Raw genomic sequence first — 1,059,101 nt, 5'->3', positions numbered from 1 at the left:
TCGAACTCCTGACCTCAGATGATCCTCCCACCTTGGCCTCCCAAAGTGCTGGGATTACAGGTGTGAGCCACCGCACCCAGCCTCAGAATATTTTTGAAAGAGTACATCAAAACCGGTTCTCTCTGAGGAAGAGGTGTCACAGTCTGGGATGGAAAGGGGGACTTTATCTTCCTCTGTATTTTTTTGCATGGTTGGACTCTTACCATGTATAGGTGTTACTGTTTCAAGGAATAAGTGTTTAAAGAATCAACTAATAGACAAAACACAGATATTTATAGTAAAAAAATTAACATAAAAGTAAAGTTATAACTAATTGAAGTTAGAAAGTAGAATGGAAGAGGCAAGATGGAAAGAGGATGGGGTGTTAGTATTCTCATTTTAAAAAATAAAAAAAAAATTCAGCAGGGTAGTCATTGTGGACTATACCTTGATTCACCAGCTGTACTAGGCACGTAGGAAAGGCCTCAATTGAACTCCTGTTTTATTCATATTATTCAGGTTAATTATGATTTTCTTTATGCTACTAGTTATGCTGAAGAGTTCATTGATGTGTTCTTTGGTTTTCCTTCATTATTACTTTTTTTTTTTTTTTTTTGAGACTGATCTTGGATCTTGCTCTGTCACCCAGGCTGGCGTGCAGTGGCATGATCATAGTTGACTACCACCCCAAATTCCTAAGCTCAAGCAATCCTCCTGCTTCAGCCTCCTTCCTGAGTAGCTACGACTACAGGTGTGCACCACCACACCAAGCTAATTTGTAAAATTTTTTTTTTGCAGCAACAGGGTCTTGCATGTTGCTCAGGCTTGTCTTGAAACCAACTTTGCAAACATTATAACTGAGGAAATTATGACAGTGAAAGAGATCAGACCTAATCAATTCCACCTTCCTTCTAACATTTAAGCTGTCCTTGTTCATTCGTGGGCGTAGGTGGAACTAACTTTGGGAAGGAATTCAGTTCATGGTTTGACTCCGAAACGAAATTGATAATAGTCCTTTTTTGCCTGGGGACCAGTCTGCCTTTGCAGGACTAACAAATTAGCTACAAGGTTAGAAATTAGGGTTTAGGGGCCATGCAGCTTCTGGCTCCAAGAGTCTGAACCTCCCCAAATTGCTCCTGGGGATAACATCACTATTGTAAAACCTAACATCAGTGCTTGAGATATTTTGCAGACCCTGCACTGGATGGATCAGCTGACACCACCCATACTGGTAATCTGGCTCAACCAGTTCTGCCATCCTACCTAGGAACAGAAGACAGCAAGAAAAACTCACTTGGCCCTCCCCTACGATTACATCTCCAACCTGACCAATCAGCACTCCCCACTTCCCAAGCCCCTACCCCACAAATTGTCTTTAAAGACTGATTTGAGTAATAATAAGATTCCAGTCTCCCACACTGCTGGCTCTGCGATCATTACGTTTTCTCCATTGCAATTTCCCTGTCTTGATAAATACCTGGCCTCAAGTGATCCTCTCTCCTCGGCCTCCCAAAGTGCTGGGGTTACAGGTGTGACCCACATCATGCAGCCTAATTATTACTTTAGAAGTGTTGGTCTTAGAATAAGTTTAACTCCAAAATAGAATCAAGTGATCCTGAGCAGCATGGCCAGGGGACTGCCTAACATTAAGCCAGCTCAAGTTGGACACAAACATAATAGGGAGAAGGAACTGTAATTTTTTAAATTTTAAATTTTTAATTTTAATTAATTTTTTTAGAGCTACTGATCCCCACAGCCAGAGAAATCATGTAATCTTAAGAGCTGACAGGAACTTTAGAGGTCTGGTAACCTTCTTTATCTTCACCTCCTGGAATAGTCACCATTTCTGAAACTAGAAGTTTAAACAGATCTTCATTTGAATATCTCCATTTAAACAGATACAGAGATAGATAACTGCATCACAGAGTAGATCATTTCTTTCTTTCTTTCTTTCTTTCTTTTTTTTTTTTGAGACAGAGTCTCACTCTTGTCCCCCAGGCTGGAGTGCAGTGGCGCGATCTCGGTTCACTGCAACCTCTGCCTCCCAGGTTCAAGCGATTCTCCTGCCTCAGCCTCCCGAGTAGCTGGGATTACAGGCGTGTGCCACCACGCCCAGCTAATTTTTGTGTTTTTAGAAGAGATGGGGTTTTGCCATGTTAGCCAGGATGGTCTCTATCTCCTGACCTCAGGTGATCCGCCTGCCTCGGCCTCCCGAAGTTCCACTGTGTGAGCCACTGTGTGAGCTGCTGTGCCCGGCTGATCATTTCATTTTTGAAAATGTTTAAGTCCTTTTTTTTTTTTTAGACAGAGTCTTGCTCTGTCACCCAGGCTGGAGTGCAGTGGTGTGATCTTGGCTCACTGCAACCTCCGCCTCCTGGGTTCAAGCGATTCTCCTGCCTCAGCCTCCCGAGTAGCTGGGACTACAGGCATGCGCCACCACAGCCGGCTAATTTTTGTATTTTTAGTAGAGACAGGGTTTCACCATGTTGGTCAGGCTGGTCTTGAACTCCTGACCTTGTGATCTGCCCACCTCGGCCTCCCAAAATGCTGGGATTACAGTCGTGAGCCACCGCGCCTGGCCAAAAATAAAAATGTTTAAGTCTTAGAAAACATATGTGTTTTTTTTTGTACCCAAAGTTCAACTACATACAAAAGAAACCCCAAACAGCAGTGTCTTAAACAAAATGAAATTTTATTTCTTTTCATGTAAAAGACGTACAGAGGTAGGCAATATTGGGCTGACATGACAACTGCAATGAACTGGTGAGGAATCCAGACTTCTTCCATTTTGCCCTCCACTGTTCCTGGAGCATAACTTTTGCCCTTGCAATCCAGAATAGCTGCTAGAGTGCCAGTCAGGACCCTGCTACATGCAGCAGAACAAAGGAGTAAAAGCCAAAGAGCACACCCCTCTCATTAAGGAGACTTCCCGGCAGTCTTGCAAACCACTTATGCTGATATATCAACATCCACAGCCTAGTCACATGATCCATCTAATCTCAAAGGAGGTTGGGAAATTTCAAAGTGCCCCACTAAAAAGCAGGGTTCCATTGCTAAGGACTACAAAGGAAATGAGTACTGAAAAGCAGCTAGCAATCTCTGTCACACTAGCTCTTTAAAGACTTAAAAACAGCAATCAAGTCCCACTTAAGCTTCTTTTACAGACTAAACATCATTATTCCCTTTGACAAATCTTCACTGATATTGTTTTCAGATCCTTCACCTTTTTGATTGTCTCATGAAAATGTTCTAATTTGTACTTCAAATAAGATAACCCCCTGCCTTCTGTGAGATCTGATTGATGCAAAATCAATTGGAAATATTTTGGGGACTTTGCATATTTTTATTAATCCATCATAAAATTAGCTTTCTTGGCAACAAGTGCACATGGTTACTAAATTTGGTGTCATCTGCATCCCCTGGGTCTTTTTTACATCTGTAGTTATTTAGCCTGAGCTCTCCCCATTTATACTCCAGCAGGCTTTTTACTTTCCTTTTTTTCCCTCCTGAGTGTGTATAAATGTATTGCTATTTAATGTCACCTGGCTTGTTTTAGCTTATCTGAACATTTTGGGAACTTCCTGAATTCTAACTTTCTTACTGAATGTATTAAATGTCTCATATGTGGGCATTTGCACCTGTAGTAAACTGAATTTCTATTTAAGGGCAGGAACAGAATCTTAATTTATATCCTCAGCATCAGGTAAAATGTCTAGTTCAGAGTAAATTCTCAATGTCTGTTTAATGAAAGAATACTGCAGTTGAAAATAAAAAACATTTTCTGGCCAGGCGCGGTGGCTCACGTCTGTAATCCCAGCACTTTGGGAGGCCGAGGCAGGCGGATCACGAGGTCAGGAGATCGAGACCATCCTGGCTAACATGGTGAAACCCCGTCTCTACTAAAAATACAAAAAAAATTAGCCGGGCATGGTGGGGGGCGCGTGTAGTCCCAGCTACTCGGGAGGCTGAGGCAGGAGAATGGTTTGAACCTGGGAGGCAGAGTTTGCAGTGAGCCGAGATTGCACCACTGCACTCCAGCCTGGGAGACAGAGTGAGACTCCGTCTCAAAAAAAAAAAAAAAAAAAGAAAAAAAGAACATTTTCTATATATTTTTTAAAATCTTAGAGTTATTTGTGAACAGGAAACTATGAAACCTCTCTATCTCCTAAAATAATGTGAAAGGAAAGTAAATCTTGGGGCCCCAAAATCACTAAGCTAAAGGGAAAAGTCAAGCTGGGAACCGGTTAGGGAAAACCTGCTTCCCATTCTATTCAAAGTCTCCCTTCTGTTCACTGAGATGCATGTCTGATTGCCTCCTTTGGAAAGGGTAATCAGAAACTCAAAAGAATGCAACCATTTGTCTCTTATCTGCCTATGACCTGGAAGCCCCCTCCCCACTTCAAGTTGTCCTGCCTTTGCTTTGAGTTGTCCCGCCTTTTCCGGACCAAACCAATGTTCATGTTGATGTCTCACGTCTCCCTAAGATGTGTAAAATCAAACATGCTCTGATCATCTTGGGCATCTGTTGTCAGAACCTCCGTGCGCATGGGTGCGCGTCTTCAACCTTGGCAAGATAAACTTTATAAATTAACTGAGACCTGTCTCATATTTTCAGGGTTCACAATAATATAGACATTTACTCGTCTGGAAGAATTCTATTTAATATTTATACGGTCTTTTAAACAGGCAAGTTAGAAGGTATGTAAATTTCTTCCTGTTATATGATTTTATAAGGATTTATTTGGCTAAATAAAAAGAGTAGACAGTGAAAACTTTAAAGTTTACGTTTTATTTATTTATTTTTATTTTGTTTATTTATTTACTTATTTATTTTTGAGACCGAGTTTCGCTCTGTCGCTCAGGCTGAAGTGCAGTGGCGCGATCTCGGCTCACTGAAACCGCTGCCTCCCAGGTTCAAGTAGATACTCCTGCGTCAGCGTCCTATCTGGGATTACAGGCGTGCTAAAGTTTGCATTTTAAGTCTGCCTCAATATGCTGTATTCTTTACTAACACATTCTCGTCTTTTCTTTTTTTCTTTTTTTGAGACATGGTCTCACTCTGTTGCCCAGTTGGGAGTGCAGTGGCGCCATCTTGGCTCACTGCAACCTCCACCTCCCAGGTTCAAGAGACTCTCCAGCTTCAGCCTCCTGAATAGCTGGGATTACAGGCACGCGCCACTGCACCCCACTAATTTTTGTATTTTTAGTAGAAACGGGATTTCGCCATGTTAGCCGCGCTGGTCTCGAACTCCTGACCTCAGGTGATCCACCTGCCTCGGCCTCCCAAATTGTTGGGATTACAGGCGTGAGCCACCATGCCCTGCCACATTCTCTTCTTTGTTTCACAAATTATAAAATAGAATTCACAACCTTTTTCTGTTTAAAAAGACTTTTAAGGAATATATTCATTAAAATCAGTCTGTAGAGATCTCTGGGATCCAAATTATGAGGTAATCTGAAGATCTGGGGATAAAATTAGATATATCAACCACTAAAATGGAAACAAAGTAACATTAAATTGATTTGTGGAAATAATCCTAGAAAATAAAATGTTTCAGAAATTTGCTGCTCATGAGATTAGAAGGCTCCTAAAATACTTTCTTTTTCTTTTTTTTGATACGGATTCTCGCTCTGTCACCAGGCTGGAGTGCAGTGGTACGGTCTTGGCTCATTGTAACCTCCGGCTCCTGGGTTCAAGCGATTCTCCTGCCTCAGCCTCCTGAGGAGCTGGGACTACCGGTGCGTGCCACCACGCCCAGCTAATTTTTGTATTTTTAGTAGAGACGAGGTTTCACCGTGTTAGCCAGGATGGTCTCAATCTCCTGACCTTGTGATTCGCCAGCCTTGTCTTCCCAAAGTGTTGGGATTACAGGCGTGAGCCACCGTGCCCGGCCCTAAAATACTTTCTTGGAGATTGGAGGTAGTAATCTAAATATAATGTGTAGAATAATCTATAAATTTGGCATAATGACAGAAACAGTCATTAATGTTAATTATTGATAGTATGTTAATTATTATTAGTAGTATTAAATATAGACATTAGAAATAACGTCAAAGCTTCTCCAGAATTGGCGAAGGAGATGGCACCCTGAATCTATACAGTGGTCTCTTATTTAGACAGGAATATTCCTGTAGATAACAATAAAAAGAAACGGGTCCCCTGGAGAATCTTATTAGGACAAAAAGAAGATAAATTGATTGACAGAGTCCTGCTGTATTGCCCAGGCTAGAGTACTGGGGCATGATCATGGGTCAATGCAGCCTCAAACTCCTGGGCTCAAGTGATTCTCCCGCCTCAGCTTATCCAGTAGCTGGGACTACAGGCATGTGTCACCATGCTCTGCTAATTTTTAATTTTTTTTGTAGAGATAGAGTCTTGCTATGTTGCCTAGGCTGGTTTCAAACTCCTGGACTCAAATGGTCCTCCCGCCTCCACCTCCCAAAATGTTGGGATTACAGGCATGAGAAAAAGTAACTGTTGCAATCTTTGGCACACCACACACACATGCACATACACGCACCACCACCTTCCCCACCACCCCTGCATATAGGGCTCTCTTAGATATACTTTGATCTTATTCCATTATTTTGGTTGTCAGAACAATGTCATTCCATTCAGCATAAACCAAATTTGTGGCTCTCAGGACCTGGCCTTCATGCCGTGCCCTTCACTCTCTTCCCTCAGTACTTACAGCTCTGATCTGGTCTGAGGAGGAGGAAGCAGGGAGATTGTCTCCTTATTAATACTTCACCATCTATAACCAGGTTGTAGTCTTTATGCTGTTGATTACTGCTGTTTCTCTGAGTAACACTCACTGGGTATAGCAGACCCAAATGCATGGGATATTTTTGTTGGTTATTGGAAGTCCCTCTAGAATCCTCCACCTGTATGAGAGATGCTCCTTGATATGAGAGATACAGCTCAAACTTTACCTCTTCCACTGTCCCTTAGCCCATACAGGGGGTGATGCACCTCATAGCTCTACTACTGTGACCTCTCACCCAATGGACAGCCCTCTTGGATGGAGTATCAAAAACATAGTAAGTATCAAGTTCATAATAATGGGAATTATACATTTCCGACAGTTATTAGAAATTACTTCCCATTACTTCTGAGCTATGAATTGCATTTTGAAAACACAGCTTTTCAGTTGTGACATATTTGAAGCCTCTGTGAAGGATCTAATATTTTATAGACTGAAGTGTAATCATAATGAGTGCGATAGGAAAGTATTAAGTTGATTTATTTATTTATTTATTTATTTATTTATTTATTTATTTATTTATTTTTAGACGGAGTCTAGCTCTGTCACCCAGGCTGGAGTGCAGCGGTATGATCTCGGCTCACTGCAGCCTCTGCCTCTGGGGTTCAAGCAATTCTTCTGCCTCAACCTCCTGAGTAGCTGGGACTGCAGGCATGCACCACCACACCTGGCTAATTTTTTGTATTTTTAGTAGAGACGGGGTTTTGCCATGTTGGCCAGGCTGGTCTCAAACTCCTGACCTCAGGCGATTTGCCCTCCTTGGCCTCCCAGAGTGCTAGCATCACAGACATGAGCCACCGCACTCTGCCAGAAAGTATTAAGTTGAATTAAATTGTGGGGGAAAATTCTTACCTTTGCTTCTAATATATAACTTTATATAGCATTTAAGCTAGGAACACTGTGAGGAGATGGAATTTTTTGTTTTTTTTTTGAGACAGAGTCTTGCTCGGTTTTTTTTGAGACAGAGTCAGTCTGGAGTGCAGCGTTGCGATCTCAGCTCACTGCAACCTCCACCTCCCGGGTTCAAGCGATTCTCCTGCCTCAGCCTCCCGAGTAGCTGGGAATACAGGCAAGCGCCATTATGCTCAGCTAATTTGTACTTTTAGTAGAGATGGGGTTTCACCATGTTGGCTAGGATGGTCTTGATGTCTTGACCTCGTGATCCGCCTGCCTTGATCTCCCAAAATGCTGGGATTACAGGCATGAGCCACCACACCCAGCCTGAGGAGATGGATTATAAATAGAATGAATAAAATATGTCAGTGTGAACACCAGGGCTTAATACTATTTATAAATACTGTTTTTTGTTTTTTTGAGACTAAGTATTGCTCTTGTCCCCCGGGCTGGAGTGCAATGGTGCAATCTCAGCTCACTGCAACCTCCCCCTCCCAGGTTCCAGCGATTCTCCTGCCTCAGTCTCCTGACTAGATGGGATTATAGGTGCCTGCCACCATGCCCGGCTAATTTTTGTATTTTTAAGTAGAGATGGGGTTTCACCATGTCGGCCAGGCTGGTCTCAAACTCCTGACCTCAGGTGATCTGCGTGCCTCGCTTCCCGAAGTGCTGGGATTACAGGTGTGAGCCACCGCGCCCGCCCTATAAACACTATTGTATTTTTTTATTCTTATTTTTTAAAATTATCCTTTAAGTTCTAGGGTACATGTGCACAACGTGCAGGTTTGTTACATATGTATTCATGTGCCATATTGGTGTGCTGCACACATTAACTCGCATTTACATTAGGTATTTCTCTTAATGCTATCCCTCCCCCACCCCGACCCCACGACAGGCCCCGGTGTGTGATGTTCCCTGCCCTGTGTCCAAGTGTTCTCATTGTTCAATTCCCACCTATGAATAAGAACATGCGGTGTTTGGTTTTCTGTCCTTGCGATAGTTTGCTCAGAATGATGGTTTCCAGCTTCATCCATGTCCCTAATACTATTGTATTAATAAGAACTTGCTGCTTAATTTGCGAGAGACAGAAACATATCTTGAAATAGGTTAAGAAAAGCAGAGGTTATAACAATAAGCATTAATTTCCACTCAATTGTTATGGGTTAGTTAGGGCCAGCCAATCTATGCTGGCCTCAGTTAGGTGGCACTGCTGATCTTGGCTGCTCATGTATCTGAGGGTAGTTGGTGGTTGGCTAACATAAGCTGAGGCTGGCTAGGTAGTTCAGCTCAGGTGGCTCTGCCCCACATACCTCTTATCCTATTATTGATACCTGCAGACTAGCCTGGGCATATTTTTCTCATGGAAATGGTAGAAGTGCAAAAGAGTAAGCCCAGTTGCACAACTACTCTTCAAACCTTTGATCATGTCACATCTGCTATCATTCCATTGGCTAAAGCAAGTCATATAGGAAGCCCAATGTTCAGGGGCAGAAAAGTATACTCCACCCATGGAGGTGAGAAATGAATCCCTCTGAACAATAATCTAATCTATCAAAAATATAAATATAACTGAATCAAAAGTTTCACAAAACAATTTTTAACAAGTGGTTTGTGATGCCTTAAAATATTTTCTATTTTACTTTATATTATTTTGCTGGTTAACCCTCACTGCACTGATTTCACAACCCTTCAAGATCTGTAGTTTGAAAAACAATGCCCTAGACAAAAACTGATTCAGACAGACACACATGATCTGCATCTTAGAAGCATCAACTGAGCACCAAACAAAAATAATTCTGATAGTTCTCTCTCTAGCCTCATTTAACTAGGGTAGGATATTGGTGTGGGGATATAGGGAGTTGCTTTAGTGTTACTCTAGTCAGTGTTACTCAAAATGTAGTCCACAAACAAGCTAGTTCACAGACAGGTACCAGTCCACAAACTATTCATTACCAGTCCACAGTGAGATAAGAGACCAATGCCAGAATGTAAATCCACACACTGCTTCTTTCATTGAGGAAGTCTTACTTAAAAAAAAAAAAAAAGCCAGGTAAATGAAACTGCATACTTACTGACATAGTTGCTTTACACTCTAATGAAAGCTCTTTATCTCAGTCTGACTAGTAACAAACAGTTCACAGACCAGCACTCTGAGTGGTATTACCTAAGGAATGCCCAGAATCTTCTAGACAGGAATCTCCATAAAATAGTTATCGTGTGGATCTGAGACAAAGGAAGAGTATTTTGGAGAAGAGGATTGTTAGGCATTTCATAAATATTGTAGGGAAAGAAACTGGTAATGAGAAAGGGGCCCAAGAAACAAGAACAGAGGACTAAGTGATAGAACAAGATTTTGGAGAATGAGGAGGGAATAGGGACAAAGTGACTAGATTGGTTGGAATAGGAGGCAGTATACCTCCTCCCCTGAGACTAGAGAAAACTAAAAAGGGGACACCTACCAATAAGTTTCTAGGTAACCATGTTGGACAGTGGAGCATTTCTCTTTTTTTAATTTTTAATTTTAATTTTTTTATTTTTTTTGAAGTGGAGTCTTGCTCTGTTGCCCAGGCTGGAGTGCAGTGGTGTGATCTCGGCTCACTTCAACCTCCACCTCCTGGGCTCAAGCAATTCTTCTGAGTCAGCCTCCCAGGTAGCTGGGATTAGAGTCGCCCGCAACCACGCCCAGCTAATTTTGTTTTGTTTTGTTTTGAGACGGAGTCTCACTCTGTCACCAGGCTGGAGTGTAGTGGCATGATCTCGGCTCACCTCCAACTCCCTGGTTCAAGCAATTCTCCTGCCTCAGCCTTCCGAGTAACTGGGATTGCAGACACGTGCCACCATGCCCAGCTAAGTTTTGTATTTTTAGTAGAGACAGGGTTTCACCATGTTGGCCAGGATGGTCTCCATCTCCTGACCTAGTGATCCACCTACCTCGGCCTCCCAAAGTGCTGGGATTACAGGCATGAGCCATTGCGCCTGGCTTGACAGTGGAGCATTTCATGCCTGATGGTATCACTCTTCTCAGAGCAGAAGAAAGGCCATTTGCAGAAAGAGAGAAGGGGTAGGTTTTGAGTAGGGTATTTGAAAGGAGCAGTGAAGTTATAGAAAACTTCACACTGCTCTATTTTTGTCTTGTTACTGCCATTTTGGAATTGGGGGGATTTGAATTAAACTACATTTATTTAAAATCCTAGTGAGGTTGTATCAGTTTATTCTATTTTATAAATATCTTTTCTCTTTAATATTAGAGATTTTTTGTCATAACCTATGTACTTCAAAGCAATTTCTTTTCTTTTCTTTCTTTCTTTTTTTTTTTTTTTTTTTTGAGACGGAGTTTCGCTCTTGTTGCCCAGGCTGGAGTGCAGTGGTGTCAATCTTAGCTCACTGCAACCTCCGCCTCCTGGGTTCAAGCAATTCTTTTGCCTCAGCCTCTGGAGTAGGAGGGATTACAGGCATGCGCCACCACGCCCAGTTAATTTTGTATTTTTAGTAGAGACGGGGTTTATCCATGTTGGTCAGGCTGGTCTCGAATTCCCGACCTCAGGTGTTCCGCCCGCCTCGGCCTCCCAAAGTGCTGGGATTACAGGCGTGAGCCACTGTGCCTGGCCAGCAATTTCTTTTTCCAAATATTTTGTTATAAAAATTATCAAACACACAGAAAAATAGAAAGAATTATACAGGGAGAATTAATTTACCCACCACCTGCATTCTATAATTTATTTTTATGTCAATTTCAATTTGAAGCTTTTAGGAAATGAAGTGATTATAATTTTGTTTACCAAGGTTAGCAGATACTTGTGAAGACATTGGGAAGGAAGTTATTTCTAAATCAACAGGCCAAATACTAAAGTTCTTAGCCTGGGTTTTAGTCAGCATTCTGCAGAGAAACAGAACCAACAGGAGACATTATATATATAGACATTATATATATATATATATATATATATATATATATATATATATATATAATGTCTATACGTCTGTAATGAAATATATATATATGTATGTGTATATGAAATAAGAAACTGGCCCACATAATTATGGAGGCTGGTAAGTTCCAAGATCTGCAGGGTGAGTCTGCAAGGTGCAGACCCAGCAGAGCTGATGGTTTACTTCTGGTCTGAGTCGGAATAGCTGAGAACCAGGGGAGGCAATGCCATAGTTCCCGTTTGAAGGCTAGCTGGTGCTTGACCCAGGAAGAGCTGATGTCTTAGCTCAAACAAATGCTATCAGGCAAAAAGAATTCTCTCTTATTCAAAGGAGGGTCAGCTTTTTTGTTGTATTGATATCCTCGTCTATGGCCATACCACCCTGAATGTGCCCTATCTCATCTGATATCCTCAACTTATTCAATAAGGCCCACCCACATGATGGAGGATAATGTACTTCACTCAGTCTAGTGATTTAAATGTTAATCTCACCCAGAAACACCCTCCCACACACACCCAAAATAATGTTTAACCAAATAAATACCTGGGCTCCCTTTGGCCCAGTAAAGTTAACACATGAACATCAGCTGGGCGTGGTGGCTCACGCCTGTAATCCCAGCACTGTGGGAGGCTGAGGTGGGCAGATCACGAGGTCAGGAGTTCGAGACCAGCCTTGCCAATATGGTGAAACCCTATCTCTACTAAAAATACAAAAATTAGCTGAGTGTGGTGGCGTGCACCTGTAGTCCTAGCTACTCAGGAGGCTGAGGCAGAAGAATCACTTGAACCCGGGAGGTGGAGGTTGCAGTGAGCTGAGATTGTGCCACTGCACTCCAGCCTGGGTGACAGAGTAAGACTCCATCTCAAAAAATAATAATAATAAAAAAAAAGCCTGGCTGTGGTGGCTCATGCTGTAATCCCAGCACTTTGGGAGGCTGAGGCGGGCGGATCATGAGATAGGGAGATGACACCATCCTGGCCAACATGGTGAAACCCTGTCTCTACTAAAATACAAAAAAAAATAGCAGGGCGCGGTGATGCACACCTGTAGTCCCAGCTACTCAGGAGGCTGAGGCAGGGGAATCGCTTGAACCTGAGAGGCAGAGGTTGCAGTGAGTTGAGATCATGCCACTGTACTCCAGCTGGTGACAGAGCAAGACTCCATCTCAAAATATATAAATAAATAAATAAAAATTTAAAAATAAACATCATAGCCTCTTTATGCTGTAGCTTTTTAGGAGAATGGTAACCATCTCCAATGTACATCTCAGGCAGCTCCTTCCACACCTTCACCTATGAAAATCATTGTAACGCTGTTGTTTCTTGAAGATGTGCCATATTCATCCTGTTGTTTTGTGAATCCCCAGCCCGCCACTGAATATCCATAGGGTGTTTGTTTGTTTGTTTGTTTGTGACAGAGTTTTGCTCTCGTTGCCCAGGCTGGAGTGCAGTGGCACAATCTCGGCTCACCGCAACCTCCACCTCCCGGGTTCAAGAGATTCTCCTGCCTCAGCCTCCTGAGTAGCTGGGATTATAGGCATGCACCACCACGCCCGGCTAATTTTGTATTTTTAGTAGAGACAGAGTTTCTCCATGTTGGTAAGTCTGGTCTGGAACTCCCAATCTCAGGTGATCCACCAACCTCGGCCTCCCAAAGTGCGGGATTGTAGACATGAACCACCGCGCCCGGCATCCTTAGGGATTTAATAACTCACTGTAAATACAGTGTTGGGTCGCTTAACGACAGGGACATGTTCTGAGAAATGTGTTGCTGGGTGATTTCATCATTGTTTCAACATCATAGTACATACTTACACAAACCTGGATGATATAGACTACTATACACCTCAGCTACAAACCTGTACAGCATGTTACTATCCTGAACCCTTGGTAAGTCCTTGTGTATCTAAGCATAGAAAGAGTACAATAAAAATATGGTGGCCAGGCCCTGTGGCTCACACGTGTAATCCCAGCACTGTGGGAGGCCTAGGGGGTGGATCACCTGAGGTCGGGAGTTTGAGACCAGCCTGACCAAAATGGAGAAACCCCGTCTCTACTAAAAATACAAAATTAGCTGGGCATGATGGCACTTGCCTGTAATCCCACCTACTCGGGAGAATTGCTTGAACCCGGGAGGTGGAGGTTGTGGTCAGCTGAGCTCACGCCATTGCACTCCAGCCTGGGTAACGAGCGAAACTCCATCTCAAAAAAAAAATACAGTATAGTAAATACATAAACCAGTAACATAGTTGTTTATCATTATCAAGTATTATGTACTGTACATAATTGTATGTGCTACACTTTTATACAACTGGCAGCTCAGTTTGGTAGGTTTGTTTTTCTCCAGCATCACCAAAAATATGTGAGTAATGCAGTGCACTACAACTTACCGTGGTTACGACATCATTGGGTGATAGGAATTTTTCAGGTTCTTTATAATCTTAAGGACTACTGACTGGGAGTGGTGGCTCATTCCTGTAATCCCGGCATTTAGGGAGGCTGAGGCAGGCAGATCACTTGAGCCCAGGAGTTTGAGACCAGCATGGGCAACATGGTGAAACCCCACCCATCTCTACAAAAAATACAAAATATTAGCTGGGCATGGTGGCACAGCCCTGCAGTCCCAGCTACTCGGGAGGTTGAGAGGTGGGAGGATCACTTGAGCCCTGGAGGCCTAAGCTGCAGTGAGCCGTGATCACGCCACTGTACTCCAGCCTGGGCTACAGAGAGAGATCCTATTTCAAAAAACAAACAAAAAAAACAACTTAGGTACTATCATTGTATGCTACCATGTTTATGCTGTCCATCCTGGACCAAAACATTATTATGAAGCACATGACTCCTTTTTAAACAAGGCTCTTATGTAATTGTATTATTTTTTCTACAAACACATAAAGCAATTTCAAATCCCCATGGAACAGAATGGAATACAAATACACATACAATTATTTATACCAACCAAATGTTCAAAATTGTAAACTATTTTTCTTATAAATTGAAAGCTGTGTTTTGAGTTTTTTTCTTTCGTTTTTTTTTTGTTTGTTTGTTTGAGATGGAGTTTTGCTTTTGTTGCCCAGGCTGGAGTGCAGTGGCATGATCTCAGCTCACCGCAACCTCCGCCTCCCGGGTTCAAGCAATTCTCCTACCTCATCCTCCCAAGTAGTTGGGATTATAGGCATGCGCCACACCTGGCTAATTTTTAAAAAAATTTTTAGTAGAGATGGGGTTTCTCCATATTGGCCAAGCTGGTCTTGAACTCCTGACCTCAGGTGATCCGCCTGCCTTGGCCTCCCAAAGTGCTGGGATTACAGGCGTGAGCCACCACGCTTGGCTTAAGTTGGGTTTTAAGGTTACCTCATTCTTCATTTTATTCCTCTCCACTTACTGATAAAACACAAATGGCTTTTCTAGTTCTTAAATTTTTTTTCCTACTTTTTAATAATGTCTTAGTTTGAAGGAGCAAAAAAGTCACAAACTAAGTCTGAGGAATGTACAGACTTTAAAATTCATTCCATCATTTATCCCACGACCATTTATCCAACATAACTGTGAGATATTTGGGACCCAAAAGTGAATAAAGCATAGTCCATTGCTTTAAAGGCCCATAGCCTTGTAAAACAGACTTGCCAAAAACATAATCCTGGCATGTCAGAGGTCTCTGTTCAGTCACATACTCCTGTTCCTTCTCCTTTTACAGATGGAGAAATAGACACAAAAATCTATATCGGTTGAGCGATTTTAATGACTGAGATCACCAGTAAGAAGCAATCTACCAAGGGGGGAGGGACCCACTCTTGTGAACCTGCACCTGGGTCTGAGCACAGCTTGAGAATCATGCCACCGGGCAAACTGCTATGCCAGTGACTGGCACCAACCTCATTGTGATCCTCCAAGCCTCCCAGAAATCCTACTGTTTTTAAAAGTCAGCTCATTTTCTCATTCTCAACAAGGGTGGTTTCAGATTTTCTCCATCTTTCTCACTTCTACAACCCCATTACTCACCTATCCTTATTCTTTATAGATGATCTTTCTTCTTAGCTTATACCACTCCCTGTAAAACCAGAAGCCATCACACGCTTTGCCACCAAATTATAACCCAAGCTTCTACCTCCCTTTTCCTCATAGAGGTCAATGTCATCTACTGTTGAAGGATAGTGGGGCAGGTTCCGTTTATTTTTTGTTGTTTTTTTTTAGACGGAGTCTCGCTGTGTCTTCAGGCTGGAGTGCAGTGGCTCGATCTCAGCTGACTGCAACCTCTGCCTCCTGGGTTCAAGCAATTCTCCTGCCTTAGCCTTCTAAGTAGCTGGGAGTACAGGCATGCGCCATCACGCCCAGATAATTTTTGTATTTTTAGTAGAGATGGGGTTTCACCATATTGGCCAGGCTGGTCTCGAACTCCTGACCTGGTGATCTGCCTGCCTTGGCCTCGCAAAGTGCTGGGATTACAGCCGTGAGTCACCATGCCAGGCTGATTCAATCTAACTTCTCCCTTAAACTTCCCGCCTAGGATCTCTTTAGGTGCCTGCATTTTCCCTAGTTCAGCTGTGTGTCACTGCTCTCTGTACTACTGGGCCCTGAGAGGAAATCTGGGGCATGGTATCCTTCCAGGAAGACATGGGACTAGGGAAGACATAGGACTAGGAAAGAGTATCTCTTTAGTTTACCCAGGACCACCAGTCAGACTGCGCAGATATATGTGAATCTCATTCCTGATGGGTGGGCCTAATTTTTTTTCTTTTTGAGATGGAGTCTCGCTCTGTCGCCCAGGCTGGAGTGCAGTGGCACGATCTCAGCTCACTGTAACCTCTGCCTCCCTGTTTCAAGTGATTCTCGTGCCTCAGCCTCCCGAGTAGCTGGGATCACAGGTGCACACCAACATGCCTGGCTAATTTTTGTATTTTTAGTAGAGACGGGGTTTCACCATGTTGGCCAGGCTGGTCTCGAACTCCTAACCTCAAATGATCCACCCGCCTTGGCCTCCCAAAGTGCTTGGATTATAGGTGTGAGCCACCGTGCCCAGCCACACTTCAGAGTGTCTTGGCTTCACCTGGTCCATCTTTTATTCCCCCGCTTCTGTGACAACCAGTTCTCTGTGCATTCTTTCAGCTTCCCCTCAGTGTATCCTGGCAATATCTCAGCTCCAGCTCATGGTGGTTGCCTCTCCCTCTCCATCTGGGGTTTGTCTGTTGTACTCTTTTCCAGCTATTATAGAACCACGAATAGCTTTTCCAGCAGCAGGAAAAATTTGCACAAAAATAAATTCACTAATAGTAACCAATCAACACACTTAGAGAAATAACTTTTGAAAAAAAATTATTTTTTGTAATACATGTATTACATTTTCTTTATTTTAGATAGCATTTAGCTTAGCTTGTTTGTAATACTTTATTCATTTTACCCAACAACTGATAACAGACTGATGATTTGCATTTAATATTTAAATTGTTATAATTTTCAGTTGTACTTACTGTTTAATCTTCACATTTAAAATGTATTAAAGTCCAGGCATGGTGGCTCACGCCTATAATCCCAGCACTTTGGAGGCCAAGGCAGGCAGATCACCTGAGGTCAGAAGTTCGAGACCAGCCTGGCCAACATGGCAAAACCCCGTCTCTACTGAAAATACAAAAATTAGCTGGGTATGGTGGCACCTGCCTGTAGTCCCAGTTACTTGGGAGGCTGAAGCAGGTGAATCACTTGAACCCAGGGGGGGAAAGTTGCAGTGAATTGAGATCGCGCCACTGCACTCCAGCCTGGGTGACAAAGTGAGACTCTCTCTCTCAAAAAAAAGAGATTATGTATTTCTTTGTCTCCTTTTGTTGGAGCACAAAGTCCTTGAATATGTATAAAATGGGAAGTAATTGTATTAATTACAATGGGGAAATACTTCTTTCAGCTTTGTTGAGTTTTTGTTTAGTAAGAGGAAGCCTGAAAGCTGGACCAACTCTGGATACACGACAAAATTGAGTGTGGACAGTCTCAGGGACAGACTGCCCTTCACCCAGGCATAGCCAGCCAGGGCTGTCTCATCTTCCTTTAACTTCAACCCTGTCTAAACTTGGGGACCATCTGTCCTATGTAATAAAAAGCAATAGTCCTTATACCGTAACAATAATTTTGAAATGTAATATATCTGAAGTCATGTCTGTAAAAATAATGAAACAAAAAGATATTTACATCTCATTTAAAATTAAAAAAACTCATTTTTATTATTTTTTAAATTATCTAACCTATTTGGTAGACAGCTTAGTCATGATCAAAATGACAAAATGAGGTAATATATAGGTAAACAATACGTGACTTGTAAAATATGACATGAATGAATCTTCTGACAGGGTGCAGTGGCTTATGCCTATAATCCTAGCACTTTGGGAGGCTGAGGTAGGATGATCACTTGAGGTCAAGAGTTTGAGAGTAGCCTGGGTAACGTAGCGAGACACTGTCTCTACAAAAAAAAAACTAAATAAAATAAAATAAAAATTAGTAGGGCACAGTGATGTGCATCTATAGTCTCAGCTACTTGGGGGGCTGAGGTGGGAGGATTGCTTGAGTCCAGGAGTTGGAGGTTACAGTATGCTATGTGTCGTGCCACTGCACTTCAGCCTGGATGACAGAGCAAGACTCTGACGTTTCTTAATAGGTCTTAATTTCCAACCACGTTAATTCTTTTTTTTTTTTTTGAGATGGAGTCTCGCTTTGTGGCCCAGGCTGGAGTGCAATGGTGTGATTTCAGCTCACTGCAATCTCTGCCTGCCGGGTTCAAGAAATTCTCCTGGCTCAGCCTCCTGAGTAGATGGGACTACAGGCGCTTGCCACCATGCCTGGCTAATTTTTTGTATTTTTATTAGAGACGGAGTTTCACCAGGCTGGCCAGGCTGGTCTCGAACTCCTGACCTTGTGATCCGCCCGCCTCGGCCTCCCAAAGTGCTGAGATTACAGGCGTGAGCCACCGCGCCTGGCCCACACTAATTCTTGATACTGTTTTTTGAAAACCCTTTAAATTGCAGTCAGAAACATAGCCCCATACTGATTCTTTAGATCTAATATGCCCTTCTGCCAGGCCAGGATAGACTTCCTAGGCCTGACTTAGATTTCTAGCTTTCAGAGAGGTGGAGTATTCTTCACTCATTTGCATTCTCCTCACTGTAGCATTAGACTCATTCACGCTACTGTTCTCAATAACTTTTCTTTGAAAGCCCTGAAATAGTTAATTTTGAAATTATTTTAAATAAAAGAGAATATTTAACATCCCCTGATCCAAAGAAAAATATGGCAAGTTTTAAGTCTGGAAGAAGCAATATTGCTTTTGTTTATATCCAAATGAGATTGACTGCCTTACTGCTCACCAGCAAGTACTGTTTCCCAGATTCAGAAACCTATGATCTACAGACTTCTAAGTAGCTTATTTGTAGTTGAAACCTAAAGGGGAAATGTTATACTTCGTTATTGCAAAATTCCTGTATTTCCCTTTTCTGTACAAGATGCTACTAAATCAGCATCATTATAGCATATCATCTTTGAGCATCCTACTTAACAGTGATTTGTTCTTGATCTGCTCACTCACTGTGCCCTCTTTGACAGCAATACCATTTATCTGAATAATGAACAGTTGAGAATAGCATTTATATGAATAATAAACAATTAAAGAACAGTTAAAGAAAAGTTTTTATCTTTGCATTATGCTAAATATTGAGGAAGGAGTTTAAGTGGATCACCTTGGCCTCTACATAGATAATGGAACAATTCAAATGCTTATTAACTCCCATGCGTAAAGTTTTTCCATAATAAATATGGATTGTATGCTACATTATTCATTTAATAGCAAATATTTATTGAGTGCTTACTATGTGTCAGGTACTGTTCTTAGTAAATATCCCCGTTCTTATGAGCCTTACAAGTTAGTCGGAGAAAATGAACGATAAACTCTGTGTGTGTGTGTGTGTGTGTGTGTGTGTGTGTGTGTGTGTGTATCATGGGTGAGCCTGGAGAACATTATGCCAAATGAAATAAGCCTGGCACAGAAAGATAAATACTGCATGATTTTGCTTATATGTGGAATCTAAAAAAGTTGAACTCGTTAATAGAAGCAGAGAGCAGAATAACGGTAACCAGGAACTGAGTGTTTCAGTAACACTGGTCAAAGGATACAAAATTTCAGTTAGGAGAAATAAGTTCAAGAGATCTATTGTGCAGCATGGTGACTATAGTAAATAACAATGTATCATATTCTTGAAAATTGTTAAGAGAGTAGAGTTTAAGTGTTCTCACCACAGAAAATAAGTATGGGAGGTAATTAATATGTTAACTGGCTTGATTTAGCCATTGTACGATACATACGTATTTCAAAACAACATGTACATGATAAATATATATTTTTTTATTTTTATTTTTATTTATTTATTTTTTTTTGAGACAGAGTCTTGCTCTGTCACCCAGGCTGGAGTGCAGCGGTGCAATCTCGGCTCACTGCAACCTCCGCCTCCTGGGTTCATGCCAGTGAGTCTCCTGCCTCAGCCTCCTGAGCAGCTGGAACTACAGGTGCCTGCCACCGAGCCCGGCTAATTTTTGTATTTTTAGTGGAGACGGGGTTTCACCATGTTAGCTAGGATGGTCTTGATCTCCTGACCTCATGATCTGCCTGCCTCGGCCTCCCAACGTGCTGGGATTACAGGCGTAAGCCACCACACCTGGCCCAATATATAGTTTTTTAAATAAAATTTTTATGGCTGGGCGCTGTGGTTCATGCAGGTAGTCCCAGCAATTTGGGAGGTGAAAGTGGGCAGATCTCTTGAGGTCAGGAGTTTGAGACCAGCCTGGCCAACACTGTGAAACCCGATCTCTACCAAAAATACAAAAAATTAGTCAGGTGTGGTGGTGCATGCCTGTAGTCCCAGGTACTTGAGAGGCTGAGGCAGGAGAATTGCTGGAACCTGGGACGCAGAGGTTGCAGTGAGAACCTGGGAGGTGGAGGTTACAGTGAGCTGAGATCATGCCACTGCACTCCAGCCTGGGCGACAGAGCCAGACTCCATCTCAAAAGAAACAAAATAAAAATAAAAAGAAACAAATAAACATATAAAATATATATGAAATATACAATTGGCTGGGCATGGTGGCTCATGCCTACAATTGTAGCACTTTGAGAGGCTGCGGTGGGTGGATTGCTTGAGCCCAGGAGTTTGAGATCAGCCTGGACAACGTAGGGAGACCTCATCTCTACAAAAAAATATAAAAATTAGCAGGGTATGGTGGTATGCACCTGTAGTTCCAGCTACTTGGGAGGCTGAGGTGGGAGGATCACTTGAGCCCAGGAGGCTGAGACTACAGTGAGCCATGTTCATACCACTGCACTCCAGCCTGGGCAACAGAGTGAGACCCTGTCTTAAAAAAAAAAAAAAGAAAGAAAAAGAAAAAAAGAAATATATAGTATATAATGTATTATATTACAGTATTTCATATTAGAAGGTGATATGTGCTATAGAAAAAAATGAGAAGTAGGTCATAATAAGGGGCATTGAGAGTGCAGAGTGGGTGGGTTGAAATTTTAAATAGGTGTTCAAAGTTGGTCCTGATAAGTAGTTGAAACTCAAGATGATTTGAAGGAGGTAATGGAGTTAGCCATGAAGATAGCAGGGCAACAGCATTGCTGGTAGAGGAAACAGACTGTGCAAAGGCTCTAAGATGAAAGCTAGCTTGCCATTTTCAAGGGAAAGCAAGGAATCCGGGATGGCTGAAGTGCGGTGAGTGAGTGGAAGAGAAATTGGTTGGGGTGTAGTGGTGGTGGCGGAACAAGATCCAGTAGAAACTTGAGCCATTTTTGGTAAGGACTTTTGGTCTTTAACTGTGAGTCACATAGGAGGCCTCCTCTGTTTTGATCAGAAGAGGACATGATTTGGCTTATGTTTTAAAGGGGCCACCGTGGCTCCAATGTTGAGAATGGACTGGAAGGAGTAAGGATAAAATACATGAGACCTATGGCATGAAGTACACGAAATAGTGTGAAACTGTGTCCGGAATTGGTTCCTTCCTGTGGGTTCTTGGTCTCGCTGACTTCAAGAATGAAGCCATGGACCCTCGTGGTGAGTGTTACAGTTCTTAAAGATCGTGTGTCTGGAGTTTGTTCCTTCAGATGTTCAGATGTGTCCAGAGTTTCTTCCTTCTGGTGGGTTCGTGGTCTTGCTGACTTCAGGAGTGAAGCCACAGACCTTCACAGTGAGTGTTACAGCTCTTAAAGGTGGCACGTCCATAGTCGTTTGTTCCTTCCTGTGGGTTTGTGGTCTCGCTGACTTCAGGAGTGAAGCTGTAGACCTTTGAAGTGCGTGTTACAGCTCATAAAGGTAGTGCAGACCCAAACAGTGAGCAGCAGCAAGATTTATTGTGAAGAGTGAAAGAACAAAGCTTCCACGGTGTGGAAAGGCACCCGAGCAGGTTGCTGCTGCTGGCTCAGGTGGCCAGCTTTTATTCCCTTATTTGGCCCCACCCACATCCTGCTGATTGGTCCATTTTACAGAGAGCCAATTGGTCCGTTTTTACAGAGTGCTGATTGGTGCGCTTACAACCCTTTAGCTAGACACAGAGCACTGATTGGTGTGTTTACAATACTTTAGCTAGACAGAAAAGTTCCCCAAGTCCCCACCCGACCCAGAAGCCCAGCCAGCTTCACCTCTCAATCCCCTCTAAACAGGACACCCCAACTGCTGTTGGGAATTGGCCAATGACCGCCCTAGCTACTTCCTGCTGAACAGGGGTGAAGAAGGAGCCCTGCAGTTGTAGTGTCCTCCAGAGGGGAACTCTTTAGGCCAGTGAAAGGGCCAGTGGGTCGGTCCAGGGGTCCTTGGTAGAAGTTGTTAGTTGAGCTCGTTTGGGGTTCCATTTGTAAGACCATCTGTGGCTTGATGGCCTCAATTCTAGAGGAAACAAATTTGATAAGGAGGTTAAAATATATGGCCCGAAGGTGAGTAATAGCAGGATGGCTGTCATGGGACCTAGAAAGGGGAGAAGCCATGTTGCACAACTCCAGAGGTTGGTATAAGAGTTTGAAAGGCGTTGTTTGATTTCAGAAGCCTTTTCCTGTAAACGCCGGGCGGCATCTCATACTATCCCTGACTGGTTAGCGTAAAAACAACACTCTTCCCCTAAGGAGCAGAGTCCTTCTTTCTCAGCATTGAGGAGGTCTAGGCCTTAGTGGTTTTGGAGAGTCGCTGCTGCCAAAGAGTCTATTTGGGATTGTAGTTACTATCCTTACTGGATAGATTTTGTTATTTCTTGCAAACTGTGTGAGAAATCCTCTGAGAGTGTGTGATATTAGGATAATATATGTTACACTGTTAACTTTTAGCAAACTTTACTTTTGTTGAAAACCTCGTAAGTCTGGGATTTTAATTTTTCTTTGCTATTAATAAAACCTCCTTCAGTCCGTATTAACTTAGAATTGGTATAGATGGCTCCTTCCTGATTCTGTAAGTACTTTAAGATTTGGCTGAGTGCAAACAACTCACACGTTTGTATGGCAATTAATTAAGATTTAGATCCCCTGTTAGGAAACCTGCTTGGTTAAGGATTTTTGATAGAAAGGCTATGGGTTGTCAGTGGCCTCAGTGCTTTCAGGCTATGCCCTTGTTTGCACTGACAACAAGGTGGTATTGGAGTGTTATAGGGTCATGGAGAAGACCTTCAATTATCAATTACAGGTTTTAAATTTACCCTGGCTTTTAAAGCAATAGGGTATACTGTTTTTTCTTTACTACTTCTGTCTCTCTTTCTTTCTCTTTGACTTCTTTGTCTCTCTCTTTCTGACTCCCTCTTTGTCTTTGTCTCTTCCTCTCTCTCTTTCTGACTTTCTGTCTCCTTCTCTCTTTCCTTTCTGCTGGTCTTTCCCTGCCTCTGCTAGCCACTTATGCTGCTGTTCTCCCCTCTCCTTCCCCTTTGTGATGGCTTCAGCAGTGTAAGACTACCAGCTCCTTGGGTTTTTGCACTGCGTGCAATAACTCCATAATTTCCTTGTGGTATTTAATGGGGGTTCCCCCAGAGGTTAGGAACTCCCTTTCTTTCCATATTGCAGCATGGGAATGTAGCATTAGATAAGCATACTTGCTACCTGTATACACATTTATTCCTTTTCCTTTTCCCAGTTCTAAGGCTCGGGTAAGTGCCACTAGTTCTGCTAACTGGGCACTAGTCCCTGGGGGAAGAGGCTTACTTTCAAGTATGGTTACATCACTAACTATGGCATAACCTGTCCTTCGTATCTCATTCTCCACAAATGAACTTCCACGGTATATAGGTTAAGGTCAGGATTAGCCAAGGGGACTTCCAAGAGATCATCTCAGGAGGCACAAGTCTGGACTATAATTTGTTGGCAGTCATGCTCGATTGGCTCCCCATCCTCTGGGAGAAAAGTGGCAGGGTCAAGGGCCACACACGTATGCACTTGAAGCACTGGTCCCTCAAGGAGTAGCACCTGGTATCTAACCAGGCGGTTGTCTGATAGCCATCAACTTCCTTTGGCACCTAGTATGCCATTTATATCATGAGTGGTCCAGACAGTGAGATCCTTTCCTTGTATTATTTTGATAGCTTCTGACACTAAGACGGCCACCGCTGCAACTACCCATAAACAGTGAGGCCAGCCTTTTGCTACTACATCAATTTCCTTACTTACATATGCCACTGGTTGGGGGGTTGTCCCATGAGTCTGAGTAAGGACTCCAAGAGCTATCCCTGCCGTCTCTGTGACGTATAAAGAGAAGTATTTTCCTGTGGAAATGCTTAAAGCTGGAGCTTGTACTAGGGCCTGCTTTAAGGTTTTGAAGGCTGTTTCTGCCCCTCATTCTCATTCTACTAGATAAGTATTTGCCCTCCGGGCCTCCTTGATTAGAGTATACAGGGGCGTGGCTATCTCACTGTATCCAGGGATCCATATTTGGCAAAAGCCGGTGATTCCAAGGAACCCCCACATCTGTTTTAATGTCTTAGGGTGAGGATAAGCCAGTATAGGCTGCATTCGTTCCTTGCTGAGGGCCCTGGTTCCTCTGGCTAAAATTAGGCCTAGATGTTTGACCTGCTGTAGGCAAAGCTGGGCCTTCGACCTAGATGCCTTGTACCCTTGATTAGCTAGAAAGTTCAAGAGATCTAGAGTAGCCTGCTGGCATGAGGCTTCCGAACTAGTAGCCAAAAGTAAATCATCCACATACTGAAGGACCAGAGTGCCTGGACTTGAGAAGTGGCCTAGATCTTGGGCCAGTACCTGAACAAACAGATGAGGGCTATCCCTAAACCCTTGGGGCAAGACGGTGCATGTAAGTTGGGATGTGTGGTCTGTGCAATCCTCAAAGGCAAAGAGAAACTGGGAGTCAGAGTGCAGGGGTATATAGGAGAAGGCATCCTTGAGGTCCAGAACAGTGACCCGTTTGCTTCCTCTCGTATTTGAAAGAGCAGGGTATAGGGGTTGGGTACAACTGGATATAGAGGAATTACTGCCTCATTGATGAGTCTAAGATCTTGCACTAGTCTCCACTGACCATTCGGTTTTTGTACTTCTAGAATTGGGGTATTGCAGGGACTGCTGCATTTCCTTACTAAGCCTTGAGTTTTTAAATGTTTAACAATATCCTGTAATCCTTTATGAGCTTCAGGCCTTAAGGGATATTGCCTTTGATAAGGAAAACTGGTGGGATCTTTTAGCCTGATTTGGACTGGATGGGCATTTTTTGCCCTTCCAAATTGTCCTTCCAATGCCCAGAGTTCAGGGTTGATTCCCTCCTCAAGTAGGGGACAGCAAATGGGTAACTTGTTCCCCATATTCATGTAGATAATAGCTCCAGCTTTGGCTCATATATCCCTCCCTAATAAGGGTGTGGGACTTTCAGGCATGACAAGAAATGCATGTGAAAAGAGCAAAGTCTCCCAATTACAACTGAGGAGGTGGGAGAAATACCTGGTTACAGGCTGTCCCAGGATTCTTCGGATGGAAACGGACCTTGAGGACAGCTGTCCAGGACAGGAGATTAACACTGAGAAAGTCAAGCCAGTGTCCAGGAGGAAGTCAATTTCCTGGCACTCAATGGTTATACATACCCGGGGCTCAGTGAGGGTGATGACGTGAGCTGGCATTTGCCCTGGGCACCCTCAGTCCTATTGTTAGATCATCTGGTTGGGGGCTTCTGGCCCAGAGAACCTTTGCCCTCTGGGACAGTGTGCCTTCCAGCGATTGCCTTGGCGTAGTGGACATGGACGAGGGGGCGGCTTGTTTCTCATTGGACATTCTTTTTTAAAGTGTCCTTGTAAACCACCCTGATAACAAGCCCTACTGGATGAGTGGCCTGCTCCATTTTCTGTCTTCTCTGAACCACCAAGGTTCATTTGTCTGAGGGCCATGACTAAGGCTGTGGCCTTTCTCTGATCTCGCTTTTCCTTTTGGGCCTGTTCCTCTTGGTCCCTATTATAGAACACTGAGGTTTCCAGGTTTAATAATGTCTCCAGATTTTATTCAGGGCCCAGGGCTCACTTTTGGAGCTTTCTCCTGATATCTGTGGCTGATTGGGTAATAAACTTATCTTTTAGGATCAATTGACCCTCTAGTGAGTCAGGTGACAGGGGATTATATTTTCTTACAGCCTCCCATAGCCACTCGAGGAAGGCAGAAGGATTTTCTTCCTTTCCCTGAGTTATGGTAGACATCATTGAATAATTCATGGGCTTTGTCCTAATTTTTCTTAGTTCTTCTAGAACACAGGTCAACAGATGTTTGAGACTCCAGTCCCCATGATCTGAGTCAAGGTCCCAGTGGGGATCCATACTGGGGATGGCTTGCTGACTGGTAGGGAATTTGTCCCTTTCTTTGGCTGTCATGCTATCATTTACTTGACTAAGATACCAGGTATCTCCAAACTCTCAGGCTGCAGCTAAAGCCACATTCTTTTCATTAAAGGCCAGGGTTTGATCTAACAATAGCATGACATCTCTCCAAGTGAGATAGAAAGTTTGCCCTAGACTCTGTAGGACATCTATGTATCTATCAGGATCATCTGAAAACTTCCCCAGGTCTGCCTTGATCTGCTTTAAATCACAGAGGGAGAAGGGGACATGTACCTGGATTGGGCCAAATTCCCCTCCCCCTACAGCTTGAAGGGGACATAACTGACAGCCCAGGGGTTTTTGTGGTCCTTTGGAGATTTCTTTGCTTATTTCCTTCTGGGTGGGGGAGATTAGAGGAGGCTTATCATTAATAGGAAGGGGAGCTATAGGGAGGCTAGGATATGGGGGTAAGCTGAGAGATCCTCCTGTGGGATGTAAATTGCAAGTTTTGCATAGTTGTGTATTCTCCTTCAATGAAAAGAAAGCTTGGACATAAGGTATTTCACTCCTTTTGCCTTCCCTCTTACAGAAAAGGTCAAGTTGCAGGATAGTATTGTTATTTACACTTCCCTCAGGTGCAGGTGGCCATTTTTCCCCATCAGAGAGAGAATATTGGGGCCAGGCCATAGTGCAGAAAAAAATGAGCCACCTCTTTTTCAGGGTTTGTGGGTCAAATTGGTCCCAATGGCTTAGGGTGCATTTCAATGGTGAGCCTGTTGATGCCTGAGTGTTTCCCAACTGAAAGACAAAACTGCCCACGGTTTTGGTTTGTTTATTTTTCCCCCTGCCCAAGAACCTGCAACGGTCCCTGGACCATGCTGATTGGAATAGTTGCACTCACCGATGCAGCAGCAGAAACACTAGTTTTCCTCCTAGACCCAAGGAGGACGAGGAATGTCGGATTTAGTGGCCCTTACTGACACATTCTCGAAAACCTGCACCCTTGCCTGTCCTCCTAGACCACAAAGAGGATCGAGAAAAATTGGATTTAGTGGCCCTTACCGATGCATTCTCGAAAACCCATTAGAGTCCTAAGTGTTCTCCTGTTAGTATTGGGACTTTACCCATGTCCTATAAAGATGTTATGCCCCAAAAATGAAGTGGAGGGACATACCCTGAGGGAGGTAAGGGATTTCCAGAGTTGGAAGAGTGATGCCTTTTGTCCTCACTTATATGAATAGGAAGGATACAATTTCTGAGGCTCCCCATATCCTAGCTTCAGGAATAGCTTTTGTTAGGCCTGCTTGTCTGAGGAGGGATCCCAAAATTCCAGATAGTCCCCCTACGATGGGGCTTTGGGCAAAAATTATGTCTTTCTGATTGGTGAGCCTGGGTGCCTAAATAAGGTAACAGAGTTCTGAAGTTTATACTAGAAATCATTCTTACAGGAGAAACTAGAAAAGCACAAGAGACAAGGAGTGGTTTTTAGAAGCGGGACTAGCCTCAGAGAAGAGAGGGGGGAGGAAGTTTGTCTGACAGGCATTAGGACCCAAGAGGCAAGGGTCAGTATAGATAGGTTAGATGGGCAAGTCTCACTTGGGCAACATGACTTAGAGAGTGTGGGGAAAAGAAAGAGAGATGAGACTGTTACTGTGTCTGCATAGAAAGAAGTAGACATAAGAGACTCCATTTTGTTCTGTACTAAGAGAAATTCTTCTGCCTTGAGATGCTGTTAATCTGTAAGGCTAGCCCCAACCCTGTGCTCGCAGAGACATGTGCTGTGTTGACTCAAGGTTTAATGGATTTAGGGCTATGCAGGATGTGCTTTGTTAAAAAAGTGCTTGAACGCAGTATGCTTGTTAAAAGTCATCACCATTCTCTAATCTCAGGTACCTAGGGACACAATACACTGTGGAAGGCTGCAGGGACCTCTGCTTAGGAAAGCCAGGTATTGTCCAATGTTTCTCCCCATGTGATAGCCTGAGATATGGCCTCATGGGAAGGGAAAGACCTGACCGTCCCCCATCCCGACACCCATAAAAGGTCTGTGCTGAGGAGGATTAGTGAAAGAGGAAGGCTTCTTTGCAGTTGAGATAAGAGGAAGGCATCTGTCTCCTGATCGTCCCTGGGCAATGGAATGTCTCGGTGTAAAACCCGATTGTATGTTCTGTTTACTGAGATAGGAGAAAATCGCCTTAGGGCTGGAGGTGAGACATGCTAGTGGCAATACTGCTCTTTAATGCACCAAGATGTTCGTATACGTGCACATCAAGGCACAGTACCTTTCCTTAAACTTATTTATGACACAGAGACCTTTGTTCACATGTTTTCCTGCTGACCCTCTCCCCACTATTACCCTATTGTCCTGCTACATACCCCCCTCTGAGATGGTAGAGATAATGATCAATAAATACTGAGGGAACTCAGAGACCAGTGCCAGTGTGGGTCCTCCATATGCTGAGCGCCAGTCCCCTAGGCCCACTTTTCTTTCTCTATACTTTGTCTCTGTGTCTTCTTTCTTTTCTCAGTCTCTCATCCCACTTGACGAGAAATGCCCACAGGTGTGGAGGGGCAGGAAACCCCTTCAGAGAGTTCTGCTCATGGCTGCAGGATCAACCAACTTGTTTTCAGGACTCCGGAGCTGAATGGCTTTCCTCTGTCAACCCTTGGCTCAGCCCAGAAGTACAGGAAAAGTGGAAGCTGGTTCCAGGGAAATCAACACTCCCAACTCTGAAGAGTTGGGGGTTGTTAGAGATACATTTCCCAGAAAGCCTGACACCCATGTCTTTAGTCCAGTGGCCGTGCTAGTTGCTTTTAACTGGCTGACAGCTGCCTGGTATTTAGCACCTGAGTTTGAAGGAAAAATAGGACTGAATAGCAAGTGAAAGGGGTCCGATGGTACTCATCGCTTGGCGATAGGTGATAGTCCCATCTGGGTTGCCAAAATGTGTCCGGAATTGGTTCCTTTCTGTGAGTTCTTGGTCTCGCTGACTTCAAGAATGAAGCCACGTACCCTCGTGGTGAGTGTTACAGTTCTTAAAGATGGTGTGTCTGGAGTTTGTTCCTTCAGATGTTCAGATGTGTCTGGAGTTTCTTCCTTCTGGTGGGTTCATGGTCTTGCTGACTTCAGGATTGAAGCCACAGACCTTCGCAGTGAGTGTTACAGCTCTTAAAGGTGGTGCATCCAGAGTTGTTTGTTCCTCCCAGTGGATTCGTGGTCTTGCTGACTTCAGGAGTGAAGCTGTAGACCTTTGAAGTGAGTGTTACAGCTCATAAAGGTAGTGCAGACCCAAAGAGTGAGCAGCAGCAAGATTTATTGTGAAGAGTGAAAGAACAAAACTTCCACAGCATGGAAGGGGACCCAAGTGGGTTGCTGCTGCTGGCTCAGGTGGCCAGCTTTTATTCCCTTATTTGGCCCCACCCACATCCTGCTGATTGGTCCATTTTACAGAGAGCTGATTGGTCCATTTTACAGAGAGCCAATTGGTCCATTTTTACAGAGTGCTGATTGGTGCACTTACAAACCTTTAGCTAGACACAGAGCACTGACTGGTGCATTCACAATCCTTTAGCTAGACAGAAAAGTTCCCCAAGTCCCCACCCGACCCAGAAGCCCAGCCAGCTTCACCTCTCAAAACTACTGCAGTGATCCAGGAAAAAAGGTGATGGTGACTCAGACCAGGATGGCTGTAGTGGCAATGGGGAGAAACAGTTGACTACTTCATAGGTTTTAAAGGTAGAGCCAATGTGGTTGGCTGACAGATTGGTGGTGGAGTGTAAGAGAAGCCACAGAATTGGCAAGGTGTGGTGGCTCACGCCTGTAATCCCAGCACTTTGGGAGGCCGAGGCGGGTGGATCACGAGGTCGGGAGATCGAGACCATCCTGGCTAACACAGTGAAACCCTGTCTCTAGTAAAAATACAAAAAATTAGTCGGGCGCGGTGGTGGGTGCCTGTAGTCCCAGCTACTCAGGAGGCTGAGGCAGGAGAATGGTGTGAACCCAGGAGGTGGAGTTTGCAGTGGGTGCAGATCGCGCCACTGCACACTAGCCTGGGCGACAGAGTGAAACTCTGTCTCAAAAAAAAAAGAGAAGCCACAGAATCAAAAGAGACTGCAAAGTGTGTAGTCTGAGCAAGTGGAAACATGAAGGTATTTCTAACTGAGATGGGAAGGCTAGTGGTAGAACAGGTCTAGGGAAGGAAATGTGAGTTTGATTTTGATCTTGTTGAGTTTGAGATATCTATTAGACATTCAAGTTGAGATGTGGAGTAGGCAGTTCATTATAAAAGTCTGGAGAGAGGGTTAGTTTGGATACATACATCTGGGAGAAGGATAAGTCATACTCAGGACCTAATGCAAAATGAAAATGAAGACTCCTTGTTAAAAAATTATTGAGAATTTCAGTGGCTGGGCGTGGTGGCTCATACCTATAATCCCAGCACTTTGGGGGGCTGAGGTGGGAAGATCACTTGAGCCTAGGAGTTTGAAACCAGCCTGAGAAACATGGTGATATCCCATCTCTACTAAAAAATAAAAAAATTAGCCAGGCATTGTGGTGCACGACTGTGGTCCCAGCTACTCAGGAGGCTGAAGTGGGAGAACCATCTGAGCCCAGGAAGTTGAGGCTGCAGTGAGCCGTGATTGCACCGCTGCACTCCAGCCTGGGCAACAGAGCAAGACCCTGTCTCAGCAACAGCAGAGCATTAAAGCACAGGGCTTTTCTGAGGGTGGGGCTTGCGAGTGCACAGCTCACAAGGAAGCTGGCTCTGTTTTGGAGTCATTGGCATACACTTGGTACTTAAAGATTGGACAAGATCTTCAAGGGAGTGAGTGTAAATGGAGGAGAGAAGAGGACCACACGCTGGCTCCGGGGGCACTCTGGCATTAAGGGATTGAGAAAATGAGGAGGGGCCAACAGAGGAGAAAGGGTGAAGAAAACTGGGAGATTGTGGTGTCCAGGAAGCCACGAGACAAGTCACTCCTGTGACCATCTGCATTAAATGCTGTGGTTGTGTAAACAAGGTGAGGGCAGGGAATTGACATGAGATTTAGCAACTTATAAGCTTTTAGCAATAATAAATTTTAATTTATTTTATAAGAAGCTATGCAAAACTAATTAGGGAGTATTACAAATTACATCATTGTTAATTATTAAAAACAATTTCTGGATATTATATGGCAACAAAGACATTGGGCTATATTCCATATTGGTACAAATTCCTCTGAAGTATATCACATTTCTATAATCACTGTTAGATATGTAATTTTATTTCAAATTTTTGGTAGATTTTGGGTAGATAGAATAACACATCCTAAGTGAGGTCAGAAGAGGATTTTCTAAAGTTTTCCACCAATTTTTTGGAAAGCAACTTTCTTGCTCAATATCAAGTGTTTGTGAGGCCCTGATAACATGTTTCAAAATTACATATATATATATATATATATATATATATATATATATTTATTTTTTTGAGATGGAGTCTTGCTCTCTTGCCCAGGTTGGAATGCAGTGGCACGATCTCGGCTCACTGCAACCTGTCTGTGAGGCCCTGATAACATGTTTAATATATATATATATATATATATATATATATAGAGAGAGAGAGAGAGAGAGAGAGAGAGAGAGAGAGAGAGAGAGAGATGGAGTCTTGCTCTGTTGCCCAGGCTGGAGCGCAGTGGCACGATCTTGGCTCACTGCAACCTCTGCCTCCTGGGTTCAAGCGATTCTCCTGCCTCAGCCTCCTGAGTAGCTGGGATTACAGGCGTGCATCACCACGCCTGGCTAATTTTTTTGTGTTTTTAATAGAGACAGGGTTTCACCGTGTTGGTCAGGCTGATCTCGAACTCCTGACCTCATGATGCAGCCGCCTTGGCTTCCCAAAGTGCTGGGATTACAGGCGTGAACCTCCATGCCCAGCCTTTTAAAATAATATTCTATTAAACATTTTAGGATCCTTGAAAAGAGAAATTACTTTTGAAATACTGATTATTCTCCCTTTCCTAGTTTGCATTTCTCATCACATTATCTCCAAGTGCTTTGGTAAGAGGCTGATATGGAAGGGCTTTGAAACAAGAAGAAAAGTCTTTCCTACCTCGAACTTAAGGTAATTTTAAGTATCAAATCTGCAGGTATCAAGGGGGTTGAAGAACAAAGCTTCATCTGTTACCTGTTCTTATGCATTTTAATGCACTGTATCCTAATACTAAAGAAAGAAAAAGGTTTAATAAGCTTCTGACTTTTGATTAAAACTCTTTTGGAAGGTTTTTCACATAAACATTTTATAGCCCAGAGAGTTAAGTAAGGATGTTGTTTTTAGAAGAAGGAGGTAAGCTTCAAAAAGCATTCTTCTGGAAAGCTACAGCTTAGCTGACTCCATCCCGGTTTTAATATATTACTGTGGTTAACAGGATACCACAGTAGGGGGCATTAAAGAGATGGTAAATTTGTACCGATAAAATAATTATATTTTTGTGTTGAATATTGAGTTTGCTTTTACAGCGAGAATAAATTTACATTTCAAATAGCAAAGAAAATTCTGCCAAGGACCTCTACCACCGCTAGACCCAAGTTATCTGTTGTCTTCAACAATCACTTTCATTGACTCCTTTGCCAATTATCCTGGATCTGCAGAGAAATTCTTTCTATTAGGGCATTTTAAGCACTATGAAGAATGCATGACTAAATTTTAGAGATAAGTAGACAAGAATATTAGAACTATAGGTTATGTTCCTAAGATATCTTTTTCTGAAAAGCAAAGACTGTGGCCTTTGGGATGAAATGAATAGAAACCTAGTAAACAGAGAAAGACAGGAAAGGGGGAGATGCCAAGCAAATGTTTGTATGAAGCTGCATGATCAGGCTCCCGCCTGCCTCTCCATCCTTATTTTGTGCCACCCTTCCTTTCATTCACTGGGTTCCAGCCATCCAGGTCTTGTTTCTGTTCCTCCAGCATCCCAAATACCTTCCTTAAAGGCTTTCCCTGTTACCTTATCTAAAATAGCACTCCCACTTCCTTCCATCATATCATTTTGTAGAGTTCAATCATAGCATGCAACACACTCAGTAGGTGCCTTGTGAATTTAAAAAAATGGTTTCCAGTGGACACAATGACTCATACCTGTAATCTCAGCACTTTGGGAGGCTGAAGCGGGAGGATTGCTTAAGGCCAGGAGTTCAAGACTAGTCTGGGCAACATAGTGAGACCCCTATCTCTACAAAAATAAAAATAATTAGCCAAGTGTGGTGGCACTTACCTGTAGTCCCAGCTACTCTGGAGGCTGAGGTGGGAAGATGGTTTGAGCCTAGGAGTTTGAGGTTTTGAGGTAGCAGTGAGCTATGATTGCATCACTGCACCCCAGCCTGAGTGACAGAGCGAGACCCTGTCTTAAAAAAAATACATATATATATAAAATAAAAGGTTTATTTCTTAGCTTTATCCACTAGAATGTGAGCTCTTTTAAGGCAGTGGCCTTGCATGGCCAAATTTCCAGTCCCTAAAACTGTCCTTGACCCTTTGAAGTGGTCAGTAAATATTTGTTGAATAAATGAATAAAGTTTATTTTATATGAGGTAAGCCCAAATATTCAGAACCTTAGCATACCTCATCTATACTTTTTGGATGCCAAAATCTGCTAAGTTTTGAAACAAAGAACTGTCTCAATTTACTTGCTACTCTGTGTGATGGCCTAACTACATAATTAACCAAAAAATACATTTCCAAAGTGTGTTAAATATGATAACCAAGGGAGATTATAAGAGAATCATCCTCTTCGCCTTTGCATATTCTTCACAGCATAGCACATATTTACTTATTTGAGATTACTGGCTATGTTTCCTTGAGCAAGAGAGCTTTCCTGTATTATTGGTAAGAACATTATGTACAAGTTGACCCAGAGTCTAATTAGGGATAAGAGATTCATCCAATCGTGGACGTCTTAAAAAGCAATAGTACTTAGAGTACCCTTTTTAAGGTTATGCTGTTAGCTGGTATTACAGGTCATAGAGAAAACCTAAAATGTTAAATTGCCAACTATTACTCCTCCTGAGTTATTTTCATTATTAATTCATTTTTTTGAGGGAAATAAAAACCTGCTTAAAAATAGTCCAGGTTGGCCGGGCACAGTGGCTCACGCTTGTAATCCCAGCACTTTGGGAGGCCAAGGTGGGCGGATCACGAGGTCAGAAGATCGAGACCATCCTAGCTAACACGGTGAAACCCCGTTTCTACTAAAAATACAAAAAATTAGCTGGGTGTGGTGGCGGGCGCCTGTAGTCCCAGCTACTCGGGAGGCTGAGGCGGGAGAATGGCGTGAACCCAGGAGGCAGAGCTTGCAGTGAGCCGAGATCGTGCCACTGCACTCCAGCCTGGGCGACAGAGAGAGACTCTGTCTCAAAAAAAAAAAAAAAAAAAAAAGTCCAGATCCTGGTCCATAGTCTGTATTATGAGTAAGATTTTGGTGACAGGTGTAAGTAAGAACTGATGTGTTTTTTTCAATCCACTGTGAAGTTGGAAGGGAGGATGTCGGAATTCTCTTCTAGCCCACCCTATGCTCAGTGTGCAATCTTAACAAGTTTATTAACTTCTTGAATCTTAATTGTATTATCTATGATCATGGATCTATAGAACATATGTTTGGACCTTATAGTTAATCATTCTACAGAAGTAGAATCTTATTAACAAAAATGAAAACCAATACCCCCAGCATTTATAGCTTATCCCGATTACAAAAATAATGCACACACCAGAGTAGAAAATGTTGAAAAGACAAAAAGCATAGAGAAAAATATAACTTGAATGCTATAACTTTAGATACAACACTGTCCCCATTTTCATGTTGCCTCTAGCTTGTTTTTAAACTTTCTCAAATTAGTGATTTATTATTATTGCTACTCTCTCCCTTTCTCCCTCCCTCTCTTCTTCTTTCCCTCCTTCTTTCCTTTGTTTTCTTTTGTTTTCCTTTCTTTTCTCTCTCTCTCCCTCCATTCCTCCCTTCCTTCTTTCCTTTTTTCCCTTATAGTCCATATCTGTTTAGCGTTACCAAAACATTTACCAATATATTTACTCCCACCACTTCTTTCTGGGTTCCTTTAAATTTTGCCAAAGAAAATCCTTTAGTTGTTTTTTCACCAACAGCTTATTAGTACTAAACTTTCATAGTTTTTTATGGCCAGGCGTGGTGGCTCATGCCTGTTATCCCAGCACTTTGGGAGGCTGACGCAAAAGGATTGCCTGAGCCCAGGAGTTCCACACCAGCCTGGGCAACCCAGTGAGACCTTGTCTCTCCAAAAAATAAAAAACTTAGCTGGATGTGGGGACATGTGCATGTAGTTCCAGCTACTTGGGAAGCTGAGGTGAGAGAGGACCTCTTGAGCCTAGCAGATCAAGACTGCTGTGGGCTATGATGATGCCACTGTACTCCAGCCTAGGCAAAAGAGTGACAACCCCATCTCTTTCCCTCTAAAAAGGAAAAAAAAGTTATTTTATGACTGAAAGTACTTTATTTTACCCTTATTCTTGAAAAATAGTGTAGTAAACTCCTTTTCCCTTCGCACCTATTTTTGGCATCCTTATCATGTATTTATTTATTTTTTTACCATGAAGTATAGCAGGAGATATAATGTATTTAAATTTTCTGTATTTTTACATATATTTTAACCTCCCCAAGATATTATCATTGTTTTAACTGTCAATATTCATTTAGTTTTAACTATATCACTACCATTTCTTTATATACCTGTGTTATTGAGCTTCAATTAGGGGTTTTTTTCCTTTTTGCTTGGAAAACTCTTTGTATTTCCTTGGGTGGAGATGTGCTGCCATTAAATTCTTCCAAGTTTTTGTGCATATGCAAATGTCTTTATTTCACCTTCACTTTTGAAGTATATATATATATATATATACATATATAAAACTGAATATAAATTGTTTTCTTTTTCTTTTTCTTTTTTTTTTTTTTGAGACATGGTTTTGCTCTGTGGCCCAGTCTGGAGTGCAGTGGTGCGATCTCAGTGCACTGCAACCTCCACCTCCCAGGTTCAAGCAACTCTCCTGCCTCAGCCCCCTGAGTAGCTGGGATTACAGGTACCCACCATCATGCCCAGATAATTTTTGTATTTTTAGTAGAGACAGGGTTTCACCATGTTGGCCAGACTGGTCTCAAACTCCTGACCTCAAGTGATCCACCCACCTCAGCCTCCCAAAGTTCTGGGATTACAGGCGTGAGTCACCGTGCCCGGCCTGGATATAGATTTCCAGGTTGGTTGTCACTCTCTTTCAGCCCTTTGAAGATTTTATTCCATTGTTTAGTTGCTTTTATATTTCTATGAAAGGGTAAGCTATCAGTTTTATTTTTTATTTATTTTTATTTTTTCTTGAGACAGAGTCTCACTTTATCGCTCAGGGTGGAGTGCAGTGGTGCGATCTTGGCTCACCGCAACCTCCACCTTGTGGGTTCTAGTGATTCTCCTGCCTCAGCCTCCCAAGTAGCTGGGACTACAGGTGTGCGCCACCATGCTTGGCTAATTTTTGTATTTTTAGTAGAGATGGGGTTTCACCATGTTGGCCAGGCTGGTCTCGAACTCTTGACTTCAGGTGATCCACTCCACCTCGGCCTCCCAAAGTGCTGGGACTATAGGCACGAGCCACCGTGCCCAGCTAGCTATCAGTTTTATTGTTACTCCTTTAAAATTATGCATCTCTCCTATTTCAGTCACTTCTAAGATTTTTTTCTTTCTCCTTAATTCTAAACCATTTTACTATGAAATGTCCAGATTTGATTTTGTTTGTATTTATTCTGGTTGAAGTTTTTAGAGATCCTTGAATCTGTAGTTCAAGGTCTTTCATCAATTCTGGAAAATTCTCAGAAACTATCTCTTCAAATATTATTTGGACCATTCTATTTCTTCTCATTTAGACATATGTTGGCCTCCCTTTTTTTTTTTAAACCATGTCTTATAAGTTTGTTTTACAATATATATATTTTTTTGATCCTTGTATTTTTTGGAGACAGGGTCTCACTCTGTTGCCCAGGCTGGAGTGCAGTAGTGTGAACATGGTTTACTACAGCCTTGACCTCCTGGGCTCAAGCAATCTTCCTCCCTCAGCCTCTTGTGCAGCTTGGACCACAGATGTGCACCACCACACCTGGCTAATTTTACAATTTGTTGTAGAGAAGGAGTCTCACTTTGTTGCTCAGGCTGGTCTCAAACTTCTGGGCTCAAGCAATCCTCCTCCCTTGGCCTCACAAACTGTTGGGTGGCATGAGCCACTGCACCGGCCTTGCCAGCAGTTAACTAGAGACAGATGTCATTCATTTTGATCAGGCTTTGAGATGGTTAGAGGCTGAGTTTAAGGCTCTATGAGGCATGCTATATTACGGTTATACCCTTGAACCTAGAAAATAGTCCTTCAGGGATCTCTACTTAAAACCTGGCATGTTGTCCAGGATTCTTTCTCCATTTCAGGCTCTGAACTCCAGTTTTTGTCTGTTTAGTTCTCTGAGATTTCCCAAATCACTGCTTATCCCTTAAACACCTTAACAATTGTGTTTTGTTTGTTTGTTTGTTTGTTTTTGAGATGGAGTCTTGCTCTGTTGCCAGGCTGGAGTGCAGTGGCCCAATCTCGCTCACTGCAACCACCGCCTCCCGGGTTCAAGTGATTCCCCTGCCTCAGCCTCCTGAGTAGCTGGGATTACAGGCGTGCACCACCACACTCAGCTAATTTTTTGTATTTTAGTAGAGACGGGGTTTCACCATGTTGGCCATGATGGTCTTGATCTCCTGACCTTGTGATCCACCTGCCTTGGCCTCCCAAAGTGCTGGGATTACAGGCATGAGCCGCTGTGCCCAGCCTGTTTGTTTATTTTTATGTAACTGCTCCTACTCCTTTCCCTGTTCTTCAGTGACTTAGGATTCAGAAGATTCCTTGAGGTAAAATCCTTGCAAAATTTCACACTCATTTTTCTGTGATTTTCTTCTCTCTGGGACCCTGGCTGTTCATGTCTTGGCTGCTCCACTTGTCTTGAACCCCAATTTTTGTCTTCCTATCCCCATAAACTTACTGAAAACTCTTGCCCACTACTTTCTGCTATACCTCTATCTCCTAGCCAGGAAATGGTAAATGCCCCAAGGGAAAACATTGGTGGAGAATGTCTGATTTATTCCGATTTGTTTCCTTTTCCTCTAGGATCTTGACTTCCCTGCCCTGGCTACCTTGGTAGCTTCTCAGTATCTTCAAATAACTACCTTTTTCATATTTTTATCTAGCTTTATACCTGTTCTTGAAGAGAGTGTTCATTTGATAAGAGTTTCTCTTCAAAAGCTTAATTTTTTTCTTTTTTTTTTGAGACGGAGTCTCGCTCTGTCGCCCAGGCTGGAGTGCAGTGGCACGATCTCGGCTTACTGCAAGCTCTGCTCCCTGGGTTCACACCATTCTCCTGCCTCAGCCTCCCGAGTAGCTGGGACTACAGGCGCCTGCCACCACGTCTGGCTAATTTTTTGTATTTTTAGTAGAAATGGGGTTTCACCGTGTTAGCCAGGATGACCTCGATCTCCTGACCTCATGATCTGCCCGCCTCAGCCTCCCAAAGTGCTGGGATTACAGGCGTGAGCCACTGCGCCAGGCCAAAAAGCTTAACTTTAGACTTAAAAAGTGAAAGTCTAAAGCCTATATAGCCTTTTAATATTAAAAGACCCATTCCATTTCCAATTGCTACTTACTAGGCTCTCTTAAATTGTTCACATGTTCTAGTTACACCAAATAGTTGATGGCTTTTGTAGTTTTTTTTTTTTGAGATGGAATTTTGCTTTTGTTGTCCAGGCTGGAGTGCAATGGCGTGATCTCCGCTCACTGCAGCCTCTGCCTCCCGGGTTCAAGCAATTCTCCTGGCAGCCTCCCGAGTAGCTGGGATTACAAGCGCATGCCACCATGCCCAGCTAATTTGTTATATTTTTAGTAGAGATGGGGTTTCATCATATTGGTCAGGCTGATCTCGAACTCCTGACCTCAGGTGATCCACCCGCCTTGGCCTCCCAAAGTGCTGGGATGACAGGAGTGAGCCACTGGGCCCAGCTGGCTTTTGTAATTCTTAAAGCATTTCTTTTGCCCTGTTCACTTGCAGGATAATCATACAACTGATCATTGTGTATCTATCTCTTCCACTACATCCATCCCAACAGAAGGGTGTCTGATTAGCAACAAAACAAAAACTGCCAAATGGATTAGTTGAAAGGGAGAAATATAGTTCTTTTTCTTTTTCTTTTCTTTTTTTTTTTTTTGAGATCGAGCCTTGCTCTGTCACCCAGGTTGGAGTGCAGTGGCTGCAGTGGCGCGATCTCCCCTCACTGCAACCTCGGCCTCCCAAGTTAGCTGGGACTACAGGCACACGCCACTACGCCCGGGTAATTTCTTTTGTATTTTAGTAGAGACGGGGCTTCACTATGTTGCCCAGGCTGGCCTCTAACTCCTGAGCTCAGGCAATCTGCCCACCTCGGCCTCCCAAAGTCCTAAGATTACAGGCATGAGCCACTGCGCCTGGCCCAGTTCTTAAGTAAACAATGTTGAACCAAACCTTTGCCTTTTACCCATTGTGAATCAGGGTAGTGGCCTCTATCAGGCCATTTTCCTTCTTAAGGAAGTATTAGGTTGGTGCAAAAGTAATTGTGGTTTTTGTCATTACTTTTAAATTACTTTTAATGGCAAAAACCACAGTTACTTTTCACCAACCCAATAAGTCTCTCTGGTCCTGTCTTCTGTAGCATATCTCTCAGATTGTGCTTATCATAACAGTACTTTTCAAAATGCAATTGATACACGCCTGCATTTGCCACTAGAATATATTGGTCATAATTTTTAACACTTTTTGAGGCATCACTGTGTTTACACATGACTCATTGATTGAATGTTATTTTTTTCCAGGCACTGAGAATATGGAGGTAAACAGATACATGTTCTTCTAGTCTGTGATAAAAATGGCATACCTCAGGGAGATGAGGCAGGTAGAACTTAACCCCTGTTCTTCCTGAGTACTGCCAGGCTGCTGTGCTATCTTTTTTTTTTTTTTTTTTTTTTAAGACAGAGTCTCTGTCACCCAGGCAGGAGTGCAGTGGCATGATCTCAGCCCACTGCAACCTCCACCTCTTAGGTTCAAGTAATTCTCCTGTTTCAGCCTCCCAAGTAGTTGGGATTACAGGTGCATGCCACCACGCCTGGCTAATTTTTGTATTTTTTTAGTAGAGACAGGGTTTTGCCATGTTGGCCGGGCTGGTCTCGAACTCCCGACCTCAGATGATCCGCCCGCCTCGGCCTCCCAAAGTGCTAGGATTACAGGCTTGAGCCATCACTGCTGTGTTATCTTGATTCACAGTTGTGCTGTCTTCTCCCTCACTGATGCCTCTGAAATTGTGTGGTGTGTAAGGCTGGGAGCTTGCACATTACATACTGTTATTCTGGTTTTGGTCATAACAATGTCTTCTTTCTTGTTGGCATCTCTCTTCTCCATGGTAACTTCTTGAAGCTGCCAGAATGATACAATTTTTTTTTCTCTTCCTCTCTGTTGAGCCACTCCTGCATGGTTGCCAAGGGAAACCAGATAAGTATTAAGTATAATATTAATTTGAATATTTTATGTCTACATAAAGTGCATGACTTGTATGACCTCTATTTTAAACTAGCTTCAGGTTTTTCCTGTATTTACCTTACTTGGGCTTTTTTGTTTTTGTTTTTGTTTTTTTGAGTTTTCTTTTTGGTTCTCTAAGATAACTGAGTGGACCCAGGTGATGAGGCTTAGGAATTCAGCTGACTGGCCCTGTACCTGGCTCTCATGGTAACTTGTATTTAACACTTGTCATATGGTTATGAAATAATTATTTGAGTAATTTTTAAATGTTTGTTTATCAGACTGGGCTGCTTTTTAAGGTCAGGGACTATGTCTGTATTGTTCTTTCCTGTCTTTCCACTGTGCTATAGCACAGTACCTGGTGCACAGGTATTAATTATTATTTTTTTTTGGTCAAATGAGAAACAAGAGGAAAAAAGATAAGACGCAAAGACCACAAAGAACATGATCCAACATACCCCTGTTTAGAAGTTACCTACTGATCTAGATGCCCAGGACCTCATTTGCCTCTAACCTCCTATTCTACTGTTTAAGGCCACCCTCCAACCATGAGTACAAGTTAGGGTATGAATTGGTACACAGTTGTTGTCATTTTATTTCCTCTTCCAAGTAATCTCACAATAAAAGAAGACTTCAAGATTTCTGATACCAGAAAAATAGTAGATATAAAAATCTTTCAGCTAAAAATACCTGGAAATACTAGATAAAAGTTAACAAGCATTATTTTAAATACATTTCTGAGATGAATCTTCCTTTTTAAAATTTATTCTGAGCTGGGCAGGGTGGCTCAAGCTGGGCATGGTGGCTCACGCCTCTAATCTCAGCACTTTGGGAGGCTGAGGCAGGCAGATCACCTGAGGTCAGGAGTTCGAGACCAGCCTGGTCAACATGGCGAAACCCTGTCTCCACTAAAAATACAAAAATTAGCTGGACGTGGTGGCATGCACCTGCAGTCTCAGCTACTCGGGAGGCTGGGGAAGGAGAATTGCTTGAACCTGGGAGGGCAGAGGTTGCAGTGAGCCGAGATTGCACCACTGCACTTCAGCCTGGGCAACAGAACGAGACTCTGTCTCAAAAAAAAAAAAAAAAAAACTATTCTTATAATTCCTCCCCCGACCCTTTTTTCAGTGCATAATCCAGTAACATTTAATATAATAATTAACATGATTTGATTTAGGTCTGCTTTTTTTTTGTTTATTTTCTGTTAGTATAGGACCTACTTCATTTGTATAGGTCCATTTAACACTCTACTTGCCATTTTGTGCTATAGTTATCATATGTAACACATCTACATACATTATAAACTTCAAAAAATAATGCTATAAATGCTATAACTTAAACATCTATATGTATTCCAAATAAATTAAGAGGAAAAATTGTAATGTGTTCAGATATTTACCATTCCTGATGATTTAAAATCATTCCTAGGCCGGGCACAGTGGTTTATGCCTATAATTTCAGCACTTTGGGAGGTCAAGGTGGGCGGGTCACTTGAGCCCAGGAGTTTGAGACCACCCTGGGCAACATGGCGAAATCTTGTCTCTACTAAAAATATGAATAAATTTGCCCAGGTGTGGTGGCATGCTCCTGTGGTCCCAGCTACTTGGAGGCTGAGGTGGGAGGATCGCTTGAGCCTGGGAGGCAGAGGTTGCAGTGAGCCACGATCATGCCACTATACTCCAGCCTGAGTGACACAGCGAGACCCTGTCGCTAAATAAATTAATAAATAAATTCATTCCTAAAGATGCGAGTTTTCCTTTGGTGTCATTTCTGTCAATCTGCTGAACTCCCTCTAGCATTTCTTTTTTTTGGGGGGGGTGCTGACTGAATTCAACAATTATTTATTGAGTGTCTATTATGTGCTAGATACTGAGACACATCAGAGAACAAAACCAAAAGCCCTGCCCTCGTCGGGCTTACAGTCTAGCACTTACTGCCAGTTAACCTGGAGGCTACCTGGAACCCCGGGCAAGTCACCGCACCTCTGTGCCTCGGTCCTCAGCTGCCTAATGGGAGAATAAGCAGACCTGGCTCAGACATGAATCATGTGCTTGGTGTACTGCAGATGCCAAACTGCATCCCCATAACCCACCACCCAGACAGTAGATAGGGCTGGAAGTTGATTTTTAATGATCAAGTACAATGGAGGGAGGGCAGAGGGGCTAAGCCTAGCTGTCTGGGGTGCTGTGGTGGTGGTGGGCTGGCTACACAAACTGTTGCTGCTGCTGCTGCTTCTTGGTGGCTGCCTTGCTGGCGAGGTCCTTGGCCTTCTCTGTAGCTGCCAGTGCTGTCTCCTTTGCCTTCTCCTTGGCTTCCTTGGCTGTCTCAACAAGTGTTTTGGAAGGGGCCTCGCCTTGCAGCTTTGCCAAGATATATTCAAAACCCTTCATAGTCTTGGTCACATTGCTTTTGAACCAGGCAAGACCAAATTCCTGGACAGCTCTGGAGACACCAAATAAGCTAGAGGAGACCCAGGCTTCCCGGCGGATTTCGGTCCGGCCACTGTTGTCAGAGTTCACACAGTAAACACATCGTTCCTCCACCACCATCAGCCGGGCATGGTTGATGTTCCAGGTGAAGGTGGTCATGGTCTGATTCTGTGGGTCCACAATAGAGTCCTCCAGGATGTACACCGAGTGATCAACATTGGCAGGAAACAGTCGCTCGGCCCAGCAGGGCGTCCTGTTGGTCTTGGTCAGGAGTCGCCCGGACAGCAGTTTCTGGTCAGGGGTTACCTCCCGGTGTACTACGTCTTCCGTCAAGACATGTTTGCTATAGGGATTCGGGTACCGCTGCCAGAAGGCGGCGAACACTTGGTCCCAGGAGCTCCGTTGCACGCTCTGGCCCAGGAAATACTTCACCATCGTCCCGGCCGGAGCGGGCTCAGCACCCGCGCAGCATCGGGGGTGCGGAGCCTGGGAGGCACGCGGGGGCCGCGCTGGGCCGGGGCTCGGCGCACACCCGCCGCCAGGCTTGTAGCTCAGTCACCACCGCACCGCGCCCAAGCAGCTGCCGCCACCGCCGCCATGAGTTGTCCGGTCCAGCATTTCTTGTAATGCACATCTGGTGGTAATGAAGTCTCTTAGTTTTCCTTTATTTAAACACTTATTTAGTTTTTTTGTTGTTTGTTTTCATTTTCATAGGATATTTTGGCTGGATATAGAATGCTGAAATGACAGTTTAATTCTTCAAGCACTTGAAAAATATAATTCACTGCCTCCTGGCCCCCACAGCTTCTGATAAAAAGTCCAATGCCACTGAATAATGTTCCCCCTGGAATGTAATATATTGGTTTTTTTCCTGGCTACTTTCACAGTTTCCTGTTAATTTTTGGTTTTCAGCAGTGTATTGGTTATTTATTGCTGTGTAACAAATTGTTCCAAAACTTAGCTGGTAAAACAATAGACACTTATTATCTCATAATTTCTGTGGATTGGGAATCTGGGTGTAGCTAAGGGTTCTTGGTCCTCTGCTTTGGCTTCGAGTCTCCTCACAAGGCTATGGTCTTCTCAGGCTTGACTGTGAAGAATTTTCACAGAGTTCATTCACGTGGTGGTTGCCAGCATTCCGTTCCTTGTGGCTGTTGGCCAGAGACATGTCAGTTTTTCATGAGCTATTGGCCAGAGACTTCCCTTAGTTCCTTGACACATGGTCCCCTCCATACAGCATCTCACAACATGGCAGGTTGCTTCATGTACACACACACACACACACACACACACACACACACACACACACACACACAGACACAGAGAGAGAGCGCCCTACCAAAATGGAAGTCACAGTTTTTGTAACCTAATCATGGAAGTGACATCCCATTAGTTTTGTTGTATTCTATTCATTAAAAGCAAGTCACTAGGTTCAGCTCACACTTGAGGGAAGGGGATTATACAAAGGCATGAGCACCAGGAGGTTGAGGTCAGTGGGGGCCATGTCAAAACTGTCTATCACAAGCAGTCTGTCTAGGATATGTCTAGATGTGGTTTTCCTTGTATTTATCCTGATTAGGGTTTCTTGAATCTATCAATTTGTCTTTCACCAAATTTGGGGAGTTTTGTTGCTATCATTTCCTCATGCATTTCTTTTCTACTGCATTTTCTCTTTTCTTTCTTTATGGGGCTCCAGTTGCCCCTATATCAACCCCCTTGATATTGTCCTTCAGCTTCCTCAGGCTCTGTTAGTTTTTTAAAAAAATGTTTCATTTGTTTTTCAGATTGGATAATTTTTATTGTTCTATTAACTGACTTTCCCTCTTATGTTTGTTCTGCTATAAAGTTCATCCAGTGACTTTTTAATTTTGGATGTTACATTTTTTCAGTTCTACACTTTCCGTTTAAAATATACAGCAATGTTGTAACCATTATTACTCATTTCTTCAGATTTTATAGTATAACGGTAGTCTTAAAAAATGGAAGTGATTAGGCCTCTCAATACCTCCGAAAAGACTTATACTTAGCAGGTATTCACAAATGTTTGTTGACTTCAATTTAATTGTAATAAAGTGAAAGAAACATCAAGCCATAGAAAGCCAAGGAAGGAAGCAAGGAACATCAGGTATCTTTACTGACTTGTTTTGAGAAATCAGGCACATTGATATATTTGATTAGTGGAATACCAAAAAAAAATTACGTATTTTCATTCACAGACAAGGAAGATTTCTTTTTTTCTTTTCTTTTCTTTCTTTCTTTTTTTTTTTTTTAGACAGAGTATCTCTCTGTTGCCCAGGCTATAGTGCAGTGGCATGATCTCGGCTCACTGCAACCTCTGCCTCCCAGGTTCAAGTGATTCTCCTGCCTCAGCCTCCTGAGTAGCTGGGATTACAGATGCCCACCACCACGCCCAGCTAATTTTTATATTTTTAGTAGAGATGGGGTTTTGCCATGTTGGCCAGGCTGGTCTTGAACTCCTGGCCTCAAGTGATCCATATGACTTGGTCTCCCAAAGTGCTGGGATTACAGGCATGAGCCACCACGCTGGCCCAGAAGATTTTATTTTATTTTATTTATTTATTTAGAGACAGAGTCTCACTTTGTTGCCCAGGCAGGAGTGCAGTGGCACAATCTGGGCTCACTGCAACCTCCACCTCCCCGGTTCAAGTGATTCTCCTGCCTCAGCCTCCCAAGTAGCTGGGATTACAGATGTGCACTGCCACGCCTGGCTATTTTTTGTGTTTTTAGTAGAGACAGGGTTTCACTATGTTCACCAGGCTGGTCTCAAACTCCTGACCTTGGGTGATCCACCTGCCTTGGCCTCTAAAAGTGCTGGGATTATAGGCGTGAGCCACCTCACCTAGCCACAGACAAGGAAGGTTTCAAATCTGTGTGGCAGACAGACTGTAAGGTGGCCCTTATGATTTCTGCCTTCTAGTGTTCATGCCTTTGTGTAATCCCCTTCCCATGAACATAGACAGGACTTGTGACTTACTTTTAACCAATAGAATATGACAAAGTTGACGCGGTGTCGCTTCTGTGATTATGTTATGTAAGTCTCTGTCTTGCTAACAGACTCACTTTACAGACTCTCCTTGTTGGCTTGATGAAGTCATTGGCAATATTGGGGAAACCTATATGATAAGGTCATGCAGATGACCTCCAGCCTCCAGCCAGCAAGAAGCTGGTCCCTCAGCCTTCCAACTGCAAAGAAATGAATTCTGCCAACCATTTGAATGAGTTTGGAAGTAGATTTTCCCCTAGTTGAGCATCCAGATGAGCACACAGCTCAACTAACACCTCGACTGCAGCCTTGAGGAGAACCTAGCTAAGCCCTTCCTGGACTCCAGACTTGCAGAAACTGTGAAATAATAAATGTGTGTTGTTTAAGCCCTAAGTTTGTGTAATTTTTATGCAGCGATAGAAAACTAATATAATCTGCATAGTTACAGACTTTTGCTACCTCTTATTTTGTTGAGAGCAATTTTTCGAACTGATTTTTATGCTTGATATACAACTTGAACTTTAGGAAATGAAATATTCTGAGATCAGCAGTTTTATAGTATAATTGTAGGGACAACAGGACTCTGGGGAAACCCACAAGAAAAGCATTTTTTAACAAGATCTCATGCCAGCAGTTTCACTCTTGGGAATCTGTTCATAGAAATAAAAGCCCATTCAGTAAGTGAGGATAAATATGTAAGTGTTTTTTAAATTGCATTGTAGTGGCAAAATAACTGGAAACAAATTTTTCATAGCTATTGCCAAATTGCTATCCAAAAAGGCTGTTAAAATGTCCATTTCCACCAGCAATGTGTAAGTACCCTTTTCCTTATCTCCCTGTAATGGAAAACTCCTATTCATCTATATTAGTTTCCTAGGGCTGCCGTAATAAAGTGCCACAGACTAGATGGCTTGAACAACAAAAATCTATTGTCTCACAATTCTGGAGGCTTGAAGTCTGAGATCAAGGTGTCAGCAGGGTTGGTTTCTTTCTTTCTTTCCTTTTTTTCTGAGACGAAGTTCTGCTCTTTTTGCCCAGGCTGGAGTGCAATGGTGTGATCTCGGGTCACCACAACCTTTGCCTCCCAGGTTCAAGCGATTCTCCTGCCTCAGCCTCCTGAGTAGCTGGGATTATAGGCATATGCCACCATGCCTGGCTAATTTTGTATTTTTAGTAGAGATGGGGTTTCTCCATGTTGGTCAGGCTGGTCTCGAACTCCAGACCTCAGGTGATCCACCCACCTTGGCCTCCCAAATTGCTGAGATTACAGGTGTGAGCCACTGCGCCTGGCCAGGGTTGTTTTTTCTGAGGCCTCTCTCCTTGGCTTATAGGTCACTGTCTTCTCCCTGGGTCTTCACATGGTTTTCTCTCTGTGTGTTTGTGTCCAAATTTCCTCTTCCTACAAGGACACCAGTTTTATTAGATTAGGGCCCACCCAAATGAACTCATTTTAATTTCATTACCTTTTTAAAGACCCTATCCTGAAAAAGTCACATTCAGAGCTAATGAAGGTTAGAACCTCAACTTATGTGCTTTTGAGGAACACAATTTAGCCTATAACACCATCCTTATGGCTCAGCTTAAGTATCAGTCTCTCAGGGAAGCCTTTTCTCATCCTGACAGAGGTCTACATCCCTCTGTCATATGTATGTATGTATATATGTATGTGTGTATACATATGCATGTGTATCATATATAGATACATATATGCATGTATATATGTATAGGTATCTGACCATACTTCTCTCCCATGACATCATAATTATAATATTATTCCGTTTTCATAAAACAAACTAGGACGACCTTCCTTCATGTAGATATTTCTATGTTTGTGTATAGCTATATGGATAAAGGTATGGAAAGATATAATCTAGATTGGTAACATTGGCTACATGGGTATTGGAGGGGAGGTTATGGTAAGGAGGATGGGAAAGATGTAGCAAGGAAACAAAAATCAACCACAAAAACTTACAAAAATACGGTATCATGCAACATGACCATGTATGCATGGATAATATAATGTAATTTATTATTTTAAAAAAGTTTTTCAGCTGGGCATGGTGGCTCACGCCTGTAATCCCAGCACTTTGGGAGGCTGAGGCAGATGGATCACCTGAGGTTAGGAGTTTGAGACCAGCCTGGCCAATATGGCAAAACCCCCTCTCTACTAAAAATACAAAAAGTTAGCCAGACGTAGTGGTGCGTGTCTGTAATCCCAGCTACTTGGGAGGCTGAGGCAGGAGAATTGCTTGAACTGGGGAGGCGGAGACTGCAGTGAGCTGAGATCATGCCCCTGTACTCCAGCCTGGGTGACAGAGTGAGACCCGTCTCAAAAAAAAAAAAAAAAAAGGTTTTTCATTGCCTAGCTATTATGTCACAAAGATTTGCAAACTCTCAGTGCCATAGAGCAACATATATTTATTTAGCTTCCACATCAGTGGAAGTGGGGCTGGGCCTACAGGGAAGGCTTCGCTGGATGTGGCTCTCATCCTCTTCCTGGTATTAGCAGGCTGTCTTGTGGGCTCTTCTCATGGAATGGCAGAAACTCAAGATGTCAAGTGAGGGACATCTATGAAACTAGCACATTGTCAACTTCCTCCTTCATTGGCCAAAGCAAGTGACAAAGTCAAGGGATAGGGAAGTACATTCTACTCATGGATGTGGGGGTAGGGGAGGGGGTTAATATTTCTGATTAATAATCTATTCTACAACAGTTACATAAATATATATATTTAGGCCAGGCACGGTGGCTCACGCCTGTAATCTCAGCACTTTGAGAGGCCGAGGAGGGCAGATCACTTGAGTCCAGGAGCTCGAGACCAGCCTGGCCAACATGGTGAAACCCCATCTCTACTAAAAATATAAAAATTAGCCAGTTGTGGTGGTGGGCGCCTGTAATCCCAGCTACTCGGGAGGCTGAAACAGGAGAACTGCTTGAACCCAGAAGGCGGAGGTTGCAGTGAGCTGAAATCGTGCCACTGCACTACAGCCTCGGTGACAGAGAGAGACTCTGTTAAAAAAATATATATATATGTAAAAAATATATATATATATTTAGAGCTATACATTTATACATATGCATAAAGATTTTTATGAAATAATGGGTCCCAAATGAATGAGAGTTATCTAAACATGACAGAGTTTGAAATCATTTATATCTTTTGTTTCATTTATGTGTTGTTTATTTTATTTTTTGCCGTGCATACACTGTATAATCTAACAAATAACAATACAGATTTTATTGGGGAACAAGAGTAATTTTTTCAGATGAAGGGGATGGTGGCGAGGGGAAGGGCAACTAAGCAGAGAAAGCCCTCCAGAGTCAGGCTGGCTTTGTGCACAGCCATGAATCCATGAATAACTCCAGGAAAACTTTTCTAACTTTGCCAACATTATTTTGGTCATTATGCAAAACCACTGAGTTATGCAGATATTCATCTATAATGTGATATATTATCATTGTAATTTAATAATTCTTTTATTCTACATAAGAATAAATGAGAAAATAGTAGATCCCCAAAACCTAGCTGCCCTCTGATCACCCAGGGAGTTTTTTTTTGTTGTTGTTGTTTTGTTCTGAGACAGTTTCACTCTTTCACCCAGGCTGGAGTGCAGTGGGGCGATTGCTGCTCACTGCAGCCTCTGACTCCTGGGCTCAAGCCATCCTCCCGCCTCTGCCTCCCGAGTAGCTGGGACTACAGGTGTGTGCCACAACGCCAGGCTAATTTTTATAGTTTTTGTAGAGACAGGGTTTCACCATGTTATTCAGGCTGGCCTTGAACTCCTGGGCTCAAACAATCTACCTGCCTCAGCCTCCCAAAGTGCTGGGATTACAGACATGAGCCACCCTGCCTGGCCCCAGGGAGCTTTTAAAATGATATAAATATCAGAGTTCTATTTGCTGACTCAAGTAGATGAGGTGACACTTAGAAATCAGCATTTTCACAAACTCCCAGATAATTTTTATAATTACTCAGGTTTGGAAATCACTGGATCAAGCCAGTTTTGAGAGTTTTTCCAGCCTTCACTCTCCCATACCAACAGATTTCTCACAAAATGAAAATAATTGAATTGTGTGATTGTCTATGGGCCTCTCAGCTGTCCTAAAGGATTCATACCAGCTGTTTACTTTGCCCACGATCACCATTGTAAACAACAAAGGACTGCCATGCACTCCGTGTTGCTTGACCGTGTGGGCTCAGATCCTATAAGTAGCTATGAATCATGTGGGCCTGATCCTCGGGGTAACCTATTTCTATACTTCTTGGGGAGACAGATTTACTTTGTGAGGGAAATTTAACAGTTCATAGAAATTCTGACCTCCACGCAGAAGCTTTTCTAATAGAGTTGAAAAACCTTCATATAACAAAAACCACTCTTCTCTAACTTAAAAATGCAACTTTTCTCTCATTTACCCAGGTATTGGCTCAATGAACCTGGAGGCACATGCTCTAGATACAAGTATTGAATAACTTCCTGAGTTTAATTTAAAAATGCGGCTGGGCGCGGTGGCTCAGGCCTGTAATCCCAGCACTTTGGGAGGCCGAGGTGGGTGGATCACAAGGTCAGGAATTTGAGACCAGCCTGACCAACATGGTAAAACCCTGTCTCTTAAAAATACAAAAAAATTAGCCAGGCGTGGTGGCGCGCGCCTGTAATCCCAGCTACTCGGGAGGCTGAGGCAGGAGAATCGCTTGAACCTGGGAGGTGGAGGTTGCAGTCAGCTGAGATCATGCCACTGCACTCCAGCTTGGGCGACAGAGCAAGAGTCCGTCTCAAAAAAAAAAAAGAAGAAGCTATTTGGTTCCTTTTATACATCATAGTTAATAGGCAGGCTTTGAGCCTGCTTTATCCTTTAAGTGAGCATGTGGTCAGACCCCTTAAAACAAGATGTAGGAGATAAGCCTTTTATCCACACTCTGGCTAGGGAGACAGAAAAAAACTGATGTCTAGAATTTGGAGTGTTAGGGTAGATGGAAAAGGTTTCAAACAGTTGGACAGGTGAGAAGGGAACTCTGTAGAGAGAAAGTGGAGGCAAACTGAGGAGGCTGTTGGTTCCCTGACAAGCTTGTTGAGTTTGTTTCAACATGGAGAGCAAAATCAGATTAATAGACAGTTAACCATCTGGGCCAGTTGTCAAATTTTCTCTGTATTACAGCTCAAGAAGTTTGAAATTTACAGAGATCCAAAGTAAAGTAATTTTCCCCTCATATTTCACATGGGTAAAATGTACTGTGAAAAATAAATGAGCCTAAACTAAAAGTGCAAGAATACATGTATTTTGTTCTCTTGTGCATTTCAAGGGTTGGAAATTTCCATCTCCACCCTTTGCATCTTAAACATCTCACTTGCCCAATTTCTGGTAGAATCTTATACTCTAGGCAGTAAAAGATAAACACAAAGTCCTGTCAGGTACGAGGCATCCCAATTCTAGCCAGAAGTTTGACCAATTTGTCCTTTGTGTCAATAATTAGGAGGTGCCAAGAAGAAAGTGTGGAACAAATAAAAATGTGATTAGAATTACAAATGAAAACGAAAGCCACCAAACTCAGACCAGAGTGTGGTTCTGTTGAAATGTGCTGACTGTGGCCTGGGGGAACGCCATCCTACTGTGGCTAGCCTGAAGGAGTTCTGACATGGCTCTTTCCCTTGATTTTTCCACCCCTTATTCTTCCCTCATAGCATGCCATTTGTCACTGTATTAAAGGTGGTAATTTCTTTAAAAAGCGAAAACAAAACTTCCATTCCTCCTAGAGATATTCCATATATCCAAGGTAAAAACACTGGCTTCACTTTTCAAGGAACAGAAACTCCGCCATATGAGTATTACTTCACTTTAGGATGTTTTGGAGAATATTTTAATGTCCAAATTTACTCAGTAGTTTTATAAAAATAGCTACACATTCAAGTCCAATTTGAAGTGGTAAAGTACTTTGAAAATCCTTTAAGTTTATCTGAAGTGCAGCTAAAATGTAGTACTCAAGTTCAGCAAATGGGTGCAATTTGTTTCCAGGTTTGAATTGTTTCAATTTTGTTTGTGTGTCAGCCTAGGCTACCCCAGTTAAATCAGTCTTGGAAATAAAAGGACAAGTCCAATTAAATAAGTTTATTTTGCGCTAGCATTTGGCCCTTGCTAAGAGAAGAGTCTTTTCTGTGAAGTAAAGGAAAAACAGATTGAGAAGTGCCATGTCAATGATGCTTATGGGTTAAAAAGATGCTAACACAGTTTAACACCTTAGGGTCCAAAAAGGGCGGAAGGGCACAGAATGTTCTGTCTCTCTCCTCCTATGATTATTTGAACAATATGTTAAATTGTATTCTTATTCCAACCCCAAGGGAGTGACTCAGAAGGAGATAACAGAAGGAAAGGAAAGGTTCAGATGAAGAATCATTCTGGAATGTTTGACAACGTTTAAAAGCACTGGGTTAGACAGCATCATTTCTTCCATCACTCTTCCTAAACTGAAATCTTTGAATGTATCCTGTTGCTCGAACAACGTTTGTTTTACCTTAGAAATCCAAGGGTTCATTTATTCTTTTAATGCTAGGGGCAAAACTCTATCAAAAGTTACTGATAAATTCAGATTGTTTTCATTACTTTAAGAGGACCAGTGAGATTGTTATGGACTAAATGTTTGTGTTCCCCGCTGCCCAAATTCTTTTTTTTTTTACTGATCATTCTTGGGTGTTTCTCACAGAGGGGGATTTGGCAGGGTCATAGGACAATAGTGGAGGGAAGGTCAGCAGATAAACAAGTGAACAAAGGTCTCTGGTTTTCCTAGGCAGAGGACCCTGCGGCCTTCCGCAGTGTTTGTGTCCCTGGGTACTTGAGATTAGGGAGTGGTGATGACTCTTAACGAGCATGCTGCCTTCAAGCATCTGTTTAACAAAGCACATCTTGCACCACCCTTAATCCATTTAACCCTGAGTGGACACAGCACATGTTTCAGAGAGCACCGGGTTGGGGGTAAGGTCATAGATCAACAGTATCCCAAGGCAGAAGAATTTTTCTTAGTACAGAACAAAATGGAGTCTCCTATGTCTACTTCTTTCCACACAGGCACAGCAACAATCTGATTTCTCTATCTTTTCCCCACATTTCCCCCTTTTCTATTCGACAAAACCGCCATCGTCATCATGGCCCGTTCTCAATGAGCTGTTGGGTACACCTCCCAGACGGGGTGGCGGCCGGGCAGAGGGGCTCCTCACTTCCCAGAAGGGGCGGCCGGGCAGAGGCGCCCCCCACCTCCTGGACGGGGCGGCGGCCGGGCGGAGGCACCCCCTGCCTCCCTCCCGGACGGGGCGGCTGGCCGGGCGGGGGCTGCCCCCCGGCCTCCCTCCCGGCCCCCCTGACCAAATTCTTATGTTGTATCCTTAACCCCCCATATGATGGTATTTGGAGGTGGAGCTTTTGGCAGATAGTTAGATCAGGAGGGTAGTGCCCTCATTATGAGATTAGTGTCCTTATAAGAAGAGGAAGAGAGAGCAGAGCTCTTTCTCTCTCCATCACGTGAGGACACAGCAAGAAGGCAGGCAGCTACAAGTCAGAAAGAGGAATCTCACCAGGAAGTGAATTTCCCAGCATGTTGATCTTGGACTTCCCAGCCTCCAGAACTGTGAGAAATAAACAGCTGTTGTTTAAGCCATCCAATTTATGGCATTTTGTTATGACATATAGATGACTAATATAGACAGGTTTAAAGGAGTAGTTGTCACAGGATGCACAGAGCATCCTAAAAGTAAGTGATGGTGCACATAAAGTATAACAGAAATAGAGATAGAATGAGTTCAAGTTAATCAGTAGGTCTTTTGAGAGCCAGATTTAAAAGGAATGTATGGGACTTTTATTTCCAATCATTACCAAAGTAATTGGTCTTGGATTTTCTTTCCTACCACACACAATAAGAAAACCAGACAAAATATATGCTTTTTGGATTTTTCTTCTTGATTTTTAGCAGTTTGACTCCAATGTGCTAACTAGCTGTGGTTTTCTTTGTATTTATCCTGCTTGGGGTTTGTTGAACTTATTAGATCTGTAAGTTAATATTTTCCACCAAATTTGGGAAATTTTAATTCATTACTCATCAGATATTTTGTGTGACCCTTCCTCTCTCCTCTTGTATTCTGAGACTCCATTTACCTTGTCTCACAGGTTTCTGAAATGGGTCAATCTTTATACTCTTTGTTCTTCATGTTGGATAGTTTCTTTTGATCTCTTTTTAGTTCACTGCCCCTTTCACTGTCATCTCAAATGAGATATTGAGTCCATGTAGTGAACTTTTTATTTCTATCACTTTACGTTTCACTCTAGAATTTCAACTTTTTCTTTTTAGAAAGTAATTTCCACTTGTGTGTTAAGATTCTCTATCTGTTCATGTATTGAGAGAAAATTTTCCTTTAATTATTTGGACACATTTTAATTCTTTATAATAGCTGCTTTGAAATCTTTGACTTCTGTATATAGCAGCAGCACCAGGGATGGGTTTTGTCAAAAACAATTTTTACATGGGGGCGGGGGATGGTTTTGGGATGAAACTGTTCCACCTGAGATTTTTTTTTTTTTTTTTTTTGAGACAGTCTTGCTCTGTTGCCTAGGCTGGAGTGCAATGGCATGATCTCGGCTCACTGCAACCTCCACCTCCCAGATTCAAGTGATTTTCGTGCCTCAGCTTCCCGAGTAGTTGGGATTACAGGAGCCTGCCACCACACTTGGCTAATTTTTGTATTTTTAGTAGAGATAGGTTTCACCATGCTGGCCAGGCTGGTCTCGAATTCCCGACCTCAGGCGATCTGCCTGTCTCGGCCTCCCAAAGTAATGGGATTACAGACGTGAGCCACTGCGCCTGGCCAAGTCAGATTCTTATAAGGAGCACAATCTAGATCCCTTGCATGCACAGTTCACAATAGGGTTCGTGCTCCTATGAGAATATAATGCTGCTGCTGATCTGACAGGAGGCAGAGCTCAGGTGGTAATGCTTGCTGACCCACAGCTCACCTCCTGCTGTGCAGGGGGGTTCCCAACAGGCCACGGACTGGTACTGGTCCATGGCCCAGGAGTTGGGGACCCCTGACATACAGCATTTGGGCCCACTTGGAATCACTGTCTACTGATTTCCTTTCATCCTGAGTATGGGTCATGCTTTCCTGTTTCTTTGCGTGCTTAGTAATTTTTGGTTGAAAAATGAATATTGTAGGTGATACATTGTAGTAACACTGGACACTTTTATGTTCTTCTGATGATTGTTTGCTTTTACTTTAATAGGCAATTAACTTGCTTGGACTAAAACTATTATTGTCCCATCAGTTTCTCCCATGCACTCATAATGGTTGATCAGGGATATGGAAAGATGTGTAGAGCCTACAGAGATTTTGACACTCTTGCACTTGCAGAGTTATAAATTTCCAGCTGCTCTTTCATCCCTGAAAGAACTCTGTCCTCTGTCACACTGAGTGGGTAAGGCTTCAGTTTTCTGCTTCTGGAGATAGGGAGTTTGGGGAAACATCCTAGGGCAAAACCATCACAAATTCACAATTCTGACCCATTTCCAAAGTGGATTTTCAAGTGTAAACTCACTTCTGGTTTCTGACTGCTTCTGGTCGCTTTTAAATGCCTTTAAGTAGTTGTTTTTTAAGCAATATTTTGTTCAGATTTCATAATTGTTCTCTGTGGAAGAATTTGCTTGAACTCTTCACTCCATAAATATGGAAAACAAGAGTTTCACTCTTAATTTTGAAAGGTATTTTTGCTGCATTTAGAATGCTGTGTTGATAGCCTTTTCTTGTTTATTTTTAGCATTTAAAGAGGTGTTCATTTCTTCTGGTCTCCATTTTTTCTAATGAAAATTTAATTATCTTTCTTATCATTATTCTCCTGTATGTAATGTATCTCTTTTTTTCAGGCTGCCTTAAGAATTTTGTTTATTTTGCTTTTTAGCAGTTTGACTTTGATGTACTTCGGGTGTTTGTGTGTGTTTAGTGAACCCAGGCTTGGATTAAAAAGTGCTTCGGGCTTTGTGGGTTTTTTTTTTTGGAATATTTGCATTATACTTATCAGGTGAGCATCCAAAATCCAAAAATCTGAAATCCAAAATGCTCCAGTGAACATTTCCTTTGAAGATCATGCCAACACTTAAAAAGATGTGAATTTTTGGAGTAATATGGATTTCAGATTTGGATGCTCAGTCTGTATATGTTTTTCACAAAATTTAGGAAGTTTTTGGCAATTATTTCTTCAAATGTATTTTCTTTTCCCTTCATTTTCTTCTCTGTTTCTGGAATTCCAATCATACATATTAGATTGCTTAGTTTCTTAGAAATTATTTAGAGCAAACATAGTAACATTACACAGTCGAATTTATTACATATGTAGCAATGAAGTGTATCACAAAAATGGCACAAAATATGAAGGGATTGGCCGAGTGCGGTGGCTCATGCCTGTAATCTCAGCACTTTGGGAGGCCAAGGCAGACAGATGACCTGAGGTTAGGAGTTCACGACTAGCCTGGATAACATGGTGAAACCTCATTTCTACTAAAAATACAAAAAATTAGCTGGGCATGGTGTTGCAAGCCTGTAATCTCAGCTACTCCAGAGTCTGAGGCAGGAGAATCGCTTGAACTCGGGAGGCAGAGGTTGCAGTGAATCGAGATCATGCCATTGCACTCCAGCTTGGGCAACAAGAGCAAAACTCCATCTCAAAAAAAAAAAAAAAAAAAAAGGAAGGAATAGGAATACAATTTTACTGTCTTGCATTTTATGTGTACACTATTAACCCTAATTAGACTATAGTAGGTTTCAGGTACATATAATCCTCTGAGCAACCACTTAAAACAATTCAAAGGCGTATAGCTAGAAAACCAATAGAAGAATTGAAATGTAGTCTTAAAAATATTTGATTATACCAAAAGAAACATAAAAAGTATGATGAGAAGAAATAACAGATGGGATATATAGAAAACCAAAAGCAAGATGGCAAACTCAATCCCAATAATATCAATAATTACATTCACTATAAATAGATTAAACACCCAATTAAAAGGCAAAGATTAGGCTGGGTACAGTGGCTCATGACTGTAATTTCAACATTTTGGGAAGTTGAGGCAGGAGGATTGCTTGAGGTGAGGGGTTCAGGATTGCTTGAAGCCAGGTGTTCAAGACCAGCCTGGGCAACACAGTGAGACCCCATCTCAAAAGAAAAAAAAGAAAGAAAATGGGAAATGTCTTAAATCAATGATCTCACTTTCTACTTTAAAAACCTAAAAAAAGAGAAAATTATAGCCAAAAAAGTACAAGAAAGAAAATAATAAACAGCAAAAATAAAGAAAATAGAAAATGAACAAGCAATGAAGAATCACAGTTAAGAGCTGTTTTTTGAAAGGAGTAATAAAATTAACCGACCAAGAAAAAAAGAGAGAAAACACAAACGACTAAAATCAGGAATGAAAGAGGGATGTCACTATATAGATCCTACAGATGTTAATGAACTTTTTTTTTGTTTGTTTTTGTTTTTTTTTTTAAGATGGAGTTTCACTCTTGTTCTCCAGGCTGGAGTGCAATGGTGCGATCTTGGCTCACTGCAACCTCCACCTCTGGGGTTCAAGCGATTCTCACGCCTCAGCCTCCGGAGTAGCTGTGACTATAGGCACCACCACCACGCCCAGCTAATTTTTGTATTTTTAGTAGAGATGGGGTTTCACCATTTGGCCAGGCTGGTCTCAAACTCCTGACCTCATGATCCACCTGCCTCGGCCTCCCAAAGTGTTGGGATTACAGGTGTGAGCCACCGCACCCGGCCAAGATGTTAATGAACTTTTCAGGGTGATGGAAATAGTCTATATCATAAATGATATATTATAAAAGGTGAAAGGTTTGTTCGTTCTGAAGAGAAACCAGAGCATCATGAATGATATATTGTTATGTGTATATGCATTTGTTAAAATTCATTGACTTACATACCTAAGATCTATGCATTTGACTGTAAGTAAATTTTACTTCAATAAAAAATTAAATTGAATGTGTCATGCTTTCAGTTGGCTTCTTTATTTCCTTTTTTGTACGCTTTCATGCAAACCAGTGTTTAGGTAGGACTCGAATTTATTCAATCCATTCTCTAATTTACAAATGCAGTCTTTGATCTATTCATTTTGCAGTTACTGTAATTGCGTGTTTCTGTTTCCTTTCTTCTTAGATTATGAACTCCTTAAGAAGACTAGCTCTTCTGTACACTGTGTTCTGAGAACCTCATGTGATACCATGAACTTTGTGGGTGCTTGACAAATATCTGGTTTATTTCTTGACTCTCAGCATTTGATCATAATTAAAGCTGCCAGAACTAAACCAAGATAGGATAAAATATCAGGCATTTAAGAGGATGAATTAGAGCATGCCTGGGAATGTTTGTGCATATACAGTACATCTCTCCATTCCAAAACAGATGAATAACAATTTGGGTTCATTTCATATTAGCTATTTATTTTCTCTTAATTACTGAGCATGATTAAGACTTCCGGTTTTTTTTTTGTTTTTTTTTTTTTTAAGACAGAGTCTCACTGTTGTTGCCCAGGCTGGAGTGCAATGGCACAATCTCGGCTCACTGCAACCTCCGCCTCCAGGGCTCAAGCGATTCTCCTGCCTCAGCCTCCAGAGTAGCTGGGATTACAGGTGCCCACGACCGTGCCCAGCTAATTTTCTGTATTTTTAGTAGAGACAGGGTTTCACTATGTTAGCCAGGCTGGTCTCGAACTCCTGACCTCAGGCGATCCACCCGCCTCGGCCTCCCAAATTGCTGGAATTATAGGCGTGAGCCACCGCACCTGGCCTGACTTCCTGTTTTTAATGGGCCCAGGAAGTCACCTCAAAAATGTCACTTTGTTGTAAAAGCATCTTTAACAAAGTTAACAATTCTGTGACCCAATTCCTTGTTAGAAACTCCACTAATGGAAATGATATTACATAGGATGCATAGGAAAAAAACCCTAATATCAGTTAAATGCGTATATAAGTATGTACAACATCCCCATGGAAAACACTAATTAAAAGAAATTTAAATGGGAGGAAAATATCAAATACCCACTGGTATCTTGAACCTAAGAGAGGGGATAAGGTTAACTACTAAGGGTGTGTCCATGGGAGACAAGAAAGGATAAAAGGGAGAAACTCTGGGCAGACAGGGGAGAAAGAGAAAGAAATGGAAGACAAATGGGGAGAACATTTATTTTAAGGCATCAGAAGTTTGAGTTCATCAATTCAGGGGCCATGTGCTCCTTTCTTTCATCCTCAGCATTTATTGTGCATTGATTTTGCACCAGGTGCTTTGCAAGGCTCTGAGGCTCTGGAAACTGTCCCTGCCCTTGGGGCAGTCTAGGATTTCATGGGTATGTACAAAGAATCTCATATCTCCAGCATTTGGGCAACCGTCTCTCTTACTCCATTTGTTCCCTTTATGGATCCTAGTACTCTACCTGCTCCCTATTTAGGTTTTCAACTCTCATGAAGATTCTGCTGTATTTTATAACCTCACTTTTTACTTCCCAGAGCACTTTATGCAGTGGAAACAGCATAGCATCATGGCCCTTCAGCCCCAGAGAAGGGGTTTTTGCCTTGGGCCCCATGTCTTAGAGGGCTCCATATATCACAAAAACAAAAATATAAGTTTATTAAGAAATCCATAGGCAGGAGTTACCTGTGGTATGGTCTCAGCTGTGGCACAGCATGACCTGTAATCCCAACAGCCCCTCTCAAGACTAATAGCAGCATTCATCTCGTCATCCCTTGCCCTGTGTCCTTAAAATAAAAGGAGACTGTGTCAGAGTTCTGTGAAGGTTGTAGATTGGGCCACTGCCAACTTCAGAAACATACTATTTCTGAGGGAAGTATTTGAGCAGTAGAAGTGGTTAGGTAAGAGAAAAAAAATTGTCAATTCTTTCCTCTCAGGTGATATAAATGTATTTTTGCATAATGAATTATATCCCAATACTGCCCAGCATCCATTTTCTTGCTTGCTCTTAACATGGCACCTGGGAAACATTTTGCAATATTAAATGATTTGTATTACTCTTTTTTTTATTTGAGACAGAGTCTCCCTCTGTCACCCAGGCTGGAGTGCAGTGGCGCGATCTCGGCTCACGCAAGCTCTGCCTCCCGGGTTCACGCCGTTCTCCTGCCTCAGCCTCCCAAGTAGCTGGGACTACAGGTGCCCACCACCACGCCCTGCTAATTTTTTTGTATTTTTAGTAGAGATGGGGTTTCACCGTGTTGGCCAGGATGGTCTCGATCTCCTGACCTCATGATCCACCCTCCTCAGCCTCCCAAAGTGCTGGAATTACAGGCGTGAGCCACCGCGCCCGGCCTGTTTTGTATTACTCTTAAATCTACCTATATGTAGGTCTAGATATAACATGCATGAAGCATGATACTGATTCTTCACATAAAAGCTTGGATATTAATATTGATTTAAAAGATGGCAAAAGTTAGTATATGATAATGACTTACATGATGGAATTAAGTGTTCTGTAATACTTTAGCAATTACAATAATTTATCATATGTGGCTTCATTACAATGTTTAGACATACAACATAAAGTTCATGATTTGTTTCTGAATCTAACTATTGCTTTAGAAATTTTATTTCACTTGCTGTTGTCTCAGTGCTGTTGCTCTCCAAATTGAAATTGCTAAAAATAGAAAAAACAAACTTACATAGGGACTTCTGTGGCTCAAGAAAGGCTAATTTAGAGTTACTTATAGTAGAAGCAAATTGTGTAAAAATTTGATTATGACCACATAATTAGTGATTTTGGTAAAATGAAAGTAAGAGTAGGCCGGGCGCGGTGGCTCACGCCTCTAATCCTGGCACTTTGGGAGGCCGAGGCGGGCAGATCACGAGGTCAGGAGATCGAGACCATCCTGGCTAACACAGTGAAACCCTATCTCTACTAAAAATACAATAATTAGCCGGGCATGATGGCGTGTGCCTGTAGTCCCAGCTACTTGGGAGGCTGAGGCAGGAGAATAGCATGAACCTGGGAGGCAGAGGTTACAGTGAGCTGAGATCACGCCACTGCACTCCAGCCTGGGCGATACAGTGAGACTCTGTCTCAAAAACAAAACAAAAAAACAAAACAAAACAAAACAAAAAAACCCAGGAAGTAAGAGTAGTTTTATAGAATCAGTGTAATTAATGAATTATGTATGCCTTTGTTACCCAGTTTTCACTGGCTCATCAACAGAACACTCTGACATGTGCAATTGTAATTCAGTTCAATTGTCTTTGATATTTACCTGACTTGTGATCATATAAAAACATAGTTTTATACATTTAAAAATTTTGTTGTTTATAAAGGTAATTTGTCAAGGTAAGAGGTTAGAATATATTTTATCTGAAAGTTTATTAACGTTGCCAATAACTTTTAAGTATTTTCTCTATTGGTATGTGGGTCTCTATTTGTATTTTTGTCCTGGGCCATGCAAATGTTAGGGGAAGTTCCAGAAAGTAGCATGTGATTAATACATTTTTGTTTACTGGTTGATGTAGGATCTTCACGGCAAATAAACATTTTCTTCATGCTTAGAATTGTTTTCCTTTTTAAAAACCATGCTTTGATTTGCTGAAAATCTTTCTCTAGCAGTTTGAAAACAAAAGTTTCTGGTGATTTCTTTTTTTTTTTTGAACAATGCTGATGTTTTGAAATGTATGTGTTGGCTTCCTTTGCCTTTCTGTTTCCCTTCCCCTTTCTGAAAAGTTCAATTATAGGCCAGGCGTGGTGGCTCACACCTGTAATCCGAGCACTTTGGGAGGCCTAGGAAGGTGGATCACCTGAGGTCAGGGGTTCAAGATCAGCCTGGCCAACATAGTGAAACTCCATCTCTACTAAAAATACAAAAATTAGCCAGACACGGTGGCACGTGCCTGTAGGCCCAGCTACTCAGGAGGCTGAGGCATGAGAATCACTTGAACCTGGGAGGCGGAGGTTGCAGTGAGCCGAGATTGTACCACTGTACTCACTCCAGCCTGGGTGACAGAGTGAGACTCTGTCTCCAAAAAAAAGTTCAGTTATAAAGGCAGGATTGTGACAGAGCAAGGTGGTTATCACATTGTGAGGTGGGCAGTCTCAAGGGGGAACCAGGTCACAAGCAGGGTGTGAGGAGCATCCTTCCAGGGGTCAACCTGACCAGGTGAGTCAGAGACCACATGGGAGGAAGAGGCTGCCATACAGGGGTGAAGCCTTGAGTGGGGTAGCGAGGACATTCATGAGGAGGGGCTCTCTGGTGGGGAGTGCCAGAGCCCAAGCAGGGTGGTAAGGTCACCAGGCATGGGGGCAGCTTGGCTTGAGGTTTCCTGGCAGGATAAAGAGGGCCTCTAGGCAGGAGAGACCCAGAAGCAGTCATGGGAGACTCATTACAAACAAGGGGCTTGATAAAAAAATAAAGATCTCAAGAAAAAGGGAAGTCAAGATTTTTACTGTCTAATAGAAAGGGAGAAAACTACAATGAATGCTACGATGTTAGATTAGAATGGGTTGTATCTATGTGAACTCATGGTTTTCAGTAAATATAATATTAAATCAATAAGATAAATATAGCACTAAAAATAGGGGTGTGTGTGTGCATGTGTGTGTGTGTACGTGTGGCCTTGCAATAGCAAACGACCCCCCGAGAGAAATAAGCACAACTTTCACCCAGATTTTTAAATGTCATTTTCTACTAAAAAGGACCAAGGGGTTTCCAGAGATATGACTAATTCCATTTTTAGATGAAACTTTTGGAACGTCTTGTTGAGCTAGAGATCAAAAGATTATCTTAGAAATTATAGGACCATGTCAAAAGTACCCAGAAGCAAGCTTGAAGGAGATTTCACTTGACAATTTTAGCATCAAAAAATGGTATCTATCATCTAAGGGATTATAACCCATTGACTATAATAGGAAGTCATGAGTCCATGCTAATATAAATTAATAAATGGAACATCTGATAAAGAATGGGTTATTTACATTGTTTCAAAGTGACTCCACACAAAATATTCATTAATTATAAAGAGAAGAGTAAGTTTATAGTGGAGATGCCTGGCAGACACCACCTTAATCAAATGATTAAAGCTGATATTATCAGTAAAGGAACAAATAAAAATTCAATGAGAGGAACACATCATAATTTCTGTAATATTCCTGCTGAAGGCACGTAACCTGAATTTAATCATGAGAAAATGTCAGACAACTCCAAATTAAGAGACGTTCTATAAAATAAGTGCTCTGTAATCTTCAAAAATATCAAGGCCATGAAAGTCAAGGAAAGACTGAGGAAAATGTTCTAGGCTGAAGGTGACTAGAGACAGGACAACCAAATGCAATATTTGGTCCTTTTTTTTTTTTTTTTTTTGAGACAGAGTCTCACTCTGTTGCCCAAGCTGGAGTGCAGTGGCCTGATCTCTGCTCATCTGCAAACTGTGCCTCCCAGGTTCAAGTGATTCTCCTGTCTCAGCCTCCCAAATAGCTGGGATTACAGGTGTGTACTACCACACCTGGCTAATTTTTGTATTTTTAGTAGAGATGGGATTTTACTGTGATGGCCAGGCTGGTCTCAAACTCCTGACCTGAAGTGATCCATCTGTCTTGGCCTCCCAAGTGCTGGGATTACAGGCGTGAGCCACCGCACCTGACTGCAATATGTGATCCTTAACTGGATCTATAAAGGACATTAATGGGACAATTGGGGTCTGAGGATGAAATTTTATTGTAGTATCAGTGTTAGCTTTCTAATTCTGATGGTTCTGTTGTGAATTTGCAGGAAAATGTTCTTGTTTGTAGGAAATACATGCTAAAGTACTTGTGAGTATTTGGGCATCAGGTTAGAAACTTATTCTCAAATGATTTCTTCCAGAAGAAAAGTTGTTTGAACTCTACTTGCAACTTGTCTGTAAGTTTGAGGTTGTTCCAAAATGAAGAGTTTATACTAAATATAAACATTTAAAAATTATCCTTTAAATTGGCTAAATATAATTCTGAAAATGAATTAAAAAATAACAAATCAGCCTGGGCACAGTGGCTCACACCTGCAATCCCAGCACTCTGGGAGGATGAGGCAGGAGGATAACTTGAGTCCAGGAGTTTAAGATCAGTTTGGGCAACACAGCAAGGCCCCATCTCTACAATTTTTTTTTTTTTTTTTTTTTTAAGTTGGAGTCTCGCTCTGTCGCCCAGGCTGGAGTGCAATGGCATTATCTCGGCTCACTGCAACCTCCACTTCCTGAGTTCAAGCGATTCTCCTGCCTCAGCCTCCTGAGTAGCTGGGATTACAGTCATGTGCCACCACACCCGGCTAATTTTTTTATTTTTAGTAGAGACAGGCCTTCACCATGTTGTCCAGGCTGGTCTCAAACTCCTGACCTCGTGATCCACCCACCTCGGCCTCCCAAAGTGCTGGAATTACAGGAGTGAGCCACCATGCCCAGCCAATTTTTTATTTTTTTTTAAATTAGCTGGGTGTGGTGGTGTGTGCTTGTAGGACGAGCTACTTGGGAGGCTGAGGTGAGAGAGTTGCTTGAGCCCAGGAGGTGGAGGCTGCAGTGAGCTATGATTACACCACTGTATCCCAGCCTGGGTGACAAAGTGAGACCCTGTTTTATAAATAAATAAGTAAATAAATAAATAAATCAGTTTTAGCCAACTACCTAAATACACTCCCAAGAGCACAGTTTAAGTAGGACAACCCAGGTGTGTGTGTGTGTGTGCCTGTGCGCACGCATGTGCGTTTGTGTGTGTGTGATGTTCTAATGAAATGGCAGGTGTTCAAAGGGTATAAAGTTTTAGTTACACAGGAGGAATAAGTTCTAGAGATGTGTGTTGTACAGCATGGTGACTACAGTTAATACTAATGTACTGTACACTTGAAAATGGCTAAGAGTATTTTTAAATGATCTCACTACAAATAATGATAGTTTGTCAGGTAATGCATATGTTAATTAGCTTAAATTAATGATTCCACTATATATATATATATATATATATATATATTAAAACATCACATTGTACCCCATAAATATATACAATAAGAAAGAAATGGGAGATAAAATGTGACAAATTGTGTGTGTTGTAAGTGATAAATAAGCACAAAATGCGATACAGCAAGGGTGAGAAGGCTCTATTCTGTATGAATACTGACGAGCACTCAGTACTGAGGTCTGAAGTGGACTGCTGAGTGTAAAGTCTATTTCTACATTATAAGGGCAAAAAATAGCATGTGTTTCTATCTGCTAAGGCAGAGCATCACAAGTGGCTGCATTAATTGATTGATTCATCTTGGCTCTGCCATTCCTGTGAGACCCAGGCAAGTCACTTAATCTCCCTATGCCTCAATTATCTCATATATAGAATAACGATAACAGTGCCTACCTCATAGGTACTCATAGGGTGAACTTAGATAAGTTAATATATGTAAAGTGCTTAGAACATTGCCTGCTACAGAACAAGCACTACATGAAAATGTTAGCTATTATTTTTGTTTTGTTATTTATTTATTTTTGGTTTTTTACTTTTTTGTTGTTGTTTTTTGAGACAGGGTCTTACTCTGTCACCCGGGCTGGAGTGCAGTGGTGTGGTTATGGCTCACTGCAGCCTTGACCTTCCAGGTTCAAGTGATCCTCCCACCTCAACCTCCTGAGTAGCTGGGACTACAGGCATGCGCCACCATGCCCAGAAAATTTTTGTGTTTTTTTTGTAGAGATGGGGTTTCGCCATGTTGCTCGGGCTGGTCTTGAGTTCCTGGGCAGTCTGCCCTCCTTGACTTCCCAAAGTGCTGGGCTTACAGGCATGAGCCACCTGTTATTGTTATTAACTCATTCATCAACGGTACAATTTGCATTCTCAAATATTTTTAATGGTAAGGTGATGGTTCCTCTCCCTACCAGGAGTTGAGAGAAACTTTCCCTGCTGTGGAAATTGCTTGTACCCTCTAGTCTGTGTCCATCTGGACTCTCTTTAATGGTGGAGTGTCAATACTCACCACACCCTGACCCCAGCTTTTCATCCTGACCCTGGAACCCCTCTTGCTGAGCTGAGAGCCCTTGGTCAGTACAGAATGTGTCTTATATTTTCTGGCAAATGGTTTGTTGTTTTCCTTCATTTGACTCTGCTTTTGCATTTACCTCTTCTCTACCTCCTTTCAGAATGAATCAAACTGGGACTATTGATCAAACTTCACCTTTCTCTGTGTCTCGCAGTCTTTCTGTTTTGCTTTATTTCGAAGTCAACAAAGTATCTTCAATGCATTTGAAACAGAAATACTTTTGCATTTTTATTTGATGTTTTGTATTTTCAATAACCATTCAATGCTCAGGCCTCAGAAGTCTATGATTATAGAGCACATTGAACACTGACTCAAGAGGGCTTAGGAGATTTTTCTTAGGATCATGTGGAAAATTCTAAGCTCCGCTTATGGTTAACAATCAATACTTAGATTTCAGTTCTTTTTTGTTTGTATCTGTTTGAAGACTCATTTGGGCAACTCTTTTAAAGCCTGTGACTCATTTATTTATGCACTTTATTGCTGTGTCACTGTGAAGAACAGATGGCAGTGAATAAATTTTGACTTGACTTAAGGACTTGAATTTCCCTTGCATTTATAGACTGCCATTTTTAATCTGCCATCTCTTTTAAAGTTGTTTACTTGTGAACTTCTAAGAATATACAGTAAAAGCTTGTGTTTCCTTTATCTAATCTAACACTTATGCTTAAACGTATACATCTGTGGATAGAATAGGACCTTCAGAATTAGTTACAGCTGGGTTTAACTGTTGGCTCTTCAAGAAAGTAGTTCATAATAACTGTATGTTTGGGCAGATTTCTTCATTTGTAAAATATTGGCTGTTGTCTTTCCAAAACACCACCAGAAAAGAAAAATAAAACAAGTTATTGATCAAACAAATCTAAATGCATTAGACTTACTGTAATAAGGGCAAACATCACCTTGACAGAGACTTAGTAATATCCCAGAAGGGAGAAGTCAGGAGGATACTTATGGAAGTTAGGGTGAGGGCTGGGTAGTTTTAAGGTGGAGAACTGGTTGAGGATTGGGCAGAAATTATGACATAGTAGCTTTGGTCTGGTGAGCTCAAGTGTGGCAAGCATATAGTTAATCTTGAAATTAAACTATTTTAGTTGGCTCGTGGTCTTGTCTTCCAGGAGAAAGTAGCTAGGTTATTTTTGCTTTTTCTCAGTACTGGTTCACACAGAGGTATGTCCAATCCCAGGACTGTTTAACATAGTGTATGGTTGACACACCTGACAGCAATAACTACGCATACCCTGATAATGACCCTGTGTGGCAGATGCACCTGAACGTGTGTTTGGAGTTCTGAGCTAAGGAATCCAGGAGTGGCCAATCCGAAGAGTCATTCCTTATCTATAGAGGAACGTCTGAGCTCCCATCCTGTCCCATGGAACGTGGGCTGTACAGGGGATTGAGGCCCTTTGTTTGGGATTAAATGAAGGTTGCCAGATGGAGGTTAAGGGGAGGGTGTTAAGTGAAAATGCTATATAAATTGCATGATTTTTCTGTTTTTGTTTTTTACAAGCAGTGATGGTTCTTCTGCCAGCCTGCCGCCATGGGATTGCTCTGTATGTAAGTTTCCTGCTAATAAAGCCCTGTCTCCTTTGCTGGCTCTGCTTCTCTTCTTCGGCCTCTTGAAACTGGTGCCATCCCTACTGAGGTTAATAAGGGTCCCACATGACACATAGGTGTGGGAAGTTTTACTAGTTTCAGTTCTCAATGATCATTTATGTCATGAGATTATTGTGAGTATGAAATAGAATGCTGTATATAAACAAGACTGGCAGTGAGTAAGTGCCTATTAAAACATTAGTTTCTTTTCTCTAACACAGCTGCTCCCCAACCCCTTCACCTGTATTTTTTAATACTGGGATTTTATCTAGCTATTTTTTATTTTCTGGGACAGAGTCTCACTCTGTCACCCATGCTGGAGTGCAGTGGCATTATCTTGGCTCACTGCAACCTCAGACCCCTGGGCTCAAGTGATCCTCCCACCTCAGCCTCCCAAGTATCTGGGACCACAGGTGTGAGCCACCACAACTGGCTAAGTTTTGTATTTTTGGTAGAAATGGGGTTTCATCATGTTGTTCAGGCTGGTCTCCAACTCCTGAGCTCAAGCAATCCACCCACCTTGGCCTCCCAAATTGCTGGGATTACGGACATAAGCCACTGCGCTTGGCCTCATCTGCCCATTAATAGCATCTAAATCAATGTTATACCACAGTAATAGTACTAAAAAAAGTTTAATGGGTGAATGAAAATCAAAAGGTAAAATTTTTAAAAGCCAAACCAAGTACTTTGCAGGATTTTAATACCAGTTTAAGCCTGTAAAACCTGTTTCTTCCAAACGTAATTAATTAATGTATTGTCTTACTTAACACAACTTTCTCATTAACTACTGCTAGAAGAAGACAGGTGCATTCTGGAAACTTGAATCACTAAGGGGAGGAGCTTCAATTTTGATCCCAGATATGTAAGTAAATTATTTAACTTAGTCAACTCTCATGGGGAAAAGTTATTTAAACTAGTTAAGGGTCATTATTTAAAGAAGGTAAGATATTCTACAGATGCTACAGCATCAGACAAAAGTGGGAGGTTTGAAGATCAGGTTTCTTTAGGAATTTTTTCTTCCTCTTTGAACTCGTATTCTTTGCTTTTGATCACTTTCATTGGAAAATAATTTCAGAAACTGTTTATCCGGTTTTCTTCTACTTTTACTGATAATCTTAAATCTATAATCTATTTTTTTCATAACTCTCTCTCTAGAATATGCTTTTTTTTTTGAGATGGAGTCCTGCTCTGTTGCCCAGGCTGCAGTGCAAAGGTGTGATCTCAGCTTACTGCAACCTCTGCCTCAGGGTTCAAGCAATTCTCCTGCCTCAGCCTCCCAAATAGTTGGGACTACAGGTGCGTGCTGCCACGCCCAGCTAATTTTTTTGGTGTATTTTTAGTAGAGATGGGGTTTCACCATGTTGGACAGACCTCTGGTGGTCCTCCCGCCTCGGCCTCCCAAAGTGTTTGGATTACTGGCGTGAGCCACTGTGCCCAGCCTAAAATATGGTCTTAAGGACACTCTCAACCCAGATCTGCTGTGGTTTCAGAGGAGCCCTGGTTCTTCTGAGAGTTATTCATTCGCATCAGATACAATTGCTTGGATGCTTTTCTTTTCTGCCACCATTCCAGTTTTCAGTGGAGGCACGCAGAGCACATCTGGTTCCAGACATGCTTCATTAGTTGAAAGGTTAATAGAATTGTAATTTTTTTTTTTTTTTTGCAGGGATAGCAGGAGGGTAAGATGAACAGTAAAGGGAAATTGAGTACAGTAAAAAAAATTCTTTCAAGAACTAGAACTCCCTTTACTCATTCATATGCACTAGGTATAAGGAGTTAAGGTGTCAGCCGACAGCTGATTATGAAAACCTCACCAAGAATGTCTGAGTTTCCACAGAATTTAAAGCTCTAGACTGATCTATTTTAGTTTCCAGGCAGGAGCTAATTCTTATGGCTACTATAGGGCTTTCTCACTCTTTCATGAGGCATTGGACTAATGGTAGCTACCATTTACTGGCAGCTGCTATATGCTGAGAACAAATTCAGTGCTTTCTCTGTCTTAACACTCATGACAATGGTGAGAACTGGTATGCTCATATTATAGTAGAAGAAACTGAGGCTCAGAGAGATTAAATAATCAAAGGTTAGACACCAAGTAAACTGGAAAGCCAGCATTGAGACTCAGGCTTTTTAGCTCTAAAATGTGTATCCCAAAGGCAATATAGAATAGTGATTAGGGATGTGGGCTCATGCCTGGGCTCAACTCCAGCTGTGTAACTGTGGGCAAGTTGTTGAACTCCTATGCCTCAGTTATCTCATCTAAAAATGGAGTTGTTAACCCAATTAAAAATGGGCAAAAGATCAAAGTGGCACATAAGTATATAAAAAGATGCTCAACATTCTATATCATTAGGGAATTGCAAACTAAAACAATAGTGAGGTGCCACTACATACCTATTAATATTAAAATAACAAAAATCCAAAAACTGACATCAAATACTGGAGAGGATGTAGAGCAAGAGGAACTCTCATTTATTGCTGGTAGGAATGCAAAATGGTACAGCCATTTTGGAAGACAGTTTGGCGGTTTCTTACAAAGGTAAACATACTCTTACCATAGGATCTAGCAATCATGCACCTTGGTATTTACCCAAATGAGTTGAAAACTTATGTCTACAGAAAAGCTTGCACAGGTATGTTTATAACAGCTTTATTCATAATTGCCAAAACTTGGAAGTAACCAATATGTCCTTTAGTAGGTGAATGGGTAAACAAACTGGTACATTTATACGATGGAGTATCATTCAGCAATAAAAACAAATAAGCTATCAAGCCACAAAAAGACATGGAAGAATCGTAAATGTATATTGTTAATAGAAAGAAGCCATTATGAAAAGGCTACATACTGTATGATTTCAAACGCATGATATTCTGGAACAGGCAAACTGAAAAGTGAAAAGATCAGTGGGTACTAAGGGTTTGGAGGTGAGGAGACAGGGAGGAATAGGTGGAACCCAGGGGACTTTTGTCAGCAGTGAAACTATGCTGTGTGATATAATGATGGATACATGTTACACTTGTCAAAACCTGTAGAACCCTACAACACAGAGTCAACCCTCATATAAACTGTGGACTTTTAACAATGTATCAACATTGGCTCATCAATTGTAACGAAAGTACAACATGAATGTAAGATATTAATAAGGAAAACTATGTATGCTGAGGGTGGGGCTGGGGAAAGGATGGTATATGGGAACTGTCTGTATTTTCCACAGGATTCTTTTTGTAAACTTCAAACTTCTCTAAAAATTCAATTATTTTAGAAAGTCTGCCTCAAAACAAAAAAGAAAGAGGGTTGTTGTGAGGATTTGATGAGTTAATATATATAAAACACTTAGAGAGGCTGGGCACGGTGGCTCACGCCTGTAATCCCAGCACTTTGGGAGGCCGAGGCAGGCAGATCACAAGGTCAGGAGTTCGAGACCAGCCTGGCCAATATGGTGAAACCCTGCCTCTACTAAAAATACAAAAATTAGCTGGGTGTGGTAGCAGGTGCCTGTAGTCCTAGCTACTCGGGAGGCTGAGGCAGGAGAATCGCTTGAACCTGGGAGGCGGAGGTTGCAGTGAACCAAGATGGTGCCACTGCACTCCAGCCTGGGCTACAGAGCGAGACTCCATCTCAAAAACAACAACAACAACAACAACAACAAAAAACACTTAGAGAAAAGCCTGGCATGTGCAACGCATTGAGTGGTGGTGATGATGATGATCCCTGTTGCTTTCTTGGAGGTGATCAGACATTTACTTTACTGTGCGTGGGGCCACCTGAATGTTTGGCAGTAAATGTAGTGTGACCTTGGACAAATAACATAACATTTATACCTTAATTTCTACCTCTATTAAATGGGGTAAGAATTATGCCAATCTCTTATGTTATAGTGCAGATTTAATGCATTAATCCATACAAAGGGTTCATAACAGTGCCAGCATGTATGTGTATTATTGTTTCTATACTATCTTCCAGTCCTTAGCACTCCACAGATCCCTGCTCAAATACACCATCTATTTTTTTTTTCCTTTCCTTGTTCCCATTTCAGCTCCAAAGCCCTTGAGTATCTTTCATCTCTATAACTCTGGCCTTTGGATGGTGCGCAGCATTTGAAGATTCTCATTATCTGCTGATCAAATGAATAGACAGAACTATAGAACTGAAACCTAGACACAGCACTTCTCCTGCAAGGAGTTGTTTAGCACTCAGTGTCATAAGAGCATTCAAGTTGTAGGTCTTACATGTGGTATGACTGATAAGTAATAGTCTTGCTTTCCTGTAGGTACTTCTTTACTATCTAATGTGTCTGAGGCTCTTCTTTTAGCTTTTGGGGTTATTCCAACATTTGGGCACTTTCCCTATGACATCTTTTCCCACCTTTTCCCAGGTTTTACTACCTGAATTATACTGCAATGAATTTCAGCCATTTGATCACCCCAGTGGCCATAAGTTCATAGCCCCATGTTTGACCTTGAGATTTGAAAGTTGTTCTTTCTGGTATGTTAAATTCCCTTCATCAAAAAAGTTTACCCAGAGTCTAACTTCACAGTCTAATATGAATTCCAGATTTCAAATAACCTTTAATTTTTTGGGGGATGAATTACAAATAGTTCACCAAAGTTAATTTCTTTTTCTGGAATGGTCTATTTATCTGTATCTGTGTGTATATAAATGAAAGATACATATTGTTTTGTGTTTCCTTATGAATTCTACAGATATTAATCTATGTAGAGACAGAATGTTCTCAAAAGAGACAATCACGTTTTTGTGAGTGCATGAAGTTGTTTAGGTACAGCTCTGCTAGAGAAGGTAGAACCAACACAGTTTTAACAAAAACAAAAGAGAATCTATTGCTTTGTGTTTTCAGATGTGGTACAGTCATGAACTGTGTAATGACATTTCAGTCAACTACGGACCACATATATGACTGTAGTCCCATAAGATTATGGTACTGTATTTTTACCGTACCTTTTCTGCATTTAGATATATTTAGATAAACAAATACTTATCATTGTGTTACAGTTGCCTATAGTATTCAGTACAGTAACATGCTGTGCATGTTTGTAGCCTAGGAGTAATAGGCTATGCCATACAGCCTAGGAGTGTAGTAGGCTATACCGTATAGGTTTGTGTAAGTACACTCTATGGTGTTTGTACAAGAATGATATCTCCTAAGGCTGCATTTCTCAGAACATATCCCTGTTGTGAAGTGACACATAACTATAATTATGAACTAATATTAATGCATGAAAATTGGGCTCAAGTTATTCCAAACTAAAATATTTAGGGAAAATGTATATCCAAGGTGTGCTGATAGCATTAGTGATTATTCTCAGGTTGAGAACACATATATACTGTTTACAAATAAACTAAAGCATAGTTTGTTCACCAGTCTTCTTGATTAATGGGCCTTAGAGTTCTCAAACATAAATCTTAATCTTTCAAGGTAGCATGGGGGATATGTTTGGTTTGTCAGTGAGGATGGCATAGAACATCCCCAAAGGAGAGAATGCTCCCTCTCTGGATAGTTTATCAATAGTTTATAGTCTGTGAATACTCAATACTGTTAATGAGTCAAAAGACTGTGGTTGTTGATTATTCTGGCTTTACAGGGAATCAGTAGGCTATAAAACAATATTATAAAGTGTTTTTTGTTCCTCAGAAGAGAGACACTTTGCAACAATAAAATAAATATATCTTTAATAGTTTAAATTCCTTTGGAACACTAGAAGTTTACTCTATCCAGAGTACCTTGCATATAATAGATCCTGTATAATTATAAGGAAGGGAGGACTCTGCACACCCAGGTATAAAGTGTGAACCCCAAATATCTGAGACAGATCTCAGTCAATTTTGGAAGTTAATGTTGCCAAAGCTAAGGACGTACACCTGTGACATAGCCTCAGCAGGTCCTGATGACATATGCCCAAGGTGGTCAGAGCACAGCTTGGTTTTATACATTTTAGGGAGACATGAGTCATCAATCAATACTTGGACAACTTGGAAGTGGGGAGGGGGCGTCCAGGTCATAGGTAGATAAGAGACAAATGTTGCGTTCTTCTGAGTTTCTGATCACCCTTTCCAAAGGAGGCCATCAACTATGTACTTTTCTCAGTGAGCAGAGGGATGATTTTGAATAAAATGGGAGGCAGGTGTGCCCTAAGCAGTTCCCAACCTAACTTTTCCTCTTAGCTTAGTGACTTTGGGGCCCCAAGATTCATTTTCTTTCACAAAGGCAAATATCTAAGGTTAAAAGATTAAAATCTCAGGTATTCAAATGACTTTTCAATAGCCTATATTAAACTTGTCTTATTTGCCTATGCCCACTGCAAAGGTATAAATACCCTATAACTTCTGTAATTGTTCATTACCATCAGGTCACTGCCAACTGGTCTCCCTGTCTCCAGGCTTAGCCCATTCCAACATATTCTCTACTTTGCAGCTGAAATGTTATTTCTAAAATGTAAATGTAATCCTATATCTTCTCTCTTTCAAATCCTTCAGTGGCCTTCTGTTGCTCTTAGATAGAGGGAATCTCTACCAGGCTAACAAGGTCTAACGTAATCACCCACTTAACCTCTTCAAACACATCTCTACCCATGCCTCCTCCAACTCTTAGATTAAGCTACACCTCTTCTTGGCCTTCTATTTACTTAGCCTGTAACTCTCCCCATCCCCCACACTGACCCTCAGAAAGGGTAATCCTTCAGGTCTTAATTTAGATCTCATTTCCTCCTCTCCCATACCCTGTTCTTACTATTCTTACTTATTCTCCCAATTCTGCATCATAAAAGACCTAGAAACTGTGATGGCAAAGCACAGACACTCTTTGATCTTTCTGGGCGTGCTGGGAAGTGGAGAGGCAGTGAGGGCACGTGGAAGGAACAGTCCTGCATCAGTAAGTTTTATCTCCAGCACATAAATGACTGAGATGTCTGTTCCAGTTAAGAACAAAGCTGGTTGCTTCTCTTCCTCAAGACCTTGTGTAGCCTCATGGTTCCTGCTGTGGGTAAGAAGCTGGATTATAATGGTATGCCAGATTCTCTGGGTCTAAGGATCTGGCCTTTTTTCCTGGGTAAGTGATCTGTCTCTCGGCTTGATTATCATGTTTCTCCCATGTTTCAAAATGTCTGATCCCAGTTAACTCTAAGAATTGGTGAGAAATATTATTGTTTAAGACACTACTTAATCTAGTATGTTTTGAATTTACTTGGTTCCCAAGGCACTACCATCAGAGGTGTGCTGGTATATGTGTAACAATTAGCCCTCTGGGGAAGAAGGGGAAGCCCTTATTTGCAGTATTTGCTTGTTTCTGTGGTGTAAATGGTCAATTTCAAGCTACTGATGCAGGACTTTTTGCTCCTTAGCTCAGCCAACTCTGGGTTCTTGTCTCATGACAGGAAAAAGTAGGCATGCAGACACTCAAAGAGTGAGCAAGGCAGGGAGTGATATTGAGTGATGAAAAAGCTTTTAGTGGGGAGGGGATGCAGGGATGGTCTCCCTACTTGAAGGCAGGAAAGTTCTCAATATTGTTGTGCCAGGGCCTTTTATGGGCTCAGAATAGGGAGTATGTGCTGATTGGTTTGTGAGTATGCAAAAAAGGTCAAAGCAAAGACAGCACTCAAAGGTGGGCACAATAGTGTAGAAAACCAACTAGGGAAGGGCAAGTATATGTAAAATAGTTGAAGAATGGGGATCAATCAGGGGAAAGTATGCCAAATGGGAAGGTGGGTTCTTGATCTGGTCCAAGGATTTAACTTGTAGCTTTGCTTTCAGGCTTTAAACTGTCTTCAGCTTGTAGGTGGGGTTCTGCTGGGGACCTGCCCCTATCTGCCTAGGCATTTGGCTGCCTCCTGTCACTATCACTACCAACATGTAATAGCTCACCAAAATGTTGTATTTCAACTGGGCAGATAAAACAGATGCTAATAACCTCAAGAGGTAAATAATAGTAAAGTAGTAAAATAATATAGTAAAAAAAGTAGCAAAATAATTAGGCAGTGATGAATTTGAGTAATTTATATCTTTATTTTAAAGTAATTTAATTATATTTTACTTTGCGTAATGGCTTGCAAAATTTCTAAAAATTTAACAATTCTCATAAAATGGTATGAGCCACCTCTAGTATATCACTGAATACTATTTTCTCTTCTTAGCATAAAGTCTGTTCACATTAAAATTAAGGAAACATGGAACTCACCCTCCTAAATATGTATTTAGGAAATTAACTTGTGTGTAAAGGTAGAGTTGTCAGTTAGGTATTGAAACAATTGCATAAAAGCAAAAAAAAAAATTATGAGATGTTACACTGATCTTTTCTCATTATTGGTCTATTTTTATTTGTTTCAGTATGTTTTTCTTCCACATAAAAAGAAAACAGACCAACTTAATAATATATGCACGCTTATATCTCATGGGTTACAGTGTTGCTCAACTGTGGTCTGCTGACTCATAGCATTCTCATCACCTAGTATCTTGTTGGAAATAGAGAATGTCAGGTATGATCCAGACGTCCTGAAGCAGAATCTGCATTTTGACAAGATCCCTAGCTGGTCTAAATGCACAGTAAATTTTGAGAAGCACTGATGCACTGAGTAAAGGCTTGATGTCAGATAAGACTGGCTCTAGAATAATAGTTTCCAATAGAACTTTCTGCAATAATATTAATAGTAATGTTTCATATATATGTCACTGAAAACATTGGCCATTAATCACATTTGGCTATTGAGCACACGCAATGTGGTTAGTGCCTGAGGAAGGTCCCCTTGAGTATTAAGCAGAGTACTGATTGGCGCATGTGTATGAGAAAATTATCCGGACTGGACAAAGAACCATCCAAGAAGATTAAAGAGAATAGTATTCAGCTCTACTACAGAGCAAGGGGTAGTGCCTGCTCTATAATCCAACCTGGAAAATGTTATAATTCATGGGATATTTAGTAGAGGACTCAAAAAGTTCTTGCCTCAGTAGTCAGAAATAATATAGACTGAGTGTACCTCTGGTCTCACCTAACATTTTAAAAGCAAGACTAAAAATTATTTTCAAGTAAGATAGAAACATCCTAGAACAAAGTTCAAGAATACCTATGGGAATATAAAAATATCCAACACCTAAGCAGATACTTTTTTTTTATTTAATAAAGTTTTATTTTTCCAAATGTACAGTTGGTTGGACATATTCATGCATCTTCACCAGTAGCTGGAGCATCTCCACCCTTGGTATTTCTGGTGTAAATTACTTGAGCTCTGTGCTTTGAAACCAGTTTGATAAGTCCTTTACTAAGGAGCTCCTGAAGGGCTGCCCTGGCCAGGGAGCCTCGAATCTTCAGTCTTTCAGAGACCACAGCTGGGGTTATAAGTTTGTATTTGGGAACTTCCTTACAGAGTTTGTTATAGGTAGCTTTGTCAAACAAGACTAAGCTATTGAGTTTGTCCCAAACTTTGCCTCTGGACCACTTCTTCTTTCTGGACTTGCCCCTGGATTTGTTTACTGGGTCTTTGTCTTTCTTGGCCAATTTTCCAGAGTCTTTCTTCTTCTTGTCCTTGAGCAGTATTGCAAAGGTCAGAGAGCAGCAGCGAACACTGCAGCCTCGCTAAGATGTCGGACAAAAAGCAGCAGATAAAATTTGAAATGTCTGATATCCAATCAAAAATTTCTTGCAAAGAAGTAAGAAAGTGCCACCCATGATGAGGACCAAACAAACAAACAAACAAAACACAAAAGTTGATTAATCAAAATAAAATAGATGTTGGACACAAAATGACACAGATTTTAGAACTAACAGATAAAGACACTAAAAGTATTTTAAACATTTTGTATACATTCAAAAAGATAAGTAGATATGTGAAGATACAAAAAAGATCCAACCCAAACTTCTAGAGATGAAAACTGCAATGTCTGAAATGAAAAAGACCCTGGATAGGATTAGCAGTAGACTATAATTACATAAGAAAAGATGAATGAACTTGAACATATAGCAATGGAAAGTATTCAAAATTAATCAGAAATAATTTATTTTAAATGTAAAGAGCAGTGAGCTGTGAGACAATTTCAGTGGCCTAGTATATATGTAATTGAATTCCCTGAAATAGAGATGTAGGACAGAGGCAAATATTTAGAAAAAAATGGCCAAATATTTTCCAAATTTGATGAAAGCTATAAATCTACAGGTCCCAGAAGCTCAATGAACCCAAAGCTCAAGAAACATGAAGACAATGGCATTAAGGCACATAATAATCAAATTTCTCAAAACTAGTCATAGAAAATCTTAAAAGTAGCCAGATAAAAAAGATAAAGATGACATCAGATTTTTCATTGGAAACAATGAAAATAAGAAGACAGTGGGATAATTTTTCCAGTACAGAATGGAGAAAAAAACCTGCCACCTAGAATTTTATATCCAGCAAAAATATCTTTAAAAAATGAAGGCAAAATAAAAACCTTTTCAGATAGACAAAAACTTAAATAATTTATTACCAGCATTTCTTCACTACAAGAAATGTTAACGTTTTTATACTGGAAGGAAGTGACGCCAGGTAGAAATACAGATTTACACAAAGGAATAAAAAGCACTGTAAGTGGTAACTTTGTTAATAAATATATGAGAGTTTTAATTATTTTTAAAATCTCTTATAAAGATAATTGACTTTTTAAACAAAAATAACAACAGCGTATTGAGGGGTTTATAACATGCGTATAGGTAAAATGTGTGACAATCAGAAGAAGAAATACCAATTCCACATAATCTCTTTCAGAAGAATGTTCCTTACAGAAGAAGGAATATTTCCCAACTCATTTAATGAGGCCAACATTATTCTGATACCAAAACTATACAAAAGCATTACAAGGAAAGAGAACTACAGACCATTATTCCTGATGTACAGGTAAGCAAAACTTCTAAAATCTCTCATCAAGACTCCTATTCCTGTTTTATTGTCAGATTTCTTGCCAGCAGTAATATTAATTTCCTAGTTGGTTTCTATGCCTTCCCTCTCCTCATACCTACCCTTGACAAATTAATCTTCTTTAACATGATTTGATCATGCCATTGCTCTACAGAAAAGTCTGTAATTGCTCCTATTGCATGCTAAATAGATACAAAGCAGTAAAATTATTATAGAAGAGGCTGAGAAAATTTTTCCACTAGGAAGCTACTAGGTAGAGTGTCCAAGGTGATAGATTATTACTATGCACTTGTCCAATGTAGAAAATGTCATGAGGTGATCTTTGGCCCTTCTTATCTAAATTGTACTTTCTGACATCAAGCTCATCTGTAATAACATGGAATATTTATTGATCATGTGCTATGTGGTATTCATCATGTAAGCACTTTACATGCATTATCTCCTCTGTAAAATCAGGATGACAATAGTATCTGCATTACAGAATTCTTATGGGGATTAAAAAGTACATATAAAATGCTATACAGTGTTTAAAATATTAAGTGCTATAATAAGCTATCATTGCCTAAGTACTTAGCCATGATCGTTACTATTGTTTAATCCTTATTACTCATTTAAGAAAATTATTGCATTAACTCTTTTTTTTTTTTTTTTTTGAGGTGGAGTTTTGCTCTTGTTGCCCAGGCTGGAGTGCAATGGCATGATCTTGGCTCACTGGAACCTCTGCCTCCTGGGTTCAAGTGATTCTCCTGCCTCAGCCTCTCAAGTAGCTGGGATTACAGGCATGCGCCACCACACCCAACTAATTTTGTATTTTTAGTAGAGACTGGTATCTCCATGTTGGTCAGGCTGGTCTCGAACTCCTGACCTCAGGTGATCCACCTGCCTTGGCCTCCCAAAGCGCTGGGATTACAGGCATGAGCCACCTTGCCTAGCCTTTTTTTTTTGTTTTCTTTTGGTTTTTTTATTTTTATTTTTTTTGAGACGGAGTCTTGCTCTGTTGCCCAGGCTGGAGTGCAGTGGCATGATCTCAGCTCACTGCAACCTCTGCCTCCCAGGTTTAAGTGATTCTCCTGCCTCAGCCTTCTGAGTAGCTGGGATTACAGGTGTGCACCACCATGCCCAGCTAATTTTTGTATTTTAGTAAAGACCAGGTTTCACTATGTTGGCCAGGCTGGTTTCAAACTCCTGACCTCAAGTGATCCACCTGCCTCGGGTGTATTGGGATTACAGGCGTGAGCCACCATGCCTGGCCTTAACTCTTATTTATAGATGAGAACAGGCACAGAGAGGTTAAGTAACTTGCCCAAATCACATCACCAGTAAGTTGTAGAGCTCAGTCTTAAGTTGGATTCTGTTTGACCCCCAAGCTTATATTCTCAACCACATTTTGACCTGAGTCCAATAAAACATTATTGATATGATTTGGATTTGTGTCCCCACCCAAATCTCATGTTGAATTATATCCCTAATGTTGGAGGTATGGCCTGGTGGGAGGTGATTGGATCATGGGGGTGGTCCTTCATGAATGGTTTAGCACCATTCTCTTGGTGCTGTTCTCATGAGAGTGATTGAGTGAATTATCATGAGATCTGGTTGTTTAAAAGTCTGTAGTACCACCCCCACATGTTTCTTGCTCCTGTTCCTGCCATGTGAGATGTCTCACTCCCCCTTTCCCCTCCACCATGATTGTAAGTTTCTGGAGGTCTCCCCATAAGCTGAGCAGATGCCAGCATTATGCTTTCTGTACAGCCTGTGGAAATGTGAGCCAATTAAACCTCTTTTCTTTTCTTTTTTTTTTTTTTTTGAGATGGAGTCTTGCTCTGTCACCCAGGCTGGAGTGCAGTGGTGCAATCTCGGCTCACTGCAAGCTCCGGCTCCTGGGTTCACGCCATTCTCCTGCCTCAGCCTCCTGAGTAGCCGGGACTACAGGAGCCTGCCACCATGCCCATCTAATTTTTTGTATTTTTAGTAGAGACGGGGTTTCACCATGTTAGCCAGGATGGTCTCGATCTCCTGGCCTTGTGATCCACCCGCCTTGGCCTCCCAAAGTGCTATGATTACAGGCATGAGCAACCGCACCCAGCTAAACCTCTTTTCTTTATAAATTACCTGTCTCAGGTTTTTTTTATACCAATGCGAGAACTGACTAATGAAGAAAATAGGTACTGAGGAGTGGGGCTTTGCTATAAAGATACCTGAAAATGTGGAAGTGACTTTGGAACTGGGTAATGAGCAGAAGTTGGAAAAGTGTGGAGGGCTTAGAAGAAGACAGGAAGTTGAAGGAATGTTTGGAACTTCCTAGAGACTGGTTGAATGGTTATGACCAAAATGCTGGTAGCGATAAGGACAGTGAAGTTCAGGCTGATAAGGTCTCAGGTGGAAATGAGGAACTTATTGAGAATTGAAGTAAAGGTCACTTTTGTTATGCCTTAGCAAATAATTTGGCTGCTTTTTGCCCCTGCCCTAGGGATCTGTGGAACTTTGAACTTGAGAGTGATGATTTATGGTATCTGGTGGAAGAAATTTCTAAGCAGCAAAGTGTTCAAGAAGTGACATGGCTGCTTCTAACAGCCTACGCTTATATGTGTGAGCAAAAAATCAACCTAAGTTGGAACTTATGTTTAAAGGGGAAGTAAAGCAAAAGTTTGGAGAATTTGCAGCCTGGTAATGTGGTAAGAAAAGAAAAGCCCATTTTCAGGGGAAGAATTCAAGCAGGGCTTAGAAATTTGTGTAAGTAAAAAAGAGCCAATTGCTAATTGCCAAGACAATGGGGAAAAGGTCTGGAAGGCATTTCAGAGACCTTTGCAGCAGCCCCTCCTATCACAGACCCAGAGGCCTAGGAGGGGAGGATGGTTTTGTGGTCCAGGCCCATGACCCTGGTTACCCTGCATGGCCTCAGGACACTGGTCCCTGCATCGTAGCCACTCCAGCTTCAGCCATAGCTCAAAGGGCCCAGGTATGGTTTGGGCTGCTGCTTCAGGAGGTACAAACTGTAAGACTTGGGAACTTCCACATGATGTTAAACTTGTGAGGGCAAAACGTGCAAGAGTTGAGGCTTGGACACCTCTGCCTAGATTTCAGAGGATGTATGGAAAAGCCTGAATGTCCAGGCAGAAGCCTGTTGCAAGAGTGGAGCCCTCACAGAGAACCTCTACTAGGATAGTGTGGAGGGTAAACGTGGGGTTGGAGCACCCCCCAACAGAGTCCCCACTGGGACACTGCCTACTGGAGCTGTGAGAAGAGTGCCATCGTCCTCCAGACCCCAGAATGGAGGATCCACTGACAGCTTGCACCATGCACCTGGAAAAGCTGCAGGCATTCAGTGCCATCCCATGAAAGCAGCTGCAGGGGCTACACCCTAAAGATCCACAGGTGCAGAGCTGCCCAAGGCCTTGGGAGATCATCCCTTGCATAAGTATGCCCTAGATATGGGACATGGAGTGAAAGGAAATTATTTTGGAGCTTTAAGATTTAATGACTGCCCTGCTGGGTTTTGGACTTGCATGGGACTTGTAGCCCCTTTCTTTTGGTTGATTTCTCCCTTTTGGAATGGGAGTACCTACCCAATGCCTATACCCCCATTGTATGTTTAAAGTAACTAACTTGTTTTTGATTTTGTAGGCTCATATGTGGAAGAGAGTAGCCTTGTGTCAGATGAGACTTTGGACTTTTGAGTTAATGCAGAAAAGAGTTAAGACTTAGAGGGACTGTTGAGGAGGGATGATTGTATTTTGCAATGTGAGAAGAACATGAGATTTAGGGGGCCAGGAGTGGAATAATATGGTTTGGATCTGTGTCCCCATCAAATCTCATGTCAAATTCTAGTCCCCACTGTTGGAGGTGGGACCTTGGAGGTGGATTTCTCATGAGTGGTTTAGCACCATCCACTTGGTGTTGTTCTTGTGATAGTGAAGGAGTTCCCATGAGATCTGGTTGTTTAAAAGTGTGCAGCACCTTCCCCCTTGCTCTGTATTCTTTCTGCTCTGGCCATGTTATGTGTTTGTTTCCCCTTTGCCTTCTGACATGATTGGAAGCTTCCTGAGGTCTCCCAAGAAGCAGAAGCCACTATGCTTCCTGTACAGCCTGCAGAACCATGAGCCAATTAAACCTTCTTTCTTTATAAGTTACCCCGTCTCAGGTTTCTTTATAGCAGTGTAAGAATGAACTAATAGAATTATTTTTTTCTCCTTTGCTCTGCAATACTGAGTGAGCTCTTAAACAACTGTATCTGTCAAAGTGTTTCAATATAAATTGATCCTCAAAAAGAGTTTGTGGTTGATAAGAAAGATGGTCCTTCCCTGAACCATTCTTTAAAAATGTCAACACTCCCTAGGAAGCTGTTCACACGTCATTTCCCATTTTCCCCTGCACTAGTGCTGATATTATTTCTTAAATGCTGACAATATTTGAGAAGCTAATTTTAGACTTTCCCTCTGCTAGAAACTAGAAGTGTGAAACAATGAGTTGGTGATCCAAACCACTGTCTGGCCCTCTCCCCATTACTTTGCCAGTCATAGCTTTGCTCTGTGTCCTAAGTTTTATAAGTTTATTTTTAAGGTCCCCATGTAAAGTGATTTTTTTTTTTTTTTGCCCATTACAAAATAAGATGTTCTGTAATGTGCAACTCTTCTCTTGTTGCTCTCCCAACTCCAAGTCAGCACTTCATTGCCCTTGTTCTCATGTCATTTCTTAACCTCCAGGCACAGCTATCTCAACACTCCAGCCACCTCAGTCGCTCTCTATCATTTTCAAGACTAAGCTGAAGTTCATTATGCTTGGTTTATGTAACTCACATGTCATCTATTACCCATTGAGAGCTAAATAAGTTCATTCCACACACAGGGGAATCTTGGTTTCTATCTGAGATTTCTGGGTCTCTGTAGGGAGCACCTTTTGCATTAGCACCCCCACTTCTGGGCTCAGGTTTTAGTGGGTTGTGACTCTGCAGCAACTGAGATATGTAATTCTGTTCCTTTTTAAGTTCTACAAACATCACAGAATCCCCTAGAACATGCCCGTAAAATCCACCAACACAGAGCTAATTTTGAAAGGGTTTATGTTGTGACAATGCAAAAGATGTCAGGTTGAGCTTTAGGCATCCCTTTTTTGAAATGCTTTTTGGCTGCTTCAACAACAAACATTTTTACTGGCTCTTCATCTTACATGGTCTAAATTGCACATCAGATTTTTGATTCTGTTCTTCCCCTCCCTTTTCAGGAGCTAAAACAAATGTCTTTCTTTGTTTTAGGAAGATCACTTTAGCCACCTCCTAAAATGTTTACCTTGATCCCTGCTGACTTTGATACCTCATGTTCTATCACCACGCAGCATTCCAAGTGTTGCCTCAAAAATTATAGTAACCTACCTAAGAGGAATTCTGATATTAGCTGTTAAGATAATACATTTTTAAATTTCCATTACATCACAAGGCCCTTGTGACCTAAATTTTGCTTATCCTTCTAGCCTCACCTCTCTACTACTCCTGTGCCTCTTCTGCTACCAGCATACCGTGTTCTTTCTCATTATCATATCTTAAAAACATACCATTATTTCCTATGCCTGGAAGCCTCTCCCATCCTCCAATAGAAAAATATATATTTTTAAAGGAAAAATATTGTATCTTATACAAATATAAACACAGGTCAAATACTTTATTTAACTCATTTATTAATGAGGGAACTAGTAAGATGCTACAAAAACCAAAACGGATTCACAGGAGAATCAAGTACAGACACGTATTTGGCCACATGAGCTGTCAGGAATACATAAATGAATTTGCTTCAAAAATGTAAAACTGGCTTCTTCAACACCGGGGAGGAAAATCAACTGAAACACTGTGAAAAATAATTCATTTGCAGTCTATGGATAAGAATAATTTGCATCGCTATCAGTCATCTATAAGTTACAGAGTTGTAAATAGTTCAAAGGCCATGAAAGGCACAAAGACCCCATAGAATCAGATATCTTGGAAATATGTGCTAGCCACTGCCTATTTTCCTTTCTTTTTTTTTTAAAAAAGTATTGTGGGCACATAATAAATATATATGTTTATAGGGTACATGAGATATTTTACACACAGGCATACAGTGTGTAATAATCATATCAGGGTAAATGGGGTATCCATCACCTCAAGCATTTATCCTTTCTTTGTGTTACAATCCAATTGTACTTTTAGGTATTTAAAAATGTACAATAAATTATTATTGACTGTAGTCACTCTCTTGTGCTATCAAATACTAGATCTTATTCATTCTAATAATATATTTATATATCTATGTAATTATATTGACCACCCCCACCCCAGCTACCCTTTTTCATGCTCTGATAACCATCATTCTACTATCTATCTTCATGAATTCAATTGTTTCAATGTTCAGCTCCCACAAATAACTGAGAACATGTGAAGTTTGTTTTTCTGTGCCTAACATAGTTCACTTAACATAATAACCTTCAATTCTGTCCCTGTTGTTGCAAATTATAGGATCTCATTATTTTTTATGGCTGAATAGTACATTGTGTATATATACCACGTTTTGTTTATCCATTTGTCTGTTATGGCCACTTAGGTAATACTGCTGCAATAAACATGAAAGTGCAGATATCTCTTTGATATACTGATTTCCTTTTTTTTTTGATATATATACCAGTAGTGGCATTGCTGGATCATATGGTAGCTCTATTTCTAGTTTTTTGAGGAATCTCCAAACTGTTCTTCATAGTGGATGTACTAATTTACATTCCCACCAATAATGTACAAGGGTTCCCTTTTCTCCACATCTTTGCCAGCATTTGTTATTGCCTGTCTTTTAGATAAAAGCCATTTTAACTGGGGTAAGGTGATAGCTAATTGTAATTTTGATTTGTACTTCTCTGATGATCAGTGATGTTGAGCACCTTTTTCAAATATCTGTTTGCCATTTGTGTGTCTTCTTTTTAGAAATGTCTATTCAGATTTTTTGTCCATTTTAAAATCAGATTATTAGATTTTTCCCTGTAGAGTTTTTTGAGTTCCTTATATATTATGGTTATTAATCTCTTGTCATGTTGATAGTTTGCAAATATTTTCTCCCACTCTGTGGGTTGTCTCTTCAATTTATTGATTATTTCCTTTACTGTGCAGAAGGTTTTTTTTGACCATTTTTTGCTTTGAAAGGTTGCCTGTGCATCAGTTCTCTAATGGTGAGTGATGTTGAGCTTTTTTTCATGATTGTTGGCCACTTGTATGCCTTCTTTTGAAAAGTGTCTGTTCATGTCCTTTGTCTACTTTTTAATGGGGTTGTTTCTCTTTCTTGTAAATTTGTTTGTGTTCCTTATAGATGCTGGATATTAGACTTTTGTCAGATGCATAGTTTGCAAAAATTTTCTCCCATTCTGTAGGTTTTTTGTTTACTCTGTTGATAGTTTCCTTTGCTGTGCAGCTCTTTAGTTTAATTAGATCCCATTTGTCAATTTTTTTGTTGTGATTATTTTTGGCATATCAGATGACATGATTCTCTATATAGAAAACCCCATAGTCTCAGTCCAAAAGCTCCTTAAGCTGATGAACAACTTTAGCAAAGTATTATGATACAAAATCAATGTGCAAAAATCACTAACATTCCTATGCATCAACAACAATAGTCAAGCTGAGAGCCAAATCGGGAATGCAATCCCATTCACAATTCCCACACAAAGAATAAAATACCTAGGCATACAGCTAACCAGGGAGTTGAAAGATCTCTACAAGGAGAACTACAAAACACTGCTCAAAGAAATCAGAGATGACACAAGCAAATGGAAAAACATTCTATGCTCATGGATAGGAAGAATCAATATTGTTAAAATGGCCATGCTGCCCAAAGCGATTTGTAGATTCAATGCTATTCCCACTAAACTACCATTGACATTCTTCAAATAACTAGAAAAAACTATTTTAAAACTCCTGGAGCCAAAAAAAAGAAAGAGCCTGAATAGCCAAGGCAATCTACACAAAAGAACAAAGCAGGAGGCATCATACTACCTGACTTCAAACTATACTATGGGGCTACAGTAACCGAAACAGCATAGTACTGGCACAAAAACAGACATATGGACCAGTGGAACAGAATAGAGAACCTAGAAATAAGGCTGCACATCTACAACTATCTGATCTTTGAAAAACCTTATAAAAACTAGCAATTGGGAAAAGATTCCCTATTCAATATACAGTGCTGGGATAACTGGCTAGCCAAAAGCAGAAGATTGAAACCCCCTTCCTGACACCATGTACAAAATTAACTTAATTTGGATTAAAGATTTAAAGTAAAACCAAAAACTATAAAACTATAAAAACCCTGGAAGACAACCAAGGCAATACCATTCTGGATATAGGTATTAGTTCTTCTTTAACGGTTTGGTAAAATTCAGCAGTGAAGCCGATAGGTTGCAGACTTTTCTTTGGTGGGAGACTTTATTATAGCTTCAGTCTTCTTATTAGTTTGCTCAGGTTTTGGATTTCTTCCTGGTTCAATCTTGGTAGGTTGTATATGTCTAGGAATTTATCTATTTCTTTTAGATTTTCCATTTTATTGGCATATAGTTGCTGATATGCCAATAAAGTAGCCTCTAATGATTTTTTGAATTTCTGAAGAATCAGTTTTAATGTCTCCTTTTCATATCTGATTTTATTTATTTGGGTCTTCTCTCTTTTGTTCTTAGTCTGGCTAAAGGTTTGTAATTTTTATTTATCTTTTCAATAAACCAACTTTTTGTTTCATTAATCTCTTGTATTGTTTTTTTCATGTCAATTTCATTTATTTCTGCTCTGATTGTTATTATTTCTTTTTTTCTCCTTTGGTTTGGTGTGCTCTTGCTTTCCTAGTTCTTCAAGATGGATCATTAGGAGGAGGGTGGACAAAATGGCTGACTAGAGGCAGCTAGTGTGCATGGCTCTCATGGAGAGGAATGGAAGAGGCCAGTAAATTCAGCACCTTCAACTGAAACATCCAGGTACTCTCAGTGGGACTAACCAAGGAAACAACTTGACCCATGGAGAATGAAGAAAAGCAAGGCAGGATGATGGCACACCCAGGAGCGACATGGAGCCAGGGGAGCCTCCCCAACCCAGGGAATGTGCAATCATGGGAACCCATGATTCTCCCATGGATCTTTGCAACCCTCAGGTCAGGAGATCCCCTCATGAACCCACTCCATTAGGGCCTTCAGTCTGACAGATAGAGCTATGTGGAGTCTCAGCTCACATAGCTGCTCAGGGATGTGTGGAGACCCAGGAGCTTTAGATACTTGGGCTTTCCTGGCCTCCCAGCAAAAGTAGCTGCAACTCTGGCAAAGCAGGAGATGAGACAAATGTACATACCCGTAGGAAAGAAGCTGAATCCAGGGGGCTGAGCAGTGACAGTCTACAGGCCCCACTTTCATGGCACCTCACAGGATAAGACCCACTGGCTTGGAATTCCAGCCAGCCGCCAGCAGCACTGCACCTCCCTGAGACAGAGCTCACAGCGGGAGGGGAAGGCTGCCATCTTTGCTGTTTGGGTGACTTAGCCATTTCAGCCTTTGGGCTTTGGAGAGTCCCAGCCAACTGGAGGTGGAGGCAATACCCCAACACAGCACAGCTGCTTTATGAAAGCATGGCCAGACTGCTTTTTTAAAGCGGGTCTCTGATCCTGTTCCTCCTGTTTGGCTGTGATCCCCAAGTGGGGCCTCCAGCTACCCCCACCAGTGTTCTGTGGCAGACAGAGTTTTGAAACCTCCCTGGGACAGAGCTCCCAGAAGGAGGGGTGAGCCATCATCTCTGCTGTTTGAGCGACTTAGCCATTCCGGCCTTCGGGCTTTGGAGAGTCTGCGCTGACCAGGGTGGAAGGGATCCTCCAGCATAACACAGCTGCTCTATGAAAATGTGACCAGGCTGCTTTTTAAGGCATGGCCTTTTCCATTCCTCCTCATTGGGCAGGACCTCCCAACTGGTGTCTCCAGCCACCCTAGACAGTATTCTCTGGCCAACAGATACTTGAAACTTCCCTGGGATGGACATCCCAGAGGAAGGGGTGGGCTGCCACCTTTGCTGTTTGGGCAACTTAGTGGTTCCAGCCTTCCAGCTTTGGAAAGCCCAAGCCGATCAGGGGTGGAAGTGGTACCCCAGCACAGCACAGCTGCTCTGCAAAAGCATTGCCAGACTGCTTTTTAAAGTGGGTCCTTGATCCCATTCCTCATCACCAGGTGGGGCCTCCCAACTGGGGTCTCCAGCTACCCTCACCAGTGTTTTCTGCCTGACAGAGGTTTCAAACCTCCCTGTGTTGGAGCTCCCAAGGGGAGGAGCAGGCCACCATCTTTGCTGTTTGGGTGACTTAGCCATTCCAGCCTTCAGGTTTTGGGGTGTCCATGGCAATGGAGAGCTTAGGTGGATCCCCAGCACAGCACCGCTGCGTTATGAAAACATGGCCAGACTGTATTTTTAAGCAGCTCCCTGATCCCATGCCTTCTCAATGGGCAGGACCTTCCAACCAGGGTCTCCAGCCACCTCCTTCAGATGCTTTCCGGTTGGCAACAGGTCTGTACCTCCCTCGGACAGAGCTCCCAGAGGAGAGGGCAGGCTGCCATCTTTGCTGCTTTGCATCCTTTGCTGGTGATACCTCCTGGTACTAGAAAATCTGAGGTGACTAGGGACTGGAGCAGGCCTCCAGCATACTGAAGAAGCCCTAAGGAAAAGTGGCCAGACTGTTACATGGGTGCCCACTTCCGTCTCTCCTCACCAGGCAGGTCCTCCACACCTGGCCTCCAGCCAGCCCTGCGTCAGAGCTATTGAGCCAGTAGCAACTCGGCAACTCCCTGAACAGAGTCTCCAGGGGCAACTGAAAGCCTCTCTGCCACTGCCTCTGTAGTAAAACTGCCCTTGTTACCTTCAGACAAACAAGGAGCAAAGGCCTAAGTACCTTATCCACACTTCCTACAAGCTGCAGTTGACCCAAGGAGAGGATGCCAGTCTGTCTCCCACTGGTCTCACACACCTTCCACTGCTTATCACCAGACAGGGAACCCCTGGCTTGGGCCCACAGCACAGACCCTCCATTCTGGGCTGATTGCACTGAGTAATTGCCGACCTGCACCTCTCTGGGTGGAGCCCCCAGGGAACAAGCAAAAGACCCTTGGCCACAACCACTGCTAAGGCCTATTCCTCTGCTGCCTCCAAGCTGGGGAAGAAACAAACACTGATATCGCCCCAGAGATGCAGTGGGCAGCCCAGGAGTGCCAAGCAGTGATCAACAACCAACACTCAAGGGGGAGAGGAAACCACACTTTCAAAGCATTGAGAGGGAACATGGCTGCAATTGTTAGGAAATGGGAGCCACAGAACCGAGCAAGAGTCTACCAATTGATCAATAAGCCTAAATGCTACCTACTGGATCACACCCCAAAGCTTCAACTCCAAAAATACCTTGTAGGCCAGGTGTGATGGCTCATGCCTGGCTGAAATGAGAGAAATATAATTCAGAATATGGTTAGGAAAATAATCATTGAGATTCAGGAGGACAGCAAAACCTAATCCAAAGAAACTAAGAATCCCAATTGAAGCAAAACAGGAACTAAAGGACAAAATAGCCAGTATAAAAAATAACCTAACAGGTCTGACAAAACTGAATAACACAATACAAAAATTTCACAATACAATTACAAATACTAACAGCAGAATAAACCAAGCTGAGGAAAGAATTGCAGAACTTAAAGACAGGTTCTCTGAAATAATGCAGACAAAAGTAGAAAAAAAAAAGGGTAAAAAGGAACAAACAGGCCATGTGTGGTGGCTCATGCCTGTAATCCCAGCATTTTGGGATGCTGAGGCAGGTGGATCACCTGAGGTCAGGAGTTTGAGACCAGCCTAGGTAACATAGTGAAACCCATCTCTACTAAAAATACAAATATTAGCTGGGCATGGTGGTGGGCACCTGTACTCCCAGCTACTCAGGAGGCTGAGGCAGGAGAATTGCTTGAACCCGGAAGGCAGAGGTTGCAGTGACCAAGATTGTGCCATTGCACTCCAGCTTGGGTGACAAGAGCGAAACTCCGTTTCAAAAAAAAAAAAAAAGAACAAACAAAACCTCTAAGAAGTATGGAATTATGTAAAGAGGTCAAATCTACCAATCACTGGCATTTTTGAAAGAGAAGAGGAGAAAGCAAACAACTACAAAAACATATTTCAGGATATCATCCATGAAAACTTCCCTGACTTTGCTAGAGAGGTGAATGCAAAATTCAGGAAATACAGAGAACTCCTACAAAGTTCAACACAAGAAGATCACCCACAGGCTGGGCCTGGTAGCTCACATCTGTAATCCCAGCTCTTTGGGAGGCTGAGGTGGGTGGATCACCTGAAGTCAGGAGTTCGAGACCAGCCTGACCAACATGGTGAAACCCCATCTCTACTAAAAATACAGAAAAACAAAAAACAAAACAAAAAAAACCTAGCCAGGCATGATGGCACACACCTGTAGTCCTAGCTACTTGGGAGGCTGAGGCAGGAGAATTGCTTGAACCCAGGAGGTGAAGTTGCAGTGAGCCGAGATCACATAATTGCACTCTAGCCTGGGCAACTAGAGCAAAACTCTATCTAAAAAAAAAAAAAAGAAAAAAAAAAAAAGAAGATCACCCACAAGACACATAATCATCAGATTTTCCAAGGTCACAATGAAAGAAAGAATGTTAAAGGCAGCTAGAGATAAGGGGCAGATTACCTACAAAGGGACCCCATCAGGCTAACAGAAGACCTCTCAGCTGAAACCCTACAAGTCAGAAGAGATTGGGGGCCTATATTCAATATTCTTAAATAAAAAATCTTCAGCCAAGAATTTCATACCCAGCCAAACCTAAACTTCCTAAGTGAAGAAGAAATAAGATCCTTTTCATATAAGCAAATGTTGAGGGAGTTTGTTACCACTATACCTACCCTACAAGAGATCTTGAAAGGAGCACTAGATATAGAAAGGAAAAACCACTACCAGATAACACAAAAACACACTTAAACACACAGGTCAGTGTCACTATAAAGCAAACACACAAACAAGCCAACATAATAACCAGCAAACAACACAATGACAGGATCAAATCCACACATACCAATATTAATCTCGAATGCAATAAAGATAAATGCCCCATTTAAAAGGCATAGAGTGGCAACCTGGATAAAAAAGCAAGCTCCATCCAGGTGTGGTGATGCCAAAGTAGCTGAAAAAAGAATAAAAGACAAACAAACAAAGCAATACCCAATGGTATGCTGTCTTCAAGACACCCATCTCACATGTAATGACACACACATGGGCTCAAAATAAAAAGATGGAGAAAAATCTAGCAAGAAAATGGAAAACAGAGAAAGCAGGAGTTGCAATCTTAGTTTCTGACAAAACAGACTTCAAACCAATAAAGATAAAAAAGACAAAGAAGGATATTACATAATGGTAAAGGGTTCAATTCAACAAGAAGACCTAACTATTCTAAATATACATGCACCCAACACAGGAGAACCCAGATTCATAAAGCAAGTTCTTAAGAGACCTACAAAGAGACATAGACTCCCAAAGAATAATGATAGTGGCTTCAACACTCTGGTGACGTTATTAGACAGATCATCCAGGCAGAAGATTAACAAAGGTATTCAGGACCTGAACTCAACATTGGATGAAATGGATGTGATAGATCCTTACAAAACTCTCCACCCCAAAACAACAGAATATACATTCTTCTCATTGCCTGACACATGACACATACTCTAAAATCAATCACATAATTGGACATAAAATAATTCTTAGCAAATGCAAAAGGACCAAAATCATACCAAACACACTTTTGGACCACAATGCAATAATAATAAAAGTCAAGGCCAAGAAAATTGCTCAAAACCATGCAATTACATGGAAATTAAACAACATGCTCCCGAATGACTTTTGGGTAAATGATGAAATTAAGGCAGAAATCAAGAAGTTCTTTGAAAATAATGACAACAAAGATACAACATACCAAAATCTCTGGGACACAGCTAAGGCAGTGTTAAGAGGGAAATTCATAGCACTAAAATGCCTACATCAAACAGTTAGAAAAATCTCAATTTAACAACCTAACATCACAACTGAGATAATTAGAGAAGCAAGAACAAATCAACCCCAAAGCTAGAAGACAACAAGAAATTATAAAAATCAGAGCTAAACTGAAGGAAATTATGACAAAAAACCATTCAAAAGATCAACGAATCCAGAAGTTGGTTTTTTGAAAAAATTATTAAGATAGATAGGCTGCCAGCTAGACTCATCAAGAAGAAAAGAGAGAAGATCCAAATAAACACAATTAAAAATGACAAAGGGAGTGTTACAACTGATGCCACAGAAATAAAAATAACCGTTGGAAACTACTACAAACACCTCTATGCACACAAACTAGAAAACCTAGAAGAGACGCAAAAATTCCTGGACAAATACATTCATCCAAGACTGAACCAGGAAGAAATTTAGTCCCTGAACAGACCAATAATGAGCTCTGAAATTGATTCAGTAATAAATAGCCTACCAACCATAAAAAGCCCAGGACCTAATGGATTCACAGCTGAATTCTACCATATGTACAAAGAAGAGCTGGTACATTTCTACAGAAACTATTCCAAAATTTGAGAAGGAGGGAATCCTCCCTAGTTCTTTTGTTTTTTCAGACAGAGTCTTGCTCTGTCACCCAGGCTGGAGTTCAGTGGTGTGATCTCAGCTCACTGCAACCTCTGCCTCCCAAGTTCAAGCAATTCTCATGCCTCAGCTTCCCGAGTAGCTGGGATTACAGGTGCACACCACCACACCCAGCTAATTTTTGTATTTTTAGTAGAGATGGGGTTTTGCCGTGTTGGCCAGGCTGTTCTTGAACTCCTAACCTCAAGCAATTCACCTGCCTCAGCCCCTTAAAATGATGGGATTGCAGATGTGAGCCACTGTGCCCATCCCCTAACTCATTTTATGAGGTCAGCATCACTTTGAAACAAAAACCTGGCAGAGACACAACAATAAAAGAAAACTTCAGGCCAATATCCTTGATGAACATCAATGCAAAAATCTTCAACAAAATACTGGAAAACCAAATTCAGCAGCACATCAAAAACTAATACACCATGATCAGGTAGGCTTCATCCTAAGGATGCAAGGTTGGTTCATTATATGAAAATTAATAAATGTGATTCATCACATAAACAGAACTGAAGACAAAAACCACATGATTATCTCAATAGATGCAGAAAAGACTTCTGATAAAATTAAACACTCTTCATATTATAAACTCTTAATAAACTAGGTATTGAAGGAACATACTTCAAAATAATAAGAGCCGTCTATGACAAACGCACAGCCAACATCATACCAAATGAGCAAAAGCTGGAAGCATTCCCCTTGAAAATCAACACAAGACAAAGATGCTCTCTCTCACCACTCCTATTCAACATTTCCCAGTATTGGAAATCCTAGACAGAGCAATCATTCCAGAGAAAGAAATAAAGAGCATCCAAATAGGAAGAGAGAAAGTAAAACTATCTTTGTTTGCAGATGACATAATTCTATATCTAGAAAACCCCATAGTCTCAGCCCAAAAGCTTCTTCAGCTGATAAACAACTTCATCAAAGTTTCAGGATACAAAATCAATGTACAAAAATCACTAGCATTCCTATACACCAAAAACAGCCAAACTGAGAGCCAAATCAGAATGGCAATCTAATTCACAACTGCCACAAAAAGAATAAAATAGCTAGGAATACAGTTAACTAGGGAAGTGAAAGGTCTGTACAATGAGAATTACAAAACACTGCTCAAAGAAATCAGAGAAAACACAAACAAATGGAAAAATGTTCCATACTCCTGGATAGGAAGAATCAATATCATTAAAATGGTCACACTGCCCAAAGCAATGTACAGATTCAATGTGACGCCTATCAAACTACCAAGGACATTATTCACAGAACTAGAAAAAACTATTTTAAATTTCATATGGAACCAAAAAAGAGCCTGAATAGCCAAGGCAATCCTAAGTAAAAAGAACAAAATTGGAGGCATCACATTAGCAAACTTCAAACTATGTTACAGAGCTGCAGTAACCAAAACGGCGTAGTACTGGTACAAAAACAGACAGCTAGGCCAATGGAACAGAATAGAGAACTCAGAAACAAGGCTGCACACCTGCGACTATCTGATCTTTGACAAAAACAAGTAATGGGGAAAAGACTCCCTATTCAATAAACAGTGCTGGGATAACTGGCTAGCCATATGCAGAAGATTGAACCTGGACCCCTTCTTTTTTTTTTTTTTTTTTTTTTTTTGAGACAGAGTCTTGCTCTGTTGCCCAGGCTGGAGTGCAGTGGCATCATCTTGGCTCACTGCAACCTCTGCTTCCTGGGTTCAAGCAGTTCTCTGCCTCAGCCGCCCAAGTAGCTGGGATTACAGATGCCTACCACGATGCCCAGCTGATTTTTGTATTTTTAGTAGAGACGGAGTTTCACCATCTTGGTCAGGCTGGTCTTGAACTCCTGACCTTGTGATCCACCCGCCTCAGCCTCCCAAAGTGCTGGGATTACAGGCATGAGTCACCGCACCTGGCCTGGACCCCTTCTTTATACCATATAACAAATCAACTCAAGATGGCTTAAAGACTTTAAAGTCCAAAACTATAAAAACCCTGGAACACAACCTAAGCAATACCATTCTAGACATAGGAACAGGCAAAGATTTCATGACAAAGACACCAAAAACAATAGCAACAAAAGCAAAAATTGACAAGTGGGATCTAAAAGCATAAGAAATTCTGCACAGCAAAATAAACCATCAACAGGTTGAACAGACAACCTACAGAATGGGAGAAAATATTTGCAAACTATACATCTGGAAGCCATTATCTGTAGCAAATGAATGCAGGAACAGGAAACCAAATACCACATGTTTTCACTTATAAGTGGGAGCTAAATGATGAGAACTTATGAATGTAAAGAAGGCAACAACAGACACTGGGGTATAACTGAGGGTAGAGAGCGGGAGGAGGGAGAGGACCAGAAAAGATAACTGTTGGGTACTGGGCTTAATACCTGCGTGATGAAATAATCTGTACAACAAACCTCCATGACACAAATTTACCTATGTAACAAAACTTCACATGTACCCCTGAACCTAAAATAAAAGTTAAAAATATTAGAAAAATTAAAATAGGCTGGGTGAGATGGCTCATGCCTGTAATCCTAGCACTTTGGGAGGCCAAGGTGAGTAGATCACCTGAGGTCAGGAGTTCAACACCAGTCTGGCCAACATGGTGAAACCCCATTTCTACTAAAAATACAGAAATTAGCTGGGTGTGGTGATGCATGCCTGTAATCCCAGTTACTTGGGAGGGTGAGGCACAAGAATCACTTAAACCTGGGAGGCAGAGGTTGCAGTGAGTCGAGATCGCACCACTGCAATCCAGTCTGGGTGATAGAGTGAGCCTCTGTCTCAAAAAAAAAAAAAAAAAAAAGAAAAAAGTAAATTTAAAAAGATGCATCATTTGGTTGTTTATTTGAAGTGTTTCTACTTTTTTGATGTAGACACATATAGCTATAAATATTTTCTTTTAGTACTGCTTTCACTGTATCCCATAGGTTTTGGTATATTGTGTTTCCATTATTTGTTTCAATAAATTTATCAATTTTCTTCTTAGTCTCTTCATTGTTATATTGGTCATTAAGGAGTGTATTGTTTGATTTCCATGTGTTTGTATAGTTTCCAAAATTTCTCTTGTTACTGACTTCTAGTTTTATTCCACTGTGGTCAGAGAAGATATTTGATATTATTTCAAGTTTTTGAATGTTTTAAGACTTGTTTTGTGGCCTATCATATGGTCTATCTTTGAGAATGATCCATGTGCTGAGGAGAACGTGTATTCTAGAGCCATTGGATGAAATGTTCTGTAAACATCTGTTAGGTGCATTTAGTCTATAGTGCAGATTAAGTCCAATGTCTTTGCTGATTTTCTGTCTGGAAGATCTGTCCAGTGCTGAAAGTGGGGTGTCAAAGTCTCCAGCTATTACTGTACTGGGGTCTAACTCTCTCTGTAAGCTATAATAATATTTGCTTTATATATCAGAGTGCTCCAGTGTTGGGTGTATGCAGATTTACCACTTACATCTTCTTGTTGAAATGACTCCTTTATTATTATATAATGACATTCTTTGTTTTTATAGTACTTGTCTTAAAACTTATTTTGTTTGATACAAATGTAGCTACTCCTGTTCTTTTTTGGTTTCCATTTGCTTGGAATATCTTTTTCAATTCTTTTATTTTCAGTTTATATGTGTCTTTATAGGTGAAGTGTGTTTCTTGTAAGTAACAGATCATTAGGTCTTATTTTCTAATCCATGCAGCCACTCTATGTTTTCTAACTGGAGAGTTCAATCCATTTACATTCAATATTATTATTGATAAGTAAGTACTTACTTCTGCCATTTTAGTTATTTATTTTCTTGTTGTTTTGTAGTCTTCTCCTCCTTTCCTTTTTTCCTGTCTTCCATTTGCTGATGGTGATTTTCTCAGGTGGTACATTTTAATTTCTTGCTTTTTATTTTTTGTGTATCTGTTGTATGTTTTTTGATTTGAGGTTACCCCAAGTATTACAAATGATATTTAAAAACCCATTTTTAAGCTGATGACAACTTAACGATGATTGCATAAACAAACTAATGAGCAAAGAGACAGCTAATAAATACTCTACAGTTTAAATTCATCCCCCTGCTTTGGCTGGGCGTGGTGGCTCATGTCTGTAATCCCAGCACTTTGGGAGGCTGAGGTGGGTGGATCACTTAAGGTCAGTAGTTTGAGACCAGCCCAGTCAACGTGGTGAAACCCTGCCTCTACTAAAAAAATACAAATATTAGCTGGGTGTTATGCAAATGCTTGTAATCCCAGCTACTTGGAAGATGGAGGTGGGAGGAGCCTTTGAACCCAGGAGGCGGAGGTTGCAGTGAGCCGAGATCGTGCCACTGAACTCCAGCCTCAGCGACAAAGCAAGACTCCATCTCAACATAAATAAATAAATAAATATATAAATTCATCCCCCTGCTTTTTAACTTTTTGTTTCCATTTATATCTTATTGTACTGTCTTGAAAATTTGATATAATTATTATTTTTGATCAGTTCATCTTTTAGTCTTTCTACTTGAGATCTGAGTACTTTACACACCACAATTACAGTGTTATAATATTCTGTGTATTTAGTATTACCAGTGAGTTTTGTACCTTCAGTGATGTCTTCTTGCTTATTAACATTCCTTTCTTTCAGATTAAAGAACTCTGTTAGTATTTCTTGTAGGACAGGTCTGGTGTTTATGAGATCCCTCAGCTTCTGTTTGGGAAAGTCTTTATTTCTTTTTCATGTGGGAAGGGTATTTTCTCTAGATATACTATTCTAGGATAAAAGTTTTTCCTTCATCACTTTATTTATTTATTTTATTAAAAAATTTTTTTTGAGACAGAATCTCACTCTGTTTCCTAGGCTGAAGTGCATGGCACAATCTCAGCTCACTGCAACCTCTGCCTCCCTGGTTCAAGAGATTCTCCTGCCTCAGCCTCCCAAGTAGCTGGGACTACAGGCATATGCTACCACTCCTGGCTGATTTTTTTATATTTTTAGTAGAGATGGGGTTTCACCAAGTTGGCCAGGCTGGTCTTGAACTCCTGACATCAGGCGATACACCTGCCTCAGCCTCCCAAAATGCTGAGATTATAGTCCTTCATCACTTTAAATATGTCATGCCGCCTTCTTCTGGCCTGTAACGTTTCCACTGAAAAGTCTTCTGCCAGACATATTGGTACTCCATTGTGTGGTTATTTGTTTCTTTTCTCTTGCGGCTTTTAGGATCCTTTCTTTATCCTTGATCTTTGGTAGTTTATTAAATGCTTTGAGGTAGTCTTCTTTGGGTTAAATCTGCTTAGTGTTCAGTAACCTTCTTGTACTTGAATGTTGATGTCTTTCTCTGATATTATGCCTTTGAATAAACTTTCTACTCCTATCTGTCTCAATCTCCTTTTAAAGGCCAATAACTCTTAGATTTGCCCTTTTGAGGCTATGTTTTTGATCTTTTAGGTATGCTTCATTCTTTTTCTTTTTTATTTATTTATTTTGTATCCTCTGTATATTTTCTAATAGTCTATCTTCGAGCTCATTATGTCTTTCTTTTGTTTGATCAATTCTGCTGTTATGAGACTCTGATACTTTCTTCAGTATATCAATCGCTTTTTTTTTTTTTGAGACAGGATCTCTGTTACCCAGGCTAGAGTGCAGTCATGTGATCTTGGCTCACTGGAACCTCCACGTCCCGGGTTCAAGCAATTCTCCTGCCTCAGCCTCCTGAGTAGCTGGGAATACAGGCATGTGCCATCACACTCTACTAATTTTTGTATTTTTGGTAGAGATGTGGTTTCATCATGTTGGCCAGGCTGGTCTTGAACTCCTAACTTCAGGTGATTCACCTGCCTAAGCCTCCCAAAGTGTTGGGATTACAGGTGTGAGCCGCTGCATCTGGCCTCAATTGCATTTTCAACTCCAGAATTTCTTCTGGATTCTTTTAAATTATTTTAATCTCTTTGTTAAATCCTATCTGTTAGGATTCTGAATTCCTTCTTTGTGTTACCTTGAATTTCATTGGGTTTCCTCAAAACGGCTATTTTGAATTCTCTCTCTGTAAGGTCACATATCTCTGTGTCTCTGTGATTGGTCACTAGTACCTTATTTTTATTTATTTATTTATTTGAGATGGAGTCTCACTCTGTCACCTGGGCTGGAATGCAGTGGCGTGATCTCGGATCACTGCAACCTCCGCCTTCTGAGTTCAAGCCATTCTCCTTCTTCAGCCTCCCGAGTAGCTGGGATTACGGGTGCTTGCCACCTGTCGCAGGTAAGTTTTTGTATTTCTAGTAGAGACACGGTTTCACCATCTTGGCCAGGCTGGTCTTGAACTCCTGACCTCATGATCCACCCACCTCGGCCTCCCAAAGTGCTGGGATTACAGGTGTGAGCCACCACGCCAGGCCAAGTCACTAGTACGTTATTTAGTTTGTTTGGTGAGGTCATGTTTTCCTGAATGTTCTTGATGCTTCTCAATGTTTGTCAGTGTATGGGCATTGAATAGTTAAGTATTTATTGAAATCTTCATAGTTTGGGCTTCTTTGTACCCATCCTTCTTAGGAGGGCTCTCCAGGTATTTGAAGGGACTTGGATGTTGTGATCTAAGTTTTTTGGCCACTGTAGCTGTATCTGCATTAGGGGGCACCCCAAGCTCAGTATTTCTGTGTCTCTTGCAGACATTTTGTGGTACCTCCCTGGTGGTCTTGGATAAGATCCAGAAGAATTCTCTGGACTACCAGGAAGACTCTTGTTCTCGCCCTTATTTTCTTCCAAATAAATGGAGTCTCTCTCTCTCTGTTCTCTCTCCAGTTTCCTGGAGCTGAGGTGGGGTGACACAAGCACCCCTGTGACCACCACCACTGGGACAGCACTGAGTCTCACTCAAGCCTCGTGGTAACCACTGCCTGTACTGCCTGCTTTTCGTTGAAGACTTCCTTGAGTTATCTTTTTGGTCCATATTACAAAGAACTTTTTGTACTCTCCCTCCTTCTACCACCTTATGCTCCTCTCTCTTTCCCCATTTGATTTACCTATTCTGCTTCTCAGCAATTAACCTTCTTTTCTTGTAGGTACTCTGATATAGTTTGGATGTTCCCTCTAAATCTTATATAATTTCCAGTGTTGGAAGTGGGCATGGTGGGAGGTATTTAAATCATGGGGGTGGATTTCTTATGAATAGTTTAGCCCCATCCACTTGGTGCTGTCTATGTGATAGTGAGTGAGTTCTCATGAAATCTGGTCTTAAAAGTGTGTGGTACCTTCCCCCTACTCTCTCTCACTTGCTCCCATTCTCGCTATGTGAGACTGTGTCCCCCCTTCACCTTCTGCCATGTTTGAAAGCTCCCTGAGGCTTCACTAGAAGCCCAGCTGATGCCAACACCATGCTTCCTGTAAAGCCCACAGAACCATTAGCCAATTAAACCCCCTTTCTTTATAAATTACCCAGTCTCAGGTATTTCTTTATAGCAATGCAAGAAAGGATTAATACATACTCCCAACTCATCTGTTTAATAACCTATCAGCAATTTGTCCAGAATAAGTATTTAGTTAAAGTGTGGTTTTTCAAAATAATTCACTTCTTATCCCTCTTGAACAAAATCAAGAAAACATTTTCTTGAGTTTAGGATTTTAGTTCCTCTAGTTTTTAATTCAGTGGGGCTTGGAAACTTGAACTAACTTTAGCTACAGTTTCCTAAGATATTTTTTCCATATTTTAGACTTCAATTTCTTCTTTATGATGGTAAAAAGTTGACTACAGTTCAAATATTATTCTCTTTAATAAAGTAGGTAAGAGCAAAAAGGATATTGAGGAATTCCATATTCTTAGAATTCCATATTTTCTGTAGTCTGTTACATTTATATGTATGCATATACTCCAAATGGTGGTCCTCTGCTTTACATAGCATTTTCCACAGGTTCTCAGAATATTAAAGGAATTAGTCTCTGGCATTTGTTCCCCAGGTTGATACAGCTATTTGTCATTTATCTTTTTTTTTTTTTTTTTTTTTTTGAGACGGGGTCTGACTGTGTTGCCAGGCTGGAGTGCAGTGGTGCGATCTTGGCTCACTGCAACCTCCGCCTCCTAGGTTTGAGCCATTCTCCTGCCTCAGCCTCCCAAGTAGCTGGGACTACAGGCACGTGCCACCACGCCTGGCTAATTTTTTTATTTTTAGTAGAGATGGGGTTTCACCATGTTGGCCAGGCTATTCTAGAACTCCTGACCTCAAATGATCCGCCCACCTCGGCCTCCCAAAGTGCTGGGATTACAGGCATGAGCCACCGCGCCCAGCTGGTATTTATCTTTTGTTATTTCTGTACTTACACGTTCTTCAAAAGAGGAACTATTTGAAGAGCTATAGATGCTCTGGTTTCTTTATGTTCCTCTTCACTTTCTTTCGTATCAAGATGATTTATCAGAGTACTTTTTTTTTTTTTTTTTTTTGAGTCGGAGTCTCTCTCTGCCGCCCAGGCTGGAATGCAGTGGCACGATCTCAGCTCACTGCAAGCTCCGCCTCCCGGGTTCACGCCATTCTCCTGCCTCAGCCTCCCGAGTAGCTGAGACTACAGGTGCCCGCCACCACGCCCGGCTAGTTTTTTTTTGTATTTTTAGTAGAGACGGGGTTTCACTGTGTTAGGCAGGATGGTCTCGATCTCCTGGCCTCGTGATCCGCTCGCCTTGGCCTCCCAAAGTGCTGGGATTACAGGCGTGAGCCACCGCGTACTTTTAGAACTGTGTTGTAATAGTGAATAGTTTCTTTATGCAGGTAAATTGAATTAAGGCTCCTGAGTATTCATTCTATGTAGTTGTTACTAAAAGATAGTTTACTAAGTGACCTGCTAGGTAGCCATAGAGGAGGCTGTTAATGCTGACACAGTATTTACAGAAAAGGATGACCACAGCGAGTAAACAAAGTGGCATTTGAAGCGCAGAGGCAAGCAGACCCCATGCTGGTGAAGAGAAAATCTGTGATAACAAGAACATGTGTAGTGTAAATAAACCAAAGCTATCCAAACACACCAACGATTCCCCAGTGACTTAAAAGCACAAAGAGGAGTAGTTATTCAGCGGGATTCAAAATTTTAAATTCTGAATCTTGCCCAGTGTTATGCAGAGAGCGCAATCCCTTTATGTTGCTCTCCTGGACTCTCTGGCTATAGCTGGACAATCATTTGTGTGGTTGAGGTTATAAAAACTGCTGCCCTCAAGGCTCTGGGGGAGTCGGCATTGCTGGCCTGGGGAAGGAGAGAAAGGCACTACCTGAGGTAGGCACTGTAGTGGGTGGAAAGCCAGTCTGGGGCAGGCAGGTATAACCTTAAGCATTGTCATGCAATAGAAACCCTTAAGGCCTCTGCCCACCTCTTCTCTTAGGAGACCTCTGCTACAACATCCTGGAAAGATTAAGGTGGGTTGGGAGGACTTTAGCTTCCAAGATAAACTCTTACAATTCATGGGTTTTCTTCCTTCTCCTCTCATGCAGTGAGTGACCTTCCCCTCAAAGAGCCCCTGAATTGCAGGCAGTTTAGCTGCATATACTGTTTTTAGAACAGTAAAAGGGAATGGCACAGCATGAAGTGTATGAACAAAATCAAGCAAACAATGGTATGCCAGACATTGCTCTTGTTCCTTTATATTTATTAATTTATTTAATCACTCCTTGTTACAACCAAGTGAAGTAGATAATATATTATTCTCATTATTCAGATGTGTTGATTATATGAAATTACACATATTATCCCATATTATTCAGGTATGCAGTCTTGCAAAGCAGTAATCCATTAAAAAAAACTTTTCTCATTTTATACAATTTACAGTCATAGCTAATCCCAAACATTGATGAGAATTAGGGAAAGGCAGTCCCTGTTTCAGGTTAATTGAGTCAACTTTTGCCCTCTAGACCAAGACATTTTTTCCCCTGATCCTCTTTTAATTTCTGAAAAAATAAATTCCATGTATGAAGGTTGACCATGTCCTTCTGCAGCTGCCCACACCTGGAGATGTAGATTAAGCATTTGACACCACTATTGAAATCACACTGAATCTTCCAACCTCCTATAGATTATGTTTAACACACCTTGATCTGTTTCCTTATTTGTTGATCTATCCATCATCTTACCTGGCATACAGCCATGGTAGCAGGTCCTTAGATGTCTTTGAGTGTCTTATGTTTGATGACAATCGTTGGCTTACATAGGGTGGTAATAGGGCTCCTTTAAATTTTTTTTTTTTGATTATTTGAAACTTATATGTCAGGGTAATGAAACTTAACCTTGGTTTTTGTGATTACTGAGGATGTTTCTTGCTATCCCCAAAAGCCGTCAGCACTATCACTGTTCCTGTATGAATAATAACAGGTAATGCAGATACAGTGCTTGTGTTGTCCCAGGCACTGTTCTAATTACTCTATGCATATTATAAAATTTAACCCTCATAATACCCTATGCAAGCTAAATGAATTTGACTTGTTTCCTTCTTTGCATCATTTTTTTCTAAGTCCAAGTCTCATGTGGATGCAACTGAGTAGAGGACCCTAGATCACGTGGTTAAACTTGATTGTGAGAGGGGCTGGCAATATAGGTCCTGGTCTTTGACTTGGGCAGGTAAGGGGTGGGATTCATAATCAAGGAAATGAACACAATATAGAAATGCACCTAAAAGATGTTGGAAAACCATAAATATCAATAATGCCACTACAAAGACACAGAAGAAAAAAATAAAAAATACGGAATCACAGAAGCCAATGGAAAAGTATGCTATAAATGCCACCAAGAGGTCTGGTAATATGAAGGCTGAAAAATGTCTCCTGGCTTTAGTGATATGGAGGCCATTAATAACCTTAGTGAGAACCATTTCATTAGAGTGATGGGAGGGAAAGCAGATGTATTGAGTTGAAGAAAGAATAGGATGTAAGGGAATGGAAATAGTCCAGGCAATTCTTTAAAGATTGACAGTGAAGAAGAGGAGGAGAAATATAGGAGAGCAGCTGGTAGTCAGAAATGCTGTCAGGGGATTTTACTTTTTAATACTAATATGAAGGATTCAGTAGAGAGAAAGTGACAGGGGATGGCATTCAGAGCACACTACTATTTCGAAAGGTGGAAAAGATGAGGGGATGTTAGTTAGCAATTATAAGCAGGTGTTTGTGGTAGAAGCACAAGGGAACTCATACCATTGGCTTTTAGTTTTGGGAAGTGGGGTGCAAAACTGAAATTGGGAGTGAGAAGGAAGGAAAAAGGTTTAAAAGGGCGAAGAGTAGAAAGCAAGCTTATTTAGAGCAGTATAACATGACTGCCAGACAGTGTTGAAGGCTCCGGTGGAACAGGAAATCATTAAGGGATAGTGATGCCAACCTGGCCTGTTTTGCAACTTCATCCAGCATGGCTTAGCTGCCTGGATGCCTGCCAAGAGAAAGTAGATAGTGTGTTTATCTCGAATAAGGCATTATGAAAAGATAGAGAGGCCAGGTAAGATACTAGTGAGAAAGTTACTAAAATGACAGATCATGCCATCTAAGCTGAATAACTTGGGAAGTAAAGGTTGTGGTGGTGCGGTAGTGGTTAATGAATTAAGTAACCTGAGTATCCCAAAGATACGGAAGAATGTGGTAGACAATGGTTGATAGATGTTTAGGGTCAAAAGTAGATGTGGTAAGCAGCCTCTAAGAAAGTGGTCCCGGCCTCCTGGTATTCATGCCCTTGTGTCATCCCTTCCCCTTGAGTGTGAGCTTGATTTTTAATAAACAGAATATAGTAGAAGTGATGGGGATGGAAGGTTACTTCTGAGATTAGGTCACAAAAAGAGTGTGTTGGGCCGGGCGTGGTGGCTCATGCCTGTAATCGCAACACTTTGGGAAGCTGAGGTGGGTAGATCACTTGAGGTCAGGAGTTTGAGACCAGCCTGGCCAACATGGTGAAACCCTGTCTCTACTAAAAATACAAAAATTAGCCAGGTGTGGTGGGGCATGCCTGTAATCCCAGCTACTTGGGAGGCCAGGAGGCAGAGGCGGCAGTGAGTTGAAATTTTGCTATTGCGTTCTAGCCTGGGCAACAGAGAGAGACTCCTTCTCAGAAAAAAAAAAAAAAAGAAAAAAAGAAAAAGACTGTATGGCTGTGGCTTTTATATTAGACAGTCACTCTTCTGCTCTGTCACTTGCTCACTCTGTGGGAAGCTAAATGCTATGTTGTGAGCTGCCCAATGGAGAGGTCCAGATGGCAAGGAACTGAAGGAGGCTTTCGTCTAACAGCCTGTGAGGAATTAAAGTTTGCCAAAATCCATGTGAGGGAGGTTAGATGATCCTTTGCCCAGCTGAGCCTTCAGATGAGACTGCAATCCCAGCTAGCAGCCTGATTGCAGCCTTATGATACACCTTGTACCAAAGGCACCCACCTAAGCTACACTTGGATTCCTGACCCAAGTAAACTGTGAGATAATAAATATTTGTTGTTTTAAGCTGTTAAATTATGCAGTAATTTTTTTCAGCAATAGGTAACTAATATTGTGGGGTTATCAAAGTACTAGTTAGATACTCCAATGTTTCGTTAAAAGATAAAATAAGATTTTTTTTTAACAACAGTCATGTTAGAATTGGATTGCAGTAACATTTTAAAGATTCCAATCTTATGAATGAGCTGAGGAAGTCAACTAGAAAAGAAAATGTCAAAGGATCTTTTGAAAGTCTGAGCAACAACTGAGGTACCCCTTACCTTAACATAATGGCACTTATCTCCAAAGTCCCATGCTGTAAAATAATTCTGATAGTTTATATTTTCTATAATAATTATACCTGCTCTAAAGCATTCTCCTTTAGCTCCAAAATGAAATGATTAAAGGTGGTGAAAGATATCTATGTTTTAAGACATGAAAAACATATTTATTTTTGCCAGTCTCACTCAACCAGAATTTAGGTATTTAAGGTCAGAGATGTTTTGTTGTTTTTCAGCCTCCTCAAAAGGAGGAGGAAGATTCTCTTTTTGAAATTTTTTGTGCTCCCCGTTGAAGGAGTGGCTCCATTGTATACGTACATGTCCAGGCAGAATACTGGCTACGACTTTTGACGTTCTAACTCAAATTCTTATATCCACAGATTCACCAAGTTTTGAGGATTCTACTTCACACACAGCTCTTATATCCATGCAGTCTTCTCTATTTCCCTTACCATTGTCATAGCATAGCCCTTGTCTTCCTTACTCAACTTTCCTTCTCTGTTTCTCTACATGCGCGTTTATCCCATTGCCATCAGAGATATTTTTATAAAATACAAATCATGTCATGCACTTGCCTAAACTTTTATTACACTAGATTGTTCATAGAATAAAGCCTGAATTCAGCATGACAATAAAACTTTTCTTGACCTGGCCTTAATCGGGGTTTCCACCCTCTCCTCCCCAAATTGCTTGGGCAGTCACAGTGTCAGATCACTGTGCTTGTGCTCATTGCTTTGGTTTTCAGTTGTCTCTGTTTTTTGTTCCTGAGGAATTTACTTGATTTCACTGGAGTTCAGCAATTTATTTAAAAGGTTGTATACACACACACACACACACACACACACACACACACATCTCCAGAATTTTTTGATATTTATAGTAGGAGGGTTTTAAAGTTTTCTAATTTGAAATATTGCCTGAATCTAAAGTCCTGCTATATCCTTTTCTTTCTTTCTTTCTTTTTTTTCTTTTTCTTTTTTTTGGGAGGTGGAGTCTTGCTCTTGTCGCCCAGGCTGGAGTGCAATGGTGCGATCTTGGCTTACTGCAACCTCTGCCTTCTGGGTTCAAGTGATTTTCCAGCCTCAGCCTCCCGAGTAGCTAGGATTACAGGTGCCCACCACTATACGCAGCTAATTTTTGTATTTTTATAGAGGTGGGGTTTCACCATGTTGGCCAGGCTGGTCTTGAACTCCTGACCTCAGGTGATCTGCCTGCCTCGGCCTCCCAAAGAGCTGGGATTACAGGTGTGAGCCACCATGCATGGCCTCTTTTCTTTTTTTCTATTTCATTTTTGAATTTTTATTTAATTTTTAGAGACAGGGTCTCACTCTGTCACCCAGGTTGGAATGCAGTAGCTCAATCATAGCTCACTGAAGCCTCAACCTCCTGGGCTCAAGTGATCCTCCTGCTTAGCCTCCTGAGTAGCTGGGACTATAGGTGCATGCCACCATGCCAGCTAATTTTTTTATTAAAAATTTTTTTTGTGTGTGAGAAGACAAGGTATCGCTTTGTGGCCTACGCTGGTTTCAAACTCCTGGACTCAAGCATTTCTTCTACCTCAGCCTCCCAAAATGCTGGGTTTACAGGCATTTGGTACCATGTTCAGCCTGTTTTTATTATATTTTTTTAGAGATAGGGTCTCCTTCTGTTGCCAAGGGCAGAGTGCAGTGGCATGATCATAGCACTGGAGCCTCAAATTCCTGGGCGTAAGTGATCCTCCTGCTTCAGCCTCCCAAGTAGCTAGGCTGAACAGCATGAGCCAACACACCTGGCTAATTAAAAAAATTTTTTTTTGTAGAGATGGGTCTCACTATGTTGCCCAGGCTATTCTCGAACTCCTGGGTTCAAGTGTTCCTCCTGCTTTGGCCTCCCAACACCCTGGATTACGGGCATGGGACTACATCTGGCCCATTTCTTTACATTTTAAACATTTTTATATCACAGTGCTCCACATGAGGTTCTTTTAAACCACCAAAAGGTGGTGTTTTTTTTTTCTGATCTAAAAGTTTCTTTGAAAAAGCAAATTTAATCCCTTTACATTAACTGTGATTACTGATATATTTGAATTTATTTCTGTCACTTTCAATGTATTTACCATTTACCATATTCATGTTTTACATCTTTTTTTTTTTCTTTTCATGGCATATTTTGGTTTGATTGTATTTTCTTTATGACCATTCTCACGGAAATAATCCAATAAATTTCCTTAGTCTTGCTAGAAAAATAGACATCTAGATAGAAGACATCCAGAGAACACCTATGAGACACCGTATAAAATGAATGTTACCAATGCATATAGTTACCAATGCATATAGTCACCAACTGTCCAAGGTCAACGTTAAGGAAAAAAATCTTACAGGCAGCTAGAGAAAATGGTCATGTTATGTGCAAATGGAACCTTGTTAGGTTAACAGCAGACTTCTCAACAGGAACCTTAAAAGCCAGGAGAGACTGGGGGCTATTTTCAGCATTCTTAAAGAAAGGAAACTTCAACCAAGAATTTCTATATCCAGGCAGACAAAACTTCGTAAGTGAAGGAGAAATAAAATCTTTTCCAGACAAACAAGCACAAAGGGAATTCATTACCATTAAACCAGCCTTGCAAGAGATCCTTAAGGCAGTTCTAAACATGGAAATGAAAGAATGATACCTCCTACCATAAAACCACACTTAAGTACATAGCTCACAGACCATATAAAGCAATCACACAATAAAGACTACAAAGCAAACAGCTAACAACTTCACACTAGGACCAAAACCTCACATATCAATATTAACCTTGAATGTAAATGGTCGAAATGCCCCACTTAAAAGGCACAGAGTGGCAAGTTGGATAAAAAAACAAGACCCATTCATTTACTGTCTGCAAGAGACCCATCTCACATTTAATGACACTCATCAGCTCAAAGTAAGGGGCTGGAGAAAGATCTACCACACGAATGGAAAACAAAAAAGAGTAGGAATTACTATTCTTATATCAGATAAAACAGACCTTAAACTAACCAAAAGGTTTAAAATGGACAAAGAAAGGGATTGTACAACGATAAAGTATTCAATTAAACCAGACTTAACTATTCTAAATATGCACTCAATGTTGGCGCACTCAAATTAATAAAACAAGTACTTATAGACCTACAAAAAGACTTAGACAGCCATAGAATATTAGGGAAACTCAACACCCCACTGACGGTATTAGACAGATCATTGAGGCAGAAAGTCAACAAAGAAATTCTGGATTTACATTCAACACTGGATCAATTGGACCTAATAGACATCTACAGAATACTCCATCCATCAGCCACAGAATATACATTCTTATCTGCACATGGAACATACTCCAGGATCAACAACATTCTCAGCCATAAAGCAAGTCTGAATTTAAAAAAATCAAAATCATACCAACCATACTCTTGAACCATAGTGGAATAAAAATAGAAATCAATACGAAAAAGATCTCTCAAAACCACACTATTGGCTGGGTACAGTGGCTCATGCCTGTAATCCCAGCACTTTGGGAGGCTGAGGTGGGTGGATCACTTGAGGTCAGGAGTTTTAGACCAGCCTGGTCAACATGGTGAAACCCCATCTCTACTAAAAGTGCAAAAATTAGCCAGGTGTGGTGGTGCATGCCTGTAATCCCAGCTAGTTGGGAGGCTGAAGCAGGAGAATTGCTTGAACCTAGGAGGCAGAGGTTGCAGTGAACTGAGATTGTGCCATTGCACTCCAGGATGGGTGACAGAACAAGACTCCATCTCAAACAAAACAAAACAAAAACCACACTATTACATGGAAATTAAACAACTTACTCCTGAATGACTTTTGGGTAAACAATGAAATTAAGGCAGAAATTTAAAAAATTCCTTGAAATTAATGAAAATAGAGACACAACATAGCCAAATCTTTGGGATGTGGCAAAATTAGTGTGAAGTTTAGTGCTAAACACCCACTTCAAAAAGAAAGCTCTCAGATTAATAATCTATTAATAACGTCATGCCTAGAGGAACTAGAAAAACAAGAACAAACTAACCTCAAAGTTAATAGAATAAAAGAAACAACTAAGATCAGAGCAGAACTGAATGAAATTGAGACCCAAAAATCCGTACAAAAAAATCAGTGAAACCAAAAATTGGTTCTTTGAAAGGATAAATGAGATCAATAGACTGCTAGCGAGAATAACAAAAAAGAGATATCCAAATAAGCACAATCATAAACGACAAAGGTGACATTACAACCAATCCCACAGAAACAGAAAATATCCTTTGAAATGATTATGAACACCCATATGTGCACAAACCAGAAAATCTAGAGAACATAAATAAATTCCTGGAAACACACAATCTCCCATGATTGAAACAGGATGAAATTGAAACACTGAACAGACCAATATTGAGTTCTGAAATTGAATCCGTAAATAAAAAAACAAAAACAAAAAAACACCTACCAACCAATAAAAGCCCTGAACCAGATCTATTCACAGTCAAACTCTACTACATGTACAAAGAAGAACTGGTACTAATTCCACTGAAACTATTCCAAAAAATCAAGGAGAAGGGACTCCTCTATAACTCATTCTGTGAAGCCAGCATCACCCTGATACCAACACCTGGCAAAAGACACAACAAAAAAAGAAAACTACAGGCTAACATCCTGATGAACACAGATGCAAAAATCCTCAATTAAATACTAGCAAACCGAATTCAATAGCATATCAAAGTGTTAATTCACCATGATCAAGTAAGCTTCATTCCTGGGATGCAAGGTTGGTTCAACATACACAAATCAATAAATGTGATTTACCACATAAATTGAATTAAAAACAAAAACCATGTGATCATCTCAATAGACATGGATAAAGTTTTCAATAAAATTTTCAGCCTCCCCAGTAGCCGGTATTACAGGCGTGTGCCACCATGCCAGGCTAATTTTTTTATTTTTAGTAGAGACAGGGTTTCACCATGTTGGCTAGGCTGGTCTCGAACTCCTGACTTCAAGTGATCCACCCGGCTAGGCCTCCCAAAGTGTTGGGATCACAGGCGTGAGCCACCATGCCCAGCCTTACCTGGCATTTCTGTATGCTTAGGAGAGGAAAGTGGTACCCACTGCACCTTAGCCCCATCTGACATCTTAATTGTATGTTTCTTTTTTTTTGGTTTTTGTTTTGTTTTTGTTTTTGTTTTTGAGATGGAGTTTCCCTCTTGTTGCCCAGGCTGGAGTGCAATGGCGTGATCTCCGCTCACTGCAATCTCCGCCTCCTGGGTTCAAGCTATTATCTAGCCTCAGCCTCCCAAGTAGCTGGGATTACAGGTGCCTGCTACCACGCCCAGCTAATATTGTATTTTTAGTAGAGATGGGGTTTCACCATGTTGGACAGGCTGGTCTCAAACTCCTGATCTCAGCTGATCCACCTGCCTCGGCCTCCCAAAATGTTGGGATTATAGGTGTGAACCACTGCCCCCGGCTTAATTGTATGTTTCTATTTAATCTTTAAATCCCTTGCACTTTGGCTCCCTCTCTACTATTCCATTGAAAATGTTTCCACTAAAGTATCAAATGGCCAACTAATCATTAGAGCTAATGGACATTTTCCAGTGTTTATCTCTACAGTGTACAATAAATGATGCTTTTCTTCTTTCTTTTCATTTAAAGACCTTTCCCCTCTGGGCTTCTATAAAACCACTTCTCTCGGTTCCCTCCACTTCTAAACTGCTCCTTCTCAGTCTCCTTTGAAAGCTATAAACTGATGATTTCCAATTTTGAGCACCACCCAGATGTTTCTCTTGGGTTCTAGATGTGAATATCCAACTACCTACTTGATATTTCTCTGAAATGTCCTGCAGGCAACTCAGCCTTTTCATAACTGAATACAATTTTCCCCAAGTTTGTTTTAAGAATTGAAGTATAGTGATATTGACATTGTTCATGAACTTCAAAGTAGGAGAAATTTTACATGAATGGAGAAGAGCAGTGGTTTAAATATGGCAATGAGGAACTAGACAATTTCTCACTTCAACTTCTGGCTTCTAGGTACATGGACTGTGACAGAATAAATATATTCCAAAAAAGTGGGACCGACGGGACTCTGAGACTTTAGGGGAAAGCCAGATCTCAGTTAAGAGGAGGAAAGAAAGTCTTAGCTGGGTGTGGTGGCTCATGCATTTAATCCCAGAATTTAGGGAGGCTGAGGTGGGAGGATTACTTGGGCTCAGGCCCAGGAGTTCGAGACCAGCCTGGGAAACATAGGGAGACCCTGTCTCTACAAGAAAAAAAAAAAATTAGCTAGGTATGGTGGCCTGCCCCTATAGCTACTTAGGAGGCTGAGGTGGGAGGATCACTTGAGATCAGGAAGTTGAGCCTGCAGTGAGCCATGATTTTGCTACTGCAGTCCAGCCTAGGCAACAGATCAAGACCCTGTCTCAAAAAAAAAAAAAAAAAATCTTAAGCGAAGAGGTCAAGTTGAACTATAGATTATTTAAAAAGAAAGGAAGATTTAGAGGGCACATTGGAGACAGGAAAGCAGTTGAAAGAAATGACGAAGAACATACACATTCATTAAATATTTGTTGAATTTCTTGAGGGCAGGTGCCAATCATAACCATCTTTTAATCCTTAGAACCTATCCCTGTCTGCTATATACTAGACACGATGCAAATGTTTGTCATAATAAAATGAGACTGTTGTAAATGACTTTTAATTATTTCCCACTGAGGGAAGGGTGTGATGAAAGATCCTTTTCTCTTTTGTTTAGAGGAAATGAGAAAGAAGAATAGCTTAGGGCACTTGGAAGGATATAATTCAATTCTACAAACATTTCACACTATCTATTGGGTTAACCATGGGTGAGTGTAGACCCACATCAGTGCATTCTTTTCCCCAGTCAATTAGATTCAGGGACTAGTATTTCCTTTGAAGCAGATTCTGTCCATTCTCCCAACACTAGGGAAATACATCTATAGCAGGGAATCTTTTTTTTTTTCAATGGATATAGTCTGCCCAACATTCTTCCTATAAGATTATTCAAATAGAAGTTTTGTTAACAGAAATCACATATAATAAGTCAGTCAGTCATTGGGCTATAGAAGCTGAAATTTCTCATGCTGCAAATTCCTCCACTTTTAGATATTTAGATATTTCACTCCTGGTGGCTGAGTAGTGAAGTCGCCTCTATGTTCAATTTCTCCTCCGCTTAAGTTGCTAATGACGATGCATCCATGGCCTGCCCCTTCCAGCTCGCAGACCTAGGACTCACAGGCAACTTTCCTATGTTAGAGAGGTTCCTGGCTTTCTAAAATCTGTCACCCACACCATGTGGTCTTAATGGAAGGAAAAATGAAGTTCCTGTCTTTATATGATAACATTTGCCCCTTCTGATGTGTGGCATTGTCATCCTCTTCATTTGATAGACTTGTTGTTGTTGTTGGGAGAGATTTTTCTGTCATCTCCTGGACTCTTTTCCCAGCCAATCTGCAGATCACCATCTCCATATTCTCCCTATAGCATTATGCCTTCATCACTATCTATTACTTTTGTGAACTCACTAATTACAGTGTAGCTTAATAGCATTTATAAGAACAAAAATTGTTATAGTGTGTCTTTGTTTCAAGGAGCTCACAATCTACGGTGTGATACAGACATAAACACATCTTATAGCTAAGGGGTAAACAAAATGCTGAGGGATACAGGAGGAAAGAAGCCTAGAAATAGTAGACTCACATTTTAGAATTTATTTCAGACTCTGTATCTGAACTCTGTATCCCTGCAGAAAATGGGCTACATTTTCTGCATGGAAGGATAGAGGCAGTTGAATTGGAACTCTGGTCACAGTTATTTAAAGTTGTCCCTTTAAATGAAGGAGTGGCTTTGTCTGTTATGCAAAAATATAAGCGTTCTCAATTGGTTTGCCATGGTACATTGGTATATTGTGAATCCTTTAGAAATCTGTTACCAAGTTTTGACAAATCTGTAAGATTAAAGTTTACTCTAACTGAGATTCCCATATTACAGAGGTAGATCTCAGACAGAACTTTAAGTTGAGCAGGTGCTGGAACTGAATGTCAAGGAGGGAACAAAAGGTGGCAAGTAAAAGGTAAGAAGCACAGTATCCCGTCAACTAGCACCAAGAAAGAGGGAGTGTTTACTGGAATATTGAGAATGTGGCTGTGGACAGGGCAGAACATGATTTTATTCCTGCAGTCAGATGTGTTGTGAGTGAACCAAGGGAATGGGGGAAAAACTGGATGTACCTCCACAGACACCATGAGACACTCACATTGTGATGAAAGACTGCTGACTTTTTAGCAATTTAATTCTTAAATATTTATTTTATTTAAAAATCCATGAACACCTCCAGCTTTTTTTTTTTTTTTTATGGCAAAACAGTTCATTGTAGCTGTTCACGTAGTAATTATCTTCCTCTTGCATCCCCAGGTAATGACTGTGATCTTGACCTAAAAGCCACCTTAGTTAGTTTGAATAAGGAAGACCTTGAAAGGAAAGGTAACTGACCAGAAACACTCTTAAGAAGCACACAATGAAGAAATGATCATTTCTAAGCAAGTACTTAAAGTGCCATAACACAGTATAACAGTGCTTTTATAAGCATCCAGTCTTATTTAAGCAAAAAGACGTAAAATAATGTGATCGTGTTATGGCACACAATCTGGAGGTTTAAAACTTTAAAAAAAAGAACCACTTTGTAGTAGCACTATTTTGTTTTAGGTCTTTTAATTTCTTCAAGTGTGCCACCAAAAATTGTAGTATTCAAAAAGGTGCCAATACACACACACATACACACACACACAGAGTCCATGTTGAGATCCATTTCAGTAGTACATTTAAAATGGAAGACATCTTATTTCTTTTTCTCATCAGGTTGCCCACCAAGGCTTTAACATCTCTGATCTCAAACTAATATCATCTGTTTCCTTTTTTATCTAAGCCACAGAACATGAGAGCTCATTAAAACCTTAGAAATTTTATTAACTCTCTATGATAGTTTTCCCCTCCACATTATTTTCTTTATCTTCCTTTCACAAGCAGGATTATGAGGTTTCTTGATGGGTTTTTAATATTGTCATGAAAAATCTTCCCTTGGCATGTTTGTGCGATAACACAACTTTAAAAACCTTATTTAAATGAACTTATTCAAATGAAGTGGATAGGCACCAAACTGGCTCAGCTCAGCACCAAATACATTTCAGAATCAAGTTCTCTTCAACCAGTGTTATCTCATTTGTAATAGAACAAAGAACCACTAGACGGAGCTAGGGTTTAAGAAATCACTGTTCTAGACTAGGTAACAGGCGATGGGTAGAAGGCTATCTTAAGGAAAAAGTGTATCATTACTTGCATTTCAAATCCTATGACAGTCTTATCCAACTCTCTGCTAACAGCAATCTGTTTACTTTGTCTCTACACAAGACGAGATAAAGGGTGATATTCGTAATGGCCCAATTTATTTAGTCACTCCAATAATGACGTCTGACCTTGGCACAGCACTTTACAATTTAAGGTGCTGTCCCCATACATAATTCTTGCTTGATCTTCACAGCAACTCTGAGAGATTTCTGGGCAAGAATTAGTTCTTCTGTTTTTGAAATTAATTAACTGAGACAGGATGTCTTTGCAATACATTAGGATATGTCAGGATGGCTAACCCAGACAATTAATTTTCAGGGTTAGTTTTTTTTTCTCTTACATTTTTGTGTTGACTGTTGACTCAGTCTGAAACTAGTAAACTCTCCATTCATTTCTCCTGTGGGACATAGGCTTAGTCTCCCACCGCACCGACTGGGGATACATAGTAAAAAGGCAGGTACAGACTATGTGTGGGTCGAAATCCCCCAAAATAAGTGAACAAACGACCGTTGTCTTAGCCCCTGTCCAGAAACCTTGGGTGTATGTGGTTCTTCCGTATACCAGGGGTCAGCTGTAAAAACTAACTGTATCCTCTGCACTACAGACTACCCTTCAAGCCAAAGCCACGGTTGCTTAATTAATGCTGCCCCTCTCCTGAGCATTCGCCCTTAGAGACAAGTCCACCCCTTTGATGTTTGTCAGGCAGTTTGATACTGATCATACCAAACATCAGGAGCCTGCATTTGTGTCTACGGTAAAAACAACCCAAGACAACTCTTCTGAAGCTGAATCTGCCAGTCACTCTAAATCTGCACTATTGCAATACGACTTCATTAATTACTGCTCAAACACTGGCCTAGAATCAAGGTGGGGCAACTTTCACTAGTCAGGCTAACCTTACAGGAAGGCAAGAAGGTGTTCCCAGAGCCTCACAGGTCCCGGGGGCCCCGGCCTGAAACAGAGCAAAGGAAGAGAGTTACATCAGCACGCTCCCCTAAGACTTGTTGGGGGTGAATCCGCCCTGAAAGCTGCTCACAATGCCCTCCTCTCCACCCAGCCCATGGCACATCCTGAACACATTTCCCGGCTGAACCCAGAGGGTGGCGCTGCCGTCCCAGCCTTGGTCCACGGCCGCCCGCCACTTCCCTGCCTCTGCGGGAGCCCCCCAGCTTGGTCTCCCGCAGGCCGGCGGTGGGGCACGAGCCCGGTAGGGGGCGCCGCCGGCCCAGGCGCCGCTGCTCCCTCCGCCCACCCGGAGGCGGCTGCCGCTAGCCGAGGCCGGCGCGAGTGCACTGCGAGGCGGGCCGCAGGGAGGGAGGCGCGAAGAGGGCGCGAGGGTAGCAGCCAGAGGGAGCCGCCAGCCCTGCCTGCGGATCCCCGCCGGGCGCATGGGGCGCTTCGAGCCGGGACTGCGTGCGGGCCCCGAGGCCAGTTTCCTGCTGTCGTAAGAAGCCGCGCCAGGACGCCCGCCGGACCCCGAGCTGCTGGGAGGATGACCATGGCTGGGGGCAGGAGGGGACTAGTGGCCCCTCAAAACACGTTTCTGGAGAATATTGTTCGGCGGTCCAATGGTAAGAGGTGCATTCGGATTTCGATTACCCGGGCGTTTTATCCGTGCCTTTATTGCAGAACCTCTCGCCGCTCGGAGCCAGCAGATGCAGCAGAACCCGCGAGCTCTGCTAAGGAGCCGCGGCGCGGGCACCCAGGGCAGCCTCCCCGAGGCAGAGAAAGGTGGGCAGGGCGGGGCGGGGTCTGATGGGTCCCCATCCTAACAGGAGAGCTCTTCTGGGGACGCCTTTTGGGCCTTTCTAGCGCCCTCTCGGTCTTATCTCCAAGGATGCGTGACAGCTGCTGAGCAAAGTACTGGGAAAAGTGATGGAAAGCTGGCTGCAGCCGGAGCGGCAGCGCGCGCCCCATCGGCACTGCCCACCCTTCCGCGAAGGCTCTGGGGCTCCCGGGCTGCTCCCAGAGGCGCCGCCTCTCCCCAGGGAGAGCCAGCAGTAGAGACGGGCAACTCCAGGTCCCCGCTGCCTCAGAATGGGAGGATCCGGCTGCCTCCACCTTCCATCCCTGCAACTGAAAAGTCCGAGGTGTCGGGACGTGCTCTCGGCGGCCTGATTCCACCCCTTCACCCACCCACCACTTTCTAGGTGAAGTTAAGGCTCACCTTCGAAGTGAGGGGCAGATGGTTTTCCTGGCGTCAGGTGGGAAGTGGAGGGCACAGGTGCAGAGCGAACTAAATGGTCACAGGTACAAACCTGTTATATTTCCCCTCTTCCAAACCCACAACGGTTTTATGCCACCCTTAAGTGTTGCTCACCTATAAATTCCCAATCTCACCAAACCTATAAATAGATCCATTACCCAATAAACTGACAATCAGCACTCATCTGTTTCCTTGTGGCATTAAGATCGACGGTAGCATGAAGCCTTGAGAGGCGAGAGTCCTAGGAGCGGGGATGGAAAGGAAGAATTCCAAACGCCTTTCGGACTTAACAGAGGAGAGACCCCAACTAAGCACTTGCAGAGCGACTAGGAGTCCTGGCAGTTGGAAGGCGCAGCGCACGAGTTCATCAAATGGCTATATTGAAAGATAGCCAAGCATAAGATGCTCTTTGCAGACTCCTAGAGCCCCCACCCCACCCCTTCCAGAAACAGATGACATTCTTCTACCAGGGAGACATGAGGAGCTAACTTAGGAAATGGGTTTTAATAATGTGTAAATATCACGATTTCAGAGTCTAAGGAGCTTCTGTGTAAAATGATGAGCTTCTGTTTGGATTTAGTTAGGGATTCAGGGGAAGGGCATGAAAAGTGACTTATGCTACTAATAAACACTCTTTAATTAAACAGTGATTTAAGTTTATCTTATAATGAAACACATCAACTAGCATAGCAAATAATCACGTATTATTTAAGTACTTTCTTAGAAATGATCATTTCTTTATTGTGTGCCTCTTAAGAGTGTTTCTGGTCAGTCACCTTTCCTTTCAAGGTCTTCCTTATTCAAACTAAGGTGGCTTTTAGGTCAAGGTCACAGTCATTACCTGGGGATGCAAGGGGATGATAATTGCTATGTGAACAGCCACAATGAACTGTTTTGCCATAAAAAAGCTGGAGTTGTTCATTTATTTTTAAATAAAATAAGAGTTACTGTGCTATTATTGCTATTTTTATTGGACTATTAAGGGGTATGGAGACAATCTTGCAAATTTGGTTATCCCATTGTCAGTGACACCAACTTTCTCATAAATATCAATGACAATTCTATTTTTCAGTAAAGAGGCAGTGCCCTGTAAGTTAGAGGGGAAACCCAGTACCTAATGTATACTGTGTATGTTTTTGAGTGGAGGGAGCAGGAAGAGAAACTTACATGTAAAAGTCACAAGATGCCTTGGGTTTTAAGGGAACCTTAAGAATCTTGGAGCTGTGAAGGCAGAATACTGTCTATTTTAGTTGATCTTATTAGAGCCACTTTCCCTCTGTAATCATAGAATGTGAATAGAATAAGTCACTGGGAATATTTTTAGGATGGGCATTGTCATTTCAACACCAGTTTCAGCAGGTTGATTTCAATTAACCAATCAAATGAATAGCATCAAAAAAAATGAAGCATCTTGGGAGAGTTGGATGAATTTTTAAAATTATTATTTCAGAATAAATGGTTCTCATCTTGAAATATGGGACTCAATGTTTAAAAGGTGATCCCTTTTATAATATTTCCTGAACACAAATGGAAGAAAAAATGTGAACTCCTAGAAATATCACAATATCTGCATGCATTATATTATTTTACTGTGGTGGAAAAAGTCTATTTAAAGATATTGATTGTCTCATTCTAAAATCCATGAGCCCTTTTTTGGACATTACGGTATTAAAATAGCATTTTACCTTTGAATAGCAATATTTTATGATCATTTTATTAGATATTTTCTCCCAGTGGTCCTGTGCAGTATTAATGTTCCTCTTTTACAGATCAGAAAACTGAGTCCTAGGAATATTAAGTGGCTTATTCAAAGTGGCAGAGCAAACAATGCCTGAGGCTGGTATTCCTTAGAGGACATCTATCATATATCCTTCTCTCAGCATTATAATTTCTCCAGCTTTTATGACTTAGTCTGTGGAACTATTTTTATCATCCTTTAAAAACTTCTCATATGATAATGAATAATAGTACTGACTTCATTTTGGGTTATTTGAATATCTGATGCCCGGAATATCATAGAGCTGTGGGAAGAGACAGACCTTAAATATTATCTAGTCTGCCTCTCCTTCCCCATCATTGTATAAATAAGGAAATTGATGCAAGAGGCTTTCCTCAAATATTTAAGGGCAGAACTAATGAGGCCCCAAACCATTTGAGTCCAATGTCAGATTCTTTATGGTACACCATGCAAAAACCCTTTCCTCATGTTACCATTATATTCTCTCAAGAAGCATAATTTCCCAGTGGAGATTAAATAAAATGTTATAACAACAAGAACAACATCCATCTTGGCTAACAGCCACACTACCACATCTCAACAGAATAATAGGGCAAAGGAAAGGCTAATTATATTTCAAGGAAATGCAGTCTGTTCACCTTTGTCAGTGGTTTAGCTGAAGGCAAAGGCGGGGATAATGGGCACTTAACATCTGTGTGCCCCATTATAAAGTACCAAGTCACTTTTCACAGAGTATCACCTTTGATCCTCATAAGCTAGTAGAGGAGGTGCAGTCTCTCCATTTTAGAGTTTAAGGAACTAAAATCCTTAAACTAAAACTCACCTAAGAATCCTCAGGTTAAGTGATTTACCTACAATTCGTAAGAGGCAGAATTAGGAAAAGGCAATTAGAGACAGATCAGGGACTAGCCAGCAGTTGTTTTTGGTTTATTCATTCAACAAAGATTTATTGAATGTATTTATGGAACACTGAGGATACAGTGGTAAACAAGAAACCCTCCTTGTGATTAGTAAATTACATTCTAGTGAATCTTGGTCCAAGGTTCTTGCCCCTATTTTACAGTGTTGACCGGCTGCGACTGTTTAGGCCTGTCACTGTATTTAAAAAACATTTCTAAGGTGTTTACTGGTCTTGCTGGTACTAAAACCGACTTTTAACTTTCTTTGGTACATTTTGAATCCCATTTAAGGAAAGATTTGATAATTATCTGTTCTTTAAATTGCCGTAAGTAGGCAGCAGAAATAATTAATACTCCATATTTTATTTGATTTTGCTTATGGTCATGTCAGTGATCATTTTAAATCCTACTGGCTTTGTTGCCACATAGGCAAAACCAGCCTGTTTCTCTTTATATTCATGGTTGGAAACTGTTGTTACAGAATATTTTTTGATAGTTGCTTAAATCTGCAGGCACTTGTTGTCAGAATGTTTGCTGAAGCAAATAGGAGATCTGTCTTAGAAAGGCTGGCAGACCTTGGTGCCAGGAAACTACAAAAATATTACTCTAAATGGTCCCATTCTGGGCAGAACATATGTTTTAGTGTTCGGGAACCTATATCAAACAATTGTAGGTGCCAGTAAAAATCCATGCACATTAGCAGGAGTGAAACACAGCACATTTTGGTACAGATTTATGTACATGTATAATTTACAGATTGCTAAATCAGCTGTGTTTTTGTATAGTGTTAAGTTGGTTCAGGTTGTTGATATAATTAGTTAGCAAACAGGATGAGAACCACGAGTAATGTTGTGTCTCCTCATGGGTGTTTTGAGCCATGGTAATATTTATAAAACAGAAAACTGGTTAAAATCCATTGTGCCTCTACAAGGGGGAATGGATGATAATCTGGATTATTACCAGCTCAGCAGAGCTTGTTTTTTCTTGTAAAATATTCTAAGACAATCTTCAGCCAAGGCTCAGCTATCTTTCTCTGAAAGTGTCAAAAAGTTAAATCTGTTGGCTGATGTTAGATGGGGGATTGAGAAGCTGAAGCCTTGTCATTTAATGTTAAGGAAATAAAGCTTCCAAATTCCATGACTTTTATGCAACCCATTTATTTTAGTAATCTATCTTAAAAGAATAGATGTGTTTGAGGAACACTGTGGGTCAACTGAATCCTTGGCTTCATTGTTTCCGATGCCAGCTCTGCATATATGGTTGGACCTCATTTGGGAGTGGTTCCTTGAGCATTACCTTGAAGCTCTTCAATTCTTCCCTTCCCTTTATTTTTGATTAGTTAATGGCTTGTAAACAAACATTTTAAAATCTACTAGAGTATCTGCTTTATACACTTAGGATATTTGGACCATACTTTTCTTGTTTTTTATTTTTTCTGTTTCTCTAAGTGGCCACACCTGTAACTGTTGAGAAAGAGAAATAGAATCACAGAATCTTAGTTCTGGGGGGACATGCTATACAATTCATTTTCCACTGTTCCACTGAATCCTCTCCAGAACCTCCCTCCTGATGGTTCTCCAGCCTGTGTTTGACTAGCTTCAGTGATGGGACCCTCACTTTCTCGTGAGGAATATTCTATTTGTAAGCAAGTATAATTGTGTTTCTTTTGCCGCCTTTCCTTGTTTTTCTCTTCTTCTCTTCTCTCTGCCTCTTCCTCCTCCCTTTGTTGCTGTCATTTGGTCTTACCAAAATCTGTCTTCTTATAGCTACCACTTATTTGCAGTCTGCTCCGTGGAACAAAACTGACTTAGCCCATTGTTTTTTCCAGCTGCAAACCTTTAAAAAACTTTTGATAAGTTTTGCATTGTATTCTTCTCCCCTTTTAACCTTTTTAATTGTTCAGTACGACAAATAGAAAAGCACACAAAACAATTTTGTACAGCTTAACATATTTCTATAAAGTGATACTGTATGCCATCGCCACCTGTGTCAAGAAATAGAGTCTTGCCAGACCTCTAGAAGCCCCCAAAGCCTTCCTGATCCTAAGTCCCTCACTCTCCTCCTAAAGGGTGACATCTCCTGATTTTATGGTGATCACTTTCTTGCTTTTCCTCATAATTTTACCAGTTTGTTTTGCATTCCTAAAAAAACCCACTATAGTTAATAAATACTACTGTTTATTTTTATCTGTTTTGGAGCTTTATATGCATGAGATCATATAGCATATATTCTTTTGTCGGGTGGCAATTCCTCTATGTTGTTGCATGTACTGCTTCATTTTCTTTACCTCTTTCTTTTTTTTTTTTTTTTTTGAGACAGAATCTCACTTTGTCGCTGGAGTGCAGTGGCGCGATCTCGGCTCACTGCAACCTCCGCCTCCCGGGTTCAAGCAATTCTCCTGCCTCAGCCTCCTGAGTAGCTGGGATTACAGGTGTGCACCACCATGCCTGGCTAATTTTTGTATTTTTAGTAGATACAGGGTTTCACCATGTTGGTCAGGCTGGTCTTGAACTCCTGACCTTGTGATCCGCCCGCCTTGGCCTTCCAAAGTGTTGAGATTACAGGCACGAGCCACCACGCCTGGCCTGTTGATGCATTTTCACTGCTGCATCGTGCTTTATAGTATGACTGTACCACACATTGTGTCCGATCTGCCACTGATGGATTGTTTCCAGTTTTGTGCTATTAATGCTGCTACAAACATTTTTAGTATGTCTTTTGGAGCATGTGGGCACACATTTCTCTTGGGTGTATACCTAGGATGCACATGTTTAACTGTGGTAGATGCTGTCAAACAGTTTTCCAAAGGTTTTATATTAATATACACTCCCACCAGCCGTGTGTGAGCGTTTCTATCACTGCAGCACATCCTTGCCAGCATTTGGTATTTTCTTCTTTTGTCTTTAGTAGTGATGTTGCCCAAACAATCTAGTACCTAATAAAACAGGGTCATTGAGAGTTATGTTAATAGGAGCACATGACCAAAATTAAATGAAAACAAAACTTGCTCTTGCCCTTTGGGAGGCATCAGTATCCACTGTGGGTTGAAGTATTCTCTCTGAGGAGCTCCCTCACACACGATTGTAAATGATGCGAAAGACTTGTACAGTTTGAATTATGTGCAAAGGGTACATGCAAGTGTGGTGGGATTTTTTTTTTTTTTTTTTTTGGTGTGTGTGTGTTTAGGATATTCATTTTCTTAATTTGAGAAGCAGTAAACCCTGGGGACAGAGATTATGCAAGAATTAGAGCTGGAAGGGAGAAGGAACTAGGAAGTGAATGATTTATATTTGTTTCACTGAAATGAAAACAAAATGACTGAAGGAAAGGCACAGATTTAGTGGAGGAATCAAAACTCAATGGAAAATTAAAACAAAAAGCAAAGGCTAGCTTACGGTTCAGTTTTATAAGCACGATGGACTTCCTATGTGCCCAATACTGTGCTAACAAGTAGGAATACCAAAATGAGTACAGCTTTTGTGATGCTGGGTCTAACAGAGGAATCTATGACGGAGGCCAACATGCTTTGTAAACCTCTCCAAAGATTTAAGGGATGTTATACTGATTCAACACTTACTACATATTTTTCCTTTATAAACACCTCACCCAAAATTATTCTTAGATTTTATAGCTATTTTTTTTTGTGAGGTTGGGTGTGGGATAACCAGATCCCGTAAGTGAATTAAAAGAAGATTGCAGAATGTGTGACATTTTGTTCTGATGCAGTTGAGGTTTCTTTAAACAAACCACATTCCTCTGGGATATCCCATTGCTCTGTCTTCTTTGGCATGCTGTCTTGGGTTGCTCATCCATTGGTGTGAGTTTTTAGCACATCCTAGATACTGGAATTTGCCTGATGCTCTGGCTGTTCTCTAGGCAAGTGCAGTCTTTTTTTTTTTTTTTTTTTGAGATATTATAGGATCTCACTCTGTCACCCAGGCTGGATTGGAGTGGTGCGATGTCAGCTCACTGCAGCTTCTGCCTCCCAGGCTCAAGTAATCCTTCCATCCTCCCACCTCAGCCTCCCGAGTAGCTGGGACTACAGGCATGTGCCACCACACCCAGCTAATTTTTTTTTTTTTTTGGAGACAGAGTCTCGCTCTGTCACCCAGGCTGGAATGCAGTGGCGCAATCTCGGCTCACTGCAAGCTTCGCCTCCCGGGTTCAGGCCATTCTCCTGCCTCAGCCTCCCGAGTAGCTGGGACTACAGGAGCCCGCCACCATGCCCGGCTAATTTTTTGTATTTTTAGTAGAGATAGGGCTTCACTGTGTTAGCCAGGATGGTCTTGATCTCCTGATCTTGTGATCCGCCCGCCTCAGGCCTCCCAAAGTGCTGGGATTACAGGCGTGAGCTACCACCGGCCCCATACACAGCTAATTTTTGTATTTTTTTGTAGTGATGGGGTTTTGCCATGTTGTCCAGAGGGGTCTTGAACTCCTGGGCTCAAGTGATCCACCTGCCTCAGCTACCCAAAGTGCTGGGATTACAGGCGTGAGCCACTGCGCCCTGCTGCAAGTGTGGTCTTGCTGAACAGATCACAGTCTGGCCAACTTCAGCATCTCCCTTGATTCTCACAGTTTCTGCTCTAACAGTGAAACACTCCTGTTAATGACAAAACTACTTAAAATTCTCCTGATTAGGTATTACAGAGTTATGCCAATAGTCAATTTGCTTACTCATACTGATTGTTCATTATGTAAAGTAAAATGACAACTCTTTTGATCAGTCCTATGTTGCATGAAACTGATGTTCTGAAATTAACTGAGTCAATCCTATAATTATTAATGTAATTATTAATTGAGAGTGACTAAAAACCATCATTTCCCATAGCCTTTTAAATGTTCTGCAATCACATCAGGTGCTTCTATAAAGAAGAGAAACGGCCTTCCATCTCCTTTTTCTTCCCTTAAAGCAACGATGTAGACATCCTCCACTGGCATTCTCAGAGTGCTGGAGTCAGCATTTGAAAGTTGATACCGTATTGGCAAATTTTACTGATAATTATCTATGGCTTAACTTTGATTTGTATTAAGAGTGAAGTTGGAAAATGTGTTTTAGGCTAGAACTTCAGGGCCATGTAAAGAAAATGGAGTTAATTTGAGTGATAAGACTATATTTATTTCCATTAAATTGATATTTAAGTTTTTATTTTATTTGCTTTCTTTTCCTCTCAGCATTATGGGGACTGCATATATTAGACTTCTATGCCATCATCATTAAGGCTGTGCTTTAAGCCTCTGTGTGGGCCAAGGTACTGAATAGTTTCTGTTTGCCTCCCTAGAACCACACTCTTCCTTACCAGCCTGTCTCTTGTTGGAGGCTGGGAGGCTGACCTGTATAGAGTACACCTGTAGGCTCCCTTGCTTTCTGGCTTTTGGCTGCCTTCAGCTTGTGGGGTACACCACACGAAATGGGAAGCAAGAGAGAGGTTGTAGTCCTTATTCTTGTTGTTCTTTCCTGCGAGGTCATCTTAGCCTAGCTGTTTTCCCCTGATTAAAGGTTATGTCTCTAGCTTGCTCTCTTTGGGTTTGGGTAGGGTTAGAGACTTAAAGCTTCCAGCTGTTACTAACCCTGGGGTACTGCACAATGTCTTGGGGTTTTCCTAAGTGGTGTGCTGGAGCAGGCTGCAATTGGCTGGTTCTACCTCTTAAGATCTGATTATGTGCATCTGTTCCTTATTCTTGGTTCAGGAACTTCACTTTGGAAGCTTGAAAACTGCTTATACCAAGGTGCAAGGTATTTACACCTTAGAAATTGGCCAGTGTTATAAATCGGGACTCTTTTCTTCCCAGAGTTAGCTTGCTAACACACTACTGCCTATACCTCTCCCACACCTTTGTAAATAGTTCCTTTATTAAACATTCCTCAAATTACCCATTGAGTATGTCATATTTTGCTGCCAAGACCCTGGCTGAGAGAGCCAATTACTTGTTCTTTGGATAAAGTGGTCTCTCTCTCTCTCTCTTTCTTTCTTTCTTTTGACCGAGTCTTGCTCTGTCGCCAGGCTGGAGTGCAGTGGCGCGATCTCGGCTTGCGATTTCCCTGGCTTAGCCTTCTGAGCAGCTGGGACTACAGGCACCCGCCACCACGCCCAGCTAATTTTTCATATTTTAGTAGAGACGGGGTTTCACTGTGTTGGCCAGGATGGTCTTAATCTCCTGATCTTGTGATCTGCCCGCCTCGGCCTCCCAAAGTGCTGGGATTATAGGCATGAGCCAAAAGTGGTTTCTTAACATTTTGTGCAGACCATTCAGTCATGGGGGTGAATTTGGTGAGGGGATGTGCACTTAGGTACTCCTTTCAACACACAAAAACACCTGTGTTCTGTCTGAAGCAGGCAGTATGTGCCTGCCCTTGCTTTTCAGTTCAGTGAGTTGGTTACCTACAAGCTCGATAAAATACTTTCATGTTCCATTTCCATCTTTTTTCATCATTCAAGAATGAGGAAATAAGTGTGTATACTGCATTTGCTATTTTGAAATGATAGCTGATACTTTTTAAATGAAAAAGAGCTCCTAAATTCTAGTCACTCTCCTGTCAGATGAAATTCTCCTTTATGCTTTCCCACCTGGCTGGAACACTCCGGGACAGTGCTCCAGCCTGACTTCATTGAGTGGCCACTTTCCTCATCTTCTCTTCATTTAAAATGTCTCCTCCCCTCCAGCTTCCCAATCCCTACCTCTCACGTGTCCCTAGTAACACCATATTTCCGGGTTTCCTGGTTTTCTTCTTCTCTTTTTGTATCTCCCTCTGGCCTTTGGTCTCATTCTCTCCCCTCAGTCTCTCATGTCCTCTCCTCTCCTGGTCTTTCACTCCCGCGGCTCACTCTCTCAGTCTTGCTATTATTGGTCTCTTGCTCTCGGCTCATGCTTTTGTACTCTGTGGGCCTGGCCTTTGCCCCATGCCCTATGTCCCTTCATTCCCTCGCTCTCTCCTCTCCTTTCTCCATCTGTCTGTCTTCCTGCCTGTCTCTGTCACTGTCTACCTTTAGTCTGTGTCACCGTCTGTCACCGTCTTCCATCTGTCTTCATCACTGTCTCTGTTTTTGCTGTCTCTGCCACTGTCCATGTCTCTTTGCTGTCTGTCTCTGCTGTCTCTGCCTCCACCTATCCATATCTGCCCATCTGCCTGTCTTTCTGTCCAGTTCTCCCTTCAAATGGCCTCATAGATGCTCCCCTGTGTATCTGAGCTCCCTGTTTCTCTCTCAAGACCAGTTTTCTCCATTTACTCACCTTAGAAACAAGGTGGTCAAAGATACCTGCTCAACTCTACAGATCTCTCAGCTTTAGTGTCTGAGTTTTGTTCTGGGGAGAGAATCTTATTGGCCCAGCCCTGACTATTGGTTGTTTGGCCAGCGGTCCACTCCAGGCCTAGTTTTCTGTGACTGGGGCCTGGGTGGAGGGGGTAGGACATGGAGTTTTGTGATATGTAGAGTGGGGCAGATAAAGCCATATAGGGAAACTGGGCATAGCTTAAAAATGGACAAGTGTGTCCCCTACACTCCTGCCATGCCTGGGACAGAGTAGATACTCAAATATTTGTTGTATTAAACAAAGCTGTTCTGAGATTCCTCCCATTCACTCTGGTGCTATACCCTGTCCAAGTCTTTTTTGTTTTTAATGTTTCTGTTTTTTTCTTTATTTCTTCTAAAAAAAAAAGGATACATATGCAGAACGTGCAGGTTTGTTACATACATATACATGTGTCATGGTGGTTTGCTGCACCTATCGACCCATTCTGTAAGCTCTCTCCCTTCTACCCCCACCCCCAACAGGACCTGGTGTGTGTTGTTCCCCTCTCTGTGTCCATGTGTTCTCATTGTTCAACTCCCACTTATGAGTGAGAACATGCAGTGTTTGGTCTTCTGTCCCCAGGTTAGTTTTCTGAGGATGATAGCTTCCAGCTTCATCCATGTCCCTGCAAAGGACATGATCTCATTCCTTTTTATGGCTGGATAGTATTCCATGGTGTATATGTACCACATTTTCTTTATCCAGTCTATCATTGATGGGCATTTGGGTTGGTTCCACATCTTTGCTATTGTAAATAGTGCTGCAATAAACATGCATGTGCATGTGTCTTTATAGTAGAATGGCTTATATTCCTTTGGGCATATACCCAGTAATGGAATTGCTGGGTCAAATAGTATTTCTGGTTCTAGATCCTTGAGGAATCGCCACACTGTCTTCCACAATGGTTGAACTAGTTTACATTCCCAACAACAGTGTAAAAGCGTTCCTATTTCTCCACAGCCTGGCCAGCATCTATTTTTTCTTGACTATTTAGTAACCACCATTCTGACTGGTATGAGATAGTGTCTCATTGTGGTTTTGATTTGCATTTCTCTGATGATCGGTGATGTTGAGTTTTTTTCATATGTTTGTTGGCTACATAAATGTCTTATTTTGAGAAGTGTCTGTTCATATCCTTTGTCCACTTTTCGATGGTTTTTTTTTTTGAGACGGAGTCTCACTGTCGCCCAGGCTGGAGTGCAGTGGCATGATCTTGGCTCACTGCAAGCCCCGCCTCCCAGGTTCACGCCATTCTCCTGCCTCTGCCTCCCGAGTAGCTGGGACTGCAAGTGCCCGCCACCGTGTCCAGCTAATTTTTTTGTATTTTTTTAGTAGAGACGGGGTTTCACCGTGTTAGCCAGGATGGTCTCGATCTCCTGACCTCGTGATCCGCCCACCTGGGTCTCCCAAAGTGCTGGGATTACAGGCGTGAGCTACCACGCCTGGCCGGGGTTGTTTGTTTTTCTCTTGTAAATATGTTTAATTTCCTTGTAAATTCTGGATATTAGACCTTTGTCAAATGACTAGATTGCAAAAATTTTCTCCCATTCTGTAGGCTATCTATTCACTCTGATGATAGTTTCTTTTGCTGTGCAGAAGCTCTTTAGTTTAATCAGATCCCATTTGTCAATTTTGGCTTTTGTTGCAATTGCTTTTGGCGTTTTTGTCATGAAGTCTTTGCCCATGCCCATGTCCTGAATGGTATTGCCTAGGTTTTCTTCTAGGGTTTTTATGGTTTTGGGTTTTACATTTAAGTCTTGAGTTACATCTTGAGTTAATTTTTGTATAAGGTGTAAGGAAGGGGTCTGGTTTCAGTTTTCTGCATATGGCTAGCCAGTTTTCCCAGCACCATTTACTGAATAGGAGATCCTTTCCTCATTGCTTGTTTTTTTCAGGTTTGTTGAAGAGCAGATGGTTGTAGATGTGTGGTTTTATTTCTGAGGTCTCTGTTCTGCTCCATTGGTCTATATGTCTGTTTTGGTACCAGTACCATGCTGTTTTGGTTATTATAGCCTCGTAGTGTAGTTTGAAGTCAGGTAGTGTGATGCCTCCAGTTTTGTTCTTTTTGCTTAGGATTGTCTTGGCTATATAGGGTCTTCTTTGATTCTACATGAAATTTAAAATAGTGTTTTCTAATTCTGTGAATAATGTCAATGGTAGTTTGATGAGAATAGCATTGAATCTATAAATTACTTTGGGCAGTATGGCCATTTTCATGATATTGATTCTTGTTATCCATGAGGATGGAATTTTTTTCCATTTGTTTGTGTCCTCTCTTATTTCCCTGAGCAGTAGTTTGTTCTCCTTGAAGAGGTCCTTCACATCCCTTGTTAGCTGTATTCCTAGGTATTTTATTCAGTTTGCAGTGATTGTGAATGGGAGTTCGTTCATGATTTGGCTTTCTGCTTGCCTATTGTTGGTGTAAAGGAATGCTTGTGATTTTTGCACATAGATTTTGTATCCTGAGACTTTGCTTAAGTTGCTAATCAATTCAAGAAGTTTTTGGGCTGAGATGATGGTGTTTTCTAAACATAAAATCATGTCGTCTGCAAACAGAGACAACTTGACTTCCTTGAAATAACACAGTAGACAAATGTAAAGCCAACTTACCAAAAAACCCCTCTTTTTCTAGTACTCATTAATATTTTTGTATTGCTTATTTTGAGTCACTTTTTTTGAGTTCTGAGAATGATATTTTTTGTGTTATTCAATTATGGTCTAAGACTTTTTGTTCAAATTGTCTATAATATATATAGATGTGCATTAAGAAATTATTAAGACTGTAAAAATGAGAATAAAATCTATTGAATCAGGCCAGGCATGGTGGCTAACACCTGTAATCCCAGCATTTTGGGAGGCTGAGGCAGGTGGATCAGCTGAGGTCAGGAGTTTGAGACCAGCCTGGCCAACATGGTGAAATCCCGTCTCTACTAAAAATATAAAAATTAGTTGGGCATGGTGGCATACACCTGTAACTCCAGCTAGTAAGGAGGCTGAAGCAGGAGAATTGCTTGAACCCAGGAGACAGAGGTTGCAGTGAGCCGAGATTGCACCATTGCACTCCATGCTGGGGGACAAGAGCAAAACCCTGTCTCAAAAAAAAAAAAAAAATGTATATATATAATCAATCAATTCAATGGATTGATTAATCTATTGAAACATTTTTAAACAATTGATTACACAAATATTTCTTAGCAGTAATTCAAGATATCACTGATCTCTTATTTCTTAAGTAAAATATCATTCAGTAATAAAAGTCTCTATATTTCAACACATTTTCATTCTCTTCCATACTTCTTGTGAAACTGGTTCATCTGTTTTTATTGTTTTAAAATTAATTTGATGCTGAATGAAGATGGAGGTCATGCTTTTGAAATCATGTACTTAGGGGTAACTACCCAGTAAATGAGGTATTTGAGTTTGCTTTTGAAATTGAAATCTCTCTCTCCATTGTAATTTACTGACTTAATAAAAAATGTATTTCTGTAGGATATTAAGATCAGACAGAGCAAATAACTATTGAATCTCTTGAGAGTTCCGTTTGTTTTCTGCAAAGATTAGGCCTTTGGCAATTTAGAAGAGTCATTTTCATGAGACTTTATTGTTGAAAATCACAATAGAGCCACAAGATGACTTTTGCTGATGTTAAGATTTTAGATGTTTTATTTGGGTATATCATACTGATTTAATTTCTTGTTTCTCATTCCATCCTCTCCATTCTCCTAAATAACCTTGATCTGTCTTTTTTTTTTGAAGTAATTTCTGGTATGGATTTTATTTAGGTTCAGGTAAATCAAACTATTGTTTTCTGGTCTTTGTCTAGTGAAAATACACAGCACTTATTCTCATCATTTATCTCAATCATTATCTTTCAATTCTTTAATTATTCTAAAAGAAGGAAAGTATACTTTTACTCAAACTTGCTTTTTTTAAAACTTTTTTGAGATGGAGTGTCCCTCTGTCACCCAGGCTGGAGTGTGGTGGCACGATCTTGGCTCACTGCAAGCTCTGCCTCCTGGGTTCACACCATTCTCCTGCCTCAGCCTCCTGAGTAGCTGGGACTACAGATGCCCGCCACCATGCCCGGCTAATTTTTTGTATTTTTAGTAGAGATGGAGTTTCACCATGTTAGCCAGAATGGTCTCCATCACCTGACCTCGTGATCTGCCTGCCTCGGCCTCCCAAAGTGCTGGGATTACAGGCATGAGCCACCGCGCCCGGCCTCAAACTTGCTTTTTGTAAGAGTACTGATATCCTTAGAAATCTATAATTCTATTTCCAAAATGTCAGGAAGACATGTGCTCTTCTAAGTAAAATATCTCAAGTTATTAGACGTGTATTGTGAAATACTTACTGTAGCCCTCCAAATAACCAGTGTTGGCAGGGAACAGTACACTTGTGTGAACTGCGAGCTGAATGTAGCTTTTATCTGCGTAATTGCCAAACTGAGTCACTTTTCTAAGTCATTGCTTCAGTTAGTTTTTCCTTTGTTATTTGTCGTAATTTTGATGAAAAGCAATTTTTAATAATTTCTCTTGAGAATATCTCTGTGTTATGCTTTATGGGCAAATGGCAGACTTGGAATGATTTTGACACTTCTGACTACTGCAGTGTAGTTTGGCTCATGCCTCATCAGTTGGAGAAACTTTACACAGTAGGGGGAGGAAGGGAGTCTTTTAAATTTTTAGAGAATGTTTGTTTTATGCTATGAACCAGAGGAAAACTATGTGGGCTGAGGAAGGCTGAATTTAGGAAACCTTACACTTAATTGCACACACTCTTGCAGCTATAGACCCTTAGGGGGTAAAAAAGCATCAGAAGGCGGCAGTAGAATCTGGCTAATTTGCATCAAAGACTTGGGACGCAGGGGAACTTTCAGATGAGAGCCAATGAATAAATCATGGCAAGGGCAGCCAGGTTGAACCTACACATTTTACTGAACAATGTAGGAAGGACTTGATAAGTTCAGAAAATACAAATTTGGAGGCAGGTTTGATGCTTCAGAATGGGTTATTGGCTGATTGGAAGTTACATATTCTACTTGTAAAAGATACATATATACACATACGTGTGTGGTATGTGTGTGCATCAATAGCATATTTGTTTTCAAAGACACATTTAGGCATTTTCCCCATATATAAATGGACCCACCAATATGTGATTTATTTCTATTGTTGACTCATTTGACAACATGGCACATTTTAATATTAATACTGCACATCACATCATATCCCAAATCCAAACAATTCCATTGAGCAAAAGCCTGATACAACATGGTTCACCTGGAATTAGGGTATTACATTTAGAGGGTGTTTCTGCTGTTTTTGAAATGACCCAGGCTGCACAGAGTCCAGCATTTAGAGAAGTGATATTTCATGGTCATGACCGGTTTGATTACTCCATATGGATGCATGGCTTGCAGGTTGTGGGGCATCATCTGATTTGTTCTTTGTTATACATCTGATTACTTAGACAGTCATATTTTATTGCTGCCAGAAGCATGGAGATTTAGTTGACCCTGTCCCCCACCAGATCCACAGAGCTGAAGTGACTTACCTACAGCTCATTAGGGACAACACTGTGACTAGAATTCAACTTGTTATCATCCCCTTTCTTCTCACAAATGGTGCTCTGGGAAGCCTAGGGATTGCTGGGGAAGGGGAAGAGTAGATTAATAGAGTATCTTTTACCCCTCATTCTTCTATTGGTTTTCATTGTTGACTAGATTCCTCAGTTCTTCTCCATGTAATCTCAGGACCTCTTTCTCTCTAGGCTGGCTCTGGTTGCACAGTCTCCTTATGGCCTCTCCTGTAGCATGGCCGGACTTTTCACATGGAAGCTCAGGGCTCCCAAGAACACAGGAGCAGAAGTCACCAGATCTTAAGGCTTACACCTGCAATGGGCACAGCACCAAGTCTACTGCATTCTGTTGGTTGAAGCAAATCATAGGCCACCCAGATGCAAGGGGGAGAGAGCTACACAAGGCGTGAATGCAAGGAGGCAGGGCTTATTGGGGGCTACCAATATAATCTTAACTGGTTATAATGAGGCTTTGACTGTATTACCTAACATAGAGTAGGAGACCTGAGATGTGTAAGTGTCTGGTCTTCTCCACATACACACAAAAGAAAGACAGTGAAAAGAGCTTACACAGCATCAGCAGTGTTCTAAAAGTGGCCATATTGCCTCTTCCTCTGAAGGTATTCATAAAGGGTCTCACCAGTGTGATTCAGCAGTGCTAGGAATCAAGAAAGTGGGTGACCTCTCAATACCCTTGGAATCTTGGAGGTTTGATTCTTATTAATGTGCTGGAGCCCATTTTACTCTCATTCCCTTCAGATTTTTACTCAATGGAAGACTGAAGGAGCCAAATGAGGGTCAAAATACGGAATCAGCTCCATTACTATTATATTGGATTAGAGAAGATAGTGGTGCCATTTGTTTCCCTTCTCAAGCTTATACCCTGGCTTCTAGACCATGAGTTACTGACCTACTCCTAGGCTAAGAAGCTGAAGTTGAGCACAGGTCTGGCAGGGCCTGTCACAAGTATTATAGGTTCTGAGTACCACAAGGAGACAAGTTGCTCAAACCCTCTCTTTCCCCACCAGGCTGGGGCATAGGCAAGTATGACAGACCAAGACAAACAGAGTGATTCCTCTTGCTCTTGATGTAGCTACCAACAGTTTGGTCCGTCTGATTATGAAGGTAAAAGTGATGGGGATGAAAAGGGGGACAAAAGAATTCACCCCAATACTTCTTCTATCTAGGGGTGGGTGGACACTCCTTTCTCTCAGTGGAAACCCCAGGTGTGGAAAGGTAAGTATTGCCTGCATAAAAACTCTTTATCAAAATAGAGCTTTGAAATGGTGCTCACTCCTACCAAACTCAGAGTACTACTAGGACTGTGAGGGCATTGAAAATTTGCAAGTTGTGGCTCTGCTGATTCCATTAAAGACTACTGCAGAAGTTATATTGTTAAGAGCCTTGGCTTTGGTGTTTGTGGTAGTTAATTTTATCAGTGGGCCATGGCGTGCCCAGATATTTAGTCTAACATTATTCTCAGTGTTTCTGAGAGGGTGTTTTTGAATGAGTTTAGCATTCCATATAAATTTTAGGATATTTTTTCTATTTATGTGAAAAATGTCATTGATTCGTTTGTTTTTATAGAGACAGGGTCTTGCTCTGTTGCCCAGGCTGGATTGCAGTGGCATGCTCATAGCTCACTGCAGCCTTGACCTCTTTTGCTCAAGTGATCCTCCCACCTCAGCCTCCCGAGTATCTGGGACTATGGGCACATGCCATTGTGCCCGGCTAATTTTTAAAAAGTTTTTATTGGAGACAAGCTAACTTTGGTGCCCAGGCTGGTCTCAAACTCCTGAGCTCAAGCAATTCTCCCACCTTGGCCTCTTAAAGTGTTGGGATTACACATGTGAGCCACCATGCCTGGCTGAAATGTCCTTGGAATTCTGATAAGGATTGCATTTAATCTGTAGATCACTTTGGGTAGTGTATTAGTCAGGGTTCTCTAGAAGGACAGGACTAATAGGATGTGTATGTGTGTGTGTGTGTGTATATATATATATACATATATATATATATAGGGGAGTTTATTAAGTATTAACTTACACAATCACAAGGACCCACAATAGCCTGTCTGCAAGCTGAGGAGCAAGGAGAGCCAGTCCGAGTCCCAAAACTGAAGAACTTGGAGACCGATGTTTGAGGGCAGGAAGCATCCAGCACAGGAGAAAGATGTAGTCTGGAAGGCTAGAGCAGTCTTGCCTTTTTACGTTTTTCTGCCTGCTTTATATTTGCTGGAAGCTGATTAGATGGTGCCCACCAGATTAAGGGTGGGTCTGCCTTCCCCAGCCCACTGACTCAAATGTTAATCTCCTTTGGCAACACCCTCACAGACATACCAAGGATTAATACTTTGCATCCTTAAATCCAATCAATTTGACACTCAGTATTAACCATCACAGGTAGTCTGAACATGTTAACGATATTAATTCTTGCTAGGTGCGGTGACTCATGCCTGTAATCCCAGCACTTTGGGAGGCCAAGGCCGGTGGATCACTTGATGTTAGGAGTTCGAGAACTGCCTCACCAACATGGTGAATCCTCGTCTCTACTAAAAGTACAAAAATTAGCTGGTCATGGTGGTGTGTGTCTATAGTCCTAGCTACTCAGGAGGCTGAGGCAGGAGAATTGCTTGAATCCGGGAGGCGGAGGTTGAAACCGGGATGCAGAGGTTGCAGTGAGCCGAGATTGCACCACTGCACTCTAGCCTGGGCAACAGAGCAAGACCCTGTCTCAAAAAAAACAAAAAACAAAAAACAAACAAACAAAAAACCAACTCCCACACCCCCCAAAAAAAGAATTATTAATTCTTCCAGTACATGAACATGGGATATATTTCCATTTATTTATGTAGGAGATTATATATTATTTGATATTTTGTCCAAGCAGTGGGTTACTTTGCTAATTATGTTTTGCTTAGCTTAAAATTAGGTTTCTGTTTACTGAGTGCAAAAAATAGTAAATAATCCCAGAGTCATTTATGTTTGGATGTAGAACGCCCATCTGTGTGCATTTGGCTAGAAACTCTGTGTCGCGTCACTTTAGCTCTCTTATTTGGCATTCTCAACCATGGGGAATATGGCCAACCACCTGGGGGAATTAAGAAACCTTGGCTAAGCAAAGTTGCTGTCATAGTGTCCTCGTACTGGAATTTATGTACTTTATTCAGGAGATTCCCATTTTCTCAGCCTGTTTATTCTTATGGCAGACGTACTTCTAGAGGCACGCTGGCAAATTTACTCAGACATACATAGGCTTATTTCTTTATTTTATTTAACAGATCTAATCTTCCCCTTTGCCATTCCCTCCCATCTTACTGAATAGCAAAGGGAATGTGGTTGAGGGGACTATAAAGTGGTATCTCGAGCTCTTCCAGTTTAAATAGTCTTTTGGGTAACTCAGTCTCTTCTGGGTGGGTTCAGATTGCACTTCTACCCACCTCATTGCTTCTAAGATGGTGTGTGGGGTGGAAACAAGTGGCCCTTGCATAGTATCTGGAGCCTCAGAGCCCTGGATGGAGAGCCCTATTTTTCCCCTCTTGTTCCTTGGGTCTCTGGCAATGGTCCCTGCTCTGCTGGTCACTGGGTGCTCAGCTGATATGTGGGGCTCCAGTCCACAGCTGGCGAACTTATGTTCCATTCTCTTGGATTGAATGAAACTTGGTACCTCTGCCCCAATCCAACACACATATTCTCTCTTTCTCTGTGTGTGTGTGTATGTGTGTGTGTGTGTGTGTGTGTGTGTGTGAGAGAGAGAGAGAGAGAGAGACAGAGAGAGAGAGAGAGACTTGATCTAATGTAGGCTATTACTGGCCTCCAGCTCATGTCTGATATTTGCCTGACTCACCGTCCTCCCCTGAACACCCCCACCCACCCCAGTTGATCCTAGGATTGGGTAGGTTGACATATAGCCCTTGGCTATAAGGTCAGCTCACTCCACTGTGATAACCATCTGCTTATTCAACTTCAGCAGCCACGGGCAGTTGGGGACTTCTGGATTCTTTCCAGACTCCATGGGAACTGAGGGAGGCTCAGGAGTGCTAACATGGCCAAGTTTCCTGTGCAGCTGATTTGGGTCACCCAGTGTGGTATTCTTCCTCACCCCTGAGTGTCAAATGGGGAGCCAGGCACAAAGTTTACCCTCTTCTCCCCTGTTCCTTCTCCTCTTCCATTGTATGGGAGCAGGACTGTTATAGAAATTGGCCAGCACACTAAGTTTTAAGAAGTAAAAGATGGTAGTCTTCAAGGAAGAGACCAAACATTGAAAAGATAGACAGGAGAACCCAAGCATTTAGAAGTGGGACAATGACTTCTACTCACATCAAAATTTCCAGAGGGCATCATTGTATATCAGAAGGCAGAATAACAATGTATGACTACAATAACGGTATTCATAGAAATGGTCTGATTTTAGCACCCAATGGCATAAGCAGACCATGTAATATAATGATTAAAAGCATAAATTTTGAAGTCACATAGACCTAGGTTCAAATCCCAACTTTACCCTGGTATAAATGGTTATTGTGCATCCTCAGAGACTCAGGTTCCTCATGAGTAAAATGATGAAATCCCTGAGACTTCCTTCAGTAAAGTAATAATTCTTCACAAAGATTCATGTAAAGGTTGAAAAAAACCATGATATATGGTAAAGTACTTAAAACAGTACCTGGTAAAGAGTAATTATCAATAAATGGTACCCATTATTATTAATATCTAAAATCTCACTTATGTGGAATCCCTTAATTCCTAATGATATATGTGGTGTTATGGTATTTATATGGGTAGCCCCTAACTTATAAACAGATTGTGTTCTGGAAGGTAATTTACAGGTCGATTATTTGTGGTTTAAAATAGAAGAGAACGTGCGTGCTAGGAATGGGGAAGGGATGGGGGAAGAATTTCTATACTGTTGGAGGCAGACGGCTTTGTGGCTGGGACTAGAAATCTTTCTTCCATTCTCTCTAACTCCTTGGGTAAAGAGGGAATTCCTAGACCTTCTATCATGGAGTGACAAGGGAATCTTGCTCCCTAGAGCTATAATTGCTTGCTTGGGTTAGTAGTGAGAGGAAACTATTTTGGAACTTTAAATTCTATGGTGAGAATCTTCTGAGTGGGTGATAGGCTGATGATTCTATTCCTACTGCACTTCCTATTTTTCTGTTTCCCTTACTAAAGTCAGAGAAGATGCTAGTGGGCTTGTTTTTTTTTTTTTTTTTTTTTTATTTATTTAATAAAAAGTAAACTTTAATGTCGAAAATGCAAACTTGGGGAGGGCAGAAAGATCACACACAAGGCTGTCACTTCATACTTGGAGAGTTGCACAGCGGCGGGGCAGAGGAGCTCCTTGCTTCCCAGACGGTGGGGCGGCCAAGCAGAGGCACTCCTCGCTTCCCAGACCCGGGCCCCGGGGGAGGGGTGGAGGGGTGGAGGGGGGTGGGCGGTGGGGGATGGGGCAGAGGAGCTCCTCACTTCCCAGACAGTGCAGCGGCCAGGTTAGGGGCTCCTCACTTCCCAGACGGGGCGGAGGCAGGCCAGAGATGCTCCTCACTTCCCAGACGGTGCAGTGGCGGGGCAGAGGCGCTCCAACTTCCCAGACGGTGAGGTGGCTGGGCAGAGGCGCTCCTCACTTCCCAGACAGTACAGCGGCCAGGCAGAGGGGCACCTCACTTCCTAGATGGTGCAGTAGCCAGGCAGAGGCGCTCCTCACTTCCCAGATGGTGGGCAGCCAAGCAGAGGTGCTCCTCACTTCCCAGACAGTGCAGTGGCCAGGCAGAGGGGCACCTCACTTCCTAGACGGTGCAGTAGCCAGGCAGAGGCACTCCTCACTTCCCAGATGGTGGGCAGCCAAGCAGAGGTGCTCCTCACTTCCCAGACAGTACAGCGGCCAGGCAGAGGGGCACCTCACTTCCTAGACGGTGCAGTAGCCAGGCAGAGGCACTCCTCACTTCCCAGATGGTGGGCAGCCAAGCAGAGGCGCTCCTCACTTCCCAGACTGGGGTTGGGTGGGGTGGGGGAGGGCGGGCAGAGGCGTTCTTCACTTCCCAGACAGTGCAGCGGCCAGGTTAGGGGCTCCTCACTTCCCAGACGGGGCGGGGGCCGGGCAGAGGCGCTCCAACTTCCCAGACAGTGAGGTGGCTGGGCAGAGGCGCTCCTCACTTCCCAGACGGGGCGGGGGGCCGGGCAGAGGTGCTCCTCACTTACCAGCAGTTTGGCGGCCAAGGAGAGGCCGTTCTCACTTCCCAGACGATGGGCGGCCGGGCAGAGGGGCTCCTCACTTCCCAGACGGTGGCAAAGGGTGGGGGCCGGGCAGAAGCGCTCCTGACTTCCCAGACCATGCGGTGGCCGGGCAGAGGTGCTCCTCACTTCCCAGACGGTGGGGGGGCCGGGCAGAGGCGCTCCTGACTTCCCAGACGGTGGGACCGCTGGGCAGAGGCGGTGGGTTTGGTTTTTCTTAGATGGGGCTGTAATATGCACACCAGGGACTGAGGGTATGCTTACGAAAGGATAAACCACTTTAAAAGGTTATCAGAACATTTTTGTGAGCACTTGCAGTGATATCTGGAGCTTGAAATCTATCTTGCTCTCATTTTTCAGTAAGTAAAAAATTTAATCAATAAATTAATCTTTTATGATTAAATTAATTAAAATTAAGTACATAGTTATTTTTATCAAAGTCAGTAAGTTCATGTTTACAAAAATCAAGCAGAAGAGCTTGTAATGTAATGTAAATAACCATTCTATGCCTTGTCCCTCCTCCCATCCTACTCACCAGAGGCCATGGCTTCTAATTTTAGCTTTCTTCTTATAGTTTCTGCCATGTCTCTAAATAACATGCATTAGAGCTATTTATAGATTTATCCATTCTGGATATTATCTGTTGACTTCTGTTAATTAGTTGAGGTTTTAGCTCACTTAATCTTACTCCCTACCCCTCCTCCTAATATAATTATATTACTCTCTTATTTATCTTTGCAACTTTAAGTAAAATATTTATACCATTTTTTAAATCAGCTGTACACACTATCTCTTATTTGCTTCATCATTGTTCTCTTTGCTCTCCCTAAACTTTTATCACCTGTATTTTTAGCATCAGAATCAATGAGATTACATTCAGATACTTATGATAATTAAATATTCCATCCTTTATTATGTATTGGTTTTAAAATTCAAAATTAATAAGGTGCTTACCTTATTCCTACAATGATGTGACCATGAGATTTTGGTTTTTGTTTTCCTTTGATGTTTCTAATTCCCTTTCCTGCCATACCTTTATTGATAATGTTGTTCTAAATGATCAAGAATATAATCAAATCCTAACCTCCTTTACCCCCAGATAATTCTCTTTTGGAACTTCTAGTCTCTGAATTGTTCAGTATTGAATACTGTCTACTAGCTCTCTTCCTTGCTTTCTACATTTGGAGCTATTTTTTCCTGGTTTCCATGTTGTCCTCCTTTTTGCTTTATTCCCTCATTTTGCTGGTACACATCCTCAAGTAACTGCCAAAGAAAGAATATGTGGTAAATAATTTCCCCTAATCTTTGCATATATGAAAATATCTTCATTATACACTCACATTTTATTGTTTTAATTTTAAAGAGAATGTCCTCTGGCCTTTTCTCATGTTGTTCTTTTTGCTGTTCCTCTTAGGGTATATGTTTTTCCTGTTGGACTGATCCTCATGTCTTTTTTTTTTTCTTCTCTGTTTCTTGTCTCTTTCTCTTTCTGTACTACTTTCTGTAAGACTTTATCTTCTAAAATTCATGTTGAATATTTAATTGCTATTCATTTTAATTTATAAGAGTTCTTGTTCCCTTATTTTTTTTTCCTCATAGCATTCTGTTTTTGTTTTGTGGATGTAATACTTCTTGAATCTCTCTAAGGATACCAATTAGATTTTTTTTTTAAAGTTCTTCTCTGTTTCCTATAATATTGCTGCTTCTTCCCCAGTTTTTTTTTGGTTCATTCTTTTTAACCTAATTTTCATTTTTGTGGATTTTTACATTTTTAATTTGTTTACTTTTATTTTACTGGGGTCTGGTATACAAGAGAAAATAAACATATGTGGTCAACTCATTATCTATAACTGGCTATTCTTCCCTCTTTCCGCATAGATAATCTCAGTGGAGCATTAGCCATGATAAAGCACACTCAGTTTTTCCTCCTGCTCTAGGTGTTTTGAGGGAAATTAACTACTATTTCAGGATTTAACAAGAGATGGTCAAACCAACTAGGCTTCATATACACTTGGGAGTAATTTAGTAAATACTGTACTACTTTTAAGTCTAAGCTATTCAGTTCAGGAAATGTGAGTTTATTCAGGGAGAGAAGACCAATATGAAGGATTATTCTGCCCCTACGATAAAATCAAAGCTCTCTGACTTTATTCATTCCAGATCCTTCCCAGTCTAGTCTTCAGTTACTCATCCTGCCACTCTTCCTGGCTGCCCTTTGTCTACCCTAGCCTGCACTGTGTTCCATGCTGCCATGCCTTTGCCCATGCTGGATCCTCTGCCTGGAATGTTCCCTTCCTCTCACACCCTCTTGAGTTCATGAAGACAGTGACCATATTTTAATTTCTATATCTATTGTTTTTGTATTATCTGTGCCAGTTACCTTTTAGGCATTCAAAAAGTTTAAATAAATCTTACTCATCCTTTTAGACTAGAGCAAGTTCAAATATTATCCCCTCTGAGACGCAGCCCTTTACCTCTCTCAGAGTTCATTGTTTTCTTACCTGTTTCTTTAGTTAGTTGTGGACATATCTATTTGTCTTGCTAAGTTCCTTGAGTGCAGGGACCATTTCTTATCAATCTGGAGACCCCCAGGGTCTTGCATTGTGCTTGGCACCTGTTGGCACTCAAGAACAATTTATGTATATATGGGAGAGATGGAGGGAAGGACTGGTTGTAGATTTTCATTAAAAGCATATTTATAAAAATAGTAGCTTTATAGATTCACATCATAAATGTTGTATTTTCTGTTCCTTTTAAATAGATCAAAGCATTCTCAAGAATAGATTGCTGTATTTAGTAATTCCTCCTCCCTTGCCCTCCTTTGTAAGGTCTTGGCTCACCACAACCCTTATCTCCTCTCAGGCCCTGTCTTCTTCCAAGTCTTTTGTCTTCAGTGGTGTCTGCATGAAGTGGAATCATTTTCCCAAGCCTGCCAAATCAAGAATAAACTCATCTAAGAAGGGTGGAGAAGCCTATCTGAAGGGATGGTTACCCATATTGTGAAAAAACTGTAAATGCTTTCAATTAAATGATGATATAATATATCACTATTATTTCACTCTATGTAGTATGTGTATACACACACACACACACACAGACACACATAATACCCTCTCCAGTTTACAACTAAAGAAGGCTGTTTGTATTGTTTCTGTTTTTGGAGGGTGGGGGAAGTGGGTGGGTCTTCTGTGGAAAGGAAGGGCCAAACTAAAATAATGATTACATTTAAGTTCTGGATGTTATTTGCTTAATTGAAATGCTTGAAAAGAAAGGAAGGACAGTTGATATCCTGAGCATAAAAAGTATTGACGACTGATTTTCAAAAATGTGGGAAGTAGTGAGAATACCCTAAGCTGGCCAAACACAACTAGCCTACCTAAACCCTGCATTATGAGTGTGTGGTAGGCTGCTGCTCTGTGACAGAGCCCCAAAATGCAGCTCTGTGGCTGCGTTTCAAAATCAGCAAGAATTTCAAAATTAGCAAGAAGGTCCTGTTGTGTGAGCATCTTGATCAGCCTCTACAAAGCTCTAGTATTAAGAGAGTCTAGTTACTATTCCTCACCAAGGGGAGGGTTCCATGGTGCTGTGTGTGTCCATGAGGAAGTGTTTAGCCTCCTTTCTGTGCCTTCCTGAGATGCCCTCCTAGGTTGGGCAAATCCTAGTTAGGGTCAAGAAGGCAAATTTTTAGCTTCTGGCCAAAAGACTGAAAAGGCTAAGATGCTGGACAGAGCTCAGAATAAATTACTTTTGGGCTCTCTCTTGCTCTGTAATATTGGTATACCTTCACTGGGATGAAAAATTAGGACTTAAATATGTCTCATGGGAATCCACTGAGTTTCTGCAGGATTTGTTGGTTGGTTGGTTAAGTATGCTTTCTTTCCTAACTTCTTTTTGGAGTACAGTGACCTAAGTTAGCACTTGCATTCAAGATATTCACTTCTAAAACAATGTTGTTTTATATTCCTTACAGGGCGACATTTCTGTTCAAGAGTCTATGTTTTGGAGGGAATCAGAAATATCTGGATTGCTTGACATTATTTATGTCCTCATTGAATCTCAACTAATGTGTTGCCTCATGTGCCCTTTTTTCCCTTTTTTTTTTTTTTAACAGATACTAATTTTGTGTTGGGGAATGCTCAGATAGTGGACTGGCCTATTGTGTACAGCAATGATGGATTTTGCAAGCTGTCTGGCTATCACAGGGCAGAAGTGATGCAAAAAAGCAGCACCTGCAGGTATTTATGTTTGGAGTTGTTCTGGTGAACAATCTATTATGGTATCTTTTGGAAAAAGAAAATGGTTTACTGCATTCGGGAATTGCCTTTACCTCATTTAGTGTGTATTCACAGGAAAATTTATTGCCATATCATCTCTAGTTCATGTACTGTACAGGGAAAATCAAAGCAGATGTAAAACATAGTTCCCACAACTGACAAACTTGCAGTCACTAAGATGGGAGAAAACCCAGAAGAACTCAGGAAAACCATTCTGTCTATAAAATGTGAACTCAAAAGTTACGGCATTTTAGATTAAATTAAATGTGAAAGTTAGAGGCTCAAATACAGTGAAATGAAATTTTAGATGATTAAAACCATTTTTGAAAATTTATGAGCATTTTAGAAGGGTAACTACAATGTTGGAGACAAGGGCCTTGTTCATAGAGCTTTTCCTCAGTCAAAATTCTTTTTTGTTTTGAGATGGCGTCTTGCTTTGTCACCCAGACTGGAGTACAGTGACATGATCTTGGCTCACTGCAGCCTCTGTCTCCTGGGTTCAAGCAGTTCTCCTGATTCAGCCTCCTGAGTAGCTGGGATTACAGGCACGTGCCACCACACCTGGCTAATTTTTTTTTTTTTTTGTATTTTTAGTAGAGATGGGGGTTTCACCATGTTGGCCAGGCTGGTCTCGAACTCCTGACCTTAGGTGGTCTGCCCGCCTTGGCCTCCCAAAGTGCTGGATTATAGGCGTGAGCCACCATGCCTGGCCTCAGCCAAAGTTTTTTACTTCAGAAAAAGATGAGAGAACCAATATTTTGTTGCCTTCTAATTCATGCTGTTACCTCTCTCTCTCTCTGAACTCTTAGCAAATTGTACTGACAGTGAAGCTGGTATATTTTTACAGGGTTTCTAACCAAGCAGTGTCCTTGGGCCGTGGTGTTAGAAAAGCTCTTTTAAAGCATCTTCCAGGTGTTGAGCCAGACATATAGCCTGGATCCTGCCAGACATTCCCCTGCTGTGCCCTGGCAAGGTCTTGGCCCACCATAGCCTTTTGGCTCCTCTCAGTCTCTGCCTTCTTCAGTCTTCTGTCTTCAGTGGTGTTTGCATGAAGTGGAATCATTCATGCCAAATCAGGAAACAAACTCATCTATGAAGAGTGGAGAAGCCTGTCTGACCAAGCATAGTCTTCTGTTTTCAGAAGTTGCATTTTTACTTACTAAGTCAGCCATGTCACTTTACATTATTTTAAAATAAAATACTCTTCTAAAATAAAATAAATGTTTGAGCTCATAAGAAGGAAGTATCAAATGTTTTGAAAATATTTCCACTTTCTTAAATCTTAGATTTTGGGGACTGAGAAATAGAAAATTGAAGATTCTTCCCTCAAATGTTCAAAGGTTTAGACATTATAATTCTTAATGTAATAGAATTATCTTACATTCTTTGTGTGCTGTTATCCTCTTAGGTATTTATAGATCTATTTGTCTGCATCTACATCTCTATCTGTCCTGCACATATATAATCAGAACAATTTGAGAGACATAGCTTCACTTTTTAGTGTGACTTGAACAGCCTTTCCTTACCTTTCTTATTGGCTATAATCAAACACTTTAAGGAAATCAGATAAAATAACTTGCTAATTTAACCAACTTTTCTTTTATGCACAGTTTTTAGCAACTTATTGAATTACCCGAAGGTATCCCTTCTCTATAAATGAACATACCTTTGTGCTAGCTATGTTCCTGATAGCTCAGGAGTCTCTTTTATTTATTTTGTGCGTTGTAAGCATTTGCAATCTGAGATCCAGGTAAAGGAAATTTAGAACTACTGGTAATCTACAGCCTGAAAAAGTACATAAGATGAATGAAAACTAGGTATAATTATAGTACTTCATTTATTTGAAGATTCAACTTTACAGGGATTTCTTTTACCTTGTTAAGGAAATTGCTTGCATATATACCATCACTTCATTTAAATGGAGGTCAGTTATCTAGAAAATTAACTCACAAGGAGAAAGAGGAAAAATCCTCTTATTCTCAGGCAGGGCTAAATTAGTCTTGATCTATTCTTCTTTCTAGAGATAATTTAACAAGCTCAGTTTTCCGTTTCCTGGCTTATAGACAAAGAGTACAGCCCCAAAGCAGAGAACTACATGAGTGCGTAAGGACAACCACAGATAATCACATTCCTCAGAGGGCTGGGAAGGGACATAAGATAACAACTGTGATACGGAATTCACAAAGTCAACAGCTAGGACTCTCTTCTTATTGGGTACCAGAATTTGGAAGCCTGTAGTAAGCCCAAGGCTGTTCTGGTATCAAGCTAAGCATGGTGCTTGACTTGGTGGTTCAGTTTTAGATCAGAAATTGCACTTGATAACCCCTGAGGTTCTTTGTAGCTCTGAAATTCTGTGTTTTTGTGATTCAAGTCATAAAAAAAGGTTAGATTATATTTACTTTACAGTGACATTTAGGAACCCATGGCAGTTTGTGCAATACCTAAGACTTGAGGAGTGATCATTGCTGCTCTTTCTTGTTATTGCAGTCTGAAGGCCTGGAGTGGGCAGGGGAAATGCTGGCTGGGCCCGTGGGCAGCCTTTGTCAGAGAACTGGACATTCCAGCCCCATTGAAAGATGTTTTTTTCCCCCTCCTCTGGCATTTTGTTAGTCTCCTGTGCCATTATTCATTCTACTTAATTGGAAGTATATCCTGTTCCCAGAGGGACAAACCATGATTTTTAGACCAGATTCAGTGTGGGGCCCAGGAAAATAAACAGTCCTGGCATTTTTCTTGCTTCTGGTGAGAACTAGTGTTAGCAGGTAGACCTTCTAGTATCCTGAGGTTTTCTCTAATAAATTACATGTACATTTAAATAAATGAATTTTTTTTTTGCTGAGAACTAGAAAAGGAAAAAAATCTATGGTCTAAACTTACTCAGCCATCTTTACCAGGAAGTCTCCCAGAGTTGTATTTCTAAAATGAAATCTGATTATGTTTCTCCTTTGCTTAAAACCCTCCCATTGTGCTCCCATTGCTTTCAAGATGAAGATTAAATTACTTCCCATGGCTTATAATGCCGTGGTCTCCTCCATGATCTTGCCTCTGTTTACTTCTCTATATTATCTGTTGCAAATTTCCCTCTCATTGTCTATATTTCAATCATACTGAAATGAACTATAATCAGGGTCTGGAATTAATCTGACTGTCACCTCTGTGCCTTTGCAGTTGCTTGTCTTTTGTTTGGAATGTTTTTCTCCTTCTTTCTCTCAGCCATTTCCCCTCCTTCCTGCCCCTTAGACCTAATCTGTCCTTACTTCTGGAAAGCATTCTCTGATCAACCAGGGAGTGCACTGTGCCTATTCTGTGTGTTCTGTAATTCATTATGTGCGCTGCCATTGTGGCAGTGATCACACTGTTCTCTAATCCACTGTTTTCTGATCTGTTTTATGGTGTGTATCTCTCATTAGACTGTTAGTTTTTTGGAGACAATGAAAAAGTCTTATTCACAGTTGAATCAGTAAATTTTTTTGAGTCAGTGATTGTTTTCATTGTGTGTGTGTGTGTTCCACAGTACATAGCACAGTGCTGAATATAGAACAGATATTTAACATATGCTTGTAGAATAATGAATACTTCTTAATCTAACTTGAGTTCTTTGGTTGTTTGCAGTTTTATGTATGGGGAGCTGACTGATAAAGACACGATTGAAAAAGTGCGGCAAACATTTGAGAACTATGAGATGAATTCCTTTGAAATTCTGATGTACAAGAAGAACAGTGAGTATTGAGACCATTCTGAACCATACCTTTATGTGTTTGAAATAGTAAAATATCTCCTCTTCCTCTGTTGCTGTCTTGGTTTTTCTTCTCTCCCACCAGCTAAATGCTGTTACTTGAAGCCCTTGTGTATGTTGGGATGGATGATATAGATTGATCACTTACACTGTTTCTCACAGGAACATTTGATGAGGTTCTTGTCACTAACTAATTAAGCCTTCTTCATCTATATTGTTGTTGCTGAGACTTAGTGTTTTTTCCTATTGGTTTACATATGGTGAGTTGCTAGCTTAAGGCCCTTGTAGACTTTTTAACAAGGGAGGGAGAAGATGAGACAGAAATTCTGTCCAGTTCATCTTTGTATCTATCTTCCACAGCACTTAGCACAAGTAACACAGTGGGTGCCTAATTAAGCGTTTCTAAATAAAAGTTTGTCCCCAGTATTAACAACAATGCATTGTTAATTTGTATTTGTTTTTGGCTACAATTACTTCCACAAAGTATGTTAATGAGGTTTTAGGTCAGTAGCCATACAGAAGTATAAAACTTGCTCTTCCCTTAGGAGGTTTCCTGTTGGAGATTAGCTGTATTAGAAGTATGGAAAGTAGGGCATATGGGCCTAGCAAGGCTGCATGGGTGTTAATAGTGGTTTGTTTCTGTTTTTTAAAAACACTAGTTTTGTAAGAAGTCCTGTTCTTTATACGTAGGATTGACTGGTAGGAAATTGATTCAATTGAACAACTCCGGGGTGGTCCTTATGGCACATGAGGATAACCGTTTAATTTGGTGGCATTCAGGTTTGAGTGATATGTTTTGCCCTGGAAAGTAAAGGGCATGCGTTGTTTTTATCTGGGAGGGGCTGGGATTTTTTTTCAGGTCTGCGGTATTGGAGTAGGTGACTGAGATTACTGTTCGCTTGGTGGTCTGTGCCGATACTGGTCTGAGAGATTTGCACTGGCCATCCACAAGCCCAAGAGGGTTGTTACCAAAGCTTTCACACTGGATTTGTTGCCTTGCTCCAGTTCACTCCCTCTGCCAGCAGATCTAGTTCCCACCCCACTATTAGCTAGGAGAGGAACGAAGGGAAAGACTGTGAAGGGCTGTATGCCAGTCTTTCCACTATAGGGGAACACAACTCAACTCAAAGCAACAGCTCGTACCAGAAGCATACCAACCGTGGCTTTCTCATGGGAAAGACATGGTCTGCACATGTGTCATAAACTAATGGAATAAGTTAAAAGTTTTCCACGTTGGCAGCACTAATAATTCACTTGCCATTGGTTTCAGTGAACATATGCCCCAGAGTGAGTTTGAGATGCGAGAGGGCAATCTGCCTTTTCCTAGCTGTCTCTGGGGCTGAAGATCCTGTATTATGAGGATCTTACTATGCTGAAAGTGATTGATTCTGATATTTGAAGATCTGTACTTTAGGTAGACATGAACTACCCAGGTAAACCAACTAGATCAAATGATGGGCTACCAAAGAATCAGCATTTCTTCCCTCCCTGAAGGTTGTGGTAGGCTTATTGAGAGTCTCCAAAGTGGCATGTCAGCCTGGGCATCAGGTTCTACTTTATGGGTGATACTAAAGCATTTTCAAGAGTAATTATGGTCATATACAATTTTTACTCTAGCTTTTACCTTTAGAAAATAAGCTTTGTGTAAGGCATGACTGTATTTTAAAATGTGAATCTCTAATCTCTGTGAAATAGGCACAGCTGAAAGTTAATTCCTCATCTGAGGTCATGTAGCACCAGGATTAGTTTCCAGTGTTTGCTCCACGGCCATTCTCAGTTTTATTGTGAGTACAAGGCAGGGCTACCACATGAAGTCGTGCAGGCTATACCCTGCTTAGGGGGAAGTGGAAACCAGCTTGTGATTTGCTTGCTGAGTCCTCCATGGACCATGGTCTGGAATTGCATCTGTGCTGAGGAAGGAGTTTCTCTTTCTAATTCACACAAAGATGACTAGTGGGCCAGTGGGGGCTCTGGACAAGGCTAAATTTGTACATACAACATGAGCCATGAAACTAAGGAAATGATGCAGATAATGTTGTTTTCTTCCTAGGACCTGCTTACTACCTCCAAATCCCACCCTCTCTTGAGGAATTAAGAAACTTGAACTTATTTGTTAAGCCTGGAAATTATACAGTTGCACTGGATTCTGTGTGTGTGTGTGTATGGTTTTTTTGTCTTTCCAATAGCTTTTTATTGACCCACTACCCTATGGCAAACAGTAGGCTTGCTGCTAGGGATGCAAGTATGAAGAGATAGACACAGTGTCTGCTCTTACAGCATCTGTAGGGGAACGGGCAGCATCCACGGAACAGAGCCATAAGGGCTTTGATGGTGACACCACATAGGTGGCTCATGACTCCAACCTAGGGGGTCAGGGAAGGAAATCTTCCTAACAGGCATAAGTGCCATGCAGAAACTGGAAGGATAGAGGGGAGTTAGACAAAGATCAGGGCCAAGAGTATCCCAGGCTGAATGCATATGAAAAGGGCTGCAGCGGAGAGAGAGCATTGAGAGTTCAAGAGACACAAACCAATGCTTCTTAAACTTTGACATGCATAAGAACTCACCAGTGAATGGAAATGTGTATTTCTATGTAGAGGGTCTAGCAAAGGATCTGAGGTTCTGCTTCCAGGTGATGCTGATGCTGCTAGTCCACAGATCACACTCTGAGTAGCAAGGACAGAAAGCAGCTGTAGTGAAGACTGACTTCCGTGCCAACAGGGTGCGTCTCTTTCAGAGCTCTACCCCTTGCACCCAGCCCAGTGCCTGACACATAGAAAGTGCTCCACCCAAACTCATGGAGTAAATAAATATATAAATACATGAGGGGCCGGGTGCAGTGGCTCATGCCTGTAATCCCGGCACTTTGGGAGGCCGAGGTGGGTGGATCATTTGATGTCAGGAGTTTGAGACCAGCCTGGCCAACATGGTGAAACCCCCATCTACTAAAAATACAAAAATTAGCTGGGTGTGGTGGCGGGTGCCTGTAATCCCAGCTACTCGGGAGGGTGAGGCAGGAGAATTGTCGAACTCCAGAGGCAGAGGTTGCAACGAGCTGAGATTGTGCCACTGCTCTTCAGCCTGGGTGACAGAGAGAGACTCACTCTGTCTCCCAAAATGTGTGTGTGTGTATAAATACATGAGAAGTAATATGAGGTTGGAGAGACTAGGAAGGGCCAGTCACACGGCCAAGTTAAATAGTTTAGAATCTGTCTTAAAAGCGGTAGTGGTGGAGAAGGCGGTGGAGGTGAGGGGTGTTGAGGGATTTTAAGCAGGGTAAGTATGTCATCAGATTTCATTTTAGAAAGAGGGCTCTAAGCCCAGAGGTAGTGGCTCACGCCCGTAATCCCAGCTACTTGGAGGCTGAGGGAGGAGGATCGTTTGAGCCCAGGAGTTTGAATCTGACCTGAGAAACATAGCAAAATCCTTCTAAAAAAGAAATGAAAAGAAATATGGCTCCAGCTAGAGCGTGGAGATGGAATAGAGCTTAGTGAGCAGGAGGTAGAGGGGCTGTTAGGAATCCCTCTGACAACAAAATGATAGTGGCCTGGTCAGGGGAAGAGGCATTCAAACTGACAGGTGTCCAGGGGGCTATGGAGGAGATGGAGCGCAGGGCCTTTGTCAGTGGTGTCCAGTGATGGGCTCCTCCCTTAGTTTGGGAGCCCCAGGCAGAGCCCAGGAAGTAGGAAGCCCTGCGTTCCAGTCAGGAACTCATCATTTAACCTGAAGTAAAACTTGCTAGTGTCTGGCTGGGAGCTGACATTGAGGAGTGAGGAGGTGAATGTTTGCTGAGTGATTTTGAAAGGAACCTGATATTTACCAAGAAACAGGAGAGAAACAACATGTGATGCAAAGTGAGGGCGTCAGAGCCAGGGAGTGAGCAGGAGGAGAGGAGTCCACTGGGAACGGAAATGGGGCGGAGGGGAGGAAGGAGGGTTCATGTTTCTTTTCACATCTGTGGAGGTAGAGTTTGCTTCTACTTTCAAACTTCGCTGTTCAATAGAGTAAAACATTCAGCATTTTAAAGCAATATAGAGTTCTATGAGGGAAAAGTTCTTGTTGAGATTTTAAAAAGTGAAATATCACTATCTTGAAGTATATTTTTTATCTGATTTTTAAATTAATGCATTTTTACCATGATGAATGCATGCAAAAAATATAAAGAAAAAAAAACACCCAACAGACTCAGAGAAGTACTATTATACTATTAACTCTTTGATGTGTTTCCTTTTTGTTTTTGTCTGTGTACATTTTACATAATGGAGATTTCGACTTGTATACAATTTAAAAATCATATGTTTATTTAGTCTTTGTCACAAAAATATCCCCATTATTAAAATTCCTCATAAATATAATTTAGAAAGAATTTTATTAATGTTTCCTCTATTATTAGATATTTATGAGGCTCAATTTTCATTATTAAAAAGAATGCTGAGGTAAAAATTGTTATACAAATATATTTTGTTGACATTATGAAATATTTCCTAGAAGTTGAGAATTGCTGTGTCAAGGAATGTGAACTAAGGTTTCTGAGACATTTTGCCAAATAGCTTTCCAGAAGAACTGAACTCATTTCCAAGTCCTCATACAGAATGTGAGTGTCTAACTCATTATGCCTCACCAGCATTGAATAGTATAACTTTTAAATTGTCAAATTGCCCACAATTGTTTTTGTTTAATGAGCTTTTTAATGCTAGTGAGATTGAAGTGTTTTTTTCCTATTTATTATCCATTTAAAATTACCCTTTTAAATGTTAATTGTTCAGATTCTTTGCCTATATATCCTATTTAATTATAGGCATTTTCCCACTCATTTTTACAAGCTTTTAATACATTGTTTTAGTTCTTTTTTTCCCAGTCTCATTCTGTAGGGTTTGTAAGGACAACTTTGTAGAAAGGATCTTCTATTGATAAGCATTAATATTTGTCCTATCTTTTGGGGAGTTGAGAGTAATTAGCAGAAGGCTTCATGGTATGGTTTGGAATGAGTGTTTGGGATACCATTACATATGTTGAAGGACGGATTATTTGAAAGATTTCTATCTATTGGCCATTCGGAAAACCTGACATTTCTGGAGTGCTGTATATTTCGTATTGTTACTTGCCTAATGTTTAGTATGCTGTATGATTTTCTTTTCTTTCTTTTTTTTTTTTTTTCAAGACAGGGTCTGGCTATGTCGCCCAAGCTGGAGTGCAGTGGCGCGATCTCAGCTCACTGCAACCTCTGCATCCCAGGCTCCAGCCATCCTCCCATCTCAGCCACCCAAGTACCTGGGACTATAGGCACACACCGTCATGCTCAGCTAATTTTTTTTTGTATTTTTGTAGAGTCGGGGTTTCACCATGTTGGCCAGGCTGGTCTTCACCTCCTTAGCTCAAGCCATCCACCCATCTCTACCTCCCAGGTGGAGATTACAGGCATGAGCCACCATGCCTGGCCTGATTTTCTTATATCAACGACAGTTGTCATTAATGAAGTCATTCAGTAAATATTCCTGTGTTCACTCCTGTGCTACTCAATTAATTTTTCAATTTTTCAAACAAGAAAATCAAGAAGTATTAACCCTGAATAAAAGCAGTCAGTACATCCTCTAGACAACACTCCCCAGCATGTGACTCCACAATTTGTGGTGTGGCTGGCGGCCTGGAATCTGGGAGCTCTGGGTTAGTTTCCCAGTCAGAGAAGCCCAGGGAAAGGCATCTGACAGCATTTCTGCTGTGCTAGCAAGGAGAAGCTGCTGGCCAGGTACATATTGATTACCTACTGTAGGCTCAGCACTATGCCAGACCCGGTGGGTCACAGAGATATAGATGTAAGAAACTGACTCTGCCTTTGAGGAGGTTACAGTCTAGTTGTAGAGCCAAATCTAACAGGCAAAGCAATCATATTTTGCTTATTTGCTGAATGGGTTATCTTTTATTTATTCAGTGATAGGAGCTGCTTATATGTAATGAATATTGATTGTAAATCATAGACATATTGAAAAACATTTTTCTCTATTTAAACATTTTTTCTTTTAACTTTTTAAACTTTTTTTTTAAAAACCATTTAGAAGTGAACAAGTTTTATGTCAGCGTTTTCCTTTATGGTTCTGAGTTTTATATAATGCTTAGGAAGTTCTTCTCCTTACCTAAATAATAAAAATACGTTTCCTTTTTTTCCTTTTGGTAACTTTATAGTTGTGCTAAAATATTTAGAATATTAAACCATTTGGAATTTATTTTTATATATTATGTGAAGCAATAATCTAACTTATTTTCCACATTGCTTATTCAGCTGTCCCATTACTATTTATTAAATAATCCAGTTTTTCCTTTCTGATTTGAAATGCCCTTTTCTTTATATGCTAAGGTCTCACACATATGTGGGTTTGTTTCTGTCTTCTTCTCTAGGAACCCTCTTGTAATTTATTAGCTATGTGAGTTCGATTAGGATACTTGCCTACTTGGGTTCCCCACATTTGAAATGGGAATAATAGTAGCTATTCTACATTATAGAGTCATTGTGAGAAGTAAACCACAATGTTTCAGGGTCTGACCCCTTTGTAAGTACTCAATGAATGATATTATTTTTATTGTTTTTCTTTTGAGGCCTGTGCCAGTGACTCTTAATTACTATAGTAGGTAGTCCCTGTTATTATATTCCTTTCTAATAATTTCAAAGATTTATTGGCCATGCTTACACCTTAATTTTTCTGTTTGAATTAAATTTTAATTCATCAGAGTTAGAGGAAAAACAAATACAAAAACAGCTGAGACTGATTGAAATTACATTAGATATATATATTAGAGGGAGCGGTTTGACGTCTTATAAAATGGAATCTTACCTACAAACAATTCAACTCTCCATTTATTTAGGTCTTGTTTTATACTCATCAATGCAATTTTAATTATGTTGAGGGTTAAGTGTTGATTTTTCTAGTTTTGCCCTTGTTATATTTGAGACTGGCCCTCTTCCCTAAAAACAGGCAGAGGCAGTTTCAGGGTTTTGTTAAACAGTTTGAATACTTCCTGTTTTTAAGTCATTCAAACAGCCATGTGAAATGAGGTTGGGCATTTCCATCTTACAGGTGAGAAATTTAAAAGGAAGGAAGAAAGGAAAGTGATAGTTTTGGGGCCAGGCACGGTGGCTCACACCTGTAATCACAGCACTTTGGGAGGCCAAGGCGGGCAGATCACCTGAGGTCAGGAGTTCAAGACTAGTTTGGCCAACATGGCAAAACCCCATCTCTACTAAAAATACAAAAATTAGCCGGGTGCGGTGGTGGGCACCTATAATCCCAGCTACTCAGGAGGCTGAGGCAGGAGAATCGCTTGAGCCTGGGAGGTGGAAGTTGCAGTGAGCTGAGATTGCGCCACTGCACCCCAGCCTAGGCAATAGAGTGAGACTCCATCTCAAAAAATAAATAAATAAATAAATAAATAAATAAAGTGATACTTTTAAACACCTATGTCTCAGACATGTGGGTATTTTTACTTTATTTTAAGTAACTCTGTTATCCCCATTTTACAAATGAAGAGGCTGATGGTGAGAGAAGTTAAACTGATGCGGCCAAGGCTCCGAATAACTGAAGATAAAGGGCTCAAACTCAGGGCTTGGGACTAAGTGTCAGATGTTCTAATGGCCAGTGGCCATTACATCCCTCTGGTGCTGTCTCATCCTCTCTGTACTTGTCATTCATCTCCATAAAGTTGACCCCAGACCAATTGTTCTGTTTCCTGGGGTAGGCTACCATCCTCAAGTCTAGTTTCTGGACCTGTTAGAGGTCAACCCTTCCCAAAAGCCAATCACAGTGGCTTGGTCTGTTCCATTGCTGTCGAATATGGTCTGGATGCCCAGATGCCTGATTACAGAGAGTACTTGGGAGGAAGCCCAGGGTAGAAAAAAGATTGATGGAGGCCAAAAATTCTCTCGTACATCTGAGCCTTGCTGTTTTGTTATCTGGCTGCCAAGGCTGAGGAACCTCAAAGCCAGGTTAGGTTGTCAGGTTCATTACTACATGACCTAAGGGAGCTACATAAGGGATGAAAATCAGAGTGATCTAAAAAGGCTGACCTGGAACTGCCCTCCCATTGGACATCCTCATCCTGGAAAAAGCCTCCCTCCCAGCAGCAGCAGCCTCTGCCATCAGTAGGGTTATCAAGTGCTATGTTGTTCCTGGGTGTGTACATAGATCTTTCTTCAATAAAGGATTTAACATTGACCCGTTGTCCTTTTTGCAGTAGGACATCAAATGCTTACTTTTCTCAGTTTTTCCATAGTAGGCACTTGGGTAAGGAGGCAGAAATTTAACTTCTTCCTGATTTTCTGTGTATGTATATGAATATTTGCATTTATTGCCTCTCTAGCATCTTGATGGAATGGATCCTGCTGCAGAATTTGGGTTCTAGGAGAGACCCTTGTAGGCTACTTGCCCCAAGCTCTGTCTGCAGGAAAGTCAGTGTCTGAATGGAGCCAAAGGATACCTGAATATCCTCGGAGGGTAGAAGGGAAACTGGCTTGGGTGGAGCTTCAGGTTCCAGATGGTTCACGTTCACCTGAAGCAACTGTTTCATATATTGAATCTTTAAGTTATATTTCATTAAATAAAAATCCTTTGCTCTTAAGTGGAAAAGGTTGAAATACTGGTCTGTACCACCTAGGAGGGACTTATGTTCTCTTCTGAAAGAATTCCAGAAACGAAAATTTAAGCCCATTCTACTCACTTTCTTAGACTGTTTGGGTAGTGATAGTTTGGGACTGAAAACACTGGATGTAGGATTTATTTTTTTAAATTTAGCATTCCTAGAGCACCTAACCCACCAAGGCTGCTGTGCAGCACTCCCTGGAGTGGAGCGATGCAATGGCTTCACATGACCCTGTGCATAATACTACATTGAATGCCAGGAAGTAGGGGTGCCCGGTGGTAAGACAGAGAAAGTAGATCAGGTCTCTTGCCCTTGGAGTGTATTATGATCTATTTAAAGAAACAGTCGTTAGCTGTTAAGCTTTGAGGCAGCCAGTACATAACACTTAACTTCCCTGTCCATGATCAGAACCAATCGAGAGAGATAAAGGAATCAGGCCAATATAGCAGGGGTCCCTAGCTCCCAGGCCACAGACTGCTACCAGTCCATGGCCTGTTAGGAACTGGGCCACATAGCAGGAGGTGAGCGACAGCTGAGCGAGCATTACTACCTGAGCTCCACCTCCTGTCAGATCAGCGGTGGCATTAGATTCTCACAGAAGCGTGAACCCTATTGTGAACTGTATACGTGAGGTTGCCTGCTCCTTATGAGAATCTAATGCCTGATGATCTGAGGTGGAGCAGTTTAATCCTGAAATCATCCCCACCCCCAGTCCATGGAAAAATTGTCTTCCATGAAACCTGTCCCTGGTGCCAAAAAGGTTGGGGACTACTGCAATAGAGGATAAGATACTACTTTTATGACTAATAAAGCTGATGCTGGGGGATGTAGTTTATACCTGTAGGCAAGTGACTTTCTAAAAGTGAACCCTAGAATCAGACAGAGTTACCTGCAAGTCACAGGTAGTACTGGAGAACTGCAGGCTTCTCCTCCTACCAGCCATCCTTCCTGCCTTTTGCCTTCCCCCCTTTATAGGGTAGGGGAGCAAAGCAGAGAAGGGGCCAAGCTACACATATCCAGCTCTCGTCTCCCAGATTACCAACCAACCTAGGAAAAAGGTCCAGAGTGTTACACTGAAAGATGTTCTTCCACAGAGAAGCACCAGATCACGAAAAAGGAGGTCATTTCCCTCAAAAAGCCCCCATATTTAGCTCAAGATGAACTCTAAGGCAGTATGTCCTGATTGTATGAATTTTTGTTACAAGATATATATTTAGATACTGCAAAGGAATGGTCAGAGTAGTATGTGTTTAATCAGGGAACATGGCCAGGTGCAGTGGCTCATGCCTGTAATCCCAGCACTTTGGGAGGCTGAGGCAGGAGAATCACCTGAGGTCAGGGGTTTGAGACCAGCCTGGCCAACATAGTGAAACACCATCTCTACCAAAAATACAAAAATTAGCCAGGTGTGGTGGCATGCACCTCTAGTCCCAGCTACCCAGGAGGCTGAGGCAGGGGAATCCCTTGAATCCAGGATGTGGAGGTTGCAGTGAGCCGAGATCGTGCAGCCTGGGTGACAGAGAGACACACTTTAAACAAATGGACCTGTTAAGAGGGGAGAGTTCATTCGTGATAAGTTTGAACTGTGGACAAATGAAAAAGGCCTCCCAGTATGACTAATAAAATGGTTTTCATGATCTTGGAGAGGTGGCTTAGTGTCATCCACCCCTGTAGTCAAATGAAACATGAAGAATGAGCAAGTTCCCAGGCATCGGGCCCAGCCGGTGCAGTGCAGTGATGGGCTGCAGGGCTGCAGCTGGGAGGGGAGGGTTCTGGAGATTCTAGGAGTAGACATCATGAGTGGGTTCCTGTCATCTGATTTATTACTAATTGATCAAATTAGTAATACATCTGTCAAATTAGTAATAAATCAGATGACAAGAACTGACTCACGATGTACTCCAGCCTGGGCAACAGAGACACAGTTTAAATAAATTCACCTGTTAAGTGGGGAGTAATTAGCAGTATTTTCTGGTTTATCATCTGAAAAAATGCTGAAATTTTTTTAGAGCAAAAAAAAAAAGGTTTTTTTTGATTTGTGTGTTTTTGCCTTAACAGATAGGGTACAATTGAGAGCTGTGAGGATATAAGCTTAATTGCTGTGACACTTTACTTTGAGTTTTCTGTTGCTTAATTGAAAATGGTTTAAAATCCTGCAGATTCTGAGGAAAAGACTAGGAGGAATAGTAATACATACTTCCAAAAACAGTGAACAATTCAAAGGTCATATTCTTGACTTTGAAATGCTATTTGTGATTTTTATATGGTAGAATTTTCTTTCAAAACACTTCTTAAGGTGACATTATAATCTGTTGGTATTTGCAGAACACATAGAAACTGGCAGCTAAAAATTATGCAAAGAGAATGGAAAGAAGGTTAAAATTAACTATAGAGGAATACATAGATAATCAAGATTTAAGGAGAACACATTTCCGTTGGGTCTACTTGCTGCCTGTTTGTACATTTCAGGGTTATTACTACTGACATGTGAATAGGTGGTGTAGCCAAATCTGTAAAGTAGCTGTTGTCAAGCTAGATTGGCTAACTAAGCCTAATGTTAATCAGAGTTGTCTGTCTGTCCCTGGTGTTTAGTACAGAGTTTGATGTGATTGTGGACAGAGAAAGCCAGGTGACCTCTTGAGGATCTATTTTCGTCTCCAAGATTCAGTGAGTTTTCTGCTCTCTATCTCACAAAATAATATATGTAAAATGCTGAGCACAGTGCTGGCTACATAGGAAACTATTACTTAGCGTGGGGAAATAGCTACTTTATTTTGATTTGCAAATGGTTATAAAATAGTATGCTAAGTATTATTCCAGTTATGCAAAATTCAACAAATAGTTATTCAGTTCTGCTAGATGCTGTTGTAGGAACTGGAATATAAGAACTAGGAAGAAAAGAACATTGGATTGCTTTGTGTCTCATTTAATTTTGTATCATAGAATAAATTGGTGCTTCTTGCTGTGATGTCTTCTATGGCTAGAAGATGTTTATTTATTTTCCTTAATTATTTTTGGGAAGCCAGTGAGTGACTGTACAGATATTTGACTGTTGATACCTGAGTGGGTATCCTCTCTGAGAAGCCAGTCAGAATAGCCCTGCCTACCTCCTTCTGTGGATGAAGACAGTGCTTAGGAAGAACTCGTTTTTCCTCCACTCTAGCTCAGGAACAAGGATTGATATTGAAACACATTCACTGAGCTTCCTATGGCACTAATGTGATCGAAGCCCAAACCTGCTTGGAATCCTCCTTTTCTGGAGAGCTTTGTATGGGGGAATTATTGTGGTGTTCCTTTCCTTCTTCAATGCCTTGTCATTTACCATTGTATTGGATCTTTTAGATTTTTATTTTAAGGAGAGGGATGTAGAAATATAGTTTCTGGGCCGGATGCAGTGGCTTATGCCTGTAATCCCAGCACTTGTGGGAGGCCAAGGTGGGTGGATCACTGGAGGTTGAGAGTTCGAGAGCACCCTGGCCGCCTCTACTAAAAATACAAAAATTACCCGGGCATGGTGGTGGGTACCTATAATTCCAGCTACCTCGGGAGGCTGAGGCGGGAGAATCACTTGCACTCAGGAGGCAGAGGATGCAGTGAGCCAAGATTGCACCATTGTACTCCAGCCTGGGAGTCTAAAAAAGAAAAAGAAATATAGTTTCTGGCCCATGTGTGATTGGTCATGTGAGTCAAATTGGTGGATTCCTAAACTGGATTTTGACCCTGGGATCCTTTAGCAATGGATGAGGTTTGAAATTTGAGTTGGCATGGACTGCTGGCCATGGTTGGCAGGACCTATCTTGTCCCCTACTCTTTACTGTCCATTATGTGGTCTAAGGTAAGTCTTTAGGTCTTTGTACCTAAGTTTCTTCCATAACATCTGGTGGGGTTCTCAACCTATTTCCTAACCACTTTACAAGTTAAGAGATCAGCACTTGGAAAATTAGTTGAACAGGAGAAACCCCTCACTGAATAGTCACTGTGAAAGTTTTTATTCCAGCAAGAAAAAAAATTTATGGTGTGATAACCCAGCACTTGAAGTATTAATAAGACCATTTAAAAAATGAATTAATATTTGTACCTATTCATTCCCAAGTCTTTGCTTCCATAGCCCCTCAAATGAGAATGCAAATTACTGACCAACCTTTTGATATTCCTTTCAGGGACACCTGTGTGGTTCTTTGTGAAAATTGCTCCAATTCGAAACGAACAGGATAAAGTGGTTTTATTTCTTTGCACTTTCAGTGACATAACAGCTTTCAAACAGCCAATTGAGGATGATTCATGTAAAGGTTTGTAATTCTGACTTGTACAAATACATTTATGCCTTTTTTGTCTTTATTGTGGCTCTTGTTACAGAGCATTTAAGGTTGTCAAGGCAATCACTTTACAAACCTCAAGATTCTAACTTTAATTTGTATAGAGCAAAGCACTGTGTTATTCTGGAGTGTATCGGGGTAGGAGAAGGAGAGAAAAAACACTTTGTTTAGGAAAGCATTTGAATCAATTTCATACCTTTAATAATTAACCCTTTCTGATATTAGTTAGGCAGAAGAAGACAGTTTGGCAACTAGTATCATCAGAATCTTTTCAAGTTTTCACATAACAAATGTCAGTCATACCAATGAGGTGGTCTATGGCTACATTCATCTGCTTTATATATAAACTTTCTTAGATTTGACTGAATTCTGGCACTTCAAGATTGTTAAAGCGGACTTTAGCACATCTTTGCATCTGTGGTTGATTAAGTCTGTGACCGGTTAATTCATTTGGAACATAACATTAATGAAGCCAGGGTCCTAAGTAACATTTCTATATGGGTCATTTAAACAGTTGTGTGATCACAGATTTTAGCACTCGCCTCAGCCATATCATATGCATGTATTGTTTGCATAACATGGGGGACCCAGGAAAGGAGATGGCTCAGGATTTCTGGAACAACCGTACCCCTGAAGAGGTCCAGCTCATCAGGATATAAAAAAGATGGCATGTTAGTCCCAGAGGTTTGGGATAAGGGGGTGACATAGCACCTCTTTCACATCCCTCGTTCATAGCTCACACTCAAGATAACCAAGAGGCCACAAGCTTTTTCATGATGCAGTGCTACCTGGCTCTGTGGTTGATTTTTCAGCTCTGCTGGAGACCTCTGCTCCTTGTGGTTTTCTGAGATGTAGCAAAGAGATGAGAGTGGAGTCCAGGGGAGAGTTAAACTGAGACATATTATTTTTGGTGTGACAAAATTTTTGTTGTTAAATGAGCATTATAGGAGGAAATAAAAAGCATTATGTGGCTGCTCTCTCAAGGGCTGTGTCCTCTGAGGGTATTTAAAATCCTGGCACATTTAGACACTCACATTTATGGAGTTCAGAGCACAGTACTGTTAATACCAGCGCATCCTATTTTTTAAAACTGTCTGATAGCTCAATAAATCAATTTCAGCCTGCCTTTTGGTTTTAAGACTGCAGCAGATGCAAAGTCTCTCAACCAGTGTTTCAGCCACCTGAAGTCTCCCTTTTCTTACAGATTCATGATTGCCAGATTTCTAGTTTCTAATTTGAAGATTTCTCAGTGCAGTAGCTATTTCATGGCAGTAGGTTCACTCATGATTAAGTACCATCTTGTTACCATATAGAAAGGCCAGTTGCTTTTTTAACCTAATAAACTCATAAGTAATATTTTGAAGGCAATTGAATATTTTGACACCTATTTTTGCAATTTTTCTCTTAAAAACTTAAGTTATGTGATTTGGTTGAATCAAAATGTTTTGTTTTTATTACTACTGGAACATTTGTAGGTGATGTGCTGGTATTATTTAGTAGGAAAATCATACCTAACAGAATGCTCCGTACCTGGCATGTAGGTGCCTGCATTCGATGCTCATGAAACCTGAAGAGGGATAAATCAGAGTGATGTAGTGAGACTTAGGTTTATTTTCCAGGAATAAAATGCTCCACTTCATTTAACCTGCCTCAATGATGCATTTCTTTGCTGATAAGAGTTTTGGTACACACACATACATACTTACAGACACTCATGAGGAGATACACACACATTTACTCTGTTTCTTCTTAGCTGAGGGGACCAGATATTAATTGTTTTTGTCGGTGAAATAAATAGGAGTAACTTGTGGCTTGATTCATAAAAATTTGACACATACACACACACACGTTAGTCCTCGATGTAGGAATCCTGCTAGTAGACCACGCTTAATGTCTCCTGAAAGACATGGCTTTATAAGTCTATCATCTCAAATGCCATGGCAGATATGTTCAAACCTTCCCACTTGCCATGTCATCATGCCCCTGGCCCACTGTGGTTTGGTGGTCTGCTTAGGACAAGTCAAACTTTATATTAGTGTGTTTATGATGGAAGCACATGATAATTCTCTAGGCCTTGTTATTTTAAGTCTATAAACTGCAGTTTTGGCTACAGGGATCAAATCTAGATCCTAGAAAGTATGCTGCCATGTGGCTGGATTGTTCTCCTGGCTTGACATTTCTTCTTGGATGTACTCTCAGCAGCTTGTTTCCAGGAGACCAGCTGGGTTTTCAGTACAGCACCTCAGTTACCATTAAGAGTCGTAAGAGTCTTGCTGACTTAGGCTTGTTTAGAATTCACTTTGGAGATGGAATGGAAATGTGGATAATCTAAAATCTCAGAAAATTCCCAGATAATTGCTCTTTGGCATTGTCCCATGGGATGTTTTCCCACCACCATATTAGCCTTTTAAATCAGTTGTGTTCAAATTGTCCTTAAAATTACTTTGTTTTCTCAGATCATGTAGTACCTAATTTGGGGACTTGGGGCTGGGGTGGGTGCATCCTGATAGTGTGCAAGAAGCCAGTTTGTGCCCCCAGTTTTCCCACAAATCGCCCACAAAGGGTCCAACACATGGGATAATTGACAGTAGCCTATTTCAGGATCTGACACAAAGTAACTTCTCTTCTACCCGGAGCCTCAGGCACAGGGGATGGGTCGTGCAAATGCTTCCAGAGCCCCCTCTGTCATTTGGTGTACCAGTTCTCACCATCCTTTTTATGAGCTAGGTAGGCCTCTGACTTCCTCATCTTCACTTTGCTCTCTGTCTTTTGACAGTAATTCTCTTACTCTCTGACAAATAGTGCCCACAGATGGCATGGAGAAGGGAATGAAAGTCAAGTTAGGTTTGCTGTTTGCTAACAGCTCTGGGGTGTGTGTGTGTGTGTGTGTGTGTGCGTGTGTGTGTGTGTGTGTGTGTGTGTGTGTGTATGCTTAAAGGCTGAATGAGAGAGTAGGTAGAAATTCCTGCCTAAAATGAGAATCTGTGATGCTCCAGTGATTTCATTTGTTCCTTCTCTTGCTTTTTCTTTTGTTATAGATAATTGGGAGTAGGCTGTGGGATATGTTTCTGTTGCGTTCTGTCTTCTGAGCCAGCAGGTTTGGGCAAATGAGTATAGAATTAGAGTGTAAAGCTCAGAATTTTCTCTCTTTATATTGCTCACCAAAGGATGAGTCAATCCTCTTGTTTTCTCTATTATCCCACCAACTAATCTCATATTAAAGGAGCAAATTCATTTTCAAAGATTCACATATTTACTTCTAAATTCAGAGTTAAACTTGAGCCAAATACAGACGACAAAAGGAATGCAAAACTTCAGAGTAGGTTTCTAAGAGCCAGAGATGTAGAATATTGAAGGATGAAGGCTCTGGCAAACTGTTGTAACTGTTGACCCTTCTCCATGTATCTTCATGTTGGACATGGGAGAAATAGTAATAGACACAAGTTGCAGGCCCCACACCCCCTTCAATGTTAATATTTTATGTCTCTGCCCTCAGGTTGGTGGGAAAGTGATGATTTAGTGACTGCTACTTGAGGAAGCCATTCTAGATTTTTGGTTCTTTATACATTGGTAAGGAAAAGATTGTGGGAGGAGACTTGAGGACGCTTAGGCAGTGGTCTGCACTGACTCTCCATGCTGTACCTTGTGTCCACTGTTCTTTGCTGGATGTTTGGATTATGCTATCAGCTCCTCTGAATTTCTGACCCTGTATCTCAGGACAAGGCTGGCCTCTGTCTTTTTTGGTACCCCTGGACTTATTCTCAGAGGAGTTGGAATTCTAACTCATCCCAACACCATCTCTTCTGGCCTAAAAAAGAAAGATTCAGGCTCATTGGTGGCTCAGCTAAGTTGACACCCACCAGCCATTGTGGAGTCAAGACAGGGGAAAAGCCATTTCTCCATTCCTGAGAATGGAGAAAAGACCCAGTAAATAGCTTTTAACTGATTGCTAGATTGTGTACTATGTTCCCCTCCTTTATCTTTTTTCTCTCTATACTCTTCCTCTTCTGCTCCTGCCCACTTCCCCTCTCATTTTCCTGATCATGGTATGGTTTCAATTTTCTCATGGCATCCGCAGCCCTGTTATGCCTAACTTGCTGGTGACATTTGTGATAGAACTGGAAGAATCCTGGGCTAGGGGTTTCTTCATTTGAGCTCAATTCAGTGTTGAACTTCCAAGTGGGATATAATTGGAGGAGTGGGTGCAGAAAAATGCCTGGCAAAAGACAGGCACAGAAATATCCCCTGAAACTGAAGAGAGTTTGTGAAATGGACCGCCTATCCTTTGGGACTTTATATCTATTGGAAACCCAGACAGAAGTAGGGTGATGAGAGAAAAAAAAATATTTGTTCTTTATTTGTCCAATATACCTATTGTATTCACCTGTTGGGTGCCTAGCCTCGTGCTAGGTGCTAGACACAAGGAAACACCTGCGATAGAGCCTCTGAGTCTATTTGGGAGAAGGGATAGACAGGTAAGCAAATAAAACAGTGAAGCACAGTCAATGATCTAATATATGCCTGCCTAAAGCAAGTGGGGGTTCAATACAAGGAGCAGGTAAGTCTGCTGGGGTAGGTCAGTATCCTTCCTTGAAGGACGATGATGAATCATGCGGAAAATGACTGTCTGATTTCCCCTGAACAAGACCATTTTGAGCTAAGTTCAGTTTGGGTTGTCCGCTCCCATTTGGCCTTTTGGACAATAGGAGTTTCACTTTCTCCAGAAGTGATTCTTCTGATGGGTCTGCTATAAGGGACACTGTTGGTCCAAATTGTACATATTATCTTTCACCAAACTGGTTTGCTCTTCCTATGTTTTTAATCTCATTGATTAGCTGTCACCCCAGTCGTCATCCAAACCAGAAACTCAGGAGCCTCCTAGGTTGCTTCTTCTTTTCCTGTGTAGCTATTTTTTTCAGAGTCCTGACTCTGTAGCTGCCCTCAAGTCTCCCCTTGACCCCTGGCCCAGGCCACAGCATTGGTCCAGGCCCACATGGTCTCTTGCCTGTTGTGCTGACATATCTTCTATCTGTCAGTCTTTTTTTTTTTTTTCTAGCCCACTATCCACTTTGTTGTTCTGTTCATTTAAAATGCAAATTGGCATGTGTATCTCCCTCCTCACCAAATTTAAAGTCCTTCAGTGGCTCTCAGTGGGTTTCAGGATGAAGTTCAAATTTCTTAACTTACCTTCTAGGTTTTTACTGTCCAGGTTCTTCTTGGTTTGGCCCCTACCAACCTCTTTAGCATCATCTCAGGACACACCTGGCATCCCCCTCCCACTTATAAACCATGGCCCTTTATCCAGCCATTCAGAATGTCTTGTTCTTCACGGGCATATTACCCTGTTTTATAATTTTCTGCCTTTGTAGGTGCTGTTCCTTCTGTGTGGGATATCTTTCTTTCCTTAAGTCTACCTAAATCTTACTCATTGTTCAAAACTTTGCTCTAGTGCCATCTCCTCCAGGAAACCTGCTTTGACTCCCCAGCCTGGATTAGATATGCATCCTTTTGACAGTCTTGGCCACAGCATTCTGTACTCATCCCTGTCATAGAACTTAGCTCACTATGTCATGATTTCTTAATTTTTCAGTCTTCCCTGCTAGAGTGTGTGCTCTCTGAGGCCAGAATCTGTGTCTTATTCATGTTAGTATCTCTAGTATCTAGTACCATGCCTGGTACATAGTAGTTATGTTTATAGAATTAACACATGAATGAATGAATCTATTTTTTCATCTGGCGAGGCATGATTGCCATTATAAAGTATCTATAGAGCAGGAAGGAAAATATGGGTTTGGGAACTTGGGCGAAAACTTATTTCCTTCTTTCCTGCCCATGCTGGGTAGAAGTGTAATGCAGATTTCACACTGTTCATCCATTTCCTTTTCAACACCCACTCACCTTCCCATGCCCTTGCTCAGCCAGCTGAGAACCCACTCTTTTAAGAGCCCACTCTTGCAAAGAGAATCAGGGCTAGGCCAGAGAGTGAGGGGCTATCCTGAGTCTAGGGAAATGACCAGAGGTCCAGGGATATTTCTTTTTATTCTTTTATGTTATATCAGGTGATGAACCAAGGGGTTTGGGGCACCTGCCCTGCCAGCTCCCTCTCGTCACTGTTCTCACAGTATATAGATCACGCTGGTGGTGGTGGTAGTAGGGTGGGTGCAGAGCCCTTGCTGATGTTTACATACACAACTGACTGAAAAATAAACTCTCTGCTCTTCTCGAAAAGCTTTTTAGAATCCAGTTTCAGCTTTATTTTAAGCTGAAGTAGAGCCTGCCTCTGAAAGTGACTTTTAAAAAAATCTTAGTTCATAGTTCCCATAGCACATTCATTGACACTGGGGGAGATGTCAAAGACCCCTACAGAGTCCATGCTGTGCCCTCCTGTTAACATTAATGGGACCCCCCCACAGTGAAACCACTATGTGTATCTTTTCAAGCCAACCCCAGCAGTTCCACATTTCTGCTTTGTGGCATCAGGGTGGATGAAAGCACTACTGGCTTTTTATTAAAGCCTGGCACTTCTTGAATGAGATAAAAAAGAGCTGATTTGCTATTCTTATTATATTGACAAAAATTTATCCAGTTTATGATTCTCATAGGTTGTGTAGAAAAATAAAATATGGACATTTTTCTGTTTAACTCCACTGTCCTCTGGATTCTATAAGTCTATCTTGGAAAGTTGCTCCAGGGTAAAATTTGGCAGATGAGATTTCTACTGGAAGTTGCTGAATGCTTCTAAACTCTGAAGGATATAAAAAAATAAAATCATCTAGTCCTGCTTTTAGCTGTAATGTAAAAATAGTTGCATGCTCTGTTTATTTGCTGTATACCCCACATCTGGGTTTTTGGAGCTCCTAAAACCCAAGCCTGGTCTTGAGAATACTGACAGGACTTCAAGGGTCTGATGGGGCAACTGCCATGGTCATAACCTTGATACAGATGGGTTGTTGAGTGTTGAAATGGACAGTTGTCTTTGGGGGCCTTTAAAAGGTGTCAAGATCACTCAGACATCTTCGATTCTCAGTAAGGACCTGTCACCAACCATCTTTCTCCCATCCTAAAGCAGACTAAAATCTACCACTGCTTTTCCCCCACCTACCCAGGGGTTGAAATCATTTCTTATTCCTCTGGCCTTGGAGAAGGTAATGCATAGAATGGCCATTTGACTAGCTTGTCCATTTAAAATGCAGAACCAACTGTTTCTGCAAGATCAGATAGCCTGGGGACTGGGAACAGCCTGAGCCAAGTTACCAAGTCACAGAAACATCTCAATTACCCGATATTATCTTCTGAAGAAGGCTTGGGCCAGAGTGAAGAGATGTTCTAGACTCTTTCTCATTGTCCAGGCACTCTGTGTCTTAGTCTCCCTATTTGTAAAATGGTACTAAAACCTGCTGTACCAACTTCACAAACTACGATTAGGATGAAGTGAAAGTGCAGGGGAAAAGCAAGTTGCGACACACAAGGTGCTTTACGGAGCAGTGGGTCTTGCTTGCAGGGATGCAGAGTGACTCATGGGAGCTTAGGAGGGCATTGGAGGTGTCTGTTTCTGACAGTATAACTTGTAATGTGAATGTCTGTGCACCTTTGGGATGTGGTTGACCCTGTCTTTTCACTCTTCCACTTGCTTCAGGCTGGGGGAAGTTTGCTCGGCTGACAAGAGCACTGACAAGCAGCAGGGGTGTCCTGCAGCAGCTGGCTCCAAGCGTGCAAAAAGGCGAGAATGTCCACAAGCACTCCCGCCTGGCAGAGGTAAGGGCAAAGGGTTAGCTCATCTTGAGCCTCACTTTTAGGGGGTGCATGGGCTGAGGCAATGGCACAAAACTAGTGTGCTAATCATGGAGAGGACCTTCAGGACCCCCAGACGCCTGTCTTGGCTGGGCTTACACACCACAGTGTATGATACTGGGTAAGTGACCTAACTCCTTTGAGCTTTACACTTTCCCATGTGCAAAAGCAGGCTGGAAAAGCTCTGTTTCAGCTTGCTTGAGATTAAAAGTGTCAAATCACTTTTATGAGGAGCTAGAAGTGCTTCATGTACATGAAGGAGTTTTTAAACAATTTTGTTATTAGAGCAATTCATACTGTTATAGGCAAAGAAGATACAGGTAGTGAAAAGAAGAAAATAAAAAGTACCTGTAATCACAACAACCACATGGCATTTTACATTTTTTTGGTGTGTGCATTTAACTTGTTTCTTTGTAGATATCCTATTTCCTAAATGCTAAGAAATTCATTTTTCAAATGTTAATGTTTATGAAATTCAGACACATCTAGGAATAGTGTATACATTAAATGTGATTATGTTGCCTTTTCTTCACTTTATATAATCATGAACATTTTTACATCTTAATAAATATACTTAAAATTGTTATTATTTTGATAATCTTTGTAGTTAGGAAAATTTGGCATTCTTCTTTTTGCTGGGGCAAGTAAGAGGCTAGGAAGCCCTGACAAGGTATCTTATTAGGCTTTATGCACCCAACTTGTCATTATCTGCCTTTGATGGTGCCTGGTCTTTATTTTTATTTTATTTTTTATTTTTTAATTTTTTAACTTCTCTTTGTTATACTTTAAGTTCTAGGGTACATGTGCACAAAGTGCAGGCTTATTACATAGGTATACATGTGCCATGTTGGTTTGCTGCATCCATTAACTCATCATTTATGTTAGGTATTTCTCCTAACGCTATCCCTCCCCCGTCCCCCATCCCATGACAGGCCCCGGGGTGTGATGTTACCTGCCCTGTGTCCAAGTGTTCTCATTGTTCAATTCCCAACTATGAGTGAGAACATGTGGTGTTTGGTTTTCTGCCTTGTGATAGTTTGCTCAGAATGATGGTTTCCAGCTGCATCCATGTCCCTGCAAAGGACATGAACTCATCCTTTTTAATGGCTGCATAGTATTCCATGGTGTATATGTGCCACATTTTCTTAATCCAGCCTATCATTGATGGACATTTGGGTCAGTTCCAAGTTCTTTGCTATTGTGAATAGTGCCGTAATAAATGTACGTGTGCATGTGTCTTTATAGTAGCATGATTTATAATCCTTTGGGTATATACCCAGTAATGGGATTGCTGGGTCAAATGGTATTTCTAGTTCTAGATCCTTGAGGAATCACCACACTGTCTTCCACAATGGTTGAGCTAGTTTACAGTCCCACCAACAGTGTAGAAGTGTTCCTATTTCTCCACATCCTCTCTAGCACCTGTTGTTTCCTGACTTTTTAATGATCGCCATTCTAACTGGTGTGAGATGGTATCTCATCGTGGTTTTGATTTGCATTTCTCTAATGACCAGTGATGATGAGCATTTTTTCATGTGTCTGTTGGCTGCATAAATGTCTTCGTTTGAGAAGTGTCTGTTCATATCTTTTGCCCACTTTTTGATGGGGTTGTTTGTTTTTTTCTTGTAAATTTGTTTGAGTTCTTTGTAGATTCTGGATATTAGCCGTTTGTCAGATGGGTAGATTGCAAAAATTTTCTCCCATTTTGTAGGTTGCCTGTTCACTCTGATGGTAGTTTCTTTTGCTGTGCAGAAGCTCTTTAGTTTAATTAAATCTCATTTGTCTATTTTGGCTTTTGTTGCCATTGCTTTTGGTGTTTTAGTCATGAAGTCCTTGCCCATGCCTATGTCCTGAATGGTATTGCCTAGGTTTTCTTCTAGGGTTTTTATGGTTTTAGTTCTCACATTTAAGTCCTTAATCCATCTTGAATTAATGTTTGTATAAGGTGTAAGGAAGGGGTTCAGTTTCAGCTTTCCAATATGGCTAGCCAGTTTTCCCAGCACCATTTATTAAATAGAGAATCCTTTCCCCATTTCTTGTTTTTGTCAGGTTTGTCAAAGATCAGATGGTTGTAGATGTGTGGTGTTACTTCTAAGGCCTCTGTTCTGTTCCATTAGTCTATATATCTGTTTTGGTACCAGTACCACACTGTTTTGGTTACTGTAGCCTTGTAGTATCGTTGGAAGTCAGGTAGCATGATGCCTCCAGCTTTGTTCTTTTTGCTTAGGATTGTCTTGGCAATATGGGCTCTTTTTGGTTCCACATGAACTTTAAAGTAGTTTTTTCCAATTCTGTGAAGAAAGTCATTGGTAGCTTGATGGGGATGGCATTGAATCTATAAATTACTTTGGGCAGTATGGCCATTTTCATGATATTGCTTCTTCCTATCCATGAGGATGGAATGTTCTTCCATTTGTTTGTGTCCTCTTTTATTTCATCGAGCAGTGGTTTGTAGTTCTCCTTGAAGGGGTCCTTCACATCCCTTGTAAGTTGTATTCCTAGGTATTTTATTCTCTTTGAAGCAATTGTGAATGGGAGTTCACTCATGATTTGGCTCTCTGTTTGTCTATTATTGGTGTGTACAAATGCTTGTGATTTTTGCACATTGATTTTGAATCCTGAGACTTTGCTGAAGTTGCTTATCAGCTTAAGGAGATTTTGGGCTGAGACGATGGGGTTTTCTAAATATACAGTCATGTCATCTGCAAACAGGGACAATTTGACTTCCTCTTTTCCTAATTAAATACCTTTTATTTCTTTCTCTTGCCTGATTGCTCTGGCCAGAACTTCCAACACTATGTTGAATAGGAGTGGTGAGAGAGGGCATCTCTGTCTTGTGCCAGTTTTCAAAGGGAATACTTCCAGTTTTTGCCCATTCAGTATGATATTGGCTGTGGGTTTGTCATAAATAGCTCTTATTATTTTGAGATACATTCCATCAGTACCTAGTTTACTGAGAGTTTTTAGCATGAAGGGCTGTTGAATTTTGTTGAAGGCCTTTTCTGCATCTATGGAGATAATCATGTAGTTTTTGTCGTTGGTTCTGTTTATATGATGGATTATGTTTATTGATTTGCATATGTTGAACCAGCCTTGCATCCCAGGGATTAAGCCAACTTGATCATGCTGGATAAACTTTTTGATGTGCTGCTGGATTTGGCTTGCCCGTATTTTACTGAGGATTTTCACATCAATGTTTATTAGGGATATTGGTCTAAAATTCTCTTTTTTTGTTGTGTTTCTGCCAGGCTTTGGTATCAGGATGATGCTGGCCTCGTAAAATGAGTTAGGGAGGATTCCCTCTTTTTCTATTGATTGGAATAGTTTCAGAAGGAATGGTACCAGCTCCTCTTTGTAGCTCTGGTAGAATTTCGCTGTGAATCCATCTGGTCGTGGAGTTTTTTTGGTTGGTAGGCTATTAATTATTGCCTCAATTTCAGATCCTGTTATTGGTCTATTCAGAGATTCCCCTTCTTCCTGGTTTAGTCTTGGGAGGGCATATGTGTCCAGGAATTTATCCATTTCTTCTAGATTTTCTAGTTTATTTGCATAGAGGTGTTTATAGTTTTCTCTGATGGTAGTTTGTATTTCTGTGGGATTGGTGGTGATAACCCCTTTATCATTTTTTTATTGTGTCTATTTGATTCTTCTCTCTTTCCTTCTTTATTAGTCTTGCTAGTGGTCTATCAATTTTGTTGATCTTTTCAAAAAACCAGCTCCTGGATTCATTGATTTTTTGAAGGTTTTTTTTGTGTCTCTATCTCCTTCAGTTCTGCTCTCATCTTAGTTATTTCTTTCTTTCTTTCTTTTTTTTTTTTTTTTTTTTGAGACGGAGTCTCGCTCTGTCACCCAGGCTGGAGTGCAGTGGTGTGATCTCGGCTCACTGTGAGCTCTGCCTCCCGGGTTCACGCCATTCTACTGCCTCAGCCTCCCGAGCAGCTGGGACTATAGGCGCCCACCACCATGCCTGTCTATGATCTTAGTTATTTCTTGCCTTCTGCTAGCTTTTGAATTTGTTTCATCTTGCTTCTTTAGTTCTTTTAATTGTGATGTTAGGATGTCAATTTTAGATCTTTCCTGCTTCCTCTTGTGGGCATTTAGTGCTATAAATTTCCCTCTACATACTGCTTTAAATGTGTCCCAGAGATTCTGGTACGTTGTGTCTTTGTTCTCATTGGTTTCAAAGAACATCTTTATTTCTACCTTCATTTCGTTATGCACCCAGTAGTCATTCAGGAGCAGGTTGTTCAGTTTCCATGTAGTTGAGCGGTTTTGAGTGAGTTTCTTAATCCTGAGTTCTAGTTTGATTGCACTGTGATCTAAGGGACAGATTGTTGTGATTTCTGTTCTTTACATTTGCTGAGGAGTGCTTTACTTCCAACTGTGTGGTCAATTTTGGAATAAGTATGATGTGGTGCTGAGAAGAATGTATATTCTGTTGATTTGGGGTGGAGAGTTCTGTAGATGTCTATTAGGTCTGCTTGGTGCAGAGCTGAGTTCAAGTCCTGAATATCCTTGTTAACCTTCTGTCTCATTGATCTGTCTAATATTGACAGTGGGTTATTAACCTCTCCCATGATTACTGGGTTGGAGTCTAAGTCTCTTTTAAGGTCTCTAAGGACTTGCTTTATGAATCTGGGTGCTCCTGTATTGGGTGAATATATATTTAGAATAGTTAGCTCTTCTTATTGAATTGATCCCTTTACCATTATGTAATGGCCTTCTTTGTCTCTTTTGATGTTTGTTGGTTTAAAGTCTGTTTTTATCAGAGACTAGGATTGCAACCCTGCTTTTTTTTTTTTCTTTTTGCTTTCCATTTGCTTAGTAGATCTTCCTCCATCCCTTTATTTTGAGCCTATATGTGTCTCTGCATGTGAGATGGGTCTCCTGAATATAGCACACTGATGGGGCTTGACTCTTTATCCAGTTTGCCATTTTGTGTCTTTTAATTGGGGCATTTTGCCCATTTACTTTTAAGGTTAATATTGTTATGTGTGAATTTGATCCTGTCATTATGATGTTAGCTGGTTATTTTGTCCGTTAGTTGATGCAGTTTCTTCCTAGCATTTATAGTCTTTACAATTTGGTATGTTTTTGCAGTGGCTGGTAGTGGTTGTTCCTTTTCATGTTTAGTGCTTCCTTCAGGAGCTCTTTTAGGGCAGGCCTGGTGGTGACAAAATCTCTCAGGGTTTGCTTGTCTGTAAAGTATTTTATTTATCCTTTGCTTATGAAGCTTAGTTTGGCTGGATATGAACTTCTGGGTTGAAAATTATTTTCTTTAAGAATGTTGAATATTGGCCCCCACTCTCTTCTGGCTTGTAAGAGTTTCTGCTGAGAGATCCGCTGTTAGTCTGATGGGCTTCCCTTTGTGGGTAACTCGACCTTTCTACCTGGCTGCCCTTAACATTTTTTCCTTCATTTCAACCTTGGTGAATCTGACAATCATGTATCTTGGGGTCGCTGTTCCGAGGAGTGTCTGTGGAGTTCTCCGTATTTCCTGAATTTGAATGTTGGCCTGTCTCGCTAGGTTGGGGAAGTTCTCCTGGATAATATCCTGCAGAGTGTTTTCCAACTTGGTTCCATTCTCCCCATCAGTTTCAGGTACACCAATCAAATGTAGATTTGGTCTTTTCACATAGTGCCATATTTCTTGGAGGCTTTGTTCATTTGTTTTTACTCTTTTTTCTCTAAACTTCTCCTCTCACTTTATTTTATTAATTTGATTTTCAATCACTGATACCCTTTCTTCCACTTGATCGAATTGGCTATTGAAGCTTGTGCATGTGTCGCATAGTTCTTGTGCCATGGTTTTCAGCTCCATCAGGTCATTTAAGGTCTACTCTACACTGTTTATTCTAGGTAGCCATTCATCTAATCTTTTTTCAAGGTTTTAGCTTCCTTGCGATGGGTTCGAACATCCTTCTTTAGCTCAGAGAAGTTTGTTATTACCGACCTTCTGAAGCCTACTTCTGTCAGCTCATCAAAGTCATTCTCCATCCAGCTTTGTTCCATTGCTGGCGAGGAGCTGCGATCCTTTGGAGGAGAAGAGGCTCTCAGGTTTTTGGAATTTTCAGCTTTCCTGATCTGGTTTCTCCTCATCTTTGTGGTTTTATCTACCTTTGGTCTTTGATGTTGGTGGTCTACAGATGGGGTTTTGGTGTGGTTATCCTTTTTGTTGATGTTGATGCTATTCCTTTCTGTTTGTTAGTTTTCCTTCTAACAGTCAGGTCCCTCAGCTGCAGGTCTGTTGGAGTTTGCTGGAGGTCCATTCCAGATCTTGTTTGCCTGGATATCACCAATGGAGGCTGCAGAACAGCAAATATTGCAGAACAGCAAATATTGCTGCCTGATCCTTCCTTTGGAGGCCTCATCCCCAAGGGGCACCCGCCTGTGTGAGGTGTCAGTCGGACCCTACTGGGAGGTGTCTCCAAGTTAGGCTACATGGAGATCAAGGACCCACTTGAGGAGGCAGTCTGTCCATTCTCAGAGGTCAAACACTGTGCTGGGAGAACCACTGCTCTCTTCAGAGCTGTTAGACAGGGATGTTTAAGTCTGCAGAAGTTGTCTGCTGTCTTTTGTTCAGCTATGCCCTGCCCGCAGAGGTGGAGACTACAGAGGCAGTAGGCCTTGCTGAACTGTGGTGGGCTCTGCCCAGTTCAAGCTTCCCCAGCTGCTTTGCTTATCTACTCAAGCCTCAGTAATGGTGGATGCCCCTCCCCCTGCCAGGCTGCTGCCTCGCAGGTCAATCTCAGACTGCTGTGCTCGCAGTAAGCAAGGCTCCATGGGCTTGGGATCGGCTGAGCCAGGTGCGGGATATAATCTCCTGGTGTGCTATTTGCTAATACCATTGGAAAAGCACAGTATTTGGGTGGGAGTATCCCGTTTTTCCAGGTGCTGTCTGTCACAGCTTCCCTTGGCTAGGAAAGGGAAATCCCCCGATCCCTTGCACTTCCTGGGTGAGGCAATGCTCCGCCCTGCTTCGGCTTGCCCTCTGTGGGCTGCACCCACTGTCCAACTAGTCCCAATGAAATGAACCAGGTACCTGAGTTGGAAATGCAGAAATCACCCATCTTCTGCATTGATCACGCTGGGAGCTGCAGACCAGAGCTGTTCCTATTCGGCCATCTTGGATCCGGAATCCTGTTCTTTATTTTTTCAACTACACCTGGGTGGGGCCAGTTAGAAGCATTATACCTTCTTGACTCCAAATCTCCTTCTTACCCAAGGATAACAGGTAAACTGTCCCATTGCCTGTAGATGGCTGGTCAGTCCTTGATCCACGTTTGGATGGTGGGACCCTTTCTAACCTGGCTCCAGAGTTCCATACCTCTAGTGGAGACACTACCAACATGATGCAGCTCACAAAGAATGTTCTGAATATATGCAGTAATGTCAAATGAGTTAGCTACAGAAGATCTCCTTGTAGTAACCAGAAGCTTTTGTCAACAGTGGAGATGGGGAGCATTCATTTGTACCATTTTGGACAAGGACAGATATTTGGATGATGGTAGCATCATTTTTTGTCATGATGTGGGCTTGGCTGATGATAGAAAGGATACTAAAGGAGACCTTTCAACTCACAGCCTGTACTTTCTCTGCTGCTTCTTATGGTTAATAGAAAAACCTCCTCTCCTACATCTCTCCCCTTGCTCACTCTTATTCGGCTACACTGGCCTTTTTGGTTTTCCTTGTACACACCATGCTTAACTGCAAGTCTTTGCCCAAATGTCATTTTCTCTACGTAGCTAACTGTATCAGTCAGAGTTCTACCAGAGAAACAGAGCTGGTAGGATACTTAATATTAAGAGATTTATTGCAAAGAATTGGCTTATGTGATTGTGGTGATTGGCTGCTTGTGTCCGAAATTCACAGGGCAGGTTGACAGATGGAAACCCTTGGGAAGAGCTGATGCTGAAGTTCACAAGCAAATTCTTTCTTCCTTAGGAAAACTCAGTTCTGCTTTTAACACCTTTCGACTGACTGGATGAGGCCCATTCAGATTACAGAGGATTATATCTTTTCCTGAAAATTGACTGATTATAGATATTAATCACATCTACATAATACTTTTACAGCAACATTTATTTTAGTGTTGGCTTAAATACCTGAGTGCCACAGCATAGCCAAGTTGATACATAGAATTATTACAGTTCACCTCTTGTCAACTTGATACCCATATACATTTTTATAATCCATATTTAATCTCCAAATAAGTCAATAAGAAAATCATACTTCCATCTAACGTGATACAATTACTGTACGTACAATGGAAAATATGCCAGCCTTTTCCCCAAAAGAGGATGCAAAGTCATTGGTGATGTTCATTTTTCTTCTTCCTATCCTGTAATTCAAATAACTATGATATAAAATTAACTATTATTAATATATTTATGTTATGTAAGAGGATAAGAAAGGGATGAAACTAATAGTATTATATATATATAAATTTATACCAAATTAAGGAAAAATTATAACTCCTAGTCCTCTTTTTAATCTGATCTATGTTTTCTTCCACTTGATACCTTCTAATGTAACATACAGTTTACTTACTTATTGTGTTTATTCAGTGATAAATCTCAAGCACTTAGAATGGTGTTTGGCACATAGTAGTTACTCAGTATTAAGGTTTTTTTTTTTTTTTTTTTTAATTGGTGGAATGAATGAAAGAAAGGAAACAATGAGTTTTAGTCTACTGGTCTGGCATAAGTGGTTGCTCATTGATTGCCAATATAAGGCAAACATCTGGGTCTCATCTCAGGGGCTAGTATGTTTTAGTTAGCCTGGCTAGAGGCTTATTGATTTTTATTGATTTTTTTCAAAGAATGAGCTTTTGGTTTTGTTGATTTTTTTCTATTGACTTTTTGTTTTCAATTTCATTGCTTTCTGCTCCAATTTTTGTTCTTTTCTTCTGCTTACTTTGGATTTAATTTGCTTTAATTTTTTAGTTTCCTAAAGCAGAAGCTTATTGATTTTTGATTTTTTTCTTTTCTAGTATATGCATTTAATGCTAAAAATTTCCCTCTAAACACTGCTTTTGCTGCATGCCACGAATTTTAATTTGTATTCTCTTTTTCATTTAGTTAAAATATATTTTATTTTCTCTTGAGATATATTCTTTGGCCTATGTATTATTTAGAAGTGTGTTGTTTAGTCTCCAAGTATTTTTGGATTTTCTAGCTGTTTTCTCTAACTGATTTCTAGTTTAATTCCACTGTGGCCTGAGAGCAGACATTGTATGATTTCTATTTGTTTGTTAAGGTGTGTTACATGGCCCAGAATGTGGCCTATCTTAGTGAATGTTCCATGTGACCTTGAGAGAATGTGATTTCTGCTATTGTTGGACAAAGTAGTCTCTACATGTTCATTATATCCAGTTGATTGATGGTATTATTGAGTTCAACTATATCCTTACTGATTTTCTGCCTGCTAAATCTGTCCATATCTGATAGAGAGGCATTGAAGTCTTCAACTATAATAATGAATTCATCTATTTTTCCTTGCAGTTGTATCAATTTTTTCCTGACATTTTTTGATGCTCTATTGTTAGATGTGCAGATGTTAAAGATTATGTCTTTTTTGAGAATTGACTCTTTTATCATTATAATGCCCCTCTCTGTTTCTGATAACTTTTCTTGCTTTGAAGTCTGCTCTGTCTGAAATTAATACAGCTACTCCTGCTTTCCTTTGATTACTTTTAGCATGATATATCTTTCTCCATCTCTTTACTTTTTAATCAATATGTGTCTTCATATTTAAAGTGACTTTCTGTAGACGACATATAGTTGGGTCTTGTTTTTTCATCCGGTCTGACAGTCTGTGTCTTTTGTATATTTAGACCACTGAAGTTTAAAGTGATTATTGATATAGTTGAATTAATATCTCTGGTATTTGTTGCTTTTTTCTATTCATTGCCCTTTTTCTTCTTATTTTGTCTTCCATTCTTTTTCTGCCTTTTTTGGTTTTAACTGAGCATTTTATGTGATTCAACTTTTTCTCCTTCCTTAGCAGCAATCAAAATGCAAAAAAAATTTTTTTTTCAGTGGTTGCCCTAAAGTTTGCAAAATACATTTACAACTAATCCAAACCTCTTTCAAATAATACTATACTAAGTACCTTATAATAGGAAGATATTCCTAATTCCTCTCATTCCTTGTATCATTGCTTTAACTAATTTCACATATACATAAACACAAACACACATATACAAGCATAATTGAATACATGTTATTTTTCATTGAACTGTCATCTGTTAGATTAGTTAAAAATAAGTAAAATAAAAATTTCATTTTACCTTCACTTATTCCTTCTCTGATGCTGTTTGTTTCTTGATGTACCTCTGAGTGTCTGACCTATATCATTCTCAATCCCTCTGAAGGACTTCTTTTGACATTTCTTGCAAGGCAGGTCTACTGGCAACAAATTCACTCCATTTTTGTCTGAGAAAGTCTATTTTTCCTTTTTTTATTTGGAGATGGATTCTCCCTCTGCCGCCCAGGCTGGAGTGCAGTAGCATGATCTTGGCTCACTGCAATCTCCACCTCCCAGGTTCAAGTGATTCTCTTGCCTTGGCCTCCTGAGTAGCTGGGATTACAGGTGTGTGCCACCATGCACGGCTAATTTTTGTAATTTTAGTAGAGATGGGGTTTCACCATGCTGGCCAGGCTGGTCTTGAACTCCTGACCTCAGGTGATCCTCCCACCTCCGCCTCCCAAAGTGCTGGGATTACAGGTGTGAGCCACTCTGCCTGGCCTTTTCCTTCACTTTTGAAGGATAATTTCACAGGGCCCAAAATTCTAGGTTGGTGGGTTTTTTTTTCCTCCCAACTCTTTAAATACCTCACTCCACTTATCTTCTTGCTTGCATGGTTTCTGAGAAGTTGGATGTACAGTTGACCCTTGAATAACATGGGTTTGAACTATGTGAGTCCACTAATATGTGGATTGTTTTTCAATAAGTATACTGAAAATTTTTTGGAGATTTACAATGACTTGAAAAACATGCAGACCAACTGCATAGCCTAGAAATATTGAAAAAATTAGGTATGTCATGAATGCATAAAATATATGTAGACACTAGTCTATTTTATTATTATCGTAAAATATAAACAAATCTATTATAAAAAGTTAAAATTTATAAAAACGTTTCCACACAAACAACATTTACAGACGTAAAGATGCAGTATTAAATCATAACTGCATAACATGAACTAAAGTATACACTTTACTACTGTAATAGTTTTGTAGCAACTTCCTGTTGTTCTTGCTGTGAACTCAAGTATCGTGAGTGTCCACTTAAATGTTGTGACGCTAATCCTCTCATCCTGAACAGTTCTTCTCTCTAGTAAATTTTATATAGCAGTAAAAAGTGATCTCTCAAGGTTCTCATCAAGAATCTCTAGCATGTTTTTTTTTATCGTGTTTAGTAGAATATCATAAACCTTGATAACACTGGGGGACCCATACGAGGTGGCACTAGTTACAAGAAAAAGTTAGATTGCTTCATATGTATCATAGATTGGGGTCTGCAGCTGCGGTTGCCTGCCATTTCAGACAGACTATTCATATTGGAAACAGATGATATAAATTTATGGTATTGATAAATACAGTACATTACTGTGAATGTATTTTCCTTCCTTATGATTTTGTTAGTAACATTTTATTTTCTGTAGCTTTGTTGTAAGAATACAGTATGTAATACAAAATAACATACAAAAGATGTGTTAATTGACTTTATATTATTGGTAAGGCTTCTGGTCAGTAGTAGGCTATTAGTAAATTTTTAGAGTCAAAAGTTATATGTAGATTTGACTGTGTGGGGGCATCGGTGTCCCTAACTCCTGCATTGTTCAAGGGCCAACTGTAATTCTTATCTTTCCTTCTTTTTAGGCTAGGTGATTTTTTTTTTCCTAATTTTTTTTTTTTTGAGATGGAGTCTCGCTCTGTCCCCCAGACTGGAGAACAATTGCATGATCTTGGCTCACTGCAACCTCCACCTCCTGGGTTCAAGCGATTCTCCTGTCTCAGCCTCCTGTAGCTGGGATTACAGGCACCCGTCACCATGCCTGGCTACTTTTTGTATTTTTAGTAGAGACGGGGTTTCGCCATGTTGGCCGGGCTGGTCTCCAACTCCTGACCTGAAGTGATCTGCCTGCCTTGGCCTCCCAAAGTGCTGGGATTACAGATGTGAGCCACCACACCTGGCCTCCCCTCTGAGTTTTTAAAGGAATTTTTTGGTTATCTTAGATATTCTGCAGTTTGAATATGATATGACTGGATTTGTTTGTTTGTGTGTGTGTGTGTGTGTGTGTGTGTGTTTTTTTTTTTTTAAAGGTGGAGTCTCGCTCTGTCGCCCAGGCTGGAGTGCGGTGGTGCGATCTTGGCTCACTGCAAGCTCCACCTCCCGGGCTCACGCCATTCTCCTGCCTCAGCCTCCCGAGTAGCTGGGACTACAGGCGCTCACCACTACGCCCGGCTTATTTTTTGTATTTTTAGTAGAGACGGGGTTTCACTGTGTTAGCCAGGATGGTCTCCATCTCCTGACCTCGTGATCTGCCAGCCTCGGCCTCCCAAAGTGCTGGGATTACAGATGTGAGCCCCCCAGCCGTTTTTGTGGTATTTATCTGAGTTGGTGTTTTCTGCACTTCTGTGATCTGAGGTTTGGTGGGTGACATTAATTTGGGAAAATTCTCAGTGATTATTGCTTTGAATATTTCTTTTGTTCTTGTCTTACTTTTCCTTCTGATATTCTCATTATGTGTATGTTATACCTTTTGTAGTTGTCCCACAATTCTTGAATATTCTGTTTTCTGAAATGTTTTAGGGAACATTTTATCATATTCTCTAAAATAGCCTATTTTATCACTTACTACCGTAAAATATAAACAAATCCATTATAAAAAGTTAAAATTCATCAAAACTTATACACATAAGCACAGAACACTTACAGATGTAAAGATGCAATATTAAATCATAACTGCATAACTAACTGTTGTGTATACTGTAGTACTGTAATAATTTTGTAGCCACAAATTTTTTTTCCGGTCTTTTTTTGTTCTCTTTGCTTTTCAGTTTTGGAGGTCTCTATTGACATGTCCTCAAGCACAGAGATTCTTTCCTCAGCTGTGTTCAGTTTACTAATGAATCCACCAAAGACATTCTTTATATCAATTACAGTGTTTCTTATCTCCAGCATTTTGTTTTGGTTCTTAGAGTTCTATCTGTTCTTGCATATTGTCCACTTTTATCTATTAGAGCCCTTAAAAAATTAATCATAGTTGTTTTAAATTCCCAGTCTGATAATTCCAACATCCCTGCCATACCTGGGTCTGGTTCTGATGCTTACTCTGTCTCTTCAAACTGTGTTTTTGCCTTTCAATATGCCTTGTGACTTTTTGTTGAAAGTCAGCTGTCATGTGCTAGGTAAATAGGGCATTTAGTAATGTGATGGTAGGGTGGGGGGTGGGGGAGGAATGTTCTATAGTTCTGTGATTAGGTCTCAGTTTTTAGTGAGTCTGTGCCCCGGGCTATGAATTTCACGAGTTCTTTTCATTCCTCCCCTCACCCCTTGGCAGGGACAGGGTGGCTAGAGCTGGCTGGAGATGGGTATTTCCTTTCCTCCAATCAGTTAGTTAGGCTCTGGTTAAATAGTTTCTCCTGAGGTCAGGCCTTGTTAAGAACAGAATGCTCTGGTGTATATAAACATGGTTCCCTTTCTCCTCCTGCTGCCAGAAGCACAAGGGGATTTTTCTTCCGTCTTCACTGTGAGAACCTGGATAGTTCCTGGAGGTAAAATTCACAAAGTGTAAGCGACTTCCTATGAATGGTTCCTCCCTGGAGTTTTTAATGCTCAGACTTGTCCACACAGCCTACAGCAATTTTTCAGTTACAGTTTAGATTTTCCTACCCAGCACTGGTTCCTGTGGAGGTTTCTGTTCATGCCTGTCTGCTCGGGCCAGTTGTGATTCTCTGTATTCACCAGTCTGTCTTTCTAGCTTTGGAGGTATCATTTTGCCCTGTGCACTCACTTCTCTGATGTATCTAAGAAGAGTTGTTGCCAGGCGCAGTGGCTCACGCCTGTAATCCCAGCACTTTGGGATGCTGAGGCAGGTGGATCACAAGGTCAGGGGTTCAAGATGAGCCTGGCCAATATGGTGAAACCTCGTCTCTACTAAAAATACAAAAATTAGCCGGGCATGGTGGCATGTGCCTATAGTCCTAGCTGCTCAGCAGGCTGAGGCAGAAGAATCACTAGAACCTGGGAGGCGGAGGTTGCAGTGAGCCAAGATTGTGCCACTGCACTCCAGCCTGGGCGACAGAGCAAGACTCCGTCTCAAAAAAAAAACAAAAAAGTTGATTTTTCAGATTGTTCAGCTTTTTACTTTGTTATTAGAAGAGAGTGATGGCTTCTAAGGCATTTACATGACGTATTGGAAATTGGAAGTTGGTAGGAAGTTCTAAACAGAAAAATGTGTTCTCCATCCATAGCTCATAGCTGATATTTTGTCCTGTTTTCTCATTGATCAAATGGAGACTGAATAAGAGTATGGAGACTTCAGTGAAACCTCTCCCACTGCTAGGAAAAAATTGACACAAAGCACAGGTGGACTGAGAATAGCAATTTTGTATTTAAATAGATTGCACATGTTGTTTTCAAAGCCGGTTTATCTCCTTGTTAGGCTGTTCCTCTTTCCTGAGCTAAGGCAATCTGGCCTTAGTTCTTACTGTAGAACTCGTATCTCCTTTCTAGACTGATTCAAGAAAAGAAGGAAGCAAGTACTGTGTACCACATTCTGTGCTTCTTGTCTCCTCTAATCCTCTAAACCTGGAGCGGTTTTACAGAGGAGGAAACAGAGGCATAGGGTAGTTCACTGACTTGTTCGAGGTCACCTGGTGGTAAGTGGTGGACTCTGGAATGAGAACCAGGTTTACCTGACTCTCAACCTATCCTGTTTCTCATTTGGGGCAATTCCTTCTGGACGTTGTTTCTTCTTCCTAGCCCCCTGCTACTGCTTATATGAGGGCGACCAGGCTTTCTGGCTTTAGACCGGGTAGGGGATGCTGAAATCTCCCCCTTCTCAGCAAAGGAAACCCAGTTAATCTCTGATCTTAAAAATACCTTATGTCACTGCATAAGTTAGGCTGGAGGACCTTTGACACAGGTTGGATTCTCTGAGATGCAGACACAGAGCTAACACCTGTGAAAACAGGTAGGAAGCAGCACTGGGCAGGGGTAGTATCAGGCCACAGGGCAGATCCACAGAGGCTCTACCAGCCTGACAGGAAGGCCACCAGCAAAGATTGCCAGCTAGATAAGTCCCATATAGGGCAAAAATGACCAGGCCCTTAGCCACCTTCTTGCTTTGTCGTGGGTGGGTGCTCACTGGAAGCTCAGCTTTCTGTCCCTTAGGAACCAGCAGCTGGAGGCTGTCAGCTAATTGCAGTCCCTGAAGCTGGGCAGAGAATCCTTCTTAAAAGGGGATCTGAGGGATGCACTTCTGAGATTTTTGCTGCTGTAACTCCTGGTGCCCTTATAAGGAGGAAAGTCTCAGTTTGTAGGAGAGAGCAGCAGTCCCGCTCAGCAGGATTTGCTGTGTGGCTTCCATGCGGGAGTGACTCTGCTGGGTTTGGTCTGCCTGGGATCACTCCATGCTGCCAGCCTGGCCTCTCTCTCCATGGGATTACTGCGGGGAAGATGTGGAAGGGACACCATCTTTCCCCATCACATCATCTCTGAAACCTTCCCCGTGAGGAAGCCAGGTCAAGATGTAATCTGAGATATGCAATTGTGATAGCTGGAGCGTAGGCACGACCATGTAGGCATGTCCTGGGGGGTGGGTATTCCAGCTCAAAGCTCATGATACCATCTCATTATAAGTAGAATTAGATGGTACATCTGGTAAATGCCATATGTATGTTCTGCAGTTTTCCCCTCAGTTACAGGGATAGTGTGCTGAAACAGCATTAAAGGTTACAGTCTATTTGGCAACTTATTTTACCTGTGTGATGTCAGGCAAGTCATTTCCTAAAAGCTTCTATTTCCTCCTCTTTCTTCTCTTGAAATAGCAATAGTAATTTGAAATGAGGATAATATGTACTCATAGATTTGTGAAGAGTGACAGAGATTCTTAATATGAACCCTATGGCATATACAGGTTGAGCATCCCTAATGTGAAAATCCAAAACTTTTTGAACACTGGAATGAGTTAGTGACACTTTTGCTTTCTGATGGTTCAGTGTACACAAACTGTTTCATGCACAATATTATTAAAAATATTGATGATATTACCTTTAGGCTATGTATATAAAGTATACATGAAACAAAAATGAATTTTTTGTTTAGACTTGGGTTCCATTCCCAAGATATTACATGCAAATATTCCAAAATCCAAAAACATCCAGAATTTTTGGTCCCGAGCATTTTGGAAAAAGGATACTCAATTTGCAATAAATCTTCAACAAGTATTAGTTTAATATTAGATTTTGACGTTTGGCTCTTTATATCACTTTCTAGAAGCTTTCTCAATTTTCAGAAATCAGGTTTTAAAAATCAGACTTTAAAACTAAAGACGTATATAAAGTAAAACATGAAATACCCATCGTTTCTTGCAAGTAACCATTTTTTAAAGTTTATGTGTTTCGTTATAAGCATTTGTGTACTTTTTCCACATTAAAAAAAAATTTTTTTTTAAGACAAGAGCTCACTCTGCTGCCCAGGCTAGAGCTCAGTGGTGTGGTCATGACTCACTGGAGCCTCGACCTCCCAGGCTCAAGAGATCCTCTCACCTCAGCCTCCCAAGTAGGTGGGGACTACAGGTACATGCCACCATGCCTAATTTTTCCATTTTTTTGTAGAGATGGGGGTCTCACTGTGTTGTCCAGGCTGGTCTCAAACTCCTGGGCTCAAGCGGTCTTCCTACCTCAGCCTCCTAAAGTTCTGGGAATACAGGTGTGAGCCACTGTACCTGGCCTTAAAAACTTTTTTAATTGATCAAAATTATATATATTTATTATGTATAACATGTTGTCTTGAAATATATATACATTGTAGAATGGCTAAATCAAACTAACATATGTGTCACCTCACATACTTATATTTTTGTGTGTGGGGAGAACATTTAAAATCTACTCTCAGCAATTTTTAAGGATACAATACTTTGTTATTAACTATAGTCATCATGTTATACAATAGATCTCTTGCACTTATTCTTCCTATCTAAATGAAATTTTGTATCCTTTGACCAACATCATCCCCAACCTTCCCTCTTTCTCCCAGGCCCTGGTAACCACCAGTCTACTCTCTACTTCTATTCAACTTTTTTTAGGTTCCACATACAAGCGAGATCATGCAATATTTGTCTTTCTGGGCTTGACTTATTTCACTTAACACAATGTCCTCCAGTTCCATTTATGTTGTTGCAAATGACAGGATTTCATTCTTTTTTATGGCTGAATATTCCGTTGTAGTATATGTGCCACATTTTGTTTATCTGTTCATCTGTTGTTGGACACCTAGGTTGATTCCATATCTTGGTTATTGTGAATAATGTTGCAATAGACACAGGAGTATAGATATTTCTTTGACATATTGATTTCATTTCCTTTGACGATATACCCTGTAGAGAGATTGGTGAATCATATGGTCATTCTATTTTAAATATTTTGAGGAACCTCTGTACTGTTTTTTCATAAGGGCTGTAGTAATTTACACTCCCACCAACAGTGTGCAAAGGCTTCATTTTCTCCACGTCTTCTCCAATGCTTATCTTTAATCTTTTTGATAATAGTCATTTTAACAGATGTGAGGTGGTATCTCATCGTGATTTAAATTTGCATTTCTCTGATGATTGGTGATTTTGAGCATTTTTTCATGTACCTGTTGTCCATTTGTATGTCTTCTTTTGAGAAATGTTTATTCAGATCCTTTGCCTTTTTAAAAATTAGGTTTTTTGTTGTCTTACTATTCAGTTTTGAGTGCCTTATTTATTTTGGATATTAACTCCTTATCAGATTTATGATTTGCAAATATGATCTTCCATTCTGTAGGTTGTCGCTTCACTTTGCTGATTGTTTCCTTGACTATGCAGAAGGCTTTTAGCTTGATATAATTGTATATACTTATACATTTAAAAAAAAAAGTGGTCATACTGTATTATTTTAAAATTCGCTTGATTTTTATGTTTTTTTTGAGATGGAGTCTTGCTTTGTTGCCCAGGCTGGAGTGCAGTGGCGCAATCTTGGCTCACTGCAAGCTCCGCCTCCCAGGTTCACACCATTCTCCTGCCTCAGCCTCCCAAGTAGCTGGGATTACAGCTGCCCACCACCACGCCGGGCAATTTTTTTGTATTTTTTAGTAGAGATGGGGTTTCACCGTATTAGCCAGGCTGGTCTCGATCTCCTGACCTCGTGATCCACCCGCCTTGGCCTCCCAAAGTGTTGGGATTGCAGGCGTGAGCCACCGTGCCCGGCCAATTCACTTGATTTTTTTAACCCACTCATCAATATAATAGGTATATTTTCCTAAGAGCATTTGTCTCCTTCATTCTTTTTAATGGTTGCATTATATTCCATTGCATTACTATATCCAAACCTATTCAGCTATCCCCTGTTGATAGATATTTGGATTGTTACCAGTCTTTGGTAATTACAGATAATGCTTCAGTGAACTTCCTTGTATGCATATTTTTAGTTTTAATTCAGAAACTTTTCCTTCAGAGTAGTATAGAGTAATTTAACAAATATCCACTTAAAACTGTTTTATTTTTAATTATTATGGGTACATAATAGATTTACATATTTATGGGATACATGTGATATTTTGATACAAGTATACAATGTGTAATGATCAGATAAGGGTAATTGGGGTATCCATCACCTCAAGCGTTTATCATTTCTTTGTGTTAAAAAATTCTATTTTTCAGTTATTTTGAAATATATAGTGGATCTATTCTTCCTATCTAACTGTAATTTTTTTACCCATTAACCATCTCTCTTTTTTTTTTTCTCCCGAGATGGAGTCTTGGTCTGTCACCCAGGCTGGAGCACAGTGGCGTGATCTTGGCTCAGTGCAACCTCTGCCTCCCAGGTTCAAGGGATTCTCCTGCCTCAGCCTCCTGAGTAGCCAGAACTACAGGCATGCGCTGCTACACCGGGCTAATTTTTGTATTTTTAGTAGAGAAGGGTTTTCATTATGTTAGCCAGGGTGGTCTCGAACTCCCGACTTCAAGTGATCTGCTCACCTTGGCCTCTCAAAGTGCTAGGATTACAGGTGTGAGCCACTGCACCGGGCCGAACCATCTCTTCTTTATCGCCCCCTTTCCTCTCTATCTCTCCCTCCACTACCATCTCCTCTTTAGCCATTATATACCCCCACCTCTACTACCAAATCCTCTTTATCCGTTAACCATCTCCTCTTTATTCCACCCAGCCTGCCACCACTACTATCATTCCTAGACTCTGGTAACGGTAATTCTACCCTATCTTCATGAGTTTAATTATTTTTTTGGGCCCCCACATGATTAATAACATGAGATCTTTATCTTTCTGCGCTTGACTTATTTCACTGAATAGACTCCACTTCCATCCATGTTGTTGCAAAGGACAGGATTTCATTCTTTTTTATGGTTGAATAATATTCCATTGTGTATGTGTACCACATTTTGTTTACCCATTCATCCATCGATGCACACTTAGGTTGATTCCATATGCTGGCTATTGCGAATAGTGCTGTAATAAATATGGGAAGTGCAGATATCTCTTTGATGTACTGATTTATTTCTTTTGGGAATATACCTAGCAGGTGGGATTGCTGGATCATATGGTAGCTCGATTTTTAGTTTTTTGAGGAATCTCCAAATCGTTCTCCACAGAGGTTGTACTAATTTCCATTTCTAACAAGAGTTTATGAGGATTCCCTTTCCTCCACATCCTCACCAGAATTTGTTATTGCTTGTCCTTTGGATCAAAGCCATTTTAACTGGGGTTACATGATATCTCATTGTAATTTTGATTTGCATTTCTCTGATCAGTGATGTTTAGCATCTTTCACATACCTCTTTGCCATTTGTATGTCGTCTTTTGAGAAATATCTATTTAGATCTTTTGTCCATTTTAAATGAGATTATTAGCTTTTAACTTATAGAGTTGTTTGAGTTCCATATATTACTATGGTTATTAATCCCTTGTCAGAGGGATAGTTTGCAAATATTTTCTCCTATTCTGTAGATTGTTTCTTTGTTGATTGTTTCCTTTGCCATGCAGAAGATTTTTAACTTGATATGATGCTATTTGTCCATTTTTGCTTTGGTTGCCTGTACTTGTGTGGTATTACTCAAGAAATCTTTGCCCAGTCCAATGTATTGGAGAGTTTCCCCAATGTTTCTTTTAGTGGTTTCATAGTTAGGTATTAGATTTAAGTTTTTAATCCATTTTGATTTGATTTTTGTGTTGGGTGCAAGATAGGGGTCTAATTTCATCCTTCTTCATATGGATAATCCAGTTTTCCTGGCACCATTTGTTGAAGAGACTGTTCTTTCCCCAATGTATGTTTTTCATACCTTTGTCAAAAATGAGTTCACTCTAGAAGTATGGATTTATTTCCGGGCTCTCCATTCTATTCTATTGGTCTATGTGTCTGTTTTTATGTGAGTACCGTGCTATTTTGGTTATTACAGCTTTGTAGTATAATTTGAAGTCAGATAATGTGATTCTTCCAGTTCTGTTCTTTTTGCTCAGAATAGCTTTGGCTATTCTGGGTCTTCTGTTGCTCCATATAAATTTTAGGATTAATTTTTGTATTTCTGTGAAGCATGCCATTAGTATTTTAATAGGGATTGCATTGAATTTGTAGATTGCTTTGGGTAGTTGGATATTGTAATAATATTGATTCTTCTAACTCATGGGCATGGAATACTTTTCCTTTTTTGTGTGTGTCCTCTTCTATTTCTTGCCTCAATGTTTTGTAGCTTTCATTGTAGAGAAATTTCACTTGTTTGGATAAATTAATTCACAGGTATTTTATCTGTAGCTATTGCAAATGGAATCGCTTTCTTGATTTCTTTTTCAGATTGTTTGCTCTTGGTATATAAAATGCTACTGGTTTTTTGTATGTTGATTTTCTATCCTGCAACTTTACTGAATTTGTTTATCTGTTCTAATAGTTTTTTTAATGGAGTCTTTAGTTTTTTCCAAATTTAAGATTATGTCATCTGCAAACAATGACTTCTTCCTTTTCAATTTGGATGTCCTTTATTTCTTTTGCTCTGGCAAGGATTGAATCTGATTGCTGTAGTTAGGACTTCCAGTACTATGTTGAATAACAGTGGTGAAAATGAGCATCCCTGTCTCATTCCAGATTTTAGAAAAAAGGCTTTCAGTTTTTCCCCATTCGGTATTATACTAGCTGTGGGTCTGTTTTATATGGCTTTTATTGTGTTGATATATGTTCCTTCTCTATCTAGTTTCTTGAGGTGTTTATTTTTAATCATGAGGCATATTGAATTTTATCAAATGTTTTTAAGGTGTCAGTTGAAATGATTGTATGTTTTTTGTCCTTCATTCTGTTGATATGCAGCACACTGATTAATTTGCATAATTTGTTGAACCCCTTGCATCCCTGGCATAAATCTCTCTTGGTCATGATGAATGACCTTTTTAATGCGTTATTGAATTCAGTTTGCTAGTATTTTGTTGAGGATTTTTGCATCAATGTTCATCAGGGATATTGGCCTGTAGTTGTCTTTTTTTGATGTATCTTTGTCTGATTTTGGTATCAGGGTAATACTGTCCTTGTAGAATGAGTTTGGAAGTATTTCCTTCTCCTCTATTTTTTGGGATAGTTTGAGTAGCATTGGTATTAGTTCTTGTTTATGTTTGGTAAAATTAAGCGTGAAGCCATGGAATCCCAAGCTTTTCTTTGATGGGAGACTTTTTTATTATGGCTTTGATCTCATTACTTGTAACTGGTCTGTTCAGGTTTTGGATTACTTCATGGCTCAATCTTGGTAGGTTGTATATGTCTAGGAATTTACCCATTTCTTCTAGGTTTTCCAATTTATTGGCATATAATTGCTCATAGTAGCTTCTAATGATCCTTTCTATTTCAGCAATATCCATTGTAATGTCTCCTTTTACATCTGATTTTGAGTCTTCTTTCTTTTTTTTTAGTCTAAAGTTCTGTTGATTTTTTTCTTTTCAAAAAACCAGCTTTTATTTCATTTCTCTTTTATATTGTTTTTCCTGTTTCAATTTCATTTATTTCTATTCTGATCTTTATTATTTCTTCTACTGATTTTAGGCTTGGTTTGCTCTTGCTTTTTTATTTCTTTTTTTTTTTTTTTTTTTTTTTTTGAGACGGAGTCTCGCTCTGTCGCCCAGGCTGGAGTGCAGTGGCGCGATCTCGGCTCACTGCAAGCTCCGCCTCCCGGGTTCATAAGATGCATCATAAGGTTATTTATTTGAAGTTTTTCTGTTCTTTTGATGTGGCATTTATTGGTATAAACTTTTCTCTTAGTAGTGCTTTTGCTGTATCCCATAGGTTTTGGTATGTTATGTTTCCATTTTCATTTGTTTCAAGAAATTTTTCAATTTTCTTCTTCATTTCTTCATTGACCCGCTGATCATTTAGGAGCATATTTTTAAATTTCCATGTGTTTGTATAGTTTCCAAAATTCCTCTTGTTATTGATTTCCAGTTTTATTCTCTTGTGATCAGAGAAGATACTTGATATAATTTAAATTTTTTGAACATTTTAAGACTTGATTTGTGGTCTAATTTATGGTCTTTCCTTAAGAATTATTCATGTTCTGAGGAGAAGAATGTGTATTTTGCAGGTGTTGGATGAAATGTTTTGTAAACATTTGTTAGGTCTGTAGTGTAGATTAAATCCCATGTTTCTTTATTTTCTGTCCAGATGATCTGTCCAGTGCTGAAAGTGAGGTGTAGAAGTCTCTAGCTATTATTGTATTGGGAATCTCTCTCTCTCTCTCTCTCTCACTCTTTTTTTCTTGAGATGGAGTCTCGCTCTGTCGCCCAGGCTGGAGTGCAGTGGCGCAATCTCGGCTCACTGCAAGCTCCACCTCCCGGGTTCACGCCATTCTCCTGCCTCAGCCTCCCGAGTAGCTGGGACTACAGGTGCCCACCACCACGTCCGGCTAATTTTTTATATTTTTTAGTAGAGACGTAGTTTCACCGTGTTAACCAGGATGGTCTCGATCTCCTGACCTCATGATCCACCCGCCTCAGCCTCCCAAAGTGCTGGGATTACAGGCATAAGCCACCGTGCCCAGCCCCAGGAATCTCCCTCTCTCTTTAGCACTAATAATATTTGCTTTACATATATGGGTGCACTACCATTGGGTGCATATGTATTTACAATTGTTATATCCTCTGGCTAAATCGACTCTTATCATTTGACTCATTTATCATCATTAATGACTTTCTGTCTCTCTCTCTCTATTTTTTTTTTTTTTGAGATGGAGTCTCGCTCTGTTGCCCAGGCTGGAGTATAGTGGTGTGATCTCAGCTCACTGCAACCTCCACCTCCCAGGTTCAAATGATTCTCCTGCCTCAGCCTCCTGAGTAGCTGGGAGTACAGGCACATGCCACCATACCTAGCTAGTTTTTTGTATTTTCAGTAGAGACAGGGTTTCACCATGTTAGCCAGGATGGTCTTGAACTCCTGACCTCATGACCCACCCACCTCAGCCTCCCAAAGTGCTGGGATTACAGGCGTGAGCCACCGCACCTGGCTGACTTTTTCTCTTTTTATAGTTTTTGTCTTGAAATCTATTTAGTCCGATATAAGTATAGCTGCTATTCCTGTTGTTTTTTAGTTTCCATTTGCATGGAATATCTTTTTCTATCCCTTTATTTTCAGTCTGTGTGTGTCCTTCTAGGTGAAGCATGTTTCTTGTAGGCAACAGATTTTTGAGTCTTGTTTATTTTTAATCCACTTAGTTACTCTGTGACTTTTGATTGGAGAGGTTAGTCCATTTACATTCAATGTTATTATTGGTAAGTAAGGACTTCTGCCATTTTGTTGTTTTTCTGGTTGTTTTGTGGTCTTCCTTCTTTCATTTCTTTCTATCTTTTCATGAAGGTGATTTTCTCAGGTGGTGGGTTTTATTTTCTTGCTTTTTTTTGTGGATGTATTGTATGTTTTTTGATTAGAAGTTACCATGAGGCTTGGGAATAATATCAGCCATTATTTTAAGTTGATGACAACTTAATGTTGATTGCATAAACAATCAAGAAAACAGAAAACTGATAAAAAAGTCTGCACTTTAACTTCATCCCCTGCTTTTAAACTTTTTGTTGTTTCTATTTATTTTATTGTACTGTCTTAAAAAATATAGCTACCATTTTTTATTGGTTCAACTTTTAGTCTTTCTACTCAAGATATTAGTTTATACACCACAATTACAGTTATAATATGCTGTGCTTTTCTGTGTACTTACTATTACCAGTGAGTTTTGTACCTTCAGATAATTTCTTTTTGCTCATTAATATCCTTTTCTTTCAGACTGAAGGACTCTCTTTAGTGTTTCTTGTAGGACAGTCCTGGTGTTGATGACATTCTTCAGCTTTTGTTTGTCTGGGAAAATATTTATTTTTTCTTCATGTTTGAAGAATATTTTTGTTGGATATACTATCATAGGATAAGAAATTTTTTCCTTCTCTATTTTAAGTATGTTGTGACAGTCTCTCCTGGCCTATAAGGATTCCACTGAGAAGTCTGCTGCCAGATATATTGGAGCTCTTTTGTGTGTTGTTTCTTTTCTGTTGCTGCTGCTTTTAGGATCCTTTCTTTATCCTTGACTTTTGGGAGTTTGATTATTAAATGTCTTGAGGTAGTTTTATTTGGGTTGCTTGGTGTTCTGTAACTTTCCTGTACTTGAATATTAATATCTTTCTCTTGATTTGGAAAGTTCTGTGTTATAATCCCTTTAATAAACTTTTTTTTTCGGATCTGTCGTCCCATCTCCTCTTTAAGGCCAATAACTTTTGAGACTATTTTGTAGTTCGTGTCTGTCTCTCTCTCTCTCTCTTTCTTTCTCTCTCTCTCTGTCTTCTTTGTTTTCTGTTTTCTTCTTTCTTTTTCTCATTTTTTTGGGACAGGGTCTTTCTCTGCCACCCAGGCTAGAGTGCAGTGGCACAATCATGGCTCACTGCAACCTTAACCTCCTGGGCTCGAGCGATCCTCTCACCTCAGCCTCCCAAGTAACTGGGACTACAAGCAAACGCCATAATACCCAGCTAATTAAAAAAATTTTTTTTTGTAGAGATGGGGTTTTGCATGTTGCCCAGGCTGGTCTCGAACTCCTGGGCTCAAGCGATCTGCCTGCCTTGGCCTCCCAAAGTACTAGGACCACAGGCATGAGCCACTGTGCCTGGCTTTTAATTCCTTTTTCTTTTTGTCTCCTTTGTGTATTTTCAAATAGCCTGTCTTCAAGCTCACTGTTTCTTTCTTTTGCTTGATCAGTTCTACTATTAAGAGACTCTGATGCATTCTTCAGTATGTCAGTTGCATTTTTCAGCTCCAGAAATTCTACTTGATTCTTTTAAATTATTTAATCTATTAAGTTTATCTGATAGAATTCTAAATTCTTTCTCTATGTTATCTTGAATTTTGTTGAGTTTCCTCAGTAGGTATTTTGAATTCTTTCTTTGAAAGGTCACATATCTCTGTCTCTCTGGGATTGGTCACTGGGTGCCTTACTTAGTTTGTTTGGGTGAGGTCGCATTTTACTGGATGGTCTCGATACTGGTGGATGTTCATCAGTGTCTGGGGATTGAAGAGTTTGGTATTGCAGTTTGAACCCATCTTTCTTGGGAGGGCTTTCCATGTATTCAAAGGGATTTGGGTGTTTTGACTAAGTTTTTGGTTACTGCAGCTGTGCCTGCATAAGGGCACACCCCAAGCTGTGGCTCTTGCAGACTCGTAGAGGTACCACCTTGGTGGTCTTGAGTGAACTTCAGAAGAATTCTCTGAATTACTAGGAAGAGATACTTATTCTCTTCCCTTATTTTCTCCCAAACCAATGGAGTGTCTCTTTCTGTGCCGAGCTACCTGCCCCTTTCAGATGGGTGACACAAGCATCCCTGTGGCCACCAACACTGATACTGTACTAGGTTAGACCCCAAGCCAGCACAACACTGGGTCCCACCCAAGGCCTACAGTGACCCCCTGCCTGGCTATTGCTTATGTTCACTCAAGGCCCAAGGGCTCTACAATCAGCAAGTGGCAAATCCAGGCAGGCTTGTTTCCTTCTCTTCAGGGCAGTGAGTTTCCCCCATCCTTGGATGGGTCCAGAGATACTGTCCAGGAGCCAGGGCCCGGAGTCATGAACCTTAGGTATCTACCTGGTGCTTTATTCTATTGTAGCTGACCTGGCACCCAAGCCATGAGACAAAGTCCTTCCCACTCTCCCCTTTTCTCAAGGCTTGTAGCCACCACCACCCTAGGCCCCTTGGCAAGTACTGCCTGGCTACTGCCGATGTTCACTCAAGTCCCAAGGGCTCTTTAGTCAACTTATGGTAAATACTGTCCATCCTGAGTTTCTCCTTTAGGGCAGTGGGTTCCCCTCTGTCTTAGGGCAGGTCCAGGGGCCAAAGCCATGAATCGGGGATCCCAGGAGCCTTCTTGGCACTCTACCCTACTGTGACTGAGCTGGTACCCAAACTGTAAGATGAAGTCTCCTTTCCTCTTCCCTCTCCCTTCCTCAAGCAAAAGGAGACTCTCCCCATAGCCACCACAGCTGGATATGTTCTGGGTCACACCTGAAGCCAGCATGGCTCTGACTCTTACCCAAGGCCTGGGGTGAGCACTGCCTGGTTACCATTCCTGATTTTTCAGGGCCCAAGTCTTCTGTAGTCAGCACATAGTGAAGCCTACCAGGACTGGGTCTTTTTGTTCAAGGCATCAGGTTCCCTTCTGGCCCATGGTGTGTCTAGAAGTGTTGTCCATGAGCTAGAGCCCAGAATGGGGGGGCCCCAGAACTTTGCCTGGTGCCCTATCCTACTGTGGCTGAGCTGGTATCCTAGTTGCAAGACAAAGTCCTTTTTACTCTCCCCTCTCCTCAAGCTGAGGGAAGGAGTCTTTCCTGGAGCTGTGAGCTGCGCTGTCTGGGGTTGAGGGAGGAGTGACTCAAGCACTTCCTTGGCCATCCCAGCTGGTATCTTACTGGGTCACATTCACCCCACACTCATTATCTTCGAGTCCAGCACAGCACCAGGACTTGCCCAGGAATTATAGTCCTTGTGGTCTAGACTGCCTTTTAAGCTTACTTAGCATCACAGAGGACTTTGGCTTGCAGTGGCATGGCTTGTTGGAACTTAGGTTCTGACTACTGGGATGAATGATTAGCCTCTGGTTGGGGCTGGTCTGAATTCTCCCTCCATGGGTACCAGCTGAGCTCTGCCCCATGTTACTTTCCACTGACAGGGCAGCACTGTGTTCCAATGCAAAGTCCCACAATCACTGTGTTTTTCCTCCCCTAAGTCCCTGGATTCTCTCTCCATGCCAAGTGGCCATTGCTGGGGATAGGGGAGGGGTGGTATAGGCAATTTACAGCTGTCTTTTCTACCCTTTTCAGTGCCTTTTTATATGACGTTGAAACCAGGTACTATGATTGCTCACTTGATTTTTTTGGCTCTTACGTAGGTGCTTTTTTTGTGTGGATAATTGTTCAATTTGGTGTTCTTGTGGAGGGGGTTATCGCTGGAGGCTTCTATTCTACTGTCTTGATGTGGCTTCCAATCTAATCTTTTTATGGTTCTTATTCTTACTGATATATTTGGAATATGCCTGCTATTATTCTGGTATCTAATTTGTGTTTTGTTTATCTGCTTTCTCCCCCTCCATTTCCACCATCCCTTCCTTTCTCTCTCCTCCCTCTTTCCCTTTTTATCTCCCTTCCTCTTTCCTTAATTTCCACTCAATGTTATTTTTATTTTTTTCTATTGGTTTCAAAGGTATACATTCTATTTTTGTTCTTTTATAGATTACATTTGTATATTTTTAACAGCATATACTCATTTTGAAGCTAATAACTTTAACTGCTTCTAGCGCAAAACAAGGACCTCAGTATTTAGAGTATTTTAACTCTAAAGTACTGTCATACATACTGTTATCTAGCATTTTAGTTTTTTCTTATTTTTAACTTCCTTATTGGCCGTTATTTTTCTATTCCATAGCTAATATCTAATTTGATTTATCAATATATATTTTACCATTTTGTTTGGTCATCATAGATTTTGTATTTCACAAATTTTAGTTTCCTTCTTGCTGAAGTATATCCTTGAGTAGCTCTTTCATAGAGTCTGAGAATAATAAATTCTTTTAGTCTTTTCATTTCTACATATGTCATTATTTATTCCGTCTCTCTGAAATCATAGCTTAACTGAATATTTTAGAATCATATGTTCATTGAGATTTTTGTTTAATTTTAATTTTTTTTTTCTTTTTTGAGATGGAGTCTCATTTTGCCACTCAGGCTAGAGTGCAGGGACGCCATCTTGGCTCATTGTAACCTCTGGTTCCCAGGTTCAAGAGATTCTCTTGCCTCAGACTCCTGAGTAGCTGGGATTACAGGTATGCACCACCACGCCCAGCTAATTTTTTTTTTTTTTGTATTATTTTTAGTAGAGGTGGGGTTTCACCATGTTGGCCAGGCTGGTCTTGAACTCCTGACCTCAGGTGATCTGCCTGCCTTGGCCTCCCAAAGTGCTGGGATTACAGGTGTGAGCCACCATGCCCAGCCAAATGTCTATCTTTTTATTTCTGGAAATTCTGTGTAGTTATTTTTCAAATCTTCCTGTTCTTCAAAAATAATGTCTTATTCATGTCTGCTAACATTGCTCGTTTTTTATTGCTTCAGAATTTAGGCACACCTTAAATCCTCTCTCTTGGTGTTTAATTTCCTCTTGTGGTAAGCTTATCTGCAACTGGAGTTTTTTGGTGGGAGTCCATTGGGTCCCCAGTTGATGAGGCATCTGATTGTGGTGGTTAAGTTGAGTTTATCAATGTCACAAACTATGGTTTCGCCTGGTTCAGGCCAACTTTTCTGTAAGAGTTTTAGCCTTGGAGCTGCTAACTATGAAAGCAGTGTAAATTCTGACTCTACCCAGGCATGGCACAGACTTGGGGTTCTGATTTTTTACAGATAACCCTTTTTTCTACCAAAAGTTCTAGATAGATGATGAGTTTCCTTTTTATATCTTTGAGATATGGAATAGAGATTTTCTGTTTTGTGTTTCTCCATCAGGGCAGCTCCTTGTCGCTCCAGCAGGAGCTTGTGGCCTCCCCTCATGTCTCCTATAGTGCATAACTGGTTCCGATAACCCCTGCTTCTGAAAAACTCTTGGTCTGTTTGGTTTCAGCTCTCATTGGCTGCACTGGTTTGTATTTCTGTTATGTTTCAATGTGTTTGGTAGAAATGGACAGTTTACTTGCATTTACTTAGTCTACTCTACTGCCTGATAACTCTTTAAACACTCATGCTCTTATGAATAGGATAGATTACTAGAAGTGAAAGTAAGGAGGCAGGATGTGAACATTTAAAACTGGGTAGAAAGTGCTGAAGTTGAAAAAACAAGGTTGGGCCAGTTTACACTGCCTATCTAATCACAAGAGCCATTTTCTTTCTTCCCTCACCATTAGCAATGCTATTAATTGTTTTACTCAATCTTAAATTTTAACATATAAATAAAAATTTAAAGGGAAATTATCTATTTTTTTATGAACTACACAAAGATTTGGTCTGGTAAATCTAGAGGATGCTTTCCTTACGTGCCTGAGAGTACAGCTTTCAGCCATCCATCTGTAGGATGTGCATGAGGAGCGAGATGGCCATGAGCCAGTCACCTCTACAGGCAGCTGGACAGATACACAGAGAATTAAAGTTGTGATGAACTTTACTTATTGAACACATGCACAGTCAGGCTTGCTATACACATTTTCTGGTGATGAGTGACCTGCGTGCTGCTGTAGTAGAGCTGAGGCCATACCCAAATCCTTAGTTTCCTGGTCCTAAATCCAGTAGCACTGGTGGAAGCTGCTAGGATTTCCATGAGCAAAAAATGTTACCCCTTTTTCTAGAAAGAAGCTCCCTTGTTTGCCAATCTCTAAAATTGAGATTTCCTATTCTTCTCTTTAACTTTTTTGGGTGTTGGCTTCATTTGGCTCCTCAGACTAGGGGAAAAGTGATAACGCTGAAATGACTCCTCACTATGTGGATCTGTGGCTTTGGAGAAGAAAGTCACTTTGGCAACAGGAGCTTCTACTGTAAGTACCTGGGTTTTGAGCAATGTTGCCTCTCATAAAGAGTCTTTTAAAATACTCACAATGATCTCAAGGTGGGCAATATGGCTGTGACTGTAGGTTGTAAGTGTGCTATTACTGGGGTGTTTTGGACGACCGCTTCATGGTACATTGAAAATGAGCTTGGGTAGTGGCCGAACCAGTGCATGGCCTTCCTGTTGCCTTCCAGCCCTAAAGGCTGGCCTGTGCACATGGGGGCCACGGAATTCCGTCTGATCAGCTCTCTCTTTTCTGAGGCTGGGATTTTGTGGAAGGGTATTCTCTGCTTTTTCCCTAGGAGGGCTGTTTTGTGTATGTATTTATTATGTTTTAATAAACTTTGTTTACTTAAGTCAGGCAGGGGAGAACTCAACTGTTCAATGATGCCAGGGATCAACTCTGCACTTGATTTTGGTGAAAAAGTAATAAATGATTAGCTGAAATCAGGTTTAGGGATTTTCTGCATTTTTTTTTTCTTTTTCTTTCTTTAGAGACAGGATGACGTAGTGCAAAGAGAGAGATTTGGAGTCAGACTGACCCGAATCCTCCTCCAAAGCTCCACTACATTCCAGCTGTGTGACTTTGTAAAAGTTACTTAGCCTCCCTAATCTTTCCTCATTCTTATGAAATAAGTATAATACTACTTATCCTAAGAGATTGTTGTGAGGATTTGTGATTCTTTTAAAGACAACTCTGATTTTATTACTCCTTAAAAATCCTTTAATGTCTTTTTGTTGCCTCTTTGGATAAATTTAAATTTTACATGGTGACTTACAAGACCAAACTCACCTCTCTAGCCTCAACTAGCTGCACTCCCCTTTGACCTCAGCATCAGCCAGGAGGCACTTATGTCTGTCAAACACTCTCTCTTGACGCTGGGCCTTGGAACATGCCCTCCATTTGCCTGGAAGCTCTTGCTCCATCTGTTGGCTGGGCTACTTCCTACTCTTCAAGTCTCAGTGTAGATCTCACATGTGCTCTTTGAGGCCTTTCCAGCTGCTCCTACCCCACTCCAGGTAGGCTTCCTCTTAGAAGCTGTCCTTGCCATGTGCACTTTCTACTTTGAGTGTTCATGACACTGGGAAAGCTTTGGTTTCAGGTTTGCCGCCTCCATTAGATGAAGGGCCCACACAGGCAGAATTAGTGTCTCTCAGCCAGGCATGGTGGCTCACGCCTGTAATCACAGAACTTTGGGAGGCCGAGGTGGGCAGATCACCTGAGATCGAGAGCTTGAGATCAGCATGGCCAACATGGTGAAATCCCATCGCTACTAAAAATATAAACATTAGCCAGGTGTGGTGGTGCACACCTGTAGTCCTAGCTACTTGGGAGACTGAGGCACGAGAATCACTTGAACCCGGGAGGCGGGGGTTGCAGTGAGCCGAGATTGTGCCACTGCACTCCAGCTGGGGTGATGGAGCAAGACTCTTCTCTCAAAACAACAACAACAACAACAACAAAACAAAAATATTAATATCTCGGTTGTTTACTGTTCTCTCTCCCATCGAACACAATTCTGACACATAGTAGGTACTTGATAAATGTTCATTGAATGAATGAATGAGAAAAGGAAGCAATCACTTGGTTCAGTGCAGACCCTTGGTAGGGACCTCAGTAAATGTCATTTTCTTTTCACATTAACTCCTTCCTCTGCTCATGTCACCTTTCTACCTTGATCATGGATAATGGAAAACTATTCATGACTGACTTGATTATGATAGCAACATTTCTGTGACCCAGCCTCACCACTAATTCTTCATCATATTGAAATAAAAAAATACAACTGAAGATTTCAAGATTAAAAGTTAAAAGAATACAACTGAAGTATTTCTCAACAAAATAGGAAGAAACCGAGATTGTTACCCAGTTGCATTTCAGCGTGGGATTGTATTTGTGACGGTGTCATGTGGGTTGGTCCTGGACTGTAGTGTAAAGCGTATGGTTAATACTTTTAATTGCTTCCCACTGCCCTTACCTCTTCCATTAAAGAACAAGTGCATCATGGAAAAAGTCCTAAAAATAGCACCTGCCTGGTTTATGGAGAAGGGTGTTTATGACGGGAATTAAGACGTTGTTTAGCTAGGGATGTCTGAAATCCCAAATCAGGCTTTGTTTTGTGACTAGAGCGCCACCCCAGCCTTGTTAGCATCAAGCTGTCCTTTTTTTTTTTTTTTTTTTTTTTTTTTTTTAAGAATGTGTGGGCTGAGTTTGTCCTCACTTTGTAGTCATAAAAACCCAAGTCGTTTCTAAACAGGGAAGCTTTTTGGAACTCTATGGAATGGAAAGAAACACACATATAGGTGCTGGCATGGGTGTACCTAGAGTAATGGTTTAGAGGACCAAGGTTTCTTATCACCCTCAGAGGGAGATGTTCAGGCAGTTGTAGATGATGGTGATGGTGGTATTTATGGAGGGTGCTCTACTTGTGTCCTTAAATGACCAGTGAAGCCAATTTGGTGGCAAGTGGTGAGCACTCTGGGACCAGTGTCAAAGAGAAAGTTCTCTGTGTTTGACTCTGGTTTCTTCTGCTGCCACTGTCCAGGGAGATGACAGCTGATACTCCTGAGAGATGGGGATCTTGAGGCTGCAGGTACTGGCGACCCTTGTTAGGGCCCATTCTGGCCATAGTGGATTGGCCAGGTCTTCAAGCTCTCAGGAAAACTTGGAGTTTGTTGACAATTTTGTCTAATGTTACTCCCCAGTTCAAGCCTGTGTCTTTTCTTTCTGGAATCCTGCAGTGGTCTTGTAGCAGGCCTCCTTGCCTCCATACTGGCCCCTTCCAGGCCCTCCTCCACACTGCTGCCCAGTTACCTTCATCAAGAGCACTTTGACTATGAAACTATCTTACTTAAAAGTTCTTACCTGTGCATCAAGGGCACATCAAGTCCTGCTCTCCCTTAATTCAGCTTTATCACCCAGTATTGCCCTCTCTAGTCCCCCAAAACACAATGACAACAACAACAAACCAAAAAACCCCCTATGTTTCAGCCACACCACATTCCTGTCAAGTAAGCTCTTGTACTGCCTTCCTTTACACATCTGAGCTTTTGCACACACAGTTGGTTTGCCTAAAATGCCAGACATATGTGAGTGTTATCTGCCTTGTGGCTCATCCTTTAATGGAGATCTTGACAATCGCTTTAAAATCTAAGCCTTTTCTGACCACCTAAGTCAATTTGTTTTCTCTTTTCCCTTGTTGTTAAAGTACTTTTACATATGCATTTCCTACCACTTGTTGCATTATATTTTAATAATTTGTTTACACATCTCTCTTCTGTTCTAAACTGTGGGTTCCTTGTGGGTCCATTTTCATGTCCAGCTCTCCATCAGATATTCAGTTAATGGCTGTTTTTATTAGACTCCAGGTTTTATAGAACTGATGGAGTTTGTGAGGCTACTTTATTTTTTTTTTCTTCAAATAAATGAACTTTATCAGTCTCCCTTTCTTCTTAGTCTATTTCAGTTCTGCTTTTCTTGGTCTCTGATCCTTGAGGAAGCTAAGTACTTTCTGGACTACCCCAATTTTAGGCTTGAAACTTCCTGATTCTCATCCGGAATCTCCTGAAGTAATATTTTTCTTTATTTGCACAAAACTATTAGTTTTTTAAATTTCAATAGTTTTTGGGGAACAGGTGGTGTTTGGTTACATGGACAAGTTCTTTAGTGGTGATTTCTGAGGTTTGGTACACCCATCACCTGAGCAGTGTACACTGTGCCCAATGTGCAGTCTTTTATTCCTCACTCCCCCATTATTCCCCACTTGTCCCCAAAGTCCAATGTATCATTCTCATGCCTTTGGATCCTCATAGCTTAGCTCGCACTTATAAGTGAGAACATACGATGTTTGGTTTTCCATTCCTGAGTCACTTCACTTAGAATAATGGTCTCCAACTCCATCCAGGTTGCTGCAAATGCTGTTATTTGGTTCCTTTTTATGGCTGAGTAGTATTCCGTGGTATATGTATATATGTATATACACCACATTTTCTTTATCCATTTGTTGACTGATGGGCATTTGGGCTGGTTCCATATTTTTGCAGTTGCGAATTATGCTGCTGTAAACATGCATGTGCAAGTGTCTTTTTCATATAATGACTTACTTTCCTCTGGGTAGATACTCAGGAGTGGGACTGCTGGATCAAATGGTAGATCTACTTTTAGTTCTTTAAGGAATCTCCACACTGTTTTCCATAGTGATTGTACTAGTTAACATTCACACCGGCAGTGTAAAAGTGTTCCCTTTTCACCACATCCATGCCAACATCTATTATTTTTTAATTTTTAAATTACGGGCATTCTTGCAGGAGTAAGGTAGTATCGCATTGTGGTTTTGATTTGCATTTCCCTGATAATTTGTGATGTTGAGCATTTTTTAATATGTCTGTTGGCCATTTGCATATTCTTTTGAGAGCTGTCTATTCATGTGCTTAGCCCACTTTTTGATAGGATTATTTTTTCATATGTTTTCATTTTTTTCACATTTTTTGGCCATTGTATATTTTTTCATATGTTTGTTGGCCATTTGTATATTCTCTTCTGAGTATTGTCTATTCATGTCCTTAGCCCACTTTTTGATAGGATTTTTTTTTTCCTTGCGGATTTGAGTTCCTTGTAGATTCTGGATATTAGTCATTTGACAGATGCATATTTTGAGAATATTTTCTCCCACTCTGTGGGTTGTCTGTTTTTACCCTGCTAATTATTTCTTTTGTTGACATAAGTATTAGTTTTTGAATACTGCTTAACCATTCACAAGAATGTACACACACACACACTCACTTGTATCTATATTCTGATTTGATCTTCATAGTATCTCTCTGGTCTATGTGGTATTAGCTTCATTTTTCAGGTGAGGAAACTGAGGCATGGAGATCTTGACTTGCTCAAGGTTGATCAGCTCTGAAGCCAAGATTGGAGTTTCCAGGCTGAGACTTTGCCAGGTTCGGCTTTCAAAAGCCGCACCTTGATGAACTTACTGTGTTTTTAGCCCTCTCTGTAAGCGTGTCCCCACCATCCCTTCATTTTCTGATATGGCCTGCCCATTCCCCACCTCCCTGTCTCACGGTTTTGCATGTACACACATGCCTGCGTTCACATTTTTTACTTCATTATTTTGTTGTTTAATATGTATATAGTTGATCCATTACAAATCTATGTCTGAGACCAATGCCTATATTTGTTTAAGTTAGTTCAGGATATTCGTGTGGTGTAGTATAACTTCATGGTTTAGACCTGTGCTGTTCAGTGTGGTAACCACTGGCAATATGTAGCTATTAAGCAATTGAGATGTGGCTTGTCTGAATTGAGAGGTATACTAGGTGTGAAATGCATATCAGATTTCAAACTCAGTATGAAATAAAGAATGTAAAACATCTCACAAGTGATTTTACATATTGATTACCTGTTGAAATGATATTTTAGATATATTACATTAAATTATTGGATTAAAATATTAAATTTTACTTGTTTTCTTTTACTTTTTTTTGTGGCTGCTAAATCATATAAGACTCACATTTGTGGCTTGCATTTTATTTCCATTGGTTAGTATTAATTTAGACTATGGGTTTTTGAATTAGATGTGGGTTTGAATTTCATCTTCACCACTTAATTAGCTTTGTGCAACTTAAGTTTTGGGCAACTTAACCTCTCTTGAATAACTTTTCCTTGTCTATAAAATAGAGACCAATATTTACCTTGCATGGTTGTTATAAGGATGAAATTGTATTTTGTATGTGAGGTACTCAGCCTGGAACCTGGCATGAGAGCAGAGGGGTTTAAAGCATGGACCCTGGAGTTAAACTTGGCAAAGGTTTTAACACTTGGCTGCACCCTTAAAACCTTTGTGGCCTTGGACAAGTTACTTTTCTAAGCCTTAGTTTCTTCTTATAAAATAGGAATGATAATAGTAGGTACCTCATAGAGTTGTGAAAATGAAATGAACTAAATATAAAGGGCTTATGAGGTCAGGGTAGGGCATGTAGTAAGTACTCAGTAAATGATAACCAATGCCATAACACCCTCGCTCCTGGGGAAGGGCATCTGCTGGAAACTTTCATGCTATTACATGGTCTACATGGACTCTTGCTTTTATTTTTATTCTTCAAGGAAGGTACACATAATTAGAATATGAACCTAGAACATAACATATCCGTTCTTGTCTATATCATGATTATAATAGTATTTTAAGAATGTTCTTGATATTATATTTTTGTCAAGAATTGTACAGAGGAATTAAAATCAGGCTCTTGAAGAGATAGCTGCACTCCCATGCTCATTGCAGTATTATTCACAATAGCCAAGACATGGAAGAAACCTAAATATCTATTGATAGCTGAATAAAGAAAATGCATTATTTTGTATATTTGTTATATTACGTGAATAAAGAAATAGGGTGTATAACACTATGGAATATTATTCAGTCTTACAAAAGAGTCAAATCCTGCCATTTGTGATCATATGGATGAAACTGGAGGACGTTATGCTAAGTGAAATAAGCCAGACGCAGAAGGACAAATGCTGCATGATAGCTCTTGTATTATTAACCCAAAATAGTCAAACTTAGAGAAGCAGAGACTAGAATAGTGATTTCCAGGGACTGCGGGGAGGGCAAAACAGGGAGATATTAGTCAAAGGGCACAAAGTTTCACTTATACAAGATACATAAGTCCTAGAGATATATAGTATAGCATAGTGACTATAGTTAATAATATTGTATACTTAAAAATTTGCTAAGAGGGTAGAACTTATGTTAAGTGTGTTTATCAGACAATAATAAAGAGGACAGGAGGAAACTTCTTCTGGAGTAATGGAAAGGTTTATGGCATAGATTGTGGTGATGGTTTCCCAGGAGTATACTTATCTCCAAATTCCTCAAGTTGTATACATTAAATAGGCACAGCTTTTTCCATTACAATCATACCTCAGTAAAGTGGTTTAAAAATAATTATATAATTATTTGGATCTTTTTATTTAGCTGCTTCTTTGGCTTAATTTGTTCTTCAGCTAATTCTTTTTTTCTTTTTAATTTTTTTATTTCCATAGGTTATTGGGGAACAGGTGGTGTTTGGTTTCATGAGTCAGTTCTTTAGTGGTGATTTGTGAGATTTTGGTGCACCCATCACCTGAGCAGTATACACTGGACCCAATTTGTAGTATTTTATTCCTCACTCCCTTTTCACCCTTTCCCCGGAGTCTCCGAAGTTCATTGTGTCATTCTTGTGCCTTTGTATCCTCATAGCTTAGCTCCTACTTATAAGTGAGAGCATACAATGTTTGGCTTTCCATTCCTGAGTTACTCTACTTAGAATAATAGTCTCCGATCTCATCCAGGTTGCTGTGAATGCCATTAATTCATTCCCTTTTTATTGCTGAGACCACTATTCTATTATTCATATATATATATATATATCCCCCACAATTTATCCACACATTGATTGTTGGGCATTGGGTTGGTCCCACATTTTTGCAATTGCGAACTGTGCTGCTATAAATATGTGTGTGTGCAAGCATCCTTTTTATATAATGACTTCTTTTCCTCTGGGTAGATAACCAGTAGTGGGATTGTTGGATCAAATGGTAGTTCTACTTTTAGTTCTTTAAGGAATCTCCACACTGTTTTCCATGGTGGTTGTGCTAGTTTACATTCCCACCAGTAGTGTAGAAGTGTTTCCTTTTCACCACATCCATGCTGACATCTACTATTTTTTGATTATGGCCATTCTTGCAGGAGTAAGGTGGTATCACATTGTGGTTTTGATTTGCATTTCCCTGATTGTTAGTGATGTTGAGCATTTTTTCATATGTTTGTTGGCCATTTGAATATCTTCTTTTGAGAATTGTCTATTCATGTCCATAGCCCACTTTTTGATGGGATTAATTTTTTTTTCTTGCTAATTTGTTTGAGATGTTGTAGATTTTGGATATTAGTCCGTTGTCAGATGTATAGATTGTGAAGATTTTCTCCCACTCTGTGGGTTGTCTGTTTACTCTGCTGACTGCTCCTTTTGCTGTGCAAAGGCTCTTTAGTTTAATTAAGTCCCAGCTATTTATCTTTGTTTTTATTGCGTTTGCTTTTTGGTTCTTGGTCATGAAATCCTTGCCTAAGCCAGGGGTTAAAGGGGTTGAGTTCTTGATTTGGTTCTCCACTTGGTCGCTGTTGGTGTACAGAAGAGCTACTGATTTGTGTACATTAATTTTGTATCTGGACACTTTACTGAATTCTTTTATCAGTTCTAGGACCTCTTTGGAGGTGTCTTTAGGGTTTTCTAGGTATACAATCATATCATCAGCAAACAGTGACAGTTTGAGTTCCTCTTTACCAATTTGGATGCCCTTTGTTTCTTTCTCTTGTCTAATCGCTCTGGCTAGGATTCCAGTACTATGTTCAAGAGAAGTGGTAAGAGTGGGCATCCTTGTCTTGTTCCAGTTTTCAGAGGGAATGCTTTCAACTTTTCCCCATTCAGTATTATGTTGGCTGTGGGTTTGTCATAGATGGGCTTTTATTACATTAAGGTATGTCCCTTGTATGCTGATTTGGCTGAGAGTTTTAATCATAAAGGGATGCTGGATTTTGTCGAATGCTTTTTCTGTGTCTGTTGAGATGGTCATATGATTTTTGTTTTTAATTCTGTTTATGTGGTGTATTGCATTTATTGACTTGTGTATGTTAAACCTTCCCTGCATCCCTGGTATGGAACCCACTTGATAATGGTGGATTATCTTCTTGATATGTTGTTGGATTTAGTTAGCCAGTATTTTGTTAAGGAGTTTTGCATATATGTTCATCAGGGATATTGGCCTGTAGTAGTCTTTTTTGGTTATGTCCTTTCCTGGTTTTGGTATTAGGGTGATACTGGCTTCATAGAATGATTTAGGGAGGATTCCCTCTTTCTCTATCTTGTGGAATAGTGTCAAGAGGACTTTGAATGTCTGGTAGAATTCAGCTGTGAATTTGTCTGGTCCTGAATTTTTTTTTGTTGGTAATTTTTTTGTTACCATTTCAATCTCACTGCTTGTTATTCATCTGTTTAGGGTATCTAATTCTTCCTGATTTGGGCTAGGATGGTTGTATCTTTCCAGGAATTCATCCATCTCCTCTATGTTTTCTAGTTTATGTGTGTAAAGGTGTTCATAGTAGTCTTGAATGATCTTTTTGTATTTCAGTGGTGTCAGTTGTAACATCTCCTGTTTCGTTTCTTAGTGAGGTTATTTGGATTTTCTCTCTTCTTTTCTTGGTTAATCTTGCTAATGGTCTATCCATTTTATTTATCTTTTCAAAGAAACAGCTTTTTGTTTCATTTATCTTTTTGTTTGTTTGTTTCAATTTCGTTTAGTTCTGCTCTGATCATGGTTATTTCCCTTCTTCTGCTGGGTTTGGGTTTGGCTTGTTCTTGTTTCTCTAGTTCCTTGAGGTGTGACCTTAGCTTGTCTTATGCTCTTTCATACTTTTTGATGTAGGCATTTTGGGCTATGAACTTCTGTCTAGCACCACCTTTGCTGCATCCCACAGGTTTTGATAGATTGTGTCACTATTGTTGTTCTCTTGAAGTTTTAAATTTCTATCTTAATTTTTGACGCAATGATTATTCAGGAGCAGGTTGTTTAATTTCCATGTATTTGCATGGCTTTGAAGGTTCCTTTTGGAGTTGATTTCCAGTTTTATTCCACTGTGGTCTGAGAGAGTGCTTGATATAATTTCAATTTTCTTAAATTTATTGAGGCTTGTTTTTGTGGCCTATCATATGGTCTATCTTGGAGAAAGTTCCATGTGCTGATGAATAGAATGTAAATTCTGTGGTTGTTGGGTAGAATGTTCTGTAAATATCTGTTAAGTCCATTTGTTCCGGGGTATAGTTTAAATACATTGTTTCTTTATTGACTTTCTGTCTTGATGACCTGTCTAGTGCTGTCAGTGGAGTGTTGAAGTCCCCCACTATTATTGTGTTGCTGTATATCTCATTTCTTAGGTCTAGTACTAATTGTTTTATAAATTGTTGAGCTAATTCTTCATTCAAGTGACTTTTGTTCAACACTATATGCCAGGCCTTGTGTTAAGGACCAATTTTGTGATGGTAAGTAGAGAGACAAGCACTTTGTTTTCATGGGGCTTATGATCTAGTAAGAGAGACATCTATAAACAAGTAAAAAAATAGATAGATGTATTACAATTCCTGATGAGTATAATAAAAATCCTGTTGATAAATAGAAAGTAACAGAAGAAAGAAGTGGGTGAAGAATCTATTTGAGAGAGGGTGTCAGGGAAGGCTTCTATAAGGAGATGACACTTAATTTGAGACCTAAAAGTTGAGAAGAATTCACCCACATGGAAAGTAGGAGAGGAGCATTCTGAGCTCCCACAGAGCAAGAGTTGGTGTCTTTGCAGAAAGCCAGTGGGTGGGCCAAGTGCACTGACTCATGCCTATAATCCCAGCACTTTGGGAGGCTGAGGTGGGTGGATCACTTGAGGTCAGGAGTTCCAGACCAGCCTGGCCAACATGATGAAACCCCATCCCTACCAAAAATACAAAAATTAGCTGGTCGTGTTGGCATGCATCTGTAATCTCAGCTACTCAGGAGGCTCAGGCACGAGAATCACTTGAACCCGGGAGGCAGAGGTTGCAGTGAGCCAGGATCATGCCACTGCACTCCAGCCTCGGCCACAGAGTGAAACTCCATCTCAAAAAAACAACAACAAAAAAGCCAGCGGGTGGAGTATGCTTGGTGAAGTCAGAAGGGTTCAGATTAGGTAGGAAAGATAGGCAGGGGATTGTAGGTCACAGCAAGAATGTAGATCTTATTTGAAGTCTGATGGAGTCTGATATAAAGAGCTGGAAGGTTTTGATCAGGGAAGTGACCTGATGGAATACAAGTTGATGTATGATATGTGAATTTGAGGAGGGCAAGAATGAAAGTAGAGAGAGCTGAAGCTGCTGCCATGCTGTTGTGAGACAGGATGGTACATTGAATATAGTTGTAGAAGTGAGTGAGAGGTAGTGAATGGCTCCTGAGTTATATTTATTTGGTGGTAGAAGCAACAGAACTCCCTGTGATAGATTAGTTCTGGAGGTTTGCTTGAAGGGGGAGCTAAGCTGCACATCTTTGTGGTACCAGAGCAAGAGAGAGTGGCATTAGGAAAGCCAAGCAAGGAGAGTGAGAAGGAAGAACTGTGCATGCTGCTGAGAGGATGAAGTAGATCAGGATGGAAGAGTACACTGGATTTAGTAACACTAACCTTAACAACAGCTATTTCCTTAGCAAGTGGAGGCAGTAGTCAGATTGGGATGCGTTGGAAGGTGATTTGAGGTGAGAAAGTGGAGACATTGTGTTTAGACTTCCCTTTCAAAAAATCTGGCTATAAAGGGAAATAGCAAAAGAGCTGTAGCAAGAAAGTTGAGTTGATTTATGTCTAAAGATGTTGATGAATTGATTTTGTATTCAAAGAGAGGTTGATGGGAAGAAAAAGGAGAGGATCACAGGTTGAGGGCTTGGGTAAAGCATTTGAGGAGGTGGGAAGATGAGGCTCAGAGCACTTGGGAGGAACTGGCCTTTCACAGAAGAAGGCACTTCCTCTGTTGAAACAAGATGAAGTAGGTAGGTGAGGATGGAGGCTGATTTGTAGATATGTGACCATTGGAGGATGCAGGAGTCTCTCTCTGGTTCCGTTTTTTCAGTGATTCCTAAGGCAAAAACATGAGTTAAGAGTGAGGTGTAGCAGGGAATAAGACTTAAGAGCTTAGAATAAAATATTATGATCTCTGACCATTCTCTGCAAAAATCACTTTGCATGATGATATTTACTGGACACGAAAAATTTTCAAGGTGTGTTAGTCTGTTTTCATGCTGCTGATAAAGACATACCCAAGACTGGGAAGAAAAAGAGATTTAATCAGACTTACAGTTCCACATGGCTAGGGAGGCCTCAGAATCATGGCAGGAAGTGAGAGGCACTTCTTACTATGGTGGCAGCAAGAGAAAATGAGGAAGAAGCAAAAGTGGAAACCCCTAATAAACCCATCATCAGATCTCATGAAACTTATTCACTATCACGAGAATAGCTCAGGAAAGAATGGCTCCCACAATTCAATTAGCACCCCCTCCCACACATGGGAATTCTGGGAGATACAATTCAAGTTGAGATTTGGATGAGACACAGCCAAACCATATCATTCTGCTCCTGGCCGCTCCAAGTCTCATGTCCTCACATTTCAAAACCAATCATGCCTTCCCAACAGTCCCCCGAAGTCTTTTTTTTTTTTTTTTTGAGACGGAGTCTTGCTCTGTTGCCCAGACTAGAGTGCAGTGGCACGATCTTGGCTCACTGCAAGCTCTGCCTCCCAGGTTCACGCCATTCTCCTGCCTCAGCCTCCCAAGTAGCTGGGACTACAGGCGCCCGCCACCACGCCCAGCTAATTTTTTGTATTTTTTTAGTAGAGACGGGGTTTCACTGTGTTAGCCAGGATGGTCTCGATCTCCTGACCTCGTGATCCACCTGCCTCAGCCTCCCAAAGTGCTGGGATTACAGGCGTGAGCCACCGCACCCAGCCCTGAAGTCTTAACTCATTTCAGCATTAACCCAAAAGTCTACAGTCCAAAGTCTCATCTGAGACAAGGCAAGTCCCTTCCACCTATGAGCCTGTAAAATCAAAAGCAAGCTAGTTACTTCCTAGACACAGTGGGGGTACAGGTACTGGGTAAATGCAGCTGTTCCAAATGGGAGAAATTGGCCAAATCAAAGGGGTTACAGGGCCCACACATGTTTGAAATCCAGCGGGGCAGTCAAATTTTAAAGCTTCAAAATGATCTCCTTTGATTCCAGGTCTCACATCCAGGTCACGCTGATGCAAGAGTTACGTTCCCATGGTCTTAGGCAGCTCCGCCCCTGTGACTTTGCAGGGTACAGCCTCCCTCCCATTTGCTTTAATGGGCTGGCGTTGAGTGTCTGTGGCTTTTCTGGGTGCACAGTGGAAGCTGTTGGATCTACCATTCTGGGGTCTAGAGGATGGTGGCCCTCTTCTCACAGCTCCACTAGGCAGTGCCCCAGTAGGGACTCTGTGTGGGGTCTGACCCCACATTTCCCTTCCACATTGCCCTAGAAGGAGTTCTCCATGAGGGCCCTGCCCCTGTAGCAAACCTTTGCCTAGGCATCCAGGCATTTCCATGTATCTTCTGAAATCTAGGCGGAAGTTCCCAAACTTCAATTCTTGATTTCTGTGTACCTGCAGGCTCAACACCATGTGGAAGCTGCTAAGGCTTGGGGTGTCCATCCTCTGAAGCCACAGTCTGAGGTGTATGTTGGCCCCTTTCAGCCACAGCTGGAGCAGCTGGGACACAGGACACCAAGTTCCTAGGCTGCACACAGCACAGGGACCCTGGGCCCAGCCCATGAAACCACTTTTTCCTCCTGGGCCTCTGGGCCTATGATGGGAGGGGCTGCCATGAAGACCTCTGACATTCCCTGGAGACATTTTCCCCATGGTCTTGGGGATTCATATTAGGTTCCTTGCTACTTATGCAAATTTCTGCAGCCAGCTTGAATTTATCCCCAGAAAATGGGGTTTTCTTTTCTATCACATAGGCTGCAAATTTTCTGAACTTTTATGCTGTTTCCCTTTTAAAACTGAATGCCTTTAACAGTATCCAAGTCACATCTTGAATGCTTTACTGCTTAGAAATTTCTTCCCCCAGATACCCTAAATCATCTCTCTCAAGTTCAAAGTTCCACAAATCACTAGGGCAGGGGCAATATACCAGCAGTCCCTTTGCTAAAACATAACAAGAGTCACCTTTGCTCCAGTCCCCAACAAGTTCCTCATCTCCACCTGAGACCACCTCAGTCTGGATCTTATTGTCCATATCACTATCAGCATTTTGGGCAAAGCCATTCATCAAGTCTCTAGGAAGTTCCAAACTTTCCCACATTTTCCTGTCTTCTTCTGAGCCCTCCAAACTGTTCCAACCTCTGCCTGTTACCCAGTTCTAAAGTTGCTTCCACATTTTCGGGTATCTTTTCAGCAACACCCCACTCTACTGGTACCAATTTACTGTATTAGTCCGTTTTCATGCTGCTGATAAAGACATACCTGAGACTGGGATGAAAAAGAGGATTAATTAGACTTACAGTGCCACATAGCTGGGGAGGCCTCAGAATCATGGTGGCAGGCAAATGCAGCAAGAGAAAATGAGGGAGAAGTGGCTGGGTGTGGTGGCTCATGCCTGTAATCCCAGCACTTTGGGAGGCTGAGGCGGGCAGATCACGAGGTCAGGAGATCGAGACCATCCTGGCTAACACGGTGAAACCCCGTCTCTACTAAAAAATACAAAAAATTTAGCCAGGCGTGGTGGTGGGTGCCGGTAGCCCCAGCTACTCGGGAGGCTGAGGCAGGAGAATGGCGTGAACCTGGGAGGTGGAGCTTGCAGTGAGCCGAGATCACGCCACTGCACTCCAGCCTGGGCAACAGTGTGAGACTCCATCTCAAAAAAAAAAAAAAAAAAAGAGGGAGAAGCAAAAGTGGAAACCCCTGATAAATCAATCAAATCTCGTGAGACTTATTCACTATAATGAGAATAGCAGGGGAAAGACTGGCCCCATAATTCACTTACCTTCCTTTGGGTCTCCCCACAACATGTAGGAATTCTGGGAGATACAATTCAAGTTGAGATTTGGTTGGGGACACAGCCAAACCATATCACAAGGTATGGTCTTGCTCTCCTACTCTAGTTAGGTGTAGTTTGGGGATTAGGGTAGGTACTCTTAAGAGAGACAGGCTCTGGCCGATGTGCCTGGTTTTGGATTTAATTGGGAAGTCCTGGAGAAGGTCCACAGTGGGAGATGGTGCCTTTGACCAGGAGCTGGTTGCATAAGATGACAGGAAGGCATGTTGCTATCATTCAGGGGTTCTGTAGAAAAACAGTAAGTTATCAAGAGTCTGTGTACAGTAAAAAAAAAAAAAAAAAAAAAAGCACTGAATTAGGAAACTGGACTTGAGCGTACAGTCCTGTTTTGTCATCTGCAATGTGATTGTGAACAAATAGTTTACCTTCTGGGTCTATTTTCCTAATTTGTAAAATAAGCAAAATACCAGCCTTCCCATTGCATGAGATGTGATGATGTATGTCAGTGTGCTATGAAAAATATTTCACGCTGTGCAGATGGATTAGTGAAAAGGCTCAGAGGCTTGGAGCTGGTGGCCTTGCTTCTACTCCCAGCTTCTCTGCTTACTCACCCCTTGCATGACTCAGGGTGAGTCATGTCACCTCCATTATTACAAAGCCTCCATTTTCCCATCTGTAGAACTCCCTCACAGGGTGGTTATAAGGATTTAAAAATACAATAGAGGACTTTTGGAAGTAAAAATGCTAGAGAAATGTGATAGGTTAGTCAGTCTGATTTCCCTATTTTTCATCAAGAGAAAAACCCTTTTTTCCTTCCAGAATCAGTCTTCAAGATGAGCATTGTTTGACCCCATAAATAATGGCCTTTAATGAGCACTTCCTCTGGACAAAGCCTGGCATTGGATGTTGTAGCAGGAGAGGATTAGGGAGAGTGTGGACTAGTGACATTATCCTAGGAGAAGTAGCATCTGCCTTTGGGGAACTCCCAGTCTGACTGGGGGAATAGGACAGACACAAGCCTCTCCTAGGAAGCTTCCATTGTACAAGACTAATCAAAGGAAGACAATAGAAGCACATGCTCATACTGACAAGGGCAGAAAAGAGGTGAGGGAGATTATTGACTGTACTGTAGTCACCAGGATCACCAAGACCAGGTTATTAAGCCTAATTTCTCCGCAAAGCTTCTGAAATCTCATTGAGCGTCTAACATAGGGCATGCTTCTATGACTGGACAAGGTCTGTATCCTATGCATTGTGACTCAGTGCCCAGAGATTCCTTCCCTTTGGAGGACACTAACCTCTTTCCAGATAGTTATATCCTGAATGATCCTGAGAAAGCTTTTTGTGCTGAGGGTGGAGATCACAGGCTCATGGTGAAACTTGCCCAATTGTCCTGTAGAACTTATGTTTTTGGTTTCTTTTCAAGAAACATAGAAATTGACCGTCCCAGTCTTAAAACTTAAGAAAGTTACATTTGTCCTATCTGAGTCCTTTTCTCAGGAAACCAACCATCAGGCCTCCCAGATAGTATCAAGGAGCTGAAACTCACCAGAACACTGCATCTGGACAATGAGTTGCCAGACCTCTCACCCATCATGATTGCCTAACCAACCACCTGCTTTTTGATGGCCAACTCTTCTTCCCTACCCCTCCCTAATTCCTGTTTACCCACATGTAGCTACATTCCTTCCCCACTACATAAACCCCCAATTTTAGTTGGTCAGGGAGATGGATTTGAGACTGCTCTCCTATCTCTTCAGCTGCAATACCCGATTAAAGCCTTCTTTCCTGGCAGTACTTGTCATCTCAGTGATTGGCTTTATGTGCGGCAAGCAGTGGAACCTAGACCAAGCGCCTGGTGCATTGGTAACAATCAGAGCAATGCTGTCACCTGTCTTTCTAGTCTGAATCCATTTCTACACACACTTCTGAGGAGGAAGGTGGTCAGTCTCAGGGAAATCTTTCTGAGGAATATGAATAGTCATTTGTACTGTATTTTGAAAGGACTATTGGAGCCAGATAGTTAACTAGCTGTGAAATACTCTTTTGGTCAGGGAATTTCTCTCAAGCATGTTGGTTTTCTGTAATAAAGAACTCACTCCATGGAATTTCCATCTTCTGTTTTCAGTAATGTCCTGATAATTGCTAAAGAGTTTATATCAGGGTGAAATATGTAAGATCCCAGGTCAGATGGTAAAAACTTGATCTTACTGGAATCACTCATAGCCTTTTATATAAAGACTTGGAAAGAGAATGTCTCACATTTATCCTGATAAAATGTCCTAGCAATAAAAATATTTTAGAATGCCAGTACCCGTAATCCCAGCACTTTGGGAGGCCGAGGCGGGCGGATCACGAGGTCAGGAGATCGAGACCATCCCGGCTAAAACGGTGAAACCCCGTCTCTACTAAAAATACAAAAAATTAGCCGGGCGTAGTGGCGGGCGCCTGTAGTCCCAGCTACTTGGGAGGCTGAGGCAGGAGAATGGCGTGAACCCGGGAGGCGGAGCTTGCAGTGAGCCGAGATCCCGCCACTGCACTCCAGCCTGGGCGACAGAGCGAGACTCCGTCTCAAAAAAAAAAAAAAAAAAAAAAAAAAAAAAGAATGCCAGTACCCTATGGTTTAAATGTAAAAGGCTGCATCCTAGAGATGGGAAGAGAGGCACTGAATACAAGTCCCCATCAACCCTCCCTCTCTAGCCTAGTGCTGCCATCAATTCCTCTTTGAATACATGTTGTAGGAATATCATCAGGGGAGAGTCTGTGGTCAACCTGGCATTCTGGGGAGGTATGAAGACACTATTGAACTAAGGCCTCACTCAGGCAGGGCCTAATAGCATCCTAGAAAGAATCAGAATGGGAAATCCACCTAGAAATAATTATAGATTATATCAAACTGTCACAGAAGAGCCATTTTTCTTTGAAAGGGCATTTCCTCCTGAGGATTTGTTACCAAGAACTATGGAGCTCTAGATTACTGGTTTGCAAACAGCAGGTGTCTGTTTACTGTGGATTCTTTTGAGTTCTTGCTGAATAGTCTTATCACCCAGACTGTATCTTGAAAACACGCAATAAGCCCCTGTATAACTTGCCTCCCTTTTCACCTTGCCTTTCCCTTAGCTGAATACTCAGGATCCCTTAAAAATATTTGTAATTCATCTACATTCAGTTGATTTTAAAAACTAAATTTTTTATTTTGAGATAACTAGATTCATATAGAGTTGTAAGAAACGATGTAAGTGACCCCATGGGCCTTTTACCCAGCTTCTCCTGATGGTAATTGCCTGCAAAACTATAGTACAATATCACAACCTGGATATTGGCATTGATATAGTCAAGGTACAGAATATTTTCATCACCATAAGAATACCTCATGTTGCCTTCTTATGGGCACCCCCCACCCCCTTCCTTCCTGCCCTTACTCCTTCCTTAAGCCCTGGTAAGTTACTAAGTCTCTTTCTATAATTTTGTCATTTCAAGAATATTATATATATGGAGTCATAAGTATGTAATCTTTGAGGTTTTTTTTTCAGTCTCTGGAGATTCATCCAGATTGCTGCATGTATCAATAGTTTTTATATTTTTATTGCTGAGTAGAGCTCTATGATATATATAGAAGCAACACAGTTTAACCATTTATCTGTTGAAGGATATTTGGATTGTTTCCGGTTTTGGCCAATTATGAGTAAAGCTGCTATAAACATTCATGTACAAGTTTTTATGTGAACATAAGTTTTCATTCTTCTGGGATAAATGCCCAGGAGTGTAATTGCTAGGTCATATGGTAGTTGCATATTTAGTTGTTAATAAACTGCCAAACTCTTCTGGAGTGCCCGCACCATTTTACATTCCTACTAAGAATATATGAATGATCTAGTTTATCTGCATTCTCACCAGCAGTTGGTGTTGTCACTTTTTTTTTTTGATTATACTTTAAGTTTTAGGGTACACATGCACAACGTGCAGGTTTGTTACATATGTATACATGTGCCATGTTGGTGTGCTGCACCCATTAACTAATCATTTAACATTAGGTATATCTCCTAATGCTATCCCTCCCCACTCCCCCCACCCCACAACAGGCCCCGGTGTGTGATGTTCCCCTTCCTGTGTCCATGTGTTCTCATTGATCAATTCCCACCTATGAGTGAGAATATGCGGTGTTCTGTTTTTTGTCCTTGCCATAGTTTGTTGAGAATGATGGTTTCCAGTTTCATCCATTTCCCTACAAAGGACATGAACTCATCATTTTTTATGGCTGCATAGTATTCCGTGGTGTATATGTGCCACATTTTCTTAATCCAGTCTATCATTGATGGACATTTGGGTTGGTTCCAAGTCTTTGCTATTGTGAATAGTGCCACAATAAACATATGTGTGCATGTGTCTTTATAGCAGCATGATTTATAATCCTTTGGGTATACACCCAGTAATGGGATGGCTGGGTCAAATGGTATTTCTAGTTCTAGATCCCTGAGGAATCGCCACACTGACTTCCACAATGGTTGAACCAGTTTACAGTCCCACCAACAGTGTAAAAAAGTGTTCCTATTTCTCCACATCCTCTCCAGCACCTGCTGTTTCCTGACTTTTTAATGATCGCCATTCTAACTGGTGTGAGATGGTATCTCATTGTGGTTTTGATTTGCATTTCTCCAATGGCCAGTGATGATGAGCATTTTTTCATGTGTCTTTTGGCTGCATAAATGTCTTCTTTTGAGAAGTGTCTGTTCATATCCTTCATCCACTTTTTGATGGGGTTGTTTGTTTTTTTCTTGTAAATTTATTTGAGTTCATTGTAGATTCTGGATATTAGCCCTTTGTCAGATGAGTAGATTGCAAAAATGTTCTCCCACTCTGTAGGTTGCCTGTTCACTCTGATGATAGTTTCTTTTGCTGTGCAGAAGCTCTTTAGTTTAATTAGATCCCATTTGTCAATTTTGGCTTTTGTTGACATTGCTTTTGGTGTTTAGATGTGAAGTCCTTGCCCATGCCTATGTCCTGAATGGTATTGCCTAGGTTTTCTTCTAGGGTTTTTATGGTTTTAGGTCTAATATTTAAGTCTTTAATCCATCTTGAATTAATGTTCGTATAAGGTGTAAGGAAGGGATCCAGTTTCAGCTTTCTACATATGGCTAGCCAGTTTTCCCAGCACCATTTATTAAATAGGGACTCCTTTCCCCATTTCTTGTTTTTGTCAGGTTTGTCAAAGATCAGATAGTTGTAGATATGTGGCATTATTTCTGAGGGCTCTGTTCTGTTGCATCAGTCTATATCTCTGTTTTGGTACCAGTACCATGCTGTTTTGGTTACTGTAGCCTTGTAGTATAGTTTGAAGTCAGGTAGCGTGATGCCTCCAGCTTTGTTCTTTTGGCTTAGGATTGACTTGGCAATGCCGGCTCTTTTTTGGTTCCATATGAACTTTAAAGTAGTTTTTTCCAATTCTGTGAAGAAAGTCATTGATAGCTTGATGGGGATGGCATTGAATCTATAAATTACCTTGGGCAGTGTGTCCATTTTCATGATATTGATTCTTCCTTCCCATGAGCATGGAATGTTCTTCCAATTGTTTGTATCCTCTTTTATTTCACTGAGCAGTGGTTTGTAGTTCTCCTTGAAGAGGTCCTTCACATCCCTTGTAAGTTGTATTCCTAGGTATTTTATTCTCTTTGAAGCTACTGTGAATGGGAGTTCACTCATGATTTGGCTCTCTGTTTGTCTGTTATTGGTGTATAAGAATGCTTGTGATTTTTGCACATTGATTTTGTATCCTGAGACTTTGCTGAAGTTGCTTATCAGCTTAAGGAGATTTTGGGCTGAGATGATGAGGTTTTCTAGATATACAATCATGTCATCTGCAAACAGGGACAATTTGACTTCCTCTTTTCCTAATTGAATACCCTTTATTTCCTTCTCCTGCCTGATTGCCCTGGCCAGAACTTCCAACACTATGTTGAATAGGAGTGGTGAGAGAGGGCATCCCTGTCTTGCGCCAGTTTTCAAAGGGAATGCTTTCAGTTTTTGTCCATTCAGTATGATATTGGCTATGGGTTTGTCATAGATAGCTCTTATTATTTTGAGATACATCCCATCAATAGCTAATTGATTGAGAGTTTTTAGCAGGAAGGGTTGTTGAATTTTGTTAAAGGCCTTTTCTGCATCTGTTGAGAGAATCATGTGTTTTTTGTCGTTGGTTCTGTTTATTTGCTGGATTATTTTTATTGATTTGCATATGTTGAACCCGCCTTGCATTCCAGGGATGAAGCCCACTTGATCATGGTTTCATGATCATGATCATGGATAAGCTTTTTGATGTGCTGCTGGATTCAGTTTGCCAGTATTTTATTGAGGATTTTTGCATCAATGTTCATCAGGGATATTGGTCTAAAATTCTCTTTTTTTGTTGTGTCTCTGTCCGGCTTTGGTATCAGGATGATCCTGGCCTCATAAAATGAGTTAGGGAGGATTCCCTCTTTTTCTATTGATTGGAATAGTTTCTGAAGGAATGGTACCAGCTCCTCCTTGTACCTCTGGTAGAATTTGGCTGTGAATCCATCTGGTTCTGGACTTTTTTTGGTTGATAAGCTATTAATTATTGCCTCAATTTCAGAGTCTGTTACTGGTCTGTTCAGAGATTCAACTTCTTCCTGGTTTAGTCTTGGGAAGGTGTATGTGTCGAGGAATTTATCCATTTCTTCTAGATTTTCTAGTTTATTTGTGTAGAGGTGTTTATAATATTCTCTGAAAGGTGTTGTCCCTTTTAAAAAAAATTTTAGCCATTTTAATAGGTGTGTAGTAATATCGCAGTGTAGCTTTAATTTGCATTTCCTGAATGGCTAATGAGTTGAACATTTTTTTCATGTGCTTATTGGTTATCTGTATCTCCTTTTGGGTAAATGTCTGTTTATACCTTTTACTCAGCTTTTACATTTTTTATAGTTGAGTTTTGAGGTTATATATTATAGATTATATATTCTAGATACTATTTCTTTATTTGACGTTTGCTTTGCAGATATTCCTTTCAGTCATAGATTTTCATTTCATCCTCAACACAGTCTTTTGTTTTAAATTTTGATGAAGTCCATCTTGTCAGTTTTCCCATTTATGGATTATGCTTTTGGTGTCAAATCTAAGAACAGTTTGCCTAGCCCTAGATTCTGAAGATTTTCTTTTTTTTTCTAAAAAAAACTTTTTTAGTTTTATGTTTTATATTTAAGTCCACAATCCATTTTGAGTTAATTTTTAAATAAGATGCGAGACTTAGGTCCTGGTTCCTTTTCTGGCTTATTGATGTCCACTTGTTCCCATGCCGTTTGTTAAAAAGGCTGTCTTTCCTGCACAAATTGCGTTTGCACCATTGTGAAAAATTAGTTGAGTATATTTGTATGGGTCTATTTCTGGAATCTCTATTCTGTTCTATGAATCTATATTCTTTTTCCAATACCACATAGTCTTCATTACTGTGCTATATATCAAGTCTTGTGATTGGTTAGACTGATTCCTCCTACTTTCTTTTTAAAAACAGCTTTATTGAAGTATAATTGATATATTAACCCAAAACCAAAACTAAAAACCCAGTTATGTTTAATGTATATAATTTGATGAGTTTGAACCACTTTATTTTTGTTATTCAAGATTGTTTTAGCTATTTTTGTTTCTTTGACTTTCATATAAATTTTAAAGTAATCTTGTGCACATCTACAAAAACTCTTGCCAGCATTTTGATAGAAATTGTGCTAAACTTGTATAACGATTTGGAGCGAATGGATATCTTCAGTATGTTTTGTCTTCTAATTTAGGAACATGGTATGTCTCTCCATTTCTTTAATCTCTTTCATCAGCATTTTGTTGTTTTCAGCATTCAAATCCTGCACGTTTTGTTATATTTACATCTAAGTATTTTTGGAATGATTATAAATGGTATTATGTAATTTTGGTGTTCATTTCTATTGTGTAGAAATACAGTAATTTTTATATGTGTATCTTGTATCACATGACCTTGCTGAACTCACTTATTAGTTCTGGAAGTTTTTATGTGAATTCTTTGGGATGTTCTGTGTAGCATTATGTCATTTGCAAATAGGGATATTTTTATTTCATCCTCTCTGATCTGGATGCCATTTATTTCCTTTTTTTGCATTATTGCAACAGCAGTACTGTGTTGATTAAGAATTGTGAGAGCTGATATTTTGCCTTGTTCCTTGTTGTAGGGGGAAAATTTTCATTCTTTCACCATTAAGAGTAATGTTAGCTGTAGGTTTTTTGGTAGATGCTCTTTATTAAGTTTAGGAAGTTCTCCTCTATTTCTATTTTTTTTCTCTGAGAGTTTTATGAATGGGTGTTGGGTGTTGAATTTTATTGAGTGTTTTTGTATATCAATTGATAAGAGTGTTTTTTTCATTAGCCTGTTAATATCATACATTACATGGCTTTTTTTTTCAATATTGAGCCAGCCTTGCACTCTTGAAATGTACCCCAACCTTTTTTTTTTTTTTTTTTTTTTTTAAGTGACAGGATTTTGCTTGGTTACCCAGGCTGGAGTGTGGTGCTGTGATGCTAGCTCACTGCAGCCTCGAACTCCTGGGCTCAAGTGATCCTCCTGCCTCAGCCTCCCAAGCAGCTAGGACTATAGGCATGTACCACCACCCCTGACCTTTTTTTTTTTTTTTTTTTGTAGAGATGGGGTCTCTCTATGTTGCCATGGCTGGTCTTGAATTTCTGGCCTCAAACATCATCTTACCTCAGCCTCTCAAAGCACTGGGAACACAGGCCTGAGCCACCATGCCTGGCCTCATTTTTATATATTGCTAAATTCTGTTTGCTACTATTTGTTAAGGATATTTGCATCTATATTTATGAGAGCTATTAGTCTGTAGTTTTCTTTTTTGTACTGTCTTTGGTTTTGGGAATCAGGGTAACATTAGTTTCACAAAATGAATTGAGAAGTGTTCCCTCTGCTTCTATTTTCTTTTAGAGATTGTGTAGAATTGCTGTTAATTCTTCTTTAAATTTTGACACCATTATTTATTAAAACCATCTGGGCCTGGGGATTTTTTCTGGGAGTTTTAAAATTATGCATTTGATTCCCTCAATAATTTTGTGGCTATTGGTGTGGTAGTTTGTTGTTTTTGAGGTCCATTTCCCCTAACTAGTCATATTTATGTGTGTAGAGTTGTTTGTAACATTACCTTATTTTTATTTTTTTTTATGTCTCCAGGGTTTATAGTGATATTCTCTTTTCCATTCTTAATACTGGTAATTTCTGTCTTCTCTTTTTATTTTCAGTCTTGCTACAGGTTTGTTGATGTTATTTTATGTTACTGATCTTTTCAAAGACCACTGATTTCCTCTTGTTTTCCTGTTTTTAATTTCATCGATTTCTGTTCATTATTATTTCCTTCCTTCTGCTTGCTTTAGTTTTATTTTTGTTCTTTTTTGATAGATTCTTGAGGTGGGAGCTTAGAATATTGATTTAAGACTTTTTGTCTTAGGTAAACATTTAGTGATAAACATTTCCCTTTTTGTAGTACTTTAACAGTATCCCACTTCTATTTTCATTTTCATTGAGTTCAATAAAAGTTTCCCTTGCCACTTTATCTTTGGCCCATGGATTATTTAGAAGTGTGATATTTATAGTTTTCAAGTGTTTGGATATTTTCCCATTATCTTTATTGGTTTCTAGTGTGATTCCATTGTAGCTGAGAATACACTCTGGTGATTTTAATTGTTGTATTTATTAAGGTTTATTTTATGGACTAGCATATGATCTATCCTGAGTATTATTTTGTGTACACTTGTAAAAACTGTGTTTTGCTCCTGTTGGGGAGAGTATTCTATAAATATTGATTAAATCCTATTGTTTGATGCTATTGTTGAGTTCTTCTATATCTTATTGTTTGATGGTATTGTTGAGTTCTTCTATATCTTTGCTAGTTTTCTACCTAGTTGCTCTATCAGTTGTTGAGAGAGGTGTACTGTGGGTCTGTTTCTCCTTTTGATTTTATCAGATTTTTACTTTACATATTTTGCAGTTCTTGTTTGGTACATATACATCAGGATTGTTCTGTCTTCTTGGTGGAGTGATGCTTTTATCATTATGTAATTTGCCTTTCTGTCTCTATTGTTCAGATACTTTCTATTACAGAACAACAATTATAGGACAGTTTCTATTGTTTTATCTTCAAGTTCAAGTTCACTAATTTTTTTCTTCATCTTCTTCATTTTGCTTTTTTTTTTCTTTCCCTGAGACAGGGTTGCCCACTTTGTTGCCTACACTAGAGTGATCATGGCTCACTCCTGCCTCAACCGCCTGGGCTCAACCATTCCTCCCACCTTAGCCTGCTGAGTAGCTGAAACTACAGGCATGTACCACCAGGCACGGCAACTTTTAAATGTTTTCTAGAGATGGGGTCTCACTATGTTGCTCAGGCTGGCCTTGAACTCCTGAGTTCAAGAGATCCTCCTACATTGGCCTCCAAAATGTTAGGATTAGAGACATGAGCCACTGAGCCTGGCCTCATTTTGCTTTTGAGCCTATCCATTGGATTTTTTTTATATTCGTTATTACATTTTCTGGTTCTAAAACTTCCATTTGGTTCCTTATATCTCCTTTGCTGAGACTTTCTATTTGTTTCAAACTTGTCCCTAATTACTTGTTAAAGCACTTTTATGATGGCTGTTCAAAAATCTTTGTCTGATATTTCTGATATATAATTTTGGTGTTGGCATCTATTGATTACCTGTTTTTCATTCCATTTGATGTCTTCCTGGTTCTTGGTATAATGAATGAATTTTTTATTGAAAGTTTGGCATTTGGGTAGTCTCTGGATCTTATTTAAATTTTGAATTTTAGGTTTAATATTTATATGGCAGAAGAAGAGGGAGGCATCCTCTCACTTTTGCCAGGTTGGGGTAAACATACAGATTTCACACTCAGCCTCCATTGACACCTGAGTGGGGTGCTTCTCCTTGTTACTGCCAGGTAGAGATAGGAATTCCAGCTCCTCGCTAAGCTTACATGGATACCTCTCTGGGTTGTGGGGGATGGAGGTGACCTCATGACTGCTGGGCAGTGGTGGAAATCCCAACTCTCCACTAGGCTTCCTCTGACCATCCCATTGAGGAGGGAAAGGGGCACCTCATTACTGTTGGTGGAGGTGGCATTGTGTGGAAGTCCATGCTCCTTACTGGGCCTTTTCTGGCTGGAATATCTCAGTAGGAGAGGAGATGGGAGATTGGGTGCTTCATTACAGCTTCGAGAAAGGGGAAGTCTAGGCTTCCTAGTAGGCCCTGCTGGCGTAGCTGAGGCGGGGTGGGGGCACAAAATTTTTCTGTGCTATATGGTTATAGTAGAGTGGTTATTATCTAACAGCTTTCTGTCTTTTGAGGCTGCCCATTTTCCACTCCTTTTGGCTGGAAAGAATAGGCTTTTGTTGTTGTGGTTGTTTTTTTTTTTTTTTTTTTGTCTATACTCCTTGGAGTTTCCAGGTTGCTGGCTTCTTCAGCTCCAAGTCAGGAACACATGAGGCAAAAAGAAAACCCAGAGAGCTCACCACTGTGTCATTCCTAGCCGTTTTACTTTCTTTTCTCCACCTTTCAGAGTCATCTTATATTTGTTTTAGATATAATGACCAAGGCTTTTAGTTGCACTTAGAGGGAGGAATAGGGAAAAATATGTCTTCTCTGTCTTTCCAGAAATGGAAATCTGATTAGGTTCATTTATTTGCTGTATTCTTGTTGGGGTGATCAGACCCAATACCAGGTCGTGGGAGTAACGAAGTCCAGCAGAGTCAAAGGAATGAGAAAAGACAGTTTGAGAGACAAAGTGAGTCCAGGGGGCCAATGCTAGTTATGGAGGCTGCAAAGGCCCTGAACTCTAGAAGCCCAGACTATTGGTGATCAAACAAAGATACAGGTGGCAAGAATGTGGGGTTGAAAGGGGGCATTGCATTAAGCACATGATTTACAGCTGTGATGGTTTAGCATTTATATGGCCAATTCTAAGACACAATTGATCTAGGAGGCTGGGAGGGCTAGAAGCAAGGAGCTAGCAAGTCTAGACACATGCCAGAGGTCAGGAGAGGTTTTATGCCCTGAGCCATGGATTCTGTCGAAGCCAGGAGGGGTTTTATGCCCCGGGCTTAGATTATGGTGCGTCAGGGTAGCCTTCCACCCTTTAACACAGAGCTTGGTGTTCCAAAGGCCATGAGGGGTTTTAGACCCTGGACCCTGGACATGTTCCAAGACTCTTTCACATTATGCAAGCTCTGCCTCAGCTTCTCTCAACACTCAGCTTTTCCCAACAATTCTTAAAGGCCAAACTTCTTTGTTGCTGAGGTCTCAGAATCCAAGCTTCCTTAATCACACTCATGTAATTTCCTTTTCATGGAGAGAGAAATTAAAATCTCAAGCATAGTAGGTAGGAGTGCATTGGTAAGAGGGGTGGAAAGTGTTCCTCTACCCAAAGATGCACACTGACACTCTGGATTTCTAGCTTTCCTTTGCCCCCTTTTAAGGGCTGGTGTCAACCATAGGGGAAACAGGGGTATTCAGCTAATCTTACCTCTACTAAAGGGTCTTCAACCTCTAGGGGTAACAAGAAGTTCCTATGACACAAGAGGGAGTTTTACCTAGAGATTTATAAGAACCTGCAAGTGGCATAGAGGAGCAGCTGGGAGTCCCTTCCAGCTTGGCTTGGTATGAGAAGGCACAGCTTGTTGCCTTTGACTAATGTGGATGAAACCCATTGGTGATTCTCTCTTGGAGCCAGCCTTCTCTGTACTTCTTCCTGCACTAAGTCTGCTTCCTTAAAAGCCTGAGTTACTCAGGGAAATGTAACCGTGATGTGGAACAGCATGCGTTTTGAATCTAGTTAGATCTGTTTTGTGATCCTGTCACCATCTCTTGCTAGGTAGGACCTTAGAGTTGACTCATTCACTTAAAAACAGTCCTGTAGTGCCTACTTTGGACCAGCCAGCATGCTGGGCTCATGGAATGTAGTCGTTGGTACTCTTCCTTGCTGTTTTTTTTTTCTTTTCTTTCTCACCATCAGCAAGTCCAGCTGGCTATACTGCAGAAATATTAATATGTACAAAATTGGACTGCTTTTCTCTATCATCTCATCTTTTTCTCTGTTTATAACAAGTACCCTGATTCTGTTCTTCCCTCAATCCTTTGTCCCAACTCATTATCTACAAAGCAGCCAGGGTGATCTTTTAGAAACATGCATCAGATTATTATTCTTTTACCTAAAATCCTCTGGTTACACCCAGCCGTACATAGAATAAAATCTAACACCTCCCAATATTCCACTGGGTCCTGTGTGGTCTAGTTTCCGCTTTCCTTTCAGAGCTCATCTAGCATCTTCTCCCTCGCCTCCTCCCACTCACTGTGCTTCAGCCACATTGGACTTCTTTCTTTTCCTGATAATATCAAACTTATTTCACCCTAGGCTTATTATGCCAGTTACGCCCTCTGCCTAGGATAATTTTTCCATACAAACTTAAATGGCTGATTCTTTGTTGTCACTCAGGTTTCAATTCAAACACTTTCCCTCTCTTACTCAAGTCATATTTTATCAAATCACAGTGTTCTGCCTGCCCCAGTGTTATTTAGTGGTTATCACAATTTGAAATGATTTTGATTTGTCTGCTAGACTGAGCTCCATGAGAGCAGGCATTATGCTGTTTCCTTCAATGCTGCATGTCCAGTGCCTAGAACAGTTCCGGGCATAGAGCAATAAATATATTTAAACGTTTTTAATTGATACATAATTATATATGTTTATGGAGTACACATGATATTTTGATACGTGTATGCAGTATGTAATGATGAAATTGGGGTAATTGAGGTCTCCATCACCTCAAACATTTTTCATTTCTTTGTGCTAGAAACATTTAAGATCCTCTCTTCTAGTTATTTTGAAATATATAGTAAATTATTATTCACTCTACTGTGCTATAGAACACTTATTCCTCCTATCAAATACTAATTTTAAAAAACGATTTTTATTGATGCACATTAGATGTGCATGTTTTGGGTGTACATGTGATAGGATGATAAATTTATATAATCAAATCAGGGTAGTTGGGATATCCATCACCTTAAATACTTACCTGTTTTTTTACTCTAGCTGAAATTTTGTATCAATTAACCAACGCTTCCCTATCACATTCTCTTCCTGTACCATTCTCAGCCTCTGGTAACCACTATTCTACTCTCTACTTCTAGGAGGTCAGCTTTTTTAGCTCTCATATATGAGCGGAACATGTGGTATTTGTCCTTCTGTGCCTGGCTTATTTCATTTAACATAATATCCTCCAGAGTTATCCATGGAGCTGCAAATGACAGGATTTCATTCTTTTTTTATGGCCAAATAATATTCTATTGGGTACATATATCCATTAATATTTTGTTTTTCCATTCATCTGTCAATGGACACTTAGGTTGATTCTATATCTTGGCTACTGTGAATAATGCTGCAATAAACATGGGAGTGCCAATAGCTCTTTCCTTTCCTTTGGATATATACCCACCAATGGGATTGCTGAATCATATCGTAGTTCTATTTTTATTCAAGGAAACTCAATATGTTTTGCATAACTGCTATATTAATTTACATCCCCAACAAAAGTATGTAATAATTCCCCTTCATCTGGATCCTCACCAGCATTTTTAATTTATTTATTTATTTATTTATTTATTTATTTATTTATTTATTTATTTTTTCTGAGACAGAGTCTAGCTCTGTCGCCCAGGCTGGAGTGCAGTGGCATGATCTTGGCTCACTACAACCTCTGCCTCCCGGGTTCAAGTGTTTCTCCTGCCTCAGCCTCCTGAGTAGCTAGGATTACAGGTATCCACCACCATGCCTGGCTAATTTTGTATTTTTAGTAGAGATGGGGTTTTACCATGTTGGCCAGGCTGGTCTCAAACTCCTGACCTCAGGTGATCCACCCTCCTCGGCCTCCCAAAGTACTGGTATTACAGGTGTGAGCCACCATGCCTGGCCATCAGCACTTTTTTTTGTCTTTTTGATAATAGCCATTTAACTGGGATGAGATTACATTTCATTGCATTTTGATTTGCATTTTCCTGATGATTAGTAATGATGAGCATTTTTTCATATCCCTGTTAGCCATTTATTTGTATGTATTCCTTTGATAAATAGCTATTCAGATTACTTCCTCATTTTTAAATCACATTATTCAATTTTTGCTGTTGAGTTGAATTCCTTGTATATTCTAGATATTAATCCCTTGTCAGATGAATAGTTTGCAGGTATTTTCTCCCATTCTGTAGGTTGTCTCTTCATTCTGTTGATTGTTTACTTTGCTGTGCAGAAGCTTTTCAGCTTGATATAATCCTATTTGGCTATTTTTGCCTTGGTTGCCTGTACTTTTGAGGTTTACCTTAAAAATCTTTGCCCAGTCCAACATCCTGGAGAGTTTCCCCGAAGTTTTATTTTATCGATTCTATAGTTTGAAGTCTTGGATTTAAATTTTTAATCCATTTGATTTGATTTTTGAATATGAGAAGAGATAGGGGTCTAATTTCATTCTTCTGCATATGGATATCCAGTTTTCCCAGCACCATTTGTTGAAGAGACTGTCCTATTCTCAATGTATATTCTTGGCGCCTTTGTTGAAAATGAGTTCATTGTAGATACATGGATTTATTTCTGGGTTCTCTGTTCTGTTCCATTGGTCTATGTGTCTGTTTTTATGCAACTACCCTGTTGTTTTGGTTACTATAACTCTGTAGTATAATTTGAAGTCAGGTAATGTGATTCCTCTAGTTTTGTTCTTTTTGCTCAGGATAGTTTTTGCTATTCTGGGTCTTCTGTGATTCCATATAAATTTTAGGATTAATTTTTTCTATTTCTGTGAAGATTGTCATTGGTATTTTAATAGGGATTGCATTGAATCTGTAGATTGCTTTGGGTAATTGCACATTGTAATAATATTAATTCTCCTAATCCATGAATACTTTTCCATTTTTTGTGTCCTCTTCAATTTCTTATCTCAGTGTTTTATAGCTTTATTTGTAGAGATTTTTCTTCTCTTTGGTTAGATTTATTCCTAGACATTTAATTTTTTTTGTAGCTATTGATAATGGAATTGTTCCTTTGATTTCATTTTCAGATTGTTTGCTATTGGTGTATGGAAATGCTACTGACTTTTGTATGTTGAGTTTTGTATCCTGCAACGTTAGTGAATTTGTTTATCAGTTCTAACAGGTTGTGTGTGTGTGTGTGTGTGTGTGTAGTCTATGTTTCTCTAAATATATGATTATATCTGCAAACAGGGACAGTTTGACTTCCTCCTTTTCCATTTGGATGTCCTTTATTTCTTTCTCTTGCCTAATTGTTCTGTCTGGGACTTTCAGTGCTATGTTGAATAACAGTGGTGAAAATGGGCATTCTTGTCTAGTTCCAGATCTTAAAGGGAAGGCTGTCAACATTTTCCTATTCAGTATGATGTGAGCTGTGGGTTTATCAAGTAAGGTCTTTTTTATTTTTAATTTTTTTTTATTTCCATAGGTTATTGAGGAACAGGTGGGTGTTTGGTTATATGAATAAGTTCTTTAGTGGTGATTTGTGAGATTTTGGTACACTCATCACCCAAGCAGTATACACTGAACCCAATTTTGTAGTCTTTTATCCCCTACCCCCTTCCCACCCTTTCCTCCTGAGTCCTCAAAGTCTGTTGTGTCATTCTTATGCCTTTGCATCCCCATAGCTTAGCCCCCACTCATGAGTGAGGACATACAATGTTTGGTTTTCCATTTCTGAGTTACTTCACTTAGAATCATAGTCTCCAATCTCATGCAGGTTGCTGCAAATGTAAGGCATTTGAGTACCTTTCTTCTATACCTCATTTGTTGAGTTTTTTTTATCATGAAAGGATATCGAATTTTATCAAATGCTTTTTCTGCATCTATTGAGATAATCATTTTTTTTTCCCTACTGCTGATGTGATGCATCATGTTTGTTAATTTGCAAGTGTTGAGTCATTCTTGCATCTCTGGATAAATTCCAGTTGATTATAGAGTATACCTTTTTTTTGATGTTCTGTTGGATTCAGTTTGCTAGTGTTTTGTTGAGGATTTTGTATGTAGGTTCATCAGGAATATTGGCTTGTAGTTTTCTTTTTTGTTTTGCCTTTGTCTGGTTTTGGTATCAGGGTAATGCTGGACTCATAGATTGAGTTTGGAAGAATGCCCTCCCCTTCAATTTTTAAAAATAGTTTGAGAATAACTGGTACTAGTTCTTCTTTAAAACTTTGGTAAAATTCAGCTTTGAAGCCATCTGGTCCTGGGCTTTTCTTTGTTGGGAGATTTTTTTTTTTATTACTGATTCAATTAATCTTATTTCTTGTTATTGGTCTGTTAGAGTTTTCTATTTCTTCCTGTTTCAATCTTGGTAGGTTGTATGTGTCCAGGAATTTATCCATTTCCTCTAGGTTTTCCAATTTGTTGGCATATGATTATTCATAATAGCTTCTAATGATCCTTTGTATTTGTGTGGTATTTCTTGTAATATTTCCTTTTTCATCTTGAATTTTATTGGGAATTTCTTTTTCTTAGTTATAGGTTTGGGTTTTTTTAAAATTATGTTTTTAAAAACCCAGCTTGTCATTTCATTGCTCTTTTGTATTTTTTGTCTTAATTTTATTTATTTTGACTCTTATTTTATTATTTCTTTCCTTCTTCTAATTTTGGATTTGGTTTGTTCTTGCTTTTCTCGTTCCTTGAAGTGCATTGTTAGGTTGTTTATTTAAAATCTTTTTACTTCTTTGATGTAGGCATTTATTGCTGTAATTTTCCCTCTTAGTATTTCTTGTGCTGTATCCCATAGGTTTTTGTTATGTTATGTTTTCATTTTCATTTGTTTCAAGACATTTTAAAATTTCCTTCTTAATTTCTCTATTGACCCACTGGTCATTCACAAGCACATTTAATTTCCAAGTATTCATAAAGTTTCCCAAGTTCCACATGTTTTGATTTCTAGTGTACTTCCACTGTGGTCAGGAAAGATTCTTGATATGAATTTGATTTTTAAAAATTTGTTAACACTTGTTTTGTCATCTCACATATAGTCTATCCTGGAGAATGTTCCATGTGCTGATGAGAAGAATGTGTATTCTGCAGCTGTTGGATGAAATCAGAGCAATTAATATTTATTGAATAAAAAGTTGCTTAATCTTTTTGAGCCCCAGTTTCTAACTTATGGAATAATAATTGGCTAATAGAACAAAGGTGTATTTAGAATTGAGCCAATAATAATTGGCTAATAGAACAAAGGTGTATTTAGAATTACACAAAGGTGTAATAGAATAAATGTGTGTAAAGTGCTTAGTACAACACTTGGCTCACAGCCAAATAGTAATTTGTAATTGTTTCTTTATGATTATTTCTATTATAATGTTCACTTTCATTCTCCCATACTTCTTTCATACCTGTTATTGTACCTGACGATTTATCCAGAGTATTGTGACCATTTGTCAATCACTGATGCTGACTGGTTAGATACTTGCAATTAAATCCTAACTTAGTTCTCTCTTGGTCATGTTTTTCTGTACAGGTCCTACAGCTGGGCTCAGACATCCTTCCCCAGTACAAGCAAGAGGCACCAAAGACTCCCCCTCACATCATCTTACATTATTGTGTTTTTAAGACCACGTGGGATTGGATCATCTTGATCTTGACCTTCTATACAGCCATCTTGGTCCCTTATAATGTCTCCTTCAAAACCAGGCAGAATAATGTGGCCTGGCTGGTTGTTGATAGCATCGTGGATGTTATCTTTTTGGTGGACATTGTGCTCAATTTTCATACCACCTTTGTTGGACCAGCAGGGGAGGTGATTTCTGACCCCAAACTTATCCGCATGAACTACCTGAAGACGTGGTTTGTGATTGACCTTCTGTCCTGTTTGCCATATGATGTCATCAACGCTTTTGAGAACGTGGATGAGGTTAGTGCCTTTATGGGTGATCCAGGGAAGATTGGTTTTGCTGATCAGATTCCACCACCACTGGAGGGGAGAGAGAGTCAGGTACATCCCTCAAATCTCAGACCTTGTTGTCATGTCTTTAAAACTGAGTTAAATGTGGGTGGTCAACAGAAGAATAATTAAATGGGTGGGAAATAGCATGACTGATGTCCAGAACAGAGGGAGCATGCTTGATAGATACCCTTGCCTGCTGTTCCCATCCTTTGGCGGTTTGGAGGCCCTGCATGACAGTGAATGGGTGTGGAAGAGACCAAAGGCTTACTCCTACTCCACGTGGAATGTAAGCCACTGGTTCAGGAATGGTGGGCCTGCAGCAGCAGGCATGCATGGCCACTGCACTGGCAAGTCTTCTATTGAGTATATAGTTGCTGAATGTCTACCTATTGATTATTCTAGTTATGCAGACTTTTCTTTTATCTGCTGCTGACTTTTGGCTGTTTCATAGCCAATTAACTCCTGGTAACAGGAATACCATTTTCCTGAAAGTTTGCTTTTACTTTTTTCTGTTAAATTTTGAGATGAGTTATTTCTTTGCTAAAATGAGTTTGGAGGCAACCATTTACTGAGGTAGTCAGGCATCAGCTTGTGGTTTTTGGATTATACTGCTGTTTTAGTCCATTTTGTGTTGCTATAGAGAAATACCTGAGGCAGGGTAACTTACAAAGAAAAGTCAAAATTCTGATGGCTGGAAGATTTAGGACCAGGTCACTCATGGTGGAAGGTGAAGGGGGGAGCCAGCTTGTCCAGAGATCAGATGGTGAGAGAGGAAGTGAGAGACAGGAAGAGGAGGTGCCAGGCTTTTTGTAACAACTTGCTTTCGTGGGAACTAATGGAGTGAGAATCCACTCACCACCCCACTTCCCCCAGAGAGGACATTAATATACTTAAGAGGGATCCACCCCCCATGACCCAAACACCTCCCATTAGGCCCTATTTCCAACACTGGGACTCAAATTTCAACATGAGGTTTGGAGGAGACAAACATTCAAACTATAGCAACTCTTTTCAATTGTTAGTCCTGCAGGCAATGGATGAAATTAAAGGAAGCTAAATTCTGTGTAGATGTGTTGGAATTAGGAAATACTCTAAGTCATTTTCTGAATGAGCGCCTGGGACATGTGGTAGCAGGAAGGGCCACTGGACTGATTAAGGTGATTTTCTTTGAAACAGTGAGGATGTCAAGTCATTGCAAAGAAAAATGTCAGATTCTTATCTAGTTTGTGTTCTATGGGAATTGTCCTTCCGTTTTCTTACTCCTAGTGGACATTCCAGATGGATTAAGATAAGGCAGTTCATTTGGCAAGTCTCCAGCCTTGTTCAGCTGGGCCCTCATTGCTTCAGATTACAGAGGCTCCCAAGGTCTCAGTCTAGCTGGGTTGTGTGGGTAATCTAGGAAGCCAAGTTGAGGCTCAAGACACATTTCAGAACTAAACGGCTCATAGGACTCAGGCTTGAGAACGTTGAAAGGAACAGCTTGCTCCCTGCCGGGATATCAAGACCTGGCCAGTGACTCCATGTTTTACTAGTGGCATAATGATGCCTTTCTGCCTTCAGATCAGTACCAGCGGTTGGTGGGACAGCAGCCTTTTCTCTGGGAAAACAGAACTATTACCACTTCTCTTTCCAGTGAAGGGTAGCTCTTCCTACAAAATGCTGCCAATGTAGAGCTGGAAGGAGAGAATTTGGATGCTCAGATGCTCTAGATTCAGAACAACCCATGCTTGTATCTGTGTGGTGGGTTTTAAAATACTTTAAAATCCCAAAGACTAATTCTCTGGGGTAGCTTGTGTGAATTTTGTAGGGGGATGAAATGAGTCAAGACTGATCATTTACAAGAGCAGAATCATACCTAATATGAACGTTGGGGTTCTTAAATGAGAATTTTTTTTTTTAATTTTAAAATTTTTTTTTTTTTTGAGACAGAGTCTTGCTCTGTCACCCAGGCTGGAATGTCGTGGTGTGATCTCAGCTCACCACAACCTCTGCCTCCCAGGTTCAGGCAATTCTCCTGCCTCAGCCTCCCAAGTAGCTGGGATTATAGGCACGTGTCACTGTGCCTGGCTAATTTTTGTATTTTTAGTAGAGACGGGGTTTCACCATGTTGGCCAGTCTGGTCTTGAACTCCTGACCTCAAGTGATCTGCCTGCCTCGGCCTCCTAAAGAGCTGGGATTACAGGTGTGAGCCACCACTCCTGGCCCACAAATGAGAATTTTAGTACATGTTGGGAATCATACTTTTCTCTGTGAGCACATTTTTAGAAATTTTTTTCTTAGGAAAATATCATTTTGGCTTAGGTAATTCAAATAAATTATCTGAATCTAAAAGAGCTTCTTAAACACATATGGAAAGTGAAATTTAGCTTAAGAAGCACACTGGTTTTTAAAATAAACGATTTTCTATTTAGAGTAATGGACTGAAATTTTGCAGATAAATAGAACAGTTCTCCAGCTTCCACAGATTCTTATTAAAAATTGGCAGAACTATAAACACATATGTAAAATGTGTCAGTTACCTGGTAGGTTAACAGAGCAGAGTTCTTCTCCCCTAGGAAAGAGTTCCAAACCAACTGTATATGTTGGGTTGGAACTCTTTCCAAACCAACTGTACATGTTGGGTTGGAACTCCTTCCAAACAAACTGTATATGTTGGGTTGGAACTCCTTCCAAACCAACTGTATATGTCGGGTTGGAACTCCTTTGCCATTATTTATAAATACTCCTGATGGTGGTTTCTGATTTATAGATTCATGAAATAGATTGGTTAATAAGAAAAATGTTAGTTATCTGTAGCTTTCTCATTGGTAAAGGGCTTAGAATCAAAGCTCTTACTATCACCTGTTGGTCATAAATAATAGTACAAATATTAAGGGCTACAGCTATTGTTTCCTTCTGTAAGACATAATTTTATATTTGGTAATTTCTTTTAAAGCTTTGGCTAACACCTCAAATAATGCCCTTTCATAACAACTCTGGTGGTTGGAGGGAGATCAGTGTGAGGAATGGGAAGATTTGGCTTTTAGTTCTCTTGGTATCACCTGTTAAAACAGCTGGGATCCTTGTGCATATCATTTAGCCTTTCTGGATCATGGTTTTCCTATCTACATCTTGGGGATAATACTACTATACCTGCCTGAAGGCATAGCATTTGGGTGGTGGATTATTTGAGTTTCCTGCCAGCTCCAAGAGCTAAAGTCTGGTGAATGCTAAATCTCATCTGCATTAGTCTTACCTCCAGAAGCTTATTGTAAGAACAAGAGTCCTAGCACCGTGACCTCTTTCTTGTAATTGGGGTGGGAGGAAAACAAGGTGGGGGGTGGGAACACTTAGCAGGTAATACATAGACCCACTTGAGGTCACAGCCTGACAGGACCATGGAGGTCTTATAGTTCAACCTTCTTAATACACAAGTAAGAAAAAAGACAGGGGAAATGACTCACTCAAGATGGAATAACATATCATATAATCACAGTAATAATGGGTTCCCTTCTGACTCTTCTCTATTCCTAATAGCAACAGATTTTTATAAAATAGGAGCAAAACACTTAATGAAGGACAGTTGAGTCAAAACTGACCAGGAAGTTTCTGATGTGTGTGGCTCACTCCTTGGCTTGGCTGAATGTGGTAGAGAAGTTGGACACGGGGTCTGGTGGAGGTAGATGGAGGTGGGCAGCTACATTTTCCCCAAGGCATCTGTGTTGGGGATGACATGGGCAGTTAAAGATGCTTGCCAAGGGACAGACCCAGCAGTTTCCCAGGCATAGTCCTTTAGTGAAATGACACCATTAAATTAATGGGAATGAATGGTTGATGTTTGTTACAGGATGTTGGAGAGCCCATGAAGGGCACCCCATCTTTTGAACCCAGATCAGGCTGAGGGAAAACCCCCTGGGTTGGAGAATTCTGATTGATGGCTTAGTGGCTTCCTATTCACCATATGCTGTCTTCTCACCTGTGATCTGTTGTGGAGTTACGAATCTAAGATTACAGCTCCCTGTGCTCTAGGTTCTTTCTCTGGGGGAGTGTGCAGAGAAACAAATTATTGACTCATTTCTCATAAAAAAATACATGTGGAGCTAGCTGAATCATCTTTGGTGTTCTCAAAATTATGCCAGTGGACTTGTGTGCCAGTGGAGACCACCAAAGAAGGACGTGAGCTGTGTTGGCTTTGCCATCTGTGTGTATGTGTGCAGTGGGGGTGGGGAGTTCTTGAAGTGAAAAGATTGGAGCCACCCAAAGTCTGGGTCAAAAAAGAACTGGGGTAAATTGTTAAAGCCTGCAATTATGAATTCAGCCCTGTGGATATAGCCCATCTCCATGATTTAAGCTGCACAAGTGATCCCTTTGGCTAAACTTGTTTCACTTATGTAGATGGGCTACATTTGCGTCATTCTCCGGTCTGTTGGTAATAATCTGTTTCGGAGGCCGTTTGAGAATATGTTTGCACATTAGTTAAAATGTTCGGAGGATAAAAGGTCTGGAAACAGAGCGAACTAAAGCTTAGAACGGGTATGTCAAAGCAGAAGCTAAATAAGTCTCTTTCAAGTGCTGAGTGGATTGTTGGGCTAGTGTGCTTCGTGTGTTAAAGATTGAATTATTACTGACAAAACAGATTCACTCTCCCGAGGAAACTTATTGCTTACTGCTATTGAAGTGTGGAAATGCAAAGGGGAAAAGGGAGCTGTTATCTCCCAGGTGACAATGCTGGTGCCCTGGAGCCTGAAGGTGGCCAAGAGCTTTTTTCTATCCCTGGCTCTGTAACCTCAGACAGCAGCACAACCAGCTAGTGCCAGTGATGCAGCTGACACTTGCCAAGAGCTCACACTCATGGGAGATACTTACCTTCTAGCAGAACAGGAGCAAAATGTGCCAATGAAAAGATGACAGCATGACAAGTTTTCCTTTATCTTGTGATTTTAACTTTCCAAAACACTCACACAGATCACCTTTATCCTAACTCTGTATGGCAGTGAAGAAGCTGCACTGAACTGGGAGGACGGCAATTTGTTACCCAAGAGGGACTTTGTCACCCAGCTGTGCAACCTTGTGAAAATAACTTCATCGCCCTCAACTTGGTTTGCCTGACCTGTGTGATGAGCCCATCCCAGCTCTAACCTTCTGTGGCTTGAGAGCAGGTATTATCCCGGTTTTGCAGATGAAAGGGACAGTTTGTCCTTTTGCCTGATGGCAGCTGTTTTGAGGTAGTGAAACCGGACTCTAGTCTCCTGACTCCTGGGCTTGTGCTTTCTCCTGCGGGTCATGCTGTCTCTTCAGAGAATCTGGAAGCTGAGGGAACCAAACTATGCATTTCAGTCCCTGGGGCCCTTTCTCTGAATCATTCCCTGGCATGGCTCCTGCTGTTCCCTTCATTTTCGTGGACCTTTCTTACAGCTGAGGGGTGAGAGGTTTGAGTGGTTAGCCTGTGTGGCCCTAACCTGAGGTCACTGGTGCAGGTGTGTGGGGATGGATGGTGAGGGTGGAGGTCAGCACTGACTCCAAGGTGTCATTGCCTACCCTGCTTATCTCTCCTGGGTGAATGGCCTCACCTCTAGGTTCTTCTAGGCTCACTATTCCCTGCTCTTCCAGGCTTTCCTTATCACTGACGCTGAAAGCAAGTTGGACCAACGTTCATTACTTATCCTGTTAACTTATGGCTGTCAGTCCTTACCTGTGGTTCTTTTTAGGTAGATGGCTAGCATTTCAGTTTTCACACAGGTGACTCCTCTTGCTGTCCAGCTGGAAGCAGGTGGGAAGCTGTCAGGTGAAAGTCATGAGATGACCAGGGCTTTTCTTCCCCTTTGAGTTCTAACAATACTGTATAGGCAGTCCTTGTAGCTCATAATAGCAATTTGGTTTTTTAAAATTAGTAGACTTTATTCTTTAGAGCTGTTTTAGTTTATAGAAAAATGCAGTGGGATGTACAGAGACCACCCTCCCCTCCCCTCCTCGCACACAGTTTCCTCTCTATTAACATTTTGCCTTACTGTGGTATACTTGTCATCATTGATGAGCCAATATTAATACATTATTGTTAGCCAAAGTTCATATAGCATATAGCCTATAGTTTACACGAGGGTTCATTCTTTGGATTATATATTCTATGGGTTTGGACAAGTGTGTAATGATGCATATCAACCATTACAGTATCATATAGAGAAGTTTCAGTGCCTTAAACATCCCCTGTGCTCCACGTATTCATCCCCCTACCCCAATTCCTAGCAACCACTGATGTCTTTATAGTTTTGCATTTTCAGAATGTCATAACATAGGAATCACACAGCCTGTAGTCTCTCAGATTGGTTTCTTTCACTTAGCAACATGCATATAGGGTTCTTCCATTTTTTTCATGATAACTTTTTTAAAATTGCAGAATAATATCCTATTGTATGGATGTACCATGATTTATTTAGCAATAGCAATTAAAAATCATCACTCTATAGCACTGGTGATTTCAATTCTGATCAGCACAGGTCTTGTTCTGGGATTTCCTTCTGCTGTGGGTTTGATTGGAGGGTGGACAGGAGGTGAGACCCCAGGATGCAGGCTGACCAGTCTTACCAGCCTGTGGTAGCACCTGGGTAAAAGCAACATTTCTCACAAGTCATTATGTCTGATAGTAAAATGGACAGAAAAACTAAGTTGTACCATAGTGTCCTCATATTTCCTTCTTTTTTCCTTGGCATTTCTATCTTTCATGTTTGTGCTGAGTATTTCTTCTATCCAATTATTTTGGAAAAAAGAGGACAAAATCAGACACACAGTAGTTTTCACTCCTGTGTCTTGTTAGCAGCAGGAAGTGCTGCGGATGAGTGCATTTCTCTTTTGATGAGTGTGACTTGCCAGTAGTGGCCAGGGGCTGAGTCTGTTTTCAGTGATGTTTGTGATGTTGCCGCTGCCTCCATGCTAGAAACATTGTCTAGAACTTTTCCTTTGATTTATTTTATCAGTCTTTCTCCTGACTTGTGCTCACAGTGAGTGAAGGATTGTGGAGGAGACATGCCTCTTGTTAAAGCAGAGGCTTCACATGGAAGACGGGACTGTAGATGCTGTGCCTTGCACACGCACCGGAGTCATGATCCTACCTGGGGTGTGTACGTGTGGGAGCTGGGGAGTGGCTAGGGGACCATTTCTAACAGCAGGAAGTCGATCCTGCCTGGCTTCCAGGAAGCAGTGATTAACCGTGAAACTGTGATTCTAGAGTTAAAAAAAATGTAAAACCTAAAAACAAATCACTCTGAGGCAATGCAAGAGTTCAACCATTGTAGAAGATTCCTCATGGCAATTCCTCAAGGATCTAGAACCAGAAATACCATTTGACCCAGCAATCCCATTACTGGGTATATACCCAAAGGATTATACATCATTCTACTATAAAGACACAGGCACACATATGTTTATTGCAGCACTGTTCACAATAGTAAAGACTTGGAACCAACCCAAATTCCCATCAATGATAGACTGGATAAAGAAAATGTGGCACATATACACCATGGAATACTATGCAGCCATAAAAAAGGATGAGTTCATGTCTTTTGCAGGGACATGGATGAAGCTGGAAACCATCATTCTCAGCAAACTAACACAGGAACGGAAAACCAAACACTGCATGTTCTCACTCATAAGTGGGAGTTGAACAATGAAAACACATAGACACAGAGGGGAACATCACACACCAGGGCCTGTTGGGGGTTGTGGGGGTAGGGGAGGGATAGCATTAGGAGAAATACCTAATGTAGATGATGGGTTGATGGGTACAGCAAACCACTATGGCACGTGTATACCTATGTAACAAACCTGCATGTTCTGCATGTGTATCCCAGAGCTTAAAGTATGATTAAAAAAAAAGAGTTTAGCACTGGGGAGCAGAATACACTCACTCAGCTGCTGTGTCTGACTCCCCTCTGTTGACTCACCATCCTTCTCTCCCAGGATGCTCTCTGGCCAATCCAAGTTCTACTTCTCTTTTAGTTCCCTACCAACTTTTCTTGGCTCCTCTTTCAGATTGGTCCTTCTTCAAAGAAATGTAATTGACTTAGATGGCAGGGGATAGGCATACAACTCCCCAAGGAGCCCCTGGTCTAGTAGGGGCCACAGATAATAGACCTTGGCAGAGAATGTGAGGGGCATTCTAGGGGTCAGTTCAAGGTGTTACAGCCTACAACAGGGAGCACTTAGCCTTGTGGGAGAATCCAGGGAGGCTTCCTGGCAGAGATGACTAGGTTTAGTCTGGTGAGGAGGAAGTAGAGCATTTCTGGGAGAGGAAAGAACATGTGCAAAGGGCTGTGCTATAAGGGATGAGCAAGACATTCATTGTGTTCAAATCAGAGTTAGCACTGGGGGAGGGAAGAAGGCCAAGTCCAGTGATAAAGAATCCTAGAGTCTTGCCAAGGAGTTTACAGTTTATCATGTGGGCACAAAGAAGCCATCATGGACTTCCATTAGGGTGGGATCTCATCTGATTTTTGTTTTTGAAGGTGTACCTAGGAAGCAGTGGTGAGAATGAGTTAGGGAAATAACGTGTCCCTGCTTTCCCTCCTCCCATTCCTTGAACCTACTGTGATTGGGCTGTCACCTCCACTAGTGCACTGAACCCCATTCCCCCAACTCCTGTTCCTCTGCCCCTCAGTCCTAATACCTGGCCAAACTCCTCTCCACTTGGACTCTATTTTCTGCGTCCGCTAGGCTGTGCCCTAGTCCCTGAATGTGACTGGAGAATGTGAGTGGAGAACTCCATCATTGTGCAGATTGACTTCAGCTCACGTGGAATTCCCCCTGAATTTTCCCAGGCTGTGTTCTCCAACAAGGCAAACCTTCATAGCTTCTCCTCTCTCCTCAGACTGACAACACCCAGCTCGTACTCTCCCCTGATCCTCTTGCTTCTTATTCATTGACAAAAGAGGAGTGATAAAAAGAGAACTTGGCTAGGCGCAGTGGCTCATGCCTGTAATCCCAGCACTTTGGGAGGCTGAGGCGAGCAGGACACCTGAGGTCAGGAGTTCCAGACCAGCCTGGCTAACATAGTGAAACTCGGTCTCTACTAAAAATACAAAAATTAACCGGGCATGGTGGCAAGCACCTCTAGTCCCAGCCACTCAGTAGGCTGAGGCAGGAGAATTGCTTGAACCCGGGAGGTGGAGGTTGCAGAGAGCTGAGATCGCACCACTGCACTCCAGCCTGGGTGACAGAGCGCGACTCCATCTCAAAAAAAAAGAAAAAAAAAAAGAAAAGAAAATAACTTACATATACTCCCATAACTAAATCCACTTTGTGGCCTGCACCCACCCCACGTACTCTGCTTCCCTCCTTCTCGTGGGTCAGGTTCTGTGCTGAATTCATTTCCTCTTGCCCACTCCTCACTTGTTTCCTTTCTCATATGATCAAGGAATATTTCCCTTCTTTATAAAGCTCTCTCCACATACCCCAGCTGCTGCCCCATTTTCCTGCTTCTTTAACTGAAAGACTCCTAGAAAGAGTTCTCTGTACTTGTTGTTTCTGCTTTTTCTCTTCTCTTTCTTGCACTTATTCTGATCAGGTTTTCAACCTTGTCACTCTATTGAAACTGTAACTGTTGTTGTCAAAGGTGCCAGTGATGTCCATGTAGCCAAATCTAATGGTCAGATCTCAGTTCTCATCTCATTCTCCATGTTGGCAACGTTAGACCTAGCAGCCTCTCATCTCACACAATAAAATCCACAATGGTGGCCTATCAGGCACTCCATAGTCTGTTCCTTGGCTGCCTTATTCTGTTTCAGGTGCCATGGCCTCTTGCTGGCCTTGGGGTACTTGCTGTTCCCTCTGCCTGGAATATTCTTCCCCTAAATGGCCTTTCTTCTCACTTCATTGAGGTGTTTGCTCAACGTTACATGATTAGAGTGGCTTTCCCTGAGAACCCTACTACAAATTTCTATCCTTTTACTGTTTTCATAGCACTAATCATAATCTGATATAGGCTTTGTTATAGCTAATCTCCTTTCAGTAGAATTTTTTGAAACTTTAAAAAACTGAGGTACAAAATATATACAGTCAAGTGTGATAAAAATACATTAAAGTATACAGCTTAGTGAATTTTTACAAATGTATACTTGCACATAACCACTACTTAGATCAAAACATCGGATTTCTCCAGCACCCTAGAAGGTTCTCCTCCATTTTATCCTAGACTACCCTCCACTGAAATAACCATTATTCTGACTTCTATCGCCATAGATTAGTTTTACCTATTCTTGAAGTACAGATAAGTGGAATGATTCAGTGTGTAATCTTTTTGTACCTGGCTTCTCTCAGCACAATGGCTGTAAGCCTCAACCATATTGAGTGTGTCAGTAGCTTGCTCACTTTTACTGGCGTGTAGTATTAATTGTTTCAGTTGTATAATGCTGCATAAGAAACCACCCTAAAACTTAGTGGTTTAATAAAATAAACATTTTGTTGCATAATTATTCTGTTGAAATTTGGGCTTGGCTCAGCTGGGCAGTTCTTCTTTTGACAAACATAGGTACCTCATAATTGGAATTCTACCATATTTGTCCTTTTGTAACTGGCTTATTTCACTTAGCATAATGTCATCAAGGTTTATTCATGTTGTGTCAGAATTTGCTTCCTTTTTAAGGATGAATGATATTTCATTGTGAGTATATACCACATTTTGTTTATCCATTCACCCATCAGTGGATATGAGTTGCTTCTACTTTTGGCGATTATGAATAATGTTGCTGTGAACACTGGAGTACAAATATCTCTGTTCAAGTCCCTGCTTTTAATTCTTTTGGGTATATATATATAGAAGTAGAATTGCTGAGTCATATGATAATTCTATTTTTAGTTTCTTAGGGAACTACTATACTGTTTTGCATAGCAGCTTTACCATTTTACATTCCCACCAACAGTGCTCAAGGTTCCCTTTTTTCCACATCCTTGCTAACCCTTGTTATTTTCTGTATATAGCCATCTTAATGGATGAGAGTAGCCATCTAATATGTGTAATTTGGATTCTTTATAAACAATAGATTCTGAGAACTTTGAGATCATTTTATTAGTTTTTCTTCTTCCTCATGTATCTAAATGTAGGCAATGGCACATTCTCAGAGGTAGGAAAATGACACTGGAAGTTATAGAAGCCACTGGAAGAGAAAGTTGCAGCAAAGGAGGAATGATCTGCTGAAGGGCCTTGCAGGACTCATACGTGCTGAGGAAACTTCTGAGCACAATTTGATTAGGAGAATTGTAGGAGGCTTCCAGAAAAAAGCAAAAAACACCTGTTGAGGAAGGTGTTGAAAGAGGGGTGGAACTTTGCTGAGTGGGAAACGGGAGGACCACATGAGGGCAGGAAAGGCTAGGCACAGGCATTGTATGTGGGGCTAGGGGAGAAGGAGATTTTCTTTGGTTTAATCTTTATTTGTGAAGGAAGACAAATGTTAGTGAAAAATAGCTTGGCCATTTGCTTGTTGTTCGTGAAGCTCTTAACCCAGTTAAACTATTGAAAGGGCAATAGGAGCTCTGTGATCTGGCTCTGATAGAAGAGAACAATGATTGGGAGTCTGTGTCAGAGCCATGCAGACATCTTATGATTTCTTACGTTATCATTCAATATTTAGCTCTGGAGTCTATAAATGTTAACTTACAAGGAAGAGTGCTTTAGACTTATTGGTGAAATATCGTGCCTCAGGGATGTGCTTCCAAGTGAAGACAGACTTAGTGTTAGCCTCTGGATAATCTTTACAAGAAGAATTGTTTAATTCCAATTTTTCATTTCAGTTTTTCATGTTACCTTTAAAAAATTTAGAAATTATAGATGTAGAAATAAAGAAATAAGGATTGCCCATGATTTTATCTTAACATTTTGGCATATATTGTCTGTCTTTTTTTTCTTCATATATAAAGCATATATATATGTTTATATATTTTATTAAAATGGTATTACACTGTATGTAGTGAGTTGTCCATTTTATTATCTCAACAATAGATTTTCCCTTTTTATGACATTAAAAATTCTTTTATAGCAGAAACTTAAATGATTATACAGTAGTTCATTGTATGGACATATCAAAATTTGGCATTTAGGTTTTTCCTTTTTTTAACTTTTTTATCACAATAATGAAACAGTATGTCTTTGTAAATAAATTTGTGTCACAGTTCTGATTATTTCTTTTAAAGTGTTTAAAACAGAAATATGCTTTTTAATGAATTCTAACAAAGCAAGCATCTATGTAGCCATCATCCAGGTCAAGAAATAGAATGTAACCAACTCCCAGACATCCCTCATCGTTCCTAGTCACTTCTCCCTTGCTCCTCCCCCAGAGCAACTTGATTTCTAACGCTAGAGTTTTTATTTTGCCTATTTCTGATCTTCATATAAATTAAATAGGACAATGATGCATTCTTTTATGTTATCTCATTTTGTTCAGTACTGCTTTTGAGAGATTCAGGAATGCTTTTGAGTCCATCAGTAGTTAGTTCATTGTTATTGTTTGTAATCTCTTGTGTGAACATACTTCAATTTGTTAATCCAATCTACTGTTGATGTTCATTTAGGTTGTTTTTTAAATGAATATTATTCATACTCTTAATACCCTGATTTCTGTTAGAAAGAGTAGAATTGCTGGGCTATACGTGTATGTATATTGTTTGGTAAATACTGCCAAACAGCTGTCCAAAGTGGTTGCATTGAGTGCTTTGCACAAAGTGGTTGCAATACATGAGAGTTTCCACTGCTTTACTTCCTTGCCAACACTGATGTTTCCAGTTTGCTTAATTCTACCTAATCCAATGAGTTTTTAGTTGTTCCTCATTCTAGTTTTGATATATATTTTTTGAATGACTAAAGAGATTTAGCATCGTTTCATAAATTTTTGCTGGGAGTGAGCATCTTTGGTTACTCTCTTTTATGAAGTGCTTGTGCGGTCTCCTTTTCTACACATAATACATTTTTTATTAAAAAATTGATTTGTAGAAGTTCTTTATATAGTCTGGATATGAACCCTTTATGGGTTATATGTGCTGTAAATATTTTTTTCCCTACTGTGTGTTTTTCCTATTTTCTCTTTTTAGGATGCATTTTGATGAGCAAAAGTTCTTAATTTAGAGAAATATATCAATTTTTCATTTATGTGCTTTTGTGTCTTGTTTAAATTTTGTACTTTCAAGTTCAAGATATTTTCCCATATAATCTTCCGCTAGTTTTATTGTTTTCCATTCACATTTAGATCTGAAATCCACTTAGACTGATTATCGTGTATGCTATGAAATAGAGATCAAGTTTTATTTTTTCCTCAGATGGGTATCCAGTTGACCTAGTATCATTTATTTGAAAATGCCATCCTTTCTTCACTTGTCTTCAGTCCAGTCTTTCACTTAATTAGTGTCTTTATAGGCCTGGATCTTTCTCAGGACTCAATTCTTTTTCACTGATTTGTTTGTATATTACCGCACCAATATCACATTGTGTTAATCAATGTAGTTTTGTAATGAATTTTAACGTTTTTATTTCTCCCTTAAATATTTAGAAGAATTCACCAACTGAGGCAATCTGGGCTTGGAATTTTCCATTTTGGATTTAATTATTTAAATAATCAAAGATCCATTCAAATTTTCTGTTACTTCTGGAGTCAATTTCTGTAAGCTGAATTTTTCTAGAAATATTTCTATTGTACTTAAAGTTTCAGAGTTACTGATATACAATTGTTCATAAGTAATGTCTCTTTATCTTTTAATGTCTGTAAGATATGTAGTGATGCTGTTTTCTTTTTTTCATTCCTCATATTGATTATATTTGCTCATCTTCATTATCTCTCTTATTCGCTCTTTCTTCCCCCTCTACAATCAGTATTGCCAATTTACTAACTTTATTATTAAATGTTTCCAAAGAAACAACTTTTATTTTAGAATTTTGGAATTTTTAATCTTTCTGCTAATTTGAACCTTAACATTGTGAAGTGTGTCTATCTAGTAATAATTTTTCTTTAAAGTCTACTTTGTGTGATATTAATAGAGCAACACCAGCTTTGATTTGTTTTTAGTGTTTACATGGTATATTTTTCTATCCCTTAACATAAACCTTGCTATATTCTTGTATTTTAGATATATCTCTTCTAAGAAGCCTATTTTTTAAATCCACTCTGACACACTTGTCTTTAATTTGAAGGATTTAATTCATCACCTTTATTACATTTGATGTGATATCTTAGTTTCTATCTTCTGTCTTGCTATTTGCTCTTAGTTGTTTCACTTTTTCTCTTTTTCTCCTCTCCTCTTTTATCTTCTTTTGGGATTGATTATTTTGTATTATTCACCTTTCTGTTAACTTTCTATATTATTTTACTACACTTTGGGTGGGCACTCTGAAAAATACAATTCTATTGTAAATTAGTACTTGTACCCCTTCCTAGATATTGCAAGGATTTTAGAATGCTTTAAACTCTTTTACTTTCTTATATGTTATTATTTTCAAGCATATATATACTATATGTATATTCATTGTTGTCTTATGCATCGATACGTATATCTGTTTCCTCTTTCATTGTTCCTCATCCCTTCAATCATCTTCTACCTTCCATCTGGTAAATTTTTCTTTCTGCCTGAGGAACACCCTTTAGCATTTATTTAGTCTGCTGGTGACCAATTCTCATATTTTGTTTGTCTGAAAAATACCTTTATTTTGTTTTAATTCTTGAAAGATATTTGCACTGGTGTGATTGGATTCATGATTGCTTATTATTTTCTTTTTCTTTTTTCTTTTTTGAGACAGAGTCTCGCTGTCGCCCAGGCAGGAGTGCAGTGGCCCGATCTAGGCTCACTGCAGGCTCCGTCCCCCGGGGTTCACGCCATTCTCCTGCCTCAGCCTTCCAAGTAGCTGGGACTACAGGCGCCCACCACCTCGCCTGGCTAATTTTTTGTATTTTTAGTAGAGACGGGGTTTCACTGTGTTAGCCAGGATGGTCTCCATCTCCTGACCTCGTGATCCGCCTGCCTCGGCCTCCCAAAGTGCTGGGATTATCCGCACCCGGCCAATTGCTAATTATTTTCTTTAGGTAATTTGAATATATTTTTCCATAGTTCATCAGACTTCTATTATTTCTTTTGATAATTTAGCTCTTAGTTTAATTGTTGTCCATCGTAGGAATTCTTTTTCTCTGGTGCTTTTAAGATTTATTCTCTTTCTTCCTTTCTCCTCCTCTTCCTCCTTCTCTTTCATCTCTTCTAGTAGTTTTATTATCCTATACCTAGATATGGCCACCATCTGTCAGACCTCGTAGATAATAGATAATTAATGCATTGGGTAAGATATAACGAAACAGCAGGGGATAGTGCAGACTTGGGAGCTAGTAACAGCAGAAGCCTGGATCAGGATTAGAGTTAGGGGCTTTATCACCCCTAACATGAAAGGGAAGGGGAGCTTTTACTAATAGCTAGAAGCAGAGAGATAGTGTGAAGAAAGTTACTTTATACGAATTTATATTTTGGTCAAGGGATGCAGGCATCCTATGGTGACTTGTTGGAGGCACCTGGGGAAATAAATACCGTAATCTCATTGACCTTTCTTCTCCTTCCAAACTTCTTTTAGTTCTCCTCATTGGTGATCTGAGATACCAAGCAAAGTGTAGATTTAGAGGAGCACATGGGGTTTATAGGAATCCTTACATCTGTGGTTCAGGTGTCAGCAAACCTTTTCTGTAAAGGGGCAAATAATTTGTTTAGGCTGTGTGTGCCACATGTGGTCTCTCCTCCTTTCCTCCCCTCTTCTTCTTTCATGACCCTTTAATGATGTAAACAAACAAACAAACAAACAAACAAACAAAAAACATTCTTAGCTCACAAGTCATACCGAAACAGGCCACTGGCAAAATTTGGCTGACCCCTGGTGTAGTGGGAGGGCTCATTTTTTGCCGGGATCAGTTTTGGAGAATTCTCTGCTACTATCTCTTTATAACTTTATCTCCTTATAACTTGACATTCTCTTTGCTCCGGAATTCCAAGGACACCCCGGTTGACTCTTTGCACTCTATCCCCTGTGTCTATCTTACAGTCTGTTGTATTTTTTAACCTTTTCTCTTCCCATGCTTCCCTCTGGATATTTTTTTCTGACTCATCTCCCAGTTTCCTGATACTCTTCAGTTTGGCTAATTACTTCTAAACTCATCCAGTGCATTCTTAATTTTGGTTATTGTGTTATTCAGAGTTAGAATTGTCAAATGGCTTATTTTATAGTTTTAAGTTTTCAGCAGAAATTCTTGATTTTTCCTTTTATCTCATAAAGTATGTTAAGGATAATTATTTAATGTCTACATTCAATAACTCCATAATCTGAACTCTCTGTGGGTTTCATCCTATAGTATTCTATTGTTTCTCTTAGTTTTCCCACAGATTGCTTTATCTCTTCATGTGCTAGTTATTTTGGATTGTGTACTGGACATTCTACATGAAATTTCAAAAAAATGTTTTGGGCCCTAGGATGGTGTATATATATATGTGTGTGTGTATATATATATATATACACACACACACATATATATATACACGTATACATGTATACATATATACATGTATACATACGTATATATATGTGTGTGTGTGTATATATATACGTATACATATATATTTTGAACATTGATGCTAAAATTCTTTTTTTATTATTATTATACTTTAAGTTCTAGGGTACATGTGCGCAACGTGCAGGTTTGTTACATATGTGTACATGTGCACAACGTGCAGGTTTGTTACATACGTGTACATGTGCCATGTTGGTGTGCTGCACCCATTAACTCATCATTTACATTAGGTATATCTCCTAATGCTATCCCCCCCCACTCCCCCCACCCCACAACAGGCCCCAGTGTGTGCTGTTCCCCTTCCTGTGTCCTAGTGTTCTCATTGTTCAATTCCCACCTATGAGTGAGAACATGTGGTGTTTGGTTTTTTGTCCTTGTGATAGTTTGCTGAGAATGATGGTTCTAGCTTCATCCATGTCCCTACAAAGGACATGAACTCATCCTTTTTATGGCTGCATAGTATTCCGTGGTGTATATATGCCACATTTTGTTAATCCAGTCTATCATTGATGGACATTTGGGTTGGTTCCAAGTCTTTGCTATTGTGAATAGCGCCGCAATAAACATACGTGTACATGAGTCTTTATAGCAGCATGATTTATAATCCTTTGGATATATACCTAGTAATGGGATGGCTGGGTCTAATGGTATTTCTAGTTCTAGATCCCTGAGGAATCGCCACACTGACTTCCACAATGGTTGAACTAGTTTACAGTCCCACCAACAGTGTAAAAGTGTTCCTATATCTCCACATCCTCTCCAGCACCTGTTGTTTCCTGACTTTTTAATGATCGCCATTCTAACTGGTGTGGGATGGTATCTCATTGTGGTTTTGATTTGCATTTCTCTGATGGCCAGTGATGATGAGCATTTTTTCATGTGTCTTTTGGCTGCATAAATGTCTTCTTTTGAGAAGTGTCTGTTCATATCCTTTGTTCACTTTTTGATGGGGTTGTTTGTTTTTTTCTTGTAAATTTGTTTGAGTTCATTGTAGATTCTGGATATTAGCCCTTTGTCAGATGAGTAGATTGCAAAAATGTTCTCCCACTCTGTAGGTTGCCTGTTCACTCTGATGGTAGTTTCTTTTGCTGTGCAGAAGCTCTTTAGTTTGATTACATCCCATTTGTCAATTTTGTCTTTTGTTGCCATTGCTTTTGGTGTTTTATACATGAAGTCCTTGCCCATGCCTACGTCCTGAATGGTATTGCCTGGGTTTTCTTCTAGGGTTTTTATGGTTTTAGGTCTAACATATAAGTCTTTAATCCATCTTGAATTAATGTTCATATAAGGTATAAGGAAGGGATCCAGTTTCAGCTTTCTACATATGGCTAGCCAGTTTTCCCAGCACCATTGATTAAATAGGGAATCCTTTCCCCATTTCTTGTTTTTGTCAGGTTTGTCAAAGATCAGATGGTTGTAGATTTGTGGTATTATTTCTGAGGGCTCTGTTCTGTTCCATTGATCTATATCTCTGTTTTGGTACCAGTACCATGCTGTTTTGGTTACTGTAGCCTTGTAGTATAGTTTGAAGTCAGGTAGCGTGATGCCTCCAGCTTTGTTCTTTTGCCTTAGGATTGACTTGGCAATGTAGGCTCTTTTTTTGTTCCATATCAACTTTAAAGTAGTTTTTTCCAATTTTGTGAAGAAAGTCATTGTTAGCTTGATGGGGATGGCATTGAATCTATAAATTACCTTGGGCAGTATGACCATTTTCATGATACTGATTCTTCCTATCCATGAGCATGGAATGTTCTTCCATTTGTTTGTGTCCTCTTTTATTTCATTGAGCAGTGGTTTGTAGTTCTCCTTGAAGAGGTCCTTCACATCCCTGGTAAGTTGGATTCCAGGTATTTTATTCTCTTTGAAGCAATTGTGAATGGGATTTCACTCATGATTCGGCTCTCTGTTTGTCTGTTAGTGGTGTATAAGAATGCTTGTGATTTTTGCACATTGATTTTGTATCCTGAGACTTTGCTGAAGTTGCTTATCAGCTTAAGGAGATTTTGGGCTGAGATGATGGGGTTTTTCTAGATATACAATCATGACATCTGCAAACAGGGACAATTTGACTTCCTCTTTTTCTAATGAATACTCTTTATTTCTTTCCCCTGCCTGATTGCCCTGGCCACAACTTCCAACACTATGTTGAATAGGAGTGGTGAGAGAGGACATCCCTGTCTTGTGCCAGTTTTCAAAGGGAATGCTTCCAGTTTTTGCCCATTCAGTATGATATTGGCTGTGGGTTTGTCATAGATAGCTCTTATTATTTTGAGATACATCCCATCAATACCTAATTTATTGGGTTTTTAACATGAAGGGTTGTTGAATTTTGTCAAAGGTCTTTTCTGCATCTATTGAGATAATCATGTGGTTTTTGTCTTTGGTTCTGTTTATATGCTGGATTATGTTTATTGGTTTGGGTATGTTGAACCAGCCTTGCATCCCAGGGATGAAGCCAACTTGATCATAGTGGATAAGCTTTTTGATGTGCTGCTGGATTTGGTTTGCCAGTATTTTATTGAGGATTTCTGCATCAGTGTTCATCAAGGATATTGGTCTAAAATTCTCTTTTGTTGCTGTGTCTCTGCCAGGCTTTGGTATGAGGATGATGCTGGCCTCATAAAATGAGTTAGGGAGGATTCCCTCTTTTTCTTTACATTGGAATAGTTTCAGAAGGAATGGTACCAGCTCCTCCTTGTACCTCTGGTAGAATTTGGCTGTGAACCCATCTGGTCCTGGACTTTTTTTGATTGGTAAGCTATTAATTATTGCCTCAATTTCAGAGCCTGTTATTGGTCTATTCAGAGATTCCATTTCTTCCTGGTTTAGTCTTGGGAGGGTGTATGTGTCCAGGAATTTATCCATTTCTTCTAAATTTTCTAGTTTATTTGTGTAGAGGTGTTTATAGTATTCTCTGATGGTAGTTTGTATTTCTGTGGGATCGGTGGTGATATCCCCTTTATCATTTTTTATTGTGTCTATTTGATTCTTCTCCCTTTTCTTCTTTATTAGTCTTGCTAGCAGACTATCAATTTTGTTGATCTTTTCAAAAAACCAGCCCCTGGATTCATTGATTTTTTGAAGGGTTTTTTGTGTCTCTATTTCCTTCAGTTCTGCTCTGATCTTAGTTATTTCTTGTCTTCTGCTAGCTTTTGAATGAGTTTGCTCTTGCTTCTCTAGTTCTTTTAATTGTGATGTCAGGGTGTCAATTTTAGATCTTTCCTGCTTTCTCTTGTGGGCATGTAGTGCTATAAATTTCCCTCTACACACTGCTTTGAATGTGTCCCAGAGATTCTGGTATGTTGTGTCTTTGTTCTCATCGGTTTCAAAGAACATCTTTATTTCTGCCTTCATTTCATTATGTACCCAGTAGTCATTCAGGAGCAGGTTGTTCAGTTTCCATGTAGTTTGAGCGGTTTTGAGTGAGTTTCTTAATCCTGAATTCTAGTTTGATTGCTCTGTGGTGTGAGAGACAGTTTGTTGTGATTTCTGTTCTTTTACATTTGCTGAGGAGTGCTTTACTTCCCACTATGTGGTCAATTTTGGATTAGGTGTGTTGTGGTGCTGAAAAGAATGTATATTCTGTTGATTTGGGGTGGAGAGTTCTGTAGATGTCTATTAGGTCTGCTTGGGGCAGAGCTGAGTTCAATTCCTGGATATCCTTGTTAACTTTCTGTCTTGTTGATCTGTCTAATGTTGACAGTGGGGTGTTAAAGTCTCCCACTATTATCGTGTGGGAGTCTAAGTCTCTTTGTAGATCTCTCAGGACTTGCTTTATGAATCTGGGTGCTCCTGTGTTGGATGCATATATATTTAGGATAGTTAGCTCTTCTTGTTGAATTGATCCCTTTACCATTATGTAATGACCTTCTTTGTCTCTTTTGATCTTTGTTGCTTTAAAGTTTGTTTTATCAGAGACTAGGATTGCAACCCCTGCCTTTTTTTGTTCTCCGTTTTCTTGGTAGATCTTCCTCCATCCCTTTATTTTGAGCCTATGTGTGTCTCTGCATGTGAGATGTGTTTCCTGAATACAACACACTGATAGGTCTTGACTCTTTGTCCAATTTGCCAGTCTGTGTCTTTTAATTGGAGCATTTAGCCCATTTACATTTAAAGTTAATATTGTTATGCAGTATTTGGTCCTGTCATTGTGATGTTAGCTGGTTATTTTGCTCATTAGTTGATGCAGTTTCTTCCTAGCCTTGACAGTCTTTACAACTTGGCATGTTTTTGCAGTGGCTGGTACCGGTTGTTCCTTTCCATGTTTAGTGCTTCCTTCAGGAGCTCTTTTAGGGCAGGCCTGGTGGTGACAAAATCTCTCAGCATTTGCTTGTCTGTAAAGGATTTTATTTCTCCTTCACTTATGAAGCTTAGTTTGGCTGGATATGAAATTCTGCGCTGAAAATTCTTTTCTTTAAGAATGTTGAATATCGGCCCCCACTCTCTTCTGGCTTGTAGAATTTCTGCCGAGAGATCAGCTGTTAGTCTGATGGGCTTCCCTTTGTGGATAACCCGATCATTCTCTCTGGCTGCCCTTAACATTTTTTCCTTCATTTCAACGTTGGTGAATCTGACAATTATGTGTCTTGGAGTTGCTCTTCTCGAGGAGTATCTTTGTGGCATTCCCTGTATTTCCTGAATCTGCATGTTGGCCTGTCGTGCTAAATTGGGGAAGTTCTCCTGGATAATATCCTGCAGAGTGTTTTCCAACTTGGTTCCATTCTCCCTGTCACTTTCAGGTACACCAATCAGACGTAGATTTGGTCTTTTCACATAGTCCCATATTTCTTGGAAGCTTTGTTCATTTCTTTTTATTCTTTTTTCTCTAAACTTACCTTCTCGCTTCGTTTCATTCATTTCATCTTCCATCACTGATACCCTTTCTTCCAGTTGATTGCATTGGCTCCTGAGGCTTCTGCATTCTTCACGTAGTTCTGGAGCCTTGGCTTTCAGCTGCATCAGCTCCTTTAAGGACTTCTCTGCGTTGGTTATTCTAGTTTTCCATTCGTCTAATTTTTTTTCAAAGTTTTTAACTTGTTTGCCATTGGTTTGAATTTCCTCCTGTAGCTCGGAGTAGTTTGATCGTCTGAAGCCTTCTTCTGTCAGCTAATCAAAGTCATTCTCCGTCCAGCTTTGTTCCGTTGCTGGTGAGGAGCTGTGTTTCTTTCGAGGAGGAGAGGCACTCTGCTTTTTAGAGTTTCCAGTTTTTCTGCTCTATTTTTTCCCCATATTTGTGGTTTTATCTACTTTTGGTCTTTGATGATGGTGATGTACGGAAGGGTTTTTGGTGTGGATGTCTTTTCTGTTTGTTAGTTTTCCTTCTAACAGACAGAACCCTCAGGTCTGTTGGAGTTTGCTAGAGGTCCACTCCAGATGCTGTTTGCCTGGGTATCAGCAGCGGTGGCTGCAGAACAGCGGTGGCTGTAGAACAGCGGTGGCTATAGAACAGCAGATATTGGTGAACCGCAAATGCTGCTGCCTGATCGTTCCTCTGGGAGTTTTGTCTCAGAGGAGTACCCGACCTTGTAAGGTGTCAGTCTGCCCCTACTGGGGGGTGCCTCCCAGTTAGGCTGCTCAGGGGTCAAGGACCCACTTGAGGAGGCAGTCTTCCAGTTCTCAGATCTCCAGCTGCGTGCTGGGAGAACCACTACTGTCTTCAAAGCTGTCAGACAGGGATATTTAAGTCTGCAGAGGTTACTGCTGTCTTTTTGTTTGTCTGTGCCCTGCCCCTAGAGGTGGAGCCTACAGAGGCAGGCAGGCCTCCTTGAGCTGTGGTGGGCTCCACCCAGTTCGAGGTTCCTGGCTGCTTTGTTTACCTAATCAAGCCTGGGCAATGGCAGGCGCCCCTCCCCCAGCCTCGCTGCCACCTTGCAGTTTGATCTCAGACTGCTGTGCTAGCAATGAGCGAGACTCCATGGGCGTAGGACCCTCCGAACCAGGTGCCGGATATAATCTCCTGGTGTGCCGTTTTTTAAGCCCGTTGGAAAAGCGCACTATTAGGGTGGGAGTGACCCGATTTTCCAGGTGCTGTCTGTCACCCCTTTCTTTGACTAGGAAAGGGAACTCCCTGACCCTTTGTGCTTCCCGAGTGAGGCGATGCCTCACCCTGCTTCGGCTCGTGCACAATGCAGTGCACCCACTGTTCTGCACCCACTGTCTGGCACTCCCTAGTGAGATGAACACAGTACCTCAGATGGAAATGCAGAAATCACCTGTCTTCTCCGTCGCTCACGCTGGGAGCTGTAGACCAGAGCTGTTCCTATTCGGCCATCTTGGCTGCCACCCTCAAAAATCTTAATCATCAATTATGGTTTAAGCTCAGGGGTTCCTTTACTCGAGATACTTTTTCTGATTCCTCTGAGCCAGGTATAATATATTTTTCTATTCAGCCCCCACAGCATATTACTTACACTTGGATTATAGATACATTCTGTCTTTTACTACAGATCCATGGTCCATTATACACAATCCCCAAATCCCAAAAGCTGAGAAACATGAATGTAACCTATTTAGTGGCAAAATCTCTGTTGGCCTGACTGTACTTGAAGATACCTGACCTGAGTTGATGTTTACTACTTAGGGTCTTGACATATCTCACTTAGTCTGAATATTCATACATTTCTCTGCAAAAATATTCCTATGCTTGAGGACAGGGTGCTGCCCAATTCTGTTTAGGGGTATTTGGTAGTATATGATAAATGGACCCTATTAGCTATCTGAATTCTGCAGCCTTTCTGGGCCTAAGGCATTTGGGTAAGGTGTTTTGGGTCTGCTTAAATATTAAGAGTTGTGTGTGTACTGTAAGTTTAGGAAGCACATCTTAATCCTCATGCTTTCCAGGCCTGGAGATAGGGGTTTATTTTTTCCCACAGCATTAGAATCCATTGGCAGACAATTGCTGTGTTAATTTAGTGGCTTAAGTTTATCTGGGCCAAGATTTCTGTGATTCTCTCATTCTTTCATGCAGTCACAGAATGGCTGCTCCAGTTCTAGTCATCAAGTTTATGTTCCAAGGGGAAAAAAGGAAGAATGGCAAAAGGCAGAAAAATATAAGCCTCTTGAATCTGTTCCTCTTTTAAAGATTTTTTGGAAGCCTGTCCAGTGACTTCTACTTAATATCTCAGTGGTCAGAATTGTGTGATATTGTCACCTCTCTGTGTAAGAGAATGGAAGGAATATAGTTCTTAGCTTGGTAGATGGTGCCCCACCAAAATAGAGATTCTTTAGCAAGAAGGAATGGGAAATGGATATTGGGTAGACAATTAGAAGACTTGGCTAATGTTTTTTGAGAACTTAAGTGTTTAATAAGTGCTAAATACTTTATACATCTCAACTCTTGAACTCCTCATAAGAATCTAATGAATCTGGCATATCATCATTCCATTTTTATACGTGAGGAAACAGAGGCTCAGAAAGGTTTTCATCTGCCCAAGTCTACTCTAACAGTCATCTTGGGGTGGGATTTGAATACAGGCTTGTTTGATTCTAGCATATACTTTCAACTGGTGTGCTGCACATCTACTGGGGTATAACATTGAAAAGTTAGGTAGAAGCCAGATTTTGAAGGGCGTTGACTACAAAAATTGAGTTTAGACTGACCCCTGGCCTACATAATTATTTTCTAAACGATTACAATTATGTTTTTGTGCTAACCAGATCCTTTGTCTTCACACTATGAAGTTCTTCCCCTTTTTGTTGAACCTGGTGCTTTTCTCTAGCAAGAACTTAGAAGGGGGCCTATCCTTTAAGACCCTGCACAGACTACCATCTCCTTGAAGACTCTCTTAGGCTGGATTGGTGACTTTCTTTTTTGCATTCCTACAATATTCTTTACACAAACCAAAATATTTTTATGTTGTATAATCTTCTTACATGATTAATTATGACTCAACTCAATTTGACTAGTGAGAAGGGATTGTGTCTTATTCCTTTGCAAGTTGTGGCACTTAGCACAGTTGCTGGCACACAATAGGCATTCAGATATTGATGGAATGAGGAAAACAATGAATGGGTGAATCAAGATCACATGAGATAGTAAGAAAAAACAAGTCTACAGAAAATATCTTTTTATTTTAATTATAATGCTGAACAATTAGTGGTATCATCATTTGAGTATGATTAATACCAACTATTCATGAATGGAAGTCTAGTATGTTTATAGGAGAATGTCAGAATGTCAGCAATTTTGTGTTTTGAGTTAGTTAACATTATGCTTTAATTTTTTTATTACATTTTAAACTTTAGATATTTTCTTTATGAACACTAAGATAATGAATATTTATATAGTGCATCATTACTGTTTATTTTTACATTTTTTCTTTTCTTTGAACGTCATAAAACCCCTATAAGCACACATTTTTTTTTATATTACCTTCTGACTACTGATGAAGTCAGAGACACATAGAGGTTGGTGACTTTGTCAGGAAGCACACAGCTAGTGAGAGAACAAATCTTGTTCTCACTTGAGATCCCAGAGTTACTTAATATTTGGATGATGTCTTGTTTAGCCTTAGGTTTGCTACAATTAGGGGTCAAATTTAGCTTAGATAATTCTGGTTTCTTTGGAACTATTCAGCTCATAGCCAACAACACGTCATGGCCACAGTATATAGAAAAGGGAGCACAAAGAATGTGAAACTATAATAAACGGTTTTGAGTATTAAAACTTTTCATGGGAATGAGTGTTAAATGTATTTCTCCAAGCACAGGAAATTTCTGTTAAGACATAAGGTTTGCACATTAGCTGAAGTGTATCTCAGGGTGTTGGTTAGGAGGGAAGAGAGTATTGACAATCAACGATGGAGGCTTTTGTAAGAACTAGAGTAGGAAGCAGTAGTTTAACTTTGTGTACTGTTACCTTTTTAATATTTTGAAAGTTTTTGAAGGTGAAGATGGAGATCAGTGCTTAGTAATTGACTACATGAATGTTATTATACACATATTGGAAATTAAAGTGCATAAGAATCATTCCTTTTCGGTAGAATGAGAAACTCCTTAGTGGGTGATATGAGATGGTCAGGAAAAGTCCCTTGGAAACATCATCTCTCCCACCAGGCTGCTTAAAATTTAATGACATGTTATTTGTTATATGTTTACATATTAATCAAAGTAACTTAAAATAGTGTACATATTTCTAATCGTTATAATTGTGAGAGTAGCAGTGGGGGGCTGACGTAAGCAGGGAGGGTTGGGCAAGCTTAAGTGAGTGAGAAAGGAGTGTGTGCTCCACTGTCAGATCACAGCGATGTGGGTGGGGGCCTAGAGGGAGACTTCTGAGAGCATGACCTGCCTCAGAGACATGGGTGGAGGTGCTGGAGACAGCTTGTCCTCTCCCTACTCGTGCAAAGACAGACCCATGAAAGTAGTGCAAATGGTGAGTGTAGGTTTAAGCATGTTGTAAACAAGTTGGCAGATCCATTTGGGGCTATTTAGAAAAGGTAGGAGAAGTCTCATTAAGGGAAAGCATAAAGAAAAAATAGAAACTAAAACATGCTAAGCAATATAGGAGACTTCTTTTTTAAGTTACATTTTATATAACCAGATTTTTTTGAAATGGATGTATAAAAACGAAAAGATTCCATTTGAACAGAAAAAGCAACAAATAGCATGGTAACACTTACAGGAAAGAAGGAGACCTTGCAAATAATGCCACTTAAAATGTTTTATAGAACCCCTTATTTATGTCTCAATCCAAAAAAATATGTTAAAAAAGCAGCCACTAGAACTGATGAAATAAAAAATATGAATGTGTTTTGTGTCTTTGGGAAAGATATGACAAAAACATGCTGCCTTACCCCTGTATTTATTCAGCAGTGATTGATTAAATAGCACCAGAAATGAGTGCTCTGTTTAGCGCCTTGGGAATTTTAGAGGGAATATAATTTCTTCAGGTTGAGGATTTTGAGCTAGGTCTGCAAGAAAGATATAACCAGAGATTGGCAGATAGAATCATCAGGTGGTCAAACAACAGTATCTTTCACTGTTATGTAGAAGGGCATGACAAAATAACAATCGCCTGTTTGACTCTGTCTCTTATTAGATACGTGCTTGTACTTATAGATTACAGATATTGGTTATCCTCTGAATTGCGGTGTTCTCATCTTTAATAAGGGCAGTGTCTACTTGCAAGGTGTTGTAGGGATTAAATTAGATATGTATGTAGATTACTGCAGTGCCCACATTGTTAGCATTTAGTGACTAGTGTTGTTGTCAGCCTAGGAAATGATCCAAAAGAACAATTACTAACCTCACAAAGGTACTTGATCCTGGGAAGTATTGCTTTTGGGAAACTCCTCTTTATGTATTACTATTTATTCCTGAGGATTTGAGCTTGAGCCTCTTGATGATCATCCACTCTCTGCATGCTGGAGCCTTGACTAAAAGGGGAGGCCCCAATCTCAGGAGAGATTTTACATTAAAGCCAGCTCTAAAGGTCAGACCAGACTGGCAGTGCTAAGGGCTAATTCTGCTTTCTGCTTTCTGGTTTTCATCCTTTAAAAACAATTTAAATCTTACTTTATTTTTATTGACAAATAATTATCTGTATTTATGGGGTACAATGGGATATTTTGATCATTGTGGGATGATTAAATCAAGCTAATTAACATATGTAACACCTTTTTTTTCTGGTGTGTATGTGTGTATGTGTTATGTGTGTGTGTGTGTGTGTGTGTGTGTGTGGCAAGAACAGAAAACCTTCTGGCAATTTTGAGATGTATAATACATTAACTATGGTCACCATGTTGAGCAATAGATCACTAAAACTTATTCCTCCTGTCTAACTGAAACTTTGTACCCTTTGACCAACATCTCCTCCACTCCCCCTGCCTCCTCAGCCTCTGTTAACCACCATTCTACTCAATACTTCTACGGGTTTGACTTTTTTTGATTCCAAATGTAAGTGAGATCATGCAGTATTTGTCTTTCTGTGTCTGGCTTATTTCATTTAGCATAATGTCTTCCAGGTTTACCCATGGTGTTGCAAATGACAAGATTTTCTTCTTAAAAAACGCTGTATAATTTTCCAGTGTGTGTATATACTACGTTTTCTTTGTCCATTCATCCAACCATGGACACTTAGCTTGATTCCATATCTTGCCTATTGTGAATAGTAATGCCTGCAGTGAAGATGAGCATGCAGATATCTTTTTGACATACTGATTTCATTTCCTTTAGATATATACCCAGAAGTGGGATTCTGGGACATATGGTAATTTTATTTTTAGTTTTTTTGAGGACTCTTTCTGCAATTCATTTTATATCATTTTATACAGTAAGGAGCAAAGTAAGGGCCTTTAGAGAGAATTCCTTCCTGCCTGTTTTCCCATAGTCTATGTTGGTAAAGCAAAACATGGATTGTCCATTTTATTGTGGGGTTCTAGGTAAACTCTGTATTATAATGCCTTAGCACTTAATATTTTTTCATAGCTCTTTTCCATATGCAATTTCATTTTGATTCTTATAATCAAAATGGATGAAATACTAATCTTGGAACCAAATATTGGTTATTTATTGAGGTCCTAATATGTGCTAGACATTCTGTTGATGTTTTATAAACATTATCACATTAAATCCTCACAATTGTGCAAGGTAGTTATTCTTATTTCTGTTTTGCTGTTGAGTAAACTAAAGTTTAGAAAGGTTGAGTAACTTACTCTCAACTTAGAGAGCCCCTCAGGGATGCAGCTAGGTTTAGAAACCAGGCTCTGCTGCCTTTCCATCTTACTGATGGGGAGCCTGAGATCAAGAGAGGGTACCTTGCCCAGGGTCACACTTGGAATGTCAAAACAGTAGCTTGTCGAGATTATCATGAATCTTTTCTTGACCTTTGGGCACCCTGCTAGCCACCAAATCTGCCTAGCATAACACTGGGTAACATGAGTAAGTAACATGAGTAACGGCCAGCAGGCCCCTCCGGGATGCTGCAATATACATTTTTCTTCATTTGCTCCAAGGATCCATGGATCTATCTCCTTCAATAATTAGGACTCACAGCCCTTGGTGTTGGCAGCTTAGCCATTATACCCTCTTCTCATATTTACAATTGAATTCACCATCCTTGCTGTATAAATCTCTGGAAACAAGCTGTTGATAAAGGGCACTTTGGCAAGGCTGTAACTCCAGCCTCATTTGAGATGCTGCTGTAATTAGTTACAGGTCTGCATTAGCTAAATTGAATGTAATCCATCATGCTTATTGGATGTGGTGGGGGAGATATGTACCCTGAAGGGTCAGCAAGAAAGACACATTAAATATCAGATGAGCTGAGTATTTGCCCAGGAAGGTGAATATACAGAGCAGTGCAGCATGTTCATAACACAGTAGCTTTTCTGCAATCACACAGAAGAAATAGTAGGGACTAGGGAAGAGAAAACACTTAGAAGCTTTTAAAATAAATTGGGCTAGTTACAAAGTGCCACTTATAAAAATAAAAATCAAACAGTAATTTAGGAGAGTGGAAAATGAAATAAGTGACTCATCAGGTAATAATGAAATATTTTTCAGGAAGAATGGAACTCTCTCTAGGCACAGGTATCTCGATACCTATAGATTATCCTGAGAGCCCCGATGGTTTTCACTGCATTTGAATCTCTTGAAGTTTTAAATCTCTTGAAGTGCTACACACAAGATACTCCAAATTATAACTGCTTGGCAGCTTTTTCTCATTTCTGTTCCTTGACAACAACAACAAAAACCCTTTATTAAGAGCCTGATGTTAAGAAGCACTAGGGCATATCAGGTTTATGGCTCTTTAGACTCCCTATTTTAGAGGGTATGCCCTTGAAGACAGCACTGTTGTGGCTGGCTACATAGATGTCAGAAGCAACTCAATATTTGAGTATAGAAATGGATAGATTCTAACACTGGTTTGCGTATATCCCAGCTGAGGAGCAAATCTCAGCTCGTGGCTATAACAAGAAAACTCACAGACTGGCTTTGATATCTATTTCTATTCACAAAAGTAGTATTTTGTGTCTTTTGCCTTTGTTTTTGCTTCATAAACATATTGGAAGTTTGTTAAAAAAATGTATCCACAGCACAAGTTAACATCTCTGAGTCTTGAATTTAGGAGAGGGTGATCCTTGTGTGGAGCAGATGCATTGAAAAAGCACAAAACTTGGCCCACTTTCTTTTGCCACTTGTGGGCCAGCCCATGAACATGGAGGTACTTACAGAGGGTATGAAGATGTCACTGTTTGATTCAACTCATATGTGGAAAAGCAACCTAAAATGTGTGACAGTAGCACCACTTTTGCAAAAAGAAAAAAAATGTTATCTAAGGAGCTACATTGAACATCTATTATTTTCATCCTATTATAAGCATGTCAGTTTCCAAGCCATGATAGAGACACACAAAGCTAGTTGGTCAGCACCAGCATTTCAGTGAATGAAATTTATTTGCTTTATTGAACATTGTCAGGTCTAATCTCAAGCAGGCAGCAAATCATAAAACATAACTTCCATTTCATTTTGTTTTTCTTCTAGAGAGAATCTGGTTTTCTTTGTCTTCACTCCACTCCAACATGAACACTGCTTCACTGCTGGGCCTCACATATTAAACAGAAACATTTGTTTAGAGTGTTTATAGGCCTTCTGTTCTCACATAATCCAATTCCAATTCTGGTTCCCCAAGTTAGTCGTCATGGTCATTTATTAGGTCTTGGGGCAATACTTTCAAATATGTTGCTTCTAAGTATTTATCCTGCTATCAGGAGATAGATTAATCCTGGTGATGGCTTATTGCAATAGACATGGCATGTATTATTGTGGTTCATTTATTTTAGGTTTATCTGAATTTGTAAACGGTTCTCAGCATATCTTGCAATAATAAAGCTTTAAGTATTCTCGCATAGGGGGAGGAGCCAAGATGGCTGAATAGGAACAGCTCCAGTCTACAGCTCCCAGTGTGAGTGACGCAGAAGACCCGTGATTTCTGCATTTCCAACTGAGGTACCGGGTTCATCTCACTGGGGAGTGCCGGACAGTGGGTGCAGAACAGTGGGTGCAGCACACCATGTGTGATCTGAAGCAGGGCGAGGCATTGCCTCACCCAGGAAGCACAAGGGGTCAGGGAATTCCCTTTCCTAGTCAGAGAAAGGGGTGACAGACGGCACCTGGAAAATTGGATCACTCCCACCCTAATACTGCGCTTTTCCAACGGGCTTAACAAATGGCACATCAGGAGATTATATCCTGCACCTGGCTCAGAGGGTCCTACACCCACAGAATCTCACTCATTACTAGCACAGCAGTCTGAGATCAAACTGCAAGGTGTCAGCGAGGCTGGGGGAGGGGCGCCTGCCATTGCCCAGGCTTGATTAGGTAAACAAAGCAGCCAGGAACCTCGAACTTGGTGGAGCCCACTACAGCTCAAGGAGGTCTGCCTGCCTCTGTAGGCTCCACCTCTAGGGGCAGGGCACAGACAATCAAAAGGCAGCAGTAACCTCTGCAGACTTAAATATCCCTGTCTGACAGCTTTGAAGAGAGTAGTGGTTCTCCCAGCATGCAGCTTGAGATCTGAGAACAGGCAGACTGCCTCCTCAAGCGGGTCACTGACCCCCGAGTAGCCTAACTGGGAGGCACCCCCCAGTAGGGGCAGACTGACACCTCACACGGCCGGGTACTCCTCTGAGACAAAACTTCCAGAGGAACGATCAGGCAGCAGCATTTGCGGTTCACCAATATCCGCTGTTCTGAAGCCACCGCTGCTGATACCCAGGCAAACGGGGTCTGGAGTGGACTTCCAGCAAACTCCAACAGACCTGCAGCTGAGGGTCCTGACTGTTAGAAGGAAAACTAACAAACAGAAAGGACATCCACACCAAAAACCCATCTGTACGTCACCATCATCAAAGACCAAAGGTAGATAAAACTACAAAGATGGGAAGAAAACAGAGCAGAAAAACTGGAAACTCTAAAAAGCAGAGTGCCTCTCCTCCTCGAAAGAAACGCAGCTCCTCACCAGCAATGGAACAAAGCTGGGTGGAGAATGGCTTTGACGAGTTGAGAGAAGAAGGCTTCAGATGATCAAACTACTCCGAGCTAAAGGAGGAAGTTCAAACCCACGGCAAAGAAGTTAAAAACCTTGAAAAAAATTAGACGAATGGCTAACTAGAATAACCAATGCAGAGAAGTCCTTAAAGGACCTGATGGAGCTGAAAACCAAGGCACAAGAACTATGTGACGAATGCACAAGCCTCGGTAGCTGATTCACTCACCTGGAAGAAAGGGTATCAGTGATGGAAGATGAAATGAATGAAATGAAGTGAGAAGGGAAGTTTAGAGAAAAAACAATAAAAAGAAATGAACAAAGCCTCCAAGAAACATGGGACTATGTGAAAAGACCAAATCTACATCTGACTGGTATACCTGAAAGTGATGGGGAGAATGGAACCAAGTTGGAAAACACTCTGCAGGATATTATCCAGGAGAACTTCCCCAATCTAGCAAGACAGGCCAACATTCAAATTCAGGAAATACAGAGAACACCGCAAAGATACTCCTCGAGAAGAGCAACTCCAAGACACATAATTGTCAGATTCACCAACGTTGAAATGAAGGAAAAGATGTTAAGGGCAGCCAGAGAGAATGGTCGGGTTACCCACAAAGGGAAACCCATCAGACTAACAGCTGATCTCTCAGCAGAAATTCTACAAGCCAGAAGAGAGTGGGGGCTGATATTCAACATTCTTAAAGAAAAGAATTTTCAACCAAGAATTTCATATCCAGCCAAACTAAGCTTCATAAGTGAAGGAGAAATAAAATCCTTTACAGACAAGCAAATGCTGAGAGATTTTGTCACCACCAGGCCTGCCCTAAAAGAGCTCCTGAAGGAAGCACTAAACATGGAAAGGAACAACCAGTACCAGCCACTGCAAAAACATGCCAAGTTGTAAAGACCATCAAGGCTAGGAAGAAGTTGCATCAACTAATGAGCAAAATAATCAGCTAACATCATAATGACAGGATCAAATTCACACATAACAATATTAACCTTAAATGTAAATGAGCTAAATGCTCCAATTAAAAGACAAACACTGGCAAATTGGATAAAGAGGCAAGACCCATCAGTGTGCTGTATTCAGGAGACCCATCTCACGTGCAGAGACACACATAGGCTCAAAATAAAGGGATGGAGGAAGATCTACTAAGCAAATGGAGAACAAAAAAAGGCAGGGGTTGCAATCCTAGTCTCTGATAAAACAGACTTTAAACCAACAAACATCAAAAGAGACAAAGAAGGCCATTACATAATGGTAAAGGGATCAATTCAACAAGAAGAGCTAACTATCATAAATATATATGCACCCAATACAGGAGCACCCAGATTCATAAAGCAAGTCCTTAGCGACCTAGAAAGAGACTTAGACTCCCACACAATAATAATGGGAGACTTTAACACCCTACTGTCAACATTAGACAGATCAATGAGACAGAAAGTTAACATGGATATCCAGGAATTGAACTCAGCTCTGGACCAAGCATACCTAATAGACATCTATAGAACTCTCCACCCCGACTCAACAGAATATACATTCTTTTCAGCACCACACCACACCTGTTCCAAAATTGACCACATAGTTGGAAGTAAAGCACTCCTCAGCAAATGTAAAAGAACAGAAATTATAACAAACTCTCTCCCAGACCACAGTGCAATCAAACTAGAACTCAGGATTAAGAAACTCACTCAAAACCACTCAACTACATAGAAACTGAACAACCTACTCCTGAATGACTACTGGGTACATAACGAAATGAAGGCAGAAATAAAGATGTTCTTTGAAACCAGCGAGAACAAAGACACAACATACCAGAATCTCTGGAACACGTTCAAAGCAGTGTGTAGAGGGAAATTTATAGCACTACATGCCCACAAGAGAAAGCAGGAAAGATCCAAAATTGACACCCTGACATCACAATTAAAAGAACTAGAAAAGCAAGAGCAAACTCATTCAAAAGCTAGCAGAAGGCAAGAAATAACTAAGATCAGAGCAGAACTGAAGGAGATAGAGACACAAAAAACCCTTCAAAAAATCAGTGAATCCAGGGGCTGGTTTTTTGAAAAGATCAACAAAATTGATAGACTACTAGCAAGACTAATAAAGAACAAAAGAGAGAAGAATCAAATAGATGCAATAAAAAATGATAAAGGGATATCACCACCGATCCCACAGAAATACGAACTACCATCAGAGAATACTAGAAACATCTCTACACAAAAAACTTGAAAATCAAGAAGAAATGGATAAATTCCTCGACATATACACCCTCCCAAGACTAAACCAGGAAGAAATGGAATCTCTGAATAGACCAATAACAGGCTCTGAAATTGAGGCAATAATTAATAGCTTACCAACCAAAAAAAGTCCACGACCAGATGGGTTCACAGCTGAATTCTACCAGAGGTACAAAGAGGAGCTGGTACCATTCCTTCTGAAACTATTCCAATCAATAGAAAAAGAGGGAATCCTCCCTAACTCATTTTATGAGACCAGAATCATCCTCATACCAAAGCCTGGCAGAGACACAACAAAAAAAGAGAATTTTAGACCAATATCCCTGAGGAACATTGATGCAAAAATCCTCAATAAAATACTGGCAAACCAAATCCAGCAGCACATCAAAAAGCTTATCCATGCTTAGCCACCATGATCAAGTGGGCTTCATCCCTGGGATGCAAGGCTGGTTCAACATACGAAAATCAAAAAACGTAATCCAGCATATAAACAGAACCAGTGACAAAAACCACATGATTATCTCAATAGATGCAGAAAAGACCTTTGACAAAATTCAACAACGCTTCATGCTAAAATCTCTCAATAAATTAGGTATTGATGGGACGTATCTCAAAATAATAAGAGCTATCTATAACAAACCCACAGCCAATATCATACTGAATGGACAAAAACTGGAAGCATTCCCTTTGAAAACTGGCACAAGACAGGGATGCCCTCTCTCACCACTCCTATTCAACATAGTGTTGGAAGTTCTGGCCAGGGCAATCAGGCAGGAGAAGGAAATAAAGGGTATTCAATTAGGAAAAGAGGAAGTCAAATTGTCGCTGTTTGCAGATGACATGATTGTATATCTAGAAAACCCCATTGTCTTCCCAGCTGAAAATCTCCTTAAGCTGATAGACAACTTCAGCAGTCTCAGGATACAAAATCAATGTGCAAAAATCACAAGCATTCTTATACACCAATAACAGACAAACAGAGAGCCAAATCATGAGTGAACTCCGATTCACAATTGCTGCAAAGAGAATAAAATACCTAGGAATCCAACTAACAAGGGATGTGAAGGACCCCTTCAAGGACAATTACAAACCACTGCTCAATGCAATAAAAGAGGATACAAACAAATGGAAGAACATTCCATGCTCATAGGTAGGAAGAATCAATATCACGAAAATGGCCATACTGCCCAAAGTAATTTATAGATTGAATGCCATTCCCATCAAGCTACCAATGACTTTCTTCACAGAATTGGAAAAAACTACTTTAAAGTTCATATGGAACCAAAAAAGAGCCCGCATCGCCAAGTCGATGCTAAGCCAAAAGAACAAAGCTGGAGACATCACGCTACCTGACTTCAAACTACACTACAAGGCTACAGTAACCAAAACAGCATGGTACTGGTACCAAAACAGAGATATAGACTGATGCAACAGAACAGAGCCCTCAGAAATAATGCTGCATGTCTGCAACTATCTGATCTTTGACAAACCTGACAAAAAAGAAGAAATGGGGAAAGGATTCCCTATTTAATAAATGGTGCTGGGAAAACTGGCTAGCCATATGTAGAAAGCTGAAACTGGATCCCTTCCTTACACCTTACACAAAAATTAATTCAAGATGGATTAAAGACTTATATGTTAGACCTAAAACCATAAGAACCCTAGAAGAAAACCTAGGCAATACCATTCAGAACATAGGCGTGGGCAAGGACTTCATGACTAAAACACCAAAAGCAATGGCAACAAAAGACAAAATTGACAAATGGGATTTAATTAAATTTAAGAGCTTCTGCACAGCAAAAGAAACTACCATCAGAGTGAACAGGCAACCTACAGAATGGGAGAACATTTCTGCAATCTACTCATCTGACAAATGGCTAATATGCAGAATCTACAGTGAACTCAAACAAATTTACAAGAAAAAAACAAACAACCCCATCAAAAAGTGGGTGAAGGATATGAACAGACACTTCTCAAAAGAAGACATTTATGCAGCCAAAAAACACGGGAAAAAATGCTCATCATCACTGGCCATCAGAGAAACACAAATCAAAACCACAATGAGTTACTATCGCACACCAGTTAGAATGGCGATCATTAAAAAGTCAGGAAACAGCAGGTGCTGGAGAGGATGTGGAGAAATAGGAACACTTTTACACTTTTGGTGGGACTGTAAGCTAGTTCAACCATTGTGGAAGTCAGTGTGGTGATTCCTGAGGGATCTAGAACTAGAAATACCATTTGACCCAGCCATCCCATTACTGGGTGTATACCCAAAGGATTATAAATCATGCTGCTATAAAGACACATGCACACGTATGTTTATTGCGGCACTATTCACAATAGCAAAGACTTGGAACCAACCCAAATGTCCAACAACGATAGACTGGATTAAGAAAATGTGGCACATATACACCATGGAATACTATGCAGCCATAAAAAGTGATGAGTTCATGTCCTTTGTAGGGACATGGATGAAACTGGAAACCATCATTCTCAGCAAACTATCACAAGGACAAAAAACCAAACACCACATGTTCTCACTCATAGGTAGGAATTGAATAATGAGAAGACATGGACACAGGAAGGGGAACATCACATACCGGGGACTGGTGTGGAGTGGGGGGAAGGGGGAGGGATAGCATTGGAGATATACCTAATGCTAAATGATGAGTTAATGGGTGCAGCACACCAACATGGCACATGTATACGTATGTAACAAACCTGCACGTTGTGCACATGTACCCTAAAACTTTACCCTAAAGTTTATTACCCTAACTTATGTACCCTAAAACTTTATAATAATAATAATAATAATAATAATAAAAGTATTCTCGCATCCTTTTCGTAGCTGTTATTTAATTTTATTCCCAATATTCCTGTGTGGATGTTGAAAATTTTATGAAAAGAGAAGACAAGAGTCAGGAGCAATTGACTTTTTGAAAGTCTTATTGCTGGTGGACTAAAGATTAGATTTCATGACCCCCAGACCAATTTTCTAGTTCTTGCCTGATTGATTCCTGAGCCATGTTTTTGGGAGGGGGAGGATTAAGATTAAGTTTGCTTTTGGTATCCTCTTTCAAACCGTACCCGCTTCCCCCAACCTATGCATCAAACTTAACACACATGTGCCCACATACATGTGACCACACATACACATTCCCCTGGCCCCTCTTTACCCTGCCTTGAAAGCTTGAAAATTTTAGCTCTTTATTCTGTTTCTAAATAGCCTTCACCTCTAGAACTAAGAGGAAAATGAAGGCAGTTGCAGCAAAGGGAACAATTCTGGTGTAGAAAAAAAGTCTCCACAAGTTTGCCAGGAAGTTTTGCCTGAGTCACTGGAATTCTGGCCCCATTTCTGTTTCATTTGACAGTACAGATGGACTTTGGGCAATTTGAATATAATTATAGAGAAGGAGAACCTGGTTTCAGATTATGTCATTCCTTATTGAGATAGTATTTATAGAGATAGTATTTATAGCTAGCAAATGAAGACATTTTTACATGAAAAAATTTTCTCTATATTAATGACCGAATTCATTTAGGACAGCTACATAGTTACTCCTACTCAGTCATAAGAAAGCCAAACACTGGCCCTTCTTTTTTCATGTTGGTAATTTTCTTCATATAGCCATGGTGTGATAAGGGATGATTCTTTTTTTTTTTTTTTTTTTTGTCGTTGTTACTTCTAATGACTCATTCATGGACTGAGGAGCCCCTGGGACTAGATGTAGTTGCTGAAGCAATCATGTCTCTAATGCTGAGTTTTCCTTTTGGCCATCAGTTCCCTGACTGTTCAGTCCAACATGGCCAATGCATAGAATAAGACATGAGTTAAACTCCGTGTCTTTTTCCCTCTGACCTAAATATACTGAAAGCACTGTCTGCCTGGGCCAGGTGAGATCGTGAGTGGCTTTCTCTGAGTGACTTTAGTGCATGTTATCCCCTTTCATGAAATGGTTTTGTTCTGGAAAGCCAAAGGATTGCTTAGAGAGAGGGATATAAGAGTTCCTATTATGGGATGTTTATGAAACCTCTCCACATTCAGGATACCTAATGAAAGTTTTTAAAGCTGTCAAAGTGGAAAATGCATAGGCTTTGGAGCTACGGGACCAAGGTAATGTCTGTAACTAAGCCTCAGTATCATTATATGTAAAATGTAGGTAGAGATATCTGCTTTATCATATGTATGTATATAAATGCACACACACACACACACACACACACATTGTCTAATACATTGTGATGTCCCATCTCATAGCTTCTTATTTGTTGCTTCTCAATATATATCCAGTGCCACCCCTTTCTGGAGAACCAGAGAACTGGATGGACTCTCTCTCCCTAATACTGCTCATACTATTCTCATGACAATTCAAGTGCAACAAACAGAATCTCTTTCAGCCTTGGATCATATAATGCAGTGCAAATGATTCTTTTCTTTCCTCTGGGCTTTCTGCTGACCCACCAGTTCATTTGCATATGCTATTTCTATAGTATCTTTCATCAACATACTTTTGTTAATATTGCAGTTTCTTAGTTTAAAGGCTTTTACCCTCATAACCTCCTAGATTGATTGTTTCCTGTTAGTGCATTGGAGGGTAGACACATCAGGCTCTCAATATCATGCTGCCTGTAAATCTCCTGTTAGGGCAAGTTAGTTCTGGGAAGGTAACTTAAGGCAGCAAATCCTGTTATCAGCATGTAGATTCTTGTGAACACCCATTACACAGGTGATCTTTTCTGATTATGGGCCTTACATGCTCCTCTTCATTATGGCTGCATCATCATGTCTTAACCTGCATCTGGGGATCAGGTTTGTAGTTGAGCTCATATACCTTGTCTAGTTTCCAATTTCATATTGTACTCACTTAGCAATGGTTTCAGACAAAGCTTGGACTACAGTTTGCCAACCATGAAGGAAGCCATTTCAAGGGTAAATGAAATGGAAGAAGTGAACATAGAAGGAAAAAGCATATTTAATCTAAATGCCTGAAATAATTAAGCATTTTGTGACATGTTAATAATGTTGCCAAGTTACAAATGTCATAATTAGTAAATATTTGTCCACAACATCTTGGTGTTACCTTGTCAGAAGCTAAAGATATTACAATTAATACAATAAAACTGCATATATTTCAAAATTTAGATTTCCCTAATTAATATTGCCTCCTGTTAGCATGAATTTCCTGTCAGAAATAATTGAATTCATTAGCACTTAATGGTTATCTTGCCTGTATAAGAAAAGCATTACATAGGGTGTGCTGAAGATGAGAAACTGGGGAATTGATTGATAAGCCACTATAACTGGTTTGGGTAAAGAGTAACTGGGAACTTTCTCAGGCTTCAAAGACCAGAAAACACTCTAATGCTTGAAATAAAAAGCTCCTGAGGAAAAATTATAAAAATGACATGAGAAAAATAATTGAGTTTATTATATCAAACATACATCTATAATAAATTCACAGAGATGAGAAACATATCCAGATATGAAGAAGTGAAACAGGAGAATGGAAAATTCACTCAATGGGAAATATAAACCAGAAAATGTTCAACGTTACTAATAATTAAAAATGCTAAATGAAACAATAATGAGAATTTGAAAATATGGATTAGCTATGGCTCAGTGAGGTTGGCAAATCCTCTTCCTAAAAAAGCAACTATAAAGCTGGACAGAATTGACACAAATAACAATTTCAGTGTTCTAGAAACTGTCCAAAGTTATACAACAATCTGAGAACCATTTATACTTAAATAACTGTATGACTTGCTGTAAGGACAGTGGGAGTTTCCGATGTTTTTTCTTGAGATTCCTCTCATTTTCCCTCCTCCTACTACAGCTTTGTTAGCATCGAGGTTTGGCCAGGGCAAGGCAGGCTATGAGGACTAGCAGCTGTGTTGCTGAATTGACTTGATTGAAGTGGCTGGTGATGTCCACACCCACCAGCATTGTCAGTGGAATTGACAATCTCAGAAATAGGGTGAATGGGAAAGGCCAACATCTCTAGAAGCCCGAGGTTGCAGGAGTGATTAAAGTGAGCATATTCCTGCCTGAGGTGCAGTAAAGACTGTAGAGAGCTCAAACTGTCCATATACTGTTGACCAACTTTGAGGCTGTTTGAATATGCAGAGGAGACACTAAAGGGCCCAACAGCATGTGAAAGTCTAGGCAGACGTAAAACAGCTTGGACTTTGAGTGCATGTGCCTACCCACACACAGGTTCACTGGTAGAGGATGAAAGCCTTATGGGCTTGAGATGTTAGATCACATCCTCTGTCTAATCATTGACTGACTGCCAACCTATGTAGACACAAAGGTGACTCTTAAGAGTTTAGGCTTAAAAATGAAAAACAAGCGTAATAATAGTTAACAGGAACTCAACAGGGATATCATAACCACACACACTGAGGGAGACAGATTTCACAGATTTAGCTGAGGCAAGTTATTAAACAACAATAACCTTCAAGTGGGGAAAAATCAGTATCTAGAGTTACTACAATATGTTACCTATAATGTTCAGGTTTCAACAAAACATGATGAGGCTTACAAAGAAACAGTAATGTGTGACTCACACTCAGAGGAAAAAAAAGCAGTCAATCGAAACTGCCTCTCAGTGTCCTCAGATGTTGGGTTTAGCAGACCAATTCTTCAAAGAAATTATTATAAACATGTTCAAGAAACTACATGCAACTATATTTAAAGAATTAAAGGAGGCCGGGCGCGGTGGCTCATGCCTGTAATCCCAGCACTTTGGGAGGCCGAGGCAGGCAGATCACGAGGTCAGGAAATAGAGACCATCCTGGCTAACATGGTGAAACCCTGTCTCTACTAAAAATACAAAAAATTAGCCAGGTGTGGTGGTGGGTGCCTGTAGTCCCAGCTACTCGGGAGGCTGAGACAGGGGAATGGCGTGAACCAGGGAGGCGGAGCTTGCAGTGAGCCGAGATCGCACCACTGTACTCCAGCCTAGGCACAGAGCGAGACTCCATCTAAAAAAAAAAAAAAAAATTAAAGGAGAGTATAACACCAATGACTCAATAAGTAAGGAGCTAGAAATTATAAAACAAATTCTGAAGTTGAAAAGTACAATAACTGAAATAAATTCATCAAATAGGTAGAAGAGCAGATTTTGAATGTTCTGAACACAAATGATAAATATTTGAGGTGATAGGTATGCTACTTACCCTGATTTGATCATTACACATTGTATACATGTACTGAAATATCACACTGTACCCTGTAAATATGTATGATTGTTATGTTTCCATTAAAAATATTAATAAAAGCAAAAAATACATTTTTTCAGGTTGGTAGGATTCAGCCCAGTTACCTTAACTATGTAAAACATTGGGTCAAAGAATATTTTTTTCCCTTTGAATCTACTGACCCAGCAAACAACAATCTATATAAAGCTATACAAATAAAAATGTAATTTCATGCCAAAAAATGTCAGGCACAGGAAGACAAATACTGCATGATCTCATTTATTAAGAAATTCAAAATAGTAGAAATTACAGAAGCAGAGAGTAGAATGGTGGTTACCGGGAGCTGAGGGTGGAGTGATGGGGGTACTGTTGGACAAAAGGTGTACGGTTTTTTTTTTTAAATTATACTTTAAGTTCTAGGGTACAAGTGCACAACGTGCAGGTTTGTTACATATGTATACATGTGCCATGTTGGTGTGCTGCACCCATCAACTCATCATTTACATTAGGTATATCTCCTAATGCTATCCCTCCCCACTCCCCCCACCTCACGACAGGCCCCAGTGTGTGATGTTCCCCTTCCTGTGTCCTAGTGTTCTCATTGTTCAGTTCCCACCTATGAGTGAGAACATGTGGTGTTTGGTTTTTTGTCCTTGCAATAGTTTGCTGAGAATGATGGTTTCTGGCTTCATCCATATCCCTACAAAGGACATGAACTCATCCTTTTTCATGGCTGCTTAGTATTCCATGGTGTATATGTGCCACCAGTCTATCATTTTTGGACATTTGGGTTGGTTCCAAGTCTTTGCTATTGTGAATAGTGCCACAATAAACATACATGTGCATGTGTCTTTATAGGAGCATGTTTTATAATCCTTTGGGTATATACCCAGTAATGGGATGGCTGGGTCAAATGGTATTTCTAGTTCTAGATCCCTGAGGACTCGCCACACTGACTTCCACAATGGTTGAACTAGTTTACAGTCCCACCAACAGTGTAAAAGTGTTCCTATTTCTCCACATCCTCTCCAGCACCTGTTGTTTCTTGACTTTTTAATAATCCCCATTCTAACTGGTGTGAGATGGTATCTCATTGTATGTGCCACGTATTCTTAATCCAGTCTGTCATTGACGGACATTTGGGTTGGTTCCAAGTCTTTGCTATTGTGAATAGTGCCGCAGTAAACATACATGTGCATGTGTCTTTATAGCAGCATGATTTATAATCCTTTGGGTATATACCCAGTAATGGGATGGCTGGGTCAAATGGTATTTCTAGTTCTAGATCCCTGAGGAATCGCCACACTGACTTCCGCAATGGTTGAACTAGTTTACAGTCCCACCAACAGTGTAAAAGTGTTCCTATTTCTCCACATCCTCTCCAGCACCTGTTGTTTCTTGACTTTTTAATAATCGCCATTCCAACTGGTGTGAGATGGTATCTCATTGTATGTGCCACATTTTCTTAATCTAGTCTATCATTGATGGACATTTGGGTTGGTTCCAAGTCTTTGCTATTGTGAATAGTGCCGCAGTAAACATACATGTGCATGTGTCTTTATAGCAGCATGATTTATAATCCTTTGGGTATGTACCCAGTAATGGGATGGCTGGGTCAAATGGTATTTCTAGTTCTAGATCCTTGAGGAATCACCACACTGTCTTCCACAATGGTTGAACTCGTTTACAGTCCCACCAAAAGTGTAAAATGTTCCTATTTCTCCATATCCTCTCCAGCACCTGTTGTTTCCTGACTTTTTAATGATTGCCATTCTAACTGGTGTGAGATGGTATCTCATTGTGGTTTTGATTTGCGTTTCTCTGATAGCCAGTGATGATGAGCATTTTTTCATGTGTGTATTGGCTGCATAAATGTCTTCTTTTGAGAAGTGTCTGTTCATATCCTTCGCCTACTTTTTGATGGGGTTGTTTGTTTTTTTCTTGTAAGTTTGTTTGAGTTCTTTGTAGATTCTGGATATTAGCCCTTTGTCAGATGAGTAGACTGCAAAAATTTTCTCCCATTCTGTAGGTTGCCTGTTCACTCTGATGGTAGTTTCTTTTGCTGTGCAGAAGCTCTTTAGTTTAATTAGATCCCATTTGTCAATTTTGGCTTTTGTTGCCATTGCTTTTGGTGTTTTAGATGTGAAGTCCTTGCCTATGCCCATGTCCTGAATGGTGTTGCCTAGGTTTTCTTCTAGAGTTTTTATGGCTTTAGGTCTAACATATAAGTCTTTAATCCATCTTCAATTAATTGTTGTATAAGGTGTAAGGAAGGGATCCAGTTTCAGCTTTCTACATATGGCTAGCCAGTTTCCCCATCACCATTTATTAAATAGGGAATCCTTTCCCCATTTCTTCTTTTTTGTCAGGTTTGTCAAAGATCAGATGGTTGTAGATGTGTGGTATTATTCCTGAAGGCTCTGTTCTGTTCCATTGGTCTACATCTCTGTTTTGGTACCAGTACCATGCTGTTTTGGTTACTGTAGCCTTGTAGCATAGTTTGAAGTCAGGTAGTGTGATGCCTCCAGCTTTGTTCTTTTGGCTTAGGATTATCTGAATCCAGGAGCTGGTTTTTTGAAAAGATCAACAAAATTGATAGACAGCTAGCAAGAATTCTAATATATCAAAACTATTCTTCATAAATGACAGCAAAATAAAGACATTTCTAATAAAGACTGGTAAAACTGGTTGCTAGCAGACATGTCTTATAAAATATACCAAGTGAAGTCTTTCAGAATGAAAGGAAATGACATTAGTTTTAACTCAAATTCCAAGGAAGAATTAAAGGGCATCAGAAATGGTAAGTACACAGGTTAATAAAAAATACTTTTAAATATATCTTTTTATCATTTTTTCTCCTAACTTCTTTAAAGGATGTAAGTGTGTATAAAGCAATAATAATAATAGTAATGTATTGGGTACAAAACATCTATAGATGTGATATGTATGATAATAGCACAAACTCTTAAAGTAGAGGAGGAAGGGCCAGGTGTGGTGGCTCACACCTGTAATCCTAGCACTTTGGGAGGCCAAGGTGGGTGGATCACGAGGTCAGGAGATCAAGACCATCGTGGATAACACAGTGAAACCCCGTCTTTACTAAAATACAAAAAATTAGCCGGGCGTAGTGTCACGCACCTGTAGTCCCAGCTACTTGGGAGGCTGAGGCAGGAGAATGACTTGAACCTGGGAGGTGGAGTTTGCAGTGAGCCAAGATCGTGCCACTGCACTGCAGCCTGAGTGACAGAGTGAGACTCCATCTCAAAAAAAAAAAAAAAAAAAAGGATGAAGAAACACATAAAAATTCTATCTTTGAGACTAGTAGTACTCTGATAATAAAGCCAGACAAAGGTATAATAAGAAAACAACAAGCCAATATTCTTATTAGCAAAGACACAAAGCTCCTAAACGAAATATTAGCAAACCAAATCTGGCAACATGTAAAAAGAATTATTCACCATTACCAAAAGAGATTTATCTGAGGAATACATGGCTGTTTTAATATCAAATAATTAATTACTGTAATATACTGTATTAATATGATAAAAGAAAAAATCCACAAGTTCATATTAATAGATACAGAAAAATCATTAAATAAAATCCAACACCCATTTGTGATAAAAATGCTCAACTCACTAGAAATAGAAAGGAACTTCCTCAACCTGATAAAGAGCATTTAACAAAACACCTACAGCTAACATCGTGACAGTGAAAAAGTGGATGCTTTATCATTAAGAAGGGTGAGAGAGAGGAGGGAAGGGAAGAGAGAGAGAGAAAGTAATCATTGAACTGCATATATTTCTGGGGAGGCTGTGGTGAAACTGACAAACTCATACTCTGAAAATTGTTGCAAACCTTTGGGAAAATAACTCAGTAATAGATGGCAAGAAAAATACATTAATAAATTAATGTAAAATGTTGAACCTATCTTAAAAATATTCATTTGAAATAATTCAAAGGAAAAAAATCCCATGTGCCTGGAATATTTGTTGCAGCATTATCTTTAAATATGTAACACTGTAAACAATCTATTCTCATAATAGTGAAATGGTTAAGACATCATTTTGTTGATGTTTCCACTTAAAAATAGCTGCAATGACTAATGACATTGGTGGTAAATATGTATATTATTTTCATCAAAGAAAATCAGCTTTAAAATTGTAAGTTTGCTATAGTTAAACTGTATAAAATTATATATACTATACCTACACTGGAAGGAAACATTACCTGGTAAGGTCAATGAAATTACAGTTGACTTTCCCTTCCTTTAAACAATTTCATTACTCTTGCCACAAAATAAATGTGACTCTGAGAAGAAAAAAAGTGACAAATGGAATTGGAGTCATTTAAGTTTGACTAGAAACGAAAGGATAGCTATATGGATGGGAATCATGTTTGAAATGTTCAGTTGACATGATTTCATGGTTGATTAGGTATAGAATTGAGAGAAAGAGTCTTTGTTGACCTTGAATTTCTGTCTTAGAAGATGTTGACTCCATTAACCGAAAGATAGTATAGATATAAAGAGAATGGGTCTAGGGGCTGTATATGCTTAGAAGGTGATCGATCTCATATTTTGTTACATTATTGAGCATCAAATATAAGTATTTGAGAAATGTTATTTCACTTTGGGATATGTTGAATTTGAAGTGCCAGTGTGACTTTCAGGTTGAAATGTCCAAAGGTCAGAATGATATTAACATGTAGAACTTTGGAGAGAAGTTGGGCTAAAAGGGTAGCTATGGGAATCATATGCATGTGGGTGCTACAGAATGAGGAAGAGTCATTGAAGTTCATGATTAGGAGTCATGAATTTTGAGATAGCAGATGAAATAGAATGATGGATGCCTCATGACAAAGGGTAGAAGAGTGAGTAGATGGGAGGCAAACAGCCAGTTTTACTTTTTTTTTTTTTTTTGAGACGTTTGGTAGTGAATGGAAGGAGAAAGATGAGACAATACTCAAGTCAGTGCTCAAACTCAAGCAAGATTGTAGAAAGGATTTGTTATAGAGGTTTTTCTTAAGACTTCAGGCTGAGATTTTCTTGTTGCTTGAAGAACCATCTAGATTTATTACTGCTGTGAATGCATTCTAGCCCTCCTCTGACTTGAATACACATTTAACCAGTAGATATAGACTTTTTCCAGTGAAGCAGGCATGATTTCATTGTGTTCTATCACTGAAATGACTGTTGCCCTAATGACATTTTCTGTTGCAATGAGAAATGAATTTTTAAAATCTATCATTTTACTGCCTTTTACAATGATTGTCTTCATCAGAAAACGAACTGGCTTGCCAATTTTGATTGCCTCTTTGTTAAAAGCAGGGTTTTATCTTTTTTCTTTCCCAATGTATAAGTAAGCTTTTTTTAAAAAAGGAACTTTAGGGCAACTGAAATCATTAAAGAGAGTGAGAGGTTTCTGCATGAAGACCAACAAAAGGATTAAAACTCCTTGGTCTGGAATTATGAAAGTGGAGTGGGACAGAATTAAAGTCTAAATTGACAAAAGTTATGAGGAAGCACAATCTAGTCTGCAAGTCTTAGAAACCAGAATGGGAGGCAGCCTTTTAGGTGCTAATACCTGCCTCATGGGGTCCTTGTAAGGATCAAGAGATACTATATTAAAAAATGCTTTGTAACTCATAAAGCATGATTCAAATATATGATATTATAATTAGAACTTGGTGGGTGGTGTTTTGGGAAAAATAATAGGGAAAAAAACCCCTCTGTTTTAAAGTTGTGTAGGAAGCATTCACCAATGTAGCATAAATAGAACTTAGAGTGCTCACATAAGGTCACAGGCATTTGCATCTGAGTGGATTTTTAAGGACTGTTGGGTCTTTTCTGCACCTTCCCTTGACCCCTGAAGAGGGGTAACTACTGCATGTTACTCATCACATGTATTTGTTAAAGACATAATAATGGATTATATGCACACTAAATCCACCATTTCTCTTAGCATGTAACATTTTAAAAGCTTCTTTAAGTATGAAGTATATATATCTTTAAGTATGAAGTATATATACATAAAGTACATATATAATATATACAATGTATACCAGAAAATAAGTTCAGATAATATAAAAATGTACAAATATTGAACAACTCATTCTCCAGAAGGAAAAAATGTCCTTTTAGATTTTGCTAATTTCTATGACATAAATACCTTTTCCATCGCTGATTTCAGGTTACCCACAAGACTGCACTGAATATCTGTTAGGAAGAGATGCACGGTAGCACAACATTGTGTAATATTTTCACCATCCAGATACATAGATAGAATAATCTTGAAAGCATCGATAATAGTAAAATGCAGTAAAATAGGAGGTAATGTGCCTTGAGTATTTATTACCTTGGATTTTGATGTAACTAATTTGATTTTAAGTTCATATAATTTTATTTTCAATAATGACTGTGTTTAGCAACCAGCTTTCAAAATTTCTGAAAATTTAACAATTGCTTTCTTGAGCTAGTGTGAATGGACTCAACTACACAATGCTCTAAATAACTTATGGGTCACAGAAGAATAATAGGGATTAGAAAATATTTAGACATATAAGATGATGAAAATGCTACATATAAAACATCGTGGGTCGGCTGTGGTGGCTCATGCGTATAATCTCAGCACTTTGGGGGACTGAAGTGGGAGGATCACTTGAGCTCAGGAGTTTGAGACCAGCCTGGAAAATATAATGAGACCTCGTCTCTGCTAAACAAAAAAAATCATCATTCTGACTGGCATGAGATGGTATCTCACTGTGGTTTTGATTTGCATTTCTCTAATGATCAGTGATGTTGAGCTTTCTTTCATGTTTATTGGCCGCATAAATGTCTTCTTTTGAGAAGTGTCTGTTCATGTCCTCTGCCCACTTTTTGATGTGGTGGTTTTTGTTTTTGTTTTTTATTTTTGTAAATTTAAGTTCCTTGTAAATTCTGGATATTAGACCTTTGTCAGATGGATAGATTGCAAAAATTTTCTCCCATTCTGTAGGTTGCCTGCTTTCTCTGATGAGTTTCTTTTGCTGTGCAGGAGCTCTTTAGTTTAATTAGATCCCATTTGTCAATTTTAGCGTTTGTTGCAGTTGCTTTTGGTGATTTCATCATAAAATCTTTGCCCACCCTTACGTCCTGAATGGTATTGCCTAAGTTTTCTTCCAGTATTTTTATGGTTTTGGGTTTTACATTTAAGTCTTTAATCCATTTTGAGTTAATTTTTGTATAAGGTGTGAGGAAGAGATCCAGTTTTTGTTTTCTGCATATGGCTAGCCAGTTTTCCCAGCACAATTTATTAAATAGGAAATCCTTTCCCCATTGCTTATTTTTGTCAGGTATGTTGAAGATCAGATGGTTGTAGATATGTGGTCTTATCATGTCCTTTGCGGGGACATGGATGAAGCTGGAAGCCATCATCCTCAGCAAACTAACACAGGAACAGGAAACCACACAGGAATGGGAAACTAAACACGAACAGGAAACAAACACCACATGTTCTCACTCATAAGTGGGAGTTGAACAATGAGAACACATAGACACAGGGAGGGGACCATCATACACCGGGGCCTGTTGGGGGTGGGGGACAAGGGGAGGGAGAATATCAGGACAAATAGCTAATGTGTGCAAGGCTTAAAACCTAGGTGACAGGTTAATAGGTGCAGCAAACCACCATGGCACAGGTATACCTATGTGACAAACCTGCACATTCTGCACATGTATCCTGGAACTTAGGAAAATAAAAAAAAAATAAAAGCAGGAGAAAAAAACAAAACAAAACAAAACAAAATTAGTTTGGTGTGGTGGCATGTGCCTATAGTCCCAGCTACTCAGTAGGCTGAGGTGGGAGGATCACTTGAGCCTGGGATATTGAGGCTGCAATGGGCAGATATCATGTCACTGTACTCCAGCATGGATTACAGAGTGCAACCCTGTCTCAAAAACAAAAACAAAATGAAAAAAAGTTGTGGGATGAGGCTAAGACATTACTTAGATGGAAATTTAAGATATCAAAGAAGAAAGATTTAAAAATAACAAGCATTCAATGATAGTTTAAAAAAACAAATTATTTAAAAGTAGGAGGAAGCTAAAGATGAAAGTAGAAATTAAAGATTTAAAAAAATACACAGGCAAGATTAGCAATATCAAAAGTTGATTGTTTGAAAAGACTCACAAAAATGATAAAACTTTGGTGAGAAGGCTCAGACCAAACAACGTTAGGCCTAAATCAAGGCAGTTCTACAAATATAATAGAGTTTTAGAAGACAGTAAGAGAAAATTAAGCATTTAGAGCAGTATGTTTGAAAACTTAGACCAAATAATAAAATTCCTAGGGGAGATAAACGACTCAATTAAAATAATAGAAAAACTTATTGCCCTATAATTGTTAATAATTGAAGTGGCATATAACTTCTAATGAAGAAAATGTAAGTACCAGGTGATTTTATAGATGAGTGCTACCAAATTTTCAAGATATATATTATTCTAGTCTTATATAAAGTTTTATATAAAAAGTTTTTATATGTAAAGTTTTTCAGGTAATAGAGAAAGAAGGAATATTCTCAATTCATTCTGTAAGATCAGTAAAATCACAAAACCAAAACACATAAGCATGGTGTAGAAAAGTAAAATTATAGGTTAACCTCACTCATGAGGATGGATGAAAAATTTATAACCAAAAAAGAGTAAATAAGAATTCATAATGTACAGAAAAGGTAATGTGTCATAATAAAGTTGAATTTATTCCAAGAATATACAGGTGGTTTAATATTAGAAAATTTATAAATCTGATTTATTACATTAACAGATGAAAGGAAATAATCCGTATAATTAAAGATGCAGAGAAGGCAAAAAGTCAAAAACATTTCCTGATAAAAGCTCTTAGCAAATTAGGAATAAAAAGGGATGTCCTTAATTTGATAAGGAATATCTACTAAAAATCTTCTGAAAACATCATTGTAATGGGGGGATATTTTAAGAACATTTTATTTAAAATTGAGAACAAGACAAGAAACTACCATCAGAGTGAACAGGCAACCTACAAAATGGGAGAAAATTTTTGCAACCTACTCGTCTGACAAAGGGCTAATATCCAGAATCTACAATGAACACAAACAAATTTACAAGAAAAAAACAAACAACCCCATCAAAAAGTGGGCGAAGGACATGAACAGACACTTCTCTAAACAAGACATTTATGCAGCCAAAAAACACATGAAAAAATGCTCATCATCACTGGCCATCAGAGAAATGCAAATCAAAACCACAATGAGATACCATCTCACATCAGTTAGAATGGCAATCATTAAAAAGTCAGGAAACAACAGGTGCTGGAGAGGATGTGGAGAAATAGGAACACTTTTACACTGTTGGTGGGACTGTAAACTAGTTCAACCATTGTGGAAGTCAGTGTGGCGATTCCTCAGGGATCTAGAACTAGAAATACCATTTGACCCAGCCATCCCATTACTGGGTATATACCCAAAGGATTATAAATCATGCTGCTATAAAGACACATGCACACGTATGTTTATTGCGGCATTATTCACAATAGCAAAGACTTGGAACCAACCCAGATGTCCAACAATGATAGACTGGATTAAGAAAATGTGGCACATATACACCATGGAATACTATGCAGCCATAAAAAATGATGAGTTCATGTCCTTTGTAGGGACATGGATGAAATTGGAAATCATCATTCTCAGTAAACTATCGCAAGAACAAAAAACCAAACACCGCATATTCTCACTCATAGGTGGGAACTGAACAGTGAGATCACATGGTCACAGGAAGGGGAATATCACACTCTGGGGACTGTTGTGGGGTGGTGGGAGGGGGCGGGGATAGCATCGGGAGATATATCTAATGCTAGATGACGAGTTAGTGGGTGCAGTGCACCAGCATGGCACATGTATACATATGTAACTAACCTGCACAATGTGCACATGTACCCTAAAACTTAAAGTATAATAAAAAAAAAAGAAAAAAAAATTGAGAACAAGACAATGTTCACTGTCATAGCTTCAAGTCAATATTTTGTTCAAATTCCTAACCAATACAGTAAGAGAGAAAAAAGAAATAGTTGTAAGGATTGCGAAGGAAGAAACGAATGAAGAAAAATTAAGTGAAAGGATATTCTCTGACAGAAATTAAGACTTCTTATAACCTAATAATTGGGACAATATGGTATTGATTCAGGATAGACAAATTGACAGATGGAACTGAAGAGAAACAGATCCGTATATCAGGAAATATGAAGAATAAAGGTAGCATCACAGGTCACTAGGGTAAGGAAGGACCACTCAATAACTGGTTCTGGGATATTTGATTATTTGTAGAGATAAAGTGATTTTTTTTCTCCCTCATATCACATGTAAACAAGAAGCTTCAGATAAAATAAAAGCTTAAGTCATTTGTCTTAAGTGTGAAAGGCAAAACTTTCAAACTTTTAGGAAAACCCCTTATATCCTTTGCATAGCAGAGGGTATCTTTTTACTATTTTTTTACAATTTGATTGTATTTTACTTTATTTTACTTTAAGTTCTGGGGTACATGTGCAGAACATGCAGCTTTGTTGCATAGGTATACACATGCCATGGTGGCTTGCTGCACCCATCAGCCCATGATCTACATTATGTATTCCTCCTAATGCTATCCCTCCCCTAGCCCCCCAACCCCTGACAGTCCCTAGTGTGTGATGTTCCCCTCCCTGTGTCCATGTGTTCTCATTGTTCAACTCCCACTTATGAGTGAGAACATGTGGTGTGTGGTTTCCTGTTCTTGTGTTAGTTTGACATGAACTCAATCGTTTTTTATGGCTGCATAATATTCCATGGTGTATATAAGCCATATTTTCTTTATCCAGTCTATCATTGATGGGCATTTCGTTGGTTCCAAGTCTTTGCTATTGTGAACAGTGCCACAATAAACATACATGTGCATGTGTCTTTATAGTAGAATGATTTATAATCCTTTGGGTATGTACCCATTAATGGAATTGCTGGGTCAAATGGTATTTCTAGTTTGAGATCCCTGAGAAATTGCCACACTGTCTTCCACAATGGTTGAACTAATTTACACTCCCACCAACAGTGTAAAAGCGTTCCTATTTCTCTGCCTCCTCTCCAGCATCTGTTGTTTCCTGTCTTTTTAATGATTGCCATTCTAAGTGGCGTGAGATGGTATCTCGTGGTTTTGATTTGCATTTGTCTGATGACCAGTGATGATGAGCATTTTTTCATGTGTCTGTTGGCTGCATAAATGTCTTCTTTTGAGAAGTGTCTGTTCATATCCTTTGCCCACTTTTTGATGGCTTTTTCTTGTAAATAAGTTCTTTGTAGATTCTGCATATTAGCCCTTTGTCAGATGAGTAGCTTGCAAAAATTTTCTCCCATTCTGTAGGTTGCCTCTTCACTCTGATGGTAGTTTCTTTTGCTGTGCAGAAGCTCTTTAGTCTAATTAAATCCCATTTGTCAATTTTGGCTTTTGTTGCCATTGCTTTTGGTGTTTTAGTCATGAAGTCTTTGCCCATGCCTATGTCCTGAATGGTATTGCCTATGTTTTCTTCTAGGGTTTTTGTGGTTTTAGGTCTTATGTTTAAGTCTTTAATCCATCTCGAGTTAATTTTTGTATAAGGTGTAAGGAAGGGGTTCAGTTTCAGTTTTCTGCATATGGCTAGCCAGTTTTCCCAATACCATTTGTTAAATAGGGAACCTTTTCCCCATTTCTTGTTTTTGTCAGGTTTGTCAAAGATCAGATGGTTGTAGATGTGTGGTGTTATTTCTGAGGCCTCTATTCTGTTCCATTGGTCTGTATATCTGTTTTGGTACCAGTACCATGCTGTTTTGGTTACTGTAGCCTTGTAATATAGTTTGAAGTCAGGTAGCGTGATACCTCCAGCTTTGTTCTTTTGGCTTAGGATTATCTTGGTTATGTGGACTCTTTTTTGGTTCCATATGAAATTTAAAGTAGTTTTTTTCTAATTCTGTGAAGAAAGTCAATGGTAGCTTGATGGGGATAGCATTGAATCTATCAATTACTTTGGGCAGTATGGTCATTATCATGATACTGATTCTTCCTATCCATGAGCATGGAATGTTTTTCAATTTGTTTATGTCCTCTCTTATTTCCTTGAGCAGTGGTTTGTAGTTCTCCTTGAAGAGGTCCTTCACATCCCTTGTAAGTTGTATTGCTAGGTATTTCACTCTCTTTGTAGCAATTGTGAATGGGAGTTCTCTCAAGATTTGACTCTGTGTAATTATTGGTGTATAGTTGGTAGTATAGTTTGAAGTCAGGTAGTATGATGCCTCCAGCTTTGTTCTTTTTGCTGAGGATCATCTTGGCTATGTGGGCTCTTTTTTGGTGCCATATGAAACTTAGAGTAGTTTTTTCTAATTCTGTGAAGAAAGAATGCTTGTGATTTTTGCACACTGATTTTTTTTACCATGAGACTGCTGAAGTTGCTTATCAGCTTAAGGAGATTTTGGGCTGAGATGATGGGGTTTTTTAAATATACAATCATGTCATCTGCAAACAGGGACAATTTGACTTCCTCTTTTCCTAATTAAATACCCTTTATTTCTTTCTCTTGCCTGATTGCTCTGGCTGGAACTTCCAACACTATGTTGAATAGGAGTGGTGGAGAGAGGGCATCCTTGTCTCGTGCTGGTTTTCAAAGGGAATGCTTCCAGTTTTTGCCCATTCAGTATGATATTAAATGTGGGTTTGTCATAAATAGTTCTTGTTATTTTGAGATATGTTCCATCAATACCTAGTTGACTGACAGTTTTTTAGCATGAAGTAGTGTTGAATTTTATCGAAAGCCTTTTCTGCATCTATTGAGATAATCATGTGGTTTTTGTCATTGGTTCTGTTTGTGATGGATTATGTTTATTGATTGTGTATATTGAACCAGCCTTGCATCTCAGGGATGAAGCTGACTTGATCATGGTGGAGAAGCTTTTTGATGTGCTGCTGGATTCGGTTTGCCAGTATTTTATTGAGGATTTTTGCATTGATGTTCGTCAGGGATATTGGCCTGAAATTTTCTTTTTTTGTTGTGTCTCTGCCAGGTTTTGATATCAGGATGATGCTGGCCTCATAAAATGAGTTAGGGATGAGTCCCTGTTTTTCTATTAATTGGAATAGTTTCAGAAGGAATGGTACCAGCTCCTCTTGTATCTCTGGTAGAATTTGGCTGTGAATCTGTCAGATCCTGGACTTTTTTTGATTTGTAGGCTATTAATTACTGTCCCAATTTCAGATCTGGTTATTGGTCTATTCAGGCATTCGACTTCTTCCTGGTTTAGATTTGGGAGAGGGTATATGTCCAGGAATTTATCAATTTCTTCTAGATTTTCTAGTTTATTTGCATAGAGGTGTTTATAGTATTCTCTGATGGTAGTTTTTTAATATTGTTATGTGTGGATTTGATCCTGTCATTATGTTGTTAGCTAGTTTTTCTGCCTGTTAATTGATGCAGTTTCTTCATAGTGTCAATGGTCTTTACAATTTGGCATGATTTTGCAGTGGCTGATACTAGTTGTTCCTTTCCATGTTTAGTGCTTCCTTCAGGAGCTCTTGTAAGGCAGGCCTGGTGGTGACAAAATCTCTCAGCATTTGCTCGTCTGTAAAGGATTTTATTCCTCCTTCCTTATGAAGATTAGTTTGTCTGGATATAAAATTCTGGGTTGAAAATTATTTTCTTTTTAAGTGTTGATTATTGGTCCCCACTTCTGGCTTGTGGGGTTTCTGCCGAGAGATCTGCTGTTAGTCTGATGGGCTTCCCTTTGTGGGTAACCCAACCTTTCTCTCTGGATGCTCTTAACATTTTTTCCTTCATTTCAACGTTGGTGAATCTGACAATTATGTGTCTTGGAGTTGCTCTTCTCAAGGATTATCTTTGTGGTGTTCTCTACATTTCCTGAATTTGAATGTTGGCCTGTCTTGCTCTATTGGGGGAGTTCTCCTGGATAATATCCTGAAGAGTGTTTTCCAACTTGGTTTCATTCTCCCAGTCACTTTCTGGTACACCAATCAAATGTAGGTTTGGTCTTTTCACATATTCCCATACTTCTTTTAGCATTTGTTCATTCCTTTTCATTCTTTTTTCTCTAATCTTGTCTTCATGCTTTATTTCATTAAGTTGATCTTCAATCTCTGATGTCCTTTCTTCCGCTTGATCAATTCGGCTATTGATACTTGTGTATGCTTCATGAAGTTCTTGCGCTGTGTTTTTCAGTTCCATCAGGTCATTTATGTTCTTCTATAAACTGGTTGTTCTAGTTAGCAATTCCTCTACTAACCATTTTTGAAGGTTCTTAGCTTCCTTGCATTTGGTTAGAATATGCTCCTTTAGCTCAGAGGAGTTTGTTATTACCGACCTTCTGAAGCCTATTTCTGTCAATTTGTCAAACTCATTCTCCATCCAGTTTTGTTCCCTCGCTGGTGAGGAGTTGTGATCCTTTGGAGGAGAAGAGGCATTCTGCTTTTTGGAATTTTCAGTGTTTTTGCACTGATTTCTCCCCATCTTCGTGGATTTATCTACCTTTGGACTTTAATGTTGGTGACCTTCGGACAGGGTTTCTGCGTGGACGTCCCTTTTGTTGATGTTGATGCTCTTCTTTTCTGTTTTTTTTAGTTTTCCTTCTAAGAGTCAGGCCCCAGTAGAGGGTTTCTTAAGGCAGTTACCAAAAAAAGCTAATGTAAATTTGATGCATTTGACCACATTACAATTAAGAATTTCTATTCAGCAGAGACAGCATGAAGAAAATGAAAAGATAAGTTACGATTTGGGAATACTTTTTTAAAGAAAAGTTCCACAAAGCAATAAGAAAATGGCAAAGAACCCAGTAAATTAATAGGCAAAACACGTGAGCAGCCATCACACTGAAGAGGAAGCACAAATGACTACCAACATACGAAACGATACTTTACCTCATATGTAACCAGAGAAACACAAATAAGACTGCAACTAGATACTGTTAGATGCTCAATAGATCACAAAATGTAAAAAGTCTGAGAACCTGAAATAACAAGCATGTGACAAGACAGTATAAAATCTAGCAATCTTATTCCTAGGTATGAGACTCATGCCTAGAGTCTCATGCAAAGTTGCATCAGGGGCATGTTCAAGGATGCTCATAGCAGCATTGTTTTTATGATTAAAAACCTGGAAACAACCCAGATCTCCATCAATATGAAATAAAATTCCATTGGGTGGTATATTCACCCAATGGAATGTTATCCAGTGCTAAAAATGAATAAACTATAGTTATCTGCAGCAGCATGATTGATGGTTAACAACATGACATTGAATAAAATTAAATAAAACCCAGGGGATTGCATAACATATAGTGTGTTTATAAAGCTTAAGAACAATAAAAACTAAATAACATTATTTAAGGATCTGTACATTTGTTAAAAATGGAGAGATAGCAGGGGACAGGAGGAGAACACACTCCATTTCTGCCAAGATGAAGTAATAGGGACCCATCCTCCTGAAGCAATGAAAAAAATGGAAAAGATATATGAAATGACAGTTTTCAAACCATCAGGTATCAGACAATCAAGGAGAATGATCTTGAGGGCTGAAAAACAATCTGAGCCTTATAATTCCCTGGCTTACTGCCTGAAGAGGCCATGCCATAGGGAGGGGGAGTCCAGGCAGAGCTCAGCAGTCTTCCTGAGTAAGGAGATGGAACTAGGAGTATAGGTAGGCCAAAGTGTAGCACCAGAGAGAAGAAAATTGCACAGAGAGAAAGTTGCAGAGAGCTGCAAAGGGTCCCCCTTTAGTCTTCAGCTGAGTAGTGATCATAGCAGGCCTGTGTAAAAACTACTTGAAGTCAAGGAAAGGGCCACCCAAAAGGATTAGAGAGAGCAATACTTGGAGTACACACAGAGCTGTAAATAGTTCCCATCAACTAGCATGGAAAAACTACAGATGATAAAATTATCAGACAAGGCATTAAAACAATTATTATAACTGTATTCTTTTTTTTTTTCTTTTTTTTTGAGACAGTTTTGCTCTTGTTTCCCAGGTTGGAGTGCAATGGTGCAATCTCAGCTCCCTGTAACCTCTGCCTCCCAGGTTCAAGCGATTCACCTGCCTAAGCCTCCCAAGTAGCTGGGATTATAGGCATGCACCACCATGCCTGGCTAATTTTTTATTTTTAGTAGAGAAGGGGTTTCTCCATGTTGGTCAGGCTGGTCTTGAACTCCCGACCTCAGGTGATCCACCCGCCTTGGCCTCCCAAAGTGCTGGGATTACAGGCTCGAGCCACTGTGCCCGGGCTCTATAACTGTATTCTGTATATTCAGGAAACAAGAGAAAAGACTGAGCATAATAAGTGGAATCATGAAAGATATAAAAAGGACTCATCAGACTTCTAGAGATGAAACTATTACAAAGGAAAAAACATGTCGAATGGGTTTTATACTGGATTAGAAAATAGAGAAGAAAAAATTAGTAATCTTGAGGGCATTTAAGCATAAACTGTCCCAATGAAATAAAGGAAAAAAATGCCTGAAAAAAAATCTGCTCTTTGAAGGATGCTGTTACAAGAATAAAAAGACAAGCCTCATGCTGGGAAAAAAAAAAATTTGCAAGTCGTGTATCTAATGAAAACTTTTAGCCAAAATATGGAAAGAACTCTTAAAACTCAATAAGACAAACACCCAATAAAAAATAGACAAAAGATTTTAACAGACATTTCATCAAAGCAGATATGAAGATGGCAAATAAGCACATGAAAACTGACCCAGACATGATACAGATGATAAAATTAGCAAACAAGGCATTAAAACAACTATTATAACTGCATTGTATATGTTCAAGAGATAAGAAAAAAGCTCAGCATCAATTAGTTATCAAGAAATGACACTAAAACTACAAGAAACCACTATGTACCTATTAGAATGGTTAAAATTAAAAACTGACCATACCAAGTGTTGATATGGAGGAACCAGAACTCTCCTACATTTCTGGTAGGAACATAAAATAGAATAATCATTTTAGAAAACAGTTTGGATGTTTCTTTAAAAATCAAATATATACCTATTATGTGACCCTGCTACTTGACTTTTATTTACTGAAGAGAAATATAGCATGTGACTATATAAAGACTTGTACACAGATCTTCATAGCAGCTTTATATATTTTTTAAGGGAAAAATCCAAACATCCTCAATAGGTAATGGGTAAGTATATTGTGATGCATTTATACAATAGGCTACTACTCAGCAATACAAAGGAATGAACTGTTGACATATGCAACAATGTAGATGAATTCTAAAATACTTTTTCTGAGTTAAAGAAGTCAGAGTGTACACTGTATGATTCAATTTAAATAAAAATTCTAGAAAATGCAAACTGATCTATAGTGGCAGAAAGCACATTGTGGTTGCCTGGGGAAAGAGGTGGAGAGAGCATGCTGAAGGATGGGAGATTACAAAGTGGTGAGGGGAACATTTTGTGGTCATGAAATGCCATTATCTTGATTGTGGTGATGGTTTGATGGATGTGCAAAAATTACTGTACCTCAGTAAATTTTTATGTAAAGCAAGAGAAATGGAAACCTAAAATTTATGATATAGGTAATAGTTACTTCTTGGAGGAGGCTGGGAAAGAGCACATGGGTAGATGCAATTAAAATTGGTGATGTTCTAGTCCTCAGGCTGCATAGTGGATTCATTGTTTTTATGTGACATATACATTTCATAATTATTTTATGCATGTGAACATTAAGTAATAAATTTAATAAAATGTTGCTGGTGATAAAGAACATTTCTGGCAAAGAGAGCCTCTTGTCCATTCCAAGATGGCCAAATAGGAACAGCTCCAGTCTGCAGTTCCCAGCATGATTGATGTAGAAGACGGGTGATTTCTGCATTTCCAACTGAGGTACCTGGTTCATCTCATTGGGACTGGTTGGACAGTGGGTATAGCCCATGGAGGGCGAGCTGAAGCAGGGCGGGGCATTGCCTCACCTGGGAAGTGCAAAGGGTCGGGGGATTTCCCTTTCCTAGCCAAGGGAAGCCATGACAGACTGTCCCTGGAAGATTGGTACATTCCCGCCTAAATACTGTGCTTTTCTCATGGTCTTAGCAACTGGCAGACCAGGAGATTCTCTCCTATGCCTGGATCAGTGGGTCCCATGCCCATGGAGCCTTGCTCACTGCTAGTGCAGCAGTCTGAGATTGACCTGTGAGGCTGCAGCCTGTGGGGGCATGTAGGGGCGTCTGCCATTGCTAAGGCTTGAGTAGGTAAATAAAGTGGCTGGGAAGCTCGAACTGCAGCTCAACAAGGCCTACTGCCTCTAGACTCCACCTCTGTGGACAGGGCATAGCTGAACAAAAGGCAGTAGACAACTTCTGCAGACTTAAACATCTATGTCTGTCAGCTCTGAAGAGAGCAGTGGTTCTCCCAGCATGGCGTTTGAGCTCTGAGAACGGACGGCCTGCCTCCTCAAGTGGGTCCCTGGCCCCCATGTGGCCTAACTGGGACACACCTCCCAGTAGGGACTGACAGACACCTCATATAGGCGGGTGCCCCTCTGGGACAAAGCTTCCAGAGGAGGGATCAGGCAGCAATATTTGCTGTTCTGCAGCCTCTGCTGGTGATACTCAGGCATACAGGGTCTGGAGTGGACCTCCAGCAAGCTCCAACAGACCTGCAGCTGAGAGACCTGACTGTTAGAAGGAAAACTAACAAACAGAAAGGAATAACATCAATATCAACAAAAAGGACATCCACACCAAAACCTCATTTATTGGTCACCAACATCAGAGACCAAAGGTAGATAAAAACTACAAAGATGGGGAGAAACCAGAGCAGAAAAGCTGAAAATTCTAAAAACCAGAGCACATTTTCTCCTCCAAAGGATCGCAGCTCCTCGCCAGAAATGGAACAAAGCTGGATGGAGAATAACTTTGACAAGTTGACAGAAGTAGGCTTCAGAAGGCCGGTAATAACAAAGTTATCTGAGCTAAAGGAGCATGTTCTAACCCATCGCAAGGAAGCTAAAAACCTTGAAAAAAGGTTAGACGAATGGCTACCTAGAATAAACAGTGTAGAGAAGACCCTAAATGACCTGATGGAGTTGAAAACCGTGGTAGGAGAACTTTGTGATGCATGCGCAAGCTTCAGTAGCCAATTTGATCAAGTGGAAGAAAGGATATCAGTGATTGAAGATCAAATTAATGAAGTAAAGCAAGAAGACAAGATTAGAGAAAAAAGAGTAAAAAGAAATGAACAAAGCCTCCAAGAAATTTGGGACTATGTGAAAAGACCAAATCTACGTTTGATTGGTGTACCTGAAAGTGATGGGGAGAATGGAACCAGGTTGGAAAACACTCTGCAGGATATTATCCAGAAGAACTTCCCCAACCAGGCAAGGCAGGCCAACATTCAAATTCAGGAAATACAGAGAACCCCACAAAGATACTTTTTGAGAAGAGCAACCCCAAGTCACATAATTGTCAGATTCACCAACGTTGAAATGAAGGAAAAAATGTTAAGGGCAATCAGAGTGAAAGGTCAAGTTACCCACAAAGGGACGCCTGTCAGACTAACAGCAGATCTCTCAGCAGAAACCCTACAAGCCAGAAGAGAGTGGGGCCCAATATTCAACATTCTTAAAAGAATTTTCAACCCAGAATTTCATATCCAGCCAAACTAAGTTTCATAAGTGAAGGAGAAATAAAATCCTTTACAGACAAGCAAATGCTGAGAGATTTTGTCACCACCAGGCCTGCCTTACAAGAGCTCCTGAAGGAAGCACTAAACATGGAAAGGAACAACAGTACCAGCCACTACAAAAACATGCCAAATTGTAAAGATCATTGATGCTATGAAGAAACTGCATCAATTAATGAGCAAGATAACCAGCTACCATCATAATGACAGGATCAAATTCACACATAACCATATTAACCTTAAATGTAAATGGGCTAAATGCCCCAATTAAAAGACACAGACTGGCAAATTGGATAAAGAGGCAAGACCCATCAGTGTGCTGTATTCAGGAGACCCATCTCATGTGCAGAGACACACATAGGCCCAAAATAAACGGATGGAGGAAGATCTACCAAGCAAATGGAAAGCAAAAAAAGCATGGGTTGCAATCCTAGTCTCTGATAAAACAGACTTTAAACCAAAAAAGATCAAAAGAGATAAAGAAGGCCATTTCATAATGGTAAAGAGAATAATTCAACAAGAAGCGCTAACTAACCTAAATATATATGCATTGAATACAGGAGCACCCAGATTCATAAAGGAAGTCCTTAGAGACCTACAAAGAGACTTAGGCTCCCACACAATAATAATGGGAGATTTTAACACCCCATTGTCAATATTAGACAAATCAAGGAGATAGAAGGTTAAGAAGGATATCCAGGACTTGAACTCAGCTCTGTACCAAGTGGACCTAATAGACATCTACAGAACTCTCCACCCCAAATCAACAGAATATACATTCTTCTCAGAACCACATCGCACTTTTTCTACAATTGACAACATAATTGGACATAAAGGACTCCTCAGCAAATGTAGAAGAACAGAAATCACAACAAACTGTGTCTCAGACCACAGTGCAATCAAATTAGAACTTAGGATTAAGAAACTCACTCAAGACTTCACAACTACATGGAAACTGAACAGTCTGCTCCTGAATGACTACTAGGTAAATAACGAAATTAAGGCAGAAAGAAACAAGTTCTTTGAAACCAATGAGAACAAAGACACAATGTACCAGATTCTCCGGGACACAGCTAAAGCAGTGTGTAGAGGGAAATTTATAGCACTAAGTGCCCACAAGAGCAAGCAGAAAATATCTAAAATCGACACCCTAACATCACAATTAAAAGAACTACAGAAGCAAGACCAAACAAATTCAAAAGTTAGCAGAAGGCAAGAAATAACTAAGATCTGAGTGGAATTGAAGGAGATAGAGAAACGAAAAATCCTTCAAAAAAATCAATGAATCCAGGAGCTGATTTTTTGAAAAGATCAACAAAATTGATAGACAGCTGGCAAGACTAATAAAGAAGAAAAGAGAGAAGAATCAAATAGACACAATAAAAAATGAAAAGGGGATATCACCACCAATCCCACAGAAATACAAACTACCATCAGAGAATACTATAAACACCTCTATGCAAATAAACTAAAAAATCTAGAGTAAATGGATAAATTCCTGGACACATATACCCTCCCAAGACTAAACCAGGAAGAAGTGGAATCTCTGAATAGACGAATAACAGGTTCTGAAGTTGAGGCAGTAATTAATAGCCTACCCTCCAAAAAAAAAAAAAAAAAACTCCAGGACCAGACAGATTCACAGCTGAATTCTACCAGAGGTACAAAGAGGAGCTTGTACCATTCCTTCTGAAACTATTCCAATCAATAGAAAAAGAGGGAATCTTCACTAACTCATTTTATGAAGCCAGCATCATCCTGATACCAAAGCCTGGCAGAGACACAACAAAAAAAGAGAATTTTAGACCAATATCCCTGATGAACATCGATGTGAAAATCCTCAATAAAATACTGGCAAACCGAATCCAACAGCACATCAAAATCTTTTCCACCATGATCAAGTTGGCTTCATCCCTGGGATGCAAGTCTTATTCAACATACTCAAATCAGTAAACGTAATCCATCACATAAACAGAACCAACGACATAAACCACACGATTATCTCCATAGATGCTGTAAAGGCCTTTGACAATATTCAACAGCCCTTCATGCCAAAAACTCTCAATAAACTAGGTACTGATGGGACGTATCTCAAAATAATAAGAGCTATCTATGACAAACCCACAGCCAATATCATACTGAATGGGCAAAAACTGGAAACATTCCCTTTGAAAACTGGCACAAGACAGGGATGCCCTCTCTCACCACTCCTATTCAACATAGTATTGGAAGTTCTGGCCAGAGCAATCAGGCAGGAGAAGGAAATAAAGGGTATTCAATTAGGAAAAGAGGAAGTCAAATTGTCCCTGTTTACAGATGACATGATCATATATTTAGAAAACCCCATCATCTCAGCCCAAAATCTCCTTAAGCCGATAAGCAACTTCAGTGAAGTCTCATGGTACAAAATCAATGTGCAAAAATCACAAGGATTCCTATACACCAACAACAGACAAACAGAGAGCCAAATCATGAGTGAACTCCAATTCACAATTGCTACAAAGAGAATAAAATACCTAGGAATCCATCTTACAAGGGATGTGAATGACCCCTTCAAGGAGAACTACAAACCACTGCTTACTGAAATAAAAGAGGACACAAACAAATGGAAGAACATTCCATGCTCATGGACAGGAAGAATCAATATCGTGAAAATGGCCATACTGCCCAAGATAATTTACAGATTCAATGCCATCCCCATCAAGCTACCAATGACTTTCTTCACAGAATTGGAAAAAACTACTTTAAAGTTCATATGGAACCAAAAAAGAGTCCACATAGCCAAGACAATCCTAAGCCAAAAGAACAAAGCTGGAGGCATCACGCTACCTGACTTCAAACTACACTACAAGGCTACAGTAGTGAAAACAGCATGCTTCTGGTACCAAAGCAGATATACAGACTAATAGAACAGAACAGAGGCCTCAGAAATAACACCACACATCTATAACCATCTGATCTTTGACATACCTGACAAAAACAAGAAATGGGGAAAGGATTCCCTGTTTAATAAATGGTGCTGGGAAAACTGGCTAGCCATATGTAGAAAGCTGAAACTGGATCCCTTCCTTACACCTTATACAAAAATTAAGTCAAGATGGATTAAAGTCTTAAATGTGAGACCTAAAACCGTAAAAACCCTAGAAGAAAACCTAGGCAATACCATTCAGGACATAGGCATGGGCAAAGACTTCATGAGTAAAACACCAAAAGCAATGGCAACAAAAGCCAAAATTCACAAATGGGATCTAATTAAGCTAAAGAGCTTCTGCACAGCAAAAGAAACTACCATCAGAGTGGACAGGCAACCTACAGAATGGGAGAAAATTTTTGCAATCTACTCATCTGACAAAGGGCTAATATCCAGAATCTACAAAGAACTTAAACAAAGTTACAAGAAAAAAACAACCCCATCAAAAAGTGGGCAAAGGATATGAACAGACACTTCTGAAAAGAAGACATTTGTGCAGCCAACGGACACATGAAAAAATGGTCATCATCACTGGTCATCAGAGAAATGCAAATCAAAGCCACAATGAGATATCATCTCATGCCAGTTAGAATGGCGATCATTAAAAAGTCAGGAAACAACAGATGCTGGAGAGGATGTGGAGAAATAGGAATGCTTTTACACTGTTGGTGGGAGTGTAAATTAGTTCAACCATTGTGGAAGACAGTGTGGCAATTCCTCATGGATCTGGAACTAGAAATACCATTTGACCCAGCAATCCCATTACTGGGTATATACCCAAAGCATTATAAATCATTCTACTATAAAGACACATGCACATATATGTTTATTGCAGCACTATTCACAATAGCAAAGACTTGGAACCAACCCAAATGTCCATCAATGATAGACTGGATTAAGAAAATGTGGCACATATACACCATGGAATACAATGCAGCCATAAAAATGATGAGTTCATGCCCTTTTCTGGGACATGGACGATGCTGGAAACCATCATTCTGAGCAAACTGTCACAAGGACAGAAAACCAAACACCGCATGTTCTCACCCATAGGTGGGAACTGAACAATGAGAACACTTGGACACAAGGCGGGGAACATCACACACTGGGGCCTGTCTTGGGATGGGGGGCTGGGAGGCTGGGGGAGAGATAGCATTTGGAGAAATACCTAATGTAAATGACGAGTTGATGGGTGCAGAAAACCAACATGGCACATGTATACCTATATAACAAACCTGCACATTGTACACATGTACCCTAGAACCGAAAGTATAATTAAAAAGAGAACCTCTTATGCTAAGTTATGAAGGCAAAGGAAAGAATAAGGAGAACTGCAAGTAGTTCAATGTATCTGGAGCTGGCAGTGAAAGAGGTCAGTAGGGAGAGAGGCAGAGTAGAAGTAAGAGATCGAAGGTTCTGGATAAGAGAGGGTTTTGAATGCCATCCCAGGGGGTGTGAATTTTACTCGTAGGCACTGGAAAGCCACTGGAGGATTTCCTGCCAGGAAACGACGGGATTCGATTAAAATTTTAGAAAGAATCCTGAATTTCTATTTATGGAGACAGATTGGAGGAGGTTACACCTGAGCCAGGGAGACCAACTGAAATGCTTTGGAGTATTCCGTGCAAGAGAAGACGAGGGCTATGGAAATGCAGCGAAAGGGAGAGATCCAGATTGCCAGAAAAGTTGGAGCAAAACCAAGAGAGAGTTTTCACAGAAGCCAGGGTAAGACAAAATTTTGAGAAAGATAATTGTCAGCAAATACACAAGGATTGAAAAGCTTCTTTTGGTATATCTAATAGAAATCTTATGGTGAGAACAGCCCACGTGGGTGCTGAGGGTGGATGCCAGCTTGCCCTGGGTTCAACCTGAGTGGTGAGGAGGTTGAGGCCAAGTGTGAATTTGTATTTCCAGAAAATGGTCTGTGCCTGGAGGGAGCAAAATACTTTATATTCACGTGATAGAGTTCCTTAAGATAGGGAATCCAGAGCAGAGCTGGAGGGCTTAGCCTTAAAATGGAAAAGTCTCACCCTTTGCTCTAAGAAAATAGAAAGGTAGCTATAGGTATAGGAATAATAATAGGTGTGGGAGAAAGATTGTGAGGGAGTTGATATTTGATAGCTTTGATTATCTGGGTCAAATAAAAGCTGGGGTACCTTTTGAAATTGAGTATGAAAAGTTGGAACAGCTATAATAGCACATTATAAAAGGAGCTAATCAAAAACCAACCAGTCAACCAATTAACCAACCAAATAAAAACCTCCATAAAAATATTACTGTGGTTGAAGCTACTGCATATGGTTGCCTAGCTTATGTAATGCACAAGAGTAGAGACACCAATAATATTCTCATGATAGTTTACCTGAATGATATTCCAAGGGTTGTGAAGTTTACAACCTCAACTGTACATGGAAGCCTTAGCTACAGGCTAGCCTGAAATTAGAAACCATTAATTTGCAGTAAGAACACTTGGCAGGTTTATGTGATTTTTTTTTTTTTCTCTAAGAGTGAGTCTTTGGGTTGATCCACAATATCCAAAGTTAGAGTGGACTTTTGGGAGCCATGGAGTAGTAAGACAAGAGGGCTGAATGTTGAAAATGATTGTTAGAGGGCAACAGAAATGACACACTTTAATCTTTATTCTAGCTCAGAGCTCTGTATGTTCTCCTGTTGCTGTACTGCAAGTATTATTGGTTTGTCTGATGCTTCCACAAGGTGTAAGCTCCATAAAGTGACCAGGCTTGATGTTTGTGCTTAGATCAGCACCTGCACATAGTAAGGACTCCATAAATCTCTGCTGGATAGACTGATAGAAAGATGAGGCTTTATGGGGAAGGAAGTTACATCATCAAGGAGTTATGCACCAGGGAGAAAGGAAAGATATGGTGTATATTTGAGTTTCAAGGGCTGGTGAAGTAGGAATAAGGGTGTGAATGAGCTGGAGGGAAGGGGTTTATGGCCAGAGATGAGTATATCAGTGTTTGATATTTTAGAATTAGTACAACCCTGTGAAGTGACAATTCCTTAGATATTGCCTGGGCAGTAGGTGCTGAGGGAGAGAGGAGGTAAAGAGACAGAGAGGAAGACCAAGTGCTCAGGTGCTAGGCAGCTTGTCTGGGTGACTGAAGAAATGTCACACAGGAAGATGTGGGCACTTGGAGGACTGTGTACCCCGCGCAAGTGTCCTCAGGGAGTGACAAAGAGTGGCTACAAGGTAGAGAGATAACAAGGAGGGCCAGAGGGGGCTGAAACGCATGGCTTAAAGCTCAAAGAAGAAAGGCTTTTGCATGAGGGAGTAAGGAGAACGTTCTAGAAAAGACAACAGTGTGCATCATATAGCTGTTTTCATTTAACAGGATGAAGGAGAGATGGCCTGAGTTCAGTCAGGGGGTTATTCTATTTGTACTGATATGGTTGTGTTGCTTTAGTCCTTACCCTGAACACCATATCTCTTTTTATATATAATAAATAATAATCGTAATAAGGGTTTGATATTTTAATAAAATTACACCATTACAGAAAAAGCATAATCTACTGGATTTTATCCTATTACCAATACGTTTTTCTATGCCTGAGGAAAGCTGATCCCGTTAACCCCTGGAACCATGACAAGAAGAGTATCTAGAAAGAAATGCTTCTGCTAGGCAGCGTTGTAAACTCAAACCGACAAACTGCCAGCAGATTGCATAGCTTCCAATAGCTAAACGCCAGAGGAGTGCGATCACAGCAGCTCTGGCTTGTTACATAAATTACATGCACAGCAGGTTCAAATGCTCCTAAAGCATCAAGAACGTTCTCCTTGACATATATTAGCATAAGTATTTCCATCTCATTTTCCCTCTGGATCTTATGCTTTACAAACCCTATCTGTAGTTTCCTCTTTATGTTTTCTCAGTTTTCCTGGATGCACGCAGGCTATGCCCCCTCACCCCCAAGCTACTCTTCGCACAGCACACCTGTATAGAGGGGGTCTGCCCCTAGTGGAGTTTCTGTCGTAGCCCTGTGGACAGAGCATGTCCACCCTGGTTCTTGGATGTCCTGAGTTGTGCTGTTTGAGTCTGCAGAGATTCTCACTGCACATTTAGGCTGAGTCTGTGTGGAAATACTCCCCTTCTCTCCGACTTTTAATTAAGAATGACTCTTTACCCATTTAACCTTTTAATGTCCTTTATAGCACTTTACACATTCAGATATAATCTTGTTAAACTTTTATTTTCTTTTGCTTATTTTTGTTTCTCCCACTAGAAGGTAAGTTCCATGAAGGCAGAGATCCTGTGCTTTGCTTAGTGTTGAATCTCCAGGGCTGGGCCTGGCACTTGAGGCCACTCAATAAGTAGCACTTTTTAGCCAGTATTTGTCAGTTGTTTCTATATTAAATCGAAGATTAAAGTACATACTTCATAGAGTTCTTGTGATGATAAAATGAGATGATATATCTGTCACATGAGTTAATAGTCCCAATAAGTGGCCGGTGGTAATTGGACACATTCTGGAGCCCTTGTTGAGGGCCTGTCTTTAAGAAATCTAAACTGATAGCAAAGACTTGGAACCAACCCAAAAGTCCAACAATGATAGACTGGATTAAGAAAATGTGGCACATATACACCATGGAATACTATGCAGCCATAAAAAATGATGAGTTCATGTCCTTTGTAGGGACATGGATGAAATTGGAAAACATCATTCTCAGTAAACTATCGCAAGAACAAAAAACCAAACACTGCATATTCTCACTCATAGGTGGGAATTGAACAATGAGATCACTTGGACACAGGAAGGGGAATATCACACTCTGGGGACTGTTGTGGGGTGGGGGAGGGGGGAGGGATAGCATTGGGAGATATACCTAATGCTAGATGACGAGTTAGTGGGTGCAGTGCACCAGCATGGCACATGTATACATATGTAACTAACCTGCACAATGTGCACATGTACCCTAAAACTTAAAGTATAATTAAAAAAAAAAAAAAGAAATCTAAACTGAGAAGTGAAGTGACAGCAGCTGTCAGCTTCCCACTTGCCCTCCCCTGCCTGGGCACTAGGTGGCACTCTGGAGGGAGACCAAGAAGAGGCTGTTACCTGGTGTTCAGAGAAGAATGAAGGTGGGAGAGAAACTGACTTATTTATACATCTGTTTTTGTTCTTGTTCTCTTTGTGTCTGTGTGGCTTGGCAATCTTTTCCTCACTGGCTTCTAGTTTTAGAAGTATACTCTGTTTGATTAAAGCAGGTTTCACATGGTTGATTTGCCGTTTTTCCATTCTTTCTTTTAAATATCCTCCTTATACCTAGCTGATTGATTCATAGCATCTTCGTATAATGTTATCTCATAATGTTGTTGCCAAGGCCTGGAATTGGAGTGAGCGGCTCCGTGTTTAGAATATAATTACTTTGCACCAGCTTGGAATGTGCCAAAATAATGACCAGATGAACAATTATAATGGGCGATATAGCTAATTGTGGCAGATCAGCAGAGAACACTGATCATATCACTAAAATCAACAGCAGAAACCTGGGCATTGGCTGGTGCAACCGATTCATTGCATTTATGAAGTGCTGTTTTGCGTGTTCCCCTCTAAGAGGAGCCAGGACCTGTGGGAGGTGGAAAAGTAGCAGAGGTCATGGGTGCTGCCCTTGATGTTACTGTCATGTTGGGAGAGAAAACAGACTGGGACGTAACAATTGAGGACTGTGTTAAAACAACAACAACTATGTTCACTTTGCTTAATAAAGCAAAGGGGTAATCTCTTTGGATGCAGGAAGACTTCTTGGAGTAGGTGAGCTTAGGGTTTGTTCTTGAGGCAAGTGGTAAGATTTGGGCTGACAGGGTTAAAGACATCGGAAAGGAACTTGAAATGCCAAAGCTGAGGAATAAGCAAGATGTGTACTGGGCTCCTCAAGGAGAGAAGGGTTGTGACACCTTGGTATATGGGACATGTGTTTGCAGAGGACAGAAGGGCTAGCTGACTCATGTTTGAATCTGAGGTTGGTCGGTTTTGAATTACTCTGGCAGTCCTTGGGGAGTTCATGGTATCTTTTTTCCCTTTAAGTATAAAAGGCTATAACAGCATTAAAGAAAATTATAATAAAAAAATTGTTCATTACATATCACTCTATCCCAGGAGTCAGCAAACTACAGGGCAAATCTAACCCACCATTTGTTTTTGGACACCCCATGAGCTAAGAATGGTTTTTACTTTTTTGAATAGTTGATGAAAGTCAAAAGAGAGGGATAATATTTTGTGACATGAGAAAATGATATGAAATTCAAATTTTAGCATCCATAAATAAAGTTTTGTTATAACCCGGGCATGTTTCTTCATCTGGATATTTTTTTCTTTTTTTTTTTTTCCTTTTTTTTGAGATGGAGTCTTGCTCTGTGGCCCAGGCTGGAGGGCAGTGGCGTGATCTCGGCTCACTGCATGCCTCCTGGGTTCACGCCATTCTCCTGCCTTAGCCTCCCGAGTAGCTGGGACTACAGGTGCCCACCACCATGCCTGGCTAAATTTTTTTTTGTATTTTTAGTAGAGACAGGGTTTCAGTGTGTTAGCCAGGATGGTCTCGATCTCCTGACCTTGTGATCCGCCCGCCTCAGCCTCCCAAAGTGCTGGGATTACAGGTGTGAGCCACTGTGCCCCACCTCCATCTAGATATTTTCTATGGCTGCTTTTGGACTATAATGGCAGCATTGAGTAGTTGTGACAGAGACTGTATGGCCAGCAAAGCCTGATGTCTGGCCCTCTACAGAAAATGTTTGTTGACCCCTGCCTTAACTCAATGATTTTTCATTTCTGCTTATTTCCTTCCTGTCTTTATCTAAAATGTGCACATAATTTACATAGCCATATTCATTTTTGTCTACAGCTTTTCTTTGTCAAACATTCTTCTATAGTAGTCATCATAACTAATTTTAATGAGCATGTATTTCTGTACTGCTTTATAATGTAAAAAATGCTTTGTATCCATTATCTTTTTTTTTTTTTTTAAAGAGACAGGGTCTTACTCTGTTGCTAGAGTATCACAGCTCACTGCAGCCTTGAACTCCTGGGCTTCAGTGATCCTCCCGTCTCAGCCTCCTGAGTAGCTGGGACCACAGGCATGTACCACCACACTCGGGCTAATTTTTTCCTTTTTTTTTTTTTTAATAGGGATGGGGTCTCACTATGTGGCCCAGGCTGGTCTCAAACTCCTGAGCTCAAGCAATCTGCCCCCAACCCCTACCCCAAAGTGCTGGGGTTACAGGCATCAGCCACCATGGAGGGCAATTATCTCGATTTATTATGACAAAAACTCATGTGATAAGATGGAGTGTTCTCATTCCATGGAACTTTCATAGTGATTAAGTGATATGCTCAAGATCACACAGATAACAAACAAGTAAAGCCAGGATTTCTGATCCCAAATCTCTTATTCATTTTACTTTTCTGATAACTTATAATTTTTGCCCAAGCTAATTTATTTTTAATTAACAATTCTTCTATTGTTGGTTATGTAGGCTGTTCCCAGTTCTTCTTGCTTACCAGTGGTGTATCTCAGTGAACATCATATATATGACTGATTGATGTAAGTTATTTATTTATTTTAGGGTGAAGAATTGAGCTTTTTTTTTTTTTTGAGACAGAGTCTTGCTGTGTTGCCCAGGTTGGAGTGCAGTGGCGTGATCTCTGCTCACTGCAAGCTCCGCCCCCCAGGTTCATGCCATTCTCCTGCCTCAGCCTCCCGAGTAGCTGGGACTACAGGTGCCCGCCACCATGCCTGGCTAATTTTTTTTTTTCGTATTTTTAGTAGAGAAAGGGTTTCACCGTGTTCACCAGGATGGTCTCGATCTCCTGACCTCGTGATCCGCCCGCCTCGGCCTCCCAAAGTGCTGGGATTACAGGCATGAGCCACCGCGCCTGGCCAAGAATTGAGCTTTAACATTTGCTTTTCAGCCGAGAGACCCAGTGGTATGAATGGGGTAGGGATTGATCTGTAAGGAAGAAGATAACTCTAGGGCAGGTGGTCTCACCCTTGTTCAAAAGCTGTCTCTTTAGAGGTCGATCTAATTTCCAAAGTCATTCAGCAATTATTTGTATGGTGCCTGTTAGCACCAGGCACAAGAACAGTAGGTTCTAGGGCTTTGGTCTTGAAATTAACAGGGTGCCTGCCCTCAGCAGTCTAATAGTTACATATAAGATGGTGAGGGGACAGGTAAGTTGGCGGTGATATTGCACTGTGGGGAGTTTACAACAGGAATGTGTGCTGGATGCTTGGGAGTGGGGCCGCTCTGGCTGAGATGTCAAGGAAGAGTTCTAAAATGAAGGATAAGTAGGGACTTGGCTAGGTGAAAAGCAGAAAGGGGAAGACAGTGAGAAGAGACATCATTTGGGCATGGAAACCCGCCTACGTGAAGGACAGGTGGTAAGACAGACCACAGCAGATCTGAGGAATTCAAGTTGTTCAGCGTGACTGGAGTGCGGGTGTGTGAGAACACGGCGGGAGAGAAGGCAGGAGGAGCAGGCAGGGGCCAGGCCACAAGGGCCTTATGGGTGGCAGTGAGGTGCTGAGAATAGTGCAGGTGTAGAATAAAACACAAATTTGGGCCATGTTTTTCCCTTGTTTATTGTGAGATGTGTCTCTAGGGCTGTTGTTGATGCCTCAGAGAAGGCTGTGCAGTACATTTCTGCATCAAAAGTGGGATGGGTAATACAGGAGTTTCTAGAACGAGGAGTATCTCAGTGACTGCCTTACAAATAAGCGCCCTAGTTTTTGTTGCAGAGTAAAGCAAATGGGAAAGGATTTCTGATTCTGAAATGTGGTTTTTGCCTCCAGGCTTTCACCAAGGAGGGGCAGGGCATCTTGCCTCCCTAAGGCAGCATGGATACACATGCTCCCAGGCTTCCAGGACATTGACTGGGTATCCTGGGGCTGTTTTCTGGCCCAGTGCTCCCTAAGTTCCCACAGAAAGTACAAGCCATGCCTCAGACCCCTAGGAATATTCTCCAGATGAGCAGGAGCTATAAAGTCTCACCTTCATGATGCGATTCCTCTGAGATGTTTGCAGTTATTTTATGAAGACCAAGTGGGATAATATTCATGTAAAAGTTTTGTAAGCTGTGAAGTGCTACATGGATGCTATGTATTAATTCATCCAGCTAATTTTTATTGACAGCCTGCTATACTGGCAGTGTTCTGGGTGCTGAGGACACAGTAGTTCCTGCCAAGACAGTGTGTACATTCTAGTGTGTGAGGCATCAACAATAAATGTAAAGCCTCTAGTATACTAAATGGTGATAGATGCTCTGGAGAAAAATGAAACAGGGAAGGGGGTCTGGGAGTTGCGATTTTAAGCGTGTGAGGGAAGTCCTTTTTGGAGAAGTTAACATTTGAGCAACAACTCCAATGAGATGAGTGAGGACAATTGGGTGCCAATGTTCTGGCAGAGGATAAACAAGCGCAAAGGCCCTGCGGTGGAAGGGTACCCAATGTGTCTGAGGAACAACAGAAGTTCTCTGTGACTACGTGGGAGTGACTGAGTTGAGGGGACAGTGGTAAGAAACAAAGTTGGAGACATCCTGAATCAGGAGAGAGAGCATTACAGAATTTATGGACCTTGGGGACCACTGTGAAGACTTTGGCCTTCATCCTGAGGGGAAGCCCTTGGAAGGCCCATTTATTGTAACTGTTCCTCCTCTGCTCTGGCCTCCTACACATCCTGAACCAGGTGGCTTGGGTTTGAATTTGGCTTTGCCACTTAGTCACTTTATAATCTTGGGAAAGTTACTTAATCTTTCAGTGCCTCAGTTTCCTTCTTTGTAAAATGGAGATACGTGTAGTTCCTAACTTACAGGAATCATGAGAATTAAATGAGGTCATGTTTATAACATACAGTGCCTGGCACATAGTATACATTGTGTAAGAGTTAGTTTAAAACAGCAAAAAAAAGTTAAGTACTGCATCCTGAGACCTCAAATAGATATTTGTGCACCAATGCTTATAGCAGCATTATTCATCGTAGCCAAAAGGTAGACACAACCCAAGTGCCCATTAATAGATGAACGGGCAAGCAAAATGTGTTAAACACACAATAGGATATTATTTATTCATAAAAAGTAATGAAATTCTGACACATGCTATAACCTGGATGAGCCTGAAAACACTGTGCTAAATGAAAGAAGCCAGACACAAAAGGACAAACATTGCATGATTCCACTTATATAGGTTTCTAGAATAGGTAAAATCATAGAGACAGAAAGTAGATTGGAGGTTATCAGGAGCTGGCAAAAGGGAGGATGTGAAATTAGTGTTTAATGGGTGCAGAGTTTCAGTTTGGAAACGTGAAAAATTTCTGGAGATGAATAGTGGTGATGGTTGTACAACCTTGTGAATGTACTTAATGCCACTGAACTGTACACTTAACGAGGGTTGAAATGATACATTTTATATTATATATTTTTTACTGCAATAAAAAAATACAGTAGCCTGTTTCTTTTCTAGATTTGGCCACAAGGAATAATGTATATTATGTGAGGAGTCAGGAAACCAGGGTTTGTGTCTCAGCTTTGTCATTTGCTGCTCTGTGCCTGAAATGAGGCACCCTTCCCTGCACTTCTGGTTCCTTATCTGTAAGAGAAGGGGTGTGGCTCAGTGACCCCTGGGGTCCCCTCCTGATCCAAAGTTCTGTGGTCCCAGAACCCCTGAGGCGAGGCTTATGTCTTGAGCTCTCCATTTAGATATGGCAGTTAAGTGGTCCCACCCCTTGGCAGCTTCCTTTGGCCGTCTGCTTTCTGGCCTGGGGAGCTGTGGCTCTGTTTGCTTGCCTGGAGGGCCTTTGCAGTGGAGGGCTGTGTTGTGTACAAACATGGGATTGTGTCCTAGTATCACCAGGAAAGGGATTTAAATTACTGTTCATAAATGCATTATGACTTTAAAAGCCATTTCTAACTAATGCCACTACTGCCACCAGTACTCATTTTTAGATGGTTTGATTTTAAGTTTCTAAAAAACACCCTTATGAATTGATATGCTGTAGACTCATAATAGTTCTATGATCCAGGTAAGAGTTGGGGGAACTGCAGAGTGACCCGAGCTAGGCCAGTGACTTTGGAGTTAGTTTCTTTACCTCTTTGGGCATTAGTGGCCTCCTCTGGGGCTGGACTTAGAGTCTTGGGAGTCTTTTAGTGCCTACTTTGTTTTATTTCTGAGCCAAAGTGATTTGGATAATACACAGTACTTAAAGAACTGAAGCCAAGCCAGCTTCCAGTCCCTGGGCCCAGTATATGTGGGAAACCGGTATCTACTGAGTCCCCATGGAATGTACACAGGTACTGCCCTGGGTAGTCCCAGGACACCATTCTGCCTGTCTTCAGGTTACCTTGTAAGAGCCCAGAGTCCTCAGTCTTTGTGAATATAGCAGGGACTAAATCTAATCTATTCTGACACTAGTCTTTTGGGGATGCAAGGAGCATCTTTTTATTCTACCACTGCTTTTGTTTATTTTTCATTCTGCCACTTGGTGCTTATATGCAACCTGCTCACTGCTTAAAAAGAAGGAGAGAGGCCAGGCATGGTGGCTCACACCTGTAATCCCAGCACTTTGGGAGGCCGAGGTGGTCAGATCAGAAGGTCAGGAGATCCAGACCATCCTGGCTAACATGGTGAAACTCCGTCTCTGCTAAAAAAAAAATACAAAAATTAGCCGGGCGTGGCGGTGTGCGCCGGTATTCCCAGCTGCTTGGGAGACTGAGGCAGGAGATTGGCCTGAACCCGGGAGGCAGAGCTTGCAGTGAGCCAAGATCGTGCCACTGCACTCCAGCCTGGGCAACAGAGAGAGACTCCATCTCAAAAAAATAAATAAATAAAAAATAAAAAATAAAAAATAAAAAAAAGAAGGGGAGACTCATCAGTTCCATTATAGTTGGGTTGAGTTTGGGGGAGAATTTTTTGAGTGAGTGGGGGAAAATAGTAGGCTGGTTTGGCTGGTGTCTTTGGAATAGCCATGGAGACTTTGATTTCATTGTTTGTTTTCAAAAGTCTGATTGTAATCAACAGAACTCATCCTCATGGCGGCTTGTCCAACAGTTCATTACTACATTCACATAAAATGGGGAAAATTGCAGCATTTTTTTCCATAGGATAGTTGTGAGAATTGAATGAATGACTGTAAGACTAAGAGTTAGGACTGCTTGGCACATTGCAAGTTCTTTAAAATTATTTTTATTTGCTATTACTTAGCAGGATTGGGATGACAGGTCAAAGTCTATATACAACTTTTCCACAAAAATAAACTTCTGAATGGCATGTTTGTTTTCTTGGTAATTTCTGATAATTATAGTCAAAGAAGTGCTAGATCTTTTAAAGCAAGTTTAGAAAGACCAATACCTAGGTATAAATTGTATCCTATGAGTTTTCATTATTTCAGATATCCTTTTTTTTTTTTAATAACCTTATCAGGTGAAACCGACCTTTGCTCCCCTATGGGTCTCTGAGTGTCCTGAAGCAAAAGTCTAGGATCCCTGCCCATTTTCCTGAAGTTACACAGCTGTTTAGGTCCAGTATATATGACTGCTTGTTTGCAAATTTTCAGAGAAGGGGCATTATTCTCCTTATTTATTAACTCTCATCTAGTGGTAACTTCTTTTGATAATTCAGATTCTTCTCTTTACTGTGGAGAAATAGTTTCTCCGCTTTGTGACTTTCTTTTCTTTTTTAGCTTGATTTTTTACAGCTGGAAGACAGCAAGGTGGCACCCTTGTAAAACAACCACTAATACTTTTATGGGCATTAGCCCTGTATTACATGCATTTTTCCTACTTTATAGGTGAAGATGTGAAGCTCGGAGAGGTTGGGTGACCTACTGGGGTCACAGGGGGCCTGGTCTTAGCCTGTGCCCTGAACTTGGATTGAATCCTACATGTGATATGGTCCATCCATGAGACTCCTCTTGGTGGCCTTTTGTTGTTGTTTTCCTAACAAGAAAGCAGTTTATTTTGTCTATGGCTTCTCTTATTCTCAAAAGTTTTGGTTATTGATTATTTTAATCCACACAGAATGATTAAGTATGTTTACTTACTTCTGCCTGCTTCCAGAAACTTTGGAACTATATATTTACTGGAAGCCTTTTAAAGAAGCCATAATTTTCTTTACAAATCTCTATAGAGATTTATCCTCAGAAGGCCTAATGGCAGTAGAGTGGAGCTCTGTGTCTCTCAGTTGCTTCATGGAATGGAAGAGTCTAGAATGATTAGTAGTCTCATCACCATTCTCTGTTGAGCTGCAAAGACAAATGGCTCTCAAGGGCTTTAAATCTATTTGTGAAGATAGGACAGAGTCAAAACCATAAACAGTATAAAGGCAAAATACTGATCCTCCTTCTAGCTGGAAGGGGGCCCTTATTACCTTAAACCTAGAACATCCCTGAGTTAGGATTGCACTGTTTCCCTATGAGTCCTCTGTTTCTCCCTGTCCCTTTTTCAGTCACACTGAGAGACATCATGGGGCCAAGTCCACCCTCATGGCACCTCTTTTGGGAACCAGCTTTGACTTCCTTTGCCTCCTCAGAAGTATGCCCAGTGACTTGCCAAGCTCTTTTTCTGAGGGTGCTCTGCCTCGCAGAGCTTTGGTTTGCCCAACATGTGAGGTAGTCCCTGAGTATTGGGAATCCTTAGCACCCTGCCCAGTTCTCACAGATACAACCCAGGTGTTTGGGCTACTGGCCTGTACTTTAGCATACCAGGCTCCCCAAACTCCAGGGAACCTTTTGCACATCTAAACCAGCTTTTTAAAACCTTGCCTCCTTGCCCCCAACCTGCTAGTGGAGGCCTAGGGCAATCAGACCACAAATTCTTGGTGCTTGTCAGGAGGCTACATGTTTGGAGGCTTCTACCTTCTTACTTGAAGCTTGGTGTTGGGCAAGGATGCCACTGAAGTGGATTATGTTTGTGGGGGGAATGTGTGCTTTTTAAAGGCCAAATTCGATTGCATAGGGAATTACCTGTGTTTTCCCTTTGCATTAAGTAGATAGTGTTAGCACATGTGGTTAGGAGACCCAGCCGCTTCCTTACTTCCTCAAATCTTCCTAGTCAAGGCGATGCTTTCCTAATGTTGGTGCTGTTCTGTATCCAGAGCTCTGCCCAGGGGACTGATAAGTGGACCAGTACTATACTCAGGCCCAGTGCCAAACATGCCTATAGATGCAACCCCCATGAAAGTCACTGGGGTTTTCACCCCCACCAGACCCTGACATACTGTCATCTTGGAGAATTTAAATCAAATTAGCCTAAAGCAAATTAAGGGCGTGGCTAACTGCATCAATGTCAGGATACAACAGGATTGTATTGCTTCCTTCAATATGAGAGAAATAGATTCTAGGCTACTTGGATTAATTTCATTTCCTTGGGAGAAGAAAACCTGAAATTTGTATTCTGAGAAGATGGAGATATGGTTTGATAAAACCAGATTCTCTTTTCTGTGTCCTTTGGATTTTATTTGGCCAATGAAAAAGATTTCAGTTTTCAGGCCTCTAGAAGGAAAAAGCCATAAATTATCACAACTGAATACGCAGTTTATTTCATGGTTTGAATTATAAACAGAAAGGAAGTGGATGGTTTTAAGCAACATTTGTAAATTTCCTTCAATGATTGTTTTCTATGGAGACTGCAGATGTGCCTTTTGGGTACATTATTGGATTAAACAAATGGAAGGTTGCAAGCTATCCCATTTTTAGTTCAAAGCTCTCTTTACACTCAGTAACCACATCCTTCCCCTGAATGTAGTCAACAGACCTGTTAAATAAACTAGAAGAAAATCTTCTTGATGCACACCCACAGGTCTTGTGCTAATTCAGTCTTTATGATGGCAGCTAACTTGTGCTTGCTGCTGCATTGCAGCTTACAGGCTGTGTTTTCTCTGTGGCTGATTGTAGGCAACATAAGGGCATGTGTCTTCCTGGCTTTTGTATCACTGGTAGCTCTTGGCTGTGTCTTCCTGTCCTAGGTTTTCAGGAAATGATTGCCGAATTGAATTAAACCAGCCTAAAGTAAAATGTTGAAGCAATGGAAGGGAAGAAAATTGTATTTCAGCTTCATTGAATAACTTCCAATAAAATCTGATAAGCCAATTTATTCCATTATACAGTTGCAATGGCTCTGTAGTTCTCAGAGTAGTGGGATCATCATGGAATATTTATTCTTGAAGTCATCTCTGTTTTATAAAGACAACAAACAAGACTATCTCTGTTAATAACATAGTAAATCCTTGTAACAGACCACTAGATTTTCCATTGTCAAAACTTCTTGTAAGTCACAGTTTGAGTTTCCATTCAACAAACATTTATTGGGCATCCACAGTGAGGTAGAATTCTGAAGATGAGAATTTAAAGGTAGACTCTATAGGGCAAATGGTTAAGAACATATACTTGGGAGTCAGTTGATCTGGGTTCAAATTCTAGCTGTGCTACTTTCTACCTATGCTGTATTGGACAAATGATACTGTGTATCTGTTTCTTCAACCGTAAGTTGGGTATATTAATATCCTTACCTCAAAAGGTCATGATGATTAAGTGAGTTAATGCATGTAAAATGCCTTCTGTGCCGGGCAGTCAGAAACCACTCAATAAATATTGATTATTCTCACCAAAGATGTGCTTCCTGACCTCAAAAGCCTGTCAGCCTAATATAAAGACAGTGTGACAAATGCCAATCCTGCCTCAGGACATCTTGCACTTGCTGATCCTTCTGTCTGGAACATGCTTCACTTGGATTCTTTTGTGGCTTCCACTCTCCCCTCTGTTGGGCCTGAAATGCTAACATCTCAGTGAAGAGTTTTCCTTCACAACCCTATTTAACAATGACCATCATCCCTCTTTTTGGCACCCTATATTTTCATTTCTTGCCAAATTTTTCATCTTATTGCCATATAACAAAGCATTACTTTTCTTATTTATGCTGTTTATTCTCTGTCTCCCCCCGCAGTCAAATGAAAGTTCCAAAAGGTCAAGGATTTTGGTCTTGTTTGTCACCGGTTTATTAGTGCTTAAAATTATGTGTGGCTTGTATTAGGTGTGCAGGAAGTATTTGTTGAAAGAATGAGTGAAGGACCATTCATGGGAGCCTAGAGGAGGGCATGTCCAGCTCCGCCTATGGGGATCAGGGGGCTTCACAGAGAGGCAATTGTTAGTGTTGAGTCTTAGAACAGCAGTTCTCAATTTTTCATCCATAAAGACACACATGGAGAGTTATATTCCTATGATTGATATCTGATTCACAGTTTCTAAGATACTGCCATATTCGTACTCGTTTCTCTACAGTCAAGAAAGCCAATTAGAATTCAAGTCAGAGAGTGACACTATTCTGGAGATAAGGTCAAATCCACACTAATATTTATTTTAAAAGATAAACTACTTGCATACTTTATACAGTGATAATTTTTTAATAATAAAGATGTTGTGACTCATCTTCCCACTGGGATATTGAGAAATGTATTTGAGGATGGGTAGGAGTTTTCCAGGCAGACAACCAGTGTGACAGTGTTTGAGATAGAAGAAATAGCATGAGTGAAGGCACAGTGTGATTGTGGAACCACAAATAATCTGGTATGACTAAAGAGAGATTCCTGGGAGAGAAGAAGTGAGAGATGAGGCTGCCAAGGATCAAATTACGAAGAGTCTCATTTGCTAAACTAAAGGAATTTTATCTAGAAGACAGAGGGAGATATTGCCTAGTTTAAGTGGGGTTGTGTTGTATTTCTAAACTTTTATTTAATTATTTTTATAACTTAATTTAAAAAACTGAATAAATTCACATGGCACAATATTCAAAAGAGCATATACAGCAAAAAAGTCTTCCTTCTTGGGGACAATCGATATTTCTAGTATTTAACGTGTGTTTCTAGAGATATTATATGTATAGATAAGAAAATAATTTATTTCCTATTTTTATCCAAATGACAGCAAAATTACCTATTGGAATACCAATATGCTTAACATTGCCCTTCTTAGAAGGACATTCAGTGAAGAAATGCTTGCATGACCAACTAAGATGATGATACCTGGTTTTGTACTTGAGAGATTATAGACCCAGAGCACATTCTCCAAGTTAGGGGTTAGGAGATAGACTGAAGGTTAGACATGCCAAACCCATGGACATTCCAATGACATGACCAAGGGTCATTCCAGGGACATTCCCATAGAGGTCTTGAGGTCAGGAGGAATGCCTGGATTGAAAAGGTAGATTTGCAGGTCATTAGTGAATAGATGGTGGTTAAAGCCACATAAATGGATGCAGCTTCCCAGGGAAAGGGTCTATATTGAGAAGAGAAGAAGTTCTAGAAAAGGACTTAGGTTTAATTAGACATAAAGAGAGGTGCTTTGGGAACCAGGGGAGTATAGTCTTTTCTAAATTGTTGTAGTAGTCAGCGTTCAAATCTGGTTAATATAAGGAGGAAAAAAGGTTATTAAAAGAATGTTAGGAACTCACAGAGCTTTTGGAAAGACCAGGAAAACATTTGGAGGCTACGTGGCCAGGAACAATGCCCCAAATCATGTTGTAGAATGAGTAACAGGAGTATACCACTGCTGCTGCTACTGGACATGGACCTGTAACATACACAGCTGATAAAACCATCAGGTGACATTGAATACCACTTCCAGAACCATGACCCACTGCCTCTGGGAACTAGCAGTACTGCCATGCTCTAGCCAAAAGGGTCTTGCATAGTTCCTCCATTAGGTACTATTCAGTTACTGGAGTGGGTGCCTCTGATGGGCCAATTCTAGATCATGTGCTCATACTGTAGTTGCATGGAAAAGCAGGTATTCTGGCATGCTCAGCTTGTGTGGTAGGAGACAGGCTGCACCTTGTAAGGTGGTGATTCCTCAAACACAGGAAGACAGTTGAGACACTATGTGGCCATGCAGAATGTCAAATGTTCATTACAAGTGTCAAGTGCTGAAGGTACAACAATTAGAAAGTCATTGGTAACCCTTGGGAAGGTAGATTCTGAGAAGCAGTGGGAGTGAACATCTGATTGCGATGGATGGAAAAATGAGTGGGAAATGAGAAATTGAGCCGTTGTGTGTTGATTATAGTTTTAGGAAGGAATATTAGGAAGTTTGGCAGGGCAAATGTGGCAGGAGGGCAGGGAGCAAGGTTGTTAGAGTGGTGGGAGGAGAGTATTCTAAGTGATGTAATTAACAGAGTCTAGTATGATACAAAAGGAAGTGGAATCTGCAGAGTTGATAGCTGGAAATATAAAAAGAGATGAGGAATAGAGATATCAAAGAGAAGCCAAAAATTAGGTAGGATGGGGATAAGGGAAAAAGAGTGGGAGGAATGGAAAGTTGCACTCATCATGTAGAATGCTAGTGTGTAAGATTTCAGAGTTGGAGTGGTTTCCAGTGATGATGTGGAGTAAAGGTAAAGATCATTGGCAATGAGGAGGTCAAAGAATAGAGTGTTGAATGATTTTTCCTCATGGACATTAAAGTTTCCCATGCTGACAGCAGGAGATTGGCTGGGAAGCCAGGATAAAAGATTCAGGGGCTGTAAGGGAGGGGCCAAGAAATTGGTATGCAAGATAATTAATGAAAATACTAAGTCTAATTTCTGGCATATTTGTAAGCATTAAACAGATGTTACCCATTCATAATTAGATAGCAGTAAAGAGGGTGTGGTATTGCTCAATGGCATGAATGTTAAGGGAGAGGAGAATTTTGGGTTTTGAGTGCCAAATAGCACTTCTTTGGAAGATGCAAGTGTGGAGCTTGAAAAGTCTCTACTATTAACTCCAGGATGTAAGGGAGAAGAGGGAAAAAGCAGGGTGCTGGCGGAAAGCCAGGTTTCAACTAAATCAAGAAGGTGGTGAGAACAACCTATGAAGATGTTGAGGCTGGGAATTTCTCTACACATGAAGATGGGTTCCAGAGGTCTCAGAGGGAAGCATCGAAAAGGAGGTCTTTAGCTGGAGAAGGATGCAGGGAAAGAGTAGTGATGAGTAATACGGGGTTGAAAGCAATCAGGAAACTGTAAAAAGAGGTTACCTGCAGAATTTGCTATGGATGCGATTGTGTCTCCATACAGACCTGGAAGCCTGTCAGAACTATCTATCAACCTGAAAGACTGAGTGGTTCTTTTCAGCAACACATTGTCATCAGTCTGTGACTGTTATTTCCCTGTCTATGGCAGAAAAAATAAAATCGAGCAGAGAATTGGTTAACCTGGCTAGATGAGAAGACAATGTAAAGCCCAATTTAAAGGAATGCTTTATTTAGGCCAAGTGAATGGCTAAAATTTGATAGCTTGCACACAGATGAATCTATTAATTGCTAAATGTCCATTTCAATTGAATTGCATCAGTATAACTACAACAGAGTTTACTGAGATTTACCAACGCATTCTCTCCGGTCGTAGATGTTGGCCTTCAGGGATAAAGCTCACTAAAATAGGTTCTCACTGTCTCTTCATCCATATTGATCCAACTTGAAATTCTTGATTGTTCATAATTGCAAGTTTGTGTTAAAGAACTCTATGGAATTATTTGAAATGTGAGGTAGGTTTTCTTTTAACATTATTTTTAATTGGCACATAACCGTTCATTTTTATGGGGTACAGTGTGATTTTCAATACATGTAATATAATGTGTACTGGTCAAATCAGTGTATTTAGCATATCTGTCACCTCAAACATTTATCACTTCTTTGTGCTAGGAACTCTTTTAGCTATTTAAAAACATATAACAACTTATTAATTGTAGTCACCCTGCAGTGCTATAGGGTACTAGAATTTATTGCTCCTCTCAAGTTGTAATTTTGTATCCAATAACCGAACTCTCCCTATTCCCTCTCCCCTTCTCAGTCTCTAGTAACCGTTATTTTTGCTCTCTACTTCTATGAGAAACCTTTTTATCTTCCATATATGAGTGTGAACATGTAATATTTATCTTTTCATGCCTGGTTCATTTCATTTAACATGATGTGTTCCAGGCTCATCCATTTGTCATCCTGCAAATGGCAGGATTTTATTTTTTTTTTTATGGCTGAATACTATTCGTGTGTGTGTGTGTGTGTGTGTGTGTGTGTGTGTGTGTGTGTGTGACATTTTCTTTGCCCATTTATCTGTTGATGACACTAAGGTAAATTCCATATCTTAGCTATTGTGAACAGTGCTATAGTAAACATGAGTGCAGCTATCTCTTTGACATACTGATTCCCTTTCTTTTGGGCATAACCCAGCATTGGGATTGCTGGATCATATGATGGTTCTATTTTTAGTTTTCTGAAGAACTTCCTTACTGTTGTCTACAGTGACTGAACCAATTTATATTGCTTGTATATATACAAGCAATATATATTATTTATAACCAATTTATATTATCTTGTACACCAATAGTGTACAAGAGTTCCTTTTTCGTCTCATCCTCACTAGCAATTGTTATTTTTTATCTTTTTGATAGTAGCCATTCTAACTGCAACGAGATGGTATGTCATTGTGGTTTTGACTTGCATTTCCTTAATGATTAATGATGTTGGGCATTTTTTCATATACCTTTCAGATCATCTGCCAATTTTTTTTTTTTGAGACGGAGTCTTGCTCTGTCACCCAGGCTGGAGTGCAGTGGCACGCTTTCGGCTCACTGCAACCTCCGCCTCCTGGTTTCAAGCGATTCTTCTGCCTCAGCCTCCCAAGTAGCTGGGACTACAGGCGCAAGCCACCATGCCCAGCTAATTTTTGTATTTTTGGTATCATATTGGCCAGGCTGGTCTGGAACTCCTGACCTCATGATCTGCCCACCTTGGCCCCACAAAGTGCTGGAATTACAGACGTGAGCCACCGCGCCCAGCCCATCTGCCAATTCTTAATCAGATTATTTTAAATGTTTTGCTGTTGAGTTCCTTGTATATTCTAGATATTACTTAAGGATATTCATCCTTGTTGGATGGAGAGTTTACAAATCCATTCTTTAGGTTGTCTCTTCACTCTATGGATTGTTTCCTTTGCTTTACAGAAGCTTTGCAGTTTTATATAATCCCATTTGTCTATTCTGGCTTTTGCTACCTGTACTTTTGAGGAGTTACCCATAAAATCTTTTCCCAGACTAATGTCCTGAAGCATTTTCCCTATGTTTTCTTACAGTAATTTCATAATTTCTAGTCTTAGATGTAAGTCTTTAATCCATTTCGTGTTGATTTTTGCATATAGTGAGAGATAGGAGTCTAGTTTCATCCTTCTGTATATGGATATCCAGTTTCCCCAACATCATTTATTGAAGATACTGTCCTTTCCCCAATGTATGTCCTTGGGACCTTTTTTGAAAATAAATTGGGTGTAAATACATGGGTTTATTTGTGGGTTCTTTATTCTATCCATTGGTCTATGTGTCTGTCTTAATGCCAGTACTATGCTGTTTTGGTTACTATAGCTTTGTAGTAAATTTTGAAGTCAGATAGTGTGATGGTTCCTGTTTATAATAGTCTCTAATGATCCTTTCTATTTCTGTGTTATCCATTGTAATGTCTCCTTTTTCATTTCTGATTTTATTTACTTGGGTCTTATCTCTTTTTCCTAGTTGGTTTAGCTAATGGTTTTGTTGATTTTGTTTATCTTTTGAAAAAACCAACTTTTCATTTCATTCATTTTTTGTATGTTTTTAGTCTCTATTTCATTTATTTTTGTTCTGATTTTTTTTTTAAATTTTATTATTATTATACTTTAAGTTTTAGGGTACATGTTCACAATGTGCAGGTTAGTTACATATGTATACATGTGCCATGCTGGTGTGCTGCACCCATTAACTCATCATTTAGCATTAGATATATCTCCGAAAGCTATCCCTCCCCGCTCCCCCCACCCCACAACAGTCCCCAGAGTTTGATGTTCCCCTTGCTGTGTCCATGTGTTCTCATTGTTCAATTCCCACCTATGAGTGAGAATATGTGGTGTTTGGTTTTTTGTTCTTGCGATAGTTTACTGAGAATGATGATTTCCAATTTCATCCATGTCCCTACAAAGGACATGAACTCATCCTTTTTTATGGCTGCATAGTATTCCATGGTGTATATGTGCCACATTTTCTTAATCCAGTCTATCATTGTTGGACATTTGGATTGGTTCCAAGTCTTTGCTATCCTGGACAATGATCCTTTTGCTGATAACAGAAATATGTATTCTGCAGCTGTTGGATGAAATGTGGGTAAATGTCTATGACGTCTGTAGTACAGTTTAAATCTGATGTTTCTTTGTTGATTTTCTGTCTAAGTGATCTAAAATTAAATATAATGCTGAGAGTGGGATGTTGGAGTCACCAACTAGTATTTTATTGGGGTCTATCTTTTCCTTTAGATCTAATAATATTTGCTTTATATATCTGAGAGCTCCAGTGTTGGGTTCATATATATTTACAGTTATTATATTGTCTTGCTAAATTGATTCTTTGCTCATTATATAATGAACTTCTTGGTCTCTTTTTACAGTTTTTGGCTTAAAGTTTATTTTATCTGACATAAGTGTGCTACTCCTGCTTGGTTTTGGTTTCTGTTTGCATGGAATATTTTTTTTCCATTCCTTCTTTTTCAGTCTGTGTGTTTTTACAGGTGAAGTGAGTTTCTTTTAGGTAGCATGTAGTTGGGTCTTGGTTTTTTATTCATTCATCCAATGTGTATCTTTTAATTGGGGAATATAATACATTTACATTAAAGGTTATTATTGATAGGTCAGTACTTACTCCTGTCATTTTGTTTGTTGTTTTCTGGTGATTTGGATATTCTTTGTTTCCTCTTTTAGTGTTTATCTTTTTGGTTTGGTGGTTTTCTGTAGTGACAAGGTTTAATTTCTTTTTCATTCTCATTTGTATATCTGCCCAGCCAGTGAGGTTTATACTTTCATATGTTTTTGTGGTAGTAGTTATCATCCTTTCATTTCTAGATATTGGACTCTGTTAAGCATTTCTCATAAGAAAGAGCAGTTCCCTCATATGTGACTTGAAGCTTTTTCTCTTGCTGTTTTTAGAATTCTATCTTTGACTTCTAACAGTTTGACTATAATGTGCCTCATAGATAACCCTTATTAGGTTGAATCTATTTGGGGACCTTCAAACTTCCTGGATCTGGGTGGATGTCCATATCTCTCCCAAGATATGGGAAGTTTCCAGCTATTATTTCATTACGTGGGTTTTCTGTTCCTTTTACTGTCTTTTCACCTTCTTGAATTTACATAATGTAAAAATTTATTAACTTAATGGTGTCCCATAGACTTTCTTCATTATTTTTTATTACTTTGTCTTCTGGGTTACTTCAAGAGGCTTGTCTCAAGTTCAGAAATTGTTTCTTCTCCTTGAACTAGTCTGTTGTTGACACCCTGGATTGTTTTTTTTTTTATTTCGTTCACTGACTTCACCTCCAAGATTTCTGTTTTTTTCTCTTTTATGATATCTATCTCTTTGTTGAATTTCTCATTTAGGTCATGAGTTGTTTTTCTGATTTTTGCTGAATTGTATATCTGTATTCTTTTATATCTCGCTGAGTTTATTTTTATTTTTAAATTAAATTAAATTTAATTTTATTAGGTTTCTGGGGAACAGTTGTTGTTTGGTTACATGAAGTTATTTAGTGGTGATTTCTGAGATTTTGATGCACCCATCACCAGAGCAGTGGACACTGTACCCAATGTATAGTCTTTTATCCCTTACCACCCTCACCCTTTCCCCCAAGTCCCCAAAGTCCAATGTATCATTCTTAGGCCTTTGCGTCCTCATAGTTTAGCTCCCACATGTGAGTGAGAACATACAATGTTTGTTTGTCCATTCTTGAGTAACTTCATTTAGAATAATAGTCTCCAATTCCATCCAGGTTGCTGTGAATGCCAGTATTTTATTCTTTTTTATAGCTGAGTAGTATTCCACGGTATATATATTCACCACATTTTCTTTATCCACTTGTTGATTGACGCACATTTGGGCTGGTTCCATATTTTTGCAATTGCAAATTGTGCTGCAATAAATATGTGTGTGCAAGTATCTTTTTCGTATAATGACTTCTTTTCCTCTGGGTAGATACCTAGTAGTGGGATTGCTGGATCAAATGGTAGATCTACTTTTAGTTCTTTAAGAAGTCTCCACACTGTTTTCCATACTGGTTGTACTAGTTTACAGTCTCACCAACAGTGTAAAAGTGTTCCCTTTTCACTGTACCCCTGCCAATATCTATTATTTTTGACTTTTTGATTATGGCCATTCTTGTAGGAGTGAAGTACACATTGTGGTTTCCCTGATAATTAGTAATGTTTAGCATTTTTCCATATGCTTGTTGGCCATTTGTATATTTTCTTTTGAGAATTGTCTATTCATGTCCTTAGCCCACTTTTTGATGGGATTGTTTGTTTTTTCTTGCTGATTTGAGTTCTTTGTTGATTCTGGATATTAGTCCTCTGTCAGATGTATAGATTGTGAAGATTTTCTCCCACTCTGTGGGTTGTCTATTAACTCTGCTGCTTATTTCTTTTGCTGTGCAGAAGCTTTTTAGTTTAATTAAGTCCCACCTATTTATCTTTGTTTTTATTGCATTTGCTTTTGGGTTCTTGGTCATGAAGTCTTTGCCTAAGTCAATGTCTAGAAGGGTTTTTTCCAATGTTATCTTCTAGACTCTTTATGGTTTTGGGTCTTAGATTTAAGTCTTTAATCCATCTTGAGTTGATTTTTGTATAAGGTGAGAGATGAGGATTCTGTTTTATTCTTCTACATGTGGCTTGCCAGTTATCCCAGCACCATTTGTTGAATCAGTGTCTTTTCCCCACTTTATTTTTTGTTTGCTATGTCAAAAATCAGTTGGCTGTAAGTATTTGGGTTTATTTCTGGGTTCCTTATTCTATTCCATTGGTCTATGTGCTTATTTTTATACCAGTACTATGCTGTTTTGGTGACGATGGCCTTATAATATAGTTTGCAGTTAGGTAATTAATCTGATGCCTCCAGATTTGTTCTTTTTGCTTAGTCTTGCTTTGGCTATGTGGGCTCTCTCTTGATTCCATAAGAATTTTAGGATTGTTTTTTCTAGTTCTGTGAAGAATGATGGTGGTATTTTGATGGGAATTGCATTGACTTTGTAGATTGTTTTTGACAGCGTGGTCATTTTCATGATATTGGTTCTACCCATCCATGAGCATGGGCTGTGTTTCCATTTGTTTGTGTGGTCTATGATTTCTTTCAGCAGTGTTTTGTAGTTTTCATTGTAGAGGACTTTCACCTCCTTGGTTAGGTATATTCCTATGTATTTTACTTTATTTTTTTGCAGCTATTGTGAAAGGGATTCAGTTCTTGATTTAATTCTCAGCTTGGTTGCTGTTGGTGAATAAAAGAGCTACTGATTTGTGTACATTAATTTTGTATCTGGAAACTTTGCTGAATTCTTTTATCAGTTCTAGGAGCTTTTTGGATGAGTCTTTAGGGTTTTCTAGGTAAACAATTATATCATCAGCAAACAGTGACAGTTTGAGTCCCTCTGTATTGATTCGGATGCCCTTGATTTCTCTCTTGTCTGATTGCTGTGGCTAGGACTTCCAGTACTGTGTTGAATAGAAGTGGCGAAAGTGGGCAACCTTGTCTTGTTCCAGTTCTCATGAGGGAATGCGTTCAACTTTTCCCTGTTCTGTGTGATGTTGGCTGTGGGTTTGTCATAGATGGCTTTTATTACCTTAAGGTGTGTTCCTTCTCTGCAGATTTTGCTGAGAGTTTTAATCATAAAGCGATGCTGAATTTTGTCAGATGCTTTTTCTGTGTCTATTGAGATAATCATGTGATTTTTGTTTTTAATTCTGTTTATGTGGTGTATCACATTTATTGACTTGTGTATGTTAAACCATCCCTGCATCCCTGGTATGAAACCCACTTGATCATGGTGGTTTATCTTTTTAATATGCTGTTGGATTCAGTTTGCTAGTATTTTGTTAAGGATTTTTTAATCTATGTTCATCAGGGATATTGGCCTGTAGTTTTCTTTTTTGGTCATGTCCTTCCCTGATTTTGGTAGTAGGGTTATACTGGCTTCACAGAATGATTTACGGAGGATTCCCTCTTTCTCTGTCTTTTGGAATGGTGTCAGTAGATTGATACCAATTCTTCTCTGAATATCTGATAGAATTCAACTGTGGATCCATCTGGCCCTTGACTTTTTCTTGTCAGAAATTTTTAAATTATTTCAATCTCGCTACTTGTTATTGATCTCTTCAGAGATTCTGTATCTTCCTGGTTAAATCTAGGAGGGTTGCATATTTCCAGGAATTTATTCATCTCCTCTAGGTGTTCTAGTTTATGCACATAAAGGTTTTCATTGTAGCCTTGAATAATCTTTTGTATTTCTGTGGCATTAGTTGTAGTATCTCTCGTTTCGTTTGTAATTGAGTTTATTTGGATCTTTTCTTTTTTGGTTAATCTTGTTAATGGTCTATCAATTTTATCTATCTTTTCAAAGAACCATCTTTTCTTTTCATCTTTTTTCTTTTGTTTCATTTAGTTCTGCTCTATCTTTGTTATTTCTTTTCTTCTGCTGGGTTTGGGTTTGAATTGTTCTTGTTTATGCAGTTCTGTAAGGTGTCTATTTGTGCTCTTTCAGACTTTTTGACGTAGACACTTAAGGCTATGAACTTTCCTCTTAACACTGCTTTTGCTGTATTCCAGAGGTTTTGATAGGTTGTTTCACTATTGTTGTTTGGTTCAAAGAATTTTTAAATTTCCTTCTGGATTTCATTGTTGACCCAATGATCATTCTGGAGTAGGTTATTTAATTTCCATGTATTTGGATTGTTTTGAGGGTTCCTTTTGGAGTCCATTTCCAGTTTTATTCCACTGTGGTTTAAGAGAGTACTTTATGTAATTTAGATTTTCTTAATTTTACTGAGGCCTGTTTTGTGGCCTATCATATGGTCTATCTTGGAGAATGTTCCATGTGCTGATGTTCCGTGTGCTGAATGTGTATTCTGCAGTTGTTGAGTAGAATATTCTGTAAATATCTGTTAAGTTTATTTGTGGTAGCATATAGTTTAAGTTTGTTTCTTTGTTGACTTTCTGTCTTGATGACCTATCTAGTGTTGTCTGTGGAGTATTAAAGTCCCCCACTATTATTGTGTTGCCATCTATCTCATTTCTTAGGTCTAGTAGTAATTGTTTTATAAATTTGGGAGATCCAGTTTTAGGTGCATATATATTTAGAATTGTCATATTTTCCTGTTGGACAAGGCCTTTTATCATTATGTGGTGCCCCCTTTGTCTTTTTTTAGCTGCTGTTTCTTTAAAGTTTGTTTTGTCTGATATAAGAATAGCCACTCCTGCTCATTTTTGTTGTCCATTTTCATAGAATATCTTTTTCCACCCCTTTACCTTAAGTTTATGTGAGGCCCTGTGTGTTAGGTGAGTCTCCTGAAGACATCAGAAACTTGGTTGGTGAATTCTTATCCATTCTGCCATTCTATATATTTTAAGTGGAGCCTTTAGGCCATTTACATTCAATGTTAGTATTGATATTTGAGGTATTATTCTATTCATCATGTATTTGTTGCCTGAATATCTTTTTTTTCATTGTGTTACTGTTATATATGTCCTGTGAGATTTATGCTTTAAGGAGGTTCCATTTTGGTGTACTTCAAGGATTTGTTTCAAGATTTAGAGGTCCTTTTAGCAGTTCTTGTAGTGATGGCTTGGTTGTGGTGAATTCTCTCAGCATTTGTTTGTCTGGAAAAGATTGCATCTTTCCTTCATTTATGAAGTTTGGTTTTGCTGGATACAAAATTTTGGGCTGCTAATTGTTTTGTTTAAGGAGGCTAAAAATAGGACCCTAGTTCATTCTAGCTTGTAGGGTTTCTGCTGAGAAATCTGCTGTTAATCTGATAGATTTTCCTTTATAGGTTACCTGATGCTTTTGCCTCACAGGTCTTAAGATTCTTTCCTTTGTCTTGGCTTTAGATGACTGTGTGCCTAGACGATGACCTTTTCCCAATGACTCCTCTTGGTGTTTTTTGAGCTTCTTTTATTTGGATGTCTAGATCTCTAGCAAGGCTGGGGAAGTTTTTCTTGATTATTCCCTCAAATATGTTTTCCAAACTTCCAGATTTATCTTCTTCCCCAGGAATACCAATTATTCTTAGGTTTGGATGTTTAACATAAACCCAAATTTCTTGGAGGCTTTGTTCATTTTTTAAAATTCTTTTTTCTTTGTTTTTGTTGGATTGGGTTAATTTGAAAGCCTTGTCTTCAAGCTCTGAAGTTCTTTCTCCTGCTTGTTCAATTCTGTCCTGAGACTTTCCAGTGCATTTTGCATTTCTCTAAGTGTGTCTTTCATTTCCAGAAGTTGTGATTGTTTTTTAATTTATGCTATCTATTTCACTGAAGAATTCTCCCTTCATATCTTGTATCATGTTTTTGATTTCTTTAAGTTGGACTTCACCTTTCTCTGGTGCCTTCTTGATTAGCTTAATAATCAACCTCCCGAATTCTTTTTCTGGCGTTTCATAGGTTTTGTCTCGGTTTGGATCCGTTGCTGGTGAGCTGGTATGATCTTTTGCGGGGGTTAAAGAAGCTTGTTTTGTCATATTACCAGAATTGTTTTTCTGGTTCCTTCTCATTTGGGTTTACTATATCAGAGGGAAGTTCTGGGATTCAAGGGCTATTGTTCAGATTCTTTTGTCCCACAGGGTGCTCCCTTGATAGAGTGTTCTCCCCCTTCCCCTAGGAATGGAGCTTCCTGAGAGCCAAACTGCAGGGATTGTTTTTGCTCTTCTGGGTCTGGCCACCCAGTGGAGCTACGAGGCTCCGGATCATACTGGGGAGTGTCGGCAAAGAGTCCTGTGATGTGATCCATCTTCAGGTCTTGCAGCCATGGATACCAGTGCCTGCTCCAGTGGAGGTAGCAGGGGAGTGGAGTGGACTCGGAAGGTCCTTGGTTTTGTGTGTGTGTGTGTGTGTGTGTTTAGATGGAGTTTTGCTCTTGTTGTCCAGGCTGGAGGGCAATGGTGCTGCCATCTTGGCTCACTGCAACCTCCACCTCCTGGATTCAAGTGATTCTCCTGCCTCAGCCTCCTGAGTAGCCAGCATTACAGGCACCTGCCACCATGACTGGCTAATATTTTGTATTTTTAGTAGAGATGGGGTTTCACCATGTTGGCCAGGCTGGTCTCGAACTCCTGACCTCAGGTGATCCGCCCACCTCGGCCTCCCAAAGTGTTGGGATTACAGGTGTGAGGTTGTGTTTTCATTGAGTGTGCTGTTTTTGTGTTGGTTGGCCTCCAGCCAGGAGATGGCACTTTCAAGAGTGCATCAGCTGTGGTCCTTTAGGGAGGATAGAAACTTGCACTAGGGACACCTGGTTAAGTATTCAGGTTTCTCAGGTGGTGGGCAGTGCAATAGGCTCCCAAGAGATTATGACCTTTGGTTACCAGGGCTGGTAGAGAAAGACCACCAGCTTGGGACAGGGATAGGCATGTCTGAGTTCAGTCTTTCTTTGTGTGGGGCTTGCTGCAGTTGCTGTGGGAGTTGGGAGTGTGGTTCCCAGTCCAGTGGAGTTATATTCCCAGTGGGGATGATGGCTGCCTGTGCTGAGTCATACAGGTCACCAGGGAAGTAGGGGAAAGCTGGCAGTCACAGGCTTCACCCTGCTCCCACGCAGCCCTCTGTCCTAAAGTCTGGTCTCACTCTCACCATGTCCCCCGCAACAGCACCGAGTCTATTTCCAGGCAGCAGGTGACCAGGGCTAAGAACCTGCCTGAGGCCGTGAGCCTCCCTACTGAGAAAGCAAGCCGACTCACAGGTTTTTGGCATATCAAGGAGCCTGTAGCAGTGATCAAGTTCCTTCAAAGGGTCTGTGGATTCTCTTGGCTTTCCTGATATATTCCTGCAGTAGTTCTTGGAGCAAAAGTTCACAGCATGAGTCTCCACATGCTGCTCTGTCCATCCAAGTGGGAGCTGCAAGCTAGTCCTGCCTCCTATCTGCCATCTTAATTCCAGTCAATCCTCACTGAGTTTCTTTAAGAGCGTTGTTTTGAATTCCTTTTTAGACATTTTATAGATTTCCTTTACTTTTGGGTCTGTTACTGGAGAATTATTGTGTTCCTTTAGAGGTGTCATGCATTCTTGCTTTTTCATGTTTCCTTTGTTCCTACATTGATATCTGTGCATCTGGTAGAATTGTTACCTCTTTCAGTTTTATGGAGTGGCTTTTGTAGGGAAAGACTCTTTTCTGTAAGTATGTCCTATAGCATCAGTTGGGTAGGGTACTTTGGCTTTAATCTGGGTGAGTGCAGGAGTGTAGTCTCCAAATTTTTTTTTTTTTTTTGCTATAGTCAATGTCATTGGTATCTGTGAGTGCCTCAGTGGCCTAGACTACAGTTGTTAGTGGAAGCAGTGATGTGGATTTTCTGGGGGTTGGGGCTGCCTGACAGGCTGGTTCTCAACCCTGGAATTGCACATCACATACAGTGGTTCCACTGGTCATGGTGACAGCATTGCTGGTGGTGATATGTGCCTGGTAGGCCAGTCCCTGGTTCCACAGTGTGCAGAAGCTCTGACAGCCAAGGAATGAGGTATGTTTTCTGATGCAAGAAGTCTCATGTTTTTAGTGTACTAAAATAAAATAAAAATGTTTGGAGTATTCTTTTTTATTTATCTCATCTACTGAACTCAGGCAAGTAAGGAAAAAAAATCTCAAATTAATAGCTTAAAATGCATTAGACAACTAGAATTCCAGCTGCTAATGCATTCAAAGAGAACTTACACAACAACCATGTAATAGAGTATCAATGTACACATAGATAAATAACACAATGAAAAAATGCTTGTTTTTTATTGTTTCAGAGGCTCTTTATAACAAGAAAGAATTTTATAATAATTCAAACTTCAATTTAGTTTAGAAAATATTCAAGACCCTTTCTGCAAAGGCACTGTGCTCTAGACCTTGTGTGGGTGTATTCATTCCCTAGGGCTGATGTAGCATGTTACTACAAACTAGGTGGCTTAATATGACAGAAATTTATTCTCTCACAGTTCTGGAGGTTAGAAGTCTAAAATCAAGGTGTTGGCAGGGCCATGGAGAGAATCTATTGCATGCCTTTCTCTTAGCCTCTAGTGATGCTGGCAATTTTTGGCATTCCTTAACTTGAAGATACATCCCTCTAATCTGTATTTGTATCACTCCAGTCCCTGTATCTGCATCTGTTACATAATATTTTCCATCTGTATCCATCTCTTCTCTTCTTATAAGGACACCAGTAATACTGGATTAAAGATCTACCCTATTCCAGTATGACCTCATCTTAACTAACTATACCTGCAATTATTCTATTTCCAAATGAGGTCACATTCTGAGGTTCTAGGAAGGACATGGATTTTTGTGGGGACATTGTTCAACACAATACATGTTGAATATATGGGGCTTCTAAAATGAATAACAAGTGGCCTCTGCCTTCAGAAAGGTATAGTTCCTGATGTAGTTGGGGAAATAGGTGCAGGAAATTAATGCAAGGCAATGTGTTCAAGTGATAATGGATATAGAATACTTATGGACACATGGAGGAGTTGGTGCTTGGTTGGAGTTGGTGACAAGCCTGAAGAATCACTAGTATGCAAAACAGGAATGCTGAGCATTCTGGACTGAAGGACCAGTCTGAGCAGGCACAGTCGTGCAGTTGTGCCTCCACCATGTGGGATGCTTGCAACAATTTGAGTGTATGGCTAGAGGATAGCATAGCTTTTGGGTAGTAATTGCATGGATTGTGGTGGCCACTGAGGAAGGATGGAGAAAGGACAAAGTAAGAGGGAGGTAAGAAAGATGATGGGACCCCCAATGGCAGTTTATCTCTATGAATGACTGCCACAGAAGTCTGCTCTTCAGAGGCAGTAGGAGTGGGAGTGGTCGAGGAGAGGCTGGATGACCATTTCTTAAAGGTGGTCTAGAAGACATTGCTGAACTCAGAGGAATTGGCCTAGGTGAATTCTATGCTCCCTCTTAGCTCTCCAATTCTGCAATTATTAGGTAGAAATATATTTTCAGTTATCATGTCTTGTATCTCTCACTATTATTATGCTTTTGATTCTTCCTCCTTTTTCTCCCTATTCCATATTCCAGGTGGTGGAGATACAATAGTGAACAAGAAGAAAAAGACACTGTCGTTTTAATCTCTTCTCTATAGCATTAGCACAAAGAGTACATACTAGGTTCTACATAAATGTTGCTTTGAACTGAATACAAGTAAGGAAAAAATGGCAAGGCAGTTTTGCCCTGGGCAATAAGTTCTGCTTCAGAGTAGAACTGTTTGAAAGATGATTTCAGGGACCTCCTTATGAGGAGGTGGAGAGTAGGTGGCTGCTTATGTGGTGTTTGATTTCTGAGTCATCAAAAACACTCCTTTGCCTCCCAAAATATCTCCTCCATGCAGGCTATGGGTACTTTTAATTCCACTGTTGGAAGTTGGTTTCCCAAGGTTTTCTCCTCTGTTAGAATGTAAATGCCTATGAAGAGAGGATATCCATTTACCCTCATTAGTCTTTTGTACCTTAGTATAAGGGATTTTCTCAGCCCTTTTTACATAGTGGGTTTTTGAGAAAAACACAGGTAGGGAAAAAGAGACTCAGGGGAGGAATACTGGGCATGCCAAGAGTAAGGTTTGTTAAAAATGGTTTGGATGAGACTGACCCTGGAGATGTAGGCCCTTGGCCTACAAAAATCTATTCTTATTTTTGCATCTTGCCATTTGCTGGTATATATTGGACAAGAAATTATCATTTCTGTTGAACGTTTTATGGCTGCAAACTTGTCAGGTTTTTTTTTTTTTTTTTTTTTTTTTTTTTTTTTTTTTTGAGACGGAGTCTCGCTCTGTTGCCCAGGCTGGAGTGCAGTGGCACGATCTCAGCTCACCATGCAAGCTCTGCCTCCCAGGTTCACGCCATTCTCCTGCTTCAGCCTCCCAAGTAGCTGGGACCACAGGCGCCTGCCACCACGCCTGGCTAAGTTTTTTGTATTTTTAGTGGAGACAGGGTTTCACCATGTTAGCCAGGATGGTCTCGATCTCCTTACCTCGTGATCTGCCCGCCTCGGCCTCCCAAAGTGCTGGGATTACAGGCATGAGCCACCGCGCCTGGCCCGTCAGTTTTTTTTTTAAAGGGCAATAAATCTCACCTCTTCCATCCTCACCTCAACAAAAGTAATTTGTGTGGCAACCTGATGTATGGTCTATATTGACAAGGCTATGCTACGTATGGTTTATACGTGTTCACATGACAGAGGGGCTCCGTATTTGTCAGGGAAGGCAAATACTAGCTACTGTAACAAATGTTCCCCAAAGTTGCAGTGGCTTATTTCAGAGGTTTCTTTCTCATTCACATCACAATACAATTCAAATTGATTTTGGGGAAAGGGGTGTTCCACATAGTCCTTCCGGGACCCAGGCTCTTTTCATGCTATGGGTCCACCTTCAATGCGAGGCCTCACTGTCATGCTAGACTCACCTGGAAGATGTGCTGGGGAGGAGAAGCATGTAGAGAAAACACACTTATTATTAACTGCCGTGGCCTGGAAGTGACATATTTCACCTCACATTCCGTTGGCAAGAACTAGACCTCAGGAACCACCCAGATGGAAGAAGCTGCAAAATATAGTTTAACTGTGTATCCAGAAAGAGGAAAAGCCTTGGTGGATCTCTGGCATAGGTTCATCAAAAAGCTTGTGTACATTTTCCTTCTGTCTGTGACATAACTTGACCCTTGGAGTGTTGTTATTAAAGGGATAGTGGACAAGAGAGAATAGCAGTGACATTGAAACTGTTAGTGTTTAAAATAATGAAAAGTAATTCAATCTACTTGGTGAAGGACATCATCTTTTCTTGGATTTTTGCTATATAAGGGAGGACAAAGTCTTGATTCGAAGAAATGTCTGTTTTATTTGCTTGTTTATTTGCTTTGTAATGGAAGTAGAAAAAAGCTAACGGAAACTTCCCTTGCATACATCTTGGAATCACCTTAGAACACCTTAGGTTTGGGGTTTTAAATGATGTGGCTTCTGCAATATGTTTCAGCTATCTTTGGTGATAAGAGTATGTTAGTGTATGGAGAAGACTTAGAGATCCTCAATCCACCTCTCATTGTCTAGAGAAGGGAACCAAGGGGTAACTGAATTATCCAAATTCACAGCAAGTTAGTGGTTTATGTTTGTCTCAGACCCCATTTTCCAGGTTTGTACTCGAGTGTTTTTTTCACTACCACAATGCTGTTCCCTAGATAACTACTATTTGGAGAATAGACCTGGCCTGGTGTGATCAGTGGATGCCAGCCAGAAGGGAAGAGGCTTGACCAGGTGAAATCAGAAGCTTCCCTCTAGCTTTTAGGTTCCTTGACTGATTGTATTTAAGTAGGTGGTGTCTGATGATATAATCCCTGGCCTGACAGAAGTGATATGGCCTTCTAAGAATTTGTAATGTTTCTGAGGAACCAGAGTCTCATTTCTTTATTCTTCTCAGCTATTTCTTAATTTATTTTTAGCTTTTTAAAAACTGTATTTGCTTTTAAATTTATAAACTTATTTTTTTAATTATAAAAGTAATATAGAAATTAAGTAAATATAACAAAAATATTTACAAAATATAAAATTGCCTGTAATTTCATAACTTGCTAATGCAGCAATAACCTCTATTAATATTTTGGTGTATTTCCCAACCATTTTCAGCACATATATGTTTGCATACTTATGCACAATATAATTTGGATGAAATGTTATGCAATATGAAATAAATGTTATGCAACCCTTAAAATTTTTCATATTATGCAATATCTCATTTCCATGAGATGAAATATTATGCAACCCTTAAAATTTTTTAAAGTAAGTAATGATATGGAAAGATGCCCACAGGTATTTGTTTACTTATGTACAATATAATTCTAATTATATTTGTTTTGTGTGCTTGCTTATTTGCTTTTTAATGGAAGTAGAAAATGCTAATGGGAATTTCCATTCCATACATCTTGGAATAAAATTCTAATTTTACTTTTTTTAAGGGTTGCATAAAATTGCATCTCATGGAAATACACTATGCTTAAAATAATGGCCCAAGTGGGGCGGAGGGGACGAGAGTAGTATCTTTGGTTCTTTGGCCCTGACGCTGTGTTCCTCTTCTCCCAGGGCATCAGCAGCCTGTTCAGCTCTCTAAAAGTTGTCCGGCTGCTCCGTCTTGGGCGAGTGGCCCGTAAGCTGGACCACTACATTGAATATGGAGCTGCTGTGCTGGTCCTGCTGGTGTGTGTGTTTGGGCTGGCTGCACACTGGATGGCCTGCATCTGGTACAGCATTGGGGACTATGAGATCTTTGACGAGGACACCAAGACAATCCGCAACAACAGCTGGCTGTACCAACTAGCGATGGACATTGGCACCCCTTACCAGTTTAATGGGTCTGGCTCAGGGAAGTGGGAAGGTGGTCCCAGCAAGAATTCTGTCTACATCTCCTCGTTGTATTTCACAATGACCAGCCTCACCAGTGTGGGCTTTGGGAACATCGCCCCATCCACAGACATTGAGAAGATCTTTGCAGTGGCCATCATGATGATTGGCTGTAAGTATGACAGTGCTGGGGTGGGGTTGGCCATCTCTTCTGTTAGCTGGAAACAGGGAAATGGCTACAGTGCCAGCAGGATCAGGAGAATAATAACTTAAAACAAGGAAGAGTTTTTTTAAGACTAGGCTTACAGTTACCCTGATAATTAAAGCAGTATATGCTTACTGCAAAAAAATTTAGAAAATACAAAAGAGTGCAAAGTAGAAAGTAAAGACTATCCATAATTCTGCTTTTCAGAGATAACTACTAATACTGTTGGTGTCTTCTCTTACAGACTATTTTCTTTGCATATCTGAATACATATAGATTTTTATAAACTTAAAATGAGATCTTGCTGCATACGCACTTTAGTAAACTACTCATAGAACAGTGAATTATGGAAGTCTTTTCATGTCAATTTTTTTCTTTTTAATAAAAATTGTATATATTTAAAGTATGAAATGAGATTTTGATATAGTGAAATGATTATGACAGCAAAGCAAATTAACATATCCATTCCTTTACATCATTACCTTTTTTTTGGTGAAAGCACTTGAAATCTGCTCTCTCAGCAAATTTCCTGTAGGCATTACAGTATTATTAACTATAGCCGTCATGCTACATGTCCTACATGTCAATTTGAACATAGCTGTAGCTTGGCATATAGTCTAATGTAGTATGAGAAAAAGAATGTATGAAAAATGAATGCAAAACATCTCATTAATTGTATTTTATATTGATTATATATTGAAATGGTAATATTTCTGATGTATCGGTTAAGTAAAATATTCTCTTAGAATTAATTTAATCTGTTTCATTTTCCTTTTAAAAGTAGCTCCTAGGAAAAATTTAAATTTAATCATTTGGACGGTGCTGGTCTAGATAAACATTTTTGATGTCTTGCTTGATGGGAAATTTTCCAACTCAAAAACAAATCCACAGACACAGAGGGAAGAAAGGCCCTTGTTCAGCTGAGAAGTAATAGGTTATTGGAGTAACTTTATTGGACTGAAAAACAACCTTAGTTCTTGAGGAAGATACTTAGATTTGATTGATTTACCCACTGACTGTTGTATAGCTGTTCTATTGCTGAGTGTAGAAGCAACTTTTTTTGGCTGTAGACAACAATGAATTCCCTTCATTAAAGGGAGTCTTATGTAGGAAGGGACCTAACTGGGATGGAAAAAGCAAACAAGTTTGAGTGGATTGGACTCATTGTGAAACTGCCAAGTGCATGCTGTGGGCACTTCAATGACAAATTCAGATGTGAGAAGACGGTCCTCTGGTGAAATTTCAGTTTAGACAGGTCTGAGCACACATGAAGACTCTTGCGTTCTTGTTTCAGTAGGTAGAAACTGTTTTGCTTGATGTAGGGTGGAGTTGACAAATTGTTATACTGACCAGGGAAACCTGAGGCTTCAGCTTGCCTTGCTTTGTCCAACTGACCAGAGATTCAGCATCCCGCTTTGTGAGTGGATTTTGTTACCTCAAATTGTCACATTTGCTGCTTGGTACCTCCTTTTTTGCAACAGTCTCATCATGTCTGATGGAGTCCTTTCATAAAAGCCCTCTCTGCAGGCAGAGTTTTCCTGAGAGTATTTAAGGAATGTGTCTAAGGGGGTAATTGATTTGTGGGAAGTGTGTGCCTATGGAGCTTTGGGTTTGTTCCTTACTTTAAAATGTGTTTTAATAGAGATAATTGCCTGGCCATGGGAAGCAGTGTTAAGGATCTGTGGGTGGCTAATTGCTTCATCTTAATTAGAATTTGAGGTGCTTTCTCATGTCACAGAAAAGGATTTAAGATCTTTTCTCTTCTAGAACTGTTTCAGCCTTAACTGCACGTATTTCCTAGGCAGTGCTTACTTACAGCATTTTTGTGAGCCTTGGGGCACCCGATAAACAACCAGATGCACTGTGCTCAGGACATGATTTGATTTCCTTCTCTTAGAGGGAGGGGGAGATGAGCCACTTTGTCAGTCGAAATACCTCATTGTATCCATTACAGAAAATTTGCTAAGAGTGATCATTTAGAAAATGGGTCCCATTTTATGGACTCGCAAAAGGCTTTCAAATATGAGATTTCCCTGCAACTTCTTACCTAGAAGAAAAGAAAATAGTTATGGTGGCATATAATAAGGGTAAGTAGTTGGGGGTTTTTTTGTTTGTTTGTTTTTTTGTTTTCCCCAAAATGAGTCGTCTATGGAAAGCACAATTTCTTGGATATAATCTCCAGGGAAAACCTCAATTATTTACCGCCTCTTTTCTCTTCCCACCTTCTGAGAGTCAGGTGATCTCTCTCTCTCTCTCTTTCTCTCTCTCTGTGTCTCTGTCTCCCTTTCTTTCTCTCTCTCTCTCTGTGTTTCTCTTTCTTTTCTTTTCTTTCTTTCTTTCTTTCTTTCTTTCTTTCTTTCTTTCTTTCTTTCTTTCTCTCTCTCTCTCTCTCTCTCTCTGTCCCTTTCTTTCTCTGTCTCTTTATTTCTCTCTTCTCTCTTCTCTTTCTCTCTCTCTTTTTGAGACACAGTCTCACTCTGTTGCCCAGGCTGCAGTGCAGTGGTATGATAGGCTCACTGCAACCTCTGCTTCTTGGGTTCAAGTGATTCTCCTGCCTTAGCCTCCCAAGTAGCTGGGCTTATAGGCACGCACCATGACACCTGGCTAATTTTTGTATTTTTAGTGGAGATGGGGTTTCACCATGTTGGCCAGGCTGGTCTTGAACTCCTGACCTCAGGTGATCCACCTGCCTCAGCCTCCCAAAGTGCAAGGATTACATGCGTGAGCCACTGCGCCCAGCCCATTTCTTTTTTTAAAAATGTAAAATACACGGGTAGTCACTTCTGCATTATGTAGCCAAGGACAATGTTTAGTTAAGCAAGTCCACTTAACACCATTTCCTTGAGCACTTATTATTTGCCAGACACTGTGCCAAATACTCTACACACAATTTTTTCTGCTCATGACAATGGTATATGTTAGAGATTATTATCTCCATTTCATAAGGAAATGGAGGCTCACAGAAGTTAACTCACTTTCCCAAGAACCTGGGACTGGTAGACAGGAGAGATAGGATTCAGATCCAGATCTCTCTCCTGTGGTAGCGTGGTCTAACAACACAGACCCCAACAGTCTCTCCACACTTAGGCACTGAAAATTCACTTCATAAACTTCAGCAAGCCAGCAGTTTCTGCAGTGGAAACTTTTTCTTTGCTTGTTTGTTGTTGTAGTCATTTTAAGAACAAGATTATGGTGCAGACTCAGGGGACTGGGTGCTTAGGAAACAAGTCATTTTTCAGCAACCTGTCACCGTTTCAGCTGTTCCACTTTCCATGTGATACACATCTGCCAAATTGTGCTAACAAGAAAGTTACTGCACTTGGCGTAATGCGTTGGTAATTATCCTTGTAAACTTATACTCCAAACAATGTTTGTTCAGGACAACTGCTGATGTCTTACTAGATTTACCGAGTTCTCTTTTACCCTTTTTTGCCCGTGTATACACATGTATACACTGACCTCCTTCCTGTACAGCTCATGGGATTAGACTGACATCAGATTTGGGATCAACAGTAATGGGGAGCATTGACCACAGCCTGCACTTACACCAAAGGCTCGGTGTTGTCTCCCTCCCTGACTACCAGGTCACTCTGGTAGTCAGGCCTAGCACTCCTTAAGGGGTAAAAAGAGACAAAAAGCCAGTGGGTTTTTGGAGTGCTGGGTATGTTATGATTTTTTCCTCTTTGCATTGAATTTTATATGCCTTAGTAATAGTGTTTCTTGGCTATCCTGTTGCAGTATATTAGCCATAATATAGATTATCCGAGCTTTCTGTGACCTCCCCTGTCTGCTCTGAACATCTCATTACAACTTGGCTAAATCCCCAGAGGATGATGTGCAGCAGGAAAACTAAATATTTTCAAGCTAGCATACCTGTTTTCAGTTCTGATAAGAAATTGCTTTAAGAAGGGGTGAAAACAGTTGACTAAAATGAGTTTTTGTGATTAGCTGCGGATTTAGGTGACCTACAATGTCTCCAAGTGCCTGGTTTTATGTCTAATTTCCATTCTGGGGTCTTGGCCTGGATCAGGGGCAAGCCAGCTTCTGCCCTGGTTTCCCTGCCTTCCCTGTGTAGATCTGTGGTAGTCTCCGGCAGGGGCTGACTATAAGGTATGGTGTGTGGACTCATTTTCTCCCATGTAATCTCTCCTATGCATTGGTAATGCCAAGAGAAACACAAGGCCATGCCAGCCCTCTGTGTGACATCTAGGAGAGGATGTCCCCCATTCAACAGGCACATACTGAGTGTCCCCTCATGCCCCAACAGATGCCAGGCTAAGTGCTGAGGATTTGGTGACTAACACCGTAGTTGGTGCTCTTAAGGAGTTGACAGTCTGGGTGATGGAGGTGGATAGGAAGGACAGAGACAGACCCTGTCAGCCTAGCAACCAGCAACAAAGGCCTAGAAATGGACTCTTCACTGTGGCTGAGCCTTTCCCTGGCTTTTGAGGAATCCCTCAAAGGAAGAAGAATTGTCAGGGGAAGAGTCCTTTTATCTGGGAGGTCTCCGGTTAGGGACCTGACCCTGTTTGGGGGAGCTCTCTGGGGGTAATTTGATGGCAAAGAGACAGTTTCCATTTTCTAAATATGGGCTTTGCACTTTTCTGATTCTCTTCTCATAATGTCATTGCTGTCATCCTGTCATTGTAAGTCAGCCACATCTATTTCCTTTCTCTCTGCTAATGGTAGGGGGTCTAGACAATGTACTCCTACTCCAGACACTCTCCACCCCCAAGCCTAATATTTGGTCTCCTACCTCAGCACTTCACAGCACCTGTCTCTTTGAATTCATTTCTTTCTTCCCAGTCCTCCTCCCACTTTAGGTCCTTAAAACTCTAGCTGAGCGTCAGCTAAAGGGACTCTTGTGAGCATTTCCTTGGTCCAGTTCTCCTCTCTCCTTCTAGTTCTTCTGCTGGGCCAGATACCATCCTGATTAATGCTTTAGGTAACCTCTTCCTCAGGCCTGGAAACTCCCACATAGCAACTGGGCACACACTAGTGTTTCCTTCTATTGCCTTCTTGCCTGGGAGGAAGAGACAGTACTTACGTTCACTGCTGAACACTTGACTCCATTACCTTACCCACTTGCAGCCCAGCAGTATCTTTTGTGGCCTCACTTCAGCTTGTATTGTCACTTGCATTCAAATATGGGCTTTTCCCCGCCTCCTTCATGACCTTATTTAAAGATTTCTTGTTTCTTTGCATTTCACCTTTGCTGAGTATCCCTTTTTGCATTCTGTACCAACATACTGATTTTTCTAAAACAATGTGGGTCACAATTGCCAGGAGGCTGTAAAGATATTCTTAGGAGACTTCCAACACATAGTGGGCTCTTAGTAAATGTTTACTGACTTCTTAGTCTGAATCAGAGCAATTGAGAAGACCCTGACATTTTGGAAGGCGTCTTTGGTGCTTCAGTGCTATTGGCCACACTTTTTAAAAAGTAGGATATGGGTTCTGCTGTTGGACAGAGACCAAAAGTGGCATCAACAAAATTTTCTAAAAGTTTGGGGTTGGCCTGGCTACTCTGCAGTTGTCAGAGACCCAGGTTTCTCTGCTGTATTCAACACATGACTTTCATATTGGGATCCCATATGGCTTTTTTTTCCAGCCATGTGTTCTTATTCCAGAAAGTAGAAAGAAAAGGAAGGGGAAAGCTGGTCATACTCCTTACTTTTGAGAATAAGACTAGGAAGTTGTCTATCACTTTTGTTCACATCACATTGGCTGGAACTTGGTAACCTAGCCACACTGGGAAGGGAAGCTTGGAAATATAGAAATATAGTATTTATTCTGAGTGGTCATGTGCCTGAGTAGAAATACGGTAATATATGCAAGGAAAACTGATATGGGGGGATGACCAGTAGTGTCAGCCTCAACTTTCCTTCTTCTCCCCATAGTCTTATTCCGTCAGTTGATACTAGGAAACATTAGTCCTCCACAGCAGGAAGAGCTTGTTGGAGCTGTGTCCTTATATTTCTAGTTGAGAGACTTTGATTCAAATCTTAGATATGCTCTGTGGTTTGGGCTGTATCCTCTATTTTTGTGGATTAGAGGTAAGAGGCTCTCCTGACAATCTCACTTGGCCGAAGTGAAAACTAAATGAGATAATGATGTATAACAACTTTTTGGAAAAATTTGAAAATTTAACTTTCAGATGTCATGATTTTATTGTTGTTAATAACAGTGTTTGTTTCTTGCTCTTCCCAGTTAACTTTTTCTTTTCTGTAATTAGAAAAAAAAAAGAAAATAATAATTGCTACTCCCTTCTCGGGAGCATGAGAATGCTGTTTAATTTCATTTTTGGTTTATTTTTATTTTGGGAATGGGGCAGTGTTCAGAATTTTTTAGGAGAAAAAGCCTTTCATTTCCAATTTATCGTTAGAGTTCTTTTCTAGCCAGCAATCAGCTTGATTTTTTCTCTATAACCTGGTTTTTTAAAAAAGTTCTGCCTACTACTATGCGTTTCAGTTGGGTGCCCCCATTTTGGACACAACCTTAGACTACTTTCTGTCTTCCACATCACTTTCTCCCCTCCTCCAGAAAACTCTGGTTACTCCCATCCTGTTCATAACCCTCTGTCACTTCATGCCCTTAGGCTGATGGACCCTATTTTGGGTTTATTCACTTGGATTCACTTTATACTGCTCTGTGAACATTCTTGTGACGTCATGGCTATCTTTTTTGCCTGCTATTTGGTCCAGCTCTGGTAAAGCTCTAAGCTTCCTGAGGGTGGGACCTGTGGGTCATCTTGCTCTTTCTCTTCTCTTTTGTTCCTAGGCTGCTGTAATGTGGGAAAGAGCCTACATTTTGGAACCAGTCAGTTCTGGCTTTCAGGCCCACCTCTGCCCATGATTAATGCTTTGACCTTTGGCAGGTTCCTTAACTGAAAATGGAGGTACCATTTGGGGATGCAAAAACAAAGTGATGTGAAGTACAAAAGTACCTAGCCTAGTGCTTCCATGCAGAGTGTTTAAACAATGATAACTCTCTCCCTGCCCCTGTGTTTCCTCTCTTACAGCACATTAATAGGACTCAACAAACAATGATGTTTCTCAGCTATTTGTTAGTCCTTTGAGTATGCTCTACTTTAAGAGAATTGAACTTGCATAAAATATCAGGTACATTACAGTGTTTAAAGTATAGGTCATTAAATATAAGTATATCTGGATATGACGTTCCTTAGATACAAAGCTTTTTAGAAAAAAAAAGTTGGCCTGACTGCAGAGCAAGTTAAGGGAAGCCCTAAAGTAGGAAGTCATTTTGTGTGGTTGGGAAGTCCTCCCAGGCTTCACTGTTCAGGCTTGACTGGCAGGATCTTCACGGGACAGGACATGGTACCAGGAGCAGCAGGAGTGATCCCCTTGGTGAAAGGGAGAAAAGACTACAAATAGTCATGCCCTGAGTGCCCAAGACATGCCAGGTCATACTGGGAAGTTTTCACAACCCAATAACTCTTGTAAATAGGCTTTCTTATCCCTGTTTTGCAGATAAGAAAACTGAGTTCAGAGACATGAAATAACCTATTTAAGGTCACAGTTTGAGAGGTGGCTGGACTGGGTTTTGACTTCAGTTTCATCTGACAAAGTCATTCCCTTTGTCTTGTTGCTTTCCTTGTTGATTATTTTGGGATTTGGCAGGAGAAAATGTTCTTTGTGATGTGTGTTTGGTCGGGGGATGCAGAGTAAAGAATCAGGAAGGGAAAGAGGGCAGTGGAGAGATTGCAGGAGAGGGGTGGAAGATATCCCTATTATTTTGAACTATAATTATGGTGACAAAATATCTTGTGTGTATTGTGGGAGGACATCATCCTTGTTCATAGCTGGATTACTGCACTGGGCAGAGGAATTTACAACAAGTTTTAGATGTTCAGAAGCTTTAATGATGGAATGCCAACCGATAAGGGTCATTGTCTCTGATCTTATAGGTACCCACAATATTTGAAAAATCCCTTTCCTTCTTTTTTTTTTTTTTTGCTTTGAAAATAACTTTATTTTTAGTATAAAAGAAATATATATCTGATGTGGCAAGTTCAGATTTTTTTTTTTTATTATACTTTAAGTTTTAGGGTACATGTGCACATTGTGCAGGTTAGTTACATGTTTCAAAGGAGACAACAGACATAGAAGCAAAATATTACTAGAAACAAAGGATTGGATGTTAGCAACATCTCCACATTATAATTGACATTTGAATTAAAATTATATTTTTAAAAAAGAAGGAAAGGACCTTCTATATTTATTGGAGTCTGGTAGGGGAGCCAGATGAGTCAATGAGATGAGTCTCCACTAAGGAAAGGACAGCTTGTTATGGGCACATGTGCAGGGTGTCTCCCCAGTGAGGAGGTCAAGGAGGGGTCAGGCAGTATATACCCCATTTATTTGGGAAGAGCCGTGGGCCAGGCACCTAAGGTTTTTCTGAGATTTATCATAGTGCATCTGTGTACTGATGTCTTCACAACCAGACTTCAAGCAGCTTAGGTCAGGGGCTGTGTGAGCCAATCCATGGTCCACAGTGGGCTCAATAAATATAGAATGAATGGAGGAAGAGAGAGAAAATATGGTATTTTCTCCACAGTTAACTTACAATCTACACAAATGCAAGTAGGAAAACCACGTGCAGCTGGAAAGCACTAAGTGTTCATGGAATAAGCTTTCAGATTTCTAGGAAGATGGTGATCTTTTGTGTAATATGGCCATGAATGTGGCATAAAAGAGGAGAGAGTTTACTTGACCAGTGAATAATGGTTAGGATTTGCATCACTTACAATGATAGGTAAGTAATAACAGTATTAATAATGATGAATGATTGAACATATACTGTGTGCAGAGCACATTATACACATTCTTTATTCACCTCTCCCAACACTTTTATGTCACAGGTGTTATTATCTTAGTTTATAGGTGAGGAAACTAAGGCTCAGGGAGGTCAATTCTCTTGCCTTCGGTCAACCTTCTTGTGAATGGTGAAGGCAGAATGCAAACCCAGATCTCTGACCCCCAATCTCATTGTCTTTCCACCAGTCTGTGTTGCCACCCTAGTCACTGACAGCAATGAACAGGGCACTGGTGCAGGGACCTGGGAGCTGAATGCTGCAGAAAGAGCAGCCACAACCCCTTGTTGCCAAATAGTGGGCAGAAAGAAAGATGTGCTGATTAGAAAGGGGCTGAGCACCTGTTCTGTGTCTTCTGGCTTGTCAGCCCCTCAGACTCCTTTTTGCCGTAGGCTAGTGCTTGATGACCACCTCTGACTGTTTACCATGTGTCAAAAGACAGGGATTGCAACATTTTGCAGTAAGGCCAATTTGATGATTTTTTTTTTTTTTTTTTGGTGCTTGATGACCACCTCTGACTGTTTACTATGCATCAAAAGACAGGGATTGCAACATTTTTCAGTAAGGCCAATTTGATGAAATTTTTTTTTTTGGTGCTTGACGACCACCTCTGACTGTTTACCATGTGTCAAAAGACAGGGATTGCAACATTTTGCAGTAAGGCCAATTTGATGAAATTTTTTTTTGGTGCTTGATGACCACCTCTGACTGTTTACCATGTGTCAAAAGACAGGGATTGCAACATTTTGCAGCAAGGCCAATTTGATGAAAATTTTTTAACATCCAGATCTCAATCCTGTAGTCTTCAATTTAGAAAAGTTACTGAGATGCAGACTTGATTTTTTACTTGGAGGACTCCACCAGGGATTTCTGGATTATATGACTCAGTTTGTTTAGACAGAAGATGCTATAGCCCATGATAGTGGTCAGCTTGTTGGCATCAAAAACTGCCCCCTTCTCCTGGACAGCCCCTCTTTGAATTGATACTACTCAGAAAGGAGACTACCTAGACAGCAAGGACGATTTATGAAAGTCATCTCCACTGCCAGTGAAACCAGTCAAGCTGCATGTGCAGCTGCCATTAGGTCAGGAGAAAAACTTCCATTTTTGAAATTGTATAGCATAGACAGTCCCTGGGATCAAAAGGAGACAAGCATGGGTATGGATCTTGTCTGCACTACTTAATAGTCAGGAAGGTACTTAAGTCCTGGGCCCGTTTCTTCTTCTGAAAATGGAAACGATGCAAATTAAATGGCATAAATGAAGGTAAAGATGCTTCCCTTTCAGAACCTTTGTTTCTGCCTAGTGTTCACTCCAGGGCCACAGATGGCCTGCTAGTTGATGTTAATGCCATTCTTTAACTACCCCTTGTGTGTGTTGTTTGTTCATTAATGTGGATGAATGGTTCCACAATTCCACCAGGGACTTTGGTAGGTGTTGGATGAGTGTGTAAAGGAGGGAGAAGGTGTTATATGCAAAGCTGGTAACAGAGAATAGGGACAGCCCAATGCTTTGTATAAGAAGAGCTTGATAAGGGTTTGTTTGTAGAACTAAATATCAAGAAGAAAATCTTCCAATGAGGATACTGCAGAATGAGAAGCTGTTAGGGCCAACTCTGTAAATTCTCACCTGACAGTGATTTTGCAGACTAACAAATGTTTCCATTTTCGCTTTTCCCCATTGTGACCCTCTTTGCATGCATGGGAGAGAATAATTTCAGCTCTCATCAGCTAGAGGTCTGGCTCTGAATCATAGCTACGTGGTGATAAAAACCCACCATCACTGCAAGAAAGCTTGGCAAGGAGAGAAGTCTTGGTAGGAAGAACAAAAGGAGCAGAAGGCTTTAAAACAAAATCTAATATGTGAAAAATCACCAGTGAGTTCTGCAGAGCTGCACGTGCCCTGCTTGCAGAGCCAACCCTGGTCAGAGGATGATCCTTTGTTCCTCCTTTGCAGAAGAGATGGGAAACAGAACTGGTCTGGGCAGGAATGGGGGTGGCTGAGCCAGAGCAGGGGTGGGCATAGAGTGTCCCTCTTCCTGATCACATAAATGAGGGCTGGGCCCCCTTCTTAAAGATCACTCGGTTTGGTGTGAGGAAGTTAGAATGCACCCATTGGGGAAACGACAGTAAACTCTAAGAAGTCCCTATGAAGCCTGGCCCAAATGTTCAAATTAACAGAGAACATACTGACAGCAGCCCTGCAGTGAAAACACAAAGTGATCGAGGCTGTTGGGGACTACCCATCCAGCCCCGTCTTGCAAGCAGAGAGGCGGGGCACAGGCAGAAGCTACAGGTTCTCCCCTGGCTGTCATTTTGATTCCATCCCTCCTGGGAAGCTCAGGTGTTTAATTATATTGAGCTGTGCTCACATGCAGGCGCTGGCAGCCTTGGATGGAATCCAGCACCTTAACAAGTGGAAGGGAAGCAGGATTTCTGAGCAAAAGCCTTTCTGAACACTTTGTTGAATGTATGATTTAAGCCTTCCATCTTTGCTTCTCTTTCTCTCTCCCCTCCACAAATATTTATCAAAACCCTACTATGTGTCAGCCAATTAGAAATGATGTGAGAACAGATGGATAATTAGCCATTCATTTTCTGAGGTAATTAACCAGCACTCCAGTGATGACACTCACAGAGATTGAGATTAAGAAGAACCTTGCACTCATTTCCTCCGTTGTGCTAAGAACCATGTCTCTACCATCATCTGCCTTTGCGGTGGGCTTTTTATTGCACCAAATTCTATGACTCGACATTTATCCAAATGCGTCTCCTCATTTTCCTTTGCTACACCAATGTGGAAACAGACATGGAAAAGAGTCACAGTAGCAGGTACAAAACAGTTTCTTTTTCTGTTGCTGACCAGAAAGATCATTAGAACCCAACTTATGGCTTAAGGGGTAAAAGTAATGTCTCTTGGCAACTCTGGGTGACCATAGGTGCTTGTTCTTCCACCTGGTAGCATCTGCTCTCCTTCCCTGGCCACTACTGACACATACCACATCATTTCTCAATTGCTATGTGAACCCCCACCCCCACTGGGATGGATCTTTTTTTCCATCAAAGTGCTAATGTTACTTCTTCTGTGTCACCCATAGACACATGCAGAAGCTCTGTAGTTTGCTCCAATGTGGGGGAAATGCCCTCCTCCACCTGTGCTCAGCCCTGGCACTAGGACAGAACAGGATCACATCATACTGCCAATAATAGAATGCTTTTTCCATTCAGCTTGCTTTTTTTTTTTTCTTCCCAGTCCTTTTTCCTAGATCCTGATTTGAGCTTGGGCCAGAAGACACTGGGTGGGGCTGCATTCTCCCTTTCCTTCTCCTCATGCAGAATCTCACCCGATACCAATGTTCCTAGACAAAGCTTATTCTTGGCAAGCATCTACATATGGAGAAATCACATTTCTACCATCTTTTGCTTTGGCAATTGGCTTTTTGGACCAAACTTCATGCTTCCCAGTAGAGTGAGTCCTTCCCCACTGGGTACAATTTCTTGGCACTTAAGAAGAGCCATTGTACCCTGACTACTTGGAGATATAACCCTGGAAGTGGTCCTGAGTTCCCATTTACCACCGTTATCTGAGTGGTTCCTGGGACCTCTCATATAAGTAAGTTTCAGCCTTTTTGCATCCATGTGATTGGATATAGCTTTAACCAAGTTACAATTTTAAATTTATGGTTGATTATCTGTCAGATACATAATTTGCAAGAAAGTGAAAGTGCCTTTTCACTTTCTTGATGGTGTCCTTTGATGCCAGAAGTTTAACATTTTGATGGATTCTGATTTTTCTATTTTTTCTCTTTTGTTGCTTGTGCTTTTGGTGTCATTTTAAAGGATCTTGGTATTTAATCTATCCACTTGGTTATTACCTCCCTAGCCTCCAGCTATCCATGAATTTGATCAGCATGGCATCAGTGTGAGAGTGTTCTGGCCCATATGATTACTTCTTCACATTGTATCATGTGAAAGCAGTACCTGCTCTAGAGCCACTCTTCTCCCACTCACTTCAGAAACTTGCAGGGGGAGCTTCTGAAATCTATCAGTGAGAGAATCCGAGTGAATGTGAGAGAAAGCACTGAATTATCAGTGACACATGTAGCTCATAAACCCCCGACTTTATTATGGACAGGCCATTTGGACATTCTGTTTTTAAAATTTCACCCACTGGATGTCTCATTCCTGTGTGGTCGAGAAGGCATAAGAAATAGTTATGGAAATCAGTTTTTCTGGGATACTGCTGAAAGCTGGAACCAAGACGGTCACTGTGTGGAATGACAATAAGCACTTCTCTCCAGTACTTGATCCTGAGAGTTAGAGGATATTAGCTGAGTCTGGGAGGAGTCATGTGGTGTTGAACCGTGATATCTGCCCCAGCAGCAGTCATGTGGTGTTGAACTGTGATATCTGCCCCAGCAGCATCTTGCCATCCCCTCCCCGGCACTGTGTCTGCCACCATTCCCTGGCAGCCAGACATGGCTGCTGCTTGCTCCATATGAAATTACTGACCCGCTTTTCACAGTCATCTGGGCCCTAGAGACCTGGCTGTTTCTTATCCCCAGGCTTATAAGCCGAGCACGAGGCTTGAGGCAGGGAGAAGACTCACATGAGGTCACATGCTGACCTTTCTACAGCCAGCCCTGCTGAAAATAGAGCCCATGACTTTTACTTCTGGGAGTTCAGACCTGATGGCATGTGCCACGCCCCTTGTCCCCTCCATCAGCTGCTCCCTTGAGATCCTGAAACCAAGCCAGAAGAGGAAGTGGGAGTATGTAGGTGAGGTTTGGTTTGAGAGGAGTAAGGGCTTTACGCTGGACTAAGTGGATTTGATTTAGGAAGAATGAAAATAATAATTCTAGTTCTCTATATTGTTATACTGCTTTGAGCAAACAGTGTTTTACATACATTATGCCACTTCATCATCATAGTAACACAGTTGAAGAAGTGAGGCACAGAAAAGTGGATCAATTTTCCAGACATGACACAGTTACTGACAGGAAGAAACAGAGCTTACATTTCAATCTTCTGAAGTGCTCCCTCAGCACCCTACGGCTGCCCTTTTGTGAACCCCACTGGGAACACCGAGAGGGTAGGCCAGTTTTACGATTTTTTTTTTCCCCTGAGATGAAAGACACGATGCTCACAAAGAACTCTTTTGCTCTAAGCTGTCAATGTGAGCAATTTATTGTTGGCAATAGTCTCAGTTCACTGGACTCAGGGCTACATGTCAGGAGCTGAAGGGTGACAGACTCACTCTCTGGAACCAATGCTTGACTTGGGAAGGTGTCTATATTGACCATTTGGATCCTGATCAGACTAAGGGAGGAGATTTAACCCCAAGTTCCTGGTACTTGACAGTACCAGGATGCCTTGATCTTATATTTGGAGCAGTCAGGATAATGACAATGTTGATGATAGTAAGAGCTAAAATTTATTAGACACTTACTATGGGCTACTCTTAACTCATATTGACTAATTTAATCCTGATAACCCTGTGAGATGGGACTATTATTCGCATTTTACAGGTAAGAAAACAGGCACAGAAAGGTGATAAGTCATTTGCCTAAAATCAGCTAGGAAGTGGAGGAACTGGGAGATTCATAAATCGTAACTGCAGATACCAACTTTGTGTGTATCGAAGACCTGTCCTATGTCCAGATCCCTACAGTCACCTTTCAGGGATGGCTCTTCTTCCTCTCGTGCTGCTACTTTGCCTCTGCTTCTGCCTCCTTAAGGAGCTGATGGTGTGGGGAGTCATGAGGGAGGTCAAGATGGTAAACCTTCTGATGAACATAGGTGGTGGAGGTGGTCTCTTGTTCTCCCCCTCACATCCCCTTAGTTACTCACTCTCTATGTGGCTTTGAAAAGTTCCCAAAGCTAGGTGTTCTTTTCTGAGCTTCAGTTTCCTCATCTGTAAAATGGAGGAGGTAATGGCTCTATTTCATTGGCAGAGTGATTGACAGGCTTAGATATAATGTCTGTGGAATTCCTGGCATGGTGCCTGGCAGATAGCAAGTGCTGAATAAATAACTGCTGGAGTTATTGCTTTTATTATTACTCCATTCCTCTTCCTCTTCCTTTCTATTCCTACCCTAGACAGAGATGTGGGTGTTGCCTAGTGAACATTGTCTAGAAGTTGTCTAACCCCAGTCCCGCTTCCAAAATTGGTTCAGAGAGCCATGAAGTGCAAGAAGGTGGCCAGTCTCCGTGCAGCCTGGGCTCCAGAGCCTGCCCCTTTCATTATGAAATGACAGGCTTTATTCATTTATTTGTACCACTGGCCTTTGGAATAAATTAAATAATACTACCTCAAAAAGAATTTCTTCGCACCTTCCACTGAGTATATTAACTCTCCTCTCCAACTGCTAGTCCACCAGAGATGAGGCCCTGGAGTGGTGGGGGTGGGGAAGCATGGGGGAAGGCTCTTGGGGTCAGTGGGGACAGAGCCCAAGAAGGATGTTCTTCTACATGGTGTGGAGGCTTCTGATATGCTCACCACTTTGCAGATTCACTCAGCTGCTGCTTTCTTCTTTTAATCAGGCTTTTTGCAAAGCAGTTATGTCATCATTTAAATATCCTCCAGTTGAATGTTCTCACACTCATAACTTAATGACCTTAATTGTGCTTATTAGTGAGAAAAGTACTTGGCATTATATTGCACTGCCTGCTGACATTCCACCGTTCCTTAGAGGCTTATAAGTATGTTTTCTGGTCAGGTACATGAAGAGATTGCAGAACAGGAGAACTACTAAGATACAATAGCCCTTTCTATGCCCACTGCAGCTCACTGTTCTCCAAGATTAGGTGTCCTTGGCTTGGCTATTCTCTCTCTTAGGGGCGAGAATGGGAAAGCAGAGAATGAGCATCTGGAGTGGGGCCAATTCTGTTTGTGTCCCCAAGGAGCAATTTTGCTTTTCTATGCCTCTGTTTTACCACCTGATGATAGGTAAAGTAACCTTCATCTCTCCCTTCCTGAGAGGCAGAGAGTTGGTAGTAAATTTGAGATCTGCTCTGCAGTATTGGTCCAGGACTTTCCAGAGAGGTCTTTAGTGGAGAAAACATTGAGAGGTGACTTGAGGTGTCAACCCTTATTCCAATGGGAAAGTGAACAGGATCTTAATCTTTTGATGATGATATTTCATTTTTTCTGTTTATTATGAATGCCTGCTTTATACCAGGTACATCATAGGTATTTCTTGGCAGCAAATAGACGATTTTTTACCCTGAGCCTGTATATCCATGAAAAAAATTTTGCTATTTGTTGATATAATGAAATACATACTATATTCACCATCCATGCTTAGAGTGAGTGGTAGGAATACTTTTAATGACATTAAGAGGCCATGAGCCCTTCCCAAGTCCTGCCAGAGAGGTTGCTAATTTAATGCCTGTCTTTGACAAGTATATTTTATCCATTCATTTAAAAAAATTTAGGGCTGATAGATGCTGAGATAAATAAAACAAAACTTCCAGAGGCAGCAGTCTAAGAGGGGACAGACAAGTACATATATAATTTGATACGGCATGAGAAATTCTGTGGTTGTAGTTAAGTATGGACTTCCAAAGGAAGAAGTGGGTAGAAGTGGCCTAAACTAGTCTTTGGAGTCAAGGAACAATGGACATTTACTGTGACCTAAGTTAGCCAGATGAAAAAAAAAGAGAGATGGCAGGGCATGGAGGCAGACCAGAGAACCCAGTGCATTTGAGGAGAATGAAATGCATTCACATAGCTGAAATGTAGGGGAAGAGAGCAACTAGCTACAATCAAAGCAAAAGCAGAAAATAGGGGCTACTTTTGAAGGGATCTATGTGCCAAAAAGCTTATACTTTCTCCTGAAGGCAGGAGGAGGTATCCAGGACTTTAAGCAAGGAATATTATTTTAGAGATTGGATAGAAGAGGAGCAAGATGAAACGCAGACATGACAGGAAGTTTTTGTATTATTTTAGTGGAGAAACAGTGATTGTCTGAGCAAAGGCAGTGGTAGTGGGAATGGAGAGAACTGGAGGGATTCCAGAAATCTTAAGAAAGTAGATGGATAGCTCTTGGCAGTGTCACTGACTGGGGACAGAGTGTGCCGCTTTACTATGGAGGGCCCACTTCACCACGGGCTTCCTTCTCAGCAGGGCAGGTAGATAATGGCATTTTAGCAGTGCCTGAAACCACCACTTTCAGCCATATGGCGGGTCTGTGGGTGGCTGGGCAGCAACAGTGGGAAACAGACGGGCTGCCCGGCAGCAATGATGAATGGGCACATCTCCTGAAGCCAAGACTTCCCTTTTAGCCTCAAAACAGAGCCAGCTTCCTCCCACCACCATGTGCACAGAGGTGTGAGGGCCCAGGGGTCACCAGATGGTGTTTTTGGCCACATCTGCTCATGCAAATAGAGACCATGGTCAGCAGCAGAGCAGCATCTTAATTTGTTCTCTTTTTCCTGCAGTGTCCATTGCTTGAGACCCTCTGGGCTAAAACTGAAAAAATGCTGTGTCTTGATGGAATTATTTTACTAAAGGAACAATTGGTCAGATCCTGAGAATCACTCCTCAGCTATTGGCACATGTTGGTTTTGTCTGCTCTGCAGAGTTGGGAACCACCTGCTCCTGGCGGGAAGGTTGCGGGTAGGGGCGGGTGCCCTCTCCTCTTCCCTCCCCTCATTGGTTGACTTACTGGCATTTGATGTTTCCTTGGAGTCTGTTCATCCTGGTCTTCCTGGGGCCCCTCCACTCTTCTGAGCTGCCCACATGTAGCCCAGCATCCTTAGTGAGGCCAGCTTTTAGCACTGCCTGTGAGATGTGGTATTTAAGGAATGAAGCTGTGCAGAAGAGCCAGGAAAAGGTATTTTGAAAGTGAGGTGTGGTTTTCAGAGGTCAAGGATTCCAAGCTATAGGAGATACTGTCCCTACCCCAAGAAGCTCAGTATCCAAGTGATTATTAGATCCTGTTACATAAAACAGATAAATGGAATATAAGACACTGTGTGAAACTATTCTTCTCTTTCTCAAGATCAACAGGCTTGCCTTGAACTGCTAAAGCAGCTCTTCCTCCTAACTTTCTTAACTTTCTTAGTAGTGGCACTGACTTCCCAGCTCCCAGGCCCCATGCCCCATCTCCAGCCCCTGGACCTTTTCCCTTTTTTTCTGCATCATTTTCTGCCTGAAAAGTCAGCATCCACAAGACCCTTGGTGTCTTTCACTTCTTCAGGTTCCCATTATTACACCCCCAATCTTGGTCTGCATCACTCCTCATGGGAACAGTGCAGAGCCTCCTGATTTTGACTCTCCACTTCATGTGTTCCGCTCTGCCCACACCATCCCACACATCCCCATCCAACCTGACCACCCACTGCCATGTGGAGAGTCACTTGGAGGCAGAGTCCTGTGAGGAGGATGTTGTAGTTGCCCAGGTGAGAACTGAGGTGAGCTCTGATGATGGTGGTGGCAGTGCAGACGGAAAGAGGAAAATCCAGGATGGATTTTGGAGGTGGGACCAACAAGACCAGGTGATGAATTGGCTGTGGTAGGGTTGGGGGCAGAGCATTTGTGAGACTAGTATCTTACATAGACCTGGGTTCATGGAGGTGTACTAGGTGTGGAAGTGGGGGTAGAGGTGCCATTTAGGGGTAGATCATGAGTTTGAGTTTAAATATGTTGAGTTTGAGCTATCCAAGAGATGTAAGTAGAGAGTTGGCTTATGGGGCTGGGGCTAAAGAGAGAGGATTGGTCAGAGATATAGATCTAGAAGCCGTTGGCATGTAGCATCTGTTAGGTCCAGATGTTAATTGAATATGTACTATTAGATGCAGCTTTTCTACCAAAGGTCTTGGAGGGAGGGGTGTCTGTGTTTTATTTTTGCTAGGGTAATGTGAGCTGTGTGTGACTATAACACGGTACTAAAGTTGGGCTTCTTTTTGTCTGGCTAGGTTGAGGAGAAGGAGGATGGGAAGAATGGAGAACAAAGCACTATCTGGATTTAAAGAAAAAAGCCTGTCAGTGAGGAGAACCCTATTATTCCTGTAACCATTGTGTACAAAGATTATTGTGGCTCTTCTGCCACTCTGCAGAAGAGATGGGCTGTGTGAGCAGTGCAGAGGCTCTTCTTGTTCCATCGTGACCTTGGCCCACTGTTTATGCACCAGAATTAGTAAGGTGGCTAATTGCACTGAATCTGCATCTGCACTACCACTGGTCTAGTTATTTTCCCTGCCTATGCCCAGAGTTCTGTTCCAGAAAGTCTCTAAACAAGCTCAACATACCCAAGTGCTTCACACCTCCCACAGCCTTCCCTAGCCCACCATGCCTCACAAAACATATTTGTCCTTTCAAATGAAACAGTAATCTTGGCTTATCTAGATTCAAAAGTTCAAAGATGTATGTAGCTGAAAAATAAAGAAACCAACAAAAAGAACTTGTAAATGCCTTTCTGCTCAGATGAACTGTCTGAACAGCCCCAGCTCAAGTTCTGATAGGAGCACCGGGGATGATTTGTGCCAGATACTCTGTTGCCCTTCCCAGCTCCCTTGGTACGTGAATGGGGATGGCTCTGAGCAAGACTACTTTCCTTCCAGGCATTGCTGTGTTTTTGAACTGCTTTGTATTTGTGTATTTGTTTAAATCTCTCTCTGCCTTTTCACTATCTCTCTCTTCTTAAGCTCCTTAAGTGGAAGAATTGAGTTTACCTTGTTTACCACTTGTTCTTAGGGCACAGTATAGTGCCTAGGAGGCAAGAAGCATTTAGGACTAACGAATTATACTCATTTACTACCCCTTTATCCTAAAATTTCTTCCCTCACGATGGGTCTTTTCTATTATCTATTATCATGGATTTAGTTTTTTAGAAATCTGACTTTAATATGTACCTTTGTGGTATTGACTTTTGGAGAACTAGATAATGATTAACAGCCTGGGCCTTAGCATTTGACAGACATAGGCTTGAATTCTGTTCTGCTTAGCTAATGGCTGTGAGACCTTGGGCAAGATGTTCAACTCTCTGAGGCTCATTCTCCTCATCTGCAAAATGGAATATGTTTTTGCCTTAAAGTGTTAAGAAGATCACATGAAGTCACAAATATAAACCACCTAGTAGAATGCCTGGCCCACCAGTTAGTGGAAGTTAAACACAAATACATTTTGAGAGCTTGTCTTTGCCATTGTTCTTTTATATCAGTGGTTCTCATTTTTTTGGTCTCAAGACTCCCTTATAATCTTAAAACATTATCAGAAATCCCCAAATCCCAAAGAGCTTTTGTTTGTATGAGATAATGATAAAAATATATATATATATATCTCATAAGTGAGATATATATCTCAATACATATTGTTTTAGAAGTTAAAACTGAAATTTAAAAATCTATTCATTTAAGAATAAGAGTAATAAAGTTATTGCATGTTGACTATCGGCATATTTTTAGAAATAATTTTGTGTCAAGAGTGCTGTTCTTTTAGACTTTGAAAATCTTTTTGACCCTACCTTAATGAATGAAGCTGGAATCTCATATCTACATCTGTATTCAGCCCATTGCAATATTACATACTATGTGGTTTCTGGAAACTCAACTCACTGTACATTTGTGAGAGAATGAGAGTCAAAAAGGACAGTAATGTCTTAGTTTTATTAGGGAAATAATTTTGAATGTAAGGACCCCTGAAAGGGTCTCAGGGAATCTCTAGAGTTCCTGGTCACACTTTGGGAATTGCTTTCTAGACACTGGGTTCTATAAAATAGGGTCATAGTCGGATATTTAGGGTTAACCTGAACAAGTGACTAATGAGACTGATTAAAAACCATTGTGAGCCCAACCCTGGAAGGCACTGTTAGAATCTGAGTCTGAGCTTCCTTAATTCACTCTTTGCTTCTTCCCCAACACCCAATCAGGTAGACAGCTCTCTTCAGCTTAGCTTCTCTATTTGTTCTGTCTTTACCTGAGTCCAGGCCCTCATTACCCCACACCTGAATGTCAAGCCAGGCTTCTCTTGGGTGTGGCAATTTGATACAGGAGAAAGAGCATTTTGGAGTCGCTTAGACCTGGCTACAAATTCTGGAATCATTTACTGTGAGGTGTATCTGTAAAAGGTGGTTGACAGGACCCCCCCCCGCCGCCACGCCTGCCCCCTCCAAGGGGTCTTGCGGTTCTAAGTGAGATTATGATGCCACATGCCTGACACAGGCCTGGCTCACAGTGGGTGCTCAGCAGTGAGTTCTGCTCCTTTCCTAGGCAGTCCCAGCCAGTTCACTCTCTGGACTGTCAGTAAGCCCCATACTTCTGAATCCCTGAGGTGTCTAAAGCCAATATTATACACATTTACCACTCACTTGCAGGTTGTATGTTTCTTATCTTCTGTGCCTTGTTTCTCAAGACTGTAAGCCACCAGAGGGCAAAACCATGCCTGTTAATGTTTCTGTACCTTCTGTGGGGCTGAGGTTTATAAATATTTATTGTTTCGAGTAGAATAATTAAATGGCATATTTTTTTGCCCTTGACAGATCCCCAGTGTGGTGGGATGATGTATTCCATTTGTATAAGGCAATATAGTCATACTTAAAAAGTATTATTATAAACAAGTGACAATCAGCAGGCAGGTCAGCTCCACAAACGACAGAGATACCTGCCACAAACACTACTGTTTAACAAAGAAGGTTTCCAAGTCTTTGTTAATGGTAGACATATTTTGAGTATTTTTCAATATAATGCAATCCACAGGGAAAGAGAAAAGAATGTAGTGCCTTAGAATTGTTTAGAAAGGCATTAGACTAAGCCAGATGTTCCTGGAGGAGGCAGCTGAAAGGTGGTCCTGGCCAGCCACTACACAACCACTGCCACTTACCCCTCCAGGGGTCTTGCCATCTCAACAGTCTTCCTAGCCCACTCTTAGAGCCCATAGACTTGTGTCTCCTTCCCATCTTGGAGCATCAGCTCGCTCTCTTCCTGCTTCTGCCTCTCAGCTTCCTCTGTACCATACCCTTTAAAAGTGCCCCAGATGGCAGGAGACAATGCAAAAGAAGCTGTCCGAAGGTTGGTTTTGCTTTTCACTCTTCTAGTGCTACTATCCCTCTCCCTACATTCCCCAAAGGCAGGTGAGCATGCAAGGCCTGGTACCTTCTTGGAGCAGGGGAGAGAAAACCATAGCAAGAGCAATACAAATCCAAATTAAGATCTCAGTAAATTATCCTGTCTTATTTAAAAATCACAGTAGGGCTCTTGTCTGATTTCATATCCAGGGGAGCCTGTTGGAGCTGCTGTGGAACAGAGGGCAGGGGTGTCCTCATCACTGTGTCTAGGAGAACACACTTAATTTCTTTCCCTACCCATGCAGATGTTTGAGGTGAAGGCAGTCTCTAAAGTAGATCCTATGTAAGCTCCCGTTGGTTTGTAACCAACCCAGTCAGAGTAGGTACTTATTTTTCTTGGTTTTAAAGATTTTTAAGCCAGACACTCCATTATCTCCCTCGCCTACTTAGTTTTATGTTCAGTCCATTGAGCTCCATCTTCTGCTCTTAGATAAGAGGATTTCTACTTCTCTTTTCTGGTGAAGGAAGCACAAGTGGCCAACCTTCTTTTCATAATGGTCCCTCACTAACTTGAAGACCAGCTTCTTACCATCCATTACATCCAGATCACTGTGGTTATGTTGCCCTTTGAGTTATCGAGGAGTTAGTGCACATAGTATGGGCTTAGTGAGAGCTCACTACTGATCCCATTGTGAGTGGAGCAAAGCCCCCTGGGCCATGGAGTGCTCCTTCCAGAAGACCATCCCATTTAGAGGTATGAAGCCAGTCACAGGCAAGGATATGTCTGCCAAGACCAAAATACACTTGTTTAGAAATGCTGTAGGGATGTGCTATCAGGAGGTTCCTATTCTAAAGCTGTTTGCTGGAAGACAGAAAAAGATGGCATTTTGTAACTGTACAGCCATACACAACCTCCTCCATGGGGTAATAGGAAGGAAAAGTCTGTTTTTTTTTCTTACTTTTATTTTCTTCACTTGTTCCTTGTTCTTTGCTCCTCCCTCTCTTTTCTTTCTTCAACCTTTTCTTCTTTCTTTGTGTATCAGATTGACATGAATTCTAAAGAAAAGCTAAACTTTCCGCTGAGTTGCTAGACACCAGAAACCCAGAATGTTCTGGAAAGAGCCTCCACTTTTAGTCGATATTATTGGTGTATATGTAAAATATACTCACTTCTTCAGGGATTTAGCTGAGGGTCTAGGGTCCAGCCAGGACTCTGTACTTATTCTGTCTGCTTACTGTTCATATTATTCTCCTCAGCCAGTCTATCTAATGTAGATACAGAAAAAACAAAGGAAGAAAACCCTTCAGTCTCCTTTTTAAAGGCATTCTTTGATGTTACGTCTATCACAACTTTGCCCTGAACTGCTTAGATGGTTTTAGGGCTACTGTCTACAGCCTGGTCACTTCTCAGGTTTTTTCTAGGGTTTATATTTTTGATGGTAGGGGTTTGTCAGTAACATTTTTTTTTTTAAAGATCCCGTACATTGATGACACCAGCTTCATCACTTACCTATGGTTTAGAATGGTTCAGGTCAAGGTCTTAGAATTAAGGACTAGGAAAACCAACTCATACTTGACATCTAATCATTGTGGATTTTAGTTCCCTTACATAAAATGGGGGAGCATGGTCCTATACCAGCTAACATCCAAGAATGGGGAGGATTGAAATTGTTTGCATAAAAACTGAGATTGTTGGTATAAAACCTCCTACATGTTTAGCTGTTATTAAGTTTCTTCTCACATACCCTACTCTGATAAGCAATACCTGTAACAATTGTTGACATCCTAAATTACTCAGAATCTCTCGTGGTTGTCTGCAATATTACCGTAGGATTGCTTATCTGATGATCTGTCTGTGTTAATCTCAGCTGCAGTATGGTTTAGGATGTGTCTATGTAAATGCATGTGCCTGAATGTGATATGGCGTTGTTGGAAAAGCAAAAGCAGAGAGACAGTCCTGCCAATCTAGGTCCATCTTTTTGGTAGCCACGTCCAAGAGTATTTTTTTTTTTAGTCTGAGAAATATCTCCTGCTTGAAACTATATTCTGTCTTCTGCTCTCAACTTTTATCCCTTTCCTATGTTTCCTGATGTCTGTCTGTAGACCCCTGTTGGTAATGGGTATGTGTGGGAAGATAATTATGGGTCAGAGAGGCCTTCTATTGCCAAGGGGAGACATGGTACTTCATCTCTCATCCTCTTCCTCCACCTAAACACCATTTTAACTTTTGCTGCCTTGTTAGGAATGTATTAGAGGATTCCATGTTTTATAAAGGGATAAACCAGAGGAGAGGGCCAAGATCCTGAGATTCTGTAAATATCCAATGGACCACTCTTGCCATCCCCATTGTAATTGAGGCAATGGAAAAAGGTAGCCTACATCTATGATATAGAATTAATCTTTGTTAATTATTATTCCATCTACATTGTGTGCCATACATGTGTGAAGATGTGAAAATGAATAAAGCACAGACCTTACTGTTAAGGAGCTCAGAGTCTAGTAGAAAGAGAGATGCATAAATCCAGTGTTAAAAGACACTGTGATTAATTTGTCCAAGGTTATATAACAAAGACCAGATTTACCCTCTTGCCTGAAAAAAAAAAAAGGAAACAAAAGTAAACAGAAAGCTTAACAAAATATATAAAACAATACTTTCAAGATACTGGACATCAAGTAACAAAGGACAATGATCCCTAAGATGCAGGAAATAAATGAAGTTAGCCCTATGATTACCCCAGTTTACTGCCTTGAGAGAATTTCTGCAACCTGGTTGGAGAACTCAGTCAGAATCTGAGGAAATGGAACTGAGAGTGTGGATCTGATGAAGGCAGCTAGATATGACAGAGGAGAGTATTGTCTTGGCCTGTTTTCTGCTACTAAAACAGAATACCACACAGACTGGATAATTTAAAAAGAAAAGAGTTTATTTAGCTCATGGTTCCTCCAGAAAGCTGGGAAGCCCAAGAGCATGGTGCTGGCATCTTGTTAGGGCCTTCATGATGCATCATAATATGGCAGAGGGCATTACATGGTGAATGGGCAAGAGAGCCAGAGAGAGCTCATTTTTATAATAAAGATACTCCAATAATAACGAACTCATTTTCAAGATACTGGCATCAATCCATTCGTGAGGGCAGAGGGATTACGTTTTCAACACATGCACTTTTGAGGGACATATTCAGACCATAGCAAGTATCAAATAGGAGAGGGCTGCACAAAGAGAAAACTAGGAAGATACTGCAGAGAATCTTCCTCAAGCCTTCAATAGATAACTAATCAACCCTTGTGAATGAAGAAACTGCCCAAAGCTAGGAGAAGAATGACCCAAAAGGATTATTAAAAAACAGTGACTGGTGCTTGCACAAGGTTGGGAAGAAGTTCAGTTCCCACCAGGCCAGCTGTATTGACGGGACATTGGATTGAGTAGTCAGAAGGGTCTTTCCTTGGCAGTGGGAAATAATTGTCCCTAGACTAAATAATGCTCTGGGTCCACTTAACAAATCTTAAAGGTAAGACTCAAAGGATCAAGTTGTTTCCAAATAATTTAACTGTGTTCCAGAATAAAGCTCAAAAATACGTGTAGGAATACAAAAATATCCAGTACCCCAAAAGTCCTATTCACAATGTCTGACATTCAATAAAAATGACCAATTAAGCAAAGAAAGAAGAAAATACAGTACATGATGAGGAGAAAAATCAGTCAGCCAAAACTGACTCAACCGTTACAGGTTTTTAGAAGTAGTAGGCAAAGACATTAGTTATTATAACTATATTCCATATGTTTCAATATTTAAGTAGAGACATGGTAAATTTTTTGTTCAAATCAAGCTTCTAGAGATGAAAAAGCATTGTCCAAGATAAAAAATGCATTAGGTAGGATTAATGGCAGAATTGACACTAGACATCACAGAAGGGAAGATTAATACACTTGAAGACACAGCAATATGCACTATCCAAATAAAATACATAGAGAGAAAAGAATTTAAGAAAAATGAAAGAGGCTTCGAAGAGCTATGACACAACTTTACAGGGCAAATATACATATAATTGGAGTCTGCAAAGGATGAGAGAGGGAAATCTTTCTGAGCCTACTCTGGCTTGTGAGGCTGCTTTTATAATTTAAAAAATAAAAAGCAAAGGATGAGAGAGACAGAGAGAAAGTAGAAGCAATATTTGAAGAAATAATGGCTGAAAAATCTTCAAACTTGATGAAAAACATGAATTCACAAATCCAAGAGCCCAGCAAACCCCAAGCAGAAGAAACATGAAAACACACAAAAAACCTATGGCAAGGTACATCATAAAAATTTCAAAATCAGTGATAAAAAGAAAATCTTAAAAGCAAACATAGGAAAAAATATATGCTATGTAACAAGGAACAAAGGCATCAGATTTCTTGTTAGAAAGAATGCTAGAAAGAATGCAAGTAGAAAACAATAGAGCACCATCTTTAAAGTACTAAAAGAAAACTATCAACCTAGAATTCTATACCCAGCAAAAATCTTTCAAAACCAAAATTTAAGTGAAGATATCTTAGACATGTAAAATCTGAAAAAAGTTTGTCATTAATACACCAGCACTATAAAAAATGTAAACAGATGTCTTTCAGACAAACCAAAAATGATACTGAATGAAAATATGAATCTCTGTAAAGGAATGAAGAACACTAGCCTTTCTGCCTGAACTTTCTTCTCTTCTTTTGCTAACTCCTGCCAGTCCTTAATGACTCAGTTCAGATGACTACCACTTTTCCTCCGACCCCTTAGAATGGAATCAGTATCCCTCCCAAGGCTCTCTGTGATTACCTCCTACGTTGCATTTATCATGATAATATAATTGTCTACTTGTATAACTCTTCTAGGAATTTATGAGCTTTAGGGCAGGGACTATATATACTGATAACTGGCACATAGTCAATGATCAACAAATGCTTATTGAGTGGATCAGTATTCTGAATTAAGACATGGCAGTGGCAATAAGACAGAAAGGGCTTTGCCTGGGAACACTTCTTGAGGCAAGACCAATTAAGACTTGTCAAAGGTGTTTGGGGATAGTAGATTCCACTGTATTATTGTCCAAACTTTAGTTTTTTGGGGTCCATTTTTGCCATTTTTGGGTCCATATTTTTTTGGGTCCATTTTTACCAAAGTTCAACCTGTATTACTTTTTGACTCAGTATTACTTCTTAAATGAACTCATACATTTTTACATAGATAAATGTGTTTTTTTAAAAAATATGGTGTGACCCATGCTGGGATGGAGGCATGTGTGGGGGAGCTGTCAGTGAGGGTGGTGACTGTCTGCCTCTGAGAGACAAGGAAGGCTTTGCTGTTGCTTGCATAAATGAGTGACTGAAAGAAGGAATGAGGTGCAATTTTAATAGCTCTAAAAGGAGAAACTGGCATTTCTTCAGGCAGAAAAGGGGGAAAGACTAAACCTGGAAGAAGGTACTGATAGGCAAAAGCAATGAGGCTGTTTTAGAAATGAGTTTCAGGCATCCAGGGAATGGTGTGACTGTGGGACAGGATATAAGGGTTGTTTTTTTTTTTCATATATATATACTTTAAGTTCTGGGATACATGTGCAGAATGTGCAGGTTTGTTACCTAGGTATACACGTGCCATTGTGGTTTGATGTACCCATCAACCTGTGATCTACATTAGGTATTTCTTCTAATGCTATCCCTCCCTTAGCCCCCTGACCGCCTGACAGGCCCCAGTGTGTGATGTTCCTCTCCCTGTGTCCATGTGTTCCCATTGTTTAACTCCCACTTATGAGTGAGAACATGTGGTGTTTGGTTTTCTGTTCTTGTGTTAGTTTGCTGAGAATGATGGTTTCCAGCTTCATCCCTGTCCCTGCAAAGGACATTAACTGATCCTTTTTTATGTCTGCATAGTATCCACGGTGAATATGTGCCACATTTTCTTTATCCAGTCTATCACTGATAGGCATTTGGGTTGGTTCCAAGTCTTGCTATTGTGAATAGTGCTGCAATAAACATACATGTGCATGAGTCTTTATAGTAGAATGATTTATAATCCTTTGGGTATATACCCAGTAATAGGATTGCTGGGTCAAATGGTATTTTTGGTTCTAGATCCTTGAAGAATCGCCACATTGTTTTCCACAATAGTTGAACTAATTTACACTCCCACCAACAGTATAAAAGCATTCCTATTCTCCACATCCTCTTCAGCATCTGTTGTTTCCTGACTTTTTTTTTTTTTAATTATACTTTAAGTTCTAGGGTATGTGTGCACAATGTGCAGTTTTGTTACATATGTATACATGTGCCATGTTCGTGTGCTGCACCCATTAACTCATCATTTACATAAGGTATTTCTCCTAATGCTATCCCTCCCCCTTCTCCTCACCCCATGACAGGCCCTGGTGTGTGATGTTCCTCACCCTGTGTCCAAGTGTTCTCATTGTTCAGTTCCCACCTATGAGTGAGAACATGTGGTATTTGGTTTTCTGTCCTTGCAATAGTTTGCTCAGAATAATGGTTTCCAGCTTCATACATGTCCCTACAAAGGACATGAACTCATCCTTTTTTATGGCTGCATAGTATTCCATGGTGTATATGTGCCACATTTTCTTAATCCAGTCTATCATTGATGGACACTTGGGTTGGTTCCAAGTCTTTGCTTTTGTGAATAGTGCCGCAATAAACATACGTGTGCGTGTGACTTTATAGCAGCATGATTTATAATCCTTTGGGTATATACCCAGTAATGGGATGGCTGGGTCAAATGGTATTTCTAGTTCTAGATTCTTGAGGAATTGCCACAGTGTCTTCCACAATGGTTGAACTAATTTACACTCCCACCAACAGTGTAAAAGCAGTCCTATTCTCCACATCCTCTCCAGCACCTGTTGTTTCCTGACTTTTTAATGATCGTCATTCTAACTGCTGTGGGATGGTATCTCATTGTGGTTTTGATTTGCATTTCTCTAGTGACCACTGATGATGAACTTTTCTTTCATATGTTTGTTGCCTGCATAAATGTCTTCCTTTTATAAGTGTCTGTCATATGCTATACCCACTTTTTGATGGGGTTTTTTTTTTCTTGTCAATTTGTTTAAGTTCCTTGTAGATCCTGGGTATTATCCGTTTGTCAGATGGATAGATTGCAGACATTTTCTCCCATTCTGTAGGGTGCCAGTTCACTCTGATGATAGTTCCTTTTGCTGTGCAAAAGCTCTTTAGTTTAATTAGATCCCATTTGTCAATTTTGGCTTTTGTTGCCATTGCTTTTGGTGTTTTAGTCATGAAGTGTTTGCCCATGCCTATGTCCTGAATAGTATTGCCTAGGTTTTCTTCTAGGGTTTTTATGGTTTTAGGTCTTACATTTAAGTCTTTAATCCTTCTGGAATTAATTTTTGTATAAAGTGTAAGGAAGGGGTCCAGTTTCAGTTTTCTGCATATGGCTAGCCAGTTTTCCCAGCACCATTTATTAAATAGGGAATCCTTTCCCCATTTCTTGTTTTTGTCAGATGTGTCAATGATCAGATGGTTGTAGATGTGTGGTGTTATTTCTGAGGCCTCTGTTCTGTTCCACTGGTCTGTATATCTGTTTTGGTACCAGTACCGAGCTGATTTGGTTACTGTAGCCTTGTAGTATAGTTTGACATCAGGTAGCCTGATGCCTCCAGCTTTGTTCTTTTTGCTGAGGATTGTCTTGGGCATATGGGCTCTTTTTTCATTCCATATGAAATTTAAAGTAGTTTTTTCTAATTCTGTGAAGAAAGTCAATGGTGGCTTGATGGGGATAGCATTGAATTTATGAATTACTTTGGGCAGTATGGCCATTTTCATGATACTGATTCTTCCTATCCATGAGCATGGAATATTCTTCCATTTATTTGTGTCCTCTCTTATTTCCTTGAGCAGTGATTTGTAGTTCTCCTTGAAGAGGTCCTTCACATCCCTTGTAAGTTGTATTCCTAGGTATTTTATTCTCTTTGTAGTAATTGTGAATGGGAGTTCACTCATGATTTGGCTATTATTGGTGTACAATAATGCTTGTGATTTTTGCACATTGATTTTGTATCCTGAGACTTTACTGAAGTTGCTTATCAGCTTAAGGAGATTTTGGGCTGAGATGATGGGGTTTTCTAAATATACAATCATGTCATCTGCAAACAGAGACAATTTGACTTCCTCTCTTCCTATTTGAATACGCTTTATTTCTTTCTCTTGCCTGATTGCCCTGGCAAAAACTTCCAACACTATGTTGAATAGGAGTGGTGAGAGAGGGCATCCCTGTTCTGTGCTGGTTTTCAAAGAGAATGCTTCTGGCTTCTGCCCATTCAGTAGGACATTGGCTGTGGGGTGGTCATAAATAGCTCTCATTATTTTGAGATACGTTCCGTCAATACCTAGTTTATTGAGAGTTTTTAGCATGAAGGTCTGTTGAATCTTATCGAAGGCCTTTTTTGCATCTATGGAAATAATCATGTGGTTTTTGTCATTGGTTCTGTTTATGAGAGGGATTATGCTTATTTATTTGTGTATGTTGAATCAGCCTTGCATCCCAGGGATGAAGCTGACTTGATCGTGGTGGAGAAGCTTTTTGATGTGCTGCTGGATTCAGTTTGCCAGTATTTTACTGAGGATTTTTGCATCGATGTTCATCAGGGATATTGGCCTGAAATTTTCTTTTTTTGTTGTGTCTCTGCCAGGTTTTGGTATCAGGATGATGCTGGCCTCATAAAATGAGTTAGGGAGGAGTCCCTGTTTTTCTATTAATTGGAATAGTATCAGAAGGAATGGTAACGGCTCCTCTTTGTACTTCTGGTAGAATTCAGCTTTGAATCTGTCTGGTCCTGGGTTTTGTTTTGGTTGTTAGGCTGTTAATTACTGCTTCAATTTCAGAACTTGTTATTGGTCTGTTCAGGTATTTGACTTCTTCCTGGTTTAGTCTTGGGGGGGTATATGTGTCCAGGAATTTATCCACTTCCAGATTTTCTAGTTCATTCGCATAGAGGCGTTTATAGTATTCTCTGATGGTAGTTTGTATTTCTGTGGGATCAGTGGTGATATCCCCTTTATCATTTTTTATTGTGTCTATTTGATTCTTCTCTCTTTTCTTCTTTATTAGTCTGGCTAGTGGTCTATTTTGTTAATCTTTTCAAAAAACCAGCTCCTGGATTCATTGATTTTTTTGAAGGGTTTTTTATGTCTCCGTCTCCTTCAGTTCTGCTCGCATCTTAGTTATTTCTTGTCTTCTGCTAGCTTTTGAATTTGTTTGCTCTTGCTTCTCTAGTTCTTTTAATTGTGATGTTAGGGTGTCAATTTTGGATCTTTCCTGCTTTCTCCTGTGGGCGTTTAGTGCTATAAATATCCCTGTAAACACTGCTTTAGCTGTGTCTCAGAGATTCTGGTACCTTGTGTCTTTGTTCTCATTGGTTTCAAGGAACTTATTTATTTCTGCCTTAATTTTGTTGTTTACCCGGTAGTCATTCAGGAGCAGGTTGTTCAGTTTCCATATTGTTTTGTGGTTTTGAGTGAGTTTCTTAATCCTGAGTTCTAATTTGATTGCACTGTGGTCTGACAGACTGTTTGTTATGATATCTGTTCTTTTGCATTTGCTGAGGTGTGTTTTACTTCCAATTTTGTGGTCAATTTTAGAATAAGTGTGATGTGGTGCTGAGAAGAATGTATATTCTGTTGATTTGGGTTGGAGAGTTCTGTAGATGTCTATTAGGTCTGCTTGGTCCAGAGCTGAGTTCGCGTCCTGAATATCCTTGTTAATCTTCTGTCTCATTGATCTAATATTGACAATGGGGTGTTAAAGTCTCCCACTATTATTGTGTGGAAGTCTGAGTCTCTTTGTAGGTCTCTTAGAACTTGCTTTATGAATCTTGGTGCTCCTGTGTTGAGTGCATATATATATTTAGGATAGTTAGCTCTCCTTGTTGTGTTGATCCCTTTACCATTACGTAATGGCCTTCTTTCTCTTTTTTGATCTTTGTTGGTTTAAAGTGTGTTTTATCAGAGACTAGCATTGCCACCCCTGCTTTTTTTTTTTTTTTTTTTTTTGGCTTTCCATTTTCTTGCTAAATATTCCTCCATCCCTTTATTTTGAGCCTATGTGCATCTTTGCACATGAGATGAGTATCCTGAATACAGCACACCGATGGGTCTTGACTCTTTATCCAATTTGCCAGTCTGTGTCTTTTAATTGGGGCATTTAGCCTGTTTACATTTAAGGTTAATATGGTTATGTGTGAATTTGATCCTATCATTATAATGCTAGCTGGTTATTTTGCCTGTTAGTTGATGCAGTTTTTTCATAGTATCTATGGTCCTTACAATTTAGTATGTTTTGCAGTGGCTGGTCCCGGTTGTTCCTTTCCATATTTAGTGCTTCCTTCAGGAGCTCTTGTAAGGCAGGCCTGGTGGTAACAAAATCTCTCAGCATTTGCTTGTCTGTAAAGGATTTTATTTCTCCTTTGCTTATGAAGCTTAGTTTGGCTAGATATGAAATTCTGGGTTGAAAATCATTTCCTTTAAGAGTGTTGAATATTGTACCCCACTCTCTTCTAGCTTGTATGTTTCTGCTGAGAGATCTGCTGTTAGTCTGATGGGCTTCCCTTTGTGGGTAACCCGACCTTTCTTTCTGGCTTCCCTTAACGTTATTTTTTCATTTCAACCTTAGTGAATCTGAAGATTATGTGTCTTGGGGTTGCTCTTCTTGAGGAGTATGTTTTTGGTGTTCTCTGTATTTCCTGATTTTGAATGTTGGCCTGTCTTGCTATGTTGGGGAAGTTCTCTTGTATAATATCCTGAAGAGTGTTTTCCAACTTGGTTCCATTCTCTCCGTCAATTTCAGGTACATCAATCAAACATAGGTTTTGTCTTTTCACATAGTCCCACTTTTCTTATAGGCTTTGTTCATTCATTTTCATTCTTTTTTCTCGAATTTTGGCTTCACACTTTATTTCATTAAGTTGATCTTCAATCTCTGATATCCTTTCTTCCGCTTGATCGATTCAGTTACTGATACTTGTGTATATTCACGAAGTTCTCGTGGTGTGTTTTTCAGTTCCATCAGGTCATTTATATTTTTCTCTAAACTTGTTATTCTAGTTAGCAATTCATCCAACTTTTTTTCAAGGTTCTTAGCTTCCTTGCATTGGGTTAGAACATGCTCCTTTAGCTCGGAGAAGTTTGTTATTACACACCTTCTGAAGCCTACTTCTGTCAATTTGTCAAATTCATTCTCCATCCAGTTTTGTTCCCTTGCTGGTGAGGAGCTGTGATCCTTTGGAGGAGAAGAAGCATTCTGGTTTTTGGAATTTTCAGACTTTTTGCACTAGTTTTTCCTCATCTTCGTGGGTTTTTCTATCTTTGGTCTTTGATGTTGGTGACCTTCGAATGGGATTTTGGTGTGTAACTCCTTTTTGTTGGTGTTGTTGCCATTCCTTTCTGTTTGTTAGTTTTCCTTCTATCAATCAGGCTGCTCTGCTGCGGGTCTGCTGGAGTTTGCTGGAGGTCCACTCCAGACCCTGTTTGCCTGGGTATCACCAGCAGAGGCTGCAGAACAGCAAAGATTGCTGCCTGTTCCTTCCTCTGAAAGCTTTGTCCAGAGGGTCACCTACCAGATGCCAGCTGGAATTCTCCTATATGAGGTGTCTGTGGACCCCTGCTGGGAGGTGTCTCCCCATCAGGAGGCATGGGGGTCAGGGACCCACATGAGTAGGCAGTCTGTCCCTTAGCAGAGCTCAAGTGCTGTGCTGGGGGATCTGCTGCTCTCTTCTGAGCCAGCAGGCAGGAGTGTTTAAGTCTACTGAACCTGTGCCCACAGCCACCATTTCCCTCAGGTGCTCTGTCCCAGGGATATGGGAGTTTTATCTATAAGACCCTGACTGGGGCTGCTGCCTCTCTTTCAGACATGGTCTGCCCAGAGAGGAGGAATCTAGAGAGGCAGTCTGGCTACATTGGCTTTGTGGCACTTTGGTGTGCTTCGCCCAGTTTGAACTTCCCTGCAGCTTTTTTTATACTGTGAGGGGAAAGTAGCCTACTCAAGGCTCAGTAATGGTGGACGCCTCTCCCCCTACCAAGCTCAAGTGTCCCAGGTGGACTTCAGACTGCTGTGCTGGCAGCAAGAATTTCAAGCCAGTGGATCTTAGCTTGCTGGGGTCCATTGAGGTGGGATCCACTGAACTAGACCACTTGGCTCCCTGGCTTCAGCCCCCTTCCCAGGGGAGTGAATGGTTCTGTCTCGCTGGTGTTCCAGGTGCCACTGGGGTATGAAAAAAAAAACTCCTGCCCAAATGGCAGCCCGGTTTTGTGCTTGAAACCCAGGGCCCTGGTGGTATAGGCACCTGAGGGAATCTCTTGGTCTGCAGGTTGTGAAGACTGTGGGAAAAGCATAGTATTTTGGCCAGAGTGCACTATTCCTCACAGCACAGTCCCTCAGGGCTTCCCTTGGCTACAGGAGGGAGTTCCCTATCCCTTGTGCTTCCTGGGTGAGGTGATGCCCCACCCTGCTTCTGCTCACCCTCCGTGGGCTGCACTCACTGTCTAACCAGTCACAGTGAGATGAGCCGGGTACCTCAGTTGGAAAGCAGAAATCACCCGCCTTCTGCGTTGATCTTGCTGCAGACCGGAGTTGTTCCTATTCAGCCATCTTAAGAAGATCCTGATATAACGGGTTTATGGTCAGATTCTATTCTTGGCCTCAGTCCTTATCTGTGTGCACTGGTAGTGCCTACTGAAGGCAAATAGGAAAAGTGTGGCTTCAGATACTTAGTTAAATTGAGAAATCACCCTTCAGAAGTTTGAGTAACTGCCTAAGGCTCTGTAAGTGAACTTCAGCCCTGAGTTGGTCCTGGAAGGGTAAAGTTGACTCACAGTAGGCCATTGACTGACTTCTTTCTCTCTGCCTGGTGTCTCCTCCAGAAGGGATGGAAGACAGTCTTCTGAATATGCCGTTAAGCCATCAGTTCAGGAATCGCGGTACAAACTGGCATGAATGTCTGGCAGAGAGCAGGGCAATTTGTGGAGAGATATCTAGCAGCTCTTCCAGCACGGCTTTGGTAGGGGAGTGACTGCCTCTCTGAAGCAAGTATGGTTCCAGGCCAGGCCTGGGGAGAGTGAACAGGCAAGGAGGATGGCAGACAAATTTCTTGGGTGCTGCTGCTCTTCTCTCACCAAAAGTACATGGGGAGTAATCCTGAGGTTGAGGAAAGATCATTCTAGGATCTGAAGTCAGGTCTGAGTTTGAGGGCCTAGCTCCATGACTTATAAATTATGTGCCTTTGGGTAAAGACATTTAAGCTCTCTGAACTTTGGGATCTTCCTCTATAAAATAGAGCTGAAAAGAACTTATCTGCCTACCTCATGGGATTCTCACAGGCTCACTAAGATAATAGATACAGGAATGCTCTGTAAACCTCCAGACAGGCTGCAGGTGCTAGTTGTGTAGGAAAGAGAGGATCCTCTCAAGTAACAAAGCTCTTTTGAGAAGGAGGTTGCTTTGATGTAGATACCACATTGTTGGACTTGATGCTATTGAAGCCAAAGATGCCTGTGGTGGGGCTTAGTTTGTTCTTGGCATTAGAGTGAGGAATGTTGACAACTCTGTCCCTTTCAAAGGGTAATGACCATGGCTCTATGCATGCACGTGCCTATGGGTGCAACAATTTCTCTGCCATGTTTTCTTTGCTCCCTAGTTCTTTTTCTGTGCATGCGTCTCACTAGATCTGACATAGGCATCCAAGTACAGGGACATGGATTAGAGCTGTTAGTGTCTGTAGAACTGAGAGGCTGATGAATCATTGTCCAGAGCATGGGCTGGGAGGAAGAGGTTTGCCTCAGACCAGATGTAATCTAGGCCCTTGGTTTCACCATCCAAGTTTAATCATTTGATGAATCTTGTTCAGTCATTTATCAGTGTAATAAATTTCTGTTGAACATCTTGTATTTCTGAGTCTATGGATATTCTGTCTCTTTTCCTGGACAGTTCAACCTCCACCAAGCTTGCTTGGCGTTAATGAAAATGGGCTGTCCAAGACAATACCACAATCCTGTGAATTTGTATAGCTCTTTCTTTACACATTACAAAGCCTTTTGCATGACTCTTCTTAATCCTCTCAATAACACTATGAAGTATAAAATATAATTTATATGCACTTTAAGCCAGGCTGGCTGGGATGCAAAGAGATTAAGCAACCTGCTCAAGGTCACATAGCTAGTAAATGGTGGAGTCAATATTTAAACATAGTCTCTGGTTCTAGAATCCCCATGCCATCCCATAACAGGACATGAAGCAAATTGTGCCTTGTCTATGAAGAAGGCCAACAATTGTTAGGATACATGCTTTGTGTTATTGTTCTAGTGCCAAGAATGTGTTCATAGAGAAACTCCCCCACCCCCAGATCCATTCTGGTCCCTCTGGTGATCAAGGGCCAACATGCCTAAGACAGGGAGACTAGGTTAGCCTCACATATGTTAGCCAGGAAAGAAGAGCTTTTCTCTATCAGAAGCAAAACTCTGTTGGCATCCTTTGCCTTCATTAGCACACATTTGCTGCTCTAAGGTGCTGAGCTTTCCACCTATGACTTCATTTACATTCATTTCTCTGCAAAAGCCTAGACCTCTGGATTGGAAGTTTTTCTAAATGCTCCCTCCCCCACCATCATACCTAGCACTTGTCTCTGGTCTATTGGATTTGTAATTTAGGAAGAGAACCAGGTGACTTCATTTGTTAGGGTAGGATTTATTCATTATAACCACCACCACAGCTACTGGAACTTATTACTCATTCTTCCGTAATGCATTCCTGTGGCTGCATACTTCACAGTCTTTTTCACAGTTTTTATGTTTTTACTATGTATTAATGATTCAATTTTGCAGAGTGATAATGTGATGACGCTTTTGCTTCTCAGGGCTGAAAAGGTTTAGAGATTTTGCCTGATGTGGCTTCTAATTAGGATGTAGTTTAGATGCAAGCATCGATTTCTTCTTTCCAAACAAAGAGAAACACCTCAGCAATCCTCCAGCGAGCACATTCAGCCTGAAAAGAAAATGATTTTCCCCTCCTACTCCTCATCCTCCTTATGTTTGTGCTTTCTTCCTCCTCCTGGCTGCTCACAAGTACACCAAAAGCATCTCTGACTCATAGCAAAGGAACCAGAAAGTTCCTCTTCTAGTCTTAAAAGTTCCATACTTTAAAGTAAAGGGGGCGGAGGTGGGTTTGTCATGTGAGCCTGTTCTGGCATCTGCAAGCCTCCGTCTATCTGAGCACTGTTGATTTCCGAGGGCTATTTTTGATCCTGAAATCTGGGGAATGAGTTTAGATGTTATACAATGGCGGTGGGATAAGGTGATTCTATCTAGAGCTGACTTTCTCTGAAGCTATCCTGATATTCTCTCCTCCCTTGATGGGAATTTAACTTTTTTCTCCCACACCCAGATGAGGATGACCCTTGCTCAATCTCCATTTGAGGAATATTGCTTACCTGCTTGGTGTCTGTACCCATGACTACACGTGTCTGTGAAAACCACTTACTTTGGGCACCTCTTTAAATTTTTTAAAAATTTTATAATAGAATTTTATTGTTTAGAGTGATTTTAGGTTCATGGCAAAATTGAGTGGAAGGTACAGAGATTTCTCATGTATCTCTTACCCCCACCCATGCACAGCCTCCACCATTATCAATATCCCCCACCTGAGTGATATATTTGTTAAAATTGATGAAACTACATTGACACATCATTGTCACTCAAAGTCCATAGTTTACATTAGGGTTCACTCTTGGTGTTGTACCTTCTATGGGTTTGGTCAAAAGTATAATGACACATATTCACTATTACAGGATCATACAGAATAGTTTACTGTCCTAAAAATCTGTGCTCTGCCTATTCATCCCTCTCATCCTTCTAACTCCAGGAAACATTTGATCTTTTTTCTGTCTCCGTAGTTTAGCCTTTTCTAGAATGTCATATGGTTAGAATCATACAGTAAGTAACCTTTTCATATTGGCTTCTTTCACATAGCAATGTACATTTAAGTTTCCTCTATGTCTTTTCATGGCTTCATAACTCATTTCTTTTTAGTACTGAATAATATTCCATTGTCTGGATGTACGATAGTTTATCCATTCATCTACTGAAGGACATCCTGGTTGCTTCCAAGTTTTGGCAATTATGAATAAAGCTACTGTAAATATCTATGTGCAGGTTTTTGTGTGGGCATAAGTTTCCAATACATTTGAGTAAGTAGTATGATACCAATCATAACAAGTAGTAGGATTGCTGGATTGTATAGTAAGAGTATGTTTAATATTGTAACAAATCACCAGACTGTCTTCCAAAGTGGCTATACCATTTTGCATTCCCACCAGCAATGAATGAGAGTTCCCATAGTTCCAGAATCTTACCACATTTGATGTAGTTAGTATTCTGGATTTGGGCCATTCTAATATGTGTGTAAAGATGTCTTCTTATTGTTTTGGCTGGGCATGGTGGCTCACACCTGTAATCCCAGCACTTTGGGAAGCCAAGGTGGGCAGATTACTTGAGCTCAGGGGCTCAAGACCAGCCTGGGCAATGTAGTGAAAGCCCATCTCAACAAAATATACAAAAATTAGCCAGGAATGATGGAGCATGCCTTGGGAAGCTGAGGCACGAGAATCGCTTGAACCTGGGAGGCAGAGGTTGCAGTGAGCTGAGATTGCGCCACTGCACTCCAGCCTGGGTGACAGAGTGAGACTCTGTTTCCAGAAAAAAAAAAAAAAATATTACTGTTTTAATTTGAATTTCCCTGATGGTATATGATGTGGAATATCTTTTTATATGCTTACTTACCATCTGTTTATTGTCCTTCATAAGGTCTCTATTAAGTATGGCCCATTTTAAAATCAGATTTTATTTTTATTTTTGAGTTTTAGAGTTCTTTATTTATTGCGGGAAACAGTCTTTTATCTAACATGTCTTTTGGAATTTTTTCCCCCATTTTGTGGCTTGCCTTCTCATTCTCTTGACAGTGTCTTTGACAGAGGAGAAAATTTTAATTTTACTGAGGTCCACCTTATCCGTTATTTCTTTTCTTGTGCCTTTGGTGCGGCAACTAAACAGTCATCACCAAACCCGAGATGATCTAGATTTTCTCCTGTTTTCTTCTGAAAGTTGTATGGTTGTATTTTATGTGTAAGTCTTTAATCTATTTTGAGTTAATTTTTGTCAGAGGTGTATGGTCTGTGTCTAGATTCATGTTTTTGCATGTGGATATCCAGTCTTCAGAGCAACATTTGTTGAAAAGACTATCTTTTCTCCATTGTTGCTTTTACTCCTTTATTAAAGATCAATTAACTATATTTGTATGTCTATTTCTGGGCTTTCTATTCTGTTGCATGGATTTATTTGTTTATTCTTTTACCAACACTGTATTGTTGATTACTGTAGCTTTTAATAATAAGTCTTGAAGCTGGATGGTGTCACTCCTCTAGTTTTGTTCTTCTCCTTCAATGTTATATTGGCTATTCTGGGTCCTTTGCCTCTCCATATAAACTTTAGAATCAGCTTGTTGATGTCCACAGAATAACTCACTTGGAATTTTCATTGGAATTGTATTAAATCTACAGATCAATTTGGGAGGAACTGACATCTTGACAATATTGAGCCTTCCTAACCATGAACATGGACTGCCTCTCTATTTATTTTCTTCTTTAATTTCCTTCATAAGAGTTTTGTAGTTTTCCTCACATAGATCTTAAACACATTCGTTTGAGTTATAACTAAGTATTTCATTTTTAGGGGTGCTAATGTAAGTGATACTGCGCTTCTGATTTCAAATTCCACCTGTTCATTGCTGACATATTGAAAAGTAATTTTTATGTATTAACCTTATATCTTACAACTCTGCAATAATAATCTATTAATTCCAAAAGATTTTTTTGTCAGTTCTTTCAGATTTTCTGCATATACAATTATGTAATCTGCAAAAAAAATTTATTTCTTTCTTCCCAATCTTTATACCTTGTATTTCCTTATCTTATTGCATTAGCTAGGACCTTCAGTATATTGGAAAACAGTAGCGAGAAGAGACATACTTACCTTGTTCCTAATGTTAGTGGGAAATTTTTGAGTTTCTCACCATTAACTATGTTGTTAGCTTTAGGTTTTTTGTAGATATTCTTTATCAGGTTGAGGAGGTTCCCCTGTATTCCTAGTTTACTGAGAGTTTTTATCAGAAATAAGTATTGGATTTTGTCATATGCTTTTTTCTGCATCTATTGATATAATCATGTGATTTTTCATTTTTAGCTTGTTGATGCAACAGATTGCATTAATTAATTAATTTTTGAATGTTGAACTGGCCTTGCATATCTGGAATTCCACTTGTTTTTGCCGTATAATTATTTTTATTCATTGTTGGATTTAATTTGCTAATATGTTGAGAATTTTTGTGTCTCTATTCATGAGAGATATAGAAGTGTACTTTTCTGTAATGTCTTTGTTAGGTTTTGGCATTAGTGTAATCCTGGCCTCCTAGAATGAGTTAGGAAGTATTCTGTTTCTATATTTTGAAAGCGATCATAGATAATTGTTATATTTTATTTCTTAAATGTTTGATAGAGTTCACTGGTGGACCTATCTGTGTCTGGTGCTTTCTGTTTTAGGAAGTTATTAATTATTGATCCAATTTTTGAATACATACAGACCACTTCAGATTGTTTATTTCTTCTTTGCATATTGTTTCTTTCAAGGAACTGGTCATTTTCATCTAGATTATCAAATTTATGAGCACAGAGTTGTTCAAAGTATTCCTTTATTATCCTTTTAATGTTCATGAGGTCTGTAGTGATGTACTCACCTTCATTTCTGATATTAGTAATTTATGTCCTCTCTCTCCTTTTTAGAATTAGCCTGGATAGAAGCTTATGTATTTTATTGATATTTTCAAAAAAACAGCTTTTGGCTTTGTTGATTTTCTCTATTGATTTTTAAATTTTATTGATTTCTGCTCTACTTTTTATAATTTCTTTTCTTTTCTGCTTACTTTGCATTTAATTTGCTCTTCTTTTTATACTTTCCTAAGGTGGAAGCTTAGGTGATTGATTTTAGATCTTTCTTCTTTTCTAATATAGGTACTGAATGCTATAAATTTTCCTCTATGCACTGTATTTGCTGCATCCCACAAATTTTGATGTGTTTTTTTTAAATTTAGTTTGAAGTATTTTTGAAATTCTCTGGAGATTCCTTCTTTGAGTCATGTGTTAGAGTTATGTTTATTCTCCAAGTATTTCAAGATTTTCCAGCTATGTTTCTGTTGATTTCTAGTTTAATTCTATTGTGTGATCTGAGAGCAGACATTACATCATTTGTATTCTTTTAAACTTGTTAAGATGTTTTTTGTGGCCCAGAATGTGTTCTATCTTGGTGAATGTTCCATGTGAGCTTGAGAAGAATGTGTATTCTGCTGTTCTTGGGCAAATTAGTCTCTACATGTCCATTTTATCTAGTTGACTAATGATGCTTTTGAGTTCAATGGTATCGTTACTGATTCTCTGCCTCCTGGGTCTGTCTATTTATTGTAGAAGGGTATTGAAATCTCTAACAGTAATAGTAGATTCATCTTTTTCTCCTTGCAGTCCTATCAGTTTTTGGGTGCATACTTATTAAGGATTATTATGTCTTCTTGGAGAATTGATCCCTTTATTATGCAACTTGGCACCTTTTAAAAAACAATATCTAAATGATTTCTTTTAGCTGGAGACTTATAAGTTCAAATATGGCCAACCCACATAAATGAGTATAATATTGAATTCATATACCAGATTTATAATTCAGGAAGAGAGTTAGGTGACTTTGTTATTTATGCATTTAATCAATTTCTTGCATCTATGTTTGACTTACACTGTTAATGACAGAAGGAAAGAGATCATTAATTTATTCATTATCACCTATGTATCAGGTGGTATCATGCTGGAAATGCAATGATGAGCAAGATAGGCAAGGTCCCTTCCATTTGGAGCTAATGACCTAGTGTAGAAAACAAAAAATTAAATAATTTTTATTTCCAGTGTTAGGGGAGCTCTGAGTACACAGGCTATAGATATCTTTATATTTTCTTCAGAAGGTTGTACCATGATATGTATATAGGACATGTTCAGTTATTTGCAAAATAAATGGATTGAATAAATTGTATGGAATAGTGCAGTGAAAATGGGAGCAGATTTTGAGAGGAACTTTTGGATAGTGATGAGGGTCCCATCATTGTCAGTAATGTTGCTCATGAAGCAGATGGGTCCTGATGCAAATGTAGAAAATGGAGCATCGTGTGACTTCAATGTGAAGGAAATGGATTCTTTGCCCTACCTGCTTTGATGACCTGCCCAGTTCCTGAGATTTCAGCATCATCCATCCTCCCTCAGGGCAGCTGAGACTCAGAGCCACTTTCCTTGCTGTTTTATACACCTATGAGACTTTCTGTGAGACGGCAGTCAGTGTCCTGCTTCAGACTCCTGCAGCCCAGTCTTCCACCTTCCACTTACGTCCCTGCTCTATTCCTCTCTCTCTCTTCTTGCTCATATGAATGACCACATCAACTACAGCTATAATTAGTAAATTTCTAGAAAGTAGTTTTCCACCTGCAAAAGCAAGTAGCATTTTTTGCAAACAAATTGTTTGTCCTGATTGGTGAACTATGAGATTCAGGCTTTGTGGTGACTTTTTTTTTTTTTTTAATTCAGAGGATTAAAGTCATCCTAAATTGACTTAGATCTCCCTCAAGAGAGAAGTACCTGTGAGCTCGTTATCTCTGAGGCTGAGCGGTAAGGTTAAATGCTTGGGTAGGCAGGGTGGAGAAGGCAATCTGGTATACTTAATCCATTTTGAGTTAATTTTTACTGTAATCCTCTGGAGGCAGAACAAATTATGCCTGCATTTGACCATGCACTTAGAGGGGTATATTGGCACTTAGTGACGCTAAGGGTGCTAAGCGTTTCCATGAGAAAACTAGATGTCCTTCACTGCCCCATACAGAGCTGAGCGCTTTGTGCTACTCATCGCTTTATGGCTCCTTGAAGGAACAGGGATTGCACTGGTTTCCTCTTCAGCTTGTTTATGTTAAATGCTGTCCCATTTTCAATGCCTCTCAAGAGAAGCTTATAAAAGCAGAGACCCCACAGAGATAGAAGAACCTCAGGGGACCTCTGTAGATGTAGGGAGAAGAGCATTTAAAATATTTCAATTTTTCCCATAGACCTAGTTAGCCCTGGCTCTAGTATAATTTCAGGGAATATGTCATAACCTGTCCCATTATGGCAGAGTGAGGAATTGAATCCTAGGGAAATGGGAAGAAGAAATTTTCCTACTGTTAAACAAGCAAATTCCAATGAGTGGCTGTCAACTGAAATGGAGAAAGCAGAGAGACAAGTAGATGTAGGATGGGAGGAAGGTAGATGGAAGGATTCAGGTTTGGTATTGTAAAATTTGAGATGCCAAACAGAGATGTTTCCAGGGTTCTTTGATCTACCAATCTTTGTATATCACTGAATCCACATCTACTGTTTTAATTAATATAGACATTTAATATATTTTAACTGGTGGGTCAGTTCTCTTTGCTGTTCTTTTAAAAATTGTCTTAATTATTCATATATTACTGTCCTTATGCTGGAATTTTCAAATAAGTTTAAGTGCTCTGAAAACTCTTGGACGTTTGCTTGCAACCTTCCCAAATTTTTAACACAATTTCGGAAGAATTAATATTTTAATAATATTGGGTTTTATAGTTAATGATTTATTTCTCCATTTATTCAGGAATTTTTAAACATTTCCTGTGATGTAGTCCTGATAACTTTCTCCATAAATGCTCTGCACATTTTTGTTTATTCCTAGATGTTTTACATTGTTTGTTGCTATCATGAATGGTCTGTTTTTTTCTTATTAGATGTTCTAATTGATTATTGCTTCTCAGAGTAATGCTATTGATTTATTTTTTTTTTTTTTTGAGAAAGTGTCTTGCTCTGTAGCCCAGGCTGGAGTGCAGTAGTGTGATCTCAGCTCACTGCAACCTCCACCTCCTGGATTCAAGCGATCCTCCCACCTCAGCTTCCCGAGTAGCTGGGATTACAGGCACCCGCCACCACACCCAGCTAATTTTTTGTGTTTTTAGTAGAGATGGGGTTCACCATGTTGGTCAGGCTGTTCTCAAACTCCTGATCTCAAGTGATCCGCCCGCCTTGGCCTCCCAAAGTGCTGGGATTACAGGCATGAGCCACTGCGCCCAGCCAAAATATTGCTATTGATTTTTGTGCATAGATTTATAACCAGCAAGTTTCCTAAACCCTCCTAATAGTTCTAATAAGTTTTACTCATGATTCAGTTGCATTTCCTATATAGACAAATATATAACCTACACTTAGAATTTTAACTCATTTTCTAATCATTATGACTCTTCATTCCTACTGTATTTTTTGGACCTTCAGTGGAATATTCAACAGCAGTGGTCATATAGGCTTTCTTGCTTGTTCCTGACTTTAATGGGAAAGCTTTTGAAATTTTACTATTAAAGGTAATTTTGACTCTAGGTTTCTGATAGATATTCTTTCCGGATTAAAGCATTGCTTTTTAAATCTTGGTTTATTAAGAATAATTCATGAAAGTTTTATCAAATGCTTCTGTATTTCTTGAGAAGAATCATATGTTTCATTTCAATTCTTAATGTGGTGAATTACATTGATAGGTATCCATTTCTCTTCTTTTGCCTTCCTTTTTCATTTCCTCCTTCCTTCCTTCCCTTCAAGTGTAGGAAATTGAATTAATCATACTCCTGAGTGTGTGGAACACTATCAACCTTGGTTTGTTTCTTTGCTGTTGTTCTTACCCCTTTAATCCACCATTCTGCCTTCAGTCTGTGTATTTGGAGATATACGTAACCCTGAGAAATATGCACTGGGTTATGTGTATATGTTAGGGGTATATGAGTTTAATTTACTTAAAAGGTATTGTGCTATTAATATATTTCCTTTTTTTCATTAAACACTATGATCTTTGGCATTATAGCTATGCTGATATATATATGTATGTATGCTGCTATATGTATATGAATATGTGTGTATATATTGATGAAAAAATATAAAAATCTATTGTATTGTGCCTGACATGGTTCTGCACAGTATTCAGTGCTGTGCAAAACTACTACATTTTACTTATCGAATTCTTTGTGGTGGACTTAGGTTTCCTCTCTTGCCTTGGTATTCACTATTTGTGAATAGTGCTGTGATGAATATCCCTGTTCATGTTTCCATGAGACCTTTGAGAGAGTTATTCTGGAGTATATACAGAAGAAAGTATGGCATGTTTGCCAGATTTTCTAATATTGGCCACTTCTTATATTTCTAGGGTAAGTCCTGCTTAGTCATAGTATCAGGATGCTTTCAGCTCTAAGTAATAGAAATATCTAACTTGAATTGTCTTAAACAGCAGGAAAATTTATTCTCTTACATTGTGAGATGTCTTAATGTACAGCTTCTTCAGCACTGTTTAATTTAGTGACTCAAAGACAGCATCAGGTTTCTTCTGTCTTTCCTGTCCTTCACCTCCACATGGGCATTGCCCTTTGCCAGACTTCCAGGGCTACATGCAGCTGCTACAGTGCCCAGCAGATGTAGAAGACTTTTTTTTTCTTTGACTCCTTTTAAAAGTGAAGAAACTTTTCCAAGAAGCTTATATTCTCCAACCTCAGTAGACTTTTCTTTGTGCTTCATTGGCCAGAATTATGTCACGTGCGCAGGGCTAAATTAATCCCCAGCCTTGGACTAAAACTATCAAAACTAAGTTAGACCAGTGACTCAAACTTGACTGCATATTAGAATCATGTAGAAGCTTTAAGAACTGAATTAGAGCCTCTCAATTCCACTTAACTGAATTATATTTATCTATTTTTTCACTACTATCTCATTGTCTATTGTAATTATTGGTCTGTTTGACTTTTTGAAATTCTTTAAGTCTTTTATTTTCATAAATCTCCCTATGATTATTTACTATTGACTGTATCTGGAGTAATTTCTCTTGATTCACATATTATTTTTGTATTTTCTTTTCTTTTTATGTCTTTGAATCAGGGGCATAAGATGGGAACCCTAGGGCTGGGCCTGGTGGCTCATGCCTGTAATCCCAGAACTTTGGGGGGCTGAGTTAGGAGGATGGCTGAATTAGGAGGATGGCTGAGGTCAGGAGTTCAAGCCTGGCAAACACAGTGAGACCCTCTCCATCTCTACAAAAAGTAAAAAAAAATAAGCTGGGCACAGTGGCATGCACCTGTAGTCCCAGCTACATGGTAGGCTGAGGAGAGAGAATCACTTGAGCCCAGGAGTTGAATGCTGCAGTAAGCTATAATCGCCCTACTGAACGCCAGCCTGGACAACAGAGTGAGATGTCTCTAAAAAATAAATAAATAAAGATTTAGAAATATAAAAATTTTTTAAAAGAGGGAAACTCCAACTATTCAAGCACATTTCAAATCTTTGTTCATGATACACCTTCCAATATCTCATTTTTCAAAGTCATATGGTCACGTTGAAAGACAAGAAGCAGGGGATTCTGTTACATACAAGACCATTGCATGGGAATGAATAATGTTGCTTAGGGGAAGCAAGAAGTAATACCTGTAATTTAATCTACCACCAGTAGAAAATGAAAAATGATAGTTCAGTGGTCATGGTAGCGAAAAATGAGAAAATGGACAATTCTGTCAAAAGCTACAGAAAGCCCAGTAGGACTTGAAAGGAATAGTAGGACTTTGAAAATAATATTTCATGTGGCTCACAGGTGATTGGTAACTTGTACAGAAAATTAAAGTATTGAGGATAAAAGCTTGATTGAAAGGAATTAAGAATAAATTGGGTAGAAGAGTCAGAAATGAAAAACCACGTGATATGGTTTGGATCTGTGTCCCCACCCAAATCCAATGTTTAATGATAATCCCCACTATTGGTGGTGGGACCTGGTGGGAGGTGATTGGATCATGGGGGCAGAGTTCTTATGAATGGCGTAGCATCATCTGCTCAGTGCTGTTCTCATGATAGTGAGTGAGTGAGTTATCATGAGATCTGGTCGTTTATAAGTGTGTAGCACCTCCCCACTCTCTCTCTTGCTCCTACTCTACCATGTAAGACACCTTGCTCCCCCTTTACCTTTTGCCATGATTGTAAGTTTCCTGAGGACTCCCCAGAAGCTGAGCAGATGTCAGCATCGTGCTTTCTGTACAGCCTGCAGAACCATGAGACAATTAAACCTCTTTTCTTTATAAATTACCCAGTCTCAGGTATTTATTTATAGCAATGAAGGAATGGACTAATACACTGTGTTTATGAAGAGCTGGAAAAGGGAAGAAAAGGACACACTCTTTTTTGTAAAATAGGAGAAAACTGTTTAAAAGCAGAAGTGAAGGGAGATTGAAGCTTCTTTGCTAGTAGTTAGGGAATAATTATAATCATCAGGTCAGTCAGAGGGATGGTATGCAGAGTGTATGGAAAGACCATTTTAATCATCATTATTGTCATCATAGCTAACAATTATTAAGCATTTACCATGGTACAGGCACTATATAAAGTACTTAACATCGATTATCTTGCTTGATCTTTTTTTTTTTTTTTTTTTGGTGCTCTTCCCTTTAAGCTTTTTTCCACTGAATGTTTTTCTTTTCCATAGCCGAGATCATATTATGTATATATTTTGTTTTTTTTAATTTATTATTATTATACTTTAAGTTTTGGGGTACATCTGCACAATGTGCAGGTTAGTTACATATGTATACATGTGACATGCTGGTGCGCTGCACCCACTAACTCGTCCTCTAGCATTAGGTATATCTCCCAATGCTATCCCTCCCCCCTCCCCCCACCCCACAACAGTCCCCAGAGTGTGATGTTCCCCTTCCTGTGTCCATGTGTTCTCATTGTTCAATTCCCACCTATGAGTGAGAATATGCGGTGTTTGGTTTTTTGTTCTTGCGATAGTTTACTGAGAATGATGATTTCCAGTTTCATCCATGTCCCTACAAAGGACATGAACTCATCCTTTTTTATGGCTGCATAGTATTCCATGGTGTATATGTGCCACATTTTCTTAATCCAGTCTATCTTTGTTGGACATTTGGATTGGTTCCAAGTCTTTGCTATTGTGAATAATGCCGCAATAAACATACGTGTGCATGTGTCTTTATAGCAGCATGATTTATAGTCCTTTGTGTATATACCCAGTAATGGGGTGGCTGGGTCAAATGGTATTTCTAGTTCTAGATCCCTGAGGAATTGCCACACTGACTTCCACAATGGTTGAACTGGTTTACAGTCCCACCAACAGTGTAAAAGTGTTCCTATTTCTCCACATCCTCTCCAGCAGTTGTTGTTTCCTGACTTTTTAATGATTGCCATTCTAACTGGTGTGAGATGGTATCTCATTGTGGTTTTGATTTGCATTTCTCTGTTGGCCAGTGATGGTGAGCATTTTTTCATGTGTTTTTTGTCTGCATAAATGTCTTCTTTAGAGAAGTGTCTGTTCATGTCCTTTGCCCACTTTTTGATGGGGTTGTTTGTTTTTGTCTTGTAAATTTGTTTGCATTCATTGTAGATTCTGGATATTAGCCCTTTGTCAGATGAATAGGTTGTGAAGATTTTCTCCCATTCTGTAGGTTGCCTGTTCACTCTGATGGTAGTTTCTTTTGCTGTGCAGAAGCTCTTTAGTTTAATTAGATCCCATTTGTCAATTTTGGCTTTTGTTGCCACTCCATGAGATATGCAGAATATATTTTCCCTATTCCATAAGTATGGAAACAAACTCAGAGTCAGTAAATTGTCTGGGGCTATCCAGCTAATAAGTGGCAGAGCCAGTATCAGAATCTAAAGGCAGCATTGTTCATCTTAAAGAAGGATGGGTTGAAGTGAAGATAATGTACCCTTAAGCCGAATGATCTCATTTCTATGAATTGTATTGGAGCTAAATAGAGAAAAAGGCAACTGCAGTGGGAAGAATGTATTAGTATCATAAAGAACCAAGGAGATATTAGAAAGAGTCACTCTGTAATGAACCAGTTCTCATCTCCCTCTGTCTGGGATCTTCAACTTGACAACAGATACTAAGAAGCTAAGAGGAACTAAGATTTATGACTTATCATGTCTACTAATAAAGCATGACAAATAAGATGCTGGGACAAGGATAAGAACATTAATGAAAAGCTACCTGATTAACAGAGGCTGAAGCTGTTAGCAGAGATGGTGAGTGTATTTAAAATAGATGAGTGAGGGCACCTGGGTGACACTGCTCACAGTAGGGGAAAAAAGAGGCTAAGAATCTCAGCTGGGAGAGTACCATGTGCTTTTTTCAATTCTTGTGCTGGGAAACCCAAAGTGTTCTGTGTTGAGAGATATTCATTAGACCTAAATCAAGCCTTGGATATTGCACATCACTGAGACAGTATTAGTGGTGGAGGTGTGGGGGTGAGGATGGAAAGAGGGACAACACTGGATGTTTTTTCACTGTATTAACATAGATAATATCAGTGATTTCTACTTCCAGACACAAGAGAGTGAATGGAGTTGGACTTATTCTCTTACTGTAAACAACTAGAAAACCAGACAAAAATCTATGAAAAAAACTCCTTTTGGTAATTAGTACAGTTCTGTGACTCCTCAGAGAAAGGAAACAAATGAGATAAGACCTATGATAATACCAACTTTCTGCCTGGAGATACTTTCTGGACCACAATACACACTCAAGAAGAGCATGATATCACAGAGTTGAGAAGACAAAAATTTGAATTTGAAGAGGCTGAGTGGCTGGAATGTGCTCAGTAGAGAAAATGCTGAGGATCTTTATAGCATTCCTCTTGTAACTACAGCTGACTGCTATATGTAGGCTGAAATTGCACAAGCCAGGCAAAGAACTACCAGGTATCTGTAAGTTGAATATTTCCAGAGGCAATACAGGGCTGGTAGAAGTTTGAGTTATGACCAGCCAGGGTAAATTTAGGGTCCTTGCTTAATATTGAGGGCATTCCAAAATAAGTCACAGCTTAGTTATAGGACTAAATAAGCCCTAGAGTAAAGTCTACTTAATAAAGTTTTAATAAAGCCTAAAAAAGGATCAAGCTGATATGTAATTAAGTTAACTGCCAGTAAGAGCACAGTTCAACATCCATTAAAGAGGACAATATCCAGCATTCAACAATATGAAGGCGCAATGTCCAGCATCCAATCCAAAATTACCAGGCATGCCTAAAAGCACACACACACACACACACACACACACACACACACACACACACGACTTATAACTAGGAGAAAAATCAGTTAACAGAAATAGACCTAAAATGACAGAGAAAATAGAATTAACAAACAAGGTCTTTTAAGCAGCTATTGTAAATATGCATATCACTGGAGTCCCAGAAAGGATGAAGGGCAGAAAAAATATCACAAGTAGTGGCTAAAAACTTTTCATATTTTATGAAAATTATAAACTCATAGATCCAAGCAGGTCAACAACTCCAAGAAGGATAAACACAAAATAAAATCACACCAAAGGAGTTCATGATCAAATTACTGAACAAAATTGATAAAGAGAAAATTTTAAGAGCTGACAAAAAAATTACATACAGAGGAACAAAGATAACAATACTCACATATGTCTTGTCAGAAACTTTTAAATCAGAAGAAAATGACATGACGTCTTTAAAGAGCTGTAACAAAAACAGCAAACTGTCAACCTAGAATTCTATATCCAATAAAAATACCATTCAAAAATAAATATGAAATAAAAACTTTTTCAGGCAAACAAAAGCTGACAGAATTATTCACCAGCTGACTTAAAATGCAAGTTCTTCAGATGCAAGGCAAATACTATCAATGAAATTTAGATCTATACAAATGAAGGAAAAACATCATACATGGATAAATGCAAAGAATAAACAGCAAATCCCAAAAGGTTATATACTTTATGATTCCATATAGTCAATATTCTTGAAATGACCAAATTATAGAAAGGGAAAACAGATTAGTGGTTGGTAGGAGTTAATGAGAAGAGGATTAAAGGAAAGTTGGAAGGAAGTGGGTGTGACTATAAAAGGGAAATGAAGAATCTTGTGATTAAATGTTGTTAAGAAGATATTTTAGTGGGGAAATAGGCTTTCAACAAATGGTTCTACAAAATTGGATATTCATATACAAAAAATGAACTTCAACCCTTTACTGTAGACTCAAAAATTAACTTGAAATAGGTAGTATACTGAAACATAAAAATTAAAACTGTAAAACTAGAAGTTTTTCAACATTGGCATATGCGAAGATTTCTTACGACACAAAACATTTGAAACATAAAAGAAAAAATTATACATTAGACTTTATCAAAGGCACTATTAAGAAAGACACCATTAAGAAAATGAAATTTTTAGCCACAGACTAAGCTGATAAAGGTTTGAATCCAGAATGTATTAAAAAAAACTTATACAACTCAATTAAAAATAAATTTTTTAAATAGGCAAAAGATTTGGACAGACACTTTACACGCACACATGAATGGCCAAAGGCACATGAAAAGATGTTCCATTTAATTAGTCATCAAGGAAAGGCAATTGAAAACTACATGAGATACCCACTATATGAATACAATTAAAAAGACTTACATATATTGCTTGTGGGTATGTAGAATAGTATTAACATTTTGGAAATCAGGTTGGCAGTTTCTTATAAAGTTAGGCATACACTTATAAGACCTAGTGTTTCCACTTCTGTTCATTTACCAAAGAGCAGTGAAAACATATGTTCACACAAAAACTTGTATATCAGTGTTCATAATAACTAAAATGAGGGAAAAATATCAAATGTCCTTAAGCAGATGAGTGCAAAACAAACTTTAGTCTATTTATATAAGGGAATACTCTCAGCAATAAAAAAGCAATGTATTAGAGATATGCATGACACATGGTTGAATCTCAAATATATTATCCTGAGTTATAAAAAAGTCCAGGTCCCAAATAGTACATGCTGTAGGATTTAATTTATCTGGAATTATAGAAAAGGGCAAAACTTACTTAAAATGACATAAAGTAGATCAATTGTTGCCTAGGGTTGGGCATTTTGAGACAGAGGGGCACAAGGGACTTTTTGGGGTAATAAAAATATTCTGTATCTTGAATGTGTTGGTTATATGGTGGTCACATTTGTGAAAACACATCAAACTATGAACTGAAATGGGAGTACTTTGTCACATGTAAATTATACCTCAATAAAATTTTTTTTCAGAAAACACCATCTAATTGCTTTTCACAGTACCTTTGGTCACACAGCCACATGTTAGGCTAAAGCAGAGGAGTATCTGTGGGTGGTTTTCTATACTTGACATTGCCCCCACTTTAATATGAATTTGCTTTGGACACATATATATATATATATGTGTGTGTGTGTGTGTGTGTGTGTGTGTGTGTAAACATATACATATAATTCTATGTGTAGGTGTGTGTGGATATAAATATTGAAATAAAACTCACCTACCATACAATTTGCATAATTAAAATGTACAATTCAATAGTTTTAAGTATATTATTGAGTTGTGCAACCATCACCACTATCAATTTCAGAACATTTTCATAACTCCCAAAAGAAACCCCATACCCATTTTCAGTCACTTTCCATTTCTCCTCACATTTCCTAGCCCTAGGCAGCCACTAATCTACTTTCTCTAAATGTAGATTTACCTGTTCTGGACACTTCATATAAATTGAATTGTACAATATGTGGTCTTTTGTGACTGGCTTATTTCACTTGGAATAACATTTTCAAGGTTCTAATATTTTGTAGCATTTATCAGTATTTCATTCCTTTTTATTACTGAATAATAATTTATTGTATGGCTATACCACATCTAATTCATCTGTTCATCAGTTGATGGGTATATGGGCTGTTTTCACATTTTTGGCCATTATGAACAATGTTCCTATGAACATTATGAGCATTCATGTACAAGTTTTCATATGGACATTTGTTTCTGCCTTTTTTGGGTATAGACTTAGGAGTGGAATTGCTGAGTCATCTGGTAACTCCACATTTAACATCTTGAGGAACTGCTAAACTGTTTTCCAAAGCATCTGCACCACTTTACATTCTTCCAACAATTTCAGTGTTCTAATGTCTCTACATCATCACCAACACTTGTCGTTTTGATTATGGCCATTTTAATGGGTGTAAAGTGATGTCTCATTGTGATTTTGATTTGCATTTCCCGTATGACTAGGGATGTTGAACATCTTTTCATGTGCTTATTGGCCATTTCTATATCTTCTTTGGAGAAATGTCTATTTAGATTCTTTGCCTATTTTTAATTGGGTTATTTTTTCACTATTGAGTTATGAGTTTTTTGTAATATATTCTGGATACAAATCTCTTATAAGGTATTTTATTTGCAAATATTTTCTGCGAGTCTGTGGGTTGCATTTTTTACTAGCTTGATGGTATCTTTTGCAGTACAAAAGTTTAGGTTTTCATATAGTCCATTTTTTCTAGTTTTCTTCTGTAGACTGTACTTTTGGTGTCACAATTAAAAAGGCTTTGCCTAACTCAGGGTCATAAAGATTTGCCCCTATATTTTCATCTAAGAGTTTTAGAGCATTAGTTCTTACAATTAAGACTATCATCCATTTTGAGTTAAATTTTGTGTATGGTGTGAGGTAGGGGTCCAACTTCATTCACTTGCATGCAGATATCCAGTTGTCTTAACACTATTTGTTGAAAAAGTTTTTATTCCCCCATTGAGTTGTATTGGTGTATACACATTTTTTTTCAACTAAAGCTGATCTATAACATACTTTTTGACCCACATTTAGCCTGGATCCATCAGCTACCTGAGATGGAGAATGACAATAAGGATCAAAATGGGAATTCACCCATTTCATTTGGTTGTGCTTTGCCCCACAATCTAGGCCAAGTTTCAAAATAAAAACTGTCTGTCTTAAAGAGTTGGGGGAAAAGTAAGAGAGAGGCCTTATTCCAGTTTGAAAAACAGAGGTTCTGAACTGTACCTTTCTCCCTACTTTGGAAAATGCGATTGGGGTGTAGGAGAGCCTAGCAAGGTGGCCCAGCTTCCATTCTATCTGGAGATACTGTTTTTCAAAGTCTTTCCTTACATAAAATGCATTTATTAGCAAAAGAAATAACACTTAAGAGTTACAAAGCGTAGCTTCAGCATTGTGTGTACACTGTGAACATTTAGGCATCAAATGAACAGCTGCCTTTTTTTTTTCTTTGCTACCTTATTCCTACTGCCCTAGAACCAAGATCATTTAGTTTGACCCAAAATGTTCTCTAAAGACTATGAGCTTTGAGTTTTAACAAGTAGTTAACAGATTTAGATCTGGATTTGATACTGCTTTGGTGCTTAAAAACTATATGACCTTGGTCAAGTTATCTAAACTTTTTGAGCTCAGTTTCAGGTAAAACGTGGAGTAATAATAAATTACCTTGCAGTATTATTGTAAGGACTGAATTAATGAGCTGTCATATGAAAATATTTGTTCCAGACATTGTACATAATATCTCTGCATTGGGAGACTATGGGGGCATATGTTTAGCTTGACAAATGAAGCAGATTGTATATTCCAGAGATAGCTTTAACATTACCTTCCATTCCACATGTTCTTCTAAAAATTTGCCTTTGATACTTGTTCTCTACCCTTGAACCTGGAAAGCCTTGTGGCTATGGCAGAAGTCACATTATAGTGATAGGCTAAGTCATCAAAGGTCATACAGATTCTGTGTGATTTGTTTGGGACACCTGCTCTTAGAACCCAGCTACCATTCTGTAAAGAAATTCAAAGAGCCACATGGAAGGGCCATGTATAGGTGTTCCAGCTTACAGCTTCAGGTTCTAGCTGACAGCATGGGTCAACCACCAGTTATGTGAATGAACTGGCTCATAGATGATTCCAACTAAGTCATCCCAGTCTTTGAATCTTTCCGGCTGAGGCTCCAGGTATAAGAAAGAGAGACAAGCCATCCTGCTGGGCCTTTTCTAAATTTCTCGTGCTCAGAATCTGTGAACATAGTAAAATGCTAGTTGTCTTACACTGCTATGGGTGAGGTGATTTGTTTTGGGACAAGCAAAACCAGAATTTTCTCCACCTGCCTTGATTGTTGTTGTCCAAGTGTCTCACTCCCTCCATAGAGGTAGGATTTGGGCACTAAAGCTGCAGCCCAAACCCTTAGGGTTACCATCCGTTGAGTGTTTACTGTGAGCAGTGGCAGCTGACACATATTTTGCTTGCAATTAGTCCTCACAGCACAGGAAGCTATCTTCCTCCTCCTTTGTTTTCTCGCTTCCCCACTTGTTTTGCTGAGTTGAGAGGAACTTGGTGATAATCTCTTACTACCAACACTGTTCTTGAAGGAGCATAGTAGGGGGACCTGGAGCTGCATAGTGGACCTCAGTCCTGCAATGCCTTAGTCTCTCCTAAGCTGCTCCTCATTCCCCACATCCTCACTGCCGTGGCATTGCTACCATGCTGAGGGGGTAGAGATGGCATTCTGGGGTCACACCTGGCTCAATAGTGGAGACAGCTACTCTGCTGTCAGGCTGAGAGAAGCCTGCCCCAGCACCATCCACTCCATGCCATAGGCATGTGAGAGCTGGGCTCAGCTGGTATCAGAGGGGATCCAGTCAAACCCTCTGCATGTTTCCTGTAAATTAGCTCTACCCTTAGCAATGAACTCATGAGGCTGTCTGGAATGTGCTGTTCCATCCTGCACTGATCCAGTTGGCACCTGCCATGGCACCTCTAGTTAGCAGCAGGTTTCCTAATTGCCCTCTCCTGAGAAGGGTGCATGTGCTTGTATGATCGGGAGCTCCAAAAACTACCACTTGAGGCCTTTCTACATGACAGGGGAGAGGTCAGGGTTGACAGAGTTCAAGAGTACTTCGTGTGGAGCACCTAAAGCTCTGGAACAGAGGGTGAACAAGTTTAGCATAGAGACCTGCATTGAGAAGGAAGGACACAGTTCTGGCTGCAGCCTTTCATGAGGGAACACCAGCAAGGCACAGCTCCTTTGGGCCTCAGCACCTGACTTTCCCCGATTTCCTAATAAGAGCTGTGAAGAGGAGGGTTGAGAAACAAAATGTAATGTCAGTGATGGAGGTACCATTCAGATCTCGCACATTAAGGTGGAAACATTCCATAAAATCTGTCATCTGTAACTTAACTGGAAATGGCATTTACTATTATCAAGGGGGAAAGTGGTTTTAACTAAGCTGGTCACCAGCTCAGAGACCTCTGGTGACTACATGTTGCCCAAAGTACTGATGCTGGAGTTTAATATGATGTCAAGTCCACTTCAGCCATCTTCCCAGATTGCAGCCTGCTAGTAATCTTGTACTCAAGAGCTAGTAATGTGATTTTGGATAAGGCCTTTTCTGGGTCTGCACTTTGTCTTTTGTAAAATGAAGAGCCTAACTTAGATGGTCTTGAGATTTTCAGAGCTAAAAGTAATCTTAGATTCTATCCTCCTCCACCCCCTAGTGCCCAACACTCTGCTGGGTAACAAGCATGTGCTTGGTGGGTGCATTGATAGGCTCACCAGGTAAAGCAGACCAAGCCTTTCTGCTCCTTATCATCCCTAAACTTAAAATTTCTCTTTTTGGAAGCTCTTCATGGATTCAAGGAAGTTCTCTTGGCCATTCCTTTTTTTCCATAGGGGATAAGTGATGCGGCTTTCTTCCTGAACCTTCTAACACAAGTCATCAAAGCCTAACTTTACACGCATGCCCTGAATCCCTTCTCTTACCTTCTAGAATGGGCAAATCACAGTTAGTATTTGGTTTTCCTGCCAGACAGCCCACTGGCTTCAGGGAATCTGTAGGGAAGAAGGGGACACTCCTATTGGTTTGTACATTTTTGAGATTCAGCCAAACAATAGTGAGTTAAGGCTTCCTTAAGCTGAGATAAGGGCCTTTCCTCCATTTCCTGAACATTTCTCTAATGTTGCCCTTTCCACAACAGCAGTAACTGGGTCTTATTTCTATTTGTATGTCCAGCATCTAGCACAGTAACTCGTAAGTGGATGCTCATAAATACTTATTTTGAGCAAAGCAAAAAGGAATTGTTTTTCAATCCTGCCTCTAACTATTGAAAATATTGGCCAGGCATGGTGACTCAGGCTTGTAAATCCAGCACTTTGGGAGGCTGATGCAGGATGATTGCTTAAGACCAGGAGTTCAAGACCAGCCTGGGCAACATAGTGAGACCCTATCTCTACAACAACACAAAATCAGCTTGGCATGGTAGCGTGAGCCTGCAGTCCCAGCTACTTGGGAGGCTGAGGTGGGAGGATCACTTGAGCCCAGGAGTTCAAGGTTACAGTGAGTTAAGATTGCACCATTGCCCTTTTGCGCCAGTTGCCGCTGCGGCAGGTCCATGTGTGCAGTGAGTAGTGCTATTCCTGGCCCAGTAGCACTCAAGCCCTGGGTTTGACCTAGTTCATGCTGCAATGGACCCCAACACCATTATCGAGGCCCTGCGGGGCACCATGGACCCAGCCCTGCAAGAGGCCATGGAGCGCCAGCTCAATGAAGCACACAAATCTCTGAATTTTGTCTCAACGCTGCTCCAGATTACTATGTCGGAACAGCTGGATTTACCTGTGAGACAGGCAGGTGTTATCTATTTGAAAAATATAACACAGTATTGGCCTGGTCAAGAAACAGCACAAAAGTATATATCCCCTTATACTATTCCAGAAGAAGATTGCCATTGTATTTGAGAAAATATTGTAGAAGCCATTATCCATCCTCCTGAGCTCATCAGGGTACAGCTTACTACATGCATTCATCACATCACCAAACGTGATTATCCAAGCTGCTGGACTGCCATTGTGGACAAAACTGGCTTTTATCTTCAGTGTGATAACAGTGCTTGTTGGATAGGAATTATTTGCCTTTATCAGCTTGTGAAAACTTATGAGTATAAAAAACTAGAGGAGTGGAGTCCATTGGTAGCAGCAATGCAGCATTTTCTGTCAGTTCTAAAGGATCATTTTATCCAGCTTCTTTCTGACCAGTCTGATCAGTCTGTCGTCATCCAGAAACAAATATTCAAGATCTTCTATGATCTTGTTCAGTATATACTCTATGCTCTTGTTCAGTATATACTCTATACTCTATACCACTGGAACTGATAAACCAACAGAACCTGACAGAATGGGTAGAAATTTTAAAGACTGAAACACTTCGAATTGAAGAAGATGACCGACCTGAGTTATCATAATGGAAATGCAAGAAGTGGGCCTTACATATTTTAGCAAGACTTTTTGAAAGATATGGAAGCTCTGGCAGTGTTTCCTAGGAGTATAATGAATTTGCTCAAGTATTTCTGAAGGAATTTGTTGTTGGTGTCCAGCAAGTTTTATTGAAAGTGTTATAACAGTACAACGAGAAGCAATATATGGCTCCTCAAGTTTTACAACAGACATTAAATTCTATTAATCAAGGAGTTTCTCATGCTCTCACCTGGAAGAATCTGAAGCCCCATATACAAGGCATTATCCAAGATGTTATTTTTCCATTGATGTGTTATACAGATGCTGATGAGGAACTTTGGGAAGAAGACCCTTACGAGTATATACGCATGAAGTTTGATGTGTCTGAAGATTTCATTTCCTTTGCCACTGCTGCCCAGAAGCTTTTGTTTACAGCCCATAGTAAGAGGAAGGAGGTACTTCAAAAGACTATGGGATTTTGTTACCAGATTCTTACAGAACCCAATGCTGACCTTTGAAAAAAAGATGGAGCCCTGCATGATTGGCTCTTTAGCTGAAACACTTCTGAAGAAAAAGATCTGTAATGATCAGATGGAATACATGTTGCAGAATCATGTGTTCTCTCTCTTCAGCAGTGAACTAGGCTACATGAGAGCAAGGGCTTGCTGAGTACTTCACTATTTTTGTGAAGTAAAGTTCAAAAGTGATCAGAACATTCAAACAGCTTTAGAGCTAACAAGAAGATGTCTGATTGATGACAGAGACATGCCTGTGAAAGTGGAAGCTGCCATTGTCCTTCAAGTATTTATCAGCAATCAAGAAAAATCTAAAGAATGTATCACAGCATTTATCAGACCTGTAATGCAGGCTCTTCTTCATATTATAACAGAAACAGAAAATGATGACCTTACCAATGTAATTCAGAAAATGATCTGTGAAAATAGTGAAGAAGTTACTCCTATTGCAGTAGAAATGACACAACAGTTGGCAATGACATTTAGCCAAGTAATCCAGACAGGGCCAGATGAAGAAGGTAGTGATGACAAAGCAGTTACTGCTATGGGAATTCTGAATACAATTGACACACTTCTTAGTGTAGTTGAAGATCATAAAGAGATAACCCAACAGCTTGAGGGAATCTGCTTACAGGTCATTGGTACTGTTTTACAACAGCATGTCTCAGAATTCTATGAGGACATCTCTTTAGCGCATAGCCTGACATGTCAACAAGTGTCTCCACAGATGTGGCAGCTACTACCCCTTGTATTTGAAGTCTTTCAGCAAGATGGCTTTGATTACTTTACAGATATGATGCCCCTCCTTTATAATTATGTAACAGTTGATACCAAGACACTTCTGTCTGATACCAAGTATCTTGAAATGATATACAGTATGTGCACAAAAGATTCTTCCAGTAGTTGCAGGAGAAGATGCAGCGTGTCATACGGCAAAATTGTTAGAGGTCATCGTTCTGCAGTGCAAAGGGCGTCACGTTGACCAGTGCATTCCCTTATTCGTGGAAGCAGCCTTAGAAAGACTGCCAAGAGAGGTTAAGACAAGTGAACTTTGAACTATGGGTATGCAAGTTGCAATTGCAGCTTTACATTATAATGCATACCTATTACTAAATACCTTAGAAAATCTTCACTTCCCTAATAATGTTGAACCAGTTACAAATCATTTTATTAGTGGCTTAATGATGTTGACTGTTTCTTGGGGCTTCATGACAGAAGGATGTGTGTTCTCAGTCTCTGTGCTCTTATTGATATGGAACAGATACCCCAAGGTTTAAATCAGGTTTCTGGACAGATTTTGCCAGCTTTTATCCTTTTATTTAATGGATTAAAAAGAGCATATGCCTGCCATGCAGAACACAAGAATGACAGTGATGATGATGAAGCTGAATATGATGATGAAACCGAGGAACTGGGGAGTGATGAAGATGATATTGATGAAGATGGGAAAGAATATTTGGAGATTCTGGCTAAGCAGGCAGGTGAAGATGGAGATGATGAAGATTGGGAAGAAGGTGATGCTGAAGAGACTGCTCTGGAAGGCTATTCCACAATCATTGATGATGAAGATAACCCTGTTGATGAGTATCAGGTATTTAAAGCTATCTTTCAAACCATTCGAAATCATAATCCTGTGTGGGATCAGGGTCTGACTCATGGTCTTAATGAAGAACAAAGAAAACAGTTACAGACACAGTAACTCTGGCCAATCAAAGAAGAGCAGCTCATGAATCCAAAATGATTGAGAAGCATGGAGGATACAAATTCAGTGCTCCAGTTGTGCCAAGTTCTTTCAATTTTGGAGGCCCAGTACCAGGGATGAATTGAGTTATCTCTTTCTTTCCTACTGTGTGATTGTAGTGAAGAGCTTGTGTTCCTCCTAGTAGTGGTTCTAGAACTGGTTCATGTTATCTATTCTAAACTAATGATCAGTAGATGGACAGAAAAAAAATCACAACAACAACAACCCCAGGAGATGGGACCTGATCATGCAACCTGGCACTGGAAAAGAAACCAGTGGGATTTTGGGGGTGGGGGGGATTGGAGGTACCTTAGGGGGTGTATTTTCTTTATTTTTTGAAGAAAGTAAGATCCTGACTCTGAAGCTTCAAAGTGACACTGTGGAAATCTGAAAACAAAAGGGGATGTCATGAAGGCAGCTTTTCTTTTTCTGAGGAAAAAATAGGCATGGGCTACAGGACTATTTAAAATGTCTCATTTACAGTATAAAGCTCAAAGGTAGATGTAATTTTTAAACCTGTGAGAATTTGTCCAATTTCTGTCTCTTCCTCACCATTGGGTATCTATTCTTTATATGCGAATAAGATAAGGTAATCTGATAGCCTTATTCAATCTTCATCATTTTTATTCTTCATTGTTCCTATGTAGATTATTGGACATTTATTGTAGCACTACATAACTGATTATAAAACTCTGTAAATGAGTTAGCACTTTCATATTGAAACAAGCCTGCTAGCCTATGCATAAAATAGCAAAATGTTTGCTGTTTATAAAAAGATGTAATGGAGTGGGGGGCAAGGATAATTTCAAGTTATTAATTTAAAAATGAACTAGCAATTTTGTACCTGGTGACTTCGTGGTCCACTCACTTCTGACAGGGACTTGAATTCAGTATGTAAAAATGGGTTAGTGGTATTTCATTGCTGCTAAAAATGACAACTCCCTCTGTGTCCTGTTTTTCTTAAAGCTGTCAGTGTAGAAGTGAGTATTTAAATACCAGACCTTACTATAAAAAATAAGAAAGGTGGTATCTAGAGCATGTTAACTGGATATGAAGTTCTACTGTGAAAGAGTTGATCTAAGAGTATGGCTAAACACCCATATATGCAATCTATTAAAAGAACTTAATTCAGCTATTATGTCTTGATTTGATTTCAGTTTTGTAACAATATAAACAATTTATAACAATTGTGACAATTTTTCCTCATTGGCCTGTTTTTAATCCTATACCTAGAAAGAGTACAAAATGCATACTTAAAAAATTGAAATTTAACACTCACCCACTCCCCCTTCCTCATCCCTTCTACCCCTCTTGTTGATTGTGGTATCTGATCTTAACTAGATAGGCTAAAGGCATGTGGTTCCCTCCAGAAACCACTATTGATACCACTGCAAAAACAAGCCAGCAAAAAGACAGCGTAGAGAGATTGGCTTGCTTCCCTTTCTTTCTAACTGCAAGTTGAAAAATAAGCCTTTATTGATCTTAAACATCTGTCAGATGAGTCATCATTGGGTTATTTTTTATATACATGTGTACACAAAATATTTCAAATTGAAAGCAACATCTTAATGGATTCAAAACTATTACAAGCTGTTGTCTAAAACAGATGAGAAAATCTATAACTATAAAAACAAATGCATATATTGATATTTAAAATGCATAATTAAGAAAGAAAAAGATTGCAACACTGCACTTTGTCTCAGCCATGTGGACAAATCACCCATTTGGGTATATTTTTCACCCTGACTTCTTTCTGTTCAAGCCTTTACAGTGACCACCAGACAGTTCCCCCTCACCCCCACCCCCATGCGAAAACTTCTGTTGTTGCCTGGGAAACAGAATAAGACCTGTCTCAAAAAGAAAAGAAAATTCAAAGGTCCGGCCTTACGCATAAACAAAATAGGAATCTGTCCCCATGACTCATGATGTGATTTTTAAAGTGCCTGTAAGGCCTCAGGCTCCCATATTTATTTTCTGCTTCTGTAGGATCAAGCTCCCAGATATGTGAAATTCCCTTAACAAGGGTAAAGTCTTCATTATATAAAGCACTAAACGTGTAGTCGCTGGTGTGAACAGTAACCTGTTGACCTGTATGTGCTCTAAGCCAGTGCTTCTCAGATTTTAATGTGCATACAGATCACCTGAGGGTCTTGTTAACATGCAGATTCTAACACAGTAGGCATAGGGTAGGCTCATGGCTTTGTATTTCTTACAAGCCCCCAGAAAGGCTCTAAGCTAGAGCGTCACAACTGAGAGTGCATCCAACTTATCCATGATGCTATTAAAAAGTTTAGATTCAAGACCTCCATTATAGGCTACTAAATGAGCACCTCCAGAGTAAACACCAGGCATGAGTATTTTATATATATATATATATATATAGTGGGTTATATATATATAGTGGGTTACATATATATTTTATATATATTATATATAAAATATATATAATATATATATAAATATAAATATATATATATATAACATATATATATAACAAACACCTCCTCTACCGGTGATTCCAATGTGCTCCTCTGGGTAAGAACCATTACCAAGATTAGTTTATCTTGATGGGAAGTTCTAGCATGAGGGCAGGGATGAGGGGGTACTCTCTGGTGGTCATTGTAAAGGCTTGAACAGAGAGGAGTTAGAATTCTGGGGTAAAAATGTGCCCAAATGGGTAATTTTGTGCACATGGCAGAGACAGAGCTGGAGAATGAGGAAGAAGAGGCTGGACAAATGTCCTTGCCTTCATTTGTGTTCTTTAGCTTTAATGTTTCATCTTGCTCAACTTTCTCATCACCTCACCCTTCAGGTAAGCTGTCCTAGAAGTCAGTGGGAGAAACAGTTTTGGGGTGGGGGTTAGGGAGGAACAGCAGAAATCTACACTTAATGCTCATTTGAAGAGCAAGGAGCAACTGACGTTTAAGTTTTTTCCAGGGGCTGTTTCTGGTTCTTTTGGCATTATGTGAGTGGGATTATTCCAGGCGGGCTCTGGTTTGGGAGTGCTACATGAAACATCCCTCCCAGCAAATTTCTCTGAAGAGTGGTTGATACTTACGTTACGAATGAGTTCAGTGAAAACTGTGGACTCTAGCTAAATATGGAAAACAGAGTTTTTAGATGGCAGCTGCCAAAAGGGTTTGGAACTCTTTTTCTATAACAGGCTCAGTTGAGAACTTGAGATTTTCTAAGGAGGAACATTTGAAAGCATCTTGGTGATAGAGACAAAGTAACATATACAGCAAGAGGCAGAGATGACTCCAGAATGCCTGCATCATTGCTTGGGGCAGGAGACCACCTGCTAGCCAGGTGGCATATTAAGATTAAGAGTAAGCTAATTGCCTACTTTTTTTAAATGCTTGTGAAATTATTTTTTGCAAATGAATGAGCCACCCAGGTACAGCTCAAGTACTTGCAGGTGGAATGAATCACTGCAGGGAGAAAGTACTAAGGGGAAAAGTGGGCTATATTAATAGCAGTGTCCAGCCCCCTTGACTATGTGTGAAGCCATCACCAGCACTCCCAGCTGAGTCGTGACACTCTGCTATAGAAAGGCAGCAGGTGAGTGGGGAGGGCAGGTGACCCCAAATAGCACATGAGCCTACTGAGACTGGGCTTCGCTGTCCACGGTGCTAGCAGAGCAGCTTTACGCTCTCTGGCTCAGTCTATATTCTCAATACACTTAGCTGTTCTGTGTTTTATGTTTAGTTGCCAGCCTAAAGAAGGAGAATATGGTCAAGGCCACATCCTAAAAATCAACAGACATCTGCAGCCTGGACTTCTCTCTTCTCCTCAGGTGGTCCCTGTAGCCATGGCCACAATGCCTACACCTTTGATGGAGCTATTGGCCACTGGAGTGGGTGGAGTATTATTTGGGAACAGGGGAAATCAATTTTGCTTAGAAGCTTACAGTCAATAATAAGGGATTTAAGAAAGGCTGGGTTCATGTCTCTTGTCTTTTAAATTCTTTGCTTAGAAAATTGTGTGAGAGAGTGAGTGTCTTAATCCTCCTTCTGCAGTATCCCTCTCTCTGATTGTGGTTTCTTCTTCTGGCTGTCAATGAGTGTTTTTGCCTGTAACTGGTGATGTCTCGGGCCTGGGTATGGACTTGTTCTGAAGTGGATAAAACTTTAGCTGATGCTCTTGGGAGGAGACTTCCAGAACTCTCTCACACTCATACCATTACCCTCCTTCATCACTAAACATTTGTATGCAGGTGATATTAGGTTAAAATGAATAAAAAGAAATTGCAAAGGGTAGGCTAAGAAGTGAGCCCCAGACACTTTTCACCAGCTAAACCTCTATTGTCTGAATTATTACTTCCCAGCCCAGGGGTTGTCATGATGCTCAAACCAGGGCTAAGGTCAATTGTCTGGTTTTCAGTATCTATACATATATGAGATCTCCATGGTGCTAGCAGAACATTTGTGTTCTCTGGCTAAATCTGTGTTCTTGATACACTTACCTGCTCTCTTTTATTTTTAGTTCTCAGCCTATAGGAGGAGAATATGGTCAAGACCATATCCTAAAAATCAACAGACACCTGGAGTCTGGACTTCTCCCTTCTCCTCAGGTGGTCCCTGTAACCATGGCCACAATGCCCACACCTTTGATGGGCCAGCCCTAGGTGGATGATGCCCCTGCTTATTACTGGTTGTAACTTGTGGACAGCTACCACTTGCCATCCTGGTCTCCAGACCTTTCAGACATAAGCTCTGCCACATTTCTTAATCTGCTCTTCAGAGATGCTCCCAAAGCTGCCATGGGTAAAAGTTGGCTCTGTAGATCCAGGTTTTGGGAGGCCGTGCCTTTGGTTGTAGGTTTTCCAGGTACCTTTCTCTATTTTCTTATTTTTGACCACATTGGAATTAGGCTTTGATTATTCATCCCTTTTCTTGGACTAGCTGAATTAATCTGAAGCAATTTGTTCTCTGAGTCCCAGTTTCCTCATTTATACATTGAGGGGATACCCCTTCTATTTTTGTTATTCTGTGAAATGAGATATAAACTTATTCATTATGACTTGATAATATATTGAGATTGGGAGGAGGAATACATTATTGTATAAAACAAGATTTGTGGTTTTTAAGTTAATGGGTAGATTCCAAATAAAAAGGCTCCTTTTCTCTAAATTGATCATTTGCTGAATTTTTCCTACTTAACATAGCATTATAAATATTAGGGGAAGAATGTTTCTGGAATAACATGATTTTTGGCCCTCTTTTATTTCATTTATGTGACAAAACTCATCGAGATAAACACATTATGCCAGTAGATAAGACTTTGGTTTCTTTTTTTTTTTTTTTTTTTTTTGGCTTAGATAAATGCTTTTACTGCTAGGCATATTAAAATGTCACCTGATTGGGAGTCATCAGTCTCCTAGAAGAAGAATTGAAAATGCTCAACAAACAATTCACAAGAGGCAGAAGAGAACTGGGCTGACTTGAACCGGATGGTTTGGGTCTGTCGGCAGAATTTAGACAAAGGTATTGATCAGAAAGACAGGACTAACAATGGATCCATTTGGCAAGAAAGATGCAAACCAGGGTCCTGGCAAGACCTGATAAATCTTCCAAGGATTGTGTTTCTCTGACCCTGGGCTAGGTCCAACTGTGGCTTTTGAAGCTCTTAAAGGTAAATGCTTCTCTGGTTAGTTGTACCCAATCAGGCTGGGCCTGGGCTCTGTAGAGTGCCCTTGAGGAATGCACTTGCCCACCAGGAGCCCTGGGTCCTCCTGTAGGACAGAGTTCTCTGGGGGATTTGAGATCCATTGGAAAGTTTCTGGCACTGTTGAGTCAGCAGGGTTGGCCTCTCATGACAAGCTCCAGCTCTCTCTGTTTATCATCTGCCTCAGTGGCCAAGCCTCTGGGGAGCAGTCCTGGCTACAAGGACTTTGCTGCATCTCAAACTTGGGCCACCTTCCAAACCTGGCTTTCTGTTATTTTGTGCCTGCTATGCTCTATACCATGGGCAAGGGGCTTTAGATGTGATCTCTTTTAAGCCACAGAGGCCCTACCAGGTAGGTGTTATCTCTGCTTGACAGAAAAAGAAACTGAGACTCAAAAAGGAACAAAAGTTTACGTGGCCAGTAAGTGGCAGAGCTAGGGGTTGAATCCAGCTCTGTCTCACTCCAGATCTCTTGCACTTTTTTACCATAGCCGCCAAACATTATCTTGGAAAAATGAACATTTTAGTGGTTTTTCTGTAGAGCTTTTGAGTGGCCTTATATTCATGCTTGATTTCCACTGGAAAAGCTAGCACATGATGGAAATGTTGGAACTAGGGAAAGAATAGAAGACAGGGGCCCCAAAAGAGGACATACCACTCAGATAAGATGTGATGTGAAACTCATCTTTTGAGCATAAACAGATGGCACAGTTGTGCCTAGAATTTCCACGTTGCCTTTGGCTGTATGGGTCTTCTTAATGGGATATCTAAGAAATTCTAACATCTTTTCTTGATTAGTAAAGCTAGTGTTTGTTCATGAAAGTAAGGGAACCATGGAATGATTTTAACCTGTAACCTACATAATGTTTGTGGCTTTAGAAGCATATATTGTTTCCCTTGGGCCAAGCGCGTTTGCCTAAATATTATTTAAATAGTGCATCCTTGACTTTGGTGGTTGAGGTAGGGGCTCTAAGGGTGAAATTCTCATTCCACAGGCGTTTTGTTTATTTTGTGGTTCACAAAGGACAAGGGGCTCTTTAAAAATTTTTTCCTCAGCAATCTGGGGACTAGAATCATTAAAATAGAAGGCTTCCTAGAAGTCACTTAGGTTAATTAAAATTTAAAATTTACTCTCCTGGTCAAAGAAAACCTTTGCATGCAGCCCATGTTGACTGAGGGCCTACTATGTGCTAGGCACAGCACTGCAGCTTTGCAGGACTTGGTTACTTTTCTTGGCTGCTCCCTCTCCAGCCTTCTCTCGCACCACCTCCTCTTGCTTCCCAAGCTCCCAGCTCCAAACACTTGAGCTTCTTTGAGCTTTTGAACATGCCAAGCCCCTCCTTCCCTCTGGGCCTTTGCCTATGATGTTCCGTCAGCCTGGAATCCCCCTTCTCCACTGTTTTCTCTGATGGCTTTTCCTCCTCCCTCACACATACTCCCCTTAGAGATGCTTTCTGTACCTCCAGAGGGAAAAAGCCTCATTCTCCATCATGCTTTCTTTCTAAGCACATTGTTTTTTTATTCTTCCAAACACTTCTAATTTGTAAATATATATTTGTTTCCTTATTTACTCTCTTTCTCTTCTGTTAGTCTTTAAACTGTGTGGGGGCAAAGGCCAAGTCTGATTTGCTCACCAGAATATCCTTAGCATTTAGCATGATTCCTGGCATGTAGTAGGCAGGGACTCAGTAAATACAGTCATGTGCCACATAACATTTCACTCAACAACAAACCGCGTAAAGGATGGTGGTTCCCATATGTTATAATACCATATTTTTACTGTGTCTTTTCTATGTTTAGGTATTTGTAGATACCCAGATACTTACCATCGTGTTATTATAGCTTACAGCATTTAGTACAGTAACAAGGCGTACAGGTTTGTAGCCTAGGAGCAACAGGCTATACCACATAGCCTGAGATTATAGTAGGTATCCCATCTAGGTTCATATGAGTATACTCTATGATGCTCACACAAGGATGGGATCACCTAAAAATGTATTTCCCAAACTGTGTCTTATTGTTAAGTGACACAAGATGGTATTTATTGATTTTTGAATAGGTATATCTCCAATTGATGAAACTAAAGGTCAGAGAGGTAATGTGACTCTCAAAGTTACCCACCTAGTGAATGGCAGAGGTATGACACTAATCTAGTTCCTGACTCTCAAATCCAGTGTTGCTTCACTTTACGGTGTCGTGTGACATTTATTTTAAGAACATAGCTTTCCTACCACACTGTTGGGATGATAGAAGTAGGTTATTTTGGCTGTAATAGTTATGTCTTAGCTCAAGAAATGAGAAAGTGAAAGAACAAGGTACCCAAACACACTAGACCAAGAACACTTTGAGGGAGACAACAACATGTTCTCTATTAGTTGGGAGCTTCTTGGGCTCAGGAGTCATCACTTTCCAAAGGCTGGCAGTGCTGTGACCAGAGAGAATCATTTAGCATTATTTAGTCAACTCAGAGAGAAAGCTGGATTAACTCCTTTTTCTGTGTCCCAGAGCAGACAGCACATGGCTTTGTCTTCTGAGGATACGTGGGCCATGAAGACAAATATTGAACAGCTCTTTAGGTGAGTGAGAAGGTTGATTTGGCAGCATGAGAATGCAGAGAGCTGCCTGCTCTCTTGCTGTGCCTGAAATGACCTTTTTGTGCATGAAATGAGAGATACTGAGCATGGCTGTTGGAGGCCAGTAGGCTCTAAAGAGGTAGAAGAGACATCTGGAACAAGCTCTAGAAAGTAGGCTTTTGATCTCCCCCAGGATGCTGATAAACAAAGCCTATTTTCCCTTTCCTCTGATGAAAAGCTTTATTGTGGCTTTCACTCACTGTGAATCATGATGTTAGAGTGGCATTGTTCTGCCTCTTGGCTTGCTGTTGAGACTGCTGTGTCAGGCCTGAGCTGGTGCCCCAAAGTCCCTCCAGAGTTCTTGCTTTGCCAAGGCCAAGCTAGCAGAACTGTGGGAGGAGTGATAGGCCTGCACATCTCCAAAGCCCCCTTTGGATTCAGCAGTTAATTTCTGGGTTCTGCATTTAACACAGATCCAAATGCTTTTTTAAAAAACATTTTTTCTTTTTGAGACAGAGTCTCACTCTGTCATCCAGGCTGGAGTGCGGTGACAGGATCTCGACTCACTGCAACCTCCGCCTCCCGGATTCAAGCGATTCTCATGCCTCAGCCTCCCGAGTAGCTGGAGCTACAGGTGCGCGCCACCACGCCCAGCTACTTTTTTTTGGTATTTTTTTTTTCTTCAGTAGAGACTGGGTTTCACCATGTTGGCTAGGCTGGTCTTAAATCCTGACCTCAAGTGATCCATCTGCCTCAGCCTCCCAAAAGGATGGGATTACAGGCCTGAGCCACCGCACCTGGCCCCAGATGTTTTTAGATAAAAGTTAATTATTTGCTTCATCTCTTCCTGCTAATCAGTGTCTTTCACAGCTCATGTATGAGCCTTGCACTTAGAGCTGCAAGTGTGCAAGTGACCTGCACACTTAGAGCTAGGGGAATGGTTACATTCTATCTAGTTTTGCTCATGATAATTTTGGTCACGAAGGAGATGCTAAAATTTTCTTTTTTTTCCCCACATTTTATTCTTTTTTATTCTGTAGATTTAACATGTCAATTATATCTTTATTTTTATTTATTTATTTTTTAAAATTTTATTATTATTTATTGTTCCTTCTAAGACACACAGTGCTGTGGTTTACCATGTGCTCCATGGACTTACACTTAAATCACAGACAGTAACAGCAGGAAGGGATTTATTGGTCATCTTTTCAAGGAGTTTCCACCCTGGGCTGTGGGCAAGTTTGGGAAAGGGGTGGGGTAGATGGAGCTCCTTCTTCTCCCATCTAAGTAGCTATTCTTTGTTTTACATATTGAACTTCTATTTGAATTGTTGCTTGATTAAAAGGCTCATGGCAGCTGGGCACAGTGGCTCATGCCTGTAATCCCAGCACTTTGGGAGGCTGAGGTGGGCGGATCACCTGAGGTCGGGAATTTGAGACCAGCCTAACCAACATGGAGAAACCCCGTCTCTGGTAAAAATACAAAACTAGCTGGGTGTGGTGGTGCATGCTTGTAATCCCAGCTACCCAGGAGGCTGAGGCATGAGAATCGCTTGAACCCGGGAGGTGGAGGTTGCAGTGAGCTGAGATCATGCCATTGAACTCCAGTCTGGGCAAAAAAGAGCAAAACTCCGTCTCAAAAAAAAAAAAAAAAAGAAAGAAAGAAAAGCACACACACGCAAAAAAAGGCTCATGGCTTAAAACCATGGTTTGACAAACTCTATTCTAATTCAAATCCTCCAAGGAGGCAATGGTAATCCAAATGAATCCTTACAGAAATTCTTAGAGGGAATTCTGTTGTTTTTAATTTTGTCTGAATTGTATCCATATAGTAGAATGTTTATAGGATTCTGTACAAGTATATGTATATTTTAATATGCACACATAATACACATACACATGTATGTATATGTGTAAGGCCAGGTTCCAATGCTCACATCTTTAAAGAAGGAGTTGATATCCTTCTATCTAGAAGTAATCTTGCATTGCCTTTTAGTGTACTACTTAATCTTTTTTTCTCTTAAAGTTATTTTACTTTGCCTTGAATTGTAATTAGTTGTGTACATTTCTTTCTCTGCTATACTCTAAGCTTTTTAAGGTCTAAGACACTTAACTCTTTACCTTTGTAACCTCTATAACACCTAATAATGTGCTCTGCCACACATGCAATTAAGGAATCTGTAGTTTATTTGAGAAGAATCATAAAGTAGAAAAAAAATTGAAATGGGGGCCCAGTTGGTAAGATGTTATTATGAAGTCAAATATATAGTATATTATTATGAAGCCAAAATTTCATGCTTGGGCCTCATAAGAACCTAATTTATTTTTCATACAGAAAAATGTCACGTGACCAAGATTCTATCTTGACCAACTATCTCGCAGATTTATGCTGTTATTCAAAAGATGGGACAGAGAAGATGGTACTTATGGCTCAGTGCAAATTAACTTCCATCACTGAAAAAAACAACTTTAGTTATAGGGCTTATCATAGAAGGCCAGTAATGTCAGTGATATAAAGGACTGCATGTGGGTGAGACGCTAGAGTCCACTCTTGCACTAATGATCTAGAACGTAGATTGTTAACATGGACTATTGAGTCTTGACAGAACTCAACTCACATGCAAATTAAATTGAATAGAATTTATAAAGACAAGGGTCAAGGAAAGTAGCCATGTGACCAACCAGTCAGTAAGAGAAATGTGAGCATTGGCAGATTTCAATGGTTCACGTACCCAATTCTTGGTGTCAAATCATTTTCTAAATTGTAAAATGACAGGAAAGAGATATGGTATGTTGAATAACATAATTCAGACAACATTTATTGAATGTCTACTACCTATAAGGTATTACTATCTATAAGACACTATCTTTAACTATCTAGAAGGTATTAAGATTCATAAGATGTTGCCTCTTACTTCCAAGAACCTATAACTCTCTTTGACAGTCTTGTTTCACAAATTGTTCACCACATAGATGGACATTATCAACTTTCAACACACTTAAGGCTGAGATTTCTCAGCAGTTATCACTGTTTTTCATCTTAAACGACAGTTGCCTTCCAGGATCTGGCCCACCCTTTCAGTCTTCCACTCTTCATCTCTGACCTGCACACTTAGAGCTAGGGGAATGGTTACATTCTATCTAATTTTGCTCATGGTAATTTTGGTCACGAAGGAGATGCTAAAAAATTTCTTTTTTTTTTCCCACATTTTATTCTTTTTTATTCTGTAGATTTAACATGTCAATTATATCTTTATTTTTATTTATTTATTTTTTAAAATTTTATTATTATTATACTTTAAGTTTTAGGGTACATGTGCACAACGTGCAGCTTTGTTACATATGTATACATGTGCCATCTTGGCGTGCTGCACCCATTAACTCGTCATTTAGCATTAGGTATATCTCCTAATGCTATCTCTCCCCCCTCCCCCCACCCCACAACAGGCCCCGTTGTGTGATGTTCTCCTTACTGTCTTCATGTGTTCTCATTGTTCAGTTCCCACCTATGAGTGAGAACATGCGGTGTTTGGTTTTTTGTCCTTGTGATAGTTTGCTGAGAATGATGGTTTCCAGTTTCATCCATGTCCCTACAAAGGACATGAACTCATCATTTTTTATGGCTGCATAGTATTCCATTGTGAATATGTGCCACATTTTCTTAATCCAGTCTATCGTTGTTGGACATTTGGATTGGTTCCAAGTCTTTGCTATTGTGAATAGTGCCGCAATAAACATACGTGTGCATGTGTCTTTATAGCAGCACGATTTGTAGTCCTTTGGGTATATGCCCAGTAATGGGATGGCTGGGTCAAATGGTATTTCTAGTTCCAGATCCCTGAGGAATCGCCACACTGACTTCCACAATGGTTGAACTAGTTTACAGTCCCACCAAAAGTGTAAAAGTGTTCCTATTTCTCCACATCCTGTCCAGCAGCTGTTGTTTCCTGACTTTTTAATGATTGCCATTCTAACTGGTGTGAGATGCTATCTCATTGTGGTTTTGATTTGCATTTCTCTGATGGCCAGTGATGGTGAGCATTTTTTCACGTGTTTTTTGTCTGCATAAATGTCTTCTTTTGAGAAGTGTCTGTTCATGTCCTTCGCCCACTTTTTGATGGGGTTGTTTGATTTTTCTTGTAAATTTATTTGAGTTCATTGTAGATTCTGGATATTAGCCCTTTGTCAGATGAGTAGGTTGCAAAAATTTTCTTCCATTCTGTAGGTTGCCTGTTCACTCTGATGGTAGTTTCTTTTGCTGTGCAGAAGCTCTTTAGTTTAATTAGATCCCATTTGTCAATTTTGGCTTTTGTTGCCATTGCTTTTGGTGTTTTAGACATGAAGTCCTTGCCCGTGCCTATGTCCTGAATGGTAATGCCTATGTTTTCTTCTAGGGTTTTTATGGTTGTAGGTCTAACATGCAAGTCTTTAATCCATCTTGAATTAATTTTTGTGTAAGGTGTAAGGAAGGGATCCAGTTTCAGCTTTCTACATATGGCTAGCCAGTTTTCCCAGCACCATTTATTAAATAGGGAATCCTTTCCCCATTGCTTGTTTTTCTCAGGTTTGTCAAAGATCAGATGGTTGTAGATATGTGGCATTATTTCTGAGGGCTCTGTTCTGTTCCATTGATCTATATCTCTGTTTTGGTACCAGTACCATGCTGTTTTGATTACTGTAGCCTTGTAGTATAGTTTGAAGTCAGGCAGCGTGATGCCTCCAGGTTTGTTCTTTTGGCTTAGGATTGACTTGGCGATGCGGGCTCTTTTTTGGTTCCATATCAACTTTAAAGTAGTTTTTTCCAATTCTGTGAAGAAAGTCATTGGTAGCTTGATGGCGATGGCATTGAATCTATAAATTACCTTGGGAAGTACGGCCATTTTCATGATATTGATTCTTCCTACACATGAGCATGGAATGTTCTTCCATTTGTTTGTGTCCTCTTTTATTTCATTGAGCAGTGGTTTGTAGTTCTCCTTGAAGAGGTCCTTCACATCCCTTGTAAGTTGGATTCCCAGGTATTTTATTCTCTTTGAAGCAATTGTGAATGGGAGTTCACTCATGATTTGGCTCTCTGTTTGTCTGTTATTGGTGTATAAGAATGCTTGTGATTTTTGCACATTGATTTTGTATCCTGAGACTTTGCTGAAGTTGCTTATCAGCTTGAGGAGATTTTGGGCTGAGACGATGGGGTTTTCTAGATATACAATCATGTCATCTGCAAACAGGGACAATTTGACTTCCTCTTTTCCTAATTGAATACCCTTTATTTCCTTCTCCTGCCTGATTGCCCTGGCCAGAACTTCCAACACTATGTTGAATAGGAGTGGTGAGAGAAGGCATCCCTGTGTTGTGCCAGTTTTGAAAGGGAATGCTTCCAGTTTTTGCCCATTCAGTGTGATATTGGCTGTGGGTTTGTCATAGATAGCTCTCATTATTTTGAGATACGTCCCATCAATACCTAGTTTATTGAGAGTGTTTAGCATGAAGCGTTGTTGAATTTTGTCAAAGGCCTTTTCTGCATCTATTGAGATAATCATGTGGTTTTTGTCTTTGGTTCTGTTTATATGCTGGATTACATTTATTGATTTGCGTATGTTTAACCAGCCTTGCATCCCAGGGATGAAGCCCACTTGATCATGGTGGATAAGCTTTTTGATGTGCTGCTGGATTTGGTTTGCCAGTATTTTATTGAGGATTTTTGCATCGATGTTCATCAAGGATATTGGTCTAAAATTCTCTTTTTTGGTTGTGTTTCTGCCAGGCTTTGGTATCAGGATGATGCTGGCCTCATAAAATGAGTTGGGGAGGATTCCCTCTTTTTCTATTGATTGGAATAGTTTCAGAAGGAATGGTACCAGCTCCTCTTTGTACCTCAGGTAGAATTCGGCTGTGAATCCATCTGGTCCTGGACTTTTTTTGGTTGGTTAGCTATTGATTATTGCCTCAATTTCAGAGCCGGTTATTGGTCTATTCAGAGATTCAACTTCTTCCTGGTTTAGTCTTGGGAGGATGTATGTGTCGAGGAATTTATCCATTTCTTCTAGATTTTCTAGTTTATTTGCGTAGAGGTGTTTATAGTATTCTCTGATGGTAGTTTGTATTTCTGTGGGATCAGTGGTGATATCCCCTTTATCATTTTTTATTGCATCTGTTTGATTCTTCTCTTTTTTCTTCTTTATTAGTCTTGCTAGCGATCTATCAATTTTGTTGATCTTTTCAAAAAACCAGCTTCTGGATTCGTTGATTTTTTGAAGGGTTTTTTGTGTCTCTATTTCCTTCAGTTCTGCTCTGATCTTAGTTATTTCTTGCCTTCTGCTAGCGTTTGAATGTGTTTGCTCTTGCTTTTCTAGTTCTTTTAATGGTGATGTTAGGGTGTCTATTTTAGATCTTTCCTGCTTTCTCCTGTGGGCATTTAGTGCTATAAATTTCCCTCTACACACTGCTTTGAATGTGTCCCAGAGATTCTGGTATGTTGTGTCTTTGTTCTCATTGGTTTCAAAGAACATCCTTATTTCTGTCTTCATTTCATTATATACCCAGTAGTCATTCAGGAGCAGGTTGTTCAGTTTCCATGTAGTTGAGCGGTTTTGAGTGAGTTTCTTAATCCTGAGTTCTAGTTTGAGTGCACTGTGGTGCCCAGCTAATTTTTTTGTATTTTTAGTAGAGACAGCATTTCCCCATGTTGTCCAGGATGGTCTCGATCTCTTGACCTCGTGACCCACCTGCCTTGGTCTCCCAAAATGCTGGGATTACAGGCATGAGCCAATGCACCTAGCTGGAAGAAACCTATTTGAATGCCAGTTTTATGCCAGACAGAGTGTTAGGAACTTTTATATACATTATCTTATTTATCACCAAGGTGTTTTTTCCCTTGCCCCAGCAGATTGTTTTTACCAAAAATTCAGCTAAACCAAAAAAGGAATTGTAACTTGGCTTGCTGGAAATCCCTAAGGGCACCAGTTGCTGCTGGAGGGTATTGATAAACATGGGCCATGACAGAAGTCCTTCTTTGTGGTCTCATCAGTAAATCAGCATCTTTGGGAAAAAATTATTAGTTGATATATTGACAGTAAGCCATACCAACTCCTAAGCCCTTCTTACTCAGAGTCAATTGCTATTCACCTGGACAAGGCAGCTGACTGTTTCTGAAGCAGAGTTGTATGTGAGGTACAGATAAAGACAAGTCATCTTCTTAGTCTATCTGTGCTCTAAGAGTAGATGAACTAGATGACGCTGATAGCTGTGTTTCTACAACAAAATGTTATTACAAATAACAAACAGTTGCCCTCAACCTCTGACAGTAAATGAACATTAATGCTGTGCTCCTTTCTACACAAACATGCATTAAATGGACATGATCCTGTGACCTCTGGTAAATACTGTGTGCCATTTGGTTGTTTTTAATTAGCCTTGACCTCCCTGCCTCAATGTCCACTTAGGGCAGTTTAGCCCTAGTATGTCAGGTGTTGAGAGATTTGATTTCAAAGAGAGAAGAATTCCAACCCAAAACCCTAGTGATAACTGATACCAGAGTAGTGTTACAGCATAGAAAGATCAGCATTCAGCCAGAATGGGAGAGTGCAAACATTTGTCAAATAGCCTGCTTCTTCCACCTTCTGAAGAGCTAAGCATATTAGTGGTTAGTTTCTTAATAAATTATACAATAGGATATTCCAGGGGGGCTATTTTCTGGGTGATTGCTCAGCATATAGAGCACCAATCACTGTTAGTATCATTAATGGTTTATCAGAATGGTCCAGTGGTCTAGAAGCGCCACTCCCATATTTCTTGGAAGCACATTAACTCAACCTAAGCAGCAGAGCTATGCACTAGTTGATCCAATGCAATATCATTCCTTTTTCTTGCTTCCGCTAAGAGAGCTTTCTCTACCTTCTGCAGGTCTTGTAATGGATCCGTATTAGATGACTTTGAATGATTTGCGGGCACATTCCTTATTTCTTTCACCAAGGACATTTTAGAGGAAAGACTACTTTCTCTGTAACTTTGGCTTATTGGCTTGTTAATATATGTAGTGAATGAGGAAATGTGGGTGGTGGGGCATCCATCTCCCAGATGGGAAACAAAGCCTTCTTAGAGTTCTTGTGGCAAACTGTCTCACAGATGTATGCTGTTATTCACAAGATGGGACAGAGAAGATGGTACTGGTTGCTCAGTGCAAATTAACTTCCATCACTGAAAAAAAACAACTTTAGCTATAGGGTTTGTTATAGAAGGCCAGTAATGCCAGTGGTAAAAAGGACTGCATGTGGGTAAGATGCTAGAGACCACTCTTGCACTAATGATCTAGAATGTGGGTCTATTAGGGTTGTCAACCTCATCATCACTGAGGGGATTTTCAGCCTGCTTTCCTTAAAACTCAGCTGTTTTATCACCTGAAATCTGAAAATAGTAACACCACACACGGGTATGAGTAATAAATGTTATGCCATGATTAAAGGATCTAACCCTGTGCCCCACACTTAGTAACCAGTCAGTAGATGTCAGTTGAATTTAAATTCCGCTAACATGCCCGGCTTACTAAATCATTGTACCTTTGACTAGCATATAATGGTTATTTTTTTATCTAGTCCATTTGTTAGCACAGTCTCTCACCATCTGTGTTCCCTGTCTATCTGCCAACCTAGAAAAACCCTCTTCGTGTCTCTAAATAAAGAGTTTGATTTTTTAAGATAACACTTGTTATATTTGGGGTTTTATTACTCTATGCTGCAGAGTATTCTTATTTCAAAGGAATAATTTCATGTCTTATTAAAATAACTAAGACCTTATGTGATTGTGGGTGAGCTTCCATGACCATGGTAGGGGAGGTAAGCAACATGTTCTTGTGCCCTGGTGCTATTTTTGGCTAGCAGAGCAAATGGAAAATCCAGAGCTGGTGGGGACAAAGCCAAATTTGCAAGTACATCAGATTCACTGAGTAGGTGTGTGTTGGGTCAGTGTTTATCACCTACAGTAAGTGGAATGAGAGCACTCAATGGGTATTCATTTGGGGAAATTTTGTTGAAGAAGGAGCTCATGTTATAGCCGCTTAAAAACCTGCTTGTCAGAAGTTTTCAGGATTCTCTCACACTGTGTCATCCCACATATATTTCTTTATCCCCTCCAGAGTGTGCATGGGATTGAAAGACAACACCAAGTCTCTGTCCCTGGTCCCCTACTGCTTTAGTCCAGTAGTATTAACAATTCATTAGGATCATACTTTATTAGGGTTCATTGGTCCTTAGAAAAGAAGACAGATCCTATGTATATACACAGGGGAAAAACCTACTAGTGAGCAGTTTTCCCCATGTTAAAATAAGAGATTATAGAAGACTTGGGGTATAATAATAGCAGTGATTATTCCCATATAGATTCAAGATTTTGGATCTGCATGGGCCTGTTACTTTTTCCCATGTCCCAAGTCCTATAAAGTTATCACCATGGGTGGCTGAGAGAAACATGTCAATTTCTTAAGTAGTTTTAAGAATATCTACATTTAATCTAGCTATATAGGAGTAGAAGTTATCATTTCGCAATTAATTATTTTTCCCAGCCTGAATCATATTCTAAAATTCAGCATTTGCTGTGCAGGGAGTAAAATAAACTTCCCATTCTCTGATGGTTTTCTTGAAAATGTAGAGGATCCCAGAAACTCATGGCTAGAAGGAACTAGTTGATAGCTTACAGTTCACTGGATCTTACAGGGGGCCTTGAAGGCTGGCCTTTTATGGTATTAATAGGATATTGAACTACCTTGGCTTCCTTTTAGAAGAAGACAAGTATAAACGACAAAACATGGAACTGAGATGAGAGTATCCACTTTGGAAGAGGAAGAGGCATAAACTAGTGATTCCCTTAAATAGTTAAAGGGTATTTAACAGGAAGCAGCTTCATTTGTTGTCCATTACTGACTGACCATTTTTGGGGTCCAGGTTTTGAGTTGTTTTTTTAAGTATGAGGAACAGGTTTTTGCAGAGGCTACCGCTCTGTTTTGCCCCATCTCTGTCCTGTCTACTGGCCCACATTTGTGGGACAGCTGGCCTGGTGTCTGTCTGTGAGGAGAAAAGCAACAGGTCCATACAAGATTCAAATCCACAAGTTTGACCTTGTTAGTGAAGTCTGATCACCAACAGTGTAAACTATACCATCATTCCTCCTGATAGTTTTGGTGAGCTTGTGATTTGTTTGAGTTTTGTTATTTTAACGGTAGCAGGGAAGCAATGGTAGCTTGGGTGACTTGAGGGGCTTTTTTGAGTCTGAAATGATAACTTCCACAGAAAGCTGAAAACTGCTAATGCAGGCTATCCCTTGAAAACAAATTTAGCTTCCCTTAAACATCTCTAGAGAAGACTCCAAGCTTGCTTTTGCAACCCCGCTTTGCAGAATGCTCGAAGTGTGTTCTTCCAAGTATTTAATTCCAGGTCCACCTGGTGGGATGTTATTATTTCCATTTTGCCCTCTCCTGATGGGATCCAGAGGAGAGGCTTGACACTGTTCACACAGGTTCCCTTCACCAAATGCCCCCCTCCTGCCTGCCGCAGGCATGTATGCAAATAACTGTTGCGAAGCAGCCCCAGTCAGTTGTTCCTCATGGTTTCTTTCCTTGGCTTTTTTCTTTCTTTTGCCTCATGATATATTTTCTTTTCTTGGCCCTTCATTTAGCCACCTCAAAGACTGAAAGCAATCAGGAGAACAACTGCTGGTTTTGTTTTTTTTCGTTTTATTTTTTTGTTTTGTTTTGTTTTAGATCTAGCATGTTAAAAAAACAAAAACACCCAAAAGGCAACAACAACAGCAACAAACAAAACAGCTCCAGAGTTATTATCTGAGGTGTGTACGTTGCCTTTACCAAAAGAAAAATGCCCTAATGCAGTTAATGCTGTGGTTGAGAGACATTTTGTCTTTGACCTCTGTTGTCATAGACTGAGAAAATTAAATACATGATCAGGTATTTCCTGGAGAAACATTTCAGAAAACATCAGGACTGTCTCTCTCTGTCTGTCTCTGTCTGTCTCTGTCTCTCACTCTCTCACTCTCACTCAGCATTGGGTAACTTGCTTATTGGTCCTGGGCCATTCCTTTGTTCCAGATAGATCTCGCTTTAGACAGACCGTCAGGTGATTCTTCATTTGTCCTAGAGAAGATAGAATCCAACTTAAGAATGCTAAGGCAACTTTTCCCAATATGAATACAAATTGTTTTTTCTTTAAAAGTCTATCTTTTGAGTTTTAAAAGATACACAGAATACTTGTAAATGAAATCGAGTAGAGTATCACTTTAAAAACTAGAGTCACATTTGATATAAAGTTCTTCTGTCCTGTAGCCCTCAGGGAACTTTCCCTAGTATAATCTCAAAAAGGCTATTCTATTTTTAAGAAAATAGACATTTATATGGCAATTTACAAAGCATTTTTTGAAATAATTTCCAACTTTTAAGTTCAGGGGTACACGTGTAGGATGTGTGGGTTTGTTACACAGGCACATGTGTGCCATGGTGGTATACTGCACAGATCATCCCATCACCCAGGTATTAAGCCCAGCATCCATTAGCTAGTCTTCCTGATTCTCTCCCTCTTCCCACCCCTCACCTTCCAACAGGCCCCAGTATTTGTTGTTCCCCAGCGTTTGTTGTTCCCCAGCGTGTGTCCATGTGTTCTCATCATTTCACTCCCACTTATAAGTGAGAACATGTAGTATTTGGTTTTCTGTTCCTGTGTTAGTTTGCTAAAGATAATGACTTCCAGCTCCATCCATGTCCCTGCAAAGGACACTATCTCATTCCTTTTAACGGCTGCATAGTATTCCATGGTGTATATGTACCACATTTTCTTTATCCAGTCTGTCACTGATGGACATTCAGGTTGATTCCATGTCTTTGCTGTTGTGAATGCTGCTGCAATGAACATATGCGTGCATGTGACTTTATAATAAAATGACTTATATTCCTTTGGGTATATACTTGGTAATGGAATTACTGGATCAAATGGTATTTCTGCCTCTAGGTCTTTGAGGAATCTCCACACTGTCTTCCACAATGGTTGAACTAATTTACACTCCCACCAGCAATGTAAAAGCGTTCCTTTTTCTCTGCAACCCTGCCAGCATCTGTTGTTGTTTGACTTTTTAGTGGCCATTCTGACTGGTGTGAGATGGTATCTCATTGTGGTTTTGATTTGCATTTCTCTAATGATTAGTGATGTTGAGCTTTTTTCATATGTTTTTTGGCCACATGAATGTCTTCTTTTGAGAAGTGTCTGTTCATGTCTTTTGCCCACTTTTTAATGGGGTTGTTTTTCTCTTGTAAATCTGTTTAAGTTTCTTATAGATGCTGGATATTAGACCTTTGTCAGATGGATATATTGCAAAAATGTTCTCCCATTCTATAGGTTGTGTTTACTCTGTTGATAGTTTCTTTTGCTGTGCAGAAGCTCTTTAGTTTAATTAGACCCCATTTGTCAACTTTTGCTTTTGTTGCAGTTGCTTTTGGTATCTTCATCATGAAATCTTTGCCCATGCCTATGTCCTGAATGGTATTGCCTAGGTTTTCTTCTAGGCTTTTTATAGTTTTGGGTTTTATATTTAAGTTTTTAATCCATCTTTAGTTGATTTTTATATAAGGCGTAAGGAAGGGGTTTTATATTTGGGTTTTATATTTAAGTTTTTAATCCATCTTTAGTTGATTTTTATGTAAGGTGTAAGGAAGGGGTCCAGTTTTAATTTTCTGCATATGCCTAGCCAGTTCTCCCAGCACCATTTATTAAATAGGGAATACTTTCCCCATTGCTTGTTTTTTGTCAGGTTTGTCCAAGATCAGATGGTTGTAGCTGTGTGGTCCTGTTTCTGGGTTCTCTATTCTATTCTACTGGTCTATGTGTCTGTTCTTGTACCTCTACCAAGCTGTTTTGGTTACTGTAGCCCTGTAGTATAGTTTGAAGTTAGGTACGGTGATATTTCCAGCTTTGTCCTTTTTGCTTAGCATTTTCTTGGCTATTTGGGCTCTTTTTTGATTCCATGTGAATTTTAAAATAGTTGTTTCTAATTTTGTGAAGAATTTCAGTGGTAGTTGAACAGGAATAGCATTGAATCTATAAATTGTACAAAGCATTTTCATAAAATAACAACAATGATACCTAGCATTTATTAGTTGCAGTGTGGCAGACACTTTTCTGAATGCTTTCAAGGTGATAGTTCATTTAACCCTCTAAATAACTCTATCAGATAGGTACTGTTATTATCCCCATTTTCATGTGGACACTGAGGCATCTAGGTGCTAAGTGACTTGCCCTAAATCGTATAGCCTATAATTGCCTAGATGAAGGATTGAGTTCTAGGGATGGCCGATTCCAAGGTTCTTGTACTTCCTACTACTTTGTGTGGTCTGTTAATCATTGTTGTCATGTAAGAATCCTGAGTTTCAGAGTAATGAAGTGACTTGATTCTAGTTTCCAAGCCAGAAATGACAGAAAAAGTTTTAACATTTTTCCCCTTTACGTTTATGGATTTTCTCTCTTTGTCATGGATCTTCAGGTCGCTATTTTATTGAACTCATTTGCTGAGTCCCTATTATGTGCCAGGTACTGCACTAATCGTTGGTGATAACAAAGATAATGAACGTTCTGCCCTTAAGGAATTCACAATCTGAGTTTGGGGAGTTAATACAGATAAAAATATCATGACAGATGCAAGCAAAGTGCCAAATACTACAATAGAGCTAAGCACAGGGAGCTCTGGGAACACAGGGGAAGGGTGGCTAGCCCAGCCCAGATGCTGTCGAGAAAAGCTTTTTAGAGGAGCTGTGTCTCCAGGAATGAAGGGAGTTAGCCAGACTGCAGACTGAGAATAGGAAGATGTTCTGGACAGAAGAAACACCTTGTGCAAAGGCCCAGATATACTTGAGAGCATGGAGCCTTTGAGGAAGGCCCCATATTCTTTAGAAATGAAGCCAGAGTTGTGGGCAAGATTCAGATCATGAAGAACATCGTAAGTCATGGTAAGCACTGCTGACTTCTGCGTTTGGTTGGGAGCCACTGAAGGATTTTAAGCAGATGTTGTACAGAATGGGCTAGAATAGATGAAGTAAGCAGGGAGACACATTTAGAGGGTGTTAGAATTGTCTAGAAAAGAAATGAGGGTCCTAATCTGAAGCAGTGGTTCCAGCTTTTCCTGCTTCTCCAGGATATGCATAATTGATTTATTTATTGGTTCAGCGGCCAGTACCTCTGCCTACCATCCATGCCACTGCTGAACATTTGCTCCCTCATCTTTATAGTGTTTGCTTTTCTTTGTCTTTCTATACAATTCATGTACCTCTCTCTCCTATGAGACCCCAGCTCCATGAGGAGAGACGCCATATATTTTTTATCTTGGTATTCACTGCGGAAGTGCTGTGACTTATACATGGTTTTCATGTTCCTGATGGGGATAGTCTCTGTTTAGCATGGCTGTAGTCTAGACCTCTTTTTTTGGAAAGTGCTAGAAAGTGGACAGGGAAGATGAGGGAGCAGAATCATTTTGCTCTATAGTAAATTGAGGGGCATTAACAGATGAGAAGTTTGTATGACTCCACTTGGACTCTGCCAAAGTGCATCAGCATTCTTCTGAGACTTAAGGTAATTTCCTGGCAGGCTTAATGATTACTTTCAATAATGTTATACAACTTCTGTGCAATCTCTTAAATTAGATTTCAGCACAAATAATTAGAGGTAGGAATAGCACTTTCCAGTTCTATTACCTATATGCCTAAGTACAAAGCTACCCTCTTCACTGTCATTGAAACCCTGCTCTCTTCCTCATAAATTCTGTAGGGGATGGCCATTTAGCTCAGAGGCTTTCAAAATGTATTTATCTTATTAAACAAAAGGTTACATGAAGCCCAATATAGAAATTTTTTTTTTTTTTTTTTTTTTGAGACGGAGACTCGCTCTGCTGCTTAGGCTGGAGTGCAGTGGTGCAATCTTGGCTCACTGCAACCTCCGCCTCCCAGGTTCAGCCTCCCTAGTAGCTGGGACTACAGGGGTGCACCACCACACCCACCTAATTTTTGTATTTTTAGTAGAGATGGGGTTTCACTATGTTGGCCATGCTGGTCTCAAACACCTGATCTCAGGTGATCTGCCTACCTTGGTCTCCCAAAGTCCTGGGATTACAAGCTTGAGCCACCATGCCAGGCCTAGAAATCAAGTTTTATAAGGAGTTGTTCTCATTGAGGCCAGAAACCAGTTGGGAACTGAAGCCCTGTTCAATTGTCCTCTTCTCCATCCTATCCCTACCTCTAAATAAATTAGGAATAATGAACCAATTAAGATCATCAGTATTTCCCCCTAACTCTTCACTTTGATCCAATTTCTCTGAAGTGTCTAACTATATTACATGTAGGTTTTCACAGGCACTTAGTGGTTCTGTTGGTATGGTCTAAATTACTCCACCACTCTGGGCTTCCTCTGCTGCCTCCCTCCCTCTCTCCCACATTCTGGGATAACATTCTCTAGGACTGCCTGGAAGACATTCTTGCACCTAGTGGTAGAGGCTCGCAAAGATTCTAAATCAGAAATAATCATAATTTAGATAAAATATTTTCTTGAAACGATAAGTGTTAAGAAGGTAATGTTTCCCTTGAATCCATATAGGTTAGTGTTCTGGTTAAAATTTAATTAGAGCTCATGGAATTCTGGCACACATGAACATATTTAATGGCCTTTATACTTTTTGTGTTAAAATTAATACTTGGTCTCACAAAATAAGAGACTGAACTCTGTGGCTAAAGATTTTCCAAGATGACTAAGAGGCTTAGTGAGATCAAAGAGACCTTACCTTGTTTGTGCCTACCTGTGAGCATGTAGCCATTTATTTTTATTGAACATACACAGAAAGGATTTGCATACATTAAGTTTGGTAAAGAATTACTTATTAGAAGAAACAAAAGGCATTCTATGAGTTTTTAGGCACTCAACTGAAGATCATCAGTCCAGTTCTCTCCTATCTTCAGAAGGCTTTATGACTCGCATACAGAAGCTCAACAAAGTGGGGGCAGGGAGGGTGTCTCTGTCAGCCATACAAGGTAGCTGTCTTAGCTATAGTTTACTATAGCAAACAATAGAAATTTATTTCTCACAGCTCTGGAAGCTGGGGAGTACAAGATCTAGGCACCATCAGAATCTGCATTTGGTGAAGGCCTACTTCCTGGCTCATAGACACCATCTTTTTTCTGTGTCCTCCCATGCTACTTCCATTGGTAAGGGCTCTGCACTCATGGCCTAATCACCTACCAAAGGCCCTACCTCTTAATACCATCACACATCACAGTGGGGATTAGGAGTTCTTTTTTTTTTTTTTAATTATACTTTAAGTTTTAGGGTACATGTGCACAATGTGCAGGTTAGTTACATATGTATACATGTGACATGCTGGTGCACTTCACCCACTAACTCGTCATCTAGCATTAGGTATATCTCCCAATGCTATCCCTCCCCCCTCCCCCCACCCCACAACAGTCCCCAGAGTTTGATGTTCCCCTTCCTGTGTCCATGTGTTCTCATTGTTCAATTCCCACCTATGAGTGAGAATATGCGGTGTTTGGTTTTTTGTTCTTGCGATAGTTTACTGAGAATGATGATTTCCAATTTCATCCATGTCCCTACAAAGGACATGAACTCATCCTTTTTATGGCTGCATAGTATTCCATGGTGTATATGTGCCACATTTTCTTAATCCAGTCTATCATTGTTGGACATTTGGATTGGTTCCAAGTCTTTGCTATTGTGAATAGTGCCACAATAAACATACGTGTGCATGTGTCTTTATAGCAGCATGATTTATAGTCCTTTGGGTATATACCCAGTAATGGGATGACTGGGTCAAATGGTATTTCTAGTTCCAGATCCCTGAGGAATCGCCACACTGACTTCCACAATGGTTGAACTAGTTTACAGTCCCACCAACAGTGTAAAAGTGTTCCTATTTCTCCACATCCTGTCCAGCAGCTGTTGTTTCCTGACTTTTTAATGATTGCCATTCTAACTGGTGTGAGATGCTATCTCATTGTGGTTTTGACTTGCATTTCTCTGATGGCCAGTGATGGTGAGCATTTTTTCATGTGTTTTTTGTCTGCATAAATGTCTTCTTTTGAGAAGTGTCTGTTCATGTCCTTCACCCACTTTTTGATGGGGTTGTTTGTTTTTTTCTTGTAAATTTGTGTGAGTTCATTGTAGATTCTGGATATTAGCCCTTTGTCAGATGAGTAGGTTGTGAAAATTTTCTCCCATTTTGTGGGTTGCCTGTTCACTCTAATGGTAGTTTCTTTTGCTGTGCAGAAGCTCTTTAGTTTAATTAGATCCCATTTGTCAATTTTGGCTTTTGTTGCCATTGCTTTTGGTGTTTTAGACATGAAGTCCTTGCCCGTGCCTATGTCCTGAATGGTAATGCCTAGGTTTTCTTCTAGGGTTTTTATGGTTTTAGGTCTAACGTTTAAGTCTTTAATCCATCTTGAATTGATTTTTGTGTAAGGTGTAAGGAAGGAATCCGGTTTCAGCTTTCTACATATGGCTAGCCAGTTTTCCCAGCACCATTTATTAAATAGGGAATCCTTTCCCCATTGCTTGTTTTTCTCAGGTTTGTCAAAGATCAGATAGTGGTAGATATGTGGCATTATTTCTGAGGCCTCTGTTCTGTTCCATTGATCCATATCTCTGTTTTGATACCAGTACCATGCTGTATGAATTTTCAAGGGACACAAACTTTTAGTCTATAGCAGTGGCTTTGTAATGAATTCTTAGCATTTGAATAATTCTCAGGTTGTGTGCCCTACTTTAAGAAACCTGATTTATAAATATATCATATTTAGTAATTCTGAGATCTGTTAGTGGTGATTATTCACTTTGCAAAACTCTTTACAGGTAAGTGCATTTACTCAAATTCTTGAAAATAGCCTTCTCTTAATTCTTCCCAGGGACTGTTTACAGATTATTAATGATCTGGTGTGAGGAGAAGAAAAACTTAAAGCTAAATGTTTAGGGATCTGCTGGCTCTTTGAAGAACAATCAGCAATAGTGATAAAGCATCTCTAACGTTATTTAACTTCCTCAAATTCAATTTATATGTATATATATATATATGTATTTGAGAAATGCAACACCTGTTTAATGACTTGTCTAGATGAGTACAGCCATTGTAATTTGCTGATATATGATTAATTGTATAATATATAAGACATTTCAGTGCATAGACTATCTGCGGTCTTCTCTGAGGTGGCTTCTAGTACACTTCTAGTGGGTGAAAAAAACGGGTCCTGCTCTGTCAAGTATAAAGAATTTAACTTTCTCTGACTTTGATTGATGTCATTTGTGATCTCTGAAAGAAGGTGTTTACCTAGAAGTTTTATTCTCCTGCAGAGAACATTGACTTTTTTTTGAGGTTACCTTTTGTTATCTGTTCCCTGATGGAGACCAAATAATCCTGGTTATCTTTTAAAATATTTGTGTTTAGTTTTAAAAATGAATTTATATACAGCGTTAATGTAGGAATAACTGATATTCTGGAGAGGCATAAATCCTCAAAGCCAACAAAACAAATCAGAACAGAGCAGTTTTAAAAAGTAGATCTGAAAAGACTCTGGAGAATTGGGAAAATAGGCTTATCAAGTTATACCAGAATATCTGCAATATTAACATAAGCTGCAAATATTCCTTGAGTGCCCAGTATATGCCACTTACTGGCTAGGTTAGGTCTAAGAAGAGGACTCTCAAACATCTAAGCAGGCTCAGATAAGAGAGTATAGCCTTTTTGGTCAGACCTTACCAGGAGTTCTCTGTTTTAGTACATTATAGGAATTTGGCAAATTGGGACATATTCAGAGAGGAACTGATTGCATGGAGAAGATTCTAGAAGACTTTCTTTTTTTTGAGAAACTATTTAAAAGCAAGGGCTGTTTATCTGAAAAAGGGAAGATTTTTGGCAAACAGGTCATGAGAAATGTCCCTAAATCTGAACCATTCAATATAATAGCCACTAACCACACGTAACTATTTAAATTGAAATTAAAGTTAAATAAAAAAAATTGTTCCTCAGTTGTACCAGCACATTTCAAGGACTCAAGAGCCATGTGTTGCTAGTGGTTACCATACTGGACAGCACATAGATACAGTACATCTCAATCATCACAGAAAGTTCTATTAAGCAGCATTACTCTAAGTACTTGAAGAATTTCATGAAGAGAAAAAACAGACTCATCCTGTGTATCTCCAGAAGGTGCAGTTATGTTCAGTGGAGAAGACCTAGAGGGGAAATGTTTCCAACACCTGAGCTGGTCAGTAACAGAGGAAGCAGAGTTAGAAGGCTGTCTAAGAGGGGAAATATTTACTCTTGGTTACCCTATTAGGAATGCTGTAGGAGGAAGTATGAGGAGATGATTTCTGCAGCTATTAGACCTCATGAGTGTGCCCCATGTCAAGTGCTATGCCATGGCCCAGATGGCCTACTGAGGCATCTATTCATAGCTATTTGCAACTTCCTCCATTGTTTGGTGATAGGAAGTAGCTGGTGACCTGGCAGAGGCTAATCTCAGCTCCCTTTCTCAGTCTATCTTAATCTGATTTGAACCCTCCTTGGGAAGGATGGTAATTTACAAAACTCATTAAAAGCTTTCAATGAAATTATGCCTAGTAAAAGAATTTATTTCTGGAAGCCTAAAAATGGGAATATATTTTCTGAATATAAACTTGGATGGATGATTGATGAGGATAATTAAAAGGCTTTGTATTTTAACCCCTATTTAGGCTTTGAGTTAGCCAAGATAACTTGAACTTAAACAGAATAAAGCATCAGTTAGAAGTTGGCAACAGTATTTTCCTTGGATAAGCCACAAAGCAAGTAATTGGCCTATATGTTTGGAGAAGTCTGTGTTTGCAGGTGTCTTTATGACAAAATCACGCTTTCTCAAATGCTTGGTCAGACTTAGAATTGAGGGACCATAATCAGTAGGTATTTTTAAAGCTCTGTAGCAGTTTTTAATGACAGTGTGCCTGAAAACTCAAATAATTATCTCTGGAAATCTAAAACCAGTGCTGGTTACCTAAATACATTCCTTAATTGAAGCTTAATGGTGTTGCCCTGTATAAGAACCTCAACTCTGGCCAAGCTGGGGCAGTTTTATTGGTCTTTTAGAGTTTTTAAATGGCACTCTCAAACCTCCTGGGAGTACCAGAGGAGAAAAATGACATAAATTAAATGCGTTAGGATTGTGTCCCTCCAAGAGGTGAAGACAGAGAAAAATTTGTAGTTCTTTGGAGTCACTGGAGATAGATTATGGTCCGAATGACTCAGTTTTGTTGGATTGACCTCATCATTTTTCATACCCTCCATAGGAAGTCATTGTCTACTTAAAATTTTTCTTTTGCCTTTGCTGTTTATTTTCAAATATTTTTTAATTGCTCCTTTGGATGGAGCAGCTGGTTTCTTTTCTTCTTCCTCTCCTTTCTCCTTATTTGACACAGAATCTGGTTTATTCTGTGTGATTGATGGAGCAAATTATGCTCCAGGGAAGTGTCTTATTGAGGTCTTCCAACCCCCACCCTGTGCTTGCTGGTCAGGTGTCAGCTCTACCCTGACCCTCAGGGGAAATGGCCTGCAAGGCAAACACAGACGCTTTTATTTGCCAGAGCTGGGCTTCTTTAGGAAGGCATCCTTGGTTTGATATGGCTTCACTGAGGAAGGAGCTCTTGACTATGCCTGCATATGGTGAAGGGAAGCTTCTCATGGGAGGTGATGCTTGAACGAAGTTAACGGATGAGTAGGAGTTTGTAGGCAGATGACGGGGAAGGCATTTCAGGGAGAGGGAGTGGCCCATGCAAAGACAGAGAGACAACAAAGCTTGAGATGGTTAAGGGAAACTTAAGGATAGTTCTGTGAGAGGAACTAGTAGGGGAATCATTTCTTTATTAATAAATATTTATTAAGCACTCTTGAGGTGGTAGGCAGTAGTCTAAGCACCAGATTTACATTAGTGAATATAACAAAGGTACTTTCCCTTGTGGAACATATACTCAAGTGGAGGGAATCAGAAGATAAGACACATAATAAAAGTTGTATTAGTTATTTCTAAAGTGCTTAGAACAATTCTTCCCACATTCTAAGGGCTATGTGACTGATTAATAAACTGAATAATTTTATGATTCGTTAGAAGGTAATAAATGCTATGGGGAGTTGGGGATCATAGAGCTTGGTAAAGGAAATTGCAAGTGCCAGAGGGGGCGTTGAAAGTGAAATATAATGTTACACCTCTTTGAGAAGCCTTTTAAAAAAATTCAGTTGAGCCAAGACTTAAAAGAGATGTAGTTAGCAGTACAGTTATTTGGGGGAAGAGTCTTCCTGTACAGGTAGCCGCCAGTGCAAAGGCCCTAAAAGCAGGATGATGTCTTTAGGTAACAGCAAGGATGCTAGGGTGGAAGGATGGTCTTAGAGAGATAGCAGGGGACAGGTCAGAGGGAATTCTGGATCATGACTTTGGCTTTCATTCTGAGTGACATGGGGAGTCGAGGGGACATGATTTGACTTAGGTTTTAAGGAGTCACTGGCTGCTCTGTTGATAATAGACTCTGTAGGGGGGCACATGAAAAGGCAGCCAGCCTGGCCGCAATACAGAGTACCAATCTGTAAAGGACCCTAAAAATAGCGCTGGGAATGTAATAAACAAGACATTGTTGGTACTAGAACTTACCATAGGGAAAGCACTGTACACAGGGAGGGAAAGAGCCCAGGGATGTTTAGTTGGTTAACAAATATATCTATTGAATGCCTTCTTAGAAGGATAAGCTAGTCAGCAAAAGGGATAGACATTTTGTTTTGCTGAGTCAGAACTCCAGTTTCCTTCTTAGACCAGAGTTCTTGTTGAATCAGATCACTTGGAGTGCCCCGTGTGTCAGTCCCACTGCCCTCAGGAGAGATGCAGGGGCCAGATCCTGAATAACATTGAATACTCTACACAACATACTTGAAAACATAAGCTATGCACACCTCCATGATGGCCTTCCTTTCCTGCCTTCTCAACTTGTGGGAGAATCTTCTAATCTGTTAGCCTGGAAGCGGTCTTATGCTATACTTCAGTAATAATGATTTTTGTTCATTGTTATTCAGGAAGTCATTGCAAATTATTTCTGAAAGGACCTGCTTTTGAACAGTGATGTTTAGCTGGGGATGGCTCAGAGCATTAGCTGCTGCTGTCCTAAAAGATGTGGACTCTACCTAAGAGTGGAGCCCCAGGGATCTTTTCCATACAGGAGTAGCACCCCAAAACACATTTTTAGAAAGGACAACCTAGTCATCAACAACTTACTTTAACTCAACTTTGTTGAGTGCCTACTACATGGCAGGTACCAAGAGCAAGAATTATGGCTTTTTGTCCTTGGCTCACTCATTCCTGGGCTGTGTGGTCTGTCAGGGCTTGTACAGTAAATAAGGATTTAGCAAAAGAGGAAAAATTACCTGGAGCTTGTAATCTGCTGCGGTGGGGATGGGGTGGAATGGGTGGATGGTTAGAGACCCTGACAATGATAGCGTGTCTAATAAGTGTTCTGAGGTCTAGATGTTACTATGGGAACGTTCAGGAGTCAGTCCTTATCAATGCCCAATTTGTCATTTTTGTTTTATTATGTTACATTCTTTGCTTATTTATCCTTTTATTACACTGTGAGTTCCTATGTCTGTTATTTTTTAAATATTGTGGTACATGTTAGTGGGAGCTTAGTAAAGGACCCTTGATAAAGTAGTGTAGCTACTATCATTTATTGAGTTCCTCCCATCGTCATGAACATTTCCTCAATTAATCTTCCAATAACCCATTGAGACAGGTGTTACTTATCTCCATTTTATATATAAGAAAACTGAGGCCGGGTGCGGTGGCTCATGCCTGTAATCCTAGCACTTTGGGAGGCTGAGAAGAGTGGATCACCTGAGGTCAGGAGTTCAAGACCAGCCTGGCCAACATGGTGAAACCGCATCTCTAATAAAAATACAAAAATTAGCCAGGTGGTGCACACCTGTAATCACAGCTACTCAGGAGGCTGAGACATGAGAATGACTCCACCAACCTTACTGGGAGGTGAAGGTTGCCATCGGCCGAGATCACGCCAGTGCACTCTAGCCTGGGTGAGAGTGACTTTGTCTCCAAAAAACAAACAAACAAACAGAAAACAAGAGAGAACTGAGGCACAGAAGGGCAATTTTGCCTAAAATAAGAAGCCAAGGCAATGACTATTGGAGCTGGTTTGTGAATCAGAACCCTCTGACCCCAAAGCTATGCTCCTAACTACCATTATGTTCTGGATTGGCCCCCTTGTGGTATTAACATAAGGAGATGATGTAATATGTCCTAGTCTTCAGTTCCTCCTCAAGCAAATGGGAATGATCCTTCCTCTGCCTATTTCAGTGGCATGAAGGCAGTTGTGTTGTTTGAATGTAAAGTGTAATCAATAAATATAAAGTATTAAAATAATTATTCAGCATATAGTAAAAGCTCATTTAGCATAGAAATTGTCTTAGTCATCTTTGATCTTACCAATTCTCAGCCTAGGTTCTTGAAAAGTAGTAGTACATGGTAACGTTTGCTGTGTGATAAAATTAGAAGGAGAGAATACATAGTCATAAAGGGATTTTAAAAGCTGATATTTCTTTTTTTTCTTTTTCTTTTTCTGTTTTTTGAGATGGAGTCTCGCCCTGTTGCCCAGAGTGCAATGGCGCAATCTCGGCTCACTGCAACCTCCATCTCCCAGGTTCAAGCAATTCTCCTGCCTCAGCCTCCTGAGTAGCTGGGATTACAGGCACCCGCCACCACGCCTGGCTAATTTTTGTGTTTTTAATAGAGATGGGGTTTCACTGTGTTGGTCAGGATGGTCTGAAACTCCTGACCTGGTGATTCACCTGCCTCGGCCTCCCAAAATACTGGGATTACAGGCATGAGCCACTGCGCTTGGCCACAAGCCGATATTTCTAAGAGGTTGGAATTATAGTTATGAAATTGTAAAAGGTAAATTTATATTCAGTCCAGGTTTAAGAAACTAGGGCTTTGACGGTGAACGTGTTTCCCATCAGACTCCAGGTGTCTATGTGCCAACTCCGCAGGCACTGGCAGCCTTGGTACAGGTGCTGCCCAGGCTCTGTGCTTGCACAGCCTGGATAGGAGGGGATAGGTAATTGCTCACTGGGTTCTGCACACAAAGGCACATTTTCCAAAGCTGCTTTTCACACATAGTCAGTTGGAAATGTAACTTTCAGAGTGTAAGTCATTTTAGTTTCTATGTATTCAGAATAATTGCAGAACTGCTTTAGCAGATAATTTCATGGAGAGAAGAAAAATACTTCTTAGATGTTCTCAAATGAAATCCTGAAGGCTGAACTGGGGGTTGCTAGCTTTTTTCTGATGGCTGTGCTGTCTTTCAAAAGAAGGAAAGGAAAAGTAAAAATAATTGTAAAGTTCTCCTTTACATGAAGGGTAAGGTGTCATGCTTCCTACATTGTTTGGTCTTTTTTATTGAGTCTTCACACAGTTGGTTTTATCATCTGAAATGCATTGAGTTGATTTGAGGTTCCATATTTCTTATTTTCACCTTATTCTTTTTGGGCAGCATTACTAATTCCATAGGGAATCACCTTGTAAAGTCATGGGGATGGGGATGGGAGAGAACCAGGAGAACGGGTGTAGATAGCTCCTCATAAACCCATTGTTGCAAGTAGAAAGAAGCTCAGAGCTCGCCTACTGATGATGGGTCTGGAGAATCATCCTTAAATAAAAAAATGAGAATAGTAGCATGTGGCCTTTTCTTAGTCCTCTAGTTCAGTACTTCTCAGGCTATCTTTGGGGAAGAACTAGTTTTTAATTTTGAAAAAAAATTCAATCCATCTCACACTAATACTTTTGTGAAAATGTAACAAATTAAAATTAGAAAAATTAAATTTAAAAAGAATAAAATAGAACTCCCTTTTTTATTAGATTCAGCAGACATAAATTTATATTTCAGTAAACAGATTTAGAACAAACAGAAAAAAGTAAAGAATACAAACACCGTGGACATTTATTTGAATTGTACACCCAAGTGATTAACACAGAATACTCCTACTATACTTGTACTTTTGTCTTCCAAAATCATAATTAAACAATGATACAAGTGAAATACCAGTTCCTCATAATAAATGCCTATACGCACACTTTGCATGAACACCATGTGAGTTTCTGCCCTGAAGTTACTGGTATCTGTAAGAAAGAGAATATAATCAATTGTCTGTAATAAAATATTGTATTTACTAATACCAGAAATTTACACAAGGTACATTGGTGGCACAGAAGAAGAGAAAGTGACATTTGAATTGTCTTTAAAGAGGAATGCAGGGCAACCGTTCTCAAAGTGTGATTTGTGGATCTATGGTGGTCTCAGGCCTTTTCAGACACTTCATGAGGTCAAAACTATTTTTATAATACTAGGATATTTGCCTGTTTCACTGCATTGATATTTACACTGATAGTACAAAAGCAAAGGTGTGTGAAATGGTGGACACCTGAGCATGAATTAAGGCAGTTTCAAACTGTATTAGTAGTCACTGTATTCTTCACTGCCATGTACTCATATATTTTTTAAAGCCAGTTTCACTTAATAACATAATATAAATTATTAATTTGTGAAATCCCAATCCCTGAATATAGCTTAATATTCTGTGGGACAAAATGAGAACTATAGACCAGCACTTCTGCATATTGAAATACAAGGTTGTTTTAAGGAAAAGCATTTGTGCAATTGTATTCCAAGCTGACGTAGCTGTTGTCTTCATAGAACACCATTTTTACTTGAAAGAATGGCTCTCAAACTATGGTTATTCAGATTTGGGTATTTGGCAGAACATTTTCTTGAAAATGAATGAGGTGAACCCATCACTTCAAGGAAAACAATGGAAAGTATTTGTTGCCAATGATAAAATTAAGGCTTTCAAGCAAAAATTAGAGTGATGAAAAACTGTTATCTGCCACTGTGAGTTCAATAGTTTCCAATAAAAAGACTTTTTATAAGATTGGTGATTTTAATAAATGTGATTTTTAAAATGCTTAATAAAATGTATTGACTCTTCAAAAGATCTGTAAAAGTCAACAAATCTATATTTTCCAAATGACCAATGCATGATATTACAAGATAATGCTGGGTAAAAGAGCCATTCAAAATCTAAGACCAATGAGCATGAAATAAGAGTATGAAAAGTTCATTGATACGGTTTCAGATTTCACACTACAACTAAACTGTAAGGTATTATCACTTGTTAAATTCTAGGATAGTACCAAAGAAGACTATCCCTAGTTACCTGAAAAGGCTATTAAAATGCTCCTCCCTTTTCCAACTACATGTCTGTGTAAGGCTGGATTTTCTTCATATACTTCAACCCAAACAACATGTCACATTAGATTGAGTGTAGAAGCAGGTATAAGAATCTAGTTGTCATCTATTAAGTCAGACATTAAAAAGATTTGGCAATGTAAAGCAACAACATTTCTTTTACACATTATTTTCTATTTTGGACAGTATCATTATTTCCATAAACTATGTTATCTATGTTAACATGCAGTGAGGGGATTTTTAAGTGAATAAACACATATTCTAAAAATTTCTCAGGTTTAATTTCTAATATTACAAATATCAATAGATATATATCTGTAGACATAATCTTATGTAGATTATATCTACATAGATGTCTACATCTATATATAATCTACATAAGATTATATCTATTGATATTTATAATATTAGAAATTAAACCTGAGGGTCTCAATCTCTTAAAAGTGGAAAGGAGTCCTAAGACCAATAAATTTGGAACCCAGATTTAAGGGGGGGTCACATTTACTAGGATAATGGACATCCTGGGAACAAAGGTTTAGAAACCTGAGCAAGAGGTCGGGGTATAGTGGCTCATGTGTATAGTCTCAACACTTTGGGAGGCCAAGGTGGGAGGATTGCTTGAGGCCAGGAGTTCAAGACCAGACTGAGCAATATAGTGAGACCTTGTCTCTACAACAACAACAACAACAAGTAAAAAAGCCTGAGCAAGAAAAATGGGCACATTTGGAGCATGGTGCACAGTTCAGATGGGCTTCAGTGAATGGCAGGAGACAGGGGAGAGGTGTGAAAAATGAGGCAGTCTAGGTAGGCAAGGGCCAGTACAGTAATAAAGCGCTCAGGCCTCAGACTGCCTGGGTTCAAATCTTGGCTCTACCACTTGGTTGCTGTGTGATTTGGGGGAATTTACTTGACCTCTCTCTATTTCAGTTTCCAAATATTTAAAATAGAGATGATAATAATAGCACCTTCTATATAGGATTGTTGTGAGGATTTAATGACATAATCTCTCTTAAAATACTTGGCATAGTGCTTGGCATAAAGAAGGCACTCAATATATGTTTGCTATTTTGTATTAAGACATTTGGACTCTGTTCTCTAGTAAGAGAGAATTTGGAGGGTTTTAAGCAAGAAAGAGGTCCAAATGGATTAACATGTGCTGTAAGAAAAACACAGGGAGAGAGCACATTGTACTTGGGACTTTCCTAAATGCAATATGGGCCTCAGGGAAAGACAGTTACAGCTGAGTTCCACTGGCTACTTCTGTGAGTCTTCAACCTCAGGAAGGCTCTTGGGTCTTCTTACAGTGTACCACTTACTTTGAGAGCAATTTTCTGCACAACTGGGAATCAGTTCTCTTTTGTGGAACATTTCACTGACTTATTGACTTTCAAATTTGGGTTGTTTTTTTTTCACTCAGATAACTCTTCACATGTATGACCACTTACAAAGCCATTTCACTCTCCTGAAGTAATTGGCTGCCTGGTACCCATTTTTACATTAGCATAGTTTCTGAGGTGGCCCAGAGTTACCATGGACATAGTCAGCAGGACTGGAGCTGATCCAGGAGCAGCTCACACAGAGAGGAATCACTGGTGGCCAAGAAATCATTGTGTAATACAGGGAGTAAAATTCAGTTCATCAATAATGTATTGAGAGTTTACTCTGTGTCAGGCATTGAGGAACAGCAGAAGTGAAAAGCTACCCTCCCACCCCGATCCTAGAGTGGCTTGTTTTCCCTTCTGGTAGGGGGAATAAGGCATGTTTGCACATAACTACATTTCAGGTAGTGTGTGACGTGTTGAGACAGAAGTGAAAGCAAAGTACTTTGGGAGCCCAGAGGAGAACCTTGGAGAGACTGACAAGGGCTTGATGGCATTTGAGCTGGGTCTTGAAAGGGGGATCAGGTTCTAGCACAGAGAAATGGGCAGATGAGAGTTTTTATGTGGAGGGAACAACATATGAACATTGGGTACAGATGGGGTGTGAAAAGCATGCAGAATCAGCAGCATAATTTTGTGAAACCCAGTGCAAAATAAAAATGTGGGTCCTCTTGCTTGAAAATTGTTAGGAATTTTAAGACAGCAACAGTGGAGCATTCAACCAAGCATAGGACCTTCTAAGTGATTTCATTACTCTGCCAGGATTTAACCCAGGCAATAAGAGTTAAATGGTGGAAATAATTGAGTCGGTATAAATTCTTTAGCAAAAGCCAGTCCCTGTACTCTCATTATATTTAATGAAGCTCTGAAAATGGTTTCATGGGCAAATCTAAGTGTCTTAGCCTGGTATAAGGCTTCCCGCCTGGCCCCTGCCTGCCTCTCCATCCTCATCTCTCACTACTCTCCATCCATATCCCACATCCCAGGGCTCTGAATCAGTTGCTTTTGCTTGAGAGTCTGCCTTCTCCACTTCCCTGCCATACCTCTAATTCCCATTTACCTTTCAAAATTTTTCTCTGGGCCCAATGCATGCCCTGCCCAGCCCCATCACCCCAGTCTAGACTGGGCACCCCTTCACAGCACCCTGACCATACCACATCTCTTTGTCTATTCATCTGGGATGAGGTCCTATTGGACATTGCATCTGAGAGCTAGTGCCATTCCCCACCCAAGGGAGAGGCTTGCATATGTTTGTGAAATAAATGAAGAGATAGAGCTGGGCACAGTGGCTCATACCTGTAGCCCCAGGAACTCAGGAGGCTGAGGTGGGAGGATTACTTGAGCCACGGAGTTCGAGGCTGCAATGAGCTATGATCATGCCACTACACTCCAGCCTGGGTGACAGAGTAAGACCCCATCTCTTTAAATAAATAAATAAATAAATAAATAAATAAATAAATAAATAAATAAATAGCTGGAGTTAATCTATTGGACCAAGTGGTTGTCCAAAAGCCTACTCCATTTCAAATTAAATAGTCGTACAGCTTCAATTTCCAAAGAGGGCATATGATCTGCAATTTTTTAGCTGGAGTGTACTGCTGCTGATTAAATAGCCAGTTGTGAAATCCACCCCACTTCTCCACATTCCTTCTAGTTTCCCCCTAAGTTTCACTCCTCCTGGCTCTCCTGTGTAGCAAATATGTGCTCACCCACTACAGATGTTGCTGCATGGACCACCAAGATGATCGTGGCCAAACTGCAGTTTATAGGTGATACATGGTGAGGTCTAGAAATGAAAAAACTTTATTATTCTGACACCATACGCTGACCTGTTGTTCTAACCAGGGAGGATCAGGGGCATCCCAAGTGAGGGATGGGGTGGGAATGGTCTACATGAGTGGATTCTCTACAGAGAATTTTAAAATATTAATATACCAACTGAAAGTTGGTCTAATTTTTATTATTACTCTTTGCTATGGACTAAATGGTGATATCAGTTCCATTATGTATCTCCCTTCCCCAATTCATATGTCAAAGCCCTAATCCCCAGTGTGATGGTATCGTAAGGTGGGGCCTTTGGTAGGCCACCAAGATGATTGTAATCAAACATCAGTTTATAGGTAAAACAAGGTGAGGTTCAAAGCACTCTAGTGATTCACCTGAAATCTCACAGCTCCCAGATCATTTTTCATTACCCATTAGTATGATTTGAAAAACTTAAGATGGTATGATTTAAGTGCTCTGCATTGGTTTCCTATTGCGCTATAATAGATTAACACGAACTTGGTGGCTTAAAACAACACAAATTTATTCCCTTATAGTTCCGGAGGTCAAAAGTCTAAAATCAAAGTGTCAGCAGGGCTGTGCTCCTACTGGAGGCTTCAGGGGAAGAATCTGTCCCCTGGTCTTTCTCAGCATCTAGAGGCCACCTATATTCCTTGTCTTGTGTCACCATCCTCACATCATTCCAGCCTCTTGCTTCAGTCATCATATCTCCTACTTCTGCCTTTGACCTTTTTCCCCTCCCCATTGTAAAGATCTTTGTGATTACTTTTGATCCATCTGGATAATCCACAGTAATCTTCTCATCCCAAGATCCTTAATCAATCCGCAAAGTTCCTTTCTGTTTTGTTTTGTTTTTTGAGACAGAGTCTCTCTCTGTCGCCCAGGCTGGAGTGTAGTGACATGATCTCGGCTCACTGCAACCTCTGCCTCCTGGGTTCAAGCAATTCTCCTGCTTCATGCTCCTGAGAAGCTGAGACTACAGGTGTGTGCCACCATGCCTGGCTAATTTTTGTATTTTTAGTAGAGACAGGGTTTCACCATGTTGGCCAGGCTGGTCTTGAACTCCTGACCTCATGATCCACCCGCCTCAGCCTCCCAAAGTGCTGGGATTACAGACATGACCCACCGCACCCGGCCACAAAGTTCCTTCTACCCTGTAAAGTAACATAGTCATAGGTTCTAGGAATTAGGATTATTAAAAGGATGTGGACATCTTTGGGTAGCTATTGTTTTCTGTCTACTACATGCTCCTTAAGGTAATTATAAAATGTTTTCTCAAATTAGTTCTCAAGTTAATAAAATGCTGATGTTTAAGTTGAAACAGACATAACATTTCTGTATGAGTTATCTATTCCTCTGTGAAAACTACCCCAAAATGTAGAGGCTTAAAACAACAACAATAATTTATCTTTCTGGCTTCCATGGATGAAGAATTTGGGAGCAGCCCGGTTGCAGTCAGATATTGGCTATTGCTTCTGTTATCTGAAGGCACGATTTGGCTGGAGGAGCCACTTCCAAGATGGCTCCCTCACATGATGTGCATCTCCTTGGGGCTGGTTGAGTGTCTTCATGGCATGACCACTGGCTTCGCCCAGAGCAAGCAATCCAGAAGAACGATTCAGAAGCCAAAATCCCTTTTTGTGAACTAGACTAGGATGATTATTTTTTCCTAAGCACTGTTACAGTCTTGGTAGCTACACCAAGTCAACTGTTCTGTGGTGGTGCTGTGGTGAATGGAAAACCCAGAGAATTTCATCAACAACAACACTATTAACAGAAGAGTGGAAGCCAATGATTTCTAATGGTTATTTTTTTTGACAAGTTTATCATAGTGTATAAATACCCCATCAAACAGCTAAATACAAATTGAATGCTGTTTTTTTTTTCCTAAACTTTTTTTCTAACTACTAGTCACTGCTTAGCTTAATTTTCAGGTTTCTCTCTACTCTCAGGATAGCCGTGATTGCCTTGGAGCCGCAGTAATTCAGGGCAGGAAGCTGGTCTGAGGTGTCACGGCAGACACTCAAATCTTGGCTGTTCAGAGTCCATGTGAAGGCTCGCTTCCCTCCTCCTGACAGTTGGCCAGTCTTCCTAAGCCATCTCTCTTCCTGAAGAATAATGACCTTTCTGAGTTCAAGGCTTAAAATCACCTTTTTCTCTACACATTTTTCCTTTATCCTTCCTCTTTCAAGTAAGAAAAAGGGAAAAATAAAGAATGTCATATTTTCCTAGACTCTGCAAAATCTGACTCTAGCCTATGATTATTTCCTCTCAACTAGGAAAAAGTTGCTGTATCAACTTAGTTACTAATTTCTTCAATTAACTCTTCCTCCTATTTTTTTTTAAATCATTAGTACCCAGTTAGCATTAAGCACATCTTTGGCTAAGCCTATTGTTTTATAATCTGTTTCATAAAGACATTACACTCTTTTCCTTAAACATATTAAAATACTTTAACTTAACAAGACTTTTAAAAAATAAGGCATCCAATGGTTACTTGCAAACTAAATTAGAGGCTCACAGACGTGGATGAGGTAATGGTGCCTGTAAGAGTTATGAGAAGTTTAAAAAAATCTACTTGCTCACCCACTTCTCATCACACTGCTGGCTATAGGTAAACCTGAGAAAACATAATTTTTAGAAAGCTTTTCTGGTGATTCTAATATTCCCCTAGTTGAGAACAATAGTCATTGTCGTTCCAGGTAGATAGGGCCCATGTGGGTGTTGTTGGTTACCACATATGAGCTACATTTAGGGATAGAGTGGGGAAGTCTTATGTGTTGGTTCTGGGAAGCTTTTGGAAGAATTATGTTTTGAGCTATATCTAGAATAGTAATAACATAGCAAAAAAACTGACATGTGTTGAACACATACTACATGGGGCACTTTATATATATCATCAAATTTAATCCTCACCAAAATCTTACTATAAGGCAGATGGTATTATCTCCTTTTTACAGATGAGGAAAACTGAACTCACACTAAGTGTTTTGCTCCAAGTCACACAGCAAGTAAGTAGCAGGGTCGGGATAGTCAGCGTGACTGCAAAGCTCTGATTACTATGATGCAGTAGATTTGGTAGAAGGGAAACAGCAGAGATTCATGATGTGGGTAATGGCAAGAGAATTATTTCCTACCTGATTAAAATCTTTGTGAATGAGAAATATGTAGGCTTATAAGACGTCTTTAAAGTCAGTTATGGACATCACTATTAGGCTGGAAATTGTCTTTCTAGCACCAAGAAGATGAGAAAAGCCAAGTTTTTATCATCATGAATAAACCCTGTATAATATCATCCATTTCAAGTTTTCTAAATACATAATCATATATTAGAGCTCAAAGGGAGTTTAGGCCCCCTTTGAGCCCCAAGGAGTCCTGCTTCTTGTCTGACTTCCTCATTTGACAAGTTTGTTTACTCAAGGAAAAGCAGCAGAGCATAGATCAGTAGTTCTCAAATCAGGACGAATTTGCCTTCTAAGAAATGCATGGCCATCAATGTCTGGAGACACCTTCATTTCACAACTGGGATGTGCTGCTAGCATCTAGTAGATAGAGGCCAGGGATGTCCCTAAACATGCTGCAATGCACAACACAGTGTCCCACACCAAGTAATTGGCCACAAATGTCAATGCTGCTGAGGCTGAGAAGCACTGGTACAAAGGTTCAGGGCATAGATTTTGTATCCAAACTTCCTAGGTTTGAATCTAGCTCTATGTATGCTTACTAACTATGTGACTTTGGCCAAGTTACTTAAACTCTCTGTGTCCCATGTGCAAATGAGACTAATGATAGTCCCTATCTCATAGGCCTGCTAAGAGATTTAAATGAGTCAGTATACGTAAGCATTAGGACAGTATCTAGCACACAGTTGACATGTGTGTTTATTGTTTAGAGAGGCATTTGATGCAATGGTTGACTAGTTTCAAAGCCAACCTGCCTGGGTGTTTTCTTCCATCTGTTACTGGCTGGGTGACTTTGGGGAAGTCACTTAAACATTTTTGACTAGATTCTTTACCAGTGAAATGGATATCATGAATCTACCATTAAGATAAATTATGTATGCAAAGTAGTCAGAACAATGACTCATACATGATAAGAGCTATATAAGCATCAGTTGTTGTTATTATTCATTTATTCATTGATTAAACAAATATTTGGGCCTTCTATGCCCAAAGAGTGAAAGTCACTTGTCACTTGTCCTCAGCAACAAAGTCAGGATTAGGACCACTGACTTATACAAAATGAATAGTTTTGTCAGATATGATAGGCTCACAACTCTCTACTTCTTGGCATCCCATGTGGTAGAAGATTGGGGGATCTATTATTTTGGGTAATTATTATTTTGGAGGCAATGTGGAGAAGAGGCACTATAACTTACAGTGTCACTTAGCAACTAAAGGATTCCAATTCTGCCTTTGATAAACCAAGAGACTCATGGTTATTCAGTATGGAAAATCAACAAATGCTAGAGGTACTGAGATTAGAGTTGGCAAAAATTAGCAAGGTGATTTTAATTTATTTTTATTATTGAAAGAAGTATTTCTTTAAAAGCCACTGTCTGTCCAATTATTATGATGTTTCAATGTGATAGTAGTGGCTTCTGAAAAGTTTTTCACTTCTATTTTTGTTTTGAGATTTAGAAGAAAAATAAACGTCGAGTTTTGTGAGAGTTTCTAACTTAAAAGTAGCTGTAACTACTATTGGAAAATGGGCCTAGTTAAGATTAACATGCTTGTTTAAATGACTTTTAAAATTATGTGTTATTTTAAATGGCTTTGTTAATTAGATTCCTCTTGATGACTCATATTGGAGAAAAATAAACTTAGAGCTCTCATTAGGAAGTAAAGCAAGACCTGGGTTTGCAAACCTGCAAGCCAGTCTACCTTTAGCCATGTGCGTTGTAACTAAATGGTTGTCTCTTTGCAATCAAGAACTCAGCGAGCTCAAAATAAGTAAAAGTAGCAAATTATCTGAAGACCTTTTCAACCTGTTTCTGACCTTCTTGATTCATTTGCAGAAGTAATTGCCTATGGAAATTGCTGTGCTTTTATCTGTGGTGCTATTAAAACACTGGTTGAAATGAGGTGGCACAGACTGCATTGTTAATGGGTTACCGTGGAGCAGGAGCTGTTGTTTTATTCGACAGATGAGAAGTAGCTGAAAATAACCTTCTGTCTCCCCTGTAAGAACTGTGCTTGTTAAGTGACATTCACCAACACGGCCGAGTTTGAATGTGGTGTAGGAATTCATGCTATTCTTAGCAGGTTATTAAATGAGAGTTTTTAGGCTTCTCTTGTTATAAAATAGGGAATGTATCTGTTTTATATTCTCTGTTTCGGGGAGCTTCTTTCTATGCCTATGGCAATGGCTGATGAGTTGAAGAGAAATGAGGGGATAGTGCTGGTGTAACCGAAATGCAGGTTAATCGCTCGCCGCTTGCAGAGTCTGATTAACAAGAGTGAGATCTGGTAAAAAGAAAGTGACTTATTTCCAAAGCTGGCTTAGAGGAAGAAGCACAGATGTCCCGCCTTTAAATATACCACTTTGCTTTTGGAACAGAAATCAGACACTTTAAAAAGGCAGGGGAGGAAGTGAGCAAGGGTGTGGGATCTGTGTGTTACCTCCGGTGCCTTATCTACTGGGTGGTTTAGCTGGTGACTGCTGGCACCTTCGTGGGCAGGACTAGGCCAAAAGCGCCCCAGGTGGGATGGAGTTTCATATCTTGAGTCAGTCTCCTGGTAGGGGGAGTTCATAGAAATCAGCTGCTATCTCAAGGCAACCTCCTGGTGGCCTGGTGGGTGAAAGTTCTGTAGTGGACATGGTTCAGTCTCTAAATTGACTGTTAACTCTTCAGGAGTTAGGTGAACTAGCCCTGTAGAGAGTATCTGGTGGAGTGGGGCGGTGGTGATAAAAGGGTATTTTTACATTTGTAAAGGGCTAAGTAAGAAGTGGGGAAAGAGAAAAAAATAATTAAACCATCTCTTAGAAAAATGGGGCTACTCGGTTCCGCTGGCAGGAAATTCAGAGCTGAGTGTAGTTATTTCCATCAAGGTGTTGCTAATCTGTGGGATGGTTCTCTCATTCTCACCTGGCTTCATGGCCATTGTCCTGTCCAGTAGAGTAAGGTTAACTACCTTCAGAGTCTCCTTATGCATTCTCAATATGGCCCAGTATCTTTTTTTGTTCATCTGGCCATCCTTCCTCCTTGAGGGAGGGCATTATACTAAAACCTTATTAGGGAAGTACTGAGTATTTATTGGTATAGCATAAACCAGTGTTTCTCAAACTTTAACATGCCTCAGAACCACCTGCAGAATTTGAAAAGAACAAATTTCTCGGTCTCACCCCCAGAGATTCTGATCCAGTAGGTCTGGGGTAGGCCTGAGAATTTGCATTTCTACCAAATGCCCAGATGTTGTGATGCTGCTGTTCCAGCATCACACTCTGAGAAGCCCTTGGATCATTGAACCAGAGCAAACTCACCTCTTTGAGACAGTCTCTTCAGTAGCTTGTCAACAGCATTAACAAATTGAATGCATCCACTGAATGCAGAGGAAGATGCCTCTGAAGTGACTCCACCAAAATTTCCACACTCCAGAAACTCTTCTATTTAAGGAAAAGCACAGGCCAACTTATCACAGTAGGAGTATAATCATTCAAAGCCAAGAGCTGAAGAAACCAGAATCCAGAGATGATTGATGGAAAAATATGAACACTGGGTGGTTCAGGAAAGAAAACTAAGATTTACTGTGAATCTGTTCCATCCAGCATTGTGTTTGACATTTGTCATGTTAATTAATTGACTATTCCCAGCCACCCTAAGAAGTGAGGATTATCTTTCCCCTTTCATAAATGAGAAAACTGAGGCTCTCATGACTTGACTTAGTGACAGGGCCATGAATTCCATTCCAGTGCTGCTTTCTCATCAGAACCTGAGTTATTTTTACTATACCATGCTGCTTCCCAGAACAGCAGATGACATGACATATCTGAGTATTTAATGTTTGTTGAATTAAGACATCTGATGATAAACTTAGTGAGGTAACATTTCCAGGAAATAATTAACTTTAGAGAAAATTCTTTAGTCTTTAATTATCCTGCTGTTAATTATTATTATTACTTATTGAGCATGTATTATGTGCAAGGTACTGTGATAAGCATTTTATATATTATCCCACTTATTAAAAAATATAAGGTAATTATTTATTATATACAAAGAAATTTAAAGAGAGTAAATGATTATCCTGAAGTGGGTAGTGGAGCCAGTATTCCAAATTGCATCTCTTGTCTCCAAAGCATAGACTCAGCATTCTCCTGTGCGTCCTCCTCCTATGCTGGATTGATCTGCTAGCATGGCAATGAGTAGATTCTTCTTTTTCTTCCCATTGTTACTACTTGTATTGGTCCATTTTCATGCTGCCAATAAAGACATACCTGAGACTGGGTAATTTATGAAAAAAAGTGGTTTAATGCACTCACAGTTCCGTGTGGCTGGGGAGGCCTCACAATCATGGTGGAAGGCAAAAGGCACATCTTACATGGTGGCAGACAAGAGAGAAAACTTGTGTGGGGAAACTCCCATTTATAAAACCATCGGATCTCATGAGACTTATTCACTATCACAAGAACAACGTGGGAAAGACCCACCCCCATGATTCAGTTACCCTTCACCAGGTCCGTCCCACAACACATGGGAATTATGGTAGCTGCAATTCAAGATGAGATTTGGGTGAGGACACAGCCAAACCATATCACTACCCATTTCTGCCCAGGCAGTGAGTTTCTTGGCTATGGCTTTTAAGTTACAGGAAATAATTTAAAAGTTAGTTGCCAGTTGCCATGCCAATATAAACACTATCCTCACACTTACTCCATCAATATCACATTAGAAGAAACAAAAGCAACAACAACAGTAAAGACCAAAAACTACATTAACAAAATTAGATGTGTTGCTCTTACATGGGCTGGATGAAATTGAATAAGGACTAAGTCTGGTTCTCAGGTCTTATTCCCTACCCCCTCACACTCTCCCCTTGTCTACACTTACTCTTCAGCCCCTCCTCATCCATGAATAGCTTCGTTCAAAATCACTAAATATGTAGTCAGTATTTCAGCTAATACATCAAAGTTCTTAGTGTTTATGGATTTTAGAGATTCCTTTGAAGGCCTCTGTGCATGATGAGCTTAGTTTAAAACATCTCTCTTCTGGACCCCAATATTGTTTGGCAATGATAAATTTTGAGTCTGTGCAATTAAAAGGCAGCAGTCTTTTAATTCAATTCAGGTTACTGTTCTAGGTTACTGTCTTCATGACATGCTGTCCAATGTGTGTCAACTGTCATGATAGTTGACTCTAGGATGATTAACTGAAAGAGTAAATAACATCAGGAGTCTCTATGTACCAGCGCAGTATTCTGGATATTTCACACAGTATCTCATTTAATTCTGCCAACAACCCAGGGGGAAGCAAGCAGACATTTCTCTTTTTATTAGATTGACAGGAACAGAGGGAAAAGAAGTAAAGTTATTTGCCTCTGACCACACAGTTCTAAGCAGCTGAGCTGGAATTTGAACCCAGAAGAGTATAACTCTGAAGACTCCATCTTTCCTTCCTTATCAAGAGAAATGTTGTGAGTGCAGAAGTCACCTATAGGGATTTGCTTGGCTTCCCTTAACATAGAAAGCAGAAAATTTAACTTGTGAGCTCCTTCTCTGCCTTTTTAGACTCTATTTGCTCTATCTCATTATTGACTTGGAAGTGAGAGAGTGTCTCTGGACCACTTTGAGTGCTCAGTGCCAATAATGTATGTGTTAATGACACTCCCTCCTGCACCCTGCATAGGCAACAGCACAGCTACCTGACTTAATGAGCAGTTCATCCTAATCAAATGACTAATGGGGAATTAAGAATGATAAGACTGGAAATTTTGTTTTAAGGGAAATTCATACAGGAGTTTTTTTCTTTTTTGGCAAAAAAGACATATTAAGTCTCCTTAAAATAAGCAGCAGTAAGGTGTAATCTTAATGGATATTGAATTTCAGGCACTATCTGGCTTAAAAGCAGAGATTGGAAAGGGCTTCTGCTTTCTCAGTTTTGCCTGTTGGCATCTATGAAACCTCAGGGTGGCAGGATAGTAAGAGTAGTAGAGTTGAAGTGAGGGGAGATAGAAAAAGAAACAGAGAGCAAAGGAGGGTGTTAAAGTCTATATTTAGAAAATATATAGTGGCTCTTAATAGGTAAGTCACTTTTTCTTTTCAATTTGCCTATCCTTATTCCAGAAAAGGTGATCAATGAATAATCCAATCAGCCTTGGCTGTGAAGAGCAAGTCAAAACCAACATTTATGTTCATACAGCTTGACAACATATTCTGGAATACAAGAAGGAATTGCAATAGAAGCTAGAAAATCATCGTACCACTCTTCTCAAAGTTCTTAGCAGTAAAAGTATCACCTGGGATCTTGTTAGAAATATATGTTCTCTAGGGCCCACTCATGACCTACCAAATCTACTTTGGAGGTGAGGTCCCAGAATGGGTTTAAAGGCTCTCCACATGATTCTGATACACACTGAAGTTTGAGAATGGATGATTTGGTGGATACAGTGTGTGGCTGGAGTCAGATCCTGGGTTCTGGCCTTGCTACATATTGCATTATTTCTTTGATCTTGGACCTCAGTTTCCTTACCTGCTAAATAGTGACAATATCTACCTTGAGGTGGCGGTGTTATTTATCATTACTATTTTGCTCTGAGCACTTGACTTTGCGGGTTTGGAAACCATTTTTCACTTTCATATGGGGCACATCGGGCCAAAGCCAGTAATTCCTGAAGCCTTTGCAAGCCATTGATAATGCTTTTGCTGTAATGGCTGGCTGAATGCACATGTTTATATCTGATTACCCCTGTAACCCCACAAAAGCAACAGCAAAGAGGAGTCTTTTTTATGAACATAAATCCATAAAGACAAAAAGAATGAGAGGAGAGATAACAGTAACACAAATTTGAAAGCTGGAAAGCAATGAATGACTTGGTAGACCCCATAAAGCTAAACCCTAATGTGACAGAAGGGAAATCTGAAAAATAATTTGATTTGCAACAGAGCTCCCAAAAAATTTTCACCAGAACCCCCACTCAACTATTAGTGACAATAAGTACCTCTACAAGTGGAGGTGAAGGTGGAGCTAAGGAAAAGGAGGCCAGTTAAAAATTTGCTTAGCAAGTATTTAGGCCCACATATGTCTTTCTCATTCTGTGCAGTTGGGTCATTGCGCCTCCTGATATTCATGAAACCTGGTTTATTCTTTAGAGGTAGTCTCTGGACTGGGGGACAACAGGCACAGTGAAACAGAGGTAGTATATGAAAATAAGAATTAAGGGGAACTTTGTACACTGAATATTGAAACCTTCAACCTTTCTCTCCCTCACTTAATTGCTGAATATTGCCAGCATTCTTGACAGCAAATTGAGTCTTCTCTGAGCAGTGCAAAAGGACAGTCCTAAAGTTGGTAGCATCATGGATTCTTCAACACAAACTCTAGCCAGGTCAGTCTACAGTGAATTCTCACAGTTGACAATGTCTACTCATTCACTTAAAGCTTTTAATCAGTTTTCTAGGGCCCCACTCTTAAATACGAGTGGATATCTAAGGATTACCATATATTTCTAAGAAGAAAGGCAGACAAACATGCACATAAGTAAATGAGGAAACAAAGACTAAGCAAAGAGAAGTCAACTTAAAAATAGGCTTATCATTGATATCCTTTGAGAAAATAGGAGAAGATATTACATCTAAGAAAAAACAGAATGCAATTAAAAAGGAACATTCAGACAATGAAAAAAATCTCATGGAAATTAAAGTATAATATCAAATGAAAATTCAATAAAAGAGCAAAAGCTGAAGAAATTTCTCATAAAATGATAGAAATAGGAAGAGAGAAAAATAAGAAAATGAGATCAATCTAGGAGTCCAACATCTGCATCACAGGAGGCCAGGGAAAAGAAAATATAGAAATGGAGGGGAAGAAATTATCAAAGAAATAATCCAGGAAAATTTTCTTGAAATGAAGTGCATACATTTCCAGATTGAAAGGGTTTAGCACAATGGATGAAAATGGAACCATAGCAAAAAGGTGCATTATTACGAATTTTCAGAACCTTGTAGAAAGCGTTTCTAGAGAGAAAAAATACAGGTTATAATATGCAGGACAAGGGATCCTACTGGTTCTGACTTCTCAATAGCAAGATAAGGCTGGAGAAATGCTTCCAAAATCCAGAGAGAAATGATTTCCACTTTAGAATTCTACACCAAGCTAAGCTATTAATTGAATATAAGAGTAGACATGTTAGGTCTCAAAAAACTTTGTTCCCATATATCCTTTTTTTCAGAAAGCTATTAGAAGATGTCTCATAAAAAAGAGAGAAAGGGGTAAACCAAGGAAGAGGAAGACAGGAGATGCAGGAATAAGGGGCTCTAACCTAAATAAGTGAAGAAACTTCCTAGGTTGCTGATGAAGAGTGAGAACTAGAAATAAAATTCTAAGTCCCTTCACTGACTAAACAGACCTTCTCTTGGCCAAGGGGACTTCAGAGAAGCCTTGGAAACTGAGTTCCTGGCCATAATAGGATGAGAGGTTAAACATGCTTTGTTATAACCCCTATCTCACTAAACGCCCTTAGTCTTTCTTCCCTAAGACTAAACAGAAACCAGCCCGTTTGAAAGACTCCACCACTGATAATCACTGATGCTGCTCCTCCCTTTTGTGATTTTCACAAAACAGCTGAACTGGATTCCTTCCTGATAAGAGACCACTCACTACAGAGTGGTTCTGGCTAGTCTATGGAGGATGCACAGTGAGGGTTTTCATGTACTCTGCTTTAAAAACTCCATCCTTGGTTCATGCTAATGCTGCCATTTTTTGAACATGGGTCCCATGGGGAAGCATGAAACTCAGTTGTTCACATGCATGTTTCTCTTTTTATGAATATTCATGGTCCCTCCTATAGCTTATTTAATATATATATTTGGCCACCCCATTCACCATACATCTTTGTCTTATTCTTCTCCCTCTTGAAGTGTCTGCTTCTGGTTTCTGGCTGGAGGCTATGCTTCCCAGCCTGTCAGAACAGCCCCCTGCAAGCTGCAATCCTTTATGAGAAATAAAGCTCTCCTTTCCAAATTTATGAACCTTGTCATTTTCAGTTCACAGGAAAGATTCACACAAATGGCAATGGCACAGTTCAGAAGCTTCCAGGAAAAATTTAAGAAAATGAAATTGATAAAGATATGTGTTTTTGCTACACCCTCCCTCCCTCCCCCACCTCCCCAGCCAAATTCCATATAGCTATTTCTAATTAAGGGCTGGAGAATACTATCTTTTTTCTTTCTTTCTTTCTGGGTAGGAATCGCTGTGATATAGTATAAACTCTAAACCACTGAAATATGAAAGAAACCCCTTCTTCTCCAAATCAGCATTTTGCCTTGAGGTTGGGGGAGGTCTCCTTCCTTTCTGAAAATAGAAGGACCCAAAGAATCCACATTTGGAGGCATCCATAACACCTTCTGCACTGGGAGGTTCGTTCTTGCTTTTTTAGTTTCCTGACAGTGGTGTTACAATCTCCCTCCCTTCCTCTCTACATCACACTCATATATCTATTCAGGTGACAACTGGACTTACATGTCTTCTCTCCCAGTTAGGTTTTTAGTATTTAAGGTGTAATGCTTTATATATAAGATACCAATATAAATTAAACGTTACGTGCATGAAAAACATGTAATCCCCCTTCATATAAAATTAGGGGCTGGCCATGGTAGCTCACATCTGTAATTCCAGCACTTTGGGAGGCTGAGGTGGGAGGACTGCTTGAGGCCAGGAGTTCGAGACCAGCCTGGGCAACATTGTGAGAACATGTCGCTATTTTATTAAAAAAAGAAAAAGGAAAAAAAATTAAGGAAGGGGCATTGAGACAATAATTATCCACCTTTAATGTAATAATATTTCATAATAGTAATTGTAATTGAGCAAGGGCCTCCTGAGGACCCTTAACCTTCCAGAATGCCTCAGAAGCACCCTAGAACAAGAGCAGCCCTGAGCTGTAAATGATGGTTGTCCATCCCTGCTTGATGTCTGACCTGCTGCCTGGTTCTCTCAGATCATGGACAAAAGAGCTATTCTTACTATATTGATTTGGTGTAACTATTGTTTTAGGCTCAAGATTAAATTAATTTTCTGGGATCCATCCTAAAAAGAGGCACATCTACTCTTTTCCTGTGACTCCTGGTTCATTGTGAATCAGAAAACAGAGCTGAAGCAGGACTGCCCACATAGGCTTGTTGAGTTAGAGTCAGACTCACTGGAAAAAGACAACTAGCCCATCTCCTGGGAGGATGGTTAGTTCTGACCACACTTCATGTCACTATTGGCATGGAGGAGACAGGACCTTCAACTGCATTGTTATGAGGCTATCTATGAGCTTAGAAGAGCAGGTGTCTGCTTTTTGTCCGGCTCCTTTTGTTCAGATTGACACCACTCCCTGGTACTTTTCCAGAGAACTCTTTGATCCTTGTTTATAACTCTCTTTTGGTGGATTTGTGTCCTCAGTCCTTCCCTTATCTCTAGATCCATGCATTTCTCTCTTATTTTTTTGCCTCCCATAGTATGTCAGCTAACACTGAATAAGATTACTTGGAAGAAATGGTTGTGGTACATCCATACAATGGGATAGTATTCATCAACTAAAAGGAAGGAACTATTGAAACATGCAACAACTTGGAAGATTTTGATGAGTTAAAAAAGACAATCTCAAAAGGTCACATACTGTGTGATTCCATTTCTGTAACATTATTATTATTATTATTATTTATTTATTTATTTATCTTTTTGAGACAGTCTCGCTTTGTCACCCACCCAGGCTGGAGTGCAGTGGCACAATCTTGGCTCACGCAACATGCACCTCCCAGGTTCAAGTGATTCTTGTGCCTTAGCCTTCCAAGTTGCTGGGACTACAGGCATGTGCCACCATGCCTGGCTAAATTTTTTTGTTTGTTTTTTTAGTAGAGACAGGGCTTTGCCATGTTGACCAGGCTGGTCTTAAACTCCTGGCCTCAAGTGATCTGCCCGCCTTGGCCTCCCAAAGTGCTGGGATTACAGGCATGAGCCACTGTGCCTGGCTTTTATAACATTCTTAAAATGACATAATTATAATAAAGGAGAAAAAGGTTGTGATTGCTGAGGGAAGCGTGACCATAAAGGGGAAGCACAAGGAGATCTCTGTGGTGATAGAAGAATTCTGTATTTTGAATGTAGTGTTGGTTAAATGAATCTACACGTGATAAAATGACACAGAACTATACATATACTTTATAGCAATATCAGTCTGTTCTTGATATTGTGCTGTAAGATGTAATTAATGGGGGAAACTGGGTGAAGGGTACACAGAATTTTTCTGTACCATCTTGGCAACTTCTTGTGAATTTTTTTTTTTTTTTGAGATGGAGTCTTGCTCTGCTACCCAGGCTGGAGTGCAGTGGTGTGATCTTGGCTCACTGCAAACTCTGCCTCCTGGGTTCAAGCGATTCTCCTGCCTCAGCCTCCCAAATAGCTGGGACTACTCGTGTGCACCACCATGCCCGGCAAATTTATATATATATATATATATTTTTTTTTTTTTTTTTTTTTTTTTTTTTTGGTAGAGATGGGGTTTCACCATATTGGCCAGGCTGGTCTCGAACTCCTGACCTCAGGTGATCCGCCTGCCTCGGTCTCCCAAAGCTTCTTGTAAATTTCTAATTATTTCAAGTAAAGTGTTTGCTTTTCTTATTTAAAAAGAGACATGAACTATTATTAAACAATACATGCAGTAACATGGATGAATCCCAAAATACGCTGAATCAAATAAACCAAAGAAGAGTACAAAAGAAAAAAAATAAGTACAATGAGCTACATCAAAGCTAAAACCTTTTGTGCTGTAAATGATACCACCAAAAATGATACCACAACCCATGGGATATGAGAAAGTATTTTCAAATCATTTATCTGAGAAGGGACTTGTATCCAGATTATATAAAAGGGTTCTTAGAACTCAACAATAAAAAAAAAATTGAAAAATGGGCAAAGATTTGATTTCTCCAAAGAAGATATATAAATGACCAATAAGCACATGAAAAGAAGCTTAACATCATTAGCTGTATGGAAATGCAAATCAAAACCACAATGAGATGGCAAGTCATACTCACTAGAAAGGTGATAATTGAAAAAGACACAATAACAATTGTTAATGAGGATATTGAGACACTGGAACTCTTATAGACTGCTGGCAGGAATGTAAAGTGGTGCAGTTACTTTGGAAATCAATTCTGCAATTTCTCCAACATGTTAAACCTAGTAACCGTATGACCCAGCAATTTCACTCCTAGGTATATACACAAAAGAATTGAAAATATGTTCACATAAAAACTTGCACATGAATGTTTGTAATAGCCAAAAAGCAGAAACAACCCAAATGCCCATGAACTGATGAATGGATAAATGAAATGTGGAATATCCACACAATAGAGTAGTGTTCAAATTAAAAAGGAATGAAGTACTGATACATGCTACAACATGGGGTGAAGCTGGAAAACATTATGTTAAGTGAAAAGCTAGTCATGGAAGACCGCATATTATGTGATTTTAACTTATATGGAAATCAATAGAGATAGAAAGTAGGTTAGCAGTTGCCTAGGGCAAGGGGCTTGGGAGGAAATGGAGGATGATTGTTAATGGGTATGGGGTTTATTTTCGGAGGAATATATTCTAAACTTAGATTGCGGTGATGGTTACACAACTCTGTAAATATACTGAAGACCATTGAATTTTGTACTTTAAATGGATACATTTTATGGTGTATGAATTATATCTTAATAAAAGATGTTAAAAAGAGTACATATTGTATGATTCCATGTATATAAAATTCTAGAAAATGAAGGTTAATCTGTGTTGCCAGAAGAGAGATCAGTGGTTTTTTGGAGATGGCAGGTGGAAAGCAGGTGGGGATGGGAGGGAGGGATTACAAAGAGGCATGACACAACTTTTGGTGGTGATGGATATGTTCACTATTTTGATAGTGGTGATGATTTTATTGGTGTATATATGTCAAAACATAGCAAATTATATACTTTAAGCATGTGCAGTTTATTATATATCAATAATAACTCATCTTTTGAAAAGCCAGAGCAAAAATGTGTGAAATTTGACAAATATTTATTAAGTACTGGTATAGTGTTAGATCCTAGGGATACAACGGCAAGGAAAAGATGGCTTCAGCCTTCAAGCAACTCACACTGTCAGGGAACAGGCAAAGAAAGAAGCACGTGATTGCAAAATGGTGTAATATGAGTTCTATAGAAATATGTCTGGTAAATCATGGTCACACTCGTGGTGACAGATGGAGGGCAAAAGGTGTATAGGAAGACTTCCTGGAAGCAGTGGCTCTTGAGCTCAGCATTGAGCAATGGAAGTTAGAGGTAGAAGGTTGGGTTTTGTAATAACATAATGGTCCTTCTTCCTAATGCAAATGTAGGGGGAGCTGTAGTAGCATGTAGTACACACTTGCTATGTCTCAAAGGGGACTTGATTTTATTCTTACCATATTAAAGCTATGTTTTTCCCCAGGAGCCACATCACAGTGAAGCAGATTGTTGCACTAACAGTAAGTGCAAAACAAGGATATAACATCCTTCACTGCCCTCTGCAGACTTGCTATTATTTATTTATTTGTGATTATTTATTCAAGGTCTGTCATTCCTGCTCCGTTTTTTGCTCTGTGAGGACCAGGTCTGACTGTTTATTCACCATCCTGTCCTTGGCAGGTAGCACAGTGCTTGGCACGTAGCAGAGCTTGATAAAGCTCATTCACTGATGGGTTTGGATTTTGACTGGTGTGGAACACATAGGCACACATTTGACTAGTGACCTCAGGCATGGCTCAAACTTTTTATGACAGAAAGTATAAAATTAAGCAGTACAACTTACCCCGCCCCCGCAACCCACTGCCTAGCCCCCACTGCTGTGTCTTAGTTCTGGCCCCGGCCATGCCAGCTCACATGCACCCTAGCCCTGTCTCCCACACGTTTCTCCTAGTAGCTTGGTGGTAAGAGGCTCTTTCTTTGCATCCATGCCCCCAGAAGCTCCAGGTGTGAGGGTCTCCTGAGAATAGTCAGGGCAGTCTGCACTGGGGAGGGACAGCTCTGGCCATTGGCCTACTCTGAGCAAGCTGAGCATTCTGGAACCCTGGCTCAGGGACCACTAACTTGTTATTTCTTCTTTTGCTCCTCCTCCTCACCTCTAGCACTTCTCTATGCCACCATCTTCGGGAATGTGACGACTATTTTCCAACAGATGTATGCCAACACCAACAGATACCATGAGATGCTCAACAGTGTTCGGGACTTCCTGAAGCTCTACCAGGTGCCAAAAGGATTGAGTGAGCGAGTAATGGATTATATTGTGTCCACTTGGTCCATGTCCAGAGGCATTGACACAGAGAAGGTAAGGAGGATGAGGAGCTCAGGGAAACCATTTGTCTTTTGGTTTCCCTAGGAGGGTTGAGGCTTGCCTAAGACAGTGGATGTCAAACCTGGCTGTGCTCAGAATTCACTTGAGTACTTTGGGATTCCAGGTCCTACCTCCAGAGGTCTTGTTTGCTTCTAGATCAGCCTTACTCAAAGACCAACAATAAAACATCATTAAGAAATTAGAAAGGCAGGGTGTATTTCCTGGAGAAGAGAGGAGCTGGAAGTCTAACTGTCCAGGGTAGAATTTCCCAAACTTGGATGATGATAAGAATCAGAGCCATGACTAGAGACGGGAGATCAGTATTGTCAATTTTCTTTTTACCCAGACTTGAAGATAGCACAGCACTGTTACTGATCTTGTCTTTATTCAAACTTTTGATATTTTGTTCATCATGGATTTTTTTGCATTAACCTTAGAATTAAACCATGATTTATCTTGATTACTGACTTTTTTAGCATTCCCTTAATTTGTGTGCCCAAGGCTGTTGCCTCACTCATCTCAACCTCATCTTGACCCTGATAAGAATCCCATGATGTCAGGCCAGATGCAGCGGCTCATGCCTGTAATCCCAGCATTTTGGGAGGCCGAGGCGGGTGGATCACTTGAGGTCAGGAGTTTGAGACCAGCCTGGCAACATGGGGAAACCCCATCTCTACTAAAGATACAAAAAATTAGCTGGGTTTGGTGGCAGCACCTGTAGTTCCAACTACTCAGGAGGCTGAGGCAGGAGAATTGCTTGAATCCAGGAGGCAGAGGCTGCAGCGAGCCAAGATAATGCCACTGCACTCTAGCCTTGGTGACAGAGTGAGACTGTCTCAAAGAAAGAATCCCATGATGTCATTACTAAAAACAATCCTAGCCTCCATCCCAGATCTGTGAAATGAGAACTTGGGGGAGGTGAGGGAGCATTTTTAATAAGTGCCCTTAAAAACTATCCCAGCCTTCACCAGATCTATGGAATGAGAATTTAGGGGAAGTGAGGGAGCATTTTTTTTTAAGGAGTTACTCTTTTTTTTTGTTTTAATTTAAGTTCTGGGGTACATGTGCAGAACATGCAGGTTTGTTACACAGGTATACACGTGCCATGCATTTTTGACAAGTGCCCAGGCAACCCTATTCATCAGACAAGTCCAGGAAACAGTGATCAAGAGTTTGTGCCTTAATCATCAGTTGACTTGACCAGAACATCAATTAGGCATCTCTCTAGTTATTTGTTTTCCCACCTGTAAAATGGAGAGGGTGATAAATTCCTATTGTTCTCTAAGAATTGTATTATTCTAGGTGCATTTCAATAGAGTAATGAAAATTTGGTGGTACTGGAAATAATAGAGAAAACATACAGTGGGCTTCCTATTATTTACTTATGAATTTTCTTTGCATATTTTCTATAAAAAAGATTTAATCTCAGATCCATTGAGATTAAATCTATTCTCAATGAGATTCATTCTCTGCTTCTCAGTCTTTATCAAGTCTTTTTTCTCTCCAGTCCATAAGTACTCAAGGCATACTGATTCTTTCGACCGTTAGAATGAGGAAAACAGAAAGATAACATGATCGTAAAAATACATAATGACACATTGCAAACCAAATTCAACTGGCTTTGGGATCAGCTACTTATGTTCCTAGTCTTCCTTCATTAGAATTGTCAGTTGAGAGTTGACAGTTTAAAAGGAAACATTGAACTGAATTTAATCCTCAACTTGAACATTACTTTGGTTTTGCTGACTATTTGCCGTGATAACCATAACACCACTACTACAACCTCAGCTACCATTTCTTGAACATGCATTAAGAACAGATATTTGTTGTGCTTCTTCTACATGCCTGGTCTTGCACTAGTGTCTCATTTAGCCTCCACAGCAACCCTGTTATCCTTCTTGAAGGGGGTAAGCACAAGAGGCCCGATTCATTTTACTAACTGCCCCTGGTCACAGTGTAAAGAATGGCAAAGCCAGGATTTGAACACCATTTTGTCTGACTTCAAAGCCTGTGCTTTTCCTACTATTACTTAAAAAAATTTAAAACATGTACTAGAGAGAAGGAGGATGAGTCCAAACAGAGTCATTCTAATTTCTTGGATGGGCAGGGTATCGGCTGGAGCTGAACTTAGTCGCTGCTTTTGCCAACCACCTGCCCCAACTACGCCTATTGTTTCTGCTGTGTTCTCTCAACAATGCCTGTAGGTTCTGTGGGTTCCTGGCAGCTGATGGAGCAGAAAGGAACTTTGATCTCTCTGCCCTAGGGCTCCTTTTCCCAGGCACCAGGATGCCTTTGTAAGTCTGGTTGTCTGGAAAGAAGCCCTTCCCCACCCTCACTGTAGGGCTGGCTGGGTGGCTGCCCATGGGAGACAGCACCGTCAGCATTTGCCCTCTCTTCCTCTCCCTGTAGATCTGTCCTGCAGATCTGCCCTCACTTTCCTGGAGGGCTTTGGGATTTGCCCCAGGTGCTGGTCCAGATGGAAGAGGGAATAGCCATGGACCCAACTGTGGCTACTCACTCTGGAGCCCAGAGCGGGCTGGCTGCTCCTCTGGGCAGGAGCTTGTGGCAGGCTACTGCTGGGGAGAGAACCAGTCCTGTCATCCTATACCTCTCCCCATCTGCCCCTCCCCTCCAATCTAGGTCAGAATGGTCAGTGATAACCAGGGAGCCAGGGCATGTGGGTGGTAGTGCTGGGATACCCCAGTTTTACCAGCTATTAGCTGGTGACTTTGAGCATATCACTTGTCTCTCTCCAAGCCTGTTTTTATGTCTGTAGCTCATGGAAACATGAATTTTAAGACTAGGTGACCTCTAAAGCCCTTTTGGCTATGACCTTCTGGACTTCAAAGCCTCCCTGAAATTGCTGCTGCTGCTATGATGACAATATCAAAAATGAGAGCTCACAGGCATTGAACACTTGTATGTGTCAGGCATTATGCCAGGACATTCCACACAACAGCTCATGGAATCCTCAGAAGAATTCTATATGCAATTTCAAAAAAATGAAGACATGGGGAGAGGAGCTAAGTATTGCTGCACATTCACGCATCTAGTGAGTGCTGACACTGGGACTTGAATCCAGTTCTACCTGATCCTAACGCCTCTTCTCTTACTCAGGACTCTTGTCCTGCCTAGCTTGGAGGAGATTCCACGTTGATATCTCCCTTTGGCCTTTGAGACCTTCAAGGAAGAGCAAGGATGGTCTCTTCTCAAAACCTAGCAGTAGGAAAGGTGGCCGGGGTGGGGTTGGGAGCCGGCTGTGGGATCTCAGAGTTGAGACCTCCCCACTGCACTCAGAGAGAGGAGTTCCAGACACCCCACCCACCTCAGTGTGGAGCCAATAGATGGAAAGAACGATGGAAATGACTGATGGCTGTGACAGTCTGCAATTTCTCCTCTCCAGGTTCCCTCACCTGCTCACACTGTACTCTCCATTGGCTCTGGGAACAGTGCGCATGAATAAAATATTGTCTCCATGCCAAGGCCTCATTCACTAGCAGCCTCTTCCAGGGGAAGAGTAAAGTCTAGCTCAGGGCAAATGACATATTTAAAGGTGAACTCACCTGGAGAATAAATCTTGGTTCCAGACGACTGGGCACAGTTTTGACATGGCGTGTGAGTGCTCCTCATTACCTAGTGATCTGCTTGGAGAGCAGAGGACCTAAATTAAATCTGCATTTCTGCAGGAGTCTTGTTTTTAATGAGCCTTATGGAAGTAAGTCCTTAGCAAGCACTCTGCCCAAGCATTGGCGTTCTGAATTTTCCTCTCTGCCTTGGTCTGTCCTGTGTCTGTACTCCCAGAGGGCATGCTCGCTTGATGGGCATCCTGCAACCCCAGATCAAGAATGCAGAAGCACACAGAGCAAGGGCATCTGTACTTACTGAATCCCCTACTGGGGCCAGGCTTTGTCCCAGGCTGTGTACTGGTAGATATAATTTCATTTAATTCTCACAAGTCAATGTTAACAGTCTGCATTTTATAGGAGAAATGAAAAGTGTCACCTGGAGGGGAAGGAGCTGGGATTTCAACTCTTTGACCCCTTTCCACTGCTGTACCTCCAAGGAGAGCACAGGGGCACCTGAGGGGGTGGGGATATAAGTGAAGCCATCAGTGGTGAGGTGAGATTTGAGCTGGACTTTGAAGGAGGCTGAAAGTCTTCCAAATTTGGGGATGAGCAGCAGATATAGTGGCAAATGGCTTGTGCTAAGGCAGAGAAGCAGAGGTGGGAAAGTACCCAGAACTTCAAGGAAAACGTCATCACTGAACATGTTTGATTTTATGCCCCTAGCTTTGCTCATAAGCTAGGATGGGAGAATGGATTATTTTAGAAACACTTCTGATTTCTCTGGAAAAGTTTGCTTGAAGGTGTCCATACTTAATGCTTGCTATGTAGGGGGCCATGCAATGTTTTATTGCAAACATTTAGTCCAGAGAAATATTTCTCCCTCTAGGAAAACCTGTAAATTTTTAATCTTTTCAGAAGATGAGATCTGCATAGCCTCCTACAGTTTTCCTTTTGCTTGAATTCCAAGATGCTGCTGAGATGTTGATAATAAAATTACAAGCCTTTTTTGTGGGGCAGCTGCCTAGTATAGGAATTGGTTGGGATCTAAACCAGGCTCTAATGTCAAGCTACCTAGTTTGAAACCCCAGCTGTGCCATATCCTGGCAATTTTTGGCGAGTTATTTATCTTCCTTGTGTCTCAGTTTTCTCATCTGTAAAATGATATAATAATAGCACTTATATCATACAGTTTGTGGGAGGATTAAATTAGCAAATGCATGTAACAGTTTAAAATGTAAAATCACAACCCTGTTCAACTTTGCCTATCCTTCTTTCCTTTTTTTTTTATTGTTTTCTTTAAGCACTTACCACTAAATTTTATTTATTTTGCTTACTATTTGTCTCTTCCCATTAGATGGTAACTCATATGAGGACAGGGATTTTTGTCTTTTTTTATTTTTATTTTTTGCTGCTTCATCCTCAGAGCCTAGGATGATGCCTGACATACCATAATGTGTTTGATAAGTATTAAATGAATGAATGATTCTAAAGTGTTTAGCAATGCCTGCCACTCAGCAAGTGCTTAGTAAATGTTACTTTATATCTGTCTTTAAATAACACCCTATATTCAGTCCATCAGTAGATCATGTCATTTCTACATTAAAAATATTTTCTAAATTTAACTGCTTCCCCCTGGCTCTCCTGCCAGCATCCCAGTCAAAGTTTCCCTCACCTCTCACCTGGACAGCTGCAGGAGGGACCTAACTAGATTCCTTGACTAGACTCTTGACACCCTATAGTCAGCACTCTCTAACATCGCTCTGTAGCTTCAATGATCTTCTTCAGATGTAAGTCAGGTCATGACATTCTCCTGCTCAAAAATCCTCCAGTATTTCTCTATCATACTTGGAATAAAACCCAAGGCTTATTACACCTAAAAGTCTCTCATACTTGGTGTTGTCTCTGATCCTCATCTCCTGCCCCTTTGCCCTCACTCCTTTTGGCTATTGCTCAAGTTCTCTTAGGGCCTTTGTGTTTACTATCTTGCTGGAATGTTCTTCTTTCACATGGCTCACTCTTGCACTTATGCAGGAGTCAGCTTAAACGTCACCTTCCTGGCCGGTTGTGGTGGCTCACGCCTGTAATCCCAGCACTTTGGGAGGCCGAGGCGGGCGGATCACGAGGTCAGGAGATCGAGACCATCCTGGCTAACATGATGAAACCCCTTCTCTACTAAAAATACAAAAAATTAGCTGGGTGTGGTGGTGGGCGCCTGTAGTCCCAGCTACTCGGGAGGCTGAGGCAGGAGGATGGCGTGAACCTGGGAGGCGGAGCTTGCAGTGAGCCGAGATCATGCCACTGCACTCCAGCCTGGGAGACAGAGCAAGACTCTGTCTTAAAAAAAAAAAAAAAAAGTCACCTTCCCAGAGAAGCCTTCTCTGACCACTGATCTACAGGGGTCCCACTTACTCCCAGTGCTGATTCTCAGACCCCTGTCCTGAACATTCAGCACAGATTTTTTTTAGAAGCTATCTGTCTCATCTATAAGAATATAAGCTCCATAAGCGCAGGGACTTTGGTTAGAAGAGTGCAGTCTGGCGTAGTGGATGTTGCTCCTCCCCCTAGAGTGCTGAAGGATGTGGGCTGAAGGCCACAGTGAGGACCCTCACACTGTTTTTTTCTGTACCTGGCTAGGTCCTGCAGATCTGCCCCAAGGACATGAGAGCCGACATCTGCGTGCACCTGAACCGCAAGGTGTTCAAGGAGCACCCGGCCTTCCGGCTGGCCAGTGATGGCTGCCTCCGGGCACTGGCCATGGAGTTCCAGACGGTGCACTGTGCCCCAGGGGACCTCATCTACCATGCAGGAGAGAGCGTTGACAGCCTCTGCTTTGTGGTTTCTGGCTCCCTGGAGGTGATCCAAGATGATGAGGTGGTGGCCATTCTAGGTAGGTGTTGGCTTTGCTGGATGGGCAAAGGTATCTGGGGTTGGCTTAGCTTCTGGGCAGCTCAATGCCACTGCCACCTTCAGTTAGAGATTGCTTCATAGGGCAGGGCCAATTGCTAATATTCACTTATCTATCCAACAATCAAACGGCGAGAGCCTGTTTGGCACAAAGCCAGTCACTGTTTGATATCTGGAGTATTTCAATAAGAAAAATGGGTTTTATCCTCAAGGGGCTCCCAGTCTAGTGTAGGAGATGAACAAATAAGCAGACATTTGCAGTACAGTGGGAGGCACATCTAACCCAGTATTCAAGTGGGAAGGCTTCCTGTACCTATGCTAAAACTTAAAAATTGAGAATGAGTTAGCATGGAGAAGAGAAGGGATGAAGTATCCTAAAAAGAGGGGATAGCATGTGTCAAATCCTTTCAGAGGGAGAAACTCATGACTCATTTGGGGAACTACAAATTATTTAGTGTGGCTGGAACACAAGAGGGGACATGGTAAGATATCAGACTAGGGAGGGAGTGAAGCACTAGGCAGATCGTGGCAGGCTCTGGAAGCCACATTAGGTGACTGGGATTTTATTTGGGGGATCCAATGAAGAGCTGAAAGCAGGGGAGAGGCATGATGAGATTTGTACTTTAGAAAGATGACAGTAGTTGCAGCTTGGGGAGTGGATTGAGTAGGGAAGGCTGGGGTAAGGAGACCAGGTGGAAGGCATGTTATCTAGAGGTAAGTTGATGGTGGCCTGAACTAATACTGTGGCAAGCAGATGGAGAGAAGCAGATGGAGTTGAGATAGTCAAGAAGTAGAATCACTGCAACCCAATGACAGATTTGCTGTGGCGGGGAAGGAGGAGTCAGCGAGGACTATAGGTTTTCTCACATGGATAACAGGGAAGCTGGTACACCATCCACAGTAATAGAGAATGTGGGAGGAGGAGCAGGGATGCGGGGGAACGTGTTGGTAACTGGGACATTGAGCATCAGTAGCTTTTAGGAAATGTGTCTAGTTTTCTCAGCTAGCTAGACAACAGCTCTTTATTGGTGGTATATCTTTAAAGGGGCAAGCCATCGTCATAATAATAGCTATCATTTATGGTCATCTACTCTGTGCCATTTGACACAGCATTTGACACACAGATACTCATTTTAAACTTACAGTAACCCTATGAAATGGTTTTATTATCCCCATTTTGTAGATGAGAGAATTAAAGTTCAAAGAGATTAAGGAAATTTCCTCATGGCTGATGAGGTCCATGGAATCAGCATTCCAGAGTCCCTCTGACTCCAAAACCTCTGCTTCAATCCATTTTGTAATACTGCAATTCTGATGATAATTTTTTTTTTTTTTTGAGACGGAATCTTGCTCTGTTGCCCAGGCTGGAGTGCAGTGGCATGCTCTCGGCTCACTGCAAGCTCTGCCTTCCAGGTTCACGCCATTCTCCTGCCTCAGCCTCCCGAGTAGCTGGGACTACATGCACCCACCACCATGCCCAGCTAATTTGTGTGTGTGTGTGTGTGTGTGTGTGTGTGTGTGTGTGTGTTTTTAGTAGAGATGGGGTTTCACCATGTTAGCCAGGATGGTCTCAATCTCCTGACCTCGTGATCTGCCCGCCTTGGCCTCTCAAAGTGCTGGGATTACAGGCATGAGCCACCACACCCAGCCTCTGATGATAATTAACGTAGTATGCTAGCCCATTAAGTTGCCAGGTACTGGTAGAGATTGCAGACATGTGTTTTATCTTTTACAAATGATTTATTAGAAAACTGAGGCTGGAGGAGATTAAGTTACTCTGAAGTTAGAATTGAGATTCAAACTACATAGAGACATAGATAGTATTATTTTAAAAAAGAAAGAAAGAAAGAAAAAGAAAAGCCCCAACTTTATTCCTGCTTGACTTTGGAGCACACAATATGTAGCTTCCTTCTTGTTTTTTGGTCCTAAGCCAACTGACTCTCTTGATTACATTTGGCTTAGGTTAACCCAAGGATGATTTATATTCCTTCAGCATACACTGGCAGATGGTCAAAGGGAGAGTGGGATAGAAACTGGGCGGGGTGGTCGGGTGCAGTGGCTCATACCTGTAATCCCAGCACTTCAGGTGGCTGAGACGGGTGGATCTCTTGGGTCCACGAATTTGAGACCAACCTGGGCAACATGGCAAAACCCTGTGTCCACAAAAAATACAAAAATTAGATGGGCATGGTGGTATATGCTTGTGGTCCCAGCTACTCAGGAGACTTAGGTGGGAGGATCAGAAGCGGAGGTTGCAGTGAGACGTGATCACATCACTGCACTCTAGCCTGAGGCCTGAGTGACAGAAGGAGACCCTGTCTCACAAAACAAACAAACAAACAACAACAACAACAACAACAACAAAAACAAGCAAAAAGAAATTGGGTGGGGAATGGAGGCTGAAACTGTTTGCCAAAATAAGTGTTCTAGATTCCATGGTATCCACTGAACCCTGCAGACCAGAGTTACTCTGTTCCTTGCCCCCTTATCACAGAGAAGTGAGATTCAACTGTGTATAAATAGGACTCATGAAGGCAAAAACCATTGCTTTAGTATATCTGATATGAAAGAGCATTTTTCACTACCTTTAATACTCATCAGTTTCCTTGATAAGGAGGAAATTCTACTGGTGGTCATAGCCACGTTTTTATGTTTGCCTGGCTGAGATGAGCACCTATTAACTAGTGAACAATCCTTTAAATTTGGATTTGACTTAACCCTTTGATAAGGGCATTTTTCACTCATCTTCTCACTCATAACTTACCATATGCCTTTCCATGCTCAGGGCATCCCTTCATGACTCACCACACACAGCTGCATTACTAGGAGTTGGTTTGAACACCTAGACTTAGGCATAGAGGCATGATGGAGCTGAAGAGGGGTGGGGAAGACAAACAGCTTCCTAGCCCCTTCTCATTTCCTTTCATCCTGGGCTTCTTGTGAGGAAGAAACCAGGGCTTGATTTATTGTTGAATTACTTGACCTTGTTGACTGCGTCTCTAAATCTAGAGGGCCTCTACTTGGGGCCCTCCCAGGCATTCTGCCTGCTCTAGTTAGCAATGTGGACAGGATCTCTCAAATAGCTCAGCAGCTTTGGATTCAAAGTGGTTGTTGCCTTCAAGCTGTCTACACTAGAAAAAGCTTCTCCACTTTGTCTCTAGGAGCCAGATTGAGTCTGTAAAGTAGGTCCAAGCTCAATATTCTAAATAACTTATCAGATTTCATGGGGCTCTTATTCTCTAAAAGGTCGAGACACGTCCTTTGAATCAACCTGAGCTCTGGACAAAGAGGCATAAGTGATTCTAAGCTGTTTGCTCCCTGGAAACTTAAATTCAGAGTTTTGTTCTTGTTGTTTTTCTATAATTAGCATATCTTTTGGTCAATGGACTGAAATCAGTTTGTTCTTGCAAGGGGGTTCAAGCATCAAATGGGTATTATAACTATATTGTCTGTTGATGCCCTTCAGTACAATCCAACCAAAATGCATTGAACACCTGCTATCTGCCAGGCACTGTCATAGGGGTGGGGATATAGCAGTGGACCAAACATTAGTCCAGCCTCCTGTAAGTGGAGGGGGCTGACAGTGGAAAGACAGCCATCACTCTGCATGATTCGCATTGCCATAGAAAGAATGCAGGTATTCTAGAGGATCATTGGATGAGCAATTATTGAGCAGCTACTGTATATCCATTGCTTTAAAGAGGACAGAAAATATGCAAGTAATCCTTAGTTATCACAAGCAAGAGCCTTTAGAAAAAAACGCCAGAGCTCATTCATCTCATTGTCTTGCTCTTTGTTCTCTTATTATCAGTTCACTCATTTACATTCTGCTAATTGGCCTCTTTCTTCCAGTTCTAATATTCCACTCACATTCTCTGTTTAATTTTAGCACAGATGCCAAGAACGAAGAAAAGGGTCAGTACTCATAACTGAGTGTGTTTAGTTTGTGTTAAAAATAAAGCCCTTCTAAGGAAAGTATTTTAAAGAAGAGTGTTTTTCAAACTTTTGTGACTGGAACCTGCCATATGAAATGTATATTACATTGCAAATGAATACATATACAAGTGCACACACAGTTATACACAGAATTTGATACTTCTCTTGCTATGTGAGTTGCAACCTGGTATTTTCTATTAGATAATGTTCTCTTTCATTAAAAAAATGACCATCATGACCCACTAAATTGTTTTCCTGACCTGATCACAGTCTGCAGTTTGAAACGTGGTCCCAGAAACCTAGATGATGTTCTCTGAGGACAGAGAACATATCAGAAATCTCTTATGATCTTTCCCTTTGCTGTTCTCTCTGCCTTAATTTTGCATGAAATCCTTCTTATATCCTTTTGGAATTCTCTTAGAAATCACTTAATGGCTTCTCAAATCTAGTTTCTTGGCTTCTTGAAATAAATTCGAGATTTTCACATGTGCATTTTATTCATTAGATTTTAAAAAGTAATTTTCTTTTAATTTTTTATAGAAATCAGTATTAAAAGGTAGAGATACCATTTTTCCCCTATCCAAGTAGTACTAGTAGCATCTGCATATAAGTAGTTATCTTGGTATTCTGTGTTACTGTGTGACTCACCAACATAGATGAGTCATGGACTAGCATCAGGGCTGTGCATAAGTGTGTTAAGTATCTCCCTGCATTTCTATCTTATAAGTACGATATTTATATGATCTCCTTTCACTGTGATTTAGTGTCCCCTTAGTAATGTTTATGGGTTTTGCATTTTAATACTCAATTTATGTTTTCTTTATGGATCATCTTGTGTTTTCCTGTTTTGTGGATTTTTTTTTTTTTAATTTTCTTGGGGCAAACAAGTATTTTGGCCAGGCTGCATCAAGCAGTGAAGAGTCCTGAAGCTAGAGATTTAACTCTAGTCCTGGTTCTACTCTTAACTCCTTACTGGAGTTGCCACTAGCTGGTTAAGAGTCTTCAAAGGCCTCCTCTGTTTCTATTAAGCCTATCACACTGCATCAATTGCATGTTTACTTCCCACTCTCCTGTGAGCCCCAGACTCTTTGATTTCTTATCTCCAGCACCTAGCACATGGAAAGAAAGCACCAGAGGCTATTTTCTGAATGGAATGCAATTGAAAGGAAGGCAGAGGTTAGGCTTTGAAGAGCCTCACAGTCCGGAGTAAGACTATCTTGTGGGGATAAGGACCCAGAGAGAGTTTTAGAAAGGGGGTTGACAGGAAGATTTGGGTTCCACAAATACAGAGGCATGGAGACTAGCAGAGAGGCTCAGGAAAAATGGTGAGCCCCTGAATAAAGAAGTAGAAGGAGAGCCAGAGTCCAGAGATATCAGGGGAGGGAGAACCTCTGGGAAGTAGGAGGTAAGGAGAGGGAATAGTTTCTGAAAGTGACTGGAGAAGTCAACAGGGCCAGAGGAGGAGGAAGTGGAGGAGGAAAGAAGATGGGAAGAGCCATGGGGAAGATTGATGAGCAGGCCCCAGTTCCCATGGCATGGATCTTACTTGCAGTCCTGTCACTACTGAGTTAGGACTTATACGTACATAAAGGCATAAATGCTTGTTCATGGATGAAATATTCTTTATTTTATTTATTTATTTTTTTTAGAAGGACACCTCCTTGTCACAGTTCCTAATTTGGAAGGTACTCTCATTTTTGCTTAGTTAGCTTCCTTGTGTTCATTGACCTTATTTGGATATTACTGCGGCATCTATTTATTTAGCAATCACCAGAGCATAACATGGTCTTAATCTCTTTGGGGGTATAAAGAAAATCCTTGTCTTGGAGGAATGTTCTGTTACATGTGGTGAGACAAATGCATGGCTAGTGACAATAAGTAACGTGGGTACCTTTTTCTATAGACTTCTTGGAGTGAGCAGGGAAATGTTCATGGAGGAGGTAGAAGTTGAACTGGGCTTGGAAGGACAAGTAGGAGTTTCGTAGTCTGAGTCTGAAAGTGGAAAGTATAGCACGGGCCTCCAGAGGTATTAGAGAATACATGGAAATGCATGTGGCATGTTCAGGGACCAGCATGAGTAAAGTAGACTGAGCAACCTTTCCATGAGGCCAGTGGTTCTCAACTATAGTGGACACAAAACTCAGCTGGGAAACTTGTGCATCATGCCAAGCCCCAGTTGTTCCCCACAGGTTCTGAATCTATAGCCCTAGCCCCAGAGGTGATTCCACGCATGTGGTTGGAGGACTGCACTTTGAGAAACATTGCTTTAGGCAGTCACCGCTTGATGTTTTTTGTGGAATGGGGTGAGATGATGAACGTGAGGAAGCAACTAAGGCAGGGATGCACTGAGTGGGAGACCTTTTATTACATTAACCTAAACCACAAGAAATGACCAATTCTTCACTTTTTTGACATACCACATGGTAGGGTCAACTTCCCAGTGATCTGTATAAGAGGCCTAGAGTAGTAGCTCTGTGAGAATGGAGTCAAGGTTTGGACAGTTGAGGTAGGGCATTCTAAATGGAAAAGATGATGTGAGCTGAGGCCTAGGGAAGGAAAGTGTCAGGGGTGTTTCATAACCACAAGACAGCTACTTGAGCTGTAGCTGAGAGCCCTGCGGGGCAGCAGTGGGATATGGGGCTTGGGAAGCGTATCAGGGCTAGTCTATGGATGAGTTTAAAGGTCAGCATGAGGAACTCAGCAGTGGAAACCACTGAAGGTGGTGAGTAAAGCATGGCACTATTACAGATGTGATTTGTAAAGATTAATGGATTGAACGGAGAGACCAGGAGGCTGGTAGGTAACTATGGCTTACAGTAGAAGTAAGGAGTGTTAAGATGCAGGCAGTAAAAATGGAGACAGGAGTAGGGCTGCCAAATACAACACCACATGCCCAGTTTAATTTGAATGTCACGTAAACAATACATAGTTTCTAGTATAAATTTTACCCAAATGTTTCATGGGATATGCTCATGAGTGAAATTATTCATTTATCTGAAATTCTATTTTAACTGGGTATCTTGTATTTTTATTTGCTAAATCTGCCAACTGTAGTTGGGAGGGAAAGGTGGATAAAGCATCATGAAGCAGAGTCTGTAAGGTTGTAAGCAGGATGTGGGGAGCAAAGACAGGAAAGCAAGAGAGGCGATTCTGATGAGTGGGGAAATGGAGGCATCAGTGGTAGAAGATCAAGTCAGGAGGAAGTGGTGGTGAGAGAGATAACGGTGAGCTTCATTTTGACTTGTTACATTGTTGCATTTAATGGCCAATAGGGTATCCAAGTGGAGAGTCCAGCAGGGACTTGGACCCTGTGGGTCTGGAATCAGGAAAAGAAACCAGGGCTCAAGACAGGAATTTAGGATTTAGAGGAAGAAATATGAAATGTATATTTTAAAAAGACACAGATAGAACATAGGAATAGTTTTCTAAATGACCAAGTATTTCAGAGCATTTGAAAAGAATTGGGAAAGCCAGGTGTGGTGGCTTCTGCCCATGGCCCCAGCTACTCAGGAGGCTGAGGCCTCAGAAGGCTGAGGATCACTTGAGCCTAGGACTTTGAGGCTGTAGTGCACCGTGATCACACCTGTGAATAGCTACTGCACTCCAGCCTAGGCATCATAGCAAGACCCTGTCTCTAAAAAGAGAAAGAAATGGGAGTATAGCCATTCACAATACTCACAAGAAATTTTAAACGATACTAGAAATTCTTATGATAAGCAAAGTAAGTAAAATACAATTTTTAAAATGCAATATGATCTCAGTTATGTGAGGGAAAAACATTGATTCATAGATAAAAGCCCATAAGTGTTTTCACTAACATGTTATAGTGCATGTCTTGTTTGTGAGGCTTTAGGATATTTTAATTTTTTTAAATATTTGTCTTTCAAGTTGTCTTTAAGAGTATATGCTACTTTCCAAATGTGGAAAAAAATGTTGTTTTAATTTTCAAAGGGGTATTGAGAGAGTCAACATTATTTCAAATTTCACATTTGTTGGTTATTAGGATATAATTTAGAAGAATGATATTATTTTTCATATAGATGTCTTGACAGCATTATTTTTGTTATTTACCAATTCGATCAGAAAAAAAGTGGCATTTACTTTTGCATCTAGTACCCAACCCCTCCCTCTAAGCATTCTTGGAAAGGAGGATGGCCAGGCAATGAAGACAGAATGGCTTATCTGACAAAGATCTAAAGCAACAACAAAAACAACAATAACTTTCTATAAACCCTCATTATTTTAGAGGTTTGGAGAAGCTAAATCCTTCACAGAGATGCTTCCCAAGATTCTTGTAAGCTGAGTATGGAGAGGAGGGGGTACCCCACTGCACTGCCATCACTGTGGTGCATTGCTCCTCATTGCTCCAGGGACTTGAAGTTGCTAGGTAAATATTGCTGCCACTTGCCATATAATAATGTTGTTTGCTCATGCTTAGCACAGAGGGAGAAGGCTATGTGTCAGTGTCACCCTAAACACTCCAACCAAGCATTAATACTCATACAGCTGTTCCATCTGAAGCAATTAAACTAAGTCCGCACTTTTAGAAAGAAGCTATAGGCCGGGCGCGGTGGCTCACGCCTGTAATCCCAGCACTTTGGGAGGCCGAGGCGGGCGGATCACGAGGTCAGGAGATCGAGACCATCCCGGCTAAAACGGTGAAACCCCGTCTCTACTAAAAATACAAAAAATTAGCCGGGCGTAGTGGCGGGCGCCTGTAGTCCCAGCTACTTGGGAGGCTGAGGCAGGAGAATGGCGTGAACCCGGGAGGCGGAGCTTGCAGTGAGCCGAGATCCCGCCACTGCACTCCAGCCTGGGCGACAGAGCGAGACTCCGTCTCAAAAAAAAAAAAAAAAAAAAAAAAAAAAAGAAAGAAGCTATAATATGAATAATCTAGAATTTCAGAAATGCAAAACCACTTGTATCAGGTAGTGCACACATTACCTGATTGAGAGAGGGTGGAGGCGGAGACCAGTTCTCTTTCCTAATTCTGTGTTTGCTTAAGTAATTTTAAAAATTGGTTTACAGTCCCCGAAGACACTGGCAGCTAGGAAAGTTTATTGATCTTTCTAAAGGAAATTTTCATAACTTTATAGTGTCTAGACAGAGGGATTGGTTGAATCATAAATTGTGGTAAATTAAGGCAGTTGTTATGATAATGATATGAAGAAGTTTTACTGGCATGCAAAATGTTTCAAATATAACTTTAAGTGGGATAAAAGCAGAATATATAGCTATATATAGAGTAACCTTAACTAGATCAAAATGCATATATGAGTAAAAGAAAGATGGAAAGTATACCAAAATGTTAACTGAAGTTTTCTGGACAGTAGACTTATTTGTAATTTTTATTGTCCATTTTTCAACATATTTCAGTTATTTTCTCTAACGCACTTATATTCTTTTATAAATAATCAGAAGGGGGAAAAAACAATGTTCTCATCCATAGCAATCTTGGAAAATTATCACCTGCTTTCAGTGGAAGATTTGTGTTCTGTTTGCTTGGTGGAGAGATTTGGCTAATTTAATTTTATCTAATTGCAGTAATGAAGAACAGAAGGAGAATTGTCATGAAGTTTCCAAACCATTGCTTTAACTTAACCATTTATGGCTGAGTCCCCATTCAGACAGAGATGCCAGCCTTGATTTCTCATGATCAGCATAGTCCCCACAAGGAAGGCTGTTGACCCATATTTGGGTGAAGTTTTAATACTTTTAGGGACAGATTTATGTCACAGAGTAATTTCTAACATGCATTATCTTTAATTCTTTTTAAATTAGTCTGTAAATTTTCAGCTTATCATTAAACTGAATTATAGTGAATTACAGGAGTGTTTCTGAGCAGGTCAGCAAATTCCTTCTTCTTGAGTGAGGCCGACATTGTAGCTGCCTAAGGATACCCAGGTTCTTGCACTTGGACTGGGGACCTATCTTCTCCTCAAAGTCATCCAGCCTAAGACATTCTAAGTCTTTCATATCCTGGACTAACTTAACATTGTTCTGTTCAAACGCATGCTTTCATTGATGTGAAACGCATCAGGTACAGTGCTAGAGGTTGGAAATACAAACAGTGGGCCAAACAGATACACCTCTCATAAAGCCAACCTTCTCAGCCAGGAAACAGCCAAGTAAATATGCATTTTATAACATAGAGCCAAGAGCTGTAATAGGACTAAGAACAGGATGCTGTGGGAGCTTATATGACAGGCATCTAATCCAGCGGCTATGAGAAGTCAAGGATGGCTTCCTGAGAGAGCTGATGTCTGAGCTGAATTCCACCAGGGACAGCAGTGGCTGTGGGGGGTTGCAAAGGGAGATTAGAGAGTAAGTGTTCCAGGAATAGGGAGAAGCATCTGCAAAGGTTTTGGAGACACATCTGGGAAAAAAAAAAAAAGTAGTTCCAAATACCTGGAGCATAGCATTCTCAAGAGGGTAGAACAGGTGAGCAAGGCCTTGAGACTTGTTAGGGAATTTGGACTGAGGGTAATGGAGAGCCAGTGAGGATTTTAAAGCAGAAGAATGACAGAAACTCATCTGTGTTTAGAAAAATCATCCTGGCAGCTGTGTGGAGAATGGAGTAGAAAAAGCCAAGATAAAAGGCAGGGAGCATGCTGAGAGATGACAGTAGCCTAACCTGACTTAAATGGCTGTGGAAATGAAGAAAAATAGATCCAAGAGGTATTTTATGTATGAAATTTTCAGAGCTTGGCCATCTATTTTGGATATGAAGATGAGCAGGAGAAAAAAGCCTGGAATGACTTGGATGACTTCACTGGGATGGGCAACACTGGATGATGGGCAGGTTTCCCAGGAAGGAGGACCAGTTCCATTTTTAGATCTGTGGGTTTGAGCTGAGTGAAAGTAGCCAGTGGGAGATTCTGGACTCAGAAGAAAGATCAAGGCTTGAGGTGAAAATCTAGGGAACATCATGGTCTAGGTGGCAATTGAAGCCAGGGGAGAGGCTGAGAACACCCAGGGAGACGAGGGAGAGAAAGAAGCAACAAAGTCTAGAACACAGCCCCAAGGAATACCAATTTATAGGAGCCCGAGATGGATTTCCAGAAAAGGAGGAGAGACCAGGAGAGAGGGATATAACAGAAGTCAAGGTGTGTGGTGGGGGAGGGGTCGTAAGGGAGTATGACAAATGGTCATTTTCAAGTGTTACAGAACTATAGTTCACGAAATAGACAATGTCATGGATTGTAAAACACATTAATATTTTATGGCCCATTAAGAATCAGTGCTGCCAGGTAAACTGGCACATTTTGATTTCAGAGATAAAAATGCTAAACACCGTACGTGTGTGCTAGAATCAAAGAGGTATGATTCATTGAGAACTACAAAGTGTCCTTTAGATTTATCAGCAAAGGAGTTATTGACTATGGTGAGAGTAGCATTAGTGGAGTATGGGGGTGAGGAGCAAGATTAAAGTAGCCTGAGAAATGAAGAGGGATGGGTATTGGGTTCAGGGGTGCTTAATAAATTGCATAGATTCCCCCAAGAGTTCTGAACCAAGAGAGAAAATAAGTATGACGGGTACAGGTCAAGGCATCACCTTTTATTTTCCAGATAAACCTAATATTAGAGAATGTGCTTTATATTTGCATCCAAGAAGTCTTCTTAATATTGAGACCCAGAATTAGACCCACCTTGTGATGATGACCAGCACAACCCTCTTCCTATGCGGGTCTGCTCCATAAATCTTATGGCAGAGGAGGACAGAAAGAACATCCTTCCTACAGGCAGTTCATTCCCGAGGAGAGAGCAAAGGGCTGGTCTACACATGAGTTTGTTCTCCCTGCAAACCTATCAGTCAGGTGAAGATTCAGAACATGATGCAGCTGAAACCACCTTACCATGGAGAGACATATCAGGAATGGGGACAAAGTAGTTTTCCTTAAGAGTAGGAATGCAAGCTGAGGCAGGCAGATCACAAGATCAGGAGTTTGAGACCAGCTTGGTCAACACAGTGAAACACCCCGTCTCTACTAAATATACAAAAATTACCCAGATGTGGTGGTAGGTGCCTGTAATCCCAGCTACTGGGTAGGAGAACCGCTTGAACCCAGGAGGCGGAGGTTGCGGTGAGCCAAGATTGCACCACTGCACTCCAGCCTGGGTGACAGAGCTAGACTCTATCTCAAAAAAAAAAAAAAACAGAGTAAGAGAGCAGAGATAATGTAAATAAGACTACCAAGAAGTTTAGTTGATAAAGGAAAGTGAACCCAGCTCAACCAGGTGTCTTCCTTCCCAACCATCCAACTTTTTTTCCTGCTTTTTGGAAAAATTGTCTATTTATTTCATGTATATCTTAATTATCTCACCTCACCATATAAAGGCCAGCTCCATTCTCATCTTCTCTATGAAATCTCAATAGTCCTGCCTAGCCTTGCCTCTCCCATATCTTGGTATTTGTTACTGTTGTTTTATACTTCACTGTTACACACATATGGACATTTTGTCTCCTTATATTGTAAGCATCATCTCTGTATCATCTCTTTGAAGATAGAGATGATCTCTTAGCCTTCTGTTTTATCCCCCTGAATCACTGGAATTCTGCCTGATCCATGATAGGTAAGGCCAGGTTGTTGAACTGGGCTGAACTGCGTGGAGAGAGATGGTAACACAAAACCCCACCTTTGGAAACTTTCAGTCTACTCACTGCTTGGGAGAGAAAGTCAAGTGCACTTCCCATGGAACCTGGCATATAATCTTACAGGTTCTTGGGTGTGTTTCATTGACCAGATTTGTGGCTGACATACTCCAGTGTCCCATCTCTAATATAGAGATGGTATGCAGAAGAGCATAACCATTGCACTCCTTTGTACCAACATCAAAAAACAAAAACAGAAACAAATGTTTCTTGAATATCTCTGAGATCTCCCACAAAACCTAGAATGAGACAAAACTTTTCTAGGCATAGATGCCCTTTAGAGAAGTAGAGTGAAATACAGGCCTGTCCCTGCAGCCAAGGCCCCCTCAGCACCTCCATTGCTTCCTTTCTTTGTTGGCATAAGAAATCCAAAAAAACATGTCGGTTAAGCACTTGACACCCCAACACAATCAGATAAGACCTTAGAGCTAAGGCTTTATTCCTGCTAGTGTATTTTCACTACTTACATGCGAAAACAAGTTGATGAGATTTCCACTGTGTCTGTCTGTCTTTGATGTATGTTCTAACATCTGTAAACTGTAGCAGATAAAATAAGGTCACATACTGCCAGCAGCATTTATTTTTTGCAGTAAGGATAAAAAGCAGAGCTTTGTACCTTTACTACAGATAAGAGATGGCAACATTTATAAGATGTCAAAACTTTGTTTACCTACTCTTCTCCCATGTGAGAGAGTTATTAAGTGTTCAAAATCAACTTGAAAGGCTGGACTTCAGCACCATTGGGGTGAGGCACAGAATGGGTGCTGGGCACCTGAACCTGGCACGCTCTGAGTCCTCACTAATTCTTGCTTTCTGGTCCACAGTCAGGGCTGGGCTGGAAAGTGAGTGATATTACAAAGGTTTCAGTTCAAGTTGCTGGAGGTTTTGCTCTGAATGTGCTGCCAGAGTCTTCATCATCATTTTACTCTTCAGTCCATTAGACACATGGAAGCTCATGCTTTTTCTTAGAGCAGGTGAAAAAAGCACCTTTGTATATACCTCTATCACAGAGGTCAACATATTGTACTGACCCGCTGGACCATGGACTCCTGAATTGGCTAGGTTGCAGGTTCAGCTGCTCCAACAAAAACCCAAAAGAAAGGAAGCTTAGACAAGATGGAAGCTTATTCTCCTCTTACCTAGCAGTCCAGGTGTAAGAGGGCTGGTGTGGCAACCTTGTGGTCTTAGGCACCCAGCCTCCTCCTAGTGTGATACGTCACCCTAAATAGGTTGTTGCCCTTGGCCTCCTGGTCCAAGTTAGCTTACATCCTTATTCCTGCCAGGAGGAAGGGGAGAAGGTATAGGGAAAGGCAAACATGGTCTTTCTCTTTAAGGAAATGATCTGAAATTGCACACATCCCTTCTACACACCTCCCCTTAGTCAGAACTTGAACAGATGGCCACACTTACCTGCAATTTAGTCTTTATTCTGGTTGTCATTATGCCTAGCTAAAAGTCATGGGTTCATTACCATAAGAGGAAAGAATTGATTTGGGGGAAACAGCTGGAAACCTACCTAAGCCATCACTCGGTAAGGTCAAAATCTTGTCTCCAGTTTATCCTTCTTTCCATCACCTAGCATTATGCCCACCCAAGGCAGGTGTCATTGAATGTTGATTGAAGAGGAGGGCTGCTTGAGGGAGGGAATGCAGAGGATGACATCCTGGGAACCTTGCGTTTCCTTTGCCAGCATGGAGACCACGAGGCAGTCACAGGCAATCATTTAACCTCTTCAGAACTCACTTTTCTCTCTTTCAAATGAGGCTGAGAATCCCTGTGGAATTTGCTTCACAGTGCTGTTGGGAAGATTCTTCTTTTATGGTGGCTACTATTTATTGAACCCCTACTATGTTCTAAGCATGGTGCTAAGTTATCTGTTGACATTCATTCATGTAAACTTCACAGCAGCCCAATGAGATGGTGTCTTAGTCTATTCCAGCTGCCATAATAAAGTACCATAGACTGCGTAGCTTATAAACAACAGAAATTTATTCCTCACAGTTCTGGATGCTGGGAAGTCCAAGATCAAGGTGCCAGCAGATTTGGTGTCCTGTGAGGGTTCACTTTCTGATTCAAAGATGGTGCCTTCTTACTGTGTCCTCACATGGGGAGGAAACTCTCTTGGCTTTCTTTTATAAGGGCACTAATCTTTTTTTCTTTCTTTCTTTTTTTTTTGAGACGGAGTTTCACTGTTGTTGCCCAGGACAGAATGCAATGGCACAATCTCAGCTTACTGCAACCTCTGCCCCCTAGGTCCAAGCAATTCTCCTGCCTCAGCCTCCTGAGTAGCTGCGATTACAAGTGCTCGCCACCACACCCCGCTAATTTTTGCATTTTTAGTAGAGATGGGATTTCACCACATTGGCCAGGCTGGTCTCAAACTCCTGACCTCAAGTGCTCTGCCCACCTCGGCCTCCCAAAGTGCTGGGCTTACAGGTGTGAGCTACTGTGCCCGGCCAGGGCACTAATCTTAATCATAAAGGTTCCATCTTCATGACCCAGTTATCATCTAGAGATCTCACCTCCAAATACCACTGTATTGGGAGTTAGGGTTTTAGCATATAAATTTGAGGGGGTGGGGACACAAATATTCAGACCATAGCAGGTTGGTATGATTAGCCACATTTTATAGTTGAGTAAACTGAGGCTGGGAGAGATTTAGTAAGATGCGCAGTGCTGTTCATTTATATATACATTCAACAGCCATTGAGTGCCTGCCACGTACCGGAGACAGTGCTGGGTATGCAGCAGTTCCAATTACGATGGGTGTTTCCAGGAGGAAACAGAATGAAGAGGACATAAATAATAGGGAGCTACTCTGCTCAAGGGATCAGAGAGGAGGTTTGGGCATATTTTGAAGGATGAGCAGGAGTCATCCAGGCCAAGGAGTAGGGTGAAGTGTCTGGGGCAGTGCCTGGAAAGCCCTGATGTGAGACAGGAGCCGAATTTAAAGGGACTCCAAGACTCCCAGTGTGACTGGAGGGCAGGGAGTAGGAGGAGAAGTCCAGCAGTGGTCACCACAAGCCCTCGATGGGTTGAACCTAGGCTTGCAGCCAGCTTGTCTAGCCCCGAAACTCATACTGAAAGAATAGATGATCAAGTTCTTGGAAAACGTGTTGAGGGCAGTACTGGGGAGGAGGAGATTTGGGCATATTCTCTTTTTGTCTTAGTCATGGCTGTACGAACTGAAGAGAGGGCCTGGATTTCACATAGGTGGTATAATCCAGGTGGTCTGAGAACTGAGCCCTTGTCATTGTCCCCCTGAATGATCTAGTTCAGTGAATATGCACACATTCTGCTTAGGGCTTGCCTGGAAAGATTAATCCAGTTCCCCTTATCTGTCTTATAAGGAGTTTTTTTCTAGGGCCAGGAGAGAGGATGCCCCTTCCTCGGAGCCTCCCTCAGCTATGGCAGGACTCTGCAGCTGCATTTCATCATCCTGATGAAGTGAATGAAGAAACCCCTCTTGTCCTGAAATGGCATGAGGACAAAGGACTTCCTGATACCCTAGGGAAGAGGAATAAAGGCAGTGGGATAGGGGGAGGAGGGCAACCCTTACTGTACTTGGTGTTTCTGGCACCTCTCTCAGCCTCCCAGAGAAGCCGCCAACAGAGTAGTGGATCTAAACCTTTAAACAGCTACTCACTCAACAAGCTGATGTTTCTCACTCTCAGTGTACAGAGTGTGGAAGGTGCTGAGGTGAGTTTGCTGCCAAATGAGGAAACCAGGCACTTTCCTCCAAGGATTACAAAATATAACTCTCATTTCTACAGGTGAATGAAGGAACAGATAATTCAAAATAAGGGGTGGTTCAGAGGCTTACGTGGCTTTTCAGTTTTGTTTGTTTGTTTGTTTGAAACGGAGTCTCGCTCTGTCATCCAGGCTGGAGTGCAGTGGTGCGATCTCGGCTCACTGCAAGCTCCATCTCCCGGGTTCACGCCATTCTCCTGCCTCAGCCTCCCAAGTAGCTGGGACTACAGGCACCTGCCACCACGCCCGGCTAATTTTTTGTATTTTTAGTAGAGACGGGGTTTCACCGTGTTAGCCAGGATGGTCTCTATCTCCTGACCTCGTGATCTGCCCGCCTCGGCCTCCCAAAGTGCTGGGATTACAGGCGTGAGCCACCGCGCCCGGCCATGGCTTTTCAGTTTTGCTAAAGAGGCAGATCTTTGTGTCTCAAGGCCTTTGCTCATGCTGATCCCTCTGCCTGGAATCATCTCCATGCTTCAGCTTTATGCTGCTTAACTTGAACTCATCCTTCAGGTTGCAGCTCAGACATTAATCTTGGAAGACTTCCCTTATCCCTTGAACTTGAGCTGGATACCCCTCCTGGACTCTCCCTTGTTATAGCCCCTAACACATTATAGTCACCTGCATCTCCTTCCCCCACTGCATCTGCTGTTCCACTGTTACACCTCAGCCCCTAGAACAGTGCCTGGCAAAAGTTGCATGAATGACTGAATGAATTTTTTTTAATTGGTTTGGGTCTAGAAATAATGATCTCAACAGCAGGTAGTAAGTTTAACATTAGAATTATATTTTGTGGAGTACATTATAACACTGTGAGATAGTCCTTAAAAGAGCATATAATAGGAAATAGTGAAGAGAAGCAGCCAGAAATTTCATTTTTTTCTGATCTCCCAGACCTGCCAAGCTCACTCAGAGCCTGTCTTTGAATAAACAGCACCTTCTCTGGAGCGTTCCAGACTTAGTTGTAGGGTTCAGATCAGAATTGCTTCCCTGCCACTCTTCAACCTCAAGAAGGCTATTGATCCTTCCAGGGTCCCAGAGTTCCAGCATCTCTTGAATTCACCCTGGTAATCCCATTTCACCCTACCCACCCACCTTCAGCTTTCTCAAGTGGCTGGCTGTTCTAGCCTTTGCCCTTCATTTAACCAAATTGCCTGCAGGGGCTTAGTTTTCTTCTGTGCTGTGCCCCTCCCTGGCCCTGTGCCACCTCAGCCCTGTGTCCCACTTCCTACCTATGTTTTGTGGATGTTCTTCAGTCCTACATTGGTACCCCACAGGGATGTTTATGTCCACTGCAGAAGTGGAGGTTCAGTAAAGACAGCTCCATATAATTGGGGGGAAGAGGAGGAGGATTAATTATTACTGAGATGTTTGCCTGGAGTTTTAATTAGGCTGCCTTTCCTTACTTCCTTCTTTTTTTTTTCCCAGCTCAGAATGTCCATTTAGAATGTTAGTATTTTAGAGACTTGGAACATTAAGTTTTAACATTCTGCACCCAGAGCCTCAGTGTAATAAATAAATCAATAGGCTGATTGCCTCCAGTAGTTTGATTGCTGAGTGCATTGGGGTACCTTTTGTTCTTGAGTGAATGATTATTTTACACACTGGCAAACAAGAAACAAATGTGGGTGTAGTGCTTGTCCGGGCTTCTGATTTGCAACCCTGACCTGGGAAGTCATTATTTCCAGCATTGTGTGTAACTTACAAGCAGCTTGCCAAATGTTCTATCTCCTTCCCCTTGACAGTTCTCCCAAGTTATGTGTGTCATAAAAACATTTCGCATTTGCCAGAATAGTCCTGAGTTTGTTTTGGATCTGACAGGTCCTCTGATATTACGTTCTTAAATCTCACTAACAGATAATTTATACCAAAACTACTGCCTTGACAGGAAGTAAAGTTATATGATTTTCAATTTGGGTTGAAAATCAACTCAAGTTATGACAATACTGAGACTCTTAGACCCTACAGATTAATCATGATTATCTTACTGTGAAATACTTTTTGTAGTAGGATCTACCCTCCATTTATTTTTTCTGTCAAAACCTGTGATTGGAAAATGTTTCATAATGGGAATGTTGTCATTTCTACAGATGCACTTATTTATTTCATGGTGTATTCCGACCACAATATGGTTGCCCCTTGTTTTATGCAATAGATATGCCCCTGAAGAGTTGCTTATAAACTGAATTTTTATAGATATATGGGTAATTACATGCCCATGCAGTGCTACTATTTTACCTAATAGTTTCTTTTATAATTAGAAAAACGACTCCCAAATTCATTTGAAAAGTATAACACTCATATATTGGGTCTTGTTTAGATGAAGTAATCTTAATACAAATCAGGCAAGATTATCAACTAGCTTCTACTCTCAATAGTTCTGGCTTATACCACATTTCATCCCAATAGGAGACTGCAGGTTTTATACATTCTACATTTTCTCACAGATACTCAAGACACTTCCAGAGGAAAATCTGCCCCTCTTAGAGCCACCCCTTGCTCTCTCTTGTATCATTCTTTCAGGGAAGGAAGTGGGGGATGCCAGCTCAGAGTTGGGATGATTTGTGATGTTCTGCTGGAATATTACGTAACCTGGCAGGTAATTTTTTTTTTTTTTTTTTGAGACAGAGTCTTGCTCTGTAGCCCAGGCTGGAGTGCGGTGGCCAAATTATAGCTCACTGCAGTCTCAAACTCCTGGATTCCTGGGTTCAAGCAATCCTCCCATCTCAGCCTTCTGAGTAGTTGGAACTACAGGTGCATGCCACCATGCCCAGCTATTTTTTATTTTTTGCAGAGGCAAGGTCTCACTTTGTTGCCCAGGCTGGTCTCAAGCTCCATGATTCTGTGTATTCTGGCTATCTATTGCTGTGTAGCAAACCGCCCCTAAATTTAGTGGCTTAAGAAACTTCTTATTGTTTCTTCCATTCTGTGGGCTGTTTAGCTCAGCTGGTTGGTTCTCACTTGCACTTCCCACATGTGGTTGCAGTCAGGCATTGACTGGGGCTATAGTCATCTGAAGGCTGGACTGAGCAGGACAACTAAGATGGCTTCTTGACATGACTGGCAGTCGAGACTGTCAGCTGAGAGCTCAGCTGGGCTGTGGGCCACAGCATATACATGTGACCCCTTGTGTGGCTTGTGCTTCTCACTTGTTGATTGGGTTCCAAGAGGGAGAGTCCCAAGAATGAGTGTTCTAAGTGATCCAGGCAGAGCCTGCAAGGCTTCTTATGACCTTGACTCAAAATCCCAGAACATCGCTTCTTCCACTTTCTATTGGTTGAGGCCAGTCAGTGACTAAGGCCAGCCCAGATTCAAGGGGAGGGAATTAGACTTCACCTCTTGATGTGAGTTGCAGCATGTGTGTACCGTATGGAAAAGAATGGATGGGGCCTATTTTTTAACTACCTACCATAATGTGCTGGAGGAAGGATATTCTCTAGAGGAACAAGATGACACAAATATGAAGGGTGCATGAGCCATTGTGGGCAGTATAGGGAGGTTATAGAATGCTTAATACATATAATATTTACAAATGAATTGGCCAGCCTTGTTGGTTAGAACTGAGTACTAGGGAGTACACAATAAATGAGCCTATTTCCATGGAAGCCAGTTAGCATCCTACAGAGAGAAACATTTCCCTCTACTGACCCCAGCCCTAAATTAGCCACCCATGTTACAGATGATTGAAAAAAGAACTTGGTAAGGGAATCTAAGTAGCACAGTTTTAAAGACATATTTGCCTGGAAGCTACCCCAAGCATGTATCCTATTCACATTGACTCAGTAAAACCATCTTTGTAAATTAGAACCACAAACACATAGAGAATTGTGAAGTAATGTCTAGTATAAATGTTTTTCAGCTCACATTCTGGAGGTTCTTAGGGAAGGCTGTGCCCACAGATATCTTACATACTTAGAATGGATACTTTTTGATGTTTGAGGTAAAGTCAAGTTCTATCCATGTACTTGGAAGTATAATTACCTCCTTAGCTTTAATCAGGAAAACAGCTGGCCTATTAAACACACTGAGCTACAGGTCCTTTGATTTCAGCTGTGGAGCTTGGCCTATCTGGATGTACAGGCTGACAACTCCCTTGAATACATTACTTTTCACCCTTTGTAGCATTTTTTCCTTCCTCTTGCATACTCCTCGTTGGCTCCCTGGGGATTCAAATTTGTGTTTATCGTGCTGAAAATTTAGAGGCAAGATAAACAACATTTTAAGCTATTTATAACCAGAGGCTATGCCAGAAATGAATTAGGCTTTGCATTTGACATATGTTAAAATGTTGCTTGCTGGCAAAGGTAGGAAGAATATCCCTAGGTGTGAAAAGCAGATGGTTAGAGACGATTTGATAAAGCTTTGACCCAGAATATGGCTATATGGGATTAGTACTTTTCTTAATTTGGGCTTCTATAACAAAATACCATAGTCTGGGTAACTTATAAACAACAGAAATTTATTTCTCTCAGTTCTGGAAGCTGGAAGTCTGAGACCAGGGGACAGCATTGTCAGGTTCTGGTGAGGGCCCCCTTCTGGTTTGCAGACTGCCTACTTCTCATTGTATCCTCACGTGATAGAAAGAGCACAGGAGAGCTCTTAGGAGTCCCTTTTATAAGGACATTAATCCCATTTATGAGAGGCTCCACCCCCATGACTTAATTACCTCCCAAAGGCTTCACTTCCTGACATCATTGCACTAAGGGTTAGGATTTTAATATATGAATTATGGGGGAGGGGCACAAACATTCAGTCCATAGCATTATTCTATTGACTTATTAAATGTATTCTTGTGGAATGCTAGGGATAGAGAGGATCCTGGAGATGCCATTTATATAGAGCCTATATTTTTATACCACCAGGAGGACATTTAGCAAGGGTAAGGAACATACTCTGGAAGGAGGTATGGGAGAGAGGATGAGAAAGAGGCACCATACAAACATAAACCTTAGGGTGGTGGACATGCTATGGTAAGGAGAGAACTCTGCACTTGTCTGACTTCTTCCATGTGGATCATCCCAGAGAAAGGAAACCTCTCTTGCTCATTAGATTTCTGATGAAGAGTCCACGTGCTCCCTTAAATATTCACCTCTCAGTCACGCTAATATAGACCCACCACAGTCTACCTCCATTCTTTCCTTCTGCCTATAAATATTGGTTGAGCTCCCACCATGTGCAGGCACTGTGTTATGTGGATGAATAAGACACATGAGCTATCAAGTTGAGATACATGCAATAAACCAGTAAATAAGTAATATAATGAAGGATTATTATCAGTGTTATAGGGGAAAAAGGGGGTGTGATAAAGAATAATGGGTGTGTGTGTCCTATTTTGGATAGCATGATCAAGATAACCCTTTGAGGAGGTGACATAAATGATCTCAAAGTGATTAAACTTTGGCATGTGTTAACTGCTACTTTAACATTTCTTAAACTGCATGTTGTTAAGGATGTTATTAAGGTTCACGTTAAAATAGTGTTTGCCTTCTCTGAGCCCAATCTGCAGAATGCTGAAAGGACAGCAATTCTGGGGAATAGAGGGAAGCCAGCTGGATGGGCAGACCTCTCCTGGCCAACACTTTCCTCATGACAACCTTCTCTCCTTAGGAAAAGGAGACGTGTTTGGAGATGTGTTCTGGAAGGAAGCCACCCTTGCCCAGTCCTGTGCCAATGTTAGGGCCTTGACCTACTGTGATCTGCATGTGATCAAGCGGGATGCCCTGCAGAAAGTGCTGGAATTCTACACGGCCTTCTCCCATTCCTTCTCCCGGAACCTGATTCTGACGTACAACTTGAGGAAGAGGGTGAGCTAAAAGTTTCAGTTATTTTCCACAAAGAACAGTCTCTGTACACTTTGGATAATCACTGTGACCAGAAAAGTCCCTTTGCTGTTTATTTAAGTAGAGTAATTGGTTCTAAAGAGGATCTGTTTGTTGTTTGCTCTGCGGGGCTTTTGCTATAAAATGGAGGAGAGAGGGGATGTTGCTAGATTAGAAGATGGATCCGTTTTGGTGCAGAAGGGATTTATTTATGTGCTTGGAGGGGGCAGGGAGGTGGCTTTTTTTTCCCCCATCAATATCTAGACCTGCTAGCATTTTGAAAAGATGAGTGAAATGTGAGGTTGCTAGTCAGCAACATGGCTCTGTGGGGCCATTTAATTAATGTAAACTGAATTCTCTGTGGTGACTGGGATTTGCTGAGTAGTATGAAGCCATTAGCCTGCCAGCTAGTAATGGTAATTTTTTAACAGATATGAAAATGATTTAGTTGGGTCCAGAGAATAAGAGAGACATGGAATTTGTTTGTCTAGAGAATATTTTGCATTCAACTCCCAACTAAACTGGTTGAGAAATGATTGGTGGTTTAAGAACCAGAAGATCTTTGACCTGAAATTGTTTCTTTCACTCTCAAATCATCAGAACTCCTCCATCTATCTCTGTGAGGATTAAAGTATTGGTCTTGTACTCTTGAGGTTTTCATGACGGATTTTCTTGCACTTCATCTCTCTGACTCTTTTGGTTAAAACAATAACAAGATAGCTCTGCACCTGGAGAAATCATATGGAAAGGTTGTCATAGGAATCTTTCCTAAAATGACCTCATAATCTTTCTCCCAACCTGCTCACTGTCTCACGGTTCCTATTTACATTGTCTGATTTGTCCTGGGGTTCCAAGTTAGAAACCCTGGCATCAACGTTGATGCTGCTTCCCCCTCTCTGAGGCCTTGTGTTACTCAACAGATCCTGTTGGTTCTGCCTAAGCGCTCAACTCTAAGTCAGTACTTTGCCTTCATCCTCAAGGCCCCCACAGAATTCTCAGGACACAAAGCTCTTCATTAAAAACCTTCCTCATGCCCTAGCTGGATCATGCAATGGGCTCCAAACTCACCTTCCTGCCTCGTGTCTGCCCTCAGTGGAGTGCTTCCTTCTTATGGCTGCTTGACTAACCTTAAAAATCTGATCTGTCAGTCTCCCACCTGACTAAGGGATAATATCTGCACATTTCAGCATGGTGTATGTGATTGTCCACATCTGGCCCAAACTTAACCCCTGAGCCCCGAACTCAACCACTTATCCCCATGCCCACCTTTCCCACCCTGAACTGCCACCATGAGAATTCCACACAGTACTCCAAGCACACCACATCCCTTCAGAGTGCCGTGTCTCTGCCTGCTGCTTTCTCAACCTGGAATTCTTTTCTGTGTGTGACAAACCCCTGTTAGCCCTAAAAACTGCTGAAATGTTTACTTTTTCATTCATCAAACCCAGTATTGTGCCAACTGAACTAGACTAGACATATAAAACCCAATGATACTCAGTTCCCTATCTCTGGGAACCTAAAGTCTAATGGAAAAGATTAACACAAGAAAGATAAATGCGTAGAAGTGCTAAGTACAGTGATTGTGATTTGAACAAGGTATTATGGGAGCATAAAGGAGGGGGACAGCTAAAGGGAGTCAAGGATTAATTGTCAGGGGTGATACCTAGCTGAATCCAAAGAATGAGTTTGCCTAACAGAAGGGGCCAATGATCTACTGGGAGGGGCAGTTTGAGCAAAGCCTGGAGAAAGGAAACAACCCTTTGTCTTCTAAGTCCTTTGTACAAGGTTCCAATGCCTGTCACGGGGCTACCCCAGCAATATTCCTCCACCTGTTTTAAATCCCTTGGACTATCTTGTGGGTCCCTGCACAGAGACCTGAGAAGGCAAGGGCTTGGTGCCTTAGTATCCTCAGTGCATAAACAAGTGTGGGGTGCCTAGAATTAATAAATATTTGAGGATGGCAAGGAGAAAGAGATGGGCCTCAACTCTGGGCCTCAACTTCCACATAATAAAATGCAAGATTGTGGCAAGATGGTTTTTATAGTTCTGTGGTTTGAAACCTGGCCATTTAAATTCTAGTGGAGGGTGGGCAGTGGTGGAGAAATGTGCATCCAATGTTCTTCCTGGTTGATCTGTTGGTTGGGAACATGGGATGCTTGCTGGTGATACATTTAGCCAAGTGGATTCTCTTATAAGCTATTTTTTGATGTATTCCTTCTTTCTATGAAAGCAAGTTGATTATAATCAGCTTTCAGTGTTGCTGATAATATAGGTTGAAAAAATATGCAGTTTGGGTTATTTGGAGGAGTAATCTTCTTGGAATAATTGTGGCTCAAGTAAATCTGTCTTTAAAAAAAAACAAGAATGACAACAAAAACAATGACACCTCAGTGGTCAGATTTTTTCTGTAAGTAGAGTGATAGCTCTGCAGAAGAGAAGACGCAGGGGCTACATTTTTGAAGGGCTGTTGTGGAGGATTTTTTATAGCCACAGGGTACAGAGGAAGAACCAAAATTATAGACAGATTTTGGCACAGTATAAAAAGTCTTTTGAAAAAAATCAGAGCTCCCCAAAGAATGAAATAGGCTGCTTTGAGTGTATCAAATTTGTTATTATGAGGGTACTTAGGCATCTCCTAGGTACCCATATTCAGAAACATTGTGGAAGGGACTTAGGCGACTGTTGGAGAGTCAAACTAGCTGACCTTCAAATTTTCTTCTAACTCTAAGTGACTATATATGAGTCTGGTATGGATCCAGAGGAAGTTTAGTGAAAGCCTTTGTGTAAAGAGGTAGCCATTCTTTTTTGGAAAAAAAAAAAAAGAGGCTTGTCATTTTATTATTGCCATTGTAGTCTCTCATTGTGTCCTTCTGAGAATTAATTCGTAGTTACGTAGGGCATGGAAGACAAGAACATTACATGCATGAATTATTCTCCTAGCTATTTTTTTTTCCTGGTAAAGTAAAGTGTATTGTTGTAGCTGTTTCTATCTTGGCAAAATTAAGTGTTTTATTTGCTAAGATTCTTGACAACACAGTGCCTTTGACATCTATCTGGGGAGTTTCTTGATCTTGTTGATCTTCTCCAATGTGCAGCAAAGACTCTGAGCTAGAAGATGACTTGGTAACCGTTCAATCTCTTCTCTACTTCCCTAACACCCTCATTTCACATTTTATAGAAAGGTCACAGAGCTGGGTTGGGATGAAAGAATTGGAGCCAGAAGTGACACCTTGGCCAAAGTCTTCCTGATCACAGTTTCCTGTTCTACTCTAGCCTCTGTATTCTAAGCCACATCCCTTTTTCCCTAAATCCAAGGGTATGAACATCACCTAGCTCTCAGCTCTGCTCTTGGAACCCAACTCAGGAAGAAACTGTTGCCTTCCTCCATTTCCTCCAAAGCCACATGAGGGCACAGACAAGGATGAAAGAGGCAGAACCTGGAGGCAAATCCAGCATTTTGGCCTTTAGTTTTTCTTGCTTGTGAGGTCTGAGCCAGGTGAGACTTTGGTCTGGGTCCTGCTTCTGCCACTTATTGCTTCTATAATTCTGGAGGAGCTATAAAAGCTTCCTTTTCTGTAAAATGCGGATGATGAAAATTTCTAACTTGTAGGATAGTTGCAAGCATTAAATAAGATAATATTTGCAAAGCTCACATGAAGCCTACTACTACATAGCGAGTGCTCAATTCATTTGTATGTTATTGTTATTTTGTTCTGTCCACGTGATTGATACCCTATTCTTTATTATCCTGTGCCTTTTGTAAAGTAAAAAGAAGGCAGTTCCTCTGCCTTTGTTCATGCAGGGTTATTGCCCTGCGCAATGTTCTGTGGGGTAGGTGTTATCCGCAGGTTCTCTGCACCTCTTGCAGCAAAGGAGGGATCAGTCGCTCTGGGAAGTGGAATCCATTGCTGGCCTTGCTGCCTCTTCAGCTCCTGACAGTGAAGAGGTCAGCATTTGCCCACTGTTTTGGCCAGTTCCATTCTTGGAGGGAAAAATCAGGCTATTTTGAGATCTTAGGTCAGTTAACAGGAAGTCTAGAGGGAGGCACAAAAGAAAAGCACAGCGCTATTGTTTCTTCTGAGGGAGGTGGCTTGTGGCTATTCATGAAAAGAAGGGGAAGTAGAGCCTTCCTCATCAAACCCTTGGCTCTCTAGGGTGCAAGGTCTATGCGCTTTTTCCTCAAAGCCTAGAATCATCTTGTGTCTGTAATCAGAGCTTTGCAGACTATAAATAGTAAATTATTACCAACTCCAGATATTGTACAAGCTACGTCACAGTATCAGTACGTGTATGTCAGCTTATTACATCTTCGGAACAGCCTCATGACATTACTGTATCATTCCCATTTCTCAATGGAATAAACTAGGACCCTGTGAGGAAGAAAACCCCTTTTCCAAGGTTGCCCGGTTAATAAGTGGCAGATTCCAAACCTGGCACGTGCTCTTCTGGCTAAGGAGTGTCACATTCTGTGGTAGCCTCAGTGAAGTGTGGCTCTCAGCTGTTCCCATATTGGCATTCTTTGGCTTCTGCATTCTTCTAGTCTGTTAACTTTTCAGGAGTAGCTTGGGTTGTCTCCTAAGTATCTTTCTCCAGTGGCCTTTGCCACCGCCAATACACTCAGAAACATGTACGGTAAAACCACAGTAATACCCCAGGTTGGGAGATGTGACAAATTTCCCCCTCGTAGTGACAGGCACACAGCAAGTAGCTGGATGTGATGGGTGTGGGAGGCATGACACATTTCGCTTTCGTTAGGCAGCGGGTTAACCCGGCCATGCTATTAGTAACTCACTAGAAAGGCCAATGCTTTGAGTCTAAGGACTATGTTTGAATACTGATTTGACTGCTGACCAGCTATGTGCCTTTGGGCAAATTACTTAACCATTCAGAGCCTCAGTTTCCTTGTTTGTGAAAAGGGGCTGATACAAGTCCTTCCTAATTAGGTTTTTGGCATTTTGTTTATTTATTTTAAGTTCTGGGATACATGTGCAGAACGTACAGGTTTGTTACATAGGTATACATGTGCCATTGTGGTTTGCTGCACCTATCAACCCATCATCTAGGTTTTAAGTCCCATGTGCATTAGGTTTTTGTCCAAATGCTCTCTCTCCCCTTGACCCCCCCACACCCCAAACAGGCCCCAGTGTGTGATGTTCCCCCTCCCTGTGTCCATGTGTTCTCATTGTTCAATTCCCACTTATGAATGAGAACATGTGGTGTTTGGTTTTCTGTTCCTGTGTTAGTTTGCTGAGGATGATGGTTTCCAGCTTCATCCATGTCTCTGCAAAGGACATGAACTCATTCTTTTTTATGGCTGCCCTAATTGGGTTTATTGAGAAGTTTACATACGGTAAAACAAACAAAAAGAAAAAGTGACACATTACCTGCAGGAACCACTCAATACATATTTTTCCCTTTCTCCTCCCCACTGCCCATCCCCTACTTCCACCTCCAGTCTTAGAGGTTCTGAATTCACACTTTGTTGCCCTTGGTTAATAACCAGACATTTCTTTAGTCGATGTTTCACTTGGGCTCTACTTTCCTTTCAACCTGAGATAAGGTTTCACTCCCCAGGTCCTAGGGAATTACGTTCTCCTGCTGATCATTAGGACAGTAGAAGCAATGTACCACAATTAAATGATGTACTGCAGACAAGCAATTAGGTAATTAACAGCAGTCAGTGCATGGGATAATTGGCACGTAGGTAATTGGGAGGGCGGTTCTCATTCTGTGTGTAGGGCTTTATTTTTAAAGCCAATATTGTTGTGTATAGAGTTTGTTTTGTGCAGTGTTTGTTTATATTAATTTGTTCCAGGATGAATTTTTTTTGTTTGATTAAAGCCCCAACTTAGTGAGTTTGGGAGGGAGCTGGGACTATAGTTACTGATGTTCTCAAAGCTGAGCCCTCCTAATGCCTGTTTTCTAAAACTGAGGTTGCCATAGTGAACTGTCTTGAATACCATATGTACATTTCTAGCCCACTTTAACCAAAGAGCATTTTATTCTGGAGAAGAGAAGATGAAAGCATTGAATGCTTGGAGAAAGCTCTGCTCATAAGTGGCATTGGAAAGCTTTTAAATTTTCTCCCTGAATAAATTATTGTGGAAGGTTGATAAGATGGAAAGATAAACCATAAAGCTAGGTACTTAAAAATGTCATCCACTTCCCCCCTGAGTCATCATAGCCTAAGTTTTAAAAATGATATCTGCATAGCCCATATTTTCCTTGTCATCCCTCCTATGTGGGCTTCTGTGAAATTAAAATCATCTATTAGTCTGTCAAGCCAAAAAGATAATAAAATCATGGTGTTGGAATTAGGAGTCGGGGGAGGGGGAGAGATGATGTGAGTGACATGACCATAATTCTTTTAGAACAACAAACTATAAATCAAAATCAAGTTCTGTTTTCCTCAAGAGGATCAGTGAGTGATGTTAGGGACCTGTGCAGTCTTTCATGGGTCCTCAGGTGTTCCCCAGTACCCCGAGAACATTTAGCAGAACCCCATGATGATGCTGGAGGTGGAAGATAATAAAAGTGCTCCATGCTTCATTATGTATGAATTAGCTTAAATTGTAGTCAGGCTATGTCTGGCTATTTTTAAGGAAGTAATAAAGTTCTGGAATGAACACGGGCTTTAAAGCTAGATCTTCACATCCAGGCTCTGCCATTTGCTAGCTGGGGCAGGGGGTCAGGATGGGTGGGCATTGAACAAGTATACCTTGTGGTCTTCCGTGGATCTACATCGCCTACCCCAAATGGTAGTGATGGGAAAGAGTGAGAAAGTGCCAGGCATGTTGCCTCACGTGTGGTAAGTATGTAGCTGTGTTATTTCTCTTCCATTATTCATAGCAATGGGGGCAGCAGAGCAAAGAAGAATAGGAGCCATAATAGTTTGGCTGGTAGAATAATCATATGGAGGTACTAGACTGGTGGTTTAAAATGTGGATCCTGCAGTCAGAGTATTTGAGTTCAAATCCTGGCCCTACTTAGTGACTTCAGGCCAGTTACCTAACCTCTCTAGGCCCTATTTTATTCAGGTATGAAATAGAGGCCTTAGAAGCATGCTTTGACATGGCAAATTTTCAATGTTTATATGGCTATAATTATGATAAAGAAGACGATGATAATGATAAGGATGATGACAATAAAATCAATCAAATGTATTAGTTAGCTTTTCTGGGACTTAGATCCCATCAGGTGCTAAAAGTTTTTAAAAAGAAGTGATGGACTGAATTTTAACATCTAGAAATCTCCTAAACAGAAAATTCTAAAATTTGAGCCTGGGCCCCTCAAGTAGCCCTAGAGATCCAGGTGGTTCATCAGTGAGGTTTGGTGAAGAATGGCTCTGTTGGATTCAAAATGGATCTGATTCCTCCTATAACAGAATGAATGGAGGGAATGGTAGAGTCAGATGTGGAAGAGAGGAAGGAGGAGGAAAGTTGTAACTTATCTTTTAATAGTCATCAAGTTACTTGATGTACTGTTACATACAGTGTTTACCACAAATTAGAAAAGATCTGGCCTAGCTTAGAAGAGTATAAGGCTAGTGCAGTCTTTTGGAGGAGAGTAGCATCCTTAATAATATTTTCTTAGGTGTATGTAGTTGAGGCATAATAAGGGTAGTGCTAATGGATCCTAGATCAGAAGTTCATCCTCAAGCAAGCAAGTTGGCTTCTTGATGTCTTAGATGTTTAACCCAAGATTTCTCATTCATGTGCTCCCTAAAATTTTGAATGATATCTGTAAGTATTATCTATTATGAAATACCTGTAAAAATCCACTAGAGCTAGTGTTTTACAGAGCACATTTAGGAAGCAGGGTCTAGATGCTCTTTAGTATCTCTTCCAGCTCAAATGATCACTGACTTGTGGAGCGAACAGGTCTTGCCTCTGAAACATCAAGAAGCCAAAATATACTCTAGCACAGGGAATCACTATCACCTGGTCCTCAGTAAAATCCCAAACAGAGATTACTGGCAGGGTCTCGCTAATTTCTAAACATCTTCCTCAACTCAGCTCCCCTCCCACCTCTTACAAATGCCCAGTGGCCCACTCATTTTCCAGTGAGCAGCCAGTCATGTTTTCAAAGTGCATTTCACATGTGCTAATACTAGAAGGCTGTCAAAGGATGTTTTCTAACTAGCTTCAAAGTCCCTCCTTGCAAGTTACTTTCTCATTCTTTCTTTGGCCTAGCCAAATTTTACATTTCGAACCCATCTGCCAAGTTTTTTGGACTTCCTTTTTCCTATTTATTGTTCCTTCTACTCTTAAAAATGTGCTCTGTGGTTTTGAGCATGTCCTTACAAATTTTGACAGTAAGTCATGGAGGTTTTCATTCTAGCCTTTGCTTTTGGTAAGCAGAGTCAGGATTTGAACCCAGGCTGCCTCTCCTCTGATAACAATAACTACTTTATAAGATGTTAGATTAATAAAAAGAAATGTTAGTTCTCCCCTATTTCCAAGGGGACTTTGAATGCCTGCATATGAGCTCACATAAAGAATCTATTCCAGACCAAATGTCCGTGCAGACCATATCTGGTATAATGTATGTCAGAGGTCCACGCGGTTTTGGTTTATCTCTCTGCAAACTTTGTTGTTGGCAATTTACTTTTTACTAATGTCACTTAATGGTCTTTACCCTGCCTGTGCTTAACTTAGATTTCTAGATTGAAATTTTGAATTCATAATGGGACCCTGACTCCATATATCTTCTCTTTAATTTCTCTAGTCTAGATGAAGCCCCTTGTCTTTTAATCCAATTAGCAACAATCACCTCTTTGTAGCTCTCATTATACTTCCAGTTAACTCCCCACCCCCCCTCAATCTTGTTGCCCAGGCTGGAGTGCAATGGTATGATCTTGGCTTACCGCAACCTCTGCCTCCTGGTTTCAAGTTATTCTCCCACCTCAGCCTTCTGAGTAGCTGGAATTACAGGCATGTGCCACTATGCCCAGCTAATTTTGTATTTTTAGTAGAGACGGGGTTTCTCCATGTTGGCCAGGCCGGTCTCAAACTCCTGACCTCAGGTGATCCGCCTGCCTCAGCCTCCCAAAGTGCTGGGATTACAGGCGGGAACTACCCTACCTGGCCACACTTCTCTGACTTGATCAGCTTTTTTAGAGCTTGGTACAAAGTAAATGTTCAATAATTGAATGAGTCAATCAGTGAAACAACCAACCAACCAACAAAAATATACAAATCTACCAACCAATATTGGGCATGTCCCTCCATCTTATTACTGCTATACATTCTTTTTTTCTTCTTCTTTTTTGAGACAGAGTCTCCCTCTGTTGCCCAGGCTGGGGTGCAGTGGCGCGATCTCGGCTCCCTGCAACCTCCACCTCCCGGGTTCAAGCAATTCTCCTGCCTCAGCCTCCCGACTAGCTGGGATTACAGGTGCCTGCCACCACGCCCGGCTAATTTTTTGTATTTTTATTGGAGACAGGGTTTCACCATCTCGGCCAGGCTGGTCTCAAACTCCTGACCTCAAGTGATCTGCCTGCTTCGGCCTCCCAAAGTCCTGGGATTACAGGCATGAGCCACCACACCTGGCCTATTGGTGTATATTCTTAAAGCCTTGGCTAAAAGATGGTATCGGCAGAGACATCTTTCCTTCTTTGTCCCTCTGAAGCTTTTCCTATATATTTCATAGCCCCTTTTCCCTTCTTTTTCTCTCCCCCAGGCCCTGATTGTAGAGGTCTCTCAGCCTCTGCAGATACCCCTGGTGCCAGCATAAAATATAATAACCATCCCAATTTATTGTCTCATCTGCCAAGTATGAGTTAACGCATTTACATGTATCTCACTTAGGTGCTGAGGCCAAGATAGGTTAAATAATTTGCTTCTGATCCATTAAGCTAATTGGAGTTAGAATTGTAGCTCAAGCCTGGCAATCACCAAGCCCATACTCTTTTTGTGGTTGTTTGTTTTATTAAATTTTAGATTCTGGGGGTATGTGTGCAGGTTTGTTACATGGGTATATTACATGATGCTGAGGTTTGGGTTTCTAGTGATCCCACTACCCAAGTAGTGAACATACTACCCAGTAGTAGATAGTTTTTCAACCCTTCCACCCGCCACCATTACCCCCTGCCCAGTTTTGGACCCTTCTGTACCCCCACCCCCAGTTTTGGAATCCCAAGTGTTTATTGTTCCCATCTTTGTGTCCATGTGTACTCAATGTTGAGCTACTACTTGTAAGTGAGAACATGTGGTACATAGTTTTCTGTTTGTGCATTAGTTCACTTAGGATAATGGCCTTCAGCTGCATTTATGTTGCTGCAAAGGACATGATTTTGTTCTTTTTAATGGCTCTGTAGTATTCCATAGTGTATATGTACCATAGTTTATCCAGTCTACTGTTGATGGGCACCTGGGTTGATTCCATGTCTTTGCTATTGTGAATAGTGCTGTGATAAACATATGAGTGCAGGTGTCTTTTTTGGTAGAACAATTTATTTTCCTTTGGGTTTATAACCAGTAATGGGATTTCTAGGTCGAATGGTAATTCTATTTTTAGCTATTTGAGAATCTCCAAGCTGTTTTCCACAGGGGCTAAACTAATTGGCATTCCCACCAACAGTATGTAAGCATTCCCTTTTCTTCCCAACCTTACCATCTGTTATTTTGTGACTTTTTAACAATAACCATACTGACTGGTGTGAGATGGTATTTCTTTGTGGTTTTGGTTTGCATTTCTTTGATGATAGTGATGTTGAACATTTTTTCATGTTTCTTGGCCATTAGGATGTCTTCCTTTGAGAAGCATCTGTTCATGTCGTTTGCCCACTTTTTAATGAAGTTATTTGGTTTTTGCTTGTTGATTTAAGTTCCTCATAGATTCTGGATATTAGTTCTTTATCAGATGCATGGTTTGTAAATATTTTCTCCCATCCAGTAGATTGTCTGTTTACTCTGTTCATAGTTTCTTTTGCTGTGCAGAAGCTCTTTCATTTAATTAGACCCCAATTGTCAATTTTAATTTTTGTTGCATTTGCTTTTGAGGACTTAGCATAAATTATTTGCCTAGGTCAATATCTAGGAGGGTGTTTTCTAGGTTTTCTTCTAGGATTTTTATAGTTTGAGGTATTACATTTAAGTCTTTAATTCATCTTGTGTTAATTTCTGTATATGGTGAGAGGTAGGGGTCCAGTTTCATTCTTCTGCATATAGTTAGCCAATTTTCTCGTATCATTTATTGAATAGGGTATTCTTTCCCTATTGTTTATTTTTGTTGGCTTTGTCAAAGACCAGTTAGTTTTAGGTGTGTGGCTTCATTTCAAACTTTCTATTCTGTTCCATTGGTGTATTCATCTGTTTTTGTACCAGTACCATGCTGTTTTTGTTACTGTAACCTCGTAATGTACTTTGAAGTTGGATAATGTGATTGCCTCCAGCTTTACTCTTTTTGTGTAGGATTGCCTTGGTTATTTGCGCTGTTTTTTGGTTCCATATGAATTTTAGAATAGTTTTTTTCTAATTCTGTGAAAAAAATGACATTGGTAACTTGATAGGAATAGTGTTGAATCTGTACATTGCTTTGGGAAGTATGCACATTTTAATGATGCTGATTCTTCCAATTCATAAGTATGGAATGCTTTTCTGTTTGTTTGTGTTGTCTATGATTTATTTAAATAGTGCTTAATAGTTCTTCCAGGAGAGGTCTTTTACTTGCTTGGTTAGATGTATTCCTAGGTATTTTATTTTTGTGTGTGTGGCTACTGCAAATGAAATTGCATTCTTGATTTGGCTCTCAGTTTGCATATTATTGGTGTATAGAAATGCTACTGATTTTTGTATGTTGATTTTGTATCCTGAGACTTTCCTGAAGTCATCAAATTTAGGAGACTTTTGGTCTTTAGGGTTTTTTAGATATAGAATAATATCATCAGCAAAGAGATGGTTTGACTTCTTCCTTTCCTGTTTGGATGCCCTTTATTTCTTTCTCTTGTCTGATTACTCTGATTAGAACTTCCATTACTATGTTGAATAGGAGTGATGAGAGTGAACATCTTTGTTTTGTTCTAGTTCTTAGGGCGAATGTTTCTGCCTTTTGTCCATTCAGTATGATGTTGGCTGTGGATCTGTCATAGATGGCTTTTATTATTTTGAGATGTGTTCCTTCAATTCCCAGTTTTTTGAGGGTTTTCATTATAAAGAGATGTTGGATTGTATTGACTACTTTTTCTGCATCTATTGAGATGATTACATGGTTTTTATTTTTCATTCTGTTTATATGGTGAATTACATTTTTTGATTTGCACATGTTGAACCATCCTTGCATCCCAGGAATAAAGCCCACTTGCTCACAGTGAATTAACTTTTTGATGTGCTGCTGGATTTAGTTTCCTAGTATTTTGCTGAAGATTTTTGCATCTATGTTCATCAGAGATATTGATCTGTAGTTTTCTTTTTTTGTTGTGTCTTTGCCAGATTTTGGTATCATGATGATGCTGATTTAGTAGAATGAGTTAAGGAGGAGTCCCTCCTCCTTGATTTTTAAAAATAGTTTCAGTAGGATTGGAACCAGCTTTTCTTTGTATATCTGGTCGAATTTGGCTGTGAATCCATCTGGTCCAGGGCTTTTGTTGGTTGGCAGGTTTTTTATTACTGGTTCAATTCCATTACTCACTATTGTTTTTTTCAGGATTTCTTTTTCTTCCTGATTCAATCCTGAGAGGTTATGTGTTTCCAGAGATTTATCAATTTCTTCTAGATTTTCTAGTTTGTCTACATAGAGATGTTCATAATAGTCTCTGAGGATCTTTTATATTTCTGTGGGATTGGTTGTGATATTGTCTTTGTCATTTCTGGTTGTGCTTATTTGGAGCTTCTCTCTCCTTTGTTCATCTAGCTAGTGGTCTATCGAACTTGTTTATCCTTTTCGAAGAACCAACCTTCTGTTTTGTTGATCCTCCCTATGGTTTTTGGTCTCAGTTTCATTTAGTTCTGCCCTGATTTTTGCTATTTCTTTTCTTCTGCTAGCTTTGGGTTTAGCTTGTTCTTGTTTTCTAGTTCCTTTAGCTCTGATCTTAGGTTGTTAATTTCAGATCTATCTATCTTCTTGATATAGGCATTTAGAACTATAAACTTTCCTCTTAACACTGTTTTTGATGCATCCCAGAGATTTTAGTATGTCATGTCTCTATTTTCATTTGTTTCGAAGAATTTTTTTTTAATTTCTGCCTTAATTTTGTTTTTTACCTAAAAGTCATTCAGGAGCAAGTTGTTTAGTTTCCATGTATTTGGGTAGTTTTAAGAGTTCATTTGGAATTGATTTCTATTTTTATTCCACTGTATGATTTTGATTTTTTTGAATTTATTGAGACTTGCTGTATGACCAAGCACGTGGTCAGTCTTAGAGTACGTTCCATGTGCAGATGAGAAGAATGTATACTGTGTGGTTGTTGGGTAGAGTATTCTGTAGATGTCTATTAAGTCCGATTGGTCGAGTACCAAATTTAAGTCCAGAATTTCTTTGTTATTTTTCTGCATTGACTACCTGTCTATTGCTGTCAGTGGGATATTGAAGTCCCCCACTATTATTTCGTGACTATCAAAGTCATTTCTCAGGTCTAGAAATAATAGTCTTATAAATCTGAATGTTCCAATTTTAATTGTATATATATTTGGGATAGTTAAGTGTTCTTGTTGATTTGAACACCTTTATCATTATGTAATGTTATTCTTTGTCCTTTTTTACTTTTGTTGGTTTGAAGCCTATTTTATGTGATATAAGACTAGCGACCCCCTGCTGTCTTATGTTTTCCATTTGTGCAGTAGATCTTTTGCCATCTCTTTACATTGAGTCTGTGGGTGTCATTACATGTGAGATGGGTCTCTTGAAGATAGCAAAAGGATGAGTCTTGTTTTTTTAATCCAATTTGCCACTCTCTGTATTTTAATTGGAGCATTTAGACCATTTACACTCAAGGTTAATGTTGCTTTGTGAGATTTTGTTCCTGTTGTAGTGTTGTTGGCTAGTTGCCAACAACTAGTTGACTAGTCTCAATTCTGTCATTGCTTTATAGGGTCCATGGGCTATGTGCTTACATGTACTTTTTTTTTTTTTTTTTTTTTTTTTTGACGGAGTCTCGCTCTGTCGCCCAGGCTGGAGTGCAGTGGCGGGATCTCGGCTCACTGCAAGCTCCGCCTCCCGGGTTCACGCCATTCTCCTGCCTCAGCCTCCCAAGTAGCTGGGACTACAGGCGCCCGCCACTACGCCCGGCTAATTTTTTGTATTTTTAGTAGAGACGGGGTTTCACCATTTTAGCCGGGATGGTCTCGATCTCCTGACCTTGTGATCCGCCCGCCTCGGCCTCCCAAAGTGCTGGGATTACAGGCGTGAGCCACCGCGCCCGGCCTTTACATGTACTTTTGTGGTAGCAAGTATCATTCTGATATGATTTGACTGTGTTCTCACCCAAATCTCATCGTGAATTCCCATGTGTTTTGGGAGGGACCTGGAGGGAGGTAATTGAATCATATTCAATAATTGAATCATAGGGGCAGGTCTTTCCCTTGCTGTTCTCATGATAGTGAATAAGTCTCATGAGATCTGATGGTTTTATAAAGAGGAATCTCCCTGCACAAGCCCTCTCTCTTTGCCTGCTACCATCCATGTAAGATGCGACTTGTGTCTCCTTGGCTTTTGCCATGATCGTGAGGCCTCCCCATATGGAACTGTAAGTCCATTAAAACTTTTTCTTTTGTAAATTGCCCAGTCTCAGTTATGTCTTTATCAGAAGCATGAAAACAGACAAATACACATTCGTTTGTTTCCATGTTTAGGACTCCTTTAAGCATTTTTTGTAGGACTGGTCTGGTAGTGATGAATTCCCTTAGCAATTGCTTGTCTGGGAAACACTTTATTTCTCCTTTGTTTATGAAGCTTTCTTTGGAAGGAAATGAAATTCTTGGCTGGCTTATCTTTTCAAGAATGCCAAAAATGGTCCCCAATCTCTTCTGGCTGGCAAGGTTTCTGCTGAGAAGTCTGTTCTTAGTCTGATGGTTTTCACACTAATACTATGAAAGGGTCATATTATAGTATTACCCTTTATAGGTAATATGATCCTTTTTATCTAGCTGCCTTTAAGATTTTTTTTCTTTCACATTGACCTTGGATAGTCTGATGACTATGTGCCTTGGAGATGGTTGTCTTGTATAGCAGCAGTCCTCAACCTTTTTGGTACCAGGGACCAGTTTTATGGAAGACAATTTTTCCATGAACTGGGGTGGCAGGGATGGTTTCAGGATGAAACTGTTTCATCTCGTAAGGAGTGTGCAACCTAGATTCCTCGCGTGCACAGCTCACAATAGGGTTCAGACTCCTATGAGAATCCAATGCCACTGCTGATCTGATAGGAGGCGGAGCTCAGGTGGCAGTGCTTGCTCACCTGCCGCTCATCTCCTGCTGTATGGACCCGTTTTTAACAGGCCTTGGACTGGTACCAGTCATGGCTCCAGGGGTTGGGAGCCCCTGTTGTATAGTATCTCACAGGAATTCTCTAGATTTCTTATATCTGCCTGTTGACCTCTCTAGCAAGATTGGGGAAATTTTCCTGAATTATATCCTCAAATATATTTTCCAAGTTGCTTACTATCTCTTCTCTCTTGAGAATGCTAATAAGTCATGTATTTGGTTACATTATGTCATCCCGTATTTCTTGAAGGCTTAGTTCATTTTTTAAAATTCTTTTTTCTTTATTTTTGTTGATTCAAACAAACAAATTTGGGTTAATTCAAAGGACCTATCTTAGAGTTCTGAAATACTTTCTTCTGCTTGGTCTAGTCTGTTGTTAAGGCTTCCTACTATATTTTGAAATTCCTGCCGTGAATTTTTCAATTCCAGAGTCTTGCTTTCATTTTTTCTTAATATAGCCATATTGTTTTTCAAATCTTGGATTGTTTTCCTGGCTTCTTTGTATTGGAATTCAACTTGCTTGTGATGTTTTTGGGTATTGGTGTTTGCCATCCATATTCTGAATTCTATGTTTGTCATTCCAGACATTTCATTCTGGCTCAGATCCATTGCTTGGGAGCTAGTGGGGTCTCTTGGAGGTAACATAACACTCTGGATTTTTTATTGCAGTGCTTCTTGCACTGGTTCCCTCTCACCTGAGAGAGCCAGCACTTCTTTATATATATATATAAAATATGTGTGTGTGTGTGTGTGTGTCTATCATTTGGATAGGTTTGGATAGGGCTTCTTGATTTTTTAATTCTTTTTTCCCCTTGGGGTATGACTGTGGTATATATTGTGCATAAGCAACTGCTTCATTTCTGGGAGCTTTCAGGGCACCAAGGCTCTGTATGAGTTCCATGTTTGCACATAGTTTTGTGCTATGGCTTCTCACACATTGCTTATTGTAGCAACGTAATTTTTGTTTGGTGATGTAATTCAGGCTGCAGTCCAGTAAGTGGCTTAAGAGTAAGAGCCGGCAGTTAGCGGCAGGGACAGAGGCAAGGGAGAAGCATGAAAAGCAACACCTCCCAGTGTGCGTTTGCCTTCACTGGGGATGGATTCACTGGAGAAGTCTGAGAAGTGGTTTCTTTCAGCCCATGCTCCCTGAGCCCCAACAGAAAGAGCCACTGATGAGTCCACAATAGTGCACTGAGGAGGTTGGTGGAAGGTGATATATTATCCCCTCTCCAGGTCCATTTCCAGGCTTTGGTGGTGCTCCCTTTAGCAGCTGGCACCACACTCACATTTTCTTTGACTCAGTGGGGACTTTGATGGGCTGTGATTCTCCCTTCTTTAAGGGTAGACTGTGCTTGAGGTTAGATCTCCAGGGGAGGGGGTTCCACCTCTCTCTTGCTCCTCAGCTGGTAGGCCACTGTCCCCCAGCTGACCAAGGGAGCAGGCTGGGGCATCCAGTAGTGGCATACACAGACTGGTTCCAGGTCAAAAAGCTGTCTCTGGCTGCAAGTCTTGCTGCCTGGGAGAAACCTTGGCTTCAGCTACTCTCCTTTCCTGTCCTGCGATGAGAGAGAGTCTAATTCCAGCACCTACTGCTGGTGCACTCTCCACACTTGCCACTCAGTTCTGCCTTTGGGGGCCTTTGTCCTGTCCAGAGCAAGCACTCCAATCTCTGGGCTGAAACTAAAATGCCTGCTTTGACCTCCACTTCCAGGTCACCAAACAATGTCTCTAAACTCTCAAAAAGGTACCATCTGTGGACTTGTGACTAGAGCAGGTAGGGCCCCTCTCAGGTGAGGAGCATGGGCAAGAAGCTGTGGGGAGTGTGGTCTTCTTGAGTCTCAAGACCATGCTCTTGCTTTTGTGCTGCACCTCTTCCAAATAGTGACCTCATTTCTCTGTCCTAGTAGAGCTTCCCTAGCTGATGGGTCCTCAGTATCCGCTGGAGGAGGCTGTCAGCCCAGGATTGGTTTTGGAGACTGCAGCATGCCCTGTGTAGCTCTTCAGTAATTCCATTAGAGCAGCAGGCCTCTGGCCACTGCCTAAGGGTATCCAGGCTTTATGGAGCCCCCACAGGGCTTGATAGCTGATGGTATTTGCATGATTGCTGTTTGTTCAGAGACAGAGGAAGGAGATGCAAATGAGTTTGCATAATTAAACAATGGAGCAGAATGATCCTCCTGACAAGTGGCTATTTGGCATGTGGCTCTGCTATGGTACCACTGAGGTAGCATAAAAGTCTGGTGATGGTCTGTGACAGGAATATTCAGAGCTGTAGTTTGCTTCTGTTCATCATGAGAGGCCAGAAGAATGACCTTCAGCTCTCAGTTGAGTGGCCAGCTTGACTGGAGATTTGCACCTGGGCACAACCTGAAGAGTCAGGGAGTGGCTTAGAATATGGCCAAAGCTGGGCTGGGAAGAAGCCTTAAAGGAAGAGTGGGAATATGATAACCATGAATCTAAGGCCTTTTCTGGCCATAGGAATAGTTAGGAAACTCTTTGAGGAAGTAACTCTTGAGCTGGATCTTGATAGAGGGGTAGGAATTTACCTGACTAGAAGAGAAACCCAGTCCCTTCTGTGTACTCCTATGTCCCTTATTATGGACAGGGCACAGAGATGGTTGATTCAAATGCCATCATTCGTCAAGTCCTATGGTGGCTCCATAGGGCCCAGATGCCCATAGGTGGTAGCCAATGGCCTGCTGCTTTAATGGAATTACACATGAGATAGACAGGGCATGCTGAAGCCCCCAGATTCATCACTGGGATGACAGCCTCCCCCAGGGCTACAAAGGGCCCATTGGCCAGGACTGCACTCCTAGGATCAGAGAAATAGAGTCACCAATTGGAAGAGGTGCAGCACAAAAGCAAGATGATTGATTAAATGGCTGATACTCAATCAGGAAGGTGCCTTTGCCAGGATGGGCTGATATGAGAACAGTGAATCTGAATTGCTAATCAGTAAGAACCTAGGAAGAGAGCCTTCTGAGAGAAATCACTATCCAGCTTCCCTCTCCCCCAAATTTGTTTCTAGCTCCTTCCTGACCTTGTTTTACCTAAGAGAAGGCTGCTTGAAGACACCAGAAGGGAATCGTCTCAGACTTTCAGGGTAGGCCAACCTTCAGGATTAGCCTTTTCTAGAAGTGTCTAGGGACCCCAAGAACAAGTGGATCAGCATGGACTGGGAAGCAATATTCCCAGGGGGCCACCAGTGAGTTCACTATCCCTTCCATCCTAATTCCCAGTACCAGGCAATGTTATAGAGTCCCAGTGGCTCCTCAAACTTTTCACTTCCCAGGCTTTTACATCCATCTGACTGTCCCTGAGCTGCCTATAGTAGCAAAGGCCAGTGTATTTTCCATGAGAGATTTAATTTTTAAAAAACCTCTTGCAACAGGCAGCATACTGAAGATTGTGCCTTATCACTTGGAGATCTATTTGCAGACAGCTTCTGTATTCTGCTGTATTTCCTGGCACACTTCTTGCAAATGCTTAAACCAGATATGAAAATAACTTCTGGTTGACAAAGTATGAATTTTTAAAGGAGGACATTTGTTTGTGTTATAGCATCTAAAACCCTGCATTCCTCAGGATGGAGCACATTATACACTGGACACCCCCTATTGGTAAAGTGATACTGCATCCTAACTCTGTCAGAAGATCTCTGTAACCATCTGGATGAACCAAGATATGAGGCTGGGTTCCAAAGACTGTAAGCAGGGGGAGGGTTTCTCCAGGCTATGGGACAAATCCTATGGCAGATGGCAGTAGGCGGAAGGATCATATATGAAAAAGAGGAGAGCACCTGTAGAGTTAGGAAATGGAGTTTAAAATATTGGAAATCTTAACAAACAAAAGTACACCATGAGGGGTTCCATAGCTAGCAGCGTGCCATGCAGTACGCTGGCAACCTCTCCTTTCGTAAAGTCACGATTTCAAGCATTTTTGCAGCAGAAATGTGATTAAACTTGATTTCATAAAAAGCAATTATGAAATTATTATGTAAAGTTAAGGATGTATGAATAGTGCTGCTTTTCTCTGATAATGTTCTCTCTTTGGTTTTCACTTCACTGTGGGGAGGACTCAGAAAATTTGCTGTGAGTGGAAGCCGCTTTCTTTTGCCCTAGGAAAGTGGGGATCTGGGGGAAAGAATCGGGCTAAGGGAAAGAAAGGTGCACTGAGAAATAAAGTCAAAGTGTACTCATAATTGGAGATTTCAGGAAGATGAATGGATTTTGCAGAAATATTTATGGAAAAGAGGAACCCGGTATCTGCTCTGTATAGACAAACTTCTTGCCCAGGGAGGCAGATGCCTTTGCAAACCTCAAACTGTGAGCTGGGCTAGAAGAAAACCCAGGGAAGGGCTTGCATGCCAAATCCAGTTTTCCCAGTCCTTCTGCCTCATGGCTGGATGAATGTAGCCGCGGAGTGGCTTTGTTTCGCTATTATGCTGCATGTTGAGACAGTTGGAGAGCTGCCAGATTTTTCATCCTGGGCTTTGTGTTAAAGCACTTCCTAATTCTTCTCTGACATTTCTCTCAGGTTAGAACCTGAACAGGGGTCCTTTCATCTTAAGCTTGTTGGACTGGTGCTGGAGGCAGCCCCTGATTATCTGTGGTCACAAGCAACAAAACTCCTTGGATTCTCTCTATAAGTAATCATTTTAAGCAGCTTTTCCATTTCCACCAGCCCCACCTAATCTGTTAGCAAAGCTGCATTCTGTGCCCATGAGCAGGGGCAGCCCACCCCCACCCCGACCACTCTGTGCTTCCTACTTCCCTCTCTGCCACTGTCGGTGACTGCTTTGCATGCACAGGGGTCACAGAGGGGACTAAAGCGTAAGCAGCTGCCCCTTTGTCACTGCATGAGCTTCGACTACTAATGTCTCCTTCTGCAGAAGCAGGCCCTGTTTGCACTTGTACATGTGCATGCATGCTCCCACACCCATGGCTGGAAGTTTGCTTGCTTTCCCCATGGACTGTTGTGTCTGCCAGCAATGTTGCTGCTGCTCTGTGTGTGTGTCTTTGTATGTGTCTGTGTGTGTGTGTGTGTGTGTGTGTGTGTGTGTGTGCCCGTGTGTACTTGTGTATCAGGCCCTCCTTATGTTGCTATAAAGAAATACCTGAGACTGGATAATTTATAAAGAAAAGAGTTTTAATTAGCTCATGGTTCTGCAGGCCATACAAGCATGGTGCCAGCATCTGCTTGGCTTCTGGGGAGGCCTCAGGAAGCTTTTGCTTGGGCAGAAGGTGAAGTGTGGAGCAGGCACGTCACACGGTAAAAGCAGGAGCAATAGAGAGAGTTGGGGGAGGTACCACACACTTTTAATCAAGCAGATCTCATGAGAACTCACTATCATAAGAACAGCACCAATCCATGAGGGATCCACCCCCGTGACCCACACACCTCCTATCGGCCCCCACCTCCAACATTGGGAATTACATTTCAACATGAAATTTGGGCAGGGAAAAAAATATCCAAACTATATCAATGTGTTAGCAGCATTTCCTCCTATCAGTGATTAGTCCTAAGAGTGGCAGCCAGGGAGAAGAAGGCTGGATAATCCACACAACAATTTCTTGGATCCAATCATCCCAAAAGTTCTGTTTCTTGGCCAGATGGTGGTGTTTTCAGGTCAGGTCTACTTGGCTTGGGAAGTATTTTTTTCCCTTTGGGTCAGAGATAAACATTAGTCTGGGCCGGATGCGGTGGCTCATGCCTGTAATCCCAGCACTTTGGGAGGCCGAGGTGGGTGGATCACAAGGTCAGCAGATCGAGACCATCCTGGCTAACATGGTGAAACCCCGTCTCTACTAAAAATACAAAAAAAAAAATTAGCCAGGCGCAGTGGCGGGCGCCTGTAGTCCCAGCTACTTGGGAGGCTGAGGCAGGAGAACGGCCTGAACCCAGGAGGCGGGGCTTGCAGTGAGCCAAGATAGCGCCGCTGCAGTCCAGCCTGGGCAAAGGAGCGAGACTCCATCTCAAAAAGAAAAAAAAAAAAAAAAATTAGTCTGATATTTGTAAGCTTGAAAACCCTACAAAGTGTTATGTTATATGGTGGTCAATTGTTCTTTGTGTATGTTTGCACTATATGGAGGGTAAATGCCCCCACTCGGGCCCCTGGCTTGAGCACAAAATCTTTAAGAATTATAATGGGCTGATGTAGGGGTGGGGTAGGGCCTGGGGAGAATAGAAAGTACATGTAATGCACTGAGTGCAGAGCCTTTTGGATCAAGGACCTTTTATGGTGTTTACAAAAAATCCATGCCTACAACCCCCCAGTGAGTTTACTATGAGTTATTCATGATCCTGAGTCTTTGGCTGAGGAGACAATAGGTGCACCTCCATTGAAAGAGTGGGAAGCTGTGCATCAAACACTTGGGCCCTGAGCCCAGGAACAAGTGTCCAGGACAGACCCTGCTTCTTCCCCTCACCAAAGCCGAGGACAACCCCATGGGGAAGCTGGGCTACTTGGCTTTCTTAGGCTGTCAGTGGCATCTGACTCCACGTTTCAATTGTTTACTTAGTTTCCACCTTATTTGAGTGTCTTTTCCATTATTTGTGTGTGTCCTGTATTGTCCAGAAGTCTCAGATTTTACTCATCATTCTCGAGCTTCCTGAGGAAAAGAAAACCATCATATTGGTGGCTACTTGAGAGTGGTACATACTGTGATATCTCCCTCCCATGTCCCCCACACACTTGGGGGATCCCCTAATTATTCGTTTCCTATGACTGGTGTAGCAGATTATCATAAATTTGGTGGCTTAAAACAACATAAATTTATTCTCTCACACTTTCAGGGGTCAGAGGTCAGAAATCAAGGTGTTGGTAGGGCCACATTTCCTTTGAAGGCTATAGGGGAGAACACTTCCTTGCCTCTTTCAGCTTCTGGTGGCTCCTGGTGATCCTTGGCTTGTGACCACATCATTCCAATCTCTGCCTCTGTGTTCATATGGCCTTCACCCCTGTGTCTCTAGGGTTCAAATCTCCCACACCTTTCTCTTATACGAACATAGTCACAGGACTCAGGGCCCACTCTAAATGCAAGATGATTTCATCTTGAGCTCCTTAAATTAATTACATTTTCAAAGATCTTATTTCCAAATGAGGTCACATTCATAGGTACCAGGGTTTAGGACCCTGGCACATATCTTTGGAGGGGCTTGGTGAGGAGGCATAATTTAACCAACTACACATCCCTTTCCTCTTCCTCTTTCTAATTTCCTCCGTTCTCCTCCTTCTCTTTTCCCTCCTCATCCTCTGTTCCCTATTTCTCATTTTCCACCTCCTCTTCCTTGAGTACCTTGAAGCCAGCACAGGAATCTTCTTTTTATGCAGAAAATATTCTTATGTAAACTGTGTTTCTTCTCCCCAGAAGTTCTTGGAAGAAGGTCCAAGTATTTGGTTAATTGACAGTTCCTTTGACTCTCAGAGTAAAATATCAGCTTCCTTTGCCTTCTCATGAAGCGCAGCTACATAGAAACCAGTGGAACTCTCTGCTTGACGGAGAGATTCACAAAGCACAGCGGACATCAGGATCTCAGGAAAGAGATTTGTGTTAGACATTAGAGCTTCCGGCTGCCAGGAGTTATGAGCTGGTGGTAAGTGATACCCAAGGAGTTATGGACTCTCCTTCATTATAGCTGGTTAAGAACAACCTTTTGTTGACTTTCAAGCTCTGATCTCTGTCCTTTTCTTGTTCTAAAATCTTCGATGATTCCTTACAGCCTTGGAGTAAAATCCAGACCCAGGGATCTTCTATAAACTTGTATTTCCAGTTGCAGTTCAGATTGTATCTTCATTCTTTTGCCTGATACCTTTGCCCCACTGGGCTACAATAGTTACAGAACATGCAGTGTACTCACTTCGGCATGTCCTTCACACTACCTTACCTCCTCCCATCAAAACCCAATCTGGCCTTCAAAATCCAGCTCAGATTCTGTTTTCTGCTTGCAGCCTTCCTCAGTCTACATCCAGCTGGAATCTCTCTCTTCTCTAATTTGTGTTTCCATGGTGTTCTGCTTGTCCTTTAGAGCAGGTATCGCCTATGGTTTCTTATATGGTTCAGCACATGTCTAATATTTCTCCTGGATTTGGGGGCTTTATTCATATTTTTATTTCTTGCATTTCTTCATACAGTGCCTCAATGTTGTAAACAATAATTTAAGCTACTGGAACCACAGCTAAATTTCCACTCAGCCTTTGCACTTCAAGTCAAAAGTTAGTGAGGATTCCACCCTCACATTTTCAGCCCCCCTCTTCTCCTACCTCTCAGCAGCAGGCACCCTCAGGTCCAGCCAGGCCGCTACCCCAGTGGCCCCTACCCACTACACCAGGGTGACTAGCTGTCTCACTTTGCCTGGAACTGTCCTAACGTTAGCACTTAAAGCCTTGCATCCTGGGAAACCCCTTAGTCCCAGGCAAACTGGGATCATTGGTTGCCCTACTCCACACTTAGCCTCTTCTGACTCTTGCTAAAATTCTTAAAATTGAATTTTATGTCCAGGCTCTATCTTCTTCTAGTCATTTGTCATACAGCCACTAAAACTGCTTTCTTCGTGTGAGGATGGGCATCTAGTCCTGGCTCTGTCCCTGCACAGCCCTCCCAGCTCTTCTGTCAAATGCAGCCTCATCAATGTGATTTCTGAGCTTGCGTCCAGCTCATCAGCCTCCTGACCTTCTCTCTCTTCTGCTCCACCTCAGCCCAAACTGTAACTCAGTCTATGTAGATGACCCTCTCAGTTTCCTACACCACATCAAAGAGGGCCTGGGAGTACTGGAACCCCAGACATAACTCTCCTCTCTATAGAACCACAACTCAAAGATGCCTCCTCCAGAAAGCTCTGCCTAGGAAACTCCTACCAGCTTAGCACCAGTCCATTATTCTTCCTCTGGAGGCTCTTAAGTGACTGAATTGATCAGTGTCTCTTAAGAGAAGTACCTGTTGCCCTGGACTAGGTGCCAGAACTTGGATTCTACTCCAAATTTGCCACCAGGGCAAGTTCTTAACCTCAATTGTGTTCATTGTAAAATGAGAACATTAGATGAGCTCTCATATTTTTAAGAGTCATCCCAAACTTGGATTCTAATAGTATCTGCCCATCCAGTTTGCTCTGGAGAGTGTAAGATACAAATGTCTTAAACAAGATGGCATTGGAAAGAGGCTTCCGAAATCCCATCTTACATTGGCTCATTCCCTGCCACCTGTCCCTGCTTGACTTGTAATTCCTATCTTTATCTTTTGATTCCCCTGTAATCCCATCCTGGCCCAGCCAAAAAAGCTACCACCTACAGCTTAAGAGATTTGACAGTATAATTAGAAGACCAAGATTCCTTCCTGTGACTTGGCTTATGAAACTGAAGATTTGGGATGAGCAGTTAGATTCTTAAACCTTGTCCTGGGCTCAGTTTCTACCAGACCCAAAATTATGTCTGATTTTTCCCTTTGTGCCCCAGATAAACTCATCAGGACCTACTTGTTGCTGCCTTTAAATGTTTTCGATGCAGCTGAGTCTATTGAAGTAACAGGCTGGGTGACCTTCCTGGCTTAGAACTCTAAAATGTGTGCAAGTCCTCGTGTGTGTACAGGACACAAATAGCACAGTTAGCGTCTGTACTCTGCTTTACTTTGGACAAGGCACTTTCACATATTTTATCTTATCGGATCCTTGCTACAACTTTATGAGGTTGGTATTATTGTTATTATCCCTATTTTTCCATTTGGGGAATCTGAGGCTCAAAGGAGCAAACTGTGGTATGTGGGAGTGTGTGATCAAATCAGAGCTTGAAGTCACATCCTCAATTCCAGATCCCATGCTCTTTCTGCTGCCCACATTTCAGCCCACGTGCCTGCAGTAAGATAGCAAGCAGCCAGCTGGACGCGGCGGCTCACGCCTGTAATCCCAGCACTTTGGGAGACGGAGGTGGGCAGATCACCTGAGATCAGGAGTTTGAGACCAGCCTGGCCAGCATGATGAAACCCCATCTCTACTAAAAATACAAAAATTAGCCAGGCATGGTGGTGTGTGCCTGTAGTCCCAGCTACTCGGGAGGCTGAGGCATGAGAATCACTTGAACCTGGGAGGAGGAGGCCGCAATGAGATGAGATCACGCCATTGTACTCTAGGCTGGATGACAGAGCGAGGCTCCATCTCAAAAAAAAAAAAAAAAAAGTGAGCAGCCTTGGCTCCTGTCATGCAGGGGTCCTCACAACATTCCACTGACAGAGGTGGCCAAGGGAAGTTGCCTATGTCCCAAGTTATTTCTATAAACTGGTGTCTCTTAACCTGTAATCTGCACACAAATCATCTGGGATCTTGTTAAAAATCAGGTTCCAAGTAGGTTCCAATTCAGTAGGTCAGGAGAGGGGTCAAAATTCTGCATTTCTAATAAGCGCCCAGGTGATGCTGTGTTGCTGATTGAACACCCTGACACTGAGGACTTGGGCATGATATAGAACTGTTCATTACCACTAGGGCCCTGTGGGTATTGCTCATGCTGTCTGTTCTTTGCTGTTAGGTTTCCCCCATACAAGGTTTTCTCTCTCTAGTGAAAATCTGGCCATCCATTATCTCCTTTTACTTAAAAGCTCAGGTAAAATCTCTCCCAGAAGCCTCTCTTGGGAGTTCTATATGTTTCTGCCTCTCTGTTTGCAGGCAGTGAGCCTGCCTGGGCTCTGAGGTGGCCTGAGGTAGCTTTCCCATCCAGCCAAGGGAACTGAAGAACTTTCTTATTAGGATTCTTTTTGAGGGGCTGGGTGGACATAGTGGGACCCTGGTGGCATTTGAGCAAGACGAGGGACTGCAGGGTATCAAGAGCCAAGCCTCTAAAATGAGGCCAAACCTGGCTACCGAAAGCAGGAGAGCCTGGGGAGAATTCAAACTGGGGCAGTACAGGAAGGCAAGAGGAGGAAGCCGGAGCAGAGCCAAGTGGACAGGGCAAGGAGAGTCTGTGAACAGGAAACAGCCAGAAGGCCAAAGCCTGGGGCAGTGGGAGCAGGTAGGACAGGTGGGGTGTGAAGGGCCAAGTGGAGGTTTCAGGCCTGAGGTTCTGAATAAATCTGGGGAGTGGGAAGCCTGGTTCAAGAGGGCTAATACAGGGAGGACTCAAGGGTGACAGGAGGCTGTGGGGTGAGACAGTCCAGCCAGGGAGGATGGGCAAGTCACCACAAAGCCAAGTCCAGCCTTCCAGTTAGAAAAGCACCTCAGAACTGATGCCTGCCTGGCATGGGCCAGGAGAGTCTTTGGTGTAAGGGGTCAGATCTCTTTGGAAAGGGGCTGTGCTTATTTATCTCGGCCTGCCACCTCCTAGGGGAGCAATGTATTTTGATAGAGTTATTATTATGATTATGTAGCTTCCATAGTACCATAACGTTGAATATTGGTTCTTTTTATTATCATTTCCCAGCCGTAAGTTTCACTCTGACATGCAACCCTGTGTTAGGCACTGTATTATCTCTAAAATAAATCTTAAGGATTTCGAGGAGAGGGATTATGGTTTGGGAGTTCTGTCATAATAGTTGCTCAGTAAATGCTTCGTTAACTAAGGGTTTCTTTCTCCTTCTGTTTCTAAAAGTGACTGTCTATGAGGCAGATTGAGTGTGAGATGTGTGTGTTTTGTTTCTGATGGTCAGGGTTGGGCATCAAGGGGTGAACATGGGATAAGAGAGCCCAGATACCCACTATCCCACTCCTGCGTCACGCCCTGGGGAGGTCTGAAGGCCACCTGGACACAGGAGCACGTGGACCTGCTGGCTCCTGCTGACCTCCTGCACCTGACACATGATGCATCACCCTGGGACCTGGCCTTCACACCCATGCAGCTGTGCCGCCTACAGAGTGAAACCAGAGCTCTGCCCCTGAGCAGAGCCAAGGCACGTGGCTGGCAGTGCCATTGTGCCTGAACACACACACGTGCATTGGCATGTACTGACTGTCTTTTTCTCACTCATTCCTGAACCTGCTCTACTCATTTGTTCCCTGTCAAAGGATCTCATCTCAGGACTTAAATTATATTTGTGTGATTTTTTTATGTATTTATTACATGGTGCAGCTAGGGGGAAAATGTTGTTTTTTATAATGATGAATATGTCCAGTTTCATCAATATAAACTAGTTGGTGGACTAGCCAAATTAGAACTAATGAAATCCTAAACTGTGAAATCATAGTAAAGAACTCGGTAGAATACTATTACATTCAAGCCATTCAAGCATGCCTACTTTAAGAAAAAGGTGAAATACTTTGTTCCTTAGTAAAGCATTTTTTTTTTTTTTTGCATGTGAAAGATAAAGGAATACACAGTTTGCCCCTAGGAGCTTAATATCTTCCCAAGTCTTTGTTGTTTATTAATCTGCTCATTAAATCTTCCAGTAAATATAGTGGTATATATCAGCCCCATCCTCTCCAACATAAACATGAATTCATGGGACCTGAATTTAAAACACTTTAATATTATGCACCCTTCCCTTTCCCTTCCTCACTTTACACTCAGAAACTGGGGAATGAAGTGAAAGCTCCCAGAGGAGGACTGAAGTGTGTGACCCTCACTGAATTCCTACCTCCTTAGACCCTGATTTCTATCTCGGTTGCCGAGCAGCTGCACAACCCAGGTTGGCAGAGGGACATAAGCCAGTGCTGTGGTCATACCTCCCTGTGGCTCTCTAAGACTGCCCTGAGCTCAGTAACATCAGGGGAGATAGGCACACAGGAATCGGGCAACTATAGATGTGGACTCATTTTATAGAAATCAGTTTGGTAATTCCTCTCTGCTTAATAAATCCATTATTTTCTACTTAAAACCTAGTCCCTTCCTCCAACCCACAAGGTGGTGGTTTCTCTGGCCTTCTCTTCCCCTGTTGCAGTGTGAAATCTTATAAGTTTCTGGAGTTTCCCTAATGAATGGTAATGAACGGTCTACTCTGACTATATTACTGGACAGAAGATTCCCAAAGCCAGAGAGGGCTGTGCTGAAGTCAACAATTTCCCCCTTCCTCTGTCCCATTCTGCAGAAAACCTTGGTGTGCCCTCTACCCAGGGCATAAGGGACTGTTAGTTAAGAAAAGGTTGTAATAGCCGGGCATGGTGGCTCTCGCCTGTAATCCCAGGACTTTGGAAGGCTGAGGCGGGTGGATCACTTGAGGTCAGGAGTTCAAGACCAGCCTGGCCAACATGGTGAAACCCTGTCTCTACTAAAAATACAAAAATTAGCCAGGCATGGTGGCAGGCACCTGTAATCCAGCTACGCAGGAGGCTGAAGCAGGATAATCGCTTGAACCCATGAGGTGGAGGTTGCAGTGAGCTGAGATCATGCCACTGTGACAGAGCAAGACTCTATTTAAAAAAAAAAAGAAAGAAAGAAAGAAAAGATTGTGTGACATCATAGTCTGTGTATTGCAGCCCCCGTGCTGTCCTGGTGCTATGGGGAGTAGAAGAGAGGCTTTGAGAGGCACTGGGATGGATTAAAAGAGGGCTGGACTTGAAGCCAAGGCTCACATTCTACAGGTACCATTTAGTAATTGTATGACCTTGAGCAAATTTCATCACCTCCAGAGCCTCTATTTCCTCATCTGTAAAATGAAAGGGGAGGCATCTCTGCTTTACTCATACAATTGTTATGAGTTTCACCTAAGAGCATGAGAGGTAGTTTTTACACAATAAAACTCTGCACAAGTATAAAGTGCATCTGGGGCCTTGCCTCAGAGTCTGGCAGGCTGCATGACTCACAGAGTAAGAAGGGAAAAAAGAAGGGTGCCCCTGGAGCTGGCCACCATGACAGTTCCTGAAGATCAACCTCTTTTTAGAGGGTCACTGCCCCATATTTATCAATAACAGGATCAACTAGATCCCAGGATGCTGGCCAAAAAGAAATTGGCATACCACAGCCTCTCTCTGTGTGTGTGGCTGCCCCAGCTCTCGAAGAATGGGCCTCTTCTGGCATTCCCCTTAAAATGCTGGCCTGCCTGGTATTCTGTGAGTAAAAGCACCACCCCCCCTCTAGTGCCAGGGTGACCTTTCTCCCTGTTACTCTGCTACCACCCACCACAGGCCTGGGTCCTTCTCCCAGAAGAGGGCTGCTTGGCTATACAGCCACTGTGGATGCCCTCCTGACTCCCCACCTCTTTCCCCTAAGGCCTCCCCTGAAAAGCCTTCTAGAACTGACAGCTGGAGAAGAGAAAGCAACTGGGCACTGAGGCTGGGCCAGCCCAGCACTGCTTGGGGGCGGGTGGGAGCGGGTTTATCTGACCAACTTTGGGATAGTAGAAAAAGCTAGTTCCCCAGTGTGATTTGAAACATGTAAAGTGGTGGTACTTTCCAGAACAGTATGGAGATGCCAGGAGACCCCTATCATGTGACTCCTGCTTCATATCATTTTATACCAGATAAATGGCTTTTAAGTCTAGTGACCATCGTTTCTTAATTGGCATATGCAGTCAAACAGAGGTCTTTTTGGCTACTTTCAGAAGCAGGCAGCCATCTGAAAAATACAGTTTTGGATGCGAAAATACCAGAATTTCTAGGTTAAAAAATGGAGCAGAATAGTTGAATCCTGGCTACCCTAGAAAAATCCAGGGGATGGAAGGCACCCATAAACCATTTCCTCAGAGACCTTCCCTTGCTCTCATGCTCCCAATCCAGGTTAGTCCCTACATTGGCTTTTACTCATGGCATTTTTTTTTCTTCATAGCACTTAAACAATTTATTATTATTATTATTGAGACAGAGTCTCAGTCTGTTACCCAGGCTGGAGTGCAGTGGCATGACCTCCACTCGCTGCAACTTCTGCCTCCCACGTTCAAGCGATTCTTGTGTCTCCAGCCTCCAGAACAGCTGGGACTACAGGCACGCACCACCACGCCCGGCTAATTTTTGTATTTTTAGTAGAGATGGGGTTTCGCCATGTTGGCCAGGCTGGTCTCGAATTCCTGACCTCGGGTGATCCACCCGCCTTGGCCTCCCAAAGTGCTGGGATTACAGGAGTGAGCCACCATGCCTGGCCAACAATTTATAATTTTACATATGTAATCTTTGTTTAACATTTACATCTCAGGGTAGCTTTGCCACCTGCTTTATCCCCGGTAACTAACGGCGCTTGGGTCTTGTAGGGTGGGTCCCATGGATCTTTGGCTCCCAGACACTAGGCATATTTTTCAATGTGTGGTTCCTCATTAAAAAGGTAAATTCATGACCCCACCCTAGATCAACTGAATTAGAATCTATGGGGTAAGGCCCAACAACCTGTGGGGTTTTTTTTGTTTTGTTTTGTTTTTGTTTTTGAGACAAAGTCTCACTCTATTGCCCAAGCTGGAGTGCAGTGGCACAATTTTGGCTCACTGCAACCTCCGCCTCCCGGGTTCAAGTGATTCTCCTGCCTCAGCCTCCTGAGTAGCTGGGACTACAGGCACACACCACCATGCCTGGCTAATTTTTGTATTTTTAGTAGAGATGGGGTTTCACTATGTTGGTCAGGCTAGTCTTGAACTCCTGACCTCGTGATCCGCCTGCCTAGGTCTCCCAAAGTGCTGGGATTACAGGCGTGAGCCACCGTGTCCGGCTCAACCTGTATTTTATCAAGCCCTGCATGTGATTCTGGTGCACTTTGAATCTTGAGGACCACTGTATTAGGATTTGGGACAAATTCTACAATGCTGCAGAGGTTAAGGAATAGACTTACATGGGCCGATGGTCAGTAAGATAAGATAGACATGGGTTCCTCATTATCTCATCAGGGGTGCTGGGGCTTGGGCATACTCTGAGCCTGCATTCCGGTGGAGGGACCACATCCCCCTTGCTTATCCTCCCTCTACAGGAAAAATGAGAGAGCAAACAGTAATGAAGGGCCATAGAAAGGCACAGGCAGGCTGGATCTGGGATGCCAGCTGCTTACAGGAGTGGTCTAGGAAAGCCTTCTGCCTGGCACCGGAGAGCCCTAAGGCCCATGAGAAGCTGTAAACCACCCACCTCAATGGACAGTAGAAGCCCCCAGCCCCTGGGAAGTGGAGCTTGAGTGTAGTCCCTCCCACAGGGAGAAGGGGAAGCTCCCAGTCCCAGCTAGCTCAGTGCCCAGATGTTGCAGAGCGGGCTCCCAGAGTTATTATGGGACAGCTCTGCTAACAAACCTGACACAGAGTAGGCACTTGATATTTTGGGGGTCAATGAGTAGAGTCACTTCCAACTCTGATGCTGATTCTGCTTCACAGTTTAGATGGATCACCTGCAGACTTGTGGCTGTTGAAATATTTAAACAGTAAAGATTTCTCTTGATAGGCAGGCCAGAGGCTGTGTCAGTCCCAGTCCTGTCCCCAAGTCTAAAAATAGGCGTTCTTGTCCTAGACTTCCAGATTCCTCACTTCCATGCGGTCACCCTGGCTTCTTGCGAGGGATGGAGGGTTCCTCAGCCCACTGCTCAGGCTGTAACCAGGACCCCTAGATTGTCAGATCTTCCTAGGCCAATGGAGAATCCCAGTCTTTCTGGCTGCCAAGGCTAAGGTGGTGATCAGGAATACCTCTTTCTACCTGAATGGAAGAGCCTACTAGAGATCTGATTCCAAAGGCTTTCTGTGAGGCTGCCTCGCCTTGCTGGGAAAGCTGCTCTCCCCTTCATTGTACCACCCCCACCCTAGGGCCTCTTTCAGGACACTCGGACTGGCTATGATTGTGCACTTAGTAGCCTCTGAGCAACTGAAGGGAAACCAGTTACACAGTGCCTCTCCTGACACCTACTAGGAAAGGACAGCTCCGTCTAGCTCCAGGATCTCATCTCTTTCTTCCCTCTTTCTTCTACTCCCCATGACTCTTGCTTTGGCCAGGAACTCACCTTATCTCCTCCATCTTTTGTGAAGTAGCCTGTTTAATTTACTACATGAAACATTTACAAATGGCCCCCTTCCTTGATTCTTAATTTATTCCTGGTGCTTTAATCTTTATCCTCTTTCTTTTCTCTCTTCCTGCTGGAATACATTTTTTGGACCAATAAATAATGCAATTGATAATGCTTTGAAGTCTTTTTGTAGTATCTCCTGTACTTGAAAACACACACACATGCACGTGCACGCGCGCGCGCACACACACACACAGACACACACCATGAACTGAGCCTCCTCGTTCGTAACTTGCATGTCTCAGGCACATTATTCTTCCTTTTGCTCTGCATTAGACAGTTATTTCCAGGTTAATTCCCAGATATGATTGCCTTCCAGACAGCTTCTCCTTGAGCCCCTGAGCCCTTGTCTAGAGATAAGAGCTGGGAAGGTGCGGCACTAGGGACATAGCAGGGCCTTTTGAATTTATCATTCTTTTCTGGGAAAGTGCATGAGGCAGTAGTCTAAGACCCAAACTGTCTGCTGTCATTCAAATTCAGCACCATCCAATAAGAACCACTGAGTGCCCAGCATTGTACCAGGAGAAATCCCAGAGACGCAGTGGTCTGCGGCCTGCCTCCTTGAGCCCATAGGAAAGCAGGGGATATGAAACTATCAAGCCAGGAATTCTATTTCCCATCTGGATGGTTACCCCAGCATTGTTCCCCTGGGGACTTAAAGATAAAAACCATGGGCTCCAGTGCACCAGGACTTCCAGCTGAATGAAGGAATGAAGGGAATCCTTTGAGGACAAATCACCTTGAATGAATGGTCCCCTTTTGCTAAGATTTATTCTAGCCAAATTCCCAGAAATAAAGTGAGATTTGTTCAGGCCAAATTCCCAGAAATAAAATAATTCCTTCAGAATTCATGGTGACTAGATTTGACCTGTTGTCCTTTTATTTATTGTTTTTTGTGTTCTCTGCCTTTCTGTGACTCAACTTGCTAGTTCTGAGAAGGCCTTTGGTTAGGCAGCACTGTCTCCTCTTGGCCTCAGCTCCAGCAGGTGACTTCCTGACTCAGCCTGGCAGCTCACCCAGTTGTTTTCCTTCCAATAGTTATGAGAGCACTATCTCTAATCAATTAACTTCAGGCAAATTAAGCAAGATTTTGCCTGCCAGGAATCCCATCCATGCTCTTTAATCTAGCGGGGCTCTTCTGCCCATCCCCCAGCACACTTCCTTTCTGTAGTCCTTTAGAATATCCCCACACTGATGTCAAGTTAAGTAACACAGATCATCACTGCAAGAATCAGCAGGTGCCCCAGGCTGCCCCTGTCGGTTGATGGGCTATTGACTATTTCCGCTTGGTACCTGAGACAGGGCTGGTCTCTTGTACACAGAACGCTCGCAGGCCTCACACAGTTTGGGAGGCACATTCTGTGGGCCAGGGCTTTCAGTGAGGGCCTTCCATTAACCTCCTGTGCCTCTATCCTCCTCATGTCTGCTTTCTTGCAGTGTTGCTTGGGTAGAACAATTGTTAGGTGCAGCTTGGTGTTAAGATTCCCCAGAAGGAAAATGGCCTGAGTACAGCTTCAGTTTTCACGTCTGCTTGGCCCCATCTTTCACAGCTGTTGCTTTTTTCCTGTCCTCATTCCTTTCTCCTTTCGCCTCCCCACCCATATAAGCAGAAGGACTGAGGAACAAGACTGCCACGGAGGAATGGTTTGGCCTGGGTCCTCCTGCACTCCTCTTGCCTTTGGGGATTCTCTTGCACCATTTATATGGAGCATGTTATATTTACCAGTGTGTTTCAGTTTCATAATATGAATTCATTTATCCTGTTGTAGGTAAATCTGTGATTACACAGGCCAAAATAAAGAAGTTTGCAATATTCTGTTATTTTTTATGTCTTCACTATCATGGATCATGTGACGGCATCATTCAGAAAGCACTTCTTCTTATACTCGATGATACGTACTCCAGTCATTCGAAGGATCCTAGTGACCACTTTATCATAGCCTGCAGTGGACCAATTTAAATGAGCATGTGTCTCCCTAGGTGGAAGATATTTAGTCCTTTTAGAGACTTGAATTTTCTTTAAATGAGGGGAAAGCAGGTACCTTGATCAGTATGATGGGGAATGATTGAAAGGATAGGTTTCAATTTTTGGTTTTGAGACAAGTCACCTTTGCCATATTTTAGCCTCTGGAGCTGGCTTTACCTGATGATGTGTGATTCCTCCATCACGGTGATTGTGAAGAAATGTTCTCCGTCCTTTCCTCCCTCCTCTTCCTTCTCACTCTCTGTTTTTACATTTAAAAGACGTGGTAAGTGTGTTTTAGCTGTCACAAGCCTGAGTTTGATTCTTCCAAAGTTTCTTTTAGTAAAAAAAAAAAAAAAAAAAAAAAAAAAATTTAATCATAAAATTTAATCAGAGACTTTTTCTCAAAGTTGGGGGAAAGAGAAGAGAGTTAACATAGGAGATGACTATTTTAAATCCCAACAGGTAAATAACAGAGAGTGAGGGAAATAAGATCATGGCAGCCTGTAAGTAAAATTCTAAAAAGCATGCCAGAAGAGACCAGCTTCTGGCAGAGTATAAGACTGAGAATCTAGGAATAAAAGAAGGAAAAACAAACCCAGAAACAATAGAGTTAGGTAATCATGAGAGGAAGAAGCAGAACCGAATATAGAAGCCTCATATCATGGATAACTTTTCTTTGGGTCTAAATATAGTCACCATTGTTAGAAGGTAAAAGTCTGTTTCTGAAAAAAAGATAGGAGGGAATGAAAAGAGCTTTATCGGAGAGTTGATTTTGTAACTGTATTTGAAGAAAAATGAGGTGGACATTCTTTTCAGAGATGGTATTTCCTGATGTTCTGGGGAACATTTTGAATGTATTGATGGAAATAAATGTGTAGGGTTGGATTGTCTTGTTCATCTTTATCTGTCTGTGCCCTCCTGCCTTGTGTATCCTTCTATCTAGCATATCCATTTTCTTCCTTTCTTCAAATCCCTGAGTAGGTTTCCAGGAAGGTTTACTATCTTTACTTAGCTCCTGTCCCTCTAGCCACTCTACATTTAACTCTATAGAGTCCCTGCAAGATTAAGCTTTTGTTGTTTGTGCTTCTGTGTTTTTTTCCCCCCCTGGTATCTTGGATTGACCTTTAGGACTGAGACTATAATGCAACAGCTGAGCTTTTCTATCTGCAGAATATAGGCCCTAGAGTCCTGAATTCAACTGGGTTTGTGTTGTGCTGCGAGGTCCATCCTCCCCAAGCTCACAAGAGATGCTGTCCTGGGTGCTGATCAACTGTGTGTCATGCAGTTAAGGTGACTTCTAAACTTGCAGATATCATAGCCTGAAAATTCAGTTTAGCTAAGACCCTATGGCCAATTTCCAAATACAACTACAAGCACTTTTAAGTTGGAGCTGAAAAAGGTATCAGTGAGCATTCATGCCAGACTACTAAGACTTATCAGCTCTTATTTATCCCTGACCTCTGCTAGTCTCTTTTCAATGATAACAAGCCTGGTAAAATACTGCAGCACCAGCCCAGCAGTGCATGTTCAGGGTGGCCTTGGGTCCTGCCAAGTTAGCTTCATCTCTGAGGACTTTCCATAGCCAGATATGGCCTCTCAAAGGCAGGAAAGCAAACCATGCAGTCTAGTGGGGGCCTCTAGCTGTTGCTTGGGGGGGCTCCCTAACTCCAGAAGCTATGATGCAGAATGAAGGTTCAGTCCTAAGACAATGAGCAAGATAACTGACCCTACTGTTGTAGTTCTAGTCAGGATGGGGAGTGAGCACTATTGAGAACAGGATTGGCAAATCAAGCTCTAACGTCTGGACTCTTTTCATACAGTCTCCTACTTCACTTCTTGGGCTTCCATTTCCTTTTCAGTAAAATGAGGGGTTAACTCACATTTTAGAGATACAAAGTAATATGGGCACCTGTCAATATTATTTTTAATAAGATTGTAGAACTTTAGACTGAGGATCATTCCTAGAATATCAGTAGAAAGACAATCTGTCTGACTAGAACTCTCATGGAGCATGTAATACTTTTATTGAGCACAGGATAGTATAGGAATTGGGAGTGAAACAGCCTATCAATTGCAGTTATTACATTTTAAGCACCAGAAAGTGACACTAGCTACTTAAGAAAAAGGAGAATTTATTGGAAGGAGGTAAAGCTGCTCACAGAATTTAAGGTATAGCTGATGAATCAGGCTGAGAAACAATAGAATCGAGGTCAGGCGCAATGGCTCATGCCTGTAATCCCAGCACTTTGGGAAGCTGATGCAGGAGGATCACTTGAGCCCAGGAGTTCAAGATCAGCCTGGGAAACATAGCAAGATCATTTTACAAAAAAATACAAAAATTAGCTGGGTGTGGGGGCATGCACCTATGGTCCTAACTACTGAGGAGGCTGAGACAGGAGGAGGAGTCCTTGAGCCCAGGAGTTTGAGGCTGCAGTGAGCTCTGATTGTGCCACGGCACCGGAGCCTAGTGACAGAGCAAGACCCTGTCTCAGAAAAAAAAAAAAAAAAAAAAAAAAAAAAAGCAAAAAAGCCAAGCCAGGAATACAGGTTCAATGTTATCAGGGCATTACTGCTGGGATGGATCCATTCCAACTGATTTTCCCAACCCTCTGGAGTCATAGACCCAGAAGAGAACATCGATTTTCCTAGCTTGAGTCATGTGCCCAGCTTTAGCTACATTTTCTCATTTGTTCACAAAACATGCAATGAGAGTTTCTGATGTGTCAGGCTGTGCTGTGTATCAGAGATACATCAGTGAATACGGTCACTGCCTTCATGGATCACTTGACGTAGAGTGGCCAGAGAAGCCTTCACAAGTAAGGAGACATTTGAGCAAAAGCTTAGATTCATTGAAGGAGAAGACTGTGTAGATATCTGAGGAAGAGGGTCCAGGCAGAGGAAATAGCAGGTGCAAAGGCCCTGAGGTGTCTGAGGGGAAGCAAAGAGACCAATATGGTTGCGGGGGGAGTGAATGAGAGGAGAGTGGTAGCAAATGAATTCAGAAGTGGAGGTGGAAACTCATTCTTGTGGGCCTAGAACTGATACATATTACAGGCCAATGCATGGACTTTGGCTCTTATTCTAAGGGAGATAGAATCTTTGGAGGGTTTTGAGCAGGGGAGTGATATGTTCTGTTTTAAATTTTGAAAGATAAATTTGGTAACTATGTTGAGAACAGAGTGGGACAAGGGTAGAAACAGGGAGATGAGTCAGGAGCAGACTGTAATAATCCGGTTAAGAAACAATGGTGACTTAGTCTAAGTTGGTAGCAATGGAGTTGTGGGGAGAAATGGCCAGATGCTACAACAGTACTTTCTGTGGGTGTTTGAGAGTGGACAGTTGCAAGGCCTTTGGCCTGATGAACTGGAAGGATGAAGTTGCTACTGAGTTGATGAGGACTTTTGGAGGATGGAGTTTGAGGGGTATGTGCAGGGGGAGAGGGCATGTAGGAATTGAGAGTTCAGATTGAGAGATCAAAGGGGAGTTCTGGGCTAACTATATAAATTCAGGAGCCATTAGCCTATTGATAGTATTTAAATCCATGAGACTGGGTGAGATGATCTGAGAAATGAATACAGATAGACAAGGGAAGAGGTCAGAGTCTGAATCCTGAGTAGAAAGAGTATAAATATTAATTGACTCAAAATCTTAATTGATTGAAGGACAAAAGTTTATAGTTCTAAATGCCAACAGGTAAGATAGCAAACATTTTTTGTACTGGAAGAGAAAGGGTCAAATATACACCCAGACCACAGAAATCTACCTTTTCATTATGCACCTGATGACTTTCTTTTATTCCCCCTCAGTCTCTTCCCTTTGGGTGTCTTTCCTCGTAGTTACTCTGTGACTGAACCACTTAGCTCTGAGACCATTTCCCTGTCCTCTGGCTGCCCAGTGACTACCCTTTCTCTCTCCTTACTTTCCACTGGAAATACTCTAGTGAAAATCCACAAGTTAGGGCATGATGAGATTGAAAATAAAAGATCTGATCACCACGTGGCTTTGGCTACTTCTTGACTGCCTTTCCTTCTTTGCTTTGTTCCTTTACCAGAAAGCAGCTACAACCTCCTTTAGCAAGAGCTGAATCATGTAATTCTGCATAAATGGTGATGTTGCTTGGGAGGAGGGGGAAGAGAGGGTAGTCAACACTCTTTGGTAAGCAAGCAGCCCAGGCACCCAGCCTAAGTAATTATGCCTAGCAGTTGCTCATGCTGTGCAGAAAACCCAAAAAAGAGGTGTAAGTACTGTGAGAATTAGAGCCTTGATGATCTGGGAGGGTAATCAGAACGGCTCCAGAACCATTCCTCCGGCTCCCCACAGCTGCTCTAACCTCTTCCTTCACTTGTCTTCCTGGAACCTGGTTATTTAGATGCTCAGGATTATTTGGGGTGCATTTATGTATACATTTTAAGAGTTTGTGTTTTTTTTCTCTGTATCTGTTTCCCATCCTTATCATTAATCTAGATGTTTTCAAGGGCAGATGATATGGAACCTCTGTATTCTAGTCATGGGTAATTTTTTTTTGGAGGGGGGATGGAGTTTCACTCTTGTTGCCCAGGAGTGCAATGGCGCGATCTCTGCTCACTGCAGTCTCTGCCTCCAGGGTTCAAGCGATTCTCCTGCCTCAGCCTCTGACTAGCTGGGATTACAGGCATGCACCACCACACCTGTCTACTTTTGTATTTTTAGTAGAGATGGGGTTTCTCCTTGTTGGTCAGGCTGGTCTCGAACTCCCGACCTCAGGTGACCCACCTGTCTCGGCCTCCCAAGTCATGGGCAATCTTAATAAATGCCTACTCTTTACCCAGGAACATCCCATTTAAAAAAATCTAAAGTTTTTAAAAAGGAGATAAAATAGTGCAAAGCTGGGCATGGTGGCACACTCCTGTAGTCTCAGCTACTCAGGAGGCTGAGGCAGAAGGATGGCTTGAGCCCAGGAGTTTGACGCTGTACTGCACTGTGATTGTGCCTGTGGATGACTGCTGCATTCCAACGTGGGCAACTTAATGAGACCCTATCTCTAAAAAAAAAAGTTAAAACTAAAAATAAAACAATGCAAAAGAACAGTAAGCTAAAATGCAGCCAGCAGAAAGCAAAATGGATAAGATAATTAAAATCACTATAATGAAAAAATATAAAATCTTGAACAAAACACCCACTTATGGGCAAATAAACAGTTCTGGCAAAACTGAAATGGCAGGAGATAGCTGAAGTGTACTCTCTCTTGTGCGCTCTCTCTCTCTCTCTCTCTCTGTGTGTGTGTGTGTGTGTGTGTCTGTGTATGCATGCATGCATGCATGTGCATGTGTGTATAGGGACAGGGTATAGTATCCTGGACCTGTGCACTCAACTGTGGGGAAAGAATGGTATAGATTGATTCACAGGCAAGTAAAAACCCTGCATCCATTGTGATCAACATATAGAAACTTTTTTGGCAGCCTCCTTGAGTCTTGCAGCACTAGGTTAGGGACTGATCAGCAGACTTTTGTAGATGGAATCTCTGCCCTCTGATGCATGACAGTCCATTTTTACAGGCTATATGCTAGGCAAATATATCTTTCATCTCCCCTGGCACCTATCAACACTTCCCCCGCCCCATCCCAGCATCACACACACACACACACACACACACACACACACACACACACACACTCACTCACTCATTCACTCACACATCAAACATTTGTTGAATGTCTTTTAAATGTAAAAAGACATACAGAGATGAATTCCCATTCCCAAGGAGCTGGACATCTGAAAAGTGACTCAGGCAGACAACAAATACTGGAAGTAGAAGAAGAAAGGTGATGCCTGGGGTGTACGCTAGGTCTATGGAGGCAGGGGGGCTCACAAGTCTTCACAGAAAAGGTTCTGTCTCCTTCTGCATCTAATCAGATGAGGGGGCTTCACCACTAGAGGGGAGGCTGTGTGGGGGCATGCATTCCAGCCAGAGCAGTCAGCACACACAAAGCCCTGAGGTGCAAAAGAGCATGGGAAGTGTGGAGCATTCTAAACCATCCAAGACTAAACAGTGGGGCCCAAGGCATGACGGACTGCAGGGAGAAGAAGAGAATGAGGCTAGAGAGTCAGGTAGTGGCCAGTTGCAGAGGTCCTTGTAGGAGCTACCAAAGGGCTTTAACTAGGGAGAAAATTTGGTCACTTTCTTAACTAGATAAAAGGAGAATAAATCCTAATATTAATAGCTTACACTTCTTCAGTGTCTGCAACTAGATTATTTCCTTTAGTCCTTCAAACAACCTTATGGGGTAGGTGCTATTAAGGCTTTTTGTTCAAACGGGTACCCTCTCCAGGCCCTAGGAAGCCCCATGAGCAGGTCAGCCATCAGAATCAGGGGCCTACAGCTCACTCTTCTCCTGCTGCCAAGGGGGGTGGCATCTTCCATACATGGTGCAGAGGGGCAGAAGAGAAGGCTGAGCCACCCCAGGAAGGCCGTGCCTCTGGTTTCCAAATGCTGCTTCCTGGAGCATCTGTTTTCCCCAAAGGTTTTGGTGGGGGGTGGCGGGGGATTATATTGAATAAAAACATGCTTTATTTAGTGGAATGCAAACTTTACCTAATTGTAAGATAAAATGTAGGACTTGAAGAAAGAAATGTTGCTGTTTTTTTATGGGCCCTGAGCTGGGCCTCTATTTTCTCTCTTGCTCCCTGTACCTTCTGGGACATTTTGGTGAGAAGACTTAAGAAGTACAGTCAACCAATGTTGTGACTCCCAAAGAAGAGACAGCTTCTGATGAGGTCCCTGCATCTGGGGGCTGGATGGGAATAGGTGGGACTTGTTGAGGGAAATGGGGAGTCCTGTTCAACAGGGTTCAGTAGGAAATCCTTTCATGAAATCAATTGCCGTCACTCCCCTAGTTTATCTCTTTTATGAGTTAATCATCTTTAATCATTTGGAATTCAATGTAGCGTAAATAATGATAGATATGTCAATTTTAAGTTTTGAAGTCTATGATTCTGTATTGCAAGATTTCAGAACCTTGCCTGCTAGAACCATGGACAGAGCCATCAGAATTAGGACTGGCTTTTAAAATCAATTCTAGGGGAGCTGAGTGTGACTTCTGAGGGCTGTGTGTGTGTGTGTGTGTGTGTGTGTGTGTGTGTGTGTGAGACAGACAGACATACTAATTGAAGATGCTCCAGGCATTAACTTATTGGAGATTAAAGGTGAAAGAGAACTTGTGACCAGACCTTGAACAAGAAAGAACAATGAAGTGGCTAAGACCTGCCCTTCTCCTTGTCCTTCTGTGTCCTTCCCCATTTTGTTGTGCACCCCAGATGAGCTTATATTCTCTACCCACACCTCTCTTTTCACAGCCCTGCCCAGACTAGCTCTCCTCAGAAGCACCTGTTCTCCCTTCCCCACCAAAGTCAGCCTCCCTGTCAGTCACATGAGGTCTTCCTCTTAGCCAACAAAGTAAAAATCTCATGAGTGTCCTGGTAAATGCCCACAGCTGGTGCAGCTTATCCTTCTCAGACGGCAATGCCTTTAATGACCATGGTGATATCTGGAATTTGCTCAGATGAAAACATAAATGTTAATGCAGAGCCTTAACCCAGATCAATTAATTGTTTATGGTGTAATTTTAGGCATTGTAACAGGCTGGTTTGGACGGTAATTGAAGATGAAGGGGGTTCCTGGGGGCTTAGAATTCCTACTTCATCTGCACATGCCCAGACAAGCATTGTGCTACTTTGTAGCTACCATAGTCTGGATTAATCCTCAGGTAAACTCCAACCATTACCCAAATTTCTATGCGCTTTGATTCTCCTTTCTCAAGTCAGAGCATTTTCCAAACCTAAGCTCATTTGATTGAGTTCCATTCAGAAAATATCTACCCAACATGCACAGCTTTCTGAGAAGTATATTCTAAGAACTTGAAGTAAGAAAGAAAAAAAAATAGGCCATATGAAAGGATACTTTGTTTCCCATTTAGCTTGCTTTGCTTAATTGATAATTTGATCATCTGGTTCTTCTGTCACCAAAAGCAAGGAGAAAGGGGTCTGTTTCTTTTAACTCTCAGAGACTTGCCAGAGGGTATCTGAGAGACTCACCTCGGAGAGCTGCTGTGCCCTGGGCTCTCAACGACCCATCACCTAATCCAGAAAGTGTTAAGGGCCTTGCTGTGGTCTGAATGTTCGTGTTTCCCCCAAATTCATATGTTGAAAACTAACCACCAAGGTGATGGTATTAGTAGGTAGGCCCTTTGAGAGGCGATTAGGTCATGAGGGCTCTGCCCTCATAAATGGGATTAATGCCCTTATAAAAGAGGCCCCAGAGAACTTCCTTCCTCTGCTACATTGTGAGGAACGTGCTGTCTGTGAAGCAGACAGAGCCCTTGCCAGACACTGAATCTGCCAGCACCTTGGTTTTTGGACTTCCCAGCCTCCAGAAGTGTGAGCAATATATTGCTGTTATTTATAAATTACCCAGTCTAAGCTATCTTGTTGTAGCACCCCAATGGACTAAGATAGGCCTCCTCTGTGATGAAGATCAAATGAGGTTCTGTCCTAGAAGGCAGATAGACGACACAGCCTCTGCCTTGAGTCATGAACACACAATAGATGAGATGGCTGGCTTGTGAAATTGGGCAAAGCAAGGATGTCTGCTAGAGGAGCCTGCAAGGGGAGAAGTCAGTGTGGACTCCAGTGGTTAGAAGAACCTGGAACTTGTACATGAATTGTATTCCTTTCTTGTCTGACCCACTATCTCCCAGGTACCTCTACCAGCCTTTTGCTCATGATCTCACCGTGGGCCACTTACTTTCTGAATGTGATGATGCTGAGTTGATGCCCGAGCTGGTGGTGTACCCCCAGAGGAGCCACACTGGGCTGCCTGGTTCTGCTTGTGGGGGTGAGATTTGGGGAGCAGTTCCTGTAAAACAAATTTATCCTTAGCCACCTCACTTCTGTCAGTGCTGTGACCTGATGGTGGGGGTTGCAGCTAGTGTTATCTGGGATGTTCTCATGGCCACAGCTGGCCTGGGCTCCCTCCCATCGGATGAATTCCTAAATGACTTTCTGAGATGCTCAGGGGCCTGCATGCCTCTGTGGCACACTGGGCCTCAGGCTTCCCAAGAATACTCATTTGTTTCATTTGCTCCGACCTAACATGTCAGCTTTGCACAGAAAATCAGAAATGGTTGAGGTAAGAGGCATGAGCTCTCCTTCTCAGTGTGGGTGGTAGAGCACCCTGCCAAGCTGGGAGAAGGAATTAGGCAGGGCAAACTTCATATGTTGATTCTCTCACTTGCTCAGTGTTTATTCAGGTAATGGTTTGTGGGCTTAATAAATGTACCTAGAGCTCTGCTGCTTTACCTGGGAACTCTATCGGAGACTCCCCAAGACATTTGTGTATTTGAACAGCAATATATGTGTTTTTAAAGAGGTAATTTAATCTGGATTTATATAATTGATTATTTTTCAAAGGGCTTGTGGCATTTCTTGAGATCTCATCTTTTTCATAAAATTTCCCCAGTAACTGGAAATAAGCCCTTGAGTTCCTCTCCTTCCTGGCTTCCATTACACTCCCCTGTCTACTTTCTTAAACTCACTTATTTAAGCCTCTGTAAATAATTTTTCTGTGGAGAGATAAGGCCTGTGAAAGAGTAAAAAGAGAAGTGGATGAACCAGTGTGAGGGACTGTATAGTAGTGGTTAAGGGTGCAAGCTCTGAGGCCATGCAGCCTGGGTGAAGCCATGCAGTTCTGCCACTTCCTGTTTGGTAATGTGGGGCCAATTTTTTAACTTCTCTGTGAAGTTAAGACCTAGCATTTTTTAACTCCAAGTATATGGGCTTTTATAAGATGTAAAGCGACATGGATACACGCTCACTGTAACAACAAATAACATTTCCTAGGAAGTTAGGGAAGGTGATGGGAGAGCCAGAAATATTTCAGCATCATTTCTGCTTTAAAGGCTTCCACCTAATTGGACAGATAAAATCTAAGGAAATAACAGAGTGGGGAGATAACTCTCAAACCTTTTCTTCCTATTCTCTGATCACTTGGCCCCTTTCATGTCATAGATTCAGCTGTCTTGTGAACCACAGACACCTCATCTTTAATGAGGAAAAGGAGAGTTAAAAAGACAGGACAAGTAAAGTTAATGCCCAGATACCTGCCTGGTTGGTGTCCAGAGGAGAGGGTTATAATGGCCATTGAGTGTATTACAGATCCCAGTTGAAAGCAGAAAATCCACTTGGTTTGATTATGGTTGGGCATGAGTAGGCAACATGGGCATTCCAAATTGTATAAGTGTAATTTGAAAAGAACAAAGCAAAAACACTGAGGGGAGGTGCTTGGCTCTAGCCTGGGCAGAGCTTTTCCGTAGGGCCAGGTAGGGAATCCAGACTGCTTACATTCACTTTTGCTTGCTGCCACATCTGACCTCCCGTGCGCTCAGACTCCCACCCCCACCCACCCCATCTTTCCCACAAAATAGTAAGACTCCAGAAGGGTTACATGGGGAAAAGCTGGAAAAGCAATGGTAATTGGCACGTTTCATCAGTAATTACTAGGCACACTCAAAATTGTAGGGGGTCAGAGGTAGGGAAGGAGACTGGATTATTATCCAACTGTCTCTCAGTTCAAAACCAATTTGCTACCCTTAAAAAGGTCATCTGGTGAATGGTGTGGGCCATTTCACTCCTTTTTTGTTTAACCTCCCCTGTCAAGAGCTCTTTCTGACATAGATAAGCCATGTTTTGACACCCAGGAACTAAGGCCTGACCTTGTCCCTTTGGAAACTGGTAGCACCTGCCTTTTAGAAAGAAGGGAATTTGGATATGAAGTGTAATTTTCCTGCCTAGCCTTAGGCAGCAATAGTTCCTGCCGGCAGCTTTGAGATGTTATCATCATAATAATAGCAAACACTTATATAGCATTTACTGTGGGCCAGGCACTGTCCTTAGCACTTTGCTGAGGAAACTATTTTAATCTTCCTCCTGTGTCATCACAGTTGCTCTGGAAAACAAGACCACTGACCTTTATTTTAGAGTAAGACATTGGCTTTACTGAGAGCTGCCTGCAGGAATGAATAGAGAGGGCCCAGCCAGAAGTTGGGGGACTCTCTTGACCGACCTCATCAGCCCTGGGTGGTTTCTATCCATGAAAGAGTGTGGGTTGGGCAGAAAAAGACAATGGATATTGATACAGTAAGTCTCAAAGCAAGCTGATATGGCAAAAGCTACAGCATTACATGGCTCTTGTGTTGACTTAAACCCTGCACTTAAAATTTTGAGAGCTATTTTTAAAGTACTGATAACATATTTTTGAGAGGGGTCATCATCTTCATCCAGGATGAAAGGTTTTATCAGTTTCCTAGGATTTTTCTCTGACAGCCTGAGGAACAAGGAATCTGTTATTGAACAAGGTAGATTGATTTACTTTTCATAATAAGTTGTGAGGTGTGTTGCAAGTAATTTATTACTAATGACAGTCAATTGCAAATGTTTTTATATGATTTACTTTAAAAATTATACCATATTCAAAATTCTACCTATAATAATGCCATTCTTACTCACTTGAGTTTCAATATGCTTTCTTGAGTGAAGAGAAATGTGGTGTCACAGCTCACAAGCTGGGAGGGCCACCTGGCAATGCATGGTATATTTGAACTTCCTCTGCCGCATGTCAGGGTGGACATTATTGCCGTAAGTATTGAAAGTTAGACTTGGGGTATTTCTACCAGAAGCTTCCCTTTGGTTTTGAAGCACAAGGAAAGGACAGCTGCATTTTTTTTCTTGATAATTTCTTAACCAAAGTTTGGGTCAGCAGGAGGAGGGATAAGGACATAAAAGAAAACCTAAAGAAGAAGCCACTTTTTATGTCTGATTTGGTCTCTTGGCTTATAAATGTACCCTGTGCTCTAAATTTTCTTTCCTTTTTCCCCTTGCATGCTGAGGAATTTAAAAATGCAGAATGGCTTGAAGGGAAATGATTACTTCTTCTAACCCTTTTCTGCCCAAATAGAAGCCCAGCTTCACAGTTTCATGTATAATCTAACCTCAGCCACATTATAGTCCACTGTGAGCTTGCTTTTTCATTTGGTAGCCTTTGGTTCTTACCTGACAGTATTTGCTTTGGCTTATGAGTATTTTGGCAGCAAAGACATCTGAATGTTCCAGGCAATTCGGGCCCTACTAATGAGGGCCCTTTAGCAGGTTGGGATGCAGATTTGGGGTCAGAGAAGAGCAGCATGCCCAGCACAGCTGGTTCCCAGCAAGACATTTGCTGGCCCTATCTATGCCAGGTGAAGTGGCAAAGCCATCAAAATATAGAGCTGTACTTTCTACCTAAGGGGCTGTCTATTCAAGCCTGCTTTTCCTTTGTAAATGCACCTAAAACTGGCTCCTCCTGTTGCTAATCAATATTTAGTGTGGCAGCTGCGTCCCTGGATGGCTGTGTGTGTAAGCACGTGTGTGTGTGCTGGGTGCACATGGGACCTCTGCACACATACCTCAAACCAGCAGTCCCCCATGTCTTTTCCCATTTTAAGTAAATGACATAGAATGACCAGAGAGAAATTTATTTAAGATTTCCATGTCATCAAGGCAAAACGTTAATTCTAAGTCATGTTTGGTAATTGTTATACTGAAATCTATTATTTCACCATTGGTCTTCATTTGTTCATTACTCCATCCTTTTTATCACCTGTCCTACTGTGTGGTCTCTCATTATCATCTATTTATTCATTTCACTATTCACCATTCATTAAGAATTCCTTATGTGCCAGGCACTGGAAATGAAAGTAACTCACAGTCTCTTTCATGTGGTCTCAGGCTCCAAGATTGTCACTAAAGAGGGCACAATGACATTCTGAAAACACACAACTCATCAGAACTCAGACAAGGGGGCCAAGAGTCTTCAGACTCCTAAGCCTACATTCATTATGGCTTAGAGCAGTTGTTTACCAACCTTCCTTCAGGAAGAGCCTATTTTAGAATGTAGGTTCTGATAACAACCCGAGAGATTAAGATTCAGTAGATATTTGATGTTCCCTAGGAGTCTGCATTTTAACAAGTATCAATTGATTCTGGTGCAGGTTGTCTGCTGACCATAGAGAACACAGGGTTAGAACCTCCTGGTCTCATTTGTCCTGATTCAGTGGTTCATTCACAGTTGCTTTGTAGTTTAGATCAGTCTCTTTTGTTTGGAGGATTACTGAGATCCCTTGAGATTAGCTGTGCAGACAATGCAGAGACAGGAGATGTGCTTCAGCGTTTTTTCTTTTAAAGCTTTACTCCTTCCTATTCCATGAGTGCCTTGTGGACTGTTTTGAATATTGGAAAGGGGATGAAAATGTGCCTGGTTCTTGCATGTTAGCTGAAACTGGATTCCAGAGAAAGCTTATTAAATTATTTCCAAAGGACCAAACTCCCTGATTCCTTTATTAAAAGGAGCTTGTTTTGTTTGAGAGAAGGGTAATCTTTTGTGTATCTAATGGCAGAACATCTAGATACATTTTTTTTAGATTGTGAATACCTCATCCTGCTCCTATGCCTATAGTTAAACACACCCTACCCACTATTTCCTCGTGGACAATGAAAAGTTAACCAGAGGACCAGGCTTTGGTGGCTCACACCTGTAATCTCAGCTCTTTAGGAGGCCAAGGTGGAGGATTTCTTGAGGCCAGGAGTTCAAGACCAGACTAGGCAACATAGGGAGACTGTATCGCTATCAAAATATGTATATATTTTAAGCAGAGGCCTTTCTCCTGTGGGCTTATTGAGTAAGATAAGCCTCTATGAGCACATTAGAACTGTCAAATACTTACCATGAAGGAGACTTAGTGGGAATATGCCTTTGCCTTGCTGATCAAATATGGGGCTTTAATACCAAAGTATATACTTCTACATACTTCTCTTTTTCTCCCATTGAAATACACATCTCTGTCTGTGGCCAGAATAGTTTCTCCTACAGTATGAGGAACTCGTGATAGAGTAAGAAAAGACATTTGTGCTCTTCCTAATCCCACACACCATCAAGACATAAGTAATCATTCATCATCATTAGCAATTGTTGACTTTTTAACCCATGCCCAAGTAGGGTCAGCCAGACTGAGAGTGGTGACAAAGGGATGGCCTCCACCTCCCTGAGCTCATTCTGGTTTCTCACTACATTCATAATAAAAGACATGGGAAGGGTTTCCATACCCACCCCTCTCTATTGAGGGTTGAGTAAGCAGGCACTTCTAAGCTGGAACCTGCACTTTTAAATGAATAGAGGAGAGTAGTCCACCCCACCCCCGCCGGGGAACTGTCCATGGTTCTGAACCACTTAGGCATGTTTTTGACTCACCCTGTTTGGGGTTCACTACAGTATGTGAGCAGGAGAACTCACACACTGCTCATTTAATAAAAAGGTTTTATTAAATCCCTCTGCTTAATTACCTGATCCTGCATCTGAGGTTGCTGACTTTAAAATAAGATAAATGTTGTGGGTGACTGGCTTAGGTAAGGGAGCACAGGCTCTGTCCACAGAAAATTTGTCTCTGGGCTGTGAACTAGCCCAAGGGGACCTGAGCATGACCCTGGTCCTGTCAGCATTGAGTCTAAGAAGTTGAGCTTGCCTCCCTGAGATGATTTGCTACATACCTGTCCAAGCTCCCTGACACTTCAGGACCCAGATGCCAACCTGGCAGGGTTCCTTCTGTCCTCTGCATGAATTATTATAGGCATCTGAGAGGGGTCTTTCTTGAGCTATTAGTTGTAATTGGATTCATGAATAATCAATTTGCTCCCAAGTCTCCCCATTTGTTTCTGCTTGCTTATGGTGTTATTGCACATCAGCGAGTCACCAAATAACTTCCTTTTCAGAAGTTGGGCAAGTGCTGCTCCTTGGCTTGTCAGGAGCTGATACCAGGATCCTGTTCATTTACCCCAATTTGTAGCCTCTTCCGGGGAGACTCTACCTCCTTTTGCATTGAAATGGATGAAAATGTTCTTATAAATTTTTGATGTGTTACTTTGTTCTTCCATTCCTTTGTCAAAAAGAAGGCATATAATACACTTTCTATCTGCCAAACTCTGGGAATGTGAATATGACTAAGATGCAGTCTTGTCCTCCAGAAGCTTGTGGCTCAGATAGGCACACAGATAACTATAATATAATGTCACAAGTCCTGTGATTGTCAGAGGTAGGGAAGTCTTTGCAGAGAAAGTGACATTTGTACTGGGTCTTGAAGGGTGAGGAGAAGCCCAACAGACAGAGGATAATGGACATTCCTGACAAAGAACACAGCCCTAACAAGAAGGGAAATATATGGATATGTAAGGGCTGGTTGGGAAACAGAGTAGTGGCTCAGCACGGGGGACTGGGAAGGAGAAGGGGCTAGAAAGCCATTTTCTGAAGAGCCTTGAGAGCCATTTGAAACCTTTGAATGAGACAGGTATAGTCTTAGCTGCCCTGCAGAAATGAGCTTCTACAGCATTAAAAGCCTGTTCATCGTTCATACCTCTGTGCAGATTTCCTCCATTCAAGCTTCTTCTTGTCCAAGAGGGCTTCCCTGATCACCCCCTACCCCCAGACTGAGTTGAGAGAGCCATAGGCAGGTCCATCATTTAGCCACCCATTGGGTTATAATTGCCTTCCATGTTTCAAGCTTTCACACAAGACTGGAAGCTTTCTTAGATCTGAGTCTGGACATTACTTGGTGTTTTTTGTCTGGTGTATAGGGCAGTATCTAGAATAGGGAGGGTGCTCAGTAAATGTATCTTGAATTAATGTATAAAAAACTGAATGAATACCTTAAAGCTCCTTGTAAGATGGAGCCTAATGTGTCACATCTAGGGGTTCAGAAATACTTTCATAGGTAATTCTGACAGTGAAATGTGTCTGTGTAGTGCAGCTACGGGCTATGGGCATTGGGATGCCATTATCAACAGCAGTTTCACAAGAGGGAATGCTAGCCAGGAAGGTCTTAATGCAGTTAGAAGCCACAGTCTGACATAGAAGAAAGGGTTAATTGAATGGCAGTGACAAGCTGATGGTTCTGATTAGCCAAGCTTTTATGTCTCAACTAAGATGTCTCAGCTAAAGTGTCCATGGTGGCTCCTACCCTCAGGAAAACAGGCATTTTAATAGGGAAAATTATTTTCAATAATTTCCTCATGACAGGAGAAGTCAGGGAGATGGGATGTTCTGTTCCACATAGCAGCCAGCAGAAGATGTTTCAATCCTGATGATGTTGCCCTAGAAAATGAGGACTATTAACTGAAGCATTCATTGGAATTGGCAGCAGGACGCATCTGTCTGAACAGATGAGGTATGAGGGTGACATTGGCCACGAGTGCCCTTTGTGAGTCGGTATTCTCACTGTGGGTCCCAGAAGCTATTATGAGACCCTGAAGTCAAACTACAACTGAACCCTCAAGCACATAGCTAGAACTTGATAAAGTACAAAGATTCTGAATGTCTGAAAATCCTGTTTGCAAAGCCCATGCCTTCTGCTGTAGGGAAAAGACATTTAACCCTCAGCCTGTTTCTATTTATAAGAAAAGTAAACATTATGCCAAATGGATTTCTTTTTCTGAATCTGTCTCCTATCTTCAGTAGGAGCACTATTTGATGAATATTTACTTAAATCTCTGGATTGTTCCTTTTTGACTGATAATATTGCAGAGAAAAATGAGCAGAGGCCTGGAATCTAACGCTACTGCTTACTGGATCAGTAAGCAGATCCTAACTCTACTGCTTACTGGATCAGTGGTTATCCAGCCTTGGCTGCACATTGAAATCATCCAGGAGCTTTAAAAAAAAATACTCCACATCAGACATTCTGATTTAATTGGCTTAATATACAGCTTGGGCACTGTAGTTTGGGATTCTAAGTACAGCAAAGGCTAAGAACTACTCTACTAAGAGAATCACTTTGGAAAAGTTACTGGACTTCTCTGGGTCTTATTTTTTCTTGCCTGAAAATTGGGAATTAATATAATCCTCACATATTGTGAGGATAAAATCAGGTAAAGTCTGTTCAGTAAATGATGACTACTATTATTGTCACATTTCTAAATACAGGACCACAGATAGCCCATGTAAGCTGGTAACCTTGAATGACACAGGCCATACTCTTTCCCCGGCCACAGTGGGAAATGTGAGAAGCTATAGATACCTCAGTGAAGGCCATGTCAGACCCATGATAAGGAGTGCTCATCTCACTCGTAGAACAGATCTTTGACCTTCTGTCCACGTGAGGACAGCATGTTTGCCATCAAAGCATCAATGCTGCCCAACCATGCTTCAACTCACACGTGTCCCTTTGTTAACCTTTCAAGTGCTGGACCTTTCTACTCCATGGTTAACTTGCTTGTTTTTTGTTTGAGAATTGTTGGGGTTTTTTGGTATGTTTTCCCCTTTCAGCTTAATGAAATCAGGACCCTGAAGCCAGCAGAAACAAGAGAATGGAAAAAATCTTGATTTCATTTTTCACTTTGTTCAGCACTTTGCATGATCATCCTCAGACTCTGTCATCAGAAGGTCTTTCTTTGTTTTGATGAAGGCATCAGGGTTGCTAACTAACTTTATTTTAAAGGAAAGAAACATTTGGAAAGTGTTTCTTCTTGGTTTTTCTTTGGGGAGAGTTTCCTAGGGGCCAGGATGGACCTTTTCTCACTTCCCCTTCTCCACCTCTGAGGAGTGGCTGGATCTAAGTAGTAGGGATCTGCTGCTGGGGGGACATGGCTGCCACAATTGACTCCATGGATGCCTATGACTGACCTTCATGGTGACCATGGTCCTCCTAACAAAAGAACATTTTTTTTCTCATGGCTAAAGGATGAGAGAAGCCCAATTTTACTCTATATAACATATTTTTAAATCTTAAGTTAAAAAATGTAAGGTATCATTTTTTTTCTTTTCAGGAAGGAAAGGAATTTGAGAGACCACGAGAGACACTGGCTATGGGTGAGGCCAGGCAGGCAGGTTTCCCATTGGGGTTTTCTGTCTGATTGCCTTGTTGATTTAAGTACTTTGCTCATACCTCTTTACTGATTAATTTTCCCCTTATGGTTGTGTGCCCTTCAGAAGTCTGTTTATATTTCCATAAATTGGTGTTGATTTTTTATCAGGTTAAGTTGTCTTCCCTGAGGTCTGTCAGGAACGGGAAGCACATTAACCCCAGCAAGACAAGTGTGAGATTTTCCCCAGATGCCTCAGGTTCCTACACAAATGGAGTTAAAACAAACAAGGAAATTTCTGGGAGGCTGTTCTCTACCCATTATATAAATTGAATTTCTCTTCTTCCATCTGTTAGACTTTAGATTGCTGTATTTTACTAGACTTGATTCCAAGATATTTCAGAAACTCATAGAGGACAGTCATCCCTTCCATCCACTTTTATGGAGACCATACACTGTGCCAAGCTAGGGGATAGAGGTTAAATCAAATCCCCAGGAGCCTAGGTGGCTAGGAGAGAAAACACATGTGTAAATTATCTCTAATTATGATGAGGGATAACAGCAATGAACATGGGGCAGAGCCATACAGAGGCAGGAGCAGTAGAGGGCAGGACTCATCTGTGCCATCAACACTACCAGGCCCTTCTCCATCCCCTGCTCCCAGGGGCACAGAACTTCTGATCCCTTCTCATGAGTTCTGGCTTTCCTTCATTCCCTGGCTATGCAGTGGGCTCCTGCTATATACCTATGTAATTTAAAAGCCATAGTCTCTCTGTGGTGGCCAAATAATGGAGGGAGGTTTTCACTGCCCAGAAAATAAGAGTAAAATATAAGCACTATATAAGCACACATAACAAGAAACACTGAAGCCAAAACAGCCCTTTTACGAAATACCTTTCCCTTCTCACCTTTGAGCTTCACTCCAGCCCTACAAAGTAACACAGAACAGATCCTTCTTATCCCTATTCATAGAATGGGGGGACTTTCTAGGCTTAATGTGTAATCTTTTAACGTTAGAGCAGATTTTCTTTTTTATGTCTTTGTGAAGCTCATGATCCCTTGTGAGGATCCAGCTCTAGTCGTTGGCCTGCTTTCAGTATGGGGCTGGAACCCACTGGGGAAACTGCTACATGCCCACTGGTGGATTGATTGGCAGTGGAGGGAAGTGGCAGGGTGAGTGGGGGAGAGGGTCATCTTCAGCAGACCCTGAGTCCATTTAGAAACAGAAGGTCAAATAACTGGGCCTGGTCTGTAGTCTCTTCCTGGAACCACAGGAAAGAGGACAGCTGGGACCTAGCCATTGGCTTCTGACAGCCTCTTTCTTTTTCATTTATTTATTTATTTATTTATTTATTTATTTTTATTATACTTTAAGTTTTAGGGTACATGTGCACAACGTGCAGGTTACATATGTATACATGTGCCATGTTGGTGTGCTGCACCCATTAACTCGTCATTTAACATTAGGTATATCTCCTAATGCTATCCCTCCCCGCTCCTTCTACGGCTTCTGATATGTCTCAAAAAAGCAGCAAGGGGCTGGGACAGAGTCTCCTTCATGCCTTGTGCCTGGGAAAAATTATGTTTCTCCATTGAGGGAGAATCTACATTTTATTTCGGCCATCAACTTCTATGCAGTCTTCTGTTGAGTCTCAGGTTTATATCTCAGATCTCATTATTCTAAAAACAATGCAAAAATACCTCAAAAGAAAATACATTTTATAAGATCTAAAAATTTTATTAACCCAAACCACCAACTGCTTTGACAGCTAGTGGAAGCCTTTGTGAGCAGAACTCTTGCGCTGAAGAATTTTCACTGGCATTAAAAACCACTCTGATTATCAGGCTAGCTCCTCGTAGGTGGCCAAGAGCTACAGCAGTAGGGCCTGGGTTATGCAGGTTAACTGTAGGAACCTTTATTCTCCAGGGGCATCAAGTACCTATTGTGTGTGCAAACCCAGCACCAGGTGGAAGGGCTCCTAGATACAGTGGAGAGAACCCTGAGCTGAAGCAGGAGGTCTGGGCCTGGGTTCCTAGCCTCAATTCCCAGGTGTTCAGGGCTGTTATACATGGGACTTTCCTCTACTCTCTGGATCACTGAGTCCTAGCTATCAAATGAGGAGTTGTACTTGGGTATTGTAGGGTTCTTCTAGCTCCAAAGCCCCAGAGGAAGTAATACTGGTTGCTAAAGTTATAAAAGAAAGAGATACAGGGGGAGAGACAACATCAATGTCAGAGTGACTGTCATATCATGCATGACATAATTTTTGTTGACTCTTCTACTCCCACTACCCTGTGAGGAGGCCCAACTTTCCTGGACAACATAAAGGAGCAGGGAAAACAATCTCAGCTTCTGTAATTGCTCCTATCCCTGGTTATGAAAGACATCTACCCCCTTTTCCTAGGCCAGAGTCCCTTGAGAAAGGGATTTGGCCAAGGAGAACAGGTGACGCAATGTGATGATGCCACTATATGATTAATGGCACACATCATTTTTGGCCAGAGTTTGTAGAAACAAACAATAGATCTATATTAGTCCCAGTTCTTTGGGGGCAAGCAAGGTCAAGTTAACCCATTATATATAATTAAAATTCTATCCCTTACGATTTTACCCTTTGTCTTCAGCACAGATTCCTTCCACATTCTTCCTGAGACTGTCCCCAAGCGAACTTGGTCTTGAGTGACTTTACCTTTTTTACTGCTTAATCGCATATGGTTATTCTTACTCTTATATCATTGCCATAAGAAGGAGATAAAATAAGAAAGTTTTGTTGACAAGCCAATGCAATGTAAATCTTTACTGAAATTCTATTTGCGTTATACCTCCTGCCTTGGCTTAGCTCATATTTCTGGTCAAAATAATGCAATGAAGTCCTCAATTCCCGTTCCCATACCTCACTTTCTACACACCTGTTTTCTCTTTGTCTCTGTAAGTTCTGGATGATCATATTAATTTGATTTCTCCTGAAAAATCTTGATGCTGTTTGTACCTTCCACAAAGCCATTTTCTCCTATTCTCTCCATTCAGCAGTTTGCATTCTGCTGTCTCACTAGTCCTGTTTGGCCATAGAATGTCCCATCTGCTTTAGAGATGTTCCCAGTGTACTGCAATGATGTGGCCCTTGTTCTCAGAGGGTGAAAATCTGCATGCCGCTGCATTTAAGAGGAATATAGGAAAGACGGGAGGGACACACAGACATTTACACACATAGCGCTAGAAAAGGGAGGGAAGGAAGCCCAGTGGGCCAGGCCTTGAGTCAGATGTTTGAACCTCTTTGTCTCACTTGATCCTCACACCACCTTGTACAGTGATACGGATTGTTTTCCAAATTTACAAATGAAGCAATCAATGTTCACCAAGAGTTAAAAGGAATGTCTATTAAAAGTTAAATTATTCATCTTATTCCACATATTGAGTTATGCAAGAAAAATGATCTTATTTTTTTTTTATTTTACTTTAAGTTCTGAGATACATGTGCAGAATGTGTAGTTTGTTACACAGGTATACATGTGCCATGGTGGTTTACTGCACCTATCAACCTGTCTTCTAGGTTTTAAGCCCTGCATGCATTAGGTATTTGTCCTAATGCTCTCCCTCCCCTTGCTATCCACTCCCCAACAGGCCCTGGTGTGTGATGCTACCCTCCCTGTGTCCATACGTTCTCATTGTTCAACTCCCACTTATGAGTGAGAACATGTGGTGTTTGGTTTTCTGTTCCTGTGTTAGTTTGCTGAGAATGATGGTTTCCAGTTTCATCCATGTCTGGGTGTATACTAAAATGACCTTATTTTTCTATGATTCAGTTTAGGTTTCCTTATAAGTCCCCATGCCTACAAATAGCAGAATCTTTATCTCAGGAAATTTGGGGCCACTCCCCACGTTTCTCAGGGGTTGATTCCGAGTGCTAGCTGGTGCTGTCTGATACAACTTTCTGTGGTGATGGAAATATATTTGCACTGCTCCATGCAGTAGCCCCCAGCCATATATGGCTAATGAACACTTGAAATGTGGCTAATGCAACTGAGCTAATGCCTTGTTAATTTTATTTAATTTTAAATTAATTTTAATTTAAACGGCCACACGTAGCAATGGCTACCATACTGGACAATGCAGTTGTGGGCAATTTTACATGGTGCGAAGGCATTTGGTGCCTTGGTTGGGGGCTAATCTTGGGAGTTGTCATCTACCACGCTGGAAATCTGAAAATGGTTTTTGATTCCATTGAGATATCATTGATCCCCACAGACTCTTGAGTCTTCTCCAGTTCCTGACCCCATGGCTCTTGAGGGGTGGCTCCCTCTTAGCCACCTCTTCACACTTCATTGGCTCTGGGGCTACATTGTCTAATGTGGTAGCCACTGGCCACATGTGCCGACTGAGTACTTGAAATGTAGCTAGTCAGAACTGAGATGTGCTGCCAGCATAAAATAGACAAGGGATTTTGAAGACTTAGTGTGTATATATATATGTGTGTGTGTGTGTGTGTGTGTGTGTGTGTGTGTGTGTGTATATATATATGTATATATATATTTATACACACATACATATAATTTTATTTATATAAGACTTGGTATTTTATATATATAAATATATGTATATATTTTATATATATACATATATGTATATATTTTATATATATACATATATGTATATATTTTATATATATACATATATGTATATATTTTATATATATACATATATGTATATATTTTATATATATACATATATGTATATATTTTATATATATACATATATGCATATATTTTATATATAAATATATGCATATATTTATATATAAATATATGTATATATACATATATACATATATTTATATATATTTATATACACATATATACATATATTTATATACACATATTTTTATATGCACATATATTTATAATATTTATAGAAGACTTAGTACTTTTTATATATATAATTTTTTATGCTGATTACATATTTGAGTATTATATTTTGGACATATTATGTTAAATAAAACATTAAAATTAATTTTACCTATTTTTTTCCTTGTTTTTTGTTTTTGTTTTTGTTTTCTGAGATGGAGTCTTGCTCTGTCACCCAGGCTGGAGTGCAGTAGTGCAATCTCAGCTCACTGCAACCGCCACCTCCTGGGTTCAAGCAATTCCCGGGCCTCCGCCTCCCCAGTAGCTGGCATTAAAGGTGCACACCACCACGCCTGGCTAACTTTTATATTTTTAGTAGACATGGGGTTTCACTATGTTGGCCAGGCCTGGTCTCAAGCTCTTGATCTCAAGTGATCTTCCCACCTCGACCTCCCAAAGTGCTGGGATTACAGGCATGAGCCACTGCACTCAGCCAATTTTACCTATTTCTTTTGACTTTTTAAATGTAGGTACTAGAAAATTCACATATGTGGCTCACATTTGTGCTTGTGTTATATTTCTCTTGGACAGCACTCCTCAAGGGAATCTGCTGTTCCTGAGTACATCCACTGCCTCAGATCCGGTCTGTAGAATCAAGAAAGTGTCAAGGGGTAACAAGAAATACCAGAAGGGGATAATTCAAAATGTTACTTCACCACACCAGCAACTGGGTTTTCTGATGAACTGTGCAAGGAGTGTTCCTAGCCGTTTGGATCTATGAACCTGGAGCCAGGGCTTCTTACAGACAGACAGTCTGCTCAGGAGTGACATGAGGCCCAGGGAAAAAGGGAGGGAGAGCACTGGTCAGCCTCTGCCTTAGAGCAGGACTTGTCTCATTGGTCAAAAGCTGAATCCCTGAGAGTTGGGGAGCAGCAGGGGCCATGCTGAGGTGCAGTCTGCGGACTAAAGTGCATTCATATCCTGATCCATCCAGGTTTGGCTGATGCCGCTTATAGCCCCTACATGTTGAGCACAGGGATAACTGCCAGTCAGTTATATGCTTTCAGCCCTAGGCCAGAAATGGGATCTCCTCTCTGTTGCCCCAGGCTCTAGCTGAGGGCCTAGCTCTTCAAAATCCCTCAGGGAAACACAAGTTTGGCAAATAAGGGCAGCTTTTTCTTCTCATGGTATCTCACCTGACCCCAGAGGCTTCCTGGGAGGCAAAGAAGGGCTACTTGTAAAGCTAAGTGATTTTAGAAATTAATCAGTATGTGGTGAAATAGAAGATATAACTCAAATGGAAGATATAAACTCATCATATCATTCATGATATAAACTGATCAGTCAACTTAGTGCTGTATGCCCTCTTCCAGGGCCCACAGAGGGTCACACATGGGTTTGTTTTGATGATTATTGTTGCTAACATTGGGCTAGAACCTCTAGCCCCACTTTCTTAGCCCCAAAAAATCATAGCAACTCGTGATTATCTATAAGTGTATGCCCAGCACCTACTCTTTGCAGAGCCCTAGTGATCTGCATAGTTGGAACAGAGAGAGCAAGCCTCCTCGAGAAGCCTGGTTGGAGAGACAGGGCATGTAATCAGAGACAATTTGGTCATCACAACCAATAGAGCCTGAAAACAACTGAAGATGAGCACAGGAGGCCTCAGTGAATGTAGTAGACATGTCTGGAGGAAGTTAAAGTTCTATGCAAGTTAAAGGACATAACCCAATTCCATTTTAAATGCCTGTAAGGAAGACTTCACTATTTGAAGAACCCTGTAGTAAATCATTCCTCAAAGTAAACCCTTTAGTAATAGCATACAGTTGTTGATGTGTTTCAGAAAAGTCTAGATGGTTGTGTAACATGCTTTTTTTTTTTTTTTTTGAGACGGAGTCTTGCTCTGTCGCCCAGGCTATAGTGCAGTGGCACAATCTCTGCTCACTGCAACCTCCGCCTTCTGGGTTCAAGTGATTCTCCTGCCTCAGCCTCCCAAGTAGCTGGGATTACAGATGCCCACCACCATGCTCAGCTAATTTTTGTATTTTTAGTAGAGATGGGGTTTCACCGTGTTGGCCAGGATGGTCTCGATCTTCTGACCTCGTGATCCACCCGCCTCAGCCTCCCAAAGTGCTGGGATTACAGGAATGAGCCGCCACGCCCAGCCTGTGCAACATGCTTTCTTAAAGCAAGATCTACCCAAGTATTGGAAATGGAATATAACTGAGTAGAAATGGCGGGGGGAGGGGGCAAGAGCAGGGCAGTGTTTGTTTAGAAGGGAATGTGATACATAAATTTCCTAGCTGCCTTCTCTGAGGGACTGTTTCCATTGTCCCAGGATCTACTTTCCTTTGTATCCCTAAGGCCAGGGTGGCATGTCCCCTGGAGCTTCTCCTGAAGTCTTCGTTCTTTTGTCTGAGAATGGCCCTGTTGCCCTGATCTCAGAGCCCTTACTGAGGCAGGAAACCTTCCACCGAGGTTGCCTCCTATCCCAGTCACTCCCAGAGGTTGTTGGTTGAGCTACATAACTCAGAGAGCGTTTCCCTTCCAGGCCCCACAGAAGGTCACACGTGGGTTTGTTTTGATGATTATTGTTGCTAAAATTGGGCTAGAACCTCTAGCCCCACTTTCTTAGCCCTGAAAAATCATAGCAACTCATGATTATTTATAACAATTAGCTCTTGATGGGAAAATTATGACCTAATGATTATGATGCAAACTTCTGGGGATGTTTTTATGAAAGATTAGTAATGCAAAGTTGAACCAAGCCAAACTAATCCCATTACGTTTTTTTTTTTTTTGTTTAATTTTTAAAATAGAAACAGGGTCTTGCTATATTGTGCAGGCTGGTCTTGAACTCCTGGCCTCAAGCAACCCTCCTGCCTTGGCCTCCCAAAGTGCTGGGATTACATGTGTGAGTCACTGTGCTTGGCCCTGTTAAGATTTATATTGTGTGTTATTTAAGTCTGACTATTGAGCCTAAGGCTCAAGGCAAAGAGAACTGGGCTCCTTGTCCCTCCCTACCCTCTTGCAGGGAGTGACAGGAGGCTCACTCAAGTGCCTGAGTGTGAGTCATCTGGTGTAGGCAGCACATTGGTTCTTCCAGAACTAGCCCTGCAGCCTGTCAGAGTGGGTGGAAGCCTATCTCTGCCCCTGATGGAAGATAGCTGGGGGTTTCTATTCCCAGAACTTTGAGCTGTCATGAGTCTTTGCTGCTGTCAGGCCCCCTATTGAGGCAGAGTCTTCCTGTGGACTTGATCTGAAGCTTTCTCTGCAGGCCTGGCTGCATGCCCTCTGCACCCACTAGGACCAACACAGGTCTCTGATGGGTAGTCTGTGCCGGTCAGACATCACCATGGATTGGTCCCTTTGGGAGGAGATAGTGTACATCTCTAAACATCCAGAGCACCATCAGAGCAATGGCTGGGGGAAAATGAGGTTATACATCAGCCACACAGAGGCACTGCATAAATCAAGTCAACAAGATTCATTTCTTTCTTTCTTGGTTGTGTCCTCCAGAGAAGATGCCCCTAGAGAGACAAAGTACATGCAGAGTGTGGAGTGCACAAAAGATAAAGGCAAAAATGATATAGACTGCCTTCCTTTGAAGGCAGGGATGGTATCATGATCCTCTTTACGTCTCCAGCAATAGCACAATGCCTGGCACACAAGCGCCATGGGTTACCTGTTTGTTTGGAAGAATGAGTGAATGGATGAATTCAGACCGTAATTTATGATTATGCTGCACATGTATATTCTGACCCCTTGTGTGGATGTCACAAGCTCATTGCACGTACCGTTGTGTTCAGTCCTCCACAACCCATCCATTGACAGGGACACTGAATTTTAGGTTAACAACTTGCCTAAAGTTGCGTGATGAATAAGCAGCAGAGGCCCCAACCCCAGGTAAAGGCAAAAAACAAAACAGGAAGAAAGAAAATGTTTCATGAGCACCTATCCCAAACCAAGTATCATTATAAACCCTTTTGTCTACCTCGAAACATTGATGTTTTGGAAAATTCTGTGAACTATACTTTACTTTACTCCCCTTACTGACAGCTGTTTTAGAAACCAAAGTTTGGAGGGGTTTGGTAATCTGCTCTAGGCACACACAGCCATTAGCTATTAAACAGAGAAGTTGATTGGAGTCCACATGCAAGTCTACAGCCCAGAGCTCTTTCTGTGACCCCAGTTGCCTCTCTCCATACTCTCTAGATAGGAGAAGACCTCTTCTCTTCTTCACATGTGTCTCACAGTGGGAGCAGGGCAGGCAGCATATTAGCCCCGTAGGTTAGAAAAAAATGTCGATATTCATACCCTTTGGTTTAGGACAATCGTGAGAAGCCTCCCACCGGAGTGACAGGATAATATGTGAACCCTAGGCTCCCAGGACACAGGTCTGATTTATTGGTGCTGAATTCCTGTTAGCTCCACTCAGAGATGCCTCAGTCTGCAATGAAATTAACTTTTGTGTAGTTGACCTCTGAATTTCCCACTCCATGAAAATATATTGTCTTTAATACAACATGAGCAGACATAATTCAGCCTGGAAATATATGGAACGGCTTCCAGGAGGAGGTGGCATTTGAATTGGGCTGTGAAGTGTAAGGACTTATTGGGGCTGAAAATGAAGGATCATGAATTGCAGGTTGAGGGAAGAAAAAATCGCAGACGGATGGGATGTTCTTCCCCCCATCCCTTCCCTAACCCCTGACACCTCTATACAAAAACTCACCACCCAAAGCCAAGAACAATTAGGAAGACGATCTATTTCTTTATGGAGAGCAAGGAAAGAGATCACATCTTGATGTCTGTTTTATCCCCAGAGCCTACCACAGTCCTGGCAATTAGAAGATGCTCATTTAATATTGATGGAAGAAAGGAGAGAACAGACCACATTCCCCAAAGTCAGAGCAGAACTGCATCTTCAGTGCTGAAAGCATGATTTGGACACTTGGTCTCTTTGGGAATTAAGGGCTAGGTACTCCCAATCTGTGTCTGCTGATATTGCCATCTTTCCTTTGGCCTTTACCAGACTCAGAGCTAAATTGGTGGCATCTGTCAATCTCATGGTCGGTACTTGGCTATATCTCATTTCTTACCTTTATTTTCCTTCTGTCCTTATTATGTTATGATTTATCTTGTGTTTATGCATCTAAGCGAGCATCTTTCTTTGAATATGTTGTTGTTTTTGAAACCAAGGTAGAGAAGAAAAACTTTTTAAAGGTGAATAAAATAAATTGACAAACACAGGAGCAAACCCCAGTTAAAGGAATATTGCCTGCACAATAGCACCCCTCCTGATGGAGAAGGTAGAGTGAGGAGGATGTGCACGAGTCATCTGCATTGTGTCAGGGGAGCCAGGCCAAGGGAAGGCAAGTGGCTCTGCTGCTGGGGTTGGGGGACTAGGGGTGGGGAAAGGCAACTGTTCGTAACTTCTTCAAGGCCTTGGCACTGGACCTGGAGCTGATAGACTAAAATTCCAAGACTTGTAGGCAGGTACAGATTCCTGTTAATGTGGGTATGCAGCTCTCAGAACCCTTTCAATGAACTTATAACAGGAATGCAAGGGCCACAGGCATTAGGAGTGAATGTTTCAGGCAAGCAAAGGTGAAACTCTTGAATAGGTATGAGCCAAACCACCTGTGACACCAGCAGCAAGTTCTGCCATCACTTTCTGCTTTCTACAGCATTGTTTTTGGAGGAATGGACAGTCATACCAGCAGAAGGAAAAATTAAAGGAAAGTCACTCTAGCATCAGAAGTTTTGCTTTTCATGCTGGAAAGAACAGATTCTGGGCCAGGAAGACTTTTAGGAAACAGCCTGAAGGCATTTTTCTTTCTCCCAGCCTCTTCGTTCTGCTGTGAGCCTCTAAGCAGTGTCCTGGGCTCTATTCCCACTCTCCCTGCCAGCCCTGAAGCAGGCGGAGTTTTTATTTCAAGTACCAGGAAGTGTCAGAAAACAGCCCCCAAGGAGGTGTTGATTTGATGTGAAAACTTCACACATGGGCTCAATGACCCTTGCCTTGTTTTATGTTTAGTTCATAGAAGTATTATTTTTATTTGAGTTGTTTTAAGGAAAGGCAAATATCACCACTCATGGTTGGTGCAGCATTACCATGTTCCTTTTATGGATTCTGGAGATGTACGATTACTATTTTGAATATAGGGCTTTTTTTCTGGCCACTTCATCTCATCTATGTTCTTTGCTAGACTTCATGGTGTTAATGGCTGAGCGTTGTACTCAGAGAGTACACTCCTGGCTCGCTGTCAGGAATGGGCCCTGTGGGTTGTGATTCCACCTGGTGGCCGATGTGGCCCTGAGCAGCTGTCCTTCTGCCGTTGTGGACAATAACATATGTGGGACTGTGGCCACCTAGGTGAGGGAAACTGTCTAAGCCTGGGGTCCAGGGGCTTCCTCCAGAGAAACTAACCAGCCTCTGAGAGCCACAAGTTCCCCACTGTGGCCTTCATCATATACTCCTTCAGCAGTTGTTTATCCTGCCCCTACTGTGTGCAGGCCCCAGGGATAGAGTGTGAGCAAGGCAGGCAAAGTCCCTGCCCACAGTGGACTGTTAAGCTGCCAAGGGCTTCAGAAAGTTGATGACCATAGCGCTTGAGGGGTGTTATCAGGGATACTCTTGTATCATTGCATGATAAAGGGGTAGAAGAGAGGGACACCCAAACCAAGGTGAAGGGTAAGTCCCAGAGAGGTGACATTTGAGTGAGGACCTGAAGGAAGTAAGAGCTGGCTAGGCAAAGAGGAGGAGGAAAGGCAACTCAGGTCAAAGGAACAGCATGTAAGACACCTCAGAGGCTCTAGAGAGGCTGGCATCTCTGAGGAGCATGAGAAGGTCCTAGTGAGAAATGAGCCAGATTCCATAGGCCCCGGGCTAAGGCTAACCTTCCCCTGATGGCCCAATGCCTGGGAATGGGAGTACAATTTAGAGAGATGAAGGAGAACCTGGCTTGGGCCCCTGAAGAGAGTAACAGCCCCTGAACTCCCCAGGACTTTAAGATTTACACACATCTTAGCAGAGGCCCAGGTGGTGGTCCCCGGTGTGATTTCCCACAAGATTTCTGGCAGGCCAGGTATGATGGCATTTATATTAGCAATAGTATCTGGCTTCCTCTCCTTCCCCCATGGTCTGGGGCTGTCTAGGGAGAGGCTGGCTTGGCTAGCAATAGACTAAGGGTGAATTTCATGGGCCAAGATCTGTAGCAGCCAAAATAAAGGGAGATTTGGGAGCCAGAGAGCCAGTTCACAGTGGACTGAACCAGACCTCTGTGGAAGAGCAGAATCCAGAAGCGGCCAGGTGAACAGCATGAGGCTGGCTCTGAGAGTCAGCATTTTGAAGGGAAGCTGGTGGGGATTATGGGGCAAAGGGCATGGGCCTTGTGATGACCCTTAATTGTCCTCTGTTTGCTGTAGAGTGCAGTGGGCTGGCCTGGATTAGATGGAGTGAAGACATAACATGTCACCTTCAAAATTGGTGTGGGTCACAAGGTTGCGACTGTTGAATTCACTATTTGAGCACAGAGTCTGTGCAGAGCAGCGGGTGTGGTAAAAGGAGCCAGCGTTTGAGGGCAAGCAGACCCAAGTATGACTCCCATGCCTGCCACACCACTTACCAGCCACGTGGCATTAGGCTTCTCTGAGCTTCACCTCTTCATTCTGTAAAATAGGGATAAGAAGATAGTCAGGCACTGCCTAATGCCATCAATGGTAGTGGTTCCATAAGATTATAATGGAGCTGAAAAATTTCTGTCACTTAGTGATATCATAGCCATTGTTACATTGTAGCACACTTAATTTTATTTATATTTTTATATATGTATATATAAAACTTTAGTGTAGCCTAAATGCACATCTCTTCGTATATCTCTCTCTTTCTGTCTCTCTTTCCGTCTATCAATCCACCCACCCATTTCTACTTCCCTGTATGTATCTACATATACTGTTTATAGTCTATAGTAGTGTACAGGAATGTCCTAGGCCTTCACATTCACTTACCACTGACTTACCCAGAGCAACTTCCAGTCCTGCAAGTTCCATTCTTGCTAAGTGCCCTATACAGGTGTGGTATTTTTTTTATCTTTTATATTGTGTTTTTACTCTACCTTTTCTATGTTTAAATATGTTTAGATAGACAAACACAATTATCTATAGTATTCAATACAGTAACATGCTGTACAGGTTTGTAGCCTAGGAGCAACAGGATATACCATATAACCTAGAAGTATAGTGGGCCATCCCATCTTGGTTTAAGTATACTCTAAGATGTTCACACAATGACAAAATTGCCTTGTGACACATTTATCAGAATGTATTCCTGTTGTTAAGCAACACATGACTGTATCTATATCACAGGTTGCTCACAAGGACTAATTAGCATAGTGATTGTGCAATGTACATCACATTGTCTGCTTGTGGGATGTTTTTCCCAAGACTCAACGGTACAGACGAATAGTATCTCCCCAGCACTGTATGGGAGAGCTCCTGGGCTTGGGAAGACCCAGGCACAGTGCCTACACAGCAGTCAGAGCTATCATTTCTCTCTCTCTCTCTCTCTCTCTTTCTCTCTCTCTCTCTCTCTTCTTTCTTTCTTTCTCTTTCTTTTTCTCTCTTTGTATATCTCTCTTTCTTTCCGTCTATCTGTCAATCCACCCACCCATTTCTACTTCCCTGTATCTACATATGGTTTTTAAACTAATAGAATTATGGGTCTGACTCTTAACTTAGCTTCATGATGTCACCATTGTCTGTCTTAAGTCTGTGTTAGTTTGCTAGGGTGGCTGTAAAAAAGTACCACCAATTGAGCAGCTTAAATAACAGAAATGTATTGTCTCACAGTTCTGGAGGCTAGAAGTCCAAGACCAAGGTGTCTGTAGGGTTGGTTCCCTCTGAAGCTTGTGAGGAAGAATCTGTTCCATGCCTCTCTCCCACCTCCTGCTGGTTTGCTGGCAATCCAGTGCTCCTTGGCTTCTGCCGCATCACCCCAATCTCTGCCTTCATCAACACATCCGTGTATGCATATCTGTGTCTCCATGTCAAAATCTCCCCCACCTTTGAGACAGGGTCTGGCACTGTTGCCCAGGCTGGAGTGCAGTGGTACAATCTCAGCTCACTACAACCTCTGCCTCCTGGGTTTAAATAATTATTTTGCTTCAGCCTCCTGAGTAGCTGGGACCACAGGCGTGCCACCTTGCCTGGCTGATTTTTGTATTTTTAGTAGAGGTGGGGTTTCACCATGTTGGTCAGGCTGGTCTCGAGCTACTGGCCTCAAATGATCCACCCACCTCAGCCTCCCAGAGTGCTGGGATGAGCCACCACACCCAGCCCAAAGTTTTCCCTTTTTATAAGGACAGCTGTCATTTCGGATTAAGGATTCCCTGGTCTTGAGCCTCAAATCCAAATGCCTCCTCCACCCTTGTCCTCCCTGCCCTATGCCCTTCCCAGGGAAATGGAATTGTGCTGGTTGGAGGAGTTAGGGTCTGTTAAAGTAACCCAACAGAGACTTTCCATTTTGGAATTGGGAATCTGAATGTTACAACAAGACCCGTTGGACACTTACTGTCCTAGCAGGAAATCCTCCCAGAAACTAACCCAATCCAGTTAAAATTACTAGTTATTTCCGACTGCAGGCTCAGTACTTGTGCCTGAATGGCTGAGTGGATATAAGAATGATTAAGGTAATCCTTACCCTTTGGTGGGTCAGTCCAGTAACCCTGCAAGAGTAAAGGAACTGAATATAATTCGAGTGATCAGCAAGTTTATATAGGGTCAATTTATGGAGACTATGACTATAAAATCTGTTTACGGACTCTATGTAAATATAAGATCTAATGTTTACTGTTTCATTAAAAAGTATATTTACATCAAAGATGAATTTCAAGCAGAAGCCTGTTCTTAATTATTAGAGGGGAATAGAGATCATGCTATGTTCAGAAAACGGTTGTACACTTCTGGCTGGGAGGATCAAGGAAGGCTTGATGGAATCAAGGAAGTGGAATCATTGAAGATTGATTCCACTTCAATGGAAGAAGTGGAATTCCTCAGTCCTTTGCAATAGAGAAAGTCTGAACCAACAATGGGAGTGGGGGAAGGGAAGAGCCATCCAGAGTAAAAGCAGCATAAATGGGCTCCAGAAAGGGTGAATGGGGGACACCCCTTCTTTGCCTGGAGAATAAGACAGTGGATTCCTTCTTTGCTTGGAGAATGAGACAGTGAAGGGCTGTTGCAAACACACAAGATGCTCCATGTGATGAGCTGTGTTTAGTATCTGCATGACATGCTATTATACCTGTGTTTGCATTATTGTGTCCAGCCTTGCCATGTGCCTGAATACACCAGTATCATAGCTAAAGCACACTTAAGAGTGAGTGGTAGACAAAAAAGAAGACCTCATTTGCCGTTCTGTGAAAATTATGTCTGCCTGAATAGATTCAATCTCAGATGAATTGGGAGGGAGGAAGGGCAGGGAGGCCTCCTTTTATGTGTTCTGTCCCCAGAACAAGACACATTGATGGCCCTTTTATAGGTTCCTAAGAGGAGGGAATGGCCTGGCTGTAGGAGTTTCATCTTTGTTAGTGCTGAGGGACTTTTTAGAAAATGCTCCTGCAGACAGGCCACATCTGGAGCCCACAGCCTGCCACTGGGCTGGAGCATTAAACCAGCAACGTGGTGAAGATGTTTCGTTTTCCCTCTGTGTGGCCAGCCGGCTTCCTGGCTGAACACTTACTTACACCTAAGCTCTGCCTGCCAAGAGCACGAATCAGGCAGCCACTTTATTGACCATATAAAAAACAGCGTGGGGGGAGCACAGCAGAGCATGGCTTGGGTTTTTACTACCAGTAATTGCTTGTGCTGTCCCTGTCCTTGAACAGTTCTTGATGTAAATAGCTCTATCTGGGAGGAGACTCTGGGTCAAGCCAGGGTAAATGCCCGCCTGCCTTATTACAGGCAGACTGTCTGTGTGCTTGACAGGGAAAGGCCTGGTGCTTCTCAGTGCTGGGGGAGATGGGGACAGGGACCTCATTGCAGAGCTGGGGTTGGGTAGGGTGCATTCCCAGGGTAGGGGGTCCCGTGCATCCACCAATTACCTGGCACCTGCTCCCACCCATCCTGGACATGGATGCACTTGCTCACGCCTACCAGACTCCTCTCAGATATTGGTCAAGGAACAATATATATGAAAACCTGACCTCAGTGCATTCTTATGCCAATCCCTACACACATACACGTGCGCGCGCACACACACACACATACCCCTCACATACAAATATCTGCTTACTTCCTGGACTGTGAATTCCCACACAGTAGGGACTATGCTTTCTCTTCTCTTCTGCACCCAGCCTTCGGTGTGATGCCTGATAGAACTTGGGTTCAGTACATGTCTGGCAAATGTGAGATGATAGAGAGAAAGCAGGAAATGCCCATCAGGGCCCTTCCCAACACTGGAGTTCTTTCACTTACTTGCTGATATATCCTTGAGCCTTAGTTTTCTCATCTGCAAAATGAAAATAACAGCATCCACCTGGGGTGATGTGATGAGAATTAGCCACTATTCTTAGCACGAATTGCTAGTAAGTGTTTTTATTGCCTTCTATTTACTTAGTAATGCATGGTCTGAGACTCAGAAGAATTGGCTCCCAGTATTTCCTGGCCAAGAGGCCTCAAAGATATCATTACCCTTCTCTGGGCCTCAGTTTCCTCATCGGTAACACAGAGGAGTTAAACAAAGTGATTTGTGCAGTCCTTTCCAGCCCTGACAGTTTGTGGTTCTAATTAAATCATTAGGTATCCATCAAACAGGTTCTGAGTCACCAGCCATGGCTCACATAATCCCAAATAGTGGCTAAAGCAAAGGTCAGTTTTATTTGACTTTCAAATGCTTTGCTTATTTTGTGTTAGATTTTACTTTCCACGCTGCATTTTGCTCCTGCAAATATTAAAGGTTATTTGCATCCCCTGCACATATCAATGACTGGGGACTCAGAAGGGGCACAGCAAGCCCTCTGTAGAATGCTCCCCACCCAGGCACGGTCCACCCCTGCAAGAGCTGGTGTCTAAATTTCATGGAGCTGATGGCGGCAAAGCCTGAGTGAATCTGGAAGGGGAACTTCCTCTTCCTGTTTACTACAGAAGGCTTTGTGGAAGAGGGGAAATTTCAGAATGAATTAAACTAGTGACGAGGTTTAGAACTAATTGGCAAAAGGACAGGATCTGGAACCTAACTCTCTGGGTTCGAGTCTTGTTGCTTCCACTTAACCACTCCAAGTCTCAATCCCTTCATCTGTCAAATGGGGCCAGTGATAACACCTACGTTAGGCTCATTGCAAGGGTAAAGTAAAATACAATATGCAAATATCACCTGGCTCTTAGCATTCAGTGCTGCTGCTGATTATGATTATAGTCAGAGGAACACTGTTTAGGGCTGGCCTGGTGTAGAAGCAGAGTGGGATTAGGATCGAGGTGCCCAGATACTGGGGAGACACACAGCATAACTAGGCAGTGGGGGAGGTAAGGAAGGAGAGATGGCTGATCACAAGAGGAGACCCTGACTTAGAGCTACAGAGCATGGGGGAAATGCTGATCCCATAGGAGGAGGGAAGACCAAGGAGAGATCAGGAGACCTCAGAGTTGAAAGCCCTGAGATCCATCATCTGGGCACTTTCCTTTTATCATATCTTCAAAGCAATGGTGTCAGATTTAGAGTGGTTTTAGCCTCTTTTCTTTTTTGGCTATGGAAACTAAAGCCAAATGGGTTCTACCTCTGGGCCAGGGTCGACCCTCTGGCTTCAATGGGACCAGAATTCTGCTCCCCAGCTCCTGGGACAGCCAGCCCCAAGACTCTATCACTGTTGCTTGGATGGATGCTGTTTGGTTAGCCTAAAATTACACCTCTCTGGAAGTTAGTTTTCTCTGTCTGACCTCCATGTGTTACACTAGGTGAATGTTAAACCCCCAGGGAGGAGAGACTTGTGAGGCCTGCAGTTCTTCTCTGCCAGCTTTGTCAGCAACTCAGGGGCTTGAGCAAGTGGACGAATGAGAATCTGCAGGCCTGCAAACTGGCCTCCTCTGGAGAAGCTGGCAGGTCTTGCCTATTTCAGATACTTCTCAGCGGGTGCCCTCGGCTCTTTTCCCCACCCTCAGCCTGGCAGGGAGTGGTAGAGGGGAGGGAGGATGAAATGTGTCTTTCTTTCTTCAAAGTTGGTAATGCAAGTGAGATCAATTCTTGTCTCCTGCGCAGGGGCCGCCCCACCTCCCTACCTTCCTCTCCCCATTTCCTGCCCTGGAAAATTCAGACCAAGGACCCCCTACCTCCACCCAACCCTCCCAACCTTCAACCCCACAAACCCCAGAGAAGGGAAGGAGAGCTTGGGCTTGCAGTCCAGCAATGAGGTTTCTAGATGAATCATTTGCCGTCCCTGGCTCTGCAAAGTGTGTGTAGGGAGGAATGGTATTGACCAGTTGCTCTCCATGTGTGTGAAAGAGTGAGCCAGTGGAACTGGGTTTAAATAAAAGACCAAATTATGTGTAGGTTTATAAATTTACTGTTAGATGATTAGATACAGGTTTGGCTACTGAGGTATATATGGACTTTTAACTCTAAACCTTCAAAAGGAGAATAGCATTTGGGTTTGGAAGAGCCATGGATCTTGTCTCTCTCAGCCTCTGTCATCTCATTTATACAAAATAAGGACACTTGCCCCATATATGTGATCCCAAATGAGATAATGTGTGTGCTGGCTTTCTGTCAACCACAAAGTAGGAACAAATGTCAATTTTCGTATTGCTAATAATGGCAGAAGTAATGGCTGTCTTCATGGGATAGTTTAGAAAGTCACTGGCCTGAAGACAGAGCACTAGACCAGGTCCCTTCCGGTTTTAGCATCACCCTTGGACTCCTCTGCCTTTGTTATCAGAGGAAACAAAGGAGTTGACATAGGAGTGAATTGAAGGAAAGGCTGTGATAGGCCTACTAATCTTCTAGGCGTGGCGATTGTTATTAGAAATGAGGTTGATAACCTAAACGCTGAAATGGCCAGGAAGTCAAGGACCCTCCTGCTATTGAGACAGCAGAGCATTGTACTGCTCCTCAGCCCCCTCCCTTCCTTCAGACTTCACAGTAGGGGCAGGAAGAGCTGCTGCCTTCGACACATGTTCTCAGGTGGCACCAGAAGCTTTCCCCACCCTTGACCCAGGGAGATTGAATTGTGATGTCTGCTCTGGCCCAGGGCACCTCTCCTTGCCCTGGCATTGTTTTCTTACACTAACAGCTGGGCACTGGTGACAGTCCTGGAGAGGTGTGTCTTGTCTCTCGTAGAGCACTTGGCCTATGGGGGTGCACGCTGCACTTTATCATGGAGCACCATCTTTGAATACTGACATTCCCCTTGCTGGTGCCTGAATTCTAGCTGTTCCTTCTATGCCCTCCTGCTCTGGGGCTGGGCCAATTCACAGTATAATTAATTAGAAACTAAGCACAAGCCCGAGATTACAGATTTTACATACAAATGGATACTGTCCCTCAAAGATCAGGTGTTTCATGACCACACACTTCTTTGTGTCCTGCTCTATGCAGGGCCCTGGAAGGGACACAGAAATATAGTCTCTGTCCTCAGAGATCTTATGGGAGAGTTAGTTAGGAAGGCAGCATTTAATCTTGTCTTTTGTAGCATTATCATTGAAGAAAAACATAATGACACAAGCAAATATATGTTAATAAGTAGCATTTATTAAATGTGTACTAGTTGTGTGTTTGTTAGGCACTTTAAATGCATTATTTCTTTTAGTCCTTGCAATTACTGTATAAAGCAGGTAGGCACTGTTACTAGCTCTATTTTATAGATGAGAAATCTGATATCCAAAAGGGTTAAACTTGCCAGTGATGTATGAGAAGGCTTGTTTCCCCACATCCTATTATCAAAGTGTGGGGTGAGACTTCTGGATTTTGAGCAATCTGATACATTTCAAGAGTGGTATTTTTTCATATGCTTACCAGTCATTTAAATTTCCTTTTCTGTGATCTCTCTTATCTATTCTAAAAATAGGAATATTGGTGTCTTTTATTATTTTTAGGAGCAGTTTTTGTCATAAATTACAAGTATTTTCCCATTTTGCCATTTGTCTTTTAACTTGCACATGTTGTGCCATGCAGAAGGGATTTTTATGGACCCAAATTTATTTTTATTTTATGACTTCTGGATCCTTAGTTAGTTAGAAAGGGCTTCTGGTATATATTTTAAAAATTAATTAAAATAATAAAATTGTGTTAAATGTGGGAGATTAGCCACAAACATCTATTTCTTCACTTTCCAGAAAACCCAATGAAATGATATAAAAACAATTTTTTAAAATATAGAAACCTAGAAGGACTAATTTGTTAAAACTTGGGAGAAGAGAAAGTAGCAGATAAGTAATTTTGAAAGACGGAAGGCAGACGGAGGAAAGGTAACTGATGTAGTAAAGTGGAAGAAGCTGCAGCACAGATGCAGAAGGGGCTAAAATGGAAAAGGAGCCTTTTTTCTTTTCTCTTGCAAAGCCCAAGAAAGCTCTGTCCTTAGAAGCACAAATCACCATGGGGTGAGAAGGAGGTAAACTGCAGCCTAAAATTCAGGGGGTTGGCTTAAAGTCCTTATATGGGATAGTAAGATTTCCAGCTCCACAGCTCTACCTCATGCAACCCAGTGACTGTAGAGATAATGCAAGGATCAAAAGAAAAATGCTTACATTAAAGACATAAAGTCCATATATCCATGAAACAAAACAGGATGCTATTTAAAAATTCAAAAGAAGCAAAGAGCTTTTGAGTTTTAAAAAATAAGATAGCAGAAAATTTAAAACATAATAAAAGTCTGGAAAATGCAGTCAAAGAAATCTTATAGAAGATAAAAAGACAAAGAATAAGGAAAAAGGGGAGGAGGAAGGTAATAAAATTAAAACATCAACTCTACATTTCAACTGATAGGAGTTCAAAGAAAAACAGAAAATGGAGGGGAGAAAAACTATCAAAGAAAATAATATAAGAACACTTTTCAGAGCTGAAGAACAAGAATCCTCAGATTGCAGGGCCACCAAGGGTCCAGCTCTTTGACCCACATTGAAGCACAGTGTTGTAAAATTCTGAAACTTTAAGAGGTTAAGAAAAAATCTTTAAATCTTCCAAAGTGATACAGTAAGTTACACTCAAAGGATTAGTAATCAGAATGACTATCTTAATGACAGTGCTGACTTATAGAAGCTAATAAACAAATACATTGAAAATTCTGATAGAAAAATGAATTTCAGCCAAGAGTTCCATGCCCCAAATTATTATTCAAGTGTGAAGATAAAAAATATTTTTTAAGAATGCAGGAATTCCAGTGGCTTTTGGGGCATGTTTTTTCCTGAAGAACGACTAGAGGATGTGCTCCAGCAAAATGAGGAGAAAACTAAGAAAAAGAAAATAAATAGCCATAGGTCAGCAGTGGAGGGAGATCCCAGGCCTGGAAAACAGCCAGATGATATTTGGGCAAGGGGACAGATGGCCCCAGAAACGATGTCTCTGGGGGAAAAAAATGGAACTACTGTTTTTAGAAACATGGAAAATATTTTTGGGGGCACATGATAGAGGTATTCAAATATGTGAAATAAATTCATGATGGGTTTATTGGGCAGCCAGGCAAATAAAAAAAAAGATGGAAGGAAGGAAGATTAACTTCAGGGAAAAGAAGGGGTTATATTAAAGAAAAAACAAAAAGAAGGCTTGTCCAAGCATTGCTAATAAATAACAGCCAAAATTCAAGGCCAAGGCTGTCTGATCCCAAGTTGGTATCTTAGAATCTTAGAAGAAAGCTCTGCTTCAGAGAAACTTCTTTGCGACCTTAGTAAGCCACTCTCCCTCTCTGGGCCTCAGTATTCTCACCTATATAGTGATTAGTCTACACAAAAAGTACAAACCAAGCCAGGCATGGTGGCTCAGACCTGCAATCCCAGTGCTTTGGGAGGCTGAAGTGAGAGGATTGCTCAAGGTTAGGAGTTCAAGACCAACCTGGGCAAAATAAAGAGACCCCTGTCTCCTACCAAAAAAATAAAAAGGGCCGGGTGTGGTGGCTCACGCCTGTAATCCCAGCACTTTGGGAGGCTGAGGCGGGCAGATCACAAGGTCAGGAGATCGAGACCATCCTGGCCAACACAGTGAAACCCCGTCTCTACTAAAAACACAAAAAATTAGCCAGGCGTGGTGGCGGGCGCCTGTAGTCCCAGCTACTTGGGAGGCTGAGGCAGGAGAGTGGCGTGAACCCGGGAGGTGGAGCTTGCAGTGAGCCGAGATCGCGCCACTGCACTCCAGCCTGGGCGACAGAGCGAAACTCCATCTCAAAAAATAAATAAATAAATAAATAAAAAGAAACTAAAAAGTACAAACAATAAATGAAAAGAGAAAAATTTGATCATTAAAGTGAAAAACTTTGAGACAACAAAAGACCATAAAAAATGATTAAAAGACAAGCCACGGACCAAGAAAGTGGTTAGCAAACTATAACCTGAGCCAACCCTGGCCTACCACCTACTTTTAAGTTCCATTGGAACACATCCATGACCATTTGTTTACATTTTGTCTGTTTTTGTGCTATCGTGGCAGAATTGAGCAGCCTGCAAAGCCAAAAATATTTACTATCTGGCCCTTTACAGAAGCAGCTTGCCAACTGCTGGATTAGGAAAAGATTTTTTTCCACAGATGTAAATAGCAACAAATTAAGACCTAAAATACATACAGAGAGATGACAAATCAATAAGAAAAAGACAAAGAGAATACAGGGTTAAGGTGGAAAGAAAGGCAGCAGATTGTGGTGCTGTTGAAACCCAGGCAGAGCAACTTTAAAGGAGTCAGAAGGTACTTGGACCCAGGTGTGCTCTATACCCCAGCCTTGGCCTCACACTCCTGGCTAGAGGGGCCCAGATGAGAGCATGAAGCTGGCTCGGACACTCCATACCTGCAGCAGGGAATGTGGTGGAAGCTTGTGAGTTGTGTCAGTAGGCAGTAATTATCTGCTCCCTATACCAAAGATAGCAGTGTTTCATTCCCTGCTCAGTGCTTCCATAAGCCTCTTAGTGTGTTTGTCATTCCTGGTGGCCTTGGAGCAGTATAATAATTGTTGCAACCATTACATATAAAGAGATGTCTTTTGAACACCATCTTGGGTGGCTCATCACTTCCTGACTTGCATGGTGGTTTGTCCCTTCCTCACTTGCCTGATTTTCAAGGGGCAGTAGCAGGACAGAGGATTCTTCCTGAGATAGGAGGGGGATCTGAGACCATCAGCTCCAGCTCTTGCTGTACCAGCCAATTTAATTTAATACCTGGGAGTTGCCACTGATGAGTGGCTGAGTCCTTGGCAGCTGGTCAGGAGGAAGGCAAAATAACCTTGGGTTTGTGGGCTCATACCTAGGTTCAAATTCCAGCCGGCCCTACCACTTAGTAGCCTCAAACACCTTGGTGCCTCAGCGTCCACATTCATAAAATAAATAATAGTAACCCAAGTGCCAGCTATACTCATCTGGTTAGGTTAACTTTTTATTATTCTTTACTCCAGGAAAAAGTCATGTGTAGAATGGGCTCCACTGGTGAAACATTTTTGAAATGTCATTGAAAATTGGAGATGGGGCAGGGTTGGGGGTGTGGAGCACAGGAAGGCACACAGGAACAGGTAGGTCCTGCCAGTGGTGGGCAGTGAAGCTCTTCAGCCACCTTCTGTCCAGCTTCTCTGGTTCCCTCTGTTCTTAGCTCATGCCAAGTGGCTGCGCTTGCTGCCTGGGGATCCACCTACCTAGGCCTGAGAGATTCCACTCCTGCTCCAAAGACGGCTTCTCAAAGCTCCTCCTCGGCAGAGTGGGGCTCTCTTGGCCATTCTTGTACTCATGCTACAAAGGTATTCCCCTGCCAGTCTTTCTCTGAACAGGTCTGTGTCCATGCTGTGCCCAGGTTTGACCAAATACAGCTCTTTTGGCCAGGCATAGGACTGTCCCTCCTGTTGAATCAGTGACACATGAGGGCCACATTCTCAGTAAAAGGAAGGCAAAACCTTCAATTCAGGGTGGGGAGAGGCAGGCACAGTATTTATTGAGCACTGGGGATGCCATGTGCTTTATGTACATTATGTCTCATTTAACCCACATGCCTACTCCACAGAGCCTATTGTTCTCTTTACAGTGGGTACCAGAATGGAGCAAAGAGAGACTCACTTGGGGAGCAGAAGGTCCAAAATACGGGGACAGAGAGTGTGAGGTAGAGACCCAGCTGGAGAAATACACTTTACTTGGGTCTGTTGCACAGTAGGCTGGGAGATGACAATGGTGAAAAGGAAAGAGAGTCTCATTTTCAAATAAAGGTAGGAAGTCCGTTCTCTACTCCTAGTATCAAAGAGGACGGGGCAGCTGCCCGTGGCCTCTGCAGGAGGATGCAGGCTGGATGGCAGGCAGGCGCTGCAGCCCTCAGGCTCTGGTGGCAGACCAGCCTGGGTTCAGCCTCTTACTCACTGTGTACAGTCTCGTTCCCAGCTTCCTCCTCTCCATAATGGGATTTGTAATAGTGGCTACCCATAGGGTTGTTGTGCAAGGTCATGGAAATAATGTATGTGAAGTGTTTAGAACAGAACCCAGTACACAGGAGAGCCCAGCATCTGGCAGCCACTATCATTATCAGGTGACGTGGGGCTCCCTCCCCTCCGTGATTCTGGTACATAAAGGCTCATTTCTTTGCCATTTTGATGGCTCTATGCCCTCTTCTCTGCCCTTTCTCTTGCTGTTTCTTATTTCATGTTACCTTCCTAGTGAAATCCTTTAGCTAGAGATCCTTCTTTCTCTTTTACCTTCTCTTCTTCTGGTTATGGTGTATCTATTCTTCTCTTAGGGCCTCTGTCCATCTCAAATGCCCTGTTCTCCTGGACTAGGAACCCACTTTGGCTTTCTCCAGACCCCTTGGCTCTTGGGGATTTCCCACGGGGTAAGCTGTGGGAGGTACCAGCCCATGGTGGTCAGAACAGATCTTGGTGGGGCCAGTCTGCAGTGTTTATGCTCCTTCTGCCTCCTCCCCAACCAAGAAAGCCAAGATTGGGCATATCTGCTTCAAGTCTGTGGGCTGGGTAGCTTATAGGTGTGGAATGGGAAAGCTAAACTGTCCAGATCCTTAACTGCTTTCAACCTTTAGGTCAACTGAAATACTTAAGGTTACTCCTGGAGTGAACATACCAGCCTTCCTGTTCTATATTGGATTCAGGACTAACTTTTGCCATTTGTGTATATTGACAGAAGGAGAGAAAAGCAATCCACAAACTGGCTATCCATATACCTACAATGATAGCATGTGAAAAAATATGTAGAAATGATACAATTGCTTGATATGCACCACAAGTCCCCTAATTTTGCATTATCTGCTTCCTGAAAATTAAAATGCCACTTTCCCAGATGCATTGATGTGGATTACCATACCAGGAACAAGGATTGCCGGGCATGTGTGGCTGATGGAAGCAGAGGAGGGGCCTTGGAAATATTGCCCTTGGCAAACTGCATGGCCATGCTCCACATAGGGACTGGGCTCCAGGAGTGAGGAGCCACTAGTCCCTGAGCCCTGGCCATGGGCCAGAAGGATACAACCTCCCCCACCCGCCATGGCAATGAGTGGCAATAACATGAGTGTACAGTCTGCCAGGGTCAGACTAAGGATTTTGTGTGAATGTGCAGTTTGAGAAACAAATTACTTGCCTTGCTGCCTTGAAAAGAGGAGGACCTCAGTGCATGATCTGGGATTGAAATCAATGCATCTCACATCTCCATTTGGCAAGAGCATCTTGCAGGCCTGCGAGAAAGATAGACGAAGACTCCTGAGGGAAAAGTTGAACTCTCAACCCCCAGGCCTGGAGCCCAGTCCCCCTGCAGGAGGCAGCACGGGGTCTGGGTTATCAGCAGTCACAGTTTAGCATAATCCTCAGGGGAGTTCAGTTCATGTCCTAGCACAAGCTCAGAGCCTGGTATAAGCAGGTATCCTGCCCATGTTTCTTGGGCCCAGCAGGAAGACCCTCTTAGCCCTCAGGTGCTCAGCTCTCTCCAGGGCTCTGATGACCTTCCCAAGCAAAGAAGCATGAATTTTTTCCCTTCCCAGGGCCCTTTAAGCTCTGGAACCTGTGGGTTCCCAGCCCTGGTGGCAAAGTTTGGATATCAGCAGACTTGGGTTCTGGTCACCCACTGACTGACTGAGTAAACCATCAGCAAAGGACCTCTCTAAATCTGAAATTCTTCAACTTTGAAAGAGGACTAATAATAGTTTCGACTTCACAGGCTTGTGGTTGAGAGTTGGAAGATAAGGTATGTAAAATGGTTAGCATCAGCCTGCTCAGGAGATGGCTGTGCATTACAGTTTCACCCAAGACCACAGTTGGGCAGGTGATGATTCATCAAAAGACAGTACTTCTAAGATAGACTTGGATAAAACTCTGCCCCCTTCCTTGCACAGGCCTCTATGCAGGCTGTTCTCTGAAAGCTTTAGGAACAGCAGATCCTCTGAATGAGAAAAATAGACTGAGTAGCAAGGAAGAAACATGCCCTCTCCCCAAGTCCTGGTAACCAAGGAAACCGAGAGAAATTCAAAGCCTTGATTACTGACAGTGGCAAGGGTGACATTAGCCAGTGCCCCCCATAAAATGAGGACTGAGTTACCAGGTGGGAGTTCAAGTGTCTTTCCTTCTCATGCTACTAGTTTCTTTGAGAGAAAGGTATCAGCTCCCACTATAGGTTTCAGTGGGAGCATCTACCCCCTTGCTAGGCTTGAACCGGAGCGCCCTCCTGCACACAATCACTCAGGACCCAGTCAGGAAAACAGAAACTGAAACTATACTAATTTTTTAAGAGAGGATTTAAATCATGGAGTTGGAGTTGAAAGGCTAAAAGAGCAAAAAGGGATGCTGAGGACACCCAGGGATTAATAATGGAAATAATGGAAATAAACAGCATTCTCTACCAGTGCTGGGAGCGCAAAAGGGCAGTATTACCAAAACCTAGGAGGCTGGAGGAGGGGCCCTAGCTTTGGTGAGTGGGTGCTCCATGCAGCCCTCTGAGAAGGGGGTGTTGCATATCTTGTGCCAGGACCTCTGAGGAAGAGGCACGTGTAGCTACTCCCCAGACTTCTGGGAAGAGAGCTTGGCTTGACCTGTGTCCCGGAGAATGGGGAGAGCTGTGGAGCTGCACCCTGACTGCCCAGGTACACAGCTGAGAACTGAAGAAGCTTGTGCAGGGAGTGACCAGAGAAACTGCTGGAGAGTGGGACTAAAGCTGACCACTGCTGCTGGAGCCATACTACAGGAGCTGAAAGCAGGGAGGAAGCCCCTTCTCTCCTCCTCCCGCCTGTCAGTCTGCCAGAGCTGCCACTGGCAGACCCTAACAGGAAACTAGCCGGCAAGGGAGTCTGGGTAACTGACTGGCCAGTGCCCAGCCAGCGGAGTGTGGAGGGTGGACTTGGTGCTAATTGGCAATACATAAAGAGCTGATGCACACATCCTGGGGCTCACTGTCTCACTTCATCCTCATATTTCTCTTGTAAAGCATATTATTTCCAAATTATAATAGACAAAGACAAAGAAGTTAATTGACTTGCCCAAGTCATGCAATCTGTCAGTCCCCAGATAGTCACTGAATGTTTGCTGTGTGACAAGCACCCTTCTAGTTTTGGGGTCACAAAAATGAACAAGGCAGGGTTTATTCTAGCAAGGAGACTTATCATTGAGGGAAGGAGGGACAATGGGAGTAGGGAGATAATTCAAACACATAAAAAGATAGATAGGTGAATATATTGATAGTCTCAGGTGCTAAAATTGAACACAGTGTAAATATACTAGGTGTTAATGAGAGGTAGGTTAGAAATGGTCCAGGTCCTAAGGGACTGAAGTCAGCACTATATACCAAGAACTCAAGTGAATGACCAGTTACCATTCTGAGTCACCATCACATCTGTAAACTGGGAATAATGCTCTCACAAGTGGAAAAATTCCTCATGAAAGCACATTCAACAGAGCATCTCCCAGAGCTGCTGTCATGACTAAGCTGGATAAAGTAAAGGACTTGAGTTGTTGGTGGCAGCTGCTTAGGAACTCTCCATTGCCCCCTCTCATTAGGAGAGTGGCGTCATGGCCTGGTGGCCCCATCCATGGCTAAGAATAGAGCAGTGCCAACTCCATAAATCAGTGTCAGCATTCTAAAGAGAGGTTGGATTGCTCTAGAACAGCCTCTGAACCACCATCCAGACTCCAAGGAGAAGCAAACACTATATGGGCGCTGCCCCCATCCCCCTTCCCTTTCTCATTCTCAGTTGGTCCTTCTGTAAAATACAGCTGTTTCCCAGATCAGCTCAGGCTGGGAAAGCTGTTGGATCATCAGCTTCTAAGAGGAAGCGTCTTAGCTTTCTTTAAATGTGGACCAACTATCTCATACATTGCTCTGTATTCAGTAGGCACTGCATAAAGAGTGTCTGAATGGCTGATCAGAGCTGTTTCCTTGTGTAATGAAGTTTTGGAGAGAACGTCACCTCTCCATAAAGAAAGGACCTGAGGCTTAAAACCCCAGTGAAAAATTTAGGTTTGGTCAAAGAATGGACGTACAAAGCTGTGAAGTCCTGTGAAATCCATCACAAAACAGAGGCTCTCCCCAGGGGGCCTGGGACTAGGGCCTGCCCAGCTCCAGGGGGATTCCCTGGGAATTTTGGACTGCAGACCCCTCACTGGCTGAGAGTTTCTTCCCCACCTAGGGGACAGGCTGTGGCTCTGCTCCCCACTGGGCATATGCCCTGCAGACAGAGGGCTCAGGCAGCATGGATGGGAATACTGCCTACTCCCACCACCCTTCAGCTGTTTTTGGCTTCAGATCCAGTGCCTCGGGCCTCTACCCAGGATAAGATACCTGTCAGTCAGTCACTAAGGGGAAAAAAAAGCAGGGGGAGTGAGGGCCGGGAGTAGCTGGTAAGAGGAGATAAGTGTGCAGCTGGTACACTGGCACCGAGAAGGGACATCTTGTTTGCTGAGCGTGTGTGTGTGTCCTCAAAACATGAGAATGAAATATGTCCTATGTGGCAGTCTTACCCTATTTCCCCTGTCTTTACCGGCATGGTCTTCATTCTAGGGGTTCTAGGCTTTCCCATTATGCACTGTCAGAGTGAAGGGGCAAAGACAGGAGTCCTGAGGGCTGCCCAGTGAGGCCACATGCTTCAAGGAGCTTTTAATGGAAGTAGGGAGAGGTTCAAAGATCCAGTCTGTAAGACTTTTCCTCCTTTGAGGGATCAGAGTAGAATCTCCTGGGAGTGGAGACATAAGCGGGCAAGCAGGCTCCTAAAACTGCCTCTGGAAGGGCTAAGGGAAGGCTTGTGGTTTGCACATGCTTCCATCTGGTTCCTAGGATGGGGGACAACATTAGGGGCCAAAGCCCTGTAGGAGTGAGTTAGTTAGCATGCGTCTCCCAGGGATACCCACAAGGCTGCAAATGCCCCTCAGGGACCTAGTGCAGGTGAGGCCACAGGTCGAAGTTGGTCTGTCAAAAGAAGATGGCCACCAGTATAGGTGGGGACCCTCATAAGAGTGAATAAGATGATGTAAGATGATGCCAGTCTTCATGGGATGGCACTGATGAGTCAGACAAGTCATTCTTGATTCAGGTTCAGATGAATGAGGTGCAGTTTGCAGCTCATATTTGTTTCTCCTTACATCATGAACTGGTGTGTATGTCTAGAAGTGGGCCATGTTGTGTTTTATCTGTCCACTCCTCTGCTTCCCTGGGCCATCCCCTCCATATCTGTGATTAGCTTTAGTCATAGTCTTCTACCTGGCCTCTCTTTGGTTGCTCCTCCCACCCACCCAAGTGGGGTTCTGATTCCTACCGGCCTGATTATCTACTTCACCTGCACTGAAGAAGAACTAGGTGGGAAGGGAGACTGCTCTGGCTAGGACAGTAGAGTTTGAGGGGTCTCTGAAACACTGATGTACCCATGCTTAGTGTGGGAATATTCAGGCTGGGACTAGAAAGAAAAGCAGCATTGGTTTATAAATGTGAAGGGAGGGGGGCTTCTCTCATGTTATTTCATTGCAACTCCACAGGAAGAGGAAGTAGGAACTTTGTACAGAAGACAACTAAGGCTTCGAAAGATCAAGTAATTTCCTCAGGGTCTGAAACCAGCACACGGCGGGTGTGGGCACTTGCATCCATTGTCTTGTTGGCTTCTATGCCGGCTTCAGCTGCATGAGGGTGAATACTGAAGCAGAAGGGAGAACAGCTGGTGGAGGCCTGAGCGCAAAGGGCAGGGCTGTGGACAGGGCCTCCGTTAGGGGAGGGAGACAGGAGGAAGTGGTGAAGCAGACCTTGTGCTCTAGTTTGAGGGCTGCCATACAAACGACCACAGACTTGGTGGCTTAAAACAAATTGCTTCTCTTTCACAGTTCTGGAGGCCAGAGGTCTGAAATAAAGTTGTCTACTGCCTTGGTTCCTTCTGGAGGTTTGGAGGAGGATCCATTCCAGGCCTGTCTTAGCTTCTGGTTGCTGTCGGCAATCCTTGGCATTCCTTGGCTTGTAGCTACGTAACTCCAGTATCTCCTCCGTCTTCCCCATGGCCTTTCTCTGTGTTCTGCATTTTTCCCTGTCTCTTGTAATGACATTCATCACTGGTCTAGAGCCCACTCTAATGCAGGATGATCTCATCTTGAGATCCTTACCTTGCTTACATCTGCAAAGAACCTTATTCCAAATAAGGCCACCTTCTGAAGTTCTGAGTGGATGTGTCTTTTGAGGGTCATAATTCAGTCCACTACACTGAGGGAGCACAAAACAAGGAGAAGGTGACAAATGTGGCCCCTAGTGAAATGCCGGAGGATAGCAACTCTTGCACAGCAGCGCCATCTCTTCCCTGAGTAGCAACCCAGGGGCACATCTCATTCTCTGGATGGCATTGAGAAGGAAGGATACTCATCTGTTTTGGGTTTGGACCTTCCTGAAGACAGAGGAACAGGAGCATCTCTGGGAGTCTTTCAGGCCCCAGGTTGGTCTGTCAAAAGTAGATATGTCCAATCCACCTACTGCCCATGCCCACCAGTCTAGGAGGGGCCTTATAAGAGTGAATAAGATGCCAGTTAATAAGATGATGGGATGTCACTGATGGGTCAGACAAGTCATTCTTGATTAACGCCAGAAGAAAGTGCAGATGCTGCATGGTGGTGGGAGGGGCCTGCCTGTTAGCAGTGTGCTGAGAGCCAGTGGACCAGGTCCCCTGAGAACAGAACAGCTCTAGCCTCTAGGGTTTTCCTGGATGAAGGCCACTGGGACATCTGTGCATTCCTACTCCTCCTAACTAGTGCTGGACCCAGAGGTCACAAGTGGCCAACAGGGTAACTGGTAACCTCAGCATCCTCCAGGGAGGCAGGATTTTCCAATAAGCCAAACAGTTGGGCTCATGTGTTGCTAGCCCTCTTTTTTACCTTAATCAATCAAAGTCTGGGTTTCACCCTAAGTCATTGGTCCATCCTGACAAGTTAAAAGACCACACAGCCGAATGCATCTAGAGAGGCATTCCCTCTTTAAATCCTCTGGGAATCTCGGTTTCTTGGCCTCTTGCCTTCCCTTAGCCAGATATTCTACTTCCTAGTGCTGCCCCTGAATTCTTTAGAGAAGTTGCCAATGGACACAAAGACACTAGTGGAGGTCATCAACATATACTGAGAGAAACTGTCCTTTGTCCTAAAACCCAAGGCATTTTCCCTAGAAGAATGGCTTCATACATGGTGTGGGCAGGGACTCAGGTTGCCCGGGTTTGGCTCACGGCTCCACAGCTTTGTCCTCTTGGGTAGTCACTTACTCTTTCTACACTCGGTTTCATTATTTGAAAAATGAGGATAATAATGTACCCACCTGCTGGGGTTTCATTAAGGATGGCACAGGTCCAACATTTAACACAGCGCCTGGCACATTAGAGCTCTCCATCAGTGTCAGCTCCTCTCACCAGGACTGCCCCACAAAGACATTGTTCTTCCCTGGCTGGCATTTCTGCCTTTGTGTCTTGGCGTGGGCTGTTCCCTGTTTGGAACACCCTCGCCCAAATCCTTCACCTTGTGTACCTAATTCTAGCTCATCCTTCTAGAATCATCTCAAGCCCCCACAAAGAGTAATACATAATACATTTACTGAGCAACTATTAAAGTCAAGCACTCTCCTTAAGGGCTTACTTACATTATCCAACTTAATCCTCATAACAGTTCTGTGAAAGCAGTTGTATTCTGTGCTGAAACTGAGGTTTGGGGAACACGATCCAAGTCCGCCTGACTTCCAAAGCGTGTGCACATGCCATCACCCCATGCTGACTCCACAGGCTCCTGCCCTCACCCTCCCACCCCAGGCCCACTTTAGCACTTTGTGCTTACACTGTGAGTTTACTGCTGTATCTCCCGAGCCTGGCATCTCCTGGAGGACAGTGCTGTGCTTTGCTCCCTCCAGCTTCAGGCCAGGGTGCCACACAGCCTTAGCCGAACAGGCCTAGGTCCCTCTGGGGCCCCCTCCCCTCCTCGAGGCTCAGGGCCTCCCATGTTCTGGGCTGTCATGTATTCATCATGATACCGAGGAGAAAATGTAGCATTTGATTCCATAGTAACAGAAGTGATCTTTCTGAGGGGGTTGAGAACTGGCCTTTTCCAAAAGTAAAACCCAACCAACTGCCTCATCCTATCTGCCCATCTGCAGTTTGTTTTTCAGTGTTTTAAGTTTCTTAAATGGCCCAGTTTGTTAATCTTCATGTTTTATGCTCTGCCATAAAACCAGGCAGGGTGACTGGTGGAGGAGGCTGGTGGGTGAGGAAACCACGAGGAAAGCTACGTCAAGTGAGCCTGTGGGGATATTATGGCCCTTCTGACGCTCGGCCACTCAAGGTGCCTGAGTCAGCACCAGCATGGACCCCAGCTCTGGGAGAAGAGGCCTGGCTCCTACTAGCAAGGAGCTATACAGTGTGTGCACCCTGCTGAGTGCTCTCAGACAGTGGTTGCTCAATAAATGTTTGCTTGGCTTTGTGTACCCCAACTCTAGACGGCTTTGTGTACCCCAACTCTAGACAGCTTTTTGTCAGATCTAAGAAAGAAAGAGTTAAAGGTGGTTGCAGGGCCTGCGCGTTTCCTCTTAGTCATCCTTCAGGGACCAGAGGCTGAGGGAGAGACTCACCAGGGTCATCCCCCACTCCAATCCCAGGCAGCACCTAGGAGGGCTGAGTCTGGCTGGAAGTGTGAGTACAGGCAGAGAGGTGCACAGGAAGCTGGTGTGTGTGGCCATGCTCATGTGTGAGCACAAGTCCATGCACAGGGGACAGCAGAGTAGCAGTGACCTCACCATCCATCCATCCAGGGGTTCTGAGAGCCTGGTCAGCAGACCTGGGTCAGGCTGCCCATGTCAGAATCACCTGGGAGTTTGCTGCAAATGCCAGTTTCTAGCCCTGCCACGGGAAATTCTCACTCACTAGAGAACCTCTTCAGTGGGTTCTGACGTGTAGCCAGATTTCAGAACCATTGATCTGATACAACCAAGGAAGGATATAACTTTCCCAAGGTCACACAGTGACTGGTCAGTGGCAGAGCTAGGACCACTCCAAGCCAGTGCTCTTTCTACTGCTGAGCATTTCAGACTGGGGACGTGTGTCTGAACCCAAGAGAAAATCATCTAAATCCTTTTTGATACATCCATAGATTTCAATGACTCACACCTCAGCCCCTGCTCATTTATGCAAACCACTGAGGACTGACATTACATATGTATTTTTATTCCACAATCTGAGTTCTTTTAAGTAAATGTGCTCCCACTTGGGTGCCCTCCCCACATCGTCTTGCTGTCAGGACACCAGCAAGTCCATTCCCCTCCTAGGCCTGCCTTTCCCCCATGCGTGCTGCTGAGACCCCAAGGGGACAACTCCTCAAACTCTAGCTAGGACCAGGCCAAGGGGAGAACAGGTTAGGCACGAGAAGAGCTGGGCCTTCTTTTAATGTAACCCAGAAGAGGTGGTCGACTATCCTGACTCACGTCAGATTCCAGGGGTATTGGTTTTTCAAACCAAGTTGAAAATAATTACTCAGAAATCCCTGTAGCTTAAGGATCTGAGTGTCAATTCCATTCAGCTCAACAACCATTTAAGTCTTCCCAGGCTCAGGGCTGTTGGCTTGGTGCGACCTCAGAGGGATGCCAAGTTGGATGAGCAAGGCACAGCAGCATCCCTGCCCTCCAGGTGTCCTCTGTCTCTAGGTTGCAATAAGTCATGAGCTTCTCAGCATTCTGAGCAACATGTCAGGCTAGAAAAATATATGCCCCTGTGGGCTGGCAGGACTCTAGCTGGATCCAGGAAGGATCTGGACTTATCCCATTACCAGTGCCTTGAACCCATGCCAGGAACAGAGTAGTTTTCTATCACCAGGGCTGGGCCTTTTGCAGTGGAACAACCTCTCCAGACAGACCCCAGCACCTCTCTGTTGGTGTGGTCCCTGACTAAGGATCTGTGATGTGAAAAAAGAAGGCAAGAGCCAATGAGCAGTTGTCCTCATTGCAAAAATGTTTATCTCAGGGGTACTTTTAAATGTCAGCTCTCTGAGCTCATGTAAGAGTTCAAAAAATAAAATCAGCCAGGAAGAGATGATGAAATCAGTATGAGGTCAGCCTGCAATGAGGATGAGTGAAAAATGGAAGTCCTTTAGGGTTTTATTTTCACACCATCCTTCAGGAGCCTATGTGTGGTGCATAGAGAAGTTACCTGTGATCTCTTTTTCTCTCTCCCCATTAAACCACAAACATTAGAAGCAGATTTTTGGAGGGAGGGCAATATGCATCACTTCTTTTGGCTTCACAAACAGGGGGATGGCTATAGCCACAAAGTTTGGATTGATCCTGGCCTGTCCACCAGGGGGTAATGCATCTGCAATGGAGTCCTCAAATCTCAAATTCCAGGGGTTCAGTGAATGAGTTAGAGACAAGAGGTCCCCTTCAGTTGGAACAGGAAACAACTGACCATCTGTTAGGGCTATACACAAATACAGAGAGCATCCTATACCCTACACATTGATATAATTTTAGTGTTTTCCAGACGGGGTTCTTTCATTCAAAAGAGTGGATCTGGGGGAACTGGCTTAAGAAATGCTGCATATAATGTCTTCCCCTTAGACATTCGTAAGGCACATTAGCATGTTAAGGCTCTGAGAAGTCCTGCAGTAAAGCAACCCATTTAACATTGCAGTGTGACTCAAACTTACCTAACCTTGGAACTTTTCCCCCTCATAGTACCTATTAGAGCATCATGGAATACTTTGGACACACTTGTTCCCTAGACCTCCATCCATCACCTGTCCAGTACAGGGAGCATCCTGAGTTAGGGAGTTGGGAGTCATGCCCATCGTTCCCAGGATACACTCTTGCCATGGGGAGCTGTGGAGCATCTCCAAGCAGACGGAGAGCTGCTGTGGCTGGTGCTGGTGGCACAGACCTCATTGTCATGAGTCATACAACCACTCCTGCCCACTTAGATCTAAAATACTTGGCAAAATGCGTGGTCATGGCTGCCTCTGAGACAGACTCCGTGACTAACTTCTCCAGAAAAGCAGTCGAAGTTAGTAAGCAGAGCCCTTGACTCCAGGTCAGCAAAGCTGTCAGACCACATCAGCTCTGTAAAAACTCCTTTTGCCTTGTCCCCTGGGGGTTGCTGGTTTTACCCCTCTGATTCTCAAAGGAAGAACCAGGCATTTCTGCAGGGTAGGAAGCTCGTCCCTGGCTCACCTGTCCATTGGTTGAGACAGTGATGTTCAGGGGGCTGCCTAGCACACAGGATGATGGAGGGCAGCCTAAGATGACACTTTGGAAAAAAAGCCTGCACAGATCCAGAGACCCATGGTTCCACCAACAGGCCCTGTCATTGAGTGTCTGAACTGCCCACGTCGACCACTCAGTCAGAACACCTGAATACGCTGGCTGGTTCAGTCCAGGATTCTGACCCATGGGGCCTCTGGGTGACAAGCACAATATAGCCACACCCTCAAAGAGGAACTCCCACTTCCCCTCCCAAATGTCCACCATGAATTATGTTAAGCCTTTGCTGTACAGCCTCTTGGGATCCGTTTTGCGTTGACTCCTCAATATCTGAAGAACTTCCTTTTCATAAGTCTTAGAACATCTCAAGTCTCAGAGGCTGCCCCTGACCTTTGATGTTGAGGGAGATGTGTGTCCAGGCCAAACCCTGCTTTTTATAACATTGACTATGACCTCTGTGATTTCTTCTTTCCAGGAAGAAGATATTCTCCCACGGATTCATTAGCCAATATTTATGTGTTCTACATTCCACAAATATTTACTGAGGGCCTGCTAGGTACCAGGCACTTCAAACAGCTGGAAATTGGGAACAAAATGGAAAATCATTGCTCTTTTAGGGCAAATAATAAGCAAAAATTTAAAAAGTAAAAAATACAGTGTGACCTCCAAAGTACTGTTCTAAACCCTCAGGGACCTTTTAGGGGGATAAGATATGTTTGTGTTCAGGAATTGTTGCTTACAAGGAATAGACTCACCCAAACTTGCTCAAGTGAAAAAGGGGGATAGTGTTAGGAATCAGATATCCTGCAGATATAAAGGGCAGGAAAAGAGCAATGAGCTCTAAAAGCCATCATCTCTCTTGGGTACATTCACATTCTCACCCATTTCTCTCCTTCCCCTTTTCTGCATTCCTTCCCTCCATTCCACCTTCCTTCCTATTCCCTTATTCTCTCCTCTCCTCTCTAAGAAGGCATGTGAGTAGGCAGAAGAAAGTTGGCCTCCCTACTACAAATAGATAAAAGATAGAGAGTAACTAGGACAGAAGAACAGTCTGACCATAGAAAGGGCCATTGGAGTTGGGAGGTAGGAGGATAACTTAGAGCACATTGGAATCAGGGAAGACTTTCTGGAAGAGGTGCATTTGCGCTGGGTCTTGGTGTGAACAGGATTTGGATGCTCAATGGAGAGCAGAGGCCATTCCCAGAACAGAGCACAGTGTGTACAGAGGCATCCAACTCAGAGCACAGAGTGAAAAGGGTCCCAATCACTCTACTTATCACTTTCCCATCCCCCATGAGGCCTTTAGTTGGGTTTCTCTGGCCCTCTTCAGGGTGGACAGGATTCTCCTGAGTCCCATTTCTTGGATCTGCAAGGCAGACTATAGGGGCAGTTGGGGTACAGCTAAGGAGGGGACCAGAGGAGGCAGGGATGGGAGAAATGCTGCCCAGTGGAGGTCAGAAAGCCACATACTGGAACCCAGGTAATAGCTGGAAGATTTAACCATCCATCCACCTGTGTAGTGACCTCAGTGTAAAGTCAGCCAGTGACAGAAACTTTAACCAAGAAGTTAGAGCATAGACGTGGGCCTCTAGTCTGCCAGCGATTTGCTGATGGATTCCTAGCATCAAGCAATTAACCGTTTATTTGGCTTCTCTGTGTTGGGCACTATAAAACAATCATCTTGTTGGTCATACCTGAGAACCTGCTGGTGATAGCATGGGGCAGGGCCTCTTGGAGGAGGTAGGGTGAGTTGCTTGTCATCTTCATCTGGGGGCTGTGAAAGGTCAAGGACAACAGGAGCCATTTAAGCATCTCCAGTGGGCCAGTGATTTCATATAAGTCATCTTGTATCAGCTTTATACCAAGTCTGAAAAGTAGAGATTTTCCTCACTTTTTAAGGAGGAAGCTGAGACTCAGAAGTTAAGATACCTCTGTGAGGTTCCACAGTCAAGTAATGGGGCTGGGACTTAAACTTAGTTCTTTCTGACCCCAAACCCCTGCTCCTGGCATGCCACCACGTGTGCCTCCCCAAGACTGGCGGTCCTGTGGCAAGTCCCTGGGACAGGTTTTGGGTGGGTCTAAGTGGCCTGCCCAGGGCACAGAGTTTTCCAGATTGGATGATGAGAAAGCTGCTGTTCTCCCTTACCGCAGGCCTCTCCTCTAATTCTACACAATCTCAATACCTCTAGTCCTCAAATCAGAAATTTACACTAAAAAGACAACCTATTGCAGGTTGCCTCTCACGAATTCAAACATGATATGGGTCAAAACACGTCCCAGAGTCTAACTGCCACATGCAATGTAAGCTAGAAATTTTGGGGCTTTCCCATAGTCAGATGCTGACCCAGGGGAAGGCCCTGTAAGCTGTGGCTTATGCTGCACTCAGGGCCAAATTCATGAGTCTGTTTTGCTGATGGTCCATCCTCTGCGTGAAGTATTGTCACCATTAGTCATTACCTGCTGGCCACCTAACGGATCTGGGGTTTGATACCTTGGGTACAAGTCCCTTCTAGGCAACTTACCTGTTATGTGATATTTAGCCACCCTGAGCTGTGGTTTACCTTATCTCTGAAATGGGGATAATAACAGTTGTTCCAGTGACCTTACAGTGCTGTCAAAAGGAATACATGAAGTAGCATTAAAGTGCCTTGTGACCTGCAAAGCACTGTCCAAGTGATGGGTATTATTGTTAGGACAAGTTTATGTTCAACTTTACAGATGTTAGTCTACTGTAAGCTCCCCAAGACAAGGACTTCCGTGTGAGAATGACTTTTACTTTTCACAGCCAACCACATTCACTTAGGGTCCAGATCTGTGGGTGGCATTGGAAACCTTAGCTGTAGCCTTGCCTGGGGACTTTCTTGCCCTGAAGTGTGGTTTTAGGCCAGAGATGCTCAAACTTTTGTGCAGAGATACTAATGGAGTAGGTCTGAAGTGGGGCCAGAAAAGTGATATTTGAAAGGCTCATCAGATGCTGCTGAATTGCAGACAAGGATGGATTTAAGGGAGGCCAGGCACAGAGGCTAGGACAGTCCCCTGGGAAGATGCTCTTTGGATTCTTCAGCCTCCTGGCATGTGGAGAGGGGAAAAAATGGGATGTGTTCCTCTTGAAGGGAATGACAAAGGGAGTCAATTCCCTGCTGTTGGAAAGCTGGGAGCCAGTGTCAAGAAAAGGAGGGTGATGTCAGTCATAGAGAAAAGCCTCATGAGGCCTTGTAGGCTGTGAGCCCCAGCCTCTTGGTGGCAGGTGGACTGGAAGCAGAGGGCCAAGATAGGCAGAAGGGCTGAGCTGGGCTGCTGCAGCCAGCATGTGGCTAACACGCCATGTCATTCTCTCTCTCTCTCTCTCCAGATTGTGTTCCGGAAGATCAGCGATGTGAAACGTGAAGAGGAAGAACGCATGAAACGAAAGAATGAGGCCCCCCTGATCTTGCCCCCGGACCACCCTGTCCGGCGCCTCTTCCAGAGATTCCGACAGCAGAAAGAGGCCAGGCTGGCAGCTGAGAGAGGGGGCCGGGACCTGGATGACCTAGATGTGGAGAAGGGCAATGTCCTTACAGAGCATGCCTCCGCCAACCACAGCCTCGTGAAGGCCAGCGTGGTCACCGTGCGTGAGAGTCCTGCCACGCCCGTATCCTTCCAGGCAGCCTCCACCTCCGGGGTGCCAGACCACGCAAAGCTACAGGCGCCAGGGTCCGAGTGCCTGGGCCCCAAGGGGGGCGGGGGCGATTGTGCCAAGCGCAAAAGCTGGGCCCGCTTCAAAGATGCTTGCGGGAAGAGTGAGGACTGGAACAAGGTGTCCAAGGCTGAGTCGATGGAGACACTTCCCGAGAGGACAAAAGCGTCAGGCGAGGCCACACTGAAGAAGACAGACTCGTGTGACAGTGGCATCACCAAGAGCGACTTGCGCCTGGACAACGTGGGTGAGGCCAGGAGTCCCCAGGATCGGAGTCCCATCCTGGCAGAGGTCAAGCATTCGTTCTACCCCATCCCTGAGCAGACGCTGCAGGCCACAGTCCTGGAGGTGAGGCACGAGCTGAAGGAGGACATCAAGGCCTTAAACGCCAAAATGACCAATATTGAGAAACAGCTCTCTGAGATACTCAGGATATTAACTTCCAGAAGATCCTCTCAGTCTCCTCAGGAGTTGTTTGAAATATCGAGGCCACAGTCCCCAGAATCAGAGAGAGACATTTTTGGAGCCAGCTGAGAGGTCTATTTAAAAAAAAAGTCAGAGACAGATACCTCCAACCCTGCCGTCACCACCACCCCTACCACATATGTCCACATGACCAACAATTTTCAAGTAGGCTTTTCCTAACAGAAAAAGTGGGGCCAGTGGCTTAGACGTGCTCTTTCTCTATCTGGAAAAAGATATGGGAAGGGTAGCGTGCCCCTACCCTGCAAGGTGGCAGCTGCATCTGAACCGTCTTTGCACAATTTTGGAAGAAGGGACATGCTGTCTAAAGGGTATTTTCCTTCATTTTTAATTTTTTACTACCATGATATTTGTAAAAGATTAAAACTACCAGAACAGAGCAGCAGCCATCTGGGGACTGGTGGGAAAGTGCCGAGAACCTCTCATGTATATACTATGCTGGGCTCCTTTGCCAAGACCCCCCATGGACTGCAGTGGGCCAAGGACTTCCCGGCATCCCCGTCCTTGTACAGCCCGTGTCTGACGTCACCATGTTTTCCTGTAGTTGTCATTTATAACTAGCTCGGGACAAGCAGAGCTTGAGGGACAGGAGGGTAGAGCTCAGAAACTTTCTGTCTCATGGTTAAGGCCAGAAAAGCAGCTGCAGGTGTGGTGCATGCCTCCCATAGACACTTGAAGCTGGGAATCCTCAGGTCTCCTTCCCCAAAGGAGGTGAGGCAAGGGTAAGAGCTGGAGAGGGGCCCTTAAGATCCAGGGGTTCTCTGCGGTGCAACCCATAGCCTGCTCCTCTGGGACAGTTGACAGGGAGGGCTCTGGAGTGCCTGGCTGAGCCTCTGGCCCTGCTCCATGCTGCTGGCCTCACACACAGGCTCCCTTGCTTCTGTTCCTTCTTGGCCTCTTCCCAAGTGTCCCCATGGCATTCCTCAGGGTATGGAGCATCGGCAGGAAGGGTCATGAGCCCAGAGTTGCTTTATTAACAAAGCAGACACACAGACACACACAACCTCAGAACTGTAGCAAGTGCTATGTTTATACTTTGATTCTCATTGGGATTGCCCTGCAGACCTTTGTATTTTGTTCACCGCACGGGGTCATTATAGGCACTTGGGAGCCATGCTGGGCCTTATTTTAAAGCCAGTCTCTCTATTTCCTATTAAAGTCAGTAGGATTTCAAGAGAAAATGGAAAAAGACTGCAGGATCATGATTGTACTCTCTTCAGGAGCTGGAAAGAGAATGAAGCAGTGAGTTTCCAGCTCTCTGTAAGGTGATGGAGAGAAGTGGCCTTGGAGCTGTGGCTCCCAGTGATGGTCACAGAACTGCGTATGGGCCATCCAAGCCCCTATGCCACGATGCTCGGGGACACTTCACTGCCTCATGGTCACCTAAGTCAGGTTATTCATGTGCTTGGGCTTCTCTCAATGGCATCTGAGAAAGGAAAGGAGTGAAGTCTCTTCCAGGCACAGTGGAGCTGGCCGGGGCATATGCCCTAGAGAGAGGTGTCAGGACCCCAAATACTGACACGCAAGGTTAGAAGTTCAGCTCTGAAAAGTCAACTTGGAGGGAATGGAATTAGGAGTACAGGTGACAGCATGGACTTATCCAGGGAGCTTACCTTTGCCTGTGTTAGACGGTGACCCCATTCCTGGTACCTCTGCCCTACCAAAGATATTCAGTGTTTCTGAGAGCCTCCGGTCTGAGACTGCCCACCACCCCACCCCACCCCACCTCCTTAGTCCTGCCCAGTGCTCACGGCGAGTCCCAGGGCTGGGCCCTCGGTTGTCTGTGCAAGGCAGGGCTGACCTCTCCTGGTTCGCAGGGTTGGCACAGATGGCCCTGGGAAGACAAGGCCTGCGAGCTCAAGGGAGAGTCCTGCTCCATGAGCCCTAACCTCATATGTAGCTTCTCACATCAGGCTTACAGGGGCTGCCCCTGGCTTCTCCAGGTTGCGACATAATTAGATTTAGCCTCAGATGGCGGCATACAAGTAAGAGGAAGTCTAATTTCCTAAGGCCGAGTCACAACTATCTGTGACTTTGAATAAAGCTGTGAGGCCTTCAGCCTCTTTCACTTGAGAAGCTGCCAACCAGTCCTTGGGTAAGAGGCCGTAAAATATCTGGAATCCCATCTGTTGGCTGCCCCCTAACATTCTAGTCTGCCATTTCTTAAACATGCTCCTCAACCTGCTTCTGAAGTTTAGGACCCACCACTTTTAAGGCAGGGCAGGCCTCTAATCACCCCCAAAACCCAGCCTCAGAAGAACCTGCCACTGGAGACACTTTTTTGCCTCTCAGCTCTCCAGGGACTTGATGACAGGCTTCTTGTCTGGCACCCAACGGTCAATGTCAAGAGGCCCTGCCATTTCCCTCCAGCTCTGCCTGAGGGAGACGGATGTCCGTGAAATTTCTCAGACCTCTGGGTATGAGGGGCAAAGATGGTATAAGGCTTTGAAGTCCAGACATGTTCTTGGGGGGAATGTAGCTTTAGGAATGCACTCGTGAATCAGCGCAAACTGGGCTCATGACTGGAAGCCAGCTCCTGCGGCAGGAATCTGTTCATCTTGGGTCACAGGTGCACGTGTGGGTGCATGGGCTTTATTCTCCTGTAATCCTCCCTAGGATTTGAGGGATTTTTTGCTGTAATTGTTTTCTTTGAAAAAACATTGTGTAAATGAGCCAAACCTTTCTCCCTTCCTTTTCGCACCATGAACTTGACCGCAGGCTGCTTTGTGCTGACTGCCTTCCCATGCCAGGATGCCACTCTGGGTTCCCGAGCCAGGACCATGTGCCTCAGATACCAGTGACCTGAGCCTTCCAGTATAAACCATTATCTGGTGGCTGGAGAGAGATTAGGGAAACAAAAAGTTACTAGGTATGGGACAGAACATTTAGACTTCAGAAAAAGTATGCCAAGAGAGAACAGATTTGCCCAGGATGTATGTTTTTCCTCTTTGAGGAGTCGGGGCATGATATGTGGCACCATTATCTAGTAAGTGCTGGTTATTTGATTTCTACTAAATTCTTTACTTTGAATGTCATTCATATTGAAGCTCCATTTCCCAGAGAATATCCTGACAGGCTGCTTTGAAGAGGGTAGGTCCTGTCCCTGTCACTTGGCTGCTGGTTGAACGTGCTCCTCCCGGCTGATGGAGGGGTGGGTTTAAGGTTAACTCTAAGAACTAAGATGGTCAATGAGGTGGTGTTTGTTCTTGGTGGGGGGGCATTGACTCCAGCAATGGGCGCTGCCATCCCATATACTTACAAAGGGCTCCTCCACTGGACATGACAAGATAGCCAAAGGACGGAAACAGAGACGACCATTTGGTTGAGAAACCAAATTGTCTAGTGTACAATTAATGCAACTCATTGCATTCATGAATGCAACTCATTGCATTAATGCAATGCTACATTATGCTAATAAGGTTACAACATTAATGCTACAGGATAGCCCAAGTATTTAAAAAGCTGAGCCCATTTAGCAGCCTTCCAGCAAACTTTTGGAAATGCATTTCTTACTTGATTTCTTCTTGTTATCCAATCCCTGGGGACTGTTTTACCCACAACCTCTTCGATCCAGTGTGCTGCTGTTGGCCAAACATCAGCCCCTTTCCTGGAATCCTCCTCTTTCAAAAGTGGGGAGGGCTGGGCAGGGGTAAAAATGTACTATACCACCCCATCCCATTCAGCAAGCTTCCTCTCCAAATCCTTAAATGGAAGGTAGAAGTATTATGCCAACTGTCAAGCTCTTTGTCCAGGCCCTTGTGGGGACTAAATGAACTCTTTAGGAATACTAGGTATAGGAAGACTAGGTATAGGAAGATTCTCATTTCCCCTTGTTGCACTGACCACTATGTCTCCCATGCATACTCTGGGAAATTTTAGGAGCCCTGGTGGAGATACACGTTGCTGATGTGCATTTGATTAATAGGTTTTACTATGTCTTGCAATAAAGACGTTTAGCCTTAAGACCCTTGAATGGAACTCCAGCTGTGATAGAGCTGCCAATGCCCCTTCCTCTCTCCTCCCTTATCACCTAGTGTTGCTTAAAGAGGAGGCCATTGAGGGCACACTTGATGCCCCAGACAGCCTCCCTCTGTTGCTAAATCATTGTTATTGCTCTATATACTGCCTTCTCACTCGCTTCAATTAAAAATTACCTTCACCAGCTCCTGTGCCCTCCACCTGGGGGAGACTTCATGATCCTCTCAGCACTGACTGCAAACATCAGAGAAAAAAACATTTTCTCACCAAAGGTGTTCATGTTGAGAAGTTTTAATTTCTACCCCCTACAGCTCAAAAGAATCAATGTGAATTTATCTGCAGCTTAAATTCAAGTGAAACTTCATTCTCATGCAAGCATATCAGACTTATTCTGGAACCTCTAGAACTGGACTTGAATTCCCTGCAGGTGCCAGACTGGTGGGTGCCCTCCCTGCCTGCCATTAAACTTTTCTTACAGCCACTGTCCCTTTATCTGTGACTTCTGAGTCATCCGACGGATCCATTAGTTGTTCAATGAGAAGTTCACAGATCTTGTATCAGGATATAAACTGATCTTATGTTGAAGGATGCACCCTCCCCTAATGAATGTATTCTCTTAATATTCCGATGCTGTATTTGTGCATCAGTTGGAGACTGTCCACATCCGACATTTCACCGACACCTCAAGGACACTTCTACTTATGAGCAGTTCATCATTCTGGGGCTTCTCCTTATATTAATACTCTTTCCATTGAGTCCTGCCAAATCCTTTATTGGGTTTTCTTTTTCCTTTGCATCTGTCACTTTGTCCAAATGAGCATGAATAAACAAAAGTGTAAATGAGCTGATACTATTTTTGTGGTCAGCTGAGGATGCTGCCAAGAACACCACTGTATATCTGTGGCTTGGGAATGTTAAGAGGAACGTGCAGGCCCTTCCATTGATGATATTCCCTTCTCAACATTTTTAAACAAGCACAAATGATATTTGTAAAAAAAAAAAGTTTTATTTATTATGGTAATAAACTATTTTATACATGATACTTGCTTTTGCCTTTCCTTACATTACTTTTAGGTCACTGAATTGGCTGTTCTGACCTAAGATGACAGAACAAGGATGGTATTTTCTCTTCAAGAGTTTGGGAAGCTCTTATTTGGACAGCACTTATAGTTTTTTGAGAACTTAAAGTCCAAGATTCACCAAGATTGTGTGTCAAAGTACCAAATAGTGAGAGAATGGACATGAAGGTATGCAGCTGTACAATCTTAAAGTACAGCTGCAGCTGCTGTACAAGGGCACAGATGTTGACTTCAGTGCCTGGGATCACGGAAAACTGTATGACACACGGATCTGAGATACCCAAAGCTGACACCTCCCACCCCACTTAGATGTACACTTTTTTATTTTGAAAACTTTGGATTGAAATTTGTATAAAATATATTAATGCTTCCCTCCTGCCTTTTAAAACGTAGTATGAAGAATATAACAATCTTTTTTGAATGACTCAGTGTCTACAATATGAGCTCTGATCTGTGCTTTACACTTCATTGATAGTCTCAGAAGCTATTAAGTTAGCTTGCCTCTAATCGAAATAGTCCCATACACCAGCATGGTTTCAGTTTTGCTATTTTAATCGGTGTTGCTTCCTGCTCATGGCAAGGCTCCACAATACTGCCAACCTGAGTCCTTATTTACCATCCAGTGGACCACATTACAAACATGGCACTTCTCTTATTATAGACAGTATAACTTAATTAGGAGATGAGGAATCTGACCTACAAGCGTCTACTTGATCTTATAGGATCACAGTAGGGGTACAGTATTTTTAATGTTTCCTTACCCATGATTTAATCAAATTGCACAAAAGCATTATAAAAATAATAAGGGTGATATTGTTTAAAATTCCAAATTATTGATGTTTCAAAATTATCACTAATAACTTATTATTCTTTTTTTTTTTTTTCTTGAGACAGGGTCTCACTCTGTTGCCCAGGCTGGTCTCAAACTCCTGACCTCAAGTGATCCATCTGCCTCAGCCTCCCAAAAGTGCTGGGATTACAGGTGTGAGCCACCACACACAACCTAAAGCATTCTGTCTGATCTCTTCAATGTTGCAAAACATCTCTGTGAATATGATTCTTGTAATTAGTCAAAAGGACGAGTAATATAGAGCTAAGTAATGAATGCCATGTTTTGGGTGCCAAATGGAGTTCAATGATTTTAAAAAGAGGGTTTTTTGTTTTAAAATAAAACCATTTCCCTGAGAAAGCCTCAGAGAGGCTTTCTCAAAATGTGCTGAGGCCAGTAGTATCATACTTTGGCTTCTCATGTTGTCCACACTGAAGGGAACCCTATTGTATGGATATATTCTGATACATCTGCTAAAAACCAAACTCATTATATTACGGTTAATTTACTATGTTTAGTCAATGGTTATATTATTATTCTAAATAAGCAAGTGAGCAGTCTCACTTTCTGTCAGGAGAAGCCACCCCCTCCCCTACCTAAACTGCTATTCTCCCAGTATATAGATTATAATACAATTATTTGTTCATTGATTTATTTTTTCTTGAGGCCTGCTGTCTTTAATGAAACAAAATGTTTTCTGCTGACACTTCAAATTAATTTGAAAAAATAATACCTTTCAGTCTTCTTGTGTGGTCCCAAGAATTAGAATGACTGAGGTTTGGGTGTCCTTCAGGTATCTTGCTTCCCTCCTTGGGTAGCATCTTGGCGATTGTGCTTGGAGCTCTTGGGCTTGCCTGCAGAGCGAGGCTGGGATCAGAGGATCCAGGCGCTGGAATTGACCTTGGGACCTTGTCTATTCTTTTCCCAACACTGCGCCTGAAGTTGCCCAGGGCTGATGACATGTCCAGTGTCATTGCCTGAACTCCTCTGTGCGCCCAGGCACCACCATTCAGAGTAACTACAAGATTTTAGTGAATATGCATGAGGAGAGAAGCATTATCATTTTCATATTACAAGTGGGGAGTAGGAAGAGGTTAAGCAAAACAATGGTCCTGGATAATCCACATATTAATTAATCAGCCTCAAATACAGAGCTAAACACAGTAATCATTTATTAATTCCTGAGAACCATTATGAATCATATAATAGTTTAAAAGAGATTCAGGATTACCACTTTCAAATATATCCACTGACGCTTCCAAAGTAGTTTAATGAATGAATAAACCTATTTGTTTGTATATAAATGGTATACTTGGAAGAGCTCAAAACTTTTGTATTACTTATATGTGCACATACATTAGACACTTCCCTATCATCATTTTTACTCCCTTTTTTCTTAGCAAGCCCTTTCTTTCCAAGTAAACTTCAGTCAGACTCCCTCTGGCTGCCCACAAATCCTCAATCACTGTTGGTCCATGAAGGTTTACTGCGTTCATTTAGGTGCTCACTCCTCCCTGAGGCTCATCCCCTCCTAAAACTTCTGAGCACCCCGGAATTACTGGCCCCATGTCTCTCTCTCTCCTTTACCAAGACAGCTGCTGAGGCTGCTGCTATGCAGGTCTACCTGCCCCTCTCTGGCCTCTGTCTTGCTTTAACACATAATGTGCCTACCCCAGGTAGTCAGTATCTGGCCCCCTCCCATCTCTTTGCCAAGCAGAGAAGCTATGAAGAAAGACAATCAACAAAATGGTCCTGTACTCTAGGAGCTAAAGCCTCATTGAGATGATAACCTCAACTCAAGACATAAGGGCCATGCTATGTAATAAACAGGAGGCAGCACTAGGTCCAAGTGAACCTTTCACTCAATGACAACTTAATTTACGTACTTGAGATGTTGTAAATTCTCCTGTAATTAGATATATTATGGATTCAAATTTTAAGCCTCCTTTATACCCTTCCCCACTCCAAAAAAAAAAAAAATCCAAATTCAAACAAGTCTTCTGAATTATCTACCACTTGGGAACTTTGGTAGCCTATCCAGCATCTTTTCAGAGGAGTGAATAATCAAGTTATGTGAGTATATTTAGATTTTAAACATTTTCCTCAAACATATTCAAAATAATTCTACAAACATGTAGATTATCTACAGGACAGAAAAGGCTCTGTTTGAATCAAACCTTAATAATATAAACCACTAAACGTGAATCACTGAGTAGGAGGATGACTTTTGAGACTTGTATGGAGAGGGTGGACAAGACTCCAGGACACCATCCTCATGACTGGCCTTGATAACACCCATCTGTGGGTACACTATCCTGTGGTTTCTAAATTCTGCTTCTTTATTAAGAAACGATTAACTGTAAGGTAGAGGAACTACCATGTTATACTTCTCTGCAAATCTCAGAAACAAGCACCCAAATGTAGATCACCCTGCTGAAGCTCAGATCACAGGACTCCTTGGGTATAGATGCCTTAGAATGCTACAGGGCTGCTACCGTCTTCTTCGACTACGTAATTCAAAAGACAGCTGTGGCTTGGTCTCATTCCTACAGAGGGGCTGAAGCATGAAACTCAAACCCTAGTGCTGCTTCTGGAGATACTGCAGGATGTGATGAAGGAGGTCACTTAAACATCAATGTCACTCAAATATTTTAGAAATATTGCCCAGAAGACAGGCCTATCACTAATCAGGATTTCTGTGTCTCAATCAATAAATTTCCACTACATTCTATTCTTGCTTAAGGGGAAAGAATGCAAAGGGCTCATGAGACTAGGTTCTAGACCAAAATGTCACCCTGTGTAGCTGGGTAAGACACACGACTGCCCTGGACCCGTTTCCTCAATAGGAAAATGATGAGTTGGGGTAGAAGATCTCAAAGACTCCAGATTAGAAGATTGTCTGGCTGTGAATTTTCTATGAGATCCAGCATCCAGTCTTGGAGTGAGGGCATTCAACTGAAGATGAGCAGATCAAATCCCTTAGAGGCTGTCCTGGAGTGAGAGGTCAGGGTGAAGCACTATTTGCCTTGGAGGCCAGCAACAAGGACTGGCCTGGGCCCAACAGCATTAGTCCGTGGCGTAGGTCTGGGCCCAGGCAATGCCCACGTGGGAGTAGCAGTACAGGAATCCCAGGACAGAGAGGGTCACCCAAGGCCAGCCTGCAGAGGGAGGACAGAGATGGAAGAGCAGTTAGAAATGCTTGGGGCAGGACATCCCACATGGGCAAACTGTCCCCTTTTGGAGAAGGCAACCTGACAAACAACAAAGGCCTCCAGGAAAGTCTGCTGTAATGACAACTTCAGCAATTGAGTCCTACATTCCCATCAGAGTCAGCATAAAATGAGGAGTGCACTATTGCAAACACAAACCATGTTTATGACGAGTTAGTGGGTGCAGCGCACCAGCATGGCACATGTATACATATGTAACTAACCTGCACAATGTGCACATGTACCCTAAAACTTAAAGTATAATAAAAAAAAAAAAAAGAAATAGGGCAAGCTTTTAACGAATCCATGTTTAGAGCCAGGCACCTGTAATCCCGGCACTTTGGAAGGCTGAGGTGGGAGGATCACTTGAGTCCAAGAGTTGGAGACCAGCCTGGGAAACATAGTGAAACCTCATCTCTACCATAAATAAATAAATAAATAAATAAATAAATAAATAAATAAATAAATAAATAATAAATAAGCCAGGCATGGTGGCATGTTTCTGTAGTCCTAGCTACTTGAGAGGCCAAGGAGGAAGGATCACTTGAGATCAGGAGTTAGAGGTTACAGTGAGCTATGAGTGTGCCACTGCACTCCAGCTTGGGCCACAGAGTTAGACCCAGTATTGGTTTAAAAAAAAAAAAAAAAGAAGAATCCACGTTTAGAGGACTAAAGCAGTTAGTAATTGAAAAAGGAAAAAAGTCCATGAGTCTGAGTGTAGTCTCATGTGGCACTGTAAACATGTAGGTCATGTTCCAAAATCTGTACTTTTAGATGAGTTGTTTGAAATCAGGGTACGTTTCCCCCTAGAATAATATTGTGTGATTCATGGACAAGACACAAAAATCACCGTCATCATCACCGTTGTGTGTTTTTTTTTTTAAACTTGTAGTAAATGTGAAATAACACTAATAGGAGCTCTGAGCCCTGGGGCACTTAGGTTCCAGAAGCCCAAATATAGGGTCCTCTGTCCTTCTTGGTCAGCCTCCCCAGAGGTTTCAAGAATTCTAAGTGGTGAGGGGTGGGATAGAGACATGCAGACGTGGCTTGTCCTTGGCAATGAGACAGGAAGGCGCCAGCAGCCAAGAGGGAAAGGGTGCCGGGCAAGATCAGGAGGGTCATTTGATTGGGGCATCACAACATTTCACAGAGAGCTTTATAAATTTAAATTTTTGACATTTCTTTTGAATATGGCTAGCTAGGAAGTCATTACCTTTGTCAATCCAATTGTGTGTGTTAAAAGAAACGAACGACTGTGAAATGTAGGCATTTACAATGAACTACATTTTTTTCTTAAAGTCCATGAGTCCCATAGTAAATCTCAAAATGTAGATTAAGCATTATACTGAATTTAGTGCCATTTGTAAGCACACAGAAGGGGGAGCCTAAATTAAATATTTGCTTTCAAAACTGAAAGCTTTTAGTGATTCCCTCTACAAATACTTGTCTTAGAATATCTGATGTTCTTTTCTTTTTCTTCTTTTTTTAAAATTAACAGCCCTTTCTGCTGAGTATTTGTTACTTAACAATCTTCATGTCTTCTGCATGTTTCACTTACTCAAACATTTACTGGGGGCTTTGGAGAGCCAGAGATGCTGGGGAAGATACAAGATGCCGAAAGGGAAAGACACAGTCCCATGTCAAAGGCACTCCCACTCCAACTTGGGAAAGACACACACATACACCAGTGGGATTTATGATCATGTGGTAAGCACTAGATGATGGAATGCACAGAGCACATTTAAACTGGGCCACGTGGGCTGAGCAAGAGTTTGTCAGATGGGAAGGGACAGGGCCCAGCTACTAGAGGAAGACCACCTTATAGGCCATCCAAGGAACGGGGATCATGTGACGTGGCTGCTGCATAGGGAGGAGGCAGGCAGACAGACAGTGGTAGGAATAGGAAGGAGGCTGCGGGAAGCCCCTGGGGGTGATTACAGGTTCTCTTCTTGTTATGTCAACCATTAGCTGTCATGATTATTAATATGGCATGGGGAAGTCACTGTAGCATAGTGGTATATGTGCAGGCTCTTAAATGGGATGAGTTCAAATTCTGGCTCTGCCACTTGCCAGCTGTGGAACCTCGAGCAAGTTAATGAATCTCAAATGAAAAACTAGGGATACAGCAACTTACTGAATAGTGTCCTTATAAGGATGGAGTGAAATGATGTAAAGACTTGCACAGTGCCTGGCATAGCATGGGAACTAAAAAAAGGTAGTAATAGTAACGGTGGGAGGGCACAGAAGTCTTTCTCTACCAAGATTAGAGTGACAACAGGGAAGTCAAGCCCTGGTCTTCCTTGCGCCTTAGCCTGGCTTTCCACAGTGTTCTCCCAGGCCCTGCAGGCAAGAGAGGTGAGGGCAGCAGACGACCCCTGGCAGCCTGGCTCCAGGACCAGCCCCACAGCTCCACCTCCTGCTAGGCAGCCAGTATGTGTCCTGTGGCTACCATAACAACTTACCAAACTTAGTAGATTAAAACAATAGACATGTATTCTTAGTTCTGGAGGCCAGAAGTCTGAAATCAAGGTGTTGGCAGGAACTCTTCCTTACCTCTTCCAGCTTCTGGTGGCTCCTAGGATCCCTTGGCTTATGGCAGCATCACTGCCTCCATTTTCACAGAGCCTTCTTCCCTCTGTCCTCTCAAGGGCACCAATCATTGGATTTAAAGGCTACTCCAAATCCAGGAGGATTTCCTCTCAAGATGCCTGACAAGTTATATCCATAAAGAACCTATTCCCAAATGAAGTCACATTCTGAGGTGCCAGGTACACATGAATTTGCAGGGGAACACTAGCTCAATACAGCCAGGTACTTTCCCAGAACTTCCACATGGACCCATCCTGCTGGAAGCCCTCAGAGTTCTCATTACTGTGGCTCAGGCACAGATGCCAGGGGACCGGCCAACACCTGCTCCTCAGTGGGTTCAGGGAGCAGGATGAGGGGAGCGGGCTTTGGACACAGAAAGCACTCCTGGACTCCAGCTGTGTTTGGAGTGAGGCATCAGCAGTGTTTGGTAAACATGGAGCCCAGAGGCCAGCTGTGAAGATGGGCCAATGGGGATGTTTCATTTACACAATGCTAGGCCTGGGGCATTGCACAGCTCTGCTTGGCACCCGTGGCTATCAAGTGACACCCTGTGAAAGCTTCCGCGTAACACACAGGGCTGTAAGGAAGACTGTCCCCAAGACTGCCCAGAGGTGAGGCATAGACATGTTTAGCACGGGCCATAGCTAGGTTGTGAAAATTCTCCCCATTCTTACTGTATATGCCATCCAGAGAGGTGGCTAGATAGCACTTAGGAGACTTATAATCCTGACTGTGCTATGAGACCCTACTAGGGCCTCAGTTTCCCCATCTACACAATGACAGCTCAGAGTAATTTTTTAAAAGCATGCAAATAAAATAAGATCACAGATTTGGTAGTGCTTTCACAAAGTGTTTTAGAAATACAAAAGATTAATATAGGACCACTTGATAATTGTTACATGCCCACAGCTCACTGGACTTTTTAAAGCACACACCTTCCTACAGACAGTAGACGTGGCATGTACCAGACAGCTGTCAAGGGCTCCTTATCCTTTCCTAACCTCAGGAGTAAGATTTGTGATGACAGAATCATCATGAATGGTGATTCCAAATGAAGTCACATGCTGAGGTACCAGGTCCACGTGAATTCCGGGAGGAATACTATTTATCCCAATGCAGTTAGGTACTGTCCCTGAGCTTCCAGATGGACCCATCCTCCCTGGAGGCCTTCAGAGCTCCCATCACTGTGGCTCAGACACACAGGCAAGGGGACCGGTCAACACCACACCTCTTCCAGAAGAGACAGATTCTACATGTCACCCTTCAGCACTACTCAGCCAACTACTTCACAAGCCCTTGCTATATGCCTGGCCCTGTCCTAGGCATTGACTCTCTCTTGTTGGTGGCCTGTAGACACAAGGTCTCTGACTGTGGGCCTGCTAAGCAAGCACTGATGTGGCCCAGGGGGGCAGGGGTAGGCTTGGGGCAGAGCCTCATCTTCATCAGCAGCTCAAATAACAGTGGAATGGTAAGGCTGGAAAGCAAAGGGGAGAAGCTGTCATTCTGGCAACATTCCAAGGGCTGCTATGGTACACAGTCATGCAGGCTTGTTGGTCACTAACAAAAAAAGTTGGTGTCAAAAAGGGTTCTGCCCTGACAAACTCTGACTTCCTCCCCCTGCAGTCCACTGTCCCCCACCCATGCACCCCTCCCCACTGGGTATTCTCCTTCCAGGCTTTCCCTTCTCCACCAGGAGTGAGACTCCCAACCCCCATTCCTTTTATGCCAACCCCATTCTTCCCACAAGGCATCCTCCCAACATACATACTCTCACATTCTCTGTCTCTGTCTCTCTCCCCATTAATGTGGCTCATACTGCCTGGTGGGCAGTATGCTATTGGTCAAAGGAAAATATCCTTCTTAAGAGTGTACTTTAGGGCTGAAGCCCCCTACACACTCTGCACATTCAAGGCTGGGTCCCCAGAATCAATATGTGTAATTTCCTGCAGGGCTTTTGATATCTGGATCTAACAAGATCTAAACAGGTGATCAGTTTTTAACAGATCACAGCCAGGTAGCGTCAAAGATATATGAACAGGTTCCCAGAAAGTCAGACAACAGTTGCAAGAGATTGGATAATATAATTAATAGGACAGATTATTTGACAGATATAGCTAATTGCAGATAACTAGGATGTATGGCACAATAGATTCAATTAAGAGGACCAATGTAGGTGGCATAATAGGTAGAGTTAATAGGATGTAGGTGGTTGTATCATGACATTGTTAATAGGATATCAGTGAGCTGTATAATAACTACAGCTAATGAGAAACAGGTAGGACACAGAGGGAAATGGCTGAAGCGAAGAGAAGGTCAGCATTAAATTGTAATAACCAAGTAATAACTTGGTTAATTAACTAAGTAATAACTTTACTTGGCGTTATTATGGCTGACCAATTCTCTGAGCAATTATATCAGTCTGAAAGGAATGGAAAGCCTGCGGTTTGATACTGACGGAAAAGAGCATCAGCACACAGGGCCATGTGAAGTCAAAGGGTATGTTTTCTGAAAAGAGAAAGGATAATCAGAACAAGAAGCAGGTCCAGTGAAAAACCTTCTTTAAAAGGTAATGTGTGGCCAGGCGCGGTGGCTCACACCTGTAATCCCAGCACTTTGGGAAGCCGAGGCGGGTGGATCACGAGGTCAGGCATTTGAAACCAGCCTGGTCAACATAGTGAAACCCCTTCTCTACTAAAAATACAAAAAATTAGCGGGGTGTGGTGGCAGGTGCCTGTAATCCCAGCTACTGGGGACGCTGAGACAGGAGAATCACTTGAACCTGGGAGGAGGAGGTTGCAGTGAGCTGAGATTGCACCACTGCACTCCAGCCTGGGTGACAGTGCGAGACTCCGTCTCAGAAAAATAAAAAAAATAAATAAATAAAAGGTAATATGAAATGGTACAGCCACTGTGGAAAACAGTATGGAGGCACCTCCAAAAATTAAACCTGGAATTACCACATACATATCTGTATTAGTCCATTCTCACACTGCTAATAAAGACATATGCAAGACTGGGTAATTTATAAAGAAAAAGAGGTTTAATGGATTCACAGTTCCACATGGCTGGGGAGGCCTCACAATCATGGTAGAAGGCGAAGGAGGAGCAAAGGCATATCTTACATGGTGGCAGGCAAGAGAGCATGTGCGGGGGAACTGCCCTTTATAAAACCATCAGTTCTCATGAGACTTACTCACTATTCCTGAGAACAGCACAGGAAAACCCACCCCCATGATTCAACTACCTCCCACCGGGTCCTTCCCATGACCATGGGGATTGAGGAGCTATAATTCAAAATGAGATTTGGGTGGGGACACAGCCAAACCACACCAATATCCAAAGGAAATGAAGCAGGAACTAGAAGAGGTATTTGTATGCCATGTTCATAGAATAATTCACAACGGCCAAAAGGTGGAAGCAACCCAAGTATCCATCAACAAATGAATGGATAAGCAGAACATGGTGTAAAAATACAAGAGATTATTTAGCCTTTAAAAGGAAGGAATTCTGACACATGCTACAACATGGATGAACCCTAAAGACATCATATTAAGTAAAATAAGCCGGACACAAAAGAATACTATATGGTTCAATTTCTATGAAATATGTAGAGTAATCAAATTCACAGACACACAAAGTAGAATGATGGCTGCCAGGGGCTCAAGGGAGAGGGGAAATGAGAAGGCAGTGTTTAATGGGTATAAAGTTTCAGTTTTGCAAGACGAAAAAAACTCGAGACGGATGGTGATGACTGCATAACAATATGAATGTACTTAATGCCACCTAAAAATGGTTAAAATGGTAAATTTTATGTTTTGTGTAATTTACCATGACAACAAAACTATGCTGAGTGAAGAAGCCCTTGGCAAAATAATACAGTATATATTATTTATATAAAATGTATACTTACAGTTACAAAAAGCATATCGGGGGTTGCCTGGGGCTGGGCGGCGACAGGTTGTGCAGGGGCCCTAGGAATCTTTTGGGATGATGATGTTTTATATCTTGATTGTGAGACTGATTTCAAGGGTGTATAAAACTGGCAAAATTCAGCCAATTGTATACCTTGAATGATGCATTTAGTATGTCTCAATGAAGCTGACATTTGAAAATTTTAAAGATAACATTGGGATGTTAGCAAATCATAGATTTGCAGCATTAATCATAGATTAAGCATTGCAATGTCTTGGGCTTTTTATGCCTCAGGGTGTTCAGACAAAAGATGTGAGAAAAAATAATTATTTATTTATTTATTTATTTATTTATTGACGGAGTTTCACTCTTGTTGCCCAGGCTGGAGTGCAATGGCACGATCTTGGCTCACCGCAACCTCTGCCTCCCAGGTTCAAGTGATTCTCCTGCCTCAGCCTCCCGAGTAGCTGCATTTACAGGCATGCACCACCATGCCCAGCTAATTGTGTATTTTTAGTAGAGACAGAGTTTCTCCTTGTTGGTCAGGCTGGTCTTGAACTCCTGACCCAAGGTGATCCACCTGCCTTGGCCTCTCAAAGTGGTGGGATTACAGGCATGAGCCACAGTGCCCAGACCAGAATTCATTTTTTTTTTTTTTTGAGATGTTTTGCTCTGTCGCCCAGGCTGGAGTGCAGTGGTGCAATCTCGGCTCACTGCAAGCTCTGCCTTCCGGGTTCACGCCGTTCTCCTGCTTCAGCCTCCTGAGTAGCTGGGACTACAGGCACCCGCCACTGCGCCCAGCTAATTTTTTGTATTTTTAGTAGAGATGGGGTTTCACCATGGTCTCGGTCTCCTGACCTAGTGATCTGCCTGCCTCGGCCTCCCAAAGTGCTGGGATTACAGGCGTGAGCCACGGTACCTGGCCCCAGAATTCATTTTTAAAATGATGGTAGGCCAGGCATGGTGGCTCATGCCTATAATCCCAGCACTTTGGGAGGCTGAGGCGGTCAAATCACTTGAGGCCAGGAGTTCAAAACCAGCTTGGCCAATATGGCAAAACTTGGTCTCTACTAAAAATACAAAAATTAGCAGGGCGTGGTGGCGTGCACCTGTGATCATAGCTACTCAGGAGGCTGAGGCACCAGAATCACTTGAACCCGGGAGGCAAAGGTTACAGCAAGCCGAAATTGTGCCACTGCACCTCTAGCCTGGGCAACAGAGTGAGCCTCTAAAAAAAATATGTAATAAAAATAAAAATAAAATAATGATGGACCTTCGGTCCTTCATCTTCCTAGGGGCAGGGGGACTTATCATGTGTAGGACTGAACACTGGGCTCCCCTAATCACGCCTTCTTCCCCTGAGGCCTCTGTGGGGCAGGAGGACTGGAAAAGCTTTCTTAACCACACAGATGCATTCAGCAGTGGGAAGGCTGCTGTTGCTGAACCAGCACAAATTCCTATCCCAAGGAAGAAATCAATCCATCCTAATGGGAGATGAGTTAATTGAGTTGCTGAATTGTGTCTGAGCTATCAATTACCCCATCAGAGGCTCACTTGGCTGTCAGGCTGGGCAGCACTCCCGAGTCTGTGACCACCATCTTGTCTCTAACAGGGCTGTTTCAAAGACCACATCCTACTGGTACCCATTTTTAGAAGACAATGGCTGATGGCCAGCACATGAACAAACTTCAGGGAAGCTTTCTTCCTAGCCACCCAGCACCATAGTCTCTGTCTACATGCAAATGGTCTACAAAGAATATGCAATCTACTACACCATTTACAACAAAGAATACACAATCTTAGTTAATTCTTACAACACTCTGAGGTAGAAATTACTATTCTCATTTTAAGAGGCAGAAACTGAGGCTCAGAAAGGTAAATAACTTGTCATAGAGCACCCAGCTAGCAGATTCTCAAACTTTGGTTTTGATTTCAATCCAATAGTGATATTCTTGCTTGAAGCCACATCACCTCACAAAGGCCCAGAGTCCACATCCCAAGCCCAGGGTGGCAGGTTGAGTCCTATGTGGAAAACAGTCTGAATGATGTCTGTCCCTTAGTTTTTTAAATCTACCATTATCCACGATTTATCTAGCATTAATACTGCCTTAACTTCCTCCCTCCTTCCACCAAGGCAAGTTTTCTAGCTAGAGGCTCCAGCACCCCACTGCCTGCTGTCCCTCTGGCTCATCCACTGTGCAGTCATCAACTTTCTGGTTCCCAGTTCTGAGGGCTGAACAGCGCTATGACCTTCCCAGCTTGGCTCTTGGGTCCTTTCAGCTAAAATGATAGATTCTTACTTTCTGGTCCCATAGAGTAATGTCCCCCCAGTGACTCAAAACCATTCTAAGGAAGGAAAGAGAGGAGATTCCCATCACTCCTAAGAACCACCAGGTTGTAAAGAAAACAAGATTCACCTCCTAAGACAAACTCTTCTTGGTCAAAGCCTACGTCTGCAAATGTGAAGGATATATTAGGTTGGAACAAAAGTAATTGTAGTTTTGTCATTACTTTCAATGGCAAAACCTCAATTACTTTTGCACCAACCTAATATGATTCTTAAATGTCACCAACATATCCATCCACGTCCATGGGGTGCACTATGCACATGTAACAGCCCACACAGCCAACCTGGTTAAGACCAATATGAAACTGATAAATTTCAACCTCCAGAGGGTTTACTAATGGGCTGGCTCAGAGAGGGATATATCCAATGGGGAAGTAGAATGAAGGGAAAGAGGCGACTCCAGGAGATGCTGCCAAAGAGGGATTTATAAGACTTGGTGACTGATGAATTTGGGGGCCTCTCTCACTGACCCTGAGCATAGCCTCAGCATGTGCCCTCAAGGCTGACACTCAGCTGGTGTGCATCAGAGAGACTATACCTGACATTAAAAGAATGATATGCTACCCTAGAGTGAGTAAAAGCCATGGTCCTGGCCTCTCCCTCATGACTTGTCTTCTGCTACAAAAAGAGGGGTCACATGTGGTTCTGCAGAGGCCCCAAGGGCCTGCTCCTGCACTTGCCACCATCTCTTTGGATCCACTGGTCCATGCCTGTGCCCTGCCATTTGTTAGATATCCTGAATATCAGCCCCTAACTGTATGTACATATCTCTGCTTTGGTGGCATTTTCTATTTTGAGGCCACTGGAGGATGAGTGCTTCTTTCCTTAAAGAACTGCCTCATGCACCAGACCCTAGACCTAGGGTGCTGACACCGGATCTGGAAACACACTGGCCCTGCCCTGGCACTCTCTGCACCATCCCACCAGCTTCACAACCATTATCTCATTAATTATTCAGAATGACTTTATGCACTGCTGCCTTCATTCACTGAGCTGGCACTGACAGCACTTAGTTTAACCATGTTCAGATCTGATAGGGGGAAACGATAAGGTGGCTTGGCAGCTGTATTTAAATCTTATTTACTCTAGTAGTTGCAGTCTGGAGATATCATGGAGTCATTCATCAAATGGCCCTAAGCCTGCAGACCTTCCTCCAGAGCTAAATTTAGAGTTTTAATCTTAATAAGCCTATGAGGCAGGAGCCTTCTCCCATCAGAGGGCTGGTTATCTTATCAAAAGATACACAGCAACAGCAAAGCTGCCTCAGGCTTCTGAGCCTATAAACCACTGGATCTAACTCCAAACGTGGGGGAGATGGACAGAAGCTTTGAAGAACAGGCTTTTGCTACCTTAAGGCTCTAATGATAATTCCTTACCCTCACAGAGTTTACATACCTGGAACTCAAACCCCGGTGTTCAGGCCTCACAGTTTTTTCAAAAAATGGTCAGCTGTCACTTTCACTTTCACGTCCTCTCAGGAGAAAGGACTAGATGGTTGTCATCTATTCGAAATTGAAGCAGAAAATCCCAGAACAGCAAGTCTGCATCAGAATCACCTGGAGGACAGGCTGAAACGCAGACTGCAGGGCCCCACCCCACAGTTTCTGATCCAGTAGATCTGGGGTAGGCCTGAGAATCTGCATCTCTAGCAAGTTCCAGGTGATGTGGATGCTGCTGGTCTGAGAACCACACTTTGGGAACTACTGTTGTAGGGGAATCTGCAGGGGGAAGGGCATTCTACTAAATTGGGTGCTCACGCATGGAGCAGAGGAGACAGACATTTACTGAGCATTACATGTGGCTTGGCTGGGTACATCCCTCATTCTCACAACCACCTTATCACACAGGTGTCACCAGCCCCATTTAGTAGATACGGAAACTAAGGCTCGGAGAAGTAGCTTTCCCAAGGTCTAAACGCTCATTGGACATTAGAACTCAAGGCTGTGTGGCTCCACAGTACACTTGACCATTGAAGCTCAGACAGCAGCAGCTTGCTTCAGGTCACATGGTGAACGTTGCTGGCCAGGATTCTTTTCCTTTAAATCCTTGGCCTTCAAATCTCATTTCATCCCCCTACTCCAGGTGCTCAAGGTAACAGAGAGGGAGAAGCTTCAGGATGGTGTTTTCAGACCTCAGCTAGCACTCACTCACTCGGTCCCCCCATCTCCTGGGGCCGCCCTTTCTTGTCGCTGTGGTGGGAGACAGAGAAAGCATAGATGAGCACGCTTATATCCTTTGTCTTGGTTAGTGCCTAATTTAGACTGTGAGCATTGAAGAGCATGTTCCCAGTGCCTGCATGACCCTTTATTAAAACTGTTAAAGCCACAATTATATGGCCCCTGCTAAGGGCTGAGCCTGCAAGAGGATTTGGCAAGGAGAGACAGAGGAAGGGGCAGCTGGGACCACCCTCAGGGAGCTTCCTCCATTCTGAGCAAGAGATCCTTGCTAGGAGCTGAGTGCACATTTTAACCAGCACAAACAGTTGTCTTTAATAAATCACACTGTTCACAGTCAATTTCACATCCTGATGAGGCCAACTTCTACTGCATTTTTCATCCTTCCCTAACTCCCGATGCAAGCTCTGCAGGCAAGCACTTACTAAAGCACTCACTTCCATGAAGTAAAATCATTCCACCTGAAATGCAGGGAGTGGGGAGGAGAACTAGCCAGAGCCACTTTTTCTTATTCTGACAGCACAAGCAGAAGGGGTGCTGAAAAAAAACAAATATTTTCTCTCTCCAGGGACAACTAGGTAGGGGACCTGCTTTCCAGAAAACTGTCCACTGCAGTGGTTGCTATACCCCAAATCAGGCCCCTGGAGCCAGAGGCTGCACAGTCATAACACACTTCCCCAGCTGTTTCTCTTCTTTAACCTGTGTTTTTATTCCAGCCTAATTAGGAGTGTTGTGCATTATTAATTCATGACCACACTATAAAACACAGTGGACGCTGCCTAGCAAATGAGCTCACAGAAGTCACTTTCCTGAAACAGGGATGGCACACCACGAATCAGGCTTCTTGTCAGACACCCCTGACAACCGCTCACCCACATCCATATTTATGAAGCACCTACTGTGTGCTTAGCATTCAGACAGGCAGCCTGGATTCTTGCCATAGGCAGTCTGCGTCTTCATTTGAGGCCTTATGTGAAGGTGCCACCGAAGGCTGAGGGCAAACTCTGGGGCCACCACGCTCCTCCCCTACAACTTATGTTCAGCTCCACAGCTCTGGGATCCAATTGTGCAGATGACAAAAGGCTCAGTGACAACAAAGATAACAGAGACAGGATTTCCAAAAACTAGGTAGGCTGTGAGGATGAACTAACACTAATAAGTTAAAATTGAATAAGATAAAAACAGCTAAACTTAGCAGATTTTATTTTATTAATTTTTTAAATTTTTTTAAATTATACTTTAAGTTCTACAGTACCTGTGCACAACATGCAGGTTTGTTACATATGTATACATGTGCCATGTTGGTTTGCTGCACCCATTAACTCGTCATTTACATTAGGTATTTCTCCTAATGCTACCCTCCCCCTGCCACCCACCTGCCAACAGGCCCTTGTGTGTGAGAACATGTGGTGTTTACGGTGATAGTTTGCTCAGAATGATGGTTTCCAGCTGCATCCATGTCCCTACAAAGGACATGAACTCATCCTTTTTTATGGCTGCATAGTATTCCATGGTATACATATGCCACCTTTTCTTAATCCAGTCTATCATTGATGGACATTTGGGTTGGTTCCAAGTTTTTGCTATTGTGAATAGTTCCGCAATAAACATACGTGTGCATGTGTCTTTATAGCAGCATGATTTGTAATCCTTTGGGTATATACCCAGTAATGGGATGGCTGGGTCAAATGGTATTTCTAGTTCTAGATCCTTGAGGAATCACCACACTGTCTTCCACAATGGTTGAACTAGTTTACACTCCCACCAAAAGTGTAAAAGTGTTCCTGTTTCTCCACATCCTCTCCAGCATCTGTTGTTTCCTGACTTTTTAGTGATTGTCATTCTAACTGGTGTGAGATGGTATCTCATTGTGGTTTTGATTTGCATTGTGATGATGAGCATTTTTTCATGTGTCTGTTGGCTGCATAAATGTCTTCGTTTGAGAAGTGTCTGTTCCTATCCTTTGTCCACTTTTTGATGGGGTTTTTTCTTTCTTGTAAATTTGTTTGAGTTCATTGTAGATTCTGGATATTAGCCCTTTGTCAGATGGGTAGATTGCAAAAATTTTCTCCCATTCTGTAGGTTGCCTGTTCACTCTGATGGTAGTTTCTTTTGCTGTGCAGAAGCTCTTTACTTTGATTAGATCCCATTTGTCAATTTTGGCTTTTGTTGCCATTGCTTTTGGTGTTTTAGTCATGAAGTCCTTGCCCATGCCTATGTCCTGAATGGTATTGCCTAGGTTTTCTTCTAGGGTTTTTTAATGGTTTTGGGTCTAACAGTTAAGTCATTAATCCATCTTGAATTAATGTTTGTATAAGGTGTAAGGAAGGGATCCAGTTTCAGCTTTCTACATATGGCTGGCCAGTTTTCCCAGCACCATTTATTAAATAGGGAATCCTTTCCCTATATCTTGTTTTTGTCGGGTTTGTCAAACATCAGATGGTTATAGATGTGTGGTGTTATTTCTGAGGTGTCTGTTCTGTTCCATTGGTCTATATCTCTGTTTTGGTACCAGTACCATGCTGTTTTGGCTACTGTAGTCTTGTCTTATAGTTTGAAGTCAGGTAGCGTGATGCCTCCAGCTTTGTTCTTTTGGCTTAGGATTGTCTTGGCAATGAGGGTTCTTTTTTGGTTCCATATGAACTTTAAAGTAGTTTTTTCCAATTCTGTGAAGAAAGTCATTGGTACCTTGATGGGGATGGCACTGAATCTATAAATTACCTTGGGCAGTATGGCAATTTTCACAATATTGATTCTTCCTATCCATGAGCATGGAATGTTATTCCATTTGTTTATGTCCCCTTTTAATTCGTTGAGCAGTGGTTTGTAGTTCTCCTTGAAGGGGTCCTTCACATCCCTTGTAAGTTGGATTCCTGGGTATTTTATTCTCTTTGAAGCAATTGTGAATGGGAGTTCACTCATGATTTCGCTCTCTGTTTGTCTGTTATTGGTGTATAGGAATGCTGTGATTTTTGCACATTGATTTTGTATCCTGAGACTTTGCTGAAGTTGCTTATCAGCTTAAGGAGATTTTCGGCTGAGACAATGGGGTTTTCTAAATATACAATCATGTCTTCTGCAAACAGGGACAATTTGACTTCCTCTTTTCCTAATTGAATACCCTTTATTTCTTTCTCCTGATTGCCCTGGCCAGAACTTCCAACACTATGTTGAATAGGAGTGGTGACAGACAGCACCCCTGTCTTGTGCCAGTTTTCAAAGGAAATGCTTCCAGTTTTTGCCCATTCAGTATGATATTGGTGGTGGGTTTGTCATAAATAGCTCTTATTATTTTGAAATACATTCCATCAATACCTATTTTATTGAGAGTTTTTGGCATGAAGGGCTGTTGAATTTTGTCAAAGGCCTTTTCTGCATCTATTGAGATAATCATGTGGTTTTTGTCATTGGTTCTGTTTATATGCTGGATTACATTTATTGATTTGCATACGTTGAACCAGCCTTGCATCCCAGAGATGAAGCTGACTTGATCGTGGTGGAGAAGCTTTTTGATGTGCTGCTGGATTTGGTTTGCCAGTATTTTATTGGGGATTTTCAAATCAATGTTCATCAGGGATATTGGTCTAAAATTCTCTTTTTTTGTTGTGTCTCTGGCAGGCTTTGATATCAGGATGATGCTAGCCTCATAAAATGAGTTAGGGGGGATTCCCTCTTTTTCTATTGATTGGAATAGTTTCAGAAGGAATGGTACCAGCTCCTTTTTGTACCTCTGGTGAATCTGTCTGGTCCTGGACTTTTTTTGGTTGGGAGGCTATTAATTATTGCCTCAATTTCAGAGCCGGTTATTGGTCTATTCAGAGATTCAACTTCTTCCTGGTTTAGTCTTGGGAGAGTGTATGTATCAGGAATTTATTTCTTCTAGATTTTCTAGTTTATTTGCATAGAGGTGTTTATAGTATTCTCTGATGGTAGTTTGTATTTCTGTGGAATCAGTGGTGATATCCCCTTTATCATTTGTTATTGCATCTATTTGATTCTTCTGTTTTCTTCTTTGTTAGTCTTGCTAGTGGCCTATCAATTTTGTTGATCTTTTCAAAAAACCATCTCCTGGATTCATTGATTTTTTGAAGGGTTTTTTGTGTCTCTATCTCCTTCAGTTCTGCTCTGATCTTAGTTATTTCTTGCCTTCTGCTAGCTTTTGAATGTGTTTGCTCTTGCTTCTCTAGTTCTTTTAATTGTGATGTTAGGATGTCGATTTTAGATCTTTCCTGCTTTCTCTTGTGGGCATTTAGTGCTATAAATTTCCCTCTATACACTGCTTTACATGTGTCCCAGAGATTCTGGTACGTTGTGTCTTTGTTCTCACTGGTTTCAAAGAACATCTTTGCTTCTGCCTTCATTTCGTTATTTACCCAGTAGTCATTCGGGAGCAAGTTGTTCAGTTTCCATGTAGTTGTGCGGTTTTGAGTGAGTTTCTTAATCCTGAGTTCTAATTTGATTGCACTGTGGTCTGAGAGACAGTTCGTTGTGATTTCTCTTCTTTTACATTTGCTGAGGAGTGCTTCACTTCCAACTATGTGGTCAGTTTTGGAATAATTGCAGTGTGGTGCTGAGAAGAATGTATATTCTGTTGATTTGGGGTAGAGAGTTCTGTAGATGTCTATTAGGTCTGCTTGGTACAGAACACCCCAATGTCAATATTAGACAGATCAATGAGACAGAAGGTTAACAAGGATATCCAGGACTTGAACTCAGATTTTGTTTTTTAATCCAACTATACAAATATGGAGTGGCAGAAGTGAGGGAACATGATATGGAAGTAGCAGTTGATGGATGAACTTATATCTACCTGGGAATGATAAGACTCTGCAGAAGACAAGATAGTTGCTGCAAATATATAAAAGTCTACTTTAGAAGAGTGATGTCAAGAGGTCTGAGCACCCTCAGGGGCAGGGCTGGGAGGAAAGAGTAGATGCTGGGAGGAAAAGGGACACTTGGGCCACTGGACACCCAATGAAAGCTCGAGAGACTGAGCTTCCTTGGGCAGGGGCAGGACAGCATGTGGGCCGGAACATAAGGGAGGAGATTCCTCCTTTGATGGGAGGTAGAACCCGGTCTGAGAGCCTATGAACTTGCCTTCTTTCTTCCTACGTCCCTAGAACCAGGGCATGCATGGTAAAATGGTCAATGAATAAACAAAGACGAGACTGAAGGAACACAGGGTTGACTTCAGAGTACCCATTCATAAGACTGCCAGATCCATGCTTCAGGCCATTAAAAATAATAGTTGTGGCAAAACCTCTGATCAAGACCACAACCTCTGTGTACATTTGGCCCTCATTTTCCAAGCCTGTGCAACATAGTCAATTGACGGAAGTGCCCACAGTCTAGGCATCCTCTACACTTGTGGAAGTGCCTGGGAGAAGAGGCATCTGGCGCACACTGGCCCTAAACACCTGGACTTACCAAGGGAGGGAAGGGCAGGAATGCACTCCACACACCCACTCTTCTACCACCACCAAATGAAAATGCCATAAAGAGCTGAAAGGGAAAGGAAAGAGAGTGATGCCTAAACTACGTGAACATCTCAAAGGTGATGTCAGCAAATGCTTCTGACATGTTCTTTTCCTAGAGCAGTTGTTGGATAAAGAATTCTAAATTACTTGACTTGAATTTCTGAGCAAAGAACAGAATGATAAAGCCAAGTTCCCGGGGGCAGCAGCCATGGCCACAGCAGCTCTTCCCAGAGCTCTCAGAAGCGATGATGAGCTAGGATTGCCAGCCACTGCTCTGGAAGGGGAAGGAAATGTTCCTGCCTGTCAAAGATGCCTTTGTTCTCACCTCCATGTGCCCACTGTGACTGCAGTCTATTTTGCTCATCAACACACTGAAGATTGGGACTGGTTGAAAGCTGGAGGTATTGTGGAGCAAGAGTTTTCTGTGCATAATCTTCCAGCAGCAGCTGCTGCTCTTCATCCAGGAGTGGACTAGGTTGTCCAGAGGCATCCCCACTGTCTCCCCTGGTCCTCCTGCCTAAGAGCAGGCCAGGCTGTGCCTGTGGTGCAGTAGGTGGCTGTGGAGCCATTTCTCATGAAGGCTCCTGAGGCCATAGATTTGGTCTCACTAGTGCTCATTTTAACCACCTGAGCTACCTTCTTCAAAAAGAACTTGACTGGAGCACAGAACAGTTCTGATATTAGTTTGGAAAAAAATGTGGCTCCAACATTTACAAATGATATTTGGAAAAGGCATCTCATCTCCTAGGTCCTGTACAAGAAGGGGTGTGGGGAACACAGGTAGAGGCATCCAAGCTCAGAGATGCTACAGTGGTGGCGCTGTCCACATCTACCCCAGCAGCCAGCCCCTGGAGGGGAAGCAGTTTGCCATGCCTTGGAAGCACAGGGCATTTAGGGGGTCCTGGGCACCAGGAAGAGGCATCACAGGGAGAGGCCCACTGGGATGTCAGGGAGTCTGGGGGCCCTCTCTGCTAAAGAAGCATGAGAGCTGCCTGGGGATGGGGCAAGGGCTCTTATATCACTGTTCAGGGCAGAGAAAAGGAATACAGAAGACCCCACATCTCTACCCTTCCTCCATCAAACCCACGTGGAAACCCTGGCGACCAAGGGTTCTCTGCTGACGGTGAGCGGAGAGGCACTGGGCTGTCTCACGCTATAGCTGCTCTTCCTGGCGTGACCCACTTCCCCTGCAGGAGCATAAGGCTATGGAGCCACTGGGGAGCAGGGGATGAGCACGGCTGCCTGGCCCTGGAGAGGAGCCATGATCACTGCTGCTGTCATCTCAGGCCACATGGGAAACAAGAGGCTCAAAGGGCAGGGGGACGGGGGGGGTATGTGTGCTCAGCCTGAGGGTAAGAGAAAGCACATGCGTGACTGTGGACTCCAGCTAGGCTGAGTGGCTCCAGGTGCCATGCCGTACAAGTGACACTGTCACACAGCCGCCACTTCCTCTATGTAGGTCTAGAAGGGCTCTTCTATGGGAGGTCTAGAAGGGCTCCACATGGGGACATGAAGATAAATAAAAGTGTAGCCTAGAAAAAGACCATGAGGTCACCTGGAAAGGGAAATGGACTTAGTCTATGTCACTCTAGAAGGCAGAACCAAGACCAATGGATGGAAGTGACAGGAGATGAATTTTGGCTACTGTCAAAAGGAACATATAACATTTAGAGCCTCCGAACAGAAAGTGGGCATCTTTGTTTGGAATCACTCAGCATCTGGGCAGTTTGGGAAGCTGTTAGGAAGGCATCCATTGCAGATATCTGCCTCCGAGAGAAGGCGGGACCAGATGATCCCTACAAAGGTCCCTTGTAATTCTAAGAGGTTACAGTCCTATAAAATATAGGTCTTCAAATCATCCTTACCTCCCCCCAGAAAGTCAGTCCAAGGAATAAGCTAAAAGACCACTGCAGAAGCAGGGAGAGGAGGGGCATTTGTCTGTAACTGGAGCAGAAGGCAGTGTTCTAGCAAACTGTGGAAACGTCAGAGGAAATGGCAAATTTTTAAATGACGTACTCATGAGGATATTTACCTGACGTATAAAGTGACTCAGATACATTTTTTCCACTTCGGTTACAGAGAAAGACGTTTTTGTGCCTTACAGACCCTGCTCTGAGGGAACCTCTGTTGCCACAATCAACGGCAGGTCTGCCCAGGACAACAGGCAAGTCCTGGTGGGTGCTCCGAGCCCAGGCTGGGATGGGTATCCTCTGCACCTCCAGCAAGAGTTCCTCTCACAGCAGCCCTGCTCACTGGGCTGCCTAAATTTCCTACACTTTGCAGGAGCTCACAGGGAAGAATTTCCTCTTCACTGGCTGATCTGCTCAGAATCAAACACCAGTAACCAATTGTCTACAGGGTCAGAGGAGACAGAACAGGGCGCCATTGACATGGATCAGAGGAGAAGCCAGTCAAGACAGCCAGGATCTCAGTGATTGCGACAATCACTAATGAGGCATTAGCACCCTCCCTGCCTCCTCCATGCTTTCTGTTCAGGCAGCTGGAGTGGCAGGGAGGCTGGGATCCTTTGGGAAACTTTTCCCAGCTATTTATTCTCTTCCTGGTAATCTTTACATGGGGTTAATTGTTGGCCTCCGGGGAAGGGGCCTCAGCTGCCGCAGCTTCTGGCTGGTTATGTTTGTGACCTCAGAGCACAATATTTACATGATGGAGTCCTTGCAGAGTTTCCAGATGCTTCTTTGGTTTTGGGTCAGTTCGGGACGTGGAACCAGCCTCCTTCAATGGGCTTTCTCTGATTCCTCTAAAGTGATGGGGTAGTGCCTACAAGGGTCAGCCCTATGGCTTAGATCTGAATTTCTTCCCGTGTCCCAAAAACTGGAGCTTGAGGTGATGTCCAAAGAAGGAACTGTGATAGTACCCTCCCTGTGCCCCTGGTACATCTCTGACATCACCCTTGGGAGGAGTACTGACCTAGGCTGTTGGAACCCTTCCCATTGCAGAGCCTCCCACCTCCTTCCTAGGGGCTGCACTGTACTCATTCCATGGGGAAGATATGGCTCTGTTCTTGCCATTTGGCTGGGAACAATCTGATCTGAAGATAAACTAACCATCATGCGACTCTCATCATTCAACACTTATTGAGCTCCTACTATATACAGAGCAGTAGGCTAAGTGCTGGGATACCAGCGATTAAAAGGCTGCCTTTCAGTTGGGGTAGGGAGAAAAGAATCTGATGTAAAACAATAAATCAGAACCCCAGGGTGTTTCCTGATGTTAATGAATGATTCATTCAACATTTATTATGCCTTTTCTGTGTGCTGGGCACTATGCCAAGAGCCAGGGCACATGGGATGACAGAACTGGCTTCTGCCCTTGGAGAGCTACAGTTTAGTGGAGGGAGGGACCCAGGCATTCATGGTGTGGGTTCTAGAACACTGAGAGCCGGTGGAGAGGACACAGGAACAGACAGGGCTAAGGACGTGTAGAAATGGGGACTGCCTTGATTCTATTGGTCGCCAGTGCATGAAGGGAAAGGCCAACCATGGCTCACTATTATTCCACTGTCACACTACTCCCATCACACTATTCCGCCATCACACTATTCTGCTGTCACACTATTCCACTGTCACACTATTCCCATCACACTATTCTGCTGTCACACTATTCTGCTGTCACACTATTCCTGTCACACTACTCCCGTCACACTATTCCACCGTCACACTATTCCATCACACTATTCCCGTCACACTATTCTGCTGTCACACTATTCCCATCACACTATTCCCGTCACACTATTCCCATCACACTATTCCCGTCACACTATTCCACTGTCACACTATTCCCATCACAGTATTCCACTGTCACACTATTCCCGTCACACTATTCCACTGTCACAGGCACACCTTCTGGTGGTTTCCATCCTCCATGAAGACCCTCCCTCAACAAGCAGAAGGTCTGCCCTCCAGCTCCTGCCCCAGCACCTCAGCTGCTCTGGCCTCCAGCATGACTAAGATTTTTTTCAAAAAATTTAATCTCTTTTTGACCAGATAATGCATAATATAAAATACAAAAGGTACCAAAGGGTAGGCAGGGAAAAGGAAATCTCCCCTCACTCCTCTGTCTAATCCCTCAGTTCCTCCCCCTATAGGCATCTCCTGTTCCCATTTCCTTGTTTATCCTCCCACAAATATTGTATGTACACAGAAACATACACATTAAATGGTATTTAACTTTTTTTTTTTTTTTTTGAGACAGGGTCTCGCTCTGTCACCCAGGCTGGAATGCAGTGGTGCGATCTCAGCTCACTACAGCCTCAACTTCTTAGGCTCAAGCAATTCTCCCACCTCAGCACCCCTCTCCCCCAAGTAGCTGGGAGCACAGGGATGCACCATCACATCCAGATAACTTTTGTATGATTTTTTGCCAAGGCTGGTCTCAAACTCCTGGGCTCAAGCTATCTGCCGGCCTCAGCCTCCCAAAGTGCTGGGATTACAGGTGTGAGCCACTGCACCCAGCTGGTAGTTGACTTTTCATTCTAAAATATGTATTGTTTTTGAACCTAAGTACTACACACACTGTTCCTTCCTATTTTTTAAGGTTCTATATCTTGGGAATTGTCCCATGTATGTATGTATGTATGTATGTATAAAGCTGTTTTGATCTTTCTAATGGCTTAGTAGAATTCTGCAGAATGGATATGCCGTAAGTGATTCACCTGGTGGCCTCCAGTGGACATTTATGTCTATTCCAATCTTTTGCTATTACAATGGATATCCTTGTATATTTCATTTCACATGTGTGAAATTATGTCTGGATGTCAAAGTCCTAGAAGTGGAACTGCCGGGTCACTTTTGAGAGATACTGCCAAACTGCTCTCTCTAGAGGAGCTGGCACTTTATACTTCTACAGGAATCTATGAGGTAAAATTTTTGATCTATGCCAACCTGGTGTAGTACCTTGTCCTACTTTCAATTTGCATTTCTCTTTTGCAGAGTGAGGTTGAGTGTCTTCTCATTTGCTTCAGAGACATTTGCATTTCCTTTTTCTGAGAACTCTCTGTACCCTTTCCCCATTCTTCTTACAGGCTGCTGCCTTTTTCTTATAGATCTACACGAGTGAGGCAGTTAATACTGCACCAGCCTGAAGGGTGTTCTGCAGCCCCCTTGGAGGGCACAGGCAAGGGCACTGAGTTGCGGGAGCCTCCATAGGCAGGGCCAGGCCTGGGACTGCCTGCTTGGCTGGGAGCAGTTTACAATGGCCGGGCACCTTGATGTCTCCAGGTGCTCACACGCTGGGCTCTGTGCTCAAAGAACACAGTGGGCCCCGGGTTCTGCCCTCTGTAGCAGCTCAAATTTCACTGTTTCTGAATCTTTATTAAGCGAGGAAATCAAAACCAACTTCCTTACTACTGGCATCATAATCTCTGCAAGGGGTTCATAGTGAGCCACCACCTACAGGAAAGGCTGTATGCTACTTCTATTTTCACTCTTAAGACCCTTCGGCTAGAGAGCTAGAGATAAGAATTTGTTTTGATTCCTCCATTCTTTCTTTCCTTCCTTCCTTTATTCCTATCTCTACTCCCTGTTCTCTCTCTTCCAATCCCCTCTATTCCATCTATCATCCCATCCACCCACCCATTTAATACTACTTGGGGTGGGCAAGGCTTTTCTCATTGAGACTTCTCTCTTGGAAATGTCATGATAGAGTGGCTGATGTGTATCCAGCATCTATTCCAATTACTTCCTCCAGCTCTTGACAGCTAGGCTTTCCTTCAGTTCAGAGTCAGTCAGGATGGATGATGAATTAGCCTCAGCCACACCATTTCTGGGCCTCTCAAGGTCAGGACTCAGGGCTCCTGTGGGCCCCCACCTCCAGCTCCATTAGCCCCTTTCCTGGGTTGCCCTTACTGACAACCAAGCCCTGGCCTAGAGGCCACCAGGGCTGCTTTACTTACTTGGATGCCCAGGTTTTCCATGATCCTCTCTGGGATGGTCTAGGCCCTATGACTATGCTTGTTTTGCATCTCAATTCTGAGCAATTCCTATTGCAGTGTAGCAGGAGAAGAGGACAACTGAACTTCCTTCCTATTTCCAGTTCTTGTCAATGTCCCTCCAGCCCTAGAAGGCAGCAGTGGGTCCAGCCTCCAGCTTCTACCGACACTCTCAACCTCAACAGCACTCACCTCCCTTGGGGTCTGAGAGCTGGCTGCGCAGTCCCCCTGCTCTGAGGTTCCATCGTAAGCCGCAGGGTACCCTTCAGAGGCCTAAGCACAGCTGCCAGGGGCCTCTTCTCTGAGATCTTAGATTCTAGTGATGCACTTCTTCCCTTGTGTTTCCCAACCCTAGGGGCAGTAACTGCTTTCTACAGTTACTCATATCTGGGATGCCTCAGTGTCCCTTTTTGCTCTTTCAGCTTTCTAATACTTGTGTAATTCCCCATATCAAATCCCTGCTGCTTAAATACCTAGTATAGTCTCTGTTTTCCAGACTGGATCTTGACAGATATGCCATCTAACTCCCAACTGTAGACCAGAGGCTGATCACTGCCCCTGTGGAGAGGCAATAATTCTGCTGAGTCTGGAGAGATGAGTAGGGGCATTTGCCATGCACAGAAGACAGACCCAGAACTTTGGGGGTTTCAGCCTTTATGGAGATTCAACTAGAGGAATTCTTACCAAGTGTTCTCTTTCTCCTGTGATCAGAGTCACAATTACTCCAGGCTCCATTCTGAGCTGGTTCCTCTCTCCCCCTAGGGATGAGATTGTGTGGCTCCTGGCAATTATCTACAGCTTTCCAATATATTTAAAAAGTGAAATTTCATATAGCTGATGAGTCTTCTCTTTCCCTTACTAAATTTATAATATGAGAATATGTTAAAAATTATATTTGCCCCTCATGGACAAACTAAGGAAGGAGTATGCCATGAAGCAAATAAATTCATAAATTATAGGCCTGCCTCAGGTCCATGTGCCTCTAGCTCACTCCCAAACATCACCCACAACACATTATAAGCAAAGAAGGGCTCCAAAGCTTGTCTTGTCTAAACTAATAGCTATGCAGGGATATCCAGCTGACCTAGAAAGAGATTAAATATACCTTCTATCCAAGAGCTTCCAAATGCTCTGATTAAGAGCTTGAGTTGGATCCGAATCCCCTTAAATGTATTTATAATTGGCTAAATTCCAAAGCTGCAAACAAAAGGCCCTTGTATTATGTTTGCTCTTTTAATGAAAAGAAAAAATAATCAGACTATGCTCCCGAGAATGCACCTATAGTTCAACCCTTTTTAAGGGTGACCTTTACAAATGAATTTTTGAAAATTCTATTTCAGCACACTCTCTAGGATTCAGAAACACAAAGAAGAAAGGAGTAAGATGTCCTATCCTCCACAGTTGGGGCCAGTTTTAGGAGCCAGAACTCCCAGCCACAGAAAAGAGCCCTGCTCTTGGACTCAGGAGTCCTGAGCTCCATCACTTGTTAGCTCTGTAAACCAACTTCTCTGAGCCTCTTGTTTTCTCATCTTTAAAACCAGGATTATCAATCCCTACTCACAAAACCATTATGAGAATAGGAGCCATCTGATTCTCTATTTATTCAACAGGATTCAAGAATGGGAAATAATGAAAAACCCAAATCTCAAGCAGCAAACTTGAGCTGTTTCCGAGTCATGTTCAATATCCCAGTCCTCAGCATCATGCCATATAGGCAAGATGAACAGGTTTCTTTCCCTTTCTACTGGGGAGGCAGGGGAAAAACTCTGACAAGAATGTTCTTTGACATCTCACAACTATAAATCCAAAAAGCTTTCCTGAAGCCTAACACTTGTCACTGAACAAGCACATTTCTGATGCTAAATGATATGAGTAGCCTATGCAGGTATGGAGACACAAACCCTGAAGATACTCTCCTTGCATAAGTGCCTTGTGGTTTTATTGCTTTTAACTTCCAAAGAAGCTGCTGCCCTATAAACCTATGACCCCTTCAGCATTGTTGGCTCTGTCGGTAGCATGATTTCTGTCATGCTGACCTGGATCCCCAAACCCAACACTCCAACATTCTGCTTTCCCATTACCCGTAAGTGGGACATGAGAGTTGACAACACATAGGACAGGTCAAGGTCATTCTCGACTCTGATCTCCATGTGGCTCCTGCCAGAGATGACATAAAACCTTTAGGGAGACACAGTGTGAACAGTGTCATGGCTGCACGCAGCCCATCCTCACACTGGGAGCAATACTGCATTACTCTGCTATCTGAGGGTCATATAGGTCTGTGTTAGTCATGGTGATGTTAGGTCCCAACACTACCAATCACTGCTGTATTCTGTGTGACCAGCACTGTGCCAGGGTTACCTTGGTCTGACCCACTCAGGCCTCTCCAGCCTACTCTTTAGGAGCCAATGTGAAGCCACGGCTTATTTTGTGAAGCCATGCCAATTTCCCGTGGCAATTATGCCATGCTTAGAAAAATCATGAAAATGAGTCTCTATTCCTAGCTCACTTAGACAAAGAAAGTAAAAGGGGATCCTGGGTGTGCTGAGTGGTCAGAGGGGAGCCAGAATGAGATTCCAAACACCATCTGAAGACAGCCATGTATCTGAGAATAATTCCCCTCTATTACTTACCAGAGTTGAATATATAGCCAAATGTATGCTAAACATCCCCTCTACCCTCTTTAAGTATTTGCCGAGGCCAAGATTATACAGTTGGGCTGATTCCAAGGAAGCTATTTTCATATATACCAATTGGGTTATTTAACACAAAATTCAGCAGTACTAGATGTCTGACTCTGAATAAATTATAGAATCATTATTCTGGGAATGGTCTGTTTTTAAAAGGCTCAATCCTGGTGTCACTTGAACTGAACCACAAATTCCCTGAACATTTCTGTATGCAGGCATGTTAACTCAAATGCTCATAATACAACCAGCTTTTGCATTTTGCATAATGCACATTCAGACCTCCATGCAATTTTCAAATTAATCCTGCATTATGTAGTAACACACATGCATACATACAGCCACTCATTTCTCTATAGGACAAATAAATCTTCACCTGGGGGAAAACAGTAACTGCTGGAAAATGCATGTTCTGGAGAATGCGTGTTGTGCATAATCAATCAGCTTGTGGGGCTTTAACAGTAAGTGTATATAAATTTAGGGTCTTGGGATAATAACCAAATAGCACTGAATAAGCAGATTGGATACGGAGGAAAAAATTTAAGACCTCCACCAATGAGTAAAGAACTCAGACCTGTGCAACAGCAGAAGAGAAGAAACAAATACTGCAAAGACGGAAAGAACCTTGTCTCCATCACTGTCCTCACCAAGTACACTGCTGGGGAGAAAGGACCTCAACAATAAATGCATGGCTTCAAGTCTCCGTCAGCTGAACGTATGCTGACTATATGTTCATACTAGGCCTCTGAGGATCAGTGAGGCAGCACTCAATTTCCTTACTTTTATCTGTGGATGTTACACAGATTCTCCATGCAAAATTGGCTCAGACATTGAGACTGATTACATCATACTGCACCAGGAGGGTCTGAAAAGGTTATTACTCATATAATGTGGCTTTCTGGAGATAGCAGAGATCCAAGCCATTCCAAACCAGCTTAAACAAAGGGAAAGGCAAGTGGCTTTGGTTTTAACTGTGGTGAGGGTCAGACCAGTGGTTGGGTTTGTTTGGTTTGAACTTCCTGCCAGCACCCAGGAAAGGGCCAGGTCTGTTTTCTTACAGGCTTACCCAGAGGTGGGACACAAGAAAACAGAGGGGTGGGGCTTGAAAGCTGTCAGTAGTTAAGCACCAAAAACGGAGCCAGACTCTTTACTACAATTTTTCTACCTTCAGGCTGCCATTGCAGATTTAAAGCCCCACTCTGAAATGTACCTACTATGTGACTTGACCTAGCTAAAACTGTCTCCTCAGCAATAAAAGTTGTATAGCATTTTAAGTAAATGATTTTACACAGATTAAAGGAAACTGGCCCAGTGCCCAGGCATAACAGATGTTCAATAATTGTTTCTGAATCTGGAAATTTAAGAAGAGAAATCTGTTTCCTCCACATAGTTTCACATTTACCCTCGGCTTTTTGTTCTTGTGAAAACCAGAAAGATGCCCTCAGCTCTGGTAAGGTTCTAACTCCTTGCCAGAGATATCAGGATAAGGGGTGGGGGTAGAAAAGGAGTGGACAGGTTTACAGGGCTGGGGGCGGTGGGAAGCAGGGAGGATGGCGGCCAGGGTACCGCATAAGGCAACTCCCCCTAACGTGCCATATGACATTTCTGTCTGAGGCAGCTCTGCTGGTTACAGTGGAGAGATAGGCATCCTGGCTGGAGGAAAAATGTCCCCAGTGGAATGGGGAAAAGGACCAAATAATAGGTCTTATGGGTTGAATTGTGTCCCCCGAAAGGTATGTAGAAGTCATCACTCTTAGTACCTCAGAATGTAATGATTTGGAAGTGGGATCTTTGCAGATGTAATGAAGTTAAATGAGGTCACATTCAATGAAGATAGGCCCTAAAACTAATTAAGACTGGTGTCCTCATCAGAAGAAAAGACAGACAGGAGACAGATAGGAGTGATGTAGCTACAATCCAAGGAACATGAAAAGCGCAAGGGAGAGTCAAGGCAGGATTCTACCAAGTCTCGAAGAGAGAATGCGCTTCTGACGCTTGGATTATGGACTTCAAGCCTCCAGAACTGGGAGAGAATAAATTTCTGTTACCTAAACTCTCTAGTTTGTGGTCTTTGCCACAGCAGTTCAAGGAGGCTAATACAGTGGGAAGAAATCATCCATTACTTGCATCTCTTTTTTCTTTAAAGATTTGAGTGAATAATTTTACTCAAAATTGGAATAGCTGGGGATGCTAATGTTTTTTATTTTAAAATAATGAACAAATTACGGATCTTCATTTATTGCCAACTAGCCATTAATTTCTCAGAATTATTTTAAATATACAATGAGAAGATTTTTATATAAAATATCTAGAGTTTCAGTTCATAATCATTTTTATACTCCATAGTTAATACTGTAGTAAAATTGTAAACAGAAGATAAAGATGTATTTCTGCAAGATCTGTAAGCTAAGAGAAAATGTTAGCAGTGATTATTTCTGGGTTATGGGATTATAGGTTATTTTCTTCCATTTCTGTTATTTTCAAATTTTCCTTAGTGTGATAAAAAATATTGGCAAAAGAAACACAGTTTTTCTTTCCAAGAGATATTGTAATTTTCATAAAAGCAAGAAATAGGATTCAGTGTCTTCTTGTCTTACGGGCTTTTGTCTTGACTTTTAATCCTAGGGCTCAGGGATATGTTCACAGCCTCTTCATTAGGCCTAAAAGGATTAGAATAGAGCACACAGTGGTGAGAACATTCATTCATTCCTTTGGAGATTAGAAAACAGGAACTTATCCTGCCAGCGCAAGAGGTTCAGGCTAGGAGTTTGTAAATATTTTTTTCTGCTTTAGTATAATAATATGCATAGTCCCTTTTATTCTCAGGAGTTTTTAAAAATAGGCCTTAAAGTCCAGCTGCTTAGAAGTCTCTTGTAACAAAAACCAAACATATTTAAAAGTAAACAGAGACTTCTGGTTCCACTATGATCTCCCACTACTTACATGAAAAACTCCGTGCAAAGTATACAAAGCAACTACCAGAGTACTCAAAAAAGCAAACACAGTCAGCAGATTTTGGAGGACTCAAAACTTGCTGAAGCACGGGGGTGAGTTTCCCATTATCTTTTTCCTCTTTTATCTCTCAGCTGAGCTGGGAGGGCAGGTCCCAGTTGCAGAACTGCAGGGTGAAGCAGCAACAGGGAGGCTAAACTCCTGATGGAAATCTGATCTTTCTGGCCAAAGTGATCAAAAAAAGGGGGCCCTGTGGGCTAGAGAGCGTATAGGGAACCCTGAAAGAGAGTGAGCTGGGTAAGGGGTTTCCAGTGCATGAACCACTACAAGTCTCAGATGCAGGCCTCAGCTGCACAGGAGGGACCCAAACTGGTATCAGGAAGGCCTGGGCAACTGAACTAACATTTCAAGCATGATCGAGTCCCAGACTAAACCTTGAGTGGCACAAAGCAGACCCACAGCAACACAGCAAAAGCTTTGAGGACAGAACTGAGAAAGAAAGCATACACCTCGCAGTGCGAACCCAACCACGTTAATTGCTTCATAGCTTGATGGTGGCAGCAACTGCACAGGTATATCAACTTGTCAAAATGTGTTGAATACTATCCAGTACTTGCGATAAAGGGACTGCATTTTACTGTATAAAAATTATACCTTCCTGGCTAACATGGTGAAACCCCATCTCTACTAAAAAATACAAAAAATTAGCAAGGTGTGGTGGTAGGCGCCTGTAGTCCCAGCTACTCAGGAGGCTGAGGCAGGAGAATGGCGTGAACCCGGGGGGCAGAGCTTGCAGTGAGCTGAGATCGTGCCACCGAACTTCAGCCTGGGCGACAGAGAGAGACTCCGTCTCAAAAAAATATATATACCTAAATAAAGTGGATTTCATAAAAAGTACAGCAACAAATGGTGGTGTCTCCATAATAAGGAAGGTAGTATCTGGTAGGGAGGCAGCTAGGTGTGACGGCAAGCCTGTCCCGTCCGCTAGGCTGGGTGGCCTTGAACAAGTTGTGTAACCTCTTGGATTCTTTGTTTCCTCATCTATAAAGCAGAGATTATACTAACCACCTTTCTAGAAAATTTTGTGAGGACTAAATATATTAACTAAATATATTAACTTTAAATATATTAAAGGCCCAGGCAAGTGCAATTAGTAAATGTGAGAGAAACCCTACCTCCAAATGACCACTCCAGAGGACACGGCCATGCGCAGTAAGTGGAAGTTACAAGGAGAGCCCTTACCAGCGGCAAAGGCTGTCAGGCAGACCCACATCACCTACTGCAGGTTTCCCGGAGTGCCCCAGGTCTTATAACAAGTTGTTCTGTGCAAAAAGTGGTCCATGGTTAAATGTTTAGAAAAGACCGAATTAAAATTAAATAACTCTCCTTACTATATGGCAAAAGTGCCAATGTATACCATAAATTTCCAAAAGAAGACATGCTATGCAAAAGTTCCCAAACTAATTTTGCCAAGGATCCCCTTTTAGATTGATCACTCCACTCTCCCAAGACTACTATTACTTTTTTTTTTTTTTTTTTTTTTTTTGAGATGGAGTCTTGCTTTGTCACTCAGACTGGAGTGCAGTGGCATGATCTCAGCTTCCCACAACCTCTGCCTCCCACGTTCAAGCAATTATCCTGCCTCAGACTCCTAAGTAGCTGAGATTATGGGCGCCCACCACCACGCCTAGCTAATTTTTATATTTTTAGTAGAGACGGGATTTCACCATGTTGGCCAGGCTGGTCTCGAACTCCTGACCTCAGGTGATCCGCCTGCGTTGGCCTCCCAAAGTGCTGGGATTACAGGCATGAGTCAAAGCATCCAGCCCAAGGCTACTTCTTCTTAGATGACGCACTTCACTCTCCCAAAATGATTACTATTTCTTTGGATTATACTTTGAGAATACTTTGAGAAATGCTGAACTCTTGAAATGAGCATTGGTCTGAGAGTCAGGAGACTTGGCCTCTAGTCCTGGTTGTATACAAGTAATGTTACCTCTCTAGACCTCAGTGTCTTTTCCAAAATGGGAGGGTTAGGCCAGAGTCTCTCCTCCAACATCTTTTTGGATCTAACTATCTACAATTCTATGGCTTCTGCAAAGTATACTGGAATCAGTGTGCTGCTTTGGGAGAGAGGTGGGCCAGAGGACCTCCAAATTTCTAAATAATTCTTCAGAATATCCATCTTTTAAGCTACAGATCTTAAAACAGAAAAAAAAAGAAATTTCTCCATAAAATAAAAATTTCAAAAATATCACATCTTAATTCTTGGCATATGAATATATCATTTTCCACCACCTCTAAACACCACTGGCTCATCTGTGTAATGTTTCCAGATGCTTCTGCAATTAGCTCTTTTGTATTTAAATTCTGTCTATTAAATTGAATAAGATGTTCCTTTTTCTCTTCCAACAAAGTTGTCTGGTGGTTAAAAAAAAAAAAATGAATCTACTGAAAGACAACGCAAATGCCACTCTCTGCAGCCAGGTCGTTCACACAAAATCTGCAAAAGATTCATTGACCAGTGCTAAATCATGATCTCCTCCATCTCTGCATCTCCAACTTCAACTGACATGATTACCATGATGCCTTACAAAAGAGGAAGGAATGATTCACCCTCTGGACGCATGGTATGTTCCAGAACATTTTGGAATACATAAGATACTTCCCCACCTATATAAATAATCATTTCATTTGTGATTAATCAAAGACTAACACTGACTATGAGTTTTATATTTGTTGCCTAAATAAATCAAGGGATGTACCAATATTGTAGAGATGTCAATTCTTAACAAATTTATATACACATTCAATGTAATTCCAATCTAAAGCCAACCAAGTTAAATTTTTTTGTAGAAACTGACAAGATGTTTCCGAAGTAAAAAATTTAAGTGTATCCAAGACAATTTTGAAGAATGAAGATTAAGGAATTACATTCACAGCAACAAGATTTAAGATAGTGCAGTATTGGCCCAGCAAGAGGCAAACAGACCATGGACATTTGATTTATGACAAAGGCTGTAGTACACATCTGTGGGGGATACAATGGTTTTTTCAATGAATGTTGCTGGGTCAATTAAATATCCAAACAGACCAAAAAAAATTGATCCTTATCGCACATTATACACAAAATTAATACTAAACATATTGTAGATGTAAATAGGGAAATTAAAAAAGTAAAGCTTCTACTAATAGAAGATAACATAGAGCAATATCTTCATGAGCTTGGGGTAAGCAAGTATTTCCTAATCAGAACATAGAAAGTACTAACAATGAAGGAACTCACTGATAAATAGGACTTGAAAAGTAAAAACCTTGTCCCTCAGAAAACATCATTAAAAGAGTAAAAAATGGAAGCCACAGAGTGGGAGAACATATTTACAACATATAAAACCAACAAAAAATTCTTACCCAGAATATATGCCTATAAATCGAGAAGAAAAAGCCAATCAACTCAATTATTTTTAAATGGCCAAAAGACTTCTAAAGACATTTCACAGAAAAGAGTATACAGATGGCTAATAAACATTGCAAAGATACTTAAACTTTAGTCATCAAGGAAATGCAAATTAAAATCATGATGAGATGCCAAACACACCTATCAGAATAGCTAAAATTAAAAAGACAGTTACAAGTTTTGGAAAGGATTTGAGGCCACTAGGTTCCTCATGCACTCTTGTGAGACAATAAATTGGTGCAACCCCACTGGAAAACTGGCCACTTCTACTGAAGCTGAACATACACATATTATAAGACCCAGCAATTTCCTGAGTATATACTCAACAGAAATATGTACAAGGTTTTTAACAGTCTCAATCTAAAAACAATCTACAAGTCCATCATCAGTTGAATAGATACATGAATTGTGGTATGTTCACACAACGAAATACTGTACAGCAATGAAAATGAATGAACTATTGCTATACATAACAATGATAAATCTTTCAAACATAATCTCAAAAGGAGCCAGACACAAAAGAGAAATACAGTCCCTTCTGCTTTAATGTGATGGATGTGTTCCTCAAAAGTAACGCAATATGCAAACGCATGCAACTAAAATCATAGGGCTTATGGGAAAGACAGGGTTAGGAACAAAACATTCAAAACTTTGGCAGTGACAAATTTAAAAAAATACAGAAATCTAATAAAAATGGAAGCACAGTTTTACACATGTAAAATTGTTAAGAACTGCATACATACTAGAATAAATAAGATTTTATGTTGAAAAAGACCTGAAGTTTGCTTGTGGAAGAGGGTGTAAGAAGGGTTGCAGCTTGCAAGTTATTGTGACATGGCAGAAGCAGCATTGCCTACGATTGGATGGAATGTGTAACACTAGATGTGGATGGGTGTGTCTCATAACACAATCAACCCAGGTGGCTGGTAGATATATGAGGTACGCGTATGTGCATGCTGTGTGTCCCTACTGGGCTCAGTTTCGCTGAGTGAAGTTTTCTGCATTCACTTAGAATTTCCTGAGGACAAAATTGCATATAAGCAAACACTAAATTGCGTTATGCTTGAATTGTTCTCTAATGCATCAATCATAATGGAAATTTGCATTTTCAAAACAAGCATTATAGCAGAACTGCTAGTACCTTATTATTCTATTTAAATAAAGTTCAAACATAGGCAAAATTTAATCTATATTGTTATTAGGTTGGTGCACAGTAATTGCTGTTTTTGCTATTAAAATTAATGGCAAAAACTGCAATTACTTGCGTACCAACCTAATAGATAACAGGGTATTGGTTACTCTAAAGGGGATTACAACTAAAAGGGATCACAAGGAGTAACTTCCAGGATGCTGGGTACTGACTAAACAGGTGTCTTCAATTTTAAAAACTGATCATTCGGCACATTTAACACTTGTGCATTTTACTATATGTGTGTTATATGTTCCTGGGAGTCTTCCTAAAAGAGATACTAATAGGAAGACAAGTGCTGAGATTTTCCTGCCCCACTATATGGACATTCAATTCTTCCCGAAAACACATACACTAATCACTGACACCATGTCACAAACATTTACACAGTTCTTTTCATACAGTATTCAGTAGCTCATAATTCGTACCCTAAAGAACAAGGTAAGGTTCCTTTCAGTTATTAAATCCAGCCAGATAACTCGTAAAACCCCAGCATTTTCTTAGTAGTGTGATGTAGTGAAAATAGCACTGAAGCAGCAGCTAGATGACATGGGCTCAAAAATCAGCTCTGCCATTTACTACCTAGGTGGGTTTGGCAGGTCATTTAACTTGAATTCTAGTTCAATCTATATCATAGGACTATAATGCAAATAAATGTGCTTTGCAAACCATAATCGTGTCCACCTAAGGCAAGATGCTATTGCAGTATTTTCTCCCTCAGGTCCAGCTGAAATTTAGTTTAAGCCTCCCATTTCCTTGTTTGTACTTCAAAATCCCAAATAACAAAGCTGGCTAACATTAGCCTAAAGGGGTGCGTGTGTGGGGGGCAGTGGGGGGCGGAGTGCGGGGGTTACACGCACGCATGTTTTGAATACAGTTCCATGTTAGGGCTTTGGCAAAGACATTTTGATGGTGAGGAATTTAGTGTTCTGATGGGTTTATACCTTCATCAGAAAAAAAAAACTGTGTCCACATAGCATCTTGAGTTGTGTGCAGATCTAGAGGCATTTTAAAGCCCAATACTCAGCTTATTGGAGTCAGAACTCAGTATTCTGTGGTCAGAGAAGAGTTTTCATTACAACTAACATCTAATTTCACCCCTTAGCCCCAAACAATTCTCTTCATAAGGCCACTCCCTCTTGTCTCCAAAAAGTTTTCTTATTAAGCCAAGAAAAATGAAGAAGGGCAAAAATCTAATATCAAACAGTATGTTTCTAACCCCAGACACTGATTATTTGGATAAGTTAGTTTGTAGTATCTACATCACTGGATATATGAGAGTTGCCTAGGGCTGCTGAGTTCTTGCCACCTTCGAAACTCTCAAAGCACTATAATCTACCCACTAACTCAGTCGGAGATACACAGAATAGTAATGGCTTCTTCTTAGCCATGGATTAACACTTCCAGGCTTGAAGAAATGAGCACTAGCCAGGCAGGGAAATTAGAAGTCTCCCATACTGTTAACTAATGCTGGCATTAACAGATCAATTATGGTAGAGTATCTCAGGGTAGTACAAGGAACATTCCAATCAAGAGTCACTAGGGGTGCTCCTTAAAACACTGGTTCCTGGATGCTACCCTAGACCCACTGAATCAGAATCTCTTAAAGGCAGGAGCTCAGGACTCTGCATTTTAAATAATCTTTCCAGGTGACTCTGATGGGCAATAAAGTTAGGAAACAACTGTACTGGAGGTTGGGCAAGGGAAGAACTGACATCATACTAACGATGACACAAAGGGGAACGGTCTCATTAAGAAAGTTGTTTTGAACCAGGTCAACCTTGAAATCACTCAACATTGTGTTAATAATGGGGAATGCAGCTACCAGGCATCAAACCTGCACTGCGCCACTGAAAGGAGGAAAGAGTGAGTGTCATGCACATTTAACACTGAGATGTCATAGCAAACAACAAACCCCAAATTTTCTGCACACCATTTTGAGGACTTCTCTCAGGTGAGATGCAACCTGGATGTTCCTGCCATTTCAGCAAGACGCTGGCTATGTATCAAACTCCCCACATCTATGCATCCATCTGTTTACTGGATGGATTGATAAAGAGCATTTCCTCTGGAGAGCTTGGAAAACTCATCTTATGCTAAGTGGCAAGTCACAAGGACACTGGAAATGCCAAACTAGCATGATGAAAAGCAGAGACTTACATGATGACTAGTACAGACTAAACTTTAGCAGATGAGCAGCAAATCAAGTTTTTTTTTGTATTTTGTTTTTTGTTTTGGATTGACAGAGTGAGGGAGGAAGGCAAAATGGCATGGGATGAGTTGGGAGGACAGAAGGAAAGGTAAATGGCCAAATGAATGGGTTGAAGGAAGGAAGAGTGGACAGGCTGTTGGGTGCATGGATGAATGGATAAAATGGATGGGAAGACAAATAGACAGATGGACGGAGCAGATAGGGCCATATCGGATCAATTATCTTTTAACCTTAAACTGTTTTTAACAGCTTATTGAGATAAGATTTGCATATCACATAAATCACCAATTTAAAGAACACAATTCAGTGGCTCATAGTATATTCACAGAGTTGTTGAACCATCACCACAATCATTTTTGTTTTTAATTTTTAAGTATTTTATTTTTGAGGGAGGGTCTCACTCTGTCACCCAGGCTGGGGTGCAGTGGTGTGATCATAGCTCACTGCAACCTTGGCCTCCCGGGCTCAAGCAATCCTCCCACCTCAGCCTCCAGAGAAGCTGGGACTACAGGCACATGCCACCACACCTGGCTATTTAAAAGAATTTTTTTTTTTTTTTTTTTTTTTTGTAAATACAGGGTCTCTCTATGTTGCTTAAGCTGGTCTCGAAATCCTGGACTCAAGGGAAGTGATCTTCCTGTCTCAACCTGCCAAAGTGCTAAGATTATGGGCATAGGCAACCATACCAAGCCCCATATTCAATTTTAGAATATTTCATTATCCCCTAAAAAGAAACCCATGCCCATTAGCTATTACCCTACAAATCCCTATCCCTCCCAGTTCCAGACAACTACTATTCTATTTGTGTCTCTATAGATTTGCCTATTCTGGACATTTTATAAATAGAATCAACAACATGTGGTCCTTTGTGACTGGCTTCTTTCATTTACCGTGTTTCCAAGGTTCATCCATGTTGTAGCATAAATCAGTACTTCATTTCTCTTTATTGCTGAATAATACTCCATTGTATGGATATGCCACATATCATTTGACAGATGTTTGGATTGTTTCTACTTTTTGGCTATTACACAGAATGCTGGTATGAAAATTCACATACAAGTGTTGTGTGAACATAAGTTTTCATCTTTCTTGGGCACATATACAGGAGTAGAATTGCTATGTCATATAGTAACTCTATGTTTAACTTTTTAAGAAACTACCAGACTGCAGCCCAAACTGTTTTCCATTTTACACTCCCATCAGCAGTAAAGGTTCCAATTTCTCCACATCCTCACCAACAGTTGTTATTTTCCATTTTTTGTTATTATAGCCATCTGAGTAGCTGTGAAGTAGTATCTTATTGCGGTTTTAATGTGCATTTTCCTGAAGTCTAACGATGCTGAATGTCTTTTCATGTGCTTATTAATCATTTGTAGATCTTCTCTGCATACATATCTATTCAGGTCCTTTGCCCCCCCCTTTTTTTTTTTTTGAGACGGAGTCTCACTCTGTTGCCAGACTGGAGTGCAGAGGCACAATCTTGGCTCACTGCAACCTCTGCCTCCTGGGTTCAAGCGATTCTCCTGCCTCAGCCTCCCGAGTAGCTGGGACTACAGGCGTGTGCCCCCATGCTCAGCTAATTTTTGTATTTTTAGGGGAGACGGGGTTTCAACATGTTGGCCAGGATGGTCTCGATCTCTTGACCTCATTATCCTCCTGCCTCGGCCTCCCAAAGTTCTGGGATTAGAGGTGTGAGCCACCATGCCCGGTTGCCCATTTTTAATTGGGTGATTTGTCTTTTTTATCATTGAGTTATATATTCTAGATACAAGTTTCTCATCATTATATGATTTGCAAAAATTTCTCATATTCTGGATGTATTTTCGTTTTCTTGATGTTGTCCTTTGAAGCACCAAAGTTTTTAGTTTTGATGACACCCAATTGATCTATTTTTTCTTCTGTTACTTGTATCTTTGGTGTCATATCTGAGAAATTATTATTTAATCCAAAGTCATGAAGATTTATCTTCTTTTAAGAGTTTTATAGTTTTGGCTCTTACATTTTGGTCTTTGATCCATTTTGAGTTAACTTTTGTATATGATGTGAGATATGGATCCAACTTCATTCTTTTGCATGTACATATCCACCAAATTATTTTGATAGAAGAAAAATGGGGCCATGTGGCAGAATAATGTTAATATAATACCAGTACCAATAACCAGCTACCATTAGTAGGGGGTCATCACATGCCAGGAACTGTGTAAGGTTATATTTATTATCGTATTTAATCTCTACAACCCCCTACGAGGTAGGTGTTTTTCTCAATTTACAGGTGGGAATTTGAGTAGTAGAGAGGTTAGGTCCCTTGTCCAAGTTCCCATACTAGTAAAGTGGCTCAATTGTGTCTGATTCCAGAGTCCTCCACTACCATCCTACACTGTCTCTGTAACAGCCCTCAGAAATCAGGGGATATCTCAGACACACCTAACTTCTCTTAGCAATTCAATATGAATTCACTAATAAGGCATTTACCTAACACTTCCTATTTATATTTGAAGCATATTGTCATACCTTAGATGTTTCAATTGGGATGTTTGACTCAGAGGAAAAGCAGGATTTCTGTAGAATCTAAGACTTCTGTTTCCGGCAATGGTAGGTATATTATTTGTACCAATACTACCACTGGGAGAAAATAGAATTCTAAAATTGTCAGATAAATATTTTAATTTTTTCCCCAAACAGCTAGCAACATTCCGGAAAGACAGTAAGGAATAACCAGGCCAAAATCTAAGAGAAAATGAGAACCAAAGGAGGCAAAGAAAGTTCTTAAAGTTGTTTTTTTCCTGAAGACATCTGTCTGTCTAGACTGTGCTGCAGCCTTTGGGATAAGATAGCAGAAGAAAAATCCCAGAGCCTGACAAAAGCAATAAGTCTAACAGGTGGACCTCAAAAACACATTAAGCTGGGGCCCAGAAAATAATCATAATCATCCTCAGGTTAAGGGTGAACCAGAAGTAAACCTAGTTCCCACCTCCAAAGGAGAAGGGGAGGGAAGTGAATCCCTCCCTAAGGAAATGTAACTATTGGGTCAGCCCTATTGGTCTGGCAGATACAAGCACAAATTTTGTCTGGAGGAAGATACCTTCACACTAGGCCTCAGGAATACCTCACATGTAATTAAGCAAGATAATGGGCAGCACATAGACAAAGATAACCAAGTATCCAAGGAAAGAGAAGTTAGGGGTAAAACCCAGCAGTACAAGAACACAGCAGACACAGATTCATACAGATTTAAAATATTTAAAGTATCAAACATAGATTACAAAGCAGCTATGCTTATTGATGTTTAAGGAAACAAAAGACGAACCTGAAATATCTGTAAAATATCTGCAGAGAACAAACACTTTCTATAAAAGGCACCCCCCTTCCAGAACGAACTTAGCCTTGGAAAAAGTATTCATTCAGGTAGTACGTGGAATAAGTGGCTCATCTCCGCAAAGCGTCCCCTCTTTGTTTTGACATTCTCCTTGGCACTTGCATATCCTTTCAAATTCTAGGGGCAAAGCCAAAGAAACAGAGGGGAAATCTGGAGTGACCATTCTTTCTCCAAACTTCAGAAATTAATCTATAATGAGCTACCAAATAAAAAGGATAAACCTCAAGTATTTTTGCCCATCTCAGAGGTACCAAAACCATTATTGTACAAATTATGAAGACTTAACAGATTCCCTAAAATTCTCCCTGGGAGAACTCTGAAGATTTCTTCTTCCATCTTTTCTGTCCTTTGATGCGCGACAGCCATAGCTGACAGCCTCATCATCTTTCCCACCGCCTCCCCCTGATCACCCTGCGCCTAGTACTGCTCCCCTTCACATGACCTCTAGATAGATCTTTCAAAGATGAAAATCATGTCACTCTCTTGCAAAAATCCTTGTAGTTCCTGCCTCTCTCAGCCTACTAAGGATGAAGTGCACACACCTCAGCATGGCATGTATGGGCTTCTCTGATCCTCAGGTTACCTTCCTGGTGTTTGTTGGTGCAAACAGCTTACTCATCAATATCACACCTTGCATTCTCTCTGGCTATGATCCCAGGATGCTTGCAGTTCTTGAATATATGATTTATACCTCCATATCTTTGTACAGGCTGTGCCCCATCCCCCGAGTCTGGACTTACTCATCCATTAAGCCCACCTCTGATGTCACCTCCTCTATGGTGACTTTCTCACCCAGAAGACAAAATTAAGACAGATATTAAGGCAAGTGATAGCTAGAAGTTTGGCTTTGTTTTAAAATCAGCTTATTGGTGCATCCCTGAGCCATTCACCTTTTTGTCCTCAATGCATATATCAAAGCACTATGTCCCCAAAACCCTCTCCTTCTAGCAGTATTCTCTGTAAAAATAACTTAGCCTTGCACCCAGACCCAGCTGACCACTGTCCCTCTTTCTCCTGCCTCAGATAAGCTGAGATGCTTCCCACATTGCTTATTTCCTTGCCATGTACTTTTGCTTTTCTTAGTAAAGCCCTGGCTGATAGAAATTTTGTATTGCAATCCAAAAGTCATGAGCCAACCCTCCAGCAATCTTAAAGCGCGGTCATAAAGTGAGAAAAGTAATCAAGAGGTTAGCTTCAAATATGACTAAAGTAAGTTATGGATAACTGTGAACACAAACAGAAAAACAACAAGATCAGGAACAATTTTGTTAAGTTAAAACTTAGCTGGTTTCTTCTAGCTTATTAAAAAGAAACCCAATGACTGTCTGAGAAAAAGCGCAGCTCCACAGACAGACCTGTGTGACCAGAAAATGTCCAGGCATGGTTTGGCTGCTGTGCCATTATGTTGTCTGGTATTTTTCAGATTTTCTATGATTGACAACCCTCAGAACACAAATGGCTCCCTGCTGTGCATGATTCAACAGATGTGTTTCAAAGGCCTTCTCACTGAGGCGACCCAGCTTGGAACCAAGACAAATGAGAGTGGTCCCATCTACCCAACATGTAAACAATGGGGAAAAACGGAAATCAGGTTTACCCAGCAAAAATCCACATTCCCTTGTCATCAACAGGGTGGCTTGGCCTCCCCCAAGCAGGCCAGAAACATCTTCCTAGTGCTCTCTGGGCGGAATGTTCTATCCCGTGGCTTAGCGCTCAGTTGTCTGTCTTCTTACCCCACTAAAAGCCACAGGTTACAAGTAAACTCTCTTAGACATTGCCCCTGGCCCCAGGAGATTTCTAACAGCAAAGAAATACAATAACTTTTTTAAAACAAAGGTTAAATTTCCCTTTTCATTTTACTGATATCAGGTGAAGTCTTCCCAATTTTTTGTTTCCCAAGGTCATGTAAAAATGTAACCAAAAAATATTTTTTTTTAAGTCCTGAGATGTGCTGTCTGGAGACCTAAGTAGGGCTAAAATTAGCAGCTGCCTCCTTCTCTGGGCAAGAGTGGTCAGCAGCTGGCACGCTACAATAGCCAGAGGAGAACAAAAGGGCGCAGAGAGGCTCTGTGGGCACATGCGCCAGCAAGCGCCCAGGGGACAAAGGCTTCGGCCCTGGGTTGGTGGGATGCAGGGTGGCTCTCAAGTGGAGTATCAGCTCTGCCTGCCCTGCCCGGAAGCCTCAATCTGCCAGCCTGACACAGGGTGACATACACTGCCAGGCTAGTTATTCCTATCTGCTGCTTCCTGTGTAATCAATGTCAGGGGTTAGAGAAGGGCAGAAGAGGAGAAGATAAATATGAAGTCAGGCGGGGGCTGGAAGTTTGGCTTTGTTTTAAAAGTGGCTTATTGGTGCATCCGGGACACTCACTGTGGGGCCCTGTTTCTGCTCACCTGCCTTCACCTACCACATCCCTGCTCTTGCCTGACCTGGATCACCTGTGAAAGACAATGGCTCTCCAGGAACCAGAAGGCTGGCTTTCCTTGCTTCTCACCTCCCAGGGCCCTCACTGTGCCTCTGGATAACCATGTGACATTGCTGCGACCGGGCATTTGACTACTCCCATCCTCACTTCACACTGTTGGAATGTCTGTCCTAGGGCCCATGCCCAGACAGCAAAGTCTAACCATCATGTGGACCTGAACATTTGAAGTGGGCGTTTCTGGCCCTCCAGCTGCTGGACTCATGAACTGTTTCTTACAGTGAGGAAGAGTCACTGGCAGCCCATCTCAGTACCTCTCCCTACCCCAACTTCATACTCCACACAACAGAATCCTCCCTATATTCATTCCCTAGGGCAGCCAGAACCAAATACTACCAACCAGGTGGCTTAGAACCACAGAAATTTAGTGTCTGTTTGTTACGGAGGCTAGAAATCTGAAATCAAGGAGCCAGCAGGGACAGGCTCCCCTCAACATCTGGTGGGGAGGAGCCTTCCTTGTTCTTCCCAGCTTTTGGTGGCTCCAGGTGTTCCTTTGTGGCAGCATCACTCCAATCCCTGCCTCCATCTCCCCATGGCCGCCTGGGTCCCTGTGGTTTTACATTATCTTCCTCTGTGCATGTCTATCTCAGTATTCAAAGTTCCCCTTTTTATAAGGACACCAGAGTCTACCCTAATAATCTCATTTTTAACTTATTGATATAGGAAGTAAGAAGAAGTTATTTAGGCAGATAGTGAGGAAGTCCTCGGTAAGGTTTTCCTTTTAATGAAAAGCAGCCCCCAAACCATTTTCTAACAAAGAGCAGCTTGTAAAATCGAACGCAGACATAGACAAGCAAGCTGGAAGCTGGCATGGCAGTTTGAATGCCGGCAGTTGTGCCAATAGGAAAGAGGCTATGGGGGGAGTAGGCATGTCCAAAATGGCGGCTCCATCTTCCCTTTTCTTTGCCAACCATGTGTACAGTAATGAGCAGGTGACATGGCACCAGCCAGGCTAGCTTCCTCATGCCATGTAAACATCACACCTGGTCCAACCAATCTTTGGGCCCTATGTAAATCAGACATCACCTCCTCAAGACAAAGAGCTGTTCCCTTTTCTCTTTCTTTTGCCTATTAAACCTCCACTCCTAAACCCACTTCTTGTGTGTCCGCATACTCGATTTCCTTGCTGTGAGATGACAAACCTCGGGTATTTACCCTAGACAATGATGCTGCTTCATTATCACTTCTATAAAGACCCTATTTCCAAATAAGGTCACATTTTGAAGTACTGGTGGTTAGGACTTCATCAGCTGGGCACAATTCAACCGTAACACACTCTTTTCCATGCTTTGCCCTTTCAGTAGCTTCCCCTTAGAGAGAATACTCCACAGCAGCAGCTAATGTGATCAGGGCAGCCACCGGCAGCTGGGAGAGTTAGGTTAGTACAGAGAAAAATGGCCCAACTAGGCCCAATTGACAGGTGTCAGCTGGAAGCTCTGACCCTTCAACAATCTTACATGATACCAAACAGGTGCTGACAAAACAGGATTTGCTTTTTTCCGTCTTTGTTTCAAGATAATGAAAAGTTTTTTTGTATAGTCTTCACTCCCATTTGTTGAATATTAACTGAAAGATTTGAGTGCCTTAATTACACTCAAGATAAATGACCATCATGCCAGATAGAATTCCTGAGGCAAGGAAAAGGTCCCCTGGATTCCACTTTCTGATCTTCACTGCAAAGACAAGAACCACAGCCAGCCATGCTGTTGTCCTTTGTTGCATTTCCAGCGCCGCCCTTACATGTGACAGTCACAGGCCCTCAGCTCTTATGACAGCCACCCTGAGATAATTCTGTTTCCCTGGTCTTTGAAATTGTGTGCCAAAACAAAATGATTTCCTCTTTCCACTGCTTTCTTGGTCTGGAAAAGAGTAATTACACTGGAAACAGGGCGTGGGAGCAATCTAATGCAATGTCAGAGTAAATCTAAAGAGGGAAGCCAGAGTCCTTGACCAACTGAGCAGGCTTGGGATAAAGAGTTGTAGGTGTGTAGACTGGTCAGTGCCAATCCAGCTAGCAAGCCTCAAGCTGGTCTATCAGTCCCAGAGGCTGGAAGGTCTGACTCTTGTCACCCTCCCAACTTGCTCAGTGGAGAAGTACTAAGAATCAGAACAATTAACCAGGCACTTTAGACTGTCTCTGATAGTGACACCCAGGGATGGTTCATGGTGTAAACAGTGGTTGCCTGTCATGATTTAGGCCTCACAGAGCAGAGAGAGAAGAGTAGAATTTGGAGTCAAAGGGCTTATAATCTCACCTGATATTGCTGCTTAGTAGCTGGACAATTCGGAGGTGTTTTCTATACAAATATTCCAGGAAAAATAGTTGGGAACAAAGGTAGCCAGTACCTCTGTTTGTAAGAAATGCAGAAACACAGGAAAGCCCTGGAATGCTGTCTCCCAACATGGATTGAGTAAAAAAAATAAAAATAAACCTCCTGTAACAGAAAAATACAAAGATATGTTGGCTTCAGGCATTCCTCGATCTAGGGGCTCAAAATTATATGGCTTCAGTTTCCATCCTGCAGCTCTGCCTTCCTCTGAGCTGGCCCCCCGCCTCCACGGCTGTCCACTAGGAAGACGAGAGGGCTCAGCAGCTCCAGCTCTGCATCCTGACAACTCCACACTCCAAAGGAGAGATTGCTTCTGCTTCCCAATAGTTCCAGCAAAAGCTCTGGAATTGTATCACACAGGGAGATGGACCCTACTGCCTGGCGAGTCCTGGGTCGCATGTTGCTTGCAGATCTTAGATACGGGGTGTGCCCCACCTGAATCACACAGACTGAGAGCGGGTGGGAGAGATCTGTTCCCAAAGGAAAAGCAGGGGGCTGTTACCAAAGAATTGGAAACAAACACTGAGCAGGCAAAACTGCAGCAGTCCTCAACACCACCCTTGAAATTCCCTGAAGATAACAAATCTCACTTGTGTCCTTCTGTGAAATTTAATTATTATTTCTTTTGACAGGGAGATTCACATTTTAAGGAGGCTAGTGGCACATCCAAATTGCTATTATAACCAAATCTCTTTAGAAAGAAGCTATGGTAGTGGTGTCACCAAGGGGTGTTCTGCACCATAGCAATTGCCCATGTCAGCATGCTGCGGTAGGCTGAGTAACGGCTCCTCTAGAGATGCCCACCCTCTAAGCCCCCAGACCTGTCAAAGTCACCTCACACAGCAATAGGGACCTTGCTAAGGTGATCAAAATGAGAGATTTTGAGATGGGAGATTACTCTGGACTATCCGGGCAGGCCCAGTGGAATCACAAAGGTCATTATAAGAGAGACAGAGGAGGAGGCCAGGTGCGGTGGCTCACGCCTGTAATCCTAGCACTTTGGGAGGCTGAGTTGGGCAGATCATGAGGTCAGGAGTTCAAGACCAGCCTGACGAACATGGTGAAACCCCGTCTCTACTAAATATACAAAAATTAGCCGGGTGTGGTGGTGCACACCTGTAATCCCAGCTACTCGGGAGGCTGAAGCAGGAGAATACCTTGAACCCCGGAGGCGGAGGTTGCAGTGAGCTGAGATCATGCCACTGCACTCCAACCTGGGTGACAGAGACTCCGTCTCAAAAAAAAAAAACAAAAAACAAAAAACAAAAAAAAAACAGAAACAGGAGGAGACAGCAAGACAAGAGGCAGATATGTGTGACAGAAGCAGAGAGATGAAGAAACATGGTTTGAAGATGCTACACTGCTGGCTTTGAAAACAGAGGAAGGAAGGAAGGCATGAGCCAAAAGAAACCCGTCTCTGTAAACTGGAAAAGGTAAGGAAACAGCTTCTCCCCTATAGCCTCCAGAAGGAACCAGCCTTGCCAACACCTTGACTTTAGCCCAGTGAGACTGATTTCAAACTTCTGGTCCTCGGAACTGTAAGAAAAATAAACTTGTGTTGTTTTAAGCCAACAAGTTTGTAATAACTTGTTACAGTAGCCATAGGGAACCAATGTGGCAACACAGCAAGTGGTCAGCGTTCAGTGCCCTGGAAACTCTGATTAGCAGGAAAAAGTTTCCATAACCTAGCACAAAAGCTTTAAGTGTTCTCTGGTTGAAAGCCCTTCCTGGGTGTTTTAGAATTTGTTTCAGCTTTAACACAACCCCAGGTGCACTTCTGAATAAGGACTTTCACTCACTATTCCTCACATTCTATGCCTGGTTGACTTGGCTGGAATTACTTGTAGGAAAACTAATGCCCAAGGCCTCTGGCTGGCCATGTGGCATACAGTAAAGAAACCAAGGCTTCTGCAAGTCTTGACATTCAGATTCCAAGAATGGTCATAAATGGACCAATGATGTAAACACGGATAGACTGTCTAACCTACATCTACATGTCAACCTCATCACCCTTAGGTATGATGCACAGGAAGCACCTGCTTCTCAAACTCTTCTAGAACTCTCAGAGGATCCAGTGAGGTAGAGACACAATCAATGATAGCAGTGAAAACTCCACTTAGAGGGAAGGGCTAGGAAAGACCGCGAAACAAAGTCATCAGAAAGGATGGCCTCTGAGACACCGACACCTGCCCTCCGTCCTCTTTCATCAGAAATGAAATTTTTAATCCCAAGAATTTAAGAAGATATGATGGGAATGAGTTTCTATTTAATAACAACCCTCCAGAATCTCTAGTGCAATACTCCAGTTCAGCTTTAAATAAAATGCCTGTCCAGAACCATTTGAGTTAGGAGACAAATAAACTGCTCAGACAAGCTAGTAATCAGGGAGAAAATATACTTTCTCTTCTCTCAGCTAGAAATAGCAAGAAAATATGGGGACCTGCATAAGAAAATTACCAGCTCCTCTCTCATTGCAATCTAGAGGGAAAAAGAACCAAATTCTCCTTGCCTTGGCATGGGGTCACTCCAGGAGCTAAGTGTTAAGGCAGAGCTTGCCAAAATAGATAGGATAATAGAAGGAAAAACAAACATCCATGTGTGTACGTGTGCATGTGTGTACAGGTGTGTGTGTGTAATGAGGCATCAGACAAGGCAATGTTTGGTGGATGCCACATCTCTACCAAGCTCTTGTCACTGCAACATTATCACTGGATCACCCCAGTGATCCAGGCCCCACCACTTGGGAAATGTTTTGGTTTTCCTTTTTTTTCTTTTTTTTAAACAAAGTCCATGGCTTCCCTGGACAAAAGCAGGCAGACTTTTCAGAAGAAGCACCATTCTGCACCCATACACACATTATAAGGCTCTCCACCCTCTCAAGGCCAGATATATTCCCAGTGTATAAACACCCCCCCTTGAATACTTTTTCTCCTCATTACCCCAGGACGGTGGAGAGATCACTGCCAAGATGCTTAGGTCACAGCTGGTTTATGGGGACTGGCCTTGCTGGTCTGGAGTTACAACTCCTTGATACCTTTGAATTACAGAGCTCTATTCAGCTGCTTGTTGAAGATATTATGCTTCAATGTCAAAGATTTATGGTAGGCATGAGAAAGCTCCTTCTATTAACAAGTGCTTCTGAGAGCCAAAGGGCTTGTAAAAAGCAACCTGCATTGGTCTCTGCAAAGCATGACACAGCAGAATTCCTCCTAGAACAGCATTTGGACCAAATCTCCAGCCATATCCTTCTCAGATCCATGGACCAGCTAAGTCTTTTAAATAAAGTTTGTGAGCCCTAGATATGCATATTCCTCAAGCAGCTTGAAGTAAACTTCAATATTAAAAATTTGGAGTTTTTTTTAAAGCAAAAACATAGATTCCTTATTTTCTGCTGAATAAACTGAACACTACTTCTTCAACCTCAGCAGCAGAGGTAACACTTCCTGACCAAAACTGTTTTGTGGATGACATATTACCAGAGCCCTAGGTTTGCCACTGAGCATTTCTATCCCTTGCCTTCAGACTCTGTCTTCCACTCTTTAGACAGCAGGGCAGGGGCACAACAGAAAGGGAAGGGTCTGGTTTTACAGCCTCATATCACCCATATGACCCACAGAGACCAGGACAGACATTTTCATGGAAATCACTAAAATAAACTTTGTAGTTTAGAGCAAGCAAATCTATGGCTAAATTCAAGTGAACTGGTGACAGGAAGATACCAATTTTAAGACAACTTTTCCAGGCGAATCATGAGATACTTCTAGGCACATCAGTGATGCCAGGAGAGGGCTCCCTGGGAAACAATGAGGTGTATCTTTTAAGACACATGTGTATCCACACCCCATTAGCTGTGAGGTGTGTGCAAATCTCCTCAATAATCCCTATCTCCTAGATACCCGTCTGCCCCTTCCTGCTCTTCCAGGACTCTGAGGTGAGACCTGTTAGAGGGATGTGGTGTCAGTGGTTCCTCCCTCTTGCTGCAGCAGGTCCCAACCCATCAAGGTGCAGAGGGAAGGGCCACCTTTCCCTTAAACCTGGAAATCTAGACACTGAGCTTAAATGCTCTCCATGCCTAAAGTCAGCGTTCTCACTCGCTTCACTCTATTTCCTCAGTGTGTAAAGATGGGCTCTGGAGCAACAGGAACTGATCATGTGTCCCAGGGAAGATGCCAAGACTACAAGGCTGTCAAAGGTGCACATTTGTCAACAACTCCATATACAGTTTGACAATCCCTTAACTAAACTTTTTGGGGTCAGATGAGTTTCGGAATTCAGATTTTTTTAACTTTAGAAAGCTCATATATGAACACCCCCAGCAGAGACTGAGGGAGCATCGTATAGACTCATTATTTTTTTTCACCAAAACATGAATATTCATATTAATCTTCTATCAAGTCAAATTAGTTATGAAATGAAATCCAGAGTTCTCCAGGATGGGAGATTGGGCACCATCTGGTTCACTTTCCTCCAAGAGATATCTAAACCCAATCCTTCAGGGACAAAAACCCACAGCAAGGAATAGACGAAGCGGCAACTGCCAAAACCCCAGCAGACATTCCCTGACTCAGGAGGCCCATGGGACAGACCAGCAGAGATGCAAACAGGCTCATTTGGATAATCACTGACATAGAAAAAGCCTTCTAAGCTGAGTTTCTCTGGCCTCAGAACCCAGAAGAGAGATGATTCCACAGAGCCCTCCACTTTTATAGAATCAGAGTTCCCAGGGCTGTGGCACCTGAGTCCAAGGAGGACACAAATAGTGCGTTCAGTCACAGACCATAGCTGGTCCCATGAGGCAGCAGCAGACCGGGTTTTCAGAGCCCAATCCCATGTGACTGAGGTTAACTCCATAGGATGTCAGGCAAGTCACACTTTGATCTTCCTGCCTTTCTCTCTGCCCCCTTCAATACCAGCATTCCCTGGGGTTTCTCCCACCTGTTCTCTTCTCATTCTACACAGCTCCGTGGTTAATTGTGTCTACTCCCCTGGCCTCACATACAATCTTTACGCCCTTGACCCCCACACATCTCAATCACTGGTCCCACCATCTTCTCCAACTCATATTTCCAACTGCCTCTTGGGCATTTCTGACCAGGCCCATGTGCCTCTCCTGCTGTGCCATAGACAGCTGGTGCACACTGATATCTGCATGCTTCCCTACACACCCCTGCCCTGTACTTGGGTTGGTCATATGACTGGCTCTGGCCAATGACATGTAAGCAGAAATGTCACATGTTTGAGCACCTGGTGCACCAGTCTCATGTTCTCTTCCCCTCCATGATGCCAGCACAAGACAGTGGAGAATCAAAACAAAGATTCTAGGTCCTGGAGTCACTGCTTAGAAAAAGCCACTGGATTTGTATTGAACTGTCAGAGAAACAAACTTCTATGGTGAGAAATTACTAAGATTTTGGAGTTTCACACAAAGCAGCCAGTGTTAATTTCCCTGATATGCCTGCCTTTTCTACCTAGCAAACTCCTAAATTATTACTTCAATTCAAATGCCACCTCTTCTGAAAAGCCCATCTTCTGTGGAAAGTCAGCTACTCTATCCTGTGACCTCCAGTAACTCACTCATACATCCAGCAGAGCAATTCCCTGAATCTACTGCACATTTTTGTGTGTTTGGCACTCACATTCGTGTGAGCTTCCTTTTTCATCTCTGTGTTCTCAGTGCCTCGCAAGTAGCAAACATCCAATGCATTTGATTTAGGGAAGCGAAAATCAGAGCCTCCTCATTATGTGACAAGCAAACCAAGTCCGCACTTTCCCCCCACCAAGTCACAATGTTCTTATCATTGTGCTAGGTTCTGTGAGAGGAGCCAAGAAAAGTAAAGGATGCTGTAACCCACCTTTATCTTTAGATCCATAATGCCCTATTATCTCTCATCTTTATTAAAGGACAGCTTTCGCTTAGAAAGTACGTGGTCTTTTCAGGAACTATCAGCTAAAACATCGCACAGAAAACAAGATCAAAGAGGGGTCTTTTAGTGACAAGATTAAAGTAGAACAGGACTCTCTCTTGGCCCTTTGAGCCTGGCTCACCCAAGGCTGCCACAGTTTAGGCCCATGGTCTGCCATTCTGGAATACTGCAGCTGTGTTGCTGTTATTTCTGGTGTGAAAAGAGCTGCAGCAAAAGCACCGCTGCCTCCTCAGGGACCCAGATGTGGAGATAATGGGCCAGCTGTGCAGAGTTATGTCATCACCACTTGGCAAAGCTTCCCAAAGCAAAAGCACAAGACTGTGTCACTGGGCAGGGAACAGAGCAGGGATCTTCTCTTTTAAGATGTAGCAAGTTGGCTATAGTAGTATGTACCATGAGTAGTTCCAAATCTCCCAATTCTCTTATAGATATGATGTAACTCAGTCCCAGCCCAAGGGAAATGGTGACCATAAATAAACAACGATCAATTATTAATAGAATGTTTTGACAACTCCCACATAGTAGCAGTTTACCTGCTGCAAGTATGGTTTTGCTTTGGATATTCAGATTATCTATTTAATGCACATTAAACATAAGGTTGGCCCCTAGTATTCACACAAAAATACCCACAACCAAGAGCTGTGGCAAACACAGATGCCATGCCCACAGCTTCAGGAGAGCACAAGGAAGCTTCTAGGGCAAATTCCTAGTAGGACGTTCAGAGCAATAAACAAAACAAGGTTAGATTTTGCAGTATATTGCAGGCTAGGACCCACAGACAGTAGGTGTCTTTGTTGTCTGTTGATTATAACAGAATATCTAAAACTGTATAATTTATAAAGAAATGGAATTTATTTCTTACAGTTACGGAAGCTGAGAAGTCCAAGGTCAAGGGGCTGCATCTGGTGAAGACCTTCTTGCTGGTGGGAACTCTCTGTAGAGTCCCCAGGTAGCACAGGGCATCACGTGATGAGGAGGCTGAGCATCCTATCTCAGGTCTTTCTTCCTCTTCTTGTAAAGTCACCAGTCCCACTTCCATAATAACCCATTAATCCATGAATGGGTTAATCCATTCATGCGGGCAGACCCCTCATGATCCAATCACCTCTTAAAGGCCTCATCTCTTAATAATGCCAATTGGGGATTAAGTTTCAACATGAGTTTTGAAGGGAATATTCAACCACAGCAGTAGGAAAGATTAAGAAATATCAAATAATTGGAAACATAGTGTAATGGAAGGGAATATACACTTTGGGAGAGTTGGAATAATACCTTTTGGTGTTAAACAAGTATCACATACAGGAGATATGGGGTACCTCAAAAACAGGGGACACTTAAAGTCATAGTCAAACTTAGGAAATTATTCCTGGCTGGTACTTTAGAGGTCACATGCCATGAACATAACAATGAATGACTTCCCCCAAATCCCATCCATCCCATGTATGATCCCATCCGCATACATGGAAAACAAGAAACTGACTGAAAACAGCACTGTCAAGCAACTTACCTTGTATGAAGATCCTATTCCAGTAGGTTTTCCCAACCTCATTGCCCCCAAGAAATACCAGGTTGGACAGGATCAGCATCGAGGTGGAACAAGAAGCAAGGGCAGCGTGGAATCGACGGCGAGCTTGTGGGGAGAAGTATCGGGCCTACGGGAAAAATGGCAAGAAAGCATCTCATGACAAGGGTGGAAAAAATGGGGCTAAGATACCATCCAGCTTTCTCTGTCACCAGCCCAGGACGCCTCCCCACAGAGCCCAAACCAGGTCATTATTTAAACAGCTCTCAAAACTTCAATTCCTGTCTGGGCGTGGCAGCTCATGCCTATAATCTCACACTTTGGGAGGCCAAGGTGGGAGGATCACTTGGGCCCAGGAGTTCAAGACCAGCCTAGGCAACATAGTGATATACCATCTCTACAAAAACAATTTAAAAATTAGCTGGGCATGGTGGCATATGACTGTAGTCCCAGCTACTCGGGAGGCTAAGGTGGGAGGATTGCTTCAGCCCGGGAGTTCGAGGCTGCAGTGAGCCATGATCACACCACAGGACTCCAAGTCTGGGTGACAGAACAAGAGCGTGTCTCGAAACAAAACAAAAGTGTACTCTTGCACCATGTTCATTCTACCCTAAGGAAAGAAGTGACATACCCCAAGTTGTTTCTTTGAGGTGGAACAAAATGCGAGGGCTTCCCTCTGACATGTGGAATACAAGCACTGAAGCCAGTTAGGATTTAGCAGCCCTCCCACCTCCACTTGCTTTCTGCATGTAAACCTACAGGTGCAAGAACTTCAAACTGCTGTCTGTGATAACTAGTATATATAGCTCCATGGAATTAGGTCAAGATCAGCATGATCCCCTGGGCCAGTTACACTGACCCTGGGAAGCCATCCAACCACCCCCTAAACCTGACATGCTATTAAGAGCAATCTCATAATAAGAGTGTAGGACAATGAGTGTGAGCCGAGCCTACTGCTGGAGTCAGAGCTCAGGCCCACACTTCACCCGCAGCACACGTCGGCACTGAGGATGAAGTGTATCGGCGTGCCTGAAATACTCAAGGCTGGAGGGGTGTTTTACAGCATCACAATAAAGAATTCCACTTGTCCTTCCTAGCTCTTTATTGCACTTCTCCTTTTAAGATTTTCCCAGGGATTTCATAAAGCAAACAAAGCCTTTATCCTGACTGTTCTGGGAGCCCCTCTGAGTGAGGTCGCTGTGCTGGAGTGTGCGAGCCCTATCAGCACATGCACGGGGACCACCCCAAGGGACCGTGTGTTCAGAATGAGAACCAGGTACAGCACAGCAGCGGGACATGCAGGGGCCCAGGGTATCTGATAAGCACCTCCGCCTAATCCACAGACACAGAGAAAGAGGGAGCAAAGGGTCTGGAGATATTTCCTGAATATCCTCCAGAAACCCACACATCTCTAGGGTCACGTGCACCCTAATTTCAGCTGCGTTCCAATTACAAACAGAACTCGGAATGACTCAATGACAGCAGCCGATGCAATTCATGACAGGCAAAAAGGACTAAATTGGAGGGCGAGTCTTCAGCAAGAGGCTTACTTATTATGCGGCCCTACTGTGAATCTCCTGTGACTGCTTTGGCATCATGGTCAGTGTCCTCTCCATCTAGAGAAATGAATTTCTGACTCCTCCTGTTCTCTCCTGCCAGCCCCAGGGTCTGTTCTTAACTCTCAGATCTGGCTGCTACCCTCTGTCACCCCATCTCCCCACCCACGGCTCTCTGCTCCAACATCACTGTGGAACGTGCTTTTACTGCTGCCAGACGCAAGTGTGGCCTGCTCACAGAGAAGCTGTGCAGTGGACAGTGAGATGTCTGCCCGATCATGGTTGTTCTGGAATGCTCTCCAGTGATGTAGGGTGTCTCTACTTAGAGGCCACCAGGCAAGATTACCTCTAGTCTTGCCCCTGCTCTAGGAGGCCACAGGCACGTACAAGAGGACACTGTCAGACAAGACCTGGTACGAGATAACTACATGGTGTGAAAACTGTTAATGAGAGAGAAATGGGGAAGGAGCAGGCTTATTATTCAGCACTCTTCACCTCTGAGAATAATGGGACATTAATCTACCACTTTCTGCATTCTAAAGCAGAGGAAGATATTTTCTGGGTATTACTGACTCAACTAGCAGTAACTAGGGAGGCAGGGTGAGAGGAAGTTGGGAGACAGAGGAAGATCCAAAATGGATTAAGAAAATATGAATTGTCTTAATTGACATAAATACGTCCAAGTAATTCTCTCCAGATACTGCGGTTACTAACAAGACATTTGATTCCTAAGGGATCCACTGAGTCTGACACTCCACCACTTCTGTTCTAACCCCATCAGTCTCCCCCAGCCTCACATCCTGAGAAGGGAACACAAAGGCCCTGTGTGATTTTTCCTTTGTTAACGTCAACTACCGAGAGTGCACATAGCTTGTTAAGCTAAGTGGCTCTTCTTTTGTAGGAAGTGATTACAAGTATTAAATAATCAACAGAGGTACTGAGAGAGGAAGACTCTCTTTGCCTGGGGCTGCTAAGCAGGACTGTGGAGCTGATACTTGGGGCAGGGTAAGGACTGGACACAGCAGGAGGAGGAGCTGAGGGCCAAGGGAGGTAAGAACAGACAGCGTGTATTGGAGGCATAGGACTCCTCTGTCCAGCCCTGAGGCCCCAGCTCCTACCGTGCTTCCTTTGATTCTGTGACTACCCCCATATTCTAAGCTACATGGTTCCATAAATTCCTATATCTACTTAGGAAAAAAAAAAAAAGTCAAAATCATACCAACTGTGAAGGAGCTGCTGATCTCAGAGATAGGAAGGAGAGGGGGGGCAACTAAAATCTGAAATGAATGACTACAATTCAATTTTATAAATGTTTTTTAAAAATTTAGAAATTAAAAAAAAATTTAAATAAGCAAGAATGTTAAAGCACAGCCTGTTAGAATCAAACTAAAAGGATTTAAAGGAGAAATCAAGATGCCCATAGGCAATTCTTGATTATCCCCCAGGGTGAGTGGGTAGGAGACAAAATAGACGATGATCAAGGAATCCAAAAACCTAATTTTAACCAACAGCCTCATCCTCTGACAAAACTAGCCATGCCAATAAGCAGCAAAATGAACAGAGCATTGTTCATTTTCACAGTGAAACAGTGGGGAAAAAGAATGATGGGCTACAGGAAAGGAAAAGGGGGTGGGATCTGTCAGGTTCATCCACAAGAGGGTAATAACTAACAGCAAAGGGGACAGGAGTCTCAGCTGCAATCCATCTCTCCTCTTTGCATTCTCTGGACATTTTGGAAGGTGATGGTTTTGACATCAGGGATCTCTCTCTCCACCTTGGGAACCTCCTGGCTCAGCTACTGGTTTATAGGAGCTCTCGGGGTAAGTTCCCAGGAGGAAACAGGTCATATGGACAAAATTAGAGGGTATATTCCCTTTGACCAGCCAGCTACATCAATAAATCTAACTTTCGGAATCTCTAGGGCCACAGGGCCAAAGCCTCCACTTTAAAGGCTTTTTCTCTTACACTCTCCTTTCCATAGTCCTACAGCGATTACCCCTGTGGTCCTTCATCACCGGGATGCAAGCCTCACGAGTGGGAGGCATGCCTCATGTGTTAAGTCACCATCCTCATGGCTTAGATACTTGAAAACTCCCTTGACAAGAGAATTCATGTTGAAGAATTATAAACGAAATGGGGGAATACCAGAAGACAGTGAAAAGCCATCAGGTATGACAAAGAGAGTTGCCAAGTTCATCAGCTAAGGCAATAATGGACAAATAGAATTTGATTTTCATTAATAGGAATTTATCAGGATAAAAGAGAGCTCTGGTCTGGTCCCGGTCTCTTCTCAGAGTGTTGATTAGTCTGTAGCAATCTGATTTCCTGGCAGCAAAAAATGAGAGTGGCACTATCCCCCAGGAGATGTTTGAAAAGTTGCTGGGCATGTTTGGTTGTCTCAATGACTACAAGGCAATGTGGCATTTGGTGGGCAGGGGCCAGGGATAATAAGCGCACGGCAATGTGCAGGACGGAGCCGTCCTGCCCAAAAGGTCAGCAGAGCCCTGTTGAGAAAGGGCGAATTGTTCTCCCCTACATTCATCACAGAGCAGGGTTCTTGCTTGGTCTATGGGGGCATTAGGAGTAATGCCAAAAATGCACCCCCTTTCCTCTGAGACCCAGAGAAATGCATCCCAGGGCAGGGAATGTTCCTTCACAGTATTCAACCACCAGGCCCCTCCTATCCTGCCCACCATGTGTCATCACATGGAGAGTGAGGAGGAGCCTCCTGTGCCCCCGGCCACAGACAGGCAAGGTGTAGCCGCCAATTCCAAGCTTCCTCCCCTGACACTCCTGAAATCCAGAAGAAAGAGGAAGAATGGGAGGTGGGGCTCATTAGAATCACTTTGTTCTCAGGCAGGGGTGACCAGTTGTCCACATGGTCTCTACGGTACATGACAGGGGGTGGGTCGGGGCAGTTTCTCTCCCTGTGAATGTGAATATACCCACTCTTCAGGTGCAAGGGCAGGTGCTAGACTTTTGGCCTGGTTACAGCAAGCCCCTCAGAACACTGGCCTAGGGCAGACCTCCAATTCCTCTGAGTAGTTTGCCTGTGATCCAAGAGACTAAGATGAGATGGAGGAATGTCACGACAACACTCAGCTATGGCAACACTTGGCTTTAAACTTCCGTCTAAGACACTGACTTCCAAAGGGAAGGACTGCAACCCAAACCAACTAAACCTTAGGGCTAAACTAAACTTACGTCAAACTCGTTTGTACTTCCAGGTGTGAGGTGTCCATGGCTTCCTGTGTATATTCAAATCTCCATGGCAACTCATCCCTCTTTTCCAGGCAGCATCCTTTCCCTGGAAATCACAGGATTGGTGGGAGCAAACAAGCCGGGGATGGGGGGCTGCAGGAACGTGGGTCAAAACAAAACTAGAAACATACATGGGGAAGGGAGGCAGATGACACAGTCGGGCTGGAGGCTGTGGGCTTGCCAGCCCCTCACTCATCCACAGAGGGGCTGCATGTGGGGCTGAGACGGGAGGTGGGGACAGGCTGAGCATCTGGAGGAGCAGATGGCCGGAGGAATGGCTGCTGGAGACTGTGACAAAGGCTTGGCAAGTGGGACCTGATGCTGCTTATTTTTAAGTGGTGGAGAAGCTAAAAACAGAAACTGGGTGGGTTTGAGCAGCTGGACACAGTTCTTCCATATAATCACTGAAGTTTTCCATTTTCTAATAAAAATGCTAACCAGAGGGTAAGAGAGGATGAAAAAGGCAATGGCAAGGGAGGGGTTGGTGGACACCAGAGAGAGCAAATGAGGGGTGAACACCCCACAGACTGTAAAGATGAGGCCAGGGACAACAAGAGACACAATTATAACTCTCAAGAAAGAGAAGAACGGCCACAGTGACACACTGAAAGTCAGGAGGACTCAGATTCCAAAGTCATTCCAAGGCCCATGTCCCATCTCTGTGCCAACCTGTAGGACATGTTTCCCCTTCTCAAAATATTCAGTCATTTTCAGCTAGAAGTCTGTGTTTCACCAGTTTCCCCTCTTTCATGTTCCTACCAGCATAGTAGGTTCCTCAAGGATAGGGCAGGACCGTTTCTCAACTACACAGCATCCAAGAACCACGCATATCCTATGTGTGCTCAATGATTAGCTATCACCCATCTCGCTCTTTGCCCTAAATAAGTTACAGAATCTCCTGAGTTCCTTAATGTTCTATCCCACCTTATATCCAAGCTGAATGAATACATGAAGAGCCTTTGAAAGCAATACCTCCTCCTTCCTTCAAGTGTACAGAGCTTCAAACAACATCAGGTCAATGCAGTTATATTTTCCGAACTCTGTGTGCATACTCCTGAGAGAGAATCAAATACCTGCAGCAATGAAGGCAAAGCCAGATTTGTTTAATTGGACAAGTTACCTTCCTCATAGTTTAGATGTCCAGCTTAGTTTAAAAACTGCAGAGGCCAAAGTTTAGCATTTAAATCCATGCAGTACATGCAAGAATTTCAGAGTACTTTCAAATAACTAAGGAAACAACTGGCTCTGTCTAGTTAGAGAACTTAAGCCATGTTTGGGGTGCCTGGGTTCCTGCTAAAAGTTCCAGATTGAGCAATAGTACCGCCTCACCCTGAGTTCTTACTTTTCCACTGCCATGGCTCCACCTCCAGTCTGCATATCTCTGCTTCAAGTTTTCCAGAAGCCTCAATTTCAACTGACTGGTCATACTCTAGCCTTCCTCTCTCTACTTCATCAAGCACATTATGTGCCTCTACTCTGCAAAATGCTTTGATATTTCTTCACTGCTTAGAGACTGAAATCCAAAATAGGAAGGCATTTTAAACTGGATCCCATTTTATTTCCTAATCTTAACTCTCACCACTTTTTATCAATGACATGGCTGTCTTCAGTGTTCCCCAAACATAACATGGGCTTCCATATTTCTGTGACTTAGCAAAAGCTGTTCTCTCTACTTTGAATGCATCTTCCTTATTCTTCAAGCCCCAGCTTAATGTCAGCTCAGGAGAGCAACAGCTTTGGACCAGCCCAACTTAGGTTTAGGTTCTATATTTCCATCTTCTACCTGTGTTGCCCAGCACATGCTGAGGCTCTTCATTTACCTAATTCACAATTGGCATTTGATAAATGTAGATCATCCCAATCCTAGCAAAGTCAGTCACCCAATTTCTGTGTTTCTATAACCCATGGGCTAGACAATATCAATCTATGTTTTAGATAAATACAGCTTGTGATGCAAAAAATTCACTGTGTGAGCAGCTTTACTTATACTGTAAAGTAGGTAAAAACTATTCATATTTTACAAATGAAGAACTAGAAGAGCAGAGAGATTAAGTAACTTACCTGAATTATATACCGATAAGTGCAGTGCAAGAATTCACATACGTTTCTCTAATTGAATATCTTCATGCTCCTACTACATTACACAACTTCATATTTGTGTGGCAGTGCGGATTCCCTTCTCTCAACTGCAACCTTCAAGATCTTTGCCTCTTGAGTGCCATACACAAAGTGGATTTTCAAGAAATGTTTGTTCAACAAATATGTCGTGCATGTATCCCACTAACAATGGTTGGCAGATACCAACTGTCGATTTCAAATGCCATATGTCTTCAAGAACATATGGCTTACAGTGACACTGGAATTTTTAAAAGTAACTGGGATCCACAAGTATAGTAGGAGATTTAGCAAATCTCCCCAGAAAATGACATCTAACAGAGCAAAATAAAAAATATAAAATATCTGCATAAAAATTAATAGGCCCTGGGGGAAAAGGGGGTGTTGGAGAGATGTTGGCTGGTCAAAGGATTCAAAATTTCAATTAGATAGGAGGAATAAGTTGAAGTAATCTATTGTACAACACAGTGACTATATAGTTAATAACAATATGTCATATTCTTGAAAATCACTAAGAGAGTAGATTTTAAGTGTTGTCACCACAGAAAATAAGTGAGGTAGTGCATGTTAATTTGCTTAATTAAGCCATTCCACAGGTATACACATTTCAAAATATGTTTTGCCCAATACATCTTTGTGTGTCATTTAAAAATTTTTAAAGTGGGGGGCAGTTCCAAGATGGCCGAATAGGAACAGCTCCAGTCTACAGCTCCCAGCGTGAGTATAGCAGAAGATGGGTGATTTCTGCATTTCCAACTGAGCTTTGAAGAGAGTAGTGGTTCTCCCAGCACGCAGCTTGAGATCTGAGAACAGACAGACTGCCTCCTCAAGTGGGTCCCTGACCCCCGAGTAGCCTAACTGGGAGGCACCCCCCAGTAGGGGCAGACTGACACCTCACACGGCCAGGTACCCCTCTGAGACGAAACCTCCAGAGGAACGATCAGGCAGCAACATTTGCTGTTCAGCAATATTCGCTGCTCTGCAGCCTCCACTGCTGATACCTAGGCAAACAGGGTCTGGAGTGGACCTCCAGCAAACTCCAACAGACCTGCAGCTGAGGGTCCTGACTGTTAGAAGGAAAACTAACAAACAGAAAGGACATCCACACCAAAACCCCATCTGTACGTCACCAACGTCAAAGACCAAAGGTAAATAAAACCACAAAGATGGGGAAAAAACAGAACAAAAAACTGAAAATTCTAAAAATCAGAGTGCCTCTCCTCCTTCAAAGGAATGCAGCTCCTCACCAGCAATGGAACAAAGCTGGACGGAGAATGAATTTGATGAGTTGAGAGAAGAAGGCTTCAGACGATCAAACTTCTCCGAGCTAAAGGAGGAAGTTCGAACCCATCGCAAAGAAGTTAAAAACATTGAAAAAAGATTAGACGAATGGCTAACTAGAATAACCAATGCAGAGAAGTCCTTAAATTTACAAGAACTCAAACAAATTTACAAGAAAAAAACAACCCCATCAAAAAGTGGGTGAAGGATATGAACAGACACTTCTCAAAAGGAGACATTTAATGCAGCCAAAAGACACAGGAAAAAATGCTCATCGTCACTGGCCATCAGAGAAATGCAAATGAAAACCACAATGAGATATCATCTCACACCAGTTAGAATGGCGATCATTAAAAAGTCAGGAAACAATAGGTGCTGGACAGGATGTGGAGAAATAGGAACACTATTACACTGTTGGTGGGACTCTAAACTAGTTCAACCATTGTGGAAGACAGTGTGGTGATTCCTCAGGGATCTAGAACTGGAAATACCATTTGACCCAGCCATCCCATTACTAGGCATATACCCAAAGGAATATAAATCATGCTGCTATAAAGACACATGCACACGTATGTTTATTGCGGCACTACTCACAATAGCAAAGACTTGGAACCAACCCAAATGTCCAACAATGATAGGCTGGATTAAGAAAATGTGGCACATATACACCATGGAATACTATGCAGCCATAAAAAATGATGAGTTCATGTCCTTTGTAGGGACATGGATGAAGCTGGAAACCATCATTCTCAGCAAACTATCACAAGGACAAAAAACCAAACACCGCATGTTCTCACTCATAGGTGGGAATTGAACAATGAGAACACTTGGACACAGGAAAGGGAACATCACACACTAGGGCCTGTTGTGAGGTGGGGGGAGGGGAGAGGGATAGCATTAGGAGATATACCTAATGTAAATGATGAGTTAATGGGTGCAGCACACCAACATGGCACATGTATACATATGTAACAAACCTGCACATTGTGCACATGTATCCTAGAATGTAAAGTATAATAAATATATATTTAAAAAATTTTTTAAAGGAAAACAATAGAACGAGCATCCAAATGAGAAAGAAAGAAGTAAAATGATTTCTGTTCACAGATTACATGTACAAAACCCTAAAAATTCTACCAAAAATTTAAACAAATTCAGCAAAGTTGCAGGATACAAAAATCAATGTGCAAAAAAACAGTTGTGTATCTCTATGTACTAACAATGAGCAACCTGAAAAGGAAATTAAGAAAGCAATTCTATTTATAATGGCATCAAAAAGAATAAAATACTTAGGAATAAACTTAACTAGGGAGGCAAAAAATTTGTATAATGAAACTACAAAACAATGCTGAAAGAAGACATAAATACAAAGATATCCCACGTTCATAGATGGGAGGAATTTTTTTTTTTTTTTTTTTTTTTTTGAGGCAGGGTCTCACTCTGTCTCCAGGCTGGAGTGCAGTAGCACAATCATGACTCACTGCAGCTTAGACTTCCTGGGCTCAAGCAATCCTCCCACCTCAGCCTCCTAAGAAGCTGGGACCACAGGTGTGGCTAATTGCAATTGGCTAATTGTTTGCTTTTTTTTGTAGAGTCAAAGTCTCACTATGCTGCCCAGGCAGGTCTCAAACTCCTGGGCTCAAGTGATCCTCCCACCTCAGCCTCACAAAGTGCTGGAATTATAGGCATGAGCCACTGCACCCAGTTGGGAAGAATATTGTTAAAATAACAATACTACCCAAAGTGATCCACAGATCCAGTATAATCCCTATCAAAATCCCAATGACATTCTTTGGAAAAATAGAAAACCCCACCCTAAAATTCACCTGAGATCTCAAATGGCCCCAACTGGCCAAAACAACCTTGAAAAAGCAGAACAAAGTTGCAGGACACAAACTTCCTGATTTTAACACTTAAAGCTACAATAATCAAAACTGTGTGGTACTGACATAAAGATAAACATATAGACCAATGGAATAGAATAGAGAGACCAGAAATAAACCCTTATATACGGTTAAATAGTTTTCAACAAGGCCAAATGATCCTCAACAAGGGCAGAAAGAGCATTTAATGAGGAAAGAACAGTCTTTCCAACAAATGGTTCTGGAAAACCTGGATATACACATGCAAAAGAACGAAACTGGACCCTTATACCATACACAAAAATTAACTCAAAAGGGTTCAAGTATCTAAAAAGATGAACTAAAACTATAAAACTCTTAAAAGAAAACAGGGGGAGACCTTCATGACATTGGATTTAGCAATGATTTCTTGGCTATGACACAAAAAGCACCATCAACAAAAGTAAAAAGAGATAAACTTGACCTTACCAAATTAACTTTTATTCATCAAATGATACTATTAACAGAGTAAAAAGACAACCCAGGAATGGGAGAAAAGATCTGCAATCACATATTGATAAGAGCTTAATATCCAGAATATATCAAGAACTCCTATAACACAACAACCAAAAAAATCCAACTTTAAAAATGGACAAAGAATTTGAATAGACATTTATCCAAAGAAGATATACAAATGGCCAGTAAGCACAAAAAAGTCATAAAGGAAATGCAAATCAAAACCATGAGATATCACTTCACACCTTCTAAGGTGGCTATATCAAAAACAAAATAACACGTGTTGATGAGGACATGAAGAAATCTTAAGCCCTACGTATTGCTGGTGAGAATGTAAAATGGTAGAGCCACTGTGGAAAACGGTATATAGGTTTCTCAAAAAATTAAACACAAAATTGCCATATGATCCAGCAATTTCATTTCTAGGTATATACAAAAAAGAACTGAAAGGGACTCAGACATATATTTGTACACCAGTGTACACAGCAGTATTATTCACAATAGGCAAAAGGTGGAAGCAACCCAAATGTCTATCAATGGATGAGTGAGTAAACAGAGTAATATATACATAAAATGGCATTTTAGCCTTAAAAAGGCAAGAAGTTTTGATGTATGCCACAACATGAATGAACTCTGAAGACATTATGCTAAGTGAAATAAGCCAGACACAAAGGGACAAACATTGTATGGTTGCATTTATATAAGATACCTAAAACAGTCAAATATATAGAGACAGAAAGTAGAATAGTGGCTACTAGGGACTGAGAGAGGAGAGGATGAGAGGTTTCAGATTAGGATGATGAAAAAGTTCTGGAGATTGAGGGTGGTGATGGTTGTAAAACAATACGAATGTTTTTAATACCCCTTAATTGTATACCCAAATGTGGTTAAAATGGCAAATTATATGTTAAGTATACTTTATCACAATGAAAACATTAACAGGCCTTTACCAATAGATACATGGAAGAGTGAATACATGCAGTTTTCAAACGCAGGTGGGCCATAATCAAACTCAACATGTATTAAACCAGGAAAGGAGCCTAAATACATTCTAAGAAGCTATCATGAAGGCCAGCGTCATCCTGATGTCAAAACATGGCAGAGATACAACAAAAAAAGAACACTTCAGGTCAATATCCTTGATGAACATTGATGTAAAAATCCTCAATAAAATACCAGCAAACCAAATCCAGCAGCACGTCAAAAAGCTTATGCACCACAATCAAGTTGGCTTCATCCCTGGGATGCAAAGTTGGTTCCACATACGCAAATCAATAAAGGTGATTCATCACATAAACAGAACTAAAGACAAAAAACCACATGATTATCACAATAGATGCAGAAAAGGCCTTCGAGAAAATTCAACATCCCTCCTTGTTAAAAACTCTCAATAAACTAGGTATTGAAGAAACATACCTCAAAATATAAGAGTGATATATGACAAACCCATAGCCAACATCATACTAAATGGGCAAAAGCAGAAACTGTTCCTCTTGAAAACCAGCACTAGACAAGGATGCTCTCTCTCACCATTCCTATTCAACATAGTATTGGTAGCTCTGGCCAGGGCAATCAGGCAAGAGAAATAAATAAAGCGCATTCAAATAGGAAGAGAGGAAGTCAAATTATCTTTGGAGATGACATGATCCTATCTTTAGAAAACCCCATCATCTCAGCCCAAAAGCTACTTAAGCTGATAAGCAACTTCAGCAAAGTCTCAGCATATAAAAATCATGTGCAAAAATCCCTAGCATTCCTATACACCAACAACAGGCAAGCAGAGGGCTAAATCATGAATTAACTCCCACTAACGATTGCTACAAAAAGAAAAAAATACCTAGGAATACAGCTAACAAGGGAAGTGAAGGACCTCTTCAAGGAGAACTACAAACTACTGCTCAAATAAATCAGTGAGGACACAAGTGGAAGAACGTTCCATGCTCATGGATAGGAATAATCAATATCGTGAAAATGGCCATACTGCCCAAAGTAATTCATAGATTCAGTGTTATTCCCATTAAACTATCATTGACATCATTCACAGAATTAGAAAAAACTATTTTAAAATTCATATGGAACCAAAAAAGAGCCCAAATAGCCAAGGCAAGTCCTAAGCAAAAAGAACAAGTCTGGAGGCATCAGGCTACCTGACTTCAAACTATAGTACAAGGCTACAATAACCAAAACTATGTGTCTGGTACAAGAACAGACACATAGACTGATAGAACAGAATAGAGAACCCAGAAATGAGACCGCATACCTATAATCGTCTGATCTCCAACAAACCTGACAAAAACAAGCAATGGGGAAACAATTCCCTATTTAAAAAATGGTGCTGGGAGAACTGGCTAGCCATATGCAGAAAATTGAAACTGGACCTCTTCCTTATACCATATAAAAAATTAATTCAAGATGGATTAAAGACTTAAATATAAAATCCAAAATATAAAAACCCTAGAAGAAAATCTAGGCAATACTATTCAGGACATAGGCACAGGCAAAGATTTCATGACAAAATCCCCAAAAGCAATTGCAACGAAAGCAAAAATTGACAAATGGCATCTAATTAAACTAAAGAGCTTCTGCATAGCAAAATAAACTATCAGAGTGAACAGACAACTTACAGAATGTGAGTAAATATTTGCAATCTATCCATATGACAAAGGTCTACTATCCAGCATCTATAAGGAACTTAAATAAATCTACAAGAGAAAAACAAGCAACCCCATTAAAAAGTAGGGAAAGGACATGAAAGACACTTCTCAAAAGAAGACACACATGTGGCCAACATATTTTTAAAAAGCTCAACATCACTGATCATTAGAGAAATGCAAATCAAAACCACAATGAGATAGCATCTCATGCCAGTCAGAATGGCAATTATAAAAAAGTCAAAAGAACAGATGCTGGCAAGGTGGCAGAGAAAACAAAACAAAACAAAACACTTTTACACTGTTGGTGGGAGTGTAAGTTAACTCAACCATTGTGGAAGACACTGTGGCAATTCCTCAAAGACCTAGAAGCAGAAATACCATTTGGCCCAGGAATCCCATTACTGGGTATATACCCAAGGGAATATAAATCATTCTATTATAAAGATACTTGCACACGTATGTTCATTGCAGCACTATTCACAATAGCAAAGACATGGAGTCAATCTAAACGCCCATCAATGATAGATTGGACAAAGAAAAATGTGGTATATATACACCATGAAATACTATGTAGCCCAAAAAAGAAATAAGATCACATCCTTTGAAGGGACATGGATGGAGTTGAAAGCCATTATCCTCAGCAAACTAATGCAGGAACAGAAAACCAAGCACCGCATGTTCTCACTTATAAGTGGGAGCTGAATGATGAGAACACATGGACCCATGGTGGGGAACAACACACATTGGGGCCTGTTGAGGGGCTAGGGAGAGGGAAAGCATCAGGAAGAACAGCTAATGGATGCTGGGCTTAATACCTAGGAGACGAGATGATCTGTGCAGCATACCACCATGGCACACATCTACCTATATAATAAATCTGCACATCCTGCACATGTACCCCTAAACTTAAAAGTTGAAAAAATAAAGAAAAAAAGTTACCATAAAAACTATGCTCACTGATAACACTGCAATAAAATAATGAATATCAACAATTTGCAAGAATTAACACACCATTACATTTTTTAAAATTTCACTCATTCAAACCAAAAGTTTTTATTTAAGGAAAAATAAAATGAGTAAACTTTAGCAATTTTTATCAATTAAGACAATTAGGCAAAATAAATAAGAAGATATATAGAAAATTTTTAAATCTTTGGAGATTATATAACAATATATTTGCAGACATAGCTTAAAAATGTAAATTATCTAGAAAATATAAATTACCTAAATTTTGAACAAAAGGAGCAGAAAGTTTGAAAAAGCACAACCATAGTGATATTGTTAGGCTTTGTGTCCCCACACAAATCTCATCTTGAATTGTAATCCCCATAATCACCACGTGTCAAAGAAGAGACCAGGTGGAGGTCATTGAGTCATGGGGCTAGTTTCCCCCATGCTGCTCACATGATAGTGGATTTTCATGAGCTCTGACGGTTTTATAAGGGGCTCTTCCCCCTTCGCTTGGCACTTCCTCTTTTAGCCTTGTGAAGAAGGTGCCTTGCATCCCCTTCGCCTTCCGCCATGATTGTAAGTTTCCTGAGGCCTCCCCAGCCATGTTGAACTGTGAGTCAATTCAGTTTTGTCCCCTCTGGAGGATGCAGCAACAAGATGCCATCTTGGAGGGAGAGACTGGGCCCTCACCAGACACTTAAATGGCCAGTGTCTTGATCTTTGACTCCCAGCCTCCAGGACTCTAGGAAATAAATTTCTGTTCTTCATAAATTACCCTGTCTCAGGTATTTCATTACAGCAGCACAAATGGACTAAGACAATGTTAACTCTACTCAAATCATACTACAATTAAATGCACATCTAAAAAATTCCAATAATAATACCAAACAGAGTTTTGGGGAACTTCACCAGTTCTAAGATTCAGACAGAAGAGTCAACAGGCAAAACTAGCCAATGCAATTCTGAAAAAATGCCAGAAAAGGTAGGGGCTTTCCCTAGCAGAAATCAGGACACAATTTAAAACTCTAGTATTTAAAACTGGAATAATCAACTAGATCAACGCAACAGAATAGATAGCCAAAAAATGAATCCAAGTCTATTTTGATACTTACTATATATTAAAGGTGATCTTTTAAATAACTGAGGAAAGCACAGAGTATTCAATAATACAATTTTAAAATGTAAAAATGATTCATAACTGCAGGCCATACAAAAACAATCAGTTGACCAAATCTGGCTCATGGACCTTAGTTTGCCAACTCCTCTATCCTATTTTGTTCTTGGTAACTGCCCTAAAGAACCACGTACACACATGTACGAGGAATCTCGAAATGGAGTCTTCACTGCAGATGCATTATTTGCAAGAGAAAAAAATAGAAGCAACCTGAATTTTCAACAGGAGAATGGCTAAATTATATATCCATACCATCCATATCATTCCTGATTACACAGATCTGCATATACTATCATAGGATCATCTTCACAACATATCAGTGAGGGTGAAAAGAAGTGCAAATTTTAGAATATTTCTTAAACCACACAAACACAAAGCAGCAAAGGTATGGGAGACTACATTCGAACTGATAATAATGGTTACCTCTTGGGGAGGAAAATGAGCAGGGTGTGGTTGTTAGGGGGTGGGTATCCCAGAGGACTTTCAGCCTCATCTCTCTCTCTCTATTTTTTTTAAGGCATATGGTCGTGAATGACTTCATTAAGTTAAAAAGAAGTAACGGGGAAAAAAAAAAAGAAAAGAAAACCTAGGAATCTTTCCACTAAATGACCCTAGACCCTGGCCATCTCCCTTGAGCATAAAGAGTCAAGGCACATGGGTGGGAAGATGAAAGTCTGTCGACCATCACACCCAAGTGATAGCTGCTCATGGTACTGGGGGCCTCCCTCTCCAGGCTACACTTAGATCCCTTGGGACTACTGAATAAGCCTAGGATGTGACAGCTGTGGCCTCAGCTATATTCTGTTCAACCACAAAAACAACAGCTTAAAGCAAGGCCTCCTTTTTAAGTAACCTTAATATTTTAAAATCTAAGAATGATTCACCAAGTGATAGGAAACAAAACTCCTCTAGCGATATCCAATTAAACAACATAAACATCTCTGATGCCTTCACAAGACTCATTAAAATGCAAGTAAACATTTGAAAAGGATACACATTCACAGATAAAAAATGAAGAGCAGGGTGAGCAAAGTCAACCCATTTTAATAAGATAGAGCAGATTAAAGAATTAGCAGATTTGAGATACCCAAATACTAGATGCTAAAGAGATGAAAGCCATTTATACACCAAATAACCATAAGGCCCAGGCATAGAGGCACCAGGTAGCACAGATAGCAAGAGTAACCCATGAAGAAGAAAAAAACAGGAAGATTAGTTAAAAATCTGGGTAATAAACATATAGAGCACGAGGTTTCCCTCTTCCTTCTTCACCCCCAGGATAAAAGTTCTTTCACAGATAAATTGCATCAAAGAGAATTTAAAGGCAGGGACAATGGGCACAGTAAAATTTTAGATATATACCGAAGATGTTCGCAGTAATGCTTCCAGAGCAAAAAACAGAATGCATACAATAATGAAAATGGCATTTCTCAACAGAAAAGCTAAAAGCTAAAAGACAGATAATATCTTCAAAATTCTTAGGACAAATTACTTTTCAACCTGAGATCCAGTGCCTAATCAATCAAGTGTGAGAGTAAAAATAAGACATTTTTGAAAATACAAGATCTCAAAAAACTATCTCCTATGGCCTTTTTCTTAAAAAGCTACTAAAGGATGTCCTCCACCAAATCAAGGGAGAAAAAGAAAAAACAAGACCCAGCACAAAGAAACAGGGATTTGTTAAAGGAGAGAGGAGAAGGGAAGCATCAGTGCAACAGCTAAACAGAGCATCTAAAGAGCAGTGAGTCAGGTAGGAAAAGAGGATGGAAGGGCTTCAAGAGAGATTCTCCAGGAAAGGAAGAGAATAGACAGATGAGCAGATACCTCTGACCATGTGGAAAATTCTATCTGAGAGATTTTCTAGTTCTATTGGAGAATCTGGGAAGAAGGAGGGACAGTAAACTAATGAAAGAAAAAAATGGCAAGGCAATTCTTCACTTAAGTGGAGGAAACAGTTGTGTAAGAAAGGAAATGTACTTATATTAAACAGTTTGGCAGTGAGCCACACTTACCATGGTGTGCTGAGTGCTGAATTAACAAAAAAAAATGAAGTTATTATATTAGGAGGAAAAATAGGGAGTAGGTCTAAGATGCTAACATTTCATAAAGAAAGCAGTTAATAGTTACAATTCATAAATGAAGAAATAGGCTGGGTGTGGTGGCTCATGCCTGTAATACCAGCACTTTGGGAGGCCAAGGCAGATGGACCTGACCTGAGGTCAGGAGTTCGAGACCAGCCTGGCCAACATAGTGAAATTCCATCTCTACTAAAAATAAAAAAAAATTAGCCAGGTGTGGTGGCACATACCTGTAGTCCCGCTACTCAGGAGGCTGAGGCAGGAGAATCGCTTGAACCTGGGAGGTGGAGGTTGCAGTGAGCCAAGATCAAGCCACTGCACTCCAGCCTGGGCAACAAGAGCAAAACTCTGCCTCAAAAGAGGAAAAAAAAAAACATAAATGAAGAAATTAATAAAATTAGTGTACACTTTGGAAAGAAGTAAAAATCACAAACAACTAAGAGAACTGAACATTACTGTTGCTGGGGAAAGGGACCCAAGAATGGGATGAATGGAGGCTGCTTGTTTGCTTATTTATTTACTTATTGCATTCATACTTGATGTGTGAGCCATGGACGTATCTTACTTAAACTTTCAGGTTTCAGTTTTTCTCCTGGTAAAATGGGAATAATGATAATACACGCCTATAAGGCTACTGTTAACATCACATGAGATAATGTGGTAAAATTCCTTCTGTGAACATTCCCTTTTTAGTCGGACCAATTTTTCAGAGTAGTTATTTAATAAACAGGTTGAGAGGAGACACAATCGAAACCCATGTTGTCCAAGTACTGAGGGCTGGAATATTAATCAATCCAATGCCCAGTATGCATAAGCAGCAAAGAGACATGAAGTGAATGGGGTGATCTAAGTAGGAGGGGTTTATCAAAAAGAAGATTCTTCTAGTCTGAAATCCAGGAAGCTTAGATCATGTATAACTGGGTTTGACTCCCTCCCTCATTTAACTAACTGTGTTCTGAGATAAATTATTTACCTTCCCCAGTCTCCCGTTTCCCTATCTGTAACATCTGTAACACTGGAGGTAGTAACACCTACCCTGGAGGTTTGCTACAGTGGTTACATCAAATAACAAATGTGAAAGATTCTTGTACAGTATCTGGTACCATTTCCTCTTTGGCAAAGGGTGGCAACTACAACAGCCCTAGTTTGTTCTGGAGAATGACACCTCTATCTTTCAATTTCTTTGTTGTTGTTGTTGTTGTTGTTGTTGTTGTTGAGTCTTGCCCAGGCTGGAGCACAATAGCTATTTGCCAAGTACAATCACAGCGTGCTATAGCACAGAACTCCTGGCCTCAAGCGATCTTCTGCCTCAGTCTCCTGAGTAGCTGGGACTACAGGCACATGCTATCACAACAGGCTGATTTTTATTTGTTTTTGTAGCAAGGAGGTCTCACTGTGTTTCCCAGGCTGGTGTCGAACTCCTGGCCTCAAAGGATTCTCCCACCTTGGCCCCTCAAAGTGTTGGGATTATAGGTATGAGCCACTACATCCAACTTTCAATTTTTAACATAAATCAAGCATCCAGGATCAGCTAATCAAAACCTCCCTAGGGTGAATCCGTCCTGCTCACCTCTCTCTCAATAATTTTTAGTTAGACAACAGTATACATTTACTGTAGCAAAAGTTGAAAATATAAATAAGCAAAAATAAGAGACTATGTATCACAAATAATACCACCAGTAAGAGTTAACCACCACAATTATTTTAGTATATAACCTTTCACATACTTTTCTGTGTATGTGTATTTTTAAATAAAATAAGGTTTTATTAAATCTATCATTCTTTGGTGATCATTTAAAACTAATATGTCAAGAACATATTCCCTCTCAATAAAACTATTTTAGGCTGGGCGCAGTGACTCAGGCCTGTAATCCCAGCACTTTGGGAGGCCGAAGTGGGCAGGTCATGAGGTCAGGAGATCGAGACCATCCTGGCTAACATGGTGAAACCCTGTCTCTACTAAAAATACAAAAAAAAAAAAAATAGCTGGGCTTGGTGGCATGCACCTGTAGTCCCAACTACTCGAGAGGCTGAAGCAGAAGCTTCACTTGAACCTGGGAGGTGGAGGTTGCAGTGAGCCTAGATTGCACCACTGCACTCCAGGCTAGTGAGACTCTGTCTCAAAACAAAACAAAACAAAACAAAAAAACTATCTTAACATCACTGTTAATAGCTGCAGTCAGTTTGATGGATGAACTTCACCTTTTATATTATACCCTTGCTTCCCACCCTTCCGCAGACAGTCAGTGTCTGTTCCAGCAATTACTCCAGCCTATTAGGTAAACTACAAGTTTGACACCAGAAGAAAAAGCAAGATCCAACTTAAATTGTGTTTCAATACATGTCAGTAATCACAAGTATATTGATACCAACCCAGCTTATCTCTAACAAGGCCAGCAGCTGCTCGAAAGGCTTTTTAAAGCAGAGTTTATTTCTAGGTCTTGGAAGGAATGTGAGATACTTTAGAAGAATTTTATTTTGGAAGTCCTGCACATCTCTGCCTTAGATCTTTAAAAATCAGTACATAGGCATGCACACACACACGTTGCACACATATAGTCACAGCATATGTACATATATAAATACACATTGTAAAAATATATTGCAGTGAGTATGTGCATATTATTTTAGGAAGAAACAAGGGGGCTATTTTTCTTTCCATCAGTAACAGGAACACTGGAAATTCAAGCTTTGTCACCTCCAGTGGGTAATTTGGATTTAGGGGAGAAAAAGATACCCAGAATTGGAAAGACACAGCCAAATCTTCAACATATACATACTAAGATTATTTATTTTTCCCAAGTTCATCTATGGAAAGCTGCTAGGCACTAGACTGAGATTAGAGCAACCACCATTCATCTGTGCTGCAGAAACAGAGACCAGAGACTCACAGATAAAGAATCAAACTCCACAAACCACCGAGAAAAGCCAGTTTCAACCATTTACATTCACACTATGGATCTCATCTTTGGCTCAGTACTCGTTCCTGAGATTATGGTTTCTCAGGTGAGAGTTTGCATTAAGCAGGGAGAAGGTATAAGAATGCCATGATAGCAGCCGATGATTGGAGCAGGACACCCGTCTTACTCCAGAAGAAACTGAGCAGCCGAGCAAAGGCAGCAGAAGGCCAAGCACTGGCCAGTCCTGGCGCTCATCAGTCCAGGAATAACTGAAAATGGGTTCTATTTCAAAGCCTTCTATCTGTCAGATAGCCGACTCAGTCATGGAAAGTTAAAAAGAACCCTTGAAAATGCTTTCGCCATACTAAACATATTTGAACTAACATGGAATTATTTTCAGAATTCTACCTCTTAGACCAGAGAGGTTAAGATTCAGGCTTCCAATTCCCACAGAGAAGAAAATGTGTAACCAGCGAATTGCATAGTGTGTTTCCTGCATTGCTAATGATCCTTAGGAGTGGGAGACAATGCTGTGGGGGTGCCAATGGGTCGTAATCCACCAAGGAACACACCGTTCATAACAACACGCATTGCTTTTTTCCAGACCCAGAGGCCCGGGTGAGCACTAATAAGCTGGCACAACAGGCTAATTTGATGTGTGGGATTAATATGTTAATTTAACGCTCTCCTGTTTGGTTAAGTGGTTTCTGTTCCTAAATTTCTAAGCATGGCATTCAAATCCCTTTCTATGGGAACCATGTGGCCTCTCTAACCGCCCTTCTTCCATTTGTCTTGGCAGCCTCGTGACCTGGATACAGAATGCCCATGCCTGACTTCAGGTAGCGCACGCACTGTTCTCCCAGCCTGCAATGCTAGTCTTCTTCTCCCTCCTGACCCTAGCCAAATCCTACTGTTGATTCTCCAGTGTGCTATTCAAGCCTTGGCTCTTTAATGAACCTTTCCCAAAAGCTTAGCTCACACTGACCACCATGAACATCAGGGGCCTCTGTGCCTCATTCTGGCCACTCGCACGTAATGCTTTACAGTGGTCCTCAACTGGTCTGTGCACATCTCACCTCTCCATCTGGATCATAAGCCCCTAGTGGGCAGGGATGAACTCTCACAGCTTTCTTTTCTCACTGCCAGCACTCTCATTTTACTCGACCCCTGAGTAGCATCACCACCGTGGACCACTTCCTCTCCATGAAATCTCCCCTCTTCTTGGTTTCTGTGAAATCACCCTCTAGATTTTCCTCCTCCTCAGCTCCCCCTCGATCCAACTTCTCAATATTGGTGTTCCTTGGCTGCCTTTTCTTCTCTTTGCATGCGTGTGTGCACACATACACACACACACACACTCTCACACACATACTCTCTCTCTCTCTCTCTCTGAGTCTCAAATATTCTCATGGCTCCAAAATATCATCTATATGGTCCCAAATTTCTATCTCTAGCCTGGGCCTTTCTTCTAAGCAATGCCTGGGAAGACTAGGTCAATCAGTATTTTATTATGTTTATAAAGGCAAGTTCATTTGTCTTATAGATCTCTTAGCTCTTCATAGAGAGAAGCTCCCATTTCATGGTTTTATTATGTCTTTAATCCAAAGCAGTCATCATAATATGAGTACTCTGATAGGAGGCCAGGCAAGACACCTTCATTCATGGCAGGGATCATGTCTTATTCAGTTTAGAGTCCTTCAGTAATGTGCAAAGTGTCTTCTACATAAGGTGCTGAGAATTTTTTTCCTAAATGAGTAAGTTAAGAAATGAATAGCCACGTTGACTATGCCTAAGTGGGCTCTGTCGAGAAAGGGTACCATTTTCTGGAGAAAATGGCTTATGTCCAGTAAGTGCTTGATTTCAATTTGTTGAAAGAAATCCAAATGGAGGAGGAATAGAAGGCCATGAGCCATTACCAAATGCCACAGCTCTTCTCAAATTTGCTTTATACTCCCTCAGAGGCTTAGTTGGGGCTTGGACTACTGACCCCTAACGAAAAGGTTTTCTAATCAGGCCAACTAGATATGTATGTCTTGCCAAGCGGTGAGTTAGGATTCCATAGAATCAAATAACCATAGTTTGGATCACGTTGATCAATTTACAATCAACAATACTTTTAAATTGGTTGATTTCTTAAACCCAATTTGGAATTCTCTATCTTCAAAATCAAACTAATCAACATGGCCAATACATTGAATTACCACCACCACAGAGTCTTTGGGTTCTCTCTGATGCCCCAGAACATCAAATCCCTGCCATGACCATCAGACTGATTCTCGGTGGTTTTCACTGGAGGCATGTTTCCTCAATTAAGTGTATAAATAGAAATTTTACTGCTTCAGAAAGGATATAAATCAGCTCAGCAGGACACTCTTGGGGCAAAGAGGCGGAGGCCAGGCTGGGAGAGGAGAACGTATTTAAATTATTCAATGAAATGGAAATCAGGGGTGGGAGTAGGTGAACTATTTGAGATATAGACTCTTCTTTGGGTAGGAATAATCGACAAGCAGCCTGAAGGAGCCTTCCTTCAAAGGAGAGATCAAACTGAGAATTGGCATGAAGTGGTGTCACTTCAAAATGTTTCCTCTGATTAAAATATTTCAATGCTAAACAGAAATCCTCACTCCCTGGAGAGTACTTGTACAGAGAAAAAGCACAGTGCTCCAGCAGTAACTCCTCTACGTCCACCCAGCTTGGGTGCTTTGTGAAAATGCCTTTTGTTAGCTTCCTACAGCTCTGTGCCTCAGTGAGTCACAACCAACAATCCCTCCTCTCATAAAGCAGCAGGCTACCAGGAAGACTAATTCCTCCTTACCCCATTCTTTCCTGTATATGTATTTTGTGCACTGAGCATTATAACAGCATTTTGCCATCACTAGACCTATTTGTATCTATGCTGCTGCTTAGTAAGATAGTCCCCCAATACTCAATAACTCTCAGTTTTAGTTTTTTTCGGTATTCAATCTATATTCTTCATGTTGCTGCCTAAGTCTATTTCATCTTAAACTCCCTCAGTGAGTGAAGTCAGAAAATATCATTCATTCTTTCTTTTATTCAAAAAGGCACTGTGCCAGGAATTGGGATAAGGGTCAAGAATACAGTATTTCTGACCTTATGAGGCTTACAGTTCAGCGAGGGAATAAATTATGTCAAAAATTTCATTTCAACTGTGATAAATATAGCAGAAGAGAACATATACAAGGTACCCAAAATAAATTATCAAATGGGATCTAATTGAGTTAGGAGGGCCAGTGAAGGGTTTCCAAACTAGATATCATTTGAGCTGAAATCTGAAGGATGAATAGGGGTGGAGGGGAAGGAAAGAGAGCATCCTAGGAGATGGAAGTACCTGTGTTGGGGAGCTGAGGCTAGAGGGATCAGGTATGTAATGAACAGAAAGAAGAACAGAGAGGTGAGGGGGGAGGAGTGGGAAGAGGCAGTAAGTGAAAGATCAGATAGGGTGTCATAGGTCATCTTAAATGTTGTGGACCTGGTTCTAAGACAATGGGAGTCACTATAGGATTTAAAAGACAGCAACATGGTTAGGTTTTTATGGAGAAATATCACTCAGGACTATGAGGATAATAAATGGAAGGGGGAGGAAGTGGAAGCAAGGGATTACCTAGAAGCTATTTGGTAGACCAGGAAAGAAATGAGAGCAGCTTGGATTAGGATTTCAGTAGAAATAGAAACAAACAAAAAAATTCGAGATCTACTTAGGAGGTAGAATGTACAGTATATGCAGATCAATCTGAGGGGGAGAGAGGTACAAAGGATAACATAATGGCTTTAGCCTTGAGTAGCTAGATAGATGGTGGTGTCATTTGGGGAAAGAGAGTATGCTGGAATTACTGGGAGGCAGGGGGTCACGAGCTCCATATTACACGTGCAAAGTCTGAGAAACCTGGTAGATTTCCAAGTCAAGAGGTTCAGCAGCCAGTTGTATATATGAGGTGCCAAGGGCATTAATGAAGATCATTCCAAGTAACAGCAGGGTCAGACACACTATATGCCTTTAACCTTTAATGTTTTCTAGAAGTGGGGGTATGTTCTAGAGCTGCACTGTTTAAAATGTTAGCCATTAGCCATATGGGAGATACTGGGATCTAAATTAGTTAAAATTAAATATATTTAAAATCCAGAGTTTAAATAGGCACTAGCCACATTTCAAGTGCTCAGTGGGGCTAGTAGCTACTGTACTGGACAGTGCAATTAACATTTCTGTCACCATAGGAGTTCTATCAGACAACCCTGTTGTAGACGATCAGAGGGCTTCCTATTTACAGCACTCAGCTCTGACAAGTATTTGCGTGAATGTTCAGCTCTCAGTCTACCAACACCAAGAAATAGAATTCTTCTATATTTTGATCCCCAAATAAGGCCTTGGGGTTGAAGATGGAGATATGAAAGAAGTGGGAGGTGAAGCAATATGGCCAAATAGAAGCCTTCACCAATCATTCTCTCTGCAGGAACACCCAATTAAATAACTAGCTACACATAAAAACTCACCTTTATAAGAACCAAAAATTGGATGAGCATCACAGTACCTGGTTTTAACTTTGTATCACTGAAAGTGGCTCTGTAGAGGGTAGGAAAGACAGTCTTAAATTGCAATGCCACCTCTCCTCCATCCTCCAACAGCAGCCACGGGGAGTGACAACTTGTACACTTGGGGGAGAAAGATCACAGTGACTGTGGGACTTGGCACTGGAACTCAGGGCTGCCCTGTCACAGCAGAAAGATGGGCAGAACTCAGCCCAGTGCCTGTGGAGGGGACACTTAGAACAGCCCTAGTCAGAGGGGAAGCATCCATTCCAGTGGTCAGAACTTAGATTCCAGCAACACTTGTCCCCAAGGGCTAAGGGGCTCTAAGGTCATAAATAAACTTGAAAGGCAGTCCAGGCAACAAGGACTAATTCCTGAGCAAGTCCTCATACTTTGCTCAACTTCAAGCCAGTTGATTTTGGGGACACGTGACCTAGTGAGTCACCAGCCAGAGCATCCAAGGGAGTGCTTGCATCACCCGTCCCCCAACCCCAGGCAGCATAGCTCACAGCTCCAAGACAGATTCCTTCCAAACTTCTGCTTGAGAAGAGGAGACAGAAGAGTAAAGACAACTTTGTCTTGCAATTTGGATACGTGCTCAGCCACAGTAAGATAGGGGGCCAGGCAGAGTTTTGAGGCCCCCATCCCAACCCCTACCTCCCAGACATTTCTAGACACACCCTGGGCCAAAAGGGAACCCACTGCTTTGAAGGGAAGGATGCAGTCCTGACAAAATAAATCACCTGTTGACAAAAGAGCCCTTAGGCCCTGAATAATCAACAGTGGTAGCCAGGCAGTGCTTGCTGTGGGCTTTTGGTATGACTCAGAGACTTGCTGGCTTCAGGCATGACATAGCACATTCCCTGTTGTGGTAGCTATGGGGAACTCCTTCTGCTTGAAAAAAGAAGAGGGAAGAGGAAAGAGGACTTTGTTTTGCAGCCAAGGTATCAGCTCACCCACAGTGGAGTAGAGCACCGAGTAGGCTATTGGGGTCCCCAGTTCCAGGTTTTGGCTCAGACATTTCTGTACCTGTCTTGGACTAGAAGGGAGCCTACTGTCCTGAAAGGAAGGACCCAGGCTTGGCAGCATTCATCACAAGCTGAATGAAGAGCCCTTGGACCCTGAATGAACACTGGCAATAGCCAAGCAGTACTTGCCACAAGCCTGGGGTGGTGGTAGCCAAGGGAGAAGACTCCTCTGCTTGTGGAAAGGAGAAGGAAGAGTGGCAGGGACTTTGTATTGCAGCCTGGGTGCCAGCTCAGCTGTAGTAGAATAATGTACCAAGTAGATTCCTAAGGTTTCTGACTCCAGGACCTGGCTCCTGGATGGCATCTTAGGACCCACCCAGGACCAGGAGGAACCCATAACCCTGAAGGGAAGGATACAAGTCTGGCTGCCTTTGCCACCTGCTGATTATAGAACGCTAGGGCCTTGAGCAAACATAGGTGGTAGCCAGGCAGTAGTTATTGTAGGTCATGGGCAAGACCCAGTACTGTGCTAGCTTCAGGTCTGACCCAGTGCAGTCCCAGTAGTGGTGGCCCACAGGAGTTTTTGTGTCACTCCACCTCCAGCTCTAGGCAGTTTAGCACACAGACTCCATTTGTCTGGGAGAAAGTAAGGGAAGAGAACAAGAGTCTTTACCTGACAATCCAGATAATTCTTCTGGATCTTCTCTAAGATAACCAAGATAGTACTTCTATGAGTCTGCAAGACCCACAGTATTACTGGACATGGGGTGCCCCGTAATGCAAATACAGTTAGAGCAACCGAAAACTTAGATCACAATGCCCAAGTCCCTTCAAATACCTGGAAAGCCTTCCCAAGAAGGATAGGCACAAAGAAGCCCAAACTGTGAAGACTACAATAAATACCTAACTCTTCAATGGCCAAATACCAATGCACCATCCACAAGCATGACAACCATCCATGAAAATATGACCTCAGTGAACGAACTAAAGAAGGCACCAGGAGTAAATCACTGAGACACAAAGATATGTGACCTTTCAGGCAGAGAATTCAAAATAGCTACTTTGAGGAAACTAAATGAAGTTCAAGACAAAACAGAGAAGGAATTCAAACTACTATCAGATAAATTTAACAGACACTGAAATAATTAAAAAGAATCAAGCAGGAATTCTGAAGATGAAAAATGCAACTGACATACTGAAGAATGCCTCAGAGTCTCTTAGCAGAACTGATCAAGCAGAAGAAAGAATTAGCACACTTGAAGATGAGCTATATGAAAATACAGTCAGAAGAGACAGAATATAAGAGAATGAAGCATGCCTATAAGATCTAGAAAACAGCCTCGAAAAGGCAAATCTAAGAGTTACTGGCCTTAAAAGGGAGGTAAAGAAAGGAAAAGACAGGGGTAGAACATTTTTCCAAAGAGATAATATCAGAGAACTTCCCCAAACTAGAGAACGATATCAGTATTCAAGTACAGGAAGGTTACTGAACATCAAATAGATTTAACCCACATAAGACTACCTCAAGATAACCAAACTCCCAAAGTCAAGTATTAATTAAGAATCTGAACAAGAAATGGGGAAACGATTCCCTATTTAACAAATGGTGCTGGGAAAACTGGCTAGCCATATGTAGAAAGCTGAAACTGGATCCCTTCCTTACACCTTATAGAAACATTAATTCAAGATGGATTAAAGACTTAAATGTTAGATCTAAAACCATAAAAACCCTAGAAGAAAAACCTAGGCAATACCATTCAGGACATAGGCATGGGCAAGGACTTCATGTCTAAAACACCAAAAGCAATGGCAACAAAAGCCAAAATTGACAAATGGGATCTAATTAAACTCAAGAGCTTCTGCACAGCAAAAGAAACTACCATCAGAGTGATCAGGCAACCTACAGAATGGGAGAAAATTTTTGCAATCTACTCATCTGACAAAGGGCTAGTATCCAGAATCTACAAAGAACTCAAACAAATTTACAAGAAAAAAAAACAAACAACCCCATCAAAAAGTGGGCGAAGGATATGAATAGACACTTCTCAAAAGAAGACATTTATGCAGCCAAAAGACACATGAAAAAATGCTCATCATCACTGGCCATCAGAGAAACGCAAATCAAAACCACAATGAGATACCATCTCACACCAGTTAGAATGGCAATCATTAAAAAGCCAGGAAACAACAGGTGGTGGAGAGGATGTGGAGAAATAGGAACACTTTTACACTGATGGTGGGACTGTAAACTAGTTCAACCATTGTGGAAGTCAGTGTGGCGACTCCTCAGGGATCCAGAACTAGAAATACCATTTGACCCAGCCATCCCATTACTGGGTATATACCCAAAGGATTATAAGTCATGCTGCTATAAAGACAGATGCACATGTATGTTTATTGCGGCACTATTCACAATAGCAAAGACTTGGAACCAACCCAAATGTCCAACAATGATAGACTGGATTAGGAAAATGTGGCACATATACACCATGGAATACTATGCAGCCATAAAAAATGATGAGTTCATGTCCTTTGTAGGGACATGGATGAAGCTGGAAACCATCATTCTCAGCAAACCATCACAAGGACAAAAAACCACACACCGCTTGTTCTCACTCATAGGTGGGAATTGAACAATGAGAACACTTGGACACAGGAAGGGGAACATCACACACTGGGGCCTGTTGTGGGGTGGGGGGAGTGGGGAGGAATAGCATTAGGAGATATACCTAATGCTAAATGATGAGTTAATGCATGCAGCACACCAACATGGCACATGTATACATATGTAAAAAACCTGCACGTTGTGCACATGTAACCTAAAACTTAAATAAATTAATTTAAAAAAAAGAATCTGAAAAGCAACGAGAGCAAAGAAACAAATAACATACATTGCAGCTCCAACACATCTGGCAGAAGATTTTTCAATGGAAACCTTACAGTTCAGGGGAGGGTAGCAAGACATAAAGTGCTGAAGGAAAAAAACTTTTATCCTAAAATAGTATATTCAGCAAAAATATCCTTCAAACACGAAGGAGAAATAAAGACTTGCCCAGACAAACAAGCTGAGGAATTTCATCAACACCAGAACAAGAAATGCCAACGGCAGTTCTTCAATCTGAAAGAAAAGGATGTTAATAAGGAGTAAGAAATCATCTGAAGGTGCAGAACTCATTGGCAATATCAAGTACACAGGAAAACACAGAATACTATAACAATGTAATTGTGGCCTACAAACTACTCATATATTGAGTAGAAAGACTAAAACACAAACAAATAACAACAACAACTTTTAAAGACATAGATAGTACAATGAGACATAAACAAAAACAACAAAAAGTTAAAAGCAGTGCAAACAAAGTTAAAGTGTAGAGTTTTTATTCGTTTTCTCTTTGCTTATTAATTTGTTTATGCAATTAGTGTTAAGATGTCAGTTTAAAATAATGGGTGATAAGATTATTTGCAAGCCTCGTGGTAATTTCAAATCAAAAAACACACTGCAGATACACAAAAAGCAACAAATTAAAACACACCACCAGAGAAAATCACTTTCACTAAAAGACAGAAAGGAGGGAAAGAAGGAGAAGACCATAAAACAGAAAACAAATAGTAAAATGGCAAGAGGAAGTCCTTATGTATAAATAATAACATTGAATGTAAATAGACTAAACTGTCCAATCAAAAGACAGAGCGGCTGAATAGATTAAAAAACAGGACCCCATAATCTGTGGGCTACAAGAAACACACTTAACCTATAAAGACACATAGACTGAAAGTAAAGAAATGGAAAAAGATATTCCATGCCAATGGAAACCAAAAAAGAACATCAGCAGCTATACTTAAATCAGACAAAATAGATTTCAAGATAAAAACTATAAAAAGAGACAAAGCTACATATCATCATTATATAATGATAAAGGGATCAATTCAGCAAGAAGATATAACAGTTGTAAATAACATATGCAACCAATATTGGAGCACCCACATGTATAAAGCAAATATTATTAGAGCTAAAGAGAGATACCCCAATAACAGCTGAAGAAATTACACACCCTACTTTCAGAATTAGATCATCCAAACAGAAAATCAACAAAGAAACATCAGCTTTAACCAGCAGCACAGGTCAAATGGACCTAATCGACATTTACAGAACATTTCTGTACCAATGGCTGCAGAATACACATTCTTCTCCTCCACGTATGGATCTTTATCAAGGATAGACCATATGTTAGGCCACAAAATAAGTCTTAAAACATTTTTAAAAATGAAATGATATCCACTATCTTCTCTGAACAATGGAATAAAAGCAGAAATCAATAACAAGAGGAATTTTGGAAACTATACGAACACAGGGAAATTAACCAATATGCTCCTGAATGACAGAGGGTCAATGAAGAACTTAAGAAATTGAAAAACTCCTTGAAACAAATGATAATGGATACACAACATGCCAAAACTGATGGGATATAGCAAAAGAAGTACTAAGAGGAAAGTTATAGCTATAGGCACCTACATCAGAAAGGTAGAAAAACTAAAAATAACCTAATGATGCACCTTAAAGAATTAGAAAAGAGCAAAACAAACCCAAAATTAGAACAAAGGAAACGAAGATCAGAGAAGAAATACATAAAATTGAAACAATGAAAATACAAAAATCAATGAAATGAAAAGTTGGTTTTTTCCAAACACCGCATGTTCTCACTTATAGGTGGGAATTGAACAATGAGAACACTTGGATACAGGAAGGGAAACATCACACACCCATGTCTGTCGTGGGGTGGGGGAAGCGGGGAGGGATAGCATTAGGAGATATACCTAATGTAAATGATGAGTTAATGGGTGCAGCACACCAACATGGCACATGTATACATATGTAACAAACCTGCACCTTGTGCATATGCACCCGAGAACTTAAAGTATAATAAAAAAAAAAAAAGAAAAGTTGGTTTTTTGAAAAGATGCATATAATTGACAAGCCTTTAGCCAGACTAAGAGAAAGAAATCAAGAAAGTAATCCCAATTATAATAGCTATGAATAAAATTAAATACCTAGGAATTAACCAAAGAAGTGAAATATCTCCACAATGAAAACTATAAAACACTGATGAAAGAAATCGAAGAGGACACAAAAAATGGAAAGATATTCCATGTTCATGGATTGAAATAATCAATATTGTTAAAACATCCATATTACCTAAAGTAATCTACAGATTCAATGCAATCTCTATCAAAATACTAAGGACATTCTTCACAGAAATTTAAAAAAAAAATCCTAAAACTTATATGGAACCACAAAAGACACAGAATAACCAAAGCTATTCTGAGGAAAAATTACAAAACTGGAGGAATCACATTACTTAACTTCAAAATATACGACAAAGCTCTAGTAACCAAAATAGTACAGTATTGGGCAAAAACAGACACACAGATCAGTGGAACAGAATAGAGAACCCAGGAACAAATCCACACATCAACAGTGAACTCATTTTCAACAAAAGTGCCAAGAACATACACTGGGGGAAAGACAATCTCTTCAAAAAATGGTGCTGGGAAAACTGGATATCCATATAAAGAAGAATGAAACTAGACCCCTATCTCTCACCATATTAAAAAAAATCAAATCAAAATGAACTACAGACTTAAATTAAGGTCTCACAATATGAAACTACTGAAAGAAAACACTGGAGAAACTTGCCAGGACACTGGAGTTAGCAAATAATTCTTTAGTAATACCCCATAGGCACAGGCAACCAAGCAAAAATAGACAAATGGGATCACATCAAGTTAAAAGTTTTTTGCACAGTAAAGGAAACAATCAACAAAGTGAAGAGACAACCCACAGAATGGGAGAAAATATCTGTCAGCTGTCCATCTGACAAGGTATTAATAACCAGGATATATAAGGAGCTCAAACAACTCTACGGGGAAAAAACCTAATAATCTGATTAAGAAATGGGCAAAGATCTGAATAGACATTTCTAAAAAGATGACATATGAATGGCAAACAGGTATATGAAAAAGTGCTCAACACTAAAGTCAGAAAAATTCAAATCAAAACTACAATAAGATATTATCTGTCCCCAGTTAAAATGGCTTTTACCTAAAAAGCTGGTAAGGATGTGGAGAAAAGGGCATCATTGTACACTGTTGGTGGGAATGTAAATTAGTACAAGACCACGGTATGGAAAACAGTTCACAGGTTCCTCAAAAAACTAAAAACAGAATTATCATATGATTCAGCAGTCCTATGGCTTGGGATATACTCAAAAGAAAGGAAATCGGTAAATTAAGGAGATATTTGCACTCCCATGTTTACTGTAGTACTATTCACAATAGCCAAGATTTGGAAGCAACCTGAGTGTCCATCAAAAGACAAATAAAGACAATGTGGTACATATACACAATGGAGTATTATTCAGCCATAAAAAAGGATGAGGGCCTATCTTTTGCAACAACATGGATGGAACTGGAAGTAATTAAGGGAAATAAGCCAGACACAGAAGACAAACTTCACCTGTTCTCACTTGTTTGTGGGAGTTAAAAATTAAAACAACTGAACTTGTGGAGACAGAGAGTAAAAGGATGATGACCAGAGGCTTGGAAGGGTAGTTGGGGGGAATGATGGTTAATGAGCACAAAAATATAGCTATATAGAATAAGATGTAGTATTTGGTAGCACAACAAGGTGACTGCAGTCAACAATTATTACATATTTAAAACTGACTGGAAGAGTATAATTGGATTGGTTGTAACGCAAAGAAAGGATAGATGCTTGAGATGATGGATACCCCATTTACCCCCATGTGATAATTAAACATTGCATGCCTGTATCAAAATATCTCATGTACCCCATAAATACAAACAACTACTATGTACCCACAAACATTTTTTGTAAAGAAGATATGACAAAGAAAAAATAATTTTTGTTATTTAGAGATCTGCTAATCTATCTTAATAAAACAGATGAAGGATATACACCATGAAGAAAGGGTGTGATGGTTAATTTTATTTGTAAACCTGACTGGGCCCAAATATTCACTTAAGTATTATTCATGGGTGTTCTGGTGAAGGCGTTTCTGGATGAGATTAACATTTGAATCAGTAGACTGAATAAAGCAGATTTCCCTCCCTAATGTGAGCGGGCCTCATCCAATCTGTTGAAGTTCTGAATAGAATAGAAAGCTAACACAATATTTTTTTCTGTCTTCAAGCCTGACTGTCTTTGAGCTAGGACACTGGTCTTCTGTTGCCTTTTTTTTTTTTTTTTTTTTTTGGACTGGAACTTACACCATCAGCTCTCCTGGGTCTGAATTTCTCAGCCTACAAAATCACATGGTCTAATTCTGTATACTAAATTTCTTTACCGTCATCCCTATCCCCCTACCAAAATACACACACATCCTATTGATCTGTTTCTCTGGAGAACTCTGAATACTACTGAGGATGTGAGGGGCATGCATAATTAACTCACAAAGCCAGTAAGTCTTCATTTGGATTTTGACAGAAGAACAGGAAATTGATTCATGAAAAGAGAGGGAAGAAGGGTAACCTAAGTGGGGAAATAGTTTACTCAAAAAATTGTGTGCATTTGGATGTTGTGTGGAACTACATAAGAAACAGGGTACTGGAGGAAGATTCTATGTCTGGGCAAGTGGAGGAAGAACTAAATAATCAACCTGATATGAAAGCACTAATTGTGCACTGATTTAACACTGAGGCTCACTCAGACAATGGGGATAAACAGAGTAATGGGAACCTGGCCATGTACTCAAGGAGTCCATCGTCTAAATAGCTGTAACTGCCTACCAGGCTTGTAGGTGATAAAAATAAGTTTCATATATTCTTGCTCAATAAATATGCAAGCCAAACATCATACTTGCAACATATAAGACAAATATTTTGCCAAAAAAATGCATATCAAAAATTACTATGTACCAAGGTACCTGAATTGTAGATGGAAGGTCAAGTGAGGTGAATGAGTGAGTCCTGGAGCAAGGTGTGATGGAGCAAGGTAGACAAGCAAGAGCTTCATCCTGTGAGTAAGTGTGCTTGATGCCTTGATTTATTTTGAACCAAAATGAACAGGTCACAGGCTACATGGCACAGTTGGGTTACTCGAATGTTTTAGATTTCTAAAATTATTACTAGCATAAGCTATGGCTCAAAGGCCACAGAGCACTGCTTAACATTAAGTTCAAGGTTAATGTTACTTGCTTCATGAAAGAGCACAGAAATGTGTTGCAGGGCTACAGACTGGGCTGAAAAGAACCTTCTGACTTTCAAAGGTGGTAACTGTGTTTTCAGGCTTTGGAGCAGAATGCTCAGATTTGAGGATGAAGATTAAAATCTTTATGATACCATCCTTTTTGGTTTTCCTGTGTGTTACATAGCCATGGCTTTCACTGAAATAACATTTTCTGTTAGAATCCACTGGCATTTCTTTCCTGCTGATGGCTGGAAAAATATTTATCTTTATACATACATGAGCATATTTAAATCCCCTCCAATGTGTTGTTTGACTACTCGGTTTATTTCAGTTTTTATTGAAATAACTGTCCACTTGTACTATGGCTATCTTTATAAAAACATATGTAAATGTATTCTGTTTTGACAGGGCTTTTTAAAGTGCATTTGCTTTAGTTATTCACACTGGGTGGAATGTAGCCACATTAATCATTTTTCAAATTTTCTGTGTGTGATTGCCTGCCATGAACACTGATGCCAGCACATTTCTTTTTAGCTACTTTTTTCGGGGTTAGAGGAATATTGCTACATCTTCAGAACTGATGATTTCCTACAAGATTGTAATATATCATATATCACATTCGCAAGATAAAAGCTATGCCCATAGTTTAAAATCACTTAAAATATATGTGTAAAGAGAAATGCTTAATTGATTTTCCAAATCATTTTCCTGTAAAGTTGAACTGCTTCTTAAAAACCTTAGCTGTTTTTTATACTACTATATACAATACCTATCAAGGATTTAAAATTCCAGTTATACTCAGTATTAGCAAGGTCATTCTTATGCACCATTGGTAGAAATACAAATTAGTGTACTTTTGTCTACAGGGCAGTTAAGAGTTAATAAGCAATATACATAATGAACATTAAAGATGAGAAAAACCTTGAACCTGGAAATTTCACTTACGAGAATTCATCCTGGTTATGATATTCATCTTAATACAGTTGATAGTTGCAAAAAATCTTTAGAATAATATGATTACTAATAATAGGAGACTAAAATAAATTATGGCATATCCACGTAAGGGAATTCTATGTAGCCATTAAAAAGGGTGGTTAGGTATGGACTCAGTGACTTAAAAAGGTGGTCCCGATACAATCATCTCTCTGTAATAGCATTTGTTTTAATGTTATATACATATGTCTGTTTGTATATACACATGGAAAAAATTTAGAAGAATGGATCTTAACATGGTTTCTGTTGAGAGGTTATTTTCTTGTTTAAATGTTCTAATTTTTACATAATACATTTTTTATAGTTATATATACACACACACACCCATGCACAAACACACATATATGCACTACAGAAGCTTCTTTTCCAGCTGTCTTGCCTCTAGGCATATGGACTTTGAACCAACCTAGTAGAAAGGGCCCATAGTGGGGGCAGGGAATCTGATGGCCCCATCCCTAATAAACCTGATCTGCCTAGTTCCACTGTCCCCTAACACAGCAGCAAGGATCCTGCTCACCAGACTGTCCTGGATGCAGGGAGTCTCCACCAGCCTCCGGACTCCATTCTCCACAGTGACTCCCAGCCAGTTGAGCGCTGCCCAGCACCAGAGGTAGTCGTAGCCGCCATGCCAGTAGCTCACAAATGCAAATGTCATCGCCGTGGAAAACAGTGTCCCCAGCAGGCCATGCTGGGACCCGCCCACTGGAATGTACACATACCTAGAGAAAGAAGAGGCTGTTAGGAGACATACAGAGGGCTGCCCTGCAACTCTATCTGCTCCCCAGCTTGACTATCCTGTCACATACTGCTGTTCACATATGCAGATCCTTCCTCACTTCCAAGAGGCCAGATTCCTTGGATTCTCCATCCCACAAGGAGTTGGCGAAAACCCAAGCCTTAGCTCTGCAGGGTGTTAGGTTAAATGAACACACAGGCTCAAGAGCTCTCATTACTAGAGCAAAATAGCACTTACAAGAGGCAGGGCAAGAAGTCATGAATTTAGAGTTTCTGAAAGGGATGGGCCCAACCCTGGAAATCCAATCACAGAATGGCAGTTAAGCTTCTGGCTACATGAGGCCAGCAACCTTCAAGGCAGGTGATATGGTTTGGCTGTGACCCCACCCAAATCTCATCTTGAATTGTAGCTCCCATAATCCCCACGTGTCATGGGAGGGACCCAGCGCGAGGTAATTGAATCATGGGGGTGGGTTTTTCCTATGCTGTTCTCATGATAGCGAATAAGTCTCACACGAGATCTGATGGTTGTATAAAGGGCAGTTCCCCTGCACATGCTCTCCGGCCTGGCGCCATGTAAGATGTGCCTTTGCTTCTCCTTCACCTTCTGCCATGATTGTGAGGCCTCCCCAGCCATGTGGAAATGTGAATCCATTAAAGTGTTTTTTCTTTATAAATTACCCAATCTTGGGTATTTCTTCATAGCAGTATGAAAATGGACTAATACAGCAAGTGTGGATTTTACAGCTCAAACTATTAAGTTTATGGTAAACCCATTATTTAAATGCAATTGGTAAGATCACGTTCCTAAACAGGCAGGAGCTGGGTGCAGCAGATGGGTGCCAGAGACGGTTCCCCAGCTTTCTAGGCAGGTTGCCCAGAAGCAGTCGTGAATTCACAATAAAGAAAAGAGCTCTGTGCTCACAGGGCAGCCAAAGTACCAGACAAAATGCATAGCTGTCCCCTGGGTATGTTCTCCATTGCTGAGACAGCTGCCTGAGTACGTAGAGACAGTACTATGTTCTTCAATCAGTAATTTCCTGCTTGAGTTGGACAAAACTCACACCTTGAGCTGTTAGGACCTGGAAAGCTAGGAGCATACCCTTCTTGCAATAGCCTTTTTAAAAAGCCCATAGGCCTTTATTGCTGATCAGTGCTTCTTTGTCCAACCTTCCTCCAGGAAGGAAAATGAAAAAATCCTTTTCTGAATACACAGTATGTTCCAAGTACTAGACACTTACATGTACCACTTTGATTCTTTAAAGCACCATATGTATAGTTTATACCTACTGCCCCAGCATTTTAAACAATTTAGCATTTGTCCTGTTTATATATTAATTTAGGGGAGGAGATCAAACTTGTTTTTGAAGAGGAAATAAAATTGTTTTTAGAGAGGAAATTGTTCTATTCAAAATGTTTTCAACAGGACTATTTTATTTTTAGAGATAGCATCTCTAGATGTTACCCAGGCAGGAGTAGAGTGGTGCAGTCACAGCTTACCACAACCTCAAACTCCTGAACTCAGATAATCCTCCCACTTTAGCCCCCCAAGTAACTGGGACTACAGGCATGCACCACCACACCCAGCTAATTTAAAACTTTTTTTGTAGAGATGATATAAAAGTTGCCTAGGCTGGTCTTGAACTCCTAGCCTCAAGTGAACCTCCTGTCTCAGCCTCCCAAGTGCAAGGATTACAGGTATGAGTCACTATACCTGGCTTAATAGAACAACTGTATAGGTAGGCAGGCTAAAAATAAAAACAACTTATCAGGCAATAAATCTTTTAAAAGACTCTATGATAAAACTGTGCCACTGGACAAAGACTCTCTCCTTGACTAAACTTTAGTCAAGCTCCTCTAAGCTCTCTAGGCCTCAACCTTGGTGTCCATCTTTATTGTAGCAAGAATCCTGCTAAGTCAGTTTAGAACGAACCCCCCACCTGCAATATCTGATCATGCTCCATCATCTGGCCAAATTCTTCATCACCTACTCTTGGTGTCTGATCACCCTGGCTGCCTTCAGGAGGAATCCTGTTAGGTCTGTTTAGCCAGAATCCTCCTATTTCCCAATGTTTCCTCTTAATATTCCACTCAATGACCCCCACCTTGCTCCTTGGCTATATCCCCCTTATCCAAGCTGTATTCAGAATTAAGCCTAGTTCTGGCTGGGTGCAGTGGCTCTTGCCTGTAATCCCAGCACTTTGAGAGGCTGAGGCGGGTGGATCACCTGAGGTCAGGAGTTCGAGACCAGCCTGGCTAACATGGCAAAACCCTGTCTCGACCAAAAATACAAAAATCAGCCAGTCATGGTGGTGTGGGCCTGTAGTCCCAGCTACTTGGAAGGCTGAGGCAGAAGAATCATTTGAACCCGGGAGGAGGAGGTGGAGGTTGCAGTGAGCTGAAAACATGCCACTGCACTCCAGCCTGGGTGACAGAGCAAGACTCCGTCTCAAAAAAAAGAGTCCAGTTCCATACTGAGGTCTCTTTTCCCCTATTACAACAGTTCCCAAATAATTTTTTTTTTACTGCTTCAACTACTACCTATCTCTGGTTTTTCTTTAACATCCTCCACTCTCAAATGTGTTCCAGTTTCCAGTTTAGATAATAAATTATTTGATCACCTTAGATAATCCCATTTTATGGGTGAGGAAACTGAGGTTGAGAAATTAATTTGCCCAAGGTACACAGCTGGGAAGGAGAAAGACAAAGATGCAAATCTGCATCTGTACAGCCAACTTACTGCTTCCATTACAACCCTGGGCTAATTTTTAAAGTCCTCTATATTTCACCCCAATCAGGAACAATTAAACTTGAAGGCATGTGAGAATGTAGCAGTTTCAGAAATAAGTAAAGCAAAGCCAATACTTTCCTTTGTGCAAAAACAGGACCATCTTGACAATCAAATTAGCAAATAGGCATCAAGCACTCACTACAGATTAATGGATATTCCACCTGCTGTTGAGCATGTCTTTAGGCCTTCAGGGAATTCCTGGCATTATGGGAAACAGACATGACTTTGTTCTTGCTATAAGGATGGGCAAACCTGCTTGTGAAACAATAGCAAACAATTCCCATCATTAAGCTATGTGACATGGTACAAAGTAGACCACAAAGGTTCCAGAGTGCAGGGGAGAAGGGTGTGAGTGAAGACAGTGGGGCAAAGGAGGCTGAAGGGCGAAGGCTCTCATTCTGACAAGGCCAAGAGGATGAGTTTTGCTAGGCAAAGAGAAGGTTGGGCACTGAGCCAAGGACACAAACGAGGGGTTGGATGACAAGTCAGAAAAGCCTGACAGCCCAGGGCACAGTAGTCTTATCCGGTGTTCTGCTGCCCCCCAGAGGCTGCTTGGTCATTGGTGTAGAATACTCAGCAGAGGCAAAAAATGGGCCACAATTCACTGCCTCCTACCTGCATGGAGGTAACTGCTGGCCCATCATGAGGCTGCCCTTAACTTTACGTAACCAGTGTTGTATGTAAAAATAAAATAGGGTAATCAAACCTATTGCAAAAGGATGAAGAACGACTTCTCTTTAAGGAAACTGTACAGATGGCTGTTTTATAAAACAGATTATCAAATGCTCTCTTCACCCAAGAGAAGAGATTTTTTTTTTAATCTTATCTCACTATATAAAAGTGAGCTGCAGCTGGGGACAGTGGCTCACGCCTGTAATCCCAGCACTTTGGGAAGCCGAGGCTGGGGGGTCACTTGAGGTCAGGAGTTCGAGACCAGCCTGGCCAACGTGGTGAACCCTGTCTCTACTAAAAATACAAAAATTAGCCAGGCGTGGTGGTGCACACCTGTAGTCTCAGCTACTCGGGAGGCTTAGCCCGGGAATTGCTTGAACCTGGGAGGCGGAGGTTGCAGTAAGTACCACTGCCCTCCAGCCTGGGCAACAGAGTGAGACTCCATCACAAAAAAAAAAAAAAAAAAAAAAATTAGCTGCACTGTATATGTCAGAAAACCATAGCACACAAACCTCTCATTCTCCACACCAATGGTACTTGATCTTAGATTCAACTCCAAGGAGGACATGTTTTCAAGCTTGTGATCAGGAAGCATCTAGCCCCAAAATTACATGCCCAGCTATTTTGGGCATCTCCTGGAACCATGGCTGTTACTTTGCCTTCAAAATGACAGCCAACAAAAATCTCTGAAAATTCCTTTTATTCCAGAAATTCATATATGGCAGGTCTCCAAGGACATGAGGCTGTTTGTCTCAAACCAGAAGAGGGTATAGCTTCAAGACTGGAAGATAAAAATCCCTTCTTTATTCCTAATTTATAGAAGACAGTACGTGTGGTAAAAAGGAGAGCAAACAGGTTATTTTCTTTTACAAATTCTACCATCTTCTGTCAGTTCCATGATTAATAAAAACAGAAACATGTCTCTTTTTTTAGAAAAGCAATAGTATGAAACTGCTTACTAAGATTTGCTGCACAATAAATTGATTTCCCAATGGAAGAAAGCAATCAGCACCACCTTCTCAGCAAAGCAAAACTAAAAAGATTGCTTCTCGTCAGTGACTATGTCAGGTTGAGTCTTCACGAAGCCTGCCTCTGCCTGGCCGGCTTCGCGTGGTCACTGCTTACAGAAAATGCTGCAGCCACCTTCTTAATTTAAAAGCATCTCACTGAATCAATGCACCACAGCAAACCCCCAACTCAGGAGGAGGAATCTATATAAATAGTAGACAGTATTGATGACTTCTACCCTTTACTGAGTGCCCATGCACCAGGTGCTTTATGCATACTATTTCTAATCATTAAAACAACCCTCCAAGGAAATAACTAGGCCTATTTTATATAGGAGAGGTAAAATCTGCTCCTAGAATGTTGTAGTTCCAGAAACCCCAGGGCTGGGTGCTTTCACTGATATATTTCTCGTTTAACCAAATCTTCAAAACAGTCTCCACAGAAACATCCACTGATGTTTTATTAACTGAAAAATGTCCTTTCTAGGAAAGAATTCTTGCTCAAGAGAATAATGATTACAATTTACAAAGGGATTTAAGCCAATGAGCTCTGTTAGCCACTGTTCAGTGTCAGAAGACAAGAGGTATAACTTCCGCTTTTGAACAGACTAAGTAGTTGCCCTCTGTCCCACAAGCAGAGATAACACCTGCTATCTCAACTCCCTGACATCCTGCAGACGTCTGCCTGTGTCAGAAGTGGGGCATAAAAAGTTGGTGGCTAGGGTGATGCTGAGTAGAGGTACACAAAGGGAGAAGAAAATATCTAGCTCCCTCATACCTACTATGAAAAACAACACAAATATACGCCCTACAGTGGGAGACAGGGGTGGTAACAATCCATGTGGTAAACGCATTAATCTTAAAATCGCAACACTTCTTTTTTCCAAGGACCTATACAATAGCTCCTTGGCTTGCTACATTATCACCTAACTCTATGACAGACTAATCCCAGACCCCAACAAAGTATGAAGATGAAGCACCAGACACTGACAGACATGGCTTTTACTACGGTTTCCTGCACTGAGCCGAGGTGGGCTTGCTGGTTTCCTGTAATCACTTACCCATTCCTCGGCCGGGCTGGGGCAGGCAGTTGCTGACATCCTACTCTAGCTCCACCTTAACTTTCCACCCTTATTTCCCTTCTCCCCACTTGGCTTTGGTGACAAATCCTAAAATCCTGAATAAAAGAGGATTTGACAGCTCCGTGCCTTTGGTCATACCATTTTCACATCTAGAAGACACTGCTCCATCCTCCCTGATTTTCCAACACCTACTCAGTCTACAAAATCCAGTTGATTTCCCAACTCCAGGAAGTCTCTTTTGCATTTTCCAACTTGCAATTTAACCCAGGAACCTACTGTGTGTACTGTCTGTTCCACTGATTGAACAGCTTTTTACCAAAATGTGTCTATTATGGGTGTCATTTTAACTCAATTGTAAGATTCATTCAGACAGCACTAGATATGTGATGTGTGTATGTGTATGCGTGTGTATGTTACACAGCTACTAGTCAACAGTACTTAAATACGTAACATAATTTCCATTTACTGCTGATAGCCTCGAATAGCTTTTAAACTTGTTAAAAATTGTCACCATTGTCATGGACCCATTATAAGCAACAGAAATGAAAGGATGATTGATTATAAGGTCCTGTACCAGGTACTGGGAGACTTTGGAAGACACCTATTCCTAAAGAATACAGAGCATTGAAAGATGCTGAAGTTTCTCCACACTTTGTAATCCTAATTACCCTACTAAAGTCAAAAGTATGTGTCACCACACCTCTGGAACTACTCCAACCCTAAGAGATTTACCACCCAAAGTAAAAGTACTAGTCCTTTAAAGAACAGAGCCTTTAGTGGCTAGGAAAGGCAAGACTTTTGTCCATGTTACACTGGTGGTGAGGTGACCTCACCTTGGCTCCATCTGGGCCCTGAGACCAGCCCCTGCTCAGGTTTCTCTTCTCTACAGAGCTGGCTGTGCTGTCCTGAGCCCAGCTCTCATGGGCAGTAGCTCCCCTGACCCAACCCTGGCTCTAGCTTTGGCCTTGGCCCACATTTTAGTGTTCTTTCTCACAGCCAGTGATGACCCTCCAGCCAAATCTCCATCTTCTAGGTAGTTCTCAGAAAGGAAGCTACATATCTACTTATAAAAAGTTTTCACAATCTACCCATCTGACAACGGTCTAATACCCAGAATTTACAAGGAACTTAAATGTATTTATAAGAAAAAAACAAATAATCCCATCAAAAAGTGGGAAAAGGATATGAACAGACACTTCTCAAAAGAAGACATTTATGTGACCAATAAACATATGAAAGAAAGCTCAACATCACTCAGCATCAGAGAAATGCAAATCAAAACCACAGTGAGATACCATCTCACACCAGTCAGAATGGTGATTATTAAAAAGTCAGGAAACAATAGATGCTGATGAGGCTGTGGAGAAAGAGGAATGCTTTCACACTATTGGTGGGAATGTAAATTAGTTCAACCATCGTGGAAGATAGTATGGCAATTCTTCGAGGATCTAGAACCAGAAATACCATTTGACCCAGCAATCTCATTACTGGGTATATAACCAAAGGACTATAAATCATTCTACTATAAAGACACATGCACACATATGTTTTTTGCAGCACTATTCACAATAGCAAAGACTTGGAACCAACCCAAATGCCCATCAATGATAGACTGGATGAAGAAAATGTGTGGAATACTATGCAGACATATAAAGGAATGAGATCATGTCCTTTGCAGGGACATGGATGAAGCTGGAAACCATCATCCTCAGCAAACTAACACAGGAACAGAAAACCAAACACCGCATGTTCTCACTCATAAGTGGGAATTGAACAATGAGACACGTGGATACAGACAGGGGAACAACACACACCAGGGCCTGCTGGGGGGTGGGGGGTGGGGGGAGGGAACTTAGAGGACAGGTCAATAGGTGCAGCAAACCACCATGGCACACGTATACCTATGTAACAAACCTGCACGTTCTGTACACGTATCCCCCCTTTTTTTTTTTAAAGAAAGAAAAGTTTTCAAAGGAAGATGTACACAAAAAGGAATATAATTTGCTTTTAATATTTTTCTGTCCAGTAGAGATAATAACAGCATTTTAACAAGTAATAACCAGCAGTTGGTTAATGGGCAACCACAGGCTTTGTCATCCTCCATAAGGCTAAGAGGAGTCTATTTTCAAAGCAGGGAAAATATTTTGAGCTGGGCTAATTCTCAGCTCCTTTACTAAAAGATGCTGTACATAAGCTTCATATGCAATTCTGAAAATTATCTATTAAAAATTCTATGCCCTCTTTGGCAACAGAACATTGTAGGGTTTATAAAACAGAAATTAAATTCAAGCTATATTTAGCCTACACTTCAACTTCTAGGTAAATGTAATTAGATGCCAACATTTAAATAATCTTTCTTTTCGCTCCATGAAGCTGGTAGTTCAGTGAGTTGAAGTATTGTGCTGATGAACCCAAGCTTGTAGCTTCCATCTTAGAGAAAGATTCAACCACAACTTCATAGTTCAAAACCCAAACTCTGGCTTCACAAAAGCTCTATCTTTCTCACAGAAAGAGAGGCTGAGAGAGTCTGAATGGCTCAGTCCAAGCACATTTGCCGCTAGAAAACAGCCCAAGCAGCAACAGTGGCGAAGTATGGGACAAGAAAGAGCGCAGTGCTTGAGAGCTAGAAGATGTGACCTTGGCCCTGCTCTGCCACTCACCAACTTCTGTAACCTCGAACTTGTCAAGTAAACCTGCTCAGCTTAAGTATACATACTTAGTATGCACTAGCAGCACTAAAACCTTCTTTGAGTATGAGGTGCTGTGAAGATCAGATGAGACAATATATAAAGACTCTGGAGATTTTTTTTAAATCATGGCAAGAACACAGTATGAAATCTACACTGCTAACAATTGTTTAAGTATATAATACAGTATCGTTAACTATAGGCACAATGCTAGCCAGTGGATCTCTAGAAATTCTTCATCTTGCATAACTAATATTTTATACCCATTGATTAGCAAGACCCCCTTCCTCTCACCCCCGGCACCTGGCAACCACCATTCTATTCTTCGCTTCTATGAGTTTGACTATTTTTTAACCTTTAAGTTTAGGGGTACATGTGCTGGTTGTTATATAGGTAAACTCATGTCACAGGGGTTTGTTATACAGATAATTTCATCACCTATGTATTAAGCCTAGTATCCATTAGTTATTTTTCCTGATTCTCTCCCTCCTCCCACCCTCCATCTCCCGTGTCTGTCATTCCCCTCTGTGTGTCCATGTGTCCTTATCTTTTAGCTCCCACTTATAAGTGAGAACATGCAGTGTGTGGTTTTCCGTTTCTGCTAAAGATAATGGCCTCCAGCTCCATCCATGTTCTTGCAAAGGACATGATCTCATTGTTTTCCATGGCTGCGCAGTATTCCATGGTGGATATGTACCACATTTTCTTTATCCAATCTGCCATTGATGGGCTTTTAGGTTGATTCCATGTCTTTGCTATTGTGAATAGTGCTACAGTAAACATCTACATACATGTGGAGTTTGACTATTTTTAGATCCCTCATATAAGTGAAATCATACAGTATTTCTCTTTCTGTTATGGGCTTATTTCGCCTTCATAGCCTTATGTATATAACTGGAATCATACAGTATTTGTCCTTCTGTTACAGGCTTATCTCACTGAATAGAATATTCTCCATGTTCATTCACGATGTTGCAACTGGCAGGAATTTCTTCTTTTTTGAGGCTGAATAATATTACATTGTATGTATATACCACATTTTCTTTATCAATTCATGTATCAATAGATATTTAGGTTATTTCTGTATCTTGGCTGTTGTGAATAATGCTGAAATGAATATGGAAATATAGATACCTCTTCTAGATACTGATTTCAATTATTTTGTATACTCAGAAGTGTGATCACTGAATCACATAGTAGCTCTTTTTTATTTTTTTAAGGAATCTCCATACTGTTTTCCATAGTGGCTGTACCAACAATGTACAAGAGTTCTATTTTTCCACATCCTCACCAACATCTGTTATCTTTTTTTTCTAGAAAATAATAGCCATCCTAACACATATGAAGTGATATCTCATTGTGATTTTGATTTTCATTTCCATGATGACTGGTGATATTGAGCATCTTTTCACATATATCTTGAAACATACAACCTACCAAGAATGAATCAGGAAAATCTAAACAGACTAATAACAAAGAGAATGAATCAGTAATTAAAAACCTCACAACAAAGAAAAGTCCAGGACCTGATGTCTTCACTGGTGGATTCTACCAAAAATTTAAATAAAAAGTAACACCAATCCTTCTCCAACTCATCAAAAGAACTGAAGAAAAAGAACACTTCCAAACTCATTTTATGAGGCCATCATTACCCTATACCAAAGCCAGACAAAGACATCATTAAAAAATTACAGGCCAACTGGGCGCAGTGGCTCACATCTGTAACCCCAGAACTTTGAGAGGCTGAGGCAGGCAGATCACATGAGGTCAGGAGTTCAAGACCAGCCTGGCCAACATGGTGAAACCCTGTCTCGACTAAAAATACAAAAATTAGCCCAGCGTGGTGGTGCATGCCTGTAATCCCACTATTTGTAAGACTGAGACAGGAGAATTGCTTGAACTCAGGAGGCAAGGTTGCAGTGAGCTGAGATTGCACTACTGTACTCCAGCCTGGGTGACAGAGTGAGACTCCATTTCGAAAAAAAAAAAAAAAAAAAAAAAAAAATCCTACAGGCCAATATCCCTAATGCACATAGATGCAAGAACATTCAACAAAATACTAGCAAACCAAATTCAACAGTACGTTGAAAGAATCGTTCGTCATGTTTAACTGGGATCTACCCCTAAGGTGCAAGGATGTCTCAACTTACACAAATCAATTAGCATGATACATCACATTAACAGAATGAAGGACAAAAGCCTTCGTTATCATCTTAACACATGGAGAAAAAGCATTTGGCAAAATTAAACAAACTTTTATGATAAAAACTCCCAACACACTAGGTACGGAATGAATTTATTTCAATACAATAAAGTCCATATATGACAAGCCACAGCTAACATGTTTGACATTGAAAAACTGAAAGTCTTTTTGCTAAGATCAGAAACAAGCAAGAATGCCCACTCTCACCACATCTTTTCAACATAGTATTGGAAATACTAGCCAGAGTAATCAGACAAGAAAAATAAATAAAAGGCATATGAACTGGAAAGGAAGAAATAACATTATGTCTGTTTATAGATGACATGATCTTATACGTAAAAAACCCTAAAGACTGCAAAAAAAAAACCCGTTAAACAAATTCAGTAAAATCAGAGGATACAAAAGTAACATAAAAATCAGTTGCTTTCCTGTAAACAATAAATGATCCAAAAAGAAAATTAAGAAAAAATATCATTTTTAAAAGAACAACAAAAAAGAATAAAATAGAATGACAAAGAATAAAATACTTAGGAATAAATTTAGCCAAGAAGGCCAAAGATTTGTACATTGAAAACCATAAAACATTGATGAAAGAAAGTAAACACACCAAAAAATGGAAAGATATGCTGTGCCCATGGATAGTGCTTTGGAGATTTTAACACTGCATACACATGAAAGGTTTATACTTACTAATAATGGGCCAGCAGCAGCATACTTCATTCAAGGAAAATCACATTAAGTGTTCTTTTTTTCTTTTTTTCAATGTTATTATTATTATACTTTAAGTTTTAGGGTACATGTGCACAACGTGCAGGTTTGTTACATATGTAAACATACGTCATGTTGGTGTGCTGCACTCATTAACTCGTCATTTAGCATTAGGTATATCTCCTAATGCTATCCCTCCCCCCTCCCCCGACCCCACAACAGTCCCCGGTGTGTGATGTTCCCCTTCCTGTGTCCATGTGTTCTCATTATGTTAAGTGTTCTTAACACGCACACGCACACACCCCAAAGGGGTACAGGGAAACTTTTGGAGGTAATGGATATGCTTATTACTTTATGTTGATGGTTTCATGGGTGCATGCATATGTCCAAACTCATCAAATTGTACACATTAATATGTGCAGTTTTTGTGTATCAGTTACACTCCAATAAAGCTGGGGTTTTAAAAAGCCATTATCATAATGAGTAGCATTCCTATATCTTTCATCAGCATTTGAAGACACCAAGAACACTGAACTGCTTTCTCAGGGATGTTCTTTACTTAAAACCATTAGTCCTAAAAATGTCACCATCAGATCCAGGTCACTTAGTGCTAAGGGGTCAAAGCTATGGATTCAACAGCCACATATACCTGTTGATTATGCTTAATCCAGATGACAGCCAGCTGTTCTCCACACACCTAACACTGGCTGCAGAGAAGCCTACAGAGGGTATGTGGGTGTGTCAGGGTAAGTCAGTACCTACTACACTTCTGTCTATCTCCAACATTTTGCCATCAAATAACTGTCACCCTTCCCCTCAGGTTCCCCCTTTATCTGCCAAGTAGAAAAGTCACCTGACCAAATCCTTTTCTTATAATGAGTTACTGCAGTAACTAACTGTCTAAAGAAAGTCCTTATACAGGTTTACACATTTTATCAGTTTAAGTGATCTAATGATGTCCTGGAAGATCAAAGTTCTGATGACACATGTGTCTTTGTGGTATTACAATCTTCACACCAGAGACTGCAAACAAACAAGCAAAGCAAAGCACCAAAAGCACTTTTTAAGATGTCATGCATCAAAACTAGCTCTCAGTCACAAACAGGGACATGCCAAGGCCCAGGGGAGGTGTACACCAGAAAGGGGTATATACTGTTTCCCTCCCTGGGGTTTCTAACCCTCTTCTTCTGTTTGAGAGCACATTGAAGTCTCAGCATCCCCAGGGCTCCCAGGCCCAGGTCTATTCTGGGTTATAAATAAACACCATATAAAACAGATTCTTTGGAGGTTTGGGCAAAGGAGACACAGTGGGAATTTACACTCTTTAGTGCTGCAGAGCTGAGTCTAATTGCTAATAAAAAGGTCCTTGAAGCCTCAGTTTAATAACCACCAAGATTTTCTGGCTGCCTGCCTGTCTTCCCACCTTTCTCCTAAGACGATGCTGAAAGCATTTATAAGCTTCCCTAGGCCAAAGGAAAAGGTGGGGGCGGGGTAGGGGGTACTAAAAGCCAGAAGTAAAGGGGCCAATAAGGATGTCCATATGAGGAAGGGATGCATGATTTCTCCCACCACAGAGTCAGGAGGAGAAGAGGTAGGGGAAAGAGCCCACCCTCCCTTGCCCCTAAGGCATTTCCCAATCTTTGCTCCATCAGCAGATCCCAAATCCAGGGATCAAAATTACCACCATCTTGGACATACACCTCCTCTAATCAGCATGTGAACTATGGGTTTCTCCTGGATGTTTCCTTTCCATCCCTGCCTCTCACTCACATCCTATTCAGTGCCACTCCTGCCGGTCCTAATCTTCAAACTCATTTATCATGGCTGTTAGGAAAATGTTCACTATAAAATAAACTTGTGCAACTTAAAGGTTACTGTGCTGGTACAATGCCTTGGAGTCTCTAGAAGAAAGTGCTCTGAGGACAAGTGCAATAAAGAAATGCCTAGCTGGTTCCCGAAGCATTTCATCCCTCATCTGGGTTTGTGGTGTAATGCTTTTGTGGCAGCAAAAGCATGGAGAGGGCCTCAGAGGCAGGGCCCATGGCCCATGGCCCTGATAGGTGTATACTCTAGGTTTTCAAAGCAACCCAGTACTGCACACACAAAGTCTGGTCGGTTGGTCAGTCAGCAAAAACAAAAATCAACAGATGACAAGGGTAATATAAAGGAAAAGAAAAGGCAAGTTCTTTGTTGTCAGGAAGCATTTAGTGTAACAAGGGTGGGCAAGTCCCTACCTTCAGGGGGTCCCACTTGCAGTGGATTCCCATTGTGTTATGGCCTAAATTAAACCCATCAGTTTGGCTTCTTCTACGTCATTCTCCAACTGCCTCTTATGCCACTAATTTCATCTTATCAGTCTCCAAAATAGATTCTCCACCCCAGTCATTAACTTCATTCCTGCCCAAACCTGGGCCTTGTAATCATGCCATCCCATCCCCCAGCCACAGAAGGCTCCTGGCCAGTCTTTTCCAACATTTGATCTTTCAAAATGGGTTTAACATTCACTTCCAGGAAAATTTCCCCAGCCAATCTCACCCTTTGATTCTTTACCTCTTTAAGATTCATGCATTCATCTCAATCTAGATGATCTCTTTCAACTTGCTGATATGCTGCTCTTTAGTACTTCCGAGCTACCTCACCAGGCCTGACAGCATGCAGGATTCCTCACCTTACATCAATATCTGCAACACAGAATTATAACATTTCCCTTCTTACTCCACCAGAGTCTAATTTAGACTCCAAATTCAGGAGGATGCTCAATAAATCCTGGCGAATTTCCTTTGTCTCCTGCTCTTTCCTTCATCCCTCTCATTTCCCTGGTTCATCTCTTTTGCCTCTTCTTTTGACTGTCACTCCCTGTAAACAAAAGATGATTCTCCAGCTAGAAACTGTGGCTTCATAAGTGTCATTGTTTATGTCTGCTGCCACTGTGTTCTCCTCTAAAGTGCTGTGGGGTTTGGAGGGAATATTTACAAAGTCAGACTAAATCACAGATACCAACAGGAGATACCCTGAGCAAAAGGGACAGCTGGCGGGGACTGATGGGGGGACACATGCCAATGCCAACCTCTCCTAGAAAGCTGCTGGAACTACCGAAAGAAAAGGGAGATTTAACCACAAAGCAAAACTCCAGGGTTACATGTTTTTAAAATTAAAGTACTCAAGTTGTGATATTTAACATATGGGACCTTAACTTTAAAAGCCTCAAATAAAACCATGGCTGGGCCTGTCAGTATTTGATATCTGCAAGGGGATGGGGTCCAGGAGGCCAACGAGAGTTGGCCTTTGTGCTGGATTACTTGGGTTAACTTTCCCGACAATACCTCTTCCTTAGCCAGGCACATCACTTCAATTCCAGTGTGTTCGAGGGTCACAAAAAGAGTAGCGTGGGGTCAGGACCCTTGAAAAGCACCTTGGAGCACAGAGCAGGGCAGAGCAGATGTAGGGATGAGTGAGTCAGGGTCACAGATTTCAGTGGCAGTCACTTTCCTGGTTTTTGATTTACAACTGGGAACAGCTCAAGGGCTAGGAAAGAACCAGGGAATGAGGCCTCTCGAAAGGTCTATAAAGGTCTCGGAACATTTGGGACATAAGCATAGATGCTCTTGAAGAGTTACAAAATATCACAATAGTGTGCTGTTTGCTACTGGTTTCTATCAAAGCAGAGGGGATCTGTCTTCCCTAATTGGATTTCAGAACACAGAGCTCCTGAAATATTAGCTTATGCTTTTGAGTTCCCCATTTTCCCTACCCCTCTGCTGCCATGAAGTTAACTCTGGTCTTTTAACCAAAATTAAAATGCACAGGCAACTGCAAAATGCACAGGGGAGAGTTTGAGTGGGGGGTCTCACTCTGTTGCCCAAGCTGGAATGTACTGGTGCAATCATGGCTCACTACAGCCTCAAACTCTTGGGCTCAAGGGATCCTCCCACCCCGGCCTTCTGAGTAGCTGGGACCGCGAGTACACACACCATGCCCAGCTACATTTTTTTTTATATATTTTAGAGACCAGGTCTCACTATGTTGCCCAGGCTGGTTTCAAACTCCTGGCCTCAAGCAATCCTCCCACCTTGGCCTCCCAAGTCACTGGGATTACAGGCACGAGCCACAAAACCCAGCCAAAGGAGGTTACTTGTAGGAAGCCTGAGATGAATCTTGACTCAAGGTAACAAACTGTTTCCTAGTAGCACGTTTCTATTGTATCCTGGGCTTTCTTAAATACACACTGGAAATGAAAATGGTCATCTAAGGTGGCCACAGGTGGGTTTCAATACCCAGAAAGGGATAAAAGTGGGAGAAAATGCCAGCACGTATTATATGGGTACCCCTCACAAAACACTGACACTCAAGACTGTCTTCAGGGAGAAGGAAAATAAAGGTCTTTGAAACTGATGTGATTTTCAAAAAATAATCAAAGTGGAATGACTGCTGGTGGTAATGAGGAGGCTGCTCCCTCTCCGGACTGAAATCCGCACTCTGACAAATCAGCTTTGACAGAACAGTTTCAACTGCCTCTCATTTACCATAATTATGATTCACGATCCCTATCAGAGACGGCACCTTTTAAAGTTTGGCACTGGAAAGGAAAACTGATAATGCTTGAGCTTGGGCATGAATGACAATAAATCTGCAGTAGCCAACACAGCCGTGCCAGTGTAACATTTACGGAAACAAAGCAAGACCATCATCCCACGCTCAGGAAACAATGGGCCGGTAAGCATTTTTCTCTTAATGCAGTCAGGGCTGCGGGAATGATGATGCTTATTTGAAAAATCCCATGGTAATTGAGTAAAGTCTTGAGTGCACATTAGAGATTAATATTTTAAGAGCTGGCATTTTACAGATAGAGGCAGTCTAAGGATGACATTAAACGTGTGTCACACAAAGCAGAGTCTTCTGTAGATTAAAAATGCTTCTGTTCATGCAATAAAGTCATAAGAAATCCAAAGATGTCAGCTGTAGATCTGGATATTAATGTAGTGATCCAGGCTAGGAAACAGCCACTTCCCAAGGGTTGGGGAAAGAAGTGCACCGTACTGATGGCATTTCACTTGCTTGGAAGGCTCCCTCTCAAGTGGAGTCAAGATGAGAAAAGAAGTTTCACGGCTCGAAGAGTACTGAGCTTGACTTTACCTTACCCCTGAGAAAGGCAGGCAGAGAAGATGAGTTATTAGTCACTCTCCAGTATAGGCGGCTAATGTTGCTGCAGAGAGAAGCCAGGTCCTGAGTGTGGGGATACAGAGAAGCAGCTGGGTCCAAATGAAAGATGTGCTGTTCCAAGCTCTTCCCACCCACACCATGGTCCTGCCTTCCAAGACCATGACAGGAGAAACTGCAGGCAAGGGGCAGCTGCCAAGCAGAGCCATTTCATGGAGCCAAAGAACAAAGAGATGCCCTCCAAGCGCCCGCATGCCTGTAGAGCCTCATTTACCCAGGCTGCATGTGTTGACTTGAATCTAACGGCCAGTAACCAAATCAGCAGGTCTGGGTCTCCAACATCATTAGCTTTCCTGACAAGAAAGGGAAAGGCATGGAGGAGATGCTATGTATCTGGTTCATGCCCAAAGACAAGGTGAAGGGCAGAAGTAGCTGATCCAGAGCTCGCCATCTTTGCCTTAGGTAGCACAGATCAGACAGTTTATTTTCAGAGGTTAAGAAGCAGACCCTTTTTCAATTCGACGGCCGAGGCCAGGAGATTGGGAGAGCCTCCTTCAAGAGCATTCCCTATTTACCTAAATGAGAAGGCCAGGAGAGAAGGCTGACTGTCCATGCTGCAAAGCACGGGGTTTAAGGTAAAGCTGTGGGCTTTAACACTTACCCCTCTTATGGGGTAAGAATGGGCTGGACTGATCAGGGCAACCAAGCTACTCTTCAGAGTTCACCTGTGGGGCCAATATTCCTAGCCCATCTAGTTAGCACCACTTTCCTGCTGCGTCACCTTATGACTTGACAGCACTGCCTTAAGTGACTTCTCCTGCAGCTCAGTCACTTCAAATCACACTATTATAGCTCCTCAGTGAGGAGCTTGCTTGGAGAATGAAAAGTCTCTATGTTAGAATGTATGCCAAGGGTGACCCCCAACTTTCATCAGCGCAAAGGTCTTTTTAGCCTGATGCCTATCCTTCTGCTCCACTCCACACGCACTCCTGGGTGGTGGGTCTGTGGCTCGCTGTCTTCCTCAGTAGCACCAGCCCCTGGGCACATGGCTGCCTCTGGCACAGCTGCAGAGTCCTCCGTGTTCTTTCCAGCATCTCTCACACCCTCCAGGAGTCCCTAGTTCCCAGGGGCTACACTGTACATTGTCATGCCCAACACCACTCTTAAAGCTTGCACCAGGGTCTCTGCTGAGCCTCACAGGGCTGCACAGCTCTCTAGAGGACCCTCATCCAAAGTCCCCTTGGGAGTAAGACATCTCCCAGGATCATGGTCTGGGCAGGGCATGGGACTTGGCAAAGGACCGAGCCCCCTCCCATGGCTCTGGATGAGCTCAAATACTTCCTAGGGGTGTAATTCCAGAGCAGAATGTGGGCTAGAGATCATTACTCCCTTCTCACAGTGCTAAGGTAAAATGTCTCCCTTTCAGGGTGCAAGTTTCTAGGAACAAAGCACATAAACTCTAATGGTGGCTCAGGGTTGCACCTATATAACCTGGTATCACATAAACTGTATAGTGACTGTCCACTAGAATCAAACCAAGCCTCTCTTGGCTCCCCAATCATTTTTGTGTGTATTTGTGTTTGTGAAAGGAATGTGCCTATAAAAAATAGGCTGAGTACCAACTATAGGCTAGGCATAGGGATAATATAAAGAGGGATTGAAACATCTGTGCTTGCCTGGGGCAGTCAGTCTAGAGGTATATTAAACATCTAAAGGTACAGTTAAAAAAAAACAAATTGAAGCAGAATGAAATAAATGCAGCCTGGAGCTACAGGCAACTTGCATGTGCTGGGGGATGAAGGGGTTGATTCTGAGGGGTGGCTCCCAGGGACAGGTGCATAGAGAAAGCCACATCTGAGATAAAGAAGTGGATATACAAAGCAGGAGATGGTTTGAATTTTGTCTCTACTGGCTACCTGACATCAATCCCAATGTATCGCTAATATCACTGACAACCTCTTGCAAAGTCAGTGTCAGAGGAAAAAGATTATCCTTGCCTTCCTGAATCAAGGAAAAAAATCCTAAAAGTTGACAAATTTAAAAAATGTAATTGTACATTACAATGGAAAATCCAAAAGGTAGACTACAAAAAGACATGTAGGTACATTATAAAGAAATGAAATGAGCCTTTCTCAATGAGTGGAAAACACAAACTCAGATTCTGCTGCTATACGCTTTTTTTTTTTTTTTTTTTTTTTTTTGAGGCAGACTCTGGCTCTGTCGCCCGAGCTGGAGTGCAGTGGCACAATCTCGGCTTACTGCAACCTCCGCCTCCCAGGTTCAAGCGATTCTCCTGCCTCAGCCTCCCGAGTCGCTGGGGTTACAGGTGCCCGCCACTGCACCCGGCTAATTTTTGTATTTTTAGTAGAGATGGGGTTTCGCCATGTTGGCCAGGCTGGTCTCAAACTCCTGACCTCAGGTGATCTGCCCGCTTCGGCCTCCCAAAGTGATGGGATTACAGGCATGAGCCATTGTGCCCGGCCTCTGCTGCTATACTTCTGACACCTCATGTGTGGGGGGTTTCTCCCACATACCAAGCAAGCAAGCAATTCTGGAGTGACATGAGCTAGGTGTCCTCTAACTCAATTTAATTCTGATACTATCTACCTGGAGATAGGGTCAGATCACACAGGTTGGGGACTTGTCCCCACAAAACTGAGCCCCATTTCTGATGCCAATCACAGGCCCCAAGTTGTTTTACCTGTGCTTTTGACCAACTGGGGCAGGAGAACAGGGTCTGGAGGTCAGGAAAATAAAGCTGATTCATGCTGACTTCCTAGAACTAAATCAAATGGAAACACTTCAGCTATGACAGGAAATAGCCTCTCCATTTGCACAGGGCCTACACTGAGTAAATGACTTTGTAACTTTACTTGATCCTGTTCATTTACATAGAGCATAAGCCAAGTAACCAATGGCAACCTCTAGAGGGTATTTAAACCCCAGAAAATTCTCTAACGGGGCTCTTGAGCCCCTATGCTTGGGTATGTTCCCACCCCATAGAGGATACTTTCATTTTCAATAAATCTCAGCTTTTGTTGCTCCATTCTTTCCTTGCTTTGTGCATTTTGCCCAATTCTTTGTTCAAAATGCCAACAACCTGGACACCCTCCATCGGTAACATAACCAGCCATAAATTGAGGCTCCCACGACCCTCCCTCCTTGGGTTTGATTAATTTGCTAGAGCAGCTCATAGGACTCAGGGAAACTTACTTACATCTACCCTAAATTGTTATTATAAAGATTATCACAAAAGATAGAGATGAAGAGATGCATAAAGCAAAATATGGTGGAAGGAGCTCAGAACTTACATGCCCTCCCCGGGTGTACCACCCTCCAAGAGCCTTCACATGTTTAGCTATCTGGAAGTTCATCATTACTCTGTCCTTTCGGACTTCTATGGAGACTTCATTATGTAGGAATGATTGATTAAATAATTGGTGATCAGCTTAACCTTCAGCCACTCTCCCGTTCCCAGAGGTTGAGGGATGGGGCTGAAAGTCCCATCTGTCTCATCAGGCATTGGTCTTTCTAGTGATGAGCCTCATCCTGAAGCTACTAAGGGGCTGCCAGCCACCAGTCAACTCCTTAACATTCAAAAAGACACATAACTTTAGAGATTCCAAGGATTTTAGGAGTTGTATGTCAGGAAACTGGGAGGAAGATCAAATATATATTTCATAATTTCACACTTAACAAGTTACCTGAGAACCAAGGGCACCCAGCTATAAAATCTGGATGTTAGTTGTCCCCCAAGAATAAGGCTGGCTCAGCAAGCAGGTCCCTGGGTATAAGCAAGGCTCTCTCTCCATCTCTATAACCCTAACAGCTGTGACCTATGCTGGGCCACAGCATCTCCATCTAGGACATAAATTTTCTAATCTATGCCCAGCTCACCTCATAGGATTGTACACGATGATCTAAAAAGGCAAAAGGGATGGAAAGGAATGGAGAAATAATGTAAAACAAATGATCACTATACTGACAGTATATAAACAATAGTGTATTAGGGACAATACTGATAATCAGCAAAGGATTTCCATTGAGTTAAATATTTTGATAAATAAAGAAAAGAGATAAATGAAGACTGCTCACTGTGAACCAGGTACTGCGCTGAACATTTTACAGGTATTACTCAATTTATGAAACTACTCTGGGAAATTTCCACCTCCCTTAATTTCCAGATGAGGAAAATAAAGCTCAGAGAGGTTACTTACTTCCCTACCTGAGGAACTGGTCAGTTTGTCCCATGTTGCATCAAAGAGCAGAACTTTTCATCCACTGGTGAAAATTACAGTGATGCACGTTCTCTTTGATCTGAAATGTCTAAGAGTAAGAAAGCTACACAGCTAATGGTGGAGGAGAAACTGAGACTTGGGTTTGTCTGATTTCAAAATGGGCACTATTCTTGATGAAATGGTAGAGTTCCCTGACACCCCTCACAGGATGTGCAACAGGGATGTGCATCCTCTGTTTGGTTGCCACCATTGCTCTAACCCCTTATTGGAGGGGGGGCACAGAGACAGAGATGTGCAGGAGCTGGAGCAAGCATCCCTGGGCTCCAGCCCCATAGAAGCATCAAGGGGTGGGAGGCTGCGACTCCCAAAGCCCAAATGGGCATGTGTTACAGTGCATTCTTTTAGCCTTGCCATCTGTGAATGGCTTAAGTGTTAACCAGCTCAGTGGACCCTCTTCCTTTTTGCAAGGGCAGGGGGCCAGTGTGACAGCTTTCTGTATCCCAAGCTCTTGTCCAGCATCCCTGAAGAACTGGGTCACACACAGACTTGAAGGATGAATGCAGGGGTTTTACTGAGTGGTGGAGGTGGCTCTCAGTGGGATGGATAGGGAGCTGGAAGGGGAATGGAGTGGAAAGATGGTCTTCCCCTGGAGTCTGGCCATCTAGCGGCCGATCTCCCCTCTGATCATCACCAGCTGAACTCCTCTCAGCATTCAGACATTCCTTCTCTTCTCCCCTTCTCTGCCATGCTGTTCTGCCACTCATCAGCTCATCTCTTTGTCTCATCTCCTTGTCTCCTCATCTGCTTCTGGAGCCTGGGGTTTGGGGTTTATATGGGTACAGGATAGGGGTGCGATGGTTGCGAAGGCAACTTTTGGGAACAAAAACAAGAATGCCTGTTCTCATTTAGGGTCATGGGTATCCAGGCTTGAGGATGGGGCCTTTGCTGGGGAACCACCCTCTTCTGCCCAGTATTTCCCTGTCTCCTGTCCACATCATCACTAGACCAAGTTGTTTCCCCATGATTACTACAAATATTGAATATAGATAACCTATATGCTTAACACTAAAAAGACAATGTTTAATATTTTCTAGCTTTTTAATATCTACTGAGCCTCTAGTAAATGTCAATCATCATGTTCTGGGCTTTCCACCCTATTTCGTTTGCTAATTTTTTGGCAACTTTAAGTGTTCAGGGTCATGTTTGTGAACCTAAACCAACATTGTAGCAGCAAAGCATGGCAGATCTAGATAAAGTATCCAACTAACTATGAGGTGATAAAAAAAGTTCAGTGCATTTCTACTCAAATCTGGTAGAAACTCCTGATGACAGCACGAGGTCCAGAGGCCAAGAATGACCCCCTATAGTTGGCACAGAGGACGCTAGAGCTAGAAGGGATCCAAGAGGCCGTCTTGCCCAGAGACCCCTGAGCTACACCCACACCAAGAGCCATCCAGCCTATACCTCCACGCTCTTAGCGGCCAGGAGATCTCAGCTTGTGAAACAGTCTTTCTACTTTTAGACAACTTAGGTTGAAGAAAACATGCTTCCTGGTGCTTTTCACTGCTTGGTCCTGACTCTCCTCTTCAAAGAAACACAGAGCAAATACCAACCCACCAACTGGCAGCCTGCAAAATAGCTGATGAGGGCTTTTGGGTCTCTCCAAAAGCTTGCTTTTGCCTGCTACAGATTCTCAGCTTCTTTGTCCATTCTTTGTGATTCCAAACTCTCTCACTGTCATCGTTTCTGTTTTTTTAGATACTTCCTTGTTTGTGTTCCTCTGGTATTATGGAGCCAGAAATAGAAGGAGAATTCATGGAACGACAGGAATAATGAAGAACAGACTAGGAATGCCACATTGTTTTCCTAACCATATATTTGCATCATCACCAAATATTTTCTAAGCATCTACTACATGCTGATACTGTGCAACACATCAGAGATGTACAGGAACATGCCAGATCAGACTAAGAGCTTACATCCAACCTAATACTGAGGATGCCTGTGGTGACATTTGTTTCAGGGCAGACTTAACTCACAGCAGAGCTTGCATCTACCACTTTTTTCTGAGAAAGTGAAGACCATCATATGAGCACCCTCTCCTTCCCGAACCATATACATCATCTTTATCACCATCGGCACATGTCCATTCACGATTTGTCCCTTCTCCCATAGTTAAAGAGATGTCCTTTCCACGACTAAGGCTAACTCTGCTTGTTAGCTCCATCTCCTTCTGCCTCCTGAGGAACCATGCTTCCCCTTCCCACCTCCCATCTCCAGTATCTCTATCCAACTTATCTGACTGGTTCTTTCCTTAACCTAAAGATGCACTCCAGTCTTTCCCATTTCATAAATGTCTTTCTTTCATCCACAACTTCTTCCAGCCTCAATCCTAATGGCTTTTTTTAAAAGCAGGTATTTAAGGTCCTTGAAAGAGCAGTCTACACACAGTCTCTAAGTGACCCCCCATCCCATTTCTTCCTTAACCTGTTGCAGTCTGACTTCTGCCCCTCCCCTCCCCTCCCCATTCCATCAGCTTTTGTCAAGGTCATCAAAGACCTCCATATTGTCACAGCCAATGGCTACATCTGTGTCTCTCTCTTATTTGTCCTATCTATTACATTGTGCATTGACAGTGCCCTCCACTTTCCTCTTTAGATAATTTCTGCTTTATGTCTTACCACTACTGTACTCCTTACCTTTAGAAGTATTTTTTAAAATCCAGAACTACCAATGACCTTTTTGTGTATGTCCTCTATGACATTTTTCTATAAATACACATAGACACATACTTCTTATAAGAATAGGATGGCATACATTCCACTTCAGGAAACTGTTCTGTTCACCTAATCATGAGCATCCTTCCACATGACTTTCCTTGTTCACATTTTTGCTTCTGTGGCTCCAATGGAGCTCTCTGTTTTCATCTTTAGAGCCACTGCTCCTCATGCTCCCTCTCAGGCTACTTATTCTCTGCCTAGTTCTAAAAGTATCAGCAACCACTCATGGTTCTGTCTCTTAACTTCTACGTGCTCACACTAGGAGACCACATCAGCACATTAACAATATAGTGAAGCCAGGCGCGGTGGCTCATGCCTGTAATCCCAGCACTTTGGGAGGCTGAGGTGGGCGGATCACTTGAGGTCAGGAGTTCCACATCAGCCTGGCCAGCATGGTGAAACCCCATCTCTACTAAAAATACAAAAAAAAAAAAAAATAGTTGGGCATGGTGGTACGTTCCTGTAACCCCAGCTACTCAGGAGGCTGAGGCAGGAGAATCACTTGAACCCAGGAGGCAGAGGTTGCTGTGAGCTGAGATTGCACCACTGCACTCCAGCCTGGATGACAGAATGAGACTCCATCTCAAAACAAACAAACAAACAAACAAAAACAATGTAGTATGAGTTCATCTATCACCTTAACCAGCTAGTCAACCACTCACTGAGGCTAATAATACACTGATGCTAACATACAGTACATGCTCAAGAAATATCTTCCAAATGAATTGGAAGGCAAGGAGGAAGAGAAAAGAGCTGAAGTGAGGGGTACACCCTGGAGGAGGCCAGCCCAAGTAACTTGGCATGGTGAAGACCCAATATGAGGTTATGGAACAGAATAACAATGGGCTGAGGGGAAAATATCAGAGAAGTATCAAAACCAAGTTCTCTCCTTCACACCTATGCTGAGAGTTGGATCTGTCATACAGTTGCTGAGAGCACCACTGAATAGATAAGAAGTGGTTCCCAACTCCCTGCTCTCCCATGATCAGCCTCCAGGAATCACTGTGCAAGAGTGCCCTTGTGAAGGGGATCTGAAGAGGCTCTCCCTGGACTTCACTCCACCGCAATGTTGAAGAACCCTCCCCATCGTGCTTTCCACCCACTATCCCATAAACTGCCTTCCACCCCACTCTACTCTGATTTCACCTTTAGGCTCCTTCTGGAAGCCATCTCAGATTAACATCATCCATCTTCCAAACCCAAATTATGATCCCCGGCCCCTAACATGATCTTTTCTGCTATTTCTAAATTCTTACAGTTTGGATAATTATACAGTTGCTCAGCTGCTTCATTTTCTTAGCTATATTTGGACCCCACAGGGCTGAGACCTCATCTGTTCCAGAATCTATATCCCACATGCCCAGTACCCTTCTGTATTCCCTCTAGGTACTTACCACAGGCGGAATCACTTGACCCAGAAGCATTAAAACCAAGGAGAGGCCTCAAAGTATAGTGGTTAAGGCATGGATTCACCCTTGGATTCTAATCCTACCTTCACTTACAAGTTGCGAGGCTCCGAGCCAAGTTTATCCGTTCTGAGCCTCAGGCTCCTGATCCTTAGTGGAGGCAATAAAACCCACCTTTGTAGGGACATGGATGAAGCTGGAAACCATCATTTTCAGCAAACTATCGCAAGGACAAAAAAACCAAACACCGCATGTTCTCACTCATAGGTGGGAATTGAACAATGAGAACACATGGACACAGGAAGGGGAACATCACACACTGGGGCCTGTTGTGGGGTGGGGGGAGGGGGGAGGGATAGCATTTGGAAATATACCTAATGTTAAATGACGAGTTACTGGATGTAGCACACCAACATGGCACGTGTATACATATGTAACTAACCTGCACATTGTGCACATGTACTCTAAAACTTAAAGTATAATAAAAAAAAAAGAAAAGAAAAAAACCCACCACAGGAATATCATAAAGCTTAACCAAGACATTGAACACAAAGAGCTCAAAACATGCCTGGCATACAGCAAGCGCTCAGTAGATGTTGGATGTTAGCTGTGACAAAGACTCACCTCAGCAGAAAGAAACATCTCAAAGAAGCAAAAGGAAAGAGCAAGCAAGGAGCCCCGCTCCTCTCTCCAAATCATGAATGGCCTCAGGACATCTGCAGCAAATTCAAAATTCTTTACCCACCCCCCACCCCTTGGCCCTTGGTGATTGGATTGAAAAGACTTTCTGGTAAATACTCTTTTCTTCATGAGTGTGATATTCCTTAATGTGTTGTTTAAGTGGAAGCCCCCAACGTCAACGATGCAGATTAGAAAAATATATATCCTTTCCAACTACCTTCTCTAATTAGTGCTTGATTTGTGCTGCTAATATTGTTTACACTAAAGGGTGCTCTTGAAACAGCAGTCAACTCTCTATCTCCTAAGTGTTCAACAGCTACTTAAAACTGAGCTGGTTTATTGAATGATATCTATAAGTTGTAATCTCATAATTAAGGTTTCATCAGTGCCCATGACACCAGTGCTCTGTAGTGGTTGATACAACAGGGTGTAAGTTTACATTGTATTTGTTTAGTCTCCATCATATTCATCCATTCATTTAACTCAACATCTACTATGAGCAGCCACTATGCACTGGAAGGAGTTAGTAAGTGACTATCAGGTGTCAGGCACTGTGCTGGACACATTGAGGAAAATGAAGATGCCAGAGACACAGTCCCCACCTTCAGGGAGTGTATCCTCAGCCTGACAGACAAAACAAACATTGAGAGTGACAGCCAGAAGAATTGATTTTAAATGTTCTCACCACAAAAAAATGATAAGTACGTGGAGGCAACAAATATGTTAATTACTTTGACAATTACTTCACAATGTGTACATATATCAAAACATCACATTATACCCCATAAATATATACAATTATTATTTGTCAATTAGAAATAAAATAAATGCAGAAAAAAGAGAAAATGACAGCAGTTTAAGGTAATGTGAGTAGCATACAGAGCAGCAGTAAAACAAGGGTAAGAATGAACACTTACTGAGCACCTTCTAGGCACCAGGCAGATGGCTGGGCACTTGCCACACGTAAACCTATGATATGAGGTAGAAAACCCCCATTTTCCAGATGAGGAAACAGATTTAGACTCACATCTATCTCTGAAAGTGGCATCCTGTCACCATGCCGTGCTAACTCTCTTTGCCCAACCTCTTCATTTAGACCTATTTATACATTTAGACTTATTTATACAACATTTATGCAAAATGAGGTGCAGAATGGTTAAGTACCCTGCTCATATTTAAACACTATGAATAGATTTATTTTCAAAAGTTCTCAGACTTTTAATCCTACAGACTCTTTATGATGAAACCAAAGGGCCTTCCCTCTGTCCAAACAAGTGGCCCAAGATCACCTCGAGGCCATGATGAAGGTCAAGGGTACAGGCCAGTGAAGAAATCACCTAGTTCTATGGGACTTACCCCACACCTCAGCTAGAAACTGGAACGGGGCAAAGGATTCTGTTTTAAACCTGGAAAGGAGATGACCATTTTCACCACATCTTCCTCTTCTTTCTTTGAGAAAAGATGTATCAAAGAACCTCATAGATACTGGCCTCAGTGATCATTAGCTTCCTTCACTCTCCATGGTCAGTGCAGCTCAGGACTTGACATTTCTTAATCTGAAAGGTCTTTAAAATCAAAAAGAAAGAGGAAAAAAACGATCCACCACATTCTACTCTGGTTTTTTTTTTTTTTTTTTTTTTTTTTTTTTTTTTTTTAAGACACAGGGTCTCACTTTGTCACCCAGGCTGCAGTGCAGTGGCATGATCATAGCTCACTGTAGCCTCAAACTCCTGATCTCAAGTGATCCATCCTCTTGCCTCAGCATTCTGAGTAACTGGGACTACAGGTGCTGCCATCACACCTGGCTTTTTTTTTTTTTTGGTAGAGATGGGGTCTATGTTGCCCAGGCTGGTCTTGAGCTGCTGGATTTAAGCAATTCTCCTGCCTCAGCCTCCCAAAGTAATGGGACCACAGGTATGAGCCACCTTGGCCAGCCTCTTCTGTTTATCTTGAATGATGTCATAGCTGTCATCCCTTTACAAGGTTCTTTTTAACTTACAGGTAAGTGCCCTGGGTAGGGTGAGCCCCCAAGAAGCCAGAGGTCTCCTCAGGGAATAACTTCCCATTATAAACAAGTCTCAGAACAACTTGGGGAAAACCAACAAAGCATGAGAGAGGTGAGATATGGACATTCCCATTGTTTTTAAGTGGGGGAAAAAAACCTTTGACTCTGAGGAAGTCACACATATTCTCACCGTGTTCTTTTCCTTGTTTTTGTTCACAATTCTAAGAAGTAATAAGCAAAGAAATAAAGGACCATCTTTAGGAACTAAATACCAATTCAAAGGTCAGGCCTAGTCCTTAGAAGGGTACAAGAGAGAAATTGGAGGACTGAATGCCTCAGGACTGAGGGTTTTCATTTGATCCTAAGAGTTCGTGGGAAAGGAGCACACAGGAAAACTTTGCCAAGTGACAGAGCTAAGAGGCAGCCAACTCAGGAGAAAGACACACGATCCCAGGGCTTAAAGGGCCTTCTACGATTAGTGGATGAAAGCCTCCAATCCCCTGGCACTACCAGAGAGAGCTGCTCCCAAATTACCTGACTGAGCAGGCTTTCAACCTCATTAGAAATGTCTTTGGGAAGGAATTGCCATAATTTCTCAGATAATAGAGTCTGATACACTGTTTCAATAATGTCACACACAAAAAAATACCTACACTTTCCTGGGTGACATCAATGACTGGATGGTCAAAAGAAGGAACCACCACATCTGTGTAAGTCACTCATCCATAGAGCAGCCAGCATATTGTCACAATAAAATCCTGTTCTGAGCACACAGAGACCAGATCTGGATTTCTGTCTCTGACCTATGGTCTCCAGGACATTTGGTGGGAAAACCTGGCCATTTTTGTGAATGGCATAATTGTATGGCGGAAAGATGAAGGTTTAGGAGTCAGACAGTCCTGTGTCCAAATCCTAGCTCCACCACTTCCAATCATCAGAGCAACTCTGCAAAGTGAGCTATGATCTATGTATAAGGGGTGCTGAATAATAAATGCTGAATGGAATTTAAAACTAGATTTGCTACTATATCCTGCTTCACATCAACCTTTACCAACTAACCTCTCCTGTAGCACTTATCCACTCCATTTATTCAACAGATATTTACTGAGTACCTACTGTGGGCCAAGTAGACAGAGATTAAACTGTTTATTTAAAATCATGAAGAGTACAGAGAAGGTCCCTGCCCTCATGAAATATTCTAGTAGGGGAAGACTTAAACAGAAAAGCAAATGAATAGGTAAATACTTTTAGATTACTATTTTAAAAATACAATAAAGCACAATAAGAGGCTACAGCCTGACTATAATCTGAACTAGGCTGAAACTTCCTAGGCATATGGATTCTGCCTTATAAGTCTTCATGCTCTGTGATATCTATGGGAATGCCAAGCACGTAACAAATGCTCAGCAAATTTCTATCAACTGACAATGAACTGACCGAACGGGATTCTACCAAGTTAGATACCATCTAATTCCATGAGTCACTAATTGATATCACTATGAAATAAACAGAAACTTTAGAAGCACAGTCTCCTCACTACTCCAGACAGGACCTCATCATTAGCACTAAGGTGACCCAAGACAGCCCCGCACCTTCCTTTTTAATTTCTCTTTGCACCTTTCCCAAGGATGCCCCATCATCCCAGCCACATGACCCCAACCCATGCATGCCTGGCCTCAAGAATAACTGGCAAAATTCTGAATGGCTCAAAAGCCTTTTTCCTATAGAGCTATTTTGGAGGTTCAAAGAAAATGGCAGAGACTGCTTACCCATTTGGAAATAAAACATTTCTCTTCCTCACTTCACCAAAGCCTGTAAGCTCTGTCTACCAGGAGCCTCTCAAAATGGACCAGAAAGCAGCAAGAAAAAAGTTACCTCATCAATTTCCTGCCTGTGGAAAGCACATTTATTCTTCCCTATCCCTTCCCCCTTATGCTCCCTCTACAATCATTACAAACTGCTCAAGCCAACACAAACAGATAAGACCCAAAGGCAAGTCCTGGCAGGCGGCCAGCATCTGCTCTTAGGGACAACTGCATCCTTTCTTTCTAAATAAAGTAACAAGAGAAAGAAGCACAGGGTGCCCCTCTTACCTTAGCCAGGTAGGAGAACTCTACTGCAGCACTTCTTTGCAAAAGAGTTACCAGCCTTCATTTTAAAGCTCCCACTATCCTGATTCCTTCTGGAACTATGAGGGACACTGAGACCACTAGGTTTTGTGAAACACGTTTTCTATTCACTTGGCTTTTTATCCACCCACCAATTGCTGGGTATCTTCTGGCAGAAGGCTCTGTGTTAGGTGTTATGGGAAATTCAAACCTGAGTAACGAAAAACTCTCTGCCACCAAGGAACTCACAATTCAGCATTATCCGCAAATACAAGGTTGAATCATTCTCACTGCTCAAGTGGAAGAAAAAACCCTAGGGATCCAGTTCTTTTTAAAGTGTAGCCACTTTTCCAGGATACCACTGAAGGCCAAGCGGGAAGAATGCTCTTCTGACCCTCTAGGAAATGAGCCCAAATGCCCATGTGGACAGTGTCTTCTGGCCTGCTCCACCCACATACTCCTGGCCACCCACATAACCAGCCAAGTGCCTTGCCCACTTCTTCCTTGACAGGTGATAGGGTTTGGCTGTGTTCCCACCCAAATTTCAACTTGAATTGTATCTCCCAGAATTCCCACGTGTTGTGGGAGGGATCCAGTGGGAAATAATTGAATCACAGGGCCTGGTCTTTCCTGTGCTGTTCTCGTGATAGTGAATAAGTCTCATGAGATCTGATAGTTTATCAGGGGTTTCCGCTTTTGCTTCTTCCTCATTTTCTCTTGCTGCCGTCATGTAAGAAGTGCCTTTCACCACCCGCCATGATTCTGAGGCCTCCTCAACCATGTGGAACTGTAAGTCCAATTACACCTCTTTTTATTCCCAGTCTTGGGCATGTTTTATCAGCAGTGTGAAAACAGACTAATACAGTAGCCAAAAAGTAACTGGCCTGATTCACCACCCAAACAGGAGACATTCGTGTACAAGTGCAACTTAGGTTCTGATCGTCAGGCTGGGGAAGATTCCAAAATTTCAACTCTCTAAACCAGGGGTTTCAGGAGTTGGAAAGCAGTGGAGGGGATTGGCTTATCTTGGACTCATCTGCCTTCCAAGGACACTTTGAGGTTCATGGGGGCATTTATTATGGGTCCTCCACTCACAATGAAGACATTCTTTCTCTATCACATATCCAGCAGTTTAGCAAGTGTTGGTTAATAACATATGCATTTCATACCTTAATGCATTTCATTCATTGCTCAAAGTTGGTCCCAGCCACATTCTGTCTCCCTCCTAGGGTCTCTTTCTCACCTGTGAGCCTTTGGCACCACTGGGTCCTCCCCATGCTCCTCCAGCTCATTCAGGGGGAAGGGCTGATCTTCAGCCCTGCTGTGAGTGTGGGTGACAATCAGCACTGTCTGCAGGAAGCCTCACATCTGGGTCCCATCCCCTATTTCTACAGCCACAATCCTACGCTGTCCTTCATTTAAAAGAGGAAACTGCTTATCTAGCCCTTCAGGGGGTCAGTGGCTTTGAGCTGTTTTTCCAGTGGTATTGGATTATGCTGACTCTTATATCCTTACTTTACCAGAAAAAATCACACCCATTCATGAGTGGCTGGCTAGGTTAGGGGTGAAATCTGTGGTCCATGAGTTGTTATTCTTGGGCAAATTATATGAAGTTAAATTCTATCATCTTGGTCTCATCAGTACCAGTCTCCAACTCAAAGAGCTAATCAACAACATCTGCCAAACTGCAATCAATCAAACATGGCAAGAGAGTGAAGCTGTCATATCAGCTCCCCTCTTGGAGGCCACTCTGGGCCCAAAGGATGGTATATTTGTGTATCAGCAGGAGGAAGGATGTTTGGAAGCCCAAAGGCGATGAGAGGAAAGGAGGCAGTACAGGTTGGCAGATCAGCAGGGAGGGCAGCCCCCTGGGGTTCAGGTGAGCAGCAGGGAGCAGTGGGAACCAGGGTGGACATGTGTGCATTTATATCATATATTCATGCACCTAACAAATATCTGAGGACTGACCACAGCTAGAGGACGCAGTGATAAACAGAAGAGACATAGCCCTTGCCCTGGGAGAACTGACCTTTTCACAAGAATGGACTCAAATGATGGAAGGTTCTGTTTGTTTGAATCTTTAAGAAAATCAGGGGAAAGATACCACTTGAGGGAAAACTCTCTCCAGAGGTCAGGCAACATAAGACAATATGGGAGGAGGCTGGAAGGGCTGCAATTTACACGCCCTCCATGTCCCTTGCTGCTGGAGACTAGACGAGAAAAAGACCACGAGAAGGGGAGGAAAAGAAAAGAAATGAGAGTATAGACTAAACTCCCTGCACACTAACGTTCTGGCTCCTCACAAAATACTTTTTCAAATGAAAATTGTCTTAAAAAAAAATTGGGGAAGGACATGTGAAAGAGAAAAGAACAAACATGGCTATGCTTTCAAAAACAGGGCCTCCAAACATCGACATTAATAAGCAAATGTATTGGTAGGAAGAAATTCCAATCAATATTAATCAGGCTCAGCTGGCCCACTTCTCCTCACAGGGCTTAATAACACTTCCCAGCCCTGATCTGATTGGAGTCCAACACATGCATACTAATGAGGCCACCAGTGCAGAATTTACCACTAGGCTTCTAAGAGGGTTTGATGGGCACCATTTCTGTCCCGGATGTCTGTCAACCAATATATATGGGCTTCAGCCATTAATTCAATGGTTTGTTGGTAATACCCAATAGGTTCCAGCCTGTTATCTAACAGTTATGAGGGACAGTGTGTCAAAGGCTGGCTGCTTTGAAATAGCACAAACTCCTCTCTGAAAATATAAGTCCAGAGAATCTCTTCTTCTCACAATTTCCTAACTGCCCCCAACTATTCTATGTCATGCCCACTCTCCACAGACTCCCACTGATGGGCAGCAACTCCCTTAACAGGACTAGGGCCCAATTCCAGGACTTCCCAGTCTTGTTCACCTCACAATTCTAGTCTTACGCACAACTTAAAATTCTTCCTGTCCCCAGCACTGGCGAGATCTGTTGCTTGTTCTCTCAGCTTGCAGAGAAGGGGTTCTGGAGGCTGACGCTTTCTCTTCCTGCTGATCTGGGCTTCACCCTGGTGTCACAGCGAGGGGTCAGGGTGAGTAGAACTACGGGCAGCAGAGGGGTCTTCTCAAGTGAGTGCTTATGGCAAGGAGGTAGCCTCTGTCTGTAGGCTGTTTCTGCTTCTTCAAATTGGTTGGTTGTTAGTTTCTCTTTGTGGCAAATGTTTCTAAATGCCAGGATTTTGTGGAAAACTTTTATTGGTTCCTTGAGGGGATCCCCCTTCAAGTCCCTGGGTGTGAAATATCCCACTTAAGTTCAACATATTCTTTCCTTCCTCTGGCCTCTATCACGGGAGGCCCAATATACAGCCTCTTGCTTCTGGGACCCCCTTTATCTGGTGGGCAGCCTTCCTTCAGAAGACAGAGGTAGGAAGAAGAGAAAACACCAGCAGGATGGCTCATGCCCAATCATCTTCCAGGGGACCCACTCAACAAACACAAACCTTGTGTATTCCAGCCTTGCCAAATGGTCTGAGGGCAGATTGCTAGATGGCACCCTCTCTTTCAGTGCCTCCATCTCTCTCCTGACCCTCAGATCTCCAGTGAACCACAAGGCACACCTTGAGAAAGACTAGATGGTGCCACATAAATCCATCACAAAAGAGAGGAAGTCAAGGAAACCCCACTTTCCTGGTTTAGAGATGGCACCTTCTCATTGAAAGGATCTTAGCACTTTTACGGGCTTAAGCTGAAACCTCCCCGCCTCCTCGCTAGTATATTCCCACACATTGCACACTCATGCACACTTTCACAGCACCTCCACAGACTCACACCCACAAATCACACACAGGGAGGGTGGCCTGGTCTCTGGGTAGAGAAAGGTGCGTTTGTCTCCAAACCCAAATCTCAACCTTCAAGGCACAAACCCTGCACTGAGCTCTGACCAGCACCAAAGGGCAAAACTCCCTTAGTCCTCAGAGTACCGCATCCCACCAAAGTTCATCTTCAAAAGCCAGGACAAAGCAGCAAACTGAGGTTACAACCCTAGCTGAATTAGGAGAGGGTCAGAGTTTTCCTCAAAGTCATTAGCTCAACAAATATTTTTGAACCCCTAGCACGATGACAGACCTTAAAAGGGGCACTGAGGATGCAGCAGTGAACAAAACTTTCATTATACAATAATGTGCGCCCTCATGCTAAAATCATTAACCTATCTGTAACATCATCATCGGTATTATTACTCTCTTTCTTAAAATGCATCCCCTCCCTGCCCCTCCACATGCAGTGTTCATAACCTAGCAGCCCCGGTTCCACTTGCTCACTGCAGGCTTTGCGTGCCCATGATGTATGACAACAGAAATGTAGCCTGTCCACTTTAAGTTCGCAATAAAAATACAGATCCCAGTGATGAATATTTTATCAGGGAAGAGAACAATTTCAGGGCCATTTCTAGTAATATGTCAGCCCCAGGCAGGAGTGGAAGGCAGCTGGAGAGTAATGAAGTGGATACACTCGGGGTGGAGCCACGGCCCAGCAAACCATACAGGGAGAGGAAGAGGTGGGAAGAGGGAGAGAGGGAGAGGAGGAGGCAGAGCCCTGGGTGGTCTGAGCAGCTCTGAGCCTATATCCCCATTTCCAGGGAAAGAGGCTGAGGTCCACGGATAAATGATTTGGGAAGCTCACACTGCAGGGGTCTAAGCCAGCCCTGAACACCAAGATGTTTCACTCTGGCCTCAGAGAAGAGTACTGTCTGACGCCCTGTGGGCACTGAGCAGGGCTAGGGTTGAAACCTTCAGGAGGCTATGAAACCCCATTGTTAGGTGAACTGTAACTCCGATACCCAGACGGGTAAATTTAGGTCTTATTACTCTGCACTTCACTCATGTTTCTGAAGTTTCTCTTCTGCCTTCCAATGTGTATGTCTATCTTCCCCATGATCCTAAAAGGGCCTCAGCAGAAGAATGTCCTCCCCTCCATCTGGAAGGCTCCTGAATCTAGGGAAGCTCTGTAGCCTCTCTGACCCCAACCCTTTCAAAGCCTCTAACGGCAGGGTACCAAGTGGGGAGCCAAGTTGACAGCTGAAGAAGAGCAAATGGACACACCCTGAAAATTCAGCTTGGGGTCCACTATCACAGGACTTGGCTGTTCTTGCTGTGCGCCAGGAAGCCAGCCTTGGTCCCCTCTTCCTGGGCAGCAGTGGAGCCACTGGATCCAAGACATAGGTTCCATCTCCCATCTTCCTCTCCCCTTAAAGGCCCTTGGGTTGGAATGACATCAAGAAGATGCTGACATCTTAGGACAGAGAGATGAAGTGGAACAGGCAAAGATGGGGTAGAGTCACCTGAATGGGGGAATAAAGACATTTAACTCTTCAACACAGGCACTGCACTAAAGGCTGGGGATGTGAGATGAAGGAGACCTGCTCCCTGACCTCACAGACCAGCAAAGAGAGAGACAGCTACAAGAACACAGAGGTCAGACTCAAAGGAGGGCAGGAATCATTCTGTGAGGGTAGAAAGCCAAGGAAGGTTTCTCAAGGAGAATGAGGAGGTCCATTATTACATAATCACCAGGCAAACCAAGGGTAGCCCCATTTGCTCTCCTGGCAGCTGAGCCCTCTCCAGGAATTGCTTTTAGTCCAAGAGAGCTGCCTCACCCACTGACATGGCCCCTTCCTGGAGGCAGCCCACATCAATAACTGGTCAAGAGGTAGAAGGTTATAAACATCCAGTTCCCTTGACTCAAGGCAGGACAACTGTGAAGGGTGTCTCAATTCAAGAGCAACATGGGGCCAACTAGGTGATGCCTCTGCCACAACTGCCCAGCAGTCCAATTTTCCCCTTGCTTAATCTTGTTTGCCTAATTCCTTCAAAGTTGTCCATCCCACGAGCACTTGCCAGTGAACTACCTGTTCACAAATTTCCATCTCCAAGTCCATTTCCCGTATTTCCACCATCTCAGCCAGGCACAAGGCACAGGCCAGAGGTTTTCAAGAACAGCATCTCAGAAGGACACAAATCGGACATGTAAGTTACCTACATTTTAAACAAGCAAAGCACTGATTATTTGTCAAAGATGCAAGCTTTCTCCCAGAGCCCTCTGAAAGTTGTGTGAGTCCCTGAAGAATCTACCTGGAAAATTCCATTGCCCCGAGGAGCTTTCTCAAAATGTATTCCTGCCACCTGCTTCCCTGCGTATAATCCTCGCTCTCCACAAGTCTGTTTATCCATAGACACAAAATGTTAGAGCTGTCACCAGGAATACAAATGGGGAGAAAGCCACCCTCAAGCCAATCAATAATGCTGGAGACGAAGCAACTGCAGCACTCTGCGGGTCATAGATTATGAAGCACAAAGAAAGGAAACTCAACTCCTAGCATTGTATTGTAGCTGATGGTCAGTAAGGAAAGCTCATGTTCCAATCTGATTCTATTTTAGCCACTTGGCAGAAAATCATCACTGAGGCACAAATGAGATGGCCTTGAAGGTGAATAAAAATCTTGGGTTCACTTTCCAAGACTTCAACATCACAGAACTTTTCAGGAGCTCTGCCTCTCTGCAAGGCTTGCACGTCTATTTACAAAGGCAAAAGCTTCTGTAAAGTACCTGGGTTACCAAAGCAGGCTGGGAGCTGATAATCCAATTTGTTTTCCCTTCAATAAATCGTTCATTAATGTTGCTAAGAAATTTACAGCTTAAAATGGTTTTATGACTAGAGATTAAAAAAGAACCGTTCCAATAAATTTCATATAACTGAGAAGATTCCTGTCATTTTGATTAAGTAGTTCCTTGTGATGATAAAGTTTTATCTTGAATAATGAAGGGGGAAAGCATTAATCACTTTAAAGTCATTGTTGCCTGGTCTCTGGAGCCAACAGCCCAGCAGGCTGTCCTAGGGGGTTACTCAGAAACACAATTTAAAAAACAAAAATAAACCTACCAATCTTCTAGCAGGGTTAGAGTTTTCAGAATAATTGCTAAATCTGCACTGTCTCTAAATGGTGCAGAATCTTCAGAACTGTGATGAGTCGCACTGGTCCCCACCTTCCAGTTCCCCATGGGTCGGGGGTGCTAAGGATTCTGCTTTTGCTCGCCGCTGGGACATCCCCTCTCTCCCTGGGCTTTGCAGCGGGCCGCACTAAGAACCTCTGAAGGCACTTTAATTCGGTCGATGGAGTACATATCACATCCTACAAGGAACCCTGGGCTTCAGAGAAGAGCCAAGACATTTGATTATTCCAGCCACATGGAGTTCTTTTATAAAAACCCACAGATCTGGGCTAACTTACTACTGAAACTCAGACTCTAGCTGATGTCAGGATTCTTACATCCCCTTTGTCCTTTAGCTCTGTGTCAGTCTTTAGGAGAAGTTCTCACTCCTGTTTAAAAAGTCATCACTTCTGGGCCAGGAGTGGTCGCTCACACCTGTAATCCTAGAGCTTTGGGAGGCCAAGGTGGGTGGATCACTTAAGGTCAAGAGTTCAAGACCAGCCTGGCCAACATGGTGAAACCCTGTCTCTACTAAAAATACAAATTATCTGGGGGTGGTAGCGTATGCCTATAGTCCCAGCTACTTGGGAGGCTGAGGCAGGAGAATCACTTGAACCCAGGAGGCAGAGGGTGCAGTGGGCTGAGATCATGCCACTGCACTCCAGCCTGGGCAACAGAGTGAGACTCTGTCTCAAAAACAAAAAAGGCATCACTTCTGTAGATTAGGCAAGCCACTGATAATTCAATGTTGAGTTTTGGTGGGGTTAACAGTATCTCCTTTCCACCTCTCTCCCTCATCCCTAGTCTTCCCCTGCAGGAGAGAAGGGGGTCAAAACAACATTAACTGAATACCTACTATGTGCTCGTTACCGTGCTCACAGCTTCATATCATTTAAGCTGAACAGCAGTCCTGAAGTAGGTATTATCACCATTTTACAGTTGAGGAAACTGAAGTTCAAAGGAGTTTAAATAACTTACCCAAGGACACACACAGGGTAAAAGGCAGAGAGAAGGAGCCATTCTCCATTGTGCTTTTTCTACTGTACAGACAGATTTCTTCTCTTTCATGTGCTTTTGGATGTACATATATTAACTAACCATGGCTCTTATACCCAAGGCATTTACAAAGGAGTTAGAAATCTCAGCCAGCTGAAGAATAAGTCAGTGCTGATCTGCAGATTTCAGAAAAGAGAGAAGTCTGTGTGGCTGGAATAATCAAACAGCTTTAGGGAAGAGGTGAGACATAAGCTAGGCATGAAAGGATGAGTGGAGTTTAGATGATCAGAAGTAGAAAGAACAAATACTTCAGGAAACAGCACAAAGGCTTGCAGTTGAAAATCGGCACAGTGCCTGGGGAGGATAGTGGATAAGGGGGTGAGTAGAGACAGTAAACATTCTCTTCTGTGGCTCTGATGAGCCCTTGGTACATGTGTCCCAGGATAGATGACAACTCTGTTTTTTTAGAAAGGCAGAATGCAAGTGAGTAGTATGATTCAACTGAACAACAGAATTTATTCTATTTATGGATATCTTAATCTTCTCAAACTGCTTTGAGATGGGTTCTTGCTATGTTGCCCAGGCTGGCCTTAAACTCCCGGGCTCAAGCCATCCTCCTACCACAGCCTCCCAAGTAGCTGGGACTACAGGCGTACACCACTGTACCCAGCTTCTTTATTTTTATCCTATCATAATGCCATATGGTAAACAGAGATGTATTATTCTGCTCACTTTACAAAGAGGAAAAAATGAAGTCTAAATTGCCCACAACTCTTCCAAGTAAATGGTGAACCTAAAACTCAGGTCTCCTTATTACCAGACCCTGTAGGCATATGGATGTCTTCCCATCAAATGGCCTTTGAGCACTGACTGACTAGAACTATGGATTCTCACCCCTTTGCACACTCTTCTTCTTATAATTTCAGGAATTCAGGAAGTCCTGCCAGCTTACCCTAGACTTCAGAGAACCATGGACTCTGAATATAAACCTCCCCACAATACCACACTCTGCCAATCCATCCTTCACAGGTAACTGACAAAATGCATTTCCTAAAAGGCTTTATTGCCAATGGCTCAATACCAACCCTTCATTATAGAAACCTAAACTGAAAAACAGACAACATCTGATCATTCTTTCCTCACCCACAGTAATAAAAACAATTACAAATAACAAAAACAACAATCATGCCTACCTTAGAGCTTTACATGTGTTATGCCATTTGATCCTCACAACAACCCTACAAGGTAAATGCCGTTATTATCCCAATTTTACAGGTGAGCAAACTGAGGCACAGAGAGATTAGGCAACTTGCCCAAAGTAGTAAGTGGCAGAGCCAAGAATGGAAGCTGGGAGCCAGGCTCCAGAATCCATGTTCTTAAGAACTGCTGCACTGCACTGCCATCTGAGAAGCCCTGCCCTGGCTGAACCCATGAGCCTGGCAGTAAACTTCAGAATACTTTTCCCCCAGTGAGCAGGGTCTATTAGGCATTAGGTAACAGCAATTGGAATAATGCCAAATACAGGCACTTCGGGACCTGCCTTAATAGGCAGATAAAATAAATATGCCCTCATCACAACCAGCGTGACTACTGCTGAGGGGCCGTGATCTACCTTCTTAACAGGAATTCCATATGCTTCTGTAATTTTCAATTAATACCATTAACAAGTCCAGTGATTTCCTTCTTCACGGAGATCCAACTTAAATTTCTGTGCAAGTTCTAATCAAATTATGAATCAAATAATTAGGTAACTAGCCTGTTACCTAATTCTCCATGCACCAAGGAGGGCCAGAGCCCTGGCACAGCAGGAGCATCAAGCCACATCTGGGTGCCTGTCCCCACCTTCTTTACCACCTGCCTCATGAGCTCCCCTAAGTCTCCTGGTTCCTACTCCAGATCTGTGGCTTGGAACCTGATTCATCCATTCATCAATTTGTTCTTCATTAATTCATTCAAACAACTTACAAACACTTATTAAACACCTACTATTTTCCAGGCCTTGTAGACTCTGGGGATACAACATTTTAAAGCAGCTACTGTTTTAGTTAGTCCTTGTATCACCTCCAACAACGCACCCTTAAAGCACTGGGCCTTGTCCAGGACATTAACATAGGCCAAGGTCAGACCAGACAGTTGTTGGCTCAGCCTTGGTAATTGGGTCTGGCCCTTTTCCTAGGTGTTCTTCGGTGCTTTCCCCAATTTTCCTCTGCCTTGGTGCCCACAGTGAGCACTGACAGCAGAACAGAAATGTTCCATAAGACAATGGCGACTCTGAGGACAGTCCATCACTGCTGGGTCAGTGACTATAGTCGGGTATGAAATAAGAGAGGAAATCATGCAATTATCTCAGAGTTTTCCCCAAGACCTTCTTGGACTGTTTCCTATAAACACCACCTTATTATACAGTTGTTTATACCCACCCTACATGAAAATTGTTCTGTTTTGACTTTTTAATGCCATTCATTGTTCCAAAGTTAATCTGCTCTGCTGTGTACACACACACTTAAGATGTCCACCTGGCTGGGGTAACACATCTGCTCAGATACTCCAGATTCAGTACAGGCAGACAGAAATAGGTTGTTCGGTGAGGTTCTGGAGTCACAGGAGGACTTGGTCAAATGTATAAATTAAAGCTATGCGGAGGGAAACTCGGAAGTCTGAATTCCCAGAGCCTTTGGAAGAAATGAGATTTTCATGACTCATTTAATCATCTTCCTCACAGCTCCCAACTCAGTGTTATGCACAAAATGGTGTCCAATATGTTTTAGAGACTAAACAGTAACTAGATTATTGGAAAACTGCCAAATAGAGGCCCTTTGGGACCTGCCTTAATACGCAGATAAAATAAATATGCCCTCATCACAACCAGGATGACTACTACTGAGGGACCAGGATCTACTTTCTTAACGGGATTCCATATGCTTCTGTAATTTTCTATTAATACCATTAACAAGTCCAGTGATTTCCTTCTTCATGGAGAACCAACTTAAATTTCTGCTCGAGTTCTATCCAAATTATGAATCAAAAAGTTTTTGTCTTGTAACCCATTAAATTTTTTGAGATGGAGTTTTGCTCTTGTTGCCCAGGCTGGAGTGCAATGGCACGATCTCAGCTCACCACAACCTCTGCCTCCCGGGTTCAAGCAATTCTGCCTCAGCCTCCTGAGTAGCTGGGATTACAGGCGCTCGCCACCACACCCAGATAATTTTGTATTTTTAGTAGCAACGGGGTTCCACCATGTTGGTCAGACTGGTCTCGAACTCCTAACCTCAGGAGATCCACCCACCTCACCCTCCCAAAGTGCTGGGATTACAGGCGTGAGCCACCATGCCCGGCCTAACCTGTTAATTCTCTCTATTCCATTTCAGCCCATCTCCTAACCACTAACGCCATCTGAGACCATTTGAAAGGGTCCAGAGAGGCCCTGGTGATGGCCCCAGTTCATCACAATCTGTCACTTCACCCGACCAAAAACCCCAAGCTGTTCTGTCTCCACTCTCCCCACATTCTTCCCCACCCAGGCTTCATTATCAAGTCTGTCGCTTGGACTTTGAGGCCTTCTCTCAAATCATCCCAACCTCCCCATTCCCACTTTCACAGTGAAGCTTCAGGCTCTGCTCCTTCATAGCCCAGGTCACTGCAACCACTGCCTTGCTTTTCTCTGTGCCTCCATCCTCACCACCACCAGCTGCCATACGCTCTCCACACAAGTGCTGGGTTATCATTTTAAAAATGAAATCTGATGCTGTTAAGCCCGTGCTTAAAGCCATGTGGAGGTTCCTCATGCCAGACAGGATAAGGTCCCACCTTCCTGGCCTCTCCACAACCCAGTGTCTCCTCTTACCTCCCGGTGGACCTAACCATCCCAGCCACACTGGACCACCATCTTTCCAAGCATGCACTCATCTTCCACCTCTGCACCTCTGTGCCAGCTGCTTCCTCCTCAGCAGTTCCCTTCTCCTCCATCTTCCATGCCTGGTGGAATCACATGCCAACCTTCAAGTCCAGCCCCTGGATCACGTTCCCTGAAATGTTTCATGGCTTCCTCAGGCCAAGTGGATGGTCCTGCTTCTGTATTTTCCCATCACTTTATTCAGATTCCTGGTATGGCATTCAAATACATCACATTCAGGTAAACTATGGGCCACTTTGTATCAGGGACACTGTCTTTCCCATTTTTATGTCTCCAAGGCCCAGTGTGTTGCCTGGCATGTAGTAGACACTGAAAGAATGTTAGCTGAATTGACCAGCTGAAGCACAGAGTAATTAATTCTGGCTGGTGAGAAACAGCATAGTGTCATCTAAAGGGATGCTTAGACTAAATGTTAAGTAGAAGGAGGAAAAAAGCTGTAGTATGAAAATAGCATGAACAAAGTAAATGCCCTTCCTCATGATCTTCAACAAATAGTTAAAGGAACCTATTAAGTGCCAGGTGTTGTGCTAAGTGTTGGTGACATAAGCAAAATTATACGTGGTCCCTGCTTTAATGGAGCTTACAGTCCAACAGGGAAGAAAAGCAGCCAAATCATTTCAGAAATAAATGAAAAGCTGTCATGAGGCTCTGGAGAGATAAAACATACTATTCAGGGAGAAACAACACAATTTTACTGAGAGATGAGAGAAGGTCTCCGGAAGAAGTGATGACTAAGGCCTGGTGCAGTGGCTCACACCTGTAATCCCAGCACTTTTGGAGGCCAAGGTGGGTGGATCTCTTGTTCCCAGGAGTTTGAGGCCAGCCTGGACAATGTGGTGAAACCCCATCTCTACAAAAAATACAAAAGTTAGCTAAGCATAGTGGCACATACCTGTAGTCCTAGCTACTTAGGAGGCTGGGGCAGGAGAATCACTTGAGCCCAGGAGGTGGAGGTTGCAGTGAGCCAAGACTGTGCCACTGCACTCCAGTCTGGGCAACAGAGTGTGACTCTGATCTCAAAAAAAAAAAAAAAAAGGAAAAAAAAGAAGTCATGACTAAATTGAGTTGTGAAGGGAAAGCTTATTAAGCAAGTGAGAGAAGGATACCATTCTAAGCAGATGGAATAGCTTGTGCAAATGCCTTGTGGCAGCAAGAGAAAATGGGCATCCAAGGGACCAAAAGAAAACTCATTAGGCTGAATGCTAAGAGTGAGGGATGACTAATGCATGATGAGGTTGCAGAGGTACGAGAGGTAAGAGAAGAGGCCTGAACAAGGAGAATTTTATAGTTCAGTTTAAGAATTTTGTCTTAAAATCTTCAAAGCATTGGTAATCACTGGAGTATTTTAAGCAAAGGGTACCTTGATCAGAATTGTGTGGTTTTTTTTTTTTAAAGCCATTCTCATTACAATATGGAGAACGGGTAGGAGGAAGAGAACATGTGGATGTTGACTAGATGGGAAACTACTTCAGTTGCCCAGATAAGAGGTGACAGTAGCCATGGATATTTAGAGACAGTGGGAACATTTGGGAGACATAGGTATGTAGAATCAACAGACCTGGGAATTTAGGGGTGAGGACGAAGGAGGTATCAGAGATAACTCCTGCCATCTGGTGCATGTAATGGAAGAAGTGAAGGCACCATTTACTGACATAACAACTACTGAAGAGATAAGATATTGAGGAAAGATCATGCATGTTTTGAATGAACTGGGAGCGGAAGGACACCTATAAGAGAACCAAACCCATGTATGAACTAGATTAGGAATAGCTGGTAGATCTTCTCTGAAAAACACCCTGGGCTGGGCATGGTGGCTCATGCCTATAATCCCAGCATTTTGGGAGGCTGAGGAGGGCGGATCACCTGAAGTCAGGAGTTCGAGACCAGCCAGGCCAACATGATGAAACCTTGTTTCTACTAAAAATACAAAAATTAGCTAGGCATGGTGGCGCATGCCTGTAATCCCAGCTACTCGGGAGGCTGAAGCAGGAGAATTCCTTGAACCCGGGAGGCAGAGGTTGCAGTGAGCTGAGTTCATGCCCTTGCACTCCCGCTTGGGCAACAAGAGCAAAACTGTGTCAAAAAAAAAAAAAAAAAAAAAAAACGAAAGAAAGAAAGAAAAGAAAAAAACAAAACACCCTGGAGACTTATTAAACCCTTCTAACTTTCTCTAGGTAAAGATACTTGACAAGGTCCCTTGACAGGAATCCATATAGTCAAAAGTCACTAAAACTGTACATATCACCAGCTACATCCCCTCCCAGTGGCGATGCCTAGAGCTTGAGAGATTCCCACACCTCAGGACCAGCAGTGGGTGAATAGAGGGCACGGGCAGTGCATACCATTTCCTTCTCCATCTGTTGCAGAAAATAAAGAGTCTTTTCTTAGGGTCTAGTGTTTGAGAGGGCCAAAGACCCCGAAACAGACAGATCTTGGATCTTACAGACAGCTCACAGGCCACCTGCAACCCAAGGGCAGAGAACAGAAAAGTCAACAGTGTGTTCTGGGACCAAGAACTGCTTCAGCTATCTAGATTATGTGGAAGGTGGAGACAGTGAGGGTAGAAAAATAGGGCTGGAAAGGTGAGCTGGGACTGGATATGAGGCCTCGATGAATTTATCCCTATGGGCAGAGAGGAGCTACCAAGGTTTCTGAGGATGTTGCTAGATTCTCATCCATGCTCTGTTAAGGTAAGGAGTTCATGGAAAGGATGGACTTAGAGGCAAAAGAATGTAGGCAATAATACAGAGCATAGCAGGAAGGCCTTTGGAAGGGTCCTATGAAGAAACAATGAGAGCCCCAAAAATGAATTCAAAGAAAAATTTGGAAAAATTAAAATTCAAAACACGTGAAGTCTTTTGAAGGGGTGGGGAGGGTTGAGGCAGGGTCTCACTCTATGGCCCAGATTGGAGTGCAGTGACACAATCACAGCTCACTGCAGGCTTGAACTCCTGGTCTCAAACTACTGGCTTCAAGCAATTCTCTTGGCTCAGCCTCTCAGAATGCTGGGATTACAGGTGCAAGTCACCAAGCTCAGCCAGACATGAGTTTTTAAAGAGTGAAGAGAGATTATTTGAACAATTCCCTTAATTTTTCACAGAAAAAGAAGGAAAAAAAAAAAGAAAAACACCCTGGAGCATTATTAATTTTTCAGAGAAAAATTAGAGGAAAAAAAAATTCAGAGAAAGCATGCCAAACCATCCTACTGATGAAATTTACCCTTCCTATATCCTCCCCTAACTTCCCTGCCTCTGTTAACCCACATTTATGAAATTAGCTGAATTTCTTTTTTTAAAAATGTCTGCTTTTTTAAAGGCTATTCCATCAGCTCCTGATTACAAACTCACTAAATGTGTTTTCGCTTTCTTGGCAGGACTAACGTTCCATAAAGGCTTCAGAAAAAGAAAATCAAAAGCTTTGCTTAACTGTGGTCATTACAATGAAGCAAATGCAGTTCTCCCCATGATGCCTGTCTGTGAACAGCGGTGCCATATTAATCTACCTCTGTTGGCAAACAGCTCTGAGATCAGCCCCTAAACCTTTTGCAAATGTAAAACAATCAAACAATCAAAATATATACAGACACATAAATATATCCATATATGTATAATATATATACAACACGTATACTTAATATGATTTAAGACAATATTATTTTATTTTTGTTTTTTCAGAGACAGGGTCTCACTCTGTCAACCAGACTGGAGTGCAGTGGTTGATCCTAGCTCACCACAGCCTTGAGCTCCTGGGCTCAAGCTATCCTCCCACCTCAGCCTCCTGAGTGGCTGGAACTACAGGTGCACACCACCATGACTGGCTAATATTTTATTTTATTTTATAGAGATGGAGTCTCACTATATTGCCCAGGCCAGTCTTCAACTCCTGGCCTCAAGCAATCCTCCCAACTCAGCCTCCCGAAGTGCTGGGATTACAGGGGCAAGCCACTGCATCCAACCAATATATATATATATATATTTTTTTTTTAACTAAAACACTGATGCGGCAAAAACTGTCCAAATTTTACTTATTTCCTAAACCTAACACTGCTATGACAGAAACAGGAAAAGAAACTAAGGCATTTGCTGAATTGTAAAGAAATCAAAATGTGTTTTGAAATACACCAGAGGGATGACCATGTCCCTGGTAAGCCAGGGGTAACAGTTTAGGTGACAGCAAGAAATTTGGGCAGTTGGAGGCCAACCTCCCACCCCTACCTATTTATTCCCTGCCCAGAGGTGGGAGAGGCAGGCAGATGGAGAAAGAGTAATCAAGACCTATAAGGATACGTAGGTTGTCGTCTGTCAATAGTGACAACTTCCTGTCTCTCATCTTGAAACAGTTTGAATTTCACTTTCCTTTGTCATTCAAAAAGCAGGGTTGGAGATGGGGAAAACAGCCAAAGGGACATCAAGGGAGAGGAAAAGAGAAAGCAGAAGGAAGGAGGAGATGAATCCACCAACTGGCCAGTTATCCCCCATTCAGACCCTTGTCACAGACATTCCCTGGAATAAGCGCTGACGCTGATGAACTCCCTGGCCAGTGCAGAAACATTCTCCAAGGGAGAGGCCACACTCACATTGTCGGCCTGGGGCACTGGGCAGACAGCAAATCGTTCCCAGGCCCTCAGCTGAGTCATTCAGACCAGGAGACCAGGGGGGATGCTGACATTCCACCTAAACCTCTGAAGTTCCCTGTGAATGTAGATATTCTTTTCTTTCTGTTGTTTTGTTTTTTGTTTGTTTTTTGAGATGGAGTCTCACTCTGTCACCCAGGCTGTAGTGCAGTGGCACAATCTCAGCTCACTGCAACCTCCGCCTCCCGGGTTCAAGTGATTCTCCTGCCTTACCCTCCTAAGGAGCTGGGATTACAGGCACGCGCCACCACACCCAGCTAATTTTTGTATTTTTAGTAGAGACGGGGTTTCATCATGTTGGCCAGGCTAGTCTCAAACTCCTGACCTCAAGTGATCTGCCGCCTCAGCCTCCCAAAGTGCTAGGATTACAGGCGTGAGCCACCGCAGCTGGCTGGTATTCTTTTCTAGAGCAGTCAAGCTTTATGTCTGCCTGTGAGACTTTGTTAAGCCTTTACCCTCAAAGAGCTTGTCTCCCCTCATTTAGAAAATGGCAAAACCCCACAGTCTATTGGATTCACAGGAAGATTTGGGGACACAATGCTGGTCAAGTGGCTAAACATGATACTCCATGCACAGGATGTTCTTAGTAAGTCATTATTGTGGTTTCATTCAGAAACATTGCTCAGTATTGTCTCTATTTTTTTAATATAAAATAAAAATATATTGTCTTATATTTTTTCATTTAAAAAGCAATACTTGGCTAGACGCAGTGGCTCACACCTGTAATCCTTGCACTTTGAGAGGCCGAGGCAGGCGTATTGCCTGAGCTCAGGAGTTCAAGACCAGACTGGGCAACAGGGTGAAACCTCGTCTCTACTAAAATACAAAAAATTAGCCGGGCATGGCGGCGTGCGCCTGTAGTCGCAGCTACTCAGGAGGCTGAGGCAGGATAATTTCTTGGACCCAGGAGGCGGAGGTTGCAGTGAGCCGAGATTGCACCACCGCACTCCAGCCTGGGCAACAGAGCGATACACTGTGTCTCAAAAAAAAAAATTAAATAAAGCAATACTTTATTTAAATATAAAATTAAGCTGGGTGTGGTGAGGCACACCTGTAGTTCCAGCTACTTGGGAACCTAAGCAGGGGAGGATAACTTGAGCCCAGGAGTTCTAAACTGTCGTGTGCTATTATTGCACCTGTGAATAGCCACTGCACTCCAACCTGGACAATGTAGCAAGACCTCATGTCTTAAAAAAAAAAAATCAATAACTACTCATTGAAGCAAACATACACATAGTGTGTGTTTTCTATATATATATATTTTTATACACACTATGTGTATGTCTATGAGGGTGAGTTAGAGAGAGAGAGAGAGCGTGTGTTTGTGTGTGTGTGCATGTGTGTGTGCGTGTGTGTGCATGTGTGTGCGTGTGTGTGTGTGTGTGTGTGTGTGTAAGAGGGAAAAAATCTCCTATTTACTACCACCAAAGAAAACCACATAATATTTTGGTATTTTTTCCCCAGTTTTCTCTCAAGGCAACATTGTATGAATGTTCATATTTGCTACATTGTTGTCACTATATTAAACTGCAATTATAATTCTGATGATAAATGCTACCTGGGAGAAAAGCTGTTGCGGAACATCTTTTATGTCAGATTACAGGATTATTGCCTAAATTGAGAATAACAATCCCTAACAACATTCTTTACTTTTTAGTTTCATCCAGATGCTATTGTGAAAAAGAAATACCAAGCCCTCGGCCATCTTCTATGTCACTAGAGTAACCAAGTCATCAGGGTGGCTATTGGGTGACCAGTCTCCTCAGGACTTTAGGCAGAAATTAGGTATTAAGCCTACTGAGAGTCCCACAGAGCAATCCAATCCCTTCGCACTTCTTTATTATTTGATTTATAATTTTTAGTGTACTTCAAGCAATGTTTTCAATTAAAGGCTGCCAGGTGGCATGCTTCATAAGCCCTTGATGATCTGAGAATGCCCTTGTAGGAAGAACTTTTCTTGAGTGGAAGGAACAGATACACACTCTCATATCCAGGAGGATTTACTGGAAGGACACAGGACAAAATTCAAAGGATGACAGGGCTTCGTGAGCACAAAAAAGGCACTGAAACAGCTGCCCTGTCTCTGTGTGTGGCTTCTCTGCTCCTCTCTGACCCCACTCAGCATCCCTGCCTCCTCGTAGCTTCTGGCCCTCTGCAATATCAGTTTACACATTGCCAGACTGGGGAGCCGCTGACAACACCCCCATCTCTGTGACTCTCTACCTCGAGTCCTCAAAACCAACTGCAACATTTTCTCTATCCCAAAATCCTCGAAGAAGAATCTAGCTGGCCCACCTCATCCCTGTTTACCAGATCTTAAATCGCAGGTTACTTCTGAGGGATGGCCACTCCTACTCCTACCACTTTAGCAGGAGATGGCAAGGCCACCTGGGCTCAAAGGCCTTCCTACTCCATAGGTCCTTCCAGGTCAAGACTATTCTGTGAGAAGAGGGCTTGTCCAGGGCAGGCACCCTAAAGCATTTTTAGAGAAGTCGTTCAGTTGGCTTCAAACACTAAAACAATTTAACTGGATATAAAATTCTTGAATCATAGTCTTTCCCTCTCAGTACTCAATAGGCCTTGTTCCACTGTTTTTTTGGCCTGAGGTATTGCCAGGCAGATGTCCTACACCTTTTTTCTCTTCCTAAGTAACCCTTGTCTCTTGTGTGGATCCTTGTGTACCTTTTTCTTTTGTTCCATAATTCAAAAATTACAGCAGAATGTGCCTCCACATGGCTCTCTTTCTGTGATTTTCTTTTTTCCAGACAGGGTCCTCCTCTGTCACGCAGGCTGGAGTACAGTGGTGCAATCTTGGCTCACTATAGCCTCTGCCTCCCAGGTTCAAGCAATTCTCCTGCCTCAGCCTCCTGAATAGTTGGGATTACAGAAGTCCACCACCTCACTCGGCTAATTTTTGTATTTTTGGTAGAGACGGGGTTTCACCATGTTGGCCAGGCTGGTCTCAAACTCCTGATCTCAGGTGATTCACCTGCCTCGGCCTCCCAAAGTGCTGGGATTACAGGCATTAGCCACTGTGCCCAGCCCCTTCTACTATGTATTTTGCTTGTAATATGGTTAGTCCTTTTAAATCCAGGACAGCTTCTTCTTTATGTTGGCCTTTTTAATGCTTCTGCTCTCATTGTTCAGGTTTTACAGTTATCTCTAGTATTTATTATTTTCTCTCAATATTTGTATCTCCTTTTCTACAATGTAGAAGACAATCTCAAGACTGTCTTCCTCATAGGAGTATTTTCAAGTGTCACTTTTGATCTTCATGTTCTCCAAAGAGAACTTTAATTATGTGATTGCATCCTTGTTTTTCCAGAAATGCTTTATTTCCCTTAACTCCATTTTTCTTCCCTTCTTATCCTCTATTTAAGGCTTATTACTCTTATTTCATATATGCCACATGAGACTAAAGTTTTAAAATATTTTTCCTGTTTTTTATATTTATAATAAATCATCTCACAGGCCTGCTTTTCCTCTGAGACTTGGAGTGATGAGTCCCTTACATTACAGTGGAAACTTTCTTCAGTGGCTAAATATTATTTATTTTCTCTACATAAATCCTTAGATGAAGTAAAATGTATTCATATTTAGCATTTATCAACAACTGCTATCTATCAATGAGGAATACATTGCCTTTTGCTGTGATTTTCAATGATGAATATCTCATTTTCATTACATACTATAATAGCAAATTACGGGATACAATGAATCCATTCTCATAAAGGTCTGTATGGAGAAAAGCAAAAAAAAAAAATACAAAATGTGTACAATTGTTTAAAGGAAAAAAAAGCCTTGTAATACAAAAAGATACTTTCATCACTATTTCTAATTAGCAAGAAGACAAAATCACTGAAAAATTTTTATATCATCCAATTACCAATAACAACAATAAAACCCAGAATCATAAAATTCTCTATAAAATTAATAAAGGAGAACTTCAAATGACTCGAGTTTCTCAAACTGTTCTTCTTTCAATTGAAAAGGGTAAAGGAAACAGTTTATTGCTTTTCACTTTGTTCTGTTTCTCCTTAAACAACAATCAAATCTCCTCAAGCAACACACTCAAAGAACAAAACGAGATGCCAGTCCTAGTCCAACTTCAAGTTTCCAACAGGTATTCTCTGATATCCTGCTTCTTCCTTCAGGGTACATTTTCCTCTATCCCATTCGTTGCTTGTCTGATCAATTAACCAACATGACACATTAAAATGGCCCTTCCCAATGTGTCAGCAGGGCCCTTCCTGTCTCCATTTTCACCTACTGCAGCTGACCTGCAGAAGACGGAAGACGGAACACAGAAATGAACCCCAATGGCCCAATCCGGTGTTCCCCACTTCCTGTCTACTCATTTTATTATTATTGGAGTCTCCACATTGGTGTGGAAAGGGGGGTGTCTATGAAGTGAGAAGAGGGATACAATAATTGCGCTGGGACGGAATGCAACAATGACACTGTATTTGTACAAGGAAGGGCAGCCCACCTTTCTGCTTGCAACAGACTATGTTTCTGAACTGGTGGGACGGGCAGACAGCAGAAGAAGGGTGAGGGACTTCGTAGCACAGCATGCACAAGCCACTGACAGCATTTTCAGACAAGTGAGCTTTCTGTGCCAAAGTAAGAGAAATTTCTCATTGATTCTGACAACAGACTGAAGTCCAGCCCTACTTTTCAGTGTTTATTTTGTTCATCTTTTCTCAGTGTTTTCTAGACATTACATTACAGTGGCAGTTGGGTGAGGATGTATCAGAGGCAATAGACATTATTTCAAACTTGAAGCCCTATAGCCACCTTTTTTTTTTTACACCTTCTTTTAGGTACAGTTCAAAACCCGACATGACATTTTATCTTTAACAGTGGTTTCAACCAAGTGCAATTCCCCTCTCTCTCCACACCCCAGGGCTAGTTGGCACTATCTGGTGATATTTTTTATTGTCATTTCTGGGGGATGCTACTGACATTTAGCAGACAGAGGCCCGAGACGCTGTTAAACATCTAAGTACACAGGAGAGCTCCCACAACAAAGAATTAACGAGTCCAAAATGTCAACAGTGCCAACATCGCCAAATCCTGCTGTATGGCAAAGGTCCAACTCAAACAGAAGCCCCATGGGGGAATTATCTGAGGGGTGTCTTTGCTACTGCCCCTGATCACCTGTATTAGCACCCTATTCATTATCTGAATGCCCCAGTTACATTAACTTTCTGCTGATTAGGAGACATAAATCCTTCTCCAACTCAAGAAAAGACAGATTCTCCCATATTGTTCTTCCACCTCCACTGTAAATGATACAGCAGAGGAGAGATACAATCACTAACAGGCAGAGGCTGTAAAGTCTTCAGTCCACAAGCAGTAATGTGGTGCTGAGCCCAGCATGCCTGGGCTGGACACACATGAAAACAGCAGACAGCTGGGTTCCCCAGCAGGAAACTGTAGGGAACTGGCTGCATTCTGTTCAGACAAAGAAAGTTCAGTACTGAAAAGATGCTCTGAAACTCATTCTCAAAATACCAGCAGTAGCTATGAGCCCTCAGGGAACAACAGGCATCAGAGACTCCAGGTTAGGTGGATGAAGGATGGTAAAATTCTGTGTGCTAGAATGGGCTAAATTCATACAAATGTCCCAGAACTTTCACATAGGCTATTTATATATTTTACGGCAGTGGCTTCAGTGATGAGGTACTTACTAAAGCTCTAAACGTATTTTCCCCAATTAAAAAGAAAATACTTTCAAAAGGAATTCCACCACATTGAGGCAGCCAAATCAGTTGGTCATTAGCACTCTAATGGCCAGTGACAGCTCGGAGCTGGACTCGATATGCATATGCCCTAATCTCCCCAGGAGCAGCTGAGAGTTATGGAGCTGGCTGCTAGTTGAATAATTACTGGAATCTTGAGCATCCGCAAGCTGCTCTTCCAGGCTCTGTAATTCAGAGCTAAAGGGGCCATGCTATTGGTTACACAGCTTTTAGCATATTTGCATGTTTGTGTTGTAGTGGGTTTGGTTTGGAACACTGTTTATTTCATGGGTGTGTTTATTTGTTGATGTGCTATTCACAGAGTCTTCCCCACCTCCAAATTTTCAATCAAAACCTTTGCTATATTTTCTATGCAGATACAGCACAAGAAGGGATGCACGCATGCATGCACGCATGCACACACACACAAACACACACCAGCAAGAGTGTCGCTCAAAGTAGCTTCTGTCATAAAAGGCCAAGCCAATCTGACATCTGATGTGTGAACAGAGCTGTTTGCACACCAAGCGGACTGGTCTACCCCCTCCTACTGATCTTTCTCCCCCATCCAAAGGGATTCTAGCCAATGTCCAGAGAATCATCAACTATGAAAGACAGATTATTTATATTATTTTACCCCACACACACACACACACACACACAAACACACAATGTTTCCCAGTCCCCTTCCCCCACAGTATTACAACTCATTAGGTTAGAGCAACAGGCTAGTAATCAACCTTACAATACTGTACAGTACCACCAAGTTCTTCCACATAAATCATCTAACCCAATCTACACAAAACCCTGTTACGTAGTCACTGTCTTCTATTTGGCAAATGAGGAACTGGAGCCTGATATGGGCATGTTCACATGGCCAGGTTGAAGTAGTGCTGGCAATGGAGGTCCTATAACCCAGAGCTCCATGCATAACAGTGGCCTTCCTCAGGGCTGGGATTCATTGTCTTTGCCCCAGAGAGGCCTCTGTGCTCCTCCCTGGTGCTCAACATAGCTAAACAATTCTACAAAAAGCAGAGGCTGGTCAGGAAGCCTGGTTAAGAAAATGTGGATGCAAAGCCAACCCTCTAACAAGGAGTGACTTCAGCAGTGCATCCTGCTAGCAGTACTCCCATTGAAGGCAAAGAGAGATCAACCCAATCCAGAAGGTCCTTGTTGAAGGCCAGAAAGTTAGACACAGGAGGTACAATTCTATAGGTATCTTAGCACTAATGTGATGGGTAAATCTAGACCCTATATATTTGACCTTTCTCTGGGAATTCTATTACAGAAAATCCACAATTCAAAACTCTAAAATTTGAAACGTTTGAGCTCTGTGATGATGCCACAAGTAGAAAATGCCACATGTGGTCTCATGTGTCAGGCCACTGTCCAAATGCAGTCAACACTGTTTCGTGCACAAAATTATTTAAAATATGGTATAAAATTACCTTCAGGCTATGTATATAAGGTATACATTAAACATAAATGAATTTCATGTTTAGACTTCAGTACCATCCCCTAGACATCTCATTATGTATATGCAAATATTCCAAATTCTGAAAAAAATTAAAATTCAACACTTCTAGTCCCAAGCATTTCAGATAAGGGGTACTCCACCTGTATTTCTGTACATGTACAGGACGTGGGTGGGATTGTTATATAAAAAAAAGCATTAATGAAATAAACAAAATGTAACAAAACCCTATGGAAAAAAATATGTATAAATCTTTACACCGTGTAGTGTGAATAATCATCTCCCACATCCTCAGGTAGCCAAAGTTAAATATAACAGGAGTGTACAAATCCACCATGGTAGCAGTGCAGTGACACAGTATCAAGTTTGAAAAGAAAACTCGACAGGCTCCACGTGAGCCATCAGAGCCAGGAAAAGAATGGATGCCCCTCACAGACCATAGGTGCCTGCTCAGCAGTGCCCAGAACAGCACCTAGGAGAACACTTGGTGGGGCGGTGGGGGGCGGGAAGGTACAATTACCCCAGTGCATGGCAGCTAGCCAGTATGGAAAGATGTCCTTCCACTCTATACAGTAGCCTGAGACTCCTCATTTCCCCCACTGGCTCCCCATCCATGTTCTCTTCCAGCCTCCTGCCTAACGCCATCTTCCACAGTGAGTTTGGGGACCCGTGAGTATTCTGCATCACCAAGCCGCCAGGTGCCAGCACAAACTCATTCAAGCCGGGCCTTTTTTGTTCTTGGAGTCAGGATTGATTTCTCAGAAACTTTTAAAAGTTTGTAAGACTAAATTATCAATCTTTGATTTCTTTATTAGAGAGAAAGCCAGGAAGATCAAAATCATTGGAAATCCCTAAATCTCAGTTTAACCAGTAGCTTCCTTGGCAGGACTACAGAACCCATTTAAAGATCCCCAATTTAAAGCAATGATGACATAGCTTGATTTTTTCCCTCTGAAAATACACCTGTGGGTGCACCATATACAAATGCTGCCACTCTCCTGCCTGTTCCAGCAAGATGCATCAAGGATAGGATGGAGAAGCTCTTACAGACAGAAAGCTGCAGGTTGTCTGTGAGTCTCAGAGGTGATTACAAACATATTTAGTCATGAAAAGACCATCTCCAGACATAAGCCCAAGAGCAGCATCTGGGGATGCAGTTTTCTCAGGCATACCCATTTCCCTTGGAGTTGACAGTCCCCAAAGATGCTGTCTTCTGAAGCAGCCAGCTGCCATCTGTACTTCTAAAACAGCAGAGCTACCAACAAACGAGCCCCATTTCCCTTGGAGTTGACAGTCCCCAAAGATGCTGTCTTCTGAAGCAGCCAGCTGCCATCTGTACTTCTAAAACAGCAGAGCTACCAACAAACGAGCCAGCTTTTCTGTGCCATTCACCTCCATCTCACCCACTTATCACTCCTGGCCATATCCAAATTCAGGTGCCAGTGAGCAATGATAGGGCTGGAAGGTGAGGATCAGGGGTGTTCCACCATTCAAGACATTTATATTGAACAAAGTGCCATGCTAGATGCCACAGGGATTTCACACCGAAAAACAAGGAGAGGCTTCCAAGATGCTCACAAATCTAGTGAGAGAGCAAGACTCAACTAGGGTATATTCCAGAAAACCTACATGGAAAGAAAATAGGTAGTGCAGATTTGGCTCAGTAAATAGAATATGAACCCAAGCCTCATTTTTCCATTATAAATATTGTCCTTAAGAATGTGTCCCTTTCTCCACATTGCCCCCTAGGACTCTTTCTTCCTTTCGTATTCTACAATTATCAAAGGTTTGTGCTCTGGCATTTCTAACTGGTTTAATCATTCTAATTATGTCATAAATGTTTGTTTTCCCTCTCCAACAAGACCACAGAAAACTCAGGTAGTTGCTTACCTTTCTATCTCATCACTGGCCTTAAGAGTATCCTGCATATGGTAGGAGCTCTGCACATGGTGCCGACGGAAACATAAAATCCAGTATCTAAAACTCCAATATGGGGTCTGGAGAATGTCATGGTTCTTGGATTGCTCAGTTGCTTATAGGAATTTGCCTGCTTTAGTCAAGTCACAGAATTCTACAGTTATATAAGTTTAGGGCTAGAAGAGACCTTTTAAATCATAAGGTGTTTTTACCAATGAGTAGCTGATGTCCAGAAATGGGAAGTGACTTTCCTAAGGCCATGAAATAAATGGAAAAGCCAGGACTGGAATCTTGGGCCTCTGAAGCATCAGATGAAAGTGAAAAATGTTATCGAGTCCAGAGATAAAATAAGGAACCTCCTCTCAGTAGCACAGGGAGAAACAATACATATCTGCATTTTATTACAACTGAAAAATTGGCCTGTGTAATCAGATGCACTTTCTCAGCTAAATGTTTTCCAGTTCATTATTTTGCTTAAAAATTGATTAAAATGTTCAAAAATCTATTTCCATTTCCAAAATGGATTTCACTGTAATAGACTCAGTATATTAATAAACACATATAAATGTCACTCTATGAAAAACACATTGTCTGCAAATAACCTTTCAATTAGAAACAGATGCTATGGGCTTTCAGCTTCTAAAGTGTTTTTATTTTAAATGGCCTTTTCACAGCTGAAACCAGGCTGCTCTTTCTTTCTAGTCCACATACATTTTGAAGGTCGGACCTTCCCCCTGGGATCACATGTTGCTTGCAAGTACCCAGGAATCATCACCTGTTGGTGTAGAAAATGCTCTTCTATCTGTCTTGTCAAAAAAGATTATCCCACCCTTGCCACTAAGCAAGCCTTTTCACATAGACTTGGTGACAGGAAAAGAAACACTGTTAGTTACAGTTATGTCGATATTTCTTATCAGATTCAAATTCCACAAATATGTACTGAGTGCCTACTAAGTTTTAGACCCTGTGAGAGGCATTTTCATATGGGTTTTCTCTCCTTAGCCTTGAAACAGATGGTATTGTGGACTGATGGACAGATAAGAGATAACAACTTAGGGAACTGTCCTAAGTATTTTACATACATTAGCAAATTTATCATTTCCAACTTACAAATGAAAAAACCGAGGCTCAGACTTAGTATGCAGTAGAGTAGGGATTCAAACCCAGGTGGTTTAATTCCACAACTTACACTTCTAACTGTTAAGCTATTCCACCTCTCTGCAGCCTGTATTGACAAGAGATTCCAGTCCTCTGCCTGGGTTCCTCTTCTTCCTCGTCCTCTTCAACAATGTTAGAGACTATCTGAAACCCACAGTCCCTTTATTTACAGGCCAGAGGTCCACCAGCTTTTCAGGTTTACACAGCACTTTCAAATACAGACTGTTCTATAACACACACTCACACTTTAATTACCATAGTTCATATGTACAGTCATGCATTACATAATGATTCAGTCAACAACAGACTGCATATATGATAGTGGTCTCATAAGATTATAATACTGTATTTTTACTGTACCTCTTCTATGTTTAGATAGATGAGTACCTACATCATATTACAACTGCCTGTAGTATTCAGTACAGTAACACAGTACACAGGTTTGTAGTCTAGGAGCAAGAGGCTCCACCATAAAGCCTATGTGTGCAGTAGGCTATACCATATAGGTATGTGGAAGTACACTCTACGATGTTGCACAATGATGAAATTGCCTAACAATGCATTTCTCAGAATGTATCCTTGTTGTTAATTGATATGACTAATTGGTAAACAGGAAAATAATATCCTTATAAAACAGAAATTGTGACTGTTTATATGCATTTTTTTTTTCTTAGCCTGTCAATACTTTGAGCATCTGAACAGAGAATTCACTAAAAGAATTGACTAGATTATTGTACCAGATACCCATTAATCCTGCCTCTTTTTCCTATTGGCTTAGTTCGGTCAACATGCTGTCTTAGAAGCACATAGGGCCCACCCAGTTCTCCTAGGCTCTTGTGTAAAAGAACAACCCAGAACAAGGATCCAGAGCCATCTATCTCAGACATCACTCAAGTCCGTGCAAAGTCTGCAAATGCTTTTCTCCATCTCTCCCGGCCTTTGTCTCCAGAACACGTTGCTCCGTTAATAACTCCTTATTCAGTACTCCTCATTCCCACAGGCTGCAGGTTATGCCTGATTTCCAAGTCCCTGCCGGTACTGTCACCCATTTTTCTCATTCAGGAAAGGGTATTTGAATGCAAATGAATCTCCTCTAATTAATGCAAATATGCACATTATTGCAAACATTGGTATTAATATTATGATTCATAGCAAATGAGCCCTGACAGCCCCAACCCTTGTTTATACCCCTTTACTCATGTTACCCTCACCTTTTAAGGTAAAGGCTGATATGTATTTACTAGAATATGTATTTCCTAGGAATTCAACATGACATTTCAAATGTGCTAAGATCCTTATTGGGACGGTTACTGTTTTTCTTGGTGCTCTGGACAAAGTTGCATAGGTTTTGAGTCATTTACTCAACTCTATTTTTCCCATAAATCCTATGATTTTTGTGTGCAATTTTACATAACCTGAGCTTTTCCAAGTTTGTATACCCTGCATCATAGCAGAAACATTTGAACTGGCAGCACAACCAAAGGATTAAACTTTATCCAGTTACCTCAAGACTCACGTGGTCCCTCTTCAACACCGAGTCGCTGTGAGAACAGAATGAATTACTGCCTTTACCATGCTTATTTATACAGTCTGATACATAACTTAGTTTTTAGTTGCAAACAACAGACTCTAACTAAGCAGAAAAGGAATTTATTAAAGGACATGTACTCACAGAATACCTGAGTGGGCCAGCAAATCAGGCTGGGAGACCATTGCTCCCTGAGGCCCCTCCAGTTCACTCCGCTTCTGGTGACACCGCTGGCAGCACTGTGGCATGTACAGCAGACGCCTGTGGTGCAGAACCCTGTTTATGCTGCAGGGAAAGCTGCATGTCTCTCTGCCATCCTTGCTGGAAACAGTTCTGTGGGAGGCCCTGTCATTCCCACGATGCTCTTCTGAATCCCAGTTACCCCTTTGATGTCCCTGAGAAGCTGGGCCTGGGATACACTGGGGTAGTAGCTGCAAGGGAGGCCCAGAGAGTGACTTTTTGACTTGTACTTTGAGGAGGCAGAGTACGTAAGGCTAGAAATTCCCTAAAAGCCAGAAGAATGTTCAAAAGGTACCACATAGCTAGAGTAGGGATTAAATTTTACACAAGTCACAATAAACACTGATCTCTCAGTACCACGTTGATATCCCCGCTTCTCATAGCTTGCTTAATTCAGTGTTCTGTCTGATGTACATCAGCTTAACAACAAATATCCCCGTTTTCTTTTTTTTTTTTTTTCCTTTGTTTTTTTTGAGATGAAGTCTCGTTCTGTTGCCCAGGCTGGAGTGCAGTGGCAGAATCTCTGCTCACTGCAACCTCTACCTCCTGGATTCAAGCAATTCTCGTGCCTCAACCTCCCAAGTAGCTGGGATTACAGGCGTGTGCCACCATACCTGGCTAATTTTTGTTTTTTCAGTAGAAATGGGGTTTCACTATCTTGGCTAGGCTGGTCTCGAACTCCTGACCTCAGGTGATCTGCCTGCCTTGGCCTCCCGAAGTGCTGGGATTACCAGCGTGAGCCACCACGCCCAGCCTTAGCCACCACACCCGGCACCCATTTTCTAACAAAATTTGATCTTATATGTTGATCAACATTTGAAACTATCCCCAAGGTTCCAAGGCTGCACTTATCAATGGATGGTATCCCAGGGGGTAATAATTCGTATGAGCACGTGGGGATTTTGACTTGCTGATAAACCAGGACATAGGTGCATCACAGATTTCTACAGACGGCAGGGTATGCCCGATTTCCAGATCCCTGATGGTACTATCACATTTTTCTCTTTCAGGAAAGGGTATCTGAATGCAAACAAATCTACCCTAATTAATATAAAAATGTACATCATTGCAAACATTGGTATTATGATTGGTAACAGATTAGTGATAATATTCCTCACAACAGATCCTTCCACTTTAGCATATTAATTAATAGGCTATACTATGCATTTGCTAGTGAAAGTTTCTCCCTTCAATATGTTAATTACATCATCTGAATGAGAACTTTAGACATGCTAGGATACATTTGTATACATAATTTTTAGCTACTGTTACATTTCCCCAGGAAACTCCTTAGTCATTCATTTCCAGGCTATTGCTTAGCACCTAAAACTGACTTTGATCTTTAAAATGGCATTCAAGGCCTTACATGGCCCAGCCATGGACAATCTACCAGCCTCACTGTGCCCATCACTCTTAGCGCCCGGAACACAAGAACCTTCTTTCTCTTTTTCCTCCTATGATGCACCCTGCTCCTTCTACCACAGGGGTTTGATATGCTTTTCCCTCCACCTTCCACCCCAAAGATCTTGGGAGAACCTTCCCCATGACCAGCCCCTGCACCACCCCTGGGTCTGGTGCATTGTGACACACACTTGTAGGACCATGTGTCTCTCTCTCTCGGCATTACTGGTTGTTATACTTAGGCAGATATGCATATGATCACCTGATGAACACCTCTCTGCTCCTAAAGCATAATAAGCTCCCAGACGGTAGGAATTGCATGTCTTTTTGCTCACTGCTGTGTTCCAAGAACAAGTAGGGTTTCTTGCCCATGGTAGATGCTAAAAATCATCTGATGTACAAATGAATGGGTTCATGCGTTTAGAGTGATTGACTTCACCCATTTGTTTATTTATTTGCTTGACATAACTCAGAGTTTCAAAGTATCTGACTTTTCTCTCAAAGGTGACAATGTCTCCATTTCACAGATGGGGAAACTGAAGCAGTGCTATTAAATATTTGCTAATAAAGTCACATGGCTAGTACACACTAGAGATGGCCTGGGTTTGGCCTATGGCAACTCCACTCATTAGGGCCACCCTGTTGGCGCACCATCCTCTGTCACGTGCTCAAAGGAAATTGCAGTAGAAAGCAAGCCCCACGATTCTGGCCCTCAGGGAGCTTGTGAATCGCCAAACCTTAAGCAAAAGCAGAATCACTCATTTCCCTTATTTATTTATTTTTTTAAAGGTGTTGCCACTCAGTCTGCTAAGATCCCAAAGAATGACAAGATAGCCAGGAAATTTATGATGCTGATAATGGTGATGGCTAACAGCCATTGTATTACTGCTGAGCACTATCCTAAGCACTGTAAGTGTACTATGTTATTTGGTCCTCGAAAACCTCCTGTGAAATAGGTATTACTATTAATCTTCATTTTACAGATAAGGAAAGTGAAGCATGAAGCTGTTAAGCTGGTCACATGGTCAAGAGTAATGCATCCAGCACACAAACCCAGGCAATCAGCCATGGGAGCCTGAGCTGAAAAACCACGAGAGACCACACAGCATGCTGCAAGGGAGCACCTGACGCTTCCAGGGGAGTCTGAGCTGGGTGCTGAGCCAGCCTAGACACATGCACTAAAGGAAAGAAGAGAATGAAGGAGCCTCTTCATTCTTGGAAGGTGGTGATAAGGGTGGGGCTAAAAGTTCCAATCCTCTTATCAAATGGTTGGTTACCCTGGCACCCAGCCCCCATCCTGATGCTATCCAAAAGCCCACCAAGAGTTGTCTCATTAGAACAAAAGATCCTCTGATCACTCAGGAAATTCCGAGGGATTTAAGAACTCTGCATCAGGAACTGGGGTCAAAGATCAAGTATCAGGACAAAATATTATCCTAGTGTCCCCATCTAAGTGTTTTAGGAGCTCTGTGCTGGAAACTGGGAGGCAGAGACCAAATATATATTTCATATTATATCACATCACAGTAGTTTTATGGAATTTCAGTAGTTTAAATTTAAATAGCCATGAGTGATTAATAGCTACTGTATTGGCTGGCACATATCTAGACAACAGAAGCTGCTCTCTAATATTAGAAACAGCAAGGCTGCTTAGCAGAGGCTGTTGAGATTGGAAGAGACCTTAGAGTTTATCTGGTATAATTCTCTCATCTCACAAATAAGAAAACTAAGGCCCAAACAGAAGCGACTCACACAAAACCACTGCAGCAAGAGAGGTACGGCAGTCTAGAGTGTTGGTCTTCTGCATCTGATCCAATGCCTTTTCCATTCCACAGGCTGCTTCTGTTACTGATGCAAAAATAGCTCTAATTTTGTTTAATTCTGGTTTGTGGAACTGACGCAGCTCATAGGCAAAGCTAACTAAAGATCATGCGCTCCCCCTGTTGAGCTAGGTATCTCCAATGTCCATCAGGTAAGTATATTAGTTATCTCAGTGGCAAAAAAAAAAACAGAACCCACTCTGGTTAGTTTATTAAGGAAGGTTAGGCAGTTTGCACAATCTCTGACAGGGCCTGAGAGCCAGGCTCAGAGGTGTTGCAGTCAGGAACTGTTGACAAATTACACCACCACTGCTCCAGTGGGGACTCAACCATGTCTGCCACTGGACTCAGGGAAAGGGGCTCCCCGTCTCCAGTGCTGCGCGTAGGACTCCACCCCAGAACCTCTGCCCCTCCAAGCTCGGTGTCACCACTACCACGCTCACCAGAATGCATTCCAGGTCCCACCTCTTCCCACCTCCCATTTTCTTTGGAATCTAATCTCAGGCACGAGGGATCTGAGACTCTTCCTGCAAGGAAGAAAAAAACATTTATGGCTTCTACCAGATGCAGCAACCGCATAAGGCAGAAAGATCGCGCACGCATTAGGAAAAGAATTCAAAAGAAGGCAGCGACAACACTTAACAAATGGCCTGTCAAGTAAATAACCCATCTGCAGTGGCCTAAGACCATGGATCTCACAGCCCATCTTTCTAAGCAACATCGCTGACTCAGAGCTTTTTACATTTAAAACTATGTCTCTACATTGCAAATATCCTGAGTAAGTCACCAGGGGCTCTTTTTAATTTTTTTTAAAAGATACATTTATTCACAGGAACATCTGTATTGATAAAGCTATATATGGTGGGAACTAAATTATGCATCTCAATTCTCAAGTATTGAGAGTTTCTCTTAGTTTTTTCTTTTTAAATCTGGATTGTCTCATTAATAAATTCAAATATAGCACAGCTAGGAAGACAAATAATTCTAACAAGTTTTTCCTCAAAAGTGGTAACAGCAAGATCAGGGTGAGGAGTGAATCTGAGAAATCTTCTAAAAATGAAATATTAGTGAAATGTGGAACATAATCGTCAAGGCCCTTCCATTCTAACATTCTGTGAACATAAGCAAAGGACTCCAAAGCACCCCAAGTGTTTGCATCTGGAGGATGAGGAATGTTGTCTCGGACATTGACATGACTGTGATGGGGAAAGCCTGGAAGGGGATTTAATTTTTGACAAGAAATGGGAGGACTCACCAACACATTATGTGACAGATTTCACTGGCAGCCCCAGAGAATGAGCCAGCCTTGTGGATTTAGAGGGTCTCTGTGTCCTAAGAGGGGCTGACATCCAAGGGGAATGGGCATCAACGCAAGGGTGCTGAGGGCTAAGAACTAGGCCTTCAGAGACCTCACTAACTAATGGCCAAGCAAGAGAGATGAACCAGTGAAGGAGCCAAAGCCCTGGTTTGCTGAGTGGCCAGAAGACAAGATGGGTACTTGTCACCCTGGGAAAACTGCAAACCTCTATCCCAAGTACATTTCCTAGCCCTGACCCCAACTCCACTCAGCTGCCCATGCTTCTGGAGAGAGCCTACTGCCACAACCCACCCTCACTTAACTGCCTCCAAGTTAATGTTCACATGCATAATTACATATTTTAGAACACACCAGGCAAGCAGAAAGAAATTAAGAGGTATTTTAGGTCTATTGTTGCTCAACACAGAGAAGCTTTTACAACAGCTGTCTGTTTGAGAAACCCCCGAGTAGCAGGACAGACCTGGACCTGCAGGCTCCAGTTCATGGTGCAGAAGCACAGTCATGGTTGAGGTTCAAAAATCCCAATTTCTCTAGATTCCCACCTAAGTCTGTCAGAGTGACTTTTGAAAATGTAAATCAGATCCTGTCACTCCCCTACTTAAAACCCTTCAAGTGCTCCTATCACATTCAAAATGGAGCCCAATCTTCATCACAGTCTGGCTGTTCCCTCTTCCTCCAGCCTCAGGGAGGGACTCCTTGCTCCTCTACTGGCCAGCCCCAGGCTCCCCTTCTGTTCCTCAAGCATGTTCCTTTGCAACTCAGGGGCGGGGGCTTGCACTTCCCTCTGGCTTGAACAGTCCAGCCCTCGCCCTTTCCCTGGTGACTCCTTCCTCCTCACTCATCTCTGTGTTGCCCGCTGCCTTAAAAAGGGCCTTCCTGCCCAGCCCTTCAAACACGGCACTCACACCTGCACCCTCCATCACATCAAGGGAATGACAGTGCTTGCTTACTTGGGTTCTTTTTGTTCTTCCATTTAAAAAAATTTTATTGTAGAAACACTTAATGTGAGATCTAACCTGTTAACAGGTTTTTAAGTACACCATACAGTACTGATAACTACAGGCACACGCTGTACAGTGGATCTCCAGAGCTTATGCATCTTGCCTACCTGAAACTTTATACCCGATTAACAACTCTCCCTTCCCCCACCCCCTGGCAACCATCATTCCATTTTTGTTTTTGCTTCCATGAGTTTATTTTAGATACCTCATAAAAGTGGATTCATGCAGTTCTCGTTCTTCTGTGAGCATCTGATTTCATTTAGCTAATGTCCTCCATGCTCACGCATGTCATCACACACTGCTTACTTGTTTTCTCATTTACTCACTGGGATGTGAGCTAAGAGAGGGCAGGAACATTGTCTATCTTGTTACTGCTTTGATCCTGGCACCTAGAATAGTACTTAGGGCACTTAATTTGGTATAAAAATAAATGGGTTAAATGAAAAGAAAATTAGACGGTTACTAAGTCCTTTTACATTTTTGAAAATAAAGTTTATCTAAACATGTTTAGGAGCCCTCTAGACATTAGACGTTGTGGGGTACTACGCAGAAGATCCAGATGAGTCAGACCCTGCTCACTACCTGGGAGGGGGCTGCAACACACATGCGCACGTGTGCGCGCGCACACACACACACAAGCTATATTTAAAGCAGGGGTCCCAAAGTCCCCTGAGCATCAGAGTCACTGGGAGTGATTCACAATTATACTGATTCCTGGACTCTACCCAAATCCACTTAGCCCAATCCCCAGAAGTAGAGCTTGGGGATCTAAAGCATCCAGGAAGATTCCCAGGATCCAGGAGGCTTGGGAGGCAGTGTTATCGAGGTAGAGAGAGGAAGGCTGCACAGAGAAGGCAGCATCTGAGATGGACTGAGATGGGTGGGATTTGGATATGCACTAATGGGAGAAGCTCAGGCACTTCTGGTATAGGGAACAAAGATGCTAGGAGATGGTGAGGTAGGGGCAAAAAACAGCATTTGGTCCCAAGTGGCAGTGGCACAAGGGGAATAATGGTGAGATGAGATGGAAAGGTAGCCTGAAGACCCACTGTGGTGGGCCCAGGACACGGGGTTGTATAAAGTCTGGTTCTGAGGAGGGAGGGGAAGCATCAGGGCTGGGTTTCTGTGAGACTGATGGATGGCCATAAGCAAAGTCAAAGAAAAGCCATGAAAGGTGAGGGGACTGGGAAGAGGCTCGGACAACCTGGTCGGAAAGAAAATGACGACCAGAGTAATAACTAACATCTGCATGGAGTGTTATGGCCCCTAAAACACTTTTGACACACTTCATCCCATTCAAGCCTGGCAAGCAATTTCTTGAGCCAGAAATTGTGATTTCCAATTTACAGATAAGTAGTCAAGGTCTTAGAAAGGTTTCATGAGTTATCTAAAGTTATGGGTAGAAAGAGAGCGTGCCAGGATTCGAATCCTGTTACTCTGATTCCAGAGGTATAGTGGGATTGGGGGGTGGGGGGCAAGGAGATAAAACTAGCCTTGAGTTTCCATCATTTCCAGGCACAGGGCTGAGTGATTAGCATATACTATTAAACTTCATCACAGCTCTGTGAGATAAGAAGCCCAGTTCACAGACAACGGTGCGTCTTATTCTTTTCCTCCAGAAACAGAAAGGAAGGGGTGGATGTGAGAGATGTTAAGAAGACAAAGCCAGTGCAATTTGGAAAATGACTGGGTGCAGGAGCAACGATGGAAGGGGGGACCCAGCCCCATGGGAGCCAGTGGACTTCTCTCCAGCACCCTGCCTGAATTTTCATTAATTGCCTCTTTGGGGCCTATTTTGGTTACCCGGGTCTCTTCACTTACATGTTCTTCACTTTTTATTTAAAACACTTTAGTACAAGAACACCACACAGATCCTTAGCTTCTTTCTGGTGGAATCAAAGAAAAGTTTAAAAGAAACTGATACTGCAGTCACTTCAAAGGAGATGAGTTTTCATCAGGCAGGGATAAAAGATACCTGGGGACTCCTCCCAGGTGTCATTTCTCACCTCTGGATGCCACTAAAAGATGATCGACAATGCCTAATTAGGGCCACAAAGACACACACTTTAGACTCACCTCAGGTGGAAGCAGTGTTTTAATAAGGTCATTCACTTTTTATATCACTATTAAAAACTGTTTAAACAGAAATCAACCTTTATGTTACACTTACAAAATACAAAGTTTAAAATCCTACATAACAAAGCAAGTATTTTTGCCTCTGAGTTATCACCTCTGTGTTTAAAAATACATCCATAATGGCTTCATCTTTCTTTCCTGGTGGACAGAGAACATGCATGTGTTTTAGCTGGTTCTAAACTGCAAGACTGAATACAGATGCTAATTAACTTCCCATTACCATCTGGGTCTTACTTCCAGGATCAAATGTGCACCTCTCTCCTTAACTTCTGTTTCCAGTGCAGCTCAGAGCCCAAAAAGGTCTAAACGGTCCTAAGGGGACACCAAAAAAAGAGTGGCTCATCTCCAGCTCTCTTCCTTCTCAGAGGGAGTGGGTAAGCCTCAATTAATCCTTCATTTGACCACCTTGCTTCTTAAAGAGGCAAGGCAGATTTTTTGAACATTTCAGACACCACACCATCCAAGAAACACTTCAAATGATGGTGAGCAGACTTCTTCATCAATACCAGGAATGTTACAATTAACTACAGCAAATGTGGTGATAGACTTGTGGTATCCAATATAAAGAAAGCTAAAAATTACCCTGTCATTCACAAAACTCAAAATGCCAATGATTTTTAGCCCAAATAATAATTCTGTTCTGCTGTAGGGCTAATTTTACGAAAGGGTCAGGTATAGGGTATCAACAAGGAAAACCCAAAAGCAGGTAATATCATTTATAATCATTTCAGAATTCAGCAAGCCACCAACTCCCATACTGCAGAAATTTGCTGCCCTTCTGGCCATTCAAAGATATTTGAGACTTCATGGAAAACCTGCACCAACCTCCAGGAGAATAAAAGACACTACAAGCAGTGAACAGCTGTCATGTTCTACCTTCTCTCTCATCAGAACAAAATCATGCTTCAAAAGGGCACACACTATTTCATATAAATGTTGGCATTTGTATGAACTGAATATGTGCTATATTGAACACCATTCTAATATGCAAAATCTATTTGTGGAAAAAAATTATCTTCTAAGGACTATATTAAGGACTACATTAAGATCTCCAGAGATCTTCTCAAATAGCTTCAGGGCCATGCCAGAGGTTCACTGCCTTGTTCTATTTGCCTAAGAAGTATCAGTGGAATGATTTCCATACTTTGCATTTCCACTAGTCCTGAGAGGATATCAAGACATTCTCCTTAGGACAAAAGTAGTGGCTCTGATGAACTCACACATGGTCTCTGGAGTAAATACGAAAAGTGACGATAAAGAAAATTTATCTTGCTATTTTTTTAAAAGCTAGATTCTTATTCAAAATATGTATTTGAAATTAATTGAAGAGATACATATAAATAATATAGAAAACAAAATTCAGGTGAATACTTTTCTGATTTTAAATCTGTAACCTAAAGAGCAATAAAAATTATAAATTGACAAATTTAATGTTTCAGAGACAATGGGAGGAGGATGGTATCAGGTACTCCTTTAAAAGTCATATGCCCAAAGTTAAGTTGTTATCAGCTTTAAAAATTCTATTATAACTACAGCACTCTTTGTTAGTCCCATAGTAACCACAAAGAAATTACAGCAGATACACAAATGAGAAAGATAAAAAACAAACAAAGCTTGGCAACACAGAAAACCACCAAACCAGAGCGAAAAAAAGTGAGAGGAAAAAAGGAAAAAAAATCTACAAAACCACTGAAAAACAATTAACAAAATGGCAGGAGTAAGTCCTTACTTATCAATAGTAATCCTGAATGTAAATGGATTAAATTCCCCAATTAAAAGACAGAATGGGTCAGGCGCAGTGGCTCATGCCTATAATCCCAGCACTTTGGGAGGCTGAGGTGGGTGGATCACGAGGTCAGGAGTTCGAGACCAGCCTGGCCAACACAGTGAAACCCTGTCTCTACTAAAAATACAAAAAATTAGCAGGGCATGGTGGTGGGTGCCTGTAATCCCAGCTACTCAGGAGGCTGAGGCAGGAGAATCACTTGAATCCAGGAGGCAGAGGTTACAGTGAGCTGAGATCACGCCATTGCACTCCAGTCTGGGTGATAGAGTGAGACTCCGTCTCAAAAAAACAAAAAAACAAAGGGTTTTAAAATGAGCTGAAGACTTTAATAGACATTTCTCAAAGGAAGATATACAAATGGCCAACAGGTATATGAAAAGATACTCAACATCACCCATCATCATGGAAATGCAAATCAAAACCACAATGAGATACCACCCCACCCCAGTTGGAATAGCTATTACCAAAAAGACAAAAAAAAAAAAAAAAGCCAAGTGTGGTGGCTCACACCTTTAACCCCATCACTTTGGGAGGCCAAGGCAGGAGAATCGCTTGAGCTCAGGAGTTCAAAAGCAGCCTGGACAACACAGTAGGACCTTGTCTCTACCAAAAAACAAAAAAAATTGCTGGGCATGGTGGTATATGCCTGTAGCCCCAGCTACCTGGAGGCTAAGGTAGGCGGATTGCTTGAGTCCAGGAGGTTGAGGCTGCAGTGAGCCATGATCACGCCACTGCACTCCAGCCTGGGTGACAGAGGGAGACCCTGCCTCAAAAAAAAAAAAAAAAAAGCAAAGAAAATTGTTGGCAAGGATGTGCAGATAAAGGAACTCTTTACATTGCACACTGTTGGTGACAATGTAAATTAGTACAGCCACTTTGGAAAACAGTTTGGAGGTTCCTCAAAAAATTAAGAACCAAACTACTGTATGATCCTGCAATCCCACTACTGGGTATATGTCCAGAGGAAAGAACATCAGTATATTGAAGAAATATCTGCACTCCCATGTTTACTGCAGCACTATTGACAATAGCCAAGAGATGGAATCAACTCAAGTGTCCAACAACAGATGCACAGATAGAGAAAATGTGGCATATACACACTGTGAAAGTTAATTATACAAATTGGGTCACTCTTGTCATACCCAACTAAATCAGAGTTGAGGGGCCAAGGAAGAAAAGCACTAGGGACACATAGCACCTGTTCCAAGAGTTAAATGTTCCACAAGCTCAGGTGCTAAAACAGACTGCTGTAACCCTAAGACCAGTTTTACCTAGTAGCTGCTGAAATGACCTCCCAAGACTCTAACACTGGTTTTATTTACCATCATCAGTCACCAATCAGAGCTTACCATCTCTCAAAAGCCTCTCTAGTGCCAATGAGCTTTCTTTCAAAACAATACATAACATTTCTCTTTCTAATAAAACTCCCAACTTTCTATTTGTTCTCTGGACATACGGAAGACCACCTGGTCTGTATGTATGCCCTGAATTGAAACTTCTTGCTTCCCAAATGTTTGTTTTTGAGACGGTGTCTTGCTCTGTCACCCAGGGCTGGAGTGCAGTAGTATGATCTCAGCTCACTGCAACCTCCGCCTCCCAGGTTCAAAAGATTCTCATGCCTCAGCCTCCCAAGTAGCTAGGATTATAGGCGTGCACTACCATACCCGGCTAATATTTGTATTTTCAGTAGAGATGGGATTTTGCCATGTTGGCCAGGCTGGTCTCAAACTCCTGGCCTCAAGTGATCTACCCGATTCAGCCTCCCAAAGTGCTGGGATTACAGGTGCGAGCCACCGTGCCTGGGGCCAAATAAAATGTTTTAAATTTAGAGATTCATCTCTATATTTTATTTGATTTTGGCAACTCAATGGAATACTATGCAGCCATAAAAAAGAATGAAATCCTGTTATTTGTGACAACGTGGATTGATCTGGAGGACGTCATGTTAACTGAGAAGATCCAGACAAACTAAGACAAATACCACATGATCTCACTGATATGTGGAAGCTTAAAAAAATTCATAACACAGTAACAGAGAATAAAACAGTGGTTACCATAGAGGGGGTAGAGAGGGGAGGATAGGGAGAGGCTGGCAAAGGGGTACAAAGTTTCAATTAGATAGGAAGAGTAAGTTCTGGTGTCCGATTGCACAGTAGAGTGACAATGGTTAACAGTAAGGTATTGTATATTACCAAATAGTTAGAAGAGAGGCTTTTGGATGTTCTCACCACAAATAATAAATGTATGAGATGACCAATATGCTAACTAACCTGATTTGATCATTATACAACATAGATACATCAAAACGTCAAATTGTACCCCATAAATATAAATACAGTGTGTCAATTTTTTTTAAAGTCATGATGTTATCCTGCTCATGATGTTATCCTGCTGAAAACTACTGCCCCACCTGAGGAGGTCAGATAGGAGCAGTCAGAGGTGGGGGAGGCAACAAAACAAGTATCATTCATCGTTTTTAAAATATTATTTTTTAACTGACAAAAATTGTATATATTTATGGTGTACAACATGTTTTGAAATACTTTTACATTGTGAAATGGTTAAATCAAGCTAATTAACACATGCATTTCTTCCTATATTTATCTTTTTTGTGGTGAGAAAGCCTAAAATCTCCTGTCTTAGCAATTTTCAAGAAAACATCATTATTAGCTATTGTCACCCTATGATACAATAGAGCTCTTGAACTTCCTTCTCCTCTCTAACTGAAATTGTGTATTCCTTGACATTTCTTCAGTCCCTACTCCCAGACCTTGGTAGCTACCATTCTACTGTTTCCATGAGTTCAATTTTTTTAAATTCCACATATAAGTGAGACCACATGTACACCTTTGTCTTAAAAGAGACAGTGCTGGCTACAATTCTGAGTAAGATGAAAAGTGCTGGCCAGGTGCAGTAGCTCACACCTGTAATCCCAGCACTGCGGGAGGATCGCTTGAGCTCATGAGTTCAAGACCAGTCTGGGAAACATGGCAAAACCCCATATCTATTCAAAGATAAAAGAAGAAAGAAAAATAAAAGAAAAATGCCTCAGTCAGCAAGAATCAAACCAAAATCACTTACTTTCTTGCCAAAGCTAAACTAAGCTAAATTTAAACAAGCCACCCTGTTATCTATAATGAAACAGAGATTTTTATTCTGTAATCTCTTTCCCCAGGTTGGTCACCTTTTCTTGTGCGGTGTCACATTTAAGAACTCCAGCCAGTAGGCTTCTTCTGAGGCCATCCCTAGGTGAGTTGTGATTGCTGCTTCTGTCTATGATTTCTATAAGATGCAGGACTGGGCTCACTGAATTTTCCCACAGTCATCACAAAACACTAATATCAACAGTGCCCACATTTCATTAAATGTGACAGCTCTTTCCTGCCCCCATGGCTCAGTGGAGCACTCCAAGGCTTAAAAGGAAGCATGTCCCTCCTTGCAAATGCCTAGTCTGAGATCAAAGATAGGGCTCTTGGCTTTGTGGAAATTTACGTCATTCCAGAGAAGTCGACATGACTTCCATCAATTTAAAAGATGCAGCTGATTAATTTCAGGGCATGCTGCAGCTTTTTTTTTTTATGCCAAACACTAAGCATTCAATACAGCCTGACAAACCAAACTGCACATTAAGAGCTTGTTGGAGCTAATAAATGTAGTTAATCTTGAGGGGGTGTGGGGAACGTATGACAATTTCTCCCACATTTGCTCTTTTACAAAGGGAAGTATATTTTCTTCTCTTGTCCATTATAGAGTGAGAAGGATTCCTTAAGTACCATCCCTCTCACTCTTCCAACCCTCTAAGGTTTTCTCTAATGACATATTTACAAGAAAATGCCATTGCTGTCTGAGGTTACTAAGGGACCACTCACTCCCCCTAGGAATCAGGCTCTACTTCTCTCCACCTAAATGAAACTGCTTTCTCTAAGTCTAAAGGACACTTAAGACCTTCTGGTGGCTAAATACAAGAGTTCATCCCATTAAAAAGAAAAAAATATCCACTCCACCCGCCCTCTCCACCAGCTGCCCTGTCTTTCTTTCTTCCCCTTCACAGCTTATCTTCTTAAAGGAGCTGCTGCTGCCATTCCCTCACTGCTAACCCCACCGTCTTCAACCTAGCCTCAGGGTCACTGTCCCAGTGAAACAGTTCTTACTAAGGTGTCCAGTCATAAATGGTGCTGGGTCCCATCAGGTTTGACTTCCCTCCCAAGCTGGGGGCAGAAAATACCTTTTTTTTTCTTTTTCTTTTGAGACAGAGTCTTACTCTGTCACCCAGGCTGGAGTATAGTGGCCCCATCTCGGCTCACTGCAGCTTTGGCCTTCTGGGTTCAAGTGATCCTCATGCCTCATCCACCCAAGTAGCTGTGATTACAGGTGTGTGTCACCACGCCTGGCTAATTTTTGTATTTTTAGTAGAGGCACTATTTTTTTTCATATTGCCCAGGCTGGCCTTGAATTCCTGGCTTCAAGTGATCTGCCTGCCTTGGCCTCCCAAAGTGCTGGGATTACAGGCATGAGCCACTGCACCTGGCTGAAAATACTTTTTTTTTTTTTTTTTTTTGAGACGGAGTCTCGCTGTATCGCCCAGGCTGGAGTGCAGTGGCGCAATCTCAGCTCACTGCAAGCTCTGCCTCCCAGGTTCATGCCATTCTCCTGCCTCAGCCTCCCGAGTAGCTGGGACTACAGGAGCCCGCCACCATGCCCGGCTAATTTTTTTGTATTTTTAGTAGAGACAGGGTTTCACCGTGTTAGCCAGGATGGTCTCGATCTCCTGACCTCATGATCCACCTGCCTCAGCCTCCCAAAGTGCTGGGATTACAGGCGTGAGCCACCGTGCCTGGCCTGAAAATACTCACTTTCTGAAGAGAGCTACAAATAAAGAGGTGAGATCCACCCCATTCTGGGATTACTGTGAGATGGAGAACTGACTCTGCTCCCAGCCACCATCTTTAACACCCCTACCCCTTACTCCCAAGCTGGGAAGAGGAAAGATGAAGGGACTCCTTGGAGTCATTAAGTTGTTTGCTTGTTGGGGCGCACTGTCATGTGATGGGAGAGGAAGAGATCTACTCCCAGAGGCTAGGGATGCCTGCAAAACTGACTTCTCATTCCCCAGTTGGATAAGCAATAAACCTGCTGATTTACTCTGCCCCCTACCTGAATGAGGGAAAGGAAACACAGAATACAGCACAGCAAGGTAGAGAGAAGCCTTACCCTCCCAGTTCTGCTTGCTTCACAGAACACTGGTTAAGGTGACCAGTTAGAGCATCTTCCAGCACCTGCCCAAAAGGGCCTCCTGCCAGAGCAAGGGGATACCAGTCTCAGTCACATTAGAGACACTTGACCACTGCCTCTCCTTCCTCCAGACCCAACATAGGAGGAATGGTTGGAGCCCAGAAGGAAAGAGAAGAGGGATCGCAAAGGCAGACCACTGCTCTCTCTAACTACAGGCCTGGCAAGGGATAAACACATGGAAAGCTTCAAATCAAATGTCTGTTTTTGCAAGTGACAGCATTCCCAGACATATCCAAGTAAGTGGACATGGTAGGCTTAAGTTATTTGCTGAATAAATGACTGTACAGCTTTTTCTCAACCTGCCTCACCCCCCTTGTCCTTTCTGTCTCATCTCATTCATTCCCTCCTAGCCCTAATGTTTGTTGAAGGTTGATCCTATACAAGTTTCTGAATCTAATCATTGATAGGTGACTAAGACATGATCGCTGACCTCAATAAATTTACTAGAAAAAATAAGAAGAGTACAAACTTGCATCCACTACAAGGCATTAAGGGAACAGTACAATGGGAGTTGTACAAAGCACCAAAGACATTAAATAAAAAACTCGAACTACTCCCTGAAGTATTAATACATCCAGACAGATTCTTCTGATCAGTTCAAATATGGAATGTTCATGCCTGCTTTCCCATGACTGCTGGTTCTTTGTCCCTCCTGCTAAAATGTATTTATCCTTGCTGTGTCGAAGATAGCAGTTCACACACTACTATCTGTGTCTGGATCCTGGAGAAAGCCAGGACCATCCTTATTCCTTGAGTATGGGGGAGGCCGAGGAGATTTCATTGTGCAGACTTGGATGAGCCTTGGAAAAGAGGTCAAAGAGGACAAGGTATGCATGGCCTCACTCGGAACATCACCATATCCAGTGTGGAGGAAATGTGGTTTTTGGTGGGGATAAAGGTGATGTCAATTATGTACACTTCCTCTCAAAGAGCATCTTACCAATAGGGAGATGGCCATGCATTGTACAGAAAAGAACCACCATAACACTTACCCAAAAATCACATGGAGTCTACAGACTGTTCATTATCAGGCTATTAGTCAGAATTAACTAGCATTTAGAGATGCATACCTGCAGAAAGCAAATCGCTCTACATAATTTCTGGTTTCCTTGTCATCTTTAGCTTGCAGTCTTTCGGCAACCATTTCTGCTTCCCTCAATATTTCTGACAAGCATTTTAACGATCATTATTTACCAGTATTAGAGTAATACATGCTCAATATTAATACATTTAGAAAACACAGCAAAGTTGATAGCAGACAAAATATGCATATTCTTAAAACTATGATTAATATGCTGGTCTATTTCCATTTAACCTCTGTTACATTTAACAGCTATTTGAAATTAATATGTCCCATAAGCCAACTCTGGTAAAAATCATTAATAAACTAGGATATAAACTGCCATCTGTAATCTCTTTCAATTATGAACAAGGTTGTATCTTCACAACTATAAAGCAACTGGAAGATTCCACTTAAAAAGATTAAATTCAGTGGAGGGAAAATTGGTTAAGGGGGTTGTTTAACGTCTGAATACAAGCTGGCACTCCTAATTTTTCAATTAGTTTTCCCAGCAGCCTAGTAGTTGGAATTATACTTGTCAAGATCTTAGGTAACTATCACTTCAGAAATAAGCCTCTTTAAACATTGATTTCTTTAATTGTTTAATCGTGTGATTCTGGGAAACAGAAAAAACCATAGTGTTAGCAATGTTTTCTTGACAAGTATATATATAAGTGCCATTATTTATCAAGATACTTAACAAAGATTTTCCATTTCAATCTTTCATAATAGACATGTTATTCAATGTTATCTAAAATAAAAATTATTGGCTTACCTGATTAAGAAATTATGCAGTCCAACATCAAAATACCTGTTCAAAAGAGACATAGACAAGCATATCAATAAAAGATATTTATAGTAATGGTAGACTAGACAACTATATTTATAATTTAAATTCATAGTATGACTAAATGGATTGCTCTACCACAGTAGTTCTCAAGATGTGGCTGCTGGAGCAGCAGCATTCCTGGGAACTTGTTGGAATCGCAGCTTCTCAGGCCCCACCTCAGACATACCAATTCCAAAATTCTGGGGAAGGAGCCCGGCAATTAAACTTAACAAGCTCTCCAGGAGATTCTGGTGCAGAAACACTGCTCTCTAGTAGCGTAAGTGTCTCAGCAAGTGTAAGCTCTCTCTAGAAATATAGGCCATGAGAGGAGATCTCCCAGGTACCTTCCACTTTTCCAATATATGAGTCCGTTTGTAATATTCGTGTCTCAGATGTTCACTTAAAATATATATATGTATATACACACACACACATATATATGGGTTTTTTTTTTTTTTTTTTTTGAGACAAGGTCTTCCTTTGTCACCCAGGCTGAAGTGCAGCGGTGCGATCACATTTACTGCAGCCTCAACCCCCTGGGTTAAACCAATCCTCCCACCTCAGCCCCCAGAGTAGCTGTGACTACAGGTGTGCATCACCACGCCTGGCTAATATTTAATTTTTTTAGTAGAGACATAGTCTATATTACCCAGGGTTGTCTCAAACTCATGGGCTCAAGCAATCCTCCCACCTCAGCCTCCCAAAGTGCTGGGATTACAGGTGTGAGCCACCGCACTCAGCCCGAAATATGTTTCAAAAGCCCAACACCACACTAGCCAAAGGGAAGCAGGTGAGGGGGGGTGGGGCAGGGAGAGGCTGGTGTGGCAGTGAGTGGAGGGTCAACCTTGGCCTTCCAAGCCCCACCTAGTTGTAGTCCTGGAGCTTTCCACCTGAGAGAACAACCCTGTCCCATCTCTGGGTCTGCCCTGAGCAGGGGATTTGAAGAGCTGCAACTCCATGCGCTAGCTGGGGAGCCTGACTTTGTGCTTGAGGCTCACACCAGGCATCCCATAGCGCTGGGCTATGGCAGACCCTTTAAGTCACAGCCTTTTCCTGACACCACGAAACTGGTACAGTCCATATAAACGACACTGCCTTGGTTTCTCTAACTAGCATGCTTGTTCCTCCTGAACCTCTGATCATGTAGCCAGTGCCCTTCTCTCCCTTTGGGTCGGACTGTGAGTAAGAAGACCAGGTGGCCAGTGAAGTCTCACTTAGTCAGGAGGCTGAAGCAGGAGAATGGCGTGAACCCAGGAGGCGGAGCTTTCAGTGAGCCGAGATCACACCACTGCACTCCAGCCTGGGCGACAGAGTGAGACTCCATCTCAAAAAAAAAAAAAAAAAAAAAAAAAAAGACCAGGCGGCCAGAATCATGATGATATAGTCCCCCAGGCAGAATCACTGCTCCCAACACCTAACGGGTGGTGGTTGCATCCCACCCACCAGTCTCGCCTCTTGGGTTGGCCATCTGACTGAGTAGGGCCTGAGTTAATTCTGTCCCTTTCAGACAAGAGGTAATGGACACAGGAATTCACCCTCGAGGGGGGGTCTGACGCCTGTCCAGACCCTGCCTGTCCCTAGCTTCCGGCGACACCCTTGACTCATCCCTGGAACATCCCATCATGCCTGGTACCTCGCCACCTGACATATGACAGGTGATTACTGACACTAAGATTCCCTGTGGGACACCTTTAAATGACAAGATTATTTTATGTGCTTAAGTATCTCTTTACAGACAATGGACACAGCATAGGTGAGAATAAAGAAACTCAAAGCCAAAACATGACAGACCTCATTTACTACATCACTGACCTAAAATAATTACATAATTCAGGAAAAACGGGATTCGAGATATATAAATTCCACTTATTCATAAGTCTTCTGCACAGAGCTCTTCTCTAAGGAGAGATCTACCTGTAGGGAGAGCTGATGTGTTTCATTTGATTTTACATTGACCTGGATAAGATGCTAAGTTCTTCCTAAAATTATATTTAACACAAATTTTTTAAAAATAGAAATGATCTCTTCTCTCAACCAAAACCAAGGCTACTTTGTTCAGCCCCATAAATAAATATCCACACCACAGACAGCAATTTTAAGGTTGCCAGATCTATAATATGGGAGGTAGAAGTATGTGTAGATTAAAACAAAGATTTCAGCTTCCTTCACTCATCCAAAGCTTGTAGAGCCTTTTCAATTACATTAGCGACAGAGACCAACAGACTCTATTCCGGGAATCACAGGACAAAGCAGACATGGAAGAAATCACAGAGATCCGCAGTATATAGTGGGGTCAGAGGAAGGCACTGAAACAGTAATGAAAAACCTAATAATGAGAAATTATATTTATTGTTTAGAATGTGGCAAGTACTATGTTTTGTGCTCACATATACATGCTGGTGAGGCAGGTACTGGTATGCCCAGAGCTGACAGCCAGTAGAAAAAAAGCTGGAAATCAAACTGAACCCTAAAATGCACGAATTACTTGCTCTTCCCAAGCACCCTGCTAAAAGCAGGGTTCTCACTGCCTTTCATTATTACTAATTGAAAATGATGGTTCATGTTAAAAGCTGATGTCTTCCCACTTCCACCTCATTTCTGCTTCTCCCAGCATGGCTGCCCTGCTCCAGGGAAGCCCACCTGCTTCTCCCCAGGTGCCGCCCACCTCCTCCGTCTCAGCTAGCCAGGCTCTGGAAAGTGATGGAAGTTCACGTAAGCAGAGTCATACAGTATTTGTGCTTTTGTGTCTGGATGGCTATCAGTTTTTAAAAAATAAGGTTCATCCAACTCATGCCAACACCATCATTCTCATTCAACCTAGCCATGGCCTCCGGGGGTGATGTGGTAGTCAATTCATTTCTTTCCATTTCCAGGTGCCCTTCCTCATAGAAATGGTGGCCAGCCAAACCAATTCCCTCTCCCATCTCCTCCTCTACTTGTAACATGAGACCTAGCTAAGGACACTAAGCTTTAGCACACCACCTACTGAAAATTTAAAAACTAAATATATTCAAAACCATTTCTGCATTATAAAATATAACAATCTCTGAAAGGCAAAATATGTCTTTCTTATTCAACTAATAGCCAGGAAATTATCCATTCTTACAGCCCTGAAAGATTTCCTTTGCAAAGCACATCTTAGGGCTTTGAAAATACTTCCCAATGACAATTCTGTATAGACACCCAATGCATGAAAGGATGAATGTATCTGAGAACTAATTCTAACTCCAGAGGTGGGACAAAGAGCAGGTTTTTTAAAAATCACCTGTAAATATAAGAGCCTTTGCAATGACTACAAGATATGAGTAGAATATACACAAGCTTTAATTTAATGCTGCCTCTCACTTTCCTTGGATCATGTGAGAAAGGCAGGCGAGGTTAGTGGAGAGTAAAGGGTTATAGTTTCTCACCATGCAGGCACAGTGCAGCACACACAGAGTGGAGAAGGGGGGATGTTAATAGTAAAAGCCAACACACACACACAGTGCTTAGCATGTGCCAGGCACTCATCCATTCTACACACATACAATTATTTTTGCAATAACCCTATGAGGTAGATAGATACTATTATCATCTGCACCACAGAGGAAGAAACAGAAGCATAGAGAGGTTAAGTGATTGTTAGTTAGGGGTAAAACTAACACCTGAGCCCAGACAGTCTCCATTAGCCAGAAGACCCCCCAGGGAACAGTACCTTGGTTTTGAGGAATAAATGGTAGGAATGCACCAACCTTAACTTCCTGAGTTTTGTTATTAGAGGGCTGAGTATCCCAAATCCAAAAATCTGAAATCTGAAATGCTCCAAAATCTAAAACTTTTTGAGCACCAATGAGACACTCATAAAAATGCTCATGAGAGCACCTTCAGATTTTGGATTTTTAAATTTGAGATGCTCAACTAGTATAATTGCAAATATTCCAAAATCTGTAAAGCTCGAAATCCAAAACACTGATTTCTGGTCCCCAGCATTTCAAGTAAGGGATATTCAATCTGCATATTGCAGTTATTCAGTTGGTGCAAAAGTAATTGCATGTGGTCTTTGCCATTGACAGTAATGACAAAACCCACAATTACTTTTGCACCAACCTAGTACATAGGAAAGTGTCCTTAGAAGCATACGCTGAAGTACTCAGAGTGATGATGCTTCATGTCCACAACCTAATCTCAAATAATTCAGGGGGAAAATGTTACATAGGTACTGTGCTTCTAATGTTTGTGAGTTTAAGATTATTTCAACATTTTAAAAATGAAAGATAAAAAGCACACTCCTTGCAAAAGAAAAGCAAACAAGTTCATGTTTTTTGTGTATAGAGAGAAATTAACAGTGCATCCTAAAATCAGAATCTAATTTCTATAACTCGGATTAGTTTTTCCTCATATATTTTGTTTTTGAGCTGTAAATGAGTGAACATATATAAAATGAAAATCAAGACCACATGATAAAACCAGTGATAGCTATCTTACTGGCTGGAAGAATGAAGTGGTTCATAAAGCTGCTCTTCATAAGAGCCATTATCTTAATCTTACCAACTCCACCACCAATAAGTCAGGCAACATATTTGATACGACGCTAAAGGTTTGGCTTAAAGAATGTATATGCCTTTTCATCCTGTTCCCATTAGAAAAAAATAAACCAAACATATTTAAAACTATAAACTGTTATTTAAATTTATGTGATATTTTAAAAATGTTATTTCATCATTACTTAATAATTTTATTAAGTATCATATGAGAAAGTGACTCTATCCAAAAGAAAACTGTGGTCTACCCAACCAGAGGTCTAGTTCCATGTTACCAGAATTTGCGGGCTTTTGCAGCTTCTTCAGAATCATGAGTTCATTCTTCTATTATCATTATTATTACATAGTGACAAATTATAGTTGTATGTATTTATGGGGTACGAAGTGATGCTAGGACTTTTTTTTTTTTTTTTTTTGAGAAGGAGTCTCACTCTGTCACCCAGGCTGGAGTGCAGTGGCATGATCTCGGCTCGCTGCAACCTCCACCTCCCAGGTTCAAGCAATTCTCTTGCCTCAGCCTCCCGAGCAGCTGAGATTACAGGTGCATGCCACCATACCTGGCTAATTTTTTGTATTTTTAGTAGAGATGGGGTTTCACCATGTGAGCCAGAATGGTCTTGATCTCCTGACCTCGTGATCAACTCGCCTTGGCCTCCCAAAGTGCTGAGATTACAGGCATGAGCCACCATGCCCGGCCATGCTATGATTTTTTAACATAATGTGGAATGATTAAATCAAGCTAATTAATATATCCATCACCTCAAATTTTTTGTCATTAGAATATTTGAAATTTACTCCATCAGTGATTTTGAAATGTATAGTATGGATTTCCTCTTTACCATGGTAAACCTAACTCATGTTCCTTCCAAAGAGTTCAGGGGTGGGGCCTCCCTTGTAGGGCCATCTTTAATTTCAAAACACTAGCAATGCAATGAACTCTAGAAATATATTCTCATGGCCAGGTGCGGTAGCTCACGCCTGTAATCCCAGCACTTTGGGAGGCCAAGGCAGGTAGATCACAAGGTCAAGAGTTCAAGACCAGCCCGGCCAAAATGATGAAACCCTGTTTCTACTAAAAATACAAAAATTAGCCAGGCGTGGTGTTGGGTGCCTGTAATCCCAGCTGCTAGGGAGGCTGAGGCAGGAGAATCACTTGAACCCAGGAGGCGGAGGTTACAGTGAGCCGAGATTGCACCACTGCACTCCAGCCTGGGCGACAAAGCAAGACTCCGTCTCAAAAAAAAAAAAAAAAAAAGAAAAAAGAAAAATGTTTTCTTTAGTTTTTGTATACAGATGGAAAAAGCACCTTAAGGAGCTACAGTAGGAAAAGAATACACATTGTTTTCTTAGAAGTATATGCCAAACACTGGGCTAAGCACTCTGTATATTCTCAATTTTTAATCTTCACCACAACCCTGTGAAATAGGTCCTATTTTATAAAGGCTTGTGTCTTTATTCCCAGTCTCATGACTAGTAAATGCTGAATCAGGATCTAGCTCAGAGCAGACACCAATGTCTGTGCTTTTTCCTTCATATATTCAACCACAGACTCATTTAACAAATATTTACTATGTGCCCATTCTGTGCTAGATACTGGAAATTCAGTAATGCACAGCACATAACCTCTGCTTCAGGGAGAATAGAGCCTAAAGGGATGGCAAAGTCAACAATAATTTCAATGCAGTGTGACTGATAACTAATCAATCATTCTCTCCCACAACAGACCAAAAACTTCATAAGGGCAAGAACCAGAGCCTTCCGGAAAGCAATAAATGTCGTTGAGTGAAGCAATGTGTGAATGATAGGCCTGTAATAAGGTACCAATGCTTCTGTCTGCTCTGGCACTTAGCATCATACACTGCACATAGAAGAGGCTAAAAAGTAGTTATTTAATACACTGATTATTTTATGTAAGTACATAAAATAAATACCCACAGATAAAAATAGGGGTTCTCTTCTGAAATAAGATAGTGATCAAACTATAGCACAATCATTCTTATCACCTTTTAAGGAAATAGTCTCACAACTAACCAGCCCACAGAAAACCAGGGTTTCCTCATGAGGAGACATAAGGAACACGGATCCTGTACATATTATTCTTAGCTCCTTCCAGAAATTAAAAACAGAAAATCTTGTGTGTATGATATGCAAGTTTTGCTGTCTGCACATCAACTGATAGCAGCCATGGGGAGGCAGATTTCAGCTTGAGATAAAAAAACTGGAATGGATGACCTTTAAGATTCCTTTAAGCCTCAAGTTTCCAAGTTCGTGTTTCAGGCACTTTCAGGCAGCATCTCTAAGTATGAATGCTCCCTCCCACAGCAGCAGCTCCTGTCTGATTACCATTAGCAAATTAGTAGACTGTGCCCGGGCTAACACATCCAGGGCAGCCCTGGCAGTTTATTTATGATGATTATGACTGCTGTACTCATTAGAGCCTCACAGTGCATCAAAATTAGGCTTGTTGGGCCTGACAAAGTGGTGCTGCCCATATGCTTACTCACAGAGCACAGAGGTTTGTATATCACCTAGCTTAGAACTGCTTCTTTGACGGAGGAGGGGTGGGGCCCACACACCGTGTCCATGGCAGAACTCAGACCAGAACCCATGGCCAGTTCCAGGACTTGTTCTGCTCTAACAGGCTGCCTGCCCTTTGGGGTACTGTCCTTCCTCCCAGACTAATCTCGGCTGGGTGGAAGCTAGGGATAAAAACAGCAACAGACTATGGCCAGGAGTGGCAAATACCATACAACTGAGGTATGTTTTAGAACCACTGTTGTCATGGCCACTTAGCATGACACAGGCAGGGCAGCATGTAGACAATGTACCAAAATTTAGCTGTCAATCCTTGCCTCCACCTCTCCCATTTGCAAACTTCAGTCTTTTATCACTACGCTTGTTTAGCCTATTAATAGGCTGCCTGAGTTCAGCCTTTACATTCCTGTCTGGGAAGTTTGAGAACTAATTTGCACAGCTGGGGGCAAAAACCAAAGCACATCGCTAGGGTGATAAAGTTTATACCTAGACTCAAGAAGCCCTGATTAGTTCAGCTGGCCTACCTAACCCAATTTTGGAGAGCAGACAAGACCTGAAAGTGTATCTGCCCTAACCTCCTCCTCACTTGACTAATTCGGAAGCAGAGAATAAGGAATATGAAATAATTGAAATACAACAAACAGCAGAGCTGAGGCTGATCGACCAGGCCCCCTAGACCCCAGCTTTTTGTTCAAAGTGTCCCAATGCTGCCCTCCTCTCAGTCTCAAGCAACATCTTTATTTTCTAAGGATGCCTGAGGCACAATTCTTAGAATAGGCTTCCTGATGACATCACATAGTAACTGGCACCATATCATACCATCTTCAGCTCCATCTGTTAACCTACGTCTCAACCTGCTCACAGTCAAGAATAAAAAGTTGGGCCAGGCATGGTGGTTCATGCCTGTAATCCCAGCACTTTGGGAGGCCGAGGCGGGTGTATCACCTGAGGTCAGGAGTTCAAGAACAGCCTGGCCAACATGGTGAAACCCCGTCTCTACTAAAAATACAAAAATTAGCCGGGTGTAGTGGTGGGCACCTGTAGTCCCAGCTATTTGGGAGACTGAGGCAGGACAATCGCTTGAACCCAGGAGGTGGTTGTTGGAGTTGAGATCACACCACTGCACTCCAGCCTAGGCAACAGAGCGAGACTCCGTCTCAAAAAAAAAAAAAAAAAAGAATAAAAAGCTACGCCGGGAACATAGTGAGAAGTGAAGTGAAAATAAACTTAGACACTTAGACTAGCATGATCCCAGTTGGCAGTCAAACACGTTTTGTGAAATACCAAGGTCTGATAGAAAAGTAGAAAACAAGCCCTGGGAGGACAAACTCCTCAGAACAAACACGGTGAAAACAGTCCTGAGTTACCACATGACATGCTCTTATGGATCAGACAAGTGTGTCTGCCATCAGATCATCAGGAAGGAGGGTCTGGGAAAATGGCCCACAAGCTTGAGATCTGGGCATTTCACACTGCTGAAGGAAAGGTGAGAAGGCACCAGTTCCAGGCATCATCAGCTCAGGAGTGAAGACATCTCCCCAACAGCAGTGGAAATCATGATGCACTGAATGTAGAATTAGAAATTCGAGATCTGGATTCTGGCTCTACCACGTAACAGCATTTGACCACAGGCAAAAAGTTAATCCCTCCATGGCCTTGTTTTCTTAACTGTGGCATGGATACAATGATACCAAGAGCAGAAAAGGGAATAAATGTAGTAGGTACAAATGCTTCAAAAACATTCTACAAATTTTCAAGATTGTTTTCTCTCCTCCTTAGACGTCATTAAGAATCCTAACAGAGTATTCTCCAAACTATATTAATGCTATAATTATCCAGGAAATATTTATCGAGTACCTTCTAGATGCTCAATAGAGCTACAAGAGATGCTTAGGATACAGCAATGAACAAGAAAAGTTCCTACCCTTGTAAGTATTCTGGAAACAAGTCCTTTATTGGATGTGTAATTTGCAAATATTTTCTCTCAACCTATAGCTTATCTTTTCATTTTCTGAAAATGTCTTTGAAGCACAAAAGTTTTGAATTTCAAAAATCCAATTGATTGATGTTTTTCTTATTGTGGATCATGCTTTTGGTGTTATATCTAAGACATCTTTGCTTAACCCAAGATCTTGAAAATTTTCTATGTTTTCTTCTAAAAGTTTCATAGTTTAGCACTTAAAGTTCATGATCTACTTTGAGTTAATTTTTTTGCGTGGGGTGTGTATAAGGGTCTAAATTCATCTTGCTTTTTATCTCTTCATGTAAAAATGTCTGTTGGACACATTTGCCAAATGAAAGGTCACCGGCAACTTTGAGGAGTAGCTTCATTGAGTGGGGGAAATGGAAGCCAGACTAGAGCCAAGTGAAGAGAGGATGAGAAGGAGAGGAGGACACTACCCGGTGTGGATAACTCTAATGAGGAAGAGTTATGTCCTGAAGGAGAAGAGGAACCACAGTCACCAAACAAAGATGAAACAAACAAGGTTGGTGTTTGTTCATTTGGGGGAAAGTCTTCCATTGTACCAGGTGATAGGTACAGAAGATTTAGAAGATGATGAATGCAAATGGCAGTGATTTGGTGGAGAGAAAATTTTCAAGAGTATAAAGCAAAGTCATCAGATGAGAGAAAAGTAGATAGGAGTTACATGTGGGCATTTGTTGGTTTTGCTTGTTTGCTTGTTGGTTCTGAGGGAAAGCCTGGCTTCCTTTGGGGACTTACCTCTCACCTACTGTGTCCTGTTCTAGTAGGACAATTAAACCTCACCCCTGCCTTGCTAGGAGCATGGGCAAGGCAGTCAGGCTAAGTAAAATTAAATATTGAATACATAGTGGCTCATGCCTGTAATCCCAGCACTTTGGAAGGCCAAAGTGGACAAATCACTTTAGGCCAGGAGTTCGAGACCAGCCTGGCCAACATGGCGAAACCCTGTCTCTACCAAAAATACAAAAATTAGCTGGGTGTCATGGCACATGCCTGTAGTCCTAGCTACTCGGGAGGCTGAGGCATGAGAATCACCTGAACCCAGGAGGTTGCAGTGGGCCAGGATTGTGCCACTGCACTCCAGCCTGGGTGACAGAGGGAGACCGTCTCAAAAAAAAAAAAATATCTTCAGTATATAGACAGTATATTGAGTACACAGTATAAGCTAAATTAAATCTTGAGTATATAGACAGCAAGAAAGAAAAAAAAAATTGAGGCTGATTCACTCCAGGTGTTGTGCCTTAATATGACCATGATACCACTTTGCTGACCTATTATAACTACAATAAATTCTGTTAAAGTAATTCTAAACATGAATTTATAAGTTGTTGTCTATTAAGAAAATAATAATTAGTACTTCAGTAGAACTTTAAATTTACAAAGCATCATCACAAACATTTCTTAACAAACTATAAGGAAAATAGGGATTGTATATTACAGGCATTTAACAGCCAATGGTACCTAACAGAGCCTGGCTCTTAGCACTTAGTACAAGCCTGATAAATATGTAAATGCATGAATGCATGATTCAATGATTTTCCCACAATTATGCGGCCAATAAGGGACCTGATTTTAACTTAAACTCAGATTGCCTCACTAAAAATTCAGCGATTTTCAAATGACATATGTACTATAAATTAAATGAGATATACTTTTCAAAAGATTATGCTTATAATTTCTGGACTAGGAAAGATTTTTTTTTTTTTTTTTTTGAGACTGAGTCTTGCTCTTTTGCCCAGGCTGGAGGGCAGTGATGCAATCTCACCTCACTGCAAGCTCTGCCTCCCGGGTTCATGCCATTCTCCTGCCTCAGCCTCCCAAGTAGCTGGGACTACAGGCGCCCACCACCACTCCCGGCTAATTTTTTGTATTTTTAGTAGAAATGGGGTTTTACTGTGTTAGCCAGGATGGTCTCTATCTCCTGACCTCGTGATCCACCCACCTCGGCCTCCCAAACTGCTGGGATTACAGGCGTGAGCCACCGTGCCTGGCCGGAAAGATTTAATTCTTAAAAACAATGAACCGCTGATAAGCAAAATATAATAACATTCCACTTAAAAAAAAAAAAAAAGAAGAAGAATAGAGGAGACCTAAAATATAGGCAGAGGGGTTGCTAATTGCTGGAATAGGACTAAGGATGAGGGTTCCCACATATTAACAAAATTAAGGCATCCAATAAGATGGTCAGAGCTTTGTTTAAAAAAAAAGGGTGGGGGTAGGCAGCTCAGGGAGAAGGTCTCGGATGAAGCAAGGCAGTGTTCTTGATGTGCCAGTTTTTGTGTGTGGACATTCCTTCCTTCTAAGCACTGGCCTGTACCTCAGAGGTGAAATGCCTATGAACTAGCACTTTCCAGATTCCCTTTTCAGCTGACTTCTGATTCAGTTCTCCCAATGAGAGGCACTCTCATAAGAACTGAAGGGAAAAAAGAAAGAAAAGCCATTTTTCCCCAGGAGCAGCTGGGGACAGGACTGTGGACGTCAGCAGATTGCAGACATGGGTTTTGTTAGCTGCTTCTGCAGTGAGGGACTCTTGAGACCCCACTTTGGTGCTGCAGGCAGCCAAGATCAGCAGCAGCAGCTTCCAACAGCCTTCCAACCCTCCACTCCACCACCCCTCTATGAGTTTTGTGTGCCTCCACTTCCCTGTAGTTAATCCTTGCCACCCAAAATATCTTGAGTGGTTTCTATTTTCCTGCCCAAACTCCAATGCAACCGATGAAGCAGGGCAAAGCTGCTGCGGCAAAAGGGAGAACGGGGAGGAGATAGGACAGAAACAGATGTGCCAGGAGATTTCAAGCATCTGCAAAGGGCAGAGGTTGGGGCAACAGAGTCTATGGGCCAAAATAAGAATGGCAAAGAAATCCATTTAATGAATATTTAAAGTGCCTACTATGTGCCAGGCATGGCATTAGAGGCTAGAAAAATAAAACTGAACAAAGCAGAGTGTGGTCCTCCAGCATTCAGTCTGGTGGAGGAAACATAAGTGATGCAATGAATCCAGAACAAAGGGACAAATGCCAAAGAAGAGATAAGCATGAGGTGCTGTGAGAGGTCTTGAGCTGGTGTTTACATTTTACCAGCATGGGGGAGGGCAGGAGAGGCGCGCAGGAAGGGCTTCCCAGAGGAGCTGATGCTCTAGCTGGGCTTTGCAGAAAAAGAAGTTGGACAGCCTGGTGTGGGAGGTACTTCCCAGGTAATATGTCAATTCCATAGTGTTTAGGATCCTCACTGTGGAAGCCAACTGGCAACAGTCCCCACAGAACATCACTTGAGTTGGTGACTGATAAGGGGAGCTGGCTCCAGGGCCACAGGAGATGCTGACAAATGTTCTCTTCTTTCTTCCAAGTAGCACTTCAGTAATGATGCCCAGAAGGCAACCAAAAGCAGCAAGATTAAGAGGAGAGAAGTCTACATCCCTAATGGAACCACAGAGCCCTGCTGATCTTTCTGCCCAGGTTGCCCTTGACAACCACACTACTGAGTATCTCCAAACAGAGAACAAGGATATATGACTTACACCTCCTCTCCATGATGCCCCAAAAATTACGTACAGACAGCGGATTCAGCATCTGCTTATAGAGTAAACTGCACCCAAGATACCCAGAGCTTCAGGAAACAAAAGAAATTAGGTTAGGCTTCTAAGGGTTGACTTCTGGGAGCTGGGTAATTAAATGAGTCAATACTTACCAAAAAGGTGCCAGCAGGTCACAAGAATTCAACACAAAACTAATATAAGGCTATTATTAATACAATCTTAAAAGCTGAGCATCTTCCTGCATGTATATTTTTATAATCGGTCATCTTATTAAAACCTCATTCTACCCTTCAGCAGTTTGTGAATACATCATCACAACAAGTGATTATTCATGACATGTGTTTGATGAATCTGTTCGTTATGGTTTGAAAAGTAGACATCACATGATCCCTTCAAGGATCTAGTTTCACCTCTCAGAATAGTTGAACATTTGGCCTTGCCCCTGTTGGTAACCCAAACCCAACTGCTTTGAAAAGTTGCTTAACTGGAATGAGGTACACAGGCTTTCCCTCCTTTTATATTGAAACAAAAGACTTTTTGCCATAACCAGGACTCAAAAGACAACAGTCATTATATCTAAAAATGATACTTACAAATTTTGAAAATGTATTTGACTTTATTATCATTCTCATTCTAATTTGTGTCCTTTCCTTTCTCAGTTTTATTCTCATGCTCATGATATATTGGAGCTTTAAGAATTCCCATTTGATTATTTATTCCCTACTTGACTAAGATATAAGTAGAGTTTCAGGGTTTTAAAACAACAAGCTCTCCTACTCTTTGCAGCCGCCTCTCCTAGGCTTACTAATTACCAGCAAAATGTCTAAGTGTCTCCTTGGGCATCTCTTTCACTTAAGTGGCTGAGCTAATCTAAGTGAATATGGCTATTTTCCCTTCCATAATTTTTTTTTTTTTTGAGAGAGAAAGTCTCTCTTTGTCACCCAGGTTGGAGTGCAGTGGCACAATCCCAGCCCACTGCAACCCCCAACTCCTGGGTTCCAAGGATTCTCATGCTTCAGCCTCCCGAGTAGCTGGGACTAACTAAAGGCATGCATCACCATGCCCAGCTAATTTTTTTGTATTTTTAGTAGAGATGGGGTTTCACCATGTTGGCCAGGCTGGTCTTGAATTCCTGGCCTCAAGTGATCTGCCCACTTTGGCCTCCCAAAGTGTTGGGATTACAGGCGTGAGCCATGACACCCGGCCACTTCCATAGCTTTCCATCAAATTATTTTTACTGAAGTCCAGAAGAAAAAAATTAAGGAGCCACAATTTGTGAACTGTCAATGTCACAATGCAGCATAGGCAGGTGTGGGGAATGGGAAGCAGAGACCAGAGGGACATGGATGAGGATGGAGTTCTGCAGGGCTCTGTCACAGCTTGAGGCTTGAGGTTCAAGGCAGTGTGATACAGATGGTCTTCTCAGGACTAAGCAGGGTATAGGCTGATTCGCACAGCAGAGGCTGCAAGGAAAAATAAAAATAAACTGCAAGGGCTGGGTGTGGTGGTTCATGCCTGTAATCCCAGCACTTTGAGAGGCTGAGGCGGGCAGATCATGAGGTCAAGAGATTGAGACCATCCTGGCCAACATGGTGAAACCTGGTCTCTACCAAAAATACAAAAATTAGCCAGGCACGGTCATGGGCACCTATAATCCCAGATACTCAGGAGGCTGAGGCAGGAGAATCACTTGAACCCAGGAGATGGAGGTTGCAGTGAGCTGAGATCGCACCACTGACTCTAGCATGGCCACAGAGCGAGACTCCGTCTCAAAAAAAAAAAAAAAGAAAAAAAAAAACAGACTGCAAGGCAAGGAAGCAATACATATAAAAGAGTGCCTGGCCTTTCATAATCCACTATGCCAACAGTTGCTTTTGTTTTTCCTAGTTATAATTAATACTAAAGCCGGGTGAGTGGGCCAGGCCTACAACACCTTCAGTAGCCACCCATTGCTCAGACAGCATTCTGGACAGAGAAGATGTCACTTCATAAAGCTGACTGATAATGTTGCCAGGTCTTCAGGGATATGCACAGGTGAGAACATAAAGGGGCATTCAGTGTTCTCTAGCTGAGTGGTTCTCAACCTGCTCACTCAAGCTACCAGTGGTCCCTATCTGTGTTATAAAAACTAAATTCCTCTCCCACTGAATGTTACCAAAAATGCTACAGGGATTTTTAATAGATTTTTAAAAATCAATCTTAATTCAAGAAATAAGAATCATACTGTTGTCTCAACATTTAAATTTTTAAGTTTCACGTACTTCGAGGAAAATTAAAATTTACTACATTTAATAGAAACACTAAGAAAAGTAGTATCATTTGCATATTGTACCCCAAACCTTGTTCTTCTGGACATAAATCCATGCAAGAGAATAAAAAATGTAATTTCTTTACATTTACTGAGCTTCTCCCATGAGCCAAATGCTGTCAGGTACAGGGATGGACAGTCCCTGACCACAGAAGTTGATAGCTTAGGGGGTCAACTGATACATAAATAAAAAATTATGGCCGGGCTCGGTGGCTCATGCCTGTAATCCCAGCATTTTGGGAGGCCAAGGCGGGCGGATCACAAGGTCAAGAGATCGAGACCATCCTGGCCAACATTAGCCTCTACTAAAAATATAAAAATTAGCTGGGCGTGATGGTGCATGCCTGTAGTCCCAGCTACTCTGGAGGCTGAGGCAGGAGAATTGCTTGAACCAGGGAGGTGGAGGTTGCAGTGAGTCAAGATTGCGCCACTGCACTCCAGCCTGGGCAACAGAGCCAGACTCTGTCTCAAAAAAAAAAAAAAAAATTAGAGTCAGCCCAGCATTCCAGCAGCAGCAACTCTTCGAGAACAAATGGGCCTCTACAGACCTGCGAGCCCACTGAAAACAGCACATCCTCCAATCCTCCACTGTGACTGGAAGATAGAGAGAAGCCCTCAGGTGTAAAATCTTAAGCCAGAGAAGACCTGTGGCTGCAGGGCTGACAAGTAGTAGGAGTGTGAAGAGCAAACAGTCAACATCAAACCAAGAAACTTTCTTGTAGAATAGTTCCTTTCCAATTAATTAGTAGGGCTCACTTTATATCAAGAAATGACTCCAGTTTGAAACTGCCACAGTTTCAAGTTAAGAACCCGAGGCCATATGTTTTTACTTTGTGTTGTGTTTTCTACTGGTCTTTTAACTGTTTAACTAGAGACTTCTAGCCTGCTTAGGATCTATTAGCACTTCAAAAATAATTTGTTATTTTTCAGTCATTTACACTAGTCAACACAAAAAATATTGGCTAGGAGAGCTAAAACAGATTTGTTTTCACACCAGGGAATATATCAAATTATATTACACAAATCATGTCTGTAATTATTCTACAAGATTCCTTTAAGTAGGGCATACCTTTATGTTTCTAATAATCCCTATTCTCAAGATATAAAAGTTTAATTATACCCCATTTATCTCCAGGTAGAATTTCCCATAAGCTCATTACTCAGACCACACTCATAAGAAGAATAAACAGGCAGAAAGATCAGCTAAAAGTATAACTGCTATCACAAACCCCTGTAACATATTCTGTAAGAAACAAGCCACACAGTTGTACATAAAATATGGCCACAGATTTGAAGTGAGAACCCACCACCAGCAGATATACTTGGCAGATGACCAGATAGGTAAAAGGTATAGAACTACAGAAATCAGACAGAAGGATTCTGAAAGGACATTAGTACAGGCTCAATTCAGTTAAGGACAAACAGTCCCCCATAGCCCGGTAAGACTTCCATTATCTTGCTTCACTGTAAAAGTCACTGGTGTTCATATTCACGATCTTAAAGTCACAGCTAATTAACCATGGGTGTAGAGAGCATCAACAGCAGAGCTTCCTAAATGGGCTTCTGCTAGCTAATGTACACCTCTGCCTAATGGTGCACAGTATTAGACACTGTACAGCAGTGTTTCTTAAACACTTTCTCACATGACCCACATTTAAAGATGTATCTTATAACTCAACCCAGTTATAGAAGTTGTGATGGCCAGTCTCCATGATGGCCCTGGACAATCCCCACCTCCCAACCTTTATACTCTTGTAAAGTCCCTCTCATGCAGTAACAGGATCGCTAGATGTGACTAACAGAAGAGAAGAGAATCAGAGTTGATTACTTTTGATCTGATACTCTTACTTTTGATCTGATACTGCATCTTCTGTCTTGGGGGCACTCTCTTGTTCTGTCTTAGGTCATGTGTTCTGGTAGAAACCAGCAAAGATGTCATGAGTAGCCCTAAGGAAAGGCCTATGTGGTGAGACGCTGAGGCCTCCTGCCAACAGCCACAGGCATAGGCCTGGAAGAGGATCAGCCCAGCGAGGCCTTCAGATGACTGCAGCCCTGGCTGACATCACCCCTCTAAATAACAAATGCTTATTGTTTTAAACTACTAAGTGTGGGAGTAATTTGATAACTAACGCAAGTATATAACTAAAAAGATTCAAAAAAAAAAAAAACTTTACTCTTTCTAACCCATGAATACTGATATTTTCTACTCCATTTTCTTTTTCTTTTTTTTTTTTTTTTTTTTGAGATAGAGTTTGACTCTGTTGCCCAGGCTGGAATGCAGTGGTGTGATCTTGGTTCACTGCAACCTCTGCCTCCTAGGTTCAAGTGATTCTCCTCCTGCCTCAGACTCCCAAGTAGCTGGGATTACAGGCATGCACCACCATACCCATCTGGCTTTTGTATTTTTAGCAGAGATGGAGTTTCACCATGTTGGCCAGGCTGGTCTTGAACTCCTGACCTCAGGCGATCTGCCCGCCTCGGCCACCCAAAGCACTGGGATTACAGGCGTGAGCCACCACGTTTGGTCTTATTCCATTTTCAAATGTTGCCTGAAACCCACTAAAATGATTATGACCTACAATAGGTCATAATCTGAATGGTCCAATAGGCATTAGTTGTAACAAATATCTGGAATTCCTTCTATACATACATTTATACATACATAGAGAAAGAGGGAGAAGGAGGGAGGACAGGATCTTTATTGCTAACAAACCATATCCATATCTATTACTTCAATTGATTCTTGCAATAACTGAGAGTAAAGAAAGGATTAAAATCTCTACTTTCCCGATGAGTCAAAAATGTTGCTTGAAAAAGGCTATTTAACACGCCTAAAGTTAAAGAACTAAGACCAACAGAACTGAGCCCAGCCCTCAGGCCTTCTGATTCCTGGTGCCCTTTCCACTAAGCCACCTTTGCTGTATTTCCCCAGAAGTCATCTATTATATAAATTTTGTAATATATTATAATTTATATAAAATCTTTATGGAAAATATATATTAAGCATGTATTATATATTATAGATGTATAAAATATTCTATACTATATATAAAGTTTATAATCTATTACATAGATATCCTCCTTGATTTTCACTGAGTCCCTAGGACCCCACGTTGTCTTGGTTTTCCTGGTAACTCACTGGCTGCTCCTTCTCAGGTGCCTTTGCTGATTCCAGCCTCTCACTGCTGGAGAGACAGGGCTCATTGGTCCTTGGTCCTCTTCTCTCCTCTGTGTACTCATGCCCTTGGCAGTCGTACTATCCAGTCTCTGGGTTTTAAGTGCTACCTATGCTAAAGACTCCCAAATTGGGAGTCCCAGCTCAGGGCTCTTTCCTGCAGTCCAGAGCCATACATCTCCTTACTTTTTAAATAACTCTACTCGGATGTCAAAAAGCAATTTCACGCCGGGCACAGTGGCTCATGCCTGGAATCCCAGCACTTTGGGAGCAGAGGCAGGCGGATAGCCTGAGGTCAGGAGTTTGAGACCAGCCTGGCCAACATGGTGAAACCCTGTCTCTACCAAAAACAAAAAATTAGCCAGGCATGGTGGTGCACACACCTGTAATCCCAGCTACTCAGAAGGCTGAGGCAGGAGAATCACTTGAACCTGGGAGGCAGAGGTTGCAGTGAGCCAAGACTGCACCATTGCACTCCAGCCTGGGAAAAAAGAGCAAACTCTGTCTCAAAAAAAAAAAAAAAAAAAAAAAAAAAGCTATTTCAAACTGAACTCCTGATCTCCCCACTTGCATCTCCTCCTCCGGTAGCCTTCCCTATCTCAGTTGATGGCAACTCCATCCTACCAGCGGCTGAGGCTAAAAACCCTGCAGTCATATTTGACTCTGTAACGCTGACATCCAATCCCATCAGCAGAGCCTGTTAGCTCTACTTTGAGATATATCCAGAATCTGATGACTTCTCACCACTTCCACTTCAATAGCCTCCTAAAAGGTTCCCCTTGCTCCCAAAAAGCCATTCTCAACAGAGCAGCCAGAATGATCCTTTAAAGACCCAAGACACATCACTCCTCTACTTAATGCTACAATTGTTCCCCACTTCACTCAGAGGAACAGCCCAAGTCTTTACTATGGACTACAAAGCACTGCACATGTAGGATAGAGACAAGGTGATATTGCAGAAGCAGATTGAGATTTAGCCTTTAAGCCAAGAGTGAGCTCAATGAATCAACAGTATTCTAACCCACCTCCCTCCAACCAAATTCTAATATTTATCTGCTTCAATAGAAGAACAAAAGAATTGAGCATGTCTTGTGTTCATCAGACCACACCTGGAAGGTCACCCTCAATTTCAAGTGCCTACTTTAAAGACAGATTGACAAAGAAAGACATGTCTGATGATAACAACCAGGCTGAGGTGGGGATGTGAAAGAATACCATTTGAGGTGGTGATGCAAGGAACCGGTAAGTTTAATATGGGTAAGTAATGAACCAGAAAACAGGGTTTTCAGGTGGATTTCAGCTCAATTATGACTGTAACCAAATGGGCCGCCTTGAGACGTTTCCCGTCACTAGATCATTTTGGCAACCTCCGCACCCAGTCTCAACATTTTAAGTGCTACCTATATGCTCAAGACTCCCAAATTTGTATTTCTAGCTTTGACCTCTCTCTCATACTCCAGACCTGGGATGATTAATTTTATGTGTCAACTAGTCTAGTCTATGGTACCAGTTGTTTGGTCAAACACCAGTATAAATGTTGCAGGTAAGGTATTTTCAAAATATGATGAACATTTAAATCAGTAGACCTGGAATAAAGCAGATTACCCTCCATAATGTGGGTGGGCCTTATTCAGTCAGTTGAAGGCCTTAAGAGAAAAGACCGAGGACCCCAAAGAGGAAGTAATTCTGTCTGCAGACTACCTTTGATTCAAAAGTAGAACATCAACTCTTCCCTGGCTCTTCAGTCTGCCAGCCTGCCCTGCAGAGTTTGAATTTGCCAATTATTTAAAATGAATAAATATATATAAATATGTATGTATATATACATGCACATACATACATGTGAGTGCAACCTATTGATTCTGTTTCTCTGGAAAATCTTGACTACCATAAGACCCATAGATCTCCCTGCTTTTTTACTGTCTCTGCTTGGATGACTAAAAGTTGCAAACTTAGCACTGTGTAGGGTGTTATAAAGGAAAACAAATATTCAGATGGTTGGCTGAACTAGAATCAAAGTACTTGATCCTTTCAACTGCTGATATTTTGTAAACTTTGAAGGCATTAGTAGAAAAATGAGGGTACACAGGCTGAAAAGGGAAAAGGGAACTATTTAAGAATTGGAGCCCAGTAGCCCTCTAAGAAATGAGATCCCGAAAGGCTGATAAGACATTTGGCATCTGAACCCATCCACTGACAGGAAGAAGACAAAAACTAATGCACAGAGTAGAATTCAGAGATCATTTAGTCTAGCTTTCTTTTGGTGCAGAGTTTTGCTATAACCTAGCCAGTTGCTACTAAAATGAAATCCCTTTATTAAAATTATATTCCTTATTTTGAGCTGAGACTGGCCTGTATCTTTCATCCCAGTCTTGGTCATGGTTCTGCCATGTTAAACAATACAGAATAAGTAAGTGTACACTCTAGCCATTTATATATCCAAAGACAGCTCTTTAAACCCTCTCCTACCCATGACTTCTTTCACAGAGCATGGGTATTTCTCAAATATTTGACCTATTTCTTAATCAAATAGGTTTCCAAACCCCTAACCATTACAACCACGTTAGACACATTCTACTTTGGTAGTATCTCTCAAAGTGCCTTCACTCATCCATGCCTCCCCCCATCTAACCATCCACTCATGCATGCAGCATTTATGAGCACACAATATACAGGCAGGAGATATATAGAAATGATCAAGATACAATCCCTCTTTCATGGGGCTTGGGGAGTGAGGGAATGTTTACTGGGAGAAGAACTACAAGTAAACAGACCATTATTGTGCTGTATCATAAATGGTAGGAGAGAAAGATGAACTGGAGCTACAGGAGCCTCTAAAATAGAGTGATATCTGGTAGGCTGTTCAGAGTAAAAGAGTCTTGACCTAAGCTGAACTTTGAAGGTTAAGAAAGAGTTAGTGGGAGGATGTAGAAGATGGATGTAGAGGATGCAGGTGGGTACGTGTGTGTGATTACTTTCTAGGCAGAGAAAGTAGCTTATAGGAACTAAAGACAGGGCCAGGTGCAGTGGCTCACACCCATAATCCCAGCACTTTGGGAGGCCGAGGCAGGCAGATTGCCTGAGGTCAGGAGTTCAAGACCAGTCTGGCCAACATGGTAAAATCCTGTCTCTACTAAAAATACAAAAATTAGCCAAGCATGGTGGTGTGCATCTATAGTCCCAGCTACTTGGGAGGCTGAGGCAGGAGAACTGCTTGAACCCAGGAGGTGGAGGTTGCAGTGAGCTGAGATCGGGCCACTGCACTCCACCCTGGACGACAGAGTGAGACTCCATCTCAAACAAACAAACAAAAAAGCTAAATACAGACAAAGAAATATGGTCCATTAGGTGAATGCCGGTAGGGAAGAGCTCTGCAAGTAGCTGGGTGTGACTGAAGAATAGGGGCAGAAGCAAACTGGGAGCAGAATATAAGTAATCACAATAAGTGAATCTTTATTAGGTGTTTAGTATGTGTTAGAACTCATTTAATGCTCTCAACAACACTGTCAAGGTTGTACTATTATCCCACTTTTACAGATGAAGAAGCTGAAAACCAAAGAAATAATAACTTGCCCAAGGGTTCTCCGCTGGTAAGTAGATGAACAAGGTCCTAACCCAGGAAGCACAGTTTCACGGCTCAAAGTCGTAACTACTGCCTTCCCACCAGCTCTCTGAACTTGCTCCTCATAGGAGTTTGCAGTTTATCCTAAGGCACTAGGGAGCCACGGGTGTTAGGCAGAGCAATGACTGGATAGAGACTTATTTATCTTCTAGAAAAATTTCACTCAGCATTTGTGACAGCACAGAGGGAGAGGGCTCAAGAGTGAGGTGGGAGGCCAGTTCCGAGAGATGGTGATGGGCCTGCAAAGCTCAGCTTGAGAGGCTTGAATCAGGCTTGAACCACACCGACTAGGGTCTCAGAGGACTTAGCAGCACATAAATCACTGCCCCTCCACCATTTCTTCCCACTTTCAATCCAGCAGACACACAGACACACACACACACACACACACTATGTGTGTGTGTGTGTCTCACAAAAATGGTGTCTTCAGACAGTTTATGTGAGATGGCTGCATAATGGAGACTCTTAAACACATATTGGCTGTTTCAACTTTTTCCATATGGATTTTTTTTCCTATGCTCCTTACAATGTGTTATTTTTGTCTTCTGGTGTAAAAGAATGTTTTTGCAATTTCATAGTTGAAACATTTTTCTACTTGAAAAGTAAAAATCTCTACTTTGGAATGGTTTTCTTAGCAGAAAACTTTCACTTGAGTGAAAGTCTCTTTTCCTATTAGTGAGTTTACATTTGACAAAAAGTAAGACATGACACCCAGGTTAAATGCCACAGGCTTCAATTTCAAGTTCTGGTGTGATGCCACCATCAGGTCAGCAGGTATGTCTTTCGTTCCCTTTGTGAAAACATTAGTTTTGATTAATAATCTCAATAATCTCATTTGCCTGAGGACACATGGGGATTTCAAACCTGGGAAGTTTGCTAAGGTGTTTGATTTGGCCAGAATATCAGTATCACCTCTTGGGTGAACAAGAAAATGTTTAGGTTTGATTTTTGAGCTTCAGCTTTCCTGTCCCTCTCCCCTAGAGAATTCTCCCAGGAACCAAGTCTAAGTAAGGTCATTTCAACTTCAAATGGGGAGAACCAAGGAAATCAGTAGAGACATCACTCCATTCATATCCATGTGTGGTCATTATTTCTGGTAGAGAAGATATGCTGGTGGCAGAAATGTATGAGATGCTCAGAGATATCTTTCCTCTCTTTAGAATGTGTTAAAGGCCAGAGTTATTCCCTGATTTAACAAGCCTCTTTCTCTCCCCTCTTCTACACCATTACTTGGTCCCACTCCATGACTTGAAGGCCTTGGCAGCCTATGAGCCTGGAGTCCAGACCACTTCATCAGACATCAGGGAGCAAAGCTCAGATGCCAAACTTGGGCTAATCCAGAGGACATGATACTGGTTAACAGATCTAAAAACAATTGAGGAATTTTACAGTTACTTTTTTTTCTTTTTTAACTCAAATGGGCTCACTAAATTCTTTGCTTCCTTCTATATCTCAGCAGTTAATAGCTGCTCTATGTTAAGATGTAAAAGTCGTTGAGGACTATGCCTCCTACAGACAAGCCCACTCAACTGATCTGAAATAATCATAAATGTTGTTATGGCCTTCACAAAGGACTGGGACTGTGGGCTGTGGGGGATGCATACCTGGAAGTGATATAGGGTGAGCATCTGCAGATTCTCCTGAGCTCCTCTTTCACTAAAGGCATGTATCCAAAGGTATGTGCTCTGCTTAAGAAGGTCATGGGCAGTTTTCCCAGATTCACAGATGGTCAGCATGTAGGAAGCCTAACCTACAACCTCAGCTTTTCAAGCTCCAAATAAGAAATGCAAACATAGAAGTTGATGGTTACCAGGACAACACCAAATGCCAGTTGCTATAGAATAGGAAGAGAACATGACCAAAAGAGGCCCTGGTCAAGGGGAACTGACAAGCTACTTGGAGGAGGCTGCAAAAATAATAACAACGTGGGGACAATTATGAGCACAAGTCAAGGTGCCCAAAGTAAGATCCTTGGATTAGCCTGCTTCTCTCTCATGAAGGCTTTAATTGGTGTTTATTCAGCATTTATGTATTAAATTATGTAAGGCAATTATGGCATTAAGCTGACAGCCTCAGAATGACTTTTCTGTCACTCCTCCTGAAGAATCCCAGCTTAGCCCTGTCTCCAGTTACTTTCTTCAACTCTCTTCCCTCCAGTTTAATCTCCCCACTCCCTGATCCCCGCCCGCTACTAGCTGTTTAGGGACAGCAGAGAACTATTTACTAACAACACAATATTTTACAAATCAGCACATTTTAAAGAAATAACTTGCACTGCATTTAAATAAAGTTGTACCCTAAATGAATGATATCAAAATAATGACTTTGTGTCAATGAGCTGGAATCTTGAATGAACACATACAGGTAGAAAGAACGTTACTTAAGACTTTTCAATTAACAGAATTTGTCATGAACCATTCAGCAAAGCATTGCTTCTGTTATCCACTTTTTAGTATGGAAAGTTCCTTTCTCACTTAAGCCAAACCGGAGAATGAGTTCCCTCCAGGTCCCCATTTTGGCTTCTTTGCTATGTCTGTGAATGTTTTACCTTATTTTTCTTTTTGTGAAACAAGGTCTCACTCTGTTGTCCAGGCTGGAGTGCAGTGCCACAGTTGGCTCACTGCGATCTCTGCCTCAGGGGCTCAAATGATCCTCCCACCTCAGCCTCCTGAGTAGCTAGGACTACAGGTGTGTACCACCAAGCTCTACTCATTTTTAAATTTTCTGTAGAGACAAGGTCTCACTGTATTGCCCAGGCTGGTCTCAAACTTCCGGGCTCAAGCGATCCTCCCACCTCAGCCTCCCAAAGTGCTAGGATTATAGGCATTAGCCACCATGCCTGGCCATGTTTTACCTCTTATTTCATTCATTCATTCATCGAATGAATAATCATTGAACAGCTACTGGGTGCTAGGCATTGTTTGGGCTGTTGGTGTACATCAGTGAATAAAACGGGAAAACATCTTCATTCTCATGGAACTTCTGTTCCAACAGGGAAAGGCAGACAATCAACAATTCACCCCCATTATGTGTATAATAAATAACTAGAGCATATCATGTGTTAGGGAATGGCCAAGTGCTACAGCAAAAAGTAAAAAGAAAAAGTGGAGAGTGAGGGGGTGAGTGGGGATGTCAGTTGAAGTTTTAAACAGAATGGTCCAGGTAAGCCTCACTTTGAAGGTGATATGTGAGTCAAGACTTGAAGGAGATGAGGGAATCTGTGATGCAGATATGCAGGGGAAAGAAGAGCCAGGTGACCTTTATAGATTTTCCTTCTGTGTTATAAATTGCTGTGCTGTGCATCAAATTCTCCAGTGTAGAGGGGAAAAAAATTGCTTCCTTCCACCCTTCAGGATCTTTGGTCTACAAATTGACATAAGACAGATTAACAGAGGAAAAATAATTTTAATTACATACAGATGCATGGGAATCCCACGAGGAAGCAGCCAGATGATTGAAACTAATGTATCATCTGAGCTACAGAGAAGAATAGGGGTTTGGGGCTTCTGAGGGATGGTGAAGGCAAATTATGGGTAGGTGAGAAGAGGAAATGGATGGTGAATAAAGGTTGCCTTGGTATGCAGATTAAAGTCCCTTAGGTGATAAAAGCTGTCTCTTGGTAGCTTTCTTCCTGCTACAGATGCCTTTACTAATGAACATTAATGAGCACTTCCTTCATAAATGTAAATTTCCTTTATAAAAGGGAAAATTTATACTTTATTTTAGGCAGCTGAGGGAAAGGTAAAAGAACATTTCCTATGTTGGCTGGTTCTCAGTTTCTTTTAGCTCAAAATAATATGCCAAAGTGGCATATTTTGGAGCAACATCTTCTGAACCCCTTCACCAGCATCTCTGGATCATTCTTCCAAGCCATTCATTATCCATACCTCTCAGTGTCATACGAGAAACACATATTAAAACATGCACATGCTTCCTGGCTGTCAAAACAAATTTGGAAGAGAATGGGACTCTGTAGCAACCACTGTGAACTTCCCTTCAGAATACTAATAACCCTAGTCTTTCAACTGGATACCTCTGAAGACCATTCTCTGTGAAGTCCACGGAGAAGCTCAAGTAGGTATTGTGGGGCTCTGCAGGAGACCATGTTTATGCTCTTCCATAGCTAAAAAAAAACCTCTTACTTTTCATTATTTTTGAGTATTGACTTATTCTGAGAATGGCCTCCCTTAAACCACATCCTCATGGTTCTGCAACTCCTTTGTCCTCACCTTTGCTCCTGAGCTCCTCACTCTGTCCACATATCTACTGCTCTGCTGTCTGAGCTAATCCTAAGCTCTTTGCACAGCCACACAGATGCATGGCCTGGCAACACTCATTCCTGCCCGTCCTCTCCTACTGCCTATGCCTCTGCATCAAGATCTGGACATCTTAGGAGTGAAATCTGAAAAACCACATCACAGGTATGAAGAACAGACAATGAAAACAATTTAAAATAATTATATGGCTCTAAGTTGAGAGTGACTGGGGACTTCATTATCCCTCCTTTTCACATTCTTCAGAGAGCAGAAGCAGCTTTCAAAGCCACAGTATAATCAGCAAATCAAGCTTTCCTTTAGGCTGGCAGCCTGTGCAGGATTTAATGATGGAGGGGAGAGGACACTTACCTGCCCATTGCTCAAGCCAATAGGAAGATAATCAAGAGGCTTGATTTTAGATGACAGTGATTCCTGAGATGAATGCTCTTGATTCTTGAGTTTTTAGAAGCCCCTGACTTTGTAAGTATACAAACTATAGAAAAGGTACTATTGGACATGAACTGTCAATACTGGGGGCAAGTCCCTTATTAATAAACCACCTTAGAAGTTAGCCTGACGTATAGGAAACACTGTGCTTCCCCCACACTGAAGGTCTGGGTGTGGACTCTGTCCACTCAAAAGAACACATGCTTGATCAGTTCTACCTGTGGCTAGCAGGTAAGTACACAGAGCTGCAGATGGTCAGAATACTTGAAAAGGGGACCCAGCATCTAGACAAAAGCTCTAATTATTAATAATGTGAATAGCACTTTCAGCAGCTCAAGAACAATCCTTCAGAATGAATGAAGAAGAAATGAGAAGCTGATTGGAGTGGCTTCATTATGGGTAAGCATTCGCTTAATGTAGTCTTAGGAGGAATTCAAAAATATGCCCTTTACTAGGCTGTTACACAAATTCATTTCCTTTTTGTGAGAATACTTTGTTTTTATGTCCTTATGTTATAGCTAGCAAATATATTAATTAACATCCTGATTACACTTCTATCAAAAGGGATCATTTAGGGGAGTAGTAAGAAGTTATTAAAGAAGAAAACCCATGAAAAGTGCCCATTTTGCTACACACAATAGCAGAATTTTAGGATGATGAGTAAGGGCAAATATGTGAGAATACTAATTCAAGCACGTATAATTCCTGCCTCAATTTTCAGAATTAGAGAGTTTTGAAGTTGAAGACGATCTTACAGATCCTAATCTTATTCCTTCTCTTAGCTTAAAGGAAATTGAGGCCCAATATTACAACCTATCAGACGCCCTTTGGAAACACAAGACAACACAGGGCATACAGTCTGAGACTGACATGGTTTAGCTGTGTCTCCACCCAAATCTCAGTACTCCCATAATTTCCATGTATTGTGGGAGGGACCCGGTGGGAGAAAATTGAATCATGAGGGCAGTTTCCCCCATACTGTTCTTATGGTGGTGACTGAGTCTCACGAGATCTGACAGTTTGATAAGGGGAGGCTGTTTTGCTTGGTTCTCATTCTCTCTTTGTCTGCTGCCATCCATTTAAGATGTGACTTGCTCCTCCTTACCTTCCACCATGATTGTGAGGCCTCCCCAGCCACGTGGAACTGTACATCTTAAACCTCTTTTTCTTTATAATTTACCCAGTCTCAGGTAGGTCTTTATCAGTGGTGTGAAAATTGACTGATATAGAGACCTCATGATCCAAGCAGCCCCCGGACCTGAGGAGTCGCTGGTGGGAGAGGTCCGTGTGTCAGTTCTGCTGGAAGCACCCAAGGAAGAGATGAAATGGGTCCTGTTCTTAAGCAAATATGAAGAACAAGAAAGAAGGCTATAGCTTTGACCAGGGCTGACTAGTGAAGAAGTCTATTGCGGCTGACCCTGAGTCTACAGAGAGGAGGACTTGCCTCAGAGTGATCAGACTGTAGCACTGTGTGCTGCATACCCTAGGAGGAGGAGCTGGCATGTTAAAAAGTCAGGTATATAGATGTGTTCTTATTCTCACTCCCATCTAGGTCTTGAGCCCACTCCTGCATGGGGGAAGGGGAGGCCTGAGCTCTGTTCTTTCTCTTTCCTCATTCATATTCTCATGTACTGTCTTCTCTCTCTTGTTCTTCTGGTAGCCGCTCAACACGAGGCAAGACACTGAGGTTCAAGTTTGGGCTCAGTGAGGAGCAAAGAGACCCCATGAACCTCTAGCCCATACCTCATCTTACTCTGCACATAGCCAGCAATGACCCCAAATTTATGTATGGATACTTTAGGGACCACAGAGGGAAAAAAGGTGATTGGCAGGGCAGAGTTTATTAATATAAGGTATCCTTCTCAAATCCCATTTGGGCATGTCCAAGGACAGAGAAGCAGGTTGATGGGGCTCCCATTGGCTAAGACTGAGACAATGTGAGCACCAAAAAATAAATACATAACTAAGTAATGAATTGTAAACTGCTGAAACACAGGAAGTGGTGCATCCATATAGAAAATAAATATAGAAACAAATTGGGGGAAGGAGCTCATGTTTTCAAAAGAATGCCTAGTGCCACTGGTAAGTGCCAAAGTCAGAAAATCATTCTGCAACCATCAGGGTAAAACTGGCTCAGGCAAAAATAATCCATAACACTAAGTCTAGGGGGACATTTTGACAAAGAGCAGAGTATTTGCATGGTCTTCAAGTGTCTTCCATATATTGCTTATTAGCTGCAAGGCCAAAAAAAAAAAAAAGTAGCTATGGTAACAGCGGATAAATCAGACAAAATTCATTCTTCAGGATGATGAAAATTAACATCTCTAATGGGCAGAGTTGGACATGGTGTCCCTCCAGATGACATACCCTGACAAGGATATAACACTTCTTATGTAGTATTCCTGCCCAGAATGCATAATATCAATCTCATCATTAGGATACTTCAAAATTATGAGTGTTCTATTAAATAAGGGAGAACTATACTCTGTAATGTCATAAAAGACAAAAAAAGGCTACGGACATTTTCCAGATTAAAGAAGATCCTAGAACTCCACCTACATGTCAGTCAGGCATTTTTCCATTCTATTCTCTGTGAGAAATCAGGCTTGGGGTTAATAATAGGGTTTAGCATTCCTTACATGAATAATCTGCAGGTGGAAAATCAGTTTTTAAGATTTCACAGGCCTCTTACATAACCTAGCCCATGTTGAGGCTTGCAAAAATAAAACCAGCATTGTCCTTGAAGTTGAGCCGGTCAATCAGTCACAATCCCATTTTGCCTCTGGGCTCTGCTTCTTAACTAGTATTTTTTTCCCTGAATTGTGAATTCACAGCATTTTGACCACAGCTTTTGCTCTGTGGCAAAAATCGATTTATCCTTATAGAAAGATTTATAGTACAGAAATGTATTTATACTTATATTATTCTACCTTGGTTGATGGGTCTTTAATCTCCTTTCCAACTGAACTTTCAAAAATGTAACCCATGAGGAGATAAACAGTCCATATAATAAAAATAACTTCCTTAGCTGAGCTGGACACAACTGACTTTAATCTGAGGCCCTAGTTCATTCACAAATTAAAACTACATCAAATAAATTATATCACTTCTTCCACTTTGCATTTTAGGCTTTATTTAGATGATAGCTATTAGACATAAATGGAAACTAATCTATTTTCACATCACCCTCCCTTACCCCACAAATACACAGAACCTAAAGCTGGAAGAAACTGCTGGAACTAGATCAGACCTCTCCCCTGCCTTCCAATGACAAGATACCAAGGGCCCCACTTCAAAGATGAGGCAATCATAGCCAGCGGCTGACTTAAGGGTTTTCATGCAGTTAATGACAGAGGCAAGGTTAGGACGCTTGCTGGGCTCAGAGAAGTGTTCTCTCTACTCTTCTAAACAAATGCAGAACACATCATGAAATTACGCACTTTATGGTCTAGCTCTCTAGCTTGTCTTGCAAATCACTACTATGATTTGATGTATTTAATTTCCCACTATTTGAATAGTCCCAACACTCTCCCCATGGCAACAGAAATAAAAGTTTGTGAATTTTGTGCCAAAAGAATAGTAGAAAGAGTCACAGTGACAAAGGGCCATTGAAACAGAAGATAGTGCTATTATTATGCATTAGTTACATTTACTGGTGGTAAATCTACAAGAAGTGCATTCATGTCAGACAGTGTGGATAAAAAATAACTCTCCCCAAAGCCCCAATATCCCCAAGCACAAAAGAGGCTATGTTTATACAGCATAGTATCTTTGGAAAATAATCTCTGGCTTTGAATCCAAGACAGAAGCTGAGATTTGCTTGAGTGCATGAGGAAATGAGAAGAGAGTGATGAAAAGCTACTGTCATGAACACATTACACCTTTTAAGCAGCAAGAAATTCATTTAATAAATTGATTGAAGCCTGGAATCTAATTAAATCTTAAAGAGGTATCAACCTGAAATGCTAATAAGCTCACACTCAAACTGTATACACGGAAGCTCTGCTGTGCATGCCTTTAATAATGCATTACCTAAAGTATATTCTGTATTCATTATAGCAGTACAGCAACGTGACGTGAATTATTTCCACTCTCTACTTCGATACAAATATCTTCATGCAGGCAATCTATTTAACCACATTCCCCTTCCCAGTAAAGGTGAATGAGATGTGGCTTTCAAGGGCTGGGATCACGGTTGTAAAAAAGAAAGCTGAAACTTAGCAAGGAAGCATACGTACCTTTTATCCAGACAAACAATGAAGGGAGTATTCTTCTATCTAATTACTGGCACCCTGTGTTTAAAATAATTTGAACGTGTAAGGCTAATAATGCAAAGTACAAAATTGCGTTAGAGAAACTAAAGCTTCAATTAGTTCAGTTTCAAGTGGCAGCACATTTTCAGATAGGCACCAGCAGCAGCAGGTACTGTAATCCCACAGTTTAACTCTCCTTGAGATGTTCCAGAAAGGTGGCTGAGTTCTAAAAACTGTGCTCTATGTGTGATCTGGGAATGATTTGGGGACCAGGAGGTACAGAAGAGTTCTTTTTAGTGGTGAGCAGATGATGACATCTAGGCTTGGCTATAGATTACTGCCGGCACTCTCTTAACTGGTTTACTGCTTCTGCCTCAACACAGTACAGTGCTGTAAAACTTCTTAGCTCAAAACCCTTCCACATCTCCCCATCTAACTCAGATACAAACCAAAGAATGAACTATCGCTTACAAAGTCCACTCCCCCACCCTCGTCTCCTGCCACTCTCCTGCTCACTCCATATTCCATGACAGCCACACTGGCCTTCTTGCTATTCCTTGAGCACTTTGGGCACACTTCTGGCACTGGCTGCACCTTCTTCCTGGGACACTTCTCCAAATACCCACATGACTCCCATAATCTCCTCCAAGTCTTCATCAGATATCACCTTCTCAATGAAGCCTATGCTGATCATTCATTGACACTCAATCCTCATTATTCACAAATTGTGTATTTGCAAATTCACCTCACTAAAATTTATTTGTAACCTTAAAATCAATACTTGAGGCACTTTTGTGGCCATTCACAGACAAGTTCTGTGCAGCAAAATATGTACATCACCCAATGAAGTCTGAAGTGCTGCTGAGGACCTCAGCTGGGTGAGATCCGACAAGGCCCATGCCACCTCCATGCTTTAGCTCTCATACTAGGAGTATCCTTTCTACCACCTATTTAGTGCCTTGTTTTTCACATTTTTGTGTTTTTGGCGATTTCATTGTTAAAAGTGACCCCCAAGCACAGTAATGAAGTGCTGTCTAGCGTTGCTAAGTACTGGAAGGCTGTGATGAGCCTTATGGAGAAAACACAAGTGTTAGAAAAGCTTTATTCAAGCACAAGTTATGGTGCTGTTGGCCATGAGTTCAATGTGAATGAATTGACTACATATGGTAAAGAAGGCATCTTTAAGCAGAAACATTCAAAAAAACAAAGTTATGTATTATCAGTTGATGAGAAGTTTGTAACCAGAGGCTAGCAGGAACCTAACCCTGTATTTCCCCTAGAAGCAATGGCCCAGTGGTCATTAATTCAGTGTTTGTAAAGTGATATTAACTGTATACTGCAACCCTTCCCCCAGAACTCCAAGTCCCCCTCCTCATCCTGCTCTATTTTTGCCATAGCATTTATCACACATCCTAACACACCATATCATTCGCTTATTTATTAGGTTTGTTAATTATCTGTCTTACCAGCTGGAGAGTAAGCTATGTGAGCGTATGTGCTTTTGCCTGTTTTGTTCACTACTATATCCCCAGCACAAAGCACAGTTGCTGACACATAACAGGCACTCAACAAATATTTGTTCGATCAGTGAATGGATAGATGGATGGAGTCACAGCCTCCCCTGAAGCAGAGATCTGACAAGTGCCTTCCTAGAGGAAAAGTCCCACATGAGTGTATCCAGGAAAATAAAGGAATAAGGTGGGAATGCTCTCCTGGAGGGGAGCTATCAGGGAGAGGTCAGCTGAGCCTAAAGGGAAGCAGAGGCTGGATGGGGAACAAAGTTTACCTGCAGGCTCTGAAGCTGAACCCAGGTAGACAGCTGCCAGGTTTCTAGAGGCAGACTGTAGATGGAAAGTGCAAGACAGCAAGGGGTGCAGGATGTAACGGGCTCCAAACAGAAATGGGGGGTGCCAAGCACCATCATATTTGCATTAATCCTTAGTAACTAAAATCCCTGGTGTTGTGCCTCCTGGAATAAGCTCCATAGAGTTGCCCATGTAAGCAGCAGCTTCATTACATATCAATAGCTGCAGCTCCATGTCTTCCCTGGCAACTATTTATGGCTAGTGTTCCATTACTGGAACACGAAGCATGTGGGAGTTACTTATATCCTACTGCTCAATGTCATCGCCGAGGTCTGATTGCAAATATTCAAAAAATTGCAACCTCAGGCATAAATGGGTTAATTGCTGGCTCAACTTTGACTCCTCAGCTTGCAGTCTGTCCGTGGGATTTCAATACGGAGGTGAGGTCTCTCTCAATCCTGATTCACCTCCAGCACACTTTGGACGTTGGTGTCAGTATCCCTGGAGGGTGACTACACCTTGTTCTACCCCATATGAACTTCCAATAGCTATGTAATTCATATTGTGTCAGTTTAGTCAAAAGACACACATACACACACACACCTTTAATGCCTGAATGTCCAGTAACAAACAGAACATGAACCTTAATTTATACAGAAAGATTAAATTCTCACCTTCACCCCAGCAGGTAGGCATCATTAGCCCATTAACAGGTAGAGAAACTAAGGCTTAGATAAGTTAAGTACCTTGACCGAGGTGACAGAACTAGTAAGGACAGGATGTGACTCCGAGTCTGCTGGACTCCAAAGCTCATGCTCTATTCTCTAGACTACATCATTACATAACTCCCTTAAATGCTTTTTAAATGAATTAAAATATTGCTCTGCTTTTCCAACAACTTTATGTCAAAGTGACGTACAATTATTCAAACAAAACAATTTATTTCACTTATTTTCAGGGAATTAGTGTAATTTCATTTAGTTTTCAAGGTATCCACTGACCACAATATTTACATTTTAAAGACATGACAGTTTAAAGCTAATCACTGGTAAACTGTTACAGAAACCAACATCAAGTAAACTAGGACATGCTATTGGGAGATGACATGGTGTTGTCTCAGGTCTGCCACTCTCCTCTCTGGGCAAATCATTTAACCTAAGCTTTTATTTTTCTCATCAATAAAATGGAGATGACAAAAACAAGGCCTTCTCCGACTAATCTACTGAACCAACAAATGAGACAATAGATGTGGAAATGTTTTTAAACATTCAGGGGCTATGGAGACTCAGTGATGGTCATGCCTGTCTTGTGACACATTACTTGTCAGTATTAACTCCCTGAGGGCAGGGACTCCTCTATTCAGCTCTGTATCATATACATTTGTCAATGGTTGGCCCATAGTAGGTGCTCAATAAATACTCCTTGACCAAAGAGAATTTGGACTTTCAGGTACAATTCATTCTGAGAGGCTCTACAACAAGTCTAAATAGTCTGTAAGCGAAGTATTGATGAGAATAATCTAGACCATCCAAGAATCAAATATGAAGTTACAGAATAATCTGGGGAAAGGTCAAACGATAGGGGACACTCTGTTCAGTGTGATGCTGATAAAACTTGCCCGGGAACAGCTGACAAACTGTTTGCTACTCCTGCTGCTGGCACCTCCACCAGCCACTCAGTGGTCAGAGTACAACAGCCAAGAGATCACACTTTAAGCCCACACGGGTCAGATGGCATGACACAGATGCCACCACTCTGCAAACCCTCTCCCAGATGCTTGTCTCTCATTATGGAGGGAAGGGGTCCAGAAAAATGCTTCCCAGCACCAGAAAAACATTTCATGACACATTCCTCGGGGCCAACAGTTCCAGAGTATCCATCTAAGACTGGATAAATGGCACTTTTGAGGTGCATATATGACAAACTCACACAAGAACAGCCTGCATAGATTTCTTGAGGGCAGGTCCTGTCCCTACTTGTCATAAGGAAAATTCCTTTCTGCCTACATTATGCTGGAAAAGGGCCGAAGAGTCCCTTGTGGTCAAGGCTCCACTAGGAAGATGCTTTCACAGAGTGGGAGAGAATCACTCTCCACCTCACCTAACATCCTTCCCTCTCCTCTGAAGCACAGGCAAGAGACCTAGAACCCTTAGGCTGCTAAAGATTTTCTTAGATTCCAGAGATTCGGCCCCTCACCTTCCTATTTCACCATCCCAATAGCCAAGGACCACAGCCAAATTCCACTTATAACTCTAATTGAAGTCTTTACTCAAACCAGGAAAGGGGCTGGTCCAGTTTCTTGGTTCTACTGATAGGACTCTCACAACCAACAGCCTTGAGGAAGGAAGGCACCTAGGCCACATTTTAGTTGATCATGATTGAGCCAAAGGCAAATATTGGCAAATGATCTCGCTAAAAACTTTCGGAAAATTAAATCTGCTATCTAATAGAAAATGAAACACACAAAAAACATAACATATAAAACCAGTCCCTTGAATTTCCCTCTGGATCAATCCTATTAGAGTGAGTGACCACACAACTCAGGAGGAAATACATCTGTCTCAAATATACCACATCCCACTCTGTAGTAGGAACTCACTTGAGAAATCCTGGGGAACCTAAGATCTTAGCTCTCAGTTTTTTCATTAAAACCAGACTGCAAGAAGGGGACCTAATCCCAACTGCAACATAAATACAAGGAATCTTGGAAATATATTGCTATGACAATTACTGCTACCAATTAAGTCAGCCACCAACTAGACAAGTATTATTTGCAGATTTACATTATGATGACAATGTGTCATAAGATCTGAGCTACTGCCCCCATTACCAAGCCTCTGCAAGTCCATTTCCCTTAGTCTCCTAATGACAACCCTGTTCCCCACTCCCAGCTGAAGAACCTCGATTAAAATAATGCAGCAAGCAACCTTGCCTGACTGCCTCGCAATCACTCACTAATCACAACCCAGGCGCCACCTGTAGGATACCCACGATGTATATTTTAATTAACTTCTTAGCAAATCCTCTGTAGCCTGCAGCTAGCAAGTTTCCCAGAAATGGAATGCCTACTTGAACTTGTCATCTCTATTTCAACAGTAAGGCCATGCCCCTGATGATGCTTTCCAGAAGTCTGGTAGGTCAGCTCTCCTATGTAAATAGTCTCACAGGAAACTAGATCCCTCCCTGCAGTGGACATCAGGTGGGCAATCCTCCAAAATCCACAGAAGGATGCCTACAGGACTCGGCCAGAAACCAGGAACTGGGCATTTCTTCCTGAATGGCAGAGTCCCTCCCCTGTGGGCTTCTTACACACAAAAAGCAACTCTAGGGAAACAGTGGGAAGAAGGCAGAGAAGGGGAGAAGTCATATACAGGAAAACTAATTGGAGGCCAAATGCATCCTGTGACAACAAATGGGGCAACTCATTTTTCCCAAGTTTTTGTGGCTGTAGATCAGTTGCCTTTATATGGTTTGAGCACCTGTAAGTCGAGCTTCCCTGATTCCTTACCTCCTCCAAAGAGCTGCCCTCCAGCACCCTCCCTGCCTTAGAGCTGGTCAACAAGTTTGTTGTCACCTGTCTCTTCAGTCCTTTTGTGGTCCCATCCCCTGGTAAAGTCAGTAAAAACTCCCATTTAAGTTCTTCAGGGTCCTGGTCCCTGTGATCCATGTGAATGTAAGATATTGAATATTCAAACATATTTACAGTTACTCATGGCCATCATCCAGGCAGTCTATGGAGCCGTGGCATGTCAAGGAGGAGAAGTCCTGAGAAGTCATCTGGCCCAGTGACTCTCAAATGTTAATATGCATACACTGTTCATAGGAGATCTTGCTGAAAAGCAGATTCTGATTCCATGGGTTTTAGTTGGCAGCCAAGATCCTGAATTTCTAACAAGCTCCCAGGAGAAACTGATGTGGCTGTTCCTCAGATCTTACTTATGACACCAAGAATCTAATGCAAGGCTCTTGCTAAATACCAAAACACTGGCTGTGTTAAAGCAAAATATCAAATACAAAACAGTAAGGTATAGCAGTCCCTGGCCTCCGGAAGTTCAGTGGTATTTTGCCTGATATTAGAAGGGTCCAGAGAGTGTGCCCTATGGTACTAAAAAGCCAGCACCCAAGTCATGGAGGTTTGTAAGAGAGCTGCATAGGCTGGACTGAGGAATGAAGACTTGTTCTGCACTATTGCCAGTAAGGTGAGTGAGAGGAATTTCTAATAGAAGGTTGGAGCCAGGCTTATACACCATGCTAAAGAATAAAGCATTGTTTGCAAGCATGACAACCAGAGAATTTGTCTTAACTTTTACCCTGCAGGTAATTACAGTTTGTGGTTCTTAGCAGAAGACAAAGTATTCATCTTATTCATTAGGTAAGCAGTTGGACAGTATCAGAGAATTTGTTAGTATACCAAGAGAAAGTCTTTGAATGTCTGTACAGACAGGTGGATTAGAATAAAGATGACAGTAGGTCTGCATAGCAACACAAAACAAATGTTGTCTGTAGCTGTAATCGTCTGCAATCTCAGGACTCACAAAAAGGATAAGAAAACTTCTGCCTTTCTTCTTGGTCTAACAGGAAGAAAAAACCTATTCACCCACAGTGCTACAGAATACGCAAATTTTCACATGCTCCTCTATGAGCAAACACACTTATGGTTCAAAACCTTATTAAGAGGATTAGGATTTAAATGCAGTTAGCACATACCAGCTCTGTGATCTGGGACATATCAGTGTCTCTGATTCTCATTGATGATAATATCTAAATCCTTACTTAACAATATAATTACACAAGAATAAATAAGTTAATCCTAACAGGGATTTTTTTTTAACTAAAACAATGAATTTTGTTCTCAGCAATCCCTCATTCCTAGTGGTTGTCTGGCTGCTCACAAATTCAGAATCAAATCTAATGAGTCAAAACTTATTTTCCTCCATATTACAAAAAGAATACGCCATTCGCCCTACAAGGGCTGGGCCACAAGGCTTCCTTCCCTAAAGAAGAATATGTCATCAAGAGAGAATAGGAAGATGAAACAAAAAACCAATCCCTTGTGACACAGTGAACCATGGGAAGAAAAAGAAAGAGAAAGAAGAGGATGAAATTATTCAGTCCCATGTTCTAGCTTCCCCTGCCCTCAGGTCACCCCATGGCATCCTGAAAGGGAAGTCTGTCATGTAGGTGGAGGTAAAAACCCAATCAGAGAGGCTCTGGCTTTACTTCCTGGTTAGGACTCTGATAAACCACTCTTGCAAGATGCATCCCACAAAAACACAGGGTGATCATATCACAATAAATGTAGTTAGGCAGAGTGAAGGAGGAGGCTTGGCTGGCACTGCTAAGTCTTCCTCAGCAACCCCTGTGCAAGAAGAGATCCAGAAGTTCCTGCATTAAAGGTAGAGGGATGAAGGCCAGAAAACCAGGATAAGGTACAGCATGATGGATGGCAAGGTAAGCCTAACACAAAGTACACAGCCTTGCCAGGGCCTGGCCAGGACTCAAAAGGGTCTGCCTAGTTAATAAGAACTGGGGTGAGCTCGGCACAGTGGCTCACACCTGTAATCCCAACACTTTGGGAGGCTAAGGCAGGTGGATCGCTTGCACTCAGGAGTTCGAGACCAGTGTGGGCAGCATAGCGAGACCTCATCTCTACTAAAATTAAAAAAAAACAAAAAAAATAGCTAGTTGTGGTGGCCCACACCTGTAGTCCCAACTACTTGGGGGACTGAGGCAGGATGATCACTTGAGCCTGGGAAGTTGAGGCTGCAGTAATCCCTGATTGAGCCACTGCACTCCAACCTTAGTGACAGAGCAAGACCCTGTCTCAAAAACAAACAAACAAACAAACAAAAAAAACGGAAAAAAAAAAAAACACCTGAGGTGAGGCCAAGTTAGGAAGAAAAGAAGTGTGGACTCCAACCAGGCAAGTTCACCACATTTCCCTCCTCGTCAGACTCACTCTTATCCACTAGACTCAATAAAGAAACACAACCTCCTTCTTGGATTCTAATGCTGAGTCTTTCAATACACACAAAAATGGCAACATTTACATTTTAAAGAAACACAGAACCTGGAATGCATGCCGCTGGAGGATGGGCCCAGGAAGTCTCAGGTCAACATAGGAAATACAGACTATGGCAAAAGACAGCATTTTATGATCACCATAAAGGCACTTAGGCTGGTAGGTTAACCACTGGAAATAAAAAATTAAGTTAAACCTATATTTCAAAAATTCAATATGCCAAGCATGGTGGTGCACATCTATAGTCCCAGCTACTCAGGCGGCTGAGGCAGGAAGACCACCTGAGCCCAGAAGGTGGCGGTTGCAGTGAGCCGTGATGGCGCCACTGCAATCTAGCCTCGGCAACAGAGCGAGAGCCTGTCTCAGAAAATAAATAATTATTATTTATCTCTTCCTCAAAGGAGTGGGAATAGTGAAGGATCATGCATTCTTTCACTTAGAAAATATCGGTTTGTTAAGTGCCTACTATGTGCCAGCCCCCATGCTAGGAGGCAGGGATTCTATGGGGGGTGGTCTTTCTAAAAGCTAAAGAAAAACTGATTCAGTGGCTTGTGGATCCCCAAATTAGGAATTTCTGCCCTACGTAAAAATAAATTTTAGATGGAGTGTAGAAGATGAAGTCTCAGCTGATGACTAAAGGCAGAAATTATACAGGAAAAGAATGAGACTTAATTGCATATAAATGTGAAATTGACATATCCAAATATTCTGTAAATATTTCAGAGAAACAGAAGGTTGCACTCAGTCCTCAGAACTGAGGTGGGGCAAAAAGCAACACGACTTTGCTGAAGGGATGTCTGAATTAGAAATAAGGTAGAGCTAGCAGACCCAGAAGCTTGAAGACCAGCAGATGTAGGACAGACAATTCTCTTTTTTCATTAGCAAGGAGGACCTGACCCAGCATGAACTGAGATAAAGGAAGAGAAGAAGAGGACAGTCATCAAGGTGGCTGTGGGAAAGGAGATGCAGGAGGAGACAATGGCAGGAGAAATTAAGTCAAATTAAGTCTTTGTGGGCAGCAGGTAAAGCCTCCACTTCCTTCCTCCATCAGGGCAGCTGTTTCTGGATTGCTCTTTGTAACACAAGGATGTAAGGTAAGAACAGAAGCCCCCAGTGGCCCCACACCATTCACCCAGTCAGTGACTCAGGTTAAACTGGTGACTCCCTTTCTCCCCATCCCGTCCCCCTCGGTGCTGTAAACTGAAAACAAAACTCTGAGCCCCCCAATCAACTGAATGGACCCCTCCTCTTGGCTAAGGGGATTCAAAAGTAGACCTGAAAAACTAGTTCAGGCCATCATGGGAAGAAGGGGTTGAACATGCCTCATTATACTCTCTTCCCTTCAAAATTCAGGCACAAGTGACCAGCATTAACCTTAAAACAGAGATCTTAAGACAAAACAGACGCTTTGTGGCAATAAGATACCAAATTCCAACCTGACTCTAGTATAGCATTACATGACAGATAGCAGGCCCTGAAAGAAATTAAAGTATTTTACCCTAAAATGTATCTCTTTGACATATTTTGAAATGACCCTGCAAAGCTGTCTCTTGCAGGGGAAATTTACATTCTGTAGAGAATCCCCTTCCCTTTCCAGGTCCTTTTCTGATCTTGAAGAGATTGGCTGAGAGTTGAGCACCTTTTAAAGGTCTGAAGAGGATATATTTGCCATCTATTGCCTCTAAGAGCAGCCACTTCATCTACATAATAAGAACCTTGGTCTCTACAACCCCTTCTCTTAACCCAGACATTCCTTTCTATCGATTCTAGGTCTTTAGATAATAACTCTTTTCCCAATAGTTAATCAGAAAATCTTGAAATCCACCTATGACCTGTAAGCCCCCACTTCAAGTTGTCCTGCCTTTCCAGACCAAACCAATGTATAACTCATGTGCATTCATTGATGTGTTATATCTCCTTGAGGTATAAAACCAAGCTATAACCTAATGAACACAGGTTCTCAGGACCTCTTGAGACTGTGTCTTGGGTGTTGGTCATTCATATTTGGCTCAGAATAAACCTCTTTAAATATTTTACAGAGTTTATTTTCATCAACTGTGACACAGACTGAACCATTCCCATCACTCCCTGAACCATTTCCCTTTCTAGGGGTCAGTATGTAAGCCATAGTCATTCTCAGGTACCCCGAAATTCCAGATCCTGTCCCACAAGCCCCATACTCCAGATCACGAAGGAGAAATCTGCTTCAGTTCCATTTCACTAGAGAGACAGTAGAAGGGAGTGATCAAGAGCACAGACTCAAGAGCCATGTGCTTGGATTCAAATCGCAGCTCCACCACTCACTTGCTGTGTGATCTGAGGAGAGTTACTCCACTTCTCTATGCCTCAGTTTCATCACCTGTAGAGTGGCAAAAATAATAGTATCTACTTCACAGGGGTTTTGTAAAGATTAAATACATTGAATATATAAAAGAAATTAGAACTGTCCTTGCAGAAGTGGGAACAAGCCGTGTGGGAGGATTTTTTTTCTGAATAAATTATACTTGAGTGTGTGTGCGTGCACAAACACAGGGACAGACATTTTCAAAGCTGTAATAGCTCAAGTACCTTCTAATTGATTTTGAGATGTTATCTGATCTTATTACAGGATCAGATAATTTTACTTTCCAAAGGTGGTGAATATTTTAGATGAATTAGACTTGTTCTTAATATTTGTCCATTTCCCCGGATTATCTGTAATTACAGTAACTACTTCATAGGATACAAAATTTCAGTTAGAAGGAGTAAATTCAAGAGATCTGTCATATAATACGGTGACTAAAGTAAACAACAATGCATTGAAAATTGCTAGGAGAATTTTGTTTAAATCTGCAAAAAACTTCTCACTAAATTATTTGATATTGGAAAACAGTTACTTTTTCAGAAAAAAATGTTATATTAACATCTAATGGGCTTAATGTTATTTTAAATGAATTTAAAACATTGTTTAAAAATAACTGTCCTGGCAGAACGTAAGCATTATGTGTTCTTCGCGCTGCTGCTGCTGCTATTGCTGTTATTATTACGATTATTATTACTAGAGTTTGGGCTATTCTGAGGATGTGTTTTAGAAGGGCTTCTCTCCCAGCCTTGCATCCAGTTCCTCATCTTCCTCTGTAAGGCATTAGGATATCTCCTTTCAGCACCCCCCTCAGAAAAATCCTACCCCCAAAGATAAACAGTTGCCAAACTCCTCTCTCCTAGCCAAGTCTGAATTGAATCCCTTTTTCTTCCTTTACATTTGTAACTTTCTCCCTCATCTCTTATCTAGGATGTGGCACAACATCTGATAAAATAATGACAGTCATAAAGTAAGAAAGGCAAACACTCTTCTTTCTAGATTCCTTACAAGGCAAAGCCATTCTCAAATAAATTGCGGCAGATGTGATATGTTGGCATGTCACGTATTAATACTTAATGAGAAAAACAGGGAGATGACAGTGGAGTATCAACAAGCAGTCATGGTACAGTACACCTACAGCCACATGTCACCACATGCTGCAGAGAGAAGCCGCTCAGCTGCCAGACCTAAATACTTGGAAATCTTGCTCTTAAGACCTGGTGATCAAAATTTCAGAAGAGTGACCACCTGTCCATTCAGCATAGCTTTCCACTGAATGCTGGGCACTGAGGAGGGTGCTACGGTTACAGCATTAAACAAGAATAAGACATGATCACTGCCTTCAAAGGGCTTATATGCTGATGGGTTGCAACCAAGTAGAGTGTGACTATTACCATGAAAGGTACAGGGTTCCAGCTCCATTAGGAATTGGATACCATTTATAGTATCTCCATCTTACAGAGAAGGAAACGAAGGCACAGAGAGGTCATCAGCTAGTAAGTAGTGGAGCCAGGATTCAAACCCAGGCAGTTCAGGCTCTAGATCTGTGGCCTCAAACACTATGTTCTGGTGACTGGTGATCAACATCTTCCATCTGAAAATGTCTGGTGCTTCTTACATCAGATTGCTTCTTACTCTAAAACTCATCCAAGAGCTTGTCAATAGTAAAGGCACCCAAAAAAAATCTTCCACACAGGGAGAAAATGGAGAAGAGGACACACTATCTGTGAAGCAAAAATAAATCCAGGAAGCGAAACATAATGATGGTTCGTAAAATTTGCTTTAACTTGATAGTCCCTTTCCACTTTGATCTATGGAAGTCTATGTTTGAAGGAAAAGGAAAGGGGATTTTAAAATATGAATGTTACAAGAAAGAAAATATCTTTTGAGTTTGTTGAGATGGGACTATGAGAGAGGGGGATTGACTAAGGTAGGTACCTAAAATGTGAGGTAATATAAATGTCTAGTGGCTGGAAACTGCTTGCAAAGCTATATGAACGAATAAGAGCTCTGTGAGCAGTGAGGGAGAGGTCATACTGGGGCAGATTCAGGGGACTCCCATGCGTCTAATTTGAAATCCGTCTTTCACCTTTTGTCACTCACCTCTTCTACCTTCCATCTACTTCAACACTTAGCACCCTATCGGGTCTTTCTTTTCTGAGAAATTAAAAAACAAACAAATGGTGGGTCTGGGCACAGTGTCTCATGCCTGTAATCCCAGCACTTTGGGAGGCCAAGGTGAGAGGATTGCTTGAGGCCAGGAGTTCAAGACCAGTCTGGCCAAAACAGTAGAGACCCTTCCTCTACAAAAAATTTAAAAATTAGCCAGGTGTGGGGAGAAAAGGAGGGAGTGCATTAGGACAAATACCTAATGCATGCGGAACTTAAAACCTAGAAGTCGGGTTGATAGTTGCAGCAAACCACCATGGTACATGTATACCTATATAACAAACCTGCACATTCAGCACATGTATCCCAGAACTTTAAAAAAAAAAATTGGCTGTGTATGGTGGTGTGTGCCTCTGGTCACAGCTACTTGGGAAGCTGAGGCAGGAGGATCACCTGAGCCCAGGAGGTAGAGGCCACTATGAGCTATAATCACAAAACTGCATTCCAGCCTGGGTGACAGAGCGAGACACTGTCTCATAAATAAAACCACAAACGAACAAATGGCATAAATTTTACTCTATTTGTAATGATTATTAATCATTATTTATATAATTATGTAATGATCAGTTAATCATTTATATTTTGGTATCTCTGCAGCATGCCTGCCGTGTATCCAGTGCTTTAGTACATGATCTTACCTAACCCTTACAACAATCCAGTGAGATGAGTACTATGATCAGCCCCATTTTAATGCCTCAAGAAACTGAGGAATAAGGAGATTTGTCGGGGTGGATGTACTTTAGCACAGGGATCCTGGTGGTCATCTCCCTTCAATGTGGCTGGGGCTAACAGACAAGTAGAGGGGAACACAGGCATCATCTAGTGACAAGATGGTGTTCCTAGTTTTCATCTAACACCTCAGTCCTCCTCTCACATAAGGAAACAGACAAAAATGACAAGACCAAGGCCACTCCTCTGAAGGTCCAGCCCATACTGCTTCCACCATAGTCTCTATCTCAGAATCATCACATCTCCGGTGCAGAGCTGAAATTGAGCCTTTCATCAGCCAGTCCCATCACTGCTCACTTCCTCCCTACCCGGCCCATTAGCAGGAGGACCTCTCAGTCACCTCTGGCTTTGTTTGATTTTCAAGCAAAGAAAAAGTACTAAGAAACTACCACTTCCTGAGGACCTACTATACGCCAGGCTCGCTCAATCCTCATAGCACCCCTATGAGGCAAAGTAGTAGTATTCTCCTCAGAGATTAAAAGATTGGCCCAGAGAATTTAAATTATTTGTCCAAAGTCACATAACTAGTAGGTAGCCAGCGCTTAGTCACTAGACTGCTGCCAAAAAAAAAGCAGTATTTTATTAACAGCACCTATTTGACCTTTTCTTCTTTATGCTCACCCTATTCCAGCCTTCTACCCAACAATCCCAGTAGACATGATAATATACTTCACCAACTCCAGGACCACCATCCTGTCCTGCAACTGGTGGTTAAGCATGATTCAAAGGCAGTACTAATGCAAAGCCAGCAGTTTGTAGAACTGATTTATCATCTAACATGCTGAACCAACTCTCTACCTAGGGACCTAAATTATTCTATTGACCTAAAAGCCCATGCAATCAATGCCTCACTAAAAGAAGGTGCTCAGATTCCTCCTCATTCTCAGCCTAAAGATACTCCTATATATTAAGGTCTAGCAGCCACCAACAGCACCCAGATCCCCCTGGGATAAGCAATCATGCATGAGTTTGCCTCTGAACACCTGAAAGCATCATAATTCAAGAAATGCAGAGGGCAAGCTGTGCAGGATTCCTGAAATAATTGAAACTGACCCACAACTCACCAGCCACCATGGGAAATTCTATCGCTTTGCTTCCATAGCTAGAAATCAAATCACGAAAATAGGATCAGGTCTCTAATTTGGAGTCTTAGACATACAACGTCATCTTTAATGACTCCTGGCAAAAAATGCTCATTACAGATCTCAGCCCATCTAAATTAAAACGTGAAATCCAAAAATTAAGCAGAAAATTATCAATTTCTCAGGTCCATAAGACCCCAGAAAAATCATGCAAGCGGGAATACACGTACTCCTTGGAGTCTTGTTATATCTGTAAATAATCTGAGCAGAAATTATATGAAAAAGAAGATTTAAGAGGAAAGAAAAACAAACCCATCAGGTTCTAACTTTCAGGTTTGGGCCTTCTTGGTGAATTGCAATTTTTCACAGTCAATTTGAACTAGCATGGCAAGGAAGATTTTCTCTCTGGTAATGGCCAATTTTATCTGTTCTCTGTAGAGCTCATATTCCTCTGATACGGCAGGCTGCTGACTTCAAGTCTCTCAATGCTAAGTAGGCTGAAAGATGATGCAATCAGTCAACATGGTGTTCAGGAGGGTATGGCTCCATTAAAATGGGGGGTGGCTAAATATTCCTCTATCAGCAGTTCTAAACCTCATTCAGCGTAGATCTTTGAGAAGTTCAGGTAAGCATTAAGTCATCTCTGGAGATTGTTTTCACATTTCTTCCCTCCACTTCCCATCCACCATGCCCTTTATGTCACCATGTGAATAGCTGACATGACCCAGCAGAATAATTTGCATCACCAGCATTCACATCTGCTCATGATTAAATTTGTCTCAAACCTAAATCTAGGAAGAGAGCCATTCCCTGTCTGCAGCAATACTTCAACAGATGGCCCAGAAAAAGTAAGGTTAGCTGTTAATAGAAATTACAAATTCAAAACCTAGTTTCCTTTAACAAGCATTCTTAAAGAGAAAAGTTAGAGAATGAGACCAGGACCAGTGTCAGGGTTATGCCACCAGATACTGAACATGAAACATGGTCAACCTCCTCCTACTAGTAAAGGAGCATCTGCAAATCACACAAAAGAGACACTCTAATTGTTATTCTTTTTTTTCAATTAAAAAACTACTTCTGAGTCTTACATTGTACACTGCCTCAGAAAAAGTTCATCTCCATACCTAAATTTAACTACTTAGTATGGAATGGCCATTCTGTACAAAGACCTGTGTGTTTCTAAGTATAATTAGTAGCCTGGAAAATCCTTCAAGAAACCTAAAAATGTGGAGTGGAAAACCTACACCTATGCATGCTAAAGAAGCTAGGATAAAAGTCTAGGTCACTCCCAGGAAAGGCCCTCTTTGTTACTTTGTCACATGCCCTCAGAAACACCTCTTTTTAGAACGACATCATTCCAAGGGGTCACCCCAGAGCTTCCTCCTCAGATTAACTTTTCATTACTACTCTTTTGTCCACATTTGTCTTAAATGAGGGAGAGGAGAGACTGTTTCAGCAGCCTGGGGTCTCAACTATATGAGTCTAGTTCTAATCAAGACAGTGACAAAGGTCTTGACAGACATGTTCTCTCCACCTCTGTGGTTGATATAGAACTGAAGGTCTTCCTTGGACAAAAAAAAAATTATTAAAATAAAGGACAAGACAATCATTTTGAATATGAAATATAGTCAACTGCCGAAACTGCCTCTGGTGACACAGTGGGTTGGTATTTATGGACATGGACCCAGAAACCAGCATGTGTGCCAGGGAGTTATGGTTTTATCATGCCAGCCAATATGGGAGAAGCCTTTTAGGGGTATGTGCTTCCCAAGAAATGCAAGAGTACAAGCATTCACACTGAGTAGGCAGAGGGACTGTGCAAGGTTCACACCAGACACTTGTGACATGTTCCCAAATCATGCTGGGTCCCAACCCATTGACTCAGTAAGTGACTTTGATGAGTAAATCAAAAGTTAACAGAACCTTCCAACCAGGGTCACCTTTTCAACAAAAACCACTCCCTGGCCTTCTAGTTAGAGAGCACCTCTTTGCCAACATTCCGCAATCTTGCCATGAAAACAGGGCAACGTGTGATATTTGATGAAGTAAGGACAAATCAGAGTAACTACTCAACATTCCTTGCAATGTCATTACCTTCAAAAGAAACCCCACCTTTTGAAGGGTTTCTTTCAAAAAGAAACCTTGCAATTCCTTCCTTGAATTCCTTGCAATTCCTTGCAATTGCAATTCCTTGCAATTCCTTGCGATTCCTTGCAATTCATTCCTTGCGATTCCTTGCGATTCCTTGCAATTCCTTGCAATTCATTCCTTGCAATTCCTTGCAATTCATTCCTTGCAATTCCTTGCAATTCATTCCTTGCAATTCCTTGCAATTCATTCCTTGCAATTCCTTGCAATTCATTCCTTGCAATTCCTTGCAATTCATTCCTTGCAATTCCTTGCAATTCATTCCTTGCAATTCCTTGCAATTCATTCCTTGCAATTCCTTGCAATTCATTCCTTGCAATTCCTTGCAATTCATTCCTTGCAATTCCTTGCAATAACCATATGAAATTTCTTACTCCAAGAAGCAAACTAGACCAAAAATAAAATGTATTTAGAGAGGCTTTGATAAATTCAGCATCTGTAATAAGTTACTATGAAAAATCAGGATGTTGAGTGCTAACTACCTCCTTTTGAATGGCAACATTAGATATGGCAGTATTTATTGAGCTCTTCCCCTACCTGTGTCTTGGTTTTTTTGCCTATAGAGATGAAATTTAAGAATGAATAAGCCTGTGATCCCAACTACTGGGGGGCTGAGGCGGAAGGATCTAGCCCAGAGTTTGAGACTAGCCTGGGAAACATAGTGAGAACTTGTCTCAAAAATTAAAAAATAAAAAGGAATGAGCCACATGAATAAGGCACCGACTCCTATGGTTGTGCCAGTGCTGACCCTGAGGTTCTTCCATTAGGTTTTCAATTGCAAACTCAATCCTGTCACTTGTTACACTCTGGAAGCGATAAGAGGAACACAGCAACAAGTCCATCACGTAGAAAACAACAATCTGAAATGGCAGGGGGACTAAGGAAAAGAGACTCCACACCAACCATAAGACTATGGGTCAAAATCTAGAAAAGAAAGAAAATTTCAGAAAAAAGTATCTATCATGTCCACAGAGCATAGGAATAACACAAGTGTTAAAGCTAACATTTGTAAACATCTATTATATACCACCTGCTCTACATGCATTAGGTTATTTAATCTTCAAAACAACTCCTGGAGACAGGGATTATCTTTACTACTGTTTAAGAGATAAGAAAAATGAAACTTAGATTTAGTAAATAGTATACTGCAACACTGGCCTAACCTCCTATCCTGAGTCTATTTTTCTTAACAGTCTCACATACACTGATGTCATTTTCAAGAAAAAGAGAAAGCAATTAAATAAATCAAGATACAGTAGCCTTTCCCAGGTTAGTAAGAAACCACTTCAAACATAACCCTTTGTGCATCGGTACACAGACTCAGAAAGAAACTTTCTTATCTCACCTATCTACACAGACTAATCATAATTGTGAGAGACCCAGAAAGCATGGATTAGTCATCCTGTTAGTAGGATGAAGAAATGGATGCCAAATGCAGCTTGAGTGAGAGACAGGGAGAGGATAGTAGCCCGAACCCTTTGAGGCCGGCCCAGCCATGCTCCTCCCACTGGACATGCCTGACCAACTTTAGCAATCCCAGCGCCTGACCTCCACATCCCGGTGAAACTGAACATGGTGCTCACGCAGCGGGGGAGGGCGGGTGGAGTGAGTCCATCCAGGCGCATGAGCAGAGCAGGCACGCCAAAGAGCACCAAGTACTTCACGTAGAAAAAGAGCACCTGGGCTAACGCCAGTCCTCCTGAAAGGCAAACAGACCAGTCAGACACATGGAAGAGAATCACAGCAGTTTCCTGGAGGAGACCAACACCCCAGGAGCTATGCCAACTGCCCCGCTTCTCCCCACACCCCTTCCTCCCTTCAACTCGCACATTTCACAAAAGTATTCCACACTGGTTTTATTCAATGAAATTTTTTGGTTAACAAACAATGAAATTTCATTATTGTGACAGGCAAGAGGACCTCTTAGGAGTCATGCTTTTACAGATGCTAGGAAAGAGAATGCCCAAAATGTGTACATTGCATTAAAAAACTATTACGAAGGGGAAAATCCTTCCCAAAATCTTTTAAAACCTACATGATAATGGGTACAAAAAAAAAAAGAATAAGTTCTAGTATTTGACCGAATAACAGGGTAACTTTAGTCAATAATTAAATACACATTTTAAAATAACTAGAAGAATACAATTGGGTTATTTGTAACACAAAAGATAAACGCTTGAGGTATCAGATACCCTATTTACCCTGATGTGATTATTACACACTGAATGCCTGTATCAATTATTATGCATCGTATGCCTGTTTGCTGTATCTCACACACCTCATACATATACACATCTACTATGCACCCACAAAATTTAACAGTTAAAAAAGAAAATCTACATGAGTCTGCACCCATTAGGATAACTAGAATCGAAAAGTCAGATCAGCAAGTGTTGATGAAGATCTGGAGAAACTGGAACCACCAGGCACAGCTGCTGAGAGTGTAGAGCGAGGCAGCTGCTTTGGAAAACAGTCTGGTGGTTCCCCAAATGATTAAGCAGAGTTACATATGATCCAGCAATTCCACTCCTTGTCATATAACCAAGAGAAATGAAATGTTCACACAAAACATATGTTCACACAAAAACTTGTACCCCGATGTACACAGCAGCATTATTCACAATAGCCAAAAGAGGAGACCACCTAAACATCTGTCAACAAATGCATGGATAGACACAATGTGGTCTGTCCATACAATAGACCATAAAAAGGAATGAAATACTGATAAATGCCAAATGTGGATGAACCCTGAAAACATGAAGCTAAGTGAAACAAGCCAGTCACAAAATACCACATATTGTATTATTCCATTCATATGAAAGCCCAGAATAGGGAAATCTATAGAGACAAAGTAGACTAGTGGTTTCTTGGGGAGAGAGGGCAGCAATGAATAAAAGGTGGGGTTTCTTTTGAAGGCAATGAAAATATTCTAAAACTGGTGGTGGTGATAGGTGAATCATATCTGTAGATATACTAAAAGTCACTGAACTGTACACTTTAAATGGGTGGATTTTATGGTATGTGAGCTATCTTCCAATAAAGCTCTTTAAAAAAAAAAAAAAAAGGAAAACTCACATGAAGGCCTGAGGTCTAGTGGGGTAAGGAGGCAGTGGGTCTGCCACAGCAGTGCCCACAAGAAGGCCACAGGCCAAGCCTAGAAGGAACCTCCAGGGGAGACGATAAATGGCCACATGCTCTCTCACCTCAAGATTGCCCGCCCCACTGTGCAGAAAATTACTGCAGGACATGTCGATGTGGCAGACCAGGTTATCTTCTGGGATATTCTGAAGGAAATAACCAAGCTTCAGAGAGGTACTAGCAGAAAATACCACTGTCTGACCTCCTTGATGCTACACTAGGATCTTTGAAAGAATGTCACCATTATCGAGTGTGTGGCTATAAATGGTAACCCTGGTGCCAGAGGAAAAACATAAGCCACTTTCTGAATATACAGTTTGGGTGATGGCAGATGGTGGTTCAAATGTGAAAGCCATACATCCTACAAGGAGAAACCCCCAGGAACCGCTGCGTCTTGTTCCCATTCAGAAGTGATCAAACAGGTTCTTCAGACTTTTGGAAATCAGACTACAGTCATACCTGCTGGAAGGGCTAGGAATAAACTTTCAGCATTCTTGGACGTGCCTGATAAAGAGTCAGGAAAAAATCTGATTTGTGTGTGTGTGTGAATATATATACATGTGAATACTATCATAAAATACTTGAAGGGCATGTGATCACTCTGGGTGATAAATCAGTTTCACTGGCTGAGATGGCAATGAGGGAGGCTCGCAACTCATGCAAAATGAACCACTAGGCTCTAGCCAGAAAAATTCCACAACTAGAGATGGCAGGACATAAAAGTAAGAATGACTGATTAAAGCGCACAATGCTTCCAGAGCTGAAAATGATCCACCTGAAGAACTGAAGGTATCAATGGACCTATGGAAGACTATGCATGGTTAAGGCCGTGCCAAGCTCTTGCCTATATGAAGCACCACAGACTTCTCCCTGCTAACAGGATGCCAAATCAGGAAAAATGGGTTGCTTCATGTCTCAAGTATTGCTTTATTTTTCACATTATTTTTGTACAGTTGTCAGATTCAAGGCATATAAATTAAAATCTATGGCTGAGTCTACATTTTTATGAGTCATTATTTGCACAAAATATTCACTATTTGTTAGTACTTTCATACAGAACTGGGCAAAGGAAAAGATTGATTTTGCATAGACGATTAATAAACTCTACTGCTAAATATAATTAAAGATAAGGTAATTGGGCTTGATTTTGGGGTTTTTTTAAACCACTATGTGAATGGAAAGCACAAGAAGTCATACAAGTGCTCTATTTTCCTGTCACTGAATATTTCTTACGGCTTAAGATATGAAAGGCTTAAATAGATTTTTTTTCCTTGAAATTTTAATATCTGGTTTACAAGCTTATAGAAAAGACACAAGATTTTTAAAGCATTATTAAATTTAAAGATTAAATTACAAATAGTAATTTGTGTTAATTTTCTTTAAAAATTGTGTTTGTACCATGGATTTCACTACTCTGCTGTCTTGCTGTTGATTTTCATTATCCCTTTGAAAAATGCATGGCTCAGCCAGGCACGGTGGCTCACGCCTGTAGTCCCAGCACTTTGGGAGGCTGAGGCAGGCAGATCACAAAAGGCCAGGAGATCGAGACCATCCTGGCCAACATGGTGAAGCCCCAACTCTACTAAGTAAACACAAAAAATTTGTCGGGCATGGTGGTGCACGCTTCTAGTCCCAGCTACTCAGGAGGCTGAGGCAGGGGAATCGCTTGAACCTGGGAGGCAGAGATTGCAGCGAGCCAAGATCATGCCACTGCACTCCAGCCTGGTGACAGGGTGAGACTCTGTCTCAAAAAAGAAAAAAGAAAAATGCATGGCTCATTCTTCTTTCCCCTTGACCTAAAAATTAGTCTCTTTCCCTTTTAAGATTTGGTCTAAGTTTCAGGGTTGACCCTAAATATTTTGCCGCATTCTCTTGGGCATACAATGGGCAGGAAGGCAACATAAGACTATAAATGACTCTACTCTGATTGCAAGTTATGTGACAAATTGAACTAGCTTTTGTTATGCTCAAAAATATTACATTTTACTATTTTTCAATACTTTAACAAATATTTCTGGGTTTGTATGTATAAGATTTTCTCAATTAGCAAGAGTTATTATTGATTTTATCTAACCCAACTGCTTCCCCACAAAAAAAGCCATATATGAGTTCATGTATTACACACTCTTTTGACATTCATTCATTCAACAAGCATGTGCAGAGGGTACGGCAAATGGAATCACCAGTTATGTCCTATGAGAAATAGACTAGAGGTCAAATCGGGTGGGACCTAGCTTCAGGGGACTCATAGTTTCACTGCAGTCTCATTTATCCTTCTCTTTTACCACACAGTATTTTCTTCTGCCTTTGTGCTCTACCCCTCCTTCTTTTCTTGGCAAAATACTATGTATCCTTCAGATCCCAGCTCAAATATGGTCTCATCTCATTCACTTAACATACAGTTATTGAACATCAGCTCCTTGCCAGGCACTGAGCAATATGGTGGTGAATAAAAAGGCATGCTAACAGCCCTTATAGAGTGTTACGGTCTGTTAAAAGAGAAAAGAATGTAAATTAGGAATGAGATTAATACCCACACCCCGAGGACAGGCAACAACCTAAACGCAGAGGAACAGACACCATTCATTGAACATTTAACAAACATTCATTGTGTACATACGTGCCAAGCATGGTTCTAGGTGCTTGGAATGCATCAGTGGGTACACCTGCTTTCATGGGGCTTATACCCTAGCAAGAGTCAACAAAAAATAGGCATAAAAATAAACTTTATATTAACTTAGGAAGTATGACAGAATGACTTCCCAACAATGGCTGCAACTGTATCTTTCATCCCATATGGTCTTCTGCAATGTGACCTTGCCACTCCCCCAGCAAGAGTAAATCTGGGCAGGTCCTAGGACCAATAGATATAGAAGAAGTGATGCTGTCCTAATTCCAAAGGTGGTCTGCCATTGGCCTGGCACCTTCCACTTCCTACCCCTTGGAATGCTCAATCTTTGAACACTATCTCTTAGAACCCAGTTGTCATATAAAGAAGCCCAAGCCACACGGAGTGGCCACATGAAGATGTTCTGGTGAACAGCATCAGCTGAGCTCCCAGCTGACAGCAGCCTCAATAGCCAGCCATGTGAGAAAACCTCTTGGACATCCCGCCCAGTTACACCTTTGAAAGATGGCAACCCTGGCTGATGTCTGACTGCAACTATAGGAGAGATCCCAAGCAAGAACTACCCAGCCAAGTACAGTCAACCAACAGAACAGGGAGACAGAGGCAATCATTGTTTTAAGCTAGTAAGTTTGTAGATGGTTTGTTATTCAGCGACAGCCAACTGGGACAGAGGACAATAAATGCAATGGAAAAAGCAAAACTGTAGAACAGGGTGAGGGAGCTCAGAACTGTTGAGGTGGCAGATGCTGCCCTTTTTAAAAGGAGAGTTGGGGTGGTCTTCATCCAAATGAGAACATTTGAGCAAAAACTTGAAGGGGGTGAAGAGGTCAGCTATGCAGCCACCCTGCTTCCTCTTGGGCTCTCATCATACTCCCTTATGATCTGTCCTCTCTCATCATACTTCCTTCTTATGATCTGTCTGTCCTTATCCTATCAGACCACAGTTGTACACATGTGTGTACAGCTTAAGACCGTAGGTTCCTTAAGATCAGGAGTGGTGTCTTATACCTCTTGCATTCCCAGCACTTAATATCTGCCATATGGTTGATGTTTGATAAGCATTTCCTTAAGAAGTAACTGAATGAATAATTCACCTTATACCGCAGTAGGAAGACGAACTGTATCACAGTACTTCCGGGAAGTGTATACAGTCAGCTCTGAGGATTTTTAAGTCTCTACTGAAGTTCAGACCTGCCACCAAATCAACGAGTCTTCTGTAGGTTTGGGACCTTGTATTCCCAGTATCAAGAACATTGGTAAAAAGGAGAGAAAGAAGTCCTAGCACTAGGTTAGGTACTGCCTTGAAGTTACTAAATGTGTAGTTAATTCTGCCTAACAACGGGCCACTTCCAAACGGGCCATCTTAAACTCAGCTCATCAAAAACAGAATTTAGCTTCTCCCCCTGAAAACTATAAATGGCACAGATTTTCAAGACAAAAGGAGATGAATGTCAAATTCTACAAGACTTCTAGGAGGGCTAGAGAAAAGATCCCAACTAGCTCCCCTAGAATTTAGTCCTTCCCAGATTGACATACATACCTACCCAGCCCTTCTTTGTGTTTAATCTTGCCTTGTCATAATTTTAACTAAAAATGAAGAAGCTAGTGATTGGATCCCATGTGGCTGATCACCCTCCTCTCAGCTCTATTCCACAAATGAGCGGCTAAAAATCTCACGCTGAAAGGTGGAGGGAATGGGAAGGAGAAGCCAAGGCCAAGCCCAATCTATTTTTCCTGCCCTGACATTCCTGTCCTCATTGAACCACTCATTTTATCCAATTATTCCCTTCACTTTCTCTTTGCTCACACTCAATTTCTCTGCCTAGAGGTCCCCTTCCTCCATTTTGTCTGTCAAAACTCTACCCTTAAGGGTAGAGTTACCCTTAAAGTGCCATTACCCATCTAAGTGCCATATTTCTTAAAGTTTTTCTAACTGCCCCAGCTAAAATAGTCACATGGTACTTTCCAAGTACATAATGTGGTTCAGCTTTCTGTATAGTCTAGTTATCTATAAGATCGGAAGGGCAATGATCACAGCTTTCTTCTTTAATTTCATCTCCTTAGCACCAACCAGTGCCTGGCACATAACACAAAACAAGCAATGAGTATTTGCTGAACAAATGAATGGAATGAAAGAATGAATGCACTTTCATGTATATTATCCCACTGTTAATTTTTACTACCCTATCCCACAAGTATTGCCCCCATATATCATATTAGAAAGCAAAGATTGATTAGGATTAAGTGACCTTCACAAGCCTCAGAGTCAATCCACACTTGGGACTTTAACCCAGGTCTCTTGGCTCCAAAATCAATGGCATCTTCTCCAAAGGCCATGCTTCCAAAAGTACCTTCTCTACATATAAATTTTTAGATTTTTAAAAAATGTTTTACTTATATGATTTCAATTCTAGTATTCTATTATCTGTATCACACATGAGGAAGTGCAACTAACATTTCTACTACTCATTACCTTACAGGTCTTTTTGTACTTGCTGATATTGTCTGCCAGATTACAGGATGCCCAAAGCCCATCCCCACATGGCTGAACATCAGGACCTCCAAGCAACAGGCACACAACACAGAGTAGCATGTCCAGTGAACCTTGTTAATGATCAGAAGATCTTCCCGGGGGTAAACACAAGGGTCTGAGTAGTATGAGATCACCTTTTGAATTGTTAATTCCCCCACAGACCTGGAGAACAACTCACCAACTGCCTCATGAAAATTCATGAGCAACAGAAAGAATCCAGTTGTGTCTTGTGCCAGCGTTTGCCAGGATTGGAGAGAGGTGCCCCTTAGCTCTGTGGGCTGGCTGCAGAGCTGCCATCTTTGCATGTTTGACCCCTGCCTTCCGAATCTCATCGTGTGTGTCAGGCACTGGCTCCCAATTCCCTCAGCTTCAGGAAGCATGCTCTATCTGCGTGTACCAGCTTATGCCCCTGTGTCAGTCCGTGGCCTGACCTCTCGTCTGGACATTTTCTGTTCCAAGTCCCTCTAATAACTTTTACTTTGTCCACATCAAACCTACTCTAGATTTTGCTTAACTTTTTTTTGTGATTAAAGCTTTGTAGCTTCAAGAAGCTTAGACTTTTTTTTAATAAGTTTTTTCTCATATGAGGTTATTTATAAGAACCTCTCATATATAAGATGTGGGGTAAGTACTGGAAATATAAAGACGAATCAAGAATAATACAGACCAGGAACCTCAACATAAGGTGGAAGTGCTACAACAGAGACTTGGAGATTTTCTCTCCCCGCCGGGGGTGAAGGAGGAAGAGAAACTAATGTCCTGAGGTGGTCAACCCACCAGTGCTCAGAGTCATCATGATGGCTCTGCAGACACACTGAACAAAAGGTAGCTATTGCCCCACAGGAGTTCTGTAACGTGCTTGGTCAGGAGGAGATGGATCAGCACCCAGAAAACCAAAGTCAGTAAATGTGACTGGTAGGGGAAGGGAGTGAGGTCATGGGCAGAACTGAGGAACAGCTGCCACATACTCCAGAGCAGCAAGTGCTACAGCCCAGAAGGAAGAGCAGCGTGTGGGGGAGAGGTACCAGGGACACCTCACGTGAAGCTTGACCGGCCAGAGGGGCTAAAGAAGCAAAAGGAATTCAGTCATCTCTAGCATTGAATTCTGGAAATGAATGACTACAGCAACTGGTGTCATTTCAATTCAACCTAAACCTCTAGAGCTAGAAGCAGCCCCACCAGGGAGAAGCTAGTGTCCCCACTTCTGAGCTCAACAGTGTCATTGGCCTGCTGAAGGACAAATGGTCAGAAACCAGTAGCTCAGACTCATCCACTAGGAGATCCTAAGCTGAATCTCTGACCAAGAGGGACAGACACATGTAATCTACCTGCCTGTGCACGGTCTATATCACAAAATCCCCTACTCATAGTACAGCAATAATATGCTCTAAACAATTGGTTGTGCATGTTGATGGCAAGGCCATGCACATCCGGTAGTTGACCCTCTGGTGCTCAAAAAGGGGGTGGTCCCAGGAACCCGCTGCATCTGGCTGGTGAGCAGTTCACAGAAGAGGCTTTAGGGCTGCTTCCAGGAAATGCAAAGACTGAGTATTCAGAGTAAGTAAGACCAAACCAGGGAGAGAGGGGAGACAGAAAGGGGAAAAAAGGCAACGAGTCAGAAGCTGGAGGAACATTAATCACATCCCTAAAACTAGAAACGAACAAAGCAGATGTTGGTAAAATGAAGCAAGAACAGACTTGAGTGGATTAGAGAGTGATTTGGGGCTATAAACTTCTGGCTGCATAATTCCTTTCTGCGTGAAGGCACAAAACAATACAAAGAGGCCAGGCTGTGCTCCTTGGGTCCATCAACAGGCCTGGAGGGACAGCAGCCAAACAGAAGGGGACAAAGCCAAAACCTGGTGCTCTCCTGATGAGAGCTATGGCAGAGCTTTGCACTCTCCTCTACCTACAGTTGCTAAAGTGGGATCTACACACCCTTCAGGCGTGGCTTCTCAGACAGTTCCATCTCGTCTCTCATGGGCCTTATTATTTACCAATATCCATGTAAAACAATAATCACACAAACAGTAAAAGCATAAACAGATACAGAATAATAAAAATACCAAATTCAGGATAGTGGCTGCCATTTAGGGGCAGGGTGGGAAACACAATCAGGAGGGAACCCAATCAGGTTTCAACTATGTTGTAATATTTTATTTCTTAAACTAAGGATGGAGAAACCAGTGTTTGCTCCATTCTCTCTGTGGTGAGAACTACTATTACTCCCCATTTTACAGATAGGAACCTGGGCACAGAAAGGTTACAAAATTTGCCTAAGATCACACAGTAACAAGTGGCAGGGTCGGAACTTGAATCGGGTCAGCTGTCTCCAAGTCACCACGTTTACTAGATTCACACAAAACTGAGGCCAGACGTGGAACAGAGCCTGTGTGAAGCTGACCAGGGAGTTGTTAAAGGGAGCTGACAGAGGTTATTTCAAGCAGGAAACAAAGAAACAAACCAAAAAAACAAAGGGAACGAGCTCTAAAGGTCCTCAGAAAATCCAGCCTCAAAGAGCACAACGTATGCAAAGGTATTTGAAATCAAATGAGGGTGCGGTGTGTTGTGGTGAGCAACTCCAGATGAACAGATTTGCTCTTTGAGTTGTTTCAAGCTAACTAATACCAGGTCAAAGAAGCACAGGCACAATGAGAGATACCTTTTTCTGCTATAAAGGGCAGGTAACGTGAAAGACAGGGACAAGAAGACAGGCACTTAGTGTGCCAAGGACCATCAATCTCGGGAAGCCTTTCAGCTGCTCCCAGAGGTGGTCTCGGTCAAGGTCAAGAGTCAGCCCCAGAAAGAGCTTCAACAGCTGCATGAAAATTGCCTCCTGGCCTCCCATCAGCCTCCCCTGCTTTGTCCTTAAATGAGAGGAGCCAGTGATCTGTAGAAAGGGCTCTACACTGGGCAACCATGAACTAACACTCTCCCAGGTAACTGTTTCTTCTTTTTCTTTAACACCAAACTGATCCTTTCAAGGTCACAATGAGTGGTTATTAACTTGGAAACCCAAGAGAGAGTTGACTTCCCAGAGTGACTATTCTTTGAACATGTTAGACATGGAAAAATTTGGTTTTGGAAAATTGCTTCTTAACGGGCTCAAACCACCAAAATGTCCCTCTTTAAAGGAAAGATGTGTTGCTGGAGGACACAATTTACCTAGGTAGAATATTAAATCCTATTTGCCCATCTTGTTCCTCAGGATATCACCTGCTGACATCTTGTACTTGATTCAAGAAATGCAGGGAAGAAGATCCCACACAGCAGAAGCAAAGTAATACTCCACACACATAGCCAGGCAAGACTTAATGAAATAATGTGGGACAAGAAGGGAGCTTTTTTTTGAGACAAAGTCTCATTCTGTCACCCAGACTGGAGTGCAGTGGCACGATCTCGGCTTACTGCAAGCTCCACCTCCCAGGTTCATGCCATTCTCCTGCCTCAGATTCTCAAGTAGCTGGGACTACAGGCACCCGCCACCACGCCCGGCTAATTTTTTTGTATTTTTATTAGAGACAGGGTTTCACCATGTTCACCAGGATGGTCTCAATCTCCTGACCTTGTGATCTGCCCACCTCGGCCTCCCGAAGTGCTGGGATTACAGGCGTGAGTCACCGTGCCCGGCCGAAGGGAGCTTTACACAGGGCAAAATGTCTGAAAATTCTAAAAAGCACATTTTCAGGCAGAGTCCATGATATGGTTTGGCTGTGTCCCCACCCAAATCTCAACTTAAATTATATCTCCCAGAATTCCCATGTGTTGCAGGAGGAACCCAGCGGGAGGTAAATGAATCACGGGGGCCAGTCTTTCCCACGCTATTCTCGTGATAGTAAGTCTCACAAGATCTGATGGGTTTAACAGGGGTTTCTGCTTTTGCTTCTTCCTCATTTCTCTCTTGTCACCGCCATGTAAGAAGTACCTTTCACCTCCCTCTGTGATTCTGAGGCCTCCCCAGCCATGTGAAACTGTAAGTCCAATTAAACCTCTTTTTATTGCCAGTTTCGGGTATGTCTTTATCAGCTGTGTGAAAACAAACTAATACAGTCCATCACTCACTTTGCCTAAAAGAAGTGCTCTGTAAAATCTATGTGTAGACTGAATTGGAAATTAACTACTAATTAAAGGATTCTATTGCAAATCCTTCAAAAAAGTAAAGAATCCCTTTAGAAAGCAAATAATTACCCCCCTCAAAGTATCCAACAAATTCAGATTTCCATATGTCAACCTGGTTTAAAAGAAACATACAAGTATTTTCTGCATCTAAGAAGTTGTCCGTACACCAAGTTACCTCAGCACAATAATGAGTTAGTTAAGAATGAACAAAGATCATGGTATTCTGAGGGGACTATGGGGGAAGGAGAGAAAGGGGGAAAGGGAAGGCACGGAATAGGGGGTATTTTAAATAACTGTGCTGCAACTTGCTACATTTCAGTATATATTTATAACAGCACATCAAGCAGGCATCTCTTCCATTCTGCAAGCATGCACCATGAAATTATCTTCACACTACATAGAATATCTGTAATTGAACAGTCAAGTTCCAGAGTAGTAAATCCCAGAGTAGCTTTAGGTTTACACTGCATTAATTTTAAATAACCTTAGGATTCTAATCCAAGAAGAAAATTTATAAAAATTTTTTCTACTGTATCTTAACGAACCTTAGAATGTTTAATGCCTCAAAAGAGGGGAAAAAGAAAGGAATCTTATGCTAACTGATATATGTTTGTCTCCCCAGCTTTCAAAACAAGGATCAGACGTCAAATGTCTTATCCCTTTCCTCTCACTGTTATGTTGTAGAATGAGAAAAAGCAAATGGATAACTTTGCTGGCATTTCATTACCATTTAGATAGGTGCACAGGCGTTATTTCAACAACAGTTGGTACTTAAACACTGAGCTAAAAAACTCTGATTACTTACACTTAGACAGGTTTTTAATCTCCAATCAGTGAACAATTAAGTCTTTCAAAAAGGACTCTAATGTACATTCCACAAAGCTTTATTATAAACTTTGCCATGTAAGAACAACCAACTTTCAATTATTTTCACTTTTCTATCTCCTCGCTCACTCTCAAATCCCTTGCTAAAGCTCTCTTTTCTCCCATAAACTCATATACCTGGATTTACCATGGATTTACCATAGAGAAGCACCATTCAATAATAAATTGAAGAAATATTACCTTTCTGAGCTCTTTTAAAGAAAAACCTCAAGTCACTGTCTTTGCTCCTCTTAATCCTAGGCTCTGCCTAGTTAGGGTATAGCTCCACTCTGCCATGTTCTGTTTTCTTAGAAGATTCTGAAGTTCAAAAGAATATAACAGTTCTTATCTTTTAGAGATACTACCGAAATATTCATAGATAATAAGATATCTGGGATTTGCTTCAAAACAATACGGGAGAGAGTACAGATGAAAGAAAACTGGCCAGGAGTTGATAATTGTTGAACCTGGGAGATGAATACATTAGGGTTAATTCTACATTTATGCTTTTAATTTTCCAGAATGCAATATTCTAAAAGGGGAGGCACTGAGAGCCCCCACCTGAACCCTAAATATTCAACTTCCTCCTCACTACCAATTGAATGCATGTGCAGGGGGCAATGAGCAAAATGGGCTTATCTCAGCACAATCCCACCTCCTTGCTCAGCCTTTGTGCATAGAAAGCATGAAAAATAGAAAAATGGAGAGGCGAATTATGGGAGGGAGAAGGGGGAGAATGCCAAGGATCAGAATAATGAATTAGCTTATCAGTCCTTAGATCGCTGGGAATTGGCAGTCTATGAAGAAGAATATCTTTCTATAACAAGATGCCCCATGGTGATCTTTAGCAATTACAACAGCACTTCTGAAATTCATCTGGTCCTAAACACCTTCTGGGATAATAATCACAGAGAATCCTAGCCTCTCCTTGAAAGATTCTGTTTAGTATCTGAGCCAGAGATCTGAAATCTCTATATAAAACAAGCACTAGAAAATTATGCCCAGTCAAGTTTTAGAGATCTAGGTTACAAGTTCCATACCCTACTTTCTTTTCCCATTTTTTAAAAGATATATCATGTTTTGGGAGGCTGAGCCAGGAAGATCACTGGAGACCAAGAGTTGGAGACCAGCCTGGGCAACATAGCAAAACCATGTCTCTATAAAAAATTTAAAAATTAGTCAGGCATGGTAATGCATGCCCACAGTCATAGCTACTTGAGAGGCTGAGGTGGGAGGATCACCTGATCCCAAGAGTTCAAGGGTGTAGTTAGCTATGATCGTACCACTGCACCTCAGCCTAGGTAACAGGGTGAAACCCTGTCTCTAAATAAATAAATATAAATATAAAAAGATATTTCAAAGTGTAAATAGCAGTTTTCTTGGAAAAATAGAAATTACCTTTCTGTTGTTTTAATTTTCCAAATACTAATTTCATTAATATTTTCTGATTTTCAGGTATAGAAAAGAAAAAAAGTCACCTTTCTCGTTCAGTTTGTTCTGTGGCAGAATTTCAAAGGTAATGTTCCAAATTCATTCTGACATTCATCACTGAGTTATCCAAAAAGAGAACATGCAGGGAATTTCAAAGAGAAATCTTATGCCACAGAAGTGACCTTTCATTTTATTAGCTAAAGACTGCTATCATTTTGATAAGCACAACTTAGTTGTGAAGAAACAATGCTCTGCTAGTCTGAGAGCAAAGATCAGCGGCGACCCAGACCCAATCTAATACTCCCTACCAGAGAAACCAAGCTCCAAGCTTCTCTGCAGAGTTCTGCTAAAAATACTTCCACAAATAGTGCTACAAACAACTTTTTTTTTTTTTTTTTTTTTGGAGATGGAGTCTCGCTCTGTTGCCCAGGCTGGAGCGCAGTGGCATGATCTCGGCTCACTGCAAGCTCCACCTCCCGGGTTCACACCATTCTCCTGCCTCAGCCTCCCAAGTAGCTGGGACTACAGGTGCCCACCACCACACCCGGCTAATTTTTGTTTTTGTATTTTTAGTAGAGACGGGGTTTCACCGTGTTAGCCAGGATGGTCTCGATCTCCTGACCTCGTGATCTGCCCGCACTTTTAACAAAACTTAACACCACCCTATCCCATAGTGTAGGAAGTAGAAGAGAAAAAACGTTACTGCCAGTTATCAAAGCTCCCTCAAAAGATAAATCCTCAGCTAATTTTCAAATTTGCTAGCATTCCAGGGGAAAGCTGTTTGTACATTTTATCTATATATTTATTTAATATGTAGATTCATTATAAAATGTGCCCTCTGCTATTGTCACAGTCCTTGGGGTATGTAAAAAAAAAAAAAAAGATTTACAATGTACCAATTATAAAAGATATGGCCAGGTGCGGTAGCTCATGCCACTGCACTACAGCCTGGGCAACAGAGCAAGACTCCATCTCAAAAAAAATTTTTTTAAAAATAAGATACAAAATAATTTTTTAATCCTTCAGAATAGGAAAGTTGCACTCAGAACATCTTCCCTTTCACAGAAGAAATGTTTGAAAAGCAGGATGTATCCAAGGCTCCAGTGATCTATGCAGATCTTCCATACATTTTCCCCAGTTGGCACCCTTCCCAATAGCTTTAATGGCCATATCCTCACTGTTTCCCACCCCCCCCACCTGAGACGCAGTCTTGCTCTGTCGCCCAGGCTGGAGTGCAGTGGCGCAATCTTGGCTCACTGCAACCTCTGCCTCCCAGGTTGAAGCAATTCTCCTCCCTCAGCCTCCCAAGTAGCTGGAATTACAGGCGTCCACCATCATGCCCCGCTAATTTTTGTAGTTTTAGTAGAGATGGGGTTCACCATGTTGGCCAGGCTGGCTTTGAACTCCTGACCTTGTGATCCAACCACCTCGGCCTCCCAAAGTGCAGGATAACAGGGGTGAGCCACCACGCCAAGCCCATATTCTCACTGTTGAATCCCAAATACGTATCGCTAACTTTGATATTTCCCCCGAATTCCAGAACTGTGGATGCATCCTCCCTCTGGAAATCTCCACTTCCTCTCTGTCCCTGTGGCCCGACACAGCACCTGGCACCCAACATTTAGAGAGCGAATTAGCGAGTAGAAATTTCTTTATGGAGACCTAATGAAACTTTGATGAACTGATGTGAATTAAATGACCATCACTTTTTCAATGATCACAGTTACATTTGAGGAAGGTCAGCACTTACATAACTCACAATCATCTAGCCCGTCTAGCCTCCCTTAATATGCCCTGTGTCACAAAATTAGTAACAGTTTAGGACTGGAACACTCAGCTTCTCTCTCCCAATGAAAAGTAATTCATTACAGCCATGAAGGAGCAGAGGGAGGCTCCCTCTAAACCTGAGGACTCAGGGGAAGCAGCTCAGAAGTGAGATGTTTTGGAGGAATTAACTAGGTAAAGAAAACCTGAAGCAATGGCATAGACAAAGCATGAAGAAATGAACCATCCCAGCGCAGCTGGGGAGGAAAAAGTGTAGACGGGAATGGTGATGCAACTTCAGCGACGGGAAAGGCATGATCAGAAAGGGTCACACTCGTCAGCCACGAAGCACGACTTTATAGAGGAAGACCTGGGAAATCAAATAAGAAAATTATATGATTTATTTTGTGTTTTTGAAAGATTGGTCTGTTTAGAAAAAAAAAAAAAGTAGAGGATGAGCTTTGTTCCTAAGGGGGGAAAAGGCAGAAAAAGGAGCTAGATAGAGAAGACAGAACAGCATGGCCAGAGGCCAGAGTCTGAGTGTCAGACATGGCAGAGGGACCCGGGAGGTCCGACCACCAATTTTAAGCTGCTTGTGGAATTGTCTCCTAAACCTTTATTAAAGTCCTCTAACACACGCTGCATCTAAATGATTTTTGTTGGTGGTTGTGTGTGTCATGCATGGTGTGTGTGTACAAATTAAGAAAAATAGCCAAATGCCACATGAGAGCCAGGGTGATGTTCAGTGGGGACAGTGATATGATCCCCAAACAGAACCAATTCCATGTATGCATGAGGTGAGGGACAGAAGCGGTTCAGGAATAAATGTCTCAGGACAGCACTGAGCCCCGCTCCATCTAGGGAATAGAGAGTCAGGTCCACCTTATCTAGAAATTAAGGGGCTGGGAGACCCTCACTGCTGAAATCCACTGACAATCCAACCTACAGCCTATATATAAAAACATGTTCTACATAAAATCTGAAAACTAGAGTAAGTTGAGAATTTTTTTAATTTCACAGGAAAATTTAATGAAAAACAGTTTAAAGTAAGATTCAGGGAAATCATGAAAGCTGGGATGAGAATGGCTACTTTGGTAGACTCTCTCTCTCTGGTCTAGAAGCAACACCCATCCTGCCTCCTCCAATCTCAATACTTCGTAAATTGCCCTGGAGAGGCTGAATATTAGGCTAATTTGGTCTAATTTGAATTGCTTAAATGACTAGCTATCTTTTACTGCCACCTCCTGGCCCCTTCTAGTATGTCTACCCTAAACTATTACGCTAAGACTGATAAACCCTCATATGCACACACAAAATACCAATTACATTCAAGAATCTCTTAATTGCTGGGTGCAGTGGCTCACGTCTGTAATCCCAACACTTTGGGAAACTGAGGTGTGCAGATCACCTGAGGTCAGGAGTTCAAGACCAGCCTGGCCAACATAGTGAAACCCCGTCTCTACTAAAAATACAAAAATTAGCCAGGCATGGTGGCAGGCGCCTGCAGTCCCAGCTACTCAGGCAGCTGAGCCAGGAGAATCACTTGAACCAGGAAGGCAGAGGTTGCAGTGAGTACTGAGATCGAGCTACCGCATTACAGGCTGAGTGACAGAACGAGACTTCATCTCAAAAAAAAAAAAAAAAGAACCTCTAACCAAATAAACTGTCAAATTAAACTATCACCACATTGCAGATGGAAAGTTATGCTACCGAGTGGGAGTCCCTGATCGAGGCAGCTGGTCATCCAGCCACATCCCCTTCAAGGTGGCTGTACACTGACAGTCACCTCAGCCAGGGTCTGGGTCCTCCGCTTTGTGGGTCAGGAGCCTCATCTGTCAGCACCCTGAGACAGATCTGTGTCTAGGGGTAGACACACATTAACCCAGCTCATAGAGACAGATCTATATTACCAGAATGTGGGGCCTCGTATCTTCTCTAAGTCAGCCACATAAGAAGTCAAATTATGCACTCAGAGAGCTTGGTGAGAAAGAAATCAGGGCCAGGACACTGGCCCTGGTTCAAGAACCTGGATCTTCAGTGACTTCAAGCTCTGAAAGCTGGAGGCACCTGTCTCCTCCACAGGGATATTCTGCCACCTGACATGACAAAGCAAATTGCTGAACCAGGACATCTTTCCTCAGCCAATGCTTGACTGGGAATTGTCAGGATTTGCCTTTTGGATGTTTCCTTGTCTAATTCTGACTAAACCAACTCCCTTTCTGATCGGCAAAATCTTTCCAAGGGTATGATTAAAGCCTCCAATTAAATTATCCTCAATCAAGTGCGCACCAAAATACATGTTTCTAATCCATCGTGCACTGATATAAAAGTCTTCTCTCTGTAGTGGGCTGTATTTTCCCTTTTTCCAAGCTTTGGAAGCACCCTATGGTAGTCTCCTGTAATTACTTGTAATAAACCAGTAGAGATAATGTCCATTTGTTGAAAAGCTTACAGACAGCTTGCACATCTACTGTCACAGCTATTCCTCTCAACCACCATATGAGGTTCTCTGTGTAAGTACTATGATTCTTATTTTACAGATAAGTACACTGAGATTCAGAGATGATAAGTGGTTTTCCCAACGTCACAGAATTAGTGGATATGGGGTTAAGACTAAAGCTCAGATCTTCAGACCCCAAATGAGTCTATTGAGGATACTTGCTTTTAACAACCTATAAAGGGGTTTAGCCTGACCCGCTGCACTACTCATATATTCAACAAATATTTATGGAGTGTCAATTATTAGCTATCTATTGTTTTAGGCAGTGGGGACACCATGACAAACAAGTTCACTAAGGTTCCTATGTCCATGGAACATAGACTCTGGGATGGAAGGCAGACAAAAGAGGAAAATTTCACATGGCAATGAGTCCTACGCACAGAAAAAAATCTGGTGATGCAGAACGCTGGTTGTCTGTTTCTCTTTGAGTCACCAAGGACAGCTTCTTTGGGGCAATGACATTTAAGCAGAGATGGGAATGACAGGAAGTCATATGATGACGAAAGGCAAGAGCATTCTAAGATGAAGGAACAGCTCATAAAAGCGCCCTGCGGTGGCACCATGCTTGCTCTTTCTGAAGATGAGCAGGAAGCCCACAGTGCAGGAGCACAGAGGCCGGGGCAAGGGTGGGAGGAGATGAGTCACGGTGGCAGGTGCCGGACCACGTGGTGTTTTGTTAAGGAGGATCAGACTGGCTTTATTCTAAGCTCAATGAAAAGCCAGCACACAACTGCAGAAACATTCTGCTTTTTAACAAGGTCACATCATTGTAGAGCAAGTTTTACACCCCACAATCCCAAAGTCCTGATCGTCCCATTATTCCTAGCATCCAGTGATTGGTATCTTGGTTAATATGGTATTTTTTCCATAAACAGGAAGAACATATTTGAAAGGCTTCAAACAATAATCTTTCAAGAAGAAAAGTTTCTGCTATCTAAAAACTCATATATATAAGCGGTAGGTTCATAACCTCAATACTCAGGCAATCTGACCTCCAAGAAGCCCTGTAAGGCTCCCGTGAGGCCCCAGTTGTCTTTTGGGAAAGCTCAGTTCCAAAAGGCTGGGGACGAGGCCAGAGTTCCACACCCTCGCCCACCCGACAAGAGAATCTCCCACAGGCTCCGCCCTTTGCGCTCTTCCCACAGTTGGCTGCTTAGATGGCCCCTGACTGCAGCTTGCTCCATATTCAAAGATAGAGCCTGGGGGAGGGATAGCATTAGGAGATATATCTAATGTTAAATGATGAGTTAATGGATGCAGCACACCAACATGGCACATGAATACATATGTAACTAACCTGCACGTTGTGCACATGTACCCTAAAACTTACAGAATTAAAAAAAAAAAAGAGCCTGTAACTGTCCAAGAGCAAAGGAATGTTCACAAGCACCCTAAGAGGATAGCAGGGAAGGAGAATCCAGAAAATAGAGAAGGGTGGGGCAGGTGGCAGGAGATGTCTAGCCTTCTAAATAGAAATCAATTGCATTAACAAAAAATCAGTCCACCACCAACCACCTCTCTCAAACACTGCTGATGTCAACAAAGAAAAATGACACTACCTTCCCTCAAGTCTGGTTTGGCAATGAGTTGCAAAAGCCTTTGACCTAGGAAATTACCCTGAGGAAATCATCCCAGGTGAATTTTAAAAGGGTTATGTAAATATGTTCACTAAAGCCTTATTTATAATGAGGCAAAATTTTAAATAATCAACAACAGAGAATTGGTTAACTAAATTACAGTAAAGCCATAGAAAGGAATACCTTAAAACTAGTAAAAAATATACTCTAAAAGAATGAAATTTAAAAGATTATTTCACCACATGAGGAAAAGTTCATAATACGGTAAGCTTTCAAAGTAGGTTGAAAGCTCTGAAGCCAAGGTGACCTTTTAAAAGGAAAAAAAGAAAATAGTCTGTAAAGAACATAGGGCTTGCAAATCCTTGTAGATTATCTGGACAAAATGCAGAAGGCAAATAGTAAAGGCAGAGGGGGCTAGGGAGAGATACTAGCACAATTCTATTTTATATTCTCCGCACTATTATGCTCACTAGTCAACAAGTGACCACTGTTTGAAACTCGTTTGTGTGTTGGTTGGGCACAGTAGCTCATGCCTGTAATCCCAGCACTTTGGGAGGCCGAGTCAGGCAGATCACACAGTCAGGAGTTCAAGACCAGCCTGACCAACATGGTGAAACCCCGTCTCTACTAAAAATACAAAAATTAGCTGGGTGTGATGGTGCATACCTGTAATCCCATCTACTCAGGAGGCTAAGGCAGGAGAATCGCTTGAACCCAGGAGACGGAGGTTGCAGTGAGCCGAGATCGTGCCACTGCACTCCAGCCTGGGCAACAGAGTGAGACTCTGTCTCAGGAGAAAGAAAAACAAAAAAACCTCATTTGTGTGTTATATATCGGCTGGGCATGGTGGTTCACGTCTGTAAACTCAGCACTTTGGGAGGCTGAGGTGGAAGGATTGCTCAAATCCAGGAGTTTGAGGCCAGCCTGGGCAAAATAGTGACACCCAGTCTCTATTTAAAAATGTGTGTGTGTGCAGAAATACAAACTACCATCAGAGAATACTACAAACACCTCTACGCAATTAAACTAGAAAATCTAGAAGAAATGGATAAATTCCTGGACACATACACTCTCCCAAGACTAAACCAGGAAGAAGTTGAATCTCTGAATAGACCAATAACAGGAGCTGAAATTGTGGCAATAATCAATAGCTTACCAACCAAAAAGAGTCCAGGACCAGATGGCTTCACAGCCGAATTCTACCAGAGGTACAAGGAGGAACTGGTACCATTCCTTCTGAAACTATTCCAATCAATAGAAAAAGAGGGAATCCTCCTTAACTCATTTTATGAGGCCAGCATCATTCTGATACCAAAGCGAGGCAGAGACACAACAAAAAAAGAGAATTTTAGACCAATATCCTTGATGAACATTGATGCAAAAATCCTCAATAAAATACTGGCAAAACGAATCCAGCAGCACATCAAAAAGCTTATCCACCATGATCAAGTGGGCTTCATCCCTGGGATGCAAGGCTGGTTCAATATACGCAAATCAATAAATGTAATCCAGCATATAAACAGAGCCAAAGACAAAAACCACATGATTATCTCAATAGATGCAGAAAAAGCCTTTGACAAAATTCAACAACCCTTCATGCTAAAAACTCTCAATAAATTAGGTATTGATGGGACGTATTTCAAAATAATAAGAGCTATCTATGACAAACCCACAGCCAATATCATACTGAATGGGCAAAAACTGGAAGCATTCCCTTTGAAAACTGGCACAAGACAGGGATGCCCTCTCTCACCACTCCTATTCAACATAGTGTTGGAAGTTCTGGCCAGGGCAATTAGGCAGGAGAAGGAAATAAAGGGTATTCAATTAGGAAAAGAGGAAGTCAAATTGTCCCTGTTTGCAGACGACATGATTGTATATCTAGAAAACCCCACTGTCTCAGCCCAAAATCTCCTTAAGCTGATAAGCAACTTCAGCAAAGTCTCAGGATACAAAATCAATGTACAAAAATCACAAGCGTTCTTATACACCAACAACAGACAAACAGAGAGCCAAATCATGAGTGAACTCCCATTCACAATTGCTTCAAAGAGAATAAAATACCTAGGAATCCAACTTACAAGGGATGTGAAGGACCTCTTCAAGGAGAACTACAAACCACTGCTCAAGGAAATAAAAGAGGATACAAACAAATGGAAGAACATTCCATGCTCATGGGTAGGAAGAATCCATATCATGAAAATGGCCATACTGCCCAAGGTAATTTACAGATTCAATGCCATCCCCATCAAGCTACCAATGACTTTCCTCACAGAATTGGAAAAAACTACTTTAAAGTTCATAAGGAACCAAAAAAGAGCCCGCATCGCCAAGTCAATCCTAAGCCAAAAGAACAAAGCTGGAGGCATCACACTACCTGACCTCAAACTATACTACAAGGCTACAGTAACCAAAACAGCATGGTACTGGTACCAAAACAGAGATATAGATCAATGGAACAGAACAGAGCCCTCAGAAATAACGCCACATATCTACAACTATCTGATCTTTGACAAACCTGAGAAAAACAAGCAATGGGGAAAGGATTCCCTGTTTAATAAATGGTGCTGGGAAAACTGGCTAGCCATATGTAGGAAGCTGAAACTGGATCCCTTCCTTATACAAAAATCAATTCAAGATGGATTAAAGACTTAAATGTTAGACCTAAAACCATAAAAACCCTAGAAGAAAACCTAGGCATTACCATTCAGGACATAGGCATGGGCAAGGACTTCATGTCTAAAACACCAAAAGCAATGGCAACAAAAGCCAAAATTGACAAATGGGATCTAATTAAACTAAACAGCTTCTGCACAGCAAAAGAAACTACCATCAGAGTGAACAGGCAGCCTACAAAATGGGAGAAAATTTTCGCAACCTACTCATCTGACAAAGGGCTAATATCCAGAATCTACAATGAACTCAAACAAATTTACAAGAAAGAAACAAACAACCCCATCAAAAAGTGGGCAAAGGACATGAACAGACATTTCTCAAAAGAAGACATCTATGCAGCCGAAAAACACATGAAAAAATGCTCATCATCACTGGCCATCAGAGAAATGCAAATCAAAACCACAATGAGATACCATCTCACACCAGTTAGAATGGCAATCATTAAAAAGTCAGGAAACAACAGCTGCTGGACAGGATGTGGAGAAATAGGAACACTTTTACACTGTTGGTGGGACTGTAAACTAGTTCAACCATTGTGGAAGTCAGTGTGGCGATTCCTCAGGGATCTAGAACTGGAAATACCATTTGACCCAGCCATCCCATTACTGGGTATATACCCAAAGGACTATAAATCATGCTGCTATAAAGACACATGCACACGTATGTTTACTGCGGCATTATTCACAATAGCAAAGACTTGGAACCAACCCAAATGTCCAACAATGATAGACTGGATTAAGAAAATGTGGCACATATACACCATGGAATACTATGCAGCCATAAAAAATGATGAGTTCATGTCCTTTGTAGGGACATGGATGAAATTGGAAATCATCATTCTCAGTAAACTATCGCAAGAACAAAAAACCAAACACTGCATATTCTCACTCGTAGGTGGGAACTGAACAATGAGATCACATGGACACAGGAAGGGGAATATCACACTCTGGGGACTGTTGTGGGGTGGGGGGAGGGGGGAGGGATAGCACCGGGAGATATACCTAATGCTAGATGACAAGTTAGTGGGTTCAGCACACCAGCATGGCACATGTATACATATGTAACTAACCTGCACAATGTGCACATGTACCCTAAAACTTAAAGTATAATAAAAAAAAAGTGTGTGTGTGTGTATATATGTGTGTGTACATATATATACATATACACATGTTTACGTGTATATCTGTTTATATATATATTTATTGTGTGTTAAAATGTCTAGCAGATTATTTGTTGCTCTTAATTACAAATTGGAGAAGATGTCAATGAACAAATACTTTTTCCAACTACCAATCATTTCCACTTTCATGGTGACGAAAATATATTACTATTATCACTATACTATTAAAAAGAACAATTTGAACTAATATCTTTGGTGAGCCATAGGGCTATCCTTGTCAAAATCTAAAGACAAGCTTGACTTTCACTGACATTAAAATGCAAATAATTTGAAAAATTATCATATTTGTAGAATAACCACCAAAAAACTCACTTAGGTAACTACTTGACAGCCAGAGGGTGCAGAGAAAGATTGATTGGAAAAGCGAGCAAGGTCTCTTTTGGCAAAGACACTTGACATTCAGACCAGCACCTCTATAAAAAAAATTACTGAGTTTTCTGTCCCTCTGGGCCCAGCAGGCTTCAGATTTCCTATGTAACTCCCATGAGGCCTCATTTGCAACTCAGATTCTCAAGCCATTCAACAAGCTGCTGCTGTCTAAAATCAACATGGGCATTTGTGAAACTTGACCACAGTCCCTCTCCTGTTCCTCATTCCTTACCCTCCATCCACATCACACAGTCCCTGCAGGTTCCTCTGCACTTTGAATAGGCCCTGTCCACTGGACAAGCACACTCTAGTGGCAGTGACATTAGTGGCAGCACGCAGTGGCTAGTTCAAGTTACACTAGGAGGGGGTGGCATCCTCACAAACTGTGGCATATTGTGGGGTTTGAGTCCTGGCTGCATAGCCTGGATTCAGTCCTCTGAGTTCAGAGCCCTGTGATTCTATGAGCTACTCATTTTCCTTTTAATGAATCTTATTTTCTGCATAAATCATCCAAAGTTGGTTTCTCCTACTTCCAAAGAAGAAACTGATAGGTTCAAGAAACTGATACTCAGTACCCGTCAGCATCAGACACTCAGGAAAAACTAGGGAACCTAGATTTGGCTGTCTTGATGCTTTGGAGCTCAAGGCAGTGAAAATCCAGCTACTAATCAACAGTGAGAGTCTGGAAGCTCCAGGTACACAGTGTTGAAATTGTTCATCAAATTACTGTCTGGAGTCACCTGGAAAGAAGCAACCACTGAAGCCAAGACTGGGTGACCGAGTAGACAATTCCACAAAACACTATTATGGGGAATACTAGGATGCACTGCCCAGATTTCCTTAGGCAATGAAGGACTCACTGTCCCAGCTGATGGGAAGTGACCAGCAGAAACTCTCAGCTGGGGATTACCTCCACTGGGGATTGCGTCCACTCAGGAAAGCTACCTCACCCAAGCCTTTCTGGGGTGGGCTACATCCAAGGACTGATTGCCATGGGGGTAGAAAGGCTTAGCCTCCTCACTCTGCTTGGGACCACTCCAAAGAATTACCCAACCTGCAGAACTCCCTACAGAATCGACTGGAGCTTCCATGAAGACTGCGTCACAGTTGGCTCCTCCCTCTGTCAGGCCCTCCTTCCACCCCTTTCCTCCTACAGGAATTAATCTCAAGAGAACACCCTAATAAACACCTACAAACTAGCCTCCCTGGGGAACCCAACTTACAACTACTAAGGGCATGATGTCTTTAATTCCAAGAAATATGGTGTAGGCTGCCAAGCAGAGCGTAAAGAATGAGAGTAAGAGGAGAATGACAGGCTCCAATTCCTAAATTCTCAGCTTAGGGTATGGACTGAAACCCAGGGACCTTCTTGGCCTCTGCTAAAAACCATCTCTTATCTCTTCTAGTCAGCGGGCTCAATAAACAAAAAACCCCAGAAGTTTTATCCTTAGCTTTATTAAATTACAATGTCAGCTGAATTCTCACCCTTGCAAGGTATCTATAGACTGGGCTACCAATCTACAAAGAGTGAAACTCCTAAAAACTAAAACAGAGATTTAAGGTGATTAAGAAAAGCCCAAGTCCCCAAACCTCAGGGAACATCACTTGTCAGCAGCGACAGCCCCTTTCTCCCTGTGTAAGGCTTTCAGATGAGGCTGATCTGGCCTTACCTGAAGACCCTTTTAATGAAGTCTCATGAAGGAATTACTTTGCAAGAGAAGCAGATTTTCTTCATCTCTCCTGCTCATCACGCCTCACTGTCTAGAAATGAGCCCCAGCATGCCCCAAGGGGCCTATTACAAGGCTTTCACTCCAAAAGAACCACAAGGTTTTTCTACTTTACATTAGCAAAACTCTGACCTATATATGTGGGATTCTAAGGAATCTAGATGGAGGGAAGAAGACTAAATAGATGGGGTGGAATGATCAATATGAGCACACTTACCAGCAAGTCAGGATTCCACATGCCAGCTGCAGCAGCTGGGAGTGGAGCTGACTGTATGAGTTTGGAAACCCAGACACCACAGCTGCCCATATGTATGGGGCTGAGATGCCAGAAATTCTTTGGGAAGTCAAGAGAGGAAGTAATAAAATGATTTCAGGAGATAAGAATGTCTGAGTGGATTTATCATGTGTGACCTGCTAGCCCACTCCCTAATTATGCCCCCAAGAGAGCTCAGAAGACACTCCCTTCACTGAGAATTTGAGAAATAAATACATTAGTGAGGGGAGCACAAGCGTCTCAGAAATGTGTTGCCAAGGCCATTCTCTGTGGGCTGAGGATGCTGTTAAGAGACAACGAAATTCTTTATTTCAATGCGGACACCAAACCCCTTAAGTAATAGACTAAATAATGCCACTTAACCCCAAGGTGACGTGTGCATGATGACCACAGTAAGCCACATGGCCTTCCTGGCGGTCAGATGCTCTGATTCACTGGGATGTTTGGAGAAGGGCAACTGATCATGAGGTCCATAGACCTTAGACAGACAGATACTCAAGTTGAACCTCTCTGTGTCTCCATTTCCTCACTGTAAAATAGCGATACGATTCTATCTGCTCATAGGGCTGCTGTGAGAATTACATAGGCTAATATAAAGCTCTTAAAGCAGTGTTTGGCACAGATTAAGTGCTCAATATATGCTAGCTATCATTTCCACTACGGTTATTTTTATTGTCATTATATAACTGGCAAATAATCTAGTTTTAGTGAACAAGGCTTAACTTAAGCCACCATGATCATTTACCCAATTTCCAGACCTGAGTCAGTTCACAGACCTAAAGACCCTAAAACAGCCAAATAACCGTAAGAAAAATCATGAACAGAGCATGCCAATAGGACCTACAAAATTAGGAGTGGCAGGTATACCAGATGCCTTAATAAGTATGAGCATATCAGAAATAAACATACATATATATATGTGGGTATATCACTTCAGAGCAGTTTCTGGGAGTTCAAGACACAAGTAAAGGACAAGTTGGTCTACCTTATGCCACTCATCCATAAGAAAGAGGCACAGCTTTGGTAGACCTCTTCGGAATTTGGAGGTGATATGTATGTAACTGTGCAGGCCACTCTAATTCATTCACCAGGTGAGCTATCCCTGACCACAGGACACCAAAGAACCATGTTACCTGAGTGGTCCATTATCAACTAGAGTTATCTGATCCACCTAGCCACAATATCAGGAAGCATTCCATTATCAATGGATACATACACATGTGTATACACACACACACACACACACAAACACGGAGAATCCTGAGGTCACAATTAAGTTGCAGGAAAAGAGAACTCCTCCTCCCAATATGCTGACTCCTGCTATGTGGCTATCCTTCTCTCATCCCACACCTAAGGCCCCAAGAGGACTTGGTAGAGGAGGGGAAACAGCTCTGTTCACTGATGACTGCCCAAGATATGATGGAATCTGCTGGAAATGAACAGCTGCAACCTTATATGTGAGATGGCCCCAAAGGACAGCAAACAAGGAAAAAGCCTCACAGTGGGTGGAATTTCAAGTGGTACATGCCATTGGCCAATTTGTCTGTAAGAATCTAAAACTGATTCATGGGAGTGTCCAATAGTTTCCTGGGATAGTTAGGATTGTGGAAGGAATTCAATTGGATAAATGTTAATAAGGAGACGTTTAAAATCAGGAAAGAGGCATATAAATGAACACCTCAAAATGAGCCCAGGGGAGATATTTGTGACCCATGTAAATACTCAACAAAAGGGCCCGGCAGTCTAAATAACAAGGTAGCATGGCCTGTGCACATCAGCCAGCCTCTTTCCACAGCCGTCCTAATGGGCTCATCACCAAAGTAGCTGCAATGGCAGCAATGAAAGCTTTGCACAGGATCAACAATGTGGACAGCCTCTCACCAAGATTAACCTGGCTACTAGCACAGCTGAGTCCCTAATTTGCCGGTTTTCTATGACCTTCCATATTCTGGTATCAGGCTGATTACACTAGACCTCTTCTGTTTTGGAGGGGCCAGAGAGTCGTCCCTTATTCTCGATGTGAATCTGCTTTCCAAATTCACCAACGTGTCTGCCAGTTTCACCATCCATGGACATACTGACCATCTTAGTCACTGTCATGTTATCAGACATAACATCACTTTTGTCTAATGACCTCACTTTGTAGCAAATGAAGTCAGACGATGGGCTATGGGATTCACTAGTCTTATCCCATCATTCAAAAGCAGTTAGCCTTACAGAATAGTCTATCAAAGGTTCCCATATACATCATCATGTGATGTTGAGATTCTATCCCACGGGATACAGAATGTGCTCTGAGCCAGCAAACTCCATATGGTGCTCTTACCCATAACCTAAATATGTAGAGTCAGTATTCAAAGAGTGGAAGAGGGAGTGGTACCTCACTATTACACCTCTTAACCTACTCCTAAGATATCTTCTTCCCATCCCTGAAACTCTGTGATGTGCTTGGTTAGAGGTCTTACCACACAGCAAAGAAGTGCTTCCACCAGGGGATGAAACAATGATTCTATCAAATCAAAACAACCTACTATCACCCAGCCATTTGGGGTTCCTCATGGAACTAGGAGAACAAGTGAAAGAGGAGTTATAGTACAAGCTGAGAGGCCTAACCCTTACTGCCAAAGGGAAATTGAGTTACTCCTACACAATGGAGGCAGGAGGAATATAAATGAAACTTAGGGGATTTTGTGGGGTATCACCTAGTATTGCCATGTCTACTGGTTAATGGAAGACAACAGCAGGACTTGCAATGGCTTAGACCTGTGAAGAATCAAAATTTGGATCACACCAGAGTTAAGAACCCCAACAGCAGAAGTACTAACCGAAGACAAAAAGAACACAGAATGAAGGGGAGAGTCACAAACCCCCTGATCAGGCACAGAAACTGCTCTATCCCCATCAAAATACCAATGACGGTCTTCACAGAAATAGAAAAAACAATCCCAAAACTCATATGGAACTACAAAAGACCCCGAATAGCCAAAGCAACCCTGAGCAAAAAGAACGAAGTTGAAGGCATCACACTATCTGACTTCAAAATATACTGCAAAGCTACAGAAACCAAATCAATCATGGTACTGGCATTAAAAAAAAAAGACATACAGATCAATGCAATAGGATAGAGAACCCAGATATAAATCCATGCATACACAGTGAACTCATTTTCAGCAAGGGTGCCAAGAACATACAATAGGCAAAGGGCACTCTCTTCAATAAATGGTGCTGGGAAAACTGGATAACCACATGCAGAAGAACCAAATTAGACCTCTATCTCTCACCATATACAAAAATTAATTCAAACCACACTAAAGACTTACATCCAAGACCTGCAACTATGAAACTGCTAGAGGAAAACACTGGGAAAATACTCCAGGACACTGGTCTGGGCAAAGATTCTAGGCAAGGCCTCAAAACCACAGGCAACAAAAGGAAAAATAGATAAATGGATTGTATCAAGCTAAAAAGTTTCTGCACAGCAAAAGAAACAATCAACAAAGTGAAGAGACATCCCACAGAATGGGAGAAAATATTTACAGACTATCTAACAAAAGATTAATAACCAGAATATACAAGGAGCTCAAACAACTCGACAGCAAAAAAAAGAAAGAATCCCATTTAAAAATGGACAAAAGATCTAAAAGACATTTCTCAAAAAATGACATACAAATGGCCAAAAAATATACGAAAAAGTGTTCAACATAACTAATCATTACAGAAATGCAAATCAAAGCCACAATGAGATATCGTCTCACCCCAGTTAGGATGGCTTTTATCAAAAAAATAACAGATGCTGGTGAAGATGTAAAGAAAGGAGAAACCTCATACACTGTTGGTGGGAATGTAAACTACTACAGCCACTATGAAAAACAGTATAAAAACTGCCCCCAAAAAACAAAAATAGAACCACCATATGATCCAGCAATTCCACTACTGGATACACACCCCATGGAAAGGAAATCAACATGTCAAAGCAATATCTGTACTCCCCATGTTTATTGCAGCATTATTCACAATAACCAAAATATGCAATCAACCTAAATGTCCATTAATGAATGGAGTTAAAAAATTGAAATATATAGACAGTGGAATATTATTCAGCCATAAAAAAGAATGAAATTCTGTCATTTATAGAAACATGAATGGAATTGGAGGTCATTATGTTAAGTGAACTAAGCCAAGCACAAAAAGATAAACATTGCATGTTCTCACTCACATGTCAGAGATATAAAAGTGAATCTCATCAAGATAGAGTAGATTGGTGATTTACCAGAGGCTGGGAAGGGAAAGCAGGAGGGGAGGATGAAAAGAGGTTGATTAATGGGTACACATATACACTTAGAAGACAGAAGACCTGCTGTTCAATAGATCAACAGGGTAACTATAGTTAACATTAATTGATTGTATGTTTCAAAACAGCAAGAAAATAATTCAAATGTTCCTAGTATTTAAAAAGGTAAATAAGGTAATGGAGATCTCAATTACTCTGATTATATGAATGTATCAAATTACCACATATACCCCCAAAATATGTACATCATATATCAGTTTTACAAGTTAAAAAGTTTTCTTAATGAAAAACATAAAAATTAGCTCTAAACGATTACCTGTATTTTCTTATTTGCTGTGTAATGCATTTACATGTAAATTTTAGCTAGTATTTCTCTTCATTCCCATCTCTTTCCCCTTCTATTTAATATAAAGGTGTCAATGGTAGCTAACTCTACAACTGAGCCCACAGTTGTAGGATATTAACATTATGGCCAAATTCCAGGAGATGTGGACACTCCCTTGAGCCCACTGAGAGCCTGGACTTGAATAGTTACTTGGGGAAAGAGATGTGTGTATTTTCAGCTGTATAAGAGATAGTGTGTGTCTTCCTGAAGGTGTCCAGTCTGTGGTATACCCCTTGAGGACTATATCTAATAACATTTCCTTGCTTAAACTTAAACCTTGTTTGAACTCGGCCGACATGGAAAGGAGCTGCTCAGTACCCTCTTCCTGAACATTCCTGCATATTAAGAGAATTCAGCCTCCCACTGGCCTTCAGAAAGCTATAATCACTATCACATTTCCCACTAGTTTCTGATTGCTTTTAGTTACTGAAAGCAGAAACATTTAAAATTTCCCCCAAACTATGTCCATTTTCTCACGTCTGATTATTATTCAACCCTGGTCTATATTCCCCCGAATGAACAGTGGCAACCATGACCAAAGTCAATCACGACTCATTTGCCAAAACTGAAACAGACTTTCTTCATTCCCCTCTTATTGGCCTCTCTTCAACTTCTGATAAATTGTGTACCTTCTTCTTTTTTAAACCTTCACAAGACACTTGTTTACTTCCTCATTAATTAATATTCCTTCTGATTCATTGATAGCCCTCTTTTTCTATCTACCTGTCAAATATCAGTGTTCTCTAAAGTTCTATCCTTCCAGTAAGATATGTCTAATGCAGGTGCTGGGCCAGCCACAGTGGGGGCAGAGGTAACCCCATGTAGACTGGTACAACGCTGGTGTGGACAACATCCACAGCCCAATGCCCTGCCCAGGCAGTGCTCAGGAAGATCTTCCTGGAGCCTGGCCTCCACCTGAGAGCCTGATTACAGCAGCTCTAACTCTCACTAGAAATTGAAGGAGAAGGTTAAAATTAATAATCATCATCAACATCACCCTGAAAAGAGAGAAAAATAAATGGGAAGAAAATTTTAGTTTGATATCTCCAGGAGAGGATTAAGGGAAATGAAAGAAAAACAAATGTCACCCTGTTGCCATGGAGCTCCCAATGTCCTCTCAATCCCAGGGAGTAGCAACGGAGCCCTGACAGACAAGCAGCCACCACTGTTTTTTTTCCACCCCCACCAGGAGAGGATTAAACACCTTCCATGGAGTATGTGAATATTTCTCTCCTTTGATTAACCACATCAAATCAATCCCACGAGAAACAACCTCTATTTATATTCTCTATTTCTGTTAACTTGCAGCGATCCCTTTTTGGAGCAATAATGTACGACGCATGATTTCCCTTTGCTGCCTTATGCAAAATCTTGTATCAATCACTCATCTGGATATCTGGCTGCTCACACTAACACCAATCTGATGTCAACTGCCAGGCAGAGTCCCTGTGAAATTTTACTTCACCTGAACCTGCAAGTGAAGTACTCATTAAGCACCTGCGCTGTGAGTGCTGCAGGAGAAAGACCCCAGAGGCAGTGGTATAGGCGCATCTCTAAAGCAGCTCTCACTCAGCTTGGGGTGTTCAGAGGGGGTCATTCCTGGACAGGGTAGAATGTTACCCAGTCCTGAGATTTAGAGATGAAGGATCTGTTGTATATCTTCTTCCATGTAAGACAAAGAGACATCTTTTACTGTCTGTGCTGCTGTCTCACACTTAACCGCAACTTTTGGATGGAAAAAAGGGCCTTAGTGGAATGAGAGCCCTGCCATCGAGAGGTTAAAAGTGACAGAATAAAAAAATTACAGTATCTCTGTATTAGTTCAGAAGGAAATCAGAGGCTGCCACCAGGGCCCAAAGCTCACATGCCTTCTGCAAACCTTATAACCCCCTTATGCTTATTTTATCTTTCTGAAACATCTCAAGAAGGATTAGCACCAAAACCTTGAAGCTGAAGGTGCCCATGTGCTGGAAAGAAAGGGGATGTTTGCCATGCTATACTCCACATCATGGCAGCCTGGAGAGACGGAGACCCTGAGGAGCAGCCTGGAAATGGCAGGTCCACCAGAAGGTAAAAAGATGCAGTCAGGACCCACTGGGCTATGTGATAGCAAGGCCATCTAAGACTACGTGGCAGTTAAGTCATCATTTAACACAACTAAAGCAGCATATTAGCTTCTGCCTCTATTTTTTCACCTTTGATTTATTCTGTAGCCCTGGTCTTTAGTCCCCCAAAATGAACAACGTCAACCATGACCAAAGTCAATTATGACCTCCCATTTGCCAAAATGAAAGACTCTCTTAAATCCCCTCTTACGCAGCCTCTTTTCAACCTCTGATAAATTGAGCTTTCTTCTTGCAACCTTCACAAAACCACTGGCTTCCTCCTTTGTTTATTAACATTCCTTCTCATTCGTTACTGACTCCTTTTCCGGCTCACCTCTTAAATTTTAACATTCTCTAAAGTTCTATACTTGGCCCTCCTTTATTCTCATTCTACACATTTTTCAAGGAAGTCCTTTTACTCCTGTGGCCTCAGTTATCACATGTGTGCAACAGTTCCCACGTACCTGTCTCCATTGCCAATCTCACTCCTGAGCTCCAGTCGCATCCCTGGGAAATTGGTTCCCAGAACCCCTACAGATACCAAAATCCATGGATGCTCACTTTTCAGGGACACTTTTGAGAATGAAAGAAACTATTAATAATGATATCAGGAAAACAGATATAGAATAGGACTGCAAAATGGGATATTTGGTCACTCTACAAATCATAAGCCTCAAATTAATTGTTTTAAGAGTCGAATAAAACAATTATAACATTTAAATCTTCTATTTTCTTGGCTGCCTATTATACTACTTTTCAAATTTTCCAATTTGAAACACTACACTGCTACTTTGTATTCAGAAGTAGTTGCTCTAATACAAAGTACTGGCTGCCTCCCAAACAACTCTCTTCCCCCAGTCCTTGCCATTGGAAAGGGAATTTCATTCCCGTGTCCAACCTCTTCCCCATAGTAACCTGGAAGAAATTCCTGGTTACAACTAATCATGGGATGATTATAATATGGCCATATGACCCAGATGATGCAGTTATGGCCACAAGGTACATAAAGGGGGAAGCTGCTGGAGATGCTTCTTGTGAGATTTCTTCCTTCTTAAAAACAGGTATAGTGGAATTTCCATTTCTGGCAATATAACAGACTGTCCCATCTTGAAAATCATGCCAATGGAGAACACCTAAGAAATGCTAAATGAAATATGTGAAAGCATCTTTTTCAAATATATACTTGAGCTGTTTGGAAAAGTCCTTGGAGACCAAAAATATATATATAAAGCAAGAGCAGAAAAATGGGCGAGCGGTCGTGCATGTCTTTACCCTGGTAGAACCTGCCAGGCTGCAAAGACCTAGGCTTTGCTTTTCACAAGCCACATGTGGGGACAGGTGGCAGTCCTGGGAGCCCATACACATAGGAGGTTAGAGTGACAGCCCACATAAATCCAGATTTCCAAAGCCCAAAATTCCCATTGCCTGTGTGTCCCCTCAAAACCCCAAGCCAGAAATTTAAGCAGCACCACGTTGGTAACAACTCCAAGCACCTGGCAGAAATAAACCTAAATATTCTCTGGATGAATGTATTCCAAACACAGACACCAAAGAATTCCCAAGGACAAAGCAGCAATTAACATGGGCTCACAATCAAACATCCCAAAATATGGGTGAGAACTGACAGAAGTAAAATGGATAATCAGACTAACAAAGATTGCAGATGTAGAATTACCAGCTATAGAATGTAAGATAAATATGTTTATCATGTTTGAAAACATAAGTAAACTTGAAAGAATATGCAAGGAAAAGAAACTATAAGACCTCACAGATACAAAAGCATCAAAGAGAACTTGTAAATATAAAAAATAGGACTGATAAATCAAAAAGACAAAAAGCAAATTCAAAATTAGAAGAATTTAACCAAATATCAAATCAGTAATATGAACACACATTAAAAAGCATTATTTCAAATGGCTTTTGAATACAGAGCACTCAGTATACCTCCACCCTAAGAGAAAAAAGAACTGAAATGATTCTTAACTGTCATTCAGTGATTTTTTGTCAAAATGTTGAGCATTATAATTTTGAAACTACTCATAGTGTCACCACAAATAATACGCTCATGTAATTAGAAACTATGATCTTCATTAATGTAGAGAAAAGGCACAAGTATAAAATCAAAGTTGCTAAGAAAAAACATAGTAATGTTAAATCTGAATTTAAAATCTCAGTATGAACTCACATTTTATAAAACTCATGTTTTTATAAAACCATATTCCCCAGGTCTACTCACTGGAAATGTTCAGGCCTCCGAACAATAACAACCCTGTAGTAATGGACAGACTCGGATCTTGGCTCCTAAATATAATTCCCCCACTAAAAGGAATCAAGGCTGCTTTGAAGATTTGGCTGATTCCAATACAGGGCTAAGGAAAATATAAGGTAAGCACTGGGATATCTTTCAGTTCCAGAAACTAAGGAAACAGAGGCAAATAAAGGCTCATCAAGAGAACACAGAAGCTAGCTTGACCAAATTTGGGACAATTTTAGCATCCAAAAGGAAAATTACTACATTGAATTGTAAAATATAAAATTATTTGACACTACTATTGAAGGAAAATATTTCACTGAACTCCTTATTCTATAAAATGATGTTTAAAGAGGAACGATTACACATTTGCCCTGGCTTTTTATGATAAACTGTATTCAGCTCCAGTTTATGATGGAAAAGTCTTCTTTACAGAAGAATGCCACCTATCAAATGCAAGCATAATGATAGATTTGGAAAATCAGCATTTCAAACTCCCACTCAAAAAACTGATTCAAGCAAGTTTCACCAAAAAATGCTAAAACTATTCACTATTTTCCAGGTTATTGGGGAAGAAGATATTCAGATAGCACTGAATTAACACCTCACATGTTGCTTGCTAATTGCAAAGGGATAAATGTACCTTTACAAGGGAGAGATCTGGCACCACCACCATACGCAAGTGATTTGACTTAGCAATGCAAACAGGGGGGACCACCTGACATTATACGCATCCCACAGATACAATATGAAGCATACGGCATTCTATATGAAGTTATTTTTGCAAAAAAAAAAATTGTTTTATTAAATCAGGACTCTAGAGGATCTAGATCTAACTTTCAGTTTACAGAAACAGATGGGATAGAAGAACAAATTTAAGAATAACGCAATTTTAAAAAGTCAAATCCAGTGTGTGGGACATTCTATAAGACAATAAGTCTGGACTCCTCAAAAAGTCATATCATTTTAAAACATGGTTGAACTATTCTAGATCGAAGTAGACTAATAGACATGAAACCAAATGACGCATTTGGCTGATTCTGGGTTGACAAAATAGCTTTAAAATATATTTGGAGACAACTAGGAAAATGTGAAGACAGACTAGATATTAGATATTAGAAAAGTACTATTATCAAGTGTGATATGTAATTGTAGTTAGGTAGGAGAATGTTACTCGGGGGCAAAAATTAACAACTGTTGGATCTACATGGTAGATCCATTGTGTTTGTTATATAATTCCTTCAAACATTCTAGATATTTAAAATTTCTCATAAGAATTGGGGAAAAGTTTAAGTATCATCTTATGACTTCATAGGTGATATGATAGGTATTGTAGCTAAAAATAATTAACCTCTTTAATCTATGAAGCTTTGTCTTTTGCCGGAGCGAGGTGGGTGCGGAGGGGAAGCGAGGGACAGAGTCTCACTCTGTTGCCCAGGCTGCTAGAGTGCAGTGGTGCGATCATAGCTCACCACAGCCTTGACCTCCTGGGCTCAAGTGATTCACCCATCTCAGCCTCCTGAGTAGCTGGCACTACTGGCACGCACTACCACCCTGGCTAATTTTTGTATTTTCTGTAGAGATGGGGTTTTGCCATCTTGCCCAGGCTGGTCTCAAACTCCTGGACTCAAGCCATCCACTCGCCTTAGCCTTCCAAAGTGCTGGGATTATAGGCATGAGCCACCACACCTGGCCCACGAAGGTTTTTGATTTAACTTTTAGTTTATAAGAAACAGAAGGGATAAAGGAATATGCTAAATGACATTATAAGAAGCCAGGTGATAGAACGTTCTGTAAGACAACTGGCCTGGTCCCTTCAACAAGCTGGTGTCATAAAAAAGGATGGTGCTAAATAAGACAGTCTTAAGGAACAAAACAACTAGATCCAATGTGTAGTCCTAGATTGGATACCAGCTTGGCCAAAGCAGATATAAAGGACCTTAGTAAAATATGATTACTGTCTGGGTATCAAACAAGAACGAAAATTTAGTAATGTGAAAGGATAGAGATCATTTAACTAAAATGAATCTTAGACTACAAAATTATATATATATATATATATATATATATATATATATATATATATATATATATATATATATAGTATAAGCTCATTTGGGGGAAAACATAAATGTGTGTATAAAGAACTATAGGAAAAAAATGATGTGGAAGGACAAGTATTGAGAGTTTATCAGTACTGATCTCTGGATAGACAATACAATGCTTCCATTGTAAAACTGTGGATGGACGGAAATGCAAAACAGAAAAAATCAGGGATTGTAATCCTAATTTCTGACAAAACAGACTTTAAACCAACGAAGTTCAAAAAAGACAATGAAGGGCATTACATTATGGTAAAGGATTCAACTCAGCAAGAAAATCTAACTGTCCTAAATATATATGCACCCAACACAGGAGCACCCAGATTCATAAAACAAGTTCTTAGAGACTTTCAGAGAGACTTAGACTCCCCCACAATAAGGGGAGACTTTAACACACCACCGACAATATTAGACAGATCATCTAGACAGAAAATTAAAGACATTTAGGACCTGAACTCAGCACTACATCAAATGGACCTGATAGATGTCTGCAGAACTTTCCGCCCAAAAACAACAGAATATACATTCTTCTCATCATCACATGGCACATACTCTAAAATTGATCACATAATCAGAAAACACTCCTCAGCAAATGCAAAAGAACTGAAATCATAACATAGTCTCTTGGACCACAGCACTATCAAATTACTAATCAAGGCTAAGAAATTCACTCAAAACCATATAATTACATGGAAATTGAATGACCTGCTCCTGAATGACTTTTGGGTAAATGATGAAATTAAGGCAAAAATTAGCAAGTTCTTTCAAACTAACCAGAATAAAAATACAACATACCACAGTCTCTGGGACACGGCTAAGGCAATGTTAAGAGGGAAAGTTATAGCACTAAACACCTACAACAAAAAGTTAGAAAGATCTCAAGTTAATAACCTAACATCAAAAGTAAAAGAACTAGAGAACCAAGAACAAACCAATCCCAAAGCTAGCAGAAGACAAGAAATAAACAAAATCAGAGCTGAACTGAAAGGATTAGAGACTTGAAATGTCAGTGAATCCAGGAATTGGTTTAAAAAAAAATTAATAAAATAGACCACTAACTAGACTAATAAAGAGAGAAGATTCAAATGAACACAATAAGAAACAAGGGGGATATTACCACTGACCCCACAGAATTACAAACAACCATCAGAGAATATTATTAATATGTCAAACTAGAAAATCTAGAAGAAAGTTATCATTTCCAGGACACATACACCCTCCGAAGACTGAACCAGGAAAAGAACTGAATTCCTGAACAGACCAATAAGAAGCTCTGAAATTGAGGCAGTAATAAATAACTTACCAACCAAAAAAAGCCCAGGACCAGATGGATTCACAGCTGAATTCTACCAGATGTACAAAAAAGAGCTGGCACCATTCCTACTGAAACTATTCCAAAAAACTGAGAAGGAGAGATTCCTACCTAATTCATTCTATGAGGCCAGCATCATCCTGATGCCAAAACCTGGCAGAGACACAACAAAAGAAAACTTCAGGCCAATATCCTTGTGCACATCAATGCAAAAATACTCAACAAAATACTGGCAAACTGAATCCACCACCACACTAAAAAGCTTATCCACCACAATCAAGTAGGCTTTATCCCTGGGATGCAAGGTTGACTCAACATATGCAAATCAATAAATGTAATTCATTACAAAAACAGAACTAAAGACAAAAACCACATGATTATCTCAATAGATGCAGAAAAAGCTTTCAATAAAATACAGCATCCATTCATGGTTAAACACTCTCAATAAACTAGATATTAAAGGAACATACCTCAAAATAATAAAAGCCATCTATGACAAACCCACAGCCAACATCATACTGAATAGGCGAATGCTGGAAGCATTCCTCTTGAAAACTGGTACAAGATAAGGATGCCCTCTCTTACCACTCCTATTCAACATAGTATTGGAAGTTCTGGCTGGGGCAATCAGGCAAGAGAAAGAAATAAAGTGTATCCAAATAGGAAGAGAAGAAGTAAAACTACCCGTTTATAGGTAACATTATCGATGTTGAGAAAATGCCATCGTCTCAGCCCAAAAGCTTCATAAGCTGATAAACAACTTCAGCAAAGTCTCAGGATACAAAATCAATGTGCAAAAATCACTAGCATACCTATATGCCAACAGCAGTCAAGCTGAGAGCCAAATCAGCAACAAATTACCATTCACAACTGCCACAAAAGGAATAAAATACCTAGCAATGCAGCTAACTAGGGAAGTGAAAGATAGCTACAAGTATAACTACAACCCACTGCTCAAAGAAACCAGAGATGATACAAAACAAATGGAAGAACATTCCATGCTCATGGATGGGAAGAATCAATATTGTGAAAATGGCCATACTGCTCAAAGCAATTTATAGGTTCAATGCTATTCCTATCAAACTACCATTGACATTCTTCACAGAACTAGAAAAAAATTATTTTAAAATTCATATGGAACCAAAGAAGAGCCCATATATCCAAGGCAATCCTAAGCAAAAAGAACAAAGCTGGAGGCATCATGCTACCCAACTTCAAATAACACTAAAGGGCTATAGTAACCAAAACAGCATGATACTGATACAGAAACCGACACATAGACTGACAAAACAGAATAGAGAACCCAGAAATAAGGCCACACATGTACAACTATATGAACTTCAACACACCTGGCAAAAACAAGCAATGGGGAAATAATTCCCTCCTCAATAAATGGTGCTGGGTAACCGGCTAGCCACATGCAGAAGACTAAAACTGGACCCCTTCTTTATAGCACATACAAAAATTAACCCAAGATCGATTAAAGACATAAATGTAAAACCCAAAACTATAAAAATCCTGGAAGACAATCTAGGCAATACCATTTGGGACACAGGCATGGACAAAGACTTCATGACGAAGAGGACAAAAGCAATTGCAACAAAAGCAAAATTGACAAATGGGATCTAATTAAAGAGCTTCTGCACAGCAAAACAAACTATCAACAGAGTAAACAGACAACCTACAAAATGGGAGAAAATTTTTGCAAACTATGCATCTGACAAAGGTCTAATGTCTAGCATCTCAAAGAACTTAAATGTACAAGGAAAAAAATAAACAATCTCATTAAGTAATGGGCAAAGGACATAAACAGACTTTCCAAAAGAAGACATACATGTGGCCAAGAATCATGTGGGGAAAAAAAAGCTCAGCATCACTGCTCATTAGAGAAATGCAAATCAAAACCACAATGAGATCCTATCTCATACCAGTCAGAATGGCTGTTATTAAAAAGTCCAAAAATAACAGATGCTGGCCAGGTTGTGGAGAAAAAGGAACACTTATACACTGTTGGTAAGAGTGTAAATTAGTTCAACCATTATAGAAGACAGTGTGGCAATTCCTGAAAGACCTAAAGACAGAAATACCATTTGACCCAGCAATCCCATTACTGGGTATATACTGAGAGGAATATAAATAGTGCTGTTACAAAGACACACTCGCGTATGTTCATTGCAACACTATTCACAATAGCAAAAACATGGAATCAACCTAAATGCCCATCAATGATAGCCTGGATAAAGAAAATGTGGTACATATACACCATGGAATACTATGCAGCCATAAAAAAGAACAATATCATGTCCTTTGCAGGGACATGGTTGGAGCTGGAGGCATAGAAGGGAACAACATGCACTGGGGCCTATCACGGGGTGGAGGGTGGGAGGAGGGAAAAGATCAGGAAAAATAACTAATGAGTACTCAGCTTAATAGCTGGGTGATGAAATAATCTGTACAAAAAAAAAAAAACCCATGGCACAAATTTACCTATGTAATAAACTTGCACACGTACCCCTGAACACAGAGAGTTAAAAAAAAAGAAAAAAAACCTAAAGACTCTACCAAAAAAACTATTTGAATTGATAAACAAATCCAGTAAAGTTGCAGGGTACAATTATACAAAAATCAGTATCATTTCTATACACCAACAGTGAACTAAAGAAATCAAGAAGGCAATCCCATTTCTAATAGCTAAAAAAATGTGAAATAACTAAGGAGGTGAAGACCTTCACAAGGAAAACTGCAAAACGCTGACGAAAGAAATACGAACACTGAAGAGGATACAAAGAAATGGAAAAACAACCCATGCTCATGGATTGAAAGAATATTGTTAAAATGACAATACTACTCAAAGCAATTGATAGATTTAATACAATTCCTATCAAAATACCAGTAACATTCTTCACAGAAATAGAAGAAAAAAACCTAAAAATTGTGTGGAACCACAAAAGATCCTGACCAGCCAAAGCAATTCTGAGCAAAAAGTACAAAGCTGGAGTCAGAACACTGCCAGACCTCAAAATATACTACAAAACTGTAGTAACCAAAACAGCATGGTACATGCATAGAAACAGGCATGTAGATCAATATAAAAGAATAGAGAATCCAGAAATTAATCCACATATCTACAGCCAACTGATTTTTGACAAAGATGCCAAAAACACTCATTAAGGAAAGGACAATCTGTTCAACAAATGGTACTGAGAAAACTGGATACCCATATGCAGAAGAATGGAACCAGACCCCCACCTCTCACCCTCAAAATGGATCAAAGACCTATGTGTATACCTGAAGCAATAAAAATACTAGAAGAAAGCATTAGGAGAATCCGTCAGGACATTGGTCAGGGAAAGGTTTTATAAATAAGACTTCTAAAGCACAGGCAACAAAAGCAAAAATAAACAAATGGGATATATCAAACTAAAAAGCTTCTGCAAAGAAAAGGAAACAACAGAGTGAAAAGACAACTTACAGAATAGGAGAAAATATTTGCAAACTACTTATCCAACAGGTGATTAATATCCAGAATATACAAGGAACTCAGACATCTCAACAGCAAACTAAACAATCTGATTTAAAAATGGGCTAATGATCTGAACAGATATTTTCTCAAAAGAAATGGTCAATAAATATGTGAAAAGCTCAATATCACTAATCATGAGGGAAATGCAAATCAGAGCCACAATGGGATATCATCTCACCCCAGAGTTAGGATGACTATTATGAAAGTGGCCAAAAAAATAACAAATGGTGATGAGGATGAAGAGAAAAGTAAATTCTTACACATTGTTGGTGGGAATGCAAACTAGTATAGCCGCTATGGGGAACAGTATGGAAGTCCTTCAAAAAACTACAAATAGAACTACCATATGATCCAGCAATCCCAGTACTGTGAATTTATCCAACGAAAAGGAGATCATTATATTCAAGAGACATCTATACCCCATGTTTACTGTAGCACTATTCACAACAGCCAAGATATGTAATCAACCTAGGTGTCCAACAACAGATAAATGGATAAAGAAAATGTGGTATTTAAAGCTGGGCATGGTGGCTCCTGCCTATAATCCCAGCACTTTGGGAGGCTGAGGTGGGCAGATCACTTTAGGTCAGGAGTTCGAGACCAGCCTGGCCAACGTGGTGAAACCCCGTCTCTACTAAAAATATAAAAATTAACCAGGTGTGGTGGTGGGCACCTGTAATCCCAGCTACTCAGGAGGCTGAGGTAAGAGAATACTTGAAACCAAGAGGCAGAGGTTGCAGTAAGCCGAGGTCATGCCACTGCACTCCAGCCTGGGCGATGGAGCGAGACTCCGTCTCAAAAAAAAAGAAAAAAAAGAAAATGTGGTATTTTTACACCATGGAATACCATGCCACCATAAAAAAGAATGAAATTTTGTTGTTTGAGGCAACAAAGATGGAACTGGGGTACATTCTGTTAAGTGAAATAAGCTAGAAACAGAAAGTTAACACCACATGTTCTCACTCATAGGTGGAAGCTAATAAATGTTCATACAGAAGTGAAAAAACAGAAGATAAAATACTAGAAGCTGGAAAGGGAGGGATAGGGAGAGATTTGTTAAAAGATACAAAATTACAATAGGTAGAATAAGTTCAAGTGTTCTATAGTACTGTAGGATGACTAGAGTTAATAATATATTACATAGTTTCAAATAGCTAGAAGGAAAATACTGAATGTTCCCAACACAAAGAAATGATAACTATTTGTGATGATGGATATGCTAATTACCCTGATCTGATCACCATACATTGTATGTATCAAAACATCACTACGCACCCCATGAGTATGTACAATTATTATTTGTCAATTTAAAAAATTATTTTGAATGGTTTATATTTTATCAGTCTATGATGCAAATGTACACAATAACTAAAGATTTTTTTAACTTTAAAAGCTTTAGAAGAAAGTGGAGAATATTTTTATCATCTTGGAGTAGGAGATAATTATTTTTGAAAGACCCAAAAAAGTAAAAATGATAAATAAAAATGACTAAATGCAACTACATTAAAATAAACCCTTTTATGCTGTCAAAAAAACAACATAAAAACATTAGAAGTCAAACCACAAACCAAAAGATGTCAATATTTGCAACTACACATATGACTTTTTTTAAATAATATAAATTTTATGAATCCACAAGAAAAAGACAGAAATCCCATTAGAAAAATGGGCAAAAGTTAACAGTTATTTCATTAGAAATTATATACCAGGCCAGGCACAGTGGCTCATAGCTGTAATCCCAGCAATTTGGGAGGCCGAGGTGGGTGGATCACTTGAGGTCAGGAGTTCAAGACCAGCCTGGCCAACATGGTGAAACCCCGTCTCTACTAAAAATACAAAAATTAGCTGGGCACGGTGGTGCATGCCTGTAATCCCAGCTACTTGGGAGGCTGAGGCATAGAATTGCTTCAACTCAGGAGGTGGAGGTTGCAGTGAGTTGAGATCGCCCCACTGTACTTCAGCCTGGGTGACAGAGTGGGACTGTCTCAAAAATAATTAAGAAATGATATACCAAAGTCCTTTAAGCCTATGAAAAGATGCTCAAACTTATTAGTAGCCAAGGAAAGGCAAATTAAAACTATGAGATAAAATTCACACCCACCAGATTTTCAAAATTAAAAGATACGTGAATTTCTGGGTTCTCTATTTTTTTATATTGATCTATGTGCCTGTTTTTATGCCAGTACCATGATGTTTTGGTTACTACAGCTTTGTAGTATATTTTGAGGTCTGGCAGTGTTCTGACTCCAGCTTTGTTCTTTTTGCTCAGATTGCTTTGGCTATTCAGGATCTTTTGTGGTTCCACACAAATTTTAGGGGTTTTTTTCTATTTCTGTGCAGAATGTCACTGGTACTTTGATAGGGATTGTATTAAATCTATAAATTGCTTTGAGTAGTATCAAGTGTTGGTGAGAATTTCAAGCAATGGAAACACACTGCCGAGAAGAGCATAAATTGGTTTCGCCAAATTAAAAAATAATTTTTCTTATAAATCTGAACAAATATACTGCCCACAATACTTATTTCAGAATACATATATATTTGAACAATGCTTGACAAACTCTGGATAGTGACTCACCCAATTCAGAGATTCAAATATTTTAAAATATTCCAATATTTTAAAATAGAATAATATGGAACCGAAAATATCAGTCAGTATTCATTGCAGGTGGTTCAAGGTAAAGTATGGCTTTGTGAGAGTTTACACACACACAGAGACATGCATACACTCATGCACACACCTGTAATGCAAAATGTATTTCTTTGTTTTTTTTTTTGTTTTTTTAAATTTTATTATTATTATACTTTAAGTTTTAGGGTACATGTGCACAATGTGCAGGTTAGCTACATATGTATACATGTGCCATGCTGGTGGGCTGAACCCATCAACTCGTTATTTAGCATTAGGGCAAAATGTATTTCTTACTGTGGGTAATGTGCCAAAGAGTTTGAAAGTTATGGCCCTACAGGGAAACCCTTACACATGAGCTCCAAGAGACACAGAAATGGCATTATATGGAATAGCAAAACCCTGTAAAAAACTCAAGTGTCCTCGTATATGTAGAACGGACAAATAACTTCTTGTATATGGATACACTGGAATGCCATACAGCAGTGAAAATAAGTGCTACCTAGTTACATGTCTTAACATGAATGCTTCTCAAAAACATAATGTTAAACAAGAAAACCAAGTCACAGAACATACATAACAAGCATGAATCTATTCATACGACGAGGTGTTAACATATGCAATTTTAAGGATTTAACTGTGGTAAAAGTACAAAGAAAAAGAAGAAAAGGATAAATACAATATTCAGGTAATCTTTTCAGAGAGGGTAATAGAGGCTGATGGGATTACGAGTACAAACTAAGGGCTTCTACGATTCTGGTTAGTTCTTAAGCTGAATGGTGGACACACAAAAGGTGTGTTGGTGACATCAGAGTCACATAATTTACTACCCCTAGTGCCGATCTTAAGTATCATTGTTATATGGAATAACTTCCTTATTGTTTAAGCCCCATTTTGAGTTGTGTCTTCCATTACTTTTAGTTTAAAAACCCTCAAGCTGAAACAGTCCCTTAGTTTGTATCCCATACAACTGGGATCTGACTTAGTATAAGCTATCATTTAATCATATTCTGTTTGTCTAATTGTATCATTAAAACTTTACAATATTAGCAACTCCAAACTATAAAAAGTTTTGTTTGGAAGAAAGAGACTATCATTAAACTAGCTTAGCATTTTTTCAATCTTAAAGGTTTCGTCCTTGGAAACATTCTGATTAAGTACGTGTGATACCAAGAACAATCAAGATTTGTTTAAGAAGATCTATGAAATGTTAAACAGATAAAGAAGGAGTCAGGCTTGTACTCTTGCCCTCAGCAGGGAACAGCTTGATCTGCCTGGAGGATCACACAGTTATTGGAGCTACAGGCTGGAGGTCAGAGCACAGGCAGAAGTCAGCCACTGCGGGAGTCCTCAAAAGGAGAGAGAACAAGGAAGTGAAGAGATTTTATTCAGAAAAGGGCGTGGGCTCTGCTGTTTTGGCCAGAGGAATAAAAGAACAGTGGTTTCTCCACAGACAAATCCTATACTGGAGACTAGCCCTGCTGAGGAAGTAAGACTTCCATGCCACCTCCCTGGCAGACACACAGGAAAGGGTAGATAAGGAAAGGGGATCTACAGAGGGAAATACACACACGCCATTTATTCTATCCCAAGACAGTGTACAAGGTACACCCTCAATGTGCAGCGCTGCCTAATATCCTCCTATTATTCCACAAAGCTAAGTCTCCCTATTTTACAGATGAGGGTGCTGGAACCGAGAGGTTAAGTAAACTGCCAAGGTTACACACCAGTCATTGGTGAAGCTGAAACTCAAACCTATGGCTGTGTGATCCTGAAACTCATTCTTTTTTTGAGACAGAGTCATGCTTTGTCACCCAGGCTGGAGTGTGGTGGCATGATCTTGGCTTACTGCAACCTCCGCCTCCCAGATTCAAGTGATTCTCCTGCCTCAGCCTCTCGAGTAGCTGGGATTACAGGTGTCTCTCACCACACCCAGCTAATTTTTGTATTTTTAGTAGAGACATGATTTCACCTTCTTGGCCAGGCTGGTCTCAAACTCCTGACCTCAAGTGATCTGCCCGCTTCAGCCTCCCAAAGTGCTTGGATTACAGGCATGAGCCACCACACCCAGCCTCATATTCTTTAATACCTTATGCACAAAGAACAAGGAAGACTGTGGAACAACTCAATCTTGGAGCATTCTCTCTTAGAATGAACTCAAAGCTGCCCCCAGCAACTCCTGCCTTCTACTGCTAAACACAATATTGGCTACGCTGTGAAGATGTGGACCCAGCTAAGGTCAGTAGGATCCCATTACAGAGAAGAATGCCACCATTCTTGGTCCCCAGACTACAAGCACAGCCCTCACTTCCGTCAGCTACATCAACCACTTCTCACATGCACAATCTTGGCCACAAGAGGAGTAGGTTAAAAAATAATAATAAAGAGGGTTTGCTATAGGCACCTGCACCCCTGCTCACCCCCCACTCCAGCTCCATTCTGATGCTAACTGTTGGACTATTGGGGCTCATCCCACTGTTGGTGATTCCCACAATTACCTAAGGTCCAACAAGAGACAGTCTCCAGGAGGGGGATGCTGCTGTAGATGGCATGCATGTACATCAGGTGAGCCATCAGCTCGGCCAGCCACCACCAGCAAAGAAGGCGGCCCAGCCCCAGGGCCAGGACACACAGGCTGGCCTTCAGGGAGTCATGCTCCTGCTGCTGCATCTAAAGTGGAAACAAAAGAGGTCATTCGATGGTGCCTTGATTCCTAAAACAGTCCCTTAGATAAGATTTTTCATAAACTTCCCACAAATATTATTGCTATGCCAGCTGACAGAGGGTTGGTTTGGTTTGTCTTGGGAACACTCAATGTTCTTGGTTGGAAGAATCGTATTTCAGCTTGAACATTTGTCTCAAAATAAGAATGGGGGTTGGGGGTCAACAAGCTAGCCTAGTGCCAAGAGCCAAAGACACGTTCTGCACTGATCCCTCCACTCCAGCATCAGCCCTGGAAAAACCCAAGCGGGGAGGGCAGCACTCAGTGTATTTTCCCCACTGGGAATTTGGAGTTTCGGGCTACAGGTGCCACCCTGCCTGAATTCCTCCATCACCTACTCATGTCTGAGGCTGGCAAAAGCAGGTCCCAGTCAACAAGAGACACAGGACTGGTAGAAGAGAAAGAGAAAAAGATGGGCTGAGAGCAAGGGAAAATGATGTGTGGGCATGTCATTTCACCCTAAGTTGTTTTTTGAAACATGGCAGACAGTATGTGGAACAAGTCTCTTGCTTAGTAGGCAGCAGAGCATAACAGTTAAGAATACAGACTTTAGAAAATGTAAAATAAGGTGGGGCATGGTGGCTCACACCTAGAATCCCAGGACTTTGGGAGGCCCAGGTGGGCAGATCACCTGAGGTCAGGAGTTCGAGACCAGCCTGGCCAATATGGTGAAACCCCATCTCTACTAAAACTACAAAAACTAGCTGGGCATGGGGTGGCACATGCCTGTAATCCCAGCTACTCAGGAGGCTGAGGCAGGAGAATTGCTTGAACCTGGGAGGCGGAGGTTGCAGTGAGCCAAGATCACACCACTGTACTCTAGCCTGGGTGACAGAGCAAGACTGTCTAAAAAACAAAACAAAACAAAAGTAAAATAAGTCACTTCGGGTAGCTTTGCCATCAAAACAATATTGAGTTTCACTCCATAAACTCGGGCTGTTTTTCCATTTATCAGGTCTTCTTTAAATTTCTTTCAGCAATGTGTGTAGTGCTCAGTGTACAAGTCTTGTACTTCTTTGATTAAAGTTAGTCCTAAATATTTTGTTATTTTTGATGTTGTTGTAAAAGGAATTTTCTTCTTTAAAAAATGGACTTTAGAGTCAGAGGATCAGGATCAAATTCTACCACAAACTACACAGCTGTGTGATCCTGAGCAAGTTACTTAACCTTTCCGAGTCTGGGTTTCCTCCTAAAGTAAAAAACATTGTTGTGGTGATTAAATATGATGAAGTATGTGAAGTACTTAGGCATACAAGAAGCACTGGATACTTGGTAGTTAATATCTATCATTAACCGCCTCCATGTGTGTCTTCCCATCCTTCCCATGTGGCATCCCAGACAACCAGCTACAGGGCAGCATTAGGAGACAGCTCAGAGCCAAACACCAAAGGCAAGAGAGGGATGTTTTGATTATTCATAGATACAGATAGAAGCTACTGAGGGCATACTCAATACAGTGGACAACACAGATGAAAATTTTTAAAGCCCAGTTCTGTGGTCTCACCTCACTGCCTGTTGTTTAGAGATGCACAGTAACTTAAAACACATAGATTCTAGAATTCATAAACATGCTGGAAAATTTGAAGTGAATTCAATTTCGTTCAGCCTTATACCACTAAACAAATATAAATACAGAAAAACTAGAGAGAACAGTAAGTTTTCTGGATCTCACAATGACAAGATTTTATGAGACTGAAAGCTCCCTTGAAATGCAGAGGACAGACTAATGCTAAATGTCAAGCTGCATCTGCACACATTAGCCGGTAGAGGAAATGAGCTTGATTTAGCATCTGACTATCAGGGCTCATGACATAAAGGCCCATTCCGTGAGGTACCTCCTTAGCTTCTCTCTCCTCCATCATCAGGGTGCTGTGGGACCCTCTGCAGCCAGGAGAGTGGCAGGCACTGCCCCCAGCGGGAAAGAGAGAGCTACACGGCAGGGGATTTATTTTTATTCCATTTTCTAACATACATTCTTCCAGTCTCTCTAACTGTCCTCCCGCAACAAGAAGCCAGGCTAAGAAATTTTGGTCGGCTCATTGGCATTACAATCATCTGCACAAACAGCTTTCTCCCTTTTGCCATCTGCTTGGTTAACTATGCCCAGAAAAGCTTGTTGCTTTAACTTTTAAAATGTAAATTAGGCCGAGGACGGTGGCTCACATCTATAATCCCAGTACCTTGGGAGGTGGAGGCAGGTAGATTACCTGAGGTCAGGAGTTCAAGACCAGCCTGGCCGACATGGTGAAACCCTGTCTCTATTAAAAATACAAAAATTAGCTGAATGTGGTGGCAGACACCTGTAATCCCAGCTACCCAGGAGGCTGAGGCAGGAGAATCATTTTAACCCGGGAGGCAGAAATTGCAATGAGCTGAGACTGTACCACTGCGCTCCACCCTGGGTGACAGACAGAGACTCTGTCTCAAAAAAAAAGGAAAAAATTGGTACAACAGGAATTTCCCTTTTGCCTTTTGTTTCCCTCAGGTCACTTCAGGAAGATATTTTATGCAGCCATACCAATCTGCACTGTTAAGAAACAACAGTAATTGCTTTGGAGAATTCATCTGGTTAGTGTTCACAGGAAGCAGAATTTGAGTTCTCCAAGAAGCAAGATTGGGTATCCTTGGATATTTGCAGACTTGTATTGATCAGACCTAACTGCAATTACAGATGCACTAGTGACCCCAGGCAGACCCCTTTCTGGGCATAAACTGAGGATGGTTTTCATTTGAATCCTTACCTCAAGCATGCATGCTCTGAGAGACCCTACGAAGTCTATGGCAGCAGATCTGTTACAAGCCAGTCAATCACTAAATCCTCAGTGCAGAAACACCTACCTGCCAGATCATTCACGTTTGTTTTAATAAACGAGAAGTTAAAAGGAAATAACCCAAATGTCCAACACTAGGGTGTTGGTTAAATGCATGTGTGTACCTCAATATTGTATGGTCATGAAAACTACTTTTATTCAATGTGCATAAAATAATCCAAAGCTGGAAAGATATACACCAAATGTCAAAAGTGGTCATCTTTGGATGGTGAGAGTTTAGTTATTTTTGACAATTAAAAAGATTTTTTTTTTAAGACAGAGTTTCACTCTGTCACCCAGGCTGGAGTGCAGTGGCACAATCTCAGCTCACCCCAACCTCTGCCTCCCTGGGTTCAAGCTATTTCTGTGCCTTAGCCTCCCAAGTAGCTGGAATTACAGGCATGTACCACCACACCTGGCTATTTTTTGTATTTGTAGTAGAGACGGGGTTTCTCCACATTGGCCAGGCTAGTCTCAAACTCCTGACCTCCAGTGATCCGCCCACCTCGGCCTCCCAAAGCGCTAGGATTACAGGTGTGAGCCATCACACCCAGCCAAATTGGTTCTTTTTTAAATCAGAGAAAAAGTAATGTGATCTTACAATGTTGTGAATATTTGGGCCCTCTCTGTTAGAGAGGCAAATGTACTCAAGACCCCTCTGTTTCTTCATCCTGCTTCTCCAAATGCCTGGCATCAGAACTTCTGCCAGGAAGCCCAGCATCCTCTATGAGTGAGTATTCTTCTCCATGTTTTATGCTAGACTAATTTTTATTTCTCCTTTCCTTCCCCCTTCACTCTTAGATTTTTTTTGTAGCTATGTACTGAGTTCTTCTTGGTTCATTTTCAACCCTTTTCCAGCTCTCCAAAGCAAGTTCATTTTGACCTAATAACCACTAGCAAAAGAAGACATGATTACAAACACACTGCTATGGTCTGCATGTTTGTGCCCCACTAAAATTCATATGTTGAAATCCTAACCCCCAAAGAGACGGTACTAGGAGGTGGGGCCTTTGAGAAGTGATTAGGTCATGAGAGCAGACCCTTCATGATTAGGATTAGTGCTGTCATCAAGGAAACCTCAGAGAGTTAGCTAGTTCCTTCTACCGTGTGAAGACAGTGAGAAGGTGCCAATCTATGAACAAGGAAGCGGGCCCTCACCAGACACTGAATCTGCCAACTCACTGATCATGGAATTCCCAGACTCCAGAACTGTGAGCAATACATTTATGTGGCTTATAAGCCAACCAGTTTATAGTATTTTGTTACAGCAGCTCAAATGGACTACGGCAGAAAATCAGTACCAAGAGTGGGAGTGCTGCTGTAACAAAATACCCAAAAATATGCAAGTAGTGTGGAAGGGGTAATGGATAGAAGCTGGAAGAGTTTGGAGGTGCATGCTTTAAGCAGTATACATTGCTGTAAATGGATCTTTAAGGGAAATTTTGGCAAGGGCTCAGAAGGAAAGGAGAAGAGCTGCAGAGAAAGCCTCAATATTCTTAAAGAATAGCTGAGCAGTAGTGAACAGAATGTTGGTGGAAATGTGCATGGTAAAGGCCAATCTGATGATTTCTTAGACAAGAGAAACATGGTATTGAAAACTGAATGAAAAGCAATCCTGTTATGAACCAGCAAAGAACTTGGCTGAATTGTGTTCGTATCCTAGTGTTTTGTGGAAGGCAGAATTTGTGAGTAATGAAATTGGATATTTAGCTAAAGCCATTTCTAAGCAAAGTGTTGAAGGTGCAACTTGGCTCCTCTTGACTGTTTATAGTAAAACAGCAGAGGAGAAAAGTGATTTAAAGACAAAATTGTTAATCAAAAGGGAAGCAGAACTTAAAGATTTGGAAAACTCTCAGCCTTTCCATACTATCAAGAATGAGAAAGCCTGTTCAGGAGAGAACATCAAGAATGTGGCCAACCAACCACCTGATAAGGTTAGTCAGCTGTTTAAACAGAAGCCAGGACCTCCTGTCCAAGACAATGGAAGAGTGATCACAAAGAGAATTCAGTCATGAAAACTATTTGTGTTCAATGTGCATAAAATAATGAAAGGCTGGAAAGATATACACCAAATGTCAACAGTGGTAATCTTTGGATGGTGAGATTTTAGTTATGTTTTACAATTAAAATTGGTTCTTTTCAGTCAGAGAAAAAGTAATGTAACATTATAATACTGTGAATATTTTGACCCTCTCTGCTGCCACCATCATCACAGGCCAGAGTGCAAAGGCCTGGGGGACAAAGCAATTGCAGATGCAAAGGAGGGGCTGTCACTGCCCAGTCCTGCCTCACATTGTGGGCTCTGCTCCCCACTCCCCGTCACCACACTCCTTGGCTGCCCCAAGGGTGGCTCCTGTGGGCCCCAGTGCAGTGTAGTTGGCACTGCAACCAGAAAAGCTGTGAGGGGGTGTGGCTGCCTCCACCTAGATTTCTAACAATGCCTAGAGAGCCATGGGGCCCAGACAAAGAACTGCACAGAGGCAGGGCCCAGCAGAGCCATGAGGGTGGCACTGTCTCATGACCCCAGACCAGTAGAGCCACCAGCTCAAGATTCTGGCCTGGGTGATCTGCAGGAGGCATAACCCCCTCCCCACCACCATGTGTCCAGAGGCACCCCAGTGTGTCTGAGAGGTGAAACCTCCACCCTAGTGGGCCTGGAGGGCAGAGTAATGAGCCAAACATGATGATTCCTGAGCCTTAAGGTTTTGGACTTCCTCAGGAGCTTTTACTCCTTTCTTCTTTCCAATTTCTACCTTTTGGAATTGGAGTGTCCATCCTATGCCCGTCTCACCATTGGATTTGGGTGTACAGAGCTTGATTTCACAGGCTCACAGCTGAAGGGGAATTTGCATAAGGATGAATCATACCTTGAGTATCACACACATCTGACTTAGATGATATTTAAATGAGACTTTGGATTTCAGACACTTGAGTTGGTGCTGGAACAAGTTAATACTATTGGGGCTATTAGGATGGAATGAGTGTATTTTGCATGTAAGGAGGCCATTAATTTTCAGGGGGCAGGGGCAAAATATTATTAATTGAATGTTTACATCCCTCTAAAAATTCCTATGTTGAAATCCTAACCCCCAAGGTAATGGTACTAGGAGATGGTGCCTTTAGGAAGTAATTAGGTCATGAGGGCATTCTTCATGGTTGGGAATAGCACCCTTATAAAAGAGACGCCAAAGAGTTAGACCCCTTCCACCACAAAAGCACACAGTGACAGGTACCATCCTGTGAACCAGGAAGCAGGCCCTTACCAGACATCAAATCTGGCAGTGTCTTGATCTTGGACTTCCCAGCCTCTAGAACTGTGAGAAATAAATTTCTGATGCTCAGAAGCCATCCAGTTTATGATATTTTGTTATAGCCGTCTGAATGGACTAAGATACATACTATCCATTAGTCTGTAGAGGCTAGAGGAGTTCACACCAAGGTTAAGACATGTAGAGGCATGTAGAGGCATGTAAGACATGTAGAGGCAGCAAAATCACTCTAGACCAATGGACAGGTCTTTCCTGGCACCCAGACTCTTTTCTTTATGACACAGGGTGTCACTCTATTGCCCAGGCTAGAATGCAATGATGTGACCCTACCTCATGGTAGCCTTGGCTCAAGCAATCCTCCTGCCTCAGCCTCCCCTGCAGCTGGGACTACAGGCATGTACCACCACGCCTGGCTGATTTTTTTTTATTTTTTGTAGAGCTGAGTTTCACCGTGTTGCCCAGGCTGGTCTCGAACTCCTGGTCTCAAGTGATCCTCCTACCTCAGCCTCCCAAAGCACTGGGATTACAGGTGTAAATCACTGTGCCCAACCTGCTCAAACTCTTGGAGAGAAGCAAGTCTTCTAGCTGAACGTGATAATGGCCTCAAAAGCAGTGTTGACAGCAGATAATCTTCACACAGACAAATGTCTACAGTTTCTAAATAAGCCAACTGTGCATATGGCCTACAGGCTCTTCAGCATAACCTACCCAAAGCTCAGGTTCCCTGAAGGCCAGGACAGTACCTCGGGCCTCCAAGCAGCATTTGGTATGGAGCCCCATCCCAGGGAGTGGAGAGATAGCAGCTGGACTGGAAGGGAGCCAGGAGGAGGCCAGAACCAACAGCCCCCAAGATAATCAAGAAAATATCGCTGACACCCAATCACCTCTCAGCTCCAGGCAATCACGTTTCAAGGTGAATTCAAAGGCCTCCTTTCCCTCCTCAAACATGTGCATTCTAAAATGACACAAATATCTGTAATTAAGAAAAATCATGAGGTACATTTTGTCATGCATTGGCTTCTTAATAATGACTTACCTACTTTTCACAAGCTAAAACTTCCCTACCAGGTATAATAAGGCATAATTACATGTCACTACAGGACCAAAAGGACTAGACTTTTCTCTGCAACACTCCTTTTCTGGTGCTGACTGCCTCCCTGCTCCAAGCAACAGAAATGTTTATTAATTGCACAAATAAGCCAGGCATGGTGGCTCATGCGTGTAATCCCAGCACTTAGGGAGGCCAAGGCGGGCGGATCACTTGAGGTCAGGAGTTCAAGACTAGCCTGGCCAACAGGGTCAAACCCTGTCTCTACTAAAAATACAAAATTAGCTGGGCGTGGTGGCAGGTGCCTGTAATCCCAGCTACTCGGGAGGCTGAGGCAGGAGAATCGCTTGAACCTGGGAGGTGGAGGTTGCAGTGAGCCAAGATCGTGCCACTGCACTCTAGCCTGGGTGAAGAGTGAGACTCTATCTTAAAAAAAAAAAAAAAAAAAAAATTTACAAATAAACAACACAGCAAAAGAAAAACAATCCAACTTTCATTCTATTTGCTTTTACTTAAAAAAAAAAAAACAAAAGGTTTTTCATCTTTCTTTAGGGTCATATCATTATTACAGTCCATTTACATCTGCAATCTAGTTGACTGTCTTTTGTTTAAAAAATCCGGCCAGGCATGGTGGCTCACGCCTGCAATCCCAGCACTTTGGGAGGCCAAGGCGGGTGGATCACAAGGTCAGGAGATCGAGACCATTCTGGCTAACACGATGAAACCTCGTCTCTACTAAAAAAAATACAAAAAAATTAGCTGGGCGTGGTGGCTGGCACCTGTAGGCCCAGCTACTCGGGAGGCTGAGGCAGGAGAATGACGTGAACCCGGGAGGTGGAGGTTGCAGTGAGCCAAGATCGCAGCACTGCACTCCATCCTGGGCGACAGAGCCAGACTCTGTCTCAAAAAAAAAAAAATCCAAAATTTGTCCCTTGTCAACCCAGCAGGAAGAACAGACAGACCATATATAGCTCATCTAATGTGCAGGGCGGCTCTCTTGCCTGCATGCAAAGTATTTCATTTAAGACATTTCAAACCTAGGGGACTGCCAAACCTTTAGACCACTGGAAACTGCCACCATGGAAATTGTGAAGTTCAGGCATCACTAAAAAATACACATTAACTCATCTGCAAAGTGCATTTCAAAATGCATTATACTTTAAAACCTAATTTCATGCAAATTGCATAAAAAGGAATAGCTATGCCTTTCTCTTTCTCCCAAATATATTCTGATGATTAAAGATGACAGTTCTCAAAGATGAAAGGTTCTTTTTCTTCATACACGAATAATACATATGTTTGTGAGCACCAAACAAAAGCCCTCCCCAGAGGCAGATATTCAACTGGGCCACCTGGGCCACTAACTTATTAGCTTCTCTCTGCTTGGGTCTAGGAGGCCTTGTGGCAGTTGTTGTATTCCTTTATACTGGTCACAGACCATACCCCTACTCCTAACAAATCATTCCCTAATCAGACCCACATTACTCCCACCCGCTAGCCATCCAGACCAAGGCCAGCAACATCCAGTGAGCTCTCCCAGAACAGCAAGTGGGGCCTGCAGGTGTTGCTGCCACCAAGGCTGGTACTTGGTTCAGCCTGCTTGAGCCTCCAGACCTTCATGTCCACTAGGCCACACTCCATCCCCCTCTAACTCCTCTCACACACCAAGTCAGCGCAACAAGGCTCATGTCTTGATTCCCTTCACTCTATCTGCATTGTAATAGCCTCTCTTTGCCTCTGTTTCCCTGTCTGTAAAGTGGTCATGACAGTATCTCTCTCACAGGTTGTGAGGATTAAACAAGCTAGAATGGCCAGGCACAATGGTGTGTGCCTGTAATCCCAGCACTTTGGGAGGCCGAAGCAAGAGAATCACTTGAGGCCAGGAGTTTGAGACCAGCCTGGGCAACATAGCAAGACCTCATCTCTAGAAAAGTATTTTTAAAAAATTAGCCAGGTGTGGTGATGCATACCTATAGTCCTAGCTACTCAGGAGGCTGAGGTGGGAGGATCACTTGAGCTCGGGAGGCCAAAGCTACAGTGAGCTATGATTGCACCATTGCACTCCAACCTGGGTGTCAGAGTGAGACCATCTCAAACATTTTAAGTTAGAACGTATAAAGCCTGGCTCAGACTAAATGATCACCTAGTATATTTTATTACAATTAGCATGATTCCAGGTGCTCTCTAGAACCAGAGCCCATGCCAAGTACTAAACAAAGCTTCTGGGACATTGACTGCCTTGCACAGCTCTTGCCAGTCCCAGCAACTCTTGGACTGCCCCCATCCCTTTCCTGCAGCAGCTGCCTGGGTCTCTCTTCAAATAGATGGAACCAGCACACTGGCCTCTTCTGAGCCCAAGCATGGCCATGGCCCAGAGTCCCCTGCTGCTGTGCCTGCCTACCAGACTGGATACCCAGGGTCTCACTTCTGACCTAAACTACCCTAGAATTACACTTGCTTTCTGGCCAATCATCACAATAATAAAAGTAAGAGGCCGAGCATGGTGGCTCACACCTGTAACCCCAGCACTTTAGGAGGCCGAGGCGGGCGGATCACCTGAGGTCGGGAGTTCAAGACCAGCCTGGCCAACATGGTAAAACCCCATCTCTACTAAAAATACAAAAATCAGCTGGGTGCGTTGGTGCACGCCTATAATTCCAGCTACTTGGGAGGCTGAGGCACAAGAATCACTTGATACCAGGAGGTGGAGGTTGCGATGAGCTAAAGTTGTGCCACTGCACTCCAGCCTGGGCAACTGAGCCAGACTCTGTCTCAAATAATAATAAGAGTAAGAATTAACACTTTATAGTATTAACCTGTCAAACCACATTACCTATACACAATCATTTAATCCTCACAGCAATCCTGAGGGAGGCACTATTATTCTTCCCATTTCACTGATAAGAAGACTGAGGCATAAGTAAGGTAAGTAACTCAGCAAGCACTCTCAAGCCGAAGCACAGCAGGGATTCAAACCCTGGAGGGTGGGCTCCAGGACCTTTGCTCTCAACCTCCATGCCAAATTCCCTATTTGACCACTGGCTTCTCTAAGGTGGGAGAGCACAGTGCCCAGCAAGGAAGAGTCCCTGGCCCACCACCCTAAGGCTGCTCTTCTCCCCAGTGCCCACACCACACCAGTCAACCTCTTCAAGACGTAGTGGCCCCAGGCTTCAGGCTAAGCAAGTAAACACCATGTCCTTCCCTTCCCTAAGTCCCCCAGGATCCCTGTCTCACCGCTGACTTGGTATCCGAGTTCCACAGAAACGTGAGAGAAAAACAAATCAGGCCCATGTTCCTAAAACTCTAAATGCCACCAGAAATAGCCTTCAAGTTAAGGCACAGAGGCAAATTTTTACCTGTTCGTGACTAATTATGCAAATTTCACATGCTTTACATTGCAGAAGACAACGCTTCTATACCTCCCTCATTTTGTGTATGTAAATTGGGTGGAAGACACATTCTCCAGGTGTATGCCTAAAACTAACATTGTCATTTGATCTTTTGGAGTTTGCAGATACTGGGTGAAGATTTCCCGCTGGGGTTGGTTTCCACAATGGGGCACTGCTGCCCCCTGGTGGTGCAGCGTCATTCTCCTGCTCTACGTTATTTTTATGCATTGACCTGCCAGTCTAAGAACCATGCATTTCAATATTTCCAATCCTTATAGCTGAAGGCATTTCATGCATGCATTCATTCAAGCATTCATTCAGAGCAAATCTTACTTACTAGTTCTTCCAACTAGCTTTCTTTCTCCACCTCCCAGCCTTTTCCTTTTTGGCTTCTCTGAAAGAACCCTTTCACTGCAAGATAAGCTTTTTGGTTTAACCCCCTGCCCCTTTAAAGCCCCCTTCCCCACAGAAGGGAAGTTCCCCACAGCCACCTTCAGCAAGTGCAGAAACCTCCTGGCTTTTTAAATTTGCCCTATATCTTACTGAACATTTATCCTTTTCTAGAATGACTATTCTATGAATACTCCCCCAAACATAGAGGTTTTAATTTGCCCTTTCAAGTTCCCTGCTGTCAGCAATTGCTATTGTTTTAGAAGGGGTTAAAAAAGAAGAGAGAGAGAGGGAAGGAAAAGACATGGATAAAACCCAGAGTGTCTATACCTGGCCCCTACAGGAAGCAACCTGCCCCTTCACTTCCCCAGAATGAGACTCAAGAGAATGAGAACCCTTGGCTAAGGATTTAGGTGGAAGATAATCTTAAAGCGTGCCTCTGTGTGACACAGGACCCTGCTAGAGGCCTCTAATATTCTTACTAGACCCTAAAAGGCACAATTTGAAAAGGGAGGCCAGGCTCAAGCCTGTAATCCTAGCACTTTGGGAGGCTGAGGGCAGATTGCCTGACCTCAGGAGTTAGAGACAAGCCTGGGAAACATAGCAAAACCCGGTCTCTACTAAAAATACAAAAAATTAGCTGGACTTGCTGGTGCATGCCTGTAATCCAGCTACTCAGGAGGCTCAGACACGGGAATCACTTGAACCCAGGAGGTGGAGGTTGCAGTAAGCTGAGATTACACCACTGCACTCCAGCCTGGGTGACAGAGTAAGACTCTGTCTCAAAAAAAAAAAGAAGAAAAAGGAGATGAGAAATAACAGAAACAATTATTTTGCATAATAACAAAGTACAGAGCATACAGGCAAAGCTTATATACAGGAGGAAGTTAGGAAAATAATCTGTTTCCTTCTAATGGATTTAGTTTATGTTTCTCTGAAAATTACCAGCCATCCTCAGGAGAGGGGTGTCTGTGTGTGGATGTTTGGTCCAAAAGTTATTGGCTGGCAAACTGAGAATAATTCAAAAGTTCACAAAGGTAAGGAGATTGTAAAAGAGAGGAACCCACCCTATGCTGTGCCCACCTTACCTTTACTCCCACCCTCCTCCTGGAGGGCCTGTTAAACCACCTTCCTGGGCTTTATCCCTAGAGGCTGTGATTCAGGAGGTTGGAGAGGACCTGAGAATTTGTATTTCTAACAAGCTCTCTGGCGATACTGATGCTGCTGGTCCAGGAACCACACTTTGCAAATCATTGAGTTAGAAGATCAGCTGCCATCATTAAACCATCTCTTTTACACAATAATTTTAAACACAATTTCAAATGCAGATTTTAAATTCCTTCATGACAAAAGAACGATCCCAAACCGAGGTATGAGAAACCATAGACTAAACATATCTGTCTAGAATATCAATTTCACTTACAGATTTCTAGAGATATAAAAAGTTACATACTTTCACTGGAAATTTTAGAACATTATGTTATTGTTATAATGCAAAAATATATTCTTGAATACAATGCATAATTCAGTGGAACTTTGAGGACAAAATAAGATTTCTAAGAACCCTCCTTTTTCAGGGAGCAACTTTCATGTTGCTGCCCAGAAATGTGCAACACTGCTGCTTGCCCTGCCCTTCCAGGTGTGTGCGTATGCGTGGGTATGTGTTCTGCGTGTGCATGCATGTCTGTGTATGCACGTACATGTTATTTTCTCCTCTATGAGGATTGTTTTGTTGGTGAGGGATAGAATATCCCTTGAGAACACTGTTTTAGGCATTTTCAATTACTAATTCCTTAGGTGAATTAACTTAGCAATTATGTTCCATGAAACTAGAGGTAGGTTGAGGAGGCAGAAAAAAAAGAAAGTTCTAAACAAGGGGGAAAAGTGAAGTAGGGGGGAACAACAGAGGTAGCTTAACATGGCATTTCAGACAAGGATGCCGTCCGAGGAAGGCAGGCGGGGGCCTGGGCACAAAGGGGGATCCAGACATGAACACACACCACTGCCTTCGAACTTACTTCAACTCCACTCTGTTTTCACACCTAGGTCACCCTGAACAGCTCCCAGGCTATGGCAGGACTATTTCTTAAGCAGCTTGTGAATATAAAAGGAAACATACTATTTGCCAAGCAACAGCTTAGACAGTTTCCTTTTCTATTCCTTCAAGTAATAGCATCATAATCAAATTTTTTTCTTTCCTTGGGACTTTGCCACAGTGGATACCAACTCCCAAACTCCTTGTTGTGCCCTACTCATTAATCCTGGTTGCCAGAGTTCACTGAAAATCAAGGTGGGACCCCCTAGAGCTGACATATCTGATGGGTCAAACTTTATTTTAAAGGCTCATTTCTCATATGTATTTCATCTATTACAAAAAACCTCATGAGAACTAATAGTATGTGTTGTAAATCTGTGGGCACCTCTGAACAAAACGACTCAAGAGTCAGAGAAGACCAGAGCAACAGCGACAAAGGCTTAAGCTATAGAATCCCAATCCCATCCCCAGCGGGCTCTACCTGTTTGATGAACTCCGAGAAGCTGAGGATGGGCCCATTGTGTAAGACTGGATAATAAAAGACATAGGCCAGCATCCAGGGAAAGGAGTAGGAGGTCGATGCAGCAGGCAGCTGCTGCCAGCAGAGCTCCAGGCTGAAGCTGGTGTAGTACAGGCAGCGAACGGTCAGCGTGAACTGCAGCAGGTAGTACTCGTTTTCTGTCTTGTACCACCTTCTCTACAAAATCAAAAGGAGAGAACAACCTTTGAGTGGCCAGCAGGGACATCGTCCAGTCCCACTGCAGGTGCTGGCCAGCAGGGCCACCGTCATCTGAGAATCCCAGGGGGCTCTGGGAAGGCAATTTCTTCTTCAGGCAGAGCAGCTGTGCCATAAAAGGCAGTCGAGAACCAATGAACACCAGGTAAATCTCATTGGTAATCAAAGCAAGCAGTTAATGAGCAGTAGGAAAAAGGACATCTCTAATGTTAACCTAGCATTAGGTCTGACACAACATAACGAAGGTTTTCCCAGTTAGGCATGTATCAGATACATCCAGGGCATAAGGTGCAGATTAGCTACATCCAGTGGATACTTTGACAGCTTCTTCAACAATTCAGATAACAAAGAGGGGCTTAAAATGTCCCATGGGATTTCTGTCTTCAATGTATTTTTCGTTTTCCTCTTTTGTTATCAGTTTGGCTCTACATTTAGTTGAGTAGCATTTGTCTAATAAGCTTTACAGACAAATATTTAAAAAAAAAAAAAAAAAGTCCCTGCCCTCAATATGTTAAATTCTCATACAGGACGTAGATGTGTAAAAATGCAATTACAATAGAGCATGAAACAAGAAATAACCTGTGCAAAAATATGCATGGAACAAAAAATGAGAAGGAAATACAATAAAATGTTAATATCGGGGAGTAAAATTATGAAGTATTTTCTAATTTCTATATTTTTCTACATTTTCCATGTTTTCCAAAAATACATTTAGTGAGAAAAACTATTTATGGAAATACATACGAGAAATAGAACTTGGGTCAAAGGAGAAAGTAATTAACTTGATCCATCAGGGTCTCTTAAAGCTGTACACAGAAAAACCAACCACTGAACAGAGTTTCTACTTCTTGTACAAGACTTTAGCAGCCACCAAGGGAAAAGAGGATAATCATATCAGGAGAACCACATGTGCAAAAGCATGGAAACCCAGCTAGTTTCTAATCACATGATCTCCTTCCTCAGTGTTTTTCAAATCACTGTAAAATTTGCAGAACAAATGAACATTTATTCACCTCCAACATCTATAACTGATGCTAATTGTCCCCAAATAAATGATAAATGGAATTAGATTCTGTTTGTACACTTGCCAGGTCCCCAAAAGGTTAGGTATGAGCTTGTTTTTATTTTTACTGTAAATCTGTTTTTAAGCACACTTGCCTAAATGGTTGCCTAATCATTCTGGGAAGTATCTTCATTAAAACGGAGTGATTATCTGATATACTCTCATAAGTCCAGATTTTGACATACGTGCTTAAAATGCTAGCCCCACATCATTAATGAGAGTGAGAAAAATGAAGGTAGACTAAAAACAGCAAAAAATACTTGAACTTTCAAAATGCTACAATTTTCACAAAATCACTTAACATAGATTATCCCGTTTGACTCTCAGAACAATCCCATGAGGAAGGAAGAGGATTTATTACTTCTGTTTTCCAAATGATGAGATTGAGGCTCAGAGGTTAAATGACTGCTCCAGCTTCAGAGTAGGAAGAGATGGGGAATAGAATAGACTAGGAACCAGGTCATCCATCTCACATTTCCCATCATGTTCCTTCCCATCACTGTGTTGATGCAGGGCACATGAATGCTAAGTGTTGTCACCTGGATCAATGAATGAGTGACTGAATGAATGAATAAAAAGATACCACAGGAGTTCCAGTCCCACAGTGATTGAAGAAAGAATACCCAACACTGCCCAAGATTTTGAATGTGCCTATGGAGATCCTAGGGGGTTAGAGGAAGGGATAGGTGTGTGCAGTGTCCCCAAAGCTCTAGGTGACACCTGGTCACTTACATGCTACTGTTTTATTGTTTACCAGTTTGTAAGAGCCAGCAGCTCTCAGAGCAGTATCGGACACTAACTGATCTGTTTTTCTGTGGCCCTCTTTTATTTCTTACCTTTAGAGACTGAGGTCTAAGCTGTACTTTGAAAGAGAATCCGGTGGACAGGGATGATGAGAAGGTTGGTTCCAAGAGACAGCATAAACATACGTAAATGTGTAAAGGGAAAGGTAAGCAGATTGGCCTGACTCAAAAAAACAGCTCCTGCCAGTTGGGCAGTGTTTGGGAACCGGGCTAGGAAGGAGAAGGTCGATGAAGGTGGGAAACATCAATGGTCCTGCCCTGGGCATATGACCCCTGATGTTTTCCAAGCTGCGCAACTCTCAGGCTGGCTGTTCTCAGAGTCAACTGGCCCCAAAAGTGAAGGGCTCTGAAGCTGAGTGCCCAGAACCAGACCCTGGAGCTGGGGCCTTGGACTTGTGTTCTTGCCATGCATTTCTCCTTAAAAGAAAGCTCCCACTTCTGGATGGTTGAGAGTTCCACACAGACTCTGCCTTTACTCCCCTGCAGCCACAGACCTTGGCAGCTCCAACTTGAACATGTAAAGGGTGTATTCAACAGACAAGTGAGAGAAGGAACCTCACACAGCCTGAGTGGGCCTGAGATAGGCTGAGGGGCCTAAGCTTCAATTGCATAAGCAGGGCTAGGTCACTCCAGTTACCAAAGACAGAAACAGATAGTCCAGAGCCGTCCAGGGGATGCTAGCCACTGCCCAGGAGATGATCAGAGAACACACAACAGAAATCAGAAAATGTAGTACAAGAAGAATTTGCTGATAGGTGCAATCGCCTCAGCAAGGCACAGGAAACTCAACTCAGAAGGCAGTCTGTCTGTCATCCACCAATTCTCTGGGTCAAGTCTGATGTGCACTCATAAAGTAAAAATGCACTGTTATTGTGACTGAGAAAAAAAATAAAGCTAAAAGGTAAGTGCCTATAAAATAAGATTTTACTAATGCAAACAAAAGCCCTAAAGAAGTGAGGTTTGAGCCCAGTGTCCTCCTCTATTAGCACCAACAATGGATAGGTGGTTGAGTCTGTCAAAATGCCTCTGGGTTTACAGAAATGAAAGCTTGGTCTGTGCCCTTCGGGGCTAAACACTTTGTTTTCACTACCTAAATTGAAAGAGCTTCCACTGGGTCACATGAGTAGATAATAAATATGTTCCTGGCCGGGCACAATGGCTTATACCTGTAATCCCAGCACTTTGGGGAGGCCAAGGTGGGCAGATCACATGAAGCCAGGAGTTTGAGGCCAGCCCGGCCAACATGGTGAAACCCCATCTCTACTAAAAATACAAAAATTAACTGGGTATGGTGGCAGGTACCTATATCCCACCCACTCGGTTGACTGAGGCACGAGAATCGCTTGAACCCAGGAGGCGGAGGTTGCAGTGAACCAAGATCGCACCACTGCACTTCAGCCCTGGGTGACAGAGCAAGACTCCGTCTCTACAAATGAATAAATAAATCTGTTCCATCAACTAGGAAGAAGAAAAAGACCTGACTTACCACCACAGGGCCATTGTGGCCATCAGATGAGTTGAGTGATGTGTGCATTCCCTATAAATTGTAGGGCACTCTCCAGATGTTTTTTAGTAAATCATCTGTTTGTTTCTTCTCTCTTTGTTCCTGACCCTCTGGCCCTGTGACATCTGGCACCCCACATGCCCACCTAAACTGGGAGAGATGGTACAGGGCCAGCCCTGGGCAATCTCACAGGGCTAAAACACAGCCAGGAATGATAGGATTGCAGAATGCACCACTAGGGTTCACTTGTAGCAACCCTGTACGGCCACTATGGGGAGCCCCATCACAGTTCTACAATCATCTCTTGTCTGAAAACCAAGGTGTCTACTGGGATCAAGGCAAAGCCAAAGGGGCCTTCTCTGGATTCCCAATGGTAACAGGAAAACACTTACCTTAACTTCTTCCACACCCTGCAGCCTCAGTGTGGAGAGGAGGAGGAGAGAACAGAGCCACGTCAGGAGCTGAGACCGGAACTGGGCCACGCAGAAAGAGATGGTGGTATGGAGCAAAACCATAGCCACACCAGGGGTCCCCAGCACACACCAGCAGGCCCACATCCCATAGAGCATGAGAATCCAGGGTCTGTGCTGCAAATGGTGGGGCCCATCCAGAGAGAGACAGGGAGGAAGAGGGGAGGGAGGAAAATAAACAGAAGTGAGCTCATGGAAGTGATATTGAAGGTTCTACATGTAAGAGGATCACGTTTAATTACCCAATAAAGAAACTCTTATCACTGCCCTGGGAATTTTGGTACAACACAGACAAACAAGATTCAGAGGGACTTTCCACATTAACCCCCAGAGTCCCATCAGCTCCACCCAGAAGCAAGTAACCACTCTCCTGCCTTCAACCAAAGCCACCCAGACCCCTGGGTCACACAACAATAAGATATTGGATTGACTTTTCAACAGACACAATGGAAGCCAGAAGACAGCTGGAAAAATGCCAACTGGACCACATCCCACATACAGCATCCTTCAGAAGTGAAGGTGAGAGAAAGTATTAGTACACATTTCTAGGAAGACCTATTAAGAAAACTGGGCCATCCAAACCACAAAAGACTTTCCAAAGTCTAAGCCAGAGATTTTAAATATGTAGGGTTTTTTTGCATTTTTGATTTTTTGCATATTGATTAGTCAAATTTATGTCATAGAAAAATTGCATCTTACCTGCTTTATGAGCTATTGAGGACTTTGCATAGTCTACCTGATTGATACATTTATTCCCATTTTAGGAGAATCACAGATTTTTATCTAATCATCAACTAATTTATAGTTATCACATTGAATAAGTAGATGAATTAACATGTCTTTGCTTTATGATATAACCTTGGTCAGACCTGATGGGGAAATCCTTAAAAACCACAATGTTTTAACTTTGAGACGCAAGGTATCATTGTGGTTTAATGATTCAAGCTTTGAAGTCTAACTGCCTAAATTCAAATGCTGGTGTCTCATAACTACCTGTGTGACCTGAGGCAAATGACTCCATCTCTGTGGATTCATTTCTTCATATATAAAACTGGGATATCCCAGCACTTTGGGAGGCCGAGGCAGGTGCATCACCTGAGGTCAGGAGTTCAAGACCAGCCTGACCAACATGGCAAAACCCCATCTCTACTAAAAATACAAAAATTAGCCAGGTATGGTAGGTGACTGTAATCCCAACTACCCGGGAGGCTGAGGCAGGAGAATCCCTGGAACTCGGGAGGCAGAGGTTGCTGTGAGCCGAGATCGCACCATTGCACTCCAGCCTGGGCAACAGAGCAAGACTCCATCTCAAAAACAAAACAAAACTGGAATAATAACAATATCTCCTTCATGGGGTGGATACACAGGAAGGACTCTACAAATACAGTTGTTATTCCCATAGGGAAATGTGATGTCTCACGGGCATGCATTTTAAAATGTGGATCCCAGGAACCACCGAATTGAAAAGTGATAAGTGCCTGAACTTAGGTCGTCTTGTGGAAACAAAGACTTTTTTCAGGGCAAGACAGGTGTGGAGTGTAAATTGCAAATCCCGTGCTTTGATGCTAACTCTTTCAAAATATTGCCTACCTACCATTCTTTCCCAAACCTATACTCTAGCTCAAGAGAACATTTTAAATATGAGACTAGATCAGCCATTTTTAAGTTCCAAGAAAACCAGAGAAATGTGAAGTTCATTTTTACTATTTTTCCATCCTACTACCCACAGAAAACAGCCACATAAATTTGCTTCAAACCCTCACCTCTGGGCAGAGTCCAATTATAAGGAATACATGGCCAAAGACTATTTTAAGAGGTAGTTTTAACAAATGAAAAAAAGGGGCTTCTTTTCCAACATGACCTACAGCATTTACCAATGGAATTCTTTTTTGTGCATGTGTGGCTACATACATAGACACAGTTATGTTTTTATTAAGTGCTATTTGATCCCTTTGGAAAAAGCCTGTTTGCTGGGATTCGTTTGGGAACTTACCACAGACTGAAGCTGCTTCAACTTGGAAAATGCTGAAAGAAGCTTCAGGAAATACTTGATAGTGCTGTGTAAACCCCATTTACTTGAGAGACTATGATGAATTTAACAGTGGTCTCCAAAGCCACCTTGGGGCAGAAAAATTTGTCCCATATTCATCCCCCACTGTTTCCCTACTGCCAAACAGTACAGGCAGACGACACTTAATACTGTTCTAAGACATCACAGGACACGCTCTCACATGAGCCTCATGTTCTCTACCCATCTTAATATTACCCATTGATTCTCCCCAAGTACAAGCAACTCTACTATATACATTCATGATGCACAGGCAATGAAAAGATGTGAATAATGCAAAAAGAATCACCTACACGAAACTGTTGTATATATTAGAATCCCACTAAAATGTTGATTTTCATACTTTGTCTATAAAAATGCTATTGGAATGAATCCTATCCCCAAAACACCATTAAAATACTGCAAGAGGAGAATCGCTTGAACCTGGGAGGCAGAGGTTACAGTGAGCCAAGATCGCGCCATTGCGCTCCAGCCTGGGAGACAAGAGTAAAATTCCATCTCAAAATAAGTAACAAACAAACAAGTAAATAAAATCCTGCTAGAGCAGAATCAGCCTCCCATGTCTTGCAATCCAACTGGCATCATGGCAGGGCAGTCCCCATTATAGAGGTAGCCCTTAGGGCACAGCTGCCCAACCACGATCCCTCCCATGCACATACCTAGATCTCAAGCACTATGAAGAGGGTTCTAGGATAAAAGGGTGACATGGCCCAGCAGGGTGGGCAGCAGCATGGACGGCCTGCTTCTTTGGGCAGCAGAAGAGCTTTTTCTAAGCATTTCAAAGGCCAGTTTCATCAGCAAAGGCCTAAAGATAGCCCTGTCCCATCCATCTCTACTCCAAATGTGCTTATGTATTTATCAACCTTTTTTCTCTCTTAAGTAAAAATGCTTAACTATCAGTATTAAGCTTCTGACATCAACCAGGCCAGAATTTTTTTAACTTTTCAAAAAAAAAAAAAATTGTGTTGCATTTTGTTCCAAAACAACACTTCTGACTCATCACTAGAAAGGCTTTCAGATTTTTTTCCCCAAGTTCTCAGGGTAATAAGAGCAGACATACAAGATTTGGTCACACACATACTGTACGTCAAACTCAAGTTTAAAAACCCACCTAAACACCAAAATAGCCCAATTCATTTAAATTACAAGGTTCAAATTATGAAGATGATTGGGAATTACTTGTTACTTGAAAGAAGACAAAGAATCACATTGATCACATAAAGTGTATAGGTAAAACATGGCCTCAATGTTGGATTGTGATGTTTCTGATTTACAGATTCCAGTTGCATACAACTTTTATGTAATGTTCTTTCTCAGATTTTTGAGATAGTTGTATTCACATATACATACAAGAGACATCCCTTGTATACTTTACCCAGTTTCTTCCTATGGCACATTTTTTAAAACCACAAATATCATAACCAGGATATTGATGTTGCTGCAATGCACCAAACTTATTCAGATTTCTCTAGTTTCACTTCTATTAATTTATGTGTGTGTTTAGTTCTATACAATTTTATCACATGTATAGGTTTGGTATCTACCATGGTAAAAATGCAGAACAGCTCCATCACCACAAGGATTCCTTGTGTTGCCATTTTATACCTCATTTACCTCCTTCCCACTCCTCTGATCACCCCCATCCCTAATCCTGACAACCAGTAACCTCTTCTCCATTTCAAAGATTGGCTTTTTTCACTCAGCGTAATTTCCTGCAGATTCATCCAAGTTGCTGTATCAATGGTTTGCTCCTTTTCATTGCTGAGTAGTGTTCCATGATGTGGATATACCACAGCTTGTTAGCCATTAACCTACTGGAGGCTATCTAGGCTGTTTGCAATGTGGGGCTATTACAAATAAAACTTATGCAAACACACATGCATAGATTTTTGTGTAAAAATAAGTTTTCATTTCTCTGGGATAAATGCCCAAGATCACACTTGCTGGGGTGCAAGGTAGTTGCATATTTAGTTCTATAATAAACTATAAAACAGTTTTTCAGCATGGCTGTAGCATTATACTTTCCTGCCAGCAATGCATGTGTGATCCAGTTTATTCACATCCTTGCCAGCATTTGGTGCTGTTACTATGTTCTATCTGAGCCATTCTGGTAAGTGTGTAATGACATCTCGTTGTGGTTTTAATTTGAATTTATCATGCTCTTTTAAAAGGTATCAAAGCATGAGTGACCTGAAGCTTGAGATGAGCTTGCTGGAGCACAGGATGACAGCCCCACCGGAACTACTCTGACCCTCACTCAATGGTCTTTATTCCAGGTTCTTCCATTTCTAATAGGAGATGAAACAGAAAGCCGGGGAAGAGGGGAAGTGTTTAAAAGGCTGATGAAAAATAAGAAAGTATACTCTATTTTTACAGCAGTGGAGACAAAGCCAGACTGAACGCTATGGCCTTTTTGATGAGACATAGATCTTACTAACCCTGGTTGACTTAAGCAGGCATCCTTCCCCTCTGCTCCCTGAGTCTACACTGAACCACTCTCAAAATGGGGTCTGACTCTACTTGATAGTCTCCTTAATAGGCTAAACTCCTGCCTTGTTTAGATTACAGTAATGTAAGCCCAGAATCTAGCACAGTGCCTAGCATATATCACGTGTTTCATAACTATTGGATGGAAGGATGGAGAGAATAGTTGCATGGATGGATAGCTGGGTAGATGGATATGCTTTCCCAAGTCTTGGGATTTAACCTTGAGATCATGACTAAGAAAAAACAAGAAAATAGCAGTAAAATGTGGACTTTGGAACCCAATAATGTGAAAACCTACTGTCTTCCAAAGTCTCTACTTGTCCTACTTAACCCCTTATAAACAATGGCTGTTTTGCTAATGTAGGTAGAATGGAAGAGACATTTCACATCTCACTGCCTATTACCTGTTTGCTACTCACAGCATCTCTTAACAACTCCACTTCTGTTGGGGGAAATCTCCAATAGTTAACAACTGATGGGGCACAGGTACCAATCCAGGAAAGTGGATACCTGTTATAGAGGCTTCTATCCATCACCCCAGCAGAGTCTCCCGGGAGAATAACCAGTTGAGCTGGCAGAGCTCCAAGGATTGGTGTCAGTGCCCTTAAGAAAAGACTACAGATTTGCCCTCCTTTCTTTTGAAATCCATACTCTTAACCTTCTTCATAAGGAGTCAGGAAAAACTGCCAGACAATGCCCCTTCTCACACCATCTGTTTCTACTTCAGCTCATTCTGTGCCAAGGGTGCCAAGTGATAATAGGGTATGCCTGGTGGGTTCCCTCCTTAGAGTTTACCTCTGTAGGGAGGAGTGAAAGTGTAGAGCCTTGGTCAGAATTCCTGTTGGCAACATTATCAGACGTCCCTGCCTATTAATTCTTTTTGCACATCTGCCAAGAAACCACTCAATGGGAGCATTATTCGGAAAATAATAAAGGGAATCAATCAATCTTATGTATGACACAATTTATTACATACTACATAATCAATAGCAGCTGCTACTGAAATATATATGTATTATATATATACATACATATGTATATATAATCTCCCCAAACAGAAAAATACAACCCACCCATCCCACAGTCTGAACAACTGCATCCCATTTCCTGGGAGCAAAGGCCAGCAGGCCCACGTAAAAGGAATTTCATCCCTCCTTAGACATGCACTGATGGAGGTAGAAGGGGCTGATTCCAGGAAAACCATTAGCACATGAGATTTCTATTCAGTGGATAGATTTGGGACTGTCCTGGAAAAGAACCCTGCTCCCTGCAGCCTTCCAGAGGTTGGTTAACTCATCTCACTCAGCACCATGGGTCAGGCTTCTCAGCCCTTTGCATTACCTGCGCCTGATGAGCTCAGCCTGTCAGTCAATTGCTAATGATGTGGGTTCTCCCGTCAGAGGCACAGTGAGAACCCGGCTCTGTGGTTAGCAACAGCACCCACCCTCAACCCTACACCAGGCCAGTCTTCTCAAAAAGTTCACACGGGGGTATTTTTTGGTTCTGAGGGCAGAGAACACAATGTCTCAGGTGGTAGTGAGGCCACAGTTGGCGTTCATGAAAGGAGGCAACTGTCTGACCCGTGACATCCAATCCAATCATAACAAATGCACAGCCAAAGCTGAAAGCCATGATTCAGCCTTCCCTCCAGGGGCACTGGCTCCTGATGAAGTCTCACCAAAACCCAAAGAGAGAGCCTTATCCAGGGAAAGGGTGTTTAACTGAGCCAAGGAACTCAGTGGAAAGTTTTATTTCTTACCATGGCAAAAAAAAAAAAAAAAAAAAAAAAAAAAAAAAAAAGATAGATCATGCTTTTGAAAATAAAAATAACCTGTCACCTCTCCATGGGAGGAGGTGGAATGAGCCAAGGAAGAGACGAGATTAGATAGTAGATAAAGGAGGAGGCTAGAATCCTTCAGGGCTTAAGGCTACAACAGCAAGAATTGCTAAAGCCTGTCCCTGCATAGTGTTGCCTATAGTTTAGGATGCCTCAGAGAATGGGGAGAAAAAAGGACAACTGCAGCCTAAATCTTCCACTCTGAGTAAGTACCAAAAACAACTACCCGAATTAAGGCCATCTGGAACACTTAGTCCAGGTGGTGAAAGCAGAGAGCTAATGAGGCCAACGCTGTGGTTCATACTTATGTAAGGGCCAAGCAAACTCAGACAAAGAAAGCACTGTGCCCCAGCCACAGGCAGAACCCGGCCCACCAGCTGTCTCACAAATCAAACCCGTGGTCACCCAGAGGATGAGAGAGGCACATACAGAGGGAGATGACTCAGTGCTCACTCTGCCTCATTCCAAGAAAAATGCAAAGGAATACCTCCTACTGATATTGGATAAGATGTGCTCTGCAGAGAAGAAGCCTAGTCCACCTGTCCACCCCTGCCTGGTAACAAGATGCAGAAAGGTGAAATAAGTAAACTCCATTTCCTTCAAGCCACAGCTCAAAAGCCACCTTCTCGGAGGCCTGCTCTGAGACCAGAACGGCAGGTGAGACCTACACCTTCTCCCATAGTAACGTGCCCAGCCAACAACATCAGGTACAGAAGAGTGAGCAGTATTTGCTTTCCTAACTTCCCACTCAACTGTGACTCCCCAAGGGAAGGGGCTGTGTTTCTCAATCCTTTCCCCCAGGACCCAAGACAAGCTTGAAAAGACCATCAGTATGGGAACATTGGTATGGATGCTAGACATGGCCTATGCCCTTGAGGATTTTGGAATCTCAAGACCGTCACCTCCATTCTTGAACACCATAAACTGCTCCCAGGAGCAAATGCCAGCAGATGACAGCAGCAGACACCATCTATTGGGCTGTCCTCATGTGCAAGCATAACTCTGAAAAACATTTGATTATCAGACCCTCTCCACAACTCCACGAAGCCAGCAGTGCCATCCTGCTTGCACAACTGTGGAAGCAGCCTTAGAGATATTCAGGAACTTGTTTAAGGTTACACAGCTTGAGAGTGGCCAATGCAGGGATTGACCCTAGTGCTCTCAACCACACCAAATACTGCCTCCCACGAGAGGAGAAGCAAGAACTCAAAGGTACAAGCAAATAAAATGAAGGGACATCTATATCCTAATATAGCTAGATTTCTGCCAATGTCAGGTGCGAAACAGGAGCTGAACGTGGAGGAGGTTTGGAAAGAGGGAGGGGCATCTAATCAGGAACAGGTTATTAATATCAGTCATGCATTCTCAACAAGGGTTGTATCTCCTATAAACGAGGTGGGGTGGGGCAGATTTTGTAGGCTAGACCTAAGGATAGAATGGAAATTAAAATTAGTAATGACTGGGCATGGTGGCTCACGCCTGTTATCCCAGCACTTTGTAAAGCAGAGGTGGGAGGATCGCTTGAAGCTAGGAGTTTGAGACCAGCAAGACTCTATCTCTATTATTTTTTTAATAATTTAACATTTGTAGAAGATTAGTACTATATTTTATCTAAGTTTTAGGTTACTTGTCAGTTATCAGGGGCTAGAAAACCTTACTCCTTATGCATAAAGCACAGACATACGCACAGTACATGAAGAGATATAAACAGGATATCTGTAGTATTAAAATTTCACAGAGGAGAGATGATCAGGGAAAAAAATTATCTAGAAAGGTGCCCTGGGGACAATACTGAAAAAAATTTAAGAAACACTGATCTACAGGAAGCAAACAAGGAGGAACAAGAACAAGGGTGAGAGGCAAAGGAGACCCATCAGAGGAGGCCATGTGGGTCCTGATGTGTATGGCCCAGAGACGTGGGGAGGACAGATGAAAAACACAGTGTCCCCAGGGCAACTCCCACCTTTCCTTCTGCCCATCATTTCATTCTTCCATGTGTTCAGTTAAAAATATATGAAATATCCGGCCAGGTGCAGTAGCTCATGCCTGTAATCCCAGCACTTTGGGATGCTGAAATGGGAGGATCACTTGAGGCCAAGAGTTTAAGACCAGTCTGGGCAATACAGCAAGATCTCGTCTCTACAAAAAGTTTTTAAAATTAGCCAGGTGTGGTGTCACAGCCTGTAGTCCAAGCTACTCGGGAGCTGAGGCAGGAGGATTGCTTGAACCCAGGAGTTGGAGGTTACAGTGAGCCATGATTACACCACTGCACTCCAGCCTGGGCAACACAATGAGATCCTGTCTGTAAAGGGGGGAAAAAAAAATCACATAGCACTGGTGGCTGTAGGGTAGGCCCCTCTTTGGCTTTACTATATAATGTGTTACTAAGTAGTTATACAAATACATATTCAACACCCTTTCTGTATGAGTTCAGGCAGCTAACACTGATATCAGGGGATTTTTGTTTTGTTTTTGCCAAACTAGAAAGCATAGAATGTTATCTTATTGTAGTTTTAAGATGCATTTGTTTGATTACTAATGAATTTAACATTTTTTCATGTTTATTCATCATTTATGTTTCCTTTTCTACAAATTCCTCTTCATATCTTGTACCATTTTTCTATTGAGTGATTTTGTCTTTTTTATGAAATTTATTCCATATGCCAATCCTTTGTCAGTTTGCAAATTACTTCTCCACTAGTGACTTGCCTTTCCACTTTTCTATTGTGTCATTAGATAAAAAGTTTTTAATTTTAGCGTAGTTAAATTTATCAGTGTTTTCCTCTATAATTTGCACTTTTTGTGTCTTGTATAAAAAAATCTCTGTCTGTGCCAACATCAATATTCTATGTCATATTTTCTAAAAGTTTAATACTTTTGATTTTCATTTTAACTCCTTAATTCATCTTGAAAATTACTGTGAGATAAGTATATGTATACTTTCTAGTTTGACAAAAGTAGATCTTGTTTTTATTGCTTTTCAACTTAATTTCCATAATTATTAATCCATAATTAAAAGTCAAAAAACAATAGATATTGGTGTAAATGTGGTAAAAAGGGAACACTTTCACACTACTGGTAGAAGTGTAAATTAGTACAACCACTATAGAAAACAGTATAGGAATTCCTTAAGGAACTAAAAGTAAAACTACCATTTGATCCAGCAATCCCACTACTGGGTATCTACCCAAAGGAAAAGAAGTCATTATATGAAAAAGGCACATGCACTTGCATGTTTATAGCAGCCTAATTTGCAATTGCAAAGATATGAAACCAATCTAAGTGCCCATCAACCAATGAGTGGATAAAGATAATGTGGTATATATACACCATGGAATACTACTCAGTCATAAAGAGGAATGAAATAATGTCTTTTGCAGCAACTTGGTTGGAGCTGGAGGCCATTGTTCTAAGTGAAGTAACTCAGGAATGGAAAACCAAATATCCTATGTTCTCACTTATGAGTAGGAGGTAAGCTATGAAGACGCAAAGGCATAAGAATGTATAATGGACTTTGGGGCTTTGGAGGGAAAGGTTGTGGGGGTGAGGAATAAAAGACTACATATTGGCTACAGTATACATTGCTTGGGTGACAGGTACACTAAAATTTCATAAATCACCACTGAAGAATTTATCCATGTAACCAAAAACCACCTGTACCCCGAAAACTACTGAAAGAAAAAAAATCTCTCCCTACAATAATAGACCTATCTTTATGTTTATGATCACTTTTTGCTTTATATATTTTGAAGCAAATAAACTTAGAGTTTTAATATCTTCCTAATAAGAAACGAATTCTTTATTATTAAACAGCAGCCCTCTTTGTCACTAGTAATGCTCTTTGCTATTAATAAAACTGCACCAGTAGTTTGTCAGAGGGAGAGGGGGTTTAATATTTGCCTGGAATATCTTTTCATACCTTTTACTTTCAAATTATGTGTCCTTCTGTTTTAAGGATATCTAGCTAAGAAGAGCCTCTCTGAGCTCTGTTTTGGTTTTTGTTTTCCTCTATTTCTCTTTCTTTTTTTCATCTAGTCTGACAATCTTCATCTTTTTTGAGAATCCACTTATGTTGATTGCAATGACTGACATATTTAAACTTACTTCAACCATTTCTTTTATGCTTTCTCTTTGTCCCACTTTTCCATGTTTCATCTTTACTTTTAAGGATGAAATGTCTAACCAATGAAGCTCATCATATTTTAAAGGGAGAAAAAAAACTAATACTATCTTATTGATCCTATTTTACAGAGGACAACCGCTGTGGTTTGAATGTTTGTCCCCTCCACAACTGGTGCTGAAATTTAATCCCCAATGTGGCAATATTGTGAGGTACAGCCTTTAAGAGGCAATTGGATCATGAGAGCTCTGCCCTCATTAATGGATTAATTCATTCATCAGTTGTATTAGTCTGTTTACACACTGCTATAAAGAACTACCTGAGACTAGGTAAGTTATGAAGAAGAGGTTTAATTAACTCACACTTCCACAGACTTAACAGGAAGCATGACTGGAAGGCCTCAGGAAACTTACAATCATGCCAGAAGGCAAAGGGGAAGCAAACATATCTTACCGTGGCAGAGCAGAAGAGAGAATGAGCAAAGTGGGGAGTGCTAGACTTTCAAACAACGAGATCTCATAAGAACTCTATCAGGAGAACAATAAGGGGGAAGTCTGCCCCCATGATTCAGTCACCTCCCACCAGGCTCCTCCTGCAAGACGTGGGGATTACAATTTGACATGAGATTTGGGTAGGGACACAGAGCCAAACCATGTCATGAATTAATGAGTTATCACGGGAGTGGGACTGGTGGCTTTATAAGAAGAGGAAAAGAGACCTGAGCTATCATGCTCACCACGTGATCTCCTGCACTGCCTCAGGATTGCCGCGATGTCAGCAAGAAGGCCCTCACCAGATGTGGTGACTTGGACTTCCCAGCCTCCATAACTGTATAAATTCCTTTTCTTCATAAATTACTAAATAAGTTCATTTTCTTTATAAAATTACTCAGTTTTATGACTTCCCAGCCTCCATAACTGTATAAATTCCTTTTCTTCATAAATTACTAAATAAGTTCATTTTCTTTATAAAATTACTCAGTTTTATGTATTCTCTTATAAGCAACAAAAATGCACTAAGACCATAAATGAAGATGCAGTGAAAACCTTTGCTCAGGTTAGAAAGCTAATCGAACCAAGGACCAAACATGAGTAATACAATGTCTAGCACTCTTCCACTATGCAATTAACTTAGTACAATCCTCAAAGTACATCATCTTCCCCTCACAGAGGTAAAGAAAAACAGGTATGAAGCTATTTATTTTACATACGGGAAAACTGAGACTTATGGTAATAAGTCATTTACACATGGATGGGAAAACTTTGTTACGAATTAAAATGTTAAATTTCCAGAAGTTTTGAATTCTTGGGGAAAAAAAAACTAAACAGAAATTTGTGGGAGTAAAGAAAACCATTAATGAGGGCTGAGGTAGATATATTTATTACTAGCTTAGGAACAAAAAAAATTATTATTAGGTCTGCTCACAAAGTTAAATGAAATTTTAAAATATACTCAGATCTGACAACATCTAATATTTTGGATTTTGCCAGTTCAGCAGCCACTTGAGTACAAAAAAAAAATCAGTATCATATTCAAGAAGAAGTTAATATGCTGTCGGGATTTCCTATCTTCCAGGGTGAGGAGCAAGCCCAGGAAACGCCAATTTTCAGGAAAGAGTCAGAAACTGGCCCAAGTTAGGTGCGCATCTCTAACCACAGGACATCCTATTTCTGCATCTCACTTTCTGGTCTCAATCTCCAGAGGTTTCTGTTTCTCTTCTACTTCAGTTTTATCACCTGCGGGAACCTCTGAGAATCAAAACATTTTTCCTAGGTTGACTTCCAAATCAGGTTTTGGTTGTGTCTTGCTTTTATTCGGTAAATTTCCAAGCACAGACTTTTTCCTCCATCAGGAATCTATAGCAAGCAAGAAGTATTTATCAGAGGCCTCTGGGCAATACCCTGGCCCCCAGGTGACAGAAAGATCCTCCTGGCAGTATATCAGGTCCCTTGGTAGCTAGACCTGTGAAGAGGGTCTCAATCCTGCCTCACATAAAAGTAGTTTTCAAATAACCACTTTGAAGAATCTCTCATCCTCTAAGCCAGCCCAAGGCAAGAGCAAAATGCTACTGGACTTCCCATCTAAAACAGTGACAGCAGCATAAACTACTTGACTTTAAAATTATTCCCACTTCTTAAGTAAATCATCAACTTTCTTCTGAATTTGCAAGTGAACTCATCCAGATTCTCAACCACAGGCAACTTTTTGATCATTTGATTAGAAGTGATCTTAAAGACCACCACCACCCTCCATGGTTAGTTTTACACTACAACCTTTATATTCAATGCCTGAAAATAAGTTGGAGAAAGCAAGTGCAGGATATGAACTATGAACTTTTATCTTAAATGTTATATTGATTGTTAACAACTTTATCATTTTTTCCAGGCTCCCAGTGCTAATATCCAAGTCTTCCGATTCCTAGCTTGGACTCTTTCTTCACAAGAAGCAAAGGAAAAACACACTTAAAAGGTAACAACACATATAATCATACCTTTCTTGCCAGCAGTGTGGCCATTTGAGACACTACCATGTGGCCAAGGAGAAGCCACACCAGCCACTGCTTCCCCCATTCCATCCAGAAGCTCCACTCAAAGTCGGTCGCATCCTAAATAGGACAAAATAGTTTATCAGAGGGATTTCAGTACACGTCTGAGTCAGAACACAAACTCCAGTTAATAAAACTGGAAAGAAGGCCAGTGTGAGTCCAAACTCTGTAAAAGAGGATTTACACACTTCTAGCCTTTCCCCACCCACCTGTACACTCCCCTCCAGCTTGCTATTAGTAATGGCAAAAACTGCAATTACTTTTGCACCAACCTAACCGGAATGATTGCCATTGCCATTCCCCAAATGCACCTCGGACTTTCTACAACTCAGTGTCTTTGTTACAGCTGATCTCCCAGGGCCCTCTGTAGTATAGATGCTATTATTATTTCCATTTTGCAAAACATGAAACAGAGACGTAAGGAACTCAATTCATTTACCCAAGTTCACAGGGATAGTACAAGTAATGAATTGAGGCTATCCCAGTTTAGACAACTAGATATTTTCACTGAGAAATGTAAACTGGACACTAATAAAATGGCTTAAAGTCAGTTATTCTGAGTCTTGTTGCCATTTACAGACAGAATAATTTGTCAGAGAAATTAACTAAGTTCATATAAATTTATAATGAAGGAATGAAAGGTACACTTCCCTTCCCCCCAAGAAGCTCTGTGTCCATGTGGCATTCTGTGTCTGCATCAGTACCAGGTTCCACATCTATGAAGCTCCCCAGGAGGAGAAGGTAGAAACCTCTGACAACAGTGGACATGTGGACGCTTAGGAACCAGCACCTCAAAGTCATGGCCTCAGGAGCCCCAGAAAGGACCACGGAGGCCAAGAGGAGCGTGGAGAGATGCACACTGTCATCGGTCACCCTGAAACAGGCAATGCAGGCTTGGCCAGTGAACAGTTCAGCACTACCAGGATGGAGGGGGATTTGAGGTCTCAGAATTTTCTAAGCAAAATGTGTGCCTGGAAAAGGACTCCTGCAGGCCGGGCGCGGTGGCTCACGCCTGTAATCCCAGCACTTTGGGAGGCCGAGGCGGGCGGATCACGAGGTCAGGAGATCGAGACCATCCCGGCTAAAACGGTGAAACCCCGTCTCTACTAAAAATACAAAAAATTAGCCGGGCGTAGTGGCGGGCGCCTGTAGTCCCAGCTACTTGGGAGGCTGAGGCAGGAGAATGGCGTGAACCCGGGAGGCGGAGCTTGCAGTGAGCCGAAATCCCGCCACTGCACTCCAGCCTGGGCGACAGAGCGAGACTCTGTCTCAAAAAAAAAAAAAAAAAAAAAAAAAAGAAAAAAAGAAAAGGACTCCTGCAATGACCACTGATATTGAACTCCTCACCAATCTCTGCAAGTGGAACTTGAAGCCTCTCTTAATTGGATTTGAAGAAAAGTGTGATTTTTTTGGTGTACCTAAGATTGTGGGGTAATGTCATACCAGTTGCACACAAATAAAACTCTTTTTTGCAGAAGGTAAGATACATATAAAATTGATCTTGATTCATAACAGACTATGAGTGCAAGGTAGCTAAGACTGGAGGCTTGTTTTGGGTCCAGAGCCCAGATCTACTCACACACTTGCTGTGATGACCTTGAACATGATTCTTAACCTTTCTGTTCTGTTTCTTCATATGACAATAGTACTTACCTTACAGGGATTTTTGAGGCTTAAATAAGAGCATATGTACATTAAAAGTTTGTAGCAGCACACAGTGCTATTAAACAGCAGTACCCGCTACTAACTGCTAGACCCATGTGCTTCCCATCCCTTGTAAACCACCAGCCAAGACCGTATCATGCTTTACTTTGTGCCACTCATTTTAAAAAAGTTTTCCCATTTCTTCAAATAAGGAAATACAATACTGCGCATTCTCAGATTACACATGCTCCCCACACCCCAGATCCTGATACATGACCTGCTCATAAAGCCCCTGTCCCTTGCTGGAAATCATGTATGTAGTTGAATTGCTTCCATTTAGAGATGACTACACCAGAGTCTGGGACATGCCCACAAACACACAGCCAGGCAGCACAGCAGAGAACTCAAAGCTTTAACCTGGCTCCTGATCCCTGATCCACAGCTTATTTCCCCATCTAGAGATTTCCAAATTAGCCAAGAGTCAATTAACTAAACAAATGTAAATAAGTTCAAAGGTCATGTGATGAGGCCATGCTAGTAAAATACCACTTTTATAACAGGGATACAGCTAAAAGACACAAAAGCCAAGACACTTTTTTAATACAAACTCAAAAAGAAAAAAAAAAAAAAAGAAAAACATATGAGCTTTTTAAATACAACATTTTTGAACACTTAGAATTACATTTAGAATTCATGACCCCAAGCTTACCTATGCCTCGAAACTTCTCCAAGTTTAATTTTTTAGGGTGGAAAAAAGGATATAATACAACAAAACATATAAGACTTTCTGTTCCACCAGAAAGTCCAGGACTCCTGAAAACTCTGCTGGTAAAATCCCATCAACAAAAATTACACATGGCCTTTCACCTCTAATTATCACAGAAAACATTCATTTAAAGGAAATAAAAATGTCTCTCTCATGTCTATTCTTCCCTATTTAAAAAAGTTACCTAAGGGAAATGACCAAACAGAAAAGCTGGGCCAATGAATAGGTCAAGATGATGTTTAATGATTTGGGTAAGAAAAATATTGACTCACTGCTTCTTGAAGCAAAAGCTTTATAGACTCTGAGCTCAGTCACACATTTCAAGGCAAACATGAAAGCCTGAAATCAGGAACAACATCATGATCTGTCCCTTCCCCCATTTTCTTTCTTGCCTCCATGGTTATTAGTCAATTAGGAACCTCTTCTTTGGCACTCTAAGGGGGTCAGATATAAACTGGAGCTAAATCTCAGCCAGGCAGAACTAGGCAGGCTTCTCCATGGAAGCAGGGAGGCTGTACTCCAAGGAGAAGTCACCCACATCCAACCTCAAAGTGGACACAAGCCACCTATGCATCTTGCTAAAATGCAGATTCTGATGCAGTCAATCAAGGGTGGGGCCTGGGATTCTATATTTCTAACAAGCTTCCAGGTGATGTGATACTACCAGCCTGGGGACCAATCTACATGACTGATTATGCCTTCCTACAGCTGAATGTTCATAAACTCACAGAATCCTTAACAGCTCAGCCCGCCCCGTACCATTCCCAGGCAGGGAGGGCACATACTCCGAAGCTGCTACCTAACACTCACCAACAGAGCAGTCATCCTCCCGTTCACCGTTCAAAGCTCTGGGCACCCAGACTTCGGAATTCACTGAACAAGTTAACAAATGTGGTTGTTTATTCTGAGGCTTACATTCTGCTACCAGGTAATACTAAGGACTCTGAGAGACATGATTGTTCTGGGTTTCTTAAATAGTAACTCTAACGTCCTAGCAAAACACTTTTTCCTTTCTTAACAAAGGAAAGGGTCTGGGCCTAGTGTTTGTAACTGCCTCTTTTCCTACCCACAGCAGAGTTCTGCTCTAGGCACCATGAGGAGCTCAAAGTCTAAATAGGAAGACCCCCAGCACCAAGACCACCACACCCCACAATGAAGACACACCAAAAACCCACTGCAGAATGAGAGGGGTAACAGTGCTGCAACTCAACTTCATATGTCAGTGAAACTGACAGACCTGTCCTTTCTTCCCAGTCACTGATGAACACTCGAGTATGTGTTTTCTAATTACAGCCTCATAACAATCTTTAAAGTAGCTCAATTTGTTTAACAGACCTTATCTTTTAGAGAGTTTTCAGTTCACAGAAGAATTAAGCACAATGTACAGAGAATTCCCATAGACCCCTTAACCCCTCTCCATCAGCATCTCCCACCACAGTAATATATTTGTTCCAACTGGTGAACCTACATTGATACCCCAAAGTCCATGGTTTATATTCGGGTTCACTCTTGATGTTGCATATTCTATGGGTTTGGACAGATGTATAAAAACACATATCCACCATTATCATATCATATGAAATAGTTTCACTGCCCTAAAAATCCTCTGTACTCTACCTCTTCATCCCTCCCACCCTGGCCCTGCTCCCCTCAATCCCTGGCAAACAATGATCTTTTTACTGTCTCCATATTTTACTTTTTCCAGGATGTCATGTAGCTGAAATAAATAAGTTTTGGGTTTTTTTCTTTTTATTTCGTCAGTGATTTGAAGCTCTTTTTTGAGACAGTCTCGCTCTGCTGCCCAGGCCGGAGTGCAATAGCACAACCTCGGCTCACTGCAATCTCTGCCTCCCAGGCTCAAGTGATTCTCGTGCCTCAGCCTCCCAAGTAGCTGGGACTACAGGTGCATACCACCACACCTGGCTAATTTTTGTAGTTTTAGTAGATACGGGGTTTCACCACATTGTCCAGGCTGGTCTCGAACTCCTGACCTCAAGAGATCCACCAGCCTCAGCCTCCCAAAGTGCTGGGATTACAGGCATAAGCCACCGTGCCCGGCCTGAAGCTCACTTTTTCTTTTTTCTTTTTTGAGTAGTTCTGTCTAACTCCGTGTTACAAATGAGTTAACTGGAGGTCAGAGAAAGCAGATTATTTATCCAAACCTAGTAAGGGGCAGAGCCGGGTTTCAAACCTAGGCCTGTCTGAAGCCAAGGAGGAAACCCTTTTCTGAGATGTTTCTACTCATGCTTGTCCCTGTACCTGGACTTTCTGCCCTTCCCACCCCTTTGCCCCACAACACTATTTGACTAGGCAATCTCCAACCTAGAGTGCACCTCATTTATGCCCCGTAACCACAAAGCCAGCCCAGTGACATGCACAAAATACTCACTAAATGGTACAATTCAAATGTCAGCTCCAGAGTGAAGCTTTCCCATACCTACCTCCCCAGGTGGACCTCATTGCACTCCCTTCTCCGTCATCCACATCTCAATTCTAGAACTTTTATTATGGCATATTTATTATATCACTTTTATTCCTGTATTTTCTCTCTGGAGGGAAAAATGGATCTCTCTGAGAGCAAGAACCTTGACTTAAATCTGTCTCCTAGATGCCCAACATTCAGCAAGCCTTTAAAATGGCGAGGAGCAGGAACGGAGCCAAAAAATCAGCCTATCTAGTACTTGTCACATTTCTCCCTCTGTTTAAACTTGGAAAAGTCACTTAACTATCTGGGATTGAATTTCCTTGTGTGTAAAATGAAGGGCTCCACTAGCACAATGTCTAAGATTCCTTTCAGAAAATGGGAAAGACAATTATTTTCTAGGCTAAAGGAAAGAAATACTAAGAAAGTGCTTGTCACCCACCCGTGGAGAAGGGGTCGTCCCCTCTTCTCACACCCCTATGTCACTAGGGAAGAAAGTTACAAGAAAAAATTCCTGGCAAATGAGGACTTGCCCTAGCAACTCACCACTGAGTAAATCTTTCCTCCTTCTAGCCTTGAATTCTCATCGCCCTTAAACCTTGCCAGATCACAACTCACTCTCAGCCTCTTAGCTGGAGTACTGTGTTGTTATCACAAGAGATGGCTAAAATTCTGGTTCTGTGCTTTCTCTTGCATTCCCCAGAAAACTGAGGACTATTCTCCAGCTGAAAACAACACAAACGCATAGCTAATAAGGCCTGGTCAATAGACTAAAATGTAAAGTACCAAGCCAAGTGCCAAGGCACTCACCGAGACGCCCTAAGTGAATGAGAGAAATTCACCCTGTAGCCACATCAGTTAGCTCAGTCCACCAGTTCTTCAACCCAGATCCCTGGTCCCACTGTTTTTGGAGTCTTTTTGGATTTTTTTTGTAATCAGTCCATGACCTGCTGAATAGTTCCACTGTTTATCTCCTAGTGAGATGGGTCAGGAGCACTGTTTTATTATGTCTATGGATGGTATTTGCAGATAGTTTGCTATCAGCTCAGAAGTTTACATCTACAAATGAAGCAGAGTCTAAGAAAGGCCATGGGTAAGCCTTAAAAATGATTTGAGGCCGGGTGCAGTAGCTCATGCCTGTAATCCCAGCACTTTGGAAAGCTAAGGTGGGTGGATAGCTTGAGGCCAGGAGCTCGAGACCAGCCTGGCCAACATGGTGAAACCCCATCTCTACTAAAAATACAAATATTAGCTGGGAGTGCTGGCGCATACTTACAATCTCAGCTACTCGGGAGGCTGAGACATGAAAATCACTTGAACCTGGGAGGTGGAGGTTGCAGTGAACTGAGATCATGTCACTGCACTCCAACCTAGGTAACAGAGCAAGACTCTGTCTCAGAAAAATAAAAGTAAAAAATTTTTTTAAATGACCCACTGCATAATCATTCAAATCTTTCAATAAATTTTATTAAGCATCTAGTATATGCTGCTTCATATAGTCAATCACAGCATATCAATTAGGCTTTGTTATCCAGGAAAGTCTTGGAGTTACTGCAAAATCGTTTTCCTCCCCGTACTATATGCTAGACCTACTTCAATTCCGCAGACTGTGCTCTACTCACTTCTACCCATTTAGCCTTATTCCTTCCATTCCATGCTCCCTACACAGCACCAAAGTAATATTTTTAAGAGCATATTTGATCATGTTATTTCCCCCACTTAATATTCTTCATGTGCTCCCCTTAGCATTCCAGAGAAACTTCTCAGTGAGACTCATGCAGTTCTTCATAAAATGGCCCTGTCCCCCTGTCCACCCTTCCATCGTCGTACCTAACCTTCACTGCCCCCACCATCCCACATTACAACTGCATTGACCCCTCTGACCCCACAGCACCACATTCATGCAGCTGGGCCTCCCACACTTTGCTCCCTCTATTTGGAAAAACCATCACTGAAGCATCATGTGAATGAGGACATATCTTTCAGGTCTCAGCTCAGGCAAGCCTTCTCCCAGGAAGCCTTTAGTAGTCCATCCATTCAGCCTGGACTCGGTGTCCCTTGCCTATGCTCCCACAATATGCCACTACGGTTACCTGTAACAAAGCAACTTATCCCATTGTGCTTTTTAAAATTTTATTTTATTTTATTTATTTTTTGCGACAGAGTCTTGCTCTGTCGCCCAGGCTGGAGTGCAGTGGCATGATCTCGGCTCACTGCAACCTCCGCCTCCTGAGTTCAAGTGATTCTCCTGCTTCAGCTCCCAAGAAGTTGGAATTACAGGTGCACACTGCCATGCCCAACTAATTTTTGTATTTTTAGTAGAGACAGGGTTTCACCACGTTGGCCAGGCTAATCTTGAACTCCTGACTGCAAGTGATCCACCCTCCTCAGCCTCCCAAAGTGCTGGGATTATAGGCGTGAGCCACCAGACCCAGTCCCCACTGTGCTTTAATTACAGGTTACTGAGCTGTCTCTCCACTAGACTGTGAGCTCCTTTCCGACAGGGTCTACATATAGATTAAGCATTGTATTCTTCAATAAACAGAATATATTAGATACTCAATAAAAATTTGAAAAATTTGAATGATTATACAATGAGTCAAACTATTTTTAGGAACCTGGTATCAGCACAGTCTACTGGGAAAGAGGGAGAAGAGATACCAAAAGTGGAGCATCCGGTATCTGCCCTAGAATGCCTTTATAACCCCAGGTAGGGAGAAAATATAAGCTCACAGAATAGTTCCAGTGGATGATCTTCTCTGCAAATTATCCTGACCAACTCAAGGCCCACTCTCCGAAAAATCAATTACTGACTCTCAAGCCATGGCCAAAGTACAGTAGTATTACAATAGAGGACCCATTTCATATTTATAAGAAACACATAAACTAAAGTATGGAGAACACTTGGAATACAGCCAGGAATGTATGAAGTATTATGTCCTTGTTTGTTCAGTAAATATGTAAATAAACGAACAAACAACAAACTCGATTTTACTTTGATAGGCCCAGAAACACAACTCCAGGAGTTTTCAAGCTGCATATCCTGAAACAGTTAGAAGCACTCATAGTTAAAATATAAGAATTCAGCTGTTCAAGATCCCAAACCCAGTCCAAAAGAAGGAAAGAAGAAAGTTCTAGAGACTGTGGACTGAAAAGAAGTGAGCCCACGGTTAACAAAAAGGAACTTCAGCATTCAGGAAAGCAACCATCTTAACCTTTTCCTAAGAAGAAAATATCTGCTTGTACAGCAGGTACTGCCGATTAACTCAACCATGACTATTTACTCCTCTCTAGCATGACTTCCTACACATTACAGGTTAGAAGGTTGAAAACTAAATATCCCAGAATTCCCTGTAGCTGGCAGGTCTAAAAATGGCTGAGCTTCTCATGAACAAATACAAACACTATGACTCTCAGAGTAAAGAAACAATGTATGGTCTGTGAGACTTCTGAAGAAAATGGTGGCAGAGACCCTTTGGCTGTTCTGCAGCAGCCATGCTGGAGATTCTGGGGTCCAGTCAGTTCAGAGATGCTGAAGCTGTCAGATGTGGCACCAGAGCCCTAGGTTCTCAAGCAAGGAGCTATGTGGCAGCAGATGTTGTGTACAGTGGCTCTTGGAACTGTTTCTGGTAGCTCACTTAGTGCCTGCTCCTACAGGTTTTTCTATTATTCTCAAATGTCTTTAAATCCCTGCAATAATTCTCTTTTTAAAATAACTGCAATAGATTCTGCTGTCTGCAATGGAACCATGACTAACATACTACGGAAGAAATGTCTCCTCTGATTGGAATCCAGCTCCAGCTTTATAACAAAAGCATTATGAAAACAGTTCACTTTGAAGAACACTAGTCTGAAATAAGTCTATTCAATGGAGGAAAATGAAATGGAAGAAAACACCAGCTAGGTCAACCCAATGAATGCTCAAGAACTAGGTAATGATGGCAGTGACTGTTTGTTAGAATACAGTCACAAATGCATTTATGTATTTCAAAACCAAAAGATATGTAATGTTCTCTATACAAAAAAAAAAGATAAATGTTTCAGGTGATGGATATCCCAATTACTTTTATTTAATCATTACACACTGTATAGAGGTATCAAAGTATCACATGTACTCCAAAAATTTATACAACTATTGTATATCAATTTTTAAAGAAAAACAAGGAAATGACCTACCTTACCAACCAGTTTATATTTTTCATTATTATACCTCTTTTTCCTTCAGAGAAAACAGTATAGAGCTGAATATATTTACTATTTTCCTTATCCTTATATCTAGCAAGTTGTAAAAATAAAATACTACAGAAATACTATACATGTTTCTGTACCTATTTCCTAAATAGCATTATTTGCTTATTGTTTACTTTGAGACCATATATAATTTCTAATTACACTGAGTAAGACTTATCCAAGATCAGGGAAAACCTTTATAAGGTTCTTGAAATCATAAATGTTTCCCTGCACATTCAAAGGCAGCAAACTGACCTTAATGGCCCGTAAATCTCCAGACAAGAAACACAAAAGGAGACTAATTTTGTAAGAATTCTGCACAAAAGAGGCACTGCTCTCCGAATGAACTCAGGCTAATGATTCATTGAGCAATTATTGGAAGAGTTTTCTTTTTCCTTCAACAGCTGCTTTTCTATTTCTAAAAGAATTTGAACTAAATCATTTTACTGCTTACAATTTCCAGAGACAACACTCTCTCTCAATCAATACTTTCTTAAAGATAAAATGCTTCCACTAATAAAACCTTTTTTTCTGTAAATAACAAAGTCCCTACTGAAACATCTTCACCCTCCTGCATAGGTGAAGTTGCTTGCAAGGGCAGGGATGCTGCCAACAGGACAGGCACAGGCTGCCCTGTTCTACTGTGTACCATTCCCAGCCTCTTCATTGCCCCTCGCCACAGAAGCCAGGCAAATTGGTCCAGTGTAAAATGGTAAAGGGGAGGTGTTTTGTGGGAGAAGAAAAGAGAAAGCCTCTTAAGAGGGTTTAATTACATCAAGAGGACCTAATTAACATGGGTAAGTTATTTTGCGTATCTTCAGCCCAACTGCCAACCTAAACTCAGTAACATCCTCTGGTCACAACTCTACCTACTGACCTGTTTCTCAGAAGTCACTTTGGATTATGCAGGAGAGCAAGACTGCAGAGTCTATTCGGTTTAACTTGAATAGATTCTGTCTCCCTGCTCTGTCTATGCCATATTCCCACCTTTCCTTTCCTCCTAAAGCCAGCAAAGAAGGAATCAAATGCTTAAAAAGAAATATTAAGTTTCAGGGTGAAGTTGAAGGCACAAAACTGTATTATTTTCCCCACATCTCTCAAATTGGAAAAACACTATTTTCTACACAGCATATGGAAAAAAGAGCTATAAACAATGAAAAAAGGTGATAAACAAATTGGAGATGATGAAAAAAATGTAATAGAATGAGATGACTAGAGAACAAATTACACAGAATCATGATTCCTCAGCTTCAAACTATGCTAATAAATCACACATACCATTAGTGTCACTTTCCCAGAATATCAAAAAGACAAAGTGAGTCACAATAACGTGGAAGGAAAAAAGATCCCCAGCCTGTTGGGGGCCACAGCCCCTAAAATGATCCTCACACTCAAAGAACTTACTTTATACTTAGGAAGTCTTCACATATGCAAGAAAGCTGATTTGTACAGAACATCTCTGCAGTGGGCAGACATAGCAAACTGGAACTCCACATGGAGTCCCAAAATGTTGGAGGCCCCCAGGGCAGAAGGCCAATTAAAGAAAGTGTGATCTCAGAGAGAAAAAGGGAGAACTAACATTTTTGCCATCTATCTAGGGGAAGAAGAAGGGAACCCTCCATAATCCCAGCTACCACCTTTCTACTTTACACACTGCCTGAAAGACCAGGGAAACAGGTGAGCAGAACTATGCTGGAGTTCTCCCATACATCTTTACATCTGTCCCCTTTGCCCATTAGCTGCCCAAGCTGTCCAAGAGACACCTCCCCACCCAGCGCACCCCTGAACCCACCAGCCGTCACAGGCAGCCCAGGGGCCTGGGAGACTGGGAATAGAGACAGAGAAGAACGAGACCAAGGCTCACCACATCCTCAGGGCACACTGCCCCATCCTTCCCCCACAGTCCATTACTTCCACCATCTTTCTTCAGAAATCTATTTGCGTATTAATAAAATAACTCATTTATGATGCCTAAGACTTACTTTAAAACACAAGCTACAACACAGAGACGTCTGCTTTCAGACAAGATATAGTACACACATTTATCCCTATCCCTCCACTAACGACAGCTAAAACCCTTGGATGTAACATATAAAACGAATGTAAGGGGATTGTGAATGGTGAAAAGAGCAGACTGGCTAGAGAGCTCAGGGCCTAAGGAACGACAATAAGCAAAACAAAATTAAGTATTAAGTAAATGTTGATATAAATATTAACATTTACATTAATGCATTATACTTAATATATAACTTACTAGATGGGCTTAATAGCAAAAGTAGATTACATAAGAAAGAATTATTGAGCCAGGCGTGGTGGCTCATGCCTGTAATCCCAGAACTTTGGGAGGCCGAGGCAGGTGGATCACTTGAGGCCAGGAGTTCCAGACCAGCCTGGCCGATATGGCAAAACCCCCTATCTAGTAAAAATACAAAAAAAAAAAAAAAAAAAAAATTAGCTGTGCATGGTGGCACATGCCTGTAATCCCAGCTTCTTGGGAGGGTTAGAAGAATCATTTGAACCCGGGAGGCAGAGATTGCAGTGAGCCAAGATTGTGCCACTGCACTCCAGCCTGGATGACAGAGTGAGATTTTTTTTTTTTTTTAATTATTGAACCTAAGGATAGGTCAATAAAAATCACCCAATCTGAACAAGAGAGAGAAAACTGACTGAAAAAATACAGCCTCAGAGACCCTTGATATAAGAACAAAAGATCTGACATTGGTGTCATTAAATTTTCCAGAAGGAAAGAAGAAAAAATATGAGGTTAAAAATACGTTCAAAGAAATAATGGCAAAAAAAAAAGATCTCCAAATTTGGCAAAAAGCATAAACCTACAAATTCAAGAAGCTGAATAAACCCCAATCAAATTAAATACAGCAATTAAAAGACAGAGCTTGGCAGAATGGATTGCTAGAAAAAAGACCCAACTCTGGACTGTCCACAGGAATTCACTTTAAATATAATGAAATGGGGAGGTGGAAAGTTAAAAGATGAAAAAGGATATGGCATACATACATGAATCAAAAGAAAGTGGGAGTGGCTCTACCAATGGCAGATAAAGTAGACTTCAGAGAAAGAAAATCACCAGGGTCAAAAAGGGTCATTGCAGAATGATAAAAATATCTTCTCACCAATAAGATATAAGAATCCTAAATGTGTGTGTGTATATACACATACACACATACATATATATTTAAAAGCATTGTGGTTTTTCAGGGATTAGAGATGAAGAGGAGGAGGGTGAGTATGGCCATCAAAGAGGCAGCACAGAGTAGCTCTTCAAGGTTCTGTATCTTTGTCATGTTGGTGTTTACATGAATCTACACATGTGATAAAACCACATATAACTATATACATATACACAAGTAAGTGCTTGCAAAACAGGTGAAATCTGATTAAAGTCTGTGGGTTGTACTAATGTCAAGTTCCTGGGTTTGAGTTCACTATGGAAGATTCCCCACTGGGGAGCTAACCATCAGGTTCTCCTGTTAGCAACAACAGACACCAGGAACTGCTGGGGGGTGGCAGGGAGGACTGGTAAGGCCTGAAAAACTAACTACTGGGTACTGTGCTCAGTACCTGGGTGACAAGATCATTCATACCCTCAACCTCAGCGTCACACAATATACCCAGGTAATAAACTTGCACATGTACCCCTGGAATCTAAAATTAAAAGTAAGGGATTAAAAAAAAAAAAAAAAAGATTCCCCACTGGGGAAGCTCGGTAGAGGTACACAAGGCCTCTCTGTACTACTGCTGCAACTTCCTGTAAATGTGTAATTGTTTCAAAATAAGATGATGCTAAAGATAACAAATCGTACTCCAAGTCCCATTATACAAAAAGGGCTAAAACGAGTTTCCATGGTTAACCCAGGATGGGATTTAGAACTCAGCTAGCATGGCCTCTACTTCGCCCCCTAGTGGTAGCACCAAAGGCACCCGGTGAATAACAAGGTGTGGAATCTCAAGGTGATGACTCAACATCTCATTTGCATACCCATAGTACCCTGCACATAGTAAATTATTTAAAGCTTAAAAGAATATTTCTTTTGACTCAACATTTCTAACTATGGGAAGATTAAAGAATTCTTTTTGTGCAAACTGTAGGCAGTAATTCTTTTTGTGCGAACTGTAGGCACCATCGGCGTACTAGGAGTTGCGGTTACTGCAACAATGAGTTGAACTAATTTGTAGCATTACACTGGTTTCTCTTCAGATCGAATAAATCTTTCGCCTTTTACTAAAGATTTCCGTGGAGAGAAACAAATCAGTTATAAGCTAATTTTTTGTAAGCCTTGCCCTGGGGAGGCAGATCATGTTTTATAAAAAAAGACTTAAAGAGGAAAACATTATGGTGCAACTTTAGGCTTAAGTGATTCATTGTCACTGTTTGTTTAAACATTGTGTAACAGAACTTGCAAAGACAGTTAACTCTTGTTTTCCATGTCAAAGGTCTGAATACTTGCATGATAAAAGTCTGTGTAACTTTCCCTGGTGACATCTGACTTGCTAATTAGCAACATTAACATTGGAGACACAGACTGGCTTAGACAATTTGGAGACTCCCCCTTAAGTGATGGCCTTTAAGATCCTAAACTCAGCCACATAGTTGGGAGAATTTCTGGTTGCCTGTCTGCAAAAAAGCCCCAAATCCATCCTTCTCTAGATAACATTCTATTATCTATCTACCTAGTAACAAATTCAATGCAAGGTGGTGATGCAAGCTCCTTAAAGGACTCCATCAATTCCACTGATCAGCTTGGTGTAAACTGGTTTCCACTGCTTGCCTAGTAAGTGTTTAATAAACGTACACATGCCAGATAGAATTTGACCTGAGCTTTGCTTTCATTAAACCTGGGAGCAAAATCATGATGGAATAACAAACCTTCATCCATCTCGAACTTTTCGGCAGCTATTGTCATCCCTGAAAGTAGCATCAGTCAGTTCCCCACACAAAGACACCCCACTTTACATCTTCTCCCACGTGCCCCTGTGATCTCGCTCTTACCTTGCTGCTGCTGCTTAATTTCTTTTTAACAAAGGCTTATCAACTGTCATGTCATGATTTTAAAAGGTAATAACCTTTTTAAGAATGCTGACAGGCACCACTTTTAGGAAATGTACTGAGAGAAGGAAATGTTTTCCCTCCTTCCCACTTCCCCATACCTCCCCCCAAATTTCAGATCCCGCCACTATTCAACCTGCCCTAGGCTGGAATAATCCCGTCCCCCTTTCTCTCTGAGTCTTGTTATGGCACTTATATAAGTCTGAATCATGTTACAGCACTTCCATGTTTGTGTGTAAATTAACTTTAATCCACCTCTAAGGACAGTTCTTAACATTGAAAGTATCCAAATGAGGAGTCCACAAAGAGTGAGTTAGCATTTGAAGGATTCTAATCAGAAATCTACTCCCAGACATGACTACAATTCAAATAATTCCAACATGGTACCTAAAGCTGCACCTGAAAGTTTACTAGCATAAGGAATGTTAGAAATAAATATTTTAGTAATGAAAAGCATGGTGCTCAATATGTGATGGATTAAAATTTTTCTCAGGCTCTGATACCCTTGTAATAATGAAGCATGTATGTAAGAATCCCTTGAGGCCAGGTACAGTGGCTCACGCCTGTAATCCCAACACTTTGGGAGGCTGAGCCAGAAGGATCACAAAAAAAAAAAAAAACACCTCCCTTGAGCCCAGCACCCAAAGCACTGAAAGTCTAACACTCTCTTGGTCTGTGTCCTTTGCTTTAATAAGGCTCTATCCTCTAATCAGACTAGAAGGGTAACTGCTTCAGCCAGCAGAATAGAATTGCACCAGCCTCAGAAGGAACTTCCGTGCAAGATGCTTGTTGGAGTACCTAAAGACAGACAATAGAGGCTTCACAAGCTTTCAGGAACAAGTTCAATGATGGTTTTGTACTTCCCTACCTAATGAATGTTTGTACTTGTAGGAGAATTCAGTTAGACACCTTCACTGTTTAACATACCACTTGGTGGCAAGGTTGTGGGAGAGAAGACATTTAACTCCTGTCCATCTCCAAGTGACAGAAGTTACCAAGAGTAAAACCAAAGAACTTTATTTTTGTTAAACAACAAAATAGGCTTGGGTCAGTTCAAAACATAGTACTTCTATTCAAGACTCAGCTCCAATCCACCTATTCCAGAGAGTCTTCTCTGATCATTCCAAGGCTAGAAACTCTCCCAGCAATTTTTGGCTACACCGACTAGGGACAATCATACATATGGAAAACACTTTGTTAAATGGCATGCCAGGGCCAGCTTTCAGGCAGGACCCACGAGCAGGGCCAATTGTCCTGGCTGTGTACAGCTCTGGCCCTTGTTAAATACTTCACACATCAGCCATATTAAAGCTAGGGGTGTCCTCCTGGAATTCTCAAATAGAGTATAAACTTGTTGAGTAGAGAAATAATGCCTCTTAATTCCTTAACCCACAGCATTATCACAACCCAGATCAGAAAGCAGGCAGTAAGCACTGACTTGTAAGCTGACTGGTTTGTGACTGAGAAATTTCTCACCATTCTCAACAGTGGGAATGTCTTCATCTTTGCATCGAACTCCCTCAAACATTAGTAGACTCTTGATAATGTTTGCTGAATTGAGGTGAATATGCCCACTGGGGTTGGGGACTTCTTATAAAGGAACATTGATCTCTTGGCAACGTTTGCTTTGTTTCATGTGTGTAAACTCTGGTGAGTTTACAGAGGTTAGGCCTTAACTCATTTTCATTAAGCCGCAGCCCCTCAAAGATTATTCCAGCATGTCTGTCATCTCTCTGCTTCCCTCCATCTGATGGGAGCAGATTAATAAGTGATTTGGCTGTGTGCGTGAATGTTCAGCCTGTCTTACCAGAAAACTGGATTTTATACAGTTTTTCCCCTTCCCAGAGAGGCTTGCTTAGCAGAGACAGATTCCTGTGTTCCATGCCAGCCCCTCCAAAGAATGTGGGTTGAAGAGTCTCCAAAATGTCAGGGGCAAGAAACCCATGGATTAGGCCAGGCAGGGTGGCTCACACCTGTAATCCCAGCACTTTGGGAGGCCAAGGCAGGTGGATCACTTGAGGACAGGAGTTTGAGGCCAGCCTAGCCAGCATGTTGAAAACCTGTCTCTACTAAAAATACAAAAAGTTAGCCAAGTATGATGGCACATGCCTGTAGGCCCTGCTTGGGAGGCTGAGGCACGAGAATCGCTTGAACTTGGGAGGCAGAGGTTACAGTGAACCATGGTTGTGCCACTGCACTCTAACACAGGCAATAGAGTGAGACTCTGTCTCAAAAAAATAAATAAGAAAAAAAAGAAACCCATGATTGGTGATGGAAGGTCAGGTTTGCTTCCTTCTTGTGAACACAAAGAATGCCGGCTCTTTACCCATCAGTACATGACCTTTTGTCTAGTCTCATCCATGCTAGATTTTCTTCCTGACATGTAAATTTGCGGACAGGTAGGAAAAATGTAAGATGTTAGTGATTTCCTGGTGAGAACAGGAATAGGAATTGTAGCTCTCTGCCTAACGTAAAAATAGGATCTGCAGCCAGGTGTGGTGGTTCATGCCTGTAATCCCAGCACTTTGGGAGGCCAAGGCTGGTGGATCACGAGGTCAGGAGATCAAGACCATCCTAACTAATGCGGTGAAACCCCGTCTCTACTACAAATACAAAAACTTAGCTGGGCATGGTGGCACATGCCTGTAGTCCCAGCTACTCGGGAGGCTGAGGCAAGAGAATCGCTTGAACCCGGGAGGCGGAGGTTGCAGTGAGCCAAGATCATGTCACTGCACTCCAGCCTGGGTGACAGAGTGAGACTCCGTCTCCAAAAAAAAAAAAAAAAAAAAATAGCATCTGCAATGTGAATGGATAAACATCAAATTTGCTTATTAATTTTTAGCCACCAGGTACCCTGCTCTGTTCTCTCTCTCTTCTATCTAGTAGTTCATGGGAAATATTATTTGTTTCATTAAAAAGGTCCTTAAAGGCCAGATGCAGTGGCTCACACCTGTAATCCCAGCAATTTGAGAGGCCAAGATGGGTGGATCATGAGGTCAGGAGTTCAAGACCAGCCTGGCCAACATAGTGAAACTCCATCTCTACTAAAAATACAAAAATTAGCCAGGCATGGTGATGGGCACCTGTAATCCCAGGTACTTGGGAGGCTGAGGCAGGAGAATCGCTTGAACCCAGGAGGCAGAGGTTGCAGTGAGCCAAGATCATGCACTGCACTCCAGCCTGGGTGACACAGTGAGACTCTGCATTCAGGAAAAAAAAAAAAAAAAAAAAAAAAAAGTCATTGAAGAAGCTAGGAGAAAATAAGGTGAAGGTAGAATCAAGGGTTTAGCTCTGCAAAACTAACAGATCAAGAGTGTGTGTGTGTATATGTGTATGCAGAGAGAGAAGAGAAAGAAGAGAGAGACAGGGCAAGGCAGGAAAATCAGTCAGAGGGCTCCAGAAAGAGTCCACAGAACAAATGGCACCTGAAACCCTTCAATGACTGACCACTGCCTTCTGGATAAAGTCCAGACTCCGCATATGGCACTTCATGGCCTTTACGATCTATCCCCTCCCTGTCTTGAGTCATTTGCCCTCCTCACAACTCAACCTTCTAGCCAAGCCAAATTTATTTCACTCAAATCCAGGTCGTCAGGCATGCTATACCCTTCACCTACCTTTCCCGTCTCCCAGCCATCACCTCCCTTCAGTCCCTGCCGCTGGGGTTCTCTGCACCCTCTGTCTCTACAAGCCCCAGTGGCTGTTGCACCACCAGCTCACTGTCACATCATCACCTTCCCCCAAACTTCAGAGCCCACTTAGGACAGAGACTGAGCCTGGAATGTCACAGCATCCCTGGCACGTGGCCTGGAAGCTGCTTACACAGCAGGTGTGCATTTAACTCATGTGTTAAATGAGTCAAAATGGAATGTTGTTTTCCTGAAGTATTAAAATGCAGAGGCATTTATAAATAAGCCAAATCTTAAAAATCTTCATGGGCAAAGCATGAGTAGCTAAGAACTGTGTCTTTATAGAAGTACCTCTTTATCTATGTTCATAGTCATTCGTATTCAAGCTCCCGTCTGCCTCTGTCTCTTCTTCCTAAGCCTCCTCACAGGCAATGGAAAGTCCTCTCTGATTTTACTTCTGAAAGAACAGCTTATTTAGAGGTCTGCCCCAATTTCAGAAACCTGTCATGGGAAAATGTGTCCTCAGGAAAGAACAGAATTGATTACTTGTAACACTCTTCATAATGCATTAGGATTTTGAGAGCTCCTTTCAACAGCAGTCCCCCTCTACATGTAAATGTCTCTCTGTAGAACGTTACCTCCTTGCTACAGAGGGAGAATCAGCAATTCTTTTTTTTTTTCTTTCTTTTTTTTGAGACAGAGTTTCACTCTTGTTGCCCAGGCTGGAGTGCAATGGCGCAGGCTTGGCTCACTGCAACCTCCGCCTCCCGGGTTCAAGCGATTCTCCTGCCTCAGCCTCCCAAGTAGTTGGGATTATAGGCACCCGCCACCACATCCAGCTAATTTTTGTATTTTTAGTAGAGACGGAGTTTCACCATGTTGGCCAGACTGGTCGTGGACTCCTGACCTCAGGTGATCCGCCCACCTCGGCCTCCCAAAGTGCTGGGATTACAGGCGTGAGCCACTGTGCCCGACCAAGAATCAGTAATTCTTAATGCTAAAGGAAGGAATTATTCATCCATGGAAGAAAAAAGTAACAATAACCACAGTAACAGGTATTGTGTATCTATTCTGTACTAAGTACAAGCATGCTGGGTGTTTTCTGTCCATCACCTCTTTCTCCATAACCTTGTATTCCCATGTTGCAGGTAATAAAACTGAGGCTAAAAGGAGGTAAATGAGGCCAGGCACAGTGGCTCATGCCTGTAATCCCAGCACTTTGGAAGGCTGAGATAGGTGGATCACTTGAGGCCAGGAGTTCAAGACCAGCCTGGCCGACATGGCGAAACGCATCTCTACTAAAAATACAAAATCTAGCTGAGTGTGGTGGCACACGCCTGCAACCCCAGCTACTCAGGAGGCTGAGGCAAGAGAATCACTTGAACCTGGGAGGCAGAGGTTATGGTGAGCCAAGATCATGCCACTGTACTTCAGCCTGTCTCAAAAAAATACATACATTTTTTTAAAAAGGAGGCAAATTATTTTCTCAGATGTAGCAAAGCCAAATTTGAACTTAAGCCCATCCAACTCCAAACCTGTGCTCTTTCCATTATGCCAAGAATCTATGATCTTGAATCCTAAATAAAAGGAAAAAAATGAATGACAATATACCTGACATAGAACTTCATTTGTATCAGTTTGGTTCAGATGCTACTGTCTAGAAACATGTTTACTTCATCGAGCACGCAATGTGGGCACTGAAATATTTCCCCTATCTCCCTGGCATCACTAGAGAGAAGACCAGCAAGAAGAAAGAAAAAGGGACTGGCAAATACAACGACAGATCACCCCAGAACCCAGCAAGGCTGGGTTCACCCCATTCTAGCACAGCACACTGGAGCCTGCAGGGGGTGGGGGGTGGGGGAGGGGCTTTTACCCTGACAGCCTGGAAGAGCAAACATTACAAAAAAAGGATGCAAAAACCAAAGCATATGGAGTCTGAACAGCCCTTGACAGCCGCACCTACGCAAGCACCCACACCACTTCTGTTGTCTTGGCAAGTGCAATCAGCATTACCCTCAAAGAAATGACAAAGATCAAAAGCATTCTTGATTGGGGCTGTAATCCTCCAAACCTGAACATCATCAAAAACTGGAGGACTACAGTCAGGTCCAGCTCCCTTTCACTGCCCTAAGTGAAGCTTCACTTTGACTCACCATTTCCCTAATACATTCTTCCCTTTTCTAACCATAGCAACACCACTGGAACAGCATCTCCTCTACTGATGATCTTGCCAAATCCTACTCATTCTCTGGAGCTCAGGTGAAGGTCAGCCCCCTTCTCCCAGAAGCAGTTTGTGATTTTTTGTGCCCAGAATGGTGTCTCCCTACTCTGACTCTACACACTGTCCCACTTAGCCCACTTACCTACATGGCTATCTAGAGGCACGTAGGACCAATGTATTTCTCACCTCCATGCTGCAACCTGGCCCTTCACTCTTTCCTGCAGTTAAATTCAATAAAATACTCACTGACTCTGCTCCAGGCATTGAAGATACAGAAATGATTAAATCCCAGCCCTGCTTTTGTGGGACCCACAATCTAAGTCAGAAAGGACAACATCAAATAAAATTCTACAAATAAATTTGTCATAATAGGGTACACGATTTCACCCAAAAGAGTGCTATCCTATCACCCTGTTTACTGCCTTCATGTCATTTAGCTCAATCTGTGGCCATTGTTCATTTGTTTGCGGTCAGCCTGTCCCTAGTAGGAGAAACTAGCATAGGAATGTTGTCTGTCTGGCTCACCACTGTCCCCAGCGCTCCATATGGACTTGAGCACAGAGACACTCTCATTGAAAGCTGTATTTGTGGAAGGAAGTAAAGAGAGAGGCAGGGAAGTGTCAGGAACTATGAGCACCAAGCTCAGCTTGAGCTTCAGGCAATGCTTCGTGACAGGGAGCCAGCTATGATCTGAAGTCTGAGTAAGGGCCGGACAGGGAAGGCGTGAGCCCCAATCCAGAAGAGGAACAGGATGAGTAAAGGTAAGAATGGCAAATCGGCATGACCAAGGGAGTGGTCATTTAAGAGCCCTTAAATATTGCTATAGACCAGCTGCTCTTAAAAGGGGATGATTTTTGCCTCCTGGGGGCATTTGGCAATGCATGGAGACTTTTTAAATTGTTTCTTGTTTTTGATTTTATTTTTAGAGACAAGGTCTCACTCTGACACCCAGGCTGGAGTGCAGAGTGCAGTGGCACGATCTCTGCTCACTACAACCTCCACCTCCCGGGTTCAAGCAATTCTTGTGTCTCAGTCCCTGGAGTAGCTGGGATTACAGGCACACACCTGGCTGTAATTTTTGTATTTTTAGTAGACATGGAGTTTCATCATGTTGGCCAGGCTACTCCTGACCTCAATGATCGCTGGTCTTAGCCTTCCCAAGTGCTGGGATTACAGGAGTGAGCCACCACACCCAGCCCACTTTTTAAAATTGTTAAGGCTTAGGGCAGGAAATGCTGCTAGCATCTACTAGGTAGAGTCCAGGGACTCTGATAAGCATTGTACAACGTCCAGAGCAGCTCACCACAACAGCCATCTAATCTAGAATGTCAGTAGTGGCCAGGCAGCATAGCTCACACCTGTAACCCCAGTGCTTTGGAAGGCTGAGGCTAGGAGTTCAAGACCAGCCTGGGTAATATAGTGAGACCCCATCTCTACAAAATATTAAAAATCAGCCAGGTATGGTGGTGCATGTCTGTAGTCCCAGCTACTCAAGAGGCTGAGGCAGAAGGATCGTTTGAGCCTAGGAGTTCAAGTCTCCAGTGAGCTATGATTACAACCACTGTACTCCAGCCTGGGTGACAGAGCAGGATCACATCTCTTCAAAAAAAAAAATTTTTTTTAATAAAATGTGGCCAGGCATGGTGGCTCATGATTCTAATGCCAGCACTTTGAGAGGCTGAGGCAGGTGGATCACTTGAGGTCAGGAGTTTGAGACCAGCCTAGCCAACGTGGTGAAACCCCATCTCTATTAAAAATACAAAAATTGGCCAGGCGTGGTGGTGTGTGCCTATAATCCCAGCTACTCAAGAGACTGAGGCAAGAGAATTGTTTGAACCTGAGAGATGGAGGTTGCAGTGAGCCAAGATTGTGCCACTGCACTCCAGCCTGGGTTACAGAGCGAGACCCTATCTCAACAAAATAAAATGTCAGCCAGGCATGGTGGCCCACACCTGTAATCCCAGTATTTTGGGAGGCCAATGCAGGTGGATCACCTGAGGTTGGGAGTTTGAGACCAGCATGGCTAATATGGCGAAACCCCATCTCTACTAAAAATAAAAAAAATTAGCTGGATGTGGTTGCAGGTGCCTGTAATCCTAGCTACTCAGGAAGCTGATGTGGGAGAATCACTGGAACCCAGGAGGCAGAGGTTGCAGTGAGCCAAGATCACACCACTGCACTCCAGCCTGGGCAACAGAGGGAGACTCCGTCTCAAAAAAAAAAAAAAAAAAAAAAAAACTGTCAGCAGTACTGAGGTTTACCAACCCAGCTGCAGACTAACATTCAAGGGATGGGCTGGTCAGAAAACTAAGCTTTCTTCTAAAGGTCATGATTTCTAGTCACATCTAATATCTTCTTTTGATTAGAATTTGGACCAAAATAGCATGTGCTTGCCACTTCCTACAGCCTCTGAGAAAAGAAATATTCAGCAAGGAGTATCTTGATCCTAAGGACCCATATCAATGTCCTTCCTCTGCCGGATATTCACCAGGACCCATTTCCTCCGTAAATTCTAGGGCTCCAAACCACCCACCCCACATGCAAGGTGATGAGAAGTAGAGAGATGAGAAGATGAGAGGTGCTCAGAGCACTGGTAGATGAATGGATAGTCAGACAGAGGGATGGACAGATTTGTCAGGATGGCAAAAGACGGAATCCTTGGAGCTCCCAGAGTGTGTGTGTCTGTGCCACGTGGACTTTTCTGTGAAGGCAGAATTGGCCTGAGCAACAACACTCCCGACCCCAGACCTGTTATGAGAGCTGTTGTGGAGAGCACTGAGAAGGGGTCATCTCTGCAGGACTCTGGAGCCTCTGCAGGGAGTCAAGCAGCTGGGCTTGACCCAGTGAAGTGACAAGAGCTGGGAAGTCAGTGAAGACAAGGCCGCTTTGTCTGGAAGTAGCAACGCATGGCTGGGCTGAGCCTGCCCTTGATCATGAAATCTGTGGCAGCTCCAAAACTTGTTGGGGCCTGACCCTGTGTTCACTTTCTCACGCTGCCTCACCATTGTTCCTCTGCAGCTAAAAGTCTTTCAAATGTGTCTGCTTATTTTTGCCTTGGCAAATAATTCTATATTTCCAATATTATCTAAAATGCTTGAATTTTAACTCTAAAAGGAAAAAAAAATCATCTTTTTTTCTGCTGTAAGACATCCGCTAGTGTTACATTCGTAAAGAGTAGATCTGAGACACTCAGAAAGGCTACCTCCTATTTCATCTCAAATTCCACTTTGTGACAAAGCTTCCCAGATTTCCTCATCTCTGAAGTGGGCACAATACTACCCACATTACATTCTTATTAACAATCCTAAAAAGGGCTTATTTAAATAAGAAACATCTAGAAATGGATGCCATGGATGAAAATTCAATTTACATCTAAGTTTTCATGGAAGCATCTGGTGGGTAGAGCGACAAAAGCCAAGAATGGCACCCCATGCAGGGCAGGATGCTCTTCTCAGTTACAGAAAAACATGGGCCTTGTATCTTACATATGGCTCTGTACAGAGCTGGGAGAAAGGAACAGGCTACCCTAGCAAATCAAAATGGAAATTGAGCTACATTTGTTACAATTCAAGCAAGATCTGCAACTTTCAATAGAAAAATATTAGTACAGGCAGTACCCAACTTGGAAATGAACTGTCTTGCAAAAGTTCATTTGCAAGCAGAGTGTTCAGAACCTGGAATGCAAGGTGTCTTTTATGTCCCAAGCCAGCCCACAAAAGGCTGATTGAATCTGTAATCTATTTGGTATATTACATAAAGTAAAAATAGAAAACAAAACAAAACAAACTGCTCTGATAACATTTTAAAAACATATAAAAATACTTAGAAAACAAATATACAGCCAATAATTAGCCTTGACCCGAAGCCCCCACCATGACCTGGGCCCTGGACCCCCTACAGTCCAAGTCATAGCTGAAATGGGGTCCTGAGAAACTGAATGGAGAAGAATGAGAAGAACCCCAGCCTAAAAGGGACAGGGGTTCTGGTGGGAGAAAAAAGTAGTCAGGCATCTCTCAACTGGAAGAGAAGGGTCTGGTACCTACCCAGAATATATACTCTAGCACAGAAGTGCTACTGGTCACATCTAGAAAGACATGGGTATGTGAAAGAACAGTGGCCACTCTGCCTGCTACCAAAGTAGACAAAATGAGCTGCTGCTGAAGACAAGCGAGCCAGCCACCTGGCACCGCCCTACCAGAGGGACGAGGGATGTGAATTCCCAGCATGCTCTGCAGCAGCATGGACAGCCAGGGACACTCAGAGGCCAGAAGGAAGATGTTCCTGCAGCTGCCGGCAGTTGGTATAGGAGCGTCCAGGGGCCGCATGTGATTCTGATGGATCTGGCTAGGTCAAGTAGGAAGTTTCTGAGCTTTACAAAAGTGAAAACTGTCCTAACTGATAAGGTTAGTCACATTTCTGGTATCTTCAGAAGAGTACAGGGGACAAGAACATAGAGACCCTGGGAACGCCTTCCCCAACACAGCACACTCACACCTTTACGGCAAAAAGGGTGCTTCATTCCAGATTGCTGCTGAATCTGATACCTGGATCGACTCCAAATACAAATGTGATGTGAAATATTGAAATCAGGTTTGAAAACTGAGATTTATTATGCATCCACTTTGTACCTTCTTTAATCCTCCAAATAAAGTGTCAGTCTCCAGCTCAAATTCCTGGTCCAGCTCCTCTTCGTGTTCTGACCAAAAAAAAAAAGTCTTCGTTAGTCACAAATCTAAACAAAACTGGGCTGGCTGAAGAGCTGAAGCACTGAAAGAATTGGACTATGTCCTGGAAAAGCAGCCAGTGGACTAAGGTGCAGGCACGGAAACATACCACACTCCTTGACCTTGCTTTCCAGTGTTCTGTGACCTAAGTTCCTGGAAATATGTAGAGCCACTGATGGAAACTTGGCTTGTAATAAGGGTCACAAAAGGAGACAGCAAAGGAGAAGAGTTTCCAACACAGGAAAACATGGGAAGGGTTACTGCAAATGGCCCATGTGCACACGCTGTTAGAAATTTTGGGCCGGGCATGGTGGCTCACGCCTGTAATCCCAAAACTTTGGGAGGCCAAGACGGGCGGATTACAAGTTCAGGAGTTTGAGACCAGCCTGACCAATGTGGTGAAACCCCATCTCTACTAAAAATACAAAAATTAGCCAGGTGTGGTGGCATGGTCAGGAGAATGAGGCAGGAGAATTGCTTCAACTGGGAGGCAGAGGTTGCATTGAGCCAAGATTATGCCATTGCACTCCAGCTTGGGCAACAAGAGCAAGACTCCATCTCAAAAAAGAAAAGAAAAAAAAAAAAAAGAAATTTTGACACAGACTATGCCACAAAACTATGGTGATTGGATCCGCTATGATATAATGCTAACAAAATATAATAAAATAGTCATATAATGGTAATGAGCATGTTTGTAAGTAAACAATACAGTTGATTTGAAACAAAAGATAAAATAAAATCTGCCAACACTTCTTGAGGAGGTACAGTAACCAGACACAGTACAAGATACTAGCAATGAAATGGAACCAGACTGGCGTGGCTTTTGTCTTCCTGGGGCTTACTGTATGCTGGGGAAGATAGACAAACACAGAATAAGAAACTATGATAGTGCTGATCAGTGCCATGATGCAGGAAGGAATGCTGTGGGAGCCGATGCTGAGGTCTGTGCGATGTCCTGTAGGCAACTGCATGGATGCGGGTGGAGCTCAAAGGAATGCTCTAAGCTGGAGATAAAGACTTACAAGTTCTCAGTATAAGGGTGGGACAAAACCACCAGAATGGCTGAGATTCCCCCCCAAAAAAGGACAAAGAGTACATAGACAAGAATGGGGAAATATTAATGCATATCAGATCAACAAAAGTATAAAAACCTCAAGAAACCAAAAAGGAGCTATCCAGAAGGAAACCCAGGAGAGAGTGCTGTCACTAAAATATAATCATGAAATAATGCTGGTTTCAGAGTAGGATCAAGGGGCAGATTCACACACACCAGATGCAAACAGCAAGCCAAGCGTCAGACCACAGGCAACATTTAGTAACAACAGAAAAGAGAGGGGCTTGCAAACCGGCCCAGGGTACACACCGCACACCTCCAGGAGCCCCAGCCACAGTGCAATCCAAGTGATCTGGGTGTGCCATGGAGGTGTGTGATTGCAGTAGGGCACTGGTCCTCTCTGTGACAGCTGCACGCAAGACCATTGTGTGTGCGTGCACGCACCTATTTGCGTGTTGCACTGCACACAGACACACAGACTCAAGTCCAAAGGAACAATTGGCAAACAAATGACAAGTTACTGTGATCCAACAAAGAAGTAACAGAAACCTCTGAATTCATTAAGGCAAAGAGGGTAGAAAAACTTTCTGCCTCTTCCCGCTTCTGTTTTGGCTTCACTTTCACAGAAACTGCAACCTTTAGAAACATCAGAGTTACACGGGATTAAAACAAAGCAAAAACTTAAGCTCTTTTTTTTGGTGCTTCTTTAAGAGTTCATTCAAAAGCAGTGGCATTTACACGCTAGCCTCAGATTTCCTGAGGCTGGAACATATCTCCCTCTAGTGGGAGAAAGGAACCCCATAGCAGACAAGAGAATTATAATGAAATCTTGCCTAGTGCTGTCCAACAGAAATAGAACACGAACCACACTTAAAATTTTAAAGTTTCTAATAGCCACAAAGTTAAAAAAAAAAAAAAAAAAAGTGAAGTTAATTATTTATTCCAATATATCCAAAATTGTATTTCAATATAAAATCAATATTAAACAGTTATATGAGTTATTTTACATTCCCTTTTTCTAATTCTTTATAATCCTATTTACATGTCATCTTTATAGCACACCTCAATTTGGCCTGGCCACATTTCAAATGCTCCCTATCCAGATGTGGCCCACGAGTACAATATTGGACAGCATAGCTCTAGACCAAAAATCTGTCCTCGGCCAGGCGCGGTAGCTCACGCCTGTAATCCCAGCACTTTGGGAGGCCAAGGTGGGCAGATCACCTGAGGTCAGGAGTTCAAGACCAGCCTGGCCAACATGGAAAAACTCCATCTCTACTAAAAATACAAAATTAGCTGGGCGTGATGGCAGGCGCCTGTAATCCCAGCTACTCGGGAGGCTGAGGCAAGAGAATTGCTTGAACCCAGGAGGCAGAAGTTGTGGTGAGCCTAGATCATACCATTGCACTCCAGCCTGGGCAAAAAGAGCGAAACTTCATATCAAAACAAAACAAAAAAAAAAAAACACAAAAACAACCTTTCCTCATGTTTTGGAGAATTCATATAAATCACCTTTGTCTCATTTCTTGACACAAATGCTCCCTGACATAAATTTTAAATTGTAACTTAAATCCATTCATGACCTGTTTGGAACTCACTGTTTTCAAATTGTCTTAAGTTAGCTGAAAATCCCAGCTGCAGAATGTAGTTGATACAGGAGAACCTGTGGCAGGACATCTTTCCACAAGCTGCAGTAACCCTCAGAATTTCTGATTATATCTTCTGGTAACCGCCCTTTGGGTTCATTCGGCCCACTGCCTAGATACAGCAGATTTACCAAGACAGAGGAATTGCAATAGAGAAATTTAATTCACACAGAGCTGCCTAAATGTCAGATGGGAGTTTTATTATTACCGAAATCAGTCTCCCAAAAATTCGGAGACTGGGTTTTTTTTTTGTTTTTTCCCAGAAGTCTCGCTCTGTCGCCTAGGTTGGAGTACAGTGGTGCGATCTTGGCTCACTACAACCTCCACCTCCTGGGTGCAAGTGATTCTTCTGCCTCAGACTCTCAAGTGGCTGGGATTACAGGTGTGCACCACTATGCCCAGCTAATTTTTGTATTTTTAGTAGAGACGGGGTTTCTACTAAAACCCCATGTTGGTCAGGCTGGTCTCGAACTCCTGACCTTGTGAGACTGGGGTTTTTTAAGGATAATTTGGCAGGTAGAGGGCCAGGGCTGATTGGTCAGGTCGGAGATGAAATCATAGGGAGTCAAAGCTGTCCTGCTGTGCTGAGTTGGTTCCTGAGTGGGAGCCGCAAGATCAAATGAGCCAGTTCATCGATCTGGGTGGCACCAGCTGATCTCTCCAGTACAAAGTCTGCAAAATATCTCAAGCACCAAGCTTAGGTTTTACAATAGTGATGTTCTCCCTAGGAGCAATTGGGATGGTTTAGAATCTTGTGGCCTCTAGCTACATAACTCCTAAGCCATAATTTCTAATTTTATGACTAATTTGTTAGTCCTACAAAGGCAGTTATATTTATAATTTTGGCACAGGCAGTTTTATTCTTAGGGAGGGACCTCAGACCTTCATTCTTTGAGCAGAACTGGAGTTTTTATCCTAAGTCAAATACAGTCAAGCAAGAGGCTGCTACAAACAGAAAAGAAGCCTTCTGTGCCTGGGAATTCTCTCCCCATCACACAGGACTGTCTGGCAGAACCTGCTCTTTCTTCCAGTGCCCTGGTTCTATTTCCCCAAATTCAGTGCTCCACAAAACTGCCTGAGAGCATAGAAATGAAGCAATTTCTGCTGATGAGTCCTGATTACCATGTCAGCTGTTGATTCTTCCCTTCCACAAAAGGATACATCAAAGCTCCATCCTACCTACTGAGTGAGAGGATTTGCATTTTAATCGCTGCCAATGAGCTGTGGTGGTAAACCATTTACTTAAAACCTCTAACTAACCTACCCCTTTTCACTCTCAGCATTTTGATGGGAAATTAATTCTGGGGTGTGTGTAGTAAGAGGGCAATAATCAGAAGAAAACACATACACACACACACCCTAGTCTGACACAAGCCACTGCCAGGGAGCAGCACACCCAGTCATGGGGCACGTGCCCCGCTGTTTCTATACATTGGCAAAACTCCAATCAGCTCCTACTGATTATTTCTCCAGGAAGCCATGAGTACAATAGACTGTGGTAGTCATTGAGAATGGGAAGGGGGCACAGAAAAGACGGGCTTCTAATGATAGGAGAATTTAGCGGTAAGCAACTCTCAAATATTCTTCTGCAGATTATCCTACAGAAAGGGGGTGGCTTTTCATGACACTCTGGAGGCCTAGGGGCTCCTTCTTTCCTCTTCCAATTTCCACTTGAGGAATAAAAAAGTGATTTAGAAATAACCCAAGGAAAAGCAAATCAGATATGTCAATGGATGTAAAAGGAGACACTGCATAAATGTGCTTCAAAACTCCCAAATGGGGCTGCTCATCTGCCACTCACCTGAGAAATTCTGAGTCTGCAGGGGCAGACCACCAGGTGCTTAATTTGCATGGAAAACTTTAGAGCTTCTGGGAGAAGTAGAAGCACCCTGGACTGAAATGGAAACTCTCAAGCCAAGAGTAAGCCATAAGCTCTGTGCATGTTCAGGGGTCTGACATGGAGCACCAGCTGAGAAACAGAAGGAATGAGGAGCTGTGGAGTCTAACACTAGGGCTTGCCCACAAATGCTCTCTAGCCTAGGCTCTGCCCCATGTCATTGTGGGAGGCTTATTAGAAGTCTTAAGAAAGCAGATTACCTGGAAGCCAACACTCTCCTATGTAAGGATAAAAAAATATTTTTCCTCCAACTTTCTTAGGTTCATGACTGAGGCCCCTATAACAAAAGGCACATTAACAAGAGAAGAGCATACAAATGTAGTTAATGTAAGTTTCACATGATACAGGAGCCTTAGTAAGGAAATGAAGACTAAGAAATGGCTAAATTTTATTTTATTTTATTTTTTGAGATGGAGTCTCACTCTGTCGCCCAGGCTGGAGTGCAGTGGTGCGAACTCGGCTCACCGCAAGCTCCACCTCCCGGGTTCACGCCATTCTCCTGCCTCAGCCTCCCAAGTAGCTGGGACTACAGGCGCCCGCCACCACACCCGGCTAATTTTTGTATTTTTAGTAGAGACGGGGTTTCACCATGTTAGCCAGGATGGTCTTGATCTCCTGACCTCATTATCCACCCGCCTCGGCCTCCCAAAGTGCTGGGATTATAGGCGTGAGCCACCGTACCCAGCCAAATTTGTGTATTTTAATGCTAGGTTTGATGAAGATTGGACAGTCATGGAGAAATAGATTTGGATAAAGTGAGTATGTTCTAATGGTAATAAACTGAGGGGAACTTAGCAAGACCTATTTCTTCTGTGTGATCCTTCATCTTCTGAGATAAGGATGTTCCCTTCTTTTGTGTATAGAGAAGGCACCTCTCACATGAGAGTTTTATGACCTGCTTCAGGGGAGAAAGGTTGGGAGTAACTTTCCTGCTTCTGCTGTTTTCTCAAATGCCAAGGTGCCATGTTTTGAGGTAGTGCTCCTGAACCCCCAACACCTACCTGAAGGACCAGTGTTAACCCAGGAGGAAAATGCCAGTGCAAGGAGGAAGGGATAGGCTACAAGACTTGGGATCCATTCCAATAGGAAGACAGTGATTCAACTGTTTCCTAAGACCCTGGCCATAGATAACAATGGAAACCACAGCCAAATATAATGTGAAGCATCACCAAACAGAATGTTTGGAGCCTTGGTTGTTCCACAACACTCACTGTTAATGCTTCAAGACAGGCTGTCCAGTTCCCAGCTCCTACAGGAGAAGTTCAATTGGGTCTTTTCACAAAGCCTTGTAAACTGAAGGGCCCCTGGTGGCCCCAGACATACTCAGTCAGCTCACCTGGTTCCAAGAGCAAGGACACCTGGTTCAAGGACAGGACCAGTGGCCTCTGTTTTCCCACCCTGGACTGGGTTCTTCAGAGTTACTGATCATCTTGCAACCACGTTCCTCTAATCACAGAAGTCAGTGGGAAAAATTACTTCCTAACAAAGCCCATGACCCGTAAGAGGTTAGCATGTTGCATGAAGAATGTAAAAGAAAGAACTAATCTATAAATGAGCTTCTGTATCCTTTCTTCATAAATCGAGCTTAGTAATAATGAAGGCCACAGGTTTATAAAGAAATAAACAAAAGGTAGAAGGTGAATGTGTTCCGTTATACTAGCTGTATCCCACTTTAAGAACAACTATATAAAAACAAAGAAACAGGGAGTAGTGATTCAAATAAATACTTCGCACCAGAAAAAGCAAAAGCTCTTTAAATATGAGGGCTCCCCGGTGCTAGAGTTTATTTAAAGAAACATTAACTACAGATATATCACTGAATATTAAAAAAATGAAAAAAAAAGCCTGTGACATGAAAACGCAAATCAACGGGAAGCACAATTTCATTTATAAAAATGTCATTAATATGCAACTTTTCAGGAACATAGCTGCTTCATAAAAGAAGATGTGCCTGGGCTCTGCAAAATCAGAAGGTTCTAGGGTAGCTGCTTTTCATTAGAAAATAATTTTCACAGGCCAGGCATAGTGGCTCATGCCTATAATCCCAGGACTTTGGGATTTGGCTTGAGGCCAGGGGTTTAAGACCAGCCTGGGCAACATAGCAAGACCCTGTCTCCAAAAAAAAAAAAAAATAGCCAAGCAAGTGTGCAAGTGTGGTACTGTGTGCCTGTAGTCCTAGCTACTTAGGAGGCCGAGGTTGGAGGATCACTTGAGCCCAAGCACTTGAGTTTGCAGCGAGCTAGGACTGAGCCACTACACTCCAGCCTGAGCAACAGGATGAGACACTGTCTCAAAAATAATAATAATGAAATAGAAAAATATGAATTGCTCAAACTGACTTAAGAATGAAAACATACCAATAACCCTGAAAGGTACTGAAAAGTTTTCAATGAATCTACTCCCAAAGAGATTTCATGCCTAGACAAACTTAGAAGTGAATAACATCAGACACTGATGCAGACATTTCATATACTACTTTAACAGTTCCATAATATTTTTTAAAATGGAATCCTCTCCAGTTGTTTTATAAAGCTAACAGGATATCAAGATTGAAATTTGGGGATGAGACAAAACAAAATTACAGGCCAACCACTCTCACTTAGAAATCCATATATTTTTTAACCCTAGGGAAAAAAGCAGTATGTTTAAAAATACCATGGTCACGGTAGGTTTGTAATAGGAATGAATCCGTATGGTTTGCCTCTGGAAAACTGATGACTTTAAAATATAGTATCAATAGGTCAAAAAAGGAATAGGTACTTTAAAAACAAATAAAATTCAACACTTATTGCCAATTTAAAGGGGCTAGGATTCCTTAACATGAGTTTTTAAAAACAAGTAAGTAAAGCTTGTTCAACCTTTCACTATACAGAGATTTCCATTAAAGTCAGAATTAAAACAGGTTAACATTCAACTATTGTATTGTTCTAGATGTCCTAGCAAAGCAAAAACAAATGAAGCAAAACTACTATCATTATCTGTGGATGGTATTATCTAAATAGAAGGACAAGGAAAATCAAGCCAATGGAACATAAGAGAATTCAATAAATTGCTGAAATATAAAATACATAAACCAAAATAAATACCTTTAGTGTAGATCAGAAATAATCAGCTAGAAAATTTGTAAAATATCCCAATCACAAAAGGAGAAAGGAAAAGACTCAGAAATAATCTTAAGTTTTAGCAGAATCTATTATGAAGACAACCACAAACCTTCATTAAGGGAAGTGATGAAAGATTTTGAATAAGCAAAGAAAAAATATATTATTGGATAGAAAGACACATTATAAAAATATCAATTATTTACAAATTAATTTATAAGTTTATTACAATTCTAATTAAAACCCTAATGATTTTTTGAAAGTAGCCAATTTCAAATATATATCTGGAAGAATAAGCCAGTAAGAACAGCCTAAGAAAGATCTGAAAACAAAGAACCAATAACTAATAACTTACTCCAGATACTTAGGCATTTTGTAAATCAAAAATAATTAAAACGGCACAGTATTGATGTAAGAATTGATTGAGAAATCAATTAAACAGAATATAAGAATTTAATATGTGAGGCCAGGCACCCTTGTTCATGTATGTAATCTCAGCACTTTGGGAGGCCGAGGCAGGAAGATCGCTTGAGTCCAGGAGTTTGAGACCAGTCTGAGCAACATAGAGAGAGCTTGTCTCTCTTTTTATAAAATAAAAAATAAAAATAAATTTTAACAAAAGAACTCAGTACATGATCAAGATTGCATCATAATTATCATAATCACCAGTAATCCCGGCACTTTGGGTGGCCAAGGAGTTTGAGACCAGCCTGACTAACATGGAGAAACCCTGTCTTTACTAAAAATACAAAAATTAGCAGGGTGTGGTGGTACACACCTGTAATCCCAGCTACTCAGGAAGCAGAGGCATGAGAATTGCTTGAATCCAGGAGGCAGAGGTTACAGTGAGCAGAGATCGTGCCACTGTACTCCAGCCTGGGTAACAGAGCAAGATTCTGTCTCAAAAAAAAAAAAAAAAAAAAAAAAAAAGACATTATGTTTAGTTATCTATTTGTGAAAAAATATCACATCATATACTAAAATACACTTGAGATGGATTGAAGAGCACTCAACTTGCTGAGAGTAGTACAGAAAAATGGATCTCCTCCTTTGGAAGCGTTAATTGGCCCAGCCTTCCTGAGAACAGCCTGGGTTCATCTATTAAGCACCTGAAAAATGGTTGTGTGGTTTTACTCTATAACTCCTCTTCTAGAAATCTTTCTGAGAAAAACAATCAACAATCCAAACACATTCTTTACAAAGTAAATGAGCTAAGCATTCAACTCATGACAATGAAATAAAAAGGAACAGACCAAACCTAAAGAAACAATAAGGAAGGAAATAATGAGATAAGGGCAAAAATCAATGAGTTAGAAAACAAAAAGAAACAACTGAGAAAATAAAGCCAAATGCTGAAAAGATTAATAAGATCTCTGGCACCGTTGATCAAAGAAAGAAAAAATAGAAGGGAGGGAGAAGTGGAAAGAGGAAATGAAGGGAGTGAAGATGATGCAGATAAAATATAAAATAATGAAACACCAAAAAATTTTTAAGTAAGAGTTAAGAACCACAATATACTAATCAAACTGAAAACCTACATAAAGTATATAGATTTCCTAGAAAGCTATAAAATGTCAAGATGGGTACAAGAAGAAATAAAACATTTAAATAAGAACGAATAGGTGGTAAACTGAAATAGTCAAAGACTTCCCCTCCCAGGTGCTTTTTTTTAAAAAAAAAAAAAAAAAAAACAGGTGACTTCCTTCTATCACCGGGATTTTCCATGATGGGAATTCAATAGTTTTTATTCCGAATATTGCATTAAATTGACATGGCCAGAAAAATATATGGCATCCTTTTAGGCAGAGGCATCAATTCGTTCAAGGCCTATCACACAAGCCTTCTGATGCATGGTACATTGCATTTTCACATTAAATGTAAACAGAGAGGGGCCGGGCGTGGTGGCTCATGCCTGTAATCCCAGCACTTTGAGAGGCTGAGGGGAGTGGATTACCCCAGGTCAGGAATTCGAGACCAGCTTGACTAGCATGGTAAAACCCTGTCTGTACTAAAAATACAAAAATTAGCCAGGCATGGTGGCATGCACCTGTAGTCCCAGCTACTCAGGAGGCTAAGACAGAAGAATTGCTTGAACCTGGGAGGCAGAGGTTGCAGTGAGCCGAGATTGCGCCACTGCACTCCAGCCTGGGTGACAGACCAAGACTCCATCTCTTATTAAAAAAAAAAAAAAAAGTAAACAGAGACAAAAAGTTTTATGTCTACTAAACCATAAGGCACCAACCTAATGCAACAGCTGTGGATTAGCCACAGTACTGCAGAGCACCAGGGGCGAGGTCAGCCAGCATAGCGGATCACTATCACCACCCCAATATTTCCATATGACTTCAAGATATTCTAATTTGGTAGAGTTGGGGGGAAGAAGGGGTATTCTGTTGAGTCCCTGCTGTGGATTTGCTGAGAGATTCCATTTGACTAAGGCTGTTAAAATCAGTCTGCTGTCCCCAACCACGTGACAACCCCACTACTGCTGATAGAGACAGCAGTGAATGAGATGCCTGCTCTGTGCCCAAGGAGAGTAGCCACGCAGATGCCCACCAGAGACATTTCACTGAACAAATACACTTGGAGCCTCTAGTCTATTCTAGGCAGCACGTTTGCTCCAGACATGAATGCCCTAAAAAAGTTCAGAGTAAAGACGATTTTTCCAGTGACCTACTTCTACAATGTGGGTAAGTAGCACTTTTTCCTGAATTAGAAAGTGAGATGAGGAACCAAGAAGGCTCAACATTGTATCAGTTGAACATACTTAGGCATGGCATGGGGATCTGGCTCCCGTGAGGTAAACTGGCAAAAGCATTTGAGGAAGATATTTCTTGGGAATGGCCTGAGAAACACTTCAGCACTGACAATAAAAGGAAAGGCATTAAGGATTAAAGAAGCTTCAGGCTAGGAGGTGGTCAGCATGACAGCATCTGGACAGGTTAAGGTGCAGAAAAGTTTTGTACTATCCGCAAAGGAACCCCTCGCCCCGTTCCCAGAAGCTATCACAACACAAGAAGTAGAGTTGTAAAGTCTTAGGTTTAAGCTTCAGCTCTATTATTTCTATTATTAAATATATGACCTTGGACAAGTAATACTTTTGAGCCTCAGTGTCCTCATGTGGGTAAAGAAGTATAACACCCATTATAGAAGAGAGAAACTCCAGAGGTGGCTCCATCAGACTCTTCCTCTACATGCTGCTCCACCTGTAAAAAGGTGCAGTCTTTCCTTCCCTTCAATCTGGACTGGCCCTGTGATTTGCTTTGACCAATAAATGAGGCAGAAGTGACCTGTATAACTTCCCAGGCTGCACGTGCAACAGCTGGAACCCAGCTGCCCTGTAATAAATGTAAGAAATGTAAGCCACATGAAGCCATTTAGAGAGGACCATAGTACTCCACTTGACAGTCCCCAGCTGAGCTCTCAGCTGAAAGCCAGCACCAACTGCCAGCCACGTGAGTGAGCCACCCTGGATGAGTGAGCCCAATCGAGCCACCAGATGACTGCAGCCCCAGCTGACAATACATGAAACAGGAGAAATGCCAGCTGAGTCCAGTCCAGGTATATTAAAGTCAAAATCTCACAGAACACAAAAATCATGTAATCCAACACATCACCAGGCTAAAGAAGAATAAACTGATCAAGAGATGCAGAAAGAACACTTGACAAAATCCAACATCCATTGTGTTGGTTAGTGCTATGTGTCAACTTGACCAGGCCAAAGAGTGCCCAGATTAAACACTATTTCTAGGTGTCTGTGAGGGTGTTTCTTGATGAGATAAGCATTTGAATCAGATACAGTAGATTGCCCTCTTTAATGCAGGTGGGCACCATCCAATCCATTGAGGGTCTAAATAGAACAAAAGGAGGAGGAAGGAAGAATTCACTCTTATTTCTGGCTACTGCTTGAGCTAGACCATCTCAGCTCATCCTCTCCTGCCCTCAGACTGGGATTTACATCATAGGCTACTCCAGTTCTCAGGCCTTTGGACTTGAACTGAATTGCACCACTGGCTTTCACAGGTCTACAGCTTGCAGACAGAAGATCATGGAACTTCTCAGCCTCTATAATTGTGTGGGCCAATTCCTTGTAATAAATCTCCTTTTATATCTATATGTAGCCTATTGATTCTATTTCCCTGGAGAACCCTAACTAATACAGTCATTCATAACAAAAGCTCTCAGAAAACTAGGAATAGAGGGGAACTTCCTTAACTAGATAAAAAGCATCCATAAAAAACCCACAGCTAATGTCATACTTAATGGTGAGAAACCAGAAGTTTCCCCAGTTAAATTAGGAATAAGGCAAGGATAAGCCCTCTCATCTCTTTTTCAACATTGTACTGGAAACCCTAATTAATGCAATACAACAACAACAAAAAAGAAAAGGTATATAAGATTGAAAAGAAAGAAAGAAAATCATCTTCGCAGACGCCATGATTACCTATGTAGAAAATCTGAAAGAACTGACAGAAAAACTCCTGGAATTAATAAGCTATAATAACAAGATTGCTATAACAAAATCAATTGCTTTCCTATATATCAGCAATGAAATAAGTAGAATTTGAAATTTAAAACAATATCATTTACATTGTCACCCAAAAAATGAAATACTGAGCTATAAATCTAACAAAATATGTATAAGATCTATATCAGGAAAACAATAAAACTCTCATGAAAGAAATCAAAGAACTAAATAAATGGAGAAATAGTCCATATTCATGGATAGGAAGACTCAATATTGTCAAGATGTCAGTTCTTCCCAACTTAATCTATAGATTCAATGCAACCACAATGAAAATCCTGGCAAATTCCATTGTCCGAATGTACCACAGTTTATTAGTCCATTTGCTGCTTAAGGACATCTTGATTGCTTCCAATTTTTAGCAATTATGAATAAAGCTGCTATAAACATCTTTATTTTATGGCTAAAGTTATTTTGTAGATATCAACAAATTGACTCTAAAGTTTATACAGACAGGCAAAAGACCCAGAATAGACAACACAAATAACAGTTAGAAGACTTCTATCCAACTTCAAGACTTAATGTAAAGCTACGGTAATCAAGACATTATGGTATTGGTGTAAGAATAGACACCTCCCATTTTCAATATACTTTATTTTTTAAAAGTAGTTTTAAAGCCAGGCATGGTGGTGCACTCCTGTAGTCCCAGCTACAGGGTGCAGTGGCTCACGCCTGTAATCCCAGCACTTTGGGAGGCTGAGGCAGGAGGATCACCTGAGGTCAGGAGTTTGAGATCAGCCTGGCCAACATGGTGAAACCACGTCTCTACTAAAAATACAAAAATTAGCCAGGCGTGGTGGTGGGCACCTGAAATCTCAGCTACTCAGGAGGCTGAGGTAGGACAATTGCTTGAATCCAGAAGGCAGAGGTTGCAGTGAGCCGAGATGGTACCATTGCTCTAGCCTGGGCGACAAGAGCGAAACTAGGTCTCAAAAAAAAAAAAAAAAAGTTTTAGGTAGCACATAGCCACCAACCTAAAGACTATTTCCCAGCCTCCCAGCTGTGCCCGTGGGACTCAGTGCTGGCCAGTTGGGTGTGAGCAGGAGTGACTAGTGCTCCTTGCCAAACTGCCGCTAAAATAAAGGAGGGCCCCCATTCCCCTTCCTTTGGGCTGGAATGTGACCTGATGATGATTTATCTCCAACACTCAGACAAAGGCAACACTAAAAATGACAGAAGAAGACAAAACGAACCCAGATCTAATATGTCTCAGAGGAGTAATGATGAAAGAGAAATTTAAGAGTTTACTTTGAATTCTGAACGCAAATCCCCTCCACGGCCTTCAATAGCTTTTGAATCAAACCCACCAATTATAGAAGACAAGCCACAGCATCACCTAAAAGACCTAGGTTTAGGGTAGAAAACTCAATGGACTCAGGTCACTGATTCAAACTATCCAAGACATGGGGAAGCAAATCAAGGCCCACATCATCTTGACACTATTGGATCATCTTCTTGAATCTTCCACCTCTGCTCCTTTTTTTGACAGGAGTTTCCTTGTTTGATAGGAGGTCTGAAAAGCTTGGGGCCTTACCTCTGGAGACTTTGTAAACTTCATAGAAGGAATAGAAGTGGAAGCCTAGTGAGGCAAGTAGGTAAAGTGCCAGTTCCCATCGGGGCAGCATGGCTCCTTGGCACGAAGGTTCCCGATGCCTACGCTGAGAGTTTCTGAGAAACAGAGACAAAACTTTAAGCCATGAACATGACACTAGAGAACAGCATCTAAACATCAATTCAGTTAGTTCACACTCCCGGAGACCCATCACTATTCAAGGTGATACAGACATAACCCCAATCAAGCTTCCTCCTCCCTGTGAACTTACTCCATCCTGCATCCAACACACACACACACACACACACACACGCACACATACACCACACATGTGCATCCTGCCTGTCAAAGGGGTCAGGTCTTTTCCTAGGAGTTCCCACAGTCTCCCATCAGAGTATACATCAGACAGTTCTCTACCCATTGCATAATATGCCTGTCTCTTCTGTGGAGTGGACCCTCAGATAGCAGGGACCATGATCTCTGACTCACCAGCCCCTAGCACAGTGCCTGGGATGTAGCAAGAAGGGACTACCAGGTGCTCTGTGAATAATAAATGGCTTCAAAAAGTCTGAAAAGCACAAACAGTATACAAACCTCTAAATCAACAGGTTCACCATCCTTGTTGTCCCTTTCAAGTATCATACTATAGGCCAGGCATGGTGGCTCATGCCTGTAATCCTAACACTTTGGGAGGCCAAGATGGGAGGATCACTTGAGGCCAGGAGTTCGAGACCAGCCTGGGCAACATAGCCAGATCCCCTCTCTAAAAGCAATAATAAAATAAAAACTTAAAATCAGCTGTCTGCCATGCATCTATGCACTTTATTTATGTATTTTTGGAGACAGGGTCTATGTTTCCCAGGCTGATCTTGATTTCCTGGCCTCAAGTGATCCTCCCACCTCAGCCTCCTGAGTAGCTGGGTTTATAGGCACAAGCCACTGTGCCAGGCCTCATCTGTACATTTCTTAAAGGGCAGTTAATGACATAATCACAGACATCTGTGACAGACACTGCTTGTTACCCACCGCCCCTCACTACCCCTTTTCAGAATTCAGTCTCTCTTCTTACACATCAATTAAAATTTCCTCTGGACACCAACACTACACTGTAGCTAAGTGTGGACACCTGAATAGCTCCATTCAAAAGGGTGTGAGTGAAGGGACATGGCTGTGGCCATCTCTTTCTTTCCCTCCCTTTCCTGTTGAACAGAATTGGAACAGCCTCCGTGGATGAAGAGGTGAAAGCCACATGGACAAGACAGAGGCCTCTCAGTCCCCAAATCCAGGTACCACCCCCAAGCCCCAAAGTGCCCCAGACTACTTAGATCTAGACTGTTACAGGAAAGAGAAATGCATTTCTAGGTTGTTTAAGCCTCTCCTATTCTAGATCTCTCCATCATGGCAGCCATGACTATACTCTAAGTAATAGAGAAGGTATAGGAAAGTTAGGTCCTAAAATTCAGCAAATTAAATGATTCCAAATGTTCCAAGTAACAAAGAGTTCACTAAATTTAAACGCATTTATGGCCTTTACTGCTTTATTTAAACCTCTCAAGTATGTCTCATTGTGGATGCCAAAATAAGAGCAAAATTTTAAGCAGCACCTCCCACCAACCCCACCAAGTACTTCTAACATGTGACAGTCATGCCAAACCCCAGAATTCACACATTATCTCATTTTGTTTTCACAACAGCCTGGTGAAGTAGGTGGAAGTGGAACAGGGGAGGTAGGCATTTTATAGATGACAAATGTGATGAGGTCACAGAGCCAGAAATAACTGAGCCAGAGCAAAAAAGCAAATACTGCATGATCTCACTTATATGTGAAACCTAAAAAAAGTCAAACTCACAGAAGTGGTTGCCAGGGGCTGGGGCGGGGGAAGTGGGGAAGATGTTGGTTAAAAGATGTTGGACAGGATGAATAAATTCTGAGGATCTATTATACAGCATGGTGATTATAGTTAACAATAATGTATTATATTCTTGAAAAGTGCTAAGAGTAGATCTTAAATGTTCTCACCATAAAATGATAAGCAGGTAAGGTGATGGGTATGTTAATTACCTTGATTTAATCATCTCACAATGTATAGCTAGACATCACATTGTACACCATAAATATGTACAATTTTTGTCTAAATATGTGAGTAAACAAATAAGTAAATAACTGAGCCAAGGCTCAAAGCCAAGTCTTTGGACCCAGGCCCCTGCCCCTCCACTCTGCCATGGCCAATCCCATTAATGCCAGTGTACAGTTACTCAGACTTAGAGCCTGGCTTAGAATCTGCCGCACACACAAACTCCTTTCTTCAGACCACTGGGAGACAGAGCAGGAAGGGAAATAAACTTCAGCCTTGATAAACCACGATTTCAGAAATAAGCAGTCTTGCACCCAGAGTGCCCCATTTCGTTACCTAAAAGTCACCCAGAAAGTTTGGTCTGGACTTTTCCTGCAACCTAAGAGATCCAGAAGCAATCATTCATGCTTTAAAACACAAGCCTAAGCCCTAGTATTTCAACAACACTTTCTCAAGTTCCTTACTATTTTTCAGAACTGCTTCTAGCTTTATCCATTTCTATTCACAATTTATTTTTAAATACTTTCATCTTTAGAATAACAAGACTCCTTTCTGGAACTTTTCAGGAATTTGGTAGTCTTCCCTTTAGTGGGAAGGTAATTTTAACTTCTTGGCTTATAATTTAATGTCTCGCCTGTCAAAAGATGTTGGTATTACATCGGATGACCTCTTTGCCTCATGAAGAATCTGATTAGCAAAAAGCTGATCTCCTAATTGGGCGACTGAAATTTGAACACAAATGATCTTGTAGACTGAATGAAAGTTTTAGAAGGCCTGCCATTAGATGCTTTTCAGGGACATTCTATCTGAGACAATCCTCCTGCATTAAGGATTTAATCCTCAGGGAACTAGAAAATTCGGTTTAATAATTTTTCATTTTGGTGCTGCTTTTTTTTTTTTTTTCTTCCTGGAGACAGGGTCTTGCTCTGTTGCCCAAGCAGGAGTGCAGTGGCATGATCTCAGCTCGCTGCAGCCTCAACTTCCCAGGCTCAAGCAATTCTCCTGCCTCAGCCTCCTGAGTAGCTGGGATTACAGGCATGCACCACAATGCCAGGCTAGTTTTTTATTGTTGTTGTTGCCCAGGTTGGTCTCAAACTCCTAAGCTCAGGAGATCCGCCCACCGTGGCCTCCCAAAGTGCTAGGATTACAGGCGTGAGCCACTGCACCCAGCTTAGTGCTGCTCTTAGCTGGATTGTACAGTGAGTCCTTACTGAACATCACCAGTAGGGTCTTGGAAATTGTAACTTTAAACAAAACAATGTATAATGCTACTAATTTTACAATAGGCTAATTGATATAAGCAAAAAGTAAGTTCCTACTGCATATTTCTGGTCACAAAAACATCATACATCTAAATAAAGACCAAAACACTTCTAATAGTAAACACTGAAATAAACAAGAGCTATACACATACACTTAAAGATTAATAAGCACAGGTAAGATCATTATTTACCCAAGTTTGGTGAATCAGCAAGTGATGGCAGTTGTGATGGTGGTCGGTTAAACCAAGGAATAAAATGTTTGCAAAGCAAAAATTATAAGGAGCACCTCCTGCCACCATGCAGTTCAAAACATTTACAATTAGGGTGGGCTCACTGAGCGCTTTCATACTACATTTTTTTTGTCATGCATTTGTATGATTATCATAGACTTTACAAATTTTTATTAATTTGTATTCATTCATTCATTTTCCACCCCACTTGTTCCAATTTAGGGTCTCTGGTAGCTGAGCCCATTCCAGCAGCTCAGGATGCAAAGCAGGAACCAGCCCTGGACAGGATGCCATCCCAGCGCAGAACCCACTCATACTCACTCCCCCACACTCGTTACCAAACACAGGTTCAGCTGCTCACCACTTGCAAAACAAATTAGCAAGATAGAGGTATGGCAGAAAGAAAGTGACTTTATTACAGACCAAAGCTAGCCATGGGGAAGACGGTCTAGACTCTTGCCTTAATGGAACCACTTCAAATTTCCAAGCAAAGTGCAAAGGTTTAAGAAGGGGAAGCAAGTTGCGGCATGGGGTGAGGCAGTGCAGGCCGGCATGACTTGTTCCGATGCCGGCATGACTTGTTCCGATGACTCGTCTTGAATTGTTGCTCCATCTTGTGAACGGGCTGGCAACATCTGGGGCTCAGCTGGGTTGTAAATTAACTGTACCCTCAAAGCCATCTCCTGGTAGGGGAGATTTTCACAGGTGCCTGTACTATTTCAAGGTCTAGTCTCTGGAACCTCGACTTCAGGCTGAAGGAGCCTAAAGACCCTACTGAAAGCAGATAACAGTGGCCCCAAAGGCTCCCCAAAACGGGAGGCAATTGCAGGGATTTCTAGGAATGTCTGGCTTTTGTTGAATTTGAATTCCAAATTTGGGGTTGATGGCTAAGCCACTTTATGAGGCCTTTAAAAGGGACTAGATTCAGAGCCCCCTGCCTTGGACAGATGAGCATCAACAGGCATTTGATGCCATCACAGAAAAACTTAATAGGACACTCAGTTACATTCACACACTGGGACCATTTAGACACACCAATTCACCTAATGGGCACAGCTGTGGGATGTGGGAGGAAACCAAGTACCCAGAGAAAACCCCTGCAGACATAGCGAGAATGTGCAAACTCCACAGACAGTGGCCCCAGCAGAAACTCCATTTTCTTCTACTCAGTGGTATAAGGAAACAATAACATTGTTTCAATGAAACAATAACATAGTTTCAACAATGCTCTATGTTTTGTAGACAAATACACAGAGATACATAGTAACTAGCGGCAAAACACCAGGTAACTAAGCAGGGAAACTAGCTGTCCCCTCACCCCCAAAATTTAGGAATTGAACCAAATAGTCTCCACTTGACAGCACAGTGATACATTCTGGCACCAAACCCACCTGTGGGGTTCAGGGAGGAGGGGTGGGCTGGTGCAGGGAGAGTCCCAGGCTGTGTCATTTATTGGTTAAGGAAACGGGTAGATAACGGCCTCCCAGATGTTTTCTTATAGGGTTGTTGAAGGGGTTAAATGTAAAATGCTTAGCCCAGGGCCTGGCAGTGAATAAGCACTCAACAAACATTAGTAGTTACTAGTTAGTGAATTTCACTCATCAGGAGCCTACCTAAGCCCTGACCCTGATTTTCTCCCTGAATCAAAGAAATCTGGCTGAACTTCCTGGGGTATGCCCATCCTACGTGCATCTGGACCTCTTTCAGGAAGTTGGCATCCCCAGGGATTTCGTTAATGTCTCATTCCTCTTCTGACGCCCAATCCAAAGCCACCCTGGACAGCAAGCAAACTATCCCCGGGGACCACCCGCAGGCTTTCAGCCCGGTGCCTCTTCCTCACCACCTACGTCTCTGCTACTCCCAAGGGAATGACAGGCAGTACTTTCCACTTTCATTTTCACCTCTCCATTACACGAATGCCACCTCGAAACACCACCACCACACAGACACTCACCCATCCTCCTTAACAGAGCTTTCTTCCTCACACACTCTCTTTTCAACTCTTGCCTGTAGCTGACTGCAATGGTTACTATTTGAGACTGTCACTACGACAGTCACTACTGTTACTACTTGAGACAGTCATTAGGAGACTGAAGGAAGGAGGACGAAGGCAGAAATGAAAACTTAAAAGTAACTATTTTAAAGGAAGGGGCCAGGGGAAGAAGAGAGCTCCCTGCTTCTAGGGAGCAAAGGCAGCAACCTCGAGCTTCTACAGCCCTTTGTTTTTATTGGGCAGAAAGAGCAGGGAGGAGGAGGTAATGACTGGTCAGCTGCTTGATTGATCACAGGTTCACGTTATTGCTAACAGGCTTCAGATTTGCCTAATCACAAGAAACACTGTGCCTGGGTGGTGACTGCCCCCCAGCATTCTTTCTGGGAGGCAGACACAGTTTGTCAGTTTGCCAACAACCTGCTTTCATGAGAAACAGTTTGCTGTTTACTCATATAGTCTCCAGTGGTATACTGAGTTGATCACGACCCTCATTCTTTCGGCCTTCAACACTCGCCCACTTATCTTAGGAAAATTATTTCCCTACTTTGTTTTCCCTGTTTATTTCAGCTGTGCAGCCAGAAAGTAAATCAGAGTAGATATGTCTTAAGGGATTTATGACACAATGTAAAAGAAAAGGAAAACTATATATTTGGGAATATAACTGGAACCTTTTTAAAATGTCCAGGCCCTTAGAGGTTCCCAAAAACTCTCTCACAAAATTACCAAGTTTCCATTTCTCATACTCTAAACAAGCATGTCCCTCTTTAGGCAGAGCAATCAGGCTGAAATCAAGGAGGTTCTTACTCAAATGTGTAAGTGATGTTTCTTTTCTGTTTTCATGCAGTCAGTCCTGCACCAACATTATCAGCTAAGTGGGTAGCTGTGAGATAGCCTAGAAAAGTCATCACCACTTACAGCATCATTTCTATAGAAAACGGCCAATCTATAGGGACACAGCCTGTGTTTAAGTAGCAGTCTACCTGATTAATCTACACAAATGAGATTGCACTATTGATATGTAATAGTGAAGGAGGGTTGTAGGGATGTGTGATGGTGAGATGTGTCTAAGAACACTTCCCCAGTGTGGGAATACTGGTCGGAACTGTAAAGAAGATAAAGTGTGGATGGTTCAGGGAAGGGAGAACAGGAGCCAAGTGGTAAGGAGTCTTAAAACATACGATTTCATGTTTAAATTTTATTTCCTGCAGAAACCTCAGGCTTGCAAGCCAGTACATAAAATTATTTGAATGAAGCTCTACAAAGCAGCCCCTTGATGCTGTGGTAGACCCAAGAGGCAGGGAGGTTGATGATTTAGGCCCTTAGTGAAAGTGGAGAGAGTGCTGGAACCAAGCCACACAGATGGGGAAAAATTGAGTTGTCCTTGGCATCAAAATAGTCCAGAAGCTGGTAGGGGGAAAAAAGAGGAAGATGAAGAAGATAAAACAGCAACTCCAAAGCTGTAAGACAACAGGATCTTGAAGCTAAATGTTGTTGAAAAGAGTGAGAATTTTGAGGCAAGTGAGGACAAAGCGGTAGAACGTGCATTTAATACTAGATGTTAAAGGAAATCATAGCAAAGTTTTCCCTGGAATCAGAGGGAAGGAATTCAGACTGGAGGAATAGGGAGCTTTCTCCACCTCCAAATTGGGTACAAACACCCCAAGGTTGAATATTTCAAAAAATATATTTATCTGGGAATTATAGAACTCAAGAGGGCCACAGAATAAAATCTTAGCTGTAAAATGGCAAGAATCTCTCAGCTCACAGAACTTTTTCTATACTGGAGCCACTTGCATTTGCATTTACTTTGGAATTTAACACTCCACCTGCTTTCAAAGATGCCATCTACTCGGATCCTCTCAGGAGGGCTAAGTTTTTAGGTCCCTTTCAGGAATCAGAATCCTGCTCAGGAAGAAGCAGCGATCTACCCACGGACAGAGAAGCCAGCAATGGAGCAAAAATTAGAACCAAAATTCCCAACCCCCACTGTCATACAGGCAGAAATCCTGTTCCTTGATCTTGGAAGAAAAGTACAGCACACCTTGCCAAAGCCTGAAACATACATAAACATAACGGCTGCAAGATGCTTTTCCCCCAGCAACTTCCAATATCATTTCAAAAATACTTTAGCTTTACTTCTGATGCAGGCAACTAATGGATTCCAACACTTCCATTTTAAATTTTTTCTGCTTTTAAATCTTGATATCAAGCACTAAATGGGCTATAACCCAATACTCACATGCACCAGAGAACTTTAACAAGACAGCTCTCATCATTAAGCTAACAATCCCTCCATACCAGCATCACCATCGTCACTTCTACTGACTCACTGCTTAATGTCCTAAATGAAGATTTCCCTCTACTGAGTTTTCTTATGCTTTAGTAATAGCTGTACTATAACAAGTACTATTTACAGATTTCCTATGCTGAAAAGGCACTTTACAAGTATTATCTCACTTAATCTTCATAACAAACCTTTGAGGTTGGTGCTTCTGATAACCTCACTTAACACAAGAGGAAACCAAGGCCCAGAAAGGATAAGTAAACCCGCCCCAAATCACACAGCTGGTAAGCAGCAAAGCTTAGATTCATACCCAGTAAGTCTAACTCCAGAGCCTTCCCTCAGCCACCTCACTATTCTTACAGAGTGTACTGGACTCATTTTTTCCAAAATCTATAATGAAATCAATCCATTAGGAAAGCTAGAATATAAGTGGTCTAAATGTAATAGAATTTTTAAACGTTATGCATAACGTTAGACACTCTCTGATAAAAAAATTTAAATCAATAAAATGTAATCAAAATACACATGAAATATCTAACTCACATACATTCCTTAAAAGATTTACTGAAAAAGGCAAACTAAACCTAACCGATTTACCTTGGAAATAAGAGGGGAAAGTCAGCAGTTATGCAGAGATAAGAGTAAAATTGAAATAGCTCTAAATTCAGGAACAAATGAGCACTCTGGAAACCACAAGCAATAAAAGTGAAAGAAGCACATGCCCACTGAAATGACAACGGCTTTAAAGAAAATGAAATAGTAGTGCAATATTCTAGCATATTCGGAAAAAGTGGTATGAGACTTTTGCCTTTTCCAGGGTCCAATTTTCATGAAACTGAATCCCATTTTGTAGACTCTAAATTACATGATTTTCTCCAAGAAAACCACCAAGTCCAGATTCCCATATCACAATTCTCTCCAAACCCCACTTGAGTCTTTTTTTTTTTTTTTTTTTTTTTTTTCTGAGACAGAGTCTTGCTCTATCCCCCAGGCCGGAGTGTGCTGCCCCACTAATTTTTGTGTTTTTAGTAGAGACTGGGTTTTGCCATGTTGCCCAGGCTGGTCTTGAACTCCTGGCCTCGAGTGATCCTCCCGCCGCAGCCTCCCAAACTGCTGGAATTACAGGTGTGGGCCACTGTGCCCAGTCCCCATTTAAGAGTCTTACAAAGACTTATTCTTCAACCCACATAATACTAAGAGGAAACACTTCTCCAAACCCAGAAAGGTTTCACCAACACAGAAGAATGACTAGATAGACTGGAAGAGGTGCACTGGAGTGGGGAAAAAAGTCTAATTACAGAATAGTTTAAAATATATACCCACTACTTCCACATCCGCACCAACATATTATGTATTAGTTATGTATTGCTGCATAAGAAACCATCACAACATGTGATGCCTTAGAACAATGAACATTTATTCTTTTTAAGGATTTTGTGGGATGGCAGTCTGGACAGTTCTGTTCATGTCCCTCCTGAGGTCACTCATGTGACTTCTGTCACCACACAACTCCACTGGGGCTGGAGGGGGCCATGATGACCTCATGCACATGTCTGGCATTTGGCGCCAGCTCACACAAGTCACCTCCCTTCTCCCCCAGGCCAGGGCTCCTCCTCTGGTAGGCTAGACTTGGCTTTTTCACAGCAGTGGGGTTTCAGGGTTCCAAAAGAACAGAGGCAAGAGGTGCAACATCCCTTAAGGACCAGGCTCCAGAGTTCACAGAACACATTATTGGTCAAAGCAAGTCCAAAGACCAGCCCGGATTCAAGGAGGAGAAAACAGACCATACTTCTTTATGGGAGGAGCAGCAAGGGTACCTTAGAAAGGGGTGGGCACACATCTAGCACACCAGGTATATTATAAATAGTTACTAATCAATAAAATCTGGAAAATTAGTTGAAAAGCTACCTTTCACAATGGATCTTTATTACATAAAATGTCACAAAGGTTGTTCCCTACCTTCTTATATATGTAATGGAAAAAAAATATGTTCCCAAATCAGAATTTCAAAATCAGTGGAGTCTCTATTGCCTTTTGGTCTCATCTCCAGCCAGTTTGGGAATTCCTTTTATAACAGCCTACTTGACCATTTCCAGTAACATTACAAGGCAGAGAAACTCTGTTCCTAAGCAGTTCTTGCTTTTGTTGTTGTTTTTGTTTTGAGACAGGGTCCCACTCTGTCACCCAGGCTGGAATGCAGTGGCGTGATCATAGCTCATTGCAGCTCCAAACAGCTCTAACTCCTGGGCTCAAGTGATCCTCCTGCCTCAGCCTCCCAGGTGCACACCACTGTGCCTGGCTAGCAGTTCTGATTGTTGTGTTTTTCCTTGAAATCTACCCCGTATTTCTAAAAAATACAGATTTCTAAAAAAATACAGGGGTGGATTTCTTCTGCCACCAGTCCTCTTCTACCTTCTGGAACTAAAGGCATGGAGACAGCATAGTGTGATATGGTTTCAGGGGTGGCTCTGGAGTCAGAATGCCAAAGATTGAATTCCAGCTTTGCTGCTTCATGGTTGTGTGACCTAGGACAAGGTGCACAACCTCTCTGAGCCTCAATTTCCTTATCTGTAAAACACAGTAATAGCGAACCTCAGAAGATTGATATGAGGATTAAGTGAATTTATAAAATGATAAAACAGTGCCTTAGGCATAGTAAACTCTGAAATGCTTATTTTTGTTGTTTTTAATGCTATTACTATTATTGAGTATGCTTAAAAAGGCTTTTTTATTCTTTCCAATAATACTCGTTCAAATGTTTAAAGATAATTAATGCCATCTACTCCATCCAAACCCTCTTCCAGACCAACATCTATGATTCCTTCAACCATTACTTCAATGACTTGGTTCCAGGCTCCTTTTTGAAACAAGGTCTCACTCTCTGTTGTTCAGGCTGGAATGCAGTGGCACAATCTTGGCTTACTGCAGCCTCAACTTCCCAGGCTCAAGCAATCCTTCCATCTCAGCCTCCCGAGTAGCTGGGACTATAGACAAGAGCCACTACACCCATTTTTTTTTTTAAATGGGGGCGGGTCTCACTATGTTGCCCAGGCTGGTCTTGAACTCCTGGACTCAAGTGATCTTCCCACCTACACCTCCCAAAGTGCTGGGATTACAAACATGAGCCACCATGCCTGTCCCCAGATCCTCTGCCTGTCAGTTGACTCTGTATAGTACATTTACCTAAAACTGAACCCAAAGCTCCAATTGTGTCAGTGAGAGGAGGACAAGACCATCACTTTTCTTTCAGAAACTGCACTCAAATAATATCTTAGACCCATGTCTTCATTCAACAAATACGAATGAACTTCTACTGACAACCAGGAAGTGTGCTCTTTGTGAAGACAAAATAGATCCCCTCTGTGGGGTCCACCAAAGATGGGTCCCCTAGAAGTGTCCATGTCCTCAACCCTGGAACCGTGACTATGTTGCCTTACACAGCAAAAGGGATTTTGCCAATATGATTAAGGATCTTCTGATTGAGAGATTAGCCTGGATTATCTGGGTGGGCCCAAAGTAATCACAAGGTTCCTTACAGGAGGGAAGCTGAAGGGTCAGAGACAGAGAGGAAATGTGAGGTGATGATGGAGGCAGAGGTTAGAGTGGTGTGCTTGGAAGATGGAGGAGGGGCTCCTGGATGAAGGAATCTAAGAGTCATCTAGAGGCTGGAAAAGGCAACGACAACAAAAAGATTGTTCCCTAGAACCTTCAGAACAAATGAACCCTGCTGACCCATTTTGGACTTCTGACATCCAGAACCATAAGGTAATAAATGTGTGTTTTTTGAAGCCACTGAATTTGTGTTAATTTAGTTCAGGTTTAATAGGAAACTCATATGCCATCCCTGCCCTCAGTTAGTTCATGGCCTTATGGGAGGAAAGTACCTAACTGAAAGGATTTATAGAAAACAGATTGTTTTTTAATCCAATGGTCATAAACTTTTAAAACTTAAATTGGAAGAAAAGTTTTTTAATCCAGTGGTCATAAACTTTCAAAACTTAAATTGGAAGAAAATTAAATCTGAAAACAAAAATTTCTACTTAATACTCCCTTAGCTTTTCTAATTTCCCCCCACACTGATATCAATCTTATAATCAAACATAACTCTAAGTCTTTTTATATGAAATTCCCTCAAGCCAGATCTCTGCCATTAAAGATTGGCAAAAGGGAGTCAATTATATAAGTCCCTAATTCAAAAAAAAGCTACTGATGTGATATTGCATTCTTTCCCCTGAAAATTCTCAACCTATTTTAAGCCTTTTTAATCAGCAAGGCTTGTGCCCACCACATCTTACACTCCCCAGCCTGGGAGCATCAGAATGAACCTAACTTTTTACAAGATTTTAAGTAAACTTTATTACAATACACTTAAATGAAGAAAAAACCTTAAGGCTTCCTTTTTCTTATTTTTTATTTTTTTCTTAAACAGGGTCTCACTCTGTCACCCAGACTACAGTGCATGGCATGATCATAGCTCATTGCAGCCTCAAATTCCTGGGCTCAAGAGATCCTCCTGCCTTAGCTTCAGGAGTAGCTGGGATTGCAGGCTCGCATCACCACCCCCTGCTAATTTTTTAGTCTTGTTTAGAGACAGGATCTTGCTATGTTGGCCAGGCTGATCTCAAACTCCTGGCCTCAAGTGATCCTCCCTCCTCAGCCTCCCAAAGTGCTGGGATTACAGGAATGAGCCATCATGCCCAGCCCTTAGGGCTTTCAAGAAGTGGAAAGCCTTATGTAATTACCAAGTAATTGTCACTGAGATAAAAACTGCACGCCAGGCCAGAGGCAGTGGCTCACATCTGTAATTCTAGCACTTTGAGAGGAGGAGATGGGTAGACTACTTGAGCCTAGGGGTTCAAGACCAGCCTGGGCAACATGGTAAGACCCTGTCTCTAAAAAAAAAAAAAAAAAAAAAAATTAGCCAGGCACAGTGGTGCATGCCTGTAGTCCCAGCTACTCAGGTGGGCTGCAGTGACAGGATCGCTTGAGCCCAGGTCAGGGAGGTTGCAGTGAGCTGAGATCACACCACTGCACTCCCGCCTGGGTGACAGAGCGAGATCCTGTCTCCAAAAAACAAAAGAATGCCTCAGAAGCCCCTTCTGCCCTTTCCTAGTCACTAACTCCATCAAAGATGACCACTAGCCTAACTTCTACCACCATGGTTTATTTAGTTGTCTGGTTTTGAACTTTACATCAATGGAATCACATTGCATTTACTCTTTTACATCTATCTTGGTTTTGCTCAGCTTTGTGTCACAAGATTCATCCATGTTATGTGAGGCAATAATTTGTTCATTCTTATCACTGTACCAATTAGTGCTTTTTGTGGCCTATTCAAGAAACCTTGTCCCTAGGTCATAAAGATATTTTACTTTGCTTTCTTCCAGGTGCTTTGTTTTAGCGTTCACATTTAGGTGTATGTTGTTATCTTGATTAATTTTTGTATATGAGATGAGGTACATGATCTAGATTCATTTTGTCTATGTGGATAGTCAATCGACCCAGTGTCATTTACTGAGAAGACCATCTTCTCTCCACTGCCCTGCAGTGTTGCCTCTGTCATAAATCAAAAGACCACAGATGTATAAGCCTGTTTATGGATTCTTTACTCAGTTCCATAATCTGTGTAGCTTTATGCAATACCACACTGACATGACTACATATTGATCTAGTAGCTTAGGTCCTCCAGTTTTGCTCTTAAGACTGTCTAGAATTTCCAAATAAATTTCCAATCTGCTTATCACCTATTTTTGAAGAAAAAATTTGCCGGGATTTTGATTGGGATTGGCCCGAATCTATAGATTTGCAGAGCAATACCTTACCCTCTGTTATTTTAAATCTAATTTCTCTCAATGCTCCAGCTTGCAAAGAGGCTTTTTTTTTTTTCATCATGAATGGGTGCTGAGTTGTATCAAATACTTTTTCTCCTTTACTTCATATATGGAGTTAAATTGCATTTGTTGACTTTCGTAGTGTTAGCCAAAGTTTACATTCCTGAAATAAATCCAACTTGGTCATGATTTATTATCCTTTTTATAGATTGCTAGATTTGACTTACCATATTTAAGACTTATGTGTCTGTCTTTATGAGCATTTGGCCTATAATTTTCTTGTAATATCCTTATCAATTTTTAGTAACAAGATTGTGCTGGCCTCATAAATGCAACCGGAAAGTGGTTCCTCTTTAATTTTCTTAAATGTTTGGAAGTTTCACTAGTAAAGCCATCTGGGCCTGAAAATTTTGCTATGGAAAGGTTTTTAACTACAAATTCAATGTTTTTGGTAGATATAGGACTACTCATTTTTTCTAGTTTTTGTGTCTTTGGTAATATATTTTATTGGAAAAACCTGTCAATTTCATCTGAATTTTCAAATGTATTACCATGAAATCGTTCATAACATCTTAAGAGCTTCTGTCTGTGGGATATGTGATAGTAGTTCATTTTTCTTCCCTGACACTAATAACATCATCTACCACTAAGGTTCATTTCTATTCGCAAAAAAAAAAATAAAAATAAAAATAAAAAAATAAAAAGGTAGGGTGTATACACTATATGACATACATCCACTATTTCAGGAATATTCTCCAACCATATTACCCACAGAAGGAGCAGGGCAGGTAGATTATATAAACAATCCAGCAATCCCCTCTCAAAAGCTTTCATCAAACAGAAACAACTGTGAACCCGGGCTAAAAAGGGGAAAACTAACTGAAGGAGAAGGAAACTGCTATCAGTAATGCACTAACAGGCTGGGTGTGGTGGCTCATGCCTGTAATCCCACCATTTTGGGAGGCTGAGGTGGGCAGACGACTTGAGCCCAGGAGTTTGAGACCAGCCTGGGCGACATGGCGAAATCCCTTCTCTGCTAAAAATACAAAAATTAGCCAGGAATGGTGTTGCATGCCAGTAGCCCCAGCTGCTCAGCAGGCTGAGGTGGGAGCCTGGGAAGTTGAGGCTGCAGTGAGCTGTGATCCAGCCTGGGAAACACAGGAAGACCCTTTCTCAAAAAAAAAAAAAAAAAAAATGACACGCTAAAGTGGCCAGCAAGTACTTAGATGAAAAACAACCACTAAGTAGGGTTGTATGTAACCCAGGATCCCCAGCCCTCCACTCCCAAGGTGTCCATAGAGAGAATTCAGGGGGACATGAGCTCAAATATCTTTATTTTCATGAATTTCTGGCTGAAAATTAGCATTTCATTGGATTATAGATGTGGACAACGACTCACAGTAGTAAGAGCAGTTCCAGCCAGATGTAATGGCTCACACCTGTAATTCCAGCACTTTGGGAGGCCAAGGTGGGCAGATCACTTCAAGCCAGGAGTTCAAGACCAGCCTGGCCAACATGGCAAAACCCTGTCTCTACTAAAACTACAAAATTAGCCAGGCACGGTGGTGAACATCTGTAATCCCAGCTACTGGGGTGGGTGAGGCATGAGAATTGCTTGAACTCGGGAGGCGAAGGTTGCAGTGAGCCGAGATCATGCCACTGCACTCCATCCTGTGTGACATAGTGAGACGCTGTCTCAGAAAAAAAAAAAAATCATAGTAGTAAAAGCAGCTCTGACGAATGTCACCAGTAAAAGTCAGATACTTTCATACTACTGTGTAGCCTTTGAAAATACTACAAAATACCATTTACATGGGCATCACTACTTTGAAATTACAGGAGTTACTTGCTACTGCACTGAATTTTGTTACTTACTGCATTGATAAAGAAGTACATATACTCATACATTTGGAGCTTTTTTAGTTTTTTCATTTTATTATTATTTTTTAAGAGACAGGGTCTCACTCTGTCATGCAGGCTAGAGTGCAGTGGCCTGATCATAGCTCACTGCAGCCTTGACCTCCTGGGCTCAAGTGATCCTTCCTCCTCAGCCTCCCAAGTAGTTGGGACTACAAGTGATGCTAGCACTGGGGAGTGGCTGCAAATACAAATTAGCATTAAGAGGGAGGTTTGACTACACAGAGACCATAATAAATCAATTGCTTGCAGACTCATATCAAAATCCTATCAGTGAGTGTCAAGTAACAAGTAGCTTAATGCTGCCTGGTGGCAGGCTTTATAGTGGCAAGTGAGTTGATGTACTTCCATCGTACAGCTGCATCTGTGGGCAGGCTTTCAGTCAGAATCCGACACTTATTTTAGTCCACTCATGGCCCGCCCATTATTTACCACTTCCAGGTGTGCCTGTTTCCTGCACTGCACATTTGTCTCAGTCACAGTTTTGGTAAGCCCACAAGCTAACCCTAGCCGAAATGAGTAAAAAACAAACATCACTGGTAAGCTTCTTTGAAAAGGGGGAAGACCCAATGATGAGACAGAAGACTGTAAGATTGCCAACAAAAAGCAAGCTGCATTTAAAAGAAAATACCAGGAGTCATACTCAAATTACAGGTTCATTGCAACAGGTGACTCACATTCTCCAAGCCCACTTTGTGTAATATGTGGCCACTGGCTATCCAATGAAGCCATGAAACCTTCAAAACTGCTTCACCACATGGAGACCAAGCACCCTGCATTAAAAGACAAGGCTTCGGAGTTTTTCAAAAGAAAAAACATAAGCACAAAGAACAGAAGCAATTATTGAAGGCTACCATTTCATCAAATGTGTCTGCAATGAGAGTATCATTCTTAGTGGCTAACCGTATTGCTAAAGCTAAGAAGCCCTTTACTATTGGTGAAGAGTAAACTAGGCGAATTGAAATAGCAGCGGATATTGAGGCACAATTGGTAGAGAGGATTAATGAGTCACTGCGGTACGCAATCTGGGTTGACTAGTCTACCAGTGTTGACAAGGCAACAATGCTTGTTTTTTTGTGATACAGTTTTCAGGAGGATATACATGAAGATGTTAGGTGCACGAGGATATGTCACTTGCACTTTTGTTGCTAACCAACACCACAGCTGCACAACTATTCAAGTCTTTGAATGATTACCTATCAGAAAAACCGAATTGGTCCTTTTGGGTAGTATGTGCTTGGGCAGAGCGACTGCTACGACTGGTTTCACTACTCGGGCCAAAGAGGTCACTTCTGAATGTGAGTCTATGCACTGTGACATCCATAGAGAAGTGTTGGCTAGCCAAAAAATGTCACCTGAACTTAAGAACATTTTGCAGGATGTGATTAAAATTATCAACCACATTAAAGTACATGCCCTTAACTCACATCTGTTCACACAGCTCTGTGAGATGGACATAGAGCACACACATCTTTTATACACAGAAGTGGGATGGCTTTCTAAAGATAGATCACTGGCCGGAGTTTGAGTTATGAGGGCCACTCCAGAGATTTCTTCTAGAAAAGTAGTCACCACTGGCAGCACATTTCATAGAAGGGGTTACAAAACTTGCTTACTTGCTTACCTCCTCAATGAACTCCATCTGTCCCTTCAGGGGAGAACTGTGTTCAAGTCGGCAGATAAGTGGCTGCACTCAAAACCAAACTGGAATTATTGCGGCGACAAGTGAACACTGGGATTTCTGACACGTTTCAAACATTAGCAGAGATTTTGAAAGAGACTAAGCCAGGGCCTTCTCTCTCCCAGCTGGTGCATGATCACCTATCTCAGCTTTCAAAAGAGTTTGAGCATTACTTCCCAACTACAAAAGACACCCGAACTGGGAAGGATCCTAGATCCATTTGTGAATAAGCCAGGTGAATTGACTTTGTCCATGCTAGAAGAGGACCAACTGTTTGAGATAGCAAATGACCGGGCCCTAGAAGTATGTTTAAGACAACTTCAAATATCCATACATTCTGGATTAAAGTCAAGGCAAAGTATCCTGAAATTGCCACAAAAGCACCGAAAAGCCTGCTTCCATTTCCAACATCCTATCTTTGTGAAGCAGGGTCTTCTGCAGTGACAGCAACCAAAATGAGACTATGAAGTAGGCTGGACATAAGCAAACACACTTTGGGTGTCAATGTCTACCAACACACCCCCCCAGATGGGACTGCCTAGTTGCAGAAAAACAAGCTCAGGGGTCCCACTGATTCTACTCTATGGTGAGTTGTATTCATATTACAATGTAATAATAATAGAAATAAAGTCCACAATAAATGTAATGCAGGTGGGGCATGGTGATTCACACCTGTAATCCCAGCACTTTGGGAGGCCAAGGAGAGGATGGCTTGAGCTCAGGAGTTCGAGCTCAGGAATTTGAGACCAGCCTGGTTGACATGGTGAAATCCTGTCTCTACTAAAAATACAAAAATTAGCCAGATGTGGTGTCGCATGCCTGTAAGCTACTCCGGAGGCTGAGGCACGAGAATTGCTTGATCCCCAGAGGTGGAGGTTGCAGTGAGCCAGTATCGTGCCACTGCACTCCAGCCTGGGTGACCCAGCGAGACTCTTGTCTCAAAACAAATAAATAAAATAAATGTAACGTGCTTGAATTATCCCAACACCATCCCCCTTCCCCCAGTCCATGAAAAACTTATTGTCCATGAAACCGGTCCTTGGTGCCAAAAAGGTTGGGGACCACTGCTTTAGGGAACATTCCCCCTGGGCCAGGTCCTAAGCTGGAAGCAGGGGGTGCAGGTAAGGCCCATGCTCGCAAGTTCCTGATGCTACCTACAGAGCTCCCACCAACATCTGGCCACCCACAAAAACGGCTGCTCCCTCCAAAGAATTGACTTTCACCCTAAGTTCATCCATCTAACCTACTTCCAAGGAGGGGGCAAAGTAAACAGTAGATAAAGCACAGGCGTTGATCCAAAAGAGGAGTCCAAAACCCGGCCCTGACATGTACTAGTTTGTGGCTTTGGCTCCCCTCCAAGGCTTTCTCTATCCTACTGTGAAAAGAGATAACAACACTTATCTTTCCCAGTTACTGTAAGGTTTAGAAATAATGTATCTAAAGCACCTAATAAGCACACAGTCTCCTTAAATTAACATTAATTGAATCTCTCAGGTCAGAGCTGTCCTTATCAAACAATCACAATTAGGGACTGACTGGCAACGAGAAAGGAGGGAGAAAAATCACAGGGAAAATGGAACATGAGGAATGGAAGGGGAAAAAAATCATTCCTCAAAGTCTCCTTCAATGAACTACCGCCTCTTCAATGAAGCCTTCCCTCTCCTCTCCTTGCATTCCCATAGCACTTAATCACATTGAAATAGGTCCTTAGCTCTGAGAATGAATGAGATGCCAGGCACGGTGGCTCACGCCTGTAATCCCAGCACTTTGGGAGGTCGAGGTGGGCAGATCACCCGAGGTCAGGAATTCGAGACCAGCCTGGCCAACACGGTGAGACCCTCGTCTCTACTAAAAATACAAAATTAGGTGGGCGTGGTGGCGCATGCCTGTAATCCCAGCTACTCAGGAGGCAAGGCTGGAGAATCGCTTGAAACCGGGATGCTGAGGTTGCAGTGAGCTGAGATTGTGCCATTGCACTCCAGCCTGGGCGACCAGAGCGAAACTCCGCCTCAAAAACACAAACAACAACAAAAACAGAAAGAGAAGCAATGTCTCACTCCCACGTAATGCAAACCTCTGAGGATGCCAAATGCCCTAGCCCTACAACCCTGATCCAAGAGCAATGTACACAGGTAGCAGCACATTTCTTAACACCAATGCTACCCGTAAAGTACCTCTGGTGAGGATTAGCGGGAGGGTTTTTCCGCATAAAGACCTGCCACCTGAAGGTTAGACTCAGAACAGAGGAAGAAAACTGAGTCCTGAAGATAGAACGCAAAGGAAGTCTCTAACTTTAGAGTCCCTGGAGTCACAGCAGGCAGGCAGGCGCACCGCCGATACTGCCAAGAGGACCAGAGTTCGCAACTCCCCGCAGCAGTTCCGGAAGCTGGGGACGAAGCCAAGGAGAGAGGACGTGGGCAGGGCCGTGCGCGGACTTGTCCCGGCGCCTAGATCCCCGCCTTTGCCCGGGCGCACTGCGCGCGCGGCCCCCGCCGCTTTTGTCTTCTTCGCCCGACCGGGAACTTCCTCTGTCCCGCCCTCGGGCGCGCACACGGGAACTTGGGTAGGAAACGGAAAGCGTTTTGTGCATTTTTTTTTTAACAGAGTAAACTGACGCAGAAAATTCAGCATCTAACCTCCCCAGGACCCCCTATGGTCACCAGTTACCAACCTCCGGGCTGTCCCGGGCGGCGGCGACGGCAACGTTCACGCGCGCCGCGAGTTCCCAACACCCCTCTTTCGGCACTTCCGAGTCCCAGCGACATCGGCGGCGGCTGCGGGCTTCCCCGGGACGCCACCCTCTTTCCCCCGGAGCTGCCCTTTGGAGGAGCAGCGCAGCGCGCGTCCTCCGAGCACGCCCCTGCCGCCGTGCCCGCGCGCCCTCCGCGCCCGGACTCGGGAACCCGCGGCGCTCTCCGGGCGATGGCGAGCAGGCCGTGCTGCTGCAGGGGGCGGGCCAGAGCGCGGCCTGCGTTTCTGAACCGCGTTTGCCCCGCCGGCGGCCCGGGGCCCCTAGCCCCGCTCACCCCTCGGCTGTTGGTTCCCACTGACCCTGGCGTGCATATCTCTCCCCCACCCGTGTGTTCATTGCAGGTCTGGGGCTGCCTGCAAGTTAATTGCAGAGTGGAAGTCACCTGAAACTCGAGGTGGGCCGTCATTCCAACACCAGTGGTCCCCACCTACGTTTTGTAGGCGAAAGGAGGTAGTTCGGTGCGGTGGAAAGAGGGTGGGCTTTGCAGCCCTGGCAGCTTCGAGGGCTTACTGTGTGAACTTAGCCCCTGTGAGCCTCCCTGTACACCTCTGTAAAACAGAAATAGACTTCCCTGCTTTTCTTTGTAAATTAGAGTGAAGATCAAATAGAATAAACTTTATGAATTGTAAAGCAACTTACAGAGATCACTACTGCAAAATGGGTACGAAGATTTTGATTGCGTTGTGAAAAGAGTGGAAGATCTGAAGATGCTCCAACGGGGTATAATTGGGACGATGTTGCTGCTCGGAGGCCTCCAAGCCTGAGCCAAGAGACAGGCTTGCCAGAGTTCTCCAGACTTATCTCAGCAGAATCACGTGGCTCTCATTAAAACCTCGGGCTTCTGGATCCCTCCCCAAACCAAAAGCATCAGACTGTCCATGGCAGGGGCGTCTCAGGTGGTTCTATGATAAGGTGAAGGTGGATAACTCTGCCCTAGGCAGCAGGGAAACTCGGAAGCTGTGCTCTCAGAAATTTCATCTAGCAGTCATTGTAATGGTCGAGAGGATTATTTTAATGATTTTAGAATTCTCCAGGAAACCAGAGTATGAACTCTCCAAGAGCTGGAGCTATCTTTTCTTTCTGCTTCCCCCCAACCCACTCACCCCAAAACCTGGTACTGGATGGTGTTCAGTAAGCAGGTGTTAGTAAACTAGCCCCAAATAGGAGTGCCAGATTTAGCAAATAAAAATACAGCATACTCAATTAAAATTGAATTTCAGGCTGGGCGCGGTGGCCCACGCCTGTAATCTCAGCACTTTAGGAGCGGTAGCAGGAGGATCACTTGAGGCCAGGAGTTTGAGACCAGCCTGGCCAACATGGTGAGACCCCGTCTCTACTAAAAATACAAAAATTAGCCGGGTGTGGTGGCCTGCACCTGTAATCCCAGCCACTTGGGAGGCTGAGGCACGAGAATCGCTTGAACCCGGGCGGCAGAGGTTGCAGTGAGCTCAGATCGCACCACTGCACTCCAACCTGGGTGACTGAGCCGGACTCTGTCTCAAAAAAATAAGTAAATAATTTCAGGTGAACAATATGTAACTTTTTAGTATCACTATGACCCATGCAATATTTGGGATATACTTATTTTTTTTAAGTACTTACAGGAAGCTTGTAATCCCAGCACTTTGGGAGGTCGAGGTGAGTAGATAACTTGAATCCAGGAGTTCGAGACCAGCCTGGCCAACATGATGAAACTCCATCTCTACCAAAAAAAAAAAAAAAAAATGGTATATCTGAAATTCAAATTTACATCCTGGGTATCTGAAAATCAAACTTAACTGGGTATTTTATCTGTCAACTCTAGATCCAAGGGTTTGGCAGAGGGAGTGGCAGAATAAGAACTCAACTCAGGTAGTGTCAAACTCAGGGACAGGGATGTGATAACAGCTCCTATATTATTTCTAAAAGATGCTGTTGTTAATATAGGTTCAGTGTGATTTACACTTAACCCCTGTCTACATATGCACTTTAAATTCACCGGCGAACACAAAGGAGATAAAGGCAGATTTAAACACAGGCAATCAGAAACATCAAATAAAAATAGCCAAAATTTATGTGTGTGTGTATATATATATATATATATATATATATATATATGTATGTATTAGAGACAGTCTCACTGTGTCACCCAGGCTAAGCACAGTGGCATGATCTCAGCTCACTGCAGATTCAAGCAATTCTTGTGCCTTAGCCACCTGAGTGGCTGGGATTACAGGCAAGCACCAGCCACCACACCTGGCTATTTAGTAGAGACAGGGTTTTGCCTTGTTGGCCAGGCTGGTCTCGAACTCCTGGCCTCAAGTGATGCACCTGCCTCAGCCTCCCAAAGTGCTGGGATTACAGGTGTGAGCCACCATGCTTGGCCATAATAGCCAAAATTTAAAGATAAGCAATAGACTGGGATATTTGCAAGAAATTTGCAAAGTGTTAATTTTAAAATTATATATAGAGTTAATACAATCAATAAGAAAACATTAGAAATCAATTATAGATGAGCAAGACACATTTATAGACAACCCACTAGAAAAAGGAGGAGGGAAATAAAAGTAGGAAACAAAAATATATTGCAAAAAGCTCAATGAAATGCATAGTAAAACAAGAACATGGTGGCTCACGCCTGTAATCCCAGCACTTTGGGAGGCCAAGGTGGGTGGATCACGAAGTCAGGAGATCAAGACCATCCTGGCTAACGTGGTGAAACCCCGTCTCTACTAAAAATACAAAAACAAAATTAGCCAGGCATCGTGGCGGGTGTCTGTAGTCCCAGCTACTCGGGAGGCTGAGGCAGGAGAATGGCGTGAACCCGGGAGGCAGAGGTTGCAGTGAGCCGAGATCGTGCCACTGCACTCCAGCCTGGGTGACTGAGCAAGACCCCGTCTCAAAAAAAAAAAAAAAAAAAAAAAAAACAAGAACACACAATTTTCACACATTAAGTTGGCAAAAAATTAATAAATAACATTACAGCCTGGCATGGGTGCTATGTGATAGCACTCACACACAATGTTTAGTTGGGTAAGCAATTTGGCAGTATGAAAACTTAAAATTTATCAAAATCTAAGGGAGGTGGGGCAAGATGCCAAATAGAAGCTTCCACCAATTGTCCTCCCTTCAAGAACAACAAAATGAACAACTATCAACAAAAAACACCTTAATAAGAACCAAAGATCAAGTGGGCCATTGCAGTACCAAGTTTTAACTTCATATCACTGAAAGAGGCACTGAAAAGCGTAGAGAAGACAGTCTTGAATTGCAGACGCTACCCCTCCCTCATCCTACAGCAGCAGCTGGGGAAAGATTCTCTCAGATCTTATGCAAGACCACTAAGGTGGTACCTCTGAGTCTGCAAGAGCCGTAGCATTCCTGAGCTTGAGGTGCCCTCTAATGCAGATATGATGGCAGTGACCCAAACCTAAATGACAACACCCAAGTCCCTTAGAATACCTGGAAAGCCTTCCCAAGAAGGATGAATACAAACAAGCCCACCCTGTGAAGACTACAATAAGTACCTAACTCTTCAATGCCCAGACACTGACACACATTCACAAGCATCAAGACCATCCAGGAAAACATGACATCACCAAACAAACTAAATAAGGCATCAATCCCAGAGTGACCTTTCAGACAGAGAATTCAAAATAGCTCTTTTGAAGAAACTCAATGAAATTCAAGAAAACATGAGATGGAATTCAGAATCCTACCAGGTAAATTTAATGAAGCAAATGAAATAATTGAAAAGAATTAAGCCCGAAATTCTGGAGCTGAAAAATACAATTGATATGCTGAAGAATGCATCTGAATCCTTTAATAGCAGAATTGATCAAGTAGAAGAAAGAATTAGTGAGCTTGAAGGCAGGCTATTTGAAAATACACAGTGGGAGGAGACAAAAGAAAAAATAATTTTAAAAAATGAAGTACACCTACAAGATCTAGAAAATAGCCTCAAAAGGCAAATCTGAGAGTTACTGGCCTTAAAGAGGAGGTTGAGAAAGAGATAGGGGTAGAAAGTTTATTCAAAGGGATAATAACAGAGAACTTCCCAAACCTAGAGAAATATCAATATCCAAGTAGAAGAAGGTTATAAAACACCAAGCAGATTTAACGTAAATAAGACTACCTCAAGACATTAAATAATCAAACTCCCAAGGCTCAAGGATAAAGAAAGGTTCCTGGCCGGGCACAGTGGCTCACGCCTGTAATCCCAACACTTTGGGAGGCTGAGGCAGGTGGATCACCTGAGGTCAGGAGTCTGAGACTAGCCTGACCAACATAGTGAAACCCTGTCTCTACTAAAAATACAAAATTAGCCAGGTGTGGTAGTGGGTGCCTGTAATCCCAGCTACTCAGGAGGCTGAGGCAAGAGAATCACTTAAACCTGGTTGGCAGAGGTTGCAGTGAGCTGAGATTGCATCACTCCAGCCTGGGCAACAGAATGAGACTATGTCTCAAAAAAAAATAAAAAAATAAAAAATAAAAAATATAAAAAATGCCATACAATGGAGCACCAATACGTCTGGCAGCAGACTTTTCAGGGGAAACCTTACAGGCCAAGAGAGAGTGGCATGTCATGTTTAAAGTGCTGAAGGAAAAAAAAATTATCTTAGAATAGTCTATTCAGCGAGCCACATCCTTCAAACATAAAAGAAATAAAGACTTTTCCAGACAAACAAAAGCTGAAGGATTTCATCAACACCAGCCCTGTACAAGAAATGCCAAAGGGAGTTCTTCAATCTGAAAGAAAAGGACGTTAATGAGCAATAAGAAATCATCTGAAGGTGCAGAACTCACTGGTAATAGTACATACACAGAAAAACACAGAATATTTTAACACAGTAATTGTGGTGTGTAAACTACTCATATCTTGAGTAAAAAGACTAAAAGAGGAAGCAATTAAAAATAATAGTTACCACAACTTTTCAAGACATAAACAATACAATAAGATATAAATAGAAACAACAAAAAAGTTAAAAAGTGGGGTAAGCCAGTTAAAATGTAGAGTTTTCATTAGTTTTCTCTTTGCTTGCTTGTTTGTTTACACACTCAGTGTTAAGTTGTAATCAGTTTAAAATAATGGGTTATAAGATATAATTTTCAAGCCTCATGGTAACCTCAAATCAAAAACATACAACAGATACATAAAAAATAAAAAGCAAGAAATTAAAACATAACCACCAGAAAAAATCACCTTCACTAAAAGGAAGACAGGAAGGAAAGAAGGAAGAGAAGACCACAAAACAACCAGAAACAAATAACAAAATGGCAGGAGTAAGTCCTTACTTATCAATTATAACACTGAATGTAAATGAACTAAATTCTCCAATCAAAAGATATAAGAGTGGCTGAATGGCTTTAAAAAACCAGAGGCTACACTTCTCAGCCTGTCAGATGGCCACCCTGCAGGATGTAACCCTTTATAAGAAATAAAGTCTCCTTTCTAAATGTATAAAAAATGTGTGATTTTTTAAGCCAACACGTCAGAATTTCCTTCCTTTTTAAAACTGATAATATTCCATTGTATGTATGTCACACATTTTTTCCATTTATCTATCTATGGATTCTTGAGTTGCTTTCTTCTTTTGGCTGTTGTGAATAATGCTGCCATGAACACGGATATACAAACATCTCTTTAAGACCCTGCATTCGATTCTTTTGAGTATATACCCAGAAGTGAAATTGCTGAATCATATGGTAATTCTGTTTTTAATTTTACGAAGAATTGCCATACTATTTTCCATAGAGGCTGTGCCATTTTACATTCCCATCAACAGCGCAATTTCTCCATATCCTCACCAACACTTGTTATTTTTTGATGTGTTTTTATACTAGCCATTCTAATCAGTATGAGGTAGTATCTCCTTGTAGTTTTAATTTACATTTCCCTAATGATTAGTGATGTTGATCATCTTTTCATATGCTTATTGGTCATTTACATACCTTCTCTGGAGAACTGTCTAATCAAGTCCTATGCCCATTTTTAAAATTGTATTGTTTGTTTTCTTGTTAAGTTGTAGGAGTTCTTTGTACATTCTGGATATTAATCCCTCATCAAATATATGATTTGCAAATACGTTCTCTCATCCTGTGGCTTGTCTTTTCACTCTGCTGATTGTGTCCCTTGATGCACAGACATTTTAGTTTTGGTGAAGTCTAATTTAACTATTTTTTCTTTTGTTGCTGGTTTTTTGTTTATGTTTTTATTTTGTTTTTTGAAACAGGGCCTCACTCTGTCACCAAGGCTGTAATGCAATGGCACATTCATAGCTCACTGCAGCCTCCGTCTCCAGGGCTCAAGTGATCCTTGTGCCTTAGCCTCCCAAGTAGCTGGGACTATCAGAATGTGCCACCATGCCCAGCTAATTGTTTTTATCTCTTTTTTTTTGAGACAGAGTTTCGCTCTTATTAAGCCCAGGCTGGAGTGCAATGGCACGATCTCAGCTCACCACAACCTCCGCCTCCTGGGTTCAAGCAATGCTCCTGCCTCAGCCTCTCAAGTAGCTGAGATTACAGGCACACACCACCACGCCTGGCTAATTTTTGTATTTTTAGTAGAGACGGGGTTTCACCATGTTGGTTAGGCTGGTCTCGAACTCCTGACCTCGTGATCCACCCGCCTCGGGCTCCCAAAGTGCTGGGATTACAGGCATGAGCCACCATGCCCGGCCGTTTTTATCTTTAGTAGAGAGAAGGCCTCACTATGGTGCCCAGGCTGGTCTCGAACTACTGAGCTCAAGTGATCCTCCCACCTTGGCCTCTCAAAGTGCTGAGATTACAGGCATGAGCCATCATGCCTGGCCAGTTGCTGGTATTTTTAATGTCATATCCAAGAAACCAATGTCATGAAGTTTTTTCCTATATTTTCCTCTGAAAATTTTATAATTTTAATTCTTATGATTAGGGGTTTCATCTATTTCAAGTTAATTTTTGTATTTGGTGTTAGGTAAGGGTCCAGCTTCAATCTTTTGCATATGGTGATCCAACTTTCCCAATACCACTTGTTAAAAAGCATTAACATCTTTCAAATGCCAGATATTGGAGTAAAAGGAATGGATGGTAGGAAACTAAGTTCTTTTTGGAAATGAGAAATAAGATCAATGGAGTAAACCAACGTCAAAGTCTAAACACCAGGAGAAAAGTTGGGTTGGGGAGAGTGTAGATGGGAGGAGAGGGAGAAGAGGGAGATTCTCCCCCACCTTTAATGCTTCACACACCGGCAGAAGTGTCTGAACGTTGAGGATCTCTGCTTGTCTTGGAGAAGTAAGGCCTCTGGATCTTCCCGACTTGGAGCCGGAGCAGCCAGCCCTGAGGCAAGACGTGACCGGACATGCCTTGGCTTGAAACGCTTCAGTTCTGACTACAAGCAAAGCCAAGGAGAGTCCTCCCTGGAGTTGAGAAGCAAACTAGAAATAGAGTAAATAGAGCAAAATTATGATAATTGAGGTTTAAAGGAGGGAACCAATTTGTGCCTTGGTATTGTATTTCCTTGAAAGCAAAAATACCAAAATTAGTATGTAAATGTGAGTAATTAATGGTCAGTTCCTCTCTATACTATTATTTTAATCATAAGTCATTAATCAGGCACCTGCACTGGGTGTGTTTTCTCTCTGACTCTCTCAGTTAGTGGAATCTAAGTATTCCACTGGGGCCTCCCATCCAGACAGGCAGACCTGAGTGCCTGGTAGCAACTCTCCAGACAGCAAAACTGGTGCTTAGGAAGGATTAACCAGGCCAATCCTCCTTTTAAGTTCAGCCGTGACTCAGCCATACAATTATACTCATTCAACAGAGGCATAAATGGTTGCTAAGACTTCATTGATAAAGGCTTTAAGACAAAGGAGTGAATTTCTGATTACGAAGATTCACACTCAAGGAGCAATCACGAGCTATTTTGAAGGATTCAAGGATCTACCCAACCCTGACCACCTGGCATAGGCTTTTGTCTGCTCCACCTATAAGAATGTCCACCCTGGTTTATTGTGATTTTCAATAATCACCATTGAACTAGCATTTGTCTAGCACCAACTTTACACACAGCACAAAACTGAGTATTGGGGGAGATTTTATAAAAAGGGAAAAAAGACTTCTCTTGCAGGAAGTTGCAGTCTAGCTGGGGATTCACCAGATATACACAAAACAACAGGCAAATCAGAAGTACAATTAAAATGATATAGTTCAAACTACTCATTAATGCTGAAGAACAGACTCATATCAGTACCCTAAACTATGCAGAGTGCAACTCATTATCATCTCCTCCAAGAACCCTTCCTATCTAGGGTAAATTCAATCCCTGGCAAAATTAATCTCTGCCCAGTCACTCTCTCTTCTATCACATTATTCTTTTTCCATTTTCCTATAGCACTTACCACTCTCTGAACTTCTCTCATTTGTTTATACATTTATTATTTATGTCAGCATTATTCAGACTATTTGGAAGACATAATACCCTAGTAGGTTATAAAATAAACTTAATGGGTCACAGCTACATTTAATTTTTTTTTACTTATTTTTTAACAAAATGAAATAGAGTATAATAAACAATTAGAATAAAATAGAAAACATGAGAACACATCACTGGACTTTTATTAGGAATTGTGAACACTGTAAGAAATACTGCATCCAATTGCTATGAGCAAGATTAAGAAAGCTAATAAAAGACTATGATGGGCCAAGCACAATGGCTCACGCCTGTAATCCCAAAATTTACAGAGGCCAAGGCAGGTGGATCACTTGAGGCCAGGAGTTCAAGACCAACCTGGCCAACATGGTGAAATCCCATCTCTACCAAAAATATATATATATTAGCCAGACATGGTGGTACACACCTGTAATCCCAGCTACTTGGGAGGTTAAGGCAAGAGAATCGCTTGAACCTGGGAGGCGAAAATTGCAGTGAGCCAAGATCGCACCACTGCACTCCAGCCTGGGTGATGGAGTGAGACCCTGTCTCAAAAAAAAGAAAAAAAAAAAAAAGACTACGATGAATATCAGTTGGCTAGTACAAGTCATTCTACCTTCTAAAAACAAACATCTCATTTGATTTTCTCATATATGATATGAATATGCCCATCATCTTTATGAGATAATTAGCTGTTTATATTTTATGTTAACATTAGTCAGAATTCATTGTAAAGCATTTTTCTGAAAGAACATTGTCAAGTGAGATATGTCTCAGGTTTGCATCAAATGTATATTTTGTTAAATTAGCATGAATTTCCCTTTAACAGGATTTCTCCTTATTAGAAAAGAATGATGAAGGAAAAATTAGAGAAATGCCCAAGTTCAACCTAGAACTGTAAATAATGACAAGGTTGAGAAAATTATTGATTCTAATTAGTTAGCTTCAACTTCATTTGAGATGTCTTTTAAAAAGAAAAAGAGAATTCACAGCTTTATAAGATGGATTATTTAAAAAAAATTTTCAGTGCATAAAATCCAACAAAAGTGACAAACCCCAATGTATTATTTGTAATGACAACTTCAAAACTAGAAGGACACTTGGAAACACAGCATGCTGGACTTATTAACAAGCCCTTCAAACATTTTTAAAAGAAAACAAAGGACAAACAATTACTGGCACAATTTCTCTGTTGTTCAATTAACTATTTTTTGTTTGTTTGTTTTGTTTTGTTTTGTTTTTTGAGGTGGAGACTCAATCTGTGGCCCAGGCTGGAGTGCAGTGGCACAATCTTGGCTCACTGCAACCTCCACCTCCCAGGTTCAAGAGATTCTCCTGCCTCAGCCTCCCAAGTAGCTGGGATTACAGGTGCCCACCACCATGCCCGGCTAATTTTTTTGTGTGTTTTTAGTACAGAGGGGGTTTCACCATGTTGGCGAGGCTGGTTTGGACTCCTGACCTCAAGTGATTCACCCGTCTCGGCCTCCCAAAGTGCGATGATTACAGGTATGAGCCACCGCGCCTGGCCTGTTCTATAAACTGTTAACGAGACTTAGTTACATATGGTTGGACAAAAGAGAAAATGGCTCTCACACAGTTGCTGAAAAATTATTCTTCTAACTATCCAGAGCATTGGTCTGGGCAAAGATTTCTTGAGTAAGACCTCAGAAGCACAAACAACCGAAGCAAAAATGGACAACTGGGATCACATCAGGCTAAAAAGCTTCTGCACATCAAAGGAAAAAATCAACAAAGTGAAGTGACGAGCCACAGAATGGGAGGAAATATTTGCAAACTACCCATCTGACAAAGGGTAACCACAATATATAAGGAGCTCCAACAACTCAATAGGAAAAAACAAACAAACAAATAATCCAATTTAAAAATGGGTAAAAGATCTGAATAGACATTTCTCAAAAGAAGACATACAAATGGCAAGCAGGTACAGGAAAAATGCTCAATATCAAATCATTGGAGAAATGCAAATGAAAACTACAATGAAATATTATCTCACCCCAATTAAAATGGCATTTAACCAAAAGACGGGCAATAATGAAAACTAGTAAGGATGTGGAGAAAGGGAAACCCTTGTGTGCTCTTGGTGGAAATGTAAATTGGTAAAACCACTATAGAAAACACTATGGAGGTTCCTCAAAAAATGAAAAATGAAACTATCATATGATCCCACGGTCCTACTGCTGGGTATATATCCAAAAGAAAGGAAATCAGTATATCAAAGAGATATCTGCACTCCCATGTTTAATGAAGTGCTATTCACAATAGCCAAGATATGGAATCAACCTAAGAGTCCATCAACGAATGAATGGATAAAAAAAATGTGGCACATACAGACAATGGAATATTATTCAACCATTAAAAAGAATGAAATCCTGCCATTTGTACCAACACAGATAGAACTGAGGGACATTATGTTAAGTGCAGTATGCCAGGGGCAGAAAGACAAATATCTCATGTTCTCACTCATAAATGTGAGCAAAAAAAAAAAAAAATTGAACTCAGGGAGTTTAGTGGGTACAATTATGGCTACCGGAGACTGGGAAGGATAGCAAGGATAGGGTGACAAAGTGGAAATGGTTAATGGGTACAAAAATACAGTTAGATAAAATGAATAAGATCTAGTATATGGTAGCACAATAGGGTGACTATAGCTAACAATAATTTATTGTCTACTTTAAAATAACTAAAAGAGTAGAATTGGAATGTCCCTAACATAAAGAAATGATAAGTGCTTGAGATGATGGATACTCCAATTGCCCTAATGTGATTATTACACATTACATACCTGTATCAAAGTATCACATGTACCCCATAAATATATACAACTATTATGTACCTATGCTAATTCAAAATGAAACAACTTTAAAAAAAATCAATCTTTCAAAATAAAAAAATAAAAATTATTCTCTAATACAAATAGCTATGATGAATATGATTTTAATACCAAATCAGCTAATAAATTGAAATGTACAATTCTTTGGGATAGTAGTATTTCTAGTCAAATCTGTGCTACTGCAGAACCTTCTAGAGCCATGCTTCTCATGTGGTTAAAATCCAGTATAGAGCTTGAGATCCATCCCGAAAACAGCACAGATACTGCAAGTTGTTAAACTCCTCTCATGTATGCAAAACAACAAGATGCGTGTGAGTGTGTGGGGGTGTTTGTGTTGTTTAAATTTAACCTCACACACAATGGATTGTATATATTTACAAAAGTGGAAAAATGCTTTGTTGGTCAATATCTACTAAAATGGAAAAATAGAGCCAGGCATGATGGCAGCACATTTAGTCCCAGCTACTTGGGTAACTGAGGAGGGAGGATCACTTGAGTCCAGGAGTTCAAGGATATAGCATGCTATGATCATGTCTGAGAATAGCACTGCACTCCAGCTTGGACAACATAGGGAGTCTCCATCTCTAAAAGAAAATAATAAATTCAATTATTTTAATTTATATTTAAAAATAAAATAAAATGTAATAATGGAATTATGAGTGACAGGGCCAGCTGATATGGCTAGAAAGCAGCAAAGCCATTAAAATATTTGTAAAAACTATTCATGACAGTTGTGTTTAGAAATCAGAATCAATAGAAATGTGCCATCTCTTGAAGTAAGTCTGCTAAATCTCATAGAAGTATTGGAAAACATCATGAAGGTTGTTAAATGTATTAAAGAGAGCTCATCAATAGCCAAAATTTTGATGTGTTTTGGTGAGATTTGAATGAACCATACTCTCACACTGAAGCTCACTGAAATTCATTGTTATCTACGGATAACCACGTAAGGGAAAGTATTAAGCAGGATGAATAAACTCAGAAATGACAGTCACATTTTTCTAGTTGGAAAGCAATCTCATTTGGCAAGCAATCTCATTTTCAAAGACAATATTTGCCATTTTTAATTAGTATATTTAATGGAGGTTATTGATTTTTTAAAATGAACTTAAATGTATAATTTCAGGGAGAAAACAACAATATAATTCAGCAAGTCCAACACATCCAGGATTCCAAAGACATTTTGTTATGGCAAGCAAGACCTAAAAGCAATCACCCTAGCACCTATTTGTTCCTCATATTGTTACAACATATTGAAAATGGTATTATTAGTAAAGTCAGTATGATGGAAATAAAATTAGGGAGATCGTTATATTTCACTCCTCAGTTTCAAACTTGGAGTGATTTTCCAGATGCAATCATGATTTTCCAGATGATAAATTATAAACACAAGATAAAAGTTTTCAAATGAAAGACTCATTTTCTTTTCAGAACCCTGAATCAATAATTGACCTAAACTTGGTGCCCAAAAGAGGTGAATGAATTATTGCAGCTCAGTTCTACGTTTGCACGAAAGACTAATCACAAGACGTTAAATGAATCATAATTGTAGGGTAAGATTAAAGAAGAATCTCCATTCCTAGGCAAAAAGAATGCATCTTTATTATCACCATTCACAATTACCTATTTGTATGAACAAGGATTTCCAACTTTTAAAGTCAATTAAAACAAAGGAGAGAAACAGGCGCATGAATGTATGCACAGTGAGAATTATCCTTGTATGTTCTGGACTGGAATAAACTTAGAAGCAGACAAGTACTCCTAGTGCATTAAATACAGTCTTGCCTGACTCTTGTTTTTGTATTGCTTATTTGGGAAATTTTTCTTATGCTGCATTCAAGTTTTTTGTTTTTTGGTTTTGAGATGAGGTCTCACTCTGTCGCCCAGGCTGGAGTGCAGTAGCACCATCATACCTCACCGCAGCCTTAACCTCCCAGGTTCAAGCACTCCTCCTACCTCAACCACCTGAGTAGCTGGGACCACAGACACATGCCACCAAGCCTGGCTAACCTTGTTTAATTTTTTTAGAGACAGGGTCTCACTATGTTGCCCAGGCTGGTGTCAAACTCCTTGGCTCAAGCAATCCGCCTGACTTAGCCTCCCACAGTACTGGGATTACAGATGTGAGTCGCCACACCCGGCTGCATTCAAGTATTAATAAGGCAATATTAACTTTATGTTTTTAGTTTTTATATTTAATAAGAGCAAGTGTTCTACAAAACTTTGATTCTATTGTGTGGCGGCAGAAGGGAGAAGGAATATACTACATTGCTGTGCAAGACACATTTCTTACTAGGAAGTGTGACATAAAAGAAAGCTGAAAACCTCCAGTCAGTGTCTGCACTCCCCAGAAACCAGCCCCTATAGAGTGTAAATTTCAGAAGGGGAAGAATTTGATCTGTCTTGTTCATCACCTGATCTCCAGTAGCACCTAGAAATGTGCCTAGTACATCTTCAATAAATATTAATATTTGCTGGATAAAGAAGGAACTCACCAAATCAAAGGAGAAAATTCAAGTTTATAGTTATGTTTTGTTTGCATTCTTGAGACACTTTCTCCCTTTTATAGATGTGGGTTTTAGAAAAGATAAAGGGAAGTTACCGTGGTCATTTCCTATGAGGATCTGCAGGTTGCTAATAAGAAGGAAGGACTCCTAATCCCTTCTGGTTGGAAGAAGATGATCTTGAGTTTTAGGCCGTAGAAAGCCCTAGATGGAGAAAGGCTAAGAGCAGCAGGAGGGATGGGTGCAGTTCAAGCTGCAGGCCTGTGCAGCAAGACCATCACTTTTCCAACTTAGTGGAAAGCAGCTTTGCCTTTGAAAGGTTGCTGGACTCTTTCTGAGCTGAGAGAGATGGTCTAGTTTTCATCCCTAATTTTATAGAGGTAGGGCTAGAACAAAAACTAACAGACATGAGAAATGGTCTCTGAATGTAAAGGGCAGAGAAACAGTCAAATTTAGGTTAGCCTTAACTTCCTTTTTATAAAATGGGGATACTATTTGTACCATATCATAGGGATGGTATAAGGATTAACTGAAATAATAAACATGAAATGCTAAGCATCATGCCTGGCCCATAATACATACTGAATCATAATTAGTTACTATTACTATTACCAACAGAATATGTAATGCTTGGTTTTTTATTTTTTATTTATTTATTTATTTATTTATTTATTTATTTTTTTGAGACTAAGTCTTGCTCTGTTGCCCAGGCTGGAGTGCACTGGTGCAATCTCAGTTCACTGCAACCTCCACCTCCCGGGTTCAAGTGATTCTCATGCCTCGGCCTCCCAAGTAGCCAGGATTACAGGTATCTCCTACCATGCCCGGCTAATTTTTGTATTTTTAGTAGAAATGGGGTTTCACTATGCTGGCCAGGTTGGTCTCCAACTCCTGACTTCAAATGATCCACCTACCTCGGCCTCCCAAAGTGCTGGGATTACAGGTGTATTTGGGAATGTTAACTGAGGTTTTTTTCCCTTGTGCTTCTTTATAACCATTACTCTTTTCTTTATCATTCTGTCATATTCCATACACATTGTTCTCAGACAGAAAGTAGATAAAGCTGAGAAGAAAAAATCTGTTGAATGTCTGAATGGATTTATTTTAAACCCATAGTAGAGACAACAGCTTGAGAGGCAGGACTTTCTTTGATTCTGAAAGCTGTGCATTTTGAGAAAGAGCAAAACAAGTGTGTAGCTGCTTCCTAAGTTTTGGTATGGAGCCCAGAGCCCACCCTCTGAACCAAGTAAACCCACTATCAAGGCAATATTTTTTAAACTGTGGGCTGAGACCTCTTGCATCATAAAATTGGTTTATCGGGATAAAACCAGCATTAAAAGAAAGAGAATACAATGGACTAGGAAATCCCAGAGTTTGTTGCCAGGTAATGGCAATGTTGTTTGGTGAAGTTGTTGTTTCATGTGTGATGTGTACGTGTGCTCAGCCGTGATGTAAAATGCATTTTCTATTATAGTCATAGTCAAAGAAATTCGTACATCACCAGAGACTCTCCATAGCAGAGGACACATGTGTCTCTCCTCTCAGAATGTACCAGGGAGAATCATAGTTCCTGGGAGAATTTCCACAACCAGAATGGCATCAGAAGAACAGAGCAACCATGATCCAGGGTGGCCACACAGAAACCCCTTGCATCTTGGCGAGGCTGGGGAAAAATCTGAAAAGTTTCTATGGCCACCAAAAGGGACGCAGAAGAGGCCCTGGACAAGCCAAAAGGATCCAAAGGAGCTGCAGTCTGGACTATAAGGATGTAGGCAAAGGGAGGTGACAGTGGAAACTTGGCCATCAGAAACTAGTGCTGGCTCAGGACAATGAGACCAAGTTGCAAGAGTTACCAATCAGTGGAAACTGTTGTAGACAGAATGTCATGATGGGCCAGACGCTGCTTTTCTCCCCACACCAACATGATGCATGAACCCTGCCCCACAGACACATGCCCCCTGCAGCTGCAGAGACTGAAAAAATGTCGGGGAATAAGGGGAGGGAACTTCTGATTCGCTATTCAAAGACTATGTTTCAATTCTGTTTTAAAACAGAATGGGGCTGGGTGTGGTGGCTCACACCTTTAACCCCAGCACTTTGGGAGGCTGAGGTGAGTGGATTGCTAGAGTCCAGGACTTCAAGACCAGCCTGGGCAACATGCCGAAACCCTGTCTCTACTAAAAATACAAAAATTTAGCCAGGTTTTGTGGTGTGCGCCTGTAGTCTCAGCTACTCGGGAGGCTTAGGAGGGATAATTGTTTGAGCCCAGGAGGCAGAGGTTACAGTGAGCTGAGATCAAGCCACTGTACTCTAGCATGGGTGACAGAGCAAGAGCCTGTCTCAAAAAAAAAAAAAAATCAGAATGGGTCTGATGGTACATTTCAAAAACAAGTTAGATGAAAATAAAAATTTAAAATCAAAATAAAAACAGAATGGGCACCAGGTGCGGTGGCTCACACCTGCAGTCCCCAGCACTTGGGAGGCTGAGGTGGGAGGATTGCTTGAGCCGAGGAGTTTGAGAGCAGTCTGGGAAACAAAGGGAGACTCCTGTCTCTACAAAAAAAATTTAAAAATTATCCAAGTGTGGTGGCATACATCTGTAATCCCAACTACTCGGGAGGCTGAGGCAGGAGGATCCTTTGTGCCCAGGAGGCTACAGTGAGCTATGATCGTGCCACTGCACTCCCGCCTGGGTGACAGAGCAAGATTCCATCTCTGTAAAACAAAAGATAAAAAACAGAAAGGGCTGGATTTATCTTGAATTAGAAAGACCACAGACATTGGAGGTTGAGTTAATGATTTGAGGTCAGTTCTAGGAAAATTAAGTTACATCTTCGAACACCAGGAGCTGTGACTGTATAAAATATCAAAACTGACATGTTATTATTAATGAAGCCTTTGGATTTGGCAACTAGAAAGTCGTGAGCAACCTCCAAAAGTGCAATTTCCGTCATGGTTAGGACAGAAGCCAGATGGGAATGGGGTCAGAACAGAGTGGTCAGAATAAACTGCTCTTTGGAGACACCCGTGAGGAGTGTGGGTGTGGGTGAGTATGGATCGCAGGCTTGAGGGAAAGTTCCGTTTATTTTAAATGGAGAAACCTAATAATTTATAGGCAGACGTTGTAGGCAGATGAGAAAGGCTTACACAGAACTGTCCGTGGGTAAAGGAAGGAGCCAGTGGACATCGGATACATTACTACTCGGATGAAAACTGGTCAAATCCTCAAAGGCAAGGTGCTCGCGGGATGGTAGCAGTCACGGTGGTACTGCAGGGTGGTGTATGGAATGAGAAGAAAGGTGTGTGTCTGATCGTGCTGGTCTTTGACTTCCATCTCTTTCTTGGGCTCAGCACCCCGGGACCTGTGAAGGTTGAAGACCCCGTGGAAAGGTTCCAGAGTCCTTAGGAGCTCCTAGGAGCCTCGTTCAATGTTATGGCTCTTCATTTAAACCCCATTGCCCAGTGGCTGTTGAGTTCTGCCTGCCCCTGTTCTCTGATCACTGCTTGGCTGACCCTTTTCTGTTCTGATCACAACAGTTTATCGTTCTCAAGGGACAATTCTGTAAAGGAACTCGAATGGAGGGTTCAAAACTGAGGCAAGGCATGTTTATGAAACAAGTCTCTCAAAGCCTGACGTTTCCCACGGAACAAGGGCTGTCTGTCCCACCCTGGCACTCATTCCTATCCCCCCGCCCCCGCCCTCCGTGTCAAAGGCTTCTCGGAGAAGGAGACCATGACATCACTTCCTTCGGGTGGTGCAGGGTCGTCTGGCCTCACGCCCACTGCCTTTGGCCGCTGACCCCCGAGGAAGTGAGGCAGCGGCCGGAGCCGGGCACGCCCTGAGCTCGCTCTCCTGTTTTCCCTCTGGCTCACCTCTGGGGGCGGTCCCAGATGCCTTGAGAAGTGGGTTGTCTTCAAAGTATCTCAGTGCCTCCCAGTGCCCTCTGATATTTCCTTTAGAAGTCATGGGGAACTGCAGGGGTGAAGAGACACCACTAGGTGGCTGCACAAGACCTTGTTTGTTTCCATAGGTGCCAGGCTGGCGGCAAAGAGAGATGAGACCCCCCGCCCCCCGCCACTGTGTGTGTGTGTGTGTGTGTGTGTGTGTGTGTGTGTGTGTTCGTGCGCGCGCACGTGGCGGGGGGGGGGGGGGGGGGGGAGGTGCCCAGTGGGGAGAATGGGGAGGCAGAGACAGAAGTTTAAGAAAACCCAATGTTAAAAAAGCCTAAATTTACAAAGCAGGTAAGTTGAAGGGCTATCCTTAATGCCCACAGTGGAAGGAGTGCAGAGCTCCTCCTTATAGGAGAATTCTCTTGATATTTTTAGTCCTTTTTAGTTCATCAGTTATTTAGCAGAGAAACTGAAGTGTTAGCCTACTAACGTTTCTGGCTACTGAAAATGAATCAGAAATGAGAAGGTTGCATGAGATCTGAATTCTTCTAAGAATCAGATTTCTTTGCATCTGATTTGCATTCATTTTCATTCATAATCAGAAATTTGACGAGTTCCTACTACCTGCCACACCCTGGGCTAGGTGCTGAGGAGAGAGCTGTGAACAACACTCTGTACCCTCATGGAACCTAAGTAGAAAAATGCATATACACTGTACATAGAAAAAAAAGGGTACAGTTTCTCCAGCTCTGTCATTCTACGATTCCATGACTATACCCTTCCTTTGCACAGCCCTCACATGAAGCATGGGATAGTAAGACTCAGTTAATCCACCAAAATTAGATGCCACACAGATTTTCTGGAGTAGAGTTGCAGTGTGATTTCCAGCATGTGGTCATTTTACCATCAAAAGTTCCATAAGAAGTGATGCCATGGAATTTCCAAGTCTCTCTTCTTTATCTGTTTATTACCTACTTAGGTCATCTGCCAGTGCCAGGACAATCATCTGAGACAGGGGCCGCTCCTGCGGCAGAAAAAGCGGTGGGCAGGCTGAAGACCACAGGCTGAAATACGCAATTGGAAAATAAGAAAGAAAAGTGATCACAAGTCCTGGACACCAAGAAGATTGTGGAAAAACTCATAATATAAAGGTGTGGCATTTCTAAGCACTGCCAAATTTATTTCTCCAGCCAAGTCAAACATGACACAATGGAAGCCAGCTCCCAGATGCCCCACATGAGAAAGCATAGATTATAGATTCAGTGTGGAAATCACATTTGGGTTTGGGAGGTGGCTGGCTTGATCTGCAAGAGGGTGGGGTATGACTTGCACCCATGTGTGCACATAAGCACATGTGAGAACTAGGAGAATGGGTGTTCATGTGGAATCATGGAACACCAGAGCTGGAACATACTTTCAAACTAATTTAATCCATCCTCTCATTTTATAAATGCAGAAACCAGGCCTGCAAAGGAGAAGGTCTTGCCCAGTATCCCAGAGTCACCATTGACAGAACTAAGACTATATAACTCAATATCTTGATCCCCAGTTCATAATTCCAGTCATTTTATCTCTTCTTAAAGGATCATAGACATGTTTGTTGCCTTTTTCACTTGGATTTACTTGACTTACCTTTACATGTTATGGTGGTTGAATGGTGCCACCATCCCTTTCCCAAAAAAGATACAGAATCTGTGAATATGTCCTTACTTTTAAATTTATTTTTAAATGTTATTTATTTACTTATTTGTTTGAGACAGGGTCTCACTCTATCACCCAGGCTGGAGTGCAGTGGCACAATCATGGCTCACTGCAGCCTCAACCTCCTAGGCTCAGGTGATTCTCCCACCACAGCCTCCTGGGTAGCTGGGACTATAGGTGCACGCCACCACACCTGGCTAATTTTTTGTATTTTTTGTAGAGATGGGGTTTCACCATGTTGCCCAGGCTGGTCTCGAATCCCCTTATTTTTAAAAAGGATCTCTGCAGAGGTAATTAATTAAGGATATTGAGATGAGATTATGTTTTATTAGGATCAGCCTATATCCAATGGCAAGTGTCTTGAGAAGAGAAGAAGAGGAGTGAAAAGGAGAGGAAAGGAAAGGAGAGGAAGGGAGGGGAGAAGAGGAGAGGGGAGGGAAAGGGAGGGGAGAAGAGGGGAGGAAGAAGACACATGGAGAAGAAGACAATGTGAAGACAGAGATTGGGGTGATATATCTACAAACCAAGGAACCCCAAGGATTTCCTGCAGCCACTAGAAGCCAGGAGAGAAGCACGGAACAGCTTTCCCCTCAGTGCCTCCAGAAAGAACAAACTCTGCTAGCACCTTGATTTTGGACGTGTGACTCCAGAACTGTGAGAGAATAAATTTCTGTTGTTTTAAGCTACCAAGTTTTTGGTACTTTGTTACTGCAGCTGTAGGAAACCAATACATTTATATGTCTCAGTTCCTTCAACTGCCTTTGTTCTATTCTTTTGTTACCTTGAAGACGGAAGCATTCTTTGAGCATAGTAGCACATCATGGTTATGAGATGCTGTTGCTATTGGCAGGCGAAAGATTGCTTAGAGATGGTCCTCTTGGAAAAATCTAAACATGTTGTACTCTAAGTGCCACTAACTAAAACCAGCCTTGAGAAGTTCTCAAGACGGGCCTTCCAAATGCCCTAAAGCTGTCTTCATATGACCAAAAGGAGAGCCAATGGGAAAAGAACACAACAGTTTTTCCCCATCCTAGATGTTGAGTGTGGTCATGACTGGCTTTTATTAGAATCGTGTTCTCTCTGGTAATATGAGAGGCTGTTATCAGTATGATTATTTATTTATCATCTAGGTTTTTTTGGTTTTTTGTTTGTTTGTTTGTTTTTTGAGACAAGGTCTCGTTCTGTTGCCCAGGCTGGATTATAGTGGCGCAATCTCGGCTAGCAGAAGCCTTGACCTCTTGGGCTCAAGTAATTCATCCACCTTAGCCTCCTGAGTAGCTGATACTACAGGTGCATGCCATACCTGGCTAATTTTATCATTTTTATAGAGACAGGGTTTGTCCCCAGGTTGCCCAGGCTAGTCTCAAACTCCGGGGTTCAAGCAATCCACCCACCTTGGCCTCCCAAAGTGCTGGGATTACAGGCATTAGCCACCATGCCCAGCCCACCTAGGTCTTTAAATGACTTTGGATGGTGCAGGGGAGTGGGGAGTCACACCTTAAATGAATTTAAAATAGAATTGGAATTATAAGTAATATTATAAGGCAAATCTGTTGCATAATGCATTGTCTTCAAGCATATTTTTCCTTTTCATGTGGTTGTTGGCAAATATCTGCAATGGGAAAGAGGATCATCCTTTTGGGAGACTTTCTTTTGTGTTTCTCAATGTTGCAGAAATAAACACACAACTTTAATTCGTTCCCCAAAGGAAGAAATAATAAAAACAACCTACTCAAAACTAGTCAGAGTTGCTGGAAAAATCAGGAAATAGCTTTTGTGGTTTGTTTGTTTGTTTTTCTCCATAATTTTCCAGGAAATCTATTAAAGACAGTAGCTGCCCTTTGGATAACACATTCATTCCAAGGGCCAAAGATATTGGTGCATATGCTGAAGCTGTCTCATGTCCTGAGCAAATCTCTCCATCTAAGCTCATGGCACCCCAGGGCTGGGCTCAGAGCCACGGCATAAAGAAGTCAATGGTGTCAACCTAAGGAAAACAAGGCAGCTGATATCAAACTTGTTTAGAATAATGTCATCTGATGAATTAATTCCACTTTAAGCCCAAATTGAGATTTAAACATGTCAGAGAATGGACCTAAACTGGTGGGTGGACAAGAATAGTCAGTTTGTAGGTTTGCTATATGGAGTAGAAACAGAAGGGAGGAGGTTTAGTGGCCATCGGGTTGGAGGTAAAAATGAAAGGCCAAAGTGGGATTTGTTCCATACCTGGCACCTCAGTTTGATGTCTGAGCCTGGTAGAAAAGGGGCTGTGAGCTAAAGCTATACTATTGGTCTTTGTGAGGGACTCAGTGAGGCCTGAGGCAAGAGTATCATTCTTACTTTCCTGAGGGACCCGCATGACACAGGTTGCCAGACAGATGGGCCAGGACATAGTGCTGTTCTGGCCCTCATGGATTAGAAACTTTGGCCTCTGGATTTAGTTGGCTTGGATGTTGAAATTCTGATTGTGGTGGCCAGAAGCTAGGGCAATGGAGAGTCATCTCAAGAGGTTTTGTGGACAGCAAACTTGGATGGGGCTGAGGCCAAAGAAGAGGGACGAGCCTAGAGGAATCTGTGCGTTGACTATAATAACATGGTCACCATTCATAAGGACATGTGAGACATCCTCAATGAAGTCTGGATAGAACTTTGTTGAAACAAATAGAAGGTCCTAGTTGAGCATGCGGTAAGAAGAGTCAATAAAACTTGGGTTATTACTATTTTTTTTAATTTTGTATTTTTTGTAGAGATGAGGTTTTGCCATGTTACCCAGGCTGGTCTCAAACTCCTAGACTCAAGAGATTCACCCATTTCAGCCTCCCAAAGTGCTGGGATTACAGGTGTCCACCACAGTGCCTGGCATGGGTTACTACTACTAAGGTGACCCACTTCGGTACCCAAGAAACACTAAGGTTGAAATTACACCTCATCTAATAGGCCATGTTTTCAAACTGTGCTTCATAGTAGTCTAGGTATACTGAGGAGACCCTTGAGACTGGAGGAGTGGCTCACAGCAGGATCTGGGCCTTCTACCACCGACTCAACATCAGCCACTATTTCACCTATTTTACCTACAGTAAGAGGAGTTTTGTAACTAACAAAAAGGTCTTCATAGCTTAATGGAGAGGTCTCAAACACCTCTGCTTTAGGGCTCCCTTGACTAAGCCTGGCAACATGTACTGAGTAGATTTTCAGTGAATTACATATTTATTTGTATATACAATCTAGCCAAAAGATGATTTGAAGCAGTAATAAGTTTGTACTAATGGATGAGGCCAGAGTAAGTGATTTATTTCTAAAACCCATTGAAAATAACAAAACAATTAAAATATTAAATGTTTGGGAATACTGTTTTATTCCTTTTGGACACACCAGAAATGAACGAACACAAATCTTAATGTGGGACATTTATAGTGATTCTATCTATTGGAAATAAGAAAAATAGTAGTAAACGATCATATGTACCTCTGTTTTAAGTATATTTCCAAGTTACTATCTGTGAGCTTGTTCAGTAGTTGTTATCTAATTTTCCATAGCAAGAAAAAAATGGCCAACTCATAAGTTGTGTTTCTGTATGCATTTAGATTAACAGATTATTATTGGTTTTTTAAAAAGGGAGGTTTTGGCCAGGCGCGGTGGCTCACGCCTGTAATCCCAGCACTATGGGAGGCTGAGGCGGATGGATCACATGAGGCCAGGAGTTTGCCTGGCCAACATGGTGAAATCCCGCTACTAAAAGTACAAAAATTAGCTGGACGTGGTGGCGCACGTCTATAATCCCAGCTACTCTGGAGGCTGAGGCAGGAGAATCGCTTGAACCTGGGAGGCAGAGGTTTCAGTGAGCCAAAATTATGCCACTGCACTCCAGCCTGGGCAACAGAGCAAGACTCCATCTCAAAAAAAAAAAAAAAAGAAAGAAAAAGAAAAAAAAAATAATAAGGGATGTTTTTAAAAATTAAGGTTCCATTAATAAATAAAAATTGTCTGAATGCAGCTAACAGTTTTGAATGCCACTAGCCTTCATAACATACAGATCAATAAGGATTTTCTTCTAGGCAGAAGTCCCAACGAAAATAGCATGTGTGTGTGTGTGTCTGTGTCTGTGTCTGTCTTCCTGTGTGTTTTTATTTTATGATAAAAAGGTTTAAAACTAAATAAATGATCATGTCAAACTTTTTTTTAAGTGTGCACAGTTTTCAACAAAAGAGCCAAAGAAATTTTGGAAAGATTTATGTATTCATCTTGGTCTTTACAAGTTGTAACTGTTCCTAGAGAGTGGCCTAGCAGCCAGGGTCGCCTGTGTGCAGGCTTCACCTATTATGTCAGTGCCCAGCAGGCAGGCACGTGAGGCTGAGACCAGCTCACATCTTCTCTGCTGAGCAGCCCGCCCAGGCCCTGGGCTGCATCTGTCTCTAATGTGCCCACAGGCACAAGTGACCTGTAAAAGCAGGAGACTCAAGTCTGTGAACTGGAAGATAAATGTATGCTTTCAGAATATTTCTAGACTTCTGACCTGCATCTTTTAACCAATGTTTTTTTGATTTCTTATCAAAATTAAAGCTGTGGGCCGGGCGCGGTGGCTCACACCTATAATCCCAGCACTTTGGGAGGCTGAGGTGGGTGGATCACTTGAGGTCAGGAGTTTGAGACCAGTCTGGCCAACACAGTGAAACCCCATCTCTACTAAAAATACAAAAATTAGTCAGGCGTGGTGGCGCATGGCTGTAGTCCCAGCTACTTGAGAGGCCAAGGTAGGCGGAGGTTGCAGTGAGCTGAGAGATTGTGCCACTGCATTCCAGCCTGGGCAACAGAGCAAGACTCCGTCTCAAAAAAAAAAAAAAATCAAACCTGTAGCATTTTAAACCAGATTGCAATAAAATAAGCAAGAAAAGTGTCAAACCTAGTAAGCATAATGCTGAAATCTCACATAATTCTTAAATCTCAGAGATGTTCAATTTATTATATATTTAACCACTTTTTATCAAAATGTATCACAGAATGCCACTGTGCCACCGTGATTCAGTGTGAAAGCCACATCTGCCCATCCACTGCAATGGTCCAGCCTGCAGTCTGTTTTCCGTACCAGTAAGCAAAAGTAGCAAAACTGCCACTGGCTCAACTTTTCCCAAGTAATAAATTCACTTTGCTTAGTCTTCAGAATGTTTAGCTCCTCTTGCTAATCTATCAGCTTCTTCATTGCCAATACACCCTGGATGACCAGGAACAAGTATCCACTGAATGTCCATGCCTTGACTGAGCTTCTCCAGTGCCACAAAGTCCTTTTTGTTCATCACCTATTTCCCTGTACTTGTCTTCCACCTGTTCTTCTTCCTACCTTGAACCCAGTTAGTTATACCATTTATAGCAAACATACTATCTGTGTACAGAACCAATTTATTGATGTTTTCAGCCTTTGCTTGTTCAATGGTGTTGCAGGCTGCATGATTTTCTGCTCTTTGGTTTGTCTGTCACCCAGGAAGTCTAATGCCTACATTTAAAGGATGGCCTGGCCCCCAGTAAACGTCAGTTCCCACTAGTGCTCTCCTCCACCCATTACTGGAGCAGTAGCCATCAGTGTAGACGACGACAAAGCCTCCGATGTAAGAAAATGTCTCTGCTCACTCGAGGTGCCGGCTCTATGATTTGCTTCACAGGCTTTGCACAAGACTCTGCACTTTCATCTCCATCTCCATTCAGTGGCTCACAGAGTCCCTTGCTGGCTTTCATTTGTGATTCTTGTACATGTTTATTTTTCTGCCCTTCTGAACCTTCTGGGCTTGCAGATTTCCTGACAAAGGCCCAGGCCTCATTTTCTGTGGCAAACTTCTTAAATCTGGCAGCAGGAAATAGGTCCACCTATGCTCTATATTCATTCCAGGTCAGAAAGACCCCAGTCCTGCAGGCCCTCCCCACAGCATAGACCATCCTGAGGCTGCAGCAGTCCCTGTGGCAGCGCACAGCTATCAAGGTGACTCTGTGGGCCAGGGACAGAAGCTGGCACATGGCTCACTCTCACCTCACATCAGTGTGACCCCAACAGTGCCCACTGAAAATAGCTTCAGTAAAAGTACACTCTGAGGCCGGACACGGTGGCTCATGCCTGTAATTCCAGCACTTTAGCGGGTGGAGGCGGGTGGGTCGCCTGAGTCCAGGAGTTCGGGACCAGCCTGGGGAACATAGCAAAACCCCATCTCTACTAAAAAGATTACAAAAAATTAGCTGAGCATGGTGGCCTGCACCTGTGGAGGCTGAGGTGGGAGAATCACCTGAGCCCGGGAGGTCCAGGCTGCAGTGAGCCCAGATTGTGCCACTGCACTCCAGCCTGGGTGACAGGAGTGAGAGCCTATCTTAAAAAAAAAAAGTACACTCTTAGGCATAACTAAAGACTTGGCTAATTATTTTTCTCTATGGTCAGTTGGACCATTTGCAAGAACCAACCCATTTGCGTAGCTGTGTCTGATAAGACCGGCCTGCTCCAGGGCAGAACATTCTTTTGAGGACCAAAGCTAGCCAGATCAATGCATTTGAAAAAGGCCTTGTCATAAATCTATCAAATCTCCTATTCCTTGAGCTAGGCTGTGGAGAAAAAACAAAACATGTGATCTTCTAGAATGTTCTTGAGAACTTTACTTTGAAAGGTAGATAACATTCTCTGAAAGCCTCTGCACTTGATAAGATTATTTCGTTCAGCACAGATCATAGCTATAAGGAGCTATTCCAAAAGGGGTTAGCATTACCTAGAATTCCAGATTGAAGCCAATTGCACTACAGGCTGGGGGGAGGGGATATCATGAATCAGAACATACGGACCAGACACAGCCCTTCCCTGAGCAGCCATAGACAAGTCCAAGGGACGTGGCATAACTGCCGCCTGTTTCCAAGCAGGCAAAGTTGTCCAGAAGAGTCTGATCAGAAGGGGCCAAATGGGAATCCAGTTTCATGAGTTCTTGGCAGCAACGGTGCTCGCCATTAGGGGTAGACTGAAATGCTAACGGGAACCAGCCAGCTCCATGTGAGGCGTGAGACCGGGATTAGGCCCAAGTCCTGGGAAACTGAGCTGGCAGCAAACAGCTAGGCGGCTGGAACACAGGCTAGGTCTACCTCGGATGCCAAAGACCAGGACAGAAGGGACCTAGCAGAGATCCTGGCTACTTGTGTACCTGGCAGCCAGCTTTGAGGCCATGTTCTTAGTGCTCTAGCTGCAGATAAAAAGCAGCAGCAGAGGGTCTTCATTTCCCATTCTTGATGGGAGAGAAATGCAACCTCTAGCTTGGGCTTCCAAAGCCCATTCTAAGCTCTAGCCAGGACAGGGAGGAACAGGGCTGGGGATCATTGCACGGCAAAAGGTGATGGTAGACCTAGGAAATCTTGAGTTTTAGAGTGGCCAACTTGGGCAGGGATACTCACAGATTAGGTATACTTCTTGGTAGACCACCACCAAAGCCCCTGATTCCACATCGATATCTTGAAAATGTGCTTTTACTGAGAAACCAAGATCAACTTTTCTCTGGCTGAATGGATGTAAGTTAATTCTACATTCAACATAGATTTTAAAAAACCACACACATCCTCAGAAGAATGTTTAAGTCCTTTGGAGAAGCATGAGGAGGTAGCTTTCCCATTTTCCCCCATAAGCGGACCACATCTTTGCTTTTGTGCATTTTCTTCAGATGCTGGGAACCAGGCCCAAAAACTGTTGAAAAGGGGTTTTCTAATGTAAAACAAATTCAGGTTCACATTTAGAGAATACTAAATGCAAGTGTGCAAGATCACGTCACCGCTTCGCTCTTACTTTGTATCAGTCCAAAAAGCAAATATCCAGAAGCTGCTTCCAAGTCCTGACTCTACACGCAAGTTGTTGTCTGGAACCAGTTTCCACCATGCCACATAACCTCCTGGATGATTAGCAAAAATCGCTTTCCACTTACTACTTGCAGCTGTTTGGAATTCCACATTGCTGCTCTGCTGAGTAGCAGAGCCTAACTGGGCGAGCTGTACAGTAAACACATGAATCTCTGCCAGCGTTGGCATCTAACAGCACCATGATTTGCAAACATGTTGAATTGCTATTTTATTCAATAAACGAACTTACAATAGAAAATAGATTTGGAAGTTACATCAAACTTGTTTATCCTGTTACAGTGGGCTGGGTAAAGCTATTGTGCTTTGGTTATAAAGAAATCCCTGTCGGGAAGCAGCAGGCGGAGTCTCTGCTATTCTTTCCTAGGCTAATATTAAGCACTCGGAGTATACCTAGGTCACACTGACTCACTCTACATGGAGGGACACCCCCTCCTTTTAAGATCTCTTTTCCCCAGCACTAACTCCATAGTTTGGGTCAATGAATACTAATTATGCTGTCTCTTAGTCTCAGTGTTATTCACCAAATGCTACTTTTCCCTATGTGTTCCCAGAAAAAATATATTAATATATAATATTTGGTGGAAATGTATGTGTATATATGTGCACATATGTACATGTGTAAATGTATATATGTATGTGTCTATGCGTGCATGTGTGTGTGTAAATTTCCTCATGTCAGGGCTGTGCCTTCATCAGCTGAGAGCTCTCCAAGGGCAGCAGGCTGGGTCTCCTCTGTCAGTATCAGATGGTCCTGAAATGATTCTCACCCCTACCCCTATCCCCATCAGTCAAGAGACACCCTCTATCCTAGGACTGGGAGTTCCTTGACCCTTGTGGGGAGCAGAAGGGGCAGTACCTTCTGCATGTGACTGAATGAAGGGAAGGCAGTAAGCTCACAGCAGAACAACACAGGATGAGGAAGAAAACTCTCAAAGATTTGCCCAGATAATAACAGCACTTACTTTGCCAGCTTCTTCCATCTGAGCAAATGGGTGTGGTCATTATAAGAAGGCGACTATTTCCCCCAAGTAAATAGGGTATGCTATTTGGTGAAAACGGAAATTGTAGGAGAAAGTGTCTCATTTCTGCAGTTTGAAAGCAGCTAATCTCTGTAGTCTGGGTGTCTATTTACACTGCTTTTCAGCAATAAAGGGTAACATTACCTTAATAACCTGCTCATCTGAGGCAGGGAGGATACTTAAGGCATCAGAGAGAGAGGCATTTACTCTGATGAGCCACTTTCCCCAAACAGCACAAAATCGACAGCATTCGCCCAGGAGATTTTTTTTTTCTGGATTTCTAAAAATATTTCCTGGTTATGGCATGTGATCTAAGACACAGGCACCCTCGGCTCACTCTTCTGCAGCACCTCAACTTCCCCACTGCCATCCCTGCCAGACAGGGAGGAAAGGAGAAAATCAGTCGAGCACTGGACTTTGAAAGAAGAAAGTTTTGCCAGTTAAAACCTCAACTAAGGCCAGGCATGGTGGCTCACGCCCATACTCCCAGCACTCTGGGGGGCCAAGGCAAGTGGATCACTTGAGCCCCGGAGTTCAAGACTAGCCTGGCCAACATGGTAAAACCCCATCTCTACCAAAAATACAAAAAGTAGCCAGGTGTAATGGCATGTTTCTGTGGTCCCAGCTACTCAGGAGGCTGAGGTGGGAGGATCGCTTGAGCCCTGGAGGTGCAGGCTGCGGTGAGCCAAGATCACGCCACTGCACTCCAGCCTGGGTGACAGAGTTAGACCCTATTTCAAAAAAGAAAGAAAGAAAAAAAAACTGAGTAATTGTGAGGCAGAAAATGGTTTTGTAATTTGATTTCGGTGCTCCCAGAAACACCTCTGGGAAAGGGGTTCACGCATGGGAGAATATCAGCTCTGCTTCCCAGCTAGGAAGGCTGTTTTCTCCCTTTTTCTTTTTTCAAGGAGACCTCTGGACATTTCTGACCTAGGCGCTGCCCTCTTTTAGGTAACTGGAGCACTTATTTCAAAATGGCCTTTTTTTGACACCTCTTCAAAAGCTGCCGGATGACAAGCCGCACCCACTCCCACACCCACAGCTACAGGGCATTGTTCTTGGTCCCAGCCAGCTTGGAAACCTCTCGTCTCAACTTGCATTTAAAAAGGATCTGAGGACAGATTCAGGGAAGAGTTTTTTCTTTTTTTTTTTCGTAGATATGGCCTGAGGCATACAATGTTTTTTTTTTTTGTCATCAACAACTAGTACTTACAATGCAAGCAGATGCCTTTTCTTTGACTGAAAAAGCTTAGTTGGGCAGTATGGCAGTGATGTGGACTGGGAGTCTGCACACACAGTAAACTCATTGATTCAGGCTCAGCTAAATCAAAATTTGATCAGTTTGACCTTTGAAGAAAGGGTTGGGTCTTTTTACTTTTTTTTTTAACCTGTTTTAAAAAAAAAAGGTAATTGAAAGGGTAGTTAAGACCAGAGAAGGCACGTTCAATCTATTTGGCATGCTTCTAAGTACCCAAGGATATTACCAGCATGGGAATAGATGTTGCTTTGTACAAAACAGTCTTATCTGTTCATTAACCAGTTTCCACAAAACCATAAAACTGCCTCTGAAAAATCCTATGAACAGTTATCTCAAATGTGATCATGAAACTAAAAATACTTGAAATAGACTCAGTCTTTACAATGATTTTGTAACAGGCTGTGATGAGATGGAAAAGTTTAGGTTGTGGCTTTGGAATTCTTGGGTTCAAATCTTGGCTTACTCACTAAGAAATATTAGATAAATTGCTTAACCTCTCAGAACCTGAGCTTCCTCCTTATTTGTAAGAAGATTCTTCATTCCAAAGAGTAAATGGAATATTGCTTATAAAAGTGTTACTGATACAGACAGGAGGCAGGGAAATACTGGGTAGAAGAGGGTGGTTACCCGGCAAAGGCTGGAAACCATGGCCCTAAATGAGAACAGTTATCCCTGACCTCCTGCCCAAGTGTTTTCCAAAACCACCCTGGCCCACTACGTCCCCCATTCTGTACCCTTAAAAACCTCAAATGCCAGGCTCCACAAGCAGAAGAGCAGCAGAGCAGCACAGCAGAGACGGCGAGAACAGACAAAGCATCTGAATGTCGAGAGCTCAGCTGGGAGCAGTTGGAGAGGAGGCATCCTGGCGGCAGGATGCCTAAACTCCAGGGGAAGATCATCTTCCCATTCCATCCCCTCCCCAGCTCCCCATCCCACTGAGTGCCACCTCTATCACTCAATAAAATTCCCGCATTCACCATCCTTCAAGTCTGTGTGACCTGATTCTTCCTGGACACTGGACAAGAATTCGGGATGCACTGGATGCAGGAAGCCAAAAAGGCTGTCATACTGACTCTTCACTCAGCTGTTTAACAATTAAGTCATCCCCATATGGCAGGGCTAAAACAGCATTGTAACACCCCTAGACGCTGCTGTGGGGCTGGAGCCCAAAAGCGCTCACCCCAGCTCCTGCACCTGCTCACCTGCAGGCTCCCGCTACCTTAAGGGATTTGAGTATTTGGGGGGGCCGAATAAATGAGCCACACCCCTATTGCACATCCTGCAAAGGGGTCAGGGAACTCTCTCATTTCATTACCGGAAAGGAGTCCTGATCCAGACCCCAAGAGAGGATTCTTGGATCTCACGCAAGAAAGAATTTGAGGTAAGTCCACAGAGCAAAGTGAAAGCAAGTTTATCAGGAAAGTAAAGGAATAAAAGAATGGCTACTCCACAGGGAGAGCAGCCCTGAGGGCTGCTGGTTAACCATTTTTATGGTTATTTCTTGATGATATGCTAAACAAGGGGTGGATTATTCATGCCTCCCTTTAGACCATATAGGGTAACCTCCTGATGTTGCCATGGCATTTGTAAACTGTCATGGCACTGGTGGGAGTGTAGCAGTGAGGACAACCAGAGGTCACTCTTGTCACCATCTTGGTTTTGGTGGGTTTTAACTGGCTTCTTTACTGCAGCCTGTTTTATCAACAAAGTCTGTATGACCTATATCTTGTGCTGACCTCCTATCTCATCCTGTGACTTAGAATGCCTTAACTCTCTGGGAATGCAGCCGAGTAGATCTCAGCCTCATTTTACCCAACTCCTATTCAAAATGGAGTTGCTCTGGTTCAAAAGCCTCTGACAAAAGCATTTTGTAAACTTTAAAGTGCTATATAAATGTACTTTGTTGTAAAAACCCTGTTATTAGATTATAAGACCTTAGAATCTGAATTTCTTGAGTGGAGCCCAGGAATCTGTATTTTTAAACACAATTCCTTAAGTGTTATGCAATTAGGCTTGGGAACCATGTTGGTGTTGTCCCTGGATCAGCACCACCTGCACCACATGGGAACTTATTAAAAATGTACATTCTCAGCCATGCCAGACCTTTGGAATCAGAAACTCTGGGGCAGGGTCCTGCAGTCAACATTTTAACAAGTCTTGCCAGTGATTCTGAGCCAAGCCAATTACTGAGAACTACTGATCTAGAACACAACGTCTCATTCTACAGCATTCATACAAATCACCTGGAGGTCTTGTTAAAATGCCTGGGATGTGGGGCAGGAAAGGGTTAGGAGACTGTGTACTTTTGAAGGAGATTTCAAGTGATGCTAATTTTGTCAAGCACATTTTAAGTAAGGAAGACCTGAAAGACACCAGGCATCCTTCAGAAGATGCGGTTCAGACCCTTCTGGGCCACCTCAGGCCAACATCTGACAAGAGTGCAGAGGGAGAGAATTTCTCACCCTACACTCATCCCCTTGACTTGAGTGTATCTGTTTGAAGGGTTAAAAGGTGTGGATTGGGAAGACAATCAATCGGATGCTGGGGCCCTGTCTGAGCTGCTCATTTATGTGGTTGGGAAAGGAAGTGACAGCAACTCCTGAACCCTGGTATCACAGCGATGGCTTTGTGGAGGGTCATTGTAGGGTAAACGCACCTGTCAGCATTAAGTTTAGCATATCCTCAGAATGACCCTGTATGGCAGATGCACCAGAATGTGTGTTCTGAGCTAGGGAATCTGGGAGTAGCCAACCAGGAGATTCATTCCTTGTCTATGCAGAACATCTGAGTCCCTGGCCCATCCTATGGGACATGGTGGTACAGGGGATTAAGGCCCTGAGTTTTGGGGCTAAATGAACTCTGCTGGGTGAAAGCTGTTAGGGGGAGGGTGTTAAGTGAAAATGCTATACAAACTGCATGAGATTTGGAGGCCATTGCAGTTTTCCTGCCCAGCCCACTGCCACTAGGCCACTCGATTATGTTGTCCGGCCCGATGTCCCCCTGTATGGAAGCCTCTAATAAAACCCCATGTCTCATTTGCTGGCTCTGGGTCTCATCTTCAGCCTCTTGAACTTGGTGCCTTACTCACTGGGGTTAATAGGGGTTTCATACAACTGTCACCCAGCCCTGGAAGAATCTGACTCAGTGTCTTCTCTGGTCTTTTTACCAGGATGTTTCATTTGTTTGTTTTTGAGACAGGGTCTCACTCTGTCACCCAGTCTGGAGTGCAGTGGTACAATCTCAGCTCACTGCAGCCTCAACCTCCTAGGCTCAAGCCATCCTCCCACTTCAGCCTCCCAGTTCAGACTACTGGCTAATTTTTGTATTTTTTGGAGAGACAGGGTTTCACCATGTTGCCCAGGCTAGTCTTGAACTCCTGAGCACAAGCAATCCTCTTGCGTCAGCCTCCGAAAGTGCTGGGATTACAGGTGTGAGCCAACGCAGCCAGCCACAGGATGAGTTTTTGATAGGAAGAAGGGAGAAGAAGAGCTGGTTCAGAATTCCCCCAAAATGATTTTTTTTAACCCCACGACCGATCCCCTCTCATTTCTGTCTTTCCAAAGGGAGCCTACGTCTGGGGAAAATGTGGCCAGAGAAGACTTTGATTTCAGACCCACAAGGGTATTTCCAGCAATAGAAAACACAGACACTATATTCAAATGAAGAAAAGCATTTGGAAGCGCCTCTGCCCCACCCATCCCTGATTCCCAGGCCCCTGTGCCAACCTCAGTGACATGGCCCTTGTCAGAGGACAGGGTGTTGAGAGGTTCTCCTTGAAGGGGAGAAGCATCTTTCTGGGATTTAATGAGATCACTTATTGTCTCTTTGCTCTGACAAAGATAGTAAACGTGACGGGTGAAATATAAAGAATAATTAGTCCCAGAGGTGAATCTGTCCCCTACAAGACATCTTTTCTTCCCCCTCAGCCTGCTGAAAAGTTTACTGCTTCCAGATGTGCCCGATTTCAACAGTAAGAGGAGCCAGTTCCTTTTGAGCTGCAAACTTGTCAGAGAAAAGCTGGTTTCTGAGAAAAGGCTTAAACTGAAGAGATGATTCCTAAAGAAAGCATTGACGTCGGGGAGGAAATACGACCATAGTAAAGCATTGCTGGTCTCTCCTGGGGTCTCAACCCCAAGGAGGAGGTGGAGGAAGGCCTAGGTCAGCCCCCATCATGGTAGCGACTTCTCACTAATTAGCTGTTAAGGAATCCACCAGCCTCTGAAGGAGACATCTGTGAGGAACGCTTTCCTCAGATCCTGCCAGTGCTCCTGCAAAGCCAGCAAGCCCCAGCCCAGCCGGGGACTTCCTGCTTTCCCAGAGCTCAGGACAGGCCTCAGCCACTGTCTGGAGAGGCTGCTGGAGCCCACACATCAGTCTTTGATAAACACTAGCCACTCCCTCTTAGAAACATAAGCTGTTTAGTCTCTGCCAGTTGCCTGGTAGCTAGGAGCGAATCCTAAGAGCTATGTGCCCCCAGGGACTGACTGTATGACCCAGCCTTGTGACTTCAGATGGAAGAAAAGCTAATATCATGCAGGAGAGCACCTTTTTCTCTCATGTCCAATCTCTGAGGCTCTCTGCGTTGAAAAGTACCCCGGAGGTGGGCCTGCCCTGAGGAGAAAAGTAGGTGGGAAGGCATGGCCAGATATTCCACATGTGGGGCTCAGGAGGCTAGGGCAGTGTTGCCCCAAAGCCTGGGATCTCTCCTTGGCAAGAGGGACTAGAATCCTGGTAGGATAAATGCCCGTCTGTGAAGAGGAACTACTGAGAGGGGCCTATAGAGGAAGGTGGGCTTTACACTACCTACCTGCCTGGGTATGAGCAGAGGGAGTGGAGATAGAGGGCTGATGGTGCAGAGGGCAGACCTGACGTACGGGAAGCACAGTCCTGACAGATCCTGCAGGGAGGGCTACAACAGCAACCCCATGTGATTGCAAGAGGATTGGGAGGACGCTGAGTTTATGAAAGCTATTTCTCTCCTCCTTCCCCCCACCCTCACTCATTACACTCTTCTCTCGGTTGTCTCTTTGCTGTGGCTCCTCACACGTCATAGACATGCCCCTGTGTCTTTGTTTGGGCTACCCTAAAAGCAGATCCTGAGCTGGGAGACAAGCAGGGCTGACATCCATTAGGCACAGTGCCGAGGGCCCACAGTGCTTTTGGGGGCCCATGGAAATGTTTTAATTTCTTTGTAGAAACAAAACAATATATAATATTTTTAGATTAAGAAATGCTTTAGTACTGGCTGGGCACGGTGGCTCAAGCCTGTATGGGAAGCCAAGGTGGGTAGATCACTTGAGGCCAGGAGTTCGAGAGCAGCCTGGCCAACATGGTGAAACCCCGTCTCTACAAAAAATACAAAAATTAGCCAGGCATGGTGGCAGGTGCCTGTAATCCCAGCTACTCAGGAGGCTGAGGCAGGAGAATCGCTTGAACCCAGTGGGCAGAGGTTTCAGTGAGCCAAGATCGTGCCACTGCACTCCAGCCTGGGCCACAGAGCAAGACTCCATTTCAAAAAAAAAAATGCTTTACTACATAATATTATTATGTTCATCTTTATACAAATGCAGCCATAAAATATTTTTGTATTTTTTAATTTTTGTTTTTGATGAAGGGCTCATGGCCGCGAAGGCCAAAATGCCTAAAACCCACAAAAGTTACAATGTAGCCCTAGGTACAAGAACTGTGTTAAGTGCTTTATATAGTACACGTTATATAAGTCCTCATAATGGTCCTGTTGTTCCCCTCATGTAACAGGCAAAGAAACTGAGGCTTAGAGAGGTTGAGTCACTTACTCAAGGCCCCATCTAATGGGTTGGGGAGTTGGAATTCCAGCTACCTCTTGCCTGACTCCATAGTTCTTGTTCTTCCCCATGGTCTGCAGAAACCTGAAGGACTTGGCGGCAGGAAAAATTTGGTGGGGAACATGTGTCTTCTCTCTTGCCTGCTCTGATTTCTCAGGAGCAGGACCCAGGAGGGCATCCGAGCCTCTGGCAGCTGAACCTCTGCAAACAGCAGTCACAGTGCATTTCTGCAGGCTCTTGGAGCTGCTCCCTCTGCCTCGGCCAGATGCGAATTTGTGGCTTTTCCTTCTTGGCTCCTTTCCCCAGGTTTTCATTCCTTTTATTCTGGGATGGAGCTGAAATTTTTCCAACAGGGCCCATGGTGGACACCCAGAAGTCAGTAGGGACTCCAAAAGGAAGTTAAGGCCGGGGAAGGGGGCCAGGAAGAGGGAGACCAGCCTAAAGTACACAACACTCAATTCTTCATTACTCACATGTGGCCTGACCGCTGGTGGACTGGCTCCAGGAAAATCTGAACCCTGGGCTGAGCCTCCCCGCCGGCTGGCCAGGACAGACCTGGATGCCCTCCACCCTCCAGCCAAACTTATTTTTTTCATATCATAGCTGCAGAATATTCGGACCCTCTAGTCCCAGCCGCCCAGTGAACTTGAGCTGTGTGACCTTGAGCAAAAGGCAAAATGTTTCTGATTTTCAGTCCCCTCATCTGGAAAAGGAGGAGGCTGTGGGACATGATGATCTTTGAAAGTCTAATAATGAAACAAACAGAAAACCTGTGCTTCTAAGTTGGTGAGTCTGGAAAGGTACGTCTGTTGCTTAGGAAAAAAAGTCCCAAATCCCAAAGAGCCCCTTTTGGCAAGTGTTGTACTTAAGACAATCCGGGCGCTGCCCCTCCTGAGGCGGGGGGGACTCGAGGACCGGCTTTAGCAGAAGTTCCTCCCGCAGAACAACTCGGACGACGACGCCTCGGAGGATCCGGGGAGCTTTGGAGGAGGCGATGGCGGAGCAGGGCGGGTGGCAGCGCAGGCGTGGGAGGGACAGGTGGCCCGTTCGCGTCAAGTCAGGGCGCCCCCTCCTGGGACACCTGTGCCCCGCCTAGTCCCAGGGCCCAGTCCCGGGGCAGACACTGGCCGAGCCCGGAGCCTCTTCGCGTCCCCTCCCACCCAGACCAGGCCGGCGTTTCCCCCGGGCCCCCGCGCGGCTCCGGCCCGCGGAAGTCGCGCGTTCTTTCTTTCCCCCTCGTTAGTCGAGCTGAAACCTGATCGTGGAAAGTCTGGGGCGGGTGTCAGACCCGGCCAGCTCTGGCTCCCAGCGCCTGGGGCGATTCCTGCTGGAGGAACCCGGGCGGGGCCCGCCAAGGGGGCAGGAGGTCGGACACCTCGGGAACAGGCCTCTTTGTCTCTGTGCGGGTGAGGGGCTGGCAAAGCGGGAGAGGGAGTTAATTGCAGGGGCGGGGAGTGGTGGGGGGGCTGGGTAAGCCGAATGACACCTGACAGCTCTGCGAGAGCCCCCCAACCCCCGCCGCTGGGGGGTGGTCCTCCTAATCCCCTTCGCAAGAGGAAGCTAATTGCTGCAGCCAGAGAAGGCAGGATAAAAGCGAGCGGGCACCCACACCCACCAGGCCCGGAGTCTTGCTATTTGCTGCTAAATTAATATATTACCTAATGCAGAAACCACGTTAAGAACTCCAGCTTTCGGCTCCAACAGGAGCTTCTGATGGGTTAAAGGCAACATCTTGCTTTAATTCCCCCCTTTTTCCCATCCTCCCCCCACTCCCCACCACCACCAACTACAAATGTCAGAAATAAATTATTGAAACCAGATGTAAGGTTTTTGGGTGCACATTTTCAGGCAGTTGTGCGCTAACAGATGCCTTGTATTAATAATGTACAGTTGTGACAGGAAATATGGTTTAGAGTCCTGGAAAAACATGAAAGCTAATTCCATTACCCCTTTTCATGGTACCCAGTTCTTCTCAAATGTTCAACTGGTTTGGATTACAGTGAAATTCTAGAGGAAAAACGATTTGGTCTGAGATGGTAACTTGGTTCTGCTTTCCAGCTTCTCCCGTGGAACAGCACCCACCTTCCTAGGCACCTGCAGACCTGTGTTCTATATACGTGCAAATAGCCAGAGATGAGGACATCTGGACCTGGTGCCTCCCCAGGGAAGTGGCTTCCAAATATTCCCCCCTTTCCTGGTCATGAGGACCTGGTAGACAGTAAAAGCAGGGCCAATGATCCCAGCTTCATATTCTTGTCTGGGACAGTCCATTTTAACCTGGCCTACCCACTCACACTTCACTTGGAGCAAAAGTAAAAACAATAAAACACTTTTATGCTCGAGGAACCAGATAAATCCTAGTAATTGATCTCAGGAGAGGGATTATTAAGGGGCTAAGTGCAATGCTTTCCAGAACCGGGGGTGTAATAAGCATGAAGCCAAACAAATGCGCAATTTGTTATCTGTATTTCATCACTTAATGCATTGCAAGCAACGGGTTTGAAAATGGCTTTTCTCCAGGAGGGGAGAAGGCACTAAAATAGCTGTAACACATCCATTGACAGTTCTGTTGCTGAAAAATGTCATCATTCTCCATGGCTCACACTGTCAGCCGTGCTCAGAAGGGTCAGAATATTCCCACTCTGCCATTTTTGGGGACAGATTCCCCTCCACTTTAGCCAATGTACAATGCTAAAAGAGACAACTCTCAAGGTCTTTCCCGCTGTAACCCTACACTTACGAAGAAATAACAAAGTAACCAGCAAGGATATCGAACTGCCCTGGACCCATAGATAAGAAAGGCTTTCCCTGTCCTAGACAAGAGTGAAGAAGGAAAGATATCAAAGATATCTACCGGTTCAGTTGGGTGAGACCTAAGAATTACAGCATCCAAAATAATAGCTAATCTTTATCAAGATCCTACTATCCTATCTGCTCTTACACCTGTGGCATCTAATCTTAACAATACCTGAGAAGGCAGGTGCCGTGCAATTATATCCTTGGTTATAGATGAGGAAACTGGGTTTTAGGGATGCTGGGTAATCTGCTGAAGGTTGCAGAGTTACTGGCAGAGCCAGCACTCACAATTTAATCTATTTAATTTTAAAGACTTTTAACAACCTCAACTATCATTTATTCTAATAGGTAAGGAAAGTATGCTATGAATTATGGGTAAATCCACACTGTGTCATTCTCTTAACGAAACTTTTTTTTTTTTTCAGGCTTGGTGTACAGTTGATGTCTAGAATATATTAACAGAAGGCTGCCCTGTAGAAGTTTTGAGTTAATGGTTTCCATCAACGCAGGAGTGGAAGAAGCTACTGGGGATCAGGAATCAGAAGTCCTGGCTTTAAGCCCTAGCTTTAGCCCTCACTGGTAATAAAATCAAAGCAATTGGTCTCTTTGACTTCAGTTTCTCCACTTTTAAGGTTGACCTGATAATACTTGCCCTGCTTGTGAAGAGCATGTGAAATAATAGCTATTCAAATTTTTACAAAGCACCAAGCAAATAGCTGTGTGACCTTGGGCATGTTCTTTTACTTTTCTGATCCTTATTTATCTTAACTGTGGGATTGAATGAAAGAGCATCCAACTTCACCTCCTGCTCTGAAACTGTACATTTCAAAGATGGGTGTTATGGCATAGTTTGTTGGAGCAAAAGCCAGGAAACAGAGGGTTGCCTCCCAAGAGGGAAAAGCTGAACACATTATTACACGTCCACACCATGGCATAGTATGTAACCAATGAACATGGAAAATCAGAGTATGCCAGATAGCTTGGAGGAGTTTCTATGAGGTGGTGTTGAGATGAGGAGAGAAAAGATGTATAAATGATCCCACATTGTAAAACAATAAACAGCATTCCCCTGGGTATGTGTATAGGTATATATTCTATACAGAATTACATAAAAAAAAAGTATACTCCATATTCAAGGTGTTATGGTGGGAAGAAAATGGGGCGAGGGCTGACCATAGAAAAGGAAATGGGGAGAAAAGACTGCATTCAAAAATAATAAGACAACATGTATTTGCTCAATGCATGTGTTTGTGTAAAGATCTATATTGTGAATACGTGCTACTTTTTTTTTTAACAGGAATTACAGGAATTACACCCCCCAGAAGTTCTATTTTTTTAAATATGAACCAGGCATTTTTATTAAAAATAACTAAATTTTTTTCGTTTAGACCTGTATCTTGGTGCAAGAGAGTACTCACATACATAAGAATCGACCTGCTGCTATGCCCCTCACCTGTTGACTGTATGTCAATGAGAAGTTCCCCCGTGTAGGCTGGGCCCAGTGGCTCATGCCTGTAATCCCAGCACTTTGGGATGCCAAAGTGGGAGAATCGCTTGAGGCCAGGAGTTTGAGACCAGCCTAGGCAACATAGTGAGACATTGTCTCTATAAAAAATGAACAAAATTAGCTGGGCATGGTGGTGCATGCCTGTAATCCCAGTACTCAGGAGGCTGAGGCAGGAGGATCACTTGAGCCCTGAAGGTGGAGGCTGCAGTGAGCCATGATCGCACCACTGCACTCTAGCCTGGGTGACAGAGTGAGACCCTGTCTCCAAAAAAAAAAAAGTTTTCCTACGTAGAAAGTTCCCTAACATAGCATGTTCCTTAACATAGTTTGAATATTCCCTGTCCTTTAGTCATGTTTACACTGAATATTTGCATAGGAAACCCTTTGTCATATAAAGAAAATCTTCCCAGCACCTACCTAAGTGCTTCGTTTATATTCAACAAATACCTGTTTGCAGACACGGACCTAGAGGCTGGTGATGCAGCAGTGGGTACAACAAAGCCTCTGTCCTGATGGAGTTGACCTTTTAGTGGGGGAAGTTGATGATAAAAATACATCAGTAAAATATAAAAACAGTGGATGACACAGAGTGAGTAAAATAAAGCAAAGAAAGGGGAGTGAGAGAGGAGGCACCAGGCACCATGTTAAAGGGGATCTTCCTCAGGGAAGACCTCTGAGGAGGTGATAATTGGAAAGAGACCTGCATGAGGTGGAATAGTGAGTGAAGCGCAGCCCAGTTAGTAGGAACAACCAGGGAAGGGTCCAGGAGGAGGGAATGAGCTTGGCATGTTTCAGAAGCAGACATGATCTCACTGGTCTCATCCCCACCCCAGCCACCAACCTGGTCCAAGCCACCACTGTCTCTTACCTGCTCCCCTGCTATAGCTCTAACCAGTCTCTCCATTTTTATTTCTTCATTTCTGTGGTCGATTTTCTACACAAGTAGCCTGAGTCACCTTTAAAAATGCAAATGTGATCATGTGTTAGAACACTTGCAGTTTGTACCTCCAAGAGCTTCCCATCACTCAGAACAACATCAACTGTCTTCACCTTCCTTGACAAGATCCTCATGATCTGTGCCAAACACCTCTCTGACCTCAGCTCCTGCCTGTTCTGGCTCACTGCTCACTGGCCTCCTTGCTCTTCCTTGAACAGGCCATGTACACACCTGCCTAGGCTGCTGCCTGGGCTGTCCCTATGCCGAGAGTTCCGGTAAATGGACCGTGATTCCTCCAATTGCTCTAGCAGTAGATTTAGGAGTCATTCTTGATTCCTTTTTTTTTTTTCTCACACTCCATAGCCTATCCATTGGCAGGTCTTGACTGGTTTCCATTCTAAGGAGATCCCAAATCAGACTACTTCTTATCACTTCCACCAAAGACCCTTAATCCAAGCCACCACCATCTCTCACCTGCCCACCTGGATTACTGTAGCCACCTTGCTTGCCATCTTGCACCCCATAGCCTATCCTTCACACATTAGCCAGAAGGATCTTTTTTTATTTTTTAGAGACAGAGTCTTGCTGTGTCACTCAGGCTGGATGGAGGGCAGTGGTGCAATCATAGCTCACTATAACCTTGAACCACTGTGCTCAAGCTATCCTCCTACCTCAGCCTCTTGAGTAGCTAGGACTACAGGCACAGGCCAACATGCCTAGTTAATTTTTTTAAAAAAAATTTGTAGAGATGGGGGTCTTACTATGTTGCTCAGGCTGGTCTCAAATGCCTGGCCTCAAGGAATCCTCCTGCCCCAGCCTCCCAAAATGCTGGGATTACAGACATGAGCCACTGAGCTTGGCCCAGAAAATATCTTTTTTTTTTTTTTTTTTTTGAGATGAAGTCTCGCTCTTGTCTCCCAGGCTGAAGTGCAAGGGCACAATCTTGGCTTACTGCAACCTTTGCCTCCCGGGTTCAAGCGATTCTCCTGCCTCAGCCTCCCAAGTAGCTGGGATTACAGGCACCTGCCACCATGCCCAGCTAATTTTTGTATTTTTAGTAGAAACGGGGTTTCACCATGTTGGCCAGGCCGCTGTAGATATCCTGATCTCATGATCCACCTGCCTTGGCTTCCCAAAGTGCTGAGATTACAGGTGTGAGCCACCGTGCCCAGCCCAGAAAATCTTTTAAAAAGATATATTCAACATTCAAATAATATTGATCGAGCCCAGCTGTGTGCAAGAGTCTATTTTTAGTTGCTGGAGATACAGCAGTGAACAAAATAGAAAAGGTCCTTGCCCTCATGGAAACAAATGTTTGGGGAAGAAAATGAAGAGTTATGTTTTTGTTTTAAAGAGGTTAAAATAAACACTCAATATATTAGGTTGGTGCAAAAGTAATTGCAGTTTTTCCCATTACTTTTTTTTTTTTTTTTTTTTGAGACAGAGTCTCATTGTCACCCAGGCTGGAGTGCAGTGGTGTGACCTTGGTTCACTGCAACCTCTGCCTCCCGGGTTCAAGCAATTCTTCCTGCCTCAGCCTCCCGAGTAGCTGGGATTACAGGCATCAACAACCACACCACCACCGGCTAATTTTTGTATTTTTTAGTAGAGATGGGGTTTCACCATGTTGGCCAGGCTGGTCTTGAACTCCTGACCTCAGGTGATCCGCCCGCCTCAGCCTCCCAAAGTCATGGGATTACAGGCATGATCCGCTGCACCCGGCCTGCCATTACTTTTAATGACAAAAACCGCAATTACATTTGTACCAACCTAATAATTGGTCAATAAGGGTGCCACTGGCAAATTCGTCATTTAGGATGCTGTATTTTTCCCAGAGTTGGAATGCTCTGTGCCGAGCTGGTGATAGATTCCTTGATATCACATTCCAAACCACAGTATGTGTGTTGTACCTCAGTTCTAGTTTAGAATAACATTTCTAGATATTTTTTAAATGAAAAATGTAATTTTTTGCTAATGCATATGAAACAAACACTCCACTTGGGGAAGATGCTCAGGAAACAAGCATTTCAATGAAACACATAGGCAGTGATATTTATCTACTGACTTATGTCAGCTCCAAAAAGAATTTAAGGGGAACAGCTCTACAGAATTGGGTAATTTTAACTGTCATCAATCACAATTTAATCTAAATTTGGTCTTATTCCCAAACTTTGATTAAGATGCTTCTTCCAAGCTGCCTTTAATTTTCCTTTGGATGTTTGCTCTAAACACCTGGAGAGCATGGTTATGGTTTATTCTTTATTTGGCCACAGTGCCTAGTATCGTTCCTGGTAGAAAATAAAGGTTTGTTGAATGACTAAATGAATGAAATTTCCTAGGACAAGCTTTAAATCTAAGCCCTCTGACCAACTTGTAATACAAATAGGCATAAAAAATACCTTTCTAGCTTTTCATGGGCATTTCAGCAAGAACAGTACTATGACTGTCCCCTTTCCATAGCCAAATGCTAGAATTTTTCTCCATGGCTCTCAGCTGTTTGTACTTCCAAACCCCCAACCCCCCCCCCCCTCCACGTTTTAAAAGCGTTCAGGTATAGGAAACAGAACCCATTATACCAATTTTAAACAAAAAGATTATGTAGTATCAGGAATTAGACGCCTGAAAGATTATTGCCAGGGCTGAAGCAGCCGACCCCAGACTGTGCCTCCTAGAACAACTTTCAGAACAGTACACCAGAACTGGCCCAATAGGGGAGCTGCTACCAAGGTGGGTAAATCTGAAGCTGATGAATTAAAAATCCATGTGGCCATAGCCATAGCTGGATTCAGGCATCTGCTACCACCACCAACACTGCCACCACATCATTGCCCCTGACAACTACAAGGCTGGTGACAGAGCACTGGAAGTCTGCTATTGAGAAACATAACGTCTGTACAGCCATGCTTGCTGCTGGTTCCAGGGATGGCTCTGAGCAAGACCCTGAGGTAGGACAAGCTTAGCTGCTTGGTTCTCCAGTAGATACTTAATAGTCAAAGCTGCAGGAAGAGAGCCTTTGTCTCACTTGAGTCAGGCACATCTAATTGGGAGAATCTAATTCTCTTCTAGAAACCTAGCTGCAAGGTAGTCTGAGAAATGAAGAGTTTAGTTTACCAGCCTCTGTAAATCAAACAGGAAATTCTACCTGGGAAGGCGGACTAGATGCTGAGTGCCAATTGACCGTAACCACTGCAATCCTTTCATCCATTTGGCAGGATAATGACAATACAGCTGACATGTAGCATGGACTACATACTGGTGTGAAGAAGGAAGAACTCTCTGTGACATCCCTAGTACAACAGCATTAAATTTTCCCATGAACAATTAACTACCCACTTTAACAGGAGGAGGAATTACAACTCAATTAACATGTGATCACACATCATCCTTGCTGAAGCTGCCAGAGGGAGCAAGGGACAGAGAGACATTTTCAGTAGAAAAAAGGAAGGATGAGAGAGGAAGAATTTTCCATTTTAAATAAGCATCTTTTACTCCAGATTGCCTTCTCTGTGACCATACTGAATATCTGTCAGTTGGTCAATGTGCCTAATGGGGAAGAGAGACACAGTTGTCCCCAGGCTGAGAGGAGAGACCCAGTTCCAACTTGTAGGGCTCTCTGGGGTCTGGCTTGGTAAGTTGCTTTCTGCTATTATGTGGTTCTCAGTAAGCAGAAAGCTTGACAAAGGAAAAAATAAAAAATAAGAGAGAGCCCAAGGATAGGAATTGGAGGATTCTGAGGGAATCACTGGGGAGAACACCATTTAAAACAACCATGGAATTCTGTGTGTTTGGGAGCGAGGGAGAGAGAGCAGAACCCCAACAAAAGTTGTGCCGTTTCTTGAGAGACAGAGATGCAGGAGTCCCCCAAAACTGCTCAGCCTGTCTCCACCACCCAGCAGCTGCCACTGGTCATAGATAGCCTGGCCGTCATACTCTTCAGTGACCTCAAGGACTTTTCTTTCTTCCTCTCTTCCCTCCCTCCCACCCTCCCATCCGTCCTTCCTTCCTTCCTTCCTTTATTCCTTCCTTCCTTCCTTCCTTCCTTCCTTCCTTCCTTCCTTCTCTCTTTCTTCTTTTGTTGTTTCTGAGGCAGGGTCACTCAGGCTGGAGTGCAGCGGTGTGATTACAGCTCACCATAGCTCCAAACTGCTGGGCTCAGGGGATCCTCCCAACCTCAGCCTCCTGAGTAGCTGGGACTACAGGCGTGCCCACCATGCCAGGCTAGTTTTTAACTTTATTGTGGAAACATGGTGTTATTATGTTGCACAGGCTGCTCTCAAACTCCTGGCCTCTAGCAATTCACCTGCCTCGTTCACGGACTTTTCTGATCTTGCTTGTCTCTGTTTAGGGTTTCTGGAGTCAGAACTGCTGTCAGGATGAGTGGGAAGGGCATCCCCTCACCTGTCTGTGCCTCAGATTCCTCATCTTCAAAATGGAGGGAATAAAACTACTTACCTTGAAGGGCTGGTGAAAGGTTAAAATGAGATGTAATTAGTTTAGACATTACATTCATACATAATTAGTTTAGAATAGAAACTGGCATGTGTTAAGTGTTAAAATAAATATTGGCAGCTTTTGTTGCTTTATCTCTATGAATCCTTTGCAGAAGTTAGAGATCACGGATTATCTAGAGGTAGGCCATGGTGGAGAATTGAGAATGAGATGTGGAGTGGTGATTGGATGAGGAAGTCATATAAGCTGCAGGAAGGGCGAGTGACTGAGGAAGCTTTTGTGGAGTCCTAATTAGAGAAACAGAGTTAGGCTGGCAGGACCAAGGGAAAGCAAAGAGAGAAAGCAGATAAACGGCCGGGTGTGGTGGCTCACGCCTGTAATTCCAGCACTTCAGGAAGCCGAGGCAGATGGATCACCTGAGGTCAGGAGTTCGAGACCAGCCTGACCAATATGGTGAACCCTGTCTCTACTAAAAATACAAAAATCAGCCAGGCGTCATGGTGTGTGCCTGTAATCCCAGCTACTCAGGAGGCTGAGACAGGAGAATTGCTTGAACCTGGGAGGCAGAGGTTGCAGTGAGCTGAGATCATGCCACTACACTCCAGCCTGGGCAACAGAGCAAGGCTCCATCTCAAAGAAAAAAAAAAGAAAAAAAAAGAAAGCAGATAAACTACAAGTCTTCCTTTCTTCATGGTCCAGGACACATAGCCCTCCTGCACAAATAACTCACAATCTTCCTGCATCCAACTATCACCAGACACCTGCAAGCTATTATAGCTCACTGCAACCTTGGTGTTATCAGAACTGCACAAAGCCCTCTTCAACAGACAGCATAAACACTCTTCTATAGAATCTCCAGCAAGCCTGTTTCCTGGCGGTTAGCTTCTCTTCTGCTGGCTGCCCATTGCCTCCTTGCAACGTATTTTCCTACTTTCTCTAATAAATCTGCCTTTTGTTTTTGTCTACAACTGTCTTGGTAAATTATTTTACCCCTGCACCGCTGGCCCAGGTACTCCCTGCTCACCTGCAACAGCTTTGGCAATGTATCATGATAGCAAAATGTCAGAGGTTGGCTGGCAAAATGAAATGGAGCCCAGAAGAGAATAAGAGTAACTAGGAGTAAGAAGAAGTGTGACTGAGATCAACATGGGTTAGGGTACAGATTTAGCTACTATACCAAAGGCCAAAATAATGGTGTCTCTAACAAAGCATATTTCTCTTACATAAAAGAATGAGTAGATGGTTCAGGGTTGGTATGGTGGTTCTGTAGTGTTGGAGATCTAGGCTTCTTCTATCTTGTAGGACAGACAGGTTTCTTCTACCTTGTTGCCATGCCATTCTCAGCATGTGGCTTCACCTCCCAGTCTACTCCAGCTCCTGCCATAACTCCTACCTTCCAGCTCATGGGAAGGGAAGAAAGGTGAGAGTGGACACATTCTTTTGCTAAAGGAATGACCTAGAAAGTACACGTACCACTTCTGCTCACATCTCACTGGCCAAGACTTAGTTATGTGTCCATCTTGTGCTGCAAAAGAGGCTGGAAATGTGGTCTTTAGCTGGGTAGTCATGTGCCCAGGGAAAGGAATGGAGGGAAAGGGAAGGAAAAATGACTATGGGGAGTGGGCAATGAATTGTGTCTGCTATAGGACTAATACATATTTTGGGATCGTAATGGAATTTTTATTCCTAATGATTTCTGAAAACGTCTGATAAAGTTGCACCATCTTGTTTTTGACCAACATTCAAAAAAACCAAACTACATAAAGAATTGGAAGCTGGAACTTTCCTACAATGACCCCACTACTACCTGAGGACCAAAGCCTTATCAATGCTGATGACCAAAAAAGACTTGAATTGTCCAATTCCTCCCTAGGAAAATATTTTGGAGACAAATTAAGATGAATTAAGTCAAATGACTATTAAAAAAAACTTTCTTCCTCTTGATTAATGATTCCATCCATTGCCATTGAGACTTATTAAGCAGCTTTCCTTTTCTGAGGGAAGATATTAAAGGACAGAACGTGCCAAGCTTTTAAAGTTTGACAAAAATACTCACTTAAATTATTATTAGATTCTGAGATATGCTCTGAAGGTGATGAAGGAGCTTTTTGGAATAGAGCCAAATGCTAATGCTGATTTCCACAGCTGAGCAAGGTCTGTGCAAGCACCCCAGGATCACTCCCTGCTCTCTCTCCTGCTGTTTAATGCCTAAAACATAGGTTTACATATGTTGAAATGTTTATATTTGTCCCAAGGCTTTTCTGGAGGGAACTGGGTATAAATAAACCACACAATGGATCCCTTCCTCACTAGAAACTAAAAATTAGGTCATCTCCTTTGTCTTTCCCCACTCCTCTCCTGATAGGAATGTAGATTTTTAAACAAACATATCAAAAGTATGCTGTGAAGAGGGATCAGTGTTAGTAACAGCGGGCTTTTTTGTCTTATAATTGCCCTGCTATAAAAACTGAGAAAGGAGATGGAGAAAAGAAAAGGGAAAAGAGAGGAGAAAGGAGAGAGAGGTACTAGGTTCTTATTCTTTGAGTCTTTTTGGTGCCATAGATGACTTTGACAAACTAGTAAAGCCTATGGACCCCTTCTCTGAATAGTGTCTTTAAATACATAAGATAAAATGTATAGGATTACCTAGGAAACCAATTATATTGAGACAGAGCTCCACTTATGGATTCTTTAGGAGGTCTGTGGACTGCAGATGAGCTCTCTGGGTTGTCTCCCCTGCCTACATCATCAACTCCCTTAAATCAAGCATAAGTTCCAACAGTTTAGGCTGCCTTAGTTTGACAAATACAATTCCTCACATGAAGCTGCTACATTGCATGCCCAAACTCTTTCTCAGACACATGGTCATTTGTGTTCCATGGACATGGAACTAGCATTTGAAGGCTGTTACTATAAAGCTCAAATGCACAAGCCTCTTTACTGCAGGTTAAATTGGCCCCACAGTGATAGATCTCCACAGGCTCTGCCTGGATGCCACTTGCTTTCCTGTAGCACTGAGCAGAGACATGATACTGGGATTCAGTCCTTAAAAGTAAAAACCTTATAATAAATATGTAAGTTCCTCTTGATGAAATATGTAGTAAGCAAAGGCTGCTTTTGTTACAGTCTCAGCAATGTACCACAATGTAGCAGTCTCTCATTGTGAGGTATCACCCCAAGTTCTTTGTCTCACAACCAAGAGAATTAAGGAGCATGAACACAAAGGATGAAGTTGGAGTGAAAGTTTAATAAGCGAAAGAAGAAAGCTCTCCACAGCAGAGAGGGGTCCCGAATGGGTTGCCATTTTTATAGTTGAATATAAAGCCTTTTATAAGAAACTGATAAGGGCTAGGCCTCTCATGTACATAAGGCACAAATTTCTGGTAGCTCCACCTCATTCTCCTAATGCGCATGGGAGCCCTTAGCTTGAGTTACTCCATATTGTTTTGTTCCCCTTACGCATATGTGTTAAAGGACGGAATTTTCCATTGCAAGCACATCTGGGCAAGTCACCTGTGCAGTTGTTCTTATCTGTGCAGCTGTGGGAATGTCTTAGGCACGACCCCCTGTGCAAATTTCCTCATCTTTGCCTGCAGCTTGATTTTTCAGGCTGTTCTTTTGTTTGAAAGAATTTAACTGAGGACCCACCCTAACTGCCTGCCTGACTGGTTTCTTCCTTTCTCCTCTCACATTCTCATAGTAGCAGAAGCTCCTAGCCTTTAAAAGAGGGCTTTGTCTTGGGCAAAGGAGAGACAGGATGATGGGGAAATGCGGGGAGGGAGTCACCAACTCACACCTTAATTAATTCTGCCTCCACCGTGGATCTGGGCTGAGGGACCTAAAGGCAGATATCATCTCCGTGTTGGTCCTTGGGTGCTTCCTCACACGGACAAGTTCAGAGTAGGAAAGATGATACCCAGGCAGGTCCCCAAGACTCCTGTCATCCCCCCTTCTCACCAAGCCTCATTTATATCTAACATGTGTCTTCAAGAATCCCCAGGTGGGGAATGACTCTTCCCCAGGTTGCCTTACTGAGACCTGAGAAATAAAAAATAAAATTCCAAGGCCCTAGCTGACTGAAGTGATCCCCTCTTGGCCAAGGGGACCCCAGAGAAACCTTGGAAGCTAAGTCCTGGCCATGATGCTATAGAAGGTTGGACATACCTCATTACATCTGCTCCCTTGATAACTGCCATTAGGCTTTCTTCCCTAAGGGCTACACAGAAACCAGCTCTTTCGAAAGACTCCACGCTGATAATGTCAATGACTAACTTATCTTCCCAGGTATAGAACAAAGACGAGATGAGATTAGTCGCTTCTTCACCCTTCTCTGAGACATCTGCTTCCTCTATTCCTCTTCTCTTCAAATGTTCACCTTTTATTATGTAAAATGTAGATTTCCTGGGCACTAACTAAAGTCTGACAAATATGTAGTAATTCCTCTCACTGCTCCCATTCCTTTTTTAAGGAAAATGTATAAATATCAAACCTCCTGAGAACCTCTTTGGAAAAAAAGAGCTGCAGATGTGTCTGTGACTCTCATTTTTCCTGGGCGCACCCTCAAGCTGGCTTAATAAACCTTGATGATTTGAAACTTATGCTTCAGTCACTAATTTTGGTTGTCAGGCTCCCACATCTAAAGGGAGCCATTTTACTGGTTCAAAGACTCAACCAACGCCAGTCTTATGCACTCAGCCCTTCCCCTACCCATTATGATGAACTCTGGTCAGCAAAGAGCCATCTATAAATTCCATCCAAAGACACAAGGCCCCCTTGGGACTGCCAATCACAACAGGGTTACTTCTATTGTTTCCACTATGGGTGGAACCAAAATAATTCCTTAGCTAGTGAAACCCTGTGTCAGGTTCTATAAGTACCATCAGAGTGTACTTACCAACGTTTGGTTATGGCCCACAAGGTGTTTGGGCCATTTCCCTAAGGAAAATCCTTTGTTTCCTTACCTCCCTCTAGGAAAAGTACTCAGTGGGCCCTCGTCCCACAGAGAGAGGGGAGAGCACTTATCCTGTGTTACAGGAAAGGGGTCCTGATCTAGACCCCAAGAGAGCATTCTTGGATCTTGTGCAAGAAACAATTCGAGGCAAATCCATAGAGTAAAGTGAAAGCAAGTTGATTAGGAAAATAAAGGAATAAAGAATGGCTACTCCATAGGCAGAGAAGCCCTGAGAGCTGCTGGTTGGCTATTTTTATGGTTATTTCTTGATTATATGCTAAACAAGGGGTGGATTATTCATGAGTTTTCAGGGAAAGGGGTAGGCAAATCCCAAAACTGAAGGTTTCTACCCTTTTTAGACCATATAGGGTAACTTCCTGATGTTGCCATGGCATTTGTAAACTGTTATGGTGCTGGGAGGAGTGTCTTTTAGCATTAAAATGCATTATAATTAGCGTATAATGAGCAATGAGGACAACCAGAGGTCACTTTTATTGCCCTCTTGGTTTTGGTGGGTTTTGCCTGGATTCTTTACCGCAGCCTGTTTTAGCAGCAAAGTCTTTGTGACCTGTATTTTTTTTTTTTGACCCGCCCACCTCAGTCTCTCAAAGTGCTGGGATTACAGGTGTGAGCCACCACACCCAGCCAAGATTCTTTCTCAAGATTGTTATAGCTATTCTGGGTCCTCTGCAAATCCTTATGAATTTGAGAATTCGCTTGTCAATTTCTACAAAGAAACAATTGTTCATATACAATAGATTATCATTTTTCTTACCAGATATTTGTAGATTTTCTTTAATAGATATTTCTTCATTTGCTGTATGCCCTTAGGCATGTTTCCAGAGCCTTTAAGTGTTTGGGGTTTTAAAAAAGTGATTTTCATCATTTTCACTGGAGCTTCCCAAATCATCATACCGGAAATCAATCTCTTCAACAAAGGATCACACACACACACACACACACACACACACACACACACACACACACACACGAACTCCAACTCAATAGCAAAGGGAAAAACAACTCCATGTTGATGATGACAAGGAACAACCAGATATCTCATACATTGCTGATAAAAGTGAAAATAGAATAAGCACTTTGGAAAACTGTTTGGCAGTTTCTTACAAAGTTAAATGTTTCACCTATTCTATCACTCAGCAATTAGACTCCTAGGTATTTAGGCAAGAGAAATTAGAGTTACAGCCACAAAAAGACTGGTATAATAATGCTCACAGTGACTTTATTCCTAATAGTCTGGAAATAACATAAATGTTCATCAATTTAAAAATGCATGGCTGGGCGCAAGGTGGTGCACACCAGTAATCCCAGCACTTTGGGTGGCTGAGGCGGGTGGATCACCTGAAGTCAGGAGTTCAAGACCAGCCTGGCCTACATGGTGAAACCCCATCTCTACTAATGATACAAAAATTATCCGGATGTGGTGGTGCATACCTGTAATCCCAGGTACTTGGGAGGCTGAGGCAGGAGAATTGCTTGAACCTGGGAGGCAAAGGTTGCAGTGAGCTGAGATCAGACCATTGCACTCCAGCCTGGATGACAAGAGTGAAACTCCATCTCCAAAAAATAAAAAAAATTAAAAAAATTAATGCATAAGAAGAAAACATAATGTATGCATCCAATAGAATACTACTCAACAATAAACAGGAATGAACTACTAATACATGCAGCAACATGGGCTTTGAAGTCAGGCAATCAAATTGCTCTGTGACCATGGGCCAATTACTTGGCCTCTCAGTGTCTTTTCTGTTATCTTTTCTGTAAATGGGATTGTTGTGGGTTGACTCGTATCCCCCAGAAATTTATGTGTTGCGGCCCTGTCCCCCAGTACCTTAGAATGGCACCATTTGGAGACAGGGTCTTTAAAAGGGTCATTTAAAATGAGATCATATGGGTAGGCCCTAATGCAACATGACAGGTGTCCTTATAACAAAAGGAGATAAGGACACAGACACTGTCTCAGTCCGTTTGGGCTGCTATAACAAAATACCACAAGGCTAGGTGGCTTATCGAGATCAAATATTTATTTCTCACAGTTCTGGAGGGTAGGAAGTCCATGATCAAGTCTCCAGAAAATTCAGTGTCTGGTGAGGTCCCTTTCACCATAGATGGCACCTTCTTGCTGTGTCTTCATATGGTGGAAGGGATGGGGTTTCTTGTATAAGGGAACTAATTCCATTCACGAGGGCTCTGCCCTCGTGACTTAATCACCTCCTAAAAGCCCTACATCCTAATACCATCACACTGGGGATTAGGATAGGAACATGAATTTTGGGGAAACACAAACATTCAGACCATAGCAGACACAGAGAGAGAAAACCATATGAAGATACAAAGAGGAAAAGGCCATCCACAAGCCAAGAAGAGAAACCTCAGGAGAATCCAACCCTGCTGACACCATTAATTAATTAATTAATTAATTTATATTTATTGAGACAGGGTCTCACTCCATCAGATCACTGCAACGTCTGCCTCCCAGGATCAAGTGATCCTCCTGCCTCAGCCTCCCAAGTAGCTGGAACTACAGGCGTGTGCAACCACACTGGCCTAATTTTTGTATTTTTAGGAGAGATGGGTTTTCACCATGTTTGCCAGGCTGGTCTTGAACTCCTGGGCTTAAGTGAATTCACCCACCTCAGCCTTTCAAAGTGCTGGAATTACAGGCATGAGCCACTGCACCCAGCCTTGTTTAGTTAGTTATTTTAAGATGGAGTTTCACTCTGTTGCCCAGGCTGGAATACAGTGGTGTGATCGTAGCTCACTGTGGCCTCAAACTCCTGGGCTCAAGTGATCCTCCCACCTCAGCCTCCCAAGTAGCTGGGACTACAGGTGCAGACCACCACACCCAGACAATTTTTAAAATGTTTTTGTAGAGGCAGGGTCTCACTTTGCTGCCCAGGCTCGTCTCGAATTCCTGGGCTCAAATGATTTCCCCACCTTCGCCTCCCAAAGTGCTGGAATTACAGGTATGAGCCACCACGCCTGGCTCCTACTGACAACTTGTTCTCAAGCTTCTAGCCTCCAGAATTGTGAGAAAATACATTTCTGTTGTTTAATCCACCCAGTTTGTGGTACTCTGTTATGGTAGCCCTAACAAACTAATACAGGGACCAAAATTCCTATGGACGAAACTGTGGGAAGGGTGACCTGAGAAAACATGAAAATCACTGATCATAGGGCTTAGAACATCGTGAATGCCCAGCAGGACTATTCCTTTTGGAGATGTAAACCACCAGGCAATGTGTAAAAGAGGCCTGTGGTGTGTGTAAATACATGTAAAGCTGGGGAACACTATGTGCATGTGTGTATGAGCATGTGTGTGTGTCCACATGTATATGTAGTTTTGCACGAACAAATGGAATATGTCAGTCACCTTCATATATCTCACAGTGAAGCCTGGAGCAGAAGGTGAGCTTTCTGAGGGCAGGACCCCTGCCTGGGTAATCTTATAAAGCAACAGGTCAGAGGGCCAAATCCAGCCCTCTGCCTGTTTAGTTAAGTGAAGTTTTATTGAAGTACAGCTACACAGGCTGGTCCACATATTGTATCTGGCTGCTTTGGTGCTACAATGACAGAGCTGAATAGTTATGACAGACATTGTATGGATCACAAAGCCTAAAATATTTACTTTCTGGCTCTTGAAAACACAGTTTGCTGCCATTGTTATAGAGCCCAGTGTAGTAAAGATTAAATAAATTCTTCTTTCTGTTTCCTTTTCCTCCTTCTTGTTATGGAAAGAGACCAAGAAAAAGAAAAACAAATGAAAAATGAACATGAAAGTTACTCTTTTTTTTTTTTTTTGAGACAGGATCTGGCTTGTTGTCCAGTCTGGAGTGCAGTGGTGTCATCTCAGCTCACTGCAATACCCGCCTCCCAGACTCAAGCAATCCTTTCACCTCAGCCTCCCAAGTAGTTGGGACTACAGGCATTCGCCATCATGGCTGGCTAATCTTTGTGTTTTTGGTAGAGATGGGGTTTCGCCATGTTGCCCAGGCTGGTCTCGAACTCCTGGGCTCTCTTGAACTCCTGGGCTCAAGGGATCCGCCTGCCTAAGCCTCCCAAAGTGCTAGGATTACAAGCATGAGCCTAGCATTGCAGTGAGCGGAGATCATTCGGCCGCGCTCTGCCGGAAGTTACTTTAGATTCATTTTGTCTAACTTCTTTAAGGTTATGAAGAAACTGTAGTCCAACACAGTTCTGCCTCAATCTCCTCATCTGTAAAATAGAGATATTTTGATTTTTAAATGTGCTAATAGAGTCATGCACCACATAAAGAATGATGTTTTGGTCAAGGATATATGACCCACCCATATATATGAGGGTAGTCCCATAAGATTATAATGGAGATGAAAAATTCCTATCACTTAGTGACATGGTAGCCGATGTAACATTGTAGCGCAATGCATTACTCATGTGCTGGTGTAAACAAACCTACTAGTATAAAAGCATACAACGATGTACAATACATAATAACTGATAATGATAATAAACAACTATGTTAGTGGTTTATGTATTTACGATACTATTTATCATTATTTTAGAGTATGCACCTTATACTTATTTTAAAATAGCTAACTGTAAAACAGCCTTAGGGAGGTCCTTCAGGAGATATTACAGAAGAAGGCATTGTTATCACAGGAGACAACTATTGCCCCCAAAGACCTTCCAATGGGGCCGGGCGTGGTGGCTTATGCCTATAATCCTGGCACTTTGGGAGGCCAAGGTGGGTGGATTGTTTGAGCCCAGGAATTTGAGACCAGCCTGAGCAACATGGTGAGACACCTATCTCTACAAATTACACAAAAATTAGGCCAGTGTGGTGGCACAGGCCTGTAGTCCCAGCTACTTGGGAGGTTGATGTGGGAGGATTGCCTGAGCCTGGGAGGCAGAGGTTGCAGTGAGCTGAGGTCACACCACTGCACTCCAGCCTGGGCAACAGGGCAAAACTCTGTCTCAAAAAACAAACAAACAAACAAAAAAAACAAAAACAAAAAACTTTCCAGTTGGACAAGATATGGAGGTGGTTCTTGACCCTGTGTAGACCTAGGCTAATGTGTATGTTTGTGTTTTAGTTTTTAACAAAAAAGTTATATAAAAATAGAAAAAAGCATATAGAATAATGACATAAGGAAACAAATATACAAAGAAAAATTTGTGTATAGCCGTACAATGTGTGTTTTAAGCTAAGTGTTAATACAAAGGAGTCAAAAAGGTTTTAAAATTTTTCAAAGTTTATTAGGTAAAAAAGTTACAGCAAGCTAAGGTTAATTTGTTATTGATGAAAGAAAAATATTGTTTATAAATTTATTGCAACCTAGGTGTACAGTGCTTATAAAGTCTACAGTAGTGCACAGTCTTAGGCCCTCACATTCACTCACCACTCGTTCACTGACTCACCCAGAGCAACTTCCAGTCCTGCAAGCTCCTTTCACAGTGAGTACCCTATACAAGTCTACCATCATTTATCTTTTATACTGTATTTTTACTATGCCTTTTCTATGTTTAGATAAGTTTACATACAAAAAACACTTACAATTGCCTGTGGCATTCTAGAGCTTACCATTGCCTATGTTACAATCGCCTATGGTATTCAGTACAGTAACATTCTGTACAGGTTTGTAGCCTAAGAGAGATAGGCTATACCATGCACCCTAGGTGTGTAGTAGGCTCTACCATCTAGGTTTGTGCAAGTACACTCTATGATGTTTACACAATGGTGAAATCGCCTAACAATGAAATCGCCTAATGACACATTTCTCAGAACATATCCCCTTTGTTAAACAATGCAGGACTGTATACATATAAGCAATTAGAACAGTGTCTGGCACACAGTTTTGCTATTATTAGTATCATCGTTAACTTCTCTTCCCTATGAACATCTGAAAAACCCCTATCTTTTTTTGTTTATATTAACATATACACAATTCATGTCCTTCCCTGCAGAGAACGTGAGAGAATGAAGGCAAAGGGGGAATCAAAGCTGGAAAGGCAGAAACAAGTGACCCAAGGCGCCTGCTTGGCACCAAACGACTCCTCAGGTAAGCCCTAGCCAGCCCCCATCCCCGCCCCCAGCTGGCCTGTGCTAATGGAATTCAGAAGGTAACACAATCCTCAGGCTCTGAATTCTTGGAGGATCCTGGCCAGGGGCTATGGGAGCTGGCAGGAGGCCGGGAGGCTGAGGGCTGTGATAAAGATCAAGTGCCCACAGCCCTCCCGTCCCTTCCATCCCACCCGGGGCTGCCTCCTGAAGCCTGGCCTCAGTGCAGGTTTGCAGATTTTCTCTAACTGGCTGTCTGGCTTCCTGGAGAGAAAGTGTTCAAGCCCAGAGAGCCTCAGGAATGAGAGTCTAATCAGACCCATGTGTGGAGAAAACCTCTACTCCTTTTTCTTAGTTCTTGCTGCTTTCGTCCCCACCTGGGAAAAGACAGTAGCCCAATAGGGGAGGGCCTTTCCTATGGGGGGAAAGCTGGTGGTCAGGGTCCCCCTTCCCCCGCCCCCACATTTTCCCCCATGGCCGGGGCTTAGAGACTTCTCTGTCACCCTGCAGGGGAACGGGGATCCAGACAGGGCTTTTGCTCCTCCACCCACCCCAGGATGAACCACAGTGAGAGTAACCACTGAAACACAAGATAGTTGGGACCTCTGGGTGTCAAACAAGAAGGAGGGTAGAAAACACAAAGAAGGCAAGAGACATAGTCCTTTTGGAGACTCAGCCCCTGCCTAAGCTCCCTGTCTGGGGCAGAAACATGAGTCGCCCACAGGATACAAGAGAAATAAGACAGAAACTTTTTTTTTTTTTTTTAACTCTGTACCTCAATGGATGCAAAGGGACAGAAACTTATGAGCAAAAATTGTTTGACTCTTACAGGATCCAAATTCCCGGCAAAGCACAAACAACCATGGAAAGAAACTGCTTGGAGTGCTTTCTGCCATCTTCTCACCAAGTTCAGGAGTCAGCACTTCTCAATGCGTCTCGTCTACACCATGCACTATATAGGCACTTCTACATACTGCCCATTCTCATTACTTAGGGTACTTACGCCCTACAAAATCACTGCAGACCTCGAACCTCTGGTCAGAACATTTTCATTAACCAATCAATACATAGCCTTGTTTTATGAGCTTCTATGAAGTATGTATCATTGATTCATTAACATTGAACTCACAGCCCACAACACTATCATTTCGGCCTGAACAAAGCTTATCTAACAGACTTCTTTTCTCAGTAAATCTCATCACAGTCTTCTTGTGCTTAGGAGCAGGAGACACCACTTCAGTGCTATGCTTGGGGACCATTTTAGACAGTGAAATCACCAAGAAAAAGCACAAAAAATGCCAAAACCATGGCACTAAATAGACTGCAAAAAGGGCATTTGTTTACAGCATGAGGGCTGAAAGAAGAAGGAAGAGCATGCCTTATCCAGCCTCAGCTGGGAACGTGATTTGAATTTCTGCTGCTCTGTGCATGTCTGCAAATGACCCCAAAAACATTGTAAATATTGATTTGAGGGTTACAAATACATTTTTGTGAGTAGGCAAATTTGCAAATACAGAGGTCACAACTAACAGGACCAACTGTACATTATCTCATTTACTTCTCCTAGCAATTCTATGTGGTAGGTATTATTATTATTATTATTATTTGTAGAGACAGAGTCTCGCTTTGTTCCCTAGGCTGATCTCAAACTCCTGGGCTCAAGCAATCCTCTCTCCTCAGCCTCCCAAAGTGCTGGGATTACAGGTGTGAGCCGCCATGTCCAGCCTGTGGTGGGTATTATTATTCCAATTTTAAAGATTAGAAAACTTGGGAGCTGGACACGGTGGCTCATGTCTGTAATCCAGTGACTCAGGAGGCTGAGCAGGAGGATCCCTTTAGCCTAGGATTTTGAGGCTGCAGTGAGTCCACCACTAGTCCAGCCAAGGTAACATAGCAAGACTCAGCTTCTAAAAAAAAAAAAGGTTGGGAAACGGAGGCTCAGAGGGGTTTATGTGATTTGTACAAGGTGGTATGGCTAACAAGTGGCATTTGTATGTCTCCCACATCAAGCTTAAGACCTTTCACTTGGATAAAACTCTACCAGAGAAGATCATCCTGCCTCAGTCAGTCTTTTATTCTGTTATCTATTTGCCATACCTAAATGGGCTTGTTCAGCTACTGCTGTGGGCTGGTGTGTTCTCTTTGATTTATCTGGGGGTGCTTATGGGGATGGGGAACTATAACCCTCTTCCTCTATCCCCAGATTGAACTCAGATTCTTGAGTAGAGAGAGGGCCTCTCCTGCTGTTTATTCCCCAGGAGCTCTGCAAGCAGAGTCTTGAGAAAAGCAGCCCCCATTCCTATCCTGTATTCAGCTACTGCTACAGGCTCACAGAGCAGGTCGTCTGGGGCAAGTGTGGGAGGGCTCAGGTAGGCTCTGCATCAAGTCATTCAACAGATGCAACAGATATTGGGCCCCTGCTATTTACTTAGTCCAATATCGAGCTTGCCTCGGGGACACTGTAAAGACATAGGAAACATCTCCACCCTGGTCTGCTTTCAAATAAGTTACCTGTGGTGTGGGAGATTAAGACGCAAACATCACAGGCCAGCCAGAACCGTGCATGGTGCAGAGCTGAGCTCAGTGCAGCCTTCAGTGGGTAAGAGCATCCATGAGGGCTGGCGTGGGTCCTTCTTCATGGAGAAGGAGTTTTGAAGTGAACTCAAATAGTGAAAGGGATAGATAGAAGGAAGGAGGGGAGTTCAGGCATAGCTTGTGAGGAGATCAACGTGGCTAGAATCTGGGCTGCAAGCTCAGGACGGAGTTTAGCAGCAACAAAGAAACAATCCAGGAAAGAATCCATGAAGGTGCAGGAGATGACAGAGCTGTGACTAAGGGTTGGAGGCTGGAACTGCACAAGGCAGCACATTCTTGGTTACTCCTGAACAATGCTGAGCGGAGCGCAGAAAAAAATGATGCAGGTCCCTTGCCAGTCACAGTGGGGCTTCAGCCCCTTCCAATGCAGCCTGATAATAGGACATGCTACAGAGAAGTGGAAATGCCCTGTCAGGGGTTTTGTCTTTATCCTCAGAGCCCCATAGCTGCCTTTACCTCCCCAATCCATTTTTTATACTCCCCATCTCCAATTGATTCCTCAACCCACCCAATCTGGCTTCTGTTCCATTTCTTTTCTTTTCTTGAGACAGGGTCTCACTTTGTCATCCAGGCTGGAGTGCAGTGGCATGATCTCTGCTCACTATGGCCTCGACCTCCAAGACTCAAGCTATCCTCCTGCTTCAGCCTCCCAACTAGCTGGGACCACAGGCACACGTCACCATGCCTGGCTAATTTTTTGTTACTTTTTATAGAGATGTGGTCTTGCTATGTTGCCCAGACTGATCTCAAACTCCTGGGCTCAAGCAGTCCTCCTGCCTCAGCCTCCCAAAGTGCTGGGATTATAGGCATGAGCCATCATGCTTGGTCCCCATTTCTTATAAAAGCCATTTTCATGAAGATCACCATTGACCTTCAAGTGACTATGTCCAAGGCACATTTTTTTTTCAGTCTTCAACTAACTGGATAGTTCTCTTCTAGAATGTAATAATCATGAAGTCAAGGAATTTTGCATTCATTAGTACAGTCCCAGAACCTAGAACAGTCTGGTATAAGTGCCTGATAAATACAGTAGGTGCCTGATAAATACTCAGTGAATAAATGAGTGAACTTTCTTTCCGTGGCTTCTGCGACGCCATGCTCTCTGGTTTTCCTTCTACTCCCTGTCTGCTTCTTCTCTGCCTTTTTTTTTTAGACTCTTCTTCTTTATAATGTAAGATAACTCCAAATCTCCATCCTAGACACTCTCCTCTTCTCATCCATATTGTTTTTGTTTGGGACACCTTATTTGTTACCACCATCTGTGGCTCATAGTATTGTCCAAGAATGGTCACACCTATATATTTATCCCATCCCACATACTCCTCTTAAAACATAACTGACACTCTTCCACCAAGAAGTAGGGTCTAAGTTTCCTCCCCTTGAATCTTCCTGGCAGCTTATGACTTCTTTGGTCAAATGGAAGTAACGCTGTATGAATTCAGAGGTTAGGTCATTTGAAGAATTCAGTTTCCACTTGGATCTCTCTCTTGGGTTTCTTGATTTTAGAAGCAATCCATCCTGTGCTGAGGAAGCCCAGGCCACGTAGAGAGGCCATATGTGGGTGTTGGCAGCCAACGACTCTAGCTAAGCTCTCAGCCAGCAGCCAACATTAATATCATATAGGCCAGGCGTGGTGGCTCACGCCTGTAATCCCAGCACTTCGGGAGGCCAAGGTGGGCAGATCACGAGGTCAAGAGTTCAAGACCAGCCTAGCCAATATGGTGAAACCCCGTCTCTACTAAAAACACAAAAAATTAGCTGGGTATGCTGGCGGGCACCTGTAGTCCCAGCTACTCGGGAGGCTGAGGCTGAAGAACCAATCACTTGATCCCAGGAGGTGGAGCTTGCAGTGAGCCGAGATCGCACCACTGCACTCCAGCCTGGGCGACAGAGTGAGACTCTGTCTCAAAAAAAAAATAATAATAAAAATAAATAAATAAATAAATAAAATAAAAGAAAGAAAAAAATATACATAGTTTCAGGTCCCAGCCATTGAGTCTCCCAGCTGAGACCTCAGACACTGTAGAACAAAGTCATCCCCTCCATGCACTGTCCAAAGTCTCAATACAACAAAACCGTAAGAGATAATAAATGGCTGTTGTTTGAAGTCACCAAGTGTTGAGGTAATTTGTTACTTGGTGATAGACACCCACTATACCATCTGTATGCCGATATTCTCTAAATGTATATTTTCAACGCAGTCTTCTCCTTTGATCTCTGGATCCATATATCGAATTGCCTGCTCAGCATCTCCACTTGGATGTCTCAAGGGAGCTGTGATCTCACCACGACGAAAACTGAACTCTAATTTTCCCAGAGTTCTGATCCTTTTCCACTGTTTTCTTTCTTAATAAATGGCTCTACCTTCCAACCATTTTCTGAATCCAGAAATTTAGGAATCCGTCCTTAACCCTTTCTTTTCCCCACTGGTCCACAAGAAATCCATCAATAAATTTGGTCAATTTTACCTTTTAAATGTCTCTCTTTTTTTTTTTTTTTTTTTTTTTTTTTGAGACAGAGTCTTGCTCTGTCTCCCAGGCTGGAGTACAGTGGCATGATCTCAGCTCACTGCAATCTTCACCTCCCAGGTTCAAGCAATTCTCCTGCCTCAGCCTCCTGAGGAGCTGGGATTACAGCACGTGCCACCACACCTGGCTAATTTTTGTATTTTTAGTAGAGACAGGGTTTTGCCATGTTGGCCAGGCTGGTCTCAAACTCCTGGCCTCAAGCAGTCTACCTGCCTTGGCCTCCCGAAGTACTGGGACTCCAGGCCTGAGCCACGGTGTCTGGCCAAATGTATCTTAAATCTCACAACCTCTCTACATTCCCACCTTCGCCCTGATCCAACCCACCATCCCACCTCACCTGCTTGCACCCCTGCAGTAGTTTCTTGTCTTCCCAAATCTAGCCTGCTTCTCTCCACTTTGTTCTTCACACTGCAATCAAAATGATCCTTATTTGGAAATTAGCTGGGCGTGGTGGCCTGTGCCTGTAATCCCAGCTACTCGGGAGGCTGAGGCAGGAGACTCTCTTGAACCCAGGAGGTGGAGGCTGCAGTGAGCCGAGATCGCACCATTGCACTCCAGCCTGAGTGATAGAGCGAGACTCTGTTTCAAAAAAAGAAAAAAAAAGCCCGTTTCTGCGCGGTCACGCGGAGCCAGAGCCTGGAACCGGGCTGCAGCCCCTCAGCTTCGCCGACCGCCTCCGGACCACGGACCCCCACAAAGCGAATGAACTTCGGGCCTTTGTGAAAATGTGTAAACAGGATCTGAGTGTTCCATACACCAAGGAAATGCGCTTCCTGAGAGAGTGGGTGGAGAGCATGGCGGGTAAAGTACCACCTGCTACTCAGAAAGCTAAATCAGAAGAAAATACCAAGGAAGAAAAACCTGATAGTAAGAAGGTGGAGGAAGACTTAAAGGCAGACGAACCAAGTGAGGAAAGTGATCTAGAAATTGATAATGAAGGTGTGATTGAACCAGACACTGATGCCCCTCAAGAAATGGGAGATGAAAATGCAGAGATAACAGAGGAGATGAGGGATCAGGCAAATGATAAGAAAGTGGCTGCCATTGAGCCCTAAATGATGGTAAACTGCAGAAAGCCATTGACTTATTCACAGATGCCATCAAGCTGAATCCTTGCTTGGCCATTTTGTATGCCAAGAGGGCCAGTGTCTTCGTCAAATTACAGAAGCCAAATGCTGCCATCTGAGACTGTGACAGAGCCATTGAAATAAATCCCGATTCAGCTCAGCCTTACAAGTGGCGAGGGAAAGCACACAAACTTCTTTTTTTTTTTTTTTTTTTTTTGAGACGGAGTCTTGCTCTGTAGCCCAGGCTGGAGTGCAGTGGCGCAATCTTGACTCACTGCAAGCTCCACCTCCCGGGTTCACGCCATTCTCCTGCCTGAGCCTCCGGAATAGCTGAGACTACAGGCGCCCGCCATCACCCCGGGCTAATTTTTTTGTTTTTTGTTTTGTTTTGTTTTGTTTGAGACAGAGTCTCGCTTTGTCGCCCAGGCTGGAGTGCAGTGGCGCAATCTCTGCTCACTGCAACCTCCGCCTCTCGGGTTCATGCCATTCTCCTGCCTCAGCCTCCCAAGTAGCTGGGACTACAGGCGCCGGCCACTACCCCCGGCTAATTTTTTGTATTTTAAGTAGAGACGGGGTTTCACCATGTTAGCCAGGATGGTCTCGATCTCCTGACCTCGTGATCCGCCCATCTCGGCCTCCCTAAGTGCTGGGATTACAGGCGTGAGCCACCGCGCCCGGCGGGAAAGCACACAGACTTATAGGCCACTGAGAAGAAGCAGCCCATGATCTTGCTCTTGCCTGTAAATTGGATTATGATGAAGATGTTAGTGCAATGCTAAAAGAAGTTCAACCTAGGGCACAATTGCAGAACACTGGAGAAAGTATGAGCGAAAACGTGAAGAGCGAGAGATCAAAGAAAGAATAGAAAGAGTTAAGAAGGCTCGAGAAGAGCATGAGAGAGCCCAGAGGGAGGAAGAAGCCAGACGACAGTCAGGAGCTCAGTATGGCTCTTTTCCAGGTGGCTTTCCTGGGGGAATGCCTGGTAATTTTCCCGGAGGAATGCCTGGAATGGGAGGGGGCATGCCTGGAATGAATGGCCAGAATGCCTGGAATCAATGAAATTCTTGGTCATCCAGAGGTTCTTGCAGCCATGCAGGATCCAGAAGTTATGGCAGCCTTCCAGGATGTGGCTCAGCACCTAGCAAATATGTCACAATACCAGAACAACCCAAAGTTTATGAATCTTATCAGTAAATTGTCAGCCAAATTTGGAGGTCAAGCATAATGTCCTTCTGATAAATAAAGCCCTTGCTGAAGGGAAAGCAACCTACATCACCTTATGGATGTCGCAATGATACAAACCAGTGTACCTCTGACCTTCTCATCAAGAGAGCTGGGGTGCTTTGAAGATAATCCCCTACCCCTCTCCCCCAGTGCAGCTGAAGCATGTACAGTGGTTTGCCATTAGGGTATTCGTTCAGATAATGTTTTCCTACTAGGAATTACAAACTTTAAACACTTAAAAAAAAAAAAGATCCTTGTTTGGGACACCTGAATGAATTTTCCTTGCTCGTAAGACCAAGACAAAAATCCTTAACATGAGCAAACCCTACGAGATTCGGCCCTTGCCTAACCTCTCAAAATCCCTGCTGTCCTCCCCTGGATCTCTGCTCTGCACTCCACTGTGACAGTTCCTGGATTGCACTGAGCTTCTCCCCACAGAGGGATGTGCAGACATGGTTACTATTCTCGGGAAATCTCTTCTGCCCCCTGTCTTTTACCAAGCTAATTTTCATGCATTCTTCAGATCTTAGCTCAACCAAGGAAACCCTTCCTGACTCTCCCTCACCTTCTTTGTAATGTCTTCTGTAATATACTGTCACTGCTCCATGTGCTTTTAAATCCCAGCCTGTCTCTGTCTTTAATTGCACATCATCCATGAGACTATTTGATTAGTGTCTCCCTTACAAGACTGAAAGCTCCAGGTCGGCAGGAACCACATGTCTGTTATGTCCCTTACACCACGCACAGGCATTCCGTAAATATCTATTGCTTATGGAATGAATGAACGAAGGTGTGAATCCAAAGTGAGTAACAGAGCAGCAAGTTCCAGCCTTGAGGCCCAGGACTGCATTTCTCAGTTTCATGAACCCAATACACTGGGGAGAGCCTGTTGTGAACCACACAGCACCCTCTTCTTTCTCCAGAAGATACATTTTCTTTTTAACAGAATATACATTTTCTTCATGTTTCACATTCCACACCCCAGTGTCAGTGTGGGGATAGGGGTGAGGGATGTCAATTAAATTAATCATGGCAATCCCCTCGCCCAGGATTGATTGAGGAATAGGCATGAAACACAAGGCTAGTGAGACATGAAAGGAATTTGAGTTTTATAAAGGGACAGGAAGATGCTCTTGGGTGAGGATGTGATACTTGGAGCCACTGTAGTCTCTTGTGGCCCTGAGGGAACAAAGGCCGAATACATGGCAGAGGCAAAGGCTCCTGGTGGGGAGAACCCACCTCCTCAATGAACACATAAAATGACCACCCTTGAAACTGCTGATTGTATGGAACAATAAATTGTTTCTTATTGGTTTAAGCCAGGGTTTCTCAACATCACCACTGACACTTTGGGCCACATAATACTTTGTTGTGGGCAGCTGTGCATTATGTGTGGTCCTGTGCATTGTGGTATGTTGAGAAGCATCACTGGCCACTACCCACTAGATACCAGTATGACTATCCCCCACATCCCAGTTGTGACAACCACAAATGTCTTCAGACCTTGTGAAATGTCCCCTGGGGAGTAAAATTGCCCCCAGTTGAGAATGACTAGTATAAGCCAACTGAACTAAATTTTCTATTACTTGCAGCCAAAAGCAGCTTAACTGATACAGCACCTTTTCAACTTAGTTTACCCATAGCAATCTCTTTTTACCACACCCACATCTGCCTCTAGCACCAGAGCTGCTCATAGACCCATTCACACAATTACATCTTCCCACCAACCCCATTCAATCATAGCCTTCCTACTCCTGCTTTACCACTCACTTCCCCAGCCCCAGCTCCAACCATCTCTGCCTCCCCCTTCTCCTGCCACTTGCTGTGAGAGCTGATGGCAATGCTGTCTGTTACTTGCTCTTGCTCTAACATCGCTCTCTGCTACTTCTGCTCCTCATCAGAAGGAGGTCAATAGAAGCTTCCTTCAAACTTCCCCTGCCAAGGCTCTTTCTCCACCCCTCTATTCCCACTTCACTAATTTCATCTATCCATCCATTTATCCATCCATCCATCCATTATTCAACATTTATTTTGCACACTTACTATGTGCTTGGAGCTACAATAGGCACTGGATAGTGAATGGATTCAGATATAGAACTTGTCCTTAAAGAGCATACAGTCTGGCTAAGAAGACAGTTCACTAAGCCAATGACAAGTACTATATAAGTGTTGAAGATATCTGACCTACTATGAAAAGAAAAAAAAACGCATTTTCACACCTTGAGTGGCCCACACATTTAATTAGGTACTCAAGATAATGGAAAAAGTGGTCTTTACCTATTCACGGAGCAAGTCTGGCAAAACTGTATCTGCCAATGTGGTTAGTCCAGTTCCAGTAACTGGATGCACTTGGGAGAAGGGAGAGGGCCTAAGAAGAACTGTGTTCTGTTAAGTCAGACTTTTTTTCCCCTGTGGACTTTTCTCCAACTGGTCTGAATTAGTGAGGTCTAACTGCTTCTATTTAAGAAAAGGCAACAAAATCTTGAGGGCGTGCCTCCAAAAATCTTGCCAAAAGACACACACGCACACACACACAGGCACACATCACCACCACCACCAACTCCATCATCCACACACTCTGCCCTCAGGACAGGGACACACAGTGACACACACTGTCAGGCAGTTAAGGAAAAAGCAGAAATTGGGCATCCGTTCAAACAGCTTGAAGTTAAGAGATGGAAGATGGCTGCCGGGAGGGCAGAGCAGAGAGGGGCTTTGGTAAAGGAACCACTCCAAGCACAGCAGAAAAGGTCTCGCCCGAAGATTCTGGATTTCCTCTTTGGTTCTTTCAAAGAATGAGTCTCTGGTTCTATTTGGCTGGGGGACCAGCACTTGTGGGGTGTGGCCTTGAGCTCCCTCTTCCCCTGCACAGTAACGCTATTGTTCAGTAACTGCGGCCAATTTATGGAAAGAGGTGGAATGTTTATGTAACTGACTCTGCTTTAGACAAGATGTTTGAAAGTGGAAAAAAATGACTGATGGAAGGAGGCCAGTCCAAACACGGTTTTTCTTCCTTTCTGGACACAGATGTTGGAAAAATGAGGAGAAGGAAGGAGGGAGGGAGAGAAGAAAGTCGGGGTCTGAGAAGGAGTGCCAAAGTCCAAGCTGGCCAGAGACAGCCAGAGTCTGTCTTTGAGGCCAGGGGCAGAGCCTTGGAGCAGAACCTCCGTTTTTGGAAGCTGCTGTTTTAATTAAATAGGTCAACCCAATCAGGACAGCTCTGGTGTGGGGTCTGGGTCTCATTAGCCTAACATGGGTGGGGTGGGGCTGGCCTGGGGGAGTGGATCCCTTGGTGTGTCTGTAGTGGGGGGCAGCCTGAGATGAAGGAACTTCTTTACTGCTTCCCCCAAAGCCAGGCCCCAGGCAGCTGGAGCTGCCAGGAGGGGCAGACCACAGATGGAGAATGTGCTTCATTAAGCACGAGTCAGTCCACTCTGCAGCCTGGAGGCCCAGGCAGACTGGAAAAATCAGAACTGCTTTGAAAGGGAGTCACAGGAACAAATCTCACCCCTTCACCCAGCCCAGGTGCGGGGTAGTTAGGAGAACAAGATCCATACCTACACTTTCCCTTGGACCTAAGTTGGGCACTGAAGGCAAAGGCAGAAGTAAAGAGAAGATGACATGATTGTCTTCCAGGTTACAGGACTCCTGTGCTTGGGAGCTTCATCTGATAGGGGAGACTGGTTCCTGCCATTAGAGACCCCTAGTTTGATGGGGGAAGAACTCAATCCTGCACTTGGGGATACCTAGTAGATAGCCCCCTAACCCTGGGATCCCTAGTCTGGTGGGAAAGGCAGGACTGTAGTAAACGAAATAATCAAACTCATACAGAATTGGCATGTAAGCAGGTTCAGTGAGTTTTATGCAATGTGGGGACATCATATACTAAAGGACTTATATTTACAGTGGATCAGTGTTAGGGATGGTTCCTAGAGGAGGAAAGTTTTGAGCAATAAGATGGCCGTGGCTTGGCTAGGACCGTAGCCTGTGTGTGAGCATCTGTGATTATGCATTCTTGATTCTTAGGGGACAGGACTTAGGAGCCCATGTCCCCAGAGGTCTTAGTTCAACTGGCTGGGGGTGGTGAGGTAGGGCCTGGAGGTCCGACCTCTCAAAATAGGAGAATAAAGACAAATCAGCTGACCACCTAGTTTTCCCCAAGGGCTGGCTGGGTCAGGTTGCAATTTCGTTTCTGTCAACACATCCCAGAAGCCAGGGACTGTCAGGTGTCCCCCAAGATTAAGACGACTATATAATTTATCATTTAAATGAGGACTTTGGAGACAGTAGGTGTGTTATTAATCATTATGCTGGGCCCATAGGCATAAACCAGGCCTGTTCCAGATAAACCAGGACATTTAGCCTCCCTTCCTTCTAAGATCTTTAAGGGCCTGTGTGTGTGTGTGTGTGTGTAGCTGAGGGTTATGAGAAACTGAAGGATTAGCTTCAAATATTCTCCTCAACACCCCAATTCTACTTGATTTTTAGAGAAATGTGATTATTATGGTAAATAAAACATGTATGTATACAATGTGTGCTTATAAATAGTATATGTGTGTATGTATATATATATTTCTAGATAGATGATAAGAGATATATACACATATAATACAGAAGTCAATGAATTTTTAAAAAATGTGTTGAAATTAGGCCAGGTGTGGGGCCTGTAATCCCAGCACTTTAGGGGGCTGAGGCAGGAGGATCCCTTAAGACTGGGAGTTTGAAACCAGCCTGGGTAACATGGTGAAACCCCATCTCTACAGAAAAATTTTTAAAATTAGCCGGGTGTCGTGGCATATGCCTGCAGTCCCAGCTACTTGGGAGGCTGAGGTGGGAGGATTGCTTGAGCCTAGAAGGTCCAGGCTGCAGTGAGCCATGATCACACCACTGCACTCCAGCCTGGGTGACAGAGTGAGACACTGTCTCAAAAAAAAATTAAGTTAAAATGAGAGACCTCAAAATACAGTTGTTATAGCAAGTCTCCTGGGACTATGTCCCCAGCATCTCAAGGGGCACTATCATAGACGTATTCATGGCTGCCCAAATGTTTTCAACACCCTCTTGATATTTTGATAGTCTTTCAAGGATGCATCCTACCTTTCCAATGAAAACTAAAACAAAAGAAAACTGCCCTTATTTTTTCATTTCCGTTGCTGCTAGGGGTGCTAGTCGCACCAATCTGAGCTAATCTTTGTCTCTGAACAGAGTTACCTAGGGACAGGGACATGGCAGGAAGGGGTCCTCCCTTTTTGCTGGCACCAGATCACAGCAGGCACAGAATGGGTTAGAACTGGCAACTTCCTGCTCCTGACGGAGGCAGCTGCTCCCCTGGCAGCCAGATCTGCAGTGTGGCTCTGGGAGTCATCCTGGAAGCTCAGACTCTAGTCTGTTTTTCAGCCCTCTTAATACCCTTACTGAATCCTCTCATGCTTAAACCAGATGGGGAGGATTCCAGGTTTTTATATTTGCTTTGTTTTACAAAGAAGGACCCTGATCAATTCAGAGGATGCAAGGGCAGAGTTTGAGGAGACTCGTTACCTACAGTGTGAGGGATGGGGAAATTTAGCCCCAGAAGATGAAACGGCTGCATAAAACAAAACCATCCCATCTATCCAGTGCCCAGCCCCAGCCTCTTTGAACAACCACTTGCTGTCTTCTGTTCTTCCCTCTTCCTCCCCTCCCCTGCCCCATCTCTGGAGCTCCATCACATTTCATGTCCTTGCTTCCTCATACTGTTCCTCAGAAGTAGGGAGGTCAGGGAATGCTTCTCTCTGGAAGGTAAAATGCTACTCTGGAAGGTAAAATGATGTGCAGAGAGTGCGGGATAGTTGTGCAGCTGGCTAGCGGTGGAGCTGGGATGACACATCCATTCTTAATCTGGATCTCATTGTGTAGGGGCTTGGTGTTTCCCAAGCTAGGGCTCCCTGGAGCCAGGAGCAGCTCAGGCATCTGTAAACCTCATTATAATTGGTGTATAGTGAAAGGGCAGACTGACTCAGATTTCAAGTCCCACTTCTGCTCTGATGCTAGTCCTGGGCAAATCACCGGCCATCTTTCGGCTTCATTTACCTCATCTGTCAAATGAAGAGGTTGGTCTAGATCACAAATTCTTAACCTTTTGGGTGTCGTAGACTTCCTTAAAAATCTGATCTTTGGGCCACGTTGGGGGGCTCACGCCTGTAATCCTAGCACTTTGGGAGGCGGAGGCAGGCAGATTGCCTGAGCTCAGGAGTTCGAGACCAGACTGGGCAACATGGTGAAACCCCGTCTCTACTAAAATACAAATAACTAAATAAATAAAATTAGCCGGGACTGGCAGTGTGTGCCTGTAGTCCCAGCTGCTTGGGAGGCTGAAGCAAGAGAATTGCTGGAACCCAGGAGGCAGAGGTTGCAGTGAGCTGAGATCACTCCACTGTACTCCAGTCCAGGTGACAAAGTGAGACTCTGACTAGAAAAAAAAAATCTGATCTTTGGCCAGGTGCAGTGGCACACATCTGTAATCCCAGCACTTTGGAAGGCCGAGGCAGGTGGACTGCTTGAGGTCAGGAGTTTGAGACGAGCCTGGCCAACATGGCAAAACCCCGTCTCTACTAAGAATATAAAAATTAGCTGGGCATGACGGCGCAGCCTGTGATCCCAGCTACTCGGGAGGCCGTGGCAGAAGAATCACTTGAATCCAGGAAGCAGAGGCTGTGGTGAGCTGAGATCATGCCACTGCACTCCAGCCTGGGCAACAGAGCAAGACTCTTGAAAAAAAAAAAAATCTGATCTTTTTCCTTCATCCCCAGTCCCTCCCTCTAAAAACTGTACAGACAATATTTTCTATAAAATTTCAAGGGGGTCATGGACTGTTTGAAGTCCATTATTCAGTAAGAGGATTCAAAGCTTTTTTTTTTTTTAATCAGACTCCCAAAGGGATTTATGACCCCCGAATTATAAGAGCCCTGCTCTAAGGTCAGCTTGAGCAATGATTCTGGAGAGCTCTGTGAAAAAGCCTGCCTGCTGATCTTGGCTCTGCCCCTGGAAAGAGTGTTTCCCTTCATTGAGCCACAGTTTTCTCACCTATAAAATAAGGATAACAATACCTGTCCTGCCAACACTATAGAATTGTTGGGAGAATTACACCGTAATAGAGGTGAAAGTTTTTTGTAAACTGTAAAGTGTTGTATAAGAGTGATCAATCAGCCAGCTCCCTTCCTTTTTCTAAAGCCTGAGGGATTGTGGCAACATCAGGCTAGAGCTGGCAGAGTTCCTGGTACCACACAAGGGCCTGAGAACTGGACCCCAGTAATGTTGTCTCTTACAAATGGGTGACTCTCACCCTCCCATGGGACCTTATTGAGGCTTCATCCTGTTCCACTGTTCCAGGCCCATAAACAGCACTTCCACTGGAGCTCTTTGCTGTCTGCAGCGCCCTCTTCTACTTTGCTGACCGAGCCTGCCCACTGTCTGGAACAGTCACGTGCTCATTCATCCACTGCTATTCCACTAGGTAGCAGACAGCAGTCAAGGAAGTAGGACGGGCATGGTGAGTACAGTATCATCTGTCCCAGCCTGTGGTCCACTCCGTGACACTCCTAATTTCTTAGGCCACATGTCTAAATGTGAGGTTCAGAAAGCATGAACCTAGGACTCACTCCCCTTGGGATGCTGTCAGATTGAGGGCATGCAGAGACGGGCATCTGCAGCTTGAGAAGGAGCCAGGATACACACTCACACACATACACACACAGTTGCAATCGCCCAGGAAGGGCCTGTCTGTCACAGGCCTGGCCTGGCCTGCATGGCACCGAGGTGCTACATCAAAGGAGAGCGGTGGAGTCGGCGATTACTCGGGCATGTGGCTCACCTTCCTGCCAGTATTTTCCCTGACAAGACTTTACTTGCCACCCACATTTTCCTCTCTGGTAACAGAGAGGATTAAAGGCTCCTCAGTCTGCTTCTAACTAAAGCCCTCACCACTCCAGAAACTACTGGAGCTACTGTCTGCAACTCCTCCTCTCCCCCAACCTGCCTCCCCTGTCCTTGACTCTGCCACTCTAGGATAGTCCCACACAACCCTCTCTGGGCCGTGGGGATGATGCTGGAGGGTGTAGATCAGAGCCGGCCAGCCCCAAAACGTTGACCCTCTGGTGCCGGGTAGTTTTCACTGGGCAGTCCCTGGGAGTGAACTAGGGGGATGGGCTAAGGGTCCCCAAGAAGCAAGAACATGGTGCCCAGAGGGCCCAGAGGAGAGGGGATGTGGTTGTGAGCCAGATGGGAGCTGCATGATTCCCTGTACAAGGGATCACGGAGATCCAGGCCTTGACTTGTCCGATATGGTAGCCACTAGCAGTATGTGGCTATTGAGCATTGAAATTGAAATGTGTCTTGTCCTAATTGATATGTGTTGTCATTGTAAACTAGACACCAGATTTCAGACTTAGTACAAGACAAAAAAGAATATAAAATATCTCAGTCAAAATGTTTATATTGATTACATGTTAAAATGACAATAATTTGTGTATATTTGGGTTAAATAAAATATATTATTTAAATGTTTTATAATTTAAAACTTTTTTTTATTTTTTAAAAATTAAGGGACTGGGTGTGGTGGCTCATGCCTATAATTCCAGCACTTTGGGAGGCTGAGGCGAGAGGATTGCTTGAGTCCAGGAGTTCAAGACCAGCCTGGGCAACATAGTGAGACCTTGTCTCTATTAAAAAAAAATTTAAAAAAAAAGTGCAGTGGTATAATCATAACTCACTGTAGCCTCGACCTCCTGGGCTCAAAAGATCCTCCCTGCTTAGCCTCCTTGAGTAGCTGGAACTACAGATGTGCAACGCCACACCTGGCTAATTTTTAATTTTTAGTAGAGACAAGGTCTCCCTGTGTTGCCCAGTTTGGTCTCGAACTCCTGGGCTCAAGTGATTCTCCAGCCTCAGCCTCCCAAAGTGCCGCGATTACAGGTGTGAGCCACCACGCCCAGCCTTTATTATTAAAATTAATGTCACTTTTTTTAATGAACTTTTTTTTTTAATGTGACTACTAGAAAATTGAAAATGACATTCATGATTCGCATCGTATTTTTATTGAGCAGTGCTGGTCTAACAGAAGTAAAGTGTTCCCCACGGGGGGATCAGCCACGGAGAGGGGACCAGTGAGAGAGAGCCTGCTGTGCCCACTTTGAAGTCTTCTCTACCATCAGTCTTGTTCAGCTGGGAACAGGAGCCTGTGAACAGCTTGCCTGACAATGAGACTGACCGGGAGCTAGAACTAAAGCTCCTGACCCCATTCTAATGCTCTGTTCTCTCAAGACAGGACCCCTCATTCCCTCATACCTGGGGCTGGGTTGATGAATTTGTGGCTTACGGTGTAGGGGAGGGGGAAGGTACCCCCAGGACTCTGGGCATCTGTCTAGGGGACCTTCACTGCTGGACTCACCAAAGTTTTAGGGACCAGGACGTGGTGGTAGTACATGTCTCTTCCTGCCAGGAGCCCTTGTCACAGCCTGCAAGCTTAGAAAAGAGAGATGCCCCTTCCAATGTAGGGCATATTCTATTATTTATTAACCCCGAGGAGGCCTGCCCACGATGGCCTTCCAGCTGGTTAATTGGATTTCATGACAACTTTTTTAAAAGGAATGTTCTGAGGAGCAGTGTTGTGTCCTGCCCCAGGGGTCCTGTGAGGTTTCCTCCATCTCCTTGAAAACTCAGCCACTGCGGTATAACATGGAGCTTTAATCATACATGTCAGTGTAGCTCCAGTCCCATCAGAAGCTGTGGTGGGGCTGACACAGCCACTGATGCTCCAGGATGAGAAATAAGTCCCTTTCTTACCTATGATAGAGAAAGTATCTTCTGTGCTTGATGTGTGGGCGACTGCTAGTTAATTTGTGAGGCACTTCTGCTTCGATTACAGCCCCTCGTAGGTGAAAGTGTGCTGCTTATCACAATCAGAATGTCATAAGTTTGCATTTCCTTCTGCTGAGGAGACATTAATAGACATAAGGTCCTATGATAATAGCTATTAGCATGGCTGAGGCCCCTACTTAAACAATTGCTTTGAGACTAGGCAGCTAAACACTAGTATTTCATGCATGGGCTCATTGCTCTTCCTCCCAGGTCAGTTTTGCTATGGTTGTTTCATCCAGAGGATGTTCAGGGAAGGACAGAAGGGGAGCCCCCTGCAGATTCGTGGCCACCCACTGTCCCATGGCCTTCAGATAAGGAGAGGGACAAAGCCTGCTGTACAAAAAAATCTATGTATGCACAAAGCTGCATTTTTAAGGACAGGCAAGAATTCCTGGTGTTATGGTAGAATTTACTGGAGAGCCCTTTAGACTGTTAGATTCCTGCCAGAATGGGTTGTTTACAGGGAGGTCTACTGAGGATGGAGACTGGGCAACTTAAAACAAGAAGGCAAGGAGCTAACCCCATGTTTAGTGTCTTTCTTGTGTAGAGTTCTGACACTAGACACTTACAGTAAGTATGTGCCCATAAACCACTATCCCATGGACCCGAGGGTAGAGCCCCTTCCTAGGATTTGGAAGGGACCCTGGAGAGAAGGAATGGGGGTGCGTACTGAGGTACTAGAACCCCTAGGGATGAGTGCAGTGGAAGTTCAGATAGCCATGGAATCTATCCTTTGACTGGGTGCTCTCTTTTTCTGGAGGACATGCTCATAAAACAACAAATTGTCACTCTAAACTATTCCCCCACATCAACAAGGACAAGGGTCCCACAGCTATTCATATTGTGTGCTTGGCATTATGTAAAGTGACTTACATACACCATCCCAATAACTTAGTTATGGGTATAGTTAGCCACATTTTACTCATGAAGAAACCTGCGCTTACAGAAGTCAAGACATTTACTCAAGGTCACAAAGTTATAGGAAGCCAGGATTGTAACTAAGCTCTCTGATTCCAAAGCCCATGTTTAATTTCTACTTTATAATGCCTTCCAAAAAAAATCTCCCCCAAAACTATGATTCTAGTTGAAAAGTAATTCTAGAGAGGGGGGATATTACATTTTATGTATCACAGAACAGACCTATAGTAGCCCTGGAAAGGCTTCACACAAAATGTGGACCTTGAAGTGGCCTTGAGGGCAAGTTACTCTTTGTATAAGTGGGGGCATGGAGAGGTTATCCCAGGCTAAGGGAAAAGCAGGAGTGAAGGCTGGGAGGTGAAAAGTTGCAGGTCAGCAAGAGAGGACATTGAGAGGACAGAAGTGGCTGGAGCAGAAGGTTCCCCCCAGGGAGCAGAAGGTGGGGCTGGGCATGTAGCCTGGGCTGAGGTCTGGAGGGCATTGAAAGTCAAACCTGGGAGGTAAAGTATTCCTGTTTGCCTGGTGATTTAGGATGATCAGCTACAGAATGGATGGAGTGGAAATGCTTGGGGACTTAGGGGGCACCCTGGGCAGGGCTGAGGCTGTGGACTTCACCTCGGTGGACCTTAATCTCCCCTGCTGTGAGAAGGGTAGATAACCCTGGGTGCTCAGAAGTCTGGGCCCCTGTGGAGCTTGGTGATGCTAAGGCACCTGATGGATGCTAAACCACCTAGGTTATGGCTGCCAGGTGCAATGGCAGAGGTGCAATAGTAGCACCTTCTTTTTCAATGTAAAGATAGCTAGAGGGAGAGAATTGACTAATTGTGTGAGAGCAGAGGGAGGAGTTCAGGTGACTCTGAGACTCCAGTTGGAGGATGTGAACAGAGTATCCCTCTCAGCAGTTGGTCCCCAGCACTGCCTGAGGCCACACCCAAATCTAGGAGCTCCAGTCCACCCCCTTGGGCACTGGCATTCTGCATGCCTGGCTTGGAGGTAGGGTCTCCCCAGCTCCTCCCTGCCCCCTCTGCAGAAAAGCTGAGACTTTTCCCATTTCTCCTGCCTCTTGTTTCTCTAATTTTATGATTGTATGAAAATAAGGTTCCCAAATTGCCTTTAATTAGCTTTAATAAGACAGCCTTTTTGCTAATTAAAACGATTATTAAGAAACCATTTATTGAGAATGAACACAGTTGTTAGAACCTACGAGAATTCTGAACTCTTAATAATAACAACAGCAGCCACCACCAGCCCCATCAGGCCCCAGAAACTCAAACTGGGTAGTGCTCAGGCTGGGGGCCCAGGGTTTCCAACTTTTCCCTCTCTCCAGGGCACCTTGTGGGCAGATGCTGCCTGCAAGCCTATAGTTACTCCTTTCCCCAGCACTGAGGTTCTCTCTGTAGAAAATGTCCCCGGTAAGTAAGCACTGACAGGTTTGCCTGTTAAAGGGTCTGGTGCAGCCAGAGTAAAGCTGGGCAGGCAGTCAGGAGGCCATGAAACCTCCAGTCACTTCACCTCCCTGGACCTTTATCTCCCCTGCTGTGAGAAGGGTGGGTGGGCCTGGGTGGCCTCAGAAGCCCAGGGCCCTCTGGAGCTTGGTGATGCTAAGGCGCTGGTTGGAGCCTGCACTCGTGGAAACCCACACCTCTGGGTAATGGGGGAGTCTGGGGCTAGCAGAGCCCAGAGCTCATTTCATCCTCCTCTCCTCCCTCTCCAGGAGGACTGCTCAGGCAGCTGAGGCAAGAGACTCCTGTCGCGAAGCTGTTGAGGAGACTCGGAGACTCTGGGCTCCCGCTAGGAGCAAGCAGGCGCGGTGCAGCGAGGCGAAGCCCAGGCGCGGGGCCCGGAACGCGGTGGTGCAGCTCCCCGGTCCCCGGGTCTCTGACCGCGGTGCTCTCTCCCGCCCCGGGCTGCGCAGCTGCTGACAGCTCCTGGGTGATGGCGAACGGCTTGTGCTGTCACATTTCCTTCCTGTAGGGAGGGGGTGGGGAGCTGGAGCCTGGAAGGGCCGGGACGGGGAGGGAGACTACCCAGGTGGAAGGCGGTGCAGAAGGTTGCTGGAGAGAAGACGCCCCGGGCAATTTCTAGTGACGTCGTCTAGGCCGTATCTACCTTCTGGGGTCAGGAGTCTTGCTACACCCTAACCCCGCCTCCTCCAGAGTCCTCCCAGGGTTTTTCCAGGGACCTGGTCAGCTTGAGGTCTTGGCAGCACTTGAAAAGCAGCGGTGGTTTTTGATTTAGTTGTTTAATTTTTATTTTTAAATATTACAGTGGAAAGAACGTGGACTTTGGAGTCCCATAGCCCTGGACTCCAATTCGGTGGGTCGAATACCTAGCTTTGTGACCCTTTGTGACACTCAACTGAGCTTCGTTTCACGACAGCTTTTTTCCCATGGGGCTGCTGTAAGGCTTAGATGCAATAATGGAGGTGAGGTTGCCCAGTCGGTAGCCTAAGACCCAGCGCTAGTGTCGGGGGAATGTGCACTTGACCTCAACCAGTGAAGGCGAAGGATAAGCTTCCAGGCCCTAAACCCGAGGCCAAGCCGGCCCCGGTCTCCTTGGCGCTCGCTGGCGTCCAGGGTCGGCAGCAGGGCTGGGGACAGTGGGAGTGGGTACTCGGCGGTTCCCAACCACGCCGCATGTCGGAATCCACGCGGACGTCTGAAGAAACATCCGCTGGGGGCCTCAGCAGAGTCCAATTCATCGCGAGCCTCTGGGGTAGGGCTCAGGCCTGAGGGTTTTGTAAAAGCTCCCGAAGGGGGCTCCGAGGTGCAATCAGGATTGAGAACTGGTGATTGAAGAACCACCGCGGTCTCCGGAAAGAAATAAACAAAGAGGCCTTCCTGGGGCGGAAGGGAAGAGGGCTGGCGGGTCCCCACCCGTGTGCAGGTGACCCCTTCACACCCGCATTCCCACGCCCAGGGACACGGTTACACGCACGCTTGGACACACGGGCACCCACACTCACCCGAACACACACACCCACGCCCATTCACGCTGTCCCGGACACACCCACACCCACTGCATTCTCCGGGCGAGTCCTGCGGCCGGAACCCAGACAGAGCGCGCCCGCTGGGGGCCGGGCCCCGCTGCTCCGAGGGTCTCAGGCCAGGAGGCCCGAGCGCGCCACAGCCGCTGACAGCGCGGCTCCTCCGAGCCCGGGGCGCTCGGCAGAGCCCCCGCCGGGCCGCGCCGCGCTCGCTCCGGCTCTTTGTTATGCTAATTCCCCTTCCCAGCTGGTGCCAGCTGCCTGCACAATGAGCGCCCGGAGCCCTTGCCAGCCCTCGCCAGCCAGGGAGTGGGGGCGGGGCGGGGGGGGGCCACCTCACACTGCGGCTGCCCTCCTCACCACCCCCTCGCCGTCCCAGCACAGCGCAGTCTGGCCGGGTGCTGAGCAGCCCAATAAGCAGCCTTTCCCCCGTCCTCCCCTCCCCCATGCTTGCAGGGCCGCGCCCCCCGGGGCCTGCAGGGCATCCTCTGATTCATTCCAGTCGCTAGGGCTGCCCGCCCTCCAGGTGCCAGGGCTTGATGATGAAAAGTAAAAGGCTCCTCCGCGGCTCGAGAGCCGTGAGGATGAAAGAGAAGCAGCCGCCTCCCAGACCACACAGCTAATCCTCCCATAAACCTCGAGCAAATAAGGGGAGAGGAAGAACAGGCCGGCTACAGATGTGGAGTGCAGCCTCCGGGGATCCCCAAATTAAAACTCGTGCAGGGGAAGCCCTTGGACCACAACCAAATGACACTAATTGGGTTATGGGACCATAATCTTGGCTGGTATTTAAAAAAAAAAAAAAAACAGTTATAGTCACAGCTGCAAGAACTGTCTTCATAAAAAGAAGGGGGAAAGTCCGCTATTTTATTACGCATAAGAATGAGAGAGAAGAGGGTTCACGGATCTCCTGCCTGCATGGTGCAGACAGGCTGGTTGCTTGAAGGCGAGGACAGTCTTGTGCCAGGGGGAGCCGCGTTGTGCCTGGCTGGCTCCGGGTGTGTGGAGCTAATCGGCTAAAGGAGGCGGGGGCAGGAGCACTCCAGGGGGAGGGGCAGAGGAACTGCAGTGAGAATGGGGAAGCATGGCCTATCCGGAGGAATGTATATTACAGAAGACAATAGATTAGCCGCCATATGCAGAAAACAATCATTTGGGACAGGAAAACTCAGAGATGTGTTCTTAAAGAAAGATCCAGAAGCAGTTTCTCAGTTTCACTGGGAGGGAAAAAAGGCATTCTGGGGAAGGGAAGGAAAGGAAAGGGTGACATGCAGAAAACTCAAGTGAACATCTTCAGAAAGATCCCTGATTGTTAGAATCAGGAATTGTTAGAATCAGAAGAGAAGGTTAGAAGGGAACAATCTTTTAGAGGCCCTTTGAATCCAGCCTCATCATTTGACAGATGGAAAATCAAGATCCAGAGAAGTGAAGGAGCTTGTTCATGGTTAGACAGCTAGTGAGTGGCAAACCTGGGCAAGACTCTGTTTCCTAACTCCTAATCTAGTTCTCACCACTAAGTTGGTTATAATCTTGTGGTTAAGAAACAGCAGTCATTTGACCAGAAATCAATACAATAGATTGACTCTAAGCAAATAAATGAAGAGTTATGATTTGTTCTTTTTCTTCTTCTTTCTTTCTTTTTGCTTTCTTCTTCTTTTATTTATTTATTTATTTTTTGGACAGATTCTTGCTCTTTGCTCTGTCACCCAGGCTATAGTGCAGTGGCGCAATCTCAGCTCACTGCAACCTCTGCTTCTGGGGTTCAAGCGATTCTCATGCCTCAGCCTCCAGAGTGGTGGGGACTGCAGGCTCACTGCAACCCCCACCTCCCGGTTTCAAGCGATCCTCCTGCCTCGGCCTCCCAAAGTGCTGGGATTAAGGTGTGCACCATCGTGCCTGGCCTAAACAGGACATTTTTAAAAGATTGAGGTAAGCTTTGTTGGATCTATAATAAGAACAAGTGTTAGAAATCAATTAATTCGTACAAATTCCATCCCAGGATTCTTCCTAGTATGTATTTCTTTATTCATCACTTAAAACACCCAGATAAATGGCCCCAGAATTTCTTTAAGAGTTCTTTCTGTGCAGGGACCAATACCATCTCTAGATAGAGATGTCCCTTGTGCATTAAGTCATCTTGCCTAAAACCAGCTAGGTCAAGATTGGGCTGGTTGAGAATTCTAATTGATCATCTTAACTGGTTAAAATTCTACTGATTGGGAAATAAAAATATCTACTCCAGCTGCTGGTTTTCCAAACTCTGAGAGGACAAAGGTTTAGAGATGGCCAGCCTAGACCTCCCTGGGCAGGCTGAGGTGTCCTGGCTTCCCACTGCCTCTCTCAGCTGGCTCAAATGGCAACTAATGTTGCCAATCATGAGATCCTAGCCCAGTCAGATAGGAGGGGAGCCTCTTGCAGAGAAGTCCTGGGACCCCCATGGTACAACACTGCATTTGCTCTCATTATACTCTGTTGCCCATTTCTCATTCTCAAGCCATATGGTTCAGTTTTGTTCTCATTTCAGGACCTACCCATCAGCAAGCCTGCTACAAATGAACCTCACCTTAGGGAAAAATATATACTCTTCAAAAATAGAGAGACAGAATGTAATTTTGTAAATGGAATTCTATTTTGAAATTATCAGTGGGTTTCTGAGTTTACTGGCAAAACAGAAGGGATAAGAATTTGAAATAGGGATAACCAACCTCTAGTTGACCTTATACATGGAAACTGTATCCCAGTTATTTTATAATAGGCTGTGTCCTTGGTTGTGGTTATCCAGACAATTCTGCTTTGGCCTCCAAAATTATCAGGTAGAGGAGCACAAGGAATAGCGTTTAGTCTAAATTATCTCCCCTGCCCCCCTCCTGCCTTTTTTTTTTTTTTTTTTTTTTTGGAGACAGAGTCTCACTTCCTCATCCAGGCTGTATGCAGTGGATCCATCTAGGCTCACTGCAACCTCTGCCTCTGAGGTTCAAGCAATTCTCCTACCTTGGCCTCCCGAGTAGCTGGGATTAAAGGCGCCCCCCACCACACAGGCCCGGCTAACTTTTGTATTTTTAGTAGACACGGGGTTTCACCATGTTGACCAGGCTGGTCTTGAACTCTTAACCTCAAGTGATCCATCCGCCTTGGCCTCCCAAAGTGCTGGGATTACCAGCAGGCATGAGCTGCCGCGCCTGCCCCCCCTTTTTTTCCTAACTTAATACTGTACTTTTTCTGAGTAAAAGCTAGGTTTAAGAAAATTATTTGATACAACAACTAAATAAACTTGAACTTTGGCAAATCCTAGAGATGAGTCAGAGGTTAGTGGTTTTTAATCTTTCCATTTGTAAGGGACACCTCTTATTCCCTTCACATAGCCAATGTTCTGAAAGATTCTGTCTGACAAACAAATTGTATTTATTAAGGATAATGCCTTCGTTTTCCCAGTCAGAGTTTCTTCTCAGTTTGTGACAGCCTGGAGCTGATTTAATTCCAGCCAAAGGTAAGGAAATCTGATGTGGGGTTAGCCTGTGCAACCACTTTCAGAAGATTTTATGATTTGGTATTTTAAATACTAAACATATCTCAAGGTCACCAATGACGACTTTCATAGCTAAGGGCCCTGGGACCCCAGGTTTCATACCATCCCCCTGTTTAACTTCAAGCTTGCTGTACAGAACCAAAGAGGCTGAATACTTTCCACCAAAAGGAGGATCTGGCACGGTTGGGTTCCACTTGCCGGGCATTCAAGGACAGTAATGGAGAAGTCATGGAGGCTTGTTCACTGCAAACCCATAATGTACACCCAGGCAATGTTGAGTCACTTCCCTGATATTAAAACCTTTAATCCTGACAACCTGATGAGGTGGATAATGTGTGCTGCTCCATTTTACAGATGAGTAAACTGAGGCACTAGGAGGTAAAGTGGCTTGTTGGCCAAGGCCAAGCTTGCACAGCTACCCTGGCAGAGCTGAGATTTTCATCCAGGCAGTCTAACTCCAAACCCCCTACTCTTAACCCTCTTCTATACTCCAGTCTTGTGAGAAACCCACAACCTCTGTGCCTAAACTGAACAGGAGAGAGATTCCTTGGGCTAATGACCATAACTGTTCACAAATACAGTTTGGTGGGTTTATTGAAAAGCACAGCATCTAAGGACATGGAGAACAAGGAGAACCCCTCCCAGCTCCAGAAAGGGCAGACAAGCCATTTCTCTCTTCCTGCAAAAACATTTAAAACAATCCTTTAGTCCCTGAAATGTTTTTTTCTGTTTTCCTAAAGAGGTTTGACAAAGAAACAAAAAATTCTGTCTTCTTTCCCTTGCAGTCTTTAGACTTTTCCTTAAAGAGAGTGGATTCACTCTGCAGTGTACAGGGAGCACTGTATTTCTCAGATTTCCTTCAGTGTACTGGACCAGAGATCAACTCCCCAACCTTTTGCGCAAATCCCTTGCATAGCCTGTCATTCTCTATCTTTTGCTTATTGTGCACACAGGGATGTTGTGAGTTTTGAAGATGGTATAGATATCTGAGTGCTGTGCCAAGTGTATTTCAGAGACATCTACTCATCTCTTGGCTGAGAGGATACCAGGGTCTTACCACATCTGAGAGCTTAGTTCATTGCAGTCACTTTAGAGGGTATCTGAAGAAAAAGCACTGCGTCTAGAAGTATCAAAGATGGGTTCATGTGTGTGCTGACCAGAGGAGGCAGTGGAGAATCATATGCCTGATGCCTGGACTCAGCTGCTTCCATGGAAAGATCTGGATAGAGGTAATGCCTGCCGAAGGCCAGGCTGGTCTGCACAGCACAAGACTAGGGTACGTTAGATCCCTTTCCCCCAAAGTTCTGATATTTGCCTATTGTCTTGGAGATCTTGGCACAAAGCAAGATCATAACTTACATCTCTGCAAGTTCTTTTATATGTAGGTCCTCCCCACAAGATTTTATTCGATTTTCATATTTTTAAATCAAGAGAAGAGTCATAGAAATGGGGTTGAGAAATATAAGAAATTTCATGAGAAACAACTAATACATCGCCATACATTCTATCAGTTTCATTGTGGTCAAAAGCAGGTGTTTCCACACTGTGAATAAGTAGTTTGCATTTTCAAAGTTAACAAATTGGATCAACAACAAAGAAAAGAAACCAACCATAGACAGCCCACCAGCGGATTGTTTACCAAAGAAGATGAAGCTCATGGCGATGGTTTGCAAACACCACCAGACTAGCTTGTGTAAATTCCCTTCGTTTAGTCATCGTTCTTCAGCCTGTCACAGATACTGAAGGGAAATGCAGAAACAGGAAATTACAGACTATTTTAAACAGCATGTTTTATTAAAGTCACTTGCTGATGCACTTTATGGCAGGATGCGAGATTCAAGTGTTCATAACTTACATCTTTGCAAGTGCTTTTCCTAAGTGAGTTCTCCCAGCTCAAATATGGCAGGTACCCAAGGCTGGGAAATAATCTCCAAACTAGTAACTCTTTCACCCCAGGTCGTGTAGCTATATCACATAGAATTGAGACATTTTAGCCATGTCAAGATAATATACCTTGCTTAGGCACTATAGCTAAGAAAGCAACAGAGAGGCATCTTGTAGTAACTTAAAAGATCCTTAATGCATTTATTTTAAACCACAAAATCAAAATACAGCAATCTTAAAATGAATCACTATAAACCATACATTGTCTCTTCTTTTATTATTTAAATACTGATATCATTCTTCTCTTCATGGGACAGTTCTGCACCTAGTTTAAACCATCATTACTAATGCCATGCTGAATGCTTGTCTCTGAAAAAATCTAGTAAAATTGGCAGGGATGTGATAACCTTAACTACAAATGAAATAACTTCAAATTTAAGGGGCTGTCAGAAAAATGGAATTTCACAACTAATTATTTCCAAAAAAGTCTCCTGCTCACCATTTGTTAGAAGGATATAAAAACCTAGCTGCATCACATAGGAATCCTTGTATCCTTGTCTTATATTTGTTGCGAAGTTGATGTCTCTTAATGGTCATGTCTTCTACAAGTTGTCCTCTGCTCTGCTCCTGATACACAGAAAGGAAGTCACCAAGTGGAGCTGTAATACAAGTTCATAACTGGAGGGGTGGGTAGCCATGTCTTGATGGAGTTAACTATGAGCTCTAAAAATAAATACTTTCATTCCCTTGCTTCACCATTTAACAAAGAAGCATGTAAAATGTTCTAAATTTCTGTTGTCTTAATAAAAGGTCACGCCAAAGATGCTTTCCCCTAATTTTCAATTCATTGCCAGGTAGTGGCATCTGCTGGTTTTGAATTTTTCTGTCTTCCTCCCATGTCCCCTGTCCCTGCAATCCTGTCCCTAGGACCCCTGCAAAGTGAAATGTAGAATAATAGGATTTTGAGTGGAAAGATGATGATGAGACTTTTGCCCTTTGAAAATCCCTTTGCCAGACCACCTTCTATAATCTGCTGTTTTTAGAAAGGAAGGACCAGAGACAAAGGTTAATGATTTCATTAATGATATGCACCCAGATGCCTAGGGGAATAGCAATTAAAGGCACTCTTGGGGAGCAAGGCAACTTTCTTAAATGAAGATTTCCCCTCATTTATCTTTTAATAGTCTTGATTCTGTCATATCAGGTTTTCCTTAAAGCAGAGCACAGCAATGAGAGAAGGTGCAGCTTCCAGGCGCGTAGATACCAGTGTGGGTGGAGGATGTCTTAGCTTTTCCAAGTTGCTCGAGATAAAACTATAGAATCCAGTTAAGAGATATAACTTACTATGAAGGGTGTCCTGGCCACTCTAGGAAAATCTAATGGAATATCTCATGCATAAAAGACAATGCTGGGTGCATGGGAGGTGAACACAGGAAGTCCTAGCACTCTCGCCTACTAACAAGAGAATTTTTGTGGTTTGGATGGGTGTTTAGGAATTAGTGTTTGGTGAAGAAATTTTTTTTTGCAATGCTAGAAATATCCTGGAAACAAAAACTTGATGACTAAAAAGAACAGATTTTTATGCTGCTGGATTCAAAGGCATCACTTATCCTACAGAGAAGTGATTCTAGTGGGTTCTACCGAACAGGTGCAGGCGCTCACAGCTCAGGTGAGTGCTGCTGAAAATCACCAACTTTGTCATTTTACAGCTTTGGCCTTCAAGAAAAACACTATCTAGTAATGCTGGGGCTTTTAAAAAGCAGAAGGATAAGTCCTTTCGTTCATATTTAAATCTCCATGAGATATTACACTCATAATAAGAATGCTACATTTGACAAATTAATTAGTTTTTAACTAGCTTTCCCCTTTATCAAATATTAGCTCCTAAGAACATTAATATGGAATTGTATGGAATGCTACTAGCAATAATCTGTAGCTGTTATAACTGTTTACATATGGGTCATCTTCACAGTTTGACAGTTCATAATGCAATCAGCTAAGATTCAGTATTTATGGCTTCGTGTTATACAATTTTTTTCAGAGACACTCCAGAAAGGAAAATCTTTACATTCTTTCAGACATAACCTTATTGATCACCACATCATCTATTAACATTGTGCTTCTTAATCAATAGAAACTTAAACTTACGAACTAGGATCATTCTGAAACACCTGTCAGATTGGCATTTTAAAATACTCTTTAATTTAGAAAACTCCTGTGTGGCCACTATCCACTACAGTTTCTAGATGTTTTGAGTTTTTTAAAGGAGAGAGAATAATGGAAAAGAGAAACATAGCCAATAGCCATTAAAATTTAAAAAACTTAATGAATTTTTATCATCTTAATAAATATATATCAAGAAAACCTCACTTTATTACAACACATTCATATACAAGCATCTATTAGCTAAGTTTTGAACATCAAATGTTTATCAAATATTGAAAATAAAGGACAAAACATTACTAGACTATTTAACTATAACACAAGAAAATGTTTTAAAAATTGGTCTTTGTGGACAATTGTCCAAATGATCCTACTCATACACTGTATGAATGAGACCTATATTTAATATTAATAGCAATAATAAAAAAAGCTTTATCTTGGAGAAACTGGGAGGGCTTACTTATTTCCTCCGTTTGGCATTTGGTTTCTGTGAAGTATTATTTGAACAGGCCCAAGTCAATTAGTAAACTTGGAAACTGGAATACAGTTTAGCAGGAAGAGTTGGCTGGAGTGGAAGGAAGGATGGTAGGAGGGCCACTCTGAACACTTTTCAAATGTACAAGTTAAAGATATTATTTGGAAAATGTAGACCAAATACATAGTAACTATTATAGATTAAGTCCCATTTCTCCAAAATAACTTTCAAAAACCTAAAGTCTTTACATTCTTTAAGATAAACCTTATTGATCACCACATCATTTATTAACATTGTGCTTCTTAATCAACAGCAAAGTTCATATATAAAAACCCACATGCTTTTATAATCTAAACAAGTGAAATGATGCAAAACAGAGAAAAGTATAATGCATGCCACTGGTTCGTGAACTTCATTGGACAAGAAAACAAAACAAAACAACCCAAAACCCAGAAAACCCCAACCCCAGCAACACACAGTTGCCATAGAAAAGCTCGAGCAGCCCGTGCTGCTTTCTAACAGCTCTCTCTCTCATTTCCTCCATCCCTATTGAAAAAACGGCGAATCCAAAAGCAATTGGGCATCAAAAATAAAGAATAGAGATGTCGAATCAAAAGCTGAACACAATAGTTCAAAGTTAACAGTTTCCAAACCATATTGATCCACCCTGTGGTTTTTTTTTTTTTTTTTTTTTTGTCCTGTTTGTTAAATCCCTGCTGTAACTCTGATTTATCCTTAATTTTCACATTGGCAAAAATTAAGATAAAAGTAAGGCACCAAAAATCGCCCTGTATAACACCTCTCTAAAAGCCTCATCACCCATCACAGGCAAGCCAGAAACTTGCAGGGAATACCCTCTCTGTGTAAGACTGTTGATTGCCGCCCCTAGACAGGTGTGTTTCATTATGTTACATCCTATTTTCATCTGTCACACAAGACTGTTAGGTACAAATACTTAACAGCACCATTAAGCCATTTCATCTAGCTCCCTGTCTTTAGTCTTTTATTTAAAAAAAATATTGTATCATATAGAAGAAGCAGGTATCTTTGCTGGTTATATTGATTTGCTTACCAAATAACTCCCTAATTAACTGGCAAACATGTAGAAATTTCTTAGCTAGTGACAGGCTCCTTGGGGGGCAATGGAAATATTGCAAGGGCACATTGTCCCCCAATCTCATCTACTGATCTTTTCCGTAAGAAAACTATGATATACTTTTAAGCATTAAGTCAATCGTTTCCTTGGTAAAAATCACCACATTTATAAGAAGCTCGCTGATGCCTGCTATACAGATGTTTTACGCAATCTGCTCTCCAGGCATTAAAACGACATGGCATGTTCATGGCATAATTTTATCTGTTGTACAAAACTACAAAATCCATTCAAAATAAAATTTACGAGAGCTAACTGATCATGCTGTGCATGCTTCAAAGTTCGGTGAGAAGATGGCTCATATTTTACTTCCTTTGCTGCAGCACAGTTTGTTACTTGGTGGTGAAGCCTCCTTTTTCCGTAAGGACTTTTTCCAAGATTCATTTACATTGTTTCTTTCATTATATCCGGTCTCAAAATAATCATAAAATTGGCCTTTGCACTCAAAAGCAAGGTCATTTCCCACAGGTTCGTGGCTGAGGGGGCCACCATCTCTGTTGGTGTCATCATTTGCTTTCTCATCATTTAATTTGGCCTTTTCCTGAACACCAAGTGATCTGACATTAGTGACAAAGATTTCATTGGCAGGTATCTGGCCATCACTCTTGTAAATAGATGCACTACCTACATCAAAATCCACCTGGCGGGAACAACTCGGTAAAGGCAAAGGGGGAGAGGAAGAGGAAGATGAGGAGGAAGAAGAGGCGGAGGGAGAGGAGGCAGCAGTGGAGGCACTTCCAACATTAGCATTGACAGAAAGGGGTAAATTTAGGTAGTGGCCACCACATTCTTGGTAAAAGCAGCAGGCATGAAACTTTTCACATTCCTCTTTGGCCATCCGTGGTCGTTTTCGGTAAGGGCAGTCTTGAGCCATAAACCACTCTTGGGCAGAGGTGCCATTGAAAGAGCAGGCAGGGAAGCACCAGTTATTCTGCATGATAATTTCTCCATGGATCCTTTTCATCAAATTGTTTATAAGGACAGATCTTCGGAGGTACACTTCAGGATCATCGATAAACTTTAGCTTTTCTAAGGACATATAAAGGATGTGGGCTCGTTCCTCAAAAATTGAGATGGTCTACAAACCAAAAAAAAAAAAAAGAAAAAAACAAACAGAAAAAGGAAGAGAGAAAGCTTAGAAAATGGACTATATGAAAACATCATCATAGCATACTTCTTTCTTGGCACTGTCTGGGTCTGGGCATGTTGTGGTCTTGTTCCGCAGGGTTAATTTAGAGAGGCTGTCCCCCATTCTGCTGATATTCCCTTTCCTCACTTGGCTGGAGCACCCACCCACTTCCTGACTCACTGGTGTGGTCAAGCACTAGGGAATCGAGCCACAGTGCAGGCCCCAGGAGGGACAGTTCAGGTGGTTTGATCTATTATGGCCCAATAAGGAAGATGCTGAAACACAAAACTAATCTAAGCTATTAGAAGTCAGGAGAGGAGGTACTTTCAGAGTTGGGGTGAGCGGGGCGAGGGGTAGTGTTAGAAGCCGGCAGAAGGAAGATTCTGGTTGCTAGTTATGTTTTGGTTCTCGACCTGGATGTTAGTTACATGACCTCATGAAATTCATCAAGCTGTACTGTGATACCTGTACTTTTTTATGTGTGTCTATACAAATACACACACACAGACACATAACTCATATATTGTACATCAATACATGTTTTTAAAATGATGCCAAAATGCAAGTCATAATGAATATACTTCAAACCCTGGTCTAGCCAAGAAGGAGCATGAGATTTGGCTTTTAATGCTGTCCCTCTTTTAATCCTTTGGGTTTCATACTTGCAATTATCCTTGCTTGATAAGAGGACACACTAATGAATGAGGCTCAGACCCTGACAGAATGTGTCAGTTGAAGGACCAAAGTAGGCTTCCTTGTGGAGCTGAGTGGGAGACGAGATGCCGAGAGGAAATGAGAGGGCTCACTCCTGAGCTGTGTGACACTGTCACTATGCGATGGTTGGTGCAAATCCAGTAGCAACTGGGAAACTGCTACAACCACAACACAGAAACTAAAAAGGAAATAAACTGCTTGTGTCCTGGGGACCAGTTATTCCAGGCCATCAAAAAAGCAAACTGGCACCATAACCTGAGGAGCTGTGAACTAAACCAGCCCATACTGACCAAAGGCAGGGACTACACATGCAGGGAAAAGCCCAGTACCTACCAATGCATTCTGCTGTCTTTTCATGAGCAAGGTAAAAGCAACATCTAAAGGATGAGGTGGCAGAGGGGGAAGGCAAGAGGAGACAGAGAGGAAGAAGAATTGAAAATCCTCTCTGCATTTCAGACAACTATGGTCTGTGCTTATACCTGCCTTGATTAAATCAGCAGATAGTTATTGAAGGAAGGTAACTCTAAAGAAAAATGAACTGATATTTCAAAAGCTTAGATGCCCAGATTCATAATTCTATGCAATTTCCCCATCTTGTTTTTTTTTTTAACTATACCTACAAAAAAGTTAGCTTTGGTCTTTTCCTGGAAATGAAGTCCATGTTTCAACAAACTTATATGTAACCCATGTCCAGTGAAGTGCATATTTCTACTTGTATACACACATTCAAGGATGATGAGTCTACCCATAAGAGGTCAGGAAAAGCCCTGTGTAACCACCCCCATGTGGACACACAGGGAAGTAGCATTGGCTGCAGGAGCCAGAACTCAGACTGGGGAGAACATGACAGGAAAGAACGAGCGCATTCCCCACACACAAAAGTGTGGAAGAACCATAACCCAAAACACAGTCTGAGAAATATTAAATCATACGTTAAAAAAAATTCCTTGGATTACATAATTTTGACATTTCTGGGTAGAATAGCTCTTGCCAGCTTTTTCTTCAAGTACTTGTGAAAAATAACACAGGACCCAAAAAAGCGACAACGATTAATGAGGCTCCACTGAGAAGTGGCTCATTTTCATTGCTTGGGTGAAACAATTTAATTCCTGGAAGTGGATCAAGCAACTGTTACTAAGTATCTTAAACTCTTAATAAAAATAATGACTATTAAAAAAACATACTTTATGGCTACAGCTGCTGAGTGGTGGGTGAAAATCCTCTTCTTCCACATACTTCCTCTTAAAGTATGTGATCTTGGATGTTGTTATAGGATTTGAAATTCCCCTGTAATGTGATCCTGTGGTAATAAATCAGATATGACAAATGACATGCGGTTTGCCAGAGGTTCTCCAAACAAAATACTTTCGTTTCCTTTCCTTCTAGAGGATAACTTGGCTACATATTTGTCTGTACATGTGGTGATTAAAAATAAACATTTGTCTTAATAGTTGCTATCATATGGAATCCTGTGACCCAGGCTAGGAAAAGATTTCTAGGCAATTATAGAGGAAAATCACATATTTTAGCATTTAATAAATATGCAGAATCTTAATTCTATGCAAAAGGAAACTGCAACATTCATAAAGGGGAGGAGTGTAATTTCTCTAAAATATATTAGTATTTATTTAAATTGTTTAATTAAATTCATGACAACATAGCACCACTGTTAAAGATGTATACATCTTTAACTGTAACCACTGATAACCAAACAACTTTGAAATCTTATTGGCTTTAGGTTAGTGAACAAATGGTTATCTGCACATTGGGATTATAGCATTCCTTTTTTTCAAAATACAAAATTCAAATTTTTAAAATTTGAGTTAAAATTTTGGGTAACTAATGTCCTTTTCACTCTCCAAAATGTAGTATGCCAACCATGAAGACCACAGTTTTTAATCTTTTTTAGCAAAACAGACTTCATTGAGTACTTGTTTTATATTTTAGTTTCTTTTAAAAATAGCTAATACTGCAAAAAAATCCAAAGGAACTTAAACTATAAGAAGAAAGAATCAGGAAGAACATACTTCTATTTTCTTGGCTTTAAATTTTTTTCCTACAATCCTAAAACCAATTGTGTGCTTTACCCATTTATGCCATAGGTTGCAAATTTTTTTGTGTTTGAAAAGTCAGACCTTGGTGATGACCTTGAGCAGTAGGATATAAATAACTTCCACAAGCTTAGCGTTCCAATAATGGAACACTGGGCATAAATGGGTTAACAAAGAAAAGAAGCTCATAGCTGCTGGCCCAAAGTGCAGATTCCTTTATATCTCATGGGATAAAGGTGTCATTGTTGAGCCCACCAGAGCTTTCATAGTTGTGAGAGAACCATACAGTTCCACAGGGTAGAAAACCAAAACCCAAACTCAGAGTTTCAATATCTGGTTTGGCCCTCTTAAAAATACAGACACATGACTTATATTCAAAAAGCAGCATGGGTAGACACAGGTTTGAATGCAATTTAAATATCACCTCTGGTCCTCTCTCTGGAGCTCTGGACTCACTTATGAGAGGCGCACAGGCAGCCCGGGAAGTCCCTGGAGCTTTAGCTCTCCTGGCTCAGAGGGGCACCCCAGACACCACCTCCTGTCCACCAGGCTGGCTGCAAAGGGCAGCGAGGGGTGGGGGGGATGGGCGCAGGTCAAGGGCAATACCTGCCAGTGGGGGACCAGCTCCCCGGTCTCCCTGCAAAGGAGCTTGTGCTGGCCCTGGGGGGCTTGGGCCTCCGTAGCTGTCAGCCTCCCATAGTGTTTGGTACCCAGCAATTTCAGCAGCTCCTTCCGAGACAATGGGCTCGCAGAATCTATTCATGGACAGAACCAGAGTCATCTCTGACAGCCTCAGATCTGAAAAGAAAAAAAAAAAAAACAAGAATGAAGAAAACAGCCCTAATCAAGAGCAAGCCAAGGGACGGCCTTGGCATCTTCATTTCTTTGCTTTGGGAAACTTTTACTTCTCGGCCCTCCCCTTTACCCTGAAACATTTTATTATTTTTTCAAAGAAAACCTCAGCAAACTCTCTAGCTGCTATTAGCTCAGCCTCTGTGTTCAGCAATCTGCATTTCATGGGCGGATCTTTAAAACCCCATTTCTTATTGTTCTCAGATTCCCTTCAGCCCTCTTCTAGACAGCTGCTTTGCCTCCTAAACACATTTTCCTCCTGACCTTCCAAAGAAAATGTACTGCTAAGAAGCCAAAACCCTTGCGCTTCCTTTCTATTAATAAGGCAAAATCAATTTTCTAGTCAATCCCCCGGGAGTCTCCTTTGATGAAATCCACTAATCAATCAAAAGAAAAGGGCAGGGGAAGCAGAAATATCCACCGTAATTCCAACTGATGCTCTGAGGTTCAGTCTGTTCCGCTGCCCCCTGCACCCTCCTCCTCTCGTTTCCGCAGGCCAGTTCCTCTACAACATGCTGGGGCTCCCTCCACTTTCTTCTCCCAAAGCAAAGCAGACAGAGAGACACTTGGTAGTTGTTTCCACCAGCCCTGATCGGCCTGAACTGGATCTGCCTCCAGTCAAAACACTGCGAGATGAAGACAGAAAATTGGCTCCAGTTTCAAGCCGTGAGTTGCAGTCCCACAGGAGCCAAGCACAACATCAACGGAGCAGGCAGAATATTAAACAGGAGCCAGGCTCTGGGGCCAGAGGCAGCCAACAACTCTTTACACTGCAAAGCCCAGACACAGAGCAGGAACTTTCCAAGAGGCAACACATCACTGCCCTTCTCTCCAGTTCACGCCCTTCTCCCTTGGGCCTGCAGGGAGATGGGAGCTTCTCTGCTCTGTGAGGCTTCCTGGGCCCCTCGATAGCTCAGGCAGTGAGGCCGCTTTCATGGGGGCTCTGTGTCTTCACTTGGCCCTTTGCAGGTCTCGAGGTAGGGTCAAGAGTAAGTTCAAGGGAGAGGAGAGTCTGATATGAAGGTAAAAAGACCTAGCAGCCATAGACCAGTGGTGACAGTAGCGCAACCTCAGTGCCTCCTTAACTGCCAATCCCTTTAGGAGACTCAAGCCCCCACTATCTCATTCTGTGGTTTCAAGAACTGTCACACAAGTGACGTCAGGCTTTCTGAAGATTGATTGTCTTTCAAACATAAACTAAGGGCCCAGTTCTTGCTTTCTTTTCCAAATTATACAGCTTGTAATGTTTCTGGGAAAGAGTGAATCTACCATTGTCTCGTGGGAGACTATTATTACCTACATGCTATAACAAGGGTCCACTTCCAAGGAAAAAGAGGAAAAACACCAGGGTAAGGCGAAATAGCATCATTAAAGTGACAATGTCCTTCTGGCTAAAAGAGCAGCTCTTGGCAGCAATGACTCTACCTTTCACCCAGTCTTCTCTCTGAGGTCTCAAATTCTGTCCCAACCACACTGAATAATGAAGCAAGATCTTTTGACAGACAGGGAAGGTGTACAGGTCAGTGGAGAGAATTAGGACTCAGCTGGTTTGGGCTGCTACAACACCTCCCCGTTCTCTTTTAAGATGCCCTCCAAAGAGACATCAGTACGGACTTATTAGTAAACCTTAAAACAAGTGGGCAAAAGAAAGGTTCGATTAAATCTTTACAAAGAAACGATGGGACATGTCATTTATTTTTCTCTTTGAGTCATCAACAAAGAAATTTAGCCTACATTGATTTAACAAATTAAGTCCTTCTGTCTATCATTTCTCAAACTCCTCATCCAAGTAGGGTATCAAACTTCATGATGATTTATTCCCTGGAAGACTCTCATGAAATTGTCCAGTTTCTTCACCTATTCTAAGAGACAATCATATCAGGAAATACTATTGCCAAGAGCACATGAATTACAGCTTTTCAACAGTCAGCAGCCCTTTCTTATTGAGAGAATCAACATTTTCTAGTTTGAAGTTTACACTCACTTTTGTGTTAGATCATGGGAATAAGATGCAAGCCTTTTGCCTATGCAGACTTTTATTTCATGTAAACAAAAGCAGGTTGTCAAACTCATGCCCCTTAAGAAAGAAAAACATTTGCAGGCTCCTGGCAGCAATTACTTTTGTTTAACAGGACATTATATGGGCCCTGTGCTGTTTTATGTTTGTCAGAGTTTGTTTATATTTTAATAACTTTTTGGTAGTACCTTTTTTGGTTGTGAGGAATTTCAGCGTTTCTATTTGTTAGCATTATTTCCAGCATATCCTATTATGCACGTGAACTTGAAACATGGCATAACAGTATTTATCTTGGCTATTATTTTGTTCACAATATCTAATTTTACTAAGTTTTTCTTTTTTAAATTGAGAACTGTTACACACAAAACCCTAAACTAGAGAGGCTGAGTTCTGCAAGTGATTTATGTAAATCTGAATAAAACATGAATGAGTTGGGATTATTTGGGAGCGGGGAGGAGATTTTGCAATTGAGTCTTCCTAGTCTATTTAAAACTTACACTGGATGTTAACAAATTAAGAAGGCAAGTTGAATGTTCACGAAAAATTGGACAGGGCAGCGTTAAGCACAAATGCTTAACGTGAATCTTTCTTCGTATTATATGTAGAGATCTAAACTGTCATAATTCTCTGTCTGATAAGATTTATAATTCTGCTACTGACGTCAGCAATTCAAGTCCACAAATTCGTGTTCTATTAATATTAAATAAAGAAAAGGATATACATTATGGCAAAATTTATTTTCTAAGATCAGAGGTGATGGATTCAACAGGAGGGTGTTAGAGTGTGTTTTGTCTATGCATGGGTTTAAAAGATAAGAAAAAAAAAAGCCCTAACCCTTCATCCTCAGGCTCCTGAATGTCTGTTTTGACACCCAGGTGGATGTAGTGGAATGACACTTCCAGCATCCCCAGAAGACTGAGGGCTAGAATGCCAAGCTTTTCCAGCAAATGTTCGTAGTAAAGTTACCAGGCATTTCTATACAATTTGTTTTTTTCCAGATGAGTTGGGCTTGTTCTTTCCTAGAAGCAATTATGATGCTAATAGGAGTGGCTGGCACACAAAACAGGGTAGCTATGAATTCAGCGGCACCTTGAATCTAACAAGGGGCTCCAGGTCATTCTTTGCTCACTTCTTCTTCCATCTGTCATTGAAAATTGGAGAGCATTTGATTAAGATCATTATAGCAGTTAGCAGTCTGATTCCAGCACTGGAAAGCAGGGAAGTAAAGGGCTATTTCCACCCCCGATCGATGCTGCCAGTTTTAAATGGCATCAAGCCCCTGACCTCCACATTGTCCCAAAATGATCTCAATAGCTTGTCCGGCTCCTGGTGGTGGTAGTGGAAGGGACTGGATGGGCGGAACAAAATTCTTCAACCCTTCTAAACAAACAGATGTCGCTTTTCTGCCGTTCCTGCAGTACACCTGTCTGCCCTGGGAAGTACATTTCTCAGCTGCAGCCCCGCGAGGCCAAGAGCTTGAAGCTGGGTCCTGTGGTTGGGGCTGCAGGTGCTGGGCCTAAAGAGCACGAAGGGGTGCTCCGATGCCCGAGCCCTGGTGCCCAAGGTGTGTGTGTGTGTGGCGGTTGCGGGGGTGGGGTCCGAGGTTTGGAGGGCCGACCTCTTGAAGGCGGGCGGCAGCCACCAACCACATCCTGGCTCCCGCACAGACACACCCCCGGGGTGTCGGTGCCGCAGCCCTCAGCCCCTCCCCGGGTAGCCAGCAGCGCCCGGTCGGCCGCTGGCCGCAGGAGAAAGTAAACAACACCCCAAGTGTCCGGGAACAAAGGCAAGTTGTCTTTCTACGGTGCCGCAGCCGTGTGCCTCTTCTGAAGAATAAGAGCTATTATTATTCTTTATGTCTTATCCTTTTTTTTTTTTAAAAAAAAAACCAAGTTTCCTTCTAAGGGAAATAAACACCAAAGGTAGGATTCCAAGGAAATGACTCACAGCGGCTGGCAGGGCTCTGGCGGGGCTGGCCCGGGCCCCCGCGCTCCAGCCCGCAGCAGATGTCGGCCCGGCCTTCCCTCCCTCCCTTGCCGGCCAAACCCGCTGGAAGCCCGCGGTTGCGGGAGCGCCCTGCGCCCGTGGGACCTGGCGGCGAGGACGCCTATTCCCTGCTTCTGCGACCACAGCTGGGCACTCGGAAAGTTGCTAGGGCCGAAGAGGCGGGAGGGGAGGAAGGGAAGCGAGAGGCGGAGGCGTGGACCAGGCGGGCAGCAGCCTCAGCCCGCCGAGGAGGTGAGCTGAGGACAGAGGAGCCGCCGCCGCCCGCAGCGCAGCTCTGCTGCCTGGGAGGAGGGTGCGGGGGCGGAGGTGGCGGGGGACAGAAGGTGTCAGCTACTGCATCAATTCCTTTTTCTTGCAAACGCGCGCTCCTGACATCCACAATCCCTCTCTCCCCACCTGCCAAGCGCCGCGGCATCCGGACCTGGGGGCACCCCTCCTACTTAACCCCTTCCCCTACGATGAGGGACTAAGCGGCCACGGAGGACCATGAGGTCTCACCAGAGCTTCTGACCCCACCCGCCCCTGGAGTTGTCTCGGTGCGCGCGGGTGGCAGCCCGAGCAGCCCTAGAGGAGGCGGCGGTTCCCGCCCTGGTGAAGGCGCCGCGGCGCACGCTAGCCCAGGGAAAAGCCCGCGCCGCCTCCGCGCCCAGCTGTGCCTTGGCCCCCACGCCGCCCCGACTCCGCTCCGGCCGCTGCGAGTCCACTCGGTGACCTCGGCACAGCCCTGGTGCCAAGAGGGCGCGCGGGAGGCCGCGTGGGTGCCCGTCTGCGAGGGCAGGAGCCCCGGGGGGCCCTCGCCCTCCACCCTGCCCGGCCCTCCCGCCCCCGCGGCCCGCGCCCAGCCCGGCTCTTACCGCGGGGTCAGCGGGGAGGCGGCGGCCGCAGCGCTTGAGCTGCTGCTGGTCCGCTCTGGGCTCGGCGCCAGCCCGGCCGCCGGTGCACACTCGCGGGTCCCGGCCCGGCCGCCCGCTCGGCGGTGACTGCGGGTGCGCGGCGGGCAAGGGTCCCGGCAGGTCCCGCCGCCGCGACTGGGGCGCTGCGCCGCCGTCGCTGCAGACGGTTATGGTAATGAGCGGCTCTGTCTAGCGAGGAGCGTGTGAAACCCGTCAATCCTGTTTGCCATTTCCCCGTGGATTTCCGAGGAGAGGTTCTGCAGGATGCCCCCAGGGTGAGAGAGGGAACATGACAAGCGCGCCCGCTCTCCCTCCCTCCCTCTGCTCAGGCCGCCGCCGCCGCTCCTCAGGCTGCACACGGGGCGCCTTTCCCGCACCCCCACCCCAGCCCGCCCCCTGCCTCCTTCCCTGCTTCCCGCCCTCCCTCCTCCTTTTCCTCCCCTCCCCTCCCGGTGCCCGGGGACACGCGGGCCCAGCTCCAGCCCGCAGCCCAGACCCCACGCGCTCTCGGGCTCCCGCCCTAGCCCTGGGGGCTTGGCTCCAGCCGAATAATGTATTCACTCTGGAACCTTCCGAGATATCTTGTCTTTTTAAATTTGGTTTAGTTTTGTTGTTGTTGTGTGTGCGTGTGATTAAAAAAAAAATCTGTGCCTTTCCCACCCTTTGCAAAAGACTTTCTTCTCCTTTGCCACAGCAAACGGAGATGAGAAACAGATGTCTTTGCAGGACCAAACAGTTATTCTCCCTCGCCGCCCGCCCCCGCCCGTTTCCCTCCTGAGCTGCGTACGTATTAAAAAAAAAAAAAAAAGCAACCTTGGTCCTGCTGCAACTTGAATTGGCAACCCTTTCTGGGTGGGGAGCCTCCAGGGAAAACCTCCAGGAAATAAAAAGTAATACAAGAGATTGTCCTTGCTCAAGAGAATGTAATTTAAGCCTTGGAATCAGAATATTTTGCAAATAGTAATTTTCTCCTATAGTGGCCTCAGAGTTTATTTTTTAAAATCATTAATTCATAACTTCTGTCTAGGGACCCCTCCATAGTCGAGATGGGTCATTTCAGGTGTAATGAAGGCAGAGGCTTGGAAGGCATAGACCTAATAAAATCGGGAGAAGGCACCTGCACAAAAGTGTTACAAAGACTATAATGTTTGTTTACTGCCACTATACCAGATGTGCTAAATATAACACTTCTTTAAAACAGTGATCCTCCGACTGTGAAAAACCAGACCTCTGGCTGCCTGGCTCCCTAGGAATCAAGAAGACGCACAGACTGAAAATCAAGGGAGGAAGGAACAAGATCAAGGATGAGGATTAGCATCTGCAAATTGAACTCTATCTAATTTGCATGTTTATTTCTTAGAATTGTAATTAAATTTGTGTAATAAATGTTTTCCATTTCATTTGTACACTTAAAACTTGGGTGACTGACATGCAGTTAAGTGAATTTCCTTTTTTTAAAAGCAAATGTAGATTATTCAATAAAGCAGCAAACCAATATTAAACATAATTAGAACTAATTTGTTTTGAAGGTGTTTTTGTTGAACTTTGTACATTAAAGACTCTCAGAGGTTTTAAGGGTATTAGGAAGCTGAGAGATGGCAATTATGCTTAAAACAGATGAACCCAACAGCCTACCAAGAGCATTATTTCATTTTTTCCAAAAGACATTCCAGGGTTGCATGCCTAAAATTGGGAATTGGGCATCCATCTTGGCTTTATTCTGAACCATATTAAATTGCATTGGCTCATGCATGATGTGGGCCATTATGATGATAATTTAAGAATTGTAAAGATGCCATTTTGTGCAGTCAATGGAAGTTGCATGTCCAGGTTAAGAGTAGAGTATAATTTTCATCTGGGTGGGAGAGGAGGGTTAGGAAAGGCACAAGGGCATTTAAAGCAGTGCAAGTACGTAGAAATCCAAATTTCCAAATAATCTAAAACTGGTTATTGTCAAACTCAAAAGAACTAAATGTGAGGGTTTGGAGGCATGGCTTATTATGGTTTTTATCTCCCTATATTAAAGTTTTATGGCATTTAAAGGACTATGGGTAAATCCCCATGTACACTTGGCTGTGTGAAAATACATAAAATCAAAAGGAGCAAATTAAGCATAAAATTGAGAAATAACATGAGACTAAGTTATCAGCATGGGTGCACTGGCATCTTTGGAGCTTTGGCTCGGAGAAATGAGCCTTCTGGGAAACTGGCATTGCCCTTGGGTGGAGAAGACTCTTGGCTTTAATGTTACAACAAAATGGTATCACAAGTATCAAATCATTGTACTTCACAGCATCCTTGCAGTTCTGAGTATGAACTAGACCCTGTCCTCATCAGATACATTAGGTTAGCATGTTTTACTGACAGCTTTCCCTGCCCTACCTTTAATCCTAAGCTTAATGTTTTTTGAGATTCAATACCCAACTGTTGACAACATGAACCTGTGTCTACAAGTACAAGAGGCAGACAAATGTCTATGGAATGAGAAACCTCATTACAAATTTAAGGTGACTATGTGGTAGCTATGGCATGAAAAAAGAACCAACTATAAATCAATAATGAAAAATTTGGAATGAGTAATTGTTATTTATAATGAGGTACAATATTTAATTGACAACTATGATGTCATCATTTTGGGGTGTGTGTGTGTGTGTATGTGTGTGTGTGTGTGAGAAGCTCCAAATAGAAGTTTGATTATAAAACTTATAATACTTTGAGCTGCAAATTTACTGAAGGCAGTGGTTGTTTTCCTTTGTTTAACAAAGAGACTTTCAGACTTAAAATTGCTGAAACCCATTTCACAAAACCTTTTTGTCATTTGTCTGATAGGGGGATTTCACAAGTAAAATTTGACTTATTCAGATTGTTGTGGACACAATACCCACTTGGATTAATTGAAAGTTAAAATTACTGGCTTAAAAAAATAGACCATTTTTGGCTGGGTACGGTGGCTCACGCCTATAATCCCAGCACTTTGGGAGGCCAAGGCGGGTGGATCACCTGAGGTCAGGAGTTTGAGACCAGCCTGACCAACACGGCGAAACCCCGCCTCTACTAAAAATACAAAAAATTAGCTGAGCATGGTGGCAGGCGCCTGTAATCCAGCTACTCAGGAGGCTGAGGCAGGAGAATAGCTTGAACCCAGGAGGCAGAGGTTGCAGTGAGCCAAGATCGCACCACTGCACTCCAGCCTGGGTGCAACAGAGCAAGAATCCATCAAAAAAACAAACAGCAACAATAAAAAAAAAAAAAACATTTTTTTAATGGCAAAAAGAAGCATCTGCACCCAATTCCTCTTCTATTCTCAAACCTTTTCCACTGAGGCTTTCTTATCCGATCACTCCATTGAAACTGTTCTGGTCAATGTCACCACTGACCTCCACGTTGTTAAATCCAAAGGCCATTTTGCATCTAACTTGACCCTTAAGCAGCATTTGACCCAGTTGCCCACTCCCTCCTCCTTTAAACGCCTTTATCTTGGCTCCTGGGACAACACATCCACCTGATTTGCCTCCTGCCTCACTGGTTGTTCCTCTCAGTCTCCTTTGCTGGTTCCCCCTCTTATCTAGGACCTCTGGATGTTGGGTTGCCTCAAGCTCAGTCCTTGCACCTTGTCTCTTCTCTACAGTCACTCTCTTGTGGATCTCATCTAGTCTCTTCCCTTCAAAACTCTCTATATTCTGATGACTCCCAAATTCATATCTGTAGCCAAGACTCTCTTCTGACTTCCAGACTCTGTGTAGATGCCTAATGGGTATCACAAGCTTTACAGACCCAAAACTCAACCCCTATTATCTCTGCTTTCCCAACCTATGCCACCTTTAATAGTCTCCTTCAATAAACAACAGTATTTTTCTACTTGCTCTGACAAAACTCCTTAGAGTCATCATTGATTTTTTTTACTTCATCTCCTTTATCTAATATATCAGAAAGTCCTTGAGAGGCTACCTTTAAATTTTTTCTTGACTCGGCCAGGCGCGGTTGCTCATGCCTGTAATCCCAGCACTTTGGGAGACCGAGGGGGGTGAATCACGAGGTCAGGAGATTGAGACCATCCTGGCTAACATCATGAAACCCCCTCTCTATTAAAAGTACAAAAAAAAAAGTAGTCAGGCATGGTGGCATGCACCCGTTGTCCCAGCTACTTGGGAGGCTGAGTCAGGAGAATCTCTTGAACCTGGGAGGCGGAAGTTGCAGTGAGCCAAGATCGCACCACTGCACTCCAGCATGGGTGACAGAGTGAGACTCCATCTCAAAAAAAAAAAAAAAAATTTCTTGACTCTGATCACTTCTCATTATCTCTACCACCACCATTCTGGTCCACGCTTTCATCATGATCTTCTGCCTAGGATATGACAATGGCCTCCTAACTGGTCTTCCTGCTTACATCTTTGGCCCTCTTTCTAGTTCAATCTCGGGTCAACAGCAATGGTGTCAATTTTTGCCAAGGCTCTTCCTAGAGCTCCCCATTCAAAATAAAAGCCATGTTCTTGTAATAGCCTGCAAAGACTAGAAGTCTCTCTTTATTTCTCTGATCTCACTCTGCCTCCAACAACTCCAGCCACTCTGGCCTCCTTTCTGTTCCTCTAACAGCCAGCTTTGCTGTCCTCAGGACATTTGCACTGGCTATTCCCTCTTCCTTTTGTGCTCTTTCCTCAGATAGCTGCACAGATACATGTCCACCTCTTCCACATCCCAGCTCAAGTATCATCTTTTTAATAAGCCCTGACCACTATGCTTGAAATTCTAACACTTCACCTTTATAGCCTGCTTGATTTTCATCCAGAGGATAAAATAAAGATCACCTTCTAATCTGTTATGCATGTGTTCAATGTATCACTTCTCTTCTTCCACTAGAAAGTAATGTCCATAAGGGGAGGGATTTTTGTCTTTTTTGTTAGCCCCCGTATCTTCAGCACCTAGCACAGTACAAGTACTTGGCATACTGAAAGCACTCAATAAATATATAATGATTGTTTGAACAACTGACTGACAGTTTCACGTATATACAGAACCCAAACAAGGCTAAAATAGTGCTAGTCTAATCTAGTGGATGTAGAATGGATAAACAGGCAGTTAGTTTTATTACCTCATTTGCCTCCCAGAATCCTCTGGCCTAGAGCTGCCATCTGCCCTGCAGCTTTCCAGGACCTGAAGATACTACCAAGATTCCCGGGACCCAGTGGTTTCATGCTGCCCTCCCTGCCTGAGAGTCCCAGTACTAGATTTTATCCATGTGGATGCTGGTGCTCTGGACCAGCCTGCCTTGCCCCCAACACAGATTTTCTTCATTGCCAAGATGCTTGTGCTAAGCTACAGTCTTATACAAGATAATAAAGTGTGTAAAATTGCTCTCCAGGAGCCTAGGATATCATTTCTTGGCATAGCTACCCTTTCAGAGTTCCTCCACTTTCTTTCTTATCCTCCTTCAAAACTCATTCAAAAATACTTCAATAATTAAGTGCATTTTACATGCAAGAATAGATCTAGGCACTGCAGGTGAAGTAGAGATTAATAAGACACTATTCCTAGACTTATGGATTGTCAATACAGTGAGTAGCATAAGGCAAGCATAGGCATGATGGCACTATTTAGTAAGTCGGGGCACAGCAGTGGCCATGGGAGTTCCACGATGAGACGATCACATCCAGCTGGGAAAGCCAGAAAGACGTAGTGAAGAAAGTAAAACCTGAAGTTGACCTTGAAGATAGGTAGCTCTCAATGGCTGGAAATGGGGAATGAGTGAAATGTGGAGGAAACAATTTGAGGAAAGGCACGTAGGCTGGAAAGCAAAGGGAATCTTTGAGAGGAGTGAGTGTTCCGGTTTTACTAGTGGGTACATGAAAGTAAAAGTGTATCATAATATAGTGTATCATAATATTGTGTATGATAATACAGTGTATATTACATAATACAGTGTATGATAATATATTATGCTATTAATATTGTATTACGAATATACATAATTCAGTGTATCATAATATACACTGAAAAGCAAGATGAGTTTGATCTGAATTTAATAAGCAATGGGAAACATTACAGTTTTCAAACTGGAGAATGATATGATTGAAGCTAAGCTTTAGGAAGAGTAACGTGCAGTGGGGAGCGGTGCTGGGAATTGTGAGTAAGAAGCTCTTTTGGCAGTCTAGGGAGGAAAAGTGAAGGTCTGCATGAGATAGGGGGCCTCTGAATGAGAGCCCCTTCAAGTGCAAGGTATCACTGAGTTGGAATCCTCAGGATGTAATCACTGACTGTGGGGAAGAGAAGAAGGAAAGATGACTCCGACATTACTACTTGAGTGACGTTACTACTACTGTGTGGCTAAGGAAACCTGTAACAAATGAGAAGCAGGTATGAAGAGAATAGCATGTGTTGGTTCTGGGTATTTTGAGTATGAAGTGTAGACAGGGATGTCCACTAGTTAGCTGAATATTCCAGTCTAGGTGTGGACATAATATGAGAGCAAATTACAAAAAATTGTGATTATTTCAATAAACATAAAGGTTGAAGTTTTAGGACTTCATAAAATTACTGAAGACATTTCAGAGAATTAAACAGTAAAGGGTTTCAGTCAGCATCTTCAAGAATCTGATAAATACATTTGCTCAGAGATGAAAAAAATAACATTTTGGGCTTAATGTGTGACTTGTTTCAGGAATATCTGTGTTTAATAGTATACAAAGACCCTTTTGGCTAAAATTTAAAATAAAAAATTTGAGAAGGGATGGTGGAGTTTGGGTAGCAGGCAGTCCCTTCTAACTGCCCTGATATCATGACACAGAAGTAGTTATGTGCTGGACTTCCTCATGTGGCTGAATTTACTTATTTGCCATCACAGATGGAAAGAGATTTGATATTTCATAAATAATCCTGCAATAATTCCTGAAAAGTTGTAAATCACTGACAGTGAGCTTGGAGTGTTATCTCTCTCAGGGACATTTGTATTTTAATAGGAGTCTCATAATGCTACAAAAACTTTAATCAAAGCAATTAATAACTAATGACATGATTTCAGACGTAATACAAGCTAATGAGTATTATTTCTGAATGGAAGTCACTATATATTTATATATGTATGCATATGTATAGAGAGAGAGTCCCTTGCTCAAGGTAATATTTTGGAAAACCTATATCAGTAAATAGATAGGAGTGGTTTCAGTAAACATATCAATCCTTTTTTAATTGAAAAAAAATAGAAATAGGGTGTCACTCTATTGCCCAGGTTGGAGTGCAATAGAGTGAGCAAAACTCACTGCAGCTTTGAACTCCTTGGCTCAAGCAATCCTCCCACCTCAGCCTCCTGAGTAGCTGGGACTACACACACACACACCACAACTCCTGGCTATTTTTTTATTTTTTGTAAAGATGGAGGTCTTGCTTGGTTTCCCAGGCTGGTCTCAAACTCCTGGCTTCCAGTGATCCTCCCGCTCCCAAAGTGCTGGTCCAAAGTGCTGGGATTACAGGTATGAGCCACCACACCTGGCCCATACCAATTATTTGTAAAGAGATGTCATTCTAACATCTAACAGATATAAGCTGTGTTTGTCTGTTTGTGTTGCTATGAAAGGATACCTGTGGCTGGGTAAACTTATGAAGAAGAGAGGTTTATTTGGCTCACAGTTCTGCAGGCTATACAAGAAGCATGGTGCCAACATCTGCTTCTGGTGAGGGCCTCAGGGAGCTTACAATCATGGTAGAAGGCAAAGGAGGAAACTGTATCACATAGAGAGAAAGGAAACGAGAGAGGGGAGGGGTGCCAGGCTCTTGTAAATAACTAGCTCTCACATGAATTCACAGACTGAGAACTCACTCTTTACCATGAGGATGGCACCAAGTCATTAGTGAGGAATCTGCCCCACTCCCAACATTGAGAGTCGCATTTCATCATAAGATTCAGAGGGGGCATATTCAAACCGTATCATAAGCCAAAGAAAACGAGATCCAAAAAACAGGCAGTCTGGAGAGAAACTGAAGCTACTCATAATCTGATTTCAAGACTCCTTTCCTTCTCTATTTGCCCCTTCTGTACATTGTTATAAAAAAGATAGGCTAAACATTTTATGAGGCTTAATATTCGTTCACGGGATATATTCGTGATGCTGCGATGTCATCACAATCAAGGAGCATTTATTAAGTGACTAATAGTTGCACCGGCACATAGAGAATTAATCCAACATGGTTTTCTTAGGAGCTGGAGGATTTGCAGATATTGGAGTATTTTCTTAAGCTTACTCTTCACCTTATTTTTTTAAATTATTAGTTATTAATTATTTTAATTTTTTTAGAGACAGGGTCTCACTCTGTCACCTGGGCTGGAATGTAACTGTGGGATCACAGCTCATTGTAACCTTAAACTCCTGGCCTCAAGTAATCCTACCCTCTTGGACTCCCAAAGAATTGGGATTACAGATGTGAGCCACTGCACCTGGCCCCTTCACTTTATACATATGGAATTTCTAAAAGTCTTTTCATCTTAGTGTATAGCTAGTCTATTTTGTTTTTAGCATTTTTAAAAGATTATGAAACCTCAAAGAAAAGTTTTGGTAATTGACGAGGGCAAGAATATATTCCAATTAAGTAAAAATGTGAGCTATATAAGAAAGTATAGAGATTTAAGTGTGGCCCTAATTATATGAATTAAATATAATTAAATTTATTTTAGGTAGTGTGCTTTTTCTTGACTAAAATAATTATTACTGGGTTTAAGTGAAATATGTGTACTTGTCACAAGCATTGATTTTCCTAGGTCAGACATTTTACAATAGAGAACTAGAATAAGTAAGCCAGTATTATGAAGGCATAAATTCCTAATTAGGATGAAAATATAAGGGACACAGCATTTGCTCATCATTCTTCCTGTTTGTAGGCATTAGCCTTGACTTGGTTTAGAGTTTTTTGATATAACATCCATGTTTAGAATGCATGTAGAGTAAACCGACTGTATCAATAACTAGTGTCAGGAGAGGGGAACTAAGGAATCATGTTCTGGCAGAGAAATACCTGGAGACAAATTAATTTTTGAACATTTCATTTTATATTACTACTTTCTGTGTAGTATAGAATGTGTAGGCATATCAAAGTTCATAATAAAAGCTTATACCATCAGGAAGATGTATTTATTTTCAACAATGTAAAGGGAAAAGCACACAATTGGGGTGGGAAAGGGACAGAGAGAGAGAGAGAGAGAGAGAGAAAGAGAGAGAAAGACAACCTGCAGCAGACATCACCTGAGTGGGAAATTACACATCCTGCACACACAGGCAAGCTCTGCACACACATGCACAGAATTCATCTCTGACAATTTAATTGTTTAATGGTAGGACTAACAAGGAATCCTTTCTAAAGTAATGGCATACAAAGGCTTCCTAGTGAAGTTAATATTCCTGCTGCATTTGATGGGTGTTTCCCATTTGTGCAGTTCTGCCCTACCAGACTCCTTGTGTTTGATGGTGGGGAGACAGGAGGGGCGGTAGTGTCTGTATTCAACAGCAGAATCTGGAGAATGCCTTAGCCTGTGACCTTAGCCATTAAAGCGATAAATCTGAGGCCACGATTGGCACCAGAGCAATTCCTCACATCGGTTGTAATGTCTTGGCTTGCACTCCTAGGATCTGGACTTCCTGAACTGCAGAATATTCTGAGTACAAAGTCCTTGCTTGCCTCACTGTCTGTTTTCTCTTAGTTCACTAGAATCGAGGTTTGGCAGCCATTTGTGCTGAGGCTGCTGCAGGACCTCAGTTTGACCAGCCTTCTAGATAATGGTATGCATGATGCCTCTGATGCTATGGTTTACACTTTCATCCTGAGCTAAAGTCTCTTATCATATTTCCTTATGGTTCACCTTGCTTACATCTGCATTTTAATTGAATCAAATAACTAAGAATAACTGTCTCAAGAACCATAAAGTTCTCAGAGCAAAGCCTAACGTGTTCTCATTTTGTAGTTTCCACTCTCAAATCAATACATTTTACATTTTTAACTCAGGTTACCAGGCTTTGAGGGGAAAAGTTTCATTGCCTCCATCAGAGAAACCCAGTGGATGAGCTTTGACCACAGCAGAAAGTTGCTTTGCTCAGGAGTACGGTTTTCTTTGGGTTGTGGATTTACTCCTGCCATGCTGTGTTGGCTCAGCTCGTGGAAGCGTGATCTGTGTCTTTCAGTCTAGGAAAAGGCTTAGTAGGCAGAGTGGAAAATGACAGACTATTTTTAACACAGCTTTCTATCCCACAGTTCTGGGTCTTACTTCTATTATCATTACTTATTCATAGACTTTCATTCCCAAATATCATTACCCTTTACAGTAATAGGATCAGCAAAGCAACCACTTAAAACAAAACAAACAAACGCAGGAATCCAAGTCCTGTACACAGAAACATTTTCTCCACTCTTGCCAGCTCGCTGCCTCTCCCTGACTACCTGGGGGAGAAGTGGTTCTTATCAGTCACTAAGAAACTCAGCTGCTTGACAAATGCCAGTGTAACAAAAGGGCTTGGCAGTGGGGAATGGTTTGAAGGCATCAGCCACTAAGAGAACAGGGAGGAGGTAATGAAATCCGAGACCAAACAAGGAAGAAAGTAGGGAGTGGAGGAAGCTGGGAAGCAGGAAGAAAACTAAGGAGAAAGATCCACAGTGTGTACTCCTTCAGCAGAAAGCCCTCCTAAAACACACTCCATTTAATTTACAGTGCCATGTAACTATTATGATACCATGTAATATAATGATTACAGGGTCATATAATTATTCCCTGTTTAATAACAATAGCTACAATGTATTGAGGACCTACTATGTGCCAGATGCTTTTGATATGTTATTTGACTTGCACAACTTTTAATAATGGGTACGATTATCCCCATTTTATAGCTAAGGAGACTGAGGCTTAGAAAGGCCTTAGTGACTTATCTAAAGTGGCATGCCTTCATTCAGTGGACCTGGAATGTAAATTTAGACATTATGAATCCAAAAACTGTGTTTATAACCGCACTGTTTTTCGTACTGATTCCCACTGTGTTATACTGCCTTTTTTTCAATTATTTGTATCTTCACTCATACACCACCTTGTTTCAGAAATGATTTAAGATGGTATAAGTGCCTTGGAGTTACACATATATCTAAGCAGCTTGCATATGGTTCCAACACTCTACATTGCATATTTATTGATTGATTGAGCCAGAGAACCTCATTTGTCAAGAGTTCAGAATTCTTTCACTGTGGAGTCCCTTTCCCTTTCTATATTTATTATTATTATTTTGAGACAGAGTCTCACTGTCACCCAGGCTGGAGTGCAGTGGCTCAATCACAGCTCATCGCAGACTTGACCTCCTGGGCTCAGGTCATCCTCCCGCTTCAGTCTCCTGAGTATCTAGGACCACAGTTACACTCCACCTCACCCGGCCAATTTTTGTATTTTTTGTAGAGACGGGGTTTCACTATGTTGCCCACACTGGTCTCAAACTCCTGGGCTCGAGTGATCTGCCTGCCTCAGCCTCCCAAAGTGTTAAGATTACAGGCATGAGCTACCATGCCCAGCCACTTTCTATCTTTAAAAATAGGCCTACCACAAACTCATCTGTGCAGGGTGGCTTGAATACAGGGACAAGAGACTGGACCAACTAATCTGTCAAAATCTCTTCTAGACCTATGATTCTGTAAAGGACGAGGTTATCATGTGTAGTGAGAATTATTTTCTCTTTAATAGTTAATTACATAAATGTAAAAAGTGAATTTGCAGGGGGTCCAGACAAACACTACCTTAGTCACTTGATCATCAACAGTGATAACTTAAGGTCATCATCCACACTCAAGTTGATAGCTTGTATCCTTGATATGAGGTCTTGAAAATAGAAACTTACTTCTGCGATAGTCCTCCCCAAAACCCATAACTTCAGTCTAATCATGACAAAAACGTCACACAAATCCCAATTGAGAGACATTCTACAAAATACCTGACCAGTCCTCCTTCAAACAGTCAAGGTCAAAAAAAACAAGGAAAATCTGAGAAATTGTCACAGTCAAGACAAGTCTAAGAGTCTAAGGAGGCAGGACGACAGCAATGTAGCATCCCTGGGACAGAAAAAAAGACATTCGGCGAAAACTAAAAAATCTGGATAAAGTAAGGACTTTAATCATAATGTATAAATATTAGTTCATTAAGTGTAACAAATGTACCATACTAATGTAAGATAATAATAATAAGGAAAATTGAGTGTAGGGGGTAAGAGAACCCTCTGTATTATCTTCTCAATTTTTCTGTCAACTTAAAACTGTTCTAAAAACATAAAGTCTATAAAAATATTTTGGCACACACACACAAAAGGGAATGGGCCAAGATTACTGAGAGAACCAGGGGAATGGCAAGATGTAAGATATATGTTCCTGTCTTGAAACCCAATCCAATCAAGAGGAATAGCTTTTTCTCGAATTAATGCAATTTTGTTTCCCATTGATCTCTGGATTTTTGATGACTGGCTTTCGAATATCAGAAGATAGGACCAAGTTGCTGAGGAAGTGTCCACTCAGTTCCTGGTTCCCAGAAGGTAATTGTTGAATGAATGAATGTCATTGCAATATAACTTATAGAGCTTTCCTGGCTCTGGGATGCATATAACTCAGATTGGGTTTTAGACCTTTCGATGACAGCACCCCTCTGCCCCTGCACCTGGTTTAATGTCGAGCTACTCCAAGGTCTTAGTCTCATTCATAAGAACCCAACAACTGATTAAATAATTATCTCGGCCAGGGGCAGTGGCTCACACCTGTAATCCCAGCACTTTGGTAGGCCAAGGCAGGGGGATCACCTGAGGCCAGGAGTTCGAGACCAGGTGAAACCCTGTCTCTAGTAAGAATACAAAAATTAGCTGGTCATGGTGGCACATGCCTGTAATCCCAGCTACTCTGGAGGCTGAGGCAGGAGAAGCCCTTGAACCTGGGAGGCTGAGGCTGCAGTAACCCAACATCATGCCACTGCACTCCAGCCTGGGCAACAGAGTGAGACTCTGTCTCAAAAAAATTAGTTAATTAATTAAATAATTATCTCAATTCAAAACTCTAATGCCACATCCTGTTTGGATTACTGGTTACTGGTAACTCCCAATGTCTTATATGTAGCAATATCAGTGACTTTGTTACCAACAGAAATCACAGTTATTTGCATGTCACAATTGTTGTAAACACCTTGAATTATTGTTTATACTTGTCACTACTTTGAAATTATGACATTTATTAGAATTGCTACTGTTTCTTGATATTTAATATGTTAATAAAGAGGCACAGGTACGACAGTGTCACAAATTTTAAAATATTTTGATAATTACATTTGAATATAATTGGTTTTCTGTATAATCCCATGATGTTTTAGAAATACATTTGAAAACATTTTTCTAAGAAGGTGTCCAAATGCTTCTGCCAATTCCTAGGGAGGCTCATGGCATATAAAAGGCTAAGAACCCCTGAAGTACAGCCTGGGCAACAAAGTGAGACCCCGTGTCTACAAAAAATTAATTTTAAAAAATTAGCCAGGAGTGGTGTTATGTGCCTGTAGTCCCAGCTACTTGGGAGGCTGAGGTAGGAGGATCACTTGAGCCCAGAAGGCCGAGGCTGCAATGAATTTTGATGGCACCACTGCACTCCCTGTCTCAAAAAAAAAAAAAAAAAAAAAAGAACCTTGCAGTAGTGGAAAGAACACTGAACTAGGACCCATGAGTTCTAAATTTTATAATCTCCATCAAATCCCTTGATGGTGACATCTCACCAGTGTCAACCCTATAAGTATAAGAAATCGCTGTTATTATATTTGTTACATTTGGCCATTAGATAAAAATGACTTTTTACCAGAGTTTTAAATGCAGTTCATTGCTAAGAATATTTCTCACTTAATGATTTAGACCATGCTTACATGAGCAAAGTGAAATGGAAAATTGAGCCAATTCTCTGGATAATAATTCATGCTAATAAGTTCTTACATTTGCCTGCAACATCTAGATAATCAAAGAAAATGTGTTTTTAACTTGAATTATCAGCATAGCTATATCACGATTCTCAATTCTACTATGAATGCATAAAGTGCCAGAATTGAAGTTTTTAACAAGATGAAGAACAATAGGACTTTTTCAGGTCCTTATTCTAGAGATACTCCCCATGTGCACATTGAAATAGCATGTATCTTCTGGAGACATTTGTGGTTAATTGTGCATCAAGACACATACACACCATTGATTAAAACATCTGTGTTAGGTAAAAATTGTCAATGCTATTTGTTTTTACAGATCCCTAAATCAATTGAACTTCTGTGTAATACATAGGTTTTAGGACAGTGTCGTCTAGTTCAGACCCTCAATAGTTTGCCAGCAGGGAACAATTTACTTTTTCTTCTTTTTCTTGTCATTTTTTGAGACAGTCTCACTCTGTTGCCCAGGTTGGAGCACAGTGGCATGATCTCAACTCACTGCAATCTCTGCCTCCCAGGTTCAAGTGATTCTCATGCCTTAGCCTCCCAAGTAGCTGGGATCACAGGTGAGCACCACTACACCTGGCTAATTTCTCTATTTTTAGTAGAAGTGAGGTTTCACCATGTTGGCCAGGTTGGTCTCGAACTCCTGGCCTCAAGTAATCTGCCCACCTCAGCCTCCCAAAGTGCTGTGATTACAGGCGTGAGCCACTGGGCCTTACTGCAAGGAACGTTTTAAATGGAAACGTTCTTGCCTTACAGTATATAGATCCTAAGGAATGTATACACAACTATGTGCATTGACTCATCTTTTAAGAAAACATACAAACCAAATCTAAACTGAAAGGACTTGAATTAGTTAGAAAATCAAATAAGTAATGCAACTGGAAAGTCTTAGTCTTATCCCTTCCACCCTCTGACAGAAAAGTAAATTTATTTATTCAGTCTAAAGAAATCAGTAATCACATTTTCTTTCTCTGCTATCTCCCCCAACAACTTTTCATTCATAACTATACAAATGTAGCTTAAAAGAAGAATTTAATTCAATTGATGATATAAATATGTTGAGAAGATATTTATAAGTACATTGACTCTCTGGATAATATTTACAACAAAAAGAAAATCTGGGGACTAGACCACCACTTAATAGAAAAAGCACATTAAACACCGTATTAGTTTTCTGGGGTTGCTATAATGAAGTACTACAAACTAGGTGGCTTAAATAACAGAAATGTATTGTTTCATAGTTCTGGAAGTTAGAAGCCTGAGATCAAGGTGTTGGCAGGGTTGGTTTCTTCCGGGGACTGTGAGAAAGAGGCTGTTCCCTACCATTCCCTTAGTTTCCGGTGGTTTGCAGGCGATCCCTGGTGTTCCTTGGCTTGTAGAAGCATCATCTCCATCTCTGCCTTCATCTTTGCCTTCAGCTTCCCATGGCATTGTCTGTGTGTGTGTGTCCAAATTTTCCCTTTTTGTAAAGACACCAATATTTTTGAATTAGGGTCCATCCTGAAGACTTCATCTTAACTAATTATATCTGCCGTGAACTTATTTCTAAAGAAGGTCACATTCTGAGACACTAGGGGTTGGGACTTTAACATATAAATATTGGGGGAGCACAATTCAACCCATAACACATACATTAAGTGTTCCATACATACTTGAAGAACCGAATTGGAAGGTAATATACCTGTGAAAAGCTAGAGGGGCTTGCACTTCTTGAGAGGAAACAACATCTGAAAAGTTCTGATGTCAGTGTAACCATTAACTTAGCAGCAAAATTAATCCAAATTTCTTTCCTTCTTTAAAGCCCCACTGTCTTCCATAACCTAGATATGTTTTTTCTTTATCCTTTTTTATCTTTTTCTTTTTTCTTTTCTTTTTCTTTCTTTCTTTCTTTCTCGCTTTCTTTCTTTCCTTCTTTCTTTCTTTCTTTCTTGTCTTTCTTTTTTCTTTCTTTCTTTCTTTCCTTCTTTCCTTCTTTCTTTCTCTTTCTTTCTTTCTTTCTTTCTTTCTTTCTTTCTTTCTTTCTTTCTTTCTTTCTTTCTTTCTTTCTTTCCTTCCTTCCTTCCTTTCTTTCTTTCCTTCCTTCCTTCCTTCCTTCTTTTTTTTTTTTTGACAGGGTCTCACTCTGTTGCCCAGGCTGGAGTGCTGTGGCATGATCATGGCTCACTGCAGCCTTGACCTCCCCAGGCTCAAGCAATCCTCCCACCTTAGCCTCTGGAGTATCTGGGACTACAGGCATGCACCACCACTCCCAGCTAATTTTTGGTTTTCTTTTGTTTGTTTGTTTGTTAGTTTGTTTTGGTAGAGACAGGGTTTCACCAGGTTGGCCAGGCTGGTTTTGAACTCTTGGGCTCAAGTGATCCATCCACCTCAAACTCCCAAAATGCTGGGATTACAGGCATGCACCACAGCACCTGGCCTTCTATGTTTTCTAAGACAAGAAAAGAAGCTTTCCACGATTAGCCTTGGATAAAATTGACTCCTCTAGAGACAGGCCATGCTTACACTGTAGTTTCTCACTCCCCCTGGCACACTGTGGTTTTGCTCCTCACATAATTTGGGGGGAGCATCCTTACTGCCAAAGACTTTATGCTTCTGAGAATATGTCCAAAGCAGGGAAGTATGCCCTTGGACCAATCTTTAATTGAAATAAATTAAAGAAATGTGTTTAACGCAGACCTAAGTTCCAATTCAAACTTAAGAAATAAATTCTCTTCTTATTTTTTCCTCAATTTTTATTGAAGATATCCATATGCATAGTTAAAAATGTTTAAATTCTATAATTCTTATAACTTAAACCAACAATTTCCATCCCACTTCACCTTACCCTCAATTACTGCTATCCAGAAACAACCATGTAGGACACATTTTGGTCTTTCTTTTGGTAGTCACCTTCATGTTTTTAAATAACATTTTTGTAATGTTACTTTCTTATATTTTTACATGTTGGTTATCGTCTATTATTGTCTTCCTGCTAGGTAAGATGAGGCTTCCGTTCTCTTATACCTCCCAATTCTTCTCCTATTCTCACTTCATCTTCCTAATATAGTTGTATCATGATTTTTGATCAGTTGAATATTCATTGAATTTTTAAGACTGTGTAAATATTTTTCACAACGAGACATGTAGTGAACTACAATTATACATTTTTTTGTAAACCCTTTTTTTCATCTGGGATTAATAATTGTCAGTTTCTTGTTCACTTAATTTTCTGTATATCTATCATTAATTCACTGATAGAGCATAAAACTCCTTTCAATGTGTTCAAACATATTCTTTTTTCTTTTCTTCCTTTTTTATTTCTCCTGCTCTTTCTTCTTTTCCCTCCTCCTCCTCCCTACTCTATTTCTTCCTTCTGCACAGACACGCGCGCGCGCGCGCGCGCACACACACACACACACACACATACACACACACACAGTCTCTTTTGAGTCATCCCTCCTGGAGTCATCTCTTTTCTTGCTCCAGTCAGAGATACTGGTTGCTCACTAGTCCTGCTGCGTCCACTGTCATCCTGGATCTTCCATTGTCATCATCCTGGGATTCACTTTTCCTCGTTCTTGGGATCCTCTATCTCTTGTTTCTTGGATCTCATATATTGTTCTTTCCTAGTTTACTTCCTTTTGGTGGATCATTTTTGAGTCACTTTCCAGGGAAAGGCACAAAGGAAGTAGATTTTCTGAGACTTTGTGTACCAGTTATTAATTTATTGCATCTCAGCTCTATTGTGCTTCTTTATGATACTGGACCCTATAAACATTTCTCCTTTGCCAGCTGGAGCAACGTTAGGCTTTGTCAACAGAGGGCCCTGGAAAAACACTGCAAGGCATGGCAGATAAAAGGGCTTCTCTTCCAAGTTCTCATGTGCAGTTGCAACAGATGTGCAGGGGGCTCAGTGGCACTTGCCGTCAAACAAGTTTCTCCACTCAACTTCCAGTAAGTTCCTCCAGCTCTCCAGCAGGCTACTTCTCATGAGCCAGCCCTAGCTTCCTTTAGCGGGTGGCCTCCTGCACACTGGCTCTTATTGGCACACCCCAGTGGACAGCTTCCTATGGATCAGCTTTGGTCCAGGGTACCCCAGTGAACTTCTCCACTATTACATGGGCCTCAGCCACACCCTCTACAATGAGGTCTGAATCTCAGCCTTTACAGGCCCCTGAGCTTATTTCTTCCTTGATTATGGGTACTTTGCCTCAGCCTTAAAGGAAGTAGTCATTCCCTACAGTTGGTATTCCTGTCTTCTTTAGGGCTTTATTTTACATCTTTTAGTAATTAATCATCTTTTACTAGCTGAGCATGGTGATTCATGCCTGTAATTCCAGCCTCCTTTGGGAGGCCAAGGTGAGAGGATCACTTGAGCTCAGAAGTTTGAGGCCAGCCTGCCCAACATAGTGAGACCCCATCTCGACAAAAAATAAAAAAATTAGCCAGGTGCAGTGGCTTATGACTGTAGTCCCAGCTACTTGGGAGACTGAGGTGGGAGGATCACTTGAGCCTGGGAGGTCGAGGCTGCAGTGACCTGTGATCCCACCATTGCATTGCAGCTTGGGAAACAGAGTGAGACCCTCTCTCAAAAAATCATTTTTTTCCTAAGTAATAATTCTTCATATTAAATTTTCCCTGTATCAGAATACTAACTGGAGTCTCACTGATACACTTTGCACATCTGAAAATGTTTTTATTCTATCCCTTTGTTTAATTGAATGCTTGGCCAGGTAGACAATTCTGGGTTGAAAATAATTTCCCTCAGAATCTTGAATACTGTTAATTTTTTTCTAGTTTCCATTGTTAGGTATTGATTAATTTGATGCTAATCGGAGTTCTAATCCATTGTACATGATATTTTTACAAAAAAAATTTCAAGGCTTTTAGGGTCTTCTCTTTATTTTAGGGGTTCTAAAATTTCATGATGTGTCTTGGCATGGTTTTCATATGTGTCTTGGTGTCGTGCTGGGCATAATCTGAAAACTTATGTCACTGGATTTAGGACATTCCCTTGAATTATTTCTTTAAAAACACCCTCCCTTCATTTTCCCTACTCATTCTTTCTGGAATTCCTATTATATGGATAGTCTACAATGGTTCTCTAATTTTCTAAATTTTATCTCCCATTTTCCATCTCTGTCTTTTTTCCCCCCAGGAGATTAACTTAATTTTATTTCACAATCTTTCTCCATTATTGCATATTTAATTTCAAAGTGAGGCACTAAAAAGTTGGATGGAACATTTGTGTGAGTGGTGGGGGCTTTTGGAGTGATGACCACCATCACAGGGTGGCTGGGCTGGACAGCGTCATAGTGCCCTCCGACGTGAGTGTCTGTGAATCTTTCCTCTTGGGTTGGTCAACTGACCCAGACAGAAATCTTCCAAACCACTTGGAGGTATCAAAGCAGCTTTGTTGTCTGGGGAAATACCCGAGGTTCATCATCTCGTGCCGAGAGGATTAATGACACGGGCACACGCACATAGAGTGGGTTAACAAGCGGAAAGTTTAATAGGCAGGAAAGAAGACAACAGCTCCCCTATGCAGAGGAAGGGCTCTGAATGGAAAACCCCACCCTTGGCAGGAAGCAGTAGGTTATATAGGGAGGCTTGAGGAGGTGATATCTGATTTATATAGGGCCCAGGGGATTGGTTTGACCAGATGTGCCATTTACATAGCCCAAGAAGAAACTGGCCATCCCACCTTAATCTTTTATTATGTAAATGGGGTTTTTTACGTGGCCAGCACCATGACACCCACATGCATGGTGACCAAGAGAAGGGAGGGGGAATTGCCATATTAGGCGTACCTGGCTTTTAGTATAGCTGTTGGTATTCGTCTATGCAAGCTTCCAGCTTGCTTATTTATGCTTGCAGCTTGGCTTTTCAGGCAGGTTTCTGTTAGAAAAGAAATGGTTTGGGGGCTGCTTTTTATTAAGAAAAAAGACTTACCGAGGACTCCTGTACACTCACTATCTGCCTAAATAATTTATTTTTAACTCCTATATTAGTATCAGCCTGCATGCCAGCATTCTTGGGAGCTATGTCAAAAAGGGCAATGAGATTCTCACTTTTCATATGTAGATTTTCATTTTTAGTATGATATCCCTTTCTTCCACTTCCTGATGTCCTATGACCTGAGCCATTATGGTGCAGCTTCTTCAGAGAGCAACCAGTCTTATACTGGGGTGGGAAAAGGGTAGTCATTATTTGGAGTGAAAGAGGGGATCTGGGGATTCTATTTCCTATATAGATTTACCCTATCCTGTTTGTATTTATTTGTTTATTTATTTTGAGACAGAGTCTTGCTCTCTCTCCCAGGCTGGAGTACTGTGGCATGATCTTGGCTCACTGCAACCTCTGCCTCCCAGGTTCAAGCCATTCTCCTGCCTCAGCCTCCTGAGTAGCTGGGACTACAGGTGCACACCACTATGCCTGGCTAATTTTTTGTAGTTTTAGTAGAGGTGGGGTTTTGCCATGCTGCCTAGGCTGGTCTCCATCTCCTGAGCTCAGGCAATCTGCCCACCTTGGCCTCCAAAAGTGCTAGGATTACAGGCATGAACAACCGCGCTGGGCCTCGCCCAGCTAATTTTTGTATTTTTCGTAGAGATGGGGTTTCACCATGTTGGCCAGGCTGGTCTCAAACTCCTGACCTGAGGTGATCCGCCTGCCTTGGCTTCCCAAAGTGCTAGGATTACAGGCGTGAGCCACTGTGCCTGGCCCTGCCCTTCTGTTTTTAGCCCCACCTGATCAGCACGTTGAGATATGTGATGCCTTTGATTTTTGAGCTTTTCTGGATTCCGTAAAATCAATTGTCTTGTTTCTAGACCACCTCCCTTTGCCTTGCGGTCAGCTTAAAGTTTCAGCTTTCTCTTATCTAGTAACTTCCCACTCATGTATGCATCTATAAATTCTATCATGTTGTACTGTCATCTCTTCTTTCTTCGTCATTGCCTTTATGGGTTTACGTCTTTTAGGTAATCTTTTTACTTTCATGTTAGTGAGGTTGTGGAAGGAAATGGAGGCAAACATGTGTATTCAATCTGTCATATTTAATCAGAAGCCTCCCCTTTTTTGCTTCTTAAAATTTCATTGTAAGAGGTATGACAGGAAAAAATTTCTTCCACTAGGCCTGTAGGGTAGATCTAGATGGAAATGCAACATTTTCCAAATGCAAAGCTTCTGCTAGAACAACAGAAAATTGGAATCAAGATATTCTATATAAATGTAGACCTTTAAGACCTTAAGCATTAACATTTACAGTAAGTTAGAAATTCACTGAATTAATAGGTAAAAAAAAAACTACCAAGATTGCCAACTTTAAAAGGAATCTCTAAATTTCATAACAACATATTGATTGATATAAATGCAATAGATAAGCTATCCTAAATCTCAAAACATAATAGTTGGAAAGAGAAAGTTATGCCCTTGACATGTCCAAATCCGTTTATAATCTAACTTATTTAGAGAGGAGAAAACAGCTCATTGATTTCTTCTTTCTCAAAAATTCTCCATGTTGAGGAAATTGCTTTCTATTGTCACTTCTTTTAATTTTCAGGAAAAGAGAGGAGGGGGTTAGGTAGAGGTGAGCAGAGAGGAGCAGGTTACAAGTTAAAGCAGACATCTACTTGGTCCTTTGAGTATACTTAGTAAATTTATGCAAACACAAGCAGCGTGTGAACACAATGTATGAAAATGTCTTTCTCTTCTCTCTTACCAGTAGTGGGAAATAATTTAAAATTCCTTAATTCTTATTTAAAATTAATTTTTTGTACATTTGTAACAAATATAATAATTTTTAAAAATTTAAGCCAATGCAGTTTAAGATTTTTCTTAAAGCTCCATTGCCTTCACTCACTGAATCAATATTTCATTGCTTTATAGAGATGGTAGATACCAGCTAGAACAACTGGTTCTAGCTCAGTTCTGACTGTCAATTTTTATTTTATTTTGGCATCCTGAATGAGAGAACAGTCTGGAAAGCCAGGCTTTGTTGAGGGAGAAAATGTCAAACCTTCTCTTCACTTATCAAAACCAAGGCTTGGCGATGTAGGCGCCAAGGCCTTGGTCCCCTGGTGGGGGGGTGCACTGAAAATTACTGATATGAGGCAGACTGATTAATAGGAGAAAAGGTGTACACATTTATTTAACATGAATACATGGGGGTCTTCAGATTGAAGACCCAAAGATACAGAGGAAATTGTCCATGGGTATGCTTAGATTTCACAAAGTATGAACCGCCATGTAGAAATATGATTGGACAAAAAGGGTCTGATCTAATGCTAATAGACTGATTGGGGAAACCCAACAAGGCCTGTCTGTCTAGATTCTTCTTGATCTCCCTGAGCAGGCATTCCTCCTCCTGCGTGTGGGGCAGATCCTCTCTAGAATGGGGTCTTATGACCCATAGTCAAACAAGGTAGGTCAGATAATTTCTTTGTGGTCAGTCTTTACATAGAAAGATGGAGGGGAAACTGAGTAATATATTTAGGTTTTATGGCTAGCTTTGGGGAAGAGGGGTTCTGGTTTCTACCACCTGCCTTGGGGAAGAGGGATTCCAGCTTTATGGCTAGGTTCGGGGAGAATGGAACCGAAAGGCAAGAGGACAAGAGAAGATCAAAGGAAAACTTGCTTCTGAGGCTTTTATTTTGGGGTTCTTGGAGTGTGATAGATTAATGTCCCTGTTCCTGGAGAGAAGTGGATGGCACTTAGACAGCTGACGTATGGAGGAGGGGAAGGAGGAAGATTCTGGAGGTGCAAGGCTAGGGTGAAGACACCCCTAGATCCTTGAGAAAGGCCCCAGCAGGCCTTCTCTAGTTGGTTAACGGTAGGCCTCATTACCTTATTAGGGGAAACCAGGTCTACCCACCTTCATTGTCTTTTTATAATGTTAGATTTTCATTGATGTTATTTTAAGTACAAAAGTCACCAGTTTCTAAGAAGACAATTTTTGTTTAGTATTTTTCATTCATCTAGTAGTCAGAGCTGCGGGCACACAGGCTCAAGACACTCTGCAAGCCAGTCAGTATTGTAAACCATACATAGTAGTACACTGAATCAATATAGAAATGTTATAGGTTTGGCTGGGCACCATGGCCCACGTCTGTAATCCCAGCACTTTGGGAGGCTGAGGCGGGTGGATTGCTTGACCTCAGGAATTTGAGACCACCCTGGGCAACATGGCGAAACCCTGTCTCTACCAAAAAAAGAAATGTTATAGATGTAACCTTTTACAAACAAAGTAACTCCTAATATCAAGAGAAAAGATAGGAAAAAGGGTTAACGTACCAGTCTAGGGAGAGTGATGAAGGCTGATAAAAGAAAAATTTCAGCCGAATTAAATTTAAAGGAGTTTAATTGAGCAATGAACAATTCAGGAATCAGGCAGCCCCCAGAATCACAGCAGATTCACAGAGAATCCAGCATGGCCACGTGGTGGAAGAATATTAATAGACAAAAAAAGGGAAATGACATACAGAAATTGGAAGTGAGGTATAGAATGGCTAGATTGGTTACAGCTTGACGTTTGCCTTATTTGAACACAGCGTGAACACTCAGCGGTGAATGAATGGTTGAAGTATGGCCGCTGGGATTGGCCAAGACTTAGCTCTTGTTAACAGGCACATACTCCTAAGTTAGGTTTTCAATTTTGTCTATTAAGCTAGGTTACAGTTCATCCGCAAGGACTCAAATATAGAGATACGGAGTCTTCTCAGGCCATATTTAGTTTGCTTTAACAAAACAAAAAGAATCTCATGGGCTGGGCCAGGGAGGTCTGTCGGTCTTGTAAGGAAGGGTCTCTGATGTGGCACAGCCTTCAGCCTTTGGCGCAGTAGATACCAAGCTTTTTTTTTTTTTTTTTTTTTTTTTTTTTTTGAGACGGAGCTCCCTCTGTCGCCCAGGCTGGAGTGCGGTGGCGCGATCTCAGCGCACTGCAAGCTCCGCCTTCCGGGTTCACGCCATTCTCCCGCCTCAGCCTCCCGAGTAGGTGGGACTACAGGCGCCCACCACCACGCCCAGCTAATTTTTTGTATTTTTAGTAGAGACGGGGTTTCACTGTGTTAGCCAGGATGGTCTCGATCTTCTGACCTCGTGATCCGCCCGCCTCGGCCTCCCAATAAATCATGAGTGACAGTAAGTTTTTATGACCATAGAGTCCCCTGGTGACGACTGATAGCGGAAGAGTATGTTTGTTTACTTTCTTATCTGGTTGGATATAGTCTTTGTTATTTGTTTATTAAGCAAAACATCTTATTCTTGTTGGCAAAGTGTCCGATGAAATGTAAAATGGAGTCTTTTTCTAAGGGAGTTATTTCAAGGATGCGCTGCTATACAGTAGTGGTGTACATGTGAGATCATAGCCCCAGAGGAACTCCGGATGGGTTGAAGGAAACTCTGGATAATATCTAGGCTTGCACTTTGGGTTGTGAAGGATAAAGATCAATCTCTTTCTTCCCAGTTGAGGGTAAATAAGGAATACCCATGCAAATTAGTGGCACCTTGCAGTTTTGTCTTTTATTTAAAAAACTGCTATTTTAAATAATAATAGGTCACTTAAAATTATTTTTATGGCCCTGGCACTATGCTAAGTACTTTACATAAATTATCTCTGTTTTTTTCACAGTGTGCTATGAGAGACACCATTTCACAGAGAGGTAATAGACATTAAAAGAAGATTAATATGTGCTCACTTGACCTGTTAGTAAGTGGTAGAGCCAGCATAGGAACCAAGATCTGGCTATCCAAGTTCTTAATGTCTCTGCAAGGCTGCCTTGCCCTTCTGTCCCTCCATTTTCCTCCCACACTCACTCCAGTCCCTTCTGCTATCCTTGTCTTCTCCCTGAGCCCTAGGGGGTAAACTCTATAACTAACCATTTATATTAGTTTAGAGAGAGAATAATTGTAGTGTACGTGAAATTCATTCACACTGCACTGTTACCTCAACCAGAAACTTGAATGTTTAAAATTTTATTGAGGTATAATTTACATATCATAAAATTCACCCATTTAAAGAATAGTTCAATGACTTTTCATGTTTATTGAGTTATACAACCATCCCCATAATCCAGTTTTAGAATACTTTCCTCAACCCCATAAATTTCCTCATGCTGATTTACAGTATATTCATGTTCCCACCTTCAGCTCCGGACAACTACTAACCTTTTTGTCTCTATAGATCTTTCTTTCTCTTTCTTTCTTTCTTTTTTTCTTTCTTTCTTTCTTCTTTGCTTTCTTTTTTTCTTTCTTTTTCTTTCTCTTTCTTTTTCTTTTTTCTTTCTTTCTTTCTTTTCTTTCTTTCTCCTTTCTCTCTCCTTCCTTCCTTCCTTCTTTTCCTTCCTTCTTTTCCTTCCTTCCTCCCTCTGTCCCTCCCTCCTTCTCTCCCTCCCTCTCTCTCTCTCTTGCTTGCCTGCTTCAGGGTCTCATTCTGTCACCCAAGCTGGAGTACAGAGACAGGATCACAGCTCACTACAGCCTTGACCTACCTGGGTTCAGGTAATCCTCCCACCTCAGCCTCCTGAGTAGTTGGGACACTACAGATGCATACCACCACGCCTGGCTAATTTTTCTATTTTTTTGTAGAGACAAGTTTTACCATGTTGCCCAGGCTACTTTCAAACTCCTGGGCAATCCACCTGCCTGGGCCTCCAAAAGTGCTGGGATTACAGGCGCGAGCCACCATTTCCGGCCTAGATTTGTCTTTGTAGGATAAATGAAATCATACAGTATGTAACATTTTGTATCTGGCTCCTTTCACTTAGCACAATTATTCCTGAGATGTTGTAGCAGTTTCTGCTCATTCCTTTAATTGCTGAATAGTATTCTATTGTGGATATACCACATTTCATCTGTCCAAATGATAAACAAATGATAGTTGATGGACATTTGGGTTGCTTCCACTTTTTGACTATTACAAATAATGCTGCTATGAGCATTGGTGTGTGAGTCTTTGTGTGGGCACATATTTTCATTTTTCTTGAATAAATATCCAGGAGTGGATGCTGGGTCATATGGTAAGTTTATGTTTAACTTTTTAAGAAACAGCCTCATTGCATTTAAACCTCATATCTGAATGTGAATTTAAAGTCTTTTTCCTCAAGGAAGCAAGCATTAGTAAGCAATGGAGAGGTTCATAAAGTTGGAGGGAATTTTAGGGGAACTATGATTTCTTTCTTAAAGGGCATTTGTAAAGTGCCTCTGTGTATTAGTCTATTTTCACACTGCTATAAAGAATTACCTGAGACTGGGTAATTTATAAAGAAAGAGGTTTAATTGACTCACAGTTCCACATGGCTGGGGAGGCCTCAGGAAACCTACAATCATGGTGGAAGGCAAAGGGGAGCCAAGCATGTCTTACATGACAGCAGAAGAGCGAGAGAAGAGGGAAGTGCCACACTTTTAAACCATCAGATGTCATGAGAACTCACTCACTGACATGAGAACAGCAAGGGGGAAGCCTGTCCCCATGATCCAATCACCTACCCCCCAGGCCCCTCCTCTGACATAGACAAGGGGATTACATTTCTTTTTCCTTCTCTATTTTTTTTCTTTTTTGAGACAGAGTCTCACTCTGTCGCCCAGGCTGAAGTACAGTGGCACGATCTTGTCTCACTGCAACCTCTGCATCCTGGGTTCAAGTGATTCTACTGGCTCAGCCTCCTGAGTAGCTAGGACTACAGGCATGCGCCACCGTGCTCCGCTTTTTTTTTCTTCTTTAGTAGACACAGGGTTTCACCATGTTGGTCAGGCTGGTCTTGAACTCCTGACCTCAGGTGATCCACCCGCCTCGGCCTCCCAAAGTGCTGGGATTACAGGGGTGAGCCGTCACACCCAACCCACAAAGTTTTAAAGATTAAATTTGAATGTTTATAGGTTGGTCATGCATTCTCCATTTTACCCACATTTCCCCCCACTTGGTATTGACTAACATAACAAAGTTAGAGGATTCACACTATCTGACTTCAAAACTTACTGTCAAGTCACAGCAATTAAGACAGTGTGGTATTGGCTGGGCGCGGTGGCTGACGCCTGTAATCCTGGCACTTTGGGAGGCCATGGCAGGTGGATCATGAGGTCAGGAGATCGAGACCATCCTGGCTAACATGGTGAAACCCCGTCTCTACTAAAAATACAAAAAAAATAGGCGGGCACTGTGGCAGGCACCTGCAGTCTCAGCTACTCAGGAGGCTGAGGCAGGAGAATGGCGTGAACCCGGGAGGTGGAGCTTGCAGTGAGCCGAGATCGCGCCACTGCACTCCAGCCTGGGCGACAGAGTGAGACTCTGTCTCAAAAAAAAAAAAAAAAAAAAAAGACAGTGTGGTATTTGGTGAACATGTAGATCAATGGAAATGAATAGAGAGACCAGAAACAGAAACAGATCCATTCTTATGTGGTCATTTGTATTTTGATGACAGTGCAAAGGCAATTTAATGGAGAAATAACAGCCTTTTCAAGAAATGGTATGAGAACTATTGGACACTCATATGCAAAAAACTTCACAGAAACTAAAAACACTGCTCTTCATAAACACTGTTGAGAAAGGGAAAAGAAAGCCATAGTCTGCAATTAAATATTTGCAAAACACATATCTCCTAAAGAACTGGTAACCACATTACATATCGAAATAATTCTTTTAAAAAACCCTCAATAATAAAGAAACAAATAGGCCGGGTGTGGCAGCTCAGGCCTGTAATCCCAGTACTTTGGGAAGCCGAGGCAGGTGGATTACTTGAGGTCAGGAGTTCAAGACCAGGCTGGCCATCATGGTGAAAGCCCATCTCTACTAAAATACATTTTTTAAAAAATTAGCTGGGCATGGTGGTGAGTGCCTGTAATCCCAGCTACTGGGGAGGCTGAGGCAGGAGAATCATTTGAACCTGGGAGGCAGAGGTTGCAGTGAGCTAAGATCGCGCCACTGCACTCCATCCTGAGCAACAGAGTGAGACTCTGTCAAAAAAAGAAAGAAACAAATAACCCAATAAGAAAATGGCAAAAATTTGAACATACACTACACCAAAGATCATATACAGATGGCAAATAAGCACATTAAAAGATGCTAAGCATTATTGGACATTAGGGAAATACAAATTAAAATCATAATGTGTTACCACTGCATCTATTAGAATGGCTTACTTTAAAAAAATAACAAAAACCACTTTCCATATCAAGTGCTGATGAAAATGCAAAGCAACTTAACGTTTTATGTATTTGGTGGGAATGCAAAATGTTATAGCCCCTTTGGAAAACAGGTTGGAATTTTCTAATAAAGTTAAACATAAGTTACCATATAACCCAAAAATCTCACTCTTAGATGTTTATCCAAGAGAAATAAAAACTTATGTTAACACAGAAAACTGTACATCAATGTTTCTAGTTGTTTTATTTATAATCACTAAAAACTGGAAACAAAACCAATGCCTGTCAGTTGCTGAGTGGGTATATAAACTGGGGATGCTACTCAGCAATAAAAGGGAACAGATTGGCTGGGCGCTGTGGCTCATGCCTGTAGTCTCAGCACTTTGGGAGGCTGAGGTGGGCGGATCACGAGGTCAAGAGATCGAGATCATCCTAGCCAACATGGTGAAACCCTATCTCCCCTAAAAATACAAAAATTAGCTGGGCATGGTGGTGCGCGACTGTAGTCCCAGCTACTCGGGAGACTGAGGCAACAGAATCTCTTGAACCTGGGAGGCAGAGGTTGCAGTAAGCCGAGATCATGCCACTGTGCTACAGACTGGCGACAGAGTGACATTCTGTCTCAAAAAAAAAAAAAAGATTTACTAATAAACATAAATAGATGAATCACAAACACATTATGCAAAGTGAAAGAACCCAGAGCCAAAAAGTTATATATTGTTTTATTCCATTTATATGACATTCTCAAAAAGGCAAAACCAAAGAAAAAAGATTGATGGCTACTGGGGATTAAAAGCAGGGCAAGAAGTTGAAAACCAAGGTGCATGAGACTTTTGGGTAGAGAAAGCTGTTCCATATCCTGATTGTAGTGATGGTTATGACTGTATGCGTTGAAACTCATAGGATTTTACACTAAAAGTGATGAATTCTACTATGTGCAAATTATATCTCAACGAGCCTGAAAGAAAAGCCAATAGGGCCACTTTTGACATTAGCACTTATAAGATAATAACCTAAGCTAACCTAAAAATACGGGGAAAGTTTCTCTTCCTTTGGCTAATTATTAAGGATTCAATATGAGAAAAGGCAGCTCACCAAATTTAGCTTGTATAGAAGACTCTCAAAATTGTGGAGTATTCCTTTAGCACAAATCTAAATAAAGCTTTTCTGGTCATATTTATAGGCATGCTCACATTTTTACCTCGCTAATATAGCTGTTAAGAATATGATATCTTTTCAGTTTCCACATCAACTATGAGCATTTTTCATTTACGTTTTCTGGTGTGCATACAGTATAAATTCTGTTACATCACTTTACACCTTTTGTTGTTACTGACGGCAGCACTTGCAAATCATGTTTAATTTTGTTTGCCCAGAATAATGATGAAATGCTAAAAAATATATATTCTATTCACACTTCACACTCTTATAGTAACAGAAGAGTCTTAATGCACTTCTGTCCTCTGAGGTAGCTTGTGGTAAAACAGGAGAAACACTATGAATAATTAAAAATATGATATTTACTCCAGGAGAAAGATAAATCTTTGAAAAATCTCTGCCAGCAGAAAGCTTCACAATCAGGTACCATATCCTTATAAATAAATTGCCAGTCTTTTCAGGTGTCAAGGGATTTCACAGTCAGATATTAATGAGATAAAGATGCTCAACTTGATCATGAAGGGCGGGAAGAATGAGGACCAAGTTGCTTCTTGTTAATTCTTATCATTCTTCATTGTTAGCTAACAAGTAGGTAGCAGATGCCAGCACTGTGCCAAACCTATAGCTATAAAAGGGTAAGGCAGATCCTAGACTGAAGAGTTTATTCTGAAAGACTTGATTTCAAAATATTCAGACTTTAGGCAATTAACTCAGTTTTTCCTCATCATAGAGACAGATCTCTATGTCTTTTATGCAACTGGCCATTTGACCTATTTTTGTTTTTTATATTATTACAGAAAAACTCTATTCTCTAAGTGAGGAATTAAGGTCAATTGAAAGAAAAAAAAGAAGGGGTTTGTTAGTCAATCTGTGCAATCAATGGATATGGTGTTTGGCTGGGATTCAGTAGACCTGGGTTCCAGCTCCACTGTGACATTAACTAATGTGACTCTGGATAAGTCCACCTGCCTGGGGCCTCAGTTTTCTCATGTGCACAACGATGCATTTGAATTTGATAATCTCTAAAATCAACAATAGCTCTAAAACCATTGCTGATTCTTAATGCACCATCAATTTTTAAATTACTTGAAAACAATGTCTAAACCTATATTACATATAATTAAATCCTTGATAATTCAGAATGCATTTCAAAACACTGCATACTTTATAAAGTCATTACTGTGAACAGCCTAGCAAAGTTCTGCTTAAATAGAAGTTTCAGGCTAATGGAATCCTCATTAGATTCGCTTTTACAAGTGTTTTTCACAAATATAAAATTCTAATTGTAATGAAAAATTTACCTTCATTTTAACAAAATAAAACCCAATTCTGTAATTAAGCAGGAAAGAAAGAGATGTAACTCGCTTATACATGGGTTGAGTTGTTCACACAGAGCATTCTGGCATTGTCGACCAGCCCAAACTCTTTCACTAATATGAAATGCAGACTATCCACTGGAGTTTACAAAAAATTTCGACAAAAGAGGATATTTGAGTACAGAGGTGCAATCTCAGCTCACCGCAACCTCCGCCTCCTGGGTTCAAGCAATTCTTCTGCCTTAGACTCCTGAGTAGCTGGGACTACAGGGGTGCACAACCACGCCCTGCTGATTTTTGTATTTTTTTTTGTAGAGATGGATTTTTCCCTTGTTGCCCAGGCTGGTCTCAAACTCTTTGGCCTCCCAAAGTGCTGGGATTACAGGAGTGAGCTACCATGCCCAGCCTTCAGACTTTTAATATAGTCAATTGATTTAGAAGCCAACAAATTAATTTTTAAAAACAGTGAATACAGTTAACCATCTTTAACATGATTACGTGAATTGGAATTTGTGCTATTTGGATAAGGACCAAGTTTATATTTCCTTCCCTCATGTCTTCCTTCCTCTCAGCCTTCCTTCCCCCAAACATTTATTGAGTGGTTATTATACGAGACTCTGTAATCCCCTGATAGTAAAAAACATGCCAAACAAAATCCCTGCCATTAAGGAGGGTCACAATCTATGAGGCAAAACTTGATTAAAAATGGGCCAGGCTTAGTGGCTCACACCCGTAATCTCAGCACTTTCAGAGGCCAAAGGATCTCTTGAGGCCAGGAGTTTGTGACCAGCCTGGGCAACATAGGGAGACCCCATATCTACAAAAAATAAAAAAAATAATTAGCCAGGCATGGTGGTGCATGCCTGTAGTCTTAGCTATTTGACAGGCTGAGGTGAGAGGATCCCTTGAGCCTGGGAGGTCGAGGCTGCAGCGAGCTGTGAGTGTACCACTGCCCTCCGGGCTAAGCAGCAGAGCAAGACTTGTATCAAAAAAATAATGATAATGTGACAATTTAGTGATAAAGATGTATACAAATGTTACTAGAGGAGAATTTACTTATCTTGGCACTGTCTCACACACACGTACACATACACATACACACAGGTTTGTGTAAAATGACCATTCCATATCAAATTTCAAATAAAGCCTTTGAACCATTCTTAAGCATTTTGAAGCACTAGGTTTACATATAAATAGCATCATAACTCATTTGTTATTGAAAGCAGGTATGAAAATTTATATTTTTTAAAATCCCTGTGCTTTTATAGTTGCCATTAGTAGGAGAAATAGGAAAGAAGCAAAACCACATCTAAAAACTATTTTAGATGGAATGGTCATCTGGTTTTGGTGAAAATGAAGAGAGGAGGCTTTTTTCACATATCCTGGCTGGGGTACAAATTAGTGTAACCTTTCTGGAGGGCATTATAGCATAATTTGTCAGAAGGCGTAAAGATGTACATACTCAGATCTAGCAAATTTATGAAAAAACCGAGGAAGAAAGATTCAGCTTTGAGTGCATACACATTTAGGACTATTATGTCTTTTGGGTGAATTGACCCTTTTATCATTATGTAATGTCCTGATTTATTCCCAAGCACTGTGGACAGAGTAGTATTTTGAAAGTCAGTTAGTGGAGGAACACAAATAAATGAAACACCTGTGATAAGAAGTGGAAATCTAGAAAATATATTCATTAACAGTGGAAACAGTTTATTGGATTCTGCTTGAGCCTGAGCAGGTACATGTTAATGATTACATGTATTTGTAGAAATGGCATTCTATTGTTAATAGTCTGAGATGCATGACCTCTAATTAGGCATGAAACAAACAATAGTAAACTTTACACATTTTTCATAATCATATTAGGGGTTTATTGCCATATAAATCGCTTATGTAAAATCTATATGATTTATTACATAATCCCATTAGATACATTTTATTGCTTTCCTGTGGTTTTGTGCTTTGCCTTAATATTATGTTTGAGCACCCCTTGGAGTTTATATTAGAGCATTTAAAAATCATCAGTACTAAATAACCAAGCAGAACGCCTAGTACAAGAGAGAAACAAAGCTACATTGCCATCTTTAGATCAAATCTTCCTTACCTGATTATCTGGATATTCTGATGAGAATTAACTGAGCTCAAGGTTGTGCTGACACCTTGTGTCTAAATATATTTGAGAGAAATTTTGCAAAGTTGAAAGAATTCAAATATAAAACTGAATGTGTAGCTCTATCTACTTCACCATTCCTATGGTTTAAATTATTTTCTTGATTATGCTCGATCACCCATTTCACTTTCCATTTGCTACCATACTATGTGCTATTGTTTGGTGTTGCAATATAAAAAAAATTATGGTCGGTTGGGCGCAGTGGCTCACGCCTGTAATCCTAGCACTTTGGGAGGTCGAGGCAGGTGGATCACCTGAGGTCAGGAGTTCGAGACAAGCCTGGCCAACATGGTGAAACCCCGTCTCTACTAAAAATACAAAATTAGCTGAACATGGTGGTGGGCACCTGTAATCCCAGCCACTCGGGCAGCTGAGGCAGGAGAATCACTTGAACCCAGGAGGCAGAGGTTGCAGTGAGCCGAGATCGCGCCACTGCACTCCAACCTGGGAGACAGATTGAGACTCCATCTCAAAAAAAAAAAAAATTATGTTCCAAGTAATGTAATCATATTATAGCAGTAGATCTTTCTTTTTAAAATCAATATCCCATTGTCTTAGTAAGAAAATCTCTTTAAAACAAAAGGTGTTACTTTTTTGTTTGCGTTTTCTGTCTCTCTTTAATTCATTAACTATTTAGGAAATAACCATTTTAAATGTTTATCTGTTGGTTTAGAAACTCATTGAAAGTAGAAACCACATATTTTATTGTAATTATTTACAAAATTTAGCAAAGTTTTACATGTACATAGTTACTTTCGTAAAAAGGATTTTTTAAAAACCTAATATTTACTGAAAACTTACCATACGCCAGATGCTCATCCATGTATTTTACACACTTTATCCTTAGTAAACAAGATTAATAACACATAGAGCCTTCATGTGCAGGTTCCACTCATCAATCTTCCATCAGGTACCAGAACCTGTATGTACCTTTCTGCCACATTTTGAGCCAGCCCAGAAGGATCAAAGAGGTCTGACCCATCTCTGTTTGAGGTCTTTGACACCATCTAAATCTTTGATGAGGACTCTATTCTCTAAATATTCTTGAAAATTCTTAAGAGTATATATATATATCTGCAACTAGTACTTATCTGTATGTAGAGGGAGAATGACCGGGTCCTTCTGGAAGTTTCACTTTATACCTATTACCCACCTGATACCCTCTTCCAAGATCATTGGTTGTTGGCTGAATTCAGTAGAACCCTGTCAGTGTCTTTGTGTCACTGAATTCATTGATCACGTGGTCATCAATAGCTGATGTGAAGAAAGCTAGAATACTCTCTGTTTTGCTATTCTGAGACAGTTTCCTACAACGAAGTGGCTTGTGCTCTGAAGAATAAGTCTTTAATGGTACAGATCTTTCAGTTCATAATTACATAGATACATTTGCCCCAAGATGGGATCAAGCATCAAGGAAAATTGGTTTGGGATGAATTTCTTTGCCAGCTGTAGGAAACAATAGCCCTTCTGTTAAACTTTAGGTCTTGGTGCTGAGTCTGTCTTGTGGGTTCAAACAAAACTCTACTAGTCAAATGCAGAAAACAGAACCTGTTGTTGCTATTGAGTGCTTGAAAAAAACTCTAGGCTAGTTTAGGAATGACTACAAAATGCACCACAAACTTGCTGCCATTGGACCTCCAGCCTCTGCCATGGTCTAGAAATTGTAGAATCAGGAATCTTTTGTGCTACGTTTTTTGACTCTAGAATCACTCTGCATTGTGACAATCAAGAAGCTACCAGCCAAACTGCAATGCTGCCTGTATTAGTTTTCTGTTGCTATTTACTATGGTTTGAATGTTTTTAATCTCTTCAAAATTTATATATTGAAACTTTATCCTCAATGTGATGGTATGAGAAGGCTTCTGGGAGGTGATTAACTCATGAAGGCTCTCCCTGCATGAATGGGACTAGTGCCCTTATAAAAGAGACCCCAGAGAGCTAGTTGGCTCCTTCTACCATGTAAGGATGCAGTGAGAAGGTGCCATCCTTTAGGATTCAGGCCCTCACCAAATGTTCCCAGTACCTTGATTTGGATTTACCAGTCTCCAGAACTGTGAGAAATAAATTTCTGTTGTCTATAAGTTACCCAGGCTAAGATATTTTGTTATCGCAGCTTTAGCAGACTAAAACGCTATGTAACAAAGTATCACAAACTTAGTGGCTTAAAACAACACCCATTTGTCAAGTCAAGGCACAGCTCAACTGGGTTCTCTGGTCAGGGTCTCACCAGGCTGAAATCAAGGAGTCATCTGGGACAATAATCTCATCTGTGGCTCGAGGTCCTCTTCCAAGCTCCCTGGCTGTTGGCAGAGTTCAGCTCCTTGCAGTTGTAGGGTTGAGGCTCCTGCTTGATTGCTGGCTGTCAACCTGAGCTGTTCTCAGCTCTAGAGGCTCCCTGCCATTCCCTGCCACAACAAGGCAGTTTGTTCCTTCAAGGTCAGCAGGAGAGTGTCTCTCTGACTTCTTTTAGGGACTCACCTGATTATCATGTCAGGCTTACACAGGATAATATCCATAACTTAAAGGCAACTGAAGAAGGACTTCAATTACTTCTGCAACATGCTTCACAGCAGCACCTAGATTAGTGTCTTATTCAATAACTGGGATACGGTGTGTACACCAGGGAAAGGAGATCTTAGAGGTCATCTTAGAATTCTGCCCACCACTGCATAGCACTAAATAGTATACTGCTATTTCAGATGCAAACTGTAGAACCTCTGTCTCTCTCTGCAATGTTGTATACCAGAAAAGGAGATGCCCCATGCCTTGTCTCTCCACTTACTAAACTTGGTTCACACCTCTAAACCCAACTGCAAGAGAGTGGAGGAAATACAGCTTTTAGCTTTAGGTTAAAAGAACCTTTCTCACCTCTGCAGTAATAAAATTAAGTTGAAATTGATGTGGAGCAAACCAATTCTTGCTATCTACAATATCCTTTATGATCAATTAAAGATGGTTGCAAATTCTTTGCTACTTCTCTCATTAAGAGATGAAGTCTAATTTTACTCCCTTTGAATCTGGGCCGGCTATGGTAACTTGTCTGACAAACAGAATGTGGCAGAAGTGACAGTCTAGGACTTCTGAAGCTAAATCATAAGAAGTTTTGCAGCTTCTGCCCAGGCCCCTAGTTACACTCATTCTTGGAGCCCTGAGCTACCAATTTAAAGTCTGACTACCTTGAAGACCTGTTGCGGGAAGTCAGGGACCCTGAATGGAGGGACCAGCTGGAGCAGTAGCAGAGGAACATGAATTATGAAAATGTCATGGACATTTATCAGTTCCCAAATAATACTTATATAATTTCTTATGCTTGTCTTTACTTTAATCTCTTAATCCTGTTATCTTTGTAAGCTGAGAATGTATGTCACCTCAGGACCACTGTGATAATTGTGTTAATTGTACAAATTGATTGTAAAACGTGTGTTTGAACAATATGAAATCAGTGCACCTTGAAAAAGAACAGAATCTAACAGCGATTTTTAGGGAACAAGGGAAGACAACCATAAGGTCTGACGGCCTGCAGGGTCGGGCAAAAAGAGCCATATTTTTCTTCTTGCAGAGAGCCTATAAATGGACGTGCAAGTAGGAGAGATATTGCTAAATTCTTTTCCTAGCAAGGAATATTAATATTAATACCCTGGGAAAGGAATGCATTCCTGGGGGTAGGTCTATAAACGGCTGCTCTGGGAGTGTCTGTCTTACGCGGTTGAGATAAGGACTGAGATACACCCTGGTCTCCTGCAGTACCCTTAGGCTTATTAGGGTAGGGAAAAACTCCACCCTGGTACATTTGTGGTCAGACCGGTTGTCTGCTCTCAAACCCTGTTTTCTGTTGTTTAAGATGTTTATCATGACAAGAAGTGCGCAGCTGAACATAGACCCTTATCAGTAGTTCTGTTTTGCCTTTTGTCCTTTTCCCTCAGAAGCATGTGATCTTTGTTCTGCTTTTTGCCTTTGAAGCATGTGATCTTTGTACCTACTCCCTGTTTTACACCCCCTCCCCTTTTGAAACCCTTAATAAAACTGTGCTGGTCTGAGACTCAGGCAGGCATCACGGTCCTACTGATATGTGATGTCACCCCTGGCAGCCCAGCTGTAAAATTCCTCTCTTTGTACTCTTTATCTTTATTTCTCAGCCAGCCGACACTTATGGAAAATAGAAAGAACCTATGTTGAAATATTGGGGGCGGGTTCCCCCGATAAGGACCATACTATTAGAAACCTCAATATAGCTCATTTCCTGTTCTAGCACCCAGCCATTCAAGTCATAACAGTTGAGGCCCCAGACATTGCAGGGCAGAGGTGAACCGTCTCCATTGTGCAATGCCTGAATTCCAGATCCACGGATTTATGAGGGAAAAAAAAATGTTGTTTTGAGTAGTTATTTACACAGGGTAGATAACTGGAACAGAATTTGGTGCCAAGAGTGGGGTGCAATCTTAAGAAAATTTAAAACATACGATATTGGTTTGGGGACTAGGTAGCAGGTGGAAACTAGGCCTTAAGAAGACTATTTGTGAAATCTGTAATGGCCTTATGAGTGACGCCTTAGAGGACAGTAAGGAAATCAGAGGCTGGAAGAAAGGGCATTGTCATGTGCGTCTGTGTGAAGAGACCACCAAACAGGCTTTGTGTGAGCAACAGGGCTGTTTATTTCACCTGGGTGCAGGCAGGCTGAGTCCGAAAAGAGAGTCAGCAAAGGGTGGTGGGATTATCATTAGTTCTTATAGGTTTGGGATAAGTACATTCTTAAGGGCGGGGAAGAATATTACAAAGTACCTTCTTAAGCGTGGGGGAGAATATATGTATCAGTTCGGGTGGGACAGGAACAAATCACAATGGTGGAATGTCATCAGTTAAGGCTATTTTCACTTCTTTTGTGGATCTTCAATTGCTTCAGGCCGTCTAGATTTATGTGTGCAGGTCACGGGAGATATGATGGCTTAGCTTGGGCTCAGAGGCCTGACATTCCTGTCTTCTTATATTAATAAGAAAAATAACATAAAATAGTGTTGAAGTGTTGGGGCAGGGAAAATTTTGGGAGGGGTGGTATGGAGAGATAATGGGCGATGTTTCTCAGGGCTGCTTCAAGTGGGATTAGGTGCGGTGTGGGAACCTAGAGTGGGAGAGATTAAGCTGAAGGAAGATTTTGGGTAAGGGGTGATATTGTGGGGTTGTTAGAAGGGGCATTTGACATATAGAATTGTTGGTGATGGCCTGGATGTGGTTTTGCGTGAATTGAGAAACTAAATGAAAGACACAAGGTCTGAATAAGAGAAGGAGAAAAATAGGTATTAAAGGACTAAGAATTGGGAGTACCCAGGACGTCCAATTAGAGAGTGTCCAAGGGGATTCAACGTTATTGTTTGCTTGGTTGGTGAGTTTTGGGGCTCTATCCATGAGTTTTTTTATGTTGTCATATACCAGGCCAGATTGATTTAGGTAAAAACAACACTCTTCATTTAAAAATATACAGAATCCTCCTTTTTCAGCAGTGAGCAAATCGAGGACTCAGCAGTTCTGGAGGACAACTGCAGCTAAAGAGTCAACCTGGGCTTGGAGAACAGATAAAGTTTGTGATATGTCTGTAATGCTAGCAGAAAAGTCATTAGAGAGGCTGTGGAATGTTGTGACAGAGGTTGAGATGCCTGCTATTCCAGTTCCAAGTGCAATAATGGAGGCAGAAAGTCCTAGGCCCACAAGTAAAGGGATTAGTGGGATGACTCTTTTTTGTCATGTTGGTGTCATGAGGGGGACAGGCAGTTGTTCATTCCCATCTGCAAACTGGATTTTCGGGGCAAGGAAGACTACAGTACCTGTGCCCGTCCAGTTGGCAGGTAGGCACATGTAGGCGGAAGAGCCACATAAAAAGAAGAGACCTTGTGTCAGGCAGAACTGGAAATGTAAAGTGAAAAAGTGAGAGGGTGTACTGAAAGAGGAATCCTGCACCCAAAATCCTAGAGATCCAGCAAGGGCAGCAGCCGTTAGAGGTTGTAATGGGGATTGATGGTGCAACTGCGTAGAGGGAGAGGTTCTCTTTCCTTGGTGTATGAGAAAGCGCATAGCATCTACAAGTAAACTTTCACTGTTATTCATGGGGCTGGGTATAAGCAAGAAAGAGGTGGGGCTAGGAGATTCAGATGAGCAGGGTAGCCAAGGATGGAGTGAGATGCAGGGTAGGTGTCTTCCTAAACAATAGTGACTGCCAATGTTTTTTAGTTTGTCAGTAATGATAGAGGGCTTATCAGTAATGGGAAGCTGGAATGCTCCCATCCGTTTGGTAATGTGTGTGGCTGGCTTCTGGAGATAAAGAGTAAAGGAACATTTGGATAGTGGAAGGTTGCCTAAAGGGATTTCAGTAGGCTGTTGTCGGGAGATGCATAAAGGGGAGGCAACAGGGATAGTTGTTTTTGTGGTTAGGGGTACAAATATGGGGGGGTGGAATTGACATAAGGAGAACAGTGCCGTAAGTAGATGCAGATAAGTGTGGCAGCTTTTTGGTGTGAAATGTCTGGGGACTTCTCACCAAATTTGTCTAGAAACTAAAGAAATTCCTCAGGCTGGTAAAGATGAGGGCTATTAAAGGAGGTTCTGAGGTGCAGGGAGATGGGAGAGGTATCCCAGCCAGCCTGTAGAGTGGGGATGGCTGTGTAAGAGCAGGAAGAAAGGGAAACACATAGCCAACAACTCTTTGCTAGAGAGGGATTGGGGGCAGTGAGGAGAGAGTGGGTAAGATTGATAGTATGCTGGAGGTAACTAGGGAGAAGTAGAGAGGGGCATAAGAATGGGAGTGAGAATAAGAGTGAGTATAAAAGTAAAGAATAGAACTTCATCAGGGTGGAAGTATTGGAGAGTGCCCTGTCAGCAAAGATAATCTATCCACTCCAAGAGGGAGTCAAGAGTGGCAGTTTGGGGATAGCACCAGGAGATATCAGCTGTGATGGCTTGGAGAAACAATGTAAACTGGCAGTGTAAACAAGAGCAGGTCATTTATGCGTAGTTGAGAATGGTGAATAGGAGTATGATTAGACAGAATATAGTAGGGATGACAAGTTTTTGGGGCGCAGTCCAAGTGGGGGTGACTGCGTAAAGCCCTGTTCCAAAGAGTAGGGTAAGGATGGATAGACCTAATGGAATGAAGGGATATATTAGGCTCATAAGGGTTATTATTGTTCTTCAGAAATGCGAGTGAGTTTAAGGGAAGTAGAGGAAAGTACTTGTGACTTCCAGGAGGAAGAGCAGATATCAGGCTGGCTGTCCAACAGACACAGCTTTATTCTGGAATGGTGAACCCAATGGGGAGGGTCCTGCAGGGGGACAGCAGTTGGGGTACTATAGATGACTAAGTAGGGTCTGGTCCATCGAGGTTGTAGAGTTTGAGGGGTCAGATTCTTAACAAGAACTGATCGTCCAGCTAGGGTGTCTTCATATTGCTGGGAATCTGGAGTAGGCAAGAGAAGTTTAGCAGCCCGGAAAATTTCCTGTCTAGCCTGCTGGAGGACTGGAAGATAGTCACCTAGAGGGCTAGTGTCTGGGATGAGGTTGGGGCTGAGCAAGAAAGTGCATCCATATAGAAGTTCAAATGGACTGTACCCTGTAGGACCTCAAGGACAGGCTCTAATTCTGAGAAGGGCAAGAGGTAAAAGTACTGTCCAGCCCTTTTTAAGTTGGAGGCTGAGCTTGGTAAGGTGTGTCTTTAAAAGACCATCAGTCCATTCTACCTTTCCTGAAGATTGAGGACGGTAAGGGGTATGAAGTTTCCACTGAATACCAAGAGCCTGAGAAACTGCTTGGGTGATTTGACTAATAAAGGCTGGTCCGTTATTGGACTGTATAGAGGTGGGCAGGCCAAACCGAGGAATTATGTCTGACAGAAGGGAAGAAATGACCGTGGTGGCCTTCTCAGACCCCGTGGGAAAGGCCTCTACCCATCCAGTGACAGTGTCTACCTGGACCAAGAGGTATTTTAGTTTCCTGACCCAGGGCATGTGAGTAAAGCCAATTTGCCAGTCCTGGGCAGGTGAAAATCCCCGAGCTTGATGTGTAGGGAAGGGAGGGGGCCTGAACAATCCCTGAGGAGTAGTAGAATAGCAGATGGAACACTGAGAAGTGATCTCCTTGAGGATAGATTTCCATGATGGAAAGGAAATGAGAGGTTCTAAGAGGCAGGCTAGCAGCTTGTAACCTACATGGAAGAGGTTATGAAATGACGATAGAATGGAATGGGCCTGTGAGGCTGGAAGGAGATATTTTCCTTGGTCCAAGAACCATTTGCCTTGTGTGGGAAGAG

The 1,059,101-nt window shown here is 41.8% G+C and overlaps 3 protein-coding genes, 6 long non-coding RNA genes and 7 pseudogenes across 33 annotated transcripts, besides 35 other annotated features; 9 read left to right on the top strand and 7 right to left on the bottom strand.

Moving 5' to 3' along the window:
* Nucleotides 21,975–22,171: a silencer, noted in NCBI's record as "fragment chr1:211402251-211402447 (GRCh37/hg19 assembly coordinates)". NCBI's record gives its function as "represses an EF-1alpha promoter that drives an FKBP-Casp9 reporter gene in an ReSE screen in HepG2 liver carcinoma cells {active_cell/tissue: HepG2}" and the evidence as "EXISTENCE:reporter gene assay evidence [ECO:0000049][PMID:32094911]".
* Nucleotides 42,803–44,016, bottom strand: PRELID1P5 (PRELID1 pseudogene 5; annotated as a pseudogene).
* Nucleotides 77,183–77,662, bottom strand: RPS25P2 (ribosomal protein S25 pseudogene 2; annotated as a pseudogene).
* Nucleotides 116,751–117,030: a silencer, noted in NCBI's record as "silent region_1781". NCBI's record gives its function as "represses an Ori minimal core promoter by ATAC-STARR-seq in GM12878 lymphoblastoid cells {active_cell/tissue: GM12878}" and the evidence as "EXISTENCE:reporter gene assay evidence [ECO:0000049][PMID:35858748]".
* KCNH1 (potassium voltage-gated channel subfamily H member 1) lies at nt 116,932–572,766 on the top strand. 5 transcript variants are annotated; one of them, XM_047419823.1, is made up of 12 exons: nt 116,932–117,213; nt 143,703–143,826; nt 147,478–147,584; nt 160,390–160,518; nt 168,182–168,300; nt 231,824–232,216; nt 331,011–331,440; nt 446,914–447,113; nt 453,320–453,572; nt 475,536–475,732; nt 566,942–567,613; nt 571,912–572,766. In XM_047419823.1, exons 1-12 carry the CDS (start codon nt 117,135–117,137, stop codon nt 572,071–572,073), a joined length of 2,865 nt encoding a protein of 954 aa, XP_047275779.1. In that variant the 5' UTR covers nt 116,932–117,134; the 3' UTR covers nt 572,074–572,766. The 5 variants fall into 5 exon arrangements, with proteins under 5 accessions (XP_047275779.1, NP_002229.1, NP_758872.1 ...); NM_002238.4 differs by having other exon boundaries at nt 566,942–572,766; NM_172362.3 differs by having other exon boundaries at nt 231,824–232,297; nt 566,942–572,766.
* Nucleotides 117,525–117,715: a silencer, noted in NCBI's record as "fragment chr1:211306707-211306897 (GRCh37/hg19 assembly coordinates)". NCBI's record gives its function as "represses an EF-1alpha promoter that drives an FKBP-Casp9 reporter gene in an ReSE screen in phorbol 12-myristate 13-acetate-treated (for megakaryocytic differentiation) K562 erythroleukemia cells {active_cell/tissue: K562(+PMA)}" and the evidence as "EXISTENCE:reporter gene assay evidence [ECO:0000049][PMID:32094911]".
* Nucleotides 117,706–118,801, top strand: KCNH1-IT1 (KCNH1 intronic transcript 1). The gene is made up of 2 exons (NR_046784.1): nt 117,706–117,892; nt 118,054–118,801. It is a non-coding gene; the product is annotated as a KCNH1 intronic transcript 1 (long non-coding RNA).
* Nucleotides 118,942–119,142: a silencer, noted in NCBI's record as "peak681 fragment used in MPRA reporter construct". NCBI's record gives its function as "represses an SCP1 promoter by STARR-seq MPRAs in K562 erythroleukemia cells {active_cell/tissue: K562}" and the evidence as "EXISTENCE:reporter gene assay evidence [ECO:0000049][PMID:32103011]".
* Nucleotides 300,819–301,113: a silencer, noted in NCBI's record as "tiled region #3630; HepG2 Repressive DNase matched - State 12:CtcfO, and K562 Repressive DNase unmatched - State 12:CtcfO". NCBI's record gives its function as "represses a minimal TATA promoter and a strong SV40 promoter by Sharpr-MPRA in HepG2 and K562 cells {active_cell/tissue: HepG2 | K562}" and the evidence as "EXISTENCE:reporter gene assay evidence [ECO:0000049][PMID:27701403]".
* Nucleotides 366,067–366,267: a silencer, noted in NCBI's record as "peak680 fragment used in MPRA reporter construct". NCBI's record gives its function as "represses an SCP1 promoter by STARR-seq MPRAs in K562 erythroleukemia cells {active_cell/tissue: K562}" and the evidence as "EXISTENCE:reporter gene assay evidence [ECO:0000049][PMID:32103011]".
* Nucleotides 388,797–391,903, top strand: IPO8P1 (importin 8 pseudogene 1; annotated as a pseudogene).
* Nucleotides 432,687–432,856: an enhancer, noted in NCBI's record as "experimental_3130 CRE fragment used in MPRA reporter constructs". NCBI's record gives its function as "activates a minimal promoter by MPRAs in K562 erythroleukemia cells, with activity observed for both the introgressed and non-introgressed 1:210991651 variant alleles {active_cell/tissue: K562}" and the evidence as "EXISTENCE:reporter gene assay evidence [ECO:0000049][PMID:34662402]".
* On the bottom strand, nt 497,181–541,896 carry LOC105372901 (uncharacterized). Its single transcript, XR_922550.3, has 4 exons — nt 541,613–541,896; nt 540,393–540,435; nt 510,184–510,339; nt 497,181–497,781 (listed from the first exon to the last, which is right to left on the bottom strand). It is a non-coding gene; the product is annotated as an uncharacterized LOC105372901 (long non-coding RNA).
* Nucleotides 511,186–511,386: a silencer, noted in NCBI's record as "peak679 fragment used in MPRA reporter construct". NCBI's record gives its function as "represses an SCP1 promoter by STARR-seq MPRAs in K562 erythroleukemia cells {active_cell/tissue: K562}" and the evidence as "EXISTENCE:reporter gene assay evidence [ECO:0000049][PMID:32103011]".
* Nucleotides 524,186–524,386: a silencer, noted in NCBI's record as "peak678 fragment used in MPRA reporter construct". NCBI's record gives its function as "represses an SCP1 promoter by STARR-seq MPRAs in K562 erythroleukemia cells {active_cell/tissue: K562}" and the evidence as "EXISTENCE:reporter gene assay evidence [ECO:0000049][PMID:32103011]".
* Nucleotides 554,280–554,369: an enhancer, noted in NCBI's record as "active region_2481". NCBI's record gives its function as "activates an Ori minimal core promoter by ATAC-STARR-seq in GM12878 lymphoblastoid cells {active_cell/tissue: GM12878}" and the evidence as "EXISTENCE:reporter gene assay evidence [ECO:0000049][PMID:35858748]".
* Nucleotides 560,401–560,901: an enhancer, noted in NCBI's record as "H3K27ac hESC enhancer chr1:210863521-210864021 (GRCh37/hg19 assembly coordinates)". NCBI's record gives its function as "activates a minimal SCP1, AML or CMV promoter by ChIP-STARR-seq in primed H9 embryonic stem cells {active_cell/tissue: H9 hESC(primed)}" and the evidence as "EXISTENCE:reporter gene assay evidence [ECO:0000049][PMID:30033119]".
* Nucleotides 565,816–565,865: an enhancer, noted in NCBI's record as "active region_2480". NCBI's record gives its function as "activates an Ori minimal core promoter by ATAC-STARR-seq in GM12878 lymphoblastoid cells {active_cell/tissue: GM12878}" and the evidence as "EXISTENCE:reporter gene assay evidence [ECO:0000049][PMID:35858748]".
* Nucleotides 566,046–566,245: an enhancer, noted in NCBI's record as "active region_2479". NCBI's record gives its function as "activates an Ori minimal core promoter by ATAC-STARR-seq in GM12878 lymphoblastoid cells {active_cell/tissue: GM12878}" and the evidence as "EXISTENCE:reporter gene assay evidence [ECO:0000049][PMID:35858748]".
* HHAT (hedgehog acyltransferase) lies at nt 574,790–923,752 on the bottom strand. 18 transcript variants are annotated; one of them, XM_006711441.4, is made up of 13 exons: nt 921,479–921,777; nt 919,248–919,271; nt 902,014–902,147; nt 888,161–888,228; nt 863,499–863,612; nt 850,418–850,612; nt 846,401–846,616; nt 832,755–832,926; nt 786,425–786,575; nt 737,892–737,927; nt 662,981–663,182; nt 627,410–627,554; nt 574,790–576,792 (listed from the first exon to the last, which is right to left on the bottom strand). In XM_006711441.4, the coding sequence occupies exons 1-13, from the start codon at nt 921,511–921,513 to the stop codon at nt 576,701–576,703; spliced, it is 1,584 nt and encodes a 527-aa protein (XP_006711504.1). In that variant the 5' UTR covers nt 921,514–921,777; the 3' UTR covers nt 574,790–576,700. The 18 variants fall into 18 exon arrangements, with proteins under 18 accessions (XP_006711504.1, XP_047280760.1, NP_001116306.1 ...); XM_047424804.1 differs by lacking the exons at nt 919,248–919,271; nt 921,479–921,777 and adding an exon at nt 923,659–923,752; NM_001122834.4 differs by lacking the exons at nt 919,248–919,271; nt 921,479–921,777 and adding an exon at nt 922,696–922,828.
* Nucleotides 579,098–579,392: a silencer, noted in NCBI's record as "tiled region #1701; K562 Repressive non-DNase unmatched - State 24:Quies". NCBI's record gives its function as "represses a minimal TATA promoter and a strong SV40 promoter by Sharpr-MPRA in K562 cells {active_cell/tissue: K562}" and the evidence as "EXISTENCE:reporter gene assay evidence [ECO:0000049][PMID:27701403]".
* Nucleotides 652,178–653,038: an enhancer, noted in NCBI's record as "H3K27ac hESC enhancer chr1:210771386-210772246 (GRCh37/hg19 assembly coordinates)". NCBI's record gives its function as "activates a minimal SCP1, AML or CMV promoter by ChIP-STARR-seq in naive H9 embryonic stem cells {active_cell/tissue: H9 hESC(naive)}" and the evidence as "EXISTENCE:reporter gene assay evidence [ECO:0000049][PMID:30033119]".
* Nucleotides 653,039–653,900: an enhancer, noted in NCBI's record as "H3K27ac hESC enhancer chr1:210770524-210771385 (GRCh37/hg19 assembly coordinates)". NCBI's record gives its function as "activates a minimal SCP1, AML or CMV promoter by ChIP-STARR-seq in naive H9 embryonic stem cells {active_cell/tissue: H9 hESC(naive)}" and the evidence as "EXISTENCE:reporter gene assay evidence [ECO:0000049][PMID:30033119]".
* Nucleotides 714,481–714,775: a silencer, noted in NCBI's record as "tiled region #9170; K562 Repressive non-DNase unmatched - State 24:Quies". NCBI's record gives its function as "represses a minimal TATA promoter and a strong SV40 promoter by Sharpr-MPRA in K562 cells {active_cell/tissue: K562}" and the evidence as "EXISTENCE:reporter gene assay evidence [ECO:0000049][PMID:27701403]".
* BPNT2P1 (BPNT2 pseudogene 1) lies at nt 788,068–788,735 on the top strand (annotated as a pseudogene).
* Nucleotides 857,081–857,375: an enhancer, noted in NCBI's record as "tiled region #10816; HepG2 Activating DNase matched - State 8:EnhW, and K562 Activating non-DNase unmatched - State 24:Quies". NCBI's record gives its function as "activates a minimal TATA promoter and a strong SV40 promoter by Sharpr-MPRA in HepG2 cells, with weaker activation in K562 cells {active_cell/tissue: HepG2 | K562}" and the evidence as "EXISTENCE:reporter gene assay evidence [ECO:0000049][PMID:27701403]".
* Nucleotides 876,208–877,119: an enhancer, noted in NCBI's record as "OCT4-NANOG-H3K27ac hESC enhancer chr1:210547305-210548216 (GRCh37/hg19 assembly coordinates)". NCBI's record gives its function as "activates a minimal SCP1, AML or CMV promoter by ChIP-STARR-seq in naive and primed H9 embryonic stem cells {active_cell/tissue: H9 hESC(naive and primed)}" and the evidence as "EXISTENCE:reporter gene assay evidence [ECO:0000049][PMID:30033119]".
* Nucleotides 876,443–876,532: a silencer, noted in NCBI's record as "silent region_1780". NCBI's record gives its function as "represses an Ori minimal core promoter by ATAC-STARR-seq in GM12878 lymphoblastoid cells {active_cell/tissue: GM12878}" and the evidence as "EXISTENCE:reporter gene assay evidence [ECO:0000049][PMID:35858748]".
* RNU5A-8P (RNA, U5A small nuclear 8, pseudogene) lies at nt 876,813–876,926 on the top strand (annotated as a pseudogene).
* Nucleotides 877,120–878,032: an enhancer, noted in NCBI's record as "OCT4-NANOG-H3K27ac hESC enhancer chr1:210546392-210547304 (GRCh37/hg19 assembly coordinates)". NCBI's record gives its function as "activates a minimal SCP1, AML or CMV promoter by ChIP-STARR-seq in primed H9 embryonic stem cells {active_cell/tissue: H9 hESC(primed)}" and the evidence as "EXISTENCE:reporter gene assay evidence [ECO:0000049][PMID:30033119]".
* LOC124904503 (uncharacterized) lies at nt 884,134–888,202 on the top strand. Its single transcript, XR_007066866.1, has 2 exons — nt 884,134–884,293; nt 885,899–888,202. It is a non-coding gene; the product is annotated as an uncharacterized LOC124904503 (long non-coding RNA).
* Nucleotides 920,320–920,489: an enhancer, noted in NCBI's record as "experimental_3018 CRE fragment used in MPRA reporter constructs". NCBI's record gives its function as "activates a minimal promoter by MPRAs in K562 erythroleukemia cells, with activity observed for the introgressed 1:210504020 variant allele {active_cell/tissue: K562}" and the evidence as "EXISTENCE:reporter gene assay evidence [ECO:0000049][PMID:34662402]".
* Nucleotides 921,602–921,961: an enhancer, noted in NCBI's record as "active region_2478". NCBI's record gives its function as "activates an Ori minimal core promoter by ATAC-STARR-seq in GM12878 lymphoblastoid cells {active_cell/tissue: GM12878}" and the evidence as "EXISTENCE:reporter gene assay evidence [ECO:0000049][PMID:35858748]".
* Nucleotides 922,122–922,371: a silencer, noted in NCBI's record as "silent region_1779". NCBI's record gives its function as "represses an Ori minimal core promoter by ATAC-STARR-seq in GM12878 lymphoblastoid cells {active_cell/tissue: GM12878}" and the evidence as "EXISTENCE:reporter gene assay evidence [ECO:0000049][PMID:35858748]".
* Nucleotides 922,836–923,005: an enhancer, noted in NCBI's record as "experimental_3009 CRE fragment used in MPRA reporter constructs". NCBI's record gives its function as "activates a minimal promoter by MPRAs in K562 erythroleukemia cells, with activity observed for both the introgressed and non-introgressed 1:210501504 variant alleles {active_cell/tissue: K562}" and the evidence as "EXISTENCE:reporter gene assay evidence [ECO:0000049][PMID:34662402]".
* Nucleotides 938,800–939,999: an enhancer, noted in NCBI's record as "P300/CBP strongly-dependent group 1 enhancer chr1:210484426-210485625 (GRCh37/hg19 assembly coordinates)". NCBI's record gives its function as "activates an origin of replication core promoter dependent on BRD2, BRD4, P300/CBP, MED14 and CDK7 cofactors, with strong dependence on P300/CBP, by STARR-seq in HCT116 cells {active_cell/tissue: HCT116}" and the evidence as "EXISTENCE:reporter gene assay evidence [ECO:0000049][PMID:35650434]".
* LOC124904502 (uncharacterized) lies at nt 938,866–939,859 on the bottom strand. Its single transcript, XR_007066865.1, has 2 exons — nt 939,674–939,859; nt 938,866–939,162 (listed from the first exon to the last, which is right to left on the bottom strand). It is a non-coding gene; the product is annotated as an uncharacterized LOC124904502 (long non-coding RNA).
* Nucleotides 939,711–939,770: a silencer, noted in NCBI's record as "silent region_1778". NCBI's record gives its function as "represses an Ori minimal core promoter by ATAC-STARR-seq in GM12878 lymphoblastoid cells {active_cell/tissue: GM12878}" and the evidence as "EXISTENCE:reporter gene assay evidence [ECO:0000049][PMID:35858748]".
* Nucleotides 946,262–947,404, bottom strand: RNASEH1P3 (ribonuclease H1 pseudogene 3; annotated as a pseudogene).
* Nucleotides 949,998–950,832: an enhancer, noted in NCBI's record as "H3K27ac-H3K4me1 hESC enhancer chr1:210473593-210474427 (GRCh37/hg19 assembly coordinates)". NCBI's record gives its function as "activates a minimal SCP1, AML or CMV promoter by ChIP-STARR-seq in naive H9 embryonic stem cells {active_cell/tissue: H9 hESC(naive)}" and the evidence as "EXISTENCE:reporter gene assay evidence [ECO:0000049][PMID:30033119]".
* On the top strand, nt 957,931–960,742 carry LINC02602 (long intergenic non-protein coding RNA 2602). Its single transcript, NR_183451.1, has 2 exons — nt 957,931–958,136; nt 960,558–960,742. It is a non-coding gene; the product is annotated as a long intergenic non-protein coding RNA 2602 (long non-coding RNA).
* On the top strand, nt 983,758–985,643 carry ST13P19 (ST13, Hsp70 interacting protein pseudogene 19; annotated as a pseudogene).
* Nucleotides 984,683–985,288: an enhancer, noted in NCBI's record as "H3K4me1 hESC enhancer chr1:210439137-210439742 (GRCh37/hg19 assembly coordinates)". NCBI's record gives its function as "activates a minimal SCP1, AML or CMV promoter by ChIP-STARR-seq in primed H9 embryonic stem cells {active_cell/tissue: H9 hESC(primed)}" and the evidence as "EXISTENCE:reporter gene assay evidence [ECO:0000049][PMID:30033119]".
* Nucleotides 984,683–985,456: a biological region, named in NCBI's record as "Sharpr-MPRA regulatory region 1241".
* Nucleotides 985,162–985,456: an enhancer, noted in NCBI's record as "tiled region #1241; HepG2 Activating non-DNase unmatched - State 7:EnhWF". NCBI's record gives its function as "activates a minimal TATA promoter and a strong SV40 promoter by Sharpr-MPRA in HepG2 cells {active_cell/tissue: HepG2}" and the evidence as "EXISTENCE:reporter gene assay evidence [ECO:0000049][PMID:27701403]".
* Nucleotides 998,047–998,601: an enhancer, noted in NCBI's record as "H3K27ac-H3K4me1 hESC enhancer chr1:210425824-210426378 (GRCh37/hg19 assembly coordinates)". NCBI's record gives its function as "activates a minimal SCP1, AML or CMV promoter by ChIP-STARR-seq in primed H9 embryonic stem cells {active_cell/tissue: H9 hESC(primed)}" and the evidence as "EXISTENCE:reporter gene assay evidence [ECO:0000049][PMID:30033119]".
* Nucleotides 999,157–999,712: an enhancer, noted in NCBI's record as "H3K27ac-H3K4me1 hESC enhancer chr1:210424713-210425268 (GRCh37/hg19 assembly coordinates)". NCBI's record gives its function as "activates a minimal SCP1, AML or CMV promoter by ChIP-STARR-seq in primed H9 embryonic stem cells {active_cell/tissue: H9 hESC(primed)}" and the evidence as "EXISTENCE:reporter gene assay evidence [ECO:0000049][PMID:30033119]".
* Nucleotides 1,004,449–1,018,284, bottom strand: SERTAD4 (SERTA domain containing 4). 4 transcript variants are annotated; one of them, NM_001354173.2, is made up of 5 exons: nt 1,018,069–1,018,284; nt 1,012,945–1,013,136; nt 1,011,472–1,011,587; nt 1,005,153–1,005,280; nt 1,004,449–1,004,508 (listed from the first exon to the last, which is right to left on the bottom strand). In NM_001354173.2, exons 2-5 carry the CDS (start codon nt 1,013,117–1,013,119, stop codon nt 1,004,478–1,004,480), a joined length of 450 nt encoding a protein of 149 aa, NP_001341102.1. In that variant the 5' UTR covers nt 1,013,120–1,013,136; nt 1,018,069–1,018,284; the 3' UTR covers nt 1,004,449–1,004,477. The 4 variants fall into 4 exon arrangements, with proteins under 4 accessions (NP_001341102.1, XP_047281492.1, NP_062551.1 ...); XM_047425536.1 differs by lacking the exon at nt 1,018,069–1,018,284 and adding an exon at nt 1,013,612–1,013,794; NM_019605.5 differs by lacking the exon at nt 1,004,449–1,004,508 and having other exon boundaries at nt 1,004,825–1,009,522.
* Nucleotides 1,012,424–1,012,934: an enhancer, noted in NCBI's record as "H3K4me1 hESC enhancer chr1:210411491-210412001 (GRCh37/hg19 assembly coordinates)". NCBI's record gives its function as "activates a minimal SCP1, AML or CMV promoter by ChIP-STARR-seq in naive H9 embryonic stem cells {active_cell/tissue: H9 hESC(naive)}" and the evidence as "EXISTENCE:reporter gene assay evidence [ECO:0000049][PMID:30033119]".
* SERTAD4-AS1 (SERTAD4 antisense RNA 1) lies at nt 1,017,195–1,019,624 on the top strand. The gene is made up of 2 exons (NR_024337.2): nt 1,017,195–1,017,445; nt 1,019,309–1,019,624. It is a non-coding gene; the product is annotated as an SERTAD4 antisense RNA 1 (long non-coding RNA).
* Nucleotides 1,017,873–1,018,406: an enhancer, noted in NCBI's record as "H3K27ac hESC enhancer chr1:210406019-210406552 (GRCh37/hg19 assembly coordinates)". NCBI's record gives its function as "activates a minimal SCP1, AML or CMV promoter by ChIP-STARR-seq in primed H9 embryonic stem cells {active_cell/tissue: H9 hESC(primed)}" and the evidence as "EXISTENCE:reporter gene assay evidence [ECO:0000049][PMID:30033119]".
* Nucleotides 1,019,625–1,059,101: the final 39,477 nt, after the last annotated feature.

The sequence above is a fragment of the Homo sapiens genome, chromosome 1 (genome assembly GCF_000001405.40).
Source record: "Homo sapiens chromosome 1, GRCh38.p14 Primary Assembly".
NCBI lineage: Eukaryota > Metazoa > Chordata > Mammalia > Primates > Hominidae > Homo > Homo sapiens.
Note: the sequence above shows the minus strand (reverse complement) of the source record. Positions and strands in the feature narration are given on the sequence as shown.

Bases quoted from the DNA above. Each gene is read 5' to 3' on its own strand.
- SERTAD4 (NM_019605.5), bottom strand. From the start codon at position 1,013,119: ATGACTCTGGTTCTGTCCATGAATAGATTCTGCGAGCCCATTGTCTCG. The intron at 1,011,588-1,012,944 runs GTATTGCCCTTG...TTATTACCACAG, and splicing joins AGCTGGTCCCCCACTGGCAG to GATCACATTACAGGGGAATT. The intron at 1,009,523-1,011,471 runs GTATGTTTTTTT...TTTGGTTTGTAG, and splicing joins TCAGCAGCTGTAGCCATAAA to ACCATCTCAATTTTTGAGGA.
- HHAT (XM_047424791.1), bottom strand. From the start codon at position 921,935: ATGCTGAATTTTCTGCGTCAGTTTACTCTGTTAAAAAAAAAATGCACA. The intron at 737,928-786,424 runs GTCAGGCGCTGG...TCTTTTGAACAG, and splicing joins AGTTTCACCGGGATGTGGAG to GTATTTTGATGTTGGACTGC. The intron at 576,793-627,409 runs GTAAGTTGCTTG...CTCCCTCTGCAG, and splicing joins GAATAGGATCTTCATACAAG to GCTGGCCTTGGGTGACCCTC.
- KCNH1 (NM_172362.3), top strand. From the start codon at position 117,135: ATGACCATGGCTGGGGGCAGGAGGGGACTAGTGGCCCCTCAAAACACG. The intron at 143,827-147,477 runs GTATTTATGTTT...GGTTGTTTGCAG, and splicing joins CAAAAAAGCAGCACCTGCAG to TTTTATGTATGGGGAGCTGA. The intron at 160,519-168,181 runs GTTTGTAATTCT...CACTTGCTTCAG, and splicing joins TGAGGATGATTCATGTAAAG to GCTGGGGGAAGTTTGCTCGG.